Below are 1,019,651 nucleotides of genomic sequence, written 5' to 3'. Positions count from 1 at the left end.
GGTGTCTAGTTTTCAAAAATGCCTGGGTTTGGTAGGTTTCCCTAGATGGCCGCCGCGCACCGGGCCAAAAACCAAAGTGACCCCCCTTGCAAAACCAGGTGGTTTGGCGATAGGCCATCTTGATGTCGCCTCACTACGTTTGGGGCCCTTGCCTGCCGCGGGTACTTGGGCCTCCCACACAAGTGAGGCACCATTTTTACCGGGAGACCTGGGGGAACGCTGGGTGGTGGTAAATTTGTGTGAGCCCGGTGATGCCACTACTTTCCCACCCCAAAATGTGTGAAAAAAGTGATTTTTTGAGCAAAAATTGAGGTTTGCAGGGGATTCTGGGTAAGGAAACGTTGGGGGATCCACGCAAGCCATACCTCCCTGGAAGCCGCCGGGTGTCTAGTTTTCAAAAATGCCTGGGTTTGCTAGGTTTCCCTAGATGGCCGCCGCGCACCGGGCCAAAAACCAAAGTGACCCCCCTTGCAAAACCAGGTGGTTTGGCGATAGGCCATCTTGATGTCGCCTCACTACGTTTGGGGCCCTTGCCTGCCGCGGGTACTTGGGCCTCCCACACAAGTGAGGCACCATTTTTACCGGGAGACCTGGGGGAACGCTGGGTGGTGGTAAATTTGTGTGAGCCCGGTGATGCCACTACTTTCCCACCCCAAAATGTGTGAAAAAAGTGATTTTTTGAGCAAAATTTGAGGTTTGCAGGGGATTCTGGGTAAGGAAACGTTGGGGGATCCATGCAAGCCATACCTCCCTGGAAGCCGCCGGGTGTCTAGTTTTCAAAAATGCCTGGGTTTGGTAGGTTTCCCTAGATGGCCGCCGCGCACCGGGCCAAAAACCAAAGTGACCCCCCTTGCAAAACCAGGTGGTTTGGCGATAGGCCATCTTGATGTCGCCTCACTACGTTTGGGGCCCTTGCCTGCCGCGGGTACTTGGGCCTCCCACACAAGTGAGGCACCATTTTTACCGGGAGACCTGGGGGAACGCTGGGTGGTGGTAAATTTGTGTGAGCCCGGTGATGCCACTACTTTCCCACCCCAAAATGTGTGAAAAAAGTGATTTTTTGAGCAAAATTTGAGGTTTGCAGGGGATTCTGGGTAAGGAAACGTTGGGGGATCCACGCAAGCCATACCTCCCTGGAAGCCGCCGGGTGTCTAGTTTTCAAAAATGCCTGGGTTTGCTAGGTTTCCCTAGATGGCCGCCGCGCACCGGGCCAAAAACCAAAGTGACCCCCCTTGCAAAACCAGGTGGTTTGGCGATAGGCCATCTTGATGTCGCCTCACTACGTTTGGGGCCCTTGCCTGCCGCGGGTACTTGGGCCTCCCACACAAGTGAGGCACCATTTTTACCGGGAGACCTGGGGGAACGCTGGGTGGTGGTAAATTTGTGTGAGCCCGGTGATGCCACTACTTTCCCACCCCAAAATGTGTGAAAAAAGTGATTTTTTGAGCAAAATTTGAGGTTTGCAGGGGATTCTGGGAAAGGAAACGTTGGGGGATCCACGCAAGCCATACCTCCCTGGAAGCCGCCGGGTGTCTAGTTTTCAAAAATGCCTGGGTTTGGTAGGTTTCCCTAGATGGCCGCCGCGCACCGGGCCAAAACCCAAAGTGACCCCCCTTGCAAAACCAGGTGGTTTGGCGATAGGCCATCTTGATGTCGCCTCACTACGTTTGGGGCCCTTTCCTGCCGCGGGTCCTTGGGCCTCCCACACAAGTGAGGCACCATTTTTACCGGGAGACCTGGGGGAACGCTGGGTGGTGGTAAATTTGTGTGAGCCCGGTGATGCCACTACTTTCCCACCCCAAAATGTGTGAAAAAAGTGATTTTTTGAGCAAAATTTGAGGTTTGCAGGGGATTCTGGGTAAGGAAACGTTGGGGGATCCACGCAAGCCATACCTCCCTGGAAGCCGCCGGGTGTCTAGTTTTCAAAAATGCCTGGGTTTGCTAGGTTTCCCTAGATGGCCGCCGCGCACCGGGCCAAAAACCAAAGTGACCCCCCTTGCAAAACCAGGTGGTTTGGCGCTAGGCCATCTTGATGTCGCCTCACTACGTTTGGGGCCCTTGCCTGCCGCGGGAACTTGGGCCTCCCACACAAGTGAGGCACCATTTTTACCGGGAGACCTGGGGGAACGCTGGGTGGTGGTAAATTTGTGTGAGCCCGGTGATGCCACTACTTTCCCACCCCAAAATGTGTGAAAAAAGTGATTTTTTGAGCAAAATTTGAGGTTTGCAGGGGATTCTGGGTAAGGAAACGTTGAGGGATCCACGCAAGCCATACCTCCCTGGAAGCCGCCGGGTGTCTAGTTTTCAAAAATGCTTGGGTTTGCTAGGTTTCCCTAGATGGCCGCCGCGCACCGGGCCAAAAACCAAAGTGACCCCCCTTGCAAAACCAGGTGGTTTGGCGATAGGCCATCTTGATGTCGCCTCACTACGTTTGGGGCCCTTGCCTGCCGCGGGTACTTGGGCCTCCCACACAAGTGAGGCACCATTTTTACCGGGAGACCTGGGGGAACGCTGGGTGGTGGTAAATTTGTGTGAGCCCGGTGATGCCACTACTTTCCCACCCCAAAATGTGTGAAAAAAGTGATTTTTTGAGCAAAATTTGAGGTTTGCAGGGGATTCTGGGTAAGGAAACGTTGGGGGATCCACGCAAGCCATACCTCCCTGGAAGCCGCCGGGTGTCTAGTTTTCAAAAATGCCTGGGTTTGCTAGGTTTCCCTAGATGGCCGCCGCGCACCGGGCCAAAAACCAAAGTGACCCCCCTTGCAAAACCAGGTGGTTTGGCGATAGGCCATCTTGATGTCGCCTCACTACGTTTGGGGCCCTTGCCTGCCGCGGGTACTTGGGCCTCCCACACAAGTGAGGCACCATTTTTACCGGGAGACCTGGGGGAACGCTGGGTGGTGGTAAATTTGTGTGAGCCCGGTGATGCCACTACTTTCCCACCCCAAAATGTGTGAAAAAAGTGATTTTTTGAGCAAAATATGAGGTTTGCAGGGGATTCTGGGTAAGGAAACGTTGGGGGATCCACGCAAGCCATACCTCCCTGGAAGCCGCCGGGTGTCTAGTTTTCAAAAATGCCTGGGTTTGGTAGGTTTCCCTAGATGGCCGCAGCGCACCGGGCCAAAAACCAAAGTGACCCCCCTTGCAAAACCAGGTGGTTTGGCGATAGGCCATCTTGATGTCGCCTCACTACGTTTGGGGCCCTTGCCTGCCGCGGGTACTTGGGCCTCCCACACAAGTGAGGCACCATTTTTACCGGGAGACCTGGGGGAACGCTGGGTGGTGGTAAATTTGTGTGAGCCCGGTGATGCCACTACTTTCCCACCCCAAAATGTGTGAAAAAAGTGATTTTTTGAGCAAAATTTGAGGTTTGCAGGGGATTCTGGGTAAGGAAACGTTGGGGGATCCACGCAAGCCATACCTCCCTGGAAGCCGCCGGGTGTCTAGTTTTCAAAAATGCCTGGGTTTGGTAGGTTTCCCTAGATGGCCGCCGCGCACCGGGCCAAAAACCAAAGTGACCCCCCTTGCAAAACCAGGTGGTTTGGCGATAGGCCATCTTGATGTCGCCTCACTACGTTTGGGGCCCTTGCCTGCCGCGGGTACTTGGGCCTCCCACACAAGTGAGGCACCATTTTTACCGGGAGACCTGGGGGAACGCTGGGTGGTGGTAAATTTGTGTGAGCCCGGTGATGCCACTACTTTCCCACCCCAAAATGTGTGAAAAAAGTGATTTTTTGGGCAAAAAATGAGGATTGCAGGGGATTCTGGGTAAGGAAACGTTGGGGGATCCACGCAAGCCATACCTCCCTGGAAGCCGCCGGGTGTCTAGTTTTCAGAAATGCGTGGGTTGGAAAGGTTTCCCTAGATGGCCGCCGAGCCCTGGGCAAAAAACCAAAGTAACCCCCCTTGCAAAACCAGATTACCTATTGTTACTACAGCGTGAGAATTTAGGAATAATACTGCAAAGAAAATGTGGCAGACAATTTGAGGTTTACAGGACAATGGGGATAAAAAATATTTTTCAAATCACTAGAGAGACATCACCATGAACTCCCAAGGGTTTTCGACAATATCTACAGTTGGTGGGTTATTCTTACATGGAAAGTGTACCTTGGCAGAGAAACAAAAGACAAAGATTCCTGCACAACCATCTATTCCTCAAACACACACACATACTGGTTGGATTTGGCACGAGGGCAAGTCATGGTTCAGTGTATTAAATTTTATTAACAAGAGATTTCACAAAAATGAAATGCACTGTCAATAATTAAATTCACAAAAAACCAAACCAATGACTTGCAGCTCGTGAGCTGTAAAGCCACGTCAAGGCACCAACCGCTTTACAGGCCATTCACACACCTTTCATACGTGATACAAACAAGACCATTCGCACCACCAGGTACAAAAGCAACACAGTACAAAAATCACCAAAAAGGGACAAGGTACACCCTGCTTCAGAAAGACAAATATTACTGCACAGTCATCTAACCCGCAAGCACACACACATACTGGTTGGATTTGGCACGAGGGTGAGTGATGGTTCAGTAGATAAAATTGTATTACCAAGTGATTTCACAAAACATGAAATGCACTGGTAATAATTGAAAGGGCAAGAAACTGAACCATTGACTCACAGCTCGTGAGCTGTAAAGCCACCACAAGGCACCAACCTCTTTACAGGCCATTCATACACCTTTCATACGTGTGAGACATACAAAACCATTCACACCGCCAGCCGCGGGCCCATCACATAACAAAACTCACACCAGCACACAGCGCCATTCAAGGGCCCATCACTTTCACACGCCCACAATCCAGACACAGCAACTACACAGGCTGAAGGATTGCGTGGAGTGGCACTCAGCTAGCAGTGTGTGTAGTGACCAGCAGAAAGTCACTACTCACACACAGCCAGCCAAGCACCAGTCGACACACACCGCTAGCCAAACGCCAGTCCACGCACACCGCTAGCCAAGCGCCAGTCCAGGCACACCGCCATCCAATCGCCAGTCCAGGCACACCGGCAGCCAATCGCCAATCCACCTACACCGCCAGCCAAGCTCCAGTCCACGGACACCACCAGACAAGCACCATTCCACGCACACCGCCAGCCAAGCTCCAGTCCACACACACCACCAGACAAGCTCCAGTCCACGGACACCACCAGCCAAGCTCCAGTCCACGGACACCACCAGCCAAACACCAGTCCGCACACATCACCAGTCCACACACACCGCCAGCCAAGTACCAGTCCACGCACACCGCCAGCCAAGCACCATTCCACGCACACCACCAGCCAAGCACCATTCCACGCACACCGCCAGCCAAGCACCATTCCACGCACACCACCAGCCACGCACCAGTCCACGCACACCGCCAGCCAAGCACCATTCCACGCACACCACCAGCCACGCACCAGTCCACGCACACCGCCAGTCCATGCACACCGCCAGTCCACGCACACCGTCAGCCAAGCACCATTCCACGCACACCACCAACCAAGTGCCAGTCCACACACACCAACAGCCAAGCGCAAGCCTACACACACCGCCATCACATTTTGGATTTTTTTAGAAAAAAATAAAAACACAAACAAATTGCAAATAGATACAAATCTTCTAACAGAAAATCAGCAACTAAATACATTGCACTAACACCAACCTTGAAACAGAATCATATTTTCCAAATACACAAACACAGTGCAGGATGAGAGGGACAATCGGGGCAGTACATACGACTCTCCTTCCGCAAACCTCTTCGCCAACAGACTCTACATCTCCTACTGGGAAAATCTTTTGCGGGTGTGGGAGGAATGTGATCTGGAAAGTGGCGTTCTTTCAATCTAGCAACATCCTCCAGTCCAACTCTAGGAACACTTGCCTGTTCCACTACAACAAGGCTGCCTATTACAGACTCCTGAAACTTAGCAAAAGTCATCTTTGACTCAGGGCAAGAATCCTGGAACACAACAAAAGCATTAAACATTGCCAAGTGGAAAAGATGGATAGCCAACTTCTTGTACCAAATGTAAGCCTTACGAAGAGCAGTGTAAGGTTCCAACCTCTGATCTACTCTGTCAACACCACCCATGTACCTATTATAGTCTAAAACACATACAGGTTTGCGCGCTTCAGCGACCTGACCCCAAACAGTCACAGGTGCAGTGCTTTCATCATGGATGGAAGTCAGCATGTAGACATCTCTCCTGTCTGTAAACTTCACAGCAAGAAGCTCCTGGCAACGCAACGCACTGCACTGTCCCCGCACAAGCTTTTGACAAACAAGTTCTTTCGGAAAACCTTTACGGTTACAGCGGACTGTGCCACAAGCAAAAGTGTCCACTTTGGCCAATTCCCTGAACAACCGTACACCAGTGTAGAAGTTATCTACATATAAATGGTGGCCTTTGTTAAAAAATCCTCTACCAAGTTCCCAAACAATTTTCTCAGTCACTCCAAAAGTGGACGGACAACCAGGGAGGTTAAACCTAGATTCCTTACCGGTGTACACCCTGAAATTAGAGACATATCCAGTCCTACTGTCACACAGCATATACAGCTTTATTCCATAGCGTGCCCTCTTACTAGGAATGTATTGCCTAAAAACCAAGCGGCCCTTGAACAACACCAAAGACTCATCCACTGCAATTTCTCTACCAGGGGCATAAATCTCAGAAAATCGATCAACAAAGTGATCAAGGACAGGCCTAATCTTAAAAAGACGGTCACAATCAGGGTGATCTCGTGGCAACGCTAAACCATTATCTACAAAGTGCATCATCCGAAGCAGAAGCAAATACCTGTCACGACTCATGACTGCCGGAAAAATAGACGTTGCCATCAAGGGACTGCTAGACCAATATGAAGCCAAAGATGGCTTCCTTAGCAAGCCCATCAAAAAAGTTAAACCCAAGAACTTCTTCATCTCTTCAACATTTGTGGGAGTCCACCGGGTAGCTCTAGAGTGTGGCTTAAGACTGGCACTGTTGTCCCTCAAAAACTGTTCGGCATACAAATTAGTCTGCTCAACAATCTCTGCCAAAAACACATCGTCCATAAACAACTGAAAAAAATTTACAGGCAAAAAGTTCTCGGTATTCACTCTAGACCCTGGAACACCAGTAAACTCAGGAAATTCCGGCTGCACCATGCCAGGGGCAACCCAGAGGTCATCACTTTCAACGGGAAGACTTGCAGCCCCAGCCTGCAGCCCAGATGTCTCTTGCCGCACTACACCAACGGAAAGGCTTGCAGCCCCAGCCTGCAGCCCAGATGCCTCTTGCCGCACTACACCAACGGGAAGCCTTGCAGTCCCAGCCTGCAGCCCAGATGTCTCTTGCCGCACTACACCAACGGGAAGCCTTGCAGCCGCAGGCTGCAGCCCAGATGCCTCTTGCCGCACTATCGGCACATCAATCTCCTCCTCTAACACAGGCACTTCATCCGCACTAAGAGTATCTTCATCATCCGATGACCCCATACGGAGAGAAAACTCACTGCCAGAATCGTCCCCTGCCCCCTCTCCCTCAGAAGCAGAGTCAGTCTCTGACCCAATATCAGAGGAAGACTCAAACAGCAAACCAACAACCTGCTGAGCAGTCATCCTGCGGCTAGCCATTATACCTACTAAGATGGAAGACTGCACAAACAAGTCAACAACAACCAACAATGTGCAAACCAAGTAAGTAAAGAAATGTGTACCTTATATCAATAAGATCAATGTACTCAAAAACTATACAATCCAAAATCAAAAGAGACAGCTGCACTCACCAGAAACAAACTCTGCAGTGACACAGCAAAGACCAACGATATCAAACTAGAAAGAAGAAAAAAAAACTAATTACTCACAAGACAACAAAATACACATCGTGCACCAATGCAAAAAGTTTTTGAAACTCAAAAAACAAACATACTGCTATTATTACACCATTTGCAAAAAAAAACAGGCAGAGAAATCAAACACATTTGCATTGTACAAAAAAACAGTCTCTTACCAAACTACACAAACAGCAAAACCACCAGAACCAAAACGTCACCGTGAACAGAAGAAAAGCCTTCACCTAGAACAAAAAAGTAAACAAAAAAAACATTACAATTGGAAATCACAAAAAATATAACAATAAACATTATAACATGCATGTCACTACCCAAATGGTCAATCGGTTTGTGTGCCAGGTCAGGCAGAAAACAGCAGGAAAAAAAAGGCTATTCAGTCCCGGGGCAGGTGAGCCAAATACATATAACAAATTGCACCCTGGAAGCGAGGGGTCACTTCTATTTCTAATTGAACTAATTCCCTGGTGTCTAGTGGGCTTTTCTGCCCCCAATGGGAGCAGAAACGGCAAAAAAATAAAACCGATCTGCCCACAGAGGGGGCAGAAAAGTCTTCAAAACATTTAGGGGTCCAAGGAAGCGACCCTTGCCCAAGGGGTCGCTTCCTACAATAATATTTATATCCCTGGTGTCTAGTGGGCTTTTCTGCCCCCCCCCCAAGGAGCAGAAACGGACAGAAAGACGACCAATCTGCCCCCAGGGGGGGCAGAAAAGTATTCTAAATAATTAGGCCGCAAAGGAAGCGACCCTTGCCCAAGGGGTCGCTTCCTACATAAAGAAAAAGACATCCCTGGTGTCTAGTGGGCTTTTCTGCCCCCCCTGGGGGCAGAAACGGGCAGAAAGACGACCGATCTGCCCCCAGGGGGGGCAGAAAAGTCTTCTATTCACTTTACCACCCTAGGAAGCGACCCTTGCCCAAGGGGTCGCTTCCTACATAACGAAATAGACATCCCTGGTGTCTAGTGGGCTTTTCTGCCCCCCCTAGGGGCAGAAACGGGCAGAAAGAAGACCGATCTGCCCCCAGGGGGGGCAGAAAAGTCTTCAAATTATTGGGCCCCCCAAGGAAGCGACCCTTGCCTAAGGGGTCGCTTCCTACATAGCATAAACGACATCCCTGGTGTCTAGTGGGCTTTTCTGCCCCCCCTGGGGGCAGAAACGCGCAGAAAGCGGGCCGATCTGCCCCCAGGGGGGGCAGAAAAGACTTCGCCAAATTTTCATCCCCAAGGAAGCGACCCTTGCCTAAGGGGTCGCTTCCCAAATTCGAAATACTAAATCCCTGGTGTCTAGTGGGGCATCCCTACTCCACGATCGCGACGCTGTGCGCGATCGTGGAGCAGGAATGCCCTGTATTGAGACATCGGGGGAGAGGAAATACTCTTTCCTCTCCCCCGATGCCTCAATACTACAGATTTCACCGCCGCGGCCCCCACCGGACGACAAACACCTACCTCTGCTCCCCTTGGACGCGCTGGAAGAAATGGATTCCAGCGCGTCCAACGCTTCCTGATGACGCCGGCGCGCGCTGTGCGCGCTGACGTCATCAGAAAGCGTGGGGGGGCTCGGGGGGGGTCGGGGGTGGCAGCGGAAGCTCTTCCGCTGCCACCCCCGTAAAGGGGGGCAAGATCGAGGCACAAGGGGGGGAGCGCCAGCGCTTCCCCCGGGGGCTGTCCTCATGACGGAACGGTTCCGTCATGAGCACAGCCCAACCGATGCTCATGACGGAACCGTTCCGTCATGAGCATCGAAGGGGTTAAAATGGGTTTTGTGACCCATACCAAATTGCAATTTGAAAGGGACTTGAACGGGGCAGTCTTTCCAAATTGCCATTTGGTATGGTATGCATTAGTGGTTTGAGACCGCAGTTCCGTTTGCAAACCATTGATCCGTTACCCAAACCCAGCAGCGGCTGCCCCTAAGGGGTGCCAGGGCGTCGACCCTCTGCCACTACTGCTGCCATCTTACAGCTTTTATATGAAAATAAACTATCTCACCGATCATTTGTTTGCATGTAATGCTGTAATGTCAGGTTGGCACAGAAGAGAGATCCACTACCTGTTTTGCTTATGTGTCAGGCGAGAGCTGTTACAGCCCAGCCTAACACATACACAAAACATGTTACAATGTATAGATGATGGCTGGGAATATAGGCGCACACAACTTAATCAGTATTAATTGTAATATATTGTTCAGTCCATCAAACGAAAGCATGCCACAGACCTGTTTTTTGGCAAGACCGTCGCCCGAACGAGTAAGTGTTGGTATATGCTGGACAAGTAGTCTTGACCGCACAGTACGAGTGAGGTAGGATAGACAATTTTTTGTTGTACTTAACCATATGGAAGTAATATGAACAAGTTGCGGGTGTCGTTATATGGACACACCCATTGGATTCCATCTGATACATTGAACGTGACTCATAGTATATGTGATATGGATATTTACTGAGAGAGTTTCCCGCTCTCGTATAAACTTGGAGAGAGTTTGCGGGATCTTCCTAGCATGATCCTTACCGGGGATGGACTTGAATGCGTGTGTAGTCAACAAGTGAGGGAGGATGGTTTTGAATGAAATGTCTTGTAGTCCACCGCTGTACTCATTTGGCTGTTTGGCTCACATTCTAATGATTCTGCGGTGGCTTACATTTAACCCTTTTTACAATGGGCAATGTGCCCAATGGATCTGTTCACATTATATTAAGACATGCACAAAATGACGGAATAAATTGTGAAGTGCTTGGTTATACTATGAGAATCTGGAGAGTAGTGAGACTAACAGGCTGTGATTAACAATACCCATTAGTTATTAGATGATTTTAAGCAGCTTATTTATTGTTACTCATCTGGTAGGACTTTACCCTCTTTTAAGATGAACATTGAACTTTTGTTCATTACAGACTCACCTGCATCATCGCAGGCGCCTTATGTTGACACCAGATCTCACAACACTGTAAGGTAAGATCTTATGCCTCTTTCTACACTAATGGCATATTATTACACAAATACAAATTGATTTGGTGTACTTTACATCTATTTTCTTTGGGCAAAAATATTTTTGCTCCGTATTATTGAAATATATATAGAATACAGACCTAGCGTACACACAGTTCTACAAGAAGTACAACATATATTAGTACAGGTGAGCTATAACCGGTAGATATACTGTTAGATAATGGAGGGGCTATTACTTTTTTTTTTTTTTTTTTGAAACCGTTTATTGCAATCTCAAGAATATACAAGTATGGGCCTACAACCTTCCGGCCGGCCGCTAGAATGACAGGAGCATATGACATACGTACGAAAACACTTGGCGTTGCAGAGAAGCAAAATCAGGAGGTATCAGCGTCGTGGGCCACATCACTCTGACCCCACAATACGGTTTCATTTTATACAAACAACACAAAAACCACACCCGCAAGGCAACCCGAGATCGAAAGTAACAGCACGTGCTCCCCGAATGGGGGACCCCAGCCATCCACAGGAGTCTAAAGAGGGGAAGGGGAACAGATCGAGGACTGGGGGAACTCCGTGCTCGGGGCTAGTGAAAGGAGTCAACTAAGGGGACGGGGCTGGTGAGGCCGCAGGCAGCAGTGGTGGCGCGCAGATACCCCCGCGGTAGGTGTTCCAGGGGCCCCATACTTTCACCCATGCCCCAGGCTTACCCCTCGCCACATACACCACCTTTTCTCGGAACATGCACCAATCCATGTGTTCTTTCCAGGCCGACACCGCCGGGGGCCTCTGGGATCCCCACAGTTGAGCAATGTCACGCTTAGCTATCATATATCCCAGAGTCACCCATCGCGTCTGCGGAACCGAGTAGTCAGTTGGTTCCCACACATTCAGCAGGCATCTCCTCGCTTCAGGCAGCAGCGCAACATGCATAACCACTCGCAGGACCTCATGCACACCACGCCAGAATCGCTCCACCTTCGGGCATTCCCACAAAATATGCAAAAAAGTCGCCAAAGCACCACACCCACGCTTACACAACCCATCTTCAGCATAGCCCATACGCAGAAGCTTTGGCCCCGTCATGTAAACTCGGTGGAGTATCTTAAGCTGGACGAAGCGAAGGCGAGCCGGTATGGCCACCTCCTTCGGAGAGGCCACCGCGGAAATCCAGTCCTCGTCGTCCAACTCCAGCCCATCGGCAACCCAAGCCTCGCGGAGGCCAGTCAGCAAGCCCGAGCGGTCATTGATCAATTTTTTGTAAATAAGGGAGATCGTGCTGTCCGGAACGTGGCCATCCAGCACTCTATCCTCCAGGGGGGAAGACTCCGGGATGGAGGCGACGTCTGGGAAGACGGAGCCCAGTGCGTGACGGACCTGCAAGTACCGAAAGTATTCACTGCCCTGCAGCTGAAACTCCGTCTGCAGCGTCTCGAATGTTTTAAATCCCCCCCTCGTCCAGAGATCTCCCACTTTACTGATGCCTATCGTGTCCCACTTCTCGAAGCCCTTCGAGGTCCACAGGGAGCCCAACCTCTCAGACGCGTACAACGGTGACGCCCGGGTCAAACGGTCCTTCCATCCCATAGCTGCGTTAGCCGCGTGCCATACTCACACCATGACACGCGTAGGTCCCGTCAGGCGGGGGTCGGGCGCGCCAGAGTAGAGCGCTCGATTATAGTCGCCACCAGGCAGGAGCATCTTGTCCATTTCAAATGCCGGGTTCAAGGCAGGCCCGTAAAGGCCATGATTAATTGCAGCTAGCTGGGAGGCCCAGTAATACCGTTTAATATCCGGGAGGGCAATCCCCCCGTCGTACCATGGGAGCGTCAACTTCGCCAGGGCAATACGCGGCCTCCCGTCCCAGAACAGGCGGCGCTGTAGACTCTCCACCTCACGGAAGTAGCGCGCCGGAACTAAATCCATAGTATTCTGGAGAGCGTACAGGAAGCGTGGCAACGACATCATCTTAAACAATGCCGCCCGGCCGAGCGGCGAAAGCGGCAGGCGCCGCCAGCGCGCGACGTCCTCCTTCAAGCGCTGGAGGGGGGGAAGCAAATTCCGCTCGTAGCGGGCCTCCGGGTCCAGAGTAATGTAAACCCCCAGGTACCGAAACCCCTGTGAGGCAATCTGGATCGGACAGCCCCGCGGGAGGACGGGAGCCTCCCCGGAAAGCACGTACACACATGATTTAGCCCAGTTGATGACAAGGCCTGAGTTGCGGCCGAATGAGCGCAAAACATCAACCAGGACAATCAGTGATTTACGCGGGGAGGCTAGGTACAAAAGGATATCGTCAGCGTATAGGGACACGCGGTCCTCATACTCGGGGGTCCAACGGAGACCACGGATTGAAGGGTGCCACCGCAGCCACTCCGCCAGGGGTTCCAAGGCCAGCGCGAACAGGAGCGGCGACAAGGGACAACCCTGTCGCGTGCCCCGTCCCAGCTCGAATGGGACCGATACTCTTCCATTCACCACCACCTGCGCCAATGGGCCCGAATACAACAATTTGACCCAGCTGATGAACCCCGGGCCAAATCCAAACTTCGCCAGCATAGCCCAAATGTATGGCCACTCGAGCGTGTCAAACGCCATGGTGGCGTCTAAGGACGCCAATATGGCCGGCTCCCGCACAAACGGGACACGCGCGAGCACCCCGTGCAAGCGCCGCAGATTAAGGGCCGTGTTGCGATGGGGAATAAAGCCGGACTGGTCTTGGTGGACCAGATCGCCCACCACGCCGACCAGCCGGTTGGCTAGCACCTTGGCGAGGATTTTGGGCTCCGCATTCAAGAGCGAGATAGGCCGATAGGATGTAACCCGGTCTCGAGGTCTCCCTTCCTTGTGGATCACCACGATTGTGGCCAGACGTTGGTCCGGCGGGAGGGAGCCCAGCGAGTGGGCCGCCAGGAACATTGCACGGAGGTGGGGCGCCAGTACGTCCGGTCGCAGCTTATACAACTCGATAGGGATGCCGTTCGGGCCCATGGCCTTGCCGGATGCGACCGAGCGTATGGCGAGGGCAATTTCGTCGGAGGTAGGAGCGGCATCTAACGACACCCTGTCCTCCACCGAAAGGGAAGGCAGCACGATATCCCTAAGCAGGGCATGGGAATCCTCCGACGAGCAGGGAGAAACCGGGGAATACACCTCGCGGAAATAATCCGCGAAACAAGAGACAATGTCTTCTGGCTCGGTGACACGCACACCATCCATCCTCTCAATCAGCGGGACCACACGACTCGCTCTCTCCTTTTTATCCAACCATGCAAGCAATTTACCAGCCTTATCACCCACATCATACAGTCGCCCCTGTTGCTCTCTATAGAGGCCCCTGGCCGCCTCCGTGACGAGGGCCCTGTAGGCCGCCTGCTTAAGTTGTAGGACATGTAGTGCAGCATCCGTCACCCCACCCTCTAGATCACCCTCCAATTCAACGATTTCGGCCTCCACCCGGGTCACCTCCTCCTGCTCGCGCCTCCGGGCATGGGAGATAAAGGAGAGGGCCTCCGCTCTAAGAACTGTTTTGAAGGCTTCCCACAGGGAGATAGCCGAGGGGACGGACCCCACATTCTCATCGAAATACCGCTGCAAGGATTTAATCAAATCAGCGCGAATGGTGGGGTCGCGCAGGTACCAGGCATTGATTGGAGCTACCCTGCCCTCCCCCCTCGGGAAGACATCAACGTGCAACAGGAGCGGGGAGTGATCTGAAATACCCCGCGCCAAATGGCGCACCTCTCCTACCCTCCCAACATAGGCCGCAGGGACAAGGACATAATCAAGCCGTGAGAGGCTACCATGGGCACCCGAGTGGAAAGTGTACTGCAGCTGCGTGGGATGTTTTAAGTGCCAGCAGTCCACCAATCCCAGTGTATCTAAGAAGCCGGACAGCCACGCCTGCGCCCGGGGGAGGTCCCTAGGGGGGTGACGATCCACGGTCCCAGAAACCACCGCATTGAAGTCCCCCCCAACCACCAGAAGCCCCCCCGGAAGGTCAAGGAGGAGGCGCCCTAGGTCTGCAAAAGTCGTAGACTGTAACCCCGGTGGGACGTACACTGATACAAAGACAACTACTTTACCCTCCATTCTCCCCACTAAGACAGTGTAGCGTCCCCTCTCATCATGGCGCACCTCGTCTATTTCCAACGGGAGCGAGTTCTTCACCATGATGCCCACCCCCCGTGAGCCCGACGTGAAGCCCGAATTGGGCCACCAAGCGATAGCCACGCCGATTCATGGCACAAAAGGAATTACCAATAAGGTGTGTCTCCTGCAGAAAGACCACATCTGGCGAAAGTCGTTTCAAATACTGCAGGACCACACCTCGCTTAATCCTATCCCCCAGTCCGTTAACGTTCCAGGACAATAAAGTCAAGTCTCTACCCCCCATCACATACAGAAACCATAATTCGTCCCCCCGAGAGCACTTTAAAAACACCAATACAATAAAGGGTTTGCCTTGCGGTAAAAACGAACAACACCCCACCCCAACCCACCCATCCCAACAGAACTCCCCCCTCCCTGCACCCCTGCATGAGCCCAAACAGCCCCCCCAAAGTGCAGTGTGCCTGTCGCCCCATGAATGATTAAACTAACTAGTCCCCCAGAGGAGGAGGGAGAGCCCCCAAGAGACCCCGTACCACCTCCACAGGAGGGAGACTTAACGAACAGTCAAAAATGACGACAATGTTGTCCAGAGCGAGGCCTACTATTAGTCCCTCAGTCCTGATCCGGCGAGCCCTCCCCTCCAACCGCGCACCGCCCCGCAACCCAACCTCGCCTACGCAGCAAAAACTGTTGAAACCACAGTCTCAATGCTTTGATTATTTGTGTGCTCGGAGAACACTGACATACACAAAACATATCTGACATGCTGTACTAGCGTCCCACAGGGCCACATGTCAGATAATGGAGCTTCAGAACTTGTCAATGACATGCCCTCTTGCCCAGAATATGGAATAGAGAAAAGGGTCTACCTAAGTACATTCAACCCAATTCCAGCTTCTGATTGTGTGGAAGCTCGTGGCTCTGCCTCAGGCTGATACAAAGAGATGGGAGTGTCGGAAAGCCTGTATCTGTCTCATGTAAGTTTTACGGAATTTAAGACTAAGGTGCTTATTTTTGAGCCCCTATGTCACTTCTGCACCGCAGATGCGTCACTTTGTAAACCCCTGCGCTACATTATACCTGCGTCAGGTATAATGTTTGCAGAGTGGGTGTTCCCCCGCATCAAAGCTTTGTAGAAGTGGCGCACTGAAATCTATAAGATTACAGTGCGCCACTTCTATGACGCCATTGCGTGAAAACCTTACGCTAGACGTTAGACTGACACAGGCCCTTTCACATGGGGCTTGCCCCGTGTGAAAGGAACATTGCTGGAGTTGCATCATGCTTCCAACACAACCCCAGCAAAGCACAGATTTGCGTCGACAGAAACGTCAGTAATACTGACGTATCTGTCATTCTTTGAGTCGTACAGTAAATATGATGCATCGATGGTGTTGCAAGGAGGGCACACTGAGAATAGTGTTGCATCGCTGCTTTGGCGCTGCGATGCTACACTTCTCATAAATAAAGCCCTCAGTGTGTTTGGTTGTCTGTGTGCTGAGGATTGCATGTGTATGGATGTATGAATGTATTAGTATGTGTGCCCAAAACTGTGTGTGTATGTATGAATGTCTGCTTGTGTGTGAAGTAAATGTTTGCCCGGGGGTTTGGCAAGGCCCGAGGCAAAGTGCTGGTGCTTGCTGTTGGGCCACCACTTTCAAAACGCACAGGCCGCCACTGCCCAAACTTCAGAGAGGTGGTATACTGATTCCCACAGGGGAAGGGGGTTGTGACCCATTCCTCTGGGAATCCTGTTGATAGCATTAGCAGGCATATGCTGTGGTCAAGGGGCCCACTGCCTGCTACCACTGATGTTTTTTCAAATGGAAAACCTTTATTTTTATTTAAGCCGCTAGAGCTCCTTTAAGGAACGTGTATTGCAGACATAGGGATGGTGGTCTGCTGTTCCTTGTAGGCCATCATCCCTGTGTTTTTAACCAAATCAGAGGGGTCAAAATTTGCAACCTACCTATTTAATATTCATTAGGCAGGTCATTCAGCCATCCCTGCGAATGGTGAATTTTACGACCTAGTAGTACTTAGTTTGCTGTGCAAAACCAAAGTCAGTCAGTGTGCAATTTGCTACCACTATTTGTGAATTTACTCTTAGTACATCTGGCCTTGTATTACAAATCCAATCTGCCTTCCTTGTTAGCTGAAGTGTCAGGACTGATTGAATGAGCCACACAAGTCATGGCAAATATTGAAGTGTTTGTAGATGTGGCTCATTGTTCAAGATCCTTTCACCTCTAGATATATCAGTGGTGGCAAAAAGGTATTCATATCTGGTATCTTCTATCTACTTTTAATAAATATGAGATTCTTGGTTGTTCTCTTTCTAGATTGATCTCCCCGATCTACACAAACAGCGGCCATATTTATCAGACACCATTAGGTCCATATACATTTTCCAGTTAAAATTTGTTGCCCTGGTCATAATGAGAATGGCATTTGAGTTTTTTCAAATCTTTCTCTTTATCTATCCAGATCAGGGATTGAAGAGTCAATGGTGGAGACATATGGGCAGGAACAGTGCAAGGGTGTTTGGCACACCAGGCAAAATAGCATTTTGCCAGTCGAGTGTTCACTGTCCTTGACTCAAAAGATAATTTCCTGCTTTTTCTTGCACTTTGGCACCCTCCCGAAGTGATGACATATGGCTACCTTACCAAGTGGGTTTTTTCCACGGCTGTTGGCCTGCTGTACCTGCTCTGTAAATGTGCACAGGTAGGTGTACATTCATTTTCCGAGGGGGCCTGCTATTTGACCTACAACAGGTAAAATACTTTCAGCCTGCTTTTTGCCCATGTCACTTTGCATTCCAGTTCTTGCAGTGTCTTCATTTTTTGAGTGAAAATAAAAATTAAAAATAAAATGGCCATAGTGCAAATGGATGAAAGTAAAAGAAAAACAACACTGGAGCTATAGATCCAGGCTTACTGAAGTTCTTACATGTGACACAGATGAACCTGAAAAAACGAAGGGGCATATTATCAAGCACGGCGATAATGGGCTTGATAATACGCCCTAGAGAATTCCAATAGAAGCCCATGTTGACACCAGAACCTGGGCTTCTATGGGCATTCTCTGCGGCCTATTATCAAGCCCATTATCGCCGCTTTAGCGGCAGTTTTCTGCCGCTAAAGCGGCGATAATTATAACGCCGTTTCTTGATAATATGCCCCTAAGGGTCTGATTCTCAAAGGTAACTTTCTCTTTTGAGTAATTTACACTTATGAGAAACGTTACCACTTTTTGCTCTACATTTACAATTAAATAATAAATATGCACCACTTTTACATATTTAAATTTGAAATAATATGTACTTATATTTTTAACTTTTTAAAATAATTTGTTTTAACATTATTTTCCACTGCGGTTTTATTTTAATGCCCTGTCTCAACTATTTTCAATGGGACGGTGTTGCAATACAGGTGGTTGGCCATGTGTGGGGCGTGAATTTATACTGTTATTTCTTTTTAGTGTTGATTTATACTCAGATTTTGTGAATAAGCAAAAATTAGCAAACATATTCAAGAGTGTAAATTACTAAAAATTGTAAGTTACTTTTGTGGCTCAGGTCCCAGATCATAAATTGAAAAGGGTTTTGGATGCCATCCCTCTCCTTCTGCACATAAAAACAAGCAGGTACAGATATTACAAAAGTATTAATTAAAAATAAACTTCAAAGTTGGTTGCGTCACTGTTTTTGGCTTGATTTCCCTCACTTTTGATCTCTATTTCTGAACTACATCATTAAATAAAATGTTCCTAGTTCGCATTGCTTTGTCTAGCTCCTTCAATAAAAGGTATTTGCACATTCCGGAGTTACATAACCCACGAACACCCTTTACATTTTACCTGAAATCATGTGGGATCAAATTAAGTGCAAAACGTAGCTAAATCGAATATCAATATTTTTTTATGTTTGTATAATATGGAGAGAAAAAAGCAGGACTCGTTCCAATGCACATAAAGATTTAGTAGTAGGGGAAAAAATGAACCTAACTGAATTTGCTCTATTTTTGTTTATTAGTAAGGAAATAGGTAAATACATTTTCTATACTTTTAAAGTGTGAAAGATGGAAAGGACAAGGAAAAAATCAGTTTCCTTTATCCCTGTTAAAAAGCATGAATGGGGTAAAATAAGATCATTCTCTTTTTTTAACAAAGGTTAGTCATAGATTGGGTTTTGTTCAAGATAAAAACTGTTTTACTTGGGGGAAATTATTTATAGGCAATAGATGCTTCATACATGTTCTAAAATATTTTCCTCCTGTTGATCTGGTGCAAAAACTCAATATACCCTATTCCTTATTGCATGAGGAAATCAGGGGCTGCCCTTACAAAAGAACTACCCGGAATCGTGGGCAATTGACACATTTAGAGATTCTATGTGGTAAAGAAAGACAAATATCTGTTGAAAGTTCATCAACTTCAATGAATAAATAAAAGAGGATGACCATGTTGCAAATATGTGATGTGTACTGCTTTTTCACTTATCCTCTTGATGATGCGCCATTAACTAAGCAGAGTCTGAATGCTGACAGCGCATGTGGCTAATGGAATTGTTTTTTTTTGCTTTTTGTCCTCATTAGCCTCGATTCCCAATCAATGATATAAATTACTCCAGGGCCTCCCTTTTTGATTAGCGCCAACCAGAGATATATATATATTACCTACTGGCGGTTGCCAGTAGGTAGTTATAGTTAGGACCTATTTTCCATAGGAAATCTGCAACATTCTATTCCTAATAACTTTGGCACCGATTGACGAATCTTCGCAAAATTTTCAAAACTTTTGGCCCTCTCCGGTCCGCCCCTATCCTGAAAGTCTTGGAATGATTCGTGTAGCGGGGGCCGAGAAAACATTTCCCCATGCAATTTCCCATAGGACCTTTAGCCACAGCTACAGCCCGAACTGCTGAACGGAATTACACCAAATTTGGCTAAGAGGTAGTCCTCAGTTCAGACTCATGCCTTTTGCTTAAATGGTGTCAATCTGTTCAGTAGTTCCTGAGAAAATTACAGTTAATATGTACATATATATCTATGGTCGCGGTGGATCCGCGCACCCTGAGCACACCCTGACGCGCACCCTCCCGATCACGCGCTGAATGCTAATCGGCTGTCAAGTGGTTGTCAACATTCGAAACCAGGAACTGTTGGCAGCCATTTTGTGCCTCGGTAGAAGCGAGGATGAAGAAGTCTGTGGAATAAGTGTGCAAAACGTATAAAGGGGGCAGGGTAGAAATACCCTGACCCTCTAGACCTGCTTAGGGGGTCCCAGAAGGACTCCCACGGCCCCCCCAATTTTTTTTTTTTAAACCGCAAAGTGTGCTGGGTGCGCGGATCCTGCCGTAAAAAAATAAATAAATAAAATGGAGCTTTTTTAATAATTAGCCCCAGGGAGTGCCAAATCCCGGGAGCAAAATTATTACATTTAAAGGGGGCCCAGAGCGGCCCCGCAGCCCCGGGGACCGCCGCCCCCCCCCCCCCCCCGGGCTACAAAATAAATTGGGAGGGGCTCGAAAGCCCCTCCCAGTATAATTTGTGGGGGGGTCTCAACGGCCCCCCCAAGCCCCGAGGACCACCCCGGGGCTTTATGTATTGTGGGAGGGGGGCTGCGTGGCCCCCCTCTTGGAGCCCTTGAGGGCCCTGGGGACTGCCACCCCCCCAGTGCCGGCTCCTGCAGTGTCCTGGGGTGCCCACCCCCAGGACACTGTTGCTTGCTATGAGAGGGCAGGAGTCTCCCGCCCTCCCATAGCAAACTTGGTTTGGATTTTGAAAGAGAGAGCAGGGAAACCTGCTGTCTCTTTCAAAATCCAAACCATATTGCTTTTCCACACGGGGAGCTGCATGTCAGCAGCTCCCCATGTGGAAAAGTAATGCCGGCTCCTGAAGGACGTGGGGAGCCGGCTGGGACAGTGGGGGCGTTGGGGCTCCCCCCACGGTCACCAACGTTTTTTATAAGCCCCAGGGGATGGGGTCCCCGGGGATAATAAAAATTAGTGATAGGGGCTATTTTTTTTTTACGGTAAAATTAGGAGTCGCACATCCAGCACGGCCCCCTGGTGTGCACGCGTTGGATGCACGACTACTAACCTGTAGGGTGCGCGACTCCAGCGCGTTTGGTGCACGACTTCTACGTGTCGGATGCACGATTCTAACGCATTGGGTGCACGACTCCAAGCAAAAAAAATAATAATATAAGTATATTTAAAAGAATATAAAATAATAAAAAAATATGTATATTTATTTTAAAAATATATATTTTTTTTAAATTTGTGTAGTGTAATTTAAAAAAATATACATATAAAAATAAGTAGATTAAAAAAATGTAGTTAAAGAATATAGAACAAGAAATACATTTTAAAAATATCATTTAAAAAACCTTTGAAATTCACTGAAAAAAACCATAAGTTTCAGACATGTTATACTTAAGAATTAGCATTTAAAAAACCTTTGAAATTCACTGAAAAAACCATAGGTTTCAGACATGTTATAGTTAGGAATTAGCATTTTTAAAACCTTTGAAATTCACTGAAAAAAACATAGGTTTCAGACATGTTATAGTTAGGAATTAGCATTATCATTTAAAAAACCTTAGAAATATTAGTTCAGCTAACTATAACTCGCGGGCCCACAATCCACTGCTGATGATGTCACATATTAAATCATTCATGACATGGTCAGTGACATCACTAATGACATCTCAAATGACATCATTGATGACATCATCTAGTAGATGTAATATGTGACGTCATCAGCAGTGGATTGCGGGCGCGCAAGTTATAGTTAGCTGAACTAACTATAACGGAGGAATTTCAATGGTTTTGTATGAGTGAAATGTCAAGCTAACTATAACACCCCTAAAACCTACGGTTTTTTAAGTGAATATATATATATTTCTGAACGAGGATGGATCACTCTATACCATGCTTGATTAACCTCCAACCATAGGAGAACTTCTTTCCAGCTAAGAAAAAAGCTGCGAAGTCACCATAGGAGTATTCCAGCAATATAGTATAGAGGCCTAATCATTGGACTATGTTCAAACTGCAATGTTTCACCCAATCCTCATAAGGACGCCAGAAATCATTTTGCTTTCTTTTAGATGATCTGTCTAGCTGGTTGGTATACTTTATAGCCATTAACCATTCTATCTTTGTCGGGGTAGTAGATTTAACCCAGTTTTTACAAATTTCTCTGCGAGCCAAAAGTTTCAAATAAAAAATCAAATGGCTAATGGAATTGTTATGGATTCCTTCAACTCACTGACCTACGACTACTAATACTAGAGTCACCAGACTACTGCTTCATCTGTTCCATTGCCATTTCATTGCTATGCAATCGTTTAAAAAATCTTCTATAAAGTTATCACTGCACATATGAGCACCTGGCATTTTCCTTTTAAGCAGTAGCAATCTCATATTTGCAAAGTATATATTTGCCCTCTTTAATTTCACTGAATGTGGCAAACTTCCAATATTTTTATTGTCGGTTTCTCTACCACATGGAATCTCTGCTATAGATGTGCCATTCTTTACTGCTTCATGTAAGCTTTGTGTGATGTGGCCTCGAATGCACAATGGAAGTCTGCAGGGTGAAACAAGCTAAAATTAATGGCCACCCTGGAAAAACTCCATTGGTTGCCCATCAAGCAGGGAGTCCAGTTTAAAGTTTGCTGCATTATATTTAAAGCCTCAAACAATCTGGGTCCAGACTTTTTATATTTACACAGTTAAAACAATGGACCCCATCTCGGGTTTTAGGATCAGAGATCACAAATTACCTAAGCATTCCAAGCTTTATATCTGAGAATGAGTCATAGGAGTTTTTTCTGCCTTGGCCATACCTAGTGGAACTGTCTTCTTACAGTGTTAGGACTGGAACCTAATTTCTTGACATTTGGGAAAATCCTGAAATCCGGGCTATTCAAGAAGGCACTTGAATTGTGTTCCAAGAATCAGCGAGTTGTAGCCATTGTGAAAGGGGGAAAGTCTTTAACTATATTAGATTTATCTAGTGCGTACCACCAAGTACGATTACAGAAGGATTCAAGGCACCTAACATCTTTTATAACACCTGAGGGTGGCTATATATTCATCCACATGCCATTTGGTTTAGCCTCGGCCTCATCTGTTTTCCAAAGGGTTATGCAAGGTGTGCTAAAAGATTTTGTCTAATGTCCTAGTGTTCCAAGATGATGTGCTGGTATGGGGTGAGGACAAGGAACGGCACAAGGGGTTGTTGAAGGAGGTTTTGCATTGGATGGAAGTGGCTGGTCTCACAATTGGACTAGAAAAGTGCAAGTTTTGCACTAATGAGTTCGAATATCCGGGCCATACACTGTCACATGAAGGAGTGAAACCCAAACTAAATCTAGTTGAGGCCATCGAGAAAGCTCCAGCTCCTCGAGATAAGGATCAGCTAAGGTCCTTTTTGGGGCTAGCTGAGTACTACGCCAAGTTTGTGCACCATTTAGCTGATAAGGTGCACGCATTAAGGGCCCTCATGAAGAATGGCGTTAGTTTTCAGTGGTCGGAGGAGTGACAAATCTTGTTTGACAATCTGAAGAAGGCCATTGTAGGGTCATTAGCTTTTAAGTCATTTGATACCAAGGGCAGGACCATTAAAGTAACTGATGCCAGCAATCATGGTCTGGGGGCTGTGTTGATGCAAATTCAGGACAAAAAGGAGAGAGTGGTAGCTTATTCTTCACACACGCTTAAGGGGGCAGAGAGTTCGTATTCCACCGTTGAGAAGGAGGCTCTTGTCTGTTAGTGGGGAGTGCAGCATTTTCATACATTTGTGTGGGGGTTGGAGTTTGAACTGCGTACTGACCACAAACCCCTTGTGGACTGATTCACAATGACAGGTGTAGGGAAGGCTATGCCTCGTATTGCCAAATGGTTATACAGATTACAGGAATATTTGTCTACTGTGAAGTATGCTCCTGGATCTAAAAACGTTAATGCTGATTGTTTGTCTAAGACACCAGCAGGGCTCCAGCGACTACTCAATAGGGTCCCTCTTTACTGTGATGACCGGGGGTTGGTTATTAACACTCTAAAAACCAAATGTATGGCCTTTAATCCCCCTAAATCCGACAGAAGCACCCGTTTGCTATGTGGGATACCTTTGGAAAGGGTGGACACCTTTGACTATCTTGGTGTCCGTCTCTCTGACAAACTATCATGGAAGCCCCACCTAGCAAAGATGTTTCTGGGACACAAAAGAGTAGTGGGAGCTCGTGGGAGGGAACATCGCCTCTCACACAACAGACCGGTAGCCCCAGCCCTTCAGGTCTACGATGCTAAAGCGGTTGGTGCAGCATTGTATGGAGCAGAGTTATGGGGACTTGAAAAGGCCCATGATCTCTGTAGGTCTGAGCACAAGTTTCTCAGAGATCTGGTTATGCTGCCCCAATCCATCCCTCTCACCCCACTAATGCTTGACATGGGCAGGCGATCTATTGGTGACATTGCAAGGCTGCGCCCGCTCCTCTTTTGGGACTGCATCATGCGAACCCCAGAGCTTCTTCCCTATGACGAGGCCCTTACCAAGGTGATACGACTAGATACCGGTTGTAAAATAGGCTTGATCTCTTTTGTCAGGAATATGATGACATCTTTGGGGCTCCAAGCACACTCGGATAGGCAAGAGCCACCTACGAATAAAGAGCTAACATATCGTTATTGGGAATGGGTGAACCACCAAGAAACCTACCAACCGAATTTAGGCAGGTTAACAGATGAATTCTGTCTGCACAAACAGACTAGATACCTTCAGCCCTTTTTAGATATTATCCAGGCCCCACGGGTTAGGATGTTATACATCCACCTGAGGTTCGGCACACTTCCTGTCTGTGAGACCACAGTGAATTGTACTCGAGCAATCAAATATCAAAGAACTGTCCTTGCTGCAGGGCCCAACTAGAAAGTGTTGCCCATGTTCTGTTTGCATGGCTTATAATATCCCTAGTGCCAAGTGACTAAAACCTCTGTGCCAGCACCTGGGAACACAGAACTAGGGTCGCCCTGCGCATTCTTAGGACTGATCCCAGACCCTTTTTTGCGTGTTGTGTGGCAAAGTTTTTAAGTCACGCGTGGCTCATTAGACAGAGGTTTTGGACAGGAACAGTACAGCACTTTGCCGAAACCCGCTGACAATTATTGTAGGGCTCTACGGCTGACCTTTTTAGCTCTTAAATCATATGTTACACACATGCATTTTATTTTTTCACTTCTTAATTTCACGTGCAGCTACACTAAGTAGGGTTGGACCATTTTAACAAGGTCTATGGAGGGTCGTATCCTGTTACCCGATTCCACCAAAGATGAATTGTCATGTTGTTTTCCCCTCCCTATTTTTATTGTACTATTTGCATGTTTTTATTGATATGATGCGTATTAACTTTTAAAAGGTGGAACCTGGTAATTGAATTTTATACCAAGGGCGCAGCAGAGCACTTGGATGTACTAGTGATTACATTTCCTTTTAGCGTATTGTTGCACAACAAGTTTATTTTGTATCTGTTTTTAAAAATAACTTTTATTGCTTTTATGAAACTGGATGTCGAAATAAAGCTTCATGATGATGATGATGATTGGTTGTCTAGATTGCCGCTATCATGTGATGAGGAATTTGTAGAGAATGAATGGATGTTGGCTGAAATATCTGAGTTTGGGGGCACCATTAAGAAGGATGAGTGGGTGAGAGCCGTGTCAGAGGACGCTGTTCTGGCAAGGCTTAATAAGACGTTACCCAATGTACAAGGCTGGAAAGATCATGTGGAGTTGGAGCCCTAAAAGCATGTGTGGGGGGAAATATCCATTGTAAGGGGCACTGTGAGAAGAGATGTGCGCTTAATTGTACCTGAGGGGCTCAGGGAGAGAGTGATGAATTTATTGCATGAAGGCCATGGAGGGATTTTCGCTTTGAAAAAGAGGCCCCGGGTAGATTTTTGGTGGTCTGGGATGGACAAACACTTGGAGAGACATGTGCGGAACTGTATACCATGTGTGTGCCGTGATAAATCACATGTCGTGCATGAGTCTAGAATTAATCTGGTAACCCTGCCCATGCGGCCTTGGCAAAGGGTCGCAAGGATATTTGTGGCCCATTTGAAGGTTTGGGTGTCAGCAAGAAATATGCCATAGTTATGATGGACTATTTTTCAAAATGACCCAAAGTTGGATTTGTTGAGGAGATGAAAGTTGATAACATCACAGATTTTTGTGTCCAGCTGAAATTATGACAGATAAGGGTCCCCAATATGTATCTGAAGAATTCAGCGAGTTCCTCAAGAATTGGGGAATCAGGCACTGCAAGACCTCTGTGTATCATCCCAGGGTAATGGTTTTATTGAGTGTTTTATCCGTGTTTTGGGGGAAAGCATTCAATTGGCTTTGGCTAGCAACCTATTTTGACAAGTGAAGGAAATGATATGGAACTATCGTGTCACTCCACATACGGTAACGGGGGAAACTCCTTTCTGCCTTCTCAAGGGAAGGGTGCTAACGTACAGTGGTGGTTCCAGCCTGGAGGGCCAGGTCTGGGCCACGTAGTGTGGACTATGCCAAGTTGTGTGAGAAAGTTGACGATTATCAAACTAGGTACAAAAAACGTCACAATGACAAAGTTAAAAGGTGTGATAAGGTTTTCACTAATGGCACCTGGGTCAGGGTTAAGTTTTACAACCTTAAAAGGAAGGGTAGTTCCACGTTTTCCACACCAAGGAGGGTGGTGGAGGTTGTGGGAAACAATGTCAAGTTGTCTGATGGCAAGTGGCGGAACTCCTGGAAATTGGCTACGTGCAGTGAAGTGGAAAAAGACGAATGGATGAGAAGGGAGGGGGTCAGTGACCAGACAGTTAATTGGTGCAGGCGAGTACCCAGTGTACATATCAAAACTAAACCGCAGGGTTTGACTGACTATGTATGCTATTAATATCGTCTTAAAGTTTTCAGGACAATTTGCTTCCTTGCACAGTTGGTTTTAATGTTTTGTTTGTAGCTGATTGCTTTTGTTATTTTAATTCAAAGTAGGGAGATGTGTTATGTTTTTCTTCATGTATTCTAGGAACACGGCGGCTGTGTTCCACTTCCAGAATCCGGGGTTGTCGGATTCGAGGAAGTTGGATGTCAGTTGCCGTGGACCAGCTCAACCGGGGGCCGTATCTCCACACTATTAAAGAAGATATCTGTACATTTCATGGAATCTGTGTCTCCTTAAAAAATAGCATTATATGTCCTTGATTGTTAGTTTCCCTTACTATATAGCTCTATGAAAACAATGGGTTTAACTCTACAAATGGTACTAACCTAACATAACATAACAATTCAATATCTATATCCCAGCACAAGACATTTCAAGAGCACTGAATGAAAAATTGAAGAATAGGTTTTCCTATCTCTACTAATGCACTTACCTCATTCTTTAGCTTAAACCATGAATCCAGGCTATAATCTAAAATTGCATTATTGACTCTTGAATGATAAATGTAGTTGAACTAATATTTCAAACTATTTAACATTGCTCTCACAGGCATCATTTTTTCAAATCATACTTATCCTACCAAGGTGAGATTTATATACAACACAACAATAAACTCTTTCTGTCCCAGATATATGGTAATATAGCCATGGAGGGCACAGGTGAGATAACATTTGCAGTTTTGCTTTTGTCTTTCTTCGGGCATATTATCAAGATCCGGCATGAAAATTATCACCGCTTTGGCGGCAGAAAACTGTCGCTAAAGCGGCGATAATGGGCTTGATAATATGCCCTTGAGAATTCCAATAGAAGCCCATGCTCTGGTGTGAACCTGGGCTTCTACTGGAATTCTCAAGGGCATATTATCTAGCCCATTATCGCCGCTTTAGGGGCAGTTTTCTGCCGCTAAAGCAGCGATAATTTTAACGCCAGATCTTGATAATATGCTCCTTCGTTTCTTCCAAATATCCTGGAAACGAGGGAATCAAGGGCCCTGGATAAATTGATAATGAGAGCTTGCAAGATAATACAAAGAAACCCAGGTCCGGAACCTTATCTTACCTTGGTTAAAAATCTGTGGGAGAGATCCCTGCTCACAAGGTTTCGATTGGGCTCAATACGGTACAGTCACTGCTTCCCTCCTGGGCAATATAATAGCAAATCCATTTTACATGCCCATGTGATGGAACTTCCCTACAAACTCTGGTCCATTTGGTTTTATTCTGCCCACGTATTACCCCTGTGAAAAATATATTTGTCACCTATTTTAAAGTCTAGAGGTTTTTATCACTATAGAACCACTTTTTTGCACTTAAAACTATTATTAGATCCAACTGTTATTTTATCTGTGGTGTCTTTCATAAAATGTGTCTTAAAAATGAATGCTGCTATGCATGTCTAACCGGTTTTTACCAAAGTAGGATTCTCCTTGTACATATTAGTTTTTAATGATAATGTTAGATGAAATGTTATCTTTTTATAATTGTATGTATATATTTATAGCTGTTTTTATGTCGAAAGCTGTATTGCCAAAGGTTTTTAGCTTGCACTTTTATGATTATTTATTAATATTCGAATAAAGAAATATTGACTGACTGACAAATAGCCTTGAAAAAGCGAATGTAACTCGAGTTTACTGTTTTGTGCCTGATCTAGTGCCCTCAGAGCCCACTATCCTGCTTTTTACTTATTACACTAACAGAATTTTGGAACAATAAACCACATTTTTTGAAAATATCATAATGAAAATGTCCTCAGTGAAATTGGGAAATCTTTCTTAACTTATTTTGGAAAACAGTTCTCAGCACAGAAAATATTTAGTATAAGTACTACATTTCAAGCGATTTTCCACATAAACTCCTAGTGCAGGATACCTACATCTCACATTTGGGGTAAGAGGGCCAATCACAGTGGAGGGTTTCTCTAAATAGCCTTATATCAGCATTAAATAAGTTGCTTACAACATTTAAAATAAAGGAGCTACATACTATTCATTCCAACTGTTCCACCAAACCATCCCAATTAACAGCCTACAACTTTTTGTTCTATGTGAATTTACACATAGGTGGCTATGGTGGCTATTTTGGGTGTCTCTACTAGGTGCCAATAGCAAGTTTCATATGAAAAGCATCTGAACAGCACCATTATGTTTTCGTAATAATTTGGACAGCATAATGGGCAAAAATTATAGGATCTTGGCAGTGAGATGTTACTTTAGCCTGTTTTATGAAAACAAAACTCCCAAAATTGCCTATGTCGTACATAGTTTATAGTATCTGATTTTATTCTTTGCATTACTGAGTTTTGCTTTCAAATTCAGGGCCCAGATTACACAGAAACAAGCACTGATAAAGTCAAGAGGTCTGGCATTGGCCATCCTGCAACAGCTTTATTTATTTATTGCAAAGATATGCAGAAGCAAATAAAGGTTATAACAAGTAAAACATGGTGCAGTCTAAAGTTGGCATGCCTACAAGGGGAAAAATAAAAAAGATACATCTGAAAAGTAAATGTAAGTAAGAACAAATGAAAGCAGAAATAAAAGCAGAGATTGAACTACTGGCCTCGAAACTAAGAGGACTTTTTAGTCAGTTCAAATAAAGTGCCATCACTCAAAATGGAGAGGGTGAATGACTCACTTGGGCTGACAAAGTCTCCCCATGCTGCAGTTTTTGATGGGCTGATGAAAAAAAGTGATTGACACTCAAAGAGACATATGGAAAAAGAGGGAGAATGAAAGCGTGTGATTTGAGTTGCGTGAAGTGGAATAGCGTAGAGTAGCATACAGTGGAGGGTCGAACAGTGAACTGATGTACACTGGAGGGTCGTAGAATAGAGTGGTGTAGAGCGGTATTAATGTAGACTGTAGTGGTGTAAAGTGGAGTGCCAGAGAGTGGAGTGGCATACAGTGGAGTAGCATACAATGGAATGGTGTAGAGTGGAATAACGTTGAGTGTAGTGGTGTACAGTGGAGTAACAGAGTAGAGTACCATATAGTATAATCACGTAGAGTGGAGTGGAGTAGAATGGAGTGTTGTACAGTGGAATATTGCAGACTACAGTAGCATACAGTGGAGTGGCCTACATTGGAGTAGTGTATTGTTGTGGAGTGGCGTAGACTAGAGTGGTGTACAGTGTAATACCGTACAGTGTAGTGCTGTAGAGTGGAGTGGCGTATACTGTAGTGGTATACAGTGGAGTGGCTTAGAGTGGAGTGGTGCACAGTGTAATAGTGTACGTTGGAGTTGTGTACACTGGAAGGGCATATAGTGGAGTGGCTCAGAGTGGAATAGCATAGAGTGTAATGTCGTAGAGTGGAGCTGCATAGAGTGGAATATCGTAGAGTGGAGTAGCATATAGTGTCATAGGATGGAGTGGCATAGAGTGTAATAGCGTACAGTGGAGTGTGGTAGAGTGGAGTGATGTACAGTGGATTAGCATAGTGTGGAGTGGTATACAGTGGATAAGCGTGGAGTGGAGTGGCATCTAGTGTAGTGACGTATAGTGTAGTGACACAGAGTGTGGTGGCATAGAGTTTAAAAGTGTAGCATGGAGTGCCATAGAGTGGAGTGTCGTACAGTAGAATAGAATACAGTGGTGTAGAGTGGAGTGTCGTAGAGTGTAATACCGTAGAGTGGAGTGGCGTAGGATGTAGGATATAGGATATAGTGACATTGAGGGGATTAGCATAGAATGGAGTGTGGTACTATACACAGATGTATCTTAAAAGTGTGTGAATGCACATAGATGTAATGTGCCAAGATTATAGATTATGAGGTGTAAATGCCAATTGTGTAATTCTAGTCAGCAGTTGTGTGGTAGCCCGTATTAAAGAAATCTATGAAAAATGAATGTGGATTTTGCATTTTGGGACCCCCATCTTTTTGTCAGCCTCCGAAAGTTTGGTGGAGATTCAATGCACGGTGCCTAAATTATTACCAACACAAAATGAGCAATCCTAACATATACATATATGTGTACATATACATATATATATATATACATATACACACACACACATATATATATTTTTTTATTATTATTTATTTATAAAATCCCTGAAAAAAACAAAGGTTAAAGTAACCTCATAGTTAGGTGAAATGTTCCGTAACAACGTGACTCGTGCCCTAAGGTAACTATAACTCACGCTCCCACCACGGACAGTTTTCCCATCAATAATTTCATTGCAAATGTTGCAGTGATATTATCAGTAATGTCATACAAGATAATATGTGATGTCATTAGCAGTATATGGCAAGGGTGCCAAGCTTATGTTTCACACAAAAGAGGTCTGACTAAATTATTTCCCGTGTGGCGTGCCCCTAATTTTTCAATGTAATAGAATCTGTTCCCCATCTTTTTCTATTTTAACAATGTGTCCCAGGATGGCAGAAATAGATAAGGCATGGCTCTTCGTCACCGTTCGGGGACTGGCAGGGTGGGCAGGGAAGGAAAAGTAGACTTTTACTTCTTGCCCGGACAAGACAAGGACAGTGTCGTCTTCTGCTCTGCCGCTGTCCCCCCTCACACTTTCTTCCTCATCCTCTTCCTCTTATTCCCTCTCTTTCTATCTCTGTCTCGCTCCTCCTCACTTGCTGAATGAAAACCGTGACTTCAACAAGCGGCTCTTAACCTCTCTTTCATCTCCTTTCCTTCGTTCATTCCGCTGTGAAATGGATCCAAAAAAGGAAGAAACACTTTTGCTGGAACGGCATGTCTTTTTTTGACATTTTTCTATTCTAAAATGCAGCCTCGAGATGGAGAGAAAAAAGATTCAAAATACAAAAAAATAACTAAATAATTTCATAAAGCAAGACAGAGTGGTTGCAAAGTGGCCAGATGGGTTTTAATTACACCCAAACACATTAGAGCCACTTTACAGAGGTTGCCAGTGAAATGCTACTTTTGTTTTTTTGTCTTTCTTTGAACAACATTGTTTTCTCCGGGTAGGGAAGTGCACCCTTCCTGGAGGTACTGAAAAACCTGGTTGATGCTGGAGTGGAACACCATTTTTTTAATTTTTAATTTATTTGAATTGTATGCAGACATAAATATAAAACAGCTTGTATTGCAGTTACGAGTCTTACAATCAATTGCTGGACAAACTTCCACCGTTGCCTAGCTCACATATGGGTAACAACATATGCCATATAGCATCACTCAGATTAATATATGAGGAACAGACATTGCCTAAAAGAGTGGAACACCATTAATGTTATCCTTATCAGCTGTTTTCCTTATTTTAGTTCATAAAATGTGTATCGCGGCTCCGTGGTCGGGGATGAGGTCTTTTTAAACCCTACTGCTTACGTTTTGTAAGTATAAAAGCAATGGACATTGAAACGGGTCCCTTCCGGGCCCTATAGTCCTGTCCTTAACTTATCAGCTAAAAACACTCCTTGATTCCTGAATAATGAGTGTAAAAGCATTAAGGTAGCCATGTTGTTCCTGCTTACATTTCACATGCTTTACTTAGTCTTGCATTCCCTATGAGTGTTTACTTTTTCTAGGATGTTATTACTTTTTTTTTCATGCAGCATATTACTCATGTCTAGTGCATAATTTGAACTGAGTTGCAACCAGGTGTTTAAATAGCAGGGCATCATTGAGTTGTAATTGAAGATAGTGCATGTTTCTCTCAGTGGGGCAGTATGGTGTTCAGTGGGGAGAGGATGTGGCACTATGGCCTCCGAATTTGGATCTGGGGAACCAGGTACAGCCTTCATGACCAGTCCACCAGACAACTCTCTTAAGGGAGCACATTCCCATGCTAGACCTTAGAAGGCCCCGCTAGACTTTAGAAGCCCTGGTGTCTTAGCACCCCCTAGCGGTGGCAAATGCGGGTTACCCTTGAAGGCCAGTCCACCACAATCCATACTGAAGTTTACCTCCAGTCTTGCGGGCAGGCCTACGAAGCAGCACACCCTAGAGAGACAGTAACTCGGTCAAGGAGGTCAAAGGGCCCTTGAGGCCAGTCCCCCTCACCCATTGGTACCTCCATTGGCCTTGTATCAGCAATAGTAGTGCAACTCACCAGGGATTGACAATGCAGGATTTGCACGCACACCAACCTAAGTTCACAAGTTTCACGGTCTCTCTGCTTCATGCACAAGCATTTTTAACATGTGCTGCCTGCTTTGGGGCCACAGGAATTATGCAGCAATTGAGGAAAAAATTATGTTGCAGTGTTGACCAAAGTATGCAGCAAAAAAGACTGCAGCATAGTGCGGTATATTTTCTGATACTTTATCATTTTGACATTTTTTTAAACATACTAACAGTATCTGCAAAGACTTTGCCTCATAAGTACCAGTGTAATAGGCAAATACAGCAGTGAGAAAGGTGACCAGCCAACCTTTGCAAAGGGCCCTCCACTTCGCAGCAACTCAAGTCACATTTTTAGTAACTTTTGATCGATTTGAGCTCCAAACAATTTTTATGTTAAAATAGACAGATTATGCAGCAGATTATGTATTATGTGACAAAGATGGTAAAACCATAATTATGTGGAAAACATTTGCAAACTAGGATATTTTGCCATTCATATTTGAACTGCTCTTGTTGAAAAAGGGAGGAGAAGTGCTGATGACAGAAACTGCATGGCTCAGAGACAAATGGCTTGTGATTCCACTTTTAAGCGTATTTGGGACTTTTTGTGATTGGAATCATATCCCACTAGGAGAATGTATTTTTATGTCAATAACTCATATTAAACCTTAAATAAACATGGTTGAATTAAATAAGGTTATAAGCTGTAATGTTTTGCTCTTTATGGCCTCATCTCTGACTCCGCCCACTGACCCACTCCTCGGGTTATTCCCGCCCTCTGATTATCCGCCCACAGATCCCTTACTTTTTTCCCCCCACTTCGACCACTGATCACCCACCCAGGTTTTCTCCTTTCTCCATCGAAAAACTGACATCCAGAATAGTGTAATATGGGGGCATTCCCAAACTATATACATTCAATTACACAGAGCTTTGCAACATAAATACAATATTACTATACCAGTCTGTCCTTTGGCGAAATCTCAGAAAGGCAGTCAGGAATGTGTAGAGTCCGCCCCATATGTGGCTCTGCCTGCCATGCACCCGACTGACACTTTTCTACCTGTTTTAGACCACCACTTCAGGATTATAGTTAGTTCAGTCACCTTTTTGGGGGCTGAAACATCGCCTTATTCCCCATTTGTGTTACCATTCCCGCAAGCATTCACTCTCAACAAGAACGCACAGCATACACTGATTTACTATGGTTTGCTGTTTACTGAAAATAGACATCAATTACTGCCCCTTTCTTATTCCACCAGAAGTAATGTCAATGACACACACACAGATCCCATTGCATTAGATAAGGCTACTTGTAAACACACAATATTTAACAATGTTTCATGCTGCTTCCTCAGGTAGGTACAATGTAGCATTTCAGAGAAAAATCCCTGAAATAAATACATTGATTGCTTTATTTGCTCTTATAGAGATAGTAAGGTAGGAGTATTTGTAAAAGTGCAACTTTCATCCGTGAAGGTTTCCGAAAGAATGGAGTTCTAGATTGATTAAGGAGAAAGGATTTTGAGGCCTTTCTAAAATGAATGCCAGAGAGTAGTTTGTGAGCGGTTACTGGAAGTGATTTCCAAGCGTTGGCAGCGGCGACAAAGAAAGCTGTGTCACCATAGCTTTAAGTATGAGATTTAGGTACCTGGGAAAAATAATTGGTGGCTGGTTCCCAGGTTAAGTCTTGCCAATGACATTTTCTAGCCAAAAAAAGCGATTCTTCAAGAGTAGACCGCATTATGAACAAGTCTCATCGCCTTGATCACTGCAGAATGTCTGTTTCTTGAGTAAGTCAGATAAAAACAAAGGAGTTCCGAGTGCTTACTATAAATGTCTGTTACAAGGGATCTTGTTTTAGCAGCATTGGCTCAAAAACAGTCGCAGTTTTGAGCATTGCCCCTTAGGATAAATGTCCCGATGCCCATTGCTATAACTGGTGCCAACAGCCGCGGCCCGTGCAGGAAGAGTGGTGGGGCAGTGGGGCTGGGTAGGGTAATAATTACTTTCCCCTCGTCTTAGTCTGTTGAAATCCCCAGCCCCACTTCCCCACCTCTCTTACCTGCACGGGTCGCGGCTGCTAGCCAACACAGCCCACTGCCACCACTGCTACTGCCTTCAATGCTAATGGTAACACCCTTGCACGGGACTGCTAGTAAGAGTGCATAGAGGGCAGGTAGCTGCAAGAGGGTTTTACATTATGTGTGAACAATACAGGCTCTACATTCTTTAGAGCCTGTGTTATGCGTCATTTTCACACATTTTCTCATTATATGTGGAAAAGGATGTTTCTGAATTGAAGAGAGCTTTATTTTAGTCCATTATTGCATCTTACAGTTGCATGATTAAAATGATTAATCAGTCCCATTACCGTCACTTGCCATCCCACACCATCTTCAAAACCAGCGGTATCATTTACAAAGCCATCGCGACCAGCACCCCTGCTTATCTTGCGCCAAGCTCACTATCTCTGGTGGCTCTCGGCACATGTGCAGTCAAACTGCAGATTAAGAATAAAAAAAAAGAAAAAACAAGGGCAGCAGGCAACACTCATGTAAGCAGCAAATTTCATATATATATATATTTATATATATTTTTTTTTTATTTATATATATTTTTTATTTATGACAAGTTTACACATAACAAACACTTCACCAACAGTAGCGATCAAGAGTGCACCAATTGTTAACAATCCCACCCAGATTACTGAGCCTGTCAATACTGTGGAGGTAATACATTCAGCGATTAATAGGTTGCCACGTTTGTCTACACTGGATCTTGCCCATGTCTCCGCTGCGGTGGCTCGCATATTCGTCCCCTGTAATTATTCCACTTCTCCCAGACCTGTGACCACTTGTTGGGACACCCTCTACATTCATACACTGTCTTCTCTGTCAACATGCACCAGTCCAGATCTCTCTCCCACGCTGAAAGAGACGGAGGCTCCTGTGCCCCCCATAATCTTGCGATGTTCCGTTTTGCAATTGTCATACCAAGAGTCACCCATATTTTTTAGTGTTTATATCAGTGGGGCCCCATATATTCAGAAGGCACAACTTTATATTGTAGTTAATCTCACAACCCATCACTTCTGCCATACATATTGTAACCTCAGACCAGTACACCTGTATATATGTACATTCCCAGAGTGTATGCACAAAGGTTCCCTCCTGCCCACACCCTCTCCTGCATCCTGGTTCCATTCTAAAGCCCATCCTCACCATCGCTGAGCCCACAAGGTAGACTCTGTGAATCACCTTCAGTTGTATTAGTCTTAACCTAGAGGAGATGGCTACCTCCTTGGGAAAGCCAGGGCCTCAAGCCATTCCTCGTCCTCTAGCCCCGCCACGTCATGTTCCCATTTAGATCGAAGCCAGAGAAGGGGATCAGTGAGATTATTAATACGTTTCTTATAAATCAAAGTAATGGCCTTCTCTTGCATATTCCCTGTCTGTATTCTGTCTTCTAGCGGGGAGGATTCAGGTAGTGTCTCTCCCCAACTAGTGTTGTCTGTAGTGCATGCTTAATCTGCATATATCTGAAATATTCGGTGTTAGCCAGATCGTATTCCTGTTGTAGTTGGGAAAAGGTGACTACTTCCCCGGCTTTCCACAGATCTCCAACCCTAGAGATGCCAATTAAATCCCATCGGTCAAAGCCCTTGGATTTCGTGAGGTTGCCGAAGGCCTCTGCATCCCAAAGAGGGGTAATGCGTGTTATTTTGCACCCCCAAGCTAGGCTTTTCGTAGCCTCGCGCCATACCTGTACAGCATGCATTGTGTGGCCAGTCAGTTTTAATTTAGTGGTATTGGTGTATAGCACCCTTGTAAAATCATCCCCCAGGAGCAGCCACCTGTCCATTTGATATCCGGGGTCCCCCGGGGCCTATAAAGGCACTGGTTAATTACTGTTAGCTGTGCAGCCCAGTAGTACCGTTTAATATCAGGGAGTGCGATTCCTCCATCATACCACCTGCGTGTGAGTTTTTGAATATTTATTCTGGGTGGCTTCCCCCCTCCCCACAGGAGCTCTCTCTGGGCGCCTTCTATGGATTTAAAATATTCTGTCCCGACCAGGCAAGGCGAGTTTTGCTATACGTATAAAAAATGTGGCAGGGCCATCATCTTGAATAATGCCATGCATCCCAAGAGGGACAGCGGAAGAGATTCCCAATGTTTAACATCTGATCTTAGTCTTTGTATCAGGGGCAAAAGATTTGTTCATAAAAAAGGTTTAGATTCTTAGAAACATAGATCCCCAGATATTTAAATCCTACTTCTGCCTCACTAATATTGATACTCCGTGGCAATACGGGTGTTGAGCCACACAGAACCTAGATGACCGACTTGGACCAGTTTATGCAGTAGCAATAAAGATATGCATTGCTCTGTTCAGGGAGGCACAGGGTGACGCCAGATATAGCAGTATTTCATCAGCGTATAACGAAATACGGTCCTCCTACTCCTCAGCCCATTTTAGTCCCCTGATAATAGGGTCCTTCCTTATCCACATCGCTAATGGCTCCAACATCAGGGCAAAGAGCAATAGGGAGAGGGGGCAACCCTGACTGGTTCCTTTCCCGAGTGCAAACACTGGGGACCATCGATTGTTAACCACCACTTGGGCCAGTGGGTTTTTATACAGTAGTTGAACCCAGCTCAGAAAACTCAGGCCAAATCCCAATTTCTTTAGTTCTGAAAACATGTAGGGCCATTTAGTCGTGTCGAACGCCATGGCGGCATCCAGGGATACCACCACCGCGTCTTCACGTATTGTATTCACTCAATCTATAACGCCGTAAAGTTGTCGCAGACTAGGAGAAGTATTTCTGGCTGGCATGAAGCCAGACTGGTCCGGATGTACCAATTTGGTGATAATTGGTAGCAAGCGGGTGGCCAGTATTTTCGCTAGGATTTTGATTTCTGCATTAAGCAGTCAGATAGGCCTGTATGAGGAACTTTTGTTCTTATGTTTTCTGATTTTATGAATAACCAATATGGTTGCTAATCTCTGATCTACCGGGAGCGTTCCCACCTTTCGACTCTCCTGAAACATAGCCGCCAGATAAGGCGCAAGTCTACTGGGGGGATTTGTGTAGCTCAATAGGTAAGCCATTTGGGTCCATTGCCTTGCCTGCCCTCAAATCTTGTATGGCTTTTTCGACCTCTGTAGCGGCTAACTCCTGTTCTAAGTCGTCACGATCGTCATCAGAGAGCCCGGGAAGGGGGATATCCTTCAGGAATGCCTCTGCGTCCTCTCCTGTGTAGGTCATTTGGGATCTCTAAATTTGGTCGTAGTAGGTGCCAAATGCATTCGCAATTTCTTGAGGCTCAGTGTATATATTGTTAAGTTCCTACCTGGGTTCCACCTCCACTAGGTCAGCTTGCTCTCTGCGGTCCAAGCATGCTAATAATTTCCCAGCCTTGTCCCCTACCTTGTAAATTCTACTGAGTGTTGCCCGGTTTTGTGCTTTGGCAGCATCCGTGGCTAGAGCCACATATTCTTTTGTCTTTAATTTTAGGGAGTGCCCAACTTCATCTGTGTTAGTTTCTCTTAAATTATTTTCAAATACCAATATCTTCGCTTCAAGACGTGTCAGCGCTACCTGTTTCTCTTTCTTGGTACCTGCAATCAGGGAAACCGCATGGCCCCCAATTACAGTTTTAAAGGCCTCCCACAGTATCTGCGAAGCCTCCACCGAATCTTCATTTTCACTGAAGTAGAGATCAGTTTCTTTCACTAGTTTTTCTTTTATCGAGGGAACCTTGAGATACCATGAGCAAATTTCATTTTTACTGTTTTTGCCATGTAGCAAACAATCTGACTTCTACTTGCACATTACAATCAACCATTCATGTCAATATAATTTTGCCAATGCTTCCTCAAATGAGCAGGCGTCCCTGCTGCAAGCCATAAATGCATATGGTCAGTCATATTTTATTTATTTATTTTATTTATAACATTTATTAAGCGCTGCTATTACCCGAAGGTGTCCTGGCGCTATGTGAAATCTCCCAGAAACTCAACATCGAAGAGGAGAATTATTCTGTAAACAGCCACGTTTTTAGAGCTTTGCGAAAAGCCGACAGATTGGCCAGTCCTCTAATGTGTGGAGGGACATTGTTCCAGGCTTTGGCTGCATTAACTACAAAGCTTCTGCTACCCCAAGAAGCTTTTTTTACCAAAGGAACATAAACCTGTTTAGCTGCCGATGACCTAAGCGTTCTAGCGGGAGTGTACCAGAATAGCCGCTCTTTTAAATACGCTGATCCTGTTCCATGAATCGCCTTGTGGACCAAACACAAGGCCTTAAACTGGGTACGCTTTCTAACTGGTAGCCAATGAAGCCTCCGTATCTCCTTGGAGATTGAAGCATAAATATGGTTATAGGGTATTTATAGGTCATAGGACCTATGAATAGTAAATTGCTCCAGTGTTGAATTTATTCCACAATAGCAATACATGCTGGTCATTGTAGTATTCATGCCATCTCTATGAACAAAATATTGGCGCACAAAATATAGTGTGTCTGTAGTAGGAGTCCAAGTAGTAGGAAAGGGAAAACAATATCGAAAAATGTATCCAGTTATATAGAAGCAAAGTAAATGAGAAGCACAACTTTAAGACACACAGTCTGATTGAGCTCAACACACTGTCGCACTCTACCTGGGAATTGACAAGACCTCTATTTGTCGTCTGCAGCGAGAATTCTTTTTCCGCTTCCAAAACATGCCCTGGCTTCTCCTCTTCTTCACGATCTTCCAATCAAACATAGAATTCAATTTAAAACTCTATGATTTTCAAAGCTATAGCTGAACTTGGCCCCCGCTATATCCAGGATCTGATGACTCCTTATCAGCCCAGCCAGACAGTGAGATCTGAAAATCAGGCTTTATGCCACGTGCCCAGAATTGACCTGGTAAGTACAAGAGGTCGCTCTTTTGGACCAAAACTCTGGAATGCCCTCCTGGAATTTTTAAGACACTGCACGTCTTTGCTTCTACTTCATAAGAAGACTTGATTATTTTAATCGTCAGTTAGATATTTCTACCTATGCTCAGCGCCAGGAAACCCGCTGGGTAGCCGTGCACTTTACATATGTTAATAATAATAATAATAATATCAGATATGCAATAACAAAAACAATTCAAACAAATATAATACAAAAGAATACATAAAGGTGTGATGTGGAGTACTTGACTTGTGTTTGAGCAGGAGGAAAAGAGACTGTTACTTCCTGTTGACTGCTATTTATAGTTTGAGCTCATGATTGATTGGTGAATTCTCCTCCCCTCAACCTGTAGTTTGTGACCTAGGGCTTGCTGGGAAGTGTAGTTTCTTGTGATTTATGATTAAAGTAACAAGTTAAGAGAATGATAATATGAGCTTCCGATCCAGTAGTGAGTCTCGAGGTTTCAAAATGTGTTCTGAGCTGAACGAAGAGAGCACTGAAGACAGGGTTAGTCGGATCTCAAGGCCATGTCTCCATCAGGAGACACCCACAGGTGTGACACTGCTTCATTCTTCGTTTGTACTTAGACACACACGGAAGTCAAAAGAGTCAAGTGTGGGGCCACTTACAGGAAGCGAGGAACAACAGGCTCAAGTCATTGCTTATGCAACCACAGGTCACATAATGGTTTAGCAAGATGGTTCTCTAAATAGATGTCTGATGACATGTCGCTCCCTAATAGAGGATGCAAACAGACTGGTCACGGTGGATTAGCTAATTGGTTATCTGAACATATCATGCATGAGGAATGTTTTCTAAATGCCCTGCCATTAAAGGCAAATTGTCTCTGTCAATTGAGGAATGAGGGACAGACATCTGTATGAATCATGTCACAGAGCTAGAGGGAGTGCCTTGTTGGCAAACAAGCCTCCACTCCTCCTTGAGTAAAAAACGCATAGAATGAGCACTAGACAAGTGGGGGATGCAACCAAGGCACTTACAGCTCCGCTTGAATGCACATAGTGCTTTGAAGTGGACCTAGGACATCATAGCTGATGGAGAAAATGCTAACACAGCATACTTTAAATGCTCACATAACCTAACCTAACATAACCTAATTCCACAAGACAGTGGACCTTGCTGTGTATTTTTGAGCATTCTCTACCTCTGTTTGAGCCTATGATTGTACAAGGTAGATGTTTTCGAAGACTAGTGTGAGTGCATGTGTATGTAGGTATGTGTGTATGTATGTGTGTGTGAGTATGTTAAACACTATGGTGGACGGACAGAGGGGCTGTGTGTGTGTTTATAACTGTAATATTGATACTTTTTTCAAGCATGGTTCAGAATATACACCATAGTCAGTGAGAGTGGACAAGTACCTAGTTATGTTTTCAAAACATATATGTAATCCGCAGTACGCCAATGGCTTCAGAGCCCTGTACACTAAATATTGAATCAATAATGACGAGAAACAGCTTTAATACAATAGGTGCATCAGAAAAATCTGAACAATACAAAATCATCCAAACCAGAGTATGGTGGCTCAAATAACAAGAAAACGAAATAACTTTCAAACCTAACCTCCAAACTTGGTGGCCAGGAACAGAACGAACAATTATAGACGAGTGTATCAAAAGGAGGCGGCGACCCAGAAAAGGACTGAGACACTTATTTGTTGTCAAAACCTTTAAACACGAAATAGATTCTATCCAAGAAAACCACACCCAGCAGCAATCATAAGTGTAGAAGTCAGATATAAAATCTGGTGAAAGAAATGTTCTTGCAGTCCACCATGAAGGGAACATATGCCTCCTATGGAAGCCAAAAGAGCACTCAAATGCAGTGGCGGCCGGTACCCTAAATAATTGATGAGGCAAACAACCAACCAACCACTAACAACCAATGCTTAAGGTCAAAGCCAAAGCTGTCAGTCTTGGCTTGTTATAAACAGCACCACTACTCTGTTGTTAGTCAGCAGCAGTGGCCCCTCCACTAACACGGCTCAGGCTGGAGAGAAAAAGTGAAAAATAAAATGGTAATAAATTCATTTGATATAATACCATTTTATGTTTCACCTTCGTGGCACTGGCAGCATGGGGGCGACGCGCCTCCTCCCTAATGGACGAGTCGCCCCAGCTCAAATGTATGGACATCAATAACAGTCCTACTCCATAGACCTCCTCCTGCTTTCCTGCCCTGACTGCCTGGTTATTTAGACTTTGTTCCAGTCCCCATCTTACACTCCTTCTCCTACAAAGGAGTTTCCTTGACTTTTGTTTCGCCCTACTTTGTGCCCCTCTCTTGCTTCCTAGTATTTTACCTCATTTCACCTCTGATCTAGTGGTGCTGTCCTTGGATATTCCCTTCTGCCTCACTCTACACGTGTTCTTTTGTCAATCTCTTACCATTCTCAACAGGGATTGCTCAACCTTTCTCTGAAGTGGCTAGTTGGGATACAGATTATCAGTAGCAGTGCATTCTGGAACAGGTAGTTCCATTGGGGAAGGTTGAACTACCAAGGTCATAGACACACATTGTACTCTGAGGACATCTTACTGATTATTCCACTTATCTGATAATATAGTTTAAGTGGGTAAGGAGGTGCCTCTTCATATTCACTCCTCACGCTATATCTGGCTCCAGCCACCAAAATGGACAATAATTCACAATAAACATAAACAGGACCTTTGGATCAGCCTCCTTCAGCTATTGCTTAATGGAAGTGTCACTCACATTTTGAATGAGCCCACTGGACAGCACACCTATCTACGTGCAATTACTCGGCCCCTAAAGCCTCTGTTTTGTTGGAAGCGTCATTCAGACTTTAGATCAACCCATAGAGCAACCATTCAGTAATTGGACTCTCAGACATCTTGACTGAAGCCATTTTCTCACTTTACATCTCAGTCCACATTCAAAAGGGGCGTGCACCAAGAGCCAAAGAAGTCTATCTCCTGCTACCACCACCACCACCTGCACCACACACCAGCCCTCCAGGGAGCTGGGAGTCATTGTGTGCAGAGCTGGCGCGAGGCCGGAGGCAGCATCACAGTCCTGGCACGCGGAGGGCGTTCTCAGCAGCAGGTATGATTGTCAGCATTAGTGCAGTATCTAAGGCACTCCAGTGCTAAGCACCATCCAGGCATTATTTATGTCACTCACCGTGATACCAAAGTCTCATGCAGAAAACAACAGTTGGTTGGTGTTGAGATGAATGCCTACCTCTTCCAGGTCCATTGTGCTGCATGGCACAATTTGAATTGCTCAAAGTTTGCAATAATTTTTAGTGTGGAAATGTGTGAACTCTGCAGGCTCGCAATGTTTTTGTGACAGGGAAGGTTTAGTCATGCACAGAGATGCCAGCCACTATCACTGATGGGAGGTATCGCCTGGCATAAGTGTACAGATTGTCTGATTAGATGTTGTTTGCTCTCCTTCAATGTCTTATATTTGTTCTCACAAAAGTAAGGTAGCCAGGCCAAAAGCAAGGTGCTCACCAATACTATCAAGGGTCTAGTGAGAAGCAGGAATAACAATTTGGCGGTGCTCAATAGCAAGGGTCGGCTACCATACATCTCCAAACAGAACCACACAAAACATAGTGCCATGGAGTTTCAAGTAGTTTTATTTCTGATCCACCATGTATTTCATACAGCGGTGATGTATTACAAGAAAGAGCCAACACATGTTTCGGCGCATGGCAAGTAAGCCCTTGACTTACTCAGGGCTGTAAATAATAAATAAATCAAAGACACAATAACTAGAATGCTTTCTGTGGACTCACCATCACCCACCATTTAGCGTCAAGAAATCAGATATAGTGAATTTGAAGCCTTCCACAGATACAAGGTTGACATCCTGAATCCATATTTAACTGTGATCATCAACAAACTTTGTAGGTGTCACAATAGTTTGCTATAACCTCTAGGGAGACAGTTACACATCCACTCAAATACAGTGATGAATACTTATATACGATTGATTACTAGCTTTTACCCGGATTCTAATTAACTTTTTAATCTTCTGAAAAAACACTGGCATTTCCTTGATTTCTGATAAGACCTTACATCCGTATCTATCCTTGACGCCCAGCATAACATTTAGAAGAGGCTTAACATTAGCAAATATGATTAGCCCGAGCTAGCCACACACACTCTTACTAAAGGACTGGCTTACTGACTGCAATAAAGGGATTCACAAGTGTGGACGTTGTAGTGTATGTAGATAGGCCCTGGTCAAAAACATTTATTTTAATTAGAATGATAGTGGCCAGTAGGTGTTCTAGAACCCGAAAATCACACAAGGGGGATTGCACATTCTTGCTTGGGGTCGCCAATTTACTGTTGGCAAGCCACTTGCAAGAAAAAACTCCGCCATGCTGCGGATGGCGGACATTTGCCGAAAGCTGGGCAAAACTCCGCTCGCGGAGCAGAATTTTCTCCCACTGCTGTTTATTTGCTTGGAAAATTGTCAGAAGCCAAACATAAAAATGATCTACATTGGTGAACAAAATGCTCTTGAACGGAGGGTTGGCAGTGTAGTGACAACCTTTAATCCCGCTCACTCCGCCTCCCAACAAGTGTGCTGTGCCCATACACACCTGTTATAAGTGATTATATTTTATTTTATGTTATTTTGGTATAACATGGAGCAGATTATTTTGTATCGCAGAAGAGAAGGTTTTTCACTGATGTATTTTTTCATAGTTGGCTGTCCATTAGAAAAATATGACAAATCATAAACATAGCTCTAAATATTAGATCCCTAATCATGTATTTTTATAAATCTTATGGTCTATGATCCAAATCACTAGATTAATGTATAAAACTCTCTTTCTTTACATTGTCATCATGTTGCTGAGTGGTATAAGCGATTGGTTTACTGTTGCAGAAAATAATTATTACCCACCAGCAATATTTATTCTGGGGCTTATAGTTTTGATTTTCTATGTATATTATATTTATAGCATTCAGGGGCTGCTTCAAGTTGCTAGATGTATGCATGATAGACGGTGGCAGGATTTGTCTTACTTAGTGGATATAGGTGGAACTAGGCAGCTACTCATTGTTGCATCATGGGCAAAGGTGTGCGAATTAGTGTTATGATTTTAGGCTGTTACTGAGACTTTGTAACTTAGGGGCTGATTTTGACGTTGGTGGACGGAACTTACTCCATCAGAGTGACAGAGTAAATTACTCCATCGCCTTGACGGAATTACTGTCTGACAAATTTTGAAATGTCAATCAGCCCAACAGACACTGCACTCATTGACACAAACATCTGCGAAGGCGGCCCCTGCCAATGGTTTGGAACTTTGCCATATGACTCCCTCAAACATGATGGAGCTGCATGGCAAAGTTTTTTAATGTTTATTTTATTTTTAAAAAAAGAAAAACTTCAAAGTGGGTTTTTGTTTTTGAAAAGGGAAGGAAAAACAATGCTTCCCTCGTCATGGAAGTCCTCTCCAATGGCAAAGGAGGCTTTTTCGTTCTTTAAAAAACCCAAAAATATGTACGTTCCCACTTGACCTGTATTTCTTCAAAAGTGGCTCTTAGGGCTGTTTTCGTTCTTTACTGCCCCTTACAGCCAGGGTTTGCTTCTCGGTGACGGGCCGTACAAAATGGCTGTATGTCCACCCATCTAAATTGAGCAGGTGGATATACAGTGAACCTTCTGATGGCCCTTACTCCTTGTCCGTCTGAGAAGTTTGGCCATGGCGGAGACAGAGTAGTCTGCCGTGACCAAACTGTGGTCAGCCCTCTTCTAAATTCGGCAGGCAGACCATTATATTGGTGGTAAGCATATCCCGTTGACAATATCAAAGTAAGTAAAACAGAAGAACCCCCTCCACCACCTCTTGACTGACATCTGTCTGATGTACAATGGCCTCTGTGAACTGCAGTGATTTATTACAGGAGTCCTGCATGTGATTTTAATGATCACCAGGTACCATGGTGTCAATTTGCCATTGCTGTGGATGCTCCTGTGAGGCACAGACCATACAGGTTACTACCTGCTAAGTGACCCATGCCCGACTAGTCACCTTCAGCCAGTCCTAGCTTTGTAGCTAACAGCACTTTGCAAAGCAGGTAGTTTTCAACAATATATACTATGATTGAAGGTGAAACTACAAGTTGGGGAATTCAACTTAGTGTTAGAAAAAAAGTGACATGGAGCTACTTGGCAACTCTGCAGGTCAGCTGACCGACTGGATAGCTGTACCCCTCTGTGCAACTATGGCGCCAGTTCTGCATGACCTGCTTTGAGAAAACACAAATTGTAAGAACACAACATTAAAGCAATGTGTTTTGACTCATGCGAGTCCCCATGTGTGCTTAGCTGATCCGCTCCAGTTTTTTCCCATTCGGATTCTTGATTTCATGATTTCTTAATGCACTAAGCAAGGGTACATATCTCTGAATGCAAAGCAAAAACCTGGACTGGAACTATTTCAGACTTTGCTAATGCATGTATGTATGTATGTATGTATGTATGTAGGGAATTTATAAAGCGCAGGAATCACCCCCACAGGGGTATCTCCGCGCCAACATAGAAAACAGAGCAGACTGACGTAGCTTTCCGTAGTTCAGATCTTGAATAATTCTGTGTTCAGGAGTTTTTTGAAGCGCGTGAAGCTAGAGCATTTTCGAAGCTCCTCTGGCAGGGAGTTCCAATGTTTAGAGGCCAGGAAGTCAACTGATTTACCTCCAGTTCGAATTTTCTTAAAACGTGGGACCAGCAGCAACCCTTTGCTTTCTGATCTAAGACACCGGTTTGGGCGATACAATTTAAACTTATCTGCCATATAACTCGGACATTTGCCAAAAAGAGCCCTATGAGGAAAGCAGCAGAGCTTAAACTTTATTCTAAGGAAGCCAATGAAGCGACTTCAGAAGTGGCCCGGAGGTGGTGCGAGGTGGTTTATTAAGGACTAAGCGTGCGGCCACATTTTGAACAATCTGTAATCTACTAAGAAGGGCCTCATTTGCAGATGCCAGTAGGGCATTACAATAGTCAAGGCAACCTATTATCAGAGCCTGAACTAGGGTTCTACGTACGCAGCCAGATGAACACTCTGCGCAAAAGGCTCAGGGTGCGATAACAGGTCCCAACGGTGGTCATAATTTGATCTTTCATTGATAGCCGTGCATCCAACTGGACTCCTAGACTTTTTGCCACCAAAGTAGGAGAGGGGGCGGGGCCTAACACCGTCGGCCACAATGCAGGCGACCAGGAGGTAAGTGCAGGAACAAACAACAGGATTTCGGTTTTGGCCGCATTCAACTGCAGGAAATGATCCGTCATCCATTCCGCTATGGCAGACATGCCTTCAGCAAAACGCTGATCAACTGACTCCCTATCTTTATCAAAGGATAGGAGTAATTGAGTATCGTCTGCATAAGAAAATGGCATGAAGCCAAACTTTTGGATGACTTTAGCAAGGGGGGCCACGTAGATATTAAATAAAGTCGGGCTCAAACAAGAGCCCTGGGGCACCCCCTTACTAAGCTTCACAGTACGTGAGCGGAGTGGGCCCAGATTGACAGTTTGCGTGCGCTGGTCCAAAAAACTAACAAGCCATTTAAGCGCCAGCTCCTGTAGACCGGTCTCTCTCAATCGGAATATCAATTTCTGATGAGAGACCGTGTCAAAAGCTGCAGTTAAGTCCAATAGGACCAGCATCACTCCTTTGTTTTCATCTAAGGCCATTTTAATATAGTCCGTAACCCCAATGAGGGTTGTCTCTGTTGAGTGGTTAAATCTAAATCCGGACTGCGAAGGGTCAAGAATGCCATTAATCTCCAAGGACTCCGTTAACTGCATGTTAACATGGCTCTCTGCCATTTTACCCATTAAAGGAAGAAGTGAAATAGGACGGTAGTTGGAGAGCACTTCCGTGGACACCTGATCTTTCTTCTTAATGGGAATTACTTGAGCGGCCTTCCAGTCTAAAGGCACACTGCCTTCAGATAGTGATGAGTTTAAGTACCAGATGTGTACTTTTGCAAGAGCAAGTCTGAAGATGCAAACAGAAAATAGGGCCTCTTGGGAGATATGAAGGGGTCAAGCGTAGATGACAACTTTCCAGGTCCATGGATGACCATTTAGTCCAGTCCCGGGTTTTTAGTGGAATAACTGAGACTACAAGTACTAAAATTCTAAGACAAAACCTGGGCGGGAATGAATATCATGCATGGACTTGGAAAATGTTGCATCAATGGTAAAGATGGACAATTTGGAAGAGTGAATGCAGTTTGCTATGTTCACAGTTTTACACACAAAGAGGAATGTGTAAAAGATTTTCCTCTCTCTCTCTCTCTCTCTCGCTTTCTCTCTCTCTCTCTCTCTCTCTCTCTCTCACATACACACACACACTCTCTCTTTCTTTCTTTCTCTATCTATCTCGAGTAGTCATGGAGAAAATTACCTTCTAAAAGTTGCTTCATGGCTGTGAAAGATATTGGCAAACCAGGATTTAGTTGCTGGTGGTTTGAAGGATTATGTGAAAGGAAAGAAAGGGCTCTTGCTTCTTATAGACTTAAATGTGAATTATATAAATTATTATATCTTGACCAGTGGCCTAATCTATTTGTCCAGGTTGCATGACATTTTATTAATGGTCCACACAATATTGACAAGAAAGTTGCAAAAACTTTCCCATTAAACATAATAACCCCATTATTCCCGACCGGTGAGAAAGACAACATAGACAACTGTACAGGGCTACTAAAAACGTCTGCCACTCACTGAATTCTGCTGTCATTTACGAGGTAATATTGTGAAGTGCTTTACACTCTCTACTCAGGGTTGCCTTCAAATGTAGAATTTTAGAGAAATAGAAGTAGAAAAACAGTGATAACAATTACACCTGTTTTGCACATGTGCTGTATTTGCCTTTGGTTTCCACCAGCCTCTTGTTGGTGTCAACTATTCACTTTTTGGGGGTCAGTAGAACATTTTTTCTGTTTTAACGTTAATAATATGGTATAGCAACTGTGCACAGAAATACTCATAACAGCACATTTATGCTATTGCCTTTGCTAGTGGAAGGAGATTCAGTGGAAACCTGTGGCTATAACAACTGCTGCAAACTTCAAGACATTGCCCCTACTCATAAAATCAATAGAAACAGAATGCATAACTTAAGTCCTGCAGTCACTCCACTGGCTACCTATAGCCAGAAGAGCAATTTTCAAGGCACTCTGCATTGTCCACAGAGCCTTCCAAGGAAATGGGTGACCATGCCTACTAGTTAAATTCAAGCAATGCACACAAAGCAGGAAGCTGTGCTACAGGCTTGCACCACAGATCATCATACCACCTTACTATAATGGAGCTTGCCACCAGCCAAGATTTGAATCATTCAGAAGCATACACACATCAGACGGGAGTTGAAAACATGGCTATTTCCAGCATAACGTCATCATTAAAACAACTCTACGTTAGAACCCACAGTGCTAATCTCACCTTTAATTACACAATACAGCTGAAAACTCACAGATATGATACAGCCCAAACAACACACTGTTTTTCTATTTCCTGATAGGTTATGAAGGGTTGACCTGCAGCTACACTGGCTATTATATAGTAATGTCAATGTACATGTAAGCCTTCTAGCCCACGCTGTTATGTGATGTGATGTAATGTGATGTGATGTTATCTTATTTTATGTTGATGTGTCTTGCGCAGCTAATCACCCGGTAGGGTACGCGGCACTGGGGCAGGAGTGTAGGCACAGGACTGAGGGTGATAGGAGGCAGCCCAGAGGAATTAGTTGAAAAGTATGGTCTGCAGCTTCTTGCAGAATTCAAGAAGTGTGGAGGATACCCTGATGTACAGGCGGAGGTCGTTCCAGGTCTTGGGTGTGTTGTAGGATAAAGCTAGACCTTCTATTCTACTTTTACAGATGCAGGGGTGTGTGCGAGCCACAGTGAGGCTGAGCGCACGTGTCTGGTTGGTTTGTGGAAGTGAAGGCGGTTTTTAAGGTATATTGGTCTGATGTGCAATGCCTTAAACTAATCCCATAATAACACTCAGCAGTCTTTGGCCAGCTGTAGCTCATACAGGCTGAATAATATCTCCTTTAAACTGCTTAATCCTCTTCCACTCACATAGGACATGTCTGGCACACGAATTGCCCATCACCCAGAACTGTACCAGTCCATAAACCAGTGCTCACTAGCTGAAAAGACATGAAATAATCGAACAGATCTGCTACATACTGCTGGCCAATCAGAGGACTGTAATCTAGATCACCACTGCAGGTCCCAGCTATCTACTTACCATGACTGGTTCTTTACATTTCACAATGAAATCAGATATGGGATGATAGTAACTAAGTTCACCTCTCCACCATTTGTCTCTGCAACCAGGACTGCTCAGGACCATCATTGTTTTAAACAAAATATCTCATGTGGGACAATCCAATGCAGTAACCAGCCAAATGGACTATGATCACAAGAAATACCATCAAGGGTGCTCCAAAGCTGCTCAAAGCTGCCAGTTTACTGAAAACTATAAACGAAGTCCCTGTCGCTCACATCTTTTTATTCACTACACTGCCAAGGACTGTGTCCCATAACACAATAATACAGGAGTAAAACAGAAAAAGTGATACCTACCACATTGACACTGCAGACAAACTGCTCTCAGTAAACTCCTTGGTTGCTGACTAAATGCTCGAAAAGTTCATTCACAAACTCATCTGCATTTGCTTAATCAAACTGAAATGTATTATATATTTTACCCACTTATCCTGTGGGATGTAAATACAAATATAAAGTTTTGGGACAAGGTCCTTTCTTCAAACCAGCAAATAAACATGGAAATGGGGTTTTCATTTTATCTTTTTATTTTACCAGTTTGATGATCGAGTCATGATACAAAGGGCACAACTTGTCTGTGTATTTACTATTTACAAGTACCATCCCACTTTTGTGATATTTTTTTTCTTGTGCGTCCTCGTCCTATTTCTTCTTTTTGAAATACATTTCAATGAATATACTCTACTCACAAGAGAAAGTGGAAGAGGCCAATCAGGAACTACCACCTCACCCCAGTGGGGTCACAGAGAAGAGCAGAAGATCCTTCTCCTACCTCGCCGCCAAATCCTGGAACGCCACACCTCTTCACCTCAGCAACTCCCCGTCCCTAACGCGATTCAGGAAGAATCTCAAGACCTGGCTCTTCGAATGAACCACAGCACCCAGTTGGACCTGCTTCGCCCCACCCCACCCACAGCGCTTTGAGACCCTCACGGGTGAGTAGTCGCGCTCAACAAGCAATGATTGATTGAAATATTGGTTTGGCCCTGATGTACGGAAGGATTACAAGAAAGAAGATCCAAGGACAGATGTCAGGGGTGAAGAAATAGAGAGAGAGGGAATAGCACCAGGTAGCCATACTTGTGGTATCTGATTTGTAATGAGAAGAGGAGAGGGCGGGAGCAGGAATGTGGGCATAGTGTGACGTTCCATTGCAGAAAGTACTTCTTCAACGTTCTGCAGAGGGAGAGAGACAGTCTATTGCTGGAAAGGACCAGCAGGAGAGTACTTACAATGTGGTATAGGTTGTGCAGCAGAGAAGTATTGGGTGCAGAGGGGGATAGATGGAAGAACAGGGGGTAGAAGGAAATTGGCCACCCGATGTGTAAGTGAATAACAAATGGGTTGACCATGAAGTGCTGAGCTCTAACTAGCCAGGCTCACAGGTACTATGCTGTAACAACCACAGAGTGGGGTAACCAGAGAGAAAAATAACAGGCAGGGGAAGCTACTATCCCGACAAGCTCTGTAAGTAATCAAATACATGTGTATGACATACTTAATGCACGGTCATTGAATGACGTTCATAATCTGGGGAATAATGAGATTGGTAAAGATACCTTTGAGGTAGGTGGAGCAGACAATTTCCTACCAACGGAGATTGGGCAGTGATACTTCAGGTAGTGAACCCTCATAAGCTATTTGCCCCATGGGGAATTGGTCAGGTTCGGGGTTGGAGGCAGAGGCTGTCACAATAGCCCAGCTACTCAGTCAATCAGCGCGTCCCTCATGCCCTTAGAATAATTTGATCACCAGCCTAGAGAGTTGTTGTTGTGAGGTGGCTGGTCATATATCAGTTTGGATTGGGTGATTGATCCTTGGATGCTTTTCTTTGTAACTGGTACTAAAGTGTTAGGCAAAATGATATAGCCTCATATATTCGAAGGGGCCCTCAGTTGGATGGCCGCTGGTGGTCCTCACTCCCCCTCCAAAGTCCTGTTCCCAGGATCCGACCAGAGCCAGTTCAGAATCCACCCTGGCTTCAGAGTCCACACCTGTCCCTTCTATACCTGCACAGATGTTGCGCTGGTCCTGGATCCGTTTGTGACACTGGTCTCTGAACCCGAAACAGCACTGTCCTGTGTCAGGCCTATGGCATGTTATGAAAAAACTAAAGCTTGGCCAAGGATCATTCCGCCAGATATTCAGCAGCCACCTCTTCCTTGATGCAAGTACTATCGAGAATAGAGATCCTCTTCGACTGAATCAAATGCGATCCAGGGCATACCTGATTTAGGGGCAGCAGTGCGACACAGAATAGGTGAGACTGCGGACTGGGACTCTTGAAGTCTGACTGATTACAGAGCCAGTCCCACCATCGATCTATGGGGGACTACATGCACTTTTATGGGATGACCAATGTGCCTTCCAACACACATATGTAAGCTTCCATGAGTATGTGCATGTCATGTTTTTCAGATCTATTTTCACAAGTTGTGAATCAGTACAGATTCTGTCAACTATTGTTTAGGGATTTTTCTGGTCTTGACAAAGACCTACTGGCCAATATGAGCTATTTTCTTATCTGTAACATGCAGACCATTGACGCAAGGGCCTTAAATAGCTCAGAGCGCCCACCAAGGTACACATTTGTACAACTATGTTCAACCCCATCTGGGTAACCTACAATAAATTCTGACTTTTAGGTTATACCCTAGATAAGATTATGTATCTTAATCCCTACGTTATCAACCAGGTCGAGCCCACTCAGATGTACCTTTTTCTGCGTGGGGGGCCCAATGTTAAAGCACGCCACCAACAAATCGAAGGTAATAGTTCCTTTATAAACCTAAGCAGGTCTTCTTTTAAGCAGGGTCATGGATCCCGATGGGGCTAATTTCTAACATTCCTGAAAAACAAGGGCACATCATCTTTTTGATTGAGGATATGATGTTATTGAGATAATAAGGTTTCCTCTTAACTCTCCTTATTCCCAATTTTAGATATATACTTACCTAATGTCTGTCACCATACTAACAATGACAAGGAGGTGGGCAATCTGCTCCCCCTTCATTACACGGATGAAGGACTATACTTAGACTTGCTGTTCCAGAAAAACAAGAAAGTGCATCTTTCAATGTATTTGTACCAAGAGAAGCAGAAGTGAGGGACTCGCAATTGCCAACTCCAGGAAACCATAGCCAATTAATTAACTGAAATTATTCAACTTCATCCGAACCACTGCTACCATTTAATGAGGCCACTGTGGGCATTCTCATGGGCCACCTGGACTAAGCCATGCTGAGCCCTTCCTGTCTCCCAATATGTGCTAAGACGGAACACAACAGCCCCAGGAAAGTTGACTTTTTGATGAGAGATCAATGGCTGAAAACCTTGTGGTGCAGGTGTCCACAAATAGTCAATTTGAATACTCTGTCTGAACCCTCGGGACTAGGGGACATCAATGCCTTTGACATGAAAATATTTTCCTCTGCTAGCTTGGATTTACTTTGTTTGAATGTGGTGCACATTCTGGGCAGGTACACCCATGCCCTATGGGCAGGCGCGGTGCGTCCATTGGGGCGTTGGGGCGTAGCCCCCCCGCCCTCAGCTCCCTCGGCGTTTTTGAACTTAAGTAATTTGTTTACTTAAGTTCAAAGACGCCGAGGGAGAACTGACAATCATGTCAGTCAGCATGACGTCGGACCGCCCACCCCCTTCAGAGTCTGAAGGTGGTGGGCGGTCCGGCGTCATGTTGACTGACATGATTGTCAGACCAGGGGCAACAAGCAGCAGCACAAGTGTCTGCTCTGGCTGGCGCATGCCCATTAGGAGAGCGAGGGTTGAGCAAAGGCTCAAACCTCGGTCTCCTAATGGGCAGGAGGGCAAGTAGTAACCGTGCCCTAAGCCAACAGCGCCAGGATTGGCTGAGAGGGGTTGCCAGTCCACTCCAGTCAGTGCCGTTCGTGAAGGCGCCAAGAGGAGCAGAAGTGGCGCGGACCGGCTGTGAGGTAAGTTTTCCATTTTTTTATATTTAATTCCCCGGCCCCCACCCCCGCGCGACAAACCCCCTCCCTCCCCGCGAGCCGCGACTGGGAACAACAGAGTCTGTTCTCACTGGTAGCTGACAGAGCCTGCTGGGACTCACAGGGGCCTCATCAAGCCTGCCATTTACTTACAAGCAAAAATCAAGGCCGGGCGCTCACAGGTGACGGACTGAGCCTCGAACTCCGGTTGACTCGGTAGAAGCTGCAAGCACGCACTTGTAGGCAGCGAGAACACGTCAGAGGCTCGCAAGCTCGCAGCCGCCTGTGCTTAGAGTTCGTAGGCAGAGGCTGAGGCGCTGCCGCAGGCTGTAAGGCAGCCAAGTGTTGACGACGGAGTCCAGCTTGGACAGGAGCAGAGATGGAGATAGCGGCGGACTTTTACTTCCCCGTGCCCTTCCTGTTCACCGCGCTGGCCGTCATCCTGGCCTCGGTGTTCGTGAAAATGAGGTCAGGCAAAGAGGAGGAGGAGAAGAAGACAGACGAAGCGGCCACGGGAGAGGCGCAGGGGGAGGAAGATGGGAAAGGGGTAGAAGAGGTGAAGAGGGCAGAAGATCACAGGGCAGAAGGGGGGCAGAGCATAGACGGGATGCATCAGAGTGTAGAAGAGGAGCATAAAGCAAAATAGGATCAGAGGGCTGAGGAGGTACGTAAAGCTGAGGAGGTACGTAAGGCAGAGGAGGCACAGAGGGTAGAAGAGGCACGTAGAGCAGAGGAGGCTCGTTTAGTGCTGTAAGATATTGGGTATTTTGTAATGTATTTGCATATTTCAAGTCTACACCTTCAGAATTGCTTTATAAACATTCTTGCCCTCTCAAATTTGATGTAAAATGCTCCATTTGCACACAATTTGCAAGTCCCTCTCCCCTCGAGTGCCTCCTATGATAGTCGGCTCGCTCGCTATCGACATAACACTTATCCTCAACTTTTACGCCTCACCAATTTCAAATGTCACCAGCCGCCCCTGCCTATGGGACATAGCCAGCGGCATCCCACCAGCTGTTTGGAAGCACCTCAGGAACTAACAGACCTAAACAATCCAAGACAGACAGGTTGGGCCAATATATGTGTGGCAGGCAGGCCTGGATACCATCCCCTGCAAAGGATGTTCGATTGGCACCAGTGTCGGTACAAGACATGCCTGGATGAGATCAGCAGGGTTATGAGCGGATATCCAAGCATTTCTTATAGACATGCCCTTTGATGATTATAGGCTGTTCATACAGAAGACTGACTTGGAGTTCAAACAATTCAAAGATAGTCATGTCTCAGCACGATCCTTGGAGATACTGTCCCCTGCCAGACAATTCCAGCAGCAGTATAAGGAGTTTAGGTGCTTTTCTATAGGGCTGGCTTTCAGGTGGCATCAACCCTCCCAGCCAGGTCAACAGCAAATGCAGCAATTTCTATGCAGAGGGTATTGTGGCGGCCAAAGCCATTCACTCCAGAAAGAGGCAGCAATCCTCCAACTTTTCCTCCCCTGCTGCAGTGGTTCCCAAATCACTTTAATTTGCACTCATGGACCAACAATCGATCGTCGGGGGGAAGGGAGGATCTGTTATTTCCTCAATGGCTTTAAATCCATCACATCAGACCAATGGGTGTTAAAGATTGTTCAAAGGGGCTATGTCCTGCCTTTCATTTCCCACCCTCTTTTCCACCCACACTAGCTTGATGTTCGGCAGACAATGCCACTATCCTGACAAAAGACGTCAATTGACTACTGCTAAAGAAGCCATCGGGCAGGTTCCTGACCCGGAGAGAGGCCATTCATGTGAATTCCTTGTCCCAAAGAAGGACAGAAGCGTCAGTCCTAAACTGGACCTTTTTCCTTGAGTGCCTTTTTCAAGAAGGACAAATCCAAAATGCTCAATCAATTCAGATCCTCTCTGCTCGGGATCCAGTGGAATGGATAGTGTCCCTGGACTTGCATGACTCATATTTTTATAAACAAACCTTGCAGTCTGAGAGATGCTATGTGCAGGTCACAGTGGGGCCGGGACACTTCCAATTTCTGGTGCTGCTCTATGCAGCTCGGCTCAATCCAGTTACTTTATGCGATATACCACTGATGCCTTAACCAGAAAGTTAATCAGTTACCATTTCTGATATCTCATTTGCAAGAATTATGTTTGCACAACTAGGGAAAATTTAAGAAGGACAACATGTAGATGTGTGATGTCTTCATATCGAGGGGCATTTAGAAGACGTAAATAGGACATGAAAAACACAGGCAGCCGTGTTTATCTGTGTTGGTGGTTGCAAGTGGTGGACATCGGAGCTCATTTTTGAGGACTGGGACTTATTTTTCATCATCATACTTTAACCAAGAACAAGAGAGAGGAAGGAATACAAGGAAGAAATAAAGAAGTAGAGGAAATTGGAAAGGGTGGCAAAGGGAGAAAGGAGAGGCGAAAAAGAACCTGAAGAAAGTGAGATAAACCAACGGGAAGTGTAGGGTGACAGACAAAAGAGGCATGAGGTGGAATCAACATAAGGCAAACTTGGTATTTTGCAACATTTGCATTCAGTAGCTAAAAAATTAACCATTGATAGGGAGAGATAGAAATTCTGATAGGTGGATCAAGGCAGGGGAGAATAGGATAACACAACAGATAACACTACTCATCATAAAATACCCACAACTAAAGTGTCACCACTACGTTTTCTCAAAACAGAGCCCTCAATCTGCAGCTGCCTTAAGCTTCGCTATTGTGATTTTCATCTGACATTGTGCCCAGTCTGGAATACTGTACTGTATTTTTCTTTTCATAGATGCTTCTTAATAAGTTAAGAGGGAGTGCAAGGTATCTCCTTTCTCAACAGAGTCATCATATCAGGCTGGTTGAGCTACACAGAAGAACCTCATTTTTTTGCATGACATGTCACCCAACCAGCGCAAAATGACACCTCTCATTCTACAGAGGTAAACAAGGCATCTGATTGGCTGATGTCTTTGCCTTTCGCGTGGGAGCCCATTTTCTGTGATCTCTCTCAGGCGAAGTAGGCGTAAAAGAAGATGTTGATGCACATGAGGATGATGGCATTGACGCAGCACACTCTGGCCCAAAAGGGATCCTCTGCGGTGCTGCGGGTGTTCTTGATGTACAGCGGTCTGGGTGCCTCTTCTGCAGCAGCTGATCTGGTGCCGCAGCACCTGCTGGCCCATGAACCCTTGGCTGGGGCAGCTGTGTCAGCATCTACCCGAGAGAAGGAAGACAACTGTTAGACTCCATGGTGTCCCAATGTGTTTAACGCAAGTGGGCAAAACAACCTCACATGGTTTCGTACTCAGGTGAACCCAACATATCGACTATTTGTACTCAACATGCCCCTCATTTACACTGAAAATGTCCTTTAGTTGATCCTAGTATGTATCTCCTTTTTATCCAACACTTCCCTCATTTACACCCAATATGTTGATAAACACGAACTCAGCAGAACTTCATGTGAACTTGACAGTATTCCTCTTTGTACCCAAAATGCCCTTCATTTGAAACCACCATGATTATTATATAGTGATGATGGAAGGAGGGCTATTGCCGAAGCACTACACTCACATAATACCCAATAGTATTGTAGTAGAAACAGTGTGTGGTTGTGCATTATGTGGGGTGCGAGTTTTAGTCTCTTGTTCTTGCCAAGCACTACTAATTGCCGTACATATTACATCACTCATGACATGTTCTATGACGTCATATATTTTCAGTGATATATATCCAAAACTGAGGAAGGAGTGTGAGTTTACTTGGACTTTACCCCATGCGCCAGTATATATATATATATATATATTCCTTAGCATCATGAAGTGTACTGTATCATATTATTTCACAGGTCAGAATTGCCATTTGAAAACTTTATTTCAGTCGTCAGACCATGAAAGTACAAAAAAGCTTCAATACATTGTTGACATTATTACATAAAATAATTTTTTAAATGATAAATGTATTCGTAGAGACCTAATACAAAGTTGGGTTGAAAATAATGGGTTAAAATATAAACAGATAAAAACATTCCTACTATATGTTGGGAATAGTGACAGCAAATGCCGCTAGTGGCCCGGTATCCATGGGAGCGGGGCCCACTATAGCAACTAGTCTTCCCATAAGCATACATTTAGCAATCGTAAGACCTAATACGGAGCATAATTTGAAAGCTAAAACTTGGGGATGGAAATAAGGCCTTTGTGACTTCCACCTGATTCCCAACATTTGACCTAGGAATTTTGCGAGTGCGCAGGCAAACAATGGTCTTGTATCAGATTTAAGGATACGTAGGGCCGCACCATGCTCTCTGGTTCCCAACTGTTTGCAAATGGGTGTTAGCCACCTACCTCTTGGGCGGGAGTACGGTTGGCAGGCAACGAGAACACATGCAGTTGATTCTATAGGAGCAGGGCAGTTTGAGCAAGACTTGCAGGACCATGCACAGGTTAAGGAATTCAGGTGGAGTGTACCAAGTCTAAAATGACTATATAACTTCCTGTCATTTGGCGACTGGATAAGATCAAGGTAGCCTTCTAGGGATCTGGACGTTTTAAAATCAACAAATTCTGCTGTTAACCTGTCCATCCTGATGTTACTAGTTTCCTTCTGGGCTACCCAGTCCCAGTACATACCTTTCATTTGTTTCTTAGAAGGCAGCTCTAAAGGGTTAATGCTCTCCCACTGACCCTTTACCCCAGTGTTGTCGAGTAGGCATTTAATATTTTTGATCCAGCCTAATACATCTAGGGAACTGACTTTATCAAGTGTTGAAGCGTAGGAGGACATTTTAGGGGTTGTTTTTAGTCTCTGCCAAAAAAGCAGTGGGCATAATTTAGCTAGACCAGCAATAGATTTACAGCCCATGTCCAAATTAAGGGGATAAAGTGGTGTACTCAGGGGGAGTGACACTAAGTTCCTTAGGAACTTGTTCTCCGACGCAGATAGGTCAATCAATCTTTTGAAGCCCCATAGCTCAGCCCGTATAGGGCATAACTCACTGCCTTTTATTTGTATATCTCGAAGGTGGGTGCAACAGGTTTGGCATATGAGCCGGCATGCTTCTTCTTTAAGGCCCCAACTATTTGATTACATTTGAAATTTGCCTAGATTAGGTGCGGCTTTCAGGACATATCTTCGGATAGTTTTATACCCAGGTAATCAAAGCTACCTACCCTCTCGAGCAAAACATGGTCTAGGGTTGGTCGACCTTTGAATGATTCAAGAGGGTTCAGCGTCATGTACTTTGTTTTAGAAGTGTTAATTTCTAGACCTCTTGTGTTGCAAAACATAGGTTTAGCAGCATCTGAAGGCCCCCAGGTGTTTTAGAGACTAAAAGGGTGTCATCTGCAAATAATAGTGTCACAATTTTCTGCTGGGATCATGGATAAGTGCTCGATTACTTGATTTATATGGAGTGAAAATAAAGTGGGGGCCAGGATGCACCCTTGGTGAACACCCCTATTTATTTTAATAGCGCCGGTAGCTTGGCCTTGATCACACCATGGCACTGTGGTCTGAATTGTACTGCTCCTATTTGTTGGACTGCTGTGAAGAGTACAGCATCTACTTCTCTGTAACGGTCTCTGTCTCTAGGTGTATTGCACATTAATAAACTTCCTCTAGTGTTAGAGAAACATCTCTAGTGGATCACCTCCTTTCTATCTGACAGGGGATAATGACCTCCTGAGTGTCCTCCTCAATGAGCATCATTTGTGGGGTGCCACAAGGGGCACCACTGTCTCAGATCCTATTCAATGCCAATATGGTTCTCTTGCATAATGTTTTGATTAGCAACAGCTTCTACTACTGTATGTACGCTGAGGTCACCCAGACACGTACTTGAAACACCAATGAACCAGGTAATTGCTAGCACATCACAAATTGCCTGCCAGATGTTAATGCCCAATATCCTCATTGATGCCCTCAAATCTGCCTGGTCCTGAGCACTCCAAAGAACACACGTGCTGTGCCCTATGCCCTAAGCCCGAGATCTCCCGCTGTCAGCCTTAACTGTCCTCCTCCCCGGAAGCGACTGGGCGGGATTGCAGGGTTGGAAGGGGGCTGGGCTCAACACTTTGGGTGGCCTGTTCACGAACAATTTGCTCAGGACATTCAAGTTCTAGTTGACACTACTGAGATCCCTCCTCACCATTTCCCAATTTACAGGGTAATCTGGGCTACAATCCAAGCCCATTGGCATGAGGGGGTCAACAAGCCTCCGGTCTACGAAGCCGTCCAGATTATATGAACCATGACCAGTAAACTCAAGGCCATCACCCTATTATATAAACACACCTGCGACAAGCCAAGGAAAATTTGGGGGACTGACGAGATCGCTGGGTGGCAAATATGGAAATGCTGATTTCAGACACAGACTGGGACTCACTATTGGAGCACTCACCATGCACCTCCAGGAATGCTAGTTTAAGCTAATACAATGTTATTTTTTTGCAGACTATACGTTACGCCTAAACGCATAAACCTTATGCTTCCCACTGCACTGGCAGCATGTCCCAGGTGCAATGAATGGATGCCGGCTTCTTCCACATGGTTTGGGCATGCCAAGCCCTTTCTCAGTTTTGGGAAACTGTTATGAAATGCATCACAAGAGCCACAAACTGCCACCTATTAAAAACATCACCCTATTGCCTATTGAGCCTCTTCCACAGACTCAAAAAGAGACTTACCACATCTAGATTCCTGCACCTGGCCTTGATATTGGCTAATCGACAAATAGCAATCTCCTGAAAAGACACCAGGGGCACTAATCTACTACACTGGCATACTGAAATAGCACAAGGGCCAGACTGTAAGGAGACAGCTCTCAAAAGAGAGATGCAACGCGGCCTTGGAGCAGCAGAGCCCGCTCAAGCCTGGCGCACCCGCTCAAGCCTGGCACACACTAGAATACTATTTACCCCTCCCCCACCCCCCAAGGAGAGCAAAAAGGAAGTCGAGAACGAATTGGGGCCCTTGTTACGGCGAGCTAGAACCCTACTCACCCTCATTAGTACTATTATCATGATACCTGCTATCCCACATCCGCCCTCCGACTGACCACCCCCTCCCCAAGGATGCGATGACCACCGGTTCCTTGGGCAGCCCTCCAGCAGGACTAAACTGGTTCTGGTGTGCTTTATTTTTTTTTATCTTTTTGTACCTGATTAAGACATTGTTTGCTCTGTTCTATGCTGAGGAGATTAGTAAGAGCCTGATTACGAGTTTGGTGTCCATAGGACTGCCGAACCACTGGTGGCGGTGCGACCACCATCGCACTGCGGGACCGCCTGCAGTATTAGGACAGCAGCGGTCGGATTGGCACAGTATCGCTGCGACTGCCAGGGATCCGAAATCCTGTGGCGTTCCTGCAGCGGTCAGAGGCAGAAATATGCTGGCGGTGCCACATTAGCACCTCCGACCATATTTCGGGTTGCCTCACCACCACCCTTTTCATGGTGGTGAGCCCACCATGAAAAGGATGGCGGTGAGGCCACTAAGCAGGCTTCCTCTGCAGGAATCAGAGGGTGCATGCAGCAGGGGCACATGCTCTGCCCCCCCTCGATTTTCACCCCCAGTTCCTGGCATGGTGTGGCATGTGCAAGAAGGTGCAAGCGGCATTCTGAGAGCGGCGGTCTGCATGGTAGGCTCTTCTATGAGCCTACCAAACCGCCGCTGTCAGAGTGCCACAGTACCGCCCGCCACACCAGGAATAAACTCCTGACCTGGCAGGCAGTCGCAGGTTTAGCGGTCCTACGGGAGACGGCTCACTGCAGCATCCTCTGTAGCACAATCTCGTAATCAGGCCCCTAATGTTCATGTACCCCAGAGACTGTGATCACTCTTGGGTAATCCTATATTGTCAAAACTATCACTACTGCACTTTCTCAATGACCGATGGGGTACATTCTCCATCCCCTATTGCTTGTACTCATTGAAGTCATAATGAAGAATGGAACTGGGTGGATGACTGGAAAGTGATGTCATTGTTACTCTTACTGTTGAAAAACTGCAAAAAAAGAAATATACATTTAAAAAAAAATATTAAAAGTCAGATGCATGGAAATTGCTTGTCCTTAAAAGCCTGTAAGACTGATATTTTGCCATTAGACACCTGGTACCCAGCCTTACTTCTGTTTGACTGGCCATCTTTATGTACACCAACACACCACTCTTCAAAAAGAGTAAAGCATGGCTCTAATCTTAGATTCAACCTTGTCACCACTTAGCCATCAAGTGAAAATCGTCATTAAAATGCCTTCTGACATGTGCCATCTGTGTGTCCTCTGCGCAGTCCTTCTGCTACTCCAACCTCAAAGATCACTCTTGTCTGAACTGTGATCATCACTAGAATCAGCTTTTGAAACCCTTAGAGCTCTACTAGACGAGTTGATGGATAAACTTTAGGGGCTCAAATTGTTCGTCTCAAGGTCACCAACTACATCTACCCTTCCGATGGCTCCCAACCAACAAGTCAATTTCAAGACTCTATGGAGAGATGTACACAGCAGTGGCGTAACACAGGCCCCCGCAGCCCTTGGGGGGTGGGGGCCTCCCATGCTCTGGACTGGTTTGGATTTGAAGGCTATGAACTTCTTGCTTTTCATGGACTAGATCATAGGAAATGGAGGGGGAGTTCCTGTGTCTGACTCTGCCCTTGCCCAGGCATCCTCTCAGAGGTTAGATGTGTGTTGAAATGTATAATATATTCATACATCATATATTACATGCACATACATCATATATCCCACAGGCTTTTCTGTCATAGGGCACAGTGATGCTCATCCAGGCTTTGGGCCTGGGATGAGAGCCTGGCTGGACAGACAAGTAGACTCTGGTACACTCTGGAAGTGGTTTGTTGAGGTGGCACACAGGCCTAGAGGTACAAATGATGCAGCAGGAATAGTCTAGCTTACCTTCTTTGTCTCTTCTGGAGGCTCTGTTTGTTGTATTAAGTTTCTGCATGGAGATCTCAGGGCTGTCTCTCTCTTTGGAGATGGTCCACCAGGTCAGGTTTTTCAGCTGTTTTGGGGAGAAATATGACTGAATTAAATCTCAATGTAACTAATGCATGCAGACCCCCTGAGGGAGAGATGACCGATACTGCCTCACTCCAAGACATCAGGAACATATCTGTAGTTAACAATTTTTATGTGTAATTGAAGCCAGACGTGTTTTTTGGGTTTCTTCTGATTTTACTCCCACTTTCAGTGCATATGAAGGAGGTTCTGTCAAAACAAATCATTTGTCTTTTGGTATTTTTTTATTTTTTTATTTGTTTACATTGCACATGTACTCAGCATGGAAATATGTCATTCCATCACATGGCAATACTTAAAGCAGCAATATAAAATGTATATAAATGTTATAGGTCGCTATCTGCTCTAATGCGCCACACTTTTCATTTCACGGGAAGAGGTTTACCTGTTATGTTTTTGAGTATCCACTGTTAATCAGTCTATCCAGATTCGCTGAATGTACTAATTCAAGGAGGTATGTTTCACAAGCTTCAAGGTAATGAGACCACCTTAAATGTGCTATGTTTATGTGAACAGGCATGGGGTGAAAGTGTGTCATGTGTTTAAGATTCGCTTTGGGTTGTATTTTCCAATTTGTAAGTGAGGGTTATTAGGTCAATGAGATATCTCATTGCATTTCCAGCTGTGAAAAGTATGGTGCCTCAAACTGGAATTCTTGTGTTTTCTGTAGCACATCTTGGTCCTACTACACCCCAATTTAACAACTCTCTCCTCTTTGTACCAGTTTGAGGTGCAATCGCTGATTTTCAGATCAGAGCTATGTCTCTTCAAAAGAAATAATGCCAAGGGAGTGAATTAGAGTTTGGTATTTTGTAGATTTATCTAGCGTGGCTTATCACCCGTGAGGGTATCCTGGTGCTGTCCATGAGCAAAGGTATTTTACCTGATTTGCTCAGAATCACAGGATGTTGCACCAACGCCGTGACTCGAACCCGCATCCCCAGCTCCGGCAGCTCTGGCTGCTGCGCCAAATCCTCTCTCCTTGGTTAACAGGGCAGTCCGTCGCAAATGTGATAGAGTAACCTGTCTACCAAAATGATGGTACTTTTATGGTTGAGAGGACCACCAACTTTCCTTCAACGGAGCTCCTGTTTGCTCCGTCAACTGAAAGCTTCCTCCATCGGCCCAATAGTGTAGGTAGGGTCTGTCGGAGGAAGGAAACTGCACCACCCATCTGATTTGGGGTGGATTGTGTGATGTCCTTTTGTTCCTTTCACTCAACGCCAGATTTCAGAAAAACACTAATAGTGAACCCCAAAACCAGGGAAAAAACTCCCTAGGTCTTGGGGTCATTCGTTTTTTGTATTTCAACAACAACCTCCAACTGTGGGCGCTTTACATTGAAGAATTTTGTAAAAGGTAGGTGGACGGCCATCAAAAACCTGTTGTATCTTGACACGAACCGCCATGATAACTATTCTTGTCAAGGTAGCAAGATCACCAATGGGCTAGCGGTGATCTCCAAATTTGGCAGACAGTAGTCTGTCAGAGAGGCGTACATAAAAAAGGTTTAAATATGGGGACAGTTTTTAATCACATGATAAAACTTTATGTTGGCCATCACTGTTTTGCATAAAATATGAGAGCTATTTCAGAGATTGAAATCCTTACTGTGTTTGCACGCATGTGTTTTCTCATTCACTGAATGCATTCGTTGGAGGGTTGCTTTTACACAATTTCCTAATATTGTATAGCTTTGTGTCACATGCACATTTTAAAAAATTGGTATAGTACCTTCCTTTGATGATGAGTTGGTCATCGCTGGGTTTTATTTATTCTTTTTATTCTTGTTACCCCTGAGGAAGGGCAATTTGCCCGAAATGCATTGGGTTGATTTTATCCATGTTGAGACATGAAGAATGGTTCACCGCCATCTGTTTTCGAGAAAAGCTTGGATAGGCATCCATGGGAACTTTGCTTGTTGAAATTCGGAAGGATGACATTATTTGGATTAAACTTGATACCTTATAGAGTAAAATGGATTAAAACTGAAGAAATTATTGGAACTTGTTGATTATATCTATTCATTTCCGCTGGCTGTGCATCTTGGTTCTTGGAGACCTGACCAGGCTCCAGTTTTTTACAAACATTTATGCGCATGGACGGAGCGCGTTCCAGGAGAGCACGCCCATACTTGGCCTTCGAGCATTACAAAACTGAAGACTTTTTTTAATTTAGTGCGCATTCCACCATTTATGCTGTACATAATTTCCTTTGCCACACTAATGGACAGTCCGCCAAACTTTTAATCTGGCCCTAAGTCATGAATCTGTACTTGGGTTCTTTATTCGGTCTTATTATCAGCCCTAGCAAGAACATTCCAGAGTTGTGTAAATTGGATCTACCCATGAGTTCTGTGACTGATGCCCAGTATTTGGATATGTCTGGGCATGATCAGAGCATGTTTAAGCGGTCTGCATTCCTCATCCAACACTGTAGACTGGCATTTGCAATACCTGGATTTATTTTGAGTAATCACTGGCGTATTAAATTAATTAAGTCTTGTGTAAGATGCTATACTTCATTCATTTAAATCATGTATTTCCTGAAAGTTGTACATGGTGTGCAACTGCAAAGGCCTAAGTGGCTATTGAGTTGCCAGATAGGAGCGTCTGCGAGGCTGCAGGATCACTGCAACCCACTTGCATCTCCTGGCCCACCTTCTGTTTGATGACTGATCTGCTTTTAGAATTTGCTTTATTTTTACCTTCTTGTGCTTGCATGTTCTAGAGTTCTCGAAGTTTTATCTCCTGCATGATATAAATACATAAACAGAGCAAGCGGTCGGATTTGTGTGCCCTTTGTAAGTTTTTGGAATGGTCCAGCTAGGAGCTGTCTGGTAGGTGAGACCGCACACCACACACAATTTCAAATCGAAGGGGTCGCAATCCAAGCTCATCAGTATTCAACCCACTATGATCAGTGGTCATCACAGGGCTGGTACCCTGCTGGGGACAGCACACCACCATGTCTGTAATCACTTACAGGAAGCAGGGTCCTTTTACATTCACAAAGGAGAAGTGCAGTACTTCTGTGATGGACAACTCACAGCTAACATGAAAGAACCCCACATTCCTGATATCTGATAATCGGTGACCATTTCCAAGTGCCTGTATTTTGTTGTCTAAAAGTATCACTGCTTTTCCTCAGTCTTTGTATTCGCCATAGAATTGCTCTTGGTCCTCACCTCCATTCATCCTCCTGCCAAAGTCTCACACTTCACCCTCCAGCTACCTTACCTTTAGGACTACATCCTTCCAAACTTAGCCTCTGCTGCCAATATTGATTTCTCCAGCTTGTCTAGCTGTTTTACTGATCAGTCCAGATGATTCAGTATTACTTAAAGCCCCTGGCCAGGTCACCACATTCTCTTCTCAGCCACCCACTGGGTCTTTCTTCTGAGTGCCCAAAAAGTCATGCTTCAGTTTTTTGCTTGCTTGCCATTGTTTACTCAGGCATATTGTATACTTCCTTCCTCCTATGGTGGGGCCCATCATGTTGTCTTCTGTCAAGGGTTGTCTCTCCTCTGGACCTCTACCCTATGAATGTCAACTCCACCTCCCATGAGGTCACCATCTCTGATCAATATTGCACTTGGGGATTAGTTCCCAGCAAATTCATGGTGTCCCACTTCAGCAGTTGCACAAACCCTGCAGTCATCAACTGCACCATCTACCATTTTCCTTTGCAATAACCTGGAGGCAGTCCTCCTCGTGGTGCATTCCTTCTCTTCAGTAACACTAGCTGATTTATCATCAATTTGCTACTCCGCTGGGAGCACGCCACGGTCACCCCCAGCTCTTGACTCAACAAAGACAGCCAATACATTAGTTAGACAAGGAACAACTATCTTGCTCACAGCTCCACACATTTCTTTTACGCTCATTTCAAGAAAGTAAGACCGTTCTTCGATGTATTACTGAGAAAGCAGATAACTAGACATGGCTAACCACACACATAATAACAGTAACACTAACATAGCAGAGGAAATAATTATCCAAGCTGTGAAATTGACCCAGATGGTCATGTCACGTGGCAGATAGGCAAAATAATATAATAGGAATTTTCAAGAACAGAGAGTCCTTCATGGGTGCTAGTAGTGTTTGCCATCCCAGCCAAGTAAGTAGGATCTCAAAATGGCCTCTTATAGGGCAGGCAAGTAGCATAAATAAAGTCTTCTTTAGAGGGGGGTCTGTCGGTGGGGTTCTCTCATGATAAGCGTAATGTCATTCCAGTAACTTACACTTGATATTAACTGCACTCGAGCATATAGCACTGAACTCAGTAGAGTACAAGAAGACTTGCATAGGCTGCCAAAAAGGCATTTTGTGAATTCACCCTACAAAGCATCAGTTCATACACTACTGCCTTAACCCCAGCCTAAGGAAGGAAAGGTTGTAAAGACACCCATGTATGAAAACAAAATACTGCATAGTGACTAGAGACCACAAGTAATGTGACACCTGGTTTAGTGGACATCACCATTTGGGTACAAGCAGGTAATGAGGTTAGGTTAGGTTAGGTTATACTTAGTAGATAGATCTTTAGACAGGTTGAGAAGAGGTTACAAAGTTTCAAAGGGGCAAAATGTATTGATCCACTTGGGGGTCTGTTAAATAAATTGCAATTGTGTTGAGGAGACCTTAGGGGTGGGGGGAGGAAGATACGTAGATGAAGTTTGTATAGTTAGTTATAGTGTTGTGAGGCAAAGGCCAAGGTTATGTTTTTGTAATGTGCACCTGTCTTCAATAAAGCAGCCTTTTTCACGCATATGGAGAGTCAATTGTTGTTCGTTCCACCCACTGCTGCCCAATAACGACGCGTCGCATTTGGTGCTGTAGTACATGTCAGCAGGCGACTGGACTGGCATGCTACGAGCTATTGTTACAGGGTTGGGACTGTTTTGGAGGGAGCTGCTCCCCCAATAGTATTTTTTTAGGGACTAATTATTTGGATTTAGTTTCCTGTTGGTCTCTGTGTTGGTTGCAATGGAGAACCAAACTGCAAAGAAGTGACTGTCACAGTCTCCTGATTCAGAAGCGGAGAGTGATTACTGGCAGGATGTGTCAGCAAAGCAAGGGATGCTGGTGGTGCTACAGTGGGTGTCTGTTTCCCTGTCGGCTGTGGAATTCACAGCATTTAATCTGGTGCTCAAGGCTGCCTCATATGGAGCCTGAACAGTTCGTCCAATGGTGAAGGATATTGAGGCTTTCGCTGAGGTTATGCAAGAGGGGTCAAGTTTGACGGATGTCCTTGTACATATGGAACAACAGGCCAGGTTCCTGGCTGATGTGTTGGCTGATGTAATTAAGGTGGTGTCTGTGGCCTCCTCCTCTACTATCATGGCCTGACAAAACCTCTAGTCATTGGACTGGAAGTCGGATCCGCCTATAAAGTCTTCTTAAACTGCCGTTTGAGGGAGGCAAGCTGTTCGGTGAGTGGTTGGATGGCCTGATCCAGACATCCTTCAGAGATAAGAAGCACACTTGGTCCTACAGGTCCTCTTCCAACAAGTTCTCTAAGACACAGCTGGTTCCTCCTCAGGATCACATCTTCATTGGGGCCTGGTTCCGGGTAGATCTGGACATTGTGACATTGCCGGACTTGAGGATGCTGAAGATTCATTAGCTCTCGCAGTTCAGGGCCGATGGCAGGCATGCCAGAGTTCCCAGTCATCCAACTGAAGGGAGCTGGAGGGGATTCGTCTGGCTCTCCTTTTTTTCACCTTGTTTGAGGGGCAGGGATGTCATTCTTCAGACAGAAAACACCATAGCCAAGTTCTATGTCAATTGACATGGAGGGACCAGGGCTCCATCTTTGTCTGCAATTGTAGATCAAATGTTCCTTTGGGCTCAGTTAACTGTGGGTTCATTAAGGCCCACCTTTATTCAGGGAGTTCTGAATTGTCAGGCTGATCCCCTGAGCAGGGAGATTCCACCCTCTCTGGACTTTTTTCTTTCTCCACAGGTGTTTGTCCAGGTGTTTCGGTTTTGGGGTCACCCCCAGGTGAACCTGTTTGCGAGCCCTGGCAATACACTTCATCCCCGTTTTTTTCCAGGGAATGGGAAGAGTCTGCTTCATGGAAGGATGCCCTGTCTTTGGCCTGTGGGCCTGATGTTTGCTTTCCCACTGTTTCCTTTGATCTGGAGGTTTCTGGTTCAGGTTTGGAGGAAGAGGGCTCAGGTTTTTCTAGTGGCTCCGGCATGGCCCCGCTCTGTCTGGTTTCCTCTGTTGATGGACATGAAGGTGAGTCTAGAGTGCAGGTCTCCGTTGGTTCCATCTCTCCTGAGGGTTCCGAGTCTCCAGGTGCCTTCTTTGGTGAAACTCAAGTTGATGACTTGGCGATTGAGCAGGGAAGCTTAATGTTGTAGGGTCTCTCAGCCTCTGTCACCTCTTCAGTGTAGGCATCCTGAAGGTGATCTACCAGGTCTTCTTATGCTTGGATTTGGAAGATAATGCAGGCGTGGTGGATGAAAGGCAGGTGGTTCCATTTTCTGTTTCTCTGCTTCATGTGCTCGAAGATATCCAGGGTGGGTTTCAGTTGGGTCTTAGTCCTGTCACTCTTAAGGTGTTCTTTCTGGTGTCAGTAACATCTGCTCACCGGCTGGGGGAGCAAGGCTCATTGTGTTGACTGTCACCTTTCTTTCGGGTGTCTGAGGACAGGATTGTTCTTAGGTTGGGCGCTGGCTTTGTGCCCAAGGTGAATTCTTCATTTCATTGTCAGCAGGAGGTAATTCTTCCAGTGTTTTTTCCAGTTCCTCAGTCTCCTGAGGAGGTGGCACTTCACTTGCTTGATGTGCGGATGGAGGTTCTGATCTATCTGGACCAAGTGAAGATGTTTCGGGCCTGATCCGCTTTATTTGTGAACTTCGGTCCTGCCCGTAAGGGGGATAAGCCTTGAACTCAGACCTTGAGCAGGTGGATCAGATCGGTGATGTTGCTAGCTTATAAGCAGTTTGGTCTGTATTCTCCTCTGGGAATCTTGGGGAGTTCTATTAGGGGCATGTCGGCTTCTGTTGCGGAGATCCAGGGTGCTTCTTTGCAGGAGATCTGTCAGGCTGCTACCTGGGCAGTGTCATCTACCTTTGTGACTCATTATTGGGTGGTCCAGGGTCCAGAGGTTCCGGACTTCTTGGGTTCCAAAGTCCTGGCTTTTGTGTTGTAAACAGATTTTAGCATATGGATCAAACTTGTGTTTATTCTGTGCAGTAGTCCTGGTCAGTTTTTAGGCTTGGGTACATCTCACTATGTGAATCATCATGGCAAGAGGAACAAGGAGGTAATGCTGAGTTTACTTTCCGGTAATAGCTGTACTCTGAGTCCTGCTCTCAGCGTGGTGAATCAGGCCCTCCCTCCCACCCTATTGACCAGCCCAACTGTGTGGTCTTTTGACTTGGTACAGACCAGGACGTAAGGAGGAGGAGGGGAGTGGTTTTATACATTGGGAAGGGATTTGTGAATGGAGGCACAGTGGCCTCACTGTGTGATACATCACGGCAAGAGAAAGGACTCTAATGCTATTACCGGTAGTAAACGCAGAAGTTCTGCTCTTTCCAAAACCAGTGCACTATATCACATTGGAAGAACTTGAAAGGGTGGAGGAAATTGAAGATAGGCTTGTGCCCATTATTTGCAACTCCGAAACGTATAAATGCACTGAGTGAACAAAAGGTCAAGTTACATCTCCTGACACCAGAATTAGTAATACTGTGGGCAGTGATAAATTTAGGGGAACAAAAATGCTTATTATTACCTGTTTTGATGTTTCTATGGAAAACATCCTTTACAACGCAGTCATTACATTGCACTACCTTTACAACGCAGTCATTACAATGCAACATCCTTTACATCGCATGCCATTACAATGCAGCCATTACATCGCATGTCACTACAACGCATGTCATTACAATGCATGTCACTGCAACACATACCATTACAACGCATACCATTACAACGCATAGTTTTTACCCCTACACTATCCAACACTTACCCTACTGTTGCACTCACTGGAGTGGGAATAGTAATTTTTACCCCTACACTATCCAACACTTACCCTACTGTTGCACTCACTGGAGTGGGAATAGTAATTTTAACCCCTACACTATCCAACACTTACCCTACTGTTGCACTCACTGGAGTGGGAAACCTAATTTTTACCCCTACACTATCCAACACTTACCCTACTGTTGCACTCACTGGAGTGGGAATAGTAATTTTTACCCCTACACTATCCAACACTTACCCTACTGTCGCACTCACTGGAGTGGGAATAGTAATTTGAACCCCTACACTATCCAACACTTACCTTATATGCAATGTAATGGTATGCATTGTAATGGTATGCGTTGTAAAGGCATAATGCGATGTAATGGAATGCGTTGTGAATGTAGTTTTTAAAAATGCGTTATGGTGGCATGCGATGTAAAATCATGCGTTGTAATGAATGTTGTGTTGTAAAAACTACGTTGTAAAGGCATGCGTTGTAAATGTATGCGTTGTAACATCATACATTCATTTCTATACCCATTTCCGCACGTTGTTATCAATTTTCTGCTGTTTTATTCAAGGACGCTCAGAATGCTTTTAACAGGTGAAGAGTATGGATGAAAAACATTGGATCTGGAATGCTCCACAGTTCTTGTAATCTAGATGGGCCGCATCGGGATTACTGAGGTGCTTAAAATGAGACCCAAAGAGATGTCAATCCATTTTCATACGGAGAAGAAGCTAATAGGGAGTGTTGTGTGACTACTTCCTCCTTGTGCCTTATGACAGACTCCTCTCTGGTTCTTTCCTGGAAGATCCACTTCATGAGGAAGCATGCTTCATCAGCATTTTAGACAAAAAGAAATGAGACAGGCAAAAACACTCTCGCCCTTCTCATTGAGAGGTGTCATTCTCCTCCCTTGGGTTGTGTTGTTAAAGGTCTCAGGTATCATCAAGCTGCTGGTAACACCTAATCCTTCGAGAAGGAAGATCGTCAGCTGTTCCCTGAGCGCACTCCACCCTGGAGTAAAAGCTCAGCCACCCAGGACAGTGAGCATTTTCTTTGCTGGGAAACCTTTCAAATTGTGCTTGCTCCTTGCTCGGGCTGCATAGGCAGGGCAGGCAGACTAACTGTTACCCCTTCTTTACCTAGTTGCCCCTAGGAATACCACCATTTATGAGCTCGTTGCAACAGAAGATGTCAGTAGTTGCAATCATTAAATGTTAATATTTTTCTGTTGGTTGTTTGGGGGAGTTATTTAGAGTCTGACAGATGAATGACACCTGCCACAAATTAGATGAAGTACTGTCCACCCTGTTTAGAGTGCATAGATGGGTATTGGTGGATGCCCCATCTCCCTATTTAGAGTGCATTGCTGGGTATTGGTGGATGCCCCATCTCCCTATTTAGAGTGCATTGCTGGGTATTGGTGGATGCCCCAGCTCCCTATTTAGAGTTCATACATGGGTACTGGCGGATGTCCCATCTCCCTATTTAGAGTGCATAGATGGGTATTGGCGGATGTCCTGTCTGCCCTATTTAGAGTGCATACATGGGTACTGGCGGATGTCCCATCTCCCTATTTAGAGTGCATAGATGGGTATTGGCGGATGTCCTGTCTGCCCTATTTAGAGTGTATACATGGGGACTGGCGGATGTCCCATCTCCCTATTTAGAGTGCATCGATGGGTATTGGCGGATGTCCTGTCTGCCCTATTTAGAGTGCATACATGGGTACTGGCGGATGTCCCATCTCCCTATTTAGAGTGCATAGATGGGTATTGGCGGATGTCCCATCTCCCTATTTAGAGTGCATAGATGGGTATTGGCGGATGTCCTGTCTGCCCTATTTAGAGTGCACACATGGGTACTGGCGGATGTCCCATCTCCCTATTTAGAGTGCATAGATGGGTATTGGCGGATGTCCTGTCTGCCCTATTTAGAGTGTATACATGGATACTGGCGGATGTCCCATCTCCCTATTTAGAGTGCATAGATGGGTATTGGCGGATGTCCTGTCTGCCCTATTTAGAGTGCCTACATGGGTACTGGCGGATGTCCCATCTCCCTATTTAGAGTGCATAGATTGGTATTGGCGGATGTCCTGTCTGCCCTATTTAGAGTGCATACATGGGTACTGGCGGATGTCCCATCGCCCTATTTAGAGAGCATAGATTGGGATTGAGGGATGTCTCAAGCCCAATTTAGCGTGTCTCAAATGTAAATGTAAATTGATACTTGTATAGCGCACTACTCACCCGCAAGGGTCTCAAGGCGCTTGTACGAATACCGTTGTGGAACCCATCCTGGCTTTCCCTGTGAGGCGTCCACTCCTGGGCACCCCCAAGGTGGAGGCCAGGCATCCTTAGCGTTGTGGGGGCCGTTGTAAATCAAACTCTAAACAAGCCCCTAGAAATCCTCAAATGCATGTAAATATTATCAACACTTAACTAGGCTGGGGCTAGGAGGTCGGTGCACAGCGTGCTGTGTGGTGGGCACTTAATCATTACCTAACTGAGTAACTGCAACAGTGTTATCCCCATATAGTAACTGCTTTACTAGTTGTCATCTTAAAGACAAATGATGGAACATTCGATTCTATTGCATTTAGGCGTTGCCCCTCGAGTTAGGGAACAGATGTCCAATCCTTTGTGGCACTATCCTATTATATGTGTTTAAATTGAATAAATCCCCATGTGACCGGGAAATAAGCATTTTGAAGCTTCCACTCTGCAGGAAACATCCACACAGCTGTGGCATAGGTTTCGTCCATACTGAGCCGTTGGGATGAGCATGAGAGGGCTGGAGTTTTCAGACCCCAAAGCAAACTCTTGTTTGGGCAGGGGTTGGAATTGTTAGCTGTGCGGCATTTATCCCAACTGGTAACGCCCGTGTGTGATAAAGACTTCACCCTTCGTTAAATTTTGGGAGGTCGAACATGCCATAATCTGAAAGGAAAAAAGTGTACGTTATATACCCTAACATGCATATTTTAGTGCAGCAAGCACCAAAGTCTGCATGTTATTCCACAAAAACTTGGAATATCTGATAATTATCGCATCCGATGAACTCCGAACACCCTGGTGTCAGATATTTATTGGGTGTGATAATCATCACATCTGACTTGTGTACCTCCTAATCAGGCCCTTAGTGGACCCAATGGAAATTCCAGTTGGATGTGCCTAATTTTCTTTGCATTGAAACAAATTTCAGCCAAGATTGCTGAAAATGGCGCTCAGGACTCTCAGATCTGCAGGGATCTTGCGACAGACTTCTTCAGCAACAGAGATAATCAATCCCATGACCTCAGCATCAGTGCTTAATTTGAGCCGGTGGTCCGCACCGGCACTTCATTGTTGTTGTGTTGTGTTCACCTTCTCAAAGCGCCAGGACGCCCCTTTGCTGGGGCAGCTGTGCGCGGTATAAATAAAAATAACATAACATAACATTGTCAACGCCACCACATATGACAATCTGCCACTGTCTGTCTTACTGAGAGATGAGCACAACAAAAGATGTTTATTAATTAATTATACATTAAAAATGAATAATGCCTGCAGCCCAAGCTGTATGTTTGGGAGCCTGGTATAGTTTGGCTTGAACGCAATTTTAGGAGTGTGGTGGTTAATAGTTTTGTTTTGGCAGCGCTATCTGGGGCAATTCGTGGCGCAAGCTGTAGACGCCTCCTAACCAGGACCCTGGCACTTTTTGTTTTTTACAAATTAAGCACTGTTCACCATGCGACCACTACGAAACATCCCTTCAGCAGTAGAGTATGAGCACATTGAGTTCAACCCGACCCCCAGTAAGGGAACTGCCTGCCTGCACCGCCTTGCACAGCCACCTTCAATAATAACACCGACGTGCAGTAATGTTTCAGCTCACACGCCCTGTTTAATGTCTGTCAGGAATACATTTCATAGCTCTCTGCATTCCCCGTCAATCATGCTCGCTCTACGCAGGTGACGCCCACGCCTTGCTGCTGCTCTAAGGTATGCTGATGCTATCTAGACAGGACTGAAGCTGCAACAACCCCGCAAAGAACTGGTTTCTTTGAAGGAGAAATTGAGTCGAGGGCCTCAAACCAGTGAACTGTCGCAGGCTCGCCTAGGAGTCAAAGGGCAGGAAGGTTTTCACCTGCATTTTCTTGGTTTGTGAATCTTTACTGAAATCATGCATCCAACATTACACAGGAAGCCAAGAGTAAGCAAGGGGAGACCAGCTGTCTCCCACCCAAGGGGCTTCCAAGCAGCAGTGTAAGCGTCCAGAGACTCAGTGGTTGAGCACTGACCCTATGAGAGTCAGTGTAAGCTCAGTTCCAGATAGACTTGTAATGGTTTCCTGGGTCCTTGGCAGAAGTCATTTGCAAACCAGATGCCACTGTGCATTTCATCTCATTATGCATCCAGCGAAACTGCCACCAATTGGCACTCTAGTCAGTGGCACAGCTGCCAACCACGTGTCGGGAGTCGCATTACTGGCTCCTAGAAGGGGAAAACCCAGGTTCTCTCCTCACTCCTGACCCTTTCCTAACATGGTGGTCTTGATACAAGAGCTGGTGAAGAGGCCCCATCCTCAGTCTAGCAATCTGCCACCCAACCTCCAGCAGCAAGAGCAGAGTGATTCAACAATGTCCAGGGTATAGGGCTGCAGCATACCCCCACAGAGGCGTAACATGGGCCCCCACTGCCCCTGTGGTGCGGAGGGGCCCCCAAGCTCTAGGGGACCCCTCACCACAGAACCCTGACTTCAGAACTCCTGATTAAGACGGAAGGGGGGCCTTCATGTACTTTGCAGGGGGCCCCCCTTAAGTTTTGTTACGCCGCTGCATACCCCGCATTGAGAGCAGACACTACTCAGTTGGGGAGTACCCACCCTGTTTATGGTAAAGTACTCTAACAGAGGCAAACCGATGACCCTGACAATGATGTCCACCACCCCGGCGTTTAGAATCAGAACCTTGTCCACTATATCTTATTTTTTTTAACGTGTCAACTTACCAGTGTTTGTTGCTTTCTGACGTGGCCCCAAAACTGTCTTCTCACTCAGTGTACAAAACCATTGCATGTTTTTTAGGGCATAAATACCACAGAAGTGGCTGTTCCACAAGGCAATGTGTTTGGTGCTTTGCATAAAAATAAATAAATGATTAAAATCATCTTTTGGTCTTAGTTTACGGCTGCATGTGCCTTTGGTCTTCCCATAACACACAGAGCTGTATTAAACCCCCATGGATCGCGCAGGTTCCCTTTTCCCCAAATACAAGTGAAGCTTATGAATACTTCTACAACATAAACAGTTCTCTGTCACCATTAAAGCCATTGACTTCAGGGACATCACCACTAAAAAGATCCATGGATGTCTCTTCACAATCTATATCCACAAAGAACAGCCAGGGATCAACATCTAGTTGGTATGTGAGCTCCACCAATGTTTCCTAACTCCTTCCCTGCCTCACTGTCTGCCACCGCCATCTTGGATGCCAGGAGTGTCTTCAGATGAACTTGAAGATACAAATCCAGGGGCTGCATCCCACTAGAGGATTGTATCTCCCTAGAAAACTAAAACTCAGGTGCAAAAAACGAGTGCACTGTTGAGTTATTCATCCAGTAATTTGTGTTAGGTTGCTTTTCAATCATTACTATTTCCAGGACTGATGTGTGGCCGTCTTTAGATTCCAGGAGAAACCATTCACTGTGAATTGTTCACATTAACTCTATGAGGGATACACACACTGTATTAAGTATACCTCCATTTGTCTTGAATCTTTTGCTATAAAGATTATTCTCATGAACCATTGTCTTTGATGTATAACACATGGAAGTGGTTTCCACTGGGACATCCCTCTATTCACTGACACCTACTAAACATGCACGGTCGAACACAGGACTTCTCATGGCACTAGTAAATGTCTGTCTGGGAGCTGGTAGGATGAGGTAGGTTGTGTTGACTAGCAGTATGTCCTCCAAAGAGAAGGTGAAGAAAAAGAGCGTGGGCAACTGTCTACAACGGATGAGCAAAAACATCACAATTGGGGATTGTCGGAACAGACACAAGGGAAAATCTGTGAGGGAAGGCCGAGTCGTGAACAGTCTGGTGTGTCCTTGTGTTGTCTCAGGTGTTACTCGTGGCATGCCTGCAGACTAGGAAACCTGACCTCAGTGACTTGCCCCACTTGTGGCATTCCACCAACATGCTGCTGATGCACAGTATCCTGCACCTTCTCCAACTCTGTCAAACTTTACTCTTAACCTCACAACACCCATGTCCATTACATGTGCATTAGTCATATCTACATTGGGGCATTGCTCGGCCAGTGGTGCTGCGACACTTGTATAAGTAAGCCCACTCCTGCCACATTCTGCCTCTTGACAGCTTATTGTGATCACATAGAACAGGTTGCCTATGATCAATTATGCATAGCCACCTCTATACCTCTGTTATTGTAATCTACCTACAACTGCCCTTGGCTACCATTCTCACCCGATGTACCTATCCTCTACAAGTGTGTGTTTCCTTAAGCAGATCCTGCTTTCTTCTCCTCACATGCACCTAAGCACTCCATCCCCTAGTGGCACCACTCGACCTACAGATCTGTGAAGTCTTCCAAAGATGTGCACCGAGGTGGTCATGCTCATGCATGCATTGTTTGGATTTCACTGTTCAACCTTCGTGACCTTTAATCATAGGTATACTCCATTCTACGCACATAGCTATGGGCATTCCAGTGCTTCCCTACTATCAGACATGCTGTAATGTTTGTTGTATCACAAACTACTATGTGGTTGTAATGCAAAAAATTGATTTCAACAGGCCGTTCAATATTTCACTGTAGCCTACTGTACCATGATTGCTGTGGATGTGACTCTCCAACGCTTTACACCTAGCCCGTGTGCCATTCTCCTCTTAGGTCTTCATTACAAGGTCCCCATTAGCAATTCTGTTCAGAATCTCTCAGATTTAAGAAGGATTATGATTTAATGTCCCCAGAATGGGGAATAACTTGCTGCATCTGGCTTTACTGGCTCCTTTAACTCAGGTTTTTCCCAATTCTAGGTACTTCAACATAGATATTTACTACTTCTTCTGAACAGTTTCTAAATATTGTAGGGGGCTGCTGCAGGTCAGGGTGTTGGGCGGGTGGTGGGGTGGTCCTTTGTGGCAGGTGGGGAGGTGGGTGAGTTTCTATGGTGAGCACTGCCTGTTCCTCCAATGGTGATGGAAGAGTCAGCTGGGGGCCAGGTCGTCCCTTTGCCTGCAGTTTCTGTACCTCTGCAACACAGTTGCACTGATAATAACATCAGGTCCAGAAACACCAGACAATTCGTAGATGCCCTGATTGAGATCCCCCCTGTTCAGCATCTATGGAGCCCTGTTCTTGTACTTCACCTTCTTCATCTCAGTTAGGCACAGTGGTGACTCTGGTTTCTTCACTTTGGAGTTCAAATGCCACAACTTAGGGCCTGATTTAGATCTTGGTGGACAGGTTACTCCATCACAACGGTGACGGACATCCCGTTCAATTAAATATAAATCCCATAGAATATAATGGGATTTATATTTCGGCGGACGGGATTTCCGTCACCGTTGTGGCGAGTAACCTGTCCGCCAAGATCTAATCAGGGCCTTAACTCACAGCTGTTATGCCACTGCACTTCTGGATGCTCTTCAATTCTTGCTATTCTTATCCGTCACTGTACCAGCAGCCACTTGCCTTGCTATGATTTGTAGTATGGTATACCAGCTTGAGAAGGAGCCTTACTAATTTTTCCTTGATGAGCATCTCTTCTTTTATTCTGCAAGATTTCATTATTCATGGTTGCCGTGTGCAATATGGTGTTCATTGTCCAAGGTATAGTGTGTTGTTGTAAGGCTGCAAACCCACCATGTTGGGCACAACTGCCTATAGTTTAATAAATACTGCCAATAGTCTTTCATGATGTATTTCTGTAGGGCCGTGTACGTGGGTGTGTTTTTCTGATATAAGTTTTGGGATCCTGGCTGCAGAAACCAGCCTTCTAAGTGCATTTCACAGCAGAAGCATCAAGCCACACAGTTTGATGGGGGCGTGCATCAAATGAAGCACAATTTTGCCAAATCCGCACACTGATCCCAAAGCTCTAACAGAAGCTTCAAAGGTGTGCTCTGCTCTTCCTGGTAAAAAAAATTGAAAGTCTACAATGTGCAACTTTACACAATATTCCATGACTAGGTTAAGCCAAAAATCCAAATAAGCAGTTTTGTCTTGTCACACGCCTTCCAGCTTTTCCCAGGATATACTTTAAACAATGGCTCATGCTGAAAGCCAGAGGAAAGTATGCTTTCTATACTGAAACAGGGGTGAAATGTTGGGGGAAGTATTAGGTCCGCTTGTTACCAAGTGAGTCACGTTCAACACACTCCTTACCCTGCTGCCTGGTGTTGCCAGTTACCATCCTGAAGGGGGGTAGAATGGCCATCTGAGCATGGACATGGTTACTTGATTCCAGAAACATATAGGTATGCCCTATGCACAACCGTAAAATACTAAAACCCTTGCCTTAATGCAAAAGCCAAGAACTTCAGAAAAAAACTACTGAATGTGACCTCCGCACATAAATCAAATACATTGTCAGCTTAGTCAGCATAGATAAGTAAAGTAATTTTGAGACAAAATGGACTGTTTCTTTCCGAGTCAACTAAACAAATGACGTCATACGGAGTCGCGAGCGGAGCCATGCCATTGTGACGTCCTTGTCAACGTGGGAGAGCTAAGAAAAAGTTTCCGTGGAATGCTGGCGCAGGGGTAATTCAAAAGGTGAAGAATCCACAGGCAGATGTATCCATCAGAAAAAAGGCCAACCACACTTCATATTATCTGGTCTACACATAAATATAGTTCATTGCATTGTCAGTCCCTGAAGTCTGTAGAAATTCTCTCTTTGTTGAGCCACAGAACGGTCTATAAATCATCTGTAAATACTGTGTAAAAAACAGAGTCCGGCTAGTTTCTGAATGCATCAGAGCAGAACAAAACAATCAGCTTACAATAAGAACGGGTACAAGTCACAGTACGATTCTAAGTCCTGTGACTTGTTCACATCTGAGTTACAAGCCAGGCCTAATGCTTCATGAACCTCTTTCAAGAGCCTGCCTCTGAACTTAACGGACACAGGATTATGTGTTTAATAAAATCTTAGCTTCATCTCTAGTGATAATGTGCCTGCAATTGGACTCAAATCAGGACACTCATTCTTAGGGAAGCGTGTGCTGGTTGGAAGAGAATCCTTGATACTGTCGGCATTGCATTTGTTATTACAGCAGACCAATCACTCACGTTCGATGGCAAAGGAGGCTCTGTCAGAAGACTGACGACTACAACGATCCCAATGCTCAGCACGCAGAGGATGATGGCAAAGTGCAGGTAATGAACGTCTTTGAGCACTGAAGGCCTTTCATCATAGACGCCACAACGAGGAACTGGGTAGATAAACTCCATGATCATCCTAACAAGGCCAACGACGAGACCCACCATCAAACCCCAGAAAGCGCCCTGAAAAAAAAAGGTTTTCTATAATTATGATGTGAACACTCACTTCACTTTCATTTATCTCCACGTGTCCCTTAGATCACAGGCGATACTCTAAATCAGTTTTTGTGCCTTAGAGAATTCCTGTTGATTTAGATCACTGTTCATGTCAATAATTATTGCTGTATGCTCTTCCATAGATTACCAGTCCTCCCTTCAATCATACCTTGCTTAAACCACATCATGTTTCTTGAATTACTTATTCTACCTTTACCATTCCTCCTACTTCATGACACTTCCTCTATTACTTCTCCAAAAAGCACCATTTTCTCCAGCAGACCCTTTTTCCTTAAATCATGTATTATCTCTGAAATCCTCTCTTTTATGTACCCTGTACCAGGTTAATTATGTTTTCTTGCATTTCTTTTTCTTCCATACATCCTACAGAAATGACATTCTTTCATTAGAATACCGCTCTTCAGAAAGCCCCAATACCACCCTTAAGGTACTCTTATACCTACTTCTATTGCTCGTATATCATACCTTAGATAATTTAGCATTCTTTGGGCCATTTTTCCTCCATCACGCTATATCTCCTCTCCAGTTGGACAATTTCTTCTACATCAGATGACTTGTATTCTTTTACATTAATTCTTTCACATTTACAGCTTTGGCCTATTCGCCTCACTTAGTTAAGTTATCCCATATATAATGCTTACTTGCTTGGATCATATATCTTTCCCTTTATCATCCGTCACCCTATTAGACCTCATTTCCATCATGGATCACTGCTGACAAATACCACTTCATACCTCTGAGATTAATTCTCTACATTGGAATCACTTTTCTTAGCTTACATGTAGTCTCCCTGTTAGACTATTTTCCCCTTGATCACTTCTCACCACTAATTTGGATCATGTCTCCTCCTTGGATCGTGCCCTTATCTAAGAACATGTCTTCCCTTTCATCACTGTTTTCTTCTTTCTACCACACTTCCTTCCTTTTGTCATATCTTCTCAATAAAACCGCTACAAATTTGTTGAGTAGACTGGAGAAGAGAGGAAGAATTATCAGATACACAAGACATCATCTGAGGGATTGGAAAGACCCAAAGAAGAAGGAACAATCAAGAAGAGATTAGGTGATAAGAGAGAAGTAAAGTGATCACAGGGATGAATGAAATGAAGCGACAGGGAGAACTAATCAAAGGGACAAGTCATCATTGAGAGGATAAATTAGCTAAAGGAAAATAATTGATCTAACCAAAAAGAAGTGAGCTTTGAGAGGATAAGGGAGCACAAGGAGTTGTTTTCTAATGGGGAGTTTTTTTAAGTCAGTGGAAGTGATCAGAGACATAATTACTCTGAAGGAGAAGATGTTTTCTAGAGGAGGAAATGTGAACTTTTCTTTTTCAGATCACCACTTTTAGAACGTTCTCTCTATTAGATCAGTTCTCCACCTATATTCCTTCTCTTTTCTTTGATCACAAGTCCCTTGAGATATTTTCTGGTCATGTACATTTCTTCTGTTTCCTTGGACTATTTATTTCCGTTTAAGTGAATACTCCTTTACAGATTTGATTATCTATATATGGTACAGTAAATTGAGTCACACAGGATATACAATCTATTTAAAGGGCCTTACCTGCTCATTGGTTCTTTTCCAGAATACAGCCAGACCAAAGACTGCTGTGACAGGAGGCGCCAGGTAGCTGGTTACAGACTGGATATAGACATAGAGCTGGCCACTGTTTGCACTCTGCAATATGGGGATCCACACAACACTCACGGCCACCAGGACCACTGTGACTATTCTGTAATGAATAATTAAAAAACATGTCGTCATGATTCGCTGTTTACCGAAAGGTACACACCTGATATTTCGCGTGATGAGACATTATACATGTTCGATAAATCTTAACATCAATTCAACTGGATGACTTCTTCTTTACTATATAAATGAATGCACTTGACCGGGTGATTCCAGTCTAAATCAGCCATTTTAGTTGGTTTATTCTATAGTTATAAACTAAATCTCAATCCCACCAGTGAGGACTTTATGGTTGGTCAGCAGATTAGTGTGATTTTGGTTGCCCTAAAGATCTAGATCAATCAACTACTTAGTGACTGATTTAGAGTTTGGAGGACGGAGTAAGGACCATCAGTGCGGCGGAATAAATTGCTCTGTCACTCTGACAGACATCCCATTACTCCGAACCTAGAGATGTCCACCAGCCCAGCAGACATCTCTTAACAGTGGCAGTAATGGCCATCACAGCGGTTCTTGTCAATGTTGTAAAGTTTGACAGAAGACTCAGTCAAACAGAATGGCAGTCCATCAAACTCCTGAAAGCTGGACTTTGTTTTTGAAAAAAAAGTAAAACAAATTAACAACCCCACACCATGGGAGCTTTCTCCCATAGTGTGGAGGTCATTTTTAAAATGTTACAGTCCCTCACTGCAAGGATTTACCTAGTAGTGATGAACAGCAACAAAAAGACATCCCCCTGCCCACCCTAAAATGGGTGGACAGTCGAATGACTAAGCTTCGACCACCCATACTTGGTCGGCTCTACATTGGGCCTGAGAACCATGAGTTTGAGGGAGAGGGTATTTAGTCGCAGTTGCCTTGGGGTACCCTCTCCACCAAACCCTTCTTTGACCATTTAAATGTGATGAATACCATGCTCACTTATTGAAAAGGGTAAGAAAGCTTCAGAAAGCTTGACTGAAAAGCAATCAACGTGGTTGAATGAGGAACAGATTTGATTAGCAAGTTACTAAGAAAGGTAATCACTTTATTGTCTACTCAGTGGTAAACAACGTTTACCCCGAAACTTTTCAAACGCAGGGAATCACAACGCGGTCATTGTAACGACCGCGTTGTGATTCCGCATACCATTACTCCGCAAGTAGGAAGAACGACTTGCGGAGGGGGGGTGGTGTTGGATTTAAAATCCAACACCTTCCCTAGTGTCCGCACAGACTGGAGTTGGAATAGTAAATTATACTATTCCAGCATCCAGCGCCCTCCCTCCGCAAGTCGTTGTTGCGACTTGCGGAGTAATGGTATGCGGAATCACAACGCGGTCGTTGTAACGACTGCGTTGTGATTCCCTGCGGGATAAAAGGCTGCGGAATAACGTCATACATTCCTACTCAGTGTACTACCTGACTTGATGTGTGAAAATGTGTGTACATTATACTCGGATTTACTGCATTTGGTACAGATCATAACCCATACAATCATGTACATCCCCACCTTGTCCCTGCCGTAAACGAGAGCGCAGATATTCGTCCAGACCTTTGCCTCCAAGATTTGAGCTTGAATTTAATTATTTATTAAAAGGCTCCATTCCTTCAGAAAGAGTTACTGGTGAGTCCCAAGGACTGGCCATTTGCAATTTTAGTGCCAACTTGCAAATTTTACCCACAACTCTCTCTTAGTTCCCTGGTTATAGCAGTAGCCCATGCGGGTAAAAGCAGTAGGGCCGGGGGGAAGGGGTATTCGACAGACAACCACGAGGGAACATTAAATAAATAATTAATTTACCCTTGTTGTCTGTCAAAATTCCCCACCATCCTAATGCTCTTACCTGCACGGGCCGCTGCTGCCTGGTGAACCATAAATTCCTGTTCAAGGTGGAGGTTGCAAGCAGCTTAACTACATTACAGAGATGTCATGTGGAAACAGTATCCGAAGGCCCATCCTGGTGACACACTGGCTGCTCCTCTGATTGGTATTTAGACACATGCTAGTCTTGACTGTTCTGTGTGTGCCACTGCTCATGCATTTTAAATACACTTTGATCTAAACTTTCAAGTTGGGTTTGAGAGTTTGGGTTAAAGCGAAGAATGAATACGAAGTACATTAGATTTTGGACCTTTTGGATTCCAAATTACAAAATGTCTACAGCAGACTGATTTTGAGTTTGTAAAAGTACTTAAAGCATGCTATGTCTTTTTTATGTGTCCTCTACTTCTGGACTTCCTTCTCCAAACTACCGAAATCCAGTATTTGAGATCTACTGATCATCGTAATCTCCACTCCCATACCCAGCACACCACCTACTCTGTGCGACAAATCTAAGAAATGCACTGCTCTGCAGTCGCCATCTTGGCTTGTTTCTTTGCTACATTATACGATACGTCATACACATCTTGCTCTAAATGTAGACAGAATGTCAGTTGCAATGGAAAGAAAGGGGCTGTTGCACAGGTGTGTATGTATTTGATTCGTTTTTTGATTTTATTTTATATTTTTTATTTATAGAGCACTAAGTAATGCTGGAGAGCCTCCTCAATCACCGTTATAAGATGGAGGAAACTAAATGTGAAGCAGACAATAAAAGTCTGGAGTAAGTTAGAGTCTAAGCACTAAGCAGGCACTAAGCAGACGGGGTGTGTTTATACTGCGTGTTGTACCAATAAATGAAGAACTCCAGAAAGAAAGATAGGATCCATAATAAGATTATGTTGAAGAGTAAACAAAAGGTCTGCAGTGCTTAGTTTTGTAGAAATAAATAAGTCATGGGCCCAACTGAATCCTGCTGGATTGCCAATTACCAGTGCTGCCTACTCATGGTTGCATGCCGCACTCTTCCTCCACCAAACTCTTCCTGTCTCTTTAACTCACTCTTGCACATTCTTTTTTATTCCTGTTTTCTCGTCTTGCCTTGACTTCCGATATTCCTCTTCTTTCTTATTTCACCCTTTCCTGCCTTGACTTTCTAACTCTCTAGGTAAAAGTCTGATGGTGAAGTTTCCTAGTGGTGATCTTTTCATGCAAACAGACCACAAGATGATCAAATCATATATCAACCATCTGAGTGTCACCAGGTATAATGGATGTATCTTTCTAATCACCAAGATTTTACACTAGGCAGAGAGTCATGTCATGTCTCTCTCGGAAGATGTCTGTTCGGCTGTCGAACAGATGCCAGCTGCAGTCACTATCCCTATTTTCTGGACTTTTTTCCCCACTAGACTTTTCCTGGTTAGGCATGAGGTTCAGCTGTCCTGTTCTGAACTTCTTTTCCCTACCAACACAATGCCAAGCTTCCCAGTCAGTGCTCTAATTTTTGGGACCCCAGACTTGGGCGGTGGATGCTCTCTCCGGTCCATGACCAGAAGGCATTCTGTGTGCCTTTCCCCGGATTCCCCTTCTTCAATAATTTATGTTAAGAGTCCATCAGGTTTAGGCTTGGGTAGTAGTAATTGTCTTCTCCCACATTCAACTCCCCAGAGACTCAGGTACATGTCTTGGCTCTTGAAGAGTTATGACTCCTCTTTTTATGGGATATGTCCCTGGGAGTCCAGAAATCTTACAGGAACTCGATCTTAAAGGTATACAACACCTTTTGGGGTTTTCTTCAGTCTTGGTGCAGGGCTCAGAGAGTACAGCCTTCAGATTGCTAAATGGGTCTAGTTCTTCAATTTTTTTAGGTAGTTTTTACACAGGTCTGGCAGTATCTAACTTATGAGTTCAGTGGGAGCCATCAGGGCATTCTTAAAATACTTGGGGCCACATGCATCAAACTGTGCATTTGCGATTCCTAAATTGCGATTTTTTAGAAATTGCAATTTAGGAATTGTAAATGCTTATGCATGTAGGAATCGCAAAAGAATTTGCGATTCCTACACATTCCTTATTTGTGACTCGCAAATTGCGATTTGCAAATAAGGAATTGCTTCCCATTCATTGCTATAGGCCTAGAGGCCCATAGGAATCAATGGGAATTGCATGCGCAATTTGCGAGTACCAAACAGGTACTCGCAAATTGCGCATGCAATTTCAAGGGTGCCAAAAGGACACCCTGATACACCCCTGAAATTGCAATTTTAACACATGTTGCACACACATATGCCCCAAGGACGTGTATGTGTGCAACATAGAACTTTGAAAAATGCACTTTTGTGCATTTTTCAAAGTTCTCTCAAATTAACAATCAACTTTGAATTGATGGTAATTTTTTGGGGGGTTGTTGCATTGCATTTAGGGAATCGCAATTTGAGATTCCCTGAATCCAATCACAATTTAAGTAATCGCAATTTTAGCGATTACTTAAATTGCGATTTTTGCAATTGGGATGATGCATCCCAAATGCAAAAATTGTGATCGCAAAGGGGCAGATTCTGCAAATCTGCCCCTTTGCGACCGCAATTTACAATGATGCATGTGGCCCTTGGAGCCTACTGCCTTACGTTTGTTTAAGGGCTGGTCTATGGTTAGACTTGTAGCCAGATCTCCGGTACCTCCTTTGGATTTCCATTTGGTACCAGCTGCCTTGAATGTTCCTCCTTTTAAATCCCTCGGGCCATTTCTTTGAAGTTTTTATCTCTCAGTGTTCTATTTCTCAGAGCCATTAATTTGGCTGAAAGTTTGGGAAAGCTGGGTTGTTTACTGTGTGTTCCTCCTGATCTGTGAATTTCTCCTGAAAGCATGGTACTCAAATTAGGTCCCGACTTCATCCCTAAAGTATTTTCCAAACAGAATCTAGAACAGGAGATGGCCCTTCCATCTTTCTTTCCTGATCTTTCTTGATCTGGTTTCAGAAAAGGAGCATGCTCTTCAAACATCAAATCTCCACTGGGCTATCTCCACCTTCCTGCCTAGGACTGCAGAGTTTCATGGTTGCTGTTAGAAAAAGTCTTAAATCTTCCCTTAGTAAATAGATCCGAATCTGTCATTTCCGCAGCCTATATTTCTGCTGTTGCTGAGCTTCCAACATACATGCATCGGAGGTCCATGGGGCAACGTCTGCCTCTGGGGCAGAGGCTCGGGGTGTTCTATCTCTATCATTTGAAAAGCTGCCTCTTGGGTTGTGCTTTCTGCTTTCATTTGTCAATATAATTTCCACCAGGGTGGCGATAGACAGTTGGATTTTGGTTTTTTGCTGGTATCATCTGTTTCCTTGGTCTAACTTTATTTCCTTTGTTACACTATATGTTTTGACATATAATGCTTTCACATGGTGTTTTTTGGTCAATTATTGGGGCGTCCGGTCGAATGGCTCTGGCTTGGTACATCCTCGCAAAGTAAGGGGGGGGGGCGTATGTAGCCAGATTACTTACCACTAATCTTAATTACTGTGGGCCATCTTTCTCATACCATCCCTTATATTATGCCGGGTCTGGTGGCTCAGTGGACTAATGCATCCACTGCAGGGGCCTGTGTTCAACCTCATGGTTACAGGTTCACATCACAGCAGGTCCATTCAGCCTTTCATCCATCTGAGGTCAATAATAAACATCTGTTATTCAGCACCAAGATACCCCCTTAGGGGTGAACGTGCGCTTTACAAATACACATGTTAGATCTAGCTCCATCCCAGTTGAGTTTGCCGTTTGACAGAATGGTTGGCTTTCTACCTGCAGGACTGGTTTTGGAAATGTATGTTCTTTGGCTCCATCCCCAAAGGGGTATCATGACAGCGTTTTGGTGGAAAAAAGCTTTCATAGATCTGCAATGAGGGTGATACCTTACGAAGTAACGAAGTGGACCAAGAAGATGGCTTCAGCATTAATAAATATTGCGGTTAAGTAATTGGAGCCGTTACCACATCCCTGCACAGGAAATCCATGTGGGTCAGCACCGTTAAATGTGGAAAACCTATGAAACACCGTTTCCGCATCTTGTTTCCCCCCAAAAAGCTGAATGTGAAGTAATTGTGATTTAACGCAATTACGAGAATCAAATTATTACTGCAGCAGTCTTGAGTTTCACAAAACGAAGGCCTTAGTGTGATCTGCAAATTGCCCTCTCCCACAGTCTTATATATTCACATACACATTTGAAACAGTTCATCTTAGAAGAGTGTGTACAGATCCCCAAAAATTATTTCTGAATGAAGGCGGTCTAGAGTCTGAACCCATAGGTGGGAATTAAAAAAAAAAATAATGTAAACCAACGCAAGAACACAAAGGCACTATGCTTTACAGAGGTGTGCTAAATCTTGGAATAGTGTTCAGACGTATTAATAAATGCATTGGGGCCGATTCACAGAACTAATCTGAGACAAAATCCTAAACTTACTACTTTTGGTATTCACAGAAGGCATTTAATTAGGATTTTGTCTTAAATTTGACTTAAGACAGACTTGAGACAAACTCAAGACAAACTCAAGACAAACTTAGGACAGACTTAAGACTGACTTAAGACAAACTTAAGACAAACTTAAGACAAACTTAAGACAGACTTAAGAGAAACTTAAGACAAACTTAGGATAGACTTAAGACAGACTTAAGACAGACTTAAGACAGACTTAAGACAAAATCCTAACTTTACTACTAAGTTTAGGATTTTGTCTCAGATTAGTTCTGTGAATTGGGCCCATTGTGTCTAGATTTCCCTTTTTGAGGCATACATGTGGGAAAGGTCATTACCACATACTTTTTTCCAAATTGATTTGTATTTACATGTTACTGGCTTTTTTGCTAGCGAGAACCATTCACAATTATTCCACATAAAAAGTGGTATTATCTAAGGTTTCTAAAACTGCGTTGTCAGGGCACATGGACGCGTTTTCGCTTGTCATAAAAAAAAGATCTTCGGCCACCCTACTAAGGATCAATAAAGTGTTTTTCAATAAAGGAAACACCAATATAGTTCGCTAAAATAAAAGAAAGACAGGAACGCAGAAGAGTATTCAATGGTTTGAAAAATCCCTTCCACGTGCCGCAGAAGTGCCACAACACGTGAGCGTGCGTGACGAAGAGGAGGGGCCGGGGATCCCTTTTCAGAGGCCCGTGAAGGTGTGCGCTGACGAGTTTTGGGTGTCTTTTCACTTCTCGTAATGTGATAGCAGATTAATTAGGAATAAGACATCAAAAATGTCGTTCAATTGGGTTAAGTGCGAAGCACTTGTATTGGGTTACGGGGCCAGCCACCGGCACTGGTTTGTTGGCATTCTGCTGTGCGGTGAAGGCGTCTGGTTTCACTGTCTTGGAAGGAGACAAACACCTGCAGGAAAAGGCGCACCTGCCGAGCCCGACTTGAAACAGTGTGTTCCAGGCCGCTCTTGGCTACAGCAGTATTCCGATGAGGGGTGAAACCTAAAAACGCCTCCATTTTTTTTCCAAATCTTTAATTGAATTGTCAGAGATCAAAAGGAACACAAATACAGTGGTAAAATAAATAAATACAAAGAGGTGCAGTACTATATACCAGTACTATACACCAGAATGTAGGGTTACAGCAAGAAGGGAAGACTGCGCGGTCATCAATTTAGTGATACAAATCAGTGATACAAAGCAACATTACTTTTCTTGGCAAATGCAATCATAGTTAGGTTAATAGGTGAATAATAGTTAGGTTAATAGGATACACTTGGTATATGTTGGATACTGCGTAAATGGAGCAGTTTATTGAGCAGTTTATTTGTAGCTGAATCACTAGAAAAGTCTGTAAACCAATATACCTGGGTGATGCATGTTCGTAGCTTGCATGTGCGCATTGCTTGCTTAGTTTGATTAGGATGTAGCTGAAGGGGGTTGTTTACGGGATTGTGTGACTTGCACAGCAGGAGTAAAAACGCCTCCATTTTGACTTCACAAGAGTGCACTGTGCTTAAAGGGGCCACGGCCTGGAAGTATCAGCCTTCTCCTCCCATGTAATCTTTGGGATCTCCTCAATTATGCACCAGGTTTGGCCTCCTGCTCTGGTTGGCAGAGGTGGTCCCCTGCGGGCACTGCTGGGGGTGTTTTTCCTACTCCCACTGTGGGCTGTAAGGAAGCAGTTCCAGAAAGCCAGCAGTACTATCTCCACTGGTGTGTCCAGCTTAGGACCACAGGCAGTGAAGACCTACTTGCACCACGGAGGCGCTATTGACGAGCCTGTGTAAGCGCGACAGTGCTGGTGAGACAGGTCGTCTTTCGATGGATCCTAGCTACATTGCTGATGGTCACCCCATTGAAGAGGGCCTTCATAAGCCTCTTAAGATGTTCAAGGGCAGAAAAAGGAGGCAGCTGCAAACGATACCGGAAGATGGGGTAGGAGAAGTGGGCTGGATGAGAGGCAGAGAGCAAAGAGAGCGGGCAAAATAACAGAATGAAGAGTGGCATCAGAACGAAAGGTTCTGGCTAGATAAGGGGCCACCTCAATCTCATCATTGCCTTGGCACAATGCTGTCACGCACCCGGGGGCACGTGCTCAAAGGAGAGCAAGTGCACTCCACTAAGGCGGGAATATTGCGCTAGGGAGTGATTGACGCTAGTGGATCACAGCCCTGATCCTCCTCGGCAAAGTGAGGCCAAGTCCATAAGACCGGACGCACCAGCCAGAGTGGGCAGAGGAGGGACTGGAGGAATGACAGCGTGAAGGGCGGTAGGTGAGCCGTAAGCAGAAAGAAAAAGAGAACATGAGAGAGATGGAGATTACATAAGCTTAAGGTGGAGGAGGATCTTAGGCCTGCTAAAGTTCAGGAGAAACTTTGGGCCGATCTCAAAATTGTGACTTTGCATGATCAGGGAGAGAATCACATAGAAAGAGACAGGTTCTGAAGAGTCTTAAAGAAGATTTTGTAGCAGAAGTCCTGTTACTGTCCTTCTCTAAATGAGGCCCTAACATAAGTACTTGAAGTAATGAAGAAAAGCCTTTAGAATCAGGTGATGAATCTCTACTGACCCTCCACTCAGGAGAGATATACAACAGAACCCAAAGAAGCACATAGCACAATGTTTTATACCTACTGCTATATGCCTGATATAGAGAGATGTTTCTGGCAGCCTCTGACAGGTTGGCGAAAGGGTGCATATGGACAAGATGTCTTTCATAGCCTGTGTAAATGTCTGAAAATAGCTGTCCTCAGAAACAAGGGCCAAAATTGCATCAATGGCAGTGTAGTTGCAATTACACCACCTAGCTGTAGTACAAGACAATATTTAATTCTCAAAAACAGACAGCAAGGCCTCAGGAATAAGTGACAAATCATCAAGTTCCTCCTCAGCTCAATTCTCCGTCCCATTCCTTACTATTTGCAAAGAGGCCACACGTCTTTGATTCAGAACTCTCTCTTCAAGCATATTTCATTCCTGCCTATTACCCCATAAGCCCATTCTTATCATCAGGATGTGGAATCTTAAAAAAGGGGGAGGGCCAATTTGGTCGCTGTACCAAGAATTTGCAGGATTTCAGATTAGAGAAAAAAGATTTTAGAACAGTCGAAATTTGATCAGCGAAGAGCAGGAAAAAGTATTTGGTCACTGCAATGTTACTCTGCATCTGGCGTTTGAGTATGATTTCATAAGCGCCACACTGCAACTGACAGTGTCCACGTTCAGTCTAAGATGTTTGCCCTGATGACAACCCATTAAACCAATATGAGTTGAAACATCCCTCATGCAATAGGCAATTGGACCAACCTATTCAGTGCCTGTTTAGATCAGGCTGTTGGATTACATATGATTAAGTCTGCACCAATGATCATTTGTTCTTCATTGCTCTAATGTCGTGACTTGTATACACAGTTTTCTTCACTGTGTTCTCGATGGCACTGTGTTAGCACTAGAGCACTAAGAACATTTGCTTTTAGTACAGAATTCTCTAAAAATATGATGAAATGACTGCATTTTTGAAACCCATTGAAAAAGATTTCTGTATGGCTTGAGAGATACATTATCTAAGGTGTTTATGTTATGTGGCATTATTTGCTGCATGATCATATAATGTATATACATATACCAGTGGTAACCCTTGTTACTTAGTTATTATGATTGTAACAAACACATGAAATATGAACCATCCTCGAATAAATCTTGTTTTCAACCTAGAGGTTTTCAAGGGGACCCATTTATTAGACATCTTCCAGATAAATGTCCACATTCTGACTATACCAATATCTTAATTGACTTAGAGCCAGCTGTATGAACACATTTTTCCATAGACACAGAGGGTCCGATTCGGGTTGGAAGGGCACCGAACGCGATCTGGCTGGAAAAACTACGAGCCGTACGCGTGTTTTTCGGCCAACTCGTACAGCCGACCGAGCGAGCAAGTACGATGCAAGCTACGTGAAATTCACCGACCGAGTCGTTTCCGTGTCCGCTCCATACGTCTCGGTCGTAAGCTAACCGTGGCGTGCAATGGATGCGATTCACAACCAAGCCAGTACGATGCACACATCGGACAGCCTGTGCGAGCCAGAGTGTCCGGCTCGCAAATCGTCCGGGTGGTTGCCTTTGGGGTCCGTGTCGGACCCCCTGTCACCCTTAGACCAATGACTCGGACACAGGTCTCCCCAACGCAGGCATGTATGGTGGGGATGGCACCGATGCATACCCACTGTAGGGGGCGCACTTGTCTGCGACGTACCCATTCAGTCAATGGGAGCCCATGTACGCATCGTACGCCCGGCTCCTATTGACTTCTATGGGAGTCCGACCGAACCGAGTCCGGCAGCATAAGGCCGCATCGTACTCGCTCGGTCGGACTGCAGGACTCCGGCTCGGTCAGAAAACACTCCGGATCCGGCTCGGTCGGAGTACTTTCCGACCTGGATCGGAATCAGCCCCCGAATGGGTAAAACTGTTTGATACATCTGGCCCTTAATCCTTGAGGAAGATTAACTAGCTCTAATTCAAGAGTGGAATTAGCATGGACAAATTAGTACTACTGGTGGTTTCTCAAGAGTATTGAACAGACTTTCAGCCAACCCTGCCAGATTCAAAGTAGTAAGAAATTAGGTTAAGGCTTGAGGTGGGGTGAAACCTTACTCAAGCAGCAACCACAATCCTTGTCCGGCTGAGACACAAGCAAACTCCAAATTTACCTGTGTTCGACCCCCTGGCAGCTTGGCACAGAGCAGTCAGGCTTAATTTAGAGGCAATGGGTAAAGTATTTGTGCAGCACTTCAAACGGTAATAAAGTGAAAACACCAGACAAGAATAATCCCATGGTAATTTTGAAAAATAGAGTATTTTTTTAATAAATAAAACAAGACCAAAATGCCCAAAATTCAATCAGTAGAACCAAAAATACGCAGGTTTTAAGATTTCAGTGAAAATAGCATCAAAAAGCACAAAGCTCCAACTGTGGGTATCTGGTTGTGCTGGACCAGGACAAAGTCACAAGTACAGGATGATCTGAAATGGAGCACTGACCAACTACAGAGACCCAAACCCAAGTAAGCGCACTGAACAAAAGTACCATAAGTCCTGATTGCCGAGTATTGCGAGGTCCCACGCTGAGGGTGCGTGGCGAAGCCAAGGTGATGCGTCAGTTCCAAGAAGCTGCAGAAGTGTGATGCGAGGTCCTGCGTTGTCATCAAGGATTGCGTAGTTGAGGGCTTCCAATGCGAAGTCTGACGTCAAGGATGCATCGTGCCGTCTAGGTGATGCGTCGGTTCCGAAGAGCTGTGAGGCTGCGATGCGAGAAGCTGCAACGTCATTGAGAATGCTGTCGACAAGAGACTTGCGATGCAAGGGCTTGCATTGGGAAAGCTTCACACAGGTGGTGGCTCCAATGTGGGCAGTGAGGTCGATGCAGAGTCCTTGAATCCAGAGAATCCTTGCAGCAGAGGTCATGTGTCAGTTCTGCTCAGGGGTGCACCGCGGAGCAGAGGAGATGAGTTGGATCTGCTGGATCCACAGATGGGCTGGCAGAGCACCTCAGGCCCACTTCCATGGGTCTAGGACTGGGGTGGCACCACTTGACAGGGTAGGACTCACAGATGGCAGAGTCCAGGTGCTGGTTTCAAGGTTGTTGGAGCCTTCTGTCCTTGAGGCTCTAGTCAGGAGGCCAGCCAACTAGCCCTTGGAGGTTTAGTCCTTTTCACCCGGCAAGAGGGCAGCAGGTCAGCACATCAGGGCAGAAGTCTTTCAGAGCAGCAGTCTGGCAGAGTGGCAGTCCTTCCAGCAGCACCACAGTCTTTCGTCCTGGCAGAGTATCCACAGGTCCAGAAGTATTCTGAAGATTTGGTGTCTGGGGTCCAGTATTTATACCTGGGTCTTCCTTTGAAGTGGGGGAGAAGCTTCTTGAGGTTCCCTATGAAGTCCCAATGTATCCTGCTTTCCCTGTCCTGGCTCCAGAATAACTACAGGGGGTATGCAGCCCTTTGTTTGGAGGCAGGACACAGCCTATTCAAGTATCAGTAGGGCTGTGCCCAGCTCCGCCCTTCAATTCTGCCGGTGATGGCCCATCCAGGCCCACCTAAGTTCCCTATTGTGTGTGGCTGTCTATGAGGAATACCCAAAGCCCAACTGTCAGCTGCACCCAGTCATGTGACCCAAAGACAAGCTGCAGGCACTAAATGGCTAAGGCAGGAAAATGCCAACTTTATAAAAGCGTAATTTTCAAAATTGTAATTTAAAATCCAATTTCACCATGAGAGATGATTTTACAGTACAATTACCAAGACACCAAACACGAACTGGGCACCTGTTCCCATTTGAAAATGAACACTTATTAAATGTATTAAGGTAGCTTTGATGTTATCCTAAGAGAGGGGTAGGCCTTGCAGTAGTGAAAACGAATTTAGGAGTTTTTCACTATTAGGACAGGTAAAACTAAAAAGCATACATCCCTGACCTCCGGGCTGTCCAGGTTCTACCTTAGGGGTGACTTACATGTATTAAAAAGGAAGGTTTGGGCTTGGCAAAAGGTTTATTTTGCTAGATCAAAATAGTAGTTTAAAACTGCACACATAGGCTGCAATGGCAGACCTGAGACATAGTTAAAGTGCTACTTAAGTGGGTGACACAATCAGTGCTGCAGGCCCACTAGTAGCATTTAATTTACAGACCCTGGGCACAGGGAGTGCCACTTTACTAGGGACTTACAAGTGGATTAAATATGCCAATTGAATATAAGCCAATTCTACCATGTTTAAAGGAAGGAGCAGAAGTACTTTAGCACAGGTTACCAGAGTCATGAAGCCAATAACAATGGGTTCAGAAAACAAGAGAGTGAAGGCAAAACGTTCAGGGATGCCCCTACAGAAAGGGCCAAGTCCAACACAAGTTATCTTCCAACTGCTTGGCTTCTCTACATGGAAAAGAGCAGAGTGTTACAGGAACATTTCTCTCCATCAGAGAAAGGAGATTGTACCAGTTCTCATGCAGGAAAATGGGATATAGAATGGTACTCAATTGCTTTTCTAGTGAAGAAACCATCAGACATTTCAGACGTGTGATATATGCGAAGAACCTCAACTTTATTTTTGTCGATGACCAACTTCAAAATTAACACTTTGCAACACATTAACCCTACAGTGCCAAAATGGATTATGCTTCAATGGATCTTCAAGATGCATATCTTAATACCCCCACTAAGCAATCTCATCAGAAGCTTCTCAGATTAATTTTGGGGGGCTAAGCATTGGCAAATCAAATTCCTTCCTCTAGATCTGAAGGCTTCCCCCAGGGTTTTTACAAAGACACACGGGCTCCATTAATGGTGATCTCACAAGGAAGGTATTCAGGTTCATAATTTCATAGACAGTCTGTAATAATTTCTCACTCTCAGGAGATAACATATTCGGTATACTATGAGAGCTGTTCAAAAGAAAGTTGGGTTTCACCGATTCTGGTGTTTATTGGCGCAAGAGATTATATTGCTTTCCTTGAGCAGAAGAATCACGCTATGCTAGAGGATGCATCATCTATCTACTCCACAAGAACCAAGTTCCAGCCAGGGGGAGGCTTCAAGTTCACGGGGACATTGTATGTATTGTTCTGATTAGAATGGTTATGACATTGTAGATTTTTGGAGTGATCACAACTTCAGATCGTTTTACTCTTTCTTTCTTTGTCTTGTGGGCAGCATGTCTTCACATGGGACCAGTAGTTTTTCATATTCTTCATGAATGGGAATGGGAATTGGCATCTCAAAATTTTATCTCATCATGGTGACAAGGCCTTTGAAGCAGCAACTTCAATAGAGTCTTCTTTCTCTCAGTCAAATGTCAGGAGTTTTGCTATGTCATCCAACTCCAAAGATTGTGGCTGCATATGAAAGTAAGAAGGATTAGGAGCCAGTCTTGTATTCGAATTCAGCTCAGGTATGTTGGTCTAGTCAAGAAAGAGTCCTTTCATCCAACTGGAGAGAGATAATGGCAGTATTAAGACCTTTAAGGTTCTTCAAAAATAAGGTCCAGTAAGAACAGATCATACAGTAGAAATGTCATGCCTGATCTGTCAGTTCCGAACATTTTCACACTCTCTGAACAGAGTAACAGAGCATATCCTATCATAAGGGTTTAACTGTGGCCGAGTTAATGTTATATAGGTCAGGTTGCAGAACATTCAATAAAACAACATAGACATAGGCATAGAATAATAACACCCATACATCTCGATAATGATGGCATTGGTAACTCGGGGGGGTGTACTCCCCATTACATGTTTTTGGGGATAACTTGCAGTAATCCTTAGATGCCGATTCCCGCATTTCTTCCCCTTTGAGTTTCACTGGGAGATTTCTGCTTCTTCCAGCAGCTAGAGTTGCAGGATGAAACCTGGAAAGTTGTAATCTGAGTGGTGCCGGTAAATCCTATTAACTTCCGCATTAGGATTATTGGGGCAAAACCAAACTGCTACATTTACATGCCTTGAATAGGCTGGTTTCATGCTAGTTATACTCATACTGGAAACATGCAGAGGTCAAACCACTACTAAAGAAGCCATCAGCCGACCCCAGCGAACTCATAAACTACCGCCCCATCTCCCTGCTTCCCTGCCCAGCCAAGGTCATGGAGAAAGCCATCAACAGGCAGCTTATGAACCATCTGGAACAGAACCACCTCCTCAACACCTCTCATTCTGGATTCCGCAGCAACCACAGCACAGAGACCGCTCTTATAGCTGCAGCCGATGAGATCCGATTCCTCCTTGACCTCTTGGCGGCCTTCAACACCGTATCCAACCACATACTGATCACAAGACTACACCACATCAGAATACAAAAAGACACGCTCAAATGGATTACCTCCTTCCTCCGCTGAATAACTCAAAATGTCTGCCTACCACCAATCACCTCCAAACCCAAAGACATAATTTGCAGCGTCCCCCAAGGATCATCCCTCAGCCCCACCCTCTTCAACATCTACACGACTCTCCTGGCTGACATCATCCAATCCCACAGACTCAACATCATATCCTACGTAGACGATACTCAACTCATTCACTCCCGCTCCAAAGACCCCACTACCAACAGAACCAACTTCCACAGGTGCATTACGAGAGCCATGATGTGGATGAAGGACAACTGCCTGAAGCTGAACAAAATGGAAGTACGCATCTTTGGCAATGATGCCACACCCTACAACGACTCCTGATGGCCCCCGGATCTAAGACCACCCACATCCGCGGAACACTCCAGAAACTTCAGCAGCTTTCGTGACAGCAAACTGACCATGAAGTTCAAGATTAACACGGTCTCCTCTGCCTGCTTCCTCACTCTGCACATGCTACAGAGAATTTTCATGTGGCTCCCCCAGCACAAAAGATGCACCATCACACAGGTCCTTATCACCAGCCGCCTGGACTATGGCAACGCTCTATATGCAGGGACCTCCACCCACCTCCTGCAGAGACTCCAACCATACAGTACGTCACAGTCAGGCTCATCCTCAACCTCCCTCATCGAACCTCCATCACCCCATTCAGAAAAGATGTCAATTCAAACTGCTGATCCATGCATACAAGGCATGACACAACCAGGGAACATACCTACATCAACCAACACCTCAGTTTCCACCATCTTCCAAATAGCTATGATCCATGTCCCTCTCCCTCGCCCACACACCCTGCACCCATTGCAGCAGAAGTGGAGGATTCTTCTTCTTCTACCTCGTAGCCAAAACAGAGAACAACCTGCCCCTGCAGCTACAGATCTCTTCCTCTCTTCTGGAATTCCGAAGGGCACTGAAGATCTGGCTGGTCGACTGAGCCCTGTGTGTTCCCAGCGCCTGGATACCCCCAGGGTGATTAGCCATGCTATATAAAGCCATTGATTGATTGATTAATACATCAGAAAATAGGGCGGAAATTGGCCTCGCCAGGGGCAGGTTCCAAGTTGAGTTTCCAACCAGGAAGTTAATGTCAGTTTCGTACTTAATGTAAACACAGCCTAAAAATAGTGGCAGAGTGATTTGTAAGGGTGGAGCGAGGTCCCAAGCCAATATGTATCATCAATGTAACTCGTTGACAATGTAATACACTTAAATGCCTTAAACAGTGCCACTTGCCTACATATTTTGGGGAGAAATTACATACAAATGTTCCAATTTGTACAGGTCTACTTGGACAAATTTGCAGACTGTACACTACTATATTCATTAGGGACGGCTAATGTGTATTATTTCCATTTAAGATTAATTTTTTGCACAATTTATCACGATAATATATTGAATATTGAAGTTATTTTTGATTTGATTGCTGTGACTCGAGGCGGGCGTAAGAGACGCTTTATTAGACTGCTCCTTAATTGTTATATCAATTTTCATATACATTTAATGACTAGGATTTACTGGTGTTAAATGGCCTGATGATCCATGGGTGTAAATCTGGCTGCCCTATTATAAAGAGATAGCATTGAGGATGTCAGTGGCTCTGGCTTTCTGTCAGGACTTTAATGCAATAATTGTACCTTTATGTACTTGTAAATGATATTCATGAGTAGCGAAAGACCATGCCTTCTTGACAGAAGTTGACTGACTTCCACAAAGGGAGTCTCCTTGTAAGAACAGAGAAACCAGAGAAGCTTTTGCTCGTCACAACCCGTGGTTCATGCCCTTCAATACGAGCATGCCCTTTGTTACAAAGAAGAAAGGTACATAGGCCTAGTGATGTAGAACAGGATAGTAGATTTGTTCATAAGATTACTTCTTTGTTGGTTGGTTAAAGGAAACAAGTTAGATCCATATTAGGCCTCACCAGGAGCAGCCTCCTTGCTGCTCAGCCCATCCGTTCCAACTGACTCTCTCTCCAACTCAAACACTTGGAGAGAGAGTCAGCTGGAATGGATGGGCTGAGCAGCAAGAGATGCATCCTCTCTGTTGCTGCCCTTTGCCTTGCTGCTCAGTCTATGTGATGTCATCAGAATGTTGAGAGTGTCTGAGTGGAAGAAGAGATCAGTTGGTGTGGAAGGGCTGAGCAGCGAGGAGGCTGCTCCTGTTGGGGCATAGTATGAGGCATAGCATGAGACATACCTTGGATCCTATCTGAAGAATAAAGCTGTGACCCTAATATACATCTCTGGACTACGCATCTTTCATTTAATTGTAACACCCTTTTACTAAATGTAGAAGATAGCAGGTGAAACTTCGGGCCAGATCTACTCAGCCCTTGCACTGCCATTGGGTCACACAAGGTGACGCAGGGCAACGGAAGTGCTTAAGACAGATTTATTAAGTCATGCAGAGCCACCTTGGTGGGTCTGTGTCGAATAGTAAATTTGGAGTAAGGCAAAGCAGCGCAAGCCGCTGCCCTGTATTACTCTGCGCTGGGAAGGTGTTCCATGGGTGGAGCGTTGGTTATCCCATGCATCCACCCAAGGTTTTTAGCACATTCCCAAAATTTACCAACACATGTAAACCAGGGAAGATGTCAAAATTCTACGCCTTCCCAGGTGAGGCATAACAAGGAGAAATATGTTTATTTCTCATTGTTTTTTCCTCTTTTAACGCATGTTGCATTTTGACTGAGGTAAATGCTTCAGAGGATTGTTTTAGGCCCGGAAAGTGCCCCTTTCTGCACAAAAGAATTCTGCCTGTAATACAGGCACCCCTGCACCATGTCGCAAGGGTCCCGTGATGGCACTAGGGTGCACGCACTGCACCAGTAAAGAGGGAGAGCAGGAGTACGCCATAGCTTAGTGGATATGGTATATTCCTCCCCTCTCCATTTGACGCAGCGTAGTAAGTTGCGCAGTGTGGTGCTTCCAGACCTTGTAAATCTGTCCCTTCATGTGGGTCCGGTGAATTTTCACTTTACAGATGAAAAATGGAAGGTCTTTTATTAGCTGTGTGATGGCACTTCAGAAACTGTGAACCCCTTTTTCAAATATAAGGGATTTAATCGGGTTGTGGAAAATAAAGAATATTACAAACTTGTCTGATAAAGATTTTGTGCGTGCAAAATCATGAACTAGCATCCACCTTATGTAGTATGTTTGATCATTTTTAGGTAGAATTCAAATAATCTTCACCTACTTTTTTTGGTTTGTTAACGAAAGTTTGGCTCTGTGCATACTTGTCTAGTGTACTTGAAAGCTGATATGCTCTACAAAAGACTAAAAATGTACTATAGAATTAAAAGAAAATGAGTTTCAATGAAAGTTGATGTTATCTAATAGGATCTGCACTGCTACTTTAGTACCCTGTATTGTTTTGCCTAACAGTCCCATGCTAGGTAAGATTCTAAAAGCATTCCTATTTCACATTGCTCTTCGTTGTGCTTAAAATATTAATATGGAGAGATCTTTTGATATACTTTTGTTGCACGTTTTATTTTTCTAAGATATTCTTGTTCCAACGCAATATTTTTTACTAAAACTGAGTTTTTTTATTGACGGAGTTGTTTACCACCCTTGGTTTGTTTAGCAGCATATTGTCAAGTTGGACAAAAAGAGAAAGCCTCATTAAGCGATAAAGGTGCTTGCCATGTAGATGAAATCCTAAATTCCAAAAACTAAATCGTGAAAAATTGATAAAGGGGCAATTTAGTAAGGTTAGGTGAATTTTGCAGATCTAGGAAATTTGGGCATTGGTTCTAACTTCACCTGGGCACAAGGTTTTACTGCAAAAGAAGTTTATACCAAAGATTTTTTTCTTTTAAGGGCCCATTATGATTCACATGAAATTACCTTCATGTAACTTTGCAGTGAAGAAAATCTGATCCCGCGCCTCTCAGTTTTACGTCATTGTAAGATTAGTGCTCCAGTCCACGTTTCACAGTAAACAAACATGGATGAGGTGAAGTTGCACTCGGGTAAGACCTGGTGCTTAAAGTCAAAACTTTATCTATCTATCAAGTACTTGATCCTCACTTGTGTGTTGAAACTCAACGCGGCAACATATGTTTTATGTGTCCAGTAGCAGTCCTCAGCTTCTGTATCCGCATTTGGAAACAAAGAGATGGTCCTAAGCAATGGAATGTGAAGATAAAATAATTTTACTTTAGATCTACTGTATCCGTTCATTTGCAAAGAGCTCTGCAGCCATACTAGATCTGCTCACACTTGATAAAACAATGGAAAATTCATCAATGTAAAAAAGTCAACTCATAAGGCCAATTTACAAAGGCATTTAAGCATATGTGTAGTTCTGCTTCACTTACAAATGCCTTTGTGAATTTATTCTTAAAACATCTAAAATAGGAATATTCATATTGAATTAGTACAACTACAAAGGCCTTTGCACTCTTTCCACTTTTACTAATAGGAAGTTAAGGGCGTTGTAGCCAATATTCGAATTGAGTCGATGAAGCAGTACTCCTGGAGATCTACTTCTTATGCGTGTATGAAGTATTACTCCTATAGCACTTCACATACTCATAAAAGTCTTAGTGAACTGGCCTCATGTATTGATTATTTTTGCTGTATTCATTTACATTGCTTTTTATAATGTGAACTAGACCCAGACTGGCTACAGCAGAGCTTTGAGTAAGTTGAACACATACTGTAGATATAAAGTAAAAACGCTTTATTTGCACAAACCCTTGCTTAGAGTGTCTCCTCTCTTCCATCTGCTGATACTTGGATGTTGCTGATTTCTCTGCTCAGGAGTTGGACTTTTAACAGGGGATCCTTTAGCCATATACATTGCTTCTTGCAGTCCCAGTGAAATGCTTTCTAACCCCAGTGATGTAATTAATCTGATGATTGGTCTTTTCACAGTTATTATGCCTTGGGCGCTTTTCAAATTTTTGTTGTTGATTGCCTGTGCCTGAAATTAATAACTGGTTGTAATATTCTAAAGCCTCAAATGTTCAATCAGGACTGATGTAAAACAGTGAATATTCACTCATCTGGTTCAAAGGTCATGCAATGTCACTTCCTCGTATATAATGGGGGTTAAAGTTGGGTGATATCACTGTTTGTACTATCTTCGGGGTCAAATGACATTTGATGTAACATTCAATCTCCCAATAATGTTGATCAAACAACTCCATCACTGTCTACGAGGTTCACTTTTACGCCAATCGATAAACTAGCCCAAAACAATTCAGATTTCCTGGCATAGTAAAAGCATTTCTTTCTAACAGTTAGATCTATTTAAACATACAGATATTTTAGGACAAAAATATAGTACCTTTGCAGTATTCATCATTTGGAAGAGTGCCCCTTTAATTAGCCCATTTGCAGTTACATGCCAGAACAAGCGTTGGCAAAGCCAAACGGTCTGACATTGGCTGCCAGCTTTTTGCCATTGTCAATGCTTGTTTTGCCATCATTTTTAAAAAACGTTTTTGTGAGAGCTGCAAGGCCCACAACGACACTAAAAAAAAATTGGAAAAATACCAAAACTGTTTTTGGTCTGAAAAAGCACACATTGCCATGGTAGTCCCTGGCACTGAAGGGCACTGCTTTGTAGTAGAATGAGCTCCTTGCGAAAAAGCCAAATGCTGCCACTAAAGTGGGCTGACGACTGCCCCATGCTGTAAGCTTTAGTGGGAAAAAGTAAAATGTGATTGACACAACAATAGACCATTGGATGAAGAAGAATTGCTGAAAGCCCTTATAATTCTACTAAAATTATTTTAAAAAGGTCTGGGCTTACGCCAGACATAAGGAAGGCAGAAGAATACAACAGAAAAGCAGGGCGCCGCAAGTGAACACTCTATTTCACGGGGAAGGGTGAAGAATGCGTGCTTATGAAAGAGACGCCTGGGTGGGTCTGATGGAAAGAGACGCCTGTATGGGTCTGATGGGAAGAGACACCTGTGTGGGTCTGATGGAAAGAGACAACTGGGTGTGTCTGATGGAAAGAGATGCCTGAATGGGTTTGATGGAACGAGATGTCTGGGTAGGTCTGATGGAAAGAGACGCCTGGGTGGGTCTCATGGAAAGAGACGCCTGGGTGGGTCTCATGGAAAGAGACACCTGGGTGGGTCTGCTGGAAAGAGATGCCTAGGTGGGTCTGATGGAAAGAGATGCCTAGGTGGGTCTGCTGGAAAGAGATGCCTAGGTGGGTCTGATGGAAAGAGATGCCTAGGTGGGTCTGCTGGAAAGAGACACCTAGGTGGGTCTGATGGAAAGAGATGCATAGGTGGGTCTGATGAAAGGAGACGCCTGGGCGGGTCTGATGGAAATGACGCCTGGGTGGGTCTGATGGAAAGAGAATCCACAGCCCTTTGTGTGGCCTCTGTATGGAGCTTGTTAGACAGGACTGTAATGTATACTTTACCTTTCATACTGCTCGGCATTCACAAGTATGTTGACGAGCCATAAAATGTTTAACATTTTGTGACAATCTGACCCTTACTTAGAAAGGTTTTGACTGTCACAGAGACAGATTACTGGGAAGCAGGGATATTTTCAAGAAGTCTATGGTTCTGAGTACGGCCGGGAAAAAATTGTAACAACAAGGCAGTGGCCAGTCCAAGTCCAATGCATGAGGGACTCTATCCCAGCAAAACCAGCCTTTCAGAGGCACCAGTGCCTCATAAAAGAGCACCATTTCTCTGCAGATCAGAAACTCTTTGCATGTGTATTATACAACCCTTTCGGCAGTCTGTACTCTTATGGCAACAACGCACTACTTTGCCTTCCCAGCAGTGGCGAAGTTAGACCTTGGCCGCCCGTGGTGGCACCTACGTTTGCCCCTCGCAGCGGGCGTTTGTGGGGGGGGTATAGCGAATCCGCGACTGGCTTAGGTGAGGAAGAGGGGGGTGCTTGCTACGCCACTGCTTCCCAGTTAAACTGATGGTACATGCCCTTGCATGGTGTGGCGGTAGGGTGACCAGATTTTGAGAAGCAAAAACCGGGAGAAGCCAGACATAAAAGTAGGACTAAAACCTTCAACCTTACTTCCATGTCTGGTCTGTCCCGATATTTGGAAGAAACACGCATGCACACACAAACATAGCTAGAGGGCTTGAGTCGGGGTACCACGCGGGTGGACGGCGTCCCCCCACTTATTTTATTGGGTGAACGCTGTCCCCCCTGCCCAAAAGCTGGACTTTCAATGATGGCGTGCCTTGCCTGCTCGGCCGCCCCGTCGATCTCCCAAGTACAGGGCTGGCTGTCAATCTTGTGTCTTGTCAATCTTGTGCACTGTGGTGGTGGTGCCTGGCGGTTGGAGAACGGCTCTGTTTATATTGGAGCTCGCAGGCACGTGATTCCATGGAATTGTTTACCAGCGCTTCTGTGTACTAGGATGCGTGGTGCGTAAGCAGCAAGTTGGCAACGCGCATTTAGTAAGTGATGTCAGGCCCCTGGTAGCCTGTGAGAAATCCGACCTGGATGGCATTGTATCGAAGGAAGGGATGTTCTGTAAACTGCTGATCTGCGAGCCGAGACTGTCAGAGAATGACGCTACATTCCACAGGGGGTTAACGTGGCCCCCCAAGTGAAGCGGGTCTCCCTGTAATAAGAGGGGACTACCTTTTGTGATGTCACTTCTGGTCGTGACATCACTTCATGTGACACCACCTGACTTGGAGCGTCCCCCCCACTTCATTTTTTAGGACTTGTGCCCTGCATAGCTATAGGGCCATATTATCAAGAGTGGAGATAACATTATCGCCGCTTTAGCGGCAGGAAACTGCCGCTAAAGCGGCGATAACTGGCTTGATAATATGCCCTTGTGAATTCCAATAGAAGCCCAGGTTTAATGTCCTTCATACCAGAACATGGGCTTCTATTGGAATTCACAAGGGCATATTATCAAGCCCCTTATCACCGCTTTAGCGGCAGTTTCCTGCCGCTAAAGCAGCGATAATTTTATTGCCATTCTTGATAATATGGCCCCTAGCCTCTACCCGAGTATCCCTGCCCTCCTCTCTGCTGCAGTATGCATGCAGCCAACCAACCTTCTGCTTGAAACAAATACATTATTTAATGAAGGCATTCTTTTTCATTCTCCTTTGCGGTATGACTTGACCTTTGTCACAAAAACCGGGACATGTAATTAAAATTAAAGAAAGTGTCAGGACACCAGGGCAGTCCTCTGAAAACCGGGGCTGTCCGGGGAAATCCGGGACGTCTGGTCACCCTATGTGCAGGTTTATACAGTGTATAAAATCTCACATGCCTCATCATGCTATACTTCTGTGTGCCTTGTCAGTCACCATATATGATTCATGCCATGTAACATTGAATTGCGTATGAACCAGCTATCCCAGTCATAGCTAATGTTGTACCGACTGGCCAAGATAGGTGCAAAGTTAGAACGGAGGTCCATCACAAGTGTTTTAACATGTAACATGGAAATTCCTGTGGAAAATGATCACCATGAAAATAAGAAAAAAATGGCTGAATGGAAATTAATCAACTTTAACAACTTCAAGCATCATGTAGGGGTAAATGTATAGTTGGTGTAACTTATTTCAGACATTTTGGAATTATAATTTAAAACCTTAGTGGCCATTGCAGTTGTTCACGAACATTACCGACAATGCAATGATGTAACTGGCTGAAATTGCTCTGATATTCTTTCAGAGAGCAGCACTCTTGCTCTCCTCGTATTTGGGCGGGAACATCAAAATGCTCTTATAACAAAGAAGGGAAAACAAAGCAAATTGGTTACTCATCCATCAAGAAAATGTTCTACACCTGCGGTAGAATAGCATGTTGTGTTTATGACGGCAAAATACCTATTTATTAAAAATGCTCCTGGTGCTCATGAACCTCAGGAAGAAAAAAGAAAAAACAGTGCAGCGGGAGAGCCGATACTGTATTATACATACGTTGGCAATCCTTTTAGAAAGGCCCAAAGTTCTAAAAAGTAATCCTCCCTGGCCTTGAATTGTGGCAGGTGGGGGGTGGGGGGGTCGTGATGGCGACGGTTATTGGACCCACAAGACTTGCCCAATGGCCTGGGAGGAATTATTCACCTCTTTTAGCCCTCGCCACTGCCCTGCCGATTTAAATACTCCACTCTGCTCTGCCTTTCGAAAGGGCTAGGGAAGGTTGTCATATAAGGCCAAATTACGAATCTGGTGGTCCGAGGACTGCAAGACCCGTGTGGCGCAGTGGTGGCGGTGCAACCACTGCCACACCTGCTGTCCGACCGCTTAATTAATACTTGGCCCGTCAGACTGTAATTAGACCGCCGACTCTGCCAGGGAACTGCCACTTCCTGGCAGTGGCGCAGCGGTCAGGGGCTATATAATATACAGGTGGTGCCGCTGCGGCACCACCGGCGTATTACAACTTTCAGGGCAGCCAGCGGTTTCATGGAGGTCTCTCCTCCATTAAAAGGCTGGCAGTGCTGAAACAAAGGGGGGCCTATAGGACCCCTTCTGCTCCCACAGCCCAGGGATGCATGCAGGGGGGCACAACATGTGTCCCCCTGTGTGCATGCACCCAGATTCCTGCATGGCATGGACCTTCGAGTCCACGCCGGAACCCCATGTGGCGTTCCCATTTTGGTGCCTTTCAAAGGCACCGAAAGACAAACTGCATCAGGAGCTCCACGCCGCCCACCCGCCAGACCTTCTATCTGGTGGGCGGGCGGCATCGACTCGTGGCTGTGTAGGGGGCGCAGCAGTGGTGGGCCGCCCATCCCGCACCGCCAAAAGTCGTAATTAGGCACATAGTATTTTGAAATATATGGAGTATTTGCTCCACTTTCCTGAAAAGCAGTGTGGTGATGCTCCTCCCCCTTAGGGGAGGAGCCCCCCGGAAGAGAAAGAGTTTTGTGACAATTTGTGGACTAAAAAAGATTGAGACTTGTTTATTTTGCAATCACGCATCAGCGGAAGAGTAATAGTGCTTAGAGGAGCATGTTCAGTCAGCTTCCAAGTGTCGAGAAACATATTTTTCCTGAAATATTTCCAGGATATCAACTACAAAATGGGAGGATCTGGATTTGTGCGGGTGTCTTGCACTGTGGATATGGGTTCTTGCATCAGCCAGACAAACAGTGCTTGTCTTGGCATGTCCTGCTGAGTGCTCCACTGCTGTGGAGTTCAAAGAGAAGATGACTACAGAGTAAGAAGATCACAAATGCTCTGTTGGTTTCTTGGTTTCTGTGGTCTTCAAACAGCTAGCAGATGGGCCAAGGAGTGTACAACATGGTCTCCAAGCGGGTAACAGGCTGTGGCAAAAAGTAAGACTGAATCTTTTTCATACACTTCAAAACTGTCTGAGAACACCAGCACCATGTTGCCAGTATACGTGAATTTATTGCAAGAAAAAAGCAACACCAAATTCAGTCATTTTTTTAGAGTCTGGCAGATGTGGCACTTCTGTCAACTAACAAGTAATTCCTAATTCATTAGAAGCTACCAGCTGTATTGGGAATGACGAGTGAAGTGGCAATACTGCACTCCCAGAGTTTCCAACTTATTTGCTTTACCTGCTAAACGTTTGTAAAAATTCCGAAGATTAAGACTGCCAAAATTGAGAAATTACCAAGAGAATCATGCACAGAAGCACTAATCCCTATGGTAATTCAACTTTCCTCAGGGGCCGCTCTGCTTGCAAGTCGGAATCTGCACCGCAGAATAACCAATACTGGGTATCAGTAATTTCAGGTGCAGGAATATCGCATTGGTTTTCTTGAATCAATAGAATGTGTGGCTAAATGTTTTCTTTGGCACTTCTAGAGGCTATAGTGAGTCCTTTTTTCAAACAACAAGGGGACCCAAGTAAAGTCAGCCAGGGACCTCGGAATCAATTATTTTGTGCTACAATGGTCCCTAGGGAGGTAGGGATAGGAAGTAACAAATATATACAGACCCAATCAGTGCTGTGTTGGGTAACTTATCCAGCCGGACAGAGGTTCAATATTTAATTTATCAGCAAGTTTTTTGGATATAAACAAACACAAATACTAAAAAGTGGGACACAAGCCTGCATCCTACTACACAAACATAAAATAGGGAGAACATTTAAGCGAGGCTCAAGCAATGCTTAAGGTTTGTTTTGACAAGTAGTATGAATTTCAAGAAACAAATTGCAAGTAACGTCTCTATACAGTTAATAATGACATCACATTTAGTGCATGAGGCGTTTTAAGGTGTCGACGACGTTTCGATCCAAGTGAGCAATGCATGGATCATCTTCAGGACATTATATTATCATGCCTGTATATAAATGCCTAATATAATTGGGGAAGTCTGAAGGGCCTGCCACGAGACTGTGGGTGTGACAACACCGGATGCGGGAACGTCCGGGCTCGGTAGGGGCTCCGGCCGTCGCAGATATGCGGTACTGGCAGGTCGAGGATCATGGGGCACTCCAGGGAACACTTCAGGAGGGGCTGCGTGTAATACGACTTCGCGATGGCAGCGTGATGGCCTCAAGTAAAGAAATTGGAGGAATTCACGGGAGTGGTGCCACAGGCGTGTGCTCGGACGGCGTAATGACCAATAGTCGATGAATGCGCCGTTCTGCTCAGGGGGTCAGCATCCGGGATAGCGGACCCCCGGCTGGATAAGTTAACCAATACAGCACTGATTGGGTCTGTATTAATTTGTGACTTCCTATCCCTACCTCCCTAGGGACCATTGTAGCACAAATTAGTGGGTCCTTTAGCACTCTTCCACTCAATCTTGCTTTCCCCATCTGTTGCTCAAGTCAAGTCTCCTCTCACTCTCTCTAGTATCTGCTACATCTCTCCTAATCTTCTAAGCCTCAATTGGCACTTCGATGTCTTCAACAATTGTTTTTTCTTTCTGTCTCAATTTTCCTCCACCTGATTTATCCTGCAAAGTGGTCAGTAAGTTATTACAGAATTTTGATTTGTGTTTATTGCTGTTGAGAATTAATGACTTTAAGTGTGCTCATGTTGGTGTGTTGCATAACCACCATCTGCTCTTCAAGTAACATTTTATGTGTAGGCCGCAATACCAAGGGGCTGGGTCATCAGACGGGAGAGTAATGTCATCTAGCACGGCAGAGGAGAGCTAGTATAGATGTGAAAAGGAGGCAGTGTACCCTTGACTCTAGTGTGACTACAGGGAAATGCCCACTCCCTGTCAGCCAGTGAGGTTTGACCAGGAACCATACAGTGATCTGTAATACTGAGGTGATAGGCAGGAGAGCCTTATGCCTCCTTGTCAGACACACTCCTTTAGTGTGAGGGGCAGGTAGGCAGAGAGGTTCTAGCCCTGAAGAAGGCTGGGTGACCTGTATGGGCAAATTGTCTTCAGCTGAAACATGTAGGTGACATAACCTTCGGTTATACAAACCATAGTATTTCATTACACATCCAGACTTGATGTTTACTGTGACATGGGTACCCGTTAAATAAAGAGAAATACTGGGTTTAGCCACAGGCATTTTTAACTGGAAACCTGCCCTTGTACAGCGAAGCATCTTGGTACCCACCTACCTGAATGAGAGGGGGGCACCTATGAAGAAGCATGCCGTCATATGACGGCTGAGGGGTCTCCTCTAATATAGAAAGATAGTCCTGTGGGATGTTATGCTAAGCCTTAAATAAAGGACTGATTGAATTTCCAGCCATTGCATTCTTGTACTGTGAATGAGTTTTGATTGGGAGAACGTGCAGATGGAAAAACACTTCTCTCATTCTTCCTTGGTGTGAAGGAGAATTTATTTTCCCTACTTGTAATTTTTTCATGTGTTTGCACGGCTGACCCTGTGACCAGGGTATGGCACAGAGAGGGCATTGGGAAAGTGTAAGTCAGCAGGCAGCTTTACCTTTTTCAGCCAGATGGTTGTGGCTTTCTGAGGTGGACACTTTACTACCATTACAACATAACACTTGTACCGGTCAAATGAAGATACAATGTTATTTATCCATGACTAATGAGTATCTGGTTTATCTACAGCTCAGGTAAAAGAGCCAACCACCTTGCAAGGGTCTTTACTTTCTGCACCACCATGTCTAGTGACACAATGACTCTGTCTATGAGTGACTTAGCTGCCAGGGACATAACACAAAATGATGAGGCCCACCAACTGAATGTGATGAGGGCCCCTGAGTCTCCCATATTTCACAGCTATCCATTGACCGTGGTCTGATTGAGGGTCCCCTGAAGGGCATGAGGCGCAGTGGATGCAGGAGCTTGGTTTATGCCCCTGCTAACTGCAAATCCTTAGTGGCTGATTTAGATGAAAACACTTGCAAGGCACTGTGGCGTCACTCTGTGCAAGCATCCTGCGGCATGAACTAGTGTCAGATTTCCAGTGAGTTCATCTTTGCAGACATGAAGGCCAGTGGCCTGGGGACACCAACTGTTTGGATGCATGAGGGCCTGGGCAGGCCTGTACAGTAAGCCATGGAGGGTGGATAAACAAGGAAAAGGCTCCTGCTGAGGTAAAGAAGACTATTGCTCCACTGGATTAGGCAGAGCAGAGGAACCAAGAGAAAAGCAAGTCCTTAAAGAAAAGCACTGAAAAGTAAAAATATCATGATTGGTTAGCGAGATGTTTTGTTATCAACATTAAAAAAGTGCCACTTATTTAAGTAATGCAAAAACAATAGTTGATGGACAGAATGCAGAACAATGTCATACATTCACCCCAGTACAGAGATCTGGGCCTAAATCCATCGTTTTTTTGCTCACCATGCCGTTCCAGTTTAAACCCAGCCATATGCAAATCAGTCTTGACCCTGTGCCTCATGGGAGCAGTCCAGCCCGAACTGCCAAGCCAGGTCCTCTCTGGACTGGAAACAAGCATCCTAGGACCGGTTTCTGGGTTTCACCCCTCTTCAGCCAGCATAGCTTGATTCCATGGGCATGGAGAGCACGGGACCCACGTCTGGGTATACCCGTCCCACTCGGGGTGACAAATGCAAAGACAACAGTTGATGGACAGAATGCAGAACAATGTCATACATTCACCCCAGTACAGAGATCTGAGCCTAAATCCATCGTTTTTTTGCTCAACATGCCATTCCAGTTTGAACCCAGCCATATGCAAATCAGTCTTGACCCTGTGCCTCATGGGAACAGTCCAGCCCGAACTGCCAAGCCAGGTCCTCCCTGGACTGGAAACAAGCATGCTAGGACCAGTTTCAGGGTTTCACCCCTCTTCAGCCAGGATAGCTTGATTCCAGTGGCATGGAGAGCACGGGACCCACGTCTGGGTATACCCGTCCCACTCGGGGTGACAAATGCAAAAACAACAGTTGATGGACAGAATGCAGAACAATGTCATACATTCACCCCAGTACAGAGATCTGGGCCTAAATCCATCGTTTTTTTTCTCACCATGCCATTCCAGTTTAAACCAGCCATATGCAAATCAGTCTTGACCCTGTGCCTCATGCGAACAGTCCAGCCCGAACTGCCAGGCCAGGTCCTCCCTGGACTGGAAACAAGCACCCTAGGACCAGTTTCGGGGTTTCACCTCTCATCAGCCAGGATAGCTTGATTCCAGTGGCATGGAGAGCACCGGACCCACGTCTGGGCATGTTCGTCCCACTCGGGGTGACAAATGCAAAAACAACAGTTGATGGACAGAATGCAGAACAATGTCATACATTCACCCCAGTACAGAGATCTGGGCCTAAATCCATTTGTCACCCCGAGTGGGACGGCTATGCCCAGACCTGGGTCCCATGCTCTCCATGCCACTGGATTCAAGCTATCCTGGCTGAAGAGGGGTAAAACCCCGAAACCGGTCCTAGGATGCTTGTTTCCGGTCCAGGGAGGACCTGGCTTAGCAGTTCGGGCTGGACTGTTCCCATGAGGCACAGGGTCAAGACTGATTTGCATATGACCAGGTCTAAACTGGGGTGGCATTGTGAGAAAAAGAATGATGGATTTAACCCAGATCTCTTGACTTGGGGTGAATGTTTTGATTTGTTCTGCATTCCATCTAACAATTGTGTGTCTTTTGCTTCCTCGCCCTAAGTACGCCGGGTATGCCCAAACGTGGGTCCCGGGCTCACTGTGCCACTGGAGTCAAGCTATCCTGGCTGAAGAGGCGTGAAACCCCGAAACCGGTCCTAGGATGCTTGTTTCCAGTCCAGGGAGGACCAGGCTTAGCAGTTCGGGCTGGACTGTTCCCATGAGGCACAGGGTCAAGATTGATTTGCATATGGCTAGGTCTAAACTGGGGTGGCAAGGGTGAGTAGCAGAATGATGGATTTAATCTCTTCAATGCCCATGACGAGCTGGTCTCGTCATGGGCCGCGGTTGCGCTGTGCCCATGACGAGACCAGCTCGTCATAAACCCCGCCCGCTAATGCAACGGCCGGCACAGGGCGGGGAAAGGGGCGGGCACTGAAGGGGTTAACCCAGATCTCTTGACTGGGGGTGAATGTTTTGATTTGTTCTGCATTCCGTCCATCAATTGTGTGTTTTTCACTTATTTCAGTAAAGCAGGGGTGGAAAATTTTCCAGATAAATTTCTGGTTTGCTGAAACAAAATTGAGTGGCTGAAAATGTTTACATCTACTTGAGCGGTAGTGCAGTTATTGGTAAGGTCTCAGATTCCTCTGAAGTCTTCTTTACAGAGGAAGAAGATCAGCAGGCATCTATCTCGGTGGCTCTAGGAGGGAGGGAAATGCCAGTTTTCATGTAGTAGTTTAAGGTTAGGGTGTGGTTGTTGATGACCGACGTAATCATTTCTTTAACCCAGTTGATATGTCACACCCCAGAGCTACAGAGTAGCTTCCTTTATGGCTTGCAGCCAAATGTTTGGATACCAGATTAAGAAAACCCCAGGAAGGAGAAATAACATTGTGGTAAGAGCTGAGTGTCCTTAGACAAATGCTTTTTCTAAGGCTTTGGGAACACCAGCTTTTAGTTAAAAGAACCGCCTAATAGGCAGCTTATAGTTTACCAGGGCAAAGTATTTGGCATGGTTGGCCCTCTGGCAAAGACATTTCGTTTTCCTGAGTCATCAGTTGCTGGTGTGGAACTGGTGGCGCCAGTGGTTCTTAAAGAGTGGGCCCAAACAACATCGAAAATGTAACAGGTTCTATTCTCTTTGCGGTTCCTGTAGAAAAGGCATTTCAAAATATATCGACACATCATTAAATACATCAGAAACCTCTCTAGGAAACCTGCTCTTCTTCAGGGATTCTGCAAGAACTAGGAATAGCAGCAGTAACTTTCTTGGCTGCTCACTGAGTGACTGACTGAAAACCAGCGTTATCAGAGACATTAAGTTTCCTCTGTATCCTCATTTTAGCCAAAAGCAAATAAACAGCCAAATCGGCTTTTTTTCCCCTTCTTGTTAATCATAAATTGTGATTCATAGGCCCTTCAGATGAGGAGAGAGCGCCATATTCTGTCATACAGCAAGTCAATTTCAGTTTTTTCCTCCGCAATCCCTTTTATCTTCTCCACCACAAGCCAACTTAGCATGATAGAAAGTTATTGAGTTGCAAGACAAAAGTACAATAGGTCAAATTAGACATTTTAATTTTTTTTCTGAACAATTTGTTCTTGAGCCATAAAAATGGAATCCCGTATGTCCAGTAATCATGATGTGTTATACAATTATTTTATGCGAGTGAGCATCTATATGTTCAGAGATGATCTTCTGATGGGAGCCTGGAAGAGCTGATTGGATTTGAAGTATGGTTCCCTTACAGTCTCCATCCATCCACATCATTGGAGATGGAAATTCACTTGTCTCCTAGTTAGCCTCTTGTCAGCCTCCTGTGTGGGCCTCGCCTAATGAGGCCCGGCAAGTGATAGTCAACATGAGCTCTAGATGTACAGGCTCGATTATTTCTCACTTGACTCATGACTGATCTTCTTCAAAGGTTTTGTTAGATATAATTTGGAACAAATCACATCTCACTCTAACACACAATATGTCTTTTGGGGTTTTAGGTAGAAATACCATCAGCAACAGTTCCAACATCCAAGATCTGGGACATAAAACATGAGATGAAAAAGATTCTGCCAGCAGATATGATTTCTTTGAGAAAATTGGCTTGGGTTGTGGATTTTTACCAGCGAGCATTCATGCACATTGTCTGAGGTGATTACTTCAACAAGCTCTTCAAACTCCAAAGCCTCTTCACTTTTTTAAAGCTCTATTTTCGAATGAACAATATTCTTATTTTCTTAGAAACCTAATTTAGAAGGAAATGCCAAGTGATGTAGTCAGCGACCTAGTTGTGAGGATGGTCCACCAGGGGAAATGGAGCAAACAGGAAAGGAACTTAGCTATCAATTGCCTGGAACTCGTTTTAGGATCAATTGAATTGGAAAGTTTGACTGACCAGGGAGTGAATAAATAGTTGGATCCTGCTCAAGAGTGATCAAGTTTTATCAGTCCAATATATCAATAAACTGAGAGTAGGGTCCACATGTTAAATGTTTTGGGAATATAGCCAGGGATATCTGGCAAGCTTGGGGCTGCAAATGAAATCGCTGATTGGAACTCCGGGCGTTTGATGGATTGCAGTGGCTGGAGGTTGGACAATGAGGTTTTCACCAACATCCTTATGATCTGCAGCTCCCCTAGGAGTCAGTTAATCACCTTTGTTGAAGTGTATCCCTAAGTATGTGTGTGGGTTATTATTTTATTTTCTGTTTTTGAGTCTGGCCTAGAGACAGCTTTACATGTCTCGCCAGCCTCATGTTTTCCAAAAAACAATAATAAAAATACATACATAAGTATGTACGTACAACCATACATGAATACATACATACAGGGGCTTTTGGTTAGTTCGCTTCATCCATTGGTCTGCTTTTTCTTATGCCCACCAAAGTATACAGCACGGGGCCCTGGGTCAGCTCACTTCATTCACTGTTTCCACTGAGTAGCGCATTTTTCCTGATCACATGTGCACAGCCACCAAAAACGTAGTGCACTTCAGAGCCAGGGTGGGTATGACTGGGCTCCTCTGCCACTCATGTATTTTTATATTTATATTTTGGTCAATTGATTTGCATATGACAGGTTTGTAAAAACATCACAAATATGAAAACATTGCACGCTTGCCTATGCCGGACCTAAAGCCTTTGCCAATGCTTTTTTCATTTTACCTTCTCTAGTCTCTAAAATTGCTCTATTGCTTGTACTATTAGCTGATATTATCGACTTGAATATCGAGTATAAATATAGTGCGTGTCACGAGATATCATTTTACCTCCATTTTATTGCATATTGTTCTCATAATTCAAATAAAACCAAAGTCTGGGCCAGTCTGAAAGCCTTCACTTTGCTTTCAGTTGTTTTGATTCCAAAACTGGCATTGGGTATCTACATTTTACCTCTAAAGCTGTGGATAGCACACACATTGTGTGAAGTGAGGCCCGCACTGCTAGTGTAAGGCTGTTCCTGTTCTGTGTTAAGGGGTGTGCACTTCTGCTGTCTGTGCTACGCCGGTTCTGTGTGCCTGTGTGTGAGAGGGTTGCACTGTTTCTGCATGTGCTGCCCCTGTTCTGTGTGTGTGAGGAAAGATTGCACCACTGATGCTCTTGTGATACTTCTTCCTTATGTCTACCTGAAACGCAAGAAACAGTATTATACACAAGCTTAAACAATGTATTTTGATGTTGTATTCACTCCTGACAGTTCAAAAAGAACGAACAATATAACATATGTGTCTCCGTGTTTGTGGCTGCGTGGTGCTGCACCACCTCTGATTTGCATTAGGGCTGACTCACACAGGAGGAAACAGCCCTCCTCCTGCCCCGGGCATAGAAGTCAGTTGTGCGATTCACCCGATGAGAGCCCCATCATTACTTGGGGTAATCCTGCCCCCGAACCACAACACCTCTTATAGGTCAGTGTGATGCTAATATGCACTGAAGACAGCTGCCCTGTACTGCTGTGTACTGCTGATGCTCGTGCTGTACCTCTCTGTGTGGGCAGGAGAAGCCTGCCCTGCTGATAGACACCCTGCTTATACCCAAGTGGTCCAGTTGTTTGTGTGTTAAATGAAGCTTGAGAAATCCTTTTCACTACAAGAATGGGTGTCATCGCCCGAACTTGTTAATTTAACAGGTCTTTCGTAAAGAGGCGCGATTGTACTCTCTTGGACTAAGAGAGTGTCCCCCTCTTGCACTCGATATGAATTTCAATAGTTAATCCTTGGGTAAAAAATCACTTGATTCGAGGTGTGTTCAACGCATTCTTCGGAATGGTTTCCGACACCATTCAGAAGAATGCGTTGAACACACTGTCTTCAGCTTCTACTATATTATCCCCTGATGAAGGGCTTGTATGCCCGAAATGCATTGGGCACTTTGAATGAATTGACTATTCAAAGTTGATGGAAAGTTCAAATGAATAAACCAATTATTTGACAAATTAGGAAGAGAATAAAAATCAATGATATCAACTACACCACGAATCAAATGATTTTTTACCCAAGGATTAACTATTGAAATTCATATCGAGTGCAAGAGGGGGACACTCTCTTAGTCCAAGAGAGTGCAATCACGTCTATAAATTATCCTTATACTCAGGAGGACTTTCCTGATTGCACCACCAACCCTATTACCATATTCTACACAGTCTAAAAGGGAGTGCGCTACTCTGTTTTTTTCACTTTCGTAAAGAGGACCATAACTTCTTGCTGTGCCTCGGCGTTGTCATGCTGCAAGGCCAGAGTTTCTTTTTTCCATTAACAGGTGTGACATATTTATTTATTTCCAGCAGAAGACAGCAGCTACTCTCACATTCATCGTTGAAAATCTAACGTTGGTGATGTAGTAGAAAGCTAAGTATGTTGTTTCATCTGAATTTGCCATCACCATATTTCAAGCCCACACATTACGAGTGTCTCGTTAAACGTCGATCCCTCTCATTAGGACTGCCTTGTTAAATTTCGATCCCTGTGCAAACATATGTGTGCCCGTGGTTCACAGTTATAAATGTTGAGATGGTTACTGCACCTGGTAATTACCAGGTGAGATAAAGATTGCACTGTACAAAAGTGCCCATTTTATATGGCCACCCCCACCCATTTTTTGCTCCAATGTGACGGTTATCACTTTGATAGTACACTGGAGTCTTCTGCCCAGGTCCCAGTGCCAGTGCTCTTCACCCTAAAACTGTTATGTGTAAATTGGTAATCCCAATTGACAAGAACTTTACACCCCTTATAAGTCCCTACTACATGGTCCCAGTGGTACCCAGGTCATGGGTGGTAAGGGGTTCCCAGGGCATGCAGCACTGTTTGTGCCACCCTGAGTGACCCAAATAAACTACTGACAGCAAGCTTGCTATTGCAGACTGCAGGAGCCGTGCAAACTGCTCAAACTCGACTTTACTCTAACCATGTGTGGCAAAGTCAATGCACTATCTCTTATATATGCCAGTCACCCCTAAGGAAGCCCTCCTAAAGCTCAGGAGTTATGGTGCATTATATCAAAGGTGTGGACACGTACGTGCAAGCTTATATGACCCTGTAGTGGCTTTTACCATTAAAGGACACATAAGTGATAGACGACCCAGAGGATAACAGGGGCTGGCCCCCGGGCAAACCCCGAGGTTGGAAGCTCCATTGTAGTACCGCCTAAATATGTCGTGATTGGTATTCAACAATGTGCCTTCTCACCCCTGACATTAATTATGTGTTGAGGGCATGCACCCAGGTGGCTACCTTAGAGGTTGCTGCTATCAAAACAGGATTCTGACCTCCTGCCAGGCAGTGTGATCACTCCCAGGTGTCAGTAACAAAGGCCTGGGCAGAAAGGAGGTCACACCTCCTCCCTCCCAAGCACGCTAATGAAATAGCACATCAAGGCAGAGAGCTTCAAAGGCTGCACCACCTCTGATTTGCATTAGGGCTGACTCCCACAGGAGGAAACAGCCCTCCTTCTGCCCCAGGCTTATTTGCACCCGTACAGGCGGAAATTATATAGTCAAGGAAGTGTACACCCCCAGAAGGCTAGTCACACCTCCAGGGTGGGCAGTCTGGTCTGTACACTGGAAGAAGGGCTCTGTTATTTTTACAAGTGGCAGAATAGAGGGTTCTGGGTAGTTCCGGATGTGGTCATCTCAAGGGGGGACTCGCTGTAGGGACTAGCAGCCCATTGGATACTTGCTCCCACACCACTTACACCAGAACCTCCGTTCTGAACAACCTGCATCAAACAGGACAGAAGAATAGACCTGTATCTGGAACAATAGGACTTGCATAAAGCAAAAGAGGGATACCCTGCACCTGTGGCTACGCTCCTGGAACTGCCTGATTTAGACTCGTCCTAGGCTAATTCTCGGTTCCCCCAGACAGAGGGACCCTTGTGGAAGTTTGAAGCACCCTCAGACTCCCCTGGAATAGTGGCACTAGTCCCCTACAAACTGCAGGTAAAACAACACTCCAGATCCGAAGAATTGCTGGTCATCGGACCCTCTGAGATCGCCCAAATCCAGATGGTCTGGTACATTGTGGGAACTGTAGTCCTGCCCTCCACTAAGATACAGGCAGCTGCCGCATTCGAAGAAACCACCGGACGTCGAAGTAATTTTCTGCTCCACTTACCGCTACCAAGGCTTGCTGGTCACCAGTCTGGAAACCGACCCCTTCACTCCACCTGCACCTATAGGGAACTTCATCCGACCTTCGACCGACATCACCAACCACCCTGTTATTGTGTTTTTGCAACTATTTTCCCCACAGCGCTGTTTCAGCAGTAAAAGCAGCCCTCCTGCAGCTCCCGTTCAGCACCAGAGACAGCCAGGACAAATCTGCACACTGGCTCCACAGACCAGGTAAAATTGAACTGATTGTGGTGGCTTGGTCCTGGAACCCACTTCACTTTTAGCCTACAAGAGTGCCACGCAACTCGACCTACAAGTGAACAATTGTCACTAGTGGTTTTCCCAATGATAAAGTTTCACTGTATTATTTTGCACTGATTTTATATTGCTTCAAAAATCTATAACTCCGGTTATATGTATGCTATTCCGTTCATTTTGGTGTCTAAATTAAGATAAAACACACTCTATTTCTGTTGAGTTGTGTCAATTACTTATCCTCCATATTGGCACTCTAAAATGCTTAGCAGATGTTCCTCTAGTAAAGCCTGACTGCTCTTTGCCACACAACCAGGACTGAGCTAAGGATTTATTAGAGTGAATCCAAGGACCATTTTTGGGGTTTGTGACAGTATTGCATGGTGAAGACTAACCAGCATCACCACATAATACTCTGCCTTTCTACATGCACCCCTTGTTAAATTTTGGAAACTCTAGCCAGATGGAATTTGAAGAGGAGAAAATACTCAGTAAATACTGGACAGACGGATTTTGGTGTGGGAAGCAGCAAAATCCACTAGTAATGCCTCAGTTTGAGAGCAAAACATGTACTATGCAATAATGATCGCACTAAAAAAATTCTGAACTTATGATGCCAGTTTTTAGCAGGTCTGAAAATAAGTGTCACATCAAACACTGGCTCACTGGTAATGAGGGCTTTATTGTGAAGGATTGAAGAAGCTTATAAAGTATTTTCAAGAATGCGTGAGCTGCTGAGTTAAAATTACAGTGGGGGAGGTGACTCGGAGACAGTGAATGTAAGACAGACAATTATTATTTTTCATGTTCCTTAGTATTATGAGATGGGGTTTACCCAGATTACCATTCTAAATATAAGGAAAGTGCTTTACTGACAGACAGGCCTGGATGCTATATTCGATTGTTAAGTATGCTCATTTATCATATTGTGCTTTCTAGCTTTCCATCATTTATTACTCATCTTCAAACTTTGACGATGATCAAGAGAGAGAAAGGAAAGAAAGGGGAACAGAAAAGAAAATAGCCACAAGGGAAGAAAGGAGGGATGAAAAAGAACCTGCAAAAGTTAGATAAAGGCACAGGAAGTTTAGGGTACTGGAAGTATGAGGCATGACCTGGCATCAAGACTGTGCAACACCACAAAACTTTCACCTATATGGAGCAAGAGAGAGAAAGGATGGAAAGTGGTGGAAGAGGAAGATATAACAAGCATAGGAAAAGTCAATAAGACTCGCCTACGAAAGAGCTATTGACTTTGTCAATGTGTTTTAGCCATATTGTACACCACCGTGGCAGCTGTTTAGCATGACTAAAAGTTAGTGTCATATAGGAGAGTACCATGGAGTGGAGTGGCGAAGAGTGGAGTAGAGTGGCGTAGAGTATTGTAGAGGGGCGTGGAGTGGCATAGAGTGTAGTTGAATGGAGTGGAGTGGAATAGGGTGTCATAGAGTGTTGTAGAGTAGCGTGGAGTGGCTTAGAGTGGAGTGGCCTAGAGTGGAGGTGTATAGAGTGAGGCAGAGTGGAATAGAGTGGAGTGATGAAGATTTGAGGGGTGTAGAGTGTTGCAGAGTGGAGTGTCGTAGAGTGGAGGGGCATAGAGTGGAGGGGCATAGAGTGGTGTGGCGTACAGTGAAGTAAAGTGGAATTAAGTGGCATGGGGTGTGGAAAGTGGAGTGTCACAGAGTAGAGTGGAGTATATTTGTGTGGCGTGGAGTGTCAGTGGCTTAGAGTGGAGTGCCATAGAGGGGAGTGCCATAGAGGGGAATGGGGTAGAGCATCACAGAGTGGAGGGTAATAGCGTGGTGTAAAGTCTCTTGGAGTGGAGTAAATTGTCACAGAGTGGTGTAGAGTGGAGTGTGGTAGAGTGCAGTGCAACAGAGTGATGTGAAGTGTCATAGAGAGGAGTGGCATCGCGGTAAGTGTCTTAGAGTGAAGTAAAGTGGCATGGAGAATAGTAGAGTGCAGTGGCATAGAGTGTCATAGGGAGGCACAGAGTGTCAGAGTAGAGTGGCGTAGAGTGGAGTAGATTGGCATGGCGTGGAGTGTTAGAGTTAAGTGGTGCAGAGTGGAGTGCCGTAGAGTGGAATGGAGTAGATTATCATACAGTGGAGTGACAGAGTGGAGGGTCATAGAGTGGTGTACAGTAGAGTGTATTAGAGAGGAGTAGAGTGGCCTAGGGTGAAGTAGTGTAGAGTATCATAAAGTGGAGTGGTGCAGACTGTTACACCGCGGGCCAGCTCGCAACCCGCGGCGCCACCCGTTTCCTCATTGCCGGCGCCCCTCCCTCCTCTTCGGGGGCTCCACGGTACAGCTTCGTGGCCCGCTGTGGCCATTTCAACGGCGTCGTGGAAAGCACCCGCGATGCCTGTTGGTTTTCGGGCATGCCGCATACTTGCACGGCAGCCCATCTGCTTCCCAAGGCACCTTGCGACATCACACTAACCTGGTGTGGGCGTCTGGTGATCCCCCTTCCTTGGTGGCCGTATTATTGCACTTTACTCCTTTCCCTATCCAAGACGGCTACACCTCTCCTTCCTGTTTTGTCACTTCCTGTTCCTGTATGTCACTTACTGTATGTCACTTCCTGTTCCTGTGTGTCACTTCCTGTTTTTTTCTGTATAAAAGGGATCAGAACCTTTCCTTCCTTGCGTCGCAACACTCCTTGTTCCTGCTGGTGGTCCTCGCTCCTGATGGTTCCTGCTGGTGTGTCCTCGCTCCCGTTGGTTCCTGCTAGAGTGTCCTCGCTCCTGTTGGTCCTGTGGCTCCTCTTTTGGTGATTCCTTCCTTCGTTGGCGCTTTATTCCCCTTGCGCCTTCTGTTCCAGCTTGTCTTCCAGTCTTCTCCTGATTCCTTTTCGGGCTCCTGGTTTTCCAGTGTTTTCTGGCTCGTTGTCTTCTCCTTCATACCTGGAGTCTCATCATCAACATCAGAGGTTTTTTCCCTCCGGGGTTTTTCCTCTCTGGACTCCTTCTGGAGGGCACTGGCTGCTTAGGCTTTCATTGTCGGCAGCACCATGGCTACCGGAAGGAGTTGTCCTCCCTCGGCCAAACCAGGACTTACAAGAACCGAAGCCGGGAACCGTCCCAACGCCTCAAGACTGGTAAGAAAGAGTCTAAACCCGACAGATTGCAACGCCCAAAACCTGCATGGATACTTCACTGTCCTCTCCTACCGAAGGGTCAGTAGAAACAGCACAGACATTAGTGCAGACGGTTCAACAACAAGACCAAGTTCTACAACAGCTACGAGAAGAAAACTTGACTGGGGGAGAATGTATGCATTGTCAGCATTCCGTCCATCATTTATTTGTTGTAACGCTTTTCGCCCTAAGTGGTATGGGTATTCCCAGACGTGGGACCCGTGCTCACTACGCCACTGGAGTCAAGCTATCCTGGCTGATGACGGCTGATAGCCAGAAACCGGTCCTAGGATGCTTGATTCCGGTCCAGGGAAGACATGGCTTGGCAGTTCGGGCTGGACTGTTCCCATGAGGCACAGGGTCAAGACTGATTAGCATATGGCCATGTCTAAACTGGGGTGGTGTAGTGGGCAAAAGAACGATGGATTTAACCCAGATCTCTTGCCTGGGGGAGAATGTATGCATTGTCAGCATTCCGTCCATCATTTGTTTGTTGTAACGCTTTTCGCCCTAAGTGGGATGGGTATTCCCAGACGTGGGACCCGTGCTCACTACGCCACTGGAGTCAAGCTATCCTGGCTGATGACGGCTGATAGCCAGAAACCGGTCCTAGGATGCTTGATTCCGGTCCAGGGAAGACATGGCTTGGCAGTTCGGGCTGGACTGTTCCCATGAGGCACAGGGTCAAGACTGATTTGCATATGGCCATGTCTAAACTGGGGTGGTGTAGTGGGCAAAAGAACGATGGATTTAACCCAGATCTCTTGACTGGGGGAGAATGTATGCATTGTCAGCATTCCGTCCATCATTTGTTTGTTGTAACGCTTTTCGCCCTAAGTGGGATGGGTATTCCCAGACGTGGGACCCGTGCTCACTACGCCACTGGAGTCAAGCTATCCTGGCTGATGACGGCTGATAGCCAGAAACCGGTCCTAGGATGCTTGATTCTGGTCCAGGGAAGACATGGCTTGGCAGTTCGGGCTGGACTGTTCCCATGAGGCACAGGGTCAAGACTGATTTGCATATGGCCATGTCTAAACTGGGGTGGTGTAGTGGGCAAAAGAACGATGGATTTAACCCAGATCTCTTGACTGGGGGAGAATGTATGCATTGTCAGCATTCCGTCCATCATTTGTTTGTTGTAACGCTTTTCGCCCTAAGTGGGATGGGTATTCCCAGACGTGGGACCCGTGCTCACTACGCCACTGGAGTCAAGCTATCCTGGCTGATGACGGCTGATAGCCAGAAACCGGTCCTAGGATGCTTGATTCCGGTCCAGGGAAGACATGGCTTGGCAGTTCGGGCTGGACTGTTCCCATGAGGCACAGGGTCAAGACTGATTTGCATATGGCCATGTCTAAACTGGGGTGGTGTAGTGGGCAAAAGAACGATGGATTTAACCCAGATCTCTTGACTGGGGGAGAATGTATGCATTGTCAGCATTCCGTCCATCATTTGTTTGTTGTAACGCTTAGCCTTACGTCAAATGCTGACAACCAAGACATCCGATGTACCCGTGGTCTCTGCTTCTACTCCTCGTTACTCTGGAGTTCCCAACAAGCTGAAGGAATTCTTGGATTCCTTGACTATGTTTTTTGCATTTCGTCCAGCACAGTTTTCCTTGAATAGAACTAAAGTTGGGTACCTGATTAGTGCCTTGTCTGGCCCTGCCCTAGCATGGGCAACACCCTTGGTAGCCACAGAAGACCCACAACATTCTAATTATGCATCTTTTCTTGAGTCATTTAAACGGATGTTTGAAAGACCTGGGTGGAACAAACACTTAACCCTTTTTCGTAGAGGGCTGCGAGAAGAAATCAAAGATGAGTTAGTACATTCTCCTTGTGCTGAGACTATGACTGAGCTAATGGATTTAACATTATGAGTTGAACATCGTCTCAATGAACGTCGTTTGGAGAGACGAAAGTCGCGACTCCAGCAGCATACCGGTGTAACCAGACCTAACGGTTGTAAAACAGAAACCCCCATGTCCGACATACAGCCTTCCACAGGAGAAGAACCTATGCAGATAGGCTTAACTAGGGGACCCCTGTCTGAGGTCGAACGTGAACACAGAAGAAAACAAGGACTGTGTCTGTATTGTGGCGTCTCAGGGCACATTATTCGCAATTGTCCCACCCGCCTTCCTAAGCAGTCGGAAAACGCCAAATCCCGTCCTCTGTAAGAAGGGAGAGGACGGGATGGTCTGGAATCCCTTCGATCTGTACCTCAAACGAAACTGCCACCTCTCTCTTTCTTATGACTATGCTTGTAAGGCTGCCAGATGGAGCAGAAGAGAAGATACTAGCATTGTTGGATAGTGGTGCCAGCGGGATGTACTTGGATGAAGCATGGGCTAAGGAGAGGCAAATTAGTTGGGCACCTAAAGAGAACCCAGAACAAGTCTATACTGTGGACGGAACTCCTTTAATTTCCGGTCCAGTCAAAGACATGACACCGTTATTACAACTTACATTTGGAAAACACCAAGAACACTTGTCTTTTGATCTGATCGCCAGACCCAGCCACATCATGATCTTAGGTATACCTTGGTTAATCAGACATAACCCGTATATCAACTGGGAGACAACAAACATTTCCCTGTCATCTCATTTCTGTCAACAATTCTGTTACCCCACTGAAGAATACTGGTCTACTAAGGTAATGCCTGTGATAAGAAAGGAAGCCTGTACCTCCGTTAACTCTGTCCAAGGCGTACCAAGTCACTACCATACATACACTGACATCTTTCAGAAGCCTATGAACGCGACGTTACTTCCTCATAGGGAGTTTGACTGTGCCATTACATTGGAACCTGGAGCAACAGTACCCTTCGGAAGAGTATATTCTCTCCCTGTACCCGAGGAAGAGACTCTCAGACAATACCTTGAGAAAAATCTCCAGAGTGGCCTTATTGTTCGATCCTTGTCACCTGCCGGCACGCCCCTCTTCTTCGTCCCAAGAAGACTAAAGATCTCGGACCATGTATTGACTTCAGAGGCTTGAATAAAGTCACCATCAAAGAACGCTATCCATTGCCCTTGATTAAGGATATACTGTAGTCGGTAAGTGGGGCTCAAATGTTCACCAAGTTGGATCTCAGGGGTGCCTATCATCTCCTTCGAATCAAAAAGGGGATGAGTGGAAAACCGCATTTCGAACCCTGTTAGGGCATTTCAGTTACCATGTTATGCCTTTTGGGCTGACTAACGCCCCTTCCATCTTTCAAAAGTTTATGGACAACGTGTTCTCGGACCTCCTAAACCAGATAGGGGTTATCTACCTAGACGAGGTAATGATATACTCAGCAGCTCCTGAGTTACAAGATACGCACGTCATGTAAGTCCTGGAAAGAGTACGTCAAAATAGTCTCTTCTGTAAACCTGAAAAATGTGAATTTGACAAATCTGAGGTAGAATATTTGGGTTACCGAATCAACAAGACAGGAATAGCCATGGATCCTCAAAAGGTACAGGCTATTTTAGATTGGCCATCACCTTCGACCATTAAAGAAACACAGTGTTTCCTAGGTCTGGAAAACTTTTACCGTCAATTCATTGACAACTTTGCTCATCAAACCAGCTACATATCCCAAACGTTAAAAAAGGAATATCTCTGGCAAGAGTTCAAATGGCCCGAAGCCGCCGAACAGGCCTTCCAGTCCCTAAAAAAGGCCTTCACACAAGCACCCATTTTATGACACCCTGACACAGCAAAGACATTTTTCGTGGACACAGACGCGTCGGACAGAGCAGTTGGTGCCGTCCTTCTTCAACAACAAGAAGACGACGGACTGAAACATCCTGTGTTTTACCTGTCACATGTCCTGTCAGACTCTGAACTACTTGCCATGAAGCTGGCCTGCAGTGAATGTAGACAGTTCTTAATGGGAACTAAAGAACCCTTTGAAATCAGAACAGACCATAGAAACCTCCAATGTCTCCGTAACATTCAATGCCAAAATAGCTGTCAAGCCCGGTGGGCTTACTTTTTTAGCCAGTATCACTTTGTCATATCCTATATACCAGGATCTCAGAACACTTTGACTGACGCCTTTTCTCGTCGTTATCCAGAAAGCCCAACGCCCCCACAACAGAACATAATCGAGACTCAAAGGATTGTTGGCATGGTTCAATCCTTCCTAGAAAGGGTTCATTCTGAATACAAATCCATGAACCAAGAAGAATGGAAGAAGCTAGTCGATCTGGTTAAGCAACATGACACACACTATTACAACGGTAGGGCTTTATTTCTTCCCACACAAAAGGTGCAGCTAGAGGCCCTCCAAATGTGTCACGATTCTCCCGTGGCCGGTCATCGTGGTTTCAAGGCTACCCTAGACCTGATACTTCGCTCTTTCTGGTGGCAGTCGATAAGAAAAGATATCGAAGTCTATGTGTCATCTTGTCCTGTCTGCGCCCAAGCCAAAACATTGCATAATAGACCCATGGGATTGCTTCACCCCCTACTGGTTCCACCGGCTCCATGGAATACAATATCCACTGACTTCATCTCCTCTCTGCCTCCATCTGCTGGTAACTGGGTTATAATGGTGACAATAGATTCTTTCACCAAGATGGCTCATTTCACCGCCCTTAAAAAACTACCAAGTACAAGAGAACTCGGAAGTATCTTCATACAGGAGATATACCACCTCCATGGTCTGCCACGGGTGATTGTATCTGATCGAGACCCTCAGTCTGTATCACGCTTCTGGAAACATTTTTGTAAAGCCCTTCATATTGAGGTGGCCTTGTCCTCCGGGTTCCATCCCCAGACCAATGGTCAAACAGAACGATTAAATCAAGGGCTCGAGCAATACCTCCGCTGTTATTGCAATGTGACTCAAGAGTGACTGGTCCTCCTACCTACCGTTGGCAGAATACTCCTACAACAACTCGGTCCATTGTGCATCCAAGACTACCCCATTATTTTGTTTATACAGTTTCCATCCTCAGACCTTTCCTTCAGCTTTGCAAGACAGCCCCTCTGTTCCAGCTGCAGCCTCCTTTATTCGCCACCTCCAAGCCATACGATCTAAAGTTCATGTCCATCTCCAAGAAGCTAAGGAGAAAGTGAAGGGCACTGCTGACGTCCATTGCCGCCAATCTCTGTTATACTAAGTCAATGACAAAGTCTGGCTGTCCTCAAAGTTTCTACCTTTTCAGTTATCACGTAGTAAATTTAAGCCACGCTTTTATGGTCCATTCAAAGTTACTCAAGTGGTGAATCCTGTGTCCTTTCTACTTCAACTCCCACGTGCTTGGAGGATACATCCTGTTTTTCATGCCTCTCAGTTAAAACCCTATGTCTCTTATCCCTCTAGGAGGGTTTATTTCTCGTCCACCTCCTGTTTTGGTCAATGAGGTACCCGAGTACGAGGTCCAAGCTATTTGTGACTCTCGGTTTTTAGGGGCTGTTTGCAGTTCCTTGTCTATTGGAAAGGCTATCCCCTCAGGGATAATACTTGGGAGGATGCTGACTCTGTCCACGCTCCTGTTCTTGTACGCCGTTTTTTTTGGCTTTTTCATGGCAAGCCCAGAGCTTCGGGAGGGGGACCTACTATTACCCCGCGGGCCGGCTCGCAACCCGCGGCGCCACCCGTATCCTCTTTGCCGGCCGTGGTGCGGCCAGCAGCGCCCCTCCCTCCTCTTTGGGGGCGCCGTGGTACAGCATCGTGGCCCGCTGTGGCCATTTCAACTGCATCGCGTAAAGCAACCGCGATGCCTGTTGGTTTTCGGGCATGCTGCATACTTGCACGGCGGCCCATCTGCTTCCCAAGGCACCTTGGGACATTACACTAACCTGGTGTGGGCGTCTGGTGATCCCCCTTCCTTCGGGCCATATTATTGCACTTCACTTCTTTCCCTATCCAAGATGGCTACACCTCGCCTTCCTGTTTTGTCACTTCCTGTTCCTGTATGTCACTTCCTGTTCCTATATGTCACTTCCTGTTTTTTCTGTATATAAGGAATCAGAACCTTTTCTTCCTTGCATTGCAACACTCCTTGTTCCTGCTGGTGTGTCCTTGCTCCTGTTGGTTTCTGCTGGTGTGTCCTCGCTCCTGTTGGTTTCTGCTTGTGTGTCCTCGCTCCTGTTGGTCCTGTGACTCCTCTTTTGGTGATTCCTTCCTTCCGTTGGCGCTTTTTTCCCCTTGCGTCTTCTGTTTCAGCTTGTCTTCCAGTCTTCTCCTGGTTCCTTTTTGGGCTCCTGGTTTTCCAGTGTTTTCTGGCTCCTTGTCTTCTCCTTCATTCCTAGAGTCTCATCATCAACATCAGAGGATTTTTCCCTCCGGGGTTTTTCCTCTCTGGTCTCCTTCTGGAGGGCACTGGCTGCTTAGGCTTTCATTGTCGGTAGCACCGTGGCTACCGGAAGGGGTCGCCCCTATCTCGGCCAAATCAGGACTGACAAGAACCGAAGCCGGGAACGGTCCCAACGCCTCGAGACTGGTAAGAAAGACCCTAAACCCGACACAGACTGGCGTAGGGTAGAGTGTCCGAGAGTGGAGTGGTATAGAGTGGACTTGAGTGAAGTAGATTAGCGTGGGTTGGTGTAGAGTGGAGTGGCACAGTGTGGAGTAGAGTGGAGTGGAGTAGAGTGGCTATAGTGGAGTGGCATAAAGTGGAGGGGCTTAGAGCATCATAGAGTGAAGTAGAGTGTCGTAGAGTGGAGTGGCGTAGAGTTGAGTATGCATGGTGTGGTAGTGCATTGCCATTGCAGACAACACATTTTAAATTTAAATGACCATTACATTTGCACAGACATACTGTTTTACCGATAAAACAATACAGCGCTCAAACAATAATGTGTGGAAATGGCATCACCTAGTTTATTGATTTTTCTTGATGGTATTAAAAAATGTGTTTCCGGCACTCTTCCGAATTACAAAAATGTGCTTAATTTGTGCTCTCCTAATTCCGATATTATCTATATTCTGAAATATTTGCGCAGTTCAATTACAGGCATTTAAAAGGTGTTGTGTGCTAAAAAAAAGCCTTCTTCAAGTAAATAAAATTAATTTGAAGAGCGCTCAGTACAGGCAGGGAGAGCAAATGAAAAAGAAGAGAAAACCCTACAAAGAATCAAAGAAAAAAAGCTACCCCTTTTCACACCCCAGTTTGTCAGATAAAACTTATCACTTTAAAGTCAGAGAAAGAAAAGTAAACAGCAAGCTCCCTCTGAAGACAGAGACTGACTTTTGACCTCTCTCTTTGAATGCACAGAAAATGTGACAAGATTAGAACATGATTTACAGGCCTGTTTACTGAAAGCGAGCACTGAAGAAGAATACATTAAACAGGGTATGCTCCACAGGATGGACTAACTCAAGCTGGACAGCCTAAAACATAGAAAGCCAGCAAATAGAAAGTAAGCAAATGTGAGTGATAAACTACAAAGCCAATGGTAAGCAATGGGTGGAATGCGTTACTAGATCAACTTTCCCAATGTCCCCATAGATGTCTTTAGCAAACCAGGCAAGACCTGAAAACAGTGTCAAACGGTGAAAGCAAGAATGAAAAGGAACCTACAAGAGTGGGATGAGGAGAGGCAAAATGTCGGGTGGTGGAAAAAAGAGGCATGAGGTGGAATCAAGATTAGGCCTTCTTGGTATTCAGCAACCCCGGCATTCGGCTATGCCTTTAGACTCCTGCACTTATTTTTTTTAAGTTAAGGACAGAATTTTGGCTCTCCTTCTAGTTGATAGTTGATAGAGCTTTCAGTAGTGTGTAGAAATGCACTCTAGGAAAAATATTAAGTGCCTTTTCTAAATGCAGTGGAGGTGCCTTAACTTGGCACTGCTGCATATATGACTAGCAGAGTAAGCCTGCACCCCCTAGGCTGAGATGTATAAATGTAGTTAATGTTGTACATGTGTTATCAAGTACAGGCAAGGCCAGAGCTTAGATAACCACTTGAAAATAATTGCGCACTAGGTTGCACATAAAGGCGAAAGCAGGCAAATTTCTAAAGTAGTATTAATCATCAGCATGAAATTACAGGTAACAATTTGCTTGCATTCCTAGGTAGTGGTTTAACAGTTTGAGATCGTGTTCAGCGACTGCTGGCAGCCATCATGTCCAGTTCCAGGTTCACTCTACTGCGCTTCTGTACGGTTTGGGGCCCCTCCTCCAACCCCATCATCCCAGTGGCATAACGAAAGTTGAGGGGGCCCCCCCTGCAAGGTACACAGAGGGGCCCCGCTCCGGATTTAATCCGGAGCTATCAAGCCCGAGTACTGTAATGAGGGGGCCCCTGCAGCTCGCCCCCCTCCCCCCCCCCCCTACGCGTGGCCTGCGCTACACCACTGCATCTTCCGCCCACCCTCCTCCCGCTAGAGATGTCAACTAGGGCCAATGGAACTCAAGAGCGCTCAAGTTTCCTAGGTCCATGCGGCAGGAAATCACGTTTTTACTCTACATTCTGGGATTTGTAGTTCTCATTTTATAAAGGCATATGCAGGACAACAAATCCAAAAACACAAAGAAACAAGCATTTGCAATACAATCGGTCTCGTATTTGTGAAAATTAGAGCTATTGACGTTGTAAATGATATTGTTATTTTACGTATGTTTTTTGTTTGCAGTGGAGAGGATGCATGCTGTTTGTAGAGGAAGTATGTGGTTGAATTATTAGTTATGGAATTGTGTGGGGTGGAATTGTGTGTTTTGTTGTGAATTTGTGTATTGGAAATATGAGTGTAGTGAATAGATGGGGTGAGAGCTGTATAAAATAGAAAGTAAGATTGAGCGTGATAGGTAGTTTGTGTATGAAGTGGAGAATGAACTCTAGATAGAGTAGTAGAGGGAGTGCATGATGCAATGGGCACATCGAGTGCCGGGATGTGAGGCGGCGCGCTCCCACCCTGTTTCTGAATGAAGAGGTAGTGACACACCTCACTACAAATTTTAGGACATAAAGCAAGAACCTCACTGTGCTGCAGTAGCAATCAAATGCCCGTTTCATCTGAAACGATTTCAGCCAAGGCCTCTTTCCATACTGAGATTACTGAGACTGTACTTGCAGTGTTAACGGTGAAACTACAGAGAGCTTTGTGCCAGGGCTGGCAGAAGGTGTCAATTATAACAAGTGGTCTTTTCACAGCTGTGCGCTTCAGCAACGTCAATTACACACGTCTCTGAGTGAATCCATAGGTAAACAAAAAGTGTCCTGTGACTGTCAATATAACAACATTACAATCACCGATTAGTGTGTACCGCTTTATGTAGTAATTGCCTTTGTAAGAGGCCATCCTTATGTGTCTGAGCTGTAAGAGTCAAGGCAGCTGTTACAGGATTGATAAGGGAAATTTGTTTGTTAGAATTATCAGGTCGGTGGTGTTGACTCATCCCAGCAAGGACCAGGGCACAAAAGGTGACATGCAATATGTGCTCCGTTTGCTGCAGTCCAGGAGATAGCTCGCTTATCTGGGCTGCACAAATTCTGATAGACTCTCGTCCTGACACAGTGAAACCTCGCGAGGCCTTGGGAGGTACCTGAGGCTTTCAGTGACACTCCAAAGAATGTCATGACATTAGGAGGCCTCCCTTCCAGGCACTTTCAGTTTACTTTTGTGTATGAATACCGGGAGCTTGGAAGGCCCCTTTATTTGATTGTCCATTTTGTAGTGTGGATTCATTGTTTGTAAAACAAAGGAAACACCAATGATTCAAACCTTGCAAGGTAGATAATGCATGACACAGCAGAGTGAACATAAGAGTTCATGATTTACGTGGTCTGAAAACGACACAAACAAAGATAAACAAGCATTTTCAATGCAATAGGTCTTGCATTAGTAAAGTTTGAGCTGTTGGCATTGCTAATAATAATGCAACACCAATAGCAGCTCAAAGATTCAGTAATGTGAGACCTATTGCATTGCAATTGTTTTTTTTTTTGTTTTTTTTATATAGCACGAACTTGAGTGAAAGGTGTGTATTTATGTTGCATTGAGTACAGTGTAATTATGTGTTGTGTTATTATGTGGCACAGAGTGGTATTTTGTGGAGTATATTTATCTTGCATTAAGTAGAGCGTAGTTATGTGACGTGCAATTATGTAGTACTGAGTGGTATGTGGAGTGCATTTATGTTGTTTTGAATAGTGTAATTATGTGATGTGTAATTACACAACCACACCCAACCACACACACACAACCACACCCACAACCCCACACACAACCATAACCACACACACAACCACACACACACACACACACAACCACACACACAACCACAAACACAACACACACACACACACACCCACAACTACACACACAACCACAACCACACACACAACCACAACCACACACAACCACACACACACAACCACACACACAACCACCACAACCACACACATAACCACCACAACCACACACACAACCACAACCACACACACAACCACACACACAACCACACACACAATCACACATACAACCACACACACAACCAAACACACACACACAACCACACACACAACCACACACACACAATCACACACAAACACAACCACACACAACCACACACACAACACACACACACAACCACACACACAACCACACACACAACCACACACACACACCACACATACAACCACACACAAACACACAAACACACACAACCACACACACACACACAACCACACACACACACACACAACCACACACAACCACACACCCACACACACACATAACCACACACACAACCACAAACACAACACACACACAACCACACACAAACACCCAACCACACTCACACACAACCACACACACAAGCACACACACACAACCACAACCACACACACAACCACACACACACAGCCTCCCACACAACCACACACATACACACACAACCACACACAAATCAGGCAACGGAAAGAGAAAGAACTCTATCCAAAATCACACGTTTTCAGTCCAGTCAGAAAGTATGACTTAGCCCCAATGAGTCCTTGTTTTGTAGCTAAGCAGAAACAGTCAATTATTTCAGTAAGCCTGACGCGACATTAGAAATAGAGAAGTATTGTGCAATTATTAGGCACGCATTGTTTACCTTGTAACCACGTAAATATTTGGAGTGCATTTTTTATTTTTTTTACCTTGTAACCGCCTTCATTTATTTTACCTTGTAATGAAGTAAATATTTGACGCACATTTTCATTTACTTTGCCTTGTAACCGCTATTTTACCTTGTAACCGCGTAAAGATTAGCCACGCATTCCTTCCAATTAAGCAACAAACTGTATTGTATCCGCAAAGCCACAAGTAAAGTCATCGCAAAACTGAAAGCAAAGCCACAAGATGTATTTGTTTTACTGTCTGTTTCTTCTTTCATAGTGTATTCATCTTTCTCTTAGTTTGTGCGTTTCTATCTCTCTCTCAGTCTATCTGTGTGTCTCTGTCTTTGTATATGCTCCTCTGTGCCCGTCATGCTCCGCTATATGTGTCTACCTATGTGTACACTGTATTTGCGTGTATGTATCAAACTCTATATGTGCCTTTTAGTGTTTATAAGTTTCTGTCTCTATCTCTGCCTCTGTTCCTCTTTGTCTATCTGTCTCAGTTTCTAGCTTTGTGTATGTGCCTCTGTTTCTGTATATCTCTTTGCTTGTTAATCTCCTTTTCTATATGTGTGTACGTCTGTTGTCCTGTACCTAGGTCTAGCTCTGTGTATTTCTGTCTATATGTCTATAACTCTATTTGTAAGCAAGCGCCATTTTAGATTAAGGGAATCGGGTAACGGAAAGAGAAAGAACTCTATCCAAAATCACACGTTTTCAGTCCAGTCAGAAAGTATGATTTAGCCCCAACGAGTCCTTGTTTTGTAGCTAAGCAGATACAGTCAATTATTTCAGTAAGCCTGACGCGACATTAGAAAAAGAGAAGTATAGTGCAATTATTAGGCTCGCATTGTTTACCTTGTAACCGCGTAAATATTTGCAGCGCATTTTTCATTTTGTTTACCTTGTAACCGCCTTCATTTATTTTACCTTGTAACAAATTAAATATTTGCAGCGCATTTTCATTTATTTTGCCTTGTAACCGCCTTAATTTATTTTACCTTGTAACCGCGTAAAGATTAGCCACGCATTCCTCCCAATTAAGCAACAAACTGTTTTGCAGCTGCAAAGCCACAAGTAAAGTGATCACAAAACTGAAAGTAAAACCACAAGTAAAGCGATCGCGAAACCGAAAGCAATCGCTTTTGGAAGCAGAGACAGCCGCCAATGGTGACAGCCATATGCTTTCAATTATCGCACCCGTGTCTGGGCACGATAATTGAAACCAGATAGGCTTTAGTGCGCGTAACAGACACCAATAGGCCGTGGGCGGAGCGATGCACCCGCCTTTGGCCTATTGCGTGCTCTGTCTAAAACATACAGACACTAAAAGCCCAATAATAGAAGAAAAAACAAAAAAGACACGCACAAACGTGTACGATTCCAGGGTCCATTTCTGAACCCCAAAAGGAGTCTTGCTGCGCAGTGCAACGCTAGACGCGAGACCTAAAAACGGAGCCTGTCTATATTTACACGAAACTGCTTAAGAAGAAAGTATCTGAATGTTTAAAGTTCTGCGTCCATCATACAACGTGCATTAAAAACAAGCATTTGCAATGCAATAGGTCTCGTATTTACGAGAGTTTGAGCTATTGGCAAGGCAATAGCTTAAACTCTAGCAAATGTGAGACCTCTTGAATTGCAAATTACTTGCGACCACGTGACACTTTCACACTCATGGAGGCCGCGGCTCTTTCTCTAGACAAGCTGCATCTAACGAAAGGGGCGTGTTCGACATTAAAGTGAAACCGCGTCATGGGTGCTTTGACAAAAAAAAGCATCTGTTTGTCAAGTTGACAGACCAATGTGTTTTTGGGGGTAAAAGCGCCCATGCTGCGCATTCACTTTAATGTCGGCTGCGCTCCTTTCTCTAGACGCAGTTTGTGTAAAGAAAGGGGCGCAGCCTCAATGAATGTGAAAGCGCCGCATGGACACTAGTAAACAAAAATAAATAAGCACGGCCGCTATATTAAAAGCAGGCTGCGCTGTTAAAATAAATAAATAAATAAAGCGCTGCTGCTATAGTTAAAGCGGACCGCCATTAGTAAATAAAATAAAAGCGGGTGGCGTGCTGTGAGGTAGTGGGTGGAATAGGGGCAAATCATTAAATAAAATAGTGCAGAGAGCCAAGATAAAACAGACCGTGTAACAAGACAAGTAAAAGGTCCAGTCGTTATGGGAGGTAACAAATGCAAACAAGGCGGTACCAAGCAGGGACTAACAAGCCTAATAATGAATCGGAAGCCAGCATATACGAAGGACAATGAGACAAGCCAATTGCAAATATGGGCAGGGAGTGGGCGGGGCTTCAAGTCCATATTCTACTACTGCATGCCTCGCAGCAGCGCATGCGCTGCCCATGCTCGGCCTGAAAACTGCCTGAGGATCGAAAGTTTGAGAATTGTAGTTTGTATTTCTCCTTTCACAGCAGCTACAGTATCTCTGTAAACAGTTCACATTTAAGAGCTGCAATGATGAATTGTACTGTATTTTATGGCATTAGTGCAGCGCTTGCCTAACACTACCGAAGCTACAAGGCGCTCAAATAATAATAAAAACGAAGCCTGTCTATATTTACACAAAACTGCTTAAGAAGAAAGTAACTGAAATTTACATTTTGCAATAATTTTAATTTCTGAATGTTTAAAGTTCTGTGTCCATCACCCAACATCCATTCAAAAAAACAGCTTGAGGCTGTGTTTTATAGAATTAGTGCATGGCTTGCCAACGCTACTCAAGCTACCGGAGAAAAGAGCCCAACAAGCAGGAGAGAGGACGAGGGAGCTGCAGCTGGGAGCGGCTGTTCAGAATAAAAACAAGCTGCGAGAAGCAGGAGGTGTTGTGGGAATGGCACAGGAGATTTTGTGAACCGGGAGCAGCACAAGGAGAGAGCGAAAGACAAAGTAGTGCACTTAAGTAATACATATGGCCCATAGTGAAAGGATCCATGTAGCGGGGCAGTCCCCAGAGCGGAACAAAACAGCCTAAAGGGGGGACAAATGTTATTGACCAACGAAACAAAGGAGTTTGTAAAGGCAGACAAAAGAGCTGAGCGTGTTTAAAGCCTATGGGGCATATTATCTACAAACTGCAATAAATATCGCAAAACGCGCTTAGCGCGTTTTACAGTATCGCCCTCTATTGCTGAATTACATCGCTGTGTTAGCGGCGTATTAGCAACGCTTTGCTAACAGGCGAAGTACAATCCAGCGATAGACTGCGATAATCCTCATTAGTGTGTGAAATCCAGCGATGATTTCACAGCGCTAATGAAAAGCTTGATAATAGGGGAGTGTGTACTTAGCCATACAATCCACCTCCCATAGGCAATAATGGTAAGTCAGGTTCTATTCAGGCGTTAGGATCATGCGTTAATGGGGGCTTAGCGCGCCTTTATTCATCGCTACGCGGGTCCGGGGCAGCGTTAATACAGCAAAGTTGTGTTTGCGACGTTTTCCAATTAAGTAATTGTAAGGAACGCCTACTTTGCATCTCATTAGCGATGTATATCGCTAAGATGCGTAGCGTTAGGAAATCGGCTGCTAACATGCGCTAATGCATGTTAACGCTGCCTTGTTAATGGGGAATTAAGAATATCGCTGCTTAAGAGTCAAAAAGTGCCGCTAAAGCGGCGATACCGCCCTTGAAAATGTCTCTAAGACAGTGCATGCACTGCCTCAGCGAGTCCGAGAAAACACGGAAGGACTGGATCAGCTCCTTAGGCATTTACATGGGAACGGGATAGCTCTGCCCAAGACACTGACCTTCGGCCAGTCCCAGTTTTTCAGACAACCGCACTGACCATGCTGGCAAGATTGACATTTCCATAAGGCGAAATGAGGCAGCAGCCTTGCAGCATGTTTCAAATTTAGATGTGGTAAGGGAGCCCACGCATGACTATACTATGCATTGGACTTTAGCCCACTACTGCAATTACTGACTAAATAGCATTGACAGATAGACAATCAATGCCCATATTTAGAGCCGTGGCCCATGGAGGTAGGAGAGGTGGGGCGGTGGGGCCGGGTGGGGGGGAATTCGACAGACAACAACAATGGAAAATTAAATAAACAATTAATTTTCCCTCATCGTCTATCGAAATCACCCCTCCACCCGGACCCACCGCTCTTACCTGCACGGACCGCAGCTGCATACACTGCACCGCCATTTGGTGGATGGTGAGAGAGGGGCGGAGTCAGCGTGTTCTGTTGTTCATGGTGAGAACGTTTCTAGGAATGGTCTGCCTCTTTATCTTTCCCTGCTTGCCACTTCAGGAAGGCTGCTGGCAGCCAGGTGCAGAGGCCTTAGACTTCATTGTGCCATGTTAAGGATAATCCTGCTTGGAGCAGCAGCATCCCTACCACAGTACCACATGCCGCTGCACTGAAGAAAGGTTGATCACTGTGTTGCTCCTAAACAAGGTGTCTGTACAGGTGACCATGCACCTATTGGCCCAACCCAAGTGATAGAGACGTATATTCGCGATGCATGGGTACGCGTTCCAGACATCAAAGCATTTATAGCCAGTTCTCTATCTGCACCTGAGCCCGGGCACTCTGAGGACCAAACATTTTTCATCCATTTATCAGTAGTTTTAATGGATTTCATTTCTGGAGTTTGAAACTTGTCATCATCACCATAGTTTTTGTTATGGCCTACTGTCTATTATTCCTTTGGCATCACAATGGTCCTGTAACCTTTCCCTTCCATCATCAGTTGATCAGATTTGGTGAAAAGGAGACAGTGCTGAGATGCTTGTCACTCGCAGCTACCACTCTTTAAGGCCTAGATATAAACAGTGACCGGACAAGACAATGGCCTCCCCACAGCACTGGAGCAACCTAGATTTAGGCAGTGGCTGGAGAAACAGCTTCCTCACACCACAGGAGTAACCGCCAACCCAACGCCTAAGTACTACAAGTCAGAATGGATTTTACTTTAACCTGATGGCCGCTTCCCTTGAGCTGTTCCCGACAGGCCATATGTGCTTCAAGTACTTTTAGGATAGCTGTGTTACCTATGGTGCATGAGGCTGCACTGCGGTCAAGCAGTCCAGTGTAGTTGGTTGTTCTGAAAGGTGAAGTTCAAGAAATCCTCCGTTTTTAACATTTCTGCAAATAGTCACTTTTTTATATCAATGTTATCGGAGAAAACGTGCATTTCTGGTTGCCATCAACTATGACCTGACCCGATAGAAGAGGTCCCATAAGAGCAAGGGTGACGTGCTCTAGGAGTTGGTGTTGGGTTGCTGCTGAAGGTGTTGGAAAAAGGTTGCCAGGATGTTCTCAGATGTGAACAAACTGAAGAATCCAGACACTGCATTTCCCACAAACAAAAAGAATATAGCTAGTTGTCTAGCATTTAGTTAATTCATGACGCACAGCGTTTTGCTGACTCCTTCAGACTCCCCTTAATGATTGGCAGCTCATGGCATTTCTTAATTACATCAATTAATTCACCTAACCAGGTCAATTGCAAAACATGTCCAACTTTTGTGTTGTTTTTCAAGAAGTGCTGATCTCAGAGCATTTTAATAGGAGCTTCTCAGAATCTCCCAGTTGGAAGCTAATCTCGCGGGCCAACGAGAACTGGCATTTAGAAACACCCTCTCAAGTTTTAAAATTAAAAACACTAGGGAAAATCATGTTCATAACCTTCTGCTGGGTATTTTTTTTTTTGCAGTTTTATACAGCGCAAACTCAACCCAATGGTATTGGAGCGCTTTACATGAGCAGCAGTTACGTTACACAAGTACACATTCATTTTTAGGACTCGCATATGCAGTGCGCATGCACTGCATAGGAGACCTTTAGCCGTCGTGCAGCTGTTTATCCAAGCACATACTCGTGCTTGTGGTGGCATACACCTTGCGGGAGTGCGCAGTGGCGCACACACCACTCCCGGGCTTGTTTTTTTTTCTTTTTAAACTTGCAGCGCAAGGCGCGCGCTTGTTTTCAAAGTGACGATTTATTTCCTGAAAGAACCTCAGCTTAACTTAGTATCAGTGGACCGAGCCCTCGGCGCGTTTATGTCTTATTGTTATATTTTACTATGTTTCTTAAGGTCTTCGCCGTTTTTATTTACAGTGTTTCGTGAGAATGTCTATCAGAATTTGCTTTCAGAGAGGCCACTACTCCAGGGGTGTGATAAAATTCGCCTTTCTGCTGGGAATAGTTACAGACCTGTAAATCTGTGCACACTCATGGCGCAACTTTCATTATGCAAAGATTATTTTTTCCGTCGCTGACCTCACTTTTGAAATCTGAGACCTCTGACCTCGCCCCCACCCTCCCACTCACCCAACACAGGCCCCTCTTCTCAATCCCACCACTATATTAACAGAGCCGGGGTACGGGGGGTTCTTGTTTAAATAGATTCTGCTTTTTTCGCCAGTAGACATCAGCACCACTTTTTCAATTTAAGAGTCTACCTTTGGTATTGCATTTCAGCATTTATTTAGCGCTTCATATTCTTGTCGAGGCCACGAAGCGCTTTGTTCTTCCATATCAAAGTGGGAGCATATTTATCTCAACAGCTTTTTCGCTCCCACTCGATAAAAGTGTTGTGTTTTTTGTATGTTTCACATCTCCTAATTGGGGATGCAAAGGAAATTGCAGAGGATCACACACTGAGGCAAGCTGGAACATTAGAACTCCTGCCACAATATGGTGCTTTACATAAAATTTAGGGCCCGATTTAGAGTTTAATGGTAACAGAAATTCACTCAATTTGGGAGGTAAGATTCCCTTTCTGCACTATATCCAAGTTTACAAAACACCCGACGTTACTGACTCCTGACCATACAAGCACTAAACTAATTAACACCAATTGCATGTCACTCACTCATCCCTCTTCAGCACTAAAAGACAAAACACACTCTTAGGACCACCATCCCCGCTTCTGACAGCACAGTCTCCTTCACTGACCAGTGACCTATGCTGAACAGCAGGCTGCCTCAATTCTGCCATCTGTGTCCTGTGTGAGGTGAACTGCCTCAGGCTTTGCCCCACCTGTTCCTGTCAGTAGTGGCAACTGCACCAGCTGCCAACCTTCAGTGCCCTTTACTTCTGCTTAGCCTGGGTGAGCAATCTCCTCTCTTCTACCATTACTCAAATTGTGCATATTCTGTACCAGCACCTGACACTCGCACTGCCTCTCAGTGGTACCCAGTGTTCAATTTGAGCCGGTGGTTTTCGGTGCTCAGCACTGGCACTTAATAATCAACACCAGCGCTTTTCATGAGCACCAGTTACGGGCACGTTCATTTATGGTAGGCACAGGGAGATTAAGTGATTTGTCCAGAATCACAGGATGTTGAGCACACGCCGAGACTTGAACCTGGTTCCCCATTTCTGAAGTCGGCAACTCTGGCCCTTATGCCACATCCTCTCCTCACTTTCATTGCTAGTAGTTAGCTCTGTTTTAGGCGGCACTAACCGGACAAATGGGCTGGTGCAAGCTGCCTCCTGACAAGAGCGCCGGCACTTATGTTTTTTTTACAAATTATCCACTGGTGGTACCTCCTTTTCTCACACCTGTCCAAAGTCAAATTCAGTACTACCACCCTGAATCTAGCTCACCCCCTTCCCTGGCCTCCCCTCTCCTTCCCGCCCCCCCGCCCCCAAACCCTGCAGCCTCTCAGTGGCACTTCTTGTTCTCTAACCATTGGTCAGCTGCCCTCAAATCTACCAGTTAGAATAAAATGATATGCCCTCTGTGCACCTTTACCCGTGAGTCCCCATTCACTCCTGCCTACAGTCTTGTTCTCACTGCTGGTGGTGTGTCTTCCCGCCTACCACCTCCCACAAAAATGGTGAATAGACAACGCCATTGTGGACATGCTTCCAGGAACACATTGGCTTTGCCTTTACGTGGCTGCTAGTGATCATCTCAGCAGTCCACATTTTATTAATCTCCTCTGAGGACCTCAGAACTGTGGCAGCATATGACAGATGTGCCCCTTGATGCCCTGCAGCCTCCCCCTTGCCACTTCTCCTGAACTGCCCTGAGGTTACCACTCTAGCCGCATCATTACACATTGATCTCTGTGGGGGCAAGCTTCCAGGCTACTCTGGCTTACTCACTGCTTGATACAAACGCCATGTGTTGCTCAACATTTCTGCTCTTTTTGTACCCCCTTAAAACACATGCCAGTCCAGCTTGTGACCACTGGTGCTGGAAGAAATTTCAGAATGGGGGTGCTGCCATCAATGTTACATCACTGATGCTGAAAACTCCCAGCATCACACAAAGAACAAGTGTCACAAATGAGCCACGCCCATTCAGCAAGAGAACGGTAAGGGCGTAGTATATAACTGGTGTTGCATTTGTGGAGCACACTATCACAAATATATTACTAAAGAATGGGGCTTAATTTGTAAAACAAAATACGTGCCGGAGCCCTCGTCAGGAGGCCACTGCAGATTGCACCACATATTGCCACTGTACTTACACAACTACTAACTATCACACAAAATGTGACAATTCAGACTGTTCGAGGCCGCCAACACTTTAAGAATGGCTTGGGTGGCAGGGATTAGTTGTTATTAATGTATATTCAATTAACAAACAAATGTTGTTCTGCTTATCTTTAAATTACACAAACAGTGCCACCATATGGCAGCTGTCATAAGTGCAGGTTTAGGCAATTAAGTGCCTGTGCTGGCAATTAAGTGCCGGTGCCGAGCAGGGCAAACCACAGGCTCAAATTAGGCACCGATGGTAGCACGCTGTCGCTTACAGACAGCACATTTTCAATTGAAGTGAACACTAAATTTGCTCAGACACACAAGTTTTACTCATAAAACTATACTGTGCAAAAAGATAATGTGTGAAAATTGGGCTTCAGAAAATGTTTGTTATTTGTTCTTCACCAAGTAAGGTGTCTCGATTTGTTTTCATTCTCTTAAAATCTTTGTTTCCATCATAGTTCAGAATTAGAAACAACACTTTATTTGTGCTTTTCTAACTGTATATTTTGAAGCATTCATGCAGTTCATTTATAGGTATTTAAATTGTGTTGTGTGTTAGAATAAAATGACATCCTACAGTATTTTAATTCACACCAGCAAGACTGTCACTTAGTTCACTGTACAAAATCCCCACACTTCGTAGTCAGAGAAAGAAAATAAACACCAGTCTCCATGTTAAAAGAATAAGTAACAATCTGTTAGGAGACTAGACTGACATTTGACCTCTGACCTTGAACGAACAGCAAATGTGGCAAGATCAAAACAAAATAAAAGTAATCTTTAATGCTCAGTCACTTTAGGACCTCCCGCATGTTAATTTTTCGGGGGTGCGCAGCTTCCCCCGCACCCCAACTTCCAGTGCCTATTGGATGAGAAAAAATAAATATCAGGTGCGGGAAAATACGATCGGGCGCATCACAGCGCTGGGCCATTTCACTCCCACCGGTCCAATATGTCAGAGATATCATTTAAATCTCCACTTCTGACACCTTACTTTCTTATCTGTTTGAATACCCACATCTCTTTCATAATGCCCCCCAGGATTTCATGCTCATAAAGATGGCTCAATGTGCCATGCTAACCTCAGTACGGATTGTGGAATGAGGTACAACAATAGATGTATTTGTTTGGGGGGTGGGACGGGGGGGGCAGAAAATGTGAAGAATATTTTAACCCCCACAACCTATCTAGTCATACGTATGCGATAATTTGCCAATAAAGTTCAACCACGCCACACCAAAATTGACACGATAGCTATTGGTGGTGCCAACATTTTAACGCTGTCCTTTACTGTAGTAGTCAAGTCAAGAATACTTTATTCGGTTTTAAAAGACAAAAACCATGAAAGTTACAACATTAAAATACAATAACAATGTTCAAACATGAAATATAAAAAGGAGAAGGGTCTAAATTAAAATACGTCAAAACCCAGTGTTTTCCTAAATTTAAAAACATTTTTAAAATAGGTTAAAACTGCGGAAACTGTAAGAACAGTGTCCATTCTCTGAAGTTCTAAAAAGGCTGGACGACATTTATTAATTTTCCATTCTTTGAGGAGTGGAATAATGTATGTCTTACGTGGTATGGTGTAAAATGTAAAAAAAAATAGGATATGAATATCTGACTGGGGTGAAGAATCATCACACGGACATAAAGACAGTTTCGGCAACCAGGAGTTCATTACTGGGAAAGACAAGAGTCTAAAAACAATGGACAATCTAAAACGGGTCAGGATAAAACGATCATAATTAGACATCGGCAAAGTTAAGTATGGCTGCAAATTGTTGCTAGTTAACAGAGAGGAATGCAAGGATACAGATTTTTTCTTCATTTCCTCTTGCCTTCTGTTTTCTATGAGATATTCCAGGGATAGCTTAGACAAGAAGTTCCTGGCTACACCATCCATTGAAGATGGGTCTACAAAATATTGTTGACAACCAATTTTACCAAGGAATGTTTTAACATAATTTAACCAATCTAAACGACCCACATTTTCCAATTTTAAAACATCCTGAAGGATGGCCCGATTCATAGTGTACTCAACAGTTGTCCAGACCCTATGCCACAAAAGAATAGGTTGAATTCTGATTAAATCAGATATATAATTTAAACCAAGTTCAGTGTGACAAATATAGGTCGCAACACTTTGGGGGACTGTCAGGACGTACCTCAGGAACCTATTCTCAACTTTCTGGATGAAGTCAATATTAGTATAGCCCCAGAGACCCGAGCCATACATAGCAACCGATGTGCATGTAGCGTTATAAATAGTTAAAATTTCTTTAATTGGTTTCTTTCCCAGTTTTTTAATAAAGTTCTTTAGGGCCGTTATAGTTTTTTGGAACAAAAGAGTTCTGGCCTTTACCGCATGAGTCCACGCCCCAGTTTCGTGGAACAGAACACCGAGGTAAGGAAAAGTAGAAGTAGATTCCAAAGGAACATTATTTAAAAACCAGTGGCGGCTGGTGAAATTTGAAAGTGGTAGGGCGTAAAATTATTGCCGCACTGCACTGTGGTGAGCGAGTGTAGCGAGCAAGCCCAAACAACCTACGGGGGCGTTCGTGGGTTTTCACACTGAGAAAATTTTGAAAAAAAAGAGTGGATAAATGGTGCATTTTCATGCAAATTTGGGGAAGCAGGAAGGTTAATAAAGCAATACGATTTAGTTATTTATCATTTAAGAAATTGCCAATTTTCATGAGCTATAGAGGGCAATATTTGCATATGCTGATGTTATGACCATCAACTGAAGAACAGGGATTCATTTCAAATAAAACGTAGTGTGTGGTGCGCACACTCTAAAGTCCTATTCAGAATACATAGACACGCATACTTTCTTGTAAGAATAGATCAAATACATAAAATGACACTGCAGAAAACCTGAATTACATAAGAACTGAAACATGCTCTTTTCAATGTTTTCTTCTTACTTCAGCGTAATTTACAAAATGTAGTACGTTCTTAAAAGATTGATAATAATTGGCGGATGTGAATTATCTATCAACATACAGTGTAGATCTTAAGGACTCAACATGAGACCGACAGTCAGCAGCACTAACTGGTTGCAGGAGCTATTTGCAAGCCCTTGTCAAAAAATACAATGGAGGAATTCCAGTTCCAGAAATAAATACGTAGGTGTAAAGTATCAATATTTTACCTTTTGTCTGCCCAACAAAAACAAAACAGGAGAAATACAGTGAGCTGGTTAGCATCATAGATCACAAGGGTCCCTTTTCACAATGCATTCTTTGTTACAGTAAAGGGTCAGATCTGCCATTACAGCTTTTTCCACGCGCTGCCTGCGCTTATGCTTTCCGCACAGAGCCTTGTAATACATCTTGTGAGTTCAAGCAAGCTGTGCATGCCGTTTCAGGTAGCTTGTCTGTGAGGTCTACAGAAGCGACCTGAGAGGGCCAGAAAGCAACGTCGTACAACATTGGTTAAGAAACAGCGATGGATGCAAAAAGTGCTGCGAAGTGTTCGGTCCGTGCAAACTTCCTCACAGTCACAATAAAGAGTGCTGGGATAACAGACGCAATGTCGGATATTGCTGTCCAAAATTTAAGTTGATCACATTAGAGACCGTGATTTAGAAAGTATGTGGAGCACGCCTTTATCGTGCCCCCACCCCACAAACAGACACACACCTTAACAGGACAAGAACGGTAGATGAAAATCTTGTTCTCACGCGTCCTTTGCTTGTGCAAAAATTACAAAATAAGACAAAATCGCCGGGGCTGCACTTTAAGCTGCTAACTGCTGGTGCCCTCTGCAGTTCTAGTTTTAATGTACTTGGACATGTGTAGAATCTATTAAGCGTAACCCGCTTTTGGATATGTGGTGCCCATGAAGCTTTGCTATGCAGCATTATTCCCAAATATTCAAAGTTGGAGACACGTTCCAGTTTCTCCTTGTCCAAATATATGTTGCCTCTCACACGACTAATCGGTAAGAAATTGTAATTCCTTATGCAAGCTGGAAGCATATACCACACAAGCTCCGGCAAATAACATTTCTTCATCAACAAGAGCGCAGAGGCACAAATCGATGTTGAGGAAAAGCCAAAAACACGCAGCCCATTTCATTTATCACATAGTTCTGTTTTTCCTTCCAGTTTGTACCTTCAAACAAACGTGAATAACACGTCACTGCAAGAATATCTAACACATAAACTGAACACACGTTAGTCAAGACAAATAAAAAAACAGTCGTTTCAATAAAGCAAATTGACACAGCTCTGAGCCACAACCATTTGGTGACGTTTAGAATAAGTACAACTATACAACTTCACTAGTCGCAATACTAGCGGGAGAGGGGAGGAGGTCGCCGGGGGTGGGGGGGGGGATTACAATTTAAAAAAGAAAGCTAAGCTTACCAGACCAGGTCCGCGCGGCGCCTCTCTGCTTCTCGGCCGGGTCCCGTTGGCGCTTCTTCTAACAGCACTGGTTGGCAACACCTCTAAGCCAATACTGACGCTGCTCCAGCAGCGCCAGCATTGGCTCAGAGCAGGGTGACTCACCGCCCGCCTGCCCATTAGGAGACCGAGGTTTGAGCCTTTGCTCAACCCTCGCTCTCCTAACGGGCATGCGCCAGCCACAGCATACAGTAGTGCGCATGACTGGGCACGGAGCGAAAATTCGCCTCCTTCACCCAGCATGCGCACTGCTGCCTGCTGTGCGCTCTGCGCCACCCCTGGTCTACTGCATGTCAGTCACTCAGCAGCATGACGTCGGACCGCCCTCCCCCTTCAGAATCTGAAGGGGGTGGGCAGTCCGAGTTCATGCTGACTGTGACTGACATGATTGGAATGTCAGAAAATTCTCCCTCGACGCCGAGGGAGCTGCCAGTGCGGCCGGCTTGTGGGGCAACGCCCCAGCGCCCTTAATGGACGCACCGCCACTGTTAAAAACATTCTTTTCGTATGCTTACCAGGTTTTTTACCACAGTTCATTGAGAAGGTTTTGCTACAATTAACTTTTAAATCTAAGCTAGACATGAAACACTCAAAAGATTGTATCAAGTTTTGTAGTGCCAAGGGGGTGCGAGCCATTAAGACTGCGTCATCCGCATACAAGAGCGCGGGGACAGACCTCCCCCCAACCCTAGGCATGTCCCCGCACTCACGCAGAAGATGACGTTCAAGACCATTAATGTACACCAGGAATAAAAAGGGTACCAGGACGCAGCCCTGGCGCACGCCCCGGCCAACCTGGAATGTCCTGGTACATTGGCCCCCACTGCCATAGCGAACCGAGGCTGTGGCACCAGAATAAAGATCTTTCAAAAAGCAAACAATAGAATCTTCCACGCCTATCTCTTTTAAAATTGCCCATAATTTAACATGGGATGCACAATCAAACGCCGAAGAAAGGTCGACGAACATGAGGTACAGGCGCTCGCCCTTTATCCTCAGATATTTTGATTGTATGATCATTAAGTTTAGGCACTGTTCCATAGTACCAATACCCTTTTGGAAACCATATTGTAAGTCACTCATTATTTCATTCTCCGCGGCCCAGCTTTGTAATCTAGCCAGGATAATTCTCCCAAGAATTTTAACCGACGAGTCCAATAGGGAGATTGGTCTATAACAGGCACAGCATTGCCTGTCTCCCTTCTTGTAAATGGGTCCAATAACTGAGGTGAACCAAGACGGGTTTAAGCCCCTAGCCAGTGCGGCGTTAAAAAGTTGCACCAGCATGGGGCCCCAGAGCTCAATATTTCCTTTGTACAAGTCAGCAGGGATCCCATCAGGCCCTGCAGCCTTGCCGCCCTTCGTTGCGTTCAGGCCCAGGTTGACTTCCTCCAAGGTTACTACCAATTTATCTACCTCATCACCTGTATAGTCCCCAGGGACAGAGTCAGTGATATGGTGATTATCTTGCGGACTGTAAAGACTGGAAAAATGCGCCACCCAATCCTCCTCAGTAATGGCAATTTCTATACGCGCCTTAGTATTATCGTAAAGAAAAGGAGTATTAACAGCCTTCCAGAAGGCAGATGCATCCTTCTGTTGTGATGCTTCGCATAACATGTCCAGGGACTCCCTTTTTATAACCATTTTCCTGTTTTTTAGGGCTTCATTATATTTTTTCCTGCAGCTTCTTATTTCAGTGGGGTTACGTGGTATTCTATGAATGGCTCTTTTCAAAATAGTTAAAGAACTGGTGCAGGCATTATCGAACCAGCTTCTTTTGCCCTTTGCCCTGTCATTTGCCACCACCCACAAGTTTTTCTTAATAGTGGAGGCTATTAGGTTAAAATGTTGAATTATCAAATCACTGCTGGATTTATCATCCAAGCAAGTGGCAAAACTGCTAGGGCAAGCATTCAATAATTTTTCTAAGAACCTTTCCGGGACCACCTTGTCCCATTTTAGGTTGTACCCGTTTTGTCTGCCAAGGACCACATCCGAAGCTGTATGTGTAGAGAGCGCATCCACTTGTCGATCAGAATCAGAAAAAAGATTTTCGACCTCCATAATCTGAGGCAAGTGGTCACTCACTGGCTGGTCCATGATACTAGACTTAATAAATTTATGGCTGCAGCTATTTGAGGCAATAATGAAGTCAATGGTAGACAATACACCTCTATCAACAAATGTAGGCACGAATGTGGAGGGTTTTTTGGGGGGATTTCATTTACAAATCCTAAGTCATACATGAACAATATATCGTTTAGTAAATCTCCAGTCAGAGAATGTTCAAAATGAGTTGGATTTGTTTCCTGCTCTGTCGTTAACCCGCATAAACCCTGTTTACCTTTAGTACAGAGTTTACAGTTAAAATCCCCCCCCCCAAACAAACATAACTTCTCTATCGGTTTTGTCTATTTCATAATGTATATCCTCCCTCAGCATAGTTAAGACGCTGGGGATTTCTTTCCTTGATATGTTATTATAAAAGTTGATAACAACGAGGTTTGATCCCTTCTTATTCCTTAAAATAATTAATTGATAAAAACTTGATTTAGTGGAGAGCCAAATTCCATCATATTTAAGCTGATTGGAAACAAGGGTTAATAGACCACCCTTAGCTCTTCCATGGGTACCCCCCACAGCCGGGGTAAAAAAACTTCTATACCCATTAACATACACCGGGTCTAAGGACCAGGTTTCCTGGAGAGCCAAGATGTCGTGACCATCAATGATAGTACCCCAAGATGGATTATTGATTTTCTCCTTTAGACCGGCCACGTTCCAAAATAAGAATGTGCAGGTTTTCCTAATTACTTTGGTACCCCAATTGCTTCGAGGACAAAATGCCCTTACTTCCTCAGATCGGTTGTGGGCAGGGGCACCGATAGATCCCCCATCATTTAGATTATTAACGTAGGTCGTGCTATGGATAGTTTGTACATGCGTAATATCCTCAATGCGGTGTAGAGAAACCTGTTCATTAAGGTTCTCCAAGATTTTATCATGTTTTACCCCTAAACTAGTAGATAGATTATCACAGACAGCTTTCTTATGTCAATCCACACATTCCAGACCAGAGAAAACATCAAACCGGTTTTGGGTAGGTAGGTTGTAGATAGGCAGAGCAAAGTCTCTGTTTTCCCATAAATGGTTATTCAGGCCTCTAGTCGGAAAGTGGGGCTGTCTAGGATGGTAATTAAATGGGCCACATGATTGTACAAAGGAAGTCCGACTGTGACCATAATGGTTAGAGACAGGCCTGTTAACAGTCTGCCATCTATCCTCCTGATTTATACAGGGTTGAGTTGGTACGTATGGGTAAAAATAATTGAGATAGTGTGTGGAGATGGTATCACTGCTACTATGGACATACCAATCCCCAATGTGCCTAACTGCTCTATGGTCTTTAAAATTCACAATAATTACATCCCCTTTTTTATCTTTGGGACGCAGCCCTACCCATTCACAACGCCTAACATGCAGTATTTCCCCATTAATATAGGCGGGCAAAGGTCTATTCTTGCGCAACCAATAAATAACTTTATTCCGGAGACCTTGATAGTCTTTCCTGTTCCCAGTAGGGAGCTCAGGGACGCCGGCTAAAACAATAGCATAAGGAGCAGCTTCCGGAGGAAGGTCCACTATAGTGTGGGGTTGCCGGCCTTTATTACGATTATTTCCAAGCCCATTATCCTTAATAACTGAGTTGTAAATTTTTTGTAGTGGGACTGATTTTAAGTCTAAAGTCAGGTTGTCTTTCGTATTATCAGTTACTTTACTAAGTGCAATTGTGTTCATTTGTAAGGGCATTGTTGACATTTTGATTGAAGGGGGACGGGATGGCAATTGTCTAATCTGAGTAGTTGTTAGAGTAGTAGAATGGCTTGGTGGGCCAGAAATAGTGTTTGCCGAGGCGTTAGCAGATGAATTACTAGAGCTAATATTTTCTAAGCCTATCACCAAACCAGAAAATGCAAGAGTATTATCTGCCAACTTTTTCTCAATAGAATCCAGACGCATATTGGTTGTTGGAATGCTATCCAGGAGAGGCTGTATTAAGGATTTCACCACATGATCAATTTTGGGCAAAATATCTCTCTCAATGGTAGAACAATGGTTAGTCTCTAAAGGCGTCCTAAGGGTAAGCAACTGAACCATCGCATCCCTCAAGATAGGGGTTATAATCTTCTGCAGGTTCTCAGTTAACCATTTTAGAGTTAGTCCTTCCATACTTTTCTGACAATTAGTCCCTTTAGATTCCTCATTAAGTGAAATAAGGGGCAAAGCAGGTGAAAAGCACTACTGGGACAGAAGCTCAACAAGGATTCGCAAGCGTTGATGGGCGTATTTAGGGGGGAATCAGTTACACAGGAGTTGACTGAGGCTGCCCCTATAAATTCCTCAAAATCAGAATTATGTGATATAATAGGAGCTAATTATTTGAGTTGAACATAGAAAATGAAAATGAGGCCGTCCCCAATTGTCCCAGGTCGGGGCTTTTTCCCAAAAGTAGCTGCGTTGGGGAACGACTTTTTTGATTGGAAGTTACTAGCCTTTTTTGTACATGCTTCCCCCTATGTCTGCGTTTTACTTTTTTGTATTTTCTGAGCAATTTAGGAGATGGCGGGGCATGCTGTGAAACAAACCTAGGGTTAACTAGGGAACCAGCGTGCCTTTCATCATGCACCTGAACAGAAGTCACAATAACTTTATTCGCTCCACACGTGATATTACTGGCCGTGGTTGTCACAACCGGTGGAGAGGATATTTCTTCGGACAACATAATAGGACTCACCTTGCCCAAGGAAGCCCTCCTGTTGGTATTAATCTGATTAACCTTTTTGATGAGATAGTTATCCATAGGACCCATCCCATGCAAGAACTTCTCATCTTTACCCTTAGACATCAGGCCAATTTGTTTGCCAACCGCTGTTACAGATATAGATCGGGGACGCTAAGATTCAAAACTTACAACAAACCCACTAGACCCACGAAGAGGCAGCAGAAATAGCCCCTTCGGATAGCCAAACAAACGTGGATTCACAGACAATCTACAATATAAGAGACAAGGCGCGGCAGGGTCCCTGGCCCAGTCCAGGCTCTTCGGGCCTCTTCGGGCCACAGAGGGCCCGCCCTTTGCCCGGGCTTAGCCCGGCGCCGCCCGCGCGCGTCCCGCGACGCGGGGGGAGCCGCGGACTTTTGTGCGCCTCCGGGCACGTCGATAGCGTCAGGGCACCGCCAAGAAGTCTGGGGATTGTGGTCTCCACCCGCTCACGGCCGTAAAATGCAGTGACGGCGGCGGGGGAGACACGCAGCAGAAAAGAGCCCAGGTGCAGCGTCAGGAGCTCGAGTCAGCGAGAGGGATTCCCCACAGGTAGGCACTGTTCCCAATTTCAAATTTCCCGCTCCCCAGCAAGAGCCGCGGACTTTTGTGCGCCTCCGGGCACGTCGATAGCGTCAGGGCACCGCCAAGAAGTCTGGGGATTGTGGTCTCCACCCGCTCACGGCCGTAAAATGCAGTGACGGCGGCGGGGGAGACACGCAGCAGAAAAGAGCCCAGGTGCAGCGTCAGAAGCTCGAGTCAGCGAGAGGGATTCCCCACAGGTAGGCACTGTTCCCAATTTCAAATTTCTTTACTGTAGTAATCCAGGGAGCGTCTCATGAACGGTTGTGCTGGCTCAGAGCAGAGCTGAGCTCTTGGGGTTTGGATGTGAGGTGTCTTAGGGGCATGCTTTTGACTCTGGATAGCTCTGAGTTACTGAGCTTGGAGATAGAGGCCAATGGTTGCCTCTTTATGTTTCTGAGGTGTTCTCTCTGAAACTCATGCAGTAACTCAAGAGATTTAGAGTTAATATAGGCAACCATTTTGATTCACCAGTAATTGCAATATCAAACATATGGAAGGACAGAGGCATTCTGGAATTGTTAATATAGGACTCTTTAACACTCTCTTTCATGCTTTTGTGAATCGGCCCTAGAGCAATTAAAATAGGAGCAACTTAGGAATTCTCATATAAAATGATTGTAGATACACAGGACCGCGCCCTCTTTGCTCTTTTACTAATAAGGAGTTGGACGTTTCAGGACCCATTCACAAGGGCGTGTAAACGTATGTGAACGAGTCCTCCAGCTGTGCTACTTTGCGTACTCACAAATGCTTTTGTGAGTCGGCCTTATGTTGTTCAAGAGTTTTCACAATGCAGTGATCTATTTTTGCATTTAAATATGTAGGTGGCTGTTTTTCTACCTTATTTATTTTTGGAAATTTGGTACAGGGTAGGCTTAGCCCACAGGAGCTGCAGACAATTTTACAAAACACAGTTTTATTGTATGTGGGGTTCAGATGCGACTGCGACTGGATTACAGAAATGAACATGTATGTGTTTGCAAGAACCTCAAACAAAACTCCACCCACCGCATGTTTCATTTTATACTTTCAAGTTACACATATTTACAATTGTAGGCAGAGAGCAATAAAGTAATTGACCCAGAATCCCTTTAATTAAGTACAAGAACCAGAATTAGGACCCAGATCTTAACGTTCCAAAGCTTTGAACTTTAGCCTGTAAACAATGCTGCTCCCTAGTGAAACAAGCATTGGCATAGCCAATAGGTCTCGCCTTTGGGACCTGATAAGTGTTTAGTTATCCGGCACAATATCCTTGGTGCGACAACATCAGGTGTTGCATGGCTAAACACTTATAAGGCCCCAAAGGCGAGACCTATTGGCTATGCCAATGCTTGTTTTGGTAGGCACGGGAAGATTAAATGATTTGCCCAGAATCACAGGATGTGGAGTCGACCCAGAGGCTCAAACCTTGGTTTCCCTGCTCTAAGGTTGGGGGTCTAGCCGCAAGACCACATCATCTGGCAGTCTACCCGTGAGACCACATCCTCTGGCCTAAGGACATAGGGTAGCTGCCACAGTCCCAGAAGACCAAGGCAGTCATCAGCAGCTCGGTTGAGATGAGGCAGAGCGCGGACGTAACCCCCACAGAGCCTCCATTTCATGCCTCATTTGGCTGAGGAGAGGAATGCTTGGATTGCGTCTCATTAGCAACAAACATAATAGAAAGACTACTATTCCTAATTCTTTCCAATATGGTTATTGGGGATATTTTGCTATACATAACATCTTTGAAAGATGATATGATGCATGTGCCAGAAAAAATGGACTTGCTAGTCTCCAGAGTCTAATAGCTTTTAATAATATATTTCACAAAAAGGGCATATAAACACTATCCCATTTGGATTTGGCAGATAAGACCAGAACCACTGTTCTCTCCATATCTTTCCAAGTTTGGAGGATGACATACTTCAGAACCTTGAGTAACGCAGACCTCTTGGGAGCGGCCTGCACGAAGGAGAAAAAGAGCCACAATTACACATGGTACTTTCTTCACACATGGGGTATGGAACGCACACTATAAATGCTAGTATGATACCGTACTAAAGAGCTGTTTGGAAATCCCATTTTTTCCTGCATGAAATTCAATAATATGGCATATGCAGACACCAAGGGGCATAGTGGGCAATGACCCCAGAGCATTGGAAGGTCAGGATTCGAGTCAGGAACTACCATAAAGTGAGTTAAGACATCATTACGGCACAACTGTAGGTGGCAGCAGGGACAGCCAAACTGCAGCAGGGAGCTATAAACCGTGGGGGGGGGGCTCCTGGGGGGGGGGACTTCAAACTATGCACAATTTTATTTTGCTTATGGTGCTCAAAATCCTTTCACTGTATCCACAGATTTGGACCTAAAACCTCTGATCCAAGAGGCCTTGAGTTGTTCTCTCTCCTGACCTCGGATTACCAATTTCATACTGCAGCCGAGAGGATGGAGCGGGAGCAAACCAGCCCCGAAACCGAAGGCAGCAGGATTTCAGGTATAGTCTCCAGGGAAAGGAGACATCTTCTGATGCCTATTTCTGTCATCAGGATCTTTCGAGAGGGCCAAAGGAATGATGGGCCGGGCATCAGCAATGTCCTAGTAAATAAGGACTGCCGTAAGTAAAGCACTCAATGGGGAGAAGATGTAGTCTTAGGGCTAGAGCGGTAGACCTCGAAGCTGAGGAACCAGGTTCAAGTCTCAGCAACGACGCTCATTATCCTGTGATTCTGGGCAAATCACCTAAATCTCCCCGCGGTGTCTACACAAAAAGAAAAAAAAATTAATTTGTCCATCTGTAATGGAACTGGTGCTCATGTAAAGCGCTTTGATACCCGATGTCTCGGGTCTAGTTTGCGTTATATAAAACTAAAAAAATATTAAAATGCCGCAAAGAAGTTCTGCTTGGAGGGAGCCTTTAGGAAAGTATTGGCAAAGCCATTAGGTCTTGCCTTTTCATTGTGTTATTTGAACTTTTTAGCTTTGCCTGTAATTTTTGCAGATGCTGTTCTGCGTCTGCAAAAAGAAACAAGCATTGGCAAAGCCAATAGGTCTGGCGTTGGCTGGCATCCTTTTGGCATTGTCAGTGCTTACGTAGAAATATATTTTTTGTTCTCTGAAAGCAATCATTTCCAGAGCAGCGAGGGGAACTGCTTTGTGGGAGTGGATGAGCTCCTTGTTAAAGGGCAGTATGCACTTCCTCATAGTGAAGTTAGCCAATGACAGAAATGGGATGACCTATTGCTCCTTGCTGTATGCTGTTATGGGCAGAAGAAAATTGGGAATGACACATTAACAGATAAATTGATGGAGGGCTGATTGAAAGCCCCTACAAGTAAGTATTTTATACATATAATTTTAGTAAAATCGAAGGGTATTGATGAACACCAGACCTAAAAATTCTTGTTTGTGGGTACAAAACAATATCAGCAAAAAAAAAAAAAAGGCTGCTGGGATGACAAAAACATGCGCACGCGTAACCATGCAAGTGCAGTGCACGTACACATGATGAGAAGCAAAGATGTTTTTTTTACTTTTAACTTGCTTTTCCAAGATGAGAGACTTTGATCTTGGAAACATATATTTTAAAATATGTTTGAAAGAACATCAAAGAAAAAAGGAGAGTCCACGTAGAAAATACAGCTTCTGGACCTTCAAAAAATAGAAAAAAGCTTTCTTTTGTTTAAAAAAAAAAAAAATGTGATAGACAGGAGTGTGAGAACAAGGAATGAGAGGGTTGGAACTTGGAAGGTAAGGCACAGCAAGTCAACACTGCCAAGCGGCAGGAGCAAGAGTCAGGAATGCTAGGAAGGAAATGGAAGATTGAAAAAAAAAAGAAAAAGCCGCACGTGGAGGGGAGTTGAAAGCACCAGATGAGCTAGAGAGAAGGGGATTGCAATACAGAATACAGGGAGGGGATTTGAGGGGGAAGCTACAGACGAGGGAGTGAGCAAGAAAACACATGCACTCCCATGCAATGTTTAAGGAGAAAGGAAAAATGTATTTCCTAAATAAAAGCAGCCCAAGGCTAAAGTCTATTAACGATAATGGGGCAACCCAGTAACCCTCAGAACCTGGGCGTAATAGTGTATGCAAGAACAATGGTTCTGTCGGAAAATGAACGAAATAGCTTAATAGGTGCTGAATACACTTTTTCAATTATCAAGGACACACACAAAACCAAAGAAACAGGACAGAATCCAAGTCACTTGATAGAATGATATTAATTAATGTATCGAGAGCACCAAAATATTTACAGGGTAAACCAACCAAAAAACACATTCATAGTGAAACAATTGGTGAAACAGTGATAATTTGCACAAAACACATCACATGTAACAAATATGTACAATGGACAATACATAAACATAATCAACAAACAAGGTCCAATTAACAGTACATAAGCCACTTTAGGGTTCAATTTCCTTGCTGCATAAGTGGATTTGCATGAGACGCATAGGACATGTAACGTCGACGTTTCGACCCGAAGTAATTGTGCCAATTAGTATGCATCAAAGGGGGTCTTCATCAGGACAAGCGAGGTTGGGGACCTGGGGAACCGACTTAATTATGAGGAAAAGGATTCCTGTTGTCTCTAATGCAGATGGTCAACATCAAATGTGAGAAAAATATTCAACTCCTGTGAGACGGTGATATTTTATTTAGAAGGGAAAGTGGTGCTGTCTCTACAATCGCCACATATTCAAGTCCGTGAATGGACAACTTGTTCCGTCAACGGCTCAGCTGCAACTGACATTTGATGTGTTTTGTGCAAATTATCACTGTTTCACCAATTGTTTCACTATGAATGTGTTTTTTGGTTGGTTTACCCTGTAAATATTGTGGTGCTCTCGATACATTAATTAATATCATTCTATCAAGTGACTTGGATTCTGTCCTGTTTCTTTGGTTTTGTGTGTGTCCTTGATAATTGAAAAAGTGTATTCAGCACCTATTAAGCTATTTCGTTCATTTTCCGACAGAACCATTGTTCTTGCATACAAGGCTAAAGTCTGTCAATAAAAAAAATTATAAAGAGGCAATGCTCTAGGGGAGGGAAAAACACAAGAAGGAAAGCTATGAAATGAGATTGAGAAAAAAGCCAACTAATGGTAAGCAATGAGCTCACCCAGAGCGTACTGTAAATAGAGGTATACAGTACACAGTAGTTTTTTGACAACCTGGCACCAATGGTAAGTCCTAAAAAGTAGGAGGAATTATGGGTAATGCACCCATGCACCCTTCAAAGGATCATATTGTATTGGAAAAAACATAAAACAAAAAGGCACAAACACGATTGGTTGTAGAAGGAGGATTGGTCTCAGGGGTGTCGCCCCCAAACCCCCCCCCCCCCCCCAAAAAAAGTAAGGTTTGGGAGGATTATAGGAAATTGGGAGTTAAGTTGGATTGTATGTAACTAGTTTCCTAACATTGCATCTTCAAAAACATCAGCGCCACAAGGAGGGGAACTGTCCCACTGGGCACACTGAAGCACCGAAACCACAGCTGCAGAATAACTGTATTGTTTTATTTTAGGACTAAAGAAAAGGCATTTAGGAGCGGTATGAATTGCTCAATAAGAATCCAGTCAAATCTTGGCTTTAATGAAAGAGTAGAGAAAGCAAAACAGGAAGCTCAACCGTCAGCACTTTTGAAGGAGCCGCAAAACGCAGGGGAAGTGGAAAGAACATTAACATAAAACAGATGCTCGGCTGAATCTGTTTAAGAAGATGGTCTCGTTTTGTGAGAGGATTTTCTGAAAACTGAATTGCACATGCAAGTCTTAAGCGTTGTTTTACACGACACTGCTTTGGCCTCGGGAATGGGGCTCGGCAGAGAGGCAAACTCCCCTGTCCGGTATTTATGTGAAAAAACGGACTGAAAACTGCGGATTCATGTGGACGGCAGTCCCCTTACATCAGGCCCAGCTCCGGGGTCTGGGAGGGCCATGAAGAGCATGAGGGTGCCTGGCATCTCCCAGGTGTCTCAGAGCTGGCTCTGGGCATGCAGCATGGTCTTCTAGGAAGGTGAGCAGCAGGCTCTACCTACTGTTAGGACCATGCCTACTAGTTGTAGTCTGCATTTCTGGGGCTTTGTACCTCTGTGGTTTATCTCTTCTCCTCACTCCGCCTCACCCTCCTTTCCCTCTCTGCCACGCACACTATGCACGCTTCACATCACCCTGCTCTCCTGCCCACCTCACCACCTGCTTCCTCCCATCTCATCCTCTTCTCTCTCCCTCTCCGTCACCCCGTTCTTTGTCTGCCTCTGTCTCACCCTCTTCCTCTTCACCTCATCCTGCTTTCTCCTTGCTCTGCCTCGCCCTTCTTCTCTCTCTCCACCTCGCCATCCTCTCGCTGTGCATCTCTCCCCCTCTCCCTTCGGTCTCCACCTCACCCTTCTCTCTCCACCACTCCCTTCTTGCTCAGTGTCAGCCTTCTCTCACTCTATGCCCCCTCTGTTTTTCGGAGCCATTTTCTTCTTTGGTTCATTTGTAGTCTTTTCTCTCTTCCTCAACCTCCCCCCTCTCCCTCCAACCCTCCTATCCATCACCCTCTTCTCTCTCTGCTCACCTTCTCCTCCCTCCACCTCACCCTCCTTTGTCTCCGCATCACCGTCTACTGTCAGGCATCATGAAAAGTAGAATGCGTAACCCACGTAGACCACTAAATTTTACTAGCTATTGAGTAACTACCAGTTGTGGACGTGGCCATGTTCTTTCTTTAGAAGTCCTGAATATCACAGGGCCACAGTTTTAATAACGTGGTGAAAAAGTGTTCTGAAAATGATAAACCATCTGGAATCTGGACAAGAAGAAAAGGTGAAGGGGCACAGAGCTAAGAGTTGGAAAGTGACTAGAGGAGAGAACGAGGATAGAAAAGATGAGGGTAAGGAACAACAAAAGGAAGAAGGAGAGAAAATAATGCTAAGGAAAGAGGTGGACAACAGAATAGTAAAGGTGTGAGTAGAAGGGAAAATAAGAAATATCAGAGAGGGTTGATTAGAGAGCAGTAGGAGGGTCATGAGTGTCAAAGTAGAGAAGGCAAAATGTTGCGAAAGGTGTGTGAAGGAGGATGAAAGAGGAGTCTGAGGAAGCAGGCTGATGGAGCAGGAGAATTATGAATAGATTGTTAGATGGGCCGGACATTGGGTAGTCTTGTACTAAGGGGGGCACTGAAAGGTTAATATTGGGAAAAGAGTAGGCAACGTTGAAGACAAAGGATGAGGCTGTTGAGGGAAGAGGATGATGAGAAAGGAAGGTAAACACAGAGAAGGGTGATGAGTAAATGATCAGTGGTGGGGGAGAGATCAGAGCAGGAGGGTGAAAAGGTTAGAGGAGACTGGTAGAAAGAAAGGGAAGGGTGAGGTAATGATGGAGAAAGAAAGAGAAGTTGAGGGGACTAGGAGAGACTAATGGGAAAGAGGAAGAGAACGTGAAAGAGGCAGGAACATGGCAGTCACAATTTAGGAGAACAGTTCAGATTTGAGGCACTCACACTAGCTGAACATGCTCAAGAAACTGACAACCAAATATTCTTTAAGAAAATAGCAACTTTTCTATGAAAGCGGTGTTCGATAATTTGAGTAAAGCTCAACAGGTGGCGATAAAGAGCCTTCAGGAGAATGAGGGGGTTCATCAAAAAACCAGCAGATAATGGCGTACGTTTGTCCTACTAAATATTGAGGACTATAGATACGAGTGCCTACGCCTGCTAAGAGACGTGAGGAATTAGGTCACATTGGAAGAGGACCCTACTATTACTCTGGTGTCTTCAATTTCAAAATGGTGTAAGAAGCTGAAAATCATCTGTGGATTTAAAAACAAGGAAGCAGATTTTTTTTTTTTCAAATGCTTTATTGATTTTTAGATAGAGAGAGAAACAGGAACAACCCATGGGTGTGTAACAATGTTAAGATAAGAACATAGTATGCAGACACCAGAAGATCGACATTGGAATAGCAAAAATACGTTGTCTGCGCAAGAATTAAACCTGAGAGATACCTCTAGCAATCGTTCCTGAGAGAGAGAGGAAAGTTGAAGAAAAGGAAAGAATAAAAAGAAAGAAAAGAAATATGAGCAGAGGAGAAGCAAGAGTTCATACATAAGAAATTTCCTTGAAGTTCTTGTCAACAGGATAATCCAGCTATAACATATGTACCCTGTGCCGACAGGGGAAACCCCACAAAACTCAACATTATGAAATACAACAAGGGTATACGATAGGATTGCAAGGAAGCACATGGGGGTTTGTGAGAGTCAAAGTAATTGTCCAGAGTGGACCACATTGGTCTAGAAGGGGATCTCCAAGGTAAGTTTTGCAAGGCCACATTGTCCTCACCTCTCAGGTGAGTAACCCAATTTATCCATCCTGTGTAGGAGGCCTTACTTGTGTCCTTCCAGTTAGCAAGGACCATTTTCAATGCTGCCATCAACAAGAGGTCCAGGAGAGCTTTGTCACCATCAGAGTCCAGGTCAACGCTTAGAGATGCCATAGTCAGGGTGGATAATTCTTTAGCCAATGTACATTGAAATAATTTTGACAAAAATGCAAAGATCTTATCCCAAAAGTACTCCACTTCCGAGCAATGAAAAATAAGATGAGCTAAGTCCCCGTTTCACGTTTGCAATTCGAACACAGTGCGTCATCACGTATGTTCAAAGAAAATAAGCGTGCAGGCGTCCAAAAGGTCTTGTGTAATAGCCAATATTTGGTCTGGGAAAGTACTGGAGACACCTTGTTACGCGAGACAGAGTGCCATAGCGGAATTTTAAATAGCAGATAACCCTGTGATTAGAGCTTTTTATAAGCTCTATAGGGAGACCAACAGTATTCAGCATTAACTCTGTATTGGAATGCTTGTCACAATTTAGCTAATATTTTTTTAGGCTCTTCGTTGAACAGATCCCCTCATATATAAAAGATACAAAGGATCTTTTGTGATTATTAAAAGATGTTCAGTTTGATCCAGATAAAAAGCTTCTTTATAGGCTAAGATGTAGAAAGTCTATATCCAAGCATTCCTCAGAAGGAAATAGTAAAGGTAATAGAAGACCTTCTCTATTCTATTCCCTGGAACCATACTACCCCACGATACCTTATACTTGATGGTATGCATCTGGCATTGACAAAAAACCTTTATGAGTCTGAAGGCACTTTGTTTTAGCAGATAATCAGAACTTTGATGGGTAGCACTTTTACCCCGAGATTTGACGACCTCTATGGACACCATTTTGAATCATCTAGAGTAATGACGGGCAACAACCCATTCAGACAGAACATTAGGGAATGGAAAAGATATATTGATGATATCCTAATCATATGGCATGACGATGCAGAAACAGCATAAGTCTTTATAACTTGGCTGAATATGCAAAACAACTACTTGGAGTTTACTTATACAATTACCACTAACACTTTGACTTTCTTGAATTTGAGAATATTCCACGACAATGGCTATCCATGCACAGACACACATCAAAAAAATCACAGATAGAAATAGTCTTTCACGTTTTGACAGTTTTCACCCACAGCCTTTATTGAGACTTAGACGCCATTATTGAGACTCAGACGCGACTGCAATAGTCTACATGATTTCAAGAGACAAGCTGACATTTTGAGTGAAAAACTAAAACAGAGGGATTATTCAGATACCATTACAAAAAAAAATAAGGACGAAGGCAAATAACAACAACAGGGAGACCCGCATTGATTCCATCTACAAAAAGAATGAAGAACCACAGTTGGTATTCGTACCACCTATTCAAGCATATCGAATCAAGTTAAGAAAATCATCAACAAAAGTTGAAGGATCCTTAACACGGCAACCCTATTCTTTGAAAAACCGCTATTCTGACAAAAGACACCACAATTTGAGGGATGCCTTGGTTCATACTCGGACAAAGAAAACAAGTGCCAGGTCATCATCCATGTGGGAACTGCAGCATCTGTTACCTCACAAAACATACATTTTGGATATCGGCTCACGAAAAGAACAGATGCAATGTCATCAGAAAAACTGCAGTTCAGCAAATGTAGAATACTTGATCGCGTGTCCATGCAACATGAGATACGTAGAGATGACAACCAAGGAGGTTAAACTATGAATTGGCGAGCATAGGAGCAACTTACAATGCAGACAGGCTGCTATAAAGATGGCGACCATTACATCAATAGTGGAAAAGGATTTTTCTTGGACAATACTGCAACTAATACGTATAACCTGTACCACAAACAGGTACCCAAGATTCTTTTAGAACTTGAACAACTTTGGGTGTACCATCTGAACACAAATAAGAAGGGCTTTAATGATGACATCTCTTGGCTGAGTATCGGTCGATGATCCAGGAACATCGTCCAGTACTTTCCCCTTTTGAGTCATGGGGCTCACCACCTATGCTGCCTTTTGACAAAGTGGCACCTGCCCACAGAATTTCCCACGGGACCAGTCTACCCCCCTTTTAAAAGGACGTTCCACGCTGTGTTTGGCAAAAGGGTGCTCAGGCTCTAATTTGGTGACTGGCGCGTTAAGGGTGTGTGATAGCATTTGAATGGTCTTCAGTTTACTAGTACTGGAATATCTGTGCACTCACTTCTTAATGATAAATTTAATTTAAAGTACAGGAAATTTTCTCAGTGGACGTAATACTGGTGATTGATTGTGTATTTTCAACACTACTACCCTCTTTTTGGAATATACAGAGTGTGCAGTGCTCCAGAACAAAAATGAATGCATTGTGTAATGGAAAAAATGTCATTAATGATTTGTATTAGCTATTTCCAAAGACCCTGGGAGGAAATTAGAACCTTATAGTACTTGATACCCAGATTTAATGGTGAAGTAATGCTTTTTCATGAATGATTAGAGTGAATGAGTGGCAGAACCCTACCCATACTGACTACAAAAAAGAGCTAAAGTTCATAAAATGTATGAGGTCACAAGGAGATCTTTAAGATCCTGATGAAAGCTGGATTATATTTCAGGCATAATTCAACCGGCTGAAACATGTTGACACGGATATGTCGAAGCCAATAAAAAAATCTCCATGTGACATTTCACTCTGGTTTTTAATTTAGCCAACGGTGTCTTGTTAATAATATTGGTCCTAGGGTACAGACATAGGCCTCGATGAAGCATGCCATTTATTGTGTGGGTGAAAGTACTTTAAAAAAAAAAAAAGAAACGGTGTACAAAAGTAGGGGGGCCGCCAAGAAATGGGGACAAATATGGACGCCTTGGCGAAAATATAGAGGGTGGACTTGAGATCACGATCCATGCAGGGGATGTTGTGTGCGGCCTATGCTTTTACGAACTGTACTATCTCTGCACAGTGGTGTCTGCTTGTCGTGTAACCCCGATCATGCTTATTGTGTCTGGAATTTTCCTGAGCTTTGTTAATAAAAAGATTTAAAAACCTATTCTGTCTGGTGAATATAAGTAGTATTCTCTTGCTGGTAGGACCTCTGTTTGGAATTATTGACACAGAGAAAGTCCTTGCGTTTTTTATCTGCTTTTTGAAGCACTTATTAGCATTTGTAGACACCTGCAATAACTATTAGATCTGTACCTAATGTTCTTACCACAGTTTTCTTGTAACCTCGATATTTGCCTGTAATGGGAAAGAGACATCACTACTCTCCTGCAACAATTCAGCACAATTCAGTTGTGATGTAAAATGTCTTTTAGCCAGCAGGCTTTGTGAACGGTAGGACGCTAAGCAGAACAGCTATCCAATTTATCTACATGTGTACAACTACAGTAAAATAAGGATTATACCAAATACATTGACACAAAAAAACATGATTTTCACGCAGATAACACCGAACAGTCTGCAAAACTATATACAATGTTGTGAAATGTTTTAGACTTTTGTGGAGTTTGCAGAATAAAATGTAAAATTTCACACACTGCTATGATCAGCTTTAGTCCCTGGTACACATCAAAGAGTAATCTCAATAGGGGGGCATGGCTAGGTGCGCAGCGAAGATGGCGGCAGAGTCTCCGGCGTGCATGCCAGGCAGGATGTCTCCTGATAAGAGATACAACTACCCACATTCAGCGGAGTTCCCACTGATCGCAAGGGTGTGACTGCGGACACTCAATTCTCACCAGATTGTGATTCATGGACGACTCTCCCTGCAACAGGCGATCTAAGATGGCGGCGGCACGTTTCCTCACAGCAGTGACCACCGCACGCGGCAATGGAGCCAACTGAAGTAACCTTCTGTTTACCTAGTGGCATCCCGATCTCCATGGACCTCCGAGGACTTCTGAGGGACATCCCTGCTCAAGTGGCGGTACGATCGCTTATCCCCAATTTCCCCTCTAACCCGATGCGATCTGTATTCACCGCGCATCAGTCTCGGCGCCCAAGCAGTGCCCAGCCCAGGCAACATAGCAGCGGATTCCTGGGGGTCGCATCGCCAGCATTACGCCAACACAACATAACAAGATATACACAAGATCAACAACACTGGGCCTCCTATCCCTGGTGATTCTGTGACAATTTATATATGTTTTTATTAACTCTCTCACCTCATCATGAAATGGCGGTGTCTGCTTGGGCCCTGTGAAGAATTTGTAGAAGGTGTTTCTTTTATGCTGTCTTAACATAGGGCCGCTAATCCCTCAAGTTTTGGTGACAAATCTATTGTAAGCATTGTAAGGCACTACTAATTCACACAAAATGGCGGTGGTGGTTATCTGGGCCCAGATCTCCTAACGCTCAGCACATCCATATATTCCCATTGTGTGTCTTAGGAGAGGTGGATTGCACTTGACAATACTGGACAAATGTCCTGTCAGAGATTTCCTGTTAAACACATCGTCACTTAATTCTCATCGCACCCTCAGTCCACCTAATTCTCAGCGCTGACTGCTTTCATCAGTGGTGTGTCGTCTGAGGACCGGAGTGCAAAAAAGTACATGCGAGTTTCTGTGGCACACTTGTGTGCACTAAACAGTATACCTAAGCCCCACCAATCATGTGAAGTCTCTCGAATTGTATCATATCCCCAAATCAGCTGGGTACTGACTCAGTGCCCCTACGTCTACTGTTATTTGTGCTACAACACTGCACTCCAGGACCAATTCTCTGTTCTTGTCAAGGTGCTGAGTACTTTATTCGTGTACAATTTGGAGTTGCTGATTGAGATTGTGTCTGGGTCTTTAGATGCTGTAGCTGAACCAAGTAACCAATCTTTAGTGTGAGCTCATGTGAGGCCCCTCCTCGCACTGCATCTTAGACTCTGCTACCCGCTAACTCCATCAAGTCACAGTACGCCCCTCATCAGGAACAAGGCTTGATGCAATATTCCAAGTTTGTGTAAGTCCATGTCAGCACCCTAGTTGAACTGAGGCTAAAATATCCCACAGTGAGTACAGCTGCGAGTGATTTGTGCCATCTGTGCATGGGATCACCTCAACATATCCTGCACCGCTGAGTTCGCCCTCACCACAGGGAGACCCAAATAAGGAATAGCGCTCTTTACTGGTGCGATCTTCCATTCTCCGAGCTACAATACATTAAATGTTCTAGTCCACAGGACCACAACTTCGCTAGTGGATTATTGCCACAATATGTCTGACAACAGAGACTGAAACTTGAAGGAAAGGGATGCCAAGGTGAGTCTAAAACGTTCTAAAGAATCGCCCCCTATTCCAGAATCTCCGGTGAAAAGTAGTCCTGAATCCTCCTCTTCCTTAGAGGCAATACTCCACAAACTCGATTCTGTACATGATATAGTGCAGAGCACCAAAACAAATACAAACCTGCTCCAAAGTGAAGTGGCTGGGATCGACAAAGACCTCAAAGATTTAACGATTCAGATTTCTAATGCTGAGACAAGAACACGTGTTGTGGAGGACTATAGTAACGGGCAAGTTAAGCATCTGCAAATCCTTGAGCACTCCTTTTCCACACTAAAGGGGAAGCTTACGGAACAGGAGGTCCAGAACCGAAGGAGTAACCTTCGTATTTTTGGATTGCTTGAAGCAATCAAAAAGACTTTCAACTCAGCAGCTGACTTTCCAATCGCCTGGATCTCAGAAGTGCTCCATATCTCTTTCACCAAAGACTTCAAGATCGAAAGAGCCCACAGGGTCCCAACTGTTAATCCGAAAAACATGACCACTCCAAGACCTCTGCATGATCAATTGGCAAGAGCACAAGATCACCATCTCGCAGGACCATGCTAGAGATACTGTTATTCGTCGCAAAGGCTTTCTGAACCTGAGGAAATGTTTTATGGACATGGAGATTCCATTTTCATTCTATGGTTCCTCAAAATTCCAAATTACATTCAAAGGTCAGACAAAAATCTTTTCAGATCCGTCAGACTTAACAGCCGTTCTAGATAGCAAATCATAATCCCAAATGGACTACGACTCTCTTCCTGGTAATTCAACAAGTGTCAACTCTACCGGCTCCTCCTGATTGTGATGCTGTGCCAACGTTGACAGTTTAGATATATCTTTCTGCTGAGAGTCATTTCCTCTTTGTGAGAGGATTAATGTTTCCAATTCCAGATCATGACATCTGGCCTTCATTAACGTATTTTCTATCTGTTTGCATGTTGTGTGCCTAACATTGCTCCGCCATGCTTGTTTAACCTCAGATTTTGTATACATTCAATGTTTTTGAGGATCGATTACATTCAGTCATTCACTCTCACATGTAAGATAACAAGTTCAATAAGTGGTCGTTCGATACAATCCCTGTGAATATCCCAGATCTCACATAACCCAGTGGTTGAGAATAACCCAGATCTCACATGCAGCTATATGTCATATGAAGTCATAACCGATTGGTTGAGAATAACCCAGACCTTACATGCAGTCATATGTTCTCCCCACCATCTTGTTCTATGTGCCATTTAACATGCCATGTCATTACGTTCATGTTAAGCATACCTTGCAATATGTCACACTATAATATCCATGTCAAACGATCAAAGCAATATGACATGCCACTCCATGTAATTTGTCACTGGATCCTGCATCTCTCTCTCTCTCTCACTCTTGTGACTCCCTACATGTTCCCTCTATCGGGCCGGTTTTTCATGCCGGGCTTAGCTGTTTCATCCACGTTCCACTCTGACTTTCCCCGTGCACCATGTCTGTTATAGACACCCCCTGGTGAGAAGGGGTCATAACCTGGGCCTTTGTGGGCACCCTGAGTTACTGTGTCCTACACCCTACACCCCTCCTCCCCTAGTTCCCCTTCCAAGTGAGCTATCTGGTTCCTTGATTGAATACCTACTGTCTTCCAAGGCCCCCTCATGGACCCTATACCAGGACATCCATCAGCACTTAAGGAAATTGGTCAATGTCCTCACTAAACAATGTCTCCTTGAACACCAGAAGTTGAACCAACCTGTTGCAAAAACCAAAGTCCTAGATTACTGTAAGGATTTAGCTGGTTATATAGTACTACTCCAAGGGAGTGAGATTGGCTTTAAAGGAGCCCTTTTAATGAGGAAAGGTTAAGCTTCTGATGTAACTTGGGCTAAAGCTTGTGGTAAGATGAATGGGGTACTTACCCTAATCTCTAAAATTCTAAATTAACTGTAATTGCTTCAGAACATGATAACAATGGCAGATGGTTACTTACTAGGCTGAATAACGAGACTCATGATCTTTATATCTTGAACATTTGCGCCCCCAATGTAGATGACCCGATATTCTGGAATACTTTCAATAAAACATTTGGAGACATTCCACGAGACTCTAAAACGATAGTGGGTGAGGATTTCAAATCTCCCTATAGATCCCATCTTAGACCGCCACTCTGCTTTAAAATTTAGAACATCTAAGGCACATACACAATTGCTCAATCTTTGTTCCTCACACCGCCTCCTAGAAGTTTGGAGATTGCATTACCCCAAAGATAACAATTTCACTTTTTTTCCCCTCCTCACTCTAGTTTTTCACGCCTAGATTATTTACTTGTAGACGCCTCACTCCTTAACACAACTGCTGACGCTAAGATCCACCCCATTCCTTTCCCAGATCATGCGGCGATTTCAATGTCCATCCATTTTCCTCCTGATAAAAGGGGAAAGAAATTTGCCGTTTAAAAACAGAAATACTAGAAAATTAAGGGGACATTGAGGATCTTCAACTTGAAATAGATCACTTCTATATGGCTTCAGCTCCTCACACTTTGACCTACACCAAGGTCCAAGACAGCTTTGCTCTCTTACCCCCTTGCTTTTTTACTTGCTATTAATCCTTAATTAAATTACTTAATGTTGCCCCTGAGATTAAAGGCCTCTATTTCAGATCTAAAAGTTATAAAACCGCTGCTTACGCGGACAACAGTCTTCTCAGAGGACATAGAAAATGCAATTCCGAGCATTACCAACATCCTCCACATGTTCTCAGAGGTCTCTGGATATATGTTAAATAAGGAATTTGGTTTCCCTCCAGATCCTTTGTGCTTCCCTTCACACCTGAGTGACTCAGGACTTAAATGGCATCCAAACGTCTTAAATATCTCAGTATTTGGTACTGTAGCGATCTAACTGAAACAGTACAGTACAATGTATCACAGACTAACTCTAAACTTAGGGATCTGCTGTCCTCCTGGTCACCTAAGTTTTTTTCCTTTTGAGTTTTATATAGGGCGTGCTCGGCCCGAAGGTATCAGAGAGCATTACACGAGCACCGGATGCGTTACATATGGACACATTAATTTTTGTTAAGCACAGAGAGATTATGTGATTTGCCCAGAATAAACAGGATATTCAGCGTCCCTGCTGATACTCGAACCAGAATCCCGAACTTCAAGGTCGACCCTTTAGCTGTCAGGCCACATCCTAAGTTCATTTTGTGGTGGGCAGGCTTCAAACTATTAAGATGATGATCAGCCTAATAGTACATTTTGTGTCTTCTACGCTACCACTAAAACTCTCCACCTTCTGGGGGGGCGGAGCTTGCTCGCGACCAAGATGGCCACTTGAGCCGAGCACTCCGTGTTACCGTCACATCATCCTCCAATTATCCTACAACTGTGCTGAGCTAGCGCTGTGCACCGCTCACCTTTTTGCACCGGAGACCGGCTGGCGCGATTTGAGACACTCCCGACTGCTCTAGCTCGATCTGAGCCGAAGTAGGAGAGATTGGCGTGCAGGGCGGCCTGCAGGGCCTTGGACACTGGGCTCGAGCGAGCACGGTGGCGGTGCTCGCCTGGACCTGGCGAGGCCCGAGTGCGGGCGGATCCCCGTGCAACAACACTGGCCACGAGAGTGGGGCTCCAGCGGCCAGAAACTGAGTGTCGGGCTCCTGTAGTGTGCTACCCCCCCTCAGCGGACGTGCAGTGAGGTGCGGTGAGGCCTCGAGAGCTGCCTTACCGCCTACAACGAGGCAAGAAATGCAAAGGAGGGCGTCCTGAAGTGCTGGACTAGCGGCGTCTGCTGGGGGCTGACAATTGAGGTAGCAATGACGGAGCGTGGATTAGCGGGCCTTTGAGGACTGGCGCCGGCGGTGAGTCCTGTGTAGCGGCGAACTGGGTGGCCTGGTCTGGATAGGGCCAGACTGCGGCCGCTGAGGGGAGCCTCGGCCGTGCCTGGTGAGATCGCGTCATTGACCAGAGCGAGACTGTCCGCGTGACTGTGGTGGCTGCGCTGTGCTACTGGGGGAGCTGGAATTGGTGACGGGGTTCAAGGAGGCGGCAGAGACATTGAAACGGGGGCCTGCATCTACACTTCACCCCGAGCGCAGTTGTGCCCTCCCGGGACCATGGTAAGAGCAACTGCAGGGCTCCCCCGAGTTACAAGACGCTGTGGTGGGGCTTTGGGCAGCAGAGTCGTCCGTTGTGCCAGAGATTGCTATTGAAGAAGCCCAGACACCATCTAGGGGGTTCCATGGAGGGCTGAGCGGCAGTGTGGTCCACTAGGTAAGTACCACGCTTATTGCCTCCGGGATCCCCTGTAGCTACGACGGTCAGATTGCTGACCTTGGTTGCCGACTGTACACGAGCGACCACAACAGAGGCGGTGTGTAACCTGTGGTGAGGAGGAGCGATACCTATCGGTGTGGTGTGGGTCCGCGCTGGTCCTGGTGGAGATAGCCCCTGACAGTTAAGAAGCCTGGGTTTTTTGCCTTCCTGTGCTGTGGCCGCCTTACGTGGTGAACCAACTTGAGAGTGCGGCGCTGCCCCAGTGACGACAAGATGGGCAGGGTTGACAAGGCACAACCCAAACTCTCGTTTAATCAAACGAAGTCTAAATCCAGTGATGCGGCCTCCGAAGACGGAGCCAGAGACCGTGTGCAGCCTGATGCGGACGCCGGGCATGATCTACGCGGTCTGCTGCTCAATATGGAAAACAATCTGCAGGGGAGCATCACGTCTCTCTGCGCCAAGATCGACGCAATGTCCTACATGATGGATTGCATGGCGGAACGGATGGACAAACATGCGGAACGACTGGATATGCCAGTGCGCAGGCTGACAGAGACGGAGGAGGCGCAGTCTGCCCTGAACACTGAACATAAACAACTGGACAGGGTTCTGAAACTCTTGCAAGATAAAACAGAAGATTTGGAGACGCGCTCTCGGCACTGTAATTTGCGTATCACAGGACTTCCGGAAAACACCCAAAGAAGCAACATGGAACTCTACGTCGAGCGGTTGCTCAAGACTTTGCTGGGGGAGGCTTCCTTCTCGGATATGTTCATAGTGGAGAGGTCGCACCATTCACTGGGGCCGAGGCCCTCACCGGATGCGGCACCTAGGCCGATTATTGCTAAATTACTCAAATGCTGTGACAGAGACGTTGCGTTGAGATTGGCTCGTGAGAAACAGCCGCTGCGACATGAGGGGTCTATGATATCACTGTTTCCGGACTTCACGGCGAGGGTCCAGGAGGCCCGATGACTGTTCGCTCCACTTAAGAGGCAGCTTCGAGACCAGGGGATGGACTACGCCATGCTCTACCCGGCAAGACTTCGGGTTAATAGACAAGGCCGTTCCCACTTCTTTACTGATCCCAAGGCCCTGCGGTCGGCTATGAAGGGGTGGGCTAGGGAGCAGCAGCACAGCCCAGAGAAATATCAGGCGGACGGCGCAACGAGTGGCTTGCTGGGCGAAGAGGACTGATGCCACGATGTTATCCTTGGTGTGCTAAGTATTGTTGAACGGGCGGGTGGGAGGGAGGTGGGGGGGATGCAGGGGATCGTTGGGCAGAGCATTTGCCGTTTCTGGGCTTGCACATAGAGGTCTGCTGTGGCTGTTCCTGGGCCCTGGCTTGTACTGTGACACGAATATCTTAACAATGACCTGAGTGGGGAGCGATAATCTGGTTGAATGGTATGGCGAGCGCCCCAGTACTGTGCACTTGATCCACAAATGTTTAAAGGGAAGATGTGCGTCACTGCCTAACAGGATGGGACGCCTCCGGGTCCTTGGTGTCCATTGAGTTGAGGTGCAATGCGCTGATCTGCTCCCTGGGGAACAATTACCCTTCTACAACTCTTTCTTATTTGGTACCCTGTTGGGGGTGCCGCGATGCAGTTGCATACCATACATGTGACGGTGTACGGAGTGGGACTTCATTTAAGCTGATTGCTACTGTTTTGAGCAACATCCGCCCACACGTGAATCACACTGGGGAATGTTACATCTGGTTGGGGGGTGGGGGGTTAGGTCTTGTTGGTTTGTGAAGTTGTACCGTGGCCAAGTTGGGGTTGGTCTGACGTGGGAGGGGGGGGTGGGAGGTTGGGACAACGATCTGTTGTTTCTTGTGCTTGCAGGTTTATTTCCACATGCTAGACATGGGGTGTTGTTGACTTTAGGCCATGTCGGGCCTGGTGTAGAGGGGGGACAGTAATGAGACTGGCATATGTAATGCTTTCTGTGGTGATTGCTTCTGGTGTGCAGCTATACTGTGGGGGAGCTTTGATATGACACGTGCCCACTTACCAGTACAAATAGCCCCCTCATGACGGATAGTACCGAACGCTGCAAAGATAATAACCCAGATACACTAGCAGTGCTCACGTGGAATGTGCGTGGACTGAACGATTTCTAGAAAACTCGGAAGGTGCTAAGTTACCTACATAGACATAATGTTGACATAGCTCTTCTACAGGAGACGCACCTCCCGGTTGACAGCCCGGTGTTGCATACAAAGGGGCTCTTGGGTCACATACACACATCCGGTTTCACCACGCATGCTAGAAGGGTCTTGACGTGGGTTAACCCCAAGAAGGCCATCCAACTGACGCCTCGGGTGACAGATAGGGAGGGGCGGTATGTGCTCACCAAATGCAGCGGTAAAGGATTCGACATGTTCATCCTAAATGTTTATGGTCCTAATTATGATAATCCAGATTTCTATCGCAATCTGACCGAACTTGCCATCTCACACCCGACGTCGCAGTTACTGTGGGGTGGAGACTTCAATTTTGTTAGAAATCCAGCTGTCGATAGGTCAGATGGCCCGGACAGGCGTGTGTCGGCTTCGGCTGGTGTAGTAGACTCTTCACTGATTCGGTTGGACATGTGTGACGTATGGCGCACTAGGCATGCAGAACAAGGGGGCTTCACGCATTATTCTGCGTATCATATTGTGCATACCAGAATAGACTATTGGTTTGCATCCCGACAGTTATTGCCGCGTATACAGTCCTGCACGATCTTGCCACGTACATATTCCGACCATTCTCCCCTTCTGATGGTACTTACTGCACCTAAATCGCGTGTGCCCCCTTTCATGTGGTGCCTCCCGCCCTACTCCCTTCTGGATGCCGTCTTTAAAGAAGAAATGGCCACAGCAATTGAGACGTTTTTTGAGAAGAATGTTGGGTCTGTAGACTCTTTCCAAACAGTTTGGGAAGCTTTTAAAGTGTATATTCAGGAGGTTGCCATCTCTAAACCGATACGTTCTAGACTATCTGAGTTGGAACGTAAGATCAAGAGGTTGGAGACCTCTTTGTTGGACAGTCCGGATGACGTACGACAATCTGAGCTGACACAAGCTTTACAAGAATATAATGAGGAGGCGGATGCAGAAGTTAAACATCTCGGGAAATATGCGCTCACCCGCACTTACTGCGAAGGGGAACGGCCGGGGGCGATACTAGCGCGGCTCCAACAACAGAGCAGAAATGCCCCTGCGATTCCGGAAATCAAATCACCAGCCGGGGACACTTTCCTGACCGACGCCCAGGTGGCGGAGAAATTCAGGTGTTATTATTCAGCATTGTATTCCTCAAGGGGTTGCAGCCCAGACGACCAAATATTAGACTATTTAGAGCATATCAAGCTTCCGTGGCTGTCTAATTGGCACCGGGAGTTTCTGATGCGACCGATTGTGCTAGACAAAATAATGCTGGTGCTCTCTGGTATGAGGGCGGGCAGTGCACTGGGAGGGGACGGCCTCACTGCTGCCTTTTACAAGGCGTTCATTGACCTGTTATTGCAGCACCTTCTCACACTGTTTGAGGATATGTGCACTTCTGGGGAGATGCCCCCTACGATGACAGAGGCAGTCATAGTTGCTATTCTTAAGCCGGGTAAGCCACCAGATGAATGCGCCTCCTATAGGCCACTGTCCCTGATGAACGTAGACACTAAAATGTTTGCGAAACTGCTTGCCAATTGACTGCTGCCCCTAGTCACGACTCTGGAAGCTCCGGAACAGGCTGGCTTCGTGCCTAGTCGTAACCTGACATATAATCTACGCACGGTCTTTGCGGCCTTCCAACACACCAGACCGGAGGTGCCTGCAATAGCAGTATTTTTAGACATGGAGAAGGCGTTCGACTCCGTCGAATGACCCTTCTTACGGATTTGTATTTGCATTTATAAAGCGCGCTGTAACCCTACGGGCATCCTGGCGCTGCTTACGGCACGTACTTGCTCGTATGGGGGTGGGCGAGATATTCTTACAACTTCTCGCTGTACTCTATCACTCTCTTACAGCGCACATTAAAATAGGATCACTAGTTACAGCTCCCATAAGGATATGCAGAGGCACGAGACAGGGTTGCCCCTTATCCCCCATCCTTTACGCATTGGTGGCTGAGCCCCTGGCGTGTGCCCTTCGGGAATACCACAGCTACAGAGATATACGCTTCCTGAATTACCGACTGATTGTCTCTACACATGCGGACGACACATTACTCTACGTCCGCGACCCGGACAACAATCTCTCACCAGTCTTGAGGGAGATAGATCTCTATGGCTCCTTGTCTGGTCTATGGGTCAACTGGCACAAATCCGTCATGTTTCCCCTAACTCCCGCCACGAAGCCCACCGAGCCTGAATATCCACTACAATGGACTACAGAGGCGGTGAGATATTTGGGGATCAAACTGCACACAGACTCTGAGGTGGTTCTAAAGGAAAATTACGGGGTTGCAGTCTCTAAATTGGAAGAGGAGGTCGCGCGATGGATCAACCTTCCCCTGTCGTTGATGGGAAGGGTAGCCCTTATGAAAATGGTTGTCTTGCTGCAATTCCTTTTCCTGTTTGCAAACATTCCCATGGTGCTGCCCTGTGTGCTCTTCCAAAGTCTACAAACCCTCATGGTTCACTTGGCCTGAGCTGGCAAACAACCGAGGGTAGCCTGGCAAATGTTGACGTTGCCTTATGCGTTGGGAGGTCTGGGAGCGCACGACTTGGAATTATACTACCAAGCCGCCCAAAGCTCTCATGCATTTCACTGGATGCATGGCCCGGCCAACATCCCACATGTGCGCATAGAGTCAATAGTAGCAGACCCTAGACCACTTCTGGCCCTGCTCTTTACTCCACCTGATAGGCCCATGTGCATTTTACAGTCTCTTAACTCAGTTGCACATGCCTGGCAGTATTTGCTGTCCATGCAGGCGGGGAACATACTGTACTCCCTGGTGGCCCGGCTTAAATGGTGTCACTAGCTGACGCCATGCAGAGAGAGATGGGCGTTATAGCAGCATTGCAATCCCTTGGAGTTCAGACTGTGGGGGATCTCTTTCACGATGGGACAGCACGCACGTGGTCAGACATGCTGAGTGACGAGTCCCCCCCCCCCCCCCCACTCCTGGCTCAATTTTCAATTTTACAGGATCCGGCATGCTCTAAAGGCACTGTTGGGTGATGATATGGAGGAACCCCCTTAGGTTTTATCCCTAACGGCAGTTATTAAAGCACAAACTCCAACTAGGATGGTCTCCAGGATATATAACATCACTGTAGCAACCAGGGGATGCAAGTACACGAAACCTAGGCTGGCCTGGCAACACGACTTACAAACTGACCTTCCTGATGACAAGTGGTCCTACTGCTGCATGAGTACTAAACGGGTCTCCTTGAATGGCCGGCGCCGCCTGGTCCATTTTCAAATTCCTCAATAGGGTGTATTATACCCCGGAGCGACTTCACCCCTATGGACTGTGTGCTGACCCCCGGTGCGAGAGATGTGGCACACAGGTTGCGGATTTTTTCCACTTAGCCTGGACGTGCCCGGGGATTGCTCGTTTCTGGGGGCTGTTCTTCACAGAAATCAACAGGATCACGGAGTTGACGCTAGCACCCGACCCACTATTGGCACGGATTGGTTACTCTAAACCCCTTCCCAAGTCAGCCCACCGTTTGATTGACATGGCGCTGTTATTGGCTAAGAGATGTGTGGCGATGTGTTGGCTCCGGGGCCCCACGCCCACTATAGCGCAGTGGGCCAAAGACATGACTTTTTGCTGTACCCAGACCGAAAACTATAGCGAGATGCTTCCACCTCGCAACCGCCCGAAGAACTTCTGGGCCCTATACAAGAGTAGTCAAACAAGGTTGAAACTGACATAGACGCAGACACAGTTGGGCAGCGCACAGTCCCCCAAGGCCAGATAAGCTCCCTGCGGTGAGTGACCAATACTTTCAGGTCCCCTTCCATGCTTTGGGCTCTGCACTTGGTATTCTGGGGAAGGCTGTTGTCATGATATGAGGCGATGTGTAACTTGGGACCTGCTAATGACCTATAAGACCTTCTTGATGTGCAAACACTGTAAGGTGCTACATGTATTTGATCCACACAGCAATGTAATCGATTCACATGATATGTCAATGTCTCTGATTGGTTATGTAAAATCTTAATAAAATAATTAATTTTTTTTTTAACTCTCCACCTTCTTTTTTCAAAAAATGTATAAAATATCTTTGAAATTCCTGTGGAGCTATAAAAGAGGGAGGAACTCATACAAATCAATTAGGAAAAGTTTCTCTTCTGGTGGTTGTAATCTTCCAAATTGGAACTTCTACCAATCAGCCTCTCTTGCGGCCCAAGTGTTGCTTGGCTGCTCCCAGAACCAGCCAATACTCCCAGATGGCTGGAGATAGAACAGGACATATGCTTTCGCTTTAGTATGTGCTCCTTTATTACAATGTTGTAATCTTTGCCACTCCATTCACAATAAATATATACAGATACAGTGAACGCTCTTAAATTGCTGGACAGAAGGTTGCCGGAGCCTATCCATAACTCCAGATGGGCGTCACTATGGCACAACCCGAGAATTAAGACAGAGGTTGATGCTCAGGTTGCAAACGCATGGACCATCACAGGCATTAGGCTAATCAAGGATCTATATGACAATAACAGCAATCCACTTCCTTTCTTGGCCTTAGCCGGCACATATGCCCTCTCTAACTGAGATGTCTGCAGTTTCCTAAAGATTAATGTGAAACTGTCAAAGCTTACTCATACCAAACACTCGTTCAAATCATCCCAACTCTGGATAAGACAACATTCAGGGCATATTGCATCCAAGATTAACACATTTTTATCTGACCCATACTCAACACAATCATCGCTACTGCATACAAAATGGGCTAAACATTTCAGTGCTGACGTATTTAAATACATTACGGACGAACATTGGCAAAAAATCGTCAAACGCGCATTATGTAACAAAATTGCCCCCACTCTCATACAATCAAAATTCTTTACAATGCATTTGTTACACTGGACCCCATCTAGGCTACATAAGCTAAACCTGCGAGAAAACGACAAATGTTGGAACTGTAACCAAGACCCTGGTTCACACAACACATGTTCTTTGAGTGCTGACTCCTGGAACCATATTGGCGTCCAATACTGAACAAAGTATTTGATATACCCATAACTCGTACGTTTTGCTATGATAGCTCTTGGTCCCTGGGCCTCAGTGGCTGCTATGACCCTTAGCGCCACATATATGGCTTTGCTAGACCTTTTCTTAACCATTGCAGTTATCCTTTCAGAATGGAAATCATTTAACCTTCTCTCTCATCACACCTGGTGGGCATGGGTCTCATCCCTCAGAGGGACACATACCATACAGTCTAAAATACACTCCTCCCCCTCAATTTCCAGTGCAGAATGGATCTCCCTCGACAAATAAATAGAAAAGAATAGAATAGAGGGGACAGCTCATCCTCTGACAGGCTCCTGAGCCTGAACAAATCACTTCCGGACTCCGGATAGCTCACTCATCCTCCTCCCCCCCCCACATCTCCACCCTACACCTCCCCCTCCCCACCTCACGACCCCATTTCTCTTTTGCTCATTCTCCCTGACATCAAGGCAATACATAACTATGATATACACAAACCACACTACACACTCAATAGCTATGAAATGTACAAGTCTTACCACTTCTGTACCCACTCTTCTATACGTCCTGTTAGATACCCTATACAGGCTGATCTTACAAATGGACCTGGATTCACAGTGGTTACACAGCAGTCATTTATATATTATTGTTCCTTGCTTATATATCCAGAATACACATTCCTTCAGCAACACTCCAGTTTTGAGTGTATGTTGTCCCACAATATTCTCCATGAAATTTGTATATCATCTGTTCGCCATTATTGTATTGAATGACCACCTTCTACTTGTATCGCAGTGATATCTGATAGTATGTTTTTGAACAAATCGAATAAAGTACTTTGAACAAAAAAGAGAGTAATATCAATAAAAAAGGCCAATTTGTGGCACGGAGACAGACATCATTTAAAAATCCTTCTTGCCGTTGCGATATAATTAATATTTATAACCAAATGAGGTAGGAAAGAAATTTGAGAGAGACCTGATGTCCCCAGATATCATTGGAGTTTATATGTCTGAGGTTTGTAAAAACACAACTATGGAATCTAGCCAGTACTTGGTACAAATTGTTCGAAGAAAAGAGGTTTTGTTTGAGTGATTTATCGACTGTGTACCTTACATCATGTTCTTTTTTGATTGTCCTTTGTGCAAATACATTAGAGCTGTTTTTCTGGCAGGTACATCCAAAACTCCAACAATTGCTCAGAATGGATATAGAACATTCCAGAGAGGAAAGAAGGTTCCCAGGGTCGAGCAGTTTATGGAAAACTGGGTTAAGCCAGTGCTCAAGCCCTGAGGACTTGTCAGCTTTCTTCCTGGTGGAAATAGCTCATAGGGTCCTGGTTCCTTTGCTGCTTCCAGTGACCCAACCATGGGCTCTCATCACATGCTTCTGTAACACACATACCATGCTACTCTCCAACAGACAAGAAGACAGGGCTCAACTTTCTCAGAAAATGGGAAAGTGCTCTTGTTCCCAGATCTTACGCAGGTGGTCCAGAAACAAAGGAGAACCTTTGATAGAGTGAAATGCCGTCTCAGAGAAACGGACTTTAAAGAAATGATGCTCTATCCTGCTAAACTCAGAGTAATTTCAAAAGGAATATCCTGGCACTTCATGAAACCAGAAGATGCTTGACACTGGCTTGGAGGAAGGTGACAATAACCCCGGAGAGGAAGTCGGCTGAAACGGACTGATGCGTGGAATGGAACGGAGTGGAATGGAACTGAGGGGAGGGTAGAGACCGCGAAGCTGATGGGGAGCCAGTCCACAAACGACTGCAGGGAACACAGGGGCTGGGAAGGTGGAAAGTGTTGTCTTGAACAGTAAAATCACAGGAGGATGGAAAGCACAAAGAGATTCTGCATTGAAGGCAGAAGAAAAGACCACAGCTGAGACACAATCGTGTACATAAAGTCCCACATTGTTCCATTGTCTCCCCATTGCAGCCGGAGAAGAGTGGCCACAACCACTGTTTCCATACTGGTGTAGAGCGGAGAAAAAAGACATTGTGGCTAGAAACCACTTTTTCTTTTACTTATCTAACACATTGCTGTGCCCCTAACCAGTGGAGACAAAAACATTCCTTTTCATTGGGGACAGGTAGGATTGAAACTGAGGCATTCCAAAGTGGGATGGGGACAGAGTAGAGATTAGGAGTCAGATCATCCACCTCATGGAAAGACAATGTGTGATGGAGTTGGCTGTTGTGCAGGAACAGTGGCTTTGGTGATTGCCATGGTAAACAGACATTTAAAATGGCCCCTTTCAATGCTAAATGTTATTAACCAATATTGCCAGAAGGTTTTAAACAATAACAATTGTTAATCACACTCACAATAATGGGTGGGTAATTAAAAGATGGGTTTTGCCCTGCAGAAAAGGTCAATGATGCTACAGGCAACTCTTCACAATCCCTAACCCAAAATATGGAACGTGGCGGGAAAATAGTTTGCCTTGCAACTGAAGAACAGGGGAAAACTACTCCATTCTCCTGCTGTGCTTTTACAGTTTCTTCTGACTCTGCTGCCCAAGTTTGATCAAAATGATTTAAAGACAACAGCAACAGGATCGAATCTCTATCTACCGTAATGTCTACAAGCATCTTGCTCAAGCCATTGACATAACCACCATCACCCGACTAAATGTGATTCGATCTTGCTCTTGCTCGAAACCTTGAATCACCTTCACTACCCAGAGAACCCAAGTCTTAATGGGATTCCCACTGCCTGCCTAGTGCCTCAAAAATTGAAGCTGCGGGGGGAGGAGCCTAGCGCTTGACCAAGATGGCCGCGTGAGCTTAGAGCTCCCGAGACCCTCGCGCCCTCCGTCGACTATCCTGACTCAAATCCTGATGGTATGCATGGCACCGTGTTGCTGAGTTGTCAGGGAGGCGATTGATGCAACCCGCGACCGGATCGCCCACCGGGAACCGGACTTATGACTGGCGAAAGATTGCGGCCTAACTCCCGGAGATGCCAGGGGCTAGAGTTGGCAGGATGCCCGACTCCTAGTTGATCAACAACGGCCTGGTGAGGTGTGAACTACCGGACGGAGGCCCTCGCTCTTTCACTTTCGGTTTCGTTCCCTTTGTCTGCCTGGACACTGTCGTGCTCTGGGTGGCTCTATAACCCCAGGGACGCCCGGTGGGCTATTTTGGAAGAACAAGGCGGACCTGCTCACTCCTTATACCTCTCTCTGAGAGGGGACGGTCCTCACTGCATTGGATTTCTTGGAGTCCATTATGTCGGGCAAGGCAGAAGGAGATAGGCTGAAGACTAAGTCCACCAGGCGGGGAACGTATTCCCAAGTTAATAGTATGGACCGCTACGCCCTCCCGAAAACATCGCCGAGTGGATCGAGCCAGGCGCCGGATGCCCAGAAGGAGGACTCGCCTGGGACCCCGGAGCTCTCCCTGCAGGATGTCATGGGCGCGCTGGATGGGATGCAGACTGCGATGGGGAGGCAATTCGAGGCCCTGGCGCATAAGGTGGATGCTATCCTGGTGGATGTCAACTTGATCCGCTCGGACCTGGGCAAGACAAACGAGCGCGTTAAGGACCTGGACCATAAGACCACGGGCCTCGCTGATGAGGTCGCGGACCTGCAGAACGAGGTCCGGAAGCTGAGGGCCGAAAGTGACCTCGCTGCCCGCCGGCTGGAGGACTTCGAGAGCCGGTCCAGGCGCAACAACGTGCGCGTAATCGGGGTCCCGGAGTCCTCGGATGAGGCTTCGGTGGACCTGCTTGTGGAAGATTTGGTCCTCAATCATCTGAAGCCCAAGGGCCTTGGGAAGTTTTTTGCGGTTGAACGGGCCCATAGGGTGCCAGGCGGACGGCCCAAGGCGGGTGCCCCGCCGCGGCCGATTGTCGCCCGGCTCTTTCATTTCCGAGATCGGGACGCTATCCTGCAAGCTTCGAGGGTGACGGGCCCAGTCCCCTTCCAGAATGCGTCGGTGAATTTTTACCCGGACTTTACCCAGCAGGTGCAGAGACAGCGACAGAGCTTCCTGGGAGTGAAGCGAAGGCTTCGGGAGCGGGACCTAAAGTATGCCATGCTTTTCCCCGCCAGACTACGGGTGGTGCATGAAGATCGGACATTCTTTTTTGACTCTCCTGTTATGGCCGATGAGTGGCTGGACGCTTTGCCCCGGCGACGGACCGGGGACGACGCAGCTGAGCATGGAGACAGTGGCCGGGATGGACAGGGCTGATAACTCAAAGCCGGCCTGACATGATTTGACCATATTTGTAGATTTGAATAGAGTGCAGTAACTGTGGAGGGTTGCGGGAGGACGAGGGGTGCTCTTTTCCTCCCTTGGGGTACTTTTTGTAGATTTTTGTTTTTGTGGGGCGACAGGCACACTGCAAGTTGGGGGGGGCTTTTTAAGCTGCAGCAGGGGTGCAGGGTGGGGGGAGTTATGGGGAGTTTGAGTGTGTTGTTGGGGGGCTTATTTTTGCAAGGCATGATGATTATCCTCAGGGCTGTTCCATGGTGGCGCCTCGGGTGTGGGGTGGGCCTCTTTCCGTTTGAGGATGGGGGGTAGGGGCCTAAGTGTTATAAGCTGGAATGTTAATGGTTTGGGGGATCGCATTAAGAGGGGGATTGTTTTGCAATTTCTGAAACGATCAATGTCTGACGTTGTACTGCTGCAGGAGACGCATCTCATAGGCAATACGTGCTATGCTCTGAATAGGAAGGGGTATAAATTCATTGCACACTCGGGATTCTCTTCTGGGTCCAGGGGGGCGGGCATCCTCGTTAGAGCATCTTTGCCTTTTGAGGTGGACTCCACCATCGTTGACGATAGGGGGAGGTTTGTGGCAGTGGCGGGGCGGTGGGAAGGAAGGACTTTGGTTTTGGTTTCAGTTTATGTCCCGCCGGCCCTGCAGGCTGCCACATTTGCTGAATTGGGCAGGGCTTTGCTGACTCTCCCGGGGGGTCTGCTGGTAGTGGGAGGGGATTTCAACGCTGTGGGTTCCGGACTGCTGGATAGATACCCGCCCAGGGACACAGGGGGGGCTCAGAAATGGCTTCCAGACCTCCTAGACACGTTTGGCCTGATAGACTGCTGGAGGCTCCGGCACCCCACACAGAGTCAATACACGTTTCACTCCGGGGCGCATGGTAGCCTCTCCAGGATTGACTACCTGCTCACTCTGGCCGCACATGCCTCGTTGATATCCGAGGCGAGGCACATGGCACGTGGTATCTCTGATCACTCGCCAGTGTGGATCCGGCTGGATCTCGGTCGGGAGGGAGGGTGAGGGTGGCCCCCATTAACCCTTGGTATTTCCGGGACCCCGAGATGCGCAGCGCCCTGGTAAAGAAGGTAGATAATTACTTTAAGGACAACCTGGGATCCGTGGACTCGGCGATCTCGCTGTGGGAAGCTTTTAAGACCGTGCTTCGGGGGGAGGCCCTCTCCCTGGTGGTGACTGCCAAGAATCGGAGGGATTGCGAAGTGCGGCGGGTAGAGGAGGAGATTGCGGCCCTTGAAGGGGATATGGAGGAGGAGGTCACGGAGTCCTCATTGCATGAGCTTTGCTTGAAGCAAGCGGAGTATAGGGACCTGGTGACTGACGCCGCCAAGACCCTCAGTAGGGAACAACAGGGCCGTCTGTATGATGTGGGAGATAAGGCAGGGAAACTCCTGGCGTGGCTGGACAGGAAGGAACGGGCCAATAGAGTGGTGCCAGAGTTGATTGGAGAGGGGGGAGAGGTGATTGTGGAACCGGAAGGGATTGTGGAGTGTTTCGCGGAGTATTTTCATACGGTTTATTCCTCTGTGTCGGACAGGCCGCCCGAGGACTCGTCTGACCTCCTTCGTGATATCGAGCTGCCCTGCCTCTCTGACATAGATAGGGACGATTTGGATGGCGACCTCACGGTTGACGAGGTGGCGGGGGCGATTCGCGCGTTGAACTCGGGTAAGGCCTCTGGACCGAACGGACTGCCGATCGATCTGTACAAACTGTTCCCGGATAGGGTCGCCCCTCACCTGCGCGCCATGTTCTTGGAGGCGCGGGGGGATGGGATCCTTCCGTTGGATCAGCGGCTGGCGTCGATCGTGGTCATACACAAAGAGGGTAAGCCCCGAGATCGATGCGCCTCCTATCGGCCCATTTCACTCCTCAACGCTGAGCCGAAAATTCTGGCCAAACTCCTAGCAACCCGTCTGAGTAGAGTACTTGGCGATCTGGTCCACCCGGATCAATCTGGCTTTATCCCGCACCGAAACACAGCATTGAACCTTAGGCGTCTTCATGGCGTCATCGCCAGGGCGGGCACGCTGCGTGAACCGGCTGTTGTGGCGTCTCTCGATGCCACGATGGCCTTTGACACGGTGGAGTGGGCATATTTATGGGCCGTGCTGGCCAAGTTCGGTTTCGGTCGCGGGTTTGTGAGTTGGGTCCGGTTGCTGTACGAGGGGCCACTAGCGAAAGTTGTGGTGAATGGTCGGGCATCTGCTCCTTTTCAGCTTGGAAGGGGTACTCGGCAGGGTTGCCCCCTGTCGCCTCTGTTGTTCGCCCTCGCCCTTGAACCGTTGGCTGCGTGGATACGTTGGCACCCGGATATAAGGGGCCTTCGGTGGTCGCCCGATCACGAGGACCGGATTTCACTTTATGCCGATGACATCCTGCTGTATCTTGCCTCACCTAAGAAGTCACTTATAGTGGTCTGTGACGTACTCGCATCGTTCGGTAGGAACTCGGGGCTTGTGATTAATTGGGGCAAATCGTACTTGTACGTTCTTAGTGGCGAGGTCCCACCGATCCCTAGAACATGTTCGATACAGGTTGCCCAGCAAGGTTTTGTGTATCTGGGGATTTTTATATCCATGGATCCTGCTGTGCGCTATGAGAGGAACCTGCTCCCCCCCTTGGCACGCTTGAGGCGAGATGTTGAGGGTTGGCGGAGGCTGCCGCTCTCCCTTGTTGGGCGTGCGGCCCTGTTTAAAATGATGTCTCTTCCCCGCTTCCTCTACGCCCTCCAGAACACCTTGGACTGGGTACCGGCTAAATACTTTCGGGAGGTCGAAGGCCTTCAAAGGACGTTGCTGTGGGATGGGAGGCCGCGAATAGCTATTTCAAAGTTGACGCTCCCATGGTACGATGGGGGCATTGCGCTCCCAGACATCCGACGGTACTACTGGACCACGCAGTTGAGCGCGATCAACCATGGGTTTTATGGCCCTGCCCTCAGCCCTGGGTATGCCATGGATAGGTGGCTGCTGCGCGGCGGCAACTATTACAGGGCGTTGTATTCACGGTCCCTAGACTCGTCCCTCACGGGGCCCACAGGTGTGGCGGTGCGCGTATGGAAGATGGCGACCGACTCGCTGGGCTGGAAGGACAGGCTAACCCTTGCTACCCCATTGTTTGAATCGGAACGGTTGGGAAGACTCTGGCATACGAAGGGCTTTGATAAGTGGGATCTGATAGGGATATCCAAGGTGGGGGATGTGCTGCATAAGGGGAGGGTGAAGTCTTTCGAGGAGTTGCAGACTGAGTTTGAGCTAGGGCCTTCAGAGTATTTTAGGTATATCCAGCTGCGTCACGCCCTCCGATCAGTCCTAGTGGAGGGTGAGAAGGTGCCGGAGTCCTCCCCCCTTGAGGACCGAGTCCTTGATGGTCACATGCCCGAGAGCACGATTTCGCTCATATATAAGAAGTTGATAAACGTCCGGGCAGACTTGCTATTGGGGCTGAGAGAGCAGTGGACCAGGGATGGCTTCGAGTTGGATAATGAGGACTGGCAGTCAGCGGTTTCTTCGCCTAAGGAGGTTGCGATCCCGTCGCGTCTGAGGCTGGTGCAGCTCAAAATACTGCACCGGGTGTATGTTACGGGGCCACGGCTGGTCCACATGGGATTCTCGGAGGATGGACTGTGCAGAAGGGGCTGTGGTATGGTGGGTACTTTCCTGCACATCATTTGGGAATGTGGGGTCATTGTGGAGTTCTGGAGGAGAGTCCATGTAGTCATGGGGGAGGTGACGGGCATTGTGATACAGCCGGAGGCGCGGTGTTGCCTCCTGAACGTATGGGGGCCCACTGATCTTAATGAGGCGCAGACCCAATGGGTGACTCTGGGTAACATGGTGGCTAAGAGGGATATAGCGCGATTATGGGGCTCCTCGGGTCCCCCTACACTGACCGCGTGGAAGGAGAACATGGATTGGAGCATGTTTAGGGAGAAGACGGTCTACTGCTCTAGAGGTCGCCCCCGGAAGTGGCACGCCATCTGGGGGCGGTGGAACCAATATAGGGGGGGAATATGTCTTGCCCCGGATCTGGAACCTCCCGAGGAACAGTTTTCCCCCTGACCTACCTTCCAGTACAGTTTGGTCTAGGTACCCGTTCTGGGCCTCTGCTGCTCCCCTTCTTCCTCCACACACAGTCTTATAATTAGTAGATGAGTGGGGTCCTGCCTCCACTGGGGGCTTTTGCCATGGGATTTCAATGTTCTGCCTTGCTGGGGTTTGTTGTGTGTTTTTTCTGTGTTTATTTAAAAATTGGACCTTTGCATTACTCTTCGTACTGTACCTGGGACGCATTACTGTATCTAACTTGCAATGCTGCCGAACCTTCGGGCTGTCGGCTGAATAGCTGTGTCCTGAATTTCGAAATAAAGGTTTTCAAAAAAAAAAAAAAAAAAAAAAAAAATTGAAGCTGCTCAACAGCTTGAGGTGGAGATCTGACTCGCCTACCTTGAACGATTTTCAGCAAACCACCTTGAGACTAATTCAATCCACTTTCATCAGTTTCCCATATTCTTCGCCAAAGATCTGATTATTTTACTCGGATTGAGCTTTGCATCCAGCAGTTCAAACAACACTTCATTGCTATTTCTAGCTGATGGTATTTCTTGGATCATTAATCTGTGTAAAGAAAACTTGGCTAGCTGCACCCTTCATTTCAAAGGGACAGCCTTTGATGATTAATAGATCTAGACCCACTGATCGAGTTTTGATTGTTTTTGCCTTTTCAATGTTTCCTTCCATGTCTAAGCTTGATTTGTACTTTGAAGTTCTTTATTGACTGAGTGATTCTTGCAAAATAGCAACATTTACCCTAAGGTATAGCCACGCTGCTCATGCCATGTTTTTAAAAAAGTGTTATTGATTATGTTCAACAGAGAAGTACAAATACATATGAGTCAATGTTCTTTTTTGTAGACTAAATTGACATCGAATGTTGCTATGATATAATAGCAAAACATGGCAAAGTTATCATGCCAGAAACAACATAGCTGACGGAGTTAACATATAAGTCTTGGGAAATTAACATATAAAGTCTTAACATTTGGATATCTTGTATGGTAGAGTCCAAGGTGGTGTTCAATGTGTGGTGGTCAAAGGAGCATTCTAATTGGCTAAGTCGGTGCTCTCTTTCCTTATAATTACCACTGGGGGTGCCCTCTACACACAGCATAGGGTGACTTATCCTTGATCTCACACAAACGGTCAAATAATTGGGATTTATATTAAAAATTGGAATAGAGATTGGGATTAAACAACTGATTATTTCATCACTGAAAGGTGGACTCAGGATTAACGTAACCATGTATCCCACAGAGGGGTCTATCAGTCTCAGATCTGTTTGGTGCCCAACATTGATAAGATAATAGGAAAGTGCTTGTGCAGAGTTACAGTCATTTGGAATAGATAAAATAGTAGGGATAATGACCCTGAAGGGTTTTCTTGGTAAGTTGTTGGGTAAACCAAGCTGGAATGGATCTGTTCCTAAGGTCCTAACTCATGCCATCTTAACAGAGGATGGCAAAAAATCCATTACTGGAAAACCGTCTCCAACCCATGAGCCCTTTGGGGCGTTGCTCCTCGAGGGGGGGGGTGCTGCTGTCCCCCACGGGCCCTGTGATAGGGTTCTTTTTCGGAGATCTTTTAGGAGACGCCGCAGTTGTGCATGTGGGTGTGTGGGTGTGTGGGCCAAAAAAATGTGAAAGTGAGTTAAAATTACCTCAGCGGTACCTAGAAGCCAAATTTTATTCAAGGGTCCGGGAGGCAAGAGTACAAAACACGGGAGGTGGAGGGCCCGTGTGCGACAGCAGCGGCACCCCCACGAGGAGCAACGCCCGATGATGAAACATGACACTCACAAGAGTGTGTGAGGGCACGATTTCCAGAAGGAGAAATTACCCTACCTTTATCTAGCTCCAACCACATGCATAGAGACTACACCTTATTCTCTTCTTATCTTCCCTTTCCTTATGCGCAACCGGAATAGGTTGTCATTTGCCTTACAGAAACAGCTACCCCACAGTGATTGTACGTTAGTAATTGGGAGCATTGGTACTGGGCCTACTGTTTTTCTCTTCGCTCCCCGTCCCGCCATCTTAACAGTGTTGTGGTACCATAGAATTAGCCACCTGAGCCCTGACTGGCACCCTGAAGCAGCACTCCCAAGGAAACAATAGATACCACCTTAGCGTTGTGCTTGAACTAAATTTCCATAACATTCAAGACACTTGCATACCTCACTTGCTGCTCAAATAACTTCAGCTCCGAGTTTTAGTTTTTTCTTAGTAGCTAGCCACTGGCGCTTCTGAATGCCAGGGTTGACTAGTTTTGATTCCACCTCATGCTTTTTTCTTCCACCACCCTACTCCTCGTGTCGCTTTATCTTACTCTTCCTGGTTCTTTTTCGTCCATTTCTACCTTTTTCACCCTGTTTTCCTCTGCTGCTCTGCATCAAAGCCTGATGAAAACTAAATTGTGGTCCACAAAAGTAAGTGCCATCTGGAATTTCATGGGGACATAGCAGGCATATCATAGGACTGTTTGTAACACGCTCCTTAGCATTTAGTTTTAAATTGTTTTACATTTGACTTTTTCTTTACTTTTAAAGCATCAGGAAATTTAACAGTTTAAATAAATACACAATCCACATTTCACACCTAATTCTTCAGAGTAAGCGAATGAGGAGCGACAAGTATTTCAGTGATTAACAATCATTAACAAGCATTGGTAAATGCATTAGGTTTGCGTATGTGATTAAAAATAAGCTGTTTTTGTTGTAAGTTGTAGCTTGCTGAGTAGTTGTACAAGATGAGTTACAGAAAGTCTAAGTGTTATGACCTGTTTATGTACAAAAAGGCAATATATTGTGCTGTTACTAGTGGTACAGTGCAGGTAACTAATAGCAAAAATTTTAAAAACGAAATGAAAGAGGGAAATAATAGAATTAATTGATGTAGTAGCAGTATTATGTGTTTAGAGGAGTTTGATGACTTTTTGGCCCAACACCAGTGCACCTGCTCAACCATTCAAATCATGACCCTATTGTCTGTAAGGTAAACTGCACTTGTGATTGCCTGTTTAGTAGTAAAATATTGCAATATTTTGTGTTTCGAGGGGTTCCTACTGCTTTAGGCTCTGGTGTCACTGCACCTGCTGCACCATTGAACTCATGTCATCTGTGCCTGCAAGGTAACTACACTTGTGACTGCATATTTAGTAGTTAAATATAGTAATATTCAGTGTTTAGAGGAGTTCTGACAACTTTTGACCCCGGTGCCACTTCACCTGCAGTGTTAGTTGCACTGCCCCATTCGGGGTGGTGTCCCTCTATGCGCACAGCACTATGGGGTAACGAAGTTACTAATCTTCACAAGCATGAGTTTGAGTCAAAAGTTCATTTATTCATAATGAAAAGTATGTTGCCATATTGTAAACTTCAAATGTTAAGTCACAACGATATCAACGGATATCCTCTATGCATTTCGGGTAAAACCCTTCATCAGGAGGAATCCTGTAACAGAAATAGGAGAACATGTTGCTAATCCCCTTAAAATGCAATAATTAAACAAAGCATACAAAAGAGTAAATGACATTGCCCTTCCGTAAAAGGTCAAAATTGAACTAAATAGAGTTACTCGAAAGAGTATATGTGACAGTGTTGCAGTAAAAACTGAAACGAGAAGAAGCACAGTAACGGTGAAACTTAAGAGATAATAACGGTGAGAAGTGAAAAATAAAATACAAATAAACTTGGATGGTGAGAGACACCACGCGTTGTGATGCGACAGTAAGTTCAACATATATGCGAAAAAATCAAACTTTGAATGAACCTGGGTCAAATACAGGTGCATGAGTTAATACGTGAAACTGCGTGTGTGAAGTTGTACGTTTGAAGCGCTAGGGTGAACGCTCAAGCGTTGTAAACAGGCTAATAAACGTGATAAAATCAAAGGAACAGGGTCAAAGGAATCAGGGTTAGAAGAGAAAATTACCTCGATTCGTTGGTGAAACGAGCATGGTGAAATTGTGCCGATCCGGAAGATCGTGAATTGTAACGGTCACCATGTTAAATAGGAGATTGAGTGATAAACAAAAAAAGAGGACTCAAAGTGCGGCGGCCATCTTAAAGATGCAAAGTGTATTAGTAGTTGTACTATTTATCGGCAAATGTGAACCAAAAAAAAGCAAGAGATTTATGTGATAACAAAGGTTTACCAAAAAAGGGAATGTTGAAATGAAAGACATGTCGGAAACAATAAAGTTAGGGAAGTAAATAAAGTTGAAAGGGATAACAAAGTTCAAAAGAAATGTTCAAGAAAATAAAATAGGGAAAAAAGTTCGGAAATGTTAGAAACGTTGAAAACGAAAGTATAGAAAATAATGGTTGAAGAAGGTTAAAAGAAAAGATTACGAAAAAAACAATAACATTGAAAAAAGCATTAAAAGGTAATCAAAACATTGTAGAATTAAACGTAAATACATGAATTTTCACACAGGCATCGATGCAAAGTCAAATAAAGCAACTGAGTTCAAGGCGGTCATTCAGACCATGTGGTACCATCGAGTTCATTTTATATATCCAAGATGTTTCTCTTTGGATCAAGAATTTTCGATTGTCACATCCATCTTTTAGTGGGACTGTCTCGCACACCAAAAAGCGTAGTTGACTGACATTGTGTTTGTGTTCGTTGAAGTGTGTTGCTACTGAAGATTTGAGATTGTTGTTGCGGATATTACTTTTATGTTCATTTAATCGTATCTTCATCTTTCTTTCCGTCTTCCCAATGTATGGAAGACCACATGGGCATTTCAACATGTACACGACGTTTTTGGAATCACAAGTTGCAGATACAAAGAGTTTAATATTGTGACCCTTAGTTGGGTGCTGTATGTTGTTGCCTTTGATAATGTTGTTGCAGTTGCCGCAGTTATGGCAGGGTATGGTGCCCTTATATTCAGAAATACACTGTGGTGAGCTTGTTGGTTTCAGAAGATCCATGAGATTTTTGCTCCTTTCATAGGCGAACAGTGGTTGATCTGAAAAAATTTGGTTGAAGTCAGGCTCCATACGTAACAAAGGCCAATGCCTAAGGATTGGTTTTCGTATGTTGAAACTTTCAGTTGAAAATTTGGTCACCATAACTAATCTCGCATGTGGTTCTAAGGATGTCGGTTGTTTGTTTAATAATGATCTCCTTGGTTTGTTTAGCGATTTCTCAATAGCCTTCTCTAGAATTTGTGATGGATAGCCCCGCTCAGTAAAGCGTCGTTCCATGTCTGAAGTTTGTTGGTTCAGTTGATCCGGCTCAGAGATGATGCGTTTTATCCTGAGGATCTGTGAGTATGGTAAGTGACGTTTCAGTGATGGCTGATGAAAACTGAGGTAGTGTAGCAAGTTGTTTCTATCAGTATCCTTCCTGTACAGGGTGGTTTGAATGTGTTGATTAACAATGTAAATGGAAACATCAAGGAAGTTTATGTGTGTATCACTAATTTGAAAAGTGAATTTCAATCTGTCGTTGATGGTGTTGAGATCCTCAATCGCTTCACTCAGGATGGGCTTGGGACCCTTCCAAATTAAGAAAATGTCGTCAATGTAACGAACAAACAGTAACAAGTGGTTTACCCATGGTGTGGTGTGTAGAATATGATCCAACTCAAACTTATGCATGAACAGGTTGGCATAGCAAGGGGCTGCACAATTGCCCATCGAAGTTCCATTCAGTTGAAGGAAGAATTGATTATTGTAACAGAAATAGCTGTGGTAAAGTGTAAAATGTAGAAGCTCCATTAAGAAAACTTGTAGATCGTGAGGAGTCTGTGATTGCAAAAGAAAATGTTCCGTGGCCTCCAGCCCCATGTCATGGGGGATTGAGGTATATAAAGAAGTCACATCTATAGTGCAGAAGTACATATCAGTTTCCCATGGAATATTGAAGTTCAAGAGGATATTCAAAAAATCCGTGGTGTCCTTAACAAAGGTAGACATGGCCTGCACTAAAGGTTGAAGATGTCTGTCTATGTACTTGCCAACTGGTTCATGGAGCGAGCCTCTGGTGGAAACAATGGGCCGCATAGGAGGATCCAATAAGTTCTTATGTATCTTGGGTAGCATGCGTAAAGATGGATTTTTTGGGAATCTAGAAATCAGAAATTTCTTTTCCGTATCACCAATGGTACCAGATAGGACTGCTTTGTCCACCAAGATCTGTAATGTTTTCAAAATAGCCGATGTAGGGTTGTAATCCAGTCTAGAGTAGGTGTTTGAATCTAGCACATGTTCATCTAATTTTCGAATGTAGTGTGTAGTATCCATGGCGACAAGTGCGCCGCCTTTATCAGCATCGAGGAAGGTGATGTCAGGATTATTTGCCAGTTGTTTGAGCAATGATTTGTCTTTTGTCGTAATGTTAGGATGTCTAGGTTTGCGATGTTTGAAAACCGACTGAAGATCTTGTTTTACCAAAGTCTCAAAAGTATCAAGAATCTTGTGGCTCACTGGAGCCACAAAAGTACTCTTTGATGATAGTCCTTTTAATGTGTTTTCGGTTTTTTTTGTAGGTTCAATAAGGACGTTCTCAAAGAAGTGTCTAAGTCTGAGTCTGACTTAGACACTTCTTTGAGAACGTCCTTATTGAACCTACAAAAAAAAACGAAAACACATTAAAAGGACTATCATCAAAGAGTACTTTTGTGGCTCCAGTGAGCCACAAGATTCTTGATACTTTTGAGACTTTGGTAAAACAAGATCTTCAGTCGGTTTTCAAACATCGCAAACCTAGACATCCTAACATTACGACAAAAGACAAATCATTGCTCAAACAACTGGCAAATAATCCTGACATCACCTTCCTCGATGCTGATAAAGGCGGCGCACTTGTCGCCATGGATACTACACACTACATTCGAAAATTAGATGAACATGTGCTAGATTCAAACACCTACTCTAGACTGGATTACAACCCTACATCGGCTATTTTGAAAACATTACAGATCTTGGTGGACAAAGCAGTCCTATCTGGTACCATTGGTGATACGGAAAAGAAATTTCTGATTTCTAGATTCCCAAAAAATCCATCTTTACGCATGCTACCCAAGATACATAAGAACTTATTGGATCCTCCTATGCGGCCCATTGTTTCCACCAGAGGCTCGCTCCATGAACCAGTTGGCAAGTACATAGACAGACATCTTCAACCTTTAGTGCAGGCCATGTCTACCTTTGTTAAGGACACCACGGATTTTTTGAATATCCTCTTGAACTTCAATATTCCATGGGAAACTGATATGTACTTCTGCACTATAGATGTGACTTCTTTATATACCTCAATCCCCCATGACATGGGGCTGGAGGCCACGGAACATTTTCTTTTGCAATCACAGACTCCTCACGATCTACAAGTTTTCTTAATGGAGCTTCTACATTTTACACTTTACCACAGCTATTTCTGTTACAATAATCAATTCTTCCTTCAACTGAATGGAACTTCGATGGGCAATTGTGCAGCCCCTTGCTATGCCAACCTGTTCATGCATAAGTTTGAGTTGGATCATATTCTACACACCACACCATGGGTAAACCACTTGTTACTGTTTGTTCGTTACATTGACGACATTTTCTTAATTTGGAAGGGTCCCAAGCCCATCCTGAGTGAAGCGATTGAGGATCTCAACACCATCAACGACAGATTGAAATTCACTTTTCAAATTAGTGATACACACATAAACTTCCTTGATGTTTCCATTTACATTGTTAATCAACACATTCAAACCACCCTGTACAGGAAGGATACTGATAGAAACAACTTGCTACACTACCTCAGTTTTCATCAGCCATCACTGAAACGTCACTTACCATACTCACAGATCCTCAGGATAAAACGCATCATCTCTGAGCCGGATCAACTGAACCAACAAACTTCAGACATGGAACGACGCTTTACTGAGCGGGGCTATCCATCACAAATTCTAGAGAAGGCTATTGAGAAATCGCTAAACAAACCAAGGAGATCATTATTAAACAAACAACCGACATCCTTAGAACCACATGCGAGATTAGTTATGGTGACCAAATTTTCAACTGAAAGTTTCAACATACGAAAACCAATCCTTAGGCATTGGCCTTTGTTACGTATGGAGCCTGACTTCAACCAAATTTTTTCAGATCAACCACTGTTCGCCTATGAAAGGAGCAAAAATCTCATGGATCTTCTGAAACCAACAAGCTCACCACAGTGTATTTCTGAATATAAGGGCACCATACCCTGCCATAACTGCGGCAACTGCAACAACATTATCAAAGGCAACAACATACAGCACCCAACTAAGGGTCACAATATTAAACTCTTTGTGTCTGCAACTTGTGATTCCAAAAACGTCGTGTACATGTTGAAATGCCCATGTGGTCTTCCATACATTGGGAAGACGGAAAGAAAGATGAAGATACGATTAAATGAACATAAAAGTAATATCCGCAACAACAATCTCAAATCTTCAGTAGCAACACACTTCAACGAACACAAACACAATGTCAGTCAACTACGCTTTTTGGTGTGCGAGACAGTCCCACTAAAAGATGGATGTGACAATCGAAAATTCTTGATCCAAAGAGAAACATCTTGGATATATAAAATGAACTCGATGGTACCACATGGTCTGAATGACCGCCTTGAACTCAGTTGCTTTATTTGACTTTGCATCGATGCCTGTGTGAAAATTCATGTATTTACGTTTAATTCTACAATGTTTTGATTACCTTTTAATGCTTTTTTCAATGTTATTGTTTTTTTCGTAATCTTTTCTTTTAACCTTCTTCAACCATTATTTTCTATACTTTCGTTTTCAACGTTTCTAACATTTCCGAACTTTTTTCCCTATTTTATTTTCTTGAACATTTCTTTTGAACTTTGTTATCCCTTTCAACTTTATTTACTTCCCTAACTTTATTGTTTCCGACATGTCTTTCATTTCAACATTCCCTTTTTTGGTAAACCTTTGTTATCACATAAATCTCTTGCTTTTTTTTGGTTCACATTTGCCGATAAATAGTACAACTACTAATACACTTTGCATCTTTAAGATGGCCGCCGCACTTTGAGTCCTCTTTTTTTGTTTATCACTCAATCTCCTATTTAACATGGTGACCGTTACAATTCACGATCTTCCGGATCGGCACAATTTCACCATGCTCGTTTCACCAACGAATCGAGGTAATTTTCTCTTCTAACCCTGATTCCTTTGACCCTGTTCCTTTGATTTTATCACGTTTATTAGCCTGTTTACAATGCTTGAGCGTTCACCCTAGCGCTTCAAACGTACAACTTCACACACGCAGTTTCACGTATTAACTCATGCACCTGTATTTGACCCAGGTTCATTCAAAGTTTGATTTTTTCGCATATATGTTGAACTTACTGTCGCATCACAACGCGTGGTGTCTCTCACCATCCAAGTTTATTTGTATTTTATTTTTCACTTCTCACCGTTAGTATCTCTTAAGTTTCACCGTTACTGTGCTTCTTCTCGTTTCAGTTTTTACTGCAACACTGTCACATATACTCTTTCGAGTAACTCTATTTAGTTCAATTTTGACCTTTTACGGAAGGGCAATGTCATTTACTCTTTTGTATGCTTTGTTTAATTATTGCATTTTAAGGGGATTAGCAACATGTTCTCCTATTTCTGTTACAGGATTCCTCCTGATGAAGGGTTTTACCCGAAATGCATAGAGGATATCCGTTGATATCGTTGTGACTTAACATTTGAAGTTTACAATATGGCAACATACTTTTCATTATGAATAAATGAACTTTTGACTCAAACTCATACTTGTGAAGATTAGTAACTTCGTTACCCCATAGTGCTGTGCGCATAGAGGGACACCACCCCGAATGGGGCAGTGCAACTAACATTTATCTACCGACCTAGGTTCAGGGGTCGCTCCTCTAGCTGCACGCAAATTACCTGCTAAGGATTTAACTAATTTCTTGACAAACAATTGGTGTGCGTGATATCTATCTCTTGACTTCACCTGCAGTACCATTGAAATCATGGCCCTAGTGCCTGCTAGATAACTGCACTTGTGACTGTCTGTTTAGTAGTAAAGTTTAGCAATATTCTGCATTTAGTGGAGTTCCTAGAGCTTTTGGCGCCTGTGCCACTGCACCTTCTGCACTATTCAAATCAAGTCCCTTTTAACTGCAAGATAACTGCAATTGTGTCTCTATATATAAATAAAATATAGCAATATTTGGTGCTTCAAAGAGGTCATGACAAGTTTTGGGCCTTGTGCCACTGCACCTGCTGCACTACTCAAAACATGACCCTGTTGTCTGCAAGGTAACTGCACTTGTGACTGCATGTTTAGTAGTAAAATATAGCATAGCTCTTGTATATTAACCTTATTTTTTAACATGCAATGTTTAATACAATTTTTTATTTTTATTTTTTGTCATAATGAACAATTACATTAAGTTGAAAAAATCAATCCGATAATGCCTACAAAGTGCAAAGAAAGGTACTGAGGCATGAATGGAAATGCCGCAAATGTTCTAAGGCTAGAACATCTGCTTTACAGAACTAAGTAATAAAAAGCAAGCATTCCAGCATACTGTTAGAAGCTGTCTGCCATTCCCTTGGGAAGAGATCTTATATTGACAGAAAAGATCTTATCTTGACAGTGAATGGTGCTTAAACAGTGTAAACAGCTTTAGTAGAAGTATTGTAAATGCATGTAGCCAGGCGAAGTTAACAAAAAAAACTTCCACACAAAAGCGAATGAACACAGTAATTCGACAATGGGAACTGATAAGAGCCCCCTTTTAAGATATATTAAATACAAGAGATTTCACAAGCAGAGCGTAAGCGCAGTGCAGGTGAAACCTAAAAAGGGCATTTTGTATTATAGATATAGAGTGATAAAAATAGTTATCAATTGCGTGAAAAATGGAAAATAAACTTCAAGTATACAAATAAGTTATGAAACCATATTGCAGGAACATGGGGCCAGATGCATTTTTTGGGGGTTGGAGTTTTATATAGCGCGAATTAGACCCGCAGGTATCAGAGCGCTTTACATGAGCACCAGTTATGTTACAGACAGACACATTAATATTTGTTAGGCACGGGGAGATTAAGTGATTTGCCCAGAATCACAGAATGTTGAGCGTCCCTGCAAAGACTCAAACCCGGTTCCCCAGCTCTGAGGCCAACCGCCCTAGCCGTTAGGCCACATTCTCTCTATTAAGAGGCAGATCACAAACAGTGGGTGTAAATTGCGCATTGAGGTTTTTTGTGACCTGCATGAAATTTTGGCATGCAACTAATGTACTAATAGGCCACATCACAAAATTTCCATTCACAGGAGATCACAGAATGACTTTCCTAATGAATATTAATTAGGCAGGTCTCTATTTGACAACTCCTGCACAGGGGCGGCTGGTGACATTTGAAAGTGGCGGGGCGTAAATGTGCTTGCAAAGGAAGCAAACGAACGTGTGAGCAGTCGCAAGGGGGGGTCAGGCGTGGGTGGGGGGGTCGCACGGGAGAATAGTGTTTGGGCTGAAGAGACATGGCTTGCAGTAAACAGCAATAGTGAGCATTGGAATATATTTCTTAAAGGAAGTTAGAATTACGAGAGATAAGGAGATTCTGCTGGCATAGTGAAATGCTTGAATAAAATACCCTGTTTATCCGTGCCAGGCCAGGCAAACCTGGTTATCATGCACTAATGAGTAGTCTACATCGCAGTCCTTTTTCTTCAGAATACTCTATCGTTCTGATAATAAGAGAGAGGGGCCCAGCGGGGAATTGAATTTTAAGTTCAGAAGAACAGAAAAATGTAATTTCCATTATAGCTTCTGCTCACACGTGGCTCAAGCAACCAACGCAAGCTTACCCAAATAACGGTTCATTTTCCCCAAATCCGAATAGCCAAGCGAACAGTTCCTGCCGCAGTTAACCATCTCATTAACGTGACAGGTAAACGCCGTTTAGCGATCAGGGTTTGCGAACACCAGGTCAAAAAAAACGTACGAACATCGTTATATTTCAAAATACCAATGCTATTAATACGCCCATGTCTAACACTAAAGACACATTTTATAAACACTACAAACAAGCCTTATACATTTAAAATTAAGAGGAAAACTTACCTGACCGCCTCTACTCCTGGTCCGCGTTGGCACCTCTGCCTTCTTCGAACTGGAACAGCACGTCAGCACTGCGTGGCAACCCCTCAGCCAATCCTGGCGCTGCTGCAGCGCCAGGATTGGCTGAGGGCACAGCCTACTCCTCGCCCGCCGCCTGCCCATTAGGAGACCGAGGGGCTCCTAATGGGCATGCGCAAGTCCGTGAAAACACAAGTGCGCATGACTGGGCACGGGCTAAAAATTAGCTCTCCATGCCCACTCATGCGCACTTGTGCTGCAGTGCTGCCTGGTCTGACAATGCATGTCAGTCAACATGACGCCGGACCGCCCACGGTCCGACGTCATGCTGACTGACATGCATTGTTGTCAGTTCTCCCCACCCTCGGCGTCTCTGAACTTAAGTAAACTAAGTTCAGAGACACCGAGGGAGCTGCGGGCGCGGGAGGGTGCGCGGGGGCGGGGGGGCAACGCCCCAACGCCCCAATGGACGAACCGCGCCTGCTCCTGCAACTGGCTATAAACATAGGGATGTTGGACTGCTAGGAACAACAGACCCAAATCCCTGTGTCTGCATTCCCAAACAGGAAACATTTTGTTTTTATAGCAGCTCCTGTACCTTAAAGATTTGGGAACACATCATGGAGAGCAGTGTAGGTCACTTGACACAATTCTCAAGGTGTAAGTAAGATTTAAATGGTTTGTGACCACCATTGCAGGCACAAACCATTTAAACATTTCAATCTGAAAAATAGGAAGTTGCTCATCTTTCACACCCCCTTCTATTTGTAATTCAGAATGAGTTGCAAAGTCTTGCTTGCGATTCAGAAGGGGTTTTCCAAAATAAAAAAAGGGGTTTAGTATATAGTAAAAAACATTTTACAGTTGAAAACCCTGTGATTTTGCAAAAAGCTGAGTTTGAAACCACAAAATGCTTCTGTAAATTGTCTCAAAGGGTATAACAGAGATCTTCTCTCGTCGCTCAAGGGCAGACAAAAAACACAACATATGCTGAAGGAATTCCAAAGTGTAATTACAGTCTGCACTAGCCCAGCACCTCCTTAGAGGACTGCAGTACCATTAAATTCAAGAATAAGAATACGGAAAAAGCACAGGCTCATGATCTGGTGGCGAACCACATGGGTCGAAGCCAGGGCCGGACTGGGAACCACAACCGGCCCTGGCAAAGTGCTCGACCGGCCCCCTGGGGTGGGGGGTTAGAAGGGGGGGGGGAGGGGGGAGGCCGAGCTCTTTGCCAGGGCCGGTTTTCGGCCGATTTTGTTACAGGGCCGATTTTGCAGCTATGCTGCAAAAACGGCCCTGTAACAAAAACGGCCCACAGGGGCCCTAAACCGGCCCCCATCCGCGCGGCGCACCGGGGGATTGCCCGGTGCCCGCTACAGCCAGTCCGGCCCTGGTCGAAGCAGACTATAAATACATTTGCTGTCAAACCCGGTATAAAATGGAATATCTTTTGAGCACTTCTTACGGGCAAAATCGAAAATAATCTGAGGCTCCAGATGGAGTCATTGTTTTGTCTCTGCTTCCTCGAATCTGCTGCGAGGACCATCCTTTCCCCATTCAGAGTATGCCAAAGGTACATGTTTTTCTAAAACAAAATTGAGCCCACAAATTCCTCACAATTGGAGCCATTTAGACGACAAAGCCCTGCATTGCCTCCCAGATCACTCTTTTGTCCTGAGTGCTTTCGTCACTTGTGTAGATCATGAAAAGGCATCAGTTTATAAAAAGAAATATTGATTTTCGTGCGATGTAATACATTTGTTCCTAAATAATTTTGGGGCATGGTACAGAAGATCAGCATGCAGTTCCTCGAGATTTGCTACTCAATACAGCTTGAAAAACTGGAGTTTTTTTGCACTTCAGATAACCCAAGCTTGGGACCTATGCTTCAATAAAATTATTCACATTTGATTTAATAATCCTAGACCTCTAGCCTTAAAACAACACATAGAGGACACTTGGACGACTATAGAGCGATTCACTGGGCGTATTGATAGACGTTATATAGGCTGAGGATATATTGGGGTGACTTTTAGCCTGACTTTTGAAAAGAGAGGCTCCAATAACTCAACAAAACACAGCTAAAGGGAGATGGGGAAGGCACACAATCACCCGGCAAGTGTAAACAACGCATATACCTTCTATGCGACAAATATCTATAAGCATCTGGGCCGGTGTGTATTGTTGAGATAGAAGGATACTTGGGCAATGTAGGTATGCCGCAACTTACTGACGACTGAGAGAACAGCTTACCAGAGAAGAGTTATTAGCAGCAACTAAAGACCATTGTCCATCCCAACTTAGATGTTAAGGGGCATATGTATCAACATCTCCATTTGCGATTCTCAAATAGCGATTTTTAAAGAATCGCTATTTAAGAATTGCAAAACGGGATGTATTTAAAAAATCGCAAAACTTTTGCGATTTCTCAAAATTCCTTAATTGCGATTAGCAAATTGCGAAATCGCAATTAAGGAATACCTTCCCATTCATTGCTATGGGCCAGGAGACCCATAGGAATGAATGGGAAGTAATTCTCAAATTGCGATTCGCAATTTGCTAATCGCAATTTGAGAATAATTTCAAAGGTGCAAGGGTGTCATGATGACACCCTGATGCACCCCTGAAATGAGCATGTGTGTGCATATGGCGCACATACATGCTCTAAGGGCATGTATGTGCGCCACGTGGCACTTTGTAAAATTTCAAAAAGTGCATTTTTAATAGAAATCGCAAATTACCACCAACTAGAAGTTGGTGGTAATTTGCGATTTCTTAAGGATAATTCGCAATGCTTTGGTGCGTGTTACATATCATTTAAGAAATCGCAATTTGCGATTTCTTAAATGCTTACGCAAAATTAAGAAATCGCTAAATTAGCGATTCCTTAACTTTGCGATGAGATTTTGGCTCATACATCCCGTTTTGCGAATTTTTAATCGCAAACGCTGTTTTTTGCGAATCGCAGCGTTTGCGATTAAAAATTCGGTTGATACATATGCCCCTAAGATTCTTAATAAACTCTTAGCAAATAGAAGTCATGCCATCACTGATAAAATTGATTAATGCAGTTTTATACCGCATATGAATTCGATGCATAATTTGTGATGCCTGAGTAATAGTGTGCAAATGATTTTAGATACTGAAAATGCTTGGGATGGAGCTATTTATGGTAGGTTCTGAAAAACATGGGGTTTGAGCAAGAATGTAGGTAATGGCTCAAACATCTTTACTCAGCGCAGATGGCTAGAGTTAAAACACAATCAGGTGTTCTTGTGGTGATGGTGGGTGGAGGGGTACGTGGCAGTGATGCCCCACGTTGACACCATTCTTTGTGATTGTGTGGGACTGGTTGATAACAGTTCTCTTCAAAGTCTAACGGCATTAGGCTAGGTGACACTGTTCATGTGGTATCCGTTTATGGGGACGGCCTGCCTGTATAATTGAAAGTTCCTGTGGATTCAGTCATGGTGTTTATGCAGGAACTGACTAGGTTTGGAGAGGTGTCAAGGTTCCATAGGCTGTTCCCACTGGGAGAGCTGAGAGCTCCGAACCCTGATGAATTCTCAAAAGGGGTTCTGCATTTGGGAAAGGAGAGTTTTAGGTACTTGGGTATCCACGCGGCATATGAAGCAGATACACAACCCATGCTTTATGTGGGTAGGATAATAGAGTTGATGGAGGAATACATTATGTTTAGGATCACATTTACCCTCTCGGTGATGAAAAGGGTTTCATTGGCGAAGATGGTGCTTTTCCCTTGATGCCTTAATGTATCACTCAGAGAGATGTGGCCACTTCTACCGCGAGTTTTTGGGAGATTGGACCACTTAGTTGTTCTTCTGATCTGGGCTGGAAAGCATAGCCGGTGAAGCTAAAGGTACTGAAATTACCAGCAGCGGCTGGAGGGTTGGGTCTTCTAGATGTTGACTTGCATTACACGGCTTCTCAGTTGCAGCATGTGATATGGTATCTTGGTTTGATGAAAGAGGAAATTGGGAGAAAAGCACCATTAAGAACGCTACTTGAATAGTTCATATGGGAGGGAGGGTCCTGGCTCAATGCCCATACATAAATAGGGAAAATGTGAGAGAGGGTGGTAAAAGTGGTACTTAAGCGATCCCCATATGCCAGATAATGGCCAGTGGAGTGTAGATTTTTTTCAGAAAACTACATGAGAAGATGTCAGTGTGTGGAAGAGTGGGGTGGTACTGTAGTGGGGGATCTAGATCCCAGTGAAAAGCTCATTGCCTTTGAGGAAGCTCATGAAACCTTTGTTGCGAGGGTAAGTTATTGTCTCCATTTTGCACGTATGCACATATAGTCAGAGGGATATGGAACACGTTCCTGGAAGCCCCAATGGCCAATCAGATGATGATGTTTCTATTGAATCTGGCATAGGGTAAGAGGCTGATAACTAATTTCTGATAGGTGTTAACACAGCATAGAGGGGAATCACTTTGCTGCCAAACACAGATGGGATGCAGACCTGTAAGTCATCTTTATGAACAAAGTGTGGAACGGGGCTAGCTAACAGGTAAAAAAATGTTCTGGGCAGTACACAGCTCAAACTACTTCAATTCAGTTTTCAATGTAGGACTTCTTTCATCCCAGTGAATCTCCATAAAATGTCCCTAGGAAGGTCATCAAATTATATAAGATGTAAACGTGTAGATGTGAGTTTCTTGCATATGATGAATGGATGAATTTGGTCAAGGGTGGTACCGAAATCTACAGTTGATCACAGGGGGAATCTGAAGCGGACACCAAAGCATGCTTACTGGGGCTTGTCCATAAGAAATAGAAGGGTAAAGCAGGACATGGGCTCACCCCGTTGGAGGCAATATAGGCTAAAAAGCTCCTAGTAATATAATGGTTGGAATGGCAGACACCACTTATCAGAGATACAAATGAGTAGGCAGTAGCAAAAGAGATACAAGTGAAGAGAACCAAGCCTGTTAGGAAGCTCACAGAGGAGTTAGCTGGCTAGGTGGCAATGTTGCAAAATTAGACAGACCCTGTTGAAATAACAGATGAGCACTATAGAGAGAAACAGGACTGATTTGGCTTGAAATGAAGAAAGTAACCCAAGGTGGTGTTAGGGTAATAGAGACAGGAGCAGGAGATGAGATTCCATTCACATGCTTAACTATGAGACTGTGTTGCTGTAATTGATAGTCGGATTTTAACATATGCACACCGAATGCAAGGGCCTAACACGAGTCTCTGCGGAACAGGGGGCCGCAACCTTTTAGGGGTACAATTCAGCCCAAGGGCAATGAATATCTATGAGCTATGGGAGACCAAGGAACCCCTCTTCACTTTCTGCAGAGAGGCCCCATCACTTTTCAATAGTAGAAAACAATTACTGTTCTTTTACTCATACATTCATGAGAAAAGTTGTGGTTGATAAAGTGAAATGTAAAAAGTACTCATGATTCTATGCTGAAAACAACTGAAACAAGCTTATGCAAAGCTAATATGTATATATATATATATATATATATATATATATTACCAAGTGTCGGTCGCCACTGGGTAGTTATAGTTAGCTCAGCATTTTCATAGGAAATGTGTTTTTTGTGCTGCTAATAACTTTGGCACCATTTGACGAATTTTCACGAAACTTTTCAAAAAAGTCTTCTTTTCTGTCATGTTTGTGCATTGTGATTTCGGGGTGATCTGTCAAGCAGTGGCTGAGAAAAAAAGGGGGGTCCCAAAACATAAAATCCCCATGCATTTTCCATATTCTTCTTTAGGCAGGGCTATAGCAAAAACTGCTGAACAGAATTACACCAAATACAGCAGGAAGATCTTGGTCCACAGATTGTGCATTTCATGATTTGGTGTAAATCTGTTAAGTACTTTTTGAGAAGGTTTAAAAATATTTGTATATCTAGACATTTGGGTTCGCGAGAGGTACGCAAGAGTCTTTTGGAAGGGCCAATTTATAACTAAGCATTCTGATTGGCCCAAGGAGCTCTTTTTCCCTTGGGTCATCTCATTCCTGCAGGAGTCAGACTTGCACTGGAGCGTACGCTCTGATTGGCTGCCAGGAACATGAGAAAAATGTTGCTGCCAGCCATTACAGGACTCCGGGCCTTAGTCCCCAGTCCTGAAGTAAATTTAAAAATATAACATAAGAGGCAGGGTAGAGATCCCCTGCCTCCCTTAAACCCCATGGAGGGGACCCAGAGAGACCACCCCCAGGGGTCAGAAGAAAAGAAAACTGCTAATTTTGCCAAAATCCCCCGGGACTGCAGAGGGATCATGGCAAAAAAATGGCAGTTGCCATATAATTACATTTATATGGCAAGGGGGGAGTAAGTAGGCACCCCTCCCTAGTCAATTTAGGGCCCTGGGGACCCATCCCCGGGCCGTAAATATTTAAGGGGAAAGTGGTGTATGCCTCCCCCTGAGCTGTGTTGACCCTGGGCCCCCATCCTCTGGGGGCCAATCTATTTAGTAAGGAGAGGGGGCCGCATTACCTCCCACCTGGAGCCTTAAAAAGGCCTTGGGGAGCCCTGGGCCACCATGTTGTGTAAAGGAGAGAGGTTGCATGGTCCCCTCCCTGAGCCTTTAATGGCCCCTGGGACCCTATCCCCCGGGGCCAGCTCACTTGCGGTGTCCCGGGGAACCCACTCTGGGGACACAGTGGTTTCCCTGCACGCACCAAAGCAGACAGGGAAACTTATTTTCTCCCATCTGGAGGGAACATTTGAAAATCTCCCACCAAACGGGAGCAAATACAAAGTCTGCTCCCAGCGGGCGGGTTCTTTTAAAATGCTCCCGCCAGCTGGGAGCAGACTTGTATTCTGTTATCCTGCTCACACTGATGTAGGCAGGGAAACAGAATAACAGATTGCTTCCGCATGGAGGGAGTAGCGTAACTAGCTGTTCCTTCCGGGTGGGAGCACTGCCGGCTTTGGCACCATGCAGGGAGCCGGCTGGAGCTGCTGGGGCCCTGGGGCTACCCTCACAGCCCCCAAACGTGTGCTTGTTGGGTGCCCCAGGTGGGCACCCACCTATTTAAAATAGAGGCCCTGGGAGATGGGGCCCCAGGGGCCATATTAGGCTCAGGGCGGAGGGCCCCCACCCCTTTAAAAAAATAAGACCCTGGGAGACGGGATCCCAGGGCCTAATTGCACTCAAGGAGGGGAACCATGCGGCCCCCCTCCCCTTTAAAATATATATGGCCCTGGGGGGGAAGGGGGCCCCCAGGGATTAATGAGGTTTAGGGAGAAGGGCCATGTGGTCTCCATCCCCTTGTAAAAAAATTGCCTGCCCTTGGGGAAGGGGTTCCAGGGGCCTGAGAAGCCTTCGGGAGGGAGTCCAAACAGCCTGTATGGACTGCCCTGTCATGGTATGGTATGGTATGGTGAGTCATTTTGTATGGTATGGTATGGTATTGTGGGGTACAATACGGTATTGCATGGCCTGTCATTGAATAGTATGGTATGACCTATCCTGGTTTGGTATGGTATAGTATGGTATGGCCTGTCATTGTATGTTATGGTATAGCATGGTATGTTATGGTATGGTACCGTACCATATGGTATGGTATGTTATGGTACGGCGATTCATTGGTAAAATGGCATGCCTATCATTGTATAGCATGGTTTGTTATGGTATGGTTTCTCATTCAATGGTAGGGTTCTACAAAGTCAGTACAGGAAGGCGGGATGGATGCCAGATTTTTAGCATATCCACATTTAGATAAATGTAGTTAACTTAAAAATTTGGTATGGATCTGGCCCTCCAGGACTGACTTTGGAGAACCCTGTTCTACGGTATGGTATGGTATGGTATGCTGTGGCTTGTCTTTGTACATTATATGGTATGGTGTGGTGTTGTATGGTATGGTATGCCATTGTATGGTACGGTACGGTATGGTACGGTATGACATGACCTATCATTGCATGGTATGGTCTGTCATTGTGTGGTATGGTATAAAATGGTATGGTATGGTATGGCCTTTCATTGTATAGTATGGTACAGTATGGTATGGCCTGTCATTGTATGGTATGGCCTGTCATTGTGTAGCCCGGTATAGTATAGCCTGTCTTTGTATGGTATTGCCTGTCATTGTATGGCATAGTATAGCATGGTATGGGGTGGTATGGTATGGTACGATATGGCCTGTCATTGTGCTGTATGATATGGTATAGTATGATATGTATGATCTGTACTTGTATATTATAGTATGACCATCATTGTATGGGATGTATGGTATGGTAGGGTATGGATTGGCCTGTAAATGCATGGTATGGCATGGTATGGTATGGTACGGTATGGTATTGTATGGTATTTTATGGCCTGTCATGGCATGGTATGGTATGGCATGGCATGGGATAGTATGGTATGCTATAGTATGGCAAGGGCTATCATTGTACAGTATAGTATGTCATGTCATTGCAAGGTATGGTATGTTATGGTCTGTCATTGCATGGTACGGTACGGTATGGTATGGTATGACATAGCTGGTCATTGGGTGCTATTGTATGTAATAGTATAGCCTGTCATTGTCTAGCACGGTATGCTCTGGTATGGGCTGTCACTGTATAGCAAAATGTGTCCTGTCATGGTATGGCATGGCATGACATCATATGCTATATGATACGATATGTCCTGTCAGCTCTCGTGAGCAGTGAAGTTTGATCCCCCACAATCTGCTTCGTGCTTTGGTTTGCTTTGAACCTCAGTTGGGAAGCTGCCACTGACATGGGAGAGGCTCTTGGTGCAACCAGCCCTCTCTAGCCAAAGGTTCAGGAGGCCCCTATGACTGTTTGCAACAGACAGCTTGGTTTGCAAAAATCCCACACAAACGCCCTCCTCACAAAAATCACACGCACATAAAGGTCATTTCAGTTGAAAATTACTCAGCAACAAAGAAAGCCTGCTGGTTGTTTAAGACTGCCCCAAGGTAGACCAATGTACAAATGTAAAACATCAGAGAAACACGCATACATTATAAATCTGATCAGAACAATTCAGGAGCATTTTACAATTCATTGAAACGTGGTGTTTTCCACTTTCAGTGCTTCCAATATAGCAATGAAGAAAGTAACAAAAAACAAAAGCACAGGAAAGCTAATAATATTTGCATGAATAATTTGCACAAAGGTTCTTTAGCATGTGTTGCATGCAAATATGCTGCTAGCACATCAAAGACAGACCTAGGCAGACCGGCAGTCATGCCTTCTCCCATCTGACTGGAATGACTTGCTCCTCCACATCAAAGCCTCCTCCTCAGTTCTTGGATTCACCAAGAAACGGAAAACCTGGCTCTACACCTAGCCCTAACCCTGGCTCGACAAATACAGCTCCTGCTTCAGTGCCAGGATATCCTCCCGGTGAGTTGTGCTCTATACAAATACACACAACATAACATTACATAGCATGGCATGACATGACAAAACCTACTGGCTTTCCCAAGGCTGTGGGAAAAAGAAGCAAAAATGACTGCTCTCTGAATAGAAGAATGCAGAAGATAAATTGACTGTGACCAACAATGTAATGATTTAGGGTACTTTTCAGGTGTAACATGGTCACTCATGGACCACAACATATACAAGGACTATCAAATAATTTTAGCTGCACAGAGCGTCAAAGTGGGATTAGTAGATTTTTAAAAGAAGGCGAAGTGGCAGTACAGAGGTGAGTGACTGCTCGGACATGTGGCTTTTTGCACAGTGTAGAGGCAAGGAACACATTTGGGGGTGAGGGTCCCGTGGAAGGTACATTCTCTTTTTGAGGGCTCCATGGGAAAAACATCAGGTACTAGTAGACACCATGAGGGGAATCCATCCCTGGTGGACTTAAAGGAGGGGATAATCAAGCCTGTGGGATATGTGTGGGTAATGTTAAACAGGGAGAGACCTGGAGAGTGTAGGTTACTGCAAGAATCCTGAAAGATCCATAGCTGCCCTGGAGTGGATCCTGCCCTGGAGGAGAGTCAGGTAGAGGTTTTAGACTCTGAGCTAGGGAAACTGGTGGTAAATGGAATAAACTGTAAAATGCTACACTGGTGATTCTCAAGATGTGACTCACTAGGGGCTGCACCGGAGAGGGGCATTGACCACGAAGAGCAATGGCGATCCTGCAATGTGACTGCCCTGGAAAGTAGGTTCTGCAGTGGGGATGGATATCACTCACAGAAGAACCTGCACTAAGGAGATGCTCCAGGAAGAAGACTGTATTGAAGGAGGAATGAAGAGTGGCATCCTTGACCACGAGAATGGAGCAGGAACACAGATCTGCACAACAGGGAAGGCGGCCCACCAAGTTAAACTCTCTCACCTGAAATCCAGCAGATCATAAGGATGAATCCATAGAGAACAAATTCAGACTCCTACCCTTTCAAAGTGGATAATTTAAATATGAAACAATTAAATTAAGAAATATTCATACTTGTTTCCTACAGAGCTTAGAAAAATAAAAAGTGTAATAAACATGCAAAATGAAAACAATTTCTTGCTATTACAAAGGAGGGTAGTTAAAGATTCTGCATCACACGTGGCAGATACAATGGGAGAGTGCCCTTATTCCAATGTGATAGAGAGACAGGCCCAGACACACAGAAGGAAGAGTTTAGCAGAGATCTTTTAGAAGAGGGACTTGGGTGCAGAAGACACAGAGTGTACTAATTGGTTTAAAAAAAAACCCTTGCAGGAGAAATATGTAAATGAGTTCAGGTTTGTAGCTATCATTAGTGAGGCAGGTTCAGTAGCATAAGGGGTGCAGTGATGTGTGGGGCCCATGCACCATAATTATGGCTACCTTTATACTATACAAAGAGTGGCCAGGGGGGCAATTTTTTGGTCTGACTCGACAACACAGATGTCTGCAAGACCATTGTTCTCAAATCTTTAAAATATAGATGGTGTGAGCTTTGACTTTACCAAGAGACGTTTTTACTTTCTTACTTTGAGGAGTTTACTTGTTGATGTATTATCCACTCCTACTGAGTACATACATTGCAATTGTATTTATATAGCGCTTTCTAACCCTGACGAGGCATCGAAGCACTTTTCAGCGAGTGGCACGCTACTGCGGAACCCAAAAGGATTAGCGGTGGGTTAGTATAGGGAAATATATGTTAATCTGAGCGGTGGACATGTGAGTCTGTTAGTTGGTTTGAACAGGATAATGGAGGGATAGAAGAGGGAAGAGTCTAGAAGGTGTTATTTTGGAGATCATAGAAGTAAGACCCCTGATGAGGCATCAAAGTGCTTTTCGGCGAGCAGCACGCTGCCTCAGAACCCAAAGTAGATTGGTGGTGAGTTAGTGTAGTGAAATATGTGTTAATTTGAGCGGTGGACATGTGAGTCTGTTAGTTGGTTTGAACAGGATTATGGAGGGATAGAAGAGGGAAGAGTCTAGAAGGTGTTATTTAGGAGATCATAGTAGTAATATGAGGCTCATGATGAATGAAAGGAAAGATGGAGGAAGGACAAGTGTCTAGAAAGGAATTATGGAAATCATAGTAGTAAAATGAGGCTTCGGATACATGAGGGATGAATTCAGAAAGGGTTGCTTAGGAGAACCCAAGTCGATTCATTTCTTGAATTTGAACTAATGTCTTTCCTGGAGCTGCATTTAGAGACAACACTGTATCTGTTGATTTACCGATTAGACTATGTAAATGGCATGAATTTTTTAAAAGGGACTTGCAGGGGTTTGCTTCCAGGTGGCTTTTGAAATTTCAACTGCGGGAGTATCGCCAATCATCGCACTAATGGAGAGGGGTAATTGGCAGTCGCAGCTGCTGCCTAGAAGTCTGTCCATGTCCTCTTTAAGACCTTTTGGACAAAATGTATTTACTCGAGTGAGACGCCTCTTGTGTATCGCACCTGACTCCAAAATGGCGCCCTCATTTCAATCGTCGGTAGGGTCCAAAACAACTCCCTAGGGTGTCCCCCTGTTTCCAGCTACAGCGTAAAGGCCACAACATCGAGTTGGATCCGCAACTACTGTTCTGACCTTGAGGGACAATCCTGATTGACACCAGAGGCGCCCTGCCCGACTCACCAATGGCGGCTGTCTCTCCCGCTGCCGGTTATTTCTTGACATCACACGCCCCCATTGAAGACTGGCGGTCTTTGGCTCTATCCACATGCTGAGCCACTGCTTAACTTAAACCCCTTGCCCTCTGGGTTATAGAGATTTTTGGTGACCGTTGGAATTCGAACTTCAAAAACTCATCTCCCCTTTGCCTGACCTCATGATGGCCACCTCAGTGGGACCCTCCTTGGTATTCTATCTCAGCCATCACCCAAGCCTGTTCCTTCACTCCCACCAGGACATTTGCTCTGGGTACCCTCCCTCGTCTGTTGAGACCTAGCTATTCTAACTGACGCCAGGTGGAGCTACCCCGATAGCTAATGGGGAGATGGGCTGTGGATTCCCTCCTCGGTAGTCTCCTACCCAGCCGGTCTTTGGGCAGACTCTCCTTCGTCTCTCCTAACCTTATCTCCCTCCTCCCCCCTCATACTACCGCCTACCCCTTTCCACTCTACTTATCTCCTTTCCAGTTCCCGACCTTTGCCCTCACCCACTTGGTTCTGAGTTCCCATCCTGTTTCACATCTGGACATTCTTCTGTGATTTCTCCATTGTCTGTTGAGACCTAGCTATATGACCGATGCCCGATGGAGCTACCTTGAGAGCTAAATGGGAGACTGGCTGTGGATTCCCTCCTCGGCCGTCACCTACCCAGTCGATCATTAGGCAGACTTTCTCTTCGTCTCTCATACTGTCTGCCCCCTCTTCCTCTCCCTTCTCACTCCCCCTCTCCCCCTATCCGCTCAATTTGTCTCCCCTTCTCGCTCTTTAATGTGTATGCAACGTGTAATTATTATCATTGTTGTAACATTGTTGAACCTTATGTAAAGCGCTCTGATACCTACGGGTCTAGCCAGCGCTATATAAAACTCATTAAATAATAAAACTCATCAAATAAATAAATAAATAAAATAAATAAATACTTAGTATTTTCGGTTTGTGGTTAAGCGCAAAATTTGCTAAGAAGATAACAGGATGTTTTTTTTTTTTTTTATAAAGCACACTCTGTACACATTATGTCACTAACATAAGCTGCAAGGACAAAATCACACAAGAGAAAACTACAGGGAGAAGAGCGCATACTTAGCAAAACAAAAAGGTTTATAACACTCTTTGCTTGACCCACATTAACAAAAAACCCCAAGCAGAAGTGTATTCCGTATCCTTGGCCCACGGACAGGAACAGCCCTGCCACCGCAAGCGCATGAATGAAGTGAAGAAATTTAAGAAGGTCCAAAGTGACAGATCTTAGCAACTTTGCAGGCATATGAGTCACTACGGTGCCAGTCCAAATGCCTACCTCAGTCTTTCAGCACAATGGACATAACACAAGGATTTAAAACGACAAAATCTACAGACAATACTAAGATTTAAAAAAAAAAAAAACACTGCAAATCACACACAGGATTCAATTTCAAAACCTAATCCACAACTTATCAAGCTCGCCTCTGTGGCGAAATACACAAAAGAAGGGTCACGGGCAAAATATGCTCTCATATGAAATGGAATGATAGAAACACCACACAAAACAAGCCCTTGTGGATTGATTAGCTGGCAGAGTGGCAAGTCGGGGCTTAATTCCCTTACAAAGGTCCCTGGCTGCCCACGGAGCATGGGAGCGCAAATGGCATTAGATGAGCCATCACACCTGAAAGAAGGCAGGCCTGGCCTGGGAAGCCAACAAAGGGCAGACGCAGTGCGGATGAATACGGTGCTGGGGTCAGCCCTGTAGCATGCTCTGGTTTAATAACCCACTAGGTAGATTAGCCTGAGACTGCAAAGAGCCAACTAATTCACAAAGGGGGTTCGTTTGGACATGTGAAGAAGGCCTCCTCAATAACCCGCTGGGAGTTTACTGCCAAGTTAAACAAGCATTGGCATAGCCAATAGGTCTCGCCTTTGGGACCTTATAAGTGTTTAGCCATGCAACAGTTGCATTACTAAATACTTATAAGGTCCCAAAAGCGAGACCTATTGGCTATGCCAAGCGGCCGTGCGGCCGCGAAAGTGATCGCGATCAAACATCAAAGCGGCTGTGCGGCCGCAAAAGTTAAAGTACGCGCGTCAAGCGCGGCGCGCGCAGCCGCGCACATGCACTGTAGGTCTAGGCTGGCCTGGTAGCACTTTTTGGAGCCCTCTAAATAAGTCTCGCCAGACCAGCGCATGCGCTGGGTCAGGCGAGACCTAAAAAGTATTTGAGCTCCATGCATGAGGGACTACTTTGCATACCAAGGTAGTCTCAACCATTATTTAATATGATATATAATTATAAATCCATTGCATATGGAAAGCTATTGTTTTTTCACTGCAGCAGGCTTTTTAAATGTTATAGTCAGGGCTCAAAATGCAAGCCAGGCATAGGGGCTTGCCCAATGCTTGTTTTCCTTGCCTGGAATAGATCACATGGCACTCCTTCACCACTGAATGAACTCTGCTCAAAGGTCTATTTAAAGTCCATGCTCCCAAGGTGTGGTTGTCTGGTGTCTGGTGCTGTGCAGCACCCCGCTCTCACACAGCAGCGAAATGCGTAACCTGTGGTTGTAGTCAACGGAGTAGAACAAATTGACCTTAATCTTCAATCGGAGCTGCAGTGATTTTAGGCTCTCAGGTGCAGGTTGAAGGGCCTTGTTGAGAGGCAGAAACATGCTACAACGGCTGCTCCGCATTTCAACCACCTCAGGACCTGTCTCCGCAGGAAGCCTGAAGACGGCCCAGGCTTATCCTGAGTGATGCTAACGTGACAGTGGTTTGCGCCGTAGTATCGGAAGCGGAAGGCCATTCAGGAAACATTGCTCTTGTGTTGAAGAAACATCCTATTGTGTTCAGCAAGCAGCTATGTGTCACGCGCTCAAAGACGGCCTAGTCCTGTTTCTCAACATCCCTTCTTGCATTATTCTTATGTCTTCAAAGTAATCCTGCCGAAAGCCGTAAATATCCTCCCAACAATCCTCGCCATATACATTAATAACAACAAATGTAATGCTGAGTTTAGAAGGAAAAAAGCTGGAGGGTTGTACTTGCAGCAGCCATTATGCGGGCTGCAGACATTTGCATGCAGTTGTGTATTTAAAGAAGCCATGGGAGCCAGGTTCACTGAATTTCTTGTGAGACCCCACCCCAGTCATAGGAGGAGGTCCATCGAGGCAAGAAGGGAAGAGCGGGTGGACCCTGACTTTTGTCCATGGGTTGGACCTGGAAATGAGTGCATGCCCCAGACTCCAGAGCCAGGAATAAGCAAACATAAAAACCCTAAAAAAGCTAACAGATAATAATAGTGAGCTGTACAGTAATAAAGGTGAAAGCAGAGATCTGCAAAGTGGCCCAGGAACAGAGATGCAAATGAAAAGGCATTCCAAGAGGTTGAAGGCAAGGAGGTGGACTGAAGATAGGCTAGGGAGGTTGCACAAAAATGACGCATTACTTGAACAGTTGTGTACTCAATCCCTTTTAGTAGTTAAAGTTGAAGGGTCCTTGTTGGATCTCTTCATTGATGACAAAAAGCTTCCTGAAATACGCAAGTTCCATATCCAGACCACAACTGCTTAATTACAAATGCACCCCAGCCACTATACCAACAAAACACCTTCAGTTATCCTTTGTCCACTAACTATTCTATCAAAGTTCAAAACCTACAAATCACCCTAAACTCATATATAAATTTGGACTGATGCCCATACCGGATCAGTGTTCAACAGACATCCCACCACCATCTCCACCCACATTTCTGCAACTTTCCATTCATATGTGCATCTATGAGAACAACAATTCAGATGATTGCATAGAAGTCCCAGTTGGGCGGAAGTGATACTGGTTCACTTCGCACTGTTGTCAGTATCACTTAGCCTAATATCATTTCACGGAGACATTTGCTTTGTGTACTGACGGAGAGTTGCATTTTGTCGTGAACTTTCACTGTTTGTTATCTGTGTGACAAATCTTGAATGTGTGCGTTGGTATAGAATGCTCCAGCGCCAGCCAGAGCTGATGCCTCCCGTGATGTCATCACTGAAATGTAGATGCTAGTGCTGAGGTGAAGACAGCATAAGGCAGGAGACAGAGAGAGTAGGCTTGGATAGCTGAAGAGAAAAGTGGTGGAGGCCAGCAGCTGGAGACCTGCAGTCGTGTCGTTGAGTCACCAGAATGCCGTAAGTGACATCAACACTCCTTGACCTCAATGATATCACAGGAAGTAATATCATATGACATTTGAACCTCAACCCCAGAAGTTATGCCACATGACCAAGATCCAGATGACATCACAATAATTGATGTCACTGAAGCCTAGTGCATAACTCAAAGAGAAAATATATTGCTAAACCACAGGAAGATTCCCAAAAAAAGATTTTCAAAAACAGCAGTGGTCATGCCAACCATGATTAATCCATATGAACCATATATTGAATCTAAACTATGTCATTGTCTGAATTTTTCCTTATTATTCTTAACAGGTTTTGATTTATGATCACTTGTGGGGAACCATCATACTTATAAAGCACACCCGTGACTGCTTTGTTCCAATACATCATTAAGTATGGCATAGAGACTGATTTATCCGTTTCACCACCCTCATGTAATGACAAGAATATTGCATAACAAACCCACATATACATACATACAAAATTGGCCTATGCGTAAGATCTCTCCATCCATTTGAACAGCTGTTCCCAGTTTCTCCACCCACAGCAGTGTACAGAATGGTCAGCTCATTTCATCCATTGTCTGACTTGTGCTGTGAACGTTAGTATTTTGCCTGATCACATATGCATATCACATAAAAAGGGAGTGCACTTCCCTACTGAGGAAGGTGGGCCAACCCTTTACTTTTACAATGTTTTTTTCTCTCCATTGTTTATCCTTTTTTAGTCATACTTGTGTGTTTAGCCTCTGTCCTCAGGTTACAGCAATTCAGAGCCAAAATGACCTATTCTTGATTGATCTTACAAAATATCTACTACAAGGCCAGGCTTCTACATTCATACAGCTCTTGGTGTTACATTCTTTTTTTATAAAATTGTAAAGATATACAAAAAATAATTTTTCTGTACCAACACCAACAACAAAATATTTGTCTGTGGGGTGTATTAAAACTAAAATGGATTTCTTTAAATGGCCTAATTACATCTCCTAGGAAGGACACCTACTGTTCTATTACAATTGTTATTGCAGACATAGTCTTCCACATATAGATGAACTTTTTGTTGTTTTTGGGTCATATTTCCTATTATTTTTGTAGCATATCCTTGCAGGACTTAAATCAATTCTGCCCAGATTGCCAAGGTCAGACCTAATAGGAGAATCAATGCCGGTTTTTTATGCATTCACAATAATAAAGCATGACAATAAGTTTAACAAATGTGTATGTGTTCATGTGTTTCACTTTGTGACAAATTCCTATGAGTGTTTCACAGCTGAGTGTATTTAAAATAGAAGATCAATGTCCCAGTAGGAGCTGCACAGAGTGCTCATCGGGGCTCTGTTTATCTTCTGATCTTAATTCTGGATTTGTCATCTCTGAGGCAATGGGCTGCAAGGGCTGCATTAGGGGTCTCAAGGGCTGGCCAGGGGTTGCAGCTTCGACCTCTAAACCACATCCATGTTGCGGTGGTAACCCAGAGGAAGGTTTCGTACAGTTGCCACATGCGACTACACAATTAAGAGAGTTATCCGGAGAAATTTTCAGGCTTATCTTGAGAGCAGTCCTAGGTCCCTGAAGACCAGAAATGGTGAACCAAGCTCCCTTCCTCAGTCAGAGCACTGCTGGTCAGGAGGTGGACACTGAGGTAAACAGCACCCTGGTGATCTACCAGGAACCCACTGTTTAGCAGCATTAGGATAACACAGCATGTTTCTGGTTTTCCTGTTGAGAAGACAGTCGATTGGGACTGTCAAAGAGGGAGTGAAGAATGCGCTGTGTGTTAGGAGGTGTCGAATACCCATATATAGGTGCAAATCCACTCATGGAAAGAATGTAGAAGAGTTAGAGAACAGGCTGGAGAAAGACCTGTCTCTATAAAGAATTTATTACATTAGCAAAAGTATTCACTCCAGGTCACAGAGAACTTCAATTAGCAAATCTTGAACAAGTTATTCTCACCAAGTGGTTGTGAGGTAGATCGCGGGAAAAAATACTTTTACTATAACTCATATGAAGTTAATCACAGTACAAATCAGACCTAGTTTTAAATATTGAAAGATAGACTTGAACAGGGCTTTAAGGACTATGTACTGTCCAAAGCAGAAATGTAAACAGAGATGAGACAAGCAACATCTTAAACGTGTTTGTTTCAGTTGCCTGTTTTAAAGTTAAGAAACAAAATAATGTTTGAAACCCACTAAAGCATGGAAAGGAATTTTAGTTTTTTATGACTGTGCACCAGGAATATTCTCTGCAATGATGTATTTGCCCATCTTGCATAGTGAAGCTTCATGAGAGTGACTTTAGCATAGGCAAAGGGGAGCAGAGTTTATTTTAAGATGCAGAGGTTCAAGAGAGGTGGAATTGTGTTATAGTAGTTGTTCAGGTTGAATTAGCCTCAAACTAGGTAAGAGAGCGAGATCCAGTGTCTTTGGTCATGCCCAGAGCTGGTAGAAGGTTTAATGCTAGGGACCCAACACATGCACCAGTCTATTCAATGACCTCTGTTTCTGCTAGTCGGAGTACATTGCGAGGGTGAACGAGCCTACTGCACGTCCAAGGGAGAAATGGCCTGCAGCTGTGAGAACTTGCCCACTCCACCAGGGTGTACCAAACACATGTCTCTTTTCTCATCCACAAGTCAGATTCAACACCAGAAGAGGTACGGGGATTCAATTTCCCCAAATTGGAAGGTCACCCATACAAAGGTTTTCCTCATTCATTCATTCATGGAAATAGTCTTCTTGAGATACGGGAACATTCCAGAGATTCAGGTTGGAGTAGACCCTCCAAACTCTAGTTACTCCATACAAGTGCGAACCTACAGACAGTTCTTTTGACTTGCGATGTGGCCATCACACCCGCAGAGATTAAATTATCCCAACCCGAGAAAGCAATTGGCCTCGTGAAGATGAGACTTTAGCTCCAGTCACCTGGGCCGCAGCTATGACCCGACCATTGAATGATCGAGCGGCCCTGTACGATGATAAGGGCAAAATGTAATGCAATATATTTTGATCCTGGACTTTCTGTGGCAAGCACTGCAGCAGAACCTTAACACATTTAGTATGCTCAGAAACAGTGCACACAAGAGGTAGAAATATATTTTCTTCCATGGCTCTCCCCTTGCCCAGCAAACGCCCTGTATTTGCAGACTCCAGCCGCAATCAAGTGCATGTTGGTGCCTTCACGCTCTGCAGCTCCTCAAAGGACACAAATTAGCTTTCTCCATGTCACTAAACAAGAATGTGTTTTATCTTTTCAAGCTCTAAATGTATGTAAGGTATGTGTGCGCTGGTTGTGTGATTACACCATAAATGGCCTATGACAGAGCAGACAATACAAACGGAGTTGCTTTTTGGCCCTTTACAGGTTTTAATCATTACCCAATCAATGATTGAATCTTAAAACCTGCAAGGAAAAAAATGCGTACCATGCAATTTAAATCCAGCTATTTGGATAAGGCACTTAACTCACTCAGCACTTTTTTTTTGTCAGAATTGGAATTTGTGCTCAAGACTCTTTTCAACAAGACCCAGCATGCAAATCTCATTTACTTCGATCTTATCACCAGATATTTCATTCCAAGGCAGGGTCAGTAAAAGCAGTACTGCAGGGAATCTTCAACGGACCAGCCAATGACTGGACAAGATATCTTAACACAGCAAGCCGCGATTTAGACGTAGACACATGAAGAGGTAGCCGTTTACTGGCTTAAACAACTCATAAAAAAGAAGGCTACGGTGAAATCAAGGGAAAGAGATCTACAATCCCTGTTCTACAGGATCAGTGCAAACTCATTCTCCAACCTTGCAAGATTCCAAGTCTACAATATAAACAGAAAGAATGATTATGCAGGGTATGCCGGAAAAGCATCATGCTTGCGAGGATCCGGCTCTCTCGATTATCAACCTTCTCCAGAACTGAAGGAATGGTCCTACCAAAATTCAAAAGTGTACATTTTGTAGCTACAAGAAAGAAATTTGTATCCATCAACTCCTCTACTAACCGGGATTTGGACTAGCCCGCCCTACCCTCCGGAAACCTGCATTTGTACTGAACAGAACTCATGCCTGTAAAGAGCCCTTGTCAATATGTTTTAATTCTGCTGACGTCATGGCTTTGGAAAATGTTTGACTATATTGTTAAACTCATTCTAAACTAGACTAGACTGATAGCTTGTAAGACCATTTTATACAAAGATCGCCGCAGGGCGTCAAACAGTAGAAGCTCCATACTTTAGACAAGGAGCACTGGTAGTGTGATCCTGGAATGTCGGTTCCATCCCCGACCCGCCTCCACTCACCACACAGCTGTTGCTTGAACATTACAAGAAGAACAGCAACATCTGTCTTTTAAACTTCAAACCAGCTGTGCAGTGTGAACTCTCTACCATGTAGAAACGGCTTTTATCACAGTCTTTTTTTAAATCTGGAATTAATTGTACTTTGTTTTATGTATGGGGCTTTAATACTGGGTGTATTTGTAAAGATTATAATTAATCATATACAATAAACTATTACTTACTTACTAGAGTTCTAGACGTTTTGCAACAGATGGGTTAACATATTGAGCATCATGCTAGGATACAATCCTGCAACCTGCAGCTCTCACACCATGCTCTGTGGCATGCGCATTAACCATATAAACTATATTATGAAGATTTAATACGTGTTTTATATTGGGCCAATAAAGTAAGCCAGAAAAACTCTTCCAACCCATTCTAATTGTTATAAATTTCAGAGGGAGCACAGATTGTAAAATAATGCACATGCACTGAAAGACATAGCTGCCTGTCACTGACTCCGCCCATCATGTTACCATCCTTTCTTTCTCCACCCCCTTTCGTCAACTCCCTTCACCTGATTTGTGGTTGTGCACAGCATTTTCTTTATTTCCAGCACGGTAGAGGACTTTCTGCAGGTCACTTCTTGTCGAGGGGTACTGGATCTGCGTGGTTTGAGTATAGAGGAAAATTGGCGCTCAAGCTGGTTCGCGGAAGAGTATTTAGAGCTAAGAATAGTCGCGGTGCAGCCAGGTTAGGGGAAAACCCGGATAACCCCTGAGAAATATGTGGGTACGGACCCACATTGAAAATGAAACCAAGTCCTGGGCACACATATAGAGTAGTACTTTAGGTTATAAATACACGGTAATGGAGCTGTGTATGAAAAGAGGTTATTGTACAGGTCGACACCAGTAGGTTCTTTTTGTTATCGAAAATGATTTAATCAATGTCTTTAAATTGTATCATATAAAAGTACCAGCCTAGTACCAGCTCCATTACCGTGTATTTATAACCTAAAGTACTACTCTATAGGTGTGCCCAGACTTGGTTTCATCTTGTCGAGGGGTATTTCACCACCTGAGCTGCAGTGCCAAATTAAACAGTGCTGAATTTGTAGGTGGCAAAATGCCCGTCAGCAGCGTGGAAAGTGGAGAAGTGGCACGTGGGAGCACCCACCGTAAGATAAAAAGAAAGGGGTGATCACTGGGTGAAAATACCAGTGTCAAGAGTGAGTCAGCGTTTGCCCCGTGATCAAATATCCGCAAACCTTCCAGCACTATTCCTAGCTTAGACTCCAGGCTTTCCCTGAAGTACCAGGGTGCATAAGTACTAGGGTGCAGGTAAAGTCAGAACTATACTGTCCATTCACCACCTTACTGAATTTCTTGTGCCACTGGAAATGCTCAGACTGAGTGACAGCACTGGTATAGCCCACACTACCCTTTTAAGGACTCTGCTTGACAGCCAACCACTGTTCATAAACATGGTCTAGTTGCTGGTAATTCAATAGTGGGATGCAAGACCTCTCATAGCAACCAAAAGAGACCATGACACCCCTTAATGAGAACTTTTTCTTCAGCTCTCCTTTGATGGGAGGAATAAAGCAACTTTCACAATTTCTTTGAGCTTGTGTTGTAAACACCTTGTGGATCAGAGTCCAGATCAGTATACGCGGGCTTAAAAACATCCCGGCACAAAGAATGTTTGTACCCATTGCTCACAGTGTCTTTGTGTTCAATTTACCAATCAAGGTTCAAACTGGGACTGATCCATGGTAATGTTTTTTGAACCCACATTCTAAGCGTCATTACCTCATTTTAATGGTTGCGCACCATCGAAAAGCTGGTGGTCACGCCAAGCACAGAACATATGGTTGTAACCTGCAATAACGAGTACGGCATGTTGAGTTATCACAATAGCACAGTCCAAATTTGGAGGAACGAAAATATCAAGGCAGTACGAGCACATAAGCGAATATAAATGTACTATTCCTAACTCCACATCTACGTGCCGTGAAGATATATGTGTATTGTTAAGGTACACATATATATATATATGATTTTAAGTATAATAAACCTAAACTTACCTATACATACTTACATGTTGATATTTTGGTAACCCCAATATTTTGGCTACGATATTGTGGTAACTCGATATTCAATACTCCATATATCGTACTTTCATTGCATACACAATTGTGCAAGCTCTCACCCTTGCGACAACCCAGTTCTGCTCCAGCTCTAAGAGCTAAAGGATCTGCGTGGTCGCCCGAACCCAAAGAAAAGAGGATTCCCCTACCTCCCCACCAGCAGCAGCTCCTGCTCATTGGCATTCTTCCTGATCTTCCTCCAGATGTCCAGGGTGAAGAGGGTGCTGCTGCTATTGAATATGGAGGTCAGAGAAGACATGAGGGCGGCCATCATCACGGCAATCATCAAGCCACGAAGTCCTGAAGGAGGAAAAGTACAATGTTGGTGGAGATCTAATTAAAACAGTGCAGTTCTGACATCACAATGCTGACTAGGCACATAACTGGTTACATTACATTGTTCTGCTTATTTACATTAGCGTCCTAGCTTCTTTGCAGTTGGCTGCTGATCGTAAGCCAGAGCTTAATTTGAGCCTGTGGTTTCCGGTGCTCAGCACCGGCACTTAATTGGCACCACCGGCATTTATAACAGCGGCCACATGGTGGCGCTGTCTGTGTCCTTCAAAAATGAACACAAAAACTGTTGTTTACTAATTCAATATACACTGTAAACACGTAATACCTACCTCCCAAGCCATGCTTATAGCTTTGGGGACCTTGGTGAGTCTGAATTGTCACACTTGTAGCAGTGTGATGGTTAGGAGTTGTGTAGGTACTGCTTGGCAATGCTGACAGAGACAATGTGTGGCGCAAGCTGCTATGGCCTCCTGACAAGGCCCTGGCACTTACTTTTGTTTATCAAATTAATCACTGTCGTAAGCCCATCATTTCCAGGTGAGAGGTAGCAGGAGCCATGATCCAGAACAATTAGCCATAATCTTGGTGACCCTTGGTGAACTCACTGTACCATCCATCGAAACTTCTGCCACATTGTCCACCAGCACCAGTGGTGACTGGTGATCCCTGAAATGCCGTGGGGTGGAATGCCATGGGTTCACCTCTTTGTTTACACAATTTGCCTTAGGTGCCCCCTATACATTAAGCATTGCCAACAGAGTGCAAATGCCAGAATCTTGTCATGAGTAGCCCTTGTGCCAATAATTATGTAGGATGTCGGTGTCACAATGTTGCCATTCATACCAACCATATACCATGGGTGACCCATTTGTCAAATACTATCCCCGGTATATCAGAGCCAGCATTTTGTCATGGTTTGCTTTCCCTAGCCAGACCTCCCACCCGCAATGTGCCATGATTGCCAAACAATACCTTCAGTATATGAGCACACGTTGTGCCAGAGGTGTTATTTTGGGTGTCTCCATACGCCAAGAATTATCTTGAGTATGCCATGACCAGCAGCAGACTTACAGGCATAAAACATGCTAACAAATACACTCTTACACACTCTTACTCATACTCTCTATCTCATTCCCTCTCTCCCCATCACTCACTCTAACTCACATTCTCTCACTTACTCATTCAGATTAACACTCACTGTCACTCACAGAAATGTACACATACACTCACTGATTCTCATTCTTACTCACAAACACACTTACAAACACTCTTTCAAAATCACTGATCCTCATTTAAAAGTGCTGGCGCACAGGGGTCCTGATCCGAACTCCTGGGATACATGTGCTCTGCTATAATAGGTGAGTTTCAATAGGCTCCTCAGGCCGCTAGGCACTGGTGCAACTGCACGTGCTGCACTATTAATAGCAGTACCCCTAACTCCCTTCCACACCCTCTCACAATCCCCCCTCACTTACTCATTCTAACTCATTCACACTGCTTTATCCACTCATCCTCACTTTCACCTATTCATACTTACAGTCACTCATTGATTTCACATTCTTTAACACTCTCGAACACACTCAATTAACATACACACTCTTCCTCAATCTCATTCTCTCTCAATCACTCACAAACACACGTTCACTCACACATTCACAGTGAAACAACACTGTATTTTGTACTTATCTTTCTTCCTTTGATGGAAACTCCAAGGCCCAATGGCAGCAGCAAAGCAGAAACCTAGTGCTGGACACTGGAACCGGCATGCCATGATTCCCAACAAAGAGCCAGACAGAGCCGCAGGGCCAGTATCAAGAGGAAGACCCATCTGGAGCCCTCTCCAACTTCTTGATACAACTGGAAGCACAACCCCTATAGGAAGATGGCACAGTGCTGAGAATCCTGCCCGGCTGGTCTGTGGGGCCCCTCATTGTCCTCAGGGATGCACTGATGAGCGCCATGACAGCCCCATTTTAGCAGATATACTATGCTGCCTGTGGCACACTCAATATACCTACTAAAAAATGGTTAGTTCTGGGTGAAGGGATTGTAATATGAACTATTACCTTCAATGAGCAATCCAGATATGGAGTGCTTTGTTTTTAAACAACAATCTATAGATAGATCATTGCTGGGCCCCCTTCTCCTCTTTTCAGCAGAGGGCTTGGAGCAGAGGCTGACCTGCACATTGGCCGTGTTCATGGAAACACAAAAGTTGTGTTTTCATGAACACTGCGAAGTTAAATATTTAGCAGTGCAGGCAAAGGCTCACAGCATTATGTGGTACCTCGCAGGTGGTTGGGCTAAGCCCTGAAGCCCCTGAAGAGGCACAGCTACTATTGTCCACATAAAACACGCATGCTTGTCTGCCAATACCTAGCTACACAATCCCACTATCATTAACATCGGGACTAATCACATTTTTACAGAGCCTATGCAACGTCTTCAGGCTTTCCAGCTCTCAGGCCTGTTTTCAGCACAACATATCGCATTCCAATCAAATGCAAAACTGGCCATTGCATTTTCCATGAAGAACCACGTCCAAACTGCTTACATACCAGATACAATCTTTAAGTTCACTGGGAGAAAGCAAAAAGGTATAATGTATGCAGTGCTTAATTTGAGCCGGTGGTTTCCGAAGCTCGGCACCGGCACTTAATTACCAACACCTGCGCTTATGACAGCTGTCACAGGGTGGTAGTGTTTGTGTAATTTAAAGATAAGCAGAACAACAGTTGTTTATTAGTTCAATAGACATTAAAAACAACTAATACCTGCTCCCAGACCATTCTTAGAACTGTGGGGGCCTCGAACAGTCTGAACTGTCACCCTTGTAGGACTGTGACAGTTAGTAGTTGTGATGGTTCTGTAATTGACAGCACTACCGGTGACAATGGGTGGTGCAAGCTGAAGTGGCCTCCTGACAAGGGCCCTGGCACTTATGTTTATACAAATTAAGCACTGAATTCATGTCACATTTCGCCATCTCCACTCCTAATCCAAAGGTTTTTAACAACAATATTCCTTTAACTATGCTTGAATGCATAAAGTCTTGCACCGAGCCACCTTCAGACAAAGATAATTTACGTATCACTCTAAATTCTCTTTTACTCTTTGTAGGCCTCTGGTCAACAGGGAAATCAGCAACTCTTCAAAAGGAATGCCAGTGGCTCCCTTTAACTATCTCTTTCATCAGTTTTACTCTTACCTGTTGTCTTTAACACTTATAGATGCTGAATTTCCGATCCATCTACCACTTCTAGGTCCTAAGCAAGGAATCCTAAAGCCATCTTTCAAATGTAGTTGGGTTCTCTTATAAATACTGCTCATAAGCTGTATAAGTTTAGTTCCTTTTATTGCAGCCCTGACCTAGAGACAATAGTTCTTCTTGTTGCTGCTTCATCCCCCGCCAACGCCTCTCTCCTGGAATCCTCCTACTCCAGATTCCAGAACCCTTAGGTATTGTGACCCAAAGGGAACTAGAAAAGCACAAGCTACAATAGTAAAATACAACACATGCTTCCTCTTAACAGTGTATGATTCATACAACTCTGAAACTTTTATAAATAACAAACTTGTTGATATAAAGTTAATAACCTTTACTAAATAAAGAAACAACTATTAAAGATATACACAGAAGTAAGAATAAAAATTCCTCACATGTGAGTAAAGATTGCTCATACGTGGCAGTACGATAAATTGTTAAGATGCTAATTATTCCCATATGAGGTCATCCGATGTTTTCGGTTTCACAATTCTCCTCCCAAACCTGCCTCTTGGCTTATATATTCTATCAGGAATGACACAGGCATTTACTTCTCCTGCTGTCTCTTCCTCAGTCATCTCTCTCACTTCTGCTCCCACAAGTGACAGATCCATTTCTTCCTCCTCCATTTAATTTACATTACCACTGTTATCACCCTCAGTTTGTGCTTCTCAAGCCTACATGCATCTATCTGGGTATTCTAATTAAATGCCAAACCTTTCCATCACTAAATAAAGCAGTTTTTCACAATCATTTCTGAACTTCCTTAGGTGAAGAAACCCACATTTCCCCTTGATGCTTATCCTTTGATCCAGTCACCAACTTCCAAAGTCACCACCTTGACACCTTATTTACAATCTTACCAGGATTTATATGCTTGTTGTGCAAACACAATTTTCCTTCTTGCATCCTCAAGAGACCATTCTACCGTTGCTTGACTTCTGCATCTATCCCAAAGTAACCTTCGTAAATGGTATCCTCCTCTGATCACTTCAAACGGACTGTGTCCAGTACTCACAAAACATGTTATCCTATACGAGCACATCATACGCACCACTTCTCTCTCCCAGTCCATGTTATTCCTTTCAGCCAATTCAATAGTACCCTTAATGGCTTTATTAAAGCGTCCCACAATACCATTTCCTGCAGTGAGAAGAATTCATGGGGTTGTGTGCACCACACCATTCCTCTTCAAAAATCTCTGAATATGTTCAGACATGAAGTAAGTACCATTATCACTTATAATGTAATTATGAAGACCTTCCTTTATGAACTCCTTGTCTAAAGATTTGACTATGGTATGTGCATCAGCCTTGTGAACAAAATCAATCTCAGGCCATTGCAAAAAAAGGTCTAACATTACAGCGATGTACTTCATCTCACTATTTCCTTCCTGAGCAGGTCCAATAATGTGAATTACAATCCCTTCTCAAGGCAAGTTGTGCCGTTCAAAGGATAAAGTGGTGTTCTAAACGTAACACAAGTTTTGTTCCAATTCTCACATTCAACACAATTCCTTACACCAATCTCTATGTAAATCTTTGGTTTTTGTTATCCCGAAATGTCCCTCGAGACAAATGTTCAGTATCATTTCTCTAATTCCATCAGGTGGAACCACTCTGCCTCCTCCCAGGAACCTTCCTTCTTCAACAGACAAATAATTTCATACTTCCCAAAAAGCAATCATACCCTTACTTGTTTCCTTCTTCACCGGTCAACCTCCCCCCACATATCTACACATTTCACTTATTGTATTATCCTCATGTTCTTTTTCTATTCTTCACTTCTCCCCTGAATTTCATTTTCCTGACGATTAGCAACACAACACGTATCCCATTCATTATTGTGCACCTCCTTCAGTTGCAATTCCAATCGGCTCAAACAATCTGCCACTTTGTTCCTTACTCCAGACATGTTCTGTATTTTTTAATAGTAATCAAGCAGTCTCATTGGCATGTGATCTATGCGTGGAAATGCTACCATCAGCCCCTTTGATGAGTGACTTATGCTCACACCTCACTGAGACATGGAAACCCCACACTTATTGATGGTAGCAATCCAAACACCATAAGCCCGCCAATGTTTCTCTTTCAATTACTGAAAATGTTTCCTCAGTAGAAGTTAATGAACGGGAGGCTTTGGCTATCACCACCTGCCTTCCATCTTTCCCATTTTGTGTAAGCACAGCTCCCAGCTCCTTTCCACTTGGATATGTGAAGTTTCACATATGTCCTTTCTTACCCTATCAAATTTATTTTCCTTCTTTAACAGTTGTCAAATAGGAAATGGTTTATCTGAAAAATTGTTCACAAATTTAGAATAAAACTTAGCATGACCCAGGAATCATCTAACGTCATCTGTGCTCCAAGCTGCTGGTGCATCTTTAATAGCCTTCACAAGTTCGGACGGAACCCAGATTGGAAGTGATCTAGTAGGTGGAATTCATCTATGTGTTTACATAGTGAGACATGTACACCTTTCTCAAGGAGCTTTGACAGAGTTGGAATGTTAGTGATTGGTCAGAAGTTATTAAGGTCCTCCGGATCTGCTGTGGGTTTTTTTTGAGAATGGGCATAACCAGCCCTGACTTTAGTCAGTCCAGGATCGCACCTTGTAGTAAAGAGTCATTTACTATCTTGGTCCAGAGTGGGACTAAGGACCTTTTCATCTCATTAAAGAAATAAGAGCGATGAGGATCACTGAATTGATTTGAGGGTTTTAGTACTGAAAGAATGGTGAGTATGGAGATTTCATTGAAGGCTGTGAATTGACTCCAGTAGGCACTGTTTTTGGGGGTGTGACCTATTATAGGAGGATGCTGCGGTGGAAGGGGGGAGGAGGAGTTGAAAGGGGGTAAGACTGTTAGTTGGTTCATAGCTGTCCGTAGATCAATTTCTATCTTATTCATCTTTCCAATGAAGAAGGAGGCAAAGTCCTCACAATTTGGCTGTGGACTGGAAACCATTGTTGATAGAATTGGGAAGATTTCTGGCTTTGTCAAGTTGGCTTCTGAAGAAGATCGCTTTTGCATTTCTGATGCTTTTATTGTACATACTCCTTCTCGATCTCAAAAGCATAAGGTGTTCAAGGGATGGAGAGCTTCTCCAAGAACGTTCAGCTAATCTCAGATTGCATCTGAGGGTATTTAAACTATCATTGAACCATGGTTTGGAGTCTTTGTTGGACATTCTTTTTAGTTGTAAGGGTGCAATTGCATCCAGAATGCTCAACATGGAATTATTGTAGTGCTCAGTGAGGTCATGGACGTCAGACATGACAATAGGAGATGGCAAGGTCTTATTGCTATGGGATATCATTTCATTCAGGTTTACATTTTGCAAGGATCTTTTCCAATGTCTGGGTTTCTTTGGTTGATTATCTTTTTTGGACCATGGTTCTATGATGTGGAAGGTGATGTAATGGTGGTCTGTCCAATCACATGGGACAATCGATTCCAGATAAGTGGAATTGGGATTAGAGATGATTAGGTCCAGGATTAAACCCAAGATGTGTGTAAAGCGGTCACATATTTGAATCAGGTTGAGGCCAGCTAGGAAGGTTTTGAGGCTATTCGCAGCCGTATCATTCACCCCACCTTTTTCCCTATGTGAAGAGTCTCTGTCAGGCTGAGCAAAGGTCAGCCAGACAGACACTCTTTTTGTTCAGGTCAGGCAGCCAGGCGCTCTACAGCTGCCTGAGCTGAAATTTTCCGGGCTGAAGACGTGACATCCCGGTGAGTGTGACCTCCTTAGCCCGGCAAAGCGCTTGGTGGTCTTCTCCCTCGTGATGAAGGGAAACATCACTGATAGCCTCTGACCTGGGTGCTTCAGTTCTAAGCTCAGAAGTGCCCACGGTTGAGTGTCTCTCAGTGACACTTGTCACATAGTGGGCTGGGGTCCGCGGTCTCACTGACCCCATCCCACTGTGTGATGAGCAAGGGACTGCCACCTCCTCTCATTGGCTGACCCATACAAGGTCAGCCAGTGAGAGGAGGCAGCAGTCCCAGTCCTCAGGAACCACAGAGTCTTTCTTCCCGCCACAACGATCACTGCTGCAGTCTGATAAGTGTTATTTGTTTTATGTTTGTTGCGTGTGTGCATGTATGAATATATGTGCATTTTTGAGTGCCAGTTGTGAATGAGTGTGTGTGTGTATGTGTTTGTGAATGGTGGGGGAATGTGTGTGTGAATGTGTGTGTCTCGGCCAACCCCCTCTGCTCGAATTACCGGCCACCACTGCACCCAGTACAAGCATTTCAATGCGTTCCCCTGTGAAACTCTCAGGGGTAACATCAGTTGCCTCGAGTGTTCCCCTAGTTTTTCTCTAAAAAGCTTTTTCCATACTACCTCTTAACAATTGAATACTGTGACCCTGAGTCTGCAACGATATTCACCCTCACACCTCCTAGGCTCATTTCAAACACAGGTCTGTTCTTGGCAGAACCATTCATTCCTGGAACATATTGATCAACACTCAGTATACAATAATCCTCGTTGCATATCTTTTGTACAACTTTGTTTTCCGAACTGTCATAATTATCAACTTCCTCTTCCACAATACATTTAACATTGTCATCATATCCTCTTCAGCACACCCTGTAAAAAAGTCCCTTGAATCCACAACCCCAACACTTTGGCTCAAAGCCAGGCAGTTTTTGTTACTGGCTAATTATTTTTACTTCCACATCCCTTCTTGATTATCACTATTCCAATTCATATTTGCCCTTTTAAGAGGATTTCCTGGCTCACTGGATTTGTTGTCTTTCTTTACCCTAACTCTTCATACTATATCCTTGTGTTTGTCATCCGTTAACCCAGCTTTAGCATATCTGCCTACCTGTAACTTCTTCTTTCTTAACTATTGTTGAAACCTCTTTTAGATGTGACTCCTCATTTGTGTGCATGACTATTTAGGCTCTGCTGAATTCATCATATAATGATCGAAATCGACATGTTAATGCCATTTTTTTTAGCACAGCAACAGAATCTTTAGCGTCCTCCCCAGCCTGGGAGCATGCAAATGACTATGCCACACACGGAGCTCTTTAGTGCACATCTTTATTTTTCAGAGTGCAACCGTTAACTAACTCGCACTGCATCATCAACTTTATTTAACCACACCTAGACACACCCAATGCTTACGTCATTCCTACGGAGTCCTTCGGGGACCAGAAGGGTCCCACTATACAAATATAAACAAGACACTACATCTCCCCCTTTGTTAAATAAATAAAAAAAAAATTACATATATACATCATAGCTCCTCAATGAGTCATCGAGGCGCTTGAACAAACCTTCCAGATCTCGTCATGTGAGGTTACGGAGGAGAGACGCCTGCATCAGGTAAAGGTGATGCAGAGGAAGGTGTATGAGTTGAACTCTCCGGCAGACATAACTCAATTCGGACATCTGCAGCCGAAGAATGTCGAGGCAGGAGCTTGAAATATGACGAGTCTCTCGTAATGGACTTTCTGGGATGTTGAGCGGCTACCATATGCCCTTTGCTCGTTAAGACCCTCGGCGGGTCGGCATCAAACAGTGCTCAGACTTGCATTTCTGTTTTTGTTTGGCCAGGAATCAGTCTCCCTCTTTGAAAACCGTGTCCCGAGTACTATTGAGTTTATCAGCATAAGTCTTCGTTTTGCACTTGTTCACAGAATCTGTTTCACGGATCTCGTCAGCATCAGTCAATCTCGTGGTGGTCCATTGCGGCAGTTTCATTCCCATGACTCTCCCAAACATCAAGGTGGCAGGGCTTTCACCTGTTGTGGAATGGGGAGTGGACCTGTAAGCATGAAGGGCAGAACACAAAGCAAATAAGAGGTCACTTCCCTCCAATTTACCACTCATTTAAGGGTGCCCATGAATCATTCAAGAACCCTGTTCGCCTGGGGCCACAGAGGTGTGCTTTTCTGATGCTTGTAATTCATGCTTGTAAGAGAATATTTAAAATCTCGATGTAACACCCCATGTTACAAAAAACGTAATTCAATACCACAATTACTTTATCATGTGTAGTTGATGACGTCTTCCACAAGGGGAAACCTGGAGTATTCATCACGATTACCATAAGATGATGTCCGTTGATGAGGGGGACCAAAGAAATCAACAATAATCCTCTCCCATGCTTGCCTATGGAAGATCGTACATGGTTAGTGGGTGCTGTGTTGTCTTGGGAGACAGACAGTTACACAAATGACAGGTCTTTAATTCTCGTTCATCAAGGCGATGAAACCACACTCGGTCTCGGAGAGCTCGCTTAGTGGCTACAATGCCAAGATGACCTTCATGAGCTAGTTCAATAACTTGTTGTCTCAGGCTCTCGAGAATGACAATCCTCATATCTCATAATATAAGGCCTTCTTGGGTAAAAGAAAGTTCTACTCTGACAATTTGGAGCTTTTGATATTCAAAATCATCCATTAGAGGTCAAATATGTTTCCTCTAGGAATGCTGTGAAATAATATCTCTGAGAGTAATCATATACTGATCTGTGTTTATTGCAGCCAGAATTTGTTCTACCAATAAAGCAGCAGGCGAACTGGATCTGACTATGAAGTTGACATATGCCTAAGCCGCTTTAGACCTGTCATCATGACACTGCAATGGCAGTCATGAAAAGTAGTCAGTAGTATTTTGATCTTTCCGTGTTCAGTGCACAATAGTGTAATCATTCTCTTGCAGTCTCAACTCCCACCTCTCCATTTGAGGGGGAATCTTCATTTTTGGATTTACGAAAATGACGAGCAACGCCTGGTGGTCAGTGACAAGTCTAAAATGTTTTCCGTATAGAAACACATGGAAGTGTTCACAAGTCCACACCACAGCTAGGCTTTCTTTTTTCTTTTTCAGGTTGGGAATATACATGTTTGGTCTGCTGCAGACTCCTGCTCGCATGGGCCACAATGTGTCTCTGTGCATTCTCATGAGCATTGTGCTGAGCCAAGATCACACCCAACCCCACCGGGCTTGCAACAACCACAATCTCAGTGTGCAGTTTTGCATCAAAATATGACATTTTAGTAGCATTCTCTAATGCATGTTTTTTTTCTTGAAGCTGTAATCACATTCATGCAACCACCTAAAAGCAGTGTTCCATTTTGTCAAGACTCTCAATGGGACACTGACCATGGCAAAATTACGAATGTACCTGGAACAGTAGCTGTCCATGCCAAGGAAGAATCACAGCATGGTCAAGTCCAGGGGGGACTAGTGGGCAATAAAGCTTGTACTTTAGCTGGGTCTGGTGTCATGCCCCCTTAAGAGAAAACGTGCCCGAGTTTTGTTTTGTGAAACTCAAACTTTTCTGCATTCAATATGAGACCTGCATCAGAAAGCAAACAGCAGACTTGTCAAAGGGCTTTGTCATGTTCCTTTCAAGTGGCCCCAAATACTAGTATATCATCACTGTAATTACAATCATGTTTGACATGATGTATTATGCGGCAAATGACATCCTGAAGAGTTCTGCAGCCGACGACTCCCCAAAGCGTAACCACTTATATCTGAACACACCAACTTAAAAAGGTCGTAATGTACCTGCAATTTTCCTCCAGTTCGATCAAGGTGAGAAAAGTCCTTGGAGCCATTCAGCTATGTGATCATGTTCGCAATGTGTGAAACTGGATATTGTTCTCTCTCAATAGCCTTCTTAGCTTGGCGCATATCAACACAGATGCACACAACACCTTCACTGTCCTTTTTTGGCATCACCTCTATGGGTTAAACCCATGGCTTTGAACCAGTAGAACGTTAATGAACGTTTAACAGCGTTTCCAGATCCTTTTCAACAACTTCCTGCAAGTGAAAAGCAATTCGACGGTGTTGTTAAGCAACAGGACTAATGTCCTCATTAATGTGAAGCTGCACGTTCATGGTCTTCAGCTTTCCTAGTACATGAAACAATGAAAGGAACTGACTTATTATGTCCGCATGTGTTATGTTATAGTTGATAGAAATCAGACCCATGGCAGCAGCAGTGCTGAAAATGAGTTAGCATGCGCTCGACGGAGTGCCTTGAAGAACATGTATTGGTGCTTGTACCTTCGTCTTCTTGTGTTGCATGGCCTCTACAATTGATCCTTGACACTGTAGTAGCATAGAAGCAGCCTACATGTATACCTTGGCCTTTGAAAGCATGAGAAGGGACACTGGAGACAGTTGATGGTACTTTTCTGCCGCCATGAGGTTTATCAATGCACCACTGTTAATGATAAAAGGTATGGGACAACCATTCACTTTGAGTGTGATCTCAGGGCAATGTCCAAAGGAATTTGGTTGTTTCACATGGCTATCTCTCTTGGACTTGGACTTTTCTCAGCATGAGGTCAAACCTACATGTGCACTTCGCTCACTAGTAGACATCATCATCTCACAGCCATTTTCTTCACCGTTGCTCGATAATGACGTTGAAGAGCTTTTGGATGATGACTCTGATGATGATTGACTTCATTTTGTCTCCACTAGCCTTAAATGATGTAATCGCTTGGCCCTATGGGTGGGGTTAGAGTGCTTCTGGAGGTTTCTGGCACCTATTTTCTCTTCTCGACGCGACATAGTTGGTTTCTCTTTTGCTTTGCAAACAGCCATGAAAAGGTTCTCTTTCCAGCAGCCGTTGTTTACTAGTCCAATAGCGGAGCATTTACCTTTGTGCAGAAAGGAGAATCCGCATTGAGAACACAATTTATTTTTCTTCAGAGACATCACTTTATGGCCCTTGACCGTGTGTTTCTGCTTACTTTTCATGTTCAGTGATGATTCATTCTGGGCACTCCAGGTTCCATATCAGCTGCTTGTTGATCTGCACATTCTTCTGCTCTCGTAGCCAGGATTACTCTGTCTAGACTGAGTGCCTCGAGCACTATACGTCGTCTGAACAAATCAGACAGGCAACGATCGATTACTCTGAGATGTATGGCTTGTTCAACATTGAATTCATTGAACTTGCAATACTTGATGAGAGTCTCAAGCCTTTCAGCAAATTCATCCATAGTTTTTTACGGCTTGCTATCGGACTTGGTTGAAGATGTACTTTTCATAGTCGACATTAGGCATCGGATTAAGCTTGATTTCTAAAGCTGCTTTAATCTGACTGTAAGATACTTCACCAGCATGTGGTACTTTCTTTATCGCTTCTTTCACTCAGTCACCTGCCAGGTTCTTTAAGTATTTGATCATCTTCTTGTCATCTGCTTCTTCTAGCGCGTTGATGAAACCATCAAACTTTTCAATATAGGCAGGCCATATAGAGCCATTCTTTTGTTTTTTGGCAGTATCGAAAGGAGGTGGCAGTTTCAAGAAAGCAGCAGCATCAAAACTGCCTGCGGAACTTCCTGCTGTCAAAAGCAGGGCCTGCTCTGACAATGTTGGCTGCCCACTTGGCCCGGCACCATTCAGACCATCTCTAGGCTCTAGCCGTGTGCTTGCATCAGTGTTGTGGCGGTTTTATATCTTGCATGTGTTCACTGAGGCTCTCAACCTTGTGCATTGTACCTGGCCTTCACTACCTTAAGCATTTTCTTGGAGCCTAAATATTCCTGCTACTGGTGTGTTTTCACACCTGGCTATCGTGGCCTTCAGCACTTCTCTGTACCTCGTTAACGCTGCCTATAGCGTTTCTCCGTATGAACGATGGCCCTGTGTCATGCCGTAGCACATTATCTCTTCTCTTGGCCTTACCAATAGGTTCTTGGCCGTCTGTGACTTAACTTTTCCATAGGGCCTTCGCCTTCTTCGAAAACCTGCATTGGCTGGAGTGAAACCTTGACTCCACACATGCCAGTGGTCCATTAACACCTTGACCGAGTCACACTTGGCACACACAAGAGGTTTGCTGAATATTAGCAAACCCTCTGTGAGAGCACTGTCGGATCCTCGGATTACAGCTCCCCTGACTCGTCGCCAGTTGCAGCGTCCTCCCCAGCCCGGTAGCATGCAAATGGCTACGCCCGACAAGGAGCTTTGTAGTGCATGTCTTTATTCTTCCAAGTGCAACTGTCTGCGTCATGAACTTTATTTAACCACACCTAGACACACCCAATGCTTACTTCATTCCTACAGGGTCCTTCGGGGACCAGAAGGGTCCTGCTCAGCTATACAAATATATACAAGACACTACACCATCTGTATTTTCATCTTTATTTTGCGCTCTGTGACAAAATTTGTAGAAACTGATAGCCACGCACACAAACAAATACATATCTAAATCCACTAACATATGTTGAAATACATGTCCTTGATCCGGTATTAGGTTATATACTATTATTCCTCCTTGAGCTAAAAAATAATAGTTTTCCCTTTCTGGTGTCAAATCTTCCTCCTTAAATATAGAAATACAGTTAATGAAGCTGTCCCTTCACTCTTCCCAATTCGTTTAAGGGCCTGCATTTGTAGGTAAACATGATTGTAGGGGAGTAAGATTTAAAGGGTTCATTGCACACATGACTTTGTGAACAGCTTAAAATGTGATTTAGGTACAAAATGCAATTACCAGTATGTTGTAATTCCCTTATAATTGTTTGTGACAATTTGCTTTTTAGAATCACTTGCACAGGATTTACGCAAATATGATTTACTCCTCATCATAAATGATGCCTCCGAGACTCAACATTTTTTCCTAAAAATACAAGAAAATAATTACTTAATCGGCTGTTTAATTCAGGGCACTTTGATGTTTCATCTCTGCTCAATGACTTTGGTCGACTGACTGTTCAGCGGTCTCGACGATGTCTTCAATATAGTGCTGCTCAGGGTTGCTTTGCTTAGCCTTGCGTGTTGACGTATTACACGAGGGCGAAATGGCGCTCAGGGCCTGATCCATAAGCAGCCTCTTCAGTCATGACAGGGGTCTCAGTCGCAGCGGGGGTCCCGCACTTGTGGCGGAACCTCCGTACAGTAGTTTCCCATTGCGGAAGTCTAGTGCGAGACCCCGGCCGTGACTGTTAGGCGAATATATGACGTTACAATGCAAACATTTACAATGCATGCTTTTACAACGTGGTTTTCACATCGCAACTACCATTACATCGCATGATTTTACAACACATGCCATTACAACGCCTTTTTAAAAACTACCATTACAACACATTCCATTACAACGCATACCATTACAGCTCATGGCATTACAACGCATAAGACTTTTAGGGTAACAGTAGGGCAAGTGTTGGATAAAAATTACTATTCCCACTCCAGTGAGTGCAACAGTAGGGTAAGTGTTGGATAGTGTAGGGGTAAAAATTACTATTTTAACTCCATTGAGTGCAACAGTAGGGAAAGTGTTGGATAGCGTAGGGGTAAAAATTACTATTCCCATCTACCTCAAAACCCATACCTACCCTAAAACAAAAAAAAAACACAATTTCTTACCTTAATTGCGTTGTAATGGGATGCGTTGTAATGGTATGCATTGTAATGGCATGCGTTGTAGTGACATGCGTTGTAATGCGTGCGTTGTAATAACATGCGATATAAAGGCAAGTGCATTGTAACAGCTGCATTGTAAAAGCCGTGCGATGTAATGGCTGCGTTGTAATGGATGTTTCCCCTGTTAGACCTCCGCTGTGACAGCAGAGGTTCTTTGTCAATCAGGCCCCCAGTGTTTTAACTTGACTGCACGTGGAGCATACAGAGAGCACATTCTTAATGAGGTGGATGGAGCGTGAAAACGGAACAGTGGGAGCAGCTGCTATAAGATAACCATTACTTGTCCTTAGTTACTTTTGAATGTAGATGAAGCGTGCCTAATTCAGCAAGGTACAGGCGCTGTCCATGAAGTATTCATCTGTGTAGGCTCAGCACTGCACTCGTCAGAGCAATCCTTAAATTACGTTTAATCCTCTGGAATTTCTGTACTCGTTGTTACGATTCTCGAGAAACGCTGCACTGCTTGAAATTATTTCACTTGAATCTTATGACAGGGCTGCAGATTTTGTGACTCGTCTCCAACTCTTATAAATAGCACTCAGATCTGGTGGTTGGGTAAAGGTTTAGTTCCTTATATTACAGCCCTATCCTGGAGACGACAGCTCTTTCTGTAGCCATTTCCTCAATCACTGACCTCTGTCTCCTGGAATCCCTTTACCTCAGGCTCAGGAATACTTCGGTATGGTGGCCCGAATGGAATTGGGTCCAAACTGAGGTGGCATGGTGTGCAAAATAACAATGGACTGGGATGTAATTATCAGTGGCTGAGATTAATTCAAGCATTCCATCCATCACTTTTTGTACACTTCAAATGGAACTGGAGCAGCACAGGTTACAATAATGGAACACAACACAACAGTGTCCCTTTAGTCTTGATCTTTCCGAAAAAAGAAAAAACTATCATGGAGTCAGAGCCCAGCATCTCCTGGCAGCGCCCCTTACCCCTACCAGCAGCATAGACAGACTTCCTGACTGGATGGCAATCACTGCACTTTGATCATTCACGCTTACATTTGCTCTGATGTCAGATAAAGGAACCCCAGTTTGAAACCCAGCAGGCACCATCCTTGGTTGTTATTGGACGCTTGCCCAGTCTTTGGTGCAGTATACCGGAAGAGGCGAAGGGAGTACTTCTAGATAAATCACTTACCAGTGCAGCCCTCATCAAAGCCATCAATTGTGACCGCAGGTCCATGTCTAGGCCCCGCCATTGCAAGGCCTTTTCTCCATTCATCCGTGACACAGACACCTTAACTTAGCCAAACTAGCCCCACAAAATGTGCGTGCTTGTTTCATCACTTTCATGCTGGAAATTCTCAAATAGCTTCATTCACAGCCTGCAGTTTTTCTGTGAAAGTAACACTGGCCAGTGAAATCGTGCTATTCCCCCCTGCAGTTGTTTCCTGGAGAGTTTTACCACACGTCACAATGAGGGGTCACTTGATTGAGCTTTTCCCTTTTACCAGCCTTTAACAAGCATTGGCATAGCCAATAGGTCTCGCTTTCGGAACCTTATAAGTATTTAGTTATGCAGCACAAAATCCTTGGTGCAACAACATCAACTGTTGCATGGCTAAACACTTATAAGGTCCCAAAAGCGAGACCTATTGGCTATGCCAATGCTTGTTTTCAGTTGTCTCAACATGACTTTGCAACACGTGTAAAGATAAAAAGGCCTCGCTTACTTTTCTTTAATGATTGCAGCTCTTATCCAAAAGCAGACGTCAGATGTTGTAAATCTCTATCTATCTCTCTCTCTCTCTCTCTCTCTCTCTGTCTCTTGGTGTCACATAATAGATACAGGGACGACTGCACAATGCAAGGTGCAGCCATTCTTCACACAGTAGATTCTTAATGATCCTGCCTACAGCGCGTCTCTAGTGGCAGCAGGATATTTTTAGCTCATGCAGCACAAGGGAAATTCGAAGACAAGAATAATGGATACGTTTTCCTCAAATAGGTACAGAATGCAACCTATTAGCTGAGTGCTCCCACTATAACCTTGCTTGGCACTGGTGCCTTCCTTGGTTTTGCACAACTGTTGATTTACCTCGTCACGTGAGACAAAGAGGGCCACTGTTAAATGCATGCAATAAAATGTATTTGTTTTTAAATGTACAATTCGCAGTCTAAAGTTAAGGAAACGTTCAGTCTGCGGCAACACGAGCCTTCCTTTTAATGTGCATCTGGTGCTGGAGCGTGGACAGAGAGCTGTTAATGAGCACGCTAAATAGGGTTTGGTGGCATATTTAGACGGCGCGCATTTCTAGTTGACTTTGACTGGACGAGATGGAGTAACTGTTGTGCCAGGCAAGTCTTAATTGCCCAGACCAGGACACGTTTACGGTTTACCTGATTAAATAGAAAGTGGAAGCAGAGTGGATGCTTGAGATTCTGTTTAGCGTCTTCGCTCTTATGTAAGACTGGAAGGTTCTGAGTTGGCGGGAGGAGACTGGGAGGTATTAAGAGCACATTAGGGCAGATTCCGTGGAGCTCACGATGATATAAAATTCAGCACCGTAACAAGGGGGCAATGTATCATAAAGTAGGTAAGGGAAATAAGCTCAACTGCCCTTCGACTATATTTTGTAGAAAGACGTCCATAATTGAGGCGCACAGGGCCCCCACTCACCGAGACCTCCGTTCAGCTGCACCTGGGATTTAAGTGGGCCGGGTCCTGCCGGTGCGGAGCACCTGCAGTTCTAAAAATATGGTGCTGAGACGGGTCCATATCGGGCTCTCCATTTTTGCCCTCACTCTCGGTGAAAAAAATAAATCTTAACTCTGCAGCAGTGCCACCCTTCATTGCCTTTGATGTCACTTCAAAGAGGCTCGTTAAGTTCTTTCACAGTCTCACCATGTCAGAACCGAAGCATTCTCAATATGCTATATAGAAGCCATATTTGTTGCTTATTTATCTTACGCAACTAACAACCATTGACAAAGCCAATGGTCCTGGCTAAGTGTTAAGTTACTTACGTAAAATATATACATGGATGCAATGACAGAAGCAGCCAAATACCAATCAGACGGCACACGATGCTAAGCACAGATTTTCAGTTTACGTGTTTTAAGCCACGCCCTTATTACATCGACCACGCCCCTACAGTTTTCCATCACACTTAAAGCCCTGCCTGCTACACTAACTTATAAGTAGGTTCCTGAGAGGGATTGGCATTTGAGCTGGCCCTTACGGTACATGTGAAGAGCCGCGCCTGCGCAGATTTTTGAAACTTGGGTGTTGTCACTGAAGCGAGCAGCAATATTTTCAGGGAAAGGAGTTAAACCAGGAATATTTAAAATAAAATAGCCCTCGAATTGGTCTACTTTGAGTCAAGTACCGTTGCTGCGGTCATTGTTGACAGGGGTGTTGTAGTGGATATTTCCCCACTGGGCGACAGGGTACAGAGCTGCACTCAGAGCTGGGTGAGCTGCCGGACATGTAAGCAATCCCCCTTTGCCCGGTTTTAGGCGTGTCCTCCTCCAGCGTGAAGCTGCTTTGAACGTTTTTGGCTGATTTTGCTTGGCGTTCGTTGCTTGATCTATCAAAAAAAGCTTCAACAGTACAGAACAGACGTAGGAAGATTGTAACTAAAATGTGAAGCGACAGAGAAAAATCATCGTAACAAATACAGAGCTCGATGCTTAAAGGAGATCTTTCCTGAGTGCAATATGCTGGGCATTTCTCTCCCTCCACCCAGCCATCCACCACAAACACTCTCAGCATCAGCTATGCAATAACCTAACAACTGATGCCCTTGCTCCTCCTCATCACCTCCCTTAGAGTCATTATTCTTGGATCTCTGTAAGGCCAATCGCCAAGTCCCAGTCATTAGTGCTGAGATGGATCCCACCACAACAGAGGGAAACAAGCATTCGGCCGCGCGGCCGAAAACGAAAGTAATAGCGATCGCGATCAAAGCAAGTGATCGCGATCGCTTGGACGGGAGCGCTGTGTGGCAAGCACGCGAGTGGTGCGCGCGCAGCAGTGATTGGCGGCTGCGCGCGTGCACGTTCACGTGCACTGTAGCTTTAGGCCACGGCAGCACTTTGAAAATGCCCAGTTATAAAATGTCTCTTCGAGCCTTTGGCTCACGAGACCTAAAAATGGGACTTATGGCTTTTTTTCTCCCTGCAAATTCTTTCAAGCAAGCCCTGGTGATTTTTGTGGGGGGAAAAAATCACTACACCACTCAAAATCGGAATTCAAGTCCAAACATCTTTTGAGCCCGACTTCCGCTTCACTGCGGCCAACAGAATGAGGCCTAAAGACTTGTTTTGCTGGAACCTTTGCTTGCATTTGAACTTTTGCGAATGTGGCAAAGTGTAAAATCTAACAGTGGTGCAAATTTCGTAATCTTTGTAGAAGATTGCGTACAAAACTATTATTTCTCACACCCCTCATAATATAGTTCACTTTTTATTTGCTTGCACACAGGTAAGTTCACCACTTCAAGTCAAAATAAAGAACACAAAGTTTCTTTGCCATTGAAATAAAATCTGTGCAATAGCGACTGACATGAATTTGGGCTGATTTCTAAGTAGGCGGTATGTATACACCGTTGCAACAGTGATGAAGTGTACATACCGCCAACATGAAGGTCCGCCCTCCCGATTTAAATGCTGGTAGACCTTCAGTTTGGCGACAGCGGTGACTACTCCGTCACCGCTATAGCCAAACCTCTTCGATGGCCCGACGGAGTAAGGGTCGTCGGAGAAATGGCTGTATGTCCACCTGCCCAATCAGGATGGGTGATAGGCAAACCCTGGCAGTGAGGGACAGTAAAAAACAAATAATGCTCCCCGCACTGTGAGCGATGACCCCCATTGCGATGGGAGTCTTACCATTTTTATTTTCAAAACAAAAATTGGGATTTTATATTTGAACATAAAAAAGGAATACCTGTTTGGTGTAGGGTTGCATCATTCTGACGCAGCCCTGCGCCAAACAGCGCGATGCATTTACAGGAGCATCCACCAAGGTGGTTTCTGCCACTAGAAAATGCATTATAAATTACCGCCTGCATGTTGGTCATTTCTAAGTTTGGCGAGCGGATCCTCCATCATGGGGACGGAGTCATTTACTCCATCGCCATGGCGGAACAGTGGGCAGCCCGCCAAGATATAAATCAGACCCCGTATTTATATAGTAGGGCCTTTGGTTTTTTTCTTCTTTTTTTTTATAAATAACTTTATTGCTTTTGGTAACAAAGATAGCCATACCACATCTAGCCACGGGCCTTATGTTTTTTGTGCCATACTAACCTTTGCCTTATGCTCCTTCCTGAAGCAGAAACACAGTAACATTTGACCTTCCATGCAAGCTCCATTAGGTAGGGCACCTACCCTGCTGCAGCAGGACTTAATTCCTGTCTGCCTCCCATGCATTAACCCACAAAATAGGAGAGACGAGGGACAACAATGTCTCTGACTCCCTCAATCAGACTAAATCACACTCAACAGAGACAAAGGATAACAGAAAAAAGCAAATCTTGCAATCAAGGATGCAGAAAGTGGGAAAATCAATAGATTTTATAATACTGCCCTCACACACCCGAGAGTGTCATGCTTCATCATTGGGCCGCATCATACACCAAGGTGCAGACCAACACCTTTGGTGCAGCGCAATTTTTTTAGAGAGTGAATGATGAAAAAAATGGTGGTGAGGGTAAAGTATAAAAGACAGAAAAGGTAGAATAAACACAATTTTGTGCTATTCAAAAAGAAAGACAACAGATAGTCTCTCAAAATCAAGGGACCAAGGAAAGCAGAAAGAAATTAAAACTGTCTAGGGGTTGACTTTGGTACTTTATTCGTGTCAACCTCTGGCAGGGTTAAAATGAAACGTATGGGGTCTCTAGGGCAGGTAACGACCCTATAATCCCCCTGCTAAAACCAGGGGGATTATAGGGTCGTTAAATTGTGTTTATTCTACCTTTTCTGTCTTTTATACTTTACCCTCACCACCATTTTTTTCATCATTCACTCTCTAAAAAAATTGCGCTCCACCAAAGGTGTTGGTCTGCACCTTGGTGTATGATGCGGCCCAATGATGAAGCATGACACTCTCGGGTGTGTGAGGGCAGTATTATAAAATCTATTGATTTTCCCACTTTCTGCATCCTTGATTGCAAGATTTGCTTTTTTCTGTTATCCTTTGTCTCTGTTGAGTGTGATTTTGCCTCCCATGCATGCCCAGTTATGCAGGAGGTCCTGAGTCCAGAAAATAAGAGGGGATTTGAATATATTATAGGCAAAGTGGGTTGAATCTTTATTAGATGCAAAACTGGTCAGATCACGAATAAATCAATGTCTCTATGTACAGATGTATGAGTCACCTCTACAATGCAAGTATTGAGAAAACCTTCGCCCATTTCATGGAGTATTGTGAACCAGTTACAATTAAAAAACACAGAGGGCAAACTGTTGTATTAGTTTGATCAGTTTCGTTTATGAAGCTTCTCAATATGCTCAAGTAATTGCAAATTCATGCACAAATTATAGGTACAAAATGGTTGTAAAGTGACCATCACTGTGACGGTAGGATACCATTTGTGCCCGCTTGTGCATTATTCTGGCTATCAACTGCTTAAGCTTTCTTCAGCGAAGGAAAAGTCTGGCACACAGTCGGTGCAACATTACAATGCAGGACGTCGAGCTATGCGCGTGCATATGTCTTTCAGTTTTATGACGTCCTCCTACCACGCTTTGCAATAAAACATCAATTGCGCTCGAAGATGGTCTAGAGCGCTGACTGCATTCGTAGGCAGACTCCTCTTTATAATGTGGCGTTTCTGACTGGCACCGCATCTCCCAGCTCGCTTTCCATCACTGCTCTTGAGTATGTTACATGATCGCACGTTCAATTTTTACATCTGCTCATCGCGGTCTCCTTACTGCGGTTACCCCTCTACCTTTCAGGAAGTGCGTTCTCTTTCCATCTGGCCTAGTGCCGTTTTGCCGCTTTCAGGGATACAACAATCGACCGTTTACTGATCAACATCTCAAATAATTTCCTTCGTCATCTTTTGCTCAGAGGGACTGAGCTGGGGATTTGCTTCAAAATTCGTGCCATATGTTATTAACTTGTCAGGCTGTATACAAGCGCTGGGGCAGGCCTGGCATGAGGGGCCGGGCTCAAAGCCGCAGTCCTTGGGCCGCATTGACACAGGGTGAAGCACCACTTAAGCCGCATCAAGGGTTAAGATGACAGTAGAGCAGTTACTTGCCCCAACCCGCTTAGTAACATATATGAAAATGCAATGCTAATTAGTTGCGCCCCGGTGTACATGCAGTTTAAGATGGATAATGGTGTTATATATCGCTTTCTGCTAGTTGCAGACTTTTGTGTTCTCGGTTTGAAGGTGTTTGGTGTTGGCCATCGAGAGGATGGCACCTCGGGAATTGTTTTGAGGATTGTCCAGACAACATGCCTTTTGCCTAGTGGCCCTAACCTTCGGGCCGGTGAGGCTCGATGTGAGCATGCGGCGGTAAAGGGTGCTGTCGGTTTTGTTCCGGTGAGGTCATGGTTTGTATAGTTTCCCGACGAGGAGTGTGATTTCCCAGGACGGTGTAAGTTTGCAGACCCACATGTGGGGGAGTCCTTAGGTGGTTTTAGGAACCCACCCACTCCGATGGGGACCAGGAGATATGATGCGGCCGTATGTAGTGTTGTGCACAGGGTCCGCACCGCACTTATGGGGGAAGCCGCTGCCAGCGTCTCTCGAGTCAGCCCCCATCTCTGCCGCAGCTGCACAGGCCCCTTGAAATGTCTTTGGCTGCTGGGACCGCAGGGGTTACCGGAGTCATTCTGCACATGGGGAAGTTGGGGTGCATAGTGTTGATGCGTGTGGGTCCCTGCCCTATCACTGTGAGCCCATAGGCACAGGGGGCCATCGCTAGGGCAGGCAGAAGTAAGGGCATGGAATCAGTTGCGTAGCAGAATAGGAGACCCCGCAGCATAGTGGTGTTCCTATACACACTTTGCTCTGCCCACAGCGTATTTCAGGTTTGGATCCTGTAGTGTACACGCTCCTTCTCTTCTATAATAGCAACATACATGAAAATGCGATGCTGTTTGGTTGCGCCCCAGTGTACATGCAAGGTTCGTTAATGAATTGGTCCCCACAGTGGCAGCTTGGAGATCGACCGTCCAGCCTCCAGCCACCGGAAGTGACACATCACACCGGCACCCCCACCTCCGGAGGCTCCAGGTATCCCAGCCCCTCCGGTGCTCCATGTCTAGTTCATTGCTGGGGTAGTGATCCGGGGTAGTGTGTTGTGCCCTCTCGTCTGGGATGAGGGCCTGGTCAATGATATAAAAGGTCCCTACTTACAAGGACCTGACTATCTCCTTTCATCAGGAAGGGGTCACGGATGCTTACATGCTGCACAAGGTACCTAAAGGATAATTAACAGCCAACGTGGTATAACGGTTAATGTGTCTATCGTCCACAGCGAATGGCATGTGTGCCTAGCAGGTGGCTGCTTAGACAGTCTACAAATAATAGGAGTGGGAAGAGTGAGGTTGCGCGGGCCCACAGGCTATCCTAGTGCAATGTTATGTAACATGTGTACATCGCTCAAGGCGCCCCTAAGCCCAGTAATGCACTCAAAGGTAGCCTTTCACTTTGGTGGTCTTAGAGTTTCTCGTTGGTCTAATGGGGGTTATTACTGATATCGATATGTCTCCCTCATCTTTATTGTTTGATTTTGATCGCAAGAAAGTGTTAGTCATAGTCCTTTAAATGTCACTCATAGATGCACTGTAATGATGAACATGTCACACATTGCCAGCTGAAAGCTTGGCAGCTATGGATGGGGGCGGCTAGCTCCTGGTTGCCTAGGCAACTGTGCTATAAACTGTACCATTCTCCCCGTACCTATCTCCAGTAGATTAAAGATTGCAGGAGTGACAGATGAAGTGAGCTATGGAGTTCTGAGACCAATTGTGTAACGTATCCCTCATTTAAACTACGATTAGTGGTATCCTGTAAACCGGCCTTTTCGGTGTAGCACATTTATGTGCTAACACGACAACCTCCTCGAGGTTTTGTCTGTTGGGACAGGAGACTGTTTTGGTTACATGTTTGATGGTAGAAGGGCCATGTCACAAGGTAATCAACCATTAAATATGGGCACGCAGGTTCGTTGGCAGTCCGGGCGTCTTTTGTTTTGTGCGCTAAAATGGTTCAGCCAAGGATACGGGTTACGCATTCGCCGTAGGGGTGGTGACCACTTTCCACAGTGGGCGCTGTGCTCGCGTTGGATCGAGTATTATTTTAATTACATTTATATAGTGCAGACTTGGCACGAAGGCATCGGAGGGCTTGCAAACCATAGCAGGTAACACGTGTACTGCGAGTTCAGTTACATTATTTTGCAACGTTGTGTTAGAGTTGGTGAACAGCGCAGTCATTGTGTCTGGCTTGCTGCGAGTGGGGCAATGGCTGCGTTGTGGGTTGCTAGGAAGTGTGCTTGCCTGATAGGTTTACCCATAGTCACTACCAAGGCCGTTGTCAGTGAAGCTCTTGCAACAGGTACCAGCAGCGGTACCAATGTGTATAACTATGTTGAAGTTAGATTGCAAGGTCGGAACGAACTTAGTAGGGCGGCAGCCTGTCTTTTGAGACGGGAAGGCCAGCGCAACCCACCATTCGCTTACCTGACGTTGCGGGCGGCCCATTTGCTGGGTGGGCCGGCCAGGGTGCCCAGAGGGGGGCAGCTGTATCTATGGTGCATGAACCATTGTAAGGAATGAAGAGTGCTGCAGGCAGCGCCGCAGCTGCTGCCTTCTTTGGACACGCAGTCGTGGCGGTTACCGATCTAGCGTGATTGCAGGGCACTTTCAGTACCAGAGCTCGGGCACTCGCGGTGGCCCCCCCCTTCGCGGGCTGGCTCGTTTCCTGGTAGAATGGAGCATTGGGGTTTTACAGATCGCGAATGGTCAGGTACTGAGGGGGACCAAGAGCAATTTGTTTGATGTTTCACATATTGAGCTATTGGTCAATGGTAAGTCTTGTGCCTCTGGGGGCACAGGCTCACACAGGACAAAGGCTCGAATCTTGCCAATGCTTTCTAAACATCCTATGTGGTAAATGTTCATACAGTGCTTTCAGTGGTGAAAGGCAGAACCAGTATCGCGATGAATACATGCTTGGGAGCCCATCATGCGTGCATGCATGTTAAGTTTGAACATTGTTATCGAGCACTACGTGTTGGAAAGGTCTATAGGTAGGTACTGTTGTACAGGTCTGTATAGTACAGGGAGTCAATGTTATTATTATCGCACTTTGTTGGGGAGCACGATGCGCATGACCCGTTACATATTACGTACTTGTTCGGCAAGATTGCACGGTGCTAACTAGTGTCATTTCTCACGCGCGTGGTGGAGTAAGTGCGGAGATTTAAGTCCCCAGAGCTCGGTTCAACCTTCGGCTTGCCCCGTTGGCGTTGGGGGGGCGCTGTGGGGGCCGTGCGCTGGAGCAAACGGTTTTGTTTATTGCATTGAGTGAAGACTTCACTGCTTGGCCGACAAGGTCCTTGTGCCATCAGGGGTTATGTAACATGTGTACGTCGCTCTAGGCACCCCTATGCCCGATAATGCACACAATGGCAGCCCTAAACCTTGGTGGTCTCAAGGTTTCTCGTTGGTCTAATGGGGGTTATTACGGATATCGATATGTCTCCCTCATCTTCATTGATGATTTTGCTCGCAATAAAGTGTCAGTCTTAGTCCTTAAATATCACCCATAGTTCATCCTTTGTCCCAACAGGAACAAAAGTTCCGGACTGGCTCTGTTTTGCAAAAGAATAGTTGTTTGGAATTGGTACCCGGATGGGCTTCGTTCGCAGTTCAGCGAGGTCAATTTTGTCTCCAACGCGGAGATGGTGCGCCGTATGCCGTTTCCAAAGGGCTCCCGCTTTCTGCCGTTGGTACCTGGCTCACGTGCAGGTGACCTGTCTGGCGGTTGTGGAAGTTGTGTAGTGTAATGGTCCCATTTGCAGTAGAGCTTGCTATTCATTGAAGGGAGACATTTAAGGTTGTTCACGTTAGGGTGTCAGTCTCCCAGTTCAGAACGGGAGCATTTTCAATATGCTACGCAAGGAAGCCAGTATTGTGGCTTCAGTTATCTTATACAACTAACAAGCATTGTTCAAGCCAAGGGTACTGGCGTGTTGTGGCACTTTGGTTTTGTAGTATATATCCAGAGCCAGGGTCAGAAGCCGCAAAATAACAGTCTGCCTTTCCCACAGGTTTCCAGCTCACTGGTGGGAAAGTCTAATGTTACACGTACTCAGGAAACTTCAACGCAAAAAGAGACACTGCTAAATACGGAGACTGCATTGTGCAATTGACTACGATGGCCCTCATGGGGAACACCTGCGGGCACCATATAGAATCAGGTACCATGCACACTGGGCGGGCATCCCCCTGCAGCTGAGGGCCTGTATCGGGTAGCTTCTGTTTAGACATATCCACCCGCGCTTTAATCAGGGTGGCCGGCGGTTGGTGGTAGTTGCCGGCTAACAGTGTGCTGCGGCACAGTTTAGTTTGGTGAACACTGCGTTTGTGCCAAATGGCGACAGGGTATTACCAACCTTCTTGGCGTCCCTAAATTCAGGAAAGGGCGGGTTTCTGAACATAATTTTCTCCCCGAGTCCACAGACGTGTCTGCCCCCCTGGGTTACCCTTCTGTGGGCTAGAACCAGATAATAGAAGGTGCATCTTTTGGGACGGGGTCCCGAACACATTGACAGTCAGGCGCCGTGGTAGATGTACCATGAAAGGCATGGTCACTACTTGGGTTGCCCCCCAAGTTTTGGGGTCAAGCTGGGTTGGAGCATTAAGTCTTCAGTCTTTGGGTAGCATCCAGCACTCCTTCTATCCAAGACAGGGCAGTCAGCGAGTGGGTACATACACTGGCTTGTCAGCGGCTCCATGCCCCGGGGGCATGCGCGCTTTACAATACTCAGAGCTGCAACAAGAACTGTGCCAAGGGGCAAAAAAACAGTAAAGAGGTGTGTCTCTGGCCTCCCAGCGGGGTGGAGCCAGTCCCATCTAGAGGTACGCCCGGGGGAATAGGGTGTGCTCCTTTAGATTCCCATGACCTAGGCAGTATGTGGCATCTCCCACATCAAGTATTAGGCACTGGATTACAGACCGTGCGCCCTGTATCGAATCAGACAGATTCTCTGAGCAGGTATGCCTAGGGGGCTTCACCAGAGGGAGCCAAGCGTTCGAAATTCCCATAAGGAATAAGGGATGCAGGGCAAATGCTGGGGGGCAGCCGTGCTCATGGTCTCATACGCCTGTTATGGACTCCCTGTGCGCATGGATTTAGCAATTAAAGGGACCGTGCCAGGGTTAAGCATAATCCCCCTCACCCGTATAGCCTAAGCTGGCAAGCGGGGGTTGGACCGGTCTCCTAACATGTGAGCTCCTGTCCCAGAGATAGGAGACACATGTGTCCAGTCACACACGGTGATAAATGGCGGCCGCCAGTGTGATCAGCAAATAGGTGGGGCATCGTGTGCCAGGGTGTCTGAAACTGTACCGCCCAGAGTGGGACGGGGCTGAGCCATGTGACGCAGTGGAACTTTGCGGCGGGAGGTGAATGTGCTTGACACAACTTCACAGGCACATTAGGCGTTTTGTTCCATCAGACACTAGTTGATCCAAGCTAAAGTCAAGGGCTATTGGGATATAGATGGGGCATCGATAACCAGTAGGGATGTTCTCTTTCATCTAGATTTGCAGGAGGCTCTAGACAGGAGAGTTAGCGGGCAAGACTATAGCAGTTTTGGTGGGGGGCTCTGGCGACGACGGGGGCCGCCTCCAGAGCTGTGGCGGAGTTACAGGCCGATCTGGAAGCACCATATGGGGTGCCAGAGACAGAGCCCAGGAGCCTCATGGGAGGTTCCTGGAAAACCGTGTCGGTGCTCCGTTAGTCCTTCGGGCGGTTGTGGGCCTGAACAACCGGGGGCTTGCCTTGCTACGCTCCGCCTTGAAAGGGGCGTGAGTAATAAGGGACCGTGATCCGGGAAGAGGATAACCGAAGGGGCAGCACAGATGGGGTTCGCCACAGTGCTGCTTGGCTCATCAGGCGGCCCAGATGGTTGCCTGCCCTTGGATCGCCCGTAAGATAACCCACCATATTACATAACGGTGTATGTAATAAACCTGCAGCAGTTCTTTACCCAAACAAAATGTATGCGTAGAACATGCATGCTATTGTGGGGGGTGGGGAGTGTTGCCGACTGCTGGTGCTATAGATTCCTCATGTTTCAGAGCCTTTTTTATGCTGGACAATCAAGAGCCTTAGTCCTAATTGCACTTACACAGCGTTATCACAGACTTACTGAATTCAGAGAAGACCTCTGGATAACACATGAAATCAAAGATTTAGACGTTCGGTTTGCACATTTGTACAGGAGCCATCCTTCCAAGGATTACAAACTGTACTGCATATGTTTCACAAGGGTAGCTAGTGAAATCCTCATTTTTCACAGACTTTATATTATTTTGAATCATGTATGGTTTTAAGGTACTGTCAGTAGTGGGAAAGTGAATGTATATTTTCAGGAGCGAAAGCACAGCACTGATGTCTATTTATGGTACACCTCTAAAACTATGTACATTTAGATTCATTCAGACTACAGATCTGATTTACAATTCGCTGAATGTGGTTATGCATACTGGAATGTGTAGTATGGTTCATCTACTATACAGGTTTTATTTATCTTTCATAGACTTTTCATCAGCCATTGACAGGAATTTATGCAGAGATTGTCACAAAGTGTATCACGTCATCATATTCGAAATAGTGAACTGTATGCAAACGACAAAATCCCAATAAAGTTATTTTTTCAACACTTCCACAGTGCCGGTTAAGCACAGCAGTAGCAACACGCAGAGTGAGTCTTAGTATTCTTCTCTTGTTTCATTTCCCTATTCCCACATTTACCCCTAAGTGGCATAAACGTCCTTTGCATGGTCGTCAAAGAGTTCAAGGAAATGTGAATACTAGCATTGGTCCTGGTGGATCCAGGTTAGTGCAACCCTGACAGCCACATATAAGGAGACTTTGGGTCAGATGCATCAAAAAAAAATGTGCGATTCGCTAATTGCAAATCTTTGCGATTCGCAATTAGGGAAACGCAAAACGGCATGCATGAAAGTGTGCGGTACACTTTCTGCGATTCCTAAGGGGTCGCAAATGACCTACCTCATGAATATTAATGAGGTAGGTCGCAATTTGCGACCCCCTAGGAATCGCAACAATCACAGGGATGGTGGCCTGCCTAGATCAGCAGACCACCATGTCTGTGATTGCTTTTAAATAAATATTTTTTTTTGTAAAGCAGCCTGTTTTCCTTAAAGGAAAACAAGATATTTTACAAAAAGAAAAATGAAAATACTAAATAAATATATTCAGAGGAGCGGCTTCTCTGATTAAAGAGGATACTCTGTCCTGTGACGCACGACGCCGGTAGCCATTTTCAGTCGGGTCTTATCGAGCAGGCACTATTTTAATCAGAGAAGCCGCTCCTCTGAATATATTTATCGGTTAAATATACCAATTTTTAAACACGTGCTTGGATATCTGTGTTACTATCAGGTTAGAGAATACGGATGCTTTTTATGTCAGAATAAAGGAAGAGATTACTTTTATCTATCCGTTTCGATGGTCTTCGCATCATTGTACCATACGAACATCTGATTATCAGATTTATTATCACATCTAAATGAAAGATTATGTTCAGGTCTTCATCTTAAAGAACCGTCCCTTCTATTAGCTTTGAAATTTTATATCAGGACCTATCAAAAATTAGGTTCAGTCCTTCAGCATAGAGAACTGTCCCTTCTGCAAATTTTTATAATAAATGTGTGGCTACTCCTGAGGAAGGCGTTGTATACGCCGAAACGCGCATCGAAAACTTAAAGATATTGCCACTTTTTAATTTGTTTATGTATATGCTGTCATTATAAACATTGATGTATTGTGTATTGTGTATATTACACATTTGTTTTATATATATATGAAGTTTTAAACAAATAATTCAAGTGGAAATATATTTCATACATATTCTTCTTTCCTTTTGTTTCTCCTTATATTATGATGTTTATTTAGTTTGGCTGAATTATCCTGATTGCCTAGGAGTTACTTTCCTCATACATTTGTACCCTGTCCTAGGAATCGTGCTATTTACTGTTCAGGGGGTCCTTGTTTTCCTCACTTATTTCATGGAACATAACCAGAAAACCACAAGTAACGATTTTCCAGTTGTACAACACCATGAAGTGAAGACGTTTAATTTAAAAAAATTGAAAAAAAGTTTATGGTTTCTGTGCTGTTGGAACAGGAGCTGGGTGTGGTAATCCGTCTGACAGGAAAAAACAGACCTCTCCCAAGTCTTGCTCCTTTCACTGAAACGCCAAGCTCATTCCATCCTATTTGCAGATCTTCAAAGAGCAAATAATAACAAAGTAATCATACTAATAACAACTTAACCGCACTGGGAGGGTGCTACACGCCCAAACGTCGGCTCACAAAACCATTAGCGCTTCTGATTTGGGAAGAAGGTCAGCACAAATCATAGACGCTATCACCGAGGAGGCTTCACCTACCACTGGGCATCAGCTCGATGACCAACTTGGGGTATGCAATGTTGGAGCAGCCCACCTCGGCGCCGCACACCTTGACACACTCCTCCGGGTCCACACAGCCAACGGCATCTGGAAAGCAAAGAAGAGTTTGAGACAAATGTAGGAAACCCTCCATTGAGGTAAAGGGAGTTATCAAATCCATCACAAGTCAGTGACCATTGACAACCTGCTTCTACAGCACCTTTGATTGAGCGTCAAAAGCGTACCTGCTTCTACAGCACCTTTGGTTGAGCGTCAAAAGCGTACAACCCGATTTAAAGCTCGAGGAAATGATAAATCCAAGGGGAGAAAGTGACTGAGTAATTTTCTTATCTATATAATTTCAACTGAGATGGATATTCCTATTTTGGATTCTTCTCTAGTTTTAGCATTACCATCAGAAATTGGAGAATCTTCTTTTACCACCCAACTCTATGTTGGCCACTTGGGCCACATCATGGGGTTTACAATTTCTTGGGTGCAAGACAAAAGGGTCTATTACGATGGCGGGCGGACAAAGTCTGCCCGCCATCGTTTCGGAAAATGGGACCGCCCGCTAGGTGCGCGGCGGACCGGCAAATCCAATTAGGATGCGCCGCCACACTGGCAGGCGCATCCGGCATTTTAAATATTGCGGCGGGCGGTGCTTTCAGCAGCACCCGCCGCAATCTTAAAAAAGCATTTGTGAATTTGCATGCATAACGTGGCAGGCACCACGCGGTGCCTGCCACGTTATGCATGCAAATGCAGGGGGGTGCCATAGGTACCCCCCATGTGCACCCCCACCCCCCTGACACCTTGGGGGCCCGCAATGGGCCCCCACATGCAGACTCCGCATGCCTTTCCATGGCAGCAACGCCGCCATGGAAAGGCACTTTACCGCCTGCATCTTGATATGGATAGCGGTGTCTTGCAGACACCGCCACCATATCATTCCCCTTTTCCGCCCGTTCTCCTGTTAGACCGGCAGAAACCCGGAAATGGGAGGCGGGCAGTGAATAATGGTGGGCAGATCGCCACCACCATACGGGCGGTGGCGATCCGCCCGCCTTTATAATAGACCCCATAGTGACCATTCTGAGTTTTCTAGAAAAATGAGTATAGCATACAAATGTTGGTGCTTTCTGCATCAAAATCAATATGCCCAATTCATTGCCAGGCCTTTTTCCCTTGTTAAATTCCAGAAGGTTTAACCTGCCAAAACCTAATCTGGTGGTTGCAGATTTTATCACACCTGGTAATTGCCGGGTGTGGTAAAGCTTACACCACTTGGAATTGCAATCTCTGCACAAACTGTTGTTTGTGGGGCACTCGTGATCAAGGTATCAGACATCAAAGCAAATAAAAAAGGCCAAAACCCAATGGCATTTGTGCAAAGGCTTGCAGCGTAGAGGGAACAGCATTCCAGGCAATCATGGCAACTGCTTGATGAAACCTATTAGCAAAATGTTTGTATGAGAAAAGTAATATATTTTCATAGCCCTATTACCAACTCATAAAATAATGAAACAGTACAGATCGGATGAACATATTAAAAATATAAGATAATTGCCATGAACTTAAAGATTTTAAATTTTGATTTCATTTGAAAGTGTGATTGTTGATATTACTAAGTGTGGGTACGCAAGTTGGTCTCTAGCCACAAAGCAGGGTGCTTAACAAGTTAAGCCAGGCCTTGCATCTACATGCTAGGGCAGGATAACACACAATTGTGATCTTTACAACCCTTGCTATGATTAAACTTGACTTTTGGTCAGTGCTTAATTTGAGCCGGTGGTTTCCGGTGCTCGGCACCGGCACTTAATTGACAGCACCGGCACTTATGACAGTCTGCCACATGATTACCTGTCGCCCACACTAATCTCATAGCTTTGGGGGCCTGTAATAGTTTGAATTGTCACACTTGTAGGAGAGTGATGGTTAGAAAATGGTTTAGTAGTGTCATAGGCAGAGGTGGCAGGGGCAATGGGTGGTGTAGGCTGCAGTGGCCTGCTGATGAGGGCCCTGGCACTTAATGTTTTACAAATTAAGCACTGCTTTTTGTCTTGCTGAGCTCATGTTGGTGGCCTCTCAGTGAAGTAAAGGGATTTCTATTAAATCAGCCACCAATACTTGAGTCTCATTAATCTGGAAATGGTGCACAATTATACTGCTGACAAATTGGCTCATTAAAAAAGAGGAACTGGATGTAGACAATGGGCACTGCTGAATTAAAAAAGAAATAAAAGAACAATGCTGAGCCAGTGAGCAACACTTGAGTTAGACACCGAGCAACACTGGAGTAAGAAATTTTTTTAGCTCTTCTTCTTTTTTGTTTTTGTTTTTTTGTCCTCATTACCCAGGTGTATACCAGTCAAAAACCCATGATCACTTTCCGGAGGCGCCTCTAGTGATCTTTTGACAACCTGGCGTGGTACCCTCTACACCTTGCCATCTGTACTCAACCATTGGTGCCTAGTCCGCTCAGTTGGCAACCTCCAGAGTTTTTGGCAGTATGGTACACTGGGCATTTTTGGAGTTAATAGCACTGCAGAAACTGTGATTGACATTGATGATGGACTGTAACAACACCACAAGCACACTGAGCAGTGCTGGGAGTAGACTGCAATGACCCTGCTGGCGCCCAGGTTAATAATGGCGTTGACTTGGAACAGTAGTGCAAACATACTGAGAAAACTGCAATTAAATATTTACAAATGCATGAGTTAGACAGTAATAGCACCGTAAACATGCTGAGCAAGCGTAATTTAACTCTGAAGAGTACCCGAGGTAATCATTTATTTGTACACAGCATGGACCGTGCTAACACTGCAACTACACTGCATATTACTGTAGGTGGAATCACGTAGTAAGTATCACCAGTATCAGGCTGCAACAACCCTGCAGATAGAGTGGGCAATAATGGAGTTAGACACTGGTGGTAGACACTGGGCAGTACTGACCTTTGATTGTGAAACACTGCAGCCACAATGAATAAAGAAAAGCTAAACACTGGGCCAAACTGGCTTAATAAAACTGAGGACCAAATGAATACAATAGAGATGTTAGACTAAAATAAAACCGCAGACAGAATGGATTATACCAGAGTAAGACCTTGAGCACTAAAGGGCCTATTATGTAATATTGAAGACCAATTTATTTATATTGGTGTTTGTTGCAAATTTGCCCTTTCTGAAGGCCACTCTGATTTTTTTTGCCTTTTAGCTGAAGCCTATTTTTGTTGCCCATAGAACTCTGCACACTTTAGTGCTGCTAGCCAGCAGTAATGTGCTTGTGCTCCCTCTTTCAGCATGTTGAAATAGGTATACATCCGATTGGCCTATTCAACTTGCATATGTCACTATCTGTAGTGACCCAGCAAACCTGTCTCCAGGTCTATAATTCTTGCATGGCTCTGCAGTTTTAAGTGCAATTTCACCCTGTTAAAATCAACATCTTTTATAAAGTGGGACTTGTAAAGGTTTACTCTTTCACATGCCTTTACGGTGGAAAAGACCAAAAGGTATTTCCCTGTAGCAAGGCGAGCTGCTCCATAGGAAAACACTGGTTTACATTAATACAACTAATATTGCTTATTTTTGTGTGGAAGTAGCTAGAAAAATCATTTAAGGAATCGTTTTATAGTTTTTCAAATTCCAATTTAATAGTAAAATCTAATTTTGTATAACTATTAAGGAAAATCTACTTTTAGAAAGTTACCTTTTCCTTGTCTAAAGTCACTGGCAACTACTCCGTACATTGTTCTCCCACCTCTGCCAGCCAGTAATTAGCAGTGAAATAGGTGTGAATGAGGTTTCAACTTGCGCCTAGGACAGGGGCAAAAGGGTTTGGATTTGGGGAGGTGTTCTTATGCCCTTGACAGGATGGCTTGCGGGCTAGGCCCAGGAACAAGATTAACTTCAAAGAGGAATACCCTGTCACAAGCAGATGTAGTTAACACCCAGGCCTGCACCCTTCTTGTGCACTCACTGTCAGGTTCCTGACAAGCGTTGCTATATCCTACTAGACTTCTGTCTCTGGGTTTCTTGGGGGTAAGGGGCTGTCTCAAACTGCAATTCGGTTTTAGGTGTGGGAGGACACTAGGATTACCATATTACACTCCTCACACATACCCCCAACCCCCAGAAATCAAGTATAGAAAAACCAGAGATAGTAACATTTGACAATGGTTTTCTTAATTTGTTTTTATGTTTGATTATTGGATTATAAATTGTATCTGATTTTGCTTCAACTTTTTATTCCACATTGAATAATCAGGTACAGACATTTATGTGAAAAGCAGAGAAAGGATGAATATTTTTCTTATATCCGATTGGACACAAAAGTGCGATCCTTCTGATAAATAACTCGGATGTAATGCAAAACGAACACAATCTATGGTCAGTTACCTGTGATATAGACTAATATTATTCACAGTTTGCGAATATTCCAACAGTACATGCCGAAACCTTTATTGCACTTGTAATGGCTATTTGTTCCCTATCTCACCCAGGCTCTCTTTTCCCCCGCCCCGTTCCCCCTTTACCCCCCATCTCTTACCTCCTCTTTCCCTCTCTACTTCCAATTGTAACCTATGTTTGACAAAATGCAAATAAAGATATTTGGAGAAAAAAAAAGATAGTGTAGCCAGAGACAGCCAGTATCTTGAAAATGCCAAAAGTGGGTAGTGTTAGTACCGGGAACACTTACTCCATTGCTTAGGGCATTCTCAGGGGTCTTTCCTGCCCACTAGTTCCTGCCAGGCATAAATGTGGCATCTCCAGGCACTTACTACAGAACACTTTCTGGCCCAGTGGAAGAACCAAAAAGGACTGGACTTGCTATATGTGACCTGAGAAGAGCCCTGAAGACTGGAATTGCTCTCCCTCTTGTTCCCATGTAAAAGAAGTGGACTCCAAGGGTCATAAGACTAACCAAGCTAGATGGAAGCAACAAGCTACAAGAGGCTTTGTCCTGCAATTGCCCAGTTGACCTGTGGCAACTCAACCTGGACTCCACTTTCCTGTTGGCCTCTGCCTACCATCCTGTGAGTCTCTAAGTGCCTCCCTTGAAGTTTTTAGTGGGGCTTTAGAAGGGTTCTCCTGTGGTGGATTGGAGCATGAAGGACTGAAGTTAGAAGGTAAAATCTTTAACTAAGGCAAACCTGGTAAGAGTATCTCACCCGCACTCCATTGGAACTTGGTGCCTCTTGGCGCTATTTCTCCTTACAACTTTAAAACATCATATCTCTGGGTACCTTTATTGGATTTTTGTCTTTTTGTTTTTTACATTTTGCAGTATTTTTCTAATTCAGTTTGGGGTATTTATTGTTTTACATTTTGACTTTATTACTGTTTTGATACTGCATAAAAACTATACACATTTCCTCTTAGTTGAGCCTGTCTTCCCTGTGCCATAGCTACCAGGGAGTTGAGTTCAGGTTTATTTAGTCATTTTAGTGGTTGACCCTGACAAGGATTGTGATTATTACTCGAGGTGGATACTAATACTCTTCAATTAATACCCCAAATTCTTATACTATTCAACTGTGTGGTATAATAATACCACAGGCAGATTGAGCAAATGTTCCTTAGACTGTGGTAACAATGTAAACAATGTAAAAGAGTTAGATACTGAACAGTACTAAAGTGCAATAAAACTGAACAGACTGGAGCTAAATCTTGAGCAATACTGACTGTAATCAAAATGCAGACAAACTGAACAACACTGAAGACTTGGAGTGAAATATGATTAGAATTATAACACTCCAAACATAGTGGGGGATACTGGTGGTAGACTGTAACAACAGTGCAAATGCTTGGAGCAACATGGACCAATACAGAGTAATGCTGAAATTAAGACCCCACTGGACTGCAGATCTACTGCTTAACACTGGGTTTAGATACTCATAGGTACTGTAAACAGTGCAGACACAGATAGCATACTGGAAGTAGACAACAGTAAGTCTCCAGACGCACTGCAATACCGAAGTTGCGCTGTCATAACATTACAGATGCACTCAGAAACAAGGGTATTCAACTGTTATGACACGGCAGACACTTTAAACAAACTTGAGTTTAACCAGTAGTAGAGTTAAATTACATTGCCGACACACTAAACAATACGGGAGTCCAGCTGCAATAGCGCCGAAAATACACTGAACATAACCATAGAGAACCACTCACAGTATTATGCAGGGTGGGCTAGAAAGCACAGCTCAGCAAGGTGGACCACAATTGTGCAAGGCGGACCACAACTGTGCAAGGTGGACCAAGAGTGGGAACCTTTGCGTACAGACCTCAAAGAAAGATGTGTGCACCCAACCTCATCCCTACACATCAATAGTGAGACTATCACCACGAAAGCAAATACACTAACACAAAAATAAAACATGACTACACGTCATACCACCATGCATCTAATGATGGGGATGGCAAATGGTTCCATGGCCATCCTCCTTGTGGACACATCTATAGGGAAAACCCACAACCAGAAGCTAGCCATGAGAGGTTCTGAGGCAGAGTACAAGGGGGGAAATGCATCAATACCATCAGAACCTCAGATGATCAGAGCAAGAAACATACCTAAGAATAATAGTTACAATTGCTCACAGAACAGATCCAAACAACTCAGGTAGATTATGGAATTTAACACAGAGAGAGGGGCTCATGGTCACATGACCTAAGCCCACATAGATAGGATCGGGTGATCCATACCATCTCCCGGGTTAAAAGCCCAGCAGAGTTAAGGGGCAGCTAAAAACATTAAATGTTGTGCCATATAAACTCACTGTAGCATAACATAACATTACACTTGAGTCACACTGAGTAAAATAGAGTTAGATCATAAACAATGTATCCCTTGGACTGTATTAATTCTGCAACTGCACAGAGCAGTACCGATGTGGCACTCTGAGTAATACTGGAGTTACATCAAACACACAAAAGGAGATGGGAGAATGCTTGCAGTAAGTCTTGCTACCAGCAATCGCTCAGGGTAGCATTCCAACCCATCATTCTTTTGCCCACCATGTCACCTCAGATTAGACCCTGCTATATGCAAATCAGTCATCGCCCTGGTCAAACAAGAACAGTCCAGCCCGATCTGCCCAGCCAGGTCCTCTCTGATGCAGAGCAGAAGCAACCCTGATTGAGGCTCCTTAGTCAGGCGTAGCTTGGCTCCAGTGGCAGCGGGAGCATGGGACCCATATCTAGGCATACCCATGACCACTTATGGCGTTACATGACCTTTTGTGTGTTTGATGTACCGCCTTAAGTGGGAAGGATATGCCCAGACGTGGGTCCCTTGCTCACTTTGCCACTGGATTCAAGCTATGCCTGGCTGATGAGCCCTTATCAGACAGAAACCGGTCCTAGATTGTTAGTGTTCCTGTTCAGTGAGGACGTGGCTTGGCAGTTTTGTCTGGGCTGCTCCCAAGAGGAGCAGGGTCATGGCTGATTTTCATAGACAGGGTCCATACTGAGGTGGCATGATGAGCCAAAGAACAATGGGTTGGGATGCGACCCAGAGCGATTGCCTGTAGTTAGACAAATTGCGAACATTCCTTTCATCACCTTTTGTGTGTTTGATGTATTGTCTTAAGTGGCAAGTGTATGCCCAGACATGGGTCCCGTGCTCACTTTGCCATTGGAACTGAGCTACCTGGCTGATGGGCCTTATCAGGACGATTCGGGTCCTAGGTTGCTTATGTTTCGGTTCAGTGAAGACCTGGCCTGGCAGTTAAGCCTGGACTTATCCCATGAGGAGCAGGGTCAAGGCTGATTTGCATATGTGGCTCCAAACGGAGCTGATGTGGTAAAAAAAAACAATGGGTTGGGAGGAGACGCCAAGCGATTGCCAGTGGCTATACAAATTGCAAGCATTCCTCCCATCACCTTTTGTGTGTTTAATACTGAAGTTAGACTGCAATAACACAAAAGAAAGAGATAGCAATTTTGAGGCATACGTTCAGCAATAGAGGAATTAGGGGGGCTTATAATTAATAAAACAAACTTTACTGAGCAACACTGAGGTGGGAACTGAGTAATAGTGTTCTTAATTGTAATAACAGCACAGAATAAAGAGTAAGAGATAGATGCTGAGCAGTACAGGACTTAGGAGGCTATTTAGACCTTGCAGGGCGAACCACCAGCTGCCTGCCTGGCACATGTCTCTGCTTCCGCCCACCCAAGGAAGGACCCGCCTGCCATTCTTGAAGATCCTTGTAGTGGCTCAGGGAAGAGCTCCCGCAGGTATGGCAGAGGAACCTTCATCAAAGCGGGCACACTTGCTATTGCAGTCAGCTTTTTTCCTTTTACAAGTGTGAATGGTTAAGTATTGTGCTGTCTCTCCCTGTCGTCTTTTCTGGGGTGTGACAATCTTCTTCCATTTAACTCCCCCTTTCTTTCATCCACCTCCTGTGTCCAAGTAGATAATGGGTACTGTGTATCAAGCTGGACAAACTATATAAACACACTGCTAAATGGTCCCTACCCAGTCAAGCTCTTACTTGAAACTAATTGGCTCCTTGGAGTGTGGTGTGAGTGAGGGAGGGGAGGGAGGGAGTATGCAATAAACTGTTCCTAGCTCCTCTTGCAGATTTAAGATGCCAATGAGGGTCTATATTGATCTTTAGTTTCAGGTGTGGCCCTAGCAGCCCCAGCAGAAAAGCCTGAAGGAAGCTGTGCAGTGCTGTACTATTGTGCATTGCAAGTACAACATTTGGGAGAGGGGTCATATGACACCCAAAGAGTTGTTGCATTTATGGAAGGTAATCTGGGAGCATTACCAGGGCTTTGTTTGGAGACGAATATCTTGGCTAATTACAAGACAATGGTATTAATTAACTACCGTCCTACAGGAGCCTATTCATAGGGCCAGTAAGACTGTAGTGATGGAACAGACATAAGGCCTGTGGGAAAAGGTGGGGTTGTGGGCCTGGAATATGGACAGTGAGACCCAGAACGGTAGGGCTTTTAATTCCAAAAAACAACAGGTATGTGGTGTTCAGGTGCAACAGGGCAATAAGGGTAGATTGTTGTTAGGGATGGAAGATTGGTTTAGAATGGGTTTCTCTTTCATTAATTTTCTGTATTACATTAATTAATATTTAATTCAAAAGAGTCAGGAAGTAGATATTTTTCCGCTGTAGTCTGAAATATCGAGTAGAGAATAAATATTGTTATACCTTAATATCGTAGCCAAAATGTCGAGGGCAAAAACGTCAAACGGTAAGTGCTAGAGTGTAAAACAGAGTTACTATTCTTAACCCTACATCAACGTAACTTGAAGATTTATGTATATCGTCATGGTAAATATACATATAGTTAGGCTACGGTATATTGATATTCCCTATTCAATATTCAGGACCCAGGCTGAGTTTTTGTATGGTCAGGCTTGTTTGTAAACAATACAACCCTATCTAACAAGTTTGAATCAGTATTTGTTCCATCTCAAATTGCTCTATTAGCTGTCCTTCCCATTAACCTGTGAAGGGTCCTCTTTTGTGTTTACTGCTGTGCGTGACATGCTAGGAAGTGCCCATTTAAAGGATAATACAGTTTCCTAGCACTGGCTAGGATTCTTTTACCTTAATTTCTCATATCTGTTCTTCTTGTTTGTACATAGCATGGGTCTTCCATTGGGCAAATCGTCCGCAAGACAATAAAGCATGCCCCAATAATGCATCGCATTCAGTTTCTCCAGTCGAGAAGAACCAGTCTCCTTCTGATGCCTGAGAAGGTTTGAAACAAAGAATGAGCAGGATCCGCAGTGACCTCAACGGCGAGAATGGAAGGGTATTCTCCGGAACCTTTTTGTCCATTGGCCAAGAGTTCCTGCTCCAGTGGCTTTAAGTGATTCATGGGTTCTTCTGAAAGAAAACTCTTACTTGGCCAGTCACAGGAATGTTTGTATCACCTCAATAGATAAAGTAAATGAAGACAAAGTTTGGCCCTGCTTCACCCACATTAGCCAAAGAGGGGTGGGGAGAGGCTTAACTTGAGCTTCTGGGACACCCGCTAAAAACCAGAATCACTCAAAGAGCGTGCATCTTGCCTAAATAAGACTAATACGGGCTGCCCTCGTGAGTATGAGAAAATATGGGGTAACTGGATCCAATATAGAGAGTCCTGAAGAAGGCCAGGGGTTATGCAGGAGGGTGGGAAAAGGGTAGTGCTTACTTGGACTGTTCTTTATAGTACACTGTCCCTATGAATATGTATATGTGGCATATCTGAGGATACAATCATTGTCTGAAACTATTGTTGTGGTTTGAACCTCTCCATACTGACTCGCTATAAGTGCTTTAAATTCTGTAAACATTGATGTATACTGAGCAACTGTTCAATGAAATGATCATTAAAAAAAATAACAATAAGACTAATAAATCAGAATAGATTGTTCAGTATGCTGTCATTTTTGTGATAAATGTATACGGTGACTCTTCTGGTGGGACTCGAACTTGCGAACCTCCGGTCTCCTTGGGACTACAGGTGACAGTGAGAGGACTTGTTTCATGCAATCCCGAAGACCCCACTTCAAATCAAAATACTGTCTCTGCGTTTGCGTTTCAGCTAATTTATTTGGAAGATTTGAGATATTTTGCATGCAGTAATGAAATGTAATTCAGCTTCTCCAGGTCTTATCAACCTCCCTTTCTCCCCTTAGCTCTACCTGCCATTATTTTATCAAGGGATCTCCTTTCGGAATTAGGAGTCAAGCCGAGTCTATGATAAGATACATTTTTACAGAGCTACCTTCGCTTCTTTGAGTCAATAATCACAAGCAAAGACACAGGATGGTGCCTTTCTCTAATGAAAGGGAAACTTTAAGCATTACCTTAGCAGACAAAGTCAGACATCTGCCACAGATGCTGGCTCATCAAACTTCCTTGTGACACGCCTGTCTCACTGTACCGTCTCTGCCTCATAAATGCTCCCAATTTTAGGAATGATAAACCAAACGACAAGCCTCTCCAACTGCTTGTCATCATTTGAAAGCTGAGCTGTTTGGTGAGTCATCAATTTGCTTCACTATTTCTTCCTGTTTAATTAAGGACACTGTTTGTTCTCTGTTGTTGCAGGTCCCCAGAAAAAGGGCCTAATTCCACACCTGCACAATTAACAATTTAAACTGCCCCGTTTTCCCTTATTTGTTGGGCAGCCTGACTTTTTGACTCTATCGTCAATGGCCCCTCTTTTCAACCTTCTGGGCTTCCTTTCCTCCAATACTGCTTTGAGCTTCCAGAAATACTATGTTTTTTTCTCTCACAACAATTCAGAAAAGCTCCGCCCTCATCCCCCTTTCTTCTCAGCACATTTCAGCATCTGAAACATTCTGTTACATTTCTCACGCTTATATACGACATTTTGCGGTTAAAAAAAACACAACAAAAACTCAAGTTCATTTTCAATGATATGTATATTCATGCCGTGGCAGTTACCACAAAATATAGGCGTAGCCATTGCTCGCCACGTGTTTACAAAGCCGACATGCTACATTACAGTAATGGTTGTTGTCCAACTAGGTGACTCTAATATTTGATCATGAGTTCACTTTCCAGAAAGAGCATTCTAGGGAACCTGTGACATTCTCACCCGTCGCGGGTAATGTTTTAAGGAAAGTCTCGAAGCAAACAGCTCACCCAGTGTAGGAATTGTCATCCTATGCATTGGGTTATATGTAGCATGAACCAACCCAGAGAGTGCTGCATGTAGCAGGGATCAGTATCATGTATAGGGCGATGAGGAGGGGCAAAGTGGGAGTGGAGGTGGCTAGTAGTCAACCAGGGTGTAGTTAAGGTATAGTTTAAGATGCTGCAAGTGGCCCAGAAATCAGAACGGTTGAGTCAACGGTTCAACTCTGAGGTGTTGTTAGGGATCACAAGGGTTGAGTCAAAGGTTCAACCCTGAGACGTTGTTGGGGATCAGAAGGGTTGAGTCAAAGGTTCAACCCTGAGACGTTGTTGGGGATCACAAGGGTTGAGTCAAAGGTTCAACCCTGAGACGTTGTTGGGGATCACAAGTGTTGAGTCGAAGGTTCAACCCTGAGACGTTGTTGGGGATCACAAGGGTTGAGTCAAAGGTTCAACCCTGAGACGTTGTTGGGGATCACAAGGGTTGAGTCAAAGGTTCAACTCTGAGACGTTGTTGGGGATCACAAGTGTTGAGTCAAAGGTTCAACCCTGAGACGTTGTTGGGCATCACAAGGGTTGAGTCAAAGGTTCAACCCTGAGACGTTGTTGGGGATCACAAGGGTTGAGTCAAAGGTTCAACCCTGAGGTGTTATTGGGGATCACAAGGGTTGAGTCAAAGGTTCAACCCTGAGGCGTTATTGGGGATCACAAGGGTTGAGTCAAAGGTTGAACCCTGAGACGTTGTTGGGATCACAAGGGTTGAGTCAAAGGTTCAACCCTGAGACGGTGTTGGGGATCACAAGGGTTGAGTCAAAGGTTCAACCCTGAGATGTTGTTGGGGATCACAAGGGTTGAGTCAAAGGTTCAACCCTGAGGTGTTATTGGGGATCGCAAGGGTTGAGTCAAAGGTTCAACCCTGAGGCGTTATTGGGGATCACAAGGGTTGAGTCAAAGATTCAACCCTGAGACGTTGTTGGGATCACAAGGGTTGAGTCAAAGGTTCAACCCTGAGACGTTGTTGGGATCACAATGGTTGAGTCAAAGGTTGAACCCTGAGACATTGTTGGGGATCACAAGGGTTGAGTCAAAGGTTGAACCCTGAGATGTTGTTGGGGATCACAAGGGTTGAGTCAAAGGTTCAACCCTGAGGTGTTATTGGGGATCACAAGGGTTGAGTCAAAGGTTCAACCCTGAGGTGTTATTGGGGATCACAAGGGTTGAGTCAAAGGTTCAACCCTGAGGCGTTGTTGGGGATCACAAGGGCTGAGTCAAAGGTTCAACCCTGAGGCGTTATTGGGGATCACAAGGGTTGAGTCAAAGGTTCAACCCTGAGACGTTGTTGGGATCACAAGGGTTGAGTCAAAGGTTCAACCCTGAGGCGTTATTGGGGATCACAAGGGTTGAGTCAAAGGTTCAACCCTGAGATGTTGTTGGGGATCACAAGGGTTGAGTCAAAGGTTCAACCCTGAGGTGTTATTGGGGATCACAAGGGTTGAGTCAAAGGTTCAACCCTGAGGCGTTATTGGGGATCACAAGGGTTGAGTCAAAGGTTCAACCCTGAGACGTTGTTGGGATCACAAGGGTTGAGTCAAAGGTTCAACCCTGAGACGTTGTTGGGATCACAATGGTTGAGTCAAAGGTTGAACCCTGAGACATTGTTGGGGATCACAAGGGTTGAGTCAAAGGTTGAACCCTGAGATGTTGTTGGGGATCACAAGGGTTGAGTCAAAGGTTCAACCCTGAGGTGTTATTGGGGATCACAAGGGTTGAGTCAAAGGTTCAACCCTGAGGTGTTATTGGGGATCACAAGGGTTGAGTCAAAGGTTCAACCCTGAGGCGTTGTTGGGGATCACAAGGGCTGAGTCAAAGGTTCAACCCTGAGGCGTTATTGGGGATCACAAGGGTTGAGTCAAAGGTTCAACCCTGAGACGTTGTTGGGATCACAAGGGTTGAGTCAAAGGTTCAACCCTGAGATGTTGTTGGGGATCAGTATTGCTTCCTCCACACCAGGCTTTTTTGTGAATTAAAGTCATTTGATGCCATCAAAACCTCTATAAGGAGTTTTGCCTCATGACTTCGACAAGTTCACTCAAAAGATCTAATTTAACTATGATATAAAATTGCCTGCTCTGTCTGTTTAACATCCAGTGCTTAATTTGTGCCGGTGATTGAAGATGGTGACCACAAGCACTTATTGTTAGGACTCACCTACTGAGAGGTTTTAGCTATAGGTTGTCAAAGAACTATTGTGGCAATACTTACGCTGGCTTTGGTTCAGCCCAGTGCCTATCATTGGTTGGCTTTATCGTCCATCTCATTTGCTTGCAACGTCTTTAGTAGATTTCTTTTGTCTTCTTGCGTTTTTTTCCTTCACTGAAGCGTAGCTTCTGCACCATCCTTCTCAGAATTCCATGGAAATGCATTTGTTTCTTTTCTCTCGTCTCTATGTTAAGCTTTAATTTCACAACCCTGCCCTCACATGCTGTGTTGCGCCCTCCCAGCTCATCCGTTGGTTCCTCTGACCATCATTTAATTATTTATTTTTATTTTTAAATCCATCCCCTCCCACAAGGTCGCCAAGGCATTGATTTGCACCTTCCGCTCCCCTCACCATCCTTTCTTTGGAGGGCCCAGCACCTGCCATTTGCAACGAATCTGCTGCTTCATCTTTAAAGCCCTTTTGAGATTTCCTTTTAAATTGCCGCTCCACTATTCATGTCTGCCATCTTGGAACTGTATATTAAACTTTTTTTAAAAGGCTGCCGCGTCAAGAGCCATAAGTGTGCATTTGTGGTGATGATGGCAAGTGTGTATGTTGTTATGATTCTGAGATCATTTTGTTTGTTTTTGCCAATGCTCTTCCACATTGCCAATGAGGAACAGCATCAGCAAAAAAAAAAACATTGGCAAAGCCAAAAGGTCTAGTAATGCTACTGAAGGACGAGACCTACTGGCTTTATAAATGCTTGTTTGAGACGTTGACTTATTTATCATTATCCCACTTAGCCCAAAGCAAACGAAAGAAAGACAGAAAGGGAAGAAAGAGGAAGAAACAGAAAAGTAAGAAAACATGACAAAGGGAGAAAGCAGAAAAAAAAAACATTTCCAAAGACAATAGGTTTACCTTTTTTAAAACATGCAACGGAAAAGCTAATAGGCCTGCAAGGTGAATTGTTTAGTAATAAAAGGCAACTTTGTGTTTGTTGCTCTCAACTGTTATTGAAAGAAAACATCCCAATGAAATAACCATATGGGCTACAACAGTTTGGTGGCTGGGAGTAGGAGGGCACATTTCTTGAACAGAGAGGATTAGCCGGATTCTCAAAAAAAAGTGCTATAAAAATGAATCTAGAAATGAAGTGTACATTTTAAGTGATGAAATTAAAATGCATAAACAGCTAAATATTGCATAGTGGATGTTTTTAAAAATGGGCTAGTTTATTCAGTGCATCTCTAAGAAAGTATCTGTGCACATGTCTTTACTTTGTAATTGAAAAAGCTGTATATACAAAAACATGTCATCAGTTTTTTTTAAATATCTTTTTATTTAAAAAAACATGTTATCATGGCAGGAAAGTAAAAAGAATGAATGTCCAAGTGTGATTAGTTAACACCCTAGGATTGGTGCAAAAATAAACAGGAAGCACTTTGCAAAAATGCCTTAAGCTAGCAATTCAAATATCAGTATGTGAGTAATTAAATAAATGATAGAGCATACATGGGACTCTAGTCCACAAGCTACAGATCATATTGCTTCTGCAGTCTAACGAAATGACTTGAACCCATCACCTTTCCTCAGGCCAATGGGAACACAGGTAGGACAATGGAACCATGCATGAAATGTCACTGCTTTGAGGGACAGCGCGCCCGAATGATTGTGGGCATCGAGAATCCATAAAAGCCAACAATCGAGGAGGACCGGCCCAAAGCCCACCCTCTCTGTGCAACTTCTAAAATGTACTTTTTAAACGTTTTGGAAACATCGGGCAGCACTGTCCCTGTTTGTGCTACAGCGCCCCTTCAAACAGGGGAGCCTGGCACAAACAGGTACAATGCACTGTATTGCAATCAATGCGCTGTGGCAGGATAAGGTCTCTCTCTGGCCCTGGAGGCAGTGTATTAATGGAAGGCCAAGCGGCTGCTTGAAGCAGACACAGTGTCTTTCACTCTTCAAAAGGGAGGATCGATCCCACTGCTGCTGGGTGTAGTAGTGACCCACTGTCTGTGAGTGGGATGTCTAGGGGGGGAGCATGGATACCCTTTTGCCTCTCCAAAGGGGCGCCCTTTGGTGGGCGCGCCGATAGTGCACCATCTCTTTGTCCTGTACACTCAATGTGCCTCCTGACGGCCTCTTTGCCTCTGCGCCTGTGTGCACAGTATGGTATGGAAGCAGAGCCTGCGTGCACAGTATGGTAAGAGCCTGTGTGCACAGTATGGTATGGGAACAGAGTCTGTGTGCACAGTATGGTATGGGAGCAGAGCCTGTGTGCACAGTATGGGAGCAGAGCCTGTGTGCACAGTATGGTATGGAAGCAGAGCCTGTGTGCAGCAGAGCCTGTGTGCACAGTATGGTATGGGAGCAGAGCCTGTGTGCAGAAGAGCCTGTGTGCACAGTATGGTATGGGAGCAGAGCCTGTGTGCACAGTATGGTAAGAGCCTGTGTGCACAGTATGGTATGGGAGCAGCGCCTGTGTGCACAGTATGGTATGGAAGCAGAGCCTGTGTGCACAGTATGGTATGGGAGCAGAGCCTGTGTGCACAGTATGGTAAGAGCCTGTGTGCACAGTATGGTATGGGAGCAGCGCCTGCCTGCAGAGTATGGTATGGGAGCAGAGCCTGTGTGCACAGTATGGTATGGGAGCAGAGCATGTGTGCACAGTATGGTATGGGAGCAGAGCCTGTGTGCAGCAGAGCCTGTGTGCACAGTATGGTATGGGAGCAGAGCCTGTGTGCACAGTATGGTATGGGAGCGGAGCCTGTGTGCAGCAGACCCTGTGTGCACAGTATGGTATGGGAGCAGAGACTGTGTGCACAGTACAGTATGGGAGCAGAGCCTGTGTGCACTGTATGGTATGGGAGCAGAGCCTGTGTGCAGCAGAGCCTGTGTGCACAGTATTGTATGGGAGCAGAGCCTGTGTGCAGCAGAGCCTGTGTGCACAGTATGGTATGGGAGCAGAGCCTGTGTGCACAATATGGTATGGGAGCAGAGCCTGTGTGCACAGTATGGTATGGGAGCAGAACCTGTGTGCAGCAGTGCCTGTGTGCACAGTATGGTATGGGAGCAGAGGCAAAGTGCTTCCCTCATTTAAATGGGGCCACGCCTCCATACAAATTACTGAACACCCCCTTGAGATAGCGCCGTATGTAGATGAGATATTGCTGCATGTGCCCTGGCACTATCTGTAGTACAGATGTGAGGCGCAAGCATCTCCTGCCCCTTCTATACTACAACAGTATCCTGGGGTGCAGAACCTCTAAAGGGGGAGATAAAGAGACAGGATGTTTCTGATGGTGGAAGGAATCAGCATAAGGTGGCTTGTGGAAAGAGCAACTTCATAACCTTTCCCCCATACACTAAGATAGGAAGAAAAGGGGCAGAAGGAAAAGATATAGAAGCAGCAACAACGCGTGGAAGCAGAGATGAAACAGAGTGAGATCAAAATATGGTAATTATAGGGCAGTGGCAGAAAAGAGACAGGGGGTGGAATGAAGATAAGGCTGCCTTGGAACTAAGCAACACCAGCATTTAGCTCCACCGACGACATGCTCCTGAGAAAACCTCTGGGCCCTGGCACCTATGGGTTTTACAAATTAAGCACCAAACATGTCTATGGGAATGATTTTCTTCTGCTTTCTCTGTTCTCAAAATATGCACACTTGTGCTTGCGATTTGGGAAGATATAAGTAGTAATACCTCACTCACAGCAAGACATGGGTTTACAAGCTGTTCATGAAACCCTAGTGAAGGGGGACATCGGCAAAGATATTTTAAAGAAGGGCTTGTTGTGAACGGCAAAAGCAGTGGATCCAGAACAGCCAAACACAAACCCCACATAGGAGCCGTACTGCGGCACAGCATATACAGAGCAGGACTCCAAAGAAGGAGCGGTCATGTCACTGGGCCAAGATTCTACTGCCCTTTATTAAAGGAAATTTGGGCAGCGTAAACTGAACCACTGCTGGAGCAGGCACAGGCTGTGAAACAAAATATATATAAAAACTGCAAAAAGCAACTTTGAACGCAAATAAAATATATGTGGCTGATTTTCTAACAAATTCTAAAATTCTTAATGATCCCTTTTATTTTTTAAATTAAATTTAAAACGCAGATGCATTTTGATGTTTTTTGATTGAACCTTAAACATATTTAATAAAAAATAAAATGGCTTTATACAGTGATCCAGAATCTGCAATGGTGACTGGCACTGGTAAATTGTCTTTATTTTTAGATACAGTTAGATTTACATTTCCCACTACCATTTGCAAAACATGGCATCATATTTAGCAATTCTATCTAGAAAAGAGAGGCCAGGCAACAGAAACCAATAAAGAAGCAATATCATTCAACACACGCTTCCATACACATAACATGCTTCGAAGACTTTAACAGGATAAGATTCATTTTATTTCCACATTAACTAACTGAAATAATTTACTAGATGGTTCTGTTTTAGATTATCCTCAGTAGACATGTTGTCTAACATAAATATTGTATCCTAAATGCCCTTTCTAACATTATCATTCTATCACAGTCAGTCAGTCAGTCATATACTTTTATTCGATAAATTAATATCATAAAAAGACACAATTACATTGAAAAACATAAGTATACAATTAAAGGATAAAAACAGATAGACCACCATAATTTCTTTTACATATCAATTTCATAAGGCATAAAAACAGGAACATATGACACACTCCCCTCATATCCATACTTGGGTATTCAGTAAAAATTCCATACAATTAATAATGAATAATAAATATTATGCTTAAAATTAATAAAAAGGTCATAACCTTTTAATAAAATCTAGACTGTTCCCATGAGGCACAGGGTCAGACTGATTTGCATATGGCCATGTCTGAACTGGGGTGGCAGAGTGGGCTAAAGAACGGCGGCGTAGTCTCCGATATATTATGCTCGTAATCTGTACATTTTCTATTACTACCACTGGGGTGACATTTTTGTTAACTATATTTGGGACACAATATCTACCTGGCACAATTATGTGTGATATTTTGGCACCATACTTTATCTACACTTAACAATTCCAAGCATACACAACCAAACAACTATATACAGCCGATGGACGGAAATGCCAGAACCGTGAGTAAGGGTACCCATATTACGATGGTAACTCCTCGGGTCATGGTAATAGTAAATTCTGCTACACAAATCTTAATGTCTTAATTGACTCTTAGCAATATTTAAGCACATGGAGTGTGAAACAAAGGCCCAGAATAAATACAGAAATGGCGGTCACTATCAATGAAACCCCATGTATCATCTTCTGTGAAACCATACTAAGTCATTCTAATGGCGGAATGTGAGCTAGATAAAGAGCTCTAACATAACATGGCATTTCGGGTAGTCGAAAAGTGACACTAGAAAGACTTTTTCAACCAATCGATGGATAGGGCCTTTGAGAGCCTACATCGAGGCTACTATTTAGCAGCACAGTTGCAATGGCCAGCGGCATGGCTGATTCTGACACTAGAGGGGAACATACAAGCAGCATAAGGGGTAAACCAATACCTATTTACTACAAGCCTTGACAATAAACTAAACTCAGTACTGATGGAAACATCTATGTACAGCTAAAACAGATACATGCAAAAGAACAGTTAAGCGCAACGCATACTCCCCTGAGTTACCCCCGTGCTCTGGTGGTTGCTCGTCAGGCTTAAGTGAGTGGCACCCACAGTATGGGGACGGGCCTCGTCACCAAGGTGTACCAGTTGTACTACTCTGGGTTTCTCATGACACTTGCAGAGCTCAGCAAGGATTATGGGCTGCCAGTGGGGCACTTCCTGCCACATGCAGTCCTACGCATAGCAACGAGACTGGCATGGGGCAGTTCCAACGAAGAGCCCTAAAAAGATGGGTTACTACGGAAACCTTTAGTCTGGGGTAGGCAGCACTGCATGGTGATGACCTTACAAAAACACCCCGGGGTTAACAGGAGAAGAACTTAACACAGATGAGGTACAGGTGAAAAAGAGACCTAAGCTGCGAGTATGTGTCCAGGGTCTCCAGAAACGCCAAATTTCAACGGATCAAATTTAACTTAACACACAGCACGTATTTGTCCGCAGGACAATTGCAGGCTATGTACCCCAGCATCCTACAGGAATGCCCTAGGTGCAAGGCAGGGTATGGCAACTTCTTCCACGTGATCTGGGCATTCCGCGAGATCAAAGAAAAATCACCGAACAGGTAGGTTACTAGCCCGAAAGGGAGGGGAACCTCCAGAAGCCCAAGTTGTGTGTTCACCGGGACGTGTGCCAAAATCATAAAAATACAACTTAAGTCCACAGACTTGGCTAGGATCCTGGCAGAAAGTGCACCCGCCCGCAGCATGGAAATCTGAGCTCTGCAAATGAGGATGTATGCAGACGCCAAAGACAGGGGCTAGGCAATGGGGTTGAAAAGGCGGACTAGGACTCCCCAGTGAGAGCACTAGCGACGAAATATGATGACAAATCCCGATAGAGGCGACCACCAATGACTGCCACAAACATGGAACAACTGCATAGCACGGCTGCAGGCTCCCAGAAGAAAAATCAGAGTTAAGATGGGAACGGCTCACCGCGGCTGTAAACGAAAATAACGCAAGCAGTTTAGATTCAATATGCCCGAAGTTTGGTTCTACCTGTTTGTATGTTTCCAAAGTTGTATGTATTTAACTGTGAAAGTAAATCGACACAAAGAAAGATGTACAGCTTCGCAAGATGAGTTAAACACGTGTAAGAGCATTGAAGAATAAAGAACATTTTAAAAATAACATGGCAGTGGCAGGCGAAAATATTGCAAGAGTTAAACAGGTAATAGCAAACGTGAGCGTTCTCATGATTATGTTGACATTGTGTCAGGGACGAAAAGGCCCCCCAGGTTTAGCAGGGTGTGCTACCTCACAACGGAGGAGCCATGGAGGATACCAAAGGAGAGTCGGGGACGGGGCGCTGTCATCGCAGTGAGTGAGGGCAGGGTGCACAGGTTTGCCCAAGATAGGCCACAGAATGAGGGCCCTGCGTCGCCGTCATACGTGTGTCGGCTGGGAGGCCTTATGTCAAACACAAGAGAAACACACGAAGGACTTGTGCACCACTAAACGGCGCGCCCCCCTCGAGAAATTGGATCGTCCGGAGCTCGGGCCAACGCTCTGCGCTACACCCGTTTGGATTCCGCCACCGGCTCCTCCCTCTTAATTATTACAATAATTGGTTTGGGTTTCTCGGGCATTAACTCCTGACTCAGCAACGTGGAGGGTTTTTGGACTGCAGCAGCTTAAACAAGCATTTGCAATGCAATAGGTCTCGCATTATTAAAGTTTGAGCTATTGGCATTGCAAATAATGCAACACCAATAGCTCAAACTTTAATGTGAGACCTATTGCATTGCAAATGCTTGTTTTTCCTCGGGTTGATGTATTCTTAGTGTCCTGATGATGACCTTCTATTTATCTAAATGTCGTTGACTACTTCTATGGACCCAATTTGATAGTACATAACATAAGAATAAAATGGCCCATGTTGTTACTTGATACACACTTTTAGTCTTGTCACATGTGTGAATCACTTGTATGAGAGCATCAAGCATATTTCTCACCACACACCCACTGTTCTGTCACATTGTTTTAAATGTGTTTTTTTATATGAGATTGAATAAATTGATCATTTGATGTATTTGCACATTTTTTTATATCTATGGTCTTGGACCCACCGTTATTTATTTACTTTGCACCATGTTGCACTGTAGCGCTAATGACTTCTCGGGCTGTTATTGCTGAGGGGGCAAGGGGGACTGCGCTCTGGGAAAGCACCTCAGACCACAATGGCACCCATGTGTGAGATGCAGGCAGCACTAAGAAGGATAATAAAGAAAGCAGTGACATCTGCAAAGACTGTCTGCTTCATGAGCAGAAAGTACTAGACTCACTGGCATACATACCACACACTCACAGATACCATCCAACTGCAATGAATTATATTACAACAGATACACATACCTATCACATACGAGTAACCAGGAATATGCATATATAACAAGTTTCCACTAATCACTTACTACACACATATACCACTTTTCTCAAGCACATTACACACAGGCACACACATCGCTCCATCAAACAAGAATCAAACGTCTATAAAAATGAATGTGCCCTTGTCTAATGTAACTGGTGCTCATGTAAAGCGCTCCAATACGTTTGAGTTGAGTTGCACTATATGAAACTGCAGAAAAATTAATCCAAAGGAAGAGTATGACAGAGAGTATATACTTAGCACGACATATTAATTAACACACACATCACATAAAGACATCTTGACATATCACACACAAAAGCACACACAGATGATAAAGCGATGGTGTCAAAAAATACACATTTCAAAGGCAAAAAGCATAGCCAAGCACATCACATACAAATAAAAACATATGCAGTAATCTCAAAACTTACACACACTTTTGTGCATAAGTCCCAATCCTCAAAAAATGAGTGCTGGTGACCACTTTCTGCAACTACGCAAAAATGAATCACTGAATACACATTATAATGACATGGAGGGTTCCACTGTAACAAACCTTAAAGATAGCTACACTCAGCAAGTATGTTGCGTGAAACTGTGCCAACACTACGTAATGCTTTTTTCCAAAACATCCAACCTACTTTGCAAGGAATTTCCGATTTTATATTACAAAAAAAACAAGCATTGGCCGCACGCGCGTCTCGCGCTTAAAGTTTAAAAAAAAAAAAGAATAAAAAAGACAATCCCGGCGGAGCATGGGGCGCGCGCGCTTGGGGGCGGGGGAGCGCATTCCAGGCGGGGGAACGGAGCCTTTGAAGTGCTCCCAAAAAGCGGATTGCATGGCGGCACGATGCGCGTGATTGTGCGCCTGCTAGCCATGCAATCCGCTTTTTGGGAGCACTTTTAAAACCCCCTTACAATAGTCTCGCTTTGCTATCGCGTAACGAGACCTAAAAATGGTTCACTGTCTTCTGTAGAAAAACGTAAAAGTCCTCAGAACATAGTCCAGTGCTGGAGTGACGTAATGCAAAATGGCGCTGCCCTCCTAGGAATGTGCTCTGGGGAAAATTCTATGTCAGGACAGGAGGCTCCGATTATGCTTTCTCATTTCTTTATTAGAAATGCTCAGCAGCCAATTAGAAAAAAGTAGATAAAAGAGAAAACTACAATACCCATAAACACCAGGGTATCACGTGACCAACCATAGAGACCATAGTATAAAAGGTCATGTAGAAAGTATCACATTCTCTTTCTTTGCTGCTCCACAGCCAGTTAAGTGTATTTTTCTCTTTACTGGACAATTAATGTTACTGCTTTGTTACCTTGTTTTCTGATATTGCATTTGTGCCTTTTGACACTTCTGTGGCGCTCCATATTCGCGCGTCGCCGCGCTGCTTTTGCCCGGTTTCCTTCGTTCCCATAGTCTTTTTCTTTTCCCTTCTGCTCGCCGCTTTGGTCCGTTGCGGGGAGCGTGAGGTAACCTCCCTGAGCCGGGCGCTTCGCGCCCGCATCTCTGTTTGTTGTGGAGTGGGAGATAGGGGCTCGGAGGCTCGCGCATGGCATGCGTGCGCTCCACTCTGTAAATACCGGGCGGCCGTTACCGCGCATGCGCGGCGGCCATGTTTTTTTACTATAACGGACAATTTTGTCAGGAGAAGGTCGCGTTTTCGGCGCCCATTGCCCACAGCCTGTGTATTTTCGCCCCAATTACGCCCTTTTGTACCACAATAACAATTGGGGCTGTACAATTCATCATAGGCTTTGCCTAGAGTGACAGTTTTTCTCTATCAGCAAGCCCTCCCGCCACGTTTAATTCTTGCAGTGTGTTCAGGTTTCTACCTGCATTATTGGCTTGCTGTGGGGTTTGTTCACTCCCCCTGCATTGTGCCTTTGGCCATTATTGATTATTGTCATCGCTCTGTGGGCATTATAATTTGTTACAATTGTGTGTCATAATGGAGGATTATTATTATGAGGATGACTATACTATTGCTATGATGATGATGCCTCTGGCTCTCTGGAGCACGATTTGGTTGAGGCTTTGGATCAGGGAGTACAACATTCAGTTAATAAGGCGCTTGTTCGTGCCATTAACCCCTTGAAACATCATTTGTCTCTCTATGCTCAACAACAGGGCTGGTTGCCGTCTGCTCGTGCCTCCTCTAAATCTCCTGTAAATCCTCACAAATCTGATTTCCAGAAATTGGCCAAAAGTTTGTCTTCTGACAGGTCTACCCCTAAGACGACAGTTGGAACTTCGGTTTCCGCCTTCCCTGATACGGAGGCAGATGACACTCATTCCTCCACTTCGTCTGACCTTGACCCTCCTCCACGGAAAAAGGCTCGTAAGGAGCACTTCGTGTATGCTCCCTCACACCCCCCTATACTTACTTTTGATCCCTCTGATATCGTTCACCCAAATTCTTCTTCTTGGTTGCCATCCCCTGCAGTGGCGGAGTATGTACAGGCTCATATTCGCCAACCATTTGAAAAGGATGTCAGGGCCCGCCTGAGATCCGAATGTCCACGTCCCGACTTGGCTGACCATTTTTTTTTTTTTTTTGAAAAACCTTTATTGACATTTCAATCAATAACAAGTATGGGCCTACAACCCCCCGGGGCCGGCCGCTAAGCAGTCAGAACAACAGAGATCAAATGTTAACACAGGCAGCACCTCGGGGAGCAGAATCTTCATGCTAATATAGTCTGGCCAGTGAAGAGCGCAGGTAGGACACCAGGATAAAAAGGGTTTTCATTTTATAATGGAAAAAAAACAGAAGGATCAGGTGCCGAACAATTTCCCAACAGCGATAAAAGGCAGGCAGAATGATAAACGTAAGCAATAAACAGCAATCTATTGAATCAATGGCGCAGACACAGGAAATTCAGGATAGGGAAGAATATCATGCCCAGCTGCGCCTGCAGTCCCCTGCCTTGGCTGACCATTTGGCCGAAACTCCAGAAGTAGATCCTACAATGGTCACATATCTCAAGAAGTACGCCAAAGACCCTAAGAAGGGTCTTGATAGGTCTTGGCGTTCCTGCCAAGACAAATTGTTGGACTTGTTGGGCCCGCTAACTAAAATATTAGATCTTGGTGTTCTCGCTAAAGAGTCTTCAGCCCTTGTTGACCCTGATGAGCTCATTGAATGGTCCCAGAGGGCTATTTGCCAGTTGGGCAATGCCAACTGCGCGATTTCGTGTGAGCGGCGCCGTTCCGTTCTTCTCAAACTCGATCATAAGCTGGCGGAGCTCTCCTCTTCCGAGTCTGGCCCCTTGGCTCAGGGCCAGTTATTTGGTCAACTGTTCCTGAAGGAGCTTACACACTTTGTGGCCACTTTTAGTGGCCTTGACAAGGCTCAGGCCTCGCTGCGCCGAGCGTTTCGACCGGTTTTTGCCAAGGCCGGACGTCACAGGGGGGGCTCATTCGGCCGTGGCTCTCAACAGAATTCCCAGAGAGGATTCCAGTCCCACAGAGGTGGTGGTCAGGACTCCGGCTTCTCCACTCGTTCCAACTTCTATCCCTCTCGCAAAGGGAGAGGACAGTATAAGAAAGGTCGATTCGGCGGACACCAAGGAGGTCACCAGGACTCCAACACTTCAGGTGAGGTTAATTTCAGCTTCCAAGGTGGTTTTGGGGGGCAGGATCCAATTTTTTCTCCACAATTGGCGTCTAATCTCCAACGATGCTTGGGTGCTGGAAACGGTTCAGGGTTACAAGATAGAGTTTTATCAGCCCCAGCCCAAATCCTCCCTCCAACCCTGTTGTTTTTCTCCCTTCAAGATCAGGAGTTCATTTCAGCAGAAATAGACTCCCTTCTCGCAAAAGGGGCGATCCTTCGGACTACCCGTCATCCAGGATGTTATGTGAGCACGGTTTTTCTGGTTCAGAAACGAGGGGGCGGATCCCGTTTGGTTCTCAATCTGAAGGAGTTCAACGGAGGGGTAGTGTACCGCCATTTAAAAATGGAGGGGATCCATCTGTTGCGAGATCTTCTCCAGGAGGGGGATTGGATGGTTCGCCTAGATCTCAAAGATGCGTATTTGTCGATTCCAATCTTCAGCCCCCATCGTCGGTTTCTTCAGTTCCAATGGCAGGGGAACTGGTTCGAATGCAAGGTTCTCCCGTTCGGCCTCTCGTCAGCTCCTTGGTGCTTCACGAAGCTTCTGAGGCCCGTCATGGAATGCTTGCGTGCTCGGGGTGTTCGCATGATTGAATACTTGGACGACATTCTGATCATGGCAGATTGTCCCCTCAAGTTGATTTCGCATCTGGAATGGTCGATCGACCTGTTACAATCTCTGGGATTTCTGGTGAATCCTCAGAAATCTGTTTTCACCCCATCACAAGTGATAGATTTTCTGGGTTTCCAGGTCAATTCTCTGACCTGTCAGCTTCTCTTACCCAATCAGAAGATTCATTCCATCAAGAGGGAGTTGTCTTCGGTTATCTCCAAACAGACTGTATCGTTGAGATCTATAGCACGAGTTGTCGGTCTATTGGCGTCTTCGATTCAGGCGATTTTCCCGGGCCCTCTGCATTACAGGGCGCTTCAACGTTTGAAGATCCGTCATCTCCAGAACGGCCTTCGCTATTCCGATCAAATTCCTCTTTCCGAGGAAGCGAGGTGGGAGATGCAATGGTGGTTGGCCCACATGGAAGCCTGGAATGGGCGAGCCCTGTTCGGCTCTTCTCCGGAGATGGTGATAGAATCCGATGCCAGCCTGTGGGGTTGGGGAGCCTGGTGCGGTCCAATATCGACGGGGGCCGGAGGTCTCCTCACGAGTTGTCTCTCCACATCAATTGCCTGGAACTCCTGGCGGGGTCCTTTGCGATCCGTTGTTTCACTCCCCTTCGATCCAACTGTTGCATTCTTCTCCGCATGGATAATGTGTCAGCGGTTCGTTATGTCAACAAGTTGGGCGGCACGAAATCCAGGATCTTAGCGGAGATCGCCAAAGACTTTTGGCATTTTTGTCTACAAAAGAAGATCACTGTTATTTCAGCGATTGGAGGCTTCATCCTCGAATATTCCGTTCTCTTCTCCGGTTTTGGGGCCAGTGTCACATCGACCTGTTCGCTTCTCGCCTCAACACTCAGCTTCCTCTGTTCTTCAGCTGGAGGCCGGATCCGGAAGCCCTGGCCACGGACGCATTTCTACAGATCTGGCCGTCACTTCTGTGCTACGCCTTTCCCCCTTTCATGATGATTCCCAGAGTCCTGGCTTGCACAAAGCGTTATCAGTCGGAACTGATTCTGATTGCTCCTCTGTGGAGGGCTTAAGCTTGATTCCCAGTTCTCCTGGAAATGTGTTGTGCAGTGCCGCTCCTTCTTCCCCAGAAGTGGAATCTCTTGCTGGACCCTCTCGGCAATCCGCATCCCCTGATCCAGTCAGGCTCTCTCCTTCTTCTGGCATGGCGACTTTCGGGGACCGCTGGGCGGTCCCGGGCCTTTCACGAGACGCTTCCAACTTTATCAGTGGATCTTGGGCACCCAACACTCATAAACGCTACTCAGGCTCCTGGAAACGATGGTGTGCTTGGTGTGTTCAACGGGAGACTGATCCCGCTGCAGGGGATGTATCTCTGATCATTAATTTTTTTGCGTCTCTTGCTTCCTCCGGTTTTGGCTTATCGGACGGTTAATAATTTTCGTTCCGCCATTTCGGCAGGCCACGTTCCTATTGATGGTAAACCCGCGGGTGAGCATCCTTTGATTGCCAAATTGCTTAAGGGTATTCGTCTGGCGAAACCCCCATGTCCTAAGTACGTGTCTTTGTGGGATGTATCCATTGTTTGTAAGTTCTTGGAGGCCTGGCCTTCCAATTCTTTGCTTTCCCGTAAGCAACTGTCAGCCAAACTGACCATGTTGTTATGTCTTGTTTCTTGCAAACGGGTGTCTGATGTTCGAGCTTTGGACTTGGCAGGTCGCAGTTTTACACCTCACGGTGTCACATTTCGTCTTTCCAAACGTACCAAAACAAATACTTCCTCGATTACCTATCCTTCCTTTCCTAATCATCCCAACCTTTGCGTTGTTCAATGTGTCAAGGATTATGAGGTATGTACTGCTCCTTTACGTTCAGATATGCATGGTCAACTGTTGATTGCTTTGCAGAAGCCTTTTCCCCCTGTTACCCCAGCTACATTGGCTCGCTGGGTTAGATGGCTCATGTCTGAAGCTAGCATTGATGTTTCCATTTTTGGTGCTCATTCGGCACGTGGGGCTATGGCTTCTAAGGCATTCTCGATGGGTGTTACTTTATGTGACATCATGACGGCCGCAGATTGGTCTTCTGACTCAGTGTTCAAAACCTTTTATTACAAACCAATTGATCATATTGCTTCTAGGTGGTGGATCAGCTTTGAACAAGCATAATCGGAGCCTCCTGTCCTGACATAGAATTCAAAATTTGCGAACATCTGTGACAAGAATTTTCAATTCTATTAAGGACAAGGAGGCGAGGATTATCCCACCCGTTGTTATTGTTTTCTGCACATGTTATGCATTTCTTCTGTTGTTTTTTGCATATGAATTATGTTTAGTGCAATTCATTATTTCTCTACCCTCCCTGTTTATGACTTCATTCTATATACTGGATGTGTATTACGGCTGTAGGTCTCTTTTCAGGTTCTGACCCAAAGTAACGGTGTTGCTGTTCCATCTGGCTTATCCTGTTTTCGCTGCTCTGCTGTTTCCGGTGATCTACTGCTGCCGAGTCCTGTGTTCTTCAAAGTGGACTTCTGCTGCTGCTGATGGTCTTTCTATCCCTGATGTTCAACGTTTCTTGGACTTCCTGTTTTAACTTGAACTGTTTTTTCCTCACCAAAGAAAGAGGATGTGATACTTTCTACATGACCTTTTATACTATGGTCTCTATGGTTGGTCACGTGATACCCTGGTGTTTATGGGTATTGTAGTTTTCTCTTTTATCTACTTTTTTCTAATTGGCTGCTGAGCATTTCTAATAAAGAAATGAGAAAGCATAATCCTCGCCTCCTTGTCCTTAATAGAATTGAAAAATCTTGTCACGTATGTTCGCAAATTTTGAACTCGTCTCTTACATCTCACAGATATGCATTCGTCTTGAGCTCAATGGGTGCCCTGCTCCTCCTAGGGTGACCAACTGGCATGGGTGCAAATTCAGGACGGTGAGTGTAAAAATTCAGGACAAAAATTCAGGACACCAGGTCAAAATTCAGGACAAACCTTCGGGGGAAAAAATGTACGTTTTACAGACACGGAGGAAGTGGAGCAGTATATAAATACATAAACGGGCCTTTGGTGAGCCAGCATCATTCATTGGCATGTTAAATTGTAAGGGCCTCATTTATGAGACTACTTGCGTCTCCGGAACGTCACTTTTTGTGACGTTCCATGGCGCAGAAGCCTGCATGATATTTATTAGGCAGCACTATGCCACTTTTTTTGGCTTAATTCTGCCTGACAAATATCAGTCCCTTTAATGCAGTGTTCTGTGTTAAAGGGGCGTGCAATGGGTGTTGCTGGGGGCGTTCCCAGCAACATCCATGGCATTTTGACACTGCTCCAGATTTACGAGAAATCATAAATCTGAGGCAGCACCAAAACCATACGCCTCCACAGGGGAGGCATAAGGGAGGCACAACGAGGAGAAATATCTTTATTTCTCCTCCCTTTTCCTTCTTCTTTCTGTGTATGCTGCATTCTGCAGCATGCATCGAAAGAGGAAAAAGGCTCTTGGGATTGTTTTTGTACAGAAAGGTTTCCCTTCCTGTACAAAAATAATCATCCCCGCAACGCAGGCACCCTTGCACCATGGTGCAAAGGTGCCTGCGTTGGCGCACGGCAGCCCATTGTGCGCCGGCGCAGGGGAAAAGGACAGGAATGCGCCGTATCTGATAGATACTGCGCATTCCTGCCCTTTTCTTTTGCCGTAGGCAGCAGAGCAGGAAGGCCTGCGGAGCTGCCCTACGGCAAAACCTCATAAATAAGGCCCTCAATTGTTAAATTTACACTTTGCTTCAGCCCACCACAGCATACAGCAAGGGGCCTTAGGTCCACCCACTTTATCATTGTGCCCTTCAGCGTGAACGATGGCACAAAGTCACAGCCACTGTTCAAATTAGCCTAAAAATAGTTCCTTTCTCTTAAACTACAAAGTGGAATAAATCTGTACTTTTTAAATTCTATTGTTTTATTAATTTGAAATACGGGCTAGTTATGTTGTATTCACTTTTTTTAAAGTTCATGGTTCCTAAAGCTCAGCCACTCCTGCCTGCTGCCCCTAGGCATAGATTGAGCCAGTCTGCCGAAAATGAGGGTATAGGTGCCACCAACAACAAAGAAGAAGAAAAATATCAGCTCAACTGACCGTCAGGAAGCTGTACATGGCAGAGTGACACCCACTAATTCAAACATCCTGGAAATTAGGTGGGTAGTAGTGTCCCCAACAAAGAGATGGGGAAAGCAGGTGACAAAAATACCCATCCCGCAGGATGAAAACTATGCAGAAGGGGGATTTCAGAATTAATGGGCAGAGTTCGGTCCCTGGAATGCACTGGACCGACACTCCACAAAGAACAACTCTCAAACTAGAGGCTGCGCAGCCATCGCTGTCCTTGGGGGTGAAAGCAACATACTGTTTCTGTTGTTTGGCAGTCGAGAACAATCCCAGCATTTATGGCACCCGACTGGGCAATGCAGGCACAGACACGCCACATGACGTCACTGCAGCATGGCCCATTGTCATTCCGTATGAGAGAATCGGGACAGACAGAATGACAATGGGGCTAATTGGGAGATTAAGGGGGGAGGAGGGGCAAGCCGACACCAGACCACTTACTGTGTGTGAAAAAGGCCGCTTTATTGAAACAGGTGCATATCACAACTTTAACTCCTTGGCCACTGCCTTACAAAACTAACTCCTCGCTATACAATAACTTCCTGACCCCTTGGTCTTTCCCCCCACCCCTACGATCCCCACATCAGTTCCCCCATCCCCCAAAATACAACATAACATTCCATAACCAACATATAACCCAATCCTCCACCATGTAGCCTTTCTAACTCCCAAACTCCCCTGACCGTAACCCCTACCTGCCTTCTGTGCAACTGTAACTATCCAACCTCTAATCTAAACTTATCCAAACTGTTTACCCTTTCCCTGTACCTGGACCCAAACTACCAACCCTATAACAACAAACTCTAGCCAATCCCGGCCAACTGTCAACCACCCCGCCTGCACCTGTTCCAAGCGACAATACATCCACTGCCCCTATGTACCTGTTCCAACAAATGCTGCCCACCATTTCAACCCTAATGTAGTCCCGCCCCCCGGGACCTAACAGCCCCTAAACCCCTAGCATTAGGGTGGGAGGGAGGGAAAATTTATCTAACTTTACTGCCAGCGCTCCCAGCCACCAGGTCACCAAACCTAAAATGGTGGCTGGGATAGCGCGTTGTTGGCATATATACCTGTTGGGCTACTTTTACTTCAATTGGGCTACATTTGGGCTATTCCCAAATGTAGCCCAAAAATTACGAAATGGCCGCTTCGGCCACGCCCCCTCCTCCCCCCTCCCAATCTGCCCGGGGAGCGGACCTCGCTGTGCTCGTCCGCCCCCCAAGCTCCCATTGGGAGATTAAGGGGGGAGGAGGGGCAAGCCGACACCAGACCACTTACTGTGTGTGAAAAAGGCCGCTTTATTGAAACAGGTGCATATCACAACTTTAACTCCTTGGCCACTGCCTTACAAAACTAACTCCTCGCTATACAATAACTTCCTGACCCCTTGGTCTTTCCCCCCACCCCTACGATCCCCACATCAGTTCCCCCATCCCCCAAAATACAACATAACATTCCATAACCAACATATAACCCAATCCTCCACCATGTAGCCTTTCTAACTCCCAAACTCCCCTGACCGTAACCCCTACCTGCCTTCTGTGCAACTGTAACTATCCAACCTCTAATCTAAACTTATCCAAACTGTTTACCCTTTCCCTGTACCTGGACCCAAACTACCAACCCTATAACAACAAACTCTAGCCAATCCCGGCCAACTGTCAACCACCCCGCCACCCAGACAAAAGGGGGAAGTGTCGGCAGATACGCCCCTTCCTCCCTTTTTTCTGCCCCCCCACCCCCGAAAATTTTTTCCCCCGCGGCATTGTCCGCTAGCCTTCACACCTGTAAACCCCCAGCAACCGCGCCAAGACCTCCCTCAACTCCAACAGGTAAAGATCCATCCCCATCCGGGACAAGTGCCCCCGTCATCCCGAAAAGCTCCTGCGCATCATATCGGATGTCCTTATGAGCCACCCGTCCTACCCCTATCTGCCTACAAAACCGCACCATCTCCGTGTTGAGCTTCCTCCTCGCCTTATCCACAGCCCCAGGGTTTACCGCCCCCCTCCAACTCCTCCGCGGAACAAATTCCATCCATACAATGGAACACCCGGACCATCTCTCCTTGATCAGGACCAAGTCCTTTTTCATCGCCCGCATCAGCGCCAATCCTGTCTCCCTGACCATTTCGTTCTCCCCCGAATGTAAGACCAACACATCCGGGCACCGCCCCCCCCCTCAAAATCCCGTTCAATACCGTTACCAATTCCTTCCATCTCATTCCCCCCCTTCCTCTCCATGCCACCGAGAACAACTCTTTATTAAAACCCCAGGCTGTCTCCGAAGTAACTCTCCTGGGCCTGGACCTGTGCCCGTCTAACGAACGAGTGCCCCACAATCCAAATGGCCATTTCCCTGGCGAGGGGTCCCATAACCGAACCTGCAAAGAAAACAAGAATGAAAACCCAGCACACACCCTTGCAACCCTTCCTCTCTCTTGTCTCCCCCAACCCACCCCCCGTTTCGCTGCGCACATACCGCCGATAACAATTCGATGCCCACCTACCCAAGTGCATGATGTCCCCACTCTCCCAACCCCTCGCATGAGCCTCTGACGCTGCCCCAAATCAGAAGGAATGCGTCCCAAAACCCATCTCCCTACCCCCAGTCTCCTCAGCGCCTTACGCAGCACGGCCAGCAACTGTGAAGCCTTAACGCCGCACCCCTGCCGATGCACAAAGACCAAGTCCCCCTGCCCCCCCGAGCATGTTCTCCACCGCAAACCCCATCGAAACGGACACACCGACGGCGATCTCCCCTTCTGCAACGCAACCCACTTCCCCCGGCTCTTTTGGTCCGTTTTTGCCTTTCTGAGCCAAATACTAACCACCTCCGCCCCGAAAGAGACCTCGCCCCAGGCCAGACCTCGATTCCCCTTAGATCCCAACAGTTCCGACACGCGAAAAGCCCCAAAGAACATCCCAGACATGATTGTGGAAAAAAGGATGGCCTCCCCGTCGTCCAGACAAACCCCTGGCAGAGCCCCCATCACCCCCTCCAGGAGCTCCCAGGATAGTGGTTTCCTCACCCGAGCCACGCTCCCGCATTCCCGCGCCCAACCTTCCAGAATCCGTGCCCCTAGTTCCCCAGCGGAGGGACAAACAGCTTCCCGACAAACGCGATCCCCGCTAGCTTGCCCCCAATTGTCACCTTCGTCCGGCCTCTTTCCACCAAATCCAGTATGAACTGCACCACATACTCCTGTCTGTCCGCCCCGGAAGCCCGCCACCTCGCCCCCGAACGGACAAAGTCTTCCCATGCCGCCCGGTATGCCAACCGCGTAGACTGTGCTAAGGAGCCTAAAACCAATTGTAGCATCCTGTGGTGCCTACTTCCCATAGTTGGTGCGGCATTCTGGCTGGAGTCACGTCTGCGTCCTTGGCGAGCCCACGGAATCTCCCCCCCACTGCGAACGAGACAAAGCATCTGCAATGTCATTGTCCACACCTGGCACATGCACCGCGCGAAACTCCATATCATGTCGCAAGCACCCCAGCACAAAAACCCTCAACAACTTGAGCACCTGCTCGTCCCTTGCCGACTGCCTGTTGACCACCTGCACCACAGCCATGTTATCAATCCTGAACGTGACCCTCTTGTGGGCCAACAAAGCTCCCCACAAGGTGACCGCCACTACCAGGGGAAAGAGTTCCAAGAAGGCGATACTCCTGCCGCCCGCCAACCAGTCTGAGGGCCAGGGTTCTGCGCACCACCTCCCCTGTCAGTACAGCCCAAACCCTTTGCTCCCCGCAGCATCCGAGAAAATCTGCACGTCCCACACCATGTCCACATCCTTCATCAACGGCACCCCGTTAAACTGCTGCGGGAAAAATTGCCACATCCTCAAGTCTTCCCTGACCCCGGCAGACCGCCTCACACGGTGGTGCGGGGGCCTCTGCCCCTCCAATGCTCTCCCCAGTCGCCTACAGAACGTCCGCCCTACTCTGACCACCCTACAGGCAAAATTTAGATGTCCCAGCAACACTTGGATGTCCCTGACCGTCACTTTTTGTCGTGCCAACACACTCGCCAGGAGCTCCAACATGTGTTGTTTCTTATCCGCCGGAAGGCGTGCTTCCATCAAAACGGAATCCAGCTCAATGCCTAGGAAAGCCAGTGCCGTGCTAGGCCCTTGTGTTTTCTCTGGGGCCAGCGGCACGCCCATGTCCCTCGTGATCTCTTGGAAACTGTCCAGAGCCTTCTGGCAGTCCGCGGAGCCCGAGGTGCCGACAAAAAAGAAGTCATCCAAGTAATGCGTCACGCCTTGGTGACCCGTCCGTTCCGTAAACCACCATTGTAGGAACGTGCTGAAACATTCAAAAAGTGCGCAAGACATGGAGCAGCCCATCGGCAGTGCTTTGTCCACGTACCAGTGGCCGCCGAATTGTATTCCCAACCGATCCCAGTCATCTGGATGAACTGGCAGCAGCCGGAAAGCTGACTTTATGTCGCACTTTGCCATCTGCGCTGTTGCGCCCGCGGTCACCACCAGTGACATAGCCACGTCAACAGACGAGTAAGATACAGTGGCCGCACTTTCCTCAATGAAGTCATTGACCGATCCACCCTCCGGCCATGACAGATGCTGTATCAGTCGAAACTGACCCTGCTCTTTCTTGGGTACCACTCCAATGGGTGACACAATCAAATTCTGCACAGGCCATGCCTGAAAGGGTCCCGCCATGCGGCCCTCCTGTACCTCCTTATCTAGTTTCGCTTGCACCACCTGTGGGTGCTCCCGTGCCGATCTCAAGTTGTCTGCCGATAGGTACCACCAAAATGCCCTCTGAGCTCCTCCAGCCTGCCCAGCAACCTCTGGCAGCTCTTGGAACCAGTGCTAAATCCTTTCTGGGCCCTGTATCCACAAAGTTGCCGATGGTACCGCAAAGGTCTACTCTACACTCCTCGAATATGCCAGTGCCGTACTGAGCGACTGGTCAAACTAACCGCACTTGCTTTCTCACCATTAGTAACCAGGCCGCCATGGCCTCATGCTCCATCTCACGGACCTGTATTTGACAGCCCCCAACGTGGGTCCAGCTGTATTTGACAGCCCCCAACCTGGGTCCAGCTGTATTTGACAGCCCCCAACCTGGGTCCAGCTGTATTTGACAGCCCCCAACCTGGGTCCAGCTGTCTGCTCTTGTGCCCCAAATCACCAAATCGCCTATGATCCCCTATTGTGTTTTGCTTTATCACTGCCATAACTAGACCTCCGTGGCCCCAGGTTAGATCTCCATGCTCTAAAACGTGTCCAGCTATCTGTTCCTGTGCTCCCACGTACCCAAAAACCCCCTTTATCCTCCTCATTTGAGCCCTCCTTAGCCCTGACCTCTCCGTGCAGCAGTTTGAGCATCTCCACGTATTCCCCTTTCCAGATCCTCTCCTTGGTCGTCACCATCAGATGCGCCCCCAAAGGCTTTGTGACCCCCATATATGGCAACCGTTTGATCTTGAGCTCCTTACTTTCCAACTTCGTCTCCCCGTCCCCTGCCTTACCGTCGCCGGTCCCCTTCTTGTCCGTTACCCCTTTGTCGCTCTTCCCTTCGTCCCCGTCAGCGTCACCTGTCCCCTTCTTATCCGTCACCCTCCTGTCGCTCTTCCCCTCGGCCCCCTTACCTGCACCTTCCGTGCCCACACCCACATCTACCACATACGCTCCCCTGCTCAACCTCCCCCAACCCCCCCCCTCCTCAACAGGCCCCCCCACTCCCCTGGCTACCATCACTGGGCGCCCGAGCAAAGTTCTATTACCTGGCGCCAGTGTCTCCGTTCGCCGATCCTGGCGTCCTGTCCTGGGGGCCGAGCTGGTCTCCCACCTCGATGTCCGACCCGTGGGCCGCGCCTGGCGTCATGACACCTGCAAAAACTAGTCACAGCATTACTCGGCCCCCCCCTGTCCTCCCCATCCCTCAATTCCGTCTTCCCTGCTATCTTCCTCGTAGTTTAACTCTTCCTGTCCTACACCCCCAGCGTGTCCCGCTGGAGGCACCAACTGCTTTTTGAGTAAACCAGCATCCTCCGTTGTGTTGCTCCTCTGTCGCTGTCCCCCGGGGCGCTGTGTCCCCGTGGGTGTTGGGGCTGGCGAGCCCGTACCGGGCCTACTTATGCCAGCCGCGCCGGGATCCCCCGCCGGTACAGGATACGCCGCCCAAGGCTCCACCCTCCCTTCTCCTTGGTGCCGTCGAGCCGCTCCCAGCCCTACCAAGTCTGGCACCCCGCGACGTTCCAGCTGTCGATCCCCCACCTGCAAAGAAAAGGAATGGTCTGGTGTGCTGGGCCTACCTCCTTTCCACCTACCATCCCATCCCCGCTTGCCTGCCCCCCAATTACCCGCTACCCACGCCCTCCCCACCTCGCTCAGGTCCCCCGTCTCCCCCCCCGCACCGTCCCCTTCCTCCCCGTCGCTCCCTTCCCATGCCCCCGACCCCCCCACCCCGCGGTCACTCGTCCCCGCCCCTGCCGCGTCCCCCGACCAACCCCCGTACACCTGTTCCCTCGTCGCCCCCCTCTCCCCGCCCCACCCCACCCCGCGCCCCCCCCCCCCGCCCCGTCGCCGTCCTCCCCCGCCCCGGACGCCCTCCTGACCCCCTCCGCCCAGGACTCAAAAATGTCCAATCCTTCCCAGTCCCGCTCGCTTCCGTCCGACTCGAACAGCACCGGGTATTCCCCCCCTGCTGCCATCCCAGACCCCCCCGACGTCCGCCTGCTCCCCCTCCCGGCCCCCGACGTATACCGCCAAGCCCGTACCCCCGACCTCTTGACCGAACCCCCCCGCGCCCAGCGCTCTCCTCTTCGCCCCTGAGCCAGCCTCTCCGCCAGCCCCCCTGCCATACTGACTGACGCCCCCTCTGGGGCCCGTGCCGTCCCCCGCCAGGGATCTCCGTCCCCCGCCCGCCTCTCCGGGGCGCCCCACCGCGCACCCCCCCACCTCGCCCCCCCCGCCTGTCGCTGTTGTCCCCCGTCTCCCCCCCTCCCATACTCCCCAGCACCGGGGCCGTGGCCCTACGCCCCGCGCCCTCCCACGCGGCCGCAGCTGTCCGCCCCCGCGCCGCTGCCCCGCCCCCACCCGCACCCTCCCCCTTCGCCAACACGCACGGGGCAGCGCTCCTCTGCTCTGCGCTGCCCCAGGATATTCCCGCTCCACACGTCCCCTCCTGCCCCCCTCCCTGCAACCCCCCCCTTTCCCGCCCCCCCCACCGGTCCGGCGCCTCCAGGGCCGCTCCCCCGTCCGCGGAGCGGCCCTGCCAAGAGTGTTCCCGCGCCCCTTCCGACGCCCTCGACCCGGCCGCACCCCGTGTTCGGGAGCGGCCTTCAGAACTTGCTTTCGCCCGCGGCGGGAGAGCCCCAGACGCGCTCCCCCGCCGGGGCGCTCGACCCCGCCCCCGCACCAGCGACGCCCCAGTCGGGCCCAAACACACAACTCCCGGGGCGGCGCTCCTCGCATACGCGCCGCCCCTGCCACTCACCGCTCGCCTGGGGGGCGAACATGCCGCGACGGCGGCCGCCACCCCCGCCGATGCGCGCCTCATGGGGCGCGCCGTTATTGCCACCGGCGCCTCGGGGATCAAGAGGTCCATCCACCCCGCTTCGCCCGGCAGGCGAATTACCTCTAAAACACGATAGTCGCCTCCCGCCGCCATTATCTCTACGCTAACCAACCTGCAAATTTATCTAACTTTACTGCCAGCGCTCCCAGCCACCAGGTCACCAAACCTAAAATGGTGGCTGGGATAGCGCGTTGTTGGCATATATACCTGTTGGGCTACTTTTACTTCAATTGGGCTACATTTGGGCTATTCCCAAATGTAGCCCAAAAATTACGAAATGGCCGCTTCGGCCACGCCCCCTCCTCCCCCCTCCCAATCTGCCCGGGGAGCGGACCTCGCTGTGCTCGTCCGCCCCCCAAGCTCCCATTGACAAGTCTGAGAGGGGCTGTGGAAGCCAGGGGCACTTGAAAGAAGCGCGAGCTGGCCCCCAACAGTGACTGCTGTGAAACCCCTGAGGCTTCTCAAAGGGGTCATCCCTGCAAACGCCAGAATTACGGACAAAAGGCGTCCGTAAAAAGAATTATAACGGACAACGGACTAGACACTAAAATTACGGACTGTCCGTGAAATTTACGGAGGGTTGGTCATCCTAGCTCCCCCCCATCCCCAAAGCCCTATGGCTGCATTATGCCACTGTCTAGCGGCTGGGGGGCTAACGTAATGAAAACGTGCCTCAGTCCCACCAGTTGAGTAGTAAAAGACGCAAAATTCGCCCGTTTTACTTCACCAGCTGGACTCACTCTCTGCAGGCTCCGTTGCACTGTGGGGTACAACCCTTAGAGTACCCCAAACCGAGTGGTCCAAAATGTTTCTACATCTTTGTGGCAGCAGAGCTATTTGTGATCTAATAGGAACTCAGTGAATTTTGTAGGTAGAGTGAGTATCATTTTGAGTTGCACCACATGGGTGCATCCGAATACAATGTAAGGCTGCCCGGGGTGGGGGTTGCGCAGCGGCCCGCCCCCTTGAGGGCGGCCGCCTTAGTGCCACAGGAAGGCACAGGGGTGGGAGGTCGTGTCCCTGGGCTTGACCTAGGGAGACCCCAGTCAGGTAGCTGCTTCCGGCGGGGAGGAGCCAAGGGGGGGGGGTACATATTCGGTCCCCGCCCCCTCCTCGCCCTCTTGTCCGCTCGCTTGCCTTGCCGGTCGCAGCTCCATCGTCGCGCGCCTCGGAGCCTCATGTTGCGGTGAGTTCACCTGCCCCCTCTCCTCGCTCCGGCCTTGTCCCTGAGCTTTTCCAGGCGACGGGGCCCTGTGGTCGGAATACCACGGGCGTGGGGGGGTGCGGGCGCCGAGCCAGGCCCAAGTCGCCGGCCTGGGAGGTTGCGCGTGCGGCGGGGGCGCGCGTGTGTGGCTCATCGGTCGGGCATCGCAGGCCATCAGAGTCACTGGGGCCTTAGGGCTCCTGATTTGTGCAGGTAGATCTCGGGAGAGAGACTTCTCAATGATTTGAATGGGCATTTCTTGGGTAAATGTTCACTTTGCAAGTCACGGGTTCGAGTCCTGCAAGTGCAGCCACCCATGATTGGTAATGGAAGTTAGCGTAATTGACTTGTCGAAGAGAGGATGTGGTCCGCCGGCCACGCTGCCGACTTTGGCGCTGGAGAGAGTTCGACCCTCGAGGTCGCGTGCACGTTCGGTGTCCCTGGTGTGAGGGGGCCCAGTAGGCAGGACGGGAGGCTTCGATCTGGGGAATCCAGGTTTGGGCCTCAGCGTAGGCATTATAGGGAGAGGCGGTGTGGCCTCAGGCACGTGCACGCTATCGCTGGCAAATCTCTTACTTTCCCCGCGCCTGAATGTGTATGTAAATGCGGTGCCATGTAAAGCACTCCTTTACCGTCGGGTCGAGTTCGCGCTATATATATATATGCAACACCATAGCAGAGTATCAGCCATGGGAATTGAAAAGCATATGCCTGAATGTGCAATGTAAATACGGTGTCATGTATAGCCCTCCAATACCATCGGGTCGAGTACGCGCTATATATATATATATATATATATGCAACAACAAAGGCAGAGTACCTGCCATGGGGAGTGTCATCATTATGCCTGAATGTGTAAGGTAAATACGGTGCAATGCAAAGCGCCCCATACCTTTGGGTCGAGCTCGCGCTATATATATTGCAGGGTGCCGATAGTACAGTGGTTAGACCGGCGGCTTTGGAGGCGGCACTGAGGTGGTCACGTCTCGCCATGTTTGGTTGGAGAAGCGCAATGTGTATATAAATATACTTATATTTTGCTCGCCTCGTTGAACCTCCGGTGATGCTGGGCATCCACAAGCCTCCCGTGCCCAACAACTCATTAGGTGCGTCCCCTTGTAACGGAACTGGGCTATGTATAGCGCTCTGATACCTAGTTGGATTGGGGCAAGCTAGCGCGATATTATAGTATGGTCCGGTAGATCGCGGATCGACTAGGCGAGAGGAGTTGGCTAATGGATAGGGCGCTAGTGAGAGGACGTGGCTCAACAGTCTGAGCTGCAGACTGCGGAGCTGAGCAACCGTGTTCGAGACTCGGCAGTGGGTACAACCCTCCTTGAAATGTTTCGAGTGCAGACCTGGGGACCTGGGTTCGAGCTTGGTTTGTCGCTGATCTTCCTGTGATTCGGGGCAAATCACAATCTCCCCGTGACCAACATATAAATGTGCGTCCCCTTGTAACGTAACTGGGGCTATGTAGGCGCTCTGTTATCTTATCTTATCTGCTATCCTTCATGCTTTCTAAGTAGAATAATGATTCATTGTGTCAGTGTCCGGAGTGCCGGACGCGGTTGCGGGTGAGGGAAGGTGCACAGCTGGTGCGTGTGGCGGTTCTGCCAGGCGGGGCTCCTTTACTCGGACGCCTAGCAGGTCTTGGCCTCGCGTTGATTTGGACATCTCAGGTCCGGTGGTGCCTCTCGCTGCAAGGAGGGGCGAGAGCCTGGGCCTCGGTGTCGCGCATCCTGCGGTGTTTCTAGGCTATTCATGTGACCCCTCAGAGTCCTGCAGATTGTGGTGCGGGGCGCAGGCAACGGGCCTCATCCATCCAGGCATGGCGCAGCGGACAATGGGGACAGCGTTTTGCGTTGAGAGGCCTGCGCGTCCTATGGTGGACGATGTCGCGGCTCTCTCGCGGCCCCCCCCTACACTGTTGCAGGGTAACGGGACTCAGCAGGGGCAGCGGGCCAGGCGGGTCGCGAGAGTGTGGTTAGGTGTTGGCAGAGCGGACCGCCCGAGCTCGCTTGCGCCTGGCTTGTCCTTGATTGCTGACCTCTGGCTGGTGCTGTAGCAGGTTTCTATGCCAGGTGACTGCCGGTTCGGACCCCGGCCGTGGTAGGAGGGGGGTTTAGGTGCACATTCATGCCGACTTTCAGATTCGGGTTCGGCCATGTGTGGGCTTTGGAAGTGTGCTTCTGCGGGATCGGTCTGTTGATATGCAAGTGCACGCTTCTTACATCCCAGAAGCACAGAGCGCGATGGCAGGTAGAGAGAGGGTGATGCATGTGTGGTGCACTGGCCTGGCAGGCTGCTGGCAGTGCATAAACCCCCCCCCCCCTCTTTATATAATATTTTCTCAATTTTGATTCAGATAAGTGGAACTTTCGATGGTTCGGATCAGACAGTCGCTAGCCATTCAAGATAATAAGTAAGAGCGGGGTGGGCGCTGCAGTAGGAACACCTGAGGGTGTGGGGTTCCGGTCATGTGGTGGTAAGACTGGAGCAACGCCCTGCGGCTCGGGATATCTCGCAAATGTCCTTAAGTTGTTGAAGAGAATAGTTCTTCAATTTTGATGCGGCGCTCGGCGGTGGTAAGTCCGGTAGAGCCATTGTTGTTTATTTAAATGGCGTGTCGAACTCAAGCTTGCGGAGTCGTCCTCCCTCACCATGATCGTCCTTCAGCACAAAAAAAAAAAAAAAAAAAAAAAAAAAAAAAAAAAAAAAAAAACACTTTCTGTCTCATCCTGTGGGTCGAGCATAGGACTTGTGCCATAGGTTATGTAGGCCACTGGGAGGTAGCGCTGCTCTGTTTGACTGTGATTATAACTGCAGGTTGTGGAGCCCTGGGAACATTACTTATGAATGGCCTTCGAGTGCTCCTCTGTTTTTACTAATAGTAAGTGTTGGTTGTTAACCTCCATTTCCAGTCTGTTGCAGTTTTTGGAAGTTGGGAATTTATGTGCACGTTAAGGACTGTCCTGTCAGGCACCGGTCTCTACATCGCCTAATCGCTACATGCTTTCTCCCCCTTTACTCATTATGCTCACGGAAAAGTGTCTCTCATATCGTTGTGTGCTCTGTCACATTAGGGCTCTCAGCTAGATGTGTCGACCGTAGCTCGCATTTGGGTGCGCATTGGGGCAATGCGGTGATGAAGTGCAGTTTGGTAGTCAGTTGTATGGGGAGGTAACTTCAAGGTGACTGATTAGGTTTTCACAGCCTCATCATTCCAGAACCATCACATGTACAACGGAGCGACAGTTGTTGCTGAGGCACTTATCTCCCAATAATTTTTGGCTGTAGGGTAGTGTCCTTTGGTAGTACGTAGCTTGAGGCAGTGACAGAGGCCGCATTTTGCCACACATAGGCATTATGTTGTTAAGTGTAGGATGTTAAGGTGAAAGCCTAACAGGTTAAGATGATTTGGAATTATATCGTCATTGGCATTGAAAGTGAGGATTCGGCGGTGCGGGGTTAAGATGATTTGGAATTATATCGTCATTGGCATTGAAAGTGAGGATTCGGCGGTGTGGGCGGTTTGCCTATATCGGGAGAAAAAAAAAAAAAAAAAAAAAAAAAAAAAAAAAAAGCTGGGGGGGGGGCCTTCATTCTGAGGAGGTCGCTGTATATCTTGTGCATTTCCTCCATCCTCGCCGTTTATTAAGGGCTCCCCCAGGTGTTGTGTGAATTGGCTGTTTACTGGTGTGGGGGGACAGCCCAGCTTTCGTATTCGCAGGCTGACATGAGGTAGTATAGCTCTCGGTTGGCCTGCAATTGAGCTATGATGGGGAATTATTTCACTATATGCAATTAAAAGCACCGATCAGCCAATAGATGGGCTTGGTTTAGGTAGTGCTCCTCGCGTAGCAAATATAGAGATTCGAGGATATGTGCTCAGTATGTCATGTAATTGGAGCTCAAGTTTAACATTTCAACACCTTTGCGCTCACATACACAGACATTTGTATAATCAAAATGTATTTCTCAATGTGCATTAGAGTAACGCTATGAATGGTGACCATGCAGGCTTTCAAGGAGCGGGACACCTAGTAAATGTGCGGTGTGCCCGGCCTGCATGCCATAGTTATTGCCTAACGCTGCAATATTCTCGGCGGGCCGGTGCCCGGCCCCGCGCAGGCCTGGGAGGCAGAGTGATTTGAGGAAACAATTGCTGCCGAGGTTCTTTGCTGTATGTGTGGGAACGAGTGTCCGCCTCTAACTGCAAGGGAAAATGCCCTGGGTCTCACACAGAATTGGCTTTCATTCGGTTTAAGGAGATGAGTATTGATAATGCGTAGGGATTGTTGGCCCAATTCTGAGCTTTAAGATGTGCTGCGATACTGGCACAATTGAGAGATGGAGTTTGTGTCTCTTGTGAGGAAAATTTTCCAGTTACAGTTGCAGCTTCATTAAAGGTGTGATTAAAATGGTATCTAAAAGGAATGTCGGCCATGCGGCTGATCACATACCACAGTCAGTCTGCCCTTTCAAACAGCGAACTTTTCGCACCAAGGGCCCTCCTGCTTCTGGTGCCTTGCGGCAGGGGTGCGATCCTCTAGGGGTTTTTGTTTCTCAAACTGATGCAAGTGCTGAGAATTTTTCGCCGTCGTCTTGTTTGGATTACGCTCGCGATAAAGTGTCACTCATAGGTGCATTCTCACGAATTACACTGACTTAGGGAACGGTCACACATAGCAGTCTAAACTTTGGCTGCTTTGTTCAATGTGTTTTTGAACCCAGATCATCTGTGTAGGTTTGGCTGATGCGGCTGTTGCATAGCACCCAATCTTTGCCCACTGGTCATACAGCAGTATAATTGTTCTATCTGCAGCAGTCTGTGGGGAATGTCTGAGAAGTTTTGCAGAAATGGTGAGGGGGGTCAGGTTCGGGAACTGGTCCCCGGGACATGGTTTGGGCCATTAATCACGTGATGGTTTCTTATTTACGGGCACATTACAGCCTTGGGTACAGTAGCCACACGTACCTCTGCTTTACTGCTATATTTAATAACGCACAGACGGTAGGTGCATTATGTGGTGGGCAGTTGATAGGCGGGATGCATTAGTGTTAGAGCAAATGTCTGGTCTCACGTCCCCTTCCCTTCCACAGAGGTCCCAATTCTGTCTTAATGCCTTGCTCCAAGCTGAGTTCACTAATTTCAGAATTCATCAGGTCAGACTTCCACAGTTGACAAAGAGTAACTGAGCAGAACCTCAACCACTCTGCGCTGCAGGTCACGGTTCGTTGCTGAAGATAGATGATAGCTCTAGCTCACTGAAGGTACCACATATTGGTCCAGTGGCTACCGGGCTGACCACTGCCCATGATGTTTGTATTAATTGGGGGGTGGCTGAAGACCTCGAATAGTCGCACTTACACACAGGTACTTGGCAGCGTTGGCACTGGGAATAGGTGAAGGAAGCTGGAGTGGTTCTTGACGGGTGCCCTGGCCTGACAGTTAATTTTAAATTATGCACTGCCTAAAGTAAGTGTGGTGTGATACAGTGGAATTTATTTCCGTTGTCGTGTGCTGCACTGTTTGACCAATATTAGGCCATAGATGAGCATGTCCATTGAACAACAGTCCCACAGTGTCGAGGTCAGCACAGGATACGTCACGTGTTTGAGCAGCCACGACATGAGCCATGCTTCGCAGACGCCTCACACAAGCACACAATTTGATTAATTGGATTATAGGACCACTCAATGCAAATACAGTTAGGGGCACAGTCTGAGGGAGAGTTCTTTCCCATGATGGGGTTGACTTCTGGAGCCAGCGAGACAATTTGAACTATACCGGCAGTCAACATCACAGGTCCCGCCGCCCTAACATGTTTCAGTAATGCGCATGGGTAGGTTGGACATGCGCCGTATCATTGACGGATTTCGCTCCCACTGTAGTGTCATTTATAGTCTTGGAATGTCACCCACAGGGGCGCGGTCATTATGAAAATGTCATACATAGCAATATGAAACCTTGGCAGCTAGGGATGTAGGCGGCGGGCCCTCGTTTGGCCACTAAGTGTGCAAAGACTTACTTACGATGGTGCAAGGGGCCCTCAGCAGTAGAGTTAGTTGAGTGTCATCACACCCCGATATAACGTCAGTGATAAAACGCAGGTTGTGGCCACACACGACCAGGCACTCTAGGGCAGCTGGGGCGGGAGTGTGCCAGTGCCAGGAGGGTGCGGGTTGCCTGGTTAGGGCGGCTGGTTTGGAGGGAACACTAATACAGAGCACATTTTGCATTCATAGAAGGCTGAATTGATACGTTTATGGCATGGTGCCAGTTGCTTTAGTTATGCGCATGTTTCTGGGCCGCGTCAGGAACATTCAGAATGCAATGCTGGTGGTTAGCCTGTTTCATGCTGTTCAGAAGTGTTTTAGCTCAGGCTTGGCCAAACATGGGTCATAGGCCGGTGGTCTGCGCTGGGGTTCATGTTAACAATCAGGTGAAGCGCAAGAACGGGGGCATATGGTCCATATGATCAAGGGAAACCCCGGGGTAACACTATGATAGCCACTATTTAGCAGGAGACTAATTGGCTTTCCCGGTATCCAAAATAGAGAAGAAGTTTACACGTTGGTTCTCCGCTGTGGGCACCCTGTCCTGTCTCTCCCTGGTATACTAGCAGAATTTTGGGAGGGCAAGGGTTTACAGTTGGTGGTGACTGATGGAATATGATGGGCGTACGCCAGCTGAGTGGAAGAGGAAGTAAGGGCGCCTGCAACGCTTACCTCCTCCCGCATTGGCACGGCCAGGCAGGAGTGTCTTGTCAAAGGGATTGTTCTTTAGCCAGGCAAAGGCAACTTTGGACCATCGCCTATTCAAGGTTTAAGGTCATTTCAGTCAATTCCACGGGGGATTTTAGAATGGTTGGGGGAACCTGTCCTGATGGTACATGCTGGCCGTCGGCCCGGTTGGGCGGAGACTTGTTTTGGCTGGACCTGGGAGAAGTCCTAGTTAGGCATGGATCTTTTCCTACTGGCCCTAGGGGAAGCGTTGGCTGCAGCGGGTTGTAGGGAAATAGGTCTACCTTGGTGGGGGGCCATGGTAGTGACGGTGGCCACTCCCAAGGCTGTGGAGGAGTTACAGGGCGATCCAGGGTCTGCACATACCAAGGGGTATAGCATGCAGCAGCACCGTGTGGTGCTAAGCCAGGATACCCAGGGATCTTTTAGCGTGTCCACTGGAAGACCTACGGCGCCCCGCTAACCGACAGGCGGTTGTGGGTCTGAGCAACCGGGGGCTGCCATGTATGCTCCGCCCACCCATCACGGGGGGGCGTGGTGAAGCATGTGGACTGGAGGTCCACGGATGGGAGGGGGGGGACCCTCCCAACATTTGGTGGTCACCAATTGGCGTTGCCATGGTGACTCTAGGCTTATCAGACGGGCAGGCGGCATGGGGCTGGCCTGCCCTGGGATCGCCCGTAAGATAACCCACCGTGTTTGCATATTTATTATGCTAATAAACCTGCAGCAATATTTCTCCACTTACATTCAGTGTCATGTGTTTTATTATGATTATGTACTGATGTGTGTTATGATAACGGTTGCCGATATTGGCACTATGTAAGGCTGCCCGGGGTGGGGGTTGCGCAGCGGCCCGCCCCCTTGAGGGCGGCCGCCTTAGTGCCACAGGAAGGCACAGGGGTGGGAGGTCGTGTCCCTGGGCTTGACCTAGGGAGACCCCAGTCAGGTAGCTGCTTCCGGCGGGGAGGAGCCAAGGGGGGGGGTACATATTCGGTCCCCGCCCCCTCCTCGCCCTCTTGTCCGCTCGCTTGCCTTGCCCGCCCATCCCCTTACCCGGCATCAGGAGGGACAAGAAGGGGGGGGAAGGTTTTTCTAACAACTTTCACTTTTGTGTTGCAGGAGGAGTTACAGGGCGATCCAGGGTCTGCACATACCAAGGGGTATAGCATGCAGCAGCACCGTGTGGTGCTAAGCCAGGATACCCAGGGATCTTTTAGCGTGTCCACTGGAAGACCTACGGCGCCCCGCTAACCGACAGGCGGTTGTGGGTCTGAGCAACCGGGGGCTGCCATGTATGCTCCGCCCACCCATCACGGGGGGGCGTGGTGAAGCATGTGGACTGGAGGTCCACGGATGGGAGGGGGGGGACCCTCCCAACATTTGGTGGTCACCAATTGGCGTTGCCATGGTGACTCTAGGCTTATCAGACGGGCAGGCGGCATGGGGCTGGCCTGCCCTGGGATCGCCCGTAAGATAACCCACCGTGTTTGCATATTTATTATGCTAATAAACCTGCAGCAATATTTCTCCACTTACATTCAGTGTCATGTGTTTTATTATGATTATGTACTGATGTGTGTTATGATAACGGTTGCCGATATTGGCACTATGCCTGACTGCCCAAGAACACAGGGCCTTTCTGCCTCTAACTGGCCTCAGAATTTGTGACTGTGTTTGTCCCCGCCATGGGCATCCTTGCTTTCTAGTTTTCTTGACAATTGGCTGTAAAGTTTCCCGTCTGGACATACTATATACTAACAGCGTCAAATATCTTGCTTATAGTCTTTGGATGGCGCCCACCTTGTCATTTGATGCAAATTTGGGGTTGCCAAGTCCCTGAACCAAAAACACTCAACGGAGTCACTTGAATTGATTGTGGTGTTACATAATAAGCATAGATCTTTTGACGGCCTACCACCAGGAAACTAATGTACTTTAATGCACATCTACGCAGTGGTGCAGTCTAGGCCCCTGTAGCTTTCTCCCAACATCTTGTCCTTCCCTTGGCCCAGGGCAGGCCTGTCAGTCACATGGTCTGAGGGAGTGCTCAGTGTTGGCTGTTGTGTAATCGTAGAAGACTACATTTGTGTCAGACACTTGTCTCAGGACACGTAACTAAAATGTAGGGATCATTTAGCAATATTTGTCTGTCTGGGGCTTGAGGAGTTTTATTTTTTCATTTATTATTTGTCTGCTTTTATCCTCAACAAGGTGTGTTCGTGCTATGTGATCTGAATGAGTGCAGAGGCACACAGTAGAGATCGTGTTCGCGCTATGGGCTCTGCAAGAGTGCAGAGGCACACAGCAAGAGAGATCGTGTTCGCGCTATGTGCTCTGCAAGAGTGCATAGGCACACAGCAAGAGAGATCGTGTTCGCGCTATGTGCTCTGCAAGAGTGCATAGGCACACAGCAAGAGAGATCGTGTTCGCGCTATGGGCTCTGAAAGAGTGCAGAGGCACACAGCAAGAGAGATCGTGTTCGCGCTATGGGCTCTGAAAGAGTGCAGAGGCACACAGTAGAGATCGTGTTCGCGCTATGGGCTCTGAAAGAGTGCAGAGGCACACAGCAAGAGAGATCGTGTTCGCGCTATGTGCTCTGCAAGAGTGCAGAGGCACACAGCAAGAGAGATCGTGTTCGCGCTATGTGCTCTGCAAGAGTGCAGAGGCACACAGCAAGAGAGATCGTGTTCGCGCTATGTGCTCTGCAAGAGTGCATAGGCACACAGCAAGAGAGATCGTGTTCGCGCTATGTGCTCTGCAAGAGTGCATAGGCACACAGCAAGAGAGATCGTGTTCGCGCTATGTGCTCTGCAAGAGTGCATAGGCACACAGCAAGAGAGATCGTGTTCGCGCTATGGGCTCTGCAAGAGTGCATAGGCACACAGCAAGAGAGATCGTGTTCGCGCTATGGGCTCTGCAAGAGTGCAGAGGCACACAGCAAGAGAGATCGTGTTCGCGCTATGGGCTCTGAAAGAGTGCAGAGGCACACAGCAAGAGAGATCGTGTTCGCGCTATGGGCTCTGAAAGAGTGCAGAGGCACACAGCAAGAGAGATCGTGTTCGCGCTATGTGCTCTGAAAGAGTGCATAGGCACACAGCAAGAGAGATCGTGTTCGCGCTATGGGCTCTGAAAGAGTGCACAGGCACACAGCAAGAGAGAATGTGTTCGTGCTATGTGCTCTGAAAGAGTGCATAGGCACACAGTAAGAGAGAATGCTTTTCAGTGCTAAATACTCAGGGCCTCATTTATGTGTTTTTGCCGTAGGATAGCGCCGCAGGCCTTCCTGCTGCGCTGCCCTACGGCAAAAGAAAAGGGCAGTAATGCCCGTATCTATGAGATACAGCACATTCCTGTCCTTTTCCCCTGCGCCAGTGCACAATAGGCTGCCGTGCACCAACGCAGGCACCTTTGCACCATGGTGCAGGGGTGCCTGCGTTGAGGGGATGATTGTTTTTGTGCAGGAAGGGATCCCCTTTTTCGACACAGACTTATCCGAGGGCTTTCTTTGTTACTTTGAATAAATTGGATGTTAACACTTTTTGAAATGCATTGAACTGCATATGATCGGCATTTGAGAGCAAGACCATTGAACCTGCTTAGCCTTGAGAAAGCCCTGGCCTATTCTGCCAAAAAGGGCGAAACACGTGTCGGCTGACCTTTCAATTCTCTAATAAAAATAAAAAATTACTGTATAATCAAATCGAGTGTGGAATGGACTATTTAAATAGTGAATGAATAAAAAATGAAAACATCTGGGATCACCATATTACACTACAATAAGGATTTACCCATGGCTTACTAATCAATTGTTCAGAAGGAAGGAACACAGGACTCATATATATCTTAACTTGTTATTGTGAAGCTGGAATGGTCCAGAGCTTTGAGTCAAGTTCCTTCGATATCTTAGGAATCAATATCTAGACCCAGGATCCCTGGACCTGCTGCCCCTTTTTGGACCAAATCTCCCTGAACGTCACAGCCATGTATTTTTCGTAGATCAGAAACAGGCTCCTGCTTTGGGGGTTTGTTTCTGAAATACAAAAAACAATTCCAAGTGACAATGATGTCATGGCAGATGGCCATCTGCCGTTACATTTTTAGGTTCATACTGTGAGCATTAAAGGGTCTGCTGGCAGTAATATAGTACACCTTCAAATTTGATTGAGTGCGGTCTATCATGGTGGCGGGGATGAATGAGACAGACTTGTTGAGGATGAGGTCTATTCTATTGTCTTTGCAGTTCCTCCACCGTGTGTGAGGGAAAGTGTCCAATTCCGTAAGGATGGCAACTGGTCAGCGCTTAATTTGAGCCGGTGGCTGCCAGTGGAGCCCACTGGCTCTCATTTTTGATGACTGGCACTTATTTTCCCTCATCAAACATTGAGCAAGAGTGGGAAAAACAAGCATTGGGAAACAAGGAGGACAAGAAAGACTGACACTCGTCATAAAGGAAGAAAGGCGGAACCTGTAAGAGATAGACAAATGGGCAGGGTGTGCCTGCTAGTGGATTAAGGAGGCATGAGGTAGACACAACACTAGGCATTCAGCATGACAACATTTAATAGCACCAGCCTCATGCTTCTGAGCAGAGCTTTGGGCATCGGCACTCATTATTTTACAAAGTAAGCCCTGCAATTTGTGTGGCTGTATATTTTTAGGATCGATCCATGTTTCAGAAATAGCTATGAAGTATGGGGTGTGTGATACCATAATACTGATATCATAAATGTCATGCTCTTAATACTGTCTACACAAAAATTGCCCGATTGGAGTTAATAATGCAAAATCGATTGTCTCTGGGATGATAATTTTGTGAGGGATATTTAGAACAGTGTTTATGTCAGACAGTTCTTCTGTCATATAACTGTGTATGAAAGGGGTGCTACTGTCAAAGTGTTCAGTGATATAAGTTGCTGCAAATAGAATGTCTATTCAACAGACAAAAATATATGTTGGGAAGTTGTGAAGGTAGCTCAATGGGGCATGAGTGTTAGAGAGGCATTAAGTCAGGGAGGATATCTAAGTTGAGGGGAGAGTGGTTTGTAAAGCTTTCATTGAGGAGAGAAAAGGAGAGCAGGAATGGATGTACCTGGTGCCGAATATCCCTGGAGGCCTGTGATTCTGGGTAGTAATAACAATACCAGGTGCAGAGCATACCCAACATTACAGAGCATTGAGCAGAGAACTGTAATTATACCAAGCATGAATTAGATTAGTGATGTTTGATAGACCACATGCCGAAGCTTCTGGGGTATAATTTATATTAGAACATTGGAATGTCAGGAGCTTCATTGAAAACAATGAGGTAGCTCCGGGCTTCTAATGGCTGGTAGAAGCCCGGAGCTCCAACATTCCAATGTTGTCGTTCACAGCTGTTGTAGTGAACAAAGGCCTCACGGAGCCCTATTTGTTAAAGCATTCTGCCTTCTAGTGGCTGAATGTTCCAATAGCCTTATCGCCCTACGTAGCTCACCTTCGGCTCAAGCCTTTAACGCTGGAGTGGGCCTTTAATGGCCAGCATAGCCCACTACGGTGGGCTATAAGGCTATATTAAATCTTAATACACAGAGTTTTTGAGTTTGCTGGAGGGCTAGTGGGAGCCATTACAAGCAATTATTTACATATAGGAAATTCATGACCTAGTATAAACAAGGAACACTGCAATTAGTTAAATGTAGTGGTATTGGTCATAGGTACGTCTGGCGCTACAAGGGAAATTCACATTCATATGTTGATATACATTTATCTGACGGTGCTGTAAGGTGTAGAGAAACCACCAACTCTACCCAGAAGAGCAAGAGCTCCGCGTAACAGTTTAGCAAATCCCCAGCACTCGTAATTATTACAATTTCAAAGCGTTTATGACGTGTAAGTCAGAAAAAACATTAACAACAAAATTCATATGCGAGGTTTGTCTTCCTTGTTCTTTATTTTCCAATGGAACATCCTAGTCACAGCCAACACGTGTTTCGTCGTGTAGGGACAATAATCCCACGACTTCCTCAAGGCTGTGTGAATTAAAAGACAATAAATACCATATGGCATTATAAACTTCTAAAAGAGGGGTCGTGTAGGTTAACATTGCAAATTCAAATTAACTCTTGAATAAGTACAAAGAGGTTTCACATGCAGTGAAACAGTATACAAAGATATATAAACAGGAATCAATTTAAAATCCGAAGTGAAGAGATGCACATTGCAGGTACATACAAATAATCATTTAGAAAGAAGTGTACCAACGTGAAAAGAGATCAAAATTTTTTTGTAGGTATCTAATAGAACTAGCGACCAAACGAAGATGGAGAGAAACGGAAGGGCGTGCAGAAAACAACGTGATCCGATCCCGCCTAGTAAGAAACTCAGTTACTAGGATGCTTGGTCGTGATTAACGTGATGAAAGTGACGAAGTGAGTGACAAGACAGCATGCCAATCATAGTGAATCCACTAATAACGAGGCCAATGGCCAAGCATATTTACCTATTTTCTATTCAATAGGATCTCTATTGTAAGGAAACACAATAATGGGGCAAGTGCGTTAGTGCTCTAGTCCACAAGGTATAATTGATTCTCTAAGGCGAGTGTGTACAAACCAAACCTACTTGTTATGTGGTTAAAATTCCAGACCACATGGGGGTCAAATCCAAGATGGGAACAGTCAAATTCTATGGTTCCTTAAACAACGAAGCGTGCGTTTTGCGCTGAGCTGTAAGTAGTAAATGCGCTGGTCAGTATCAATGACTAGAGATATGTTAGCGGGTATACATGTGATCATCTAATTTTGTTATATGACAATTGATTATCAAGGCTGTCATAATGTCTATCAGTTAATTAATATCGAGAATTTTTTAGCTATCATCAGCTCACAACTATATTTACTGGCTGCAGTCAACGGTCACCAGATCCCGACCATAATGAGCGCTTTCTATACTACGTTCAAACAGAAAAAATCTCACTTAGATTCTTAATCTCTATCTCGTTATCTACGTTTCTTCTACTCGCCAAATAAAATCACAGTTCACCAATCCCTAACACAATAGACGTTGAACACGCTACGGTCAAATATTGAATATCCTTACCCAACTTTTCAGTCGGTATCACGTTGTCTAAGACTTCCCATCCAAACGGTTACGGGTAAGCCGAGTGCAGCTATCCATGAATTCAGATCTCTCTGATGTGACGAGCGAACCCAGGCAATATACTTCCGGGTCGCGTGCAGGGTCTTGCGTCAAGACAATGGACATAGAAATAAGACTGTGCCGAGTCATGTAGTTCAAATGACTATCCCTCCGTGAATACCTAATATGGAATATATCCGGTCACCAATTTGATAGGGTTATAATTTAAGTTTGGTATTTAGTAGTTTTAGAAAAAACTATATCTTTATTTTAAATGAACCATGTAAGCGTCAGGACATTTATTATCATATTCGCAATACAATACGGTGTATCTCAATAGTCCCAAGTTACCGCCGAAAACCGAAATACATAAACATCCGAATCCAGTGTGCATTCGATTATTGTGTGTCATGGATATACCATTTTCTAAATGAGAAGGACAGCATGCTTAATGTCCTTTGCATTCCTGTTGTCCTAAGACCGGGCTCTGTGTGCGTCTGATACCGACTGAAAAGTTGGGTAAGGATATTCAATATTTGACCGTAGCGTGTTCAACGTCTATTGTGTTAGGGATTGGTGAACTGTGATTTTATTTGGCGAGTAGAAGAAACGTAGATAACGAGATAGAGATTAAGAATCTAAGTGAGATTTTTTCTGTTTGAACGTAGTATAGAAAGCGCTCATTATGGTCGGGATCTGGTGACCGTTGACTGCAGCCAGTAAATATAGTTGTGAGCTGATGATAGCTAAAAAATTCTCGATATTAATTAACTGATAGACATTATGACAGCCTTGATAATCAATTGTCATATAACAAAATTAGATGATCACATGTATACCCGCTAACATATCTCTAGTCATTGATACTGACCAGCGCATTTACTACTTACAGCTCAGCGCAAAACGCACGCTTCGTTGTTTAAGGAACCATAGAATTTGACTGTTCCCATCTTGGATTTGACCCCCATGTGGTCTGGAATTTTAACCACATAACAAGTAGGTTTGGTTTGTACACACTCGCCTTAGAGAATCAATTATACCTTGTGGACTAGAGCACTAACGCACTTGCCCCTTTATTGTGTTTCCTTACAATAGAGATCCTATTGAATAGAAAATAGGTAAATATGCTTGGCCATTGGCCTCGTTATTAGTGGATTCACTATGATTGGCATGCTGTCTTGTCACTCACTTCGTCACTTTCATCACGTTAATCACGACCAAGCATCCTAGTAACTGAGTTTCTTACTAGGCGGGATCGGATCACGTTGTTTTCTGCACGCCCTTCCGTTTCTCTCCATCTTCGTTTGGTCGCTAGTTCTATTAGATACCTACAAAAAAATTTTGATCTCTTTTCACGTTGGTACACTTCTTTCTAAATGATTATTTGTATGTACCTGCAATGTGCATCTCTTCACTTCGGATTTTAAATTGATTCCTGTTTATATATCTTTGTATACTGTTTCACTGCATGTGAAACCTCTTTGTACTTATTCAAGAGTTAATTTGAATTTGCAATGTTAACCTACACGACCCCTCTTTTAGAAGTTTATAATGCCATATGGTATTTATTGTTTTTTAATTCACACAGCCTTGAGGAAGTCGTGGGATTATTGTCCCTACACGACGAAACACGTGTTGGCTGTGACTAGGATGTTCCATTGGAAAATAAAGAACAAGGAAGACAAACCTCGCATATGAATTTTGTTGTTAATGTTTTTTCTGACTTACACGTCATAAACGCTTTGAAATTGTAATAATTACGAGTGCTGGGGATTTGCTAAAAAGGAACACTGCAGTTACAATCATCTATTTTACGTTGGTACAACAATTAATATAGCCTTATAGCCCGCTGTACCATATCCAGCTAACAGGAGATACACACAGAAGTCTGAATCCTTGACTCAAGAGTGAAAGGGCTCTTCTTACATGCATACAGGGAACCCCCTCAGCCTGCAAACGACGGTGCCTTCTATGCATTGATAATAATAATAAATCTAACACTGCAAACAATCCACAACCACAGCAGGATGCCCATTTGGTCAGTGGGTTTGTGTGATTCACTCTCTGTGGAGCAACAGTCAGATGACATGCTGGCACTACATACAATATATGAATGAACAAACGAAGGCAGACTTAGGGGTTGGCGTTTGACGGACTTGGAGCTCCTCTCTAAATCAAACACACTCCCGCCCCTCCAAGTTTGAGGTTCCTCCATTCTATTTAGAGCTGTGGGAAGCACTAGGTATCTGAGGGCAGAATCTCAGCCGGCTCCACCACTGGAAAACTCTGATCCCGATGGGTTGTCCGCAATAGGACCACCAAGCCTTATTAAGGATGCGGCGACCATCACTAGATTTTCCTGCTGGGGAAATCGCTCATTGGGCCCCATGTGCAGGGATACAAGTCCCTGTACGTTGGAGGTAAAATATGTTTTTTTACTGAGCGGGTGCATCAAACGCGGGCCCACTCAGCAAAGCTTCAATGCCTTCAGAGAAGCCGCCATAGCAGTAGCCCCACTCATCCAGTGAAGGCAGCAGGACCCCTGCTGACAAGTGCAAGTGAAGTATTTCCACTCCTCTTTCCACTTCTTCTCACAGGCAGCCAGAAAGTAAGGGCAAAGCAACATGGATTTGGTGTCTAATGCTTGGCTGTAGGCTTGAGGGGGCAAACAACACAAGGCCATGGTAAAACATGCCCCCCAGTCGGTGCACCAGCACTTTCTCAGATGTCCACATGAATAAAACCTTCTGGCTCTGGGGAGCTGGTTCTTATCAAGGTTTGGAGGAACTGGTCAATAGTCAAAGTTAAATGAGATGTGTGTCATCTTGCAACCAAAACAAGCAGCGCAGAGGAAACCCAACAACATGCCAATTACAACTTGCCTTTTCTGCTACGCTTCATGCCACACCTGACATTTATTTTTAAGTGATGTAAATAACAGATGTTGCTATTCATATTTGATGGTACTGACGTTACCGACTTAAGAAGGAAGGAAGGCGGAGTCTGCCTTATCGGGGTTCTAACGAGTGACCTTCCGATCACAGCGTTTGTCAGCTGAGAACTTTAACTCACTGAGCCATCCCGACAGCTTCATGGGCATTGCACGGACTTTACTAACATTTTAACACTGGAGGGTTCAAGGGAAGCACCAATTGGTCTGTTTTAGAGAGACACAGTTCATGGATCAAGAGACCTGTGACGTTTGCAGATAAGTGCCAGCACAACCCAAAGAAGGCGCACAGATATGGCAAGAGAGAGGTGTACTGGGACGGCGGTTGGCCAGGCACCCTAAGCAAGGGTAAATAATTGCTGCGCAAACCTGGGGACAAAAGTAACCTGCTAACCACATTAAAGTCTTGTGCTCAGTCGCAGATACACAGGTCTTCCAGGATCCAACTGTGGTTTTCCACAATGATTCCAGATCCCTGTAACAAAACAGAAGGAACAATTTACTGTTCATCTCTTGTGACGCTTGATTACTGTTTTTAGGCCTCGCCTGACCCAGCGCATGCGCTGGTCTGGCAAGACTTATTGAGAGGGCTCCAAAAAGTGTTACCAGGCCAGCCTAGGGCTACAGTGCATGTGCGCGGGCGCGCGCGTCGCGCTTTACCGCGATTCGGCTGCTTTGATGTTCTCCGTGAGGCTTCAATAGATTGCAGCAGTTAAAACAAGCATTGGCATAGCCAATAGGTCTCGCTTTTGGGACCTTATAAGTGTTTAGTTATGCAACTGTTGCATGGCTAAACACTTATAAGGTCCCAAGGGCGAGACCTATTGGCTATGCCAATGCTTGTTATAGTTGTTTTGCATTCTCTGTGTTTCTGACTCCTCTCAAATTGCTATTTGCACAGCAGTTTTGACTTGGTCTTACCACATAGAAGCTTTTTAAACTAATGTTGTGGCAAAGGTTTTTTTTTGTACTGGGGCTTTGTGAAATATATATAAAAAAAAATGTATTTCAGACATTTGGCATTTTTAACATCCAGCTCTATAGTTGGCTTTTTCCTGAGTAGTGGGTCATTTCTTTTGGACCGCTGATGCACCAGGAGTTTTCTAGGATCCCTCCATACATGTCTAGGGCCGAGTATATGTCATGACCCCAATACATTTAATGTTTTATTATGCTGTTTTTATTGCAATGGTTTTAATATGTACTTAGGTGTAATGGTTTTCTTGACTATGCCCTTTACTAATAAATTACTAATAAATCTGAATCTGAGTATATATTTCAATCTGCGCAGTGTCCGTGCAGTGGTAATGCACATCCGGCACACTATTGGCTCTACACAACCAAGGACCGGCCTGAATTAACCACCTGAACTTCCACCAACCATCGAGAAGACTATGCCCGCCTCCCTTTCACATGACCATACTCCCCGCATTTACCGAATCAGAAGTGGAGGATGCTCCTTCTCCCACATCACAGCAAAGACCTGGAACAGCCTCCCCACGCACCTCCGGACCATCACCTCACCCCGGAATTCTGAATGGCCCTCAAGACATGACTGTTCAAATAAGCCTCCGGGGCCTGAAGGGCCTGAATACCCTATCAGGTGCTTAGCTGTGCTTCATAAATCCTGATTGATCGACTGAAGGTGTGCCAAAGGAAGGTCCGTCCGACCCCGTTCGCACCCAGACAATTCCCCATGATTTTGTCAGGTGGATGAATTACTTGGAAAGTGTTTGGCCAGGCAGCTATAGTCTCATGACTAATTACTGCTGTCTTCTCCTTTTTAGTGTTTAGACAAGCAAACGTTCAGCATTTGCATTTATACACTGAACCCACTCTTTCCTTTCTCCCTATATGGGCGGTTCTCCAGGGCACGCCCCTAAACAGGTCTCTTTATTCATGTTAAGGTTAGGTCTGCAATCAAGGGCCGCCTCGCCACCAGAGACTTTGCAGCTGTGCTTTAAATGGGTCACTACTCACAGGTATGGAGTACCAGCATTTCTTCGATTTGAGGAATACCGTGCTTTGGACTGATGATTTTGGGGGTTATATTTCATGTACCCTTCTTTATTCACATAAGAATTTTCCTTATTCTAACCATCTCCCTCGCATGTAAATGCGACAGTTCAGATTATTCCAGGTCCCCAAAGCTAAAGGAATGGCTGGGCCCTGGCTCAGCACTTACCAGAGATCTCTGATCAGGCTGGCTCCGACCCAGAGGTCTTGTTAAATAATTATTATGCGTGAATTACTCTTGAGTATGCAGCGGAAGCATGCTAATGCATTCCTGTGTTAGTGTGAAAGAAGGCTGATATCTGCAGATGGGGTATATGTCTCGGGCACGGCTCTCTCCCTAACATGCAGCAGGAGGGAGTAATAATTCTAAACAATAAACCACTGGGAACCAAAGACGTCCCTTTAGGAACAGTGTTTAAAGAAAAGATACAGTGACTACTGTGGAATCCAAAGGGTAGATATCACAATAGGTGGTAAAGGCTGCTGGGACAGGTACAGAGTCAGCACATGTCACGTGTAGTTTTCCAGAAGCACTGACCAATAGGAAGAGTCCTGGATTGTGCTGTTATTGTGTTGTGTGGGCGTGTGGTGGATGTGTGTGCCTGTAGCTATACATTAACTGTGCGTGTATGCAGGGCCGTTTCTACCATTAGGCAAGACTAGGCGGCCGCCTAGGGCGGCAAAAGGGCTAGGGCGACAAAAGGGAGAAACATTTTTTAATTTGAAGGCTGCAGCACCTGTATGTGAGTGACTGTGCAAGCGCACCTACTTGTAAATGCTGCGCAGCACACCCTAGAATGAATGGTGTGTGGAGCGGGCCGGCGGTACCGGTGTATACACACCTTCTCACTCCGCTCTCTGCTAGTCGCAACTTCCTCCCACTGTTCACGCAGCATCTGCTGCTCACTCTTCTCTCACTCAGTGCTCCCCACACTTTCATGGAATGGGGCCATCCACCCCTCCCCCTCACCCAACGACCCCACCTGCGCCAGTTACTTGTGAAGAGTTTCTTTTCTCGGGTGCTCGCATCCCCTCTCCCCATCTGCATTTCCTGCTCATCCCTTTTTCTGTCAGCCTCAGCCCCCATCTCTCTGCAGCACTTACTGCTGCCTTTTCCTGCACACCCTCTCTCTGCCCCGGGCAGTTCCGCCAGCCCCCCTCCCCAGCACTCCCGGCAGCTCCTGTGCTTCCGCGTTGAGCTCCCTCTGTAGTTCCTGTGTGCTGTGTCCCGTCGCGAGCTCAGCCCCGCGCGGGATGTTCAGGTCTCCTTCGGCTCCCGCCTCGCAGCCCTCGGCCTCCCCCCCCACCCCCCACCTCCACCAGAAGCGCCTGCATCCGCTGCGCCGCCATGGCCTGCCCTTCCCGTGACCTGCTGGACCCACCCTACCTTTCTCTGCTCTGGCAGTCCACGAGGCGACAGGCCCACCACCCAGGGCTCGAGTCGGGGTACCACGCGGGTGGACGGCGTTCCCCCACTTATTTTACCGGGTTTTTACCGGGTGGACGCCGTCCACCCTGCCCAAAAGATGGAGCCGGTACCCGAGCCTGCGCGCGCGCTCAGCACTCACCAAACCTAACCTTCTATTGTCGAGAGAGGGCGAACAGAGCTCTTTAAGTTGTTTCACGTTGATGGAGCCGTTCAGTATGACAGACGGGCGCTCGTGGCCGTATATTAGAAAAGGTCAGTATGTGTTTATGCATTTCAGACGGAGACCGGCAAATTTACTGTGGGCAATAAATACGCACCGAACAAGCGCATCTTTAATTTCCCCGCTCCTTTGAGTGTCAATACGGTGACTAATTCCAACATAAACATTCTCCTTTTCCCTTTGAACCTGCCCCCATCGCCTTCTAACCTTTGTTAATTAGTGGGGACTCCATCTCGTGACGTCACTTCCGGCTGTGAGGTCACTTCTGGTGACACCACCTAACTTGGAGCGTCCCCCCACTTCTTTTTTTAGGACTTGTGCCCTGCCACCACCCCAGCCCTTCCAGCGACGGAGCTCCTTTCCCCTCGGAGGCCGAGAAGGCACAGCATCGCAGTGACAGAGGGAGAGGAAAGGGGCGCTGAAATGGGCATTCAGAGGCCTAGCTGTCAATTGTGAAGTGGGTGCAGTGGCACCGAGACACGGAAGGGCCCAAATATAGCTCTTTTTTTTACTACACGGGGGCTGTTTTCCTTGCTCGCAGACTTGCAGGCAGAAGGGGACCACAAACAACACATTCACTTTTAAGTGGGGACCAGTTCGCCAGTCCATGGGGTCAGTCCTGCCCCTGCTTAAGTTGCTGGAGTCGAGGGTTCCCCACGCCACCAGTGGAACAGGTGAGAGAAGCAGTGAGCTCTGCAGAAAGGAGTATATTAGAGAAGCAGGGGGAGGGGTAAGTGTTGAATTAAGGCGAAATGTGAGGACCCCTGATATCAGGAAGTGATGAAAGCTGACGGGGAAGCATGCATGGGTTAAAAATGGGGGAATATTGAGTGCTATAAAGTCAGTGGAGATGAAAGACACCAAGAGCAGAGATGAAAGAGGCAAGGCGGGAATCATTGAGGGAGAAGGTTGTATGATAGGAAGTATCAGGAGTGCAGGGCCTGTGAAGAGATGCGAGCTGGTGAGACAGGAAGGACAGGACCTTTTGAATAGGGGTGGAGGTTTAGAACAACACGGAGTGCTGGAGGGAGGGGGACAATTGAGAACTGCAGAGAGAGTAGGGGGAAACACTGGAACAATAGGTGATAGATTCAGGGAGAGTTAATGAACCAGTGGAGGGGTGAGAGGTGCAGATTAGGGAGCTCTGAAGGGAGGGCGTGACACACTAGAGAGGAGTCCATGAACTTCAGAAGGGAGAGATGCATTGTTGAAGAGATCTCTGTTTTGTGTAGTCCCAGATCTGCATCTAAGTAGTATCGAAGGTTAATGTGTCTCCTTCAAAGCACATCATGTAATGTGCAGATGACCGAATCTTTTTTTTAATGTAGCTAGGTAAGTGGGCGAGTGATGGTAGTAAAAGGGAGGGGGCGGCATTTTTCAATTCTCGCCTAGGGTGGCAAAACACATAGAAACGGCCCTGCGTGTATGCGTGCGTGTGTGCAATTATAAATGCGTCTGGGGCGGGCGTTCACCCTGCCACTTGTTTCTTTAAGGGTTTGAGAGTTTTAGGTTTCCTGCTGGGATGCGGATATGTGTGATTCTTTGAATGATTGTTTCTGAACGGCGGTTAGGAAGTCATGTTCCGTGTGAGCGTAGGACGGAACGTAATGTGTCAGTGGGTCAGAGTCGGAATGTGGCGGAACTTCCGGCGTTTGAAGGCGGAAGTGGCAGACTGGCAGTGTATATGTAAGTGCTCTGATTCAATCAGATTACCAGCTGAGTTTTTCACACGCTGGGACAGTTGTTCTCAGCCTGTACGTCATCAATGGGCCAGGCCTTTGTTCTACAGAGTATGATGCACACAGGAGGCATTTGTGCAGGCTGGCAGGTTAAGGGCGGGGAATCTGTGCCAGTTTAGCCGCTCCGGGTTCATATAATGATTACAGGACTGCAGATTCCATTGAGGTGGAGATGAACACAAAGGAGGAGGCGGCAACCCCGGAATAAATAGACAAGAGGTAGCACAAAGAGTTAAAAGGTAACTGTCATCTCTGTGATTGTCACTGACAGAGAGGCTCTTCCTTCCTCTGCACGGTGGCTTATTTTTTTAGGAAATAAAAAAAAGACAAATAATAGTGAAATCTCTGCATCACCTTTGCAGATCATAATTTTCTTTACCACTTCCCAGAACTCCTGAGCCACACCCAGTGGCGTCACTAGGGTTGGTGTCACCCAGTGCGGGTAACTCATGGTATCACCCCCTCACGACTTACCGCCAATACCACCACCAATACCACCACCACCAATACCATCACCACCAATACCATCACCAATCCCACCCCTACCACCAATACCATCAACACCACCACCACCAATACCAATGCCACCACCACCAATACCACCACGAATACCACCAATACCACCATCACCACTAATACCACCAACACCACCACCAATAACACCAATGCCACCACCACCAAAACCACCACCAATACCAATACCACCAGCACCAATACCACCACCACCATGAAAAACAATACCACTACCACTATCAATACCGCCACCACCAATAAAAATACCACCGCCAATACCACCACCACCAATACCACCAATGCCACCACTATTAACACCACCAATACTATGACCACCACCATCAATACCACCACCACCAATACCACCACCACCAATATCAACATTTGTTTGCACTTTAGTATAAAGTGAGGCAGAGAGTTTTAATGGAGAGAGGGTTGCATTTTCAGACATGTTCCAACATCTTGGCTGTTGTATTTGGTTGATAGGTTGTCTGTTTATAATCCTATATGGAAAGTGTTATGTGTCTTGTGGATTTATCAGAGGAGTGCTCCAATCATGTAACAGCAAGCTTGCATGGCATGTGGCGCAAAAGTGTAAGACTGATGGAGTCAGACTTGTGGATATGTACCATCATCCACTAACCTGAGCTGTTTGTTATCATCTATGTGGAAAGAGCAAGGCCTCCTTCTCAATTCACACTTGTCATAAATGTACTTTTCCTTGCCAGGACTAGAGACAGCTGGATTACAGCATTATATTTTGTGAGTATTGCCATAGTTTTAGGTGGATGAAGGTAGGGCCAATGATGCAAAGGGTCCAGTGAATGGTGCAGAGAGCTTTGAAAGATCCTAATGTGGGCATAAGCAGCCAGTGGAGATCCTGCAGAAATTATCCGGGTCGAAATTTAGGAGTATAAGTAGGAGTTGAAAGGCAGCTTCATTTTGGATTTACCACACAGTGTGTACACAAATTTCATTCTGTGGTTAATTGTTAATCTATGAAATAGATCTCAACTGTGAGGGATGGGGTACAGTTTCTTTTATAAGCTGAAACGGGCCTATTGCGGTTATTGATGTAGCTAAGGTGGTGAGATCAAAGTTTATCTCGCGGTGACCACACAAGGTTTATTTGCTATTACAATGAAGTGGCCTCGCATGGTGTGAATCCAGTCCACTCTGCGCATGAGCAGAGATCAGCTGAGGCAAGTTCGCCACTTTTATGTTCAAAAGGAAAGATCATCTAGTTTGAGGACAGTTTAGTTTGTTGAACCAGATGTTTGAGCGCACTAGCGCAGAAACACATGGAATCGCCCACCGCCCTGCACTGAATAGGAAATAGGCCACTCACCTGCTGAGTTGGTGGCGGCACGTGTTTCCATGCTTTTACTCCATCTGCCCTAACCTCGCACTTGTGCACTTCGTAGCTATGGGATGCATTTCTTTAGTATAAACCCCATTCCAAGATTGTTAGCCATTTATGTGTCAGGCATTTAGGAAAAAAAGCATTGGCAAAGTCAATATCGAGGCCTTTTCGATCAGAAATATATTGGGGTTTGACAGTGCTACTTTCATGCTTGTACAACAGCTTTTATTTTATACTTGTATTTAGCATATATATTCTCGTTTCCCACCAATCTCTTCTTATTAACTCTTCTATTAGGTGCCTGCGTGTTCCAACTACTTTTCATGCTCAGTTCAGTATGCGGAACAGAATCCTAGATTTTTCACACCTAGTTCGTCCATCTTCCCTTACTCAGTTTCTCCCCTCAAGATTTAGTTCAACCGCCAGATCCTCTTTTGCTTCTTCTGGTTTGCCTTTAAATGTAAATATGGTCATTTTAATACAAGATCCCATTTCTTTTCTAGTGGTCGGTCCCTAGCCATATTCTCAGGTCAGCAATGCATTCCAATTTTTGCTGATCCCCGCTGATACTCCATGCACCCAATAACGTTTTCACTGTTTCTCACTACTCGCTCCAAATAATTTGGCCCCTTAATTCTTCCTTTCTGTTGCGCTTCTAGCCTTCAGTCTTCACAAAATCATTTCCATCTTTCAGCTGTATAGGAGTCTAATGAAATGTAACTGCTTGGGGCCTCAGCCCCGAGCCTCGTTGCGACCCGTCCGTCTTGCACCAACAGGCAGGAAATGGTAACGCGCCCCCTGGATTCCGCTGTGCAGTGCCACAGGTGAGGAGAACGGGTAGGCTCACTGTGGCCATGAGGGAGGAGGGGGGAGGGAGAGATGGAAAAGTAACAGAACTGGAGACTCTGGAGAAAGGAATGCTGCCGTGGGGCCACCGGGTGTGTTTCAAACTGAAGTATATCCTTATCACAATATGACGTTGAAGAAGAAAGGCATTTATAATATTTGCAATAAAATGTCTTTTCTCTTAACCGCTGTTCGAGCCTGTAAGAATCTGGTCACAGTATAATCCTACCCTAGCGAGAGCTTTGAAGCTGCCTTGGTGGCATCCAGCGAGCTATAAGTTCCCAGAAAACAAACCATAACCCAGAACACATGGTGCGCCTCTGCAGATCAACCACCCGCAGAAGCAAAGCTCAGCGTCTGCACAAGTAACACCCCTCACCCAGATATGTGGTACAGTATCACACACTGGCAGACAGGGGGGGGGGCCGGGGGACTACCTCTCGGTCGGCCGGCCCGCGGCCGTTAGCCTTGCTTGGAATTTATTTTTAATTTGGAAATGGAATAAAAATTAAATTATAGTGGCGCTGTGGCAGTGTGGCGACCACCAGAGACCTCCGAGTCCTCACCTCCGGCTCCTAGTCGTCCCTCGTGAGTCACGTGCACTTGGGGCCATTCACAACATCGCCGACTGCACCCGGGCCCCTCTAGTGACGACGTGACATCAGGCGCGCTGACGCGGCGGAGGAGGAGACAGTGCGCGCTGCGCACAGGCGGCACCTCCTCCTGCTGAAGCTGAATAGAAGGTAAACCGTTTAGGTTAGGTTGCGCGCGTCGCGTCCACGGTCCTCATTGCGTTTCGGTTTCGGAATCTGTTTGTTTACTTTCAATAAAATTTTGCACGGACGGTGCAGTGCACCACAGACACACCGACCGGACCGGCCCTTTGGTGTCACCCCCGTGAGGGTGTCACCCGGTGCGGTCCGCACCCCCCGCACCCCCCTAGTGACGCCACTGGCCACACCACATCACCATGCATGGGATCCCAAAGGCTGCAGAGGAATGAGGGGGGGGGCGTGACACTCAGGCGCAGCTCAGGCTCCCCCTGGGGATTGGTGAAATGGGTGAGGCCAGGACGGGGGAAAGGTAGGGACAGGGGAAGGGTCGGGTAGGGACAGGGGAAGGGTCGGGAGTTGGGGATAGCTATTTAAGAAGTCATAAAGGCGTGGCGTCCTCTTCCTGACTCCTTGCACCACCGGGCGGGAGGGTTTTCAAAACGACCACCACCCACCCTAAAAAATTTTAAGGAGTGGTGGGGAACTGTTGAGCAATAGCTAATGCCATAATAGGACAGGTTGTATAGGGCATCAGTAGTAGTTCGCGAGGGGTGGAGAGTTCATTGCGGGTGTACCTACCTCTCGGGGGATAAAGGCAGCACAGGCAAAGGAAGACGGGGTGCGTGATTCTTGGAACGGGACAAGGAGACTTCATTGGAGGAACTTTGGTAGGGGAACTGAGAGACAGATTGGGGAATGGAAGAAGGTCAGTGAAGGAAAGGGGAAAGAATGAGGCAAGGTATGGGGCATTAGAGTCAAAGCGTGGTGCAATGTGAGAAGTGTGGGCGAAGAAGGGGTTCAAAACTGTTGACGCTATGTTATGTTGTTGAAGTTGACAGTTTTACAACCTTGTCCAAATAAAGTGGCCATTTACGCTTCATGGTGGTATGGCATGTAGAGGAGGAGAGCTTTAAATGCCTCCCAGGATCTGCAGGTTTTTTAGGTCGAGCCTGGGCAGCCCAGGCCCAGTTCTGCAAGGCAAGCTGTATTGGAGTATGGACTTGAAGCCCAGCCCACTCTCTGCCCATATTTGTCATTGGCTTGTGTCGTTGTCCTTCGTAAACGCTGGCTTCTGATTCGTTAATAGGCTTGTTAGTCCCTCCTTAGTACCGCCTTGTCTTCATTTGTAACCTCTCATGAGGACTGTCCCTTTTACTTCTGTTTGTTACACAGTACGTCTTATTTAGTCTGTAAGCACTATTTTCTTGAATGAGTTTCTCCTACTGCAGGCACGACATGCTTTCCTGCAATATTCAGTGTGCCATGCATGCTTTCACTTTCCAAGCAGCCCGGGACAATGGCGGATGCTTCTTTGAAATCAAATAGGTCTCGCATTTACAAGAGTTTGAGCTATTGGTATTGTAAATGACAATGACTTTTATTCATGTGTTAATTAACAAAACAGATACATAAAAGGCATTTTCATTTACAATGCCAATAGCTTAAACTCTCGCAAATGCGTGACCTATTGCATTGCAAATTCTTGGTTTTATTGCAACCAAGGCCACTGGAATAACATGGAAATGAAGCGCCAAATTATGTGGCATGGTTGACTAAATTACGTTGCAAGAAAAGATGACTTATGCAGAGTGATGTGGCACATTGTAAGACAGTATTTTTCACTATGTTAATACTGCCTGATCGAAGTTCCATCCCATTAATACCAGTTTAATGGAAATGCCACAACACAGCAGTCAGCAACTAAAAGGTGAACACGTAACATCTGCTAAGGTTCTGCCCATGTGCCGCACCATATTTTTTCAGAAAGTTTACATCAGTTTGATCTAGAATTTTTTTGGGATGAATTCTGCAGAAGTGCTCCATGTGGCAAGAATGGTAAACTGTAATTATTCCTCATGTTTCATATTATGGAATCGAGGTTGGTTTAATCTTATACATTCTGGTTCTTTTCTGCGGTTTATTTACTTTTTTTTTTTTAAAAGACCGGTTTGACAGCCCTTGCAATGATGGACCGTTTTTATCCTTCACACCTTAGGAAAACAACATCCTATGTTCAGACCTCCCTGCCATCTGTCTCTCCAAACGTCCCCACCCCCAAGGTCAATATAGCATCGCGATATTTCCACTGAAGTGCCTCCATTTTGTCGGTTTCCTTAGTGATAACAGAATTGTGCATAAATAATGGACAATGAATGCTGGAAGCAAACGAGAGCTCGGCAGCAGTCTTTGTGGGTGAGATGGAGACGATAAGCCACATTATGCTTCAAGATAAGAAAATATAAGAGAAAAATGAGAAAACACTATACCAGAGGCAGATGGTGACCTATGCAAATGCTAGATGGTGAAATAATAGAGCGGTGACTGGGATTTTTGATCATTGGGCCAGACAGGCAACAGTTGGGCGCCATCATCATGTGGGAAGTCTGCAGGGCAGGGCCGTTTCTACCATTAGACAAGACTAGGCGGCGACCTAAGGCGGCAAAAGGGGGAGGGCGGCAAAAAACATCAGTTTGGAAATAGCTAATGCATTCATTCTTCTAGCCTGGATGACAGGGGGAGAGAGTGATGGTAGTAAAAGGGAGGGGCGGCATTTTTCAATTCTCGCCTAGGGCCACAAAACACCTAGAAACGGCCCAGCTGCAGGGTGAGGGGGCCTCCCTCTCTGAAGAAGCCCTGGAGATATTAGCCTTTTAGTCAGCTTTTTCCTTCTGAGGGGAAAGATCTCTCTTTCATTTTTCTTGCATGTGGAATCCACCCTTGTACTTGATGTGTGATGTCTTTTGCGTCACAGGCAAGCCTTTGCATGTGGCAACATATCAGGGGAGATCTCCCTCACAGAAGTCTCCCAGCATAGGGCAATCCCTTCACCCATCAGAGAGGAAGCTTGTGGGGGGCTGTTCTCCACAAGAGAGATCAAGAACACATGTCTTGAGGGAAGGATCCTTCGCATAAGAGGTCCTGGAGATTTTGGCCTTGGGTGTGCTTCGCTGATTTGTATCCTCCCCAGGTGCTTTATGACTCATTATAAAACCAAACCAATTATTTTGACTCTTTCTCAGTGTTATTCTTACATCCAGATTCATAATATTCACATATGGTCACGCCTTACCAACGGCGGGTGAAGTCCTGTTTCGGAAAAAAATGAAAACCAGGTTCTTCAGACAATCCTTAGGTCAATAGCCAGTATCGGCAGGCTTTTTACTAGGTTCTGAGTTGGAATCTAGCACGGGGACACTCCGTATTGGAGTAACCAGGCGCTTTACAAATTTCTAACATAACAGACATTGCAGGTTAATTTGAAGACTGCACCCTGTAATTGTGGAATTACCTGGCGGAGAGTCTCAGTGAGAAGCAAGGGATGGTGACGCAGTCTTCGTCTGCCCGTTTTAAGTGGGAAACATAGTTTGCTGGATTGTATGTTGAGAGTTTACCAGACTGGTGTTCTGAAGGGAGCAGATCTTGCAATGTTCTACCTTATCCCACAACAGTATTTACTGTGCCATGACTTAGACTCTGTAAAGCGATTTCAGGTCTCATAGTTCTCCACCGTACCCTTGTTCACTATAGCAATGTGTGTTGCTTTGGAGTCTCAACTCCAAGAGAGAATATGGCGTTATGGCCAGATCTGCGTACTTTGGAACTCAGGAACTAGGTATAAGTCGGCTCAACACCCTGTGCATCTGGACAAATCACTTTATCTCCTGTGCCTAAACATGAATGTGCAAAAACAACAATTGATGGACAGAATGCAGAACAATGTCATACATTCACCCCAGTACAGAGATCTGGGCCTAAACCCATCGTTTTTTGTGCTCACCATGCCATTCCAGTTTGAACCCAGCCATATGTAAATCAGTCTTATCCCTGAGCCCAATGGAAACAGTCCAGCCCGTACTGCCAGGCCAGGTCCTCCCTGGACTGGAAACAAGCATCCTAGGACGGGTTTCGGGCTTTCAGCCCTCCTCAGCCAGGATAGCTTGACTCCAGTGGGATGGGGAGCACGGGACCCACGTCTGGGCAAACCCGTCCCACTCGGGGTGACAAATGCAAAAACAACAATTGATGGACAGAATGCAGAACAATGTCATACATTCACCCCAGTACAGAGATCTGGGCCTAAATCCATAGTGTTTTGCTCACCATGCCATTCCATTTTGAACCCAGCCATATACAAATCAGTCTTGACTATGTTCCTCATGGGAACAGTCCATCCCGAACTGCCAGGCCAGGTTCTCTTTGGGCTGGAAACAAGCATCTTAGGACTGGTTTTGGAGTTTCACCCCTCATCAGCCAGGCTAGCCTGACTCCAGTGGCATGGAGAGCACAGGACCTGGCTTGGCAATTCGGGCAGGTCTGTTCCCATGAGGCACAGGGTCAAGACTGATTTGCATATGGCTTGGTCCAAACTGGGGTGGTGTGGTGAGCAAAAGAATGATAGATTAAACCCAGATCCTTGTGACTGGGGGTAAATGTTTGCATTGACCAGCATTCCGTCCATCAATAGTTTTTTTTTTTTTTTTAAATGAATTTGACCCTGTGTAATGTAACTTGTGGTATACTTTACAAAAACATATCACTTTGCGGGCAGCATTGCCAAAAGGCACTGGCAAAGCCAATAGGCCCCAAAGGCATGAGCTATGAACTTTCCCAATGCTGGTTTCTTTTTTCTTTCCGCACTGAGGGACTGCACGTTTTCTAGCTCTCTTACTTGTGTGCTGTTTCCCCACCAAAAACCTGCACCCCATGCACTCCAATTGCCTCCTCATTCCTTCTGCAAAGCTTTTCCATTGCTTTCCTCCCCCCCCAAAAGATTTTCTTTTATTTACCAAATTAAATGACGTTCACCATCTTAGATCAGTAAATCAACTACAAAAATAGCACCTGCCTCATTACAGAGGCGTGAGGCGTGTCCCCCCATACATCATCATGCAAGCGCGGACCTAAGGAATGAGGTGGCTCCCGCGGCAGCTGTGTGTCATTGTGACTTTTTCCCCTCTTTGGTCGGTGCTGCACAGCATCAGTAAAAATAAAAACCATTGAGAAAGCCAATAGGTCAACAACTTGTTGGATTTTCCAACGGTTGTTTCATCTGGCAGTTTGTATGGCTCTTAAACCCGATTGTATAGAAACATTTAACTAAAAAATCGTATTTTAAACAAATACTCTATATTTTTGAATGTTTCATTTGCCCGTTGGATGGTGGTGGTGTAACAAGTTTCCAGTCAGTTTGTCACTTAGGTGAGAGCACCTGACATGAAGCTGCCACCCTCAGGAAGGGGGAGGCGGGTGCTTCCTGGCTGCTCGGGTCATCCCTCTCCTGACCCGAGGGCCTGATGTCTGGGAAGGGCTGTGGGTAGACAGAGAATGAGGTGAAAGAGAACCCAAAGCATGTTTACGAGATGAATCAGCTTCCTGCAGCTACAGGCTTGTGTGGCGGAGGAGAAGGGTGGGCCTGTGTTTCCTTATTGAGATAACTGAGGGGGCTAAGCTCGTACGTACATCCAGATGTGTGTGTGTGTAGTTCTTCAGGGGAGGGGCCTCTGTATCTCTATGTTGAATTGAGGTGGCGAGAATACGTGCGCCTGCCCATGTGTTTGGAATGGCTTTTGTAAAGAGCTCTGGTCCGCAAAATAAATAAATAAACAACCGTATAAATAAATAAATAAACAAACAAGAAAAGTGGGGGCCTGTGATTGTAAACCTGTTTTGCTAGGGCAGATCTGACTCATATCTGTGTCTTCTTCATCTCTGAATTAGTTTGCTCGGAGGGAGGGGGCGGGGTGCACGTGTCTGTGTAACTGCATGTGAGTGACAGTGGTCGGTGGGGTGAGGCACTCGAGGGTCTGTAGGTCAGTGTATCTGTGTTTATCGGTCATTGTGCCTCATTCTATATGTTGACTGTGCGAGACTCTGGGCTGCTTTATATCTCTCCACCTGGGTGTTGACATGGGTGGGGCTAGGTGGGGAAGTGTCTGTGTGTTTTACTCATGGTATCTTTTCGGGGTGTGTGGTTTCATAAATCTCTCCTACTGGTTTGGGTGAAGGCAAAATTTTGCGCAGACGTGCGAACCGACAATGCTCTTCAATGTTATGTGTTCTGAGAGGCAGTAATGTGCGCATCCTGCAGCAGGTGGTCGAAGTGGGGTTCAGTTGTGAGTCTTGCTGCGGGGCGCGAACTCACAGAGCACGAATTGTGTGCATCTTGCAGCAGGAGATTAAATTGAGGCTGGGTTGTGCATCTTGCAGCAGGAGATTACGTTGAGGCTGAGTTGTGCATCTTGCAGCAGGAGGTTAACTTGAGGCTGAGTTGTGCATCTTGCAGCAAGAGGTTAAATTGAGGGTGAGTTGTGCATCTTGCAGCAGGAGATTAAGTTGAGGCTGAGTTGTGCATCTGGCAGCAGGAGGTTAAATTGAGGGTGAGTTGTGCATCTTGCAGCAGGAGATTAAATTGAGGCTGAGTTGTGCATCTTGCAGAAGGAGATTAAATTGAGGCTGAGTTGTGCATCTTGCAGCAGGAGATTACGTTGAGGCTGAGTTGTGCATCTTGCAGCAGGAGGTTAACTTGAGGCTGAGTTGTGCATCTTGCAGCAAGAGGTTAAATTGAGGGTGAGTTGTGCATCTTGCAGCAGGAGATTAAGTTGAGGCTGAGTTGTGCATCTGGCAGCAGGAGGTTAAATTGAGGGTGAGTTGTGCATCTTGCAGCAGGAGGTTAACTTGAGGCTGAGTTGTGCATCTTGCAGCAAGAGGTTAAATTGAGGGTGAGTTGTGCATCTTGCAGCAGGAGATTAAGTTGAGGCTGAGTTGTGCATCTTGCAGCAGGAGGTTAAATTGAGGGTGAGTTGTGCATCTTGCAGCAGGAGATTAAATTGAGGCTGAGTTGTGCATCTTGCAGCAGGAGGTTACATTGAGGGTGAGTTGTGCATCTTGCAGAGGGAGATTAAGTTGAGCCTGAGTTGCACATCTTGCAGCAGGAGATTGAGTTGAGGCTGAGTTGTGCATCTTGCAGAAGGAGATTAAATTGAGGGTGAGTTGTGCATCTTGCAGCAGGGCCGGCTTTAGGGCGGTGCGACCGGTGCCACCGCACCGGTTGCTGACTCTTCAAGGGGGCGCCGTCCTTGGAATTATTTTATAGATTTAGAAGCACCTGCTGCTGCATTGCTATTCTCCCGCAATTCTCATACAGCAATAAGTTTTGTCTAGTGGAAATTTTAACTCATTTTATGGTAGCACAGAGGGTTTATATGCCTGCTGCCAAGAATGTGTACCATGCAGATCAGAAAGTGCATATATTTTAAATCAGTCAGTGCTTTTGACAGAGAGATTCTTTTGTTACTGGCAGTGTAGATGTTAAAATCCTAACATGGAACAGTGAACTAATAACTATCAAAGAGCTGCATGCAAACTGCAAGATATAGATTAGAGCATTATGATTTTTCCTCTGTCTTTCATTATTCTAATGTTTAAAAAAGGGTTTATTTCGGTAAGAATAAAAAATCGCTATTATTAAATGTAACCCCAAACCATGGGGATATGTTTTCAATTATGAGTCTGTACTTCTCCAGACCAAGCACTCTTAAACTAAAATGTCTACCAGTATGAATGACATGGGACCCCTACACCTTGTAGTCTTCTGGCTTATGTAACATTTTCTATACACTGATTTACACACCTATGATTGATTGTCTCTGTGTAGTGTGTGTGTGTGATGTAAAGTGCTCTGACACCCTACACTGGTATAGGAGGAGCCATACAACTAATTAAATACATGTGTGAGAGAGTGATTATGGAGACTTGAGGGGGCACTGTGAAAGGGTGGCAGTGAGGGAGCCTGTGGGGGCGCCAACAAACATTGTCGCACAGGGCGCCACCAGTGCTAAAGCCGGCCCTGTCTTGCAGCAGGAGATTGAGTTGAGGCTGAGTTGTGCACCTTGCAGCAAGAGATTGAGTTGAGGCTGAGTTGTGCATCTTGCAGCAGGAGATTAAAATGAGGCTGAGTTGCGCATTGTGCAGCAGAAGGTTAAATTGAGGCTGAGGTGTGCACCTTGCAGCAGGAGATTGAGTTGAGGCTGAGTTGTGCATCTTGCAGCAGGAGATTAAGTTGAGGCTGAGTTGTGCATCTTGCAGCAGGAGGTTAAATTGAGGGTGAGTTGTGCATCTTGCAGCATGAGGTTACGTTGAGGCTGAGTTGTGCATCTTGCAGCAGTAGGTTAAATTGAGGGTGAGTTGTGCATCTTGCAGAAGGAGATTAAGTTGAGGCTGAGTTGTGCATCTTGCAGCAGGAGATTGAGTTGTGCATCTTGCAGCAGGAGATTAAATTGAGGCTGAGTTGCACATCGTGCATCAGGAGGTTAAGTTGAGACTGAGTCGTGCATTTTGCAGAAGGAGATTAAGTTGAGGCTAAGTTGTGCATCTTGCAGCAGGAGGTTAAGTTGAGGCTGAGTTGTGCATCTTGCAGCAGGAGGTTAAATTGAGGCTTAGTTGTGCATCTTGCAGCGGGAAGTTAAGTTGAGTCTGAGTTGTGCATCTTGCAGCAGGAGGTTAAGTTGAGTCTGAGTTGTGCATCTTGCAGCAGAAGGTTACGATGAGGCTGAGTTGTGCATCTTGCAGCAGAAGGTTACGTTGAGGCTGAGTTGTGCATCTTGCAGCAGTAGGTTAAATTGAGTTTTAGTTGTGCATCTTGCATAAGGAAATTAAATTGAGGCTGAGTTGTGCATATTGCAGCCTGAGATTAAATTGATGCTTAGTTGTGAATCTTGCAGCAGGAAGTTAAGTTGAGTCTAAGTTGTGCATCTTGCAGCAGGAGGTTAAGTTGAGTCCGAGTTGAGCATCTTGCAGCAGAAGGTTATGTTGAGGCTGAGTTGTGCATCTTGCAGAAGGAGGTTAAGTTGAGGCTGGGTTGTGCATCTTGCAGCAGGAGGTTAAATTGAGGCTTAGTTGTGCATCTTGCAGCAGGAAGTTAAGTTGAGTCTGAGTTTTGCATCTTGCAGCAGGAGGTTAAGTTGAGTCTGAGTTGTGCATCTTGCAGCAGAAGGTTACGATGAGGCTGAGTTGTGCATCTTGCAGCAGAAGGTTACGTTAAGGCTGAGTTGTGCATCTTGCAGCAGGAGGTTAAATTGAGGCTGAGTTGCGCATTGTGCAGCAGAAGGTTAAATTGAGGCTGAGGTGTGCACCTTGCAGCAGGAGATTGAGTTGAGGCTGAGTTGTGAATCTTGCAGCAGGAGATTAAGTTGAGGCTGAGTTGTGCATCTTGCAGCAGGAGGTTAAATTGAGGGTGAGTTGTGCATCTTGCAGCAGGCTGTTACGTTGAGGCTGAGTTGTGCATCTTGCAGCAGTAGGTTAAATTGAGGGTGAGTTGTGCATCTTGCAGAAGGAGATTAAGTTGAGGCTGAGTTGTGCATCTTGCAGCAGGAGATTGAGTTGTGCATCTTGCAGCAGGAGATTAAATTGAGGCTGAGTTGCACATCGTGCATCAGGAGGTTAAGTTGAGGCTGAGGTGTGCATCTTTCAGAAGGAGATTAAGTTGAGGCTCAGTTGTGCATCTTGCAGCAGGAGGTTGAGTTGAGACTGAGTCGTGCATTTTGCAGAAGGAGATTAAGTTGAGGCTGAGTTGTGCATCTTGCAGCAGGAGGTTAAGTTGAGGCTGAGTTGTGCATCTTGCAGCAGGAGGTTAAATTGAGGCTTAGTTGTGCATCTTGCAGCGGGAAGTTAAGTTGAGTCTGAGTTGTGCATCTTGCAGCAGGAGGTTAAGTTGAGTCTGAGTTGTGCATCTTGCAGCAGAAGGTTACGATGAGGCTGAGTTGTGCATCTTGCAGCAGAAGGTTACGTTGAGGCTGAGTTGTGCATCTTGCAGCAGTAGGTTAAATTGAGTTTTAGTTGTGCATCTTGCAAAAGGAAATTAAATTGAGGCTGAGTTGTGCATATTGCAGCCTGAGATTAAATTGATGCTTAGTTGTGCATCTTGCAGAAGGAGGTTAAGTTGAGGCTGGGTTGTGCATCTTGCAGCAGGAGGTTAAATTGAGGCTTAGTTGTGCATCTTGCAGCAGGAAGTTAAGTTGAGTCTGAGTTGTGCATCTTGCAGCAGGAGGTTAAGTTGAGTCTGAGTTGTGCATCTTGCAGCAGAAGGTTACGATGAGGCTGAGTTGTGCATCTTGCAGCAGAAGGTTACGTTAAGGCTGAGTTGTGCATCTTGCAGCAGGAGGTTGAATTGAGGGTGAGTTGTGCATCTTGCAGCAGGAGGTTGAATTGAGGGTGAGTTGTGCATCTTGCAGCAGGAGATTAAGTTGAGGCTGAGTTGTGCATCTTGCAGCAGGATGTTGAATTGAGGGTGAGTTGTGCATCTTGCAGCAGGAGATTAAGTTGAGGCTGAGTTGTGCATCTTGCAGCAGGAGGTTAAATTGAGGGTGAGTTGTGCATCTTGCAGCAGGAGATTAAGTTGAGGCTGAGTTGTGCATCTTGCAGCAGGAGGTTAAATTGAGGGAGAGTTGTGCATCTTGCAGCAGGAGATTAAGTTGAGGCTGAGTTGTGCATCTTGCAGCCTGGGATTAAATTGATGCTTAGTTCTGCATCTTGCAGCAGGAAGTTAAGTTGAGTCTAAGTTGTGCATCTTGCAGCAGGAGGTTAAGTTGAGTCTGAGTTGTGCATCTTGCAGCAGAAGGTTACGTTGAGGCTGAGTTGTGCATCTTGCAGCAGGAGGTTAAATTGAGGTTTAGTTGTGCATCTTGCAGAAGGACATTAAATTGAGGCTGAGTTGTGCATCTGGCAGCCTGAGATTAAGTTGAGGCTTAGTTGTGCATCTTGCAGCAGGTGATTACGTTGAGGCTGAGTTGTGCTTCTTGCAGCAGGAGGTTAAATTGAGGCTGAGTTGTGCATCTTGCAGCAGGAGATTAAATTGAGGCTGAGTTGTGCATCTTGCATCAGGAGGTTGAATTGAGGGTGAGTTGTGCATCTTGCAGCAGGAGGTTGAATTGAGGGTGAGTTGTGCATCTTGCAGCAGGAAGTTAAGTTGAGGCTGAGTTGTGCTTCTTGCAGCAAGAGCTTGGGCTGAGGTTGAGTTGTGCATCTTGTAGCAGGAGATTGGGCAATGGTCCAGTTGTGTGTTTTGTAGTAGGAATCTGGAGTGAACTTGAATTTTGTGTCTTGCTGTAGGGGCACAGGCTCACAAAGATGGGGGCTAATGTATGCACCTTGAAGCAGGTAGGTGGGCTGAGATTGAGTTGTGTGCCTTGCAGCAGTTGGCTGGGCTGACGTGTGTCTTACTGTAAGATACAAAGGTTTACAGAGCTGGGATTAATGTCTCATATTTCAGCAAGAGGTTGAGCTAAAGTTGAGTTGTGTAGTTTGTTGTTTGGGGCACGGATTCACACAGTGAGGATTAATCTGCGCATCCTGCAGCAGGAGGTTGGGATGGGGTTGAATTGTGTGTATCTTTCAGCAGGAGTTTGAGTTGAGTTTGAGCTGTGCATCTTGTAGCCGGAGATTTGGCATAGGTTGAGTTATGTGTCTTGCAGCAGAAGCACAAACTCATAGACCTGGGAGTGGTGTGTTCCAGCGGGGATTGGGCTGAGTTTATGTTGTGTGTCTTGCAGGAGACTGGGCTGAAGTTGAGTGGTGTGCCTTGCTACTGAGGAACAGGCTCACACAAGGGGGTTAATGTATGCATCATCTTGAAGCAGGAGGTTGGGCTGAGGTTGAATTGTGTATCTTGCAGCTGGAAGTTGGGCTGGGGTTGAATTGTGTATCTTGCAGCTGGAGGTTGGGCTGAGGTTGAGCTGTGTGTCTTGCAGCTGGAGGTTGGGCTGAGGTTGAATTGTGTATCTTGCAGCTGGAGGTTGGGTGAGGTTGGGTTGTGTATCTTGCAGCTGGAGGTTGGGCTGAGGTTGGGTTGAGCATTTTGCTGCAGAGGTCTTGGTTGAAGCTGGACTGTGTGACTTGCTGCAGAGGCACAGGCTCACACAAGGGGAGTAATGTAGGCATTTTCTTTTTTACTTTTATATAACGCAAACTCGACCCAAAGGTATCAGGGCGCTTTACATGAGCACCAGTTGCGTTACAGACGGACACATTCATTTTTAGACATGGGGAGATTAAGTGATTTGCCCAGAATCACAGGATTTGAGCCTCCCGCATCAGGCTCCACTGTTTCAAAGTCGACCGCTCAGCTGTTAAGCCACATTCTCTTAAAGCAGGAGGTTGAGCTGAGGTTGGCTTGAGTGTCTTGCAACAAGGGTACCAACTCACAGAGCTGGTACTGATGTGTCTTATCTTGCAGCCGGTGTTTGGGCTGAGTTTGAGCTGTGTGTCTTGCAGCACGTGGCTGGTCTGGCGTGTGTGTTGCTGCAGGAGCATGGGTTAGTGGAACTGGGGTTAATGTGTGTAACCTGCAACCGGAGGATGGGCTGAGTTTAGTTGTGCATCTTGCAGCAGGAGGTTGTGATGACGTTGAATTATGTATCTTGCTGCGGGAGGCTGGGTTGAAGTTGAGTTGTGTGTCTGCCTACTGAGGCACAGGCTCACACAAAGGGGGTTAATGTATGCATCATCTTGAAGCAGGAGGTTGGGCTGAAGGTTGAATTGTGTATATTACAGTCAGAGTTTGGGCTGAGGTTGAGTTATGTGTCTTTCTGCAGAGGCACAGGCTCACACAATGGGGATTAATGTATGCATCTTGAAGCAAGATGTTGCAGCAGGAGGCTGGGCTGACATTGTGTGTCTTGCTGCATGGGTTGAAGTTGAGTTGTGTGTCTTTCTGCAGAGGCACAGGCTCACAGAATGGGGATGCATGTATGCGTCTTGAAGCAAGAGGTTGCAGCAGGAGGCTGGGCTGACATTGTGTGTCTTGCTGCGGAGGCGTGGGTTGAAGTTGAGTTATGTGTCTTTCTGCAGAGGCACAGGCTTACACAACGGGGATTCATGTATGCATCTTCAAGCAAGAGGTTGCAGCAGGAGGCTGGGCTGACATTGTGTGTCTTGCTGCGGAGGCGTGGGTTGAAGTTGAGTTGTGTGTCTTTCTGCAGAGGCACAGGCTCACACAATGAGGATTAATGTATGCGTCTTGAAGCAAGAGGTTGCAGCAGGAGGCTGGGCTGACATTGTGTGTCTTGCTGCGGAGGCGTGGGTTGAAGTTGAGTTGTGTGTCTTTCTGCAGAGGCACAGGCTTACACAACGGGGATTCATGTATGCGCCTTGAAGCAAAAGGTTGCAGAAGAAGGCTGGCTGACATTGTGTTTCTTGCTGCAGGGGCATGGGTTGAAGTTGAGTTGTGTGTCTTTCTGCAGAGGCACAGGCTCACACAATGAGGATTAATGTATGCATCTTGAAGCAAGAGGTTGCAGCAGGAGGCTGGGCTGACATTGTGTGTCTTGCTGCAGGGGCATAGGTTGAAGTTGGGTTATGTGTCTTTCTGCAGAGGCACAGGCTCACACAATGAGGATTAATGTATGCATCTTGAAGCAAGAGGATGCAGCAGGAGGCTGGGCTGACATTGTGTGTCTTACTGCAGGGGCATTGGTTGAAGTTGAGTTGTGTGTCTCTCTGCAGAGGCACAGGCTTACACAACGGGGATTCATGTATGCGCCTTGAAGCAAGAGGTTGCAGAAGAAGGCTGGCTGACATTGTGTGTCTTACTGCAGGGGCATGGGTTGAAGTTGAGTTGTGTGTCTCTGCAGAGGCACTGGTTCACACAATGGGGATTCATGTACCCGTCTTAAAACAACTGGTTGCAGCAGGAGGCTGGGCTGACATTATGTGTCTTGTTGCAGGGGCATGGGTTGAAGTTGGGTTATGTGTTTTTCTGCAGAGGCACTTGCTCAAACAATGGGGATTAATGTGTGCATCTTGAAGCAAGAGGTTGCAGAAGAAGGCTGGCTGACATTGTGTTTCTTGCTGCAGGGGCATGGGTTGAAGTTGAGTTGTGTGTCTTTCTGCAGAGGCAAAGGCTTACACAATGGGGATTCATGTACGCGTCTTGAAGCAAGAGGTTGCAGCAGGTGGCTGGGCTGACATTGTGTGTCTTGCTGCAGGGACATGGGTTGACGTTGAGTCATGTGTCTTTCTGCAGAGGCACTGGTTCACACAATGGGGATTAATGTATGTGTCTTGAAGCAAGAGGTTGCAGCGAGTGGCTGGGCTGACATTGTGTGTCTTGCTGCAGGGGCATGGGTTGAAGGTGAGTTGAGTGTCTTTCTGCAGAGGCTCTGGCTCACACAATGGGGATTCATGTACGCGTCTTGAAGCTAGAGGTTGCCGCAGAAGGCTGGGCTGACGTGTGTCTTGCTGCAGGGGCGTGGGTTGAAGGTGAGTTGTGTGTCTTTCTGCAGAGGCACTGGTTCACACAATGGGGATTCATGTATGCATCTTGAAGCAAGAGGTTGCAGCGAGTGGCTGGGCTGACATTGTGTGTCTTGCTGCAGGGGCATGGGTTGAAGGTGAGTTGTGTGTCTTTCTGCAGAGGCTCTGGCTCACACAATGGGGATTAATGTATGCGTCTTGAAGCAAGAGGTTGCAGCAGGAGGTTGGGCTGACGTGTGTCTTGCTGCAGGGGTATGGGTTTATGAAGCTGAGGCTGGTGTGTGCATCTTGCAGTCGGATGTTGAGTTGTGCATCTTACAGAAGGAGGTTGGGCTGAGCTGGAGTGTTTGTCTTGTAGCAGGGCAGGATGCAGGGTTGATGATGAGTTGTGTATTTTACAGCAGGATGCCGCGTGACTTTAAGTTGTGTGTCTTGCAAGCAGGTGGTGGGCTGAGCGGCTGAGGTCGAGCTGTGTGTCTTGCAAGAAAGACCCTTGCAACAGGGGCACCAACTCACAGAGCTGGGACCGGTGTATCTTATCTTGCAGCAGGAGTTGGAGCTGAGGTTGAGTTATGTATTTTACAGCAGCCAGCAGGATGCTTTGTGACTTTAAGTTGTGTCTTGCAGCCAGGTGGTGGACTGAGGATGATTTGCAACCTTCGTGTCTTGCAACAGGGGCACCAACTCACGGAGCTGAGGTTGAGTTGTGTGTCTTGCCTCAAGTTGAGTTGTGTGTTTTGCTGCGGGTGGCGCGGGCTCACACAGCAGTCCTCCCTCTCGGAGCAGACGGCTGTGTTTGCGCCGGGTCACAGGCACGGCCCTTTGCCTTGCTGGCTGCTTCGGGGGCGGGGTTTGGCGGGGCTCCAGTGGGCTTGGTCTGCTGTGCGTGTAATGACTGAGATCAGGGGTTTTCGTGTCCTGTCCGCAGACAGACGGGGTGATCCGCGCCTCCTGTGATGAGGAGGATCGCAGGTGTGGCTGGGAGGTTCCCTCGCCTTTCTCTCGTCGCTTCTCCCCGCCCTCTCCAGTCTCGCTGCTACCTGCCCGCCTCAGTGCTGCCTGCCGGTCACAGCCGTCTGGAAGCAGCTGGCGGGCGCGGGGACCCTGGGCGCTGCTGGGCACACAGGGGAGGGGGCTACAGTGAAGAAGGGGGCTCCAGCGATAGGTTCCCGAGCCTGTGCTCCACAGAGACCTCAGTAGTGAACCGACACGTGTTCAGCACCTATTGAAACTGGACAACTGGTCCGTACAGGCAGCCGACGAGATCGGATCACCTGCGGGCCGTAACGGATCGACTACAACTGGGAACACATCTGCTCCAGAAAGAAGAAACTGATCGATTACCGGTAGGAATCGATCAATTTAAGGAGACAACTTGTGGTCGCGGAAGTGCTGCTCATTCCAAGGGCTACTCACGGAGGCTGGGATACCGCCAGGAATTTGCCCCCCGCCAGAAGTATCGACCCGCACAGCTTCAGGGAGCTACTCATCTGCCGAGGAGCGGAAGTGACCTGTCCTTGCCTGCATGGAGGTGCCCTGACCCGAGGAGTCAGAGGCGAGTCACTCAAAACTTCAGGGAGCTAAAACTCTCCCGTGGGCTCAGATTCAACCCAACTCAGCTCAACACTGAAAAGTCACATCTATTGTCTGTAGAGCAGAGACAGAAAAAGGCAGAGAGCGTCTCTTTGTTTTCTCTTTCCCATCTGTTAATTGGCACATCTTTTACCTAACCTGACCCTCTCAGGAGGTCTTCTTTGGAGGTTTGTCCACATGGAATAGTCTTTCTCCGGGATAAGATATGACCGGGGTGTTGTTGAGTAGCTTTGGCAGTACATGGAAACAGTTCTGGAATAATTAATTGAATCGGACCTCAGTTTTTTGGCACAATAAATGCGCAGGAGTTGCACAAAAAACAGACCTTTAAAAACAATGCACCAAAAGTCCACTGGAAGAGGAAACTGGAGGATCTAAAACAGCAGGACACCACTGGGCCTTTTGGAATTTCTTTGTATTTTGGCCATTACAAGTGAGGTGCAATGGCCCTCTCTCAGGTTCAGTGTCTGGATAACAACAATGTGAACTGGCGGTCCAGCGAGTCCAAGCCAGAGTTCTTCTACAGCGAGGAGCAAAGGCTGGCGCTGGAGGCCTTGGTGTCCAAGGGAGTGGACGCCTTCTATGAAGTCCTCAAGAAGGAAAACATCAGGGACTTCCTCTCTGAGGTGGAGCTGAAGAAGATCCTGGAACGAGTCGAGCCCTTTGACCCTGGGTCGAGTGGGCCCAAGGTGGAGGAGGGTAGTAGGGGGTCTGGTAGTGGTGGGGATGGCGAAGATGGCGAGGGACCGATGTCTCTGCAGTATTGGCCGCAGATGTCAGATCACTCCATCCCGGAACTGGATATGGGGTGGCCGGACACCGTGGCATACCGAGGTGTGACCAGAGCCACTGTGTATATGCAGCCACCAATGGATGGACAAGCGCATATCAAGGAGGTGGTCAGGAAGATGGTCACCAGTGCTCAGAAGGTGAGATGGTTTATCTTAACTAAAATTACACTGAGATTTCTTGTAGCCACAGTGATGTGCATGCTGTTGAGCAACACATACAATATGATGTAGTTATGTGGCTCCACACAAGAGTTTAATTGTGGTTCAGCTACCCTTTTTCCTTCTTCTCATGGAGTGTTATTACACTTGTACAGACTGTTCTTACACCAAAGAGGCACTTGGTCTCAGCCGGCCGCCCACCCTGGGGACATGTGTTTGTAATAAACAGTTGTGTTAATGTGCAAATGATTTTGCATCTTAAGACCTGTTTCTTTCCATAGAACTACCTTTTTATATAGTTGTTGCCCTACAATGTGGAGATCTCAAGTTGCAAACACCTCGTTAGCCAGAGACATTTTGTCATGACTTGGGGGGTGTTCATCCTGTGTTAGAACACAGGCTGAGCCTTATCAAGCTCTATTCCCTATATGGAGGCCTGGAGCATCCATGGTCAAATGCTTGGCAGGAGCAATGGTACAAAAACCTCCAGCGACTCTCCCATTTATGTATTTCAATTTGAAAAGGGCCGGATTACCCTCCTCGGGGAGTGCTGCTACTAAAGATTCAGGGCCTAGCCAAGGGGGATATTTACAGATTGAAAAGCTAAAGTTTAGAGAAGTTGGCAAAAAGTGAGAAGGTGCGGAATGTTGCAGTGATACTCCGCAACATTCTGGCAATCTCTCAGTAGCTGCCAACTCATCCTCTCAATCATAGGCCCGGTCTACTTACATGGGGCGTACTGAGTCACACACTTAAGAACAGTATGTCCCGCAATGCGCTGCCCGGGTTATTCTGCAATCCTGGGTACTGTGCTGGTCACGGTGGCATTAAAGGCACTCCCCAAGGAACGGAAAGAGTAAAATGTGACCCCCATGACTGATACAATTTATGTCTCTTTGCCTCATTTTCTTGGTTGGATTGAGCTAATAGTGATGAATGCTCTGGTGGACCAACTACTACTTTTGCGGAGCTCTGAAAGATGCTCTGAAACCTACCCCTGCCTTTGGTACTTGGGCTCCAAACTCAAAGTATTTTGCAGCTCATCAGTCTTCTTGTTAGCCAAGATATTGACATTGAGCAATCACATCTGTGTGTCTACCTTACAGCTTGGCTACTCAGATTCCATTGTTTTTTTGCTTCCTTTTTCATTTGTTCAATGCTTCAAAGCCCTACCTCGTCGGTATGTACCTCAGAACTAATTACATAAATAATCCGTATAATCTATCTCTGTACATCATGAGTCAGTTGAAAGTGAATAGTTCTGGGTGACCCACTAATCCAACTGGGCTTCGGATGTCATCCAGATATGAAAACATAGAGGTCAAGTCGGTTGAACCAGTTTACTTTGGAAGGTTGGGAGGGTGTCCTGAATCACCATTTAGACGTCAACCAATTGGAACTCCAGTACTAGATTTCCTACTGGTGAAGAAATGAGGGATGAGACATGACACACTCCCAAAATAATTTGTTTCAACATACTCTACCCAAATGATTACTTAAGGAACAAAATCAAAATACGCGTTGGGGCCAATCGATGGTACAGAGTTCTAAACCGGAATACTTTAATGTCCCTGTCAGAGGCATCAATTCAGTTTACATAACTGATCCTTATCAAAATCTGTAAAGTGTGAACTATGAGGGAGTCAAATAACCTATTTCAGTGGTTAACCAACATATTTAACACGCAAGTTATTCAGTGACGCTCCTCTATCACTCTAGTTTGTTCACCTGTCATCATGCGTGATCCTCATTTTCACAGGCACATTTCCGGATCTAAATCAAATAATTGACTTTTGCCAGAAAGGACACCAGGTTTTAACTGTTTTGAAAAGAGCTGCCAACTTAACAATGTAAGCTCCTCACCAGCGCCACCTGGGTGCAACTGCGGGGTGTTGTGGGTGAACTCTCGTGACGCAAGACCCTAATCTGGATATCATCCCTGAGAAGGCCTTCTTAGGATCCTATCCTGATGACTGGGGCACCACACGTACCATACTTGTTACAGTTCGTCTGAAATGATTGCTTTGTGAGTGGATGGATCGTTGTTATTTGTGTCAAAAATTACATGAGCAGGGAAAAACGAAAAACCCCGTCTCGTGTCTGCCAGCACTATGAGGTCATGTGTCCTCCACTCTCGAGCGATGAAAAAAAACCTATTTTTATGTTAATGAACAAACCATAGATATCAATAGTTTATATGTATCAACTATGGATGACCATGTTTCCATCAGGGAAAAAAACAGAGAAAACTGCGCGATCAATTCAATTGGCCGACTATCTCGCCATGCTACAAGGATGCTTATAAAGTAATCTCAGAGTCATGGTATACATGTATATACATTCAACAAATATGTTCAAAGAGCGCATGAGGGATCATCAATGTCATCATCCGAAGTTTTATCTAAAATATATATTGTTTATTGTAATCATAGCCATTTACATATATCCATACATATCACAAGACATTCCAAAAATTCATAGATGTAGAAGGGAATTACCATAAGCTCAGGAGTAACCATAGAAATACCCGCTAAGATGCTGCATCAATCTCACTTTAGGTGGGATGGTGGCAGCCACAACATCCATATTCCATTAGCCGCACAGTACATGTTCTCTCTACTTGGTACATGTTTTGGTCTGTCTATGAGAGCGAGCGCGGACCAGTTGGTGGTGTCCATACCTGAAGCCTCAAAGGTGCTGTTAAGTATTGCGGAAGTGAAGGGATTGAGATGGGCTAGAGGAATGGCCAACAGCAGGCCGGGTCAACCAAGTTCTGATGGCACGGTGCCTGCCACTTGTCTAAAGCTTCAGCAACCCGTGTAGGGTGACACCATCTGCCGCACAGAGCAGAAACCTGAATAGGGTATTTGACCAGGAGCGTGTGCATGTTTGGGAGCACTTAGGATGTATAAAGAGGGTTCACGGTGATGATCCAGGCAAAGATATCTAAAAATATTAGGGCAAAACTGAAGACTACGTCCGTCATTTAGAGATTTCATGTTAAATTTGGAGAGAATACTGTGAAGCTGTGACAACACTACTGCTCGCCTTTACCACCTGAATAACAGATTTGCAGAAAGAGTCAAAAGTAATCTGAAATTATAATGTTCCCGCACGTTTTTCCACACATATATACATTTGATTCCCACCAGCCTTTTAGTGGCTGAACCATTCACAATGTTTCTGCAAACTACACCACACTACTGTGAATGTGCATAAGTACTAGTACCACACATTTTTGCTGCTACTTCAACAGTCAAAATGTGCATGTATGTGGGCTCACAAGGCGCTACACCAGGTGGATCAATGGGCAGTCTAGGTCGGCCTCAGACTTGGTTTGTTTTCAATGAATTCCATTGTTTTTACAATCTATATTTATAGCATCCTTGTACTCATTGTGTGGACCCAATAAAAGGCATCTCATCTTACAATATACTTGGTTCTTTCTTGAGCTGCGACTTGTGCCAGAGAACCTTTTGGGAGACTTGAAATAAATGTGAAATGTGAAAAATGTTCTCTGCCGAGGGGTGAACACACGGCGTGTGTGAGTCACGGCCACGCGACTTCCAAGCCGTTAATGCGCTCTCAGTGTTCGGAACTAGAATCAGCTCCTCGTGCAACACAGCATTTTTGTGAGGTCTTTTGCGAGTTCAGGCGGCACGCCGTTAAATTCTACCTCGGCTGACGTGCAGTCCAGACTGCGAAGGCAGGACCGGAAGCGGAAGTGCTGGCAGAGACCAACAGGCATCAAGACCCATGCCGCTGTGACGTTTAACTGCCAGCCTGGCAGTGTTGGACCGGTCATGTGGGACGCAGGGAAAACCCTGGTAGGCTGGAAGTCGTGTTAGGTAACCGGATTATTCCATTCACCAGGGACACGGATTTCTGGGCTAGAAGGTTAATCTAAAAAACGCAATACATTCTGGAAATTGTTGTACTAGTTCATCTCAAGTGAATAAATTGCACTAAATTTCCAGTTCATATTCGCATATGGTGTCCCTCATGGTATGGGGCCACCTGTAAGCCTTGGGTCTGTTTTTAGCTCCGATTGACCTGAAAACAGCTTCGAGCTGTATTCTTAGATGCTCATAGATAAATTACTGCTGCTGAGAAATATGATTCTGGTTAATAAACCAGACACTTAAATCATTAGAATATATAAGTAGCTTCGCTTTAAAAAAAAAAAAATTGATTTAAACTCCTCGCTTTTAGTCAATATTTTTGGGAAAATATGCTGCAAAAATAGATCTTAACTAACGGGGTAGCTGCACCTTTTACAGGAATGTGTTGATATCTTGGCTTGCAAGAGGCATGGGTTCAAATCCCGCAACTGCGATTCAGTCTCTAGAAAAACGGGGTCACTGTTGGGTGATGGTAAACAGTCCATAGACGCAGCGCTGCAAAGCCACAGGCCTGACCGCAGCCAGCGCTATAGAAGACAAGCGATTATTGTATCCCAAGATCACAGTGAAGACTTCACATAAGTGTAGGTTGTCACTGCGGTTCACTGGAGCGAGGAAGCCGGGAGCAGCCAAGGATGGCGAAATCATAAATACTGACACAGCTGTTGTCCTGGGTTGGCCTCTAGGTCCTCAGGGAATCCGTGTTGAGCATCCCTGAAAGAACCATTCAGCCATAAGCCCTGGATGCTAATTAGCAGTAACCAGGAGCAACAGTTGTTAATGCTGTCTAGACGATTACTAACTGTTGCCTAGACGATTTTTAAAAGTTTTTTAAGCAAATGGAGGCAGAACTGATGTGTTAAAAATGTAGAGGATTTTATTAAATCTACTATGCAAGTTTAATTCCTTGTGCTTAGAGATACCAAAACGTGCATAAAATGGACAGTATTTTACCCTGGGAAAGATGCCAACCCTGCCTGGCATGTCTTTTTGTAGATTCCACCCTTGGCCTGTCAGCACCAAACAAGTAGCCGTCGGGGGATAAAGGTGGGCCCACCGTGTGATGCCACCAGTTGTTGAAGAGTGTGTTACTTTAACTGACTTTGGTGAATGACGCCTGTTTGAAGCCCAGGATGATGCGAACTCAGTCCTGCCAACCTTGAAAATACTTTCACCGTGTAAGAGAGAGTGTGGGCTGGAGGGGTTGAGGATTTGAGTCCAGTTCTGCCCCTCTGCCCACAGAGGGGAATGGAGGAGCAGCAGGCCAAGAGGGCAGTGCCAGGCACAGCAAGATCTCTACAGACACCCAGACCCTTCCCCAAAACTACACATGAAAGCTGCCGGCGATGTCCCGGGGAGTTTGCAAACCTCCTGACAGACATCAGTACTACAGGAACTGGAAACCCACTATGTGCAGGGGGTTCCAACAACCATGAGCTACACTGCTGTTCACAGGGACATTGTATGAAGAGATCTGGCATTGTGTGACACACGTCTGCAGGTCTGCAAATAGAAGATATCCCACAGCAACCAACAAACATTAGTGGGGGGCACTGGTGGTCAGGAAGGGTGACCAGATGGACCCCTCTTCCCCATTCCTGGGCTTTGCTTTGACATTGCGTTATTATCACGTGCGTTTGTCCAACTGCCTCAATTAAAACAAACCAAGACCACAACTCCCAGAATGCATCATTATGTAAAAGCAAAGTCTAGGAACGGAGAAGTGGCATCCCCAATGTGACATGAAGCCATCTAGTCCGTCGTGGGAGGGGTGCGGGGAGGTGTTGACACTCACAGTTATTTATGAGCCTTTCCTGTCCTGTCTGCAGCTCTGCAGACAAAAGAGCTTAAAAATACAGGACACTGATAACGGAGGTCAAGCAAGGAAAGTTAATTACAACAAAGAAATGAAGAGGAAAAGAGAGGGAAAGAAAGAGAGAGGGGGCTGGAAGGAAGAGTGAAATGAAGGGCATATGAAAATAAAGAAGAAACTGTGACGGGAAGGAAGGGTTAAAAGTATGAAAGGATGGATTAAAGGTGGAATGGACTGGTGGATGTAAGGATAAAACAATATTTGCATGAGTGAGAGAAAAAATGTGGCTGGAAGGATAACATTCTGGATGTATGGTCGCCTGGATGGAGGTGTGGAAGGATGCATGGCTTGATTGAATGGATGGGTAAAAGGATCTATGAATGTTTGTAAGTGTGAGCGGAAGGATGGATGGAGAACTAATAATGAAAGGTTGGATGAATGGAAGGGTGGATGGATGGAATGGTGAAAGGATGGATGAAAGTATGAACAAATAGATGTAAACATGAAAGGCTTTAAGATGAACGGAAGGGGTGAACAGGAGACCTCATCTAGAGTCAGTAGGGCTTACTCGCTTCGCTCACCCAATGACATTCGAGGTATGGTTCAAAGGGGGTGGGGGTTATTTTAAATTGCTGGCTACCCCCCTGTGTAAAGGATGCGACTGTCCCTAAATTGCGTCAGCCAATTAGACCGGGTCCTGATGCAAACAAGATAGAGGCGCTGGAACGGAAACTTCTGAAGGCAGCCGTGGTCGTGCTCGATGGAAATCTCTCTCCCACCGCAAGAATATCTGTCTGTGCGCGCCACCTCCGCGCTGGCCCTGGGCAGGTGCGCACTTCCTGTTGACGGCGGTTTTCACCTCAGGATTGCCGTTGCGTTCACACCATTCCCAGGACTTCAGGGCAGGGCACGCAGGGGGCGGAGCTATGGCACGGTGGTTGAGGCTTTCATGCCTTAATCCTCAATTTACAGGGCGGAATAAGCATTAAACAAGCGATCATGCGTCATGACCTCATGCTCTCCCTTTCCTTTATGCGCCATACCTTCCTCCCACCCTAATGGCGCCTCCTCTTCGCGCAGCAGCACCTTGAAGCAGCCCAGAAGGCACATGAGCGCACAGGTTATACAAACGCCTAATGCGACGTGACATTGGATAAACAGTGCGATAATTGTTCATTTGAAATGTAAAATGAAAACACCAAATGGCATCACTTTAGAAACATTTTGGAGTTGTGTAGATCTAGAAGACGAGGCCTTAATTATTATTAAAGCAGAGATACAAATGTGATGTTAAAAAACAGGATACTGTCGATTTTAAGCAGTTTCATTTTCAAGTGTCCCTTTCCAAATCTCAGAACGGCAATACATGGCTGGGCTTTTTTTCTCAGAGAAAGATTGACACCCCTATATAAGGGCAAATAATGTTCTTGAAGGTGAATTTAAACCCACAATACCCCCCAACTCTTAACACCTCTCTCCTCTACGCGACGGTGGCGGGTATTTTTATTTTTTGGGAAAAAAAGTCTGAATTCCTGCCTGTGTCAGATGCACAGTCAAAAATTCAGGTTTGCCAATGAACATTGAAGCGGACCCGAGAACACACAGACAGGGCTAAACAGGCCCAAAACTCTGGTTTGAACTCTGGAACTGGAATTCCTCCAGGGAGGTCTATTACATTACACAGGGTGATGCTAGGATATGTGGCACCATAGACGAATGTACACCTTTTAGCTGCCCCCTTTGTTGGCAGTGGGACCATGACGTGTGCTTCCAGAGACAGTCTGTCACTCCTTTCTGGCGCCTCATTATATGGTTGCCTAATGTAGCCAGGCTATTGCATAGACCCTGGCAATGCATTATGCAAGAAACAGCCGCAGAATCTGATAATATAGCGACCAAGAGAGCAGTGTGCATGCACGCATTGTGAGTGGAGCAAAGGGCGCGATTGCTTGTTTCTGTAATCTGTTGTGCTTTGTTTGAGGCGTCGCTAGGAATCTCGTGTACCTACTGCACTGCGTGGGAGCAACAATACGTGTGTATGCTTGTGTACCCTTGGCATAAGGACATTTCGGAAAGACCCTTGAGGCTCTGTCTCATGGGCCTCTAAAGGACAGGTAATCACCCACAACAGACACCTCCAAAGGCACTTAACCACACTTGCCCTCGCCTCTACTGGTTGCAAGTTCCTTTCGTACTTCGTGCATTTGCTGATCTCGGCCTTGTAGATTTGTAAAAGAACTCCTGGCAAGTAAGTTCAGGCAGGGAAACGTGCTACATTAGAATCTCTGCCCCGTAGACAAACGTAGGCACAGTGGAAAGTACGGAGAAAACTGCAGCTTAATTCTCTTTTTTTGTTTTTTATGAATTTTATTTTTTCGGAGCAGATAGAAATCCCACAAGAAAAAGTAGAAAATTACATAGGGTAGAATACATTATTCCCCCAGCAAGAATGAACCCGATATAATTGTATGTTGCATAATTTACTTCATAAATACATGATAAGAGTAAGGATAATCTAAGGGGTGGAAAATATTAGAGACAAATTCATTTCATTTACACAGTGTTGCCAAATCAATTGAGTAAAAAACACCTTACCAAAACAAGACCAACACCTTCCAAAACCTCATCCTTAGTTAATTAAGGGGCCCCTAAAACTCCACAATGACCTTGATTAATCAAATCCCAATTGGGTAAAGGCCATTCATCACACACTATATCCCCCTGGCGTCCCCCTCCCAAATCCTCTGAAATTTCAAGGCTGCCCCAGTTTGCAACCCATAGAGTTCTTCTCTTGCTTTTAACCTGCAGCTTAATTCTCATTGATTTAAAAATATTTTACACCATATGTATTATGTAAATTCTGATGCGGAAGGCAATAATGTTGAATGTGATTCTCAAGCTCTTAGCCACAAAAGTCACAGTGGAAGACAAGCTTGCCATTTTGTTGAGCCATACAGTATTTCATGCTACCACTTCTTTTCAGAACACAACTTGCTTTTTATCCAATGTATTTTTGAAAAATTGAACTGTCACAGTGATCCCTTATTAGGGATAGTGGAAGGAGTTTCCAGCGCCCTTATTACAACCCTGTGGGCCGAACTCACTCATTCAGAAGTGACAATACAGGACAGGTATTAAAGGGGTCGATGATGTGTCAATAGATCTCAAAATCCAAGCAGAAATAAGCAAACAAAGGAACATTCCGGAATACGCATTGTTGGCGATAGTTAGCGATGTAGTACTGTGAACAGAGAATTGTTTTTTTCTTCTATCGACACTGGATGCTCCTTTAAAGAATTTAGACCTTACTTCTAGCCCTTTTGCTGTTTTCTTTAGACCTTACTTGTAGCCCTTTTGGTTTTCGTGCACTGACCGTGCTGGTGGACCCTGAAACAGAAACGACAGTAGCAATGCACATCGAGGCCTGAACATAAGAATGACCTTTAAAAATGAGTGCGCTTCTCTACTATACTCCCCCCCTCTAGGTCGACTCCCATAGAACTCTGAAACTGTTTATCTCCAAAAGATAGAGCAGGAATTTACAGCCCACCGGTTCTTCCGTTGTTCCGTATATACACTCTGGGTGGATTCCCAGGTGCCAGGTGGACTTTGCTCAGAAGCCACCTGGCAGAGTGAGGCTGATTGAAAGGCAGGCAGATACTGCCAAAAAAAGAACATTTAATATCTAACCATGAATGAGTTTTCCTACCCAAAAAGTATAACTGATGCTTCACAAAATTCGATTCTGGCAGAGAGATGCTATCATTAGGGCAGCAGGTGCAGTGCCACCGTTGCCCGGGTATCGCTTCTACAAAGTCTGGCTGTTTCCTGGCACTCGGCTGGAGGCGAGAATGCATTCTCTTTGCTTGCATTTGGGCACATGGCAACCTTGATAAACCACTGGAGAGAAGTGTAGTTGTTGGCATCTGATTACTGTTCTGGGAGATTTAAAGGCACTTCAGATTTGCTCTACAATTTGGATAATTCCATAACTGATTTTGTGTTCAGCATAGTTGTCGACTAGATACTTGTCAAGTGTGACAACTTAACCAAATCCCGGCTTTTTAGCTAACTTCACTTTGCATGCTGGGACTTTTGAGCTCATCCATACAACGTTAGAAGTGAAACTACAAATCCCAGAATGCAATGTTTCCTTCACTGAAAAACCAGGGCACGCTAACAGATTTAGATATGATACAGGACCACTTGACAACGGCGGTTGTTATATTAACAGAGGAGATTGCCTCCAGTAGTCTGTTGTGCCAAGTGTGGTTAAAATACAAAGGCCTCAATTGACTCCTGCCTTCCCAAAGAAAAGTCAACCAAGCTTTAAAAGACACGGTCAGCAGTCATAGAGTGTTTGAATTGGCGTATTGTCGTCCAGGCAGCCTAACAAAGATGGTGTTTTATGTAGTGCCAGGATGTCAAATTGGTCACATTCTGTGTTTTGGGGCACTATAGCATACAGAAATTTAAAACTGTAGCAGAATTCACAAACCGCAGGCAGCCGAGGAAAACAGAGCGTCTCCCTGCTTACCATTGAGGGACTGTGTCAAAATATATCTTATGCACTCCCAGACTTTAAAACGACTAAGGGCCGACCACCTACCTCATTAGGCTCTCTGGTGTCACAGTTTCATGCGTGAGTATCTGTGCTCTGAGCAGCTCATTCAGTCCAGGTGTTTTCTTTGCATTCTGGTACTTGTAGTTGTGAATTAAAGGAATCATAACAGATTTCCAAGTACAGGCTGCGAAGAAGAAAACACCCAATGGGTTGGAGGACGGGCTGGACTCTCAGAAGTGGATGGGCCTAGTCATTCCCAGAACATCAAGCATGTGCCAGCTTTGAGGAAATGTAATATTTCATGCGTTTCTATTTAGAATTACATTAAAAACCTATGATTTTTTTTTGCCTACATTTTTTGAGGAATTGCGTGTGAAATGAATCATTTAACCTTATTTTAAAAAATAAATACTTTTGCAAGGTGAGTCCATTAAAGCTGCTCTGTAGAGTGCAAGGCTGTCTCCCTAGACTCTCTTGTCCCAATCAATATGTGAGAGGCATTAAAACACTTTCCCTGGCTCCTTTATGCTCGGGGTGCGTGAAGCTGCATTTTTTTCATTTCTGTCTTCGTGTAGCTTTCAAAACTTATTTCTGTGTTAAGTTCAATTGAAAATTGTTATATGTGTGACAATGTATACTGCAAACAGCATTATTTAGCATTAACCTAATTGTTGTGCTTAAGATGTACGTTTTCGAAAACAGTAAGTGTTCTTCTCTTGCGTGATACTATTGCGCATATAAAAGCCGCAGCAAATGCAGAGAAAAGGTCTGCATACATTAGTTTGATTAGCGTGAAAATTATCTCGTGAAAAGGGGAAAAACGTGACATGGGAGAAGGCAAATCAACAAACTTTACAAGCTTTAAAAAAAGAAAAGTGGTGAACTTCACAAAAGTTTGTTGGGGGGTGGACTTTGCACACCCCTTATTTTAATTTCGAGTCCAGTGACTGTGAGTATGTTATGGAAGGTGATTTGTTGGGTCTTTGGCCGCTGTATCGCAGTCATCTTCTTTGCTCACGTGGTGAAGCTGACGATGGATTGTGGAGAGGGAAGTTGGGATGCGTTGGACTGATGGGACAGTTGCCTACGGTGGTTGAGCAGGAAGTAGCATACACCTGGCGCTCTATGTTTGTACATGCACACTTGTTATTAGTCCGTGTGCTTCACAGTAGCCATTTTTAGGTCTCGCCTAGGCAGCGCGCATTCACTTCTCTAGGAGAGGGCCTTTAGCAATCGGTCTTCACTTTTGAAGCACTCGCACTCGTACTTGGCGGCATCCATCTTGCGGGAGCGAGCAGCAGCGCGCTGTTTGTAATTAACGTGGCCGTGCCGCTGCTTGCTCCCGCAAGGTGGATGCCGCCACGAGTGCGACTGCTTGAAAAGTGAAAGCAGTGGTCTTCCCTCACCTTCCGTGAGATGTAGCCTTGTGCCTAATTTGTTGACATTTAGATGTCTAAATGTTGTAACACCAGCTTCCGCACACGATCATCATGCGTGATTAATCAATTAATCGCACGCGATCATCATGCATGATTAATCAATTAATCTCCCCATGGTCCCCCTGTTTACTAAAAACGGGGTGCTAAGAAACATTCATATGCGCTATAAGAAGGGACCACCCCGTTAAATCTATTTCGTGTTCTATCTACTCGCTGTTTTTTTTGTTTCTAATATTCGGCCTCTTTCTGCTCTCCCATGTGCCCCCTTTGAGATCCTCCTCTCCTTCTGCATTCTGCCAGCACCCTCCTACCCAATAGTTGACCACTGCCACGTCCACCACCATCATATCCACCACCACCATATCCACCACCACGTCCACCACCACATCCACCACTACCACGTCCACCACCACTATGTCCACCAACACCACCACATCCACCACCACCACATCAACCACCACGTCCACCACCACCACGTCCACCACCATGTCCACCACCACCACGTCCACCACCACCACATCCACCACCAGCATGTCCAAGACCACCACATCCACCACCACCATGTTCACCACCACCACCATGTCCACCAACACGTCCACCGCCATATCCACCACCACGTCCACCACCATATCCACCACCACCACCACGTCCACCACCACTACCACCGCCACATCCACCACCACGTCCACCACCATGTCCTCCACCACCACATCCACCACCACCACATCCACCACCACCACATCCACCACCACCATCACCACCACCACGTCCACCACATCCACCACCACCACCACGTCCACCATCATGTCCACCAACACCACGTCCACCACAATGTCCACCACCACCACCATGTCCACCACCACCATGTCCACGACCACCACATCCTTCACCACCACCACCACATCCATGTCCACCATGTCTACCAACACGTCCACCACCACGTCCACCAACACGTCCACCACCACCATGTCATCCACCACCACCTCCACCAACACCACGTCCACCACCACCACCATGTCCACCACCACCATGACCACCACATCCTCCACCTCCACCAAGTCCACCACCACATCCACCACGTCCACCACCACTATGTCCACCATCACCACCATGTCCACCACCACGTTCACCACCACCACAATGTCCACTCCGTCCACCACCACATCCACCACCACGTCCACCACCACCACCATTTCCACCACCACCACCATGTCCACCGCCACCACCACATCCACCACCACCATCACCACCACCACATCGACCACCATCACCACCACCACGTCCACCACCACCACGTCCACCACATCCACCACCACTTCCACCACCATGTCCACCAACACCACGTCCATCACCATGTCCACCACCACCACGTCCACCACCATCATGTCCACGACCACCACATCCACCACCACATCCACCACCACCACGACCACGACCACGTCCACCACCCCATGTCCACCATGTCTACCAACACGTCCACCACCACGTCCACCAACACATCCACCACCATATCCACCACCATGTCCACCACTGCCACATCCACCACCACCTCCACCACCACCATGTCCACCACCACCACCACATCCACCACCTCCACGTCCACCACGTCCTCCACCAAGTCCACCACCACATCCACCACCACTTCGTCCACCATCACCACCATGTCCACCACCACCACCACGTCCACCACCACCACGTCCACTCCGTCCACCACCATGTCCACCACCACCACGTCCACCACCACCACATCCACCACCACCACGTCTATCACCACCACCACCACGTCGCAACATAGTTACACCCCGGCACTCTAAAAGCTATATTCCTTCTAATGTGGAACCTTAATACGTTGACTTCACAAAAATATATCACCAATATGTCACAGGCAAACAACAGAGATGAGTTTGTACAAAATACTTTCTTTTCTTTAATTTATGCAGATATCTTGAAACATAACAATTTCAGTCAGTTAAGACTGTAAAAACCCCTGTTTCAAAAAACATACAAATGGGGAGATATTATACAAAGAATTCAATGCTACACAGTCTTGATCAAGATGCACGAGAACAGCCGACACGTGTTTCCTCACATCCAGTGACTTCCTCAAGGCTTTCTAGAAAAGATTTAGTATTCGTGATAGTGGCCAACCCTGCTTCTTCATGGACTTTGCAGGACGCGACTATAGTGTGAAACCCAACAGTGTTTTTCATATATTTCCCAAAGAAACTTGACCTGTTTCACAAGCTGTAGTTCCAGAGAGCAACCTACTTAGTTGTCTCAAATACTTATATCGTACATCCTAAAATTATCTGATAACAGGATACAACGTATATAACAGTTGTCCAGAGCATGTTGATAATTGGAAGCCCAAAGACAAATTCTCAAATATGTTTGTCCCTGTACGCTTGTCGTAGTTCCTATGTTCAGTACTAAAAGGTATGTGTATCCTCCGAATTTTGTTTCTGAAACCGCATCAGTATTCAGAATTCCGGATCCGGCTATAATAGGCCCCGAATAGTTGCTCGAGCGATTGGACAGCGTGGGCTTCCAAATTCATATTCAGCAAAGAAAGGCACCACCTCCACCACGTCCACCACTACCACGTCCACCACCACCACTTCCACCATGTCCACCACCACCGCCACTACGTCCACCACCGCCACGTCCACCACCACCACGTCCACCACCACGACCACCACCACCCGTGACGGATAAAGTGTCACTGGAGGTTAGGGGTAATAGGATTGTCAACCCCAGCTGTACATGGGACATTTAAGGATGCATTGGGTGCGAGAAGATGGGAATAAGGGCTAGAAGTATTACACCAGACCCAAGATACATTTTGAAGAGGCGCAATGTCACAGGGGCTCCTGTAAAAGCACTCGCAGCATCTCTACCTCACAGTGGCATACCTGCACGAGCCACTCACTCAAAGCAAGCATTGGCATAGCCAATATGTCTCGCCTTTGGGACCTTATAAGTGTTTAGAAATGCAACACTTGATGTTGATGCACCAAGGATATTGTGCTGGATAACTAAACACTTAGAAGGTCCCAAAGGCGAGACCTATTGGCTATGCCAATGCTTGTTTGTGTTACCAGGTGACTCCATGTCATTAGGAATGCAGTGCCTCAGGTTTGGCCTTTCCTTTTGCAGATCATTGTTTTCAGGTCTGTGATTTGAATTGAATTGGATCAGCTGCAGGGCACCAGAGCTACAAATTCCTATTATTACCGTATTTATGGCACTCAATTTAACAACCCACGGGAGAGAGGGAAGGTAGATTCAGCCTTGCCAGGATTGGAACTCATGAACTGGCTCCTGTAGTGATCTTTCAACGTATTGAGCTATCCTCGAGCTTTCTCAAGTCCTGAACATAGTCCTTTGGGACAGATGTGCTGTAGTTATATAAACAGTTAGTCCCAAACTGAAACTGTTTGGGTCAAACCCAGACCGGTGGTATACCTGGACTTTTTCCTCTTTTCCTCATATGTGATCTCCGGCTTTACCCTGGCTGCCTCCAACTCTTATTGGTCTTTTTAGTTTTTAGTCTTTTAAAGGTGTTTCTTTGTGGCCTACCACTATTATATTTTAACACTTGGTGTCGTGTCCGGATTTCACATACTAATTTTTTTTTTAAAACACCGTTTAATTTACTATTAAATTCCATGTTTATTTCTCAATAAATGTTCATCAGATTTACGTTGCGACTCATAAAATTTGCTCTTTTTCCTTTAAATTTGGAGGCTTAACTAGACTGCTGTCATAGAGACCAGAGCTTTTAGCCTGCTTCCCTTCCCAGGATGCACAGCATGACTTCCTGGTCCTGTCCACATCAACTGACCTTAACCACACAGCGGGACAAGGGTTGAGACCAGACACTGAGCGGAAACAGACAAGAGGACAGCTGAAAAACTATAAAACAAAAATATGATGAGAGTAAATACAATTGGATTTGAGGGACTTCAACGGCCGGTGTTTGATGTCGAGTATATTGGTTAACTGCTATAACTTTCTTCATCATAATATAATGTTATTATCGTTTGGCAACGCAATTATAATTCAAGAAAACAAAAAAGTATCGCATTCATGTCCCAAGTCCGTTAATATCCCTAGCATTGAGGGACATGATATAATAAACCAGATTCTCATATGAAAAGAATGTGTATAAGTTATAAAATCATTGCGTACAAAATGATGAGCACTCTCATTCTGTATGGCTTTTGCTGTCTGGAAAAAGTGGATGGTATTAAAATGGTGGACTTCATGCTCTACTCACCAGCAGGGAATTGCCTAAGCCACCTCCTCCTTAAAGACGCCACTGGTGAATGATGTCACAAAAGACCTCCAAACCCCCGCTGACATCATCAAACTAAGGACCATTCTAGAATGCTATTTCTGATGATTTTGAGTGATACAGGACAGGTAAAAAGAGAAATACTTTTTCTCTACACTGGATGGCCTCTTTACATAGGATAAATGGGCTGGTAGAACAAAAGAAAGGTGCGTTGTGGTACTCGCAGTGGTCTCACTAGAAATGACATTTGTACCAACCCATGCTGTCCCATGGACTGACACCCTTTCCAGCTCCCGACACACTTCTGTACTGTAAGGAGTCATATGAATTGGTGTTGCCAAAGTTACTAAATCGCTGCTTGTTTATCATTTAAAGGATTTAAGATAAGCAAGAAGTGGTGCAGTCTAGAGGGTGGTCGAACCTTCCCACAACCCTGACTGTACCCCAAGGAGCTTTCAAACCCATCTAGGCTGATTACTAGAACCTTGCGCCGGAAACGTTTTGGGTACCGTCATCATGTGGAGGAACCTAACTTGGAAAAACAATCACCAATATGAAGATACCAACCTTGACGGATAAAACCACTTTAAGACATGGACTTCGAGGCAACCCAACTAACGCTGTGTGTACACAGGGCCGGCTGTAGCTCTGGTGGCACCCGGTGCGACAATCCTATGTGGCTTCCCCACACTCTATGACCGCCTGCTCAGATTCTCTCACTACCACGAGGAAAAAGAGCCCATCATCTCTCCAATCATAAGTTATTGATAAAAACAGTGCCCCCCCTGCGGATGGCATCCCCTCCACTGGTCAGCACCCTGTGCGGCTGCACCTGTCGCACGGTCCTAAAGCCGGCCCTGTGTGTACACTTGCAAAAATGAACTCAAAGGAGAAACCCCAAGATGCAGATTTTAATTGTACACATATCTGTTATTCTATCTAGTATATTATAGAATATGTTACTTTGAGGTGAGGGAGAAACTCAGTCTTGAGAGAGATTATCCCAAAGACAGTCCCAGCACGAGCTCCGCTTCTCCTGCACATACAAAATGTCTGCACTTTTGTCCCCATCTTAGCCAAGCTTCCCAGGAACCAGGTCACTGGTTGCTTGGCGTGACACGCGAGGTATTTAAAGAGCCTGGGGTCAGAGTGTGAAGGTCAAAGGTACAATAGGAAGAGCCGTCTAACTAGACCGTCAGGCCCTGGTGCAATGAAGAGAATGAGAGCCGTGGCTGAGGTGAAGTTCAGACTCAGTCCCTGGAGGGGTAATCTGATGCCTTTGAGCTTCAACAGGTAATTACGTTGACTTTGTTCCTGTGCGTGCTTGAAGGCTGGTCTTTGTTATCAACACAAACCGACCCATCAACCAGCCTGTCCCCTCCCAGTTCAACAACTACAGAATATTGTTAGATAATGAGAGCCTCATTGTTTAATGCAGTAGAGCAGACCGTTTCCATCAAGACAGTATTATCTACAGATAAATTAACCTCCAGTGTTAATTAGCAAAAAACAAGTTAAACTGAACTGAATGTCATTAGCTGTCAGTGGGTGGTCCTCCTCGGGGGACCTGCGCGGTAGCTCCACTTTAAATCAGTATTCATATTTTAAAGATGAAAATCCTTGGTATGTTTCCTGAAAGAAGCAAAACATGTCTGCTTTTGGAACGCACCTTCAACAATTGTTCTCTCAGGGGGAATGCACAGAATACCATAGAGCAATCAATGACATTTAGAGATTTACAGGCATAGTCCCCCAGGCTTCAGAAGCCAGCTAAATGAGAGTTCAGTACTTTTCGCTAAAACCTTTATTTTTTTCTCTGCAGGGGAAAGTTTTCTGTGTGAAAAAATCAGCTTCAACAGCATTTGCACTAAATGTAGTCAGGGCCACTGGAATTATGTGATGGTGTGGCAATTTTCGCATAATATTAGATTTGCCACATAATCCATCATCTGTTGCATGATCAACAGATTTTAACAAAAATGCTTTTTGTTTCTAGTTCAAATGGTTCAAAAGTTACTAAAAACGCAGCGACTCGTGATGCTGCAAAGTGGAAGGCCCTTTGCAAAGTTGGACTAGTCACCTTTCTGCTGCTTATTGTTGTATTTGGGTGTTAAACTGGTACTAAAGAGGTGCAACTAATGCCCAGGCAGTGTTAACGCTTTTGTATAAAATGACATAATAATGAAGTAATACTACTACAAAATGTGCTGCATAATTTTCCTTCTCTGGCCGCATAATTTACTGACCCCTGCCACATAATTTTCCCCTCCAGTGCCGCATAATTCCAGTGGCCATGAATATAGGGGATGTTCTCATCCCTTTTCCACTTTGGAAACATTTACTTCGACCTTTTGCAGAAGCAGCTTTATTTTTGCTTCCAGGGTGAGAGGTGCCTTGGAAATTCTAGTGAATACCCGCAAAATAACACGTTGGTGGGTGTTCAGAGGAATGTGCATGGTCGTGGCACCTAGAAGCAATTTAATTCTGCAGTGTGCATGCAAGTAAAATAAACATGGCCACCATTTTCACCCTTGTAACATCCATTCCCTCCCCCTTTCTCTTTCCAGCAGGACATTTTTAATTTCCATTTTTAAAATTCTTCAAAGCCTGATTCTTTGAATTTACAAACGAAATTTCACCATTCCTGACACTCAGATGCACAAACAGCTTTGAAGATCAGGTTGAAAGGGATGGGATTCCAATAAGCTAATTGAAGTGTTAGACATAAAATTGAATGAGAGACTAAAAACAATATACCAAACTCCCAGCTAGCCGAGCGTACAGCATGATTCAGGGGTGTCTCCAACTTCATGAGCCAAGTCCCTGTGTCACGGTGCACCAGCTATCTTATAAAAATATGTATTGATTCTTGGAAATGCATCTCCAAGTGAAGAGCTTTACAGAGAGCATTGGTGCATCAGGGGCCCCTTAAATATGAGGCACCCCATGAAGAACATTATAGTGTGTGGGTCTTTTAGCTCTTGCATTACAGACGCCAAGTGGAGGGAGGAATTGGAACACAGTATTTGACTGTCTTGACAATCAATTTACAGCTGGTTTTAGATATGTACATCAATGTGTATATAAGGACCCCCTGCTACTTGTACCTAATCCTAGGGCAGGGAAAATACAATTGTATATAACAAATCCCTGGGAAATTATTGTTCTACTTCGCATTATATAACATAATTTCTAAATGATGCTGAAAAAGGCTAAGTGATCACATCAATATAACTATAAAAAACTTTTATTAATAAAAATTGTCTAAAAATCTGTGATGTATCCCATCCTGCCTGTACTGTTGCATGGCAAAGGTTAGAATACAAACGAAGAAAAAACACATGCTCCTCCATCTGTATGCGACTGTGACAAAAAAACTGATTTCATATATATAATTTCGACATATAGATTGATATTTCAGAATTAATAATCAAATTAGAAAAACACTTTCAAATCAAGTCATAACAATGTCAACCATAAATCCCTAAATATTTATCAAGAATCAATATATAATGGATCCTAGACACGACACGACAGGATCCATCTATGATCAAAGCCACTCCATAGTCTCACATTTATGTGTTATTTTCTTTGCTTATAATATATTGATTCTTTTTTTTTTTTTTTTTTTTTTTTGAAAAAGTTTTTATTTAACAATAATTCGGTTACAAGTATGGGCCTACAACCACCCGGGCCGGCCGCTAGGTACATAAGGAAATACACACATATCAAGGCTACAATCAGTTCCCAGGGCACTGCCCCGCAGTGGCTCAAGATAGTCCTCGAAGAACAGCAAGCGTCAGTCCAACAATAACAAAAACAAAGGGAAAGACAATAAAAACAAAAGGCGAGTTATGAGGGAAACCAGTGCGGGTCAGGCTCCCCCCGGGAGACTCCAGTCAGGACAATTGAGCAATCCGCTAAAGAGAGGAGTACCGGGAGGCCGGGGACGGAGGGGGGGGGGAAGGGGGTCAAGGGAGATGAACGTCCAAATGTAGTTGTTACAAAAAGCGCCAGGAGCCATCAAGGGTCAGGGGGACATGGCGATATCAGTGTCTACCAGGGGGGGCGTACAGATGCCTCCGCGATATGCGTTCCATTGCCCCCAAATTCTACCCCATGCCCCCGGCTTGCCACGGGCCACATACACTGTCTTCTCCCTAAACATACACCAGTCCATATTCTCCTTCCATACTGACACGGTGGGCGGCCGTTGAGCGCCCCAAAGTTGCGCTATATCCCTTTTGGCAATCATGTTCCCTAGGGCCGCCCACCGAGTCTGAGCCGCGCTGTAGTCATTGGGCTCCCACACATTCAGGACACAACGACGCACCTCCGGCAGCAGCACAACCCCAGTGACCTGTCCCATAACCGTGTGGACCCGGCGCCAGTAGTCCGCCACCTCGCGGCACTCCCAAAGGATATGAAGAAAGGTGGCGCTGAGCCCACAGCCTCGCTTACAGAGCCCGTCGTCGGAAAATCCCATCGAGACCAAGCGCGGACCCGTCACATACACCCGGTGGAGAATCTTGAGCTGTACCAACCGGAGACGAGCCGGAATGGCAACCTCCTTGGGGGACGACAGTGCAGACTGCCAATCTTCGTCGTCCAGTTCGACCCCATCCCCAGTCCAAGCCTCCCGAAGGCGCACCAGGAGGTCCGCCCGGTGATTAATCAATTTTTTATAAATTAAAGAAATAGTACTATCAGGGACATGTCCGTCAAGTATGCGGTCCTCGAGGGGCGAAGAAACAGGGATCTTGGTCCCCTCCCCGAAGACCGAGAGCAGGGCGTGTCGAACCTGGGCGTAGCGGAAGAACTCCCTGTCGGTCAGCTCGTATTCGGCCCGGAGCACCGCGAAAGTCCTGACAGCGCCCTTGTGCCACAGGTCTCCCACTTTGCTGATACCAATCGTGTCCCACTGGTCAAACCCCTTGGTGGTCCACAAGCTGCCCAGGCGGTCGGAGGCAAACAAGGGAGTAGCACATGTTAATCGCTCACTCCAGCCCATGGCCGCAGTGGCAGCCCTCCAGGTCCGCACAGCAATCTTAGTAGGACCCGTAAGGGTCCGGCCAGCCAGGCGAGAATAAAGTGCCCTGTTGTAGTTCCCGCCGGGAAGCAGGAACTTGTCCATCTCATACGCCGGATTCACGCCGGGCGCATAAGTGGCGTGGTTAATGGCAGATAGCTGCGAGGCCCAATAGTACCTGCGAATGTCAGGAAGCGCGATGCCCCCGTCATACCAGGGGAGAGTGAGCTTGGCAAGAGCAATACGCGCCCGCCCGTTCCACACCAGTCTCCTCTGCAGGCTCTCCACCTCTCGAAAGTAGGCCACTGGGATAACGTCGAAGGAGTTCTGGAGTGCATAGAGGAACCTGGGAAGGGACATCATTTTAAACAGCGCGGCCCGACCCAGCGGGGACAGGGGCAGCCTGCACCACCGGGCCGTGTCCTCCCGCAGTCGCCGAAGTGGACGCAGGAGATTCTGCTCATAGCGAGCCACCGGGTCCAGCGAAACGTATATCCCCAGGTACTTAAAGCCGCTCAGAGATATTTGAATCGGGAGCCGAGGCGGCAGGAGAGGAAGACCTCCAGAGATGGGATAAACGCAGGATTTAGACCAATTGATCGTGAGACCCGAATTGTTCCCAAAGGAGGTCAGAACGTCAAAGAGGACGTTGAGTGACTGCCGCGGTGAGGTGAGATACAGGAGAATGTCGTCCGCATAAAGCGAGACCCGATCTTCGAAGCCCGGGCCCCACCGGATCCCTCTAAGCGAGGGCTCCCAACGGAGCCAGGCAGCGAGTGGCTCCAGGGCGAGAGCAAAAAGCAACGGGGACAACGGGCACCCCTGCCTCGTGCCCCTGCCAAGGGCAAAGGGCCGAGAGACCCGCCCATTCACCACCACTTGAGCCATGGGTCCCGTGTAAAGGAGCCTCACCCAGCCAATAAATCCCTCTCCAAAGCCGAATTTATCCAAGACGGCCCAGAGGAATGGCCACTCAATAGTGTCAAATGCCATCGTGGCATCCAAAGAAACCAGCACGGCCGGTTCGGAGAGGAACTCCGCCCTGGCAAGGGCACCGTGCAGACGCCGCAAGTTAAGAGCGGTGTTGCGGTGCGGGATAAAGCCGCATTGGTCCGGATGAATGAGGTCGCACACGACACTCAACAATCGATTGGCCAGGACTTTCGCCAGGATTTTGGGCTCCGCATTGAGCAGTGAAATAGGCCGGTAAGAAGTACAGCGGTCACGCGGCTTGCCCTCCTTGGGGATAACGACTATAGTGGCCAAGCGCTGGTCGGCCGGAAGGGAACCCGCCGCAAGAGAGTCGCGGAACATGCGGCTGAGGAAGGGCGCAAGCTTATCAGGACGCAATTTGTATAGCTCAATGGGCAGACCGTTAGGACCCATAGCCTTGCCCGAACGAAGGGAACGAATCGCGGTCGCTATTTCATCCGACGATAAGGGGGCGTCCAGCCGCTCCCGGTCCTCAACGGACAGGCCGGGCAGAGCAATATCTCTCAGTAGGAGGCGAGAGTCATCCTCATCCCTGTCGGTCACCGGGGAGTACACCGCCCGTAGGTGGTCAGCGAAGCATTCCACAATCTCATCCGGCTCAGTCACACACACACCATCCGCAGCACGCAACTCGGGGACCACACGATTCACTCTCTCCTTTTTGTCCAGCCACGCAATCAACTTTCCCGCCTTGTCCCCCGCGTCATACAATCGGCCCTGCTGCTCCCTATACATAGTTTTGGCCGCGTCAGTGACCAGGGACCTATATTCGAACTGTTTCAGGCTAAGGGCATGTAGCCCGTCCGGAGTAACATTCGCCTCCAAGGCCGACTCCAGCCCCGAGATGTCAGTCTCCAGCTTCACCACCGCCTCGCTCCTAACCTTCTTGGCCACCACTATCTGGGCGAGGGCGTGTCCGCGTATCACAGTTTTAAAGGCTTCCCAAAGGGACAACGCAGACGACACCGACCCCTCGTTTTCACTGAAGTATTGGTCCATGGCCTTAACCAGGCTGTCACGAGTCACAGGGTCCCGCAGGTACCAGGGGTTAATGGGAGCTATCCGCCCTGCGGACCGCGACCCGGTGTCAAAGAGAAGCCACAGCGGAGAATGGTCGGAGATACCACGCGCCAGGTGTCTGACCTCTCGAATCCGACCAGTCTGCGCCGCGGGCATAAGGAAGTAGTCTAACCTGGAGAGACTCCCATGCGCCCCCGAATGAAAGGTGAACTGACACTGGGTCGGATGCATTAGTCTCCAACTATCCACCAAGCCGAAGGTATCCAACATCCCACCCAGCCATGACTGGGCAGCGGGGAGGGTCCTCGGTGGGTGACGATCCAGTTCACCCGAAACAACAGAATTAAAGTCCCCGCCCATGAGCAGGAGGCCGTCCGGAAGGTCAAGCAGCATTCGACCCAAGTCAGTAAAGGTGGAGTTCTGGAGGCCCGGGGGGACGTAGACTGAAACCAGGGTAAGGGGCTGCCCCTCCCACCTCCCAATCAAACACACATAGCGCCCTCTGTCATCCGAGACTATCCTCGTGATCTCCACCGGAAGGGAGGTTCGCAGGAGAATGCCCACCCCCCTGGAGCCAGTTGTGAAACCAGAATGGGCTACGAGGCGGTATCCCCCCCTGTTCATCGCATGGCAGACATTGCCGACCAAATGCGTCTCCTGGAGAAACACCACATCAGGAGTCAAACGACGCAAATATTGCAGTACAACACCCCGCTTAATACGGTCCCCCAACCCATTGACGTTCCACGACATAAGCCTCAACCCGTCTCCCCCCATCCCCTCCAATAGATCAAGAGGCCCCCAGCCCGCAGCACTGTTCCCAAATATGGATAAAAATCAATACCTCGCCCTGTAAACAAAAAACACACAACAAAACAACCCCTCTTCCCCCCCGACCCCCCCCCAAGTCCAACGCCCCCCACCCTGCACCCCTGCGGGCCAAAGACCCCCCCCAACTTGCAGTGTGCCTGTCGCCCCACTAACCCCATTCTACAAAAAGACCCCGGAGGAGGAAAGGGACCCGAACCCGCCCGCACCCCTCACGGGTCCTGGTAAGACACAGTATGCAAAAGAAGTAAGACCCAACTGTACAGTGCAAAACCGCAGAAGCAAGGACCAAAGGTCAGTCTAAGGGGACCCGTCACCTGCGGTGCCCCCAGAGGGCCCGGGCCGGCCGCCCCCGTCCGGCAGCGAGTCCAGCCAGTCACTTGCGGCCACAGGAGAGTCAAAAAAGGCTGTCCGCTCTCCATGCTCCACTCGAAGTTTCGCCGGGTAGATCATCGAATACTTCAGGCCGAGCTCGCGGAGACGGCGCTTCACCCCTTGGAATCCCATCCGCTGTTTCTGGACCAGTTGTGTGAAGTCCGGATAAAAGTTGATGGTCGAGTTCTCGTAGCGGACCGGGCCACGGGTCCGTGAAGCCTGCAGAATAGCATCGCGGTCCCTGTAGTGGAACAGTTTAGCCACGATAGGCCTCGGGGGGGCCCCCGGCCGCGGCCGGCCGCCCGGAACTCGATGGGCCCGCTCCACAGCGAAGAATTTGCTTAGGCCGACCGGGGACAGCTGTTGCAGGATAAGTTCCTCGACCACGAGGTCCACCGGGCGGCTGTCGGAGGACTCCGGTACCCCAATGATGCGGATATTGTTGCGTCGGGCCCGTCCCTCGAAGTCCTCAAGCCGCCGGGCCATATGGTCGTTGACCACTCTGATGTCCCCAAGCGCGGCCCTCAGATCCGACACCTCCGCACCCAGGGTGGAGGTCCGTGTATCAAGGGCCTGGACCCTCTCGTTGGTTTTAGAGAGGTCGGCCCGAATCAGGGCGACGTCGATCGCGACAGTGTCGATCTTACGGGCCAGGGCCTCATATTGCGTCGCGATGGTTTCCCTGATGCCCTCGATGGCGCCCATAATGTCCTGTAGGGAAGGTTCCGCAGAGACGGTCGTGCCTCCCCCTGCAGCATCCAGGGAGAGGCCAGCAGCGCCAGTGGACCCCCTGCCCTGGGTATAGCGGTCCATGTTGTTGCTCTGGACCGCTCCCCCGCGCAGTGAAGCCTTGGTCTTGCGCCCCTCCGGACCCCCTTTGCCCGCCATGTGAGCGCAGTCTCTCAATGGGACCTCCGATCAAGAGGTGTGCCGGGCGCCAGCGAAAGGACCACAAACTGTCGGTGTAGGGGTCGGAGGCGTTAGGCCCACCAGTAGCAGATGGAAGCAAGCCTCGGGCAGAGGCCCAGGAGGCACCTCGCCACCCTGAGCACGCACGCCAGCTGATCTCCTGAAGGCCAAAACCGAAACCGAAAGTGCTGAATCGGCAACTGGCACCGCGCTGAGGCCGCTGTTGTTCAATTGCAGCCCGGCCCCACGGGTCACCTTCACCCCGGCCACCTCCGTCGGGTGGGTCCCAAAAGTTCCGACGACGACAACTCAGGATTCCCAGGTCCGATTAGAGTTTTGAAAAGAGATATATGATCAGCTGGTCTTCATCTCCCAGGTTCCATAAACCAAATCAGGATAGTCTCAGGATATGTTCCGAGGAGCAGAAAGGGTCCGGGGAGCCCTGTGCTCACGCGACCATCTTGGATGCGCGCTAGGCTCCTCCTCAATATATTGATTCTTAGTTACTATTTAGACATTTAAGGTTGACAATGTTATGACTTGATTTTAAACTGTTTTTCTAATTTGATTATTAACTCTGAAATATCATTCGTATATCAATCTGTATGTCGAAATTATATGTATGAAATCAGTTTTTTGTCACAGTTTTTTTTTGTTGCAGAGTTTTATATAGCGCGAACTTGACCCGGATCAGGTATCAGAGCGCTTTACATAGCACCAGTTACGTTACACATTCATTTTTTGTTAGGCACGGGGAGATAAAGTGATTTGCCCAGAATCACAGGATGTTCAGCGTCATTACCGAGCCTCGAACCCAGTTCCCCCAGGTCGAGCGCCCTAACCATTAGGCCAACTCCTCTCCCCCAGTTGTATATTGAAAAAACATTTAGAGAGTGAAGCATCTCTTTTTTTTTTTTTTGTATTTTATCTTTTGCCATGCAACAGTACAGACAGGATGCATCATAGGTTTTTAAACAATTTGAATTAACAAACGTTTTTTATAGTTATATTTATGTGGTCACTTAGCCTTTTTCAGCCTCATTTAGCAATTATTTTACGTAATGAGAAGTAGAACAATAATTGCCTAGGGATTTGTTATGTACAATTTTACATTGGTCTATTCAAGTGCCATTCAGATTTTGCTTCTGCCCATCACACTTTACAACATGGGGAAGCGGGTCCGCCCACATCAGCCATTGGCTCTGTTCACTGTGAGTGACTGTGGTGTGCTCTTGGACATGTGTCCATTGACCTAGAAAGTATTTGACTTCAGTGCTAGGGCTGGTAGGCCAATCTCAGTTTTTTTTGTTTTCTTTAAGTGAGGAATTATTTTTGTGATTGGGAATTTTTTTATTCACCTTCTATTTCTGTTTGTAAACATACAAAAGTCACATTTGCCAGAGCTTGGTAGGTTGATGTCCCAAATTGGAATTAGAGCCCAGCTCTCGACACCTCCAAGGCCACCATCGTAGCCTCTATTTGAGGAGCAGGTTGGGGCCCTGTGGCTCACGGTGCAATGAGAACCTGCACTCAAAGAGCCCCCCACTTTCCAAGTTTGTCAGTTTGTGACTGGGCTGATGTTTGACGGTGACACTTGGCAGATTGAGGTATTTTAGATAATGCTTGATCATGCCAGGGACCTCTTTCATTCTCCAAAATCTACAAAGTAGCGTGCACCTTAGCCATCCACTAAAAATGATCCAGCGCCTCGCCAGGGGTATGACGCTCTATATACATTTAACTGCAAAACAGTGCGTCAGTTTGGGCCTGCGTTCCGAAACTGACCTCATGAAAGGGACAGTCGATGCTGGAATCAATGGGGTAAGAATGCTAGCAGTTGACATTTTTAGAAGTTATTTCGAGAGCTCTTTTTTGCCTTGCCTCTTAAAACCGGGAATCCCACCTTGGGTGTTGGTGTTATCCTTTGGGATTTCGGGCACAGATTCACGGGTGCAATATGCTTTTTTGCTATTGGTGAGTAGGTGTAATAGCCAAAATCCCTGGAGGCAAAACCTGGCTGGCCATGATGCTCCTTCCTTACCTCACCAATGGTAAGTAATAACACTTTCCTTATTGCAAATCTTCTTATCTTTTATGCCATGCTGTTTTTTTTCTGGTGCAATCATTAGAAAGAAAGTTATTCAGAATGGACGCAAGAGGTTAGTTAAATCCATGCACTGCGATAAAATCAAATTGAATGGGGTTCATTACTATCAGATGAGTTGCTTTCCACTGTACAGTCACTGTAAGGTATAATCTGTGTGTGGTGTAGCAAATTAGTCATACTATGGTAATAATATGGAATTTTAAACTTGCACATTTATTGCTCCACATTTCTGTTCACTGGCATGGCAAAATGTATAAAATATATACGTTTGTATACACACATACGGACATATGTGTGAGATATAGATATATATACATATCGTATCAAGGAAACCTGTCACACCTGTGTACAAGGTTCGCACCAGAGCCGAAACGCGTCAGGGTAATTAAGGAGATCTGTATGCTGCCACTTTTAAATTATGCATTTTGGCACCGCAGGTTGGTCTGGTGCTCATTGGATATGGTTATGAATATATATATATATATATATCTATATATATATATATATCTATATATATATAGAGAGAGAGAGAGAGAGAAAACACACACTCATATATTTAGATAGATGAATCCATGATATGATATGTTTACGTAGCAAGGAAGTGGTTAACTTACTTCTCCACCTTGGACCTCCACAGAGCCTGTGTAGGCAATGGCCAGCGCGTGTTTTCGAGCTAGGGGTTGTTTGAATGCCTGTTCTGACAGCTTTGTAATGACATTTGGAAGGCCACCCGCTCTGCCCCTTAGGCCTTACTGGATGTTGGTCTCACACACACCCACAGCATACCTGTATCTCCCACATCATCTCTCCAGGGTGTCGGATTCCTCCCCACCCCATTCCTCTCCAGAGATAAATGACACTGCGAATTTGATACCAGCACCATGAGCTGTGGGCTGGTTTACTTGGCTGCCTGGTGTGAGACATCGCACCCTCCCTTTGCCCTGCAGTCATTTCCTTGAAGGGGATGGATATGTAAGGGGCGACTCACCAAATGTTCACAGCTATGACATCATCACCTTCATATGCCAGCAAAAAGATTGCGGAGTAGGCTTGACTCACGTCGACAGTCAATACGTCACTCCCCCTAGACAACCTGTGCTAACCAAAGATACAGAGGTACAGGAAGCTGGTTTTTTCACCCATTTTTGCAGGCAGGAGATTTCCAAAGTGGACTACCACAAAGTGGGCCTATTTTGATGCTGCAGAGGAATATTAATTTGTGACACTGGCAAACCATGAAGTATAAATACAATGTTTGCACCATTTTTAGGTTGCCTAAAACTGTGCATGCTGTGTCTATTTCGGAACATATTTTTAGCTAACAGAGGCTTTGAGCCCACCCACTGTTTACCATTGGTTGGTTTCATTGTAATTCTCATTTACTTGTTTCTTTATTCATTAGCTGTGTGGCTTTCCATCCTCCTCTTGTGTTTGTTCTGCCACTGGAGCATGGATGCATTACTACGTCCTTCCAATGCTCACTTTTTCAAGCTTTATTTTTTCCGTTTTGTTTAAGCACTCTGCGAGAGTTAGTGCCCCTTTTTCTGCTGTCTCGCTTGTTGGCGTCTCTCTCTCCCTCCGCTGCGCTCCATGTTTCTCTCTGTCTCTCATGTGCTTTCTTCCTACCCGCCCCAAGTTGCTCTCTTTTTCCCGTTTGACCTCTCATCTGTACCCCTATGTTGCTTCCGCTCCTCATCGCCTGTTTTGCTTCTGCCACCCACACGCTCCTCCCGCTTGTTCCTTTCCTCAATGTTGCTTTCCCCAATGTTGCTTCTCACATCCACTTTAAAATTAAAAAACACATGCTTTCATTTTTTTCTATTTAGTTACTGGTACAACTCGGATTGTTCACTAAAATGAAAACTAAAGTGCCTGCATAATTTTGTAGATGCGCAAATGCATGGTGTGCGTGTTCGCAAAATGACCTGGCCAGGGAATCAAAAGCTTTGTTTTTAATTCTTTAGCCGTGCGGCCAGTGCCGGCCCTTGTTCCAGTACTGCCCTGGGTGGAAAGAAATGTGCCGCCCTTGCCACTGCTTGTGAATAACATGAGGCAGCAGCCCCTTGCCTCTGAACTCACACCTCGGCACCTCCCCTGAATCACCCACAACTTACCTCTGTCAAGCTGGTTCCAAGTTGTTTGCTGAGGAGAGGATGGGAGGGAGAGCTGATGTGGGTGGCAGGGGGTGAGAGTTGGATGGGAGTGGAAGGTGGGGGGTTGATTGGGTTCTACAACACAGACTGTCTACATTACCTTAAAAACGATTAGGGCACTTTAAAATTGAATCGCTGGAGCCAAGGTAGAGGGCGCAGCTGTTGGCAGGGCATTTATGCGGGCTGTCTTTTTGCCTCTCTGAAGATTGGCACCCTGGACCTGTGCCCAGCTAACGTGTGCGGCAAGCCTGCCCTGCGCATGGCACATCATCTGAGGTGCTCTACTGCATGGCTAAAACCATTAGCAAAGCCAAAAGGCCCCAAAAGCTGAGACTCATTGGATTTGGCAGTGCTTGTTTTTAAAGTCTGCTTGTGGGAAGAATTATGATTCCTAAACACACAGTGGTTTAAACTCTCATGGTGCATGCTCTAAACAATGTGGGTTAGGCATTTTCCCGCGCTGCTTCTTGTTCCCAGTACCTCTCTCCGGAATACATAAAATAAGTTTGGGACCTATGAGGGACCGAGTGCATCTGTCCAGGGTCCCTTCTACCCATTAGGTGCAGATTAGTCATGTGATGGTTAATTGAGACAGGAGAACCCACATTTTTATAGAGTCAAACTTCTAGTTTTGGGCTGAAAAACGAAGGTTTGGGTTTTGAAGGTCTGCTGGTGATGCCGCATCAACCTTCTGTTTGAGTGTGTGCCAGAGGGCTCACGGGGTGAGAACATTATTTTTACAAAGACATCATTGAGGGATTGTGAGACTACCAAGTGTGTCCCTCTTTAATGTCCGCAGCTTAATGCAGTGGGTAGTCTTTCTTCTCTAAGTCTAAAGGCATGACATTGTTGGGATACTGGTCTTTCATTTCAATGCGTGATATGTTTGGTGACCCATCACACTTGTTCTTCTTCTGCTTAGACGGATGTTGCTGGAAGCGAAATGGCTGAAGGTAATTTTACCGCAGGATAGAGTCCACATTTGGAAAAAAATACAGGAAACATATTTATGGAGACAGTTTCTCCAAAATAGGTTTCTGTAGGTAAATTTTTTCTCCAAGATCGCGTACAACCACATAATCTAGTAGCTAATCTACTGGCTTCAGAACCAGTGGATCCATGTTCTAATCTTAGCTTTCCAACTTGTCTGAACAGAGTGACCCGGAAGTAATCACTCCCAGTGTTTCAGTTCCTTTTTTTGGGAACCCACTAATATTAGGCACCATATGACACTGGGAAATTGTGATTTGGAAGTCCCGTAGCCTTTGATATCGAATATTCCAAAAACAGGTGGGTGCCGCCTGTTTATCACACAGGTCCACTGAAGATGCCAACAGGTTTCGGCTCTTTCAGAGTTAAAACTAACTGACAAACTGAATAGTTCCAAAAGTACTCTACATCGACTCATTCTTGCATTTTGCAGTCACTGCTTTCCGTTTGAAATACAAAATTCAACTCCAAATATAACATTCCTACACACCACACCATGGCCTTCTCCCCTATAATATTTGCATACTCGAAAATAAATAGTTGGTGCGTGAAAGACTTGCTAATTTACACTTATAAATTAACGACGAACGTAGCGTAATCTGGCAAGTGCAAATTACTGTGCCACGTGTGCTGTTGCCTGACCATCTTCAATACAATACTGAATTCCACAGCTAAACTTTCAAAGAACTCAGCGGGCCAACAACATATACTTGGTACTCCAGCACCATTTATCTATTCCTAGCCACAGAGGATTCGAGCGGGAACAGCTCCCAACCAATGAGCGCGGTCATCTACAGTGATGGCAGTGTTATGCAAATCTATACAGGTATGAGGAGTCGCCCACCATACAGCAGCTCTCTTGATCCATTTAGATGTCTCTTGAGGCTGCCCATTCCAATAGTTATCTATCTATCTTTCTATCTATCGATCGATCTATCTATCTATTTTTTTTTAAGGTAGCTCTAAGTAGCTAAAAAGCTTCTAAAACACAAATAAACAATTCTTTTAAAAGCAGCAATCTCTGCAAACCACGAAACTAATGTTGAATAATGTTTTTTCAGCCTCAGGACCTACATTGCGTGACACATGTCCCTCTTTTACGGTGCATTTACCATAGACTCCAAATTAATTATTCAAAAGTTCTCGATTACCCTCAATGCCTCACTCTTTACTTTCACCTGACATTTTCTTTTGTTTTAATGTTGCAAAGCACAAACAATCTCTGGTTACGACTTTCCTCAGTGCATCGCAAGCTAGAATATCATCCTGAAAATGGATATATTTAGGTGACGCCAAACAGTTGCTATAGCGCAAGTTTAGGACAGTAGCAAATGGCATGAATCTAACCCTGTGTACAGCATGTAGTGTCACACAGGACGTCAAAATATTGAAGATTTTGGTAGTCCGAGGAGAGCGCAATGGTAGGCCACCCCTCCTTACTCAATGACGACAACTTTTCCGCTATAAAGAGAAGACTGTAATGGTATTTGCTGGCTCCATGGAAGCTGATGTCTGCTACCTTAGAATCTTCTGGAGCTCTGTCACCCCGCAACCCCCACTAGTGTCCAGGCTGGGGTTGCGGGACATCCAGAAGCAGCTGCGGGCTGCCCCGCCCACTGCACGCAGTGCCCCCAAATACTATGTGTCTTCGGGTCCACATGCAGGTGGATGCTGCCTGTTAAGCATTGTCAGTTCGTACCACTACCATGCTTCTTTCTGTTCTATGACCCCGCCACTGCACATACTTTGATTCCCATCTACCAGCTGATCCTTAACCATCAATCACAAGAGAAACCATACACACATACTTAAAAAAAAAAAACTCTATTTACCAGTTTCATCAATATAACATTGCATCTACAAATGATGATATGTATACAGGATGACATTTAGCAATGTATCAACAATTTGAATATCTCGCCGGTTCCACTCAAACTTTAACCACAACAATACCCTTATTCGTAAATCAATGTAAACAGTATATAAGTGACACTCATACACACATACGTCAGTCACTATTAGCTCTCTTTAATACTCTACGGTTACCCCAACTGATCAACAAACACCGGGGGATATTTGCTGTGCAGACCATAGCACATCACCAGTGTCCAGCTCCCATGCTTGGCTTTGGAATCACAGACCCCAACAGTGATTTAGACCACCCTGGAGCTCTTCAGGACAGAAAGGCATCCCTCACAAGCCCAAAAGTCCCAGTGTTTAGTACTTGAGCCCTCATGCATCATACTAGACGCTGGGAAACACCACAGCAACGACCCTGCATAGATCCCATCCTTGTTGACAATGAAGAAACTAACAAAGAGGATTGCAGGCAACATGTGTACACCACAAACCGCCCAAAATGCCCCATTTGATTCATTCCAGCTGCAATTTCCCATATAACATATGTTACTCTATTGTTTGGAACGTTTGCATGTGTGCTTTCCATTCCAAACACGACGTTTTTACATACATGAACATTAAACGTCATTTTATCATAAAAATAGATGAGTTGCCAGGTGCATTGCACTACTTTTTTTTTTTTACAAAGGATTGTCAAGGTTATCTCTTTGTTTATTGGCACTGGTTCCTCTCTCTACCGGTGTGTTCCTATGAGTAAGATAAATTTGTATTTGCTAATCATATATTTCCGGATTACTAACATCTTCTAGCCCTGCCAACTGTTCTTATGCTGCACATGTGATTTGGATAAGCCACTGTTATCTCAAGATGTTGCCTTGAACATAGGTAGCCACTTTTCAAAATCTTTTTTTACCCGGCGTTTTTCGAAAACAAGTTAAACCGCCAAGGACGGGCGGTTGTAATGAAGGAGGGGACGGGGCCGATTATTGCCAGAAATGTGAGTCCTGTCTTCCAAAGTTTAAAGTTTGCAAAGAGTGTGACGAGGCTTGTTGAAGAGCCAAGGGAATGTTGAGGTACATAGGATGTGGAAGTATGTCTAGCAAAAAATAGATGTTTTAAAACTGAATTACTGGTGAAGCCAAACCAAAGTACTGTGTCCAGTTCTGAAACCAAAGCTATAAAATGAGCATTGCAGATTAGAGAACCCTAGAAGATGGAGTCGGATATGCATAAGAAGTCCTATTTTCCATACTTATGTAGAGGAGAGAGGAAATACATTTTAACAATGTGTTGCTGTACAAAATCAGGGTTGTATGCCTCATTGAGCGTATCCAGGAACCCTAAAGCCGGACACTGCTGGCTGAGTAGTATGTTTGCAATTTAACCAAATCAAAACAGTCCCTGCTATTGAAAAGGCCCACCACAAGACATCTTGCTGGCTGACAAGGATTTAATCAAAATATATCTGTAAAATAAAAACACAAAGGCCATCAACGTAGGTGGCTCATGCAGAACAGGTTGCATCAACTCTGGCGAAAATTATCTTTCTTTCCTACATTCACATCCAGTCTGAGCAGCCCACTTCCACTTTGTGAGTAGGGTGCCACCCTTTCTCTGTTCTTTTGTCTCCTTGCGCGGAACAGGGACACCATGCCTTACTCGAGGAGTTCCTGGGGTCTCCCACTTCCCCCAGTGATATCTACAATGAAGTGGTGAAGAACGGACAAGTTCATGTGAACCAACCGGCATAAGGCAATGACCCTCCTGAGGTTCCACAGATGTGACAAGTGTACTGGGGTTTCCTAGCTTGGAGATGTTGCCTGGTACTCTGCTCAGTGCTCTGGCCTGGGCAGTGTCCACCTCTGGCCGGGACATAGAGTGGGATCCCACACATGTTCTGTCTCAGACACCAAGTGGTGTAACAAGAACAATAGTGACCTGCCGTGCTTTGCCACTTATTGACTCACAGGAGCACTGTAGGTCTAGGTACCCTTTGAATCTTCTTCACCGCCAGCATTTGTCCACTGGTGTAGAGAAGGCACAGAACCCAGGAGCCCAAGGGAATCTCTCGGCCATTGGCTAAGATTAGCATAGGACTGACTTGTCCTGCCACTGGGCTCCCATGATGTTCGTCCCTTTCACAGGGACGCACAGTCCCCGCAAGAGCCTTTTAGGAGTGATCACCTTTTGCACTCTCGGGCAGGTGTGGCCGGCTCCAGGCATAGCACCTCAAGTCTGCCCACCAGCCACCTCTTCTCAGGCTCCTTCTCGGGCTGCCTAGAACACTCTCTCGAACATTCTTTCTAGCGTCCAGAAAAGGTCACTACCCAGGCACCCACTAGCTAGATACTATCAAGAGCTGTCACTAAAACTCCACCCATGTATGCTGTAAGCAAAAACCTCTTCATGTCAGGAGGTTGTGATGCCCAACACTTCTTTTAGACAAGATAGCTGCAGCATCCCTTGGAGGGCCTTCCAGAACGTTCCACCGCAGAATTCATGCACATACCTGAGACTTGGTCATCAGACACACTAACGCGCTGCTGTTGGGTAAGAGTCCCTTCGGACAGAAGGACTTGCATTGAAGGGAAATGGAAGATACTGTAGACATTTAGATACTCCAGTGTTAATACTGTCAAAGATATTTTTTCAGTGGATGAGTTCTAGTATCTCTCGACCAAATGGAAGAGGCTCAGAACTGCCAAGAGGAAGATTTTCATAGAAAATGTGGTAAAGGCATGGTACTTCCTTATAGCGGGTGTTGTTGAAAGACCATAAGCACATTTATAAAGGCATGGGACAAGCACAAAAAGTGTTCACATTGTAAGAGAATTCGCAGAGCTAGAGATCAATTAGATCTTGGGCCTGACTCCTGCCGGTAAGTTTACATATCTGCAGTGACTATATGGGCATTAGAGGTGTAAGACTGCCCACTCTCTAAAGACCTGTATTTGGGTGAAGCTAGATTGGCAATGCAAGTGCTTCAGGGGCTGGATACTGTCTGCTCAATACCCTTTTGAACTAAGCAAGCCCATGGCCCTTTGCCTACTTTGATGCAAGAGCGGACTTTCATATGGACCAGATTATGTGTGTACCCTCTGTAAATGGGAGGAGATAAACTCTGCCACCCCAGTGCTGATGCTATGTATGAGCGTTAGCACAGAAGACAGAAGAACGCAAAACTGAGTATGCCCTTTATGCACTGTGCCATCTCCATCACAGGTCCACGCTAAACATCAGTACAGTCTTTCAAGAAGATAACGAGTAGGCATGGGTGCCACAGAACTCCATTGGCTCTTCTTGGTGGCCCACACCATCTTCAGACCATCTGTAGCATTTACAGAGCCATCACAACCAGCACCTGTACTTATCGTGCAGACAAGCTCACCATCTCCGGTGGATCTCGACACACCAGCAGCCAGGACACAATCAGACTGCTGAGTTAAAAGTGTAAAAAAGAAAAACAAGGCAGCGGAACTTTATCATTTGGGCACCCCGGATCTGAAAAAATATCCTCGTATCCATCAGGACCCCCACAACGCTGCTCGAATTTAGGAAAGAGTTGAAGACTTATGTCTTTCAAGAACAATACATCACAATGCATTAACAATCCACAACCCTGCTTCTGTCTTAGTAGTGGTTACCTCAATCCTTGATTTTGACTATGTACAGCTCTCTGCGGCTATATATTTTTAAAAAAATTATTTCTATTGGACCTACAAGAGGCAAAGAGAATAGTATTTGATGAAAGCCCATCAATATTGTCCCAACCGGTTGCATTCCAACTTGCTATTGCAATCTAAAAGCTGCTGGCCCTCTTAATTAATCAAGTGCTTTGCTACACTCCTCACATTCGCAGATCAAGTTGTTTTCTAAGTTTATTTTGGATGCCTACTCTAATTTGTAGGCCAGAGGTCCTGCCTATTCAAGGTTTTCCATTTCCTGCGACACGTGATCAGCCTTGAGTGTTTAAATCCCATAATCCTTGTCTGAGCATTCCAGGAATGCACACTCAGCATTGGTTCTAACCTTTGAATCTTGCTCAGTGAGGACGGCCACGACTTGTTCAGCGCATCCAAGGTAGGTTCAGAGTTCGGTGCTGGCAGAGAGCACTTCTCGTCCTCATGACCGCATCGAGTGCCTGCGCGCCATATAATGCTGCATGAGGTGTTATGGGGGCACAGAGGAGTGGCGCACCTTATCGAAGCAAGGCTGGCACTAAGTGAGCGAGATGAGTTGTAAATGCCACACAATGTTGCTGGCATGGTTTCAATTTTGCCCTGCCTTCGATTGGAACATGTTCTGGTGGATTCTAAAAGTACCACTGTGTATTGGTTAAATTCTTCAATTTGGAGAGAAAAACTATGAGAAGCCTCTTAAAATAAATGTCATTGATGGTTTTCTGTGCATTTGGGTGCTTGTACAATGAATGATAACCAATAGGTATCACACCTTGATAGAAAAGTTCAAAACGTTTGATAGATCTTCTGTTAAACCCTTTAGATTTTTTTTCAGTCCAGAAAAAATAAGGAGGCAGCATGCCTTTGTAGCTAAGCACCGGGATCCGGGGCAACCTCTTTGTATCCATAAAGACTGCGTCAACACTCCTCCAAACTCAGGACAGATTTGAGCAGGTATCTCTTTAAAGACACAACATCATGATACAGTACCAGTCCTCAAGCCAGTTACCTCTGAAATCACTTGTTGACTGCATCCGTGCTTTTGGTCCTGTACAGCGCTCCAGTACCTCGTGCAAGGGGTAATGCTATAGAAAAACCCCACACAAACATACAACGGCTCTATAAATATGTACCAGAAAGTCAAATAATTCTATAGATTGCATCCTCTTTAAATGATGACTTACAGATGTGGAGCCTGTATCTTGGTGAAGCTAGACTGGCAATGCAGGTACTTCAGGGGCAGGATACTGTCTCCTCCATAAACTATTGAAGTAAGCAAGGCCATGGACCTTTGCCTACTTTGATCAAGAAAAGACTTTCATATGGGACAGATTCCATGTGTACCCTTGGTAAATGGGAGGATATCAAATCTGGCACCCCGGGGGAGGAGCCTAGCGCGCATCCAAGATGGTCGCGTGAGCACAGGGCTCCCCGGACCCTTTCTGCTCCTCGGAATTTATCCTGAGAATATCCTGACGTGGTTTATGGAATCTGGGAGATGAAGACCAGCTGAGCATATAGCTCTTTTCAAAAATCAAATTGGACCGGGGAATCCTGAGTTGTCGTCGTCGGAACTTTTGGGACCCACCCGACGGAGGTGACCGAGGTGAAGGTGACCCGTGGGGCCGGGCTGCAATTGAACAACAGCGGCTTCAGCGCGGTGCCAGTTGCCGATCCACCACTTTCGGTTTCGGTTTTGGACTTCAGGAGGCCAGCGGGCGGGTGCGCTCGGGGTGGCGAGGTGCTTCCTGGGCCTCTGCACGAGGTTTTCCTCCCCCTGCCACTAGAGTGCCTATCGCCTCGGACCCCCTATACCGACATTTTGTGGTCTTCTGGCTGGTGCCCTCACACCTCTTGATTGGAGGTCCCCTTGAGTGACCGTGTTCACATGGGGGGCAAAGGGGGTCCCGAGGGGCGCAAGACCAAGGCTTCCCTCCGCGGGGGAGCGGTCCAGAGCAATAACATGGACCGCTACACCCAGGGCAGGGGGTCCCCCGGCGCTGCTGGCCTCCCCTCGGATACTGCGGGGGGGGGGCGCGACCGTCTCTACGGAACTTTCCCTGCAGGACATTATGGGCGCCATTGATGGCATCAGGGAAACCATCGCGACGCAATACGAGGCCCTGGCCCGTAAGATCGACACTGTCGCGATTGATGTCACCCTGATCCGGGCCGACCTCTCCAAAACTAACGAGAGGGTCCAGGCTCTCGATACACGGACCTCCACCCTCGATGCGGAGGTGTCGGATCTGCGGGCCGCGCTTGGAGACATCAGGGTGGTCAACGATCATATGGCCCGGCGGCTTGAGGACTTCGAGGGACGGGCCCGACGCAACAACATCCGCGTCATAGGTGTACCGGAGTCCTCCGACGGCCGCCCGGTTGACCTCGTGGTCGAGGAACTTATCCTGAAACAGTTGTCCCCGGCTGGCCTAAGTAAGTTCTTTGCCGTGGAGCGGGCCCATCGAGTTCCGGGCGGTCAGCCACGGCCGGGGGCCCCCCCGAGGCCTATCGTGGCCAAACTGTTTCACTACAGGGACCGCGACGCTATTCTGCAGGCCTCACGGACCCACGGCCCGGTTCGTCACGAGAACTCGACCATCAATTTTTATCCGGACTTCACGCAACTGGTCCAGAAACAGCAGATGGGATTCCAAGGGGTGAAACGTCGTCTCCGCGAGCTGGGCCTAAAGTATTCGATGCTCTACCCTGCAAAACTCCGAGTGGAACATGGGGATCGGACAGTCTTTTTTGACTCTCCTGTGGCCGCAAGTGACTGGCTGAACTCGCTGCCGGACGGAGGTGGCCTTCCCGGACCCTCTGACGGGTCCCCTTTAGAATGACTTTTGGTCCTTGATTTTGTCGTTTTGCACCGTACAGTTGGGTCTGATTTCTTTTGTATATTGTGTTTCACCAGGACCAGTGAGGGGGGCGGGCGGGGACGGGTCCCTTACCTCCTCTGGGGTCTTTTCGTAGAATGGGGTTAGTGGGGCGACAGGCACACTGCAAGTTGGGGTTTTTTTTTGGCCCGCAGGGGTGCAGGGTGGGGGGAGTTGGGCTTGGGGTGGGGTTGGGGGGGAGGAGGGGTTGTTTTGCTGTGTGTTTTTTGTTTATAGGGCGAGGTATTGATTTTTGTCCACATCTGGGAACTGTGCTGCAGGCTGGGGGACCCTTGATCTATTGGGGGGGATGGGGGGGGACGGGTTGAGGCTTATGTCATGGAACGTCAATGGGTTGGGGGACCGTATCAAGCGGGGTGTAGTACTGCAATATTTGCGTCGTTTGACTCCTGATGTGGTGTTTCTCCAGGAGACGCATCTGGTTGGCAATGTTTGTCATGCAATGAACAGGGGGGGATACCGCCTCGTGGCCCATTCTGGTTTCACAACTGGTTCCAGGGGGGTGGGCATTCTCCTGCGGACCTCACTTCCGGTGGAGATCACTAAGATAGTCTCGGATGACAGAGGGCGCTATGTGTGTTTGATTGGGAGGTGGGAGGGGCAGCCCCTTACCCTGGTTTCAGTTTACGTCCCCCCGGGCCTCCAGAACTCCACCTTCACTGACTTGGGTCGAATGCTGCTTGACCTTCCGGACAGCCTCCTGCTCATGGGCGGGGACTTTAATTCTGTGGTTTCGGGGGAACTGGATCGTCACCCACCAAGGACCCTCCCCGCTGCCCAGGCATGGCTGGGTGGGATGTTGGAGACCTTCGGCCTGGTGGATAGTTGGAGATTAATGCATCCGACCCAATGTCAGTTCACCTTTCACTCGGGGGCGCATGGGAGTCTCTCTAGGTTAGATTACTTCCTTATGCCCGCGGCGCAGACTGGTCGGATTCGAGAGGTCAGGCACCTGGCGCGGGGTATCTCCGACCATTCTCCGCTGTGGCTTCTTTTTGACACCGGGTCGCGGTCTGCAGGGCGGATCGCTCCCATTAACCCATGGTACCTGCGAGACCCTACGACTCGTGACAGCCTGGTTAAGGCTATGGACCAATACTTCCTGGATAACGAGGGGTCGGTGTCGTCTGCAATGTCCCTGTGGGAAGCCTTTAAAACTGTGATCCGCGGACACGCCCTCTCCCAGATAGTGGTGGCTAAGAGGGTCAAGAGTGAGGCAGTGGTGGGGCTGGAGACTGACATCTCGGGGCTGGAGTCGGCCTTGGAGGCGAATGTCACTCCGGACGGGCTCCATGCCCTCAGCCTGAAACAGTTTGAATATAGGTCCCTGGTCACTGACGCGGCCAAAACTATGTATAGGGAGCAGCAGGGTCGACTGTACGACGCCGGGGACAAGGCGGGAAAGTTGATCGCGTGGCTGGACAGGAAGGAGAGAGTGAATCGTGTGGTCCCGGAGTTGCGTGCTGCGGATGGTGTGTGTGTGACTGAGCCGGATGAGATTGTGGAATGTTTCGCCGCCCACCTCCGGGCTGTGTACTCCCCAGTGACTGACAGGGATGAGGACGACTCTCGCCTTCTACTGAGGGATATTGCCTTGCCCGGCCTGTCCGTTGAGGACCGTGAGCGGCTTGACGCCCCCTTGTCGGCGGATGAAATAGCGACCGCGATCCGTTCCCTTCGCTCGGGCAAGGCTATGGGTCCCAACGGTCTGCCCATTGAGCTATATAAATTGCGCCCTGATAAGCTGGCGCCCTTCCTCAGTCGCATGTTCCGTGAGTCTCTTGCGGCGGGTTCCCTTCCGGCCGACCAGCGTTTGGCCACGATAGTCGTGATCCCCAAGGAGGGCAAGCCGCGAGACCGCTGTACTTCTTACCGGCCTATTTCACTGCTAAATGCAGAGCCTAAGATCCTGGCGAAAGTCCTTGCCAATCGTTTGTTGAGCGTCGTGTGCGATCTTATTCATCCGGACCAATGCGGCTTCATCCCGCATCGCAACACCGCTCTTAATTTGCGGCGTCTTCACGGCGCCCTGGCCAGGGCGGAGCTCCTCTCCGAACCGGCCGTGCTGGTTTCTTTGGATGCCACGATGGCTTTTGACACCATCGAGTGGCCATTCCTCTGGGCTGTCTTGGCTAAATTTGGCTTTGGGGAAGGATTTATTGGCTGGGTGAAGCTTCTTTACACGGGACCCATGGCTCAGGTGGTGGTGAATGGGCGGGTCTCTCGGCCCTTTGCCCTCGGCAGGGGCACGAGGCAGGGATGCCCGTTGTCCCCTTTGCTCTTTGCTCTCGCCCTGGAGCCACTCGCTGCTTGGCTCCGCTGGGAGCCCTCGCTTAGAGGGATCCGGTGGGCCCCGGGCTTCGAAGACCGGGTCTCGCTATACGCGGACGATATTCTCCTGTATCTCACCTCACCGCGGCAATCGCTCAACGTCCTCTTTGACGTTCTGACTTCCTTTGGGAACAACTCGGGTCTCACGATCAATTGGTCTAAATCCTGCGTCTATCCTATCTCCGGTGGTCCTCCTCTCCTGCCGCCTCGGCTTCCGATCCAAGTATCTCTGAGCGGCTTTAAGTACCTGGGGATATACGTTTCGCTGGACCCGGTGGTTCGCTATGAGCAGAATCTCCTGCGTCCACTTCGGCGATTGCGGGAGGACACGGCCCGGTGGTGCAGGTTGCCCCTGTCCCCGCTGGGTCGGGCCGCACTGTTCAAAATGATGTCCCTTCCCAGGTTCCTCTATGCACTCCAGAACTCCTTCGACGTCATCCCAGTGGCCTACTTTCGGGAGGTGGAGAGCTTGCAGAGGAGACTGGTGTGGGACGGGCGGGCGCGTATTGCTCTTGCTAAGCTTACTCTCCCCTGGTACGACGGGGGCATCGCGCTTCCCGACATTCGCAGGTATTATTGGGCCTCGCAGCTTGCGGCTATTAACCATGCCACGTATGCGCCTGGCTTGAATCCGGCGTATGAGATGGACAAGTTCCTGCTTCCCGGCGGGAACTATAACAGGGCACTTTACTCCCGCTCGGCTGGCCGGACCCTTACGGGTCCTACTAAGATTGCGGTGCGGACCTGGAGGGCTGCCACTGCGGCCACGGGCTGGAGTGAGCGACTAACCTGTGCTACTCCTTTGTTTGCCTCCGATCGCCTGGGCAGCCTCTGGACTACGAAGGGGTTTGACCAGTGGGACACGATTGGTATCAGCAAAGTGGGAGACCTGTGGCATAAGGGCGCGGTTAAGACTTTTGCGGTGCTTCAGGCCGAGTACGAGCTTACGGACAGGGAGTTCTTCCGCTATGCCCAGGTTCGACACGCCCTGCTCTCGGTCTTTGTGGAGGGGACCAAGATCCCGGTTTCCTCGCCCCTCGAGGACCGCATACTTGACGGACATGTCCCTGACAGTACTATTTCTTTAATTTATAAAAAACTGATCAATCATCGGGCTGACCTCTTTGTGCGCCTTCGGGAGGCTTGGACGGGGGATGGGGTGGAATTGGACGACGAGGACTGGCAGTCTGCACTGTCGTCTCCCAAGGAGGTCGCCATTCCAGCCCGTCTCCGGTTAGTACAGCTTAAAATTCTTCACCGGGTGTATGTGACGGGTCCTCGCTTGGTCTCGATGGGATTTTCCGACGACGGGCTCTGTAAGCGGGGTTGTGGGCTCAGCGCCACCTTTCTCCATATCCTGTGGGAGTGCCGCGAGGTGGCGGACTACTGGCGCCGGGTCCATACGGTTATGGGACAGGTCACTGGGGTTGTGCTGCTGCCGGAGGTGCGTCGCTGTGTCCTGAATGTGTGGGAGCCCAATGATTACAGCGCGGCTCAGACTCGGTGGGCGGCCCTGGGGAACATGATTGCCAAGAGAGATATAGCGCAGCTTTGGGGCGCCCAGCGGCCGCCCACCGTGTCAGTATGGAAGGAGAATATGGACTGGTGTATGTTCAGGGAGAAGACTGTGTATGTGGCCCGTGGTAAGCCGGGGGCATGGGGTAGACTCTGGGGGCAATGGAATGCGTATCGCGGGGGTATCTGTACGCCCCCCCTGGTGGACACCGATATCGCCATGTCCCCCTGACCCTTGACGGTTCCTGGCACCTTTTGGAATAACCACATATGGACGTTCATTTCCCTTGGCCCCCCCCCCCCCGTCCCCAGCCTCCCGGTACTCTTTCCTTTTGCTTGCTGCTTAATGGTCTGAACTGGAGTTCCCCGGATGAAGCCTGACCCGCACTGTTTGCCCTTATGCCTCGCCTTTTGTTTTTCTTTTAGTTTTTGTGTCTGTTGGACTTAAGTCTCCTGTTCCTTTAGAACTATCCGGAGCCACTACGGGGCCGAGCCCCGGGAACTGACTGCGCCTTGATAAATGTATATTTCATTCTGTACCTAGCGGCCGGCCCTGGTGGTTGTAGGCCCGTGCTTGTAACCGAATTATTGTTCAATAAAATTTATAAAAAAAAAAATAATCTGGCACCCCAGTGCTGATGCTATGTGTGAATGAGCATTAGCACAGAAGACAGAATAACGCAAACAGTTGAACCGAGTATGCCATTTGTGCATTGGGCCATATCCATCTCAGATCCGAGGTAATCATCAGTACAATCTTTCAAGAGGATAAGGTGTAGTCATTGGAACTATTGAACTCCAGATGTGGAGCCGTAGCCAATCTAGCACTAGTACTTGAATTTTTTAATTTTTACGTCTTTCTGAATTCTTCACCTAAGCCCTTTTACCAAGATTGGAGCCCCAACAAATGTCATTGGCTGCTGTGTCTACCACTCAACTTACTGAATTGAAAACGTAAGTCAGTACTATCCTCCGTCCACCCGTCTTCCCCACCGGCTTCCATATATGGACATTTTTTGAGGGGGCAAGACTTTCAAAATTATAGCAATGGAATTTTAGGATTTCCTCTCCAACAAAGTTAACCAACGCTCTGCAAGAACATAACTTATTGTGGCATAAGATATATTTTCACAGTAACATGTTATATGGTACAGTAACATACTCCGTTAGTTGAAAAAAGGTCAAATGATCCAACTCGGATGGTAAATGTAAAAAAGTGTTTTTTAGTTGTATGGTGTGTGTGCATACAAAACTTTTGTTTCCTCTTTAGCCATGCTGCACAGCATGAGGCATGAGGGATGCAGTACCGCACCTCTTAAAAACCATTGGTAAATCCAATCATTTATTTGTTTGCCAGTGTTTGTTACCTCTGTGAGATAGTCTCAGTGAAATTCCAATGGCCTATAGCTCAGTTTTGCAGATAGGCGCCATCATTTAGCGTTACGTCACTGCATGGAGGTCACAAGTACCGTCACTGACTGGAGTATACAAGCTGTTGGTGAAACTTGCCTTGTGCAAACAAGAGACTGTGCGTAGTATTGGAATTCAGAGCTTACTTGATAAAATATATGAAGGTAAAAGTCCCAATAAGCAGGGGTGGCTCCTCCGTTGGAGCGGAGAAGCGTCGCCCCACTTAACCACACCCTCCAAAGCCCCAGAGATGAAAAATAAATTGGTTATTTTTTACCATTTTATTTTTCATGTCCCGTCCCGAACAGAGCATCAGGCTGGGGGCGGGCCGCTGCTGAGTGACAGCAGCATGCCACTCAGCAGGGAGGAGGGTGGGCTAGCAGAGCACTGTTTAAAGTGCGCATGTCTTTTTGGCGGCTGTCTTGCAGCGGCCAACCACACACACGCACTTTAAACAGCTTTAGCCTAGTTATCTTAAGACAGCTAGGTTAGAGCAAGTCAAAGCTTCCAGAGCGCTGTGGAGTGCTGAGTGAGGCTGCTCCCACCAATCCTAGGGCTGCTGATGAGAGCGGCCATAGGATTGGCCAAGGAGGACGTTGTGTTCATGGAAGGTAAGTTATTTTTTTTAAATATATTATTTCCATCCTGCCCCCTCCCCCGCTCCATTGTTGCCCGCCACCACTGCCAATAAGAAGGCACAACTAGTGGTATTTAGTCCTTGTAATACAGATGAGGCATGTTGTGCCTCATTTTCAAGTAAAAAACTTCAAATAGGAGTTACAGTACTTACTGGGTGTGTTAAGCTCCTCACCTGCATCCTATCCACTTGCGGCTGCTTTGTAAGTTTAGCAGTTGTGGGCTTGTGCTCTTTAAGTGACTCGAAGCTTGTTTTTGTTTCTGGACTGTGATATCACAGCCTTTAACTCAAGAGCTGGTGAATGAAACTGCCTTCCCTTTTCACTGACGCCCCTCATTCTTGCAGGCCACAAAGTTACCAGTCCGCCAGTTAGGAACTCACAGCCTCGATGAAACACTATATAATTAAACATTATCAAAGCCAGGTTCCTTAAGTGGACAGTGTAAACCCAAAAGAAAACTTAATATAAATGAAACATGGTAAACGGGCCTTGTGTTTAACTGGGCAATGTTATTTCAAGACTGTGGGCTTAGTCTGACCGGTGACTCTGTGCGATTACAAAGGTGTCCTTTTAACTGCGGACTTTGTCAACAAGTGACTAGTCACTCCAGTGTGGCATGACATTCCTTCTGAGTATCCACAACTAAAGCACGGCCAGGTCACTGCTACTGCACACAACCCGGAAGTATTGAACATCGCTCACTAAGGCCTAATAAATCATTCATACAGAGGATCATTAATGAGCTCATCAAGAAGAAGGAAGTACCCACAGTGTGCATCCACACCTCATTGTAAATACACATAGTGATCTGTTTCACAGACACTAGTATTAAGACTGTTGTCTTTACCACTCTGTTTTCGTCTAACACTTTAATTCTGAGCGGCACTGTGTCTTCGAGGGTTCTGCAGCTTCACACTGTGCCAAAGTCTTCAGATCACTCAATGTGACGGCGACTTTACTGTGGTGAAGCCCCTCACAGAAGTTTTATTTCTCCTCCCTAATTTCGTGTTCCTTTTCAGGTCTTGCGTCCTAGACAGCATTTACTGTCTGGTGAGTGATGTATTGTTAACTTACAGTAGGCTTGGTGCCCGCCCATTGCTTACCAGTGGTTGACTTTACTCCTGTCTCTTTTGCTTACTTTATTTGTCAGCTATTGTGGGATTTTCTTCTTCATTTTGTGTTTGTCCCTTTCCTGGCGCATGGACACCCTACTTTTGTCCTTTCACTGCTCGCTTTCCAAGCACTACTTTTTATCTTTTCATATGAACACCTCTCATTTGTGCACATATTTTCCAGCTGTCTCTCTCATGTACTTCTCCCCACCCTCTGCTGGAAATCAGTATTCCTCTTCCTCCCCGCTCCAAATTGCTTTCTCTCACCTGTTTGCTTTCTCCCTCACGCACCCTCTATGTTGCTTCCGCCCTCAGATTACTTCCACCACCCCCCGTGGCCTTACGTGTTACTGGCGGTTCCCGTGTTGCTTTCTCCCACTGTGGCCTATCTATTACCTCACCACCACACCCACGGTCCCCCATGTTGTTTCCACCACCTCAATGGCTTCCGCCCACCTGCTTTAAAAATGCTTTCGTGTATTGCTTTTTCATGTATGGTATGTGCGCCTACAAAATTATGTGCCAGAGGTGTCAAAGGGTGTTTTTTTTTACCCTCATTGGGGGTACTTTACAGCTTGGCTAAGGACCATTGCCCAAGGCAATAGATCACAAAGGCCAGATCTTATGGCTTTGCCAATAGGAGACCTGTTGGTTTTGCCAATACGTGTTGCATGTGGCTCTCTTAACTGGAACAGCTCCAGTTACCATGGGGATGGAGGGCTTCATGGGCAAGCTGAATGGGGGCAGGTCATGAACCAGGAATTAAGTCATAAGGGAACTGGACACGTGCGGCTGACAAATATGTTGTTCTTAGGGTGATGAGATCTCATCCTGGTAAGGCAGAGTCAGCCCCGCATCCTTCTGAGAGATAACAGTACCATCTGTTATTTGCAGTGTTTAGAAACGGCAGACGTGTGGTCTTTATCACTATATGACGCAGTTATTATTATTACACCAAAGAACGCATGCTGAAAGAAATCCTGCATCTGTGCTCCAGAAAATTAAAATCGCTTTTAATTTAGCCTGTAAGCAGTGTGCTGCGCCTTACGAAAATCTAAATTGCAAATAAGTAAATTCTAACTTCAATTCAAGGTATGCAGTTCACAGGTTTGGGTTTTTCTTTAGAGGGCTTGTGGCAATAACCCCCAAGAATAAACCTACGAATATTTTTAGTTTCCCAGGTTACATATGGTAAGCTACCATCTGCCTTCCCCAGCAAGGCTTAAAAATAAATCCTCAATGTCACGACTCCCACTATCTAATGTCCGCTTGGGGCAAGGTTAGTGAGCCTACCAAACTCTGAAACACCCCAAAAGTTATGTGATTCTCAATCGGGGCAAACTAGGCTGTCTGGGCTTCAATGTGTATGCAGAAGTTTGGAAGCTTAGCTGCCTCTGACCCCCACCCATCACTTCACAACCCCCAGCATTGTTCTTCACATTTCCTGTGTCCATGAACAAACATGCACTTGTGCCCTATAGAGGGTATACATATGATGCACTTTAGTATCAAGGGGCAGTCTGTGTTCTCAAAACTCGCAGTTAGCTGACCAGAGACACCGTTTTGGAGTACGCTAGCTTAAGTTATTTGCCCAAAAACTCAAGTTTATGCGTGTGGATCGCTTTATGCACTGTTGAACCTATCCGAATAAATATGACTTTGGCTGGGTACCCTTGGTGGAGCGGGTGCTTTTCAACCAACCAGCTAGTTAGGATCTGTAAACACACCACATGTTGCATCTCCACATCCTACGTGATAAAAGAACGGTTTGCAACCAGCTTTCTCTGCAAATCCAGCGTTTTCTGTAAATTTCCATCAAGCTTTCTCAGCAAATCAGCAACCAGCTTTCTCAGCAAATCACCAACCAGCTCTCTCAGCAAATCAACAACCAGCTTTCTCAGCAAAAATCCAACCAGCTTTCTCAGCCAATCTCCAACCAGCTTTCTCTGCAAATTTCCAACCAGCTTTCTCTGCAAACCTCCCAAAGACTTAATTTGCCTAACATAAGAACTCCTTACACAGATACAGGAATGTGTGCTGTCTATAGATACCTTGTTCCACACAGCACTGTGGGCTGCCAGCATTATTATATATATATATTTTTTACCATTATGTGTGAGGCGCACAGCTACCTCCGAAGTGGTGTCCCGGCGCTGGGGGCCCTCGGGAAGATTAAGCGCGCTATTGCCCAGAGTCTCATAGTGCTGGGCTAACCTGCCGCCGGAGCCAGGGATTGAACCGTGAACCCCATACGGAGTCAGGCACCCTGGCCGCTGTGCCACACCTCTTCTATTATTTACACCAGTGCAATCAAGGCTTGCAAGCTGATACCCAAATTAAGCCGAGAACAATTAAGAAGGTCCCACACCTGAGCCGAGGTGTATGAAATGACCTAGTAGTCACTTATACATGTTAACCAGTTACCTTCCAACAGTAAGGACTGTAAAAGATGAGGCACTGTGGCTAGTATGTTATTAATTGGGATGTGTGATCCCCCCCCCCCCCCCCCCATAAAATACGTCTAATATGAAACACGAAATATGCAAAATTATGCATTTACTCGATATCTCGGGTAGCTTGTCTCTGGTAGTTCTTCCCAGCACAACAAGTCATTCACGATACAGGCAGGACACTGGTTTGAGAAGCAAAATGCATCTCTGTCTCTCGGCAAGTTATTATCTATTCAAAACTAGACTCCTGTGTGCAAAAATACATAATATTTTGTGTTATGCAAAGTGGCAAAAATCTCACATATTTCGTGTAATGCAAAATTTGGGATTTATGCTAGATTATGGTGGCCTAAAACAAATTTCAGAGGTATAAAAATTGTCCAGACTGAATTATAACACAAATATACAAGCAGAGTGGAGTGGCGACATTCGCTACTCATAAATCTCTTGGTTGACACTGAGGTTTATCATAATTTTATTCTGAGGTGACCACGGTGTTAACCCCAGATTGTAATGAAAATAAGGGTGATGAAAGTACTGCTGTGGGGCAATATGCAACATTTGGCACAGGGGGCGCCACTCTCACTGCCCCAATGTTACACCTGTCAGAAATAAATTGAAGCCATGGTTTACGTGGTTGACTATAAACCATAAACAACCGTGGTTTGTCCATGAACATTAAGCCATGGTAGCCCCCCTTGGCAGTCTGTCAGTTGTCACCACTCTAGGGCGGTGCCACCGCACCGGGTGCTGACTTCAGGGGGCGCTGTGTTTACAAGTTAATTTTGGTTTTAAAAGCACCTGCTGCCACGTTCCTTGCCTCCAGCAATTTCTAGGCAACAATAAAAATGTCAAGATACCTCAGTTGAGTAATGTTCTTCCTGGAGAGAGAAGGAAGTTTTGTCCAGTTGAGGTTTTGACAAATCATAAAATAGCACTGAGTGTAAATGTGCCTGCTGCAAAGAATGTGTACCATGCAGATCACAAAGTGCATACAATGTAAATAGGTCAGTGGGTTACCGCTTTTCAAAGAGACATTTTTTTGTGACTTGCAGTTTATAAATTAAAATCCTAATATAGAACAGTGAATTATTAACTGTCATCAGAGTACTGCATGCACACTGCAAAGTATAGATTGCAGCATAGATTAATGTTGCGAAAAAAGGTTCATTTGGGTAGAAATCGATTCTTATTATTAAAATGTTCTGTTTTTCAAATTTAAGTTTGTGCTTCTCTAGACCAGGCACTCTTAAACTAAACTGCCTAACAGTATGAATGATATGTCACTCCAACAACTTGTAGTCCTCTGTCTTTTGCAACATTCCCTATACGCCGATTTACACACCAATGATTGATTGTCTTTGAGTAATATGTGTGTGATGCAAAGTGCTCTGACACTACACCGGTATGAGTGGCGCTATATAACTAATTAAGTGCATCTGAAAGAGAGTGGTTATGGAGACTTGAGGGACACTGTTAAAAGGTGGTGGGGAGGGAATTCGTGGTGGAGGTGGTCACAACCTCCACCATGGATGGGGGGGGCGCTAACAAACATTGTCGCACCTGACGTCACCAGCGCTGACCAGACTGTGGCTGCAGACCAGAACTGGAAGCCATTAAAAGTAAACCTCTCGGTCTCCTTAAGAGACCCAGAAGCCAGCAGTATGCCAGAACTATAGTACTGCTAAGTGGGGCGTTTTTAGGAAAGCCCCTCCCATAGTTGGCCATTTTTGCCATGGAAGGAAGAAATATCAGGCCCCTTAAAATATGTTGCTGTGGGGCTTCATAATTTTAAATTGAAAGCCATCGATTTCTGATATTAGATGCTTTCAAGTTATTCCCCCATTCTACTTCATTATCAGCTTAAATTGTAGTTCCAACAAACCTCACGATCCGCCACATCCAAAATTTCAAAAAATGTTCCTCGCATTATAGAAGCGTTGTTTAGAGTCTGACAGTGGCAGCTCCTCTGCCATGAAACAACAAAAGAATGGAAAAAATTAAATGATAATAACGTCATGCTAATATCATTTTATTTTGTCCTCCTGCTGCGGCAGCTTGTGTGAGGGGGCGGGCGAGGCTTTTGAGCATGGGAGAAGTGGTGGAAGACTCCTAAGTGCGCAATGACTGTTTGGCTGGCCCTCTCGGGCCGCCCAAAACGGTCATGCGCACTTTCCCTGTTGTCCATGCAGGCTGCATCACAGCCTGCGTGGAGAACATGCCCACCCCTCCAGCCCCTAGTTGAGCGCCGTGTCACGGCGCTCAGACCAATCACATCGCTGCATTGCAGCGTTGTAATTGGCTGCGGGGAGCCCTGATCCTTCCTGTTTCCTGTTTCTCCCAAGAAGCCAGGAAGAGGATGCATGAAAGGCAGCGGCGGCCGGCCGGGAGGTAAGTGTTTTTTCCCCTTAAACCGATTCTCACCCCCTGCCCCTCACCCGCCCCACTGCTGCTTCCAGGTAGCAGTCGCGACTGGAGTTTGACATTATTTTGAGCAAGTGCTTGAAGTGGTTGACACTAAAAGTGGGTGTTTCTTCGAGAATATTTGCATCCCCAGCCTGTGTATTGAGTTTGGGCAAAACAAAGTCCTCAACAAGGCCCTGCCGGAGCTGTGAGGTGGTGAAGACCTTGGGGAATGTTAATGATTCAAGACATATATGCACGCTGTTGCTTTTGCTAGCTTCACCTGCCATAACACTAATGTTGATTCAGAGTCATCAAGATCATTTGTCTGACTGGTCGTCGTGCCATATTGCAGTTTTCCTGAGCTGACTTACCAACCAAGGTGTCTTGTGATCTTCTAGGGTGTGCTATCTGTGCAGCCAAACCAGAGCCAGAGATGTCATAAGGCGAGATAAGGCAGCATTAGAGTGCCTTGTAACTGTGGCTGCAAATTATTGAAAAATGCCATAAATATGGCCTTTTTCTAGGGTTGGCGTGAGCCAAATCCATTTTATTTTACTAAAATGTATATGAATGACATACTTACTCATAGCGGCTTTCAGCCGGCCTTCTTTAAACATTAGTCTTTTGTTGGGTCATTCACATTTTTCTTTTTCCCGCTACAGAATACAGCATGGGCAGTGGGTCAGCCTCCTTTATCCATTGGATAAAATCACTGTGAGTGACCGCATTCCTCCGTTTCCCAAGGAGCACATCCACACACAAAGCAGATCCCTCAAATGCCAAGGAGTACCATAGCAATGGGTTCTTTTTTTAGACCAAGACATGTTTTTTAATTTGGCCATTTTTTTAGATTGCAGATGGCATAGCAGTTGTCCCAAAAATAACGTTTTACAAAAAACATGACAGAACAAAACAAGCATTGTCAAAACCGAGAGCCTGTCGGCCAACACCAAATTTCCTGAATTTGTCAGTTCCTATTTTATATGAGAAACACTCCAGCAAGCAAGTTTCTAATTTGCTGGCAGGACTGAAAAGCCTTGTACCATTCCTACACAGGATTGGCGTAAGCGGATGGACTCCATCTGCAGTGGGACAATGAAGGTCAATAGAAGCATATGGAGGGTTTCGGAACGGTGAAGTAGAGGAGAGCTTTTCCAATTCAATTCATGGTGCAGGAGTAGCTTGAGAAGTCAAACTTTCACGTCCTCAGGGTCAACATATCTTGGCCCCTTTCAGCACTAGAGATACCACTCGTCCCTTATATAAGATGTGTTTAACTGAGAAGCATGCACACTATCTGTAGCAATGAAACTGATAGCACTAACTTGTCGTACCATCAGCATCAACAAGGGACTCAAAGTGCATTCAGCTCGTTGCTATTTACATAGCAACACCCAGCAATACAAGGCTTATACACAAGCAAACTCCTGGAAGTGTCTATCCGGGCCAGGTACACCTGATATGGCACCACCTGAGCCCTGGGGACAGCGGTAGGCGCAGTCAGGCCAGATTCTCTCCCACAGGAGTGGCCGGATCTTTCCTGCCTTCGCACGGTTAAGGACCTTTCTCTGCTCTCAGCCATCCAAGGGCATGGGTTCAGCTATCATTAGGGCAGTAGGTGCAGTGGCACTGGTGCCAGGGAGAGTGGCCTATTGCTTCCCAAGTGATGACTGTCTTTTTACTACCTAACGAGGGAGCAGGTGGATCCATTTTCCTTGCTTGCATTGGCACACGTGGCGACTTTTGACATCTGTATAGAACGGGCATCCTCAGATGTGGCTTTAAAAATGAGAGCCCTGCTTCGGAGGTGGGTTGCAGCTTGACGATTTCCTTATAAGACTGTGTCTTTGAACATACGCATTGGCAAAGCCAATAGGTGCATCATTCTATAAGCACATGCATCCATCATCACCCATGTGTGCCTACAGAATGAATTTTTTTATTGACTTATCTAAGATGGCGGTTGCCACTTAAATCGTTCAGTTAAAAAAATGAAATTGTATGTGTATGTTAGAGTTTTTGTAGAGGGCTATCAGAAATTTGCTGAGGGAGACGGAGAGAGAGACATATACATATTTTCCTATACAATAAGATGAAGAATGCAGCACTCCAGGGGGTCAAATTTACAATTCCATTTATTCACAAAAGCAATCACATTACACTCCAACCTATGCGTTTCGACACAAAGGTCTTTGTCACAGTCAGTGAGTCCTTTCTCACTGTTGCATTTCATACTTGCAAAATATGTTACGTTACAAATGCATTATGGGACTTGGAGTTCTTGTTTATATTTATAAAATGTGGCCAAATCAATATGTTATCAAAGTCATTATGGGATCTCCGCTCATCAGCTATGTAATACCATGTATCGAAGTATGTTCTCATATCATTAAGGTATTGTGTCATCCCCTCATTACATTAATGCAGTATTGAAGTTAATTATGTTTTGTCGTGTTGGTCTGTGTATTGACACATCCTGTTATGACTCAGTGCCATATTCATGACAGGCCATGTGTGTTGTTTATCTGCTTAATGGTACAGACCTGCCAACTCACATGGTGCCATCATGTGTCACACAATTTCGGCTCCCTTCATACATTCACCCATTGAGGAGCAGGAATCACATGGTGGCAGGTAAAACGAGCTGAAAACCACTGTAAACAGGGGATTTTCAGAAAGTTTTTAGAGGCTATAAGCAGTTGTTGTCCATAAAAGGTGTGAAAACACCCCAGGATATCGGCAACAGTCTGAATGACCCTTAGTTTTTTGTATTTTTGGAGGGGGTGGGAGGGGCTTGGTGAGGGGCAGAGTGCCTTTTAGTTAGCTCTCAGCACCAGGCCCGCCCCTCCTCACACAGTGAAAAAAATTGTACGTTGGCAGGTATCAGAGTACACTATAGGCTAAGTGCCACTATAGCATTGTATTATCCCCTCATTACATTAATACAACATTAATAATGATTCTATTATGTTGTGTCGGTCTGTGTGTTATCACATCCTATTATGGCTCAGTGCCATATTGGTCACAGTAGGCAATGTGTATCGTTTATCTGCTTGATGTTATCAAAGTACATTATAGGCTAAGTGCCATTATCAAGTGCTATGAAATGTTTACATTAACTGTGTTTCCACTGCAACAGAAAAATGTAAAACCAATTGTTTCACCAGCGTGTCTTTGTCATTACCATCACTTCTACGTAACCCGTCCTATAGATTTGCAGGATTCTACATTATACCAAGTAATCAGTTATAAATGTATAAAAAGTTTCTCATCAGCATTCAGTATCATTGGGGACTATGAATCTCGTCTCTAGTTGGCGTAATTTCAATGTTGTGTTTCCTCCCCTTTTGTCTCTAGGTACATATACTATGCTATAGTATCTAATGGTCTTCCTATTGCTGTTATGTTGTAAATAATGTTTAGCATCTTTATTTTGAACTGCCCTGATGTGTTCAAGTATTCTTTCCTTTATTGCATATTTTGGCACTAAAAAGAAGCTATCTGTTGTCTCCCCAGGCTACCTCACGGTAAACTCTTTTGAAGGACTATTATAATCACCAGTTATCATTTTTTCAAAAAAGTGTGGTTGGGATTGGCGAAGATTGATCACAAGCTGTGTTTTTGTTGTGAAATTTTGTATTTATATATTTGGGATGTTTGTAAATGTGTATATTTTCTGTACTTAATTTTGATACTCTTGAACGCACTATATAAAAAAACAAAAGTGAATATAAATAGCACCAATGATTGGTCATAAGGTTATGGTTTCATTCGTTTTTTGAATTCAGCTTGCACTAATTAAGTTAGTTGTCTGTCCGAACAAATTGTATTTCTTTGGTCCATTTTGAGAATTTCTTTAATTGAGTTTCCTTCGCTCTCCCATTCTTTATGGCTATTTCGTTAGCCCTAGAGCAGCAGTGAATATAGGGCACTACCTCCCCCATCCCCCGTTTTTTTTTTATAGTTAACTACAATTTCCACCATACAGAAGCTGCAAATTTGAACCACTCCATGTCCAAGCCTGACAATGAGTAAGGCAAAAATGAAGGCAAAGGACAACATTTGGAATTTTTCTTTTATATATGTTGAGATCCAGCAGATCAAAAATGTTTTTGTTTTTTTTAAATACTTTGGGTGGGGAATGGATCTCGAAGTATCTCAGTTAGAACCCTGCATGCCATTCTGACCATTGTACTTACTCAATGACCTGTGTTTTTTTTGTTGAGTTGGTTAGTATTGGAGGTTTTGGTAGAGTTCATTCTGATGGGAATTTCTTCAGCGATAGACTATACCACATTTTACAATCCACTGGATCCTCTGATTCAAGTGCAACCTCTCCCATTCCAAGGCATTCAACAGACTTCCTGATCGCAACATTAGTTACTTGTGGTTTAAAAGAGTATCAAAGTGGCTTACCCTTCCACAGGCAGGCCTTACGTGACAGAAGGATGTGGAGTAATTTCTGGTTTTCTTTGACGCCTCACTATCGCAATGAAATTGTTCATCAAAATGCTGCAATCTACAAAACCATTTTTTATGTTGAAGAGGTGGAGGCATAGATTTGTAATGTTGTATAAAGACCTAGTTATCGCAACTGAATTATGTTGTATATTTTCCTTCATCTATTGCACCTGATTGTTTACCTTACCCTGTCCACTTCCCCCGACTCATTCTCTTAGATGAGGATACCACTAGTGATCATAGTGACATCCAAAGGTGAATTTCCATGTTGCAACTGCAGGAAGTGAGACAAATTAGGAATGCAGAAAAGGCTTTGTGTGGAATCGCACCATGTCAGGTTGTGTTAATATCCCGAATGTTGTGCCATCACAGTGGGTCAAACCTCTTTAAATTTAAATACAGTCTGAAGACGATGTAATGATGATGAATTGTCAAAAAAGTAGTGATGGCAATTTGGGTCTACATCGCAATGTTCTGAAAGCAGCAGTAATGGTGAAATTCAAAGAATCCCATACGTTTTGATTCTGTTTAGGCCTGATATCTTCAATCTGTACCATAATCAGAGGAGAAACTTTCATGTTTGATATGTAATGCACATATGGATCTGTAAGGGTTGTTTACTGTTGGTTCATGGTATTTCTGAAAGTCACACACTGTGAACACAGAGTAAGGCACGCCTTGTACTCTAGAAGATAGGTTTTAAAAGGGAGCAGTATAAAAGAGGTTTATTTTTTAATGTGAATAAATGTGTACCTGGTTTGTGTTCAGCTGGCTTCAACACTGTATACTTGTTATACAGACTGTAGTCTTATGCATGATAGAAGTGATAGATGGTGTTCTTTTGCTTCCAAGCAAGACAAACTCCGTATTTAATGGTATTTAACATTTTAAATGTAATATGGTGAATGTTTATAGATTTCTCTCTTGAGAAGCCTTTGTATTCTTTCAGGCATTTTAAATTGACACTTATGTGTAATTAATTAAAAGTCAAAAAGATAGAAAATGCTACACAATGTGTCACGTAATTCAGCAGGCCACTTAATGACCGGCATAATTCAGCACAATGGCAAGCTCGTTTAAATAAAGTTACTGGGGTCCGACCTTAACAAAGGAGGCGAGTGTATTCCCTTGGAACACGAAAAATGTTAAATATATACTTTTATAAACGTTTAAAAATTTTATTTTAGGAGAAAAAATAGATTGAGCCGAGAGAGAACCGTCTGTTTTTCAGGCTGACTCGTCGGTCTTTTGGAAGTTGAAAAACACCTCAGCAACGATAACCTTACCTTTCTTGCTGAGCTAAGATTAGTGCAAGAATTTCATTAAAAAAGCATCAGTTCTTGGCGAAGGAAAAGGCCCCCCAGTCACTCAGCCTCTGTACTGACCGCCCCTGTTTATCCGGTTCTGTGCCCTCGCGCCGTGTCTATAAAACACTCTGGCCAATCAGATCGCCGCGCTGACGCTGCATTCCACGCATTCTTGATCCTGCGTACCATTCCTTCGCACGCAAAGGGGAAGCCAGCACATACCTCCGCGCCTGCCGGAGATTAAGCGTGTTCGCGTCAATAAACCTTTTTATTTGCAGCGACGACGTTTGTTATTGGGTTTATGTATTTTAAGAGCTTTTATAAGATGACTATTGTATGAGGAGTGACCCAGAAGTGCACTTAATGACAGCGTGAAAATATATAATGAATACTCTCAAAGGTCTGCCAAGGGTACTGTGACATACGAATGCTCACATGGCTTCAACCTCATTCGCCTGGAGGAGTATTTTGGACAATTGCAGGGAACTGGTACAGAGGATAACAACCCTCAGACGAGTCATCTGATAAAAGTATGCGTCATTGAGGACTGCAAAGTGAAACTCCAAATTCCTTAATAAAAGAAGTCCTCGTGAAAAGGGGTTTCTCCTGTTAAAGGGAACACGGTTCATTCTAGTCAGTATCGGACAGTACCTGCCCATTTAAAATAAGGGCGGGCATAACTAATGTAATTTGCTGTAGTGTAATTACCATACGTGCCCCAAAAAAATTTCCGGACTTTTATATAGCACGAACTTGACCCGAAGGTATCCGAGAGCTTTGCATGAGCACCAGTTGAGTTACACAAGGACACATTCATTTTTGTTAAGCACGGAGAGATTAAGTGATTTGCCCAGAATCACAGGAAGTTGAGCGTCGTTGCCGAGACCCGAACCCGGTTCCCAGGATTTGAGGTCCACGGCCCTAGTCGTGAGGCCTCATCCTCTCCCCTTTTGTAAGAGGAAAGTGGGAGACTTTTTAATAATAATTGGGAGAATGTATTTCTCCAATTACAGTCTGTTGCAGCCTGCATTAGGTCTATTGTCATACATGGGACTTGCAAGAAATTGTTATGGCAGACAGAAAGACCATGACAAAAATGTTGTGCACTTGCCTGCATAAGCAAGTTATTGGCAGTGCAGACTCCTAGTCACACAAGACCAGTCCCTGCAGTCTGAAGCCCACAGAGGAATTGGGTTTTTGCATGCAGGAATCTGGAGACTAGCCTTGAAAAAGGTATTCTCTCGTCTGAATGGGGAGGGTTGGCATGTATGGTACTTACACAAGTTTGCGCAGGATTATGTGAGGAGTGTAACCCACCATTAAACACTGTTTTCTTTTAACAGAAATAACTTTTGTATCCAAAATGGACCCAAACATGCATGTTATGCTAACATAGTGCTAAATACAACAGAACATGAACAGCAGCAGCCGCTCCGGCTCACTAAATTTGTTATTCCTGTGCTCCTGGGTTAGGCTTTTTCAGCGATATTACTCATAATTGCACAAACGGGCCTAATCATATAATTTCTGGTAATTTTGAGTCAAAAGAGTAATGCTAAATGACCAATATTACTCCAACATAAATAACATTTCACTCAGGCCTGTTTTTAAAGCACTGTCTATATGGTCCGTACGGCCTACCGCCCCCTCCTCCCCTCTACCGTGACAGAGACCAATATACATTTTTGTTTGGAATAGGGGGTCGTTGACCCCCGATCGTATTTATTAACAAACACACATATTTGCACACAAATATACAATTACGCAGAAATGACAAGACAGGATTCGGTACATTCGATTCATTCCTAGCTTTAACAAAACTCTAATACATAATGTTCCTATCCTAGTCTAAACATATTGCTGGTCACATTTCTGCGTATTCCTTTGGGCCTACGGCAAGGTCAACCAGCTGGCCCCTCCCCCTATAATCCAAATTGTCCCGCGCACCCCAACCAGAGTGCGCATACGCAGGGGGCCCAGCTGACCCGGAAGTACTTCCCCCCAGGCAACCCCCATACGTTCAAGACTTACTCCATAAAGGGGCCATGCAGACAGCGCAGCTTACTTACGCCCGCGTGCGGGTGGCCAACCAGCCAATGGAAAGCGTAACCCTCCTTTGGCCCCGCACCGTTCCAACCAACCGGTTGTAACTGCCCCATGGAGTAATGCTAAATTACCAATATTACTCCAACATAAATAACATTTCACTCAGGCCTGTTTTTAAAGCACTGTCTATTCTGCTCTGCTTGGCAGGTCAGTTGCAGCTTCAAACCTCTTGCTCATGTTGTTTCTTCTTTTTCATTATGTTTTGCTGTGAGACAGCTTTAACTACCTTGCCACATTCATATAACTAAAAAAATGTGTATATACAAAAATATGTGTGTGTGTGTGTGTGTATGTATAGATATATATACATCTCTAAATAAGGTCCAGCCTCTGACTTTTTGACAAAGACTGTGTTGTCGAAACGCGTCAAAGTCAATAAATACAAATTTTCCCACGATTCGCTAATCCTGAGTGCGACTTTTTCTTGTGCTGGAACAGCGCGAGGCGATTGCAAGATATATATACATATATACACAGGCACAAAATGTGAAAGGGCAACTGAACATACCAGTAGATGAAGAATGTGTGTGTGTACACAAACATACATATACATATATGTCTTCATACCATTTTAGCTACCCCCATGTGGTGATTGAGCATGATTTTTACCCATTCCCACTGTACGTTGAATACAGGGCCAGTAACAGTACTTTACTTCTGAGTCCTTCAGTCGTTCCACATGCCTAAGAGGTGAGTATGGCCATGCCCAAGGTACTGTACTATAGGACCTGGCCTTTGGTCTGGCCATGGACTTAAGCCCAAAGTATCCTGGGTTCCTTCCCAGCCTCATTGATGTTTATCTTGTCATTTGTGATGTCATTTATAAAAAATATGTGACATCATAAGCAGTACATTGGAAGAGAGATAAGGGCCATAATTGCAGATTCGGCTAATGAGCTGTATTCGAGCATTATACAATGATCATAAAAGACGCATGTTACAACAGTAAGCACATTATAAAATAAGGATCATACACATGTACAAATACATAAAATGAATGAATTGATCAATCTAACACGGGTAAAAGGACAATTCATTCCTTTTACAAACATTGTTGAGAAACTGACAAAGCATTAACACAAATCACAGTGCTCAACTTCTGCAGATATAGTAGAGCCAATTTGCACTTAAGAAAACCTTATTATGTCAAAACAGGAATTAAACAAGCATTTACAATGCAATGGTCTCGGCATTGGTAAAGTTAGAGCTATTGGCATTGCTCATGACATTTTTTTTGTTTATGTTTTTGTTTTTAAAACATTTAAAGAAACGGCATTGTTATTTACAATGTCAATAGCTTAATCACTCTCAAATGCGAGACCTATTGCATTTGCACCCACACACAGAGCCACCTACACACACACTGATTTAAGCTATTGACATTGTAAACAACAATGCCGTTTCTGTACATGTTTTAAAAACAAAAACAAACAAAAATAATGTCATGAGCAATGCCAATAGCTCTAACTTTAACAATGCCGAGACCGTTGCATTGTAAATGCTTGTTCCCATTCTACCTGTATATGGTGAAACTTAATGCCTGACTATCTTTGAGCTCAGCTAGATTTTCTAAGGTTTATAAAACAACTGAAAACTTGGCTTTTCTGCTCCTTTGTTTAAAACTCATTTCCATGCATTTGTTCTGCCACCACATTTGACATTAACGTCAAAGCGCCAATTGGTACTTGTGAGCTTTATAAAATTATTAACATGAACCAAATTATTAACAGTAACAAAAGTATCCATCAGAAGAAAAGTTACTCAACTGCAGTAATGCTCTTTCTGGTGTATTTTCTGTCTAACCACAGATTCCTCACTCACCCACCCACCTCCCTATTCGGTGGAATGGACCTTTGGTCAATACTAAAAAAGATTCTGAATTAGAGATCTGCACACTGGCACAATCTGATTACTAAGGGCTCCACATCCACTAACGGATATCAGCTTGTGAAAGTGGCAGTTATATTGCACCCCTTAGAGAATTGATTAGAAAGGTCTTTGCCCAGGCACTTCCCGTGTACGTCTTGCGCAGCGGGATACCCGGCGGCTGTAAATAGTCACCTCCTTGTGCTGGGTGCAACGTTGGTGTTGTGGGCTGCTCCTGTGGCGCAGATGTCTTTGGCTTTGAGTCCTGCCCCTGCACTGTTTGTGGTGTCCCGTGTAGCCAGATCCCCGCGGATGTAAATAGGTGCCTCCAGGCGCTGGGTGCATAGTCAGCGGTGTGGGCAGCTCCTGCCGCACTGATTTCTGGGGCTTCGAGTCCAGCCCCTGCACTGTTAGCGGTGTCCAGTGCAGCGGGTGTCCCGCGGCTGTAAATGGGTGCCTCCGGACTATTTTACTAGTAAACAAGCAGTCACAATTGCAGTTACCTTGCAGGCACTAGGGTCATGACTTGAATGGTGCAGCAGGTGCTGTGGCACAGGGACAAAAGGCCTAGGAAATCCACTGAATACAGATTATTGTTGTCTAAAACGATTTTGTAAAAAGTGGGTTTTAAACCTGTTTTCTATTCCTTTTATTTTTACATTTTTTTAAACTGCTGGCAGGAGGGGGGGGGACGCTCCTATAGTGGAGGATCCGCTGCTGATTAGATCAGTTGCTGTTAACATATCTTAAACTCACTGCCTGGTATATTGCTCTTATAATTCACCAACATTTTATATTCTTTCTACTCTGGTAGATGGAAGAAAGGAAGTGAAAATATACTCCTTCATTTGAAATCTGCACATCAGTATTGTGCTTAGGAAAACAAGTGAAGGCGGGACACAGTTAGAGAAAGAAACAAACATAATAACAGAGACCAGTGAAAAACCTGGACTTCTGGTATTGTAGGACTAATGTCAGTGCCAGCGTGGAAAGGAGATAGTCTGCTGTTAGCAAAAATCCTTAAGCAAGTGTGGGGACAAAACACATGGCTGCACGAGAAATAAGTTAAACCTTCCTCAATACAACACCACTTGGCGAAGGAATGCACATCAGATGCCTCTCAGGCAATGAGCACAATAAAAGCTGCTTCTGCAAGTTCCATGCCATGTGACCAGTGGGTATTATGCAAAATATACTTGCCAGGGGCGGGAGTATGTAGCCAATGGGAAAAACCAGTTGAAGATCTGCAAGTTAAACATACACGATGCCCGTCGTAAATTAGGGAAGAATTTAATTGGCGACGCTTTGATAATGGCAGAGTCAGTACTGCATGCTCCTTTACATGAGGGCATCTATACAAGTAGAAGCTGCACATGCATCCCTACAGTTATCTGAAATATTATACACAAGCACAGAAGCAGCCAGCGAGCACTAATCAAATGAACAAAGACAGCGACAACATAAACACAAATATTACTTCAAACTGAAGCGAAAAGTCAAAAAGATGTACGAAATAGTTCAACAATAAGATTAAACAAGTGAATAAACAATGTGCAATTATTTGTGGTGCTGCGACCCTTTCCCGTTATCAAGTTGAATTTATGTATGTGGGGCCTATATGAACTGGCAAGAGACCCTTAAAAACAGCCTCTCTGCTTTCCCAGAACCTAGCGCCGGGTCCAAAGAACACGCACAAAACCTATCAGTATATCATTTAGCTCCCAGCGATGCCTCCGAAAACTTGCTGGTTGCATCTGGACACTTTTTCATGAATGAACTATATTCTCTGTGGCATTTCACCCGTATGTGACAGCAGAGAGAAGTTTCACAGCAATCACAGGGGGAAATCTCGGTTTATACTAGGCTTGACCTAAAAAACAAGAATGGGCCAGAAACGCCGAGTCTGGTGAATGTTCAAATAGTCGCCGGTGTGTTAGAGGCTATGGAGATAGAAGGAGGACTAATATATGGTCCCTACCCGAGTTAAATAGCGGTCGCCATTGCAGTCTGGCAGTCCAGTAATGTTGATTAGTTGCTCGGGTTCGGGCAGATGCCCAAACACCATTAACATATTATATGAATATGTTTAAAAATGAAATTAGTGGCCAATCGCCGCTCTCTACACTCCAGAACTATAGCATAATAAAATGATATTTAAACAACGGTGTTATGGCATGCCAATCCTAAGCAAAGCTCCAAATGCAGAGACAAAATCAAATAAATGCAAGATACCTAGAAAACATTATTCTTGTAAGCATAACGTATAACAATTGTAACAAAATGTAAAAATGCTGAAAGCAAATTAAATGCCGATCTAAAACAGAAACAGAGTGGGTAAAAGCACGTTTGCTGGTGTTACGTCCAGAAACCAATGCAACAAGCAGCTATTGGCATTGCTCCACGCCTCACCTCGTACTCAGTTGTTTCTCTTAGTCTGGTAGTCTGTTCCTTTCCTTCGCTCCTCGTCAGCAGTGAAACTGCATTAACACAGCTCCAATCATCTTCAGGTGACGGTGCATCAACTCTGCGGGTAGCCCCCCCAGGAGTTTAGTGGGGATCCCGTCCAGAAGCTCGGGAGGAAGCCCCTCCAAGACATCTGCTGACAGACCCTTACCCACTGACTCCTAGAGCAGAGGGTCCGTGCCCAGGTAGAGCGCCTGACCGTGCTTCCCCCCTCCGCCCAATGCCTGAAGCATCTCCTGCCACTCGTTCTTCTCCTCCTCAGCACGCAGCAGCAACCGATCCCTGCCCAGCAAGGCCCCCCAGGCTAGGGCGACTAGCTGCAACCAGCGGGCGGGCAGACCAATTAACAACCGCAGCAGCAAGGCGGGTAACGGCCGAAAAAGCCGAGCCAGAGCGCGGAACCAGGCACCAGGGCGTCCGGGAGAAGTGCTGGGGCCATCCATCCCGTCACCTCTCGGAGCCCGCCCAAGACGGCACGCCTCAGACCCGATAGCCTGGAACTTCGGCATTTTGCTGTGGCCCAGCCGGGCACTGGGGAGTCTCGGGTGCGAGGACGAACAAGGTGCTTAAAGCAACCTACCAATCAACAAGGGTGTAGGGAAGCTCCGTTCCTTGTTGATTGGCAGGTTGCTTAAACGGCCGCGTTAAAGCCGGGTTTCAGTATTGTTAGGGACTTAGATGGCCCTTCCTCATAGCGTGGCGGGCGGCTTGCCAGGCTCTCGGACATACAGCAACCCCTTCCCGTGTCCGACAACTGCTGGGCCTGTACGATGAGGAAGATGGCGTCGCAGCGGAAGTAGGCTGTCGGGAAGGGTCAATCACGTTCACATAGTTAAAGTGAGTGACTGCGTCACAGCAAAGAAATGGACCTCGACAACGTACACACTTTACAGTGGTACAATAAAAAAGTTGCCGCAAGCTTCGCGAACGCACACAAGACAGGTTGATTTCTTATGGCCAATAGTAGAATTGTTACGAAGAATGAACATGGGCAGAAGCAGTGCAGACTTGCGAGCGTCCTTTGTATACACAACGGATACAGCTATAGTACCACATGAGTAGACTACAGTTACAAACGCGCTAGAGCATACATGCCAACATTTCAACTTTGATAAGAGCAGTGGTCGAAGTGGGGAAACAAGCACACCGCCGCCTTTCTCCGAGGGTGAAGCTGAAATGCCTCGGAGAAACGCCGCGTCCTTTTCGGATTCAGGGGCGTGTTTTGCTGTTGTCTCCTCCCTGAGACTTCTCGCAAAAAACACGCCCCCCCGATCCGAAAAGGACGGGGCATAATCGGAGTGACTGGACCTCTTCTCCAGTGGCTGGCCAGCATTTAAGAGGCCAGCCAATGGAGAACAGGAGAGAAGAGGGGCGGGTGCAAGCCCCTCTTCTCAATGTCATTAAATCTCGCGAGCGAGACTGCGCAAGCGCAGCCATCGCTAGCCGAGACCTAAAAACACTTGGTAAAACAAGAATAAAATCCACAAAAGAATACAAAATAAAGCAGGCTTTGCGGGGAACTTTCATCGTACAGGCAGAGGAGTATAGACACACGATCAGATCAGACTGCCCAAGGGGAAAACATAGCTGCCATCTAATAATTCCTAAACAAAATCTAGTAAGGAGAGACTCATGCCAGGAGTTTTGGTATGAAATCCAAATAAGGCTCTAGCCCTGAGGTGCTTGGAATCAAAATGTATTCCTTATTCTAATTTTTTCTTCTAAATCCATCGCATCCCACTGCCGCTGCCTTAAGGCCATAAAATATTTTTTTTTGCCAACAATCTTTTGTTTAAGACAGGCTTGCCTGTTTGAAGAAAGTTGATGGTTTGCCCAAGGTGATGCATGTCTACATGATATATTCTAGCAAAGGTATTAGATATACCTTGGCACAGGATAAGCAATTCTCAATGATTTCTCTATTAAGCACAGCCAAGGATTGCTCCAGACAGAACACCGCTGCATCGAAGGGGCAAGATTTATATGATCTTGAACACAGGCCCCAATTCCTCATACAATATATAAGAATGGCAGCTGGGCAGGAGACCAAGTAGTTTTTTGCAAACTCTATTCTCTTCTGTTGAAGCCGCACAGTAGGTTCTGGTCACTGTACGCAGTAGGCTGCGGCTGGAGAATGTTGCTGAAACTCCACTGGGCAGCAGGGCCTTGAATAGTGTCAGGACGCAAATACTAACCAAAGCCTCTTTTGGGTTTTTGTGGACCCCCTCTTATTGGTGGTCTTGAATCATTCTTGAAGGTCAATGTTCATTATAGTTTGAAGTTCTCACTTTTAGTATTCCATATTTTTGTCAATTAAAGAGCATCCATCATTTGCTCTTCTGGGATGTCCAGGAGTTTCTCTAATTGAAGTAGTGCCCCCGTTAACTCTACCAGGTCCTTTCTAATTCGAGGAGTGACCCCTTTAACTCTACCAGGTCCTTTCTAATTCGGGGAGTGCCCCCTTTAACTCTACCAGGTCCTTTCTAATTCGGGGAGTGCCCCCTTTAACTCTACCAGGTCCCCTAAGCCTTTATCCTCATCGGAGATCCGAGCAGAGTTTTCCAGCTCCCCATGGTGTGTGACTGGGGCAGGAGTAAACGTTTCTGTCTGTGACATCCAATGAGATAACAGCAGTTCTCGAAAGGCTCACAAACCAGTGAGAACTCCACGTACGACGACACATCAGTTTCAGACAAAAAATCTGTAAATGAAATTAAAATAGAATCTTTTTCCAGCGTTCACAAACTAAGCTGGCAAGATAACCTTATTATTAAAACTTGGACTGAGGGGGCGCGAGCTTGGGAAGCGCTCATTGAGGAGCTGCGTAGAGCTGACGGGGGCCAGGAAGAGGACCAGACCAACTGCTAGATCACGGGGCGCTGAGAGTGCGGAGGGAACGGCGGGAACTGAGAACATGGTACCGAGGGAGAGTGTGGGCAGCCGTGGGGATGGAGGCCGGGTAATAATAATTGCGCAAAGTAGGCATGTACCTAGAAGTTAGGACACATTGAGACTGGACCTGATGGGGGAGCACACTGGGGGAGGGATAGGGGGGGAAGGGGGTAGTAGTTTTGTTGGTGGGAAAGTTGTGGGTCATTGAGTACCGGAGAGGGGAGGCTGTTAGCAGTCCATGAGAGAAGGGAAATAGGAACTTGGACAATAACGCTCAATCTTCTGGATATATTACATGATAATATCGTATGTGACCTAAAGAGAGCAAAGTCCTATTCTGTACTGTATGTACCTATTGTGAAGAGGATGATGATTGGAAGGTGGTTGCAAATAATAAAAAAAAAAATATTTAAAAAAAAAAAGACAATTATTAACACTTGGACTCTCGTCTGACTACTTTTGGTACCAAGTATGAAAGGATTTACAATAAGCTACAAGGGCCTTTCAGAGCACAGTTCTAGTTATGCCAGTTTTTATTTCAATGGGCAGTTTTTTTGCTAGAGAAGAGATAACTATTGTATTTGCCTTAACATGGAAAGAAGTCTCTTTGTTAACCCCTCATGTGTAAATGGGACTCCAAAAGCTTCATGATACCATAGGAAGGGTACAGGTGAGCTATGCTGATGTGGGTAACCTAAAATATCATTTACGTTGGCACTTCTGTTGGATTTGGAAAGCTAATGTGTATGTTTAATTTGAAGTTATTTTAGATCCGATGTCTAGTTGTATATGAATTTCTAGGAATAAAAAGTGGAGATCATAATAAAAAGTCCAATCAATGTCAGTTTTTTTTATCAAACCATATTTTTTACAAATGCTTTTCATGCCAGAAGTGATCATTACAATAATATTGAGTTGTGTAACTTCTCAAGCAAACAATCCTCTTTCGTATTGTAGAAAAGTAACGCGGTTGCAAGAAACCGTTCACAGAAAGCAAAAAACGTGGTTACGTCTGGAAGAGTGCTTCTTAGGATTTCTCAAATCATTTCACCAAAAATGACATTGTGCTTCCCAGATCTCCTCATAAGTATGCTTTCATTACCCCCAAGGTGGTGGCCGTGGTCATGGACATGTTTACTGATGTGGACATCTTCAAGGACATGCTGGATGCCAGCTTCAAGAGGAAGATCGCCATCTACATCATCCTGGACGAGTCCAACGTCAAGTACTTCCTACAGATGTGCCAGCGGGCCCAGATGCATGAGGGTCACCTGAAAGTAAGTACCGCCATCCATGGTCTAAGTGGAAGGGCCATGCATGGTTCAAAGACCTACTCTAGCACATTTATAGTAGGGCTGGAGAAGTTTTTTGTAATGACTTACTCTTCTTTTAGTCCAGGAGTGGACCATACTGAAAATGCCTTGAATATTCTGACCTCTGAGTTATTTTAGTTGTGTGCATCGTCTCAGTGTAGTCTAAAGTAAGAGATGATGTGTAGTAGGAAACTCCAGCTGCCCCTCTCTTGAAAAACTGTGATGATCATCTTCTGTCTTCTACTCAGCAGTCCTAGCTTTCAAACTTGGAGGATCCGTGTGTTTTTGTGGTTGCAGTGGATAGATAAATGTAGGTGGCGGGCATCCATCCCAGTGCGGGGTGATCCTTCACATGCCGCTCACCCAATTTACAGTCCTCTGTCATCTCCCCCAGTGAAGGATGTGAGGTATCCTAAAAGAACAGATCCCTAAATTGTAATAAAACAAATATATTGTGTCAGAGGATGCGCAGATCCAAAACGAGGTCCTGTGGATCAGGTGAATCGGAATTTACCCCGTGCATCTTGATCAAGAACTTCCTCACTGGCAGCAAATACTAAAGAGTTACCGAAGCAATATTCCCTGAGGTCCACACATCTTTTTTTTCAGAAGGTATTTTCCAACACTAACACTTTCCCGGATATCACAACTGTAAATGTTTGATCTCATCTGGGAAAGACTTGTGTCAAAGCAGATAAGGCAAAAGCCAGGCATATTGTAATCACTGTATTTGCAGGCGATGGGATAAGCTTATGTGCGGATGGAAAAAACCTCTCTAAGGGGAACGCCATAAAAAAGCGTCCTCTTTTTAGTAAAGTATTTCTCTTGGTAAAGTGACATTGTGTGGAAAATATAAATGGCCTCAAACACTTCTAATAAAGTTGTAGGCATTTTGAGATGTTCAAGTGGTAGCAAGAGGGCACCATCTTCCCATCAACGTGCATGACATTTGACTGAGACCATGTCCTACTTTTATTTCATACGGTTGGGTTTGCCTTTGCATAAAAAAGCATGCGCTATCTAGGTTTTTTTATATATTAGCTAGTTTTCATATGATAGAGCATGCATCACCAGTCTGGTTAAAATAAATAACCCCCGAAACCGGTCCTAGGATGCTTGATTCCGGTCCAGGGAAGACATGGCTTGGCAGTTCGGGCTGGACTGTTCCCATGAGGCACAGGGTCAAGACTGATTTGCATATGGCCGTGTCTGAACTGGGGTGTCGTGGTGAGCAAAATAACGATGGATTAAACCCAGATCTGTGAGTGGGGGTGAATGTTTTGCCAATGTGCAACATACCGTCCATCATCTTGTGTGTTTTGCTAAAATAAATAACCGACAAAGAACATTGGCTAGAATCTTGCACCAAGTGTGCACCCCAGTAGAGAAAAGTAAGCACTTCCGGGTCTAACATGATGTAGCTCTAGTATGGACCTAGGTGTCGCCCAGTTTTAACCCCTTCTGATTTTAGAATATAAGAGAATTGAGGATTACGCAATGTATCACGTTTGCAGCCAGGATTAGAAACCAGTTCAATTGATGCAAATCTCAAATTTAGCAACTTGACCGCTTCACCTCCCAAGTAGAGCTTTGCTGACCTGCAGGGAAACAGAACATTTCCCAGTGAGGTAGTACTTCCAAAAGTGTGGACGGCCTGGGAGACAGCCGGCCACGTGTGCATGTGTGACACATGACTAAATGCGCCTTAACGCTGTTGCCTACGTCATATAGCTCCAAAGGAGTGAGAGTCAACTTGTGGGTTGGTTAGTTTGGTTGTCATTGTGTTACCTAGGCAGCTAGGCTTTGAATGAACTGCTTACATGCACCTGAGGCTGTTTCACGTGAATGTGGACTAGACTGTAGGGTTGCTCTGTGAGTTATGCACTTGTTGCTGAGATCTATGTGCAACCTGCACTTCATTTGTTTCAAACGTGACAGGGCCACATCACTCTTTCATCTTTCTGAGGTCGATAATTTTCAACTCTGCGAAGCTGCTTTAGCTAGTGCTAGATAAAAAAATATCGGTAGTTATTCGATTTATAGACCACTAGTAGACCTCGATGAAGCAACAAATAGTTCGAACATGAAAGAACAGTGGTTTCAATAATTGTATTATGCATGAAAATGCTTTTGGGAGAATGGAAGATTGTGATTGCAATAAAGTGCCATATTTGTTTACATATACTGAACATAAATGGAGCTTTTTTTAGTCACAATACCTAACAAAATATAATAAAAACAGGTTAAACACACCCCCCTGGGTTATCAGATTCTATCCCTGAGCCATCCTTTCTTGAAGCTGGGCCGTGGGTCTATGGTCTTTGCCATGGTGCACCTTAATTTTGCTCCATGCCTCCACTGTGTCTTCCTACATGTATTTAACATTTGCATCTATTTAACGGTTTTATATAGTTTTATATAGCACTTAGCACAATGAGGTATATGGTTGTTTGTTATGCATTGGCGTCTGGAGTCACAGACTGTTCCAATTGGAGCCCGGCCAGGTCTGATTTGCATATGGCTAGTCTTTGTCTGGAGTGGCACAGCTGACAATGCGCTAACGCTGCCTGAGTAATTACCAGTGGCTGAGATTAATTCAGGCATTCCATCCATCATGGTTTTTCTTGCTTTAACTAAGATGCCGTAAGTATCATGTGAATAACCAGATGTGGGTCCCGTGCTCAATGTGCTATTGAACTCAAGATGCACTTTCCTGGAATAGCTAGATGGGTCAAAGCCGGTCTGTGGTAGCTTGTGTTCCCATCTAAAGGAAATGACCTGGCAACTCAGGTTTGAATATTGCTGCAGGGTCAATATAGATCTGCTTATGGCTGGTCTCTGTCTGGAGTATAATAGTGGGCACAAAAAACAATGGACTGGAATGTGGCCAGAGTAATTACCAGTGAATGAGATTGATTCAAACATTCTACCTATTACAGTTCTGTATTTCAAGTGTGTGTGTGAAAGAAACTTGTATTGCTGTGCATGCCACCTAGCGAGATATGTGCGTGGGTGTTTGGGAGGTACGGGGGAGAATACTACTACTTCCTGTACTAAATCTGTGTCTGTTTGAGTGACGTCTGCATTGCTGCTGTTTGTGATGCGTGCATCGGTTGTGTGTCTGTGTTTGTGAGGTGGTTGCAGAGGTTGATAAGGATGGGCATACACTACTTCTTCATTCCTACACTTGTTATAGCTGCACATGCAGTACCTGTTCTCAATGGTTAAGGAAGCATTTGTTATGCCTTCCCTAGTTTCTGTGTGAGGTAAGAGCGTGTTTTTGTTGTCTGTTCTGTGTTTTATGTTTGCGAGGGAAACTTGCACTGTTGATGCCTACTAAATACAAGTTTGGCGCATGAAGAAAGCTGTCGATGCTGTTGCCACGCCTTGTCTGGCCTGTATGTGATGTGATGGACTCACTGCTGCTGGCTATAATATACCTTTCTGTGTGTATTAGGCATCGAAAAACTGTTATTTCACTATGTGTGTGTGTGTGTGTGTGTGTGTGTATGTATGTGTATATATATGTGTGTGTGTGTATGTATATATATACGTGTGTGTGTGTATATATATATGTGTGTGTGTGTGTGTGTATATATATATATATATGTGTGTGTGTGTGTGTATATATATATTCACTTAAAAAACCATAGGTTTCACACATGTTATAGTTAGCTGGACATTTCACTCGTGGAAAACCATTGAAATTCCCCCGTTATAGTTAGTGCAGGCAACTATAACTGACGCGACCGCAATCCTCTGCTGATGACGTCAGATATTACATCACTGTATTTAGACACTTATTTACCCATGTCTTCTTCCATTAATTTTTAGCTATACATATATTGCAAATATTTTTTTTTCAGAAAGACACATATGTCATCAGTGATGTAATATCTGACGTCATCAGCAGAGGATTGCGGTCGCGTGAGTTATAGTTGCCTGCACTAACTACAACGGGGGAATTTCAATGGTTTTTCACGAGTGAAATGTCCAGCTAACTATAACATGTGTGAAACCTATGGTTTTTTAAGTGAATTTGCAAGGTTTTTTAAATGCTAAGTTATGTATTTTTTATTTATTTTTTTAAGGTTTTTCACCGTGCGCGTACCGTACGCGCACGGTGCGCTTCGCGTACCGTAAGCGCGCGTGGTGCGTTTCGCAGTTTGCGGAATTTTTACGTTTCTACCGTACGCGCACGCTACGCGTACTCCGCGATTTTTCGCAAAAAAATTCAAGGAAATTTTGGCCCTTGGGGGTCCTTCTGGGACCCCCTGACAAAGGCTAGGGGGTCAGGAACTGTCCACCCTGCCCCCTTTTCACGTTCTCCACCTTTGTTTTTCACCCCCTCAGACTGCGAGAGACAAAATGGCGGCCGACACTTCCTGGTTTCGACCGATTCGAATGTTTACTAAGATCTAACAACCAATCAGAATCGCGCTCGCGCACGGCAGCGTGCGCGTACGGTAAGTTTTACCTTACGCGCACGGTGCGCGCTTATAGATATATATATGCTTTTAAATGCTATTTTCTCAGGAAATACTGAACAGATTTACACCAGACCTGCAAAAGGCACATCCCTGACCTGAGGACTACCTCTCTGCCAAATTTCAAGTAATTCCGTTCAGCCGTTCGGGCTGTAGCTTGGACTAAAGGTCCTATGGAAAAATGCATGGGGAAAACGCGTTTTGGGACCCCCCTTTTTCTCAGCCCCCGCTTGACGAATCCCCCAGAGACTTTCAGGGAAGGAGCGGAGCGCCCCACCTATTTTGAAAATTTTGCGAGGATTCGTCAATCGGCGCCAAAGTTATTCCAAATAGAATGTTGCGGATTTCCTATGGAAACACGATCCTAACTATAACTATCTACTGGCGACCGCCAGTAGATAATATATATATATATGGGACCAGAAGCCTTGAATTCCTCAGAGCTTCGCTAAGGTACGGCGGATATATGAACATTCAAACAGCATTTTCCATGGAGGGGCCCACTGGAGGGCTTTAAATAATTATTTTTGTGAATGACTCTGGCGCACACCCACTGGAGGGTTAAAGTCAATAAGAAGGGACTACGAATTCCAGCATGCTTTGAGAGAATAACACACTGGAGAGGCCCACCGGAGGGTAATTACTCAATTAGCATGCAGATGGAGAGTGTAGTCCTGCAGTGTTTCCAGATCCGTTCAGCAATGCCTGTGAACAAGAATCGTGAGATTTGAAACGCGTAAGGCAAATGAACTCTTTCTGAAATGCTGAATGCTGTTTCTAAATAAAGGACTCTGCCGAGTTTTATCTGCCTCGAGAGTGCGTCTTTAATTGAGGGCAACCTTATGATGATGTTAAACGGCAGCCCAGCCGTGAAGACTGCACCACCACGAGAAAACAATGTGGGACCAGAAGCCTTGAATTCCTCAGAGCTTCGCTAAGGTACGGCGGATAAATGAACATTCAAACAGCATTTTCCATGGAGGGGCCCACTGGAGGGCTTTAAATAATTATTTTTGTGAATGACTCTGGCGCACACCCACTGGAGGGTTAAAGTCAATAAGAAGGGACTACGAATTCCAGCATGCTTTGAGAGAATAACACACTGGAGAGGCCCACCGGAGGGTAATTACTTAATTAGCATGCAGATGGAGAGTGTAGTCCTGCAGTGTTTCCAGATCCGTTCAGCAATGCCTGTGAACAAGAATCGTGAGATTTGAAACGCGTAAGGCAAATGAACTCTTTCTGAAATGCTGAATGCTGTTTCTAAATAAAGGACTCTGCCGAGTTTTATCTGCCTCGAGAGTGCGTCTTTAATTGAGGGCAACCTTATGATGATGATATATATATATATATATATATATATATATATTTCACTGTATTGACTTTGTCAATGCTTGTTTTTAGACTTGCTTTCCAGGTGCATCCTCTCAGGGCTTCTCACCACCACTTTTGTCCAATCTTTTGCCCTCTGAAGTAGATATCAATAGCTGCCGACTTTACTGTCTCCCATTTCCTGTCGTTCCTCGGAAACTCCTCAGGGCGCATGTATGTACTTTAAAAATAAATAAATACATATTGTGCCTATTTCCTGCCGAAGTGTCCTCCCCACAACCCCACGAAGAGTCCTGCTCGACACTCTAACCTGGACATTGGTAAAACCACCTTCTATACAGCTATCAGCTGTGGACGTAGAAGCCCAAAAGTGTATTATTGACACTAAACTCATCCTGAGGTGGAGTCATCCGTGCATACTTACAACCACATTTATTCAACTTTATGCACGGTGGTTGCAATGGGTCACGAGGCCTCCGTTCCATTACTTCTACCTCCCTCGTCTTCATCCCAGTCATTACTGCTGAGGTGATCCCACCACCTTGAGACAGGAAATGGCGGGAAATGCTATAAGTGAAAGCACGCCAACCCCAAGTATCTGGAGCCATCGAGTTAATGTGTGCTGGACGAAAAATAAGTATGTTTTCGCTCAACTTGTGGGAAAGGCAAGGGGGGACTGTGCAGGCAGAGTTCTCAGGGTCACTGACCCGTGCGTGTGTACCTCCCCACAACAGATTGTGTCTCTTGTATGCTGGGATTTGTAATCCTAGTTAACCCCTTATAAAACAGGACTGTAGGTCCCAGAATTCGAAGAAATGACCTGAAATGGATGAGCTGCTCGCTCACGAGAGACTTGGGAATTCTGCGCTGAAAAGATAAAGTAATGCCCAGGAGAATAGAATTGTGTCTTTCGGTTACTATCGTGTTTTCTGCATAAATATTGATTTAATTTGCTTGCCACATAACCTACCATCTCCTGCATAATTTGCAGAGTTCACAAAAAAATGTTTTAGTTCCGACAGACCAAATTTACCAAAAAATTGTAACACTCGGGAGCGGAACACGGGCCAGGGGGGCACCCACCAAAGGCCCCCTAACCGTTCAAGAAGGGCCCCTTCCAGCTCAAGGCCAATTCATGTCTGTGAGTCATGGGAGACCCATCATTTTGCCTTACGCCACCGGCAACACACGGTGCAGGGTTAAAGGTAAACTGGTAACCTTTCAGTTCCTGATTGATACATTTAGGTGTTTTAGTACTAATGAGGTGAAACTTTGCCCGTACAGCATTATCTGTTGAGATAAAATAGTGAATTAATACTGCCACAGAACATGCGGCACTTGGCCATATAATCTGCCTGTTCTTTCTCTATAATTTTGTAGTAGTCCTGCAATTCAACTTGGTCCTCCACTGCCGCATAATTCTAGAGGCCAAAAAATAGGTGCTTCGTGGAAGTTTGGTGGATAAACTCGTGTGTTGTGCCTTGATAGCGGTATGAAGCATTATTTAAATTGGACAGCACTATATAGCGTCATAAACGTGGCTCTGTCATTCACATAAAACTGGTGATAACCCACTGAATTTCCATCTTGAAAAAACTCATTTTAACCCAGTGGGCCACAGTCTATTTGTTATGATTGCTTTTGTGTCTGGGCACGGGATTTTTTCCTGCTTAGGAAGGTGCTACAGCCTTTTGCATGAAAAACAAACAAATTATAACTAATTGGGGAAAATGGCTCCTCCTCATTGGTGACGTGGACACGCCGCGGGTGAATGTCTCTACGGGCCAGGGCCGGCTTTAGCGCTGGTGGCGCCCTGTGCGACAATGTTTGTTGGCGCCCCCCCAATGACCACCTCTACCACGGAGTCTCTCACTAGCACCCTTTAACAGTGACCAAGTCTCCATAACCACACTCTCTCAGATGCATTGAATTAGTTATATAGCGCCACTCATACCAGTGTAGGTTGTCTGAGCACTTTGCATCACACACACATTACACCGAGACAATCAATCATACGTGTGTAAATCAATGTATAGGAAATGTTACATAAGCCAAAGGACTAAAAGTGTAGGAGTCACGTGTCATCCATACTGGTAGGCAGTATAGTTTAAGAGTGCTTGGTGTGGAGAAGCACAAACTCAGAGTCGAGCAAGAAACAGCATAGTTGGGAGTTTTCTTTAATGATAAAAATCGATTTCTAGCCAAATTAACCCTTTTTGCAACATTAATCAATGTTCTAATAATGTATACTTTGCAGTCTGTATGCAGTTCTAGGATGAAAGTTAATAGCCCACTATTCTATATTAGGACTTTGTTATAAATTGCAAGTAACAAAAGGATGTCTCTTTTGAAAGCAGTAACCTGCTGATCTGTTTACATCATACCCACTCTGTAATCTACTGGGTACACGTTCTTTGCAGCAGGCATATTAACCTTCTGCACTAACTTCACCTAAGTCAAAACCTCAAGTATACAAAATGCTGATCTCTCTCCAGGAAGATAATTAATCACACGAGTTATCTTGACATTTATGTGAGGCTTGGTCATTAACGGGGGAAAGAAACGCTGCAGCAGATGTTTCAAAAGCATAATAGTCAAAAGCATAATAAACTTTCAAAGATGGCGCCCCCAGGAAGCCAGCACCCGGTGCGGTGGCACCGGTCGCACCGCCCTAAAGCCGGCCCTGCTACGGGCCGTCTACTACGTGTTTGTTTTCGACGTTTGTTTGTGGCCTACTTATGACCTGTTGAAAGCAGTAATTATGTCCTAACCTCACAATAACAGGAGGCAGAGCCAGCGTTAAAGGTGGCGGGCCTTGTGATCTGGCACACGAGGGATATTGCACACGAGACGGAGGCATGTCCTGTCTGCGACTCCGGAACATGGGTGGCCGAAGATGATTCGTATCTGCTTGTCACCTGTCCAGCGATGCTGTCTGTTCCCTAGAACTGCACAATTAGACGTGGGCTCTGCAAGAGTACACGTGTCTCAACCTAGACATAGAAGACAGACCACAAATACCGAGGGCACAGGAGGACAGCTTTGAAATGTGATAGGCTTTGCTTAACCGGGATTTACACCGCTTTCTGAAAAGATTTCTTTCCTTGAATGAAAATGAGATAGCTCGAGGGGTTAATGCATCGACCCTATTAATGTTAGGGGCACAATGAAGATCGTAGGTCCTAGCAACTGGGGGTTCCTGCTCAGCATTTCATCCTTTAGAGAGCCATAGCAATTGGTGACATGCACTCCAAAACAACATTTATTTTTCAATCCTGCATACTGATGGAGCGCGATTTTTCTCCTTCATTTGTAGTGGTGCATTATAATCCTGGGTAGTCCGCATCCACATATAATCCTTTGTCGTGTTAACCTTTGTTTATCAGATTGTGTAATGTAATAAATGTAAAGTGAAGAGGTAGTTATATTTTGGTACAACGTGGAGAAATCGACATTGCAATTATGTGCAATTTTATGAAAGCTTTAATGTGAGGAATTTTATTTGTGAGTCTAGAACGTGGAACCCAGCTCCTTCAGAACCCTCACCACTGTGGCATGAACCACTGACTGAAAAAATTTAATTAAATTAATAAAATAATCATTTGCAATTCATCCCTTTAGTCTAAGAACAAGTCAATTGAGAGAAACGTCCTCAAAGCTCTCAAGTTTACCTAGTCGATCCGTGGGTAGATCACCCATTCCAGTTTTTGCTTTGTGCTCCAGGACTTGTAGTCCTGATTATCCCATTATAAAATCATAACTACAAGGCCCATAATTCAGTACAACAAAAACGTAGTTAGATGAGCACCTCAGCTTGGACCAGGAAGAGGTGTGGCGCCGCGGCCAGGGCGACTGACTCCGGAATCTGGGGATCACGGTTCGATCCCCAGAGCCGGCGGCAGATTAGCCCAGCACCATGTGACTCTGGGAAATAGCTTGCTTAATCTTCCCGACGGCCCCCAGCGCCCAGAGACCCTTATGGGTGATTGGTCGCGCTTTACAAATGTGGATTATTATTATTATTATTATTGAGTGCTCTGCTTCCTCAAATTTCACATTCTGTGTTGATTCTCACAAGGAATTGGAATGCCTGGTGCTGCCGACCCACCGGTTCGGCTTCTGTAGGAATGTGCATACTTCTCTGAGGATTTGAAAGTCCCACCCATTTCTTAGTCGCCTTTGGCCTGTTCCCAACTGAAACAAGCGCCACGGCCTACACTCCCATTACATTTTTGCGGAACCATTTCTGGGAAAACAAACCACAAAAAAACTGGAACCAGTCCAGAAAAATGGGAATGTTAGAGAATTGCAACACAAAAATGTACATTAATATCATTTCTGTGCTGTGCCAATGAATTGTTTAATCTGTTGACGGGTCCTTTCAGAAACACTTTAAAACTGATTTCCTCTTGTTCTGTAATTCACAAAACATGTTTTGCTTTTAAGGTCCTGTTACTGTCTCACTTTCCTGCAATTGGAAAGACCAGACTCTGTACAGAGGTTAGAACATGCAATTGAATGTGTGTTGTGCTGGCCAATCAGCTCCCTCAGACAGGGGGCACTTACTGGCAGTAAAAGTTTGCTTTCTGCAAGACTGAATCATGTGATGGAATAGATGGCCTGTCGTCCAATCAGAATGAGACGTCCCTGTTTTGTTATTCTTGAGAACTCATCTCAGCATCACGCATAATAATTTCAAACCACTCTACATCACTTAACCGTTTGTTCGCTTCTTTAAAACTCCAGAGTTTGAAGGAGGTGTCTGAGTAGCTTGATGCTTCCATGGCGTATGTCTTAATAACGTTCATTTATATTTTTGAAGACGCTATTCACAGAATTGACATTTTCCCTTGTTGCGTACATTTCCCTTGACTTGGGACACATAACCTGGGTGACAGGGTATTATCTCCAGATAATACCACTAGAAAGTTCATGTAATGCTACATTCAGCAGTGCATGATTGAAACATGCCCTAAGGAAAGTCCAAGCAATGTGCCATAGTAATCACATACTAAATTAAAGTTGAGTAAGAGGTGTATAGAGAAGGGAATTCTTTGACCCAGTATTTAGTAGTGGGTCGGGCGACATCAATGAAATGTCAGACTTGAATTCGCTGCTTATTTTTGTGTTCGTTAATGTTTGGTACCCATGGCCTTTTTTGTGGTACCCGCAGGAGTGGCCCGTGCAGGTAAGAGCAGTGGGGCCGGGTTGAGGGGGGATTCGACAGACGACTACGAGGGAAAATTAAATAAATTATTACTTTTCCCTCGTCATCTGTCAGAATCCCCACCCCCACCAACCCTCCCCCCACCCACCCACCCACCGCTCTTACTTGCACAGGCCGCTGCTGGGTACCTGTGCCGGGCAGTTTCTGAGTTCTAATTTATGGAACCAATAAAATAGACAAGCCAACTAACCTTCTCCAAGGAGGTTAGTTGAAACTGTGCCATCATTAAAAAAAAAAAAGTACTATAGGAAGTTCAGAACAAGGAAGGATGTGAGAGAGTGGGATTTGAAGCCGCCCCCTCCAGGCATTTCTTTTCATGTGTTTTTGATGGTTTTCCATTGCTTGGATGGGTTGTACATTAGGCTCATGCTTTTTGTGGATGGTTACATTGCCCCAGTTGTGCTCCCTTTAGGTTTGATGCATGGCCTGACTGGCCATTCGGTCACTCTGCTATTTTCTTAGTTCACTGTCCCAGTGAACTGTCAGCTCAGGGGCCACTTTCACCGCTAGAAGGGCTGCTGTGGCCGAGCAATGGACGCCGCCAGCTCTAGCTCTGGAACTGTGAGCTGGTGTGAACATTGATGCTGGGGCTCCTTTGGTTTCCAGTCTTGCCCAGTTTTGGTCATGGGCCATCAAGTTGTCCTTTTGCTAAATTAGAACCAGTATGTGCTCTTTGATGTATTTACTTTGGTGACATGACAATATTTTACTTGCTCATTTATGGATTTCTTGTTTAGGAAGTACATGATATTTGGATGCATTATCATTTCATAAAGGCACGGTGTTATTCATTGCGTTTGCACGCTCATTTGTATTACTTTGCATTCATGATAACGTATTGTTGGTTTACAGTTTTTTTTCCCACAAAGTAAAGAAATGTGTACATTGGTTTTCTTAAAGATGCAATAATAATACTGCACTTTTGTGCAAGAATCTATTGTGTCATGTTTTGCAGTTTACGCCTTTCTAGTTCACCGCATACAACGTCAACTTCATCTTTTGTCTCCTTTATAAACCTGTTATCTGGGGGTGCACCTTAAATCTGCTAATGCAGCCCATTGAGCGCAAGGACCCTCCTTTCAGCTTCCATACTGCTGCTGGCTACATCTGTTGGAGATATTGCCTCATTATCAGATTTTCTTTCTAGTACTGCTTAGGGAACACACACAAAGTTACCCAACAGTTACCAACACTCCCCCTAACTAAATGCCAGTTCTGGCTTTGCCATTACTGTTTGGAGAAGTACTTTTATTTGCACCTAAAAGATGCATAGTTTTATCCAAAATCTCTATTATGAAATAATATAACTGCCATCAATACAAGTGAGAGGGCATTTTATGGGCACTGCCGGGAGCCAGCAGTAACTTGACTCACTCTTGTCGCTAGGCCTTCTCCTGATTATAAAGGGTGTTTGCTCTATTTTCGTCTGGAGTCTTACTTTTTATGCAGTTTGTCCTATATGTTTCATTTCCTTTTTATGTTAGTCTCTTGTAATGCACAGAAATGTCCTATAATTCCCATTAAAAGGGGTGAACTGTGTTCTCTCCCTGTTTTTTGCTTTAGCAGCATCCACATGGCAGCTCACTCTTTGTACGTGGAATGAATATAGGTGATAGAGCGTACAAGCTGTAAAAAGGTGGGTTTTCCTTTTTCCCAGGGCCTCTCTCACTCAGTGTCTCTCCTCTGCATCCCTCTTTAGTCACACAGTTCTCTTGCCCATCTTGCACTGCCCATCTTTTTCAAACTATTTACTGACTGAGGTCAGTAATCCTAGTGATAATTCGTCCCATTACTTACAGACCAAGATGCACGAGAGAACATATAAGAAGCATAAGAGTAATAACTAGAGATGTTAACTAGCTGACCGGTCCACAATGCCATTAGCAGGTGAATGTTTCTCACTCCGTACGCGAGTATGTTTCTCCTTTGCCCCTTAAAAGAGCTTTGAATGAGCACTGTGTTCTGAGAGGGATTCCACAGCAGTCTTATATCAGAAGGAACTGACTGTAATAGTGATTCCGATTGGTCATGCTACACTTAACATTCTAATGAATATGCAACTGTTATCTGATGGACTTTGGATCTTATGAAGCAAGAACAGAGGTGGCAAGTAGGCCCTAAAGCTAATTAAATCCAAGTTGACTAATTTATAATGGAACAACAAATTTGCCCCCAATAAGGCTAGTAAACACATGGTGATGGGCACATCCTAGTTGCGATAGAAAAAGCCAAGACCCAAGACATCACCATGTGGGGGAAATAGTGCAGGCTTCTGAAGCCCAAACCAGGCACAAACACAATGACACACACATCGAAAGCCAAACAACCTGGTAAACACTGCTTTGATAGACCTTGTCATGCACAACGAAGACCAAGCATAGCCCACTATTTTATTTCAAGAATATGAAAAAGTGTGGTAAGACTAGATGCAAAAGCAAAGCAGGAAGTGTGAGGTGAGATTGTGATAGATGCGTGTAAACTGCAAAAGAAGACGAGAGGGACATCCATCTGACACAGATGGGCAAAAAAGGAAAGGCTCAGGCAAAAAGGAAAGGCTCAGGCAAAAAGGAAAGGCTCAGTGTTCCAAGAAAGAGAATTTTACATTGTGTGGTGGTATTTCCATTTGCCTCTATTTCCTATATGTTCTGTGAATGGCTTGGCAATGTTCTCACACAGAAATCTGAATGTGCTCGATGCGATGGCGGCCATCTTGTAATGTCTCTTATTGGTTCATTCATTAAGCGATGTTTGGCATCTCCTTTGCCTTCTAATGCAGTGACTGGACAATTCTCTCTTCACACTCTGAAAGATCACCTATGTAATAAATCCAGAGGGTAGACCCTCGAAGTAAGTGCTCCCTTTGGCGTTTTGAGGTCTCATAAAGTTAGTTTCCAAACACCTCTCCCGCCTGCGGTATCACTCCCTCATTTAGCTTGTCATCAAATAAGGAAGCGTTTATTTGAAAGAGAAAAATATGTAATTTAAGGCTTAGAGATCAGACCTCAGATGTTTAGTCCAGTCACAGACAAGACTCAAAACTGTGGGGATTTTGGGCTCAGCCGTAGGGCTCTGTGGCCGGCAGAGCCAGTAATAACCCCTGTGAAAGTTTACTGCAATCAGTGTAACCACAAAGCTCCAGGGCCTCTGGTCGAGCTTTGCAGGTACGGTTTTTTTGTCATTGCTTGTTTGTCTTGAAGAAATGTTTTTGTGAGTAGTGCGTGTGAACCTTTTACATAAAGGATAATTAGCGACCCCCTGAGACGAGTGAACTAGAGGGGCCTTCCTCAAACATGAGCCTAAATTCAAGTCTGGGTTCCATGGAGGGCAAATGTGGGAAGCGCTCTTTAATAGGGATTATTTCTATTACATTCTAATTTCAGATCTCTCGGATATTGAATTGAAATTCAAACTGACCTCGCGAAAATCTAAATGTCCTATCACATATCTGAATTTATGAATCACCTTGGATGAGTGAACAAAGGCAAGATTCTGCCTCATGAGAGAAGAAATGGGCAGTGAACAGTGTGATGATCAAAAGGAGAGGTGGAAGGCGTTCACACCGGTTTGGAGTATCTGCTTTTGACATTAGGAATTTCCTAGGCTACCGATGTCAAGTTTCCCCTGATCAGGGATAAGCAGCTGAATCATTGTCTTTGTTTTTTTTCTGGTATTCAAAGATCTCCAGCAATTTTGTTTGTGCCAAGCAAGATTTCCAATGCTAGAATGCAAAGGAATTACCAGGATGGGCTCAGCAACTCTTGCCTGACATGGTTCAATGTAAGATCTCTGCCATTTCCAGATGGATGGTAATCTGTGGTATTCGATAAAGTGAATGGCATTTATTGTGGAGTGGCAGAGAGTAGGATTTCTCAGTTACAAAAGGTCTAAAACACTGGAGTATGCCCCACTTTAGTGCCTCGTCTAAGGGATCATGGAATTGCCCCACGAATGCTACAATAAAAGTGTACATGTCAGCCACCAGAGGTTCTTCACTGCAGTGACAGCAACATGCTATGGAAGTGGCCGTACACATTTTAGACCGTGAGAGGTTGATGACTGGGTTCTCACAGAGGTCGACTCTGGAATGGGCAGCCAAATGAACTAGGTAAAAAAAGAATGTTTGTAACTATAAAGCAAACTTCAACTTAATTCTAATTGAGAAGAATACACTTCTAGGTGTCCATTGGCATATGTTATTTATTCAACAGGGCAAACAGATGTTTACAAAAATTGTGTATTTACCCCAGCTCCTTAGTATGTACATTTTAAGAAGCAGGCCTATAAGAGTCTCATCGTCAGCATTTTTGGGAGGGAAAAGAAAGATAAAGAGTAGTCTGGGACAACCGGTAATCTCACCACCCCTGTCTCATAGAGACCGTAACAGGGACTCCCACATCGTAAAGTTGGTAGTCCTTAAGGCCTCAAGAATAACTATTTTGGCAAATGCAAATGGAATGGCTCCTACCCAGAACAGGAAATGGTTCCTCAAAAGGACAAGGGATGATTGTCCTCTTGGAATGACTCCTCGCAGTGATTGACTCCTCAAGGACAAGAGTGAATGCCTCCTCAAATGGACAGGAAATTTCTCCTCCCTGGAACAGAAAATGACTGCTCCCAGGGCGAATGGCTCCTCTTTGGGACACAGAATGACTCCTTACAGGAAGGAAAAGAGAACAACTCCTCTCCGGGCAAGGAATGACTCCTCGCAGGGATTGACTCCTCAAGGACAAGAGTGAATGCCTCCTCAAATGGACAGGAAATTTCTCCTCCCTGGAACAGAAAATGACTGCTCCCAGGGCGAATGGCTCCTCTTTGGGACACAGAATGACTCCTTACAGGAAGGAAAAGAGAACAACTCCTCTCCGGGCAAGGAATGACTCCTCGCAGGGATTGACTCCTCAAGGGCAAGAGTGAATGCCTCCTCAAATGGACAGGAAATTTCTCCTCCCTGGAACAGAAAATGACTGCTCCCACGGCGAATGGCTCCTCTTTGGGACACAGAATGACTCCTTACAGGAACAGAGAACAACTCCTCTCCGGGCAAGGAATGATTCCTCGCAGGGATTGACTCCTCAAGGGCAAGAGTAAATGCCTCCACAAATGGACAGGACATTTCTCCTCCCTGGAACAGAAAATGACTGCTCCCAGGGCGAGGGCTCCTCTTTGGGACACAGAATGACTCTTCACAGGAACAGAGAACAACTCCTCTCCGGGGCAAGGAATGACTCCTCACAGGGAATGACTCCTCAAGGGCAAGAGTGAATGCCTCCTCAAATGGACAGGACATTTCTCCTCCCTGGAACAGAAAATGACTGCTCCCAGGGCGAATGGCTCCTCTTTGGGACACAGAATGACTCTTCACAGGAACAGAGAACAACTCCTCTCCGGGCAAGGAATGACTCCTCACAGGGAATGACTCCTCAAGGGCAAGAGTGAATGCCTCCTCAAATGGACAGGACATTTCTCCTCCCTGGAACAGAAAATGACTGCTCCCAGGGCGAATGGCTCCTCTTTGGGACACAGAATGACTCCTTACAGGAACAGAGAACTCCTCCTCTCCGGGCAAGGAATGACTCCTCACAGGGAATGACTCCTCAAGGGCAAGAGTGAATGCCTCCTCAAATGGACAGGACATTTCTCCTCCCTGGAACAGAAAATGACTGCTCCCAGGGTGAATGGCTCCTCTTTGGGACACAGAATGACTCTTCACAGGAACAGAGAATAACTCCTCTCCGGGCAAGGAATGACTCTTCACAGGGACAGAGAATGGGCCCACTTGGGGACAGGGAAGGACTTCTTACAGGATCTGAGAATGCCTCATCTCAAGGCAGAGAAAAACTCCGCCCAGGGACGGAGAGACTCCTCTCTGGGACAGATCTTGACTTCTCACAAGGAGAGGAAATTACTCCTGGCCGGACCAGAGGAAGTATTCTCACACCTGGAGGAATCTCTCCGACGAGGAACAAAAGAAATGACTGGTCCCAGGGAGAGGGAATGCCTCCTCATAGGCACAGTAGATAGCTCCTCACAGGAGGCAAGGATTGCCCCAAGCTCCGAGACTGAGGAGGACACATCCGCATGGGTGACACCCTCCCCTACCCACCCAACACACTATGCAAAAACCAGGAAACACAACATTACTTTCAATGAGTTTCACATGCGTCACGCTGCAGAATCCTTAGCAGGACAAGATAAGTTTATGATTGCTAAACATTTTTGAGGTATGCCTCGAAGCAGGTATTGTTTATTGGCAGCCTTTCCTGGCAACTGTTAAAGAAAGGAAATGGGTGATGGTTTAAAGTGCACATTTCTTCACCTGCACCATGTCCCTTGCTCCATATAAAGTGTATGGTGTATAAATAGTTGTGCAGTTTGGCGTGCCCTTGCCTTGGACATGGCCTGGTCATGGTTCACATTGATGGCACTGGGTGTCTTTAGGGAACTCGTGCTGTTACTAGGAGAGCTTTTAATAAAAACATTAACGGATGAGGGGCAGAATACATACACTTTGCACAGGTGCAAGGAGGAAACACATGATCTGTGCAAGGAGGGAACCGAGCAGCCTGGTTTGGCTGCAGGCCATATTACTTATTGTTTTTCTCCGGAACAAAAGATGCAGTAGACCGATTTTGTTCTATTTTCCTTCGCACGCATATTTTTCTGTACCTTTAAAATGTGAAACATAAAACTATGTTTGAAGCAAAATCATTTTGCTCCCATAACAAATGAAGCATAAAGGGGGAAAGTACGTTTACTTCACTTTCTTAGATCGCTCGTAAGTAGAGCAGTTTTTTCTGTATTTAAAATGATACTTCACAGAAGTGATGATTTGCCAGTAAAAGTTGTGCCACATAATTTTTTGAAAATATTTTTCAGTTTTTAGTTCACATTAGCTTGGTGCAAAAATATTCATAGTAGCAGTTCCATGGGGATGCGAGATTACAATCGTGGCCCACAGCCAGAGGCGAATCGCAAACTGATGCCCCCTTGCAGAATGGGCTCACTGGGGGGCCCCTGAACAGTTGGCCCCCCTACACTACAGGCGCCTGCTCGGTAAAGCAGAGTGGCTTTCCTGAATGTTTACCTATTTCTTATTCCCTGACCTTGCAGGCATTCTGCAAGACAGACAATGGCATGGCTCAGAGGGTGAGGGGGCCCAGGCCCCCTCCAAAACAAGAAACCCCGGGGGGCTTCCCCACACTGTGGGGGCTGAAGGGCCCTCCTTTACGCCCCAGCCTGCAGCAAGCCTTTACTCACTTGCATGATGGTTCATGGAAAAGACCCTGTGGTGAAAGAACTACCCCTAACTCGAGAACTACCCCTAATTCCAGAACAAATAATCAGTCTGTTAGTTACGCATAGCGCCAACCAGCCAGTGCTGGACGCCCAAGCTTGCCATCTCTTGAACCCTAAAAGCAAGGGCCAAGCCCTAATAAAAACAGGAGAGGGAAAAATTAGCACAGGTAAAGTGACTCAGAGTCTAAGAGTTTTATTGCCTCATTTTGTCTTTATGGGTGCCCTGAAGAGGACTCCTATTTCATCACTATAAAATATAAACAAGTTAACCCCGAATGGAAACGTGAAAAGAACATTTGTTATTATACTAGTGTAAATCACGTGCACATTTTCCACGTACTGAGGAGTGAGTACACCTCCCGAATGAGTCAGTGACATTTAAAAACTAAATAAATCACTTGTTTGGTGCATTTTAATAGTATTCTGCTTTGACTGTTAGAATGCTTGAGTGCTAAGGGTGTCACCTTCTGTCATTGACGCCCCACCTCTGTCCCCTTTACAAATGATGATCACCCTTTCACTACTTGTCTTTATGAAAGAAAGCGCCTGGCGACACGTGAGCCTTACATAGGTTCAGTCGGCAAACAGTGTAGGTCTGGCCCAACCCTTGAGCACCTGTCTTAAATGATTAGCCCTTATAACCTGTAGGAAGCACAATGTGAATGTAATTACAGGACAGTGCGTTTTGTAAGTGTGATGAGTTGTACCATGTCCTAAAAGTCACATATACCACTTCCCCCCAATCCGATCACTGTAATGCCAGCCCCCGCAGCCCATGTGGCAGGGGTGGGGGATAGCAAACTAAACTTATCTCAGCAGACCAATGCCACCGTGTGCACCTCCCATTTTCTGATTAAGAAACTGAAGAAGATTCTACCTTAGATCCCCGTCGACTCTAGAAGGACGGTGGTAACCACACTAATACAGTCAAAACTAGACTACTGCAACGGACTCTACCTGAATATGCAGAAACAGTACCAAAAAAGCTTCAGACGGGACAAAATGCAGCCGCTAGACTTCTACTGAATGTCCCTAAGCACGAATCAGTAGCTAAGGAAATTCAGAGACTCCACTGGCTTCCGGTGGTGCATCGTATTAAATTCAAGTTGTTATGCTTAGCATACAAGGCCCTGAACAACACTGGACCAATATTTCTTAGAAACCTCTTCTCCTGGTACGAACCGGCCAGATAACTACGTTCCACAGGCGCCAGACTTATGAAGGTTCCGAGGATCCGGACCTGAAGCTGGGAAGGCCGAAGCCTCTCGTATGGCACAGCAAAAATATGGAACACGCTTCCAATAGATCTCGGAAGTGCAAGCTCACTTACCTCCTTTAGAAAAGGGCTAAAAACTTGGCTATTTCAGAACTAGATGCTCCTTCCTGGGCTAAGCGCATTCCTAGCGCCAAGACACCTCCGGGTATTCATGTGCTCAATACACTTTATTAACATAACCATTCAGGGGCTCCCCAACCCTTTAGTGGGCCCCCATTCAGCCCATGGTCAATGGAAATCAGTGAGATATTGAAGACTAAGGAACCCTTCTTCACAAACTGCAGGGGGGGCCTTCACTTTGCAAACACAAAGAGGTTAGAGTGCTAGGTAGAGCAATGGTTAGTTCTTTTCTGAACGTGGACCACCAAGCGGCAAGCTATGTTCGTTTAGATGTGCAGGCTTATGTGTGTCTCTTGTATATACTCACGTTTGCAGCGGCTGTGTCATGATGTCAAACTTTACTTGTGTAAGACCACGCTCCCCAAGCCTTGCAGGAGGTGGTACTGCAGCATGTTGAACAACTGCTTTTGCTGTAAAGTTAAGTACTAGACTTACGGTTAGAGCGGTTGACCTCAAAGCTGGGAACCGGGTTGGAGTCTCGGCAACGACGCTCAACATTCTGTGATTCTGGGCAAATCACTTAATCTCCCCTGCCTAACAAAAATGAATGTGTCCATCTGTAACAAAACTGGTGCTCATGTAAAGCGCTCTGATACCCGCTATATAAAACTCTAAAAAATAAAATAAAAAAAAAGTACTGCCTTTAAGTACCTGCCATGCACACTAGTGGGGACAGGCCAATCATGCTTGCAGATGCAGGTTGGGCACGTTTGTGGATACAGACTATGTAAGCTTGTGCAGGGAGGCTATGCATGTTTGTGGGCACAGTGTGTGCACGGTAGTGTACACAGTCCAATGCTTAATTTGAGCTGGTGTTTGCTGGTGCTCGGCACCAGCACTTAATTCTCAGCTCCAGCACGTATGAAAGCCCAACATTTGGTGGAGCTTTTTGTCTAATTTTGATGTGAGCACACCAACATATTGTTTAATGCAATATACATTAAACATTTGAAAATATCTGCCACCCAGGCTATTTTTATAGCTTTGGGTGCCCTGCAATAATCCGAATTGTGACACTTGTAGGCGTATTTGTGTTGGTACTGGCATTGGAAGTGCTGTGAGGGGCAGTGGGTGGTGCAAGCTGCAGTGCCTCCTGAGAAGGGCCCTGGCACATGTTTTTTTTAAACAAATTAAGCACTAACACAGGCCATTACCGATAGTAGACACAGGTCATGCATGTTTATGTACACCGGCAATACATGCTTGTGGACGAGTTCATGCTCATTTGGGGAAAGTATAGGCCGGCTTATGAACACAACTCATTTGTGTCTGTAAAATAAGGCCATGCTCACATGCGGACAGTGGCCATACAGGCTTGTGACCCCTGGCCATAGAGGCTTGTGGTACTTGTTTGAAAGGCTAAGTCTTTCCCAGAGTCTGCTATGTCCTAGGCAGGGTCACCTTTTCCCAAAGCCACAGCTCCCCCAACCCACTTTCACTCACTAAAATCCTCTTCCATTTTTAGGTCGAGGCCTCTCTGGTTTAGTAACAACATCTTGAAAGCTTCCCTGGGAATGCATTCGCCTATTGCTTACCATCAGCTTTTTAACTCACATTTGCTTGCTTTCTATTTGCTGGCTTTATTTGTTTTAGGCTGTCCAGCTTGAGTTTGTCCCTTCTGTGGCCCACATCGTGTTCACTGTATCCTTTCACCAGTGTTCGATTTCTGTAAACAGGCCTTGATTTCTGAGAACAGGCCTTTAAATATTTTTCTTATCTTGTCGCATTTGCTGTGCATTGAAAGACAGAGGTCAAATGCAGGCTCTGTCTTCCAAGGAGCTTGATGTTTACTTTTCTTTCTCTGACTTCAAAGTGAGAGGGTTTATGTGACAATCATGCTGGCTAGTGAGCATGCACTGGAGGAAGGCTGTGAAGTGTAGTGGAATCAAATATTTTAATACTATCAAAACAAATCAATGCACTCTGTGATGATTTTCCACACATTATTGTTTGTGCAGTGTATACTTTTATCAGTGAAACTGTATGTCTGTGCACATGTAATGGTTATTCCAATTGAAGATGTGTAGTCTGTAATGGCAGTGCGCTGCCACACCATGCATACTTCACTTTACCCTACTCCACTCTACTCTTCACCACGCCACTGTACTCTACACTACTCCACTCTGTGTCACTTCACTCTACACCTATCTACTCTACTCTGTACCACTGCACTCAGTGCCACTGCACTCTACACCACTGCACTCTACTCTGTACCACTCCACTCTAATCCACTCTGCACCACTGCACTGTATGCAGGGCACTCTACCCTTCACCACCCCACTCTCTCCTGCACCACTCCACTCTGTGCCACTTCACCCTACTCTGAAACAATCTACTCTACGCCACTCGTGCCAGTTCACGCCACTGCACCACTCCATGCTGCGCCATGTTACTGTACTCTGCACCGCTGCTCTCTACTCTAACCACTGCACTCTGTCAAGGCATTCTCCACCACTTTACTCAAAACCAATGCACTCTCCACCACTGCACTCTATGCCACTCTACTCGACTCTGCAACACTAAGCCGCTGCACTCTACAGCATTATACTCTATGCCAATGCACTCTACTATACACCACTGCACTCAACACCAGTCTAATCTGCAACACTGCACCCTCTGCCACTCTACACCACACTACTCTATGCCACTGCACCACTCTACTCTCCACTTCACTCTACACCATTGCACCCTCCGTCACTGCACTCTCCGCTCTTTTCTACTCTGCACCACTCTACTCTATGCCACTGTTCTCTACACCACTCTTCTCTGCACCACTGTACTCTATGCCACTGTTCTCTACACCACTCTTCTCTGCACCACTTTCCTATCCTACTATTTCAAGTGCACTATACTAAACGCCAATGCTCTTTACACCACTGCACGCTACAACACTCCACAAGACTGCCCTCTCTGCCACTCTACTCTGTACCACTGCATTCTGCCATTGCACTTTACTCTACACCACTCAACAGCACTCTACACCAATGTATTCTACGCCATTCCACTCTGCATCACTCTACTCTGCATCACGCCACTCTACACCTTTGCACTCTACCCTGCACCACTCCATTTTACGCCACTTCACTCTACTCTGAAACAATATACTCCATGCCACTGCACTATACTACAGTTCACTCTATGCCATGTACACTACACCACTCCACACCATTGTGCTCTACGCCACTGCAATCTAGGGTGCGACACTCCACTGTACTCTACTCTGCACCACTCCGCTCTACACCACTGCAATCTATGCCAGTCTATTCTGCAGCACAGTACTTTACGCCACTCTACTCTAGGCCACTCTACTCCATTCTACAACACTCCACTCTATAACACCCCGTGATACTCCACTCTATGATGCTCTGCTACGTTAAACTCTACTCCACTCTATGCCACTCCACTCTACAACACTACTCCACTCTAGGATGCTCTACGCAACTCCCTCTATGCCACTTTAGTCCACTCTATTCAACGACACACTACTCCTCACCACTCTATGCCACTCCACAACACTACTCCACTCTAGGATGCTCTACGCAACTCCCTCTATGCCACTTTAGTCCACTCTATGCAACGACACACTACTCCTCACCACTTTATGCCATTCCACTCTACGATATTCTACTCCATAGTACGCCACTCCACTCTACAACACTCTTCTCCACTCTACTCCACTACTCCACTCTATGCCCCTCCACTGTACAACAATCAACTCCACTCTACGCCTTTCTACTCTACAACACTCTACTCCACTTTATGCAACACCATCTACGCCACCCAACTGTGCTCTACACCATTCTGACAGTCTAATCCACTCTATGGACCTCCACTCTGACACTCGATTCCACGACACTCCCCGATACTCTACTCCACTTCTCGACCCTCTATGCTACTCCACTTTATGCCACTCTATGCCCTTCCACTCTACACTTGCACTGCCGCCACTCAATTCTACTCTGCGCCACTCCATGACTCTGTACGCCACTCCATAAGACTCCACTCTATTACACGACACTCCGTCCACTCTCCTTTACGCCACTAACTTTTAGCCGTGCTGAACAGCAGCCACGCTGGTGTACAATATGGCCAAAGCATATTGGCAAAGCCAGACCTATTGGCTTTGCCACTGCTTGTTATCCAACTGTGCATGAAAACCTATAATCTGTTGGAGCTCTAAGCCACACCCTATTACCAGCACAAGTAATAGAGGTATCTAGGCCAGTGTATTCTTGGCTCGGCAGCACAGTGTCCGCACCCGGGGTGTGACGTGCATGCAGTAGCTCTCAGGTATCCTTGTTCAGCAGCGGCGTCCGCCTCGGTACATATGGAAACAGGGACCGGGCGTGTCAACAAAGTCCGCGGAGGCCCCGCACTATGGTTAAACTCAGGCGCCCTGGGAAAGAGCACGACTGAACGCACCTGTCCACAAACGCCTCTGCGTCAGAGCGGACGCTCACAGCCCCTCATCTCTGCGAGGGGAGGGTATTGTTTCTTCACAGCGAACAACGACGCCAGATTCTTAAATAACGTAATCGTTTTATAGTTAAAAGCGAGGCGCCGCCTTGTGTATTGTTTTGCTGGAATCTCTTTTTCCCGGGGACGTTTCGGAGGCAATTTCGTGTTTCTAAGGCTTTGATAATCAGAGTTGTGAGGCAAAATTGTCATTAACAACATGGTTGTAGTTGATATAGCGCTTTCTGCCACAGCATGGTCCTGGGAGCTACTGGCGTTATCTACATTAAAAGAATAAATGGTTAAGTAGGTCCCACCGGGATTTTTGCAGCAAAATGCATTCACACACAGCCATTTAATGCATTATGTATTTAGCTCTTTTGGTCTCGCGCAGATTGACTCCAAACAGCAGTAGAGGGCTTCATAGCAGGGGTTTTAACTGTGACATCAGCACCGCCAACAAAGAGCTGTGTGCCGAGTGGGTCTGGCTTAGACCGGTAGGAGGGAGAAACCGGGACGTGTGATTACACGGGAGCGCACTAGAGCGCAAACTAAACGTGTTTTTTATATTACTCATTTTGTTTTTACATTACATAGCCGCATATATTTATTTCATGTCCTTACCGGTATACACATTTTCAAGCACCGGGCATTGACGTGGTTTGTTCTTAGTCACACAGTGTTGAAGTTGCACAGAAGTTGGGATAAGAACAACCCAGGCCTCGGGGTCCAAAACTCATCAAATTAATAATTTCCATAGATTAAAATGACACTTCTTTGCCACAAGCAAAAGTGGAGCGGAAGAATGACACATCAGTGTGCATAAATGAATGCTCTTGTGTAACTTACAACAGTGATAAGGGCACTGACGCAAGGGGAACATATGCCAAGGCAGCCTGACTAGGGGACGACGCGCCTATGGAGGGATGCCAGTCCTGGCGCAGGGGCTGGTGGCAGCGGTCTGGGACTTGGCAATACCTGACCATATGTGTCTTCCCTCAAATCACACAATTTGTTCAAGGGCGGAAGCTGGGATTTTAACCCAGGTCTTCTTCCACCTGCAAGTTGCACACCAGAGCCTATCTCCTTGTCCCCAGGATGTGGTGCGTCGGCTTAAACTGCCGACTTTGGTGCTGGAAACCAGAGTTCGAGCCTCGAGGTCGCGTCCACACCCTGTGATTCTGGGCCAATCACTTAATCTCCCTGTGCCTGAATGTGTAATGTAAATACGGTGCTCATGTAAAGCGCTCCAATACCTTCGGGTCGAGTTCGCCCTATGGGGCACATGCATCAACAATGCCATTTGCGATTCCTTATTAGCGAAAAATAAGGATTCGCTAATAAGGAATAGCAAAAGGCTATGCATGTAGGAATCGCTATTCAAATAGCGATTCCTTAACTTTCCTTAATAGCGACTAGCAAATTGCGAGTAGCAATTAAGGAATGCCGTCTCAATCATTCCTATGGGCCTCCAGGCCCATAGGAATGAATTGGAGATTGCATGAGCAAATTGCGAGTACCAGTAGGTTCTCGCAAATTGCTCATGCAATTTCAAGGGTGCAAGGGTGTCAAAATGACACCCTATTGCACCCCTGAAATTGATATGTGCACATATGTTGCACACACACATGCTCTAAGGGCATGTGTGTGCGCAACATGAAACTTTGAAAAATGCACAAAAGTGCATTTTTCAAAGTTTTTGCAAATTACCATGAAGTTCATCTTCATGGTAATTTGCTCCCCCTATTAGCGAAATCGCTAATTTTTTAACTTTAATGCATTGCATTTAAGGAATCTCAATTTGGGATTCCTTAAATGCAATCGCAATTTAAGGAATCGCTATTTAAGGATTCCTTAATTTGCGATTTTTGCATTTGGGTTGATGCATTGGGATTCGTTTTTTTTTTACTCGCTAACGGGAGTTATTAGCGATTCTGTATTTTACCGACTGGATTTTGGCTTGATGCATGAGGCTGTTTATAAATATGCAACAAAAAAAATAATCCGCTCTTTCCACAAACACATTGCATGTAATGACAGAGTCAAGTGGGTAGAAACAGGATATCCGGATAAGAATGTTGTATTGTGACCATACTGGAACACTCACATTAGTGCTTTCATGAGCCTATATCGCTGTGTCATGCAACAGTTTTGATAATTTGACAAGTCTAAATTTGAAACAGTGAAATAATTGGACCCTTTCCTTCTCACAAAGAAGCTGAAAGGAGATGCATGGACAAAACATCAAAATTCGCCCATCAAAATATCCATGCTTGTATTGGAAACCATTACATGGAGACGGAAAGTGATTTGTAAATACCATTACATATTTATGGGAAACCACCACATGGTATTTTTAAGGAGTATTCATTAGTACAGCATTAAACTTTGTGAAATAGCTTTAAAAAAAATTATAGGACTTGAACTTAAACCTCCAGCTAAAAAGTGAGGTGGGCCATGCAAGCTGCAGTGAACCAGTGAGCCTTACCTTGGGCCCCGGCGCTTAATATTTTACAAATTAAGCACTGGTCGCAGGTTCTGAGAAGCTAGCCATTTTCACCAGAACACAGCGGGCAATTCAAAAAGGTATTTTTGAGTACATGAAATGGTACTCCATAGTCTGGAATACAGACAACTATTGATAAAAACGGGCAATGTAAGCAAAAAAGAGTCCTCATTACAAAAGGAATCCACCAAAAGTGAAACATTAATTTAGAGTTAGTTTAGAGATTATGAGCCCAATTTACAAAGGCACTTATGAACGGGGCCACTCGAATTATGTGATTGTGCGGCTGCAGCGCTTTTTGCATCATTATAGATTTGCAGCATTTGCCACATAATCCATCGTTTTCTGCATAATTTGCAGATTTTAACAAAAAAAAAATTCTGGTTCTTAACGGTTCAAAAGTTACTAAAAACGTAGTGACATGTGTTGCCGCATAGTGGAATGCCCTTTGCAAAGCTTGACTGGTCATCTTTCTGTAGCTTATTGCTGTATTTGGGTGTTGAACAAGTACAACCAATGCCCAGGCCCGGGTAACTGGTGTAAAAATGAAGAAAAAAAATGAAGTAACATCATAAAATGTTGCACATTACGCCGCATACTTTGCCTTTTCTTGCCGCATAATTTACTCAACCGTGCCATGTAATTTGGCCCTCCTCTGCTGCATAATTTTAGTGGGTCTGCTTATGAGTATGTCAAGTAGTACTGGTGGAGTACTCCGTCATGTACTCATAAATGCCATTGTGAATTGTTCCTGGAATATTTGGCACTAGGCAAAGACAGCATCCTACTCAGTACTGGTCACATGGTGGTAGAAATCACACTGAGGCCACCTTCTCAAGTCAAAAATACAGATTCCTTCAAAATTGACGGAGAAAAAACATATCAGAAATATGTGTGAAAAAGTACGGAATGTACTCATTTAAAAAATGTTGCCTTTGGTTTTCTGACATTTTAAGTGTAACGGGTCAAGAAATTCGAAGATAATTGAGGCAAAAGTGCAGCTTTTCTAGTCTCAACAATATGGGCATGAGGGACAGGGCATTTTAGGAGACGCAATGGGGCATAAACCCCATTAGATAAGAAATGCCTTCAAAAACATGGATTCTGTAAAATTGGAGTCTCTTCACAGAGTTGTCAGGATTCTGAAGCCTGGTCCAAAATCTAGGAGCGCCGTTTTGTCCACACCTGGCATTTCACCTTATTGCTGAATTTTGTATGGGATTTGAAGCAGGCCATCTTAAAATAACAGCTCAAAATTGTCTGGCCAGCAGCTCAAAGACATGGGCCCCAGCTCCGCTTGCCCTCGGCATCCACAAAGTCTGCGTCGGGTCTCCTGATTGGATCCCAGGCCACAGGGTAAAATAATGTGGCAGCAACAGTGACTTCTGGATTGAAGATTGGAGACTGCATGGCCCCTGTTGCTTTGCAATTGACCTAAAGAAGCAGACCTACTTCAGCAGGTCCAGAGGCTTTGCACAATAAATGCTTGATAATGTCAACATTTACATTAACACCCGTCAAAGCAGGTTTTATTCCCTCTCATTATCTTGGGTCAGTTGACAGGTAGGGTCATGTCGCCCCTCAACGCCCGAGCAGTGAAGTGACCCCAAAAATCCTTCGCCATTGTTGTTAATAGCAGGGAAAGTTTGGGCTCCTCTGCAGAGTTTAAAGACCGGCCTGGCGGCCCACATACCGAGTTTAAAAGAAATGATAGTTGCCTTAGGCCTCCTCGGGCTATTTTGAAATACATTCCAGACATAACACTCCCTTTTAATGTGTTTCTACATACTTGACGTCTCGAGTAAATCACCCTTGACCATGTACAGTGCACGCAAACATATTTACTTTCACTGCCAAGATGTGGGGCTGATTTTTTCCCCAAATATTCGCAAAAACGTTTTCAGACAGGCCACATTTCCTCTAATAAATAATATAGTCTCCCGTTGAGACTGGTTAACCAGTTGCACAGATGTATCTGTGGTGTTAACTTAGTAAGTTGGGAGTGGCAATAGTGCACATTGCCTCCTATTATTATGTGGTAAAATAGCTTGATGGTTGGAGCGACTGTGGATGAAAGGGAGCCGGGATTGAAGGACGGCTGCAGGGATCTGATTGCAATCTGCACATCAGGCTCGCCCATTGGTTCATCTTTGATTGATAAAATGATTCACATTAATTGGACTCGTAGGGCACTTTCTATTGAAGTGGCATGAGGAAATTCCGTGCGTTGGTCCGTCTCTATAAGTGGTCAGTGGTAATTGGACAAAGAACACTTTGTTGTTTTCCAGCAATGGGGAGAACACTTCAAATGGTAAGTGGTGATTGGCTAGAGGGCATGGTGTTATTCTGTGAGAATTGAGCGTGAGCTTTCTGTGTGGTAAGTGGTGCCTTTAGCAGTGGCGTAACTAAACTGGATGGGGTCCCCCTGCAAGGTAGGTGGAGGGGCCCCCTCTGAACTCAGGAGTTCTCCGGCCAGGGTACGGAGCTGAGGGGGCCCCTGGAGCTTGGGCCCCCCTTCACTGCAGGCCTATGTTACGCCACTGGCCTTTAGGGCTGTGTTGCAGTGGCGGCCATTAATCTTTCCTGCAGTCCTTGTATAGACTGCCACATCGTCGGTTACTTCCGGGTCATGGGAAGCGAGCACCAGAGATGGGCTGCAGAATCCTGAGGTCTATTCCCTTTGCCTGCAGCCCAGGCTGTTTATCCAAGCATCACATTTCTCAAACCTCCTCTGTCCTGTACTTAGTGTTTTTTGTGGGATGTTGGGTGAAAATAATTTGTTTGCAATGTTCAGGATTTTGTTTTGCAAGGATGTGTTTTTCTTGTGGCTTGGAAATTTTTCTATTTACTTCATGTTATTGTAATCAGTCAAGAAGCCAAACCGTCCTTGCTATTTATTTCAAGGTTGAGGGCTGGGGAAGTTTCTCTTGGTTTGTTTACTCTACTAACACTATATCCCTGGTGTAGTCCATTGAGGCTTTTTAGTTACCCCGGACTACTCATCGAGGTGTGCGAAAGGGCTGTAGAACTCTGTGGTGATGAGGGGTATAATACGCTGTGGGCCTACAGAGGGGTATGCAAGAGAGGCTTGCAACATTGTGGTGATGGGGTAAGAAGGCTGACCTGGCATCTCAGGAGCATCGTATCTTGATTTGTATCTTTTGGTCCCGATTCCTCTCGCTCTCACACATTCCTTTGCTCTGCCGTTCCATCTCCTCTTCCATTCTCTCAACCCTCCATACCTACCAGTCAGATGTCTAAGGGAAGCTGCCCTCAACATGCTTTCAGCCTGTGTGGCGAGATCACACCCCCTCATTACCTGGTCTTTCACTACCAGACTAGTCAGATGCCTAGGACCAGAGAACCACAATCCACTTTTGGGAGATAGGAGTCCAGAGGGAATCCCACCCGAACTTTACCTATCTCCACCTACGTGCCGGTCACAAGCCATTGACCAGCCTCCCACAATTCACTTTCAGCCTGTGTTGTGAAATACTAGCGTTTGGGTAAGACCATTCGGCCTCATTGCCTCTACCCGGTCCCCTTCTTTCCCACTCCTGGTTCTTCATTTTCATCTCTCCTGTCCAACTCTCAGCCCTAGGATATCATTTTCCAAATATGCAATGGATTCTGTTGTGTTTTTTTGGGGGGATTGGAACATGGCTGACATAGGTTTAGCCCAGAAGTATTCTCGCTTAGTTTGAGCAATCTCAGTATAGTGCCAGGATATGCTGGTGAGCTCACCGCTGCAGTTTGTGATGTTAACCTCTTCAGTGCCCCGCCCTTTCCACGCCCTGTGCCGGGCGTTTCATTAGCGGGCGGGGTTCATGACGAGATAGTCTCGTCATGGGCACAGCGCAACCGCGCTCCATGACGAGACTATCTCGTCATGGGCACTGAAGGGGTTAATTTACTCATCCATACAGTTAGTAGGTCTCACATTAGTCGCTAGACTTTTAGCATTGTCAATACTTTTGTCAAGGTTTTTTCATGAAGTTATTGTTCATAAAGTTGCTTGTCGCAGATTAAATAAATAAAAAAAAATCTAAGAGCAAAAATATTTTTGGGTCTCAAAAAGCACCATTGCCACAGTACTCCCTGACACCAAAGGGGGTGTTGTGTGTGCATGCATGCGCGTGTGTGTGTGTGCGCGCCCCTTGTGAAGCGTAAGAACACCGTCACTCACAGTGTATAGTTCGCCAATGGCTGACATAGGCTGACCCATTGCATCGTGCTGTAGTGAGTGGAAGAAAAGTGTGACTGACACAAAAATAAACCAATTACTGAAGAGGGCTGGCTTGAAAGGCCTTGCGTAGGTGTATCATACATATAATTTCAGTAAAATCAAAAGGTATTGGCTAACACCAGATCTAAAATAAAAAAAGTGCTGTTAAGTTTGGGGGTGGGGGGAGTGTATGTTTGGAAGACGCGTCGTTCTCATGTGAAACAATAGACACATTAGAACAGATTGGTAACATCTTTATTACCAGCAGGCATTGTAACTAACTGCCAAACTCACCAAAGTCCACGTCGACATCATCCATTTTACGCTAAAAGAGCGTTTTAAGAGAGGTCAAAGGGGATTTCTCTGCTCTTGAAAGTTTGGAACCCTGTGGAGAGGGAGGGTGGTCTCCTGTGTAGAGTCTGACCCTTCCAGACATCTGCGGCCAGCAGTGAAGCAGGGCCTGCCTTTTCAGTATCCGTGAAGCGTGAAAATGATTACAGAGGCGCAGTTTCCTCAGTCTGCCACCTGCCAGGCCTCTGAGAGGAGTTCGACTTTCACCTCGGCATGCGTCTCCCTGCCCCACCCAAAGTGCCGGCGGATGGGGTGCCTGCTGATGTCACCTGAGCACCCTCCCTGCCTTGCGGCCATGCAGGCTGGGACTTGTTGACTTGCATTTTTTTGCCTCTCTCTACCAGCAATTTTGCAGGTATGACTTGACACCTGAGTGCAGGTTGCACGTGAGGAGGAGGCTGGAAAGTAGCTGAGCGCTGGGGAGGGAAGCCATAAGGCAGTTGCTCTGAAGTAGGCATCCGACAGGATAAATACCCCACTTATTAAAAATACAGGCCATTTAATACAAGCATTGGAAATGCAATAGGTCTTGCCTTCGTTTAAGTTAAAGCAATTTGCTTTGCGAATGGTATTGTTTTATAGCTTTGTATTAATTAGTGTATGATTGTGATATGTTGTGATTTGATGTTGATAGAATTGGGTTTGTTAGCTGTGTAGTAGTAGTAGTAGACTAAATGGATGCTCTCCAATGAATACGTGAATGAGAAGAGGCTGTACAGACACAGACCTCCCCTCACACACTCAGAGAACACAGGGTGATTTTCAGACCCATATACCCAAGAAGAGAATGAAGAGCGGGGCTGATGAACAACCATGTGATGTTATTTGGTTGAGGGGAGGATCGATGGATGTGTGATGTCTCTTACACCCCTGGCATTTGGTAAATCAATGTCCATCCATACAAAGGCCATACATGTGATCCTAAAAACTGACCACTCAGAGGTGTTGGGGAAGGTCCCCACTCCAGTTCTCCCATCGGGGGGGCCAAACCACTACTTGTGGGTGATGCTCTGTATCCAGAAGCCCCCACTGTCAGCTTGAAGCCTTCTGGGTGGCAATTAGGCACTTTATAACGTGTGACATACAATGCTCAGCCACCAGATACCATTATGTTTAGAGTGCCTGTATAACTAGAAAGTGACAGTACCGCGGCTGCCAGGGGACTCATGCCGTATGTAACACCCTTTGCCAACCCCGCGATAAACAGCGCTTAGCATCCCTAGATTTTTGAGCCACTGCTTACTGTATAGTAAACGTGAAACGACAAGTCCCAAAATGCAACTTGTAGGTGGCTGTAATGCGAGCCAGTGTCGCACGTGACCTAGGTTAAACATGGCCTGACCGCAGGTGTAAGAACGCTGATGGAGACATCTCTGCCATTCCATCAACGCTCTCACGACCGAGCACTGCTCTCCGCGAGGAAATGCGCGGCCCTCCAGGGTCAGGCTTCCATTACATGCGCCTTACAGCACTCCCCAGCTTATGCTCGGAGACCATGAACGCACGCTGGGGGGAGGGGACGGTGGGCTTTAAATGCGTGGCTCCTTTAACGATGCACGGGAAAGTGCCCTGCGCGTCCTACCGGCTGATGAGAGAGAGGCTGATGCTTAGGAGCTGCTGCTGCGTGAAGCAGACGCAGGGACAGTTTACCTCCTACATGGCCCAACTGGAAAGAGAGATTCAAAGACAGTTTAACTCACAGTACTGCGTGAATAGCAGCAGCATGAACAATGCATCTCAAGGGGTAGCGTGAACAGCGGATGCGGGGACAGTTTACCTCACATTAAAAGTGAAAGTGGGCATGCGCGCTCAATGGAAGCGATTTCCAATCACGAGCCAGCGTATGCCATAAACCGAACCCTCCCACGTCACGCCAAACAAAGATGGCGTCGACCTGTCGAAACGGGCCGTACTAAAATAGAACAAGGCGGTAACCAAAAAGCCCAATTTCCAATCACGCGCCAGCGTTTAACATAAATGCTGACGCAAGCCAATTGAAAAGAAGGGCGTGACTTAAAGTTCCCTTCTGAAACGCTATTAATTCCAAAAACCCTCGTAGAGCGAGCAGCGCATGCGTGCTGCAACGCCAGGCGAGACCTAAAAAGGAGAAAGGCAGTGGTTAATTTGTAAAAAATTTAAAACATAAGTGTCGGGGCTCTCATCAGGAGGCAGCTTGCACCAGCCCATTTCTCCTGTCAGCGCTGCCTTAAACCCAACCAACTACTAACCATGAAAGTAGGGGGAGGATGTGTGGCCAGAGCTGGCAACTTCGGAGCTGGGGAACCAAGTTCGAGTCTCGGCGTTGGCTCATCATCCAGTGATTCCGGCCAAATCACGTAATCTTCCCGTAAATGAATGTATCCTTAACTGGTGCTCATGAAAAGCGCTGGTGTTGGTGATTAAGTGCCAGGGCTGAGCACCGGAAACCACTGGCTCAAATTAAGCACTGGAGAAAGGCAGAAACACGCAATTATAAAATTGTTCTCAAGGTGCTGTTTCTTGGGTAACTCATGCACTCTAAGACACAACACCAGCTCTAGATGGATCCATAGAAAAAGAGAGCTCAGAATCTCTGCGCATATCTTTTTGTGTAGCCAGCCGGTCCCAGGTTCGAATCTATACATGGTCACCTCATGCGCTCTTCCTTCCGAGGTCAAGAACATGATTACCAATTTCAATTGTATAATAATAGTTGTATATATAAACTATTTTTGGAAAGCACCTTAGTGAAAGCGATGTGTAAATGTATTCTTACTACCAGCATCATCTGGGAGGTGCCTCTTGTATCCAGATTGAAAAACTAGCATTCATTAACAGTTTGCAGCTGGAGAAAGCAAGACCACCTCTCCTTTTGGAGAGTTCCTAAAAATGCTGCTGTACAGCTCTTCCCACACCAGATGCGCTCGGCCCTCATCAGTGCCTGGAAATTCCTGGAGCTGGCTTTCTCAGGAGTGTTCTTCACACCTTGGTGCTCCTGTTCTCCAGCACTTGAGTCTCTCAGTCCTCAACGTCAGTCGCGGCCGGCATGGCTCGCGGGTGGGGGGTCACACGGGGAGGTCGCGCTGGGGGGGGTTAATTTACTCTTTTTTAAATTTAACTTACCTTTCCACCGGCTTGGTCCCGTGTCTTTTCTGCTCCTGCTCTCCTGCTAACAGGAAGCAGAAGCAGGCAGCCAGGCTCACTCCCCTAAGCCAATCACAATGCTGCAAGCAGCGTTGTGATTGGTCGGGACGCCGCCCAGCCAACGGGTTTGGGGAGGCCATCTTCTCCATGCAGAATGAAGAATTTATGGACAGCCATATACAAATCAGTCTTGACCCTGCGCCCAATGGGAACGGGAACAGTCCAGTCTGAACTGCCAGGCCAGGTCCTCCCTGGACTGGAAACAAGCATCCTAGGACCGGTTTCAGTCTTTCAGCCCTCATCAGCCAGGATAGCTTGACTCCAGTGGGATGGAGAGCACGGGACCCACGTCTGGGCATACCTGTCCCACTCGGGGTGACAAATGCAAAAATAACAATTGATGGACAGAATGCAGAACAATGTCATACATTCACCCCAGTACAAAGATCTAGGCCTAAATCCATAGTTTTTTTGCTCACCATGCTATTCCAGTTTGGACCCAGCCATATGCAAATCAGTCTTGACCCTTCGCCCAATGGGAACAGTCCAGCCTGAACTGGCAGGCCAGGTTCTCCCTGGACTGGAAACAAGCATCCTAGGACCGGTTTCGGGCTTTCAGCCCTCATCAGCCAGGATAGCTTGACTCCAGTGGCATAGAGAGCATGGGACCATATGCCTTTGTTCGCCCTTAGTTGGCAGGGTATGCCCAGACGTGGGTCCCTTGCTCACTTTGCCACTGGATTTAAGCTAGCCTGGCTGATGAAGGCTGATGAAGGGTGTTACCCAGAAACCGGCCCCAGGATGCTTGTTTCTGGTCCAGGGAAGACATGGCTCGGCAGTTCGGGCTGGACTGTTCCCATGAGGCACAGGGTCAAGACTGATTTGCATATAGCTGTGTCTGAACTGGGGTGGTGAAGAATGATGATGGATTCAACCCATATCTGTGACTGGGGGTGAGTGTCTGAAAAGTTTCAGCGCTCCGTCCATCATCTCCTTGTGCTTGCTTTTATATCTTCTCCATGCAGCCTACATGGAGAAGGGCAGAGTGCGCATTACTGGTTTGGGTGGCCCCAGGGGGCCAACCAAACAGTCTTTGTGCACTCAGGAGTGGGCAGGCACACCATTCCTCCCTGCTCGCAGAGCAGCCCCGCCCACGCCCACGCCCAAACATAAAATGGCAACAACTGAAACTTATTACCATTTTACGTTTCTGCTTATCGCACTGCGAGAAAGCAGTGGTGCAACGCCCCTCCCCCACCTGTTTAACACTATATCCACCAAATCTACCACACTGAAGTGCCTTGGGGAGACCTCACCAAGGTATTTATGAAATGTCTGCATTCTAAAGCGATCTAATACACCTCTGCCTAGCTTCAGCAACATGTCTATCATGCAGTATGATAAATTCTCAACTCTAGCACACACCACACCCAGTTTTTCCCACAAGAGGCTCCTTCCACCCACGCACCTTTCCAACCATTCATGCCCACCACGGCTTACTCTTGCTCCAAGACAAGTGGCCGGGGCACCATGCTAGTGGAAGTTGCTTGCTGCACAAATATCACATACCCAGATCTACCAACTCACACGGTGCCACAGTGTATCATACGATTTCAGCTCCCGTCACACAGTTACCGTATGAGGAGTCAAAACCACATGTAGGCCAGGAAGACAAGCTGGAAAACACTAACCCAAGTGGCTTTCCAGCTAGTCTTTGGAGTTTGCATGCAGCATATATCTATTAAGTGGTGTGAAAACACCCCAGCAAATCAGCAACAGCCTTAGCAACTCTTTTTTTTTGGGGGGGGGCAGGCTTTGTGGGGTGGGATTGCTGGAGGGCAGATAGCCTCTTAGGTAGCTCTTGAAAAGAGGCCCCACCCCCTCCTCACATGGTGAAATTTATTACGTTGTGAGGTTAGCATACAGTAACCTTGCCAGAAGCACTGTTACCTGTAAACATAGAGAAGTGAATGGTCAACACTTTTATCCCTTCAAGTTCAATTGTGAAGAAGCGTAGCAGAGACAAGCAGGCTTGGCTATAGCAACACCAAAGCATAGCGCAAAGACGGCCTCCTATTCGGCCTCCAAGTAAGGCAGCATTTTCATATGAACCATGAATTGTCATCAATTGAATTGAAAGAACTCTTTAAATGGAACTTAACAGCCTAAATTCTAATATCCGCAGATAAATATATATGGGTCTGGAGGCTGCCAGCTGTAAATCTGGAAATCAGAAATGCCAATATAGAATAAATCACTGTATATACATGTTGGATCCCATCCCATGCTGTTCTATCATATATCATATCAATCGCATCACACAGAAATTCGCACCGAACTAAATTGACCAAATATTGTAAAAATAACAAAAAACTAAAGTTGCAAACAATATTAACTGAATTAGGACCTAAAAAAGGAAATTCTAAAATAAGAGGGAATTTAAAATGCGAGGTATAGTTGGAGGCTGGACCTACTCTCGGGTTGAGGTGTTTTTCCACTCCAGGCCCTGTCTGAGGCTGGATGGTGACGCTCATCTTCAGTCCTGGGTCTGCCGGACAGTTTACGCCAGGGGCCGTACCCTCAATTCTCTTCACCATTGGTATGTGCAAGGTGAGTTTTCTACGGATATTTGCTCACCGCTGACCCACACTAAGGGCCTCCTAAGAGATGTTGGAATCTGGCCTTTGGATCATCACTTAACATAGTTCTCGTCGTTTTCTGAAGTGTACTTACCTGTTTTGATGTAAAGGTGAAAAGCCGCGTGCCTTGAGGGAGTGCACGCTTATCTCACGGAAAGTATGTGAGACTTAAGTGGGCAGTTTAGTTAAATGATTTTTGTTACTCTCAGTCGTGCCTCTGTACAGTCTATACTACCACATAATTTGGTCCTACATTGCTGTATAATTACAGTGGCCCTGATCAAGGCTGTTGTAAATTACAGTGATGATCCATGATTGCATAGAACAGCCAGGCCAAAAAACACAGGGGGATATTACCAAGAAAGTGCGCTAATTATCGCAAAGCACACTTAGCGCTGTTTTTTTTATCGCCGGCTATCGCTGGATTTCATCGTGAAGATAACGTGTTATTATCAACACTTATCTCCAAGGCGATAGAGAATCCAGCGATAGCGGCGAAACCCATCAATAGCGTGAGAAAAACAGCGATGAATTCTACACGCTAATGAAAAGCTTGCTAATAGGCAAGTGAGGACTTAACCTTACAATCCACCCCCCCCATTGACTAGAACGGTTAAGTCAGGTTTTTAGCAGGTGTTAGATTCCAGCAATATTCGCGATTAGCGTGAATTTTTTTATCGCTTCGCGGTCATTGCTAATAGGGGGAAGCTGTGTTAGCGACTGTTTTCAGTCGCTTCAAGTCGGGAACGCCTACTTTGCATGTCATTAGCGATATATATCGCTGACATGCAAAGCGGCACCAAAACAGTTGCTTTCGCCATAAAGCTGTCGCTAACAGCTGTTAGCGACAGCTTGCTAATAGGGCGATAGAAATAGCGCCGCTTTAGCGGCAAAAAGTGTCGCTAAAGTGGCGATGAGGCCCATGCTAATTATCCCCCACAGGGGGATATTACCAAGAAAGTGCGATAATTATCGCAAAGCGCGCTTAGCGCTGTTGTTTTTTATCGCCGGCTATCGCTGGATTTCATCGCAGAGATAACGTGTTATTATCGACGCTCATCTCCAAGGCAATAGAAAATCCAGCGATAGCGGCGAAACCCAGCAATAGTGCGAGAAAACCAGCGATAAATTCTACACGCTAATGAAAAGCTTGCTAATAGGCAGGTGAGGACTTAACCTTACAACCTACCCCCCATTGACTAGAATGGTTAAGTCAGGTTTTTAGCAGGTGTTAGATTCCAGAGATATTCGCGGTTAGCGCGAACTTTTTTATCGCTTCGCGGGCATTGCTAATAGGGGGAAGCTGTGTTAGCGACTGTTTTCAGTCGCTTTAAGTCGGGAACGCCTACTTTGCATGTCATTAGCGATATATATCGCTGACATGCAAAGCGGCACCAAAACTGTCGCTTTCGCCATAAAGCTGTTGCTAACAGCTGTTAGCGACAGCCTGCTAATAGAGCAATAGAAATATCGCCGCTTTAGCGGCAAAAATTGCCGCTAAAGCGGCGAATAAGGCCCTTGCTAATATCCCCCACAGTCTTTTAGGACAACACTTATATGGTAACTTGATATGCCCTCTTTACCATCTGGTAAGGTGCATTACATTCTTTCTTATACCCAGTTAACCACTTTCAATACTTGGCCTCTTTTTCTCTAAGATGCAAAGAGCAAACAATGGTGGCAGGATGCCTTAGTGACTGAAACCCTCACCGCTGACATCAGTTAATGTATAGGTTATGAGTTTTAATCCTTGGAGAATTCCATTTGCAACATCTATTATTTTAAGGTGCTTAGAAACAGTAGATGTGCTGTATGACAGTTTTGTTGGAATTGTTCTTATGCAGAATTATAGAAAAATGTGGGATATCCACTGTGACAAGGAAGACGAAAATATCACTTTGAAAAGTTTTCTTGACATATTTATTGCCGTTTACACGGAGTAATTTTTAAAACCAATCACGTGGTTTAAAATGTGTGAAAACATGCAGCTAGTTCTCTGCTCTCCTGTCCTGACCTTAAGCACTGTATCACATAAAGAGACTACCATATATATTACATTTTTAAGGGAAGGGCACTCGGGTTTTCTGGAGCACTGTCTTTTAAGAGAAAGTGCCTTGAAGCTGGTCATCCTGGTTTTTTAGCTGCTTTTCACACTGTCTGCTATCTCTCGTAGGAGATCTTGGGATGTCACAGCTCAGTTGTATTAATAAATAATAGTACAAAAGTGATGTCATTTATTTTTTGCAGGCGAGTAGTGATGTCACTACTAACCTCGAGTAAGTAACTGAGGTACACGTTTCATACAGTGGGTTGAGGATTCGGTGTAACATAAAAAGACGTGGACAGATTTACAAGCCCCTTGCGCCACTTTTGCGTCACTTTTCCCATGTTAAAAGTGACGCAAAATTGGCGCAGGGGGGGCTTGTAAATCTGCCCCATAGTGTGTCTAGGAGAGAAATGCACCTGGGAATAGCTCAGAAATATAATTTTCTTCTGAAAGTAGTTTAGGGCAATATCTCCGACAAGCTAAGGATAATGATAGGTTAATTGATGGGGGAACCAACCTCGTACGTTGCCAGGTGAAGAACAGCCGCCCTGCTCAAATTGTGTATGTTTTTGGGTACAAGGCACCATCGTACATCACCCTTCAGGTGAGACCCGGCCTGGTGTCTAGCCCGATGTGAAACCAAGAGAGAGGCATTGCTAACCGTGACTTCGTCGCGTTGTGCGGCCTTGAGTACATTTCTTTATCTGCTTCAAATGCATCGTCTATCAAAATGGTTTTAAGTTTCACTGTACACCGATGGCCCCCAGTCCTGTGCGCTTAAGCGACAGCACAGGTTTGGCAACGTGGCAGACGAAAGGAAGGGAACCACTGCAGCCGGAACAGTGGTAGAAACAAAGAACGGACTGAGCGATTAGTATGGATGATGTCATGGATCACGTTCACAGACCAGGGGCATGACTGACGTAAGATAAAGATCTGCGGATACGAGCTTTCTTATCTTAAAATGTCTCTGCCCTAGAGGAGGTTAACACTTGCACTGTCACTTTCAATGGTTTTATGAGACAGTGCGCTGAGGTCTTATCTCCGCAGAACAGTTGCAACGCACTTTCCTTCTCCCGCCTCAGATTAGATAGGCTCAAGACACGGGCGAGAGCGACTTTACCACACACTGCAGGCCGGGCAGGGGCCTTCTCACCATCCTAGGCCGAGATTTCTCCAGGGCAGCCATCAGTGCTTAAATTGTAAAAAAATGAAGTGCCAGGGCTCTTGTCAAGAGGCTCCACCACGCCATTTCCCCTGCCGGTGCTGTGAACAACCGCACCACCACAGACAACCATCACACTCCTGCAAGTGTGACAATACAGACTAGTCCACACCCCTAAAGCTAGAATGGCTTGGGCGGCATGAGTATTAGTCATTTTTTTTTTTAATGTTACTGAATTAATAAATAACTGTTGTGCTCATCTCTAAATTAGGCAGACTGCCTCCATGTGGCAGACTGTCATAAGTGCAGGTGTTGACACCGGCTCAAATTAAGCACTGGCAGCCGTTCCTCTGTAGGTCAGGCATTTTCCAGTGTATTAATGTACTTTAGTGCAACAGTTACATCTTTGTGATGGGCGGTTTCCAATGAAGTAAGATTACCTTCCAGTCTACGGCGACTATTTCCAAGGGAGTATTTAGCACATTAGGCTGGGCTGTTCCAGTGCAGTTTCTACTTTGTAGAAAGTGTGGTGTTCAGTGTGTATCTACCTAGATCCGGTTGATTCCAGTGCAGTGTGTACCCCTATAATCTAGGCTGTTCCTGCGCAGCACATAATTCAATAAACCACCCTGTTTCCAGTACAGAGTGCGTCCCTAAATGTCAGGCTGTTTCCAATTCTAGAGAACAGTCGCCCACTACAAGCCCTGCTGTTTCCGGTGGAGCATGTACCCTGGTTGGTCAGTGCTCGAGATACAGAGTTTGCCTCTTCTTTATTTATTCATTTATTAAAATAAATGTTTCTTGGAATATTTCAAAGAAGTTTACACACATCAAGCTTATTTCAAGCAATAATGTTACCTCACCAATCAAGAAAATATTTTAAAATGCCTTCAATCGGAAACAGATACTAACTGCCGTAGGCTGATATAGAAAGGGCAGTGCTTCAGAAAGTTTATACTTAGTAAAAAACGATTTTGAATAAAAGATTTGATTGACTATTAAACTAGGACAAAAGAAAGGTATGCGAAAGCCAATTATTTTCCCCTACTGGTAGTTTCCTTAATTTAAAATCACGAAAAGCTTTTTTTCTTCAGGATTTAAATTCACTCTTCCGTAAAACTGGAGTTTACAGAATTTCACGAACGACCAATTAAAATGCAAAGTTTTTTAATGCAATTAGAAATATCCTTATCAAAGCTTTTACTCCTGGTTGTGTTTTTTAACGAAAGTTTCATATTGGCTGTAGAGGGCTGGCCTAAAATCTCCTGTTTAGTTATTCCAAATAGAGGTGGGCAACCCAACAAATTAACAGGGTGAGCCGAGCCAGAGCCAAGCAAAGGTGCTGGTTTGGCTCAAAGTGCCCGTGCACGAGCCGAGCCCTGAAACCGTTTGCCCTGTAAATAATACAACAAATATCGCAGAAAATAGGATGAAGTCTCTTCAAAATTAAAAAAGCGCATTTCTTTAACATGTGGCAGCATTGACATTATTACACCACATTATAGCACTGCATGGAGAAGTACTTATTTAAAGTGATAGATTTTAAACATGAACTTAAAATCATTCCAGCCCGCACCCTGGCGACAGTGCCATTAGTGAACAAAGAGAAAAGATCATTGTCTTGTGAGCCCTGTATGTGGTGCAGATTCTTATAGATAATGCAAAATTATAGTCTATTAAATGAAACACAATGGGCTTTTGTGCAGCTGGGGCCATATTACACATAGGTTGCACTTTTCCACTTTGCACCACGGCACACCTTTAAATAGGTGCGTCATGTGTAAACAGGGAAAGTGCGCCCTATTATAGCAAATGCGATGCCCCCAGGGCAGCCGCGCACATTCACGTGGAAAATTGTGCGCTTGATTAAAAACCACTCTGTGTTTTACTGTGCAGGTGGCAACCCTGCCCAGTGAGTGTAAGGGGATGTCTGGGGGTCCACAGGACCCCCTCCCCCACTCCAGAGAGCTGTCATCAGGGGGCTCACTGACAGTGTGCCACCTTTTTGTGGTGCCTTTTCAGCGCACCTCCTTGCCTTTGTGCTTATGTCCATAATAGGGCGTGGTGCGGAGGTAAAAATGAATGAATGAATTGACATTTGTAGAGCGCATGGTTACCAGAAGACCTCCCAGCACCTAGGGACAGAACCTACACAATTGATCATTAAGCAGCCGGGAACAGGAACGTTTTAAGCTGTCTACGGAAGGATAGATAGTCGTCATCAAGACGAATGTGGTTTGGAAGAATATTCCAGCTTTTGGATGCGATCGATGTAGGAGAATCGTCTTCCCCCGCTCCTAGACTTGTATATCCTAGGGACTACAGCCATGCGCTTATTCCCAAAGCGCAGGGCTCTACTGGGACGATAGGGAGAGATGGTGGAGTGCAAAATTGGTGGGCCCTTAGAAGATAGAATCTTGTGAACAATGCATAGGGCCTTGAACTGAATTCTCTCAGCGACTGGGAGCCAGTGGAGAGAAGCTATTGATGATCGTGCAGACTCCCTATAGAGGGTCTGTAAAAGGAGGCAAGCTGCACAGTTTTGCACTGTCTGTAGCTTCTTTACCGTTGAGCGCGGGGAGCCCACATAGAGGGCCATGCCCCCAAGGAAAAAATGGGAAAACCCTCATGTGCGCGATCTGTATTAAGGAAGGGGCCGCACAAGAGTCCGTGGCCCCTTCTATAATACCAAAGTGCCCCGGGAGCGCATAAAACGGGTGCACTGGCCTGTTGTGCCGCCGGGGCACATTCTGTAATACGTCCTCTGGTATTATGAACTCACATCATTTAAGGTGCTTTCATATGCGAAACTGAAGAAAAAGGAGGACTGGTAAAAGAAAATATTTTCCTAAGATCACACAATTCAATTATGCTGGGAAGCCACGATTAATCCAGGTTTTCTGGTTTCACTTTGTACAAATCAGCCACTAAAGGGGTATCTATTTGACTTTCCTTTTTACCTCAAATGTTAATGCTTTGTTTTTACCTCTGTGTGCATGAGCGGCTTGCCCACCTCTTATTACCAAAGCCTCCATGGAACTAGAGAATCATTTAGAGAAGGAATATTGGACATCAAAATCAATAATGAATTCCCAAGAATGCTTTTCAAAACAAAGAACTAACAGGCCACCTGAGACTACGTTCAATAAACCGTAGTAGACCGTCTTATTTCAAAAGAAACCCTCCAAGGTTGAGATTCTATGTTATCCATTCTACCGAGTAAGACGGAGGTTGGGCTTCAATTGCATTAAATGTGATAGCTGGAATTATGGAAATTATGTACTTTTAATAACAAAATCATATCTCTCTTGTTAGAAATGGGGGTCTCTAGTTGGCAATGGCTGGCCACTGTCCAAGTAGGGACCCTTCTTCCTAAGTCAGAGTAAGCAGCCTACACCCTTTGACAACCCCTGCTCAACCCTGTGGTAACGTAGCACGAGCAGCTAGGCTTATCTCAGAGGCAGTGTGTGAAGCATTTATGACCATACACAGTAATATAACGAGGAACACTACAAATGGACACCACTCAAGTAGTTATGAAAAATAGGTATTTTTTATATAGACTTAATCACAAGACCAATAACAGTAAAAATCCACAATACTATAAAAATATAATTACTTTAGAAATGCTGCAAGGAAAAATAGTTCAGGATGCACAAAATGTGATTTAGTTCAAGGCAGTGGTCTCTGCGACCCTTTTACTCACAAAGTATCTGGTTCCTGGAGCAAAGCAACAAGAATGTCGCTAAGGAGTTGTAGCGAGAAATTTCCTCACGCTAACCAGCGATGCGTAGAATCCTCACCGCGAGGGGGGGATGATGCGCTGGGTTGCGGGCAGGACAAAGCGACAAACTTCCTCACGCTAAGCCGGTGATGCGATGAAATCCTTGCCGCGAAGGGAGGATGATGCACCGAGCCTGTTGCGTGTGCGATCTTGCTGCGTTGACAAAGATGGCGCTCCGCGAGGGAGCGACGATCCGGATTCGATGCGGGGAAAGTGGCGAACGCTCGGCGTCCGCGCTGCGATGATCCTGTTGCGATGATTTCAGATAGAGGGCGTTTTCAGGCCCGCAGACAGGTGCTGCGACGATCTTCGGGGTTAGCGAGCACTCGGCGACAGCGGAGCAGCGATTTTTCTCACGCTCACCAGCTGCAGCGGCTCGCTAACGGAGGTTAGCGACGATTTTCAGCGCTCTCTTCTCAACAGTAGAAATAGAGGTCCTGGAACACACAGGAGCCTCACCTGCAGATAGTAATCCTCGCTGGGAGAAAACAGGAGGCTGATGATGGAGTCTGATGTGCCTGAGACTCCAGCAGGAGGCTAGCTCTCTCCTAGCCCTTGGGTAGTTGCTGTAGCAAAAGAAATAAAAGTCCAATCAAAGTTCCTTTCCTCTTCTTGAAGTCCAGTAGTAACAGCTGCAGGCCAGTCCCAGAAACAGCACACAAGGCACAAGGACAGTCCTTCTCTTGCAGATTCCTGTAGCCACACGGACAGAGGTTCTTCTTGTTATCCAGGAGCAATACAAATTGTAGGGGTTTGTGCACAAATATTTATACCCCCAAAGTCTTTGTTCTTAGGGGTCCCAAGCCTCTGAACCCAGCCAGAACCAGTTTTGCCCAGCCCTGGAGCACTTTGTTGATCAGGCTGCATCCTTCCTTTCAGAAAGAGGGGGTCTGCCTCAGACGCACAGTGGGAGGTGGAGCCAGCTTTCACCTTGCCAGGCACAGCCCTATTCAAGTGTAGGAGCTACCCCTCCCCTCACACCTAGGCAGGTCGCTCTATTCAACCCAGGTCTGACTCAGCCTGCCCTGTTCCTCCAAAACCAGACAGCCAATACACATAATAGCAGAGCAACTGGAAGGCTTAGGCAAGAAAGTACCTATACTCTAAAAGTGGTAGTTTCAAACCCAGAATATAAAAATAACCTTCACTAAAAGATGTATTTTAATATTCTGAGCTCAGGCATACTAGATTCGTTTTTCTACCATGTTCTGTGGGTCAGTTAGGACTATAGGATGTAATAGCCCAGACCTCCCATTCTGGCCTATGGAGAACAGGTACCCTTACAGTAGTGAAAAACGAAATTGGGTGTAATTCACTACTAGGACATGCTACATACAACAGGGCATGTCCTACCTTACACATACAATGCGCCCTATCATAAGGGGGGCTTACATGATGCCAAGGGAAGGTTTTAGGGGCTGGGAAGCGGGTGCACTTCACAGCCAAGATGGCAGTTCGGGACTGCACGCAGACACTGCAGTGGCAGGTCTGAGACACACTTTACAAGCTGCTTCTGTGGGTGGCACAAACCAGTGCTGCAGGCCCACCAGCAGCATTCGGTTTACCAGCCCTGGGCACACACCGGCCACGCTACTAGGGACTAACAGGTAAACTGAATAAGCCAATCATGGATGTACCAATTCATATGTCATCTTTACAAAGGGAGCATTCGCGCTGTGGCACTGAATGGCAGCGGCACAGCGCCCAGAGCATCTATCACCAGCAAAAACAGAGGAGACACAGCGAAAAAAGGAAGGGAGACTCACGCCAATGGTGCCAGGTCTAACACGCGTCCCCTCCAGCTGAAATGTGGGGAGAACTACCCATCCACTTGGAAGTTCTCTTCACTAAGGCGGAAAAATCTGGACAGACCATCAGCATTGGCGTGTTCTGTACCAGGGCGATGTTCCACCGTAAAGTCCATACCCTGTAGGGAAGTGGACCACCTTAACAACTTGGGATTCTCACCCCTCATCTGCATCAACCATCTGAGGGGCCTGTGGTCTGTCTGAACCCGGAAGTGAGCCCCAAAAAGGTATGGTCTCCGCTTCTTCAGTGCCCAGACCACAGCAAATGCCTCACGCTCAATTGCACTCCACTTCTGTTCCCGTGGAAGTAACCTCCTACTGATGAAGGCTACGGGTTGGTCTAGTCCCTCCTCATTCATCTGTGACAGAACAGCCCCCACCTCATGCTCTGAAGCGTCTGTCTGGACAATAAATTCCTTAGCAAAGTTGGGCGCCAGGAGCACGGGCGCTGTACACATGGCAGTTTTGAGGGCATCAAAAGCTTTCTGACAGGTGTCAGTCCAGTTCACAATCTTGGGCTGCTTCTTGGAAGTCAGCTCAGTCAAGGGGGCAATGATGCTGCCATACCCCTTGACAAACCTCCTGTAATAACCCGTGAGTCCTAAGAAGGCCCTCGTCTGGGTCCTTGGGGGCTCCCACGCCAGGATGGTTTCAATCTTGGGCTGTAGAGGTGCCACCTGGCCACTCCCTACCTGGTGTCCTAAGTACACCACCGAACCCTGCCCAATCTGGCACTTACTGGCCTTGATTGTGAGGCCTGCTCGGCGCAGCGCCATCAACACTTCCCAGAGGTGGTGTAAGTGGTCCTCCCACGAGGAACTGAATACTGCAATGTCATCCAGGTAGGCGGCACTGAAATCCTCCAGCCCAGCCAACACCTGATTGACCAACCTCTGGAAGGTGGCAGGGGCATTCTTCATTCCAAAGGGCATCACACGGAACTGGTAGTGCCCATCTGGGGTGGAGAATGCTGACCTCTCCTTTGCCCCATCAGTTAAGGCGATCTGCCAGTACCCAGACGTTAGATCAAACGTGCTGAGGTACCGGGCAGCCCCTAACCGATCTATGAGCTCATCAGCTCTGGGGATGGGGTGCGCGTCGGTCCTCGTGACCGAATTGAGACCTCGATAGTCCACACAGAACCTAAGTTCTGGAGTGTCACCAGGCGCTGCAGCTTTTGGTACCAAGACCACGGGGCTGGACCAGGGGCTGCTAGAGGACTCAATCACCCCTAGAGCAAACATTTTGGAGACCTCCTCCTTGATGTAGGCCCTTACCCGGTCAGTCACTCGGTAAGCCTTGTGCTTGACAGGAGGACTGTCCCCGGTGTCCACCTCATGGACGCACCAGTCAGTGACACCAGGCACCAGGGAAAATAAATCAGGGAATTGCTCCAACAGCTGGCGGCAATCTAACTGTTGCTCAGGGGTCAGTGTGGTGGAGAGGACCACACCCTCCACTGACCCATCCTTTTCTCCTGCACACAGGAGGTCAGGAAGAGGCTCACTTTCCTCCTCCATCCCTGCATCTGTGGCAAGAAGCATGCCCACTTCAGACCTCTCAAAGTGGGGCTTCAGGCGATTCACATGCAGGACCCGCAGGGGGTTCCTGGGAGATTTAAAGTCCACCAAATAGGTAACTTGACTTTTGCGCTCCACCACCTCAAAGGGACCGGTCCACTTATCTTGGAGCGCACAAGGCTCCACTGGGGCCAGTACCCAAACCTTCTGACCAGGTTGAAATTCGACCAGAGTGGCATTCTGGTCGTGCCAACGTTTCATCTCCTCCTGGCTGGCTTCCAGATTTGCCTCAGCAATTTTTCTGAAACGCCGAGTTTGGTTCCTGAAGGCCAGGATGTAGCTAAATACATCCTGGGGAGGTTTCCTGGGAGATTGCTCCCAGCCTTCCTTGACCAAACTCAGAGGTCCTCTTACCGGATGGCCATAGAGCAGTTCAAAGGGACTGAACCCTAAGGACTTCTGTGGCACTTCACGGTATGCAAACAACAGGCATGGCAAGAGGACGTCCCACTTACGCCTCAGGGGCTCTTCTAGGCCCATGATCATGCCCTTCAAGGTCCGGTTGAATCTCTCAACCAGACCGTTACCCTGGGGGTGGTAAGGAGTGGTGAACTTGTAAGTCACCCCACACTCCTTCCACAAGGACTTCATATACTGGGAGATGAAGTTGGTCCCCCTGTCGCTCACCACCTCTCTGGGGAACCCCACACGGGAGAAGATCCCCATCAGTGCACGTCCCACCACGGGGGCCGTCACTGTCCTGAGCGGGATGGCTTCAGGGTACCGGGTGTCATGGTCCACTAAGACCAGGATGTACCTGTTGCCCATGGCTGTCTTGGGGTCCAGAGGCCCCACAATGTCGATGCCCACTCGCTCGAATGGGGTGCTAACAACTGGGAAGGGTTGGAGTGGGGCTTTGATCTTCCCCCCACTCTTCCCACTTGCCTGGCAAGTCTCACAGGTCCTACAATACGTATCTGAATTCTTGCGCATCTGGGGCCAATAAAAGTGGGTGACCAGCCTTTCAAAGGTCTTAGTCTGCCCCAGATGTCCTGCCAATGGGATGTCATGAGCCAACCCCAGTAGGAAGGTTCTGAAGCACTCGGGTACCACCAGCACACGGGCTGACCCCGGTTCAGCAACCCTAGGCTCGCTATACAGGAGACTGTTCTCCCAATAAATCAGATGTGAACCGGACACATCACCTGCTGCCTGGGCTGCAGCCTCTTGCCGCATACCCTCAAGAGAGGGGCAAGTTCTCTGCTGTTCACAAAACTCCTCCCTGGTGGGCCCCCCTTCCTGCTGCCACTGGGTCAGCTCAGGCAGGTCCCCCAGGTCGGTACTCTGCTCCCCGGTAGGCTCCAGGGCATCCCCCTCAGGGTCTGCTCCCTCCTGGGCCGTGGGAACCAAGGGGGCCGGTTTCCCACGCCCCCTGCCCCCTCCCTCTAAGGCAGGGACCTGGGCCATATTCTCAGGCTCCAGGTCTTTCTCAATACTCTCTTTGGCTGCCATGGACCGAGTGGTAGCACATGCCCACTCAGGCAGTCCCAACATTTGCAAGTGAGCTCTCTTCTCCACCGTAGCCCACGGGGAGTTCTCCAAATCATTGCCCAACAGACAGTCCACAGGCATGGCGGGCCTCACAGCTACCTGAAGAGTTCCTGAGACCCCCCCCCCCACTCAAAGGGAACCTGAGCCACCTCACAGTGGCTCTCTGTGTTGTCTGCAGACACTACTGGGTAGAATGCATGGGGCACAACCTGCTCTTTGGACACCAACCGGGAGCTGACAGCAGTTACACTGGCTCCTGTGTCCCTCAGAGCCTCCACTCTATGGCCATTGATGGTTACCCACTGCCTGTATTTTTTAGTGTTATCAGGCAGTGCAGGCTTAGGAACCATTTCAAAGTCTCCTAGTGAGACAAGGGTCAACTCTACGGGGTCCCACCCACCGGGGGCACCCATCTCCTCCTCCCCCAGGGCTACACTAGCAAGCTGGCGGGGCGGTGCACGGGGTGGTGCAGGAGTATCCTTTTGGGGACACTGGGGGTCAAAGTATCTGTGGCCCACCTGGCCACACTTAAAACAAGTAGGGGGCCTCCTTGGAACAGGATTACCTGTTGGAGGCACTGGCTTCTTCTCTGGGGGAGGCTGGGATACCACTGCCTGGTTCCCTTGGGAATTATCTTGGGGCCCTCGGTGGAACTCCCTTGGTTTACCCCTGTCCCCCCCACCTCTCTGCTGGGGACCCTGCCCACCTTTGGCGAAGTCTCCCACTGGACCCTTGCGAACCCGGGTGCTCACCCAGCGGTCCGCCTCCTCAGCAAGCTTCCTAGGGTTAGTCAGCTTGCAATCTATCAGATGCTGGCGTAGCTCAGGAAAACAGTTACTAGAAAAATGCTCCCATGCAATCAAGTCATACAGTTGCTCAAAAGTTTCTACTTTGCTGCCTTTTACCCAGCGCTCCATTGCTCTGCCAAAAAAAGACACATATTCTACCCACGTGGTACCCTCTATCTTCTTGCAAGTTCTAAATCTCTGCCTGTACATTTCAGGGGTCAAACCATAGCGGGTAATCAAAGCTTCCTTCATGTGGGCATAAATCATTCTACTTTCTGGGGGTAGGTCCAACAAGGTATCCCTCCCCTCACTCACAAAGCGTCCCCACAACCCCGCTCCCCAATCCTTCTCAGGGACCCGGTGGGACACCATAGCTAATTCATAAGCGGCAAACCATTGCCCAATATCCTCACTTTTATGAAAATCCTTAATAACCTCTTTAGGTATATACACTCTACTCTCATTATGCACTACCGGTATGCTGCCACCAGAGGGGGAGATCTCAATACTCTTGGCCTTAATCTCCAATTCCCTCAAAATTCTCTCATGTTCAAATTTCATCTTCATTATCTCAACTTCCAACTTCCTATTCTCTAGGTCTCTCTGACCATCCAATTTAAGCTTAGCCATCTCCATATTATGCCGCCTATCTCTCTCCCTGTCCTCCATCTCTTCTGGAGTCAGGCCCCTTGAGGACACACTAGTGCCCGGGCTGGAAACTGCTTTATCCCCTACCAAATCTACAATTTCGTCCTGCCGCTCTCCTGCATCCTCTCCTCCCTCCACAGGCTCTTCTACATTCTTTGGGGCATCCCTGGCTTCTAACCAGGCCTTCAGCGCCTTGTAATACTCTTCCCTTTTAGTGAGACCTGTGATGGGGACTGTGAAGCGTTTGCAAAAATATTTGAGCTGCTTGGCATTGTAGGTGTCTAATTTCTCTTCTTCCCAGGAGAGATCCTCAGAGGCATTGGATCTGGGCTTGGCCATTGTAATAATAACTGGCAATATCGATCAAAAATAGAATCAAAAATCTCAAAAACGTACGTGGTTGTGTTATGGTCTGCACTCACTAGTAGTGTACACTATAATTACTGTATGCAATCATAAATGCAAGTCCAGATCCTCACCGCTGACCACCAATGTTAGAAATGGGGGTCTCTAGTTGGCAATGGCTGGCCACTGTCCAAGTAGGGACCCTTCTTCCTAAGTCAGAGTAAGCAGCCTACACCCTTTGACAACCCCTGCTCAACCCTGTGGTAACGTAGCACGAGCAGCTAGGCTTATCTCAGAGGCAGTGTGTGAAGCATTTATGACCATACACAGTAATATAATGAGGAACACTACAAATGGACACCACTCAAGTAGTTATGAAAAATAGGTATTTTTTATATAGACTTAATCACAAGACCAATAACAGTAAAAATCCACAATACTATAAAAATATAATTACTTTAGAAATGCTGCAAGGAAAAATAGTTCAGGATGCACAAAATGTGATTTAGTTCAAGGCAGTGGTCTCTGCGACCCTTTTACTCACAAAGTATCTGGTTCCTGGAGCAAAGCAACAAGAATGTCGCTAAGGAGTTGTAGCGAGAAATTTCCTCACGCTAACCAGCGATGCGTAGAATCCTCACCGCGAGGGGGGGATGATGCGCTGGGTTGCGGGCAGGACAAAGCGACAAACTTCCTCACGCTAAGCCGGTGATGCGATGAAATCCTTGCCGCGAAGGGAGGATGATGCACCGAGCCTGTTGCGTGTGCGATCTTGCTGCGTTGACAAAGATGGCGCTCCGCGAGGGAGCGACGATCCGGATTCGATGCGGGGAAAGTGGCGAACGCTCGGCGTCCGCGCTGCGATGATCCTGTTGCGATGATTTCAGATAGCGGGCGTTTTCAGGCCCGCAGACAGGTGCTGCGACGATCTTCGGGGTTAGCGAGCACTCGGCGACAGCGGAGCGGCGATTTTTCTCACGCTCACCAGCTGCAGCGGCTCGCTAACGGAGGTTAGCGACGATTTTCAGCGCTGTCTTCTCAACAGTAGAAATAGAGGTCCTGGAACACACAGGAGCCTCACCTGCAGATAGTAATCCTCGCTGGGAGTAAACAGGAGGCTGATGGTGGAGTCTGATGTGCCTGAGACTCCAGCAGGAGGCTAGCTCTCTCCTAGCCCTTGGGTAGTTGCTGTAGCAAAAGAAATAAAAGTCCAATCAAAGTTCCTTTCCTCTTCTTGAAGTCCAGTAGTAACAGCTGCAGGCCAGTCCCAGAAACAGCACACAAGGCACAAGGACAGTCCTTCTCTTGCAGATTCCTGTAGCCACATGGACAGAGGTTCTTCTTGTTATCCAGGAGCAATACAAATTGTAGGGGTTTGTGCACAAATATTTATACCCCCAAAGTCTTTGTTCTTAGGGGTCCCAAGCCTCTGAACCCAGCCAGAACCAGTTTTGCCCAGCCCTGGAGCACTTTGTTGATCAGGCTGCATCCTTCCTTTCAGAAAGAGGGGGTCTGCCTCAGACGCACAGTGGGAGGTGGAGCCAGCTTTCACCTTGCCAGGCACAGCCCTATTCAAGTGCAGGAGCTACCCCTCCCCTCACACCTAGGCAGGTCGCTCTATTCAACCCAGGTCTGACTCAGCCTGCCCTGTTCCTCCAAAACCAGACAGCCAATACACATAATAGCAGAGCAACTGGAAGGCTTAGGCAAGAAAGTACCTATACTCTAAAAGTGGTAGTTTCAAACCCAGAATATAAAAATAACCTTCACTAAAAGATGTTTTTTAATATTCTGAGCTCAGGCATACTAGATTCGTTTTTCTACCATGTTCTGTGGGTCAGTTAGGACTATAGGATGTAATAGCCCAGACCTCCCATTCTGGCCTATGGAGAACAGGTAGCCTTACAGTAGTGAAAAACGAAATTGGGTGTAATTCACTACTAGGACATGCTACATACAACAGGGCATGTCCTACCTTACACATACAATGCGCCCTATCATAAGGGGGGCTTACATGATGCCAAGGGAAGGTTTTAGGGGCTGGGAAGCGGGTGAACTTCACAGCCAAGATGGCAGTTCGGGACTGCACGCAGACACTGCAGTGGCAGGTCTGAGACACACTTTACAAGCTGCTTCTGTGGGTGGCACAAACCAGTGCTGCAGGCCCACCAGCAGCATTCGGTTTACCAGCCCTGGGCACACACCTGCCACGCTACTAGGGACTAACAGGTAAACTGAATAAGCCAATCATGGATGTACCAATTCATATGTCATCTTTACAAAGGGAGCATTCGCGCTGTGGCACTGAATGGCAGCGGCACAGCGCCCAGAGCATCTATCACCAGCAAAAACAGAGGAGACACAGCGAAAAAAGGAAGGGAGACTCACGCCAATGGTGCCAGGTCTAACATCTCTTAGAGTTTGAATAAATTGCAGTAAACCATGTCCCACAGAGCTAGCTCTAGCGGACTGTGTTTTAGAATGGGTGAGCTATAGCAAAATTATTAGAAACTATTACTCCCAAGTAGAGACAGTGCTTAGCAATTTTGATATGATTACAGTTAATCGACTGATGGCGAGAGACAGCCAAGCCCCCAGAGTTCATGATTTTTAATAAACACCAAATTATGGACACTCGAGCAAGTCACCAGAGTTTCAAGTTGCCACTGTAGTCCTATTGGTGAGATATTGATTACCACTAATTTGTCTGCATGCATTAGTATAGAAAACGTTAATGCCTAATTTGGGAGGAAAATGATCAAACGATTTTACTAATGTAGGAAAATCAGATATATGCATCGAAAATAATGTCGGAGAAAATTTAGTCCACCACTGCAGGCCTGAACTAGCTACATACTACGAAGGCTTTTGACTTCTCAAAATGGCACTCGGTCGTGGGATGATGGTAACAAAGTCCATTCCAGCAGATCTCTGATCAAGGTCTTCCTCCAACTTACACCTGTGCAGGACCATAAACTTTAAACAAGATATCTCAGAATGGACATCCCAGTGCAGTAATTAGCAAAGTCTACCATGAAAATACGAAATGCCATAAATGGACATGTTGAGATACTCAAAGGTGCCATCTTACTGATAACCATAAACTACGCATCTGTCTCTCACACTCGTACTGCTAAGCGTTGTATCCCATAACACGATAACAGCACTTTGGTGGTCATCACGCACAACATGGAAATCCCTTCCACATCGGATCAAGACAAAGACAACCTACTTCCAACCACGCACCGTACATGGTGTAGCATGCAACCCATGTATGCATGCGCTTCAGCATCCTACATAGGGTTAGTCAACGCTTTCAATATGTTGCAATACAATACAAAACAACACAGCCCTCTTTTTAGGCATTCAACACTGGAATTCTAGTGGTTTGTTTGTAGCTAATCCCACCCTTAATCCCTAGCCACGTCAGAATAGAAATCTACCATAGCATGTAACAGAGGTAATACATAATCAGGAAGCACTAGAGGTCAGCCGGATTCTTGAGTATTGTCTACCACAAGTGGAGCATGTACCCCTGAAGGTCAGAGTGTTTGAGTGCAGGGTTTACGTCCTCTGCGTCACCCCGGCTCCGCTGCAGCCGGTGATCCTATGTGGGCTATGCTCATGGGATCTTGCTCAGGGTGTGTTCATTGTAGTATTGACTCCAATAGGCCAGGCCACTTCTAGTGCATTGCAGACTCCTATTTGTCCCTTAGTTTACAGTACTGATTGCGCCCCTATTGATAACACGGTGCTCACCACGCATGATCACGTGCCTCTAGTGCAGTGTCGGTCTGGCAGTGGTGTTTTCAGTGGTTGACTCTTGTAGCTGGACCTGAGTACACCGCAATGTTTACTTTTCAGTGCAGCAATGTATAAAGTGCTGTGTTTACCCCCTGTCGGTCATGCTGTTCCTAGTGCCCTGTTTTATCCTGTATCATGTAGTGTTTAACCCTTGGAGGTCTGGCTATGTTCTTTGCAGCGTTTACTCCCCTCCCCCGACGCCTACCTGCTCTACTAGGAATCTAGGTGTTATGTTTGACTCTGCCCTCTCCGTTTCGGCGCCAATAAAACAGATTACGTCTGTCCTCTTTCTGAAACTGAAAACTTTAAAGAAGCTGTTGCATTTAGTCCCAGAAGAGACCCATAAAACTGTAGACCATTCTATGGTAACTTCTCGATTGGACTACCCAATAGCCTCGATCTTGGCCTGCCTGCTTGCTTGACACACAGACTTCAGATCATCCAGAATGCAGCTGCGAGACTGATTCGGCGAATTCCTCTCTGTCAGCATATCCCCTCCCCCTATCTGAAGTAGCTGCATTGGCTCCCTGTGGTAAAGGGTATTGAATGTAAAGCTCTTACGTTGGCTTTTAGAGCACTTGCTGGATCAGACCCTCGCTAAATGAGGAACAGATTGACCCTTTCCATTCAAGAGATGAGTGTTGAGGTCTAACAACCTCCGCTTAATGTGGATTCCTTAATGCTCCCTGGTCTGTCAGCGAGGGAGCTCCTTCACGGTACTTAGGGCCAAGCTCTGGACCGTCCAGACGGCCAAGTGGTGCAGGGCTGAGTCAGTGGCCATTTTTAAAAGAGAGCTAAAAACGTGGGGCCTTATTTATGAGGTTTTGCGTCTCTTTTACACTGCCGGTGCGTCACTTTTTGTGACGCACCAGCGGTGTAAAAAATGCACCATGTTGCGTCATATTTACATAATGACGCATCTAGGTAGATGCGTCACTTTGTAAATCCCCGCGCTACACTATACCTGCGCCAGGTATAAAGTATGCAGGGGTGGCGTTCCAACGCAAGAAAGGGTCGTAGAAGTGATGCAGTGAAATCTATGAGATTTCATGGCGCTACTTCTAGGACGCAAATGCATCAATATCTTACGCCTGCCTCGAGGCAGGCGTAAGACTGACGCAGGCACATTTAACATGGGACTTGCCCATGTGTAAATGACCCATTGCTGGAGTTACGTCACTTTTGTGACACACTCCAGCAATGCGTCATTTTTGAGCCTACAGATACGTCAGAAATACTGACGTATCTGTAACTCCTTGCGAGATGATGCGTCATACTGTTAATATGAAGCATCATTGGTGTCGCAAGGAGGGCGCAATAACAAGTGACGCAACGATGTTTTCTCGCAGTGATGCGTCACTTTTCATAAATGAGGCCCGTGGTTGTTTGATGCACCCTAGCTGCCTGCGTGAAGTGGTGTGGTTTCTGCATTTGCTTTGCGCACCGGGGCGCTTCTGTTGAAGCAGCCGTGCTTAGAATGCTGTCAGCTTCAATGCAGCTAAGCTCTGGAACTCTCTCCCGCTTGCTATTCTTGCTATTGGAGCAACAGATAAAGAACATTGTTTTTGAAAAGCCTTTAATACCTGGCCCTTTAAATAATAACCGACTCTAGATGCCTTCCTGTTCTGTATGGTGCAACCTCTTTGAACCCAGTGCTGCGATGCCTTCGGGTCGCCATGTGCTTTATAAATCCTATATGGTATAGTATAGTATAGTTTTTCAAGTGCAGCAAGGCCTCGCTGCAGCTCCTTCCAGTGGTAGATTACACAGTGCACAGACCCTGAGCTGAGAGCAGGGCCGGACTGGGAACCAAAACCGGCCCTGGCAAAGTGCTCGGTGGCCCCACTCCCCCCTCCCGCGGAGGAGGGGGGGTTGGTGTTCCACCAAGCTCTTAGCCAGAGCCGGATTTCGGACGATTTTGTTACAGGGCCGGTTTTGCAGCTATGCTGCACAAACGGCCCTGTAACAAAAACGGCCCCCAGGGGCCCAAAACCGGCCCCCACCCGTGCAGCGCACCGGGGGATTGCCCGGTGCCCGCTATGGCCAGTCCGGCCCTGGCTGAGAGTGGCTTTTGGCGCTTGTATGGCCAGGCTGCTTTTAGTCTGTTCACTCTCCGCCCTCACCCACTCACCATCACTCTGCCCTTCCTCGAAGGCCAACACGTTTTCAATGGAACGGCAGTGCTTAATTTGTACCGGGGGTAACAGGTGGCGGGTACGGAACTTGTTTTTCAACACCATACTTTGACCTAGAGCAAGAGAGAAAGGCCGGAGAGGTAGGGCTGTCTGCCCCTCAGAAAGGGTGAAAGAATGAGTGAGAGAAAAATAAGGAAACCTTGACAACGGGGAAAGCTGGCACGCAAAAGACCCAGCAGGAGTGAAATAGACAGATGAAGTGTACGGTTTAAAGAAAAAAAAGCGTCATCAGGTCAAATAATAACTAACCAGCCTTTGTATTCGGCAGCCCGGGGCTCCGGCTCCCTAGACAAACTTTGTGCCCGGGGGCTTATTTATATATTACTTACACATTAATTACTGGGAACAGAGACATGAAAAACACCTGACATAGAGGCTTGAATTATCGAAGCGGTTGCTGCAGTGCTCAGGGTCACAATGCGCTTGTGTTTCCAAGTACGATTATCATGCACTGCGAATAATTCAGATTTAGCACATACGCGGCGGTAGGACCAGCCTTCCGAACTCACTGATGATGGGTGTGCGTTTACGCACTCTCACCACCGGTAGAGGTTGCTTTAATCATGTCTTCATTTTCTGTGGAACAGGAAAAACGCGTGAGAACCTCCGGGGCGGACGTGGTCCGGGAAAGGACATTTTTCGACAGTTATCTGACGTGTTTTGTTTCCTTAGGGAAATGCCGCATAAACGTCGGACGCGGATTCCTACTAAACAATACTGGAAGTCAACAGCATATTTGATTTACTGTGCTGGGCTCCGGCCTCCTGGCCTTTGAGGGGATGTTTACATTATTAACTGCTCTTGCTATAGCGAATCAGCAATTGCTGCGTTATATACGAATTTAAAAGTCTAGCGTTATACTTAATACACTACAAAAGGGTGAAACTATCTGGCACGCGCCTTCCCTGGGGATGGATCATGGTGAGATTTTAGGAGTCTCCATTTTGTCCCACTTAACTCCATCCTCGACAAATTCCCTTAGCTGCTGCTGCTATCCACTCGTTATGTGTATTATTCTAAGAGTTAACATTCACACCTCTTTAAAAGAAAAGGCAACTCGCCCCGACTGCCACAAGCTAGCCACCTACTACTGCACAAAGAAAACGCTCAAAGCCACCTATAGTGTGTAAGTTAGCTCAGTCGGTTCAGCCTCGCTCTCACGATCCTTATATCCGGCCTCTAAAGCGTTAAAAACTGCATGACCCCTTTCGAGGTAAATAAATGTAACTTTCGCCACGCGCCTTGATGACAATAAAACCTAACCTTCGAGCTCCAATGTATGCCCACATACATGGGTCCAAGCCCGTTGATCTGGCCCGTGTTTGACGTTGGTTTGTTTTGCTGTTTTAAATAGCGCCACCATACTGCCTTATGAGGGCTTTAGAGCACTTTGCACACCTATGCAGTCCAAGTAAAAGCAGGTAACACAGTCCAAGTGAATAGGGTGATCATTGTTCATCAAAGGATACATTCTGGCAGCCAGAAGAAAGCGTTTGTCTGACCTCCGATACCATCTTCGCACTCCCCGCCCCCACCCGAAAGCCTGGTCGCCTGTCCAATCCTCCTGGTTTTAGGAATGCACACTATAATAACTGCTGCAGAGAAGCAACGTGACCCGGATATGTGTATGGTGTTGAATCTGCCATAATGCGCATCGCTTTCGGAAGTCCAGACATGACTTTCCAAGTGGGCCAGAAGATTCCATCGCAGACCGCAGTATGCTTTGGCTTTCAGGGATGTGTTGATCGCGCGCCAGTGGAAACACTTGCCCTGTTTAGAAAATATTAAATATTTTTCAGCTGATGCTGAATTGACGTTAAAATGTTTCACGTGACATGCTGCCTCTTTTGGTACACCCAGACAGGCAGCTTTTGAGCGAACAACACTTTGCTTTCTTGGTTTTACTAGTTTCATATTTCTTACTTTAGGAATGTGGTCCGGATTTGCTAAAGGTTTCATAGGTGACAAACAACTCTTGACATACGTAGTTCTCATGTATAGGCGTGGGTGAAATTTGTGACCTGCAAAAAAAAAAAAAAGGCAGCAAACGGGGTAAAAAATACCTTTTGAATGGAGAAATAGACCCAGCCTTGAGGTGGAATGTGCCCTCCACCACACAAGGCACCTACTAGCTTGCAGGGGTACTGCTCACACTAAATCTTCCGGATCCAGTCCGCCACCTGGGAAATTCAAAGGTAAGGAAGCTGTGGCTAGATGTCTCCATCAGATACAGTGTTTAGCGTCTATCTTCGGATCATTTAGTGAATTAAAAATGTAGGCCATGCAGATTTGCTTGGGCTCCACCATACAATCCACATGTTAGTTTGGACGTCTTAATGGCTCAGTGAGTTAAAAACTCGCCACCTAAATATGCAGTGAACTGCAGGTCAGAAGTTCCAGTTCTGCCAAGGCCGACTCACCCTCCATCTATCCGAGGTCAGTAAATTGACTGCAATTAAATTCGTTAATAACACCTGTCACCTACAGTGCTTAGAAATGGCAGAAGTGAGGTATCAAGTGCTAAATAAAAACAATTATCATTGAAATGCTGATTGAATGTGTTGGGTGGGCCCTGAGAATAGCTGCATTCACTTAACCCCTTCAGTGCCACGCCCTTTCCCCTCTCCTGTGCCGGGCGTTGCACTAGTGGGTGGGGTTCATGACGAGATAGTCTCGTCATGGGCACAGCGCAACCGTGCTCCATGACGAGACTATCTCGTCATGGGCACTGAAGAGGTTAAGTCCACTTCCTTCAGACCGACTGGCGCTCCGATGTTACCACAGGCCAACAAGTCCACTCATCTACCAGAGCGTACCGGCTTCCTCGCTTCTCGCCCCATCCTGGTATGGCCATCCTTTAATCACAGCCAACCCGCTTGGACTGCCATTCACTATGCAACCCTCCCGAATCCTGCATCCAGGCCTCCACCAAGGCGGCATTCCCGGTGTCCCATGAGACCTCTGGCAAAGCATGCTAAATAAAGACATTCCCCTCAGCATTTTCCTCGGGCCAAAATCTGAGGCAAACACAAAAGTCCCAAATGTACCATGCACTGCCTTATTAACAAGCATTGGCAAAGACAATAGCTTTCTTGATTGCACTCGAGTGCTGAAAAAAGTACAAAGCATTGAAAGAATGCATTCTGCGGTGCAAAATAATTTAATAAAGGTCTGCTTTGTGTCTGCAGTGCATGAATGAGATAAAGAATGAACTAGTTGATGAAAGTGAGTGCTTTTCAGTGAAGGAGGAAATGTTCACCCAAACAGCCAATAGAAAGAAGGCAACACTAAAGTACTTGTGGGGCTGATCCAAGGTGTGATTGCCAAAATCTCAAGCAAAAAAAAAAGAGGAAAGTTCCTGAGCCGAAGAAGCCAACCTTTTTTAACTAAAGTCATTGCCAGCTACTAATATTATTAGTGTTCTAATAGTGACCACGTAAGATAAGACTACTTTAGTGGCGACCCTAAGCAAGATTACCAGCAGTGATCTCCTCAGTGCATCATGCAGAGATGCCAGCACCAATGTAAAAAGGTTTTTTCAATTTGGAATTCCTCCACATGGGTAATACTGGGCAGTAATAGTTGCAAGGCCCCAGTCACGAGGGTAATATTCGTAATATTACATGATTTATCATTCAAATATAAGCTTTAAATATATTTTGGAAATCCATTTTACCCAAAACATCAGTTTAAGAGATCTGAAAACACACACATTTTCATCACAAAGACATTCCTTCAATTTTGGGATATATATGTCAATTCAACCCAACAAAATATTCTAATTTAGAATGCTGTGTGCACACCGGAGAGCTACGGGTAGCTCATGAGCTACTTGTTGGAGAAGCCTGGTTTAAACAAAAGACCCTTAAAATATGCATACAATACAGTTTGTTCACCATGTTTGGTGTAAGCAAATTGCACATCAAATCTAAAAATGCGTATAGAAAAAGGTACGAGCACAGGAAGGCAGATTACCAGGAGCGCAAAGAGAAAGCCCTTTGCTGTGCCGGTGCTAACAAAACATTAGCATCCGCCCGCCCTCACGGGTCCCTAACCTATAAGCCATCCTTAGACTGCACCACCCTTCCAAAATATGTGGGGGAAACCAAGGCAGTAGTTTAAGAACGGTATTGGGTCTCTCAGGTTATATGTAAGCCGCCATCTTGGATTCCATGTGTTTTTTTTCAATTCGAGACAGAGCCTCCAGCGGCTCTTGAATGGGAGTGATAAGTGCTGCACGGTCACCTGTGAACATGTTTCCCACGTGCAAGTGGCTGGGTGTGGTGCAGCCTGAGTCACGCTGCCTGGCAGCCTTCAGTGAGCTACAGCCCAGATAAGGCAGGCGGTGCAGTCCCACAGCCAGCAGGGGGCAGGCGTCTTTAGCTACAGGTCAAATGTACTTTTGATTTTGGGAGACACGGAGCTCTTTAATCTCTGCGAGTTGATAATATGTTGATATGGGCAGGGCGTGTTGTGTGTTTTCATCGTTTGCCTCTAATATTAAAAATGATAGCGTCAGTGTTATTTATTTTACTTAAAATGAGGTCAGTGGGTTAAAGGGTACATAATTATGCGTTTAAAAACATTTATAATTTTTCCTTACTATTGATGTTTTAAGGTTTAGTGGATTTATTAATTGAAAACTCTTGCCATGTAATTTATATTTAGGTATTTTTCATGCTTCGTTTTGTGATCTGTCTTCAGGGCCTGAAACAGGAAATTACATCTGAGGTGGACAGGGAATGCCGTCCGTCAATGTGTTAAATCAGCTAAAAGGCAAAAGTAAAATATTTAACTTTTATAGTTGTGGAAAGTAAAAGAAAGAACAAAGTTTATTTTCCGCATATGCAGCTGTAATAGACACAATACTGCTCTCTCACCTCTTCTGTTGCCATTTTCAGTTTCCAACGGTTAAAGCAATTTACAAAATGGATGCCCTAGATGGAGATAGTTTTTGCTTGATACGTCTGGCATAACATTAATATCAAGTAGCGACATATTTTTGAGCAAAAAATGTCTTGTAAGCTCATATGAAGGGGCATCAAAGTTCTACCATTTCTTGTCTAACTGATGTATATGAAAACACAAGTGACCAACCCTGGTGAGGGCAAAAATAGGTTCTGCTCTCGAGGGACACCTACGAAACCCTCTTTATTCCATAAGTGTTGTTTGTCTCATGCAAAGCTTTGCAATTTGATATTTATAAAATAATATGTTGTTTGAAGGTCTTTCTATGGACCACTTTCATGTTTTTTATGGCATACCTATTGTGTAAAAGACCAATAATTGAAGTTGGCTTTGAGTCATCTCATTGGCTGGCTTTCTTGTCAGTCTCATATGCGTACTTGTTATTCAGTGGTGTTCCTTCCTCATCTTATGTTTGTCCTAGCCTGGTAGCATAGCTTCTTTACCATCCTTTTTATTGAATGACCTGTATCTATCGAATGCTCCTCTTCTGGGAACCACTTTTTTAGTCGAAGCCTACCAGACATCAAAGCTGTCTAGTTGCGAAAGGCATATTGGGGACATTCCAAAAGCTGATCGAGGAATGCATTGTACTCAGCCTTACCATTGGCTTTGCCTTTTGTCATTCCCATTTTCTTGTGTTCTGTTTGCTCCCTTTGTTTTAGCCCCTGCAGCTTGTGTTTGTCCCTCCCGTTGAGTATAGCCTCTTTACAACCTCTCTCATTGGCCGTACCTTTTCTTCCACAAGTGCTCACTCTCCAGGAACTATTTTTTCAATTTTTAGCTGAGCACTTCATAAGAGTGCATGTGTTTTCCAGCTGTCTCCCATGTATGCTTCCACCCCTTTCACTCTGTCACTCTCACCTGTGTGGTTCTCTGTCCCCCTTCCTTATTCCTTTGCCTCGACCGTGTGCTTCTCTCTATCCTCCCATTGCTTCAAACCTCCCCCCACACGCACCACAATCTCCCAGAAAAAAAACACCCGTATGTGCAGTTTTCTTTTCATTTGCCGATCTAAGTTAGATCAGCTAATAGAAAGACAAAAAAACGGCAGCTTTATGTTTTTTTTCTCATTTACGGATTGCTATCCCACTCATAAAATTATTTACTCATTTAATTCACAGTTTCACTTCTTCTGCAAAACATTTTTCCACTCTGGCTCGCGCTACCGGTGGCAGCTTCCAATCAGTAATGAGATCATCGATAATATCTGTGTAAACCGAATTGTCTTTCGGACTCTTCATCCGTCGGCCGGCAGTCTCTCCTCTTCCCGGATTCCTCCTCGGAGGCAGCACGCCGTGAGCTCACTGGATGTGTGTGTGTGCGTATATATATATATATACTCGGCTGCCCCCTAGCCGCCCCGAGGAGTGTCATGGTGATTGCAGCAGCGGAACCTTTCTCCTTTGAGCTCTTTTCGACTGCACCACACCAACTGACCAACGCAGGCACTCACTCACTCACAGCCCATCGCCTGTTGCATGTATGTGGAGCCACAGAGTGCACGGGACATCAGAGCACAGTGCAAGGGAAACAGGTGCTCTCTGCTGTGTTTTCAAACCTCATTTCTGGTGGGTTTCACCATTAAACGCAGCATTGCAATCAATGCCACCAAGGGACTATCAGCAGCACGTCTGAGGTGTTGCATAAAACAAATAAAAATGGCTCCAAGTAGACACCCAAATAGTGTTTACTGTGCTACGCTTATTACTGCTCTAGGAAAGTAACAAATGCACAGTGCATCGTACCAGTTATATCTGTAGCTTTATTTGTCATTATTATTCTAAATGATATCATTGTTATTAGTAGTGGTGCTGGTATTATTATTTGCTTTAGTAATATATATTTTTTTAAATTACCGATTCAACTCTGATCTGTGAATAAAAAGAAAAAAGCGCCAGTGTGATTCTGTAGGCGCGCGCATGCATTGTGTTGTGAGTATAAAAAAATTCAGCTGGCTGCATCATTGGCTTCTTTCTTTATTTAGCCATGCTGCACAGCATGGCGTAAAAACAATAGGCCCTGAAGACAAGATTGACTTTGCCAATGCTTGTTTTTTGTTGCTTTCAGATCACCATGGGAGTGTATGTATTTTCTTGCTCTCTTGTCTGAGCATCGATTCCCCCTTCACATCCCATTCCCCCGTACTCTGTTTTGCTCCCCTATGTGCCCAGTTTATCTTTTGCGCTCCCCATACATTCCCATCCAGCTTGGCTATTTTTTAAATTAAGTCCCACACACCCATCTCCTCCACTGTTCTTCAGCTTCTGTCTGCTCACCACTACTCGTTGGCGGTGTTCACTTGTTCCTCAACCCACCACTGCTCTTCTTTCTTCTATTGCTCCCTGTGCCTCTCCCCATCCCATTTTTAATTGAAGAAAACACTGTAGGACCAGTAACTTCAATTTGCACGTGTGTGTGTGTATATATATATATATATATTACCTACTGGCGGTCGCCAGTAGGTAGTTATAGTTAGGACCCCTTTTCCATAGGAAATCCGCAACATTCTATTTTGAATAACTTTGGCGCCAGTCGACGAATCCTCGCGAATTTTTCAAAATAGGTGGGGCGCTACGCTCCGCTCCTACCCTGAAAGTCTCGGGGGGATTCGTCAAGCGGGGGCTGAGATAAAAGGGGGGTCCCAAAACGCGTTTTCCCCATGCATTTTTCCATAGGACCTTTAGACACAGCTACAGCCCGAACGGCTGAACAGAATTACTTGAAATTTGGCAGAGAGGTAGCCATAAGGTCAAGGAAGTGCCTTTTGCAGGTCTGGTGTAAATCTGTTCAGTATTTCCGGAGAAAATAGCATTTAAAAGCATATATATATATATATGCGCGCAGGGTGCGCGCACCGTGCGAGCACCGTGCGAGCACCCTAACGTGCGCGAGCGTAATTCTGATTGGTGGTTACATGTTAGTCAACGTTCGAATCGGTCGAAATCAGGAAGTGTCGGCCGCCATTTTGTTTGTTTTCAGTGCGAGAGTGAAAAAGGAAGGTGGCGAACGTGAAAAGGGGGCAGGGTAGAGAGTTCCTGACCCCCTAGCCCTTGTCAGGGAGTCCCTGAAGGACCCCGAAGGCAAAAAAAAAAAATTTTTTTTTTGTAAAATCGCGGGGGTGCGCGCACAGTGCGCGCACCCTGAAAAACACAAAAAAAAAATTTTTTTTTACAAAAAAAAAATTCGCAGGGTGAAAACCAAAAAAAAAAAAAATAATAATTTTTAATACGTAGTTTATTGTAAAATAAATATATAAAAAATAATACATAAATAAATTAGCATTTAAAAAAACGTACAAATTCACTGAAAAAACCATAGGTTTCACACACGTTATAGTTAGGAATTAGCATTTAAAAAACCTTGCTAATTCACTGAAAAAACCATAGGTTTCACACGTTATAGTTAGCTGGACATTTTACTGATAAAAAACCAATGAAATTCCCCCGTTATAGTTACTGTAGGCAACTATAACTCACGCGACCGTAATCCTCTGCTGATGACATATGTGTCTTTATGAAAAAAAAATATTTGTAATATATGTATAGCTAAAATTTAATGGAAGAAGACATGGGCAAATAAGTGTCTAAATACAGTATTAGCATCAGCAGAGGATTGCGGTCGCGTGAGTTATAGTTGCCTACAGTAACTATAACGGGGGAATTTCATTGGTTTTTTATCAGTAAAATGTCCAGCTAACTATAACATGTGTGAAACCTATGGTTTTTTCATATATATATATATATATATATATATATATATATATATATATATATATATATATATATATATATATATATATATTACCTACTGGCGGTCGCCAGTAGGTAGTTATAGTTAGGACCCCTTTTCCATAGGAAAACCTCAACATTCTATTTTGAATAACTTTGGCGCCGGTCGATGAATCCTCGCGAATTTCTCAAAATAGGTGGGGCGCTACGCTCCGCTCCTACCCTGAAAGTCTCGGGGGGATTCGTCAAGCGGGGGCTGAGATAAAAGGGGGGTCCCAAAACGCGTTTTTCCCATGCATTTTTCCATAGGACCTTTAGAACGAGCTACAGCCCGAACGGCTGAACAGAATTACTAGAAATTTGGCAGAGAGGTAGTCCCTAGGTCAAGGAAGTGCCTTTTGTAGGTTTGGTGTAAATCTGTTCAGTAGATTCTGAGAAAATAGCCTTTAAATCAATATATATATCTGAGCCCGCTTACGGTACGCTTACCGTACGCTTACCGTAAGCGTACGGTGGCGTGCGCGAGCGCGATTCTGATTGGCTCTTAGATCTTAGTAAACATTCGAATCGGCCGAAACCAGGAAGCGGCGTCCGCCATTTTGTCTCTCGCACTGAGTGTTGTTTATCAAACATGTTGCCCAAAAACATGTTACGGGGCTGTTTTGACAACTCCCTCCCACATAGTCATGTTGAGGGAGTCCCCAAACATCCCCCAAGAGCAAAAACGGTTTTATTTTTTTTTCGGCAATTTCGCCGAGTACGCTTACCGTACGCTTACCGTAAGCGTACGGTAAAAAAAAAAATAAAAAAAAAACACTATCCACACTTACCCCACCCCCTGTGCTTTTGGTGGCCGTAGGCCACCAAATGTACAGGGCTTATTAATAGGTAAAAAAAACTAAATTTTGGCAACATGAAATTATAAAATCGAAATAAAAAAAACACTATCCACATTGACCCCACCCCCTGTGCTTTTGGTGGCCGAAGGCCACCAAATGTACAGGGCTTATTAAAGTTGATAAAAACCGTGCATGGAACGAACTGCGTTAAGTGGGCGCGCACGCCTCGAATGGCGTAAAGTAACTTAGCATTTAAAAAACCGTACAAATTCACTGAAAAAACCATAGGTTTCACACACGTTATAGTTAGGAATTAGCATTTAAAAAACCTTGCAAATTCACTGAAAAAACCATAGGTTTCACACATGTTATAGTTAGCGGAAATTTTACTGATAAAAAACCAGTGAAATTGCCCCGTTATAGTTAGTGCTGGCAACTATAACTCACGCGACCGCAATCTTCTGCTGATGACATATGTGTCTTTATGAAAAAAAAATATTTGTAATATATGTATAGCTAAAAATGTATGGAAGAAGACATGGGCAAATAAGTGTCTAAATACAGTATTAGCATCAGCAGAGGATTGCGGTCGCGTGAGTTATAGTTGCCAGCACTAACTATAACGGGGCAATTTCACTGGTTTTTTATCAGTAAAATTTCCGCTAACTATAACATGTGTGAAACCTATGGTTTTTTCAGTGAATATATATATATATACATACACACACATATATTAAATTGAAGTTACTTTAGTCATTTTAGTTTACTGTTCGAAAACCACCATGTCATGAATGCATCATCGCACTGGGGCCGCCTTTTGCCTTCTTTTCTTATACTCTCTTTATTGTAACGGCAGATGCTGAACTACAACAGGCATTTATCTTCTTTTTTTTGTTGTCAATTCTGTTTAGTTTCATAAAAAGCATTGGAAAAGGCAAAAGATTGACTAACATGTTTCAGCAGTGAATCTTATTGGCATTACCAATGCTTGTTTTGCATGGGAGGTGTTCCTCAAAAGCAGTGTTAGTATGCAGAGTTATACGTAGTCTGCACCATCACTAGTCTGTCGATCTGTTTAGGTTAGGTTAGGCTTCCTCCCAGCATAATTCAACAAGGGGGTGCTATGTTGCGTGACCCGAAGAAAGCCTTTACGGTACAACAAATATATTTTTTGTGTGCTCTGCCATCCACCATGCTCAGGACCGCCTACCAATAATATTCATGGCTAGACTTGCCATGTATGTTTGCTCACCTAAAAATACATTGCATTCTCCTTGTGATACGTAAAGTACTGACAGAAAGTTCGCATCTGGAGCCTGTAGCCCGCACTGCCTGCCTATAGCAATGCTTCTTTGATCTCACACAGACATTCTCTCCTTTGCACGCACTCTTCAATAGTTGCAACAAGCCAGTGCTTGATTGAACTTGTGAAAATGAACAGGAACCGAAGGACACCCTGTTACCTGCTGTAGAGGCCCTCAGTAAATGTTGTGTAACATATAAAAGATCTTAAAATGGGTAAGTTACCGTTATAGTCCAATGCTAGTGTCCAGCACACTTAAGTGATGCAAAGTAGAATAAGGTATTGCTGGTAGTAGAACCACAACTCATACCATAGAGCATTGGTCCTTGGAAACATCTTCTCATGGGCCTAAAGGTACGTCCTGGGTTGTGGCCGAGGACCTCATTGATGCTGGCAGCAGAGGTAGGGCATAAAATAAGTACATCATGAGGGGGGCGAATGATATGAGTCGTGGAATGCATTTTTGGATATTCATTCCCTACAATTCTTTAAATGAAGTCACTGGTCTTTTTAACTTCGATCTGAACAAACACTGAGTCTGCGTGTGACTATTGACCGAAATCTGAGAAATGGAGGAGCTGCAGAGAGACACATACCAGGATGTTGCTGCTGTCCATACCGAGGTGGCCGACATCCACACCGAGGTGACAGGCATCCACACCACACCAAGGTCGACAGCATCCACACTGGACCTCAATGTTTTGAGGGAATTTTATCTGCTAAATGTGATACATAGCTAACGTACATATGTACAGCTGTCATGTAACTTTTTAGGCAGTGGACATATGATGTAATTTGGAGTGCAAAGTGTCATCAGTGTGTAATGAGCATTTGCATGTGACATGATGTGTTCCACAACACTAATTGATGGTACATTGGTGTACAACTTGACCTTCATGACATCAAGATGTGTTATGAGTAATAGTTAGATTTGTTAGATTCTGGACCTTGTGTGAGCACTGTGTAAATCTCACACTTGAATCCATCCTATTTGGTAATGTTTCTTCTGGAGAGTGAAGAGTATTGGAACGCCATTGCTAAGTAACTGTATCCGCCTTGGATACTGCTCACGAACCGTCTACTGCCCGAGGATCTTTCGAAAATGCAGCACCATCTTCTTGTGCCATTGACTGCTTACCTTCAAACATGTTGCTTAGAAACAGGCTCAGGTAAGGGTGTGAGTGCTTTAAAAACATTTCTTGGAGTGTACCCCCAATAAGGTTCCAGTTCACCTTGACGGGTAGGCACCACCACCCCAACCCCACCATTAGATGCAGCCCTATGGGTAGATTTGTTTGCAGCACTAGAGGACTCAAGACCTGATCCTGACTTTACCAAAATATGCTGGTAACACCCTTAGCAATAATCTGGGCCTGAGCTCCAACAAAGTGCGATGTTCCTTCGGAGCGCTGTAGAGACATCTCCCCACCGGAGCCTTCTTCACCCCATTCGTGGCTTAGTGTTCAAGATGGAAACTGTCAAACCAATAAACATGGTTTACATTGCTGGCCTCCATCTGACCAAAGTGTGCGCTCTTGGGCAATTACAGTTTCAGCATAGTCCTCTGCTCCTCTTTTTTGTATAGATTGGTAGTGCTTCTAATCAGGCTAAACACTGGTAGTGATTAAGTCATAAGAAACCTTGATTAAAACCCAGTGCATGTTGCATGTTATCCTGCTGGAGGACCCATGGCACACTTCCTAGGCATGGCACAGTGGAAAAGCTGCGACCTAGTAACATTTCTAGAGGCGGTTCTCCTACTTGATCACATTGTTATGCCTCGGACACGTCATGTTCTCACTATGACTTTGTTCCCTTATTTGCTATTGAGAACTTCCACGCAGGCTATTTTCAGGGAATGAGCACCAAGGATCCTTTCCTAGGATTGGCCCAAAGGGCGGTTTGATTCAGGCAAGATTATGGTTTAATCATGTTTTTGTGGATAAACGCGGCTAGATAACAGATTATTAATGCCCTCCTTGACGACCAGGGTTCCAGATTAGTAAAACACACTAATGCATTATTGCATATAAAGTTCTGTCGATGCTTTTATATTATAATGTATCATTCCCATAATAATGTGTGGGCATAAAATTGCAATCCTTCCCTTAGTGGTAGAAAATAGATTCTTGGAATCACGAAGGTGTATTCCCCTTTTTCACTGACAGTAGAAATTATCAAAATCTTAATCCAGCACATAACATGGGAGCTCAGGCTGTCTGCAGGCCTGGCTTGATAGCACAGCTGTATATAAGACATAATGTTACTAGTTCTTTAAAATATACATATTTGCTATTTGCTGTTTGGTGTATCATTCCATCCCCTAGGAAGTACTTGCTTTGCAAAGCATACAGGATTATTTTAAATATGAAAAGTACCTTCAATCACTACACATTCTATTATTTATCTATCTTGTGTATTTTACAAAGGCAGCATCCTTATTTTTACTATAGTAGTTTTAGAATTGTTTTGTAAGGATCGAATGTGAGACATACTATCACCACCTTAATTTCCACCATCACTAAACACCATTCGACCACCGTTACAACCACTGCCGCCCACATGGTCAGTCAGAGTACTGCTAGTGTGAGGCACTATTAACAAAGGTGTAATACCTCTCACACGGGTGGCTTGTGTTTACATTTGCTGTAAATGCAGCTGCCCCCGTCCATAGGGATAGTTCGTGGCCAATCAGCATTCATTGTAGTGCACATGGTGATACTAATGTCTCACAAGCAGCCCGCATGTTCACTGCAGAGTTTATTTCTGTAACTGGTAAGGGAGCTGGGGAAGCTTCTAGAAACAAACACACCAACATGACAAACCACCCTGTTCCTCTTTCCCTCTTCACTTTCACCCTGCTAACAAACAGCTAACAAAAATGACCATCCTGTTCCCACTCTATTTTTCTGTTCCCCCAGAATGCTTTGAGTTGGAATAGGGTGGCAGAAGCACTATAAAAACAAAAAACACATAGCATTGTATTCTCTTAATTTACATGTTCCCTTCCAACTAATGCTTCATTTTTAGCACTTTTATGTATCCTCACTTTGAAAGGGCCTCAGGACCACATAAAGCACAGTCGCGGCTGTCATGACTTGTGGGTGGGGGCTCACGCAGAGAGGGGTTCGCGCGGGCGGGTTAATAAAAATTAAAAAAAATTCAACTTACCTTCGCTTGCCCGGTCCGGTCCCGTCCCTCCGAGTCCCAGAAAGCAAGCAGTCTCCCTCTCCTCCCCTAAGCCAATCACAATGGCAGCGTTATGATTGGCTGGTACGCCGACCACACAGGCGTCTATGGGGAGGAATGCGTATGACTGGTTTGGTCGGCCCTAGGGCTGACCAGTCAGCGCCTACAACAGTGGGCAAGCCACTCCTCCCCTGCCCTGCAGCAGGACTGCCCATCTGCCCGCCCCCAACCAAACCCTTCTGCTTTCTCGCAGTGCGAGAAGCAGAAACATAAAATGGTATTTATAATACCATTTTATGTTTCTGCTTCTCGCACTGCGAGAAAGCAGTAGGGCGACGCTCCTCCGCCCACATGGAGGAGCCGCCCCTGATAAAGTAAGTAAAGTAAAGCAACCACAATGGCAACATATGTTTTATCTTTTTTTTATACGTGTATATGAGGGCTACACAAATAAATCAGGGGTATCTTCTCAATATTGATATCTTCTCAATCTACTTCTTTCTCCAGTCTGGATACTCTTTTTACCATTTTGTTTCAATTGGGTTTATCTTTCTTCTGACTTGTCCTTTTGATCCACTTTGATCAGCTGAAACCTTACAGGTCCCACTAGATTGTATGATTCCCCATGCCCCCCTTTGACCTTGTGTGTTCCCCCCTTTGTTCTTTTGGTTGTTAGGTTATCTCATTTGTTCCATTTTGTTGTTGTACTCATACTTATGCCACTTGTGTGTTCCACCCTTTGACCTTGGTTAAGTTACCTCATTTGTTCCATTTTATTGTTGTACTCATACTTGCGCCACTTTGTACAGCGCTCTGATACCCGTATGGGTCATGTTCAGGCTTTATAAAACTTTTCAAATAAATAAATAAAATGAGTAATGCTGTTTTCAGCATCTCTTATAAAGTTTCAGAGCTTTCTCCACGCCCAATAGATAGACACAAAAGGTATTAGGTAAGAGAGAAACTCGATAAATTATAAAACAACAATTTTTGTCCTTTTCGGATTAAGATTGGAAGCGTTATTGGAAGGTGTAAGACCCTTCCAGTTTCCATTCCAAGAGGAGTAGCAGTGGTTGAAAGGTTGTTACTCTCCCTTTTCTTTCTTTTTTTTTTACTGTTTTTGATTGCAGCAGCACTACCTGTTCCGCTTGCACTCAAAGTTTTTTAAAAGGTTGAAACTATGACCTCGTGTTTTATTATTCGGTCCAAAAAAGACTTAGACGCATTCACCTTTATTTACCAATGAAGCAAGGCTCATTAGGTATCCCCATCTACACATTTATTACTCTGCAGCACTTGCCTCCTATTAAACTCAGTTTACATTTCCTAACTTTGACCATTATTTTGATAAGTTTGTCAGCAGTAACTTTAGATACCAGTTTTCAAAGTAACCCTCCTGCATTTATCTCAATTCCTAGGAATCTCAAATTGGTAAGATTTAAGACCCTGATGGAGATAATCAAAAATGCCTATACTCCAGTCTGAAAATTCCTCAAGTTCATGCCATTTTCATATTATATGACTGCATAACTTTTCCCATCTGTATCACAATCTTGGGTGAAAGCATGGGCGAAGTATAATATAATTTATTTAAAATGTTTATTTTCAGAAGTACAGTTGATTCCTTGGGATTTTATTGAGCCGAGAATTGATAAAGCAAATTCCCAAGCATCATCAAGTCTTTAACTTTGGGTGGAATTTCAATAGCAGCTGATAGGGCAGGTAAATTGCTTGCTCAAAATAAGCAGTTTAAAGGGATTGGTGAATGGTATAGATATTTAACAGTTGTCTCATTACTGTATTTGATTTTCCAAAAATGGCAGAACGACACTGGGATTAGTATTACATGCAAAATGTTGCTTGAAGTGTGTGGATTTAGTGTTTCATGCATAAGAGGAGAACATTTGCAAAGGATGCAGTTCTATGCCAAGTGGATGCTTTACCATACACCAGCTTTAGCCCATAACTTCAATAATCTTATTTCAAGCAATCACCGAGGTGCCGTAATGACAGTAACAGCCTAGATTCATATGGCTTGGGCCTGTCACAATTAGAGACATTTTGGTGTGATATATTCTTCTTTATCAGTGCATCATCACAAATCTTTTACGCCCACCCCATCAAATTTTGAAATGGTTGAGTCAATTGTGCAGGGTGATTGCAAATACCTAGGGCAACTCAAAATTGATCACATACATAACAATAATACATAACCTGAGCATAAAGAGGACAAGAACAACATATTATGAACCACTACAAAAATTAATTTTATTAAAGCGATCCAATAAATATTGATAGTAAAATGTCCACATGCATATTCCTTTCATATCAGACAATCACTCAAACTCCATGCTAAGCTCTCAGAACAAAACATACAAAGACAATATACAGTTACAAAAAACAAGAAATAATCTGTTCTTTTCTCATTTACAAAATATATTTCATTTTTAAAATCTTATTTATCTATATATTCATGATGCCATGATCGATGGCTGAGGGACAACTTCTGTGCAAATGTTGGAGCATTACAATAACACTCAGTGGCTGAAAGCTGTATAGTATCTATGCGCGATTCGGCACGAAAGTGCCTTTGTCAGGAAAAGCCACAAGTTACAATTTCATGATTCCACAATGTAAAGGAACCAGTGGCGGTGCGTCCATTGGGGGCGTTGCCCCCCACCCCCCCATCCCCCCGCCCGCGCCCGCAGCTCCCTCGACGTCTCTGAACTTAGTTTACTTAAGTTCAGAGACGCCGAGGGAGAACTGACAATGCATGTCAGTCAGCATGACGTCGGACCGTGGGCGGTCCAGCGTCATGTTGACTGACATGCATTGTCAGACCAGCCAGGGACAGGCAGCACTGCAGCACAAGTGCGCATGAGTCGGCAAGGTGAGCTAATTTTTAGCCCGTGCCCAGTCATGCGCACTTGTGTTTTCACGGACTTGCGCATGCCCATTTGGAGCCCCTCGGTCTCCTAATGGGCAGGCGGCGGGCCAAGAGTAAGCTGTGCCCTCAGCCACTCTTGGCGCTGCAGCAGCGCCAGGATTGGCTGAGGGGTTGCCACTCCAGTGCTGATGTGCTGTTCCTGTTTGAAGAGGGCAGAGGCGCCAACGCGGACCAGGAGCAGAGGCGGTCAGATAAGTTTTCGTCTTAATTTTAATTGTATTCTCCCGTGCGACCCCCCCCCCGCGTCACCCCTCCCTCGCAGCCCCCCCTTGCCACTGCTTCCTCGCTCTTTGAAGAATATTTTTGCGTGCATTGGAAAATAAAATGCATACTGCGCGCGGCTCCGTAGTCACAAACGTGGTCTTTTTAAACCATCCTGCTTTCGTTTTTTAATGATATAAGCAATGGGCATTAGGTCTCACTAGGCGCTATAGATAGATAGTTCATGATGTTCAACCGATTGTGAGATGTGCTCTGTCGTAAGTCACTGCTTGAGTCCAGTTCTCCCGCTGTTGGCAGCTGCCTCCCCCCTCCTTTGTTCCCCCTCTTCCCTCTCTGTCTCGCTCCTCCTCATGTAGTAAAAACCGGTCGTAAAAACCGGTCGAGACTTAAAGAAACAGGTATTACCTTCTCTTTCCTCCTTTGGTTTATTTGCTTCCTTGTGAAATGGATCCAAAAAAGAAAAACACTTGCTGGAAACGTAGTCTTTTGCTGACATTTTTCAATTTCTAAGTGCAGCCTCAGGGTAGAGAGAAATAAAATATTCAAAATATGAAAAATAACTAACTTAAGCAAGGTGGCCATATTGATTTATTCACACCTAAACACATTAGCGCCACATTACAGTGTTTGCCAGTGAAGCCCTACTTTTGTTGCCTCCTCGCTCTTTGAACAACCATGTTTTCCCGGGGTGGAAAAGCACACTATTCCTGGAGGTACTGAAATACCTGCTTCTTGGGTGCGTGCATTGGAAAACAAAATGCATACTGCGGCTCTGTAGTCACAAACGTGGTCTTTTGAAACCATTCTGCTATTGTTTTGTAATGATAAAAGCAATGGGCATTAGGTCAGCTCCGTTACTCTCACACGTTCCTTTCTGCACCCTTGTTCCCTTATGTCACTGTTTCCTTCTCTTTCTATTCCCCAGTTAACTGACTTTTCTCTCTTGCTCTGGGGGTGAAGGCCGATGATGAGAAATACGCCCCGGACCGGACGCCGGACATTAAGAGAGTGTCAGCGCTAAGCGCCCACCACTTGCAATCACCGGTACATATTAGGCGCTATAGTAGAGTCTAGAGATAATTCATCCGATTCTTGTGTGAGATGTGCTCTGTCGTAACTACTTGTCATTTGCTATGATGGGGGAATGGAGGTGCAGAGACAGAGAAAGAGACGAGGGAGGAAGGGATACTGAGATGTAGGAAGGGATAGAAAGCAAGATGGATGTGACAGCAACAAGATAGGAAGAGATAGCAAGATAGAAAGAGGAAGCAAGATAGGGAGAGAGGAGAGCATGGGGGTTGCGAGACAATGGAAGGGGCAGCAAGAGACAGTCACCGGGCAGTGTCAGCAGCACCCAGCCAGTGACAGAGGGGGGGGAGATGCTGAGATAGCGAAAGAGATAAGGTAGGAAGAGATACTTAGATGATGGGAAAGTGAGAGTGTCACTGGAAGAGAGTGACGCCGATAGAGCAGCTTGCAGCCACTAACAGGTGAAGGTGGTGAATTCTGGGAGAGATAGGTAAAGAGAAAAGTGACAGTTCACAGAGGCACTTTCACAATTGCTTTATTAACCTTCCTGCTTTCTCAAATTTGCTTGAAAATGCACCATTTTTCTTCTCTTTTTTCAAAATTTTCACGGGAAGAGAATCGCAACGAACCCCCCCCTTATGGTGGTTCGGGCTCGCTCGCTACGCTCGCTCGCAACGGTGCAGTATACCAATCATTTTACGCTCACCACTTTCAAATGTCACCAGCCGCCCCTGAAAGGAACCTATGAGACCGGATGTAGAAGTGTGTCTGAAGCTCTATGTAGTGGATAATGTCTTATAAAGCGAGCCGAGCTGTTAGGCAATCCGGTGCAGAGAGTTTGCATAAGGTAGCTGTTCCAGTACAGCCGTACTTGTCAGCTACTACAGAAAATATGTCCGAAGAATAGTTATCACATATATTAGGATGATGCCGGGTGATTCCAAAAATTATCGAAGAGTTTGAAATCGTTACATCCTATGTTCGATATGTCGAAGTCAGCAGCCGAACGCCGTCCATTGTGCAGGGTTCATAAATATACATTTTTGAATGCAATAAGGGATGGATTTTATAAAAGAAAATGAAGAAGATTTGCTTCGCAGTTGAATTTTACATAATGGCTGGCCATGTTGAATGGTCAGAAATATGAGAGGACAAGCTGTCAAATGTAGGACAGTTGAATCAAGTAGCTGTGTTTTAAATTGGAACAGTACTTTATGAATTGTTCAAGTATTTAATCAATGAAGATTTTTACGACGGAGTAATTTAATAATGTGTGTTTTTTCTTTTTGCAAGCATTGTATGAAATCCAATAAAAAGGAAATACTGTTTTGATATTCATGTTGGTCTGGAGTGAGAGCCTGTCAGTAAAAAACAACAGTTTTTGCTGAAATATGACTCTACCCCGTTGACTGTGTTTGCGACCTCCAGATTCTTGTTCTCTATGTGGTGCTCTAGAGGAGCCAAACTTAAGGAGAAAGCTGCACTAACTGTTTAACTGTCAGTACCCTTCTGCATTTACTAGGGAATTTCAATACCACTTTGAGTGGCCTGTTTTTATCTGTTTTTATTATTTTAAATACTATTTATTGTTCTAGGTGTATTGTTTAATCATGTACGCTTTGTATTGCTGCTCATTGGTGATCAATTGGTTGTCTTATGTAATTATGTATTTTTCGCTTTTATTGTTTTTAACCGATAATACAGCTTTTTGACTGAGTGACAAAAAACAATAGTGAATCATATCTCTCGACTGGTGAAATGTTTGTCATTTTAGGTTGAAGGCTGTGGCTGCCACCCCAGAAAGCTCTCTCTTCTTACAGCTCCTCTTTTTATCTTGTGCTTGTTGTAGAACCTCCGAGTTCAGAGCATCGGAGGGACGGAATTCCACACCCGCGGTTCCACCAAGTTCAAAGGCGCCCTGGCACAGAAGTTCATATTTGTGGATGGGGATAAGGCAGCCTGCGGGTCCTACAGGTAGGTACCAGGAGCCACACTTGCTCTCCCTCGCTGTCTGTCTCTCCTCTCTTCTCTCTTTCGCTGGATCATTCTCCTTCTCCTGGGTTTTCTCTTCTTTTCCAGTTTCTTCTATTCTCTGCAATAGGCATTCTCTCTCGGTCTGTCATTCTCACCTTTTCTCATTTTTCTTCTGCTTCTTCTTTAGTTGTCTTATTGTCTCCGTTGCTCTCTCACAGTCTATCCCCAGTTTTTGCGTTCTAAGACCCTCTCCTTTCAGGATCCTCTTCCTCCCCTCTGTTTCTCTTTATGCTCTTTAACCTCTTTTTCTTTCTCACTTTTCCTTCATTACAATGTTGTATCTGTTTAGTTTTCTTACTTCTGCCTCTTTCTCCCACTCTGTCTTCTCATATGCTTCTCTTGTGTCTCTCTCTGTCGTTCACTTTCTAACTCTCGTATTCTCTCTCACCACCGCTGCCTTCTCTTTGTAGGTTTCTTTTCCTTCCTTCCCTGTGGCTCTCATGTTCTTCCCCCTCCTTCTTTATTACATTGTCTCTCCCTGCTGCCTGACCTTTTATTCTTTCATTTCTCTCTTTATAATTTTAACATTCACTTTTCTGTCTTACTTTCTTATTGGCTCTGTGTCTTAATGTTATATAGGTATATGTGTGTGCATGCAACAGAGTTGGATCAACGCAAAAACCCTTGAGAAAAGCATCTTTTGCATAGAACATTGGCCACGTTAAGTGTCTGTAAATTAAATTTGAAAAATGTTATGTAGATTAGTCGAAAAGGGAGAATTTACAGGGGATTAAGTAGAAGGTTTGGGAAAACATTATGCTGTGCACCATATCCTGTGCCCTGTTGATACTTTACAAACAAGAAGGTGATGGGTGGCATTCCTAAATCAATGTCGGGCACTAGTAATTGATCAGGGCCTTATTCCAGTCCATCATTTTTCACCCACTATGACAGTGCAGACAGAGTCCCGCCTTATGCAAATCAGTACTGACACTGCTCCTCATGGGAACTCACCGACCCGAACTGCCAAGGGGAGAGGCCTTCTCTAGGAGGGATCACAAGCAACCACCAACCAGTTTCTGCCTATTGGGCCTCATCAGTAGTGTAAGCTTGAATCTTGTAACCATGGGGACCAGGTGGTACTTTTGGGTAGATGCAAACGTGTATCACAACAAAACAAGGAAAATGTGTTAAATGGAATTTATGATTCTTCACACAGAAGACAAATACTGTTTTTTGTGAAAAATAATTTGAAGTCTAAAATGTCAATAGAAAGGAAGCTATAATTACAGGCTAAAAAATAAAAAGAGGCACTGGAGTTTGCCAGTTATGGTGAGCTACACAATCGCAATTCCCCTTAATGCACTTTTCAAACCTGCACACTTCATGTCACAGATGACATCACAATTGAAATTATCAATGACATTACCGGCGACATCATATATCACATTTCCATTTCTCAAAATGTCATGACCCCCCAATGGATGGATATTATTTCCCCAATATTCATAACAGCCATAAGGAGAAATAATGTGAATTTCTTCAGTCTGTTAATACACCTCACAAATTATTGAGATCATTTCTTATATGAGATCCAAGCTTGCACCACCACCCTGATGCAGAGGAAATGTGTGCATAAAAGTTGGTTTTGCCGAAGGGGTCTATGAAAATAATATCAGGGAATGGCCTGGATAAAAAGACAGTTATACTGCGCCTTTACTCTGAAAAAATGATTAACAAAAAGAAAGCTGACCAAAAGTAATTCCAAAATTGCAAAGAATTTTCCTCTGGAACTTCTTAGTTTACAGAGTTTGAAAAACAACAAAAAAATAGAAAAAAACGTTTGCTGAAAGGAGGTCTTTCAAGAGAAAAAATAGCAAATCCCCACTTTTAGAAGGCAAAAAAAGTTTGAGCATGAAAATACTCCTGCAATTTTATTTTTACTAAACATCTCCAGCAGGCAATGGTCGGTAAAGGAGAAATGCCGGCGTACTTCACATGCTGTGTAAATTATGAGGTTTGTCAACTTAACTCACCTCTGAAGACACAGTATTCCTCTTGTATGAATACAATGCAGGCACTAGAGCTGTTCATTTTGGACAGTCTTGTATAGATTTATACTATACATTGTATAGATTTATACTATACATAATAGCTGTATACCAGTCACACCACTGCCAGCCATATAAGAAATGAGTATCCAGGATCCAAAGAGAAAACCACCAGATGCAATAGACAATGCAAAAATAAATAGATTTTTAGGTCGATTTCTGTTACGAGGCATATTGTGGCCTACCAACGAAACAGCTTCAAGTCCGCACATAGCGCGGAATTCGCACACTGAGCAACTCCGCATGCTCTGGATAAAGCAGATCATCAGTCCTGATCCAGACTGACTTGAGCGCCGCTTTTGACCCGGAGTCTCACAAAACTCTACTCGATGGCCTATAGGGCATTGGCATAGGCGAGTCTGCTCTGTCTTGTTTCGCCTCCTTTTGATCTGAGCGCTCCTTCCAGGACACCTCTCCTCCTCATAGCTCCCAACCTCACACTTAACACTATGGCATCCCCCAGGGCTCTCCATTGAGCCCTACCTTGTTCAATATATACATTCAACCTCTGGCACAGGTCGCTAAATTCTCAGGGCTTGTGCTGGTCTCGTATGCTGACGACACCCAGCTTTTTTTCCCCCTCTGTGGCAATCCTACGCAAGACATGGCCAACCTCCAAAAGGGAATGCTTGCTGTAGCAGAGTGGATGAACAACAACTATTTTCGCCTGAATACTAATTAAAGTGAAATACTTTTACTAGGCAAACATGCTCACATCTGGGACGACTATTGGTGGCTACCTCCCTTGGGTCTCCCCCCGAAGTCCTCTTTCAAAGACTTAGAAGTCTGTATGGACGGCACTTTGGCCTTTCAGGCACAAGCCATATCAGTAGCCAGCACTTCCTTTGGGCTTATGAGAAGCCTTAAACGCATCCTGGGCCACTTTGATCCACGCACGCATCAAACCAGCATTCAGGCGGTAACTCTGTCCTGGTTAGAAACTGGAACATTACAAATCTGTTACCAGAAGACTCCATCTGCCCCGAACACTGCAACTAGGCTGCTGTTCTCCCTTCCAAATTTTGCTCTACCTCCAGTCTTTCCCGCAGGATGCATTGGCTCCCTGTGGACAAGCGCATTCATTTCAAGACTCTGTGCATCACCCACAAGATCGTGCAGTCCCAGTGGGCCACCCTCCTGTCTAACCTCCTTTCACCCTACCGGCCTTTGCAGCCTCTGCACTTTGCCGACCATACCCAGGGCATTATTCCAGAGTCTGTATGGTAAGGGATGGCGGCCGCACTTTCCGTGCCCTGGCACCCGTCACTGGATCGCACTCCCTCTCTACAGCAGGAAAATCCAGAACCACTTGCCTTTTAGGAAATCTCTTAAGACACGGCTTTTCTCCACCTAACCTCTCCCCCTTTCCTTCCGTGATGCCAGCAGTGGTAGCTTGTCTCTGGGCCCAGCGCTGGAAAGCCCCATTGTTGGGGCAGCTATGCGCTTTACAAAGCTTTTAACTTAAAATAACATAGCATGGCTTTGAGCCTGCCTATTCCTTACCATTAGGTGGCTTTTCTTGACACTCATTTGCATTTGCCTACTTCTTATTCATGCCACAGCCTGTCAATAATGTATTTGTCCCTCCCACGGATCACTACCTCTTTACTATCTTTGTGATTGGCCAGCATTTCACCTTCCACTGCTTGCTTTTCAAGTGCTACCTTTTTTTTTGTGTGAAGCACTCCATGAAAGTGTGTTTCTTTGAGTTGATTCCTTTGCGTACTTCTCTACCCCTGCAGTCCATGTTGCTCTGTCGCTTGACTGCTTCAATCCGCCTCCCTTCCTTTTTAGGTCTCACATAGACAGCGTATGCACGCATGCGCTGTCTCTTCGCGACTTTTTGTTTATTGTTACTGGGTTTGGAGCCCTGCCCATTCGTTACCAATGGTGAGCTTCAAAGCCCTTCTCAGTTGCTTGCTTCCTGCTGGTCAGTTCTGCGGTCGGCACTTCCCTCTTCTTGCATGTGACCCTCCCAAGAGCATGGCCCAAGTACTTGAGTCCTTACACTGCTTGCACTTTCTTTTTGTTGAGCCACTCTACAGAGTGCATCTTTCCTAGCTGGCTCTTTCATTTGCTTTTAGGGTGTCTAGCTTGACTTTGTCTCTCCTGTGAGTACTCGCTCTCTATAAACTGGGCCTTAAATCTTGTTCTTATCTGGTCTCATTTGCTGTGCATTCAAAGACATGGGTCAAATGCCAGGCTTGGTGTTCCAGGTAACTTGGTATTTACTTTTCTTTCCCTCACTTCTAAGTGAGATCATTTATGTGACATGACAATGCATCCTGAGTGCCAATGCGAGAGGACAGGCTGTTATATTTTCTAGTACTCAAAAATGAACTATGCTGATATTTCAGAATAGATCAGAATGAAAACAGTATAAATGAAGCACATATTTTTGTAATTTTGTAGTGTGGTGAAAACAATTTAATACGATCAAAACAAATCAATATACTTGGTGATGACATTTCCACACACTATAATTTGTGCGCAGTAAAACTGTATGTCTGTGAAAATATAATGGCCATATTCAATTAGAAATGTGTTGTCTGTTATGGCAGTGTGTTATTGCAGCATGCATACTCCACACCATGCATACTCCACAATACGCCACACTTTACACTACTCCTCTTTACAACACTCTGCACCACTTAACTCTACAACACTACTCCACTATATGCCCTTCCACTGCCCCTCCATGCCATGCCACTCCACTATAAGACACTCTACGACATAGCTTGCCACTCCATTCCATGCCCCACCACTCCACACCCCTCCATTCTACACCCCTCCACTCCATTCTACTCTACTCCAATCGACCCCACTTCACTACGATTCCAGTCTACCATACTCTAATCTACCCCACTCCAGTGTATCCCACTACACCCTAATCTATCCCACTCTACTCCACTCCAATCTACCCCACTCTACTCCACTCCAATCTACCCCACTTTACTCCTCTCCAATCTACCCCATTCCACTCAGCCGAGATTTCTGTACCCTGTGGTTCTCTGCTGCCCATTAGCGTTCTTTGATTTACATGTTGCTAGTTGCTGCATTAATTTGAGGCACAGGCAATAACGTCACGAGGATATGTCTACAATGTAATGTGTAAGTGTTGACCTACAAAGTTAAAGATAGCAAACAAACTTTTCCTTTAAGTTAACAATCCATCTTGGATGGTAACTGAAAGAAGCTTCCATAGCATTTGGTACGTTCTTGCATGTGTAGTGTGCGTCCCTACAAAATGATGCAGGCACTGCATCAAAGGCTCCCCCCCTCCCCCCCCCCCCCAAAGTTTAGACATGGTGCACACCATCAAGGATGCTGTGCAGTAAAGTTAAACACCATTCTCAAAGCAAATAGATTACAAAGACGAGACCTTTTTCCTTTACCTATGCTTGTGATACATTGTTGTATGTTGTCTTGTTCTACTTAATTCAGTGTTTATTGCCTTGAAGCTACATTCGGTAGTGGTTAACACTGAACAGGCTTAGTAAACAAAACAATTATAGTACCTAAAACACAGCATACCCTAAGGTAATATGTGCCCAAACATTATACATTCACAGTTTCGGATTACCAAATAGGCACCGCCTATAGGCCCCACTCCCTTTAGAGGCTCTGCGACAATGGATCAAAATAATATTGATTTGATCTTGAAAGAAAATTACATCAAGCTTTCTTAAATATTTTTTCCAAAAGATAGAAAAAAACAAATCGAATCAAAGAAATGAAAACTTTACATTAAAGACTCTATCGAGAAAATAGTGTATTACTGTAATGTACCCATTAACAACTTAAAGTTCATAAACCAGAGACATCAGATTCACATAACAGTCTGTCTCTTAAAAGCTCAGTTTGAAAAAAAAAAAACGGTGCATTGGGTATTAGGAGATCATTTGAGAGGGCGGCCTGAAATTTCGACTGCCTAGGGGCCTGCACAGGGTTTAATCCGACACTGTACATTAATCTCCTTTTCAAATATGTAGCTGGATATCTTGGAACCTTTTGCTGTTGTTATGGCAGTGAGCCAACCAGGCAGGAACCACAACCACAACACACAAATGCTTCTTTGGAATGCCCATGCTGGCGCAATGAAGTAGTAAATATCTTAAAGTTAAGACACCCGTGGGCGTGGGATCCAAAGAGAGTCCTGAAGAAAGAGACTTGCAAATCTGATTCCGAGGTGGGGGAGATTCCGATTCCTTTCAAACAGGAGTTTACGCAGGCATTGGAATTCAGAGTAATACTTTAATTACCTCACCCCTTGAAATTTTCCCTGCCACATTTAGGCAGGTCAAGTTCCAGTGCATGTGGAACTTGGCTCAGAAATCACCGAATCCTAATTTTCTTGATGAAAGCTCAGAATATGATTGTGAAGGTACTACAAGTACTTTTTAGGTCTGGCCTAGGCAGCGCAAGGGTGGTGTCATCGAGACATGCTGTATTCAGGATATGGGCATAAAGTTCTGCCCATTTTCTGCCCATCTTTTTAATTGACTCCTGTCCCTTTTCCTTTGTAAATGGTGGCTTTTCATTGGTCAATAGGCTTAGTAGTCCCTCCTTAGTACTGTTTGTCTCTTCTTGTAACCTCCCTTGGGGACACCCCCTGGTACATGTGTTGTTATTCCCTAGGTTTTAATTACTGCCTCAAGGCACTATTTTCTTAAAAGGCTTCAGGCAGGACACACGCTTGGTCCTAAGCTAGGCTGGCAGTGGTTATTTCACTCACTAGAGCATCTCATATTTATATGAGACTGTCTATAAATTTCCCTTCATCAGCTCCACACATAGTACAACCTAATCCGAAATTAATGTAATCATTCCTTTGTCACATTTCAAAGCTACTAATTGTATATATGGTCATAGCTATTTGAATGTACTTGTGGTACTGTCTTGCATGCAATGCATTATGGGTAGGGTGGATTTACCATATCTTCTGCTGGGTGCAGTACCATATGTGACAAAAAGAGGTCCCTGTTTGGCCACATCTGGTACTGCAACCTGCAGCATGGCTAGGTAAAAGACATTGCAATTTATAATGCCAATAACTCCAACTTTGTAGACATGCAGTGCTGGTGCCTTGCTCACTGGACCTCTAGGTGCAGTTTGCGATACGGCACCTAGACATGTAGTGCTGGTGCCTTGCTCACTAGGGGCCTCTAGGAGCAGCTTGCCGTACTGCACCGAGACATGCAGTGCTGGTTCCAGGCTCACTTCACAAGCATTTGCAATGCACTAGGTCTTGCATTACTGAAAGTATGAGCTATTGCCGTTGCATTATTATTTGCAACACCAATACCTCAAACTATCAGTAATGCGAGACCTATTGCATTGCAAATGCTGGTTTGGAATTTATTGTCACAAAATTCTACTTTAATTTGACCAGCATGGTAGGTGAAATTTGTATGTAATTTTCACTACTTCGGTCAATGGGTGCAAAAATGTTAACTTCCATTGTTGTACTGTCTCAAAATATACCCTTTTATACCACACTACAACACCTGGTGAAATTAGGTTTTAAAATAGACCATATTATACTTTTTGTTTTTATTAAAAAAAATCTTGAGGGATGCTCTCATAGTGCCCCCACATATCATGAGAAGTGGGAGGGTAATCTGAAAATAGTTTCCAAGCAATTTAAAAGAAATGTGAACATCTTTGTTAAGCCCCTGTTTCACAGCTGCCAATCTACTATCCACCTAATGTTTTTCTATTTTTTTCTAGCAGAAAGTATGGAGTTGAAACAAGACAAAGGGCATCTAGAATTACATATCTGTTGAAACACTAGCAAGCAACATCTCTCCAGTTTGAGTGCAGTACAGTGATGGTTCACCCACCTCAGGCTCCAGGTTTTGGATATTTTAGCCTAGAGGGCAAGGGCAGCCAGCAGTGATGCACAGAGAGGCGTGGCAGATTTTCAGGTTATCCAAATGGGATATTTGTACTTGAAAATACTATAAATCAAAATAGCTTGAATAGTCAGTAGTTATCCTGAATAGCGGGCATTGATCGGCGTCTCATGGACTAAAACTGGACAACCTTGCTTTTGGTGGGCGTGACAATGATAACTATGTTGAGTGTTTGTTTTGATACATGGATTTGTCCAAGATCAAAGGATATGTCCGGTGCCTGGTACTTCAGTTAGTAAATCCCTGATTGTAAGGCCACTGTTTATGCCAGCATATGGTTTTAAGTCAGAAATCAAATGTGATTCTCTGACCAAGATATAAATACAGCCTTCCAATATCAGGTGAAAGTGTGGACAAGAAATTGGTAGTCTTCTGAAAACCTTATCTGTTTCTTAGCTGAAACAGAGCATACAGTAGCTGAGACAACTTATGTGGACGTTAAATCAAAAGGGGCGTCAATGCCTCCTTAATGCTGTCGCTGCAAATGGCACACCAAGAGGCTGTTTATGAAGAGGGACACCACAGCAGATGCGTACTTCGAGGGCCTGCTGCTTGCTAAAATGGCTGCCTGAGAACATCACTGTTTCTGGAAACAAACTGCTTACTAATGTGGTTATCTAAGGACATGGGCTCCAAAGGTGTGAAGAAGTTGAGTCAAAAATCAGATGATTGTGGGACACACAGATGGGCATGTGCACACTCACCCACACATGCACTTATAGACAAATAGATTCAAATGAGTGCACACACATACACACATTTCTAATTGTTAAAATCTAAAGGTTTGATGAAGTTAGTTTAAAAAGCCATCATGTGTTTTGAGTTTTATACAAGTGTCTCCTTATAACACTTCCCTGTTTGTTTGTTTTTCAGCTTCACGTGGTCCGCATCAAGGACTGACCGAAACGTCCTTACTGTCCTTACCGGGCAAGTGGTTGAGACCTTCGATAAGCAATTCCAGGAGCTGTACCTCATGTCCAAATCTGTCAGCTTGAAGAGTGTCAGCATAGACCCGGAACCAGAGCCAGAGCCGATTCTTCAGCCTCCACCCATGCCCACTAACATCGCTAAGAAAATAGTGAATCCGAAATATGCTCTTGTGAGCGGGAAAGGGTCTGTGGATCTTGGCACTGGTTCATCGGGTAATCAGAGTGGGTCAAAAGGGACCAATGATCCAGGAAGCAATAAAAAACTGAAAGGCAAAGCCAAGGACCCACCACCTGAACTCAAGGAGCCCTACGTGCACCCAGCGCTGCAGAATATGGAAAAAGCCAATATGTTCGATTATTTGCCCACATGGGTTGAACCTGAACCCGAGCCTGGTAGTGAGGTCTTGGGCTACATCAATATCATTGACCCTAACATAAAGAATGCTCAGCTCTCACAAATGAACAGGATCAAAATCTGCGACACATCACAGGCAACTGCTCAACACATGCTGATGAAGGAACAGGAGGCTAAACAGAAGGAACTGCAGCAGGCCTCTCAAGACCAGAGGGCTGAAGTAGAACCAAAGCCTGCGACAGTGGTAGACTCGCTCCAGCATCCTGTGCTGCAGGACCCTCTCCCAGTCCCGGTACCAACGGAGAAAGGTGTCCAGGAGCCTGCGGCAAAAAAAGAAGAGGTCCCACAATCTGTGGACAATACAGAGACCACTGAAATCCTAGAAGTGAAAACTCCGGATACGCCTGGGGGGGCCTTTGCACTTCTGGCTGGTAGTCAACATCTTGTGTTCTCAGAAAATGAAGACAACAGTAGACCAGATGCCACACAGAAACCACTTCGACCAGTCCCAAAACCTAGGACAGTTCCTGTACAGGACTTCATCAGCAAAAACAATGAACTCAATCACGGGAAAATTAAAAGAACAGGTGAACAGACTAATCTCAGTTCATCTCAAGCAGACCCACCCAGAAGCCCTAAGGAAGGTGGCACGCCCAATGGAACGCACCAGTTGTCCCATCACAGTCGGGCTACCCAAAATGGTGTCGTGAAGGATGATGACGATGAAGAATATGTCTCTTTCAGTGATCCAGAGAGCTCCTCTGATGGATCCACCCATGCCAATCACTGTCTCTCAAACAATTCATCAAACTCAGATGTTTTTATTGATCAACAAGGCTGTTACAATAGCATGCGTGGGCAAAGAAGCTTCTCGGAATTTATACCGAATGGGGAGCATGTCCGCCTCCATCGGCAGTTGAGCGATGGACACATCAGCAGGGGGTCTTTTATGAACCCCTTGAAGGGCACCCAGTCCGTGTTGGACTTACGGAAAGAGGAGAACGGCAGGCAAAGGTATAAGACTTTAGAGGAGGAGTTCAGGCGAGCCGTGGATTGTAGCCATAAAGTAAACGCTGCTCCTCAAGGAAACGGTCAGGTAAGTTATCATTATGGTGATTACAGGAGGAGCCTCTTAAGGCAGGTAGGATGGTGTCGGCCACACCACCCGGTTAAGTGAGCATCCCTAATAAACTTCAGCCCTTAAGTGCGCACCTCCTTAGATCCAGAGATCCACACCTTTCATCGCGAGTGCCAGGACGATCCCCACTAACCACATGAAAGCGCTTTCACTCGAGGTGCCTCCCTGGGCTTGCCTCCATGTCATTGCCCAATCCAGGTCTCCCTGCTGACAACTTAATCCTTCCGAAACTGAAGGCATCAGCGCTATTTACCGGGAGGCGTTGCATTCACACCTAACAACTCATTCCGAGCAATGCAGTAAGCGCAACATTTGATGTCAGCACTTTTGGCACCAATTTTAAACTTAGTGCTTATTAGGGTTTTTGTGCACATTGTGCACTCTCACATTTTCACAAGGGTTTTTTCCTCCAGGTATTACCTGGAGAACATTGTGTGGGCAAAACAGTGCTGTGAGGGGATTGCTGTGCCCAAGTCTGTTGCAAAGACTGGGATGGCACTGTATTCCCATTCCACCGCACTCAAGTTTGACTCCAGTGCAAACAGCAATCTGGAAACACAACACAGTGGTATGTTACAAAGTACAAAGCAGATTTTGCTCCGACGCAAGCTCACACTTACAATGTGGATGTATGCTTTCAGAGCTGCTCAAACCATGTAGAACAGTAAAGGGTCCCCAAATTATATTCGGAATCTGCTTTCTAGGGTGCATTATTTCTCTTCATATATTGTCCTAAACAACCCCAACTGAAATATGTCATATTTACTTCTTCATCAGATTTACATTTAGCATAAGACCAGTAATCCCAGACTAAAAACCTTATTTTAAAGGCACTCTTTGGGCCAAGTATCATTTGATAGCAGGATGCACAATGTGCAGAAGGCCTGTAAATTATTTATGCAGATACTGGCAGTTCAGGAATAGCAATTCTCACAATTGTAGACCTGAAAAAAGCAAACTAGCTCTCCATAACCTGTCCATTCTAACATTACACTTACACTAGTGAAGAAGATTTGTATTTTTTCTAAAACAGCCTGATCTCATTCCATTATGGATTGCCCCCATCTACAAGTAGGAAAAGTAAACACTTTTTAGGGTTTAATGTTCAAATAAACCTCTTTGTGCTGTATTGATACTTCCATCCAAAAAGTCTGTCAGGTCTTCGTTTTAAACCCACCAGTAAACAAAAGTGACCAATGTTGGTAATTACATTTTCTTGAGCCATTACTACTGCATTCATCTACTTGGTGCTAGAGTAACCAGTGTTAATTTGGGCTCACTAGTATATTCCACAATTTCATTGTACTTCCGGCAATGTTGTAGTGTGGTGCAGTGGTGATAATGTCCATTGACCAAGCTGTTGGACATTTTTGCTGCTCCGACAGGTTCTAAATAACATTCGAGCCACAGATCTCATAGAGAGACAGAATTCTTTTCGCTTAATCTCGTTGCCATTAATTCCGCTTAATCAATTGAAGAAACCTCTCAGAAGAAATAACTCTGCACATCAAAGTACTTTTTTATATATTGATATTATATAAAAGGGAATTTAGCTGGTAAGCAATAGAGAGGTGTACATTATGGATGTTTTTGGAGGATGATAGAAGATGGTGCATGTTAACTGGGTATTTAAATGATGATGCACATGAAGTTGGAATGTACATCTTTAGAATTACATTATATTTAACATATTTACTTTTCTCAGATTTACATTTTTAGGTGCTGGGAAATAAATTGATTTGCCCAGAATCCCAAGATTTTCAATTAAGTTCAGAGGCTTAGATTCGAAACTAGGTCCCAAAGGTAGCAGCGTTGTTACTTTTGACCTTACCCCTGTCCCAACAAGAGAGAACATGAGAGGTTGGCGATGTTGAGGTCAACTTCCAAGAGATTCCATGCTATATAGGATTTTCACCATTGTGTTTGTGTCTTGATTTCTGTGGCCTAATCTGACAATTTAAAACAAAAACAATAGCCCAACCAATTTCTTTCCCAGAGAAAACCCAGATCGCTTCTCCACGTACTGGAAGCTTATAGTACTATCATTTTTTTCTTAGTACATTCAACACAATTTCTAGAGCAGTACTTGTACCTGCAGCTTTGATGTCAGTGGCAAAACCAAATAAACGTAGTTTAACCTTTTTACGGAGAAAGAAGCGTAAGCATTGAGAGGATCTCGTAGTAGTCTGCAGCGTAGCAGTTCTACCCATTGACGGATTTGACACAATAATCCAGCAGTAAAATATTTACATCTTTTGTGCTGCTCTAGGCAAGCCTTACCTGGGTACAGCGCTCGGCTAATCATCCCGGGCATGATGATGAAAATCATGGGCAGCATCTTCAAATAGCTGGCCAGGATGGAACCGGCCTTAGCGTGGCTCAGGTTCTTGGCCGACAGTGATCGTTGAACAATGACCTGAAAGCGAGAGAGAGAAACCCATAAACCATCTGTGCCGTGATCGGCCATGATGCAAAGCTTAGCAGAGGAAGCGACTGGCACATCTGGGCCTTGCATTCTGTATAGACTCCCTGGATTGGTTCCTCCACCCAGAGAATTTCTGCTGGAAGGGAAAAGGAGAGAGACCAGGAAACCTGAAGATATTCAATCTGATGGTTTATTGAGGAGTTAAGTTTACGGCAACAATGTCTCCTCCTGGTCACTTCAGAGCACTGGGTTTACAGTAGAATTCCAGGAAGCTGGTGCAGGCACTGTGACTAGCCGGCAAATACAATTTGGAGCCACTTGGGGTTGGAGTCATCACCATTTTGGAGAACTTTCGTTTGGGACTCATTAGAAAGAGTTGGCCCTCTCTGCTTCTGGATCAGTGTAACCGTGAACAACTCACATAACGCTTGCTTCGTTCTACCCTTATGAAGTGTGGGAGATATATTGGCAGCTGAAACTTGCAGGCGATTCAAGTAGCAGTATGTATGTAGTATTATTTTCTTGCCCCGTTTTATTAACTAGTGCATCAGTATGGAATTCAGAAGCTCTAAACAATCAAATTCCTACGTCACAAAAAGAACTAGTGCCTTTATAAAGGCTTGGCTAGCATTAATAAAACCACAGTAATTTTTGATGTACTTTCCTGTGGACCGATTCTGTATCTATGGGCTGGTAGCAAGTAACTCAATTTGCAGAAAAATGGCCACTGGATAGAAACAGTAATTCTCTCCAACAAGGGCGCCCTTTGAGCACACGTGTAATCGGAGTGTGCAGAGGTAAATACTGACCAGGCTCCCTGTAACTACATTTCCTGCTGGCACTGCCAACATTTTTAAAGCAGAGGGGTTACTTTCTTAGACCTTTTTTCGGGGTACCAATATTTTCTTTCAAATATTCAATAATGGTCAACACTTTAATTGGTCTGGTTGATGTTGAGAATGAATCGAGACAGGTTAATTGTCCTCTCAGTTTTTTTGCATATACCTAGCTGAAAATAATGAAAAAATATAGAAATGTTATACGAACATTGATCTCTAGGGACGAGGTGCCTTCTTTCAACAGCACTGCTCGGGCTCCAAGGAAGCCGCCAAAAACAGAATGGGTTATTGAAGCAGAACTGTACGTGTGTCCCCTGGTGTTCCATGTGCAAGGGGCCCGTGGATCACCTGACAGGACAGTGAGGGAGAGCTTGTGCCAGGCCTGGTCTATGGAAGCTTGTAAGGTTGAGTCGAGTCATTGTGACTTGTTTCTGGGTCCCATTCATTTTGTCTATTCGTGTAGCCTGCAGCGTCTATCGGCTCTTGAAGAGAAGTCTGTTTTTGTTGTTGTGTGTTTTTTACTTAACTCAACAGCAAGCTCTGAGGCATGGATGGCTGAGGTAGTTTGGCCAGGAAACGATCTGTGGAGCTGCATGTTATATATTGCTCAACCTGCTGAGTTATCTTAACTACAACCCTGTAACAAGAATGTTTAGTAGGAAGTATACATTTTACAATAAAAACAATACATGTCACACTGCCCACCAGCAGCTCTTACAGGCCTTCAGCAGCATGACAGCTTAGATTCACAACAAAGATACAAGATGTTGTGATGTGAATCTATTCACTGGGAGTGTACATTTATTCGTTTCAGTAATTCTTACCAAAAGCTCAGAAAAGCCCTAAAATCAATTGCCAGTCTCGCAAAAAATACTGAGAAGATTACAGAACAAATCTAGTGGGTTGGCAACGATTTCCGGCCCTGTTCTGTCGTGTCTAGGACACACGTGAGGTGGAAACACACATAGCAGCCAAGAGGCCCTAGGCCATGTGTGGCACATTCACCCAGTTCTGAAGACATAGCCAACAACACTTTGCATGCTGGGATTTTTGGGCCTCTACTTATCATGTTAAAGGCGAAACTACAAGGCTTCGTGTTATTGGCTCAAAATTTGAAATTTACGCGTTAGACATTCATCCAGCAAGACTTGTTGCCTCTGTTGACAGGGAAGTGTTACAAGCACGTTGAGCCAGTGTCGTAACCAGACGCGCTTCTTTCTGCAGATTTGCTACGTGCCTACTGCTGTTTTTGCCCTCTCCGCGTCCTGTTTGCTGATGAGGTGTGGTGGAAATGCGCAAACCATTCCCTCCTTGATCAAAGATCTTAATGTGTCAATGACAAAGCCATGCAGGTCCAGGCCGGTGTGCATGCTTCTGCAAACTGTTCAGGGCGGAAGGTGGGGCACCATCTCCAAATATTAAACTCGAAATAAATCAAGAGTACCAAGAGCTGGAATGTATTTGTCTATTGCACAGGAAGCGCCATTCGGATTTGGCCAGTCAAGTTACCCGCTTGACTAAAAGCCCCCAACAGTTGCATCATTTCACTAAAACAACAGGGATGGCAGAACTTCCATTACATGCCCATCGACTCTCCCCGAAGGCATTGCATGGAGTGAAATCGCATGAGCTGTGACCCCATTCAAATCAAACATGTATGTGTTGGAGCACAGGCTCTCTTACATACATAGACACCTAGATTGATGGCGACAGATGCGAACTGCCCGTAAATATCTCCCATGCCAATGCCCTAAAATGACTTCCCAGGTTGTCCAGTATCGCTTCACCGGTCTAGAGTGCCTCAGACAAGCAGCCCAAGTTATAAGGTTACCAAATGATCAGTCCTTGAGGCTCATAAAAGAAGTGAGTGATGTAATTATGACCCCTGATATTTAAACTCTGGTAAACAATTCAATTTGTGCTCAATAAAGTACATTTTTAAGATTAACTCGGTATCCAAAATATGAATGTTTTTTTTTTTACCACTACAGCTATGTGAAGAATACCTGTGCTAATTTCTAGTGCATTCTTTTTGTCATGGGAATGAGACACAGTCATGGGTTGTCGTTAGTGTTATTAACGCCCAGTAATCGTGCACAAACCCCAGCTCCAGGAGACCCTGGTGCTGAGTGTAACCTGTGCCTTTGGATGGAGGAGAGGCCAGAGGTGTGATGGGCCCTGGTTACAATCTGTGGTTGCACTCTCAGCGCACTCACTGTTTGATCAGGAACCTCCTGTAAACAGTCTTCAGTCCAGAAAGAACATCTGAAAGTGCAGCGCTGTGAAGTCTGCCCGAGGCGCTGTTTACTTAGACTGGAGAGATAGCATCTCCCATGTAAACCTGTTTATTAGGTTTTTTTGTGCTTGTTTTCTCTCTGTATAAATTAGAAGCATCATTGTAGTGAAAGCGCTATATATGTTATGGTTGTCAGTACTTAGACACTGCACACGGAGAATGATTCTTGGAGCAGCACAAGTCTTATACATCAATAAAAAGCATTGGCAAAGCTAAATGCTAAGGATTTACGTGCAAGCAATACTTCTGGGAAAATATACAGTTGGCATCAAATGTTAAACAATAAAAAAAAAAACGATTTCTTACGGTCTCATGCTTCTGATTGCATAAAAAAGTAAAAAATGACCCAACGTAAAAATGAAACCATGAAATGAAGGCTGATATTGGCACTCTAGCCGTGGCACTGTAGTTGACTACTTTTTAGGTGATGGAGCACGGACCAAATGCCATCCCAGTGAAGAGATATAGAAAGTATGTTGCTCCCCAGGGGACACATTTCTTGCCATATGAGACGTATATTGGTAAGATGTAAACTAATTACTGGTACCCAAATTGTTAAACTATAATTCCTCTAAGTTATTTAAAATTATTGTACATAATGACACTCTGTAGCCTCGTGCATGTGGTTAATGCTATTTACATCAATTCATTCGCCAATTTCAGTTCTTGTGATTAAATTCATAACACATATTTACAGCCCAATTTAAATTGTTTTGTTACTCATATCGTCCTTCAGTCTTTATAATTCATAGCAAGACTAACGCTACTGAGCGTATATATTTCTATATATTTTTGTTACGTTTTGTGCGTTAGGCGGGTGAGACATCTAAAGCGGTCTCTAGGCCAAACCCAACAACAGTGCTTCAAAAACTTAACAAGCATTGGCATAGCCAATAGGTCTCGCCTTTGGGACCTTATGTGTTTAGCCATGCAACAATTGCATAACTAAATACTTATAAGGTCTCAAAAGCGAGACCTATTGGCTATGACAAGCGGCCGTGCGGCCGCGAAAGTGATCGCGATCGCGATTAAACATCAAAGCGGCCGTGCGGCCGCGAAAGTGGAAGTAAATCGCGGTAAAGTGCGGCGCGTGCACCCGCGCACATGCACTGTAGCTCTAGGCTGGCCTGGTAGCACTTTTTGGAGCCCTCTCAATAAGTCTCGCCAGACCAGCGCATGCGCTGGGTCAGGCGAGACCTAAAAAGCAATAGACTCAGACCTCAGCTCTGATGCTCCCTTTTCCTATTCTGCTCTTCTGGCTGATTGGGTATCCCTTTTTGATTGTAAGCACTGTTTACTCAGCCCATCCCAGCCATAAGCAAGAGCTGTGTAGACATTATTCCAGATTGACTGATGTAAAAAAAAGTTGGGTATGATAAAGTTTATGCCAGGACTGGTGCCCGTTCCTACTGATTTATGGATCACTTTGTTTTGCATCCGGCGTTAGATGGTTACAACTGGTTGCAAATACCGACCACACAGGTGGTATAAAAGAGAGTCATGTAGAACAGAGGTAAAAGGCACCATAGAAGCAGATAAAGTCTGAATAGCACCTGCTGCTACATTTTGGTTGGGCTTTTCAGAAAATGTTTGGTATTTTTTTAAAAAAGTATTTTGAATGATTTATCCCAAATTTGTATTTACTCCAGATATGTATTTTTTTCCAAAATATGTGTTCCTAGTTTTCTAAAATAGGCCTTTTGCTCCATCTTCCACAATATTTTTATGGCTGGTCTGACTCTAGATGTTATAGGATGTTGCATGATTGCCATTCTGACTTAATAGCCGCTGTCTCTCGTTGGAGTTTCCAACGTTTCACAAAGCCCTGCATGGTAAAGTAAGTAATTTGTTCCCATAGAGCTACTCAACTTTTGGAGCAAAGTTGTGACCTTTATAGGGATCACTAAGCATTCAATGAGTACTACTAGAATTCTACGCCAGTCAGAGATTACCCCGAGTACTCATATGTGTAAAATATTCATGCAAACTTTCCAAGAGGTGTTACATTCTGACTTCTTGAATTTGATGCAAATGTAACCTTTTTGGTTCTCCAAGGGGATAGCCCTTTCCCCATGAAGAAACCATTGCCGCTACTCCCTCGTTAAATATGGGGGTGCTTATTCCTCTTTTTCACTCCACTCCAGCCATCACTAGAAGTACATTTGAGTGCATGTCCATTGTGAGAAGCTACCTCCAATGACACGTGAATACACACAAGCATTCCAATTTATGGGTGATCACCTACATGTGCGGGTGGACTCAACCTGGACGCTCACAAACCCATCCATAACTCTAAGACTGTGATCGCTTAAATCCCACCATGCTCATGAAATGTTTAAAAAAAACACTATTTGAAGGTAATATACTACCAGTCATGAATCTGGCTTTGCCCATTCCTCTCACAAATTACTTTTTTGTACTCAGAAATTGAACCCCAAATATTTTGAGAATCAGACCCTCAAAACCCAACATAAAAGTTGTGCATAATCTCCACTAATAGTAATAATAGTACTGTTATTAATAACAATAATATAATATTCATTTAATGAAGCTATTGATATTGTGATTATCATACTGTTTAATATTAAGTTTAATATTATACTTTGTACTATTGAATCCCAAAGAACTTATCTGTATCTTGCTCTCATATACGTTCCCTCCGTCCCCTTCCTACTTCAGCGGTTTCCTTTCCACCAGTAGGTTGGATATTGGTCCAGTGCCTGAACAGCTGACCTTGGAACCTGGGATCAGGAGAAGTGGCTTCAGCTCCTGACAGGAACGGTGCAAATCACTTAACTTACCCTGTGCTTAAAAGCGAAAGTAGGTGTCCCTAAAAGCGATATTAGGTGTCCCTATTCAGACACATAGCAGCTAGGGCGGAGTACTCCTACAGCAACATTTTCAATCGGAAGAGATTGTCAAAACCTATGTACTGAGTAAGGTCCTTGTTTTGACCTCTCCAATTAGTAATATTGCTATTATGCGTTTCTGTGCAATAGCATGAACATTACACTGTTGCTTTCCAATCTTAATTTACATTTCTGATGGCAATGGTTAAAGTTACATGGCAATTATTTGGAAATACACTAAGCTTATTTCTTGTTGACGACTGGTGTCTACTAAAATGCCGCTTACAGATCCACTTCCACCCACCTGACGTTCAGGTCGCTACGAACAAGAGACAAAAATGAATATCAGCCAGTGTTATCGAATCCAGTCATCTTGCAAAACAAGGAGCTGGGGCAACGAGCTACGTTTGTAGCTGTTGAGATCTGTGCAACTTGCAAGTCACTCATTTGAACATTGACATTCCCACACAACTTCTCATCCTTCTGCTCATCCTTCTGCTATTGATGAAATGGGTACCAGTGAGTGAGAATGTAACCAGTAACTAGCAGTCCTTTATAGTTGTATACATGGGCCAGGAACACTGCATAATGCGACATATAGGATAAACTGCCTATAATTCTACCGCAGGATAATGGAGATTTCTGCGACATCCCAGTTCCTGGTCCTTTGCTCTGCCACATAACCCAAAAGTAACTGTTATTATGCAGTCCACCCTTTGCCAGTTGCCATGGTGTAGGAATTTGTACTCAAGGGTGTACATCAAGTATACGCTGCGCGTACCACAACACTGCATCGCCGTAGGCATGCTAAGACAGTATATCCTGCATGACTACCACCAAGAGGACATGGAGAGGCACAGTTTTGCCTCCGCCTTGCATTGCAGCACAGTATTTTGTTGAACAATAGTCCAAGGCATGAACGTTAGTAAACCTGGGCCAAAGTGTGTGGGCGGTCCCCTTCCCCATAGAATATGGCAGGATCTGAATTCGAACAAGTTTCAGGCACGGTATGAATGTCTTGCCGACTAAAGGCATGGAGGATTTTATAAATGAAGCTAAATTGTAATTTCAGAGAGTTCATTAATGAACAGGGGATTACGATTACCCTCTGAAGCCACCAAAGCCTACACCTAGTGCTTTATATAATAGATAAATGGCACTTGTGTGCAGGTACATAGGAAACACAAACGATGGGCAGAACTGGACTGGGAACTAAAATCTCCCTTGTCAAAATGCTCAAACTAGCCCTGCTTATGAGCCGGACTAAGAACCAAAAGCAGACCTGGCAACTATGTTCAAATCAGCATGGATCCCTTACAATCCTCGCACTATCTCGCTCTGTGTCGCTTTCCACCCACTCGTTCTCTGTCACCCTCTCTTATTCCAACTGTGTCTGCATCAATTTACTTCAGAAACACTGGGGAAAAGAGCGGCTCTGGTCTTTAAAACCTAAAACCAGCCTCCAATGGCTCCAGCCCCGGGGAAATGCCCAATGGAAAGATGGCCACTCCAGCCCTCACAAAGGGTATTTAATCATGGGTAGTTCAGAGGAGTCTGAGAAGGGAGGGGATGCAGAGAGAGAGAGAGGAGGCTTCCAGTAAAGAGAGGAAGGGTGATGGGTTGATTACTTAGGGGGTCTGTCAGCGAGGGAGGCGGCAGAGCTGACAGTGGAACCTCATCAAGGTTGGTCCAGTATCTGCAAGTCTAGCATGCGAAGAGGTGGGGTTTCATCTCCTTGCAGACGTGGAGAGGGATGAAGCCTTTCTTATCTGGAGTGGGATCACATACCAGATCATAGCAGGACCCCTGGCATCTCTTCTCCTTTCTGCATTCCCTGATTGTTCATTGGCGTCAGAGTGAGAACAAAAGGACCCCATGCCTTTTGCCAGTATTGAAAGTATTGTGATTTATGTGTGTAATGTATGGGTGTCTTTAGTCAGCAGTAATGAAGTATTAACCATCTAAATACATTATGGGATTTATGACTTCGGTGTGTAGGGCACAAGGCATATGTTTCGCTTTACCCGCACATATACTGACTTATGTTTTTTGTCTTTCTCTCCAAAGGGAAGTCCCTTTTTCCAGTACAGATCTCGAGTGCCTGGGTCCTCAGTACAAACAAACATGGACAGGGAGGGTTACCCCAGCAACCAACAAGAAATGCATCAGCATCACGGACAGTTTCGAATGGATCCACCTGGTGAAATGCAGGGGTACCGTCGTCCCGTCAAAAAGACGGGCCTGCTGGATCACAAGTTATGGACTGGAAATGACTTGAGTGGGGTCAGGTCCCAATCCCGGCGCAGCACGGGCAACACGCCGAGCCACAACTCACAATTCCCAGAGCCCCAAGGTGGAATGGACAGTGTAACTACCCCCTTCGGCATCCCTTACTCCAAACTGTCAGAATCAAAGCATCTCAAATCCAGAATGGGAGGCCAGGGGGACAGAAGGAGAGGCCACAAAGACCACTAATGTCCACAGATGCATCACCAGTCCAGGATGAGGCAAGCCAGCATCAAAAGGAGAAGTCCCAAAGACCTGCCGGGACCTTATTGGTCAGCAGCCAGGATCAACCTTCAGACTATGTGGGTGCCTGGAACAACGGGATTTCTGTGGAACGGTCCTGACCCTCGTGACCTCTTTGTAGCTAAGAATTTAAAGGCTCTTCATAAAGCGCCTTCTTTGTGATCTAAGTATTCTAGACATTGCTGCTGTTTAATAATGTACCATAAGGAAACTGCACATAAGGTTATTATTTTTAAAGTTTATTTTTGTGTAGGCAAAGGTTGAAGGGAGATGTTTACATTACCTGATCGGTGCACCAGTACCAGGTGGCCAAAATGGTGAGGCCAAACGTCATGCCTGTCCAGGGAAGGTCTCCAGAGACGGGGTCGCGGAAGAGGTGCATAGCATCATTCCTGGGCAAGTGGCAAGTGGTGTTGGCTACAATCTTTGACGGGATGGCCGCAGCATACGCTGCTTCCAGTTCGTGATAACCTCCGATCTTGTTGAACGCTGAAAGGGTAGTGGTAACACGCTTTTAGAAAAATAATAAATAAGCAAAAAACATTTTCTCTCATCGGATACGGTGGTGGAACCAATCCATACAGAAGCAATTATGCTAAGGACATTCCCTCATCCATACCCGACTTTAGCTATAGCATAACGTTAATAATAGTATTTTCTTTGCATGTGTCTTTTTACATGTCGTCTACTAACTTGAAAAGGGGTTGTAGTATGTTTTGCACATTTGGACATTTGATTCCACTTTACAACATGGGCAATGCAATTGAACACAACAGGTTCTCTTACTAGGTGCACTGTTACTGCTGGAAGCCAGACTTTACTGGTTAAAGTGTTATTATTTGCTCCTCTCTCAACACCCCTCTTCACCTCTTTTTCAACACCCTCACACTTTTCTAGGACTTTCAAGTGCACATGGAGTTCAGAATATCTGGGGGCAGTATACAATGGTGCACTACCACAATATTGAGTATTTCATATCATCTTGTGACAATATGTAGTGCCAGATATCGACTATCATTAAATCAAGGTGAATTTGTGTAGGTAAGTTTAGACTGCTATTGTAACTCTAAATATACGTACCTTAAAGATGTATATATATATATGTGTGTGTGTATGTATGTATGTATGTATATATATGTATATATTTCTTTCACGTGTGTCTCGCAGACACCCTGGCCACATCCACCTAATGGGGCTGGTGCAGAAAAGCGGGTGCGAGTACCGTTCAATATTTTTGAAAAATCGAACCTCACACAGTGCTGAAGCAAGAAAAGTCAGCACACAACGCTTCAGATTAGATGAGATTTATTCGGCAATGCTTTTCAACCTGAATAGGTCTTCGCCACAGCATCATTTTTCAAACGAGGCTGTGACGAAGACCTTTTCAGGTTGAAACGCATTGCCGAGTAAATCTCATCTAATCTGAAGCGTTGTGTGCAGACTTTTCTCGCCTCAGCACCGTGTGAGGTTAGATTTTTCAAAAATATGTATATATATATACTTGGAAATCATAAAGATCAAATATCTTCAGCGTATGTAGATTTGGAGTTAAGTAAGCCTACATTTACGTATACATGCTTACCTTGAAGATATAGCGGTAGTCAATATTCTGTTCTTATATTGTTGCAGGACGATGATACTGTGACAATACAGCTGATGCAAATTTCATATCCATTGTCTGATTGATGTATATTTTTGCATCGTAGTATATTTCACTTCAGTTGGATACATATCAATCTAAGCTAGCTTTACTTCTCCACCGCCTAAAAATGTTTCCTTTAAACCTTTTGGGCAAAATTTGCAATTAACTATTTTGGTGCTGGAAACGTGGTCTGAATAATGCCCACCTAGAACAGTTATACAAGACTGCTATTTTGGACAGTTTCTTGGGCAAAAAGGTGTGACTGAACAGCGCGCAGTGTTGCTTGATTGCGCTATAGAAAGTGAAAATTACAGACAGTTCTTAGTTTGCATGTGGTGGGCACCAGTGCTCAATTTTGGTATTATTTTTCATTACCTGACTTTGGCCCAGACTGAGAGAGTGCAAGAGAGGTGGGTAAGCGGGAAAGGAGGAACATAAAGACAGGAACACAGTGACAAACAAAGCAAAAACATTGATGAAAAATAACCAAGAGGACTGAGACAAAGAGACAAGGAATATACTGTGGTGAAAGAAAGATGCGTTTGATGGACTCTAGACTAGGCAGGCCTTGCATTTTGCAACAGTGGAATTTGGAAATCTTGTTCGCAATGGTCCTAAGACATAGTTTGGACGCCTGCACTTAGTTTTTAGATAGAGCTAACAGTGTGACCCACCTCTAAGAATTTCAAACATATATGCTGTTTCCTTGTTCAAATACCACTTCCCCATCAAATATCTCTTCGTCATCTGTATTCTGATACAGTAACTGTTCTTTTGAACGTATGATTTGGCCAGCTCTAAAAATAAGGCACACCAGTGCTGTCCATCGGCTGCAGTTTGAGGTTGTAAATGTTCCCGCAAGGAATACCGAAAGCATGTTTTGTTCTTGTAAATTTCAGGAGTTCAGTTCTGGCCTCCTCTAATACCACCTCTAGCATTGAGTTAAGGCCCGCTTACCTAGCATTTGATGCCTTCTAAGCGATCTCAAGACACTATATAGCCAACAAATGTGGCTCTCATTGCATCTACCTCAGAAGGGTAAAGTGCTAAGTAAGTCTCGCCGGAGGTTACAAACATCCCAAATTGATGCCTTAAAACTTTGTCAATTCCACACATTGCTACCTCATCATATGACATTGGTGGTAAGACTGGGCTGTGAGGGGTTGACTTAATCAGCATTTCCAGTTTACTGCCTCTTGAATTGCTACTTAAAAATTTGTGTAGGGTTTCTATACAAAACGTCTCAGAAAAAAAAGAAGAGAAAAAAGGAAGCACCTTACTGCCTTAAAAACTACAAACAAATCCAGATTTAAGTCTGAACAAACCAAGGAGCCATATGTGAAAGGCAGGTTCCACCAAACATGTTTTTGGGCGAGGAATCACACATTACTGTTCCCAATGAAATTTCTATCTGTTATGCCAGTTTTTACCAACTTTAACAGATAAAAATGAACTTTTGGGAGCTGCCATCTTCCTCCATCCTTACTATTCTCTGTTACATGGCTAGTGGAAGAGAGCGGCATGTCACTGTGTGTCTTTATGAGAGCTCAACACAATCTATATAAAGAGACACAGTAACTGTTGTCCATCCCATGTGAAGCCATAGATCACCTAGGCACGATGCACTAAACGCGATGACAGAGAGGAAGTCTGCCCCCTTGCTTCCCACTGATAGGGTGTCATCTACAAATGAGAAGGTCGGTGCTACTCCATGTCACAAGTGATTTCGCCTCCACTTTTTTTTTTAATTAATAAGGTAAGGTTACTAAAGTATGGCCTCTGTGTATTTAGAAACAAAATAGCTGGAAGTTTAATTTTCACAGATCTCTACATATTGAATCCTGTATTCGGTGTACTTGAGGGTCAGACTACATTAGTATTGACAGCTTAGGGTGACCAGAGTTTGGGATTTCAGTTCCTCCGGTGCTTGCTAAACTACGGACAAGTCCTCGGGGGTCTCCGCTACAAAGGGCTTGACTTCTCATTTTAAGCTTAGGGTATTACAAAACTATCTTTGCCAACTTTTCAAAATACATGTCTCTCATCAGTGATGAAATTGTTCTATAACTGGCTCCTGTGAGATTTTGTGTATGTTGTGGGGGATTTTCAGTTATTTTTATATTGCAATAACCTTTAAAAATATGAATGTTTGTAAGTAGAAATTATTGCACATTGTGAACTCTTGGGATATTTTGGAGGAGGAGGGGTCCTGTTGGCCTAGGGTTGAGGAGGAAAGGGGACAAATGAAAATGACTAGAAAAACCACAAAGTCATGCTAACTGGCAGCATCAGTGTGAATATCAATGTTCCTTTTTTGGAGCGGAGGGGTTTGTGGCAGGGAAGGGTTTCACGACCAAATAGAATCTTTTATGAACTGTGCAGATTTATTTTGTTTACTGTAAATATCTTGTGAATTTTTCTTGTGTTAAAAATGGTGCCTTTTGTATCACGTGTGTTAGGATGTTTCTCTCCTGCTTCTATTAGCACATGGGAGCACAACCTGCAAAATGGCTTGGTTGACAATGCCAGATTCCTTATCCCTTACTGGTGTACCTGGAAACCGGTAGAAAAAGAATCTGCTAAAATGAAATGCAGAATAAATTAAACTGATAAGAAGCCTGGATGAGGTTAGAATTTAGTTTGATCTTTTCTGTGTCTGCTGCCAGCAGCAGTGGGGCAGTAATTGCCATGAAAGGCTAAAAGTCTTCTCATGGCGATCGGCTGTCCTTATGGAGTACTCAGATAGTCCTACAAATATTTCTAAATTGCCAGCAGGTCTGGAACGGAGACACATTCCAGGTTCTCCTGACTTGTGAGTTAATCAGCCGCACCCTTAACCGCCTTGTAATACTTTAAAACTTTCTGAGAGTATCACCTTTTTCTAATTGGTCAGCCAAGATCTGATTTGGAGCTTTTGCCTTGTCATACTGCACCCGTGGCTTGATTTGTTTTAAAGGAACATCTGAGAAAGACGTTACCGCCACAGCCAATTCTCCTTTGTCACAAGTCATTTCCTCAGTTTGTGGCAACACTTCTTTGCATTTCAGAACAAAAGTGTGACGTTCTCTGAAGGAGCATAGACATAGAAGAAAGACCTGTGTCCAGAGTGGAATGTGAGATGGAAGGAGGAAGAGGAGCATCCAATGGTTATGGTACTCTAGCGTCTGGCTTCTACTTGGGCAGCAGCTAAAGAAATGATGTTGCCTGTGGCTAGTGGTTTATCTCAAAGTGCCTTAGAAGGAAGTGGGTGTCAAGGCTTCATTGTCTTACCAAGAGCACACGCACAGCATCACTGTTCAGCCACAGCTAAGCAGATGCCCCCTATATTTTATACATTCAGATGTGTATTTTCATCTAAGAGTCAGGTTCATGACACTAGCACGAAAGACACGCATACATTTTGAACAATGAATGGTCTGCTTTCTAAATAGCACTTAATAAGAGAGTTTAGAAGGTTTTTCAGAGCACTATGTTTTTTTAGAATGTAAGATGTGGAACAGGGAGTAAAAGTGATTGACTGTGTCTCTCACCATTATGTTAAGATGCAAAGCTGGGATGAGAACTCTGGTCGTCAGGTTGACGAAGCTTAGTACTGGCTTCTAGACCATATCACCTTAACCACTGGAGACCAAATCATTCCTACATTGCCTATCACTCAAATGCTGACGGTTCTTTACCCCTTCAACCACCAAGTACTTGGCAATTTTCTCATCTTCGCTCCTTAACTGGTTAATGTATTTCCTGTCAACTCTGTTTCAAGATACCAGCCAACAATTGCTGCTTTCTCATTGGATCAGAGGTCTTCTGCTCTACTGCACGGTGGAGATAAATATCGAGGTGTTGGAGCCAGGGCAGCCATCTTGATGGAGATTCTGTAGAAACCTTGACTTTCTATTTAGACTTTTCAAAGCATTGTTCTCTAATAAGAATAATCACCTAAGTCTATGGTGGCAGTCGGTCGCGAGATAAGCATTCTAGGCTGCCACATGAGACATTATCAGTGTAAGATAAGGCCTAGTCATTGCCAAGTAACACTCAGTTGCTATTGCAGTGACTTTGATTGCCACGCCAGGAGCAGCAAACTAGGAGATTTTGTCCAATGTGCACCGTCTTCATCCTACCGTCATCTCCATTGCTGAATAGTATGTTGCTGCTGATTGGCTCCGTTGTGAGGTGTCTCTGAGGTCAATCGGTCAGAGTTCACAGACTACGCTGCTAAAAGGACTTTATTACTGGTATATCTCTTTAAAAAGAATATATACGTGTGCGCTGAATCCAGGTGGGCAGTAGTCCTCCATTGCCTGCGTTTTGGGCCCTGGTTCTGTGAAAGGCAATTGTATAGCTTTTGTTCATGGGTATGACTCAGGGATGGAAGTGACAGTCCAACAACCTTATCTTATTTATTATATGTTTTTTGGAACCTGGTATTGTAAAACCGAAGATTGCAAGGCAAAAGGAACAAATAAAAGACTTCATATTTGTACAGCTTAAAATTGTCTTGTTTCAGTTTGTTTTCCAACTGAGTCGGCTTAACAGACTGCACAGACTCCGAGTCAGAGCCTCCGGCAGCCAGTCGAAGCACTATCAACAAGTTTGTTTAGTTTAGCAACCAGTGACGTAAGGTTTTTAGGGCATCAGGTAAGTAGATGCCCCAAAATTAGGGGGTTCATTGCAGATCCAAGGTGGAACTTCATACTTAAATGGAGCGGGTATGGTTCTACGGCAAGAGACTATAACACCGCCAACACCACCTGGGCGGGTGAAAAATTAAGTCTATAAGCAACAAATGTGGCTCCAATGTCAGATAAAAGGTAAACTAAAATGCAACTAGGACCGCATAAGTCTTCATACCTACACTTAATAGAAGCAACAACACCAACCATCAGAATTTGATTCAACCCTTTTCTAACTTCCGCCCATGGCACCAAATCACTGCTTCTCACCTTGAACTGTTAATATAATTGCGCCCACCATCATGATGACCGTCTGCAAGGCGTCCGTGTATATGACAGCAGCCAGGCCACCTGCACAAGAACAACACACAGATTAATGGCACATCCTCTGAACAATAATCTCTGTGGATCATTTGTTTCTGTTTCAAATCTTTCATTCAGAAATTATTCCAGCTCGTGTATATCAACGTCATGCATAAATAATGCATGGAAATGTGTAAACCCAGTCTAAACACCTGATTAGTTTTCTTATTAGTGGACTTGCAACGTCTCTATTCACCTGTAATAAGAAAATAATATAGCTGCCCCACTGTAATATAGCCTTATAGCCCGCCGTAGCGGGCTATACCGGCTATTGAAGGCCCGCTGCATCGTTAAAGGCCCGAGCCGAAGGCGAGGGACTTTAACAAAGCAGAGGGACTTTAAAAGCCGGTATAGCCCTGCTACGAAGGGCTATAAGGCTATTAGAACATTCTGCCACTAGAGGGCAGAATGTTCTAACAAATAAAACGAAGCCTTCAGGGAGCGCGAGGGGATTCAAATCCCCTCAGGCTCCCTGAAGCCTTTGTTCACAGCCAGAGCTGTGAACAAAAAAAACATTGGAATGTTGGAGCTCCGGGCTTATACCAGCCATTATAAGCCAACATTCCAATGTCTGTGAACAAAGGCTTCAGGGAGCCTGAGGGGATTTCAATCCCCTCGCGCTCCCTGAAGGCTTTGTTTTATTTGTTAGAACATTCTGCCCTCTAGTGACAGAATGTTCTAATAGCCTTATAGCCCTTCATAGCTGGGCTATACCGGCTATTAAAGTCCCTCTCCCTTGTTAAAGGCCCTTGCCTTCGCCTCGGGCCATTAACGCTGGAGAGGGCCTTTAATAGCCGGTATAGCCCGCTACGGCGGGCTATAAGGCTATATTACACATGAGTTGGAAACATTAAAATGCCTGCTGCCAGAGCCAAGGTGAAACTCTCTTTGTTCTCATGGTCTGTTTTCTGAAATACATAGTGATCAGCACAAAGGAGCGATTTATCGCAACATTTCTTTTTTGCACATAGTTCATTCATTACAGAACACAAATGATCTCTCTGCATGTTACTACTCGTTCTGAGCTACAACCCATTTTACTTATTCTGAAACGTTTTTACGACAAATTACTATCTGCTTTTTGATATATTTACATTTGCATTACAGATTATGCTTTTATTCTTTATGTCTTAATCCATATTATACATTTCACATGAAGGATCAAGGCAGCAATGGTGAGATTACTAAGAAATCACACAACGCAGCAGCTAAAGTTGCTGTGCTGCGTTGCGTAAAATGGAGACAGCAGAACAGTGCCAGTCCTACTAAGATGTGCTGCTGTTCTCTTGCCCTGCGCTGGCGCACTTTTGGCAGCCATGCACCAATTTAGACACCCTTGCACGATAGTAGCAGGGTGTCTGCATTCTTTAAACCGTAGGTTTTGTACTGGAATGGGTCACCTTCCAGTACAAAAACTTTGCTTTAAGGCTTTTCCCACTTTGTATGTGTGCTGCATAATATAGCTCACATGCAAAGTAGGACAAAGAGGAAGAAATATTCTCATTTCTGGTCGTTGCGGGTGCCCTGAGGGAGCATAGAATTTTGATGCAAATCCCTGCCTACGATTCTTTGTACACGGGAATTAGAGTCAAAATCCAAGGATGGTTGTGTGGGAATGTCCATGCATCACCCATGTCATGCCCCCTTGACGTAAAGTAATGCCAAGCAGCGCATTGTGCAACTGCTTAACCCCTTCAGCGCGGCGCGGATTACCGCGCTGTGCTGAAGGGTTCGTGCGCGGGCGGGGCCGTGACGGAGTGGTTCCGTCATCCGCACAGCGCGACCGATGCGCATGATGGAACCACTCCGTCACGCGCATCGAAGGGGTTAATTTTGGGATACTATCAAATGCAAATCTAGATATGCATTGAATGGTAAATCCTACCTTCACTCTTTGCGTTACATAACTAAGGCAAACCTGGCAGAAAATGTAGTAGATCTGGGGCCAAGGACATAAGCTGTTTGTGGGATGGGTGATGATGTGTCCATGTATTATACGGAATAAAATACCTTCTGCCCTATGGTCAAAGGATCTTGTAAGTTACCGCAGAGTTCCATGACCTATAAAGTATTCCGTAATACAATCTTGGAACTCCTCAGTGACTTGAAAACGTATGGGAGTGCACACTTTAACTCGTATATAACGCTCTTGTGGTATTCTTAGTAACAAGTAAAGTGTAGTTTTGCTTTAATTACTCAAAATATACAACGGCAGCCTGTGTCCCAAGAAAGGCTGTGGGTCCAATTTACAAAAAAGCTAAATCTACTGACATAAGTATTATAACGATATTTTAAGTCAATTTGTATTTTGTAGAGGAAATGACGAAACTTTCTAGGGTAACTCATGAGCAACTGCGGCTCTCACAATTTCCTCCCAAAGTACTCCTGATATCATTTTGTGAATTCTGTTTTTCACATGAGCAGATAAATTATATATATATATATATATATTTTCAATCATAAAAATTTACCAGCATTGCAATTTCAAACTTTTTTTTTCTCTCAACATTAAGAAAACACCACCAAATTTAGAGGGTTCCTTTCCTATGCTGAAAATAGATTTACTTCTGCCATTGTCAGGAGTAGACCTTGAACTGTAGCTAGGGTTTGAATGAGCAGAGGAAACGCTTTTGAATTCTCACAGTCACAAGTCCGTAAGTGTGCACAAACTTTACAGGCATACTAAGCGTGTGAGTAATTAAATTATGTGTTTAAAACAATACTCTTATGAATCACAAATATGACTTTACTCAATAGCCATTTGCAGGTCTTCATTGACCTTACAGGTGTGAGTGGCTTTGTGAACTGGGTCCTATATCTTGTTTAATTAAAATAAGCAATGCCACTGAATTGTAGTTTATGGGGCAATAGGTGGAGCATTCCTAAGGAAAACATGCCTACTATTAAAAAGGAGAACATTCAGCACTGGAGAATGTGGGAAGGTTAACTCAAAGGCACACCGGGACTACACAGTACATTCACTGTTTCGGCGAATGTACTGTTGAGCACGTAAGTCATCAAACTTAGGAGGCCCTGAAGATACAACACTTGACCTATTCAGGCAGCCAGCCAGCCATGAAACGTAGACCAGAGAAGATGGACCACCGATGATTAATGTCCAATTGATCCTCATAGTTTTTACCCTTGCCGCTGGTCCGCATCACCAAATACAATTCTATTCCTGTGGGTACTTATGGACAATTTTAAACCTTTCTCTAATTACACATGAAATCCACTATCATCACTGATGCGCCATCACTCGCCATAATGAGTGATAGTGTATCAGTGAAAAGATCTCAACTAAAGGGACCCCTTTGAGGTTCCAGCTAGACAATGCACCCACCCAGCGTGGGACAGAACTCTATGAGGAAGCATGACACCTAAGTGGGTGAGGGTTCTTTCTCCTGAAAAAGGAAATCCTCTGTTGGATGAGCAATAAAGGAGAAAGTACAACTAGGAAATTTCTACTACTGATCCAGGAAAGAGTTCCTTTCAGAAACATCACACTTTGTGATTTACCGATACCTCATTAATCACGAACTACAGATGGACAATAGTGGGTATCAATAACGCCACGCAAGAACAAGAAGAAGCGCACAAATTGAGATCAAGCATTGATAAGAGTGGTGCGTACCTGGAGAAAATGTTGCAGTACATATTTTGAAGCACGTAAACAATGCATCAATCAATTGGTAAGATTGTAGAGCGCTTCTTGTCACCCATTAGAGTATCCAGGCGCTGGCAGGGTCCAGTTGATTAGCCGAATAGCCATGTCTTCAGGGACTTTCAGAACTCTGAAAGAGATGGTGGGGGTCCGTAGGTGAAAGGGTAGCTCATTCCATGTCTTTGGTTCTAGGTAGGAGAAGGAGCGACCTCTGATCTGCTACGTCAGTTGCGGGGGGAGGAGGATTAGAGAAAGGCGTGGAACAGAGGTGTCTGGTGGGCTGATGGAGGTTCAGGTGGTGGTTCAAGTAGGTGGGTCCGCAGTTGTGTAAGGCCTTGTATGCAAGGGTCAGGAGCTTGAACTGGCATTTTTTCTGTACAAGGAACAAGCGGAGTTCCCTGAGGTAGGGGGTGATGTGGGTTCGTTCAGGGAGATCCAGGATGAGTGTGGCTGCGGCGTTCTGTATGGTCTGTAGTCGTCGGAGTAGGTGAACAGCGATCCCTGCATAGAGAGCGTTGCTGTAGTCCAGTTGGCTGGAGATGAGGGCATGGGTGATGTTGCATCTATAGCTTTGCGATGCATGCAAATGATTTTGTAATATTTCACCGGCTTATATTCAAGGCTACTTGAATTTTGTGGCAACGGATGACCAAATTATGTGGCAGGGCTGACAAAACAAGTTATGCAGCATCATGGTTTATGTAAGTATTATTTGTCCCAACCCATTAAATCTGTTATAATACTACATAACTAATATGACAATAGGTCTTTCAGGAGTACCTTTGTAGTAATATTTTTCTTTTCCATAGCACTCTCCAATTTCTTCAAAAATGATCTAAACACTTCAAGAGGCATCCAACAATGTGCTTTTGACCACTTAGGAGTAGGGTAAAACGAGGATGAGGAGAAAGTTTACAAGGAATCTTTCGTAGCCATGTCCTGGTGAAAGACCTTGTAGCATACATGCAGCATTCCTGAAGAAAGCCCAAAATAAGATCTTGTGTGATTCATTCTTGCCTATAAGGGTGTAGCGAGCTGCCAATCAGCATGATGGCAGTGGAGATAGAGCAATTACGCTGCAGGGGAGAGACCTTGCAACATTATGCGGTAGGCCAAACAAAGCCTTGTGGGAAACCCCATTACCTGCAACGGTGTGGAGAGCTGTGACTACCAGCATCAGCATGATGGACAGAGATAGAGGTTCCATACCAAGGAAGGTGCTGTGGAGGCTAGAAGCAGTAGACAGCGCTGAAAGAGAAAGCAATGCTTTGTAGGATTTCTCCTTACCTGCAATGGTGTAGAGAGCTGTGACCACCAGCATCAGCACCGTGGACAGATAGAGGTTCCATCCCAGGCAGACTTGCACAAACAGGGCCCCAGAGTAGAGATCTGTCTGGATGAGAAAGCAAAGAGTTCCATGAAGACACTTATACCGCGCATAGGTAGTCCAGAAGAATGCACTAAAGACATGTTTAACGCTGATCATTTTTGCACAGAAAAATGCACGCTCTTCAATAACTCTTGTGTAGAAGTCGGTGCGCCAAGGGATGGGACCGCCCGTGTGAGGTAGGGCACGTAAGAGAATCCTTCAATCCTTCTTTCTACAACGAGACAGACTCTGGTCTTTGACCCCACTTGGATGCATTCAAAGGTAGGCAGTAGGGCGGGCGGCTAGATATGTGTATTGTTGTTTTGTTTATAGAGGAAGACATCTTCAACATGATTAGAGATTACCTTAAAATCTTCAAAACGTATAGTAAACACAACTAGAGGGTTTTCGGTACTCGAAAAATGGAGCAAAGGCGTTCAACCAACTTCACAGAAATCTGTTGCGCCGAAATTGTTTTTAGTGCTCATCGGTTTCAGATTCAAAACATTTTGTGAACATGTGATATAAGTGCATAAAAAGTTGAATTTGCGCTTGTTACTGAGAAGTCCTTATTCATCATAGATTTCCAAGTGTAATCATCTGGAATTCAGTGAATACCCAAAAAACAAATGCTACCATTACAATCGTATATGTAAGTCTACTTTTATTGGGAAAATGTACTAAAATGTGAATATTATTGAGAAAACTAAAATTAAAAAGAAAGTACTCATTTGGAATTTCCGGGAACATTCGGAGTAGGATTTGCAATAACCTTCAGAAAGTTGAACCTGCAGTTTAACTACAGACTTGTGAATTGGTAGCTCACAATTTCCAGTTATAGTTGTGCAGCTGCAACCAGGTAGTCTGATGTCACAGAAAGACGTATCAGAAAATATAGAAGCTGTTCTTTCATACTTACCTCATTGGACTCTTTGAAGTTAAGTATTAGGACAAGTGGCTAGTAATCTGCTGCAAACAAGGATCTACGTTTGAAGGACATTTCTAGGCAAATGATTCATGTCAGGGCTATCAAGAGGAGAATTAGGAGAGTATCAGAAAGTTACCGATTCCATGGACCCGTGGTGGGAAAAAGGTCTCTGATCAGGTCCATTTTAGAAGAGGAATCATAAGCAGACAAGAGATACATAGTATTGAAGATGAACCTCATAAGAATTATTCAGACGGGCCAGAGTAACTCTCACCGGGATCACTCGCTCATGGCAAAGGTAGGGCAGAGAGTCACTCAGATCACAAGTTCCATATCAGGTCACTGCTCCAGCACTAGGTCTGTCCAAATAAATCCTTTGTCACGTAAACCCATATGAATAGCAGTGAGACGAACTGAGAGCATCTTTGATCCAATGGCCACTGACAGGTCCACCCAGATGAGAAATGCTAGGTAACAGAATTTTGAGACCCCAAATCCCATGAGGGATCAATATTTGCAAATTCCAAAGATTACCACGTCCTAGTTGGAACACAGGTGCAACTGAAAGTCCACAGATCCCTTGTTAGGTCCACATAGAAGAAACGTCCCTTCATAAGGTGCCACCCAAGTTCAAGACTCATGGGAAACTAATAATTAGCCCATAGATCCTTTGGTAGCACTGTAGAGATGAGTTACTCAGAAGATGAATGCCTTCTTGATGTACTCCGGATGCAAGATGCACAGCAAGCTGAAAATTAGTCCACAGAAACTTTGTTAGGGCCACCTATATGTCAATCAATCAATCAATCAATCAGGGAACTGTTAGCACGTTACTCACCCGTAAGTGTCTCAAGGCACTGAGGGGGGTGTCTGCAGATCTGTTTAGCCGAAGAGCCAGGTCTTGAGGGTCTTCCTAAAGGTGTTTACAGAGGGGGGGCATCTGATGTCTGCCGGTAGCTTGTTCCAGGTCTTGGCTGCAATGTGAGAGAAGGATCTTCCGCCTGCTCTGGCCCTGTGGATGTGCGGGGTTTCGGCCAGTGCAAGGTTGGAAGATCAGAGGTTTCTTTTGGGTACATGGAAGTTGATTCTGTCGTTGAGATATTTGGGTCCGTTGTTGTGTATATGTGTAAAGTAAAAGAGAAAACCCTTCCAAAAGCACATCCAGATCGAAGATATAGAGCCAACCGTGAAGTACTCAGTTCAGGTATATTAATAAGATTACAGGATATAGACACAGGTAATAACATACTCCCTGCGGACTAGAAAGCAGGGTAGCTGAAAGGCTTCCAGTCCCAAAGGTAAGATCATAGAGATGGGGAGATAGGCAAAGTTACAGATCATTAAAGCAGTTTGGACAAAACAAGAGGCAGAGGCGTCTGAAACAGCAAGTTTTTTGTCACTAAAAGCATGCTAGGTTCCCACTAGACCATGCAACTGGGAGAGGAGAAGAACCCCAGGAGCTTTAGGGCCTGATTAAATTAAGCTTGGTGTCTTGCAGAAAAGGGTGTGCTATGTACAGTAAAGAAACAAGATATGAATAGCCTATACATGTTCTGATAATCGAAAACATAACATGAATGATACCATTAGTTACTGGGCAACTGAGTTCAGAGAATGCCATTGGAATTACTATAACGGATCACACAGCATTGCCATGTATAGAAAACCTTACCTGCAAGTATACTTAAGGATTGGGTGGGAGGCACATGGGTAAGGCTCCTGCTCCAAGGACATCCTTGTACAAACAGATCCAAAGAGAGGAGTCACCCTTGGCCTCACATGCCCTCAATCAGAGAACACTCAGGCAATGATAGGCAAGGGAAGAACCTTCTGGAACCCGCCCGTGGTCCTTGATGCCTAATCATAACAGGTGTACTTGGTTTACCACAATAGGGTTTATAGTTTGGAAATTAACGAATGTTACGAATACTACCATAATTCAACTGAGATATATACATAGTACAAACTTATGTTCAGAATGACGCATGTTTAACGTGAAATTGTAATTCTTCAAAGTGAGGTGTTCTCTGCAAATCACAGGAGGAGGCAGGGTCCAGGAAGATAGTAAGTATCTGGGACAGAAGTGTGCACATCCTATTGAATACTGAATATGTATGCATTGTGCCCGACAGGAGCGCAGAGTCAGCTAAACACATCTGGTCACTGCCATCCTTCAGGCAGCACTACAAGATCATAGACTAGGTTGCTGAAAACCCTTCTACCTATCAGCAAGGTTAAACCCATGCTCCAGCTCCTCATTAAATAGTATTACTTTGCTAGGAAGAATCTCGCTCCTAGACGTGCATAGAATGCAAAATATCAGTGACAAAGGGATTCTTCATCAAATTTCAGGAAAGGAACTTTATATATATATATATATTCACAAAAAAACAGCTATCAGGGACGTTATAGTTAGAAATTACCATTTAAAAAACCTTAGAAATTCACTGAAAAAAGCACAGGTTTCAGGGAGGTTATAGTTAGTTGGGCATTTCACTCGTACAAAACCAGAGAAATTTGGCCATTATAGTTATTATAGTTGAATTTCAAAGGTTTTTTAAATGCTAATTTCTAACAGGCTATGGCAGGCTCCCACCCTGCCATAGCAAACAGAAATGTCCCGGGTGTGGGCACCCTGGAACATTGCATGAGCCAGCCCTGGGGGGTGGCGGTCCCCACGGCCATCAAGGGCTCTAGGAGGGGGGCCGTGCGGCCCCCCTCCCAACTATTTAAATCCTTGGGGAGGTGGTGGTCCCCGGGGCGCGAGGGTCCGTAACGGACCCTTATATTTACATGCAGAGTGCCCCGGGGAGGTGGTGGTCCCTGGGGCAGTATGGGGGGGCATGAGCCCCCCACACAATTACTTATTACAGCCCAGAGGAGGTGGCGGTTCCCGGGGCTAGGGGGGTCCTTGAGGCCCCCCCACCCTTATTGTAATGAAGCCCCGTGGAGGTGGTGGTCCCCGGGGCTTGGGGGGCCCACAAGGCCCCCTGCCCTTATTCAAATGTAGCCCCGGGGAGGCGGCGGTCCCTGGGGGGGCTGTGTGCCCCCGTGCATAAATTATGAAGCCCCAGGGAAGCGGCAGTCACCGGGGCTGCGGGGGCCCCCACGGGCCCCCGCAAATCAATTTAGCTTTGCCCCAGGACCTGGCCCACCCTGGGCTTTCAAAAACAGAGAGTGTTGGCAGCCAATTAGAATGAAGCTCATGCTCGGGAGGAGTCGTGATTCCTCGGTGCTCAGATATCGATATTTTTTCTTTTTTTAATTTTTCCAGAACTACTAAACAGATTTACACCATTAAAAACAAGCATTGGCATAACCAAAAGGTCTCGCCTTTGGGACCTTATAAGTGTTTAGCCATGCAACAGTTGCATACCTAAATACTTATAAGGTCCCAAGAGCGAGACCTATTGGCTATGCAAAGCGGCCGTGCGGCCACTAAAGTGAAAGTAATCGCGGTAAAGCGCGGCGGCGCGCGCCCGCGCACATGCACTGTAGCTCTAGGCTGGCCTGGTAGCACTTTTTGGAGCCCTCTCAATAAGTCTCGCCAGACCAGCGCATGCGCTGGGTCAGGCGAGACCTAAAAAGGGCGCTTTCTCAACCAAGAGCTACCTTTTTGCATAGTTTGGTCTAATTCCGTTCAGCACTTCGGGCTGTAGCCTGTTCCAAATATTTCTACGGAAATTAATATGGGGAAAACGTGCTTTGGGACCCCCCTTTTTTCTCAGCCCCCGCTTGATGAATCACCCCAAAACTTTCAGGACAGGAGCTGACCCAAGCGCCCCACCAGTTTTGAAAAGTTTGTGAAGATTCGTCAAACGGCGTCAAAGATATTGGCAAATCAACAAACGCTTTTCCTATGGATAATAGGTCCTAACTTTAATTACCTATTGGCGACGTATAACTTTGGTCTCCCATGATGCAGTCTACCAAATTTTACTTTTGCTTAGCGTAGGCAGCTAAAGTCCAGTGTGCCAATTTTCATGCAGTTCTGTGCATGAAAAAAGAAAGCTAAGGGAAGTCAAGGAAAAATATGTGTTTTCCCATTTCAGAGTTCATAGGGAATTTTGCTCATTGAAAAATACTGACTAGATTCAAGCCAAACTTGGAATACAAGTAGAACTTTACTCAGAAAGGGGTATTTTCTTAGTTTGGTGTAAATATGTTCAGTGGCTTTTGAGATGTTAGAATTTCAAAAAGGTGCCCTGGGGGCTTGAAAGGGTAAACATTTTTATATATCTTTGGTAAACATTTTTGTATATCTTGGCCTTTTAAAATCTTGATTTCAATAACTGTGATTTATATCAATTACTTTTCCAATGTTTGACAAATGTGATTGGGTGATGAAGGGCATGATTATGTCCACCATCTTGGAAATCGTGATTTCGTTCAAAATTTTGATTTTCCGTGCCTTGACAAAAAATTCCACAGGAAAAAGTGGGACTATGAGGGGAACCGAACCCGACGAGAGTGCGTAGTGGCACTCAGAGGCCTGGAAAATAGGGCTAAAAAACTGGAAAAAACTGAGGCCACTATGGTAAAGTTGTGTTTTCCATGAACTTTGCATCTCAGAGCCATCATTTTGTTTTTGGAAAAAAAGAAGACATCATTGTTTTCAAAAATTGACACTTTCATGAAAATTGGGATTTTCACAAACGAAGGTAAGGCAATGGAAAATACTCTAGTTGGATGCACAGTCAAGTGTTATAGGTCTGGCAGAAGATTGGGCTTTACAGTCCAGCCTTGCTCAGCAGATACTGATAAAAAAATGTTTACCAAAAGCAAAATATTTACAACAGTGTGAATTATGGTGCAAATGTGCGTTGCTTACCATGACTGTGAATTTTAGGGCTTTTTCAGGTTTGACATCGCAGAACTATAACAAATGTTTAACTGTAGGTGTGTATGTGTATACATATATGTGTATATATATATATATATATATATATATATATATATATATATATATATATATATATATATATATATATTTAATGATGACAGTATTTGCACCTCTATCCAAATTCTATAATGAATTTCATATATATTAAGATTGTATTTTGAAAAGATAAATGTATTCCATTTGCATTTTTCAGTTCCAGTATATTGCATCCATAGATTGTCACAAAAAGTTGCATGCCAACACGTGTTTTGTAAAGATCGTGGAAGCTGGACAGTAGAATTGTCTTTAAGAAGGGTCGGTTTATCTGTACATTGCTGTGAGTCAGCACATTCCACAGTCAAAGGGCATTACTTGACTGTCCAGCTCCCTGTATATGTTATATATTGAACTAAGAGATCCAAATCCTCTAATGTTGAGCTCTGCTTTAGTTAAGGTCATGGTGCACACAAGTTACCGAAAAATGTAGTCTCTGAATGTTGATTCCCATCTTTGTCATGGTGTTATTTATATATTTAGAAGTTTTGGAAAGTGTTTCATGTCTCAATGGTCATGGTCATTTCAGTGTGCTGGATCAAGAGACAAAATAAATCTATGAAAGTTGTAAAGATGTGGTAATTAAACTATGGAAAGATTTATTTGTTGGACCTAGATTTGGCATTCCTCAGTCACGCCCAAGATGATTATAACTAGGCCTAGTTGAAGGTCTGTTTGGGTTTTCAAGAAATTCCTGATCTGTAAATGATACATTTCCATAAGGAGTCGAGGGGCGAATACCCAGCATTGGGAGGGCAGATGTTTTTGTTGTTAAAACAGTCGACAGGAAGAAACATAGATTATTTTATTTTTATTTCTCTTTAGGAATCATCATTCATAAGGCCCTTAAGATGTGTTCTTTCATTTTGTGTTGTGAAGGAAGAGCTTCCTATCAAACAGTAGAAAACGGGTATGTTTACCACATGCCACTGGAACCTGTCATCTGTAGAAAAGTGTTACCTAGACTTTACAGGTTCCATTCCAGGACAACAGTTCACAAGGTTACATGCCTTCTGCAGTGATCTGTGTGTAAACATTTTTAGGTCATGGGTTCCGATGCCAGATAGACAACCGGGTGGCAAGTGCACCTGCTGCAGAAAACACATGTCTGTGATATGCATGTGCAAGTAAGTGTGTGTTAGCTTAAGGGTGTTTTTTCTAGGCATTTGATATGTAAAAGGAACCCAAGTCCAAGGGCAATGCACTGCTTTTCAGAGGATATTTCTGTTTGAGCTGCAGCATTTCATTCTTGAGATGCCATCCATAAAAGAATACATTCTGCTAGTGGAGGCCAAAAATGCAATGTGATGAGGAAGCCGAGGATAACAACATCACAGAAACCAGTGTGTAATTTGCATTCTACGTGTTCCTCAACACAGCTGCAATGAAGCGGTGTGATTGGTCTGATCACCATGATTCGGTGCTCAGAGAGGCAGTGGGAGCCTGCCTGTGCATGCTCCTCACCAGGCTGTGCATTACAGCCTGGTGTGGGACATGCAAAGTGCGCATGACTGTTTGGCTGGGCCAAGACTTCCAGCCAAGCAGTCATGCCCACTCAGCCCACCACTCCTCCCCTTGATGGCTGTGACACTGCCAAGCCCTGCCCTGTAAACCAGAAAAATAAAATTATAATAACCTGGTGTTATTATCATTTTATTTTAATTTTATCCACTGCTCAAGATACAGTGGGGCGACGCTCATCCACCTCAGCGGAGGAGCCGCCCCTGCTCTCGAAAAATACAAAAAAGTGCCTTTCAGTATTCAATAAATGGATTTTATGAAAAAGTGGCTTGAGATATCCATATTTGCAGCTAGAGGCCTGAAAGTCAGGATTGCCATGCTAGAAAGAGAGCAGGGAAGCAAGAACAGATATCCTGCTATAAAACATAAAAGTACAATGGGGATTGTGGTGTACCTTTGTCCTACTTGCTCACTCCACATTCCTCATTTACCCCAAACAGAAGTATGCGAACAGAGGACCTTTGGGATCTACCCTGCTTGCCGCTTTCCCATCAGGGCAAAGATGTGTTGACTTTGGCTGTGGGTCCTCAAGCACCTGGTCAAATAATAGTGAACTTTATTTCTCTTAGGGCCAAAGCACACTTTGATACCTTGATATCTTGGCTTATGTGAAGCCAGTAGGTCTCAGCACAACTGAATAATTATTATTTTTTTTTTTTTTTTTATAGAGCGCGATAGTCACCCGGAGGTATCCCAGCGCTGAGGAACCCTGAATTCACCAAACAGCGGGGCAAGAAACTAAGAAAGGAAGAAAGGGAGGATAAAAGATCAGAGACGGGGGGGGGGGTGCACAGGTTAGGGAAAGAGATGGGTTTTTAACAGCTTCCTGAAGCGCAGGTATTGAGGTTCAAGTCGTAGGTTGCGAGGAAGAGAATTCCAAAGGCGGGAGGCTTGTACCGAGAAACGTCTTCCTCCTGTTCGGGTTTTCCTGAATCTTGGGGTGTTGATAAGGTTTTCTGCATTGGAACGGAGGGATCTGGAATTTCTGTAGGGGGTGACAAAATTACTGAGAACAGGAGGACCTTGGTTATGCAGAGTTTTGTGGACGAGACATAGGGCCTTAAATTTGACTCTCAATGGCCTTTACAGGGTGTGGGACAGAGCGATACAGGGCTTCTTTAAATGAGGGCTTCCTCAATTCAAAGGGGCTTGGGCCTCTCCTATGATTACACCAAGGAAATTCACCACCAATGTTGTCAAAACCAACTGAGAGTCCCTGGACCCCAGTTCCACCTGGAATAATGAAATAATTGAACAAAAACATTGATCGTTGGTGTTGAACAGAAGAGAGAAGGATGCAACCCTATATTGGATGTATGACTGAACCCTGCATAGATTTTGTCCTACCACCCCTTTACTACACAGTCACTACCCCGACTGCGACGTTACCACCCGTTTCTTTATCACGCCAGTTGGTACAATGACTTGCCTTAGGGGGGGGGGCTGGACTTCGGAATAGTATAAATTCCTATTCAAACTCCAGTCAGTGTATCAGTAGAGAAGAGGCTGGACTTTAAATCCAACAGCAGTCCAACAACGCAGCCTCCTAAGCAAGTCATAGTAACGACTTGTGTAGTAAAGGAACGTGTGGTACCGTTGGAGTCGGGGTAGTGACTGCGAAGTAAAGACAGGTTGTGGTTCTGCCTGCGGGGTAAAGGGTGTTTCCCCTCTGTAATGGCTGAATTGCACAATCAGCAACCAGAAAAAATGGGCTCACATCCCACCTTTCCCAAAACTGAGCGATCCAAGGGCAATCACATTAGTATGTGCCATTTTCTTTAACTAACCAGAGCTCATTGAAATAATTGGGTTCAGGGTCTGCGCTATTCAAAAATCTCACTTCTATACCGTTAATACAAAATTATCGTGTTTAGCGTTTCATGTGTAATACCAAAAGAGGCCATATGTACAGAGAGCATGATAAACGGACGTCTTGAGTAAATCGTGGCCACGTCGTCAGATCATGGAAGTATTCTTTAATGTTTCTTGTTACGTTCAACAAATGTCGCACAATGCAGTGATCAGTGGAGTAATGAAACTTGAGGGGGCCCCCCTGCAAAGTACATGGAGGGGGCCCCTATTCTCTGTGCCAGTCAAGAGCTCTCAAGCCAGCGACCCGCCATACTGCCCATGAAACACATAAAAACATGCCTCCCTATGTCTTTACTCGACCCTCTCTGAAAACCAGGACATGTGCTAAAAATGTCAAAATCTAATGGGACAGCTGGTGAAAACCCTGGACTGTCCTGGTGAATCCAGGACACCTAGTCATCCTAGGCCCTCCAGAGGTTGGTGGCTTGTGCTCCTCTCTAGTAGTCAGTGCTAGCTGCGAGGCAGGGGCTCCTAGTGAGGCACTGCAGCAGAGGCAGGAGCCAATGAAAAGTACCAAGTGGAAGTATGCAGCCATGGACTATCATTTAGAAGTCCCCAGGGATCGCACCTGCGACACCTTGCTACCAATGGCACTCCCCTTGCGACCCATGGCACTCCCCTTGTGACCCATGGCACTCCCCTTGTGACCCATGGCAGGTAGATCAAAATGAAGAGCAGAAGGCAAACAGGATGCCAATAAGAACTGTTTACTTTCAGAAACTTCTCGTTCTTGTGTCAGCCACTTTCTGTTTTGTGAAAAAAATACATTCATCCTGGCAATGTACGCTCTGAAAAACTTTCCACGGTTGTCTTGGATGCAAAGATTAATACAATATATACGATCCTTAAAATGTATAAAATGTAAAACCTTATTTCTCTATTCTGGCCAGATAGATAGATTCAAAAAAGGAATAGATGGCCCTGAATAGGGTGCCCCTGGTGACATGGCCTATCTGGTAAACTTACTATACATTAACACCAGCCTAAGGGCCTAATGAAGAGGAGATTGTATATCTGATAGATATTGATAACGGAGCCAAACTTTGCAATTATAAAAACTTTAAAAAATAAATTATGTGACACCCCACCAAGTCAGCTATACCAGGTTTGACAAACTCCAGACAGTCCTGACCTTCGAGCCAATAGTATGTTGAATTTTTGGAGATGTTATTCATTTCCCTAAACCGAGTCGGTACAATCTAGTGCAGTTACAAAATTAATTAGGAATGTAATCAAAACAGCACAATATATCAGAGCTAGTGAAGAAATACATCAAATAACCTTCTTTGTATTGAGAGAGCCTAAATAATTAAAAGCAGACCGGAGCCTAAGTAACTAAAAGCAGACCGGCTGTGTGCTTGCATTTACAAAAAAATTCCTAAATCTATATCCATTTAACAGGTTGGCTTTGCGTTTTGTGCTCTGTAAAAAAAGAGAATGCATATACTTCTTTCAGAGAAACGTGATCCGCTTGACTCAACTAGAGCTAGGGTGACCAATCGTCTGTAAATTTCACGGACCGTCCGTAATTTGGATCTCACGTCCGTTGTCCGTGACGATCCCTTTTACGGACGCCGTTTGTCTGTAGTTTTGGGCATTGGGGAACATCACTGTTCCCCGGCCAGAAGCCTCACCTCCCTGATGGGGCCGCCACGCACTCATCCTCTGAGCACACTGAGCGCAATGCAAGCCCCATCCACCCATTGTCATTCTGTATGGGGCTGATTGCCACATACAGAATGACAATGGGACAGTCTGTACTCTTAATGCATGTGGTGAGCCTCCTGCAGCCTCGGTCTAGGGCAGGGCATTCAGTCAGGTGGAAGAAATGCAAAATAACACCAATGCTGCTACACGGGAATCAGGTTCACGAAAAGAAGGCGGTGAAACAAGTAAAAAAAAAACATTTTAAAACTAACGCATTTTCAGTGTTATATTCAACAAAGCCATGGTTGCTGCTTTTTAGGTCTCGCCTACGCAGTGCGCATGCGTTGCATAGGAGGACCTTTAGCCGTCACTCTGCTCTTTTTGAAAGCACATACTCGTGCTTGTGGCGGCATCCACCTTGCGGGAGCAAGCAGGGGCGCGCCCACAAGCACGAGTATGTGCTTCCAAAAAGAGGCGGCTGCATGCGCAAGCACGCACGCACCACTCCTGGGCCAGCAAACACACGATTGCAGTGCAAGCAATGTGTTTTGCTTTTACTGTGACAAGCATGCGTGTGCTTTAAAATAGCAGCATTAGTTATTCACTCGTGCATGGCTATCATTTACTTTGTGTTTTGCTTTTACTGTGACAGTTTTCTCATCACTTCTTCCCTCATGCTCTATCTTGCTTTCTTTTTTTTTATCATTCACTCTGTGTTTTGCTTTTACCTTTTCTCACTATTTGTCACCACGTCCACCATCACCAAGTCCACTACCACGTCCACCACCACCACCAAGTCCACCACCACCACCATGTCCACCACCACCACATCCACCACCACGTCCACCACCACCATGTCCACCACCACCACGTCCACCACCACCATGTAAACTACCACCACCACGCCCACCCCGTTCACCACCACCACCACGTCCACCACCACGCCCACCACCACGTCCACATCCACCACCACCACCACAACATCCCCCACCACCATGTCCACCACCACCATGTCCAACACCACCACCACGTCCACAACCACGTCCACCACAACCATGTCCACCACCACCACGTCCACCACGTCCACCACCACGTCCACTTCCACCACCACGTCCACCACGTCCACCACCACCACCAGGCCCACCACCACCAAATCCACAACCGTGTCCACCACCACCACGTCCACCACCACGTCCACCACCATCACATCCACCTCCATGTCCACCACCACCATGTCCGCCACCATGTCCACCACCACCACCATGTCCACCACCACATCCACCACCACCACATCCACCACCACCACATCCACCACCACCACGTCCACCACCACCACGCCCACCACATCCACCACTACCATGTCCACCACTACCACATCCACCTCCATGTCCACCACCACCACGTCCACCACCACCACGTCCTCCACCACCACCACATCCACCACCACCACATCCTCCACCACCACCACGTCCTCCACCACCACACCATGCCCACCACATCCACCATCACCATGTCCACCACCACCACGTCCACCACCACCATGTCCACCACCACCATGTCCACCACCACCATATCCTTCACCACCATGTCCACCACCACCATGTCCACCATCAACACGTCCACCACGACCATGTCCACCACCACCACCATGTCCACCACCATGTCCATCAACACCACCACATCCACCACCACGTCCACCACCCCCACCACGTCCACCACCCCCACCATGTCCACCACCACGTCCACCACCACCACCACATCCACCACCACATCCACCATGTCTACCACCACCATGTCCACCACCACCACATCCACCACCACGTCCACCACCACCATGTCCACCACCACCATGTCCATCACCACCACCACCACATCCACCACCAAGTCTACCACCATGTCCTCCACCACCATGTAAGCCACCACGTCCACCACCACCACCACGTCCACCACCACAACGTCCACCATCACCAGCACATGTACCACCTCTACCACTTCCACCACCACCACATCCACCACCACCACGTCCACTACCATGTCCACCACCACATCCACCATCACATCTACCACCACCACGTCCTCCACCTCCACCACCACGTCCACCACCACCACATCCACCACCACCATTCACCACATCCACCACCACGTCCACCACCATGTCCACCACCACCACATCCACCACCACCACGTCCACCACCACCATGTCCACCACCACCCCCACCATGTCCACCACCACATCCACCACCATGTCCACCACCATGTCCACCACCACATCCACCACCAAGTCCACCACCACATCCACCACCACATCGTCCACCACCACCACCACTACATCTACCACCACCACCATGCCCACAACCACCACCACCATGCCCACCACCACCACATCCACCACCACCACATTCACCACCAAGGCCACCACCACCACCATATCCACCACCACCATATCCACCACCACCATGTCCACCACCACCAAGTCCACCACCACCACATCCACCACCATCATAACCACCACATTCACCACCACATCCACCACGTCCACCAACACCATGTCCACCAACACCACATCCAACACCACGTCCTCCCCACCACTGCATCCTCCACCACCACCACATCCATCACCACCATGTCCAGCACCACCATGTCCTCCACCACCACCACCACTTCCACCACCACCACATCCACCACCACATCCACCACCACCATGTCCACCACCACCACATCCACCACCTCCACATCCACCAACACATCCACCATCACCATGTCCTCCGCCACCGCGTCCTCCACCACCACCACATCCTCCACCACCACCAGGTCCTCCACCACCACCACGCCCACCACTACGTCCACCACCACGTCCACCACGACCACATCCACCACATCCACAACCACATCCACCACCACCATGTCCACCACAACATCCACTGCCACATCCACCAAATCCACCACCACCATGTCCACCACCACCACCATGTCCACCACCACCACGTCCACCACCACCCCATCCATCACCACCACATCCACCACCACCATGTTTACCACCACCAACACCACATCCACCATGCCCACCACGCCCACCATTACCACCACATCCACCATCACCACCATGTCCACCACCACCACCATGTCCACCACCATGTCCACCACCACCACCACGTCCACCACCACCACGCCCACCACATCCACCACCACCACCACAACCACCACCACCACATCCACCACCACCACCACGTTCACCATCATCACATCCACCACCACCACGTCCACCACCACCACAACATCCACCACCACATCCACCACCATGTCCACCACCACCACCACATCCACCACCACCACATCCACCACCACCACGTGCACCACCACCACCATGTCCACCACCACCACGCCCACCATTATCACCACATCCACCACCACCACCATGTCCACCACATCCACCACCACCACGTCCACCACCACCACAACATCCACCACCACATCCACCACCATGTCCACCACCATGTCTACCACCACCACCACGTCCACCACATCCACCAACACCATGCCCATCATCACCACCACATCCACCATCCCCACCAAATCCACCACCACCATGTCCACCACCATGTCCACCACATCCACCACATCCACCATGTCCCCCACCACCACATCCACCACCACCACCACATCCACCACGTCCACCACCACCACATCCACCACCACCCCCACCATGTCCACCACCACATCCACCACCATGTCCACCACCATGTCCACCACCACATCCACCACCATGTCCACCACCACATCCACCACCACATCGTCCACTACCACCACCACTACATCTACCATCACCACCATGCCCACAACCACCACCACCATGCCCACCACCACCACATCCACCACCACATTCACCACCAAGGCCACCACCACCACCATATCCACCACCACCATATCCACCACCACCATGTCCACCACCACCAAGTCCACCACCACCACCACATCCACCACCACCATAACCACCACATTCACCACCACATCCACCACGTCCACCAACACCATGTCCACCAACACCACGTCCACCAACACCACGTCCTCCCCACCACTGCATCCTCCACCACCACCACATCCACCACCACCATGTCCACCACCACCATGTCCTCCACCACCACCACCACTTCCAGCACCACCACGTCCACCACCACATCCACCACCACCATGTCCACCACCACCACATCCACCACCTCCACATCCACCAACACATCCACCATCACCATGTCCTCCGCCACCGCGTCCTCCACCACCGCCACATCCTCCACCACCACCAGGTCCTCCACCACCACCACGCCCACCACTACGTCCACCACCACGTCCACCACGACCACATCCACCACATCTACAACCACATCCACCACCACCATGTCCACCACAACATCCACTGCCACATCCACCAAATCCACCACCACCATGTCCACCACCACCACCATGTCCACCACCACCACGTCCACCACCACCCCATCCATCACCACCACATCCACCACCACCATGTTTACCACCACCAACACCACATCCACCATGCCCACCACGCCCACCATTACCACCACATCCACCATCACCACCATGTCCACCACCACCACCATGTCCACCACCATGTCCACCACCACCACCACGTCCACCACCACCACGCCCACCACGCCCACCACATCCACCACCACCACCACAACCACCACATCCACCACCACGTTCACCATCATCACATCCACCACCACCACGTCCACCACCACCACAACATCCACCACCACATCCACCACCATGTCCACCACCACCACCACATCCACCACCACCACATCCACCACCACCACGTGCACCACCACCACCATGTCCACCACCACCACGCCCACCATTATCACCACATCCACCACCACCACCATGTCCACCACATCCACCACCACCACGTCCACCACCACCACAACATCCACCACCACATCCACCACCATGTCCACCACCATGTCTACCACCACCACCACGTCCACCACATCCACCAACACCATGCCCATCATCACCACCACATCCACCATCCCCACCAAATCCACCACCACCATGTCCACCACCATGTCCACCACATCCACCACATCCACCACGTCCCCCACCACCACATCCACCACCACCACCACATCCACCACGTCCACCACCACCACATCCACCACCACCCCCACCATGTCCACCACCACATCCACCACCATGTCCACCACCATGTCCACCACCACATCCACCACCATGTCCACCACCACATCCACCACCACATCGTCCACTACCACCACCACTACATCTACCATCACCACCATGCCCACAACCACCACCACCATGCCCACCACCACCACATCCACCACCACATTCACCACCAAGGCCACCACCACCACCATATCCACCACCACCATATCCACCACCACCATGTCCACCACCACCAAGTCCACCACCACCACATCCACCACCACCATAACCACCACATTCACCACCACATCCACCACGTCCACCAACACCATGTCCACCAACACCACGTCCACCAACACCACGTCCTCCCCACCACTGCATCCTCCACCACCACCACATCCACCACCACCATGTCCACCACCACCATGTCCTCCACCACCACCACCACTTCCAGCACCACCACGTCCACCACCACATCCACCACCACCATGTCCACCACCACCACATCCACCACCTCCACATCCACCAACACATCCACCATCACCATGTCCTCCGCCACCGCGTCCTCCACCACCACCACATCCTCCACCACCACCAGGTCCACCACCACGCCCACCACTACGTCCACCACCACGTCCACCACGACCACATCCACCACCACCATGTCCACCACAACATCCACTGCCACATCCACCAAATCCACCACCACCATGTCCACCACCACCACCATGTCCACCACCACCACGTCCACCACCACCACATCCATCACCACCACATCCACCACCACCATGTTTACCACCAACAACACCACGTCCACCATGCCCACCACGCCCACCATTACCACCACATCCACCATCACCACCATGTCCACCACCACCACCATGTCCACCACCATGTCCACCACCACCACCACGTCCACCACCACCACGCCCACCACATCCACCACCACCACCACAACCACCACCACCACATCCACCACCACCACCACGTTCACCATCATCACATCCACCACCACCACGTCCACCACCACCACAACATCCACCACCACATCCACCACCATGTCCACCACCACCACCACATCCACCACCACCACATCCACCACCACCACGTGCACCACCACCACCATGTCCACCACCACCACGCCCACCATTATCACCACATCCACCACCACCACCATGTCCACCACATCCACCACCACCACGTCCACCACCACCACAACATCCACCACCACATCCACCACCATGTCCACCACCACCACCATGTCTACCACCACCACCACGTCCACCACATCCACCAACACCATGCCCATCATCACCACCACATCCACCATCCCCACCAAATCCACCACCACCATGTCCACCACATCCACCACATCCACCACGTCCCCCACCACCACATCCACCACCACCACCACATCCACCACGTTCACCACCACCACCACATCCACCACCACGTCCACCACCACCATGTCAACCACCACATCCACCATGTCCACCACCACCATGTCCACCACCAAGTCCACCACCACCACGTCCACCACCGCCATATCCACCACATCCACCACCACATACACCATGTCCACCAACACCACGTCCACCAACACCACATCCTCCCCACCACTACATCCTCCACCACCACATCCACCACCACCACATCCACCACCACCACATCCACCACCACCACCACCACTTCCACCACCACCACGTCCACCACCACATCCACCACTACGTCCACCACCATGTCCACCACCACCCCATCCACCACTACCACATCCACCACCTCCACGTCCACCACTACATCCACCAACACATCCACCACCACCATGTCCTCCACCACCATGTCCTCCGCCACCATGTCCTCCACCACCACCACATCCTCCACCACCACCAGGTCCTCCACCACCACCACACCCACCACCACATCCACCACCACGTCCTCCACCACCACATCCACCACGACCATGTCCACCACCACCACGTCCACCACCACCACATCCACCACCACCATGTACACCACCATCACCATGTTCTCCATGTCCACCACCACCACGCCCACCATTACCACCACGTCCACTATCACTACCATGTCCACCACCACCATGTCCACCACCACGTCCACCACCACCACGCCCACCACATCCACCACCACCACGTCCACCACCATGTCCACCACCAAGGCCACCACCATATCCACCACCACCATGTCCTCCACCACCACATCCACCACCACCATGTCCACCGCCACCACATTCACCACCACCATGTCCACCACAACCACCACCATGTCCACCACCACATCCATGTCCACCACCTCCATGTCCACCACCACCATGTCCACCACCACCACGTCCACCACCACCACATCCACCACCACATCCACTATCACATCCACCACCATGTACACCACCACATCCATCACCACGACGTCCACCACCACCACGTCGTCCACCACCACGTCCACCACCTCCACATCCACCACCATGTCCACCACGTCCACCACCACCATGTCCACCACCACCACGTCCACCACCACTACCACACCCACCACCACCATGTCCACCAACACCACCACCACATCCACCACCACCACGTCCACCACCACAATGTCCACCACCACCACCACCAAGTCCACCACCACCACATCCACCACCACCATAACCACCACATTCACCACCACATCCACCACGTCCACCAACACCATGTCCACCAACACCACGTCCACCAACACCACGTCCTCCCCACCACTGCATCCTCCACCACCACCACATCCACCACCACCATGTCCACCACCACCATGTCCTCCACCACCACCACCACTTCCACCACCACCACGTTCACCACGTGGATGATGGGTGGATGGATGAGTGAACTGATGGGAGGATTGATGAATTGATAAGTGAAAAGATAGATTGATGAGTGAAAGGGTGGCTGTAAGGCTGAATGAGTGAGTGCAAGGGAGGGTAAATGGACAAAAGGTTGGATAGATGAGTGAAGGAGAAAAATGGTGGATGGATGAAAGAATGCATGGATGGATGAGTGACGGAATGAAAGGGTGGATGTATGAGAGAAAGGGTGGATGGATAGATGAGTGAAAGGATGGATGAGTGATAGGGTCAATGGATGGATTCATGAGTGGATGAGTAGATGGATGGGTGGATGGAAGGATGGATGATTAAGTGAACAGGGATGGAGAGAGAAAAGGAGGATGGATGGATGACAAAGGGTGAATGGGTGGAAGGATGAGTGACTGGGTGGATGAATGAGTAAGTGAAAGTATGGCTGAATGGGTGAAAGGTTAAATGGCTAGATGGATGAGTGAATGGATGGTTGAGTGGAAGAGTGGGTGGATGAATGTATGAATGGATAGGGTGAAAGGATGAATGGAGGGATGGATGAGTGAAAGGGTGGATGGAGGGATAGATGAGTGGAATGATGGAGGGATGGGAAGATGGATGATGGATAGGTTTGCAAATTGTTGAATATTGATATGGATGGGCACACAGATGGAAGGACAGAATGAATGGTGAAAGATTGAATGATGGATGAAAGAATGATTACAGCTTGTAACCCCCATTATCTTAATGAAAGAATGATTACACCTTGTAACCCCCATTATCTTAAGTAACATTTCCTATACATTGACTTTCACATTTATATGAGTCATTGTCTCTATAGAATGTGTGTGATGTAACGCACCCAACACCCTGTCCTACTTACTTGGGATGAGTAGCACTATAAAAGAAATTAAATACACATGAGAGAGGCTCTTTGTGGAAATTAGGGGCACCATTGGAGGGTGGTAGCAAGGCCGGACTGGCCGGTCCAGGCATCATGCGTTTCCCTGGGAGGCTGGAAAGGTGGGGTTGGGGCGGTTTTGTTACTACAATAAGACCTGCACATTTGCTCAAAGCTGCGCATACTGAAAAACCATGAAGTGCACAATTGCCTCAACCTAATATAAACTTATGTTCACTTGTACTTAAGTGGTTGTCTATTTACTTACTGATAAACTTTTGCGCAACCTCCTCTGATGTGTCTGTAAAACGTACCTTTTGTCCTGAATTTCAACTTCCTGTCCTGAATTTTTGTCCTGAATTTTGACCCTTTGTCCTGAGCTTTTACACTCACTGTCCTGAATTTGCACCCATGCCAGTTGGTCACCCTAATTAGAGCCGATTAAGTGGGTTGCGAAGCACCCATGCCAGTTGGTCACCCTAATTAGAGCCGATTAAGTGGGTTGCGAAGCACTATAAAAGACTTCACGTACAAGAATCGAGATACAGCAGAAGAATGTGTAGGGACCGGCTTAATACAGAATGATGCAGCCGGTCCCATACGGAGCCTTCTTAACGCCACTGACAAGGGCTTTACGTGGGATGCAAAAAAGCAGGGGTCTCTGAAACAGGGGTGGTCTATGTAATTAAGGGTGTGACTTAATGAAGTAAACTCAATTTCTGTGATTCTGATAGTGTGCCAACCAATCAGTATTTTGGTTCCTCTCTGAGCTTTCTATACTTGTATCCAGATATATAACTGACAACCTAAAATCAGCCAGGACTATTAGCTTTATCAAAGATCGTTAGCTCTTCAAGATAAATAGGTAACAGCTATTATTTTGCTGTAAATAATTACTATTGATTTTTTTTTAATTCTGAAATTGTGGGACCTGTGGAAGCTGCAGTGACCTTCAGTGTGTTTTAATCGCTCAAACACACAACACACCCACTTACCTATAAACACTGTATTTTATTTTGCCTTATCAGCCTTTAGGCAGCTGTGTATCTCCAGCACAAACATTACACAAAATGGCAACTGGAATAGTGACCAATTGCACGGTGCGCTCTACAGAGAGGCCAACGATTGGATGGCTGTCTTCTGAACAACTTTTTCGAGCCAGTAACAGGAAGGTCGTAGGATTATTAAACCGTGTAGATGATGAGGAGTGAGCGGCTGGGTGCCCCTACAGCTGGTGCCTGGGCGGATTTTGTTGATTGGCCGTCTACCGTTTTTCCTCAACGGCACTTCCTAGTTACTGATAAGGCCCTGCATAGGGTGCGTGGGTAGCACCTCTCTCGCCCAGGAGTGAGGGTGGAGCTACGCCTGGGGCACACAGTGTGTCTCCTTCTCCCTGTAGGCAGGGGACACGCCATAAATTTGAACCACAGGTGGTAGCCGGAGGGTGCAGTCACAGGTAGGGGTTCATGGGTGGGACACGTGGATACATGCAGGTAGGTGCATGGATGCTACACACGGGTGCATGCAGGTAGGTGCACGGGAGGGACACGTGGATGTGTGCAAGTAGGTGCATGGCTGGGACACATGGGTACATGCAGGTAGGGTTGGACACGTGGGTATATGAAGGTAGGGGTTCATGGGTGGGATCACGTGTGTGCATGCAGGTTTGTGCAAGGCTGGGGCACGTGTGTGCATGATTTGAATTAGTTGTGCCTCTGGTTTTGCAGATAGTACCAAAAAGCCAGGGTCGGGAGGGCTTGCTAGGTATTGGAGAGGGAAGGGGGCGTATCTACTTTACGCTCAAATTTTTCTCTCTTCTGCCATCCGCTTATCCTCTCATCTACTGCCAACTCCCCCTCGCCCCCCAGTGCTCTGAAGCAGCTCAGCTGGTGCGAAGCGCTACAACCACGCTTACAAAGCAGCAGGGGTTACCTGGGGGTCCTCAGGCGGAGGAGCAGGCGGGGGCCACGCAGGGCCTGGGACAGCAGCAGCGATGGCCCCACCATGGCCCGGGCTGGGTCCTGCCGGTGGGCCTCCTGAAAACGGTGTGGGCAGGGTCCGAGGCCTGCCAGGTAGTGCTTGCACCAGGGGAGGGCTCTGATGTGCAGGGTCCGAGGCCTGCCAGGCTGTGCTGGCACCAGGGGGTGGGTGGGCTCAGGGTGCGCAGGGAGGCGGGGGCAACGGGGCATGCTTTGTCATGTGCAGTCTACAGGAAGCACAGCCCTGTTTCCCAGTGAAACTGCATGATTTAAAGATCCAGACTCGCGCCTGCACTGTAGTGTTGAACTTCTGAAAGCCTCGACAAAGCTGAGACTGTGGGCCCCAGTGGTGCGGATAAACAAATCCGCTTAACCCTTTGCTGTCGTACTGGTGCCATCTGAAATGGCAATGAATGTATTTACTAACGGAGGACTGTCTGCAAACGTTATTCAGAAGGCACTCTGACGCACAGTTTCCCAAGCAGCCTCGCCGAACCGAGTCCTAGAAAGGAATCGGAAAAGAAAATACTTACATGTGCAGTGCTCTCGCATTCCCCATACGCATATTTTAGTGTTCTATTTTACAAGAAGCATTTTTATCAAGGCCACCGGAATTATGTGTATCCCGCGTAATTATCCATTTACCGTACTTGTCACATAAACTACCATCTGCTGAATAATTTGCTGATTTTGGCAAAAAATTTACTAGCTCGTGTAAGTCTGAAGTTACAAAAAAGCACCACATTTATTAAAGCACTCTGCGGTAGAAGTGCAAAATAATACTTCAGCAGAATGTCCGGCATCGTGTAGAACTACTTGCCCTCTCTTGACGCAGAACGGAGTGAAACCTTCCGCATAATCAGTCTTCTACTTCAACATAACTTTAGCGGCACTGACTATTAAGTCTAACAATCAATGCGATTTTCTTTTTATATGTGTCGTTTTCATCAAACATTATATGCTTCCATGTTTACAAGACTACAGCAGAGTATCCGATAGATGCCAGGAATGAGCTACAGCGAAACTGCACCTAACTCCAGCCTCAAAGTTAGTCCCCCCAACCCCTCCCTCCTCCCTCCTCCCTCCTCCCTCCTCCCTCCTCCCTCCTCCCTCCTCCCTCCTCCCTCCTCCCTCCTCCACCCCACGCAGAAAGATCACTGGCAGGGATGTTTTAACACATGGGCAAAGTGGGCTCTGGCCCAGGGCCCCAGCCTTTCAAGTGGCCCCCTTACAGAGCCAGTTCTGGTCTGCAGAGTCTTGCCCTGATGACTTTGACTATTTTTTAAATTCTTTTAAATACAGTTTACCTTTAATTTATTTTTAATGTGGGTGATGTGTGAGAGTCTATTACGGGCATTTTGCAGACAAATGTAGTGTTTAGGTTTCACCAAACATCCATAAATATTCTTTTAGATCAAAACCAGACCCCATGTATGAGAAATGGGAGGGGGTCTCAAGAGATTATTTGCAGTAATATTAGTGAGCTGCTGCTCTGTTACAATATTGAAAACACACATCACTGTCCCAGAATTTTAGAAATAAACACATTTAGAATTTGGATGAGTGAGTCTGTGCATTTTCAGTGATCTGGCCAAAATAATCGAGCTGAAACAGGATCAGAAATTCAGAACTGTTCTGAACAGGGGCCCCCGAAATCCGCTTGGCCCTGGGCCCCCAAATTCCTTAAGATGTCCCTGATCACTGGGTTAACAGCCTACTTGCAGAGATCCCTCTAAATGCACATCCCAGGCCTGTAACTCTGAGGGCCCCATCCCTTTTCGGGGCCTGGCTCCTGGCTCTGACTGAAGAGAAACAATGTAACTTGTTACCTTGTTTCTCTTCAGTCCTGGGTCTGTGCAGGAGCTCAGAGCAGACTGCACCTGCAGCTGCTTTAGAGAGTGAGACACACAGCTCTCTACCAAAGAGCTGAGGGGGCCCCCTTCACCTACTGAAGACTGCCCCCCCCCCCCGCACTGCAGGGGCTGCGGGGGTGTTTGTTACGCCCCTGGCAGTGGTAATATGGTATTTACTTAAATGAGAAGTTCTGAAATGTTAGTTTTTTTCATTATAAAGAATCCGTATAATATATTTTTTCATAACATGTGTTGCCTGACTTATGAATCTTTTGATGGTTCAGCTCTGGCTGAGCTCTCCCTTTAAATTTGCTGACTTTCCCATCCCTAATTATTTTGTTATTTTCTGATTTCAACACATCATAATGGTGTCTGGACAAAGTTTGACCTTGTCACTATTGGTGTTTAGCAACCTCAATACAGCAATCAGAAACTATAAGTTCATCTGTTAACATTTGCAAAGGGTCTGGCAATGCCTGAATTTACGTTTTGGCACTTTTGACCAGTTTGAGCATAAAAATGTTTTTTGTGTGTGTGGGGGGGGGGGGGGGGGGGCAAATCTGCAAATTATGCAACAGATGGTGGATTACGTGGCACTTCCATAATTATATGGAAAACGCAGTGCTTGCAGACTCTCATAGTTCCAGTGGTCCTGCCTATAGGTGTGAACCAGACCAAGTGCCTGAGTGCTGCAAAACGCAAGCGAGCGGCATTTACACCTCTGAGAAACATGGCGGCGACCTGGTCTCAAAAATACCCGTAAAAATTGTGTGAGTTTCGTGGGAAAGTGCAATTCAATTTGTGCCAGGCACACAAAATATTTCACCTACTTTCTGTCATGAGTCTCACAGTGTGTGGTGAACCATTTGTAGAAATGCAGTCGAAAGAACATAACTAGACACAGGCCATGAGCATGTTGTGAATTCTCAGGTAGAGTTTGTCCATTTTCATTCCCCGAGTGAGATTTAGAATTATATGGCTACAAATATAAAAAAAAGTCAAGCTAGGTTAGGGTAAAATGGTGTGGTTGCTTAATTAAACCATTTCTTTTAGGTCAAATCTGGAGCTTTTTTTCTATAACGTTGACAGCTTAGAGTTCAAACTTAACCCAACGCTTTAAGATCTCAAGGGCTGAATCAATACTGCAACCGAGGACAAAGCAGGTATTTGCATGCTTTTAATTGGCTTTGCTCATTTCTCCTGGCAGCAGCATAGCGTGGGTCATGCCTGCCAAGTGCCCTCTTGCCAGTTGATGCTTAATATAAGTATATGACAGTGCTGATGGCAAGGTGGAAGCACATCACAGGAGGCAGGGACTCATTTCAGGAAATTACAGGGTGTTTCAGGTCATGGCAGGGCGCGGTGGCCTCAATACAGGATGGGACTGCATAAAATGCAGCCTACATTTCTCAACCTTTTGATGAAGAAGATGTAAGTCTAATGTTTAGCAGGGGTACAGCCATGGGGTCCAATTTTACATCCTCCTCGTAGACAGAGGCCTTATTTTCAAACATAAATAAAGGCCACACGGTATTGAGTTTGATATTTTTTCTTATTCTCTTGACTACATTACAGGAGAGGCCTACTTCTGTCCATGCATTCCTTTTGTTGTCTGTATCTATTCTCCAGTCCTGTTTCTGCCCACCCTTTTATTTCAGAAGTGTGTGGCTGCAGCGTCGGCCTCTCTGCTACGATGGAAGAGCGTCGCCTCCCCAAAAATGGCAGGAAAGGAAAAATAAAATGACACACGTTCTATTTTCCCTTTCCTGCAAAGACTTAGGAGCGGGGCCTGGTAGTGGCAGGCACTGAGGGGAGTGGTGGTGCACTCCCTTCACTGCGCATGAAGGTTTGGCCCAGTGGCGTAGCTAGCCCTATGGGCGCCCATTGCAGTCGCTGCAGCGAAGGGGGGGGTGTTGCCGCCCTGAGACAGCAGGTGATGGGGGGAGGCCTCTGGCCCCAAAACTCGTGCCGCCTGGGGCACCCCCCTAGCTATGCCACTGGTTTGGCCGGCCGTCTCAGGCCAGTTAAACCTTCATGCACATTGAAAGCTCTCTTGAACCCAGCAACGCAGCTGAGTTGGACAGAGCAGGCACAGATTCACAGTCTGTCCTGGAGTGCAAATCGAGGGTGCTCAAGCCAATCCTGAAGCTGATCCCATGCATGAGAACAGCTTCAGGATTGGCCGCAGGGCATTCTGAGAGCTTGTGCCTTCCTGAAGAGGTGAAGCGGAGCAGAAGAACGTGACGGGGATGACTGTAATTACGTTTTTTTAAAATTCCCCCTCGGTGTCCCCCATGTCCCGCCCCACGCTCGCCCCGTCGCTTGTCCAGTATACTGGCCGTTCCTGTGCGACTGTCTCTTTTGTTGAGGATATTAGAGCAGAGGGGCCCATGAAACGACTTGGCAGCACCTCATGTTCGGAAGTGACACCAGGCGATATGATAAATGCAGGGCCACTGAAATTATGCAGCAGGGAAGACCACATTTTGTAGTAGGTTTGACTAAATTATGTGGCAAGAAAAGAAAAATTATGCTGCATAATGTGTTACATTTTGTGGCCATATTTTACTTCACTGTTTTGTCATTTTACAATGTTAACATTGTCTGGGCAAAGTTTTATCTCATGAATATCTCTTTAACACCGGAGTACAAACAATCAGCAAATGGAAGGAGACCTGACAATGCATGGCTTTCTGCACTTCGCTGTGACGTTTCCCCAGGATACGTGGGGGTTGCTGGATTTCCCAGAATACTGGAATCCTTTTCTTCTCGTGCTCGTATCATGTAGCCGACACTCTGGTCACCTGCAACTTAAAGTTACTTATTCTGACGTGGTGACTCTCCTGCTTTGAATTTTAAAAAAACGAAACCAAAATATATCCTCATTTTTTTATATACTTACCATCAGAATTATGACTGTGAATACTTATTCATGTATGCGGGACACCATTACGTTGCATCCCGTATCACGTTATTTGTCATACAGAACTCTGTTTGGCCTTGAAGAAGTTCCAGTGTGGAACGAAACGCGTTGGCTGTGAGTCTTTTTTACAAGAAAATTAAAAGGATATACCAAAGATATTGTTTGCACCTGGACTTCTTACTGGTGCACCTTCCTCTTTTGCTTTACTTTCACATAACTGGTCTACAGTGGAGTCGAACTACGGCGTACTCCGGAAGTTTTGTGCACAGGAACTGAACTTTTATCTCAAAAACTTGGATTTGAAGTGCTTAACTTGTGGTCAGCCGTAGCTTATGCTTTTTGCCTAAAATGCATGGCTTAATGCCTGCAACTGTACAGCAACATGGGTGGCAGCTTTTTGGTAACTTTTAATCCTGTTGAGCTAAAAAATATATTTTTTGTTCAAACCTGGAAATTATGCAGACGCTGATGGATTATATGACAAGTGCGACAAATTTATATTATGTTAAAATCGCCACAGCTACAGAATCATTTAATTCTAGTGGCCTTGTCTATATGTTATGTTTGTTTGTAAAGTGCAACATTTGCAAAAAGATTCTTGGCATAAACATGCAAGCCTTTTACGTTTAACTGCCAGCTGCAATGTTACAAGGTAAATAGACAAGTTTTTTTTTTCAAAAGCATTTTATTGATTTTGTTTATTTTTCTCCCAACTAGGTACAAAGTTTAGAGTTCAACATTAACCTAACCATAATAATGTATCGGCATCTCACACTTCTGTGACGGGCAGATACAAGAAAAAGTATCCTTAAAAAACTAAAATCCCACTCTCCACCCACAACCCTTAACCTGATAGGATAACACAATAACTCCAAAGGCTCAACATATCAGCACCTTAACCTGTTATTAAATACACATTTTCCCAACACCCGGCAAATCACTACTCAGCCCATTCAGTCAGTCATGAAAACAGGCCCATCACTCTCCAGCTAGGTGGCATTTGGGGAGTTGAGGTGCCCAACAAGAGATGACCTAAGAGGGCTTCCCATTTCTTTTCAAAGTCTAAGTGAATATGTTCTAGAATACAGGTGAATTTATCCATAGCTGTCATTGACCATAGACGCTGGGACCACTGCTCCAGCGAGGTTAGCTTTGCTTTCTTCTAGTTTTGTGCTATTGACAGTTTGGCAGCCCCCAGACAATTACACATTATTTTTTTTTTTTTTTTTTTTACTGTGCGCTCATAGTCCTCGTGTCGGAGGCCCAGAAGAAGTGCCCTCACGTCAACCGGTTGTGGAAAACCCAGAATAGATTTCAGGATTTCAGATGTATGTTTCCAGAGGGTCTCCATTTGATGGCATTCCCACCCTATATGAAGAGTGGTCTCAACACCCACTTCCCCCAGCACAAAGAAGAAGCAGAAGCCGGGTTTGTGCTTTGTGGACTGGAGCAAACAAGACTGGCTACCTAGTTTCAAAGGAATTTAGTTCAGTTCTCAGGAAGCAGCGATAGAAAAAAGTGTGTCACAGAAAGGGACAGTCTGTGACGTGGATGAAGAAAGTGTTGTGCTGAGCGAAGAGTCCTGGAGGGGTCATGCCAGGTAAATCTGGCAGCCATAAAGTCTGGGGTACCCAGATCATTTCACCTATGAACAATAACCATAGCTTTGAAGATCATCATACCGCGGATGGAAAGCCAATGGAACTGTCTAGAATGGCTGAAATGTGATCTACTACAAGGTCAACCAGGCTGCTGCCTTTTCAATCAGCTGCACATTAATTGTTAAAAAAACTTATCAGGGGCGGCCAGGTAGATAGTGTTTCCATAATATAACCTGGATTGGATTAGGGCATTGTCCTCTTCGCCGCGAAGATGTTTCTCAACGAAGGGAAAAATAGCTTGCACGGTTTTCAGTTGGAAAAAAGTAGGTGCCAGTGACCTTTGTGACCTGGATGTTCAGTCGGCATTTGAGATAAAGGAAATGCCCAGAATACAGACAGACATGCTGGAGCACTGGGAGGGTGTGCATTTGGCCACATAGGGAAGAAGATACATGGGGTGAAAATTGTTTACATCTGTAAGATTCAGATTTGAAGGTTTAACCCCTTGCATGCCCGCCCCTTTCCCCGCCCAGTGCCGCGCCTTCCATTAGCGGGTGGAGTTCATGACGAGCTGGACTCGTCATGGGCACAGCGCCACCGCAGCCCATGACGAGTCCAGCTCGTCATGGGCACTGAAGGGGTTAATCATGATATTCTTTGATGTTTTAGATACATTGACGGATTCAAGGAAGCTGTTGAGGCTCAGTAAAAAGTACTTCGATAGGGGGGATCCCACCAAAGGCATCTATTTAGCTAGACATTAGTCCAAAAGACTCCAGTGACGCTCCTTTTCTGAGCTGGATCAAGACGTATTTCTATAGTCTCTGTGGGAATAACATCTCTAATATTGAGAAAAATTAGAGAGACCCTCACACAGTGTAACTGACAGGACAATAGTGGTCGAAATTGTGGATGGGATGTTCAATTCCTCAATAATCTTAAAGCGTTATTTACAATGTTATGGGTGTTGCTTGTTTCTGCTCATTGTGATGCAGAAAGTGTAGCTGCTCTTGATTCAAGACCAGGTTTTACACAATCAATGGCAATGTCAGTAGGTTGAGCTGTTAACTGAAAGTGCCTGGATGCTTCCATCTCGGCAACCACTCATTCATTCGTTCATGCACTCAGCCACTCGTCCTTGCACTCGTACATGTATTCATCCACCCATTGACTCATTTTCTGCTAGTTTATGATGAAAGTGAGAGTGCTTCTGGTAGTGTGCGGTTAGTCCTTGAGAGGTGGGAGAGTGCCCTCTGTAGTCTATTGCTACTAGTCTGTGAGGGGTGTGAGAGTGCTGTCAGTGTTGGACTGCTGACCTGCAAGGGCTATGACTGCGGTCAGTAGCACATGACCGTAGTCTGTGAGGTATTTAGCAGTGCTCCAGGTAGTGCGTGGCTAGCTCACTCTCCTCTAGTGGGTGTGGGACTGCTGTTGGTAGTGATTGCCTACTAGTCTGTGAGGGGTGTGAAAGTGCCTCAAGTAGTGTGTGATTGTTAGTCTGTGAGGGGGTGTGAGAGAGCTGTTAACATTTCTGGGTGTTTTTCTCTTCACCATAAGGGTGTTAACAGTTCCCTTATGTTTTTCATTGAGCCAGTAGCTGAAGACCCGCTGTGAACATATTAACGATCGACAAGTCTTAGTCTTGAATCAATGCCACAACAATTGTTCCTAATTGTTCCTAATAACTTGTTCCAATAGTGAGCGTTGTTGGTCCGATTTCCCTAATGAGGCTGCCCAAAGATAGGGAGGGTGTTAATGTCCCGAGTGTGAACCCTATCCCATCCTCATCCCTTAGTGGCCTTGTACTGAGTAACTGACAACTAATACATTGGATAATAGTAACACCTGTCACTCAGAGCATGTGAGTGCAGCTTGCCGCTTCATGTGGAAAACAAGTTGTTTACATATAGGCTGAAGTAGTCCCTACTGTACATTTTAAGGATATTGCAAGTCATCAGGGAGTTCTGTTACCATATAGAGACCAAAGCCTGATTATTGTATAAAGTCACAAACTAAATGGTCACTTTCACTATCCTTAGAAAGTACTCCAGACAATATTTCATTCCTTAAAATACATGGTCCCACCATGCACCTTCTCACAACCATCTCTTAAATCCTTGCTCTCTTGCATCTTGTAATGAAAGAGATCCTGGTATTGATGATTCACTGAATAAATGTTAATTATGTAGAGTGAAAATAATTTAGTAACAAAATATATTTTAGGTAAGTTTCATGCAAGTCACTTTTTCGGGTTTCTTGTAATGAATTCAAAGATTCAACGAATAAACATACTGCCATGGATGCCATCCCATCAGTTAATGATAGAACATTTTTAAGGAATAAGTTAATTGTCCCATTTAGTATTTAAACAGCAATTGCAATTCTGCTCTCTGACCTGCTGTTCACACTTCCTTGATTCCTCTGGCAGCAGGCATTGTAATGTCTCAACCCAACTCTAGCAAGTTATTACAGTAAAAGAGTTGCATCATTCATGATCAGTAATGTCACAACTACAATGTAATAAGACAATCAGAGCCAGGTTTTCATACATACATTGAGGGAATATGTATATTAAATAACTCTTCATACGTTACATCTGTAAGCATTGTAAACCACACTGAAAGACTGCAAGGCCATCTTGGATCTGCTTGGAGTTATTATTGTGACCTCTAGATTGCAACAGAGAACATTAATTCACCAAACCATCTTACAATCAGTGTTAAATGTGTGTGTGATTAATAGTGGGTTAATTGTAAAGAATCTGTATGTGTTGTGTGTGTAAACCCACTAGGATATCATTAGATGCAATTTTTCTCACAAAACACTTAGGGGCATAGCATCAAGGCCAAGCGATAATTATCGCTCAGCGCTCTTAGCACGAGGATAATTATCGCCGGCCAACTCTGAATTTTATTGCGGAGATTGTGTGCTATCAGCAACGCTTATCTCCAAAGCGATAAAATTCAACGCGCAAGCTGCCAACTGTGCGATTATCGCTGGAAATCCAGCGATAATCGCACAATGTTTGGCGAAAGCTTGCTGATAGGGCAAGACAGACTTAGCCATGATATTCACCTTCCATAGGATAACATGGCTAAGTCAGTTTCAAAGCAGGCGTAAGGAAAGTAGCAATAACTGAGGTTATCGCTACTTTTCTTGTCGCGCTGCAGGTTAGCGTGTGGCTAGATAATGGGAGAAATGTCGCTTAGCGAAATTTCTCCTGTTATCTTGGGGTGGAACGCCCACTTTGCATCTCATTAGAGATGCGAAGATGGGCGTTGGGGGAAAGGGTGAAAAGGCAAGGATTCACGCGATAGCGTGACCTTGCTGATAAGGTGATAAAATTATCGCCGCTTTCCGTCCAAAAACGGACGCTAAAGCGGCGATAATTTTATCGCCTGGCCTTGATGATATGCCCCTGACAAAGTTGCAGGGAGAAAACGGTGAGAAAGAACCAAAGTATTGTGGGAATTAGGTGCACAAACTGTGACACTACATGTTATGTCTGACTTAAAACACTTGCAATCAAATGTGATCCGAACCTGGGGAGGTAGTACACCCTACAGTGATCAGTATTTCCACGGGTAGTACTACACCACCCAATAAGCCAGTTGCTACGAGGGCCCAAGTATTGAAATTGAAGTATCTTCGCTAGTAAATAAAAGTGGTAAAGGCTGGTCTCAGTGACAGACTAGATTAACTTCTCTTAGCAGTTTTAAGTAAAGCAGTCTGGTTTTCATTGGCATACAGGCCAGGGCCGCCAATGCTTACCCTGTTCCTTCACCTTTTAGTCAAATAAGATTTATAATAAATTCCAGAATCTGAAGTGGCTGGGGATGGAAAAAACCGGAGGGAAGATACAGAGAAAAGATCTCGACCTGCTAACTTCAGGAGCATGGGCTGGTGGAAGGCATGTGGCAAGGTACCTCAGTCTGCATGTCTTGTGAGTAACAGTAGAATGGCTTCCCAGGGGATGGAACTGGAGAGGCCATGTTCGGTCCCCAGGTGACCAGGACACAGTCCGGTAACCGCATACGAAGTTCTGCATCCAAATAGTAGAGATGCCAGGAGCCAAAATGACTTGTGGTGTTCGAAGTTAGAGCAGGTATTCCTGAAAAGTAGCAAACAAAACTCAGTATCTGTAGGGGAAAGGGTTAACTTGTGCTGCTCTAACGACCGAAGGGAACTGAACGGGAGCAAAATGGTGCGAACTATGCGACCGGAGTAGGGAACCCATCCACTGTTGATGCCAGGCAAGGTGTAACACTGTGACGGTGCTTAAATCTTCACAGTTCTTACTGACCCGGAAGTTTCAGAAACCTTCAGGCTCCTTCCCGAATGTTCTCGCTTTTCTGAAATGTTCTGGCTCATCTGGAATGTTCAGGCTTGTTCCACCTTGCGCCAGAAGTGCTGAATTGTGTTACAGAGTGACTCCACCCTCCTTCACCTCTCCAGCCGCTACCAGGCCCTGGTTGCCACAGCAAGCTGTGGCATCTGAGAAATGTGATTGCTTCTCGCCAGCACTGGACACGGTCCCCAGACAGCATGAACGTCAGGATTCCTAACAATACCAGAAATGGTGTGTTTGGTGGTTGATGGGGTAGTTTCTAACTTAGGTAGTAAACGGACTATTGCAACACTCACATCACTCCTGAGGAAGAGCAAGAGATATCAAATGCAGAGATGTAGCTATTAATAATAAATCACGTACCATGAGACCAGGCTACCGACACCCTGGTTACGGCTGTATTTCACTACTCACCAAAGGGGCAGATACCCCATTTTCCTTGTTTGCATTAGAACTCTTGGCAGCCAGTGGGGCATATTTACTAGGAAACTGTTGGAGCGCTGTGGTAAGCCAAGAAGGCTAACGCCGCGCTCCGACAGTTTCCAAACACAGGGATGCGGCGTAGTCATAAGAATGCAGTGCACCCCTGCCTTTCACTTAGCGCTGGTGTCAAACCTAACTGCCTAGCGACAACACAAGCACTCTCGCACCATTGTGCAAGGGTGCCTGCGTTGCAGGGAAAGATTGATTATGTGCAGGAAGGTGTTGCTAATTCAAAAGTGTTTTATGTGATAAATCTGATCGTATTTGTTTTATCAAATACTGCAAATTCCTGCTCGATGTTCATTTACCCTCCGAAGGGAGCCATCGAAATCCCAGGACTTGTTAGAACTTCCACTATGGAAATGGCTTTGAAACCGTAGACATATTGGAGCCCTCATCAATGAAGTCAGGGAAGTAAAATCTGGTCATTGGTAATCTGTTTTCTTTTCTGTGGTCCAACTAACAAATGTGAGGTGCAAGTTATGAAAAATATCACGCAGCTGTGTACAAACCTTCTCCCAATCCTGCCTCAAAAAATCACCAAAATTGGTGATTATGCCAAAGGCAGCACCAAGAATAGCACAAAGATTGAACATCATGTTTCGGATATTTGTTGAGAAAGGTCTGAGAAGTTTGGAGAATATGAATTTCATCAGGCGCTTCTCAGATTTGATTTTTGGCTCCATAGCAGAGTCAAGAACTCGTCAAGGAACGTTATTGTAGTGCCAGGAGGCTGAAAACAGGCTAAATATCCAGGCACACGAAAATTGTCAGATTGACGAAGTGATATGGCAGCCCATTTCTACAGCTTTTAAATCTGATAAGGACATCTCTGTGAGCAATCCCTAACACAGTTGTCAAACAATGACTTCCTGATATGACAAAAGACACAACTAAATTAAAGAAAATCCTGTTCTTGGATCTTCAATGAAAGGAACACTGGAATTTAGAACCCGGGCGTCCGCCCTGCAAGCATCAAATCAGAAAGGACTATGCACATGTGATCAGGCAAATGCCAGTACTCAAAGGCATTTTCCCTGATTGCATCAGCATAGCCACCTGAAAAAGTAGTTTTTAGGTTTTCTTTATGTTATTGCGATGATATTTTGCATATTACATGTGACCAAAAACAAAAGGCACTCTTTCAGATGTTTGCCAATGCTTGTTTACTCAGGCATCAAGTATACAATCATGGCTGGTATTGAGCTATACAGGGCGTGGGCAAGGTGTGGACAGTGTCCATGATGCCTTAGTAAAGACATAAGTTATCATCATCTATTCATGGCACTTCTGCCTGATTTCCATCTTTTGATACCCTGGCTCATGTGTTAGCTCTTAACGACAAGCTAGGGCGTACTACATGGGTAAAACCCATTTTGAAACAATTACCCCATCCAATCTGGTAGCTCCTAGAATCTGCCAATTGTGGCACAAGGATGAAGTCTTCATGATAGGGAATGGGATTTTCATTGCCTTGACAATCAAGAGTCTCCAGGTTGATAAAGGAGGGGGACTGGCAGGTTGGAAGTAGCAGACCATACATCCACTGTAGTCTGTTCATTTCAAGATGAATACAGTGATTTGTACTGGTATTTGGTGAATAAGACGGGTTGTATCTGTTGTGCGACTGATTGTAGCCCATGGTAAACAACTGAAGCCTCAGGTAAATGTTTACTGGAGTAAACCAGCACAATCTCCATCTCAAGACTCGTGTAAAACATTCAAAGTCAAAGTCAAAAATCAGCTTTATTCGGTTAAAAATTTTAAAACCATCAAAGCACAGGACAATAATTTCATAATGCAAATAATTACAGTTACACAAAATAAAAAGCCCACTAAAAAAAAAAAGATGATAATAATTCATAAATATAAATAGTACAACAATTGGCACATATGCACAGTAAAAAGTATGTCATCCAAATGGTTCAACATTCATTGTTGGGGTACAATGGTCCTCTAGTGACTTTGACGCTTGTCACTTATGGGTCCTTCTGGAGTTTTTGGCACCATTACCAAAGTGAAGGTGGAAATCGCTAGCGATTCCTTTCAAGGGTGGGGGTTGCTGTGTTATTAAAAAGGGCACTGGAACACCTCCAGGCGAATGCAGGTCTTGATGCTGATGAAACAGATTCTAAAACAGAATGAACTTCCAGCTAGGTTTCTGGATGAAGAACGCTACAATGTTCTTTCCGATTCCCATCAGATCCACATCATAACATATATGGCAAAGGAATTTCAGAGTGTTGTCTTTGGTGAGGCAGAGCGTTGTCTAGGTAGGGTAAACTTCTTCATGCCACAAAACCTGGCTTTACAAACCGTTATAGGAAAGAGTCTACAAACAGAATAGAGGAGGTATTTACACGAATTCTTCTGTCTTCCCTATCAATTACTAAACACACATTCTAGAAGAATAGTGCTTTGTATATCTGTCAAGGTTCAATGACACAATATCGTGGTAAAAAATGTCATTGATAAAAATATTCTGTCAAAAATATTGTTTAACGTAATATAATGTTCCTATACTTAAACAACAAATGTGGACAGTAATATCGTCCAAAAACAAACAAAATATTGTTTTTCATATAGTTGTATTTATTTAATATGATATATTATAGGATTTAACATTTATATACATATATACATACATATATATGTGTGTGTATGTTTGCATATATGTATATAAATGTTAAATACTCGAATATATTAAAATTTTAATTATGTTAAGTAAATACTTTCCATTACTTATTTATAACTATATATATATACACACACACACATATATATATATATATATATATACATATATATATATATATATATATATTCTCAACACAATCCTTCTGGTCAGAGGGACAAACGGCTCGCCCTCCCGTAGTGTTTTGCAATTTTTGTTTTATTTTCTTTACATCCTCGTTTGCATGGCTATAGGTGACACGATCTACGTGTTTCGGTATGTACAAATACCTTGCTCACGATCGTATATATATATATATATATATATATATATATATATATATATATATATATGAATCAACAAAGTGCCCTGAAGCATTCGGAAGGGCACACAACTTGAAGTCCACCATCTGGTCTCTGATTCAGGCTCTCCACAGTGTCCCTCAGTTGTCTATTGCTGCCTGACGCGTTTCGAAGCATGGCGCATCTCATCAGAGGCTTGATTATCACACTGACAATGGAATCGGCTCTCTTTTATTTCAATTAAAAGCATGCTTATTGGTTCAATTACCCTAAGTGGGTGTGCGCTTTATGCTAAATTTCTGTTGCATGCTGGGAACTGGAGTTTCTTTGAGATCCAAACAATATTCCCTCAGTGGGTTCCCATTGAAAATGATATTAAAAAGCATTTAAATTATCCTTAATAGGATTCGGGGCATGGTGGAAAGTTCCATACTCCAGACTTCAAACGCTGTAATGCCGAAGACCAGTTCGTCGGTACAGCCTCTCCTTCCAAATCATGGAGATGGTGCTTCTCCCACAACCAGGCCGACGCTGGAAACATGAATCAACAAAGTGCCCTGAAGCATTCGGAAGGACACACGACTTGAAGTCCACCATTCGGTCTCTGATTCAGGCTCTCCACAGTGTCCCTCAGTTGTGGAGCATGGCGCATCTCATCAGAGGCTTGCTTATCACACTGACAATGGAATCAGATCTCTTTTATTTCAATTAGAAGCATGCTTATTGGTTCAATTACCCTAAGTGGGTGTGCGCTTTATGTAAAAATTCTGTTGCATGTGATGGAGCAAGGTTTCATATAAAAAGAAACTTGCTCGTATGCAATCCTCTCGAATAACCTGTAACATTGTAATCAACATGTTCGTGAATACTAATTCTGCACCACATTTTACATTTTGTATCTAGTGGAAGCTTTTCTATGTGCTTCGCTAATGAATAACCCGAGTGTCCTAAAATGGTCGCCAAAAACGCGGGAACTCTTCTGTCCATGCATCTACTACATCTACGTGGTATGACGTCTTCTGTCGCTTGGGGGGAAAATCTTTGCAGCTGCGCAATAGCTTTTAATATGGCTGCTTTAAAGTAACGCACTAACGCACATGCTGTGCTGAAACTAACCTATGCAAGTTTTACTAAACTATTAATGCAAAAGATTTATTAAGTAAATGGGGTTAGAGTAGAAGTAAGTGGTATACAGTGAATTCATTTAAGTTTGTATTCTAACGTGTTCTTCTTTGACTTTATAAATAGTTCATATTTGGGCCTTGGAGGGTGACCACGTCTTTGTTTCCTTGTGGCAACTACGCCTGCGCGACCTCTGCTTGTCCTGAAACCGATGAACTCATTGGGTGACTGCCAAACCCTAAGTCCAGCAAGGACATGGGAAGAACAACTCCTGACCCTACGAGAGGAAGAAGACGCAACATTGCATTACAGACTTATCGATCCACATATGAAATGCTTGTGGGAATAAAGCTTGTGGGTATTAAAATTAAGGGGTGGGGAGCTAGACAATAGACTCAAGAAAATGTTACACTTGGTATGGTGTGATGTCCTCACCCCACTGTTTGGTCCAATAAAATTGCGGGTGAACATGGAATTGAAACATTTGGGGGTGGATCATACAGTTGATTTGGTATAACAGAGGTAAGTTCTAGATAGTTAGACACACTTGATGTTGAGATGCTGATGCTATGCTGAGATGCTGGCCGATTTTGCTGCAATCTGACTAAAGAATCCAACACGAGGGAAATTAGCTGAACAACCGAGGAGGCACATCTAGGAAGGGGTCCAAACGAGCCAGAGCCGGAGAAAGTAGCACCAGAGAGGGGTGTAACGCTGGCGTTACACTAGAGGAGGTCACCTTCCCTGTCCTGAACCTGTCTTGAATCTTTGACACTCTGATGTCGGGGTCCTCATACCATTCTAGGTAAATATAATTGTGGGGTAAATGCTCCGTACTTGCTCTATATTCTTTCTCTCCTCAGGTACTGTCATTGCAAGAATTTAATTGATGCAACTGATTATAAGCAAACTGTACTATTTTACTGATGGAGAATTCTGGCATTTCTATGTGTGTTCTGATTTGACTCACAAAATTATTAATTCAGATAAATTTTTAAAACTCCTTCTGAGTCTGTGGTTCTTTGAATAAAAGAACCTCCACTACCTCACGCGGACGCGCGTGAGGTAGTGGTGTTTGCTGTACTATTCATTACTGCCCAGCGCTAGTTGTTGATGCTTTTTTGCTAATACTGATGACATTTAAAAAAAGTATTCTTTTCTGTGCACCTAATTCGTTTTTTAAATCACGAGTGAATCATTTACCTTCTTGCTGTTTCCTGCCTGGCCTCACCTCCGGTCTCCTTCCCCGGTCCACCGCGGGTCTTCAGTCCCGATTGAGTGGAGGGAAGTAGTCACGTCCGGTTGGCGGTCTAGTGCTCAGCTCGATTACTTTATGAATCTCCATGCAGAGCGGAGTGCGCAGCGGACGCGCATGAGGTAGTGGTGTTTGCTGTACTATTCATTACTGCCCAGCGCTAGTTGTTGACGCTTTTATGCTAATACTGATGACATTTTAAAAAAGTATTCTTTTCCGTGCACCTAATACGTTTTTTAAATCATGAGTGAATCATTTACCTTCTTGCTGTTTCCTGCCTGGCCTCACCTCCGGCTTTCTTCCCCGGTCCACCGCGGGTCTTCAGTCCCGATTGAGTGGAGGGAAGTAGTCACGTCCGGTTGGCGGTCTAGTGCTCAGCTCGATTACTTTATGAATCTCCATGCAGAGCGGAGTGCGCAGCGGACGCGCATGAGGTAGTGGTGTTTGCTGTACTATTCATTACTGCCCAGCGCTAGTTGTTGACGCTTTTATGCTAATACTGATGACATTTTTAAAAAGTATTCTTTTCCGTGCACCTAATACGTTTTTTAAATCATGAGTGAATCATTTACCTTCTTGCTGTTTCCTGCCTGGCCTCACCTCCGGCTTTCTTCCCCGGTCCACCGCGGGTCTTCAGTCCCGATTGAGTGGAGGGAAGTAGTCACGTCCGGTTGGCGGTCTAGTGCTCAGCTCGATTACTTTCTAAATCTCCATGCAGAGCGGAGCATGCAGCGGCCGCGCACAGAGGCGCGCCAAAGGCAAGTCCGTCTGCGCCCATCCGCGCCATGACGCTGCCAGGAGCTAGAGATTCTGGCCAATTTCCCATAAACTACAGCCCTCCTATGCAAGTAAGCTATACCAGACAAGAGCCTCTTAATTTGCAGACCAAGGTACCCCTTATTTGTCAAATGGAGTCCTGGCCATGTATAGAAGGCCCGTTTTCTTGTCGAACATGCCAGTTTCAGGCATCTTCTATCTTTCCAGGTCGAGATAGTAATTCCCCCGGGGACATCTCACAGAGGGGGTGGAAAAACCGGTTGTGTAACATTCGATCCCTGCCCAAACATTCAACTGAGGTATGGGACCTTGTGTCCTCAGCTCAACTTGAACTGGGCTTTCTTACTGAAACTTGGCTAAAGTCCCACTCTGTGCCGGCCATCACTTTAGGTATACCAGATGGATACAAAATGACTAGATTGGAAAGGCCCAAAAAAACTGGGGGTGGTATCGCCATCGTTTATAAAGACGGAATTAACATCTCAGTCATAGACCAACGTAGTGATGCCACTATGGAAGTGCTGGTCTTCAGGATAGATTCCCCCTTGCATGTTAGCTGGAAAGGGGCACTAATCTATCACCCCCCAGGTCCCATATCAAACTTTTTGTTGCAATTGGACGAACTACTAGCCCCCCACATGAATGTAGGTAATCATTTCCTACTATTAGGAGATTTTAATGTCCATAGTAAATGCCATGCCAATCTAGATTCTCAGACCCTCCTGGCGGACCTGTCTCTACTAGGCCTATCCCAGCTTAATGAAGGTCCAACTCATGTAGCTGGCCATACTTTGGACATTATATTCTCAAATTCTTCTAAGATCAAGTGCGAACCCCCCCAACAACTTAAGTGGTCAGATCACTCAGCTATTAAATTTTATATTCAGGACCTTACAGATCCTAAAATCTCTAATTCAGCCACATCCTATTTGCGTAGGCAGTGGCAGAAAGTCTCTGCTGAGAACTTCCAAAATGTTTTCACGAGGCCCCATTATGCTGTTTCTGATAATATTGAGGAAGCATTATCTAAGTACAACTCGGCTATTGTAAAAGCCATTGACCACATTGCCCCTATGAAATCTTGTGTGAGCCGCCCTAATCGCCCACAGACTGTCTGGTTTACGGATTATTTGCGAGCTCAAAAACAACTCTGTAGAAAGCTGGAAGGAATATGGCGTACCACACATAACGAGATAGTCAGAGAACAATATCATTCCACTCTGACCAGCTATCACAGAAATATAAAGACTGCACGCAAAACGCATATAACATCTCAGCTAACACGGGCTGGTAACTCTTCAAAAACCTTGTATCGTATTCTCCAGTCCTTTATCAACCCCAAGGCATGTGAAAGCCTTCAAGGCCCCCTCCCAACAGTTGTGCGATGATATCGCCCTCTATTTTACTCAAAAGATAGAGCTCATCTATGGTAAAATCACGGCAGCAGGCAATCTGCAGCAGAGCCCTATTAACTTGGACCAACCTATAGAGGCTAACCCTCAGTTACTAAAGAACTTCCCTATCGTCTCTTTGGCTGAGGTCGAAATACTGATCCATAAGATAAAGTCTGGATCCCCTTTTGACCATATCCCAGCCAAAGTTATTCCTTCTCTGGCTAAACAGCTTTCCCCCGCGATACAACCCCTCATTAATCTCTCCCTTACAGAGGGTCAAGTCCCACGGGAGTGGAAGGTCGCCCAGGTCAGACCTATCTGTAAGTACTCTAAAACTCTGTTGACTGACCTTTCCAATCTTCGCCCCATCTCACTTCTTCCATTCTTGAGCAAACTACTGGAGAAACATGTTAATACCTATCTTTCCAACTATGTCGAACTAATTGGATGTTTAGATCATTCCCAGTCCGGTTTTAGGCCCAAATATAGCACCAAATCTGCATTATTTGCAGTTACAGATAACATCAGAATGTCCCTGGACAAGGGCCATTCTATGATTCTGGTGCTGTTGGACCTATCCGCAGCGTTCAACACAGTTTCTCACAGTGTCTTGCTCAAAAGATTGGAAGAGGTGGGGCTAAGAGAATCAGCCTTGCTATGGATGAAGAGCTTTCTGTCTGATCACTCTCAGGTTGTCAACCTCGGCTCGTATCGTTCGGCCCCCATGCAACTGACCACGGGAGTACCTCAGGGCTCATGTTTGAGCCCAACATTGTTTAACATCTATGTTGCTCCCTTGGCCAATCTCCTGAGGACATATGGGTTCATTCCCATATCATACGCCGACGATACTCAGCTTCTTTTCCCAATTAACAAATTTACGACTGCAGTCCATTTGGCCTTCTCCAATGGGATGAGGGCCATATCTCAACGGAGGGTAAATAATTTCTTACAATGCAATGTGCTCTTTGGAAAGGCCCCCCTTCTATGGACACCTGATTGGTGGCCAACTGATCTAGGCATTCATCCTGTTCCTAACCTTATAGTTAAAAATCTGAGCATTCGCCTAGATCAGGCTCTTAGCATGAAGGAGCATGTTGCCCAAACAGCTGGCTCCTGTTTTCATGCAATAGGCCTACTCCGCCGGGTCTTTCCTTTGCTCCCTGATTCTACCCGTAAAACTCTAGTGCAGGCCCTGGTATTAAGCCACTTGGACTATTGTAACGGCCTGCTGATCTCGGCCAATGATGCCTCACTCAGCAGACTGCAGGTAGTTCAGAATACGGCAGCACGGCTGGTACTGAATGTTCCGCCTAGGACCCCTTCCCACCCCCTTCTTGTAAAGCTGCACTGGCTTCCTATCCGCCAACGGATAGAATTTAAAACGTGCTGCACTATCCACAAGGCACTGCACAACCTGGGCCCTTCCTACCTTTCGGAGAAATTCCTGCCCTATAAGCCCCTAAGATCTCTCCGCTCAAGTGTTAAACATTTTCTGGTGGTACCCCATATAAGAAAGGTTAGACTAGGAGGAAAAGCTCTCTCCTACCTCAGCCCCCGCCTTTGGAATGAGCTCCCTCCCTCTCTAAGACAGTGCTCTGAACATCTGAAATTCAGAAAGTTGCTTAAGACCTTCCTATTCAGTGTCTGTTAATGTTGCTTCTCCTCACAGTCTGCTTAAGCGCAGAGATACTCCTCCGGGGGTCGATTCTGGCGCTATACAAATAAATAAATAAATAAATAAAATCTACTACTAGATCTTTCGAATGTGCATTTACTCAGGAGACAGGAATGTTAAGAATACTGGTGTAAAGGTTTCCTAGGGTAAAATAAAATTGATGACCGGCGGATATTTGCTAGCTCATTGAGTGTATGAATGTATATGGGCCCAAATGAGTGTTGTGTGTATGTATGTATAGAGCTGGTAAACTCCGCTGCATCACATACTGGGAACTGGAGTTCCTTTGAGAGCCAAACAATATTCCCTGAGTGGGATCCCATTGAAAATGATATTAAAAAGCATTTAAATTATCCTTACTAGGAATCGGGCATGGTGGAAAGTTCCATACTCCGGACTTCAAACGCTGTAATGCCGAAGACCAGTTCGTCGGCACAGCCTCTCCTTTCAAATCATGGAGATGGTGCTCCTCCCACGACGAGGCCACCACTGGAAACATGAATCAACAAAGTGCCCTGAAGCATTCGGAAGGGCACACGACTTGAAGTCCACCATCCTGTCTCTGATTCAGGCTCTTCACAGTGTCCCTCGGTTGTCTATGCTGCCTGACGCGTTTCGATGCATGGCACATCTCATCAGAGGCTTGCTTATCACACTGACAATGGAATCGGCTCTCTTTTATTTAAATTAGAAGCATGCTTATTGGTTCAATTACCCTAAGTGGGTGTGCGCTGTATGCAAAAATTCTGTTGCATGCTGGGAACTGGAGTTCCTTTGAGAGCCAAACAATATTCCCTGAGTGGGCTCCCATTGAAAATGATATTAAAAAGCATTTAAATTATCCTTAATATGATTCGAGGCATGGTGGAAATTTGTAATGTGGGCTTGTGGCCACTGATGCCAGGTTCAGATCTTTATTCAATGATCCCAATATCTGAGTCCGCATACCTGCACACCAAGAATGCACTACATGCAAAGCTCCCCTCATATCAGACTAAGGAGCATCAACTAATGTAGATTTGTTCTGCATCTGCATGATTTTCGGTGATATTTTTTATATTTTTTGTTCGTCAAGTTAAGTTGGCTTTAATGGAGTATACATCTTTGTATTTTAATTCTCACTTTAAGTGCCAGGGGTCAGTACCTATATCCTGAGCCTAATTTGTGCCAGTGGCTGCGCGTGGTGAGCACTGGCACTCGTTTTGGGACTGGGATATATTTTTCTTCATCGCCAAACTTTGAGACACAGGAAGAGAGAGAAAGGCAGAAGAACAGTGCTATATGCAGAAACCAGGGGCGAAAACGAACCTTCAACAGTGAGCTAGAGATAGGAAGTGCAGGGAGGTGGAAGACATGGGTATGAGGTAAAGCCAAGAGTAGGCAACTTGGTATTCAGCAACCCCAGCATTTGACAGCTCCGGCAGTGACACCTAAAAAATTGTAGGCCTATGCAGTTATGTTTTTTTACGTTAAGAACTGCTTACACCCTCTTAGGGTGAGCAATTGACGACCACAATGATGTTGCACTGCACCATGGAAGAGCACATAAGTGGCCGCCAGCACAGGTTAGAGTGGTGAGCAGTTTGGCGGGGCAGGGTTGGGTGGTGGAAGCCAACAGCTGATAGTATAGGTAAAATTAAACAAAATGTAAACTAAAACTACTTACCTGGCGCTCGCTGCATCGCCGACTCGGCGCTGAGACGAGCGCCAGGTAAGTGGTTTTATTAATTTTGTTATTTAATTTTACGTAATCCGTCGTCTGGCAACTTCCCCTACCCAGCCCCACTACTCTTACTTGTGCCGGCCGCCACTGGAGCACACACTCTCGAGTTCAATATTGAAATTACTAAACCCGCTCCCTCTTAACCTGTTACTCATGTCACACGTTCACACTTATCTACTTCTGCAAAAGGTTCATTTTTTCATTTAGCCTTTTCTGTTTTTCAAACCGTCTTTTTTTAATTTTATAGTAACGTGTTTCTCATCCCGCCTCAACAGGTTCAAATGATTGAAAGTAATTTTCTCTGGTTGATTTTACAACACATCATCAAATAGCCCAAAAAGGGTTGGTCCATCTACGTTTCTGTGATGTCTGTTTCCACGCCTTGGGCTGTATGATCTCAAAATGTCATGTTTACAAAAAGTTCCCATTCTCCCCTGTAATTTTCAAAGAAGTTACATGACTAAGATTCTGAGATCATACCTCTAAACATGAAAACATTCCGATTAAAATGTCTGTGCCCCATTAAAAGCGCGTTTACAGCTTAATTACAAATAGTAATATGACGATTGCAAAATGGTAACACATAATATATAATGTTGTTGCAACACATATTTTTATTGCACCACCACCCAAGAGGTAAACCTAGGTAAATGGCATCGCGTCTGGCACAACCAGACACCGCAAGCCTTTGATGCTGGTATGACGCCCTCTGCCGGTCTAGGTTAGCACATACATGCTGGTTCAGAGGTGGACCCAGAGATGTTTTACGGCATGGATGCAGTGGCCCATTGCCCAGAACCCCCACCTTCTTATGGACCCCTTCAGGAAGTGATTTTTCTCTAGCTCTCTATCTCACCTTAGTCAGTTTCTCCATCTCAACCCCTTTCCCTCCCTTTGCCTACCTCTACCTCGAACTCTCTCTTTACCTATCTCTACCTCAACAATCGGAACTTTTTTCTACTTATCTTTCTCTCCTCAGCTCTCTCTTTCTCGATAATCTCTCTCTCTCTCACCTGAGCTCACTCCTCTTAACCCTCTTTCTACTCTTCTATCTACCTCTCTCTCAAACTTACTCTTCGCCTTTCTTTTGTTGTATTGCATCTCCGTCTAAGTCACAATCACTAAGGGGCATATTAACAAGCACGGCGTTAAAATTATCGCCGCTTTAGCGGCAGAAAACTGCCGCTAAAGCGGCGATAATGGGCTTGATAATATGCCGCAGAGAATTCCAATAGAAGCCCATGTTCACACCAGAACATGGGCTGCTATTGGAATTCACAAGGGCATATTATCAAGCCCATTATTGTCGCTTTAGCGGCAGTTTTCTGTCGCTAAAGCGGCGATAATTTTAACGCCGTTTCTTGATAATATGCCCCTAAATTCGCATCCTTCTCTCTGCCTCTTTTATCTGTCTACGCCTCTCTCCACCTCTACATTGCTATGTATGTACACCCTCTCTGTCCCAATTCTCTAATTCACTTCTCTCTCAGTACACATCCTATTACCCACTTATATTTACCTCTCTCTTACATGTGCTTCTTTACCCTTCCCTGTCCCCACATGTACCTCTCTACCTTTCTACCCCCTCTCTTCCTCTCCTCTGTCTCTCTAACTAACCCCACTGACTGCACCTCTCTGGTCTTTTTTCATCTTACCTCCTCTCTCTCTCTTTCTCTCTCTCTCTCCCTCACAATCAATCAAATGTATTGCTCAGTTAATAAAAAAACATTACTATAGGAACCTTAGAACGCATAATAAACAGATTTCAGTAAAACAAATACATTTGATGTTAAGAGTGCAATCTACTGACATATCTCTCAACTTCATCTCTCATTTTACCTCCTCTTTGTGTCTCTCTCTATCTCTATATGCCTCACATCTCCCAAGCTTTCCCTCAGCCTCTCTGGACCTCACCACTCTTCCTCATGTCCTCTCTTTCCCACTTCTCTAACTAACATCTCACTACCTCATCTCTTTCCAATCCCACCTCTCTCTCACACACTCTACCTAACCGCTCAATACACCTCTGCCTTCAAATACCATAATGCACTTGCAGTATAAATATAAAATCTGGGATTGTAATCCACATTTCATCATGCTTAATAGCGTTTGTAAATCACAGTCTCACTTGTAAATGTGGATTACAGTCCCAGATTTTACATTTACACTGCAAGTGCATTATGGTATTTGAAGGCTTTTTAAAAGGTCACATGACCTCTGTGATTTAAGGCACTACAATCCTCCTCACCTGTGAACAAGGCGTATGCCGGAAAGCAATGCTGCCCGTTTGGATACAAATAAACACCAGCATTTCATCGAGTTGGGCTGTGAAAAGTGCTTTCTTTGTGTGTTTGAATCACGGGATGCGCCATACCCGTCTCAAAGACACCCTGCAGGGATGGGGGCTCCCAACATTTGGAGACTGTATGACTATATATATATATATATAGTTACTTACCATCAGTGTTGGCGTCTCTATAAGGGCAACCTTCTTGTGTACAGAATTAATTGGCGGCGCGCCTCGTCGCGGAGATGCCCCGCTGCTGTATCCTAGCGGACCTTCGGCACTCGGACTTGGGGTGCCGGCAAGGTGATGGTAAATCCGGCTATTCTTGTGTTCAAAATGCAGGTACTTTGGATATTTCTCCTCGTAACCCACTTGGGGAGTTCAGACTTCATTTTCAAGCACTCTGAGCGGCAATCACTATGAAATATAAATGGACTTCCATACCCAGAAATCATTGCAAATTACGTAGTCCCACATGGGCGGGGCGTATGGTTTTTAGTCCACATGGCCGCCGTGATTGCTGTGAAAACGCCAGTGAACAAGGGCATGGAGCCCGAAATGCATATGGCAGCCTTGGGGGAGAGTACTATGTGCCTGCAACCATGAATAAAGCAACGGAGTTACTTACCATCAGTGTTGGCGTCTCTATAAGGGCAACCTTCTTGTGTACAGAATTAATTGGCGGCGCGCCTCGTCGCGGAGATGCCCCGCTGCTGTATCCTAGCGGACCTTCGGCACTCGGACTTGGGGTGCCGGCAAGGTGATGGTAAATCCGGCTATTCTTGTGTTCAAAATGCAGGTACTTTGGATATTTCTCCTCGTAACCCACTTGGGGAGTTCAGACTTCATTTTCAAGCACTCTGAGCGGCAATCACTATGAAATATAAATGGACTTCCATACCCAGAAATCATTGCAAATTACGTAGTCCCACATGGGCGGGGCGTATGGTTTTTAGTCCACATGGCCGCCGTGATTGCTGTGAAAACGCCAGTGAACAAGGGCATGGAGCCCGAAATGCATATGGCAGCCTTGGGGGAGAGTACTATGTGCCTGCAACCATGAATAAAGCAACGGAGTTACTTACCATCAGTGTTGGCGTCTCTATAAGGGCAACCTTCTTGTGTACAGAATTAATTGGCGGCGCGCCTCGTCGCGGAGATGCCCCGCTGCTGTATCCTAGCGGACCTTCGGCACTCGGACTTGGGGTGCCGGCAAGGTGATGGTAAATCCGGCTATTCTTGTGTTCAAAATGCAGGTACTTTGGATATTTCTCCTCGTAACCCACTTGGGGAGTTCAGACTTCATTTTCAAGCACTCTGAGCGGCAATCACTATGAAATATAAATGGACTTCCATACCCAGAAATCATTGCAAATTACGTAGTCCCACATGGGCGGGGCGTATGGTTTTTAGTCCACATGGCCGCCGTGATTGCTGTGAAAACGCCAGTGAACAAGGGCATGGAGCCCGAAATGCATATGGCAGCCTTGGGGGAGAGTACTATGTGCCTGCAACCATGAATAAAGCAACGGAGTTACTTACCATCAGTGTTGGCGTCTCTATAAGGGCAACCTTCTTGTGTACAGAATTAATTGGCGGCGCGCCTCGTCGCGGAGATGCCCCGCTGCTGTATCCTAGCGGACCTTCGGCACTCGGACTTGGGGTGCCGGCAAGGTGATGGTAAATCCGGCTATTCTTGTGTTCAAAATGCAGGTACTTTGGATATTTCTCCTCGTAACCCACTTGGGGAGTTCAGACTTCATTTTCAAGCACTCTGAGCGGCAATCACTATGAAATATAAATGGACTTCCATACCCAGAAATCATTGCAAATTACGTAGTCCCACATGGGCGGGGCGTATGGTTTTTAGTCCACATGGCCGCCGTGATTGCTGTGAAAACGCCAGTGAACAAGGGCATGGAGCCCGAAATGCATATGGCAGCCTTGGGGGAGAGTACTATGTGCCTGCAACCATGAATAAAGCAACGGAGTTACTTACCATCAGTGTTGGCGTCTCTATAAGGGCAACCTTCTTGTGTACAGAATTAATTGGCGGCGCGCCTCGTCGCGGAGATGCCCCGCTGCTGTATCCTAGCGGACCTTCGGCACTCGGACTTGGGGTGCCGGCAAGGTGATGGTAAATCCGGCTATTCTTGTGTTCAAAATGCAGGTACTTTGGATATTTCTCCTCGTAACCCACTTGGGGAGTTCAGACTTCATTTTCAAGCACTCTGAGCGGCAATCACTATGAAATATAAATGGACTTCCATACCCAGAAATCATTGCAAATTACGTAGTCCCACATGGGCGGGGCGTATGGTTTTTAGTCCACATGGCCGCCGTGATTGCTGTGAAAACGCCAGTGAACAAGGGCATGGAGCCCGAAATGCATATGGCAGCCTTGGGGGAGAGTACTATGTGCCTGCAACCATGAATAAAGCAACGGAGTTACTTACCATCAGTGTTGGCGTCTCTATAAGGGCAACCTTCTTGTGTACAGAATTAATTGGCGGCGCGCCTCGTCGCGGAGATGCCCCGCTGCTGTATCCTAGCGGACCTTCGGCACTCGGACTTGGGGTGCCGGCAAGGTGATGGTAAATCCGGCTATTCTTGTGTTCAAAATGCAGGTACTTTGGATATTTCTCCTCGTAACCCACTTGGGGAGTTCAGACTTCATTTTCAAGCACTCTGAGCGGCAATCACTATGAAATATAAATGGACTTCCATACCCAGAAATCATTGCAAATTACGTAGTCCCACATGGGCGGGGCGTATGGTTTTTAGTCCACATGGCCGCCGTGATTGCTGTGAAAACGCCAGTGAACAAGGGCATGGAGCCCGAAATGCATATGGCAGCCTTGGGGGAGAGTACTATGTGCCTGCAACCATGAATAAAGCAACGGAGTTACTTACCATCAGTGTTGGCGTCTCTATAAGGGCAACCTTCTTGTGTACAGAAAATATATATGTATACACGCACACATATATATATATATATATATTCAACAACCTCGATGACGCTGCACCTCCAACTTGGCGAACAGAGACACCACGAATCCCAGGAATAAGGCAAGGTGTTATTTATTAATCGATAATGCACAAAATCTGACGCGTTTCGGGCGGTTGCCCTTGCTCACAGATGGTCAGTGCCGGTATTGCCATTTTTTAAAACCTGCTGTGTGTGCACCACGTGGGATAATCAACATAGACAAGCTACTGAGTGCCTTAATGCAATAACATGGTTCAGTTTTTCTTCTACTCAAATATATATATATCTCTCTCGCTCGTTTCCTCTTCTTTCTCAAAAGGAATGTCGCACTCGCGGGGCGTTTTCAACACACTTTATTCAGAATAGCCAAATGGCCAGCAACAGACCAGCAACAGACGCGTTTCGGCAAAATGCCTTTCTCGATGTCACTGGCACATCGGAAACGCCATGTTTTTAACTCGTATTCTCAGGTTAGAGAAAGGACTCATCTAATTGCACTAGGATGAGCGCCATCTTGTAATGTGTATATTACTATGCTCTCTTGCACAACAAGCAGTGTTAAAAGATGTCTGTTTATATAAACGCATCTAAACACATGCATTACTTATGTTTGTTACCTTTGTCAAACATGGTGCTAAACGTTACATTTCGCCGTGGATCGGCCATAGCACATACACTAATAAAGTTTTCTCTTAATCTCAGCCTTTATGCAATTACTTCAATTTCGCCGTGGATCGGCCATGCCCTTTCTTTATACCTCAGCCAAACGAGTTTACACTTTAATACCGACATAATGACAATTCTAAATGCTATTTAAATTCATTTTACCAATTTCATTGCAATACTTTATCGCTGCAAGACAGTTTCAGATATCATTTCATATATGCGATTTTCTCTTCATATATCAATTTTCACAGCCATGAAACTAAATTAAATTCAATTAAGTACCTTTCGATCCAAAAATCAGCTAGAAATATTACTAAAGGTTTCATATTAGCTAATATCAATTATTCATCATCATGCCCAAGTCAGAATAAGGGTTGTCTAGGACGTAACCATTCCCCCACAAACTGGGCCCTTGTCAGTTACATTTCCATGTGTATGGTAATCCAATACATTGTTAATACATTTTTGATGAATTTTTCCATTACATGTCAATTATGTGCCTATATGTACTGACAATTGTTCCCCACTATTTAGCCCTCGAGGCGTCTTAGTGAGTAAATCTATGATGAATCGTGATTCAAGTCTTCGCAGCCTTTTGACTCTATCACCTCCCCGAACATTCAAAGGGACATAATCTAGACCAAAGATTTGAAAGAGATTTCGATTGCTCTGATGTTTTTCCGCGAAATGGCGTGCTACCGGATATGATTGGTCATTTCTTTCTATGGCCCTTTGATGTTCAAGAATTCTGATTTTTAGCTGGTGGATGGTGCTGCCTATGTATCGTAGTCCGCACGGGCATACTAGGCAATAGACTGCATAAGGCGTGCTACACGTGATGAATTTGTTGATTGGCTGTATTTTGTTAAGATCAGGAATGGTGTATGTTAAAACCCTTTTGCTATTTGCACAGGCTTTACATCTGTTACAAGGGAAAAAACCTCTCATTTCCCTCAACGCGCCCCCTTTCCTTGGTACTTTCTCCAGATGGCTTTGTACTAGTATGTCACGTAGTGACCTTGCTTTTCTAAATGTTACTAGTGGGAAAGGTGGGATGTCATCACCTATAATGTTGTCCGTTTTTAAAATGTGCCAATTCTTTTTTAGCATAATTTTAAGGTGATTGGCTTCTGCAGAGTAAGGGGTAATCATTCGGAATTTGCCCTTATCTTCCGGTGATTTTTCTTTATCTTTTAACAAGTTTTCCCTGGGGATCCCTTTCACCCTTCGCAATGTGTTGTCTAGGATCATCGGGTCATACCCTCTTTTTATGAATCTTGCTATGCTCTGTGCGGCTGCTGTTTCAAAATCTGTTGCCTTACTGCTGTTTCTTTTTAGCCTCAACAACTCCCCATACGGTATACTTTTAACTAGTTTAGGAGGATGTCTACTAGTGGCAAATAATATTGAGTTCCCAGCAGTGGATTTACGGTATAGGGCTGTCTGGATACGACCATCTTCCACGAACACCCTTAGGTCCAGGTAGTCCACTGCCACTGGACTTACCGATCCCGAGAAGTGTAAGTTTATCTCATTTTGATTAAGGAGGTCTATGTATCCTAGAGCTGATTCCATGGTGCCCTGCCAAATAATAAAAAGATCGTCTATTTATCGATACCACTGGATCACTCTGCCCGTGACATTACCATTATGGTAGGCTCTGGGCACCTGCTCCTCCCCCCAGCCTACGAACAAGTTCGCATAGCTGGGGGCGAAGCAGGTGCCCATCGCCGTGCCTGACAATTGCCTGTAATGTTGTTCTTCAAATAAAAAAATATTGTTCATCAGACAGAACTCAACAAATTCCACTAGCATCTGATTGTGTTCGGAGTATCGTAATTGACGTTTCTCCAAATAGAATCTAATGGCATTAACCCCATCCTTATGGTCTATACAAGTATATAGACTAGTTATATCTAATACCATCAGTTGATATGTGGGATCCCACTCCACATGCATGGTTTTGTTCAAAAAATCTTTAGAATCCTTTATGTAAGAGTCTAGCTGTGAAACAAAAGGAAATAGAAAATGATCTACAAAACTCGATAGATTTTCAGTCAGACTTTTAAGAGATGACACAATCGGTCTGCCAGGCGGGTGTTCACTGTTCTTGTGTAACTTTGGGATGTGGTAAAAAGTAGGTATGACTGGATTTGAACTGCGTAAGAATAAATGTTCTTCCGAACCCAGCATCGATTTTTTGTACCATTTGCTGATCATTTCATCCTATTTGGTGATGCTTTTCAGGTATACTTCACTGGTTGTTTTTTCATAACATGCTGGATTCATTAGTTGACGCAAAGCTTCCTTGCAGTAGTCTTCCCTCGTTTGTAACACCACATTTCCACCCTTATCTGAGGGTTTAATGATGGTTGTTCTATCCTCTGTCAGACCTTTTAGTGCCAATTTTTCTTCCATTGATAGATTGCTTGAGAATTTCTTGTTGGACTTTCTTAGTCTGAATTTCAACAGATCATTAATCATAGTGTCGGAAAAGACGTCTATTGCATCCAGGGGCATCTGAGGATTGAATACAGATTTCGGTTTAAATGGACTAGATTCACGTTCCTGCTCAATGCCCATATTTCTTGCCCTTTGTGCCATATCTCCAAGCTGTGAGGAGATTGACTCATTCTCCAATCTAAGATTCTCCAGTAGTTCAATCGCAGGTAGATCTTTTCCAGTTAGTGCGTCGGTAACTGTCAATCTCATTGTTGTCACTTTGGATTCTTTCACATTTGATCTTAGTTTAAAATATTTATGCAATTTCAGTTTTCGTACAAAATTGAAAAGGTCTATTCTCACTTGCGTGTATCTCAGATGCCCCTGGATGCAATTGACGTCTTTTCAAATCCAGTCATACCCACTTTTTACCACATCCCAAAGTTTCACAAAAACAGTGAACACCCGCCTGGCAGACCGATTGTGTCATCTCTTAAAAGTCTGACTGAAAATCTATCGAGTTTTGTAGATCATTTTCTATTTCCTTTTGTTTCACAGCTAGACTCTTACATAAAGGATTCTAAAGATTTTTTTGAACAAAACCATGCATGTGGAGTGGGATCCCACATATCAACTGATGGTATTAGATATAACTAGTCTATATACTTGTATAGACCATAAGGATGGGGTTAATGCCATTAGATTCTATTTGGAGAAACGTCAATTACGATACTCCGAACACAATCAGATGTTCGGCGATGGGCACCTGCTTCGCCCCCAGCTATGTGAACTTGTTCGTAGGCTGGTGGGAGGAGCAGGTGCCCAGAGCCTACCATAATGGTAATGTCACGGGCAGAGTGATCCAGTGGTATCGATACATAGACGATCTTTTTATTATTTGGCAGGGCACCATGGAATCAGCTCTAGGATACATAGACCTCCTTAATCAAAATGAGATAAACTTACACTTCTCGGGATCGGTAAGTCCAGTGGCAGTGGACTACCTGGACCTAAGGGTGTTCGTGGAAGATGGTCGTATCCAGACAGCCCTATACCGTAAATCCACCGCTGGGAACTCAATATTATTTGCCACTAGTAGCCATCCTCCTAAACTAGTTAAAAGTATACCGTATGGGGAGTTGTTGAGGCTAAAAAGAAACAGCAGTAAGGCAACAGATTTTGAAACAGCAGCCGCAAAGAGCATAGCAAGATTCATAAAAAGAGGGTATGACCCGATGATCCTAGACAACACATTGCGAAGGGTAAGAGGGATCCCCAGGGAAAACGTGTTAAAAGATAAAGAAAAATCACCGGAAGATAAGGGCAAATTCCGAATGATTACCCCTTACTCTGCAGACGCCAATCACCTTAAAATTATGCTAAAAAAGAATTGGCACATTTTAAAAACGGACAACATTATAGGTGATGACATCCCACCTTTCCCACTAGTAACATTTAGAAAAGCAAGGTCACTACGTGACATACTAGTACAAAGCCATCTGGAGAAAGTACCAAGGAAAGGGGGCACGTTGAGGGAAATGAGAGGTTTTTTCCCTTGTAACAGATGTAAAGCCTGTGCAAATAGCAAAAGGGTTTTAACATACACCATTCCTGATCTTAACAAAATACAGCCAATCAACAAATTCATCACGTGTAGCACGCCTTATGCAGTCTATTGCCTAGTATGCCCGTGCGGACTACGATACATAGGCAGCACCATCCACCAGCTAAAAATCAGAATTCTTGAACATCAAAGGGCCATAGAAAGAAATGACCAATCATATCCGGTAGCACGCCATTTCGCGGAAAAACATCAGAGCAATCGAAATCTCTTACAATTTTTTGGTCTAGATTATGTCCCTTTGAATGTTCGGGGAGGTGATAGAGTCAAAAGGCTGCGAAGACTTGAATCACGATTCATCATAGATTTACTCACTAAGACGCCTCGAGGGCTAAATAGTGGGGAACAATTGTCAGTACATATAGGCACATAATTGACATGTAATGGAAAAATTCATCAAAAATGTATTAACAATGTATTGGATTACCATACACATGGAAATGTAACTGACAAGGGCCCAGTTTGTGGGGGAATGGTTACGTCCTAGACACCCCTTATTCTGACTTGGGCATGATGATGAATAATTGATATTAGCTAATATGAAACCTTTAGTAATATTTCTAGCTGATTTTTGGATCGAAAGGTACTTAATTGAATTTAATTTAGTTTCACGGCTGTGAAAATTGATATATGAAGAGAAAATCTCATATATGAAATGATATCTGAAACTGTCTTGCAGCGATAAAGTATTGCAATGAAATTGGTAAAATGAATTTAAATAGCATTTAGAATTGTCATTATGTCGGTATTGAAGTGTAAATTCGTTTGGCCGAGGTATAAAGAAAGGGCATGGCCGATCCACGGCGAAATTAAAGTAATTGCATAAAGGCTGAGATTAAGAGAAAACTTTATTAGTGTATGTGCTATGGCCGATCCACGGCGAAATGTAACGTTTAGCACCATGTTTGACAAAGGTAACAAACATAAGTAATGCATGTGTATAGATGCGTTTATATAAACAGACATCTTTTAACACTGCTTTTTGTGCAAGAGAGCATAGTAATATACACATTACAAGATGGCGCTCATCCTAGTGCAATTAGATGAGTCCTTTCTCTAACCTGAGAATACGAGTTAAAAACATGGCGTTTCCGATGTGCCAGTGACATCGAGAAAGGCATTTTGCCGAAACGCGTCTGTTGCTGGTCTGTTGCTGGCCATTTGGCTATTCTGAATAAAGTGTGTTGAAAACGCCCCGCGAGTGCGACATTCCTTTTGAGAAAGAAGAGGAAACGAGCGAGAGATTGTTTGCGGACTCCACACCCGCAAAGTCTGCACCTGCCTGCGAGTGCCCCGCTTTGAGTGTGGGACCTGGAGCTGATATATATATATATATATATATATATATATACATATATATATATATATATATATATATAAACATATAGCTTAATTATAGCTCTCGCCCTCACCTGTCCCTCTTTACTCCAACACCCTGTGTCTCCCTCGATACCTTTATATCAAGCCATCCTCTCTTTCTCTACCTCACCTCTTTCTCTCTACTTCACCTCTACTCTACTCTGTGTACCTCATGCATTTTCTCTACTTTGCATATCTCTACCTCACTTTACCACATCTAAGTCTACCCCTCTCTCCATAACCTTCTCTCTAACTCCCTTCTCCTTCTACCTTACATCTCTCTAGACCTCAACCCTCTTTATTTCTCACCTCTCTTTCCTCTGCCTTTTCTTTTTCACTATCACTCGCCCTTTCTGCTACTCTACCTCACCAAAACCCTACTTATCTCTCTAGCTTCTCCTTCTCTGTTTATGTCTCTGTGTATTTTCTTCTGGCCACCTTACCCTCTTATCTTTCTGTCCTTCTCCTGTCTATAGTCCCACCCCTTTTAACTTACTCAGCAGAGCCAGAGGTTCCTTTCTGGCCCTCAAGAGTGTACACGTAGAAAATGGAGAGGAGACACAAGGAAAGAGAAGCAAGGAGAAAATGATAAAAGTTCACCCCATGAATGATGGAAATCATCAGAACGATTCTGACTGTGTTGAAGCAAGAATGGCAGTTGTGACGAGGAAGTCATTTGCACTGTGAATATCTGTCAATTAAAGCTACAACTTCATGTGCTTGGTGCATGAGTCTTTGTTTGGTAACTTTCAATACTTCATTAAACACCCAAGTCCCTCTTTCAGTACCTTTCCTACAATGGGAGGGGAACAGGTGGGATAGACTTGAAATTCCATGTAAAACATCGAAGCAAAGAAACAAAATCCGGAATCTGATGCAAAAAGAAACAGTTTTAACAATGCTTGATGAAGCGATCTGTATTACTACCCGGCAAGCAGAAGCTGTGAAGATACAGTTTCAGCTCTTTTGTGTGCCCTGGTTCGGACATTCTTAAGGTCTATTTCAATATTGTTTGCCCTGTGCAGGCTTGAATTAGCAGAAAATGGGGAATAAAATCAAATTCCAAGTTTTACAAACAGAGGGCCCCAAAATATATCTTGCCCTTGCCCACAAAAATCCTTATGATGCCATTGTGAGGGCAAGTAGCTTGAGAGAAGCACTGGTAAATGTGATCATACCGGCACCATTCTGTAGACCGTGATTGGTGCAAGAGCGTCTGGCCTCCTTCAGGAGCATTTGGGAAGGAGGAGGGAGGAGTTATATGTGTGTCTACCAGACAATCGTTTCTCTTCTCTCTTGGCTGGTTGCCATTCTGGCTAGTAAGCGCTCCTTTCTTCAGTAACTAAAAGCAGCCCTTTGTCCTCAGCCTACTGGGTTTTCCCTGTGTCCCATAAGACCAGTCCTGTTCTGCCTGGAATCCACCACAGAGAGGCAGTCCTGCCTTCCAAATCCTTACAGATCACCACACTACTACAGCCAGGTTTCATATATTATTGTTTGTGCCGTCCCTTAATGTTTTGTAAACAAACGATGAGCTGGCATGGAATGTAGTGCAGACTTGAGAAGACTCTGATCGCTTAAGTTTAGGTGTCCAAATATAGCATTCCAAACATGTAAGCCTTGGGCCAGGTTACAAAATAAGGCATTGCTCATAAAAGAGTGTTTCGGATTACTCCTTGCCGATCCATTGTGGTCACCTGCTTCCATTTTTTTTTTTAAACAAATTTTATTTATTTTCTCCAGTTACAGTACATGAAAAAATAATTTTTCGGAAATCTTTGTCTGCATAGCAGGATCACAGAAATGTACATGATGATGACGACATAGATCACAAAGTATCATATCGCAACTTAACCTTATACCACAATTGTAGTCCCGACTCCTTGGGACCCAACTGGACATTTTACGTCCTGATATGGCATCTCGTCCCATCCTGCTATTACACGAATTGTACTATTCTCCTGGACCAAGATTTAGCTAGTGATATACAGTTTTATTAACTCTCCACCTCCCCTCCCCTGCTGACAGGCTGCCCGACACATTAGATATTCCAGTCTGTAAGGTTGAACCTAGGATGTAGCTTATGACAGCTAAAAGTGCAATATTTGCCTACTTAGGTATGGTCTTCATGGAATGGGGGCGAATGGAGCTAAAGGAAGTCTTGACCACGGCAGTTACCATGTCTTGGGTGCGAGAGGAGGGCCTCACATTTGGGCAGGAGCCTGATGGTGGAATATACTGACATTTGCGGAGCCTCAAGGTAAAGACATCGGTCGCTTTAAAGGTTTCCAACAGGTAATCCCAGCTCATTCAATTGGTTCCTTTCTAAGGCCTCTTTTTTCCTCTCTATGGATCGCTACGCTCACCGACAATCCCCACTTTTCCATTTATTCCTTTCAACTGAACATCGTAGGGGCCACAGGGGACTTCCATCTTCTAGTAACACCTTGCTTAGCAAGAAGTAAAGCTAGATCTGCAAATCTGGCTCTTACCTTATATTCTTTGCGTCTTCTATATAATCCTAATATACTTGTCTCTACTTTGTGCCACCCCATTTCCCCGCAACTTCTTTTCAGGCCAAAGTAATTCCACTGCAGTATCTCCCCAGGCTAGGGCAAGACCAAAGCATATGCAATAAATATGCATCTTGTTCAGGACATCTAGGGCAGTGTGGGAGGATAGTGGGGAAGATGACATGTATTCTATGTGGGGTTAGGTACGCTCTCTGCCTTATCATATACTGTATAAATTGAAAGTGGGTATTGCGGGAGGTTGGTTTTGGGTATTCTAAAATCGTTGCCCAGTCTTTGTCTGATTGTGGTCTGTGAAGGTCCTATTCCCATTTAGTATGTGTGACAATTAATGGAGAGGGACGGTGTGTGAGTATGCCCCGATAGAGCCAGCAGATTAAGTGGCTACCCGCCCCCATAAGGTACACTAGGTGGACCAACTCATGGGTGTTTGGTTCTGCCCCGTTAGGCGCCCATTATTTCTTAACATATCATGACAGGCTTGCATGAATCATGAACAATTTCTCTGTGACCCCCCGCTCGCTTACAAAATCTGTATGCGTAAGTAACATTTTGTTCCCAAATAGGTCCCCTAACGTTGTCACTCCGGCTTGCAACCAGGGCTCCAATTTATGGGTAGCGGGTCATCTGCTTCCATAATGCTTCTCCACCATGCACCATGGTTTCACTAGTGAGCACCAGAATACATCTATCATGTGGTCGAAAATGAATTGCTTGGCTGCCGAGAATGATGCCGAAACCCCACTCGACCTGCTTCCACCACCATCCATCAAATGTCTGAGTTTAATTACTATTATTGTAACCCGCTGTAACCCTTGTATCCTACTTGTTGTTAAGCGCTCTGATGCCTTAGGTCCATGTTTGCACTATAAAAAATTTGCAAAACTAAATACAAATAAATTAAAGACTCTGGAAGAAAAACACAAATGTTCCTCTGGGAACATGCGCAATGAGTGCCCAAAATATTTGTGCCGAGATTCAGAGGTAAGTTCTCAATGTTTGTGGTGGAATTGTCAGCTATCAAGAAATATGCAGTCCCTGTCACTTTTCTAGCTATGGAAATTCAGGATTTTCATGCAGAATGAATATCCTTTTTAGGAAGCAACCCAGGCCTATACAATTCTCTTCCGCACAGTGTTAGATCCACGACAAAAGTGTTAGTTTATTAACAAAAATTGACTGCTACAGCCTTGCCACTGGCTCACTACAGCACAGCTGGAGCAGCAAGATGTCAAGCATATCCAATGTCAGGGCCTTTTTCACTCTTTATTCTGGCAGAATGCAACCCCAACAATGTCTTGAGTTCTAGTTATCTGTCACTGTCAAACCAGGGTTTCATCTGCATTGCAATGTAGTGTTGGTGAGCATAGGATCTTTTTTCATCCATCTGCCAATTTTTCAATTTCTTAGACTCAAACCATGTCTGTAACACAATTATCCATCTGGAAGTGATATGAACGAGTTTGGGAAGCGAGGGCATTGGTGGATGGTGGTGGAAGCAGGTCAAGAAGGGCTTCGGCATCATTCTCGGCAGCTAAGCAGTTCATGTTCGATCACATGATACATGTGTTCTGGTGCCCATTAGTGAAATCATGGTGCCTGCCAGAGAAGCATTGTGGAAGCAGACAACCCTGAGGGATCGATAAGGTGTAATCTGAAACACAGTTTATTTGCAATGGCTTATTTGGTATCCTGGCACAGGGCTTACATGCTTGGAATGCTATATTTGGACACCTATCCTTAAGTGATCCTTATACAACACAACACGATGTGGCTGCATGTGGAAAGAGTGGATGTCACAAAATATGGCTGGGGCAATCTGGTGCACAATGGTACGCACTGAAATGTAACAAATTTGGGGCACGTACCATCAATCAGGGTTGGTATAGAGCACTGCTAATCAGCCGTTAGGGCGCCGGGGGGGGGGGGGGGGGCTGGGGGTTCTGCAGTTCAGTCAAAGGTATAGGACTTGGGGTCTTTCCTGAATTGAGGCAGTGAAGGCGATTGCCTGAGATGTATAGTTAGAGAGTTCCAGGTCATTGCAGCGAGGTAGGAGAAAGATCTTCCTCCGGCCAGCCGTCTGGACCATGGGTCCAGACAGTGCTAGAATGCATCAAACTGTGGCGGAGGATGCGATACTGGTATGATAAAGTGTATCGCACTACAATTCCAATAGCCTTAGACAACGAGCTAGGTGTCTGATCTCAACATCAGCTTCTCGTTGCCCCCAAGCACGAAGCAGCTGTGAAGCTTGAAAAGATCTTCTTACATTAGCATCAGTGAACAAAAATAAGTTGTGCATCACAAACCAGCAAATATTAAACTGCCTGCACTTCACCTCCTTCCCATACACACACCTCTAAATCTAAGGCCTCTGGCATCTGAATGCTGATAAAAGTTTGACTTTGCTCTGAGAAGTTTTAAACAGTAGAGTAATTTGAAGGTTCACAGCAAGAGGATGATCATTGTTGGAGTGAGCATGGATGGCAATGTTGGTACTTTGAAAGTGCATGTGTGGTAAATCAGCCAAGCAACAGCACCACAGTCCAAAAGGGATACAGTCTGTGCACTACCCCCCCTGCAAATTCCACAGTCCGATCGCAGCCAAAATCCCATGACTCTAGAATGTGATGCTATTTGTGTGAAAAGATTGCCTTTGGTCCATTTCTGAAGCTTTGTGACCATGCCTGAATACATGCCACGGGAGCCAGGCATGCAAATGTCATTTACATGGTAAAAAATAACATAGCTCTGGTCCCGTTATGTGTGGGGGGGGGGTGACAAATATATCACCTCTACTTAAAAAGCCCAGTGTGTGCTCATGCATTGCTGTAGAATGACCCACTCTTGTGGTTTGACTGAATGTCGTTGGCACAAAACCAGAGTCAAAACCATTGGCCATCTTGGAACTGGCAATAAGTACTATGAAGTGAAAGGACAACCATATTAAGAATGGTCAAATGTAGTGAGACGCGCGATCGCATTGCAGTCTAATAATTAATTATTGCAATCTCTCAAATGCAGCCAGTAATTCTTCATATAAAGCCATGGCGTATCATTGATAGGCTAATAAATGTAAAAAACCCTTTTATCAGCAATATGCTGCCTACTGGAGAAGCAAACATAAACAGCCGACCAGAGACTGAAATCTTAACAGCGAGCTACTTTGTACCACTACTATTGCAAATCTACTGAATTCAGGCAATTTTAAGCCACAATGTAGTTCTTTCAGAGTGACAGAGTTTGTGTGCATAAGTGCATATGTCACAGCAGTTGCAGATTTGCCTGCATCCGCGCTCTTCGACGGATTTAGTACACGTGTTATAAACTGGTGTCCATTTTCTCTCAGAAAAGGTACTTCAAAATCAGTAACCTTGCATGCTTCCCGATACTGCATGCTGCAGTCAGTCTGAAGAAAACAAAAATATGATGATGGAATTAAGCTCAGCCACTGATAATGACTCAGGGTCACATCCCAGTACATCAATTTTATTCAAGTAGCACAGTGAGCACAGGACCCATATCTGGGAAAAACAGTCACACAGGGTCTCACGGTGAAGAATACAAAAAGTGATGGGTGGAATGCTTGTATTCATCTCAGCCACTGGTAATTACTAGGACCACATGCCTGTTCATCAATTTATGCCATCATGCCACCTCAGATTAGGAACTGCCATAGGCAAACCAGACCTGGTCCTTCTGCAGTGGGAACAGTCCAACCTCAACTGTCAAGGCAGGGCCTCCCTGAACCAGAAAACAGGTCAACCAATACTGGTTCGGACTCTTTGGGTCTCTTCAGTCAGGTGCAGCTTGGTTCCCAAGACTCATGTCTGGGCACACCCGTCGCACTTGGGGTGTCACATTGAAGAATACTAAAAGGCAATGGAAGCTATGCATGAATTGATCTCAGCCACTGATAATTTCTCTGGGCTGCATCCCTGTCCATTGTTTGCTGTACACCATGCCACCTCACATTAGACCAAGCCATATGCCTTATGGATTTGCCCAGAAACGGGCCTCTTGCTCACTGGGGCACAGGACTCAAGTTACACCTCATTAACGGGACCTAAGTAGATCGAACCGGTGTGTTGTTGCCCGTGTTCCCATCTAGAGGGGACCTTGGCTGGCAGTTCAAGCAGGATTGTTCCTATTAGAGCAAGGCAAAGACTGATTTGCTTAAGCATGTCTCTGTCTAGAATGGTATAATGGGCAAAAAACAATGGCCTGGAATGAGGCCCGAGCAATTGCCAGTGGCTGTGATTAATTCAAGCGTTCCTTCCATTACTTTGTTGCTTTTGCAGTATATGCCTTAAGTACGATGGGAATGACATGATGTGGGTCCCATGCTTACTGCCTTAGGACTCAAGCTATATCTCACTGATGAGACCTAAGTAGGTCGAAAAGGTGTGGGGTTACTTGTGTACCCATCTGTAGGGGACCTGCTTGGCAGTTTGGACTGGACTGTTCCTTTTGGAGCAGGACCAAGACTGAGTTGCTTAAAACAGGTTTTTGGCTAGAATGGCACATTAGGGAAAAAGATGGCCTGGAATAAGGCAATGAATGATCACCAATGGCTGAGATTACTTCAAGCATTCCTTCCATCAGCTTGTTTTTTGCAGTAGATGTCCTTAGTGCGACAGGCATGCCCAGACATGGGTCCCAAGCTATTCCTCAAACAAAACCTAGAGAGGTAGAAACCAGACTGGCGTTGCTTGTGGAGGAGACTGGCCTGGTAGATCCGGTTGAGCTGTTCATTTTGGAGCAGGACCATGACTTGCTTAAGGCATGTCACCAGTGAATGAGATTAGTAAAAATAATCCTTCCATCATTATGTGTATTTGTTTGCTGTGGCCAGAGAGCCTGCTCTGAATGGTGAGACTGTAGTAAAGTTCTTAGTACCAATCAATTGTGGACCTCCATGCAGAAGCTACTTGCAAGAGTGCCCTCCCCTGCCATTCCCAATAGTCACTTCTCAATATAAAAGCATCAGGCTTTGCAGGCCCGGTGTGGAGGTGTGGTGCTACTCTCTATCAAGGTACCCGACCCTCCATTGGACATCTGCGTGAGCAGCCAGTGCTCTGCTATCAGTGCACTGTGTGTGCCGGCGGGTGGTGAAGATGCATTGACAGTGATCCATGCGAGCATCCAGTAGTTAAGGGCTACATTGACTAAACTAAACTCAGAAGGAGACCCTGGTATGGTTGATCCTGGGGTAAATATGGGGGAGCACAATTTCTATCCATGTCAGTGGAGCAAGATGTACAGCTTGTTTGCCACCAAGCCCGGTGACATCAGAAATCAAGGGAACTCTATTAGACAGCCTGTCTCCAAACAGGTGTCTAATCACTATTTTCAAGTATGGGCAGGGCCACTTGAACTATGCAAGTCTGTGGACATGTTTCGTGCATAACTATAGATTTGCCACATAACCCATCAGCTGCATGATTTGCAGATTTTGCCCAAAACGTTTTGCATCTAGTTCAAACTGATCAAAGGTTGCAAAAAATTATGTGACGTGTTTTGCAGCTCAGAAAGGGACCTTTGCAAAGGTTGCCTGGTCACCTTTCAATTGCTTCTTGGTTGTTTTGAGTGTTAAACTGTTGCTAAAGAAGTGGAAGCTTTGCACAGACAGGGGTAGTCTGTGTAACAAGCACTGCCAATAGGACTGGCTTTAAAGGACTGTTGTAAGGTAATGTGAAGCATTAAAAGTAGATAATATGGAAATGGAAATGTATTTACGTGGAAGCAGAGAACTGCAGAATAATATTGGTGTGGGTTAAAAGGTCAGGTGACAATTGTACTGGCAAGCCAACATTGGTATTCACATTCTTGAATCATTCCCCTAAAGAACAATGATAGATTAAACTCAGATCTGTTACTGGGGGTGAGTGTCGGAAAAGTTTCAGCGCTCCATCCATCATCTCATTGTGTTTGCTTTGTTTACCCTAAGTTGGCAGGGTATGCCAAGACGTGGGTCCTTTGCTCACTTTGCCACTGGATTCAAGCTAGTTTGGCTGATGAGGGGTGTTACCCCTAAACCTGTCCCAGGATACTTGTTTCCGGTCCAGGGATGACCTGGCTTGGCATTTCGGGCTGGACTGTTCCCATGAAGAACAGGGTCAAGACTTATTTGCATATGGCTGAATGTGAACTGGAGTGGTGAAGTGGGCTAAAGAACGATGATGGATTCAACCCAGATCTGTGACTGGGGGTGAGTGTCTGAGAAGTTTCAGCGCTCTGTCCATCATCTCCTTGTGTTTGCTTTGTTCGCCCTAGATTGGCAGGGAATGTCCTGACATGGGTCCCGTGCTCACTTTGCCACTGGTTTCAAGCTTGCCTCACTGATGAGTGTGTTACCCCAAAACCAGTCCTAGGATGATTGTTTCCGGTCCAGGGAAGATCTGGGTTGGCAGTTCGGGCTGGATTGTTCCCATGAGGAACAGGGTCAAAGACTAATTTGCATATGACTGGGTCTGAACTGGGGTGGTGAAGTGAGCTCAAGAACGATGATGGAGTTAACCCAGATCTAATAGTGACTGGGGATGAGTATCTGAAAAGTTTCAGGGCTTTGTCCATTATGTCCTTCTGTTAACCTGGCAGAGGTTCCATCATGATGTTTATTTTGTGAGAAATTGTCAATTCCACAACAGCTGAGCTTCTTCTGAGAGTGATCGGTACCTTGTCCCTGATTGCTTGCTTATGTAGAACATGAGTGTTGTATTGCCTGTTCTGATTAGGACTGATTGACCGGTTAGTCTGCGAAGGAATGCTTGCAGACCTAGAAGCATGGCATGGAGCTTCAACAGAAAAATGTGACGTTTCTTTTCCGCATCTGACCATAAGCCTCTGGTTGAGAGCCCTTGCATGTGAGCTCCCCATCCATGGAAACATCCATTGTAAATACCATCTTGCTTGGTACAGGTAGGAAAGAAAGTAATCAAATGTGTTGGTAGTATCCACCACAGCAGTGCCTGCTTCAGCCTCCTTGTGACTTGTACTGTATCTTCCCAGGACCCTTCAATTTGTTTTCATTGCAAGTTCCTACTGAACATGTCCCATGCAAAGTCTGCAACAGGGAATCAGGCCAATACATGAAGACATTAGAGCCAACAAGGATTGTATTATCTCACTGTTACCAACTGTTTTGCAGATATGCTTTTTACCTCAACCTGTAACGTTTTCGCCCTTTCCTGAAATGGCAAGGCGTTTCTCAGATGTGTGTCGATTAATGCACCCAAGCAACGGATCCTTGTTTGGGGTTCTAACGATAATATCTCCCTATTTAATGTGCGGCCTATGTTTTTTAAAAGGTTGATGCAGGCCATTGTAGATCTTCTCGCCCCCTCTTCTGATGATGCTTTAATGAGCAAGTCATCAAGGTATGGAAATACCTGATGATCTTTTCATTTGAGGAAGGCAGCTACTGGAGCAAGACATTTTGTAAATATTTGAGGTGCTTATTTGAGTCTAAAATGGAGCACCTTGAACTGGTAGTGATTATCCTGCTACCAAAAAGTGAAGGTATTTTCTATGATTTGATGAACAGGTATGTGGAAATATCCATCCTGAAGTTCCAAGGAGGTCATAAACTCTTCTTCTTGCATTATCAGGATGACCTCCTGTAGAGTAACCATCCAGAAATACTGCTACTTCAAGAATTTGTTTAGCTGTCTGGGATCCAGGAGTGGTCTTCATTGACCTGTATTCTTCTTGATCAGATAAAACCTAGAGTAAAAACCTTGATTACTTTGTGAGTTGGGGACAACCTCTAAACCCCCTGAGTAAGAGCAGAATAATTTCTCTTTGAAGCTCTTTGTAAAGGGAGATGATATTTTTTCTTGGATGGGCATACAGGAGGGCTATGAACGAACACCATTGGATGACCTGAAAGAGCAATCTGCCTCACCGTTTGTCTGAAGTAATACCGGCCCCAGCTGGAGCAAAGTCTCCTCCCTCAATTGTAAAGTAGGAGATGAAAGGGCGGGTAAAGGCAGAGTGTCAAGCACTATTTTGGTTATCATTGCTACATGATTGAGAGTGTTGGACTTGGCCCTTCTGGCAGGTTCCCCCCGAAACTTTTTGCTTGTAATTGGTAACTTGGTGTAGTGATTTTGGGTTTCTGCGCACTTTACCGCTGTGTCCCAGGGTAAAGTGCGTGCGTGTTGTGAGGTTGGCCTGCCCTCCCATAGGAATGCATGGGGGAATGTAGATGTCCCGGTAGTTCCTGATGCGTGGGGTGTGCAGGCCCGTGTTTGGTATGTGCGGACTCGTGTGAGTGAATGCTGCGCGTTGATGTATGCGGCGGGCATGTACCTGGTGTGGAAGTGCCACTTCTAGAAGTGGGCACTTCAGTGTGCAGTCTGAAATGTGTGGCTTGTCTGATGATTGGCTGGTGAGGTCAGGTGACGGACTAGGGAGTTCCCCAGAGTCAGGAGGAGTCACCCAGTGGTGAATGGGGAGGTAGCATGTTGATGGCTGGGGAGGAGTGTACCTGGGTCCTGAATAGGACAGGGCTTCCCCCACACAATGCTGGCGCCGGCCCCTGTGGTGCGTCTAATGACCCTAGCCCTGCCAGTGAATAGAGTGAGGGGCTGAGCACATCAAGGGTGCTCTCCAACCAGCTGCGACTGGTTTTCCCCCTCACCCTGAACCCAGAACAAAGGGATTTCGTGTATAAAAAGGGGCTGTGTCCCCTTACAAAATGTTCTTGTTCCAAACTCGAATCTACCAGGGGCATGCTGCTGCTGGGGCCCAGGGGAAGGCTTGCCTCCCTGGGCCCTGCCCAGCCCCTGGATGCCAGATGGACTTACTGGACCTTTTTGACCTGCAGCGCCTGGGAGCGCTTTATGGGCTTTAGAGCGCTGTTTTGCTGGACTTGCTCTCTTTTGTAGCGCCTGGGAGCGCTTGTGGGGCTTTCCAGCGCTGGGAGCGCTGTGCGTGACCTTGTAGCGCTGTGTGCGCTTTGATTTCGTTGGCGGGTGCCCACCCCGCTTATTCGTTGTGTTTGCGAGGGAGCCTACCCCTCTACGAGCAGAGAAATCACCGCCGCGGCCGGGCTTCAGCCGGAAGTCAGGCGGGCTGTGGGTGGGCCTCCGGGACAACCGGAACTTAGAATAGGAGGGCGGGAGCCTACCCCGCCTCCTACCGAAGCGTCGCGGCTGGTGGGAGCCCCGGAGCAGGCAGGAGCCTACCCTGCGCCCCGGGGCACTCTGCCCAAGAACGAAGAGCCCGGTCGGAGAAGTGTTGATCCAGGCGGGAGCCCACCCCGCACTGGACTGAGGAGAGGAGCGCGGCGTCCGGAGTTGGTGCGGAGGGGGCGCGAGGCACATTGTCGGTGCCTGCCCCTCCGCGTGGAGAAGAGCCCTCCCGTCCGCCGGCACCCGAGAGAGAGAGGACGACGCGGGAGTCCCCGAGCAGCCCGGTGAGTGCTTAAGAGGGCTGGGGACTCCACGCATGTGCTGGGGGTGCGGGGGCAGTGATCGAGCCCCGTGAGGCTCCAAAAGTTACCGCCAGCATTTCTCGAGCCCCGTGAGGCTCTAGGGGGGCCTTGTGAGTGAAGAGTCCCCCGTGTGGGACTCCAACGTTCCGGTGCATGCTTCTGTAGAGCGCGAGGCGCTCCAACGTGAACACAGCTGAGTGTTCAGAGCGCTCAGAGCGCTCCAACGCGGGGAGTGTATTTCCTCGAGCCCAGTGAGGCTCCAACGTTGTGCTGAGCCACGAAGGCTCTAGGGGGCATTGTTATTGTGATAGAGCCCAGAGAGGCTCCAAGAGCGACAGATTGGAGTTCCAAGGGCACAGCGGTGCCCACGCTCAGGTCTCCAGCTGCCCAGCACTTAGTGGGCAGCTGCCACGTTTAGGTGGGGGGGACCTTTCTTGTTTTGGTCTGCGCAGCTGGCGCAGCCTGACTTTCAGAAGACAGAGTGTCCTAGCCTGGACAAGGCCAGTTGGCTAGGGACTGCCACAGGTGGTGGCTTATGTGCGTCCCTTTTGCTCTACACCTCTGAATGTTTTCATGCATCATGTGTTTCCTTTTGCTCTACACCTCTGAATGTTTTCATGCATCATGTGTTTCCTTTTGCTCTACACCTCTGAATGTTTTCATGCATCATGTGTTTCCTTTTGCTCTACACCTCTGAATGTTTTCAGGCATCATGTGTTCCTTGTGCGCTACACCTCTGAATGTTTTATTCCTATGTTCTAAGTGCTAATTTCTACAAAGTGCTAATTCCTGACAGGGGTCCATTTAGCCCTGTCCCCTGTATATATAATCCCTTGTAAATTCTGCCCGTGCCTGTTGGCACATTGTAAAGTGTGTGTTTTTATCTAATGTGTTGTGTATAATACAAAGGCTATTTTTATAGAATACCTTGTGTGGAGTTTCCTTTGTGGTGGGCCTTGGGTGTTGTTGCTGGGTGCGCGCGCAAACGCTTTACACATCGCCTCAGAGATAAGCCTGACTGCTCGTGCCAAGCTACCAAGGGGGTGAGCAGGGGTTATCTTTGGCGTGTAACTTCCTTGCCCTGACTAGAGTGGTGGTTTCTGCCTGACTTTGGCGCAAGCCTTAGCCAACCAGAAATCCCATTTCTAACATTGGTGATCAGCGGTGGGATTTGGACTTGCGTTTGCGCTGTACCGCAGCAGCAACTGGCCGCACTACAAAACTCTGCATTTAGATAAATCACATGGTATAGGGATTATTGTTCTAAGGTTGTTTTTAATTGTCATTTCTTTGGAAATGTGTTTTTGTGCACTGTGAGTTAGGTGTCCCTAGCTCGGGAGGGTAGATCATCCCCCTTAGTGCATTGTGTTTTCTGGATTCACCAGAGGGTGGGATCCAGTGGTGGCAGCAGATGTGTGTCCAGTGTATGTATTCCCATTCCCAGTTCCCGGGGTAGTGGTACCTGTGTCACGTGGTGGTCAGGTTGAGAAATCAGGGGCGGTAGAAACTGTCTTACCAGTCTTGGGAGGGGTTTGGGGATGAATGTGTAATGCGCTGGATGAATGTGAAGTCCCATTCCCAGTTCCCAGAGTAATAGTACCCGTGTCACGTGGTGGTCAGGTTGAGAAATCAGGGGCGGTAGAAACTGTCTTACTAGTCTGGGGGGTGTGTGTGTGTGGATGAAGGGTGTGAGTTCTCTGAAATAAGGAGCTTGCTGAATACTTGGGTGTGAGTTCTCTGAAATAAGGAGCTTGCTGGTTGATTGGGTGTGAGTTCTCTGGGATAGGGAACTTGCATTGGGGAGTGATTCCAAAAGTAGTGGCTGAGGTGTCTTCCAGCCCAGCGTGGTGGAAGAGGTTCAGAGTAGCCCAGCTAGGTCTCGGTGTAGGGGCTCACGTCCTGTCTCTGCGGAGAAGGAGTGGGTGGGACTGCGTGTCTCCAGGTGCCCGAAACCCAGTGTCAGGGCCTGGATGGTTTCTTTAGGGAACATCAGGTCGGGGGCCTAGGCTGTACCAATAGGTCATTTGAGGAGGATCTCCCAGTGTCTAGAGGACGTGGAGCGTCTGTAATCAGAGCTCCAGTAGTCCTGGTGTCTGGCGGTACCGCTCCAGTTGGGAGGGTGCAGAAGTCCAGAGGGAGGGGTGAGAGGGGGAGGGATTCCCCAGTGGGAACCAGTAGGTCAGGGACCAGCCGGGAGGGCTGTGTCGCCACTGAGTGACCGTGGTGTCGCCACTTCTGTCCTGGGGGGTCTGCACGCACTGTCAAATGGACAGGAGGTAGTGAGATCAGCGCCAGGCAGACTGTCACACGACCCATTAGTTATGTGTCACCCTCGTTAAGTCCTGGTTCGCCAGGCATCTGACCAAAGGGTACGTCCCTCGGTTGGGGAGCCAGTAGTCGGTGTTTCCGGATCTGGACGTAAGGGCAGCTGTAGTCCTGAGGGCAGGTGGGGCTCATCTTAAGTGAAGAGACCCTGCTCTACAGTGGAAGGGGGTGCAGAGGGAGGGAGTCCTCGCCTCTGACCCCTTGGATCCCAGGTGGTAGACCAGTTGGTGGAGAGAGGTCCTGAACTGGTGGGAGAGTTGTGTTCTGGTGGGTGCTTCCCTGGGAGGGTGCGGAACCCCAGAAGTAGAGGTAGGGTGGGGCATTCTTGCCCGTGACCTCTGGTCAGCCTGAGGGTGCGGACCCTAGGTTGAAGGATCAGTGGTAGTTGGGAACTACACTGAGAGGGAGAGTGGAGAAGGGCTTGTATGCCAGGGGTTACTACCCCCCACTCTGGGTTTGGCAAGGACCAGTGGTATCTGGGTGGCCTAGGGCCTGGTCCTGGCCGTGGACAACTAGGTAGTACCAGTGGGGTAGCCTAGTTGGGCCTGAGTTCTTTTCGGTTGTTTTTTTTTCAGATGGAACCATGTTGATGGAGAAGGGCGTAGAACCGGAGAGTGTCCCTGCAGTGCGGGCCTGCGTCCGTGTTCTATCGCCCCAAGCAGGGAAGACCATCACGGTGGTGATTGGTCTGCCCTGCGTTTTGGCTGGAAGGGGGTTGTGTTGGACTTGGCCCTTCTGGCAGGTTCCCCCCGAAACTTTTTGCTTGTAATTGGTAACTTGGTGTAGTGATTTTGGGTTTCTGCGCACTTTACCGCTGTGTCCCAGGGTAAAGTGCGTGCGTGTTGTGAGGTTGGCCTGCCCTCCCATAGGAATGCATGGGGGAATGTAGATGTCCCGGTAGTTCCTGATGCGTGGGGTGTGCAGGCCCGTGTTTGGTATGTGCGGACTCGTGTGAGTGAATGCTGCGCGTTGATGTATGCGGCGGGCATGTACCTGGTGTGGAAGTGCCACTTCTAGAAGTGGGCACTTCAGTGTGCAGTCTGAAATGTGTGGCTTGTCTGATGATTGGCTGGTGAGGTCAGGTGACGGACTAGGGAGTTCCCCAGAGTCAGGAGGAGTCACCCAGTGGTGAATGGGGAGGTAGCATGTTGATGGCTGGGGAGGAGTGTACCTGGGTCCTGAATAGGACAGGGCTTCCCCCACACAATGCTGGCGCCGGCCCCTGTGGTGCGTCTAATGACCCTAGCCCTGCCAGTGAATAGAGTGAGGGGCTGAGCACATCAAGGGTGCTCTCCAACCAGCTGCGACTGGTTTTCCCCCTCACCCTGAACCCAGAACAAAGGGATTTCGTGTATAAAAAGGGGCTGTGTCCCCTTACAAAATGTTCTTGTTCCAAACTCGAATCTACCAGGGGCATGCTGCTGCTGGGGCCCAGGGGAAGGCTTGCCTCCCTGGGCCCTGCCCAGCCCCTGGATGCCAGATGGACTTACTGGACCTTTTTGACCTGCAGCGCCTGGGAGCGCTTTATGGGCTTTAGAGCGCTGTTTTGCTGGACTTGCTCTCTTTTGTAGCGCCTGGGAGCGCTTGTGGGGCTTTCCAGCGCTGGGAGCGCTGTGCGTGACCTTGTAGCGCTGTGTGCGCTTTGATTTCGTTGGCGGGTGCCCACCCCGCTTATTCGTTGTGTTTGCGAGGGAGCCTACCCCTCTACGAGCAGAGAAATCACCGCCGCGGCCGGGCTTCAGCCGGAAGTCAGGCGGGCTGTGGGCGGGTCTCCGAGACAACCGGAACTTAGAATAGGAGGGCGGGAGCCTACCCCGCCTCCTACCGAAGCGTCGCGGCTGGTGGGAGCCCCGGAGCAGGCAGGAGCCTACCCTGCGCCCCGGGGCACTCTGCCCAAGAACGAAGAGCCCGGTCGGAGAAGTGTTGATCCAGGCGGGAGCCCACCCCGCACTGGACTGAGGAGAGGAGCGCGGCGTCCGGAGTTGGTGCGGAGGGGGCGCGAGGCACATTGTCGGTGCCTGCCCCTCCGCGTGGAGAAGAGCCCTCCCGTCCGCCGGCACCCGAGAGAGAGAGGACGACGCGGGAGTCCCCGAGCAGCCCGGTGAGTGCTTAAGAGGGCTGGGGACTCCACGCATGTGCTGGGGGTGCGGGGGCAGTGATCGAGCCCCGTGAGGCTCCAAAAGTTACCGCCAGCATTTCTCGAGCCCCGTGAGGCTCTAGGGGGGCCTTGTGAGTGAAGAGTCCCCCGTGTGGGACTCCAACGTTCCGGTGCATGCTTCTGTAGAGCGCGAGGCGCTCCAACGTGAACACAGCTGAGTGTTCAGAGCGCTCAGAGCGCTCCAACGCGGGGAGTGTATTTCCTCGAGCCCAGTGAGGCTCCAACGTTGTGCTGAGCCACGAAGGCTCTAGGGGGCATTGTTATTGTGATAGAGCCCAGAGAGGCTCCAAGAGCGACAGATTGGAGTTCCAAGGGCACAGCGGTGCCCATGCTCAGGTCTCCAGCTGCCCAGCACTTAGTGGGCAGCTGCCACGTTTAGGTGGGGGGGACCTTTCTTGTTTTGGTCTGCGCAGCTGGCGCAGCCTGACTTTCAGAAGACAGAGTGTCCTAGCCTGGACAAGGCCAGTTGGCTAGGGACTGCCACAGGTGGTGGCTTATGTGCGTCCCTTTTGCTCTACACCTCTGAATGTTTTCATGCATCATGTGTTTCCTTTTGCTCTACACCTCTGAATGTTTTCATGCATCATGTGTTTCCTTTTGCTCTACACCTCTGAATGTTTTCATGCATCATGTGTTTCCTTTTGCTCTACACCTCTGAATGTTTTCAGGCATCATGTGTTCCTTGTGCGCTACACCTCTGAATGTTTTATTCCTATGTTCTAAGTGCTAATTTCTACAAAGTGCTAATTCCTGACAGGGGTCCATGTAGCCCTGTCCCCTGTATATATAATCCCTTGTAAATTCTGCCCGTGCCTGTTGGCACATTGTAAAGTGTGTGTTTTTATCTAATGTGTTGTGTATAATACAAAGGCTATTTTTATAGAATACCTTGTGTGGAGTTTCCTTTGTGGTGGGCCTTGGGTGTTGTTGCTGGGTGCGCGCGCAAACGCTTTACACATCGCCTCAGAGATAAGCCTGACTGCTCGTGCCAAGCTACCAAGGGGGTGAGCAGGGGTTATCTTTGGCGTGTAACTTCCTTGCCCTGACTAGAGTGGTGGTTTCTGCCTGACTTTGGCGCAAGCCTTAGCCAACCAGAAATCCCATTTCTAACAGAGAGCCACCTATCTTTCTTCCCGCCAATCTTCCAGAGGACTGTCTCTGATTACAGTTGCAGGAACATATTTGATCATATCCTAAATGCCTTTGAGGATAGTATGAATATGGATGTATATACTGGTTAAATCCTCCGTTGAAATTTTGAGTTCTTCTTGAACCACTTAAATTAGAAAATCCTTATCCATTTCAATACTGCAGAAGGCCCAAAGCCTTGGCTGTGTTTATATCTGCTTTGAAGCCTTGAAGGGCCTCATCCACATGTTTGCCAAAAAGAGTAAGGCCATTAAAGGGCATATCTGAAATGTTTGATCAAACCTCATGATGAAAGTCTGTGGACTTCAGTCAATCTTGTCTTCTTAAGAACTTACTCCAGCAAGCTGCTGAAAATCTGTATTCAAGACATCCATTGCAGCATCAATAAGAAAAGAAGACGGGAGTTCTCCTTCTTTAAGGATAGCCCTTGCTGCCGCCTTTTTATTTTCAGGAAATAGTTTTATTAATGGTTTGCTATCATACCACATCTGCTGATTATATCATCCTAGCATTGGCAGACTTGATGGAGGCCGCCGCCATAGATGAGATTCTTTTACCCAAATTATTTACACACTTACTATCTCTAACAGGAGGACAAGAAGATGGTGTGATTGGATTTGTGGTTCTTCTTTGGGCCGCTGAAGAGATAACAGAGTCTGGCTTAGTATGTCCGGTGAGGCATGCTGGAGCGTTATCAGGAGCTTTATTCTTCTTCTCTAGACGAGGTATCACAGCTTGATCCATGGCCGGAGTTTTAAATAGCTTCGGGCCTTCGGATCATACAAAATCCTAAATTGGTATTGCCCTTACAGACTTCCATGGCTTTTCCTCAAAGTTGTAAAAAAAAAACTTGTTGATCAATGGGTTTCATTGGTAAATCACACTTATTTGCCACTCTTTCTATTAGAGGATTACATTTTTAAATGTCATTTGTTGAGTCTTGCGGAAAAAGAATGTCATCCAACGGAATAATTACATCCATGCAACATCATTTTGTCCTATATCATTTTACGGAAGTTCACATTCTTCCTATGCTGCATCAGAATCCATAGAGTTATCGGTGTCAATATCAATTATGTCCTCAGATGTTGGGAAAACCAGTGATCTTTGTACCGCTCTAGGTGATGGCCCTTTGGTCGTGGAGAAGGCAATGATGAGAGTTGTCTAGGTGGAGTGGTATGCAAAGCATTATCTGGTGGTAGAGGATTATTAACCGGTTGTTGCGATAACATTTTTTGGAATGTTTCCATCTTCTGTTGAAACATAGTTAAGAAAGCCATAGGCACTTGAACTACACCAGGTTGCCTGTATTGTTTAGGTGATCTATAATACCGTGAAAGATGAGAAATACAATCCTGCTGATAGCTGTATTTAGAATAACATTAATTTTCCTCCATGTTGCTGTCACAGTCTGGGACATATTTCACATTTAATTGAGTTGAACTATACGCAGGCGATGCATAGTCGTCCTGATAAGACTGTAAAATCTGAGTTTGGAAGCAATGATGTGGCTTTGATGGTGAACATTTTTCTGATTCTTTTAATGCTGAGATCACTGTCAACTACGCCGTTGATGGCACCTTCTAGACCATCAGCGGAGTTGATGTTGACGGTGTGGTCGCCATCGACGCTGAAGTGGTCACCGTTGTTTAGGGAATCGCCATTGACGTTGAAGAGTCAGTCGTCGAAGGTAATTTAGCTGGAGATGGTCTCGTCGTTGACGGAGTCCACGTCCAAGTCAATGTCAACGGCGCCGTCGACAGTCCTGTCATCAATGTTGTTTCAGAAAATGGTATTTTAACAGATTTCTTCTTTTTCAAAGCATTTCTGATTTAGATAATGATTCCTTAGAGGAATGGTTCCCATGTTTAGTGGTAGAAGAGATGGTTGCAAGAGCTGTTCCAAACAAGTCCAATTCAGGAAACTAAATAAGTCTCCTTTTTGCCCTGAGTTCATGGAAGTGCTTGAAGGAGCACTTTTCACTGAATCTTTCCCTGAAGAGGGGACATCTCCTTTAGAAGGAAGAAAATTCTCCTTAGCTATCAGATACAATGCCAACTTCCTTTCTCTGTCTTTTATGGTTTTAGAAATAAAACTATGACAAATGGCACATTTAGACGCCTTATGCCTTATAAGAGGGCAATAAATACATTGAGAATGAGGATCATCAATGTACATTTTCTTAAGGCCACTAGAAGAACAAGACTTAAAAACTGATTTTGTTCTCTGTCAGTCATGGTGACAGTTGGCTGTCAGATATGAAGATCTCCCTCGTCCAGAAATTAATAAAATTCCTTTAATTAACTCACAGTACTTTAGCTGAAGGTATGGCTGGTTCAAATCCAGGCAGATCAACAGTGTAACAGATTTTAAGGTTCAGTGACAGGTCAGAGCAGAGCTCTGCCAGGGGACTCCCTCACTCATGATGTGCGGTAGGAGTAGGAGAACGTAAGCTTCCACCGCATTGGCTGAAGTTTGAGTGCTTTCAAATGAGGGGGATGTGTTACTAAATGTACAATGTTGTTTCAGGCCTATGGCAATAGTATGCTGCATACTATTTGCTGTATATTCTACACTGTATATTTCTATTTTAATGTACAGGGATTAGGAGCCCGATGACAGGGGACGATTCAAGCATGTTAATGTATAAAAGATCCAATGTTGGAGAATTTGGTCCTCCCCAGTCGCGCAATTCCAATGGCCCTGAGTAAAGGGCTAGTTGCAGCACATTCCAAAGCTATAGCAAGTGTTGGTATCTTTATTGTACCTGCACAGTTGTTTGGGATCAGTTGCTTTTCCAACCTGCCACACAGTGCCAAACCTACGAGCAACCAAGAGCCTCTGGGGGCAAGTCATTCCGGGCTTTGTCTGGTAATCGAGATCTGAACCTCTACTATCACTTTTCCTTTTTTCTTCATAACAAAGAGCGACTTTTAATTGAGAATCCGTTCTGTGGGACTCATGGGACTTCCAGCAGAGCTCACCCCTTGAAGAACGTGTAACATCAGTCGGATTTTAAAAAGAGCTATTGTCAGGCGTTAATGAATTGAAGGTGTGGTCAGTGCCCCCCAACCACTAACCCCACTTCCCTCTGCAATGACAGTCCCACTTTTTGAGATGGCACGTCGAGGTGAGAATCTCTCACGTAGCTGGTTGCATATGGGCATGGCCGATGATAGGGGGATGTGATATTGTGGAGGAGATGTGGCCTGGTGGCTAGCATGGCTAACCTTTGCACTAGCAGGCCAGGTTTGAATCCCGGCTTTGGCTCAGCGTCCTGGGACTCAAGGCAAATCACTCAATCTCTCTGCATCTAAAAACATTTTTAACATCTGGTTCTGTGGAAAAGTGCTCGAATGCCCTCAGGCCAGGATGGCACTGCAAAAAAAATCCTTCAAGTCTGCATGCTGACCTGCCCTGCAGATCTTTTCTGGGAGGTGCCATCTCTTGAAACGCAACGTACCAAGGGGTAGGACCCCTAACCAGCTAGATTGGGCCACTATTAATTCCAAACACAAACAGCATCCAGCTGTAATTTTTAACCCACTTCTTTTTGGAATCAAGGACAAGAAAATTAATTCATCTTGGCCCATGAATTTAATGACACATCTTTCATTATAATTTCAACACATATGATTTTCAACATGTCAGGAAAAGGGACCATCTAAACATTTTCCAAATACGTGATTTTCCTCACAGCCCTAGACAAGATCTTTATGCATGAAACACCAAACGTGAATGTGCTTTAAAGAAACATATTAGTGCATTGAAGAATGCCAGTCAATACATTTTGACATTGAACAAAAGTAACAATCACTGTTATTATCTCTAATGTGAACCTCTATTTACTAATGTCTCTCCATGAGAGCGGAGGAGCGTCACTCCCCCCCACACTGCTGCAAAAAGAGTGGAAAATAAAATGGTAATAAATTATTTTATATCCTTTTTATTTTTTACTCTCTGCCAAACAGAGTGCGGGGGCGGGCCCGGACGTGCATTGCTGCTGATTGGCAGCAATGAGGAGTGGCCACTTCAGTCTGAAGTGCGCATGTAGGTTTGGCCGGCTAGCTTACTAGCGCCAGCCCCCCATGCGCAATCCAAACCTCTCAATCCAGCAGTTTTAGACAACTGGGCGGGAGAGCAGGCACAGGCCTCCATTGCCTTTTGGAGCACTGAGGGCAGCTTGCTCCAACCAATCCAGGCGCTTCACTCATGCTGCTTAACATTGTTAACAGTGTGACGTCACCTCACACTCGGAGGAGTCTGGAGCCAGAGACAGCTTCGAGAACGTGCTGCAGGATAAGGTAAGCAAAACTTTTATTTTTCCTTTCTTGCAATTTTTTTAAAGTAATGTAATTTTAAAATGTATGTATGTTTGTTTTAATGTATGTAGCGCCTCACTGTTTTTTCATGTCACCCGCTGCCACTGGGGGCCATCCCACCCTTCAAAAAATAATAGACCCTACTCTATCAAGGTATTCTCTTGCTTGTCATGGTGGTCCCTGGGTCAGCCAAGTTCTAGCCAGGAGATATTCACCGGTCTCCTTGGAAACCCCTTCTCCATCAATGTACAACCTATGGTCAGCTTCCGTCCGACCTACAATCGACATGTCCACCACAGCAAGCGACATTAAGACAACACAGGTGTGCGTCATTCATGTATGCATGGATTAGGTATAGCTAAAAGAATACCACTGCAAAGACCACGAAAAGAACTACTCTACACAAAGCATGCACATCCACAAACACTTTCATTTGTGTCCAGCTAGTCATAAACACGGTCACTGGGAATACACAGCAGTTGAGGTCTAAATTATGCGGCAGTTTTGACTAAGTGATGCAGCAAGGATAGGAAAATGATGTGGCATAATTCTGCATTATACATAGAAGTAATATTTCTTGATTTGATTTTTCAACACCTATTAATACTGGCAGGGTACAGTTGCACCGCCTAATTACCGGTTTAATACCTGAATCAGAAATCAGTAACTGAAAGGTGATCTCCTTAACCTTTGCAAAGGATCTACCACTGCTCGGAGCTACATGTGGTGTTTTTGTGCAGTAACCTTTGATCCAATTGGACTAGAAACAACCGTGCTTTGTGGTAAAATCTGCAAACTATGCAGAACACACTGGATGATGTGAGAAATGCTACAATCAATGATTATGCCGACAATGACTCCGAATCTTGTAATTCCGACAGCCCTGGCCATAAATAGGATCCCATAATCAATGGCCTTAACTCGAACCCTCACCCGGGTCGCTGGAAATAGACGACAATGAAGAATCTCATTATGCATGTATTTGTGTATGGATATATGTATGCATGGGTGTAGTATTTATATAACACACACCTAGCTGAAAACAGGGGAGCACTGTGCAGGGTCAAAGCAATAATTTTAACTTAATTATGCAGCAAGAAAAGGCAACATTATGCAAATAATGTGGTACAATGTGTGGTAGTGTAATTTGACTATTTTGTCAGAGTAGAACACATTAACACCGCCTGAACGAAAGTTTCAGGTCTTTAGTCCTAAATTAACAGCTGACCACAGGAATCAGAAATGATAAGGTAACAATTAACCTCTGAAAAGCGTCTCCCACTGCGCGACACCGCACATGGCACATCTTGTTTGTAACTTTTTATCCAGACTTTTTTTTTGCTGTAATCCGCAAATTATGAACGGGAGGTGGTGGATTCTAATGCAAATTTTAACCCATGCCCTTGCTTTCATTTAAAGATATGTATTGTCTGTATGTATTGTATGTTTTGACTTTGCTATTTCCTTTCTTCATTAAAGCACTGCCTCATGTTTATTGCATTTCTTCGCCAATTCCACAACTTCCACAATTCAGTGCTTAATGACACTGACATCTGAAATGTGACACTGTGCAGTTGTCCTTCTGTCTTAAACTCTCCCTCTCTGCAAGTCAAGTTGCGATGGAAAGCCACACGGGCGCCTAAACATTGTTAGTCAACAGCGCCTCCTGGTGGTACTTACTGATATCTTGGTGAAAACAGACAGGAGCAACGAGAGAGCTGAGAGGTACATCTGGATTCTTTCGCCTCCAAATCTCCTCTGCAGATATTCCGGCATGGTGACGATCTAACAACCAGAAAGAAGGGGTTAATTAGGGTTCAAACAGTAATTACAGTGATGCTGTCGCCGGCGAATCTAGTTAAACCAAGGAACATCAACAAGGGTTGAACTTTCTAAACTCCGAGCCGCATTCCAGTCCATCGTGATTTTGCACACCATGCCACCTTAGCAGGGGCCCAGCCAATGGAAAAAGTCGAGCATGAGCTGCCAGGCCATGTCTGCCCTGAACCGGAATGCAGGGCGAAGACTGATGTGCATATGGCTGGGTGTGCATATGGCTGGGTTTAACCTGACGGGCATAGTGTGCAAAATAACAAAGGGCTGGGATTTGGTCCCAGGTAATTATCAGTGGCTGAGAATAATTCAAGCGTTCCAGCCATCGTTTTTGTATACTTCAGTGTGACGTCCCTCAGAGGGACGGATATGCACTGGAACCAAGCTGGACCCGGCTGATGAGCCCTAATAAGGGTGAAACCGGTCCAGGGTTGCTTGTGTTCAGGTTCAAGGAGGACCTGGTCTGGCAGTTCAGGCCGGACTGTTCCCACTGGAGCAGGGTCAAGGCTGATTTGTATATGGCTGGGTCCAAAACGAGGTGTCATGGTATGCAAAACAACGATGGATTGGGATCAGAGGCGCAACTAGAGCCAAATTTAGAGGGGGATAAGAAAAAAATGTGGGGGGGTTAATTCTTCCAGCAATAGGCAGAATGGAGAGGCAGGGGCTGTAAGAAGCGGTGAAAAACAACAAAGCCTCATTAATAAGCAAATGGTCTTTCAAAGACCTGTGAAGTACTCGGGTGCGGCTGTGTGTGTGCCCGGGAAGCTGCCTCAGCCTGGGCTGCCACACATGACCGAGGGGCTGAAGCCCTTTGAGCCCGGCGTTGCGCCCCTGACTGGGATGCAGCCCCAAGTAATCACCAGTGGCTGATATTAAGGAAGCTGCCTCAGCCCGGGCTGCCACACACGACGGAGGGGCTGAAGCCCTTTGAGCCCAATGGGCGTTGCGCGCCTGACTGGGATGCAGCCTCAAGTAATCACCAGTGGCTGAGATTAATTCAAACATTCCACCCAACAGTGTTTTGTACGCTTCATCTTTACTTAATACGGTTCTGGGTCTCAGGAGTGCTAACTCCATCCTATCTTTAAATTATGACTCCAAGCAAGTTTTCTCTGTGTGCTTGAAAGTTAAAATTGGATATTCCTTCTTGGAAAAGTGTGTAAGGTAGTGTTTTGAATGTAGTGTGAAATTCCTTTACAAGGGGATTCTGAGGGATTGTTGCTGCCAAATGGCCCCATATCATTTAGGGGACTTGTAGTTTCACAATATAAGTGCAAGCAAACCTCCTTGAATTCAAAGAGCTATAGGCTAAGAGTCCAGGACTGGCTGAAGATGGCAGACATAAAATGTGGCTACTTGGCGAGCGTCAAGTGGTATTTTTGCATTAGCGTGAAGAATGTGTGCTGTTTTTTTCAGAAAATTACACTGAATGTCTTGTTTAATCTCTTTCACTTGTCGCATCTTCATGCTTAATTTATCTCAAAGAATGTGAACTGTTTCACACAGACAACTCCAAACAGGGATAAATGCGTTTGCTGAGCACCGTTTTGAGATGTCTGTCTCTGGCTTACAAAGTCCACTTGAGAGTATAAACCATGCTAAGCAGTTTTAAGTTTGGTATAGGAACCGATGAAGGAATTACAACTTGGAGCCCGTTAACTTCTTGTGGTTTCTTAAATATATGTGTTAAAAACATTACTGAAAAATATGAGAGGCCACTTTTAGAAATTATTTAAATGAAGCAGCAGAAGGGTTTGGTATTTAAGCTGTAGCTGGCTCACTCCTCTCACATACAAAGTTATCTTAAATTACTCTATGTTGCCAGTTGCAAGCTGCATACTGTGGGGGACTACAACTACCTGTGATACTAGGGGCCCAGGAGGCGGTCCCTGATCATCTCACCAGCTGTTGGACTTTAAGCGCTATAAAGCATGTCTTCCTCTCCCACGGCGAGGGCGTGCGTGGGCTAGGCCAAGGGCTGGCCTGTCCTGCGCACGTCAGCGCCAGGAAGAGGAGGGGGCACCCCACTTCGTTTTGGTTTTCTCCTCGGACCTGTTGCCAATGCCAGACCTTCTTGGGGCCAACCTCCTAGCTGAACAATGTATTGGGTGAACTGTGGTCTAGCTGGAAGGGCTAAATATCTTCCTGGTGTGTGGTTGGTAACCTGAGAGCCCTATTGGGCTGACTCCTGGTAGGGCGGCAAGAATGACCAGCTAACAGTTATCGCTCAATCCTGGATTGCTTGGTCAGGGCCCGCACCAAAGTACTGTTATATTTATGACTGGTCAGGGTGAACTAGTTCTCCTGCACTCGAGGGCGAGTGGGGGATTGTATCACTGTGGGGTTAGATTTGTTTTGGCCTATTTGGCACAGGGTTCCCTAGGGGTCCTTTTAGTGTTTGTGGTCTGTAATTAGGAGGGGCTGTGCTGTTTTATCAGTTCACTCCTGGGGAAGAAGATAGTTACTGCGATTAAGGTACCATTGCCACCCCCGCATTGCATGTTACGACCATTGAAGGATTTCATACTCAAGCAGTATCAGTGGTGTCTAAGGAAATTGAGTTATTGGAAAGGAGGTTATAGTTATCTAGGGGCAGCCCGCCTCAGTCTTCACTTGGTCATCTCTTACCCTGAGAGGAGGAAAGGGACGTGTGCCACCGGGGACTGGGGCGTGGAGAAGGAGTTGGAGAGGGGTCAAGGGGATGCTTGGAATCTAGAAGGTTGCCATCTAGCGGGGCTACAGGGGCATCTGCCTCCGATTCAAGCTTTCCCTGCCCCATCAGTCCAAGCTGTAAACGAAGGAAACAAGGGTGCAAGCGGAGGCGGGGAGCCCCGGGTTCCACGTAGCCTCCCTGTTCGACTCTAATTTACCCCAACCTGGAGGGGTGGACCAATTTATTAATGATCTAATCTCTGAGCTCAAAGCGGTCTCAAAAGCCAAACTTGAACCAATCGTGCCCAGGCTAAATGTCATCGAGATCAAAGTGGCCAAAATTCTGGCTCAACTTAATGAAGGGAGGGACACGCAGACAAGGTAGTCCATTCCTCTGGAGTCAGTTGTTTCTACGGCTCATGCTGCGGTGGGCAATACCACCTGTACTTATGGTGTATCTGGAAATACAGACAGTTCCACCAAGCCCAGGAGGGATTCTAAGGGCATCCCCAGAGCCTCCGCAACCCAAGTCCCCCTACAATGGAGCGCTGCCATAAAACCATAGCCACACCCTGTTTATAGAGTACATGACTATTACTACATATGCCACCTGAGGCTATCCATTATGTTGTGGTCTTGGGGAATGTCCCACCTCGATCAAACCCTGCACCTGAGCCTTTCCATGAGCCTTTCCAGGAGTTACAAAATAAGGTTGCGCATTGGTTCTACCTGCACACCCACATAGGGGTGGGGATTGCTGACTCAATTATCATGGTTCACAGAGTTAGCTGGGTGGGTACGGATCGTATAAGTTGGGCAGGCGACTGCATGGTGGTAAATTCAATAAACCCTCAATTTTGGCCCACCAAGTTCTGGCTGCTTTATCCTTCTCTAGGCCTACTGACCCACATGGCATCATAGCCCTCATCTTGGAGTGTTTTTTTACAATACAAAATAAGGGGAGAGAATGGACTGCTTGTACCTGTGTGACCAGGGTCATTCGTTTGTAGGCCTTACTAAAAAAAAACCTCATTAGCGTACACAGGTGGTGGGCGGTATATCTTGATTCTCACACAAAAAGAACAGAAAGCCCTTGATGAACTCCGAAATTATGACAACCTAATTATCAAACCCGCGGACAAGGGAGGAGGGATTGTCCTTCTTAACAAGGAAGGTTATGATAAACAATGCTTAGATCTTCTGTCAGACGAAAGGTTTGATAAAAAGATAACTGAAGACCCAACCAAAAGACCACAACGCACTATTGAGCTAATGGCTGACGATGCTTAAGTAAATCTCTGGATCTCTAAACACAAAGCTGATTTTCTAAAGACCAAGACACCTAAAATACCGTATTTTTATTCATTACCAAGGACTCACAAAAACAAAATGACCCCACCAGGTTGTCCAATAGTGTCAGGGATATGCTCGGTACTCGAGCCTCTCTCACAATTTGCGGACCAGTTTCTCAGACCATTGGTACAAAAAACACCCACATATCTAAAAGACACACGCGATTTGCTAAACCAACTGGAAGGGCAGCACTTCAAAGAAAACAACATGTATCTGGTAGGGATCGACATAGAGAGTCTCTACACGAGCCTACCGCAACAGAAGACTCTGGAGATATTGGAGGACATTGTCTTCGCGGAACAATGGCAGTATAGAACACCTAGGCACTTCATCCTAGAATGCTGCAGAGTAGCCCTTACTGAAAACTACTTCGAGTACGATGGAACACTGTATGTACAATGCCACGGAACATCAATGGGCAGCACATTCGCCCCTAGTATGGCATGGCTGTATGTTAGCAATTCGTAGAGACAATACATCCAAAATGAAAGCAATCCTTTTCATGAGAAGATATCCTTTTGGAGGCGCTACATAGATGATGTGATTATGCTTTGGGAAGACACAAAAGAAACCTTACAGAATTTTCTACATTGGATACATTCCCGGGATGAATGTCTGAAATTCACCTGCACAGCAGACAAAAAACAACTTGACTTTCTAGACATTACCAAATATGTGGAGAACACCACCCTACAAACAAAGACTTTCCACAAACCCACTGCAAAAAACAGCCTACTCTCCTATAATAGATTTCACCCCCGACCATTGAGAGACAATTTACCTTACAGTCCGTTCCTCCGCCTTAAACGCAACTGCAGGAAACTGGAGGACTATAAGGTACAGGCAGAGGAATTAGGTCAAAAATTGCAGAAGAGAGATTATCCAAAGAAAACAATTCAACGATGTCAGAAGAGAGCACAGAATCAACCATGAGAATGCCTACTTGAAACTACAGCAAACGATCTTTTGACATGTGTAACGACCTATAATATCGCTACGAACACTGTGAAGAAGATCATAAACAAACATTGGAGAATACTTACATCTGGTTCTCTACAATGGCCAAAACCCAGGTTTGCCAACAAAAGGACACGGAACCTAAAAGACATTCTTGTACATGCAAGGCCAACTCCGAAAACCAGGACAAAGTCAATCACTACAGCATGGAACTTAAGTCCTATCATAGGACACTACCCATGCGGCTCCTGTTCAGTCTGCAAACTGACTGCAACAACTAAGACCATACAGTTGTCGACAAACTTCACCTGGACGATACGCTACCATACCAACTGCAACACCACCCATGTAATCTACATGATAACTTGCCCCTGTGGTCTAAAATATATAGGGATCACCTGCCGCAAAATAAAACAACGTATATGCGAGCATAGGAGCAATGTGAAGTGTAAACGAGCCACCAAGAAAATGAGTAAACACTAAATCAGTCCATTGATTACTTGAACTGGATAGTTCTAGAGACACTACCTGTGAAAAATAACAATGTTGAACAAGTTCTTTTTGAAAAAGAACAACGTTGGGTACACCGTCTTAAAACCAACACACAGGGACTGAATGATAACATTCCATAGCATGCCTTAACATGAGACCTATCTGGAGATAAGGTTATCTACTAGGATCCATACTTGGGCACGAAACAAATCTAGATCTGTATCCAACGTGGGAACTCAAAAAATGAAGGAATTATGTAAGAGGCCACAGAGCTAGATACAAATATTCACCTTATTTGTCCAAGTTAGCCCATGAGAGAACTCTTATGACTAACAAATCTGGAAATAAAACTATTCACTTTTTCTTCAAAAAATGTTTCTACAATTCTAACACCAGTTATTCCGACATTCAAACAATTCATTGTTATGGAAGGCTAAATGTTTCTAAATTCAGTCTAACGACACTGTGATTAACATCCCTGAATGTAGTCTGTTTACAATGCTGACTACAGCTGAAACAGATAACTGTTAGTTCAATGCGGGCCCGCGTCATCCGGGGCGCTGCACACAGAGCTAGAACAAGTCAGCAACCGGCTCCTGCAAGTTAAGATCACAACCCAGGCAGCCTTCACAGAAGTTATCAAGTAAGCTGAAACTTAAGTTTCCCTATTTTTTCCCTACAGAGCGGGTCCACAAAAGCCTGCCACACCTCGAGGAAGCCCACAATAGGGCAAAGAGAGGTAATTGGGATATGCGCGCTTGCATTACGGGCGCGACTTTTGAGCTGGCACTATTAGAACTGCACCCATAACAGAGCCTCACCACCACACTAACTTTCGGTGGCGTAACTAGTACACATTGAAAATGAGATGAAGGTCTGTTTTTAATGCCTTGTAGATGTTTTTAATGGTCACATCATCCTGAGACACTGTAAATACACACAGAATAGAACTGACGCCATTGGCACGTGCTAGATCGCAGTCCCGTAAGGTATCAATATACGATCATGCTCATGGTTGAGATAATTCCATATTCCAAACGCCACATCTAACAACGGCTTATATAACCACCTCAATATAGGACTAATGTAATAAACAATGGTCATTATTTTATACATTAGAATGAAACTCTCGATGCCTTTAAGACCGCGAAGCTCATACACCACGAGCTATAACGTGAATTGTTAAACAATTGTATTTTGAATTATACCCAAACCAGTGCTATACTGCTTAGAATATCCTGCACATGTCACAATACTGAAAATGAGTATTGAGCATCACACCATTCAGGTAATTACCCTGCGTAGCCACAATACTCACACCAGTATTGAGCGTCACACCATTCATGTAATTTGAAAAAGGCAATATTAATGAAAGTACATAATTGCACCTTTCTATTTTCTACCATTACAGCTACAGGTACTTATGACCTGACTCAACCGAACAAGAGTGGTAAGTTAATAACCCACTTAAGTAGTCGCTACAACGTGCGTCTGCAAACTTAAAGGTCCTGAAGAAAGCCCCTGGATCCGATTGGACAATGAGACTGAAACATGTAGACTGCCCTTTTTTAACAGTGCGTTAGATTAGTAACTTGATCTACACACGCACCACTTTGTTTTTACGTTTCCATACCACCATTCTAGTAAAGATTTGTTCAACATGGTGGTATAGGGAATTTTAAAATCACTTCTCTTGAGCACTACTCTCACTTCTCTGGACGCTACTGTAATACCAGTGGTCTTCCTCCTGGTGGAGGTCAGCATACCAACAATAAAACCCGAAAATGATGCTGCACGCTACACATAGGCGGAGAATCAAGATATACCGCCCACCACCTGTGTACACTAATGAGGTTTTTTTTAGTAAGGCCTACAAACGAATGACCCTGGTCACACAGGTACAAGCGGTCCATTCTCTCCCCTGATTTTGTATGATAATAAGGAAGCCAAATGGACCATCGTTTCCTCTTCCCTCCTCCCCTGATTTAAGAAGTGTTTTTTACAAACCAGAAAAGATTTGTCGCTCTTATGGGCATCAAGACTTGCAAACACAGGGCTATTATGGTAGCACCCGTCAGTGTATCAGGAATCTCTCGCTGTGACCCTTTCCAATCGATTTGCCTCCTTGATTAGCCTTGAGACGTGTGATTGACTGGGAGCCACCAATCCATTTACCTCACTCCCTGGTTGTGTTAATCTATTAGAAGTCTCCCTTCAGCCTGTCAAGTCCCCCGCTCCAGCCAGTGGGTTCGCCAGCCGCCGCCTCTCCCGTCCTCTTCCTGGCTTCTTGTGAGAAACAGGAAGCAGGAAGCACCAGCGCTCCCATGCTCCCCACCGGCAATGACAATGCTGCAATGCAGCGTTGTGATTGGTCTGAGCGCTGTGACACTGCGCTCAGCCAGGGGCTGGAGGGGTGGGCATGTTCTCCATGCAGGCTGTAATGCAGCCTGCATGGAGAACAGGGAAGTGTGCATGACTGTTTTGGGCGGCCCGAAAGGGCCAACCAAACAGTCATTGCGCACAGGAGTGTTCTACCACTTCCCCCTGCTCTGCAGCCCCGCCCCCTCATGCATGCTGCAGGAGCAGGAGGACAAAATAAAATGATAATAACATTACGTTATTATAATTTTATTTTTTATTTTATTTTGTTGCTTCCTGGCAGTGGGGCGATGCTCCTCCACCTTAGCGGAAGAGCCGCCACTGGCTCAAAGGTACTGTCGTGGAACATTGCGGGGCTTTCAGCCAAGTTCACCGACCCAAATTGGGTGGAATCTGTTAAACCCTTCGAGGTTATTTGCTTGCAGGAAACGTGGGTGGTGAAGAATGTCTTTTATTTGGAAGGTTACAAGACATATTTCTTACCAGCAGTGTCCTTGGTGGCAGGAAGAGCAAGTGGGGGTATGATTATCCTTGTGGCAGTGGAACTGAGCAGGCCTGTTGTTCTGTCTTGAGACATGACGATGTTGCAGGGGCTAATGTTATCTGTACGGGGCTCGTCCCCTATCCTACTGGTGAACTTTCTCAATGCTAGATGTGGGTCTATTGGGGCATCCAGTATTCAAAGTATAAGTCTGTCCTTGAACTCTTTGATGGCACACGGGGTGGGGGTTGGGACGGGGCGGGAGCTGATAATGTTGATGGGGGCTTTAATTGCCATTTATGTGACTGCCCTTTAATGAGTTATGCTTCAAAGCCCAGGTGTATGGTCTCAGAGGGGCTCCACTTTACTCATTTCAAGAAAGGCATGGAGCTTGGTGCAATTTTAGAAACCCATAATCTTGTGTTTGCCTTGGACAAGTTGGGTAACTCTCCTAACCATATTGTTGTTCCATCTTTCAAGGGGAAGGGCTGCACCTCTATTATTGATTGTATTTTTGTTTCTGCACCTATTTTTGTGTATCACCAACTTCAACATCATTCACCGCCCATTTAGTGATCACAATCTTTTGTTCGTAGAACTGGAGGGTTTCATGAACTCCACTCGATCACGGGTGGGGCTCTTAGAGGGCTTTCCCTTGTTGGTCAAGGTAGGCAACTAAAATGGACCCAAGTAGAACCGGTCCAGATTAAAGCCTCCCTTTTATCTGATGTGGCCCAAGATAAATCTATCTGTATAGACGTAGATGCCCCCAAGAAGGATGTCTTGCAAGAATTCAAGGGTATCTCCGGTAAAGTCAATGAAATACTGTCCATGCCCTCAACCCATCCACGGGGGTCGGGGAGATCCAAAATGGTTTTAAAAGGCCTGCTCCAAGTGTCCCTGGCAGCTGAAGGCGGCTCCGGAGCAGGTCCCTGGAGATAGGTGCCTTGTGGCAGCCCGGAGGCAGGCCTATAAACAGGCAATAGTCAACCCTAAACACACCTTGCAAGAACTACCCTCTGAGGAGCTAACCCAGGCAGTGAGATGAGAGATAGTGCTCTTTTTTGGAGGGTAGTGAATGGGCCCTGTTTTGCAGATAGAACAGACCCTGTTATATGCACCCACATTTCTTAGCAACAGTGAGTAGACCATTTTTCAGGGGTCTACATCTATGGGGAGGTGGGTGAGGCCACGGTAGTGAGAGAGCTGGAGCAGGTTCCTAAGGTTTTTACCTTGGAGGAAGTAACCAAGGGCAAAAATAAGCTAACCAGGAATAAGGCTCTGGGCCCGATGGGATTCCGCCAGTCATGTTGAGGATGGATGATGAGCTTTGAGGACCCCTTTTGACTCAGGGCTTGAATGCAGCAGCACGCTGCTGGGTGCCGGCCCCGTAGTCAATGGCAGTAATTGTGCCTGTGTTCAAGAAGGGTGACAAAGATAACCCCCAATGCTACTGCCCCATGTCATTGATTGACACGGTAGTGAAGGTCCTTGGTAGAGTCATACTCAATTGGTTGATGGCTTGGTCGGATGCTAATGATATTCTCACGGACGTCCAATATGGCTTTCAGCCAGTGAGGTCAACATCTGACCAATGCCTGAACCTTTACCCAATTATAAGTAAGTATACAGTAGCCCAACCTGAATCCCTCCATCTGGCATTTATGGACCTCACATCTGCATTTGACAGGGTAAATCATGCTAAATTGGGGGCCCTGCTGCTTGAGTTAGGGGTGGGAGTTAATATAGTGGCCTTGTTGGTAGACCTGCACTCTAACACCTCGGCCTCTGAGCGTTTTCTGCAAACTGCTGCGTGCACTCTGCCCTTTTCAACTTGTAGGGGGTGCAGCATGGGTGTATCCTTGCTCCATTTTCGTTCACTCTATATGTAAATGGGCTTGAGCAAGCCCTTCTCTTGGCTCAGCCTGATTGTCTCAGAGTGGGTTCGAGGTCACTTCCGGTGTTATACGCAGATGATATGGTCCTGATGACCAGCACGGCCCAGGGGCTGCAGCACCCCCTGGACTCATTTGTTATCTTCATGAGTAGCCTGGATGTGGCTGTAAATTTCACTAAATTTTATGTCATGGTAGTGAGTCCATGCTCCACTAGCTCCAAGTCCTTCAAGGTGGTTCACCACACCCTGGGCAAAGTCTAAGCTTTTCCCTATTTAGGGGTGCTATTTGATGTTAAGAACAATTGACAGTCTGTTTTGGAGTGGAAGAGGGCTGAACTTGTTAAAACTTCCAGGGCTGTGGCCAGCTTCACATGTAGGTTGAGTTCTTGGTCTCCACAAGTCCTACTTAAGATGTATAATGGAAAGTGTGTGTCCCTTATCCAGTGAGGTTTGGGAGTATGTGAAGACTAACAAAATTCAAGCGACTGAAAACAAATTTCTAAGACGACAAGTCCAGGTTCTGCAAAGTACTCCTGCCTTTTCAGTGCATGCTGAGCTTGGAATTAGGTTTCTTGCCGATACAGTCGCTCTTAGTCCCCTTCTCTGCTGGATAAAGGCCTGGATCACGGAGGATCTAAGGCTTAATAGATTGATTCTCTCGGACTGCTTGTCCTTCGATGGAGCACTCAGAATGCCCTGGTTAGCCCATGTTAAGGCTGCATTTTCTGCACTCGGGAGAACAGATGCCTACTTGACTCCCCACTCTTTGGTGGCCCGGGACTTACTATTCATAAAAGAGCTGTGTTTTGAGCAGACAACGTTACTCAGAGAAGGAGCTGAACTGATGAAACCCTTAGCGAGGGGACACTTGCTTCTAAAGTCTGTTCACGGTAAGGAGCGTTACTTAGCCCATGTGTCTAATAGGCGAGACAGACTACTTTTGGTCAGGTTTCATTTTAATCAACTACACCATCTTCTGGCCACACCCAGTAGATGGGTCCACTCTGGTAACAGGACGCCCTGCGGCTGCGACAATGGGTCTCCGCAGGATACCCTACATTTTGTAATGTCCTGCAATTTCTATAGTTGGCCCAAAAAAATCAGTTTCTGTTTCCATTGTTGAAGACACAGAATTTTACTCAAGTACTTACAACTGTTCCCGGATGAACATGTTTTATTTGCTGTGGTCAGTTTTTTACATGCAGTTCTGGCGTTTGGGTGCTCAAGACCGGACTGAGTATTACATCAATGTTCTAGGTGTCTCTTTGTTTTCAGCTGTTTTTATTGTATCTTGGCTTTTATGCTGTATTTAATGTATCTGTGTTATATGTGCGTTGTTTTATGGACATTTATTGTGTCTTTTTATGGTTACCTGTACAACCAAATAAAGATCTTCTACTACTACTATATATAAATGAAATGAGACATTTTCTACATCATTAATCTGTAAGTTATTATAAATTTAAGCATGACAACATATCTCTCGACAGTGCTTAATTTGAGCAGGTGCTTTGGCACTCATTTCTGGTGATGGAGACTTATTTTTCATCATCAGAATTTACTCCAAAGCAAGAGAGATAGAGAGGCAGAAAGGGCAGCAAGAAGGATTGTGAGAAAGCTATGAAAACAGTGATAAAGTTAGAAAGCTGAGATGAAGAACCTGCAACAGTGAGTTAAAGAGAGAGGAAGTGTAGAGTGGTGGCAGAAAGAGGCAGGAGGTGCAATCAAGAGTAGGCAGTCAAGGTAATCGGCAACGTAGGCCATGGCAGCGCCGGCGACGGGTACCTGAGAAGAAACTTAGGACCTTTAACCTTAATATTTTTATTTTTGTAAATTAAGTTCTGCTCGAGAGGATCAAGAGGAGAGATACTGCCTGCTGTACACAGGAGTAGCACAGGATCTTATAGTTTCTAGGGTGACCTGCAGAGGACTGGGGTACCCTGGAACTTCTGTGTGCTTACCCCTCCCCCCTTTACCACCTCTACAAGTGGAAACAGCCCCTAATGGGCAACAAGTTCATACCACCCCCTCGGCTGTCAGTATCCAATCAATGGCTTGCAACCAAAATGCTGTTGCAGACTACTGTTACATTCCATTGCGAATAGTTCAGAAAGAAAATGCCCATTTCACACATCCTTTTCCAGAAGGTTTGTAATAGGTCGCATCACGACTCGCACAGATATTTGCGAATCCCCCTATGTGCTGTTGATACACCGTTATTTTAAATTTTACAATTGAAACCCACGCATTGACACCACAAAATACACTAGTACATCAAGCAATGACACAAGTGAGGTTTTTTGTATTCTGCTTCCTTTTCTAGTTACATTTTCTTGTGCTTGTGCGTGGCTCTTTCCCATACATTTACGTACTTACCCCGGAAGAGATATAAACAGGAACAAATACCCAGGCCAGTGCCAGGAGGATGTAGGTGGCCTGAAAAACAGAGGGGCAGCAAACACAAAACTGAATAAGTACCAAGGTCGCAAATTCACATAATACATTTTATAAATGTACCCGCCCTCTGCCGCTGAAGTATAAAGATCCCTAAACTCGCTTTTCACCCCCAGCTCAGCTTCCAAAACAGTCATTACTGATGCCCTTGTCTTCTGATAGAATGAAGGTAACATCTGCTGCTGAGGAATAACCTTCAAACTCCTCACCCATGCATACAAGCCCCTTCACAACACCGGACCCGCATACCTGAACAGCCGCCTCTCCTTCCACGAACCCAAAAGACACCTCTGATCAGTCCAGCTCTCACTGGCCACCGACCCTTGTATCAGCAAGACAAGAACGGTCGGAAAGTCCTTCTCCTACCTCGCAGCCAAAGCCTGGAATACCCTTCCCCTCTGACAATCTCCCACATTGCCCCAGTTCAGGAAAGACCTCAAGACCTGGTTTTTCAGGTGACCCCAGCACTCAACGGAGCCGCTCACCCCCCCCTCCCCCTCTACCCCACCCCACGCCTTGAGACCCTCACAGGTGAGTAGTTGCCCTTTACAAACCTTGATTGCGTGTTTTTAAGTCTAGAGGTAAATGCCTATTTTTCTTGTAAATTTGACCCAAAACAATATAGCATTTTATCTGAGCACAAGAGCTGTGACTGCTTCCCTAACTATGTGTCCATTTAAAAACTCATCTCCATCTGTTTTATAGAGTTAGACATTAAATTTCATATGGTTTTAGTTTATAGTTGTGAATTGGTGTTCCCTGACACATCTGCTGCTCGCTAGCTACGCCTGGGAAGAGAGAACCATTGAATTAGTGAATGGGGCATCACAAGACTGCTAGGAAGCTAATGTTAGTGCCCCTTCCAGTGTATCCACTCCTGGCGACTAAGCAGAGGGCCAAACCTGTCAGGGGTGAGGGCTTGTGTGACCTCTGTTTGCCCCTGCTGGGACCGTGACAGGCTAAGGTCCTGCCCCCCTCGTTCCCACACAAGGGGTGGCATATTCCACTCACAAACAAGCACACAGCTCCACCACACCAACAAAGCACGTCATCTCACTACTCACAATCTACTCACACCTGCGCTCTCCTCCAGTTCACCATGACTGAAATGAAGCCATCTGCTTGTCAATGCACAACCCCACCCCTATGCACTGGGTACCAACAATCAAACTGAGCACAGTATTCCCAATAGCCACTTTCACCCCACTTTTTTACTGCAAAAACTGCCTACGCCCCCAAAAATGGCACATCACCCTGGCAATAGCATAGACAAACATTGGCAAAGCTAGTCTGGCTTTTAGCATTTAAATACGGACATGCTCCAACGTGGTTTACGTGCGTCACATGAACAAATGCTGTTTATCGCAGTAAAGTGAGATTGCCAGTGTTGAGGTGGGGGCAGTAAAAAAAAGTGGTTGTTTTCTGTCTGGAATGTGTGCAGGACATAAAGCACTGAATGTGACAAACAGTGTAAAGGTTGCGTGTACTTTTCAGATGTACTATAGTCCATCATGCTTTCCACTGAAAACATGTCCTAAAACGTTAAAAGGATGCCATGGTACACCAGACAGCCAATAGCGCCCTCTCTTATAAATTTTAAAAAACTAGTAATAGTTCAAGCAGAGCCTGACACTGGAGCAAAGGATACCTGGGTGATGCAACAGAGGAGACCGTTGCTCTAATGCAGGGAGGGCCCTAACTATAGGAGGGGGGAGCCCCTCACACTAAGTTACTATGACAGGTGAGACCCTGACACAGACGCATGAGAGACCTCTAACTATGGGATGGGGAGACACTGACAATGGAACAGGGAAGGCCCTTTCTACGACGAGAGGGTCACTGAGACTTGAGTAAAAGAAACCTAGTCACTGTGACAGGAGAGACCCTGACACTGGAACAGGGGAGACTCTGACATGTGCTGAGGGGAGATAGAAAAGAAGAGAAAAAACGTGTCAGAATGGGAACAGGTGTTAAGGATCAGAGACTAAAACAAAGAAGGTAAGGAGGGTAGAATGAGGAGTTGGAAACCAATAAGCCTGGTTAGCTAACATTAACGAGAAAAAGCATGAACACCGATGCCCAAGGGTGTGCAAAGTGCTCCTCATTAATAGCTTTATTTTAATAATGAACTGGGAACCATTTTCTGTGATTGCATTAGGGCCCATGACACCTAGGCTACACCAAGGTCTGCTAATATTAAAATATATAAATAAATATATATATATATATATTTATGTGGAAATTTATATTTTCTGATTATTCATTGGTGGCTACCAAATAATTCCTTTCTACGGTTATGGAATATCTCACGAGTGGGTCCAAGAAACCGTGCCTTGATATTTGCTATTGAAAGCGCTAACTCCAGTCTTAGAATATGTGGGTAGTATATTCATAAGTCTCCTATTTTGTGCACTTGGTTTGCAGTCATTGAAACGAATTTTGAACTGCTTGTGATCACACTGAATAAGTGAATGTGGGGACTTATCTATTAATAAGGAAGAAGGTTTGTTATCGAAAATGAACACCATCAAATCCTCTCAGTGATGCCTCGTGCCAGTTCCAACAGACTCACATCGAACACCACCAACATTCTAAGGATTGTCCCATTGGCAGGGTGGGGAAAGGGGGAGGGGAAGTATCATTTGGTTATCTCCTAAGCAATTAGTTAAAAAGCGCTTTTTTAAAAAAGATTTTTAAAAAATGTCCCGTTGCAGAAAACTTAGGCTCTTATTCACAAAGGTAAACTTACACTTTTGGGGTCAATTTATAATTTTTTTGCTAGTCACAAACTACAAGTATAGTTTTACGTGTAGTATCTTTACGACAGTGGAGAACGTTGCATGTTAAAAGATGGAACAGCGTCTGCAGTGTAAAAATATTATTCGGAAAACTACACTCGTTAAGTTTACCTTTGTGAATAAGGCCCGAAGTGCCTTATCACCGTTACTGTAGGCACTGTGCATCCAACCATTGAATCCCCCACTGTTCTTTCACTAACCCATTGATCTTACATTCCACTCGAAGCCGGCCACAGCGATCCCTCCAGCGGCTCCGGTCCCAGCCAGGCCAATGAAGAGCCCCGACCCTTCACTGCTGGCAAACAAGGACGCTCCAATCTGGGAAGACAACAGCCAGGAAGTTCAGTTAGAAACTGTAAGGTCAGAAACTATATCATACACATTTCAGGTTAAATTTCAAGCCTATTCCAAAATACTTACACACCACTCAGAGGGGCAGATTTACAAGCCCCTTGCGCCACTTTTGCGTCATTTTTAACACGGGAAAAGCGACGAAAAAGTGGCACAAGGGGCTTGTAAATAAGCCCCAGAGTACTTAAACTCCACCCTAGAGTACTTTAATCGCAAAGTGCACAAACACTGAACAATTATTTCCCAATTTTGAGCACTAAAACAGCATGCCTGAGGACTTAAATCCCACCCAAAGTGCCTAACTCAACCCTACACTAATTAAACCAAATCTCAGAATACTTAAATCCCATCCCAAGTACTTAACCAACGTACAAGACTAATTAAACCAAAACACCGGCTGCGGGTGCTTAAACCCCATTCCAAAATGCTGCTACCCTAATGTAACCCAACCCCAAAGTGCTTAAACCCCATCCCCCCAAAAATTAACTCCATGCTCCAATAATTAAACGACATTCCAGAGTAGTTAAACTCTAGGGCCGGCTTAAGCTCTGGTGGCGCCCTGTGCGACAATGTTTGTTGGCGCCCCCCAATGACCACCTCCGTCAGGGATTCCCTCACTACCACCCTTCAAATGTGCACCTCAAGTCACCATAACTACGTTCTCACGGATTCATTAAATTCGTTTTATAGCACCACTCATACCAGTGTAGGGTGTCAGAGCTTTTTACATCACACATATTACAATACAGTGCCATAGCAGGCCTTATGGCCCCCCGTGGAGGTCACTGCGTTTTCCGCCCTGTGGCAGTCGATTGGAGAGTGGGGGGAGGGGATTGCTGCCCCTACATGGCAGGTAAGAGTGGGAGATGCCGCCGCCACCAAAACTCATGCCAGCTGGAGCGGATCACCCCTCCCCCCTTGCTATGCCACTGAATCAATTATGCGTGTGTAAATCAGTATAGGAAACATTACATAAGACAGAGGACTACATTAGGAGACATGTTATCCATACTTGCAGGCAGTATAGTTTAAGACTGCTTGGTCTAGAGAAGGACAAAATTAGAATATAAAACTGAGCACCGTGGTTGGGGGTTCTCTTTAATAATAAGATTTGATTTCTGCCCCAATGAACCCATTTTGCAACTCTAGGATAATAAAAGACTGGGGATAAAATCGTAACACTCTAACCTATACCATGCAGTTTTCATGCAGCTCTTTGATGACAGCTAATTGCACACTGTTCTACATTAGGATTTTAACTTAAAAACTACAAGTAAGAATAGGATCTCTCTGACAAAAGCAGTAGACGTATTTACATGATATGCTCTTTGTGATGTGCATGGTATACGTTCTTTGCAGCAGGCACATTAACCCTGTGTGCTACCTTACGATAAATCACAACTTTCACAAGTGAAAGTTCCGATCGTCACCGGAGTTATCGTGACATGTTTATTGTTGCCAGAAAATTGCCGGAAAAAAATAATGTGGCAGCAGGTGCATTTAAAACTATAATATATGCCGCACTGCCACAGAGCCAGCCCTGCCTACAACTTACTTTGTTTACATAAATTCACAAACTGAAAATGAAGTAGACTGTCTCTAGCAATCAAGGCGGCAAGAAGACATACTGATGGTGCAGTAGAGAGCGGAGCTTGGCTCTATGTGCTTAGATCAATTAAATGAAATTCCCAAATGTTAACGCGAAACCTTTAATTTTATTTTCTGACTCATAAGCAAAACAAATGTTTACTTTTACTGCAGCTCATGGGTGGGCATAAAAGTGTGCCTCTTGATCTATTTAACTCTGTCTTATGTTTCTAGGAAGATTAACGTCCTGGAAAAGTAAGCTTGATGTTCAACAGTGCAGGCTTTTGGGGAATGCGACTGGCGCTGATTTCAAGAGCCCAAATGGCGCCCCGTGACCTTGGCACCTGGTGCGGTGGCACCGTTCGCACCGCCCAAAAGCCGGCACTGTTAAACTCTATCACAAATAACTTACCCCATCTTACATTAATTAAAGCGAATCCTAGAGTGAGTATGCACCACTCAGGGCACTCAAACCTCATTCCCGAATGCCAGAAGACTCAACCATGGACATCCCATCCCTGGTTAGCTCTTTGGTCTCCCCGACTCTGCCTTGGTTACCCCTGATCTTAGAGGTCTTGAAGGAAAGGGTATAAAGGAATTATGTATATGAGGCAGATTACTTTCTGTTGTTTCCACAGCATATAAACACCCTGAGGGGGTTGATCAAGCAGTCAGGCTTGTGATGTCAATAGGAGTCTAATGGCGCCTGATGTCTCTGGCACTACCACTGGCGCTTTGGTGAGTCGCGTCCATGGACAGAACCCTGTGCCACAAACAAATAGATTACTTGACCCCTTGTCAGAGTCTCTAATCATTTTAAACCAATACACTATACCCTACCTCCCACTTCCACCTACCCCAGACAGAAACACCAAAATGCAAAGCCTTCTGTTCAGACCTCATATAATATATTACCCACGCACCCTCACACACTCCAAGGTGTGAGAGTGGGTGAGGCTGACAGCACTCATTTTCCTCATCACTTTGAACTCAAATGCATGCGTGTTCGCTTTTGAGGGCCCAGAGAGTGGATCCACCAATGGGAGGCAGTGGAATGCAAGCCAAAGCACAGCACCAATCAGATGGCGTTGAGTGTGGGCACACAGAGAAAGCCTACCGCATGTACTCCTGTTTGGTACGTAGACGATAGCAAAGCAATGATGTCTCATAAAGGACATTTAATACATAATGATGATTATCAGAAGCAGTACACACACAGGAGAAGTTGCCACGGTGTACTCTTCACTGCGCATCAATGAGATACACCTGTGTTTGATCCTAAACTATTATGCATAAACTATACATCCTATTTATGTTACTAGGTCCTGCACCGTACTATGTTTACGGCATCAGCTCAGATGCCCGCAAGAAGGAATTAAATGAAAAACATTGAGAAAATTGATAAATATGGTGTCCGTCTACTCCCCCACAGGGCACTCATCAGGTCAGATGAGGCGCAGGTACGGATGGAGCGCGGCGTCTGTTTCAGAGCTGTAGAATCTAACACTGTCCCAGTTCCTTAGAGGTTGCAGTAAAGAGCCTAGCAGAACCAATCATTGATACAAAGCACTATGGGGCAGATTTACAAGCCCCTTGCGCCACTTTTGGCGTCACTTTTCCCATGTTAAAAGTGACGCAAAAGTGGTGCAAGGGGCTGGTAAATAAGCCCCTATGTGTATCTAAATATCCACCAAGCCATCCATCCATCCATCCATCCATCCATCCGTCCGTCCGTCTGTCTATCTAATCAAGGAGGGTGAGTACTTACGGCTCCTTTGAAATTGTCACTATCTGAGGTCCTGCGGCATGAGGCCTTGAAGCTGCAGGCCGGGCTGCGTGTGAGGTCTCCAAACCTTTTAGTATTGCCTCTTTCCCAGCCTCAGCTCTGAGAGACCCATACATTCTCGAAGTCGGAGGTCAAGGTAGGGCTCCAGGCCGCCTAGAAGTGAAGGGGATATATCTCACGCCACCAAAGGGCTCTGTGACTCCATCTGCTGCACAAAGCCACAGTCACCCTTACTGAAGTCAACTCCTCCCAGAACCACCCGACTTCAGCAGCTGCTGGAAGCTTCAGAGCTCAGCATCTCTCATCCCAAGTAAAGCATTCCGGTTGCCCCGGCGTCAGCTGACAGAACAATGCAACCCCTGTCCAGTTACCTAGGAACGGTAGAACCCTCCCTCATTGGCTAGTCCTATATTTCCCTAACAGGCTTTCACCATTGCCTTTTCAATACATTGCACTTGATTTGTATTAATGTATTGATTTTCCGTGTGATTATAAGACACATTAAACACCCGGAATAAATAAAGAATTGGGAACTATCGACTCTTTCACTTCCACTCCCTGAGGATACTTAAAATAAGTCAGCTGAATCTACATCAAGAAATTACCCTCTAACAATACGAGATTCATAAATGCTTTTTTGAAATAGCATGGATTGGCAACCTCTTTTTTTTCTACATTTTTCACTGTATTGATGTTCTACATTGTCTATTATATTCAATAAAGCTTTCAAAACTGAAATAGCATGGATTAGTGTTGGGTACAATGCAGCATATATCCTTCACATTTCGCCAGTCATTTTTAAATCTGATAATTCCCAGAAATGCTATCTAGGACATTATCCATATATCACCTATTGAAGTGCTACAGACATTAAAATGAATTGTTCTACAGCCATATGACAGCACATTTGTTTTCCCTTAAAGCAGAGGGCTTCCACACAAGTCAAGTCAAGTCAAAAAGTACTTTATTTGGCAGCCAAGAGCCATAGAAGCAAACAATTTTAAAAGAAGCACATTTCAACGGGGTACATGCTATACATAGAGCTTAGGTCACATAAATATATTAAAAACTTTGCAGAACGATAAAAAAACGACCATCATTGCTGTTTCAAAGATCATATATTAAACCACAGAAGATACATCATGTAAAGTGCAACAGTGCTAGGCAGGAGGCCAAGTGCTATAAGTGTTATCTCATAAAGTGCACATAGTGTTGTATAAAAAAGCGCATTGGCACCTCCTGGAAAAACAGAGTGGCTACTGCAACAGCACATTTTTTCTATGTCTAATGGCCCCTATTAAGAAGCTTGCCACCCCAAAGCAGACCATAGCAGAAGATAACATTTGAAGCTAAAACAAAGCAGGCCTGACTTGGACAAATTGGCAATCTCTGAGTAGTGGAAGTATGTGTTTTCTGCTCAGGAGGTCGTAATAGGCGCAGAAAAACATAAAATGGAGAGTGTCCTGCTCCGAGTAAATGTCACAGGGACAGGGTTTTAGTGCACCGGGTTTCGCATATCCTTGAGGAAATGCTAATAGCCAGGGGACCAAGCTCAAGCGGAATCTAGTCAGGACAAAGCAATGGTATGCTTTGTTAACATAAAATAAATATGGTTGCATCTGTTGACTCAAGCTCAGTGTGGCGAACCTTCTCACAGAGGGCTTGGCTAGCTCCGTCTCTTCCCTGAGCCCCTGCCGCTTGTCCAGAAACTGCTGTTTGATATCTCTGATTGCGATTTTACCCAGAGGGCTAGGGCTCAGGAACAGGTCAAGACAGCCAAGCCATCTTGTCTTTTCCATTATTTATTTCAGCCAGGGAATGTGCAAAGCCCCCTCTAGTGCGGTTCAATCGATGAATATAAATTTATTTAAATTTGGGGTCGGGCATGCCCAGATTCTGAGCCAGCGCAACAACGGGGCTACCACAATCTGATCTGAGATGTATCCCACCCCCAACTTCTCGTGTAAATTAAATGCCGGGGTTGCTGAGGGGACTGTTAGGAGTTTACACATAAAATTGTTCTCAGCCCCCTGAATTCCCTTCACATCCTTGTAGCCCCCGACGTCACACCCATACGTTGCCTTGGGAATACATTTTGCATTATAGATCTTTAGCAGTGCAGGGAGGGTTTTTGACCCCAATCTTTTTGCAAAACCCAGGGTGGCCCCTGCTGCTCTAGCTAAAACATTCTTTTTAAGTGTTCTTTACGCACACCAAGACCCTTGTTCATCAAATAGTATCCCTAGATATGGAAACGTGGGCACTTTGGTTAGTTCGGCCCCCTTGCAATAAAACTTGGACTTGGCAGACTTTCGCGAGCCTATAGACATAGTGTGTGATTCTTTAAAATTTGTAGTTAGATCTAGCGAATCCATAAAAGCTATAAAACCATTTAAAAGTTGTTGGAGACCTATTGCGGTTCTAGCAAATAGGACCGCATCTTCGGCATACAGAAGTGCAGGAATCATCTTCGTGCCATCCCTAGGAACGTCTTTACAGCTAGATATTAGGGAGTCTCCAAATGTATTAATGAAAGTTTGACCAGCAAAGGGGCCAGGATACACCCCTGCCGTACTGCCCAGAGATCTGTCAGACTGCCATCTTCATTCTATCTTTCCGCTGCCATAGTATTTTCATGGGCAGTGTATAAGAAAGACACCAATTTTATATCTAGCCCCATGTCACGTAAAATCAACCACAGCGTAGACCTATTTACAGTCAAAAGCTGAGGTTAAATCCATAAAAGCCAGAAGTAAAACTCCCTTCTTGGCAATAGTATACTTACCGATCACTAGATGCAGGTTGAGGCATTGGTCCAGCGTCCCTTTCCCCTGCCTAAAGCCATATTGTAAATCGGAGATAACATTAAAGTGATCAAGCCAAACTGTTAGACAATACAATATTACTTTCCCCATGATTTTAGCGGCTGAATCTAAGAGAGAGATCGGTCTGTAACAACAGGGGTCATCCCTAGCGCCCTTTTTAAAAATGGGGATGATAACCGCCATTGCCCATGAGGAAGGGAAGCCACAGGAACAGGCTGCATTAAAAACATGATCTACAATCGTGGCCCAAACTGTGGATTCGGCCTTGTAAAGGTCCGCTGGTACCCCATCTGGGCCAGGGGCCTTACCTACAGATGTCGAGATGATTGCTTTAAGGACCTCATCTGTTCTAAAGAGGAGGGGGTGCTTGCTAGACCGGAAGCTATTTGTCCCTTGGGCTCTTCTAGATTTGCACCGCTATAGATATTTCCAAAGTGCTGGACCCAGTGCTCAGCAGATATTGTGCAGTCTCTATTAGAATTTGGCGTTTCAGAGAAAAAAGGATTATTGACCACAGACCAAAATCTAGAGCTATCGGCCAAGACACTAGCTTGGCTGAGGGAGTCCCAAGCCTGCTCTCTTATCTGCTTCTTCCTTTCCAGAACTGCGAACTTGTAAGCCTTCCTACAGCTCCTGACTGATGTTACATCCCTCGGATTTCGACTTGGGGCCTAGGCCGCATTAGCTCCTTATGGGCTACCGAACAGGTGCCGTCAAACCCCCTTTTGAGTTTCTGGCATCTTGCCCTGGTTTTGGTGGTTAAGTTGGATGCTATCTGCTTGGTGATTTTATCGAAGGCCTCTAGCATAGCTCTATCATGTGAGGCAGCGTCCATACATACTTGGAACTTTGGGGCACAGGTTATCTAAAAAACTGTCTGGGGTAATCCCTTCCCACCTCACTCTCCATGCTTGATCTTTAGTGCTAATGTTTATGTTAGAGATATGGCTGGCCAACACCCCTTTTAGGGCGGCCGAAAGGGAAAGATCCAATGTTAGAGGATTGTGATCACTACGGCAGGTCCAGGAAACGCTTAGATTTTCCACAGCGGGGGTTTATAGTGCTGAGAGCATGATAAAGTCAATTATGCTAGGGCTGTCACTTCCTGCACAGGTAGGGACCAAGACAGACACATCTGTTTGCTGTAGGCAGTACAGATTATAGGCTGAAAAGAGACCTTCTAAAAAAAAATGCCTGATGGTGTGTGCTCAAAATGATTTGTCAACTGACAGCCATCCCCCTGCTCCGACATGCAAATGCAATTAAGGCAGCATTGGTGGGTGTTAAAATCCCCTAAAATTATCGTGTTGTCATAAGCTTGTCTACCTTCCCCGTAGTATTGCAGAAATTCCTATAAGGCCAGAAGATGTTCTGTCTCCTGGGTTCTACGGAAGGAATTGTATAAATTAACAACTAGCAATGTGGGGAGGTTCTTACATGACAATTTCACTGCTAGCACATGGGGTGATCAGCAGTCTGTCAATTTGGCTCGATAAGAAAGTTTGAGTGAAACATTAAAAGGAGACCCCTCAGCTCTTCCCATGTTCGAGGGGGTGGCATATTTACAAAATGAAGTAAAACCATCCAGGTAAAAACTGTTATTAGACTCCTACGTTTCTTGTAGGGCGATAATGTGGTGTGTAGCAAGAAAGTTTTCCCAGGATATATTGTCCTTCTTTGACCTAAGGCCAACTATATTCCATGAGAGTACCTTTGTGTGGAGGGCAGCAGAGATAGCTGAAGTGGGGATAGGATTGGAGTGATTAGCCGGCGGGAGTTGAGGTATGAAAGCAGGTAAGCTTAGCTTTGTGAGAGCCTTAGGTGGCGACTTATTGCATTGTGTTTTTTCTGCCACCGGCGTTAGTCAGTCATTTTCATCAAGGCCCTGTGGGCTTGCTAGAGGTAGATATCAATTGGTCAGAGGTAGTATGGGATCCACATTTCTGTCTTGGGCGGGCTTAGCCAGCTTCAAGGGCAGCTGCCATTGAAGGTTTACTATTAGTTGTTTAAAAGGATTAAAAAAAAACTGTAAAGAAACAGTTCTAATTTTAGTTTTGGTGCCATCCCTATATTGGCATCCTGCTAATGCTTTGGCCTGCGCGGAGTGCTTAAAATGAACAATTATGCAATCCCCCTCAACGTTTTTCCTAGTTCTACGGCCAATCCAACCCACTCTTCTGGCCATAATGATGTCAGAGGATATATTAAGACCATTAACCAAGTTGTTGTTGTGCCAATGGGTGGTCTAATGGATAAGGTCCAATGAGGTTTCATTAGTGCCTTGTGTAAGTGAAGGAACCCCTAATAGAACAGCAACTAGAGGTGCTGATTCGGGGGGGGAGATCGAGTACACATTAATTTTCAGCCGTGGCCATTATAGGGTGGGAAAAAGAACGTGTGGCTGATGGACCTTTCTTGGGTGTTAGTCGCCTTTCCATATGTGCCACCTGAGGTACAATAATCGCCCCCGATATACAATTAATTTTAGTTTTACAGGACGAAACCACGTCCACTGGTTCTTGAGTACTACTCGCCTGGGGGACTTGGGTCGAACCGCCAGACACCAAACCAGAACCCCCCTGTCTGCTATTTCAGGCCCTCGGAGACAATTATTACACATAGGAACAAAAGAGTTAAGTCTCTTCTCAATCCCTTCCAGATTTGAGATTATAGGTGCTAAAAGATCTTTAGACATAGTCTCTACCCTTACAAAGAGGGCATCCAGCAGCAGTTCTAGGTTGTGTTCAGCTGGTGCTGGGGTGGTTTTTGTCCACGGAGACTTTCTCATGACTCTATTGCCATCAATTTGCTTCCTCTTAGTGGGGGGAAAGTCCAAAATTAAGGCATCTCCCACTGTCAAGGTGGCTGCGGGAGTACATGTAGTTGTAGCCGGCTCAGCCATAGGGCCTTCCATCGGTGATGGTGCGGGCATGGGGGGGACCTAATCCCCACTGGATCCCTAATTGCCTCCAGCACCTCTCCATTCCTTGAAGAGCCCAGGACTAATTTCTCAGTCTCCATGGAGAGTCTTCTCTCAGTCAGAGCTATCTCCTTCATGATAACGTTTGCTGCTCTAGTTAAGAAGAAATTTATGGTAGCTACTGTATTGTTCCCGGGGGACCCCCTTGGCCAATAGTCAACTTCCTTTTGCCCATTGCTGCTTGGTCTAGAGACGCTTTATCTTGTGTATACTACAGAGCGCAGTACAGAATACGGGCCTCTTCAAGTGTCAGTGAAAATACGAGGCACACTTCCTAGACTGAGTTCTTAAGGAACTAAGAAGCAAAGTACTAGGGAATACAGTCATAAAACACCATTAAAAAGAATTGTGCAAAGTACCTTGTTCCTGACCTTGGAAATGCAGTCCGAAAAACTGTGTTCTGGAGAAATCCAGGCCAAACCACAGGGTACCGTAGTGGGGCCAAGAGACCTGGCCCAGCCCGGCCTCTTCCCGCCGCAAACGGGCGCATACGGGCCCGCCCACGCGCGTCCCGTGCCGCGGGTGTCTGAGGAAGCCTGTATGTGCCATTGGCGCGTCGGGATTCGCATTGGCGCCTCCTGGCACGTTGTGCAATGGGGGATGTAGTCCCCTGGGCTGAGGTCTGAGGGCAACGTGCTGGTGCAGTCACAAATGGGCTCCCGCACCACGGAAGTCCGAGGAAGCCTTTATGCACCGCTGGCACATCGGGATTCACGTTGGCACCTCCAGCCATGTTCTGCAATGGCGGATGTAGTCCCCTGGGCTGAGGGCTGAGGACAAAGTGCGGGTGCAGTCACAAACGGGCTCCTGCACCGCGGGAGTCTGAGGAAGCCTTTATGCGCCGCTGGCGCATCAGGATTTTGTGTTGGCGCCTTCTGGCGTGTTCTGCAATGGGGGATGTAGTCCCCTGGGCTGAGGGCTGAGGACAAAGTGCTGGTGCAGTCACAAACGGGCTCCACACATTTTGACACTTTCTCTGTCTTTCATCAGTGTCTTAACACCATGTTATTCCTGTAGTTGTAAAGGAAGAGTGCACCTAGTATACTAATATAACTTTTGTGGTAGATTAATATATATATTTAACATCCATAACCTCTTAAAAACTCTTACAATCACTTGATGATGTCATGATTGGTTTCATTTGAGATGTCATCAGTGATGTCATCAGTAACGTCACTGACCATGCCATGAGTGATGTAATATGCGAGGTCATACTCAGAGCATTGCGGGGGCGTAAGTTATAGTTAGCTCAGGTAACTATAACTGCTAAATTTCACTGCTTTTGTACAAGTGAAATCTGAGCCTAACTATAACGTATCTGTAACCTTTGGTTTTTTGAGAGCATTTCCAAGGTTTTTCAAATTCAATTTCCTAACTATAAACTTTGGTCTTTTAAGTAAATTTCTATGTTTTTTTAACTAGTAGTCACATTTGCAGTGCAGACCAGATCTCAGGAATCCTGATGTGTCCGACTTGCTGAAGGTAACAGGAGGGCTTCTGGGCCCCCAAGGACCCTCAGCATCAAAGGGGACTTCATCGCTCAACCAGCAGTGTGCCAGGGGGCACGTTTGCAGAGTGGTGGAGAAAGGGGGCGTGACCTCCGAAGACCTCTCAGCAATCCCGCTGTGTGGGACTTACTGGAGGTAAACGGAGGGCTTTTTGGCCCCCAAGGACCCTCTAGAGCCAAGGGGACTGCATCCCCCAACCAGTTCTGCGGCAGGAGAAGTCAACAGATTAGTGGTGAAAGGGGGCGGGCCTCCAGCGACTTGTCAGTCGGTTTCTTAAAAAATTCATAAACTTAAAGGGAGGGGGCCGAGCAGCCCCCCTCCCGAGCCAATTTCAACCATGGGGACCCCCTCCCTTGGGGCCCGGCCTCAATTGTGGGTGCCCTGGTCCCACCCAGGGCACCCACTCTGTTGTGGACCGCCGGTGGAGTCTCATGGCCCTCGCTGTCCCTGCTGGCTCTCCCGCATCCTGCAGAGCCAGCTTTGCTTTGACAGAGAGGGAACTGTTGAACATGCAGCTCCCTCTCTGTCAAAGCAATTGAGCTCTGCTTCTAGCAAGCGGAGCACAATTGGTTATGGCATAGAAAACAGCTACATCCCAGTGGTGGACACCCCGGGACATAGCAGAAGCTGGCCCTGGAGGGGGTGGTGGTTCTCAGGACCATGTTGACTTCCCTCCTTTCCTACTATTTGCCCGTGAAGGTGGTGGTCCCCAGGGCTATGGGGGCCCATACAGCACCTCCATTCATTAAAGTTAAAGCCCCATGGAGGTGGCAGCCCCTGGGGCTGCAGGGGGTTCGCGCGGCCCCGGTAATGTTTTCAGATTAAGCCCTGGGTAGGTGGGGATCCCCAGGGTTGGGGGGGTCCGAGAGGACACCCTATGATCCCCCATGTGAAAAATAAATAAGCCCCAGGGACGTGGTGGTCCCCGGGGCAGCGGGGGAGGCCGCATGGGCCTCCCCGCATTCATTGTTAAAGAGGCCCTGTGAAGGTGGGGGTCCCCAGGGCAATATTAAGCCCCAGGAGGGGGGTCCATGCAACCCCCTCTCGAGCCAATTTCAACCATGGGGATCCCCTCCCTTGGGGCCCGGCCTCAAATGTGGGAGCCCTAGTCCCACCCAGGTCACCCACTATGTTGTGGACCGCAGGGAGCCTCATGGCACCACTGTCCCTGCTGGCTCCCCCGCATCCTGCAGAACCAGCTTTGCTTTGACAGAGAGGGAACTGTTGAACATGCAGCTCCCTCTCTGTCAAAGCAATTGAGCTCTGCTGCTAGCAAGCAGAGCACAATTTGTTACGGCTTGGGGGAAGAGGTAAAGCTCCTGAAAAGTCATAGCAAACAGCTACGTCCCAGAGGTGGGCACTTCGGGACATAGCAGAAGCTGGCCCTGGAGGGAGTGGTGGTCCCCAGGGCCAAGTTGGCCTCCCTCCTTTCTTACAATTTGCCCCGTGAAGGTGGCAGTCCCCAAGGCTAGGGTGGGCCACACAGACCCCCCATTCATTAAAGTTAAAGCCCCAGGGAGGTGGCAGCCCCTGGGGCAGCAGGGGGTCTGCGCGACCCCTGCAATATTTTCAGATTAAGCCTCAGGGAGGTGGCGGCCTCCAGGGCTGGGGGAATCTGAGAGGACCCCCTATGATACTCCATGTGAAAAATAAATAAGCCCCGGGGAGGTGGTGGTCCCCGGGGCAGTAGGGGAGGGCTCCACATTCATTGTTAAAGCAACCCCAGTAAGGTGATGGTCCCGGGGTAATATTAAGCCCCAGGAGGGGGGCCCGGGCCCCCCTCCACCCTTACAAAAACAATGCCCATAAGTGGAGAGGTGTGGCTCACTGGTTAGAGGCGGCAGACCCGTAAGCAGAGAATCGGCCAGGGACCAGGGTTCAATTCCCGACGCGGCAGGGTCGTGGACCAGGGTCAAAACGGACTCGATAATTCTCGCCTCGGTACCTACTCTAACCAGGAACACACTCGGCAACTCTGGGCATTAAGCTTGCCTCATCTCTACAACGGCCCCCCACAGACGCCAGGGATGCCTGGTTTCACCTTGGAGATACCCAGAAAGGGACCATCTCACAGGGATAGCCAGGACGGGTTCCCCAGCGGTCTACAGCGCCGGGACGCCCCGTTGCTGGGGCAGCTGTGCGCTTTACAAGTCTACAACATTAGGCCATACAACACAGCTGAGAAATTCCATATTCCTTGGTATCATCAACCTCACAACGGCATCCATGATTGCAAGCAATGCAAAGAACAGACTATACTGGGCAAGGCCTCACTACACATGAGTGTGGGGCTAGGCAGACGCAACCAGTAATGGGGTGTCGCTGTGCACTCAAAACTCCTCTAGCCCTCAACACACAATATCCAACAGAACACATATGTTTGAACATAATTAATGAGTTGTGTTGAATGTTTTTGTGATGTTGCTTGAAGGGGGGAAGGTTTTTGTGAGCATGTTGATACCCAAATTTTGGCCCAGATTCAGATTTGCATGATACCAGAAACACAGGAATGCCAGGGTTACCATTTCCAGCCAGTATTCTCACCCATGCACTTCCGAGTTTGGACAGCTAGAATGGGGAATACCGCAGGATTGCTGGGCCTTTCCCACATGTTTAGTCCCTGTTCTGGATATATTTCCACTCACAATTCCTCCTGCCTGTAGTAGGAGGTATCTGTGCATGGAAACACAGGGAAGGAGATACCGAGTGCATGGCTCCACCTGGAGAACTGAGAATAGGGCGTGTGGTGTCTCCTAAGGTGATATTGCTCCATGTGACTTGGAACTGGGCCTTACATGCTGCATCTGCACTATGGTGGATACCTCAGAGATATCCTGTCCAACACTTCCGGTTTCATCCAGGGAATGCATGTCTTGATGTTCTGTTGCTGCGAATGGCTGGGTGTAGGATGGGCAGTGGAGATTGGGCAGGGAGAATTGAAGACTATATGCATAATAATAGCAAGGTATTTGTAAAGCGCGAACTAATCAACCCTAAGCGGCTCAAGGCGCTGGGGTCCGTCATGAAGTTTAAGCGAGCTATTGCCCAGAATCACATGGTGCTGAGCTAACCGTCCGCCGGCGCCGGGGATCGAACCATGAGCCCTGTGTTCCGGAGTCAGCCGTTGGGCTGCTGGGGCACACCTCTTCCCCTACCTCGACCTATCACCTATCACCTCTTCAGCCTATCACCATCCAAGCTGGAGGGACCAAAGAGTACTGTGTGTGTTTATGCCAACATTGAACAATCACAGAAGATACAATAATTCTGATGGGAACATATGCAAAGTAGAGACCGTGCCAAATGAGTGAAACAATGCCCAAAGGCTGAAACGACAGATGGTGCAGCAATTAAAGTTGGTGTCACGAGTGGGAGCAATGAATCCTTCTGACTACAAGGATCACGCCTACAGCTGTACATTGGTACCCCCTGCTCACGTTAAACAGTAGACGAGCAAAGATCACATCCTCAGCATTGGTGTCTTGCCTGCATTGCTTAGGTTGAGCCGGTGGCTTCCGGTGCTCAGCACCGGCACTTCATTTTCAACACCGGCACTTATGACCAGCTGCCACATGGTGGCGCTGTTTCTGCAGTTAAAAGATTAGTAAACAATAATTCAATATACATTAAAAACAACTGATACCAGCTACCAAAGCCATTCTCATAGCTTCGTGGGCCACGAACAGTCTGAACTGTCGCACTTGTGGCAGTGTGATGGTTAGGAGTTGTGTAGTACTGTCTTCGGCAGCGCTGGCAGGGGCAATGGGCGGTGCAAGCTGTTGGGGCCTCCTGACGCGGGCCTTGGCCCTCATTTTTCACACTTAAAGCTCTGCTTGCTGGTTCCGGACCCCCTTCATGAGCAGGCTTGTCCCCCCCCCACCCCCCCACCCCCCACCCGGGGGATTTGCCTCTGTCTTCCCCTTCTGAGTCCTTTCTCCTCTCTCCCTTTCTCTCCCCCCCCTTCCCCACCCTGCCTCCCCCCTTCCTTTCCCCCTTCCTCCTCCTCCTTGGTACGAACCCCCCCCCCCCCCAGTTGGGGGGCATCGGAGGTTGGTGAGCACCTGCCGCAGTCACATCGGCGAGGGTGGTTCACCCGCACAGCGACACCAATGGTTTTAGTTAGTTTGTGGGTGGGGGGATGGGGTTGGGTTGAACTGTGTATCATATTAATCTGCTCACTGTAAGGACAGTGCCTGCCATTAGAGGTACTGATTGCTTGTCTTGTTCGCTTATAATCATTGCCAAAGTTGGAACTGTTGTAATGCATAGATGGAGAGGCAGATCTTTGTGTGTTGGACACCAGATCTTGGACTCGATTCCGACAAATGCACGGATGGCGCATTGATATAGGATACACATGTATGTTCTTTTCTGTTCTTTTCAATAAAGATATTTAAAAAAAAAAAAAAAAAAAAACTATGCTTGCCGGTTATGTGTCTCCAGTAATAGAGACTCAATGATGCCCCATCCATGATATGTGCGTGAAGGGTGGAACCAGGCAACCAGCTGGCATATCCTGCACACGTGGAACAACATTTGTAAGAGAGTTTCGTGTCTGGGAAAGACAGACTCTATGAAAAGAAAACCAGCTAAGTAAAGGTTAATGACAACATCAGAACATTTTATAGAGAACCACGAGGTGGCAATATTGGACCATATTCCACATGGTGCAACTGATGTATTTTATTTTGAGGGTGGGGAGAGGCCATGACTCATGAGAAGTGAATTCTTTGTTGAGTCATGCTGCCATACCCACCCTCAACAATGGTAAGAAATAGAATATTTTAAAATGCATATCTGCGTATTAGGTTCATGCCACTTTTTCATGTACGTCTGTTTTAACAATATTTATTTAACCAAGACCAGGATGAAGTGGTTACATTTGTGCAGCATGGTAAATTCCTAAATACGAGATCACATAAATATAGGAGGGTTGTTTCCCTTAGTAAAGTCATTGTGAGATGATATCCGTGAGGCACTAAAAAGTGATTTTTTTCATGTCAGCATTTCCCACTGTAGTAATACATTCGTGAAAGTGCGTTGATTACTACAGTTGTTTTAAAAAATGTATTATTTAGCCAAATTTTTCAAATGCATTTTTATTACCATGGCACTCCATAACTCATGGCCCATCCCCAACATTCTGCTCTTTGTAAACAGTCTGTTTTTAAATGCCATTAGCTAAGGCATGTACGGGACATGGCAGGGGCATGAGTTATGGTGTGCTGCACACCATAACTGGCAAGTTTCATGGCTTTTTCAGTTTTGTGTTTTCTAATCTACTAATGACCTTTACCTGTGTTTTTAGTGAATTTTATGTTTTAAAAAAAATTAATTATTTACCACATTTAGCTGCCATGTCCCTATCAGCCGCGGTCTGTGCGGGTAACAGCGGTGAGGCCGGGTAAGGGGGAATTTCGAGGGACGAAGATTAGGGGAAATTAATTATTTATTTAATTTTCCCTCTGCATCGTCCCTCGAAATCCCCCTTTACCCGGCCCCACCGCCTCACCGCCGTTACCTGCGCAGACCACAGCTGGTGCCTATTTTGCGCTGTACACAGCCTTCAACTGGACCCTGCACGCAGTGGCGTAGTAAGGGGGGCTGCCTCCCCCCACGCTATTACCTGCAGCTGACGCGGAAAACCCGGCATCGCTAGCACCAACCCCCTACGCTACCGCTCTTACCCCCGGCGGCCGGGCGGCAAAAGCAGTGACGCCACTGCACGCGCCCAACGCTCTGTGGTTCTGCACAGTGGAGATTGGTTGTAGCGTCTGCCGGGCCTCCCACTGGGCTAAACTTGCTACTGCCAAACTTCATGCAGAGCCATCAAACAGCCCCAAAGGTAGTAGTGAATGAATTTTTATATTCTCATTTATCTTTGCCCCGCCCACATGGATATGCTTACAATTTGACAGAACTATCAGAAAGCTAAACCTTATAAATATCTGTCACAATCTGTGTGGATTCTTCAAATGGTGCACACATAGGAAAACATATGTTTTTTACTCTCCTCTTAACTTCTTTTCTCACACTGAGCTGCATGAGATTTGGGATGCTGGACCATAGTTGACTACGCTATGTGTGTGCCCAATTCGGTGTGGATGTTGATGGGGGACTCACATTACAGGCAAATCAAACATGCCTTTCAATGGAAAGTGCAGCTGAACCACAACTACACAGTGCCAACTGCCACTGTGTAATATAGATAGATAGATAGATAGATAGATAGATAGATAGATAGATAGATAGATAGATAGATAGATAGATAGATAGATAGATAGATAGATAGATAGATAGATAGATAGATAGATAGATAGACGAGTAACTGTTGCCATTTTTTTACTAAACTCAGCTAATAATGGGCACTGATTGCAGTCAGAAAGTTTAGGTATTGTTTACATTTCTTGAATGAAGTGTTCATAAAACAACGGGCAATGGTAAGGGTCAGGGGATTTAGTTGATTCAGTTTCAACACCATTTACAGCAAAGTTGTGGTTTTTACCATATTTGCCATATTATTAGCTGCATAATGTTGTTTCTTATTCAAACAGGTGAAAATAATACTGCCATAGAATGTGCATATAATTTACAGTTTTCCTGCATAATTTAGATAACCTTGTTGCATGATTTGGTACTCCAGGCAGCATAATCCTGGTGGCCCTGTCAATGTTACAGCTCTGAAGAGTCATTTGGGCATTCTCTTTAAGAAATCCATATTTCACAGGCAACCATAAAATACTTACCATATTACAAGTTTCCCTATGATATGTTGGATATGTTACTTTGTATGCGATTGCATTTTGCACAATAAAAGTACCGAAACATGTAACATGTATTACATATGTACATGCGTGTGTGTCTATGCATGCACATATATATATATATATATATATATATATATATATGATACATAAATACTAAGTAATACAATTAATAAATAACTGCAAAAACCACCTGCAGCAGACAGCAAGGGCAGTCAGAGCCCATTCCGGCTTGCTGACCCATTTATCGTATGTCAGTGCTCCTCAACGCCAAGTAAGGATGGCACTCACAAGCACCTGAGAGCATATTTAATTTCTCAAATTAATTTTCCAGTGAACACTAAGATAAGGTGATGTGTTTCGACCAGCAAAGTTTTTCTCTCAGCTAAACACTAGACATTTTTTATCTCTCCTGTATATAGCACTTACACCTATATCCATCATTAGGCACATTGTGATGTATTCAGGAACTGTATTTCATTGGGATTATCAGTACTTATCATTGGCAAAATGATACTTACAATGTTTATGTCAGTCAAAGTTCTATTATTTTTTTAATTTCTTTCCTAATAACCAACAAGGTTCCTTCCAAGATTGTTATGATTACATTATGGCCGTCTGGTGGGCTTTTAACACAATTTCTAATCAGTCTGTATGAGCTGAATGAAATATAGTAAATAACTAAAGTGCTGGTCAATACATTTTAAAACATTGTTTACAACCAGAATCTCTAATAATCTTTCTTTGAAGATCCAGTGTTTTCATCAATTTCCCCCTCTCTCATCTTTCGTATCTTTGTCATTTGCATCGTTTTTCAACAGTTCTTCTTCAATACTGATTCTCGATTGTGCTGAATGTGCTAAAAGATCTTCTTTTTGAGGGTAAAAGTTGTGAAGCTAAAGTATTAATGTTGACATGGCCATTTGATAATACATAGAGGGCCTGATTAACAAAAGGCTTCCGCACTCATGGCAGAGGCCCGCAGTCGTGGGGGAGTCTCCACACTCATGGCAGAGGCCCTGCAGATGAGGGGTGGTCTCCACACTCATGGCGGAGGCCCCGCAGTCATGGGGAGTCTCTGCACTCATGGCAGCGGCCCTGCAATCGAGGGGGACTCTCTGCACTTTTGGCGGAGGCCCCGCAGTCGTGGGAGAGTCTCCGCACTCATGGCGGAGCCCCCCCCGATTGTTGGGGAGTCTCCGCACTCATGGCAGAGGCTCTGCAACCGTGGGGGAGTCTCTGCACTCATGGCGGAGGCCCCGCAGTTGTTGGGGAGTCTCCGCACTCAGAACAGAATCTCCGCAACATTGCAGATTCAGATCTGAGTCCAGAAACTCCCCCACGACTGCAGGGCCTCCGCCACAAGTGCGAGGCCCTTTGCCAAAGGATCAGACTCAAACCCTTCCTCTCTGACCCCACGAAAATCATCTGCGGAGTCCCACAGGGTTCATCACTGAGTCCCACTCTCTTCAACATCTACATGGCCCCCTTTGCAGCCATCGTCTGACAACACGGCCTCAACATCGTATCCTATGCCGACGACACCCAGCTCATCCTCTCCCTCCCCAAAGACCCCACCACTGCCAAACTCAACTTCCAGAAAGGAATGCAAGACGTCGCAGTCTGGATGACCAACAACTGCCTGAAGCTCAACGCAGAGAAGACAGAAGTCCTCATCCTCGGTACCACCCTTTCTGCATGGGACAGCACCTGGTGGCCGACCGCCCTCCGAAGCCCACCTATCCCCTCAGACCACGCCAAGAACCTCGGCATCGTACTCGACTCATCACTCACCATGAACCGACAGGTTAACGCCGTCACCTCCAGCTGCTTCAACACCCTCTGCATCCTCTGCAAGGCCTTCAAGTGGATCCTCCCTGAGTCAAGGAAGACAGTCGCCCACGCACTCATCACCAGCAGACTGGTCTATGGAAACGCACTCTACGCCGGCATCAACAAGTCCCTACTCCGTAAACTTCAGACAATACAGAACACCGCCGCCAGACTCGTCCTCGGCATCCCCCGACAAAAAAACACATCAGCCAACACCTACAAAGTCTCCACTGGCTCCCCGTGAAGAAAAGTCACTTTCAAAATCCTCACTCACGCCTACAAATGCCTACACAACAACGGACCCAAATACCTCAACGACAGAATCAACTTTCACGTACCCAAAAGAAACCTCTGATCTTCCAACCTCGTACTGGCCGAAACCCTGCTCATCCACAGAGCAGGCGGACGATCCTTCTCTCACATTGCAGCCAAGACCTGGAACGAGCTACCGGCAGACATCAGACGCGCCCCCTCCCTGAACATCTTCAGGAAGACCCTCAAGACCTGGCTCTTCTGCTAAACAGATCTGCACCACCCCTCTCTCAGCGCCTTGAGACCCTCACGAGTGAGTAGCGCGCTTACAATTCCCTGATTGTTTGATTGATTTGTGAATCAAGCCCAGAGTATTTTCTATCACTGGTCAGGTGATTTTTTAATTTCCTTTTACTTTTTATTCTTCACTCAAACGTCTTTGTTGGCTTGGCATGATTACAAGCCTTACAGTGATCGCATCATTTTGATCCTTTCAGAGCAACATTTATCCATGTGGTTTGTTGTTCCCTTCTGAAGTGGTTGTACACCAGTCTGTCTCTGAGTGGGTTTTCCTTTCTATATGAGATATTGGATGTGGTCCCAATAATCCTTTTAAACCAGGATCACCCCAATGAGGATCCAGTCTTTATGGAGTATTTTGTATTTGCTGTCACTGGTAGCATGTACAAATAGAAACTTTTCATTGTCCTCATTCCATTAAATCTCTTTCTCCCACCATCCCATTGTGGGATTAGCAATGTTTGGAGAGAAGGAATCTCCCCTGGCAGTCAATATATTTTATTAGCAATAATGAAAATGTTCTTTGAGAAAATGGCAGATGGGAATGGACCTGTACATGGCCACAGAGAGAGCCACGTACAAGGCAAGAGGGTGCCCTAGGAAATTCCGTAAGGTGTGGAGTTCCTGGCTTACACACTATGACATAGATACAGGTGAAGAAGAAGAGCCCGCCAATACACAAAACACCTGAAGGCCACAATTACAGAATGCAGTCTTTTGGCCATGGGGGACACATTATGGGAAATATGCTGATGTGGCGGCATCGCAGTGGTGTAACATTGCAGGATTTGTACGTATTACCCAAAGTAGCCTTGTTGATGGATGTGTTGTTTAGTTTTACAAAAAAACCTAAATAAAGATATATATATATATTTTTTTAAATGAATGAAAATGTTAGTAAAATATATTTCTATCATGTCCAATTGCCTCTTGGAGTGTTGGCAGTATGCAGTATTCCTTTTCTCCGAGACGCATCTGCATGCTTGTGCTCCTGGGTGAAGTTATATGGATGCCTTGTAGTGATACCACCTCCACAGTAAAGAGAAGACAGTTGTTTGACCATGCGCTGTGCTGGAATAAGTCAGTGTGAGAGCTCAATGTGAACACAATAGGAACCAAAGTGTGGCTAATATAGATAGAGGTGTTTTCAAATAGGGAGTTGCAAGAAGAAATGATGGGTCTGCCAGACGCTCTGTTTACAATTCTGTGAATCTTTTGAAGCGAATATATTGTTGGCAGTACTGAAAATGAGGGGGATGGGGATAATTCACTTCTTTGTTCAATAAATCCAATTTTTTCCAGATGCAGAGTTTCTCATGATACCATTCTACCAAAACTGGATATGGTTGGAATCTAATCCTTCCTAGCATTCATCGTATTGTAATTGTCGCAGTGCCTCCTGGATATTTTTTGCTTTTTCCATGATAACAATGTTGCCCCCTTTGTCTACAGGGTTGACTTTAATAGTTTTTGGATTTTTTATTTTAGTTTTACATAGCGTGGCCCGATGGTATCAGAGCACTTTACATGAGCACCAGTTACGTTACACAAGGACACATTCATTTTAGGGAGGTACGGGGAGATTAAGTGATTTGCCCAGAATCACCGGATGTTGTGCTTCCCTGCCACTGGATCCCAGTTCCCAGCTCCGAGGTTGACCGCTCTAGCAGTTAGGCCACATCCTCTTTAATCCTATTTAAACTGCCCCTGCACCCGAGCCTGTAATACGGCACTGGTGCAGAGGGGACATTTTCCAAATTTGTATGTAGCTACCCCCATTCGTTTGAGGGTACACCCCTTGAAGGAATGCCCCTCGAAATCACATTGGTGCTGCATGTGAGGTTGCATGATCTGTCTTACAGAATGAGTTGTGTAAGCATCTGAGGCGCCTTCTGTAATACCAAAGTGCACTCCCTGTGAGGCCCACATGACCACTGTACACCAGAGTTCAGCACCTGCATCATTTCTACCCACCAGACAACTATTGTTTTAAGCTCCTCATGACAGAACTGTCTGGGGTAGAAGGTGACAGAAAAGCATTCAGACATTCTAGTGAGGGGAGTAAGGGTTCTAGGATACTCACCGGCCACCAAGCCATGTTCCTTCCAGCCAGGAAGTATCCACTCAGTGTGTTCCTGTTCACCCTGCAAGAGGACTGGAGAAAAATGCAACTCGGTTAAAAGGGTGCATTCATCAGTGGCAGTACAAACCAGCATTGTAAAAGCCAATAGGGCTAGCATTTGTATGGTCCATGAACACAAAGGGGCACAACTTACAGTTACACAGACACATGCATACATGCATGCAGACAGAAAACACAAACATGATCATCTAAGTTCAAAGGGAGCAACTCATCTATGTTCAAAGGGAACAACCATATGTACCCGTGTACATGCAGGCAACACCCCTGTAGATATACACACTGACAAGGCACTGTACAAGATACAGACACACACAACCCACATACGCATAGACTCAACACACATACATGCATATGCAGCAAGTAAGTAGCCAAGGATTAGGCAATTAAACCATCTACCCAAAACCAATAGGAGACAAAGTTCCACATTTACCACCACATTTTCATAACCTCGCTCAACCACTCTGCAATCAAGAAATCATAACATTAACCCAAGATGCACTTATACTTGGATCTCATAATCACAGAGACAAAGACACCTGCACAAACTAAAATGCGTGATAACCATACTTTACATCCTCACACGTCAGATAACAAACAATCACAGTGCACAATGCACTTCAAAAAAATTGTCTCAACACACAAATGAACATTGTAAAAAAATGTTGCTTTAGACTAAGCAAAACTAACATACAAAGCTACCACATGGCACCTATAGAGATAGTAAACAAGGCAGATCATGAATTACAGGAGATCCAGCAATTGGAGATACAATTGGAGAGACCCGCCACATCTGTCGTACTTTAATCTCTGTGACCGCGTAGGGGACAGGGCCCTACCCCTGTCTATCCTGGTATTGGCGAACCGCAAATGATTAATGCGGTATGCACGAGTGCTTTATATATCGTTCTAGCTATGAATGCACTGTGTACACGTTATTCTGCTTCACTACGCGGGTTCCATTTTGAGAGCGGTGGCCATCTTGTCATTGCCCTCACATAGGCTATAATGGAGCAGATACGGGCCTTACAGTACATGTGCTTTCCTGTGACTTCTCTGTGACCTGGGCAGCTGGCTCTGCTGCCCCAGGTCAAACTGGTCTCACGAGCTCCCCTTCCTCCGTCCACCTGTGATTAGCATCAGGGTTTGACCCATCATAAAACCCTTTCATTCTACACGAGCCTCCGGCTAATCTCTTTCACACCTGACTGTTCCTGCTTTATGACCTGTTTCCCAAAACAGGAGCTGCCCGTGTTTTATTGGGGCCTATTGATATCAAATGTGGGATCTGAACCTTACTGTGTAAATCATTGTGGGCTGGCCGAACTGGAATGTGGGATGGTCATCATGACTCTGCCTTTTCTTTGTAATGTACACTTGTATATTGCCGTATCATAAAACCTAGGAATGTATGCTTGAGGCAGGGAAAAGTGTATTTAAGATGAAGTCCGTTTCTATGATTTTCAGCAGTCTCCTGAGAACATACACGCTGTTGTACTTCTATGATACCTGTAATTGGTCTGCAGCCAATAAACGATCTTTGACTTCACCCAGAAGACTCTGTGTTTCTGTAGGTCTGGAACAGGGTGAACCCAGAAGTCATAGGGTGTGTGCCCCTGCACCGCTGGGTCTAAAATACCCAGTACTTCAGTTTGGCGCCCAACTCGGGACGATTTCAGCGGTACCAGTCCAAGCCAGAGGTTCGTGAGGAGCTTCGTGTGGAAATTCCGGAGGAAGGCCGCCACTTCATCGACCCCTGCATGTCGACGTGGTCCGAAAGTCTTTTCTGCGAGGTTCTCCGCGTCCCGACGGCTACGAAGGACTGCTGCCCTGATTAATCGACCTGTTTTGGACCCTTGACGAGTTTTGAGAGAGCGAAACAATCGAGAGAGTCTTCTGGTGACGCCATCGATCAGCAATATTCAGTTAAGTATAAGTGGAGCGTCTCCCATTTGTTTTGGTATCCCTCGGGATCGTTTGATTTGGTAATTTGGAGTTTGCAAACGCCAAAGCCAGAGGACTCGTGTATTCACGAGACTATCGTAATTGATAATCCTTTGACGTTTGGATCTAGACTAGTGAGCAAAGATGCCTGGTTCTAGAATATTTGGTAGAATATTTTGTTTGGGTTGTGGAAAAGATTTCCAGCTGGAGGAATCATGCCCGGTCCCTCCGGTTGGAACTCCAACTTATGAGCTCTATGTAAAGCATGGCGTAGGCCCTATTGCATATAACGAGGTGTGGATCCACTACACCAGGAAAGATGGTGTTTTAAAATGGCCCCAAAATGGTAGTTTCGATACCGATATTTTAGATAATTTGGAAATTAAATTGTTCAAAAAGAAAGCCCGGCCGGCGATGTTTGACTCTTTCCGCTTATGGCGAAAGGAAGCCAAACAGAAGGAAATTAAGCTAGCGAAAAAGAATAAAAGGGAGAGAGGTATGACAGTAATGCAAGCAGCTGTACAATTTAAAGATAATGAGGAGGAGCAGATGAATGAGCAATTGCACAGGCAGCGTAAGTTAGGGATCGACAAATGTTACCCAGCCTTACCACACTCTAAGCAGAATGAGTTAGAAGAAAAGGAGAAAGATCCCCTGATGTCACATTTGTTGAGTTCACCACCCCCGTATGCTCAAAATGCCACGGCACCTCCCCAGCTTGTGAATATGCCACCTCCAGTTAATATACAGCAAGCCTTGCCGCTACCGCCAGCTGCTGCGCAGCCGGCTCTTGCCCATATAGCGCAGCCCTCTCAGGGGCCGCCAGTTGTGTTCCCGACTGCCCCCGCGCTTCCTGCGACTTTGCCTAATTCAGCAGCTGCCTCCCCTGACACTCTTCCTTCCACCACTCCAGTACCTGTTTCTGCATCCTCTTTTCTCCCCTCTGTTTATCCCCCTGTTTTCGCCTCAACTTCTCCTTCAGCGCGACAGCGCTTAGCTAATGTGGTTACTACATTAATGTCGCCTCTCTTTGAGTCATCTGGTGCGACTCCTGGTTTACAGCGTAAGCAACTGCGTAGTCAATTGCCTAACCCTGATGAGAAAAAGGTAATAGATAGCATGGCGCGTAGATGGATTGTTTTCCCTTCACTGTATGATGTGGAATCAGTTGTCAACGTTTTCCATCAGTGGGATGCCCCAAAACAGAGATATGTGTTTGAGAAAATGTGCGAAATTCTCTGTGAAGAATTGGAGGATAGTGGTAAAGACCCGAGCCCGCAGGAGTTGTGTAGAGTGAGGTTTGACTTTGGAACTGGTATAATTGTGGATCGCGAGGTAGAGAAAGCAGTTGCGGTTGTATTATCCTTCAGGAATGATGATTGTCAACAGTCATTGTTTGAACCTGATGTTTCTGTGGGAAAGAGGGTAAAAGCACGCCAATATCCGATGCGTGAGGTTCCCCCAGTTTGGAGACCCGCTGATGCAAATGCTAATCCGCCTGTCGTAGCACATTTCCAGCGTATTTGGGTACATGTTCCATGGAAAAGATCTGAGGTGTTAGCACTTAAGCAGTCATTGCCTGATCCCCGTAAAAACCCTACTGGTTATTATAAGGAGTTGTCACAGACTGCAGAATCTTGTGTAATGAATCTGGCTGATGTAGATATGCTGTTTGGGAATGTGGTTCCACAGCCCTTGTGGGGATCCATACGTAATACGGATCATGCTGCAGAACTAGGAGACACGTGGGCTAACATCATCGCTGCTGATGCTAGACAAACTGGTGGTGCGAAACCTGAGCCTTTAGTAGCAGAACTGCCTGGTAGAATCATCACATATATGAAGACAATAATGCCCGCGATGCGCGTAAATTGGGACAAGTTATCTGCATGCAAGCAGAAGAAAGATGAGACAGTGTCAGACTTCTTTACTAGGTTTGAAGAAACGTTTGTTGACCACAGTGGGCAAGATATGAGTACTGAGGGTGGCCAACGGTTATTTGTGGATAAGTTTGTGCAGAATCTACTTCCAGACCTGTGTAAAAAGTTAAAAGATTCAGAAAGTTCTCGGGCTGTTTCCTCTTCAGCGCAAATACTGGCTACTGCACAGTATTACGAGAACAGAGATAAAGATGAAAAGGATAGAACAGAAAAGAAAACAAAGGAACTAAAGACAAAGGTCCTTTTGCAGCAGGCCTATCCGCCACGTGGAGTCATTGCCTGATCCCCGTAAAAACCCTACTGGTTATTATAAGGAGTTGTCACAGACTGCAGAATCTTGTGTAATGAATCTGGCTGATGTAGATATGCTGTTTGGGAATGTGGTTCCACAGCCCTTGTGGGGATCCATACGTAATACGGATCATGCTGCAGAACTAGGAGACACGTGGGCTAACATCATCGCTGCTGATGCTAGACAAACTGGTGGTGCGAAACCTGAGCCTTTAGTAGCAGAACTGCCTGGTAGAATCATCACATATATGAAGACAATAATGCCCGCGATGCGCGTAAATTGGGACAAGTTATCTGCATGCAAGCAGAAGAAAGATGAGACAGTGTCAGACTTCTTTACTAGGTTTGAAGAAACGTTTGTTGACCACAGTGGGCAAGATATGAGTACTGAGGGTGGCCAACGGTTATTTGTGGATAAGTTTGTGCAGAATCTACTTCCAGACCTGTGTAAAAAGTTAAAAGATTCAGAAAGTTCTTGGGCTGTTTCCTCTTCAGCGCAAATACTGGCTACTGCACAGTATTACGAGAACAGAGATAAAGATGAAAAGGATAGAACAGAAAAGAAAACAAAGGAACTAAAGACAAAGGTCCTTTTGCAGCAGGCCTATCCGCCACGTGGAGGTCAGAATAATTATAGGCAACCCCAAGGTGTCTATCACCAACCCCAACAATTTCAGAACAGTCAGCAAATGAATGGGTATTATCAACCACGTGTCCCTGTAGGTCCCAACCAATGTTCATACTGCAAAGAGGAAGGTCATTTTAAATATAGTTGCCCTAAATTAATGCAGCGGAACGGTAATGCGTATGGCGCAAGAGGTAGGGGTGGTCAGCAAACTCCTAGAGGCAGAGGGCGTGGAAATGCTCCCCAGAACGCGCGTCCTCTGCCGCCTCAAAATACCATCAATAGTTTTGACCAGCAAGCTAACGCGACTAGTAATACGGCTCAGTATTATAATAATGATTATTATGCAGAGGACGGTGATGCAGAAAGTAATGATTACTAGGATAGTCGTAGACAGAGAGAGGGAGTTGTTTCAGTGCCAGTGGATCAGAGTGGACCGTATGTTAAGGTAACTACAGCAAATGTAACGGAGCCCTTTCTGCTAGACACTGGTGCTGCAAAGAGTTCAATCATGCATTCAAAACTCCCTGGCGCACCTTTGTCTGGCGATATAAATGTCTCAGTAGGTTTTTCTGGCGCCCCGGTTAGGAACCCGATTTCTAGTCCCATGTCACTTTCTATTGGGCCTTGTGAGCTGAAAGCACCCCTGATTCTGACGACAGGTTGTGGTGAGAATTTGCTAGGATTAGATTTGTTGAAAAGATTGCACGCTACACTGTATTGTTCTCCTTTAGGGGTACAACTTACATTAGGCAAGAAAGTGATTTCCCCAATGTACTTGTCTAAAAATACAATGCCACCTGAATTGTCATCCCTTCCGGATGCCCTTTGGGCTACTGGTCCCAATGATGTGGGCCTCTTGGAGATACCGCCATATGTGGTGACTTTAAAGGCTAATGTCAGACTGCCACGTATTCCACAGTACAAGATCTCTAATGAAGGCCAGAAAGCATTGTTAGACATTGTCAGCGACTTGATTAATAAGGGTGTGATTGAAGAGACAAGAGGCAACGTTTGCAACAGTCCGATTTTACCTGTCTTAAAACGAACAGACCCTTCACAGCCACCTGTTTACAGATTTGTGATTGATCTTAGAGAGGTTAATAAGATTGTTGTGCCACAGTTTCCGGTTATCCCTGATATAACTGCCTTGTTAACGATGATTCCAGCCTCTGCTGCATGGTTTTCAGTGATCGATTTAAAGAATGCTTTCTTTAGCATCCCAATTGCAAAGGAGAGCAGAGATATTTTTGGCTTTAGTCTGGGAGGCCGAAGCTTCCGCTTCAAACGCGCTCCCCAGGGCTACTGTGAGAGTCCATCCATATACAGTCAAGCTTTGAAAGCGCAGCTTGATGCACTTGTTTTACCTAGTGGCGCTATTCTGATTCAATACGTGGACGATTTACTAATCGCCGCGGATACTGAAAACATCTGTAAAGAAGCCACATTGTCATTGTTGCGCCATTTATCTGCTTTCCATCACAAAGTGTCTCTCTCTAAGCTGCAATATTGTCGTCAAGAAGTGACCTACTTAGGTCATCTCTTTTCGAAGGAGGGAAGGAAACTGACCCCAGAAAGAATTCAAGCCATTGCACAGTTGAGCGTGCCAAGAACACAGAGAGAAGTACGTGCTTTCTTGGGCATTACCTCATACTGTAGGCATTGGATTCCTAATTTTTCCTTGTTGGCAAAACCTTTGTTAGCCTTAACATGCAAAGACACACCGAATCCTATCCCATGGTCTGAAGAGTGCCAGAAAAGTTTTGTGGAATTGCGCAATGCATTGTGCTCAGCTCCTGTGTTGGGTACTCCTGACTACAGCAAGCCTTTTACGTTGTATGTTCACGAGAAAGATGGATGTGCGTTGTCAGTGTTAACACAGCCCTTTGGCGACAGACCGCGCCCATGCGCATATTTTTCATCCACCTTGGACCCTGTAGCGAGGGCATTGCCAAGCTGTCTGAGAGCGACAGCTGCTGCAGCGATGTCTATCCGACAATCTGCTGGTTTGGTAATGGACAACACATTGATCGTTATGGTTCCACATGCTGTAGACACATTATTAAATAGGACCAAGACACAACACTTGACTAGTGCGCGATTATCAGGCTATGAGCTTATACTGTTAGCAAATCACATACACATAAAGAGATGCAGTACGCTGAATCCAGCTACGTTATTGCCAATTCCAGCAGACTCAGATGAGATTGAGCAACATGACTGTCTGTTCAGAACAGAAGAAGAGACGAAAGGGAGAGTAGATCTAAAAGATACTCCCCTGACTGAGTGTGATGGCACTTTATGGGTGGATGGTTCGTGTTTCAAGCTCCCTAATGGTGACACGACTGCTGCATATGCTATCACGACTTTACACACGGTCGTGGAAACTGCACGAGTGCCACATAATTCGGCCCAAGCAGCAGAATTAATCGCCCTCACGAGAGCGTGCGTGTTGTCTGAAGGAATGAGAGTGAATATATACACAGATAGCCAGTACGCCTTTGGCGTGGCTCATAATTTTGGGCGACTGTGGAAAGAGCGTGGGTTTCTGACGTCGCATGGAGCTAAAATTCAGAATGGCAAATTGGTGAATGATCTCCTTGAGTCACTGACCCTACCGTTGCAAGTTGCGATCATGAAATGCAGTGCGCACAGGAAAATCACAGATGATGTTGGACGTGGGAATGCGTTTGCTGATGAGACCGCGAAAGAAACAGCACAGAATGTGAAGACTAGAATGTATGTTGCAGGCCCCGCAAGATGGGTTGATGATGTTGGAATGTGTGAGAACACAATAGAGAGTGTGAAGTCGCTTCAAGCTGAGGCCACAGAGAAAGAGCTAAGCAAGTGGAGAGAAAGTATGGGTAAGTTGGATGAGAATGGTTGTTGGATTGATCTGACAGAACATAGGCGATGGTTGTTACCTGACGCATATGTGCTCCCAGTGGTTACTATGGCACATGGAATGGCACATATCAGTACAAAAGGAATTTGTAAGTTGTTGGCCCCAGTATGGCAGAATGCTGGAATTCCCAAGTGTGCAGAGAATGTGGTCAAGAATTGCATGGTATGCTTGAAATACAACCCTGGTAGGGGAACCCCAACTCCAGCTGGTCACTTTGCACCCCCATCATGTCCATTCGAAGTCTTGCAGCTGGACTTTATTCACATGGAAAGATGCAACAACCTGAAATATGTACTGGTGGCTGTTTGTGCTCTCTCAAAATGGATAGAGGGTTATCCTCTGAAAGATAACACTGCCCTATCCACAGCCAAAGCCCTTGTGAAAGAATTTTTCCCCAGGTTTGGAATGCCAAGAATGGTGTGGTGTGATAATGGAAGTGAGTTCGTGGGTAAAGTGATGAAGAATGTATGTGAAGGTTTAGGCATAAAGCAAAAGTTCCACGCTGCAAATCACCCCCAATCAGCTGGACTAGTAGAGCGCTACAATGGAGCCTTAAAGCTCAAGCTGGCCAAAATTCAGGCGAGCACCGGTCTTAAATGGCCTGATGCTCTGCCTTTAGCACTCCTGTCCACCAGAATGACCATACACTCACGAGTGGGACTTAGTCCTTACGAAGTGGTTTTTGGCCGCCCGGCCAACGTATGGGGTGTACCGAGGCCTACGAAATTTAGTGAGATTGAGCATCCAGTACTACTCGATAACCTGTATGATTTGACTGTTAAACTGCGTGTTTTGCACCAACAGGTACATGATACTCTTCCCCAAGCTTCTGAACCTCCTGGACACCCTATCAACCCTGGCTCGTGGGTCCTGGTCCGAAATTTCCAGCGCAAGGGCAACGACGAGCCTCGCTGGATCGGCCCTCACCTTGTGCTTTTATCAACGAGATCAGCGGTGCGAGTAAAAGGGAAGAAGCACTGGATCCATGGCACCCACTGCAAAGTAGTCCCCTTGCCTTTGCCATATGACCGGTGGGTCCAGGAGGGTATCGCCGACTCTGAGACAGACACTGTACCTCGTTTTGTACCATTCAGTGACGCACGCATAAGAAACACAGCTTCAGACCAAGAGAGTGACAATATTCTGCAAGAGGCTGTGCCACCATCAAATCGACTGGACACCACTGAGCCTGAACTTTTGTTCCAAGACCAAACAGCACCTGGCCGTCTCCGCTATGATTTGAGACCAAGGCCCATGGACAAATAAAGATTTCTTTACTATTCCCTTTTTGACATTTTTGGCTCTCCCATCTGAAGGACTTTCTTGATTTTTGTTTTTCGAACCACCATCCGGGTTCAGCCGCAGGGTCGCGGTGCCAAGACTTTGGGGTACAGGCCGAAGACGTTAGGTCAACGGTTCTGGTTGGTCTAGGACGTTTCCCTAGACTGACAGGCGTACTCCTTAGCAGAAGAAACTCATCCGCCGCGAGCGGCCCGTTTAGAGGATGGAGTTTTTTAAGATGGAGAGACCCGTTGAGGACATAAACTCTAAAGCAAGGATGTGTAGAATTGTAAAAAGTAAATGTTTTGTATTTCTGTGCCTATTTACGCTGTGTAGTATAATAATGTTCATCGTAGGATTTGTGTTTTTCTCCTCTCAAAAGACCATTGCGCCCACTGTACAGCCTATACCTCTTTCTACTGCCTCCTCTCACTCTTTTCACCCTCTGCCTGAGCACGAACAGACCAGACGATCCGAGTTCGTAAATAACTCGTTTATCCAGCTTCTGCACCAGCACCAACTAGTAATGAACACGACCAATTGCTGGGTGTGTGGGTTAATGCCACATACCATTAACAAGGGTATCCCCTATTTGGTGCTGCCCTTTAGTTACAATGGATCGTCATGGGCATTCCAGACCATGTTTCTCTATGCTCTAGATACGTACTCCCCTCGCCAACCGCGTTCCATCAGACCTATCACCAATAATAAGGCTTTGATGAAAGGAGTTGCCGATATGAGTAGAGATATTGCTGCATACTCATCCATTCCTAAAGAAGAATTGAGACCTTATGTAGGATGGAACGCGACGGGGTATAGTATTAGTTTGGGTGAAAGACAGCGAAAAATCTCATCTCCAATCTGGGTCGTACCCCACATAGGTCGGTTCTGCTTACAGGGTAATGGTCAGAATCCTAGAGCTCAACTGGGAAGAAGTGACTGTACTGAAACGTACACTTTCCCGTCACAGTTTTCCCCTGCATTTTTGGCTGCCAAGGGCACATATTTCATCTGCAATGACCGAGCATATACATGGTTGCCCCCTGATTTCTCGGGCACATGTTATATTGCGAACTTGCTACCGCCTACATTTACTGCTGCCTCTGATTATCACAAGACCAGAGTTGTGAGAGGTGTCATTAGTAAGGAGGATACTGCCGGTCAAGAAGCGGGAGACTTCTTTTTGGGCTTCCTGCCGTTTTGGGGACCTATGGTGAATTGTAGGAACCTGAGACAACTGACACGTGTGGTTGAATCCACTGTAAATGTAACGGCTGGTGCCCTTGGTAATCTGACCGCTGAGCTCCAAGCGGATCGTCTTATGACTTTGCAGAACCGCATGGTTCTAGACGTTATTCTTGCAGACCGCGGTGGGGTATGTAAGGTCATCCAATCTAGTTGCTGCATTTTCATACCAGATAACGCTCCAACAGTCTATCAAGCCATCTCCAAACTCTATAAAATATCTGAATCCATACACGTGGATAAGGGAGACTGGTCACTGGTGGGGTGGTTCTGGGAATTGATATCTGCCTGGGGTTGGAAAGTTCTGATGGTCATTGGAATGATCTTAGCCATTCTTTTCCTGTTCTGTCTGTGCATACAGTGTGCTCCTGCGATATGTGGCCTCTGTGCTACCTTATGTGTAAGGAAACCTGTATCGAGGGATGAACTAAGTAATAGGATGATGCTACAGCAACATCTCCATGACTTTGTGAACATTGACCTGGACTCGGATTAAGATGAGTATAGTGATTGCCTATGTAAGGGCAAAAGGAGGGTCTGTCGTACTTTAATCTCTGTGACCGCGTAGGGGACAGGGCCCTACCCCTGTCTATCCTGGTATTGGCGAACCGCAAATGATTAATGCGGTATGCACGAGTGCTTTATATATCGTTCTAGCTATGAATGCACTGTGTACACGTTATTCTGCTTCACTACGCGGGTTCCATTTTGAGAGCGGTGGCCATCTTGTCATTGCCCTCACATAGGCTATAATGGAGCAGATACGGGCCTTACAGTACATGTGCTTTCCCGTGACTTCTCTGTGACCTGGGCAGCTGGCTCTGCTGCCCCAGGTCAAACTGGTCTCACGAGCTCCCCTTCCTCCGTCCACCTGTGATTAGCATCAGGGTTTGACCCATCATAAAACCCTTTCATTCTACACGAGCCTCCGGCTAATCTCTTTCACACCTGACTGTTCCTGCTTTATGACCTGTTTCCCAAAACAGGAGCTGCCCGTGTTTTATTGGGGCCTATTGATATCAAATGTGGGATCTGAACCTTAATGTGTAAATCATTGTGGGCTGGCCGAACTGGAATGTGGGATGGTCATCATGACTCTGCCTTTTCTTTGTAATGTACACTTGTATATTGCCGTATCATAAAACCTAGGAATGTATGCTTGAGGCAGGGAAAAGTGTATTTAAGATGAAGTCCGTTTCTATGATTTTCAGCAGTCTCCTGAGAACATACACGCTGTTGTACTTCTAGGATACATGTAATTGGTCTGCAGCCAATAAACGATCTTTGACTTCACCCAGAAGACTCTGTGTTTCTGTAGGTCTGGAACAGGGTGAACCCAGAAGTCATAGGGTGTGTGCCCCTGCACCGCTGGGTCTAAAATACCCAGTACTTCACATCGCCTACAATGCAACACAGATTACAGAATGGTGTTCACCTGTGGACCTCGCTCTCTTGTAAGAATACGAAAGCACAGCTCATGCCATCAAACCCAAAATCCCACTGCCCAGACAAAGCATTATGTCAGAGATAATGCAGATGAAGAGAACCTGTGAGAAAGCCTCCATCGCCTAAAAAATCAGCTCTGCCTGTTATACATTTTAATGTGAATCTGCAAGGGAGAGAGAAGAGTGCTCAGTACCAAAAGGTTCCTACAAATGTCCACACTGTGAACCCACAGGAACCATCAAGCATTTAGACGGGGGCCATCAATGGTACACACTAGCCTACATAAAGCCCACACAGGCATCCTTTCATCTATTATGCATCACAAATTCCACCGGCCTCACCATCCACTTGTAGGGGATGAAGGCATGTTGCTGCCTTCTTGGATGCCATAGTAGATGCCAGTAGAGACTGTGCAAGGATGGAAAGAGACAGACACCACAACAACCAAAATATCCCCATCACTCATGACTCCCACTTCGACTAACACGTATCAGCAGATGCACCCTGAAGACACAGCAGATGATCCTACAGCAACAAGGTAACAGAGGGGAAAAAAGGACACACGTAGGGCACGATGCACCATCAATTGGGCTATCAGTGTGTTCAAATGGAGATATAAGTACCTCCATCAGCATATATGCAGGACTAATGTCTATTCACTGGAGGCCTAGGACTTGCTGGAGGTCTACTACATGTTACATAAAATGGCCATCAACATACAACTCCCAATCCAGGAAAAAAACAGACAACTACTACTAGGGCCACAACTAACACCAAATGGAAGGGGGGGGGGGCTGTCGGGCAGCATTTTGTAACATTCTGGAAGAGCTGTCAAGCACAAGAGGGAGAGGGTGCCACCAGTACATGATGCAGCACTAACACATGCACAGGTAAGAATTGCAAAGGCATCTATCAGCTTTCATGGGAATGAAGAGAGTACCAGGGACTCCAAAGTGTCTTCTGGCTACTGTCACCACTCATAGACCTACATCCAGATCTCCCACCACATGCCGCAGGCGCCAATGTCGATCCACTGCATCCAACTCATATATGGGTGGCAAGGACAGCTGCAACTGTCAAAGGACTTCTCTGACCGGTATGGAGAATAACGGTGATACATTCAGGAACTAAGGGGTGAATCTTGAAGATAACGTTTTCCAGGCGTGAGATAGAAGCCCCTCCACAAGCGTGCACATGGGGAGGATGCAGGACCAGGGAGGTGGACAAAGGTACAGATGTAGCAGGGTACAGAGCAATACCCCTGCCCTCGCTATCCAATGGGAGCTCCAGTTACAATATCTAGAAACTCAACGGAGATAAAAACAGAGCTTACGCTATTTGGTAGGCGATCCAGAATCTAGTCATCATCTTAAGGGCTACAAGATCTTGGTCCCACACGAGTCAGCTCAACCAGAAATCTGGGAGTTGTATTTGTATCACATGCTTTCACACCCTGCAGATGGTTTGGAAAGTTTTTCCTCTGATCCCCTTGGCATCTCACAAGACTGTCTTACAAGCTTTCATATCTGCACATTTGGACTATGGCACCGTATTGTATCTCAGAGCCCCACATTATCCCGGTCTACATATTTCAGAGGTGCACAATTCTGCTGTACTCCTCTGTATTAACATCTTTCACTGTAGCTCCATCGTCAACCACCTAGAGGCATTATATTGGCTGGATACAGGTAAGAGAGCTATGTTTCAAGCATTAGCACACATAAAGCAGTTCACAACGGAGGACCAGTCTATATCACAGAGACGCTCTCACGATATCTTCCGGCACGCTCAACCACCCTTTATGACGTATCTATTCTTAGGAACAGACACATTAGACAAGGTGGCAGATCTTTTTCATGTCTTGTAGCCTTCTTTTGAACATTAAAAACATCCTCAATCATCAGCTATTTAGGAAAAAATACAACTTGGCTGTTTCAATTGCCTTAACCCGGTTGCTTTTAGCCTGCATCCCACTCCCTAGTGTCGAATCTCATGACATAAACAGGCCCATGGATTAAAGTGGACTATATAAATCTAATTTCCTTCATTCATTCACAAAACAACAGCCAATATACCCCAAATGGCACAGAAAACACATTCTGCAAATGGAGTTCAATCAGCACTGCAAGTCTTTCTTGTACTTTCTACTTCTGATCCTGATCTGTGAATGTGTAACAATTCCAGACATGATTTCACTCCCTAGTATGTGATGTGACTCGTGCAATGCTTCTCACCCTTGCCATGTTTTTCCCTTGTTGCCCAGGGCCAGACTGGCCATAGGGGGCACCGGGCGTTTCTCCGGTAGGCTGCTAGGGTGGGGGCCGGTTTTGGGCCCCAGAAGCCGTTTTTGTTACCGAGGGTCAACAATATCGGCCCCCGGTAACAAAATCGTCCGAAACCGGCCCTCGCAAACTGCTCGGCTGTACTCCCCCCTCACCCCAGGGGGGGGGGTTTAGCAGTTTGCCAGGGCCAGTTTCTGTTCCTAATCCGGCCCTGTTGTTGCCCCATGAAGCTCTTTTAACTCAAATTTCCAGTTTGTGACTAGCTCGAGAGCTGCATTTCCCACTGTATTGATATTCAAGCTTGTCTTCCCCATACATTCACTTAATTAAAAAGATCTCTGACGGCTATGGATGTCTGTCCATTTTGCAAGGGTGCCTGCACTGCAGGGGTGATTGTTTATGTGCAGGAAGGGACACCTTCCTCCACATAAACAATCTTTACAGGCACTGCTATTTCTATGTGTTGCTGAATGAAAGAGCAATATACGAGAATTAAATTATTTCTCCTTGTATTGCCTGCTTAAGGCCAGCTTTTCCCTGGTGATATTTTTGGCACTGCCCCATGCCTTGTGAATATAGGACAGCGTCAAAAAGCAATGGGTGTTGCAGCAGAACACCCACTGCAACACCCAATGCACGCCCTTTTCATGCTGCATGAATAGGGGCATTATTTACAAGTTGGTGTTAAGCCACGTTAAATGGCTTAACCCCGCTGCTCTGTGTTTCGTAGAATGTGCTACGGAAGGTTACACTTCTGAAAAACTGGTGCACTAATGTATAACTAGTTCTTTATTTAGCCCTAACATTACAAAGTTCAGTAACAGTTGCGCTTTATAAATGCTCATAACATAACATACTGTCTTCATGTCAAAATTAACTTGGAACTTTATGATTCAGAAAGAAGACATTTTCTGTACAAACCACTGTGGCTGCATTTAATGGAAACATATTTAAATGTACTCAATCTTTTACCCAAGAGAAAATGCACGAGAACAGTGCACACTGCACATAATACAAAGAGTGCCTTGAGCATTTCTCACAAAAAAGCATTTAAATATACAAAAATATACAATTCCTGTGAAATTCACAAATATATATATATATATATATGTACAGGCATTGCTTTACCACAAATCCATTGCAACTCATATGCCTTTACCACGCATATATATATTGCGGTAGTTATAGTTAGGTCTGCCTTTTCATAGATAGACCGTTTTTTCGTTTGCTAATAACTTGACCAATCTTCACACAGCTTTCCCAAAACAAAGTTCATCCACCTCAGTTCCTTGCTGGAAAGTTTTGGGGGATCCATCAAGCAGTGGCAGAGAAAAAAGCGGGGTCTCCAAACGTAAAATCCCCATGCATTTTCCATAGACTTCTTTAGGCACGGCTAGAGCAAAAACTACTGAACGGAATTACACTGAATTCGGCAGGAAGCTAGATCTTTGTCCACAGATTGTGATTTTTCTGATTTGGTGTAAATCTGTTCATTAATTTTTGAGATATTAAGGAGAAAAAATAATTGCATATTTTGGACAATTGGGCACTCAAGAGTCCCGCAAGTCTCCCACAAGCACGCAAACTCAAAAATGGAGCACTGTGGATGATCAAGAGGCCCGTTTTTCCTGTGAACCTTCACACTCTCACAAGTCCTGCAAGAGTAAGCGCTCTGTTTGGGTGGCTACTAGAATGTTAGAAATTAAATGTCCGCCATTACTGTGTATTGTGAAAAATTGGAGGTGTTGTGGAAATTAAATAAAAAACCTATATATGAGGAAAGCAAAAAAGCATGATGTCCCCCTAACTTTAGAGAGGAGGTATCTAAGGGATAACTACTGTGAAGAAAATAAATGTACATTGTTTTTAACTAATGTTTACAATCTTGCGGGACTCTTGTCCCGCAAGATTGTAAAAATAGTAAAAATGAGTAGATGAGTTCTCAATACACTCCATTAGCAGGAATGCATATTGTGGTGCTTGTGATTAAGAGAAAGTGTGTACAAGATAAGTACTGTGATGAGTAGATGGTTATTTTTTATAGGGTTCGTTCGATTTCACAAGCATCCTGTGAGACTCGCGTGGGAAAGCCTGCAATAGGTTTTTGCGATCCCACAATCCTCTAACGAGATTCACATAGAAAATTACCAGAACTGCCACATGGTATTTTATGATCCAGTGGGAGTCTCGCAAGATCGTACAGGGAAAAGTAAAAAAAACAAAAAGGGCCAAGGCTCAACTAATAGGTAACATTCTTCTTACATGCTTGAAGAAATGGTGTGATGTGATTAAGTGCAGAACCAGAGGTAGCTCACTTTATCCTTGGTGCTTTCGAGGAGAAGGAAGTCTCTTTGAGATGTGCTCAGCAGAAGTTAATTTATCTAGAGTTGAAAGAGACTGGTGGTGTCATTTGCATTTAAGAAAGAATTCCACGTTCAAATATTTAGTCATATATTTCATAAACTTTGTTGTGAAGTTTCAGTAAGTGTACTAATGTTGGTAAACATATGCTACACTATGTTTACAGAGTGAAAAGTTGTTTGGAAAGGTGTAGATGTGTTAATAGTATAGCTTTGGAGAGGCGCACATTACAATGTAAAGAGATATGAGCAAGGTTTGCCGATTGTGTAAAAATGAAGTCTTTCAACTGCATATACTTGTAAGTAAAGGAAACAGTGTATCTTAAATAATAAAAAAAGAATGTAATAAGACAAGCTCTACTGGTCTTATGAACCTCATTGAACACATATGTTAGCCATATGAGATGTTTGAGTGGTGATATTGCTATTCCTAGAGTGAATCACTGTGCTGAGTGTTAGTAAAGGTGTGTCAAGATGATTGTGTTACTAGAGAAACTATTATGGAAGCAGAGTTCATGACATGTTATAATTTAATTGCAAAAATATGAAAATAAGCCGATTGAGGGTATAGTATTTATCAGGAGAAAGGAATAACAAGTTACTGTTTCACTAGATATAAATATGTGATTGTGGGTGAAAATTGTAGCAAAGGTTAGACAATATTGCAATTTATCAATGTTATGAATTATTGATCAGTATGTAACTTTTATATTTTATTTTAGTATGTCTTGTTTTAGGAGGGAAATGGAAACTTTACCAGCAAAAAAGTGCCTTGTTAAGACAAGCAGCAGTATTGTATTGTTAAGCAGTGAGAACCTTAGCAGGCACAATGTATCCAGGTTGAAAAGATGTAGAAGTACATGTAGAGCCCTGTAGTTCAGCAGCACGAGCTAACTCTGCCCCAGCTAGACTTTGTGATCACCTTTTAAAAAACTGTACGCATGAGAGACTTTGCTGAAACATTTTTGTTAGCTTGCCTCAAATAAAAAAACTGCCATACCAAAGACTTTTTGCCAGGCTGAGGTGGTGCAACTACAGCAACCTGCTCATCATAATTTGATGAAGACATTATAAATTAGTAAAGTTGGTTCTTTTATTTGTTTTATAATTGTTAATATAGTTTGTTAATGTGGTTGTTGTAGTTTTGTAATGTTGCTAAATTGTTTTTTGTATTTTGTTTTAAGTTACTACTGATTTGTTTGCTTAATAGTAGTTATTGATTTGATTATTCTATTATTGTAATGTTGACTAAAACTGGCAGCTCCATTTTCAGTGAGTGTAGAAGTGCTCCTGCATGTGTATCTCTGTATGGTTCTATGCACATCTTTTATGCTAAAGAGAATTGTTAACGGAGAAGCCAATTATTTGAATAACCAACTTTGGGGACTTCTCATGAGACAGTGAGGTCTCACTAGAAAGATCAGTCCCTGTGCTCACTGTAGTGTACAGACACCTCATACAATAGAGAGGTTTTGGCACAGAGGCCAGTGCATCCTCATATTCTACTATGCACTTCTATCAGCTTGTGGACATGTGATAGTGTAGAGGGCAGTTCTTTTGCACATATATGCTTGTGACTCTGGGGAGAATTTTCAGCTGAGACGTCGGTCTCTGTGTACACCCTACTACAGCGGTTTGTCCCCATGGGAAGAGGTCTGAGGGAGAGGTGAGTGTGCACCCACATTCAACTATCCACACCAATCAACCAAGACCTAGTTCTCAGCAGAGGATACTCCATTACTATACCATACTACCCACAGCCTACTTTGCACATATACTACTCTGGGGATGTGCCTCAGCTGACAGGGCAGTGTGTTTACATATCATAGTCTCTATAGTTATTATGCAAGACAGACTTCTCTGCATAGAGGTAGTTTCAGCCTCACACCTTACTGGTACATCTGTCATCCTGGGGAGAGCTGTGACCAGAGATGTAAGCTAATTTGTACAGCTCAATTTGCACACCCATCATCCAAGACACAGGTCACAGGAGAGGGGACAGTCTCTCCCCCACACTGTAATAGGAAGACCTATCATGCAAGAGAGATGTGTCACCAAACAAGGCACCTCCTCCCCCACAGTTTATTATACCTGTCATTATGGGAAAACAAATGAGAGGGATACATTTTTCTCAAACTCTGCTACATACACCTCTCATACTGGTAAGATGTGTTAGTGGACAGGTCACTCCCTTCTCAGCAGCGAGGCTACGCCTTGCCAACACCATATTGTACGTTTATGTTGTTCTGGACCTAGGTGTTAGTGGAGAGGAAAATGTTTCACTACCCACCACTGTATACATCTGTCGCCCTGGAAAGAGCAGTGACTGGACAGTGAAATCCATTCCTGTACCCTAATATATATGGTTATTTTTCCGTGGAGAGGTCTCAGTGGAGAGGCCAGTACTTGTTATGCTTACTATGGAATAGTAAGGTCTTACATTTGATGTGTGTGCCTTCCACACCCTACTATGCATACTGTGGAGCCTGAGGAAAGGAGTGAGTGAAGAGGCAGTGTCTCTTTACACCCTACTCTACACACTGGTTGCCTTCATGCACCATCTCAGTGGAGATGCCAGTCACTCCTCATTGTCTACTATATACAGTTGTTATGCTGTGGAGATGTGTGAGTGAGATCCTAGTGACTCCTTACACCCTACTGTGCACTGTTGTAATACTGTGAAAAGGTCTGATTTGGGAGTCTACTTCCCCCCCACACCCTACTAATGGGAACTCTAAGGGATAATAAAAGTAAGTGTACAGTCTTGCTCTTAAAAAAGGTTTACAATCTCGCGAGACTCACAGGATCATAAAAAAGTAGTGATTTAACTTGTTCCAATAATAATAAATGGATTTAAAGTAAATAAATGAGTATTAATGTGTGCTATGTACCAATATACGTCTCATGCAGATAGAACATGTGTTTTTTTCATAACTCTAAGTGATTTGTTTTTCCCCGACAATTATATAATGGATTGCATTTCATTAAACTAAATGCAGGGTTACTATTCTGGTGTATATGAATTATCCATAATACATCAGGATATATTCAGTGCAAATGCAAAGTCCATTATAAAAAGTATGATCACGGGAGAGGCTTGTGAGAAGAAACCAAAAGCACTGCCCCCTTCGAACTGCATGTGAGGGATTTCCTCCCTGGCTCATGCGAGAGTCTCACAAGAGCATTGGAGAAGGGAAAAAATGGTAAACCTAGTATAAACAACAGAGATCATGAAACGATAGGGTAGCTCTGTAAAGAGCTAAACGATTTTAGTGTTATCTAATGTTTTTTACATTTTTTCATATTTGAAAACTCTTCTGAAAGGGTACGACAACTTGAAGTGTGAACCAAACACCAACAGCATTGTCCTAAAAACAATAAGGAAGACTTTTCCCCGGAGATAGAACAGGGTAGCTTTCGAAGATGGTTGGATTGGGGCTGTAAGTGCCTTGGCTGCTTCTTTGATCTGGACGGTCTTAGCTTGTTCGACCAACTTGAACTTGGCTACTCCTTCTCGGAAGCAGACCGTTTCTTGTTTCCACTAATCCGCCATGGCGCCAGTCGCCCAATGACTCCATTTGAAAAGTGGTTGTTTCTTGAAGCAGATGATAAGCACTTGGTCTCAGAGATCTATGCTTATTTGTCCAAGACAGGGCTCCGACCGCGGACTCCGGGTCAGAGGCGGTGGGAGGCTGAGGTGGGTAGATCCCTTTCAGACAAGATTGTCCACTATTGGTACTATACGCCGAGCTGCATCTGGAGGTGGAATATGGACCAATCAGGAGACTGCTGGAGAGGCTGCGGGATTCCCAGGACCCCACTTCATCTCTTATGGCAATGTCCTAAACTAACCAGATATTGGGAACAAGTACTAGACAACATAGACGCTTTCAACACTGCCATCCCACAATTACCAGCTTACAATATCTTGGGGCTACCGAACATGTTGATATTCCCCCTACTTTCCCTTCAAGGGAAACAGATGGTCCTCCCACCGAACGCAGCTCATCTTGTAATACTCTCATCCTGGAGCAGACAAAACACCGGATCATACGGTGTAGTTGCAACAATTGGGGCTCCACTTGGGGTTGGAGAAGTTGTCCATGGATGTCGCTATAGGAGGTTCCTCCTACTCAGAAATGCGGGCTCCCTATATTTCAATTCTTTCTAAGGAATTTAGAGAGTTGTACTGCCCATCCTATCTCCCCATTCTGTGCTGATTCCAGAGTCTTCACCTTCTGAGTGCTGATAGGCACTGGTTGAGGTTGCTTTGTTAGGTTCTTGGATTGGGAACTCTTAGACCCCTGCCTGTTTCCCCCTCTAGTAGCAGCTTGGAAGGAAGGTGGGTGGGGGGAGGGGTGGGGTCACTTGTTTCTCCTTTTGGTTTTTGTTTCATTACCCTATTCAAATCTCAGTCTCCCTCACGCTAAGCGCTTCTACTGTTAACAGCGATCCAACATGTTGAATAAACGTATCCGGCCCTTTTGGGTTGTAGACAGCATGCTGCGTCCTTTATGTGTAGACTGTTAATAAACAGAATTGATCCTAAAACAATAAGGAGAAAAACGTCCCAAAAACTGCTAAAAGAAACTACTACCTAGGGGGGCACGTGTGCTCTTGGACAAGCTTCTCCTGGGCAGACCTGTTAGTCTCTGATGAAAATATTATCTGCTTGCACAAGCAGCAAAATAACGCTTTGTTTAAAAAAGCAGGGTTATTGTCCACTTGTGCACTTAGAACCTGCGCAGGCACAGTATCTTCTGGAGCAAATCATGTCGGAGACGATGTACAGTTCTTTAGCTTCCCAACATGAGACAGCTCTGCCCATCTAAGACTTTGCAGATGCATGGGTCTAAGGTGTCTCCATATCCCTATGGTACTCATACTATATTGTTTATTTCTGTTCCCCCGGCTGAACTAATTGCAGCAAAGTTTACAGGTCACGTACTTGACAGATATGTTCTTGCCACCTGGCCTCGGTGAGCAGTCTAAATATCGAGTTTTAAATTTCGACCTACAAGTATATCGAGTTGTAAATATCGTAGGTAACGAATATCGAAGTCAAGAATATCGATGGACAGAATATCGACCCCAAGGTAAGTATTATCGAAGTTAATAATATCGAAGTCATTAATATAGATGTAAGTAATATCGTAATCAAAAATTTCGAAGTCAAGAATATCGATATTTTATTAGTGTAATGTATTTTAATATGTATTTTATTTGTATGTTAAAGATTATTGTAATGTATTTTAATACATTTAAAAATAAATGTTTAGAGATTAATAATTATTTAAAATATAATTTAGCGTTTTAGTATCAGAGCGGGTTGTGGGTTTATAGGGGAATAGAGTGGGAAGTAATTTAATTATAATTAATTAATTAATATGTATTGTTTAATTGGTATTTATGATTAATTAATTGTTAATTAATTACTAATTGTTAATTAAATATATTAATTGATTAATTAATTGTTAATTAATTATTAATTGTAAATTAATTTAATTAATTGGTTAATTATATAAGTTATAATTAGTTTAACATTCATATTTATTTATTGGTATTGTTAATTAATTAATTGTTAATTACTAATTAATTGGTGATTTCATTTTATTAAGTGATTAATTGATGATTAAATTAATTATGTGAATTTTTATGTGTAGTGGGTTGTGGGTTTATAGGGGAATAGGGTGGGATGTAATTAAATTCAAATAATTACTGATCATTTTTATTTATTTGTAATTAATAATAATTAATTGTCAATTAATTATTAATTGGTAATTAATTGTTATTAGTACGTTAAATATAGTAAATATAAATAATGTATTATTTCATGGTATTTGTTGTTATTGCTAATTAATGTATTGTTAATTAATAATTAATTTGTGAATAATTGTAATTTGGTAGTTAATATGTATAAATTTGTAAATAATAAGTATATTAATTATAAAGAATGTATTATTAATTGTAAATAATAGATAAACTGATATTTAAATGTATTGTGTATTTTGTATGTGTAGTGTGTTGTGTGTTAAAGGGGGAATAGTGTGGGATGTAATTTAAAGTTATTTATATAAATATTTATTTTAAATAATTGGTATTTAATAATACATATTTTGTAAATTAATTATTAATATGCTATTTTTTTATAACTAATTATTTAATTGGTTATTATGTTTATAGAATCCCTATGCTATCCAGTGCTTTCCCAACTGTTTTACTATCTGGAGTTGGAATAGTAATTTTTAACCCTACGCTATCCAGCGCTTTCCCTACTGTTTCACTTACTGGAGTGGGAATAGTAATTTGTACCCCTACGCTATCCAGCGTTTTCACTACTGCTGCACTCTCTGGAGTGGGAATAGTAATTTTTACTCCTACGCTATCCAACGCTTTCCCTTCTGTTGGACTCACTGGAGTGGGAATAGTAATTTTTACTCTTACGCTATCCAACGCTTTCCCTACTGTTGCACTCTTTGGAGTTGGAATAGTAATTTTTACCCCTACGCTATCAAGCGCTTTCCCTACTGTTTCACTTACTGGAGTGGGAATAGTAATTTGTACCCCTATGCTATCCAACGCTTTCCCTACTGTTGCACTCTCTGGAGTTGGAATAGTAATTTTTACCCCTACGCTATCCAGCGCTTTTCCTACTGTTGCACTCTCTGGAGTTGGAATAGTAATTTTTACCCCTACGCTATCCAGCGCTTTCCCTACTGTTTCACTTACTGGAGTGGGAATAGTAATTTTTACTCCTACGCTATCCAACGCTTTCCCTTCTGTTGGACTCACTGGAGTGGGAATAGTAATTTTTACTCTTACGCTATCCAACGCTTTCCCTACTGTTGCACTCTTTGGAGTTGGAATAGTAATTTTTACCCCTACGCTATCCAGCGCTTTCCCTACTGTTTCACTTACTGGAGTGGGAATAGTAATTTGTACCCCTACGCTATCCAACGCTTTCCCTACTGTTGCACTCTCTGGAGTTGGAATAGTAATTTTTACCCCTACGCTATCCAGCGCTTTTCCTACTGTTGCACTCTCTGGAGTTGGAATAGTAATTTTTACCCCTACGCTATCCAGCGCTTTCACTACTGTTGCACTCTCTGGAGTGGGAATAGTAATTTTGACCCCTACGCTATCCAGCGTTTTCACTACTGTTGCACTCTCTGGAGTGGGAATAGTAATTTTGACCCCTACGCTATCCAACGCTTTCCCTACTGTTGGACTCACTGGAGTGGGAATAGTAATTTTTACTCCTACGCTATCCAACGTTTTCCCTACTATTGCACTCTCTGGAGTTGGAATAGTAATTCTTTTCCCTACGCTATCCAACACTTTCCCTACTGTTGCACTCTCTGGAGTGGGAATAGTAATTTTTACCCCTACGCTATCCAACACTTTCCCTACTGTTGCACTCTCTGGAGTTAGAATAGTAATTTTTACCCCTACGCAATCCAACACTTTCCCTGCTGTTGCACTCTTTGGAGTTGGAATAGTAATTTTTACCCCTACGCTATCCAACACTTTCCCTGCTGTTGCACTCTCTGGAGTTTGAATAGTAATTTTTACCCTACGCTATCCAACACTTTCCCTACTGTTGCTCTCTCTGGAGTTGGAATAGTAATTTGTACCCCTACGCTATCCAACACTTTCCCTACTGTTGCACTCTCTGGAGTTGGAATAGTAATTTTTACCCCTACGCTATCCAGCGCTTTCCCTACTGTTTCACTTACTGGAGTGGGATTAGTAATTTTTACCCCTACGCTATCCAGCGCTTTTCCTACTGTTTCACTTACTGGAGTGGGAATAGTAATTTGTACCCCTACGTTATCCAACACTTTCCCTACTGTTGCACTCTCTGGAGTGGGAATAGTAATTTTTACCCCTACGCTATCCAACACTTTCCCTACTGTTGCACTCTCTGGAGTTAGAATAGTAATTTTTACCCCTACGCAATCCAACACTTTCCCTGCTGTTGCACTCTCTGGAGTTGGAATAGTAATTTTTACCCTACGCTATCCAACACTTTCCCTACTGTTGCTCTCTCTGGAGTTGGAATAGTAATTTTTACCCCTACGCTATCCAACACTTTCCCTACTGTTGCACTCTCTGGAGTTGGAATAGTAATTTTTACCCCTACGCTATTCAGCGCTTTCCCTACTGTTTCACTTACTGGAGTGGGATTAGTAATTTTTACCCCTACGCTATCCAGCGCTTTTCCTACTGTTTCACTTACTGGAGTGGGAATAGTAATTTGTACCCCTACGCTATCCAGCGTTTTCACTACTGTTGCACTCTCTGGAGTGGGAATAGTAATTTTTACCCCTACGCTATCCAACGCTTTCCCTACTGGTGGACTCAGTGGAGTGGGAATAGTAATTTTTACTCCTACGCTATCCAACGTTTTCCCTACTATTGCACTCTCTGGAGTTGGAATAGTAATTCTTTTCCCTACGCTATCCAACACTTTCCCTACTGTTGCACTCTCTGGAGTGGGAATAGTAATTTTTACCCCTACGCTATCCAACACTTTCCCTACTGTTGCACTCTCTGGAGTTAGAATAGTAATTTTTACCCCTACGCAATCCAACACTTTCCCTGCTGTTGCACTCTTTGGAGTTGGAATAGTAATTTTTACCCCTACGCTATCCAACACTTTCCCTGCTGTTGCACTCTCTGGAGTTGGAATAGTAATTTTTACCCTACGCTATCCAACACTTTCCCTACTGTTGCTCTCTCTGGAGTTGGAATAGTAATTTTTACCCCTACGCTATCCAACACTTTCCCTACTGTTGCACTCTCTGGAGTTGGAATAGTAATTTTTACCCCTACGCTATCCAACACTTTCCCTACTGTTGCACTCTCTGGAGTTAGAATAGTAATTTTTACCCCTACGCAATCCAACACTTTCCCTGCTGTTGCACTCTTTGGAGTTGGAATAGTAATTTTTACCCCTACGCTATCCAACACTTTCCCTGCTGTTGCACTCTCTGGAGTTTGAATAGTAATTTTTACCCTACGCTATCCAACACTTTCCCTACTGTTGCTCTCTCTGGAGTTGGAATAGTAATTTGTACCCCTACGCTATCCAACACTTTCCCTACTGTTGCACTCTCTGGAGTTGGAATAGTAATTTTTACCCCTACGCTATCCAGCGCTTTCCCTACTGTTTCACTTACTGGAGTGGGATTAGTAATTTTTACCCCTACGCTATCCAGCGCTTTTCCTACTGTTTCACTTACTGGAGTGGGAATAGTAATTTGTACCCCTACGTTATCCAACACTTTCCCTACTGTTGCACTCTCTGGAGTGGGAATAGTAATTTTTACCCCTACGCTATCCAACACTTTCCCTACTGTTGCACTCTCTGGAGTTAGAATAGTAATTTTTACCCCTACGCAATCCAACACTTTCCCTGCTGTTGCACTCTTTGGAGTTGGAATAGTAATTTTTACCCCTACGCTATCCAACACTTTCCCTGCTGTTGCACTCTCTGGAGTTTGAATAGTAATTTTTACCCTACGCTATCCAACACTTTCCCTACTGTTGCTCTCTCTGGAGTTGGAATAGTAATTTGTACCCCTACGCTATCCAACACTTTCCCTACTGTTGCACTCTCTGGAGTTGGAATAGTAATTTTTACCCCTACGCTATCCAGCGCTTTCCCTACTGTTTCACTTACTGGAGTGGGATTAGTAATTTTTACCCCTACGCTATCCAGCGCTTTTCCTACTGTTTCACTTACTGGAGTGGGAATAGTAATTTGTACCCCTACGTTATCCAACACTTTCCCTACTGTTGCACTCTCTGGAGTGGGAATAGTAATTTTTACCCCTACGCTATCCAACACTTTCCCTACTGTTGCACTCTCTGGAGTTAGAATAGTAATTTTTACCCCTACGCAATCCAACACTTTCCCTGCTGTTGCACTCTCTGGAGTTGGAATAGTAATTTTTACCCTACGCTATCCAACACTTTCCCTACTGTTGCTCTCTCTGGAGTTGGAATAGTAATTTTTACCCCTACGCTATCCAACACTTTCCCTACTGTTGCACTCTCTGGAGTTGGAATAGTAATTTTTACCCCTACGCTATTCAGCGCTTTCCCTACTGTTTCACTTACTGGAGTGGGATTAGTAATTTTTACCCCTACGCTATCCAGCGCTTTTCCTACTGTTTCACTTACTGGAGTGGGAATAGTAATTTGTACCCCTACGCTATCCAGCGTTTTCACTACTGTTGCACTCTCTGGAGTGGGAATAGTAATTTTTACCCCTACGCTATCCAACGCTTTCCCTACTGGTGGACTCAGTGGAGTGGGAATAGTAATTTTTACTCCTACGCTATCCAACGTTTTCCCTACTATTGCACTCTCTGGAGTTGGAATAGTAATTCTTTTCCCTACGCTATCCAACACTTTCCCTACTGTTGCACTCTCTGGAGTGGGAATAGTAATTTTTACCCCTACGCTATCCAACACTTTCCCTACTGTTGCACTCTCTGGAGTTAGAATAGTAATTTTTACCCCTACGCAATCCAACACTTTCCCTGCTGTTGCACTCTTTGGAGTTGGAATAGTAATTTTTACCCCTACGCTATCCAACACTTTCCCTGCTGTTGCACTCTCTGGAGTTGGAATAGTAATTTTTACCCTACGCTATCCAACACTTTCCCTACTGTTGCTCTCTCTGGAGTTGGAATAGTAATTTTTACCCCTACGCTATCCAACACTTTCCCTACTGTTGCACTCTCTGGAGTTGGAATAGTAATTTTTACCCCTACGCTATCCAACACTTTCCCTACTGTTGCACTCTCTGGAGTTGGAATAGTAATTTTTACCCCTACGCTATCCAACGCTTTCCCTACTGTTCCACTCTCTGGAGTGGGAATAGTAATTTTTACCCTTACGCTATCCAACACTTTCTTTTCTGTTGTTTTGTTTTGAGCTGGAGTAGTAGTTTTATTGTCTCTGCTATTTAATATTTTTTTTATTATTTTAGCTAATGTAGTATATAATTAATTTTAACAATATTAAAATAAAATGTAATTTTTTTAATTTGTTATACATAATTATTTAATTGTTATTTATGTTATTGTTTTATGTGTGTAATGTTTTTGCAATTGTTAACATTTTTAAATAATTTATAATTTATTAAAATAATTATTAAAACATTATTAAGTAAGTATATATATTATATATTATATGTCTATGTTTAATTAATTTTTTATTAAATTATATTTATTGATTAATAATTTTTAACACTGTGAAATATATTTAATTATGTTTATTTTATTTATAAGAATTATTATGTTTATTTTACATATATTTTATCACTAAAAAAAACGATATTTTTAAAAACGATATTTTTGACATCTATATTTTATTTTCGATATTTTTGCACTTACCATGTTGTAGATAGGATGTCGATATTCTTGACATCGATATTAGTGTTGCGATATTTTTGTAGGTCGAATTTCCGACCTTCGAAATTTTGTCAGAGAACCCTGGCCTCATTTAGAAGAATTGCCACACCAAGGATTACCTGGGTGGCTGAGGTGGTGCAGAAGCCCCTAGCTGTTCATCTGAATCAGATGAAGACAGCTTTCTGGTCAAAGGGAAACAGGATAGGAGATCAAGCCAATTATGTCTACTCTCACCAAAGTCCAATAGTGCAATTTAGCAAAAAAGGATGGAATCTTCTTCTTCTAAATATAGATGTCCATAAAAGCTAATCAAAATCCTTCCGTTGGGTGTGGTTCCTTTCCCAGACCTCTTGCGAGTGTCTCGCAGGCATCTCGCAAAACCGTAAAAAATACTTCCTTCATACCTTCTATATAGAATATTACACAATTAATTTTTCGATCTAAAACATTTCTAATGTTCTATTTTTTTCAGTCTTATAAGTGGTTTGTGAGAGACGAATAGGAAGCACAGCCCTCTCAGATTCCTTGCAGGGATTGTGCATCCGGCTCCCGCAAGCATCTCAAAAGTCATAACTTAAAAAAAAAAAATCCAGCCATGTTTTATTTACTACTCTATTATAGAATAGCATTAAATAATAACTGAAAACTTGATAAAGAACCATATACAATAGAAGACAATGAAATGTAGAACTTTACGATCTCGTAAGCATCGGGTGATCATCTCACGAGAGTAACGACACCTCAAAAAAAATAGCTGGTGATATGTCTTGATATCAGATCTACAATTACTGAGTAAATAATTTCTACTGAATATTTATGTTTGATTCTCACACACATTTTGCAAAGATTTTGCAAACTGTGATCCATATCCTGTTTTGGTACAATAAAAAAAAACATTCTTTGATTAAAATAATGTCTGAATGCAACATATATTGTAAAGTCATTCTTCCATACACGCACTCACAAAAAATGTATTTACTCTTTTAAAAAACCTAGAAATTCACTGAAAAAAACAAAGGTTAAAGTAACATATTTAGGTGTAATAAAAATATCTGCATCATTAAAAAAAAACGTAGAAATTCCCCCCAAAAATGAACGTTAAAGTAACATTAGAGTTAGGTGACTTCTCAGTGACAGCGTTACTGTTTAAACAAGGGTTCTCCAACGTAGATCCTGGAAGGCCAGATCCATGCCAGATTTGTTTTTACAAACACAGAGATTCAGCAGGTAGGTAGTAGCACTAATTATAACTTGCGCCCCTGCCATGCACTGCTTATGACCTCACATAGGACTTCACTCATGACATGTTCGCTGACATAATCTAATGTGTGTAAGTTTTTTTTACATTTACATAGTGGCTAGTAACTACCATATTAATTCTACATCATTTTGTACAGCTTATGTACAGCAAATGGGTGTAAGTGTTTACAAAATGCGTGTGCTTATAATGCCCCATAGCTGTGTAGAGGTAATAAAAACATTATAAATGTTTGCACTCAAGGATAACTCTGCGCAAACAGTTGACTTGCATTAATTATGCTCCACACGACGTTTAGGTTCTGCATGATAAGTTTCCAACAGGAGAAACATTCTATTTTGTAAGCAGCTTTGAGTTATTAGAGAGAATTAACTTTTGTAAGCAGCCTTGAGTTATTAGAGAGAATTGTATCACCATGATAATTTATATTTAATATGGAAAAGTATGTGTATCAGGTACTAACCTATGTATGCATGCTTTTTATTGCTATAAAAGAATGGCTATCTGTGTGGTTTTCACCACGGTATAAGGGGGGAAGGTAGTATGACCTTTAGCACCCTCAGATCTTGGCTATTTTAGCAAATAGTGGGCCTGATTCACAAAGGTAAAGTGAGACGAAACTCTAATTTACAACTTTTGGTATTCCCAAATGGCATTTATCACTTGTAAATGCCCTTTGTGAATACCAAAAGCTGAACTTTACGACTTTTGGTATTCACAAAGGGCATTTACGAGTAGTAAATGCTCTTTGTGAATACCAAAAGTCGTAAAGTTCAACTTTCGTCTCACATTACCTTTGTGAATTGGACCCAGTGTCTTTTTTGACAACTGTGGCATAGAATGTACACTGTTCTGAGTAGATTCTTTTGAATACTCTGTGCTGTATTTCTCATGAGAGTTTCACTGTTTGAAAACAGTGTGCTACGAATGAACTCTCACCCCAGAGTAGAAACTGTTTATATTACTCAGTTCTCCGCTGATATCAACTTAATTTCTTTATGTAGGTGTGGTGCGTGTCGGCGGTTTGATACAGATAAAAGCTGTCTTTAGTAGGGCATTAGATCTGGAATTGATATTCACTATTTTGGCTTCTTCTGAGCAGTTGCATATAGATTGAATAACGTATGAGGGTTTCCCATATATCTGTGGTTGATTGTTAACGTGAACTATGCTGCATTTAAAGCAATTTATGCAGCAATATGTTGGAAAACGAAGCTTGGATGATGTTATCAGTGATGTCCTCAATGATGTAATTTGAGCTGTCAACAGAGATGTCATAAATGATGTCATAGAACATGCCATGAGTGATGTCATTTGTGGGGTCATAAGCTGTGCATGACGGGGTGAAAGTGATAGTTAGTAGTGCTAAATATACCTGCTGAATTTCAGTGTTTTTTTTTGTCAAAAACGTTAATGTTGTCACTGAACAATTGAACTAACTAAAACGTTACTTTAATTTTGGGGATTTCAGTGAATTTCTAAGGTTTTTTCAAACGAAAACAGATATTTTTATTACACCTAACTAGAATGTTACTTTAACCTTTAGTTTTACGGTGAAGATATCATCATCCAGTGATTTTAAGTGTTTTCTGAATGTTTCTGAGTGTTGCAGTGTATCACAAGAGTTACATTAGTTTACTTTGTCTACTACTGAGTGATTCTATTTTAAAACATAGAGTATGCGAGTGTCTGTGTAACTGTGTATCTCTATGTGTGACTGGGTGTGTGTGGGGCTGTATGAGTGAATACGTTGTTGTGTGAGTAGCTGTATGGATGAGTAAGTGGCTGTGTGAGTATCTGTATGGGTGAGTGAGTGGCTGTGTAAGTGGTGTATGGGCGAGTGAGTGGCTGTGTCAGTGGCTGTAAATGGTGAATGAGAGGGTGTATGGGTGGTTCTATGGGTGAGTGAGTGGCTGTAAGTGGTGAATCAGAGACTGCATGAGTGGCTTCATGGGTGAGTGAGCAGGGGCATGACTGGGTCTGTAAGTGAGTGTATGGGTGTGTGTGTGTATTGGTGTGTGAGTGAGGGGGTGTGTGAGTGCCTGTATGGGTGTGTAATTGATTGTGAGAGAGGCTCTATGGGAGAATATGTGGTTGTTTCAGTGACTGTTTAGGTGACTGAGTATATCTGTTAGTATTTGTATGAGTGAGTGTGTGTGTGTGTATCTGTATGGGCGAGTGACTGGTTGTGTGGGTACCTGTAAAAGTGAGTGAGTCAGTGTGTGAGTGGCTCTATTCATGATTGAGTCGAAGCATGAGTGTTTGTGAATGGTATGTGAGTGATTGTGTTGGTGTGTGAGTGGGTGTATGAGATGTTGCATGGGGTGTGAGTAGGTGTTTGAATGGTTCGGTGGATGATGTCATCAGTGATGTCATCTGAGATGTCATCAGTGATGTCACTGACCATGTCATGAGTGATGTAATATGTGAGGTCATAAGCAGTGCATTGTGGGGGCATAAGTTCTAGTTAGCTCAGGTAACTATAACTGCTGAATTTCTATGGTTTTGTATGAGTGAGATCTGAGCCTAACTATAATGTCCCTACAACCTTTGTTTTTTTCTGTGAATTTCTAAGGTTTTTTAAATTCTATTTCCTAACTATAATGTCCCTATGACCATTGTTTTTTCAGTGAATTTCTATGGTTCTTTAATGTTATTTCCTAACTGTAAACTGCAACCTTTGAGAGGGATTGTGTGAGTGAATGCATGAGTGTCTCAGTGGTTCTGTGAGTGGGTGCATGAGTGTTTGAGTGGGTGTCTGAGTTGTTCTGTGAGTGGCTCACTGAGTGCCTGAGAGGGATCTGGTCATTTTCTTCTATGTTATGAACTTTATTTTGCCTCTTTCTGCTACGACTGGGTGGAGCTCGTGGAGTTTCTGCGGACTTACCAAAAAACTGCCAAATTCTGCTGAGTTACGTGAGCGGGTGGAGTATTGCTTCATCACCCCTAATGCTGAGAGTAGTTAGGGGCCAAGAACCCCTCTTGTTACCACCAGTAAGTGCCCTACAGCTGGATTGCTGAGACCTCGTCAGAGGCCCCGACCCCTTTCTCAACCACTCTGCAAACGCACCTCCTGGTTGGGGGGATGAAGCCCCCTTGACTGCTGAGGGTCATTGGAGGCCAAGAACCCCTATTGTTGCCACAAGTAAGTCCCCCCAGCGGGACTGCTCAGAGCTCATTGGAGGTCCAACCCCCTTTCGCAAACACTCTGCAAACGCACCTCCTGGCACACTACTGGTTGGGGGATAAACTACCCTTGGCTGCTGAGGGTCATTGGAAGCCAAGAACCCCTATTGTTGCCACAAGTAAGCCCCACAGTGGGACTGCTGAGACCACAAGTGAGGCCCTGCCCCCTTTCTCAACCACTCTGCAAAGGGGCCTCCTGATGCACTACTGGTTGGGTAATGAAGCCCCCTTGGCTGTTGAGAGTCGTTGGGGGCCAAAAAAAGCCTATTGTTACCTGAATGGGTTCTGCTAATTTCCCCCTCCTTTTCTGCCTCTTTCTGCTCGTTTCTGACCTCTATTTTGCCTCTTTCTGCTTGTTTCTGACCTCTATTTTGCCTCCTTCTGATCATTGATGACCTTATTACCTCTTTCTGCTAATTTCTCACCTTTATTTTGCCTCTTTCCACTTGTTTCTGACCTTTGGTCTGCCTCTTTCTGCTTATTTCTGACCTTTATTTTGCCTCTTTCTGCTCGTTTCTCACCTTTACTTTGCCTCTTTCTGCTCATTTCTGACCTTTATTCTGCCTCTTCTTGCTTGTTTCTCACCTTTATTCCGCTTGTTTCTGACCTTTATTTTGCCTCTTTCTCCTCTTTGCTGACCTTTACTCTGCCTTTTTCTGCCCGTTTCTCTCCTTTATTTTGCATATTTCTGCTCGTTGTTGACCTTTATTTTCCCTCTTTCTACTAGTTTCGCACCTCTATTTCTCTTTTTTTGCTCATTTCTGACTATTATTCTACCTCTTTCTGACCTTTATTCTGCCTCTTTCTGCTCCATTCTGATCATTATTTCACTCTTTCTGCTCGTTTCTGACCTTAATTCTGCCTCTTTCTGCTCATTTCTCACCTTTATTTTGACTCTTTCTGTCGTTGCTGACCTTTAGGTTGCCCCCCTCTGGGGGGCCTTGAGGCCCTCACGGTCCCCGCTGGCTCTTCGAGAGCTGGCATTGCTGCTGCACGAGGGAGCTGCTGGAAAGGCAGCTCCCTCCGTGCAGGAGGAACTGTTTCATCTTTTCCCTGCCCGCATGTCTGTAGGCAGGGAAAGAGATAAAAGCTCTGCCGGAGCACTTTGACAGCTCTGGCATGCTGGAATTACCGCTGTCAGCTCCCTCAAAGCTAAAGCAAATAGCTATGTCCTTTTCACATCCGCACACGCCAGGGGTGTTCGTGTATAATGTTTGCAACACCAAGAGCACCGTAGAATTGACATCACCGATCACGAAAGGTAAGATTTTACGCACTCGAGTGCGCATAGTCCGTGAACCTACTTGCACCTTGGTCCAGGAACTTATTCCTTTTGTCAAGTCAAAGAACTTTATTTCGGCTATACAACCATAAAAATACAAATAAGTGTAACATTATATAAAATACAATTAATTATTATGGACAACAAATAAGGGCTAAAAATAGATGTACAAGATATCATTAGGTGGATGTAGGATAATATGCTACATTTTTGTTGCATAGTTTACTATCACCCCTTCTGCTCGACCCCCTAAAATTGGCGACCCTATGTATCAAGTATACCCAGGATGTCCTATATAGAAAATGTAAAAACATTTAAAACAATTAAGATTGAAACATTTAAAAAAAAAAAAAATGTAAAAGAAAAACATTAAAATTACTTGTTCCAAAAAAGAAATTTCAAAGCATTTCTCTAGGGGAAGGTATGTACAAATATAGTACAGTTTATTGCCCATCTCTTTTCCCTTTATGATGCCTCTACGTATGCACCACATCGCAAATAAAAATTTCGAAGTAGCGACTACAAATAGTGGATGTGTCTCATATTTAAGTAGCCTAAAAACCTCAATATGATTTCTAAGCCCCAGATTTCTACAAAGTTCGAGGACCCACTTGGATCTAGACCTTTTATAGGCAGGACAGAAAAACATAACATGGAGTTCTGTTTCTTCAGAAAAGATGCACCAAGGACAATCTAATTTGATTGCTCCCTTCCATTTGTTTGTAAATGCACGGAGCGAGAGCGTCCCGTGCCTAAATTGTAAAACCAATTTCTTTGCTATGAATGGCTGAATACTGTCCAGAGCCAGTTCCAGTTTCTACTGTTGCTTGACATCCAGAAACCTAGATGTCAGGCAGCATGAATTCATACTCTGGGTCAATAGGGCAAGTTTGTGTTCTTTAAAAGCTAGAAATAAGGACTTTTTGGGGATAGAGGGGCAGGTCTCTTCTGGGGTTAGCCACATATTTGCCCTCCCCAGTGAATGGCATGCAGTCCTAATGGGTTCCTCTGCTGGCTGTTTAAACAAAACTCGTTGTTGGTGTGCTCCCTACCTGTGGCGCTTTTCGGGGGACCGGTGGAGTCTTGGCTGCTGCGCTTTCCCTCCCTGCCTGCAGCGCTTCTCCTTCCGCTGTCGCTGTGTGTCCAGCGGCGACCGCTGTGCGGAAACCTCGCAGGACTACAGCACCCAGGCTCCTGTGCTGCAATTTCCGGTGGCGGAGGCGGACACTCTGCGTTTCGCGCCAGAAGGCGCTTTAAAAAGATCACCGCCCTCGGCAGAGCGGGTTCCTCTGCTGGCTGTTTAAACAAAACCCGTTGTTGGTGTGCTCCCTACCTGTGGCGCTTTTCGGGGGACCGGTGGAGTCTTGGCTGCTGCGCTTTCCCTCCCTGCCTGCAGCGCTTCTCCTTCCGCTGTCGCTGTGTGTCCAGTGGCGACCGCTGTGCGGAAACCTCGCAGGACTACAGCACCCAGGCTCCTGTGCTGCAATTTCCGGTGGCGGAGGCGGACACTCTGCGTTTCGCGCCAAAAGGCGCTTTAAAAAGATCACCGCCGCCCGCGTCGCGGGACCGCGCGCGGGCCTCGCCGGGCTAAGCCCGGGCATAGGGCGGGCCCTCTGTGGCCCTCAGAGGCCAGAAGAGACTGGGCTGGGCCAGAGACGACGCTTCTGCTCATACATGGTATATATAGCACAGGGTGTGGTACACATTAGTAGTATGTTTGGACTTGGCTATTGTTTTTAAGTGTTTTTCTAATATATTTTACAAATAGTAGACGGTGTAATCGTTATTACAATTCAGTAAGCTTTAGGGGGGCTGTGCCTGTTGATAATATGTCAAAACCTAAGCCCCCTTCTGGGCCACGCACTTTGGATAATTACTTGGTTCAGAAGGTCAGTAAGATAAATTCTGAAAGGCGACAGTCGTTAGGGAAAAATAGTTCCCCGCAATCAGAGAGCCCTTTAAGGGGTTCATCAGTTTTTAGTTTAGAGGATGCGAACAATCACTCTAACATTATTATTCCGGATGTTGTAGAAATGGGACAGTTCGATTCTGAACAAACCACCCCCAACGAGGCAGAAATAGGAGATTGTCCTGATATGGTAGAACAATGTTTACCGACCCCCGTAGCTCGGGCAGTTAGAACATGTAGGAAAATTCCTAATGAGAAGGGGGGAATGCGTAGTGTACGGAAACGAGCAGCCTCACCAGTTAAAGTTTTTGAAGCAAATGTAATGGGTAAGTCTAACAAGGTCGGTGTAGATGATGATATAGTAACTAACCTAGAGGAGATTATTGACTCAAAGATTAGAGGCATTATAGACCCGCTGGTATCAAAAATTGAGGAATTAACAAAAGAGGTTGCAAGATTGGGTGGATTGCTTAGCAAGGCCTTGGATAAACCAGGAGAGGTAACCACTGCCACAACTGCTACAACTGCCACAACTAGCAATCAATATACGTATTATACACAGGGAGACCCTTCTATTGAGACCATAGGAAATAATGGGAATGTTAGTGTCAACCCCATAATACCTCAAGGGAGCATGCACTTAGGCAGTCAGGCTATGCCTGCCATAGGAAACACAAATGGATGGGAAGAAATTAACAAAAAGCATGCTGTCAATCTCCCACCTGAGTGTGCTCCATACGTGGTGGTACTAACAAATGTACCGCCGCTTGATAATAGGGGTCATAAAGAAACACAAGATTCCTTAAAAAATAAATGTCTATCTTGGCTGAATAGGCAATGTGGTTTCCCATTGAATTTCTCTGATAATGTTTTGACTACCAGGAGAGTTAAATGGATAGGGAGTTCTAGGAAAAGCTCAAAGGGGGACTGTGTAATCATAAATTTTAAACATCCGCAACATGTTACCACAGTCCTCCTAAGAGCTGCATCTCTCCCAATTTCCGATGGCAATGTAAGTGCCCGAGCGCTAGGTTACTTTTATACCGCGCGGTACAAAAGGGGGTGGTGATGGACGGAGCATCAGAACCAATCAAACACTCACACCCAGTCAACAGATCTGGGTTTGATCCATCACCGTTCTTTAGCCCACTCTGCCACCCCAGTTCAGACATGGCCATATGCAAATCAGTCTGACCCTGTGCCTCATGGGAACAGTACAGCCCGAACTGCCAAGCCATGCCTTCCCTGGACCGGAAACAAGCTTCCTAGGACCGGTTTCTGGCATTTCAGCCGTCTTCAGCCAGGCTTGCTTGAATCCAGTGGCAAAGTGAGCAAGGGACTCACGTCTGAGCATACCCTGCCAACTTATGGCGAACAAAGCGGTACAAAAGGGGGTGGTGATGGACGGAGCATCAGAACCAATCAAACACTCACACCCAGTCAACAGATCTGGGTTTGATCCATCACCGTTCTTTAGCCCACTCTGCCACCCCAGTTCAGACATGGCCATATGCAAATCAGTCTGACCCTGTGCCTCATGGGAACAGTACAGCCCGAACTGCCAAGCCATGCCTTCCCTGGACCGGAAACAAGCTTCCTAGGACCGGTTTCTGGAATTTCAGCCGTCTTCAGCCAGGCTTGCTTGAATCCAGTGGCAAAGTGAGCAAGGGACTCACGTCTGAGCATACCCTGCCAACTTATGGTGAACAAAGCGGTACAAAAGGGGGTGGTGATGGACGGAGCATCAGAACCAATCAAACACTCACACCCAGTCAACAGATCTGGGTTTGATCCATCACCGTTCTTTAGCCCACTCTGCCACCCCAGTTCAGACATGGCCATATGCAAATCAGTCTGACCCTGTGCCTCATGGGAACAGTACAGCCCGAACTGCCAAGCCATGCCTTCCCTGGACCGGAAACAAGCTTCCTAGGACCGGTTTCTGGCATTTCAGCCGTCTTCAGCCAGGCTTGCTTGAATCCAGTGGCAAAGTGAGCAAGGGACTCACGTCTGAGCATACCCTGCCAACTTATGGCGAACAAAGCGGTACAAAAGGGGGTGGTGATGGACGGAGCATCAGAACCAATCAAACACTCACACCCAGTCAACAGATCTGGGTTTGATCCATCACCGTTCTTTAGCCCACTCTGCCACCCCAGTTCAGACATGGCCATATGCAAATCAGTCTGACCCTGTGCCTCATGGGAACAGTACAGCCCGAACTGCCAAGCCATGCCTTCCCTGGACCGGAAACAAGCTTCCTAGGACCGGTTTCTGGCATTTCAGCCGTCTTCAGCCAGGCTTGCTTGAATCCAGTGGCAAAGTGAGCAAGGGACTCACGTCTGAGCATACCCTGCCAACTTATGGCGAACAAAGCGGTACAAAAGGGGGTGGTGATGGACGGAGCATCAGAACCAATCAAACACTCACACCCAGTCAACAGATCTGGGTTTGATCCATCACCGTTCTTTAGCCCACTCTGCCACCCCAGTTCAGACATGGCCATATGCAAATCAGTCTGACCCTGTGCCTCATGGGAACAGTACAGCCCGAACTGCCAAGCCATGCCTTCCCTGGACCGGAAACAAGCTTCCTAGGACCGGTTTCTGGCATTTCAGCCATCTTCAGCCAGGCTTGCTTGAATCCAGTGGCAAAGTGAGCAAGGGACTCACGTCTGAGCATACCCTGCCAACTTATGGCGAACAAAGCGGTACAAAAGGGGGTGGTGATGGACGGAGCATCAGAACCAATCAAACACTCACACCCAGTCAACAGATCTGGGTTTGATCCATCACCGTTCTTTAGCCCACTATGCAACATTCTGTCCATCATCTTGTGTGTTTTGCTGTTCACCCTATGTGGGAAGGGTATGCCCAGACGTGGGTCCCGTGTTCACTACGCCACTGGAGTCAAGCTATCCTGGCTGATGACGGCTGATAGCCAGAAACCGGTCCTAGGATGCTTGATTCCGGTCCAGGGAAGACATGGCTTGGCAGTTCGGGCTGGACTGTTTCCATGAGGCACAGGGTCAAGACTGATTTGCATATGGCCATGTCTGAACTGGGGTGGTGTGGTGAGCAAAATAACGATGGATTAAACCCAGATCTGTGACTGGGGGTGAGTGTTTTGCCATTGTGCAACATTCCGTCCATCATCTTGTGTGTTTTGCTGTTCACCCTATGTGGGAAGGGTATGCCCAGACGTGGGTCCCGTGTTCACTACGCCACTGGAGTCAAGCTATCCTGGCTGATGACGGCTGATAGCCAGAAACCGGTCCTAGGATGCTTGATTCCGGTCCAGGGAAGACATGGCTTGGCAGTTCGGGCTGGACTGTTCCCATGAGGCACAGGGTCAAGACTGATTTGCATATGGCCATGTCTGAACTGGGGTGGTGTGGTGAGCAAAATAACGATGGATTAAACCCAGATCTGTGACTGGGGGTGAGTGTTTTGCCATTGTGCAACATTCCGTCCATCATCTTGTTTGTTTCGAGGTTACTTTTATAATCATCTTAATGCCAACCGACGGGACAGTACTAGAATTACTACTTACCCGCCCACCTTTAAACCTTATTTTGATATTCCCACACAGAACAGATTCCATGCACTTAGTTCCCTGGACTCTAATGATTGACGTATACAAGAGACGGAGATATGTTTAGCAAGGGAGGAGGGACCCGACGGGGATGAACATGTGAATGACCGTGCTCCTGAAACAATATCTAGGGTCCCAGGATATACGCCTAATCAGAATGAGGCAGAGAATAATCAAAAGGGTACTGTGAATACATGTAATATGGGCCAAACAAGTGGGGTTGTCAATGCTGATGGAAATGTTCGAGGTTCTGCCATTGGGACTACTACCAGAATAGGTACATGTTCCAGATTGGTGTGATGGAATGTAGCTGGTCTGAAATCTAAGGGCAGAGACCCTGGTTGGGAAACTTTTATTCATAGGTACGATATTTTATGTTTTCAGGAAACCTGGTGCAAAAGTGATATTGACTATGAAGGATTCGTTTCATATAATTTACCAGCATGTGGAGAGGGCCCGGGAAGAGCTAAGGGGGGTTTACTCACCCTTGTATCGGTCCACCGACAAATATTGGTGATAAAATATGTACCGGTGGGTGATCTAGTCCAGATGCTTTGGATTCGTGAAGGCAAAAGCCGTAATATCCTTCTGATCAACTATTACAACAATATTTTTGATAGCACCAGGGGTAGAATAATAACTGATTTGGCCAATGCTATTGATACCCTGAGTTTGGATTCCAATGTTGTATTTGATATTATTTGGTGTGGGGATTTTAATACTTCATTATGCGAATTACTACCTACAAAGGCCTGTGGGGTTACTAATAACGCTGGATGGGAAGTTCCACACTTTGGTCATGATATGTATGGGGAAACTGTGAATACATTAATGGGGTGCCTTGACTTGGAAATTTTGGATTGTTGTAGGGACAGTAATGGATTACCTGTCCCCACATTCAGGAACTGGCGCTCTAACTCTGTGATTGACCATGTGTTGGTATCTTCTAGTATTGTCGATTGTTTTGCCCCACTGGAAATTGAGATAATGGATACTAGTGATCACAATTGTATTATTGTGACCATGACTCTGTGGGAGGAGAATGTTAGAGAGGTGGGGACCACAGTCGAAAACATAGAAGCCCACCGGGCTAATGGGGTAAGACTTAGGTGGATAGGGGCAAACGCATCCGAATTGACTGCATCCATTATAATGATGAACTTAGCAGACATTGTTTTTATTTTAGAAAATAGATTGGATCATGAGCGGGTCTTATCTAGTTTTATAGGAATCAACACTGCCATTAACGCAAAGTTTACAGGAGGTAACAGGGGCTGTACAAAACCTGGACTCGTTTGGTTTGACCAAACCTGTTCTGCTGCTTTGACTAACCTTAAGCAGGCCCTAGCAACAAAGCCCAGGGATAAAAAATTAGTAATAATACAGAGGTTAGAGTATAAAAATGCCATTAAAGCTAGGAAGATGGTTCTTCAGCATCAGGCCTGGGATTCTCTTAACCAAGCGGCGGAACTCTCTAATGGCACGTTATTTTGGGCAACAGTCAACTCTCCATTCCTTAAGGAGACAAATACACCTGAGTTAACAGCAAATGTCTCCAGTGAAGGTTGGATTAACCATTTTTCAACTATCTTTGATTCAGGTAAAAATATTAATGCTGGCTCATATAGTTGGCCTATATTACCACTTGAAATCTCTGTGGAAGAAGTTGAAAGGGGGATCAGGGCAAGTAAGGGAGGAAAGGCCCAAGGCCCGGATGGGGTCCCAAGTGATGTGTATAAGGAAGCACCGGAAGTATGGGGCCCCTTGTTGGCTGTTGTTTTTAATGCCGCGGTTTGTATAGAACCTCCGCCGACTTGGGAGGAGTCTATTATCGTACCAATATACAAAAAAGGATCCAGGTCTGATGCTGAAAACTACCGACCTGTTTCATTACTGGATTCTTCCGTAAAAGTTATGAGCAGGATTATGCTGGTAAGATTGGAAGAATGGGCAGAACAGGATGGTATCTTGGCAGATAGCCAATATGGTTTTAGGAAAGGTAGGGGTACGCTCGATCAATGCATTAATTTAGAATTATTGATCGGGAAGTATAGTGAAGCAAAACATGGCCTTATATATTTGTGCTTTGCTGATTTAAGCAGCGCTTTCGACATGGTTGACCACTCAATTTTGTGGTCAACCCTGTTGAAATTGGGTGCGCCAGAGGGCATAATTTATTTTCTTGCCAGGATGTATGAGAGATTAAAAACATGTGTACGTTTTGGTAGGAAGGGAGAATGTACCCCGAACTTTAGCGTTAAACGAGGTATAAGGCAGGGTTGCGTTTTAGCTCCTCTTTTATTTATTTTATTTATTAATGGAATTGATGCTATTTTAAAGGAAGTCCATGCAGATGCTCCCATGATCAATGGCGTATCAGTGCCGGTGTTATTATACGCCGATGATGCTGTGTTGTTGGCAAGAACTGCGGTAGGGTTGCAACGACTGATGGATAGTTTTGCCTCCTTTATTGACGACAAAAAATTAGTTATTAACAAAAGCAAAACGTACACTATGATCTGTGGCCCAAAGAAATCTAAAACAATGAAAGGGTTTTTTATTGACAACGCAAAAGTACAGCAAGTGGACAAATTCTGTTATCTAGGTATAACTTTTTCTAGTGACAAAAAGTGGACACATGAATTTAATAACATACGCAATAAAATGGCTAGAAATGCACACGGAATTTTTAGATTTGCTCAGAAAATTGGGGATCGTAGGACCAGAGACATGATAAAAATTTATCAGGCGAGATGCGTAACAATTGCATTGTATGGGGCAGGAATCTGGGGTTATTGCTGCGCATATAATTTGCAGCTGGAAGAGAATTCTTTCCTTAAAAAACTTTTATGTTTACCCATATCGGCCTCTAACGCTCTGAGCCATCAGGAACTATCTGTGAATTATCTACTTGACCTTTTGTCACTTAGACCTCTGATGATTTGGCGGTCTATTTGGTTGAACGAGGAGAAGTCCTTTACTAGGTCTATTATCCAGGACTGTTTGCGATTAGACAAAGTCATAGCGATACCCTGGATTAAATATATTATTATGTGTTTCTCAGATATTTTTAACCTGAATATTGTAACTGATCCGAACGCTGTTTTATTGATCCCCAAAGTAGAGTTAAAAAGGGTCTTTCTAACTTATGATGAGAGGAAGAGAACTGTTATTGCTGGTACTCTGTCCACTGTTATGTTTTATAACAGATATTTATCTATGGATGGATTTCCTGTCTACTTAACCCTTGTCACTAGACCGACACACAAATTTGTGCTAACTAGACTCAGATTTGGAATAGTGCACTACCTGGTGGCCCATCCGATAATGAAAAAACATCCATCAGGGCCTTGTAGATGTGACGGGATTTCCAAGCAGAGCACAATGCACTTTTTACTATTTTGTAAGCTGTACTCTAATTTTCGTATTGTCTTGCTTAAACCCATGCTTGTTAAATATGGAAGAACGCATCCCTGCCTCACCCCTTTCTCTACAGGGAAGGGAGCTGTCAGTTCTCCTTTCTTGTCATATTTTACCCTCGCATAGGTGCCTTCATGTAAGCGCTTCAGCTGCTGGCAAAGGTAGACTGGCGCTCCCATGTCATAAAGTAAACCCCATAGCTGATCGCGCTGCACCATATCAATTGCGGACTTAAAATCCACAAAGGTTAGATAGAGGCTACCACCCTCCAAAATGACAGTTTTCCAATGGATCAATTTCAATCTGAAGGTCTGATCGATGGTTGAGGTTTTGGACCTAAATCCTGCTTGTATGGGAGTTAATAAATTCATCTCGTCCATCCATGATTGCAATCGGCCCAACAGGACACAGACAAATATCTTTTGGGTAAACATCAATGAGGCTTATTGGCCGATAATTTGCCGGGTTATGCGGGGAGCCTTCTTTTAAAATAGGAATAATTTCCGCACCAGCCCAGGTCACAGGAAGTGGCATACCTTGAAGGATGGCATTCAATTAAGTCTGCAAATAGGGTGCCCACACTACTTGTTCATTTCTAAACAGGTCACCAGGTATTCTATCCAACCCCGGTGCCTTATTTGGTAACAATTTGCCCAGCGCCAGGGAACTTCTGCCAATGTACAGGGTGGTGGACCCATGTTTGGAGGAATTTGATCTATATCTATTGCCCTATATGCTACAACTTCATCTAGAGGCCAAGAATATAAAACTTTAAAATGGGATCTCCAAGCTTCTTCACCCAGATTTGGTTCACTAGCAGAGTTGCCTTCGGAATTACCAGTCTTGACTAAGTTCCAAAAGCCTCTCATGTCTCTAGTATCTAAAGCTTTTTTATTGCTTCCCATTTTTCAGTCTCCCATGCTGCTTTGCCTTCAGCTAGGGGTTTTTTTGCAATGTAACCTAGTTGCTTTGGTACATATAATGTCCTTATTCTTGATCCCGAGTAACAATGCACGTTTGGCTTCCCTACACGCTTCGTTAAACCTGGGATGTTTGAGTTTAGGGTCAGGATTGTTGTTATTTCCGTAATTATAAAAAAAATCCGCCAACTATAAAAACATATCCTGGTGGTTCCTACTTAACAACAACAAAGATTCATGACCTTGATTATTTTCAGACATACCAAAAGCAGTCTCTAAAAAGGGAATAGTTTGTGTGTACAGGGAAGCCATTTTTTCGGTGGATGCTACAAGTGTTCCCCAGCGTACTCTTCTACCTCCTTCTGTTGCAATTAAATTTGGGACAGATTGTGTTGGCGAACCCCGATCATCCTTCAGTTGGGAATAGGCTATCTCTAACACCAATGGATTATGGTCACTTTCACATCGAGATTGGACCGAAAAGTCCATAATTCTAAACCAATTCTCGACGTCTACCAAGATGTAATCAATTGTAGAAGCTTGTCCCATTTTATTAAAAGTAGGATTTCTCGGACTATCAGAGGGGAATCGACCATTACATGCCCTAAGCGAATGGCTGAATGTGAGTGAGTTCATTTGGAGAACAAGGGGGGTCCACCCCCTTATTGGGTAAATATTGCATTCAGGGATTGCCCAGACAGTCTTCCTCGCTTGTAATGGTGGTGCTTATGCCATTAAGAGGTTCAAAATGACAATTAAAATCCCCTCCAATGATTACATGCACAGACTCCGGTAAAGTGGGAAGGAAGGAGGCCAAACGGTCCAGGGTCTGTGAGGTTTGCCCCATCCTCACTGGACGAGAATAAATATTAATGTCAGCCAACTTAAGTGAGTCATCAAAAGAAAGGAGGATACACAAAATGTCCGGGGAATCAGTGTCTGTCTAGGGAATCATGTCTTATTCCTTTTGACTTTCTTTATACTAATTGTTTTACACTTGGAGCTGAGCTCCGCGTCCACTGCCTTTGAAATTCGCCATCGGTATCTATCCGGTATGTTTATGCAGGAATAGAGTGGAGCACACATAGGGTGACCGTATTTACCAGCTATGAAAGTTTTGGGTTGCACGTTCATTTGGCATGAATTCTTAATTATTTTTTAACTTCTATAAGTAAGGTGACACTCTTTAACGCTGTAGAGATCCTGGAGAAGCAGGCATTAATCATCTTGCACGTTTCTTTAACACTTCAGTTAAATGAGGCATGCAGCACATCTTTCACTAAGATTTTTAATAGTTTAGTGACGCTTTACACATTAGCACATTGACCACTTTCGGTAACCGGTCACTGAGCTAATCATAACTGTTTTGGAGGGTAGAGACCTCTTGAATCATTGTATTTATATCGAATTTTCGGAATCACTCCCCTGAAGAAGGGCTTTGTCCCGAAATGCATTGGGAATATGGGAATATATATGTCAAATGGATTAAAGAATGTTACAGATTAAAAATTATTCTTTCTTGTATGAAGAAAAAGAATGATGAGAAACAATTCACTAATGTGATGAAACATTGTGACAAAAAAAAAGGAGATATTTCAAGAAAAGAATAAAAGTTGTTTTGAAAGACTAGGAAGTGAAGGGGTTTGTTAACCCTATGGTGTGCTGAGTGGGCACGCTGTTTAAGGCCTGAACAGTGCAATCTCAAAAAATCTCACTATCACGCCCTCAGGTCAGAGGGAGATACCCACCTGCACCCTACAGAGCGGAATTTGTTGAACATAAAGTTTGGAAAAAAGGAGAACAACCACACAAACTTTGATTTTTTGTACATCTCAATTGTACCACCCAATTACCTCCCCTCAAGTTAGCTGGAATTCTATTTATAGCAAAGAACATCAATTTAGACACATCACTCTCATGAAAATCAAAAAAGTGGTGGGCTACAGGGTATGAGAAATCCGCCTTTCTTATCGCTCTTTGATGTTCCAAGATGTGCTTGCGCAGTGGAAAATTTGGTATTTCCCACATACATCAAAGAGCATGGGCATTTAAGGATATAGATTCAATGATCAGTATTGCAGTTGACATTTTTTTTAAATCCTTCTACTTTTCCCATCTGAAGTACAATACTCAGAAGTATTAGAAATGAACTTGAAGGCCTTGCAGTGGCTGCACTGGAAGAACCCTCTGTTTTTGCTCATATACATTTATTCACTGAAAATATCAAAGGGTAACATAGTGTTATAGTTAGGTGAATATGTCAGTGACAACATTAATGTTTTGAGCTAAAAAAAAAACCTGAAATTTACCAGTTATAGTTAACAGAGCTAACTATAACTTGCACCCCGCCATGCACTTCTTATGACTTCATATATTACATCACTCATGACATGCTCTATTACATAATTTATGACATCAATCATGACATCTCAAATGATATCATTGATGATATCACAGATTCTAATTCTTAAAAGGCCCCGTAGACCCCATCCACCAGGGTAAATACAAATAAACAGGAGAGGGGCATGCAGCCCCACCCCAAAAAACCTTCTTGGGCCCTGGAGATCCCATTCCTGTGGTCAAATACAGTAAATAAGAGGAGGGGACTGTGCATTCCTCTTCCCTGAGCCAACCCCCAGGGCCTCTTGTTATAATAGATGGGTGGCCCAGGGTCTACCCGGGGCACACACCAACCAAAATATTGGAGGCCATGTGGGGAGCTCCAGGGCTCCGTCAGCCCTGGCTGGTTCCCTACATGGTGCGGCAGCTCACATTGCTCCTGTACAGAGAGAGCAGCTGCTTGTGCATTCTCCCTCTGGGTGAGTGCAATATGTGTTTTGTTTCCCTGCCTGCAGGAGTGCATTTTTAAATCTCCCAAGGGCTGGAAGCAGACTAAGTGTATGCTCCTGTTTAGAGGGAGATTTAAAAATGCTCCTCTCAGATGGGTGCAAACACGTTTCCCTGCCTGCTGTAGTGCGGATTAGGGAAACTACTGTGCCCTGGGGGTAGGCTCCCCAGGACACAGTAAGTAAGGAGGCCCAGGGGAATGGGGTCCCCGGGGCCATTAAAGGCTCAGGAAAGGGGGCAAGGATGCCCCTCCTTTTTAATTTAAGTAACGGCCCTGGGGGATGGTGTACCCAGGGCCTTTTTAAGACTCAGGGAGGGGTGTCGCTCAGCCCCCTCCCCTTTTTTTTTTTTACATTTGGCCCCAGAGGATGAGGTCTCAGTGACCTAAGTTGGCTCAGGGAGGGGGGCCCACTGGCCCCTCCCTTTAAAAAAAGAAATCAGCCCAGGGATGGGATACCCAGGGCCTTCACTGTCTCAGCCCCCTCCCTTTTTCTTTTTACATTTGGCCCCAGTGACCTAAGTTGGCTCAGGTAAGGGGGCCCACTGGCCCCTCCCTTTTTAAAAAGAAATCAGCCCTTGGATGGGATACCCAGGGCCTTCACAGTCTCAGCGTGGGGGACTCTGTGGACCCCTCCCCTTTTTTACAAATAGGGCCCCAAGGGAAAAGGGCCCTGGGGCCACCATCAGCTGGGGAGGGAAGACATGCTCCTCCTCCCCTTAATTAAATATACCCAGCCCCGGGGGATAGGGTCCCCAGCCCTAAATAGGCTGGAGAAAGGGAACCCTACTGATGCCCCGCTCCATATATTTATTATAAAATGGCAGACTGTCAAGTCATATCAGCTTTATTTAGTGTAGAATGTACAACCATGAAAGCATGCTAGACAACAAGTACAATATTCATATCCAAACAAATCTAAAAATGACCAATATTTCATATCATTCTATACAACATTATCAAATATACAATATTGCAGTACTTCTGGGTGCAAAATGGCCTATGTGCATACAGATGCATAATGTGCAAAATAGTGGCATATATCAAAGAAAAGGATAAATGTGATAACTATGTCATAAAGTCATTAAAAGCAGAATGCTAAATGTTATCTGAATAACGTATTAATGGCAAGGCTAAGTGGACTCATCAAATTTTTCATATGTTATTGCATCCAAATGTGACAGATCCTTTCTTATCCTGATCACCCTTTGTATAAAATGAATAACAGAATTCAAAGATTTTCATATTATCCAAGTTACATAAAAAGTTAAAAGCATGTTTATAATAAAAAAGCATATTAGTTAGAAAAAGTGGTTTTAAAAAGGTTCTTCGAATATCTTTATAAAAACTACAAAAGAGTAAAAAATGCAACGTGGACTGCGGGGCTTTCCATCACACGGGCGTTTGGAAGATTGTGAAACCTCTTTTTCATACTAGGGAATGCTGTTATATAATGTAATGTACCAAGTCTGAGCCTTGTTAAATAAAATCTGTGCTGGGTGTTTCTTACCAAAGTTAAATATATTTTTGTACCCATCACAGGAGGAGTTCACAATATGTAATAACACTTTGTTTTCTTCTTGCGTCAACCACTCTATCAGATTCCCTGGCAGAGGTATATCTTAGCTTCAGATCGTTTTTGCTATATTTCTGAATATGCGCTTGATTCGTTTTTATCAAGTACTATCTTATAATTTGTTAGTAGGTTATTGATATGCTCTAGCCAGGGAATTTTTCTACTGTGATCGAGGGCCAGGCAATCAATGATTAGATCCTTGGTAAATTTAGTTTCTTCTGTCACCCATATCCCTCACCAAAAAGTGAGTCCCGCTATATTAATGAGATCACTTATATACAATACAGACAGTTCTTTATGTACTATGTAATTGGCTGTGGAATTTGGAACTGCCAGCACTCATTTTAAAATGTTATTGTCTTGGGTTTGTAGGGGCGCGATGTTTGCCCTCCCCGATATAGCTGCCCCATGACATGCACCCGTAATACATTTGCTTCTATATAAAGAAAGAATTTCCCTTACGAGTTTATTTCCCATTTTAGCGAAAAATCTAAAAATACCCTCAATAATTCTTATAAATTTCAAATTGCAAGATACCATATGTGCGTTCCAGGTACCTTTACTGTTAAAAAGTAGACCCAGATAGGAAAAAGTTGGGACTCTACTTATAACTACACCTCCCACTTGATGTTGTCTATGCTTCAGCCTATTATTCCCACATGTCATAACAAATGTTTTAGTAAGGTTTAACTGAAGATCTTTTTCTGACATGTACAGGGCAACATTTTCTATTATACATTGTAGTCCATTCGCAGTCCTTGATAATATGACGGCGTCTTCTGCATAGAGTGATACTGGCGTGGTGCGTGTTCCAACCTTTGGGGCATCTACAGTTAGCTTTTGTAAAAAAAGGGCCCACGTTGTTAATGTATAAAGAAAAGAGGAGGGGCGCCAATACGCAGCCTTGACGTATTCCCTGTGTAACCCTAAAATCCTGGGTACATTCACCCATTGTTCCGAACCGTACTCTGGAGTTTAAAAAAGTGTAAATCTGGGATAGGTATACAATGATATCAGTTGGTGCTTCTAGCTCATTCAGGGTTTGCCATCATTTGGCATGATTAACAAGATCAAACGCACTGGTGAGATCTACGAAACAAAGATGTAAAACCCCTTCCTTGGCTAGGGTGTATTTTCCTATTAATAACTCCAAATTTAAACACTATTCCACCATTCCAATACCCCTTCTAAAGCCGTACTGGGCTTCTACAAGAATGTTACTCTCATTGACCCATTGTTCTAACCTCCCCAGCATAATTCTGCCCATCAATTTGGAGATTGAGTCAAGAAGGGATATGGGACGGAAGCAATTCGCCTTCCCTCTGTCCCCTTTTTTAAAGATCGGTACAATAATACTTTCTGCCCAGGATGCAGGTAGCACCCCTCCTAAAACAGCATTAAAAACATTTGATAAAATAGGGGTCCAGAAATCAATATTACATTTAAAAACATCAATGGGTACCCCATCCGGGCCAGTGGCTTTCCCGTTGGCACATTTTTGACGGGCGGTTTTAATTTCCTCTGACACAATTGGTAAAGATTTTACGGGTTCAACTAATATAAAATTACTATTTTTAGATTTGGTGACTTTAGCGGCTTCTGGATTCTGGACGCTCAAAATGTGGATCCAATCTTCCGGAGGTACAGCGTTTTCAATTTTAACTGTTGAGTTTTCTTTAAAAAAAAGGATGTTCAATTGTCTTCCAAAATAATGTTGCATCTCTGGTTTCTGCAGCCTGCACTAAACTATCCCAAGCATCCTCTTTGATTTCACTTTTCCTATGATTCAAAGTTTTTTATATTCTTTCCGCAGGGTGATTATTCCAACGCTATCCCTTGGTTTTGCTTTTAGGGCTTTTTTTAATTCCCTATTTAGCCTTGAGCATTCCCGGTTAAACCATCTTAGGTTATTATCATAAACCGTTTTCTTCTTTTTCTGTGTTAGATCTCCCGCTATTTCAGTTATAATATTGCAAAAGGCATTTATAATTGCCAAATCTATAGAGGAGCTATCCATACAAATATTAATATTTTGTTTTTTCCTTATCAAGTTATCCATAAAGGATGTTGGGTCTACCCCTGACCATTTAATGGCGACTCCATTGTTTCCTTGTGGTTTTATATCTGTGTCTGCTGCCATACCCCTAACTTGTTTGGTAAGGCTGAGCATCATAGACAGGGTTAGTGGATGATGATCACTGAGCAAGTTTACACGAATTAAGAATTTTTCCACCAGACCCTTACACTTGGCTGACACAATAAAATGATCAATATTCGAGGATGACCTCGCCCCTACGTAGGTATATATGGGTATTTCTCCATCTAAATTATCTGGTTCCATGCTTGCAAGATTATACTTATAAATACAGGTATTAATTGCTTCCCCATAAGAATCGTGTGGAAAATGGGGAATCCAATCGCCAAAAGAATCACAGAATCCACATTCTTCTCCCGCTGCAGTATCACAAATTTCACAATTAAAATCACCCGCCCATATAAGTATGTACTCCCCTCCCACTTCCTTTATAAAATGGTCCAAGTCTTCTTCTAGTGCCATAATGCCCCTGGATCTGGTGCTATCAAAAATGTTATTATAAAAATTAACCAGAACAATAGCCTGCTTCCTTTCCGAATATAAATGTACCAGCTGATAATACTATGACTTGACATTAACATTCTTTAATATTAAATGCGAGGTAACGGCGATTAAAGTTGCTAAACCTCCTTTTGCTCTCCCCATTCTAGAGGGGCAGGCATTAGTACAAATTGTCTGAAAACCATTAATAAAAAAGGGCTCAGTATTCCAAGTTTCCTGGATCAAGATAACTGCACACCCCTCTATCGTTTTTAGCCATTCTTCGTTATTTATCTTATTTTCAATTCCCACCACATTCCAGGACATGATCTTTAGAGACTCATGGCTTTGAGTACTTAATACGGCTTCCTCCAATTCTCTGGTAAGGCTATTGAAGCTATTATCCTTATTGTTAGCCATTGGTTCACCTCAAGCCTCCCTAACAGTTTGTTCACAGGGCCCCCCATCTAGCATATTAGTTGTAGAAATACACTCCGTGGTTCTATCAAATAGCCTGCCCGCATCTACCCTGAGTCAATAAATCTCACTACACCTACACCTTCTAAGTGATTCGTACCTATTATAAGTAGGAACAGTTGGGATGGATTTATATATATTAAAAGTATTTAAGTTTCTATGACTTGGCCTATAGAAAAAACCCAGAGGGACAGCAGTTATGTTATCATTCTTTTTAAAATTTGTTGTTGTAGGGTTATTTAGGAAAACCTCCATCAGATTCCCTACCAACTCCCTGCTACGGAAATTCACCACTATACAATCACCTGGGCATTGTTTCCTGGAACTACCCACCCAGTTCACTCTCCTTAACATTATTACATTATTATACTTTGTTGTAATACACAGTATTAGTTTTTGCAGCAATCCAATGCATCACTTGATTTTTTAATGACTCATATGATTCACAGTTTTTATCTTCCAATCTAGGCACATTTTTAAGAACAATAACATATGGAGTTGCCTGGGGGAAGGGGGGGGGGAGGTGTAGTGGTTCCTCTATACTGTTACCAGGTTGCAGAGTCTTACTCGAATTTTCCGCCTTATTGGTTTCTTCTGGTCTTAGAGGAGGGGGGCTACAAAGGCCTCAGGGCATAAGAGGACCTCATCGCCCCACCAGCAGTGTGCCAAGAGGCGCGTTTGCAGACTGGTGTAAAAAGGGGCGTGGCCTCAGACCACCTCTCTGCAATCCAGCTGTGTGGCGCTTACTGGAGGTACCTGGTGGGCTAGTTGGCCCCAGGGACCCTCAGTATTTAAGGGGACTTTATCTTCCAACTTGGAATGCGCCAGGGGGTGCGTTTGCAGAGTGGTGGAGAAAGGGGGCGTGGCCTGTGACCACCTCTCAGCAATCCCACTGTGTAGGGCTTACTGGAGGTAAGAGGTAAGCTAGTTGGTCCCTAAAGGACCCCCAGCAGTGAAGGGGACTTCAATCCCCATCCAAGAGAGCGCCAGGCAGCACGTTTGCAGTGTGATGGGTAAAGGGGTCGTGGCCTGTTATGAAAACTTAGCAATCCTGCTGTGTGGGACTTACTGGAGGTAATAGGAGGGGTAGTTGGCCCCAAGGTTGTCATTGGAGGCCAAATACCCCTCTTGTTACCTGTAGTAAGTCCCACACAGTAGGATTGCTACGACGTCTAAGGAGGACATGCCCCCCTTTCTCCACCACTCTGCAAACGCGCCTCCTGGCAGACTACGGGATGGGGGATGAAGTCAAATTTACTCCTGAGGGACTTTGGGGGCCAAGAAGCCCTCTTGGTACCTCCTCTAAGTCATATGCAGCGAAATCCCTGAGCACTGGTTGGAGGCCCAGCACCCTTTCGCCACCACTCTGCAAACGAGACTACTACTTAAAAAAGCATCTTTCTGCACCTCCGACTTAGAGGAAGTTTTCATCCCCCTGCCCTATTATTTACTAGGGCCTTACAGAGGAGGTCATGCCAATCACAGGGGTACCCCAACGCATAGTGTTCCCTAGTGTATGTAGGTGTTTTCACCGTATTCTAAGTGTCTTTTAGCATAGCACTGGCTCTAGGCCTGGTTAGTCAGAGTTAGTTACCAACTGTACCCGTCAGCAAAATGTTAGGGGCACAGGATGACCTTGCAACAAGGCCTCTTTCTGTTCCTCTGTTGGACACCACCACCCTATTCGCACTCAACCCTTGAAGACTTAGAGAATGGCAACAGGCCTCGCCGAACACGACCCACGGCCAGTTCTCCTGCCTCCACTGCTGCCAGACCCTCACTGCCACCCCGGCCTCCAACACCGTGGATGCCAGCACCGGCGACACCCTAAAATGCATCCTCCTCAACGTACACTCCGTACACAAACAATCCATGTAAATCTGGAACCTACTTGACTCTCTCTCGCCCGACATCGTCTTCTTCACCAAGACCGGGACCAACGCATCCTCCGCCCCCTACATCAGCACCGCCATCCCAGACGGATACAAGATCCAGAGGAAAGACCACCCCAACCACCCAGGAGGGGCCCTCGCCATCGCCCACAAGAGCACACTCAGCCTCACCACCTCCAGCGAAACCTTCCCCTTGACCGAACACCTGCACTTCCAGAACCAGACCACCCCCAAAGCCACACTCTGAGGATCCCTCGTCTACAGAACCCCCAGCCCCCGAACACCCTTCGCCACCATCACTGATTTCATCGCACCCCACACCATCACCTCAAGAAGCTACATACTCATTGGAGACCTGAACTTCCACCTCGACAACCCCAGCGACCCCAACTCCACTATCCTTCGTGACAACCTCGCCAGCATAGGACTTAAACAACTCGTCAACACACCGACCCACAGAGCAGGACACACCCTCGACCCCATCTTCACGGCAGGAAACAGCATCCAATTCAGCCACACAACGTAGCCGCCATGGACCGACCACCACTGTGTACACTTCGCCATCAACAAACCCAAGGCACCCAAACTAGCCCCACGCCCACTGGAGGAACTGGAGCAATGTTACCGATGAACAACTTAACTCCACCCTCACCCTCACCCGAGACAACCACAACTGGGCACCCAACGCAAATGATGCAGCCAGAGAACTCAACACCTGGAAATACGACTGCGCAGATGAGCTCGCCCCCCTACGCAACCATGACAGACAACGCCCCAGGAAAGCTGCCTGGTTCACCACCGCTCTCCAAGAAACCAGACGCACCTGCAGATGCCTGGAGAAGAACTGGAGAAACACCAAGACAGCCAAGAACCACACCACCTACAAGGACGCCATGACGGACTACCACAACCAGATCAGAGCCACCAAGAGGAACTTCATCCACAACAAAATCCTGGCCAACTCCATCAACTCCAAGGAACTTTTCAGTGTCATTCAAGAATTCAACAACCTACGCAGCGAAGCTACAGACATCACCCCATCCAAAGACCTCTGCGAAAAGGTTGGAACCTATTTCCACCTCAAGATCAAAAACCTCTACGACAACTTAATCAACCAGCCACCAGGCACCACAGATGGCCCCCCGCCCCCCAGAAACACCAGCCAGCCCACCATCTCCAACTGGACACCGATCACGGCCGAAGACACCACCTCAACCATGAAAAGCATCCACTCGGGTCCCCTCCGACCCCTGCCCCCCTCACATCTACCATCTGCCATTGCACCCAAACTACAACGCACCAGCAACACCACCTTCCAAACAGGCACCTTCCCAGACGACTGGAAGCGTGCAGAAGTCAGACCTCTGCTCAAGAAGCCCACAACTGACCCCACCAACCTCAAGAACTATTGGCTCATCTCCCTCCTCCCCTTCGCAGCCAAAGTTGCAGAGAAAACAGTCAATAGGTAAATGACACAATTAATTGAAGAGAACGCCGTCCTCGACCTGTAAGCAACCACAGCACAGAGACTGCCCTACTCGCCGCCACAGATGACATCAGCACCCTCCTGGACCAAGGCCACTCCGCAGCCCACATCCTACTTGACCTATCAGCGGCCTTCGACACCATCTCCTACAGCACACTAGTCACCAGACTACACGCCGCAGGCATACAAGAAACAGCCCTAGACTGGATCCGATCATTCCTCACCGGAAGAAGCCAAAGGATCAGACTCCCACCCTTCCTCTCCGACCCTCTGAAAATCATCTGCGGAGTCCCACAGGGCTCATCCCTGAGCCCCACCCTCTTCAACATCTACATGGCCCCCCTTGCAGTCATCGTCTGACAACACTGCCTCAACATCGTAACCTACGCCGACGACACCCAGCTCATCCTCTCCCTCACCAATGACCCCACCACTGCCAAACTCAATTCCCAGTAAAGAATGCAAGACGTCGGAGTCTGGATGACCAACAGCTGCCTGTAGCTCAACGCCGAGAAGACAGAAGTCCTCGTCCTCTGTACCATCCCTTCTGCATGGGACAGCACCTGGTGGCCGACTATAGGTGAGTAAATAGAAGTATGATTGATTCTTTGCATGACAGACTAGGTGTGTGAGTAACTCTGGATATGTGGCAGTGTGTGAGTGTCTGTATAGGTGAATGAGTGCATATGATAGTGTTATATTGATGAGTGACTGCATGGATGAGTAACTGTATGGGTGAATGAGTGGATATGTGTGTGTAGACCTAGGAATCAGTCAGTGCATATTTAGTAACTGGTATGGATGTTGTCTATTTTTTCAAAAATGGTAGTCTGTATTTTAGAGTGGGTGTATAGAAGGTTATATTAAGGTGTGAGGAGGTGCATCAGATTTTCACGTGGATAATGTCATCAGTGATGTCATTTGACATGTCATCAGTGATGTCATCAGTGATGTCACTGACCATGTCATGAATGATGTAATATGTGATGTCATCAGCAGTGCATTGCGGGGGAGCGAGTTATATTTAGCTGAACTAACTATAACGCCGGAATTTCTATGTTTTTATACAAGTGAAATGTCCAACTAACTATAACGTTCCTGAAACCTATGGTTTTTTCAGTGAATTTCTATGGTTTTTTAAATGCTAATTTCTAACTATAACGTGCCTGAAACCTATGGTTTTTTCAGTGAATTTCAAAGGTTTTTTAAATGAAAATTTGTAAGTCTAATGTACCTCAATCCTATTTTTACTTTCTATATATATATATATATATATATATATAAATTTAAAAAAATTGTGAATAATTTTTAGTTAGGAAAACTATAGTCAATCTTTTTTTTTTTAAATACTATACAGAAGTCGCGCACCCTTCTCGCACCCTACAAGATGGCTGCGCGCATTCTGGTAGCCATTTTGAAAAGTCGCGCTGGGGTCGCGACTTCGGCGTGATTTGTAAAGTATGAAATATCTTTAAATTAATTATAAATAAAAGTTTTCCGTTAAGTGTTTTTCTAAATTTATTAATAAAAGTATTTTTAAAGTATTATTTTCAATATAATTTCGACAAAACATTATTTGATTATTATTGGATTCGGAGGTTAGGAGGGATGGCCATTTTGCTTGATCTGTTTTGCAAGATGTTTTGGTCTAGTCAGGTGGATACCCTCCTCTGGGTGAGGTACGGCTTGGGGATTCTATTCAAATGGTGAGGAATCCACAGGCAGAAGTATCGGTAACGCTTTTTCTGGTGGATACAGTATCTGCCTGTGGATTCCTCACTGTTCCACCCGCCTCCCCGTTGTCCACCTGTTTCTACCAAAAAGATGCTTTTACTGTTTGGCATGAATATTTTTAATATGTCTTAATCATGCGTATGTTTTAATAGTGAGAAATGCTTGATCTGTTGCTATTTCTTTATGCCTTTATTGGTTATGCAATATAGTATACTGAGTATACATGTGAAAATGTCTCGGTCCGCCTGTTTGCCTCGGTGGCATGGAAAAAATGGGTGGAACTGACGTCAGCACGCCGACGAGGTCCTCTTATGGCTCCGATGACATCATACGGTGTCACGAGCGGAGCCTTGCTATTATGACGTCAACGTGGGAGAGCTAGGAAAGAATTTCCGTGGAATGCTGGTGCAGGGGATATTCACCTAAGTGTTCAGGCTAGTCCTTTGGGAGCAACTATTTATTTTGCCACTCCAGAAACTGAAACCAGTGATCCGAGGGCAGAGGCCCTGCAGATGGCACACGAGGTGGGGTGCCCAGTCGTGTGCACCGGCGGGGCAGCGAAGTGACAAGCACCACAACCCACAAAAAAGGTAACGAGGGCACTGAATAACACAGGATCTTGGCTTTGTATCTGGCAGGAACAACGAGATTAAAATGCCCTAGTTCCAAAATGTAGAATTAGTGCTACAATGGTCTTCAAGAGGACCTGCGATGCCGCTTCTGCCTCCCGTACCCTGAAGGCGGCACATGGGTCACGCGGTACGGTCATACTGCGGTGGGACGCACACTCGTTGACCTCTCATGGCACTACTCCACACTTCAGGGAGGACGCTTTCCATTAGTTGTGTTTCCTGATGACGTGTCGTACCGGCCCCGTCCAACAACAGAACTCCTTTAGATCCAAACAGACTCTTCCACTCTCTCAACGGAAGTGAAACCAGGCCACACGGATACTTTCACAATACAACAGCCGGGAATGCACTTTTCGGTAAAAAAAACACATTCCATCCTCCTAATTTATCAAATAAACGACCCACTGAAGAACAGGGGCCAGCTTCAATCGGTAAACAGCCGTTACAATCACTTTTTTACTTCGCGATACCATTACAACGCATGCATTACCATGCGTGCGTTGTACATCGCGAAGTCATTACTACGCATTGTTTTAGAACACATGGTAATTTACCACGCATGCCTTTACAACGAATTTCGTTGTAAAGGTATGTATGGTAAATGACCATGCGTTCTAAAAAACATGTAGACGATCCACGTCGTTGTAAGGAAACAGAGGCTGTTCCGGTTCCTCACAACGACGTGCATCGCCCCTCAGAGACGACGTGAAGCAGGAGCCACGAGGAGTGAGGAACCACGAGGAGTGAGAGGTAAGGGGGATTGGGCATGGGGTGGGGGTTTCTTTTCTAGGGTTTAGGGTAGTGCAGTGGTGTTTGGGTAGTGTAGGGGGTTGTGCTGGGGGTAGTGTTTTAGGGTTTAGGGTAGTGCAGTGGTGTTTAGGCAGTGTAGGGTCGTGCTGGGTAGTGTTTTAGGGTTTAGGGTAGTGCAGTAGTGTAGGGGGTCGTGCTGGGGGTAGTGTTTTAGGGTTTAGGGTAGTGCAGGGGTGTATGGGTAGTGTAGGGGGTCATGCTGGGGTAGTGTTATAGTGTTTAGGGTACTGCTGTGGTGTTTGGGTAGTGTAGGGGGTCATGCTGGGGCAGTGTTTTAGAGTTTAGGGTAGTGCAGTGGTGTTTGTGTAGTGTAGGGGGTTGTGCTGGGGGTAGTGTTAGGGTTTATGGTAGTGCAGTGGTGTTTGGGTAGTGTAGGGGGTAGTGCTGGGGTAGTGTTTTAGGGTTTAGGGTAGTGCAGTGGTGTTTGTGTAGTGTAGGGGTAGTGCTGGGAGTAGTGTTTTAGGGTTTAGGGTAGTGCAGTGGTGTTTGGGTAGTGTAGGGGTTCATGCTGGGGGTAGTGTTTTAGGGTTTAGGGTAGTGCAGTGGTGTTTGTGTAGTGTTGGGGGTTGTGCTGGGGTAGTCTTTTAGGGTTTAGGGTAGTGCAGTGGTGTTTGTGTAGTGTAGGGGTAGTGTTTTAGGGTTTAGGGTAGTGCAGTGGTGTTTGTGTAGTGTAGGGGGTCGTGCTGGGGCAGTGTTTTAGGGTAGTGCAGTGGTGTTTGTGTAGTGTTGGGGGTAGTGTGGGGTAGTGTTTTAGGGTTTAGGGTAGTGGAGTGGTGTTTGGGTAGTATAGGGGCTTATGCTGAGGGTAGTGTTTTAGGGTTTAGGGTTGTGCAGTTGTGTTTGGGTAGTGTAGGGGGTCGTGCTGGGGGTAGTGTTTTAGGGTAGTGCAGTAGTGTTTGTGTAGTGTAGGGGGTTGTGCTGGGGCAGATGTAGGGTTTAGGGTAGTGCAGTGGTGTTTGGGTAGTGTAGGGGGTAGTGCTGGGGTAGTTTTTAAGGGTTTAGGGTAGTACAGTGGTGTTTGGGTAGTGTAGGGGGTCGTGCTTGGGGTAGTGTTTTATGGCTTAGGATAGTGCAGTGGCGTTTGTGTAGTGTAGGGGTCGTGTTTTAGGGTTTAAGGTAGTGCAGTGATGTTTGGGTAGTGTAGGGGGTTGTGCTTGGGTATTGTTTAATGGTTTATGGTAGTGCTGTGGTGTTTGTGTAGTGTAGGGGGTCATGCTGGGGGTAGTGTTTTAGGGTTTAGGGTAGTGCTGTGGTGTTTGTGTAGTGTAGGGGTCGTGTTTTAGGGTTTAGGGTAGTGCAGTGGTGTTTGGGTAGAGAAGGGGGTCGTGCTGGGGGTAGTGTTTTAGGGTTTAGGGTAGTACAGTGTGTTTGTAGTGTAGGGGGTCGTGCTTGGGGTAGTGTTTTATGGTTTAGGGTAGTGCAGTGGCGTTTGTGTAGTGTAGGGGTTCATGCTGGGGGAAGTGATTTAGGGTTTAGGGTAGTGCAATGGTGTTTGTGTAGTATAGGGGTTTGTGCTGGGGTAGTGTTTTAGGGTTTAGGGTAGTGCAGTGGTGTTTTGGTAGTATTGGGGGTAGATCTGTGGGTAGTGTTTTAGGGTTTAGGGTAGTGCAGTGGTGTTTGTGTAGGGGGTCATGCTGGGGGTAGATTTAGGGTTTAGGGTAGTGCAGAGGTGTTTGGAAAGTGTAGGGGGTCGTGCTGGGGGTAGTGTTTTTGGGTTTAGGGCATTGCAGTGCAGTGGTGTTTGGGTAGTGTAGGGGGATCGTGCTTGGGTAGTGTTTTAGGGTTTAGGGCAGTGCAGTGGTGTTTGGGTAGTGTAGGGGGATCATGCTGGGAGTAATGTTTTAGGGTTTAGGGCAGTGTAGTGGTGTTTGGGTAGTATAGGGGGTCATGCTGGGGTAGTGTTTTAGGGTTTAGGTTAGTGCAGTGGTGTTTGTGTAGTGTAGCTTGTCTTGCTGGGGGTAGTGTTTTAAGGTTTAGGATAGTGCAGTGGTGTTTGTTTAGTGTAGGGGGTGGTGTTTTAGGGTAGTGCAGTGGTATTTGGGTAGTGTAGGGGTTCATGCTGGGGGTAGTGTTTTAGGGTAGTGCAGTGGTGTTTGGGTAGTGTAGGGGGTCGTGCTGGGGATAGTGTTTTAGGGTATAGGGTAGTGCAGTGGTGTTTGTGTAGTGTAGGGGGTCGTGCTGGGGTAGTGTTTTAGGGTTTAGGTTAGTGCAGTGGTGTTTGGGTAGATCGACAACCACAGATCTCGCCAAGCGAGCAGCACATGCGCTGCGTCGCAAGGCGAGACCTAAAAGCATTGCACCAAGATGGCTGCCAACACTTCCTGGATTGACGTGTTGTCAGCCAATTAGAGCCAAGCTCGTGCTTGTGTAGTTAGGTCCCGCCCAGAAATATAAACACATTTTTCCTTTAATATCTCAAAAACTACTGAACGGATTTACACCATTTAAAAAAAAGGTCTCTTTCTGAACCAAGGGCTACCTTTTTGCCAAATTTGGTGCAATTCCGTTCTGCAGTTTCAGCTGTAACCGTGTCTAAAGTTTCCTATGGGAAATTGATTTTCCGACCTCTATTTTTTTAATTTCTCAGAAACTACTGAACGGATTTACTCCATTTAAAAAAAAAGGTCTCTTTCTGAAACAAGGGCTACCTTTTTGCCAAATTTGGTGTAATTCCATTCAGCAGTTCGAGCTATAGTCGTGTCTAAATTTTCCTATGGGAATTAACATGGAGAAAACATGTTTTTGTACCCCCCTTTTTTCTCGGCCCCCGCTTGGCTAATCACCCCAAAAGTTTCAGGATAGGAGCTGCCTGGAGCACCCCACAGGTTTTGAAAATGTCGCGAAGATTCGTCATCCAGCGCCAAAGTTATTGGGAAAACAAAAAACGCTTTTCCTATGGAAAATAGGTCCTAACTATAACTATCTACTGTATCCAAGTGGCACTGTTTGATGAATTTTTACGAAACATTCCAAAAAAGTGCTCTCTCTTGCCTAGTTTGTGCATGGAAAGTCTCGGTATTACCAACTGGCGGTCACCTGTAGGTAGTTATAGTTAGGACCTGGTTGCCATAGGAAAAGCATTTTTGTTATGCTAATAACTTTGGTGCCATTTGACAAATCTTGATGAAAGTTTAAAAACTAGTTTGGCACTCACTTCAGCTGCTGTCTGGAAAGTGCTGGGGCGATTCATCAAGCAGGGGCCGAGAAAAAGGGGTGGTCCTAAAATGCGTTTTCCCCATGCAATTTCCCATGGAGATTTAAGACACAACTTCAGCCCGAACCGCTAAACGGAATTACAGCAAATTTGGCAGAAAGGTAGCTCTTGGTACAAAAAGAGCCGGTTCTGTAATCTGGTGTAAATCCATGTAGTAGTTTTCAAGTTATTAAGGAAAAAATAAATGTGTATATCTAGGGGCGCAAATCCTCTGCGGATCCGACAAATCTCATACTGAAATCTGATTGTCTGCCAACACTTCCTAGTTGATGAGTTGGCAGCCATTTTGGGACTCAACCGAGTCCCCCAAAAAAGGAAAAAAATAAGAGAAGGGGGAAGGGTGGGACTCTTCTAAACCCTGGGCCTGATGGTGGGGTCCCACAGGGACGCTGCTGGGGCCCAAAATCATTTTTGTAAAAAAATTTCCTACGATAATTGCGTGGGAGCTGTGAGTCTCAGATTTTTTTATTATAAAACAAGCACTGTCTCCTGCACTGGTTTTTACTTCAGCCCTTGGGGGGGGGGGGGAGGTCAGATCCCGAGGGCAAAGCTATATAAGTATATTGGGGAGGGGGTGCACGTGGTCCCCTTCCCAGGCCGTTTACAGCTATGGGGACCTTCCTCGCTTCGGGGCAAGGCCAATGTTTATAAGGGGAGGGGGAGCCATGTGGACCCCTACCCAGGCTGTTTTCGGCCAAGAGGACCCACCACGTCCTCGGGCCAGGCCGTTCAAATACAAAGGAGGGGGCTGCGCAGCCCCCCTCTAGGAGTCATTAATCGCCCTGTGGACTTTCATCTGTTTCCCAGCCCGCTGACAAGTTGGCAGGAAAACTGATAAAAAAATTGCTCCTGCACGCAGGGAGCAGCATTTTTGCTACTCCCTGCGTGCAGGAGCAATGCTGGCTTCTGCTGGAGACAGGAGGCCAGCAGGTTCCGCTGGGACATTCAGGCTGCCCCGTGACCCACAACAGTGCATGCTGGGTACCCTGGGAGGGGCATGGCCCCCCACATGAGGTGGTCGGGCCCCAGGGAATGGGGTTCCGGGGCAAAAATCAGCCTGGGAAGGGGGGCCATGTGGCCCACCTTGCAGTAATTGTCTTGGCCCTGGGAAATGGGATCCCCGGGGCTGCAATTGGCCCGGGGAGGGGGGGCTATATGCCCACATCCTGGGTTGCTTATATATGGGGGTGGGCCATGACCTCCAGTGAGCACGGTCGAAGGCTGTATGAGGGGCAGCATTGGTGCCTGCAGGGGGTTGGCTGCAGGGCCTGGCCGTTCAAATGACCCACCTCCACGCATGGGCAAAGGCCATGTGTGGAGCGGGGTTATGTGTCTGTGGACCTAACTAGAACTACCTTGGGGCAATCGCCACTAGGGAATAGATATATATATATTTATATAGATATAGATGTGTATATAGATATATTCAAACCACAAACCAATGTATCACCTTAGAGTACTTTATTTTGGTATAAAAACCAGATATATGGTTTTTATACCGTAGAAGAACACTAAGGTTAACCGCTTCCTTCGTGAGTGCTGTATTGATACATTAGTTTGATGTTTGAATTGTCTGGTATGCTCCCGCAGCTGTGGCGCTACACCTCTGCGGGGCCACTGGTGTTGCGGGAGTTAGAGTGTGTGAGTGCACCTGACCTTGAGAGTACCATGAACTCCTTGTTTTTGCTGTTTTTTAAGCAGTTTCCACCACCGCTTCCCGGTTGCACCCGCCGCGAGTTCGGCTGGCCCCAGGTGGAGTTCTGTGCTTTGGATTCAATTTGGGCTGCCGAACCGCCGCTTACGGACTCTGTTGACCTATTTAGGTTGTGGCTTATACAAAGCTAGAGCGCTTCACCATATGTGGGACACTCCCAGTGTTTCCATTTTTAATCCAGCAGCAGGCGAGGGGATGTATAGGCACAGTCATCCGACTGCCAATTCACTTTTTTAACGATGGGAGCGCCATAGACATTGCATTAGGTAATAAATAATGAAAACGGTGACGCCCCATTGCCGGCATTCATTGGCCGTGGATCCACCAACCATATGGCAGAACCGTTTAAATGACTTTCGTTTTATTGACGGCTTTTCCGCACTGATGACGGCAAGAGCCAGAAACGTGTCTGTGTATGATTTATAGCCGACATACCCCCGTGAGTGCACCATACCTTGGGAGTACCATGAACTCCTTATTTATGCTGTTTTTTTTTTTTCAAATTAGTTTTTATTTTTGTAATTAGCAGCAGTACAAAACAACAATTGAATACGCAGTTTTCCACAATATAGAACAGTGCAGTAGCAACTATTAGAGACAATCCCTCAGTAAGCATTTCCCCAACACTATACATCTTTAATATCCACCTCCCCGCGCACACACCTCTGGGCTTCCCCACATCAGTCTGAGTCCGAGGCATCGTCATCTTGATCTGAGGGTGTTTTTGCTGTTTTTTAAGCAGTTTCCACCTCCGGTTCCCGGTTGCACCCGCCGCGAGTTCGGCTGGCCCCAGGTGGAGTTCTGTGCTTTGGTTCAATTTGGGCTGCCGAACCGCCGCTTATGGACTCTGTTGACCTATTTAGGTTGTGGCTTATACAAAGCTAGAGTGCTTCACCATATGTGGGACACTCAGTGTTTCCGTTTTTAATCCAGCGGCAGGCGAGGGGATGTATAGGCACAGTCATCACAGCTGCCAATTAACTTTTGTAGCGATGGGAGCGCCATAGACCCTGCATTAGGCAATAAATAATGAAAACAGTGACGCCCCATTGCCGGCCATTCATTGGCCGAGGATCCACCAACCATATGGCAGAACCGTTTAAATGACTGTGTCGTTTTATTGACGACTTTTCCGCACTGATGACGGCAAAAGCCAGAAACGCGTCTGCGGATGATTTATAGCCGACACACCCCTGTGAGTGCACCGGACCTTGGGAGTACCATGAACTCCTTGTCTTTGCTGTTTTTTAAGCGGTTTCCACCACCGCTTCCCGGTTGCACCAGCCGCAAGTTCGGCTGGCCCCAGGTGGAGTTCTATGCTTTGGATTCAATTTTCGGCTGCCGAACCGCCGCTTACGGACTCTGTTGACCTATTTAGGTTGTGGCTTATGCAAAGCTAGAGTGCTTCACCATATGTGGGACATACAGTGTTTCCGTTTTTAATCCAGCGGGAGGGGATGTGTAGGCACAGTCATCACGGCTGCCAATAAAACATTTTTGCGATGGGAGTACCATAGACATTGCATTAGGCAATGAATAATGAAAACGGTGACGCCCCATTGCCGGTCATTCATTGGCCGATCTACCAACCATATGGCAGAACCGTTTAAATGACTGTCGTTTTATTGACGGCTTTTCCGCACTGATGACAGCAAGAGCCAGAAACGCGTCAGTGGATGATTTATAGCCAACACACCCCCGTGAGTGCACCGGACCTTGGGAGTACCATGAACTCCATGTTTTTGATAGAGATATATATATATATATATATTTATATAATAATTCAGGTGACCTTTGCCATTTGTTTGATGAAATGAAGAATAGAGTAGAATGACTGTGTGTAAAATGTCCCTCTATAACCTTTTCACTGGTGCACTCAAATCTTAACAAGGTGCAAACATATCTCCATCCATGCATGCCCTGGATATTGGCGGTATTAGACATCTGGAAAGAGAAGTTTCAGCTCAGGGAAATGAGACAGGCATTGAGGTGAGAGAAATAATAAACATGTTACTTGAAAGAGCAAGTTCAAGGAAATAGATTAAAGATGGGGTAGGAGTAGGACAGAAGGGTGGTATAATTAACAATAGGATGATTACAGGAAAGCAGGAAATAAAATCAAAATTCTTTTTAAGCACAACTAAAATGCCAACCCTGTCACTGAGCAAAAATGAGTAAACACTGATAACCCCTGGTTTTGAAAACATTGGAAAAGAAAGAAAAAAACACACTGGAATTTACAACGAATAGAAATTGAAAACAGAAAAGTGTGTTTATACCGTTCTGAGGTTTTGTAAATTTGAGGGTCACAAACAGCTTTTTTAAAGGGAGGAATAACCTTGGTGGTTGTCAGTAAAATCAAATGAGGCTTTATATAGATGAGATATTCACAAACTTAAGAGGTATGAAGAGCACGTATGAAATTCTTTATAGGAATGGGCTTGAATGGCATCATCTGCGTAGGGGTAAATTGTTGAAGAAGAGACAGTTGGAAGCAAAGAGGTGCAATCAATTTCAAGGAATTTGAATGACTGAGGTTTTACTGTGGCCCAAAAAAAGGGGCTATTGTGACAGTAAGAGTTTGAGTATATAATGTATTTTTTTCCATGAGGAATTTGGCAGAAGTAAAAACATAGTGGAGAGAGCATAGTGCTTGATTTTCTTTTTAATGTAAAATAAAGTAGAAACCAAGACACAGGAACTGTGACTGGGAGATTTGATTTAGTATCTACAATATCATCAGAAACTATTTATAGGGGGAGGAGCCTAGCGCGCATCTAAGATGGTCGCGTGAGCACAGGGCTTCCCGGACCCTTTCTGCTCCTCGGAATATATCCTGAGACTATCCTGATTTGGTTTATGGAATCTGGGAGATGAAGACCAGCTGATCATATATCTCTTTTTAAAACTCTAATCGGACCTGGGAATCCTGAGTTGTCGTCGTCGGAACTTTTGGGACCCACCCGACGGAGGTGGCCGGGGTGAAGGTGACCCGTGGGGCCGGGCTGCAATTGAACAACAGCGGCCTCAGCGCGGTGCCAGTTGCCGAGTCAGCACTTTCGGTTTCGATTTTGGCCTTCAGGAGATCGGCTGGCGTGCGTGCTCAAGGTGGCGAGGTGCCTCCTGGGCCTCTGCCCGAGGCTTGCTTCCATCTGCTACTGGTGGGCCTAACGCCTCCGACCCCCACATCGACAGTTTGTGGTCCTTTTGCTGGCGCCCGCACACCTCTTGATCGGAGGTCCCATTGAGAGACTGCGCTCGCATGGCGGGCAAAGGGGGTCCGGAGGGGCGCAAGACCAAGGCTTCTCTGCGCGGGGGAGCGGTCCAGAGCAACAACATGGACCGCTACACCCAGGGCAGGGGGTCCCCTGGCGCTACTGGCCTCTCCCCGGATGCTGCAGGGGGAGGCACGACCGTCTCTGCGGAACTTTCCCTGCAGGACATTATGGGCGCCATCGAGGGCATCAGGGAAACCATCGCGACGCAATATGAGGCCCTGGCCCGTAAGATCGACACTGTCGCAATCGATGTCACCCTGATTCGGGCCGACCTCTCCAAAACCAACGAGAAGGTCCAGGCCCTTGATACACGGACCTCCACCCTGGGTGCGGAGGTGTCGGATCTGCGGGCCGCGCTTGGGGACATTAGAGTGGTCAACGACCATATGGCCCGGCGGCTTGAGGACTTCGAGGGACGGGCCCGACGCAACAACATCCGCATCATTGGTGTACCGGAGTCCTCCGACGGCCGCCCGGTGGACCTCGTGGTCGAGGAACTTATCCTGCAACAGCTGTCCCCGGTTGGCCTAAGCAAATTCTTCGCCGTGGAGCGGGCCCATCGAGTTCCGGGCGGCCGGCCGCGGCCGGGGGCCCCCCCGAGGCCTATCGTGGCTAAACTGTTCCACTACAGGGACCGCGACGCTATTCTGCAGGCTTCACGGACCCGTGGCCCGGTCCGCTACGAGAACTCGACCATCAATTTTTATCCGGACTTCACGCAACTGGTCCAGAAACAGCGGATGGGATTCCAAGGGGTGAAGCGCCGTCTCCGCGAGCTGGGCCTGAAGTATTCGATGATCTACCCGGCGAAACTCCGAGTGGAGCATGGAGAGCGGACAGCCTTTTTTGACTCTCCTGTGGCCGCAAGTGACTGGCTGGACTCGCTGCCGGACGGGGGTGGCCGGCCCGGGCCCTCTGGGGGCACCGCAGGTGACGGGTCCCCTTAGACTGACATTTGGTCCTTGCTTTTGCGGTTTTGCACTGTACAGTTGGGTCTTACTTCTTTTGCATACTGTGTCTTACCAGGACCCGTGAGGGGTGCGGGCGGGTTCGGGTCCCTTTCCTCCTCCGGGGTCTTTTTGTAGAATGGGGTTAGGGGGGCGACAGGCACACTGCAAGTTGGGGGGGGTCATTGGCCCGCAGGGGTGCAGGGTGGGGGGAGTTGGACTTGGGGTGGGGTTGGGGGGGAAGAGGGGTTGTTTTGTTGTGTGTTTTTTGTTTACAGGGCGAGGTATTGATTTTTGTCCATATTTGGGAACCGTGCTGCGGGCTGGGGGCCTCTTGATCTATTGGAGGGGATGGGGGGAGACGGGTTGAGGCTTATGTCATGGAACGTCAATGGGTTGGGGGACCGTATTAAGCGGGGTGTTGTACTGCAATATTTGCGTCGTGTGACTCCTGATGTGGTGTTTCTCCAGGAGACGCACTTGGTCGGCAATGTCTGCCATGCGATGAACAGGGGGGGATACCGCCTCGTAGCCCATTCTGGTTTCACAACGGGCTCCAGGGGGGTGGGCATTCTCCTGCGAACCTCCCTTCCGGTGGAGATCACGAGGATAGTCTCGGATGACAGAGGGCGCTATGTGTGTTTGATTGGGAGGTGGGAGGGGCAGCCCCTTACCCTGGTTTCAGTCTACGTCCCCCCGGGCCTCCAGAACTCCACCTTTACTGACTTGGGTCGAATGCTGCTTGACCTTCCGGACGGCCTCCTGCTCATGGGCGGGGACTTTAATTCTGTGGTTTCGGGTGAACTGGATCGTCACCCACCGAGGACCCTCCCCGCTGCCCAGTCATGGCTGGGTGGGATGTTGGAGACCTTCGGCTTGGTGGATAGTTGGAGACTAATGCATCCGACCCAGTGTCAGTTCACCTTTCATTCGGGGGCGCATGGGAGTCTCTCCAGGCTGGACTACTTCCTTATGCCCGCGGCGCAGACTGGTCGGATTCGAGAGGTCAGACACTTGGCGCGTGGTATCTCCGACCATTCTCCGCTGTGGCTTCTCTTTGACACCGGGTCGCGGTCCGCAGGGCGGATAGCTCCTATTAACCCCTGGTACCTGCGGGACCCTGCGACTCGTGACAGCCTGGTTAAGGCCATGGACCAATACTTCAGTGAAAACGAGGGGTCGGTGTCGTCTGCGTTGTCCCTTTGGGAAGCCTTTAAAACTGTGATACGCGGACACGCCCTCGCCCAGATAGTGGTGGCCAAGAAGGTTAGGAGCGAGGCGGTGGTGAAGCTGGAGACTGACATCTCGGGGTTGGAGTCGGCCTTGGAGGCGAATGTTACTCCGGACGGGCTACATGCCCTTAGCCTGAAACAGTTCGAATATAGGTCCCTGGTCACTGACGCGGCCAAAACTATGTATAGGGAGCAGCAGGGCCGATTGTATGACGCGGGGGACAAGGCGGGAAAGTTGATTGCGTGGCTGGACAAAAAGGAGAGAGTGAATCGTGTGGTCCCCGAGTTGCGTGCTGCTGACGGTGTGTGTGTGACTGAGCCGGATGAGATTGTGGAATGTTTCGCTGACCACCTCCGGGCGGTGTACTCCCCGGTGACTGACAGGGATGAGGATGACTCTCGCCTCCTACTGAGAGATATTGCTCTGCCCGGCCTGTCCGTTGAGGACCGGGAGCGGCTGGACGCTCCCTTGTCGTCGGAGGAAATAGCGACCGCGATCCGTTCCCTTCGCTCGGGCAAGGCTATGGGTCCTAACGGTCTGCCCATTGAACTATACAAATTGCGTCCTGATAAGCTTGCGCCCTTCCTCAGCCGCATGTTCCGCGACTCTCTTGCGGCGGGTTCCCTTCCGGCCGACCAGCGCTTGGCCACTATAGTCGTTATCCCCAAGGAGGGCAAGCCGCGAGACCGCTGTACTTCTTACCGGCCCATTTCACTGCTCAATGCGGAGCCTAAAATCCTGGCGAAAGTCCTGGCCAATCGATTGTTGAGTGTCGTGTGCGACCTTATTCATCCGGACCAATGCGGCTTTATCCCGCACCGCAACACCGCTCTTAACTTGCGGCGTCTTCACGGTGCCCTTGCCAGGGCGGAGTTCCTCTCCGAACCGGCCGTGCTGGTTTCTTTGGATGCCACGATGGCCTTTGATACTATTGAGTGGCCATTCCTCTGGGCCGTCTTGGATAAATTCGGCTTTGGAGAGGGATTTATTGGCTGGGTGAGGCTCCTTTACACGGGACCCATGGCTCAAGTGGTGGTGAATGGGCGGGTCTCTCGGCCCTTTGCCCTCGGCAGGGGCACGAGGCAGGGGTGCCCGTTGTCCCCGTTGCTTTTTGCTCTCGCCCTGGAGCCGCTCGCTGCCTGGCTCCGTTGGGAGCCCTCGCTTAGAGGGATCCGGTGGGGCCCGGGCTTCGAAGATCGGGTCTCGCTGTATGCGGACGACATTCTCCTGTATCTCACCTCACCGCGGCAGTCACTCAACGTCCTCTTTGACGTTCTGACCTCCTTTGGGAACAATTCGGGTCTCACGATCAATTGGTCTAAATCCTGCGTTTATCCCATCTCTGGTGGTCCTCCTCTCCTGCCGCCTCGGCTCCCGATTCAGATATCTCTGAGCGGCTTTAAGTACCTGGGGATATACGTTTCGCTGGACCCGGTGGCTCGCTATGAGCAGAATCTCCTGCGTCCACTTCGGCGACTGCGGGAGGACACGGCCCGGTGGTGCAGGCTCCCCCTGTCCCCGCTGGGTCGGGCCGCGCTGTTTAAAATGATGTCCCTTCCCAGGTTCCTCTATGCACTCCAGAACTCCTTCGACGTTATCCCAGTGGCCTACTTTCGGGAGGTGGAGAGCCTGCAGAGGAGACTGGTGTGGGACGGGCGGGCGCGTATTGCTCTTGCCAAGCTCACTCTCCCCTGGTATGACGGGGGCATCGCGCTTCCTGACATTCGCAGGTACTATTGGGCCTCGCAGCTATCTGCCATTAACCACGCCACGTATGCGCCCGGCTTGAATCCGGCGTATGAGATGGACAAGTTCCTGCTTCCCGGCGGGAACTACAACAGGGCACTTTATTCCCGCCTGGCTGGCCGGACCCTTACGGGTCCTACTAAGATTGCGGTGCGGACCTGGAGGGCTGCCACTGCGGCCATGGGCTGGAGTGAGCGATTAACATGTGCTACTCCCTTGTTTGCCTCCGACCGCCTGGGCAGCTTGTGGACCACGAAGGGGTTTGACCAGTGGGACACGATTGGTATCAGCAAAGTGGGAGACCTGTGGCACAAGGGCGCGGTAAAGACTTTCGCGGTGCTCCAGGCCGAATACGAGCTGACCGACAGGGAGTTCTTCCGCTACGCCCAGGTTCGACACGCCCTGCTCTCGGTCTTCGGGGAGGGGACCAAGATCCCTGTTTCCTCGCCCCTCGAGGACCGCATACTTGACGGACATGTCCCTGATAGTACTATTTCTTTAATTTATAAAAAATTAATTAATCACCGGGCGGACCTTTTCGTGCGCCTTCGGGAGGCTTGGACTGGGGACGGGGTGGAATTGGACGACGAAGACTGGCAGTCTGCACTGTCGTCCCCCAAGGAGGTTGCCATTCCGGCTCGTCTCCGGTTGGTACAGCTCAAGATTCTCCACCGGGTGTATGTGACGGGTCCGCGCTTGGTCTCGATGGGATTTTCCGGCGACGGGCTCTGTAAGCGAGGCTGTGGGCTCAGCGCCACCTTTCTTCATATCCTTTGGGAGTGCCGCGAGGTGGCGGACTACTGGCGCCGGGTCCACACGGTTATGGGACAGGTCACTGGGGTTGTGCTGCTGCCGGAGGTGCGTCGCTGTGTCCTGAATGTGTGGGAGCCCAATGACTACAGCGCGGCTCAGACTCGGTGGGCGGCCCTAGGGAACATGATTGCCAAGAGGGACATAGCGCAACTTTGGGGCGCTCAACGGCCGCCCACCGTGTCAGTATGGAAGGAGAATATGGACTGGTGTATGTTTAGGGAGAAGACTGTGTATGTGGCCCGTGGCAAGCCGGGGGCATGGGGTAGAATTTGGGGGCAATGGAACGCGTATCGCGGAGGCATCTGTACGCCCCCCCTGGTAGATACTGATATCGCCATGTCCCCCTGACCCTTGATGGCTCCTGGCGCCTTTTGGAACAACTACATATGGACGTTCATCTCCCTTGACCCCCTCCCCCCCCCCCTCCGTCCCCGGCCTCCCGGTACTCCTCTCTTTAGCGGTTTGCTCAATTGTCCTGACTGGAGTTTCCCGGGGGGAGCCTGACCCGCACTGGTTTCCCTCATAACTCGCCTTATGTCTTTTATTGTTTGTCCTTTTGTTTTTGTGATTGTTGGACTTACGCTTCCTGTTCCTCGAGAACTATCTGGAGCCACTGCGGGGCAGTGCCCTGGGAACTGATTGTAGCCTTGATATGTGTAGATTTCCTTCTGTACCTAGCGGCCGGCCCGGGTGGTTGTAGGCCCGTACTTGTAACCGAATTATTGCTCAATAAAAACTTTTTCAAAAAAAAAGAAACTATTTATAAAAAGTCAACAAAAACACTTATCTGCTAGCACAAAAATGCAATCACACATCCAATTCAGATACTAAAATGTATTTAAAGATAGAAAATTCTGTAATTAATTCCACAAATCATTAAAACCATTTGCATTTTGGATAAATGTTTTACATTCAAATATTTAGAGGTAATAGATAATTGTTGAAACCATGATTCAGTTTGCAGATAATCATAAGCATAGATCTGCTTTGTCTGAAATATGTAAAAACAATGTAAGACAATGAATCACTGTTTACATTTTACTATGCACTTTTTAAAACATTTTAAAGACATTTTAAACTCAGTCAGTCAGTCATATTAGCTTTATTTCGATAAAACATATCTTAAAAGCTGTGGGACACAAGTTAAAAAGCTATATTATAAAAAGTACAAAGCATTTTATCAAGTAATAAATGTACCCTAAGTGACTAAATAACATAATTCATCAAAAAATCCTTGTAATGGAATAATTGACAGTAACATTAAAAATAGTATTTACAAGATAAAATATTTAAAAAAAAATACAATTCACAAGGTGCAGGTAGCTCATAGCAGCGACAATACTTAGAGATTGGCTTTCAGGGTTCTCGATCTTATGTTCCATGCCCAACTCAGGAATTTGGCCAAACCGCACGCATGTAGGGCTCGTGCATCAGATCTTAGGATGCGCAACGCCACTAAGTGGCTACAAGTACCCAACTCGCTGCAGAGTGGTTTAAGCCATCGTTCCCATGGCGCTTTATAGGCTGGGCACATGAACATAACATGAGCTATTGACTAAAGATTGGCTTCGCAATTCGGGCAGGAGGCTGATGTCTGATGGGGAGCCTTCCATCAGTGGCGTCACTAGGGGGGTGCGGGGGGTGCGGACCGCACCGGGTGACACCCTCACAGGGGGTGACACCAATCTGGGTGGTTATGCTGTGTTGGCTGCAGTGCTGGCCAAACTTTCTCCACTCTACAAATAGACAGCTCTCTGCAGCGCAGCCTCGCCTTTGCTTTATAATCAGGAGGAACCCCTTAGCCGGCCGAAAGATTATTATCCAATTAGGCTATAACGACGTGAGGTGACGTCGACATTCGAAACACGTCACTCACGTGGCTCCCGCTAGCCCTTCCGGGTTTCTTGCCCCCGCCTTGGGTCCTCGTGCTCTCAAGCCGCACGGTGCGTTATTTTCTTCAGGTAAGGCTCCTTCCTTCTTATAATTAAGGGTGGCCTTTTTAATCTATTGTTGATCGTTGCGCCTGTTCTCTGCCTCCGTTGGTTCCGCCCTGCAGTATCCCCAAGGTACAAGTTCCACAGTGAAGGGGGTGGGGGGCCTGCAGCACTTCAGCGAGATCTCACCGCCCCCGTCCCACACGTAATTCCCAGTAAAAGCAGCTCCCCGCTGTCCCGTGGTGAAGCAGCTGCTAAGGATAAAAAACGCCGGCGGCTCCCTGTTAGCACTCCGGTCAGTCCCTTGCTGGCAGGGAGGCTTTAATCCCCAAAGAAATACCCCCACGACGGACTCAGGCCCGGTTCTAGACCCTGGCTCACCCAAACAGGAGCCAAGTTGGCCCTCGCAGTGAGGACTTGAAGGCAGGCGCGCAGCTTCCCGGCGCGCACAAACACAGTTTTAGAGATTATCGCACCTGCACCCGAGTACTTCACAGGTCTTTAAAAGACCATTTACATGTTAACGAGGCTTTGTTTATTTTTAACCCCTTCATCTCCACATGGCAAAGGCGACAATGTTCTGCTGCGTGGATATTTCGTTTTCTATGCAGCGCAGGAGAAAAAAAGTTTCTTTATTCCGATTCACCTTTCCTGACCCCTGCAGCTGTTTATCACATCAGGCTGTGACACAAAGTTTGACTAATGGAGTAGGTAAGAGAATGTGTTATTATTTGGTTTTTTTAAAAAAAATATGCACAGGCCCAGCAGGACACATACTTCATGAGTGCTTCATTTAAACAGTTTTTATCATTATCATGGCCCATGCAGGACAACAATGAGACAATACAAAATGCCCAGATAACGCTGGTGATTAATGATCCTGCTGGAGAGCAATCATTTGTCTGTTAGTAGTTTTTAAATGCAGATGAACTGTATTTTATGTGGAAGCTCAGTGGGTTACTGCCTTTGTCACAGAGATCCTTGTGTTACTTGCAGTTCAGAAGTTACAATCCTAACATAGGACAGTGACCTATGAACTGTCATCAAAGAGCTGCAGACAAACATGAATGGTATGGTTAGAACTTCGCTTTTTTTGTTTTGTGATATAGTTCGGACTTCCCCAGTCTTTCATTATTCTAATGTTGCTAAAATGAGTATGTTTGGGCAGATATACATTTGTATCAGTAAAGCTGACCCCATGGAAATACTCTTTAAATCCTAAGGTTGTGTTTCCCCAGACCAAACCCTCTTAAAACATACTGCCCACCAGTATGGATGACATGTGATTCATACACCCTGTAATACTCATTGGCTTATGTGACATTCCCTATAGACTGATTTACATACTTGTATGATTCATTGTCTGTATAATGTGTGCGTGGTGTAAAGTACTGAAACACACTACACTGATATGAGTAGCACTGTACAACAAATGAAATGCATATGAGAGAAGGGCTACGTAAAGATGAGGGGCACTGTTGGAGGGTGCCAGTGAGGGAATCCGAGGAGGAGGTCAATAGGGGAGGGGCTATGGAGCGATGAGGGACACTGTTGGAGGGTGGCAGTGAGGGAATCCGAGGAGGAGGTCAATAGGGGGAGGGGCTACAGAGAGATGAGGGGCACTGTTGGAGGGTGGCAGTGAGGGAATCCGAGGAGGAGGTCATAAGGGGGGGGCTATGGGGAGATGAGGGGCACTTGTGGCATGTGGCAGTGAGGGAATCAGAGGAGGAGGTCAATAGGGGGGGCCATGGAGGGATGAGGGGCCCTGTTGGAAGGTGGTAGTAAAGGTATTTACGGAGAAAGAGGTTTTTAGTGCGGCGCCAAAAAAGACTTTCGCATCAGCGCTGAAGCTGTCATGGCATTTCTGTTTTTGTTTATTTAATTAGCAGTCGGGTCGTTAGGGCAACTGTGGAACATACTTTAAAGTGCGTGCTAATTATATTTACCGCTATATTCAATGTTTTACGTTTGAAGGTGATTTTACTAATGTTTTTAGAGGGAAAAATGAAAGTGGAGCCCGATGGTGCCTGATATGGGACTGGGGCCCAAGGTCAGCTGTGAGATAAGGTGCACTGGTGAGGAGTAGTGGATAATCAAGCCTGTAAGAGAGTGCGTTGCTGAGTCCGGGGACAGGTGGAGGTAGTAATGAAGAGGGATTCTCACTGAAGGCTTGCAGAAAGGGAGCCTGAGAAGTGTCACTTGCCTGATACTCCCACCTCAGAAACCTCCTCTTCCTATCAAAGGGACATTACATGGAAAAAACACTTTTTTTTTTTTTTTTTGAAACCGTTTATTGCACGATGAAAAAGTTACAAGCATGGGCCTACAACCATCCGGCCGGCCGCTAGAGTAGCAAAAGGCATATAACATACATACAGTGAGAGTCTCTTGGCGGAGCAGATTGGCAAATCAGGTGAGAGCAATAGCGTAGGCCGCATAACTCCTAGCCCACAATACGGTTTCCTTTTGTCAAACAGAACAACACAAAAAAACCACACCCGCAAGGCAACCCGCGATCCAAGTGACAGTACATGCTCCGTAAATGGGGGATCCTAACCAGCAGCAAAACTCTGAAGAGGGGAATGGGAGTATAGCAGGGACTGGGGAGCCACGTGCCCACGGCTGAGGGAGGGGGTCGGCTAAGGAGATGGGGCTGGCGAGGCTGCCGGTAGGAGCGGCGGCTCACAAATACCCCCACGGTAGGCGTTCCAGGGGCCCCAGATTTTCACCCACGCCCCAGGCTTACCCCTCGCCACATACACTACTTTTTCACGAAACATACACCAATCCATATGTTCTTTCCAGGCCAACACCGCCGGGGGCCTCTGGGATCCCCACAATTGGGCAATGTCACGCTTCGCTATCATGTATCCCAGAGTCACCCACCGCGTCTGCGGGACCGAATAATCATTTGGTTCCCACACATTCAGCAGGCATCTCCTAGCTTCAGGCAGCAGTGCAACACGCGTAACCACACGCAAAACCTCATGCACACCACGCCAGAATCGCTCCACTTTCGGGCACTCCCACAGTATATGCATGAAAGTTGCCAAAGCACCACAGCCGCGCTTACACAATCCGTCACCAGCAAAGCCCATACGTAGAAGCCTCGGCCCCGTGACGTAAACCCGGTGAAGGATCTTAAGCTGGACGAAACGAAGGCGAGCCGGGATGGCCACCTCCTTCGGAGAGGCCACCGCAGAGATCCAATCCTCGTCGTCCAGCTCCAGCCCATCGGCAACCCAGGCCTCGCGGAGGCCAGTCAGCAGGCACGATCTGTCATTGATCAGTTTTTTATATATAAGGGAGATCGTGCTGTCTGGCACATGGCCATCCAGCACCCTGTCCTCCAGGGGGGAAGACTCCGGAATGGACGCAACATCCGGGAAGACGGAGGCCAGCGCGTGGCGGACTTGTAAGTATCGAAAGTACTCACTGCCTTGCAGCTGAAACTCCGTCTGCAGCATCTCAAAAGTCTTGAAACCCCCCCTCGTCCAGAGATCTCCCACCGTGCTGATTCCGATCGTGTCCCACTTCTCGAAGCCCTTCGATGTCCACAGGGAGCCCAACCTCTCAGACGCATATAGCGGTGACGCCCGGGTCAAACGGTCCTTCCACCCCATAGCTGCATTAGCCGCGTGCCATACACGCACCATGACACGCGTCGGTCCCGTCAGACGGGAGTCGGGCGTGCCAGAATAGAGCGCTCGATTATAATCGCCACCGGGCAGGAGCATCCTGTCCATTTCAAATGCCGGGTTCAAGGCGGGCCCGTAAAGGCCATGATTGATTGCAGCTAGCTGGGAGGCCCAGTAATACCGTTTAATGTCCGGGAGGGCGACCCCCCCATCGTACCACGGGAGCGTCAATTTGGCCAGAGCAATACGCGGCCTCCCGTCCCAGAACAGGCGCCGCTGCAGGCCCTCCACCTCGCGGAAGTAGCGCGCTGGTACCAAGTCCATAGTGTTCTGGAGGGCGTACAGAAAGCGCGGCAAGGACATCATCTTAAACAAGGCCGCTCGGCCAAGTGGCGAGAGCGGAAGACGCCGCCAACGCGCGACATCCTCTCGCAAGCGCTGGAGGGGGGGCATCAAGTTCCGCTCATAGCGGGCCTCCGGGTCTAGAGTGATATATATACCCAGGTACCGGAACCCCTGGGAGGCAATCTGGATCGGGCAGTCACGCGGTAGGGCCGGAGCCTCCCCGGAAAAAAACACTTTTTGAGAGTGATAACATTTAGAAAGAGATTTGGAAAAGAGTGCGTTTTACTGGGCCTTGTAAGACTAAGAAGAGATAAAGGAGGGCCCTGAAGCAGGCCTGTCTAGACATATATGCGACAAATCGAGACCGCAATGGCCCACGCAAATGCACCCTTGGCCCACCCAAATAAAAATTCCTGGAGCCGGGCCTGCCACGACTGTAGGCACCCTATGAGGGTAAGAAAACACAAAGGATCTCACCTCTGGAGATCAGCCTGGCGGAAGGTCTGTATGCCGCCACGAGCAAGTCGTTCCTGGGTGATTCCAAGTGAGCAGGACAGCTCCTGCACTGGAAATAAACTATTATAATATCAGTTTGGCTGTACTCTGTGAAGCCTGTGGGGAGATGATATGTGCAGGGGTGGACCAGGAGTGCATACATGCCAACATTTCAGAAGAGCAAAGTGGGAGTTTTTGGGAAAAAATCGGGAGAATGTGGCCTTGAATTGGGTTACTGTCATATATGGGCTTTGGAAGTGAGCTGCTGCAGGATCGGAAATTTGAAACGCAAATGTACGTTTTATTCTTACCTTTCAGAAGCCTGGAGCGCAATGGCAGGCAGAGAGAGGGTGATGCAAGTGTTGTGCACTGGCCTGGCAGGTTGCTGCCTGGCAGTGCATACACCAACCCCCCCTCGTGTGTGGCAGCTGCATCCGAGTACTTCACAGGTCTTTAAAAGACCATTCGTTTGTTAATGGGGCTTTGATGGTTTTTCACCCCTTCTAGAGCCCCTGCATTGCCACTGACTATTGCTGGAAGAATTAGCACGTTATACAATACCAAGCCCTGTCAGCTGAAACGCCGAGGAATCGGGTTTCTGGATGCTTGATTCGGGAGGCGGGAGACTAGCCTCGAAATCGGTAGTCTCCCGCCTGAATCGGGAGGGTTGACATATCTGCAGGAGTGAGTGACCGAGATGGCAGACATTTCGTTCAAAATGGAAGTTTACACAGATATGTGGCCTATCTAAACCACATTAATAACTTCATTTCTAGACATCAGAAGAAATTAGTTTCAATTGCAATTATGTCAATATGTCTATACATGTAGAATCATGTGTAAGAATGCCTAGTACACGTTATTATTGAAACATAAAACTTGAAAAGCCTTTCCACAAGTGCACATGTAAGATGTTTACCTATAAGCCTCCCGATTTGGGAGTCCACATGTTAGATAAATCCTGGAATGAGCGCATTTGACCAACCTGAGTTTCCTGTACTAAAGGTGCCTATGGTAGAGTTTACTGTGTTATTATGGATGCTTGTGATGCATTTTTTCTATAGACATCTTTTATTGGTTTTTATCAAAATACCAGTAACAAATACAGAAACAAAAGCCATCTCCAACCATTTGACATAGAGAAGCAGGTCATTACAGCTCTTCTCATATAATAACACTGGAGCATTACTCCCAGGTCAAAAGTACGGAATAAATCACCAGGCATCTGTATCATTAGATTTCACTTTGTCATCTGAGGAGAGTACCTGTGAGCTCCTCAGGTCTACGAAGATACCCCCCATACTCCCAAGTCCCTCTCTGCCTTCTCATCACGGCTACATTTTGTTAGGTGCGCCTCATCTGCCACAGCCCATTCAATCACATCCTTCGCCCATCTTTCCACACTGGGACCAGCCTGAACCATCCAGGTAATTGCAACCCTTCTCTTAGCCAAAAATAACAACAGGTGTAAGAACTTATCCATCTCACAACAGGCAATCAACCTGATTCGTCTCTATTGGCATTCTCACTATGGTCCCGTTATTTGTCAACTGTGTCCACTGGCGGACTCGGAGCGGAGGAGGTCCATGTGGTAAGTCATGAGGGGGTGACACCATGAGTTACCCGCACCGGGTGACACCAACCCTAGTGACGCCACTGCCTTCCATCGAGCGGTCATTTCACAGGTGAGGAGCGAACCAACCCTGAACTCAAAAAACAGAGCTCTGTCATTAGGTTTTTGTATGACATCTAGGTATGGTTCATAGTAGGTGATATGTTTATCTTGCATGAACTCCTCTGATAACCTTCCTAGGTTAGGATCAAGAAAACCCTTATTGCGGACCCAGGACCAATACGCTTTCTTAAGTTCTGCCTTTGGTGGAGCAGTTCTGATTATCCACGCCTCTTTAAGGTCAAGGTCATACAGCATTTTAGCAGCATTTTAAACTGTATCTCATTGTTGCAAAAATAACCAAATATAAACTTTTTTTTTAACTATGGGTACAATTCTGTATCTTTCGGTTGTATTTTTGTAACGGATGGGAATTTCAACATAGAAAGCACTGTGCTTCACAAATAAAGATATTTTTACATTTTTTTACGTAGTGGTTATTGTTATGGGGTTTCTTAGTTTGGTGAGGAGGGTAGGTCTTTGTTTAGTTTTTTTTACAAATGCACACAAATAAGGTCTAGATGGCACTACATCTGTAATTAGGTATTGTTGGATTCACATGCACTCTGCTAATGGAAATGCTTTAATTGTGATTCTGATGGTCTATAAAACAGGAATTGAGTTAATCGCTGAAGTGACGGGTTCAAGAACAGGTAAGGCGTTTAAAGTTTAATTTTGTTTTAATATGTATGATTTAATCAATCAAATTAACATTAAATTAGTTTACATAATTTGCTTCAATGGTCTAAGGTAAAAGGCAGAGAGGAACAGCCATGTACTAAAATGTGTGTTTTTTATTAACATTTCATTTGCCTGAAGTGTTTTTGTTAATATATGGGGTGTATGAAGTAGGGAATTAGTAAAGTAGGCATTATGCCTATACCCCATTGGAATTTCCCATTTGATGTTCCATACTTAAACCCTTGAAGCTTATATGTGCTTATTTGGCAGTAAGCCCCTTTAAAAATGTAAGTAAGACATCATTGAGATATTAAAAATATCATGCAGTTTCCCTCTTTTAATTGTAATTTAACTCATTAAATTAGTTTAAGGATGATTGTAATTGTAAATTGTATTTATATACCGCTTACTACCCCAGACAATTTTTTGAAGCATTTTGTGGCGAGTAGCATGCTACTCCAGAACCCCAGGTTAGAGGTAAATAGGTAGTACTTTGTGCTACTTTTTCCTGGTAGGTTTCATTGTGTTACATTTGGTAAGATATGTGCTCTTGAGATCTCATGCATTTACTCAAGTGTTTTGAATACAGTTAAGAGTAATTGAAGTGGAGTAACCAAGGGAAGAAGTGGGATGTTATTGGAAGTGGTCGGATGAATTGGATAGATAAGAGGGAAAAGTTTGAAAACCAAGGGGCTCATTACGATGCCGGTCAGACCAGCGTCTGACCGACATCGCAGCGGGAGTAGAACCTCCCGACTAGTAGTCGACGGTTCCACTCCCGTATTACAATGCGACCACCAGCACAGCGGTCTGAAATATGCCTTTTTCTATTGTAGTTTGTGCTACGGCCCAGAAAAAGGCCCCAGCACAAACTGCAATTGAAACTGGCATATTTTTAAACATCCATGCACCACACGGTGCATGGATGTTCGAGGGGCATCACATGTGCCCCCAGCCTGCATAGCAGAGGCCCGGAGAAATGGGGGCCCTGCTACAGGCCCCCAAAGTCCCTTTCTGTCTGTTTGCACATGGCGATAGGACCACCATGTACAATCTGAGGGAAATGGACAACGTAATCCCTACAGCGGTGCCCGAGCAGGCACCACCCCTATTGTAGGGATTACAGTCATAACCCGGCGGTTGGACCGCTTCGTGGATGTAAGTTTTTCCGCCACCGACAGACTGTCGGTGGCTAGCCCACCGACATCGGAATAAGGCCCCATGTTTTGGGCTCCATAGTAGAAAGAAAGGTTTGAGATGGCTCAGAGATTAGATGGAAAGGAAAACTGAGTCTTTTTCCAGTGAGCTCAGCTTGTGGCCTATCAGTGGTGCTTCTCTTCATGTGGCCTCTTCTTCGTGACAGATGAGTGTGCAGCCTTGGGGGTTGGTGGGTTATGCGTCAGCACTGGCCTGCCACAGGCACTGTAATACGTCAGCTCAGAGGGTTAATGAAGCTGCTGTTGAGATGTGTATTCACCATGAAGTTAACAGTTTTTATTCCAGTTAGATAGCTTGGGGAGTTAATGTGCCCAGCCAGCTGTGTGTAACCTGCAAGTTACAGGCCCCAATCCTAGTGTCATAATGGAGTGGGTTTATGGACCTTCTGCAGAGCTCAGTGGCGTAACAAAATGTGAAGGGACCTCCCTGCAAAGTACACCGAGGGGACCCCCTCTCCCCAGCCCAACACCTACCACTTTTGCTCGGACCACGGGGGCTGCAGGGGCCTATGTTATGCCACTGACAGAGCTCTCTGATCACGTATTCTAATCTAGCTAGTATAGATAAGCTAATGCTCCTAGTGCACCTAGACCCTAAAGGTCTCCACTGGTTACAATCTCAATATTACAGGAGGAGGTGCCACCTGCTAAATTTGCTCAATGGGTTAATTCATCTTCATTGGAGATGTGTGCGTTGATTATAAAACACAGGTTCCAATCCTAGAGGGAACACTGATTGCACTAAATACACTCATTATTAAAATGGGAACGGATTTACTGGAAGCGGACATTGTCTTTTCTTCTGACGTTTACAGCAACTTTCCTCCCAAAAAGTTAATATGCACAAAAATGACATTGATGCTCTGTTCTTCACGAGCTCCTGGCATGAAGACTTCTCCCACTGCAGGGTCAAGGTGTCCAATATTTCCCGACTGTTTACAACTGTGGATGACTTCCTTGCCCAAACAATGCATACATGGGTGCAACATCCTGGGCTCCCAAGAGAAGACGGAAGGAGTAGAACTCCCTGCCAGCCCAACTGGCAGAGTTTTCTAGTTTCCCAGGTCCATGCATCAGTAGCTCACTCCAGCCAAGGTTTTGACTTTGCATTCTAGGACTTGTAGTCCTGTTTTTAGAATTGAATAAGCAACAGCAATGTGACAAATAGCTCCAGTTCTAAAGTTTACAAACAATAACAAAACATTTGGTTCAATTAGGCCTTTAACATGGAAGACCAGGAATAAATGATGGAACCCCGCATGCATTTCCCACGCGTGCTTTAGACCGCAGTCAGTACACCGACTGCGTCATTATCATGCGTTCCTTTACCACACAAGTCATTAAAATGACTTGCCTTAGGGGGGCTCTAGACTTTGGAATAGTATAAATTACTATTCCAAATCCAGTTAGTGTATCAGTAGGGAAAGGGCTGGACTTAAAATCCAACACCAGTCCAACAATATGTCCGCTAAAGCAAGTCGTTGTAACAACTTGCCTGGTAAAGAAATGCATGGTAATGTCGGGGTCAATTCAATTCAGTTAATTTTATTATGATTTGGAATTCTGAAGAATTCCACATAAAGTTACAACTTAAGAACAACATTTCACTCCATAGAAATTACCAGTACTACATTCATCATCACATATCATATAAAAACACAAATAAACATATCAGTAGCAGCCATTCTATAAATTTTCGAGTGCCAAGAGGAGTGAACCATAAAAAGTCAAATTACCATGGATGAATACTTGCGGATTTATACACAATTTATAATCTAATACTATCATAAAACTTTCAGAATTAAAACCTTATTATAAAATGCGAGAATTTGACAATTCGCTATACAGTACTAGATAACGAGCAGAGTAACCATGTGGTGAAAAACGATAATTTGTCTATTCACTAAACAGTACAATATAACCAGCAGCATAATAGCAGTGCAAGAGTATTTAAATACTTTAAAGGGCCATTTTCGGCATGAAACACACGATGATTAGCAGCAAAACAAGGGTTTAGTAAGGTGCAAGCGATCATACAGGACACATAACTAGCAGCAAAAAAGTTTGTAAAAGTGCACTTGCTCAGTTGCGTACATAATAAATCAGCCTCTTATGTTCCTTAACCTTAAGGCTGAAAGGTCCAAAAAGTGCAAGTGCACAGAACATACATATTAAATCAATCAATACTGCTCTAATATATATTTAAAAATTGTTTAAAAACTCTAAAAAATGTAAAACACAAGTTCAGATGGGGTGACAGCAGACAATTCCGGGCCTCTTCTTTTGTGGCGATATTATACTTTAAAAAATAATTCCTTAGGTATCTGCGACGTATTGAATGTAATGCGGGACAAACGAATAGGACATGATTGAAGTCTTGTATACAGGAATTACATAAATGACAATATCTTTCATGTCTAGCAATACCCTCCCAAGATCCTGTTATAATTCTTAGAGGAAGTAATTCCATAAAACATAAGGTTGGGGTTTTTGTTAATACTACTCCCCACAATACAGTCATTATTACTATTCTCTGTGCACATTTTAATATCTCTTTCACGAGAAACCCCATAGATTGTTTTCTTAATTCTCATTTACAGAGCCCTTTTACAGAGGACCGCCGCCCCATCCTTATCTAAGCCGAACATTGTTATAGCTTTTAGATAATTCCTAAAAAGAGCACTCTTTTCTTTCATATTTGCAAATATTTCTCTGTACAATGCTACCCGTAGCGGATTCTCTGAGCTATTTAACAATGCATTGCTCCATCTTAAGCATGCAGCCATCGATAGCACATAAGTAGAGAGTAAACCAAATTCAAGCCTAAGCGCTGCAATAGGTGCAGCGCGATTCAGATTACAAATTTGGCGCCAGATTTGCCCTTCCACTTTCTCAAATTTGTCCCACTCTTGTGCATCTATTGTTTTGCTGGCATAGTTCAGTGTGGGAGGAATCTTTATTTTATAGACTGATATGATATGTGAAAAGTGTATTTTCCCGCAGTGTGTGTGCAAACGGTTAATTGCAAAGGCTTGTGAAATTGCTTTGCCTTTGCAATGATCCATATGATTGCTAGCTGAGCACCTGTTTTTGAATATTTTTCCTAGATATGGATAGAATTTTACAACTTCCAGTTTCTCTTTTCCCAAAAAACAATTCAAGTTTTTTCTGACCTTACATCCTTGATAACTAAAAATCATGACTTTGCTCTTTAAAATATTTATTTTTAAATAGTACTCTTCTGTATACCTGATCAACTCGGCAAGTTGTCTTTGTAGTCCAATTGGGTTTAAATCCATTATTATGGCGTCATTTGCATATAGCGGACAGCTCAGCTCTAAATTTCCTAATTTAGGGGAATCCCCTTTACTGAGCCCCATTCTTCTTGGCAAATCATTAATATAAATAGAAAAAAAGTAAAGTGGCCAAAAGGAACCCCTGCTTCAACCCATTATTAGTTACTATTTTTCTCAAGAGGCCTTGTGTTCCCCCTAATAAAACCTGAGTCCATGTGGAGGAGTGAAGAGCGATAACTAATCGTAAAAGATTCCCTGGTATCCCCATGGTGACCAATTTCCTCCACAGCTTTCCCCGATCTACCCTGTCGAATGCTGTGGAGAAATCTATAAAAGCTGCATATAACGGCATTCCCCGACTTACTGGATATTTTTCGGTTAAGGTTTGCAAGGCGGTGATATTATCCAAGGTGCCACTATTTTTACGAAATCCTGTTTGGTCTAAGGGAATGAAATTATTTCCAAATACCCAATCTTGCAGTTGAGTGAGGATGCTCTTTGCAAATAATTTCCCAGTTGCATCCAGGAGAGAAATCTGTCTAAAACTGGCAGGTGAATTTTTTGGACCCTTTTTATACAGTGGAACAATTATACTTCCCTTCAAGGATTGTGGGATATCACAATGGGTATAACAATGGACAAACAGCAGATGCAGAAATTTCGCCCACTCTTCACCATCCTGTTTTATAATGGCAATTGGTACGTCATCTGGGCCCATTGCACTGGAATATCTTGCCCCTTTAATGTAACCCTCAATCTCTAAGCATGATGGTGCAACATGTTCGCTCCCCACGGTCGGGCAGTGCTAACCTCTAGATTCTGCCCAACTGCGGGATTTGAGGCATAAAGCTGGGAAATATACGTAGATCATTCTGCTTCTGGGATTAAAATAGGTTTTGACTTCTCTCTCCCATCACAAACTTTTGAAATCAGTGCCCAATACTTCCTAGTATCTCCAGACAGGGCAACCTCTCGAAGTCTAACCCATTTTGAGTCTTCAACCCTTCTACGATCCAATAGCATTTTCCTTTTCCGTTCTTGTTTCAGTCTATTTAATTTCTCTTTGCCTTTGTACCGTGGCCAGCCTAAATTGATCTCTAATTAACTTGTTAATTTCCTGATTCAATTTTTTAATTTCCCTTGATATAGATACTAATGGTGCAAAATTGATGACTTGCTTCTTTCTTCCAAAGGTTCTCTCAAACCTGTGAACAGGGGTTTCATGGGTGCAAGTAAAGGCAATATTTTCAAGGACCCTCTTAAAATTTGGGAGCGCATTATTTGACCAGCAAGTGCGCCCGCTATTGCGATTGCATAAGACCTTTTCATCCCTCTGGTTCCAAAGTTCAGGCTTCTCAATTTCTAGATCTACATTAACGGCTAAAATACTGTGGGCACTCATATTTGTGGAAAATACCTTAAATTGTGTGCATACATTAAATAGTTGGTAAGATACCACCATGTAATCAATTAGGGAGTGACCATATGCACCCCAAAAAGTATAAACAGCAGGGGAGTCCTCTGAAAATCTACCATTTAACGTTACAAGGTCTAAAATTCTGAGATTATGCAGAAGTAACAAGCCTTGTTTATCTGATTTTAAATAGTCTGGCAATACAGAATCTGGAATGGACCATACTTCCTCCAATTCAAGGTTTGAAAAGGACATAACTGCACTGTTGGATAATTTGGCATTATAGTCACCCACCATCATAATCCGTGAGCATTCTTCAGTGTTACTTAACCTTTGCACAAAAGTACAGATTGAATCAACCAATGGGTTTGATGCTCTCCCAGGAGGAATATACACGTTTACCAGTAAAAGAAAAACTGCTTGCCCCAAGTTATCTTCACCAATCCACAACTTCACTCCAATGCAACATTTTGAGGGATGCTTATAGATCACAGTATCCCATCCCATGGCACAGCTGAGTAAAATAGCTACACCACCACTAGCATGCCCTTTTACAGATGTTTTTGCTGTACAACAATACACATAAAAGTTCTCAAACTGAAAATCCTCCCCATCCAGGTTTCTTGGAGGCAAATTATTTTGGAGTCATATTCTAATAATGATGTAAGCTTGCAGCTCCTTTTTCCCACCCCCGCTACATTCCAGGATAGGATTCTTCCCAATTGGCTACCCCCGCGCTTTGGGCTTTGTAGTGGTTATTTTTGAACCATTCAGGGTACCAGCTACCCAACTCTACTAAGCCACCTCATCCTCTACATTGGGACTACTAAGCCTTCGGACTTCGGGACCTAAAATTTTAATTTCTCTGTTTCGTAGATTTCTCCCTATCGTTATTTCAATGTCTTTAAGGTTTATAGGGATTTTTGAGCCCCTGTTATTAGAGAACCCACACCCTTGCATCTGATGAACCATTCCTGAGCTTTCAGACGGAACAGGGCAAGGGGGTACACTAGAGAACACATCTATACCTTTTTTCCTAAAGCAATCTACATTAGCTATTCCTAATGTTGAAACTACCTCTGATGTAAATGTAACTAGTACTTGGGGGGGGGGGGGGGTTGCTCCTCCAATCTAAGTAGACCCTCTCAAGGTCTTTGCTTGTTATCGGACCCAAGTCCTTTATCTCTGTTAACAGCTGTAGAAGGGCACTTCTATTCAGTAACATTGATTCAGTTTCGAACAGAGAAACAAAGAGCAAGGTCCTGCTCACCTGCCCGACTACTGGCCTTGTATTCCCTATTGGCCTTTTACCAGGCTGCCCAAAGACCGAACCCCTCTCTAACATAACCCTGTTACTGTTACAAACTGTGATCAAGTCCCCCTCTCCGACTTTCCCCTGGCCGGAGTCAAACCTTACTGGGAAAGTATCCCGCCCACGGGGACGAAGTGGGGCACCTCCAGTAGCTAAGACTTGTTCTATTACAGGCTCATGTGAGTTTTCCAATACGTTTCCAGGTATAGGGTCTTTACTTGTTTCATAATTAACCAAGTTAATGTTCCGGGGAAGGTTCTGGTTCTGATTCTCACTGTCGCCTATGTTTACTTTAGGAAACCCACTTTCTTCATGTCCCTTTTGGCTCTGTGAGTTAGTCAGCACCAAGTTCGAGCAGATCGGCTGGTTATCATGATCTTGCCCAGTTTTTTGACCCATATTCAATGTGGATTGCCCCAAAATCCTGGGAACCTTTCTACTTGGAGGTGGTTTTGTACTATTGAACTCCTCACTTACGGGAGGGAACCACAATTTTTTCTGTTTCCGTTTTGGGATGCGTTGAATCCTGTTCTTCTTCTTACCCCTCTGGCCAAGTCTGGTTTTACTTTCTCTTAATATGGGGACCTCCCCTAAGGGTGCAATATATAAAGTATTTGTTGATTCTTCAATTAACTGTAAGCATGAGTTGTTTGAGATACTTTTTTTAAATATAGGGTATACCCGTAACGGGGGCGTAACCGGAGATACTTTTAAATTTAAGTTTCCCCCTTGGCTAGTATGCTGGGCTCTCTCTGGATGTTGCTTAACTGGGGATAAGCTTACAATTGGGCTACCTCTGAGCGGGACAACATTAGAACCCTCATTCATTTCCTTCATTTCCCCATCCTCTAATTTAATACCAGTTTTTGGCATCCCGTTACATATCTGACATGGGCGACATGCTACCTCAGGAACATTTACCAATTTATTTATGGCTGGATTGATCTGGTTGAGTTCTTGGATCCCTATTAATATGGGAGAGAGGACTTCCAATATATGATCAGAATTTACCATACTTTTTTCTACAAAGACAAAATTGAGGAGAGAATTCTCTCCAATGCATAGAAAATCTCCAAGGTCCCCCCCCCCCCTCTGTGTATTCTCAAGGGAGTTCATGATGTTCTCTGCTCCCTTGTCCAGTAATACTGCTGATGTCCCTTCAGCGGAAAATTCTAATGAATGAACAAGAGATAAACTAGTGGGGGTACTACTATACAGGGCGGGCATATGTGGTTGACCAGCGAATAAGACCGGAGACACTCCCAAATCCGGATCCATCTCCGTGACGCTTGTTTTTCTCATATGCGCCATCAGTTCTTCGTTCTTTTCCATTTGTTTAGCAATATCCGGTAGAGTATAGTCCTTCATTTTCGCCAGTTCAGAGCTAGAACTAAGGTCTGTGCAATGTGGTACCTTTAGCGATAGCACACCCAATTTTAACGGAGAGAGACCTGACTTAAATCCGATCGTACTTCTTGGATTGGCTTGAGGATTGTCAAATGCCAATGGTGATAATGGTGTAATTTCCTTTCTATTCAAGTTCTCTTTTGGGGGGCCTTTTGCTTTGCCTACCGCCAGATCCATTTCCATCTTACTATCCTCCCCTCCTGATTGTAAAACAACAATTTCACCGGATGGCTGTGTAGATGACGACAACTTAATATTTTCACCATTATTTTTCTGTTGAATAATTACAGCGGGATAAAGGGTTGCTTTAACCTCTGGGTTAGTGGACTGAGAGCCCTCCTCATTCTCTGATATTACATGGGTGTCCTTCTCCACATCTTCCTGGGCCTCCTTTTTCTCTTCCATTGACCCCTTACATCACTTGGAGCACCTTACACCTTTTGTAAGCATTGACATCACCGATGGGTAAGTTTTCAACTGTGAAAGGTGATCCCTATTTCTCCTACGCAGGATGGTTTTTGGGAGTTTAAGGGGACTACTATGGTTCGTATAGCGACTTACTGAGCTGGCTGATGGCCCTAACTGACCTGTTACTGTTTCTAGTAATGAGTTTGGGCGCAAGCACCTGGATGGCATTACAAGATACTCAATTATATTCTATTATGGTCTATGATAGTCCATTGAAATCCCACTGGGCAGGGAGTGTGAAGGATAAGAAGTCCAGTTCTCTACTCTTCTACAATTATTCCACCAACTCCACAAACTCTCTTAAAGAGGGGGGATTCATACCCCCGGCTCCCACCACCACGCCCACAATCATTAACCGCGCCCTTTGTAAGTTATTGCAACTTACCGGGCCACGTGAGGGAAATCGGAGTGGAGAAGTGGGGGAAGTCAGTGCTCTCAACCCTCAACTGACCTTAACTAGGGAGTGCTGGAAAGTGCAAGGGGCACCGGTCCACAGGTCCACAAGGCCGCAGGTCCACAGAGAGCCTCGAAGCCACCTGCTCAACTCCTGAATCCCAATCTTTTTCATTTCTCCCCTCGCTGTAGCTCGCTGTAGCTGTAGCAAAAACTGTGGGCAGAGCGCAGGGACGCAGTCACTGGCCTCTTCCACTAGAGGATCTTCAGATAGGACTTGTGGTTCGCTTTACCTCGACCACTTAGCTCACGAGGCAGCTCAAGTAACCGCAAGTCATAGACACAATAGTATTCAATGTTCCATGCCTGCTCGGTGCATGTGCCAGTGTTCATCTGCCAGTGCTCAGTGCTCACCTGCCTTAGGCTTCAAAGGTGTTTCATTATGCATGCCGCCACCGCCTCCGCCTCCACCACTGGCCGCGGTCCACTACCACTGCCTTTGACTGCCACTGACCTCAGCCTGTCCTCCACCTCCTGCTGTGTGCGGGGCCCTAGGGATGCGGGGTCGCACAGTTGCTCCGGCGGCCGCCACCGCCTCCTGCTGCGGGCAGAGCCGCAGAGATGCGGGGTCGCACAGTCGATCCGGTGGCCGCGGACACGGACACAGATAGGCCACGAGCGGCTCGCTCCGATGCCGACACCGCTTCAATGCTCAACGCTTCAACGCCCTGTTTGGCTTGGCTCGGCCCAATGCACAACGCTGAACACCGAACAGCTGCTCAGGCACTCCAGGTACTCCAACGCAACGCACTGCACCAACGGTCCGATGGTCTTCTGAGCCGGAAACGGAAACCGTTGATCAGATTAGCACCTTTAGCATCCTTGGCTGTCGGGGTAGTGACTGCGGTCGAAAGACACATCGTGGTATTGACTGCAGTGTAAAGGATGCTTCCCCTTGCCCAGCAACCCCAGTCAGGAAATTGCTCTAGAATCACTGAGCCTGGGTTCCAGAACTTTGACAGCACAACAGCCAAACTAAGAATTATATTTTTGGGGCCAGTGCAAGAAATATTTGAAGGGCAACTTTGAATTTTATTACAGATTTTTGATAATTCAAAAGTTTAAGATACAAATATACACTGAATTGAGCAATACAGAACGCTCACTTTCCTAGAAGGGCCCTTGGTGGTCACAAAGTGCTCCTTTACATGGTTGCTTGTGCTGCAGCCCAGGAAAAGTGCCGTAGCACATGCTGCTGTGAAAATGAGCACTTCCTGCATGTTCATGGACCGTCACCATGTGGTTCATGGCACACAATGCATGAAGGTGCGTGGGGCATTACGTGCCCCCAGGGACACTTTATTGTGGCCCACGAAAGACCAACAATTGAAAGATAACTCACAAATTTGAGATCAGATTTAGGTACACCACTCTCAAGACCATGCTGTAAAAATAAAGATTAACAACAGGAAGACCCAACCTCATGAAGATGTAAAGTCGAACTAGAATTATGCAAACCTAAGCTCTGCAACAGCAACACAGAACAAAACAAGTAATACTTGATGTTCTAACAGAGCTCGCTGATTCTCCCTGCAATGCATTTAAATTATCAGTAAAATAGAACAGTTTAAATGGAAGTACCAACAAGACTCAATATTAAGAGATCAGAGAGATATTGGTTATTGTATGAAATATTCAAAATCCATAGCACTAAGCAGTCTTTTAAGAATTTCAGTTAAGAATATCACAGCTTGCATTAAAGCGCCAAACACTTACACAAGGCTTTAACGGATGGTTACTGTAAAAATCAGTTTACAGAATTGCAGGGTCCTACTACCATTAAAGGCAGAAGTACAGTTTGTTTGTCTAACAGCTCAAATCATAAAGAAGAAGGTGAAAGGGTTCAGATTTAAAGTCTATTAAGGGCAAGTTTATTAGCATAGAGTAAAAGAAATTAAGGAAAATTAAATTGAGAAGATTCGGCAAAGAAGATTTCAGTCCATCAGCTACCGACTGTAGCATCAGCAAAGAAGTCCAAAAGTAAAAGGATAGTTCTTAGTAATCATCAAAAATTGATCAGCATAGCTTCCTCTCCCTAGGGGAAAAGAAAAGTATGGCGTTGCCCCTCCTTTGGGGATTCTTCTTTTATAAAGTTTAACAAAGTCCCAGATATGCAGCATCACACCACCATCGAAACACTGCCATCTGCTCAGATTCAAACAAGCTCACCTAGGACACTCGCAACAGTAAGAGACTCTCCCATGCTAGTCATGAGAAATGAAAGATTCTAAAGTCCACATAGACCCAATATCAGTGAAAAAGAAATACAAAGCTTCAGTCCATAGTAACAGCTGAAACCCTATTCCCACATGAATAAGTCACTGTGAACGTTTAAGAAACATTTAGGAATGCCTAAAGTTACCCATGTACTGAACAATTAAAGCAACATTTCACTAATTGTAAAAGGAACATTGTATTAGGTCAGGGAATAGGTCAGCATTAGGAAAAAAATATTCGAAAGAGCCTTTACGTTGGCATTACACATTTCAAATGAAATAAACTCTTAATTAATATCAAATATAATGTAATAAAATCAATTCAAATGGGGAACATGTGAAACTTCCACCAGACTTTACTACATGGAAATAGCTGATGTTAGAAATACCCTACTACCATAATTTTCTCAATATTCATATAAGTATATAATTTTCTAAATTCCCACTACAAAATTTGTTTTTTACTTTTCATTAACTATAGAATCTCTGGAATTATTAGACGAAATTTCAAGATCGCACCTAGTTTCTACACTTTTTTGCACAGGCTTTTCTAAATGGTGCAGTCTAACAAAAGGCAATAGAAACAATGGGCCACTTTATTAATAACATTATTTCATCAGTAAATGTTTAAAAACAACATGTTCATAAGAAATTCATTAGTGCAACTTGTTTATATGAATTAGTATTACTTTGTATGAATGTTTTCTTCATCTCTCATTTTAAAGTATGCTTTTATGGTGCTTCCACATCACTTGTCTCAGTTTCATGTGTCACTGTGTCTATCATGTGCAAAGTGCACTTTCAACTTTTCGTGTCTTTAATGAGTAACTAGGTTGTGGATTATAATTTTTAAAATCGTGCTTCCTCAAAGGCAGGCCACCGAGGAACTTAACACCTCTGTCGGCAGCTGTCCGGTTGCTCAAAGCCAATAAAAGTATCATCAGCCTATTTTTTTTAACAAAATAAACAAAAATTTAAATTTTTGCAGGGACATTGAAGAAAATCACAAGACTTTTAAAAAAAGTGTGAATCTTGCAATTTTTTTGCACAATGCAAAATCAAGGTCTCCTGGGTGTTTTGTGTAATATTCTCCTCAGGTATCAGTCACCTTTTCAGTATGGGGGTTTGTCACTTCTTTCTCCCACTGTCTCAGGTTTACAAAGGAGTGTCCAGTCCTGTGGTGCTCTGAGGCCCACATTTGGAACATAGGGACTGTAATGGGCGAGTCCATGCTATACCCCAACCAGAAGGGACACAGTGGATGCAATCAGCCACTGCATATTCACACTTACTTCCGCCTGTGTCTCCTACTGCCTACTCTGTCCACAGGAGGACCACAGACACTGCATAGGTGCCAGTTCAGCTAAGACCCTCGGGCCTCAATCTCACCCTCTGGTTGACCAGGCAACACAGAATCTCTCAGTGGCACTAATACCATCCACTCCGACTCCATAGGGGCCGCGTAGATCAGCTTGCCACCACCATCACCAGAACTGACTTTGCAGAAAGCTTGCAAAGTTTCTACATCACCTTTCTCACATGAAAAGCACTGCCTCTGTTCCCATCACAGCTACTGCGCAGAGCAAGGCACACTATCCCTTCAGTTCACAGCAGCTTCCCACACCCAAAGGACCACTCCCATCTGTTCATGGTCATCACAGAAGATGCAGTGGCAAGGTCAGATGTGAATTAACTGGGAGGCCATTGACTAAACTGTCGTCTTGGGTCTCGGGCGCCTGTGTCCCTTACTATTTAAAATTTGAAAGGGCATTCTGAGCTTTTCACAGACTAAGAACTTAGGTAATATTTCACCACATCAACAGGGGGCACAGCTCCCACTTTGTGAGGTGCAAGAGACTTGAGCAGTTGGGATTTTGTGTGACTGTTGGCAACCCATTCCAAACCAGGCGGACAATGCTCAGAAGTACCTCGCAGGATCATTTCTGCATCTGTTTCAGCTTTTGAAGAGCAAGAGGTAATCTGCACTGCAGAGATGGTGGAACCTGAGAAGAGCATCATATCATTTTTCAGCCACCCCAGATGGGAAAATATGGAATGCCAGTCACCTACAAACTTAGTGTCCAGAAGCAGGGCAGAGGCCATTGAGGACTGCATTCTTTCAGACACTTGCAATGACACCTCAGGTCACAGAATAATAGGGAGCTCATGAGATGCCAGAGGGTGAAGTTGAATTGCAGATGATGTCCAACATCTCTCTAAACTGTACTGAGTGCAAGACCTACAAATGATGCAGTAAGAAGAACACGCAAATTAGAAAAGAAAAGATTAAACAACTTTACAACAAGGCCATGCGCATCAAGTGATTGGCCACACTGTGGCAGGGTGGGTGCGGAGAATTCATAGCACTTTAGATGCAGAGCATTGGCAAAGGCCAACTCCTACATTCAGCCAAGCACTGCTCGGCCAAAAGTTGGGTGCATGGTATGGCTGTAGCACAACATACATACAAACCATAACACACATCAAATGCAATGTTTGCAACCTCACATTATTTATGCCAATAACAGCACCTAAAAGCACAACTTAAGTAAATGCCAACACAATAAATAATACTAGATTCATACGTATCTCTGTCCTAGTGTTAAGTACAATATGATGTGTAATCTCATCTGTTAGGTATTTTACATTTTACAAATGCATCTGTAACATCAAGGTTGGAAGGTCATGGACATTGTATTGGCATCCGAGTTATGGTTTTCCTGGCTGTTGTGCAAGTTATGGAGAATGGAGCTAACCATAATTTGGGGCTCTTAGGGCCTGATTATGATAGCGGACGGATGGACCGCTGCCCACAACCGCGGCGGTCAGGAGACAGCCCAACAAGCAGGCGGTGGTCGCAAAGTGCTACTTTTCACTGCTTCTTGTGCTGCGACCCCGCCCTGGAAATGGACCACAGTACAAGCCGCTGTGAAAATGATCATTTCCTGAACATCCATGGACCGAGGGCCATGCACCGTGTGGTGCATGGCACACAGTGCATGGAGGTGTATGGGGGCACTACATGTGCCCTTAGAGCCACTTTACAGTGGCCTCGATGGACAGGGGCCCTGTTTGGGGCCCCCAAATTCCATTTCCGACAGCATTTTCAAGGTAGTCTTCCCGCCATGAAAAAGCTGTTAGAAAGGGATATCGGATCCTCGGCACCGCCGCCATTCTGGACTATAAATATGACCGCTGCCCTGTCGGGATCACTGATCCTGGCCGAGGCGGCAGTCTTCACCCCGACCGCTGTGGGTCCGGCCTCCGGTATCGCAATACGGCGGTTGGACCGAGGGGCTCTCAACTTGTGTACCGCCACCGACAGCCTGTCGGTAGAGGTCTGCCCGCCATCATAATCAGGGCCTTAGTGATACTTCAGTTTTATGTTTTTTAGGTGAATATATACATACAAGGGAAAAAAAAGCTAAGACAGGTGTGACAATACCTTACCATATATTTCAAATGTTTCATTTAGATGACATTAACGCATAGACACACAGTTGCTATTTGTAGCAGAGAATACATGTTTAATCACGTTTAGACTGGCTATAGTAAATGTATGCCTGAATATAAAATGGCTGACGCTGGTTGCCATCTTTGCTTTTTGTCAAATAAACATTTTATTTCTAAGCAACCTGGAGATCTAACTATCTAACACAATGTTCTTTTTGTTTTTTTCCATTGAGAAGTAATGTTTCTTTTCTGTGTGATATTCATGGAATATTTTAATGAATAGCGCATTCAGAAGACACCTACACTGTGTAACTTAGTTCATATATTTTATCTAAGTACAGACAGAGTAAGTTTGAAAGACCCAGAGAGAAACTTGTTAGAAAAAACACATGAGAGCCTAATGAGTATGTAATTGTATCATTTTGCTTTAACAGGATTGGATAGCTTCATGAGAATTGTGTGTAGGTGTGCAAAATGTTAAAGATGTGCTTTTAATTTGTGCAGAGCTCAAATGTATACTTCAAATTCAGATTTTCTTCAGATGAGATCAGATTGAGACAGAGCTAGAGCGCAGTAGGAGATTTTAGAGTACTGACTGGTCTTTGTTCTTTTAATTGCTGGATCGCCCTATGAGATACGTGAGTTTGTTTTAACTGATTTGCATATTAACTGAAGCATACACATTTTGATTTGCCACCCACCTGATTTTTGCCTTATTTAAATCATTAACTTTTAATAAATCCAAATGAATTGAAACTGAATTAATCTCAGTCCTTTTTGTGGAGCCTAATGTGCTTCACATATTGATTGTACTGTTTTGATGACCAAGTTCAGTTGTGAACTTTGAGCAACCTGACAGATGTAGTATCCTGTGGTGTTCGCCACTTGGTAGCTATTGTTAGGTCTGCATTTCCATATGAAAAGGTTTTTTATTTCATAATAACTTCAGCTTTTTTTGACGAATCTTCATGAAATTTTCCACATATAAGTCTCATCCACTGCTCTTTCAAAGAAAGTTTTGGAGTGATACATCAAGCAGGGGCTGAGATAAAAAGGGGGGGTCCCAAAACACGTGTTCCCCATTCATTTTTCCTTGGATAAATTAAACAGCGATACTGCAAAAACCGCTGAACAGGTTTACACCAAATTTGTCAGAAAGCTACATCTTGGTCCAGAAAGCATGTCTTTTGTGGTATAGTGTAAATCTGTTCAGTAGTTGTTTAGGAATTAATGCTCAAAATCTTTATTTATTTCACACCATGGAGGATCCACACGCCGACAGATCTCATTCTGATATCTGATTGGCTGCTACCACATCAACAAGATGTAGCACTGCTATCTTTGGACTCGGGACTCAGATCTGATCATAAACAAAAGGTTAGAAGAGGGTAGGGTAGGGTTACCCTGATCCCCCAGGTGCTGGCTCCAGCGATGTGCTTAAAAGACCCCCTCTGGTGTGGGGCAGGGCCAGGAGTTGGCACAAAATATTAATTTTGGCCGGTGGGTGTGTGGACCCCCTAACTGAGCCTCTGGGAGGCCCCAGGCACCCCACTCCCCCATGGTCTTTATTTAAAATAAGGGGAGGGGGACATGGCCCCCATCCTCGAGCCTTAATAGGTGCTATGGACCTTATGCCCCAGGGCTGAATTTCATTACAGAGGGAAGGGGGCCAAATACCAAACAAAGGGACCCCCTCCCTGAGCCTGTAAAAGCCCCAGTACCCCATCCCATTGGCTTTACGTATAGTAATAAAATATTACTTTATGTTAAAAAACCCTAGAAACAGAAAACAATCAAGGATTAAAATAACGTCATAGTTATGTGAAAAATCCAGTGACAATGTAACATTTTAAAAGAACAAAGCCAGTGAAATTCACCAGTTATATTTATCTCAAGTGACTATAGCCCGTGCCTTAGGCAACTATAACTCATGCCCTGGCCATGCACTGCTAATCACCCCATATATCACATCACTCATGAAATCTTCTATGACATAATTGATAATATCACTGCCATGTTTGCAATTAAATTATTGATGAGAAAACTGTGCATGGCAGGGGTGCAAGGTTATAGGGTGATGAGAGTATTTTTAGAATTTAGCGATGAGTAAGGGTATAAGATGCAAAAAAAATGTTGTTGAGTTTATGGATGGGTAAAGGGTGGTAACTGGTAAGGGTGTTTTTAGGGTTGGGTAAGTGTATAGGGGGCAGGATAATTTTAAAAAGGAAGATTTAGGGGGGTTTCTCCATAAAGAAAACATTTTAATTTGAAAATATATATATACATGTCATCTGCGTTTTCAACGTATCGTGTTAAACTCTTGGAAGAGTGAGCCGTAGTTGTGCCCCCCTACTAACTTGTTTACGTTTCGGAGTAGCAGTTTTCCTCACTCGGACACTGGCTGGGAGCCCGTGTTTCACACGGAGTCGGAGGACTTGTGGGATCGACGGTTACCCATTCGGTAAGAGTGAGTTCTCGCTACTGTGGTTATTCCTCTGATTAAGTAGGATGTGGGATTTAATGCTCTGTTTTTATGGACATTTATACAGGACTATTTGTTTACGGATTTTTGCAGATTCAATCAGGCAATTACTGAATATCCAATTATGGCCACCTACGACGCACTTCGGGATAGGGAGGCTGCCACGGAGGCACTCTTTTTGAACCTACCTAATGTAAATTTGGCTTTACCATCTATGAACAGTGAGTCTGATAATCAAGATTTGAGGTCACTTTTGAAATCATTAGAAAAGCTCCTTAGAAATGAACTCACTAAGTGGTGGGAGAAGAAAAGTTTGGAGAAATATAGAGATGTCAACCGCGTACCTAGAGGATTGCGAGTCCTTATTGCTCCGACTTTTGAGAACCCTAATCCGGCAATGTTAAAGGAATGGGCCGATAACTATTTACAGGCCTCAATGAATATGGTCCACATATTGATTAAGTACGCGGAGATTGACAGAGAAGCTATAATTTTGGAAATTGAAAGAATTAATAGGCTACTGGATGCAATCAGTGATAAAGACCTTGTCACTAAAGGTCGGGCTGAAATCGACATTCGTATTAAAAAACATGCGGAAACAATTAAGACTCGCAAAGCATATAAATTTGCACGTGACCTCAATGACTATGCTACTGGGCGTATTTTCACATTCTCTAAAAAATTTGATAACTATAAGAGACAAGCACTCTCTACCCAGACATCTACGACCGAACCTAATAACCCCGGGGTAGTTCCATCAGCTAATACGAACTCAGATATTGATTCCCTTACCTCGAACAGTGATTCTGATGACAATGGTCTTAATTCATTAACCAATTTGGCAATAACCATCAATCCCATAAACCCAGCTGAGGAGTTAAATTTTATCAGAGAGGATCGGAGACAAACCTTGCGACTGAGAAATCCTCCTTCGAAGCAAGGGCAACTAGAACACGCCTCAATCGCAGCAGGAGGGAGAGGCGGAATAAATGTCGCAAGAGGTTTCAACAGAGGGTACAGGGGAAAGAAATGGAGGAATCAAAAAGCATTCCAAACCAAACCGTAATCAACATGACCCAGGAAAAACTAACCAATGCTGAAATCCAAATTCTCAGCTTAGGACTATCATACTGTCCAACTAATAATTTCTCTTACAATCACACAGGAATCGATCTATACAAATTTGTCAGAAAAATCAAACTCAGAAAATGTTATCAACTGAATAAAAGCTCCTCTGGACCCAAGACTACACCCGCTAATAAAGCGACTGCTGAGACCTTACAAGTCAATGATGTCCCGATGCTTCAAACGTTCCTTCACCTCTCTGATACGGATTCTGTAAATGGAGATAGTATGTCGACTCAAGACCAATTGCTTAACATGGGCATTATTACTAACCAACCAGCTCCTAGCCCTTTTCGTCCTCCGTTCACTTTTCAACCTCTCATGCAAAAAGATGCCATCGATATTTTTAGTGAGAGAATAATTGAAGAGCTGAAACAACTAAATCGTTATGTCAATTCCAAAACAAGAAGTTATAATTTCAAGAGAGCCCAATACTTTACTTTAATGAATAAATTGAAGCAAAAATGTGACATCATAATTAACAAGTCAGACAAAGGTGGTAACGTTGTCCTCTGGCATAAAGATCAATACCTTGCAGAAGCAATGCGCCATTTGAGTGATATCACTTGTTATAGAAAATCTTCACGACAAGAGATGCGACTAGTTCAAGAAACAATCACAAAAAGTTTACTGCAATGGAAACGATAAGGCATTTTAACTAAGGATGAATTTAATTACTTAAAAGTTGACTTTCCAGTGATCCCTATTTTATATTCTTTGCCAAAGGTCCATAAAAAAACTGATCCTGTCCCTGGGAGACCTATAATATCGGCTCAAAAAAGTCTACTTGAAATGATTTCCAAGTATGTGGACTATTTTCTTCAACCCTTTGTTTTTACCCTTCCTTCATTTGTCAAAGATACCCCTGATTTCCTAAACAAAATTAAGAACATATTGTGGCAGTCAGATTACTTACTAGTTGTTATGGATATTGAATCCTTATACACTAGTATTAATCACTCAGATGGCTTAGCGGCGGTGCAATATTTCCTTTCACAAAGGGATATTAGTATGTGTGATCACAATATAATGCTGCTAAAGATGATTGAACTATGCCTTTGCAATAATTTCTTTTTGTTTGGTACAGAGGTATATCAGCAGTTGAGAGGTGTGGCTATGGGGGCATGTTTCTCCCCCAGCTACTCATGCTTACATGTGGGCTGGTGGGAGGAACATGTCCTTAGGTCCAATCACCTTGTCACATGGACTAACAATGTGATGTACTTCTGGCGTTATATCAATGATATTTGTATGATTTGGAAGGGCGACAGACAGAGTGCGCAACAGTTTGTTGATTCTATTAATGTTAATGATTTGAATCTCAAATTCACTGCAACTATTGATGATGCCAAAGTTGAATTTCTAGACATGTCTCTACGTTAGCAATGGCAAACTTCATACTAGATTACACCGGAAAACTACCGCAGGGAACTCCATTCTACATGCGGCTAGTGCCCATCCTCACCACACTATTCGGAGTATTCCATACGGCGAATTCCTTTGGATTCGCCGTATTTGTAGTGAAGAATCAGAATGTCAGACCTGTCAATCGGTAGCCTTTGCTCGTTTCATCGATCGAGGTTACTCTAGAAAACTCTTGAACTCTGCACTCACTAAAGCTAATTTGTTACCAAGGGTTGATCTTTTAATTGTAAAAAAAGCACAAGTGACACCTTCTGCCCAACAGAATAGTGAGACAGATTTAACTAACATCAGATTTGTCACCACATACAGTCAGCAAGACAAACAGATTCGCAAGATGATTTATACTCAGTGGCCTATTGTACTAACCGACATGACACTCAAATTTATTTTGCCAGAACTTCCTGCGATTACTTTCAGAAGGGCACCCTCTATGAGGGATGCCCTTGTTAAATCTAGTCCTGAAGTTACTCCCAAAAAAACCTGGTTGACTAAAAAAGGCTTTTACAAATGTAATTCATGTCGAGCTTGTACCTTTGCAACTAATAGCACTGACTATATTACGGCATTTGTTAACAAAAAAGTTCCCATTCGGGACTATCTTACTTGCCGCACAGACTTTGCGATTTATAAATTACACTGTACCTGTGGTCTTGAGTACATCGGAAGCACTAAGCTCCCTGTACATAAGCGCATTTTACAACATGTCAGGGCTATCGTCAATTCGGATCCCAATAATCCGGTGGCGAGGCATTTTAAAATGGTCCATAACAACAAACTTAAGGATCTAGAATACACTGTCTTAGGGGCGGTCTCTAATTTTGTGAGAGGAGGTAATCGTGAAAAAACCCTCCGCCAATTGGAGACTCATTTTATCATGTCCCTCGACACTAAGATGCCCAACGATCTTAATAATAGTGAGGATTTATATAATTTTCTGTAATATATTCTGTCTTAGTTCTCCTTGTTGGATCTGCGCCCTGTCCCTCTCTGTGTTACCAGTGACTCAAATATGTCATTTACATGTTAGTTTTTTATGACATGATGCAATATCTAATTGGTGCTTTTGTGTCACTTTTATCTATGTATCAACCCTAGTACTTTTGTTATGATCTAAGTGTTTATCTCTGCAAATTTGTTCAGGCTTGAACCAATTTTACCAACTGACTCATTTAATAAATTTTTTATGTTATAAGTCTTTTACTTTTTGGCACATTGCACTTTATTACTATCTTGACTTCTTGGTACTCTATGCCGATAGATAGACCTGACAGTCTTCTTATCAGTTCATCGTGTGTATTGCTGCTATTACAACTATTTTTGCACATTAGATCGGAACTTTTTATCTTCCAATTATTGCGCTATTTTGCACTAATGTATATAGCACACTAACTGCCATATTAATATATGAATTTTATCTGTGCTAAGTATTCCCCTGTTTTTTGCTGCTATCTGCAATTGCTATTTCGTGTCATTGTTATACATGAGAATAAGTCGATGTTTCTATATGCCTATTTGCACAGTGTTTTAGAATTCTGATTGGAATTTTCCTTGATATCATTTTTATCCTTTTAGAGATGTTTTTCGTTATATATTTCAGTTTAACTGCTATATGTCATTACTCATTGAGATAATACATATGCTTTATTGACTATTTGCACTTGCAAATGACTAAGCAGTGGATATACAATAACTACGACACTTTGCACTTACATTTTTGAACTTATAATAGAAACATCGCTGTAACTCAGAAACACTTGATGTTTTTAAATGATATGGGATTTTGCGAGAATATTAATTAAAATATGGTCAAATCTGTCGTTTTTAGTATATTTATGATGAGACTTTCTATTACATTAACTGTATTTAAATTGCGGTACTTAATATTTCATGTGTTAGCAGCAAATAAGTATTTGACTTCATATGGTTTCAATCAGCAATTATTATTTGATTCTGATGAATACATATACTTATTTTTCGCTTTTTTGAACTATTTGTACTGTCGGTAGTTTCGTGGCAAGCTACCATGTGTTTTGAAGTCTGTTGTTTAGTTCTATGCACACAGTAGTTTTGTTTCTAAAGGAATTTGTGCATGTGTTTTGATTCAACTATGGTTGTCCCAGAGCGCGTCATGTGATCAAGCTCGCGGACGCGGGCGAAACGCGTCATGGCGGACACTATGTCCGATGAATGTAATGGACATTTCTCATGCCGAATAAATTAATGTCTGCACTAATTCTGGACTCCTGTTGGTTCCTGTAAGCCTGAGCATATCGAAGAGGTCCCTGCCAGCGTCTTTCCCGCCCATGTTTGCTAGTGGCGGTGCTGGACTCGTTTTTTGTGATATATATATATATATATATATATATATATATATATATATATACACACCTCATGACACAAGTGGACCTCATCCTCCGAGCAGCAGTGCGCCAGATGCCGTATTTGCAGCGTGGTGTAAAAAGGGGTGTGGCCTCGGACCACCTCTCTGCAACGCAGCTCTGTGGCACTTAATGGAGGTACCTGGTGGGCTACTTGGCCCCCAGGGACCCTCAGGATTCAAGGGGACTTAATCCCCCAATTTACAACGCGCCAGGGGGCTCGTTTGCACAGTGGTGCAGGAAGGGGGGTGGGGCCTGATATAACAAGTTAGCAATCTTGCTGTGTGGGACTTACTGGAGGTAATAAAAGGGGTAGTTGGCCCCCAAAGTTGACGTTAGGGGCTAACTACCCCTCCTGTAACCTCCAGTAAATCCCACACAGTGGGATTGCTAAAAGGTGTTGGAGACCACGCTCACCTTTCTCCACCACTCTGAAAACGAGTCTACTATGTTATAGTTAGAAATTGGCATTTAAAAAACCTTTGAAATTCACTGAAAAAAACATAAGTTTCAGGGACGCTATAGTTAGAAATTAGCATTTAAAAAAACATTGAAATTCACTGAAAAAACCATAGGTTTCAGGCACATTATAGTTCGTTGGACATTTCACTTGTACAAAACCATAGCAATTCAGCTGTTATAGTTAGCTCAGCTAACTATAACTCGTGCCCCCGCAATGCACTGCTGATGATGTCACATATTACATCATTCATGACATGGTCAGTGACATCACTGATGATATCACTGATGACATCATCCATGTGAAAATCTGATGCACCTCCTCACACTCTAATATAACCTTTGATACACCCACTGTAAAATACACACTACCATTTTCGAAACTTTCGACACACCAATACCAGTTACTACATACGCACTCACTGATCCTAGGTCTACACACACACATCCACTCATTCACCCATACAATCACTCATACATGCAGTCACAGATCAATACAACACTATCATATGCACTCATACACCTATACAGACACTCACACACCACCACTTATCCAGAGTTATTCACACACCTAGTTAGTCATGCAAAGGATCAATCACACTTCCATTTACTGACCTATACAGTTATACACACCCCACATCACTTATTCAAACAGAAACAAACGCATACTTACTCTCTCTCTCTCTCTCGCTCGCTCTCTCTCTCTCTATATATATATATATTCACTGAAAAAACCATAGGTTTCACACATGTTATAGTTAGCGGAAATTTTACTGATAAAAAACCAATGAAATTCCCCCGTTATAGTTAGTGCAGGCAACTATAACTCACGCGACCGCAATCCTCTGCTGATGCTAATACTGTATTTAGACACTTATTTGCCCATGTCTTCTTCCATACATTTTTAGCTATACATATATTACAAATATTTTTTTTTCATAAAGACACATATGTCATCAGCAGAAGATTGCGGTCGCGTGAGTTATAGTTGCCTGCACTAACTATAACGGGGGAATTTCATTGGTTTTTTATCAGTAAAATTTCCGCTAACTATAACATGTGTGAAACCTATGGTTTTTTCAGTGAATTTGCAAGGTTTTTTAAATGCTAATTCCTAACTATAACGTGTGTGAAACCTATGGTTTTTTCAGTGAATTTGTACGGTTTTTTAAATGCTAAGTTACTTTACGCCATTCGTGGCGTGCGCGCCCACTTAACGCAGTTCGTTCCGTGCGCGCACGGTGCGCTTCGCGCACCGCGCGCCCACTTTACGCAGTTAGTGCCGTGCACGCACGGTGGGCACGTGGTGCGCTACGCGCACCGCGTGCCCACGTTACGCTAGATGGGCCATGTACGCACGATGCGCTTCGCGCACCGTGCGCACATGGAGGACATATGATGCACTTCGTTTTGAAAGGTAATATTTTAATTTTTCATATATTTTATAAGCCATGCACAAATGGTGCCCTTCGGGCACCATTTGCACACGGGGTGGAGAGAGTGTGGATAATTTTTTTTTTTATTATTTTTTTTAAAAATATTTTAGTTTATCTCATGTATAATAAGCCATGCACAATTGGTGCCCTTCGGGCACCAATTGCACGCGGGGAGGAGAAAGTGTGGATAATTTTTTTTTTTTTTTAATTTTTTACCGTACGCGTACGGTAAGCGTAATCGGCGAAATTACCGAAAAAATTAAAATTCCGTTTTTGGCCTTGGGGGATCTTTGGGGACTCCCTCAACATGGCTATGTGTGTGGGAGCTGTCTAAACAGCCCCTTTACATGTTTTTGGGCTTTATATTTTAAAAATCACTCTCAGTGCGAGAGAGAAAATGGCGGCCGCCGCTTCCTGGTTTCGGCCGATTCGAATGTTTACTAAGATCTAAGAGCCAATCAGAATCGCGGTCGCGCACGCCACCGTACGCGTACGGTAAGCGTACCGTAAGCGCACCGTAAGCTGGCTCAGATATATATATTGATTTAAAGGCTATTTTCTCAGAATCTACTGAACAGATTTACACCAAACCTACAAAAGGCACTTCCTTGACCTGAGGACTACCTCTCTGCCAAATTTCTAGTAATTCTGTTCAGCCGTTCGGGCTGTAGCCCTGTCTAAAGGTCCTATGGAAAAATGCATGGGAAAAACGCGTTTTGGGACCCCCCTTTTATCTCAGCCCCCGCTTGACGAATCCCCCCGAGACTTTCAGGGTAGGAGCGGAGCGTAGCGCCCCACCTATTTTGAAAAATTCGCGAGGATTCGTCGACCGGCGCCAAAGTTATTCAAAATAGAATGTTGCGGATTTCCTATGGAAACGTGGTCCTAACTATAACTACCTACTGGCGACCGCCAGTAGGTAATATATATATATATATATATATATATATATATATATGCAAGAGTTTGACTTACCTTAAATTTACTGAGCTTGCTTGGTAAAGGGATGCAAAGCCATATGCATGGTAAATGCATGTGTGGTAAAGGCATTGCGTGGTAAAGTCATATAACCTATTTTGGTACCTGCAACTGCACTGGAAGTAATATTCTACAGAAACCAGAGTGAACTTGCTTCTTAGCAGGCCCAGGAAGAAACTAAGCAACGTACTTCCTTCAGAACAAGGCATGAGATGAAAGGTTACGCCAAAGACAGACTCTATGATGATTAACAGGGACTGCTGAGGCCTGATTTTCGTTATGCAGGGGAGTGGCTGTATGTTAAGTGTGGATTTGAGCAGAAAGGGTAGAATCCGCTCAGATAACTGAGTAGCAAAGTGCTCTCAGCGTTGTGCCCATGTCGAAGCTAAGCAAGGCCTCTGCCCTGCTAAGCCTAGAATGGGTGGCACTGCACAGAGACAACGTCTTTAGGGAACTTGGATGGAGAGTTGCCATTTCCTTTAGCAAAGACCAGACCGCCCTGGGGCCCAAGGTTAGCCAGTTTGGTGGAAGGCCTAATCAACCTACTGGCTGTCAGATTTCGTGAGGCTTTCTGTGCCAGAAGCCCATCACCGAGAGCAACATGAAAGGATAGGGGATAGAGAGGAGATGACGGACTTTGGCCTGTTGATTGCTGAGTAGGAAGTAGGCACTCAACGTGCCCGAGACCACCCTGAATACCAAACCAGGTGGGAGAGTTCAGGGCAATGGGTGGGATCCCAATTAATTTCCAGTGAGGTTGGATCAGCTCATAGACTTTGCGCCATAATCACTGATACACTCCCGTGCTTCCCAACTAGTAATAGAAGACATGGCCCATAATTAGACAGACAGACCCATGGTAACGTACGAAGGAGTGACCTCCCACCAACTCACACATACCTTTGCCGTATCACCATTCAATGTGCTGCAGTCCCAGAGTAATAAACTTATAGGCAGTCATTACCAGGTTGGACTGAGGTGCCATTGCCCATAGTGTAGGAGATAGAAGAAACACTTCTTCATTGGAGAGTGTATGAGCTACAAGGGCTTGTGAGTAAGATGCAACAAATGATTACATTTATTTCCTGAATGAGAGTCTGTGTTCCTAAGCTTCCAGACATCCATGGAATCGCCACAGCTGCTCTGACTGGGGTGTATGCAAATAGATTTTCAGAGTACGATCTGGGCATACTATGCGAGCGGCTTTTCTTCATCCTTTCAGGTTGCGATGGGACAATACCCAATGCCGCACTTTGGCAAATGACTTACATATAAACTGGATATCAAAGGATTCCTCGTTTTAGGTGATTCTGCCTAGACAAGGCTACATTGACATCAAATTAATGAAAAGGATCTCATATGACAAATAAATCTATGGAGAAATGATCGCGCATGACAGACAATATTGTTTATAGAAGGCCAACATACTGTCCTTTGCCCTGAAGAAGTCCGATGGGACGGAACGCGTTGGCTACGGTCGTATTTTACTGTAAAGAAGAGTTTTGAATAAAGGAAAATGGAATAAGACCTGCTGAATCAATCAAATTCTTTGTATACATTATATTGGACTATTTGTCTTGTTATAATTTGGAGTTCTGGACCATATTGTAATTATACATTTTCAGAGTATGGCACTCTGCCATCTGTGCATATGTAATTACTCTTCTATTGCCACACACAGGACCACACTCTGCCAACTGTGCATGTGTGACTACTCTGCTAGTGTCACATGGAAGACCACATTCACCCATCTGTGCATGTCTGATTACTGTGCTAGTGTCACACACACAGGACCACACCCAGCCAACCGTGTATGTGCGATTACTCTGCTAGTGTCAAATGGAAGACCACATTCACCGATCTATGCATGTCTGATTACTCGGACCACATTCACCCATCTATGCATGGCTGATTACTCTGCTAGTGTCACACACACAGGACCACACCCAGCCAACCGTGTATGTGCGATTACTCTGCTAGTGTCAAATGGAAGACCACATTCACCGATCTATGCATGTCTGATTACTCTGACCACATTCACCCATCTATGCATGGCTGATTACTCTGCTAGTGTCACACCACAGGACCACACTCTGCCATCTGCGCATGTGTGATTACTCTGCTAGTGTCACATGGAAGACCACATTCACCCATCTGTGCATGTCTGATTACTCTGACCACATTCACCCATCTATGAATGTCTGATTACTCTGCTAGTGTCACACACACAGGACCACACTCAGCCAACTGTGCATGTGTGATTATGCTACTAATGTCACACGGACGACCACACCCATCCATTTCTCTGCTAATGTCACACGGACAACCACACCTATCCATTACTCTGCTAATGTCACACGGAGGACCACACCTATCCATGCATGTGTGATTACTCTGCTAGTGGCACAATGAGGATTACTTGGTTCTTTTGACCAAGGTGGAGCAACAATGCATGTTTAGGCACTACACATGCTGGGTGTGTCTAGAAGTACATCTTGCTTATCAGACTATAATGTGAGTGAGCTAATGTACAGATCAGCATCAATACACTAATAGACATACCGGTCAAGAGGCTGTGAGTCTCAGATAAGGGGAGCATGGGCCACAACTACTTTCTAGGAATATCACTGTTTTTTGAAAGCTCCATGTCTGAGAAAATATCAGGTTATAAACTCAAGAGCAGGCAAAATAAGAATCTCATTAGTACGCATCACATCAGCATTCGCTTCGACGCCCTTTGTACTTGGAGCAAGAAAACTGAAGAATTTGTGAAACTGGACCAAGAACTTTAACTGAAAATGTCTTGAACTCCCTAATTCAGCAGTGTACTTAAACAACTTAGCTCTCTCCCAAATACATCTAGAGGTGGGGCCTAACTGGAGGAACCAATCACAGCAGGGTAAAATAGCTAATCAAAACGCATTATTTTTAGCAGCTTTTAGCAAAAGCTACCTCGAGCACTTGGTCCTTTTCATATTGAGCCAAATCTCCTGTGTTCTGCTCTGTGTGGAGCATCGGCTGGTTTTTTTTTTGGGGGGGGTGGGGTCTTTACGTCACTGCTTGCAGTTTCACAGCTGAATGAAAGTCAATCACATGGTGATACCAAAGGGGATGATGGAAGGAGCGCTTGAGCAAATCAAGCACTCACCCCCAGTCAACTGATCTGGGTTTAATCCATCATCATTCTTAAGCTCACTCCACCACCCCAGTTCAGACATGGCCATATGCAAATCAGTCTAACCCTGTGCCTCATGGGAACAGTCCAGCCCGAACTGGCAAGCCATGTCTTCCCTGGACCAGAAACAAGCATCCTGGGACCGGTTTCGGGTTCATAACCCTCATCAGCCAGACTATCTTGAATCCAGTGGCAAAGTGAGCAAGGGACCCACGTCTGGGCATACCCTGCCAACTTAGGGCGAACAAAGCGATACCAAAGGGGATAATGGACGGAGCAACTGAGCAAATCAAACACTCACCGCCAGTCAACTGATCTGAATGTATGACATTGTTCTGCATTCTGTCCATCAACTGTTGTTTTTGCATTTGTCACCCTGAGTGGGACGGGTATGCCCAGACGTGGGTCCCGTGCTCTCCATGCCACTGGAGTCAAGCTATCCTGGCTGAAAAGGGGTGAAACCCCGAAGCCGGCTCTAGGATGCTTGTTTCCAGTCCAGGGAGGACCTGGCTTGGCAGTTCGGGCTGGACTGTTCCCATGAGGCACAGGGTCAAGACTGATTTGCATATGGCTGGGTTCAAACTGGAATGGCATGGGGAGCAAAAAAACGATGGATTTAGGCCCAGATCTCTGTACTGGGGTGAATGTATGACATTGTTCTGCATTGTGTCCATCAACTGTTGTTTTTGCATCAATCACATGGTGGTACTGAATCCCTTTGGTCCCACTTCCATTCCAGTCAGAATAGTCAGTGCTTCAAAAGTGGTAACAACCCCGCCATTTTATTTTCAAAGACTGTTGTACTTTTGTTATGCTTGAAGACCCAGATGCAGCATTATGATATAACTTGTCCGGGACCGAAACACGTGAGGCCCTTGGTCTGTTTAATAACTTTGTTAGAAGCCTATGTAATAGAGAGATAGTTAGATATCTGCGGTTGGTATAGTGAATTGTATTTAGTATTGAAATGTATTTACTTGTTATTAATTCATGCTTCTCGTTTTAATCCCTTTTATAGTGTGTTGCATTGAAACAGGAAATGTCCAATTGTGTTATAAGCTGTGTAAATTCTCCAGCAAAGTTCTAAAGCACCGAGGAGGCTCAGTTAGGTGGCGAATAGAACTTTAATACATATGTAATGCCTGCAACTCCACAAAAAAAGCTGTAACTATAGTTTTCTTTCCAAATGGGAATGTCCCAGGCTCAGGAAGTTTCGAGGCATAATTCTTCAAAAAATGTATAGATTTCCCATTGGTCCCCTCATCAAACCATCAAAAGACGGCAGTCTGTTCCGGCAGTGTTTCTCAAACTAGGACATCATTGTGAGATCTGCTCTTCAAATTGATCTAGCTTTCCTCCTCAATCAAGACGTCAGAGTACATGCAAATCAAATGGGATGGAAAGATGTTCTCCCCTTATTCTCCCCTAATTTATTTAAGCCGGCGCCCCAGGATTTATTATGGTAAACCATACATATGACAGCATCAGTTGGATGATAACAAGCCCTTGCCCAGTCCCAGGACCCTAATGATGCTTCAATCAGTCGATGAGGACACAGCTTTTGTACAGATTAGGACTTATTCATGCTTGTACTGAGGAAATTGTGATATGGGAAGAAATGTGTGTGGTACATGATGTCAAACTTTGCAAGGCCATCAGTGAAGCCTACTCTACTAAGAGATAGCAGGCCAGTGATTGATTGGCAGGTCAAGGTTCCTCCCTTTGCATTCTGGGAAAAATAATGTCACTTTTTCCATTAAATGTAAATGTCCGCTGCATGTTAAGTGTTGCTGGCTAAAATGTAGCATCTGTTTGACAATACTCCCAACTATGTGGGATAAGTTACATTGTCATTTTAAGGATTTTGGGGCCCAGGCAAGACATATTTTGGGCTCCACTGTTAAGTACAACTTTGAATTGCATTACACAGTTCTGCTACTTCAAGCCTGTATGGTCTCTAACAATTTCGAATCATACTTAAACTTTCAAAAATGGGGTCACAACTTTGAAATATGACCCAACATCCTTAGGTTGGACTGCTAGAGGGACAAAGAGTGAGAGGCAGGAAAAGGGATAGAGTGGTTGTGATAAAGGAATTGACAGAGGTGCAGTCAAGAGAAAGATGACTTACCCAGGGGGCCCTTTAAAGATGAGGCCCTGGACAACTGCCCACTTTCCCCATGCCTGAAAACGTCTCTGATCAGATATGTGTATTACAAAAGTTTAAAAATGATCAGTACAATGAAATTACCGCAGACAGAATGGCAGCTTCAAGAAATAAAAGGTATGTTTTGTAGGTGAAATAACTTTTTTTTTTTTTGCAGATTTATATAGCGCGAACTCGACCCGAAGGTATTGGAGCGCTTTACATGAGCACCGGTTACGTTACACAAGGACACATTCATTTTTTTGGTAGGCACTTTAATTATGTTGTCTGTATTTCGTTTTGTAGACTTTTTTAAAGTACACTCTCTCTCCTCAAAGAGTAGAGTTTAATTAAAAACAAACATTAAAAAGACAAACCAAAATGCTGCACTAGAAAGAAAAGCTCAAAAATGAGAACACAACTTCAAAATAAAAAGGTATGTCATGTAATGTTAAAATCATATTAGAAACATAAGCATGAAAACCCACAAAAATGAACTGAGAAATAAAAAGTCAGACAAAATAAATGCTCACACATTCACATAAACAACCCTGGAAACTAAAGTCACTTATTAGTCTAATATGTTTCAGACATACCCTATGCCAAAATGGGTCTGCCATCAATCAACCAACCAAAATGCCAGGGGTAGCACAAGTGATACCACACGCCACTTGACCTTTACTTTCACTAACACACACACTCACATAAACACACTCTCACCAGCAAGCACGCACACAACATACATTTAAAAGCATTTTCTTGCTTACCTCAGGTGCCAGGGACGGTCAAAATCCAGCTAATTGTCCTCCGTTGCTTATTACACTAATAGTGAATAACATTATTCACGAGTAGTGAAATATAAAATTGACAGAAGACAAAGAAACTGGAGCCCCAGCCAACATCCATAAGGACGAACTGCCCCTGTGTTCCTCCTACTGATTTTTGCCACCTCTGAGGCCAGGTTTGGCAAAGGCAGTGTCAGGGGTCGCAAGGGACAAACCATGGGTCGCAGTTGCGACCCCCTTGATGGCGTCAATGGACTGTGTATTATGTTAAGCAATGCAACAGCTTTTGCAAGTAAAGGTTTTGGTGCAAAGGTTTATGCAAGTGCAGCACTAAATGTCGTTGCATAGCATAAGAAAAGAGAAGGCTGAAACAGCACAAACAGCCCTAATATCCCATGCAAACCTGTAACAACTAGTAGTGCGGTCTGGATTTGCAATGGTAAACTAGTGCCAAATTGAAAACCGGGCAAACAATTGGCAAAGAGAAATCACATGACTTTTCTACACATAATACGTGTTTTTATTTCCCGAAAAGACACATATTACACAATTTTCTCTTGGGCGATTGTCTGCATAAGAATGTTTTAAAAGGTAAAAAGTGGCGAAATGTAAAAGGTAGGAAAATGGCACATTTGAGGACGACAGTCTCCAAGGGACCTAGGACTAGTTGATTCACTTTAGTCATGGTGCAGAGTTTGTTTAGATACTTCAGACGCTTGCCTGCCTAGTATCCACTCATCTTCATAAAATGCATTTGCCTCTTTTAATAAATGTTACAATTTGTTGTGCAAGTGCGACACTGCACAAATGTTTACAGTTTTGTGTTGGGATTCTTGTGTTAAAAAGGGAAATGCAGAACACAGCAGCTGTGTACCTTAAACTGATATCTCATAGATTAGGACACAGTCCCTGCTCAACACCCACATTTGTTCCCCCCAGCCCTCCAACCAATATTTGCTGTTGTTAAACTCCTAATCTTGTAAATAAAAAACAAGAGTGTGTGAATGCCCCCCGCCCCGAATTGCCACTGGGTGGCCTTACCCATATCCCCACTGCAATGTTCAGCACAAAGTAGGCCACGATGACGATGATGTCGGAGATGTTGAAGTGCTGGGGTGGGATGGAGTACGAAGTCGTCGAGTTGTCCTCCATGGTCCTGTCTGCTCGCGCGGCGGGCTGGCGAGAAGTGATCTCTGCACCGTGGGCCGCTTGATGATTGCTGACTGGAGGAGCCCTCCTGCCTGATGGACGAAATTGATCATTAATCCAAAAGCTTTCGACGTCCAGTGTCCAATGAACCATCCAGGTGGACAGAAGTGCTCTGTGTGTGTGTGCGCATGTGTGTGTGTCTCACAATACTGTCTGCTGGCAGATCTAGCCTTGAGTAAATGAGTAGTGCAAACACATAGCAGATGCTTCCTGGAAAACATCTAATCGACGCAAACAACTCCATTTGAGAAAATCTGAGTACATAGGTTCTGGCAGTTTATAACAAACTTAACTGTAGGACGTCAAAAAATTGACCAATAGACGTCCTTGCTCCATTACAGGAAGAGTTTTGTGGCACTCCAAACGTTAAAGCATTTGTCTTGGCTTGGCTTCCTCCTATAACCATTCAGGACAATGTCACCTCATTGTCTAAGGTTTTATTAAAGAGAAAGGTCAATTTCTGGGTGAGCTAGGCTGGAAAACGCCACACTTCAACCATCATCCTGATCTACACCTTGATTAGTTGACTAACTGAACACCCATAGGTAGTCGATGGGAAGACAAGAGATGTGTCTGAGCTTCTGGGAGTCGGACAGTCGTAGTGGAGTCACTGGGGGAGTGGTCCTGGTGGGGACGGTGGCCATTTGTAATTGTCCTCCCACTTGTACCACACGACCGAGCAACAGCTACACCCAGCAAAAACAGACACAGGCCTCTCAGCCAGGGAAACGCCTGGGAAGCGCAATATTGTTTCTGTTTGCATTTCTCGTTTTACTTACTCTTATATTTAAGGCACTTACTCTGGCCTACAGAGCCACCAGGGGGTCAGGGCCCGGCCTACCTGAGACACAGATTGCAAAATTACCAACAAGACCGGGTCCTGAGATCAAACCGTTTGAAACTGCTCACGATTCCGCATTTCCGTAAGACTAGGATAGGTGGCAGAGCATTTGTGGTTAGAACTGTGAGGTTCTGGAATGCCATACCTCTTCACCTCTGCATGACAGAGCCAGAACCAGCCGTTAGGAGAGCTTTGAAAACCTGTCTCTTTAACCGCACATAGCTCCTCCCCTGTGCCTTCTAGTGTGAATCTGCTACCTTAGCGCCGGGACACCACCGTTGGAGGAAGCTGCACCCTTTATAAACTTGAAAATAAATAAATTCTCTAGGAGTATTTCATTTTCCAGGACATGTTTATGTCGTTTTTTTAATGCAACATGTTACTCATGTACAGTGCATACTGGGAAAAAGAGTCAACTCTATATGTTTGATTGAGTTCAGGTTGTGGGTTGATGTTTATGATGGGCAAAGATTGATAACTGTGATTTTTTGTCCAAAGGCAGTGTGAGGTTTTCAGATGTCACAATGCCCATTAGTTGGTCATAAGGGGGTTCAGAATAAATGCTCATCCAATCCTTAGTCTATCTGTATAGAGCAATAGTCAGGTGTGCCAATTGTAAACGCGATTCTTTACGAAAGTGTGAAGGAGGTACACATCTGTCAAAATATTAATAGGGCAAAAGTTATGAAAAGGGAGTGTTTACAGGTAAGTGGATGCATTGTACATGGGGAAGAAGATGCAAGGAAGTTTGTCCAGCAGAGAGTGAAAAGTGGGAGCTGATTAGGAAAGAGATGTGGTTAAAATATGCAGATGTAGGATGTCACAAATATATCAGGAGAAAAAGGGTATAGGTATATAACCAAGACACTGTAGAAGAAAGTGCTGTGAAGAGGAGAACTGGAGTGACTTATTCACTTTGAAGACTACTAACCCTTCCACAGGACTTAGTAATGTTTAATTAATAGTCAGTGGTGTCCACAGGGTAGTCATAGTTAGGACCGAAGTACATAGGAAATGGATAATTTTATTTGCTAATAAGTTCGGCGCTGTAAAACAAATCTTCACAAAAGTTTCCAAAAAAGCAGGGGTTGAGAAAAGAGGGGGTGGGGTCCGAAACAGGTTTTCCCCATGCAATTTTCCATAGGAAAAATTAACAGCAAAACCACCAAAACGGCTGAACTAAATTATATCAAATTTGGCAGAAAGCTAGATCTTGATCCAGAAAACATGCTTTTTGTGATTTCATGTGAATCCGTACAGTAGTTATTAAGAAATTAAGGCTCAAAATGTATGCATATTTCATGCCGCACAGGATGCGCGGATCTACAACCTCAACCACACGTTGAGATTGGCTGACCCGAATTCTGAAGTAAAATTTGGGGTCACCATCTTAGGATTCAGGGACCTTTGTTCTCGAGTCCCCAATTCCTAAAAACTAAAACAAAAGAAAGATATAAGGGGCCAGGGTAAGGGCACATGACCCACTGGAGTCCCATTTAAAAAAATATATTTCTTGGGGGGGGGGGATTCCATGGATTTGGGGTCCACCTTGATGCTCAGCACAACAGCTCTGGAGATTTGTGGCGGATCTGTAGCCCACCTGTGGGTGTTTTTAGCAGGGCCTGGTCAGGGACTAGGCCCTACACCCAAACTTACACCACACACAGCCAAAGCTTGTGTGTGTGGGACGGTGGTTGGTCACCCACAGGTGGTTACCCTCCCAACCCCACATCACGCTATCGGCCATAGTGCACTACATTTACCCTCACATATTACATCACTCATGAAATGTTCCATGACCTCATTGATAACATATTTAATGATATCTGAATTTACATCACTGATGACACACGTGCTTGGCAAAGGTGTGAGTTATAGTTAATTTTGAACACAAATTATAGTTACTTGCGATAACTATAACGGGTGACTTTCAGTGGTTTTGTTAGTTTAAAACATTATGTTTTAACTGAAATTTTCGCCTAACTACAACGTCCCTATACACTTTTTTGTCAGTGAATATATATATATAATCTATAAATTAACAGGTAATTTGTCTCCCTTGGAGTCTTGCTAGTCCCCAAACCATTTATTGCCCATCCTTCATGTCTATCCGTCTGTTCAGGTTCTCTTGTAAGTCGTGGTAACTTAGCTTCGGCTAGTAATATAACAGGTAATTCTGGAACTGCTGCACATACAGTTACTTTAAATAATAAACAAATATGTGGTTGTTCGCTGTTTGATCCACTAGTAAACATTACTGTTTACTCAAAATAAAGTACTTACCTTTGACCCTCTTTCACTGTTTACCATCAACACCAGGAGCCCCACGCTTTGTCCACATTCTTGTGTTTTGTCATTGTGGATCGCCGGTTATCATGTTTACTCAATCTATTCATTGCTTCTAATAGCTCATATTTTTGAACAGTAATACGTTTCAATCGTCAGCTCTCAGCGAACCAGATTTCTAGGCCCTTAAGTTAATTTTTCAAGTTGGTCACTGTATTTGATCATTCATGCCAGACTTCATAGGAGGACCCCTTACACATACCCCAGATAGCTATCCTCCCAAAGCACACCTGCCAAATTAACCAAATTCCTATTAGGTGTGAAGAATTCCACAATAGCTTGGACTATCAAAGGTTGGTTTATAAAAGCTTGGCCTTTATAACTAATGTGCATACCTACAAGGTCCTCACCTGTACGTTCCATATTGACACAGTAGTAACCGTTTTGTGTGGGTGCCAAATCAATTTCAATGGTGCTTGGTCTCATAAGGATCAATCAAGATTGAGGAGACCAGTAAAGTGGTGAAAGGTCCACCCAAAGAGCTGACATCCTCTGGAACACTCGTCACTTCTCTGATATGAAATTAACATCTCCCATCCTGGTAGTACAATCAATACATGATGTAAGCTAGATGTTCAAAGAAGTCCACAATATCTATGTTAGGTGCACAGGTATTCAGCAGTAGAATCTGCTTCCCATGTAACATGATTGCCACCACATGTATCTTCCATTTAGGGGGGTTGACGGTGTTTGCTACATGTAATGAAATATCAGCGTTGACCCTTAGTAGTACACCCATGCCAGATGTAATGGGATTTCAGAGCTGACATTAATAGTACTCCCCTAGCTGAATAACTGAAGGTGGAGTACCAGTGTAATCCACAACTTAATGTATCATGCTGTGTGAGTGTTAAATATGCCTCTTGCAGCATTGCTATTTTAATATTCCTTCTGCGTAAATACGACCATATTCTGTGTCTTTTCACTTCCTTGTTCATACCCTTCCCATTCCATGACTAATCTACATCGTCTGCTGTTTACAATTATTCAGTATATCTTACTTCATATTTTCCCACTTAACATCTTCACTTTCTGTTAATGGTTCGAGTTATCTGCCATCTAGAATTCATATCTGTACGGATCAACCTAAACAAATTTTAATATTAAATTCCTCTTCCATGTGGCTAATACCCCCAACTATAGCCAAAGCAATTAACAAATTTACAGTCTTTGAAATCCCCCCAATTAAGTCTCCCAAAATTATACAAACGTCCTTTTGTAACATTCATTACTAAACTATCCTACCCATACTTGGTCCAGGCCCCTTCCACCTCCTCTACCAAAGGGAAACCGGGAGGATGGTTCTCAGTTCCGAGTCGATATCACAGCCGGTAAGAGGAGTCAGCTCAAGGTGAGCTTTTGCATCAAGAAGTCCACCACGCTGCCATTGATAAACTACGTATTGTAACTGTACAAGTATGAGCCCCCACTTTCTTCATCATCACTCAAATGTGTCTGGTGGACTAACTGGTACATGTCATTACTAAATGTTCTACATACAGAGCACCTGATTGAAGAAGTGGCTCCTCCCGTTTATTTTAATTTCCCAAAATAACTTTAGGAGTGCACACCTTGTACAAATGTACCTTTATAGAGTTTATGTTTAGCTTTATTAAATGTCCTGCATTTCTTATGGGTGCCTATGCCACACTCGGGGTAGAATGAGTTCTTTTGCAAACTTATGCTAGTTCCCATTTACTTTAGCCTAAGGAATCAACCTAGTCTGACAGCCTTCAAAAGAAACCTCGATAGGCTTTTCCCTCACACATTCAAAGCACCTTCCTCCCCCTTCATAAAGGGCGCAGGCAGAAGGAAGCCTGTTACTCATCTGCTAATGCGCTTACGTGCTTCATCAGGGCTATGAATGGCTCTATATGTGCAGCTCTTACTCAATGCAATGATATTGTGAATAGCACTTGCAGTGGCTAGGTATACAGGGTTCTCAACGTTTCAGCAGGGCAGAGTTTTAGAGACGCTGGAGCAGAAGTGGCTCGAACTGGTGTTGGATTTCAATAAATAGGAATTTAATGTTTCCTTTAAGGATGTGATAAGTTGGTGAGCCTTGAGTTCTTGAGCAAAGGGTGTGCCACCCAAGACAAACATTGTAGAGACTGACAGTAACACAAGGAAAGCGCTTGCGTCCTTCTTCAGGGCTCATGATCTCCTTATGTCCTCCTCAAATCACATTACTATTTCTGTTAACTTTTTTGAGTGCTTGTAGAGTGAACTTGAATGTGTGCCTTTCTCCAGGCCATACACATAGCTCCTGCCCTTGCTCTGAATTGCTTGTTTACAGTTTAACATCCAATATTAGATAGATCTGAATGAGGAACGTTAATATTTCACCCAGGCTGTGAAGTACCACTGTTACCACTGTCTAACTTCTCTCCATTAAACAGTAACCCTAGAAGAGCAAAATTATCTCAGAAAGAACGTATATGTTCATCCTGTTTAAAAAAAAAAAAGGACATTTCAGGAATACCATGCATCTTATAACTTAAATTTTAGACCAGTGTAAAAAAGGAGCAAATTCAGTTTTGCATCGTTTTTGCTGTTTGCATATTAGAAAATGCAACAAACCAATTTTGCACCAGTCGCCATTATTTACTCATTTTGATAGCAGTGCAAAACAGAGAAATACATTGTGAAATATTTGCAAATGTTTAGCACAATGCTTTTACTTTTTAAATCATTTTTGTTCACTTACCCAGTTGTAAATTCCACGAGTACATTTTACAATAGTGAGTTATTCGTGAAAAGCTGTGAATTCCGCAGATTTCTAAGAGTAGCTCACGGGATTCCAAGTGAATACCAAGAGAGTCAATAATCTCCTCCAAAACAGGTAACCCTTCCGGAGTAGAAGTCTGACATTAATAACCTACGCTTTGTGAACCGGGCGTAATATTCATCTAGAACCCTCAAATCTCAAACTTGAGGGCTTAAACTTCCAGGTTTCTGCTAATAATTAAAAAACAAATGCTGAACAAATCCTGCACACCATTCCTCTCGTATTTGGAGCATCTTTCTCCGTCTCACATCTGCCTTAGATGCAAACATATATATATTTTTTTTTTAAATGTAGTGAATCAAGGTGTCAAAATTGCAGATCGGAGGAACTGGCAGACTGAGTACTAATTGCAGTTTCTACACTTAAAGCGATTCTTGGAATATCACTTTACTTCCCTGTGCCACAACTGTAAATATATGGGTACAATCTAAATAAAGGAAAACAAATTATTGAGGGTACTATCCAGTACCATCCCATTTATATGCCCCCCTCTCTTGCTTTTTGCCCTTCACATCCTGGGCCTGTATTACAAATAGTTTTCCTGTTTGCGCCACGGCGTAACCTAAACAGGTGAGCCAAGCACAAACACGGAAAGTGCGCTCTATTAAGATGAATGCGGTGGCCTGCGGGCAGGCGCAAACTCGTGCTGCCATGGGGACAGCACATACAGTGAAATACAGAACAGCTACTTCAAAGCCGCTCAGTGTTTCTCTATGCAGGCAGCAACTAGCCTGCACTTTAAAGAGGGGTTAGATATCGCCCCCTGCAGGCGGGTGCAGTGAATGATTGCAGCAGCGTACAGGAGATTGTCTGGGGAGGCCAATGGGGCTCACTTTCCCCCCTCCAGAAGGCTGCCTTCAGGAGGCACACTGACAGTGCACCACCTTTTTGTAACATACTGTGAATGCATCTCCAGAGGATCTTTTTGCGTCTGTAATACGGCATGGGCGTAGAGACAAAGAGACTTCCTCCTTTGCATGCGTCCATGCCCCCATACAAATGAAAAATGTCCTCTCATGGTAGTGCTGATGCTACACGGGCGCACGTGCTATCAGTATTATAGAAGAGGATGCACAAGCGTCTGTGGCCCCTTCTGTAATGCCAATCTGCCCTGGGGTGCACAGAGCAGGCCCACAGACCCATTGGGCACCCGGAGCTCAATGTATAATATCGCCCCTGCTATCTGCAATCCATACGCAACTGAATCTCACACACAAACGTTTCTTTTGCACAGCACCTCATGTTCGAAACGTTTCTCTGGAAATCACTCTGCTGCTCCTTGAGCTTAGATCTGCACTATAATTAAGTAAAATATAATCGAAAAATAAAATGTATCATTGAGGTGATCTACTTCTCAAAAGGTCACCCAAAAAGAGAAATAAAATTCATCCCTAAGGTGATGATGTTTTTCATAAGGCCTCCCATCGGACAGGTGCCTTATATAGAAGAGGTGTGGCGCCAGGGCGACTGACGCCGGAATCTGGGGATCACAGTTCGATCCCCGGCGCCAGCAGCAGATTAGCCCAGCACCATGTGACTCTGGGCAATAGCTTGCTTAATCTTCCCGAAGGCCCCCAGCGCCTAGAGACCCTTACAGGGATTGTTCGCGCTTTACAAATGTGGATTATTCTTATATGAACAGGCGTGAAAAGTTACTTTAAGACCTAACAGGTATTTTTTGATGCTCTTGACCAGTGCTTTAAATGGGCCGGTACTCACCGGTACTGAGTACCGGCACTTCTTAAATGTATCACTCTGAGTACCGGCACTTCTCTACTGCCCAGGAGAGTACCGGTACTCATGAAAAGGTAGGCTCAAAGGCTGAGACTGCTATTGAGCAGGAGTGGAACGTGTCTGACAGCCAAGGCGCCGCCTTTGTATCCCCGATCTGAGCCCCAGCTGAGCTATTCAGCACGGCTCATTTGAATATTGTCCAGGTGCTCACCATCACGCTGTGCTTGACAGAGCAGGGCCCGTTCAGGTCCTTTGCTGTCAACCACTGCACTATCCTCTGCATTTGCACAAACACAGGAATCATGACAGTCCCGTGGCAGTGACAATTTAAAAAGCCATGGTGAAGAGTATAACATGGCTTTTAACATACTGGAGGCTTTTGTGTGTCTGCTTATGTTTGTGTGTTTGCCTGCATTTGTATTCCTGTTTTTTGTAAGAAAAAAGCGAGAGAGAGAATCAAAACACTCTCAGGAGGTATTTTAAAGAAAATGGGTGGCACTTGTTGTGTACATGTTTGCTCGGTGACAAAGGTTCATAAATAACATAGTAGGTAGGGTTGGTTGGTGGGTGAGTGAGTGAGTCGATGGATGAGTGAGCAAGGGTGGATGTATAGAAGGATGAATGTATGGATGGATGGATGGATGGATGAGTAAATGGATGGATGGGTGAAAGAGGGTGGATGATTGGATAAAAGGGTGGATATGTGAAAGATTGGATGGATGAATGAATGGGAGGGAGGATGGATGAAAGTGTGGATGATGGATGAGTGAAAGGAGGGATTGAGTGAAAGGGTGGATGGAATGAAAGGGTGGATGGTATAAAGGAGTGAAAGGGTTGATGGATAGATGGGCAAAAGGATTGATGGATGAGTGAAAGGGAGGATAAATAGATGGATGAGTGAAAGGGAGGATAAGGAGGTGGATGAGTGAAAGGATGAATGGATAGGTTTAAAGATGGATGGATATGTTTGAATATGAAGGGTGGACAGACGGAATGGTGAACAACTGAATGATGGATGAAAAACTGAATAGACAACAGAATGTAAATGGTAAATGCTGGACATCAGCAGGTAAATGGTAGGATGAAAGGATGAATGGATAGATTGATGGAAGAGACAAGAGATATCTTCTGGGGAGGGTCATGATGATTTGCTTCATTTGCCTGGTGCCATAAGAGCTTTGGTTCGAAGTGGGGGTATTTTCGGTTTCTTCCTACTCACATGCTCAAAAATATAAAGAATTGTGCCAAACAACAGCAATTAACAGTATGGCATTAAGAAGGTGCAACTATTGCAAATAAAGGAAATGTTAACATATTATCGCATTTCTCTTTCATTTTGTGTAATGAGTTAACCTGCTTTGTTTATATAAACACATTTATCATGTGTTTTGGTGTGTGCTGCAACTATTATAGAAGTCGTTAAGTATCATCATGTCTTGCCCTTAGCCCCGCCCCTAGCCCCACCCACTCACTACACCTCTAGCTCATTTTAATGAGTACCTGCACTTAGTTTTTCCCATTTAAAGCACTGCTCTTGACATAGTGTAAGAGTTTGATTCACAGGGCACAGAAATGTCATTCATCTCAGATGTATATATGTATGTATGTATGTATGTAATGCTATTTATAGAAACACAACTACGGTACAGAGCAAGGGAGCACTGAAGAGAGAGACGAATGGTCCTGGGATACGATGCATAATCTCAAGTCACATTCTCAGCTTTTAAATTGTAAAAAAAACTTAAGTGCAAGAGCCCAATGCATTTCTTAGAAGCCTGCGTTCAGAACTGCCAAATGCCATGGTTACCCAATATCAAAAAGGTCTAAGCTACATATTTTGTTTGCAGTTATATAGCGTGAACTCGACCGAAGGCATTGGAGCGCTGTACATGAGTTACGTTACACAAGGACACATTCAGGCACGGGGAGATTTAGTGAGTTGCCCAGAATCACAGGATGTGGACGCGACCCAGAGGCTCGAACCTTGGTTTCCCAGCTCCAAAGTCGGCAATCCAGCCGTCAGACCACATCCTCTCCCATCTCCTCATTCTATTTCATGCCACTTTTTTACCACCACCTTAACAATTGTTGTCTCTTTATCTCACTCTTGAGGGTACTTTTTCATCTCTGCTTCCTCCCTGCGTCACTGTTTTTCGTTCTCCCTTTTCTTCCTTAATCTTTCTCGCTCTGAGGCACAGTCTGACGGCAAAATAGAAGTCCAGCAACCCACCAGCTGCGGCCATCTGCACACATTAAGCAGCGCACATGCTGTCCTACAGGGTCTTCTCAGGATGCTGACTCAGCTGGTCATGGACACAAGAAGGAAGCCAGGCACTGTCTTGTTTGGACGCCAGGATGACTCGTCGTTAATGAGGCGTGTGCACGTTTAGCCGTCCCTGTCAGCCCACAGCACTCACAAAGGCCCCTCTCACGGTGAGTGATTGCTGCCCCGGATTGGCGTAATGAAGCAGATAGGAAACACGCAGTTAACACCGGATTGCGTTGTCTGGCATTTGTCACCGCAACCTGTCCATTCAGCAGAACACAGGCGAGGCAGGGAAAACCTCTGTACAGGCAGGATCAAGAAAGTAGAGAGAAATGCGACAAGCAACAGCGTCGGATCTTCCATGGTGGAAGGCGTTTTCAAGGGTCTGTGGACTTTGGCCCGCGTTGTTCCGAACGACGGGCATTTGGGCGCCTGACATGCAGCTCCGAATTAAATACCGCTGAAGACGTCTGTCAGCAGGTTGGAAAGGGGAGATGGGGTACGGGGTGGGGGGCCCACTTATTAAAAAGGAAATAGGAAATCAACATGGGGCAAACATTGGCGTCGAGAGTGAGTCGGTGTTTGTCACTGGGTGAAACGTCCACAAATCTTTTCCAAGCTTCACCAGCCCTCACAGAACACGTACGAACTGGCCAGCAGCAATGCAACCTTCCCTCACACACAGAACACATTCCAGGATACCAGTACAAGCTCACAGAACAGGTGCGAAATGGCCAGCAGCAATGCAAGCTTCCCTCACACACACAACACATTCCAGGATCCCACTACAAGCTCACAGAACAGGTGTGAAATGGCCAGCAGCAATGCAAGCTTCCCTCACACACAGAACATATTCCAGGATATCACTACAAGCTCACAGAACAAGTGCGAAATGGCCAGCAGCAATGCAAGCTTCCCTCACACACAGAACACATTCCAGGATACCAGTACAAGTTCACAGAACATGTGCGAAATGGCCAGCAGCAATGTAAGCTTCCCTCACACACAGAACATATTTCAGGATACCACTACAAGCTCACAGAACAGGTGCGAAATGGCCAGCAGCAATGCAAGCTTCCCTCACACACAGAACACATTCCAGGATCCCACTACAAGCTCACAGAACAGGTGTGAAATGGCCAGCAGCAATGCAAGCTTCCCTCACACACAGAACATATTCCAGGATATCACTACAAGCTCACAGAACAGGTGCGAAATGGCCAGCAGCAATGCAAGCTTCCCTCACACACAGAACACTATCCAGAATACCAGTACTCGCTCACAGAACAGGTGTGAAATGACCAGCAGCAATGCAAGCTTCCCTCACACACAGAACACATTCCAGGATACCGGTACAAGCTTAACTCAAAAACAGAATATGTACTATATTCCACAGCTGTGCCCGCTTCCTTACACAGAACAAGTATAGAAAAGCAGCAGTGCAGCCTTTCATGTCACACAGATAAGGCACATAGCCAGCGCGGTGCACACTCCCTCACATACACAGCATATGCAACAGGAGTGCAGGTTTCTCACATGGGAACATACACACAGACATGTAGTTTGGTAAACAGACAGACCCCTCATAGTCCAGCGCTTATTTTATAAAATAAATAAGTGTAGGGGCCAACATTTTTCTTAGTATACTTGTACCAGCAATGCTGAGTGCTGGCATTGCCAAATACCAAGCCTCCCCTCCTGAGTCCTTTTTTTCCTACAACTCTACTCTTTCACCACACCACCTTTTTAGTCTCTTAAACCTCACTTGTGCATGTTCTTTTCCATCCTGTCTATCCTCCTTTGTCACAGTTGTCCTATCTTTCTCTTCCTCCTTCGTTCTCCATTTTCTGTCTTTCACTCTCTTGCTCTGGGTGAAAAGTCTGCTGATAAAAAATAAATCCTGGTATGTGTACATGACTACTGCTGATCACCACACACAACCACCAGCACAAATTAAGTGCTACCTCACACATGGACCAATTTAGTCCCTCGTTAGCAGATTATACTTTTCAACCCTCTGCCTTATAGTTCTACATTATCCCAAACACAGCCCTCACTACTGATGTCACCATCGCGCATAGACATTACCTGCTGACAACCATTTGACACCGACAGCCCAAACCACCAGGGTGTTTAGATGAACAAAACCACAAGCCAAGCAACCATCGTACAAGAAGTACTACATTGCAGTGGCATAGCTGGGGGTGAGAAACATCAGGTCACCCCCCTTCATTACCAAATGTTCCCCCCGTGACGTTGGTTAAGCCTTACATGCATGGATAAAGCGGTAGAAAACTAGGGAGAGAGAGAGACATGGAGGCACAGTTACACTTTATAATTATTCTCTACAGCTTTATAGCCGACTGCTGAGGTCTATACCAGTTACTAAGGCCCGAGGCCGAGCTGTAGGCCTGAGGCACAGGAAAGGGCCTATAACAAGGGAGAGGGCCTTTAACAACCTGTATAGCCTACGCCAGAAAGTGTAGAAGGCTATTAAATGAGTTCACCCACTGAGAGTAGAATGTTCTAAATTAAAAAGGGAAAAACAAAGACTGACATTGACATTTTGAAGCAGAAGCTCTGTAGCAGCCTTTACTGGCCCGGAGCCATTCCTTTGTCTTCAATGGAGCGCCCAACATTTCAATGGTCTGACACAGATTAATGCAGTCTCTCTTCTAAATGCATCTCATTTCCTATGGAAGTATCGACATGCATGAAAATAGTCTGTTAACCAAGCAGTTTAATGTTATGTGGAAAGGTATAGTCAAATTATTTGTGCTGCAGGTCATTTTCATTTAGTTCAGTCACCCAGTGAGTCTCATCTTTTCCCTGATTCTTGTTGCAACGTCTCAAAACAAATAAATCAGTCAATATAATGTATATTTCTTACTAAGAATATCACTTATACCCTGGCAGTAGGTCCTACGGAAAGCCAGAGTGGCAGATGTTTGACCTTCCAACTATTGCTCTAAACATACCCCTGGGTAAAGTCTGCCCACCATATTTAGACTTCCCCACCCACTTGGCAAGGATATCTGTGCCTTTAGGTCTGACTGACGGTATCCCACATGACATGTGACCTTTTGACAGCTATAATGAGCTATAGTTTGTAATTATGAGGCTGGATGGGGATATTTTGCAAAAAAATTCAAAAATATATTTTCGTCAAAGGTCTGGTGAATGCATGAAACAATCTTCCAGCAGAGGAGCTGAAGCAGAGAGGACCATGCAGTGGCGTAGCTAGACCTTTGGTCGCCCATGGTGGTCCCTGCGTTTGCTGCCCAAGGCGGCCGGAGGTAAGAGCGAGGTGCTGATGATATGTTATGTTATGTTACTGTGATTTTTAGAGCGCTCTGCTACCCTGAGTTGTCCTGGCGCTACATGATACTTCACGACTGCCACAGGTAGGAGCGGGGGGTGCTGGCGATCCCTGCGTTTGCCGCGGCAGCAGCAGGTAAGATCAGGTGGGGAGGCTGCCGCCCCCAAAACTTCTGCCTCCCCACCCCACCTTGCTACACCACTGGGATCACGGGGAATAAATTAAGGAAGGCTGAGAGAAAATAGGGGAGCAAATTTACTGAGTAAGTCAGGGGAAAGCTGCATACCATAAAGACTCACAATGAAGAGAATTCTGTTCCTGCATTAATATTAGTTACCATTGCGGAATGGCTTGCAGATCAACTTGTGACACCGAGTGCATCTTATTAGTGATGATGTACATTGTGTCCAAGATACTAAGGACCAAAATCCAAACAGCGGCCTGAAAGACTCAAACATGGCATGACAAACATTACACCTCTGGACTGTGCACTAGTAGCCATATCTTATTTAGGTCCTGATTTTGCAGCCGATGGGTAGTAAGAAACCGAAGCACTCCAATCGGAGTAGAAAAGCACAATAATATACCAATAAATGACAGAAAACACTGAAGTATAGAAAAAAGTGATGGATTGAACGCTCAAATTATTCTCAGCCACTGGCAATTACTCGGGCCACAACCCAGTCCATCATTATTTTGCACGTGACACCTCAGTCGATGGGTCCACAGTGGGATGGATATGCCCAGACGTGGGTCCTGTTCATACTGAGACACTAGAAGTACGCTATAGCTGACTGTTGAGCCGTAATAAGGTTGAAATCGGTCTTTGGTGGCTTGTGGTTCGGTTTAGGGATTAATTGGGCTGGTAGTTCAGGCTGGACTGTTCCAATTCAGGTTTGTTCAAGACTGATTTGCATATGGCTGGGTCCAAACTGAGGTGGCACGGTTTGCAAAATAATGATGGACTGAGATGCGCCCTGAGTAATTACCAGTGGCTGAAATTAATTCAAGCATTCCACCCATCACTTTATTGTATACTTCAGTGTGTCCTAAGTTAGAGGGGTACACCCAGATGTGGGTACTGTGCACACTGTGCCACTGGAACCAAGCTATACCCAACTGATGAGCTTTCAAAAGGGCAAAACTTGTCTTGCGTACTTTGTGTTCCAGATCAGGTATGACCAGGTCTGGGCTGTTCCTATTGGAGCAGGTGCTAGACTGATTTGCATATGGCTGGGTCCAAACTGAAGGGGCATGATGTGCAAAATAACGATGGACTGGGATGCGGCCCCAAGTAATTATCACTGGCTGAGATGAATCTAAGCATTCCATCCATGAACTTTTTGTATACTGCAGAAAAACGTTAAAAGTACACATGAACCTCCTGCTGCTTTTGAAAGTAGCTTTTGTAGTTGGTTGCAATGACTGTTGCCAAATTAACTATCCGTATTGTGAGCCTTTTAGGAGACAACTCACTTAAATGTTTCTCTAAATCTCTGGCAGGATGTCAGATAGACCCTTATGCCACCAGACCTGAAACCTTCCTCTCCATAATTGACTGCCCACCTGTGTGCATACCCAACACTTAATTGTGTCTATCTGCATAACATTGTACAAGCATGTCTTGGCAGTGTACACATGCCCAGTATAATATTGTGAAATAACACTTATATTCTCAATGTTTCCTTGTAGCTTCTTGCCACCAACATGAAACATCCCCTGTCGCCCAATTGTCTTCATTTGGCCTAATCAAGGTTACCAGAAAGAAAAGAAAACAGGCAAATCTCTTGGTCAGAGGGAAGATGGCAGCATAGGAGGCATGCGTGACAGGTTCAATCCGCCTAGAGCAGGGCATACAGACATAGAAGAAATACTAAACCACTGCAAGAGCAGGCTTTCAGTGGTATCAAATTTGCTCCACTACAGGAAAGGTTGTTTAGCTCAAAGGCTAAATAGTTACTTAACAGAGTTCTGAATCACTGCAGTATTCAAAAAAGAAATCGGCGTTCTTTGCCTCTCCACAATGTTTCCAAAAACAGAGCTGCATTTTATACCACTGCCATGTTTCCAGGGCAGACCTGGGCAATGTAAAATTGCTATAGGGATGTTTCTAAAGCAATACAAATGTAGGCAGCCGCCTAGGACACCCACCAGTGAACATTATATTATTACATTATCAAAGGGCGGGGGGGGGGGTGAAATTACAGTGTGCAGAAAGTGGCAAACTTTCTTGTACCAGCCCTGTACTGCAGTGTTCCCAGGAAAACACAGCAGTCTATCACTTGAGTGTTTCTTAAAACAGCACTGTTGCTCATAACACTAAAGGGGAGTGAGGGAAACTACCACCAACCCTAAACTGACACTATTAAGACTTACTCCGTGTGATTGTGGGGGTGCACATCCTCAGCTGAAGGAGAAAAGATGGTAAAACCAAGAAAAACGTGAGAGATTGATTAAAAATGTGCTAATATAATCATTGTAATAGTTGAGACCATATTGATTTATTTACTGGCAGTTTGCTTTTCATATCTGTGGCCCTTTTATACGCAGCCTGTATGGCACTCTTGCGACTGAAGTATTCAGCCTCACGTTTGTTCTTGGCACTGCTAAGGGATGATTCATACATGACCAGGGCAGTATCTGGTGGTTTACTTTTCTCGTATCTTTTTCAAGGTCCGTTTTCCTTCTTCTCGTGAGAAAGCTGTGCACCTGCTAATCTCAGTTTTCTTTTCACGTGTATTCTCATTTGAAGCAGTGTAGATAAAAAAAAAACCTATCAGTCATGCAGATGTATAAGGGTTAGCATTAGGTGTCCCCTGCTAGATGAGAGGACATGCTGCCTCTTTGCATAGAAAAATTGCACTCTGCATGTTTTGAAAAGGAACATGTGTAGACTTTCACAAAGAGTTGTATGTCATTGTGTATTGATATATCTGACAATCGTTCCAAATGAGCTGGGATGTGGCCCCAAGCAAATGCCAGTGGCCAAGATTAATTCATTGCTAGTATAGTAAAATCATTTTGCCCCCTCCTGTCTTGTCATCTAGCTTGGATGCAATACGGGCATATTCACAAGAGGATTTACTCGTCTGTGGCCCTAACAAATCGTCATTCATTTTATCTGCTATGGAGGCCAATTGCTGAATTGAATTTACAGCAATACCAAACCCGGTTGATATATAAGTAAGTCCCCTTGAAGTGTGAAGTTTATTTTGATATGGCTCACACCATTAGATTGAATACTAACCATTGTGTGATGTTGTTGAAGCTTCTAAGCTAATATGGTGCTGGAATTGAATGCACGCATATGCTTTTGACTTGCTTTTATGTACTTTGTATATTGGTAGCACATTAACTCACTATTCTCTACTGAGCACTGGTTTCTATTTACTAATAACTACTAATTTGGTATGGTAGAAGGATTTCTTTGCTAAAACTTTTCTCCTTTTTTGTTTTTGGGAAAGCACACTTTCTTAAAAAACATTTCTTTGGCCCTTTTTTAAATATACTTAATGTTATTATGCTGTTTTTCTAATTTTAGATTGTTCATTTGGGATGCTCAGTTAAATTTTATGTCCTGAAGATGACCGTGGATTAATGCCAAAGGTCGAAACGCCGTCGACGCAATTGTGGCCGCAATTATTGGAGGACACATTTTTCTGTTTGTTGGAGTTTTATGCAAAGTTCTGAGACTCCTTCTTTTAAGTAATTTTCTCTTTGTCTGCCACTTGTCTGGTTATGTAGGTTTTTTATATGTTGTATGTACCAGCTTATAATACTGAGCCCCGTTGATATGTTTCATTGAATACATTTTGTATGCTTTTTCTATTAGGGCCTTCCTTTCTTCTTTTTTCCTTCTTGTATCTCAATGTGTGCATTGTTATACATATAATTTGTGTCTCATTAATTGTCTTTATATTTACTCTGAATTGTACACTCTGAACCTGTGTTTGGAATAAGTACAAGATTAATTCAAGCATTCCATCCATCACCTTATTGTTTTTCCAGTTGATGCCCTAAATGCGACAGGTAAGCCCAGACATGGGTCCCGAGCTCACTGTGCCACTAGGGTCAAGAAACATGTTAAGCTTTGAAAAATAAATATACATTTCCTATAAGTACTTTTCAAACTCAGACTTTCAAGTGTTGCTGTACTTGAATCTAAAATATATATAATGTCTTTATTCTATCTTTTCCTCAATATTTAAACAGTGAAGAACTTGTAGATAAATAGTTCTACTAATATTTGCATATTGTGATAGATTAATAAAAGAGGGACCCATAAGAATCTAATCAAATAACTTATGTGCACACTATGCAGTGACCTATAAACATGTTCAGCATAATATATATATGTATATATATATATATATATATATTGTAAACAATGTGCCTTGCGCATAGGAGGTCACTCGACATCGCCTTAGTAAAATGCAGCCTGCTTACTCAGTCCCTCTTTAATAGTTTGGTGCCGACGTGTTTCGGGATGTCAAATCCCTTCTTCATGGGCAGCAGGCAAGTAATGAAAAGCGCACCACGTTTCACTTACCTTGATTTTATTAATCTGTTGGTGTGCACGCCCCCAGTGGGCGTAGACGGTTGCCTTATGGAACACTGAGTCCTGTGGTGCGATAAAAGTACATCCTTTAGTAAAGTCATTAATCTTGCTTGCAATTTAAAAAACATTATGAACCTTCGTAGGTAATGAGACCAAGACCACAGGCTTAATTAGCATATTGAGGTGTACTGTTCAAGTTAAGGAAGTCCCAAACTGCAGTCTCTTAGTAAGGTCATTAATCTTGCTGCATTTTACTAAGGCGATGTCGAGTGACCTCCTATGCGCAAGGCACATTGTTTACAAAATGAATACAAAACGTATGGCGACTGCTTTCATAGAACAACTGAACATCAATGATCGCAACATTACACTCACTAGCAATATGAGCCAACACTCAATTGAATTCCTAGATTTACTAATTACACCCCAAGGAGACAAACTGGAAACTAGCCTGTTCCGCAAAACTACTGCAGGAAACACTCTTCTTCATGCTCTCAGCAGCCACCCAGATCCCCTTAAATGGAGCATTCCATATGGTGAGCTGCTAAGAGCAAGAAGAAACTGCAGTACCGCCAGTGCATTTCAAACAGAAAAAGAAATCATGATCAAAAGATTCACTGACAGGGGCTATCCCAAATGGGTGCTTCAGAAAGCCTTATCTAAAGTAAACTCCATTGACCATGCTCAAACCCTTCACACTGATCATGACACCTCTGACAACACCTCAGAAGGCAGCAGCAGAGTTATACTTACTTTCAGTGGTAACTCTGGACAAATACATAAAATACTGACTGACAACTGGAACATATTGAAAAGTGACCCCATCATTGGTCACACAGTTGAGAGTAGACCAAGAATAACATACAGAAAAGGTCGCAGTCTTAAGGACTTGCTGGTACACAATGACATCACGTCTAAAAAAACAAACACACATAATCTCGCAGGTTTTTATCCTTGTGGTCATTGCAAAGCCTGCCGAAATAGCCACATGACTAAAACTGTGAATATACCAGGGCAAACAACACCTAAAACGATCAAGCAATTCCTCACCTGCAGTACCTCCTTCTGTGTGTATGTATTGATGTGTCCATGTAAGTTATGGTATGTTGGGAGTACCACATGTATGGCAAAGAAAAGAGTACTGGAACATATGCGTGCCATCACTAAGAAAGACAGTACTTATCCCATTGCAAGACATTTTGACCTCTTCCATCTGTCTAACAGCTCTTTGTTGAGCTATTTTATCCTAGAACAAGTCCATCTTGGACCAAGAGGCGGAAATAGAACCTTACTACTCCGCAAACGTGAGTCCAAATGGATAATTGTACTAGAGACCAAGTTCCCCAAAGGCCACAACCTCGATGAGGAACTTAGTGTGCATCTACATGTGGACTAATTGTGTGCTTTCTCTGTTTTCAAATCTGCATACCTGTATCTAATAGGCCACTAACTATGGTTCTATATGTTCTTTTTGCTGGTTGTTAAAGTTAAGAATGTTGTTTATTCAGTATGAATACTATGACGGAATAGTAGAATCATGTGTATTTTAATCATGTGTTTTATAGCATTTACTATGTTACCTTATTCTTTTTTCTTTTCTTTTCTGTACACAGGAGGAAAGGAAGGGTCGCCATCTTACCGGACCACTTTCATCCGCACCGGTTACCCTACCCTTTTCTTCCCGGTTTCTTGAACACAGATAAGATTTCTGTATTTTTTATATAATTTTGATATTGTTTTGGGCACTATTTTTGAATGAAAGGGAAGTTCGAAGAGGCTGTTGATTCTTAATGACCCACAAATGGCTTGTGACTCTAGACTCCAACAATTTACTGTGTTGATCTATGTTGATATTTTGGTTTTCAAGAATTTTGGCTTTTACAGGCACTATGCCGATGTCTATTGGTAGTACAAGAATACACATACACACATTATGGAATCTAATGATGTACATTTATCGTGTCCTGCGGCAATCATGTAAATGGTAATTAGTGACCATGATATTTTACAGGTTTTATACATTATTTGCAATTAATAGCTAAGTAAGTTTGACATCAGCATTTGTTAGATTGTATATACTATTATCAGGTTGCGTAACGCAGACACTCCACGTGTCAGTTGATAGGAGCACTAGACTTCAACAATAATAATCAATGACAAAGTACAAGCACCATGAACATCCACCTGGTTGCTGAAGAAAGCGCACTATTTGTGTTTAATTTCTGTTGGTTTGATTTGTCTACCGAACATATTTGGACTAAGTACATCTATTGAACCATGGCAGGTCCTATATCTTTACTTTGTATTTGGACATTTAACAATGGCCGCCATGGTTACTGTCAATACTTGCCATTTTATTTGTATCTGTCGTTTGTTTCTAACAGCCAGATAAATACTTCCTGTTTCCTGTTGCACTTCGTGTGATCAAGTCAGTTTCACTGACGAAACGCGTTACGAGTGTTGATTAAAACTTTATGTGTAAACCTTCCGAGTGCGAGTCCTTCTATCAGAAGAATCCGTGTGTATATAGATGCCGGGAGACCTGCTCGGTATTGACTCGCCACCTGCCTACGGGACAAGGATTTCGGAACTCTGGGTCATTCGTGTGCAAAAATATATATATATATATATATATTGTAAACAATGTGCCTTGCGCATAGGAGGTCACTCGACATCGCCTTAGTAAAATGCAGCCTGCTTACTCAGTCCCTCTTTAATAGTTTGGTGCCGACGTGTTTCGGGATGTCAAATCCCTTCTTCATGGGCAGCAGGCAAGTAATGAAAAGCGCACCACGTTTCACTTACCTTGATTTTATTAATCTGTTGGTGTGCACGCCCCCAGTGGGCGTAGACGGTTGCCTTATGGAACACTGAGTCCTGTGGTGCGATAAAAGTACATCCTTTAGTAAAGTCATTAATCTTGCTTGCAATTTAAAAAACATTATGAACCTTCGTAGGTAATGAGACCAAGACCACAGGCTTAATTAGCATATTGAGGTGTACTGTTCAAGTTAAGGAAGTCCCAAACTGCAGTCTCTTAGTAAGGTCATTAATCTTGCTGCATTTTACTAAGGCGATGTCGAGTGACCTCCTATGCGCAAGGCACATTGTTTACAAAATTTTACACGGCAGCCAGCCGTGGGGAGGAGCACCATCGCAGGCTGGGGAGAAAGTTAACCAGCCTGCGAGACTGCAGGACATTTCACTCGTGAAAAACCAATGAAATTCCCCCGTTATAGTTAGTGCAGGCAACTATAACTCACGCGACCGCAATCCTCTGCTGATGACGTCAAATATTACATCACTGATGACATATGTGTCTTTCTGAAAAAAAAATATTTGTAATATACGTTTAGCTAAAGATTAATGAAAGAAGACATGGGTAAATAAGTGTCTAAATACAGTGATGTAATATTTGACGTCATCAGCAGAGGATTGCGGTCGCGTGAGTTATAGTTGCCTGCACTAACTATAACGGGGGAATTTCATTGGTTTTTCACGAGTGAAATGTCCTGCTAACTATAACGTGTGTGAAACCTATGGTTTTTTCAGTGAATTTGCAAGGTTTTTAAAATGCTAATTCCTAACTATAACGTGTGTGAAACCTATGGTTTTTTCAGTGAATATATATATATATATATATATATATATATATATATATATATATATATATATATATATATATATATATCCACCAGCTCCAGTTAACCCCAGTCCCTGGATACCAACACAAGGACTCTGGTTCCAATATCAAAACAGATTCTCTTTATTTCTTTTCGGTTTCGGTAACGCGTTTCGCCTGTGTCCACAGGCTTGCTCACACCATAAACGCCATTGCCATTCCTTTATTTAAAAAACCCCATCACGTGGTCCGCTGTTTCCATTACAATGGAAGACAGACTCCATTACACATAATGATTAAACCAATTATTGAAAACATTGCCGTTTTGAACAATTTAAAACATTTTAAATTCATGTTTTACATTTAAAATTTGTTGCTGGGAGTTCACAATACTTTATCAAATATTTGGAGCCTTCTATTTCCTGTGCAGACAATATGCATTTAGAAGAGGTTTTGCTCTGTTCATGTTCCATTCATGCTGAGGATTTTAGACAAGTGTTCATCCTACAACTTGTATCAGAATAAACAGTACTAAAATAATAAAATGTGCACACTGGTTAAAAAATAATATACAGTTTTCTCTTTATAAAATACATATTAAAATTCAGATGCATTTTGAATATTTACAAAACTAAAACCTCTGAAGAAATTTTCATTCTATTAAAAAGATTTCGTTTAACATTCTGAAACCGATCAATTTGAATAAAGTGCCAGTGCACCATAAACTGACATCTTTCATTTTCATGATGTCAAAGAGGGGGGTCTATAATAATTAAAACGATAAATAACACATGAGTAAACAGACACTGCTGAATTCAACGGTCAATTTTAAAGTGCTAGAGCAATGTACAAATATAGTCAATACAGTACATTAGATAACAATGCAGTGCATAAGATGATAAAGTGCAAGTGCTATGACCGCAGTCGACTCATAGTTCATCATAAATTCCAGCATATTGGGACCCTTTAACATCTAGAAAAAGTGCTAGTGCATTCTAAATTAATCTTCAGAACTTCATGCCTTCAAATCAAGAGAATGAATTAATTATATCATTTTCAGCATATTGACACCTTAACTCCAAATACTAAAATCATCCTATTTCTTTCAATTATAGTGCAGCCTTTTCTCAACACGGCAGACCCATTTTAAAAAATGTATTGTGGATTTACGGGACTTGTTTAAAATGAGCCATCTATTTTGGATACTGCTAGTAGCTAAGGTGCATGTGTAAATCCTCGTCTGTGTTCATGCCCAACGGTATTCTGGTGTTAAGTAACATTATATTTTTTGACTCCAGCTGTCGCAATTTCTTCTATTGCCTCCCCTTCTCATTTTGGGCACCTGGTCAACTACAAAGTAGGTTAAATCTTGCAGTTTATATATATATATTTATTTATATACATACACACATACATATACATTTCTTAAGCAGGCATACAGAATATCTATATATTTTAAACTATAGTTATTATACATATTTGTACAAAGAAATACACAAACCTAGATACATACATATAATCAAGTTATTAATGTTTACAAACACAGGGATATGCTGTACATTAAGCTTGAGTATATTGGTTATGTAGGAAAGAGCAAACTCTTGAGTAGTCTTCTGAAGGTAAGATAGTTATCCGCGTTTCTTATGTTTGGGGGGAAAGAATTCCGTAGTGTGGCTGCTTGAACAGAGAAAGATGTACCACCTATATTTTTTTCTTGTAAGGCGGGGTTTTGAGGCGAGGTGCCAATCTTGAGCGGAGATTCCTTTGTTGAATGTATTTGGTGATTGTATTCCTGATAAAAAGCGGTGCTGTTCTATGTATTGCTTTGTGGGTTATACAAAGCAGCTTGAAGGTGGATCTTCAGGCAACCGGTAACCAATGTAGGGTCGTCAGTCAGGGGAGATGTGAGTTTGTGGCTGTACAAGTAGGAATAGTCTAGCAGCAGAGTTCTGAATCTGTTGTAGTCTTTTCATAGTTGATAAAGATGAACCGCGTTAGAGGCCATTGGCATAATCAAGGTTAGACAGTACAAGAGAGATAGCAGCCTGGACCTTGTGAGGAAATCCCAAGTGGGGTAAGATGCGTTGCAGAGTTTTCATGGTAATGAAGCTTGATCGTGCTAACTAGTCCACTTGGGAATTCATTGATAACTTGGAGTCCATGGTAATTCCAAGGTTTCTTACTTCCTTAGATACTTTAGGAGGTGTTCCCAGATCGCCAGGCCAGAAACAGAGTGGGTCATCATTTATCCAGTTGCCACATGTGAGAGTTTACATTTTGGAAGCATTCAATTTGAGATAGTTCCATGTCATCCACTGAGCAGCACCTCTGCGGCAACTGAAGATTTGTGAGCTTCCAATGTCTTTGGGGTTTTCCAGTCTAAGGAATATTTGTGTGTCATCTGCATAGTTATAGCATGTGAGTTGAAATTCATTGATAATTGTCAGTAATGGCTTCATGTAGATGTTGAAAAACATGGGTGAGATGATAGAGCCTTGAGGGACCTCTACTTTTGTGAAGTATGGTTTGGATGAGAAAGGGGGAGAATGAATGACATTTGTTCTGTTTTGAAGGAAGGATGTGATCCAGTCGAGAGCAGTCCCCTCTATGCCGGCTTCGTACAGTCTTTCCATTAGATTGTCATGTTCAACTGTGTCGAGGGCAGCTGAGAGGTCCAAGAGAAGTAGTGCAGCAGACCTGTTCCAGTCTGTGTTTTTAAGGTCCTCCCAGATGGCAACGAGGGCAGATACTGTGCCTCTTCCTGTGTGGAATCCAGTTTGGTAGTCTGAATGTATGGAGTTCTCTTCAATGAATTGTGACATATGGGCAAATGCTGCTCTTTCTATCAGTTTGCTCAGGAAAGGTCCATTAGTAATTGTTCTGTGGTTGTCTGGTTCACACAGGTCCAGATTCATTTTCTTTAATAATGGGAGTACTTTTTCGGTTTAAATCAGTTTTATTGATTTTGTAAGATAACAACAATGCAACCGAAACCACCTACATCCATTGGCCGGCAGTTATACATATGGATGCATATTCGGTAGGCAATAAATAGTTAAAAGAACTAAAATATAATAACACTATTAAAAATAAATTAAAGATAAGGGGGGAACTAAGAGAGGGGGAGGGGAGAGGGGGTGGACTCCACTCACCTGGTGCGCTGGCATCACTAGGGGGTAGTTGCGGCCTATGTGTGTTTGGTGGGTTCGGAAGCTGTTAGGCATAGGATCCGCAGTTGCTGGGGGCATGTCAGCTTACAAAACTCCTCTGCCAAGTACGCTATGAATGATTGCAACTGTTGTATGGCCCTTAGGGACATTGTCGACATTGCTAAGTTAGCATGAGCTTTACTGCCATGATGCTGCTTTTGCGCACATTACTACATGACTTGATTTTTGCAAGACTCTGTTTATGCCTTTTACATGAGAACTCTCTGCTTTTCACGATTCTCTGCTGAGGTCCTGGAGTTTAGTCTGAACACGTTGTACAAGGTCAAACAATGCCCCTTGTTATTCTGTTCAAGTCAGTCCCTAGCACCTAGACATAACTTGCTAAACACAGCTGCAATGCTGGAGACTCATGCTTTGATATTACGGGGAAGCATTTTGTTTTAACAGACACTTGGAGAAAGCCTTTCCATGGAGAAGAGCTATGCTGTTCCTACGATATAAACCTTGCATCTAGGCTTTAAGGTATGGGGTCTGCTGTCAAAGCCCAGAGATCTTCCTTTATATAAATACACTTCTTCCAGTCAAGGGGAGTCCTTTTTCCACTGTCTTTATATAATGACTTCCCCCTTTGTACTCTATTGAATTGTAACAATGCTAATTGTTTTGAGTTTTTATGCATTTGGCTGCTGGTAGTGGCTCGTATACTGTATTGTAGTGCTTGATAGTTAAACATTTTGAACTATTACAGTAACTCTGCCAATTCTTATTGTGGACAAGTACGAGTGAGCGAGCGAAAGGGTATGTCTTGCTATCGCGATTCTTGAGAGAGTCGCGGGAGTGTTGTGTTCTGGGTTGTCTAATCATTTGTAGCTGCTTGATTTTTGGAGGAGAATGAATGAGACATTATAGCTAGTCGTTTTTAGGATTTGGGGTACTAAGGTGATAGTTTGGTACACCACTATACACCAAGGTCCTGTTTTCCTGTGCACAGTTCTGTGTAGGTGCAGAATCCCCGCAGCACTACATCTTATCAAACTGGGGTAATTGCTGTGTAGCCACTGCTGTCAATTTCTCCATTCCCAAGATTTCCCATACTTTGTGCAACCAGTCCTGGTTCAAGGGTATCCTGTCTGTCCCCCACCTGGCTAACAGAAACGGTTTTGATGCCCCCAAGGTAAGAGTGATAGCTTTGCCTTAGGGCAATTTCAGTGGGTACGTGAGTGGGTTAGGAAGACCCAACAATATGTAACTGGGGAATTTAGGTATATCTGTGTTAAACATTGTGCTACTAGCGTCTAAGGCTTCTATCCAATATAGTCCTATCTTGGGGCACTGCCATAAGAGATGCAGGAGTGTATCCTGTTGTCCGCTCTGTCGCCAGCACACATCCTCCCTGGGGTCTCACTTAGCTACTCTTGCTGGTGTGAGATACCAATAGTGAGCTATTTTGACGAGCATTTCCTTACCGGTAGTGTTGAGGTGCAGGATGTCACTCCACTCTTTAGCAGAAAAGGGGCGCTCACACTCTTTTTCCCATCTAGCCCTGGTGGGGGAGGACAAGGGCTGTACAGGCTGCATCAAGAACGCATAAATGTCGGACAATAGTTTCTTGTCTGAGCTCAGCGTAATGAGCCACTTCAAAAAAGGCAGCAGGGGTGTGCCCGCATGTGGTTGGAACCACTGTAGGGAGACCCAATGGGCTACTGCCAGATATTGCCATCTCGCCGAGTTTGGAAGTGGGTAGCATGTCTGTAGTTTGGCGAAATTCATCTGAGTCAAATAAGTCCCCCACCTGCTTGCAATTGGCCTCCTGCCATGCTCTAAAACCCGAGCCTTCCAACGTGGGGGGGGGAAGTCCAGGTTGCCTACCAACGGAGTCTGCGGAGATATCGGAGTAGAGAGGTTGTGTCTCCGCTGTACCTTGTACCAGACTCCCAATGTCAATCTCATGACCGGTGAGATGTATACAGGTGTCGGTCTATGTGATTTAGGCAACCACGGCACTTTCCAGATGTGCATCCCCGCGATAGCTTGGGCTATAAAACACCAGTGTTTTTCGGTGAGTGTTCGGGACCATTCTACCATGTAGCGCAGTTGGGCTGCCTGATATTATTTGCAAATATTCAGGACCCCCAGTCCGCCCTCCCCCACCGCAAGAAAAGCACTTGATCTAGACATTCTCGCCCTTTTACCCTCCCAGATGAAGTCCCAGATTAGGGCCTGTAGCTTTTCTAGTATTAGTGCTGGGTGTTGGAGCGGTAGGGTTTGCATCACATAAAGCAATTTAGGGAGTAACGTCATTTTGACTGCTGCCAGCCGCCCCAGTCATGAGAGATTCTGTGGCTTCCATTTTGTGAGGTCCGACTGCGTCATGGTGAGTAAGTTTCCGTAGTTGTATTCCGCAGTAGCCTTGATTGTGGGAAATATTTGTACGCCTAGGTATGGGACCCCATTGTCTGCCCAGTGAAATGGGAACTGCTGCTCCTGTAGCGTCAGGTCTAGGACAAGGGATATCTGTGGGTTGATTTTGAAGCCTGATGCTTGCCCAAACTCAGAAAATTCCGCCATGTCGGCTATCAGAGTCAGACGGGTTAGTGAGGGTCAGAAGGACATCGTCTGCGTATAGCATGATCTTATGTTTCCTCCCTCCCATCTGGATCCCTGTCACACTTACATTGTCCCTTATGCGTTCGGCCAAGGGCTCCATAGAGAGCGCAAAGAGGCGAGGGGACAGGGGGCAATCCTGCCTGGTTTCTCGCCCTATTGGGAAAGAGGGGGATTGTACTCCATTTACACAAATGTTAGCCTGGGGAGCTGCATAGCAAACCTGCACCCAACCTCGAAATTGGGGACAGAGGCCCACCCGTTCAAGCACCTGGTACAGGTATGACCAGTGTTGGCGTCTGGGAGCGCTGCGTTTTGTCCAGGAGATGGCATAGCCTTTTTGTGTTATCGCTTCATCCACGCTCCGGAAACAACCCAGCCTGATCCGGGTCGACTAATCCTTGCACATATGGTGCCAATCGAAGGCCCAACACGCTAGTAAAAAATGTTGTGTCCACATTCAGCAAGGGGATGGGACGGTAGGATGCGCAGTTTTTGGGATCCTTGCCAGGTTTGGGAATTACCGTGATAGTGGCATTGTACATTGATTCTGGAAGCATTCCCTGTGTGTCGATGGAATTGAATAGGTGTGTGAGTATCGGGGCCAGATGGGCTGCAAAGGTTTTATTAAATTCCCCACCATAGCCGTTGGGGCCGGATGCCTTATGCAGTTGCAACCTATGTATGGTAGCGAGGACCTTCTGCACAGTAATGTCCTTCTCTAAGGTTGTGTACACAGGTACCTCCACTTCAGGTGGGTCGACCTGAGACAAGTATGCCTCAACATCCGTTTCTTGTAAAGGCTCAGCAGTGTAGAGGGCCCTATAGAATGCTCCAAAAGAGTTTGCAATACCTTTGTCCATGTCGAAGGCAGAACCATCAGCTTCACAAATTTCGGGTATCCGCAGATCTAATACCTGCGCCTGAAGGCAGTGTGCTAGCATGGGCCCCGCCTTGTTGCCCCCTGCATAGTATTTCTGGTGCAATCGTAGTAAAGCGTACTCTGCTCTTCCCATATCTATGGCACTTAACTGTTTACGTGCGGCCGTCAGTTGCCGATGCACCATCACGGTTCCTGATTGGGCGTGGGGTGTCTCTAACTCTTTAATCTGGCCTTCTAGCTGGCACTGCTTGTCTAGCCGCTCCCTGTTGTAACCCATAGCGACGCCAATGAAGTGGCCCATAGAATCCCCTTTAGTGTCTCCCACAGTGCAGCTATAGCGGTTTCAGCAGTATCATTGTGCTCTAGAAAGGTGGTCAATGCTGCTAGGATGGCCATACGCACCTTATTGTATGTGAGGAGTTTTGTATTGAGGCGCCAGCAATGGGAGGTTGGTGGTTGCAATGTGGGGCGAAAACGCAGGCTAATGGGGGAATGATCGGAAAGGGCGGGTGCCTCAATATCTGCGGTTATTGTGGCCTTCGTTATCCCTGGTGTAGTAAGGAAGTAGTCGTTCCTCATTGGTGCCTTGAGTGAGACCTCTGCCCTGGCCCGCCCGGGGGTGTGATCTGTCCCGATGCTCGTCCATTGTGACATTAAAGTCACCCCCCCCCCCCCTGCTCCATTTCCCTGTCCAGGGTAGAGATCAGACATCCCAGGACGTCCTTGAGGAATAGTTCCTGTTTGTTGTTAGGAGCATAGATAGTGGCCACCGTGTACCTGGTGCCCTGAATCTGTATATGCAGTGCTAGAAAGTGATCGGGGATGTCCAGGAAGACGCCCTCCACCCTCCCTGCAAGGTGTGTGGCGAGCAAGATGGCAACTCCCACCTTTTTGGCAGGGCCGGAGGAGAAATATTGACGGTCAAACCAGCGAGAACGCATCCGCCGCCAGTCCTGTTGGACCAGGTGAGTTTTTACAAAATCAAATGTCACATTTGGTGTCTTTGAGATATGAAAGTACCGCTAACCGCTTTGATGGGGAGTTAAGGCCTCTAACATTAAGGCTACGTATGGACACCATGACTCGTGCCATCGCACCCCGCTTACCGCCCCCGCTTCACGCCCCACCACCCCGCATCACCCCCAAGGAGAGGAACTAATGTCGACGCCATGGAGAGGGAGAGAAAGGAAAGAATAAAAAATAGGATGTAAAGCATAATACAACATGAGCGATAAATCTATCAATATCCCCCACGCGGCAGTCAACACAATCACGAGTTTGAGGTCCATACCGCAACTGGGTGTGTGAGTTGGAATTAAGGAGGTCATTTCGGTGAGCTCCACTGGTATGACTGTGTGATTGGAACATTGGGCATCGGCTTTGGACAGACAATTCTCGTATGGGAGGTCAACAGTAAGCACATATGGATAATGAGGACCAGGTAACCTGAACCTTTAATAGTCACCGGAGGAAGATCCGGGGGCGCCTTCATGCTGTAGGTGTTGGAGAAGTCGCGAGCGTTCCTCTCAGCTGTCGACTTCTGTAGGCTTATTCAACTTTTTGGGCCCCCGTCTGGAAGTGCGCCTTATTCTTCGACCCTCATCCCATGGCTCGCAGGTCTGGGACCTTGGGAAGAGGCTTGCCTCAGATCTGGCATCTCTGGTATTGCACATGCGTTGGCTAGGGTGCGGTACAACCGGACCTCATCCATCCATGTAAACTGTAGGCAGAAAGGGTGGCCCCACTTGTATCGAATCTCCTGGGTTCGGATACAATCAGATAGCGGCTTCAAGGCCCTACGGCCCTGCAGTGTGGTCAGGGATAGATCTTGATAAAGCCAAATCTTGAAGCCTTCGAATTCAATGGTTCACAGGTCCCTGGTCGCGGACATTATTGCTTCCTTTTGTTTGTAATAATACAGGCAGGTAAGTATGTCCTGAGCTTGGCCCGGTGCAGTTGCTGGCCTCCCGGACCGATGTGTACTGTCCAAGATTATTTCCTGGTCTTGTAATAAGGGTGCCACATGCTTGAATAGCCGAATCACAAATCATTCCAAATTGTTCGAGATGCCCCGGACCGGCACTCCCTTAATACGTATGCTGGAGCGTCGAGATCTGTTTTCTAAATCTTCGATCTGGTAGCGCAGCTCAGTGTTCAAGAGTTCCCAGTGATGGCCCTCTAACTCTTCATCTCGGGCATCGTGGTTCTGCTCCACCGAGTCCAGTCTTTGATCGAGGGCTACGACGTCCTGTCTGTTTCCCTTAATGTCTGAGGCGATGTCACATTTAAGCTCTGCAAAATCCTCTCGAAGAGTGCCGAACAGGCTCTCCACGAATGCCTGCGTGAGTGGGGGCTCCTCCCTGCCCCCATCCTCACCACAGACATTGTCTGAGTGACCCCCTTGGTCCTCGGCCTCCCGCACTGCATCTGCCTTTTTCGTATACGAGCGGGCAAACATTTCTTTCACTGAGGGGTCTTTTTTCGCTTGGCGGTGGGTGGACATTCGTACAAGGGTGTAGCTCCCCCACTGTATATCAACTGTCCCACTCTCCCCATGGGTCGCCTCCTGTGGACACCGCTGGGTGATCTGTTGTGACTCGAAACGGCCACCGATGCCGCAGTTCTTTGTATCAAGGAGGACCAGCTCCCAGTATTAAAGTGTCATCAGAACAAGGCGAGCTGGCTCACCACTAGTGGGCGGCAATCCAGGGCCCTCGCCTCTAATTCCAATGATGCAGTACGGGGGGGGGGGGACCAATTCGGGCCCGGGGTGCGCCACCAGTCGTTTGAGGAGGGGGGGGGGCCCAGTGAACCGCCGGCACCCACCTCTGCTCACCCCAATGCAGTTGATCGACCCATACTGTACAGGCCTCAACCAGTCCCGCTGGAGGTACTATGTCTCATGCCACCACAGGCCCGGGTGAGAAAGGAAGGCCAGCCGCAGCACTGCTACACTGTGTAATGAGGCGGGCCAGCCCACAACTGCAGGCCGCAGAAGGCCATCAGTCAGTGCCCTTGCCTCATAATCCAGCTCCGAGGCCTAGCGACTACCGTTGCGGGATCCTGCAGTTGCAAGTGGTCAGGGGGTAAGTGGTGCACCCACACCGGCGAGGCGATAATGTCCCAGGCCCCCTCCATGCCTCCGATTTAAGTTCTGCCTGTGGGCCGGGGAGGGGAGGCGGTGTTGGGCACGGGCACTCTCCCAGCCACTCTAGCTGATGGGCCTCTCCCCCCCACCCACACCCCGGCATCTCCACTCACTGTGTGTAATGTCCTCTTGAGGGGGCTGCTGGGCCTCTACAAAGCTGCTGGGACATGATCCTCGGCTCAGCGAGACAAGCCGCGGCACGCCCATCTACGGATAACCTCAAGCCTGGGCCCGTCGCTTCTCACGAGTCAATCCTGCCCCAATCGCCGGAGCCGCGTCCGCCCCTACTCTTCCGACATCGCCAGCCCCCCAGTGCTCTCTTGCCTACTGTCTGCGGTCAGGCAGCCTCAACCACCGTGTCTGGGCACCAACGTCCGTTGCTGAGTTGCCACTGGGCCTGTAAACCGGTGGAGCTACGAGATGTGCATCCTACACCTCGGCCATCTTGGACACGCCCCCAATGTACGCCTTGTTTAGGTCTTCTGGAAAGATTCCCATAGTTAAAGAATTATTGATGATTCTTCGTACTGGTGTGTGGCAGCTGAGGTAGATAAAAGAATGTTCTTGATGATTTGTGGTGGGCAAGGGCCAGAAGGGCAGCCAGCTGTCCTGCTTGCCTTGACCAGATCCATAAATTCACGTTGTGACATTTGTTTGAAGAAATGCAGAGGCTGGGTTAACCTACTCTTGGAGGGGATTTTTGGAAAGGAGTTGGCAGGGGTGGTTTTCCTTAGTTTTTTTGAAATAGGAGTCCAGCGTATCTCCTTTGGTTGTGTAATGATTTGCCAGTTTGTCAGTGAGTCCTTGAGTAATGAGTTCCTTCAGTGCATTACGGTTGACGAAATTCCGTGAGAGTTTTATAAAATTCTTTATTTGCACATTTAGCATTTTGAATTCTGTCTGACTAGTACCTTTTTTAGCATTTTTGATTGTTGACCTGTATATTCTGTTAAGATTGCATAGGTGAAGTTTGTCTTGATTGCTGTTTCTTTTGAGCCAGGTCCGTTGCAGCTTTATAATTTGTTGTTTTATCTTTTTTTAGTTCTGTATTTCTCCAAGATGCTTGTTTTCCTTTGTACTGTTTTGTTGTTCTTAGTGGTATTATGATATCAAAGGCTTCCTGTTGCCACTCAAAGATTTGAACTAAATATATTGTGTCTAGATCTGTGTTGGATATTAGTTGTGTTTCTAAGGCTGCAAAATTGAGTTTGTTCCACGGTCGATAGGTGGATGCATGTAAGGTGGTATTATGTGTGTTGATTTGTGGTGTTTTATGTTGGAAAGCTACCAAATGGTCATCCATCCATGTGATTGGAATAATCAATTAAAAGGTAACTATTCTGGATTTGCAAAAATGTCATCAAGGATGTGTCCAGCAATGTGTGTGGGTTTGTGTACCATCTGACGTAGGTTCAGTGTGACTAGGCCAGTGATGATAGTTTTTGGATGGGGCATATTGGGTTCGTCAAACCAAATGTTTAGGTCACTAAGAATGCATAGGATGGAGTGTAGTTTTATATGGTTTGAAACCGTGTCTGGGAATGTTGCATTGCTAGGTGGCGGTCTGAGAAGGAGGAGGAAGTTGGTGTAGGGTTGCATTTGGTGATGGGGCATCACAACCTTGTATGGAAAAGTTGTCAGCTTTGTTGACAATTAAAGTTTGAATAGAACAGCTAGTCCACCTCCTCTTTTGCCTGGACGATTTTGTGTAATAGCTTGATAGCCTGGAGTAACTGCTTCATGCAACACTGGAGCCATGTCATCTCCAAGCCACGATTCAGTTATGAAAAGTAAGTCAGGTTGTGTGTCGGTGAGTAGGTTGCAGATGTGGTGCTTGTTTTTAGATAGCGATCAAGCATTTATTAGTAAGCAGTTTAGAATATGTGTTTTGATGGCAGTGTGACTTTGTTGTTGAGAAGAGTTAGCAGTATTTTGTAAACTTCTAGCACATGTGTCATTAGTTTTGGTATTAATTGTATGAGGGTCACAATAGTGTTGTTTTTCTATATTGTATTCCTCGTCCAGCAGGCTTAGAAGGCACTTTGCCGGGTCTGCGTGTGTAGTTGGTGGAGATGGAGGTTGAGAGTGATTTGGTGAGCTGTGCTGTTTTCGTACAGTAGCCTTGTTGTGTGATAGACATGGAGATGCAAAGTTGTGAAGAGTGGTATGATGTCTGTTTTGTTTGCGTCTGTTTAGGGTGGAGGGTGTACGGGTTAGGGATGGTAGTGGAGAATGTTTTTAGAGAAATTGGTAGTAAAGCTAGTTTAGGATGTGTAATATTTGTGTGGTCATGAAGGTGAGTGTGCGTGTATGTTTCTAATTTGTTACGGAATGTATTATGAAATTGTGTGTGAGAGAGATTTTGTTGTGCTGGTTATGTTTTGTTTTTGTGGAGTAGTGAGATGAGGTGATCTATTGGTTGTCTGAGTAGGATTTGTATGTAAAGTTATGTTGGTGAGTGGAAGAGTGGAAGTTGAATGATAAAGGGGGTGGTGATGATGTGTTTTGGAAAAGAGTGTATGTGGTGTGTGAAAGGGGATGGACAAGAGTTATGAGTGTATGTGTCAGATTTGAAAGCTGGAAGAGGTAATGTGTAGTGGAGTGGAGTGTAAGTATTGTTTGGTTGATTGTTTTTGGTAAAAAGAGGAGGTAGGTATTGATGGATGAAATAATGGAGGGCTGGGTATAGGTTTGGTGGTGTCAGAAAGTTTTTGTTAGGAGTAAGTCGAGGTTAGAGTACAGCTGGTGTTTAGTAAGAACAAGGAATGTGTGTTCGGATGGATGGATGAAAATTATGTATAATGTGCCTTTATGTTGTGCTGGTGATGTGTGAATCTGTTAAGATAAGGTATAAGATAGAGTGGCGTTTTGTGTGAGAGTGAAGGTGCCATTGTGTGGTAGATGGGGCAGAAGGGTGTATAGGTGTGGTTGTGGGGGTTTTGCAGTCATTGTTGCGACACTGATTTGTGGCTAGGGTTTGTTTGTAGTAGATGAGTAGAGTGTATTTGCTGTGAGTGTGTTAATATGTTTGTGGATGAGTTAAGGTGGGTGCTGGTGAATGGAAAAAGGGCAGTATTTCTGGCCCTATGCCCAACCAGGCCCAAACAGGCAACTGCCCCTGTCCTCTTCGCCCTTAGCCTTGACGCCCAGGCTGACACGCTCTGAGCCCTAAGCTTAAACAGCCCTAGTGATCTGATGACACCTTTGGCTAATAGGAATCCTAGGCCTAACCAATCAGAAAACTAGCACTAATCCATAGGACCAATAGGAGACCAGGCCCTTACAAGCAATCCCAGCCCTTGACCTAGCAGCCAAACAGAAACCAAACCCTAAGTCCAATAGAAACACTAGCCACAGACACCAATCAGAACCCCAGAGCTATCATCCAATCAGAACCCTAAGTCCAATAGAAACCCTAGATATAGGAACCGATCAGAGCACAGATGGAACAACCAGTAGGGAACTTATATAAGGGGCATGTGACCTTAAGCACAGGCTGATGGCCAGGGGACAGAGAGCTGCTCCTTTAGTCAGAATCTCCTTGGATACAGACAGGCTCAATCTGCACTTTGCAAGTCCTGTTTTATCCTGCAGGTAAGGCCCAAATCTAAGCCACTTGAAATACTGCTTTTCACTCACTTAAACAAATCACTTTTTCTAGCCAAAAGCTAGTGTTATTTACACTTTCCAAACACAGTTTAAACCATAGAGCAGATTAAGCAGTCTCAAAGTACGCTCTGCTTATGCAATGATCTTGTACTCCTCTGGGTCCGGATGATGCAATAAGGGGTCCACCCCTTGACATCCCCAACTCCAACTGAACGTTACGGAGTATTAGGGCGATCAAGTGAGGGAAAGGATAGGTTGGGAACAGAAGGGAGGAGAACCTATAAGACAAAGAACAAGTAACATGAATACATATACATGCAACGCTACTCTCGTATGATCTCACTAGTGTTCTCTAGATACCTTATCTACTTGAGTGATTATCCAAGCCTTTTCCTAGCTTCTGGAAACAACAAGTAACATTCGTAGATAAGCCTATAATACACAAACGCAGAAGGTTAAACCACTCTCGTACCATTCTAGAACACTAACATTCTCCATACATAGGAACCCCAGTACATACCGGTTCTCTAAATATCTGTGACTTTAAAGTTGCTCATAGTCAAAGTATTTTCCACAGGTATCACAGGAGTGTATAAATATCACCCCTCGTGTGAATGAAAGTATTCAGTTGAAAAAATATGTTAAAGCTGCTCCCTCCAGGAATAAACAAAAAACAAAACTGTGTGGAGGCATTCCTGCTCCTACCTCCAGCAAGTTAGTAATTATAGGGCGGAGCGGTTACCCTCACCGCCGCCCTAAACAGCTGATCCAGAGCACACTCCCCAGCCGGCAGAGTGTTCGATCAACACTTTTCAATTCTCTCTCTCAGCGTCTCCGCGGGCATTAGAAAGCCCACCGCGGACCGCCAACGGAATCCTGAGCACCCAGCAGGACAAGGTCGTGCTCAGCTGAGCACAGCGGAGCAGCGGCTCACCTCTGCACTGATCCTCCAAGGCCGTGCACAGAGCTCTCCCCGTTCGGGTCCGTTTCCTGCCTGAGCCGAAACAAAACAATCAAGAATCACGCACGCTGACGCGCGTGCATTGCGTCTTCTTGTAGACGCGTGCTCCACCTCCTCCTGACTTCTGGGAAATGTTTTTCTATCAGTTAGGTAGGCGCTAACCAACGCGGCTCCGGACAGTGGTCGAAGTGGTGGAAAAAAAGTATGGGGACTGTGGGTGGAGAATCAGAGGGCGGGAATAACCCAAGGATTGGATCAGTGGGCGGAGCCAGAGGTGTGGCTAGAATGCGCAAACATACCAATTTTTAGCATTTGTTTGGCATTTCACTACCCAGTTCTATCAACCTATGGATACACATGATTATTTAAGGTTATAATGAGTTATTGACAGTAAAATATATTCACAAATTGGGATATGCTTCTAATCACAGAATGTCCCAAATACGATAAAATGTGGAAGTACAAGCTATTTGTCTCCGAGCCATGGAGTTTCTGTCATCAGCACTTCTCACTTTTTCCACAACCAGTGCTTTAAATGGGCCGGTACTGTCTGGTACGGAGTACCGGCACTTTTTTATTTTGAGAGTACCGGCACTTCTCAAGAGAAATGCAAAACCTTTAATTTTAGAGGATCAGCACTTCTCAGAAACAAGCAGGTACTCTGGTACAGCGTACCTGCACTTCAATTTTTCCATTTCAAGCACTGTCCACAACAGCAGTTCAAACATGAATGGCAACATATCCTAGCTTGCAAATATTTTCTAAATAATAATGGCTTCTGCCATATTTGCCTCATAATGCAAAATCTGCAGCATGATCTGACCATTCAAACTAATAGATTGTTTGTAGCTCAAACGTATCAAAAGTTAATAAAAAATATGACTTGTGTTGCTGCGGAGTGGATGGCTTATTGCAAAGGTTGACTGATCACCTTTCTCACTGCTGCATTTGTATGTTACACTGGTACTAATAAGGCAAAATCTTTCCAGAGACTGTTAGCATGTGTACACGTCAAAATAAAAAAATATCAGAAAACATTCTGCATTACGCTGCAGCCTTTTTTAAATGCATAATTTAGTCAACACTGCGGCATAATTTTGTCCTCCTTTGCTGCATAATTAATTTCAGTGGCCCCACAGCAGGCAGCACATGTTAAAAGTGTTTGTGAATGAAGCAGAGACAGTGAAGTTTGCGAACTTAGTTTGGTGTGCGTGCAAATCTTGCATTGCCAATCCCTGGTGAGATGCAGCTACTATTGCTGAAACAAGGACAATGGAGGTACCTATGGGTGAGGCAGACTGGCCTCAAGGGCATGGCCGGCCTGAGCACTGGTGGTGCCCTGTGCATTCATGTTTGTTAGTGCCCCCCAATGTCCACCTCTGCCATGGATTCCCTCACTACCGCAGTTTAACAGTGCCCCTCAAAGTCTCCATAACCACACTCTCTCTCAGATGCATTTAATTTGATTCACAGCGCCACTCATAGCATTGTAGGGTGTGGAACACTTTACATCACACACATTACACAGAGACAATCGATATGTGTGTAAATCAATGTATTGAAAATGTTACATAAGACTAAGGACTACAAGGTGTAGGAGTCACATGACAACCATACTAGCAGGCCGTATGGTTTAATAGTGATTGGTCTGGAGAATCACAAACCCAGAATTTAAAACGTAATACCATGGTTGGGGGTTCTCTTTAATATTCAGAATTGATTTCTGTCCAAAAGAAAACTTTTTGCAACATTAGGCTAATCAAAGGCTGGGGGGAAAAATAATGCTCTAATTTATACTTTGAAGTTTGTATGCAGCTCTTAGATGACAGTTAATAGCTCATGATTCTATGTTAGGATTTTAACTTATAAACTGCAAGTAACAAAAGGATCTCTCTGACAAAAGCAGTAGCCCACAGACCTATTTACATTATGTGCACTTTGCGATCTGCATGGTACATGTTCTTTGCAGCAGGTACATAAACCCTCTGAGCTACCTTTCCATGAGTAAAAACTTCCACTATACAAAATTCCGATCTCTCTCTAGGAAAAACATTAATCAGAGTCATCATGACATTTTTATTGTTACCGAAAATTGCTGGAGGCCAGGAAGGAGGCAGCAAGCGTTTTTAAAACCATAATATACTTGCAAACATGATGCCTCCACCTAAAGTCAGCACCCGGTGCGGTCACACGAGTTGCACCGCCCTAGAGCTGGCCCTTCTCAAGGGTCCTGTGATCTCAGTGACAGGTCACAGTTGTTCTAGGGTGTGCTGCTTCATAGGCCTGCCTGCAAGACTAGAGGTGAACCTCAGTATGGATAGTGGTGGACAAGCCTTGAAGGTTAACCTACACTTGTCATGCTAGGGTCCACCTGCTGGTGCTACGACACCAGGGCTTCTAAGGTCTTGCAAAGCTTTCTAAGGTCTAGCATGGGATTGTGCTCTCTCAGGAGAGTGGTCTGGTGTGATGGAGCAAGGTTTCGTATAGAAAGAAACTTGTTCTTATGCAATCCTCTCGAATAACCTGTAATACTATAATCAACATGTTTGTGAGTACTAATGTCGCACAACATTTTACATATTGTATCTAGGGAAAGCTTTTCTATGTGCTTTACTAACCAGTAACTCGAGTGTTCTTAAAATGGCCGCCGAAAACGCGGGAACTCTTCTGCGCATGCGTCTACTGCATCTACGTAGTAATGACGTCTCTGTCGCTTGCTGGGAAATCTTTGCAGCTGCGCAATAGCTTTTAATATGGCTGCTCGAAAACCTCAAAAACCTCGCACTAACGCACATGCTGTGCTGAAACTAACCCGTGCAAGTTTTACTAAGCTATGAACGCAAAATATATATTAAGTAAATGGGGTGGTTAGAGTAGAAGTAAGTGGTATATAGTGAATTCATAAAATTTCATATTCTAACATGTTTTTCTCTGACTTTATTAATAGTCTGTATTTGGGCCTTGGAGGGTGACCGACATCCCTATCCCATTGCGACAACTACACATGCGTGCTGCATCCTTTCCTGAACTAGTGAGGTCATTGAAATTCTGCCAGGAATGTGTGCCGAGCATTAACATGGGAAACTAAACTCTTGAACCTGCGAAAGGAAGAAGCCGAAACATCGTACTACAGATTTATCGATCCACATATGAAATGCTTGTGGGAATAAAGCTTGTGGGTATTAAAATTAAGGGGCGGGGAATTAGACAATAGAACTAAAGAAAATCATTGCACTTAGTATGGTGTGATGTCCTCACCTCACTGCCTGGCCCAGTCAAATTGAGGGGTGTACATAGAATTGAAACATTTGGGGGTGGATCATATATTCGAACTGGTATAACAGAGGTAAGTTTTAGTTAATTACACACACGATGCAGATGCTATGCTGAGATGCTGCCCGAATTGCTGCAAACTGATTGAAGAATCCAACACTAGGGAAGAATCGCGAAACAACCGAGGAGGCACATCTAGGAAGGGGTCCGGACGAGCCCGAGCCGGAGAGAGTAGCACTAGAGAGGGGTGCAACGCTGGCGTTGCATTAGAAGAGGTTCCCTTCCCAGTCCTGAATCTGTCCTGAATCTTTGATACTCTGATGTCCAGGTCCTCACACCATTCTAGGTAAATATAGATCTGTGGGGTAATGCTCCGGATTTGCTCGCTGTCCTTTCTCTCCTCAGGTACTGTCATCACAAACATTTGATTACTGTGAAATGAATATAAGCTAACTGTACTATTTTTCCTGATGGAGAATTTTGGTGTGTTTACGTGTATTCTGATTTGATTCACCAAATTATTAATTCAGATAAATCTTTAAAACTCCCACCGAGTCTGTGGTTCTTTAAATTGAAAGTTAAATGTGTTATTATTTCTTCCCTATTCTAATCTACAACTAGATCTATCGACAAAGTACATTTACATGAGGAGACAGGGAGTGGTAATGATACTGGAGGTAGCAGGTCTCTAAGGTAAATCAAAATTGATGACCAGCATATATTTGCCAGCTCATTGAATGTATGAATGTAAATGGGCCCAAAGTGAGAATTGCATGAATGTGTGTGTATAGAGCTGGTAGACTCTGCTGCATCAGTTTTCTTGCTAGCAGAGGCATGCTTAGTTTAGTTAGTTAGGCGAAGATTGCATTTTGAACATTTGAATAATGAATTTATGTTTTAACCCAACCCGTTATGTATTGTTTTATGTTGTCTGGAAATTCCCGGGAATATTGAATAGCGGGTGGTAAATGGAAGCCACACTGCAGTGAGGTTATTGGTCTGGATCGAGAAAGTGCTGAAAGTTATGCAGGACTAGAAGCACTAAGTTAGGGATGCATTCCTTGTATCTTAGTGAGCATAATTGATAGCAAGGAGTTCGCTGGTGAAATTTTGGTATTATATCACCTAGAAAGGGTAATACTGAAGGAGTAGCAGGTTCTCTGATACTTGTGTGAAGAGTAAGCGGAAAGGTCTTACTCGTAGTGTGTGAAGAGTAAGCGGAAGGGTTTTACTCGCAGTGGAAGAAATTTTACTATTCTTTGAATTAGTGGGTCAGACACAATAGCGAATGTTTCTACGTTGTTAATTAATGAAATTTGTATGAAATTTTGTGAGAAAAATACGTTTTCGCATTACGTTGTAAAGGAGGGGTCAGTTGAGGGTGCTGCACTTGACGTCACTGAGAGCCGCGCTGGGATTGGTTGAAACAGCAGGCGTGTAGTTGATGCCAAATTGTAAAGGAGGGGTCAGTAGTAAGGAGTAATATGACATCATAAAAAAAGTTGCGCAAGCATTGGCTAAGCGCGTGAGCAGAGTAGAAGTTGATTGGTCCTCAGACTAGAAAACGCACTGGTATTGGAGAATCATTAGAAATAAAGCAAGTGTGTGATTGGTCACTAAAATAGAAATCCCAAGAATTATAATAGATAGTTGAGTTTGCATGTATGATCCAACATTAACAGGGACTCGTCCAGACAGAAGATTTATAGGGTTTGCTTACGAACAGTATCTTGACAAGCACAAGCACGCAATGTATGGAGAAAAGAGATAGATGTCATTTATGCAAAAGGTCAAGAATTATTTTAAAAAGGACAAACCCATTAAGAGTAGAGAAGGAATTCTTATTTCTCCCCCAAATACGCCTGCATCATACATGATGGTGGAAAGAGGCTATCATACCTGTGGATGGTTAGAAAAGTGGGTAGAATACACAAAAGATGATGGAATATTAGCATTTCCTGAGTACGGAAGCTTTAATGGGACAATACTGTATAACTTAAGAACTCGGATGAATGAATTAGAACCCAGACCTAGATTGACCCAGTATGAGGCTTTTGAAGAATGGAAATGGAAGCCTTTGAACGTGAGAGACCACGAAGTAACAGGACCCTGAGCAAATATTATCCAAAATTTCCCCGAGAAACTAGAGCTAGTCAAATGAAACAATAGAGACATGCCATGGTAGCAGAAGGCTTGTATCCTGTGTTAACATCAGGAGAGCAGACTGGAGGCAAATGTACAGAGAAAACCAAGCAGTTAATCATGACAAGTAATGGAGAAGTAGAAGAGGGATATTTAGAAGACATATTGATGAAAAGTCCTCCACCTTATAATGATGGATTTAATAGAATGACCCCTAGTGCCCCGATGATAGGAACACCTTTGGTTCCACAAATAGTACATGACACAGTAGATACGGTACTTCAAGAGAAAGAAAAGGAAGCAATAAATAAGAATAGAGATGAATTAATCCATAAAATAGCACAAATAAACGCACATTCTGAAGCATTGACCATACCAGTGACAATAGGTCCAGTAGTCCCATTGTATGGCGAAAAGTCAAACTGTCCCAAAGTTCCTGTAATGCCTACATCAAGCATAGAATCTAGAAAAGAAAAAGTAATGGTAGATGATCAAGCAAGTAAATGTGAATCAGTAATATCATTAATGGATTTACCCATAAGGGAACCAATAATGGAAACCCAGAGGAGAAATTTACCCAGTTGTTCAAAGGACGTTAGACTTGAAACCTCAACAGGAACCAGAAGTGCCACAATAGTAACCCCAGAAGATATAGAGAAATGGACTCAAGAAATAGAGAAGCCAAAGCCACAGCCAGAAATATTAGACATTTTCAAATTGCGAGTGGAATCGGAAGAAATGGTAGCCGGAAATGTGAGTCTAAACAGATTAAACAATCACAGTGAAAAAGAGTTATTGTTTATTTGTAGAAGCATCACCCGAAATACAAAAACCATTTCATGACAAATTTGGCATCTGAAATGGGAATTGACATAGGGAAGTCAAAGGTGTGGCAAAAACCATATAGAGCAGAATTTACCGATAAAGATTTGGAAAACATGAATATGTCCGGAAAAAACTACAGATCAGGGAGTCATTATTTCTATTACAAAAACGGGGAGATCTTGACAAATGGAAAGTTAGGTGGGCAAAGAAAAAGGAAGCAGCACAGGTAACTCGAACAACATCCGAATATGCCATGAGAGAAACCGAAAAGGCTGAGAGATTGTATCCGATGAGGGAAGTACTCAGAGGGGGGTACGTACATGTATCATGGATTAGACAGGATATATTGTTGTTTACAAATGATTTCCCTAAACTGAGAGAGAAGCCAGTGGAGTGGTACAGACAAGTTGAGAGGTTTGTGAAAGTTTCAAAGGTTTTGTTAAAAGATTTGGATGGTCTTTTTGACATAGTAGTACCAGCAGATTTGTGGACAGAGTGTAAAATTACTGTAGATTGGCCTAGTGAAGAGTATCCAAAAGATTCAAAGACAGGAACCCCATCAGAAGCTGTAATGAAAAATATCATCAGGTGATCACTTTTCTGAAGAGTAAAATCCCCCCAAAAGAAACTGACTGGGTAAAAATAGACAGAACAACTCAAGAGAAAAATGAGTCTGTACATGCATTTTACGAATGTCTTTTACAGGTGTTCAAACAATATAGTGGTTTTGAAAGTATAGAGAACAAGGACATGACTCATTTTGTGTATCGATTTGTGACAGGGTTAAGATTGGATATATCGCAAATGATTAAGCAGCACATGTTATGTTGGCAATCAAAGCCCATAGACGAAATATTAAAGTATGCCAAATATTGTGGGGATGAAATAGATAACAGACGAAAAGCCTTAGAAGAAAAAGTAATGTGGGCCCAAGTAAAATTAGCTGAACAGCAAGAGCTTCAATTGAATAAACAGTCAGAAAATCAAGGAAGGGTACAAGGTCAAAATGACAATAATGGGGGAAAACCTCGGGGAAGGTTGAATCGGGTAGAGGCAAAGAAAAGGTTTCCCTGTCATGGGTGCAGGAAGTTGGGGCATTGGAAAAACAAGTGTAAATTCATTCAAGTTAATAATGGACCAAATAAAAATTTAAATCCACAGATGCAGAATAAGGTGTTAATGAGTCAACCGCAACAGGGTATAGATCTTCAGAGTCAATTGCCACCTGCCCCTAAACAAACTTTTGTGAGTCAAGCCAAGTACAGTGTGGACACCGGATTCTTAGAAGGAAGTGGTAAGAAAAATTTGGTAACATCGCAGTTTCTTTTGCAGGACCCACTACTCGATTATGAGCAAGCATGACGGTGCCTGAGGGGGGAGGAAGGGGAGTGCGTACTTGGCGCATCCCTACCGGTAGATCAGTCAGGTCCATACGTAGAAGGTAAAGTAGAAGGAAATGATATCACTTTCTTGTTGGATACTGGTGCTACCAGGTCTACTGTGAGAACAGCAGACATTCCTAACCTGCCCCTCTCGGGTGAAGCCATCCAAGTAGTAGGTGTCTCGAACAAACAGATTAGAACCCTGATCACAGAACCAATGGAGGTGCGAATTGGAAATTTTAAAGAAATGCATACATTTGTGGTCTGTGACTCAAGTCCTGTAAACTTGCTTGGAAGGGAATTGAATTGCACCATATATTGCACACCGGATGGTGTTGCAATACAAACCCCAGATGAAGATGGAGTTTACAAGTTCATGTTAGCAAAACAAGGGACAGAAGTGAATGAAATGTATTCAATGATAACCAAAAAAGAATTACCTGCTGAAGTCAAACTAACTGTAAATGCAGAGATATGGGATTTTACTGGAAAAGAAATAGGATTAATGGCAAATGTAGATCCCATAAAAGTGACACTGAAAGAAGGTGCTGTTTATCCAAATACTCAACAATACAAAATGAGTCCTGAAATAAAGGCAGGTATTGCGGCAGAGATTGAGCGATTAGTTGAACAAGGCATATTGAAAGAAATAATGAGTAGCTCTTGTAACTCACCTATAATTGGCATCAAGAAACCTAACGGGAAATATAGGGTGGTTCAAGACCTGAGAAAAATTAATAAGATTGTTGTACCATGTTGTCTAGTAGTGCCCAACCCAGCTGTGATTCTGTATCAGATACTTTGGAAAGCAGGTTGGTTCACAGTAGTTGATTTATGTCATGCATTCTTTTCTATTCCATTGCATCCAGATAGTCAGTTTTCATTTTCATTTAAATTCAAAGAGCATGTTTACGTGTGGAATCGTGTGCCTCAAGGGTACACTGAAAGCCCTTCAATCTTTAATCAGATTCTCAAAAGAAGTCTTGAATCTCATGTGTTGCCCAGAGAGTCAGTCCTGGTGCAGTACATTGACGACCTATTGGTGGCGTCTAACACTCGAGATGACTGTGTCACTGATTCAATTGCATTGCTAAATCACTTGGCGAAAGGTGGACACAAAGTTTCCCCCGAGAAACTTCAGTTTTGTAAAAACTCAGTCAAATACCTGGGACATCAAATAGAGAGAGGAATTAGAAAGGTGGCCTCAGAAAGGATCAAAATAACAAGACAAATGCAGTTGCCACGAACCCAAAAAGAAATAAGACTGTTTCTTGGGGTCGTAGGATATTGTAGGTAATGGATTGTAGGATTTGCTTTACTGGCTAAACCCCTGATACAGATGACCTAAAAGAGAGCAAAGGACCCCATAGAGTGGGATGATGAAAGCATGGAATCATTTATAAAGTTACGAAATTGTTTGTGCGAAGCACTTGCTTTGGGAATGATAGACTACTCAAAAGAGTTTGCATTGTTCTGCTATGAGAGGGGTAATTGTGCACTCTCAGTTCTGACACAGAGTCATGGATTAATGCGAAGACCAGTTGCATATTTTTCTGCTACTCTACACTCTGTGGCATGTGCATTGCCAGGTTGTCTGAAAGCTGTAGCTGCAACTTGCGTGAGCATAGAACAAAGTGACACAATTGTGATGGGACACCCTGTAAAGGTGTATGTTCCCCATTCAGTTGTGATTTTGCTGACCAAAACACGAACGCAGTACCTCACTCCCAGTAGGTTAACCATATACGAGAGAATAATACTGGGAGCTAAAAACGTGACTATAGTGAGGTGTACTGTTCTTAACCCAGCCACCTTACTACCTGATCCATACCAAGAAGAGGTGAAAGATGAGGCCGAACATGAATGTCTTGACGTGACTAAACTTAGCACCAAACCGCGTCCTGACACACAAGAGGAACCCCTGAAAAATGCCGATCATGAGCTATTTGTAGATAGCTCATGCATGCGACACGAGGAGGGAGGATTGAGTGCTGCTTACGCTGTGTGTACATTAACTGGAATAGTCGAAGCATCCTATTTACCAGAAGTCAGAGCTGCATAAGTAGCCGAATGAAACACTTTAATTAAAGCATGCAAAATTGGGAAAAATTGGAGAATAACCATATTTACTGATAGTCAATATGGTTATGGGGTTGTGCATGATTTGGGCCAGCTATGGATGCAGAGAGATTTCCTGACTTCCTTAGGAACAGGAACTCCCATTAAAAATGGAAATTTTGTGAGAGAATTCATTGAGGCAATTCAATTACCAAAAGAGGTAGCCGTGGTTAAGGGTGCTGCTCACCAATCAGGAGATGACTATGTGACCGCCAGTAACCGATATGCTGACCAGGTTGCCCAGCACTGTGCAAGACATACAATTGCATTAAATAAGAAAATTGAAACATGTGGAATCAGCTGCCTACTTATGCTACTTGCAGGAGTGGGAACTTGGGAGGAGGTAAAAGACCTGCAGGATGCAGTATAAATTAGAGAAAGGGAAGAGTGAGTGAACATAGGATGTCAAAGAAGAGCAGAAGATGGTGTGTGGGTTTGTTATGATGGCAGACCAGTAATGCCAGATAGTGTGCTTGCACCTATGGCTAGGATGTATCATGGAGACACACGTGTAGGCAGAGATGCTATGATTCGACTTTTCAGACAAGATTGGTTTAACACAAAATTCAGGAATGTAGCAGAGAGTCTGTGCCAAAGATGCCTAACATGTCAACAAATGAATCCTGGCAGGAAAACCATGGTTAGTATGGGAAAGATTGGAAAGTCAGAAGGTCCCTTTGTAAGACTTCAGCTAGATTTTATTCAATTACCTGCTTGTCGAGGGTTGAAATATGTACTTGTCATAGTTTGTTTATTTTCAAAGTGGTTGGAAGCATAACCGACCCGAAGAAATGACAGCTTGATAGTGGCCAAACTCTTATTAAGAGAACTCATCCCTAGATTTGGTTTTCCAGTAACGATTGCATCAGATAGAGGGTCTCATTTTAATAATGAAATAATTGGAATAATATGTGAAGCATTCAAAGTCTAACAAAAATTGCACTGCGCTTACCGCCCAGAGGCTTCTGGGGTGGTAGAACAATTGAATGGCACAATCAAGTCAAGACTCGCAAAGGTGGGTGCATCCACCCCACTGGAATGGCCTGATGCTTTACCTCTTGTTCTGATGGGTCTCCGAAGAATTCCAGACAAAAATACTGGATTGAGTCCCCATGAAATACTCATGGGAAGAGCAATGAGACAAGCATGTATACCAGGACACAAGCTGTTGAATACAACTGATGACTTGGTTTTGGAGTATTGCAAAGAGTTGGCTGACAGAGTGCGTTCTATTTCTCATCAGGTTGGGGAAGACGCAGTCAACAGACAGCTGAGCCAAGCGCATGATCTGAATCCCGGTGACTGGGTAGTTGTGAAGAATCACACTCGAGAATAGTGCCTAGCACCAAGGTGGGACAAACCACATCAGGTTATACTAACTACCTCAACAGCTGTAAAGTGTGCAGGATTGCCTAATTGGATTCATGCAAGTCATACAAAAAGGGTGCCAGCTCCTGAAGAAGAAGAAGGGTTTCAATTGACTCAAGCAATTGAAGTTGCTGAAGGTTGTGCAGCTGAAGAACTTCCCATAGAAGATCCTGAAGTAGCTGCCCAAGAACAACCAAGCACCTATCAGGACGACTGGATCCCAGTGGTAGACATACCTGAAGTAATTGTAAGAACTAGAAGCCAAACACAGCTAGATAGACAGTAAAAGAGTGAGAATCAGTCAGGTGTAGAAGAACTCGCTCAGGAGAATAGGGATACAACTATTAGGGAACCTGAGCAGGAACAGTTAAGGAGAGAACAATATACTCAGACAGAAGAAAAACAAAGCCCCATTCCGGAGTCTGAGGAGGGAGAGGTAGGTTTTAGAAAAAACGTTCTGGCAGAAGAAGGTCAAAAGGTAAGAAGATCAGACCAGGACCAGACAGGCATAGAAACACAGGTTCAGGATATAGAAGAAAAACCAAACATCATCAATCCTGAACAGGGTCAGACTGAGGTAGATGAACATATCCAGGCAGAACAGGCCAAAACAATAAGCCCTGGACAAAGTCAGATAGAGAGGAAGTCTGAAGACGAAGATGATCAAATTGTGCCACAAATAAAAGAAAATAAAAGAAGCCTTGAAGAAACAGACGGTGCAGTGAGAACTAAGAAAAGTCGAAAGGGTGATAATTGGTCAAGGATTATCAAGAGACTGAAATACCGCCTTAAGACAATCAGTGAAGAACCTGATCAAGTAAATGAAGTATTCAGCCAATCTGGACCTTCCACTGCAACACCAAACCGAAGGAGCCAAAGATTGAAGATATTGAATAACAAGTTCAAAGGTCCTGAGTGGACATATGTCATTCCTGAAGATTTTGAAAATCTCGACTCAAATGAAGAAAGTGACGAAGAACTGAATGTTGAACGAATTGATGAATAAATGAGACCGACTTGAAAGAAAAGAAGACGCTTAAGGTGTCATCTCATACCAAGTTTCTGAATTAAAGAAGAGACCATCTTCTAGTCCAAAAAAAGTCTGATAATATAGTTAATGGAAAATCAAAACAGAGCTGTATAAAGAAGTGCTGTAGGATCTGTATATGTGTAACGCCCTGAACGTCTCAGGATCGTTTAACAGACACGACAATGAGGACGCAACCACTTGTGAAGGGTTAGTTCTTTTAATGAAGGCAAATAAAATACAAAGAACAAACAAAAGTTATAGTCACTGGAATCCTCCAGGCTAAGTACGTTACCAGCCCACAGCACGGATGGTCCTAACCGTCCTCTGCATATACGCCGATCCCGGCGTATGCCAACAGAGGGCAGAAATGAAATGGCCGACAATGCCAATCGGTAGGCTGTGAGGGGCACGAAGAGTGTTGGGGAGAATCGAGGAGTCAGGGAAACACCCAGCCGGGGTCTCTACCTGAAGGGAGCAGCCGCTCAACCTCTTCCTCAGACTGCACCGGGACGCGGAGTCACCTCCTGGTGATGCGTCACCGATACCCCAATCACAAGCAAGAAGACTGAACCGAGAGCAGCCGCTCGATCGATCCTGTGGACTTCCGAGTCTGTAACGCGGCAAACACCTCCTGGTGTGCGTTACAGCTGGCAGTCCCTGTGTCTCTGGTCGGGCTGGGAGTTACGACTCCAACCAGCAAAAGCGCCACTGCGCTTGGACTCAGCCGAGTCAAAAAGCGAAGCTCAATGGTTGACCGGTAGAGCTTCCGGGTCCTTCACAGGTGACGATGGGGCAAGACACGGCCCAGGGAGTAACGACTCGACCTACCTCCGTTCTTGCCTTACTGGAGCACCACTCCGGAACACTGCTCTTCACGAAGCAGGTACGTCGGTGTAAACACAATATCCGACAGCCTTGTACCTCCCGGTTCCTCCCTTTATAGGGCGTGTTTTCCTTGAGTTATGTAACAGCTCTCCTGTTTACATAAGGGCGTGTTTCCCTTGAGTTATGTAACAGCTCTCCTGTTTACATAAGGGCGTGTTTTCCTTGAGTTATGTAACAGCTCTCCTGTTTACATAAGGGCGTGTTTCCCTTGAGTTATGTAACAGCTCTCCTGTTTACATAAGGGCGTGTTTCCCTTGTATGACAGAATTCTTGACAGTACATCCTCCCTCTCAGCGGCTCCCCACGGGTCCAGCGCTGGCAGGAAAACGCCGATGGAACAAGGAGACCAAGCGCGGAGCATGAACCCCTTCAGCCGGTTCCCATGAATGCTCCTCCGGGCCATAGCCTTTCCACGCAACCAGGTACCACAGCTTCCCCCTGCGCCATTTGGACGCCCGTATGCCCGACACTTCATACTCCACCTCCGACTCCACGCATACCGGCCTAGGTGTCCCAGACGGCTTGGAGGGTGCTGGTTTGAGCAATGATACATGAAAGACAGGGTGTATCCGCAATGACTGGGGCAAGCACACCTTCACGTTCACGGGACCCATACACTTGGTAAGTCGATAGGGGCCCATGTACTTGGGATGGAACACACTGTTCTTTCGAAACCTCATGTTTCTTGTGGATATCCAGACGTAGTCTCCAGAGCGGTACAGTGGCCCGGGCCTTCTCTTCCTATCTGCCGCAGCCTTGTATCTTCTCTTGGCCTCTATTAGGACAGCCCTTGAGCGCATCAACGTGTCTTTTATGTGTGCCACCCTGTCCGCTGTGGCGGGAATCCTGTCCTCTCTGAACGGATGTAGAAATGGCAAGAACCTGGGATGTTGGCCATAGTTGCTATAGAACGGAGTTGACTGTGTGGAGCTGTGAGTGGCGTTGTTATAGGCTATCTCTGCAACCCATAGCAAGTCGACCCATTCTTCCCTGCCCTGGTCCACAAAACATCGCAGATACTGTTTGAGCGTTTGGTTCAGGCGCTCGGTTTGGCCGTCCGTTTGAGGGTGGTAGCTGGTGGACAGGGCGGTCTTAACATGCAGCGCAGTGCACCAAGTCTTCCAGAATTGCGCAGTAAACTGCGACCCCCGGTCCGACACGATCACCCCAGGTAATCCATGCAGTCGTACCACATTCTTTAGGAGTAGTGACGCCAATTCCCCGGCCGTAGGGACTCTCTTGCAGGGGATGAAGTGCCCCATTTTCGTCAAGTAATCCACCACCACCAGTATTGCCGTCATCCCCTGGTCTACCGGTAGGCCCACCACGAAGTCCAGTGATATGCTATCCCATGGTCTATCCGGGGTCGGAAGTGGATGTAAGAGCCCTTGGGTTCGGCCATGGTCGGCCTTCATGGTAGCACACGTAGGACACTCCTGTCCCCACCTCCTGACATCCACTCTCATGGTTGGCCACCAGAAATGCCGTCCCATGCTAGCCACCGTTTTTTCAAAGCCCAAATGACCTGCGCATGGAGAGTCATGGCACCAGATGAATGCTTGTTTCCTTAGCCTAGGAGTGGGTATCAATAGGCACCTGCCCTTCAGGGGTATCCCGTCCTTCAGCTGCCATTCTCTGTGACTGAGGAGCCACCTCCGCCATGCGAATGACCTGATCCCTCTCTTTATTCCCCTCAGGAAAGTATCCAGTTGGATAACCCCCAATACCATCCTCGGGGAAATGATGGAACGCTCGGTTGCAGGCAATGGTTCCTTAACTGCAGATTGACGGGACAGGGCGTCCGCCTTCCGGTTTTCCGTCCCCGGCCGATATGTGATGCGGAAGTTGAACCCCGCAAAGAAGATCATCCACCGCAGCTGCCTGGGAGAAAGGTGTCTAGTGGCCGTCATGAACTGTAGGTTCCGATGGTCCGTGTACACCGATACCACATGTCTTGCCCCCATCAACCAATGCCTCCATTCGGTGAAGGCGTCCTTGATTGCGAGAAGCTCCTTCTCCGCAATATGGTAGTTGCGTTCGGCGTCGTTGAGTTTGCGGGACATGTACGCAACGGGATGAAGCACCCCTGTGTCGTGGTTGCGTTGGGACAAGATAGCCCCCAGCGCCACATCCGACGCGTCCGCTTCCACCACGTAGGGGAGATCCGGATCGGGGTGAGCCAACACCGGCGCCTTACCAAAGGCGCTTTTCAGGGCCTCAAAGGCTTTGTTCGCTTCAGGGGACCAGACAAACTCCTTGGACTTCCTCAGTAGCTGTGTGATTGGGGCCACCACTCCTGAAAATCCATCTATAAACCGCCTGTAAAAGTTGGCGAAGCCAATGAAACTTTGGACGTCCTTCACGCTTTGGGGCACCGGCCATTCTTTCACCGCCTTGATCTTTCGTTCTGCCATCTCCTGTCCCTCTGGACTCAGCATCACTCCGAGGAATTCCACGGATGTGACGTGGAAGTCACACTTGCTGAGTTTACAAAACAGCATGTTTTCCCTCAGCTTTTGGAGCACAGCTTTGACGTGGTGTACGTGCTCCTCCACACTGGACGAATAGATGAGGATGTCGTCGATATATACGACCACGTAGATATCCAACTCCTCTCTGAATACCTCATTCAAAAAGTACTGAAAGGCTGCCGGGGCGTTGCACAGACCGAACGGCATGACGAGGTACTCAAAAAGGCCGAACCTGGTCTTAAAGGCGGTCTTCCACTCGTCTCCGTCCCTCATGCGCACCAGATGGTATGCCCCTTTCAAATCCAACTTGGTGTAGATACGAGCTTTCTTGACCTGCTCCAGAAGTACACTGATGAGAGGCAAGGGGTACCGATTTTTTATGGTTATCGCATTCAATGCCCTAAAGTCCACACAGGCTCTCAGCTCCCCATTAGCCTTCGGGATGAAGAAGAGTGGCGAGGCGGCCGGAGACTTGGACGGGCGGATGAATCCTAGCTTGAGGAGTTTATCCAGGTACCCCCGGAGATGCACGTTTTCAGGCTCCGTCAGGGCATACAGCCTGCCGCTGGGAACGCTGGCCCCTGGCACCAGGTCGATCTGGCAGTCAAACTGTCTATGTGGTGGTAGCACTTCCGCCTTCACCTCATCAAATACATCCTCAAAACTGTGATAAGCCTGGGGGAGAGCCACATCTTTTTCTGCCGCTGTAGCCACCGTCTGACTCCCGCTCTCATCTGCGTCAAGGGATTCCGTTCTTATTCCACAATGCAGGATGCAATACGGTGACGTCATTTCGATGCGATGTGTTGGCCAATCCACAAAGGGGTTGTGTTTCTGTAGCCACGGCAATCCCAATATGACGCCATATTGGGGCGCTCGGATGATGTTAAAATCGATTTGTTCCAAATGGTTCCTCCCATATCTCATCGGAAGGACCCCCGTGTGCTGTCCGATGGGCCTCGTCACCAATCGCCTTCCATCTACCGCATAGACGTCTTCGGGTACTGCTTTGGGAAGAAGCACTAGCCCTAGCCTGCATGCCTCGTTGTGGTCCATAAACATGCCAGTGGCCCCTGAATCCACCATGGCCACAACGGGTATCCACTGGTCATGCACTCCCACGTGCACCGTGATAAACAGGTGTCGTTGTCCCTTAGTGACCGAGTTGGAAAGTGAAGGGATGGATGAGTGACTCCGAGATGCCCCTTCTCTGGTCTTGGAGTCCTCTAGTTTTCCGCCGGTATGTCCACCACGGCTGTTACCGACCGGTTGGCCCGATAACGTGACGTCTTCGGTTTGGCAGGGCATTCACGTACGTAGTGGCCTTTTTTGCCACAATATAGGCACAATCCTTGTTTACGGCGTGACTCTTTCTCCGTGGCTGTGAGGCTCGCTCGTATTGCGCTGATGTCCATGGGTTCTCCCTTGGATGCGGTGGAAGTTTCAGGACTTCCCACCGTCACATAGGATGGAAGGGATTTTCCTTTTCTCCCATGATCCCCCTTTCTTTCACTTAGCCTATGTTCCAGCCGTAATACCAGGTTGATAAGTCCCTCACATGTCTTGGGTTGAGGGTCAATATGAGCCACGGCGTCCTTGAGCTCATCGCACAGCCCTTGATGGAAGAGCGCCGTCTGTTTAGCAACAGGCCACTTGGTTTCCGCAACCAGCCTTCGGAACGCGTTGAGATACTGCACCAGGTCGTTGGATCCCTGTCTCAACTCAAGCATTTCACGGTCCGCCGTGTACGAGTCAGCCCTTCTGTCGAATACCTTCAGGAATTCCTCGCGAAAAGCACCCCAATCACATAAGAGGGGGTCGTCCCTGCTCACCAGAGGTACGGCCCATTGTGCCGCGTTTCCAGCCAAATAGGATATAAGGAAAGCCACACGAGCCTGACTCGTGGGGAACGCCTTTGGTTTGCACGATAAATGTAGCGCCACTTGTGTGAGGAATACCTGCACTGTGTTAGGATCCCCACTGTACCTCTCTGGTGTTGCCAAGGGGATGGCTACCGGCATTTCCACTACTACCGCAGGGGTCTGGTTCGTGAGGGAGGTGCTGGGCGTGAGCGGGTCCAATTGGATAGCATCCAGTCTGGCTTTTACATCGGCTGTTTCTTGCCTAGAGGCAGCCACTTCAACTTGCATGGCCGCTAAAGCAGCCAGCACATCATCAAGTGTTGCCATGTCTGTTATCGACCGGGAGACAGTTAGTGTTATTAAGGTCGGATATTTTGTAACGCCCTGAACGTCTCAGGATCGTTTAACAGACACGACAATGAGGACGCAACCACTTGTGAAGGGTTAGTTCTTTTAATGAAGGCAAATAAAATACAAAGAACAAACAAAAGTTATAGTCACTGGAATCCTCCAGGCTAAGTACGTTACCAGCCCACAGCACGGATGGTCCTAACCGTCCTCTGCATATACGCCGATCCCGGCGTATGCCAACAGAGGGCAGAAATGAAATGGCCGACAATGCCAATCGGTAGGCTGTGAGGGGCACGAAGAGTGTTGGGGAGAATCGAGGAGTCAGGGAAACACCCAGCCGGGGTCTCTACCTGAAGGGAGCAGCCGCTCAACCTCTTCCTCAGACTGCACCGGGACGCGGAGTCACCTCCTGGTGATGCGTCACCGATACCCCAATCACAAGCAAGAAGACTGAACCGAGAGCAGCCGCTCGATCGATCCTGTGGACTTCCGAGTCTGTAACGCGGCAAACACCTCCTGGTGTGCGTTACAGCTGGCAGTCCCTGTGTCTCTGGTCGGGCTGGGAGTTACGACTCCAACCAGCAAAAGCGCCACTGCGCTTGGACTCAGCAGAGTCAAAAAGCGAAGCTCAATGGTTGACCGGTAGAGCTTCCGGGTCCTTCACAGGTGACGATGGGGCAAGACACGGCCCAGGGAGTAACGACTCGACCTACCTCCGTTCTTGCCTTACTGGAGCACCACTCTGGAACACTGCTCTTCACGAAGCAGGTACGTCGGTGTAAACACAATATCCGACAGCCTTGTACCTCCCGGTTCCTCCCTTTATAGGGCGTGTTTTCCTTGAGTTATGTAACAGCTCTCCTGTTTACATAAGGGCGTGTTTCCCTTGAGTTATGTAACAGCTCTCCTGTTTACATAAGGGCGTGTTTCCCTTGAGTTATGTAACAGCTCTCCTGTTTACATAAGGGCGTGTTTCCCTTGTATGACAGAATTCTTGACAATATGTAGCCTATTATTAGTCTTCATAATGTGGGTAATATTAGCAATAGCTATACCTTATTTGCTGGTTACAAACAAACAGAATAGTACTAATACACATACAAAGGTATCAAACTTTAAAGGAAATAGAGTAGACTTAGAAACACCAGATGAGTTAGATTTTCAGCAAACTGTGAATAAAAACGAAACTGATTTAAATGTATTTGCAAACTTATTAGCACATTATGTAGAAACAATGGAAATTAGTGATTGTTATGTTTGTATGAAATTGACAACCTCAGTAGCAGAAGGGGTAACTTATCATCACTTACCTTTGACATATGGTATTTCATGTAGTATATTGGCTAGTTTATTTTATAGAACTGGAAAACTACAGTATTATTATTCAAATGTAGATGTAATATTTTCAGAAGTTCCCATGCGAAAGAGCATGAACCCCGTCCTTAGTACACAATTCATGGGTGAATATTTTCTAACAATGAAATCAATAGATATAGCTGATGCACACAAACGCAACTTAACTTGTAAATTACATGAAGAAAATATATTTTTGAATTTAGTAGAACAGAGGAGACAGGATTTCCAAAGAAGGGCCTCTGAACCGAAACCTCAGATACCTAAATGGGCTGAGAAGGAAAACCTTTTGGTAACTGGCACGACTCATGATGCTATGTCCTTGGATTTTGAAAAGAAAGGGAAAATCTGTCTCCATAGACTAAAAACAGAATATAACAATGCATTTATTGGTTCCAGTTAGTGCGAGCAATTGGGGGTTGGGGACTAAAAGGAGGAACTGATCCAGTATTTCCTGGAATATATTATATTTGTGGAAACAAAGCCTACTTTAGGCTGCCTGATCATTGGTACAGGAGTTGCTATTTTGGAATAGTATTCACTAAAGTTTAGCATGTTAAACGAATCACTGGAAGCAATGATGACAGTAATGGACTAACCAGATATAAAAGAGCTAGTTTTTCTGAAATAGTAGGTGACATATTTGGTGCATTGATACCTTCAGTGGGAGTTCTGCTGAATTCTCGAAAAATCTGTCAATTGTCAACAGTAGTTTATAGATCATCTACTGACACTTCTGGAGGATTCTTATAGATCAATAAAGAATTAGTTGCTGTTAGATCTACGGTTTTGCAAAATCGACTTGCCCTTGATATCTTATTAGCAAAAGAGGGTGGAGTCTCTAAAATGTTGAAAGCGCAACATTGTTGCACTTATATTCCTGATAAAAGTGTAGAAATTGGAAGACATTAAAAATATTACCCATTTGAAAGAAGAACTGAAACCACTGGAGGTTGACAGTATTTGGAAGAAAAAAACTAATAGTTTTTCCACTATAGGTGGTTGGTTTTCTAACTAGGTACAGGTATTTTAGGTCAAATATTACTACCAATCATGGGCATAATTTTGTTAGTTCTGATAATAATGTTTTGCCACAAATGTAGTGGGAAGAGAAAGAGGTACGAAGTGAATGAGAAGTGTAGAAAAAGAAAATTAGACGAAATACGGCTTGAAGAATTGAAAGGGAATATCTACAAAAGAATGAAGGGATCAAAATTTAAAAAGGATAAAGGAAGGAATGAAAGATTTGGAGAAATCGAAATGGTAGAATGCTAAAGTTGCGAAGTCAAAAAGGACTAGCCTATTTGTGAATTTACATAGACTCAAGACTGTAAGGCAGGGTACAAACCATTTTGTTTGTTCATGAAGCCCTCACCACCAACCTAGTTGGTGGCATGCTTCATCATCGGGCCCACCCAGTGACACCGAATGTGTCCCGGGTGTGCTTCGACGCCTGTATACAGCGGAGCAGATATGTATCTGAGTGTGCAGTGTAGTGACGTGAAGGTGACGATTTAAAAGCTATGCAAGGATCCCAGTACCCGAGGGTAAATTATATTTTAATAACTGGGTCACTGCTAGCATTAAAAAAGGCTGTTGGATGTTATAGGAATGTTAATTAGGGTTTCCTACATCCAGGTGTGGTCTATATGTTTCAGCCAGGCCTTTATGATTAAAACTGGCTTTCCTCAGGACCAAAGTGTGTAGGTGCAAATTACATAGATTTAAGTGATTGTGTAATTTTGAGAAATGTGTAGCACTCGCTAAGGTGCTTTACATGTGAGAGGGGGATTCCCTCTTAAAGCATTAGTTGGCTTGTTGTCAAACATGCCCCATGGAGTAGTCCGGCAGAGGAATGGACCGATACTTTCGGTCAATGTCTGCGTTGAGCCTCCAGTCGTCTCTGCGGCCTCCGGGAATCCCCCTCTCACATGTAAAGCACCTTAGCGAGTGCTACACATTTCTCAAAATTACACAATCACTTAAATCTAAGTAATTTGCACCTACACACTTTGGTCCTGAGGAAAGCCAGTTTTAATCTGCACTTTGAAATTAAAATGTCAGAAAAATACGACATTTCCAGCAAAAGTGTTTTTCTTATTTGGATCCATTTCACAGGGGAGCAAATAAAAGAAAGGAGAGGAAAGAGAATGAGAACCCAGTCTTGAAGTCACGGTTTTCAGTAAGAGAAGAACTGCTAGACAGAAAGAGAGGGAAGAAGGACGAGTGGGGGGTGGGGAGCAGCTGAGGCGGCAGAGCAGAAGTGGACACTGTCTTTGTCTTTTCTGGGCAAGAAGGAAAAGACTGAGTCCGGTTACTTCTCTGCCGCCCCACCCGTCCTTGAAATCCAGGAACACCAAGCTTTAGCTAAAGGCCATAGCGATTTCATGCGTCCTGGGACGCATTTTCAAAATAAAAAAGTAGGGGAACGGAATCTTTATAATTAAACAAGTAGGGGCATGCCGCGCCCTGCCGATCCCGCCAACTTCGACCACTGGTTCCTGACAGCTTAGCTTCTGAGGTGTATTTTGCCTCTTCCCTTGCTAAGCGAAAAGGGAGCTGGAGGTGGGTTGCCTTCAAACAGACCTTAGCAAAGTATAGGGGAACAGTAGGATAGAAATGTAAGCAGTCACGAGCAGGAAAAAACAGCAGTTTTAAAGTACAAAGCGCAGAAACCAAGAGGTAAATTTAAGCCTGAGTGATTGCTAGTGGCAGAGATTAATTCAATCATTCCATCCATCACCTTGTTGTTGATGCAGTTGACGACCCAAGTGCCAAGAGCATGCACAGACGTTGGTCCAATGCTCACTGTGCCACTGGGATCCATAAATACCTGGCTGATGAGCCCTTATCAGGGTGAAACTGGCCCTAGGTTGCTTGGTTCAGGGAGGACCAAGCTTGGCAGTTTGGGCTGGACTGTTGCCGTTGCAGCAAGGTCAAGACTGATTTGCATATGACTGGGTCCAAACTGAGGTGGCATGGTGGGCTAAAAACAATGGATGAGGATGCGTGCCGAGCGATTGCCAATGGCCGAGATTAAGTCAAGCATTCCATCACAGCGCTGTTGTTGCAGTTGATGCCCTCAGGAATTTTTCTTTCCTCTTAAGCTTCTCCTCCTTGACTGCTGGTTGGAACTTGAAGAGAATGGTGCTCCTGGCGTGGTTTCAGAGTAAGTGGACTTCTTAAAAAACAGTTGAGCTTTTGGTGACTGGATAAAGAGGTAGTAGGGCCCGGTCTATGGAAGGAGCACGCAAGTTCTTTCTCCTAAAAGGGAGATCAAGGACTTTCTCCTGGGTCTCGGATGTCTTTTCATGTTCATGGTGATAGTGTAGACGAGGCCCCAGGACATAAGCAGTTTCTGCTCAATTGCCTCCTTGCCCAAGTAATGCACACAGCTGTATTCCTCCTGTTTATAATTTGGATGCAGAGGGATAAAGCACAAACTCGTATCACACGTGAAGTTGGCCATGATGGCATTGGCTTAGCGGAGGATGAAACTTTCATGCTGGCACATCTTTTTCATGAACAATTCAAACCATGTGTGCCCTTAATGATAAAGATTTTACTGTGACTCACTCTTTGGCAGGCTAATGGCTTATTTCTGAGTTGCTGGAGTACATTACAATTACTAAAGGAGTACATCACACCTGCTCACAGCAATGTCTGTGTTTATTAGGCAACATTCCTCTTGCTCCATATGGAGTTATGGTGCACTTCCCTTGTTGCAGTGGCCATCACCACCAAAGCTCGAGCTGGAGGGCTTCCATAGGCACATCCTAGTTGTTATTGGGTATGCAATGCTTATGGTCTAAAGACTTTCAGATTGTCGACTCAGTTGTGATATTTTCACAAATATCCATAATTTGCTTGATGAGGCTTTCGTGGGAGCACAGAGGTCACAACTCTGAGAGGAGTGCTGGGGTTTCGGTTTCAATGGACAGTACCACCAGCGCCTTATGTGTGACCAAATCTTAGCATCTGATCAAGAGTAGGTGGTTGGTGTTTCGGGTACCAGAGTTCAGGTCCCTGAAGCACGGAATCTTGCAAGGAGGTTGCTTGATGAAAGGAATCATAGTGACAGCACCCATCCCAGAAGGTCCTGCTGGGGCAGTTGGGAGTGGGTCTGCAACCGGGAGCTCAGGTAGAAATGAAGGTGATCCTCGAGACATAAGGGCCGTAGCTAATCCTCAGGCACTGGAAGCTGCACTAGGGTTACATGGAGCTGCATCATGGGCACCAGAACTAGAGGAGGAGTGGTGGGAGTGACTTCCAGGGCCCAAAGGCAGAGTTAGGAAACTAGTATGGCTGGTCAGGCTGAGACTGCGACAGACCTACATCAGGAGGCGCTCGGGATTACTCTCCGGTGCAAGTCTCCAGAGTGAAAGAGCAAACTGATAATTCATCCCTTGACCCACACCCAATGAGGGAGCTTTGCTTGACATCTTAGTGCAATAGGCCTGCAACATTACGCAGAAATGGAGAGTGGATCAATCCCATTGGGACCTTTGTGCCCAGATAGGGAGCTAGGCTCCACCCAAGGGAGAACCAGTGTCTGGATATTGAGAACATTTAATACCTGTAGGGCTCCTCAATCAGATTCCCTAGACTCTGACATCTGAATGTGGCTGAAACCAAGGTAAATCTGATCATACAACTCAGTGCTTTCACCCTTCCTGACCTTAGGTAGTATGCCTCTGTACCTCAACGGACGGCAGGGTGCGCATAACTACTCCATGTAGCTGAGACCTTGTACACACCTTTGAACTCTTCTTCCTTATAAAGGATCAGGCACAGTGTGGTGGCTCAGTGCACTAAAGCAGCTTTCTACAGGAATGTGGTCACAGGTTTGAATCCCGATGGGTAGACTCAGCTTTTCATCCTTCCAAGGTCAATAACATGGGTACCACTGAATTGTTTAACATTAAACATTTGTTACTCAGCACCAGGATGGTCCTCCTTGTTAACATGTACTTTACAAAAACACGATATGGTAAGATATAATTAAGGCTTCTTGTTTTCCGTTTTGACTGATTTTTGCAATTAAACAGACGGACAACATTTTTTTTCCTGTCTGTTTTTATATTTAAACAAAGAAGTTGGGTTATTTATTTTTGAGTGATTCTAAATGCTATCAGTCATGTCTACCCGATCAATAACCGTGCATGTTGACATATAAAAGGGTTAAAAATGAGGATGGAAGTTTAGTAAAGAAGCTATACATGCACAAGGTTGATACTACAATTTGCATGTTTTCATATAAGTGCATTTATTTGTCATCTGTGGGTGTTCATATCATTGAAACCTATCAGGCATTCAAGCTTGAGTGCACATTCATCGGTAAATAAAATGTACTAGTTTCAGCTTCTCAAAATAAATATGGATACATACAGATATTAGCAAAAAATAAATATGGATAAATACAGCTGGAAATGTAAAGGAAAAAAACATAAAACTGGGAACCCTAGTTATAATTAAATCCAAGGTAGGGAGACCTCCTATGGATAGTAGCAAGGATGTGCAATGATTGACTGTTTCCCGGGGATGAGATACATAGTTAATCTGAGTTTTCTGCCTAAACGGTCGAGGCACTTGGCTTAAAGTTAGGGTGTTGGGGCATAGGCTAGCCTAATTCAAAGAAGGGACATAAAAGCAAAAAGAACAAGAAATTTAACAAAAAACAAAAGATTAAAAAAAAGAGTGGGGATTGAGGACCCTTTTAAGGAATAAGCAAGTACAAAGTACAGCTTACAGTTTTTTTAATTGCCATTATTTTTCACACTGATAATGTATTTATATGCCCATTTTACTGTTCATTTGCATTTAGCAACAACATTTGCTTTTTATAACCAGAGACCTTTGATATCAAATGAACTATTTGAAACCGGAAGAATGCATTACATCCGTAATGATCACCGCCATTTCACTGTTCAAAATAAAAATCTCAACCTTTCCAAATTCTATTAACCCTACATCCTATGATTGCAAGTATGAAACTGTAAATAACCAAAGGTCCTAAACTGGACCTTGAACTACATGCCCACCCTTCCCTTGCACATGGTTCACTAACTGTCAATGTCACCCAAACTTCTGCCAACTCCTGGCAAACTTTGAATGTCCCCGCCGCTCAGAAAAATGGGGTGGGCAAACAAGCTTTTTCTGCCCCTCTCCACCCCACTAAGCTGGTTCTTGGTCCATAAGCACAAGTTACTTACTTGTGTAATGATATATCTGTAAGAGACATTAGTTAGTGATAGATTCCTTACCTTAGAATATCCCTAGGCGTCAGACTGGATCCGGAAAGTTTTCGTCAGCAGTACCCTTGCGCGTCGGTAGGCGTCGTCTTGCGGCTCCGTGCACGTCGCTGGCATCGTAGTCACCATGATGACGTCATCGGAGCTACTTGGACGCGCCCACGAGCGTTGACGTCAGTTCTGTACACGACTTTTCCGCGCTAGGAACGCAGAGCCATGTCAGAGACCGACTACTGGTGCAATAGAACTAGGGCCCTGAAAGGGATGAACTGAACCCTAGAGAACAGTTCGCAGAACGGGGAGGATGGGCGGGCGGTAAGGAATCTATCACTAACTAATTTCTCCTACAGATATATCGTTACACAAGTAAGTGACTTGTGCATCTGAAAGAGACACGTTAGTGATAGATTCCTTACCTTAGAATACATACGCAAGCAATACCAACCTCGGTGGTGGGTCTGTGAAGTGAAATCACACCAGAAACTCACGGAGAACCGACCGGCCAAAGAAGCCGTCTCTCCAGACTTGACTGTCAAGGCAATAGTGCTTAGTGAAAGTATGCAGCGAGGCCCACATAGCTGCCTGGCAGATATCTTGCAGGGGGACACCGCGTCCTAATGCTGTAGTAGCTGCTGTCACCCTGGTAGAAAGGGCCCGCAGCCCAACCGGAGGTTCCTTTTTAGCCAGGGAGTAACAGGCTTTAATGTCCAAGACAACCCATCGGGAGATAGTCTGACCTTTTCTGGCACCCACGTAGCCAACAAAGAGCTGGTCATCCACCCGGAACTGCTGTGTGTGGTTGAGATAGAATAAAAGCGCACATTTTGGGTTTTGGGTCCAGACGGTGGAGCCTCTCTTCCTCTCTTGAAGGATGCGGAAAGAAAGTGGGCAGTGTGACAGTCTGCCCGAGATGAAAGGCAGTGACTACTTTCGGTGGAAAGGAGGGACGTGGTCGAAGCGCAACCTTGTCCTGATGAATCGCCAGGAAAGGAGGTTTACATGAAAGAGCCTGAAGCTAGCTCACCCGCTTGGCGGAGGTGATGGCCACCAGGAAGACAGTTTGTAAAGTTAGTAACCTCAAAGGACAGCTATGAAGAGGCTCAAAGGGAGTGCAAACTAAGTATGTGAGAACCAGGTTCAAGTCCCACTGAGGCATCACAAAAGGAATAGGAGGGAAAAGGTGAGTAATGCCTTTGAGAAATCTTTTGACAACAGGGGACTTGAAAAGAGAGGGCTGATCAGGCAGCCTGAGAAAGGCTGAAAGAGCAGAAAGGTAGCCCTTGATAGTGCCCAGAGTAGAGCCCTGCTGGGCCAAAGAGAGAAGGAACAATAGGACCTCAGAAAGAGGGGCAGAAAGGGGATCTCCATGGAGGGGGTGCGCACCATGCCACAAACTTGTTCCACCAACAGGTGTATACAGTTTTAGTTGAGGGAAGCCTGGCTGCCAGAATCACATTATAGACTTCAGGAGGCAAGTCAAATGGAATCAACTGTCGCCGCTCAATCTCCACGCAAGGAGGTGGAGGCTGGACAGGTTCGGGTGGAAGACCATCCCCTGGTGCTGCGACAGAAGATCCTCCCGAAGAGGCAGTTGAATTGGGGGATCCACGCTCAGTAGCTCGGGATACCAAACCCTTCGAGCCCAGTCTGGTGCCACAAGAATGACTTGGGCCCGGTCGCGCCTGATCTTCTTCAGCACTCTGGGTAGAAGTGGTATAGGCGGAAAGGCATACAACAGACCGCAACTCCACTCACTACGAAAAGCGTCTCAGAGCGAGTGCTGCCTTGGAAACCCCAATGCGCAGAATTGCTGACATTGCGCATTCTCTTCGGTGGCGAATAGATCTAACCAAGGTTCTCCCCACTGCTGAAAGAGACCTTGCGCCACATCAGAGTGTAGACGCCATTCGTGATCCAACATGCACCTGCGGCTGAGTTTGTCCACCCTGGCGTTCAGAGAACCTGCCAAGTGTTGAACCGCCAAGGAAATGCCTTGACGTTCCAGCCATGTCCAGAGACGCATAGTCTCCTGACATAGGGTCCACGACCCCACCCCGCCTTGCTTGTTGCAGTACCACATGGCGGTGGTGTTGTCCGTGAACAACTGCACTACACTCCCCTTGACAGAGGGAAGGAATGCTTTTAGTGCAAGTAGGATCGCTTTGGGCTCCAAAAGGTTGATATGGAGCTTGGACTCTGCCGGAGACCAGAGGCCTCTGATCATCACCTCTCCCATGTGGCCGCCCCATCCCAGGAGGGAAGCATCCGTCACCACTGTGTGCTCCGGTTGGGGAAGGGAGAGGGATCTGCCGCTGACCCAACGTTGGTCCGTGAGCCACCACTGCAAGTCCTGTGCAGTGCCCTCCGAGATCTGGACGTAGTCGGACAGGTTTCCCCGATGCTGCGTCCATTGGAACTTCAGATCCCACTGCAGAGCCCGCATATGCCACCTGGCATGATTGATCAGCAGGTCCAGGAGGCCATGAGGCCCAGCAGTCTCAGGGTCTTCCTGACCAAAACCCAGGACTAGTGCTGAAAGATCGGAATCATAGCTCATATGTCCCGGACTCGCTGTTCGGGAGGAAAAACCCAAAACTGCGCCGTATTGAGAATCGCTCCGATGAAGAGGAGCTTCTGAGGGGGAATCAGATGCGACTTCGGCACGTTGATGGAAAACCCGAGCGAATGCAGGAGGTCGGCCGTAGTCTGGAGGTGGGAGACAACTGCCTGGGGCGAACCTGCCTTCAATAGCCAGTCATCGAGATAGAGGAAGACTGAAACCCCTGATCTGCGCAGATGAGCTGCGACCACCGCCATCACTTTCGTGAATACCCGAGGGGTGCTGGTAAGGCCAAAGGGGAGCACGGTGAACTGAAAGTGCTCGTGGCCTACCGTGAACCGCAGGTAATGCCGGTGGGCTGGCAGGATGAGGATATGAAAATAAGCATCCGGCAAGTCCAACGCTACCATCCAGTCTTGCGGGCCTAGGGCAGACAAGACCTGAGCAAGTGTGAGCATCTTGAACTTCTCCTTCCGGAGGAAGCGATTGACGTTCCAGAGGTCTAAGATAGGACGTAGGCCCTTGTCCTTCTTTGGAATCAAGAAGTAGTGGGAATAACAACCACAACCTACTTCTGGCATCGGAACGCGCTCCATGGCCCCCTTGGCCAAGAGGGCCGCAACTTCCTGCCGGAGAAGTGTCAAGTGATCCCCCGACATGCGGTGGAACTGAGGCGACATGGCTGTAGGGGTAGTCTCGAAGGGGAGGGAGTAGCCCCATCGGACTATCTGCAGAACCCACCTGTCTGAAGTGATGGTGCGCCAGTGGGGGAGGTGATGGCGAATCCTGCCGGCCACTGGCGTCTGGTGGGCCTGAAACACCGGACTAGGAAGGTTTTGAGGCAGCTGTGGTGGTGGACTGGCCCGCTCGCTGGCCCCGTGAGCCACCTCAGCGGGCACCCCGACCCCGGCTGCGCTGAGACTGCGGCTGCGCAGGCCTGCGGCTCTGAAAGGAACACGTTTTGGGCGCCTCGACCCTGACCTCAAAAGGAGCGAAAAGTAGACCCCTAGGGAGCGCGCGTGGTGGCAAGACCCAAGGACTGGGTAGTAGCCCAGGAGTCTTTAAAGGGTTCCAAGGTGCTATCTGCTTTGTCACCAAAGAGGCGTGTGCCATCAAAAGGCATCTCCAACAAAGTGTTCTGGACATCCCCGGAGAAGCCAGTTGTCCTGAGCCAGGTGTAGCGCCACTGTTGTGGAAATTGCCCTGCCGTGGGAGTTGTCAAGGCCACAACTGATAGTGAATTTTGCAGCATCCCTCCCCTCAGTAATGGCTTGGGAGAGCACCGCTCGAGCTTCCACTGGGCACTGAGGCAGCACCTGTGCTACAGTGTCCCACACAGAGTGGGAATAGCGTCCCAACAGGCATGCAGTATTTACTGCTCGCAACCCGGAACTGACAGAGGTGAAAATCTTTTTCCCAAACTGCTCAAGTTTTTTAGATTCTTTATCCGAAGGTGCGGAAGGGAATGCACTGGGAATGCACTGGGAGAGGCAGAGGCCTGAACAACTAGACTCTCAGGCGTTGGGTGTTGCGTGAGAAAACTGGGATCGCCCGGAGCCGGGCGATGGCGCCGCACCACACTTTTATCCACAGGAACCCCTGTGTTAGGCTTGGTCCAGGTGCTTAACAGAATGTCCATAAGTGCGTCATTAAAGGGCAGCAGCGGCTCTGTGGAGGAGGTCACCGACTGCAGTACCTCAGTCAGGAGATTAGTCCTAACAGGGACGGAAGGGAGCTCGAGGTTAAGAGCCTCAGCAGCTCTACGCAACACCACAGGAAAAGTTCCCACCTCCTCCGTGGACACGGAAGAAGGAGACAGTGTACCAGAGTGCGGAGGGAAATCCAGATCGCCTGGACCTTCGACTTCACCTTCCCACTCCGGTTCTTCTTCACATTGGGATGCGAGAGGGTCCTCAGACCCCTCACAGTACTCTCCCTCATCCACCGGTAGTTTAAAAGGCCGGTTAGGGCGAGGGGCCCAGGGAAAGGGGGTAAACTCTCCACCTGGAATAGGGATTAGAGGGTAATAAACCAACCCAGGCTCGAAATAGTCCGGACCTGGAGGTAACGGCGCCATGTCCGACGCCAGCCCCGGCGCAGTAGGCGGCGTCGGCACCGGAGGCGGCGTCGGCCCCGGAGGCGGCACCGAGGCCGGAGCTAATATCGCCACAGGGTATCTTGCCTGTGTAACCAAGGCCAAAGGCAGGGGCATGGGGGCAGAACCACCCAACGGGTCCACGGGGCCCGAAGGCGCACTGGAGGGACCCGATGGGGCAAATAAACGGCCCATGGCCGACACCAATACCTGTATCTCCTCCGGAGTCGCGTACGGCCCCGGGAAAGGCGGGTAGGCCTCAGGCAATAACGCAGGCTACACCGGAGCCGCGGGGGAGTGACCCCCCCGCCCCCTTCACCGTGTCCCACAACCAGGGAGGGTTAGACGAAGAACGACGTCGCTTCTTCGATTTTTTATGGCGCTTTGACTTACCTATCTCCGATTCCGACGTACCTGCCTCTAGACCTTCCGCGGGATCGTGAGTGTCACGGAACCGATTACCGGGCCTCTAACAACTTTCGGGAACGCTCCCGCAAAGCCTTCGGTGCCATGGCCCGACAATCGGGGCATACCTCGGGGTCATGGGTGTGCCCCAAGCAGAAGAGACACACATCATGTGGGTCAGCCACCGACATGTTCCGACAGCAGGCCCGACAGGACTTAAACCCGGGCATCTCTACTGCACCAGAAGTTGAGAACTCGACAAAACAAGAGAAGCAAGTCTCTCGAAATAAAGTTAAAATATGAGTACCGCTCTCTCTCGGATCTGCGCTTGCTGGCGCGGGAAAAGAAAGAACTGACGTCAGCGCGCGTGGATGCGTCTAAGCAGCTCCGACGACGTCATCTCGGCGACTACGACGCCAGCGACGTATGCGGATCCGCCAACCGACACGCAAGGGTACTGCTGACGAAAACTTTGCGGATCCAGTCTGACGCCTGGGGATATTCTAAGGTAAGGAATCTATCACTAACGTGTCTCTTTCAGATATTGACCTACTGCCGGCACATTTAAAGTCCTGCCCAACGCCATCCTCATCTCCAACGAATAGAGAGCCATACCCATCCTAGACAAGTGTACCCCGTCGCCCCGAAAAAATTCCACCATATCAAACCCTGTGTCTGAATGGCATATTCTGCCAAAACCAATCCCCCTACAAAAACAAGCCATCTTACAGTTCAATTTCCTCAGTGCTCTATCTATTTCCCCAGGCTTCAATGCTCCTCTCCAAGCCCTCTTAGGCACAAACTCTGTCCACAAGACAAAGCAGCCTGATCACATCTCTTTTATGAGCTCTAAATCCCTCTTCATACAATACACCAGGACAACGCCTTTTCCCTAACTAAATCATGCTCTCCCAAATGCGAAAGCAATACATCTGGGCGCCTGCAGCCCACCATCATGCCATTCAAACAATGAAACAATTCTTTCCAGCACATGCCCCCTTTTCCCTTCCAGGAGATTTAAAAAAAAGGCAGTCATTAAAACCCAAATTCTGTCAAAAATAACTTTGCAGTGCCTGAGCCTGCGCCCATTTCACAAACGAGTGGAGCACCACCCATATGGCCACCTCCTCCATCACTGAACCAGCCACAGAACCTGAAAGCAACAAACAAGCAGTACATTTTTACATAGAAACCTCTACCATGCGCATATCCTCACCCAAACTCCGCACATGGTGCCTATAACACTGTAAAGACCAACGGCCAAGCTGCATGATTACGTCTTGCACCCAGCCCCTGCTGCCTGCCTCCGACGATGCACCAATACAAAATGAATGGGTACCATAATCCTTTGCCATTTCTCACAAGCACCTTAGAGCCTTCTGCAATTGTGCTAGTAGATTATACGCTGTAGCCCGTTCACCAAATTGATGGCGGAATACCGCCCCAACTTGCGCTCCACAACAGAGAGACCACTGATAAGCCTACCAAACCGGACAGGCACCTGGTGCCTCCACAGCCTGCAATATAACCAGTCTGCCTTGCCCCGCTGATGTGTTTTTGAACGACTAAGCCATATTTCCAGCCTACCCTCCTGCCTGACAACATCCTCCCAGCAAACCCCACCAAACCTTTCCTTCCCAGCAACTCCGACACACAAAATGACTCAAAAAACACCCAGAACATCAATGTGGGAAAAGGCAAGTTTTCCAGGCATCCTTCAGGTAATGTTGCTATAACTTTGCACAATAGATGCCACGATATTGCGTCCACCCCAACAGGCCCTGTTCCCGCGCCCAACATTCCAGAAGGCTATACCCCACTTTACTTGCCGATGGAGCATAGTCCCATAATAATTTGCCCATGAAGGCAGTCCGCACCAATTTCCCAGCAATGGTCACCCTCGAAAGACCTCTCTCAATCATGTCCAGAATATACTGGATGACATGCTCCGCCCGCAAGCACATTTCGTCCTGACGCTGTGCCCCATATTGCAGGAACTCCTTGCAGGCAAGAACGTAAGTGACCCACGTGGATTCCACGACAGACCTTACCACCAATTGTAGCATCCGGTGTTGCCGATGTACCATAACTGCTGAGTAATCTGCTTCGGGGTCCGTCGCCGTCCATTTCCAACCCACGGAATCTCCCCCACTGTGAACGAGACAAAGCATCCACAATGTCATTGTCCATGGCCAGCATGTGTAATGCTATGATAGCAATATCATAGCGCAAGCATCCCAGCACAAATACTCTCCTCAGCTTTAGAAACTGCACATCCCAGGCGGACTGACTATTCCTATCTCCACTACAGCCATGTTATCAACCGGAAACAGCACTCTTGTGCACCAACTCCCCCCTGCCCTCCCAAAGCGCCACTGCCACCACCAGGGGAAACAGTTCCAAAAATGCTATGCTCTTGCCACCATTGAGCCAATGCTCGGGCCATTGCTCTGCACACCACTTCCCTAGCCAATAGAGTCCAAAACCCAGACTACCGGCCTCATCAGAAAAATATGTACATCCCACTCCATGTCACCTTAACCCACCAGAGAAATACCGTATAAGGGCTGTAGGAATACACCCCACATCCACAAATCCTCTTTAACCCCAGCTGATAGCCGCACATGATGATGTGGCAAGTGATTGCCCGTCAGAGCCCGACCCAACCTCATGCAGAAAGTTCTTTCCGCCCTTACTACCCTACAGGCAAAATTGAGATGGCCCAACAGGACCTGTACTTCCTTGACCTTCACCTTCTCTCGAGGCAGCATGGCACCAAGCATTGCTAACATGTCTTTTTTGTCCCTTAGTAGCCTCGCCTACATTTTTACCGAGTCAGGTCCAGTTCCCAGAAATTACAGCTTCGTTCTAGGGCCCACCGTTTTTTCAGGCACCAATGGTACCCCCAGGTCCACCATTAGCTCTTGGAATCTTGCCAGTGCAACCTAGCAGCCCGCGGAGTTGGGGAGACCTACAAAAAATAAGTAATCCAGGTAATGTGTTACCAACCGAAGCCCTGTACACCATGTGAATAGGCACTGAAAAAACAGGAGCTGAACCAGTCAAACAATGCGCAGGAAATAGAGCAAGTCATTGTCCATGTACCACTTTCCCTCGAAGTGAATGTCCAGGAGTTCAAAATCCTCTGGGTGGACTGGAAGCAGCCGATCGCACTTTGCGATTAGTGCACCTTGGCCTGCCGTCATGGCCAGTGACATGGCCACATCAACCGAGAAGTAGGACACCGTGGCCACTTCCTCCACAATAAAATCATTCACCGACCCTCCTTCAGGCTAGGACAAGTGGTGGATTAGTCTAAATTGTCAGTCCTCCTTTTTAGGCATTATTCCAATTGGAGACATAATCAAATTCTCCGTAGGCCAACTCGAAGTAGGGCCCACCATCCTACCCTCTCGCACCTCCTTGTCCAATTTGTCCTGCACCGCCTGTTTGTGTTATTTGGCTGAATGGAGATGACCTGCCTGCCTCCTGACCCGAGGGCCCGTGTACCCCAACTGAAACCCCTCCTGAAATCCTTCCAACAAAACCCCTGCTTCTACCTGAAGCTCGTAACACCCCAGCCAGTACTCCAACCTGTCCAATTTAACCAGAGTACAAGCCCTTTGGCCCAGACCCTTGTACTCCCCTGCGACCCGAGCACCTGTGAAATGTTGCTGTTGCCCCCGAGTTGCCGGGCTGCTGCCACTGGTTTCCCTCCTGGTTGTGAAAGCCACACTCGCCTCAAAACAGCAGATCAGGGGGTGCCGTCCCATGCATTTTGAACACTTGTGGCGGAACTTGCTATATTCTGGTGTGCAAAGCCCTTTATTGAAATCCCAGCAAGTTCCCTCAGCCCCTTCTTGGCTCTTAACTGCATTCCCCACCCCTCTCCTGGAGGGGGCGACCCTGAAAGGGTGGATAAACTATTGGCAATTCACTGGCACTGAAAATAGTCTTTCCTCTTTTTGCTACCACCATAGTATGCTGCCACAGGTCACATGTCCAGCTCCCCTATAAGCCTCCGGGTTCCATGCCAAGCCCGCCCTGAATTCTTCGTCCTACTGGGCCCACGCGTACCCTCCCCCCGTTATTTGTGCCTTCCTGATGACATCCATGTATTTAAACATTGTTACACAACGCTCCGGGTATTTTTCGCTTGAATAAATTAGGAAGGCTGCCGTCCAGTTTTCGATAATAAGAGGAACCTTTGGCCATTTGGCCAGCTCGTATTCCTCTTCTTTTGAACACTCCTTTGACCTTACTTCTCTATGTAACAATTTGAGCCTCTTCACATGTTCCCCTTTCCAAATGCCCTCCTTTGTGGCTAGCATCAGATGCGCCTCCAATGACTTGGTCACCCCCATATAGGGCAACCTCTTGATCTTTAGCTCTTTGCTCTCTCTGCTATCCTTCCACCCTTTTTCCCCTTCCTCCCTTTTCTTGTCCTCCATGATGGTACTACTCTATTCTTTACTTACCCCCAGCCCTTCTCACAAGGTGGTGCCTAGCCCCACATCCATCACATATTCCACTTAATGCAAGTGTTACCCCACCCCTCCTGCCAGAAACCCAGCGCCCACACTAATAGAAACCATAACAGGATTTCTCATCATGCACATAGCCTTACCTGACTCCAAGGGCGGTGCCCACATGGATGCATTCCGCCTCGCCAGGGGCCTTGATTCCTCCAGCACTCCGACTGGCCTCGCCACAGGCTTTGACTCCTTTGCTGGCCTTTCTGCAAGCCCCTGTAATACACTTCAAATAGCATTAGTGTCCCCCCCCCCCCACCCCCTCTAGGTTCTTCAGCTCTCAATTCACCTTCTTGAAGGCTGTCCTCATTGTGATCTAACACCATGTGGTTCTGTCAACTGCAGCCAACCCAGGCCAGCACGTACAGCTAATGACATTGCCCTTTTGCCTGCCACACCCTTAGCCTGTGTCGGGCAACCAGTGGAGCTGACAGACCCCGTCCATGCTGTTCCACCACAGCCAAGCATCGACCTTCCATCAAAATTTCTCTGGAGGCCAACTCGGACGTTGGGTTCAGCGAGGACGTTCTGGGCCTACATGTGTAGCGGCAAAGGGATCCCCTGCCGATGTCAGGCATGCCCTGCTGGGCCCAGCCCTCTCTTCACCTCGGCGCAAGTGAGCCACTCCCAGCTCTGCTGAGTCCACCTCCCTACGTCGCTCTTCTCCCTGTAATAAAAATGGCTGGACTGGTGTGCTTGTTCCCTGCCGTCTGACCGCTCTGCATGCTGTTCCTGCAACTCTCCCTGCCTCACTGCCTCCCTGCTCCGTCCTCATCTCCCACCAAAGCCTGCTCGGCTTCCTTTTCCCCGCCATCCTACTCCCCGCTCCACTCCAGCATTGCTGCGATGAACGCATAAGTGGGCCCCTGCACCAGGGTTGACCACCCGCCAACCTGACTGATCAAACTGTGGGCCTGCCTTCTTTCATCTCCCCCAACTGTCCCACCCTGTGCATGGTCCTTCGTGCGCCACTGAAGAGACCCACCTTTCGCAAGGTAAGCATCCTCTTGAGCTACTCTACCTCCCCTGGAACACACTCCTCCGACAGCTGAAAATATCCTGCCCTTCCCATGCCTCTAGATCCCAGCCCATAACCTGCAAGCCAGGCATCCCGGCTTCCTCATCAAAGCCCTCGCCCCAACCCAGCCCGTCTAACTCCCTGCCCTGACTCCACCTGGGGCCTGACCTCTACCCCTCCCAGGCCCCCCTCCTCATGGTCCTCAAGAACACTCAAACTTAACCCTGAAAAGGCCTCCTGCCCCACTCTCCAACCTTCCCCTTGCTCCCCTTCAGCGGTGCCCACCGCCTCCCCAGGCAGCACGGACACCACACTTCCTGCCAGCTCCTTACATTTCTCTCCCTCCTTATTAATCATACTGCCCCTGCCCTCCTCTGCCCAGGTGAGCTGCCCGCACGATGCAGCGTACCGGGCTTGGACCAACCTAAACCTTGTCCCAAAGCGGAGCAGAACCACAGCTGAGGCCGCTCTGAAATCCTGCGCGCGCCACCATAAACACGAGCACCGAGTGCTGAGCAGGGGTCATGCTCCCTCTGCCTCGCTCAGATTGGCATTCCTGCTTCAAGAGAGGAGCCCCAGCCCCCACTCCCGGGGCCAGAGCCACCTGAAGCGAACTTGCACCCGCTAGGTTACTGCTCGGAGGGACCACTCTCCGTGCAGCCCCTCCCACTTACCCTCACTTCCTCAGAGTTCGCTGCGGTCCTCCAGTCATGTAGCGGGGAGTATGCGACGATAGAGGCGGCTACAACCGCCAACACCTGGCTCGCCGCACTAACCACCAGATCTAAGTGGCCAGCCTTCCACTGAAGATGCATCGCTTATGCAACGCGGTGGTCTTCCAGCGTGGAACGGTAAGTAATCCAAATCACTTGCCTGCTACAAATTGAATTAATAACGCACCGCTGCGCACTCTAGCTATTTTAACACTGAAAAACGTTTACTAACTCTCCCTGCCACCAGGTCACCAAAACCTAAAATGGTGACTGGGAACCTAAATACACTTCCCTACATACCCTAGGGCTACATTGGGCTGCGTTTTACTATTCTAAAATGGCAGTCCTCTGCACTGCACCCCCCTCCCAATCTGCCTGGGAATGCAGACCTCCCTATGGTCAGCTACCCCCAAAACTCCATTCTGAGAGCTTTTCTGAAGGCTATATGATTCTTAATATTAAATAGGTAAATCGGCGAGCTGTTCTACACCACCTCCTGAGCGAGACGGGTCCTGGGGGTGTGCAGCAGCAGCTGCGCATTCTTAGAGCAGGTGGCACAGCTAGAGACCCTTTACGAGAGTCTCTCAATAAAATAGGATTTTTACCGACCGTCGCCCACTTTGTATGCAACAGGTCGGCTTGAAAGGTGCACACTGTTTCACTGGAAACCAATGCACCTTTCCCCTCACTGAAGGCAGATGGTCACATTTGTTTCAAGCCCGCAGACTTCCTGAATGCGCTTTTGTTTAATCAAACTGCGTCAGAGAGGACCAGGGACAGGTTGTTGCAACAGTAAATCACAAATGCAGCCATGACGATCCCGGAATGCTTTAATTTCGAAAGAGAGTGGGGGAATTATCCTAGTAGGTAGAGAGTATGGAGACATGATGATGAGAGACTTAACCTGTGACTTGAACAAAAGATCTTCATGACACAAGATGTTGAGGGAGATTACCTGTGACATAGGGGCAGGTGGAGGCCCTAAGCAAATGGGGCAGAAGTAATCCTGCCACCAACCCTATTCTTTACAATAAGTAACAGCTTGAGCCAATTGCCATTTAATTAAGGAAAGCTTCTGCTCATCATTTGGCGAATGTCACCAACGGAAATATGGAACATTTGACAGTGATTGTGGGGCTTTGTCATAAAAAATGGACAATCAGTAGGTTATTATTGGGGCAGAAGAGTGCAGAGCAGTGATAGGACATAATCAGGCCAGCCAAGGGTTTAAAAACAACAATGAAAAAATTGTGAGAGAAAGATTCTCTGCAGGACCCCACACTGGACAGCTGACCTGCAAGACTGGCATGGGAAAACAGTCAACCACAGTGAGCAGCTCTCCAGGAAGGGCTGAAACCAATCGACCACCGCACCCAAGATCCCATCTCTCCATCACAAGGATAAAATGATCTACTGTTTTGAATGTAGGGGATAAGTCCAAAAAATCAGACCAGCTACTCGGCATTAATCCAAGTTTCTCCAACTGTCAAAAATGGAAAATGAGTCACTTTTTCTTATATTGGGTTGTGGAATGCTGAAGAATGTCCACGCAAGCCTCAGTGTCCTCCACAAGCTAACTCCTCTGGAACATGGGTGGTAAGCTTGGGTATAGACCGCATGAGTGCACGAAAACATCCTGTTCAGAGAAGGTATGTTCATCTAGAGCTGAAACAAAAGAGAAAGATCCATTATAGATCTCGATAATCCGAGGATCACAATCAATACATTTGCAAGTGAGCAGAGTCACCAGCATATATGAGAAAGTTTGAGCTAAAACCAGACCTTTCTATCCTCGCAGCCCTCCTGCCCGTCCCTACCAAGACCCAGAGGACCACCCTGACCCACCATCACAACTCAAGAAACTGCAACTACCAAGCAAACAATACATTCCGAAGCACCCATGGTCCCCAGCCCTCACCATGTCTTCATGAAAGGACTGGACCCCATAAGCACAGGCCTCACCCCAATCCTGAATGACTCAATCATCACAACCACCTACCCAGATGCCTGGAAACACACCACAGTACTCGACCTCCTTGACACCACTCAATCCAGATTCAGGCCCAGGCACAGTACAGAGACAGCCCTCATCTTCACCACAGACGGCATCCTGATGGTCATGGGCAGAGGTGAAACCACAGGCCTCGTCCTACTGGATCTTTCTTCAGCGTTCAACATCTTTTCCCGCCCCATCCTTATTCAATGACTGCACAAAGCTGCCATCCAAGGTCCCACATTTCACTAGATTTGCTCCTTCGTGACAGGCTGCACCCAGTCAGCCCGACCCACTTCATCTCAGACACATTCATCCTCATCTGCGGAGTTCCATATGGATCCTCATAGTGCCCCCACTCGGTTCAGCGCCTACATGACACGACTCACCAGCATCATACACGTTCATTGAATCAACATCATGATTGTTCTCCCTCTGTGTAGGGAAGTGTCCCCTGTGACATAGTTAACCCCCCCCACCCCCCACACACAGACACTTTTTGCATGGCATCTGGTGCAAATTTAACTGAAAGTGTGCTGGGTTCCGGGTTCCTGCTAACCATGTCCCCAACACCACTGTTCTTTCCATAAACTGTACTATTGTTCTACAACTGTCACAATACGATCCATTCAAGCCCCTAGTAAATGGTACCCTGGTACCTAGAGCATTCAACCTAAAGAAGTACCCTAAGGGCTGCAGCATGGATTGTGCCACCCTAAGGGACCTCACATCAAGCTCATGCAAACTACCATTGCAGCCTGCATGTCATGGTGCAGAGAAATCCGAAGAGTCGACATGGCACATATCCATGTGTGCCATACCTGTCAGCACTACATGTGGTATAGGTTAGTCACCCCTACGGCAGAACTTAAAGCCCTAAGGCAGGGTGCACTATGCCCATGTGAGGGCATATCTGCGAGAATGGATATGTCCTGGTGATTTCTAAGTTTACCATTAGATATTACGAGTGCACAGGGAAGCCATAACGAGTACATGGGCTGGACACTCGTCATTACGAGTTCCCCAGCTGCATGATGGCTTTACTGTACCCCAAGGTGGTTCGTACCAAACACCTCATCTTAATAAACCCACACGGATGCCAGCACTGGATTTATTAATAAATTACACAGAGGGATACTTAAGGTTTCCTTCTAAAAACCTACTGACTTCTAGTGTTTTGACTGGTCTCGACCAGCCAGCCACCCTAGACAGGTTTCTAACCTCCTGAGGTGAGAGCGATTGCTCTCAGAGGACAGAAACATAGCCTGCTCCGGGGAGGTGTTCACACCTCCACCAAGCAGTATGGACATTCCAGGGTAGGAAGCTTCAAAGGCCTGCTGCCTTTCTTCTGTGACCCCGGGCCTTTTTATATAGTGGAGTTGCCACCTCCCTGTCCTGACCACACTTTTTGGCAGCAAGATAGGCGGGAAAATTTGTTATATTAGGAGGTATGCCCACATTCAGCTCCTTCTTTTTTAGAGGAAGGCCAATGGAGACCCCCCAGGGGACGAGGCACCTGGCAGAGGGGGCCACAGAGAGGCCGCCAATCCAACACTATGAACTGGGAGAGGGGCAGAGCATCCGCAGGGAAGCAGGTTCGTTTCCAGACGGAGAACCACGGAGAAATATCAACGAGAAGGAAAGTATACAGATGGTAGAGAAGGAGAACCCATTGGTGAATATCTCATCATACACACTCTCTGAAGACGAGGAACGCATTCTATCCAAGGGGCTTTCTTTCATACCCACAGCCCATCCAAATGATTTTGACACCAGGGTCGAACTGCATGCCTTCTTCAGGAAGATTCGTTTGAGATACTTCTTTAAACAGTCCCTGTCTACTTTACCACATTCAGTTACAGGATTGAGGGTCCCCTCCACCTTTGTTCCACCTGCCAATGCAATGACCAGTAAAATCTTGGCATACGAGAGCATGGTACTAACGGATGTCATGAAATTACTAGCTACTCGAAAATACACCATCCCAAATACTACCAAATTGGAAAGGGCGGCTCTTACCAAATTGAAGAGCAATAGAGACATTGTCATAAAGGCCGCCGACAAAGGTGGAGCCATCGTTATCCAAGATACATCAGCATACAAAGATGAAATTTTGAGACAGCTCCAAGATGGAGTCAGTTATTGCAAACTACGATCCGACCCGACTCAGGACCTCGCTGAGGAAATTCTAAAAGTCACCACTGAAGCTTTTGGCCAAGGTATTCTGAGCAAACTGGAGTTTGACTACCTTAACCAGAGACATCCCCGTTTACCTACCATATACACTTTGCCTAAAATACATAAAGATCTCCAGAAACCACCTGGACGTCCAATCGTGTCAGGATGTGGCTCCATCTTGGAACCTTTATGCAAATATGTGGATGTTTTTCTAAAACCACTGGCGGAAAACACGGAAGCTTACTTAAGGGACACGATGCAGACGATCAACCTGGTTGATCAATTAGCCTTTGATCCCAACGTCCAGCTATTGGTGACCTGTGACATCGTGTCCCTCTACACTAGTATTCCACAGATACCTGCTTTGGCTGTGATTAGTGAAGTTCTTGACACACGACCAACCCCGATGAGAGTTCCAACTGAGTTTATAATCTCACTCTTGACGATTGCTATGAATAAGAATTTCTTTGTTTTCCAAGGAGAATACTACGTCCAAACCAAGGGCGTAGCCATGGGAGCAGCCTTTGCTCCAGATTTAGCAATACTCTATATGGATCACTTTGAACGGTCGTTCATCTTCAATAACAATCCATTCTCTAACAAGATTGATTTGTGGAGACGTTACATCGACGATATTCTCATGATTTGGAATGGGGATGCGGCTGATCTGGCGAATTTTCATGAGTGGCTTAATCATTGTAATGATAACATTCAGTTCACCATAAACTCCGATGCAAATGAGCTTGCTTTCCTGGATATCAAGATTTACAGTGAGGACAATAAACTCCACACAACACTTTATCGAAAACCTGCCGAACGAAATTCCCTACTAAGATACAACAGCCATCATCCGCGTGGCTTAAGGGATAATCTACCATTTGGTCAGTTCTTGAGGATCCGTAGAAACTGTACCAAAAAGGATGACTATTTCAAAGAATCTGAAGATCTCAGTAACCGATTAACCGTTAGGGGTTACCCGAGGAGGTTGATCAAGAAAGCACGCAAGAGGGCTTGGTACAACCCGAGAGAAACTCTCCTAACACCCAAGGTCAGACAAGACTCGTCTTTACAGAAAATGATTTGTGTAACCACATTTTCAACACGAAGCAACGCAATCAAGAAAGTGATCAATCAACACTGGAAATTGGTAGCTGATGACATCGACCAACACACTCCACCTATGCATTCTTTCAAGAAAGCCAGAAGTGTGAAGGACTATGTAGTTCAGTCTTTCCTTGAAACAACTACAGCGCCAACCATCCAAGAACTTTGGAGCCTACCACCAGTGATGGGGCATTTTAAGTGTGGTCATTGTAAGGCCTGTGAAACTACTGTTACTACAAAAATTTTCTGCTACAAAGAACATTCGATCACTTTGAGCTCGTTTACCAATTGTAACTCTACTCATGTAATCTATGGCATCAGCTGTCCATGCGGACTCCTCTACATTGGACAGACACAACAGAAAGTCAAGTCCCGCATTCTGCAACACCACAGCCGTATCCGGTGTAATGTAGTGGGTGCACCCCTTGTTGAACACTGTGTCATAAAGAATCACAAGCCTGATGATCTTAAATGGTTGGTGCTAGAAAAGGTAAAAGTGGGCCCTAGAGGCGGCAATCTCTCAGCTATTCTAAATGTAAGAGAATCCAAATGGATGACTAAATTGGACACTGTAATCAATGGATTAAACGAACTCGATGGTAGCTATGCCCAGTTAGCAGTCCTTAGAATTTAACCTCTTGGGTTTCCTTACAAATTTGTAACCTTTTCCTGAATCGCTTCCAAAACCCCCCCTTCCTTTTTTAATCATTGGTTGTCATCTAATACTAATGAGTACTTAGTTCATTTACTTTCTGTACGAACTATTGTCCTATGTGATATGACTATATGAAAAACTTTACTTGACATTTGTCAATGTTTGACTGTTATATATACACTGTCTATGGATAACATATACTGTTTTCTGCCGTAACGAGTGTATATATACATTTAGTTCATTTATGTTGGAACCATACTTGGTTATTGTGTACCTTCTAGATTAACATGCCAACCACAGAACTGTGTCCACCGCTCCCGGTAATTTTTCCAACCAAAGTCTTTTTTCTATTACGTTAAGTCACCGGCATCTAGCGCCAGCACAGTAACGGAGATCACGTGTTGATCTCGCGTCTTAAGTAAACCCACGTTCACTCGGCCCGCTTCCCCTTTCATCCTTCACACGGGACCGGAGAAGCAGGGTAAGAGCACCGTTGTAGCTTCCCTTTAACTATTTGTTGTATTACTCTGTACAGTTTGTCCGTTTAATTTCCTGACAACTGTACTGCTTTCCTTTAGTTGCGGTGTCGCCCCTAGACTTAAGCCGCTTTCTTATACTTTTGAGTAATTTATTGATCAACACGGTCCTATGTCCTACTATCCTGAGTGACTGGCCCCGTTTGGGTATTCTTTAACTAACTCAAGAACCCTTGGGGTCACATGTTTCAGATCACGATACCTTCGTGACTCTGTTGTCAACGCGCGTATCTAGGGCACGGTCTTTTTTCACTAGCTCCATGGAGCAAGACCCTGGTGTGTTCATTCATGCTTTGTGATTTATGCAGGTCCTGTCTGACGTCTGGTTGTTTAATCCTCTCCCTCCCTCCCTTCCTTTTTAGATTAATTCCCTGATGGTGAATCAGTGGTGACTAGTCCCCATTTGCCTTGTTCATACTGAATTGGATTTCTTTCCGGGAGTGCCGAATAATAGGAGCCTCCTGACGTAACTCGACAGCAAAGTTTTTCTGCGACTCAGTAAGTTATGCGCTCAATCGTGGAGCGTATTTGTTTGGTAATTTATCTCCACTTTATCCACTAATTTACCTATTCGTTTTTAGGTGGATACCTCCTTTCCCGCTTCTGTTATTACCCTCGAGGAGCTTGCTACCCTCCACCTTTGACGATCTTTTGACGTCTTAGAGTCCTGTCTTCTGACAGATAGGGTAACCTTCTTTTAAAACTATGCAATTAGTTTCTTTTGCGTTTTTATAGATCCATTAGCCTTACGCTCGTTTAATTTTGTTTTTTAGGTGCCCACAACCAAAACCCCCCCCTTCCACTTGCACCCCAGTCCTGATGAAGACCCCATCCCGTAAGGTCGCACTGAGTACCTACATGCCTTAAGGGGTCGAAACGTCGACACAACATCTTTGCCAATACTATCACCAGTTCAGGATGTACTGTGATTGTCTTCATATGGCTTCTTTAAGAATTGTAGATGTCTGAATCATGATTTGATCGGAATATAAATACGGCAGAGAGTTAATTTTGCCGATTAATTTGATTGTGTTCTTGAATGTATCTAATTTTTGTATTCACTTCCTTCCAAATCCTACACTTTATCACTCACCTCCTGACTCCTCCTCCTCTTTTCTGGGCACTGTTATAATACTCAAATATTGTCTGTACTATGGAGCTCAGTAATAACAAATTACTAGTGTTCAATGTGATTAAATAGGCATTTGAACCCCCTTAAAAAGGTTTCTTGGTACATTGTTTTTCTAAATGTTTTGTATTGAATGATTCTGTATGCTGGGACCACTGTTCTCATACTGCTCTATACCCAGGTCCCAGTGACTTTATATGGGTTTACCCTTTATTTTGACCACATTCAGCCAGCATCACCCCTAAGGCAGGCCAGCTGATATGGACCCACTTTTCAAATTCCTTCATGTTGTTTTGGATGGAATTAAGATTCTAGGGATAGGGTTATGCCCACTTCCCACCGGAAATGGTCATATAGAGGGTGTAAACACCCCAAAGGGAGGTAGCCCATTGGCTTCTACCTGTCACTCCCCAGAAAGTCCCTAAATTGAGTATTTAGGTGGCACACCTGAACCCAAGAACTCCTATTCCATGCATCAACAGAAGGACGAAAAAGAGTCATTGCCTGGCGAGAACTGCAGAAGAACTTTGGCGAGAAACCCTGTCGTCCTCACTTCTCTCGACAATCGTAACAGAGTGACTCGTCCTGCAAGCTGGAGAACTACCAAAGCCTTGGGTAGTCTACCAGCAAGTCGACATAAACAGAAAGTCTCCTTTGGAGTAGAGGAGGTACTCCCCTGCAGTCCGCAGGCACTGACTAGCAGAGTCCGATCCACTGCGTTGCGGCTCCCCGGCCCAACCAACGCCGCAGATGACCAGGAGAAGGTACTCATGCTATTGAAGGTCAGATCTGTCCCCCACGGAGTGTGAAGAAACCAGGACCAACCAAAGCTGTGCAGCACCAACCCCCAGGGTACAGAACACCCTGCAACAAACACCAACATAGAGAATCCAGTCTAGATTCTTACTGCACCAGGACCAAGCAACCATCAAGGGATGTCAGCATTGTGCAAAGGTAGGTCGCACACTGCTCGTCACACCAGCAAGTTGCCCCAAGGAACTGTGGTAAATGTAGTGGCGACAGCGAGTACGCCTATGCCACGATGTATAAAGAACAGTATGTGTTGCGTTAGCCATCCCTGGACACGTGTTTCGAGGTAGTTGCCTCTCGTCAGCAGGGAGCAGGTCAGTGTAAGGGGTGCCGCGTGGACTGCCAAAATGTAATTAAAACAGGTCAAGTACCTCTCATGGCGCGCAGGTGCAGATCCAAGGCTCGTCAGCCCGTTGGCTCAAGGGAGCCGTAATAAATTGTGCAGAGGTAGGTCGCACACTGCTCGTCACACCAGCAAGTTGCCCCAAGGAACTGTGGTAAATGTAGTGGCGACAGCGAGTACGCCTATGCCACGATGTATAAAGAACAGTATGTGTTGCGTTAGCCATCCCTGGACACGTGTTTCGAGGTAGTTGCCTCTCGTCAGCAGGGAGCAGGTCAGTGTAAGGGGTGCCACGTGGACTGCCAAAATGTAATTAAAACAGGACAAGTACCTCTCATGGCGCGCAGGTGCAGATCCAAGGCTCGTCAGCCCGTTGGCTCAAGGGAGCCGTAATAAATTGTGCAAAGGTAGGTCGCACACTGCTCGTCACACCAGCAAGTTGCCCCAAGGAACTGTGGTTAATGTAGTGGCGACAGCGAGTACGCCTATGCCACGATGTATAAAGAACAGTATGTGTTGCGTTAGCCATCCCTGGACACGTGTTTCGAGGTAGTTGCCTCTCGTCAGCAGGGAGCAGGTCAGTGTAAGGGGTGCCGCGTGGACTGCCAAAATGTAATTAAAACAGGTCAAGTACCTCTCATGGCGCGCAGGTGCAGATCCAAGGCTCGTCAGCCCGTTGGCTCAAGGGAGCCGTAATAAATTGTGCAAAGGTAGGTCGCACACTGCTCGTCACACCAGCAAGTTGCCCCAAGAAACTGTGGTAAATGTAGTGGCGACAGCGAGTACGCCTATGCCACGATGTATAAAGAACAGTATGTGTTGCGTTAGCCATCCCTGGACACGTGTTTCGAGGTAGTTGCCTCTCGTCAGCAGGGAGCAGGTCAGTGTAAGGGGTGCCGCGTGGACTGCCAAAATGTAATTAAAACAGGTCAAGTACCTCTCATGGCGCGCAGGTGCAGATCCAAGGCTCGTCAGCCCGTTGGCTCAAGGGAGCCGTAATAAATTGTGCAAAGGTAGGTCGCACACTGCTCGTCACACCAGCAAGTTGCCCCAAGGAACTGTGGTAAATGTAGTGGCGACAGCGAGTACGCCTATGCCACGATGTATAAAGAACAGTATGTGTTGCGTTAGCCATCCCTGGACACGTGTTTCGAGGTAGTTGCCTCTCGTCAGCAGGGAGCAGGTCAGTGTAAGGGGTGCCGCGTGGACTGCCAAAATGTAATTAAAACAGGTCAAGTACCTCTCATGGCGCGCAGGTGCAGATCCAAGGCTCGTCAGCCCGTTGGCTCAAGGGAGCCGTAATAAATTGTGCAAAGGTAGGTCGCACACTGCTCGTCACACCAGCAAGTTGCCCAAGGAACTGTGGTAAATGTAGTGGCGACAGCGAGTACGCCTATGCCACGATGTATAAAGAACAGTATGTGTTGCGTTAGCCATCCCTGGACACGTGTTTCGTGGTAGTTGCCTCTCGTCAGCAGGGAGCAGGTCAGTGTAAGGGGTGCCGCGTGGACTGCCAAAATGTAATTAAAACAGGTCAAGTACCTCTCATGGCGCGCAGGTGCAGATCCAAGGCTCGTCAGCCCGTTGGCTCAAGGGAGCCGTAATAAATTGTGCAAAGGTAGGTCGCACACTGCTCGTCACACCAGCAAGTTGCCCCAAGGAACTGTGGTAAATGTAGTGGCGACAGCGAGTACGCCTATGCCACGATGTATAAAGAACAGTATGTGTTGCGTTAGCCATCCCTGGACACGTGTTTCGAGGTAGTTGCCTCTCGTCAGCAGGGAGCAGGTCAGTGTAAGTTCCTTGGGGCAACTTGTTGGTGTGACGAGCAGTGTGCGACCTACCTTTGCACAAGGGATGTCAGCATCACTGAGACCCACTTTGAGAGTGGCCCAGCTGCTTTGATTCTGCCTCTGCCAGCTTGTTGTCCCGTACCGCGAGGTGCAGCTTTGCGCAGCCGGACCTGCCGACCTAACCACTCTTCACCCGAGCCCCCAGGCCCAGGTCCGCCGAACCGGCTGTGCCCCCATGTTCCAAGACCCCATGTGGGAGCCCCCGGACTTGCCAACAAGACCCCCTGTGCAGTCTCTTTTCAGGAAGCCCCCTTCTATGTAGTGCACCAGCTACAAGCCTCACCAGCACCCTGCTCCTAGTAGAACCTGGGCGGTTCCCGACAAACTGCTGATAGTACTTTGAACCAGCCGCGGTCCGTGCAGGTAACAGCGGTAGGGCCATGTAAGGGGAGATTCCGAGGGATAATTATTTATTTAATTTTCCCTCTTCATCGTCCCTCGGAATCCCCCCTTACACGGCCACACCGCTTTGCCTGCACGGACCGCGGCTGCTTTGAAACTTGGCCCACTACTACTCCCATCCCAGAAGGTGAACCCCTAAAACTGACTGTACCTACCTTTATGCATCTTTGACTTTTCCTCCTATTGGATTATATTGAGCATAAAAGCACACAGGTTTGAAACGTTTACTTACCTGTGGATATTTTTTATTGAAAACTGTACTTACCTTGAAATGAAGTTCTAGTGTTTGAAATATATACAAAAAGGTGTTATTTTTCAAAATTGGTCTCAGATTTATTCTTTGAGTGTGTGTCTCATTAATTAACTTTGTGAGTACAACAAATGCTTAGCACTACCCTGTGATAAGCCTAACTACTTGCCCACACTACCACAAAGGAAAGTGTCAGTATTTTCTACTTTAGCCTCAGTAAACCAATTGAGGACCCACTAGACTCTGCACAGTGTACTTCATTTTAGTACACTATATGGAGAGCCAGCTTCCTACACTCAGCAACAGATTGCTAAACACTCTTATGTAGCAACGGTTTTCAATGCAATCCTCACCAAGCCACAACTGTATCCAGGTACAGACTATATAAGCACATCTAAACCATCCCAACATCTGGGAGGCCTGCCCACTCCAATGGCATGTCTCCCAGATGTTTTTCACTAACATATGGCATTTGTGCCGTATTCTTTATTCTAACGATTTGTCTTTCTCAGGATTTGCCTTATTATAAAGACACGTCTGATCAAAATATGCTTTTACCAAATTAAATCCCTTTTATTATAATTCCTACTGTGTACTGATTTGGGGTTTCTGAACCAGTTACCCACCAGGCCAGTTGAATTCAAAACACCCTTTCTTTCAATGACATACAGCCTGGATGGGGTAGGAGATACCTGTGCTTTTTTCCCTTTCACCACTAAGACAAATCTTTACCTACATCTCTAAGGGCTAGGAAAGTATAACTGGATGTGGCCTGAAAAGGGCAAATATGCTACAAAGCGTAGAACGCATAGGACCCATCAGTTGTTTTGGCCACAGAACAGAATCAAGAGAATAAACTTAGGCTGAGGAAAGTAATGCTCCAATTTCCACGCCTAACAGCTCTTGGATTTTGATCAACAATTTTGGGAGCATTAGTTGGGTAAAAGGATGGTAGAGGTAAGAGATTGAGGCCCAAACACCCACCCACTATGAAAAGCCCTGTGGGTCCAGTGTATGTTTCTCCTTGCTGTAAAATGGTTGTAGATCCTACTTTATCAAGGTCGAAAGTTTCATGAATGGCAAAGAGGAAATCTTGCTTGCTGTGCCAGGGCTCCAGCAGGAAAATAACCTTCTGAGGTCCTTCTTTTACGTTCCATCATGGCCACCTAAAAACCCATGACAGTTCTGTAATTTTCAGTTACGGAAGACAAAGGTGAAAATATATCTTTGTCTAATCATACTTCTCTAAAGTGGTTATCATCACTACATTCATAAAGGTTGAACATCACTGGCTATTGGTGTCTACAGGACAAAATAGATTTAAAAAAAATATGATTAATAGATGCCTATTCCAATGCAATATATCGGCATGTTTGTGTGCAATTTCAATTACAATTCAAGCTTTAACACACAACTGGCCTGGAAAGCCCTTTTGTGTAAGCCACAGGAGTTGTATCTTGCTCCCTCTTCTGCCAGATGTAATGATCACTAAAAATATTGTTTCAGACGAGTAATGCTAAAACTATAAGGTCCTTTACAAAAAAGCTATATGAATGCATAAGCTCAAAAGCTGACCTTGATCATTGGTATGGGTAAAAAAGGGTCCCTAAGGGACCATTCTGGAAGGCTAATAGCTGAACGCTTAAGGAAGGAAATGCTAAATAGATTTTGAAAAAGAAACACTATTTTTTGTATACACCATCTCCCGGCTGAATACTTACCTTTTTTGTATCCTCAGGTGTAAGACTGGATCAGGTAATGTCCATGAAGTAATTCTCCAGAGTGCTGAGAGGTAGTGCCATTTAACATAAGCCACAGTGTTGTGTAAAATATTGGGCTACACAACATATAACTTTTTATTATGCATCAATATGGAAGATAGGTCTTAACACCTCCTCAGCGTGCAGTCTTCTGTGTGTCCACACAACACTCCACGCATCATCAGAGGTTCTTTACAGAATACAATCCAATACACATTCCAAGCACATAACACATCCCCCCTTCCTTATTAACACAAAAAATACACATCCTACCAATATAATCATAAAGGTCCTACAATAATTTAAAAAACAAAATGGCATTACCTAAAAGGAAAAATAAAAGAAAATAACCTCAAAACGTAGCTATACATCAGTCATCCATTCCTTCCACAATGTAATTCTTCAACCATCAGGGTGGCCTTCTCTCTCTTGCTACAAGTAACTTCCGTACCCACAACAAGCTTACAATGTTCCCAGAGTATTCACTTGTTCTCCTTCCACTCCCGGTGGTCTCCCCACAACGTTTGTATCACACATCATCTCAACTTCACCACCACTTGTACTCTGTTCCAGATGCTCTACTTCCATCCTTGATGGCTCCCTAACAACGATGTCGAATCACACACCGACTCACCTTCACCACCACTTGTACCCTGTTCCAAATATACATCCTGTGTAATCTTCCCAACCGTGGATGAAGTGTTCAGCTCATCCACCAGCCATTGGAAACCATCTTTCAGAACACCTCTGAAATCTTTCCACAACTCTTGTGAAGCTAAAGCTACTCTTTTCAGGTTCTTGTCTTTGCCACTTCTCAGCCTGACTGCATTATGCAACAACTTCACCACCTCCGCAGGATCACAGAATTGACTCTCACCTTTAGGTACCTTAAAAGGCTTCCTGACATAAACCCAGTCCCCAACTTTAATACCAACGTGTTTCACTCCATGCTTGCTACCTTCCACTAATCGATCCCTAACAAATTCAGATGACCACTGCTCCACACCTGTACTACTTAACCATCCAGGCTTGTACTTAGTTCTAGGATTCCTTCCTCTCATGAGCAAAAATGGCAAAAGAACAGAGACATCATTATTTGTCACTCTATACGCCCACACTGCTTTCTTTATCTGTACCTCCCAATCACTGCTACTGGCAACAGCTGATTGAATCTCTCAGCCATACCATTTCCACTCAGGTTGTATAGTAAGGTGGTTTTCTATTTAACTCTAGTCCTCTCAAAGTACTCATTAAAGATGCCTTAGACAAAAATTGTACTCCATTGTCACTTAAAATGGTAGCTGGGATGCCTTCCAAAACAAAACCCTGCCCAAGAAACTTATAATCATTTCAGTATCTGCTTTGTGCACAATGTCCTCCACTGGCCCACTTGTGAAGAGATCCAGAAGTACAATTACATTCTCCTGTGATTCACCAAACGGTCCATAAAATTAATGGCTACAGATTCCCAAGGTTGTTCGAGCATGCAACAATCGCTCATGGGTGGTTTCATAGTGCAAAGAGATTTGTCAGCAAACAAACAGGTAAAGCATTCCCTAACAAACCTTTTCATGGGTAAATCAATGCCTGGCCACCAAAACAACTTATTCACTGCAGATTTCGCTCTCACCACCCCAGAATAGCCTTCTTGGCACTAACCAATTATTTCACACAGTCCAACCAGGGATTAATCCTATCACCTCTCAAAAGCAAATCATTTCCCACAGAATTCCAGACTTTACTTCCCAGAATGGCCTCAACTCAGAACGAAGGTACTCCTTTTTTTGGCCATGTGCCGTAAATAAATCTGGAGACTTCTTGTAGAACACCATCCTTCCCATACTCCGAGATACACTCCTCTTCCTTAATTGCTGGTGTACCGCATTCATGCACTAAAGCCACCTGAAAGCTGTTCCAGACATCATCCTCACATTCCTCTAATTAAGCAGGCATACAAGATAAACAGTCAGCTACCATATTATCCCTTCTAGGCAAATACACAATCTTTGTAAGTGTAATCCTGCATGAGCATTGACAGTTTTGCAAAAGAATGCACTGTTCCTTCAGTTGTTAGCAATTTCACCAACGGTATGTGATCACACTGGATGGTCAAAGGTTTGCCCCCATATAAAGGCTCTAAAATGATTCAAATACATATATAAGCCAAAGCCTCCTTTTCTATAATAGGATCTTTTTCTTCCGCTGGTGACAGGGATCTGGAAGCAAAAGAGATCAGTTTCCTTCCCTGTACAATTCTTTTGTGTCAACACTATCCCTAAACCTTAATTACTGACATTCATAGTAAAGTAACTGTTCAATTCCAGGTCACAACTGCTAAGGCAGTCTCAGTTGCAATGGCAAACTTGATCCTGCGAAAATCCAATTCACACTTTGATGAACAGTCATACTTTGTTTCATTCTTTAGCAATTGTCTATTGTAGGTTATTTCTGCAAACTTGGGAAGGAATTTGCACAGTATTAAGCCATCCCCCAAAATGATCTAACCTCCTTACTACAAGGCGCAGGAGATCTTTCAATTGCACTAACCAAGGATGGATTAGTGCCCGAAATGAGTTATGTTTTTCAAGCAAATTTGCACTTTGAAAATTCAAGAGTTATGGTACTTTTTCCAAGACTCTTTAAAACATTTTTGTAACCTGACATCATGCATGTCCTTATTTTCGCCAAAAACGAAGATATCATCTTGAAAGAATATTACTCCTTGTTCTTTACCAAACGGGTTATGCATGAGTTTTGAAATACAGCTGGCGCTAACGCCAAGCCGAATGGCATTCTTATGAATTGGAAACATGCAAAAGGTGTTCTAAATATCCTGGAGTCAGATGTCAATGAGATATGGTGGTACTCAGATGATAGATCTATGGTGGAGAACCATTTTGCACCCTTGAGACACAACCATTGGATTGATTTTGGGGAAGGGGAAAAGATCTATCACAATGTTTTTATTCAAATGGCACAAATCCAGACAAACAGATCTTTCCATTGCTGCGTTTGCCACTCCGAGGATTCAACAGGTTCGATTATATAAGCTGCAACCAGTTTTTCCATCTCCTTAGATACCTCTTGCCTTACCACGATTGGAATACTCCGTACCTTGTGAACTTTAGAGGATGCATTGTCTCTAAGGATAATTCTATGTTCAAACCCTTGCAGATTTCCTAGGGTATTACGGAAAACACTTGGGAATTTTCCCAGCAAACTGCTCCAAAGGTAACACCCTCATTTGCAATGAATACTTTTTTTTGCATTTGAGATCAAGCACGATATGTAAATGTCCCTTGATCAAACCAACACAAAACAGAGGTGCCTTTTTTACTACATAGAGTTCTCCCATTGTGCTTCTGTTTTTAAACTTAAAGATCAATTATCGAAATCCTAGCCTATCTATTTTCTCTCCATTGTATCCTTCAGGCTGTATGTCGGGTTCCAAAAGGTATGTATCAACTTTCTCGACAAACGTATCTCTACCCACAGCCCCAATAGTGTAAGGTGAACCTGAATCAGCGTAAATCTTGCACCTACAATTGTCATAGTACACAGAGGTTTATTTTTCTTAATGGTGTCACTTATGTTCAATACCAATTTGTCATGCAAATTCATAATATTGCTAGATTTCTTCATTTCATTTTGAGTCACTTACGAAGTTCTGGCTTCTTCATACACACACTTAAAACTTTTTCTTCTTCTTACAAACCCAGGCATAGTGGCCCATTATGCCACAACTACTACACTTGTTTCAATGCAGGGCAATTCTTGCTGTAAGCCAAATGTTCCTTACTGTAACAACCGAAAAATCTATTACCTTCCTTCAAAAGTGGTTTCTCTGTCTAGAATAATTCATATCATTAGCATGATTAGTCAACTTGTTCACAGTGTCAGATTCTTCATCTCTTTGCTTCAGAATATCTGCACACCTGCCAGACATTCTAGCCTTCCAAACAATGGCCAAAACATCATCACGTGGGGAATCCCAATTAACCCATAAACGTTCCTAAATGGCTGGATTGCTTGCATGCATGACTAACTGGTCTCTGACTAAATCGTCATGCAATGCTCCAAATTTAAAATCAAAGGCAAGCTATTTTAAATCTACCACATCTTCCACAGGTTCATTCTTTCCTTGTTTCTGCTGAAAGAAGTTATATCCTGTTATGCAAATGTAAATGTTTGGTGCAAAATATGGATCCTGATCTTTAACTGCTGCATAAAAAAATACTAATATCACCAATCATACTTGCCTTAGTCATGCAGTTATAAGTTTCCAATCCATAAGGTCCCAAAGAGTGTAAAATCATTTTCTTTTGTTCTGCAGACATAACCTTGGCTTTATCTATGGCTTCAATATAGTTCACAAAATAGTCCTTCCATTCAATCCATCTTATAGAAGGTTCTAACCCCGAAGACCAAAAGGCATGAGGTGTGCTGATGCTAAAGTTATGTTGTGCCATATTTAATGTAAACACAGACATGTGAAATGCACCTGAATTTCCTTAATATGTCCACAAATTCCTGTAATCAACTGTCACACACAACTGTTCAGGTTTACTCTTCATTGACAGACACACTGCCAATATCCCAAATAGACTCTGTGGTGTTCTCCACATTAAGAATAAATAGACATTTATCAGGTAAGGCTCAAGTCCAATTTATGCACCTCATCCATCAACTGCGTAACTGATTTCAATGGACCACCTTTACATAGCGAGATTCCACATGGAACCTAGTATGATGTCACACATCTTCCTTCTTTACAACAAAAGAAACTTAAAATATAAACAACAAAGCTAAGGAGAGGGATTACAAACATGGCAAATAAATAACCATCTGATGAAAATAAAATGGCAAAGCTTTAAAGAAAACTTAACAAACATAATCTTTCATATACGAGGGTTGTCTGCGCACCCTGTGACTCCTTTCTCTAACATTGTCAGGCAAAGAATGAGACCTTGTTGCAGTAGAATCAACATTACACGAAGAGGAATAATTACAGGTGCGTCCCGCTTCCAAGAAAGCTGGATTTGAATTGGGTTTGACCATTAAAATTCTGCTCTTGTTCCAAATTCTACCATCGTCAGTCTTAACGGTATTTATGAATATTTTTACAACTTTTCTTACTTTAGTAAATTTAGACCATGGTTGATAACCAACAGGTGCCTTTATTTTTACAGGCACCCACCGCCACCTCATTGGTTTGAACACATTTCTTTTCATCAAAGTACAGCTTTCTTGCCCTCTGTTTATCAAGCTCTTTGCACCTCTAATCTCCTACATTATTTTCTTTCTTTCAACCCTTTGTTCAACACCATCCAACCTGGACACAACTTAGAGTTGGAAGCTCTACCCTTGAACAACTCAAAGGGAGTTCTCCCAGTGGTCAAGTGAGGAGACATACGATAAGCAGTAATCCTGTCTTGTAGGACAGTTTTCCAGTTGAGACTACTTGCTCTGGCTAATTGAATGCTTTCTTTTAGAGTTTTATGCACCCTCTCCACAGCCCCATTGGTTTCAGGATGGTAAACTGAAATCCTCTTATGAATTATGCCACAATCCTGCAAAAAGTTCTGCATTTCTGAAGAGTAAAACTGTGGACTATTATCTGAAAGAATGAAATTGGGATAGCTTTCTCTCTTGAAGATTTCTTCTAAGAGTTTTATCACACTTGCCGAAGAAATATCACTAACTGAGCTTACTTCAATCCATCTTGAATAAAGATCCAAGACAGCAATCAAATAAGGGGTATCACTCACACCATGCAAGGGTCCAACAATGTCAATAGCAACTTCATCCCAAGGATGTTTGAGTAACTTCCTGCAGACCATGGGCATTTGCTTGGTTTTAAAACTTTTCTCACTCGCGCAACACTCAAAGCAATCTGACCATCCTCTCAACTTCTTTATCCATCCCCGGCCACCAAAATTGCATCCTCAAACTCTCCTTAGTTTTTACTATGCCTAGCTGACCAACATGTGCAAGATCAATAGGTTTATTCCATACACCAACCGGTGGAACAAGCTTGGTTCCACGAACAAGCAAACCATCCATCACTGAGAACTCCTCACAAACCATAGACCAGGGTTTTTCAAGTTGCTTGTTATTTCCCAACAACAACAATTCAATCACTTTTGAAATTTCACCATCCCTGGTTACCTCATTTTTCCACTTTATTTCGTCAACTGCACCCAACGTAACTTCGCAGACATTTATAACTTCATCCACAAGACTTTCCTCATCCAGATCAATCTCTTTGACATCTACTAAACGAGATAAACAATCGGCAGAATTATTGATCAGACCTGGAATATAATCAAGTCCTTTTTTAGAAAAAAACCTCCCCTAATGGCTTATGGTCTGAGAGTACTTTTACCTTTGTACCCCAAATCAAATTCCTGAACTTCCTCAAAGCCCAGAAGATGGCCAAAGCCTCTTTCTCAATTACGGAGTAATTCAGCTCAGAGCCCCTCAAACATCTCGAGGTGCAAGCTATCAGTCGTTCTACTCCACAGCTCTTCTGAAGCAAAACCGCTCCTCTGCCCTTAGCACTGGCGTCAGTCAAGATATGAGTCTCATCACCCGGTACAAAAGCTTGTAAACAAGGAACTTTCCTCAAATCCTCCTTGATAGAAACAAATTCCCTTGCACACTCCGTACTCCAATCGAAGACCACATTCTTACCAGTCAAGCTCCTAAGTCACTGAGTCTTATCAGCATAACCCGAGATGAATTTGCAGTAAAATTCAACCATGCCCAAAAAGAACACTAACTCCTCCTTGTTACAAGGTTTGTTCAATTTCACAATGGTGTCGACTAACTCCTTTTTAGGGAAGACCCCTTGCCCTGTCATGCAATGGCCTAGATAATTAACTTCCTCTACACCAAACTTACATTTCTCCTTCTAAAGCATTAAACCTGCTTTCCTCAGTCTTTCCAACACAGCACAAACCCTTGAAACATTTCCTGCCTTAGTGCTACCATAAATTAACAAGTCATCTTAAAAGCATTTTACCCCAGAAACCCCTTTAAGCACATTTGACATGATTTGCTGAAACACAGACGCAGCTGATACAAGTCCAAAAGGGCTTTCTTAAAAATTTAAATGTCACCCTGGGTGTCACAAACTCCGTCAAATCTTGCGAAACTTTATCCAACTCCACCTGATAGGCAGAAGCCAAATCTAGGCTAGTGAAGTACTTAGCACCTGCTAAAGTGCTGATAATATCTTCGATATTGGGTAGGGGGAATCTATCCACGACTACCTACTTGTTAAGAGAGCGTAAATCAACGCAGAGGCGAATCTTGCCACTTGCCTTCTTAGCAACAACAATTGGAGCTAACCACTAAGTTGCCTCAACAGACTCAATGACACCCATTTCAATCAGCCGATCAATCTCCTTCTGCATACTGGCTTGCTCATTCAACGGTACCCTCCTTACTTTAGCAACAATGGGAATGGCACCCTCAGTTTTATATGATGCTTGTACCCCCTAAGACATCCCAACTTATCTTGAAACACATCAGCAAACTGTTCACTTAGAACTGCTACAGGATTGTCACTTACTTGCACTTGAACTTGTGGCACAGCATTCGGGTTAAGGAGAACACCAAGTAAACGTTGGTGAGGCCACCCTAAAAGTGCGTCTCCTCTCCTGGCTACATATACCTTTCCAGCAGTCATTCATCCACTCAATTTAATACAAGCCATGAAATATCACAACATGTTTATCGGCCAACCTCCATAACCAACAGGGGAGATATTGGTTTTCAAAAGAGAAACCCTGTCTTTAAAATGAATATCAAATAGGTCTTTGCTAATCATAGTGAGATGTGAACATGAATCAAACTTCATTTCACGCTCAATTGCTTCAACCATGACTACAGGAGACGGATGTTTTGCTTTTCCATCACCTTCTTAATACATGATTTCTTTAAGTTGTGGTTGCTCCCTTCATTTCACCCTGCTCTGACAACCTTTGGCAAAGTGACCTTTCCTCCCACAGGCATTGCAAATGACCTGTAAAGCCCGACAGAATGGAGCTTTCGCTCTATGACCTGACCTAGCACATCTAAAACAGATAGCCCTGTTGTCTTGCGAACTGGTACCTTCAGCAACACAAGAAGGTTTTCCACTTTCTACAAGGACAGATGTCTCATTTTTAACTTGACAAAACTTCCTCAACATTAGCAGACAATGTATTTGTCTTGTTTTTAGCATTACTTAATTCGTCTACACATTTCATCATATGTTCAACCCCTTTTGCAATCGCCAATACCTCATCCAAGGGGGGGCTCATCTTTTAACCATAACTCCTGTCTAATCTTATCATGAGCACATTTTAAGACAAACGGATCTATAATTCTTTCCTCTACAGCTCTGCCAAACTTGCAGGTGGCTGCAAGTTTCCTTAATCCCGTCACAAACTCTTCCACAGACTCGTCTTTCTTCTGATCACGTAAACCAAAATGGTATCTCTCCTTTATAGTGCTTACACGTGGAAGATAGTGTCGATCCAATGGCAGTATGCATATCTCATACTCATTTAATGTCCTTTGATCAGTCGCACTTGGTTCAAGTAAGTTCTCAAGTACCTCCTGTACTTCTCCACCTAGACAGTGAAGTAAAAATGAACGTTTACGTTCTGCACTTAAGTTGGTTCCACATACCCTTGCATAGTTCACGAAAATCTTCTTCCATTTTTGCCACTTTATCACAGGTTCTCCAGGACTGCACAAGAAAAATGGTGGTTGAGTTACGTTCTGCATTACAACTTTTTTTATCAACAATATAAACTCACGACCCTTTACACGGTTATTGTGAAGCAAAATTCCCTTTATTTCCTTCAGGTAATTTGACCAATTTTTTTTAAACCTGACGAAATTGTAATTTTGTGTAACAAAAAAAAAACATTAATTAAATTGACAAAATCGTGGTGTGCCAATCACCGTGAATACTTTGCATCGGCACCAAAAATAGATTTCGGCAACATTGAAATGTAACCGAGATTAGGGATTATCTTCACGACTGGCAAATGAATGACTTACTGTACTTGTGTTAACAACGTGGTGCACCAATCATTGTGAATCCTTTACATTAGCACACAGAGATATACTTAGTAAATGTAGCGATGTGCCAATTGGAAGATCGATACTCTTTAAAGCCGACACACAATGACAGGAACGAAGTAAAAAGGCTGCGAGTATCTTCGTAGCTCAGCAACACACCAGCGCGCATTGTCAATAGCAGGCCAGGAACAACATGAAAACAGACTTTTGTTTTCAACTGAAAAGCTTCCCAACCCTTTATGATGGCGGCTGTGCGTGGCTACACACGTCCTAAGGCTCGTTAAATTACATGCTAGCACAATGGAACCCACGTGCGCTCCAGCGATTGCTCCTCCCACTGGTGACTCTTAAGCCCCAGAGCTGAAGCTGAAGAAACGTGCTGTAACAGTGAAACGCAAATGCGTTTCACCGCTCATCCCTCTCGCTGATCTCCTCACCACCGAGTTTCTTGCGCAGCACACACAACTCCTCCACCTCGAAAACAGCTGCTAGAGAAGGGTGTGCACACAACTTCTCGTCCTCTTGTTAAATCGAACGCTGGAGAAGAGTGGTCACACAACTTCTCAACAGAAGGAAGGAAACCACTCTTACTTGATGTTGAGGTGAAGGGATGCTCCAATCCCATCCTCGTCGCCAGATCAATGTGGTGTTCTCCACATTAAGAATAAATAGACATTCATCAGGTAAGGCTCAAGTCCAATTTATTCACCTCATCCATCAACTGCTTCTGAGTAACTGATTTCAATGGAACCCATTTACATAGCGAGATTCCACATGGAAACTAGTATGATGTCACAGAGTCCAACTTCCGTTAAGTTGCAGGCGCAATAGTAGGTTGGATCTCCAAACACCGGCGAAAAGCGCCCCCAGTGCAACCATTCCACAGTGAAAGGTACCTCTTTAACAACAATTGTAGGATGCCAGACCAACAGTAAAGATGCTTTAATCAGGTAATGCCTCTCAATTTCTGCTCACCGAAGTTGTGTTCCACACACTTCCTCTTCTGTAGCAGTTCACAGAATTTAAAAACGTAAATAAGCTAGGCTTCAAGGTACGTTACCACACAATACAGTGACAGAAACCAAGATTTCACACTTCCTTCTTTTTATTAAGGTCTGCTCAGGTCCTTGCCAATACTCATCACCAATTTGTTGAGTAAAATACTGGGCTACACTTCATATAATGTCCAGCATTTATTAAGCATCATACGAACTAAAGGTTGGTCTGAACAGCTACTCAGCCTGCAGTCTCTGTGCTTCAACAGAACACTCCATGCATCACCAGAGGTTCTATAGAGAATAGAATCCAAAACACATTCCAAGCACTTAACACACAGCTTCACACCACTGTTAGATGTGATGACACAGGCTTCATCTAAAGTGTCAGTCTGCACTGTTGGTATCTGCATTTTGTTACCACCTTTAACTCGTTCGCTGCGGCGCAAATTTCCCCGCTGTGCGGGCAGATTTTACGCATGCGGAAATTGGACAGCCCCCAGCCGTCCGACGCATATGCCCACCGTGAGGTCAGACGGCCGGGGGCCGTCCGACGCATGGAACACGTTAACAGGACAAAAATAAGTGCAGGAGGTGACAGGAATAATGAAAAAGGCACTGTAACTATATCAAAACCAATAAACCCAGGCGGGAATCCTTTTCAAGAACCCAGTAACAACCCGCATTCCTCAAAACTAGGAGGAGGGCAGGCAGAGAAGAATCTGCAGGAAAATAAGAGTATGTGTCATTTCTGTACTCGAGTAACTTATTCTCATAATTAATATGGAGGTGGGAGACGACTGCCTGGGGCGAGCCCGCCTTCAACAACCAGTCGTCGAGATAGGGGAAGACTGGAACCCCTGATCTGCGCAGATGAGCTGCGACCACCGCCATCACTTTCGTGAACACCCGAGGGGCACTGGTAAGGCCGAAGGGGAGCACGGTGAACTGAAAGTGCTCCTGACCCACCTTGAACCGCAGGTAACGCCGGTGGGCCGGCAGGACGGGGATGTGGATATATGCGTCCTGCAAGTCCAACGCTACCATCCAGTCTCCAGGGTCGAGGGCAGCTAGAACCTGAGCCAAAGTTAACATTTTGAACCGTTCCTTCCGGAGGAAGGCATTGACGTTCCTGAGGTCCAAGATAGGGCGTAGGCCCCCTTTGCCCTTCTTGGAAACCAGAAAGTAGTGGGAATAACAACCACGACCCACTTCTGGGCTCGGAACGCGCTCGACGGCCTCTTTGGCCAAGAGGGCTGAAACTTCCTCTCGCAGAAGATTCAAATGATCCTCCGAGATACGGTGGTGCTGCGGTGGCATGGCTGGAGGGGTCATCTCGAAGGGGAGGGAGCAGCCCCTTCGGACAATTTGCAGCACCCACCTGTCCGAAGTGATGGTACGCCAGTGGAGCAGGTGATGGCGAACCCGGCCCCCCACTGGCGAGGAATGGGCCTGAAAGCTCGGACTAGGAAGGCTTTGAGGCGGATGCTGCCGGGGTGGATGTGGACTGACCGCGCTGTCCTCCAGTACCGCCTCGGCGGAAACCACGTCCGCGTGCAGGCTGGTTCTGCGGCCGGTGGCTAGGCGGATGCAGGAGGTGCCCCTTCCTTGGCCACGAAAGGAGCGAAAAGCGGAAGTTTGTGGCCGCGGGGCCGAGAGGCCCAAGGACTTGGCCGTAGCCCGGGAGTCCTTGAAGCGAGCCAGCGCACTGTCCGCTTTCTCACCAAAAAGGCGAGCGCCATCAAAAGGCAGGTCCATGAGAGTGTTCTGGACATCCCCTGAAAAGGACGTGGACCGCGTCCAGGCGTGACGTCGAAGCGCCACCGTGGTAGAAATCGCCCTACCCAGCGAGTCCGTAGTGTCGAGTCCACATCGGATGGCATGGCGCGCTGCATCCCTCCAATCGGCCAGAGCCGAGGAAAGCCGTGCCCGGGCCTCCTCCGGGCACAGGGGCAACACGTCCTTCACCATATCCCACAGAGAGTGGGAATAACGGTTCAAGAGACAGGCGGTGTTCAAAGACCGCAGGCCCAAACTGAGCGAGGAGAACAGCTTTTTACCGAACTGTTCCAGTCTCTTGGAATCCCGGTCCGGTGGAGCGGACGAGAAGGAGGATTGGGAGGTAGAGGCCTGGATAACCAGACTCTTGGGGGTGGGGTGTTGGGACAGAAAACTGGGGTCGCCTGGAGCAGGGCGGTGGCGCCTGGCAACGTTCCTATCCACAGGAGGGACTGTGGAGGGCTTGGACCAGGTGCCCTGCAGAACGTCAATGAGGGCCTCATTGAATTGCAGCAGAGGCTCAGTGGAGCATGCGGCAGACTGAAGCACCTCAGTGAGGATGTTAGTCCTCACAGCCACGGCAGGCAGCTCAAGCCCAAGGGCTGCGGCCGCCTTGCGCAGCACCACAGAAAAAGCTGCACCCTCCCCCGAAGCCACAGTCGGAGGAGAGATGAATCCAGTGTCCGGTGAGGTATCCAAACCACTGGCCTCCCCCAGTTCATCTGCCCAGTCCTGTGCAAGTTGGCCCTGAAGGGCCAAAGGGTCCTAGGACCCTTCCCAGTCACCCCCGTCATCCGATTCCTTGTAAACAGGAGGAATGATCGGAGCCGGTCGATAGACATAATGTGTCTCTAGCGGCGTCGGATACGGCGTCGGGCGGCGCCGCAGCGGCGTCGGGACCGGACAGGGGCTGAACCGGGGATCGACGTCGACCGGAGTCGGCGTCGGAGGTGGCACCGGTGTCGACGCCGGCGGAGGAGGCGTGACGAGGGGCCCCTCGGGGACCTGCGGCGTCGGGCCGGAGCCTCCAACGGCGCCGGGGCCAGAGCCGCCGGCACGCAAGGTCGCCCAGTCGAGACTGCGGGGCCCGAAGGCGCGCCAGCGGGCGTCGACGGCGGAGCCATGCCCCTCATGGCCGAGAGGAAGGCACTGACCTCCGCTGGCGTCGCGTCAGTCCCAGGGACCGGCGGGTATGGGGACGTGCGGGGCACCTGCGGATCCGGCGGAGCCGCGGGGGTGGAACCACCCTGACCCTCGGCCGAGTCACGCGACCGGCAAGGGGAGTCCGAAGAGCGGTGTCGCCTCTTGGACTTCTTGGAGTGCTTCGACTTACCCGAAGACTTCGAGCCAGACGAGGGACGATGTCAAGGGCGGCTCCGCGACCGATCCTTGGACCTCCTCCTGGACCGGGATCGAGATTGGCGCGGAGCCGAGTGGCGAAGCTCGAGAAGCTTACGGGACCGCTCCCGCCTAGCCTTCGAGGTCAAGGCCAGACAATCGGAGCACGAGTCCACGTCGTGGTCGAGGCCCAAGCAGTACAGGCACTGGCGGTGATGATCAGTCACTGACATCAGTCGGTGACTGTCGTCGCAGGCCTTGAAACCAAGGCATCCTACCGGCACCAGATGTCGAGAAAAGACCAAAAAGAGTCAAAAAAGTTAGTCAAAAATTGACTAAAGGGGTAGCTCTCCCGGATCAGCGCTTACTGCCGCGGAAAAAAGAAGAACTGACGTCAGCGTGCGAGGGCGGCGTCTAAGTACTCAGACGACGTCATTCCGGCGCACGACGCCAACGACGGACGCGGAGCCGCAGACGACGCCTAGCGACGCGCAAGGGGTATTGCTACAAAAATCTTCCGGATCCAGTCTGACGCCTGGGGATATTCTAAGGTGAGGAATCTAACTAGCGTGTTTCTTTCAGATATCAGTAACATTAGAGAGGTGTTAAAACAGCATCTCAAGATGTGTCAGAGCTGGACAACAGAGTACATGTACTAGTGGAAACAGCAGATTAACCAACCCTGGACCAAAAGGAGCTCAAAGTTGACCTCTACATAATACAATTCCACAAAAGAAAATGGAAGGCTTAAAGAATTGGTCTCATTGGAATAATATTCTAATCAAAGGTGTGCCCAAATGGGTCTAGGACAAGGACAAGGACATTATACAATATGAGCAGGATATCTTCTGGGCCATCGTGGCAACTGGACACCCACATCTGACTGACAGCACTCATCAAATGATAAGCTGGGGCAACAATACATCAGGTCACAAGTCCATTCTTGTCCATGCCCATGATGTGGCGAAAAAATTATACATTACGATAATAGATTAGTCCGGAGAAGGGATGTTATGCAATGGACCACTGTGCAAATGATTCAAGATCTCTAGCAAGTAACATTACGGAAGAGAAAAGCTTTTCAACCACATCTTTTCTTAAAGCAGTGTGTGAAATGTAGGTAAGAACATCCAACCCGCACAATTTCCACATGTTGAAAAAGGCAATGGTCAACAAGGAATTTGAGGGAGACCAATAAAGTTCTTGAAAATGAAAATAAAAACTAGCCCAACCCCACTCCATTCCTCCTACCCACCCCTTAGATCGTCAGATGAAGGTAAGGCCCTACCTCATAGGAGCTCACTCCGGTAGAATGGACAGACGAATGCAAAAAGAACAATTGAGGACGGAATGCTTAACAATGTCAAACACTCACTCCCAGTACAGAGATCTGGAAGATTTTGAGGGCCGTTTCCACCAGGGCAAAGGCTGCCACCACTGTATTGATGAAAGGAGTACCTGTCTTTCTGGACCTAAAGCCATTGTTTTTTTTTCTGCTCACCACATTACCCAAGTTTGGACCCAACTATATGCAAATCTCAGAGTGGGGGTAAGTGTTTGACATTGTTCAGCATTCCATCCTTCAATTGTTCTTTTTACATTGGTCACCCCAAGTAGGATGGGGATGCCCAAACTTGGGCCGCGTGCTCTCCAAGCCACTGAATTCAGGCTACCCTGGCTGATATAGGGCGATTCCCCGAAACCAGTTCTATGATGCTTGTTTCCAGTCCAGTGAGGACCTGGCCTGGCAGTTCGTGCTCGACTGTTCCCATGGTGAGCAGATTCAAGACTCATTTGCATTTGGCTGGGTCTAAACTGGGGTAGTGTGGTGAGCAAAAAAAAACACAATGGATTTCGGCCCAGATCTCTGTACAAGGAGTGAGTGTTTGACATTGTTCAGCATTCCGTCAATCAATTGTTCTTTTTGCATTCGTCTGTCCATTCTGCCAGTGAGCTATGGAGAATCTCACAAAGTTGATAATCCACTCAATGGTTCTTGGTATGATCTATGCAAAACCTTAATGACCTTTTGGAGTCTAACTGATGGAGCCTCTTATCCTTTTTAGAGGGGTAAGTGGAGAGCGAAGAACGCTAGTACAGCGATTGATTACTCAATGTGGAAGAAAGTCATGACTTATTTTTGTTTAAAGAGTTTTATAAAGTACAAATAAGACCAAAGGGTATCAGAGCGCTGTACATAGAGAATCCCCATCCGTAACGTATGCTATCCAAGACCACCCTCGGTGGAGAACCAATGATTGATGCTAATACAACAGTATCATGGCTAGCAAGGGCTCCCTGGATCAGACCCTTCCTGAGTCTCCAGTGTCAGAGAGATCAGGCTTGAGCCTGATTAGGAGATCTTATGGAAGGAAGCTGTTCAATAGGATCAGTTTGACTTCTTTCTAGAAGGCGGAGGTTATGGGGTTTGCAAGTGTCCCTGGAGGGAGAGTTCCAATTTCTTAGGGCTGACCGAGCGTATGTCCAGTCAGGTAGTTTTTCTAAACTGCAGAGGTTCTAGCAGAAGGGAGCACGCACTCCATATGGAGTGGCAACCTCCTGAGATGTGAGCTTCTGTGGCAGATACATGGGTGCATTGCGTGAAGGGCTTTGAAAATCAAGCAGGCTATTTTTAACTGGATCTTGGCTTCAAATGGGATCCAATGGAGAAATTTGAAAGAGGGAGTGATATGGTTGAAACGTTGCGTCCAAGTAATTAATCTTGCTGCCACATTGAGTGTCACCATGAGCATTGCTATCTTGCTTTAGGCAGATTTGTTAAGAACACACTCTTGTATTCCAATCAGGTAAGGACTAGGAGCTGTACTGCCACCTTGAAATCTGGAGGGGGTATATACAGTTTAACCTTCTTGAGGAGACTCATTTGGAGAAAGGCTCCTCTTGCAGTTGCATTGATGTGTGCTTGCATGTCGAGGTTTTTATCCAGAATTACCCAAAGGTATTACATTAAATCAATGACAGCAAGTTTACCAGTAAAGGCGCCTAAGTGGTAATCCATTCTTCAACTGATAGTGAGCTGTCAGATGGGGATATGAGTAGGAAGCCTGTTTTGGGGGCATTGAATTGGAGGTGGTTTTGAGACAGCCAAAATTGAGTTTAAGTGTGTTGTTGAAACTTATATCTTCCTGGGGGAGAGATCTTTAGGTAAAGCTGAGTGTTATCAGTGTACATGTGATAAAATATACTTTGCTCTTTTGAGGATCTCCGTCAGTGATCCATATAGGGGTTGAACATAGTAGGTGATATTGTGGCTCTTTGCAGTACTTCAAGTGTCACCGGAGATGGGTTGGAAAGTGAACCATGATTCTTTGGGATCAATTATGGAGAAAAGAGGTGAATCAATGTTGCACTCTTCCACACATTTCAGTTCCAGTAACTCCAAGAGCCTGTTGTGACTGCCTTTGAAAGCTGAGGGCAAGTCGAGGAGGATCAGTTGGCACAAGTTATGCTGGTCCAGGAATCTGAGGGCATAACGCATAGGATGAATATTTCGGTGCTGTGTCCAGATCGGAAACCTGATAGGAACTTGTCTTGCAGGCTGAACTTTTTGATGTGTTGGCATAGTTGATTATGAACCGAATAAACTCCAGAAGCTTTGCAAGGAACAGGATGTTGGATACCAGGTGAAAGTTATTTAGATCTGTCAGGTCGTTGCCAGGTTTTTTTTCAGTAGAGGAGTTACTTGTCTGGTTAACAATTAGGGATTTGCCTAATTGGCTTGGTGCTTTCACAAACTCTGAAGGGATGGGGTAAAAAAAGGAGGTAGGTTCCATTGACAGCAAGATTTTATAGATTTCGACTTCGCTGAGGCTCACAAAATCACTCCAAGTGGCCTTGTTCATGCTCTTAGTGCGAATCGACATGCATGTCAGAGCCTTTCCAGTGCTAGTAATGTCCCGTTGGGATTGGTGAGTGGTTAGACTCTGTTCGATGTTGATTGCTACAGAGCTTTCAATTTTCCTTAGTTTCTCCTCCAAGAAAGAAGAGAAAGCTTCACAGTTCTCTGAGGAAGCATTGCAGGGTGACGTGGCGTTGTTGGACCCGGTCTGTTTGATAATCTGAAACAGATTGCCTGGGCAGTTTTTGCATTATCCAGCTGGTATTTGAAGAACTCTGCTTTGGCATACCATACAAGTTTTTAGTAGGTGTTTCTTAGTTCTGTAAGTTGTTTTAGATGAGGGGTTCTTGTCTCCATAGTCTCTCTGCACATCTGAGTCCTCTTAATTTAGGTTCTGGTTGTACTAAGGCTGTGCTAATTTGTTTGTGAGCCTGTTGAGGAGTACAGGGGCTACAACCTCCATCATGTTGGTCATCCTGTGATTATAGTGTTCTTGTAGGCCCCATAGTTCTTTCAGGGGTGCAAGGTTTCTCTGGCAGAGAGAAGAGTTTGCCCTAAATCAGATATTTATGGTATCTCTGGACAAGTGTCTTGGTTTGGCCCCCGGCCTCCGATTTTCTACATGAGGGCTGTGATGTGGAAGATAATGGGGTGATGGTCTAACCAAGCACTGGGGTTTAAAGTCAATGCTCAGGTCTTCTGCTTCAGATATAATGAAGTAGTTTCGCTCCTGTGTTGTGTGTCTGTCCTGTACATGCTTGCACAAAGTTTTGATCATTGAGGAAGTTCTTCAGAGCAATAACATGCATGTCACCCACTTTGTTCCAGTGAAGATTAAAGTCCCTAGAAAGATCGCATTCTGTAGTAGCAGAGAATTTATTTGCTCAGTAACCAACTGTTGTCTCTGGGAGGGTGGTTGACAAGGTGCAATTTTCCAAGGATATGTCTGCTGAGCAGATTTTCACACCCATGTATTCACAGGAGAATACATTCTCCATTTGGAAGACGTTTACCTGCAGTATATTTGGTAGATGCATGCAATCCTACCACCTACTTTTTATTCAAAACTTATAATGGCATAGTTAGGAGGGACTGAACCATCTATTAAGGGTGAGGAAGAGTGGTTTAGCCATATTTTGGTCAGGACTAAACGTCAAGCTCATGAGATAGGATAACGTCTGCTAAGTCAATGGAGTGTTTAGCTGCTAATCTGCAGTTATGTAACATGCATTTCGGGGCCTTCTCTGACTTTCTTTTCACAGTCCAGCAGTCTGGGATGAGCGGAATAAAGTTCTGTCGGTTTATGGCTGGCTTTAGATGTGTTGGTGTAAACAACCGTCAGTATTTCACAGGACATTAAGGTGGAGGTCTGAAATGCAGCCTTATAGGGCTGCAGCAGGTCTTCGATATTTAGCACTGACAGCTGGTGTACAAGTCTGTTGAGACACTGTGTGGTGCTTGGTACAGGGTGGACACCCAATGATGGTTAATCTTGGTTGTGGGTGGGAGTGCCTAAAGGTGGTGGGAAAAGCCCTCTCATGAGGGGGCCACAGAAGACATAGCTGACTTCCTGGAAAACATCCCTCTCCCGGTTCTTTCACATGCTAACAGTGAAACTCTAGCTGCTCAAATCATTCAAGCAGAAATTTGTGGGGCAATCAAGGACCTTGCTCGTAACAAAACGCCAGGCCCTGATGGGTTACCAATTTAATTTTATTCTACATTTACGGCACAATTAGTTCCTAATTTATTGCAGTTATATACCACATCTCTGGAGAAGGGAACACTGCCTCCAACAACCAAAGAAGCAATAGTAACATCCCTATTAAAACCAGGTAAATCACACATGGACCTCTCCTCATATAGACCCCCGTCCATCCTGAATACCGGATATAAAATACTTGGTAAAATACAGGCGACGCGTACCTTCCGTTTCTCCCTGGTCTTATACACACTGCCCAAAACTGTTTAATTCCCCGCCGAAACACCTTGCTGAATAGGTCGCCTTTTCAACTTGTTCCATACAGCCCAGGCTTCCCAACCCCATGCGGAATGTCTGTCACTGGACATAAAAGCCTTTGATTCTCTGAGCTGGCAATATATGCTGGCGGTACTCAGAAGATTTGGGATCCCCCCCACTTGTTAATGGGTAGAATTGTTATATACCGCACGTGTGAAAATTGGCCACATCAAGGTCCCCTATCCCCACTCCTATTTGTACTGGCGTTAGAACCTCTTGCCCACCATCTACATTTGGGAATGAGAGCATATGGTATTCCAGTTGGCCCAATTGCGCATTCAGTGTCATTATATGCTGATGCCATGCTGCTATATTTTAAAGATGTGCGGATGGATCTACATCCACTGGTGTCACTACTAACCCGTTTCGGCTTATTGTCAGGACTACATTTGCCTCAAAGTCCGTAGCATATTCCTTTTATGATACATATCCTCTACCCACCCTGCACTTTGGGGCTGAGCAGCTCAGGGTCGAACCAAACACCTTTAAATATCTGGGCATTCAGTTTTATAAGAATTCACACGACACATTGGACGGAAACCTGATCCGTGCTGTTAACGCACTAAAATCACAGGTGGCCTTTTGGATAAAATTACCACTGTCAATGGTAGGATGCCTTGCAATAGGAAAAATGGTGATGTTACCAAGGCTCCTAAATTACTTTGTTAACATCCTAGTGGTGGTTCAGGCGTTGGTATTTAAGATGTTAAACTCCTTGCAGGTAACACTGATTTGGGGAACTGGGCTTCGCAGGATTATCCTCGCTAAATTGCAGCTGGCCACATCTAAGGGGGGTATGGGAGTCCCGGATTTTAAGGCGTACTGCATTGTTAGCCAACTGCAATGGTTGGCATATTGGCATGCTGGGCATAACCTAGCTTAAATTGGGTATACACCCACACAACTACAACTTGGGATGCTACAGATATTGCTTTCCCCAGAACCCAGGAGACCGAAAAACATCCCGGTACTACTTCTGGTAGTGCTCCACTATTGGAAACTTGCATTGAGATACGCTAACACTCCCACTCCGTGTGCCCTGAACATTCCCCTCTGTAGTCTCCCAACACCGCAAGGCCCATTAACTGCTCACACACTAGCACCTTGGGAGGATGGAGGAATCACGACTGTGGGTTCTTTATTCAAAAATGGAAATTCAATGCCCCATGCTGAACTGGTATGCATTTATAGAAAACCAAATACATTATTTCTGACTCATGCCAGCATCCTACATTTTGTCTGTAAACATTGGCTCGTTGAGCAGTGTGAGCCCACTACATTTCAATTATTGCAGGCGCTGCACATAATGGGTCACTGGAGCTACTAGGTCAGACTTTTATACAGGGGGCTGGGAGGACACTTGGAAATTTCGCTGCTGCCCCTCAGTCAGAAATGGGAAATGGATATTGCTCACAGACAAGGAATGGGCCGTAGTCCTTGAATATCCAAAACGGGTATCCCGAAATGCTTGATTCAAATTTATACAGCTGTCCCCGTAACATAAAGCCTACCCGACGACGTAGAAGGTCCACACAATGTACCCATTGGCCTCCTCCAATTGCCCTCACTGTCACCTGCCCGGAGCTGATTTGATTCATATGCTATGGTCCTGCCCCCTCCCTACAGGAGTATTGGCAAGAAGTCACTGACAACCTATCACAATTGTCTGAAAGACGTAGTTGGTCCACGATAGAGGTGTGCCTGTTGGGACTATCCCCCTAACACGGTAAGCAAAGAATTACGCAGAATCACTGATCTCTCCCTAATATTGGCCAAAAGACTCCCCCCCTCCCCCCCCCCACACAGGATTGGAAATCTCACTTGGCCCAAGAAAAGGAGCTTGGAGGGGGAAGAGGTAATACAATTGTTATTGTTATTTTAATTTTATAAGGTGCACATCTACCCTAAGGTTTCCCGGCGCCACCAGAAAGGGGCCGAAGAAAAAGAATCTACATATTAAATAACCAAGTTTTTATGCCCCTTCGGAAAATTTCATAAGAAGGTTCGCTTCGGAGACCTGCCGGAAGGGAGTTCCATAAAGAAGGACCCAAGTGGGGAAAAGAACAATCACCCATACGCACTAGTCTCATCCTAGGAATAACAAACTTAGCCTGAGTAGCTGATCGGAGTGTACGGGAAGGTACATAAGGGTGAACAAGTCATCAAGTAGGGAGGTGCCTTACCAGATTTTATCTTAAACATGAGACTCAAAACCTTAAACTTAATGCGGCATTCGATCCTGAGCCAATGGAGATCTCGAATTGATCCTGAAATAGAGGCGGTTTTGGGGATCTTACAAAGCAGCCGTGCTGCAGCATTCTGTACTAACTGCAGCTTGCGTAGCACTTCCTTAGGGGCACCCAAATACAGAATGTTACTGTAGTCCTGCCTAGAGGTGATAAGCGCCTGGGCCACTGTACGTTGGGCGGAAGAAGGTAACACCCATGAAATTTCTTTTTAGCCATCTAAGGATTGTGAAGCAGGTAGAGGCTACTTTCACTGCTTGCTGCTTCATAGACAATTGGTCGTCAATTAAGACACCCAAATTTTGGATTTGATGTTTAGATTGAGGCATTGGACCCATTTCAGCGGGCCAATGTTGTGGACCCCACAAATCTTTGTTATTGCCCACAATCAACAATTCGGTTTTCTCACCATTGAGTTTTAACAGGTTGGTATGCATCCAGCCCGCAATATTCCTCAAACCGGCCTGAAGTAGAGAAGGTTTAGATGCCCCATCAGCAGAGAGGGAGAAGACAATCTGGGTGTCAGCGTATGAAAAAAGAGACAGCCCAGCTTCCTCTGCAATCAGCGTCATAGGCCTAACATAGATGTTAAACAATTGAGGGCTAAGAATAGAGCCTTGAGGAACCCCGTACAATGACTTGTGAATCTCAGAGCACGCTATTGGCAAAAAAAACTGAAATGTGCAATTCGTCAAGAAGTCAGCAAGCCATTTGAGTGCTCTATTGGTTACCCCCAATAATTGCAAGGCCTGCAGTAGCACGGAATGCGAAACAGTGTCAAAAGCGGCACTTAGATCTAAAAGTATAAGATCCACAGTGCCGCCTGCATCTACTAGTTGACATATCATGTCTGTAACCCCAAGCAACGCGGTTTCGGTAGAAAAACCCGCTCTGAAACCTCATTGGGAGCCATGAAGGAAATTCCGGGAGTACACAAAAGATGTCAGTTGAGAATTGACATGCTTTTGCAAAATTTTGGAAAACACAGGGAGATGGGCCTACAATTAGATAACTGAGTAGGGTCAGTAGAGGCCTTTTTTTAATAATGGGAGAACCATTGCATGCTTCCAAATGGATGGAACAATGGCCTCTTTTAGAGATGCATTAAGCAACTCCATGATCAGTATCAGGGAAGATTTTGCAAACTTTTGCAGCACAGTGACCGGAATGGGGTCCCTAGGGGAGCCAGATTTCAGGCTCCCCAGAATCCGCCTAAAAGAGTTAATTTCCAAGGGTGCCCAGAATCAATTTTGACAGTATGCTCAACAGACAAATCAGCCCGAATGAGCTCAACATTAGAAGGAAGGTAGGAATTCCCAAATAGCTGTGACGTATTATTCAGTGTAGATTCCTGAAATGAGCTATAGGTTTTTTAAATTTTGCTAAAAAAAAATATAGCAAGCTCCTCACATTGTGAAGTACTTAAATCAGGGGAAGCAGGTAGGCAATCGGAACCAGACAGATTTTTAACAAGTTTGAATAATTGCATGGGATTATTCTGTGGTCTAGACACAGCAGCTTTCACATAATCTGTGCGCGCAATCTTGCAACGTGAATGGTAATCCCTTAAAGCTTTTTTATAGATTAATTTAGCCTCTGGAGCATATCTCTTCCTCCACAATCTCTCTAATACTTTGCATTTGCTTTTTTCTGTTCTTAAATTATCTGTAAACCAAGGAGCAGGTGGACGGTGGTTGTTTGCCTTAATGGTGGATAAAGGGAGACAAACCTCCACAGAATTAGAGATCCAACCTTGCACAGCCACCACATCTTCGGCAAATGAAAGGCCGATATTCGGGGCAGTTTTGGATAGCATATTATTGAACACATCAGTGTTCAAATTCCTTCATTTCCTCGATTTAGCTGAAAGACCAGAGACCATTGGAAATGGATCAGATAAATCATCTAAGATTGAGAAGCCAATTAGAAAGTGATCGGACCACAAAACGGGCAGAGCTTGGGAGCAACAGACAGTCTGCATATTGGAGAAGATGGGGTCAAGTAGATGTCCGGCCTCATGAGTAGGCCCAGAGTTACAAAGCAGCAGATTCACTGCGGCAAAGTCCAAAATAAGTGCAGTACTAGATACACAGGAACTCTTCAAAATGAAGGTTTAAATTGCCCAATATGGTAAAATTAGTTGCTTCTTCGAGATACGGTATAACTTGAGCCGTGAAGGACGTACCCCAGGCCCAGGTGTTTGGTAGAGTAGGATTCCAGAAAAGGTGAATTGGGGGGGTTAATATAAGTTTTAAAAAGGCGGCCTCACAGCCCTGAAAGGGTAAAACATCAAATTTGCAAATAAAAGAATTAAAAAAAATAATCGCTATACCTCCTCCAATTTTAATTCCCCTATCACGCCTAACAATGGCATAGTTCGAGGGCACCGCAATTGCTATGTCGGGGCCAGAGCTACCATGAAGCCAAGTTTCGGAAAGGAAAATGGCATCTGGTTTCTCATTAATCAAAAGATTCATAATGTCTAACTTATGCTTTGCAAGTGAACGACAATTTATGTAAAAAAAGGAATGGTTTCCCGCCACTTCTTTGCGGTGGGTAACTGAAGGATTGTCCTGAAATTCGGCAGTTACTCGACAATGACTTTCACTAAGCCTTAGTGCAAACGCACAAGAGGGGCAAAGTGGGGCCATTGTTTCAAAATTAAATGGTGGACACTCATGGTGAGGTATGGTCATAAGCTCCTTTAACCGGGAAGAAGAGTAGCTATAGGTACTCCTCGCGATTGATCCAGCAGTCCTGGCCACTGGTCCAGGTCGGGCTCGGACGGGCGTAGACGGGCTTGCCTTAGGCGCGCCCGCTGTGCGTCCGTCCCGTAGCCATTAAATAGTGAGATGGCAGGGCGGCAAAAAACTAAAGCGCTAACCGCCCCTATGCGTGACTCGAAAATGGCGTTGACGCATAGAGAAAACGTTTTTAGAGGTAATAGGAGTTTAACACACTCCCGACTTGCATAAAAACACTATCATACAAGTTCAATACAATTTCAAATTAGTGCAAATATCCCCTCGTTCCCAATGCACAAGTTACTACTTGTGTAACGATATCTGTAAGAGACATTAGTTGGTGATAGATTCCTTACCTTCGAATATCCCCAGGCATCAGACTGGATCCGGAAAGTTTTGCTAGCAGTACCCCTGCGCGTCAGTAGGTGGCGTCCTGCGGCTCCGCGACCGTCGCTGGAGTCGTAAGCGCCGAGATGACATCACGGAGACTACTTAGGCACCGCCCATGCACGCTGAATGTCAGTTCTGTACACTACTTTCCGCGCCAGGAACGCAGAGCCATGCAAGAAACCGACCACTGGTGCCAAGAAACTAGGGCCCTGAAAGGGATGACCTTAACCCTAGAATTCAGTTCGCAGAACGGGGAAAATGGGTGGGGGTAAGGAATCTATCACCAACTAATGTCTCTTACAGATATAGCGTTACACAAGTAGTAACTTGTGCATCTGAAAGAGACACGTTAGTGATAGATTTCTTACCTTAGAATAGATACCCCAGCAATACCAACCCTGGTGGTCGGTCTGCGAAAAGATTACACCAGAAAGTCACGGAGAACAGAACAGCCAAAGAAGCTGTCTCTCCGGACCGGACTGTCAAGGCAGTAATGCTTGGTAAATGTGTGCAGCGAAGCCCACGTAGCTGCCTGACAAATGTCCTGCAAGGGGGCGCCACGTCCCAAGGCAGTAGTGGCTGCATTTGCCCTGGTCGAATGGGCACGCAGCCCCACAGGAGGCTCCTTCTTAACCAAGGAGTAACATGCTTTGATGCACAGAACGACCCACCGCGAGATGGTCCGTGTGTGCACAGCCGGACCTTTTTTGGCGCCCACGTAGCCAACAAAGAGCTGGTCATCCACCCGGAACTGCTGCGTACGCTTCAGATAGAATGCGAGCGCACGTTTTGGGTCCAGACGGTGGAGCCTCTCCTCCCTTGAAGGAGGCAGAGGCGGAAAGAAGGTGGGCAAAGTGATGGTCTGCCCGATGTGGAAGGGCGTGACAACCTTTGGCAAGAAAGAAGGACAGGTCCTTAAAACCACCTTGTCCGGATGAACAGAAAGGAAAGGAGGCTTGGAAGAAAGAGCCTAGAGCTCACTCACTCGTCTGGCAGAGGTGATAGCTACCAGGAAAGCCTTCTTGAGAGCAAGAAGACGCAAAGGACAGTTATGAAGGGGCTCTAAGGGAACGCACATCAGATATGTTAAGACCAGGTTTGAGTCCCATTGAGGCATTATGAACGCCACGGGAGCAAACTTGTGCGTAATGCCTTTTAGGAAACTGTTAACAACCGGGGACATAAAAAGAGAAGGCTGATCTGGAAGTCGTAAAAAGGCAGAGATAGCCGAAAGATAGCCGAAAGATAACCTTTGATAGTGCCCAGACCAGAGCCCTGCTGGGCCAAAGAAAGAAGGAACAGAAGGACTTCATAAAAAGGGGCAGAAAGGGGATCCACAGCCCTCGCTGTGCACCATGCCACAAACTTGTTCCACCTGCAGGCGTATACCGTTTTAGTGGAGGGACGCCTGGCTGCCAGAATGACATCACAGACTTCGGGAGGAAGATCGAAAGCTGTCAACTGTCGCCGCTCAATCTCCACGCATGGAGGCGGAGCCTGGACAGGTTCGGGTGGAGGACCGTCCCCTGCTGCTGCGACAGAAGATCGTCCCGAAGAGGCAGACGGATCGGGGGATCGATCGCCATGCTGAGTAGCTCGGGATACCAGTATCTTCGTGCCCAATCCGGAGCCACAATGATGACTTGGACCCGGTCGCGCCGAATCTTCTTCAGCACTCTGGGCAGAAGTGGTATAGGCGGAAAGGCGTACAATACACCGCAACTCCACTCACGACGAAAAGCATCACCAAGCGAGTGCCGCCTTGGAAATTCCAACGTGCAGAACTGATGACATTGCGCGTTTTCTTCGGTGGCGAATAGATCGAACCAAGGCTCTCCCCACTGCCGAAAGAGACCTTGCACCACGTCCGAGTTTAGATGCCATTCGTGATCCATCAAGCACCGGCGGCTGGGTTCGTCCGCCCTGGCGTTCAGAGAACCTGCCAGGTGTTGAACCACCAAGGTAATGCCTTGGTGTTCCAGCCATGTCCAGAGGTGCATAGCCTCCTGACGTAGGGTCCAGGACCCCACCCGGCCCTGTTTGTGGCAATACCACATGGCGGTGGTGTTGTCCGTGAACACCTGCACCACACTTCCCCGGACAGAGGGAAGGAATGCCTAGAGTGCAAGTCGGATCGCCCGAAACTCCAACAGATTTATATGGAGCCGGGACTCCGCCGGAGACCAGAGGCCTCTGATCTCCGCCTTTCCCAAGTGGCTTCTCCATCCCAGGAGGGATGCATCCGTCACCACTGTGTGCTCAGGTTGGGGAAGGGAGAGGGATCTGCCACTGACCCAATCGCAATTCGTGAGCCACCACCGCAATTGTCGTGCAGTGCCCTCCGAGATCTGGACATGATCGGACAGGTTGCCCTGATGCTGCGCCCACTGGAACTTCAGGTCCCACTGCAGAGTCCGCATATGCCATGTGGCATGTGTCACCAGCAGGATGCAGGAGGCAATCAGGCCCAGAAGCCGGAGGGTCATCCTGACTGAAACCCGGGTCAGAGGCTGAAAGATCGGAATCATAGCCTGAATATCCCAGACTCGCTGCTCGGGATGATAAACCCGAAACCGCGTCAAATCCAGAACCGCTCCAATGAAGGGGAGCTTCTGAGAGGGACTCGGGTGCGACTTTGGCACGTTGATGGAGAACCCCAGCAAATACAGGAGGTCGGCCGTAGTCTGAAGGTGGTCAACGACTGCCTGGGGCGAGCCAGCCTTCAACAACCAGTCGTCGAGGTAGGGGAAGACTGACACCCCCGACCAGCGCAGATGAGCTGCGACCACCGCCATCACCTTCGTGAACACCCGAGGGGCGCTGGTAAGGCCGAAGGGGAGCACGGCAAACTGAAAATGCACCTGGCCTACCGTGAACCGCAAGTAACGCTGGTGGGCCGGCAGGACGGGAATGTGAAAATAAGCGTCCTGCAAGTCCAACGCTACCATCCAGTCTCCAGGGTCGAGGGCAGCCAAGACCTGAGCCAGAGTCAGCATTGTGAATTTCTCCTTCCAGAGGAAGTGGTTGACGTCCCGGAGGTCCAAGATGGGACGCAGACCCCCTTTGTCCATTTGGGGACCAGAAAGTAGTGGAAATAACAACCATTCCCTACTTCTGGCCCCCTTGGACAATAGGGACGCAACTGAATGCTGGAGAGTCGCCAAGTGTTCCCCCGCCATGCAGTAATACCGAGGTGGCATGGCTGGAGGGGTGGACTGGAAGGGAAGGGAGTAACCCTTGCGGATGATTTGCAACACCCACTTGTCCGATGTGATAGCGTGCCAGTGGGGGAGGTGATGACGAATCCTGCCACCCACTGGCGTGGGGTGCTCCACAAAGCTCAGATTAGGAAGGTTTGGAGGTAGAAGCAGCGGGGCGGAGGTAGACTGTCCCCCATGCTGATTCCCAGAGCCGCCCCTGCGGAAGCCGCACCCGCGCTGAGGCTGGTTCTGCACAGGCTTGCTGAAGGAACGTGCCTGGGCGCCCCTGCCTTGGCCACGAAAGGAACGAAAACCAGGAGTAGCTGGGCTCTTCGTGGAAAAACCCAAGGACTAGGCCGTGGCCCGCGAGTCCTTAAAACGCTCCAGTGCACTGTCGGCCTTATCGCCAAACAGGCGAGTGCCATCGAAGGGCATGTCCATGAGCAAGCTCTGGACATCGGGATCGCAACCAGGCGTGGCGACGCAGCGCCACAGTTGTAGAAATCGCCCTGCCCAACGAGTCAACCGTGTCCAAACCACACCGAATGGCGAACTTAGCCGCATCCTTACCCTCAGCAACCGCCTGGGAAAGCACAGCACGGACCTCCTCAGGACACTGAGGCAATACCCGAGCAACCATATCCCACACCGCGTGGGAATAGCGCCTAATAAGCAGGCGGTGTTCACTGACTGCAGCCCCAAGCTGGCCGAAGAGAACAACCGCTTACCGAACTGTTCCAGCTTCTTAGAGTCCTTATCCGGCGGAAAGGCACTCTGCAACGTCGAGGCCGGGGTGACCAGACTCTCAGGCGTGGGATGAGTGGTCAGAAACGCGGGGTCACCAGGCGCCGGGCAGTGACGCCTGGCGACATTCTTATCCACAGGGGCCCCCGTGGCCAGCCGCGACCAAGTGCCCAACAGGACGTAGGTGAGGGCTTCGTTGAAGGGAAGCAGTGGCTCCGACGAGGTAGACGCCGTCTGGAGGTCCTCAGTGAGGAGATTAGTTTTGAGGGCCTCCGTAGGATAATCGAAGTTGAGGACTTCAGCAGCCCGACGGAGCACCATCGTATAGGAAGCACCCTCCTCCATGGTAGGCGGGGTAGAGGCAAACCCCGGGTCAGAAGAGACATCGAGGTCGCCGGCGTCCTCCAAATCATCCACCCAGTCCTGTTCGGCGTCACACTGACAGGCAAGAGGGTCCTCGGACCCCTCCCAGTCATCCTCTTCCCCGTTGCAGGAGGAACCAGCCGTGGCGGTAGAGCCGGGGAAGGGACATACGGCGTCAGAAACTGCGCCGTGAACGGTGCTGGCGCCGTCTCCCAATGCGGGTCCAAGGCCGGAACGAAATGGTCCTGGAACCGGGGCAAGGGCAGAACGAACCGCACCCACTGTGGCGCCGGAGCTGAGGGCGGCGCGGGGGCCGGAGCCGGCAGCGCCGGACCTCGTGGCGCCGGAGCCACTGGCATAGGATCCTGTGATGCTGAAGCTGGATCCGCCGGCGGCACAGACAGCCCAAAAGGATCTGGACACGGGACCGCGGGGCCCGAAGGCACGCCGGCGGGAGCCCAAGGCCTAAACAGGTGGTCCATGGTTGCAAGAAATTCTTGCACCTATTCGGGAGTCGCCGACGGACCCGGGTAAGGCGGGTAGGCCGCGGGACTCCCAGGCTCCAAAGGAGCCGCAGGGGCAGAACCCCTGTCCCCCTCGTCCGCATCCAAGGACCAACGGGGGGACGTCGGAGAGCGAACACGCTTCTTCGACTTCTTTTTATGTTGTTGCTTACCAGAATCCGAGGGCGAAGACTTGGAGCCCGAGGAGGGATGACTGCGGCCCCGCGAGCGGTCCCGGGAATGGTCCCTGTACCTGGAACAGCGCTGGGAAGAGTGTCGGACCTCCAGTAGTTTCCGGCGTCGCTCCCTCAAGGCCTTCGGGGCCATGGCCCGCCAGTCCCGGGAGTCATGATCGGTCTCCAGGCAGTAGAGGAAAACATCGTGGGGGTCCACCACCTACATATTGCGACGGCAGGCCCCACAGGACTTAAATCCAGGCATCCCTACGTGCACCAGGAGAAAAAAAGGGAAGTCAAAGTCTCAAAAGAGTAGTCAAAAAGTGACTAAGGTACGTGCTCTATCTGCGCTTGCTGACGCGGAAAAAGAAAGAATTGACGTCAGCGCGCATGGGTGGCGCCTAAGTAGTCTCCGTGACGTCATCTCGGCACTTACGACGCCAGTGACTGTCGCGGAGCCGCAGGATGCCACCTACTGACATGCAGGGGTACTGCTAGCAAAACTTTCCGAATCCAGTCTGACGCCTGGGGATATTCTAAGGTAAGGAATCCATCACTAACGTGTCTCTTTCAGATAATGCATAAAAATAACGATTTGTCTTTTAAAAGGGTAAGAATGCAAAAATAGCGGAGCAACCTTTCAGGCCAAGGTAGAAGGAGAAGCTCTTCAAAGAGAGGCATATAGAGGGCTTCGGAAGCAACCAATTTCACTGGACTGGGCTCAATTGTTGGAACAATTTAAAAAAACGTCACTACTAATCAGTGTAAATATGGTCTGGACCACTACAAATGTATCACTAGTGCGGTTGAATGCATTGTACTAAAAGTAGCAATTATGCCACCGTTGTCGCATTTCTCTTTCATCCCATCCTTTCCCCCAATTCCTTCCTTCCTCTCTCCCTCCCCACCTCACCCCTTCCCTGTGCCCCTCACAGCTCTCTCCTTCAATTACGGTGTGGACCACTTTGACCAGACCCTTCAAGTAAGTTTTATTTGGAATGATATCCTCTTTGGTGGGAGAGGGGGAGAGTTGAGCATTCTGCTCCGATCTGTTACTTGTTCCTAAAAAATTGTAATAATCACAATACATATTTCATGTCGCAGGCCTCTCGTCAACAAAGCTCATATTATTCTGTATGCGAAATGAAGGAATGTCCTGTTACTAGCAATGTTCACTGTAATTGTACTGTACCGAATATGGAAGCATTACTCCTGCATTAACTGTAATACATTGTAAATGCCAATAAATGTGTTACAAAAACACTAAGGAAAGCCATAGCCAAATGCCTGAGAAAGGAATTACAGATGGCCAACTAAGGAAGCCATAGTCTAATCCTTGCTAAATGAATTACACATCGCAGAAAGCCACAAAAGACCACACAATCTCAGCAGGTATGGCATAAGGTCTCACCACTAAGGGATAGGTTTAAAAACTCCTAAATTAAAGAGCCACAACATATTGGCCCAGTTTGAAGCTCAACACCATGAAAAGGTGAACAAAGCAGGCCAATTATGGATAGATAAATCAAAAGCCAAGATGCATGTTTCTACTGAATACGTCCATGGTTAAGCTTTGAGGTACGCAATGAGAAAAGACAATAAGCTGCAGTTTACAGCACTATTTTACAGAATTGTATAGTGCAGAGCTCACTAGCAAAGCAGTTAGAAAACAAGATTCAGCTTCTGTTGGGGATATCAGATTTGGATAGAGAGGTCCTGGAAGCACATATATCAGAAGAGAATGTCCTTCTGACAATTAGAAACCTTAAACCTTCCAAATCACTGGACCCAGGTAGGTTCTCAGCTTGCTTCTACAGAACATTTGGTCTGCTGTTGGTGGGAGCTCTATCAAAACTAATGAATGAGATACTCACAGTGGAAGCTTGTGACCACATGATTATAGAGACAATAATAACCCTGATGCTCAAACTGCACAAAGAACCCACACTCTGCCAGTCATACAACCAACATCTATTCTGAATCTGAACACCAAACCTTCCTCTAAAACATTAAAAATGAGGCTAGATAACCTATTCCACAATGGATACACCCAAACCAGTCAGGGTTGATCCAAGTATGGGAATCCGGTGGCAACACAAAACAAAATTTACATATTAAACAGATAGCCAGGAAGGAAATGTTACTTACCTGTAACTGTAGTTCTCTTCCAGGGGTATCCTCAAAGTCATAAGCACTGAATATTCCCCATGTGCGGGGACCCCGGAAATAATAAAGAAATTCTATATGAAAACATATATATATATATATATATATATATATATATATAAATATATATACACATATATAATTTTTCCTCATCGCAAAGCAGCCCCCATATAGGAGGCTAAACAATGCAATAATAAACAAACCAATAACATCTTTTGCAATTAAATATTACTTATATATATATATACACACACATACACAGACCACAGGAAGGCAAGTGTAACTTGAACTCCTTTTACTGAGCAGAGTCATGAAAGAGAACTGCAAAAGAGCATGCATTGTTAGCCTGCAGGCTGCATTGGAAACCAATAGCATAGAAAATGAAAACAAGTGCACATAAAAATTGGCACCGTGCCTTAAAGGCAGCCATGACCCCTAGCTTCCCATCATGCCTCAGGGGTGACAGTTAGGTCAGTTGTTCTTTGCAGAGACCCGAAGGTCAGGGCACAAATATATAGCTTAACAATACAACAGTCTCATTTGCCTGGGGAGGCGGGTGGGTTGCTTATGACTGATGAGGATACCCCTGGAAGAGAACTAAGATTACAGGTAAGTAACTTATCCTTCTCTTACAGGGGATCCTCATCAATTCATAAGCACTGAATACAATAGCAAGCTCATCCTCCGCCTGCGGGCAAATGAGAAGGAATGACACAACAACCAGCATTAATTAGTGTTGGAACAGATTCCTCAAGGAGGCCTGGCCTACTTGGGTGTCTGTTCTGGTATCTGAATCAAGACAATAGTGTCCTGTAAATGTATGTATAGATCTCCAAGGTGCTGCTTTACATATCTCGGAAATTGGTACATTGGTAAGGAAAGGAGCTGTAGCAGCTTTTGCTCTAGTAGAATGAGCCTTGGGTCTAGACCAAAGCGGCTTTTGCGCTAACTTATAAGCCATTTTGATGCATGAGACTATCCACCTGGAGATGGAACGTTTGGAGGCTGGAAAACCTGTTCTGATCGAACCGTAATTGATGAATAATTGATCAGATTTTCTAATCGATTTTGACTTGTCCAAGTAGAACTTTAAAACCCTTTTGAGGTCTAAGGAATGGAGTGCCCTCTCTGCTGGAGTAGAGGGATTAGGAAAAAAGGTCAGAAGGGAAATGGTATGGTTTACATGGAAGTCTGACACCACCTTCGGAAGGAAGGAGGGGTGGGTTCTCAAGACAACTCTATTGAGATCGAACACTGTGTATGGACTCGCTCACTCTGCAAGCAGAAGTAATCGCCACTAGGAAAACTACCTTCCACATAAGGTGTTGTTAGGATGCTTTGTGGATGGGCTCAAAAGGGGGACCCATCAATTTAGAAAGCACTTGGTTCAGCTCCCAGGGAGGTGAAAGAGGCCGAACAGGAGGCTAGATCTTCTTTAAGCCTTGCAAGAAGTCCTTTACTACCTGCAGTTGAAAAAAGGAAGGCTGAGAAGGAGAACGCCTATATGCCGTAATGGCATTAAGGTGTACCTTAATGGAAGAGAATTTTAAGCCTGCCTTAGCTAGACGAAGCAGGTAGGGCAACACCACCTCCTCCTGTCCCTTTGTAGGATCACTATTGTTTTGCACACACCATAAATAAAAACGTTTCCATTTACAAGCGTATGAGTGTCTTGTAGAGGGTCTTCTAGCCTCTTAAGATGGTCATGCAGTCTTGTGGAAGCACTAAGTGACCATATTGGAGGACCTCAGGAGCCATGCTGCCAAGTTCAGTGATGGAAGGTTGGGGTGATGAAGGCTCCCGTTCATCTTGGATAGCAGGTCCGGTCTGCACGGCAGCCTCCTGTGTGGACATTGTGACAGGTGTAGAAGGTCTGGGTAGCACCACTGCCTCGGCCAGCCTGGAGCAATTAGAATCATCCTCGTTTCTGAGTGGGAGAGCTTGGTCACGACCTTTGTTATGAGTGGAAGGGGAGGAAAGGCGTATACAAATGCCCCTGACCAGCTGATCAAAAGGGCATTCCCTTTCGACCCTGGTCGGTAGTATCTCGATGCGAAGTCTCTGAATTTTTTTGTTTGTGTCTGCGAACAGGTCGATGCTTGGCAGACCCCATTCTTGAAAAATGCTTTCTACGACCTTGTCATTTAGAACCCAGTCCTGCTGGTCCTTGAAGTGACGACAGAGCGTCTGCTTGTGAATTTTGCTCTCCCGGTTGGTGTATTGCCGTTATTGATAGATTCCTCGCAAGGAGCCAATGCCAGAGAGCTTGAGCCTCCAGTGATAGTGTCCTTGATCGAGTTCCCCCCTGTTTGGTCAAATAGTACATGGTGGTTGTATTGTCCGTCTGTACTAGAATGGAGTTGGTCCGAATCGAAGGGAGGAAAGCCCGGAGGGCTAGATGAACCGCTCTCAGCTCCAGCATGTTGATGTAGTACAACTGTTCTTTTGTTGACCATCGACCTTGATTGAGTCTGGAGAGACCCCATGTGAGCTCCCCAGCCCTGGAGGGAGGCATCCGTGATCAGCGACTGAGAGGGTAGAGTCTGATGGAAAGGAACTCCTACCAGCAGATTTTCCTGTTGCATCCATCATGGAATGGATGCTCTGGCTGCTTCTGCCAGTTGTATCCTGTCATTCCACCGATCTGTTCGTTGATCCCACTTGTCCTCCAGATCCTGCTGCAAAGGACGCATTCTCAGCCTGACATTGGGGAGAAGAAAAATGCAGGATGCCATCGACCCTAGGAGAGAGGCAACCTGACGGACCGAAAGCAGGCTGTTGTGTAGAATCTGCCTGCCCTTCAGTGTGATAGATGACAGTATCTCCTACTTTTCCTATTGCAGAGTCTATTGTTGCACCCAGAGAATGAATTTTTTACGTGGGTTGCTGAGTCAATTTTTCGAAATTGACGTGGAGACCCAGTTGGTGGCAAAGGTTTAGACATTGCTATAAATGGTTCTTCACGCTCGGGGATGGGGGGGGGGGGGGGGGGGGGAAGGACCCTTTAGAAGCCAGTCGTTGAGATAAGGGTACACAAAGATGCCTCTGCGCCGTAGAGCGGCTGCCACTACTGCCATGCACTTTGTCAACACTCGAGGGGCTGACTTCAACCCGAAGGGCAGAACCTTGATCTGGTAATGGGTTGATCGCACCAGAAAACGCAGGAACTTTCTGTGATGTGGACTTATCGGGACGTGAAAGTATGCATCTTGCAGGTCCAGCGAACACATCCAATCTCCCTGCTGCAGATATGGATATATCTGATGGAGAGCCAACATGCAAAACTTTTCTCTTTTGATGGATTTGTTGAGGGTACGAAGATCTAGAATCGGTCTGTATTCTGATTTTCGACCTTTCTTCCTCATTAGGAAGTATCTTGAATATACCCCTCGACCTCGTTGAGATACAGGAACCTCCGCGATGGCTGATTTTCGCAGGAGCAGGATACTTCCTGCTGCAGCAATCTCATTTTGTGGCACGCTGTCTTTACTGGAGGGATCGTGGGAGGCAGATGTCGAAAAAGTAGAGAGTAACCATTCTGCAGCGTAGTTAACACCCACTGGTCTTTTGTGATACCACGCCACTCTTCTAGATGTTTGGCAATACTTCCCCCCCCCACTGGAGTGTGTAACAGCGACGGGGGAAGCAGACACTCATTGCTTAGATGGTGTCTTCGTTGAGGCTGTAGATTGGCGAGGAGTTCCTCTTTCTCTAGGGGTACGACGGCCTTGGTAATGTGACTTCGATTGGCTTTGATGTTGCAGCCTCTGCCAGTGAGGGGTTTGAACCCTCTGATGGAAGGGCCGCCGATCGTATGGCCTGTAATGGCACCTGAATTATTTTCTTTACCGCCTTTAGGGTATCAAGCTCCGTCTTCATCCTCAACATTTCCTCATCTGTGTGATTGCCGAGCAAGAATGAGCCTGAAAAGAGAAGGTTAAGAATGCGGGATTGCGCTCCTGGTTTTAGAGCAGTCAGTCGGAGCCAGGATGACCTTCTGGCACAGATTCTGTGTGTGTAGGAGTGAGGACAGCGTCGCTCCATCAGCTGAAGCGCTGATAACTTGGTTTGCCACCAAGCTGCCTTCCTGCAAAATCTCCTCAAAATCCCTGCGGTCTTCTCAAGGCAGCTTTTTTGTAAATCTTTGAAGTGAGTCCCACGAAGATCTATCGTAGCGCCGTAACAGTGCAGAGGCGCTGGGACCATAAGCATGGAAGCCGACGTGCCACAGACCTTTCTCCCCCAAGCATCCTGTGCTCTGCTCTCCTTATCAGATGGGACTGTTGATGAGGAGACCACTGCATGGGTCTTTTTGGCAGCACCGATAATCACTTAGTCCAGAGGAGGGTCAGATCTGAGAAATAATGTATCCTTTTCCGGGGGTCTGTATTTCTTTAAAATCCTCGCAGGCGCGGTTTAAGCATCACCAGCGTAAGGAAAGTGTCCATCACCGATTGAAGTAGCCCCGGCACCAAAGGCAGCAAAGGTCTTGCTGCCGACCTCTGATGGAAAGTTTCAAAGTTCACTGAGGATGAACTTTGCTGAGTGGGCATAGCGATGTTCAGTTTAGTCACCCCTCTGGCCAGAACATCCTGAAAAGTGCTGACGTCATCCACCAGAGAGAACCTAGAAGGTGGGCTGTCTGTAAGGGTAGGTGAGTAGTCCCTCTTTGAAGACTGGGTGGAAGAGGGTTTCGGAGATCTGTGTCTTCTCCTCTTACCTTGAACACCTGGATCTCCTGCTTGAGGAGGGTGCAGGTGTACGTGAATGATCTCGACCTGTAGATGGAGTAGTAGGAGAAAGATCTACAGCTTGCACCAGTCAGGTTAGAGGAGATCTGTGCAGTGGACTGGAGTAGTCCTGATTATCTCGAGCTTGTGCAGTGTCCGATTTCTTCCAGTGATGTAGAGGCAACATCCATCCAGGAGAGAGGTGTATAGATGGTGATTTCTGCCTCTCTTCCCTTGCAGGAGCTTCAGGTGAATAGGGGCGTTCAGGTGAAGTCGGGCTGTTCGACGTAGAGATAACCACCTCAGGTGATCCTGAGGATAACTAAGAACGTCTTGAAAGTGCGATGGGACAACACCGACTGGTGAGAGTGTCTCGACGTTGATCGTGGAGTCACTGAATGAACCAGCGTTGGAGATCCTGCCCTCGACGTCGGTGATGGGGATGGGGATGGAGAGACAGATCTGGACCGATGCCTTGACGTCGACCTCTCTCTCTGGGGGAGATCTGTGCCTCGACGTCGATCGCCACCTGGTCGACGATGACGGAGGAGTTAGTTTCGACGTCAATCGTACCTGTGATGACGTCGACGGAGCCCTTTGTCTCAACATCGATCGCCTCACCAGCAGGTTCTTGTGGCCCGATGCCGACCTCCTCTGAGATTACACCGACTGAGTCTTTTTCTTCGACGTCAGTGAGAGTGACTTTTGTGCCGTTGAAGTACGCAAAGTCACCAACGGAGTCTTCTGCCTCGACGTCAATCGTCTACAGGACAACATCGACGGAGATTTGTGTCTCGGCGTCAACCGCCTGCGAGGGGGCACCGATGGAGTGTCGTGCCTCAACGACGAGCGTTCACACAACGCTGACAGAGGCCTGCTTCTCGACGTTGATCGTCGCCAGGTTGACGTCAACGGAGGGTCTGTTACCTGGTGACTCGACACTGGAACAGTCCTCTTTGATCTCAAACTCTAATGGTGCGCCTGCACCGTCGAAGGTTTCAACGACGTCGTCTTCTCCGCTGGTAAGTTCGACGCCGATGGAGAACAGATCGGAATCTTGCTTCTCGACGTCGATCTTGCTCTCTTTTTATTCTGTCTCACTGGAGACCTACCTCGTTCAGAGAGACCATATACACGAATCCTTTCTCGGTCCTTGAGGTTTCTCGTGGACAGTTTCTTGCAATGATGACAGGTCTCTGGTGAATGCGAATCAGGGAGACAGAGAATACACACAGGATGTGCATCAGTCCTGGCCTTTTTGCCACAGGAGGGGCTAGGGTCAAAAAGAAATGTCATTATGACAGAAAATAAATCACTTTGTCAAAAAAGTTGTTGTACCTCACTATAGAGCCTAAAAAACGTCCAATGAAAGGTAGAAAACCACAATCAAAGAAGAATTTTCTGACAAAATAGTCAAAAAAGACAGAGCTGTGAATTCCAGGGTCCTGACTGAAGGAGCCGGAAAGAACAACTGACCTAACTGTCATCCCTGAGGCATGATGGGAAGCTAGGGGTCATGGCTGCCTTAAAGGCACGGTGACAGTTTTTATGTGCAATTGCTTTCTTTTTCTACACTATTGGTCTCCAATGCAGCCTGCAGGCTAACAATGCTTGCTCTTTTGCCGTTCTCTTTCATGACTCTGCTCATTAAAAGGATTTCAAGTTACACTTGCCTTCCTGTGGTGTATGTAATATATATATATATATATATATATATAACATCCTCATTGGGGCAACCTGTGATTTTTGCATTTTAGCGGCTAGCCTGGCCGTGAGGATGTCCCGCCTCTGTTCTGTGGATCCATGGCGCTCGGATGTGTTGAGCGCTGACAGGAGTGAAGGGGGCCTGGCTGCCGGGATCTTATTGGCAGGAATGGCAAGCGGCCCTTTAACTCTCCATGTCCACTGGGGTAAGATATTTGTGAACTTTTCTACTGGGGTGCGGTACCCAAACGGGTTTATATGGAACTGAGTCCAAGCTACAATAGGCCTCAACTACGAAGGCCATGATGCCTTGTTTTGCTGACGCCCACACGGGCGGGACTATTTATTTCAATAAAAAGGCTGTTTTCCGCATCAATCCGCTTCCCCTGCTTTGTTGAAAAGAGCCAGTGATCAAGAGCATTACCTGCTCGAAACGCGTTTGGCAGTCACGCAATGGGGCGCGGAGGACTGGCCGATATTTCTGCTGCCGGTGCTTGTGTGCGAAAACCCCTTCTCGTGTGACATCCTCATTGAGACAACCTGTGTTTTTTGGATTTTAGCGGCTAGCCTGGCTGCGAGGATGTCCCGCCGCTGTTCGGTGGATCCATGGCGATCGGATGTGTTGAGCGCTGACAGGAGTGAAGGGGGCCTAGCTGCTGGGATCTTATTGGCAGGAATGGCAAGCGGCCCTCATTGGGACAGAGTGAGAGAGTGAGTGAGAGAGTGAGAGAGAGAGTGTGTGTCTGTGTGTGTGTGTAATTGCAAAAGATGTTCTTCGTTTATTATTGCATTGTTTAGCCTCCTATATGGGGGCTGCATTGGAATGAGAAAAAATGTTATATGTGTGTATATATATATATATATATATATATATATATATATATATATATATATAGTGCTGCATAAATATGTTAATTAAGAGAAAGGATCTATGGAAGCAGTCCTCCTGTCACAGTGTGCTGGAAAAAAAAAGCATTTGATAGAAACTGACATGGCCAGCGTGCTGAGAAAACTTTTAAAGACCGGTAGGTAAGCAGAATGCTAGCAAAGTCACAAAATCCAAAAGTGAGAATTAGGGTCACGGCCAGCAAACAGAGGAAGTTCATATACGAAAAGACACAAGGCTGGGTTGTCCACACTTGCCACCAATTTCTACTTTGCTCCTAGACTTTATGTCAGTGAAAATCAAGTGCATGACAGACATCCAGGGGGTGAAATTACAATGGAATATTTTTAAAGCCATAGCCTTTGTGGACATTATACTGTCCTCTGATTACCAGCCCTGAATGCTTCCAGGCAATGTACAGGTTCAAACTTAATTTGGCAAGCCGAGGGGTTAAATATCAGTGCTTGCAAACAAGCACTGCGGGAACACAAACTTTCGACTTCATTTCAATAGGTGGCTACTGAGATTGATTACTTAGGAAGAACATATTGCATGAACAACTACTGAGAAGAAAAGCAGCTGATCAGTGCAGTCAAATGAGACATTTCCGACCGGAATAATCATATTTCTCGAGCGAGGTGCATAGCCTTGGACAGGACGCCGATAATAACTGGATCCAGCAATGTCCTCCATACATGCCACACACCATCCCAAAGACAGATACTTGGACTACAAGACTTATGCTGGGACCACATCTAGCAGGGGAAAAGGCACATAAATGTTGGAAACAAGGGACAAGCAAGCAGAAAGAAGAGGGCCACAGCAGCCTACAACACTTTCTCTATTACCAGGAGTCACAGTTGCAGTACCGGTTGGATTTAGTCTCATCTAGGCACACAAAAGGAATAGTGCTATACCAATTATAGTCCGCGGATCCTTAGGAAAGGTTACATGGCTGTCACAGGCTGAGATAAATCTGCAACTTTATGTCCCTACCGTGACAAGGACCACTCTAGCGGTATGGGATGAGACATCTGTTACAATATGGCTCGCCTTGTATCCATTTCCATTCAGCCCACTCCTAGAAACAGAGATTTTTCACCTGGGATTGCCATGTCAGCATTTCAAGCCTGGAGGAAGGGACACTGCACAGTCTTTGAAAAGGGAACTATAAACCATTCAGGGATATTGTGGATGGCATGTAACAATACTTACAACTACAGCACTGGGAGATGGAACCTAAAGTCAAATAAGGAGTTACTAGGGCATTAACGCCTTCAGAGAAAATTGTGAAGACACATCTAAATCTATGTAGTGTCATGTATCTATAAAATTCCTTCATTGGGGGCATTCTGGAAAGGCTTACCATGCAGGAGACAGTGGAAGCGACTATTAGAAATTACTATGGAGGACAATTAGTAGGAAGATGTTGTCTTAAGACAATATGGCCAGCGTAGGAAGTTGTTATAAATTATATTTATTTATTTTTAATGTACAAGTGCTACTATACTCACACATTTGCACAACTTTGACAATAAGAGACCAAACACTTGTTGGAGGGACTTTTGGGAACCCCAACATACATTTCCAGGTCTTGTCCAAAATTTAAATCTTACTGGAGTGAGGTATTGGAGTAAATGTGTCTCATTACAGAGGCGTAAATAGTAAAACATTTTTATGACAGCCTCCTCTGAAACTGTACATCTGCAACATGGATCCAAAGGGAAACAATTTTCATTGTTACTATTTGTAGTAAAACACGCTATCCCTTTCCTTCGGAGGATAGCTGAAGTCCCTGGCTGCAAGACATTGCTGCTAAAAGATGGGTGTTGAAGGTGGAAACATTTGTACATAAAATGGAGGAGAAAGTGAAACAATTTTGGAAATTTTGGGGCTCAGCAACTCAATTGTTTGGGTGAAGCCTGTTGTGCTATGACCTACCCCAGGAAATTGAGAGCACTCTGACAGAGCTAGAATGTATCTTCATTGTTTCTTCTAAGTACAAATTTTCAGACTCATGAAAGAGTACAGAAGATAAAAATCATGGATACACTGCTTTCTGACCAGCAATGTCAATTGAACCTTTGCGGAATGGGGAGGGTCGATTGGTGAAAAACTACTGTATAGTTTGTGCTATACAAATGCATCTCACAGCATAAAGTACGGTCTATAGAACAAGTTACTTACCTTCGCTAACGATGTATCTGTAAGAAACATTAGTTAGTTAGATTCCTCACCTTAGAATATCCCCAGGCGTCAGACTGGATCCGGAAGATTTTTCGTCAGCAATACCCCTTGCGCGTCGCTAGGCGTCGTCTGCGGCTCCGCGTCCGTCGTCGGCGTCGTGCACCGGAATGACGTCGGAGTACTTAGACGCCGCCCTCGCGCACTGACGTCAGTTCTTGTACATAGCTTTCCGCGCCAGGAACGCAGAGCCATGCAAAGACCGACACTGGTGCCAAAAATAAAATCTAGGGGCCTGAAAAGGATAACCTTAACCCTAGATGTCAGTTCGCAGAACGGGGCGGATGGGTGGGTCGGTGAGGAATCTAACTAACTAATGTTTCTTACAGATACATCGTTACCGAAGGTAAGTAACTTGTTCATCTGAAAGAAACACGTTAGTTAGATTCCTCACCTTAGAATAGATACCCAAGCAATACCATCCCCGGTGGTGGGTCTGCGAACCAAGATCACACCAGAAAGTCCTGAAGGACAGAACGGCCAAAGAAGCCATCCCTCCGGACTTGGCTGTCAAGGCAATAATGCCTGGCAAACGTGTGTAGCGAAGCCCACGTTGCCGCCTGACAGATATCCTGCAAAGGGACACCCCGTCCCAAAGCAGTAGTAGCCGCCGTGGCCCGAGTAGAATGGGCGCGCAGCCCAACAGGAGGGTCCTTTTTTGCCAAGGAATAACAAATTTTGATGCACAAAACGACCCACCGAGAGATGGTCCGTTTGTGCACAGTTTTCCCCTTCTTAGCACCCACGTATCCAACGAAAAGTTGGTCGTCCACCCGGAACTGCTTTGTGCGGTCCAGATAAAAGGAGAGCGCACGTTTTGGGTCCAGACGGTGGAGCCTCTCTTCCTCTTTGGAAGGATGCGGAGGCGGAAAGAAGGTGGGCAAGGTGACAGACTGCCCAAGATGAAAGGGGGTCACCACTTTCGGAAGAAAGGAGGGACGAGGCCGAAGGACAACCTTGTCCGGATGAACAGAGAGAAAAGGAGGCTTTGAAGATAAAGCCTGGAGCTCACTCACCCGTCTAGCCGAGGTGATGGCTACCAGAAAAGCAGTCTTAAGCGTCAGCAGACGAAGAGGACAATTATGAAGAGGCTCAAAGGGAGCGCACATTAGAAATGTGAGAACAAGATTTAAGTCCCACTGAGGCATTACAAAAGGGACAGGAGGGAACGTGTGAGTAATGCCTTTTAGAAAGCGTGTAACTACAGGGGACTTGAAAAGAGAAGGCTGATCAGGAAGCCGCAAGAAGGCAGAGATGGCAGCAAGATAACCTTTCAAGGTGCCCAGGGCAGAGCCCTGCCGGGCCAAAGAAAGAAGAAAGAGGAGAACCTCAGAAAGAGGGGCGGAAAGGGGATCCACAGCCTTTGCTGTGCACCATGCCACAAATTTGTTCCACCGGCAGGCGTATACCGACTTTGTGGAGGGACGCCTGGCTGCCAGAATGATATCACAGACTTCAGGAGGCAAGTCAAATGGCATCAACTGCCGCCGCTCAATCTCCACGCATGGAGGTGGAGACTGGACAGGTTCGGGTGGAGGACCGTCCCCTGCTGCTGCGACAGAAGATCCTCCCGAAGGGGCAGACGTATCGGAGGATCGGTCAACATACTGAGTAGCTCGGGATACCAGTACCTTTGTGCCCAATCCGGAGCCACCAAGATGACTTGGGCCCGGTCGTGCCTGATCTTCTTCAGCACTCTGGGCAGAAGTGGTATAGGCGGAAAGGCGTACAACAGACCGCAACTCCACTCGTGATGAAAAGCGTCGCCGAGCGAGTGCCGCCTTGGAAATTCCAACGCGCAGAACTGCTGACATTGCGCGTTCTCTTCGGTGGCGAATAGATCTAACCAGGGCTCTCCCCACTGCTGAAAGAGACCTTGCGCCACTTCGGAGTTCAGACGCCATTCGTGATCCATCATGCACCGGCGGCTGAGTTCGTCTGCTCTGGCGTTCAGAGAGCCCGCCAGATGTTGAACCACTAGGGTGACGCCCTGGTGTTCCAGCCATGTCCAGAGGCGCAGAGCCTCCTGACAAAGGGTCCACGACCCCACCCCGCCCTGTTTGTTGCAATACCACATGGCGGTGGTGTTGTCCGTGAACACCTGCACGACACTTCCCCTGACAGAGGGAAGGAAGGCTTTCAGTGCAAGTCGGATCGCTCTCAACTCCAACAGGTTGATGTGGAGACGAGACCAGAGGCCTCTGATCTCCGCCTCTCCCATATGGCCACCCCATCCCAGGAGGGACGCATCCGTCACTACGACATGCTCCGGTTGGGGAAGGGAGAGGCTCTTGCCCTTGACCCAATCGCGGTCTGTGAGCCACCACTGCATCTGCTGTGCAGTGCCCTCCGAGATCAAGACATGGTCGAACAGGTTGTCGTGATGCTGGGCACACTGAAACTTCAGGTCCCACTGCAGAGCCCGCATGCGCCGCCTGGCGTGATGCACTAGTAGGATGCAGGAGGCCATCAGCCCCAGAAGCCGCAACACTAGCCTGACCGAAACCCAGGATAGAGGCCGAAAGATGGGAATCAGGGCCTGAATATCCCGGACCCGCTGTTCCGGTGGATAGACCCGGAACTGCGCCGAATCGAGAACCGCTCCGATGAAGAGGAGCTTCTGAGAGGGACTCAGGTGTGACTTCGGCACGTTGATGGAAAATCCCAGCAAATGCAGGAGATCCGCCGTAGTCTGGAGGTGGGAGAAGACTGCCTGGGGCGAGCCCGCCTTCAACAACCAGTCGTCGAGATAGGGGAAGACTGGAACCCCTGATCTGCGCAGATGAGCTGCGACCACAGCCATCACTTTCGTGAACACCCGAGGGGCACTGGTGAGGCCGAAGGGGAGCACGGTAAACTGAAAGTGCTCTTGACCCACCGTGAACGGCAGATAACGCCGGTGGGCCGGCAGGACGGGGATGTGGAAATATGCGTCCTGCAAGTCCAACGCTACCATCCAGTCTCCCGGGTCTAGGGCAGCTAGAACCTGAGCCAAAGTTAACATTTTGAACCTCTCCTTCCGGAGGAAGGCATTGACGTTCCGGAGGTCCAAGATAGGGCATAGGCCCCCTTTGCCCTTCTTGGGAACCAGAAAGTAGTGGGAATAACAACCACGACCTACTTCTGGGCTCGGAACGCGCTCGACGGCCCCCTTGGCCAAGAGGGCCGAAACTTCCTCGTGGAGAAGATTCAAATGATCCCCCGAGATACGGTGGTGCTGCGGTGGCATGGCTGGAGGGGTCGTCTCGAAGGGGAGGGAGTAGCCCCTTCGGACGATTTGCAGCACCCACCTGTCCGATGTGATGGACCGCCAGTGGAGCAGGTGATGGCGAACTCTGCCGCCCACTGGCGTGGAATGGGCCTGAAAGCTCGGACTAGGAAGGCTTTGAGGCGGATGCTGCCGGGGTAGATGTGGGCTGACCGCGTCGTCCTCCAGAACCGCCTCGGCGGAAACCACGTCCGCGCGCAGGTTGGTTCTGCGGCTGGTGGCTAGGCGTACGTGAGGAGGCACCCCTTCCTTGGCCACGAAAGGGGCGAAAGGCGGAAGTTTGCGACGGCGGGCCGAGAGGCCAAAGGACTTGGCCGTAGCCCGGGAGTCCTTAAAGCGATTCAGCGCACTGTCCGCTTTCTCGCCAAAAAGGCGAGTGCCATCAAAGGGCATGTCCATGAGAGTGCTCTGACATCACCCGAAAAGGACGTGGACCGCAGCCAGGCGTGACGTCGAAGCGCCACCGTGGTAGAAATCGCCCTACCCAGCGAGTCCGTAGTGTCAAGCCCACATCGGATAGCATGTCGTGCTTCATCCCTCCCATCGGCCAGAGCCTGGGTAAGTCGTGTCTGGACCTCCTCCGGACACAGGGGCAGCACGTCCTCCACCGTATCCCACAGAGAGTGGGAATAACGGTCCAAGAGACAGGCGGTGTTCAAGGACCGCAGGCCCAAACTAAGGGATGAGAACAGCTTTTTGCCAAACTGTTCCAGTCTCTTGGCATCCCGGTCCGGCGGAGCGGTCGGGAAGGAAGATTGGGAGGTAGAGGCCTGGATAACCAGGCTCTCGGGGGTAGGGTGTTGGGACAGAAAACTGGGGTCGCCCGGAGCAGGGCGGTGGCGCCTGGCGAAGTTCCTGTCCACAGGAGGAACTGTGGTGGGCTTGGACCAGGTGCCCTGCAGAACGTCAATGAGGGCCTCATTGAATTGCAGCAGAGGCTCGGTGGAGCTTGCTGCAGACTGAAGCACCTCAGTGAGGACGTTAGTCCTCACAGCCACGGCAGGTAGCTCGAGCCCAAGGGCTGCGGCCGCCTTGCGCAGCACCACAGAGAAAGCAGCACCCTCCTCCGAAGCCACAGTCGGAGGAGAGATGAATCCAGTGTCTGGAGAGGTATCCAGACCACTGGCCTCCCCCAGTTCTTCTGCCCAGTCCTGTGACAGCCGAGCCTGAACAGCCATAGGATCCTCGGATCCCTCCCATTCGCCCCCGTCATCCGATTCCTGGTATGCAGGAGGAAGGATCGGAGCCGGGCGATAGACATAATGTGTCTCCAGCGGCGCCGAACGCAGCGTCCATCGACGCCGTAACGGCGCTGGGCCCGGAGCGGGGCTGAACTGGGGCTCGACGCCGAGCGGAGCCGGTGTCGGAGGTGGTACCGGTGTCGACGCCGGCGGAGGAGGCGTGACGAGGTCGACCGGCGTCGGCGGGGACTCGGGAACGGGTCCCTCGGGGCATTGACGGCAGAGCCAGGTTCCTCATGGCCGAGAGGAAGGCACTGACTTCCGCCGGCGTCGCGTCAGTCCCAGGGACCGGCGGGTATGGGGACTTGCACGGCGCCTGCGGCTCCGCGGGGGTGGAACCACCCTGACCCTCGGCCGAGTCGCGCGACCGGCGAGGGGAGTCCGAAGAGCGGTGTCGCCTCTTGGACTTCTTGGAGTGCTTCGACTTACCCCAAGACTTGGAGCCAGACGATCGAGGAGGACGTCGGCTGCGGCTCCGCGACCGGTCCTTGGACCTCCTCCTGGACCGGGATCGAGAGGGGCGCGGAGCCGAGTGGCGAAGCTCGAGAAGCTTACGGGACCGCTTCCGTCTAGCCTTCGAGGTCAGGGCCTTGCAGTCCGAACACGACTCCGCGTCGTGGTCGAGGCCCAAGCAGTAAAGGCAACGGCGGTGATGGTCCGTAACCGACATCAAGCGGTTGCAGTCAGCACAGGCTTTAAAACCAGGCATCCTACCGGCACCGGAGTCGAGACAAGATCAAAAAGGATCAAAAAAGTTAGTCAAAAAAGACTAAAAGGGGTAGCTCTCCCGGATCTGCGCTTACTGGCGCGGAAAAAAGAAGAACTGACGTCAGCGCGCGAGGGCGGCGTCTAAGTACTCTGACGATGTCATTCCGGTGCACGACGCCGACGACGGACGCGGAGCCGCAGACGACGCCTAGCGACGCGCAAGGGGTATTGCTGACGAAAAATCTTCCGGATCCAGTCTGACGCCTGGGGATATTCTAAGGTGAGGAATCTAACTAACGTGTTTCTTTCAGATACAAAAGCCCCTGAAACTTAAAAGTAAATTTAATGCTGATGGAAGACTGAGCTTGATGGGCTATAAAGTGTTTCAAATTCAGACAAAAATCCAAAATGATCATGATGGTGAGACAGATTGGATAGAAGGATAGAGTTAACAAAAGGGTTTCCCAGCAGATTGAAAATGTTACTGTTAAGCATTACTGTGAGGTATTGGTGTGGAGGAGTACCCCCTTCAAGCCACATGTTACCACCTCACTCTTAAGGTCCAAAGTAGGGCACCAAAATGTAACTTTGCTTAGGGACCCATTAATTATTTTATAGGTCTTAATCACAGAATGTAGGCAAACGCCTCTCTTCCCTATTATACGGACCGCAGAACGTAGCCAATATGCTCCTCTACACTGCAACACTGAGCTTGTCTCCTCGCCCATATTACACTGGTTTCAACATTTGTCCTCCCATGCAGAAACTTCATGGCTTATTCTGTCTGGCTTCTTCTATCTAACTGATTTCAGAGGCTGGTCTTTAGATGGCCCCTCTAGGTACATAGCAATTCCACTGCACATTTTGTTTGTAGTTTTCTTATAGCGCTCAAATATCCTTTTGTTTCCTGTGCCCTCAGTGTTTTATAACTACTATTTATACGAAAACTAATCTCATGGAAATGAATAAGTCTGCATACAGTATGACAGCATTGAAAGTAAACCGGAAAACTGTGATCTAGGCTGGGATTAACAATTGTTTCTAAGAGCCATACTTCCTACAAAGACTTGGTAAGTTCTAGGTACAAACCAGGGATTTTGGGCTGCTCAGATGGTTGTAGTGTTTTACAAGTTATGAATATTTCACTTGAAATGTTTATTTTAAAGGAGCCATCATCCTGAAGAAGCCGCTGTGTATATACGAACAGATGCATTCAAATTGTCATCATAGGGAGCATACTGTACGCGAATCATGATATTAACATTGAAATACAAGAAATTTGTAGAGTTTTGGATTTAAGAAGTATGTCGGCAATTACTATTGGAGTTAACAAAGCTCCAGGATACGGCATACGAATAGCATCATGGCTGTAAAAACTCATATCAACCTCAATAAATTATTGTGCAGTAATACATACATAATCAGTGAGACACATCACCTGGATGTGCAAGCAGTTTTAAACATTAGTTAGTTTGACTCCTTGTGTGAATAACGGCAATATATCTGTAGGCCTGCCAATCAGTCCAAATTCTGGCAAATTTGTGTGGACAGCCCCGTGACCCCTACCCAGGGATCCCCAGAGCCATAAATTGATCGGACACACTTGCCTACCTCCAAATTTGTGAATAGAGCCTACTTTACCACTTCCCTGCAACTTTCCTCTTAGACAACAATAGGCCTCTAGTGAAGAAACCAATCTTATTTTAATTTAAGTGCGTAATATGAAGCAGGGCAATATTCGAGTCAAGGTCCAACAGCCAACCCAACATACCATACTGTATTATTTATCGTACCAGTGTAATGGGAAATGTCACTCAGAAATGCAGTGCAGGGCTTTGGAATAGGAAGTTTCCTAGGTTTCAGTTTCTTCATCCAGCATGAAATTGGCATGCTACATTGTTGTTAATAGTTGTTCTTTTATTATAAAAATTTGACTACATTCTCTCAATCAACAATTCTTTAATTTAGGAAAATACTTTTTGGTTAAGAATGACTAAGTATTGACCATAAACTCATGTTCATCCAGTGCCTTCCTCAAAAATATTTCTCCACTGCTTACTAGGGACTAATTTTATAGGGATTTTCTAAATGCTGGCTACAATACAGAGGAAACAAAAAGCTGAATTGCAACTTGCACAATATTAACACTAATGGCACTCATTTTGTCCAACTCCAAAGGATTAAAAAACACAGATGTGTTTCAAAAGGGATTCAATATTATAAGTTATTTTACACCCCAAAGCACCAAATGCCCTTTTCTCTTTCATGATTCTGTTGCTATAAGAGTTCAACATCAACTGTGGCTGAAAAATATACTTTAGAAAAAGAGGACTGTATTTTCTTACTAGCCATGGTCTTGAAAACAGACAATAAAAAATAGAAATAAAACACACAAAACAATTATTCTTTATTTCTTTTGTTTTCTTTGCAGAAAATAAATAAGAGTGCATATTTCATATGCTGATCTACAAAAGCACTTGAACAAATATTCACATACGGCGTACAACCCTATTTTTTTGGCTCTGAAAATGCAGATGTACAGCAAACTTGTACTTCATTCAAGCTCCTTATTGAAAGATTTATGAACAGAATATGTTAGGGAAAGGAATGTCTTGCTTAAAGATTAACAACAGAAACAAAAAATATATTTCAATAATATAAGGCCCCCCTTTGAGCGACCACGGCTGCTCCGATTTATTTTAAGGCCTAGATACGTTTAAAATGCAGCTTAAAATAACCAGATCGAAGACAGGAAGTGGCCATCCTAGGCATGCCATTCATACTGCACAAAGAGTGAACCAGCAAATACTCAAAGTTAATATTTTTAAAATATTTCCTTTCAGGTCTAAATGCAAAGGATGAAGAGATGAGCTATGCTTTGAATGTGACTGCACCCAGGATTGAATGTAAAGGATAGATCAGCTATACTTTCAATATGACCACACTCAGAACTGAATGCAGAAGATCAGCTATGTTTTCACTACTGTCTAAGGCTCTGAAAAAAGTTTTGGGGCACCGCTGCCCTTTATAGGAGGAACTCTGATTTAGTGCATTCATCTTAATAGTGCATCTAAACAAAAAGCAAATAAGAATTACTCTTTTGTGTGATATTTGTTTTTGTTCAAAAAATTGCATTAATGAAAAAAATATGCTATGTGGTATCTAATTCAATTGGAAAAAGTTCTAGCCTGGAAGAAAGAAAAAAAAAGGATGGCGTTTGTGAAATATTAAGGTTAAGCATGATACTTCAGATACCTCGTACTCTTCCAGTTTGGCCCTTGGTATAGTCTTAAAAAAACCGACATAATTAATAATCAATCATCCATTCCTATATTCCTAAAAAGGTAAGACATGGACTCCCCGTTGTGAATCCGGCGGATTGCTTCTGACAGAATCATGCTGATATCCACAGTCTTAATTTTGGGGCACTGCAGCTTCTGGATTTCATGTGGGATTGTGTTGGTGACCACCACCTGTTCAGAGAAGCAGAAAAGCTTGTGTTACAAGACTGTATAAGAAATTTAACTGCAAAGTCCTCTCTATAGCTTGTATCTTTTATCATTTGTTAAATGATGCACTTGGATGGTGACATTTACAGCTACGGAAAATGGGTTTATGTTAAAGATACAGCAAAGCATGTGCAAAAGTTGGCCAATGTCCTTCCCAGTCCAGTTTATTGCCTAAAGACACACGGTCATAACAAGAGTTAAAAAAAATGTTAAAACAAAAAAACAGTAAGAAGTGAAAATGTAATGAGATATCAGCAAAGAAAAGAAAGATTTATTTCTTTGACATGTTCTGTTGTTTTTATCAAACATTGTGGTGATGCTTCCTCTACTTTTATCCAAAGCAGAAGTGCAGCATGTTGGCGCCTACAGAGTAGGGATGATTCTCCCCACTTACAGTACAGTATCAAATGCCTAGCTTCGTTATCTTCATTAATTTACCAGTCACTTAGTAAATGCAGTTCAGAGCTCACGCCAACCATCAGCCACAAATATAAATGCACACAAAAAATGCTAATTTCCTTGGGGAAAATTTGCCTCAACTACACAACCATTGTGAGGCACTGTATAAATGTTCTTTATGCCCTTACGAAATGTCGCATGTCTAAGCCCCGAGGAAAGATAGTGAGAACAAAAATAAGGATAGTTTCGGTGATGATCCAAGTGTAGCTAAAACTCAAAAACATGTTTGGAGAGAATTATTTCTAATGGGGAATACCAAAAAAATTGTGTGTTGATGAGCATGTATCTAATGGCTTTAATAAGATCTCTATGTTGTATCCCTAAAACACTTTCAACAAATTAGATTTTGATGGATATTGTACATAATCAGGAGGAGACACATGCACGAATACATACGGCCACCATTATAGACCCAATTAATACAATTTAATTTATAAACTAGGACTTACATCACTTCTGCGATGTTTCACAAAATAGATCACACAAAATAACAGAACTGTCCAACGTGTCAGGAGGCAGTTCCTATGTACTTCCATCTGACATGGAAATGCCCACTCGTACAAGCATATTGGACAAAGGTGGTGGACTCCTACCACGAGTGATTACATATAGAACTGCAAAATACTCCAAAGATGTGCATGCTGAGGGTGGGGGCAAGCAGGTCCAAGAATAAAATACCTACGTTTGTTCACTTAACACTATTATTGACACATAGGGGAATTGCTATACACTGGCGGGGTCCAAATGCCCCCAAAGTAGACCTCTGGAGAGAAGTTATAGGAGCATGGTGTGTAGCGGAAGAGAATCTAATGACACTATCAAGATGAGAAAATTAAAGAAGATCTGGACCTGTGGCAAAAACTCACTAAAAGGCTGCAGTTTCCATCAGACAAGCGACCCCCTTGAATGGTACACAGATGTTAGCGTAAAGAATTCAATCACCACATGAGAAGGCGCACAATTGGAGTTCAGACAAATATATGTATTTTGCCCTGATTAAGTGATATGTCCCTCAATGGTATAGAGTTGATAATGGCAATATATGCAAATGTCTGCAATTTACTCCAACATGTAGAAGTAATTTGTGCTTAATGTTGGGTAATGTGAAGATAACAAAACTTCAAATAAAAACAGTTTAAAAAAAATAAAACTTTTTTTTTTTTTCGATAGACCACATCGAATTACTTTTATATTCAACTTTTTACCTTTAGTGCTTCATTTTCATCCATTTTACGTTAAACTATTTTGTTTTAATCAGAATAGACCTTTCGTTGCTGGGGCATGGCAAAGTAGTTTCATCATCCTGAAGGATATAGAGTGGTTGCTTTAAACTTATTGTACACATTACACAAATTCCATCTAAGCCATTCCAGCCTTAATGAACCCAAGCTTTAACAGTTGCCCAGAGGCACTCGTCAGATGGGAGTAATACCTCAAGCTCCTCACCTACCAGCTTCACACTGAACTGATGCAACCTCTGCCCCAATGATCTTCAGTAATCAAAGGTTGGGCAAGAGACTAACTATACTGGACATTTGTATTAATTCTCTTTGCCTAAATGCCATTCCAGGATGTTCCCAACATATGGGACACAAAGCTGAACCTAGCATATCACTGACTTAGTCTCTGACCTACTGGCCTTTCAGAGGCAAAAATCTGGTATGGCTAATTACACCATCCCTGACCTGGTATGAGTGATTCCATTAGAGCCATTTATGCTTCCAGAAGGAGCCCAAAAGGTGATCAGCATGTACCCTTTTTCTAATCCACTCTTGCACCTCATAGACCAAAGTGTGACTTGCGGTACAAAAGGGGGTGGTGATGGACGGAGCATCAGAACCAATCAAGCACTCACCCCCAGTCAACTGATCTGGGTTTAATCCATCACCGTTCTTTAGCCCACTCTGCCACCCCAGTTCAGACATGGCCATATGCAAATCAGTCTGACCCTGTGCCTCATGGGAACAGTCCAGCCCGAACTGACAAGCCATGCCTTCCCTGGACCGGAAACAAGCTTCCTAGGACCGGTTTCTGGCATTTCAGCCGTCTTCAGCCAGGCTTGCTTGAATCCAGTGGCAAAGTGAGCAAGGGACTCACGTCTGAGCATACCCTGCCAACTTATGGCGAACAAAGCGGTACAAAGGGGGTGGTGATGGACGGAGCATCAGAACCAATCAAACACTCACACCCAGTGAACAGATCTGGGTTTGATCCATCACCGTTCTTTAGCCCACTCTGCCACACCAGTTCAGACATGGCCAAATGCAAATCAGTCTGACCCTGTGCCTCAAGGGAACAGTCCAGCCTGAACTGACAAGCCATGCCTTCCCTGGACCGGAAACAAGCTTCCTAGGACCGGTTTCTGGCATTTCAGCCGTCTTCAGCCAGGCTTGCTTGAATCCAGTGGCAAAGTGAGCAAGGGACTCACGTCTGAGCATACCCTGCCAACTTATGGCGAACAAAGCGGTACAAAAGGGGGTGGTGGTGGACGGAGCATCAGAACCAATCAAACACTCACACCCAGTCAACAGATCTGGGTTTGATCCACCACCGTTCTTTAGCCCACTCTGCCACCCCAGTTCAGACATGGCCAAATGCAAATCAGTCTGACCCTGTGCCTCAAGGGAACAGTCCAGCCCGAACTGACAAGCCATGCCTTCCCTGGACCGGAAACAAGCTTCCTAGGACCGGTTTCTGGCATTTCAGCCGTCTTCAGCCAGGCTTGCTTGAATCCAGTGGCAAAGTGAGCAAGGGACTCACGTCTGAGCATACCCTGCCAACTTATGGCGAACAAAGCGGTACAAAAGGGGGTGGTGATGGACGGAGCATCAGAACCAATCAAACACTCACACCCAGTCAACAGATCTGGGTTTGATCCATCACCGTTCTTTAGCCCACTCTGCCACCCCAGTTCAGACATGGCCAATATGCAAATCAGTCTGACCCTGTGCCTCATGGGAACAGTCCAGCCCGAACTGACAAGCCATGCCTTCCCTGGACCGGAAACAAGCTTCCTAGGACCGGTTTCTGGCATTTCAGCCGTCTTCAGCCAGGCTTGCTTGAATCCAGTGGCAAAGTGAGCAAGGGACTCACGTCTGAGCATACCCTGCCAACTTATGGCGGACAAAGCGGTACAAAAGGGGGTGGTGATGGACGGAGAATCAGAACCAATCAAACACTCACACCCAGTCAACAGATCTGGGTTTGATCCATCACCGTTCTTTAGCCCACTCTGCCACCCCAGTTCAGACATGTGACTTGCAGCAATATCAAGTGGGTGTGCTATGAGTAATGTATGGGATTCAACTTGATGGGGAAAAACAAGACATTTTAACATCCAAATGAAATCATATACAGAAACGAAACATGATCCTAAAACTAATTCATTTCTACATCTAACTATTAAGGGATTAACTTTATTTTGCATCATATTTATACCCACAAGCTGCCTGAGTGTAGGAGTAACATACCGTATGCCTCAGAGTGATACAAGTGCCTACTAATCAATGGAAAGCAGACAGTGTGCAGAGATAAGGAAATTTGTCCACGTTTAGAAATGTTTTATTATTGGGGGACTGAATGATAAAGTGAAGGAAATAAATGATTACATAGTCTATCTAGTCACTAAAATAACTGTTAAAAGGGGATTATAAGAGTCTTCCCGCTCTCCCCACTCCAAAAGGCAAAAATCTGGGAGTCGTATTTGACATCAAACTATGTTTTTCAGAAAACATGAATCAAACCACCTCCTCTGGTTTCTTCCTGCTTAGGGCTCTAAAGGAGATTTTCCTTTCATACCTTTAGAATTACAAAAAAAGGTAATTGTGGCACTTGTCATTACAAGGATCAGTTATTGTAATGCCCTGTACATGGGCTCTCAGACTAGTTTGTTGAAAAAACTTCAATCTTTTCTGCCATGCTGCTTTTGAAAATTCCAAAGTTTGCCTCTATTTTTCAGTCCTTGAAGTACCTCCACTGTCTTCCAGTTAGGGAAAGGATTTATTTCAAAGCACCAGACTAGTGGTTGTTCCCAGAATAAATAAAGCAAGATGGGGCGGCAGGAGTTTTTCCTTTTGTGCTAGCAAACCCTGGAATACTTTGCCGTTAACCTTACGATCTCAACCAAATTTGCAGCAGTTCTGAAAAACACTCAAACCCTGGCTTTTCTCACAAATAAATAATATTATCAGCTCTGAGTTAGGCTCTGGTGGTTTTCTTTTTAGAACGCTAGTGCCAAGACACCCTCCGGTAATCGTGAGATATACAAGTTTATTTACATTACATTATGACAAATTAAGATACGTTTATAAAAACTCATATGCACCTTGCGCTATGTAAAAAAAACTAAAAAGGCCATAAAAGTTCTTGAAAACTACAGCTTATATAACGTTGTGGTTAGAATGCAAAACCTTTCACCGTGTAGATGGACCGCTGGATCATCTGACATTTCATAAATGCCCGTAGAGCCAACTTCAGGCCAAAGGGAAGAACTGGGAGTCTCCTCATGAAGCTCAGGTACCTGCGATCGGGGTTCTTGACTGGAAAATGAAGGGGCACTTCCCGCAGAAATATTGCCAACAAAATATATCCTTGACTCACGATAGGAGTAATGGGCTGCTGTTTCGCCATTAAGAATTTTCCCTAGCCAAAAACTCATAAAATTGCCCTCGTTTTAGGTCTCGCCTAGGCAGCGCTTGCGCCGTCTCTTCGAGACATGCTGTATTCAGGATATGTGGATAAAACTCCGCCAACTTCCCACCCATCTTTTTAAATGGCTCCTGTCCTTTGTAAATGGTGGCTTTTCAATGTTCATTAAGCTTTGTAGTCCCTCCTTAGTACCTGCATTGTCTCTTCTTGTAACCTCCCATGAGGACACCCCCTATTACATGTGTTGTTACGCCCTAGGTTTTAATTACAGCCTCAAGACACTATTTTCTTAAAGGCCTTCAGACAGGACACTCACTTAGTCCTAAACTAGGTTGGCAGTGGTTACTTTACTTGCTAGCACATCTCACATTTATATTAGACCTTCTATAAATTTCCCTTAATCTGCTCCACTTAGAGTACAACCTAATCTGGAATTAATGTAATAATTATTTTGTCACATTTCAAAGCAACTAATTGTATACATGGACATAGCTATTTGAATGTGCTCGTGGTAGTCTTGCATGCAATGAATTATGGGTAGGGTGGATTTACCATATCTTCAAAGTTTATCATGCTCACTAGAGATTTCTAGGCGCAGCTTGCGGTACTGCACCTAGACAAGCAGTGACGGTGCCTTACTCACTAGGGACCTCTAGGCGCAGCTTGCTGTACTGCACCTACCACATCTCATTTATAATAGACCTTCTATAAATTTGCCTTCATCGGCTCCACAGAGTACAACCTAATCTGGAATTAATATAATAATTATTTTGTCACATTTCAAAGCTACTAATTGTATTTGTACTTATAGTCGTTGCTTATGAGAAGCAAGGCAGGCAGTAACTGCGCCTCTCTTACTGCCAGCCTTGCTGTTCATAAGCAAGGACTACAAGTACAAAGTGCGTATTTAGGCACCGCTTACAGGTTTTCAAAACATATAAATAAAAGACATTGTCAGTTACTATGGCAATAGCTCAAATTCTCGAAATGCAAGACCTATTGCATTGCAAATGCTTGTTTAGGTTTTGCCTACCGTACAGCTTTTAGCCATCTCTAGGAAAAAGCCTCATGAGGACCATGCAAAAAAACAATCGTGAGCTTAGAGCTCGAACATTGCTTACTGTTGGTTTGCTTTATTGTCAACTAATTTTCTTACTTTCTATTTGATGGCACACTTTTCTTCCCTTTTGTTTGACTGGTTGACTTGTAATCTGCACTTCACACATAGGGAACCTTTTTCTTTTAGATTCAGCATTTTCTGAAAATGCATGTTTTTTCTCTGTTCCACCCCTGGTTATTGCCCTCACTTTCTTCAAATACTCACACTCAGTGTTGCTTTACAGCCCACCCAACTTGTCTGTAAAAGCAGAGTAACAGTATATATATTTCCATGGTGTGACTAAAGAGCATATTTTAAGAGTTGTTTTTTGTGTTTTATTGCGCATGACATATTTCACAATAGCTCAAACCTTGGAATACATAGGCTTTATCATTGGTGGGGGAGCGACAGGCTGCTGTACTGACAATTGGCTTTTGAGGCAGAAGGTGTAATTAACAAGTCTCTATAGGGGCGGTCTCTTCTCCTGGCAGCCTGTAAATCTGCTCCCAGCACTACTGCAGAGGACCAAATGGCTGGAGCATGTTTTTTTAGTTTCAGTTCTGTGGAAAGTAAATTACGCCTTGGCAAGCATTTTCCTTTAAACTTCCTTATACTTTTTAAATTCCGTTGTGAGTTTCCAGAGAAAAAATTGTTACAAATATTTGAAAAATAAACCATGCTATTCAAAAAGATTGAAAATGTTGAATTCAGAATACAGTTTTAGTTTTGAGATATCTTAAGATACAAGATTGCGTTTTCTATAGTATGTTGATTTCTTTTTTCCCTTTCACTTAACCCCTTTCGTGCAAGTGTCGGCCACACCCTCCCCAGAGTGTCTGTTAGCCATTGGCCGACACTGGGGATGGCTGAAAAGGATCATTTGGTGCAAGCACTGGAGGATTCTTTTTTTTTTTTTTTGCAAAAAGGGTGGGGGAAGATGCAGAATTGCTTCCACATCTCTCCCCGCCCCCTTCACATCCTTCTGTGACTTTTTTTTATAATCAACTTTATTGATTTTTAGGAAACAAGAAAATAGATTAGCAAGGACAGCACAATTACAGGTTTGTAGATAAGACATAATGGGGGTCTTGGTATCAAAGTAATACTGTAAGCACAACAATTGAGCACTCCACATAATGCGAAGAAGCAGGCTACCAAAGGCAAGAGTCCATCCTCACGGATCCCACCAACCCATTTGATTTGTCCCTTTACCCCATACTCTTTGGAACTTGGCCGGGCATCCCCTGGCTTCACATAATGGTTTCTCTTGAGCGGCGCACCAGTCCACATCTCAGAGCCATTTAGCTATTGTGGGGGGTCGGGTTGTGTCCAGGCCATGGCAATATACCGTTTGGCCACCATGATGGCCGTCCCCAGAAACAGTTTATCAGCCCGGGAGCCGTCCAGGCCATCCATAATGCCCAGGAGGAGGCGCATAGGGTTGCGAGGTACATGCCAGCCCAAGATGTGTGTGAGTTCGGATACTATCTTGTCCCAGTATTTTACAAGGCGGGAGCAAGACCACATAACAGAAATCTGCTGGTTGGTGCAGCAGGTACATTCGGACGAGGCGCGCAGTCCTGCTCTATGCAGTCACACTGGGGTGAGGTATGCAGAGTGAAGGTAATAGATCTGGATGAGTCGGAGTCTAGCGGAGGTAGTGATAGTTTTGGGGGCCATAGGGCGTCTTGCCAGTCCTAATCCTCAAGGGGACCCAGCCAACCCTCCCAGCGACCTCTAAGCAAATCCAGGGATGTGGGGCTGTTGTTCGTGAGGGTGCGGTATGTGCCCGAGATGCCTCCCTTCCCAAGATTCCCCATCATGACCTGTGCTTCCGGTGGACTGAAATCAGGAAGTGTGGTACCCGTCGAAATGTGTGTGGTCAGGGCGTGGCGTAGCTGCAAGTATCTGTAGAATTGTGAGGCCTGTACGGAGAAGCGGTTCTGTAAGCACAGAAAAGTCCGTATATGGTCTCTGTTAGACCTGTCAGCCCTTTGGCAGTTCCCTCCTTATTTTATTATTTTTGTCCCTTTCCCCCCTCCTCATTTTTTCTGTCTACTAAACTTTTTAGGTGCTGATGTAGAGGTTCCGGGCGCCTCTTCCTCATCACATGAGGGAAAGGCGCAAGGTGCGCTACTGAGGTAGATAGATGAGGAAGGTAGGATTCACAAAATGGTGGCTCCAACTGTCACCTCAGCACCCGGGCCATGACTGCCATGGGAGATTCCAGAACCTTCTGGACTCCTCTGGCAAGTCCAGCCCAAGGTGATAAATAGAGGTGGCAGGAGGGCGGCCATTTTAGAATCGAGTAGGGCTGTGGAGTCAGTCAGGAGTAAGGCACCTGAGTGGAGAGGTGGTTGCGCTGAAAGGGAGTGGACAGATCCTAGGGTCTGCGGGAGTCCCCTGCGTAGTGACACCACCCTTTGCCATTTGACCGGTCCCTGAGATCAGCTGACAGCTCTGAAAGGCATGGTTCCTTCTCTAGTCAGGCGTCCCTAGCATAGCATAGACTGAGAGCCTGAAGAGGAATCCCGGGGAGGGTTTGCCATTGGGACTGCCTTGACTCTTTGGTGGTCATTCGGGAATCTAACCCCCAACCCCCCCCCCCCCCCCCCGGTGGCAAATCAACGGAACTCCATTGTGGGCTAGGGGTAAGGAGCAGTGCTAGAGATTCCCCGGTCTAGCGGATCTGCTCACCCGGGGTACTGTGAGCCACACCCCCTTGTTCCCCGCTTACCGGCACTAGCCCTATCGTTGAACCTCATCCCCAGCTGCGGGTCCTGAGAGAGTGCTGTGGGGTTCGATGAGAGGCTCGAGGCTCTCCAGGGTTGCCGACATCCATCACGCGTGTCAGCTGTGAGGGGAGCTGACAACGCGCCGACCAGCTGACTAAGGAGGCCGAAGCCGGGAAGTTGAGTCGGGGGCTGGCCTGGAAACTGACGCTGGGTCACGTGAGCCGGGCCCTCAAGGAAGCGCCGCCCCTCTCTGCAGACTAGGCCGCACCCCTCACGAGTCGCGCTGCATCAGGAGCGGCGGAAGTAACTGACGGAGCCGTCGCTGCGCTCCCGCAAGTCGCGCTGCGGTCGGCAGTGACGGGGGCGCCTGGCAGAACGAGAAGCTGGGAAGTGCCCCAGGAGAAGTTTTTCAGTGAAACTCACCTCACGGGAAGTCCCTTGAGGGTGGGGGTAGGTGAGAGGTGTTACTTCCTTAAGCCCCAGTCAAGACGCCCCCTGGGGGAGGAGTCCACGAGTCCCGCTGCCGGAGGAGGACCTCAAGCCTGTAAAGTAAGCTGGGCCTTGGAGGGGCGGGGAGACGGGCTTCTGACACAGGGGAAGCGAGCGCTGGAGTAGCGTTGTGTGAGACTGCGCTAAGGAGAGAGCGGATCTCCAGTCAGATGCCAACCGTCTGCAGTCGGGGCCATACCGGGACTTAAGGATTCGGTTAGGACGTAGTGATTGGGCCCTATGTCACACCTAGCTTTCAGGTGAACTATTTGGAGGGTTCCTTTTGGTCGCCTGCAGTAAGCAACCTTCAGCCGAATATCTCATAGGCTGAGATTAAAGCCGGTGGGCAGGATAAGAGTCTAAATGTGCTTTTTGAGAAATGTTCAATAGAGTCTAAATGCGCTTTTTGGGAAATGCTCAATAGAGTCTAAATGTGCTTTTTGAGAAATGTTCAATAGAGTCTAAATGTGCTTTTTGAGAAATGTTCAATAGAGTCTAAATGCGCTTTTTGGGAAATGCTCAATAGAGTCTAAATGTGCTTTTTGAGAAATATTCAGTAGAGTCTAAAAGTACTTTTGGAGATGTGGGTTGAAACTTACCTTGCAGAAAAGTAACTAGGCCCTCTAGTAATGGTGGGAGGAGAAACTCAAAGGGTGTTTTAGAGACTCTACTATGAACTGCAAAGTGGGAGCATTAATGTTATTCTGAATACAAATGAAATGTCGTGCTCTGTGATGCGGAACGGAGAATTCCGGTAACGTAAGAAAGGTGAAGGAATTCTAGTAAACGTTGAAAAGAAAATATCCAGTGTAATGTCCTTTTTGAGTGGTGTCATACTGGATTGCGGACTGAGGAGGATGCAAGTACGAAGCGCTATGTAGATGAGGATGCCTGTTAACGTAGGCCAATGCTACCCCTAGGACGTAGGTCCAACAGTCACCCACCCACACATCACCCAGCTGGGAGATAACTATGTAGTCCCACTCCTTAAACCCTTGTAACGCCGCTACTTCACCAAGCCAGTGCCCTGCCAGAGTGGCATTTGCTGGGTCAATTTGGATTCCTATTGCGTATGACGTAGGGCCGAACGCCAGGCCAGGAAAACTGCCAGCGTCCCCGTTGGGAGCATCTTGGGGATGGGGGATCCGTACACGAGAGCCTGAATTTGAGGGAAGTTCGTGTCACGAAGTTCTGTTCTATAAGCAGGGTCGGACCATCCTCTGGTGAACCAGCCATGAAGGACAAGCAACCATGTGGCCAGATAACATGGGTAGAGGTCCGTCATACCCATGCCGCCGTCAAAGGATGGGATGCGGCATCGGTCAAGGGCTATCCGCGGTCTCCCACCACCCCACAGGAACTGTGTACTCATGACGTCGATCTCTCGAAACCAGCTTTGGGGATATTGGAAGGGAGTATTTTGAATGACATATAGGAACTGAGGGAGGATCATCTTAAAAATGCCATCCTTCCGAGCGGATTAAGTGGCAGGGTTTGCCACCGATTAAGGTCCTCCCCAGCCTTTTTAATAAGCGGGGTAACATTCAGTGTCCATTCTAGCTGAGGAAGCAGAGCCACCCAGATGCCTAGATATTTAAACGACTGCCGCCTTATGGGTATGTTAGTCTGCCAGTCTAAACATTCCCTAGAGGGGTGAAGAGGTGCAAGGGACGATTTGGCTGAGTTCAGTCGGAGGCTCGAGACCTTCTCGAAGGCTTGAAGGGATTGGAGGCATCTAGGCCGGGTCTGCTAGGAAAAGTAAGACGTTGTCCGCGTTTAGTGCATTTTTGTCCTCGTGGTTTCCCCATACCCAGCCTTGAATCGAATCATACGTGCGGATGAGACATGCCAGGGGCTCCATCACCAGACCAAAAAGGAGCGGGGAAAGGGGGCAGCCCTGCCTAGTACCTCTTTGGATAGGGAATGTCTCAGAGAGGGTCCCATTAATCAGAACTCTGGCTTTAGGGTTTGTGTATAGGACTCGGACGAAGTGCCAAAACTGCTGACTCATACCCATTATTGTGAGCACCTCATCGAGATAGAGCCAGTCCACCGTATCAAAGGCCTTCTCGAAATCTACGAGAAGAAGCGCTAGATAGGGGGTAATTGCCTGGCGATTTGCAAGCGCTAGATGGAGGCGCCTTAGGCAATGTCTGGTGCTACGAGCCGGCATAAAGTCACATTGGTCTGGATGGATCAGCTTGTTTAGGAGCGGGTGCAGGCGCTGAGCCAACAGCATAGCGTAGACTTTGATTTCAGTGTTAATTAGGGAGATAACCCGGTAGTCTGCACAAGTGGACAAAGGCGGTTGGGTTTTGGGGGCGACCACATGGTTGCCGTATCTGTCTCCGGGGGAAATGCCCCGACCTCTGTCACCTGCTGGAACAGGGCTGAGAGATGGAGGACCAGGAGCTCCCGATAGGATGCCTAATATTCCTGAGAGAAACCATCAGGGCCTGGGGTCTTCCGGGACGCCAGTTGGGAGATCGCCGCACCCATCACCTCTGGGGTGCAGGGGAGGTCTAGACTAGCCGCTTCTGAGTACGACAAGCAGGGAATGTGGACTTGCAGAGGGTCGAGAAAGTTCAGGAGAGTACCCTCCAGCTTGCGTGCGGAGTATAAACAGGTGTAATAACCTGCAAAAGCCTGTGCAATCTCTGCTGCGGTATGGCACATGGCTCCTGAGGATTCACGGATCTCAGGTACTATCCGATTTGCCAGGGGTATGAGGCCAGCCTGTGCAGTAGCCTCCCATTTTTATCTTCCCAGACATACATGCAGACGACGGATGAGCGCCATAGAAGTTTAGTTGACTCTAACGAGGTTTGTTTGATTTCTGTGTAAGGCTGCCAATTGTCTATCATGGGCTCTGTTCAGGGTCCTGGCACTGTCGGTCTCCAGTCGAAGCGCCTGCGCCTCGAGAAGGGCTAAGTGACTATCCTGGACCCGTGGTTGTGCCTGAAGGTGGCTTTTGGCCATACCCCGGATGGTAGATTTACTTGCTTCCCTGAGGGTGCCCAGTGAAGACACTGAATCCTAGTTAGTGAGGAAGTATTGCCGAAGTTCCGCCCGATAGTCTTGTGGAATTCCTTGTTTTGGAGGAACCAAGCATTCAATCGCCACATAGGGCGCAATCTGTCATGGGAGTCCCCCAGCTGCATGAGCACTGCTGAGTGGTTTGAGATTCCCCGGGGGAGGATGGACATAGTGGTCACACACTGACAATCTGGGGCTGGCATGAAAATCATGTCGATACGTGCCTTGAAGTGGTGCGCTGCTGAAGTGTGCGGGTATTGGGAGACTGGAAGGTTCCAGATCCTCCAAATGTTGCAAAGGCCCAAGGTGGCCTCCTATTCGGTCAATTTTTTAGCGTGGGTCAACCTGGAGAAGATGCCTGTACTGCTAAGGCTAGGCTGCATGACCGCGTTGAAATATCCTCCCAGAATCATTTTTCCCCAGCGTAGAGTGGAAATAGAGTCAAGCCAGGAGCCATAGTGATGAGGCAAGTGTCACAGGAAGGATATATATGGATAGGAGATTAAGGGTATTCCCACCCAGCATCCCGGAGAGAGTTACAAATCGCCCTTGTGGGTCCCTGATAAAGTGAGAGGGAACAAATGGGAGGGACTTTTTGAGAAGGATGGCCACCCCCCGGGAGCCCCTGTTGAAGCCCGAGTGCCACACCCTATCAAAGCCATAACATGCCAGAAAGGGGTAATGGGACCCCATGAGAAGAGTCTCCTTCTGTGACGTTAGTGCACCGCTAGGTGCGCTGACATCACAGATTACCCACCAGTGGCGGAGAAGACAGAGGTAAGATTAGATTTCCCTCCGCTGTCTGGTGGGATTTTTTTCGTGGGCCACAATGCCTCCCCAGGTGTCAGGGAGGCACTGTTGGAAAGGGGAGACTCGCCTTCCTGTCCCCCCCTTTCACCAAAGCCTCCCAGACACATTTTTCTGGCTGTGTGACTGCGATACACAGCCAGGAAAACCACTGGGCCACCAGGGAAACTAAAAAGGGATCGGCCTTCGTGGAACTTGACTGACTCCCACCCAGGGGACAATTATTATTATTTTTTTTTTTAATGGTGTTTTTTCACCTGCGGTGGCGATCGCACCCTCCCCACTGAATTACTTCCTCACTCGATTAAGGAGATGACTCCAAACCATGCAGAACCCTGCAGGCAGCCTCCTCCCTCAACATCCCAAAATGCACACACCTTGCACAACAAACAGCTTCACTGACTCCCCATCCACAGCTCTTTTCAAACTCCTGAAATGCCTTACACAGCACTGACCCAGCATACCTCAATACAGCCAAAGATAACAGAAACCTTCCAGACACCTTTGCTCAGCAAAGGCAGCACCAAAAAAAGGAGAACTAACTACTAATTGGCTCCAAAAAGGCAGAATGACCTACCTCTGCACATGCACCATCGCTAAAATTAGTGCATGCCACACAAAGCTGAACATTTGGCTTTTCGACTAGGTTCTTCCTTGGATCAGCCCTGAAGTCTCTTGCATCGGCTATAGGATACCGTGCGTTTTACAAAAAAATCATAAAATTACAGAGAACTCCGCACCCAACACTACACGTATGGGTAAAATGTTTCTTCGCTAGCTACAGCTCCGTCATGCCATTAACCCCTGCATTAAGGGTTTGGGGTCCCTGGCTGACTTTAGTCCCATAGAGGCAAAGGTTTTCATGGGGGATCTCCAAGATCACAAGATCTCCAAGATATATCGGTCCTTGATCATACATCGTTCCCCCACATTACAGCGTCCCCGGGAGGGATATATTGGCCCGCTGGAGGAGGAGGATTGGGTGGAGGCCCTGGCTTCCCCACGGGGTTCAGCAATTGTCGTGAGACTTCGCCTTATCCAGTTCAAATATCTCCACCGGGTCTCTTTTACGAGGGTCAGGCTCTGGAGGGCGGGATTGGTGGCCTCCCCGGTGTGTCTCCGATGCCAACACGAGGAGGGTACCCTGCTTCACACTGTCTGGCACTGCACTGCATTAGCGCCCTTTGGGCGGGGGGTTCTGTCGTGCCTCTCTGAGGTTCTGAGATGGGACCTCCCCAGCTCCCCGAAGCTGGCCCTGTTTTTTACCTTCGGACTTCGAAACCTTTCTGGAGCTTTTTCTCGTGGGGTCCCTCGATGCTCTTCACCAGGCCGGATTCGGTGTGGGTGCACCAGCCTTAGATTTCTTCTACTCCCGGTCAATCTCTGGAAGTTGGACCTACAGAGCTTTTAGCGGGACGAACCTTGTATGGCCTGACCGGCTCGCGGTTGAAGGCAGGCGGCTTGGCTGGCCAGGTTGAGTCGGTCCCCTTATGGAGCTTTTTTTCCAAAGTTGCCCCAAAGTTCTCCAAACTTCTGGAACTTTTTCCTGAAGTTCCCCAAGGGTCCCAAAGTGTCTCAAACTCACTCCAAGGGTCTGGAAGCTCCAAGATGGTCCTTGAAAGTTGAGGACTTCAGTTCCCGCAATCCACTTGGACAAAACCCTTACAAACCCACTGGTAGTTCTCCAGGGTGAGGATTCTTGGCAGTGATGTTCCAGGTGAGCTCTGTTAACCTGTAGCTTGCAGGGAGTCCACTCTTTAGCTCTTTTACAGCAAGGTAATCCACAGGACTGTAGTTTCAGCTGGTGCAGTCTTCAGAGGGCAGACCTTAGAATTTGCTCCCCAACTTCTCAGCATACCAACGTTTTGCTTTCTTAACTTTCACGCAGCAGATCTGAGAGACTCTGCCCCTCTCAGATACTTACTCCAAGTTCTCAGGGTCAAGCAGAAGGTCACTCCTGACCAATGGGGGTAGGGCAATTCCCCAAGGATATGACCTCATCCTGTAGAGTGTGGCATTTTTTTGTCCCAGAGTGCACGAAATCCTTCAAATTCATAATGGCTGATTTTCCAGCAGGGAGGTAAGAGCTGGCTAAACACACCACTACATCTGTGCATTCCTTCCATAAGCCTAGCTCTGACTTTGGGTCAAAAGAGTGAAGTTGCAAATGACACTGAGCCCGTCCCCTTGCCTTTGAAGACCATGGTTTATGTAGTAGTAGAAGGCTTTATTCGAGTTATAAACTCATAAAAGCACAACATGCATATTATAAAAACATCACACTTAATCAGGGCATTTCATTCAATACATTAAAACAGTTGCGCAAGCTTAATCATTGTAAAACAAAACATTATACAAATAAAACATAATCAAAAAACATTAGGAGAAACAGAAAGGGCTCTCCGTCTAATGGACCAAGCCCACCCCAGGTACTTTGCTATTCCCATAACAATAGGCTCCTCAGAAGTAGTACAAATAATTCTCTGTGCCTCAGCCGCACTGGATGTCCCAAGGTTCTTGCAGATAGGGGTTAACCAGACCCTTCTTGGGGAGGCATAAGCCTTACAAGCAAATAGGAAGTGTCCCACACTTTCCTTAGTTGCGCCGCATGCTGGGCAGCACTGGGTGTTCAAACTCTTCCACCTGCCTGTTAGATCTCTCAACGGGAGGGAACCAGATCTTAATTGGAAAAACAACTTTCTGTCCATAGGAACAGTTATACTGTCCCAGTAATTTTCTAAAGCAGGACACATTTTACTTTCCAAAAAGCGACCTCCCATTGAGTCAGATTTAACCCTTCTCCAAAGCCTCTCATCTATCCATTCCCAATATAGTGCTTTAAGTATATTTTTGCTTGGGAACACTTCCCCCGACGGATTGTCCCAAAGGTTGGAAAGACCTAGTTCACCTAGCAATACCCTTAGGTTTTTTAGCCATGATATTTTATGGAATGTATCACTCTTGATTATTGCCAGGAAGCCTTCCCCATAATGCCTAATTTCAGGGGTGGACCAAAGTCGCCTCCAGTATAAGATGGGACGCAGTCTGGCTCGGTCGGTTACCGATCTTCTTCCCAGGTCAAGACTAAGGGGGATTAATGGTGTACTCTGTGGCAATCCCGTAATGCCCCTAAGAAACCAGTTCTCAGCTATCTGTAATGAGGTTAAGTTGTCAAAGCCAAACAGCTCCGCCCCATATAAGGCCGATCCTATTGCCTTAGCATCGTATACAGCGAGGACAGGTTTTATGGGTTTTGTTTTGGATCTATTGTGCTCCACCCGTAAGGCCCCCGATATTTGCTGATGTTTCAGGACCGCCTTTTCTATGTGGTGGGACCAACCATAATTACTTGCGATTTGTACCCCTAAGTAGGTGAACTCCCTTACGACCTCAAGCCCGATATTATTCAAGTGTATCCTAGGGCGAGGCTTCTGTCCTTGGGAGAAAGCCATCAGCTTGGTCTTGCCTATGTTTACTTCCAGGCCATGCTCCTGGCAAAAGTCATCAAAAACATTCAGGGCCCGTTGCAATCCAGCTGGGGTTTTGGATATTATCAAAGTGTCGTCAGCGAACATCAGGATCGGAACCCTGATGCCCGCCAACGAAGGCGCATCCACACTAGCGTCCTGCATCCTGCTGACTATCCCATTGATATATAATGTGAAGAGCAAGGGCGCCATTGCACAACCTTGGCGCACCCCACGCTCCACAGGGAAGTCAGTAGAGGATTGGCCATTTGACCCCCACTGTACTTTGGCAAAATTGCATTCGTGCAACCTCATAACCAAAGTAAGCAATTCTGCGGGAATGCCTATCTTACTTAACACTGCCCAGAGCTTACCCCTTGGGACTAGGTCGAAGGCAGCCCGCAGGTCGACAAAAGCGACATACAGGCTGCCCCCACCAAGAAGAACCGTCCCCCACCGTAGCATAGTGAAGCGAAACACCTGGTCGATGGTACTGGTAGCCCTTCGAAAGCCTGCCTGAAAAGGGGAAAGAGAATCATTTTCGTCCACCCAGTCCATAAGTTTGTTTACCACCATCTTCCCAATTACTTTTTGGACGGTGGCAATCAAACTTATGGGCCTGTAGTTAGCTGGAAGGGATCGATCTCCTTTTTTGTGGACGGGTATAATGATGGCTCCCCTCCACTGTTCCGGGACTTGCGCACCCTTTGCAATTGCGTTCCCCAATAGGAGCACATATCTGCCCCACCTATCTTTATCATTTTTAAAAACGTCCGAGGGTATCCCGTCTAATCCCGGGGCCCTACCCCCTTGAACGGAGCTAATTACAAATTCAACTTCCTTGGAGGAAAACAGATCATCCTTAGGAAATACAGCCAAGATTACATCCCCACCACCCCACTCCTTTGTTTCAGCATATTGGGGCCTAAAGTAATTCACCCAATCGGATTCAGCAACATTATTATCCGGTTTGTTTGGGGTACCGCCTCTGCCCCACTTTACTATCTTCCAGAAATGCCTGGAATCCTTTGCTCCAGAAGCCTCCTTCAGTTCCTCCCAATGCTTCTCATCCCAGTCTTTTTTGGCCAAGAAAATGCTAGTATTGTATTGCTTCCTGGCAGTTTTGATTGCTACACTGTCCCTGCTTCTAATAGCATTACCCAGTGTTAATCTGGCTGCCCTGCACTGTTTGTTAAACCACCCTGCTGGTTTAGAGGAAGCTGTGCGATTACCCTTACATGTTCTCATAAAGTATGGTTTTAGGGTGGCGAAAAGATTGTTATGGATTTCAGTGATCGCCCTAGATCCTGGCAGTGTTGCACTAGCTAATTCCATGGAAACAATTGCTTTGTCCACTTCAGACCCAATAAAATCCATGGAGGCTGCATTCGCCAATACCGAGGGCCATTTCAATCTACGCATATTATTCGCCATGTCTGGGAGCAACCCATTACTAGCATGTAGATAAGGCTGAGTGTGCTTCCACCAAGTGTGGGTCACACAGAGGGGGTTGTGATCACTTTCTATCCTGCCCTTAACTTCCATGTCACAAACCCCCTGCCAAAGATTAAGACTACAAATAACGTAGTCTATCCTGCTTCTATTATGACCATTATCATATGTGCACATACCTTCCTTATCTCCCTTTGTTCTACCATTGAGGGCACGCATCCCATATTCTAAACACATAGCATTTAAGGAAAGAATATCTTTTGACCAACGTTTGACAGGGGCAAGATTCAGGGAGGGAACACCCCATAGATTGTCCTCTTCCTGTCCTAATGGGTTTTCGGTACTGTCCAGAGGCTCAAAAGTCCTATTTAAATCCCCAGCTATTACTATTCTGTTTCCAAGGGACTTTGATTGCAGAAAATTAAATAGAGCCTCTAAAGTGGGGGAACTCCCATTATTACAACCTCTGGCATAGACATTATATAAATCTATCACACCCCACTCTACTGAGGAAATTCGTAGCATTTGAATATCTCTGCAGCCCAAGTCCCACATTTTCACAGTAAGTCCGGAACTCTGTCTAATCCAAACTGTGAGGCCTCCTTTGGGTCTACCCCTAGGACCTTGACATGCCGGGATTGAAAAATTTAAATAGCCTTGGAGGTAAATAGGATCACAGGCCCAAGTCTCCTGGAAGAAACACAGTTCAAACCCGTTAATAAAGTCGGCCCACGATTGTAACATCAACTTACTCCCCAATCCTGCAACGTTCCAAGATACAAAGCTTTCCATAGCAGGGCTATCACTACCCATTATATCAGAAATGGGCAATCCCATGGGACTCAATTGTCCATCATCCTCATCTCCCAAGTTGTGAGCATTGTCCACAGTATTCTGTTCCATTAACACCTCACCACTCATGTTTTGCATTAAATCCCCGGTAATTTCCTCTACAGATGCAACATTTTCATCGCCTTCTATTACCTTCAACACAGCATCAGTAGTCATTTCCGGGGTTTCGGGGACCCAAATTGGCTTCTGATGTGGAAGGCATCCCCTTATGTTAAGCTTTGGTCAATATCCCCAGTTCAAACATTCAGTGCCTTCCAGATTATTATAATTTGAACCAATATTTTGGGGTTGCCATTGCAGTAGGGTAGAGGGTGAGGGTGCAATCATTACCAACGGAGGATTGGTGGAACTATTTAGATTCATGGGCCCACCTTTTAATAAGCATGTTTGTCTTGGGTAGAAAAAAGAAAGATCCACGATACCAATTCCACCACTACTTATACCCCAGCCCTGCCTTGTAATCCAACCAGCCACCCTGGGGTCTTGAAAATTGATGATAATACAGTCACCCCCCAAGTTTTTACTGGTGTACCCAATCCAGTCGATCCTCCTTGCCCCTATTATCAACCCGTCCAGCCCCCCCGGGAGTGGTCTATTTTCCTTCAACCAGTGCATTACTTTATTTTTGAGCATCTGGAAGTTTTCTCCTTGACCGACTAAAAGAGGTGGAACATTAGTGAGAACCGCCACGAAAGGGTGGGAATCCGGGGTAAGATTCACAGGAGGAATCTTTCGGGGTTGTTTCTCCAAATAAGTCGGTGGTGGTCTATTAACCGGGGCACTAGGACAAGGGTTAGGGATATTTGATTTTTGCTGAGGGTTTGTGGATAAAGCTTTAGTTGTCCTGGGGCCATTAAGGCCCTCTGCTCCAATATTTATGTCGGGATTGGAAATACTTGGCATTGGCCGATGGTTACTTGCAACAGTGTTGCTGTTTTGTAGGCCCGTCTTATTCTTGTCCTTTACCATAGGGTGTTGGACCTTAGATGCTTTTTCCCTTGCACTAGTGCTCGGACAGACCTGCTCTGGTGAAATAAGCGGTTGACTTGGTCCCTTTGCCTGGGTCTTACTTATAGTGCAGCCTGCTTGGGGGAGTGTTACAACAACAGGCAGATTTTGTGCTTTTTCTGAAATTTCCTCAGCCCTACTAGACTCAGTTATCTTGGGCTGTAATTTAATTAGTGACTTAGTATGGAAAAAATTATCCAAGGTGGCCTGCTCAAAGTGGTCTAATCGATCCATTAGCTTATTTACTTTGGCCTCAATGGGTGTCAGAAGCAACCTTAGTAATTTCTCCAGCTCAGGTATCAATGAGTCTATTGGAGGAATGTTCGCAGCCAACCCGTTCCCCTGGGGATCACTAAATAGTGGATTAGAACTCTCTATAACTACATTGTCCCCCTCATTTAATAAGTCGCCACTTCCACTTACCCCACTGTGTGCCTTTTGTGTAAATAAAGGGTTTTTTACCACTTTTCTTACCTTGTTAGGGGGTTTGGAAGGATGGAGTTTCCTTGGGGCAGTAATCCTTTTCCTTTTTACACATGGTTTTAGGCCTGACATACTAGTTTTAATTATGGTTTTCACTGTAGATGAATGAACAATGGGGTCTAAAGGTAAAGAAGTGGACAGAGTGGCATTATCCAATCTTTGTAGTGGGCCGTCCTCAATCTCCAAAGTAGAGGGAGAAGTGTTTTGTATTTCAATCACCCCAGGCAAAGTTATAGAGGACAGAGGGGTTACCAATGCCGGATAGGCTTGCGGCAACCTTTTTTCCATAGAGCTTTTAAGAAGCTCAATGGACAGCCTACGGTCTGCACGTTTCTCCGCCAGTGAGATCTCTTTGTCTATATCTTGATTGGAACGATTGAAAAAGAATTTGTCCAAGGGGCCTAGAATGGTCGTACCACCCTCAGAATGGGGAGGTGGTAAGCTGGTAGTATTTAACATGTGAGACATTATTGGTAGGTTTTACGAGTACATAAACACAGTGGGGCACACAATATAATGGATCAATGGAGTCCCGAGAACAACGAATTACAAGACACAGATCTCGAGTCCTACTCGTCAGTGGGGTGGCCCAGCCCGGCCTCCTTTGGCCCCTGACGGCCACAGACGGTCCCGCCCTTGTCCCGGGCTTCTCCCGGCGCCCTCCCGCGCGCTCCCGCGCAGCGGAAGAGCAGAGCCCGTAATATATGCACGAATAGGTGAGAAGGGGGGAGGGGTCGGGGAGAGCGGCCCAGGTGTAGCAAGTCAGGCAGGCAGGCGGGCGCTCCTGGGATATGTAGTCCCAGTGCAGCGCGCGCGCTCGCTCGCAGCCCCTACCAATATCCTTCCCTCAGCATCCCCCTGTAAACAATGGCAGGCAGCACTCCAAGCGCAGCGGGACCCGCGGAGCGGGTTCCGCAAGAAGTGGGTTGATGGCTGATGGCAAACTCCAAGCTCCCAACTCCAACCAGGTCACAGCAAAAATGCAGAAAGGCGTCCCACTTGCCAGATCCAAAGAACAGCTGATAAATGCTCGGTGAGAGGGGGGAGGGGTCGGGGAGAGCGGCCCAGGTGTAGCAAGTCAGGCAGGCAGGCGGGCGCTCCTGGGATATGTAGTCCCAGTGCAGCGCGCGCGCTCGCTCGCAGCCCCTACCAATATCCTTCCCTCAGCATCCCCCTGTAAACAATGGCAGGCAGCACTCCAAGCGCAGCGGGACCCGCGGAGCGGGTTCCGCAAGAAGTGGGTTGATGGCTGATGGCAAACTCCAAGCTCCCAACTCCAACCAGGTCACAGCAAAAATGCAGAAAGGCGTCCCACTTGCCAGATCCAAAGAACAGCTGATAAATGCTCGGTGAGAGGGGGGAGGGGTCGGGGAGAGCGGCCCAGGTGTAGCAAGTCAGGCAGGCAGGCGGGCGCTCCTGGGATATGTAGTCCCAGTGCAGCGCGCGCGCTCGCTCGCAGCCCCTACCAATATCCTTCCCTCAGCATCCCCCTGTAAACAATGGCAGGCAGCACTCCAAGCGCAGCGGGACCCGCGGAGCGGGTTCCGCAAGAAGTGGGTTGATGGCTGATGGCAAACTCCAAGCTCCCAACTCCAACCAGGTCACAGCAAAAATGCAGAAAGGCGTCCCACTTGCCAGATCCAAAGAACAGCTGATAAATGCTCGGTGAGAGGGGGGAGGGGTCGGGGAGAGCGGCCCAGGTGTAGCAAGTCAGGCAGGCAGGCGGGCGCTCCTGGGATATGTAGTCCCAGTGCAGCGCGCGCGCTCGCTCGCAGCCCCTACCAATATCCTTCCCTCAGCATCCCCCTGTAAACAATGGCAGGCAGCACTCCAAGCGCAGCGGGACCCGCGGAGCGGGTTCCGCAAGAAGTGGGTTGATGGCTGATGGCAAACTCCAAGCTCCCAACTCCAACCAGGTCACAGCAAAAATGCAGAAAGGCGTCCCACTTGCCAGATCCAAAGAACAGCTGATAAATGCTCGGTGAGAGGGGGGAGGGGTCGGGGAGAGCGGCCCAGGTGTAGCAAGTCAGGCAGGCAGGCGGGCGCTCCTGGGATATGTAGTCCCAGTGCAGCGCGCGCGCTCGCTCGCAGCCCCTACCAATATCCTTCCCTCAGCATCCCCCTGTAAACAATGGCAGGCAGCACTCCAAGCGCAGCGGGACCCGCGGAGCGGGTTCCGCAAGAAGTGGGTTGATGGCTGATGGCAAACTCCAAGCTCCCAACTCCAACCAGGTCACAGCAAAAATGCAGAAAGGCGTCCCACTTGCCAGATCCAAAGAACAGCTGATAAATGCTCGGTGAGAGGGGGGAGGGGTCGGGGAGAGCGGCCCAGGTGTAGCAAGTCAGGCAGGCAGGCGGGCGCTCCTGGGATATGTAGTCCCAGTGCAGCGCGCGCGCTCGCTCGCAGCCCCTACCAATATCCTTCCCTCAGCATCCCCCTGTAAACAATGGCAGGCAGCACTCCAAGCGCAGCGGGACCCGCGGAGCGGGTTCCGCAAGAAGTGGGTTGATGGCTGATGGCAAACTCCAAGCTCCCAACTCCAACCAGGTCACAGCAAAAATGCAGAAAGGCGTCCCCATGGTTTATGACTCCTCCCCCTGCTCTGGTATTCCTGCGTAGCAGCACACTACCCTCCCAGCAGAGCTGGTTAACCCCAGGGGCTCTATCACCTCTTCAAATTAGCCTGGCTAAACCACTTAACGTTGACCAATCAGGACAGACCACTGGAAGGCTGAATCTGGTCCTTCAAACAAGAAAGTCTTATAACTTCTTGTCTATACATTTTAGGAGAAATTCAACAATATCATATTGTTGGATTTCTCACTACCATTCTGGGAAGTCTTTGAATGGAAGTTCTATCATTCGCCTATCAGGAGTTATTAGTTAATAACCTCTTGCCATGTTAACCTATGTGGCATGGGATTTGCAATGGGAAAAATACAAACATATTTTAGAAGTACTCCGCCTATATCTACAGGACCCCCACCCCATGGAACAACTAGGGGAGATTTTGGGGGTTCTGAATCTGTGGAAATATTGCAGATCCTCCCTCCACAGGCTCCTAGCATCAACATTGAATTTGAGCAGCACTTTATCACAATGTGGGGAGTGAAATGTGAAATTACACTTAACCCAGGGCATATAAAACTCATTTTATATGGGTCCACCTTATAAATACCAGACCCCCCACCCCTGGAACACCTGGGGGTTCCTAATATGCCAAAACATTGTAGATTATCTCTTTTTAAGTGCTCCAAACACCAAAGTCGAGTTTGGGCACAATTTACTTTTTAAAAGCAGTCCTGCTCCCCAGGGCTACTTTTAAACTGACCTCAAGCTTCAGCAGTGCAAATATGCAAGTGCAGAAAAAACTGCTGGCCTCTAAACTGCCATTCACTATTGTGGACTAGGGACTTCTAGGTAGTTTTAATCCCCCTGCTCTATTATTTAAAGGAGTCTGATAGGGTAGGTCATGCCAATCACATGGGTACCCCATAACATAGTGTACCTTAGTGTATGTAGGTGTATGTGGGTGTTTTCACTGTATTCTAAATGTGTCTTTCAGCATAGCACTGGCCCTGGCCCTGGTTAGGCAGAGCCCAGGGTCAGTCAGAGTCAGTTACCACAAGTACCATTCAGCAAAATGTTGGGGGGTGCCCAGGGCACAGGATGACTTTGCAACAGGGCCTAATAAGGATTATCCTAGTGCAAATAGTCTATCCCCTCAGTTTGTGTGTCATCAACACCAAAATCCTAGTACACTACACTAATCTGCGAGATTCCATACCGGCCTACTGACTTCAGCCTAGTGTAACAACAATCCACATTTAAAAGCCTATTGTCTTTATAACATACTTTTCACAATAAGTAAGAAAGACCTACTGGCTTTGACATAATTGTTCACAACAGATTAAACCTATGGAATCTGACAAAATGTTTTCCAATGAACCAACAAGGCCTATTACCTTTACCGTGGCTCAACAATACTATTAAGTGGTAGCCATCATGCATGCAGCTAAAAACAATTACAAATATGTACAAAGTGAAAAAGTTCTACCCCCAGAATTTGTCAGAGGGGGTGACCAACACCAAATCCCATGCCTACTATGGTAGTCTGTTCGATTTCATGTAATAAAATACATGCCTACAGCCTGTAAAACAGTGTGAGAACAATCCAACATTAAAGGACTATTGGTTTTAACAAATGCTTTTAATAATAAATTTGCTAGGCCTACTGCTTTGGTCAAAGCTTTTCATAAACAATAGATCAGACGTAGGGCACTGGACATAACATTTTCCAAGTGAACAAATCAGGCCTGTAGCCTTTATCATTGGCTTGTGACCATAGCCACCACAAGCCTACTGCATTGCGAGTAATGTTTCCCATAATGCAACCATTAGGCCTACAATCATAAATCACAAATGTATACACAATTATAGAGAGTAGAGCAAAATGCTATCTCTTCTAAGATTCTAACAAGGATTATCACAGTGCACATCTTCTATCGCCACCATGTGTCAAAATAGGTAACACCAAAACCGTTACCTACTACAGTAATCCGTAATGCAAGAACCCACCTATCCGTAGACTTTAATATAGAGTAGTAATAATCCACTCTTAAATGCATCCTGATTTGAACATATGCTTTTCATAATAAATATGTCCAGCTACAGCCTTTATCATAACCTTTCATAAAAGGCAGTTCAGGCAATAGTCTTGGTGAATGGCTTACTATCATTAACAACGGAGTCCTGCTGCATTAAGACTAAGCTTTCCCACACAGTACGAAGTGCATTCTTTCTGTGGCAGCAACTTCTGCCATATCAAATACTGCACTTCAGGGAACCAACATATGGGCAGTGTATAAGCCAGGTTCTCTAACCTTTTCATTAGTAAGATCTAATTATGTTCAATGAAAATCATCACAAGATACTATTATTATTAGTATTGAAGTGTTGTAATAGTCAACACATCAGACATAATTACATTGCAAGATTAGCATCAGTGATCACCTTAGTACACCAGACAGGGTTGCCAGCAGTATCGTAAAAAAAGGATTTGTCAATTTAGAAAGCCTTTACATGGGCAATATCCAACAATCATTGCTACAATACCCCTGGTACAAAGGTAATATTAGCAATAAATCTCTCTAGCACCAAATGATTTATCACTCAAATGGCAGCTTTAAATGTATTTTGGAAATGCAACCATTTTTTCTCCAAACATCAGGAGTTCAAAAGATACACATAGTTTTGTCTTGAATATACACTTTTTAAATTTTGATAGCCCTATTAACTCAGAAAAGCCAAAGCTTCTACACAGGAGAGTTACTTACAGGTAGCTGGACACAAGTTACTTTTTGGAAAAGCTTGGTCTTAACCCTTCGCTCAGTAGTACTTCTGAAAGCTCTTTTTCTGTTGCTCACATAAGGTCAGTGACAGAAGGGCAGTCAGGTCAGACTATCAACAATAAAAATAACTAATAAAGTTCAGCAGATAAGTCAGCACACTTGAGAATCTGCTCTAGAATCTCAAGGCAATGCCTTGTGAAAGTACATACAGACTTTCAGGTGGCAGCCTTACCTCTGTCAGCAACGAAAATGTTCCTTAATAATGTATTCAGGGCCTCCCAAAGTTTTGCTGGCATTTGTGTAGCATAGCAAAATGCAGGAAACAATCTATCTAGAGAGGAATGTTTCAAACTGGCTAATCTCATGAGTAGGAGGGCCATAGTTTATAAAACTTTGCTCAACATGTCTAATCTATTTTCTTTCTTTATTGTATTTATCCAGGTCGAATTTTAAAACTGTTTCAAAGTCACACAAATATAAAGTCCTTTCTGTTGGAGAGGGATTCTAGAAAAAACTTGAAAGAAATGGACATGAAAATCAGGAACAACTTTAAGAAGGAAGCTAGGATCGGTTCTCATCACAGTATTTGTGGACAACTGTACAAGGTTCCTTACATCATAGGGCCTGGATATCACTCAAAAGGTGGTCTTTCAGGAAATATGTTGTCAAGTAGCCTTATGGATAGGCTTGAAAAGAGAGACATTAATTTGGAAAGGAATCCATTAAGCTTTCAAGGAAGAGGTCTCTTTAAGGGTAGGCAAACCTTAATACATTCTAGGATGTCTTTCACAACTCTGATTTGAACAAAAACACAGGAGATTAGTGAAGTTCTTTTTCTGTAAAGTAATGGCTGCTAAATGTAACTGTATTAATGAAAATTTCAGCCCGGCTTTCACTAATTCAGTACTGTATGGAAGGATTATGTTACTACCCTGTAAGCATCTGTTCTTGGCATGTAGTGCTCTACATTCACATGCTGTGCATAAGTACGCCATCTAGTGTTGGGCTCGGATGATTGCAAGTTGTTTTTCTTCGAAGAATGTTTTCGAGTCACGAGGATGTGCAGCGTCGACTCCTCTTGGTGATACTGTGCATGGGCATCAACTCCACTGTTAGATATTTTTTTGCCAAAGGATGGTAAGAATGGAGCGAAGAGAAAATATCAGTAATGTGATGTCCTTGCCAGTAATGTAAATTAAAGTGATGTAAAGCAATAAACTATGACCTACACAGGCGTCCAGGGAGGCAGGAGTGAACATGTGAATCTACAGCACTACATGCCAAGAGCAGATGCTTACAGGGTATGCAACATAATCCGTTTGAGGCATGTGTGGCTGTAGACACACATGCTGTGGATAGACTGTAAAGCAGTCCCTCTCTCCAAGCAGGGGCTAGCCTGTGTGCGTTGCAGTTATTTGAAATAGAGTACGCAGTACTGCTTGTTCAACATTAGCTTGTTAACGTGCTAACACATCCACACAATAATGTTTTGAGAAAGTGTGTGGTGTGGACCATGTTGCTGCCTTGCAAATGTCAACAATAGGAATGTTCCCAAAAAAGCCACCGAGGCGTGTTAAGTGAGCCTTAGGGGGAACAGGTAAATAAAAAATAAATTAAATTAGCTTTAGCATACCAAGTTTCAATACATTTAACTATCTGCTAAGAAATTACATTTTTTAATTGGATTTCTACTGTGAGGAGGTGAGAAAGCAATAAATAACTGCTTAGTTGCCCTAAATGTTTTGGTTCTGTCAATTTAATACATTAATGCTCTGTTGACGTCTAAAGTGTGAATAGCTCTTTCTGCCACTGAGTCAGGATGCAGAAAGAAGACAGGTAATTCTATTGATTGATTAATATGGGACAGAGAAACTACTTTGGGAAGAAACTTTGAGTTTTTTCTGAGCACAACTCTGTCTCTATGGAGTTGGAAGAATGGTTCTTCCAAGGTTAGTGAGTGGAGCTCACTGACACTTCTTAGTGAAGTACTAGCTATTAAGAATGCTACTTTCCCAGATAAGCATTGGAGTTGGCATGAATGTAGTGGCTCAAATGGAGGTCCCATGAGCGTTAACACAATGTTTAAATTCCATGCTAGTGCAGGTGGGAGTTTAGGGGAAATTATTCTTTTAACTCCTTCCATGAATGCTTTAATGACTGGTATTTTGAATAAGGACACATTTTGTCTATTTTGTAGATAGTCTACAGTGGCACCACGGTGTAAACATACTTAAGTGAATTCTAACCCTGATGTTTGAAGATGCAAGAGATAAACAATTTTTTTTAACTGTGCTTGTAAAGGGTTAACTTTTTGCCTCTGGCGATAGAACACAAATCATTTCCATTTAGCTGCGTAGCATTGTCTAGTTGTAGGTCTATAAGCTTCTTTAAGAAAGTTCATACATTGGTGTAAAAGGTGTAGATATCCAAATTCTATGACATCAGGAGCCATACGGCAAGGTTCATCTCCTTGGGATTAGGATGTCTGAATTTTCCATGGTTCTGTGTGAGAAGGTCCGATGTTAAGGGAGGTTTCTCATGGGGAACTTGTGAGAGTTCTAGTACTGTGGTGAACAATGGTTGCCTTGCCCATGTTGGAGCTATGAGAACTAGGGTGAGTGACGTCTGCCTGAGCTTCCGGACCACAAATGGAAGTAGTGGGAGAGGGGGAAAAGCGAAGGTAAATATCCCGGACGAGTTCATCCATTGGGTATTGCCTTTGGATAATGGTTGTGGGAACCGGAACGCCAAGTTTGGGCATTTTGCGTTTTCTGAGGTTGCAAACAAGTCTATTTGTGGAACCCCCACTTGTGAAAGTATGGTTGGAGTACTTGGGGGTGGAGTTCCCACTCATGGACTTGTTGCTGCATCCTGCTGAGGAGGTCTGCAACTTGATTGCTTGTCTCTGGTACATGTTCTATCAGGAGACGAATGTTGTGATATACTGCCAAGTGCCATATTGTTTGAGGTTAGCACGATAACTGCAGACAGTGCACAACACTCCCCCTGTTTTTGTACATAGTACATGGTTGTCAAATTGTCGGTTCGGATTAGTACAACCTTGTTGATTAGGTGAGTTAGGAACGCTTTCAATGTTAGGTAAACAGATTGTAGCTCTAGATCATTGATGTGGAGACCCTACTGTTTGGGATCCCATACACCCTCCCTGGATTGTTAGTTTGCAGATGGGCTCCCCCATCCTGTCAGAGAAGCATCCGCTGAAAGAATGGCTTGGGGAACTGGGTCTAGAAAGGGCCACCCTTTAGATAGGTTTTGTGAGTTCCATCACTGCAGAGAGTGATGTGTGCGGCTGTCTACCACTCTACCAACTTTAGATTGTGCATTTGACCCCGTGACAGATTCCATTGTTGTGAAAGGCTTTCTTGCATCGATTTCCTATGTAGCCGTCCATGTAGGACTATTGCACTGCAGGATGCCATCATGCCTAAAATGTGAATTACTGTCTTGACTGTGAGTTGATTTTCTGTTTGATACTATTGGACAAGTCTTTGAATGTATTAAATTCTGACTGTATTTGGGTATGCCAACCCTGATTTTGTGTTTATAATTGCCCCCAAGCACAGTTGTATCTGTAGTGATTGCAGATTTTCACATAGATGGTAAACCCTGGATGATGTAGTAAGCTGATCGTCTTTTAGGTATGTTGATTGCAAATGTGGGAGTTGTTGGACTTTATGAGCCAATCATCCAAGTAAAGGAATACATTAATGTTTTCTCAGCGCAAATGTGTTGCTATTACTGCCAGGAATATTGTGAATACCAGTGGAGTGGTGGTGATTCCGAACGGAAGCACTTTGAACTGATAGTGTTGGTCTTGGAAGACAAACCGTAGTGTTCCGAAAGAATACAGTGATTTAGGGGCCCGAGGTCAAAAATGGGTTGAAGCGAGCCATCTTTTTTGGGAATGAGAAAGTATAGTGAATATATTCCTGTTCCTTGATATTGAGATTGTACTGGAATTGTTTGTAATGAGTTTGTCCTCATTAACTAGTTCATACCGCCTTTTTTTATGTGCTTCTAGGAGATGTTGGAGGAGCCCCTCCATCTCGTCCCAGTGCGCTCGGTCATAACGTGCTAATAAGGCCTGCCTAGTAGCTATTCTCCAGTGATTAGCGGATTGTGTGGATAACCGTTCACCAGCTGCATGAGTTAGTTTTGATTCTTTATTTGGGGGAGGTGTATTCTCTGTTGTCTGGGAGTTTGCCCTCTTTCTTGCATTAGCCACAACTAACATGTTAACTGACGTTTAATGTATATGGGTTCAGATGGTACTGCCTTATACTTTTTGTCTATTCTTGGAGTTCTAATCCTTGCCCTTACAGGATCTTTGAAAACATCATCAGCATGGCGTAAAACTCCCTTAAGCATGGGTAAATATTTTGAGCCACTTTGTGCAGAGGTGAGGGTCTAGAAAATGAAGTTGTCTTCTATAAGGACTTTATGTAAGGGCACTTGGATTTACGCTGCGGCTCTAGCTATTAAATCCTGAAAAGCTGCAGCATCATCTGGTGGAGATGGAAGTGCTGGGTAACAGTAACGGTCTGTATCACCATGTGGGTCTATGTCATAGGCATCACACGGGTCTGTAGGTTGTGTATCTTTCCCATGTTTTCCTGGTCCTCCCTATTTGGTGAATGTGTGTGAGGTGTAATGTTGCCCTCCTACGACTGGTTGTGGTGAGCCAGGTGGAGGAGTGTAAGTACGCGAGGTTGACTTGAGTGGGAGAGGCAGGGATAGGCACATGTAAAGGGCTTGCGGCTATGTCCTTTTTGCTCCTCTTTGGAGGCAGATGAGGAGCATTAATGGCTTCATCAAAAGACAGGTGTCTTTTAGATGGAGGAGGCGTTGCCGAATGTAGAACAATCTTCTTTGTTCCAGGCTGAATTTGTAAAGTTTTTTTGTCTTGGATAGAGCCGTTCTTGCATTGTTCAGAGAATTGGCTTGGTGGGTTTTTTGTTCTGAAGGTGTAACATTTCGATGCCAATACCTGTTTTTGCTTCAGACCCAGAGTGGTCGGAGCCGAAGAGCTGTGGGATTTAGCTTCCGAACAGGAGGGTATGGTTTGGTGCATAGGCTCTGATGCAGAATTTAAGGTCGATGTTTCGGTGCAGAGCCCGAAGGCGAGCCTTTAAAGTGATAGATCGGGGTGCGCCATGGCATCTATGCAGTGGCGGACCGTGAGCAGTTTTATCGGTTGGAGCCAATTTTTTGGGCTTCGTATACGGGGAACGTGTACTCACGGTCCAACGATCTGCAGACGACTCCATGCAAACTGGATCTTGTTCGGTGACCTACAGAGTTGGAGTTTTGTATGGAAACAGACTCCACCATTACTGCTGAGGCCTCGTCTTCGGACTGACAAAATATCAGGCGTGTAGCCTCTGCACTACATTTCTAGATGTAGTGCACGTCAGTCGCAAAGTGTCTTTTTGGACCGAAACAACCTGCAGGCCTCAGAGGTATCTTCTTGATGATCGAGCAAGAGGCATAAGTTACAGGCTGATTGCTGGTCAGTGTGAGAGTATTGAGAATAGCAGTTTGGATAAAATCGGAATGTAATGCGTTCCATCAGCAGCTCATTTTCTGGTATAACTGAACGTTTTGAAAAAGGCCCACTCAGGCGCGGCCCGAAAGATTTGACGCAAGGGATTATTTCCATGCTTGAGATGGAACATCTACATGATTGAGACAATACAGTTAGACTATCACAAACCGAATCGCAAGAGAGTACATCCGGACCTGTTGACGGAAAAAAACAATCTAACAAGGGAGTCGATGCCCATACGCAGTATCACCGAGAGATGTTATACATCCTTGTGACTTGAAAACAATCTCCGGAAAAAAAAAAAAACTTGCAATCATCTGAGCCCAACACTAGATGGCGGACTTATGCACAGCATATGCATCAATAGCCACACATAGCTTGAACACACAGTTTCCTTTTGGCATCTGGGTGGATCATTATTTTTCTGGATACACTGATGCAGAACCTGTTCCAACTGAAAGCATAAGATTTTCAAATTAATTGATGTGCCTTGCTTCTTTTAATATGCAAAACACACAAGATGATGGACGGAATGTTGCACATTGGCAAACATTCACCCCCAGTCACAGATCTGGGTTTAATCCATCGTTATTTTGCTCACCATGCCACCCCAGTTCAGACATGGCCATATGCAAATCAGTCTTGACCCTGTGCCTCATGGGAACAGTCCAGCCGAACTGCCAAGCCATGTCTTCCCTGGACCAGAATCAAGCATCCTAGACCGGTTTTGGGGTTTCACCCCTCTTCAGCTAGGATAGCTTGTCTCCAGTGGCGTGGTGAGCACAGGACCCACGTCTGGGCATACCCTTCCCACATAGCGCGAACAGCAAAACACACAAGATGATGGACGGAATGTTGCACATTGGCAAAACATTCACCCCCAGTCACAGATCTGGGTTTAATCCATCGTTATTTTGCTCACCACGCCACCCCAGTTTAGACATGGCCATATGCAACTCAGTCTTGACCCTGTGCCTCATGGGAACAGTCCAGCCCGAACTGCCAAGCCATTTCTTCCCTGGACCAGAACCAAGCATCCTAGGACCGGTTTCGGGGTTTCACCCCTCTTCAGCCAGGATAGCTTGACTCCAGTGGCGTAGTGAGCACGGGACCCACGTCTGGGCATACCCTTCCCACAATAGTTCGAGTGGGACGGGTATGCTCAGACGTGAGTACCATGCTCTCCATGCCACTGGAATCAAGCTATCCTGGCTGAAGAGGGGTGAAACCCCGAAACCGGTCCAAGGATGCTTGATTCCAGTCCAGGGAGGACCTGGCCTGGCAGTTCGGGCTGGACTGTTCCCATTGGGCACAGGGTCAAGACTGATTTGCATATGGCTGGGTCCAAACAGGAATGGCATGGTGAGCAAAAAACCGATGGATTTAGGCCCAGATCTCTGTACTGGGGTTAATGTATGACATTGTTCTGCAATCTGTCCATCAATAGTTCTTTTTGCATTCTTTTAATGTGGTCATGCAATCTTGCAGAAGATTGATTCATGTAGCAAGAGTTCAGGAAGCATGCTGCCAAGTTCAGTGATGGAAAACAGGGATGCAGGATCTGGTACCTAGGAGATCTGGTCTGCAAGGCAGTCTCTTTTATGGTCATTTCAATAGGTGTGGAAGGGTGGTGTACCACAAGTGTCATGGCCACTCTTGAGCGACAAGAGTCTTCTCTGTCTTGTCTCTCATTACTTTGATGAATACTGATGCCATCAGCAGGAAAGGAGAAAGTGCATTTATCAAATATCTTCAAACAACAGATCAAAAAAAGTTTTCCTAGGATGCATAGTTACTAACACATGGATGTGTAACCTAGGCATTTCTTGTTGTCTGCATTTACAAATACATCTACTTCTGGAAATCCTCATTCACAAAAGATATGGTACAGTACATTGTCATTTATCACCAATGCTTTAATCTCTTGAATCATTCACCTGTGCGAATCCACTTCTGCTTTTCAGACACCAACCAGATGAACTACTTTGGGTGTCAGATTCCTCACAATTAGCCATTTAAAAATCATCTGAGGTTCCAGAAGCAAAGGTCTGGATGTTGTGACTCCATGGTTGTTAATATAATGAATCGTTATTGTTTGAACATTCAAGGATGTTATTTTGAAGCGTGACACAAACAACTCAAGGGCTAGATGGATTGCACTCAACAACAGCATGTTGATGTGGCAAGTCGTTTCTTTCTACAGCTACATTCCCTGCACTTGAAGTCTATCCATGTTACCTCCCCAAACTGATAGGGAAGCAGTCCTCACTATGGTCTGGGATGAATAGTGTGGGTGAATTGGAACACCCTTTCCGAAACTGGATGATAGTCACCACTATGGGAGGAAGTCAATTACAGTCTGAGTGAGCAGTAACTTTTCCTTCTAACTGCCAGAGAGCCTGCACCACTGGTTTACGAAGCACTGATGTAGTGGTCTCATCGGCAAGAAGGCTTTTTAAACTAGAAAGATGAAGGACACCGTTCAGTCTAGATGTTTTGGAATCTGACAGGTTGTCAGGGGTATCATGTTTAGAAGTTTCAGACATCTACAGACGGATAGAACACAGTCTCTTCAACAAATACACTCCAGCAAATTGAGTGCTTAAGACCACTGACAGGTTATTACTGTAGACCTGGTGTGATTTACTCTGAGTCCTAATCGCTGAAGTAAAGATTGACAGATGAACATCCCCACCTTTCAGATGCGTACCGCCACTACAGCCATGCACTTCGAAAATGTATGTGCTGCTAATGTGATGCAGAAAGAAAGGACTTTGTATTGACAATATATATTGCACACCATGGATCGCAGGAATTTGGAATGCTTTTGCATGATGGGGAGATGGAATATGAAATTTGAAGATCTATGGTACACATCAAATCAGACTATTGATTTAGGGGTTAATAAGCAAAATTAAAGCAATATTGCAGGGGGATTACAAAATTACATGTGGAGGGTAACCCAGCATTTAGCACTATTTTCTAAGAGCAAAATGCACCCTCATGTCTAAAATGAACCCAAGGATAAAGTTGGAGCTAAGAAAATAGCACTAAATGCAATAGAACACAAACAGCAGCAGCCGCTCGATAAGTTAGTTGTTCCTCTGCTCCTGTAGTAGGATGTTTGTGCCAAGTTACCCGTAATTATGCAAAAAGGCGTAATTGTGTAATTTCACATTAAGAGTAATGCAAAATTAATAAAATTACTTCGATTACTATAGCGCAATTAAAATTTCACCCAGGCAAGGCCTACTGGTGATGCCTGTCATAAGGTCTGTACTGAGGTTGCCTGTACTCTATGTTTTTCAAGGCTCACAGCTTTAAGTGTCACCAATTCTACCTTCATGCACAGAATTCTGTTTGCATGTCCCTCAAGCAGAGTGGTACCAGAGAATGGCAGATTTAAAATCTTCTGTGGAGCCTTTGGTTTCAAGACGGTAAGGCAGAAGCATGAAAAGCAACGAAGGACAAGACCATGACAATAGCCACAGATGCCTAAATCAGCAGCAGAACTAATAACTTGATTGAATACTATCATCCCTTCTTGTAGTAAATCTGAGCAATCCTGTCCATCTTCATGAGGTTGTTTCTCCTGAAAACATTGGAGAGTCTCCTACTGTGATCCATCGTACTCTCAGAGTAAGGCAGTCACACACGGGCACTGCCGGTTGAAATGCACTGTTTTCTACCAACTGTTTAATTTTCTTGTTTTTCTGAACGGAATTATACTTCCCTGCAAAAAGACACTAGCACAGAGTCAGGAGCTGCTCTGGATGTAAGAAGGTCTCAGACTAGTCTGTGTACTTGGCACTCTACTCTTGTTCATCTTGCAGACCCATTGCATAGACAATAGAAAAGACTTGCTAGGAGACATATCCTTTTTTGTTATATGGTCTTCAATGTCAAGCCAGTTCTCGATAACGAATATGTACAGGACCTACTTTTGAAGTCATGGACCTAGAAATCGAAAGTGTGCGTTTCATTTCTCTCTTTGGCATCTTTCCCTGGATCTAGCCCGCAGGGATCCTAGGAACTGTTAGAAGAAGTGGAGGGAGCAGTTTCTTCACCGGCTTCGACCAGAAGCCTCTTGTGGACAGCGCTTGAATGAGCGCACCCCCTTCATTCAAGTGATGCCCCTGTAGTCATGATTATCCTGTTTGTTAAAGGTTGAAATGGAAGACCTGCCTTGAGGTTTGTTGGAACCCTCTACCCCACAAACAGCAAGGCTTGTTTGAGCTGTCTGAAGAGTTTCACTGTGATACTCCATGAGCCAATCGCTCGTTTCCACTGGAGATCCAGCTGGTGCTGAGTAGGTCTCATTCAAAGACTTTAGAAAGAAATCAGGCCGATGCAATATGACATGAGACCTAAGTGAGATTTGTATATCCTGACATGCACAGTTTATTTTGATCAAAATGCAGTAGCCATGGCCTGGAGTTTTGTTACTCTTTCTTCTGGGGGAAAGCCCTCCCCAGTTGATCAAGGATTGCCCCTAGCAACTAGAATCCTGTTGCAAGGTAGATACAAGAATTTGTGGTGCTCAATGTCAGTCCTATCTCTTGGAACAGGATAATGCGAGTGGCAGTGTTGTCAGCGGTCCACATATGGATAAACTTGGTGGCTGTTTTCATTCCCCAAAGAAAGGGAGTTACTGGCACCAGGCGCTTTGTAACGATCAGGAGCACAGACTTCAGTCCAAATGGTAGCACCCTGAATTAATAAGGTTGCCCGCCACTGAAAATCACAGATCTGGTCTGTGATTTGGAAATATCGGAATGTGAAACTACATATCCTGAAAAGGAGAGGGAGAGGTTGAGGCACTCCTCTTCCTGAAGTAAGAGAAGGAATTCCTGGAGGGCTTTCTTTTCAGAAGATTGTTTAAGATTAGCAGGTCCCCATATGGCCTCAAATGTCTTTTTTTTTCTTAACCAGAAATAACCCATAGTAAATTTTTGATTTCTCTGATTCTCTTGCAATAGCTCTCGCAAGTACAAATGATATTCCTTTCTAGGTGGAAGGGTGGGTGTTTTTGCATAAACTGCAAAGTGTGGCTAGGATGCATATTTGGCGCACCAAATGAACTGTAGGTTTTCTTTCCCAAGCGGGAGCAAAAGCAGATATTCTTTTCCAGATCAAAAAACTGGAGTGGGTAGGTGGACAGCTGGTGAAAGTGAAGCTCTCTTCTGGCTGTTATGGGAACATGAATAGGATACTCTCTTCTTTACTGATGTTATGCTGGAAACTTGGAGCTGACCTCTCGCTGAAGAGTAGCCTTGACTGTCTTGGAGGATAGTATGGTCTTCCTATGTCTCCTTACTAAGAGAAGCCTCCTCTCTAGGCCTGAGAGCTCTATTGCCACAAACAAAAAAAGAGTGGAAGCAGGATGTCTGAACTGTAAAGCTCATTGTGTGCATGCTATGTTTGTATCCATCTTTATGTTCTGCAGGGCATCATCTGCATGACTTCCAAACATAGGTTGATTATCAAAATCATGACATGTTCAAAACTTTTGGCTGGACTGCCAGATGGTAAGGCGTTGACTCAAATCATCCCTGCCTGTGCAGGACTGCTGACACTGCTAGTTATCAAAAACCTGTATTGGAAACATGCAACTCAGGGTTTATGATGCCAGCCGATGGATTTGCACCCTCTTTTGGTAATGGTCCAAGGCTCTTACTTTCCGTTTTCCAGGAGGAGATTGATAATCGGGGAAATTTCGCAACACATCTGGTAATCATATAGTCTCACTATGGCCGAACCATTAAACGCTTTTGTGGATGTCGCAGTCATAGAGCTGAAAGTGTATCCCAAATTGGCCATCCCTGTCTAGAGGTGCAAAAGACAGAGTGCAAAACAACAGTTGATGGACAGAATGCAGAACAATGTCATACATTCTCCCCAGTACTGAGATCTGGGCCTAAATCCATCGTTTTTTGCTCACCATGCCAGTCCAGTTTGAACCCAGCCATATGCAAATCAGTCTTGACCCTGTGCCTCATGGGAACAGTCCAGCCCGAACTGCCAAGCCAGGTCCTCCCTGGACTGGAAACAAGCATCCTAGGACTGGTTTCGGGGTTCCACCACTCTTCAGCCAGGATAGCTTGATTCCAGTGGCATGGAGAGCACGGGCCCACGTCTGGGCATATCCGTCCCACTCGGGGTGACAAATGCAAAAACAACAGTTGTTGGACAGAATTCAGAACAATGTCATACATTCTCCCCAGTACAGAGATCTGGGCTGTTCGGGCTGGACTGTTCCCATGAGGCACAGGGTCAGACTGATTTGCATATGGCCATGTCTGAACTGGGGGTGGCGGAGTGAGCTAAAAGAATGATGATGGGTTAAACCGAGATCAGTTGACTGGGGATGAGTGCTTGCAATGTTCAACACTCCGTCCATCATCCCCTTTGGTTTTACTTTGTTCGCCCTAAGTTGGCAGGGTATGCCCAGACGTGGGTCCCTTGCTCACTTTGCCACTGGATTCAAGCTAGCCTGGCTGATTAGCCAGAAACCGGTCCCAGGATGCTTTTTTACGGTCCAGGGAAGACATGGCTTGGCTGTTAGTGCTGGACTGTTCCCATGAGGCACAGGGTCAGACTGATTTGCATATGGCTATGTCTGAACTGGGGTGGCGGAGTGAGCTAAAGAATGATGATGGATTAAACCCAGATCAGTTGACTGGGGGTGAGTGCTTGCAATGTTCAACACTCCGTCTATCATCCCCTTTGGTTCTGCATAAGACAGAGTGACAGGGCTTTTTGATCTATGCTGGGCCACTGCTAAAATGATGAGTCTGCTTTCGGATAGAGAGTCAAGTATGCGGGCCAGTTTCTGGTGCTTTGTACTTCTTTTCCAAGCAGGGAATGACAGTCTGAAACGTAGACAGTCTATGCATTAGATTGATACCCTATGTCCAAGCAAAATCCAAGATCAGAGTGGACCTTGCGGTTTTTCGAGGTTGCTCCTTGAATTCATATAGAAAATATTGTTGCTCCATGGGAAGATCAAACATTTCCGCTGCCTCTTTAATAAAGGGGTGACAATGAGTGATGTCATCTGGAGGCAAATTTGGTTGTGTAGCAGATTTCCGATTATTCTTAAGAAAAATGTGGTTCTCCTACCCATCATATTCATTACCCTTCCGTTTCCCAAAAAAGATTACCTTCTTCCTTATATGACATATGGTCAGAGTTAGACATGTTCTGTTCTCCGATGTCTAATGGTGTCGGTGGGAGGGGACGAGGCGGTGGAGGTGTTGGCATTGAGAGAGGGTGGGAGCATTGGCGCTGTGGGTGACTGAAATTGCAGGTGCTATGGAAATAACCTCTGGAATGTGATCATCATCTGTTGCAACATAACCATGAATGCTACAGGGACCTGCATCATAGCTGGGTCCCTGTATAAACACTATGGGTAAAACAGATCTTAACTACCCAGGCGACCTGCTAAGGTCAGTGGCAGCTAGTCATACTCCTTGTTGCCATTACTTCTCCTCATAGATTGCCTCCTCAAATTCAGGAACATTACATGGGTCCAGCTGAACAGGACTGTAGACTTTGTCAGAAGCCAGTTTCAAGTCGGGTTCATCTGCTTTTAGCTGTGAATCAAGTTTAAGCACCAGTGATGTGCAGAAATCCTTAACGGTGAGAATATTATTGGTTGAAAAGCAATCGTCACTGACATCAGGATATTTGTCACTGAGGTAGTTAACACTATTTAATGGATCAACAGTGGCTTCAGATAGACTACAGAGCACTACTCGGTCGTCAATGATGAAGCATTCTAGTCAGAGGCACATCTTTGGTACTTGAGCAGTATGTCTGACTGATTATTAAAAGCAAGCATTTGATTTTCGTACAATTTTTGAGAAGGTTGTTCTTCACCCTTTTCTGAGGAAGGCTTTTCGGATATGTGATGATACAACGCGAGCATTTGGATCGCGGTACGTTACTTTGCGGTTATTACAATGCAAGTAGTTACAACGACTTGCGCTAGAGGCGCTGGACTTAGGAATAGTAGGATTTACTATTCCAACTCCAGTGTGTATAACAGTAGGGAAGGTGATGGAATAGTAAATCATACTATTCCTTAGTGTAGAGCGCCATCCAGCACAAGTCGTTGTAACGACTTGCGTTGTAATGACCGCGCTGTAAATGTATTGCGGTGTAACGACTACGTTCTAAAGGTCGTTTCCCAGGCTTGTTAACATGGTTGGAGGAGGTGGCTGCGGACTCTGGAAGTGAATTCCAGTTGAGTAAACTCCATATGCGTCCTTTTTTTAACCGCCTTCATGAAAGTGATAGGTGGAGTACTTCTGCACAATCTCCCCCTGAGCAGGGGGCATTCCCTTTAGAAGGGGAAAGTCTGTTAGTTTACAGCAAGTAAAACTTATCAATCTTTGAAGGGAAAGTCTTCCAGAGGCAGCAGCCGCTTTAGGATTGGTATAAAGGCAATATAAGCATTTCTCTTGAGGATCATCATTGCAAATTTCTTTTTGTCTACAGTCCGAGCAGGACTTAAAGAGATATTTTCTCCTTGTTAGTCAAAGTGACAGTTGGTGACAGCTACATATCTCTTTGGGCCACTACTGAAGCAAAAAGCCCAGAAATACCCAAAGAACAATACAGTCTGATATGAGCTGAAAACAGGGCTGGCTGAAGCCCAAGGAAGGCTGAAAAAGTAATCAATCTAAGATCAAATACAGGTTAGAGCAGAGGTTTCTCAGGGACTCTGTCGCATATGACGTGAATGAAATCGTGGTCAGTGCCCTCAGCACTTCCACCTCTCTAGCTCAATTTCAGATGGATGTGCCACAAACCAAACTTTGCTGTTGAGGCCTTTTACCATTTCAACACAGTTTCTGCTACCCAAAGTTACCCGTATTTCCAGAATGACAATGAGGAATGATTCAGATGTAGTTTTTTTTAGTTTATTTATTTGCATAGTTAATTAAAACCGTTGCAATACAAAAATAACTTCATTTAAAATCAAATATACATATAAAACTAAAAATATTTTGGACTTTGCACATATTTATAGGTTAAGGTACTTAATTCCAGTCTGTACTTTCCTTCATTGACTGTACCAGAGTTCTATAAAGTGCAAAGAAGTGCTTTTGGCTGGAGTAAAGTGCGTTAGTGCCAATATGGACCATCCTCTTCAAGACTTCATGTTTAGGGTTGCAACTATTTATACACAACTGAAATCATTATCAGCTATTGTACTGGCAGTTCCTTTTGGCATAACCTCAGGAGAGTTTACTAGACAACAGCTCAGTTGTAGTTCATTAGGAGCAAAAGATACTTAATTCCAGTCCTTACTTCCCTTCCCTTATTATGCCCATGTTCAATTAGAAGTGCTTTAAACTTTGAAAAAGTACTTTAGTGCCAGGAAAAGAAAGTATATGATAAGGACCTTTTCAAGCCTCCTTGTGATCTTGCTTTCGTTCCATACGATTAGGTTGTTTAGTAACTATGATGCTGGGATTTTCTTTTCGCATAGCCTCAGGAACTTTACTAAACAGCAGTTCAATTGTGGGTCGTTGGATACAAAACGTCCCAGCACTACTTGTCTCATGGTGCGTAACCATCGCTAATTAAATTGGCGTTTTAACAGTTGTTTCTGTTCTTGTAAAAGTTCTTTACAAGAACACAGTAGATGCAGCAGATCTTCTGGCGCTGAGCTGCATAAGCGGCACCTAGAACCCGCCTTCTCCTTTTGCCAGGGTGGAAGATGATGTATGCAGGGTATCAGACCACATCTATACTTCAAGAAACTGATTTTTATAGTTTTAGCATAGTCCAGGTTAAAATAATTTTGAACGGCTGGCTCCGTATAGGTATTCAGTCATCCATCTCTGAGCCCTTTCCGCGATAGAAGCATAGTCCTCCACCCATGAGAGATGTTTGACAGTCTTCCAAATCAGTTTTTTGAACGTGGTGGTAGTTTTAGGTGTTTCCCAAAGCTGATTCAGCCCCATAATATGTAAGCTGTTTTTAAGATAATTCACAGCAGGTAAAGCGGTATGTTGTTGTAGCTCCTTCCACAGCTGTTAATTTAGAGTTCCCTGAGGGGATTTTCACACTTTGTTCCAGGTGATAATGTATGCCCCTTGTCTTGCAAGAGATTGTTTCTGTATACCAAACACAAGCCTGATTTGCGCAGGCGAGGTACATTTGGGCAGCCTGAAAATGACCCTGTATGTAGCTGTTACTGTAGTGTCAAGTATTTTAGCATCTCTTCCTTTCTGCGCCTCACTACCAAGGGCAGAATTGATGGTCCGTTTAATTTGATGTTTAATGTTTTTAGAGAAGTTGCCAGGGCAAGGCCTTTATGCCTGATGCAGTTTGTCTGTGCCAAAAATCAGCCACCTTTGTCTAGCTTCACACCAAGATATTTGTATTCCAACCCGTCCTCAATTCGGGTCTCTCCCCAGAATCCAGCTGCTGATTTTTTCCTTTTTTTGCTGACCGTCCTAGTTCTTGTTTTGTCCAGATTTATCGTTAAACCATTTGCTTTAGAAAAGTCCTGTGTAGCATTTAAAAGGTGTTGTAAGCCTACTTGCTTTTGGCTGATCAGGACTATGTCGTCCGCATATAAGAGAAATGGCAGTAATAGGTCTCTTAATTTTGGGGCGTGTGAGTTACAAGTATTTTGTAACGGTTCATGGTCAGCTATAAATAAGTTAAAAAGTGTGGGAGCTAAAACACATCCTTGTTTAAGCCCTTTTTCCGATGGTATACATCCCGACAGGAGTGACCCATCGCCCAGCTTTATCATAACCCATGTATCAGTGTGCAGATTTATCAGCAAGTTTATTAGGGGCTGTGGAAGCCCTCAACTGTGCAATTTGGACCATAGGCTGTTGTGATTAACATGGTTGAAGGCTGCCTTATAATCTTTAAAACATAGTTAAAGGGGCATCTTTGCTGATTCAGCCTTATCCATAAGCATTGCCATAGTTAGTATATTTATGATTGTCCCAACTGATTTTGCAAATCCAGTCTGATTTAATGGAATTGAGGAATTCTCTTTAGCCCATGCTTGAAGCTCCTCTAGTAACATTCCAGCAAATAATTTTGCCTCAGTGTCCATAGGGCCACTAGCCGATAGTTTTGTGGTATTGACTTTTCACCTGACTTGCAAATTGGTGACATAATTGATCCTCTACAGGAGCACGGCAGAATGTTCGACATCCTTATTTCTCCGAAGAGTGGTTCCAGTGCTTCAGCCCAAAAAGTTGTCTCTTGTTTATAAAGTACCTGTGGTACTCCCTTTGGGCCAGGAGCTCCTTCTCTCCTTCCCTTACCTATTTGCCGTATGATGATACTAATTTGGCTCACTGACTTAATAAGTTTCCTTCTAGTTTACAAGTACTGTATGGTTACTTGCAGCCCAGGCATTGGTGTTTTTTTGGCCTTTTGATACATTCTGACATCCTTGACCCCACACACCCTTAACTCAGTATCTTGGTGGAAATGGGACCTAAGGTAATTTATCCATGCTTCCCCTGAAATGTTCTAAGAGGTTCCATCGTGGGCAGGGCGGATGAATTGATTTATGGTGGTCCAGAAGCTGGTGCTGTTATTTTGTTTAATGTCGGCGTGTAATTTTGCCCAGAGGTCGTTCTCCACATCTGTACTTGCTTCCCTTTTTTGTTTTTTTCAATAGTGCCTTTTGCTTTCGCAGTAGTAGTAGTTGTGTTTTGTCATTTGGCTTGCGGCTGAGTGGTCTCAGTGAACCATAGATGGAATTTTTGGTGAGCTTGATTTCTTGTTTGGCAGTTTGTGACATAGGCTTCACGCTGCTAAATCTCTGCTGGTTTGGTGGTTTGATCCTGGTTGCATATACTGCTATAGTCGTAGTGAAGTTCACCCATTTCCCAACTTCACCATGTCCAACCCTCAATTCAAAGTGCTGTTTTGCGATTTCCAGCATCCTGCTGTTTGCGGCTAGCATGAACCGGATTCTTTTAAGGTTGATGGTGAATTCTTATCCTGGAGGAGCCGCGCACCGGTCAAACATAGGAATGATTGTTCTAAGCTCAATTTCTTGAGGCCGGTGGTCACTATCACCTTTGTCACCCAGCTGGAACGAAGTATTTTGATTAAACAAATCTAGGGAGATAAAGGTGTAGTCCAGTATTGTATTCGTTCTTATTGAGCTATGTGTTGTAACAGGAGGGTTGTCTCCAGCCGATCTTCCATTTATTGCTCTTAAATTAAGATGTTCCAGTTCCTCCAGAACCAACTGTCCGGCCTTAGTTCGTTTACATAATTGTAGTTTTCCTTGCTGGGAGATGCTCCAGATTGTGTTTTGGAGTGACACTTCTTCATCCGTGGAGGAACCCATTAGATTTAAATTTAGGTCCCCAGTAAGAATGAGGTCGGTTGTGGGCCATTCCTTTATAAATGCTTTCAAAAAGTTGCACATTTCCTTTGCTGCTTTAGTTTTTAGTTTCGGTTGAATGTAAGCATTAATTATCATGTCGGTATCCCTTGCATTTGATAATGACGAAGGTTGCCGGAGATGAAGGACCAAATTCGCGGCCAGTGAATGTGATTGTGTTCACGACATATGTGACCAGTCCTCTTTGCAGGTTTCCATATTTTGCCCCTTTAAGTGCACTTGTAAAAAAACACAGAAATACCTGCAGATAAGGAGGGTTGGTTTGCCAAGTCTCTTGTAACGCCACGATGTAAAATGCCCTTATATAGGTGACAAATCTAGATCCATTAGTTTATTTGCTAGTCCATTTACATTCCATGAGCATATCCGTACAAACCCTTTTGTACTGGTCTGTTGCGACGGGCAGAGATGTTGTCAATCTTTTTAGGTATTTATAGTTCTCGAGATCCACCTTAAATCAGTTTCCCAACATATTAGGGTCATGGCGGTTTCTGTGTTCCGCTAACGGGGGTTACCTATTTATTTGACAGTGCCCCACAGCTCCTTTCAGCACCGATGTAACTAGTCTGATTGCAGTTGCCTCGTTTGCCCTTGTATACTCTGTGTTTAACAAATCAGGGTATCCTGGCTTATAGTAAGGAGTAATAGTTATCCCCAGGTCCTAAAAATATTACTTTACAAGAGTATTTTTGGTGCAATTGCTGCTAATATCCATGTTGCGTTTGTTTTTTCTCCTCCCATGGAGTCCTTGCATCTGATAAATTCTATTGAATCCAAGTCTGTCGTCTTTACCTCTGTCCAGGATGGTATGTGGGACAGCAGACGCAGTATTTTACCTCGATTCATGATGTTGTGCCTACCTATGGATCTATATTCTGGCATAAACCATAGGACACTTGTTTCCCTCCCACTTGTCCCTTGAGGGTCGGTTTTTCGATTTCTTGGGGACGGAAAGGCGGCCTCATTGTATAATCGCCCTTTTTCCAGCAAGTTCCCTTCTACGCTTTTCAGCTGTGCATTTTGTTATGCTCCTGGCAATTGTCCAACACTTCTTTGCAGGTTCGGTAACAGGCTGGTTCGGTTTTGTTTTGGGGATGACTCAAGATCCTGCCCCTGGCGATACTCTGTACTTATAGAGGCGGTTGTTTGTGTATCAGTCGTGCTCTTATGGGGAATTTGGCTAATCCTTGTGTTTTCTGATTCGCTATTATCCATGCATTTGATTTTTTGATTTTCCATATTTCCCATGTTTTCCTCGTTGCTCTTGGAGGCGTGATAGTTTATAGATGATGTTCGAGGATTTCTAAAGATCGTAAGGTCCGGATATAGATCAGGCAGTTGGATTCTGCTGCAGTATCATTTTTATTCTTTCGATTAGTAGTAATGTTTCCTTTTAAATGGGGCTGAGTTGACTCTGTGTCTGTTACCTCTCCAGCTAGCTCAGTCGTACTTGCTTCTTGCATTCCGCTTGGAAAAGTTTGACTTAGTCCTGTCATAGTTTCTACGCTCTTTGCGTTTATTTCTAGTGTGGATATATTTTGTTGACTTATTTCTTTTTGCGATGGTGCTGTCCCGAAGAGGCACAAGAATCCGTTCTTGTTGTAACTTAGTTTTTGATTCCGATCTTTCCGTTTTTGTGCGTCTTTGTTTTGCATTCGTTTTGTTTTCCCCTTTGTCTTCTTCTAAAAGATCTGACACTCGGCTGGTGTTATGTTTTTTTTTACTGCTCTCATTTTTTACGTCGTTTTGTCTTAATAGAGGGGTGCTCTTCCTTGGCGGTCGCATTCAATTGAGTTGTCGTAGCTTCTTGGTTACTATTTAAGGGTTGATCATCTGTAGGCGGAGTATAAACAAGTTTTGAGGCCTTTTAAATTTCTGAGCATAACTCACTCAGCATTAATGGAAGGGTAGCTAATTTATCAACAATCGGGCTACATCCACAGATTCGGTTATTAGCTTGAGCATGATCTTGTATATTTTGCAGAGAGGTGTTCGACGTGCCTAACATGCCATCGATTGCAACCACAAAGACTGCCAGAGTGTTTAATAAGGCGAGCTGTGTATCCATTTTGTTAGATTGATATTGCAGGGCCTCTACCAGGAGTTGTACTGTTTTGAGCAGACTTGCCAAAGCATTCCCATAATCTGGTTGTTGCGTTGTCTCCTTATTTGTCTCCAGGTGCCCCACTTGTGTCTTTAGATAAGTTTCGTACCCCTTGAGTTACCCCGGCTGCCTGATGTTCCTCGTTTACCTTGGGCCCCTCTATTTTTGAGTTTGCAGTAAGGTCATTCCTGCATTTATCCTGCAAGTAGGTTTCATGGAGACCCTCCCACTCCTCCTTATCAACATATGAGAATTGTTCCAGATCTTCTGGGTCTTCCGTCTCACTAAATTGAGATTCACTAACTTAGTTTGTATTGGTGATAGAGCGAGCAATGTTTTATGCTCCGAGCCCAAATTTTCCCTTGAGATTGCAGATGATGCCAATATGGTTTTTATTCCTTCCCTCTCTGTCGCAGGTACATCTGTTGTAATTTCCGACTGCGGGAATTCTTTGGGGCTGTCTAACTCACATATGGTTAATGTCTCTGTTGTAACACAGTTCCCCCATTGTTTTTGTTATGGGATATAAACGTGTGCGTTTGAGCATTTGGTGTATCTAGTGCATCAAAATTACAGTCACCTAATCCTTCTATGGAGGCTTCCCGCACTTCCTTGGTCCCAAGCTTTTTGTTCGTCTCTTGAATTATCACTGTATCTGTCACTGTATCTGCTACATTTAAATTTTTATCCAGGGTCTGGGGACTCCGGGAGAGAGCTAGTTTGGCACTGTAGGATTTTTGTTAGACAGGTTGGCCTAGAGCTCTCCCCCCTGCAACTTGGGCCTTCGTTTCCTTCCTTGTTGTCACTATCCGCTTGGCGAAAAGGTCGGAGGGGGGTTTGAAGGCCCGGTAATGCAGTAGGGCATGGAAGAAGAGGGTCACCCACGTTTTTTCAGGTAGCAAAATTTCGTGTCTATTCTAGGTTGAAAGAGGCAGTGTTTTAGGGTTTTGCTTTTTTCAGTTTTTGGAGTTATATTGCTGATCTTCTTTGCATCAGGAGTTATTCCGATTATAGTGTCGACTTTCTGTATGACGGGTCTAGTCTTTGCCTGTGGGTAGCCCACTGTACCAGCAGATGTTTTCAGCTTCCTTTTGCGCTTGCTTACGTTGTTTGTAAGTGTAGGCCCTCCACGCACGCGTCCTGACCTCATGATTTACAATGGTGTAACTGTCTTTTTGTGACTTTGCAATTCTTTTGTATTCCTTTTGTAGATTGGAATTTAGTATTGGAATTTGGTATCTTGGAATATCCTTAGTATTGCTTAGGCCCTTGTATCCTTACGCCCCAAGGTTTTCAAGTTGTCAGAGTTTTATCTGCTGGTGGCTACTGCAGAGACCAGAGATTCGCAGTGATTCCCCAAATTTGATGTGTAGTATATTGTATGTGCTGTTGTTGGTTTGACACTCCGTCGAATAGGTGCTAAAAATATATATATATTTTTTTAAAGTCCTGAATTGCCGCTGGATTAGGTGGAATTCAATGGGTTCCCTTTGCCCCTTGTCACTCACTGCCTGCCCCCCCTTCATGGGGCCTCCTGATGTCCTGATAATACTGCTCGCCTCGCCGGGCTGGACCACTTCCCCCCGCAGCGACTAATGGTGGCAGCCCTCCCTTGTATTTACTTGCTTCTCTGCTGCCCCCACCCTCCCCTTGCAGTGTACACAGTGCGGCCAGTGAATTTGTGGCGTACTTGTGGTATAGGGGAGGGGTAGCCCAGTGAACAACCGTGACCCAACGTTCAATGCGACAAGCAAGCACCTTACTGCCTGCCTTCCTTGCCTTATGCCGCGTCGCGCAAGTGCCCAGGCTTCATGTCTCCAGCAGCAACTCGGCTATGAGCAGCTATATTTCCTGCGCTGCACAGGCAGCAAGCGGCCACTGCAGCTCTTACCACCTTGCCTTGCACCGCACCGGCTGCTCTCCGGCTGTCCTTGCTGAGCCAGTCTGCCAGACGCCAGCACTGATGTCGCTACCTTGAACAGGCTCTGGTCAATCCCGGCTCAGGTACCTTGGCCGACGCAAACCCCCCGGTTCAATTCCGGTTCAATTTTTCCCGATCGGGTCAGCTCCGCAGAGACCACTGCTGGTGATCCACGCTCCACTCGCCTGCTCTGTTCGGCTACGTCACGCCTCCCTGGTCAGTCGCGATCAATCAAAGATGCGAGTATTCGCTTCTAATGCAACATTGGTGTGATTCAACTATATAAATATATCAAAGATTCAATACTGGAAAATGCATTTTTCTCCTGTTTTCTCCCAAATGCCCCACTAATCATTTAATTTTGCCGTCATCTCTACTTCTATCATTCTTTCTTCTCTAATATTTCTAACTTTTGTGCCACTTGAATGTCTGAAAAGTTTGAATACGCAAACATCCTGATTGGAGTTTCTACATACAAGTTTTGCTACATCTCATGTCATAAGTATATGAGACTGTGCCTCAAGTGTTATCCTGTAAAGCCCTTGTTGCTTGATTCACTAATTCAATTTTTTTATTAAAAAAACCTTGTCTCCTGTTTAACTTGTTGGCACATATTGCAAGGTGTTTCTCTCTTAACACCACCCCTCTGGTCTTTCAACTGTGCTGTCAATTCACTGTATTCCATAACTGCTGAAACCTTAGCGAGAAAAAAAAATACAGTCACTTATACTTTTGCCAATTGAGACCCATCTTGTTTTTAAATATCTTGCAGCACCACAAGATGGCGTTTCCTTGCGTAACACCCGGACTAACCTGACAGCATTCAATCATGAACATTTTGAGAAAGTGTGAGTTTGCTTTAATGGTATGAATAAAAACAAATGTGTGGCCAAAGACTCCTTGATCAGACTAGCAGTATCAACTACAGGTAGATCCAATTTCCAAACCACTGGCCAACAACTTTAGCAGAAAGGAATATGCTACTTACCAGTATGCATCTGTTCTTGGCATGTAGAGCTGCAGATCCACACACTAGCATAGTAGATTGCCATCTGGTGTTGGGCTCGGATGCTTGCACCTTGTTGTTGTCTTGGAAGAAGTCTTTGTATTCACGAGATAGGTGACTCCTCCCTTGGACGATAGTGCGCATGGGCATCAACTCCATCCTTATATTGTTTTTCGCCATGATGGGAAATGATGAAGTTAGTAGAAGAAAAAGAGATGTCCATGTGTGATATCTAAGTAAGATAGAACTGGAACAGATACAGGTCCCGGGGAGGTGGGTGGGCGTGAGTGGATCTGCAGCTTTACATGCCAAGAACAGATGCATACTGGTAAGTAGCACATTCCGTTCGAGGCATATGAGCTGCAGATCACACACTAGCATAGACTATACAGCAGTATCTCCCCTAGCGGTGGTCACCTGCATCAGTTGCAGTAGTTTGAAATAAAGTTTTAAGGACAGCTTGGCCCACAGAAGCTTGTTGCTTTGCTAGTACGTCAACACAATAATGTTTAGTGAAGGTGTGTGTTGTAGACCATATGGCTGCCTTACAAATGTCTAAGGGAATGGTTCCTAAGAATGCCATGGAAGCCCCTAGTTTACGTGTGGAATGCGCTCTAGGGGGAACTGTTAATGTGCGTTTAGCTTTTTGGTAGCATATTTGGATACATTTAACTATCCACCTAGCAATCCCAGATTTGGAGATGGGGTTACCCATATGTGGTGGAGAGAAAGCAACAAACAATTGTTTTGCGGAGAGATGTAGTTCTTTCAATGTAATAAAGAAGGGCTCTTTTAACATCCAAGGTGTGAAGAGCTCTCTCTGCTACAGAGTCTGGGTTTGGAAAGAACACTGGTAACTCCACTGACTGGTTAAGATGAAAAGGAGATATTTTTGGAAGGAATTTTGGATTTGTCCTAAGAACCACTTTGTTACGATGTAATTGTAAGAATGGTTCTTGTATGGTTAAAGCCTGGATTTCACTTACTCTTCTAAGAGATGTGATTGTGATAAGGAAAGCTACTTTCCATGTGAGCAACTGTAGTTCGCATTTATGTAGAGGTTCAAATGGGGGTCCCATAAGCCTAGTAAGAACAATGTTTAGATTCCACTCTGGAGAGGGTGGTAATCTGGGAGGAATAATTCTTTTAAGTCCTTCCATGAAGGCTTTGATCGCAGGGACTCTAAAGAGTGACAAGTGCTGTCAATTTTGTAAGTAAGCTGCTAGTGCTGCTAGGTGCAGACATATGGATGAGTATGCTAAATTACATCTTTGCAAATGTAGTAAGTAGCAAATGATGTTCTGGATGGAGGCATCTAGTGGGTGTATATTTTTGTTAGTGCAGTAAATAGCAAATCTTTTCCATTTTGCAGCATAGCAAGCTCGCTCTAGTAGTAGGTCTGGTGGAAGGTTAAGGTAACCGAACTCTAGGACTTCAGGAGCCAGATTGCCAGATTGCCGGATTCAGCTGACCTGGATCTGGATGTCTGATCTCTCCATTGTTTTGGGTTATTAAGGACGGGGAGAGAAGCAGGTGTGGAACTAGTGAGAGTTCCAGTAGTGTTGTGAACCACGGCTGGCATGCCCATGTGGGAGCTACTAGGATCAGTTTGAGAGATTCCTGCCTGAGCTTGCGTACCACTAGTGGAATGAGTGGGAGAGGCGGAAAAGTGTACGCAAATCTGCCTGACCAGTTCATCCATATCGCATTGCCTTTTGACTTTGGGTGCGGAAACCTGGCGGCGAAGGTTGGGCATTTTGCGTTTTCGTGTGTGGCGAACAGATCTATGTCTGGTTGGCCCCATTTTTGGAAAAAGGGCAGTAGAACTTGGGGATGTAGTTCCCATTCGTGGATCTGTTGTGTCTGCCGACTTAACAGATGGCAATCTGATTGTGAACCCCTGGAAGGTGTTCTGCAAGTAGGTGTATGTTCTGAGGAATGGCCCATCTCCAAATGTTCTGTGCGAGCTGGGACAGCTGCAGGGAATGTGTGCCTCCTTGTTTTTGTATGTAATACATGGCTGTCATGTTGTCCGTCCGGATGAGGACAGCCTTGTTCTGTACATGTAGTTGGAAGGATTTTAGTGCTAGGAATACTGCTAGCAGTTCTAGGTGATTGATATGGAGCACTTTCTGTTGAGTGGTCCATTTGCTCTGAGTTGTGTGTCCGAGGAGATGGGCTCCCCATCCTGTGAGTGATGCGTCTGTTGTCAGCACCATTTGTGGAAGAGGCTCTAGGAACGGCCGCCCTTTGGACAAGTTTGTTATGTTCCACCACTGTAGAGAGCGATGTGTGCGGCTGTCCACCAACACCAGATCTGTAAGTTGTCCTTGAGCCTGGTTCCACTGACGCGCTAGACATTCCTGTAAGGGACGCATTTGAAGTCTTGCATAAGGCACAATAAAGATGAAAGATGCCATCATGCCTATGAGCTGCATGAACACTCTGGCTAGAAGAGAGTGTTGGTTTTGAAATTTTGTGATAAGAGCTTGTATACTGGCTATCCTGGCTGGACTGGGATATGCTAGCGCTGTGGAGGTGTTTATGGTAGCTCCTAGATATTGGTGTATATGAGAGGGTTGGAGATGCGACTTGGGGTAGTTGATCGTGAACCCCAAGTTGTGTAATATTTGGATGGTTTGGTGAGTGTGTAGGACACACTGTTCTAATGACTTGGCTTTTATTAGCCAGTCGTCTAGATACGGGAAGACATGAATTTGTTGTCTTCGGAGATGTGCTGCTACTACTGCAAGACATTTCGTGAATACTCTGGGTGCGGTGGTCACCTCCAGAATGGAAGGACTGTGAACTGGTAGTGTTGTCCGTCCACCACAAACCTTAGGTACTTCCTGTGAGCAGGATGTATGGGAATGTGGAAGTAGGCGTCCTTGAGGTCTAGTGTGGCAAGGAAATCGCCTTGTTGCAGCAGTGGGAGCACTTGTTGAAGAGTGATCCTATGGAAATGATCTGAGTGTATATACAGATTTAGGGGTCTGAGGTCGAGTATTGGTCTCAGAGTCCCGTCCTTTTTGGGTATTAGGAAGTACAGTGAGTATACCCCTGTTCCTTGATGCTCTAAGGGAACTGGCTCTATTGTGTGCTTTTGAAGCAGTGAGAGAACCTCTTGTTGGAGGAGCGTAAGATGGTCTGCAGACATTGGACGCTGTTTGGGTGGTATGTGTGTGGGGGATGGTAGCTGTAAGTTCCAGGCAGTAACCATACTGGATAATTTGTCTTACCCACCTGTCTGTTGTGATGCAGTTCCAGACAGGTAGGAACTGTGTTAGTCTGCCCCCGACTGGAGTGGAATGGTCTGGGGGTAGCGGCGGAAAGTCACTTGTTTTGTGGCAGGGGAGGTGCGAGTGTTATTACCTCAACCTCGTCCTATGTTGTTGTTCCCTCTGTATCCGCCTCTAAAATATCCCCTACTGGGGGATGATTGTGTAGTGGCTTTGAATGTAGATGAGGTGTCTGCGCCCATGTTTTTGGAGGCTCCTCTGTAGAAGGAGCGCCGAAAGGAGCCACGCGTTTGTGGAGACTGTAATGCTCCCATGGACTTAGCAGTCTTGGTGTCCTTTTTCAAGGGCAGTATCTACAGCCGGCTCAAATAGCTGTTCTTGGTTGAATGGCTGACTGAGTATGGTAGTTTGGACCTCTTGCTTAAAGCCTGAAATGCGTAGCCAGGCATGTCGTCTAAGGAGTACACTGGTGTTGATCTAGAGGCAGTGTCTGCCGCGTCAGGTGCACATTTAATTGACGCATTTGAAATTAGCTTGCCCTCTTGGATAAAGTCATTTGCCTGGATTTAATACTGGTCAGGCAGATGTTGTGATAGATTTTCTACCTGGTCGTAGTGTGCCCTGTCATATCGTGCCAGTAGTGCTTGGGTGTTGGCAATACGCCAGTGATTAGCTGCTTGTGCTGCTACCCTTTTGTCAGAAGCTTCTAGCAGTTTGGATTCTTTATCCGGGGGTGGTGCATCTCCGGAAGTCTGGGAGTTGGCGCGTTTTCCAGCATTGGAAACGACTAGAGAATGCAAAGGTAACTGTCCTTTGATGTAAGTAGGATTTTCAGGGGCAGGCCTATATTTCTTTTCTATTCTAGGGTTAAGAACCCTGGCACGGACGGGATCTTTAAATACTTCAGGGGCATGCTTAATGACTCCTTTGATCATAGGTAATATTTGCACTGACTTTTGGGATTGTTAAAAAATATCTAAGAGGAAATCTTCCTCTGGTGCATTGGAGTGCATTGTAACACCATGATAGAGTGCAGCTCTATTTAATAATTGGCCAAACCCCAGGTGATCATCTGGGGGAGATGGTTTAGAAGGATATGGCTGTGGGTCTGGGAGGTCTGTTGGGATAGGGAATATCCAATCATCTAGTCGTGAGGTATCTGGATCCGTGAACGGGTCATTAGGATCACCCCCACCCCCCCACCCCCCCGGGTCGTCGTCGTCATCTGGAGGTGGTGTATGTGGTGGAGAAGTTACAGGTAAGGGTGGTGTAGGCAGAGGAGGTGGGTTAGAAGGCAGTGTAGGAGAAGAAGGGGGCATAGGCGATGTTGCGGACAGGAACTGGAGCAGATGGTGTGTCCAGTTTTCGTTTTTTACATGGCACAGTCGTGACATGCCCTGTTTTTGGGTTTATATAAATCTTTTTCTGCCTTGGATCGATAGGATCTGGGTGAAAAAGTTCTTGTTTCTCGGTAGCAGCTTTCGGTGCCGCTTTTTTCGGTTCCGAGCGAGGTTGTGGTTGATCCTTATAGGTTTTGGCCTTAGGAGGCGTATCAGAGTCCTTAGCCGTTTGTTACGGTGCCGAGGATGTTAGTTTCGGAGCCGAAGCTGGATCTTTAGGCTTGGGAACCTTCGAAGCCAGCTTATCTATGGGCCTTGGCGTTTTCGGGGCCGGTTTGGAGGTGGAAGGCGGCGGCGCCGAGTGCTCTTTTGGCTTCGGTGCCGACGGGACAATTACATGCGGTTTGCTCGGTCCCGAGCTACCCGGAAGGCTTGTCTTTTTTCTTCGGAGGCGGGGCTTCTGAAGGGTGTTTTCGGTCTTGACTGGGGCCAATAGGCGAAGTCTTGACCACTGCCTTTGGTTTTGGAGGGGTTGGGGCAGGAGTACTCACACGTTGCCCAGGAGTGATGAGGTCGTCTGAGTCTTCTGCCTCTGAGATGATTTCGAGATCCTCGGAATCTTCCTCTGGGACATCGGGGCCTTCATCAAAGATGTCCTCTGGTTCCGGAGCTGGTCTCTGTGCCATGATGTGTCGTCTAGCCCTTCGATCTCGAATCGTCTTTTTCGATCGAAAGGATGCACAGGCTGGACAGCTGGACTCGTCGTGTTGAGGTGATAGGCACAGGTTGCAGACTTTGTGATGGTCACTGCGTGGAAATTCTGCTCCACACTGGGGGCATTTTTTAAAAGGCGTCCTTTCCATGAGCCGTAGGCCTTACGGCGTGGATAGGCCCAGCGGCCCGCGTCGACGTTCGGAATCGAGCCGATAAAATCGGGTCGAAGATGAAAGTGATTCGATGGTTTTTCTGGAAGTTTTGCGCTTCGAAAAGTTTGAATTTGAGATTTCCAACCGGAGCGGAAAAGTTGCATCCGAACCCAATGACGGAAAAAAACAATCTAAGGATGGAGTTGATGCCCATGCGCACTATCGTCCAAGGGATGAGTCACCTATCTCGTGACTAAAAGACTTCTTCCAAGACAACAACAAGGTGCAAGCATCCAAACCCAACACCAGATGGCGATCTACTATGCTAGTGTGTGATCTGCAGCTCATATGCCTCGAACAAATATTTTTGGGAAGGTGAACACAATTTGCTTTATTCGAACACCATAAAATCCCCTCATTCAAAGTCACTTTCAAAAGCGTTTATGCTGTGGTTCAAATTCAGGTTGAGATATTGCAGCATCCCTTTTTCAATATCAGCTTTATCTATCTCCTGCACTACCCAACAGGCTTCTCCGTTGTACCCAACAGCAGTCTCCTTGATATTCACCATTTTACTCACAATATTAACATTTTTCCACTTGCCTCAAGGATTACTCACTCTTCCTGTGGCTACCTAAGGTACTCCCTGCACTACTTAACGATTCTCTGCTTGTGTTCCCAGGTCCCACTTCTCATAGATTCCCTTCCCAGTAAGTGCTTCCTTTTGCCAATGTCCTCATATAGCATCATTACTCTGCGCTCCAACATCCATTTCGCCCACTGTCTCACCTAAACACAATTTGTGCTGTACTTCTTTATTTTTAGTTTTTTGGTTATTGACTGCCAAGAGCTCAGCAAGACATCCAGAACATCACTTCTTCATTCTGACTGCACTGCCAATACTCCTAAAACTGTTGTGGGACTGCAGCTAAAACAAGGGACTAGGATACAAATAAGAAGTTGTGGGAAGATTAAACTCATTTGAAGCAAATGATATGTTTGCCCTTCAGGATGCATGGATGAATAGCATTTTTCATGGTAAAAACAATTTAAATTATATATCAGTAATAGAAAGGAAGGTCCCAGTGAACCTCATTTTTGGAAAATTGCACAAAAAAAAGAAGCCAGACCAGCATGAAGAATAGTTCTTCAAGCACAAGACTAACCTGGGGAATGCCTGCAGCATTCCAAAATGGAAAAAACCTGCCAGACCTACAAAAGGATACTTAAGAATTTCTTTGAGTTTATAGCTGGGTCAGGTACCAGCTTACAATTTTATAAATTAGAGATCTCAGTGACCCAAGCAAAACAACGTTCTTGCAGTTTTGTCTGCTGTCTCAACATTCAATTAAGAGGTGAAGATTGTCACTTCTCCAATACTGCTGCTCCTTAACAAGCAATTAGAGAACTGCCCCCACTCAACAGAGTCAGAATTTCCTAATGAAGAAAATAACCCTCTGTGATGTCTAGTTTTACCTAATATTTGCTAATGTAAATTGTCAGTTGCAGCGATCTGACATCTCATGGGAGGTATCCAAGGGTGTAAATGAGTATCCTGAATTATGTGGGATGGAACATAACTTTCTGGCACTTCATTCTGGCATGACATATACTTCACCAAGTCCTACCTCATCGATCGCAGATTCCTCTATCAACATTGGCGCATCAGAAGAGAGTATGCCATGAGTTGCCATCACAAAGATCTTGTACGCTCCTCGTTCCTTCAGTGTCTCTGCCGCAGCAAGAAAGCTGGCAACATCATCAATGATGTCATCCTGCGAATGACCAGAAAAACCCAAGGAGCAGATTTAGAGCTGGGTTCAGAATGCTCATTACTGCAACAAAGACAACATTGTTAGTTACTTGTAGTCCTGGTTCTGCATTGTAGTCCTGGTTCTGCATTGTTGGGATCTTCATTAGACACAAACGTTAAAATAATCTCTGCTGCAAGCATAGATCCCTGAACCCTTCAAATCAATACATATATATGTCCTCATTTCAGTAAAAAGGGTGGAGCATCCAATATGCCCATCTGTTGTGGAGTGCCTCCGAAACTATAATGCAAGCAAGATAGTCTGTATCGTAGACAGTAATACCAAACCTCCCCTTCACAAAAAGACATTGCTGCACCTATGAAAGTAATGAGGAAAAGTGCAGTCTGATAAGGCATACATTCTAAGACGTTAAAATACCTCCAGCCCCCAAACTAAGGCTACAGGAGCTTCCACAACCCATGCTGCCCTGTGACACAGAGCCTTTTCTTCCTGAAGCAAATTTTGGAGACTAGAAAAGAATTTCAGAAGTTAACCTGATGCACGCAAAAAAATGCCAAGGAAGGAGGGCTGCTTTCTCTCTAGCATAAATGGCTAGTCGCAGTGGATTATTAGCAAACTGAAAACACGGGGATGTACATGCTACAGGCAATGGACGGTTTTAAGGTGGATAGACTAGGGAGAAACAAAGAACTCCAACATCCAGAGAGGGAAAAGAACGATATGCTGGAGAGGATAGGGTGGCAAAGAAAACTAGAAGAGGGATGGTTTCATTAATGTGGAAATCGGATACTCTCTTTGGGAGAAAAGACAAGTGAGTTTTCAGCACCATCCTAAACGTACGATACACTAAAAACGTTTACACCACTGAGAGGGCTTGAATTTCACTAACCCTATGAGTGGAGGTGATATCTATTAGAAAGGCAGTCCTCCAAGACAGATGCAGAAACTAGACCCAATGAATATGTTCAAATAATTATCCGATTCATTTTGACATGACCAAATGGAGCTCCAAATGTGAAAGAGGTATACTCAGGTATGAAGGACTTTCTTTATGCCTTCTAAGAAGTCATTAATGATACCCATTCTGAAAACGAATGCCCGATTTGGACCTTTTCTGTAAATTATGATTGCAGTAAGGTTGACTTTAATAGAAGAAAACTGTAGCTTTGATTGAAACAGATGTGATAGGCATGGAACACTATCCATTTTCTGACAGGTGGTAGGATAATAGCCAGAAGGTTGTGCGGCTTGAGGGCGGTAAAGGCCCTCGGTAGCAAGACAGGTGTCATACCCATATTGGGCATTTTAACGGTCGAAATGTTTCGCGCAGATCGTGGTCTCAGAAGGAGATCCCTTGAGCTTCTTCGGGACCAATGAAAAAGGGTGCAGTGAGTGCTAGTGTAGTGTGGTGGCCTCTCAATTAGACATGGTGCCACTTGCTAGAATAAAGTAATCTGGAATGACAAAAGAAACAAAATAAAAGGAATGGAGTAAATGCAGTAGCACGTATAAACCCATGTAGAAGGGTATAGATAGTGTGAGGAGCTAAGATCCCACATTGGTCGACCATGTGCTCGTGGTGTTTACCAACTATTATTACCCAGCATGGGATTCACCAGGTGGTAGGCTGTCATCATAGAGTGTGGTGGTGATGCTCAAGTGGACGAACAAACATGTAAATAAAGGATTTTCGGTTAAGATTATGACGTGATGCACAAAGTAGTGGACGTACTGGCGTAGACAAACACATAGATGCAATTTGTTAAGCCCAGATGAAGGTCATGGGCTTAACTATGAGCTTTGCCAACTGGATTGGTATTGTGGAAAAATATTGCGGTTTTGTGAATAAAAACATATCTTAAGTAGACCATTGATGGCAAGACCTCAGGTCACACCGTACTCGCATGGCGTTGCTGGCATGGTGTGCGCTTAACTATACAAAACGGGGTTAGTGTCCAATGAGTTACAGCTGAGGAAATCCTCTACGTCTGTGCAGAAAGTCATAACATTAGTTGTTTCAATGCATACAAAGTTACATGCAGCGGTGCACGTAGGGCAGAGAGGGGGGGGGGTGAGAGACTGTACTTAGTTTCGTAGGATCGGCAGGTCTGTTAACCTACCGGACCTCTCGTCGCCTCGGTAGAATGTTCATTGCGGCTCCCTCTGTATTTGTGCTGTGTGTAAGCTGGGGGTTGCAGGGATGTGTTTGTGCGCGCTCGGCGGGTGATGGGATAGTCACGTGTGCGTGTCAGGAAAGCAGGTGCCATCTTAGAGTGGGTTACCCTGTTGTAATGGCTGGAAGGAAAGGAAGAAGTACCTTGTTGGACATATAGGGCCGCACAGGTTACGGATGATAGGAGTCCCAGAGCAGTGTAGCCCTGGAAGAATACTACTGCAAGGGGGCCCATATGAGACAATTGGCAAGATCACAGAAGGGAACGTGAAAGTGCACGTGACGGGCAACTGTATAGTAGACTCCTTGGGATGACATAGTAGCAGAATGGCAGCTGAGCGATGCTCTGTAGGGGAGGGGGGAGTACATATTATATTAGGAACTGCCCAAGGGGCACAGTTGAAAAACGAGCGCATAATGCGTATCGTTTTACACCCATGGTATGGTGTAGTCTCACGATGTGGCGCAAGTCCTTATTGGTTTGTAAAGCTGACAGAACAAGTGCCCGGTGGGGCATAATAAGGATGATATGTACCCCAAAGTGGTATGGACCTGGTTGGATGGTGTTGTATATAATATAGGAGGGAAAGAACCAGAGAGATGTGAAGAATGCGTCGGATGGGCAACTGTAATGGTTGATTACGTGGGCTGAAACAACAGACCGATGCAAATAGAAAGGATTTTAAAAAAAAGAAAAAAAAAAAAAAAAAAAAGAAGTGTTGCCCTTGTGGTTAGTATATGTTAAAAGGGTACAGTTGGAGAGCGGAGCACAGTGTGCACTAGGTTGGAGAAACATAATGTCACTATGTGGCATAGGTTATGTTTAGATTTTATAGCGGGGAAGGCCAGTGTGTGGAACAATAGGGTTGGAGGCCTAAGCGCATAGTCTATTCATGAGGGTGCATGGTGGCAGAGAAGGTCTTCTTGGAGTATCAGTATCGCTACTGTGTCATGTATAAATACAAGGGATGAGGTGTTATTAAGGATAGATGGTTCAAGTCTGTAATTAAATCCAAGGAATCTCATAATTCAGCCCGTTTACATAAGAACGTAGTTTGAACACCCACAGTTGTTCTTTACGGAACAGGGTAGGGTGTTCCAAGCCGTATTGGCTTCCAGGATGGTCCTTCTGAGCTTGTCTGTGGTGTGGTTGTGTTCAATAAAATGGGTCCTCATTTTCGTTGTGCTGCGGCCACAGCAGATGTCTCTTTTGTGTTCATTATTGCGAGTTCTGATTTGCCTGGTGGTCATGCCCACATAGAAAAGATTGCATGGGCACTTGATTAAGTATAGGCAGTTTTTTGTGTTGCAGTTGGTGTGTTGACGTTGAGTCCATGTGAGAACGCCCAACTGGAGTTCCTTGGAGTGGCTAGTGGAGGTGCATACATTGCAGTTACCACATGGGTTATGCTCTTTCACAGATGGGAGGTCCCATAGGGTTGTCTGGTTGGTTGATCTTCTCATTTGAGGTCTGGTATGGACTAGCATGTCTTTTAGGTTCTGTGTCCTCTTGAATGCAAACCTGGGGCGTACCAAGTGCAGGTCCCCTGTTTTGATTTGGTGCCAGTGTTTGAGAACAATGTTTTTCACTTGGTTGGAGGTGGATGTGAATCTAGTTACACAGGTTATAATGTCTTCTTGTGTTCTGGTATTGGTTTCCATCCGTGCATCGCGGTGGTTATTACTTGCTCTCTTCTTCGCGTTTATGGTGACTTCTCTGGGGTAGTTCTTTCTCCAGAGGTTGTGGCTAAGGGTTTCTGCTTGTGTCTCGCAGTCACAGATTTTGCTGCAATTCCTTCTCAGTCTTAGGAATTGTCCGTAGGGAAAGTTTTCCCTAAGTGCTTTAGGGTGATGACTATTGAAAGAGAGGAGGCTGTTGCAATCAGTTGGTTTCTTGTATGTCTTTGTTACGAGGTTCCCATGATCCTGTGTGATGAGCAGGCCCAGGAAGGGGATTTCCTTGGTGGAGGTTGATAATGTAAACTTGGGGAAGGGGTCCTGAATGTTGATCCAGTTGTGAAATTCAATGCATCTTTCTTCCATTCCTACCCAGAAGACCAGGATGTCGTCGATATAGCGCTTCCATTGTTTAGTCTCATTGGAGTATGGGTTAGTCTCAGACAGTATAAGGGATGATTCAAAATGGGCCATGTATAGGCATGCCAGGATCGGCACCAAAGTGCTGCCCAGGGATGTTCCATGGATCTGGTAGTATAGTTCATTTTTGTATTTGAAAAAATTCTTCTTCAGAGTAATTTCAGTGCATTCCATGATTAAGTCTACAGGCATTGGTACTGTGGTTGTGGATGCTCTAAGGGTTTCCTCAATGACCCTGATGGTAGCCTCTTGGGGGATGTTGGTGTACAGTGCTTCTACATCCAACGTTAGGTTATGTTAGATCAGCTTCTATAGCGCACGACTCACCCGGGTGCATCTCGGCGCTTTGTTAGAGTTATCCTAAGACTGGAAGGAACAGGGCATTTTAAAAAAGGAAGGCTTTTAGCTGTTTCCTAAAGGTGCTATACACTGTGATTCTGCGAAGAGAGTCTGGAAGCTCATTCCAGTATCTATGTGCCAAGAATGAAAAGGATTTTCATCCAGAACGGCATAGCCTGATACGTGGCACTTGTAGGAGAGCCCGCGCACCGGACCGCAGATTTCTGATAGGGACATGCTTAACAAGTCTCTTTTGGAGATATCTGAGGCCTCTACCACTGAGTGCCGAATACGTGAGACAGCAGATCTTAAAAAAACGATCTTTTCCTCACTGATAACCAGTGGAGTTCTCGCAACAAGGGAACCGATGCGGAACCTGCTGGGTGGTTCATTACCATCCTAGCTGCTGTGTTTTGGATCACCTGGAGTTTACTCAACAAGGTCTTTCCTACCCCGGCCAGTAGGGCATTACCATAGTCCAGGCGACTGATAACCATTGCCTGAACCAAGGTTTTACGATGGGTTGTGGGCAGAAAGGGGAGAATTTTACGCAACAGACGCAGGCTATAATAGCAAGAGCTCGTTGTTGCACCTATATGGTCTCTCATAGATAGAGACTGATCTAGTTTTAGCCCCAGATTTTTAACACAGAGTCGGAGTAGGGGCAACTCCCAATTGGGCCAACGTGACAAGTAGGGTGATTTCTTGTGGGTTAGGGAGACTGTCAATATAGCGAAGTGTTTCTTTTGTGTCCATCAGGAAAGATTGTACCATCTGAAACAGGGGTTGTAAGAAATGGTCGCAGTACTGGCTGAGGGATTCCAGTAGGAAATGGATGCCGGACACGATGGGTCTGCGGGTGGTGGTTGTATGTTCTTCTGGATCTTAGGCAGAATGTAGGAGTACGGGGTGATAGGTGTAGTTTTGACCAGGAAGCCTGCTTCGTTTCTCGAGATCCATCCATTGGTAAACGCTTCAGTGACCACAATTGTTATTCCTTTGGTCAAGGTTTCTGTGGGGTCTGTGTCCAGTTTCTTATAGTATTTGGTGTTAGCTATTTGTTTCTAGCATTCAATGTTGTAGTGGTCAGAACTGAGGATGACAATGGCGCCGCCTTGGTCTGCTGTTTTTATGACTATATCGGGGTCGTCGTTAAGGTCCATGGCGGCTCTCCTTTCTCTCGCTGGTAGGTTATCGAATGGGGTCCTGGGTAGAATCCCGTTGAGGTCCTCGAGGACAGCCTTCTCAAAGGTTAGGATTTCGCTGGGGGTTACAGCCATATTAGGTGTAAATCAGGATGGGTTCCTGAATCAGCTGTGGTAATGTTGTCCCTGTCATTGTCTTGATTATTAGAGAATGAATGTAGTCTTAGTTTTCTGAAAAAAGTATGTAGTTCTCCAGTAAGCTTGAAGCGATCTTCTTTAGGAGTGGGGACATATCGGAGTCCGCTCTGTATTACTGCTACTTCGTTGTTCGTTAAGTTGTCTATGTGATAGGTTGACAACTAGTTTTTCTTCATCATCTGGCTTCTAGTTTGGCGTTGGTTCCCGGGATCCATCCGTTGGACCTGCTTTTGGTTGTTTCTCCTCCTAAGTCTTCCTCTGCCCCTGTTCCAAAAAGGAGGGGGTTTGGTGCTGGTAGAATTAGAAGGGAGGCTGTGGTCCGTGGAAGCCGGGGTACCATGGTGGTGGCACTGTTGGGTATCCTGTTTGATGATAGTTGTACATAGGAGGTGTTGGTAAGAGTCCTTTTCCTCCTTGGTTGCTTCTCCAACTTCTGTTGCTAGAGGTGATGTTGGATCTGCTTGACCTAGTAGCGGTAGAGGGACCGTTGTCCGAGGATGTTTCATTGGTTGGTGTCGCGTAGTCTTCTTTGGTATAAGGATAGATCCATTCCTTGTCAAAGTTCTTAATATCCTTCTGGAGTTTGTTAATCTTCTTTTGCATGAAGTAATCCTTGTGTTCGTTCATTTCTGTGTTAATCTTGGAGAGTCGGGACCTGAAAGCTGATAGGCTGATGTTGGTCTTCAGTGCATTCTCAGCTATGTTGATTTTAATGATGAGAGCCTCGGACAGACGTTTAGCGGTACTAATGATAAGAATGAGCCAATCTTGCGTGCATTTCCATGCAATTTGGCTCCATTCTTTTCTGAATAAGAGATCTTCCAAGAAAATTCAAGGGGCCACAGTGACAAGAAGGCCATTGGGAGCTATATTAGCCCGTATATATTCAGTCATGAAAGCCCCATGCATAGCTATCTTGACTTGTTGTTTTTGAGCAAAGATATAGAGTTGTACTGGTGGATGCTGTGTCATCTGCCACAAGGAGGCAGTGTGTTCCTAGTATGTCTGAGACTATGTCGTCGCCATTGCTTAAGCCGAGAGGTTCGTCCGTGTTGAGATAAAGAGATATGGTAAAGAGTAGAGGATAGTAATGTCCCGCGGCTGGGCTTCCGTACTAATATCACAAAAAATGGGGGAGATGGACAAGCAGCTGGATCTAGGTCCAGTTACTTGTGCTCCTGAAAATTTGAATCGTTGCTTGCAGGAGTCACAGTTTCTATGAGAAAAGTAGAGTAGGAGGAGTTGTTCTGTTAGTATAGTGCCTGGGGACAGTGTGTCCTGATCTTGGTGCCCTCACCCACCCAGAAGGATGTCATGCTTCATCATTGGGCGATAATCCTCATTGGTCCGACGCTGCAATGCCCTACGGGTCCCCCGAAGGGTCGTTTTATCAGAGATCTTTTGAATAATAAAGCCATACGGGTGTGTAGGTCTGAGTGGCAGTGGTGTTCTAGTGTGAAGTTCAAAGATGGCTGGAGGGATGACTAGTAAATTTAATAGGGAATAGCCCCTCTCATCAATAAATAAACAGAAGGTTAGGCTGCTTGAGGGTGGTAATGGCCCTCGGTAGCTAGACAGGTGTCATACCCATATTGGGCATGTTGAAGGTCGATATGTTTCATGCAGATCGTGGTCTCAGGAGGAGCTCCCTTGCACTTCTTCAGGACCAATGAAAAAGGGTGCAGTGAGTGCTAGTGTAGTGTGGTGGATAAAGTGATGCTCCGAAGGGGAGGGGGAGCACAGCTCAGCTCAGCTGCCATTATGCTACCATGGCAACCCAAGGAGTCTACTATACAGTTGCCCGTCATGCACGGTTTCACGCTCCCTTCCGTGATCTTGCCAATTGTCACATATGGGCCCCCTTGCAGAAGTATTCTTCCAAGGCTGCACTGCTCTGGGACTCATCATCCATAACCTGTAAGGCCCCATATGTCCAACAAGGTACTTCTTCCTTTCCTTCCAGCCATTACAACAGGGTAACCCACTCTAAGATGGCGCCTGCTTTCCCGACACGCACACGTAACTATCACGTCACCCGCCGAGCGCGCACAAACACATCCCCGCAACCGCCAGCTTAAACACAGCACAAATAGAGGGAGCCGCAATGAACATTCTACCGAGGAGACGAGAGGTCCGGTAGGTTAACCGAACTGCCGATCCTACGAAACTGTAAGTACAGTCTCCCCCTCTCTGCCCTACGTGCACCGCTGCATGTAACTTTGTACGCATTGAAACAACTAATGTAATGAATTTTTGCACAGATTTAGAGGATTTCCACAGCTGTAACTCATGGGACACCAACCCCGTTTTGTATAGGTAAGCGCACACCATGCCAGTAACGCCATGGGAGCACGGTGTGACCTGAGATCTTGCCATCAATGGTCTACCTCAAGATATGTTTTTATTCACAATACCGCAATATTTTTCCATGATACCAATCCAGTTGGCAAAGCTCATAGTTAAGCCCATGACCTTCATCTGGGCTAAACAAATTGCATCTATGCGTTTGTTTATCTACGCAAGTACGTCCACTACTTTGTGCATCACATCATGATCTTAACCAAAAATCCTTTGTTTACATGTTTGTTCGTCCACTTGAGTGTCACCACCACACTCCATATGATGACAGCCTACCAGCTGGTAAATTCCATGCTGGGTAATAGTTGGTAAACCCCACGAGCACATGGTCGACCAATGGGGGACCATAGCTCCTCACACTATCTATACCCTTCTACATGGGTTTATCCGTGCTACTGCACTTCCTCCATTCCTTTTGTCTTGTTTCTTTTGTCAATCCTGCTTACTTTAGTCTAGCAAGTGGCACCACGTCTAATTGAGAGGCCACCACATGACACTAGCACTCACTGCACCCTTTTTCATTGGTCCTGAAGAAGCGCAAGGGATCTCCTCCTAAGACCACGATCTGCGCGAAACAGGACAACCTTCAACATGCCCAATATGGGTATGACACCTGTCTTGCTACCGAGGGCAATTACCACCCTCAAGTAGCACAACCTTCTGGTTTTTGATTGATGACAGAGGGGCTTTTGACTATTAAATTTACTAGTCATCCCCCCCAGCCATCTTAACTTCACACTAGGACACCACTGCCACTCAGACCTGCACACACACTTACGGGTTTATTATTCAAAAGATCTCTGATAAAGTGACCCTTCAGGGAACCCGTAGGGCATTGCAGCGCCAGCCCAACGAGGAGCATCGCCCAATGATAAAACATGACATCCTTTGAGGTGTGTGAGGGCACCAAGATAAGGACACACTGTACCCTGGTAATACACTAAGAGAAAGACTCCTCCTCCCCTCCTATTCCACTTTTCTCCATAGGAACTGTTACTCCTACGAGCAAAAATTCTAATTTGCCGGAGCACTAGTCACTGGACCTAGATACAGCTGCTTGTCCCCCCTCCTCCCATTTTTTGTGGTAGGATAATAGCTTCTCTGTTGGCACTATAAGCAAACCTCTTCTATTTGAAGCAATAGCAAGCCCTAGTTATGGGACATTTGGCTTCTTTTAGGCTCTCGATGTATGAATGTGGGGGGAGATTTAGAGACCCATATATTCTGATCTCAGGAGCCACGCTGCCAAATACATGGTGAAATAGCTAAAAGCGAGATCCGGTTTTGAGGTTTGTTTGCATGGCAACCTCTTGGTTGGTATGACATACTTTTGTAACAAAGCTGGTTACAACCACTGTCTTTGCCAATCTATAACCATGAGGATCATTACTGCTTGACAATTCTAGAGTATCAGTATGACTATGGGGATAAACAGAATTCGAATAAAGGTGCAAAGCATGTATTCAACCAGTTAATGAAAAGGGAACTGTCCAATGACTCTGTTCTAGTAGTATGGACATAAAGCCTTGGAGCGGACATGAGAAAAACCAAATCGTATTGGGCAAGATAATATTTCTTCAGCAGCCATAGTGTTCCTGAAGTAATAGTGGTCAGCGTTAGAAATTTCTCCCCATTAAATTCTAAAAAACCTCAGCAACAATGGAAGAAAAGGATTTGGTAATGACTTTTATTGAAGGGTCAGCATAATTACACACAGTTGCCTGGGGTGCTTTCATAGGGATATTTAAATTTGCTCTTCGTCTTGCTAGATAATCTTGAAAACCGGTTACGAAATTCACTGGAGAACCCTTTGCTAGAGATTCTGAAGGGAATGTGGGTGTGTATAAACATCTGGAATCTCCTGAATGTCAACCAGTCCACGACGTCAAACACTTACTAGAACGGTGATGGTGTCTTTTCATTGAACCGGTCTTCAACTGCAAACATATTGGAGCCGATGGTTTTGAAGCTGAGGCTGTGGGCTTCGACTGCAATTGGGGCCACCGATAGGGAGAACGACGACTATGTTTCTCTGATTACACACCTTTTCCTGAGCACCTCTCTGGATCTTCCTCTGTGAGGGCTTCTGGAAGTGCTGGCACAGTCTCAGTTGAAGCAGTCTGTTCTATGCAAGGGCTTTTCTTTATCTATGCCCTCATACATCCCTGCTTGTTTCAAAGGTGAATTCCTTTTTTTTTAATCTGTAGGGGCTTTAAATTTGTTTTACAAAATTCACACTTTCATGGAATGAGAAGAAAAGAGAATACGTACACTTGGTGTAAGGCAGTTTCCTTTTTCCCACATGACTGGCATTTAACAAAAAAGGAAGGTATTCTGACAAGAATAAAATATACAGAAAAGGATGGGAAAAGGAGTTCCACTCTTGCCGCATGTAAAAGACATTGAGTGAAAGCATAAAAGTGAGAGTTCAGAGATAACTTTCTCTGAAAAAACAAAAACAAAAACAAAGAAAAGGTTAAAAACTCACACACACAAGCCAGAACAAAGGGAACTGACTGTGAAGCAACAATTAGTAAAAGGCATTAGGGCAAAAACAGCTCATGGAGCCTTAAAGTGGTACGTGGTCTTTATCAACTCTTTAAGTAAGCCTAACAGGCTGCACTTTTCCTCTTTACATAGGCATGTAAACACATAGATATTGTCATAATTGATGCAATGTAGTTTTGAGAAGGACTGTTTTGGAATTACAGTTTAGAATCTGAAAAACCTTGCATGTGTGTTTTTTGAGATTTGGACACTGACTTTTCACCCTTTTCACTGATGTACAAATAGTTATATGTATTGATATGAATTGTTCCATGGGCCCAGCACACAGCGGTAATGATTCTAATGTTTATGACTATCAATGAAGATTCTACAGTGCAAAAACAGAAAAAGTTCCCAGTGCAGGACAAAGATGCACTACTTGTACTGCACTGTTAAATTCCTGTACTGATAACATGCTAAGATGTGCTCTGGTGCATTATGAACATTATTTTGAAAATAACAAATGTAATTTTGTAAATTGCTTATGCAGAACAGCTTCCCAAAAAATGTGAGACTTCAATGCCTCAAGAGGGAAGCTGCCAAGCCTAGCTTGGACTTGCAAGAGTCTGACCATGCCAAATGTGCCTTGAAAGCACACAACTGGCTGTCAGTGGATGCCAGAATCTAATTCAATTGTCTCAACATTATCCACAAGGCCTTCTGGAACAAAGGCCCGGCTTATCTGCAAAAGCGAATTACATAATGTATTTGCACCAGGGAGCTTTGTTCAACTTCTTTACATTTGATGGTAGAAAGCCCCTTCAATTGACATACTACAGTGGCCTTTACCTGGAAGTATTGGGTCCTAAATTTGGAAACACACCGGAAACGTCAAACTCAGAGCTGAGCTAAATTGACTAATCCGCAAAATACATAAACCTGAACTATTTTTTGGGTGGCGCGGAGCGCCAAGATGCAGGTCACACACTCAAAGAGTGCTCCGGATCCCTTCATCATCCGCTCCTTTCCACAAGCCATTGGGATGCCCATTACCTCATAACTACACCTAACAATGTCCTGGACTTGCCCTGCATGCTGCCCGATCCTGAGGAGACCTTGGGCCCCATTTGCCTGACATGCCGTGACACTCCTCTCGTTCCATCAAGACGGCGTGCGAGACTGGCACTGCCAAGCTGTTTAGCCCGGGGGTGGCATGGTCCGGGTCGGGCCGCCGCACTTTAGGCGGGAACGGAGCTTGAATATCCAGATCGCCGCCTGCTTGTGGGGTTGCCTCTTGCCCAGTGGCCCCTTCCTATCTCTTGTCCTGAGGCCTAGGTGCACTGTGGAGCAGGTCTGTGAGGCCCGTCCAATCCCAGCTGTGTGCTACCTGGCCCAACGTCGGAGGCCCGTCCGCCCTATCTGCCTAATGTGTACTTAAACGCTTGCCTCCCCTGCTGGACACAGAGACTTTTGCCTGAGGGGCAGAGGCCCAGCCCCAGGGTGCTGGTGAAAGGATGTCCCGACCGGGCCTTAGGACTCTTGCAACCACTGCAGGCTAGCTTGCCCATATGCGGACGCCTGACCCTGATGGATCTCCCTTGTTGACCGCACCGGTGTCTTACCAGTCTGATTGCCGATCACTGTCCTGTGGAAGCGGTATCCTCCCCAGTCAAGCAGATAAGTCTACTGCAGTGTCAGGCCCCCCCCTTTTACCAGCCCTGTGGTCACCACACCCGGGAACTCAATTGCAGGAGCACCTCCTTATTGTGATAGGGACCCTTAGTGGCCCCACTTAACTATCTCTGCCGTTGGAACAGTGTTGCTGATACTTGCGGAGCTAGCAGCCCCAGTAGCTTGGGAATAAGAGACTGCTGTGGGAGACTGGGGCTATCACCGTGAAGCACCTGGTGTCCGACTACTAAGAGCTCTGCCCAGTTTGCCTGCCCACGCCTTTAGGACTATACAGCGGTCTTTCGTTGGTGGATCCAGCCGTCGCAACCAGGTCGCCCACTTACCCGCTCCACTTATAAGCGGCTACACAAATGACCAGCCTGGACTGAACACAGAATACTCAAGGGACAGGGGGTCTGAAAGCACCTGGGGGGGCCCCGCCTCTGCGGAGACGTGATGCACGTTCCCAGCAACACAATGTGGACCGCGGTCCAGTGGGAATACATTCAACCCCTCTTCCCTTGCTTTGTCTCTGGACGCCTGAGCCAGAAGTCTTTCAGTGCCCCAAAAGCTACAACCTGCCCGGAGGAGGGCACCACTCGCCCTCTCAACCATTGTTCCGGTTTCAACTCGGGTCCCACAGCAATTTTGCATGCCCAGGGCAGCTCGGTGCCCTGAACCATATCCTGCGGACCCTCCCTGCCCCCTTCAGCACCTGCCTTGCCCACCTGTATTGAATTGACCAGGAGCTCTGGCTTCCTGGCCCAGCTGCTCTGTGCTGTCACATTTTTAGCAGGCCGGGTCCCCTCCAGAGGTCCTTAACAACACCTCAACCCATTGCCACCATGGATAAAGACACCCAACTGACCAGCAGCCTCCTAGACCAAGATGGACCAATACACCACGACTGACGGTCAAGCCGAGAGTAATGTTCTGGACAAAATGACATCACCAGAGGGTGACTTGGCTACAATTCTACAAGCCATTCATGCATCCCAGTCTGCAATAGAGATGAAAACCAGCAAAGTACGTGTACATGTTGCTCTTATGCGCCAAGAATTACGCAACGCCACAAGCAGAATCGCTGAGACCCGCCTGCCCACGGTAGAGGATGAGGTTACAAACTTGAAATCGCAGGATTCCAGACTTCTTTGGCACACAGCAGAACTCCACCAACGCGCCAAAGATGCAGAAAACAGCTCCCGGCGCAATAATCTGCGCTTCATGGGTATCCCTGAAGGCATGTAACCCCTGCATGCCTTGGAATTTCTCCAAACCTGCATTACATCTTGCATACCATCCGTTCCATTGTCTCATTGGTTTGCGATCGAGGAGGCATACAGAGCCCCGACACCCAGGCCACCCCCAGGGGCGCCACATCCACCCATGATAGCCCACATCCTTAATTTCAAAGATAGAGACACTATTTTGAGAGTGGCCTGCTTCCACCCTGATTGTAGATGATGTGACGCCAAAGTGCTTATCTTTCCAGATTACACCTGAGCGGTACATATCAATGCTGTTCATACGCGGAGGTTAAACAGAAACCCCAGCTTAGAGTCGTGTATGCAAACAAGACTCAATTCTTTGACACTCAAGAGTCAGCTTGGACCTGGCTCACTGAGAAGCGGCCGCTCCATGGACCAAGCGGCTCCCCCGTCTGAAACCTGGGCCCTCAGACTCTGTGACGACTACGTCAGCTCCGAAACCGAAAAGGAACTGCACCCGTTCTCGTAGAGGACATAGTGCCCAAAAACCCAACTCTCCTCCTCGACCCCCCGTCCTGTGAGAGACCCACCTCCATCCACAGCACCATAATTTTGCCCTCTACTGCGGTGGTCTCCCCCTCAACTTTGGAGGGCCAACAAAACGTGATCTTCACTCATCCTGCTGAGTACCTGGCGGACACCGATCTGTCACAGAGTCCTGCGATATGATTCACTAAACTGTCTGGCTCCAGGCAGGGGCCGGGTGCTGTCCCTTGCTGCTTACTCTATGACTTCCCTCCCGATGGTTGTCTTTGATCCTACATTATGGAGATGTCTGCCACTCCAGTCCCATTATCGAGTTGGGTTGTGTTTTTGTTTCTAGTTTACGGGCGACACACGCTTTTGGGATGGCAGCATGGGGTGGGTTGTTGTTGGGGGGGGTAAGGGTTGTGTCCTGTTCTGTTCCGGTGGGGGGGGGGTTAACTTTGTTTTGTATCACACGCAGGCGCATGTACACACAGTTATTACTACATCATGACCTAGGTACACTGTTGTTCAATGCTCCCCTGTGGCGAGCGACCTGAAAGATCCTCCCCATAGGTTAGACTATTCTCTGCCCCTACGTTCAGCGCAAGATCTCCCTACACGCATGGGGTCTTTACAGGTGTTGTCCTAGAAGGTTGATGGGTTACTTGACCGCATGAAGCATACTGTAGTCCTAAGATACACAGCTGCTTCCTTCAGAACACCTTGCTGCTTCAGGAAATCCATCTATTAGGAAACCACTGTTCCTTCCTTGCAAGCTAGGGCCATGAGTGGGTCTATCACTAGTTATGCCAGAGGCGTAGCGATCTTGCTCCGACACTCCTTCCCCCTTAATGTCACACAAGAAACAAGCGTTTCTCAGGGTCGCTTCTGTAGGAAGGTAGGATCTGACTGCATAGGTACTTTTTCCAGGCGTTTTGCTGATTTTTGACTAGTCTGACTGGGATCTTGCTAATCAGGACCCCAGTCTATCGACTTGCTCCTTTAAACTGTTATACATATACTTTGGTACACTCCAGATTGGATACTGGGATTCCCTTATAAGTCCCTAGTATATGGTACCCATGTACCCAGGGCATAGGTACCCCAGAGGCCACCCATGGGCTGACGCATGTAATATGCCACCCATGAGAGGCAATGCAAAATGGAACTACAGGTCTGCTACTGCAACGTTTGTAAGCTGGTGCTTGCACCACTTACTTTAGATATAGGTTCCCTATATCTATAGGTCACTACACTTAAACCGTATAAGTCACCCCTATAGCAGGCCTTATCAATCCTGAAGGCAGGGTGCTGGGTTTTACGTGAGAGGGTGCTCCTGCATGAGCAGAGCCCCTCGGCAGCCTTCGGAGACCATTCTCCCGGGTTGTCTGTGACTCAAGCAGAGATATAGGTAGAGATGCATTATAACCTCGCTGTAAATGCTATCTCGTAAACGGCTGAAATAAAATGTCGTGCTTGGTATCCAAAACCTTGGAATCATACCTCCACACCGGTAACCGATGTGGGAGGTATGATTCCACCCTTCTGAAGCAAGCTTAGTCGGGTCACTGGTCTACCCGGTGCCAGCCTTCTCAACACGGACAGCACAAAATGGATGCTGCCAACCAGAGACACATTTCTGCCCTCCTGCTGCTGAGCCAAGCTCGAGCAGAGGAAGGCAGCAAAATAGGCGTCCTGTCACAGGGAGGTGTGACCACCTCCCAGACAAGATTTAGTGTATAAGGGTTGGGTGGGTGCACTCAGAGTGCCTGAAAGTCTGCACCTCGGGCACATTTGGCGTCCCTGTGCATAGTACAGCTCAAACCAGTTCTGGGAGCCCTTGGCTCCTGCGCGAAACTGGACAAAGGACATGGAAGTAACCTCTCCTCTGTCCTGCCCCTACCCTAGGAGGGTCCCATGAATCTTTCCAACCCTCTCCTGTGGGTACAAAAGGGGTTACCTGACTGTAGTTTTTACATGGACAAGATTCTACAAGAAGAAACCACTGACCTTCAACCGTTTGGACACACTGGACTTGGCTGGACTTCGATTGGGCCCGACTTAGTCCCCCTCTCTGTCCAAAGCTTTGTCTGTGCCCTTAGTCCATACAGGCACCGTGCAGGACCTGTGGTGCACGAAGGACAACTGACAAATTTCCCTTAGGGTGAAGGAGTCACTTCCCAGCATTCGCAGGCACCTCAACGCATCTGACCAGTCTGCTGCTTCCAAGCTCCTGCGGACTCGGACGACTCCAGCAACACAGGAGGTGGGTTCCAAAGGTCCCGGAGGTTTATCTGCCCTCTCAGCAAGTTTGAGACCAGTATCCCTCGAGGGGACTGCATAACCCGAACCCCTGTGCACCGTGTCTATTTCCAAGTGCATATGCTTGTTGGCGATTCCCGAGCTTGTGCATTGGACTCCGTGTAGTCCTGACCCTGAGCAGTATTTCCACCAAAGAACGCCGGCCTCCTCGCACAGAGTGCTCCATGGGCTGATACTTTGTAATCTTGCTCACGGTCCTCTCGCGACTCCTGATCATTCGGCCTGTGGGTCCTCCCGAGGGTCTTCTCGATTTCTGTTGGGCTTTCCTGGTTGCTCCAGACATGCCTCGACTCCCCATTGCTTGGTGAGTCCCCTGGACCTTGCTGGTCTACACCGTAAGCTGCTTGACCTTCCTACGTGGGGTGCTTTTGCCAAGGCTTGTTGGTGCTCCTGCCAGACACCGACCCCTCAGCACTCGACCTCCTTCGTGGGACAGTTCGCATCTGGCTCCTGGTCGATGTCTCCTGGTCCTCGTGGCTGCAGAGTCAAACATCCCTTCTTCGCGCCTGAAGCACCAGACATCGGTGGGCATTCGTCTTCTGAGCCCCTGGTCACTCTGAAGTGACCCAGACTCTGTCCCCTCTGCTTTCAGGTTCCTTCCTTCCAGAATCCAGGCTTTGATTCCACCGGACCCTTTTCACTTTCACGGCAGCAGCACTTCTTTGAAGCCTTCCATTGTAAAAGACGGCAGTTTCGGACGCCACTTCAGCCCTATGCACCCGGCTTCTCTGGGATAGGCAACTCTGGTTCTTCAGTATCCACGGATGGGGTGGCTCTTCAACCGCTTATGTTCTGAAGGGTTTTCTCGAAGTCCTCCTAGAAGGGTCCTTAAACTGTAAAATTGCAAGCGCGACTTCCCCATAGAATTGTACGGAGCCCGTGGTCGTGTTAGCACACTGCACCCGTCCTCCGTGGGGTCCCTATCTACTCACCTTGGGTGGTTCCTTGGGGTCCCAACGATTCTATGTGCTCCGGACCTGGTCTTGACGCGAGTTGTGGTTGTTATATCACTATTTTAGTGTATGGTTTGGTCTCCCCCTGGAGCCCATTGTGTATTGTGCTACTTACAACTATCGGGTAGAGGATACTAGAGTGTTATATTAATAAATACATATTTTTATATAACTACTGTGTGGTTATCCGTTCATTTGATTAATTCAGGAGGTTATATTCTGGTCAAACAAGCTGCTTTACATTACTTCAAGATTAAGCCTGACGGCTGCTCTCCACAGCTACCACCAGGATAGCTTTCTAAGGGTTATCTTTGACCTCAAACATCATAAGGGTCGTTAGGACTGGTGCAAGGTGCCCACTTTAATTCATGGACAGCATATACCAACCAGGGCAACTTCTCACAGCTTCCTTGCCCTCACTTGTGCAGTTGAGGGACGAGCCCCCTGTAGCCGTATAAGCCCTATTGGGGACCTCTTCAGGGTACGGTTGGTCCTTTCAAGTGGACTGACTGATTGGGGCGACTTCAATGCAGTCCTGGCATCGGACAAGGACATTACTGGCATTCCTTCTGCCGGAGCCAATCGTCCCTCAGACTAGACCTTTGCTACTGATCTCTGTGACATGTGGAGGGTGTTGAACCCCTGTCACTGTCAATACATTCACACCTCAGACGTACCCTATACCTACTCACTCCAGCATAGATCTTATATTCATGCCAGCTCCTGACTGCGGCGAGATTGCCCAGATTCTTCCACGCGGAATATCTGACCACTCCCCTATTCTCCTCCGCCTCAGTTCCTTTACCGGTGACTCGCCCTATGTGGCGACTCAACGCTTGGTACCTCCAGGACGAATCCTATTCGCAGACACTGGAGAGTGAGTCGAGAGCATACTTCCAAGCCAACGAGGGATAGGTCCCATCAGTTGGCACCTTATGGTCATCAGTAGGGCAACTATCAGAGGGTTTGCCAAGGGACGACTTAGGGAGCGAGAACACACCCAGCATCTAACTCAATTGGAGGCCCGGTGCCCTTCCGCTAGAGGCACACCTTACAGCTGACCCCCAGGGACACCCCCCCACAACTAGATTTAATGTGTGAACAAATTTGCCTTTTGTCACTGGAAGCTGCGAATCAGATCTGGTACGCCTCGACAGCCGGGTCTACGGATGGAGGAGGAGCAGACAAGAACAGCAAATTGATGTACTGGTTTGCCCCAAGCCCACTGGCGAACAGGATAATTCCTGAAATCATAGGCGAGCACGGCCACCCTCACCAATCCCTTCTTGATATTGATCATACATTTGCGGACTACTATAGCCGTCTGTACACAGTGAACCCCACACAGTAAACTGAGGCATATCCTCACTTCCTGAACAAAATACCCCTTCCTTGCTTGTCGCGCTCGTAAGCTCAGCTTCTGGACCAGGTAGCAGCTATTTCTGCCATGCCCTCGGGAAAGACCCCTGGCCCGAACAGGTTTCCGACAGAATACTATTCCACCTTCCGAGAAATCCCGACATCGTGCCTCCTATTGCTATATGGAGAAGTGGCAAAGGTAACTTCTCACCTGAGACAGACACTACTAAGATTTGTAGTAATCCCTACGACACAACCCCCTTTGATCTCCTGCTCCGACTATCATCCGACCACCCTTGTCAATGATGAGGCCAAACTCTTTGCCACAATCCTCGCTGCTCGCCTCAAGCCAGTCCTTCGCGCACTTATACAGCCTGACCAATTTGGTTAATGCCAGCCAGGAGTACGCGGCACTGCCTCCACTGACTTCATGCTGCCCTGGCTCATCGTCACCTGCTTCCACCCCGAATATCCCTGGTCCTTGTTGACTTCGAGAAAGCATTTGACATGGTGGACTGGACCTACCTTGAGCACGTGTCGCTGAGGAAGATTTTGGAACCCACTTTTGTGGTTTCGTCTGCGGCCTATACTCGACAACCACCTCACGTGTCCAGATCAACGGCGTGATCTCCGAGCTCTTCCCTATCAGACAGTGGTTGACCCCCATCTCCCCTCCTTTTTGTCTTCGCGATGGAACCACTTGCACATTTCCTGCGCTGCGATGGACAGGTAAGAGGATGGAGATGGGACGAGGGTCATAAAGACTGCATCGCGCTCTGTCGATAATATCCGTTTTCAGGCAGATCCAGCACTGAGTGGACCCCGTTGCCTTCACATTTCCCAGCTTTTCAGGGAAGTGTTGTCCCTTCACATTAACCCAGCAAAATCAGTCTTGGTGCCGCTAGGTCCGACTCAGAAATGTGTGGGCTGGCACACTGCCCTCTGTGTGCGCCACCTCAGCTTCAACTATCAGGGTATATGGGCGGTGCTCAACCTTGAGCTGACCTGGACTCTTAACCTTAGACTCTTGATGCAAAAAACTTAAAAGGACCTCAACAAATGGAAATCCCTCTCGCTGAATGTGATGGCCCTAATTATCTTTGACAAGATGATGGTATTGTTGAGGTTCTTCGGTCTTTCAAAACCTTCCTAAAGCCTTGCCTTGACAGTGGTTCAGTGAGGTAAACATGGTGGTGTCATCGTTACTCTGACATAACTCCAGGCCCGCCTCGCTTTGAGTAGATGTCAGCGCGCCCCTCAAGATGAACGCCTGGGTATGGCCAACTTTTACTATCTAGCCTCCCAACTTTTGGCGAATGGCTTAGTGAGGGTTGATCCGATTCTGCTTACCAACTGGAATTGCCATCTTTAGTGACCTGGGTAGTTCTCCTGGCTTGGAGGGTCTCTCTCCAATTCACCAATTGGGATGCCAAGCTTATGTTGCAAACACCCTCCCCGCCTTCCGTCCATGGTACTGCACATGGCCACGCGATGTGGCGGCACTGGAGAGCTTTGGAAAATGGGACCTTATCGGCATAATGCAACTATGCGATGTGTGGTCCGGAGCTCACATACGCTTCTTCCAGGAACTCCAGGACACATATGCACTCACCTCTTTGCAATTTTACAAATATTTTCAGCTGTGACACGTACTATACACTCGCGTCACGCAATGCCTCTTCTCCTGCATTTAGTCTTCTGGAGGCTAAACTCCTAATGGGCCTGTTGGGAAAGGGGGCAACTCTCAGATATATTGTACCCTTGTTAATGCCCCTCATACACTTGACCACATTAGAGCCCGCTGGGAGGGTTGGTTGGGTCCCATGGAAGATGATGACTGTTGAGAAGCCATAATGGCTCCTAGAGTAATCTTGATATCATCCACACTCCACCTGCTTCAGGCCTACTACCTTTACTGTGCCTAACTCACTCCTGCCAGATTACACTGGGTGGGCCTTCTTCCAGATCCCATCTGTCCTAGCTGCTCCCATGCCCCTCCTGACTTTTATCACATAGTGTGGTTGTGTCTGGCGATTCAGAGTTACTGGCCTCATATAACGCAGGAACTGGCTGATGGGTTGGGAGGTGCAACTTTTACCTTTGCTGTTGCTGCTTGGGGTCCTGGAGGGATCTGGGGGTTCAAGGGTAGATTGGGAGCTCTTGGGAATGGCCACAATGGGGGCGAAGTGCGACATAGCAGCTCGATAGAAGGCTTCTGCTCCCCCTACGAAAAGGTAGTGGTGAAGAAGTGTGGACTGGTGTGCACAAGAGAGAACCATGTACGAAGCTAGGAGTTGTCCAGCATCTGGGGAAAGTGGTTGGGGCAACTAGAAGTTTTTTTAATTACTCTACTGCTTATTTGTGCTACCTCTCCGGACACTCATCCTACGGTGCTTTGAACTTTTGTCTTATGATATAACAAATATGTACTTTCTTGCATCTTCTGAGTGTGTTTTCACTCTACAAATTTCAATTCAATAACATTGCTTATCAAAATGTTCTTTTTAACTACTCAAAATCATTTATTTGAAACCATACCACATGGGCCTGTGACCTAAGAATAAGATGTGGGTTATCAACTTAACCTCCTAGAATCCTAGTGTCCTATTAATTTATTTTTCTCTTTTTATGCGGTCTTTTCTTTCTGTATAGTTCAGCACTTAAAAAACATGCATTTGTACAAAAAAGGCCCTCTATTTTATGCTATACTTTGTTTGTATTGCACAAATATTGCTGGCATGATCTTATAGGTCCAACTGTTGTTGAGTACCTTTTTAAATTGGTTTTGTAGATTATGTATCATACTAAATTAGAAGTGCTGCGGGATTCAGACTAAGCGGACTAATTGAGGAAGGTGCTGGTTCCTTGAATGCCTCTCTTGCTTGCTGTGTACGGTTAGGTATGGTACAAAGGAAGGGCAACCCAATAACCCCTAGGAAGCTTGGGCAATTGAAGTCAATGAGGGTAATTAATAACACATACTCAGGCCAGATATTTGGGTGTCTATGTTAAAAACTGTAACCATAAGAAAGCAAATAACAAAACTGAATTGGATCAACAATATCAATCATGGGTAACTAAATGAATGAAAGAAAAATGAATGAAACAGTGATTGCATTTACTTTATGTATATAAGAACAAGTTACTTACCTTCGGTAACGATGTATCTGTAAGAAACATTAGTTAGTTAGATTCCTCACCTTAGAATATCCCCAGGCGACAGACTGGATCCGGAAGATTTTTCGTCAGCAATACCCCTTGCACGTCGCTAGGCGTCGTCTGCGGCTCCGCGTCCGTCGTCGGCGTCATGCGCCGGAATGACGTCGGAGTACTTAGACGCCGCCCTCGCGCGCTGACGTCAGTTCTTGTACATAGCTTTCCGCGCCAGGAACGCAGAGCCATGCAAAGACCGACACTGGTGCCAAAAAGAAAATCTAGGGGCCTGAAAAGGATAACCTTAACCCTAGATGTCAGTTCGCAGAACGGGGAGGATGGGTGGGTTGGTGAGGAATCTAACTAACTAATGTTTCTTACAGATACATCGTTACCGAAGGTAAGTAACTTGTTCATCTGAAAGAAACACGTTAGTTAGATTCCTCACCTTAGAATAGATACCCAAGCAATACCATCCCCGGTGGTGGGTCTGCGAACCAAGATCACACCAGAAAGTCCTGGAGGACAGAACGGCCAAAGAAGCCATCCCTCCGGACTTGGCTGTCAAGGCAATAATGCCTGGCAAACGTGTGTAGCGAAGCCCACGTTGCCGCCTGACAGATGTCCTGCAAAGGGACACCTCGTCCCAAAGCAGTAGTAGCCGCCATGGCCCGAGTAGAATGGGCGCGCAGCCCAACAGGAGGGTCCTTTTTTGCCAAGGAGTAACAAACTTTGATGCACAAAACGACCCACCGAGAGATGGTCCGTTTGTGCACAGCTTTCCCCTTCTTTGCACCCACGTATCCAACGAAAAGTTGGTCGTCCACCCGGAACTGCTTTGTGCCGTCCAGATAAAAGGAGAGCGCACGTTTTGGGTCCAGACGGTGGAGCCTCTCTTCCTCTTTGGAAGGATGCGGAGGCGGAAAGAAGGTGGGCAAGGTGACAGACTGCCCAAGATGAAAGGGGGTCACCACTTTCGGAAGAAAGGAGGGACGAGGCCGAAGGACAACCTTGTCCGGATGAACAGAGAGAAAAGGAGGCTTTGAAGATAAAGCCTGGAGCTCACTCACCCGTCTAGCCGAGGTGATGGCTACCAGAAAAGCAGTCTTAAGCGTCAGCAGACGAAGAGGACAATTATGAAGAGGCTCAAAGGGAGCGCACATTAGAAATGTGAGAACAAGATTCAAGTCCCACTGAGGCATTACAAAAGGGACAGGAGGGAACGTGTGAGTAATGCCTTTTAGAAAGCGTGTAACGACAGGGGACTTGAAAAGAGAAGGCTGATCAGGAAGCCGCAAGAAGGCAGAGATGGCAGCAAGATAACCTTTCAAGGTGCATAGGGCAGAGCCCTGCCGGGCCAAAGAAAGAAGAAAGAGGAGAACCTCAGAAAGAGGGGCGGAAAGGGGATCCACAGCCTTTGCTGTGCACCATGCCACAAATTTGTTCCACCGGCAGGCGTATACCGTCTTTGTGGAGGGACGCCTGGCTGCCAGAATGATATCACAGACTTCAGGAGGCAAGTCAAATGGCATCAACTGCCGCCGCTCAATCTCCACGCATGGAGGTGGAGGCTGGACAGGTTCGGGTGGAGGGCCGTCCCCTGCTGCTGCGACAGAAGATCCTCCCGAAGGGGCAGACATATCTGAGGATCGGTCAACATACTGAGTAGCTCGGGATACCAGTACCTTCGTGCCCAATCCGGAGCCACCAAGATGACTTGGGCCCGGTCGTGCCTGATCTTCTTCAGCACTCTGGGCAGAAGTGGTATAGGCGGAAAGGCGTACAACAGACCGCAACTCCACTCATGACGAAAAGCGTCGCCGAGCGAGTGCCGCCTTGGAAATTCCAACGCGCAGAACTGCTGACATTGCGCGTTCTCTTCGGTGGCGAATAGATCTAACCAAGGCTCTCCCCACTGCTGAAAGAGACCTTGCGCCACTTCGGAGTTCAGACGCCATTCGTGATCCATCATGCACCGGCGGCTGAGTTCGTCTGCTCTGGCGTTCAGAGAGCCCGCCAGATGTTGAACCACTAGGGTGAGGCCCTGGTGTTCCAGCCACGTCCAGAGGCGCAGAGCCTCCTGACAAAGGGTCCACGACCCCACCCCGCCCTGTTTGTTGCAATACCACATGGCGGTGGTGTTGTCCGTGAACACCTGCACGACACTTCCCCTGACAGAGGGAAGGAAGGCTTTCAGTGCAAGTCGGATCGCTCTCAACTCCAACAGGTTGATGTGGAGACGAGACTCCGCCGGAGACCAGAGGCCTCTGATCTCCGTCTCTCCCATATGGCCACCCCATCCCAGGAGGGACGCATCCGTCACTACGACATGCTCCGGTTGAGGAAGGGAGAGGCTCTTGCCCTTGACCCAATCGCGGTCCGTGAGCCACCACTGCAACTGCCGTGCAGTGCCCTCCGAGATCAAGACATGGTCGGACAGGTTGCCGTGATGCTGGGCCCACTGAAACTTCAGGTCCCACTGCAGAGCCCGCATGCGCCGCCTGGCGTGATGCACTAGTAGGATGCAGGAGGCCATCAGCCCCAGAAGCCGCAACACTAGCCTGACTGAAACCCAGGATAGAGGCCGAAAGATGGGAATCGGGGCCTGAATATCCCGGACCCGCTGTTCCGGCGGATAGACCCGGAACTGCGCCGAATCGATAACCGCTCCGATGAAGAGGAGCTTCTGAGAGGGACTCAAGTGTGACTTCGGCACGTTGATGGAAAACCCCAGCAAATGCAGGAGATCCGCCATAGTCTGGAGGTGGGAGACGACTGTCTGGGGCGAGCCCGCCTTCAACAACCAGTCGTCGAGATAGGGGAAGACTGGAACCCCTGATCTGCACAGATGAGCTGCGACCACCGCCATCACTTTCGTGAACACCCGAGGGGCACTGGTGAGGCCGAAGGGGAGCACGGTAAACTGAAAGTGCTCTTGGCCCACCGTGAACCGCAGGTAACGTCGGTGGGCCGGCAGGACGGGGATGTGGAAGTATGCGTCCTGCAAGTCCAACGCTACCATCCAGTCTCCAGGGTCTAGGGCAGCTAGAACCTGAGCCAAAGTTAACATTTTGAACCTCTCCTTCCGGAGGAAGGCATTGACGTTCCGGAGGTCCAAGATAGGGCATAGGCCCCCTTTGCCCTTCTTGGGAACCAGAAAGTAGTGGGAATAACAACCACGACCTACTTCTGGGCTCGGAACGCGCTCGACGGCCCCCTTGGCCAAGAGGGCCGAAACTTCCTCGTGGAGAAGATTCAAATGATCCCCCGAGATACGGTGGTGCTGCGGTGGCATGTCTGGAGGGGTCGTCTCGACGGGGAGGGAGTAGCCCCTTCGGACGATTTGCAGCACCCACCTGTCCGATGTGATGGACCGCCAGTGGAGCAGGTGATGGCGAACTCTGCCGCCCACTGGCGTGGAATTGGCCTGAAAGCTCGGACTAGGAAGGCTTTGAGGCGGATGCTGCCGGGGTGGATGTGGGCTGACCGCGTCGTCCTCCAGAACCGCCTCGGCGGAAACCACGTCCGCGCGCAGGTTGGTTCTGCGGCTGGTGGCTAGGCGCACGTAAGGAGGCACCCCTTCCTTGGCCACGAAAGGGGCGAAAGGCGGAAGTTTGCGACCACGGGGCCGAGAGGCCCAAGGACTTGGCCGTAGCCCGGGAGTCCTTAAAGCGATTCAGCACACTGTCCGCTTTCTCGCCGAAAAGTCGAGTGCCATCAAAGGCCATGTCCATGAGGGTGCTCTGGACATCGCCCGAAAAGGACGTGGACCGCAGCCAGGCGTGACGTCTAAGCGCCAATGAGGTAGAAATCGCCCTACCCAGCGAGTCCGTAGTGTCAAGCCCACATCGGATAGCATGTCGTGCTGCATCCCTCCCATCGGCCAGAGCCTGGGTAAGTCGTGTCTGGACCTCCTCCGGACACAGGGGCAGCACGTCCTCCACCGTATCCCACAGAGAGTGGGAATAACGGTCCAAGAGGCAGGCGGTGTTCAAAGACCGCAGACCCAAGCTAAGGGAGGAGAACAGCTTCTTGCCAAACTGTTCCAGCCTCTTGGAATCCCGGTACGGCGGAGCGGTCGGGAAGGAGGATTGGGAGGTAGAGGCCTGGATAACCAGGCTCTCGGGGGTAGGGTGTTGGGACAGGAAACTGGGGTTGCCCGGAGCAGGGCGGTGGCGCCTGGCGACGTTCCTATCCACAGGAGGAACTGTGGAGGGCTTGGACCAGGTGCCCTGCAGAACGTCAGTGAGGGCCTCATTGAATGGCAGCAGAGGCTCAGTGGAGCTTGCTGCAGACTGAAGCACCTCAGTGAGGACGTTAGTCCTCACAGCCACGGCAGGTAGCTCGAGCCCAAGGGCTGCGGCCGCCTTGCACAGCACCACAGAGAAAGCAGCACCCTCCTCCGAAGCCACAGTCGGAGGAGAGATGAATCCAGTGTCCGGAGAGGTATCCAGACCACTGGCCTCCCCCAGTTCATCTGCCCAGTCCTGTGACAGTTGAGCCTGAGCGGCCATAGAATCCTCGGATCCCTCCCAGTTGTCCCCATCATCCGATTCCTGGTATGCAGGAGGAAGGATCGGAGCCGGGCGATAGACAAAATGTGTCTCCAGCGGCGCCGAACGTGGCGTCCATCGACGCCGTATCAGCGCCGGGCCCGGACCGGGGCTGAACCAGGGCTCGACGCCGAGCGGAGTCGGCGTCGGAGGTGGTACCGGTGTCGACGCCGGCGGAGGAGGCGTGACGAGGTCGACCGGCGTCGGCGGGGACTCAGGAACGGGTCCCTCGGGCGCTTGCGGCGTCGAGGCCGGAGCCGTCAACGGTGCCGGGGCCGGAGCCGCCGGCAGGCAAGGTTGCCCAGTCGGGTCCGCGGGGCCCGAAGGCGCGCCAGCGGGCGTCGACGGCGGAGCCAGGCTCCTCATGGCCGAGAGGAAGGCACTGACTTCCGCCGGCGTCGCGTCAGTCCCAGGGACCGGTGGGTATGGGGACTTGCACGGCGCCTGCGGCTCCGCTGGAGCCGCGGGGTTGGAACCACCCTGACCCTCGGCCGAGTCGCGCGACCGGCGAGGGGAGTCCGAAGAGCGGTGTCGCCTCTTGGACTTCTTGGAGTGCTTCGACTTACCCGAAGACTTGGATCCCGACGACCGATGATGACGTCGGCTGCGGCTCCGCGACCGATCCTTGGACCTCCTCCTGGACCGGGATCGAGAGGGGCGCGGAGCCGAGTGGCGAATCTCGAGAAGCTTACGGGACCGCTCCCGTCTAGCCTTCGAGGTCAGGGCCTTGCAGTCCGAACACGACTCCGCGTCGTGGTCGAGGCCCAAGCAGTAAAGGCACCGGCGGTGATGGTCCGTAACCGACATCAAGCGGCTACAGTCAGCACAGGCTTTAAAACCAGGCATCCTACCGGCACCGGAGTCGAGACAAGATCAAAAAGGATCGAAAAAGTTAGTCAAAAAATGACTAAAGGGGTAGCTCTCCCAGATCTGTGCTTACTGGCACGGAAAAAAGAAGAACTGACGTCAGCGCGCGAGGGCGGCGTCTAAGTACTCCGACGACGTCATTCCGGCGCACGACGCCGACGACGGACGCGGAGCCGCAGACGACGCCTAGCGACGCGCAAGGGGTATTGCTGACGAAAAATCTTCCGGATCCAGTCTGACGCCTGGGGATATTCTAAGGTGAGGAATCTAACTGACGTGTTTCTTTCAGATCAGAATAACATACATTAGTAGGGGTACAGAGAAAAGCATTCAGACACATGCCCAGAGAGTAGTGGCCCCATGTTGTTACAATATTCATCTGTGAGACAAATGTATATCAACTCAACTATCAAAAAGACAATCAGATGAACATATTGAACATATTCATGAGCTGTTGAATTAGTTCTAATGGTAATTGCTCTTCTGTAATCTAGATACCGTTATGTACCCACATCACCAATAGCTGTAACTGGAGGTTTTTCCTTTGGAATAATCAATTCAAAAAGAGTTTGGACAAACATTTTGCTTCATATAATGGAAAACAAGAAATAAATCTATGTTTGTGTCTTGAACTCTATGAATCGTACAGCTAAATAGCACATGGTAGACATGAAGTTACAGTGGCACAACAAAACATATGGAAAATGTGCACGCGAGACATACACTGTGCAAGTTCAACTTTATTAATGACGCACCATTTCATTTTAAACACTGAATTTTAAAAAAATTGTTTACAGTTTGTTAGAAAATGAATATGCTACTTACCAGTATGCATCTGTTCTTGGCATGTAGGGCTGCTGACATTCATATCTGTGCATAGATCGCCGCCAAGTGTTGGGTCCGGATGTTTGCACGTTGTTGTCCTGGAAGAGTCTTCGAAGTATCCTGAGATAGGTGACTCCTCCCCTGGACCACAGTGCGCATGGGCATCCTCTCCATCCTTAGATTGTTTTTCGCCATTGTGGCAGTAATGGAGTAGATACAGAAAGTGATGACCATGCTATACAGTAATTCTGAGAGCTGCAGCTGCTACAGGCGCCGGGGAGGAGGGTGGGCGATATGAATGTCAGCAGCCCTACATGCCAAGAACAGATGCATACTGGTAAGTAGCATATTCAGTTCGAGGCATGTGGGCTGCTGAATTCATATCTGTGCATAGAATACATAGCAGTACCTCCTATTAGCGGCGGCTACCAGTGCCAGCTGCAGCGGTCTGAAAAAGAGTTTGAGAACAGCCTGTCCTACAGCTGCCTGCTGTTTTGAGTGGACATCTACACAGTAGTGTTTGGTAAATGTATGTATAGTGGACCATGTGGCTGCTCTACATATTTCCTGTAAAGGAATGTTTCCCAGGAAAGCCATGGACGCCCCTAACTTACGTGTTGAGTGGGCTCGTGGGGGAATCGTTAATGTGCGTTTAGCCTTTTGATAGCAAATTTGAATACATTTAACGATCCATCTGGCTATACCTGCTTTGGAAATGGCGTTGCCTTTGTGTTGTGGAGAAAAGGCAACGAAAAGTTGTTTTGTCTTCCTAAAGTCTTTAGTTCTGTCTATATAGTACATGAGGGCCCTTTTCACACCTAGTGTATGGAGCATTCTCTCAGCGACATTTTGTGGATTCTGAAAGAAAACAGGCAGTTCAATAGTTTGATTCATGTGGAACTGCGATATTACTTTAGGCATGAATTTGGGGTTGGTACGTAGTACAACCCTGTTTGCGTGAACCTGTATGAATGGCTCTTGAATGGTTAGTGCCTGGAGTTCACTAACTCTTCTTAACAAAGTGATTGCTACTAGGAAAGCTACTTTCCAGGTGAGGAATTGAATCTCACACGAGTGGAGAGGTTCGAAGGGTGGACCCATTAGTCTGGTGAGGACCAAGTTGAGGTTCCACACTGGTGCTGGCGGGTGTCTTGGGGGAATTACTTGTTTAAGTCCCTCCAAGAAAGCTTTGATGGCAGGCACTCTGAATAAAGAGAGGTGCTGCCTGTTCTGGAGATAGGCTGCTATTGCGGTTAAATGGATGCGTATTGAGGTGTATGCCAGATTGCATCGGTATAGGTGTAAGAGGTAACAGATTATGTTTTGAATGGATGCGTCTAGCGGGTTTATGTCATTGTGGGTGCAGTAGATGACAAACCTCTTCCATTTAGCTGCATAGCAAGCTCTGGTAGTGGGTCTCCTGGCTTCTTTGATGATCTCCATACAGTCAGGTGGCAGGTTTAGGTAGCCAAACTCTAAGACTTCAGGAGCCAGATTGCCAGGTTCAGCTGTTGCGGATCTGGGTGCTGAATTTCGCCATGGCTCTGCGTTAGAAGTGCAGGTTCTATCCGCAGCCTTTGATGCGGCACCACGGAAAGTTCCAGAAAGGTGGTGTACCATGGCTGGCGCGCCCATGTTGGAGCAACTAGGATAAGCGTCAGTGAGTGCTGTCGCAGCTTGCGTGCCACCAGTGGTATTAATGGCGCCGGGGGAAAAGCGTACGCAAATCTGCCAGACCAGTTCATCCATATCGCATTGCCCTGCGATTGTGGATGTGGGAACCTGGCGGCAAAGCTTTGGCATTTTGCGTTTTCGTTTGTGGCGAATAGGTCTATCTCTGGGTGACCCCACTGTTGGAAGTACGGTTGGAGTACTGATGGGTGTAGCTCCCACTCGTGCATCTGGTGGCTGTGTCTGCTGAGCAGATCCGCCATCTGGTTGTCCTTGCCCGGGAGGTGTTCCGCCATGAGGAATATGTTCCTCTGAATGGCCCACTTCCACATGCTCTGAGCCAGATGAGACAACTGTGGAGAGTGTGTTCCTCCCTGCTTCTGTATGTAGTACATGGCAGTCATGTTGTCCGTCCGGATCAACACGACTTTGTTGCACAAGTGTACTTTGAATGCCTTCATTGCCAGGAAGATTGCCATCAGTTCCAGAAGGTTGATGTGCATCTTCTTTTGTTGTGTTGTCCATAGTCCCTGCACTGTGTAATTGAGTACATGAGCTCCCCATCCCTGGAGAGACGCGTCCGCCGTCAGTATTATTTGTGGAACAGGCTCTTGGAACGGTCGGCACTTGCAAAGGTTTTGTGGATTCCACCAATGCAGAGAGTTGTATGCCCGACCGCTCACCAACACTAGGTCTTTTAACTGCCCGTGAGCCTGATTCCATTGACGTGCTAAGCACTCCTGAAGCGGGCGCATATGTAGTCTTGCGTGCGGGACTATGAAAATGCAGGAGGCCATCATGCCTATCAACTGCATGAACACTCTTGCAGGAAGGGAGTGTTGTGGTTTGAACTTGGAGATCAGCAGTTGCATGCTGTTGATCCTCACTAAATTTGGCTGAGCTGTGGCTGCCAGAGTGTCTATTGTCGCGCCCAGGTACTGTTGTACGTGTGCGGGTTGTAGATGTGATTTTGGGTAATTTAGTGAGAATCCCAGACTGTGAAGAAGGTGAATGGTGAGGGACATGTGGCTGGCACATTGCTGGGCTAACTTTGCCTGAACAAGCCAGTCGTCCAGGTAAGGGTAGACGTGAATGTGTCGTCGCCGTAGATGTGCAGCCACTGTAGCTAGGCACTTGGTAAAGACCCTGGGTGCTGTTGTCACGCCGAAGGGGAGGACTTTGAATGGATAGTGCTGTCCCTGAATAGTGAGCCTGAGATATTTCCTGTGTGATGGGTGGATGGGTATGTGGAAGTACGCATCTTTGAGGTCTAGAGTGGCTAGGAAGTCTCCCTGGCTGAGCAGCGGGAGAACCTGCTGTAGGGTGAGCATATGAAAATGCTCCGACAGAATGTAGTGGTTGAGGGGTCTGAGGTCTAGTATAGGTCTGAGCGACCCGTCCTTTTTTGGGATTAGGAAGTACAGGGAGTACACCCCTGTCCCCTGCTGGTTGACGGGTACGACCTCTATTGCACCTTTTTGCAGCATACTTAGCACTTCCTGCTGCAATAATGCTAAGTGCTCTGCGGACATAGGACAGTGCTTTGGCGGTATTGTGGGTGGAGTGGAGGTTAATTCGAGACAGTAACCGTGCTGGATAATATCCTTGACCCACCTGTCCGTGGTGATGGATTTCCACGTGGACAGGAACCGCTGGAGTCTCCCCCCGACAGGTGTTACGTGGTCGGGGGGGAAGGGAGAGGGCGTCACTGTTTGTTCTTGGGTGAGGACCTGGTGTTGCCGTAACCGCGTCCTCTGCCCTTGGTGCTGGAGCCACAATATCCACCTCTGTTGTTTTTATCGTAGGTACTCTGTGTGCCCCCTTTATTGTATGTCTGCTGTGACCCCTGTCCTCTAGCTGCTCCCCTATTCCCGGGGCGATGAAAGGAGCCACTACGAAATGTCTGCGTTTGCAGAGCCCCCATTGACTTTGCAGTGTCAGTGTCCTTTTTTATCTTTTCTAAGGTGGTGTCAACTTCTGGTCCGAATAGGTAGTCGGGGTTGACAGGCTGATTTAGGATGTTGTTTTGAATCTCAGGTTTGAATCCGGAGATTCTTAACCAAGCGTGTCGGCGCAACAGGACGCTGATGTTTATCGCCCTCGCAGCTGTGTCTGCAGCATCTAGTGCGCACTTAATGGACGCGTTTGTAAGAAGTTGTCCCTCTCTGATGAGGAGCTCCGCTGCCTCTTTATATTCGTCTGGCAGATGTTGGAGTAGTGACTCTAGCGTGTCGTAGTGTGAACGATCGTAGCGAGCCAGGAGGGCCTGTGTATTGGCAATGCGCCAGATGTTTGCTGCTTGAGCTGCAATCCTCTTGCCGGAGGTCTCCAGCACTTTGGACTCCTTGTCTGGGGGAGGGGCATCACCAGTTGTTTGCGAGTGCGCTCGTTTGCGAGCGTTAGCAACCACCATGGAGTCCAGAGGTAACTGACCTCTAATGTACATAGGGTCCCCGGGCGCAGGTTTGTATTTTTTTCAATCCTGGGGTTAAGCACCCGTGCCCTGGTTGTTTCCTTGAAAATGTCCTTTGCTGGCTTGAGAACACCTTTTAACATGGGCAGAGTCTTGACAGTCCTCTCAGAGGAGGCGAAAGTGTCCACCAAGAAGTCGTCCTCAACTGTGTCAGAGTGGAGTTGCACTCCATGATTGGCTGCAGCACGTTCTATGAGGGTATTGAAGGCAGCAGTGTCCTCTGTGGGAGATGTTTTTGCGCCGTAAAGCTGCATGTCCTGGGTATCTGGTGCGGCACCAGGGTCTGCAGGGTCATCCCAAGCCTGATCTGGGTCCTGCTGCTCCTCAGGATCTATATCCCTAGGGTAGGTGGTATCATCACCTATGTAATCCTCCATTGCGTCCGTGTCGGAGGGCGTCGGAGAAAAGGACTGGCGATCCGGATAGGAGGTATGCAGGCGTTCGTATAGAACCGGTTCCGACTCTGCTGGCAGTTTCTGCTTCAGAGGGATTCTGTAAGAGTCCAAGGCCTGCTCTGGCGTGACCTTCCGTTTTCGGAGCATGAGTCTGCCGGTGTCGGCGTCGATGAATTGCGACGGTGAAGGCTCAGAAGGAGAGTGTCCAGTAGATGGGGACCTTGTCTGGCGGACACGTGTTCGGATCTCGAACATCTTCGGCGCCGTGGACGGCGGCAAACCAAAAGTGATGTTGGTTGGTGCCGAAGGTGCCTTGGAGGGCTGCCCGTTCTCTAATGCGTTGCAATGACGCCGCAACTTGTCGCACCGAGAACGCCGAAGGTTCTTTGGTGCCGAGTGGTTCTGTAGAGGTAGGCGTGGACTGCTTCGGAACCACCGGGTCATCGATTCGAGGAGAGGTAGTAGCGGTCGACGGAGTCGATGATTTGACCCGTGTCGCTGCCTTTGAAGTGGACTCCGATGGAGCGGCCATCTTAACTTTGGTGGTCGGGGTCGATTGCTTTGGTGCCGGGGGCTGAGGCGCTTTTGTGGTACCGATGGCCTTCCTTTTCGGGTCGGTACCGATGTCCGCAGCAGCGAGTTCGGCGCCGAAATCCCTTTTAGCGCGTTCGGAGCAGACGGTTTGTGCTGGCGTCGAAGGAGTGGAGGACTTAGAGGGCTTCGAGCCGACCACCGCTAGTTTCACTTTCGGTTTCTGTGGAACCGGTGCGACGATTGGTTTCGGTTTCGATGAAGGGAAACCAGTCTTTTTCGGTAATAATGGCTCTTGCTGGATGTTCGAGGCCGGGCCTGAAGGCGGGGCCGAAGAACTGCGGGATTGATCTCGGGTAAGGCCCGGAGGCGATCCCTCGACCGGAGCCGTAGAATGACGCACTTTGATAGCCTCCGTTTCGACGGGTAGGCCCTGCTCTTCACCAGAGCTATCTTCTTCGGCCCCAAAGGCCTCATCGTAGTCTCCTACCTCATCGTCGGCTTCTTCCCTGTGAAAAAGCGCTTCATCGGCGTCTTCCGATCGGGAATCGTGTTCGGAAACGGGGCTGGAGTTTATGTCTTCCACGCTTTCAACATCCTCGTCCTCGGTGTGTTGGCCGGGGCCGGTGCCGATTGCTGCGCTTCTAATCTCGCTGCTCGTCGATTCCGGAGAGTCTTCTTGGATCGGAATCGGGCACAGGCCATACATTTCGATTCGTCGTGATCCGGCGAGAGGCATTTGTTGCACACCGGGTGGACGTCGATATGTGGATATTTGGCGTGGCATACAGGACACCGTTTGAATGGGGTCCTCGATTCCATCGTCGATGTAAGGTCGATGGTCGGATTAAACGGATCCGAAAAACTTGAAGAAGTTTGCTAAACTAAGCAAGAAAGCGGTCGATACTGAGCGGGAACAGTACCGACGAAAACTAAAGGCCTTTTGGCCTTAAACTAAATTTTCCTAACTTGAGCTAAGATAAGCACATCCGAACCCAATGGCGGAAAAAAACAATCTAAGGATGGAGAGGATGCCCATGCGCACTGTGGTCCAGGGGAGGAGTCACCTATCTCAGGATACTTCGAAGACTCTTCCAGGACAACAACGTGCAAACATCCGGACCCAACACTAGGCGGCGATCTATGCACAGATATGAATTCAGCAGCCCACATGCCTCGAACCTATGGTTAGGTCTACGAGTCTGAAGTTGAAGAAAGTAGAATAAAGAGAAAACTGAATTCATAGCGGCAGTGTTCACAGTATACTGATACTTCTTACGTATCACCCATCCTAGAATCTGAGAGTTTGTCAGGAAAACACCAACTAAATGCTCAAAAACATTATATGGGATCCTTGTTGGAAATTTGTACATTCAGTAGGGTCACACTGGATTTTTTTGCCTTTTTGCTGAATATTAATTTTGCCGGCTTCAGAACTCTGTGCACGTTACCCCTGTTAAGCAGCGTTGAAGTGCTTGTTTTCCTCCCTTCAAAAAAGTAACATTGGCATACATCTGATTGGCTTATTTAATTTGCCTATAAATCCAAATGTATGGTACCATGTGTACCCACGCCTATAAGGTAAATGCTACCAGTGGACTGCATCTTTTATAATGCCATCCACTGCAGTGGCATTGTAAAGCATCTCTCCACGACTATCATAGCAGCTTGGCTGTACAGTTTTAAATTGCCAATTTTATCTGTCAAAATAACCCCCTGACAGCCCTATTCCCTCCTTTCACACATTTAAAGTCACCTTGAAGAAAGCCTAAGTACCCATTAGGCAGAGTGCATGTTAATTAAAAGTATAACATGCAAAGGTCTAATGAAAAATATGTCCTTATGGTGAAAAGGGGTCTTAAAAGCCATTTTCACTGAAGCAAGGTTGGCTGTTGACTACAAAAGCACCAGGAACATTAAGTTTAATAAATATTATCCCTGGCGAGGAAACCGCTATAAATTTCATTTTTGGCATTTTGCAAATACTTATTACAAGCCCAATTAACAGGTGAACTTGGATTTGTAATACATATTTTGGAAAGATGACTTTTAGAAAGTTACTTTTGCCCTGTCTGATATGCCTTAAAGCCAAATCTGCATTTTGCTCTTTCACATCTGCCAACTTGTAATTAGTATTTGAATAAGCATTAATGAGGTGTGAATTTGCACTCAGGCACAAATAATAGGCTGATTCGATTGGGCAGAGACGACAAGTAAAATAGGGAAAAGTAAAATCCTGCTTGAATGCCACATTCTTGATTGATAGGTCTGCTGGAGTTTTTCATAGGACACTTGGGACACCCTTCAAAGAGGCATCGCCTGTTACAGGCAAATGTTAGCTGACATTGGGCAGGGCCCCTCTTTTGTCCCTCCCATTCCCCAACTTCTCCAGCAGGCTCCAATCACAGTGGGCCTCTTTTTGACATTACAGTGTCAAACCTTGTTTGACTGACAGGTCCGCTGGGTTTACAAATAACATTTGGGGCACACTTCAAAGGAGGAAGACAAGATGCCAAAACAATGTTTGTACATCCTCTGTATGATTGCTGAAAACGTAGCTTGGTTCTGCCCAACTTCTGTCTCTGAAATTGTTGTGGGTACAGGCATGGCCCGAACTAGATTTTTGTGTTAGATGTGGATGAACACGTGGATGAACACTAGGATGACCGTAGTACATCCACACAGACAAACCCCAAGCCCTCAGAGGCCAGATGTAGTGTGGCCAAAGATTGCAGCCACCTTGAAAATAGCCAAATGGTAGGATATGCCTTAGGAACTTTTCGCCATTGGTTAGGGCATCCCCAAGGGTCATTCCAACCTACTAGTTCATAGCAGGCATTCACAGCAACTACTTTGGGTTTTTATTTAAGAATGCCAGCAATTGTAACATTTAACATCTGACAGTGTCACATTATCCCAAAGCTAATTCTGTTTGTACAGAATTACTGCCATCCGCGTCATGTATCCTTGTATTATACGTGGCATATACATAGCAAACAGTATCTCATGAAAAAGGTACAATAAAACTTTAACTTCAAACCATCCCCATCCCCCCCCCCCCCACCCAACTGGTACTCTTTGCTCTGCAGCAACGGTATGTGTAGTTCTCAAGGTTTCTTCCTAATCGTGTTTTACTGGATCTGTCTCGGAGAGTTCTCCGGCATTTGTTATCCTAAGAAGGCAGGGATATTTCGAACAAGTGATTTCGTGGAATTCCGTTGACAGCAGTTTAAGGAACGGTTTCCACACCTCTTTAAATGCTTCTTCGGAGTTTGTGAGAGAGGCATGAATGCGCTCCATCCCCCTATGGAGCCAGCCAAGGAATGTAGTACCCAGTGTGTTAGAATATTCTGGAGCGCAGTTTCGCAGTTTCCCCTTACGTGATTTCAATGGGAACATTAAAGCGTTAGGTAATCCCAAAATTATATAGGTTGGTAGTCTTGGCATCTGCGTCTCAAACCTTAAATCTATCTCATCCAGTATTTTTGGCCAGTATGATGTTAACAGAGGACAGTCCCACAGTAAGAGCAATAAGGTGCCCTCCTCCCAACATCCACGCCAAAATGTGAGGCTTCGGTCTGTGTTCCCTTTATTAAGGCGTACATGGGTGAGGTACCAATATGTAGATATCTTCATAGCCGTTTCCTTACTAGCGGTGTTTCTTGCCATATGTTTAGCCCTGTATTATATTTCTTCCCATTCCTTTTTCGACAACTCCCTCCCTAGTTCTGTTGCCCAGCGATTCTGGCTAACTGTGGGTTGTGTGGGGGGGGCTTTTGGCCTATCAGGTCATACAAATACGAGACTAGTTTCTTGTCATCCCTTTTAGTGAGCAGCCATTTTTCATAATCCGTTAATTTCCATCAAACATGCGGCTGAACTTCAGGCTGAAGTACCCAGTGCCTTATTTGCGTGTAGGAGAAACGCTCCATTTCAGGCAGTGCATGGTCTAGTCGCAGCTGTGTGAATGGTACTATGCCTTCCATATCGAATAAATGTCCCGCCACCTTGCATGGTATCTTGTGCCACTCCGCGAATGCTTTACTATCTAGTCCCGGACTGAACTTTCAATTGTCTAATATTGGCGTCAATGGAGAGGGGAATGTCGCGAGGGTTAGTTTAGTAGCTACTCCATCCCATGCCTCCATAATTGACTTCGTTACAGGTGACCGCCATAGACTCTGCGGCCTATTGGCCCTCTTTAAAAAGGGAATCTTCCATAAGACCTGCCCTGCTAGTGCTCTGTCTTGAAATAACCATCTATTATCGGATCCATCTCTTCTCCATTCCAATAGGTATTGCAACAGGGCTGACCGAAAAAAGTCTAAGAGGTTCGGAATCCCTAGGCCCCCCTCCTCCAGCTTCATGTATCCCAAATCTCAGAGCATGTGGGGGCGCGCCCCTGCCCAGACAAAATGAAGTATGTCTGCCTGTAGTTTAGCAAAAGTTTCACTAGGAGGCGAAACCGGTAGTGTTTGAAATAAATAGAGCGCCATAGGTAGGATTGTCATTTTGATTGCCGCCACCCGGCCCAGTAAGGACAGGCGGTGTTGTCTCCATCAACTCAAGTCCTTTCCGATCTGTTGTGAAAGTTTCGTATAATTAAGCTTGGCCGTTTGTGCTACCGTCGGGGCTAGTTCAAGTCCCAAGTATGGGATAGGGATCTGCCACTGGGATCCCCGGTTCATCGCGTCCCCTCGCTTCCGGATCTGGTAACTCCCGGCTAAAGGGAGGATCTGAGATTTCCCGATATTAACCTTAAACCCCGAGACGTGTCAAAAAAGCTCTAATTCCTGAAAAAAAGCCGGAAGCGATTTCTTCAGAGAAAGGAGGAAAGCTAAAATATCATCGGCATATAGACTTTTTAGATGCCATTCTCCCCCAAATGGGATACACTCGATTTCTGGGTTGTCTCGCACTTTTTGGGCCAGCGATTCTATGTATAAGGCGAACAGGAGGGGCGACAATGGGCCCCCCTGCCTGGTACCCCGTTGAATAGCAAAGGGGTGTGAAGAGATCCCGTTAACCCCGACTGTAGCCGTGGGGGAGTTGTAACAGCCGGCAACCCATGAGAGGAACTGGCTCCCTATGCCAAAGTGGAGCAGAGTTTCTTCTAAATATCCCCAGGCAACCCGGTCGAACGCCTTCTCACCGTCCAGAGTAGAGCATCCATATTTGTGCGGTGTGCTTTGTCTATTAGATGAATGGCCCGCTTAGTGTTCTATCCGCTTTGCCGGGTCTGGACAAATCCGGTTCTATAATACCCGGCATTAATGGGCCGAGTTTCACTGCTAATATGCTTGTGAACAGCTTTAAGTCCACATTAAGGAGGGACACTGGGCGGTAAAAACCGCATACTGTTTTATCCTTTCCAGGTTTAGGAAGCACCACAATGGATGCCGACAGCATCCCAGAAGGGATTGAACCCAGCCCATCGAAGGAGTTAAAGAGCTGTGTCAGTATAGGTGCTAAAGCATGGCAAAAGGTTTTGTAAAAACCTGCCGAAAAACCATCTGGCCCTGGCGATTTCTGAAGTTTTAGCCTTGAGATGGCCCGATCACTTCCTCTAGTTTTATGGGGGAATCCAACAGGTCTGCCCGGTCTTTAGATATCCGGGTCGTACGCGACCCATCCAAGAACAATGTCATTAGCTGATCCGACCTAACTTCACCTTTATATAGGGCAGCGGAGAAGTCCCTGAACGCCTGAGCTATATCTCTGTCCTCCACTAGCTCTTCTCCCTTGCTATGCTTAATAACTTGGATCTTAGATTGTTGGTTCCTAGCCCAAAGTTTGTTTGCCAGCATTCGCCCGGTCTTGTCCCCACCGATGTTGTAGGTGTACTTTAATCTTAGTCTTGCGCACACTGCTCTGTTGAGATCCAGCCCCGCCAGTTGTGCCCTTGCTGCTTCCAGCTGCTTCCATACCCTTCGCGCTCTCGTCCGCCTGTGAACCCTTTCTAGATCTGTCACTTGAGCCCCTAGTTGTGCCCGCTTGTCTTTTCGTTCCTAATTCTCTGCTGCCGCGATGGCTATTAGTTCGCCCCTCACTACCTCTTTCAGTGCCTCCCACAGCGTGGCCTCAGAGATGTCTGGGGTTTCGTTCACTTCCAGATAGTCTTTAATGCACTTGGTGCTCTGCCTCGTCACTGTTTCTTAGTGTAACACGCTTTCCCTTAGTCTCCAACACCCTGGGAATTTGCGCTGCTGTGGTGTTCGCACGGAGACCACTACTGCGTTGTGATCTGAAATCGCTGCCGGTATGATGTCAGCGTCCTCCACCAGCTTATTAAATTCCGTTGTGCCTATTATGTGGTCTAGTCAGGTGTATGTGCTGTGGGCATGGGAGTAAAATATGTATTGTGAGGTGTGGGGGTGTTTTTCCCACCAGCAATCCACCATCCCCATGGTCTGGAACCACCTGACCCCTTCTTGTGACATTCCCCCAGTTTGAGTATATCAGCTCCCTGATCTGTCTTTGGCTGCATCCATCACTATATTTAAGTCTCCCCCCACCACTGTCCAGCGTTCTTGTCCGTTCAAGACTTCTGAGAAAGCTGTCTGCAAGATGCGTTCCTGTCACGAATTAGGTGAGTACACCGACCCCACCACCCATGTATGACCACCAATCTGAAGCGTATAAGCTAGAAGCCTCCCTTTAATTTCTGCAATTTTGTCCTTAACCTCCTCTCGAAAACGTTTAGCAATCAAGATCACCACTCCCGCCTTTTTGTCCCAAGAGGAAAAGAAGAATTGATGGGGAAAGGCACGCGTCCTCAGCCGATGCCAATCCTTTGAAAGCAGATGGGTTTCCTGTGAAAGGGACACCTCTGGGCCCCGAGTTCTCCAGGTAGGAGAGGCTAGCATTTCTTTTAACCGGGTTATTAAGGCCATTCACGTTGAGTGTGAGGACCTTCAGTGTGTCGTGTGGCATAGAAGAGTGGGTCGGTCGCTGTATATTCTCTTCCCCAAGTATCTTCCCCACCTCCTGTCTGTAGGAGCCCAGATGTGTCTGCGCTCCCTGTACATACAGTGTGCCCCCATGATCCTGTCCACGTAAGTACCAGTTCCCAACCCCCCCCCTTACCCCAACTGAACCCTTAACAAAACCCCATATTGTCCAGGATCCGGAGGTCGAAGTTTCATGTCCCTGGTAGTCCAAAGTGTCGGGTTCATGATGCGGCCTAAGAAGGAAGAAAAACCCCTTTAAGGCCTCCCCGCTCCCAACGGAAAGCCCAGCCGCCCGTCCAGCCTGCTATTACCACTTATCTGTCCCCCTGAGCCTTCAGTCTTCTTTGTGGAGAGTCTTCTCCTTGGCCAGCGAGTCCAGAACTGCTGGTCTCTCCTGCGCCATTGTGGTGGGATCTGGTTTCGCTGTTGGTTCAGGCCCTCGACCACCTCCAACCCGTTGCCACCAGCCCGGGAAAGTCGCCGACCTCTTCCTCACCTATTCATCCTGGGTTGGACATTAGATATCTAGTATCCGGCAGGTTTCTTGCAAAGATCGAAGATGGTACAAATTGCTCTGGTGCTTTAAGATCAACCTGAAGGGGTGCCCCAGGAGTATGCAATTCCTTGTGACCGCAGGTGCTCGCCGCTGTATTCCCACCCTGCGCGCCCTGTCAATCTTAAATTCGAAGTCCAGTGTGGCGTCTAAGATATTGCGAAAGGGCCCCTGCAGTTACTGGACCATATCTGCTCCTTTTTCTTTGGGAGGGATCCCCTTAATACGGATGTTGTTGCGGCGCAATTTGTTTTCCAGATCCTTGATGTGTGCCTGGAGGTCCACCTGTTAATCTCGTAGCCTGATCACTCCTTGTTGGAGTTGTATTACCACCCCATCTCGGGCCTGGTCTTGCTCTTCAATACTGGCCACTCTTTCCCCAATTGCGTCAAGGTCTCTGCAAACCTCCTTCATATCCGATGCCATTTCCCCCTCCCCCCCAGCGACTACCGGTCCTCCCTCAGCGTATTGAATAGCCTTTCCAGGAAAGCGCGAGTGACAGTGCCTCTGTGGGTTTGGACTCTGCACTCTGTTGGGGCGTCGGCAAGGTGCGTCCCTCGCTCCCACTTGTAGTGGGGGGTTTGAGGAACATCTCCTTTAAATTCCGGTCTTTTTTCCCTCGGACCGAGGACATGCTGGTTGCCCTTATCCACTGGTTCCTCACCTTGGTGCGATATCTGTGTGTTGCACCAGATCTGTGTGGGTAGAATGGTTCCCAAGTATTTTTGATCCTCACTATCGAGCACTCAGCCCGGCCCATGAACTCTCTCTCGTCCCGGCTGCTGATAGTAGCTCTGTTTGGTGTCGTAGGGCTCCGTAGGCCGTTCCTCCCTGGCCCCAGCACCAGTGTTTCTTTGGTTTCGCCGTTTTATGCCCCCGCCAGCTCCACTATTTCTGTTGGGTCCGAGGAACACTCCTCTGTCACTTTATGCCAGGGCTTTTCCTCTCTTGTGGGACTCCTGACTGGAATCGTGTTGACTGGCTGCCGTTTTCGCGGGTCGCTGCTACCGTGTATCTGTGCCATCAGTGCACATAGGGCCGCTCTGCACTTTACCAGAGGTTCCACGTGCGGGCTGCGCTCTCCCCGTCTACCTCCTGCGGGTTCTGCCCTTCGATGCTACTACCGCTATGCCGCCCCTCGCCTTTGTTGTATCTGCTTCAGCTCAACCAGTCCGCGGACCCCCCCCCCCCCCCACAGATGTGTGTTTTCCCCGGTACGATGGCTGCTATCTTCGCCTCAGATTACGGGAGTCGAGGGGCACGCTTACTGGGAGCAGGGGCTGAATGCGCTACGTCGATCTCACCTTTACCTGCTGCTCGTGACGTGCGGTGCAGGTAGATGTTCCGCTCCCGGGGTTTCAGCCCTCCTGTGCTCCGGTCCAGTCACCCCTCGTCGCCGCGGCCAGGTAGGCTGTGGTCTTCTCTGTAGCTTGATATGGCCGCGCACCGTCCCTCCTCACTCTCCACCCACTATGTAGTCTCCCCGATACGGGAGTCAGCTTCGCCGGCCACTGCTGGCCCCAGCTGCTTCTATCTTATTCCGGCGCGTCCTGCTCCCGCTGGCCTCCTTTGCTCACTTGCGAGTCCCGGTCCTAGATGTTCAGCCCCTTGTCAAGTCTGTCCATGACCTGATTGGTGCCTCGGGGGATCCACGGGGACAGCCACATGCAATCTCGCCGAAGTCCCTTACCAGCTAGAGGAGTGCATCTTCTCCGAAGACGGCCTCAAGCTTCTGGCCGGGCACGGCCGCCATTTTCTATCTGTGGCTCGCCTCGTCCCGGTACCTGTTCTCCCTCCACATAGGGCTCTGCAGGCGTTAATCCGCCCTCTTCCTGCCCCTTCGATACCAGGACGCTGACTTTTTGGTCAATCTGTGGCTCTTTTGGGGGACTGCTGCGTTGTTTGGGCTGGCCTGGGCAATAGGGAGCGGGGAGACGGAGGGAACACGTCTTACCCGTTCGCCATCTTGGCCACGCACCCGCAATAGAACACTCCTGGACCGGAAAAAGATCAGAAAAGGATCAGCTATCTGCAACCACTTCCTAGATGGTATGCGGAAAGCATATTTACATTCTTCAGACATAATGAAGAATGCTATTGACTTTTTAGTCTATTCTGGTGCACTGTTTTGGTATGAACGGGAACTAAAATATTTCCCATTTTGTGCGGCATCAAAGCGTCAGCCCAAATGTGTCATATAGCTGGTGGTTCTCAGTCCTAGAGGCCGTGAATGCTACATTATCCATGTGGCAACCGTTTACAGAATTTGTGCTGAGTGATGATGCCAAAGGTAAGAAGTGGGGTGATCTTGGGTCATATATTGATAGTGATGTGAAAAAAGTACACTCTACTGCATTCTTAGATTTTTAAAGGAAAACATGACTGCTGTAGTGGACATAATGCAAAAACTAGAGTCTGAAAACACCCTTGTCTACCAAGTGTTCAGCATATTCGGTGTAGATGAAAAAACATCTCCTTGAGAATAGGCTGGGCAATACTTTTAGTGACTGTGGCAGTCTAACATGTTCCATGTTAAGAGTGCTTGAAACTTGGAAATCTAAGAAATGTTGAGGAGCAATTCAGGAAATTTAATTTTACAATGTATGAGAAATGGCTTGTAATGATGCATAGAAATGTCCCTTCACCAACCATGACATTTAGAGTTAATGAAGCCTCACTGTGGTACTCTGCACAAATTGTAGGACCCTTCCGTAAAGCAGGGCTCAAAAAATCAAAACATTCTTACTAGACCTGCAGGTCTAGTAACTTCAAAGGTCTACACAACCTAACTGTAATGCACTTGACCTCTGTGTGCAAATGTGACAAGTTATCAAGATTTAAAGACATTTTTATTGCTCATTCACTTTGTGAGCATTAAAGATGCCTTTAAATTTCGCTATCTTGTCACATTTGCTCAGCTTTCAGAGACAGAAGTCAAAAGTCAGTCTTCCTCCTACTCGCCAGAAAGGGTGAGTAGGACCTAAAAATAGCTTGCTCTAATTAAATCTGGCTCACAAATGTGAGCAGGGGACTGGATTTTTCAAGCCCTGCATAAAGGGGAATTTTCTCAGGCCTTTCAAAGTGCCGATTCATTTTTTGACCGCTTCAATAACTCTGAGGGCATATGTGCCCAGTTCAATGTATTTGTTGCAGAATCTGTCCCAGAGAACTGTGATTTTCAGTAGCACCAGTATTGGCATGGAAAGCTATGTCAGTGGCCAGAGTTAGCAAATTGTGTACTGGCTGTTTTGGTATGCCAGTCTCATGTGTCAATGTTGAGGGGGCCTTTTCCACAGATAAACGTTTACTTGGGAAGGAAAGAGCGAGCCAGCATGACCAAAGACTCACTGAAGAAGTATTGTATGGTGAACTACAATAAGTTTGATTTGTAAAATGTATTTGGACCTCATATACACTGTATGCACATTGTCTATTTGCCATGTCAGTGCAGAAAGCAAGTAATAATAAGAGCAAAACATTCCATAAACACAGGCAAAACACTGTTTTGGTTGTTTTTAATGGCACAAATATGTGTATCCACAGATAACCACAGCTTTTTGTAAGGTATTGAATTCACTTGAAAACAATGAAAAACCCTACCAGAATTAACCAAAATCAGAAACTGAAAATAGGAAAGCCTACACATAGGATAGGCACTCTCCCTACAACGGTCATTCTCAAAAGCCTGCTGCAGTAAGCTTTTGAGTCAAATCCTGTAAATCCTACTTCAAATCAAGCAATTACACCCCAGTATGCTTTGTAGGGCAACAGGTGGAGGAATCATTTTACTGAGAGAAAATGCTGATTTATTAGAGAGAAGGTTAGATGCATTTTAAAATCTGTATTTTTGGCAAAGCAGTATTCGGCAAAGCTTGGGTCAGTGTAATAACAGTTTTTAAACATCATTAATAAATCAAATCACATGAAAGGAGACTTGCAATTGTAATGGATATGTGAAATATGAAAGAAAAGAAGTGTGTTCATCTCATTTGTAAAGTTATATACATACCACAATAATGGCTATTCTTCCTCCAACATCACCAACAACCGTAATTGGGGGCTTTTCCTTTGGAATCAGCACTTGATAAAATAAAAGAAAGCAAAGATAAATATTTTGCTTCTAAGACTGCAATACAAAAAATAAATGTATGTTTGTGCATTCAACTATGTATCGCACAACTAAATAGCACAGAGTAGACATTAAGTCATATAGGCACAAAAACACATAAGGGACAACTGCTAACTCAAACATTAAAGAAAATGTGCATGCGAAACCTACACTATGCATGTTTAACTATCCTCAATGATGCACCATTGAATTTCCAACACTTAATTTTTGCAATTGTTTTCAGATAGAATAAATCAAATTTGAAAATTGGATAACTCACCCGCAAGGCCATACATCGAAAGTCCCCTCCTTACCTCATAGCTCTCCCTACCATCGCTGGTGGAGAGATATGACTTCAGCGCAAGATGTCTCTTTTCTTTTGGAAGCACCTGCTTTGAACACATCTCAAGGACCAAACACAATGTTCTTCTGGAGCCAAAAACCAGCTTCTGGAACTCCATCGGTTAGACCCTAATGTGATTTTATCACTTTCAGGAAATTTCTAAAAACTCCCCTACTGCTTATTCACCTCAGGTAACCCTTCCATCACCACTGTTAGTCACTTTCTCTGCCATTGCTATATAGAGTATGCTCTCATTGTTCTCTCCTCAGTCATTGTTTTTACTATTATATACGTTGTATTCAACATTATACCCTCCTAGTTATTTTGTAAAGCATACTTCTGCCTTCCTGGTAAAGCAACACCATAGAAAACTGTAAATAAAGCTATAAACCTACTCAAATTCCCTGACACTACTGAAATCCCAGATGAGTATAATGTTGCAATTTGTCAATACTAACAGGTTCCTTCTTCTACCACCATTGAAACAAATTTTCTTGAATAGTCTCATATGTACATGTATCTAGGACTGGCTTCCCGCCTTAGTCTCTAAAACTCACACTATTAAGCCAGGGTCAGGGTCAACGGTATGCTGTCGGATTCCCTTATGGTGTCTTGGGGAAGAAGGCAGGGATGTCCCTGGTTACCCCTAATATTTGCACTCTATATGGAACCCCTGGTTGGCACAATCAAGGCTAACCTAGAGATTACAGGGATCTCCACTGGCAGACATGAATATAAACTGGCGCTGTACCCCGATCATGTAATTCTCACTTTGTTGGACCACACATAGTCAATCTTGGCTTTACTGAAGAAGCCTGACTCATTATGGAGAGTCTCCGACTTCAAAACTGACCCCCCAGAAATCACGGATATTAAACATCAAAATACCAAAAGAAAGAGAGGCCATGATGCAATACACATCCCACTGGCTTGTGAGAAGAAACACATCCATTATCTAGGAATCAAACTCTGTTTCTCCCTAGACACAACAACCACCCTTCACTATGGTGACTTGAATGCTCTAGCCTAATCTTGGCACATGCCCAGCCTCTCCTAACTGGATAGTATTGCAGCGATTAAAATGACCCTCCTACTTTTCCTATTCTATGTGTTCCAAACACTGCCATCACAAACCTCCCCAAGTCCTGGAAACTGGTGGAGAACTGTATCTGGGAGAACTTTATCTGGGAGAACAGGAAGTCGGAACAGCAACAAAAAAAAGTCAATCTCCCTTAGACCACAATGCCAAATCCCACTAATATCTTGCAGCTAAAGTAAGATATGTTGTAGAATAGATGAGAATCTGAAAAACAGTGGTGTTCTACTGACCAGCATATATTGCAGGGATAAATATATGGAAAGTTCCATGGTTGAGTAAAAAATAATGATCATTGGGGATGTTTTCCTTGCCAGTTACTAGAGCTGCCCTGCAGGCTTCGTACAGTAGGTCCCTCACCCTTTTAGAAAAATTGATCATAAACAAGATGTATGAGAAGCACCTACTGCCTGACATTTACAAGTCTCTTTAGGATTTTATGGGGTTAGCCCCCTCCCTCCCCCAAGTCCCCCCCCCCCGCCCCCCACAAAAACTCCCGAACAAAAACAGGAGTTGGAAAGCTCTTTCTTGGAAGAGGAATGGGCCAGCATCCATAAAAGATCACTCACCTCCACAAGGAGTGAAGGGGGAAAGGAGGCTATGTTAAAAATGGTGCACCACTGGTATTGTACTTCAGCTCAAGACCACGTACAGAATCCCACCAAGTGAGAAGTTTAGGCAGGAATGCAGAGGCACAGGCACAGCAAAACATCTGCTGTGGCAATGCCCTAAAGTAAAGAGCTATTGACAAGCAGTCCTGCGATATATAAATACTATTTTCGATACAGACTTCCCGCAATTCTCTTCTTGGCGTTCCAAACATAAACCTACCACTCTGCTCACACAGGGGAAAAGCCATATCCTTAGATTTGTGTGCTGCCAGATAATTCATCACAGCATTCTGGAGTTCTGGCTGTGACTTAAACAACAGATCCTGGCTTTAGGTCACGGTTGATTTGTATCACAAGCCCTACCACTTTGACAGAATATTGGGCCCTTGCACATTGTTTTTACCAAGAGTTCTCAGGGAGCTTTTATGCCCACGGTATTTGAACATTTTCAAGTGGACCACGGGTTAACACACAGATTCTTTAATCCCTCATTGACTCATAAGGCAGGAGGCTGATGCACAGCTGGGGGTGAGAATACATTGACTACTGAAGGCTAGATGTTGCTATACACAAGGGGTTCAGAAAATGTAGGGTGTGGGACTCTTCCTTGATTGTTCCGTAAAGTTTAAGTTTATATTCTTTCCTTTGCTCTTTATTTATCTTAAAGTCGGCCTTTCCCCAACGGAGGTTGGTTGTAGGTGGGTGTATGTGTAAATGGATATAAAACAATAAAAAAATGTAAACCATGAACATGTACTAATCACGTGGGAAGTTAGAAAATGGATATTTAAGAAAGCAAACAAGTTTGCTTTCTGATAACAAACAGGCAAGTTTGCATAATAAGGAAAATAGTTATCTTCCTGAAATTCATAGACCAAGAAAAACTTCACCCACGCGAAGGATCGCAGAATAAGGTAAAAAAAAAAAAAAACCAGATTCACAGAAAGAGACTTTTCAGCAAGTATCTTCTGCATCATAGTCAGAAAAAAAACATTTAGTGCACACAATTTCTCAGTGTGAGCATATAGAGTCTGACGAGACCCATGTATGACTTCAATCTATGGTGTACCATGTCCAAAGTCGCAGTGCCATCTTCTCATGCCTGGAATAACTGTTGCTGTATAGAACAGTTTTTTGGGGTCACAATGCTACACCTCATCTATAAAGTCACTGTTTCAAACTGCCGATGTTTTGCTGCAGATATGAAAATAGTTACTTACCTGTAACAATTGTTCTCCAGCTTTGGTAACTTGTTCAAAATAGTGAAAAAGGCTGTAAACATTGTTGCTCCACTAGCCTACTCACCTCATTGGGGAAAAAAAACCAAAATGTAACCAGTGAGGTGAATACCACACACCCTACAGGCCACTATCTCTTAGATGCCTAGGAATAATGTGAAGTAATGCAAGGGTAGGCAAGTCTTTTGCATGGAAGCAGGTGGGCCATGTGTGAATCTATGAAAAATACCAAAGCTAGAGGACTATTCAGACAGATATGCAACTATCATATACCCCAGCATTGCATTTTTCGTAGATTCACATGCTTGAAATAAGATAACAAGCAGTACATTAAAACAGAACAGAAGCAGGACACCGAATGACAGGTGAAGCAATATTGAGGACTACCTGCCCCACTGCACCATCTCTTTGTACTGTCGCTTCTAGACAGCAGTGCTGAGTAAAGATGTGTTGATTCTTCAATGTTGCTGCCCTGCATATTCTTGTCAATGTCACTCCAGCTAACAGACCTGTGGCAGTCAAGAGTTGTTTAAGAGGGCCTTGGAGCAGTCTGCCTGCTTTCGACAGGCAGAGTTATTCCAGTTGCAACCGAGCGGGTTATTCCTTGTTTGGAGATAAGATGTTTTTAGAGGATTCTAAAATGCCAGTAATAAATGGTTAGGCTTACAAAATTACCTGGTGTATAATTTAAAACTTCTCCTGACATCCAAGATGTTGCAGCTCTCCTCTAGCTGAATAGTATGGATTTTGCACAAAAAAAAATAAGTTTCAATATCACTGTAGGAACAATGGGAATAAACAAAAGGTTTGATCTTAGTGTGACTGTCTTTGTGAAACTGAGGAAACACCTTTTTTTGTGAAAGAAACTTTAATACTGCTTTATAGATGGACTCAAAAAGACTTCATCAATTGTGAGAGCACAGTGTTTAATGGCAATGGAATTGCAGCACCCCTCGCAGGTCTTCAATAAACACTTTGATCAGTCTGTCACTTTATAGCAACAATTTGAATCCAACTGAAAACAGTAAATGCCTTGATTGAGGAATGTCTAGGATTTGACTGTGATATGTGATAATATGAGCAAATATGGAAGGATCTGGCGTTACAATTCTGCTAATGTATGATGCTTGCTGCCTTTACACCAGGTGCCGTATTACATAATGTGCCCCTGAGCGCAACGGGCGTTTGCGCCCGCTTTGGGAACACCTGGCGCACTTTAGTATTACAGAAGGGGCCGCAGACACTTGTGCGGCCCCCCTCTGTAGTACTGATAGCGCTGGTGCACATAAATCGCTATCTTCAAGGGGGCATTCCTTCATTTGCATGGGGATGTGCCCCATGCAAATGAGAGAATTCCCTATGCCTCTGTACCAACGCCGTATTACCGACGAGGGTGCAGAGGAAAAGAAGCCCTCAGAAGCCGCACTGACTGCGCCATTTAAAAGGTGGTGCAGCCCTCTGCAGGGGGTAAAGGAGATCCTATGGATACCCAAGACATCCCCTTGCAGGCAGGTGCAATCACTGACTGCATCCGCCTCCAAGGGGATCTCTAATCCCTTGGAAAGTGCAGGCGGGTTGCTACCTGAACTGTGAAACCTTTTCGTAATTCAAGTGAATGAGCGCATTCATGGTAATGGGGCGCATTTTCATTGTTTGCACAGGGCGCACCATATTAAAAGTGCCCCCGGAGCAAACAATGAAAATGCACCTACACCATAATACAGCCCCAGAGGTTTTTCCATTTGCTCTGTAAGTTATATATGTAAGTGAGGCTCTGGCCTGTGCAGGTATCCATCTGCATTAATCGGGGATATTTAGGTGATATTCATTCTGTTCAGGAGTTATGCTTACAAGTTAATCAATGATGGGTGGGAATGGCCAACTTTGGCCACTGGATCGAGACAAAAGATTTGCTGATGGTTTTAGCCAAGTTTGTGGTGCTTCTGTCTATAGAAGGAGCACCGTGAACCAAAACTACCAGGTTAAGGCTGGGGCCAATGAAGCTCAGATATCAAAGTTCTCACCTCTTCTTGCTCAGTACTCTTGGGATCAGGGGAAGTGGGGTGAAAGCGTAGGCAAACGTCCTTTGTCCATTCTATCGAAAATGCATATCCCACAACCCTATCAGTGCGTGACTACTAGGGTAGTACCAGTATTTGCAGTTGATGTTGGTGGCAAAGAAATCAAGATCTGGGTTGCCCCAGCGATAAAAGATCATATTCAACTGGGTATGATTAAACTCCCATTCATGGCATTTTACCTGCACATCATCTAAGTATGTCCTCTTAGCCCCTGACTGCACATGGCCTGTGCTCTGCTATTAACACGTTTTGTGCTAAAATGGCCCATTTCCACAACAGCCGAGTTTCCATTCAGAGAGCTTACAACCTTGTTCCTCCCCATTTGTTTATATAAAACATTGAAGTTGTGTTGTCAGAACAAAATAGGACCGGGGAGACTCGGATTCTAGGGAGGAATGTCTGTCAAACCAGTCTAACAGCTCAGAGTTCTAACCCAGTTATATTGAGGCATTATTCTTCTTGTAACCATTTGCCGCTGGTAGCTAACTCCTGGAGATGAGCTACCCAACCCACTTTAGACAAGTCAGTGAACATTATGAAATTTGCAGACTCCTGGTGGAATCAGAGTCCTTTGATTGAGTTTGTCTATCTCCACCAAGGCACAATTACTTTCATGTTCTGAGTACGGCAATCTTATCGCTGAATGAACCTTTAGCCTGTGCCCAGAGGTTATACAATTCCTCCTGCAATAGTATCACAGGCAGGAAGTAAAATGGTATGAGAGGAATGCAAGATGATGACATTACCTACAAACATTTGAGCTGGAGAATTGTTACTGTATGTTTCCATTGCATTCAACTTGCCAAGTTGTGTTGATGTGGTAGTCTGTTCTTTGACAGGAATGCTTTGCCTTTGTTGAGGTCTAAGATTAATTCCTAGAACTGCATTCGTCTGTGGGGATCAAGTGGTGATTTATCTTCATATATGGAAATGCACAGCTTCCTGACGAGCCACAAACAGGCCAGAGTAGATGCAGTGGTGGTGGGATATAAAAATGTTTTTCAACCAGTTGCCCAAGTTGTGGAAGATTTGGTCACTGTTATACCTAAATTAAGGTGCCACTGGGGCCATGCAGTTTGTTAAGTTTCTTGGGGTTGTTTTCAATCTGAATGCAGCACCATTGAACGAACAGCGACCACAGACCACTTTGAAATGTATTTTTGATGTTTCTGATGATTGGGGACGTGAAAGTAAGCATCTTGCAGGTCCAATGTTTTCTTGAATTCTGCTCCCATTAGAAGTTGAAGAATACTCTGTGATGACACCCAACAGAATGCTTCTCTTTTGCAGTATTTGCCTGTTGAAGATCCAAGATGGGTCTCCATGGTCCAGATTTATTTTTTATAAGAAAGAAACTAGAATTAAATCCCTCATTTTAATGGGATTTGGGAACTTGTTCCATAGCTCCCTTCAGTATCATGGAAAGAATGTTTTGCTTGCAGCCGAAGAAAATATTGGTGTGTTCTGTCTGATGAGGTTGCAGGAGGTTTCTGAATGAACTCCAATGTATGACAATATTTTACTAGACCGATGAGTTTGTTAGGATGTATTCCCAACCTCTCTGCAAGACAAAATTCTCCGACTACCTTTCACAGAAACCAGTATTTGCTTAATGGGGCTATTGTTTCCGGCGCCTGCACTGTCCCTTTTGCCTGAATTTTGTCCTCTAGATTGGGGGCCACCGCTACACCTACACTCTAGTTTTCTAGATCTTGATGCTCTCGCCTATAAACATTTCTGTGATGATAAAATTGTGAACACGGCTGCTGGTCTACTCCGGTTTATGTCTGACCTTTCCCTCTGTACCCTAAAAAGGATTGATACCTTCTTTGTTGAAGTGCTGACAGCAACTTTGCTGTCTCAGTATCTGTCTTTATGTTCTGGAGGGTATCATCACCACGTTTAGAGAGGAGCGATTCTCTATTTCCAAGGTCCTGCTTTGGTTCCACAGCCTAAATGATGTGCATTACAGTTAGTCTCATCTTCACAGTACTACTGCCACAGACAACTGTCTGAATTCAAACATCCATCACTGTATCAACCACTGCAGAGGAGGCCTTCTCCCCTACCTAAAGAATCTCTTTCACTTCTACATGGCTATCCTACAGAAGCAAGCCTAGGAAAAGGGTGATGTCCGACCACATCTGTTTTCCCAAAACTGAAAAAGAGCTGCCTGTTCAGATCGAGATTGCAGCCATGACTCTCTTGCCGATAAGGTCTATGGGTTTGCTTTCCATGTGCAGATTGACCATGCAGATCATGGATGGACTACAGGACCTCCTCTGTGCAGCTTGCATTAACACAGTGTCAGCCCACATATGTCCCCCCCCAGACACACAGTTGTATTCTCTTGAGGATTTACACTTTTTCCAAGCTTGGAATCACTACTGCTTCTGTTGCTGGTGTCTCCATTACCTTTGGGCCCTCTGTCATCATGTCCATCACCGGTGTGACTGAGTAACCCATCCGCCAAGATCTAAATCAGGTCCGTAGTCATTTTATTCAGGGCTTACTAGATGGTGTGAGTAATTGTACATTTTTCCATTGTCTGGGTAATCATTGCATTATATTCTTCATAAGCAGGTAGAAATTCTGCTGGAAGTGGAAATGAATGAGCCTGTGTTTGCAATCCATTGTTGAAACCAATGGCAATGCAGGTGGCAGTACTTGTGGTGTTGATGGTCATGGTGTAGTTTTTTTTGTGTGTCTAGAAACCTAGTAACACATCCTAGTACTTTATCTGCTTTAGATCTCTGTAGAGCTCTAGATCATTAATGTGCCGTGACACCCTTCTTCCTCGAAGTATGGCTCATAGTGAGGCGCATAACAGAAATCATGGTGCCGTCATCGCATTTCTTAGTACAAGAGGTGTTAAGAGACATCACCTGGAGCAATGGTATCCTTTGCATTTGACTTTTGGAGCAACAGAAGCATCATTCCTTCCCTATTTTTAAGAGACTTAGTAGAAAATCTCCTGCAATCCCTGCAGTCTTTAGTTATATAACAGAGGGACAAATGACTTACCTTCGGAAATGCCTAACCTGGTAGAGACATTGTCTAGCCACATATGCCTTACCTTTGAATTTCCCAGGAGTCAGAGTGGATCTGTAAGATTTTTCTTCGAGCAATACCCCTGCGTGCCGGTAGGTGGCATTGCTCGGCTCCGCACAAGCCAGGAGCGAAGTCCGAGTCACTTATATAGACACCACCTCGGCATGCCAATGCCAGTTACTTTTCATGACTTTTCACACCAGAAACGCGTAGCCATGAAGTGTACGGACATTAGTGTGTTTAAAAACTAGGTACTGAAAGGGAACCACCTCGACCCTAGAAATGTGTACGCAGTGTGGAGAGGATGGGTGGGTCGGATGGAATCTGCGGCTAGATACTGGCTCTACCACTTAAGGCCTTACCGAAGTAACTTGTCCATCTGATAGAGAATCTAGACGTAGAATCCTTAACTCTGAATAGATACCCAAGCAATATCATCCTCGAAAGGGCTGCTGGCACATTTCAGACTAAAAAGTCCTGGAGGACCGAATGGGCAAAATGACTGTCCCTGCAGACCTGGCTGTCCAGGCAGTAATGCCTGGAAAATGTGTGCAGGGATGTTCATGTTTCTGCCTGGCATTTCTAGGACCGGCACTCCACATGCTAACGCAGTGGTAGAAGCTTTAGCTCTAGTGGAATGAGCGCTTACGCCTTCAGTAGGCTGCTTCTTTGCCAAAGCATAGCTGACCAAGATGCAGAGAACGACCCATCATGAGATGGTCCTTTTCTGCATTGCCCAGTCTTTCTTCGCACCAACATGCCCCATGAAGTCTTGGCCATCCACCTGAAACTCTTTTGTGCGATCAAGGTAGAACACCACCACTCTTTTTGGGGTCCAGATGGTAGAGTCGCTCCTCTTCCTTAGAAGGATGTGGAGGAGCGTAGAAAGTGGGCAAGGTGACAGAAACAGAAAGGTGTTACCACTTTCGGGAGGAAAGAGACTAGCGCGAAGCACCAACTTGTCAGGAATATCATCTAAAAAGAAGGTCTGGATGATAGAGCCTGCAACTCGCTTTCCCTCCTGCTAGATGTGATTGCCACTGAAAAAACGGTTTTTATTGTGAGCAGCCAGAGGGGGCAATTGTGCAGGGGCTCAAAAGGAGCACACATGAGGAAGGTGAGAACCAAATTAAGGTCCCACTGAGGCTTAATGAAGAGGGAAGGTGGAAGGAATATGCTACTTACCAGTATGCATCAGTTCTTGGCATGTAGAGCTTCAGATCCACACACTATGCATAGATCGCCATCTGGTGTTGGGCCCGGATGTTTGCACTTGTTTTTGTTCTGGAAAGTCTTTGGAAGTCACAAGATTGGTGACTCCTCCTTAGGATGCTAGTGCGCATGGGCATCGGCTCCATCCTCAGATTGTTTTTCGCCAGCAGGAAAATGATGGAGCTTAGTAAGAAACAGGAAATATGCCCATGTACGGTGTATCTAAATAAGATCTTACTGGAACAGATAAAGGTAGCCGGGGAAGCGGGTGGGCGTGTGTAGATCTGCAGCTCTACATGCCAAGAACAGATGCATACTGGTAAGTAGCATATTCTGTTCGAGGCATATGAGCTGCAGATTACACACTATGCATAGATTGTATAGCAGTACCCCTCCTTAGCGGCGACCACCAGTATCTGTTGCAGTAGTTTCAAACAATGTTTTGAGTACAGCCTGGCCCACAGTAGCTTGTTGTTTTGTTTGCACATCTACACAATAGTGTTTTGTGAATGAATGCGGTGTAGACCATGTAGCTGCTCTGCAGATGTCATCTAAGGGAATGTTCCCTAAAAATGCCATGGAAACCCCTATCTTTTGTGTGGAGTGGGCTTTAGGAGGAACAGATAAAGTACGTTTTGCTTTGTGGTAGCAAATTTGTATACATTTAACAATCCATCTAGCTATCCCAGACTTTGATAAGGGGTTGCCTTTGTGTGGTGGTGAGAAAGACACGAAAAGTTGTTTTGTCTTACGAAAGGGTTGTGTTCTCTCGATGTAATATAGCAATGCTCTTTTACGTAGGGAGGACCCATCAGACGTGTGAGAACGATGTTCAAATTCCACACAGGTGAAGGTGGTACTCTAGGAGGAATTATTCTTTTGAGGCCTTCCATAAAGGCTTTTATAGCAGGTACTCTGAAAAGTAATAGATGCTGTCTATTTTGTAGATATGCCGCTATGGCAGCAAGATGTAGCTTAATAGACGTATAGGCTAAGTTGCATCTTTGGAGGTGTAGTAAGTAACCTATGATGTGTTGGATAGACACGTCTAGGGTATTGATGTTATTGTTATGGCAATACATCACAAAACGTTTCCACTTGGCTGCATAGCAGGCTCTAGTGGTGGGACGTCTAGCTTCTTTAATGATGTTCATACAATCACGAGGAAGGTCAAGATAACCGAATTCTAAGACCTCAGGACCCAGATCGCAAGGTTGAGCTGAGCTGGTTCCGGGTGTCTGATCTCTCCACGGTTCTGGGTTAAGAGGCGTGGTGAGAGGTGTAATTTTTGGTGCGGAACTACGGACAGTTCCAGCAATGTGGTGTACAACGGTTGTCTGGCCCAAGTTGGAGCAACTAGAATGAGAGTCAGTAAATATTGCTGTAGTTTGCGCACCACCAGTGGAATGAGTGGGAGAGGTGAAAAAGCATACGCAAATCTGCCTGACCAGTTCATACATATCGCATTGCCTTTGGACAATGGGTGTGGATATCTGGCAGCGAAGTTTGGGCATTTGGCGTTTTCGTGGGTGGCAAAGAGGTCTATCTGTGGTTGCCCCCACATTTGAAAGAATGGCTGAAGAACTTGCAGATGAAGTTCCCACTCGTGGATCTGTTGTGTTTGACAACTCAACAGATCGGCGATGGTGTTTTTGATTCCCGGGACACGTTGGGCTAGGAGAAATATAATCTGTGATATAGCCCATCTCCATATGCTCTGTGCTAGCTGAGAGAGCTGCAGAGTGTGTCCCGCCTTGTTTCTGTATGTAGTACATGGCTGTCATGTGGTCTGTGCGGAATAAGACAGCTTTGCCTGATATTTGCTTTTGGAATGCTTTTAAGGCTAAGAATATGGCTAGTAACACCAGGTGGTTGATGTGGAGTAACTTTTGTTGAGGTGTCCATCTGCCCTGCATGGTGTAATGTGATAGGTGAGCTCCCCATCCGGAGAGCGATGCGTCCGCTGTCATGACAATTTGTGGAACTGGCTCTAGGAACGGTCGCCCTTTGGAAAGGTTCTTGGTGTTCCACCATTGCAGAGAGTGATGAGTGCGACCGTCTACCAACACCAGATCTGTTAGCTGACCTTGAGCCTGGTTCCATTGGCGTGCTAAGCACTCTTGTAGTGGACGCATCTGGAGTCTTGCGTGAGGCACTATAAATATGCAAGAGGCCATCATCCCTATGAGTTGCATGAACACTCGAGCTGGAAGGGAGTGTTGAGGTTGAAATTTGGGAAGGAGAGCCTACATGCTTGCTATCCTGGCTGGAGTGGGATAGGCTAGCGCTTTTGAGGTGTCTATGGTGGCACCGAGGTATTGTTGTGTGTGGGACGGTTGCAGATGAGACTTGGTGTGGTTTACTGTGAACCCCAGGTCGTGGAGTAGTTGGATAGTCGTGTGAGTGTGGTGTACACGCTGGCTGTATGAGCAGGCTTTTATGAGACAGTCATCGAGATATGGGAAGATGTGAATTTGCTGTCTTAAGTGGGCTGCTACTACCGCTAGGCACTTGGTGAATACCCTTGGTGCTGTGGTGACTCCGAACGGGAGTACTTTGAATTGATAGTACTGCCCGTCCACTACAAACCTGAGATACTTCCTGTGAGCTGCGTGAATGGGAATATGGAAGTAGGCGTCCTTGAGATCTATGGTAGCAAGGAAGTCGCCTTGTGAAAGAAGAGGAAGGACCTGCTGAAGTGTGACCATGTGCAAATGGTCTGAGTGTATGTATAGGTTTAGGGGTCTGAGGTCTAAAATAGGTCTCGGAGAGCCGTCCTTCTTTGGTATGAGAAAATACAGGTAGACTCCAGTGTTTTGTTGGCGCAGGGGAACCAGTTCTATTGCATTTTGTTGTAGAAGGGAGATTACCTCCTGCTTTAGCAGAGATAGATGTTCTTGTGACATTGGATGCTGTTTAGGTGGTATGTTTGGGGGGGTAGAGGTGAGTTCGAGACAGTAACATGATTGAACTTTGTGTCGCACCCACCTGTCAGTGGTGATGTTGGTCCAGACAGGAAGGAACTGTTGTAGTTTGTCCCCGACATAAGTGGAAAGGTCCGGGGGAAGCAGAGGGAAGTCATTGGGTAGGGGTGGAGGCAGAGCGGGTGTTGTTAGTCTTGTCTCTGCCCTTGTTATTGTTGCCTCTGTACTTACCTCTCTGGTAACCTCTGGTGAAGGTTGACTGGGTGGAAGCCTTGTAAGAGGTGGAAGGGTTGTCTGATGAGTATCCTCTGGAATTGCCTCTGTAGGAGGAGCGACGGAAAGAACGTCTGGGAGCTTGCGATTGCAAGGCTCCCTTTGACTTTGGCTGTGTCATGTCCTTTTTCATTTTCTCCAGGGAGGAGTCTACATCAGGGCCAAAGAGGCGCTGTTGGTCGAATGGCTGGTTCAGGATCGAACTTTGTACCTCAGGCTTAAAGCCTGAAATGCGTAGCCAAGCGTGCCTACGCAAAAGCACACTGGTATTTACAGCTCTGGAGGCGGTATCTGCCACATCGAGAGCGCAACGAAAGGAGGTATTGGTTATTAGTTTACCCTCCTGTTTGAGCTAGTTGGCTATTTTTTTTATATATTTGTCCAGGAGGTGTTGCAATAGGGACTCTAATTCGTCATAATGTGCCCTATCGTATCTGACTAGCAGGGCCCGACTGTTGGCGATGCGCCATATGTTAGCCACATGTGAGGCTGTCCTTCTGCCGGAGGCGTCCAAGAGTTTAGACTCTATCGGGTGGGGCTGCGTCACCTGATGTTTGAGAGTTAGCTCTCTTCCTCGCATTGGATACCACCATGGAGTCTAATGGATCAGGGTCCTTAATGTAAGCTGGGTCTGTAGGGGCAGCTTTGTATTTCTTTTACACGTGCCCTAACAGGATCTTTGCATACATCAGGAGCATGCTTAATAACCCCTATGAGCATGGGTAAAGTAGATGTTGACCTTTGTGTGGTGTCCAAAGTGTGTAGGTCGACCCGTGGTACTGGCAGCTCGGTGTACGAGCTGATAAAAGCCCATGGTGTCCTCTGGTGGGGAAGGCCTAGAGGGGTAGATGTAGTCTTGCGGGAGATTTGGGACATCAGGTGTATCATTAGTCATCTCAAGGGTCAGGGAAACCAGGTGGGCTGGGATCCCCTAGTGGCACATCGTCGGCACCCCCCCCCCGTGTCATCAGTGGTGTCATCATCGTCTACTGGTGTAGGAGATGGTGTAGAAGAGTGAGGTGGTGGGGGAGGAGGGGGGGTGGAGGAGGAGGTGGAGAAGGGACTCTAAGAGGTGATGTGGCAATGTCCCTCTTTTTTAGGTGGCGGATCTTAGTGTCAAATGACTCCGGAGTGTTTTTGGGTCTGGACCCGTGTTTTGCAGTCTCTGTATGTTTTTTGGGTCCTGATGATTTTTTCGGCTCCGAAGTGTGTGTGTCCAAACTCTTGGGGGAGTGGCTTCTTGGTCGGCTCGGAGTGTTTTTTTCGGGGCCGGCGAGTCGGTGCTTGTTGTCTTCGGTGTCGAGGACTTTGAAGTGGAAGCAGTGGTCGACACGGAGGAGGAGGAGGGCGGTTTCTTTTTCGGTGCCGTAGATTGAGTTTTGGCACCAGACGCAGGCTGGCTCGAGCCCGAGTAGCCTGAAGGCTTGGTAGGCTTCTTTGCCGGGCCAGAGGGCGGGTCATGGGAAGCGGTGTGCCGGTGTGCACCTGGGCCCGAAGGCATGACCGAAGCCTTTTTTGTATGGAGGGGGTCAGGGTCGACGTCTTTACTTACGACCCTCTGCGCCGGAGTGATTTCTTCGACGTTGGGAGTGATCAGCTTCGGAAGCGCTGACAAGGCCTTCTTCAATCAGCTCCGGCACATCGACGCCCTCTTGGAAGAGGTCATCGGGGATTGCTGTCTACGAGCGGCCATCATTCTCCGAGCTCGCCGAATGGTCTTCTTGGAGCGGAAAGAGGCACAAGCTGAAAAGTCTCTGGCCTCGTACTCCAGTGACAAGCAGAGGTTACACACCTCATGCCGATCGGTGTGGGGAAACTTCGACCCACATCGAGGACACTTTTTGAATGCCGTCCTTTCCATGAGCCAGATGCCAAGGCCCAGGTAGGCTCGTAGGCCTTAGTCGACGACCGGAATCGAAGACTTCGACTTGGAGTGTGCGATGAGTAGGGTTTGCGATCAAGACAATACTGTAGAAAGGGTGAAGGATTGCGCGTCGAAATGGAATCGGTAACGGTTCCGAACTGGAGCTCGAGAAACGCATCCGACCCCGAAGGTGAAAAAAAACAATCTGAGGATGGAGCCGATGCCCATACGCACTAGCATCCTAAGGAGGAGTCACCTATCTCATGACTTCCAAAGACTTTCCAGGACAAAAACAAGTGCAAACATCCGGGCCCAACACCAGATGGCGATCTATGCATAGTGTGTAATCTGCAGCTCATATGCCTCGAACACATATGTACAAGGCCTTTTAGGAATCTATGTACAATGTGTTACTTAAATAAAGAGGGTTGGTATGGCAGCCTTGGGAAAGCAGACAAAGCAAACAAATACCATTTCAGGGTGCCCAGAGCAGAGGCCTGCTGGGCAAGGGTCAAAATGAAAAGTAAAACATTGGAAATGGAAGCAGAGAGGGTCGACAAACTTCTCTGTACAATATATTACAAATGTATTCTATTGGCAGGTGTATACTGTCTTTGTGGAGGAGCGCCTGGTTGCACGAATAACATTACAAACTTCGGAGGAGGGAAAGGTCGAAAGCTATCAACTGCCGCCGCTCAATCTCCATGCAAGAAGGTGTAGAGCTGACCGGTTCGGGTGGAGAACCCGTCCCTGCTGTTGTGACAGAAGATCCTCCTGAAGGGGCAGCCTGATTGGCGGATCGATGCTTATTCGCAGAAGCTCGGGATACCAGACTCTCTGTGCCCAGTCTGGAGCCACAAGATGACTTGGGGCAGTCATTTCTGATCTTCTTGAGAATTCTGGGCAGGAGAGTTGTGGGTGGAAAGGCGTACAGGAGGCCTGAGCTCCACTCGAAATGAAAAGCGTCTCTGAGCGAGAGCCGTTTTTGAAACTCCAGCGTGCAAAACTGCTCACATTGCACATTCTCTGCGGAGGCGAACAGATCTAACCAATGTTCTCCCCACTGCTGAAAGAGACCTTGTGCCACCACCGGATGAAGATGCCACTCGAGATCCACTAGGCATCAACGACTGAGTTTGGCTGCCCTAGCGTTCAGGGAACCTGTCAGGTGTTGAACCACTAGGGATATGCCCTTCTGTTCCGGCCATGTCCACAGATGCAGGGTCTCTTGACAAAGAGTCCACAACCTGACTCCACCCTGTTTGTTGCAGTACCACATGGGGGTGGTGTTGTCTGAACCTTTGCACTATCCTTCCTTTGATGGAGGATAGAAAGGCTTTCAATGCCAATCTGATATCTCGGAGCTTTAGCATGTTGATGTGGAGTCCCGATTCCGCCAGAAACCAGAGTCCTCTGATCTACACCGCTCCCAGATGGCAGCTCCATCCCAGAAGTAATGCATCTGTCACTACTGTGAGATCTAGTTGGGGAAGAGAGAGGGGTATGCCTCTGACCCAATCACGGTTCGGCAGCCACCACTGCAGGTCTCGTGCAGTTCCCTCCAAGATATGAACCATGTCGGAGAGATTTACCTGATGCTGCACCCACTGGAACATCAGGTCCCACTGCAGGGTCCACATATGCCATCTGGAATGTGTCACTAGCAGGATGCCGGAGGCCATGAGGCACAGCAGCCTCCGAGTCTTTCTCACCAAAATCCAGGATAGAGGCTGAAACATCAGTATCATAGCCTGAATATACTGGACTCGCCGCTCAGGAGGATAGGCCAGAAACTGTACTGTATCCAAAACAGCTCCAATGAAAGGGGGGGGTCTGAGACGGAGTCAGATGCTACTTCGGCACGTTGATAGTGAACCCCAGTGAATGCAAGGGGCCTGCTGTAGTCTGGAGGTGGAAGGCAAGAAGCGAGAGCCTGGGGCAAGCCCACCTTCAACAGCCAGTCATCGAGATTAGAGAAGACTGACATACCTGATCTCTGCAGAAGAGCTGTGACCACCGCCATCAGTTTTGTGAACAACCGAGGGGTCCTGGTAAGGCCAAAAGGAAGCACCGTGAACTGAAAGTGCTTGTGAGTCATTGTAAATCGCAGGTAACGCCTGTGGCAGGCAAGACAGTGATGTGAAAATATGCATCTTGCAAGTCTAACGGTACAATCCAGTTTCCTGGGTTCAGGGAAGACAAGACCTGAGTCTATGTGAGCATCTTGAATTTCTCCTTGTTTAGGAAGTAGATTAGGTCATTTAGGTCTAGGATAGGACAAGGCCCTTGTACTTTTTCAGGACCAGACAGTAGCGGGAATAGTAACCACAGCCTACTTCTAGCATCAGAACTCGCTCTTTGGCTTCCTTGGCCAAGAGAGCCATGACTTCCTCCTGGAGCAAAAGTAGATGATCCTCATCAGCCAGTCAAAAAATGGGGGTATGGAGGAAGAGATGGTCTTGAAGGGGAAGGAGTATCCCCTTCAGATATTCTGAATAACTCACCTGTCCAAAGTAATGCGTTGCCAGTGGTGGAGGTAGATTCTGCCACTAACTGGATGCCCATGTTGTTGAAGGGCAAGACTAGGAGGGTTTGGAGGTTGAAGCTGCAACGGGGAGGGGGGGGGGGGGGGGGGGCTTGACTGGACCTTTGGCTACCCACCCAATGGAGTCGGAAATAAATCACACCGTCATCCGTGCATGGGGTTGTGGAACTTGCGCTGCTCGTTGGCTGGGGTAAGGCTGGCATGGTTGAAAGCCCCTTCTGTAACCGCGAAAGGCAGACAGGGGACGGGAGGCAGCTGAGAGGCCCAAGGACTTGGCAGTAGCACATGAGTCCTTAATGTGCTCCAGCACTGTTTTTGCCTTGTCTACGAAGCGACGGGTGCCGTCAAAGGGGAGGTCCCAGAACGAAGCCTGGACGTCACCTGAAAAGCCTGGTGTTCTCAGTCAGGCATGGCGTCTAACAGCCACAGTCGTAGAAATCGCTCTGCACAGCAAGTCGGTTGAGTCTAAGCCACATCGAATGGTGAAATTTGCTGCTTTTCTCCCATCTGTTACGGTTTGGGAGAGGATGGCCCTGGCTTCCCCCGGGACCAATGGCAGCACTTGAGCAACTGTTTCCTACAAAGAGTGGGAATAAAGGCATGCAGAGTTCACTGACCGCAATGCAAGGCTGGCGGGCAAAAAAAAAAATTCTTGCCCCAACTGTCCAGCTTCTTTAAATTCCTGTTCGGGGGAACGACTGGGAACACGCCATGGGAGGTAGAGGCTTGGATTACCAAGCTCTCTGGGGTGGGGTGAGGTGGATAGTGAGGAAGTTTGGATCGCCCGAGGCAGAACGGTGGCGGCCGGCGATCACCCTGTTCACAGGAGCCCCTGTGCTGGGTTTGGACTACGCTCCCAAAAGGACGTCCGTGAGGGCTTCATTAAAAGGCAGCAAAGGTTCCTAAGACGAAGCTCCCGGCTGTAGCACTTCTGACAAGAAGTTAGTCTTGACCACCACTGAGAGTAGCTGGAGGTCAAGGACCTCAGCCCCCGTACGAACCACCACTGCATAAGATGATTTGTCCTCTGTAGCCACAGTGGGGTGAGAAAGCATGCCAATATCTGGAGAAGTATCCAGTCCGCTGGCTTCACCCAGTTCCTCTTACCAGACCGTCTCCTGTTCATAAGTCTGGCCTTCTAAAGGGTCCATTGACCCCTCTCTTTCTTCTCCCAATCCTAGCCCTCCAGAATAATGCTCAGGAAATGACATAGGACCTGTTGGTCCTGTCGACACCAGATTTGGCATCTATTTACGCAGTTCCAACTCCATGTCATCGGTAATCAGAATAGGTCTGTCAGTGTGCAGCAGTGCAGGGACATCGGCATCAGGACAGGTGTCGGGGAAGGTCACAGTGGTACGACCGGTGCCGGTACATTGGTGCAGAGGCCAGAGCTGCTGGCACAAAACCAGATAGGCCTCCCCAACCAGACCCCACGGGGTACAAATGCGTGCTGGAGAGGTCAGACCACGCATGCCTCATAGAACTCCTTGAATTGAGGGGGGTCGCTCCGGCTCCCGGAAAAGCAGGGAGGCACGAAGTCAGCCCAGGCACAGGTTCTGGAGAGTGAGGCCATTAACGCCGATGTTTCTCCGTCAGGTCAGCCGATGGATGGGGAGAAGTCAAAGTACGCTTCAACTTCATGTGTTTTTTTGTGCCTCTTACCTGAGTGCCCTGATGATCTTGAGTGGGACGAAGAGGACTTGGGACTCTTGGAGCAGTGCCGGGACCTTTCTCCCCGATCGGGACCATGATCTCCGAGGAGTTGGATATTGTGTCGACTGCCAGGCCGCCAGTAGCTTCAGGAACCACCCCCTCATAGCCTTTGGTGCCTTGGCCTGGCAGTTGGATCATGACAGTTGTGGTCGTGCTCCAGACACCATAGGCAGACCAAATGGGGGTCCGTCACCGATATGGCGTGATGACAGGCGCCACACGGCTTGAACCAGATAGTCTTCTTATAGGACATCAAACACACCAAAAGGGGTCAACAAAAAGTCACAAAATCCTGTCAAAAATTACAGAGGTAGCCCTCTTCAGAGGTCAGCACTTGACTGGCGCGGAAAGAAATGAACGGACGTCAGCACGCCGAGGTGGTGCCTTTATAGGTGACATGGACATCACTTACGGAGCGGACGTCATGCGGAGCCAAATGACGCAACCTAATGGCGCGCAGGGGTATTGCTTGAAGAAAAATATTCTAGAACCAGTTTGACACCTGGGAAATTCAAAGGTACGGACTCTGTGGCTAGATGTCTATTAGATATAAGCAATACATGCATTTATGGGGATCATCCGGAACAATCTTTTTTGATGGCAGAGGCTACATTATAGGAAAGAAATTAATTTATTTCAGGTGATGACTCAGGCATGGTGCTCCCATGCCCAGCCAAGCAGCAACTATGGCTTTTTCCCAGAAGAACACCAAGTGCTGCAAAGACCTTTCTAAGAAGCTTTAGGCATACTACATACTCGCCTCAAGCAAGTGTCCTGGAGCGAATCAGATTGAAAGTTTTAGAGTTTTGTAAAGTATATTCGGAATCAAACAGACTAATTTGCAGAGATTGGAGCAGAACTCAATTGGACCTTTTTAAACATGCATATTACTAACCTCTTCCAATACTGCCATGCACTTCAGATAGAGTACGTTATCATTCTTGGACCCTAAGAGCAGTGCCGCAAAATTCATACATGCAGGATTGACATGCACATTAGTCCTCATTTCACTGCAAGAAGTATGCAGCAGGTTGTGTGTTGCAACACAAATTCCCACTATCTGCGGGAAGTATGTCTAACATCCTCTGTCAACGCAGACTCATTATCGTAACATGTCTGCATCATCTAAATGATTATTAAGACATGGTAACAGCATTCATCCTTTTGTGGCCACCTGGATGCTTGGTGTGTACACACTGGTCAATCACTTCCATGCTGCATGGATTAATTTACCACTTTTGTACGTGTAATGTGGTTTAATAATCCAACACATTGTTTTATATTCCTGTAATATTTGTAGTCAGAATAAGCTCTCTCTCTCTCAGTCTCTGGATTGCTTGGTAGAAAGCATTCCTCACAGTTTCGGAACGTAATTAGTTATCCTCATTTTCTTTTTATGGATGGGTATGCCAGGTCATATATTAATGTGGGATAATAAAGCAGTCCCTTATACACTGCCTTCAGTGCAGACACATTTATGTGCATCTTTGCTTGTCCCACAGTCCTCCATCTCACTTCTATTATTTCTCTGCATTTGTGAGTTACCCCAACCTGTCAGGGAAGCATGTCATGATGGTCAAGATGAACAATGAATGGCCTTCTGTCAGACAAGATACATTTTGGAGCCTCACTGATCATGCTATACAGGTTGCATTTGAATTCAAATCGTTTTTATTGAAAAAGAAAATAGAAAAATAACAAACACATACAATAAATGACATATGAAGTCCAGTACAAATAGACAGATATTACCTGAAATTCAGCAAGGCTATAGGAGATTCATACCCATCCCGAACACATATAATGTCATATACCTCATAAGATACTAATAGAGTCAGTAGGCCAGAACAGTAATTCAGAATATCACGTCCGAGTAACATGGATGAACGTATATCAAGTCAAATTTTACATATACATTAGATGTAATTGAGATTTAAAATAATTAAATTAAGCTAAACTAAAATATGACATGAAAACCACGCACAGCATACCCAGATGCGATTGCGTTATGTTGAGTAAGCACCATAACTACCAATGCCTTATTCATGTGTGTTATCTTCCCAAAGGCCCATGCCGCAATCCGCCACACTTTAATACCGGAGTGTGCTCAGCCACATTTCCAACCTTTCTATTCAAGGGGGGTCAAAGGAGAACGAGGATCTATCTAGGGCTTTCCACAGCCTCTTGTGGGGAGCACGCCACGGAGAGGAGTGCAGGGCTGGATTGTCAGCCCCTCTTAGAAACGAGAGCCATTCCTGACAAACCCTGAATGAGACCTCAGAGGCGCTTTTCCATTTACATAGTACCACCTTACAGGCTAACGTGAGTAAGATATCTAACAACTGACTTTCATTGTCATTATGAAGCTCCTGATCCAACACGCCCAATAGGACATAGACTAACTCTCTCTTAGATTTGACCCTGAAAACACGGTCTATGCAATCAAACACTTTTCCCCAGAAAGATCCCAGCGCCGAACAGCCAAAGAGCATATGAGCTAAGTCTCCTACCGCTGAATCACAGTTCCAACACATGGGGCTATCCCTCAGATGTAATTTATGAAGATTTTCCGGCGTCCAATATGTCCTATTAATGAGCATGTATTTGGTTTGGGCTAGAATCGGGGAGATCTTATTCGTTAGGGCAGTAGCATGTATCAAATCCCAGTTAAACACCAGACCGGTAGAATTAGGTTCAGATTCCCACCTGGATTCATTCTTTTTGTGTATCTTCCGTGGGGCAGGGAGAAGCAGCGTAAAAACTTTGGAAACAAAGTGTCCTGACTTCAGAAGTCGTGGGACATGGATCTTAAGCCATGGGTCACTCGTGTTGAGGGAGCGAGTAGACAGAATAACTGAGTTTCAAGAAGTCATAGAAATCCATCGGTGACAGGTTGTGCCTGGCCTGGAGCGAGGAGAATGGCAACGGTTGCCCCCCCTCAAATAAGTCGTTCACTAGGTTAATTCCTCTCTTAGACCAACTCTCCCACTGCAGAAGTTTCCCTTCCATCTTAACTGAGGGGTTATACCATAAGGCTACCATAGTGGTCTTTCTCCAAAGTAGTCCCACTTTGTGATTTTGATCGAGCCTCAGCACTGCTCTTCTAGTGTTTAGTAGGATGTATTTGGAGTGGGGCAGGTGGGATAGATCCATCGAGAGCAATGCTATAAGAGGTGTTTTACCAATCAAGGACCTTTCAATCTCAATCCACATCGGAGTGTATCCCGCATCTTCAGTTAGCCACTGTGCCCCCTGTTTACAAAGAAAGGCCGTCTGATAGTTCCTGAAGTTAGGAAGACCCAGGCCTCCCTTTTCTTTTGATAGCTGCAGCTTCTTCATAGATATCCTGGGTTTCTTCCCCTGCCACAGGAACTCACGAAATAGCCTCTCTACCTTTGTCAAGAAGGTCTCCGAAAAGGTAATCGGCAACATGCTCGCCAAGTAGTTTACCAATGGGGTCACCATCATCTTTAAAGTTTCCGCCCTACCCCACCATGAAAGAAATTTCGGTGACCATCCCTCTAGCAATTTCGATATTTTCTTCTGAGTTACGCTCTCGTTAACCCACAATGTTGTGATTAGATCCTTATCAAACTCCAGCCCCAAATACTTAAAGCAGCCTGGTTGCCACGTCAGGCCAGAGATCCCCAGAACTTCTCTATTGCCCAAATTATTCAGCAATTTAACCTCTGTCTTATCTTTATTGAGTTTGTATCCCGACACCCTGGAGAATTTGTCTATGGCAGAGATGAGGGCTGTTATAGCCTCCTCTGCCCTTTCTGATACCACTAAGACATCATCCGCATATGCGGTCAGCTTTATTATACAGTCTTCAAATGGAATTCCAGCAATTCCTTCGTTAGCTCTCAAATGATAGAGAAATGGCTCTATGGCTAGTAAAAACAGTGAAGGGGAGAGGGGACACCCCTGTCTGGTTCCCTGGTGTAACTGAAACGCAGAGGAAAACGACCCTCCAGCTCTAACTCTAGCAGAGGGGCAAGAATACAAACACATCACCATCTTCGTAAAGAATTTGCCCAGGTTGAATTTATTTAAGACCGCATTCAAATAATTCCAATCGACTCTGTCGAACGCTTTTTCGGCATCAAGTGTGATTGCGACAGTGGGGGTAGACAACAGTTTTGCCTTTTCGAGTACATGCGCTAGTATCCTGGTGTTATCACTAGACAGTCTATGTTTTAAAAAACCCGCCTGTGAAGCGTGTATTAATTTGGGAAAGACCTTTTGCAGTCGACTAGCTAGGATCATGGCTAGGAGCTTACAGTCCAGATTAATGAGCGAGATAGGCCTATAATTCTTTGGAAGCGTTGGATCTTTCCCTTCTTTTGGTAGTACTGCAATGATTACCTCAGATAGCGTTCCTTTCACCTCCCCAACGGTGCTGATTTCCTGGAATAGGTGTAAGAGTGGTTGTAATAAAACGGAGGAAAAGCCCTTATAGAATCTAGCAGTGAACCCATCCGGTCCGAGTACCTTCCCGCATTTTAATGATTTATTGACCCCCTCAACTTCTTGAAGTGTGATTGGACCGTTAAGGTCATCACGATCTGTATTAGAGAGGGAGGGAAGATTGCACTTATCCAAATAGCCTTCAATTTCGGAGTTTATTACTTCTGTGTTCTTTGCATAAAGTTGCTCATAGAATTGTTTGAATACCTCCGCTATCTTAACCGGGTCTGAGTGTGTCGTCCCCCCCTGATCCCTGATGGAGTTTATCATATTTTTCTGTATTTTGAATTTGAGGTATGCAGCAAGACTCTTACCTGCCTTATTTGACTCACATAGTTTGAATCGCTTCCTCCTGGTTAACCAGATCCCCGCCCTTTCACTTACTATTTTGTTATATTCGTATTTCTTATTGGCTAGTTCATTCAGTGTTCCCTCCTTCCTATCTAGCAAGTGTCTCCTCTCTAGAGTGGCAATTTCTCCCTCTAAGGCCTCCAATACTTTATTATGGTTCTTGTTTATTGCAGATTTTATTTTAATAATGACCCCTCTGATCGTGCTTTTTAGTGCCTCCCAACGTATCAAGTCAGTAGTGTCCCCCCTACTATTATGTTCTAAATATTCTCTAATAGCGGACTCAATCACCCCCCTATGCTGTTCTTTATCAAGGACCTCCTCTTTAAACCTCCAGATTGATTGGTGAATGGAAGATCTGATGTTGGAGATGGACAGGGAGATACATGAGTGATCTGATAAAACCCTCGGTTCTATGGACGTTTCTTCTATTCTGGGAATGCCATTCTTTGTAATGAAAAAATAATCAATCCGGGAGAATGAATCATGCGGAGGAGAGTAGAAAGTATAGTCTCTCCCGTCAGGGTTCTGCAACCTCCATGTGTCTACTAGATGGAACCGGGTACATAGATTAGTGAAAGCCTTATGAGATCTATTGCTTCGAAAGGAGCATCTAGAATCTTTGTCCAATACCGGGTCAAATGGTAGGTTGAAATCCCCTGCAAGAATGTGGATGGCCGAATCAGGGATAGTCTCGAAATGTTTGGACAGATCGGACCAAAAAGCCAGATCACATGTATTAGGGGCATAAACGTTCGTAACATAGAATTCAGTATCATCCTTAGCCAACTTAGTTGTGACCCATCTCCCTTTAGTGTCAGTAGTGGAGGAGAGCAAGTCTACATTAGATTTTTTTGCAATCAATGTCAGAACCCCATTCTTCTTTCCTATCGCCTCTGACCCTGCAAACTCAATGAAAAATTTGTTCCTGAGAGTATGAAACTGTGCAGCATTAAGTTTAGATTCCTGCAACAGGACAATGTCGCCTTTTTGCCTACGTAAATAATCCAGGACCTTCTGGCGTTTAACGGGCTGATTGAGGCCTTTGACGTTAAGAGAGAGTATCTTCAGATTGTTCACTCTTGTCACGCCCATAGGAGTGTCAATTGTGGACAGTGACATAGGTATTTAATCGCTACACATAATGAATTATTACTAAACTGCACTTATATGTACTTATATGGGCTCCCTCAGACTCGCCCAGGCATTGGCATTGGTATTGGCTTTGGCAATGGGGTATGCATTGGATCATGACAACATAAACACAAAAGAAATTTAACACAAACAGCAAACATTTACCCCACCCTATCCCCTTGCTCCCTTATCCCCCCCTCCCCTCTTCCCCCACTCTTCCCTCCCCCTGCTCCCCTCCCCGAGATAAGCTAGTAGGCATGGTGACACGGAAAAAATAGTGTCCCTCCCATGGCCTCAAGTCGTATCCATGTTGATAATACGGGAGTCAACCCAACATACAAAACGTCACATAACTAGTGTATCCAGCAAGCCGTAATACTGTTTTAAGTAACAACTGAATAATGCAAACATAAATCGGTATATCCCCAACGGGGTTCTCTACTATCTCTACTTCTTTGATCACAGTAACCACACCTCCCCACAGACCAAGAAAACTCCAGCCAACAGGCCTCCCCTCCGTCCCAAGGCACTCAAAAACGGTACAATACAAGATCCTCTCATAAGCAAGACAGCGGGCGCACCTCCAGAATTCTAGACTAACTGGAAACCACTAGTGCAACCAGCAGACCAGTCAGTGATTAGCATTGAACAAGATAAAAAAATACACATGAGCACCTAAGACAGAACCAGTGTAGAACTAGTATATCCCCCTTCCTCATGAGCATAGCCCTACATAGTCCAACAGTGTAACGGTACAGCAGTGCAACAGAACATCTGGACCTGTTAGTATATTACCACAGGTGATACAATAATCTGCTACATAACCAGACAGAGATCTAATCCTATTTAGCGGCAAAAGCAGAGGCCAGTGATGATGTATCCATAAGCAGATCCTCGCCTCCTTCCAGAAATCGCCTGAGCTTTAACGGATCTGTGTAAATCTGTGGAGAACCGTTGACGAAGACACGGAACATTGCAGGACCTACAAAACCAAACTGGTGGCCCAGCGACTTTAACTTTGGACGCAACACAAGAAAGGCTTTCCTCGTGTCAACAGTTACTTTGCTATAGTCCTGTGATATGTAAACCTTATTTGATTTCCATAGTACTTGGTTATTTTTGCGCACAAAGGACAGTATTTGATCCACATGTTGGTAGCGCAAGGGTTTACACACAATAGGTCGCGGGCCTTTTTGACCCGTCAAGATCCTGCCTGGAACCCTATGAGCTCTATCAAATTCCAATGAGTGATGAAAGCTAAGGTTGGTTGCCTGCGAGAACCATGCCTCCAGAAATGGGACACATGACTCGTATGCCTCTTCTGATCCCTCCGGTATTCCAAAAATGCGCAAATTCCCTCTTCGATTTCTGTCCTCCAACTCCGACAGCTTCCTGGACATCTGCTCTGTGGAGATGTGTAGGTGTTTAAGAGAGCTACAGGTTTTGGTCTCTAAGTCTTCTAGCCGACTGATTCTCGACTTTGACTCCGTAAGTCTGGCATTAGTGTCTCGGATGTCTTTACGGATAGCAACAATTTCTTCCTTTGTGGATCTTGCAATCTCCTTCACCTCTTCTAATTTGTTCAGTATGATGTGCATCGTGTCGGTCATATCCTTTTTACCCTCGACGGGTGAGATTGGAGTAGGAGGTTCAGCCTGAAGTCTTTTTAGGTTCTTTGTGTCCTTGTCCCCCATTTTGTACTCCTTGTTGGAAGCCATTTGAATCGGTTGCCAAGACTGATGATTCTAAGCAAACCCAAATAGCTCTTGGCCAGAACTCCTGCCACAGTAGGTGCACACGTACAGGATATTACCACAGCAAGAGTACTGCCACCTGGACCCCTCCTACCGCGGCCAGTGGCGTGGTTAGAGACTTAAAACAGCGGAGTGTACCCGAGTACCTCACTTGTGACCATTGCATTCGTCCTGCTCAGACCTCCTTGTTCCTCTTTGCCCCACTACTACCGGTAATCGACCTAATCACTCAGCAGCTCCGAGCAGACCGGGCTACCATGCGTACTCAGCAATTCTCTTGTGATCCACGAACTGCACAACTACACAGCTGCACAACTCCCACGTGCCACAGACTTGGATATGGTGCTTCAGCCTCTCTCAGTACATCTTGCCTTCAAACGTATTCCCTAAGCATACAATGCGCACTCCATGTGTTGATCCTGTGAGTGCTAACCGTTAAATTGCTGACTACAATGTCCCAAGAGGAGCCTCAATAGCCGCCGTCACTGCCGCCATTTTGTAAGGAGTAAAGGAGTGATCCTGTGCCCCAATGCTGCTGTTTACCTGTGATACGCTGCACCCAATTGCATCTTTAGTCATGTAGCTTTAGTCATGGAGTATGTCGCTCTTCGTACGTACCAGTGGCAGACCCACGCTAGTCTCACTTCTTATTATAGCCGTCCTCGCGTCCCGATCAACACACACGGGGGCTACGGAGGTTCTTACAGCCGCCATCTTGCACATGCCATACCTCGATGTTTATCGGCACTGCCCGTCATGTTTGGGGGTGATATAAAATACTGTATGCTTCTCATTTCATGCGCTTAGTGATAATCTTGTGCTGACCTCTCTTCTACTGAGGACTGTCTTCATACTTCGCCACATTCCGGGACTTACAGAGACTCTAAGAGAGTTTCTGTATCCGCCATTTTGCATATTACACACATCAGCGGTGCCCAAGCGTGTCGGGGATAATCTATGCACACTCAGGTCCACTCAGTTCCACTCACTGTTGATGTGGTGGCAACGCGATCTCCTCCGACCCTCCGGTGAGGCAGCGGCAGCAACAGCGACGGCACCCGCCCGGGAACCGGCAGGCTCCCACTGCCGCACACCGCTCGTGTTCAGGCTCCAGGGCACCGTGCTCAAACTCGCTTCCAGGACCACCTCGACGGCTCAAATGCAGCCCAGAGGTAGGAATCGACCTCCGATCGATAAAATCTTCATTCTTGTTACCTATTTGTCAGGTTTTAACTCCAAAATTACTCCGTGTTTCTCAGCCACGGGAGGAGCGTCGCGCTAAGCCGCCATCTTCTCCGGCGTCCAAACCACGTTTGCATTTGAATGGTGTGTAGCTATGGTATGTACAAATGCATTCAACTCTCTTCATGACACAAGCATGCTTACATGCAGCTTGACATTGAGAACTTTTGCCATCGAGTTAGCCCTTAATCCATACATTTTTCCAATCACCAATACAGGTTCTGGCTAGCAACTGAAAGAACACTGCAGGTACACTACAGTCTCAAATTAATTGGACCAGAAAAAAACGCTGCAAGACCACACTAGTGGCAGAAGACTTATACAAAAAGGTTTTTCCATTTTTCAAAGTCTAATATACCATGAGTTCAAAAAACTAACTATTCAAAGCCCTTAGTTAATAAGAAAGAGGTTGTCACTTAAGTGCTCACCTCAAGGATAACGGTTTTAGCCTGAAAGGAGGTTTGAGCTATTTGACTGCAAGTGAAAAGTCCTGACAACCACTAACTGGAGCACATTGGATTTATTGAAGATACCCTGGAAGTAGGAAAGTGACCCTTTTTGTTATTGTCACCCCCATTTTATGCCATTGCTAATGATGTTTTTGACTGATGTGCATAGAGTCCCTGCCAACCAGGCCCCAGTGGCAGTGCTCTTTCCCTAAAGAACAAGTTACTTACCTTCGGTAACGATGTATCTGTAAGAAACATTAGTTAGTTAGATTCTTCACCTTAGAATATCCCCAGGCGTCAGGATGGATCCGGAAAGATTTTTCGTCAGCAATACCCCTTGCGCGTCGCTAGGCGTCGTCTGCGGCTCCGCGCCCGTCGTCGGGCGCCGGAATGACGTCGGAGTACTTAGACGCCGCCCTCGCGCACTGTCAGTTCTTGTACATAGCTTTCCGCGCCAGGAAAGCAGAGCCATGAAAGAGACCAACACTGGTGCCAAAAAATCTAGGTACCTGAAAAGGATAACCTTAACCGTAGATGTCAGTTCGCAGAACGGGGAGGATGGGTGGGTCGGTGAGGAATCTAACTAATGTTTCTTACGGATACATCGTTACCGAAGGTAAGTAACTTGTTCATCTAAAAGAAACACGTTAGTTAGATTCCTCACCTTAGAATAGATACCCCAGCAATACCAACCCCGGTGGTGGGTCTGCGAACCAAGATCACACCAGAAAGTCCTGGAGAACAGAACAGCCAAAGAAGCAGTCTCTCCGGACTTGGCTATCCAGGCAATAGTGCTTGGCAAACGTGTGCAGTGAAGCCCACGTCGCCGCCTGACAGATGTCCCGCAAGGGGACTCCCCGGCCCAGGGCAGTAGTAGCCGCTGTGGCCTGGGTGGAATGGGCCCTCAACCCAACAGGAGGGTCCTTTTTTGCCAAGGAGTAACAAAGTTTAATATACAACACGACGCACCGTGAGATGGTCCGTTTGTGTACCGCTTTCCCCTTCTTAGCTCCTACGTATCTAACAAAAAGTTGGTCGTCCACCCGGAACTGTTTGATGCGGTCCAAATAAAAGGACAGCGCCCGTTTTGGGTCCAGACGGTGGAGCCTCTCTTCCTCTTTTGAAGGATGCGGAGGCGGAAAGAAGGTGGGCAACGTGACAGATTGCCCGAGGTGAAAGGACGAGGCCGGAGGACAACCTTGTCCGGATGAACAGAAAGAAAGGGAGGCTTAGATGACAGAGCCTGGAGCTCACTCATCCGTCTAGCCGAGGTGATAGCTACCAGGAAAGCAGTTTTCAGGGTCAGAAGACGAATGGGACAATTGTGAAGAGGCTCAAAAGGAGCGCACATCAGAAAAGTCAGAACAAGATTCAAGTCCCACTGAGGCATTACGAAGGGGACAGGAGGGAACATGTGAGTAATGCCTTTGAGAAAACAGGAAATAACAGGGGACTTGAAAAGAGAAGGCTGATCAGGAAGTCGTAAGAAGGCAGAGATTGCAGCAAGATAACCTTTCAAGGTGCCCAAAGCAGAGCCCTGCTGGGCCAAAGAAAGAAGAAAGAGTAGAACCTCAGAAAGAGGGGCGGAAAGGGGATCCACAGCCTTTGCTGTGCACCATGCCACAAATTTGTTCCACCGGCAGGCGTATACCGTCTTTGTGGAGGGACGCCTGGCTGCCAGAATGATATCACAGACTTCAGGAGGCAAGTCGAATGGTATCAACTGCCACCGCTCAATCTCCACGCATGGAGGTGGAGGCTGGACAGGTTCGGGTGGAGAACCGTCCCCTGCTGCTGCGACAGAAGTCACTCCTGAAGAGGCAGACGTATCGGGGGATCGATTGACATACTGAGTAGCTCGGGATACCAGAACCTTCGTGCCCAATCCGGAGCCACTAAGATAACTTGGGCCCGGTCGCGCCTGATCTTCTTCAGCACTCTGGGCAGAAGTGGTATAGGCGGAAAGGCGTACAACAGACCGCAACTCCAGTTGCGACGAAAAGCGTCTCCGAGGGAGTGCTGCCTTGGAAATTCCAACACGCAGAACTGCTGACATTGCGCGTTCTCTTCGGTGGCGAATAGATCTAACCAAGGCTCTCCCCACTGCAGAAAGAGACCTTGCGCCACGTCCGAGTTCAGACACCATTCGTGATCCATCATGCACCGGCGGCTGAGTTAGTCTGCTCTGGCGTTCAGAGAGCCCGCCAGATGGTGAACCACCAGGGTGATGGCCTGGTGTTCCAGCCATGTCCAGAGGCGCAGAGCCTCCTGACAAAGGGTCCACGACCCCACCCCGCCCTGTTTGTTGCAATACCACATGGCGGTGGTGTTGTCCGTGAACACCTGCACGACACTTCCCCTGACAGAGGGAAGGAAGGCTTTCAGTGCAAGCCGGATCGCTCTCAGCTCCAAAAGGTTGATGTGGAGTTGAGTCTCCGCCGGAGACCAGAGTCCTCTGATCTCCGCCACTCCCATGTGGCCCCCCTATCCCAGGAGGGACGCGTCCGTCACTACTACGTGCTCCGGTTGGGGTAGGGAGAGGCATCTGCCGCTGACCCAATCGCGGTCCATGAGCCACCACTGCAACTGTTTCGCAGTGCCCTCCGAGATCAAGACATGGTCGGACAGGTTGCCTCGATGCTGGGCCCACTGAAACTTCAGGTCCCACTGCAGAGCCCGCATTCGCCACCTGGCGTAATGCACCAACAGGATGCAGGAGGCCATCTGCCCCAGAAGCCACAGCACCAAGCTGACCGAAACCCAGGAAAGAGGCCGAAAGATGGGAATCAGAGCCTGAATATCCCGGACCCGCTGTTCCGGAGGATAAGCCCGGAACTGCGCTGAATCGAGAACCGCTCCGATGAAAGAGGAGCTTCTGGGAGGGGCTCAGGTGTGACTTCGGCACGTTGATGGAGAACCCCAGCAAATGCAGGAGGTCGGCCGTAGTCTGGAGGTGGGAGACTACTTGCTGGGGCGAGCCCGCCTTCAACAGCCAGTCGTCGAGATAGGGGAAGACTGGAACCCCCGATCTGCGCAGATGAGCTGCGACCACCGCCATCACTTTCGTGAACACCCAAGGGGCACTGGTGAGGCCGAAGGGGAGCACGGTGAACTGAAAGTGCTCCTGACCCACCGTGAACTGCAGGTAACGCCGGTGGGCCGGCAGGACGGGGATGTGAAAATAGACGTCCTGCAAGTCCAACGCTACCATCCAGTCTCCAGGGTCGAGGGCAGCCAGAACCTGAGCTAAAGTTAGCATCTTGAACCGTTCCTTCCAGAGGAAGGTGTTGACGCTCCTGAGGTCCAAGATAGGGCGTAGGCCCCCTTTGCCCTTCCTGGGAACCAGAAAGTAGTGGGAATAGCAACCACGGCCTACTTCTGGACCAGGAATGCGTTCGACGGCCTCTTTGGCCAAGAGGGCCGCAACTTCCACCCGCAGAAGATTCAAGTGATCCTCCGATAAACGGTGGCACTGCGGTGGCATGGCTGGAGGGGTCGTCTCGAAGGGGAGGGAGTAGCCCCTTCGGACGATTTGCAGCACCCACCTGTCCGAAGTGATGGAGCGCCAGTGGAGCAGGTGATGGCGAACTCTGCCGCCCACTGGCGTGGAATGGGCCTGAAAGCTCGGACTAGGAGGGCTTTGAGGCGGAGCGCCACCGTGGTGGAAATCGCCCTACCTAGCGAGTCCGTAGTGTCAAGTCCACACCGTATGGCATGTCGCGCTGCATCTTGCCCGTCAGCAAGTGCCTGGGAGAGACGTGTCCGGGCCTCCTCCGGACACAGTGGCAGCACGTCCTCCACCGCATCCCACAGAGAGTGGGAGAAACGGTCCAAGAGGCAAGCGGTGTTCAAAGACCGCAGGCCCAAACTCAGGGAAGAGAACAGTTTCTTTCCAAACTGTTCAAGCCTCTTGGATTCCCGATCCGGAGGAGCGGACGGGAAGGAGGATTGGGAAGTGGAGGCCTGGATAACCAGGCTCTCGGGGGTGGGGTGTTGGGACAGGAACCCCTTGGGTCGCCAGGAGCAGGGCGGTGGCGCCGGGCCACGTTCCGATCCACAGGAGGAACTGTGGAGGGCTTGGACCAAGTGCCCTGCAGAACGTCGACGAGGGCCTCATTGAACTGCAGCAGAAGCTCTGTGGAGCTTGCTGAAGGTTGAAGCACCTCTGTGAGGATATTAGTCCTCACGGCCACAGCAGGCAACTCGAGCCCCAGGGCTTCGGCCGCCTTGCGCAGCACCACTGAAAAAGCTGCACCTTCCTCTGAAGCCACAGTCGATAGAGAGATGAAGCCAGCGTCTGGCGAAGTGTCCAGACCACTGGCATCCCCCAGTTCGTCTGCCCAGTCCTGTGAAAGTTGACCCTGGAGGGCCATAGGGTCCTCAGACCCCTCCCAGTCGCCCCCGTCATCCGATTCCTGATAAACAGGAGGAACGATCGGAGCCGGAGGGTAGATGAAACGGTCATCCATCGGCACCGGGCCGCGCCGTGCCGGCGTCGGGTCCGGACAGGGGCTAAACCGGGGAACGGCGTCGTCCGGAGACGGCGCCGGAGGTGGAACCGGTGTCAATGCCGGCAGAGGAGGCGTCGTGAGGTCGACCGGCGCCGACAGAGATCCAGGCCTGGATCCCTCGGGGACCTGCGGCATCGGGACCGAAGTCGTCGACGGCGCCAGGGCCGGAGCCGCCGGCACGCAAGGTCACCCAGTCGAGCCCGTGGGGCCCGAAGGCGTGCCGGCAGGCGTCGACGGCGGAGCCAGACCCCTCATGGCCGAGAGGAAGGCAGTGACCTCCGCCGGAGTCGCGTCAGTCCCAGGGACCGGCGGGTATGGAGACAGACGCGGCTCCTGTGGAGCCGCGGGGGTGGGACCACCCTGAGCCTCGGCCGAGTCGCGCGACTGGCGAGGAGAGTCTGAAGAGCGGTGTCGCCTCTTTGACTTCTTAGAACGCTTCGACTTACCCGAAGACTTCGAGCCCGACGAGCGATGATGGTGACTGCGGCTCCGCTTCCGGTCCTTGGACCTCCTCCTGGACCGAGACCGTGAGCGGCGCGGAGCCGAGTGCCGAAGCTCGAGAAGCTTACGAGACCGCTCCCGCCTAGCCTTCGAGGTCAAGGCCTGACAATCGGGGCACGACTCCGCGTCGTGGTCGGCCCCTAGGCAGTAAAGGCACCGGCGATGGTGATCCGTCACCGACATCAGGCGATGACAGGCGTCACAGGCCTTAAATCCAGGCATCCTACCGGCACCAGAGTCGAGTCGACAAAAGACCAAAAAGAGTCAAAAAGTTTAGTCAAAAATTGACTAAGGGGTAAGCTCTTCCCGGATCGGCGCTGTCTGGTGCGGAAAAAAGAAGAACTGACGTCAGCGCGCGAGGGCAGCGTCTAAGTACTCAGACGACGTCATTCCGGCGCCGACGACGGACGCAGACGATGCCTAGCGACGCGCACGGGGTATTACTGACGAAAAATCTTTCCAGATCCAGCCTGACGCCTGGGGTTATTCTAAGGTGAGGAATCTAACTAACGTGTTTCTTTCAGATACAAGGAAACATTGTCTAATTGTAAAACAATTTGCACACACACTTTGGCACCCCTGTAAGTCCTAGTAAATGGTCCCCTAGTACCAAGGGCATGGGTACCAAATAGAGTCCCTAAGGGCTGTAGCATGTATTATGCTATCCTAAGGGACCCCCATACAAATTGCATGCAGCCTGTCATTGCAGGCTGTGTGTCACGGTGCAAACCATAAGTGAAAACACAACATGGCATGCTCACTGTGTGCCATGCCAAAGCCACTGCATGTAATATATGAAAGTCAGCCCTGCAGCAGGCTATGTACCCCTAAGGCATGGTGCATATATTAAATGTGAGGGTATGTCTGCATCAGCAGATATGCCCATGTGCTGTCTAGTTCAATTACTAGATGGTATAAGTGAACAGGGAAGCCATCTTAAGTATATGTACAGGACACTGTCATTACGAGTGCCCCAGATACAAGATGGCTTCACTGAAACCTATGGTGTTTGGTATCCAACACCATGTCTTAATAAAACTGTATTTTTGCCAGTACTAGATTTTTTTATGACATGCATCCAGAGGGCAACTTAGAGGTTCCCTATGAAAAAGCTATCACTGTCTAGTGTGCTGGCTGACTTGTCTCGTCCAGCCTGCCACCACAGACATGTTTGTGGCCTCTGCAGGTGAGAGCCCACGCTCTGACGGCAGAAAAAAATGCTTGCTCCGGAGGAAGGTGTTCACACCTCCTTAAGCAAGATGGCTAGTAATTTAGCATAACAAGGCCAGCAACTTCAAAGCCCCTGCCGCCTTTGATATGCGACCCTGGCTCACCCCAGACCTGCCCCCCCTTCAGATGCCAACACCTACCCTGAGACCCATATGGCACAAGGACAGGTGGAAAATTAGGTATGCTAGCAGGCGTGTTGCACCACCATGCTATTCACACCCCTAAAGTGGGCTGCCTAATGTGCTACACAAAACAAGGATTCCACGAGCTTGTGTTTTGGTGGAATTAGGAACTCTGGGACAGGGTTATGCCCACTCTCCACAGCAAGTGGTCATATAAGGGGTGTAGTGACCCCAGGTATAAGTAGTCCATTGGCTACTACCCTTTACTCCCATTAACACCCCTAAATTCAGTATTTAGCTGCCCCCTGGCACCAGGAACTCTGATTCACCTGACAAATAAAGGACACAGAAGAGCTGAAAGCGCTAGAACTGTAAACTAGCTGTGGACGTGGTGCAGAAACCTGGCAGCCTGCTCCTTTCTCAACAATTGCAAAGACCAGACTGGTCCGGCAGCTCTGCGCCCTCCAATGGCCTCGGAGGGTTGCCAGCACTTCGCCAACCAGTCAACATCTCCCTTGAAGTGAAGGAGCCACTTCCCTGCAGCCAGTGACTAAAAAGTAAGGCTCACCAATCTGCTGACCACAGGGCCCACCCACGCAGCAGCCACCCAGGAAGAGGTTTCTGTGCTCCAGGAGGTCAGATCCATCTCCCCACCAAGTTTGGAGATGACTGGATCCCCAGGAGCCACCCTGCACCAATACCCGGGGTACCGGATCCCTTGGAGCAGCCAAGGCTTGTTCACTGTCCAGCCCAGACGCCAACAGCGCCAAGATCGACATACCAACATGGGACGTCACCATCACCAAGGCCAGTACCAGGAGTCACCCTGTTGTGTCCCCATTTCCAGATCGGCCCCAAAAGTGAGAGCCTTCAAACACAAGCGACCCGCCGGACAAATACCTCTGCACCCAAGCCCCACAGCCAGAGTCTACCGACGGTGTACCCTTGTCCAGACAGACTGGTCTCCAAGTCCCCACTGGAGGCCTTTTTCTGTTACAGGTTTTCTCCATAGACTTCAGCGGTAGAGTGCGAGACTACCCAGTGACCAGCAGCTCTACACTCAGACACACCAGGGTAGGTAAACTAAAACTGGTGGTGGTTCTAAGCACCTTGGCCCCAACTTCCCTTAAGTTCAGAAGAACTACTAACTTGATTGCAAGTACCCCTATGCAGTGTATGTTTCTCCCATAGGATAATATTACCACGTTCGAGACTCATGCCTCAAATCTGACAGTTGTATTTTCTGTGTTTTTGAAAAGCACTAACTCGAAAAGGATTTACCTAATCTCATAGATCTAAGTGTCTAAATTAATATAAAAATCCCTGTTCTGTTTTTTAAATTGGTGTTGTATTTTCTTATTGAATGTGTCATTTATTGACTCTGTACATGCCTACCACTCCCCTCAGATAAGTGTAAGGCTGCTGGACCACACTACCACAAATAGAGCACCTGGGAATTGTTAAAACAAGCCCCTGTACACTAATACGGGATATCTGAACTCTGCACAGTGCACCTCGTTTTGGTACACTATATAAAAAGCCAGATTCCTACACTGGACCTTAAACTTACAACTTTGTATCCAGTCTCCTAAGTATTTCTGCATGTTTCCTATTATGACCTTTGTGGCTAGATGCAGATGGAGGGTGTTGTTTTGCAAATAAGGTGCTTGTCAAAAATGGAGGTCCATATATACAAGGTGTCTCTCCCTATCACAATTAGGCATATGGCCTTGAAAGAGATTTTTCTCCATAGTAGTAGTGTCTGTCATAGTGCAGAATTGAAGATTTCCTGTAAGACCAAGGTCCCAACACCAGACTCGGGGAAGTGTCCAAAAGCTGGAGGTAGAGTTGATGAAACTGCCAAAAGTAAATAATGTGCAACAAATATAAATAAATGTGATATCTGTACAGCAACACTGCCCGCAAGGTAGTTCGGAGGAGCTTTTCTGAATACAATCGTGATGTTATGAAATGGCTGAAAAAGTCAGTCTTCAAAGATTCAATCACATACCAAGTGGAAATAAACTGCAGTAGGCTGGCTCTAGAAGAAAGGGCAGGAGTGAATCCAGATGCAGTTAATTTGTTGTTTATAGTATATACAAAGAGGTTATAACTCTTCACTTGTGCATTCTCATTGATTCCAGTGAAGTATTTTTTATGACTGAGACAAAGGACAGCAAGTAGGTGTTATCCTCATCATGGTAACCATGAACATTGAGCAGACTCATAAGCCAATCACCACTGTACCCGAAGAAGAAACGGACATGAAAGCAAAAAATGAGGCAGTAAAATATATCCTTCAGCTAGGCAAATAAGTATTGTAGAGAAGCTAGTCTTTCTTCAGAGACTGCCTAGTGCCAGACTAGGAACCAGTGTCTTGCAAATATAAAGACTTTTGGCCAGATGTGTGCAGTAGAAAACTAAGCAACAGGGACATTCCAAAGAAGAGCTGAAATCATCACAAAGGCTAAAACATGCATGAGGTAAGGTTTCTTAGTCAAAAGTGCTTGAACTTAACTAACCCAACATGCTCAAGTGTTGGCAACCAGGAGCACTAATGTCCAAGGAAGGTTCTGAAGTGTAAATAAAGTGTGGCTCTAAATGTGGGTCCATAATCCTGGAGAAACAAAATATTCTGTTTCCAAGATGAAGAAGGCTTTTTGTCTGTGGGGAATAAAGTAAGCTTCTGCTCACTAGAACCTTGAAAAATAAATTTGAATACAACTCTTCTTTTTTACAGCAGTAATAAAGCATAATAGACATTTTATTACTAAAAGTGAAACCCTGATTATGATAAATGTACACAATTACGCAATACTTTTTCTTCTTGGTATCTGGTATGTCACAGAGTTAAGTGATGTCACCAAGCATCAAATGTAGGTCTTCCACTTGAGTGCATATATTGTCCAGAAGTCCTATTCACTTCTCTCACAATAGTCCTGGTGTCTTCGCAAGGATTTAATTGGCAGTATGACTGCATTCGAGAGCCAGGAAACCTAACGAACAAGTTACTTACCTTCGGTAACGCTTTTTCTGGTGGATACAGTATCTGCCTGTGGATTCCTCACCTTGTGAATATCCCCTGCACCAGCAACATTCGGAAACTTTTGTAGCAGTCCACGCCGATGAGGTCGAAGACGACGTCAGAGACACGGCTCCACTCGCTACTCCGCTGACGTCACCGGCTCCATAAGAAGACCTCGTCGGCGTGATGACGTCAGTTCCGCCCTTTTTTCCGTGCCTTCGAGGCACCCGGATGGACTGACAGCACTATATACACAGTATACACAGTACATGATATGCAAAGCAACACACACAGTGTGGAGAATAAATAGCAAGGCACAAGAAAAATCATAATGCCTTTGACAGTAACAAAACACATTTGAAATACCATCAATAGAATTACAGGTATAGAAGGATGGACAACGGGGAGGCAGGTGGGTCAGTGAGGAATCCCCAGGCAGATACTGTATCCACCAGCAAAAGCGTTACCGAAGGTAAGTAACTTGTTCTTCTGATGGATACATCTGCCAGTGGATTCCTCACCTTGTGAATAGATTCCACAGCAGTCCCCACTCCCGGAGGAGGGTGTCCACCCTTCTATACCAGAAAGTCCTGAAGGACGGATCGCGCAAAGTGTCCATCCCTCCTCACCTCGGTGTCTAAGCAATAATGTTTTGCGAAGGTGTGGAGGGAGGCCCAAGTTGACGCCCTACAAATGTCCTCCACATGAACACCCCTAGACAAAGCAGACGTGGAAGACTTTGCTCTAGTGGAATGAGCTCTCAAACCCTCCGGAGGTTCCTTACCAGCCAGGGAGTAGCAAATCTTGATGCACAAGACAATCCACCCGGAAAGGGTGCGCTTGTGCACCGCTCAACCTTTCCTGCAGCCAGCAAAGCCCACGAAGAGCTGGTCATCAACCCTGAAGTCCTTTGTCCTGTCCAGGTAGAAGCTCACTGCCCTCTTAGGGTCCAAGCGGTGAAGCCGCTCCTCCTCCTTGGAAGGGTGAGGGGGGAGGATAGAAGGAAGGAAGGGTAATGGACTGCCCCAGATGGAAAGGAGTTACCACCTTAGGCAAAAACGCAGCCCTGGTCCTGAGTACCATTCGTTCAGCATGAACAGTCAAGAATGGGGTTTTTGAACTTAGAGCTTGAAGCTCACTTACCCTCCTTGCCGAGGTGATTGCAATGAGGAATACCGTCTTAAAGGACAACAGCCTCAAGGGACACTTGAGTAAGGGCTCGAAGGGAGAACCCATAAGATAAGTTAATACAAGGTTTAAGTCCCATTGAGGCATAACAAAAGGAGTTGGAGGAAACCTGTTTGTAAGGCACTTTATAAAACGAAGAACAATAGGGGACTTGAATAATGACGGCTGATCCGGCAAACAAAGGAAAGCCGACAAAGCCGATAAATATCCTTTCACAGTAGCCACAGCAAAGCCTTGCTGAGCAAGAGAAAGGGCAAACTCTAGAATGTTAGATAAGACGAGCCTTCAAGGGATCAATGGACTTCTCTCCGCACCAAAGCACAAATTTAGACCACCTATATGAATATATAGATTTGGTGGAGTGTCGCCTGGCCGATAAAATAACATCCACCACATCTGGCGGGAGAGAGAAAGAACTCAGGTTGCCCCGTTCAATCTCCAAGCATGAAGGTGTAAGCTCTGGAGGTGGGGGTGTAGAACCTGCCCCTCCGACTGCGAGAGGAGGTCTGCCCTCAGAGGGAGACGGAGCAGAGGGCACGAGGAGAGGTGGAGAAGATCTGTATACCACACCCTTCTTGGCCAATCCGGGGCGACCAATATGACTTGGGCCCGGTCTTGGCGAATCTTCCTCAGAACCCGAGGAATCAAGGGTATGGGAGGAAACACGTAAAGGAGTCGAGAGCTCCAACTCAACTAAAACACGTCCCCCAACGCTCCCTGCATCGGATACTGGAGACTGCAGAATGACGGGCAGTGAGCATTCTTGTGAGTGGCAAACAGGTCCACCCGAGGAGTTCCCCACATCCGAAAGACGTGACGAACTACCTCCGGATGAAGCCTCCACTCGTGATCGGCGGAGAACTGCCGACTGAGACTGTCCGCACGTACGTTCAGCACCCCGGCTAGATGATTTGCCATTAGACAAATCTGATGGTCCTGAGCCCAGGACCATAGACGCAGGGCCTCTCTGCAGAGACAAAGAGACCCCACTCCTCCCTGTTTGTTTATATACCACATCGCGGTAGTGTTGTCCGTCAGGACTTGAACAGACTGACCGCGAAGGGAAGGGAGGAAGGCCTTGAGCGCCAAACGAATCGCCCGCAATTCCAGAAGGTTGATGTGAAGCAACCTTTCCTCTGGAGACCAAAGACCCTTGATCTCCAGATGAGCACCCCACCCTAAGGTGGATGCATCCGTTATCACTGTTGTCACCGATGGAGGTAGATGGAAGAGCTTTCCTTGGGACAGATTGCCCTCCACACTCCACCAAGATAGATCCGCTGCAGCTTCTCTGGAGATCCTCACAGACTCCCTGAGATCTCCATTGTGCCGATACCACTGCTTGCGGAGACACCACTGGAGCGCACTCATGTGCCAGCATGCATGGTTGACCAACAGGATGCAGGAGGCGAACAGACCGAGCAGGCAAAGGACCTTCAGAACTGTAACGACCGCTCCGTTGTAAAATAAAGGAATCATTTCCTGTATGTTGAGAATCCTTTGAGGAGGAGGGAATGCTCGACAAACAGTAGTGTCCAGTACCGCACCTATGAACAGGTTGCGCTGAGAGGGCACCAGGTCAGACTTGGGCACGTTTATCGAAAAACCCAATTTGTACAACAGCTGAGTTGTATCCTGCAGATGACGCAGCACCTTCTCCGGCGACTCCGCCTTGATCAGCCAGTCGTCCAAATAAGGGAAAACCGAGACCCCCGACCTTCTGAGATGGGCTGCCACCACTGCCATCACCTTCGTGAAGACTCGAGGTGCTGAAGTAAGACCAAACGGAAGGACCGCAAACTGATAATGTTGCGACCCTACCGTAAACCGGAGATACTTCCTGTGCGACTTTAGGATGGGGATGTGAAAATACGCATCCTGCAAGTCGAGCGACACCATCCAGTCCTCCTGATTCAGCGCTTGAAGAACCTGCGCAAGGGTGAGCATCTTGAACTTCTCCTGTTTCAGGTAAAAGTTCAAGATTCTGAGGTCCAGTATCGGACGCAATTTGCCGTCCTTTTTGGGAATCAGGAAATACCGGGAGTAGCACCCCGACCCCTCTCCTGCTCTGGAACCACCTCTATCGCACCTTTTTGAAACAGCTTCAGGACTTCCTCCTGTAGGAGAAGACGGTGGTCCTCCGAGCAAGCACCTTGACAAGGAGGGTAATTCGGAGGGAACTCCCGAAAGGGAAGGGCGTACCCATTTTCTACAAGATCCAGAACCCAGAGATCTGTAGTTACAGACTCCCAATCTTGCAGAAAATGGGTAAGCCGGCCCCACACAGGACCAGCATGATCCGGAATGGCGGATCTAGGGCTGCTTTGCGGTGGTGGGAGGGGCTGAGGAGGAGGAAGAGGAGGAGGAGAGCCGACGGCCACATGAGCGACCCCTGATTCTTCCTCTGTAACCTCTAGACGAGGAACCTTGCTGCTGTTGCTGGGTCTGCCTATAGGTTCGAACAAATGTCCTTCCGAACCCTCTATATCTTTTAAAAGACCCCCTCGACTGAGACTGCAGGCCCAGAGATTTAGCTGTCACCTTGCTGTCTTTGAATCGTTCCAGAGCAGCATCTGCCTTTTTGCCAAACAGGCCAGATCCATCAAATGGCAGGTCCAAAAGAGTCGATTGCACATCCTGTGAAAACTCCGAAGATCTTAACCATGCACTTCTTCCGGTGGCGACAGAAGATCCCATGACTCTCGCCACCGAATCCGCCGTGTCCAATCCACTCTGGATCACTTGGCGTGCAGCCGCCTGGGCATCCGACAAGATCTCATTGAATCCAGCCCTATCTTCCTCAGACAGTTTCGGCGCCAGTTTCTTAGCCGAATCCCTAAGCGCATGCACATATCGTCCCAAGAGGCAAGTTGCATTTGTTGATTTAAGTGCCATGCTGGCCGATGAAAAGACCTTCTTGGCCGACTGATCCAGTTTCTTAGCCTCTCTGTCACCAGGCACCCGAGGAAAAGCACCCCTGGACTTCCCCGAACAAGCTGCCTGAATCACCAGGCTCTCAGGCGAAGTGTGTGAAGTTAAAAACTCAGGGTCCCCTGGGGCTGCTCTCTATCTCCTAGCAACAGTCCTGGAAACCGCAGGAGCAGAAAAAGGCTTACGCCAGACCTCTAACACAGGGTCAACAATAGCCTCATTGAAGGGAAGCAATGGCTCTGACACTGCCGTAGGAGAATGCAATACCTCAGTTAATATATTTGACTTAAACTCCGTAGTTGGCAACTGGAGATCAAGCAACTCTGCAGCCTTCCTGATAACCGCATGATACGGCGCTGCATCCTTTGAGGGCTCATCAGATGGAGGAGTGATCTCCCACTCCGGAGACAAATCCAAACCACTTGCGTCCTTTAGGTCCTCATACACCTCATCTGACTCAACCAACTCTCCCTCTTCAGGTTCAGCTTCCTCCAAAAGATACCTCCTTTCATCCACCACTCTCTGTGCCTTCCTTCTGGATCGAATCCGCACCAGCGGCGTCGGCGGCGCCGTGTTCGAATCCGACGGCGCCGGCTGCGGCGTCGAACGTGGATCCACAGGAGCAGCCGGCGTCGAACGAGGTCGAGCCGTCGTCGGTGAAGAGGGAAGCGGAGTCGACGTCCTCGGCGCCGGCAGATGCCAAGACGGCGTCGCTTGAAATAACGGCATGAATGGAGCTTGAGGATAGATCTGCGGCACTCCCAAGTTAAAAGCCATTGGACCAATCGGACCCGCAGGTGCACCAGTGGTATACATGGCCCTCGAAAATACCCCATACATCGCATTCAGATAATGCGAGGGGTCCTGACCTGGTCCAGGGAAAGCAAGGTACTGGTCAGGCATCACCGGACTCGGGCCTACCGGTGCCGACGGTGGAATAAGCGGCGTCGCAGGCTCACCCGGGACTGGAAGATCCTCAACCGGGGCTGGAGATGAAGCCGCAGCCGGAGATGAAGCCGGCGTCGGGGATATCACCGGAACCGGAGATGAAGCCGGAGCCAGCGAAGCCACTGGAGAAGAAGGAACTAGAGGTGAGGCCGGGACTGGAGAAAGAGACACGGATTCCCTCCGACGCCGAGCCGGCGACTTCGGAGCCGAACTCTTATCGGAGTGATGCCGTGAAGAATGCCTCCTCTTCTTCTCATGCTTCTTGCCTCTCGAAGCATGTCCCGAAGTCGATTTGGACGTCGACCTCGACTTGGACTTTCTCCTTCCTCTCTTTTCTTTCTTCATCCTGGCGATGAAAAGCTTCGCCTCCCTTTCTTTAAGAGCCTTAGAACTCATCTTCCGGCAACAAGAACAACCATCCACATCATGGTCGGACGAGAGACACCAAACAGTCTTCATGTGGGTCTGTAATTGACATGTGCTTGCCACATTCCCGACTTGTCGACATATTTCTCGAAAGAGAAACAGAGAAAACCAGAAAAACACAAAGTAACAGTGAAGCTACCAACAGCAATTCTCGAAATCCGTTGGCGTTGACGGCGTGGAAAAAAGGGAACTGACGTCATCACGCCGACGAGGTCTTCTTATGGAGCCGGTGACGTCAGCGGAGTCGCGAGCAGAGCCGTGTCTCTGTGACGTCGTCTTCGACCTCATCGGCGTGGACTGCTACAAAAGTTTCCGAATGTTGCTGGCGCAGGGGATATTCACAAGGTGAGAAATCCACTGGCAGATGTATCCATCAGAATCAGTACATACAAATTGTGGCACAGGATTTTGTCTTGAACTCTGGACAGAAAACCTGTCCTGCAGAACAAATTCCTGTGTAGCTGTTCTGACAGATAACGTGTGTGGCTAAGCCACAATTAGCAGGGCTACTTTGAAAAAACAAAATCATAATGGCTTTGATGTTTACTTCTAACATTCATCGCTACATGCAACACTTTATATGTTTGTACTTGCATTTTCTTTTCAAAAGATTTTAACTGAGTCATTTTATTTTAACAGTCTGCACTTATAATAGCTTTCTTGTAGATATTCTGAAAAAAGATTTAATTTAAAGAAATAACTCCACAAACCCCTTCTCCCCACCCACAGTCCTAACCTGGCACTCTTGGTCTGTATGCTACTATTACCAAAATGTACTTTAGATGGTAAGACCACCGCATATATGTAGCCAGCTTTAAAGTCATTCAACACATAACAATATAATTTACCTAGAGCGCTTTACAGAATTGCCTCTTGGCCCAATTGCCACAGAAGCGCAGCCACTTCTGTGGAAAGAGATTTCACAAGCATGTGGCTGGGTATCAGAGGTAATGAATGTCTATGTGATCAGGTAGACATTGGGGAACTAAGAATACAATATGGATTCCGAGGGCAAATGCCCACAGGGATCTATCTGAAGAAATTACTGTACACCTCTAAGTGCAAGAAGACTGTTATGCCCAACATTTAATGCCAGTGGCTAACACTACACCATGGAATGACAGGACGGTAATTAACAAGTTATTTACCTTCGGTAACATCTTATCTGATAGAGATTCTATCTAGCCGCAGAATCCTTACCGTAGAATATTCCCCAGGTGTCAGACTGGATCTGGAAGTTTTTCGTGAGCAGTATCCCTGCGCGCCGGTAGGTGACATCGTACAGGTCCGCGTGGAATCGTTCACGCCAGAAGTGCCGTTTGCAGTGCCTATATAGGCACTACCCAGGCGTGCTGACTTCAGTTACTTTTTCCGACTTTCCACGCCAAAAGCGCAGAGCCATTAAGTACACTGACCACTGGTGTGGAAAACTAGAGCCCTAATCCCTAGAAATCCATTCGCAGAGCATGGAGGAGGTGCGAGTCGATAAGGAATCTATGGCTAGATAGAGTCTCTACCAGACAAGGAAGGTGTTTCCGAAGGCAAGTAATTTGTTAATAAAATAGATACTTTTAGCTGCATATTCCTTACCTGAGACTAGAATCCCAATCTATACCGCCCCGTGTCGCATAGTTCCTATAAACATATATAAGATCTGTGCGTTCAGACAACATACACTATAGGATTGGTGACGGACTGATTCTAGACACCCCTACTAGGTATGTTATCCTGTTTACCAGGTAGCTCACAGTGCCACTAGAAACCCCTCTTACCAAGGAGAGAATAGGTCTTGGCAACTATAGAACACGATAACCCTGATCCCTCAAGATCGTGGCAACAGTGTACTACTTTTCGCTCAGTCACTCGTGCTCACTTCATCTCAGAGAGATACATCGAATAAACAGTGGGGACGTTTTTCAATGTAGATCCAAATAAGAAAGGGAGGTACCCCT

General features: G+C 45.9%; 3 protein-coding genes across 8 annotated transcripts in view; 1 reads left to right on the top strand and 2 right to left on the bottom strand.

Moving 5' to 3' along the window:
- Positions 1-56,976: 56,976 nt before the first annotated feature.
- Positions 56,977-738,029, bottom strand: SLC5A10 (solute carrier family 5 member 10). The gene is made up of 15 exons (XM_085628993.1): positions 737,880-738,029; positions 626,106-626,177; positions 604,050-604,154; positions 600,961-601,020; positions 588,218-588,322; positions 509,237-509,342; positions 504,193-504,273; positions 497,891-498,096; positions 488,950-489,085; positions 250,676-250,783; positions 220,212-220,362; positions 82,368-82,536; positions 80,532-80,747; positions 63,106-63,211; positions 56,977-57,406 (listed from the first exon to the last, which is right to left on the bottom strand). Exons 1-15 carry the CDS (start codon positions 737,988-737,990, stop codon positions 57,201-57,203), a joined length of 1,938 nt encoding a protein of 645 aa, XP_085485119.1. The 5' UTR covers positions 737,991-738,029; the 3' UTR covers positions 56,977-57,200.
- Positions 330,593-497,918, top strand: SACK1G (scaffolding CK1 anchoring protein G). The gene is made up of 5 exons (XM_085628992.1): positions 330,593-332,180; positions 399,127-399,294; positions 476,097-476,221; positions 485,121-486,627; positions 497,146-497,918. Exons 1-5 carry the CDS (start codon positions 331,695-331,697, stop codon positions 497,551-497,553), a joined length of 2,694 nt encoding a protein of 897 aa, XP_085485118.1. The 5' UTR covers positions 330,593-331,694; the 3' UTR covers positions 497,554-497,918.
- A 134,279-nt stretch (positions 738,030-872,308) lies between the features above and the next one.
- Positions 872,309-1,019,651, bottom strand: part of PRPSAP2 (phosphoribosyl pyrophosphate synthetase associated protein 2) — a 598,092-nt gene continuing 450,749 nt past the window's right edge. For all 6 annotated transcript variants that reach the window (XM_085628991.1, XM_085628988.1, XM_085628989.1 and 3 more), the window contains exons 9-11: positions 974,365-974,435; positions 929,400-929,546; positions 872,309-873,398 (exon numbers count right to left, since the gene is read on the bottom strand). In XM_085628991.1, coding sequence (XP_085485117.1) covers positions 873,240-873,398; positions 929,400-929,546; positions 974,365-974,435 — 377 coding nt within the window. In that variant the 3' untranslated portion in view covers positions 872,309-873,239. The remainder of the gene's footprint in view (positions 873,399-929,399; positions 929,547-974,364; positions 974,436-1,019,651) is intronic.

This window comes from Triturus cristatus, chromosome 10 (assembly GCF_964204655.1).
Source record: "Triturus cristatus chromosome 10, aTriCri1.1, whole genome shotgun sequence".
Lineage (NCBI taxonomy): Eukaryota > Metazoa > Chordata > Amphibia > Caudata > Salamandridae > Triturus > Triturus cristatus.
This window is presented reverse-complemented; position numbering and strand designations above follow the sequence as displayed.

Coding starts and splice junctions, on each gene's coding strand:
- SACK1G (XM_085628992.1), top strand. CDS start 331,695: ATGGCCCTCTCTCAGGTTCAGTGTCTGGATAACAACAATGTGAACTGG. Junction 399,295..476,096: donor TGCATGAGGGTCACCTGAAA/GTAAGTACCGCC, acceptor TGCTTGTTGTAG/AACCTCCGAGTTCAGAGCAT. Junction 486,628..497,145: donor CTCCTCAAGGAAACGGTCAG/GTAAGTTATCAT, acceptor TTCTCTCCAAAG/GGAAGTCCCTTTTTCCAGTA.
- SLC5A10 (XM_085628993.1), bottom strand. CDS start 737,990: ATGGAGGACAACTCGACGACTTCGTACTCCATCCCACCCCAGCACTTC. Junction 82,537..220,211: donor GAGCTGCTGCTGGTGGGGAG/GTAGGGGAATCC, acceptor TATTCATTACAG/AATAGTCACAGTGGTCCTGG. Junction 80,748..82,367: donor GGAAAAGAACCAATGAGCAG/GTAAGGCCCTTT, acceptor TTTTTTTTTCAG/GGCGCTTTCTGGGGTTTGAT.